This window comes from Pan paniscus, chromosome 12, assembly GCF_029289425.2.
Source record: "Pan paniscus chromosome 12, NHGRI_mPanPan1-v2.0_pri, whole genome shotgun sequence".
NCBI lineage: Eukaryota > Metazoa > Chordata > Mammalia > Primates > Hominidae > Pan > Pan paniscus.
Window position 1 is genome coordinate 124,125,738 of NC_073261.2, and position 1,093,533 is coordinate 125,219,270.

Genomic DNA, 1,093,533 nt, shown 5'->3' on the forward strand with positions numbered 1-1,093,533 from the left:
GGGACTATTTAGTTTTTCCAGAGAATAATTATCTAATCTCTTGTTTGGATATTATGTCTGGGGATATATGTTCTAGGAGTTGAATTGCTAATTCTTTTAGGGGCTGTCTTTAAAATCATATTTAAAAGACCACCATTTCCTCAGCCCCACATTTTACTTCCTTTTACTATAAAATAAACCTACATTCAATTTTCTAGCTGTGTGCATGGGGATTACATGGAGGCTGATTAGTATTATTCTGAATACACACAGTCAGGAAAATGTGGCATCTCCATTCACAGATGTGCAGTTGGTGCACCTGTTTCCATCTCTACACATCATCTCCTCACTTCACTGATACCAATACCAACAATTTCTGAGATTTTTCACATGATTTGCTTGGCAAATCAGTTTTCTCCTCTTTGATATCAGTCTATACAGATATTTTATTTGTAGCTGCATCCTCCCTGCTTAAAAAAAATGACTTCTCCATCCATATTTTTTATCATTTTGGTTGCTATGGATTTAGATAATTTTTTAAAAATTCCCCACTATTATAGAAAGAAAAATACGTAAATATATGTGGTCAATCTGTCATCATTGACCAGAAGACAATTTAGGGTTTTAATCCTGATGTTCCTTAAGAATTTTCTGTATATGATTTAACATGACTGGAGTGTGTTTTAGTGAATGGTGTGAGGGAAGGACTTACATATTGTTCAATAACCTAATTTTACTAGCAGCAATTATTGAATAATGCTTTTCTTTTCCAAAGATATGTGAGGCTTCTCTTAAGTTCTTAAAATATATGTTGAGTTCTGTTACAGAGCTTTCTCTGTTTCCTTTTTAATAGCATTGTTTTCTTTGATATTAAAAATTATACTTATTCATTTTAGAAAATTTGCAAAATAGATAGGAGGACAACATGAATACACAAACTACCCTCTCCTCACTGCGCTGTTTATTTCTTCAAGTATTATAAAGCATATGTGCATAATTTAAGCTTAAAATAGGAGCTTCTTTATGTTATTAGGCAACCTTCTTCAGTCACTTAACATTATGTAGTAAACAGTTTCTTATTGCATTAATTTTTTGTAGTATGATTTTTAATTGCTTAAGAGTATTTAATCTTATAGATATGTCATAATTTATTTCTTTATATAGTTTGCCAGCACTGGATATTATGCAAATTTTAAGCTGTCTATTTCCAGTTCTAAACCCATTCCTCCTCTTAGTTTGTGGTTCTTGGATACTTGTGAAATAATTTTTATCCCTCTCTGTTTACTAGGAAATAAAAACAATATATTGTTAACAACAATATATTGTTGGTTTTTTTTCCTAAGATCTAGAATCTTTCTAACTAACTGAACAGTACATTCTATGTCAGAGAAATACTGATTTGATTTTGGAGCTGTATACAATTTCTACCAGCATCTTTTAAGCAGCTGTTACTATGGGTCCCCTTGCTATTTGTAGAACCTGAGCCACAATCTCTGGCCTTTGGCCTTTGCAATGGCTGTTTTCTCCACCAGCACACTGCCCCTCCAGACACCCTCACCGTGAAGTCCCACCATCCCCTTCTGCCATCTTTGCTCACACATCACCATCCAGACGAAGTCTACCCCAGCGACTCTAACCTCTGGCTCAGTACTCTTAATCTCCTTCTGCCTGCTTGACTTGTCTTTTTCCATAGCAGTCATCAAATTTAAATGCATGATATAACTTGTTTATTATACCTATTTATAATTATTGCCTCTCCATACCAGAAGGTGACCTTCATGAGGACAGGTATCTTTATTTCAATCACTGATATCTCTGAGCACCTACAACAGTTCTTGACACCAGACAGATGCTCAATAAATCTGTTTTGAATGAAGGACATACATTCTATTCTTATTCAACATACACTTTATTTGTATTCTTTTATTCAGCCAGCACCAACTGGGCACCTGGAGCCAGGCCCTACACAGGGGATGAACTGACGTGAGTGGCCAACCCTCACTGTCACTGTCAAAGAGCTTCTAGTCAAGTGGGGATGATACCAGAGGGGTCCAGGGAAGGGGTCAGGGGAGAAGAAGCTTGGTCTGTATGCAAATGCATGTAGCAGGAGTGGCTGAAAATCACAGCTTGTTAGAAAGCCCAAGTCATGAAGCCTTTGCTGGCGTAGGGCTGTTGCTGGCGTAGGGCTGTTGCTGGCGTAGGGCTGTTGACTGGGATGTGGCAGGAGGGGTAGAAGGCACACGCCCCAGATCAGGGAGCATCTTCCGAATGGAGTGTGCACTGCTCTGGGTGATAGTTGAGAGTGGTTGAGGGATTTGAAGTTACATGATTAAATATACATTCTAAAGGTCACTTTGAGCCTCTGTGAGGATGAATTGGAAAGCAGGCAGACAAGGGACAGCAGAGCACTTTGTAAAGTATCACGGCAGTCAGGGTGAGAAACGATAAGGTGAGAATTCATAGCGGTGCGGATTGAGAGGAGGGAAATATTTCATAAACAGTTACGCAGTGCAGCGGGCAGGGCTTGATGGTGGAAGGATTAGAAAACAGCTTATAGGAAGAAGGAGAAAAGGTCTAGGACTTACTCCTGGATTTCTGATATTAGTGACAATTTAGACAGGGATGTTTATATTTATATGCAGGAGATGAGGTGCAGGAAGATACTAGTTAACATTTTAATGTGCTTAATCTTAATACATATAGCATATATCCAGCTGGAGTTTTATTGTAAATAGCTAAGAAGGGGGTCTAAAATGTTAATATAACAAGTTGGAATGAAAATAAATATTTGGGAATTGTAGCCTGTAGATGGTGGTTGAAGCTATGGATAAATAATATCACATAAGATATATATACACTGTGAGAAAACATGGGAACCCAGAAGAAATCCTGAGGATATCAGGAATTACTTCCCAGGTGGGGGGAATGTGAAGAAACACAGAGGAAAACAGACATCCAATGAGAATTAGGACTTGGGAGGAAAAGGACACCAAGAAAGAGGGAAAGAGAAAATCCAAGGAGAAGGACCCCTCTGGAAGGAAGGTGTGGCCAGCTACCAGTGGGCTCACTGTCTAACATGGTTTGGATCTGTGTCCCCACCCAAATCTCACGTTGAATTGTAATCCCCAGTGTTGGGGGTGGGGCCTAGTGAGAGGTGATTGGATCATGGGGGTAAATTTCCTTCTTGCTGCTCTCATGATAGTGAGTGAGCTCTCATGAGATCTGGTTGTTTAAAAGTGTGTGTAGCAGCTCCCCCTTCTCTCTCTTGCTCCTGCTCCAGCCAGGTAAGATGTGCCTGTTTCCCCTTCTACCATAATTGTAAGTTTCCCGAGGCCTGCGAGCCATGCTTCCCATACAGCCTGTGGAACTGTGAGCCAGTTAAACCTGTTTTCTTTATAAATTACCCAGTGTCGGGTAGTTCCTTTTAGCAATGAGGGAACGGACTAATACAGCATTATTTAAGTTATCTGTGACTTAGGGAGAGTAAATTTCATGAAGTGTTCTTAATTTAATATTAAGTGACTTGGACATTCTTTAATAACAAGAAAGAGCAAATAGAACAGGAGAATCAGAAAGGAGTTTGTGACCCATTTGGTCACCTTGCTTCTATTAAAACAAACATTAAGTTTCAGCAGCATAAAGTGATCTACCCAAGACCATACAGGTGGAAGGCTCAGCTTCATGTCCTCTGCCTGCCTACCTGCTACTGGGTTTCTCCTTCTGATTAGGATGCTGAGAATACACTACTGCTTTCTGAAATTCATCTCAATTCACTTATTATAATTGTACTTTATCAACAAAATGCATCCAGGTTAGAGTAATCATATATGATTGGAAAGGATTGTCTTGGTACCAGAGTTCTTCCATGGGATCCTACAGCATCCTGTGGATCAGCCATGCCTCTAGGGCACCTTCCAGTCTGTGGTTTGGAGGTCAGCTGCTGAGGCTGCCAGCGGGTGCCGGGGGATGGAAAAGAAGCTGTGTTGTGGTTGCTTCCAGGCATGGCCTAAATCCAGTTTTATGTAAGTTTTAAAAGAAGCTACTTTCCTAACGTTCTTGACAAGCTGGAGAAAACTTCAGCAGCTCTTTCTTTCTGGATTGCAGTCTCAGCAACGGTGCCTCTGATGGTGTCAGCACAGTCTCCTGCAGAAGCAGTGCTGACCGGGGTGGCGTTTTCTGCTTTCCTTCGCGTGAGGTCCCCACAGCCTCGTTTCTTTCAAGACTTGTCCTTCACTTCGATTCACTCATGTATGAGTCCATCATTTTTTTATTTTTTGCTGCTTCTTCCATGACTGTGTTCTGCTATTCCATAGGCAACCATTGTCAAGCTGGGTGTCTTGTTGTTTGTTGTTGCTTTTGGTCACTGAGATCCTGGAGGTGGCTGAGTACAACCCTGGACCACAAGAGGGAGGGAGGAGTGGCCCTGGCCTCCCTCAGTTAGGAGAAGCATCTGCAGCAAAATATGTAAAAACATTTCCAAAAGTGACTTACACGCCGTGTGTGGCACTGTCGTCCCTGGGTCCCACAGGAGCTGACCCAGCTAGCAGAGCTGTGACCACATTCCCACGTTTGCCAGGGAGGGTGGATGTGAGAGTCGCATCTGGCAGGCTCACTGGAGTCTGGCCTCTGAGCCTCAGTACCAGCCCCACCCTCAACATGAGAAAGAGTGTGGGAGGTGCACGCTCCGCTGGGGTATTTTAATTCCATTCAGATACTTGTTACCAGATCACCGGCCTCTCGGGAGACCCTTTATTTCCACCCTCTTCTGATAAAAGTCATTACTTTTTTTACAACACTGATTAAAAAACCTTCTCTAGGTTTCCCTCCTTAACTGATTTTAGCAAAATTATCTCTAAGACTTTCCACATGGCGAGTGGCATTAACAGCACTTTAGTGACAGGTCTAGACCATTGTTAACAAAAGCTTTGAAGAACGCAGCACTCATTTGAACAATGCAGAAGGTGCGAGGAATTTCAAATTCTAAATGACAAAACACCCCACACGCTCCCTCGTGCTCCTGGATTTTTACTGCATGACTTGAATGTCAAAATTCCAGCTTCTTGTCTGAATATTAATTAGTATTTAAGACTCATTATGCTGGTTTTAGTGATTTATTTCGTTCTGTAATTAGATATTATAATTAGGTTATCTCTATCAGATTTTCAACTTTCCTTTAATAAGAAATTGTTCAATAAATACAGATATAAATTTATTAAATTATAACACATCATTTGAACTGGGTTATAAATCTTGTTTTGAAATAATTAAATAATAACCTAATCATCTCATAGTATTTTTGTTTTTATATGAATACATATTTTCTAGGTGGTCAATGTGTCCTAGTGGTATTTTGGGACCTTTGTTAAGTGACATAACTATCTCATGGTATTAAATTTTGACCTTCAGAATTCAGAGGAAAATTAATGGAATGGTACCATATATGCTATGCTATGTCATTTATGGCATTTCCAAAGAGTGGTTTCTTCCTGTAAGGGAATAACTCCTTACAGAAAACAACATAAAATACTGTATATAATAAACTAGGACAAGGATCAATTATTATTCCTTATTTTTTATTTGTGTTATTGTGCAATGATGGGCACATGTGTGTCTAAACCATTCCAAAAAGCAGGAAACAATAGGAGATACTCAGATAATTGTCCTTTAAGAGCCATTAAATGTGTCTACTTTGCTACAAGTTAAGAAAAATTTCAGAGTTGGTTACATGAATCACAGAAGAATATTCAGGAAATGGTGACAGTGATTAGAATTATTTTGGTCTGGCTCCCAGAAGGGCTGGTGCACGGTCACCGCCTTCTAATTCCACGCCTGAGCACGTGCCTGAGTGTCGCCTCTGCATGACCCTGGCCCTGGCTCTGGAGATGCTGCGCTCTGCGTGGGCCCCAGGGGAACACTGAGAATTTACATTAGACCTTTAGCGGGGCAAGGAGGAGCCATTTAGATTCAGGAGTGGTTCTTCGAGATTTGGGCCTACTTTCTTGTTAAAGAAATGAATACTGTATTTTCTTAAACATAAATGTGGACATATGGTCTGAAACATGCTCTGAAAATGGGACAGAATATTTGATATCAGGTCTGTCCTAGACAATCTGGGACATATGGGCGCTGTACATAGTGATGATGAGTCTGAATTTCGTATTAATTTTCTGAAGCCCAGTGGCCAGTCTGTCTTGGGCTGTACGTGTGAGCTCACTTGTCCACACAGACTCCCTGAGGCCTGCTCACTACCTACCAAGAGCCATCTTAGGCATTGGGAAAAACTTTTAAAAACTAGACAAAACCCCCTGCCCTGTGGACACCAGCCCAGCCTCTTTTTTAAGGCGAAAATATATGAAATTTAATTGTAATTATTACTTTCCCCATCTGATAGAGGCATTTCATGAGTTTCTTTGTGTGTATACTAAAACTTTCAATCTTGATTTGGGCAAGAAGTTACCAGTGAGAGCGCAGCTGATGCTCCTTTGGAGCTGAGGAAGGTGGGGAGGAGGGGCAGCAATACAGCCCCTGAGCCCGAGGCGTGGAGCACCCCTCCACTATGGGGATGGGCGTGGGACGACCAGGCAGGGAGATACGGCGGGAGAAAAAATGTCCAGTTACGGAGTCAATTACTGGAAATGTGACGCAAGAAAGGGGGTGGGTGGGTGGCCTTAAGTCAAAAGGAAGAGCCCAGCTTTCTGAACCAAGGAAACCATCAACGTAGGGCGGACCCCACACCAACACAGTGAGCCCTTTACCTGCAGGGTCTAGGGCAGGGTTTGTCCTCATGCCTGGGGAAGAAAGAAAAGCACGGCGAGGCTCAGAGACCTCCTCCCAAGATTGCGGAATTAAAAGGAACAGTGAGACGGACAGGCTCTTTGCGACTTTTGTTGGAATTTGAGACTGAGCCACGTGGGCTCTGCAGATTCGCCTTGGGGAGGGAACGCTCTGAGGCCAGAAACATCCTGGGTTTCACAGTCGTGGTTGACAGAACTTGGTTAATGTTTTTGCTATTTTAAAAGAGGCTTTTTTTTTTTTCAATTTAATATGTTTTTCTGACCAAAATTTAATTGATTTTTATATATGGAATTTTATTTCAGCAACTTGCTCACCTAACATGTTAATTATTATAAACTAGGAATAGAATCGCTGAGACTTTATATGCGTAAATTCAACCGCAAATAGTAATGTTTTGGATTTTGTTCATATAAATACCTTCTATTTGTTTTTCTTAATTTACTACCCTGGGCTAGAATTTCCAATAAGATGTTAAAAACATGTGGTGATAAGCAGAAAAAAAATCTAATTTCTAATCTAAAATGTAAAGCTTTCAGGCCGGGCGCGGTGGCTCACGCCTGTAATCCCAGCCCTTTGAGAATCCGAAGCGGGTAGATCACATGAGGTCAGGAGTTCAAGACCAGCCTGGCCAACATGGTGAAACCCCATCTCTACTAAAAGTACAAAAATTAGCAGGGTGTGGTGGTGTGTGCCTGTAATCTCAGCTACTCAGGAGGCTGAGGTAAAATAATCACTTGAACCTGGGAGATGGAGGTTGCAGTGAGCCGAGATAGTGCCATTGCACTCCAGCTTGGGCGACAGAGTGAGACTCTGTTTCAAAAAAAAAAAAAAAAAAAATTACATTTGATTAAAAAATAAAGTTTTTGTTGACTTACCATGTAGTGTTACAAAAACAAATCCCCAGAGAAAGAAATTCAGCTTCCAGCTATACAGCCTCAAACCACTCCCTACTAAAAGAAGGAAAGTCATGCCCATTTGCAGGTAAAAAAAAAAAAACCTATTCACCACAGGCTCTGCCGTTTTACACAAGATATCTGTAATTCAACAAAAAATACGGAGCATAAAAAACGCCAGGAAAATATTCATCCTGCAAAGAATCAAAACAAGCATCAGAATCATGCACAGAGATGATGCAGGTGCTACAGTCATCAGACCAGGAATGTAAAATAATTGTGCTTCTGTCTCTAGTCTAAAGGGTAGACAATATGCAAGATCACGTGGTTGAATTTTAGCAGGAAATCAAAAAGATAAGAATCCAGCAAAAATCCTAGACATAAACATGAAAATGCAGTAAGAGCAATGAGGAATGCTTCCTTCCCAGTGGACAGGCTGTAGACTTGAGAGGCTGAGGAAAGAATCAGTGAACTCGAGTATAGGTAAGCAGCAATCTCCCAACCAAAATACAGAGAGAAAGGCGTGACCAAGGAGAACAGAATAGCTGAGAACTGCAAGATGCCATCAGAAGGGCTACATATGCATAACTGAAATCCCAGTGTAAGGAGAGAATGATAATGGGACAAAAGACATATTTTCAGAAGGAATGGTTGAAAATTTTCAAAAACAATTATGGACACCAAACCACAGATTTAGAAGTTAAGAGAACACCATCAAGGTAACTACTAAAAACAAAAATTCCTGAAAACAGTTATAGACAAATTCACAGTCACAATGGAATATTTAATCACACTTTTGTTTCCGTCCTAACGAAACAAGAAAATTTTTTTAAGCAGTGTTGTAGTTTCAATGTTTGTGAGCTCCCCCCATGTCAAATTTTTATGTTCGAGCCCTAACTCCAAGTGGGGCAGTATTTGGAGATGGAGCCTTTAGGAGGTAATTAAGGTTATAGTAGGTCTTGAGGGTACCACTCTCAAGATGGGATTCGTGCCCTCATAAGAAGAAGAAGAGACAGCGGAGCCCTGTCTTCACCGTGGGAGGATGACTCAAGAAGACAGCTATCTGCAAGCCAGAAAGTGGGCCGTCTCCAGACACTGGGTCTGCTGGCACCTTGATCTTGGATTTCCAGCCTTCCTCCAGAACTGTTAGAAATGAGTGTCTGTTGTTTAAAATCAGCCAGTCTATGATATTTTGTTATAGCAGCCTGAGGTAAGACTAGTAGGAATTTAGAAGATTACCACATAGAGCAATTGTAGAATGCACATGATCCTTAAGTGCTTGTGGAATGTTCACCAAAACATATGATATGTTGAGCTATCACATGACAGCTTACTCATATTTTATAAAAGTCCTAGAGAATGCATATAGTAACTGAGTAGAATTAACTTGGGATATATTTTATTGCTAACTTTAGCCTATTTATTCCATGCTGTGCAATTCTCCCATGTATCTTATTCACAGATTTTCTAGTTAACCACAAAATCTAGGATACATATAGGCTCCAAAATGGACAAATATTGCTGCCATTAACATAGAGTTTCTCATATAGTCCCTTTAATCATTAATCACTAAGAGGACCATCTTTCCAGCATACCTACCCACCCCCCCCCAACAAAAATTTCTCACACCCTATTACTTTATTTGGTGCTGTATATCTTTTGAAATAGGCCGATTTTCATTTAAGGAGGGAGATCACCTCAATCTTGGTTTGCAGCTTCCTTGATTACATTTCTTCTGGCTCTTAGGAAGCACTGAAGTTACTGTTAACTGAGATCTCTGACTAGTTGCCTTGGACTTTGATGGGATTGCTTACATCTGTTGAGCATAAGTTGAGGGCTTGGCCAAATGCTGTTGGCCATTGACTGACAGCAGTTGGCAAATATCCAAGTGACATTAGAAATTATCTCAAATAGTGCTGAGACACTGACAGTATCCAGACTTTCAGTATATCCTTTGTTCTAGAGGATGCACACAGCAACCCTGAGTTCCTGAGCCCTGCTGGGGGCCTACCTCCATTTACACATCACCCCACATTTTCCTGTCTTTTGTCACATGAGGGAGTCTCTCCCCAGTTGGATATAGTCTGTAATTACATGTCCAGCCTCCCCACAGAGGTAATAAAAGTGAGAACTGTTATGCAAGACGACCTCGTAAACTCAACCAGCCACTTCCTCTACACATTCTCCACCGCCCCTAAATGTAAGGTTGGTGTGTTTCCAGCTTACACTGCCTTAGTATGGTAGCCACCACACCAACCAGTGTCTCTTTGACAATTTGCACCCAAGAGGATGTACACTTTTCCTTAGACAACACCCCAGAATAGCCACTCCATTCTTCTTTTGTTTGTGGGTGCCCTCAGTTTTCTACAGTTTGGACTTTCACCCTCTTTTCTCCAAATTGACATTAATAACCTAGAGCATCCCAACAGCCTTCAGAATGTGGAGCAGTCTGACATTGGCAAGCAGAGCTCAGTCATAAATTTGGTTCCTCCAGAACTTGCTTCTCCTTCCCCTGCCTCTCTGTTCTGTCTTCCCTCTACATTAACCAAATTATTATTTCAAATTTCATCTCCAAGTGGAAAGACATTTAATAGTCTCTTAGTCAACCACGGCTTGGCATCTAAGGACATAGCATTGCTTCCTCTGTGGCTTTGCTTTAGAGCCAACAGCCAGTCCACAGCAGGTGCAAAGCCAGATTTGATGTCATTCTTCCTCAGCACTTCTAAGATGGGACCACCATGCACACATTCCATCACCTGTCTATGTTGCTTGTTCTCCAAGATGCTTTAATCTGGGTTTGAAGGTCTGTCTCCACCACCCTTCTATGACTTCTGCCAAGATGCTGAATTTTCAGCACAAGAAAGTGTCTTCATCTGTTTTGTATTGCTACAACAGACTACCCACAACTGGGAAATTTATGAAGAAAATAGGTTTATTAGGTTGATGATTCTAAAGGCTGGGAAGTCAAAGAAGCATGGTGCTGCCATCTGCTCAGCCTTTGGTGAGGGCTTCAAGCTGCTTCACAGAGAAGGGGAAGGGGAAGCAGGCGTGTGTGGGAAGGAACCAAACATGAGAGGCAGCCTTGCTTTCTAACAACCTGCTCTCATGGGGACTAATCCATTCCCACCGGAACTAACCCAGTCTCTGGAGAGAGACATTAATCTATCTTAAAGACTCAATCACCTCTTACAGGCACCATGACTGGTTACATTGACAATTAAATTTCTTTAAAAAACTATTTTTAAAAAACCCTCTGTTTTGTTTATGTTTTTGTTTTAAGACGCAGGGTGGCATTCTCACTCCATTGCCCAAGCTGGAGTGCAGTGGCATGATCATGGCTCACTGCAGCCTCGACCTCCTGGGCTCAAGTGATCCTCCTGCCTCAGCCTCCTGAGTAGCTGGGAGTACAGGTGCATACCACCACAGCTGGCTATCTTTTAATTTTTTTGCAGAGATGGGGCTTTTCTATGTTGCCCAGGCTGGTCTTAAACTTCTGGACTCAAGCAATCCTCCTGCCTCAGCCTCCTAAAACAATTAAAACTCAAAAAGAGTTTTGACAGGGAAAACCCACATCCAAACCACTTTGGATGTGCCCCTTACAGGCTGTTTTTCTCATTCAATTGCTTTTCTCAACATGAGCAGTGTTGTTTCTGTTGCTGGCTTAGGCCTTCTCAATTAAGCTGTCATAACATTCACAGATTACCCTACCTCAGCAGAGACTATCTTATTTTTGTTCAAAATTACGTGTCCTGAAATTTAGAAGTATTTTATGAAACCTCAACAAATTACCTTCACTTTGATCTTTATAAGTAATCTTGGTTGATTCTCTAACTCCCCAAGCTTTCACCAGGGCAGCTAACAGAACATGGAGAGAAAGTCCCTACCACAGCCCTGAGTTCCATTTGGGAAGCACGCTCATGAATACATTGGTTGATACAACTTGGTCATGCAATTACATGTTATTACCCAAACCACCCTTACCACTAGGTCTACAATACCCAGAGCATCTCAGGTATTAATCAAGCTCAATTGACTCTTCTCTAAAGGAGGGAGTGAAGAAGAATTCATCTTTTCAGCCTACTTCTAGTTAAAATAGCTATGAGACTAGAAACACTTCTTGTGCGCTAGGTAGCACAATCTGGTGTATTATTTATTTATTTATTTATTTTTATTTTTATTTTTTTGAGATGGAGTCTTGCTCTGTCACCCAGGCTAGAGTGCAGTGGCACAATCTCTACTCACTGCAAGCTCCGCCTCACGGGTTCACACCATTCTCCTGCCTCATCCTCCCCAGTAGCTGGGACTACAGGTGCCTGCCACCACGCCCGGCTAATTTTTTGTATTTTTAGTAGAGACGGGGTTTCTCCATGTTAGCCAGGATGGTCTAGATCTCCTGATCTCGTGATCTGCCCGCCTTGGCCTCCCAAAGTGCTGGGATTACAGGGGTGAGCCACCGCTATTTAATTTTTTTTGAGATGGAGTCTTGCTCTGTTACCCAGGCTGGAGTGCAGTGGTGCGATCTCAGCTCACTGCAACCTCCACTTCCTGGGTTCAAGAGATTCTCCTGCCTCAGCCTCCTGAGTAGCTGGGATTAAAGTTGCCTACCACCACACCCAGCTAATTTTTGTTTTTTTGGTAAAGACAGGATTTCACCATGTTGGCCAGGCTGATCTTGAACGCCTGACCTCAGGTGATCCACCTGCCTCGGCCTCCCAAAGTGTTGAGATCACAGGCGTCAAAGTGTTGGGATCACAGTGGTCAGCCACCGTGCCCAGCCAATCTGCTGCATAATTAAACAAAAGTCTCTGACTATTGTCTTCTTCTTACCAGCCACTTCTCCTTTTTGCATTCTATTTAACATAAGCCTGGAATCCACAAGGAGAAAAGCAGTTGAGAAGCTAAGAAAGGCACTGCCTCCTAAGAAAGGTTTGGGATGGGAAAAAAAAAACCACCTTGCTAAGAGCTGTGTTATTATTGACATTTGCCTCCATCCCTACACTATAAACTCCTTGAGAGCAGCTTCCCAGATTATACTCACCATTAGTACCTCAAAACCTACCTACTATGACCCATGGGAGATGTAAAAAATATTTGTTGAATGCATGAATTGGTACGTCAAGAATTCTAGAGAATTGTCATTCATTAAAGATAAATTTGTTGTCTCCATGGAAACTAATCCTCTTCTCCTATCACTCTTCCTCCTTCAATATCATTACATAAAGTGCATTGCTACAGTAAGACTGCACGCTCCCTGATAGCTGACAGCAGTCTTTCAGTTGCAGAATCTTTGCAGGATGACAGAAAGACTCCTCTCACTGTAAGAAGTCTATGTCGGGTTTCCCATATAATTTTTCTTTCCTTGAAACATATTCTAAATAAGAGATTTCATGAACATTGGATTATGATTTCTGGACACATAGAGTGTAATTATTATTCTCTGACAACTCACGCTATTGGCCTTAAAAAATAAGAAAATATTTCCAACTTTCTAGAAAATTCAGCCAGTTTGATTTTCTTTTATGAAGAAGCATTCATAGAAAAACTGAGAAAGGTCAGCATTAATATAAACCATGCATGCACTGTGATGTGCCTGGGTGGAGAGCATTGAGCATTTAGTGAGCATCTGATGAATCTTAGCCGCTTCCTCCTTCTTACCTGCCTCATCGAAACCACAAGCAGTCTAGCAATGTTCCTCCATTCAGACAGCTAGAGACCCGGGAAAAGAATCAGTAAGTCAGTTCATTAGAAGGAAATAGAAATGTTAGTCACAAGGAGGCCAGACCCAACATCTGCCACTTTACTTTGGATTTCAATCTCTGTGAAAATCGGCTGATAAAAAGTGTACGATGTGGTTCAGGGCAAGTTCACTGGCTAATAAAGATTCCCGATCGGCCACGATTGAATTATAAAAAGAAGCCCTGGCGTGGCTTATTCTTCTGAGACCTCCTTGAAAGACAGATGAATTAGGGTATGTCCAGCTATTTGTTTGTGGGCGGTTCTCAATGGTGCCCTTGTGGACTTCAGCTTTTATAAAATAACCCAGTAAGTTCCGGGAAAGCCAAGGGTTACTGAGATGACTTCTAATTCTGTTCACAGTTTATTGCCTTTTGAAAACACAATCTTCATGCTGAAAGAAATGTTAAAGATCACACAATCTAAACCTCTCTCTTTATAGAAGAAGAAACTAAATACTGAGTTCAATGTACTTGCTCTAGTTTACACAGCTGACCTGAGACAGAGGAGAGCTGGAATTAAAGACATCTGACTTGTAGCTCCCTGTGGTATCCAGCATAAGTGCTGCCTTGGGTTCACAGTGAGGGAACCCCATCATGCAGAGAGAATGTGTCCCACAAATTTGTTTGGAAGCTCATGACTTGGTACTTACGAATGTATTATCCCATAAGCGCCACGTTGAAAATGGAAAATACATTCCCCCAAGTTCGTCTACAAAAGCTAATTTAAGCTGTAACGTGGACAGAGCAGCATAGACAGGCTGCGGTGCAGGAAGATGTGATCAGCAGAACCCTGTGGGACATATTATTCTGAAGAATTGGACTTTCCAGAGAGCCAAAGATTTACTAATTCTAAAATACATTTTCTAGCTGTATTCATTCATTCCACAGAAATGTTTTGAGTACCTATTATATGCTGGTCACTCATCTGGGTACTGGGATGTAGCAGTGAACAAAAGAGGCCAAAATTCCTGCCTTCATCAACGTTCCATTCTAATGTTGTGAGCAGAAGCAAAACCAAATTACATCATATGTTAGAATGTGAAAAGTGTTGTGAGGAAGGTAAAACAGGAGCAGTGACACAGATGAACTCACAAAGGAGAAAATATAATTGTAAATCAGATGAGGAGCATCTATCACTGCGGTGGGTGTATGATGGAGACATCCATCACTGTGAAGGCATCCCAGCAATGGCTTTGATATGGTTTGGATCTGTGTCCCCACCCAGATCTCATGTAGAATTGAAATCCCCAGCCAGGCATGGTGGCTCACACCTGTAATCCCAGCACTTTGGGAGGCTGAGGTGGGCAGATCACGAGGACAGGAGTTTGAGACCAGCCTGACAAAAATGGTGAAACCCTGTCTCTACTGAAAATACAAAAAAAAAATAAAAAATTAGCCTGGGCATGGTGGCATGTGCCTTTAATCCCAGCTACTCAGGAGGCTCAGGCAGGAGAATCTCTTGAACCTGGGAGGTGGAGGTTGCAGTGAGCCTAGATTATGCCACTGCACTCCAGCCTGGGCAACAGAGTGAGACTCTGTCTCAAAAAAAAAAAAAAGAAAAAAAGAAAGAAAAGAAATCCCCAGTATTGGGGGTGGAGCCTGGTGGGAGGTGACTGGATCATTGGGGTGGAATTCTCAGTTCTCATGAGTCATTTAGCCCTATCCCCTTGGTGCTGTCCTTGCGATAGTGAGTTCTCACAAGACCTGATTGTTTAAAAGTGTGTGGCACCTTCCCTCTCTCTTGCTCCTGCTCTTGCCATGTGACATGGCTGCTTCCTTCACCTTCCACCATCATTGTGTTTCCTGAGGCCTCCCCAGAAGCTGAGCAGGTGCCAGCACTGTGTCTCCTGTGCAGCCTGCAGAACCATAAGCCAACTGAACCTCTTTTCTTTAAAATTACTCAGCCTCAGGTATGTCTTTATAGCAATGCCAGAATAGGTTAATACAGAAAATTGGTACTGTGGAGTGAGGCCTTGCTATGAAGATAACTGAAAATGTGGAAGCAGCTTTGGAATTGGGTAATGTGCAGAGGCTGGAAGAGTCTGGAGGACTCAGAAAACAGGAAGATGAGGGAAAGTTTGGAACTTCTTAGAGCCTTGTTATGTGGTTGTGACCAAAATGCTGATAAAACTATGGATAGTGAAGGCTGGAGTGATGAGGTCTCAGATGGAAATGAGGAAATTTTTAGGAACTGCAGCAAAGGTCATGCATGTTTGCCTCAGCAAAAAACTTGTCTTCATTTTGTTCATGTGATAAGAATCTGTGGAAAGTTTAACTTGAGGGTGATGACCTAGGGGATCTGGTGAAAGAAATTTCTAAGCAGCAAGTGTTCAAGAAGTGTCATGACTGCTTCTAAAAGCCTAGCTCAGATGCAGGAGCAGAGAAATAAGTTGGAACGCATATTTAAAAAGGAAAGCAGAGTGTAAAGCTTTGAAAAATTTGCAGCCTAGCCATGTGACAGAGAAAGAAAAAGCTTTTTCAGGAGAGGAATTCAAGCAGGTTACAGAGCGACAACTTGTTAGAGATACTTGAATAACAAAGAAGAGGCCAAGTGCTGATAGCCAAAACAATGGGAAGAAGGTCTCAAAGGCATTTCAGAGACTTTCACAGCACCTTCTCCCATCATAGACCCAGAGGCCTTAGAGGGAACTCAAAGGGCCCAGTTACAGCTTGAGCTGCTGCTTCAGAGGGTACAAACTATAAGCCTTGGAAACATCCACATGATGTTAAGCCCACAGGTGCACATAATGCAAGAGTAAATGAGGCCTGGGAGCCTCCACTTAGATTTCAGAGGATGTTTGGAAAAGCCTGGGTGTCCGGGCAAAAGCCTGTTGCAAGGACAGAGCCCTTATGGAAAACCTCTACTAGGGCAGTGAAGAAGGGAAATGTGGGGTGGAGCCTCCACAGAGAGTCCCCACTGGGGCACTGCTTAGTGAAGCTGTAGGAAGGAGGCCATCTTCCTACAGACCCCAGAATGGTATGCCTGTGGATAGCTTGCACCCTGCGCCTGGAAAAGCTGCAGAGACTCAGCTCCAGCCTGTGAGAACAGCCATGGGGGCTGAACCCTGCAAAGTCACAGGGAAGAGCTGCTCAAGGCCTGGGGAGCCCATCGTTTGTACCAGAGGATGGGACATGGAGTCAAAGGAGATTATTTTGGAGTTTTACAATTTAATGGCTGCCCTGCTGAGTTTCAACCATGCATGGGTCCTGTAGCCCTTTATTTTTTCTGATTTTTCCCTTTTGGAATGGGAATGTTTACTCCCACTGCATCTTGGGAGTACTAACTTGTTTTGCATTTCATAGGTGGAAGAGACTTGCATAATGTCAGATGAAACTTTGGACTTTGGACTGTTGATTTAATGCTTGAAGGAGTTAAGACTTTGGAGGACTGTTGAGAAGGCATGATTGTATGTTGCAATGTGAGAAGGACATGAGATTTGGGAGGGACTGGGGCAGAATGACATAGTTAGGGTCTGTGTCCTCGCCCAAATCTCATGTAGAATTGTACTGGAGGTGGGGCCTGGTGGGAGGGTGATTGGATGCTGGAAGTGGATTTCTCGTGAATGGCCTAGCCCCATCCTCATGGTGCTGTCATGATAGTGAGTGGATTCTCACAAGATCTGACTGTTTAAAAGTGTGTGGCACCTTCTCCCCCTCTCTTGCTCCTGTTCTGGCCATGTGATGTGCCTAGTCCCTCTTCACTTTCTGCAGGATTGGAAGATTCCTGAGGCCTCCCTGGGAGCCAAGCAGATGACAACACCATGCTTGCTGTACAGCCTGCAAAACCATGAACCAATTAAATCATTTTCTTTATAAATTACTCAGACTTGTGTATCTCTTTATAATAATAAGAGAAAGGTCTAATACAGACATGAAGGAAGGGTCATGCCATGTGTATACAGGTATGTGGATATCAGCAGGAAGAGCATTTCAGGAAGGGGGAACACAAGCTCCCATTCCACAAAACTCAGTTGTGTCAATGACTCACTGCTGGAGGAATATCAAGGAGACTGTAGTGCTGGAGTGAGCGGAGTGTGCACAAGAATATTTGGATGTGAAATCAGACAGGGAAAATGAAGCCAGTTCATGTGAGACCAACTTCTTTATTTGTAATAAAAAGAGAAGCCATTTTATAATCTTGAACAGAGTGTAACATGATATGATGTAAGATCTTAAAAGGATAGCTTTGGGTTTTTTGTTGAGAGTAGACTTTGTCAACCAAACAAACAAAGGTGGGAGACCTTTTACAAAGCAATTGGAATAATCAGGTGAAAAATTATAGTAGTTTTTCTAGGCTGGTAGTAGCCGAGAAAGGGTAAAGAAAATGTGGCACATATACACCATGAAATACTATGCAGCCATGAAAAACAATGAATTCATGTCCTTTGCAGGAACATGGATGAAGCTGGAAACCATTATCCTCAGCAAACTAACACAGGAACAGAAAACTAAACACTGCATGTTCTTTCCCATAAGTGGGAGTTGAATGATGAGAACACATGGACACAGGGAGGGGAACATCACACACCAGTGCTTGTCTGGGGCAGGGGGAAAGGGGAGGGAGAGCATTAGGACAAATACCTAATGCATGTGGGGCTTAAAACCTAGATGATGGGTGGATAGGTGCAGCAAACCACCATGGCACATGTATACCTATGTAACAAACCTGCACCTTCTGCACATGTATCCCAGAACTTAAAGTAAATTAAAAAAAAAAAAAAGGAAGGAAGGCATTGGGCTATGGATTTATTTTTGACACTATGTTTATTGATACAGATTATAAGAAAAAGAAGAGTTTTGCCTCTGAAATAGGAAAACATGGAGTTGCTATTTATGGAGGTGTGGAGGTCTGTGGAAGGGGCAGACTGTGGAAAAAGACAGAGTTCACTTTGGATGTGTTAATGTCATGTCTGCTAGACATCCAAGTCAAGGTGTCAGTCTGGCTATTGGGAAATGTGGATATTAAATGTAATCAATTGATATAAAAATCTATTTAAAGCCCAATGCATTTGTTCCAGCCCTTCCAAATAGAGTGTCCATGATGTTCTACCTTTTCCGTGATGACTCAAAGTGATCATTATCTACATCTGAAGTGTAGGAGGTCTTCAGACGCTCTTGTTACTTTGAGGGCTCTTCATTCCGCAGATGGTGTAATACTGTAATTTTTAAGACATTGAATCACCTTTCATCTTTATTGTTCTTTGCTGGATATTGTCATATGCTAGTGCTGCCAGAGCATGTCCTACTGGAAATCCCAGAGCAATATTTTCAAGTGAGGATTAAAAACAAAACAAAACAGTCTGGCGCAGTGGCTCACACCTATAATCCCAGCACTTTGGGAGGCTAAGGCGGGTGGATCGCAAGGTCAGGAGATTGAGACCATCCTGTGAATGGTGAAACCCCATCTCTACTAAAAAAAAATAGAAAAATTAGCTGGGCAAGGTGGCAGGCACCTGTAGTCCCAGCTACTTGGGAGGCTGAGGCAGGAGAATGGCGTGAACCCAGGAGGCAGAGCTTGCAGTGAGCTGAGGTCAGGCCACTGCACTCCAGCTTGGGCAACAGAGCAAGACTCCATCTCAAAAAAAAAAAAAAAAAAGCAACAACAACAACAAAAATCCTGTAAGAGTTCACCCATCAGGCACAATAATACTTTGTATTTGGAAGGAATAAGAGACTGAACAGAATTGTCAGAGAGGTCCCAGGAGAATAAAATGAGCGTGTCATCATTGAATGAGGGAAGGAAGAGTGTTCAGAAGGGTTAAATGCCAGGAAGAGCTCGTATGAGATGAGAAGTGCAGGGCCTTTGCTGGCCTTGGCAATCAGGAAGTCATTGCTGATGTTTGCTGGAACACTTTTCTTCCTGGCATCATGGAATAATAATTTTCTAAATGGGAGCAATAGGCACACAAGGAATTCCAAACTGGAGTTGTAAGGACTTTCCAAGAAAATAAAAGACCTCACCAGGACCAGCCAAACTTCTGCACCAGTCAAAAATCTTTCAATGTAAATTCCATTAAAATTCCAGGGAGGTCAGCTGGAGGCTCCCTGTAGAAGAGAGCCAAGGTGTCTAAGTTCCACCTGTATTAAGGGAATGCTGGATATTTTCAACTGTAACCTTAAAGACCATCAGTGCTGAAACTTTTCCTCACAATACTAGATCCCAGGTACAATATTAAATTTTTTTCTTTTTTGTCTTCTTTTCCTGGATGTTTCAGATTCTTTTGGCATGGCCTTTAGGTATCACAGTAACAATAATAAAAATTGTTTATTGCTGTGATATCTTAATGATTTCAAGTGGTAAATTAATTTGCAGCCCATCTTCTTGAGGCTGGGAATGTTCAATGACTTGCTAGAAACCAACACGCCAGGCTGGTCACTGAAGAGCTTGCTGTCCTTGTTTTGGCTTCTTCAGGCTTTTTTGCCTATTTTTCCTCCTCTCCTATTTTCCCATTTCCTTCTTCCTTATTCTCCTCATATCATGGTCATTTTTCTACTTAATCTCTACTGGGGGGAGCACAGGTAAAACATGAATTGTCTATTTAAATTGTTAGCCACACTTTTTCAACGGCTTTTGTCTGCTCAACTTCCCCTCCCAGGTATTTAAATGTGAGCATCTTCTGACCCTGTCCTCAATTTCTGACCAATTACCTATTCAACATCTCTATTTCAGTGTCCCAGAGTTGCTTCAAACTGAAATCCAAAACCGACCACATGGTCTTCCCTCTTGAACAGTTATTCCTGCCATGTTTCCCACCTCAGGAAGTGATAGCTCCATCTCCACAACTGCACAGGCTGGACATTTAGGAGTCACCTTTGAGGTCTCTCTCCTGCTGTATTGATTCAGTCTTCACATTCTGTTAATTTCACTTCCTTTGTATGTCTCTTCACATCTGCTTCTCTCCACTTAAACTCTATTCTAGCAGAGACTGTCATCTGTCACCTGGGCCACTGAATCAGGCTGCTGGAGGCTTCCCCAGTCCAGTCTCTACACTAAAGCCAGAGAAGTCTCAATAAAATGGAAGTCCTATTGTTCTATTCCCTACTTCAACTGTTAGGACTTCTCTTTGCTCTTATGTCAGGACCAAAATCTGTAATAAGGGCTGGAAGCTTATTATAGTCTGTGTTTCCACCTCTATCTCTAACTCTTTAAAGAAGACTCCAAGCCTCACGTGAGAATGCAACTTCAGCCTAGTGAGACCCTCAAGAGAAGACCCAACTAAATCAAGCTCAGAATCCTAACCCAGGACAGCTGCAAGATAATAAATTTGTATTGTTTAAGCTGCTAACTTTTGGTAATTTGCTAAACAGCTGTGGAGACTCTATGTGAAAATCTCTACTTGGCTGTCACCAGAATATTGGCTTTCAATCTCTGCTGGAGTTGAAGGTGGGCAGTGTTTGGGAAGGATTCTGGGGGTGTGGGAGGAGGGGAGGATTTGCCTGCTTCTTGTTTAAATTTAATTCATTCCAAACATATATTTAAAATGTTTGTTGGGTGTTTACTAAGTGTCAGGCATTATTACAGACTCTTGAAATGTAGCAGTGAGCAAAACAGAGATCCCAGCAGTCTCAGAACTTATACCACAACCAACGGAGATGGATCACGAATTATAAACATATTTTTAAAAATAAGTTACATATAGGGAACCAGGTTTTAAGTATAGGACAACAGAGGACAACAGGGAAAGGAGCATCAGCAGGGAAATGGGGATCAGGTGTTGTAGGTTGGGTAACAGGGTATAATTTTAAATAGGGTGGCCAGAGCATGACCAATTGAGAGGGTGACATTTGAGTAAACTCTTGAGTGAAGTAAGGGAGTGAGGTTTGTGTTTGGATTCTGGGGAAAGAGCATGCTAAGCAGACAGAATATCTTTTGCAAAGACTCTGGGGTGGGAGCATGGCTGGAGTGTCACACAACGGAAGGAGGCCAGTGTATTTGGAGTGAAGTTAAGGTTAAGAGGGGTCAAAGTGCATGTGTATGTAGTTGCATGGATTACATAGGGCCCTAGAGATCATTGCAAGGATTTGAGCTCTTCCTGTAATTGAAATAAAGAAACATTTCCAGAATTTTCAGAAGATGAGGGACATGCTCTCACCGACATGCTATGAAGATCACAGTCAATTCTCTGCCGAGCATGGACTCTAGGGGGAAGGTGAAGTGGGCGACTGGATTGGAAGCCAGGTGATGATCCAGAGCAGAGGATGATGCAGCTCTGTTGGCTTGGTACAAGTGAAGAAGTGACTGATTTCTAAAAGTTTAATCATCTCACTTCTGCCTTTTACAGGTAGCTGATGCTGCCATTGCCTGAGACCCTGGAGACTCAGAGGCATAAATTAAGTTAATTTTCCTTCTTCATCATTGCTGCTTGGAAGTTAGTTTTCTCAGATAAGATTATTCATTTACTTATCTTAAATCTGCTTTCCAGCTAATACATTTATTTTCCCTAATCCTCATAACCTGTGAACAGCTAACACAGTTTTGTTTTGCCTAGGGATGATGCAGTAATTTATTATGCAGGCTAAAGCCCCAGTGATGGTGAAATGGACAGTGATTGGTAACTGGGCTAGGGCCACATTGATGTGTGCAGAGTGGGACAAATGGTCACGAACTGTGGTCTCCTCTCCTGCTGCCCCTGGAACTTTGTGTTTATGCCTATAAAAAAGACCCTTTAGGATTATTTTGTGGTATTTTAGGCAGAAGCAAAAAATGAATATATTTGATCGATTTACTTGTTTACTCTGCTAAGAGTATTCTGTTGTTTTAATTTTTTGAAAGGTGATTAATATTAAATTTTCTTCATCATGTGACTTTTTTAGTTTAAAAATTATTTTGGCTAAGTATTTTATTTGATTCGTAAATGTTTAGACAAGGATCATACCCCTAGGAAACAGCCAACTTGACGTTAGTTTCTGTATTAGTCAGAGTTCTCTAGAGGGACAGAACTAATAAAATGGATGAATCTATGAAAGGGAGTTTATTAGGAGAATTGACTCTCGATCACAAGGTGAGGTCCCACAATAGGCTGTCCTCAAGCTGAGGAGCCAGGAGGCCAGCCCGAGTCCCAAAACCTGAAAAGTAAGGAAGCCAGCAGTGCAGCCTTCAGTCTGTGGCCGAAGGCGTCAGAGCCCCTGGTAAACCCCTTGTGTAGATCCAAGAGTCCAAAAGCTGAAGAATTTGGGGTCTGATGTTCAAGGTCAGGAAGCATTCAGCACAGGAGAAATATGGAGGCTGGAAGACTCAGCCAGTCTAGTCCTTCCACGTTCCTCTACCTGCTTTTATCCTAGCCATGCTGGCAGCAGATTGGATGGTGCCCACCCAGACTGGGTGTGGGTCTGCCTCTCCCAGTCCACTGACTCAAATGTTAATCTCCTTTGGCAACACCCTCACAGACACAACCAAGAACAATACTTTGCATCTTTCGGTCCAATCAAGTTGACATTCAATATTAGCCATCACTGTTTCTGACGCATAACCATATGCACAGAAGGATGTTGCTGGATCTTTTGCTAATATTTTATTTAAAATTTCTTACCTATTATCCTTAGCAAAATTGGATCTTTTCCTACTGCTCTTTCCAAGGTGTTTTTGTTGTTTTGGCTTTTGTTGTCGTTGTTGTTATTTTATGTTGTTTTTAATCAAGGATTTGACAGCTTCAAAAGTGATCTGAAATAATTCTTTCCTTTTACATGTTCTGGAATAGTTTGGGTAAATTTGAGATTATTTACTACTTGCAAGCTGAGTATAACTCACCTGTAAAACATTTGACCCTGGAATTTCTTTGTGGAAAGATATTTAGTGATTCAATTTTGTAATGGTTATAGGACTGTTTTAGTTTTCTGTTTCTATTTGAACCATTTTTGGGAAATTATGTTTCTCTAGGAGTTTAAATATTTCACTGAAGTTCTTAAATTTATTGGCATAGAGTTGTTCATAATGATTTCCCACCTCTGATTCTCTTTAGATTTAGTTGTTATGCACATTTTATCACTCCTAGTTCTATTTATCTGTGCCCTGTTTCTTTTTTCTTAACCAAAAAAAGTATTTTTTTTTTATTTTTTAGCTTTTGGATCATAATAATCTCTATTACAGATTTTTAAAAATTGTGTTAATATTTATCCATACCTTTAGTTCCTTTCTTTATCCTTTCTTTGTGTTTTTACCCAATTGTTTTTACTTTAATTTAGAATCTTAGCTCATCAATCTTAAGTCTTTCTTCTTTTCCAGCATTAGCATTTAAGGCTACAACTTTCCAACTTTCACCATGAACAGTGCTAGGCCTGCAATCCCTGGACAGCCTCTGAGTTTGCTTCCTGTCCATCCTCTGTGTCCTGTGAGGCCATGAAAACCAAAACCCCAGGTCTGCCTCTCAGCACGTAAGAATGTCTGTCTCTGAATTACAGGCCTGTTTACTGAGTTTTTAATTTCTGCATATTTCTTACTCGTTTGCCAGCTCATTGACAGGGGAAAGAGGAGCTTTAAAATACATATTTGAGGTTTTTGGTTGATTGCAGTGATGGTCCGGTCAGTCAGGGCTGCAACCTCATAGTCACTGAGGGTGGTCTTTTGCCTGCACCTTTGCCATTTGGGAAGCTGGACCCACTCGGCATTCTGCTTTCATGGGAAAAGGAGAAGGGCCTTCTCCCTCTCTCTTTTTTGTTTGTTTGTTTGGTTTAATCTTTGAACCTACAATATTACTTAATTTATTTCAAACATGAAGTTTAAGTGTATGAGCAAAGATGTTTTCAGGGACACCCCACTGTCCCTGGCATGATTATAAATTTGTACCTCAGAATTTGTTATCAAGTCAACATTCAATGATAGGTTAGCCAATAAGCCAAGAAGACTTCTGTAACTCTGCAGCTGTGGTTCTCAGTGCTCGCCAGTGACCCCAGCTAGATATAACTTACCATGATAAAAGACCCAGAGTGGACAAGGTTTGAATTTTATAAAAGGAATCTGCCCCATGAACATTGGTGGATGAAAACAGATGGTAGAAAGGCAGAAACAAAGACAGTAGTCCCTGCTGTTAACTATGTGTTTTCATTCCAGATGTTTATGAATCTGATTTCACCCAGCCAAGATGTGATGCTACATTTGGATAACAAGGCAACAACAAGAGCACAGTAGCAATAGTTATTCCATTGAGGGCCAAGTCTTGTAGCCTAGTATCAGGTGTTTTTTTCATGTATTAGTTCATTCTTACACTGCTATGAAGAAATACCATTTATAAATAATTGACTCACACTTCTGCATGGCTTGGGAGGCCTGAGGAAACTTACAATCATAGTGGAAGGCAAAGGACAAACAGGCACCTCTTCACAGGGCAGCAGGACAGTGAATGAGCGCAAGCAGAGGAAATGCCAGATGCTAATAAAACCATCAGATCTCGTGAGACTCACTCATTATCATGAGAACAGCATGGGAGAACCACCTCCATGATTCAATTATCTCCACCTGGTCCCACCCTTGACACATGGGGATTATGGGGATTACAATTCAAGGTGAAATTTAGGTGGAGATACAGAACCAACCCATATAACTCTGCCCCTGCCCCTCCCAAATATTATGTCCTCACATTTCAAAACACAATTATGTCCTTCCAATAGTCCCCTAAAGTCTTAACTCATTTCAGCATTAACCCAAAAGTCCAAGTCCAAAGTCTCATGTAAGACAAGGCAAGTCCCTTCCACCTATGAGCCTGTAAAATCAAAAGCAAGTTAGTGCATTCTAGACACAATAGAGATTCAGGCATTGGGTAAATACATCTATTGCAAATGGGAGAAATTGGCCAAAACAAAGGGCAGTCACTAAGCCTTAAAGTTCCAAAATGATCTTCTTTGACTCCATATCTCACATCCAGGTTGTGCTGATGAAAGAGGTGGTCTCCTATGACCTTGGGCTCTTCCAATTCTGTGGCTTTGCAGGGTACAGCCTCCTTCCCAGCTGCTTTTGTGAGCTGGTGTTGAGTGTCTGTGGCTTTTCCAGGCCCGTAGTCCAAGCTGTCTGTGGATCTACCATTCTGGGATCGGGAGGATGCAGTGGCCCTCTTCTCACAGTTCCACTAGGCAGTGCCTCAGTGGGGACTCTGTGTGGGTGCTCCAACCCCACATTTCTGCTCTGCACTGCCCTAGCAGAGGTTCTCCACGAGGGCTTCACCCCTGCAGCAGAATTCTGCCTGGACATCCAGGCATTTTCATACATCTTCTGAAATCTAGGTGGAAGTTCCATACATCAGTTCTTGACTTCTGTGCACCCACAGGCCCAACACCAGATGTGAGCCGCTGAGGCTTGGGGCTTGCAGTCTCTGAAACAACAGACTGAGCTGTTCATTGGCCCCTTTAGCCACGACTGGGACTGAAACAGCTGGGACACAGGGCACCATGTCCTAAGGCTGCAGAGAACAGGGGAGCCCTAGGCCCAGCCCATGAAACCATTTTATTCTCCTAGGCCTCTGGGCCTTTGATGGGAGGGGCTGCCATGAAGGTCTCTGACATGCCCTGGAGACGTTTTCCACATTGTCTTGGTGATTAATGTCAGGCTTTTTGTTACTTATGCAAATTTCTGAAGCAGGCTTGAATTTCTCCCCAGAAAATGGGTTTTTCTTGTCTGTTGCATTATCAGGCTAAAAATTTTCCAAACTTTTATGCTGTGCTTCCTTTTGAGTGCTTTGCTGCTTAGAAATTTCTTCCACCAGATACCCTAAATCATATCTCTCAAGTTCAAAGTTCCACAGATTTCTAGGGCAGGGACAAAATATTGCCATTCTCTTTGCTAAAGCACAGCAAGAGTCACCTTTGCTCCAGTTCCCAAGAAGTTCCTCATCTCCCTCTGAGACCACCTCAGCCTGGGCTTCATTGTCTATATCACTATCAGCACTTCCGTCAAAACCATTCAACAAGTTTCTAGGAAGTTCCAAACATTCCCACATCTTCCTGTCTTCTTCTGAGTCCTCCAAACTGTTCCAAATCCTACCTGCTACTCAGTTCCAAAGTTGCATCCATATTTTTGGGTATCTTTATAGCAGCACCCCATTCTTGGTACCAATTTACTATATTAATCTGGGAAAACTGCCCCTATGATTCAATTACTTCCACTTATTCCTGCCCATGACACTAGTGGATTATGGAGATTACACTTCAAGATAAGATTTGGATGGGGACATAGAGCTGAACCATATCAGCATACAGCTATTTTTCTCAACACAGGGAAGGAGATACCCTTTGCTTTTTAAGGAAAGGCTCAGAGAGTTTATGAGCACTTTAAGGTTATGAATGTGCTTTCAAAAGTCTTCATTTTTAGGACAATTCTGAAGAAATCAGGAGGTAATATTATTAATAGGTTGTAAAGGAAAAAAAAAAAAAACAAGGATAGAGACATGAAGAGACTTTTCCAAGATCATACAGCTATTAAACAGCAAAGATGACTTTCAGAGATCTGAATCTTGTTCACTTTTCTATACAGCAAATCACCTGGGACCTTTTTATATCATAGTTTGATGCACATGGTTTCTATTTGTCTATGGTCATAGCAGTGGACATAGTCTCAGTGTTAAGTTGGATTCTAATAATGGGCTATCTGGTGAGAGCACCACTCATTCCACTGTGATTGGAGGTGGTGCACTTTGGAGGATGGAGCAGGGAACACACAGCAGACAGACGGCCACTGCCAGACCACTCATTGTAAGGATTCGGTCTTTACCCTAAAAGTGAGCAACAAGAAGCTGGCAAAGGCTTTGGATTGGACTGCATGTTAGTGTGCATTCAAATATAATTTTGATTTTCATGTGCAGAATGGCTTGAAGGACGTGGGAGATCTTGGGAAGACTTTTGCAGGTGTCCCAATGAAAGACTGTAGAGAAGGAGTGGCAGTGGAAATGGAGGAAAAACAGATGGAGAAAGATTTTGCTGGAAAAATGATTGAGAAGTTTATAGGGACTGAGGAAAAGAGGATTCAGGAAAAACACCTAGTTTTCTGCTTCACGCAACTGGTGATGGTGAAGCTGTCCTCTGAGTTAAAGAATGGGCAGATGGGGACAAGGACCATTGACGGCTTCTGAACAAACAGATGTTCCCCCCCACCACCCTATTTGACTCGGTGGGTGTGGCCCACATGGAACCTGGATGGGCCTGGAAGCCTGAATTTCCAGTGCATTCCAGGTGACACTGAGTTGCTGGCCTGACAACCAGATTTTGAGCAGCACTGCAGAAGAGGACCAGCTTTTAGGAGAAAAATCTCAAGTTCCATTCTAGTCATGTGAAGTGTAATATAATTATACTCCCCTCCCCCTGGTTTTACTCTGAAATTGGTGGGCACCTCCCACCCCTTCTGTTTCCCTTTTGGGAGAGGCACCGTTTTTAGTGGAAAGTGCATGGTGCGTGGTAAGGAGAGCCCTTGCCAGGTGGACTGGGTAGTGGGCGTCTTGCTGCTCTTGTGTCCCACGCTCCTTCCCACCAAGCGCTCTGCCTCCAATCCTAACGGAATGGCTGGTGCTGGCACCAGTGAGCCTGTTACCAAGAACCAACTCAACACTGAGACTGAAGCCTGAGTTCTAATATCAGCTCTTTTAGTTTCTCTCAGGGTGACTTTATACTAGTTATATAACCTTCATAAATGTCAGTTTTTAATCTGTAAAATGCCTATACCCAAGGTATTTACCTAACAGAGTTGCTGTGGGGCAGAGGGTGGACAATGTGTGTATGGGAAAGTGTACTGGAAATTTCACTGTAAATATTGGTTACCATCTGTCTATCTTCTCTGACACAGGGTGGATAGCATTGCATGTCTGCTAGCCTCTGTTGTGCATCATGGAGTTACCTGCATATTCCAGTGTGGAAGCTCCTAAAGGCAGTGTACTCACACCTGTCCACAGGTGGAGCTGGCTCAGGTTTTGCTCATTTTAGGGGATTGGTCAACAAACATTAATTTCATTTACCTAAACATAAAGTCTCTTAATACATTTAGTTCATGTTCTAATTTCTTCATTTCCAATCCTTCTCTAGGCCTTTAAAGAACAAAATGTTATCTAGCACACTTAAATGTCCCTGCCTGCTGGCTCTGTGCAGCAGATCTCCCAGCACAGTGCTCGAGCTCTGCTAAGGGTCAGACTGCCTCCTCAAGCAGGTCCCTGACCCCTGTGTCTCCTGACTGGGAGACACCTCCCAGCAGGGGCCAACAGGCACCTCATACAGGAGAGCTCCAGCTGGCATCTGGTGGGTACCCACCTGGGACAAAGCTTCCAGAGGAAGGAACAGGCAGCAATCTTTGTTGTTCTGCAGTCTCTGCTGGTGATACCCAGGCAAACAGGGTCTGGAGTGGACCTGCAGCAAACTCCAGCAGACTTGCAGCAGAGGGGCCTGACTGTTACAAGGAAAACTAACAAACAGAAAGGAATAGCATGAATATCAACAAAAAGGACATCCACACAAAAACCCTATCTGAAGGTCACCAACATCGAAGACCAAAGGTAGACAAATCCACAAAGATGGGGAGAAATCAGCACAAAAAGTCTGAAAATTCCAAGACCAGAATGTGTCTTCTCCTCCAAAGGATCACAACTCCTCTCCAGCAAGGGAACAAAACTGGTTGGAGAATCAATTTGACAAACTGACAGAAGTAGGCTTCAGTAGGTGGGTAATAACAAACTCCTCCGAGCTAAAAGACCATGTTCTAATCCAATGCAAGGAAGCTAAGAATGTTGAAAGAAGGTTAAAGGAATTACTAACTAGAATAACCAGTTTAGAGAAGAACATAAATGACCTGATGGAGCTGAAAAACAGCACGAGAACTTTGTGAAACGTACAAAAGTATGAACAGCCGAATCAATCAAGCAGAAGAAAGGATATCAGAGATGGAAGATCAACTTAATGAAATGAAGCACGAAGACAAGATTAGAGAGAAAATAATGAAAAGGAATCAACAAAGCCTCCAAGAAATATGGGACTATGTGAAAAGACCAAACCTACATTTGATTGGTGTACCTGAAAGTGACAGGGAGAATGGAACCAAGTTGGAAAACACTCTTCAGGATATTACCCAGGACAACTTCCCCAACCTAGCAAGACAGGCCAAAATTCAAATTCAGGAAAGACAGAGAACACCATAAAGATACTCCTCGAGAAGAGAAAGCCCAAGATACATAATTGTCAGATTCACCAAGATTGATATGAAGAAAAAAATCTTAAGGGCAGCTACAGAGAAAGGTTGGGTTACCCACAAAGGGAAACCCATCAGACTAACAGCGATCTCTCTGCAGAAACCCTACAAGCCAGAAGAGAGTGGGGGCCAATAGTCAACATTCTTAAAGAAAATAATTTTCAACCCAGAATTGCATATCCAGCCAAACTAAGCTTCATAAGCAAAGGAGAAATAAAATCCTTTACAGACAAGCAAATGCTGAGAGATTTTGTCACCACCAGGCCTGCCTTAGAAGAGCTCCTCAAGAAAGCACTAAAAATGGAAAGGAACAACTGGTACCAGCCACTGCAAACCATACCAAATTGTAAAGATCATCGACACTATGAAGAAACTGCATCAACTAATGGAAAAAATTAAAAGCTAGCATCATAATGACAGGATCGAATTCACATATAATTGTATTAACCTTAAATGTAAATGGGCTAAATGCCCCAATTAAAAGACACAGACTGGCAAACTTGATAAAGAGTCAAGACCATTGGTGTGCTGTATTCAGGAGCCCCATTTCATGTGCAAAGACACACATAGGCTCAAAATAAAGGGGGAGGAATATTTACCAAGCAAATGGAAAACAAAAAAAAGCAGGGGTTGTAATCCTAGTCTCTGATAAAACAGACTTTAAACCAACAAAGATCAAAAGAGACAAAGAAGGTCATTACATAATGGTAAAGGGATCAATGCAACAAGAAGAGCTAACTATCCTAAATATATAGTCACCCAATGTAGAAGCACCCAGATCATAAAGCAAGTTCTTAGAGACCCACAATGAGACTTAGACTCCCAAACAATAATAGTGGCAGACTTTAACAACCCATTGTCAATATTAGACAGATCAACAAGACAGAAAATTAACAAGGATATTCAGGAATTGAACTCAGCTCTGGACCAAGGAGACCTAATAGACATCTACAGAACTCTTTACCCCATGTCAACAGAATATACATTTTTCTCAGGACCACATCACACTTATTCTAAAATTGACCACATAATTGGAGGTAAAACACTCCTCAGCAAATGTAAAATAATGGAAATCATAACAGTCTCTCAGACCACAGTACAATCAAATTAGAACTCAGGATTAAGAAACTCACTCAAAACTGCACAACTACATGGAAACTGAACAACCTGCTCCTGAGTGACTACTGGGTAAATAATGAAATTAAGGCAGAAATAAATAAGTTCTTTGAAATCAATGAGAACAAAGACACAACATACCAGAATCTCTGGGACACAGCTAAAGCAGTGTTTATAGAGAAATTTATAGTACTAAATGCCCACAAGAGAAAGCAGGAAAGATCTAAAATCGAAACCTTACCATCACAATTTAAAGAACTAGAGAAGCAAGAGCAAACAAATTCAATAGCTAGCAAAAGAAAATAAATAACTAAGATTAGAGCAAAACTGAAGGAAATAGAGACACAAAATAATCCTTCAAAAATCAATGAATCCAGGATCTGGTTTTGGAAAATATCAACAAAATAGGTACACCACTAGCCAGACTAATAAAGAAGAAAAGAGAGAAGAATCAAATAGATGCAATAAAAAATGATAAAGGGTATATCACCACTGATCCCACAGTGCAAACAAATTCAAAAGCTAGCAGAATACAAGAAATAACTAAGATCAGAGCAGAACTGAAGGAGATAGAGACACAAAAAACCCTTCAAAAAGCAATGAATCCAGGAGCTGCTTTTTTGAGATCTAAAATACATAGACTGCTAGCAAGACTAATAAAGAAGAAAAGAAAGAAGAATCAAATAGATACAATAAAAAAAGATAAAGGGGATATCACCAATGATCCCACAGAAATACAAGCTACCATCAGAGAATACCATAAACACTCTATGCAAATAAACTAGAAAATCTAGAAGAAATGGATACATTCCTGGACACATACACCCTCCCAAGTCTAAACCAGGAAGAAGTTGAATCCGTGAATAGACCAATAACAAGTTCTGAAATTGAGGGAGTAATTAATAGCCTACCAACCAAAAAAAGTCCAGGACCAGATGGATTCACAGCTGAATTCTACCAGAGGTACAAAGAGGAGCTGGTACTATTCCTTCTGAAATTATTCCAAACAATGGAAAAAGAGGGACTCCTCCCTAACTCATTTTATGAGGCCAGCATCATCCTGATACCAAAATCTGGCAGAGACACAAGAAAAAAAGGAAATTTCAGGCCAATATCTCTGATGAACATTGATGCAAAAATCCTTAATAAAATACTAGCAAACCAAATCCAGCAGCACATCAGAAAGCTTATCCACCATGATCAAGTCGGCTTCATCCCTGGGATGCAAGGCTGGTTCAACATACACAAATCAATAAACTTAATCCATCACATAAACAGAACCAGTAACAAAAACCACATGATTATCTCAATAAATGCAGAAAAGGCCTTTGATAAAATTCAACACTGCTTCATGGTAAAAACTCTCAATAAACTAGGTATTTATGGAATGTATCTCAAAATAGTAAGAGCTATTTATGACAAACCCACAGCCAATATCATAATGAATGGGCAAAAACTGGAAGCATTCCCTTTGAAAACCAGCCCAAGACAAGGATACTCTCTCTCACCACTCCTATTCAACATAGTATTGGAAGTTCTGGCCAGGGCAATTAGGTAACAGAAGGGAATAAAGGATATTCAAATAGGAAGAGAGGAAGTCAAATTGTCTCTGTTTGCAGATGACATGATTCTATATTTAGAAAACCCCATTGTCAGGCCAAGGCGGGTGGATCACGAGGTCAGGAGATCAAGACCATCCTGTGGATCACGAGGTCAGGAGATTGAGACCAACACAGCGAAACCCCGTCTCTACTAAAAATACAAAATAAATTAGCCAGGCTTGGTGGCGGGCACCTGTAGTCCCAGCTACTCGGGAGGCTGAGGTGGAAGAATGGCGTGAACCTGGGAGGCGGAGCTTGCAGTGAACTGAGATGGAGCCACTGCACTCCAGCCTAGGCGACAGAGCAAGCCTCTGTCTCAAAAAGAAAAAAGAAAAAAGAAAACCCCATTGTCTCAGCTCAAAATTTCCTTAAGCTGATAAGCAACTTCAGCAAAGTCTCAGGATACAAAATCAATGTGCAAAAATCACAAGCATTCCTGTACACCAGTAATGGACAAACAGCCAAATCATGAGTGAACTCCCGATCACAATTGCTACAAAGAGAATAAAATACCTAGGAATACAACTTACAAGGGATGTGAAGGACCTCTTCAAGGAGAACTACAAACCACTGCTCAAGGAAATAAGAGAGGACACAAACAAGTGGAAAAACATTCCATGCTCATGGATAGGAAGAATTGGTACTGTGAAAATGGCCATACTGTCCAAAGTAATTTATAGATTCAATGCTATCCCCATCAAACTACCATTGAATTTCTTCACAGAATTAGAAAAAACTACTTTAAATTTTATATGGAACCAAAAAAGAGCCCGCATTGCCAAGTCAATCCTAAGCCAAAAGAACAAAGCTGGAGGCATCACGCTACCTGACTTCAAACTATACTACAAGGATATAGTAACCAAAACAGCATGGTACTAACACCAAAACAGATATGTAGACCAATGGAACAGGACAAAGGCCTCAGAAATAATGCCACACATCTCCAACCATCTGATTTTTGAGAAACCTGACAAAAACAAGCAATGGGGAAAAGAATCCCTATTTAATAAATAGTTTTGGGAAAACGGGCTAGCCATATGCAGAAAACTGAAACTGGACCCCTTCCTTACACCTTAAACAAAAATTAACTCAAGATAGATTAAAGACTGAAATGTAAGACCCAAAACCATAAAAACCCTAGAAGAAAACCTAGGCAATACCATTCAGGACATAGGTATGGGCAAAGACTTCATAACTAAAATATCAAAAGCAATGGCAACAAAAGGCAAAATTGACAGATGGGATCTAATTAAATGAAAGAGTTTCTGCACAGCAAAAGAAACTATCATCAGAATGAACAGGCAACCTACAGAATGGGAGAAAATTTTTTGCAATCTATCCATCTGACAAAGGGCTAATGTCGAGTATCTACAAAGAACTTAACAAATTTACAAGAAAAAAACAAACAACCCCATCAAAAAGTGGGCGAAGGATATGAACAGACACTTCTCAAAATAAGACATTTATGCAGCCAACAAACATATGAAAAAATGCTCATCATCACTGGTCGTTAGAGAAATGCAGATCAAAACTACAATGAGATACTATCTCATGCCAGTTAGAATGGCGATTATTAAAAAGTCAGGAAACAACAGATGCTGGACAGGATGTGGAGAAATAAGAATGCTTTTACACTGTTACTGGGAGCATAAATTAGTTCAACCATTGTGGAAGACAGTGTGGAGATTCCTCAAGGATCTAGAAGTAGAAACACCTTTTGACCCAGCAATCCCATCACTGGTATATACCCAGAGGATTATAAATTATTCTACTATAAAGACACATGCACACATATGTTTATTGAAGCACTGTTCACAATAGCAAAGACCATGCCCAACCTAAATGCCCATCAAGGATAGACTGGATAAAGAAAATGTGGCACATATACACCATAGAATACTATGCAGCCATAAAAAAGGATGAGTTCATGTCCTCTGCAGGGACATGGATGAAGCTGGAAACCATCCAGCTTTTCAGAAAGCTAGCAAACTAGCATTCTTAGCAAACTAACACAAGAACAGAAACCCAAACTCCACATGTTCTCACTCATATGTGGGAATTGAACACATGGACACAGGGAGGGGAACATCACATACTGAGGTCTGTTGTGGGGTGGGGGGCTAGGGGAGGTATAGCATTAGGAGAAATATCTAATGCAGATGACGGGTTGATGGGTGGAGCAAACCACCAAGGCACGTGTATACCTATGTAACAAACCTGCATGTTCTGCACAACGTACCCCATAACTTAAAGTATAATTTAAAAAAAAAGAACAAAAATCTTCTCATTCAGTTATAGAATATAATACTGCCTTGGAATTATCCTCATTTGAAGAGCAGCACAGGAGTTCAGCCTCCTGTTGTCAACCTTACCTATTTTCAATGGCTCCAAAATCTAGTGTTGAAAGTATTACAAAAAACTAAAATTTTACCTTAATATTTAAGATTTCAGTAATATATATTCACATATGTGTGCAAAATAACATAAAATATGACTTTGGCTTTAATGGCTTTATTGGCACTGATTTTTATCTTTTTATATCTGATATTTTGTCTAGGTCTATGGTTCACCTGAAATACTGATTGTAATGCCAGAATCCTTCTAGATAATAATATTTGATTTCTGATATTACAAACAGTTATTTCATTTGATCCAAGTTATAATACAGTGAAGTATGAAAAAATTCTGAAAGATTTGAAAAAGTTTGTGCTACCCATCTGAGTTTTCATGACCTATCAAAAATCAGGAGGTTGTGATGCTGTTTGCCTAGTAATCAGAAGACTACTGTTGACATGGGCTTACTTTAAACTTCAGGACTCGGTGAAAAGCCTTGTTACTTGCTTAGGACTTTACCCAAATCAAAGGAAAGTGAAATTAACATAGGATAGGATATGTTCCCACAAAAGCTGCACATGGACATTTAAGGCAGCTTTGTTCATAATTTCTAAAACTTAGAAGCAACCAAGACGTCCTTCAGTAGGTGAATGGATAAACAAACTGTGGTGCATCCAGACAAGGCAATATTATTCAGCAGTAAAATGAAATAAGCTGTCGAGCCATGAAAAAACATGGAGGATCCTAAGCTGCGATTACCAAGTGAAAGAAGCCCAACTAAGAAAGCTACAATACTATCTCATTCCAACTATACAGTATTGTGGGAAAGGCAAAACTGTGGAGACAGTAAAGCACTCAGTGTTTCTTTAGGGTTGGGTTAACGGCTAAGAATTTTTAGGGCAGTGAAAATATTCAGTATGACACTACAATGGTGGATACATGTATTAGTCTGTTCTCATGTTGCTGATAAAGACATACCCAAGACTGGGTAATTTATAAAGGAAAGAGGTTTAATGGACCCACAGTTCCACATGGTTGGGGAGGCCTCACAAACATGGTGGGAGGCGAATGAGGAGCAAAGACATCTTACATGGCAACAGGAGAGTGCAGGGAGGCTGCCCTTTGTAAAACCATCAGATCTTGTGAGACTTATTCACTACCACAAGAACAGCATGGTAAAGACCTGCCCCCATGATTCAATTACCTCCCACTGGGTCCCTTCCATGACACATGGGAATTATGGGAGCTACAATTCAATATGAGATTTGGGTAGGGACACAACCAAACATGTCAGTGCATGTCACCATACATTTGTCTAAACCCACAGAATGTACAACACCAAGAATGAACCCTAATGTGAACTTGGGACTCTGTCAATTTGGGTTCATTGATAGCAACAAGTGAGCCTTCTTGGTGGGACACGTTGATAATGGGGAGGGGATGAGAGTATATGGGATATATCTGTATCTGCTTCTCAATTTTGCTCTGAACCTAAAACTACTCTAAAAAATAAAGTTTTTTTAGTAAAAAAATAGGATTTCTTTTTGGAGGGTTGCTTCTAACAGCCTACTGCCAATTGTGCATGCAAGATGATTAAAAATATGGCAGGTGACATTGAGCTGTAAAGTGCACCAGATGATATGGTTTTGCTTTCCCTTTATATGAGTGACAGACCCCAACGTTGATAGGTAAAATTATTTAAGTAATTTGCAGACTAGTCTGAATCACATACATCCCAGAAGCATGAAAATTTCGTTATGGCAGTAATGAGAATTTCTTTGCCAGTGAGTACCTACTATCCTACATAAAGTCAAGCCACATACAGTATTGTTATGTGTGTGTGTGTGTGTGTGAGAGAGAGAAAGACGGAGACGGAGAGAGACAGAGAAAGAGTTCTCTTTTGTCTGACTTCCTTTTGCATGTATTATTAGCACAGTGTCTTTCTTTATGAGAAGTTCAATGATTGAAGGTGTTTATCATCCCATATTCCCCTGGCCACCTGTCCCATCTCCGTGCTGCAGGTCTACTACCCACTTCCCATTCCTTTGTCGTTCTCTCTTTTCTTTTTGCCCTTTGGATTTTCCAGATGGCATGTCTAGCACTTCCTTTAGTATTTTAAGCGGACCCTCGCTTGCAGCATTGCTTCCTAGTGCACTGTCTTTTATAACAGAGTTAAAAATAGTTTAAAAGCGGAGTAGAAGCCACAAGATTGGGCCAAAGCCAAAGCCTCTAAACTCACGGGAGCTCAGTTGTTGCTTTAAATTTTGATGTTCATGTTTGTATATGACTCAGACCTCTGTGAAATGACAAGTCTTGAGTTGAACCCCCTAATAATAAGCACAAGATAGATCTTGGTGCATAAACCTGGTAAGCTTCATTCACTCTCGAGCCTAAAATCTGAAAGGTCCATCGCAGCCCAGACATCCTGTCTATAACTTTTTGTCTGTAATTACTTAGGGATTTTTTTGTTTGTTTTCTTCTTTCCTATGGTCTATGATCACCAAGTCAGCTGATACTTAACAAATAGTTTGATGTAGAAATTGACAACTTTATTCACAAAAGTTTTGTGAAGGGAAGTAGTTTTGCTTCCCTCTCTTCCCCTATAATTACTTCTTCCCAATAATTTTTTGATTTTTTTATAAACAAAAAACTACATGATCTAAAAGCCCTGCCCTTGTTTGTTTGTTTATTTGTTTTGCTTTTGTCTGTACTGGTTTGATCTAGAAACAGCGGGTTCTGGGAAACACCAACACAACTCTAGCATCAATTGATTTATGTGACTATACCCCATTACAGCCTTCGTATTTATAGACTGACCATTGCACTATTTTTCTTTTGTTACGGTTCCATTAATTTTGGTCAATAATTGTGAATATTCTTAAATATACTTTATTTTTCTAAGGTGGTTTTCACAAAGTTACTCTTTTTTTTTCCCCCTATATGAACTGGCACAACTAGAGTGTATTTAGTTGATTTTTTTACATTTTATAATTATTCTCACTCCACGAACTCACGTGCTTCTCCTAGGTTGCTTTGGTCATTGTCCTTTGAGTAACTGTCCTTATAGGACCAATGTTGTGTGTGTGTGTGTGCATGTGTGTGTGCATGTGCTTGATTTCATCTGCTCTGCATCCTCCTCTCCTTTAGAACTGTTTCAGGAAGCTCATGAATACACACATTACTTTAATTTTTAAGTGCTCTCCCATACATAGTGATAATAAAAGTGTAGGTCTGCAATCTGCCGTCTGTGATTCAGAAGTCCAAAACACCTGAAAAACCATGTTTTGAGTATTTGTTTAGTTACTCATATCGGGGCAAACCTGCCCTGCCCTAAAGTTATGAGACAGCCAGGCCCGCCCCACAGATGGAGCACCACTGTCTTTATTTAAGCTTCTTCTTCTGGTTAGCCACACAGTTTAGGGCAGCAGTAGGGGGTGTTTGATCACCAGAAGCTGTCCTAGACCTTCCAGGGTGTCATAATGTATAGCACATGCACCCTATAACTTTTCTAAGATCTGAAAAATAAGTCTGAATTTGACACACATCTGATACAAAGGGTTTGGGGCAAGGGTTTGTAGGTCTGTATTTTGAAGTAAAATTGAATTTGGGATTTTCTGCACTGTGATACTGTTTGTTTCACTAGTTTCAGTATAAATGGTGAATTGTAAAAATTTAGCCAAGGCCAAAATCATTTATTGAGCTATGATAAAATCCTGACCTTAGTTTTTCACCATTTCAAAAAGCGTTAAATGATTTCAGGAATTTGGAAATTCTAAAGTAATTAAATATTCACTAAATAATATTTCCCCCACGAATTAGGGCTCTGTCTTTAATTGATAATCTGACCTCCATTCACATTAGACAGTGGATGGTGTCATTCCAGAAATAACTGAGCATTCTGAGTGGGAAAATAAACAGGAAAACATTTGCCCAAGTGCTCAAAGTTCTACTTGATCATTGTTTCAGGATGACATATGTAGGGCTAGCCCTATATAAAACTTTGAAGGGGAAAGAATTCACTTTCATCCCTACTCCCAGATATTTGCCTCAGCAAGCCTCCGAAGCCCCATCTTGCTCCCAGAGTAATTTAATATTTCTTAGCTAGTGACAAATCACTCCTGAGGTTCATCTTCTAATGACGTTATCATAGAGTGAGGCTCCATCTAGGGACATTTACAGTGTAAAAGTTGGCACCTGGATTTTAAAAATGAAGTCGTCAAAGAATTAATCTAGAATTGTGGAATGACCAAAGTTAGGGTGGGCACGTAGGGAGGAACTTACGTCTGACGAGCCTTCATATGAACCTGCTTGGCGGCTTGCCTCCATTGGTCACTCAGTTGCCCCTTTTTATTCTGGATATAGGCTTGATTTCTCCTGATTTGTTTTCCCTTTCCAATACACTATACTTTCATAAAATGGAATGGGCGAATAAATAGTGGCTTACAGCAGAATGTAATTGGCCCTGAAATCTAGGGTATAGGAGATTGGACAGGGGCTCTCTCCCAAGGTTAAAACATTATTCTGAAAATCATCTTTCACAGAAGGCCTGCATTTGCGCTACTTCTAAGTTACATAATTAGAGGAAGAGGAGGTACTTAATGGTGGTCCAGGTGAATATTTGATTTCTGTCACTTTTAATATTCATTTCCATTTGTCTTTCACATGCTAACAGTTTGCCATCTGTATAGTAATAGCTGTAGTCCAACCCAGTGCCAGGGTTCACTGACAAGCTGGAGAGCCACTGCGAATCTGTGGGATGAAGATTACTTTAGAGAATGAAATGGCAACAAGTACACAAATGCAAAGAAGAGTTTTGGATTTGGATTAAGAAGTTTGAAAATGGTATCCTTAACCCAGTTTGAGCATACTTAAAGAATTCCTTTATATTTGTGTAATTATTTGTAATTAGAATGTTCATTTATTGGGAAATAGAGAAAGACATTTAATATCACTTTGCTTTAGTGACGTCCTGTAGGCAGCTATGAGAGTCTCATAATTCTAAATTGTTTTTATCTACATAGTAGATTCATATCATATGCATGATTAACTTGCAGGCTTTCATGTATCATCCACTACTTAGTAAAAGAGAGAGACGGGAAATAATTGGAATGACGTAAGCACCTCCACCAGTCATTGGTCCCAATGAGCACATGGCCCGAGTGAAGCATCAGGCTGGGAGTCCCACAAAAAGCCTGTGGAGTCTGGAAACCTCTAGGAGCAGAGATGGACCCGATGCAGAGACAGGAGCCTCAGCCTTGGAATGGTAAGGGCGTTCATTCAGCCAGCAAGGAGCTTGGAAACGAACTCATCCCAGAGTCCTCAGAAATGAATGCAGCCCTGTGGACACCCCAATTGTGCAACAAGCAAAATTAATAAAGCTTGTTTAAAATGGAGAAATTTGGAAAAAAATAACATGAAAGTCATTCCTGCAGTATTTTATATTGAGAATAATGTGTATGAATTTTGTTGTTTGCATGCATCTCAATGGGACTCTTTCCTACAAGTAAGCAAGCAATCCTGTAGTCATTTTCCATAGAAGTGCATATTCCATAATTGCACATATTTATTATGCTTCAAAAGTGGCACATATTTTAGGTCAGAAAAACCACACTATTGAAATCTAATATTATCTTTCTGTTTCTTTAATTTCATTCTTACTATTTATCACTAGGCTAGAAATATTATGCTAAAATGAAAGAAATGGGAATTAGAGATTGATCTAAACCATGGAGAAGAAAACAACCCTTACATGTTTTCAAGAAATTACTCAGGGTATTAGTATAAATCTAACTTCATCACTTGCAAAATATATTTCTTTGTTTTTGGCTTTATGAAAATTACACATTCACTTAGGTTAAAAAATCAAACCATTCTACAAGGGAGAAAAATAGCAGTCCTCCATCATGTGGTCCATCTTTAGAAGCAGCGACTTTCAAATATTGATTCTGATATTTAGCTATTATTCTGATAGTTGCTTCTATATCTCTGAATGAGATTTGTGTATTATTGTTTCTCTTTGTTTCTGGTTGGGATAGTGTCTAGTGAATTTCCATTTTGTAAGTTCAGAATTTAGATTTGTTGCCCGCATTCTACATACACCAGCAATTCTCCTACACCTAAACTCCAAACCCAGTTATATTACAGTTTTGAGAGAAAATATCAGTGTTTCCTTAATTGTGATCACACAGGTGATAATCACAGTGGAGACTTATGGGTATAATGATTGCATTCTCTTCTTGTACAATATTTTTGTTTGTTTTCTCTGTTGTCTTATTTGGTTGTTACATAATTTGTTCCAATTTCTAATTTAGGTTCAAACTGTATTAGAAGGACAATCTCCATCATGCAATGTCTGCATGCCCTCCTTTCCTTGAAACATCCCTTCTATAGCCCTTGGCCCCACTGATCCTATATGGGCCAGTTTCCCCCTTGTCCTGTTTCGTTGCACTTAACCAGGGAGTCCCACACATTACTGTGCTGGCAGGTCCCTTCTCTTGCAACCTGAGTTAAATCCCCTAAACCATTTCTATGTTGGTTTATCACTTAAATTGCGGTGGAGCCCATCCCTTAGAAGCTTTATAAGAAAGAATGCCATGTAGGAGGTAAATTATTGAGACATATGCATGAGGGTCACGCTAGGCTGATTGTAAATGATAATCTAACCTTCGTGGCATAGCCAAAGAGTTCTGCTTTTATTTTTGTTTCCACATGGCGAGAAGCATGAAGGCAGGAAATTCAGGTCTGGTGCGGTGTCTGCTATGTCACTAAGGTCTCAAGTCCATTCCATTCTTGCTTTACATAACCCTTGGTGTTACTTCTAAGTTCACATCTGCCCTCCAAGAAGAAAGAGGGGAACAAAAACTTCTCCTTACATACCTGTATTTTTAAATAGGAGAAACAAAACCTTTCCAGCAGAATTCCACATATATCATATTGACTGGATTTATGTCACATAAATACTCCTGCATGTTACGATGCTTACTTTCTGAGCACTCTTCTGTGATAAGCAACATTGTGATGCTGTTAATAAGGAAGATGAGGGAGTAGATAGTAGTATGTAATTTTAGTGGAATCCATCACACCATATATGTCTATCTATCTATCATCTATCTATCTATCTATCTATCTATCTATCTATCTATATTTTTTCTATTTATGCTTTCATACTTTATTATTTGTTTAACTGAACATAGAATTCTGGGTTGGAAACTACTTTTCCTCAGAATTTGAAAGCATTTCCTGTTGTGTTCTCACAGAGACTGCTGCTACGTAAAAGCTCACCAGACTTCAGGTTTCTTACACTACTGATGTAACCTCCCCCCACACCTTCTCCTGTGTTTTGCGATTTCAGGATTAAGTGTTCCTTTGTGACCACCAATGTGGGCTCTCACTGAAGCTGCTCCATCTGTCAATCCATGTCCTGCTGCTGTGGATGGACTCTAACTTTAGTTCTGTGATAATGTCCTAATTCTCTTTTAGTGGGTCTCCTATTATTCAGATGTTGGTCTACTGAATGGATTCTCTCATACTCTTACGCATTTTTCTCTTCCATCTTTTCTTTATTGTTGTTCTACTTTCTAGGAAATTTTCACAAGATTATGTTTCAATCCTTCTATTGGAAAGTTTGTACATCCCATCACATTTTAATATGAAGGGATATTTTGGCTCTGAATCTCCTTCCTTCTCATATAAACTCTCATTCTTATCTTCTCTTATTGTCCCGAAAATATCAGGTTTTTCTATTTTTTTCTATAACTTTTATTCTCTCCAAGTTTCTTAGTTGTCTTTTGTTTGGTTTCTTCTTCTTTTTTTATATTAGGGGTTATTCTCATATTCCTGAAAATCCTTGGCCCTCAAAAGCTAAATTCAAGGTTTCCTGCTTCCAAAATATTGTTGCTATAATCCTTGATTCTGTTGGGTTGGTCATACTTCCTTAGGCTTTTGCCTTCATTTGATCCCTTTGCTATCACTTTGTGAGCTTTGATAGTAACCAGAAATATACCATATTTATGAGGATGGCAAAGTTATTTGTCATCTTTAAAATACACAGTTCTTATAGTTTCCTTTCTCTAATCCTTTTAGCAACCTCTGCCCACTTAACCAGTGGAAGAACAAATATTTAGAACTCCCTGAAGTAAGAAATAAGAAACAATATTTCTTCCAACTCAAAATGTATCCAGGAAGTCTATGTATGAGATCAGCTTACAGTATTCACTTCAGACCCCAAATGACGATATGTTGCCTGACAAGTATACAGAAAAATTGTGCTGAATACTTAAAATATAGCTCACCTAAAACTTTATTTATGGTAGTCTGACTAATGACATCCTGACCTAGGAATTCAAGAAAGGGGTACTTTTCCAGGCTGTGTATTTGAGTCCTTCAGACTCTGCCCTAACCTCACCCTTGGAAACCACATAAAAGTTGCTATGATTGACACAGGGAGGGGAACATCACACACCAGAGCCTGTAGAGGGTAGAGAGGTAAGGGGAGGGAGAGCATTAGGCCAAATACCTATTGCACACAGGGCTTAAAACCTAGTTGATGGGTTGACAGGTGCAGCAAACCACCATGGCACATGTATACCTATGTAACAAACCTGCACATTCTGCACTTGTATCCTAGAAATTAAAGTAAAATTTAAAAAAATAAAAAATAAAAGCAAACAAACAAAGTTGCTACAGCTATCTGTACCCCTGACTGGAAAAAACCTACCCCCTCTCCTTCTTTGCTCACACTATATCCCAACTCCCGTGGTTCTAGATATACCTGGCTTCAGATATTTGCTCATACTATGGTTCCATGAAGTATTTTTCACCTAACAGTCATCTAGAAACTATTCACACATTTTTTATAGAGTTTAGAAAATTGCATATGAATAATGATGATTGTCTCAAGCCTTAGACAAAGAACCTTTACAGTCTTAATATTTTCCATAACATACACAATAAATACAATTTTTAAAGGCTGATTAACATTCATGTATGTCTACAAGTTCTGTAGAAATCATTTCAAGGAGCTGTAAATAATTTATTGAGGAGTGATAATCTCATACTTAAACAGAAACTTGGGAAACACAATAAAACCTCTAATAGTAAGGAACTCCCTATCAGTTAAACCAAACCTCCCAGCAGCAGTAGTAGTCCACTTGACTATAGCCAGCTCCCTAACAACTTCGCCTATTTGGAATTCAGCTGAGGACATAAATGCAAACATCAAAGTTCTCCAAATGGCCCCATGAGACTCTAAAACTCTTTTATCTTTAAACTTGTAATCATAAGAAGGTTTTTCCAACTCTCACTTGGAGTCAAATTTATTTTGCACAAAATTCAAACAAAAATATTGTCTTATTCTAAAGCTGTATGATGGAAAGACGAAAAGTGAGCTGGTATAGGTAAGTATTCTAATGAGAGAAAACTAAATAGCTAGCAAGATAGAACACAGAAAATATATTCTAAAATGAAACTGAGAAATAGAATGAACCATGTGGTACTGAGTTAGATTTAGAGACATCAGTATGATCTCGTGTTTAACTTAATATAGAAACAGATGGATAGATACAGAAATAAGTGTATATATGTGTGCATTTATCAGTTAGTATACATACATATATTTCCTAGCTCTGTCTGCTAAGATAGTAGCAGTGACACCCAGCAGCAATAAGCTCACCCCAAATGCAGATCTTGGTTTCTAATTCTATTCTCCTACAAAAGAATCCAGGGATCCTTGGATAAATTACCAATTTCAGGGCTCTACAGGAAATACATAACATGATCCCAAAGCATCTTTTAGTTCCAGAAAGAAAGGAACTGCTGAAACAGCACAATTATGGGGACATGTTAAAGGGACAAAGGTGCCAACCTGCTAGAGCTCCCAAGGATGAAAGCTGAAAAACTTTGAGCAGCAAAATAAATAAGAGTATTGGATTAAAACCCAAAGTATAAAATAAATATGCATGAGTTCACACTGATATAAATAAATGATTGAATATGTAAATAAAAAAGATTTCTTAGCCTCTTTTCTGATGTTATTATTGAATACCACAGACTAGGTAATTTATAAAAGGATAAATATATATTTCTCACTGTTCTGGAGACTGGAAAGTCCAAGAGCAAGACACTAGCATATGGTGACAGTCATCCCATGGTAAGAAACCAAGCAAGAGTGAGCGTGGGAGACAGACAGTGAGGAAGCAGGGGGGAGAGAGACAGTGAGGAAGGGCGGCAAACATTAGGAGACCACTCCTGAAATTACTATCCCATTCTCCAGGAAATGGTATTAATTACTTCATGAGAGTGCATCCATGATGACTTGATTCCCTCATAAAAGTTCTGCCTCTTTATACTGTTACAATGGCAATTAAACCTCAACATGGGTTTTGGAGGGGACATTCAGCCCAGAGCAGTGAGAGAAGGAATAAATCTGCCTCACAGAGGAATTTCAAATAAATTATGTAGACACTCTACCCTCAAGGAGTTGGAGCATAAATTACCACCACTTAAGTACGGGCTGGTGACAGTGACTTCCTTCCAAAGAGAAATGTACAAAAAGGGATGAGGGGAAAGACCCTCATAGAGGAGAAACTTGGCCAACACTACCTCGGTCAGGTGATCAAGCCCAACATCAATAGCCCTAAATCATGTTGATGGCACCTACCCTTGCTAGGATATGATGAGTGTTGAAATTTACCTCTATGGTCTTCCTCTCCAAAACACAGCCCTCCAGTCTAGCTTTGAGAGAAATGTCAGACAAATCCAGATTGAGAGACATTCTCCTAAATACCTGACCAGATCAAATCTGTCAAGGTCATCAAGAGCAAGGAAAGTCCAAGAAACTGCCACAGCAAGAGGAACCTAGGGAGACAGACATGATGACCAAATGAAATATGGGATTCTGGATGCAATTCTGGAACCAAAAAGATAACTTTAAGTAAAAATGAAGGAAACACAAAGCGTGAACTTTGGTTGATAATAACATATCAATATGATTCCTTAATTGCTTCAAATATAGAGTAGAAACTGGATGAAGAAGAAGAAACTGGATGAAGAGTACACAGAAATTCTCTTTACTAAAACATATTTATAAAAATAAAAGGCAATAGAACTCCAAGTATTGCCAGTTTGAAGTAATTTAGTATACATGCAGCCAAATTTATATAATACAGTGGAATGTAAAAGTGGAAAAACTTATTTTTACAGACTGATACATCTGAGTTCAGTTTCTAGGTAAACACTTTCTAACCCTATATTTTTTTGGTGTACTTAACCTTTGCTGAGACTCAGTTTTCTCATCTGGAAAATTGAAATAATTATAGTATTTACATCATAGAGCTTTACGAACAATAAATTATTAATTAATATAAAGTACTTAGCACCATTCCTGGAAGATAAAGATCATTCAATAAATATTAGCTATTATTATAAAATATTAAAGCACAATACACTAATGTTCACAATAATGGTCTAAGATTTTTGTAAAAGGTGAGATTACATATAGAACAACTTTATCAAGAACAAAGAAAAGTGATACATTATAGAAAGTCCTATCCAATGTGTTAAATGAAAAATGGACTCATTTAAGCACTGCAGAGAGAGAAGTGGACAGTAGGCGTTGCATATGTGGGGACAAAGTGTCAGAGGTCTTCACAGGCTGTGATTGTTTTCCTGGTAGACATTCTACTGAACGTGGGCTGGAGAGCTACATGGTGGTGTGGGAGCCATAACGTTCAAGGCTGAAAGTTAGAGACGCTACAGTCATTGTAATAATGGGGCCTCCTGATATGAATGTGGAAGTGAGGACCTCTAAAAAGAAAACTTGACTTCCTCAACTCAAAATACCCTTCTCTGATAATTTGAGTAACCAAAATATTCCTTCAGATAAATTAATCTTTTAATTAGAAGAAACAACAGTGTTAGTACATTCACCACCTTTCTTTCCAATATTTTGATCATAGTTACTCAATGGAGTGGATGACTTGGAATGATAAAATGTAAATATTGGAGAAAGAGTCCCTGTTTACCTCTTATTGGATGAACATGCATGCTGTCAGGGATTCAAATGCATGCTTTCACTGGGTTACCTGTTAACTTGGCACTTCAACTGTCTCTTCTAAGTCTGGGAATAGGTTTTGCAAATTCCCCTTCCAGGTGTGGCCAAGGGTTAGAGTTGGCCAAGGGAGCAACTCCATGAATCTGGGGTATGAGTGAACTGGAAGCTTCTATGTCACTGGCTGGAATTTCTCTGACCAGATTTTGAGGAGTAAAAGTACTCGGAGACTGAGCCAACAAAAGCAGCAAACAGGCTCTTTGTTGTCTCTTTCATCTCTCTTTAATAATTCCTCAATTCCCTGGTTTTCTTTGTAATCTGTGGCATGAGTTCATTCAATCTTGCCATTTGCCCTTTGATGGCAAATGCTCAGAAGACAATGACCCTGCAAGCTCCTGCAAGGTCAGAGGGTTTGTTGAGCCTTAAAGAGCCCCAATACAATATCCCCTTTTGCCTGGAACAGTCCCGGTTTATTTCTTTTTATTTCAATCAAGAAAGAATGGTAAAAAGTCAATTTATTAACAAGAACTATTTATTTTGTGTATTTATTTTTATTTGCATAAATGTATGCGGTACAAGTGCAATTGTGTTATATGTATATATTACTAATGGCCATTCTGACCGGTCATTCTGACTGGTGTAAAGTGATATCTCATCTGTGAAGTCTGAGATTTTTGTGTATCCATCACCCAAATAATGTACATTATATTCACTAAATCATCTCTCATCGTCTACCTTCCTTCTACCCCATGACCTTCCAATTCTTCAGTGTCTATCAGTCCACATTGTATGTTCATTTGTACAAATTATTCAGCTCCCACTTATAAGCAAGAACGTTTGTATTTGTCTTTCTGTTTCTGAGTTGTTTCACTTAAGACAGTGGCCTCCAGTCCTATTCATGTTGCTGCAAAAGGCATAATTTTATATATTTAATGCTCAATAGTATTTCATTGTGTATATATACCACATTTTTTATTCAATAATTCATTGATACACCCTTGGGTTGATTCCATATCTTTGCTATTGTGATTACTGCTGCAGTAAATATACAAGTGCAGGTATCTTTCTGATATAATTATTTCTTTTTTTCTGGCTAGATACCCAGTAGTGGGATCACAGGATCAAATGGTAGTTCTGTTTTCAGTTCTCTGAGAAATTTCCACGCAATTTTCCATACAGTTTGTACTAATTTACATTCCCATCAACAATGTTTAATAAGTGTTCCCTTTTTTCCACATCCTCCCCAACATCTATTGTTTCTTGTCTTCTTAATAATAGCCATTCAGACTGGTCATTCTGACTGGTGTAAAATGATATTTCATTGTGGTTTTGATTTGCATTTCGCTGATGATAAGTGATGTTGAACATTGTTTCATATGCTTCTTGGCCACTTGTGTGTCTTCTTTTGAAAAACATCTATTCGTGTCCTTTGCTCTCTTTTTAATGGGATTATTTGGAGAGTTTTGTTTAGTTGTTTTATTTCACTTTAAATTCTGGATTACTTTCCTATTGGATGCATAGTTTGCAAATATTTTCTCCTACTTTGCAGACTGTCTGTTCACTCTGTTGATTATTTCTTTTGTTGTGCAGAAGCTTTTTAGTATAATCAAGTCCTATTTGTCTTTGTTTGGTTGTTGTTTTTGCTTGTGCTTTTGAGGTCTTTGTCATGAATTCTTCACCTAGACCAATGTCCAGAAAAGTTTTCCATAGATTTTCTTCTGGTATATCCATAGATTCAGGTCCTATATTTAAAGCTTTAATCCATCTTGGGGTGATTTTTGTATATGGTGAGAGATAAATCCAGTTTTATTGTTCTGCATATAGCAATCCAATTTTCCCAGCACCATTTATTGAAGAATGTTCTTTCTCCATTGCATGTTCTTGTCAACTTTGTCAAAGATCAGTTGATTGTAGATATGTAGCTTTATTTCTGGGTTCTCTATCTTGTTTCATTCACATATATGTCTATTTTTATACCAGTACTATGCTGTTTTATTTACTATAACTTTTAATATAATTTGAAGTCAAGTAATGTGATGCTTCCAACTTTGATCTTTTTGCTTAGGATCGCTTTGGCTATTCAGGCTCTTTTTTGGTTTCATATGAATTTTAGAATAGTTTTCCTCTAATTATGTGAAAAATTTTGTTGATATTTTGATTGATAAAGATTGCATTGAATCTGTAGATTTGTGGATGTTTTTCTATTTGTGTCATCAACAATTTTCTATTTGTTTGTGTCATCAACAATTTTCTTTCAATAATCTTCTATTGTTTTTCTTGTAGAGATCTTTCACTGCCTTGGTTAAACATATTTCCAGATATTTTGTTTCAGTTTTCAGCTATTGTAAATGGAATTACCTTCTTGACTTAGTTCCCAGCTTAATAATTACTGGTATATAGAAATATTACTGATTTTGTACTTTATTTTGTATTCTGAAACTTCATTAGATTTATTTATTAAATTTAAGAGATTTTTGGTAGTGTGTTTAGGGTTTTCTATATATAAGGTAATATCATCAGAAAATTGATAATTTGAATTGCTCTTTTCCAATTTGGATGCCTTTTCTTTCTTTCTTCTGCCTGATTGCTTTGGCTAGGACTTCCAGCACTATGTTGAATAGGCATGGTGAAAGTAGGCATCCTTGTTTTTTTCCAGTTTTAGAGGGAATACTTTCAAATTTTCCCCATGGTAGGATGTTGGATGAGGATTTGTCATAGATGGCCTTTATTATTTTGAGGTATGTTCCTTCTATACCTAGTTTGTTGAGGGTTTTTATCCTGAAAAAATGTTGAATTTTATCAAATGTTTTTCCTACGTCTATGAGGTGATTATATTTCTTCCTTAATTCTATGTATATCATGTATCCTTTTTATTTATTTGTGTATTTTGGACCATCCTTGCATACCTGGAATAAAACCCACTTAATCATGGTGTATTATCATTTTGACATGCTGTTGGACTCAGTTTGCTAGTATTTTGCTGAGGATTTTTTCATCTATGCTCATCAGGGATATTCGTCTGTCATTTTCTTTTTTTGTTGTTGTGTTCTTGTCTGGTTTTAGTATCAAGGTGATGCTGTCTTCATAGAATGAGTTAGAAAGAATCCTTGCCTCCTTAATTTTTTGGAACTGTTTCAGGATGATTTATATTTCTTCTTTTTGCATTTGGTAGAATTTGGCTATGAATTTATCCGGTCCTGGATATTTTCGTTGGTGTTTAGGGGAGACTTTTTATTACTGATCAATCATGCCACTCGTTACTCTTGTTCCTGGTCAGTTCTGAATTTTTATTTCTTTCTGGTTCACTCTTGAAAGATTGTAAGTTTCCATAAACTTATCCATTTCTTCAAGGTTTTCTAGTTTGTGAGCTTATAATTATTCATAATAGTATCTGATGATCTTTTGTATTTCTATGGTATCAGTTGCAATGTCTTCTTTTTCATTTCTGATTTGTTTATTTGGATTTTCTCTCTCTGTTTTTCTTGGTTCATCTACCAAATGGTTTATAAATATTATCTTTTCAAATAACTAACTTTTCACTTTGTTGATCTTTTGTATTTTTTTGGTCTCTATTTCATTTAATTCTTTTCCGATCTTTGTTATTTATTTTTCTCTGCTAACTTTGAGGTTAGTTTGTTTTTGTTTCTCTAGTTCCCTGAGGTGAGAAATTGGGTTGTTAATTTGTGATCTTTCTACCTTACTGATGTACGAATTTGATACTGTAAACTTCCCTCTCAGCACTGCTTTTTCTGTATCCCACAGGTTTAGTATGTTGTCTTTCCATTTTTATTTGTCTTAAAACACATTTAATTACCTCCTAATTTTTTTTGTTGACCCAGCGATCATTCAGTAGCATGTTGTTAAGTTTCCATGTATTTGTAGAGTTTCTGACATTCCTGTTGGTATTGATTTCTAGTTTCATTCCACAGTGTAATAAAACCAATAGTTTGAGAAGATACTTGTTTTGATTTTTAAAAATGTATTGAATTTGTTTTGTGGCCTAACATATGGTGTCTTAAAAAATGTTCCACAGACATTGAGAACACATGGACACAGAGAGGGGAACAACACACACCAGGGCCTGTTGGGGGATGGAGGTGAGGGGAGGGAACTTAGAGGACAGGTCAATGGGTGCAGCAAACTGCCATGGCACCCGTTTTCCTATGTAACAAACCTGCATGTTCTGCACATGTATCCCAGTTTTTTTGTTTGTTTGTTTTTGTTTTGTTTTGTTTTGTTTTGTTTTGGAAGAATTTTTTTTTAAAAGTTCCATGGGCTGATGAGGAGAATGTATGTTCTGCAGTTGTTGGGTTGAATGTTCTGTAAATGTCTATTAAGTCCACTTGCTCAAAAGTCCAATTTAAGTCCAAGTGTTTCTTTGCTGATTTTCTGTTTCAATGGTCTGTCTAGTCCTGTGAGTGGGGCATTGAAGTCCCCCACTATTACCCACTGTTGTTGTGTTGCTGTCGATCTCATTATTTCGATGTTGTAATATTTGTTTTATGAATCTGAGTGCTTTCATTTTGGGTGCACACATATTTAGGAATGTTATATTGTCTTGCTAAATTGATACTCATATATTTATATAATGACTTTCTTTGTCTTCTTTTAATGTTGTTGATTTAAAGTCTCTTTTATCTGATATTAGTATAGGAAGTCCTGCTCACTTTTGGTTTCCATTTGTGTGGAATATATTTTTCTATCCCCTTACTTTCATTCCGTATGTGTCTTTATGGATAAGGTGAGTTTTCCGTAAGTAGAACATGAGAGTTGGATCATGTCCTGTTTTCTCAATATCATTTTGCTTTATCTGGATTCCTGGAAACTTTCATTGTAGAGAGGTGTTATTATTCTTACTTGAATACAAGCAGGATGGATGGGGTGGCCATCCACTTTGTAACTACAGCTACCACCCTGGCCTCACGAGGAAATGTCTGTAGTGCATGCAAGATGGATAGATTTTCTATGTTCACATGTGGTTAAATCTGACAGATGACCAGCTGTAACCCATTCTCTTTGTTCAACACTCTCTAATACAGTAGAAATAATAGCTCTTTTTCAAGGTCAGCATGCCCATGAATAAAACTAAGTGTTTTTAGACGAGAGAAGCTGGGGAAAGCTGGCCCTTTGGTCTGGGTGGTGGTTGAAGATGTGGTCAGAGATGCAGCCCTTGCTGACCACCTCCTGTTCCAGCTAGTGTCCTGGCAGTGGGAGGCCCTAAAACACCCAATGCCTACTACAAACTAAGTGGGGTGAGATTGTATTATGGTTGGGTAAATGTTAAGTATGCATAAAAAAATCCAAGTGCTGTACTAAATTTAGAGGGTGGTCTGGATACCTTTACTACAATTGTTCTGGCATTCATTTTGTTATGTAAATATTTAGCCATTTATTTCATATTTAATAATAATTTTTAAATTTTGCAATAGACCTGTTTTGCAGTTATTCTTTAACCAGAGGAAAGAAGAAAGAAGAAAGAAAGAAAGAAGAAAAATGAAAAGAGGGGGAAATATATCATATATTATAAAAGAGTCTGTTTAATGAAAAAATAAACATTTTTCTCAAGAAGTTCAATGACAATTGTGTAACTTTTACACTATGTTTGCCAAAATTTCTATCTAATAAAGGAACGTCAGTGATGTCACTAAGCATATAAAATTCATAAGGCACAAATCTTCTAAGAAAACTGTTGTATCTCTTTGAAATATTCAGATGTTTTTAATAGCTTTTTATTTGAAATAAATTTTGATTTACAACAAAGTTGTAAAACTTGAGAGTGACCTTATGCCCTTCACTCATCTGTCCCTAATATTAACAAGTTGTATAATCATGAGTCCATTATCCAAGCCAGGAAATTAACATGGTTTAATACTACTAACAGAGTTTATTCATAATTTCCCAGTTTTCCCTACAGCCCTTTTCTTGTTCTAATGTCCCATATACATTGTGTATACTTTTCATGTCTCCCATGTCTCCTCTAATCTGTGACAATTCCTCACTTTTTCTTTGTCTTCCATGAACTTGATGAAAATGAAATCTGTACCTAAAGACAATAATGTACTATGTGTGACTGCAGAAAGTGTGCGACATGTCACTCAGCGAAGCGGAACATTTCTTTTAGATCAAAAAAGTGTTATAAATTAATTTATCTCTCAGATTCCAAGCTTCCCTGTGCATGTACGAGAAGTGAAGCTATCACTGCCATTGTTCCAGTTTCATTAGCTGAAGAAACACTTTGCAAACGGCTGCAGGAAGCCAGTTTTACTTCAGTGTCATAGATGCCTCAAGTAGAGAAAGCAACAAATTGGTAAATTTGGTGAAAAGATTAAACATTGAAAAAAAATTATTTATATTTTCAGTGATATTAATAGTATACATGTTGATGGAGCCTGGCATAATACAATGTAGGTACTAAATTAAGAAATTTTGTTATACATAAACACACATAAATGTTGTCAATTAAACCATAACAAAGCTGAAGGGGTAGAAAAGAAGCCTATAGGACAGAAATGCATTTACAATTGGTTGTGGCGTATTGAAATGTAATTCATATTTCAATTGAAACAATCTCCTTTTTTTTTTTTTTTTTTTTAGATGGAGTCTCACTCCGTTGCCCAGGTGCAGTGGCGCAAACTCAGCTCACTGCAACCTCCACCTCCCAGGTTCAAACAATTCTCCTGTCTCAGCTTCCCGAGTAGCTGGGATTACAGGTGCAATCTGCGATAAATAATAGTCTAAGTTAGAAAAATAAGCTGTAGTTTTCAAATACACACACAGAGAACTCCAATTTTTTCAATTATGACAATGAATTAAAAACAAAATTCAACATGATGGTACACACTTTCTCTTTTTGCTGCAGTTATAATTAGATTTTTTAATAAAAATATTTAACTGTTTAGAAAATTACTTTGTAAATAAACTCAGGTCATTCTTTGGGTTGAATAATTTGAGAGATACCTGATTTTTACTTGGATAATTGTATATTCAGTGAAATATTTAAAATACTACACACAAAGTTTATTCCGTAGATCTTGTCTTAGAGAAATATCTATCCAAGGAATAAAATCTAAATGGGTTTGGTTTTAAACTAAATTATCAGTCAATTAACTTGTTTTTTTAATTACTATTTAAGTTCTGGGATACATGTGCAGAATGTGCAGGTTTGTTACATAGGTATACACTTGCCATGGTGCTTTGCTGCACCCATCAACTCTGCACAGCAAAAGGGACTATCATCAGAGTGAACAGGCAACCTACAGAATGGGAGAAAATTTTTTCAATCTATCCATCTGACAAAGGGCTAATATCCAGAATCTACAAGGAACTTAAACAAATTTACTACAACAACAAAAAAAACCCATCAAATAGTGAGCAAATGATATGAACAGACACTTCTCCAAAGAAGACATTTATGTGCCCAACAAACATGAAAAAAAGCTCATCATCACTTGTCATTAGAGAAATGCAAATCAAAACCACAATGAGACACCATCTCATGCCAGTTAGACTGGTGATCATTAAAAAGTCAGGAAACAACAGGTGCTGGAGAGGATGTGGAGAAATAACTTGTTTGTGTTTTATGATTCCTCTTTATTTCCATTTTCTCAACTGTTATATGGCTGTTACACTACATACCTCGCAGCTCTTATGTGAGGAGAAAATGAGACAATTAATAGATGTAAAGTGCCTACCACAATATATAGCACTTAAAACTATTCTATAAATGGTTGTTATTATTGTTTTTCCAGACTTTTTATATCTAAATATCTGGAATATTGCAGTGGCTCAATAAATCAATACTGTAAAGTAAGTTAGTTAAAAGTGCCCAGCTGGGATAAAACAACTTTGTGCTTTTATATTTGCCTAAGAATTTATATAAATTAAGAAATACTTTATTATCTTCAGTGTGGCCTATGTTTTATCTTCTGGCTTTTCTTATGATCGTTAGTGCATGGGGGAATTCTCATTTGCAATACCAGAACTTTCTCTCTGTAGGACTCCAGTTGACATCAACTAATGATTCTTGCAGACACGGGAACACATCATGTAAAAACAATGGAGGGACTGGACTGTCTTGTATATGTGATATTTATTATTACTATTGAAACACGTGAGCATGAGCATTCAATGAGCCACAGCTTTGGGAAAACTTGGCAGTGAGGTTAGAAGTTATGAAAGCAGAGAGAGGGGGTTTCGTAATTGGGTTCTGAGTTGTTCACATGCAGTAGAACAGGATGATTTTGCCTGACATATTTGACCCCAAGTGATTACAAGTTGTGATTGACCACTGAAGGAAAGTAGTTCAGAAGAGAAAGTGCTCATCTGCAGAGTACCTAGAGGCATGGATGAAGGCACCACTCTGCCTTCCCACTAACCCACAGAGGTGGTGCCTGTGATCTGCTCCCAGAGCCTGTCAGAGCCAGGCAGTCTGTCCCTGTCCACAGGGCCCCACTCTCACAGCAAAGACAGTGCCACATGTGGGAAATTCGGGTGTCAGGTGTCTATTGAGGAAGAAAAATCAAATTATCTGTAAGGAAGAAAGAAAACTTGTATTATAGTTTCCTTCCTATTATTCTTTAAAGGAAGCGACGCACGCTTGGAAGTTAAGCTTTCTGTAACTAAACAAGAAAGTCGCAATGACAATGCTGTGGACAAAGAAAATACAAAAAAGCAAGAAAAGATGCATGAAGTAAACTTTCTGGCAGAGAGAGAAGCTAATAAGGTGTAATAATGCCAAAAAAAGAAACAAGCTAAAAGTAAGCATGAAAGGAGGATTTCGGGAGAGGTTACTGATGGTAATAGGCCTAGCTCAGGTGTAGGCTGGCAATGAAGACCTCAGAGGCACAGAAGGAACAATGGAGGCACCCACGGGAATTTATTAATGGAGAGAATATTGTGACAACAAGAAAATTTCATTTTGTTCTAGTCCAGAGTAAATGAGGAAAAGAGAAAAGAGATACAGACATCAGAAGAAGAAATTGTGGTTAATAATAAAGACACCCTGTCCCATTCATGTTGTTGTCAGACAGGCTCTAGCCAAATTTTAAGAAATAGGAAAGTGATTAACACAGGTTTACAAAGTCATCATGCATGAAATATTTAGGGAACTCTCTTCATGTCCAGCAGGAGGCTACAGCTATATGAAATAAACTGTATAGTGGCTATAAACATAACACGAAAAACAGTTTTAATGCTTATATGAAGATAAATATTCATCAATATTGTTCAGAAAATTCACTAAATATAAGTGGAAGTTATTGCAAAAATAAAAACAAACTTGGAAAACCAAATTTATCCTCAGTGCTGAACATGACAGGAATTAAGAATTAGAGAAAAATTAGTACTAAGCACATTTGGAATAGAATCGAATGATAATTTAACAAAAAAGCATAAGGACTAAATTTCAATAAAAAATCCTGATAAGAGAGCAAATCTACTTTAAAAATATCCTATATGCACAGATGAGTTCCTTCTCTGTTCCCTTTCTCCACCAAAAATTGGTAAAATCCGTTGAAGAGAATTAGGGAAAATAAAAAATGGTATGTGTGTGTTAATATACAAAATATAAAATGAACATTAAAGGGCAGTGGATGCTTGTATTTAAAATGTTTTAGTTTTAGAGTTGAACAAAAAGTTAAACTTGAGCATAAGATAATCACATTTTATTCTTAATTTTAATAATTTAAAAATTGTTAAAATTTTAAAAATGTATTTTTGATATATTGTATATATTTATTCCTCTGTCCTATTATTGGTGAAATAACCATGACAAATAATAATTCACTGTAGGTCAACATTAGCAAAAGAATTATATTGTTCAAGACATCAGTCTTGACTGCTTAGTATGAGGACTTTCTTCTCTTTATATTCTTTAAATTGTTTCTTCGGTGCTCTAAATTGCCTTAGTTTTATTTTTTATAAATTTTTTCAATCTTCTCCTGAAATAAGTTAACCCCCAAGAGATCATTAATTCAATATGCCCAAGTGGAGTTTAGAGGATTGATAGTGACCTTTCTGTGTTCAAAAGATTAATATATTTTTCTCAAATCCCCATTTAAATTGCTTAATCATGAAAAAAATCCTCTCATTTCTGAGCTGGTGAGTGTGCAAGCAGAGTCTCAGTGTGTCTATTTTTTAAATATAAATGTATATAAGTACGTGAGGAGCCAGATTATCAGAACTTTTGGTCTGTGCCTCCTCTGCTTCTTCAAATATACTCCATGTTTCTAATGACAATGCAAACAATTATCAGGATTCAGCATTCTTCAACTCAATACACTTTGAGTACTTATTTTATAGAATATGTTATTCTTGGGTGTGCAAAGCATAGAAAGATAAATAATTCATTCTCTTTGGGGAAAATCAGCCATATGTCAAATCACTACAAAATAGAGTATTCCATGGTGAGGGTTAAACCAGAGGAAAACCCAAATAAGGTGACAGAAGAGGAGGGGAGCCATGGGAAACCCTCCTGAAATTCACCCAGTTCCTTGAAGGGTGGTGGATAAGTCCTTTTTTAATAGAGACTTCACTTTCCTCCTTGTTTTCTTTGAAGACAGCCAGAGGTGAAAAGAGGTGAAGTAATGAAGATGAATTGGAATGAAATTTAGGGTTCTAAAATCTACTTTTTTTTAACGGTACTTCTGCAGGTTCCTCCCTTTCTGGCATCAGCTTCTATCAATGTACGGCACCACACAGGCTGCTCGCTTTGAGGTAAGCCTTAGTTCTTAATTCCAGGGATCACTCTGACAATTACTTTTTCTTTCTTTCCCTCTTTTGAAACTGCTTTAGTTTTTCTTAGATTTTGCTTGTTGAACATCCTTATTCATTCATTCATTCATTCATTCACTCATTTGTTCAATTAACACATTCAGTAGGCAGCTAACTATTGCCCCATGTGTTGCTGAGTATTAGTGTAACACGAGTGAACAAAGCAGGGCGGTTCCTCACCTCATTGGTTCTGTGAGCAAAGAGACAAGTCTCTTTGAGAGACTGGCGGGAGGATGGAGGAGAGCCACAGAATGTGCCAGGTGTCAGTCAAGGCAAGGAGAGTGGGAACACTCAAAGAAAATGTGGGGAATTTGGGAGATAGGTTTGTCCAGATAGACCTGGGAAGGAGGGCAGGCAGGTGGGTCCAGGACATGGAGGTTCGGGGGAGAGAGCTGAGGGAATCCCGGACAGCCTGGCTTGGTGGAAATTTGTACATAAGAGTGCAGTGAGCTTTGTAAGATCCTGAAAGAAATGTGAACCAAGGATTTTTATATCCAGCCAAAAAACACCCTCAAGCCTCAGGGAATGTGTTCCCATAAGTTTTTCTTGAGGAGCCTTCTAGGCAGTGAGCTTCTGTGAATCAAAATCACAAAGCAGATTTGAATGGAAAGACTATATCATCATTAAACAGACAGCTCCTCATACACGTTACACTACATATGGGTAAAAGGTAGAAAGGATCATATTTAATGGTTATATCCTTTGACAATATAACTATAGTTCAACCATAAAAATGAAGGAAGAACCAGACACCAATTGGAGAAACAATTTTGAAACTTCTCCGTAATCATATTGATGGTGGTAATATTTAGTACTGTCATTTTGAGACTAATACACTTTTTAGGGCTAAAGCAAAAAGAAAGTAATTATGGGATATTTTAAATAAATCATCTGCGCAGTCCTTGATAGATTTTTTAAACAGAAGAAAGTAGATGTGAACTATATAAGTGATACAGTTTGGCTGTGTCCCCAGCCAAATCTCTTCTTGAATTGTAGCTCGCATAATTGCCACGTGTCATGGGAGGGACCCGGTAGGAGGTATTTAATCATGAGGGCGGGTTTTTCCCATGCTGTTCTCATGATAGTGAATAGTGGACTTCCCCTTGCACACATTCTCTTGCTTGCCGCCATGTAAAACATGACTTTGCTCCTTATTCACCTTCAGCTGTAATCGTGAGGCCTCCCCAGCCATGTGGAACTGTGAGTCAGTTAAACCTTTTTCCTTTATAAATTGCCCAGTCTTGTGGATGTCTCTATTAGCAGCATGAGAACAGGCTAGTACAATAAGAGACTACATGAAAAACCTGTGGTCCTGAATTTGGTGGGAAGTATCAATAGGAACTTATAACTTGTTTGATCTTGTTTGATCTCCTGGCTGTGTTTACTGAAAAAGCCTAGAAACAATGCCAATGCAGTGGCAACATTCATCCCTAGCCCCAGATTGTGGTACGGAAATATCATTCCTCAGGAAAACAACTTAGAACTTCTCAGGAAACTGGAGCAGAAGGGTACAAAATGAGCCCGGGACATCGTGACATACCAAATGGAAAGAAAGGTATCAAAGACTACTGGCGTCATCTTGAAGACGCAAGGTTCACCGTGAAGAGGCCTCACCACCCAAAGATGGAACAGCTTGAGCTTCAATTAGGAAGATAATGATAATGCATAGAAACCTAATGAATATGTTTAAATCCACCTCATTAGAAAACTTTTTAAAAAATTAAACGGTCACCTTTGAAGGATGATAGGAAACTAATTATCTTGACAACAGTTAAATAAAGGAAAGAACCAAGTACTTATTCTGCCTTTCCCACATGAAGTCTACCAGAGACCAAATCAGGCAGGTGAGGGAAGCTTCTCCTTGTAAAAATATTCCATCTAATAAGGAAAAATTAAGTGGTTGAATTAGAACATCAGCATTTTGCAATCTCCACAGAATCCATTTATCTAGTCACTGAGCAGCAACCACTGATAACACCACCAAAATATCCCAAACATGACGTGCCTCCTCATGGAAACACTTGGCCCCATGAAAGGCAGGCCTTAGGTGTGGGACGCAATCCTTCTGAAGCCTGGAGTCCAGGATGCCCTAGGCAGGAAACGCAGAGGACAGAAGAACACATTGAACTGCACCATGCACATGAAGTTAAGAAAAATACAGGAGACTCCATGATCCAGGTGAATTTGTGGAGGAAGAAGGCCACTGTGTTCAGGACTCAGCACGTGGAGAGGCCTGGTGTGGGGGGCTGGAAAAGTCCTATTTTTTGACCTGAGTGGAGGTCAAGAAAGTGGTTTCCTTCAGAAGAATTTATTTTCTCTGCATCAGTTCTGTGTCATATTCCTGTATCTTTTTTTTATTTTATAACTTAAAAAGGTTGAAAGACAAAATAGAAAAGGCCTATGATGTATCTATACTGTTATGTTTGGAGGAAATTAAGATAAAGATAAAATGGTCTTAGGCTATGTTGGCAAACATTATATATGTTTTAAAATATAAGCACTTTTAGATACTTAGAAAAATACGGGAACTATATAATACCAAGTACATAACATAAATTACCTAATGTTAACATGTTGTCATTTTTTTCATTTTTTAAAAAATAAATGCAACACTGAATATAAGTTAGGTCCTCTTATGTTCCCCCAAATTCTCATTTCCTTTATTCCCCAACATTCCTCCCTAGAGGGAACTAATGCCATGGTTTATAGTCACAAAAACAGGAACAATGTAGCCTCCAGCATTGATTGAACATATTAGGTGTGGACACACTTTGGTCACTTTATAGGAATCACCTCTTGGAATTGTCAGAACAACCTCATGAAGCAGGTGCTGCTGTTTTCCTCATTTTGCACAGGAGAAAACAGAGGCACAAGGGTCATTTGCTGACGACCTCAGAGCTAGGAAGCCACGAAGCCAGTGCCCAGACCCAGGCAAGTGGCTGTGTGGGTTCAGGGTGTCCGTGCACAGAACCACCAGGGCCAGCATGACTGCATGGAGTAAGCGTGATAACGGAGTGATGATCTTGCATGCAGAAATCGCACCTTACCTCCTTATGGTTACAATTACATTGTCTGCATTGAAGTTATGTTAGTTAGGACCTCTAGCATTAAGCTGAATATAAAATCCTGGCCGAAAGGGCACCCGTTGGGTGGAGACTGCTTACCTCTCTTGTGATTTTTGGACTCCGTTAAATAATTAAATCATTGAATGTACTGGCTGGCAGTCACAACAAATAAAAAGGTCTTAGTGGAGGTAACATTCTTCATTTCTTGAGTCCTGTTTTCTCAACTATAAAGAGAAGTGGGTCTACCATATTTCTAAGTTTTTCTTTTATCTTCAATTTTTGCAGTTATTGTTGTATTGCATAAGCGACCACTCGGTTCTCATTATAAAATAGGGATATTCAAAATATAAAGATAGATGTCTTATATTTTTTAAAGAAGCTGCTGAGGAAAGGCCAAAAGAATGGATTTTATTATTTTATGTTTAGTGTAACAAGTAGAAAACAATGTTTAAAAAATGTCTGAGCGTAACATAACATTAATTGCATTAAAGCTGGCAGTGGAACTTTATGCTTTTTTTTTCTTATTCTTTATTTGCATTTTCTAATTGATGACAATAAATATGAAACTTGAAAAATAAAATGAGAACAAATCTAAGACCTTTAAGTACATACACTGTGTTTTAATAAATGTGCCTTCTAACTTCCCTAATTGCCACGCCTGTGAAATCAGGCTTGCTGTTCTCCTGAGCTCTCCTCGGAACCTCGCCCTGCCTCTCCACTCCACCCTTCCCCTGGGCCCCTTCCAGTTTCTGTGGCCCTTCTCTCCCTTTGCTGTCTGTCTCTTCCTGATCTCACAGTGCTCCTCGGTAGGAGTGGTAGAGAGGAGGCGTTTGCTGCTGAGGACCTACTAAGTGTCCCCACTGAAGAAAAATGGGTCTTGCGGTACAAGGATTGACCTGACCGTTCTCTGCGCGTCCCGTTTTGATGCTCAGCGCCTGCTGGAGGTCATGCTGCAAGTTGACCCTTCACCTACCCTAGGGTCTAACTCCCCACCTATTACAAAGCCCACGCTCTGGTTAGAACAACTGTTATTTTGTTTTTGCCTTCATGTTGGCTTTGCTGGATACTTTCAGATCTGACTCCTTTTTACATTATTAAATATGCTCAATCTGCCTTTGGTGTTCTTCGCAATGTCAAGTGCCAGAGAAGCCAGGAGGCCTCAGGAGCAGATTCTAATCAGGGTTTCATGTGGCTGGGATTTTGAGGCTGTGACCAACATAGGTTTTTTATTTGAGACCCATCTTTCGGACCCAGCTTTTAAGGCATACATTTACAAATTTGCCTTGTTACCTTTTAAACACATTTTACTTTTTTGTCTGAACAGTATTAACAAATGGAGAATTTATTTTATTTACTAGAATTGATATTTTAACAATTTTGGCTCTTTCTAGACATTCGACTTCCAAGAATAAAGATTTTTCTGCAATGAAGAAATTACATAAGATATGCCAGATAACCTAAAGGTATCCCAAACTTATCTTGAAGAACTTAAGCCTTGTCTCAAACAATATAAAGCTCTGGAATAAATATGATCCTGATGAAAGAGAAAGAGTATTTTGAATGTCTTCAGTTTGAGTATTTTTCAAATCACTCATATTACTTTATAAGTATATCTTCTGACTTTCAAATTAAGTAAAATAATGTATGGAAGGTATTTTGCGAAGCCCCTCTGTCACTTAGATCTGGTTAAAGGAACACAGCAAATTCGATGAGACCTAGCTTGAAATCCACCGTGCAGATAATGTATGGAAGGTATTTTGTGAAGCCCCTCTGTCACTTAGAACTGATTAAAGGAACACAGCAAATTCAAAGAGACCTAGCTTGAAATCCACCGTGCAGATACACGTATTCAAATTTGAGTTAATGTCCCAATTTGAGCTCTAGTGGCCTAGAAAAGAAGTTTTAATTTCCTGCTAACCAAACATTCTTAGATGTCTTTAAGATAGTATAATTTATTGGACAAACCACCAGGTTTATTCATGCAGGCCAGTACTCCGTCCTGAGTGAGTGACTGTGGTAGCTTAAAGGATCTCTTTCTGTCTCTATCTGCCTGTCTCATCTCTCTTTGTCTCTCTGTCTCCCTCTGACTCTATCTCTGTTTTCTCTCTGTCTCTCTCTCTCACTTTTTCTCTCATCAATGATTTCAGACCAGTCACCACCTTTCTAGACTTCAGTTTTCTAAACTATAACGTAGATCATCTCTAAGGTAGCCTTTTCACTTCTAATTTCCTATAATTCTAACATCTGCTTGTGTTTTTATTATAAGTGAATTTGGAAAATGAGATTGCAATTCTACAAACTAAAGTAGATTGTCTGCATTAGGCAACTATTTAAGATAAATTTAAAGAGAGAGGTTCCAAACACCACTTCTCATGGCCTCCATAAAATAACATGGGAATTCAACTCCAGCCTTTGAAATTCTTTTCAGATGAGGGTGAAAGTAGGTTCAAGGAAAAACAGCACAGCTCATGAATGCATACATTCAGAAATAGTGCGGAAGAAGCATGTCTCAGGCACCCTGGTATAAAACTTGCCATCAATCACAGAATGTTGTCAGGAGAGGCCTCTGAAATTTACATTGGTAAAAGATCTAAAAGCCAATACAATATATGTTGTTGTCCACACTGGACTTTCAGAAAGGTTAGGGAATGAATAGCAGAGCAAGTCAAACAGAAACACAGGCTCAGAGCCCTAGGGAATGGGCAGGCTTCCTGGGAAGGGCCTGTGGCAGTTATAGGACAGACAGGCCAACCCCGGAGATCCAGGGAAATGTGAGGCAGGAAGAGCAGATGTAGAATAAACAGCATTGACTGAGTTCCCAAACTCCAAAGCTGCAGAATATCCCATGCCTTTCTTTTTGTTACATACAACTAAAGGAATCTAAGTAGAACACAAGTTACAAGATTATACAGTAACAACCAGATGACAATTGAAGCAGGCAGAAGGGAAGGATCCACAAAGACATTCTTAAGGGCAGGGACAAGAGTCCAAGCACGTGTCCCAGTGTTGAGCAAACATTCATGTATTCAGTCAGTCAATGAATATTTATTAATATTTATGTCTATGTGTGAAAATGTGCTGGATCTTTGGTTATCGACAGTATTTCACATTCCCCCATAGGGTATTTCTATGGTTTCTGTAGACAGGGGGAAGTCCAGCAGACCTATCCCAGTGTGAAACTAGAGGAGAAATCTGGCAGTTTCTATCCGAGAATTCAATATGGTAGTCACCGGCAAAGTGTGGCAATTGAACCCTTGAAACGCTGCTGGTACAAATTCTGATGGGGTTTAAGTGCAGAACACACACCAGATTGTTTTTAAAAATGTAAAATAGGCCAGGCACAGTGGCTCACACCTGTAATCCCAATGCTTTGGGAGGCCAAGGCAGGCAGATCACGAGGTCAGGATCTCAGACCAGCCTGGCCAACATAGTGAAACCCCGTCTCTACTAAAAATACAAAACTTAGCGTGGCATCTTGGCACGTGCCTGTAATCCCAGCTACTCAGGTGGCCGAGGCAGGAGAATCACTTGAACCTGGGAAGTGGAGGTTGTGGTGAGCCAAGATTGCGCCATTGCACTCCAGCCTGGGCAACAGAGTGAGACTCCATCTCATAAAAAAAGGCTGGGCACCATGGCTCACGCCTGTAATCCCAGCACGTTGGGAGGCTGAGGCGGGCGGATCACCTGAAGTCAGGAGTTCGAGACCAGCCTGGCCAACATGGAGAAACCCCATCTCTACTCAAAATACAAAATTAGCCGGGCATGGTGGTGCATGCCCGTAATCCCAGCTACTAAGGAGGCTGAGGCAGGAGAATCACTTGAACCCAGGAGGCGGAGGTTGCGGTGAGCAGAAATTGTGCCAGTGCACTCCAGCCTGGGCAACAAGAGCAAAACTCCTTCTCAAAAAAAAAGTAAAATATCTCATTAATAAATTGGATGCTGATTAACAATATTCTATGTGTATTAAGTAAAATGAATTATCAAAGCTTATTTCACCTGTTTCTGTTTCAAAATATGTAGCTATTAGAATAAATTTAATTAAACCTGAGGCTTAAAGTATATATCTTTTGGAAGGCACTGATCCAGTCCAGTGTTTCTCAAACTTTACTGTGTGTACAGTTCACAGAAGAGTTAGGTTAAAGGCAGATCCTACGTCAGTGGGTCCGAGAGGGGCCCAAGATGCTGCGTTTTCAACAAGCTCTCAGGAGACACCCATGGCTCCTACATCTATCACAAGAATAAGATGAAATAGAAGACAAAGGCCTTTCAGTCCATAATTGGGAAACAGAACACCTGCTGTGTAGTGTATTAAAAGAAAAACAGGAATTGTCCTTTATTACAAATGAATAAGACCACACATCAAAGAAACATTGTTAAGATATTTCTCCTTGCAAAGTTTCTTCCAGCTTGATGTCACAAAAGGGTTGGTAACTAACTATGCCATAAAGTTTGTGGGGTTTTTTAGCCTACTTACTTGTTTCATTTCTGATAGGATTTGGACTGTGGTGCAATTTATTTTGTTTCTGGAGTCTAGAGGATTTTGCATTTGCAGCTGAGAGAGAAACAAGTTTTGGAGCCAGAACTCCATCGGATTTGTGCGGAGCAGGGCCACTCCAAAGGCTCAGAAGTTGTTAATGAATGAGCAAGACTACTTCTCAGAAAGCAAACAGGCCAGGGTTTGGGGTGAAGGGTGGCAGCAGATCCATGATGAGAGGTAGAAAAGGAGAAACTGTGCCGGAGCTTGGGCTCTTACCTTGAAAGACCGAGGGTTTAGGTATCTGTGTGTGTGTGTGCCTTTGTATTCTGTGTCTGTGTGCTGTATCAGTGAAAGCTCTGAGATATAAACAAAGGAAACCAACGGGCTCATTTCAGCAGAAAAGGCCATTTATTAACAAGATACTGGCATCTTGCCGAATGCCCAGGAGTGGAAGATGAGGACAGAGGGCTGAGGCCATTTCCAATGTCCAGGCCGCTGAGGGGGTTCCCTCAGAACAGCTTCAGCGCCTCCTCCATTCTTGCACTCACCGGAGAAGCCTTCTCCACCCGCCCAGGCTCTCAGGGTGTGACCTTCCTCTGTGAAGCATCAACATGGAGTAAGTGTCTGCTATTTTCATCCCATGCTGCCCCACATCAGCACACATCCCTAAAATGCACTTATGCATCTTAACTCAATCCTCTCCTGATCGAGATCATTCCCCCAGTTCTTAGAAAGGAATGGCTTGATTCTCTGTGCTTAGCTCCCAGTCCAGGATTCCTAGCTTGTGCCCACTTCTTCTCTATTCTGCTATAATTCCATGTCAACATGCTTCATACTATAGGCCACTATCACCTTAAAATGACAGGGGAAAGAGAGAAAAGCAGAAAATTAATTCAGTTATATAAAGATGTACATGACCCAGGAAGGAAGATAAATGCAGTTAAATATTCTAAGCCTTTTGTCTACAAGGTGAGCATGAGCATCTTCCTGGCTCTGTCCCAGGCTCTCTGCATCCAGCCGGCTCCTCAGCTGGTCAGAGGTGCTCACCTTGTAGGATGGCGTCTGCAGTGAGAGAGATGAGTTCTCAGTGTTGGAAGCTCTAGTCTTCCTTTGGCTGTTATGACTGAACCTGGCATTATTGAAAGATGCCCCAAGAATCTTCTTTTTGCTTTCAGGTTAGTCATTAGTCCACCAAGATGCCATATTTAAGATGAAAAAATGAGGGGCTTTCAGTTCATGGCCCTGAAGTTAGAGCGGGGCCCTCCCCGTGTAGCGACCCCTGTATTCCTTTGATAATCTGGGTCAATCCCTTTACTGAACACCTAACCCCTATGCAACCTGCTCCCACAGTAGCCTGAGCCTCCACAAAGAGGAAGCCAGGAGTGGAAGACAAAGCTTCTTGCCTTTCTGTTTAGAAACATAACCTGGCCATTCCCCAAACAATCAGATTCCAGTAACTTTATAAGGTGCAGACCCCTATATTTTTGTTGAACTCACTTTCTGATCTCTAGCAGGTCTCTATTTTGTCAAGAAATGTAGCGTGAACACTGGCCCCTGTTCTCCAGGTTCTTGCAGTGTTCTATCATTGCTGTAGTGGGGCCACCCTTATGTCCTCTGGGCAGAGAGAAATTGTATTTTCTGCAAAGATAAAGAATTAATATAACCTACGATAGGACAGTGAAGATGTGTTATTCCTAAAATAGGAAGAAATACTAATCTTGGTCTAATCCTTTCATTGGGATAACGTCCATTTCCTTGCGGTCGGAGCTATGAGGATTTGCTGGAGTACAGAAGCTACATTTGGAACTTCGTCCTCTATCAGCTCACCACGGTTCTCCAGAATCCCGTCTTCTGTGCAAGCCCCACCAAAGAATGAAAGAAGACCAGCATGCCTTCCGTTATCACCACTGGCAACTTTACAGCTATCATTTCCCCAGCAATGTCACAGTACTTGTTACATATGTAACAAACCTGCACGTTGTGCACATGTACCCTAAAACTTAAAGTATAATAATAATAAAATTATTATTTCGATTTACTATTTTGATAGTCCATTTATTAGGGATCCAGGGAGGGGATTCTGCTGGCTATTGAAAATATCTTTTTTTTTATTATTATACTGTAAGTTTTAGGGTACATGTGCACAACGTGCAGGTTTGTTACATATGTATACATGTGCCATGTTGTGCTGCACCCATTAACTCGTCATTTAACATTAGGTATATCTCCTAATGCTATCCCTCCTCCCTCCCCCCACCCCACAACAAGCCCCGGTGTGTGATGTTCCCCCTCCTGTGTCCATGTGTTCTCATTGTTCAATTCCCACCTATGAGTGAGAACATGCAGTGTTTGGTTTTTTGTCCTTGCGATAGTTTGCTGAGAATGATGGTTTCCAGCTTCATCCATGTCCCTACAAAGGACATGAACTCATCATTTTTTATGGCTGCATAGTATTCCATGGTGTATATGTGCCACGTTTTCTTAATCCAGTCTATCATTGTATGTCACTGTGTCTGGAGTGCAGTGACATGATCATAGCTCCCTGCAGCCTTGAACTCTTGGGCTCCAGTGATACACCTATCTCAGCTTCCTGAGTAGCTAGGACTATATGTGGGCACCACTACACCCAGCTTATTGAATATATGGTTTTCATCTCTGCCCATAGGAATTTTGGGGAAATGAAGGGAGGGTTTAAGGCCCCACTGAGCATGCATCACCAGCCTTGCTCCCTGTACATCTCTCTCAAGTGGACCACTTGGTATTCTGGGTTCCCAGAAGTTGAGGCAAGCCAAAGTCCAATGAAGCCCAGGAGTTAGGGGCATTTCTGTTTTCAAATACAGAATTACTCTGACAAACGGCTGTAGGGCCAACTGGGAAAGGACATTTATGTTCACGATGTTACTGCAAGATCATTCTTTAAAGGCATGTCTTCATTCTAGATATCCTGAGTCTAGAAGCCAACTTATTTCCGAGATTGGGTGAGGATCCTCAAATCTTTATGGTAGGACTCAGGTCCGACACCTGTGCACAGATACCACATTTCTTCAGTTCCGTAAATCAAGTAGGAACTTGGTAGACCGCCCATCTATTTCCGCAAATTATTCCATACGGTCAGGGCTGGCCATTTAATTGGTTTTCTACCATGTACCATGAGCTGACAAATTCCTGTCTTATGAGATGTTTTCTACCAGGAAAGATAACAAAACTGCTGTTTCTCAGAGATTGAGTTGTCTGCATTCTTAGTAAACACATGTGCCTCATTTCGTGTACTTAGTTACAAGTAAATATTCTGACTGAATTAAGCACACAAGTCAGATCTACTAGGATGGTTGAAATCTCAAACTTGGAGATTAGCACATTAGTGATAATACCTAAAAGTTTATAGCACAGCTGGTTTTCTCAGGATGCTGCTACAACCACCATAAACTCTACACACTGCCACTCTTTCTCAATTATACTGCACAACCACCATTGCCATAGGAGAATCTTTAAGGAATATGGTTTTCTGTGGGATCAACACACAATTCAAAATCTAAATTGGGCATGTCATAATGGTGAATCGTAGGCCATGTGTCCATGTCTTTGCTGAAAGAGAAGTTGGAAAAATAAATAGCTTGTTATTTTAGTATCTAGAGTGAGAGGCAGTCCCTACCTACTAAGGAGGCTCAAATGTTGGGGAGGGTTGGGATGTAGGAAGGAGGTTCCAATGCTGGAAATTCAGAAAGAGTGAAACAATTACTACAGTGTGGACCGGGCTGTACATCTTTCTCCTTTTGTTGAACCCCATCGTCTTCTCTGCCTCCATGTTTTTTTCTAGATTCTCTTTTCTGAATGATTTTCAGCACCAAAACTCTTCTAAATGAGCATGATAATTATTACTGTTTTCCATACAGTGAAGAAAAATATAATTTTGAATAAAGTAAGTGGCTTTTTTTTTAACTTCAGGGATGAGACCCATAAAGCTAATTATAAAAATAAATAAACATACTCTTATTAAGAACCTGATTTAGACCAGCACTATTCCTATGTACTCATAAGCTAAAAGGCATAAGTCTCTTTCTTCAAGTAGCTTGAATCATTGCAGATACTAACCTGATAGCACAAAGAAATGAAATGCGATATAAAAACCCCAGATGCAAAATAGTTCAGAGACTGAGTCTCAAGGGTGTGCAGGTAATGTGGAAAGTTTTGTTGCAATATGCGTATTTGTGAATTTATTGGGCCACTGAGGGTGAAATGAAAGGTATTTACTTTCATAAAATTGCAGACATTTTATAAAATTATAGACTTTGAGTAGAATAAATACCTTCTATAGATTATCTTAGTTTGCTGGTTATAATAATCTAAACCAGCAGCCCCAACCTTTTTGGCATCAGGGACTGGTTTCATTCGTGGAAGACAATTTTTCCACAGAACGTGTCGGGGTGGGGAGGTGTTTCACCTCAGATCATCAGGCATTAGATTTTCATAAGGAGCACACAACCTATATCCTTCACACACACAGTTCACTATAGGGTTCACACTCTCATGAGAATCTAATATCGCCACTGACTTGTCGGAGCTCAGGCAATAATGCTCACTTCCCCACCATTCACCTCCTGCGGTGCGGCCCGGTCCCTAAGAGACATGGACTGGGGTTGGGCACCCCTTACCTACATCTTAAATTCTCAATGCTCTTTTAGATCTCAGAATTATGTTTCATATTTATATCTATATATTTTGCCAATAAATAACCAGTTCTGTAAAATCAGGCCAAGTGATCTGAATACAGATGTTTTCAACTCTACCTGCTCCAGACTCCCCTAATATGGGTTTATATTGAATAGAACGGTCAGCCTGGGATAGCTGCAGAAATAACGCATGAGCTCTGAGGTTCATGGTCTACCTTTTGTTGTCCAGTCATTTCACCGAGATTACACAACCAAATTCTATCTGGCCACAACTATTCTTGATACCTCAGCTCTTCTTCATGATATGTCTCCTAAATTTCTTTCTCATTATTCTATTTAGCAAATTAACCACCTACACCTTATTTCTTTTATCTATTTGCTGTTGAGTCACTCTATAGATGTTTTGATTAGTTGAAGCTAATTCCCTGTAATGAAAATGGATTCCCCATCCTTATCATCGATAAATTAATAAACCACCCCCTCTCTGATATATAGCTAACTTGGAAAGTTGTTTCCCAATACAGTGGCGGAGGGCTATGTTAGTGCCTGATTTTGCATAATGTACACTCTGATATAGTAATATCTGGATTCCAGGTTTTACCAATTTACTACCCAACTATAGCAATTCTATGCTGTTTGCTCCAGACCTAAATTAATCTCAGACTCCCTTTAGATGTCACAGCTCTCCATCACTGGTGCAGACATAATTCTGAAGAAAAGGTCATGAAGTCATCGTCATGCTTTCCATGAAGGTCTAGTTCCCGGCTCCTCACCTGGTGTGCAACATGGCACCTGAAGAAACGTCACGGCTCCTTTTTGTTTCTGGTCTCATGTTGAGACCAGAGTTCAGAGAACAGAAAGGAAAGAGATTGAACTTTCTATACTATGAGAGATCAATCTATCGTTTGTTAAAGTGATCAGCATATGTATCCTACAGTTGGAAATACATCATAGGTTATAACTTGTGTGTATTTCCACACAAAAAATTATCTGGGCTTTTTTTCTTTGTACTAAATTGGAGGACATACCCATTAGAAGTGGCAATATGTTCCAATTTCTTTTCTCTTACAAATAAATAAATACATACATAAATAAACAAAATTAATGACATATGTATTTCCTAATACCAAGGGCTTTAACATGTGGAATAAACTAATACATGAAGTACAAAATATATTAGAAATAATTTAAGGAGGCAGGTGACAGATACTTAGAGACAAAACATTTGGTTATACGGTTTAATCGCAAACTACAGATTTTTAATCTAAATGGTCATTTGAGTATTCCCCAGTTCTTCTACATCATGAAGGATTTTATGGTACCTTACTGCAGAGTACTCAATATCATTTTTGAAGAAATCATACTGTATCAAGTGAGCTACAATGTAACTGCAAAATGCAGACTGCAGTGTTGCTCTGCTGTGGCTCTGTGGCTTCATGATTCATTCATTTTTCCTCTTCTCTTAAGCCATTTGAGGGCTGGTATCTCAGCTCTAAAAGTCATGCAGAGAATGGGTGGAAAGAATACAAATGCTTCACTGGAGCCCGATTCAGGCTGGGGCAGTTGTTGTCAACACGATGAGGTTGAATGAAATGCATTGACAGTGTGGTAAGGGAAGATGTGTTCTTTAATGCTGCTGGGTCCAGGGATGCCTTACCTTAAGGGTAAAACATTAGATACCATGCTTATCAACACAGCAGCCTGTCATTGCAGTGAGTTACACCTACAGCTTAAGGTAACCAAAGCTGTTGAAAGAATATTGTGCCTGCGTGTGTGTGTGCAGGTGCCCCATATCAAATATACATTGTGTTTTCATAGACATGCACAAATGTGTAAGAAAAACATATACATGTATAAATCTGTGATTTAAAATATTGTGTCAGTATTATTTACAGATTTCTTTCTTCTTAATGTAAGGTAAGGTATGTGGGGGTGAATTTTAACTAAGAATTTATTATTAACACAACTATGATAAACTCATAGGGAATGATGACATGAATATGTGTGTATATATGTGTGTGTACATACATATATATTCATTTAATTTGAACTTTATTTTTTTAAGTGCATTTGGAATTCCTTGGAAGTAATAATATAATGTATATGTAAACGCCTAAATAATACCCAGGAGGTCACGGTTTGACCTAAACACTCGCATTTGCGTGGGAATTTTATTGTGCTCACTTTTTTTTACAGGAATGCTTTGTCCTTTACAAAATGGACAAATGCTCCCACAGTACTGCAGTTCCAGTTCTAGAATCATTTTGGAGGCGCTCTTTACCCCATGGTGACCACAACACGGAGAACCGTCCTTACCCACATGCTGCTTGCCTGGGGAGCTCAGGATCAGTGTCTTACACACAGAAGGATATATGCTCCCATTTTTTTTCCGCCGACTGTAAATGACTCCTATTCTTTGCTCCACAGAACATCCGATGTGGTGCCCAATCAGCTGAAAAAGCTGCACAGACGTCATTAGTTCCGTGTGTGTGTGTGTGTGTGTGTGTGTGTGTGTGTGTAAGAGAGAGAGAGGAAGAGAGAGAGGAGACTGCAGCTGCCTTGCCGCGTGCCGAGTGGAGTCTCCATTAGGGCAGCGCTATTGATTTCTGATTCACACTGCAGCAACAGGGCTAGAGCTCAGAAGAAAAAAATATCACGTCTCAGAAATAGGAATTACAAAGACAAAAATAAGTAGATAGATAGTTTTATACAAAAATCAAGTATCTGTTACCAAAGGAAACCAAAACTGACAATTTAGCAAAATTTAAAGACTGTTTATAACATAGAATAAGATGTATAGGAGAAGTAGAGTAAAATGAGTTTAGAAAAATTATTCGTTCTAATTTTTCAACAATTGTTTTTGAGAGGCGATAATGGTCTAATTTCCAGAATGCCTTGAAAAACCCTGGAATACTCGGCAGAGATGCTGCAAAGTAAAGCTTATTTGAGGGCAATCTTGAAGCTATGCCTAAGAATTTTAAACAACAAAATATCCAAGATTTATTTTTTCAATTGTGTTCGATTATTTTATTAGCTAGTAGCTTTCTCTATTTTAATTCTCTGTGTTGCATAATATCTAGGATACAGTAACAGGCTGGTTGCAAATGCTCGAAACAGAAATAGGTTTCTTCATAGGCTGTGTTTCAGCATGTCCAACTGTGAGCCTGTGAAGCAGAGCATTGGAGTTCTCTCGAGGTCTGTTGCCTCAGATTTGGTTAGAAATTATTGAATCTGGAGTGTAAAAATCTTGTCTGGGCCTTTTAGGCAGCTTGATTTTAAAACTAGCCCTTCTGCCCCAAGATTTATCAACCGCCCCCTCACCCTGTCCCAAAAGAAAAGCTGAAGTAAGTTCAGTGTTAAAATAATGGTGCTGTCAGGCAGGCAGTCTGCATGTGAGCAGCAGAAAATTAGAAGAATAGAACCATCCATTCTCGTTTCCCCCCGCGACATGCACGCGCACATACGTGCACACACACACACACACCACACACACACAGACAACACCAGTCAGTGAAGGGGAAAAAGGGTGATACCTTTTTAAAAAATGAAAGGCAGTAAGCCATTATTAGCAAGAGCTATATTGAGCATGCTTGCCAGACAAGCAGCAAAGCTGAGCTCCAGTTCCGCCCAGACATGTGCCTTGCCATTTTCATTTTAATCAGCCTGCTCAGGATGGCTGCTGATTCATTTTGCAGGATGTCCCCCTGGGAGCCAAGGTGGAAGCCTGAGGCGAGCTGCTATTGCATCAATGCAGCACATCAGAGCGAGAGCGCGGAGGCAGAGGGAGGAGAGAAAGCCTTCAGCACCGCATCCCGATTTCAATATGGCTAGTTAGAAGGTCCTGCATGAAACCGAGTCTATTGCAGAAAACATAATGAAAGGAAAGGAAAAGAAAAAAGTCACATTGTCATTTCATTATCCAACTATTCTCTCCCCCAACCCCTTCTTGCCACCAACAGACACACACACGTACACATTTTACAGTGACCATGAAAGATTTCAAGCCACTCTGTGGAAGTGTGTGTGTGTGTGTGTGTGTGTGTGTGTGTGTGTGTGTGTACTATTTACCTGGTAACTAGCTGGGGTGGTATACCTGATTTAGCTGGAGACTTTGATTTGTAGGACTGACAACCTTATTATGCAGTGAGTTTATTATTGATATTATTCTGCTCTCGGTTGCCATGGCCACCTTGTGAGAGACATTCAATTTTCTCTCTTCCATCATCATTATCTATGAGGCCATCTGTTGTGGAAAATGAATTCAGCCTCATTTGCATGACTGATAAGCAATTTTTTTTTTATCTATTTAACAGAAGGTCATATGCCGGGGATTTGGAGCTTGTGAAAAAAAATGTGGAAAAAAAAAAAAGCCTAGGAGAGGATGAGTGGGAGCGTGTGCATGGGGGTGTGTGGAAGTCAAACAGATCCCTGAGGCCTGCGAGCCTATCGCGCTGCATTTGTCATTCCTGCCCGGGCGACATTTTTTTTTCCCCTAAGCTACTGCACACTAAACAGTGAGAGAGCTTTTCCCTGCAGTCTTCTTGAAGCCCCCCTGGTTTTTCGCTCATTGTTGGTGGGTGCATTTTAATTTTTTCATTCCCTGGACTATGGGTTATGATATCCACACTCACTGAAGACAAAAAGCCACCTTTTCTGCGTCTCGGTGGCATGCATGTGTCTCATCATCCTTTCTAACTTGTGGTGGAACAGGGTTTTCTTCCCTGTCTGTGTGTTTTGAGCCAGCACAGTTACCAAAATTGAACTTGTCTTTCGCTTGTGAGCGGTTGTGGTCATTGTGAGGTACGTGATGTTCGTTAGGTTAATTTTTCGGGGAACTTAGTGAGCAGGATGTGTTTTACCGTAGCTCAAGGGCTGCGGCTGCTATTCCATTGTCTGCTCCTTTTTAAAGTTATTTTTATAGCATGGCTGGTAGCTGAAATGTTCCTGGACTGGAGGCTTTGTAATCCACAAAAAAATCTGTCTTTAAACTAAAATGGGTATTAGGTTGCATGACTTAACTGTGATGTTGTTTATTAAGAAAAAAAGAAACAAAAACAAAACGGGGTGCATGTATGGTGTTTGGAGGATAAGAGGATACTGAAACAAAAACTTCCCAGAGACTTTACTGGATTACTTTACATTACAAATGAAGCACATCATTTTATGCAAAGGCAATTAAAATGTTAGATATTTTGGATGAATTTACCTAATGGTAAGAAGAAAGTTGATTTATATTGTTTAAGTGGAGAAACTCAAATAAAGATTTTTAAATTTAACTTAAATGTTTGAAGTTCATAATAATGAAAGAAAATGTTATTTATAACAGAAATATGTCTTTTTGTAACACCTAAATTAATAAACTAAAAGTTTAAACTCTACACTTTAGTTTTAAGATAGATCTGAATAAAGCAAAAATATATATGTAAATATTTATATGAAAGTTAGCTATATAAAATATAGAGAACAGATTTTGAATTTAGTATTAACCATGACAATTTCTTGTACCATCAAAGCTATATAAGCTAAATAATTTCTAAGTTACTTAGAGTAAAACTATTTTATATAAGAGCCTTTTTGTTCAAATGTTTATATTTTCTACTAAACAAAATTAACGTCATAGACCAAAGCATCCCAAAACTACCCTTACAGGCATGTGAGTGTCTTTCTAATTGTTCAACTTCATTTAGTGTCATGTAGCTTTAAAAATAATAAAGTCATGTCTCCCATACAGATAAAAATGTAATTATTTTTAAAAGAAAAGTGTTTTATAAAATATTCCTTTTCAAAAAAAAACAGCATTGCATTCCTATAAGTTTTCACCTCTCAAGAACTTTGAATCCAAAGTGTTGATTGTAAGTTATAAATGCTACTAAGAGAAACATTCCAGAAAAAAAGGAAGTTTGTTTTTTCTGATTGACCTAAAAGAACATGTATGATTCTATCACCTCAAATGCAGTAAGTTAATTGCTTAAAAGTCTCCTTAAAGTTATACTTGAGTGATAAATTTTCTTTATTAACTAACATAGACCACTACTGATGTGTGTGTGTGATGGTACTTTACTTGATTGCACTTTGAAAACTCTTACCATACTATCATACACTTTTCATAAACAATAACAGTTGTTATATAATCCTTCTGCTTTTAATCAGCCATACTTCTTTATATTTTAGCTTGATTTTCAGAGAAATAAGTTTATTTTAAATATTAATTGTGCATTTAAAGAATTTAAAACAATAAAATTCTGATAGATTATGAAGATTATTTAAAGTGACATCAGCTTTCTCAGAGGACTATACTTTAAGAATCAGTAATATGAGATCTGGATCTATATTATAATATGAAGGATTATGTTGTTGTCTTTTGATCTGTACATATAGTCTTCAGATTCGTGAATCAAAATTATCAACATCTAAAAAAACCTATGAGATAGCACAATTGATTTTTCTCTCCTCCCCACCCCCACCCCCAAAAAGTTAATTACCAATCTTGGTTGGATTCTTCCTTGCCTCCCTGACATTTGACTGCTGCTAATTCACTGATTAATCTCATTAATGTGATTATAGTAGGATTTAGAGTTGGCTGCCATTGTTCTGTAGACAGTGCTATTCAGGCTGAGCACTTGCCACCTCATTCAGTTTTGCTGTGATTTTTCAAAGGCTGGTGGAGTGAGCTATTGTGAGCAGGCTTCTCTGCCTTCCCTTTCAGCACCAGGAGCTGTCCGCAGCTGATAGCGATTGCATTCAACAGTGACTGACTTCCTCCTAGTTTATTGGCAATGTGAAAATGGCTCACTTTCATCACCTTAATGATTGTGCTAGTTGAGGTAGAAGTAGGAGAAGCCTTCATGGTCACATTTGGATGTTTTGAAGATGGTGGCAGCAAAGATATCTATACTTGAACATTTTTATTTAGTAAAGACTTTCCATCTGCCATTATACACATATTTTACTCTATTTCCAAATATTCAAACATATCAATATGTTAAAAATTACTTGTATATATGTATAGTTGTGGGTTGGAAAATTGTAAACATTATTACTTTTCAACTGGAAAATTTTATCCAAATACATGTAATTATTAATAAAATTCATCTTTGAAAAGATGCACCAGGACTATCTGGTGTCACAGTAAGGTAGAAAGTATGCATGACACACAAATTTCAACTTCTCTTGAGTTAAACTTGCATCCAACAGCAGAACTTATGCCAATTTCACAAATTTGTGTTAGAAGCTGAGATCAAGGTAAAGGCCCAATGATTTGTGACCACATACGAGTGGTGTACAAAAATTATTAAAGGAATATGAGTACCTAGTCTTCTTCGGGGTTATAAAAGCTGTCAAAGCATGACCTTAGGACTATGTGGATAGTTTCAGAGAATGAGACTTCTTTAATATGCTGTTTTCACTGTCCCTGTTATGTTTTTCACCTAATTTATTTATTTATTTTTTACTCTCTTGAAAATGTTTCTATTTTGTACCTTACTCTTGAATATACCCAATTATTTCACTGTCTGATGTTTTCTGTCTGCTTTCTGTGTCAATGTTTAGTAGATTAGGGAAAAGAAATAAGTGATTATGCAATTTCAAAGATTTGTAAAGTTTTTCTATTTGTTACAATTATACTTAAAATTAAAAAATTGAATTAATAATCTGATTATTTGTTCAGCTGCTTTTATAAATACTTTACATTTATAATTTTAAAAGCCAATTACTTCTCTGTGAAAAATTAATTTTGTCAAGTAAATAATGTTTTCAAAGTCACATGCATAAACTAGATTTCCAACTCTACCTGTAAGCCAATTTAATTTGAGGGAGAGACATTATTTTAGAAATACATAATATACAATCTGAAAGACTTTGTTTACTTGTTATATATTTTAGTGGATACATTTTAACTTCAAACAACTTAAAGGCTTATTTACCTTTAAATATTTTATATTAAAAAAACTCCTCTGTGGAATTAGAGGGACTAGTCAGATGCTCTTTGATAATGACCACTCTTCTTTGCACTTACAGTTTGGTTTGGCTGGGTGTCCCTTTTAGACCAGGGCTATAATTTTCAATCAATAACCAGTGTTTCCAATGCATGTTGTCCTTTGCCAGGAAGTCTACCTTGATGCAAAGTCTCACCAGAACTCTGTTCAGGAGGCAAATGAATGGTAGACTCAGAAAGAGAGATCTACAGTTTTGGTAAATTTTTATAATCAAATTACTCCATAGCATAATTTGATCGCAATGATGTTATGCATTTTCCTATTTTCAAGTTTTTAAGAGTTCTTTTTTTGAATATCTTCTTTTTTATTTGAAAAGTTGTGTAGTATTCTTTAGAAAGGAGTAACTGAGGATAAACTTGAACAAAAACTTGCAAATAACATATTTTTCACCAAGCTAAGTTTCATCATACTGTATTCTGTACCACAACACAACACCTGACATTGATCTGCATTTCTTCCAAACAAAACTGAAGACAAAAGATACCACAAACTTGAAGAAGAAAATAGATGTAGGTTTGTGTTTGTGTGTGTGTGGTCGGGGGCAGTGTCATACCTACATATCATGGTTGCTGGTATGAAAAAGATATTTTAAATTGGCATACCACCCCCATATTTAAAATATTGCCTATAGTGACCATAACTCATATGAAATAATACAAATATTCTACTTTTATAGTATTTTATTGTATGATTTTTTCTGATATTAGATTATTTAAAGGCAACAGCTATCCATTTTTTCCATCAGTGGGCTATTTCAATGCAATGTGGTTCTGTTTGTAATATCTTTGTGTCTTGTCTCTTCTCTCTCTTTCTCTCCACTTTCCTTTCTCTCTCTTCTGCCCCCTCTCTCTTTAACTTGGTCCCTGTTTGTCTGTTTTGCCACCCTCTCTTCTCTCTGTGTTTCTTTCACACCTGCATTGTTCAAGCATACACAGTGATTTTTCTATGCATGTTTCCACAATGGAAGTGTTTTTGGCTTTGACATCATAATGAGTCCTCAGGGTATCTGTAGAAGTAATCAGAGATGGCAGAGAAAACGTAAGCCAGGTGTTATAAAACTAGAAAGAATGCATGAATGCTTATTTATTAGATAGAGAAAGAGTGATAAGCATTGCTGTATTAGGCTGTTCTGCTAGGAAAATTTTCCTACCATGTACCTCTTTTAAAATAATCTCTGCTCCCCACGTGGTGATTATTGGAAAAGTTGGGGGGGGGATATTTTAGTCTTACTGTAAGGAGTATTGTGTTGTGAGAAGATGGAATGGTACAGGACATTCTCTTAAAGCTTTCCTTGCTTTCAGACTGCAGTGGTGTCTAGCAGGGCTCGATGGGAAGGGAATTGCAGCCTCTATAGTAACCAGTAAGTCTGGTCCCAACACATCAGGGAAGAGCTCGGTCTTCAGAGGAATTACCTGTGAGAGCTGGAAGAGGGTGTTCCTGGTAACTTGGGGCTTCTCTGTCAGTCTCCCCACGGAAACCACAGTCAGAGCTGTGCTCTGTGGAAAGCCTGCAGTGGCTGCTCCCTCGTGCTGTTCTGCTCTCGACTCTCACTCACTGTGGATAGTGGGCTGGTGGAGTGCGGGCGCCAGAGGGTAGGGGTGAATGGAATGGAAACACAGAGGGAACTGTGACCAGCACGTGCGATGGTCTCTCCACGGCAGACAGAGCCCTGCGTGGGTGAGAAGCAGACTGCGGAACAGGATTTGGCTTGATGGCCACCAGCTCTTCCACAAAAAGGTACCTCTTTCCTTTTATTGTAAAGGTTACATAGGATTTTTTTTTTTTTTAATTTGCCTGGTGGTTGCAGCTCCCAGTTCTTCTCTTAAGTACTTCAAAAATAGTTGTTTCTCCACCTGCCTGCCTATCTCCAGCTCTCATTTGATTGCATACACAACACTTCCTAAAGTCTCTTGGTTAGGCGTGTGAACGCGCCAACAATGGACCCTCTCTCAAAAGAGCTTCTCCTTCAGTGTAATGCCATTGTGGGCACTGCTATGTCTGCATGCTGCCCGGAGTTGTTGTTAAACATGAGTCTGTGTATTCAAGGCTAGTTTCCAGGGGCGAGGGTGGGAGGTGCTAAAGTAGCCTTTATGATTTAATGTAGCCTTTCATAGCGGTGAGTGTTATAGGAGAGAGGTTTGCAGAGAGTGAAACGGTATAGTCACCACCAGAGTAAAACATCTATGGCTTGACTCAAGAAGCCATTTATAAAATCAGCACTTTTTTAAGCCAGAAAAAAATGCTAATGAACATCAGGTATCTATGTTCCCTTAGTTATTTTAAAAACCTTATTAGGTCTTGTCTTTTCAAAGAAAACTTTTTCTATATTTTTTTCTTCAAACAATAATAAAAGGTGAAAAATGTTTTAACTTTCTTAGACAAGTAGTTTCATAGCTTTTGTTTTAAAAGAAAGTGATACAAGAAGCTCATACTGAAACAGAATAATATAGTGAGGTTGGCAACCCGAAAACGATTTTAAGAATTGGTTAGAGTTAACTCTTGTGTCACCATTCTTTTATTTTAAGAAGTGACAGGCTTTGGAACCTCTTTTTGTTTTGCTTGAATGTTAACCAGCAATGCCATCTAAAATACTGTAGGTTCAGCTTACTTCTGTGAGGTTTCTTTGGCCACAGCATGAATTTACCATAACATCAATGATAGGGGAGGTATTTTTAGACGTATTGCCTAGCTGGTAGCTGCTAACAGCCTGACTCCGGTATTTACAGTTCTCATCTATTACATTAAATACAGCACTGCTCATGATACACATTCTGCTCTAGAGATTTAGGGGCCTGTGGGTACAAGGCAAGCAGCATACAGCACACATCTCCACTCGTGTCTGACTGTGTTGCAAGCTTGATACACAGGAAGGTTAGAAATTACTGGTTTAATCCACAGCTGTAGCTTGAAAAATATCTAGATCAGCAGTGAAGTTCCCTCCCACCTTAGGATTTGGGGAAGTGGATATGTTTTGTGTTGCTTCAAGGAGGCAGCCTGAGACAGGGTAAGTCAGCAGGATGCTTCCGAGGCTCTTCTGCTGCAGCGATGTGGTCTCTAAGGGAGCGTGAGCCTGATGCACGCAGCACAGGCGGGACTCGCAGCCCGGCGCTGTCTGTCTGCTGCCTTTTGATGGAGGCTGCACTTCACCCGCCCGGCAGAGCGCTGTACGCATGCCCGTCTTCCCTGTCGTTTAGTGGTGTCAACTTATTAATTTCCATCTTCGACTTCAGGCCTGTTAGTTTCCTGTCTGAAAGCATTATTACTTTTGTCCATGTGGCAAAATAATTAGCATACAGATGAGAAGTGGTCCTTTGCCTGGGCGCCGGTAGAGAGAGAAGATGTGCAGTGGAAAGTTGATTGGATGAATGGAGAACAAATGGTGGGCGTTCAAAAGCATTAGAAGAGTTTTGTAGTCGTGGAGCAGGTTGGAGAATTTTCTGGGTGAGTCCCTAAGATGGAAGGCAGGGGTGGCTGCCGTGGGAACAACTGCTTGTCAGACGCTGGTTTAGCCGAAGGTGCCAAGTGCGGCTGCAGGCACAGATAATTCATTGGGACGACTTTGTTTTGCAAGTCTTGAGGCTGCTCTTTGATATCCCCTCCAGGTAAATATGTCCTGTGCTCCCTGTCTTCTCCAGAGCGTTTGTTCCACTTCCCAAAGTGGAGCAAAGTTGAACTCTTGATGGTCAGTAACAAAAGAATAGTCATTTGCTGCTGGTTTGGGGTAGCGGCTTGATCCGTCTTCGTGTGCATGTGTCTGAAGTGGAAATTAACTGTTTAGAGATGACTGTTTTTAGAAACTTACAGCAGCCATTATTCAATGTGTTTAATTAATATTTTCTGAAACCGTGCATCGAGACCAGCAAAATTAGCAAATGTTGTTTCAATTAAAGCCCAGACATAATTAGTTTTGACTAGTATGTATTTTTCCTAGCTGGAAGATGATTTTAGCTAATTTAACTAACTGGAGATTGTGAAAATTGAACTGAAGTTTCTATTGATCTGTAGCATCTACAACTAGGAAATGTAGAAATTAGCACACAGTGATACTCTGAGTTCTTTTCAGAAAAATGGAGATCATTTTTGCAAATCAGTCTTCTGAGTTGAGAAGTAAGAATAAAGAGCCTGCTGGAATCCTAATTTTCTATTGTCATCAGTGACACATTTCTTATATAATTCTGTGACTGTACTACTGCAATATGGGTGTTTTAATATTTAGTTAATTATACTTCCATGGTAGGAATTCACTGATAAATAGTTCTATCCTGTTTTAATAATTCCTATTCTCCCTAAAAGGCAAGATTTTTCATTTTAACTGACCTAATTATTTCACCTGCTTTTTAGGTAGAACTCAAGTAGAAATTGTTATTCTTTAACTGTCTTTTTATAGATTCCTGAATATTTTAGATCACTTGATTTTATTTTGCTTTTATTTTAAGCTTTTTTTCTAAAGAGTTGCTTTACTTTAGCTGTTTGCTTTAAACAATAACAGTGAATATTTGACAGAAAATACAACTTTTGGGGGGAGGGGAAAAATTTTCTGTTTAAAAAAATATATCTTTTCAAAAAAGAAAGAAACCACCTTTAATGAATCTAAACCTCAAACACAAGATATTTAAAAACATATTAACCCTTCATGTGAAGCTGCTGAAACTTGCTTTTGATCATTTTCCCTCTCATCCTGCAAGTTTCTTAGTACTCACATTGAGCTTTTTCTGCATAATAGATAAATTATCTATTGTTTTTTCAATGTGTGTGTTTATACACACAGACACATTTCCTTTTCTATTTCATTTTTAAATTTGCTGGTAAACTAGAATGAGGAAAAAAATTGAGTTTTTAAAAATTTAACTCAAGCAGTTTTAAATATCAGATTGTTTTCAAGCAGATTCATGAAATCTTACCTAGAGAAAAGTCATAAAGTCATAGTTCCATTATTTTCTCATTGCTACATTTCATTTTAGAGTTGAACCAAGCTTTATATGATTAATATAGCTGCTTTTAGCTTTATGATGGTGGTTTATAACTTTCTTGGGGCAAAATATCAGCATTTACTTTTTAACCTCACCTTGTGCATTTCTATGCAGAGATCCCTGAAAGCCCCTTCTCCACGATGCTCTTTGTGCCTGGCTGCCTTCAAAGGTGGAGCCCAGCTATTTTGTTTGTTTTTTTTTAGGGTCAAAATTGTGTCATATTAGTCTCCACTCCACGGAGCCCTGCGTGCCACTCTCCGTCACGTTTGTTCTCAGGCTGTGGAGCAGGCTCATGGGCAAAGACAATGAAAGGTCCCAGGACTGGAAACAGGGTGATGTGCACCTGTCTGAAAAGGTGATTTCTAAGGGAATTTTTCCCTGTCTAGTTGCACTTTAAGGTTGAGTGTCAACTTTGGAAAGAAAAGCAGCCTTTCATGGCAAAATTTTTAATCAATTGTTGTGATTCCAAAATATTAGTTCAAAGATGAAGCAGTCTTTGACTTAAGTACCCTGTGTAGGCAACACTGGTCAGTGTGGGGCATCTGCTGTCTCAGTGGGCCTGCTCTGCTCACCGAAGCCATAGAGGACATTGCTTTGGTGAGGTTTCCACTGATTGTGAAAGAAAAAAAAAACAGGTAAATATTTTCTATTCAAAAGGTTATTTGACTCTATTCCTTTTAAAATTCAGTACTGTCGTGTATTTTCACTCTCTTAGGAGTACTATAATTCCCCTCTTCCATGATTTTGTGAGTGCGTGTATATGTGTATTTTTTAAATGCCAGTGTGAAAATGTGTGTAAGCTGACAATATTTGAGCCATGGGGTTAGTATGTGTGCCATGTAAACCTGCTTTAGATGTGTTTGTGCACTCATTAATATAGTTGAAAGAACTTTAGGACTCAATATTACATACTGACTGCTTTTTACTGAAGTCTGACTGTTTACATAGAACACTCCAATTTCTTTAAAGAAAATTACCTCAAGGATATTGGGCATTTGCTTGAGAAATTTTCAAGTGTGGAATGTCAGGTTTAGGACTCTAAATCAAACAACTCATGAATTAATAATTTATGGGGGTCTTTTTTTTTAGTACATTGACAAAGATTTTCATCATAGGATTTCTAGCTCAAACACTGTTCTGAGTGGTGCCTCCATGCCGTTATCTCAACCTAAATGCATAGTGTGTTTTAATGGCCCTCAACAGAATCGTTTTTCAAAAGTCGGCATCACCTCTTGACTCCAGGGGCTACCACACCACTGAACCCTAAAAGCAATAAACCATTCTTAGGGGCTGACTTTAAATTTGGCCCAACTTCCCCTCCCTGGTGCACAAATTCCACCAGCCTGTGCCATCTGAACAGAAGCTGAAAGCACAGAGCATTGTTGCCATGAAACAATGCTAGCCAGACTGGTTGTAGAAATAAGCGAGTCTGCAGGGCACCCCATAGAGAGCCATCAAACCGAGTCTGCTCTGGAGCTGTCTGGTAGATTGTGAACATTCGGAAATCAGTGCCGCATCTGCCGGTGGACCCTGTGCTTCTCTGAAACTCCCACCTGCCCTAATGCATCTGGGCAAGAGCTTTTCAGAATCCAGTTTCCTCCAGGATAAATTTAATATGTCTTGAGGGCCAGGCACAGGCAAATTGATTCTATCTCTGCACCAGAAAAACTCATCAACATCTGTAAGAACACAGATTTTCAACAACCCCAGGATTAGGGGATGCTATTTTGTAAAATATATTCCAAGCCTACTCCCTTCATACCTCATGCCAGCATGGCATTTTTTAATTAGGAAGTTGATTAAAAAGGGCATGGTAGACCACGGATGTATGGTCTCCTGGCATCCATCCAGCTGTTTGTTGTCTGGGTCGTGGAAAGCGTTGCTCATCACCAGTTGCAGGAGCGAGGGGGAAATGATTATAAGGGATGGCAAGAATGAAACTGTTCTGCTGTATGTGCTAATGGCAGCTGATTGTGGCTTCCTCTGAACCAGCCTTTCCTACAGATAGACTTGCTGACTTCCTTCATGAGACAGAGACCACTTGTACTTGGAAATAACTTGGAAATGTAGAAACTAGGTGTATTATTCAGTGGTTCTGATTTTTCAGTGATCAATAGGATAAGTCATAATGACTTGTATTTTCTGGATTCAAACCTGTTTTTGGCCTCATATCCTGTGGGCTGGTGTCAATGATGGTAGTTGTTCTAACAGTGTTGTGCTGTTTCTCTTCAAGAGTAACTGGTTTTTGCTTGTCTCCCCCACCCCCCAAGGGAAATTCCTTTCTTTGCTGGCTTTTTTTTTTCTTTTTCTTTTTTTAGGACTTAGAGTTTATTTCACAGAAATAAAATTTTATGCCTAATTGTAGTGTTCCTATGGCTACTGTGGTGTGAATGAGCACCATGTCATGAATTTAACCCTGTCCATCCCTCTCATCCTCTTACTGTATGAGCACTTTCGCAAGACCAAGCACACTAAAGAAAGTAGGAAAAAGACAGCCATGGATGAGGCTCGACACACTGCCAACACCAAGACCCTCATCCCCAGGGCAGAGGCTCTGGGGCTTTTACACGTCACTCTGGGAAGACACTCAGTGCTCAAGATCAGGGGACTATGTCTGCACCCCAGTGGGACTTTCCAGCCACTGGGGTAGCAGTTCTCCCTTTTGTTCTCCTTCCCTCTGAACCTACTTGCACATATATTAATTATTTTTAGATTCTGCATTTTAAAGTTTTCAGTGACAGACAAGCTGGAGTTAGTAACAATGGTTGGCAGGCAGGGGCTCTCCTCACTGTCCTCTCCTAGAAAGAAAATATCAAAGTCAATGCTGAAGACAAAAGGCGAGACCCCTTAAGGTCAGCACCTCCCTTCCCTCTTAGTGCCATAACTGAATAATTAATGCAATGTGCATATATTGAGTACCTACTATGTGCAGAGCCAAATGAGATAGAACTGAGTAACAAATTTCTGCCCCACAAAAAGTCAGGTAATGTGTGTACTTGTGTGTGTGTGTGTGTATATATATATATATATATATGCATATTTCTGATAAAGGGTAATCATAAATACTTCTAGGTTTACTTTTCTTGAATGCATTTTGAAATAGATTAAAGCATTCTTATGACTTAAGAAGAAGAGTTGAGTGAAGCCTGAGGCCCCTTTCCTGGGTAATCAGTACTTCAGGAATCCAGGTGACCATTCCAAAACTCAGTACTCAACAGCATGGCATTGTATCACTATATTCTCTATTCAACGGCACGTATGATTTCAGTGTATTGACTTCTTACAAAATCAAGAGTTACACATTGTTGAAGGTTCTGGATAGTTAGCCCTCATCCATCATGGTTTCTAAGTACACGTTCCCTGTCCCCTTCCATTATGCAGAGTTACAATCGCAGCAAGCCTTTGCTTACCTGAGAATACATGAAACAGTAAACAGAATGCTGTTTGGAGGAAAGTGTTGGTAACTGTCAGGGGTCTGTTTTGCAGTTTCTGAGCTGTTGATACCAGAGATCAACAACAGAACATTTTGGATTTGGCATGGTGAAGCCCTAGGTTATTGACTGAGGTCCAACCTTCCAAGCAAACAGGAAGATCCCCTGTGTCATATTCACTTGTCTCTGCCTTCTCTGTGATATAAGCAGTCCTGCCACAGTGCAGACAGCTGAAAGGGGCTGCCAACCTGGTTATCCACCGGCTCACCATTGGCTGCAGAAACATCAAAACAAGGAGGAGAGGAGAATTCAAATTAGAAACTGGTCATGTATTTCAGACAATTCCAATGACTATTTGCCACATTTCCCTTGAGTCAGACCTGATTGCATATACCTGCCTATTTAGAATTAAGAATTTTGCCATTACACCCTGTAAAAGACAAGTTAGGTTAGAATTAGCATTTTATAGTCTCTCAGAGTATGGAAATTTAAGTAGCTCAGGCATCAAAAAGCCACATGTCTTTGCTTAAAAATGGAATTCTGAGATTATATAAAGTGAGAAGGGTTGGTTGATGCTAGGTTCTTGGATATAATAGGAAATAAAATCTTAATAATTTGCTCAGATAAATTTCAGATCAATATCTTACTCGTCCTTTGTTTAATGTGGCACATTTGGTACTGAATTAACATGTGAAATTTTCCACTGAATTTGTATTCTGAATCTTCCAAGATGTTTTGCAATTCTTTTCATAGTCCTGAGAACAAGAATGGAGATAGTTTTGCTGCCCAAGTGTTTTTTTAGCTAATATGCTGTTCCTGGGATTATATTAGCTCAAAAACAATCCTTTTTCCTAAGAGATCCACACCCATGGTGCCAGCCAAGAAATGATGTATCTGCTCTCCAGGGACAAGTTAACACACCTGTTTACAAATGGGCAAAGCCACCTGTTCATCTAGTTTTAAAGTTAATGATCAAAACAGTATCTGATCCTAGGGGTTAGTAAGAGTGGAAAGGCAAATTTGTGAGACAACAGGTAACATCTCATTTTTATTATCTAACATTTCAATATATGTATATTAAATGTGGAATTAGTTAGAAAATACACTAAGCCTAAGATACATATTCCAAATGGTAAATATCAACATTCCAAGGATTAGATGCAGAAGTTGTGTAAGGAGTAGTAGAGTCAATGATAGTGTAAATTTCATGCTTTACATTTTCAAAATCCAACATGTGCAAATTGAGTCATGTATTTTAGCCTCAAAGGCATAACTGAAGTGTGAGGCTTGCTGATTGGGCAGTCAGCATTGCAAAAACGGCCTCTATCAATAAAAAATCAGTAAACGATTTTCACACATCTCGTCCTTCCTCCAACAAGATCGAGTCTCTTTCCCTTCCTCCTTTGACTGGGGAGCATGTGGCTTGGGCCCTTATAACAACATGGCCTCCAATTTTTTGGCTTGCATTAGAGTCCCTCTTGGCACCTGCTCCTAGATTTTTAACTAAGGGCATGGTCAGGAGGATGATTACAAAATCATTTTACTGATTATTTTGGTCTCTTCCAAGAGTCAGAGAGACTTTACTCTGCCGGGTTTGGTTATATCAGCTAGGTTGCACATGTGCTATAAGTTTCTGACTAACTCTCCAAAGTATTAAAAATGACCCATGACACAGGGAAACTTCATTTTTCCATTACTTTCCAGGAGGATATTTTTACCCAATATTAAACATTTTTTCATTTTTTATTTTTATTTTTTGTCTTTTTTAATTTTCTAAGTGAGATTTTCCACACATAGTCAACCTAGACAATGACATAAAGTCCCTATGAAGGAGCCCTGCATTGAGAAGACCTTCCTCCTAGGTAGCTCTCCAGAGAATTCGGAGATGACTTGAAACAAATGATTGCAGCTTTCTGCCTCTCGGTGCCCTTGTTTAAAGTGAGGGAGTCCCAGTTCTAACACTTGCTGACTGCGTGTTTGGCATCATCACGTGGACAGCAATCTCAAAGGCATTACTGTGTAACAGTGGGTGTCATGCTATCAGCAGGACCACACCGACGGGCCCCTTCTTTGTCACCATTTTGCAGAGACGTGCAAATGCAAACCCAACACCAGGAACCTGAATATTTAGAGTAGATGCTATTGTTTGATTGATGAGTCTAATCTGGGACTACCAAGGTCAGGCAGGTTGACGTGAAATTCATCTCATCAAATGTTTCATGGTCATCCAGAAAAATCACTGGACTGGCCGGGCGTGGTGGCTCGCACCTATAACCTCAGCACTTTGGGAGGCCAAGACGGGCGGATCACAAGGCCAGGAGATCGAGGCCATCCTGGCTAACACGGTTAAACTCCGTCTCTATTAAAAATCCAAAAAAAAAAAATTGGCTGGGCATGGTGGTGGATGCCTGTAGTTCCAGCTACTTGGGAGGCTGAGGCAGGAGAATTGCTGGAACCCTGGAGGCGGAGATTGTAGTAAGCCGAGATCACGCCACTGCACTCCATCCTCGGTGACAGAGCGAGACTCTGTCTCAAAAAAAAAAATAAATAAATAAAAGGAAAGAAAAGAAAAATCACTGGACCATGTGACACTCAGACACGTAACTGAAACCTAACTTTCCCTTAAGTTATTTTCTCTATTGATTTTATACATTTTGTAACCAGAATTTTATCTTACTTTACACAAATAATGCCAGCTGTAGGTGGTGGGTTGCCTTGACAATTCACAGAAACGTACGTGCTGTGGCAGCTCTGTAGTTACTACTTGGTTTCTCTCGAACCACCCTGGTGACTACATGAGTCTTCCTAACTTCTCATGACGTAGGCCAGGGAGATATATGCCATTAACATGGCTTGGCATGATCCTTAAGGAAATAGCCCCATTGGCTTTATGTCTTACCTTTCTTTTTAAAGGCAGTATTTAGGGTATGCACAGGTTAAGCAGGAATGCATTTTTAGCAGCTAAAATCTATTATACAATCCATGTCCTACTTCTGGTCTCCTAGAGCAGAAGGCACCCAAAATGACAAGCAAGAACTCGTGGGTACAAATAAACACTAGGTTTTTACCATGGTAGCCGATGGCATGTTCTCACCAACTCAAAAGAGTGGGCCTGAATATTGTCCCCAAAATATCCCAGCGAAATAGAGAAGAACATCAGGCCCACAGTGGGAAAAGGAAAGGAGTCTGAGAAATCAAGCTCATGTTGAGGTTGGGCAGTGGTCTCTCTCCACGCCTGAATCTCAGACTCTTGACCGGAGTCAAAGGAGCCTTTCCAGGTCGCTATTTCCAAGGAGGCTCCACTGAGACAATTCCAACACAGATACGTTTTATTTAACACAGCAACCCACTATTTCAAAAGTGCAAATTTCTACATGTGGAACTTTTCTCTAAGTATTGGGAAATGCTTCTCATATGAAAATAAATGGAGAGGTGTAATAAAAGAAAGGTAACTATGTGTAGAATGAATGGGGCTGGAAAGAAAACAAATGCAGAAACATTTTTATCCATTTGAAATTAAAAACAGTAAAAAAATTTACAGGCAATAGAAATATGCTTAAGACATACAATTTGGCTATTTCCAATTCTTACTTAGAGTGAGATGTTGTAAACATAGACCCACTAGAAAACTCATACTTTTGGAAGATCATAAAATGAGTAATGTTAAGTGCCAAGGACCCATACTCTCTTGTATACAAATTCAAACTGTTGATAAATTATATTGAGAAACTAATAAAAACAGACTATCAGGAAGGCACCCTGAAAACAATAATAACAATGGCTAATACTTAGCGGGTACAGTAAATTTAGTGCTTTCCTCATGGGTTATATCACATAAAGCCCACAAAAATCTATAGGATTGCTATAGGCACCAGTATTATCTTCATAATCATAAAATAAGTAAACATATTCATTAAAGAGTTCAGGCTATCTAGGATATATACTGTTTAAGAAACCAAACCCCCAATACAAAGCTTTTCATAGACAGAGAATATATTGATGATTTTCTACATCCTCTATTTAATGCTTACTTTGGCTGCCAACAATGATTTTCAATAGACCAAACACTTATTTACTGAATGTCTGTAGGTGCAAATCTTAAGCCAGTGTAAGGCATAATCCTTGCCTTTAAGAACTGAAAATCCAGCTGAGGACCCAAGACATAACCAGAGAAAAGGTTATAATATCAACAATCCCCCCAAAAGTTTTCAGGGACAGTTGACACACTAACAGAAAAGTGCTGCGTGCTCTGGAGTTCCCCATGTGAGTCTCTGAAGTGTCCCTGAGATAGAAAGCACAGAGAAGCTTTACGTTTAAGTCTTTAATCCATATTGAGTTAATTTTTGAATAAGATGTAAGGAAGGGGTCCAGTTTCAATTTTCTGCATATGGCTAGCCAGTTTTCCTAGCACCATTTACTAAGTAGGGAATCCTTTCTCCATTGCTTGTTTTTGTCAGGTTTGTTGAAGATCAGATGGTTGTAGATGTGCAGTCTTATTTCTGAGATCTCTACTTTGTTCCATTGCTCTATGTGTCTGTTTTTGTACCAGTACCATACTGTTTTCATTACTGTAGCCTTGTAGTATAGTTTGAAGTTGGGTAGCATGATACCTCCAGCTTTGTTCTTTTTTTGCTTAGGATTGTCTTGGGGGAGGGAGAACATTGTGATAAATAGCTAATACATGTGGAGCTTAATACTTAGGTGATGGGTTGATAGGTTCAACAAACCATCATGGCACATGTTTACCTATGTAACAAATCTGCACATCCTGCACATGTATCCCAGAACTTAAAGTTAAATTAAATTAAATTTTAAAAAAAGAAATCACAGAAGGGCAAGCCATTTGTCAGGGCCAGTGGCCACTAGAACTGGTGAACATGTGGAATCTGGGATGACCCCTGAAAACCAGTTTAATTTGGATACATGGGGAAAAAGGACCAGGCCTTCTATATTACTATGAACAAGGTATGTGTGGTAAATAGATGTAGTGTTCTGAATGGTCATTATTTAATGATATTTGATAGTGTGTAGTTAAGTATTCATTCTGTTATATTACCTATGATTTGTATATGATTCACAGTGACATAGGGGGGAGTTATACATAAATATATATGGCAGGCAGTTTCATTTGGAAAACTATTAATGGTTTGCTTTTTTAAAAGTTTCCAAAAATGCATATCATTTCATTCTATGATCTGAACATATGACAGTCCAGAAGTTTATTGGTTGGTGGAGTTTTGTTTCTTATTGAATGATTTACAAGATGATTAAAGAGTTACTTGATCTCGTGGTACGCAAAAATAACTATAAGAACTGTCATAAAACAGCTAAAAACATGTAAGAAAATAATGAGAATAGTTATTTCTCCTTTGCTATGAAAATCACTATGTCCAAATAAGAACTTTTTTCTTTCTTCTTCACAGAGAGAGGTATGTTAGAAAAGTAAACATATAATGGTCTCTAAACTAGAGTGAGGGTTGGGCCCCAGCGTTATTTATAAACTTATGTATCGAGATAAGTAAGCTATTTAATTCAGGTTTCAATATGGCTTTGGATTTAGTAAGAGCTCATGCTTCTAGACTAAGATCAAATTTAAACATGACTTGCAGAATGTATAGTGTCTCTAAAAGTAAGAGTATAAATCATATTTTACTTAAATTTTTTAGGAGAAGACCAAGACAGTATTATATAGTATATAGTATATAGCCACACCCTTGGCACTTTACTATAGTAGTGAATTCATCCCCCATTTCCTGTGTGATATCAAGTAGGGTCTTTCCCTATATTGAGTCTTTGAAGAGAAATGTTCTATCTTCCTCCTTATGCCATTTCCATTAAAAAAAAAAACAGGTATTTTAAACTAATTTCAAACTAAGTAAAGGCTATTCAGAATGTGAGATTTGTTATCTGCTTTCAGATCCCACTTAAATTAACCAGGCATTATCTCTACTGAGCCCCAGTTCCTCTCCAGAGACTGACTCCTGAAGCCCTTGCTATACCCACCTCTGAGCATGGGTTAAGACAACCGGTAGTGGAGACAGCACATTTTAAGGGCCAGTGAACTGCTGATTGCACTTGATTTTCCAAGATTTTTTTTTTTATCAGCTGAGATCTTTGGAAAGCAATGTACTGAATTTTATCAGCTTTACTTTTTATAAAGATGCTGTTACTATGCCAAGGACATAGAGAAAAAGCTCCTTCTTTCACCCTGTCTTAATTGATGTATTGAAGGTAGTGAACACACGATATGAATCCTTCAGTCATATATATTCTGAAAAGAACACAAATTGTAATTTCTTCAGCTCTAAGTTCATTGCTATTTTCATTCTTTTCTTCTTCTCCTCTGCCCAGGACACTGACAATTTTTCAATCCTCTGCTTCACTCATTCTTCAAACAATAGCCACTCAACCATCAGCTAATTCATCAAGTAGCCAAAGATACATTCCTCTCTCTCTGTGACAGCCTGCTGTTCTTCCTCTCTGCTTGCTTCTGGCCAGAACCCCCCTTTCTTCCCATTTCTCCACACCCCAGCTTACAATAGTCTTCTACCACCTCTTTTGAGTGAAATGTCCTTGATGCAGCAATGAATATGTTCTCCTCTGTCCTTGGTTAGCCTAATGCCGACTTTGTCTCTATCTCCATGGGATCCAAACATAAGAAGAGTGGGAATGGGGTAGAAAGCATAGAATGAAACTGTCAAAAAAGCTACTAGTGATGAAAATACTTAGTAAACTTCAGAAGTGTTATATTCTTTTTTTTTTTTCTCACTCTGTCACCCAGGCTGGAGTGCCATGGTGCAATCACAGCTCACTGCAAGCTCTTCCTCCCACGTTCAAGTAATCCTCCCACCTCAGCCTCCTGAGTAGCTGGGACTGCAGGTGCATGTCACCCCACCTGGCTAATTTTTGAATTTTTTTTATAGAGATGGGGTTTCACCATATTGCCCAGGCTGGTCTTGAACTCCTGAGCTCGAGCGATCCACCTGCCTCGGCCTCTCAAAGTGCTAGGATTACAGTCATGAGCCACTACCCTGGGCCATAGATGTGCATGCAGGTGAAAGAGAAAGGGAGAGATAGAGAATAAATTGTTTCTCAGTCACTAAGGAAAGGAAACAACCTCATCAGAAGCCAAAGACAGAGACACTGGGAAGGGAGGTGAACAGTCTGGTACCAAACATAAGCGGAACAAAATGGGGAGGGCTGGCCAAGGGAGCGTGAGGAGCATCACACAGGCAACTTTGTTCTCCTTTCCACAAGTCCCCTTTCCAAACCCCAGTAGCTAGAGGTGCTGTGTAAAGTCTACAGCTGCAGTCTGTCTTCACTGTCACCCACAAATCTAGCTTGTTTCCCCAACAGCAGCATTGCTGCACACACAATGTGACCTACGGTGCTTGTCATTGAGTGTTATGATTCATTTGCACTCTGTGAGGTAGGTGGAGGACCTAAATGTGGCAAAGAAATGTATTTGGAATCCCAAACTGTTTGTGCATAACTTGTTAATACATTGAAGCCAGTGACACTACCTCATTTATGTTCCAGACAGCTGAAGTGACTGTTTCAAGTCACCGTAGGCCAAATATACAAGGTTTGGGGGTAAAACGAGGGCCTGGCGTGGGTGGGAACAGAGGCCTTGCATGCTCCCTTATTTGTTCCTGCTCCCCTATCTTGCAGCAATGTACATCTGTCCAAGAGCCAGCCATAGTTTGAGAAGAGAGATGGGGGGAGGACCGACCTTCTCTCCAAGCATGCACAACACTCCTGTTCACAAGGAGGCCAACCTGAATGATGCCCCCCAAAGTCATGTGACAGAGGAGATCATTCTCATTCTTTAGATCTCAGCCTCCGGTGCTTCATTTAATAACAGGAAGGTAGCTCCAGGGCTCTCAGCTTATATACCCATCTGAGACCAACATTATTGTACATCTCACATCTTGGGATCTCTTTCCAAGTTAGATAAGGAGAACTGGAGAATGTTTATTAGATAAGGCAGAGCAGTAGCCTGATCCAGGCCACTCAGCTGCATCCTTGTCTAGATACATCAGCATAGAATATCCAAGTTGGACACACACATCTGTGTGATTTGGTCTGGAGGAAGATACAACATGGTTCGTGTCTTCATTCTCATGCATTGTCAGCTTGGATTTGATATCAGCCTCCTTTTCTGACTCTTATGTGGTCTTGGTTATCAAACCTTTAAGTTTCTTACATGTCATTTGTAGTTTTGAAAACAAATCCTTGGCTGTGTTCAGATCCGGGGTCTGGAGGGACCACAAGAAACAGCTGGGACCTTGGGGTGTGGGGAATGGGTACAGTATCAAATGCCAGCACTTCAGGGTTGACCCAATTGGGGAAAGGCAGTCACAGATCCATGAAGCAGAATATTTCTTCATTTTTCTATTTGTTTGTTTTATATTTTCTTTGGTTGGATAGTTGGGTAAAGGAATGTTGTTGTGAGCCTTCTTTCTGCTGAAAGATATTTATGGAATTTTTCTTTCATTCATTTTTTCAACCAACTCTTTACCTTGTTAGATGCTAGGGATTATAAGAAAATGAGTCACAACTGCCCGTGGGTCTCAGATATTTTATAGACCAACAGGGAAGGAAAGACAAATTTATAGATAACTGTATAATCGTTTGGACTTTGATAGAAGTGGTAAATATAAGTTAGGTGTTAAAATTTTCTGAAAGGAGGGAGACACAATGTCAAGCCAGGCTGGAGTGGGGATAACATATAAAAGGTATTGTTTAAAATAATCTTTGAAGAAAACGTAGGGTTCTAGCAGCTAATTATAGTACAAAAGCTCATAGAAGAGAATACACATGGCTTCTCTAGGGAATGATTTAGAGGAAGTTTTTGATGAGACAACAGAGCATCAATAGAGATGTAGTAGAGAGTAGTATAGTGTACTGAAGTGTATATGGAGTATAGATAAAGTATACTGAAGTGTAGGTGGAGTTTAGATAGAGTATACTGAAGTGTAAGTGGAGTATGGGTAGAGTGTACTAAAGTATAAGTGGAGTATAGATAAAGAACAGAAAAGTGTAGGTGGAGTCTACATAGAGTGTTCTTATGTGTCAGTGAAGTATAGGTAGAGTATGCTGAAATGTAACTGGAGTATGGGTACAGTATACCAATGTATAGGTGGAGTATAGATAGAGTATACTGAAGTGTAGGTAGAGTATAGATAAAGTAAACTGAAGTGTAAGTGGAATATAGATAGAGTGTACTAAAGTGTAAGTGGAGTATAGGTAGAGAACAGAAAAGTGTAGGTGGAGTCTACATACAGTGTACTAACATGCCAGTGAAGTATACATAGAGTATATTGAAGTGTGAGTGGAGTATGGGTACCAATGTGTAGGTGGAGTATAGATAGAGTATACTGAAGTGTAGGTGGAGTATAGATACAGTATACTGAAGTGTAAGTGGAGTATGGGTAGAGTGTGCTAAAGTGTAGGTGGAGTATAGGTAGAGAGCAGTAAAGCATAGGTGGAGTCTATATAGAGTATGCCGAAGTGCAGGTGGAGCATAGATAGGGTATACTAAAGTGTAGGTGGAGTATAGACAGAGTATACTGAAGTTGTATGTAGAGTATAGATAGAGTATACTGAAGTGTAGATGGAGTATAGGTAGTGAAGAGTAGAGTTTAGGTGAAGTAGAATGTACTGAAGTACAGGTGGAGTATGGGTAGAGTATATCAAAGTGTAGGTGGAGTGTAGATGATAGAGTACACTGAAGTGTAGGTGGAGTATAGATAAAGTATACTGAAGTGTGGGTAGAGTATAGGTAGAGTATAATGAAGTGTAAGTGGAGTATGAGTAGAGTGTACTAAAGTGTAGATGGAGTATAGGTAGAGAACAGTAAAGTGTAGGTGGAGTCTATGTAGAGTATACCAAAGTGCAGATGAAGCATAGAGAAGGTATACTAAAGTGTAGGTGGAGTATAGACAGAGTATACTGAAGTGTAGATGGAGAATAGATAGAGTATACTGAAGTGTAGATAGAGTATAGATAGAGTATACTGAAGTGTAGGTGGAGTATAGGTAAAGTATACTGAAGTGTAGATGGAGTATAGATAGAGAACAGTAAAGTTTAGGTGGCATAGAATGTACTGAAGTGCAGGTGGAGTATGGGTAGAGTATACCTAAGTGTAGGTGGAGTATGGATAGAGTATGCTGAAGTGTAGGCAGAGTATGGTTAGAGTACATTGAAGTGGGTGGAGTATGAGTAGAGTACACTGAAGTGCAGATGGAGTACAGGTAGAGAAAAGTAATGTGTAGGTGAGGTCTACATAGAATGTACTGAAGGACAGGGGTAGTATAGGTAGAGTGTACTGAAGTGTAGGTGAAGTATAGGTAGAATATAATAAAGTGTAGGTGGAGTAAGGATAGAATGTACTGAAGTATAGGTGGGGTGCAGGTAAAGTATCCTGAAGCACAGGGAGAGTATAGATAGAATATGCTGAAGTGTAGGTGGGCTATAGGTCGAATGTACTGAAGTGTAGCTGGAGTATAGGTAGAATATAGTAAAGTGTAGGTGAAATAGGGATACAATGTACTGAAGGCATGGGTAGAGTGTACTGAAGTGTAGGTAGAGTGTAGGTAGAATATAGTGAAGTGTAGGTAAGGTATAGATGGAGTATACTAAAGAGTAGGTAAGATATAGGTTGAGTGTACTGAAGTGTAGGTGAAGTATAGGTAGGTTATACGGAAGTATAAGTGGAGTATGGGTATGATGTACTGAAGTGTAAGTGAAGTATAGGTAGAATATAGTGAAGTGTAGGTGGAGTATGGGTAGAATGTACTGAAGTTTAGGCAAGGTATATGTAGAGTGTACTGAAGCATAGTTGGAGTATAGATAGAGTATATCAACTAAAGCACAGGTGGAATATAGGTAGAGTATACTGAAGTGTAGGTGAAGTATAGGTAGAGTATAGCGAAGTGTAGGTGGAGTATAGGTAGAATGTACTGAAGTGTAGGCAAGGTATAGGTAGAGAGTACTGAAGCATAGGTGGAGTGTAGATAGAATATACTGAAGCATAGGTGGAGTATAGGTAGAGTGTACTGAAGTGTAGGTGAAGCATAGGTAGATTATAGTGAAGTGTAGGTGGAGTATGGGTAGAATGTGCTGAAGTGTAGGTAAAGTATACGTAGAGTGTACTGAAGTGTAGGTGGAGTATAGGTAGAGTGTACTGAAGTATAGATGAAGCATAGGTGGAGTATAGAGTATACTGAGGCATAGGTGGAGCACAGGTAGTGTACTGAAGCGTAGGTGGAGTGTAGGTAGAGTGTGCTGAAGCATAGGTGGAGTATAGGTGGAGTGTACTGAAGTGTACATGAAGTATAGGTGGAGTATAGATAGAGTGTACTGAAACATGGGTGGAGTATAGATAGAGTATACTGAAGCATAGGTGGAATATAGAGAGAGTACTGAAGTATAGGTGGAGTATAGATAGAGTGCACTGAAACATGGGTGGAGTATAGATACAGTATGCTGAAGCATAGGTGGAATATAGAGAGAGTACTGAAGTATAGGTGGAGTATAGATAGAGTGTACTGAAACATGGGTGGAGTATAGATAGAGTGTACTGAAGCATAGGTGGAATATAGAGAGAGTACTGAAGTGTAGGTAAGGTATAGATAGAATGTACTGAAACATGGGTGGAGTATAGATATAGTATGCTGAAGCATAGGTGGAGTATAGGTAGAGTGTACTCAAGTGTAGGTCCTGGAGATCACGAGTGTCATACTTACAATAGTCTCTATGAGATAAGTTTATGACTTTGTTCTCTCAATAATGTGAAATTACTGAAGGTTTTTGTATAGTTGAATGGCAAGGTCAGAGCTCTTCTTTGGGATAATTAGTCTGGCAGCCAATCAGTGGCTACTTCCTGCCAATTCTATCTCTAAAATTGTCCTCCCAAATGTTTTATCCCTGCCATTTCTTCCATCATTACTTTAGAGTAGCCTGTCATTATCTTCATTCTGGACTTCTAATAGTAGCCATCACGGCACACACCCCCACTATCACCCACACTCTTATAAATGAATTCTATATTCTGTTTTCAGATCAATTATTGCAAAGTACAGCTTTGGCGTTTTTCTGCTCAAACAATACCAGAGTCTTTCTATTTCGTACAGAAATAAACCCAACACCTTACCCCACTCTTTGAGGTAATTCCCCGCCCATTCTCAAGCATGCTTTCTATCCCTGCATTATGCTCATCTATTTCAAATATTGCCGTGAGGACTGGGCCAAACACTTCATTGTCTGTGCTTCGATGACTCACACTGTTACTTCTGCAATGTCTTTCTCTGGTGTCTATGCAAACACACCCTATTCACTCTTCAAAGTCTGGTTAAAATGCCACTTTTCCACATAGCCCTCTCTGTTCCTTCCAGATGAATTCTACCCCTTTTCTTTTGAACTTTAGCAAGGTGTATTTTTATGATCCTTATCATTGTCTACCTTGCATTGATAGCTATTTATATAATGGTGTAACCTACCCTATGAGGCTATGAAACACTGTTCTTCATAGATGTATATTCCTATCAGAAATGTTGGACATAGTTGGTTCTCAGTAAATCTCTGTTGGTGTGAAGACAGAATAGGGTCAGGACTGAATGTGGAACTCTCTTTAGTGCTGTTGCTGTGACCAGAGCACCATCATTTGAGGGACCTTCTGTCCTGGGTTTTCCAGGCATTCTGATTCACAGTGAGGTTACCTCTTCTGAAACTGGTGATCACCTCTCTTTGGTCTGTGTTATGTAGGGTACCTCGATATTTGGAAATAGGCATGTTGCATTGCATGGAAAGATATTCCCAAGGCCCTTAGGACACATGAGTGCATGTGACCAGCTGTTTTGCTGCGTTTCTGGGAGACTTACTGTGACAATGATGTGGAATAAAGATTCCAGGAGCCAGACGTCCAGACTCCTATTTGAAAACCTTGGGATTCTACACACAGCATTTTACTTTACCTACTTATGTATGTTCTGTCTCATTCTATTTCCTTTGGACCATTTGATACCACTTAAAAAACAATAGTTGTGTATCTGCCTCTTGAGTTCAAGCAACTGAGAAGGACCCTTGAAAACACAAACTCCTGCAGCTTATTCACAGCAATCAATGTTAATGATGAGAGTGGAAGTTGAATTGAAATACTGGAGAGGAAGTCTTCCTTTTTCTCAATACTTTGTCCCACCAGGGCAAAACCTGGGATGAGGAAAAGAGTCTGGGCACAAAATTCCAGGAGTCTTCCACACTCGGGTTCATGGCAAAGAAAGAAGCCTTTGACCTTGCTCCTGTTCCAGGATCAGAAATGTCACCATTCAGATTTTAAAATGAAGGGGTCATTGACATTAAGTGGGACAGATGAACACTGGCTCCCGAAGATGCCATTGTCCAGAAATAGGCAGCCATTTGGTATCTAATATGGTTTGGCTCTGCGTCCCCACCCAACTCTCATGTTGAACTGGAATCGTCAGTGTTGGAGAGGGAGGTGATTGGATCATGGGGGCAGTTTCTCCCTTGCTGTTATTGTAAGTGAGTTCTCATGAGATCTGGTTGTTTGAAAGCGGGCCGCACTTCCCACTTCACTCTCTCTCCCCTTCCACCACGTGAAGATGCACCTGCTTCCCCTTCACTCTTCCACCATGATAGTAAGTTTCTTGAGTCCTCCCCAGTCATGCATCCTGTACAGCCTGTGGAGCTGTGGTTCAATTAAACCTCTTTTCTTTATAAATTTCCCAGTCTCAGGTAGTTCTTTATAGCAGTGTGAGAATGGACTAACACAAGATTTTTGCTAGTTCTTTCTACAATAGTGATCTTAGTAGCAGGGCAGTCTCAGTGAAGTGCCTGCTTCTAAGGTAATAAGGAATCCTCCCTGTTTAATGATAATTTTTAAAACTAAAAGTTACTTTAGTATTTAATACAAGTTAACTTTTTTAGGGAAAAGAGATATTTAGATGTTGCACTTCATTTCTGTGTATTTTAAACCAAGTGTTGGTTCAGGGGATACATTTCAGCCATCAACTCTAGGAATGAATATAATCACCTTGGTCCAATATATTCCACTGTGAAATGTTCTTTACATACACTGCCTGAAGTTTTTAACTGGAATTTGTAGTATCCTTTACATTAAATGCCTGGGCTTTTCTTCAATTGTGGTGAGTTATATAGGCTTTGCAGAGATTTGTGACTTAAGTGTGCATCCTTCATAATCAATTTTACCTTATCTCCAAAGCAAGTCCAAATTCCCAGTATCAAAAAAATAAACTTAAAAAATGTTTTATTTAGCCCAGTATAGTAAATAATAATCATTTTAATATATAAACAGTACAGGATAATTTTAATGAGATATCTTATACTTTTATGCAAACTTCAAATCTAAGTATGTATTGTACACTGAAAGTACATCTCAACTCAAACTGGCCACATTCCAGGGCTCAAGAGCCCATGTGGCTAGTGGCACCCACAGGACAGTTCATTCTTAGTGATCGTTTCTTCCTAATGCCATGCCTGCTCTTTCAGTATCTAGAAAGTACACTAGAGGGTACCCATATAAGTATTTTAGTGAGATGCATTTTCCAGGGTTGGCAAACTATGGTCTGTATGCCAAATCCAGACAACTTCCTGTTTTTGTAAAGTTTTTCTGAAGCAGCCATGGCCATTCATTTGTGTGTTGCCTATGACTGGGCTTGAGTTGCAGAATACATATTTCCAAGGCTGCTAGACTTCCAGTGATACAGACAGAGCAGCAACCTGCTCCCTGAAACTTCACCACAAGCAAGCTAAAAAGGATTAAAAGATTAAGGAAGAAAAGAAAAGTTACCTAGTGCTCATTATTAAATAAAAATGAAGAGAATGATGAGGATCATTAGCACAGACAAGACACTTGGTGTGGACTATAGAGAGAGGTTTAAGTCATCGTCCTCACTTCAGAGCCCAACTGATGTTACTCTTCCCCTACTAAGCCCTGCCTATACTTTAGAGGTCTGCCTCTTCTTATCCCAATAGCTAGTCTTATCTACACCACTCACTTACCTAACATAGTTACATAACTTTTCAGGCTACTTGCTAATGAATTTATTACTTTACCCACCACCAGACTATATCCCCTGGAGAATGTGTATTATGAGTTAAGTGTGTTACGTTCCACCATATGGATTTTTCTGGTGATCTGTAGATATTTGTTTAATTTTTAGACGGATTTGGAATTTAAATAGTGAATTTGTTAATATTTTGTTAAATCCTGTACAGCTATAGCATCTCACTTTATTTTTCAGTGTCTTTTTTGTTTCTTGTTTCCACATAATCCTTATTCAAATATTTGTTCTGGAATAAAGGGGTCTTCAAGAGACACTTCTAATGAGAAATACAAAACAGAAATCTTGGGATTGCTGACAACTGCCCACAGCTGGGACAACTGTGGTTAAGTCAGCACACTTTGATGTGACGTGTTGCTCGATGTTTTTCAATGTGTGCCGCAGAAGTCAGGGAAGATTCTTCCTTGAATGTCGCGTTACATACGTTGTCCTCTGAGAAGGAAGGTGGCTATCCTTGGCAATGGTTTCTATTATAACACAACTATGAACTGTGGTCATTTTCAGACAAGCTGCTTCCCTCCCCCCGGCCCTTGGTTTGTTTGGTGTTAAACGTCTCCTCTTGGTTTCTGTGGGTAAATGAATTGTTCTCAACACGGTGTCCTCTAGGATGTGTGCTCTATCCAGTGGGGCCTGTTGAGAACTGCCTGAACACAGTCTGTACGCTGCCTAAGTGCACTCCTGTGGCTAAAATAAATCTCAGCCCTAATGACTGGATCCCTCATCCTGACCCAAGCCTGATTAAGAGAGCAGGGAGACTCTGTAACAGTGACATGTGATTTTAAGATGTTTTGACTACATTGTCTTTGTATAAGTTTGGAAAATAAGCATCAGTTGGTAGGAACTGGCTGACTCCTGGTCTGTACTGATAATGGTGCTGGGTGCCCTTGGGGTATAAAGGAAGAAGAGGGCATGGCCTCAGTAAGAAGTAAAGGTGCCCCCGCGGAAGACAAGAGTTACAGGGCTCGGCCCGCCAAGCCGAGCATGCCGTGGAACCACGGCCACTCAAAGTTGAGCGATCTGCTTTTTCAACAAGTCTTTTGATACTGGACATTGCAACTCCACCTGTGATGCTGAACATTATGTTGATGAAGGCAATCGCCAGGATACAACAAGATAATGTTTGTGAAACATAAAGAGTATCTGCAAACTATTACTATGATGACTACTATTATTCTTGTTGTTTTTTTCCCATTTTTAACCTAGAATTAAAAATGGAGCCTGATTGACTACTCCCTGGCAAATAGTAGATGATGAGTAAATGTAAGTTGAATAATTTATTGAATGACTAAAAATAAATACATGTATTTATGCAAAAGGGATTCAATGTTGATTATGATCAAACATCATTCACGAATAGTACTAAAAGCCAAAAGTGCCTTTGCTTCTTCATTATAACAAAAATACTACTCCTTACCACAGTCAACTGGCCCCTCTCAAGGACTTTGTTCACGCATCAAACCATTACTGCACATTACCACGTCTACAATCTAATTAATAATTTGGGTTTCAGCAAAGTTTTAAATGAGACAAAAGAGCCCATTTAAATTCTCTAAGAGTTACAAGAATTTGATCAGGTTTCCACTTTTTGTTCGATCCCAGCCATTTGAGCGCACAAAGCTGTCTATCTTTCTAGGGACGGAAAGAACTCATTGTTCATTGTAAGCAGACATCCGCCACAGGAATGTGCATATATCAGCATATTTAGTGGCAGGCATAGTCATTGCAATTTGACATCTCAGTCAAGTTTTTCTTGAGATCTGGCAAAAATAGAAGTATAGCAACCCCTCCTCCTCACCATTTCAAAGGAAAAGTGGCCCCACATTTTCAAAGCTCACCTTATATAGATGAACAAACTCACATAAAAGAACAAACCAAAATCATACGATCACTTCTGTGCATTTTTAAATCGATTGGTCCAAAAATTTCTGAATATTTAGACAGCATTCACTGACTAATAAGTTAGGTAATTACTCATCTATCTACTAAAATTTTAGTCCAGAGGTTGAGCACCTGTTTGCAGAATGAATTTCTATTTCAATATTCTGCCATGTTTCACATTTGAGGAAATAATGGATGGATAATGGATATCAGTTTATGTTATTCTCTGCGTGTGCATTTTCTGCACCAGTGGTGAAGTGGACTTATTTTAATGTATTTTAAAGGTAATTGATCATGGCAATATTAGCCCATTGTGGATATCAATTTTGGAATAGAAAGAGGGCCATTGATGAGCCTGCCCTCCTTTATAGAGGTTGAATCATGCTTTCTTTATAGTTGTATCAACAAACTCTAACTTAGTGCCTGACACATAATATACAGCTAAAATTTTAGGTTTGATCAAATTCACATGAACTTAATATTTGGGCCCAGTAGTGAATCTCTATGATATGACCATATGTAAATTTTCTTCTTTTTTTTTTTTTTTTTTTTTTTAGACAGAAAGGGTCTCTGTTGCTCAGGCTGGAATGCAGTGATGCAAACGTAGCTCACTGCAGCCCTGATCTCCTGGGCTCAAGCAATTAGCCTCAGCCTCCTGAGTAGCTGGGACTACAGGCAGGTGCCATCATGCCTGGCTAACTTTTTAAATTTTTTAGTAGAGATGGGGTCTCACTATAATGCCCAGGCTGGTCTCGAACTCCTGGCCTCAAGTGATCCTACTGCCTCAGCCTCCCAAGTGCTAAGACTACAAGCATGAGCCATTGTGCCAGGCCCATATTTAAATTTTTAATTAAAGAAAACTTTTAGAATGGCTATATTGACCAATCCTTCCATTTTTGTTTTATTTTCTCTTATAACGAAATGCTGAGGGCAGTGCCTGACACATAGTAAGGCTGAAAAAGGTGAGTTGAATGCTTTCTAATAAAGTGATGAAAAAATGAATGTGTCTACCTACGTATGTGAACTAGGGTATATAGGAGAGCAAAGAGAGTTTTCACCATGTCTGTTTCAAATAAAGTTTTCTTATATGGAGAGGAAATGAAACACAGAGAGAGGAAAAAAGACAGAGACAGAGGCAGGGAGAGTCTTGGAAACAAAGAAAAGAGAGAAGGTAGGGGAGGGTGAAACACTGAGCTGCACAAGGGCGAAGAGAAAAGTGCAAGGCTGGCACGGAGCGAAAGGTCTGGGTTTACAGAACACTCTTTGGATTAATGTGAACGTAGGCTTCCATGTTGTCTGCTGAGTACAAGGCTGGCACAGAGCGAAAGGTCTGGGTTTACTGAACACTCGCTGGATTCATGTAAATGTAGGCTTCCATGTTGTCTACTGAGGATTGGAACAGAGAATGGGCCACAGCCAAGAGTGCTTGCTGTGACCAGTCGCTCCTGCAGGAGAGTGGGCGTTTTATGGCACAGCAAAAATCAGGACTTAGTTTTCCTGGTGGAGTAGAAGACGAGCACACAGCCTTCTTGATCTCTGCTCTGATGTCCACTAAGATGTGAAGAGAGATGCCCAGCTCCAGGCGGCTCTGTGAGTGTGTGAATCAAAGAAAGCTTGCACAGCCAACTCTATGAATCTGCTAAGAATAATCGCATGGATTTGAGAACGTCCACTTCCCCTCTCCTCCCACAGCACCAGAGGTTAGACAGCTCAAAATGCGCATGGGACAAAGTTCTTTTAAAGCATCACCTTGCTGAGAAAAACGATACTTCAGTGTTACTATTATCATTGGGAAAACTGTGCTTCATTTATGGAGTATTGTTCAAGCTGGGAGAATGTGACTATGTAAATTACCTCAAGAAATGTGTGCCTCACACTAATGAGATGTAAAGAGAGAGATTCTTGCCATGTTCACAGTTTGTTGGACTTTGATAGGATCAGTTTGTGAACAATTGTGAATCACCTAAAACTGATTATACAAGCCTGAAAGCTGAGTATTAGAAACAATATACTGCTTTGCTTCCACTGTTTTCTATGAAACAAAGAGATTAAAGTTATTTAGGTTACATGAGCATGCGGTCTTCTCCATAGTAAGTAAAAGGAACTCCAGAGGCAATCAGAAGTCAAATGCCTCTACTCACATGTATCCAATTATATGTGTTTTCATAAACATATATTTATTTGAATGTGTTTAGGTTAAAACACATCAGTTTTACTTCCAGTAACTTATAAGTCATCATTAGGCACAAAGAAGACACATTTTCACAGGAGAATTTTGAGTTTATGTGTTTATGGAATCTTGTTTTGTGTTTTTTCCTGATATAAAGCCTTACTGCTCCATCCTAGTGTTTCATAATAATAAGCGAACTTGAGGCCAGGTTAAACAGCTTGGGAATGACTTCTAAGTCATTGATATACCAAACGGTATTGATTTTTTTTCCCTTTGCTTTAAAGTTAATTAAAAGGACACAATACATCAGCAGGCTGCCGGAAGATGATCTACTGCCAAAGTAAGATTTGAGATTGACAAGTGAAAGATTATGATGACATGGAAAAAGTTTGTAATGGGACTGGATGTTTCAATCATTTTGGATAAAACTCTCCTCTCCTTTGTGAGTAAGAGTCTCTCACTGTCATTTTAAAGGATGGATCAGTCAGCACTAAGCAGAGCTGAAGAAAAACATGTGATTAACAGTTTGGGTGCTTGAGGTTTGCAATGTCCTGAATACTTGTGATTGCACTAGAAAGACATCCAGGAGTGTATCGTACTTAGTAAGCACTGAGAAAGGCTGTAAGAATGTCAGCAACCTCTAGTTTCGTATCTTGAGTGAAGGAGCAAATTTCCCTTTCCAAGCAAGAACCCCAACTCCCACCCTTGCCTCACACATCACCGTCCCAAACTGACTGGTGCACACTCAGGCTTCCAAATCACAAGCATGTCCTCCTGCCCACACCAGTTCGAACTGGATTCCTGGCTTGCCAGCCCGCAGGCATCCATGGGGCTCTCCAGTGGCCTCTGACATGGGTCCCTGCTGGCGGCTCACATGGGCCACGAGGCACCAGGAGGAGATCATGGCACAGGCTGCTGTCAGGTAGAGCCAGGATCTCCACACGTTGATGGGTGCTCCCCCTTAGAGAAATTCTTAGTGCCAAGTCCCTGGAGAGGAACCCAAGCCTTTTGGTTTCATGAACAAGTCATGCCCCTGTTTAATAAACACACAGTTGGCCGGGCTAGCTGGCTCATGCCTGTAATCCCAGCACTTTGGGAGGCTGAGGCGGATGGATCACCAGGTCAGGAGATCGAGACCATCCTGGCTAACATGGTGAAACCCTGTCTCTACTAAAAATACAGAAAATTAGCCAGGTGTGGTGGTGCACGCCTGTAGTCCCAGCTACTTGGGAAGCTGAGGCAGGAGAGGCGCTTGAACCTGGGAAGCAGAGGTTGCAGTGAGCCGAGATCGTGCTACTGCACTCCAGCCTGGGGTCACAGCGAGACTCTGTCTCAAAAAATAATAATAATAAAATAAAAAAATAAACACAGAGTTACCCTGGAGAGAGTGAGAGGACTGTTCCTGAGCACTGCGGGACGTGTGGCAGCTCTGGCTAACTTCAGTGAGGGTGCCACCTCCCACGAGAACATGCCGTGTCTTGTGCTTCTTGACATTGGGACCAGGAAGCTGCTGGTGGCACAGGGACTTGTGGAAGCTCATGTTCCCCTGAATACAGATTATCTTATTTTACTCCTCCCAGAACTCAGGTGTGTGACTATGGATAACAGAATCTAAGGTATCTATTTTTCAAGGTATTATTTATCACATTACGTATTTATGTTTTTTAGAGAAAAGTTCACTTTGAATGAAAATGTATAAAAGTTTGTGCTGTTGTGGCCTGCTTCTTCATGGCATCTGGTAGATTATTATTGTAAAGCTATGTGTTAAACTAAAACTTTCCTCCTGCTGGAATATTTCCCTGACAGATCCACACCAGAAGACTGTTCAGACTTTAAGCTTCATCGAATGGTCTCTCATCGCATCGCTTATCACATAAGTTTTCACTATTTAAGTTTTTGTACTTCTAGCATGTCTCTTCAGAAGGGATATGATCCTGAGTATCAGCTCCAAATCCTCCCAGAATCTTCCACGTATATGGTCCTCAGAGGCCCACAATTGAGGCTCCTGGGAAATGTGTTTGTGTCAGTGGTTTGCAAATCAAGTGTTTCTGTGTTTATTTCAGCCCAAAAAAAAAGCCAGGCTTCATAAAAGCCAGGCTTAATCAGAGAACAAACTGGTCCTCACAGCATAGCTTTGTTAGGGCACCAGGGGCTGAGCAAGTTAAGGGTATTTTGTGGATGTTTGCTTCTCCTAGTTTCCTTCTAGAATTAACCCCAGCTGTGAAGCCAGCTTTCTTCTCGGGTCCTCGTTGCGTAACTTTAAGTGGCGTGGACGCGGAGAATGAAGCAGATTTGAGTAAGAATGAAGGGCTCAGGCATCTTCAATATCCCTTTTTGTGGGGGAGAGGGAGAGAGCAGAGTGGTTTTGCTTTACCAAAATTTGGGGCCCCTGTTTCTTTCCTCAGACGGCTCCCAAAGACATTCCCTTTATTTTCCTGGCTGTCCTCCCTCCCTGGGAGGGCAGAAGGAGGAGGGCAATGCTTCGTGCTGTAGAAAGGACACATTTGTTCTTCCTTGAGCAGTCCCTGGAACCTTCTGGAGTGAATGCCTTTGAGCATCCTGAGTGGCACATGCAACTGTTGGCACGGCCAAGGGGAGAGTGGAGACAGGCATGAAGCATTTGAATGGTAGGAATCTTAAAATCTGTCTCTGGGGGTTTTATGTATGAAATAAGTATGAACGCCATGATCTGTCTGCAGAAAAGCATGTATTTGGTGGGAATCTTGTGTACTGGTAGTAGAGAGCAGGTTTCTGCCGGGTTTCGAAGCACTAACCCCAGGGCCTCCTCCTGGTGGGCTGGGATGGGCCTGGCTTACGCCCCTGTGCAGGTGTCCCATCCACCTGAACTTCTGCCCCACACATGGTCCCCTGTCATGCCATCCTGTGGTTAGGAATGTTCAAATGCAATTTCATGATGCTTCCTACTTGAGCTGAGCAGGGAGAAATGACTCAAATCAGAAATCATTTTCAAAACCTCCGAGGGTCACGACTTCACTGAGAAGCCTTGGAAGCAGAGACTCAGAGCGGCGCCACGGGTGAGGGTTGTGTGCATTCTACGTCACAAAGGCGGGAGGTCCCCTGATACTTGTGTTGTTGCTGGCCCTCCCTTGAAGCAGGGACATTGCAGGTGGTTCCAGTTTGCCCTGAAGGGTCCTCTGGCTTCCTGCAGAGAAACCTGGGAAGGCAGGTGGTTCCAATTGGCCCCAAAAGGTCCTCCAGCTTCCTGCAGAGAAACCTGGGAAGGGGGTGTTGGCCCAGCTGCTGTTGGCACTGCCCTGGGACTAAAGTGAGCATCATTTGTTTTCTGTGCACCAGGGGCATTGCTATGAGGGGCTCTGGGGTGCTGGCCAGCCCTGCACACACCGGTGAGGCCTGGTGATGACCTGCCCACAAAGAGGCAAGGCTCACTCCTGACGCAGCGCACTGTGTGGTGTCTCCAGGCCGAGACCATCCACCAGCTTCTCTTCACTAGAGGGACGCATGGTGCCCTGGGGCAGCAGGAGGCGGCACCCGTTCCTGAAGCGTCTCTCCTTTCTGTGTCCCCACCGGGCCTGAGGTACCACGGACAGAGTCCCACACGCCCCTTTCTCACTCTCACTCCCCCTCTCTCTTCTCCTGGAGTTAATGACATTAGCCAGACAGCATTTCTAGAAAAAAACAAAACATCTGCTCCACTGCTGAAATGCTAAGATGGAAATAAAAAGCATATACCATGCCCATACACAAAAAAATCTCGATAGTAATTACAAAGCTTTTGTTTATATTTTTTAATTTCTTGAATAAAAGGAAAAACCCTCAAAATGGAAATAGTTGTCACTGTGAATCACATTTTTTCTCTTAAAAAAAATAAATGATCTAAATGGGACTAGTGACACTTTACCGAACAGGCCAAGCATTGTTTAATAGAGAATTGGCCTCTTTGGAATCAATTTCTTCTTCCACTTGTTTTAAAAGGCACTCTTTTCTCTTGCCTCTTAAATAGCTTTTGTTTCAGGAGCAGTGACACGAGGAAGTTTAGCTGCACCTCAGGTGACTTTTATAGCAAAGCTCTCAACCACCAAGGGTTTCCTTTTGACTGGCTCTGGCTTGGTTTATAGGCACCTCCTTGAAAAATAGAATAAAATTGTCTATATTTTCTACATTTATCCTGCTGAGTTTTTAAAATGTAACTCCGCTCTTGGGTTGCTTGATTGTATGTATTTGGGTTGCCAGCCTTTGGAATCTCTCTCTCTCTGGCTTTATTCTTCTCTCTCTTTCTCTGCCTCTCTATCGTCCCCGCCCTCCCCGCCCAACTTCTCTCTCTCTCTCTCTCTCTAGCTTTATTCTTCTCTCTCTTTCTCTACCTCTCTCTCCTCCCCCCCAACCTCTCTCTCTCTAGCTTTATTATTCTCTCTCTTTCTCTGCTTTTATTCCTCTGCCTCTCTCCCTCTGTCTCTCTCTGCTACCTCCCATCCCCTCTCTCTCTCTCTCTCTCTCTGTCTGTCTGTCTCTCTATCTCTCTCTCTATCTTTCTCTGCACCTCCTCTGCCCCCACCCCCACACTGTCCACATTCCCTTTGGGTTGGTTTTCCATCCCCCATAATGCAAAGCACTGATGCTCAGGGTGAACCTCTTGCCACAGCTGGGTGGCAGAAAAAGCTGTCTGGCTCTATGGCCTCACAGCATAGAATTTACTGAGTGGACAGCACCCAGCAGAGGAAATGTTTCTCAGGAGACCTCCTGTTCCAGGTGTATTGCCCTTGTCCCTGTCCCTGGCTTCAGTGCAGTGTGATACCAGTTTCCTCTGCCTGGAACGCCCTTCCTCATCTGTCTCTTCCCATCGGATCACACTTGGGCTACAGAGCTCTGCTCCTGGCTCCTCTGTCTCAGCTTCCTCTTTCCTGAGCTCCTATCACATCTGCTCTGAAGCCTCAGCACGCTTTAGTATCACAGACTGTGATCAGGAAAGGCGGATCATAGATTTCACACCATCCAGCATCTCTCCTAATTCAGGGATTCTCTGGAAATCTTGACTGCTGTTCACCTGCTGATCCGGTATCTGCCTGAATACCTAGATTGAAGGGGAGATCACCACCTAAAAAAAAAAGAACATCACTTTTAACTGCACGTTATTGATCTCATTTATGCACATTGATTGCTTCTCCACCCGGAATGTTAGCTTCTTGTGGACAGGGACTATTGTATAATATAATGTAATATAATGTCTTCTACAATACCCTGACCAAGTCTTTGCACACACTATTGCTTTCAACAGATACTTAATAATTGATTTCTTCTACAAGGTAAATGGTGAAATGAGCATCCGATGACACTTGAGTAATAATGGGCTGAATGTTTATTCCTAGTTACATGTGACTTAGATACCCTCAGCCTCCCCAGTAAAAAGAACAGGCGGAAAGTGAAGCAGATTTAACTCAGTTTTGGTCTCATGTGTAGAATGAGGTAATTTCAACTTCACTGTCTGCCCTCTCTTTCCTCCTTCCGTTCACATCTCGAATGCAATGCAGTCTCCAGCATGTGTTCAGTGGCTTAAGCTGAGCCTTGCTGGGCTGCCTGGCCTCAGATGAACTGCATCAGGCGCGGGCATCAGACGCGGCTTCTGGGTGATGCTGTGCTGAGCTCAAGTCAAAATTCATCTGATCTCAGTCCTTGCCAACTCTCTTCCCCCATTCTTTCTAAATTGAAACCATCCTAAGATATGCAACAAGGACAGCCAGGCTTTTGTTGTGCTTGGGGCCTGGCATAAGTTGAGAGGATGCCAGGGGCTCCCCTCACCACAGGGCTCCCCTCAGATGGCCAGTTGCTTTCTAAGCAGAGTCAAGTGACCGGGGCACCGCCCGTGAGTCGCTAACCGTCACCTGTGACCAACCATGCTTGTCTCTCGGCCGTTCTCATGTTCCTCACTCCTCAGGGTCTGAGCTGTCACCATAATTTAATATTTTACACTGATAGATGAAGATATCTTTTAGAACCCAGATTTTTTTTCTCTTCCTCCTTACTCACCTCTGTATTCACCCCACTACTTTTTAAAGCAAGACCATCCAATTCCACTGAAAGCGGGGGGCCCTGTCCTGCCCCCCGTGCTGGTGGCCGTTGGCTTCCCATGGCTGATGCTATCCAGAAGCGTCCCTCAGAGGCGCGCCAAGCACGGAGCAGGCTGGCGTTCTTGGAACTGGGCATGAACAAGCCTGAGTTCCTTCCAAGGATCTCGTCCCACATCTTTCCTTCTGCTTTGTGCATTTTCAAAAACGTCTGACTCCAGAGGAGCCGGGAGGAGGGAGGGGGCCGGTCTTGCGCCTGGGGGTTGGTGTCCACCTCCTGCCCCAGGCCGAGGGGCAGGTGCTTCCCAGAAGGGCCAGGGCAGCCTCAGGCGGAAGCTTTGTCCCTGTGCACCTAAGGGACACAGACACACCATCTTATACCAGTTACTACTTCCTCAGGGGTGTGTTTTGTTCCCCGGGGACCCCCTCAGGCCCCTCACCTGGAAGCCTTTGTTCTTCTAAGCTCCACCTCCTTAGCTCCGAGGGCAGCCCAGCTCCACCTGTATGGGAACAGTGCTCACCATCACCCTCCACGCCCTGCTCCTGCAGACCTGCCTCTAACCAAGGGTGCTCTGTCCTCAAGGAGCACAGTCAGCGTGGGGGAATGAGGTCCTCTCTCTATCTGTAGTACCTGGGCACTGGGGACGGAGCTCTGAAGCCCTCACCCTTCCTTTTTCCTTAGTGCACTTGGCAGCCTCCCCTAAGAAGACACAGGCATTTTCTTTCCCTCCTCGGTGCTGTTCTTGTTCTTTTTCTTATCCCTCAGCCCTTTGGATTACATAGAAGACGGACACAGCTGCCGTAGTAAAGGCCCCATGAGGCCAGTGGCACCTGATGCCAATGACGGTTTTGAGGCTTCACTTCCCCGAGCCGCTAAGCTGGTACCCTCTGACTCCAGATGCCTCCAGGGTGGCTGTCTTGGCCCCAGATCCAGAGCCTCTATCTTCTGGATCCTGCCTCTATGACTTCAGATTTTCTCTGTAAGCAGAATTTGCAAATGAAACATAAACAAGCAAGACAGAGGAAAATGTTCTTTTGCAGAGTGTGTTTCAGGGAAAAGAGCGTGCCTTGGTTCCCCGTCTCACCGATTTCCACAGATCCGTTCCTCTCCTATCCCACTCTCCTTATCTCAAATGTCTTTCTGATTGCTCTGTGTACAGACTTGGGGTTAAAATAAATTAGGGAGAATAGTTTGTCAGATACAGTTTATCCAATACGTCTGATTCCTTGGAAGCAAACTTGCTTGTGATATCAGGATGTAGAACCACTTCGTCTTTTTTAAATTTACAAATACAAACTTTGCTCTCTGTGTGACTTGAGCACAGTGTTCTCAATGTGGCTTCCGGAGGCTGGGACCGTGAGGGCCACACAGACGGCTATGTCTGTGCACCTGTCCCGGCAGGGCCCCGCGCTGAGCCCCAACAGGGATGGGAGGCTGTCCCCGAGTGCTGACGAACCACCTCTGGGTTTGCAGTGTCCTGTCCAGAAACCGTGTCACTGCTGAGGGCAATATGGGAGTCCTGACATTCACAAGAAAATAAAAAATAGCAAAGGAAATCGAAGTGGGGAATTTTCCCAACAGTTTTTTCCATAGCCAACCGTTAAGTCCTTTGTGCATTTCACAAGGACTTTTTCTCCAATTTCAGGTTTGTTTTCATGTAACGTTTGGGAATAGAATTGCTATCCCAAACCAAGGAGGGGGCAGGCTGGCCTGAGCGGCACCGACTCAGCTTCAGGAGAGGCTGAGCAGGGCAGCCTTCAGTCTTTCCTGAGCCACGGACCCCAGAGCTGCAGGCCCCTGCGCCCGCCCCCAGTCACTCTGCAGGAATTCTTGCATCTGAGGATAGTAGAGCCTTCACCTGCCCTGCTTGCTACCCCTTTTGCCTGGGAAGATTCCTTCCTTCCCGCTCCACACCAACAGAGGGAAGCAGAGCCCACGCAGTTGAGGCCCAGGCTCAGAGAGCAGCGCCCTGGATGGGCAGTCGGGCCCCACCCGCTCCTCTCAGCCCGGGCACAGCCACCCGCCCCGCCCTGCACCTGCGGGCTGTCGAGCGCTCCTCTGCACTCGTAGAATCGCACTCTGACGTCTCGTGAGATGCTCCAGAGAAAGCTAGGCTGTGAATAGAAATACTAAAAATTATCAAATACTCTGTGAGACAGTGACTTTTAGGTTCTTTTCAGACCCGATCATGTGGGCTCCTGTAATGCAAGAATTGGCACCGGGGGGCACAGGGTGCGTGGGTCGGGGAGCCAGGCTGGCTCGGCGCCTGCACGTGGCAAGGGAAGCTGCTGTCCACCTGCAACCGCACCCAGCGTACGCGGTGCAGCACCCGACTTTCCACACAGGCCAGGGCGCCGGGACTCAAAACCCATCACGCACCCCGTCTCCTTCGAACGGAGCGGCATCCTCTTGTTTGTCCCATTAGCAAATATGTCGCTTTTGATTTTCACCTTCCAGTTTGTGTGATGAGCTTCTTCAGGACAAAGACCTGGACACTTGCCTGTTGGCCAGTCTCCTGCCTCCCATCTCCAACAGTCACCTCTTCCATTTCCGCGGGGAGTAAATGCCTGTAGATTAAATCTTCTGAAGTCATGGGCAAGCATGGGGCTTCAGTTCCAGCTCCAACCTGTAAAATCATGGGCTTCTCTAGCTAATTGTCCTGAGCCCAGAACATTTTCGTTTTATATCATAAAGAGATTTAAGCTCAAATCACAAATCACTGGTTTCATAGTCAGGAGGCAGGAAGGCTGTACGGTGGCTTTGTAGCTAAAACCCAGAATCGCAACCCTTTTTTTCTGATTTTTTTCATCATTCTCGCTTCTTACCCTGCTTCTGTGCTTTGTCTCAGGGTTCTCAGCATAGGAGAATTTAATGTTGCTCTGAGTTATTCCTTAAGTAAAAACATAATTTATACTGACTTTCATTTTTTTTACCTAGCCTTTCCCTTACATAATCTAAATTGATTTTTATAACGGCCCTAGAAGGTGAGTGGGCTGGTGTTGTCAATGTTTTATCTTTTTCCTCTTTATCTAATGGAGGAAGTGGTTGTGTTTTGAAGTTCATACAGCTAAGAACTAGCAGAATAGCAATTCAAATCTGGATATTCTTTTGCTAGTTCTGGGCATTTCTTTTGAGCCAGTGTTTTTTAGCCCTGGCCACACATCAGGATCACCAGGGGACCTTAAAAAAATACTGATGCCTGGAACTCACCCCAGACTAATTGGATCAGCGTCTCTGCAGGCAGGGGTCAGTGCCTTTCCAAAGGTCCCGGGTAATTGGAATATGCAACCAGGTCCAGGAACCACATCTTTAAACCATGTTGTTTTCCTGCCTCTATGTCAGAGCATGTGTGTGTATGTGTGGACTGGGGGCATGGACGCTAACAGAATGCTGTCATTTTAACCTGTAGTTCTTAAACTTGGCTGGCACATGTGATGAGCAATTAAGTTTTAATGACTCTTTTTCTTCATTGTTATCTTTATACCCACACCAGAGTTGTATTTCCTTAAAATGTAAGTCCTTTAATTATACAAACTGTGTGAGTATAACATGTTCTTGCTATTACATAGCATGTGATAAAGCACACAGCACGCTAGTCCTCAAGATGAGGTCATCCAGCGACTTCAGACTTGAGCAAATAAAGAACCTTTTAAAACACGAAAGCAGACGAAGTTCTCGCTCCTCAGATGGAAGTGGAAGCCAGGGCTCTGGGCCTTCCCCAGCTCCCTCTCCTTGCAGATAAACGTTTCTCCATCAGAGGTTGGGGGTGACCATGGGGCCCTCAGATATACAGAGCACAGTTCCAAGACAAGGTTCTAGACTTGAATCTAGAAATTCTAACTTTCTCTACTGCTTCTCTGCCTGTGTCCTGCAACTTGTGGCTGTGTGGCTGACATCATGAGCTCATGTGGCAGCGTTGCGATGCTGAGTTGCCAAGGCCAGTGTCAGAACATAAATACCCAGACTCCCACTGGGGATCCCAGCCCTGCTATGGGGAGGTCTTCCCCAGGGAGCACATTTCCTCTCAGCACACTCTCCTCTCCTTCCTCCATCTCCTGGGATCTGCCTCCTGGGAACCTTCCCTTGCTGCCAGTGCTGAAGTGAAGCCCTGTTTATGCCATGACACAGGTGAGCTGGAGTTTGGGGATTTATGACTGTGGCTATTAATTGGATCCACATCTAAATCACTTAAAATAATTTCTTCAGGCAATACTAAGAAACTCACCTAATGTCTCAGATATCAAATGCTTTAGAGTATCAGCCATGCTCTCACCCCAGTTAGAGAGGATTTTGGTTCTATTCCACTTAGCCTGTTTTTATTCCATGGGTGGTACCAGTGAGGGGGAGTTACATTTGTTTGCAGAAGATCAAGCAGTGGTACAAGGGCTCTTCTTATTTCAGTCTTATGGAAGGATGACTGTTCAAGTGAACACAGCAATTTGCAGGTTGTTATGTTTTTTCATTATTGTTACTAGAGGCTGTTGCTTTATGCTGACATATTTGCAGATATTTTTTATGTAAGCCCAGCTTTTCTATAAGATATATGTAAAAATTAGCTCACTATATGGAACTAGACAGGCCTGAAAAAATGATAATCAGCAAATTAAAAATTGTTTTTAATTAAGAGTATGAACCACTATACTACTAGTATGCTTGAAAGATGGGGTAAAATCGTAAAAGCCTAAAAATTATAAATAAGTAAGCTTGAGTGCATTTAAAGAAAGCTTTTTGGCCAACATGCAATAAAACTTCAGCGTATCTGGCAGTATGATTAACAGAGGGTATTCCCACCCTAGCCAGGCAGGGCCACCTACTGGGATTTTCTCAGGGTTAAGGGACAGGCATCACCCTCTGTTTTCTTCAGTCTTACTCTGCTGTTAGTGGAGGATTCTGTCTGCCCAGACAAGTGTCATCGTGGGCTCCGTTTGGTGATAAGGAATCTTGACCTACCTCTGACATCATGAGCTGCAGAAGCCTGCAGGAAAGCTACTTAACATGCAAGCCTGTGGCTTATATTGAAGGGTAGAACATTTTTAACAGGATAATTATCTTGGAGAAAATAACTTTTATTATTAAGTAACTTTGAGTTAAGAAGCTATCTATTTGAAGAAGAATATAAGCCTGGCATTCCTGAGACTGAATTGAATGGGTTATATTGTTCCCTAGCAAAGAGGTGTTCAAGCTGAACATGTGTATGTGGCTCTAGTCTGATAAAATTCCAAAGTGTAGCTCATTGTAAAATTAACCTGATAACTGATACTCTAGATCAGCACTGTCTAATATAAATATAATGCAAGTGGAAGAATTACATATGTGATATTACATTTTCCAGTAAATGTTAAACATAATTAAAAGAACCAGACGGAATTAATTTTAATAATATAGCTATCTAACCTAAATATGATAATATCAACAAGCAATCAATACATAATGACCAATGAGATATTTTACATTGTTTTCATGCTGTGACCAAATCTTTTGTGTATTTCACCTTTACGGCACATTTCCAGGTAAACTGCACATAAGGCTGGTGCACGCCCTGCTCTTTGCATGGGTGTGGAGGACCCAGATAATGACAAACACTTTGCTCAGCAATTCTCAATACTTTGCTCTGTCTAGGCATATGATGATCTCATTTTTTTAAAGTTCCTTTTAATTGCATTGAGGTTTGAGTGTGGTATTTAAGAGCGCTTGCTGGGAAATTAGATGATCAGGATTCAAATCCAACTCTACTACTGACAAACTAAGTGATGTTAGGCCAGTGATGTATCTTCCCAGGGCCTCATTTCTGTGATCTGTAAAACTGATGTTGTCATGTGTCTACCTGGTCATGAGGATTAAATGACAATTCATATTCAGTACTTGGCACATAGTCCCTACTTTTAGGTCATTATAAATATATCTTCCCTGTCTCTAGAAATGAACTAGAGTGTGTCAGGAAATGAGACCAGATGATCTATCTAGGGATAAATCTGATGTCTGTCTGAAGAAGCCAAAAAAGGGGGTGAGTAAATATTCTAGAATGATGTGTGTACCCCACCAGAGAGTTCTTAATATAAGGCCTTGTGTTTAGCTATTACTCTACTTAAATCTCCAGTAGGTTAAATTCCAAATTTCAAACTGAGCTGTAGAGTTAGTCGGGCTTAGTAGAGTTTGAGTTTCATTGCTATTACAATTTCCATGGCAAGGCAAGTGCTTCTCTTCTGCCTAAAACGTGGTGATATCCACATAGAAATAACTACAACTTTGTTTAAAAGACTATATGAAATAACTATTAATTAACTAGAATATCCATATGAATTTAAAAGACCAAGCTCTTACTGAGAAATAAAGCTGGATTTCAGAGGTGAAAAGGAGAGTCTTAAAGATGATCTAATCCATTATCCTCATTTTGCAAATGAGAAAGTCACTCTGTGCTCCTGAAATTGCCACTTTCCCATCTTCAGTAAATACAGTATTTATATTTTTTCAACAATTTATTTTTTAAAAAAGACTGGGACTGACTCATGCTAGCTGATTTTCTGTAAATCACTTACTTTTGAGTATTTGAACAGGTCTTACGTCCAGAATTTTGCACCAGGATGCTGGCGATGCTTAACAAAATGTTTGAAAGATAATGGTCCTGACATTAAATAACTTCATCTAGTCAATTTTTTCAACACTTAAAAATTTAATACCTAAAGTCTTGTAAGCTCCTTGAGGATTATCTGAATTTTTAAAAAGGATTCAAATACTTTTTTTTTTTCAGACGGAGTTTCGCTCTTGTTGCCCAGGTTGGAGTGCAAAGGCACGACCTCTGCTCACGCAACCTCTGCCTCCCAGGTTCAAGCTATTCTCCTGCCTCAGCCTCCGGAGTAGCTGGTATTAAAGGCATGCACCACCACGCCTGGCTAATTTTCTATTTTTAGTAGAGACGGGGTTTCTCCATGTTGGTCAGACTGGTCTCAAACTCCCGACCTCAGGTGATCCGCCCGCCTTGGCCTCAAAGCAATGGCAATTTTAGATGAAATCTGTGTGTGTGTGTGTGTGTGTGTGTGTGTGTGTGTGTGTCTGTGTCTCCCTCTCTTAGGTGATGATAACAGAATGGGAAATAGAACCTAGCGACATTGCTTTGACACTAAGTCTCTTCCACTCCCGCCTTCGTGATTTCACGCACCCTTCCCGCCTTCTGCAGGTGGCCTTTCAAGTGCAGGTGGGTGGGGAGGGAAGCCTGCTGTGTCCTGGCATAGTTCTCCAAAGCCAATGCCTGCTGCTTTAGGTAGATGTGTTGCTGGCACCCTTGACCACAGATGATCTCTCCTGCTGTGTCCAAGTGTAGCAAACCATGTGAGGCCACTTAAACCGATTAGACCATTTATTATTGACTTGCAATAGGCAAGTCCACTTTAACCCGAGTAGAAACTAAATTTATTATCCTTTTCAGTTGTAAAGTAAAATCCCAAGACCAGACATTCTCATAAAAGTTTACTAATGGGTTCTATGTTTTATTTTTTTCAATTTGTTAGAAATCATTCGAAACTTGATTATCTGCATTACTTCTTTTAAAAGTGTACATATATTTCATTTGATTTTAAATGATCTAAGATGCCCTCCACATTTTAGTAATGAATGACATTGTCCTGGAAGAGTCATCAATTCTATCTGCAAAAGAGAAAGTTTCTGTGTGTGAGCCAAAGCATGTCACAAATGCTCGATGCTTCCTTTTAGAAGAATGAAGAACAGGCCGGGGGTGGTAATCCCATGCCTGTAATCCCAGCACATTGGGAGGCCGAGGTGGGTGGATCACGAGGTCAGGAGTTCGAGACCAGCCTGACCAACATGGTGAAACCCCGTCTCTACTAAAAATGCAAAAATTAGCCGGGGGTGGTGGCACACGCCAGTATTCCTAGCTACTCACGAGGCTGAGGCAGGAGTATCACTTGAACCTGGAAGGCAGAGGTTGCAGTGAGCTGAGATCACGCCACTGCACTCCAGCCTGGGTGACAGAGTGAGAGTCCATCTCACAAAAAAAAAAAAAGGGAAGAAGAAGAATGAAGAACAAAGAATTGGAGGATTGATTGGAGGGTCTGAGAAACTGGAGGCTAGCCTGCAGCAGCAGAAAGCACCCTCGAGTTGGGAAGATCTGGTTTTGAACCCCTGCTAGACATGCTCTAGCTCTGTCTCCAGGGGTTAGGCAGCATCTTGAGCCAATGTACAGGGAAATAATGATGCCGACTTTGAGGATTAAGAGAGATACTGAACCTGCAGTGTCTGACCTAGTGTGTAGCTTCTCAGCTGGATACTCGGAAATGGGAGTGGTTGACATGTGTGCTGCTCTTACCATGAAGATCCCTGCTCCTCTGTCACCAGGAACGTGTCACAAAATAGAAAGTGTGGCTTCTAGGCAGAATTGGGAAGGCGCAGAAAGGGGAGGGCATTCCAGGTAGAGGTAAAGAGATATGCAAAGTTGAAAGCATAGGAGAATTTCATGTTTCATTTTTCCTCCCACAGAACTGCTAAAATTGGAACGAATATGGTTAGTGGGTAGAAAAAGTTGAATTAATGTTCCAAAGGAATTATTGTCCTTTTCTTCCACCACCCCAGTTTTCCAAGTGAACCTAGGAAATAGGAAATATGGGAAACTTCCTGGTCTGTGCATGTTTCTTTACTTCTGTTTTTTAAACACCTCTTATTTTTCATTGTGGCATTTGTCCTGATATGGCCTTAGATAGGCAAGCTGCGTTTGAGGTCCCTATTGAACCTGCATACATTGCCATAATGCAATTCGCGATGCACTCCCTAAGTCCAGAACCTTCTCTTGCAACTGCAATCACTGCCTGACAAGCAGCCTTCTGGGCATGGAGCTCACCTCCAGCTCATCTCCCCGGGTTAGAAGACTTTGTAGGGAGGACGGAGACCTAGGGACTCTCTCAAGTTTCACACAACTGATCTTGTTCTTTCATTTTTATTAAAGGACAGACTTTTATTTTAAAAGAAGTACAACTTTGGCTGGGCGCAGTGGCTCACACCTGTAATCCCAGCACTTTGGGAGGCTAAGGTGGGTGGATCACGAGGTCAGGAGATCAAGACCACCCTGACCCCTGGCCAACATAGCACATGGTGAAACCCCATCTCTACTAAAATATAAAAAATCAGCTGGGCGTTGTGGTGCATGCCTGTAGTGCCAGCTACTTGGGAGGCTGGGGCAGGAGAATCGCTTGAACCCGGGAGACGGAGGTTCCAGTGAGCCAAGATCCTGCCACTGCACTCCAGCCTGGTGACAGAGCAAGACTCTGTCTCAAAAAAAAAAAAAAATTACAATTTTGAGGAGATACAGTAGGAGTGTCTAACTCCAAGACCACTCCTTAGATAAATTTCAGCAAGTGAGGCTGTGTGTGCGTAGGGCCTTCAATACTTTAATGAGAATAGCTCAAGATGCAGGGAAACTATCCATTCCCATTAACTCAAGAGAAAAGAGTCCCAGTTCCATTAACCATTTCTTCCTCTTCTCTTACATGCAGGGCGGGTCATGCGGAGGCTGTAGCCAAGGACGAGGTGTGTGCGGCTGTTGCCTGGACGTTTGTCCAATCCACGTTGACATTTGAGGGATCACAGCGTGTGGTATGTGAATTGCAATGGGACCTTACCGTTGTATTAGGAATGTAAAGGAGGTACCTGAAAACAAGCAGAACTCACAAGGCAATGACTGATTTAGAATTTGGGCAACTGGGTTCTTTTGCACCGGTTATTTCTTGCTGTTTTTAATGCTTACGTGCTTCAGTTGTATGCCATTGTCTAGTCAATTACATATACATGTTAAATTCATACATCAACTATTACTTTTTCTTATATCTTTATACTGATGAAAGCATCGCCTATAATCTAAATATTTCATAAATGAACTGAACCAAGCAGAGAACTTGATCCAAAAACATATAGTTATGTTTAATTTCCTAATTCTTCTCGTTATACTTACGTGGTGTTTTCTGAATTTCAAACTCCTCCCACTCCTACTCCTTCATTTTAGCCTGAGTGCCTGCTTCATGTGAGGCCACATTGTAGACATGGCTGGCTCTCTTGAAGCCCTTGAGTACCCTGTAAGAAAGTTGCCACCATCCCTTGTAGACATGAGGAAACTGAGGCAGAGGGAGGTCGGACAGGTAGCCAGAGGTGCACGGACTTCAGAGCTTACTTCCAATCAGAGCCCCATTTTGAGGCTGTAGTTTCCTTTTTCCATAGACGCACATCCTTGGGAATCATTTGTATCCCTTTTGAAATCTGTCTTGGACATAACTGTGTAAATTTTCAGCTGCATGAAAGAGTAGCATTGCCTGACCACGTGTAGGTTTGAGGTCTGAGCAGCCCTTACTGCCTGGGGACTTTGAAGCAGACTCTCAGCTTCTGTGGCCTTCACTTTCTCTTCCAATTATGAGTAGGTGGAATTGAGAAGTGCTACAAATTTAATTTCCAGCAAGACTGAGAAATAAACCAATCTGTTGGACCCAATGTCCTCTATTTGCTACACAACTAATTTTTAATGGTTCAAAAATTATACTTTTCAAGGCATCATCTCTGTACTCTTATTTTTGGTGTCAACATCTTTAGAAACTTATCCTCTCAATGTCATTCTTTGCATTAACATCAAACTGCCAGAGAGACCAAGTTTTTAAACTTCTATTTTCTTTACATAATTAGTGTATGTCCATTGTAGAAAAATTAGAATATTAAAATAATAGATAAGATAATTTTTTAAAGCACTGGAAATTCAAAAATTCAGTGACAACCACTGTTAGTATGTTGGTTTAAAATTCTTCAAGACTGAGCTCTTTGACAGTCTTCAAAAAGATTTTAAATTAACATGGGTCAAACTGTGCCATTTGTTCTTTACTTCTTTTTCCCTTTATGCATCGTATGTATCTTTCTGTATGAAGAACTACTTTTTTTGTTGGGGGGGTTGGAGTCTGGCTCTGTCACCCAGGCTGGAGTGCAGTGGCACAATCTTGGCTCACCGTAACCTCTCCCTTCGGGGTTCAAGGTATTCTCCTGCCTCAGCCTCCCAAGTAGCTAGGGTTACTGGCACAAGCCACCACACATGGCTAATTTTTCTATTTTTAGTAAAGACGGGGTTTCACCATGTTGGCCAGGCTGGTCTCCAACTCCTGACCTCAAGTGGTCCGCCCACCTCGGTTTCCCGAAGTGCTGGGATTACAGGTGTGAACCACTATGCCTAGCCTGAAGAATTACTTTTCTGTTACCTTATTTTATTCTGTTACCTCATCTAGCATTCTACTTTATGAATATACTGAAATATACTTCATCAATTCTCTATTGTAATTTCATAAGTTGGATTTTTAAAATTTTGCCTTATAAACATGGTTTTAATAACCATTCTTTACCTAAAACCTTTCACACTGTTAATGATTTTCTTAAGAAAAATTCACAGTAGAATTGCTTGATTCAAGACTATATACATTTTGAGACTTTTGAGAAGGGCATTATCTTTACAATCCTGCTTCGTTTTATGTGTGGTCCTATCACTGCATGTTCTCTGCTATTGAAAACACAGCTAACCATCCAATGTTTGAACGGTCTGCCATTACACATAGCACTGTCATAAATTCATAAATTCATCCTTAAGAAAAAACTAATCTCATAGCACAAATTTAGTTTTGTAAAGGCTAAAAATGTATTTCAAAATATCTTCTAAATTTTCATAAACTCAGTTAAAAATCTGACACTTGTTGTTCTGTTCATATATTAAATCAATGTATGAAGTGCCTACTATGTACAATACACTGTGTGAGGCAGTGGTGATATGTAAATGACAGAACATGATCCAGCTTTTCAGAAGTCCACCTTTCAGTGGCAGAATCCACGCTTATATTGAGTCTCTGATACATGGTATGAAAAGCATTACAATACATTTACTTTAAAAATAAGATCTCAGTATGAGCAATTTAATATAGTGACCATTATTGTTTCTGATGTGTAACTCTGAGAATTTCGAGATCCACTACCATTAAAGAAAGCTAGGATTGTGTTCGTTATACTAAACTCCAGAGTGCACTACAGAAACATTTCTGCCCCCATGCCACCTACCCCTAAAAAGCAGCCTTTTTATTGCTTCTTGAATATTTCCAGGAACGGATAGCTTACAACTCAACAAGGCAACTCATTCCATTGTTGGATTGTGTCAAGGGTTTGCATATTATTCAGTTTTATAATAGGCACCTGTTGTTCTTACTTTCAGCCTCTGGAGAGATACAGACTGTGTCTAATTCAATTCAATTTAATGGATATATTTTAATGATCTACTATGTTCAGAACATGTTCTAGGTTCTGTGGGCTAACTTCTATTTCATATGACAGTATTTTCAATATTTGATTATTGTTTTTCTAAATACACAAGTTAACAAGTTCACGCCATTCAAGGAAATTGGATCATAAATATAAGTCTGCTAAATCTCTATAAAGCAATATATTTTGGCCTCAGTTGTTGACCACTTACATGAGCTAGTTGGAAAGAATTTTACAATCAATCAGGAAGACACAAGCATTTACTCTTCCCACTTCTGTACATATTACACAACAATTATATTAAAAGGAAAACAAAAGTCATTTGCCCCACACTTTTACTAGTTATGACATGAAAAGTCATGCCACGTGTATTAATTCATTCTCACACTGCCGTGAAGAAATACCCAATGATTTATAAAGAAAAGAGGTTTAATTGACTCACAGTTCTGCATGGCTTGGGAGGCCTCAGGAAACTTGCAATCATGGCAGAAGGCAAAGCTGAAGAAAGGCATCTTCTTCACAGGAAGGAGAAGTGCTGAGCAAAGCAGGGAAAGCCCCTGATAAAGCCTTCAGATCTCATGAGAATTTACTTACTAACATGAGAACGGCGTGGGGTAACCACCCCCATGATTCAATTACCTCCCACCAGGTCCATCCCACAACATGTGGGGATTATGGGAACTACAATTCAAGATGAGATTTGGGTGGGGACACAGCCAAACCATATCACCACGGTTGTGTACATTTGGTATAAAACAAACCCTCATCAAAAGCTGGAAAACCTAGTGTGTCCCTTATGGCCGCACCGAGGCAAGCCACCAGCCTTCTCTAAGCCTCAGTCACTTCATCAGTTAAATGAAGGAATTAGAAATCTTTGAGGAGACTTAAACCACAATATTTTAGGATGAAATTTTGTGCTTGGTTTTCTGGGTTTTAAATCACAGAGCTCTGGATGCCTCTCAGGTGATGGTTTGTTTGGTTGAAGCTTCCTCTCCACCTCCTGATGGGGTCTGACCCTGCTGAAATGCTGCATGCGCGTGGCCACCCTGCACAGACTGCTGCACTGCAGCCGTGTCCTACGAAGTTGACGTGTGTTACCTGACTTCCTCCTTAAAATAACACTAGGGAAGGAAACATTATCATCCCCATTCTCAGCAGGAGAGACCTGAGGCAGAGCGTTATGTAATGTGCACAAGGGCAGATAGAAGAAGTTTAGTTCGGTTTAAAAGGCACCCCATAGTCTCAGCTCCTGATTTCTGTCTTATATGGAATGGGCAGGTGAACGCCTTTACTCTTCCAAATTTTTCACTCCAAATAGTTTCTTGGAGTTGGTTCACTTGGTTGTCTTGGAGATAATGCCTATTACCAAGGCAACTTTGATATGCAAGAAACTAAAGCAATGGCAACAAATCAACAATGCGTAAAGCTGTGAACCATACAACCAGGGTATGTATGCAATGCCTAACTAGTGTTTTGTGGTGAATTCATTAAAATGACCTAATTTGACATCATATAAGCAGGAATAGTATATGCTTGAAATCCTCCTTATGGGAAGAAAAACTTCTCAGAAAATCTAACACTTTCTACTTTAGTCCACAAATGAATTTTGTTGCTCATACAAATTTTCTTAATTTTTACTTTAATGTTTTCTGATGACACTTATAGTTTATTTCTTTATTTCCTCCTTTTCTGATACATGTTTTTACTACTTCTTATACCCATCTATTTGAAATTCCACTTAATTTTTCTACATCAAAGCTTTTGTTTCATTTACCTCTTACCCCATCCTTGACTTTATGCCATGTACTTGTCCTGCTTCTTAAATAGATAAATCACGTAAGTGTTGTCTGCGAACAACAGCTTCCTACCTTTCCTAGTTTACATTCTTTGATTAGAAGAAGCTAGTGAAAGAAAATCCCAGTGTGCAGTGTTGCCCGCTTGAGGGTATACATTAAAAACCCTTATGAACATAGAATGGCAAAATGGAAATACCTTGAAGGCTGTCGCTCAACCCGAAACTACCTGGCCAACAAACGTGAAGGTAAAAAGCTGAACTGAGAGGGAAAAGCAACCTGGGCATGGAACAGGTGTTGGTTGACATTTGAGGGATAATCTTGATTCCTTCCTTCCTTCCTTCCTTCCTTCCTTCCGTCCTTCCTTCCTTCCGTCCTTCCTTCCTTCCTTCCTTCTGTCCTTCCTTCCTTCCTTCTGTCCTTCCTTCCATCCTTCCTTCCTTCCGTCCTTCCTTCCTTCCTTCCGTCCTTCCTTCCTTCCTTCCTTCTGTCCTTCCTTCCATCCTTCCTTCCTTCCGTCCTTCCTTCCTTCCTTCCGTCCTTCCTTCCTTCCTTCCTTCCTTCCTTCCTTCCGTCCTTCCTTCCTTCCTTCCTTCCTTCCATCCTTCCTTCCTTCCATCCTTCCGTCCTTCCTTCCTTCCATCCTTCCGTCCTTCCTTCCTTCCTTCCTTCCTTCCTTCCTTCCGTCCGTCCTTCCTTCCTTCCATCCTTCCTTCCTTCCTTCCTTCCGTCCTTCCTTCCTTCCGTCCTTCCTTCCTTCCTTCCTTCCGTCCTTCCTTCCTTCCTTCCATCCTTCCTTCCATCCGTCCTTCCTTCCTTCCTTCCTTCCGTCCTTCCTTCCTTCCTTCCGTCCTTCCTTCCTTCCGTCCTTCCTTCCTTCCTTCCTTCCGTCCTTCCTTCCTTCCTTCCTTCCGTCCTTCCTTCCTTCCTTCCGTCCTTCCGTCCTTCCTTCCTTCCGTCCTTCCTTCCTTCCTTCCTTCCGTCCTTCCTTCCTTCCGTCCTTCCTTCCTTCCTTCCTTCCGTCCTTCCTTCCTTCCGTCCTTCCGTCCTTCCTTCCTTCCTTCCTTCCGTCCTTCCTTCCTTCCTTCCTTCCGTCCTTCCTTCCTTCCTTCCTTCCGTCCTTCCTTCCTTCCTTCCTTCCTTCCATCCTTCCTTCCTTCCATCCTTCCGTCCTTCCTTCCTTCCTTCCTTCCGTCCTTCCTTCCTTCCTTCCTTCCTTCCGTCCGTCCTTCCTTCCTTCCATCCTTCCTTCCTTCCTTCTGTCCTTCCTTCCTTCCGTCCTTCCTTCCTTCCTTCCTTCCGTCCTTCCTTCCTTCCGTCCTTCCTTCCTTCCTTCCTTCCGTCCTTCCTTCCTTCCTTCCTTCCGTCCTTCCTTCCTTCCTTCCGTCCTTCCTTCCTTCCTTCCTTCCGTCCTTCCTTCCTTCCTTCCTTCCTTCCATCCTTCCTTCCTTCCTTCCTTCCTTCCGTCCGTCCTTCCTTCCTTCCGTCCTTCCTTCCTTCCTTCCTTCCTTCCTTCCTTCCTTCCGTCCTTCCTTCCTTCCGTCCTTCCGTCCTTCCTTCCTTCCTTCCGTCCTTCCTTCCTTCCTTCCATCCTTCCGTCCTTCCTTCCTTCCTTCCTTCCGTCCTTCCTTCCTTCCTTCCTTCCTTCCTTCCATCCTTCCGTCCTTCCTTCCTTCCTTCCGTCCTTCATTCCTTCTTCTGTTTCTCTCTCTCCTTCCTCCTTCCCTCCCTCTTTCTCTCTTCTTACTCCATTGTTTTCTTCCTTCCTCCTGGACTCCACCTCTCTTTTTCCCTCCCCTCCCCTTCCCTTCCCTCCTCCACCTTTCCCTCTTCCTCCTTCTCCTCTTCTTCTTCTCCTTCTTCCTCTTCCATGTTGAATGGCTGAATCATTATAATAATTCTTTGATATGTAAGAAGGCATTATTGTCCTCCATACTTTGAACTATCATCACAATCAGGCATAGCCTTGAAATATAGGAAAAGTAGATACTATTAGCCTGTATACAATCTTAAACCATAAAACCAAGGGAGTTTTGTCCTCTGTACCCAGAACTTCATAGTGGCCTTACAGCATCACAACTGTTAAGACACTAGGAAATGGTAAATATCTGAAAACAAAGATCCATTGAGGAGAGCTCTCCTTTTATTTTAAGAATCCTCTTAAGTAGTTTGGGGTGAAAGATAATAGCAGAGATGGTCCAGGGCCTCCCAGGCGCTTCCTGCATCTCAGAGACACAGGCTCGTGGGGAGGGGAGTGCAGAGCCCTAGTGAAGGTGCCTCCCAGAGCTGGGCAAGGGAAAGCGTGGTTAAGAAGTTAGAACAAGAGAAAGAGAGGGGCCTTTTGTTCTTGGTAAGTTCCTGTGTTGTGTTCATCTTTCCTTTAGGTGATGTGGCCTTGGGCTCAAGGGGACACTTTATCCCTTCATAGTTCACCACTGTCCTACTGTTTCCCTTAAGAAGAAATACATGGTATTAAAATATAGTCAGGAAAAATATAACTTTATACATTAAATTTACCCCTGAAGTTTAAAGCATCAACTATTTAAAACATCTACATGATATTACATAATTACTGTTGATTTCTTAAGTATGTTAATAGTGTCCTGCCTGTGTTTAAAAATAAAGTTCTAATATGTTAGATATGCACACTGAAACTTTTGTAGGCAAAATTATATGATTTCTGGAATGTTCTTCAAAATAATATAGAAATGGTTATCAAATGGAGGTCTAGATAAGCGACAGTGGCCAAATCACATTTTTGTAACTGATGGGTATATGGACTTATTATACTGTTCTCTTTAAAATTTTGTGTCTCTTTATAATTCTCCATACTTAAAAGTTTCAATAAATGCAAAGCTGCTTAACAGTGACAGAGGAGGGATCCCTATACCAGACTGGCAGGAAATAAATCCAGCTTTCTATGTTTGAAAGTCTGAGGGTAAATTTTCCTCTCTGCCTCTCAGTTTCATTTTCTGCAAAATGAGGATAATAGTAGCCTGGACCTCTTGGAATCATTGTGGAGATCACATGAGTTGCTGTGTGTCACATGTTACATATACACAACACATGCAGGCCACCCATTAGTGCCTCGTACACAGCACACATATGGCCACTACCATTAACTCACAAAAGTAAAAGCTTTTATTTTTACTTTCCGCTTTAAATTTCTTAGATTGACAGTTGTTATATAGGAAAAGAAGTCTAATTTTGTATATGAAAAGTGTTTTGGAATTAATAATTGCCTTTTCTATTTTGCAACCAAAAGCAGAAATAACTTAATACTGACTTTTCTGTCACTCGTAACATTGGATGGATTTCTAAAGATATTCAAAGAAATTATTGTTTCAAATTTTGCTAGGAATATACTATAGTTTTTTTTTCTTCAAATTAAGGTATGTTAATTGATTAGGTAGCTTAGCCATAACACTGGCTGTATCATGGGTATTTTTTCTTTCTTTTTTATTCTGTTGCAAAAGGTATACAACCCCATTTTTTTCTATAATTACAATTGTTATATGACCATTTGTAGTTTACCTTTACATAACACCTGAAGGGCAGTAACTTTATAGCTGCTTAATCCTGTAATTATTTCTTTTCCACACTACCTAAATTCCAACTCATCCCTATTACAGGAAAGGAACCAGTCCCAGGACTCTGGACAACTTTATTTTCTAAAGAATCCATTTTCACTGATAAACACAGTGAAGGCTGTGGAAACATGAGCATGTATGTAACTGTGGGTTTTGACTGTTCCCTCTGTTCTGGCCATGATGCACCTGTGTGCAGTCTGTTCCCTTCCCTCCCGTATGGGACAACCTGTCCACCCGTGGGACCCTGTCATCCATTACTTGATGGGAGGCAACAGAAGTGGTTTTCTACAAGGTCACCCTTGAGCAAATGCTTTGTACAAATCACCGTTGGGTATGAAAGGTGAAAAGATGAGTAAAGATGGAGCATTTTGGAAAATTAAGAATCAATCGGGGCCAGGCATGGTGGCTCATGCCTGTAATCCCAGCACTTTGGGGGGCCGAGGCAGGTGGATCACGAGGTCAGGAGATAGAGAACATAAACCCCATCTCTACTAAAAAAATACAAAAAAAATTAGCCGGGTGTGGTGGCAGGTGCCTGTGGTCCCAGCTACTTGAGTGACTGAGGCAGGAGACTGGTGTGAACCAGGGAGGTGGAGGTTGCAGTGAGCTAAGATCATGCCACTGCACTCCAGCCTGGCCAACAGAGTGAGACTCTGTCTCAAAAAAAGAAAAAGAAAGAAAAAAAGAATCAATCGGAATTTAGCAGGTGAAGTAAAGGCCAACAGAAATCACACATGCGTGGTGCCGTGGTCAAGCACCATAGGCTCTGGGGGCAGGAGTGTTCCTTTGGATGCACAGGCTCATGAGGGCTTCCAGGGGGGTGTGGAGTAACAGGCTCCAGCATCTGATATGGAGGCAAGAGAGAATCATGACGAGGAGGTAGAAAGCGGGCAAATGGGAAATGGAGAGGACAGTCTTGTATGCACCTGCAGAGAGGGTGAGATTCAAGGGGCCCTCAGTCTAAAATGAAGGCATGGTAATGTGAATTCAGCCTCCCCAAGCTGCTTTTCGGTGGCTTGGTTGCTAACACCATCGTTGCATATGACAACCAGCCTTAGAACTTGCAGAGCAGGAAGATGTCAGGAGGACCAAGGTGAAGTGGAAACTAACAAACCCAAACAAATAACTGGAGTCTTCCTGGTTCTCTATAGCCCTCCCCGTTCCCCAGCCTTGGATTCCTGAAACCATTTCTTTGTGTGGTTGTAAAAGGACTTTATTAATTAACTGACATATTTGTAACATTTTAAAGAACTGTCTGATCCACATCCCAATGAGTTAAATAATTCTGATAGGCAGAATCGAGAAACCTCAACATCCCGTCACAAGCTGTCATGGTCCTGGTTGAGCGAGGACTGGTCTGCTCAGGGCTGTGCAGGGGGCAGGCCCTGAGAAATGTGTGAAGGCACCACACAGGCACGCAAGGGTGTACACCCAGCTTTCAGAGCATAGTCTCTGCGGTGTACGGACCTTACCTAGCAAAAAGGTTCACTCCTTTGAAAGGAAGCCTGTAACATTGTTTGACTTCACAGGGTCCCTGAGGACCTATTACTCATACACCGCTGTATCTGGTGGTCCAGGCACAGAGCTCTGAATGCTCACATTCCACCGAGAAACACAACAGATGAATAAAAAACACAACTCCATAAAGCAGCAAACACGAGGCAGGGTAGTTTTTCAGGCAGAGAGGAGAAACCCGCTGGGGCAAGGTGGAGGTCGATCTCATTTGGGAATGACACTGAAGAATACATAGGCCTTTCCCAGGCAGAGGAGGTTGGCTGGGACTTTCTCTTGAGGACAAGAACAAGGCGTGGAGGTGTGAAAGAATAGGTTGGTTATGTGTGGAAGGTTAAGGTGGAAAGATGGGCTGACATGAGGCTGGGAAGACATCAACCCATGCAAAGTTCATTGAAGTGTATCTTGGCAGCAACAGGAAGCATGCTCAGTGTATATGTGGAAAGTTTTCACGGTACATATTGAAATGAAAAGAAAGTGATGGTCACATTCCATGGATGAGGTAGAGAAGACCTCTCAGAGCAGGAGCTGGTGTTTTAAAGAGGCAACTTAGGGCAGGATGCAGCACACTGGCCTGAGCTCACGCTAGGTGCGATACGACCTCTAGGAAACCACTTTCCCTCTCCTGGTTTTGTTCTTCTCATTCAACAGCATCCAAATCGCCCAACTGGGGGCACTGGGGCTCAGCATGTCATATATAGGTAGGCTGATTTCTGACATCCCATGACCAGAAGTAGCTCCTAGTGCTGAAACCACAGAACACTGAACAGATTTTAAGGTATTAGCTTCATCATTTTAGGTTCGACCAATACTTTTAGATGAAGGTCCTGCCCAGAATGGCCCCAGCGATGTGACAGTCTCACATGCAGTTTGTTTTCACATGACTGCTATAACAGGCATGCACACACACACACACACACACACACACACACACATTTTATTATTATATTTTCTTGAAATTTCTTTCCAAACAAACATGTCTACCCATTTATCCTCCAAGACCTGGCTCAGTGTCTGCCCAAGGTGACATCCAACCACCAGCACTCTCCAGCTGTGGTCCCCACCCCAAACCAGCACACTGGCTCCCGCTGACTCGACCGCACTTGCTCACGCTCTGGGTGCAACACTGCCCTGGTCTCAGTGTGTGGCCATCCACTTTCCTTGTTCCAGCCCCCTCATAGTACTACATAGGGATCAATACGTGTTTGCTGAGCCTCACAGCTCTCCGAGTGGAGGCTCTGGGGGTCTTATGGAATGAGCCCTGGACCAGGTTACAGGCTGGCTTGAGTCAGCCTCTGCCCATGCTCTGGGAGGCCTTCATCACCACTTCTCCTCCATCTTACCGTGGCATGCTTTAAACGTGTTCCGAGACTATGAGCGTAAGGAGACATTTTACAAGGTCTACAATTAAGATTCCTGTGCAAAGTGATGTTATTAGAAACATAGTTCATTGCAACTGTATAGCTGGAGCTAATACTGTTTATTTTAGAAATATGTTTTAAGTACACTATACCTTCTTTCTCAGGCTACTCCCCTTAGTCCAAGAAATTGCTTTAGATAAAAACAAGCCCAAATCTCCTGAAACAAAATCTTCCAATACTAGCAATAGAGGCTAAGAGTGTTCACATATTATGAGTGATTAAGAATGTCCCTTTATCTATTCTCCTAAATGTTTTAGGAAAAAAGTTCAGTTTATGTTGTAAGTAAATTCCAATGACATTTGAGTGCTTTGAATGCATTAACCCACCTGCCCACCGTCCTCTCTCCCTCCCTCCCTCCTTCCCTTCTCTCCTACCCTCCCTCCCTTCCTTCCTTCCTTTTTTCCTTCCTTCTTTCCTTTCTTTTTAAAAGTTTCCATTGATATGTAATAGTCATAAATATTTTGGAGTTATATATAATATTTTCATACATGTACACAATGTGCAATGATCATATCAGGATATTGGATAACCATCACCTCAAATATTTATCATTTCTGTGTTGGGAACATTACAATTCTTCTTTTCTAGCTATTTTGAAACATATAGTAATTATTGTTAATTATAATTTCTCTATGATGCCTTTCCTTCCTTCTTTGTGCCTACCTTTCTCCTTTTTGTTTCTTTTTGTAAAAATGTGTCATATGGATAATTGAGTATCAGTTCTCTATATTCATTTGAAAAGTATTTCATTAGTGTTCTGTAAGGTCTTTACAGCATTTTTTTGTGTTTTAATAATGGAGACAAAATATTTAAAAATACCAAGAAGAATGTGAATTCTAATTTCACCCACAGTAATTTTTTTTTGTGGGTGGATAAAAGCAACACTTTTATATTACTGCCTCACCTTTGGACATGTAAACAACAATTGACTTTTCTGGTGTTTTTCCTTCTTATAACCCAAATTCCCTCCTTAGTAACCTCTCAGACATGCAGCACAGCAGTCCTCACAGCTGGGTACCTCCTGCTGCTGCAGCCACTCTGAGATGTGTGGCCCTGGTCACAGCCCCCCTACCCTGGGGCAGGTGCCTCTGACACTCACTGCAGGTCCAGGCACTGCCTACAGGCCCTGACTGCCCTATGCTCTGAGTGGCTTCCCATTCCCTCCAGACACTGGCTTTGGCTGGGCGACGAGGCCAAAGACTGCTCCTTAGGAGGATTACTATCTGGGGAGGTAGAACATTTAAATCTTCCTGGCATGATACATTTAAAAAGCTACCAAACCATAGCCCCAATCCTACAGGAACATGACGGGATTTGAGACTTCTCCATGGCACCCACTTTCTGTATTGGTCTCTGTTGTTTCCAAACATCTCATTTATCAGGGGTCACTTCTAGATGTGTTTTAATCCTTAAGGAAAATCCTTGTTCTTACTCATTTTGTTTTTCTTCTCCCTCACTATTTAGCATTTTTCTCAATGGCTGAAGGCAAGACCAGGGCCGAAAGGTCCTGCGATAGTAAATAGGCCATTGGTGCCCCAGCAGAGGAATGAGGAGGAGCGTCACCAGGGAAGAGTCCAGAATTGTGGCAGGGGGCAGGATACAGCCCGCTGGGGGCATGTGGACACAAGGCCAGGCTTTGGATTCCGTGAGAGACAGCAAGGGGCCCGGAAGGCACAGGCCCCTGAGAGCTCCTGGGACTGACACTGTCCCAGGATCCCTCCACTGCAGGTGGAGAAGGAGCTGGAGTGAAGAGAAGGGAGCCAGGGGCTGCAGGGGCACAGGCAAGGAGCTGGGGCACCAGGGGTGGAGATGGGAGACACCTGGACACGCTGGAGGTGCAGGGCCAGCAGGATTTCCTGACCCAGTGGTCATGGTGTGTGAGAAAGAAGCATCAAGGGTGACTTCCAAGAGTTCCTCCAAGCAGCCAATGGAATAAAAGTGCCATTTGCTCAACTAGAAAGACTGGCAGGGAAGCCCTTGGGAGGGACATCCAGAGATCAGTTTAGACAGGTTAAGCCAAGACGCCTGCTTTTCATCTAATGGAGAAATTCGTAGTTGAATATGGGCTTCAGGAGTTCAGAGAAGAGGCCTATGCTGGAGATGATATTGTTGAAGGAGTCGAGGCAGAAGCTGTTTATTTTGTTCCTGTCGGAACTCACTAACATGCACACACTAAAGTGTATTCCCCTGAGAGGCCAGTTTGTTTTGTTTTCTACTCTTTTCTTATAGTTTGAGATCTGACCATTACTTTTTTTAAGCAAAGAAATGAGATGGAGAAGTAGCAGTAAAGGGAAGACACCCACCCCTTGGGCAGGCAGCACCTCTGAGAGCACCAGGGCTCAGCGAGGGCGGGGGCAGGGTGAGGCCAGGGAGAGCCTGCCATGAGTGTCCTAGAGGCCCAGAGAACATGGGAGGTCAGGTGGTGCCAGGAGTGGACGATGACAGGGCTGGAACCCAGCAGCGTTGGGAAGAGAGCTGGGCAATAAGGGTGCCTGTCGTCTTTGACTTCAGGCAGGGCAGGAGAGAAGAGAGCTGGGCAATAACGGTGCCTGTCATCTTCAGCTTCAGGCAGGGCAGGAGGGAAGAGAGCTGGGCAATAAGGGTGACTGTCGTCTTCAGCTTCAGGCAGGGCAGCAGGGCATTACTGCAGCTGGTGGGATTGCTGGGTGGGGCGAGGCCTCGCCAGGATGCAGAGTTCAGGCAGCCGTGTAGCCTGTGAGTGTCTAACAGCGACAGGCAGAATGAATCATGAAGACAATTTTCCCAGCCTCTAAATTTCTTTGAATTCTGATATCTCCCTTTGAAGATCTACCATTGATCCACCCACTTAGTAAAAACACCGCTGTTATGGGCTGAACTGTGTGTCCCTCCAAAATTCAAACCCAAGGAGGTCGTTGGGCTGGAATGAGGTCATGGGCATGGCATCCTTGTCCAGGGAGCTGGCATTTTTGTGAGAAGACTCAGCAATGCCAGAGTGAGGACAGGGCGAGTGTGGCCATTTGACAGCCAGGACGCAGGCCCTCGCTAGAAACCAAACTTTCTGGCTCCTCAATGTTGCACTTCCTCCTTCTAGAACTGTGAGGAAATGATTTCTGTTGTTTAAACACTGGCCTATGGCACTTCGTATGGCAGCCCCACCTGACTCCCAGAACCACCAGATGACCTCAGCGCCTTGGCTCAGAGAGGCCATCTGGCCGGCAGGCTCTGTTTGTTCCCTCTAGGAGACGTGCAGACAGATCTGCATTTAAAGACAAACTGACCTGCAGCGTAAATTCCCACCATTCGAATGGGGTGGGAGCTTTTTAAGCCATCCTTTATCATGTCACATCATGGCTGATGTGTGTGAACATTGTTTTAGGAATGCAAGAATTGTCTTTCATTAACTGGAATAAACAAAACGAGAGAGCTCCATAAAGCCTTCCTCAGGTGGGTGTTCTTGGACTGTGTGGGCAACTGAGCCAGTATGCCTGGGGGGGGGGCTCCTCAAATTCTAATTTAAAAATCCATGTTGTTGGCACTGTGTCCCCCTGTGACCTGGCCAGACTGTTGAGACAGAGAAAAACAAAAGGGTTACTTGTCAGTTCCTTGCTAGATGTCAGAACCCTTCACTGCAGACGTGATTCATGGTGAGAATCCGTAAACACATGTGTACACACACAGACACGGGACCTCTCGAGCCAGCAAGGCCGCGGCATGCTCCCCGGAAGGAGGAAGCGAAGAACACGCAGCCACATCCTTGACACGGGTAAGGAGTTTGTACATTCTGACATAATAAACTCGACCACATGACCAGGAAGGGAAAAGAAATGAAACAGGAGTCAGCGTCAGCCGATTTTTAAAGAGGAAGATCATGATGAGCAGGATGCCCGGCACTGCTTTGCTCAGTCTTGGTGATATCTCTGCAGCCTCAAACTGGCTGGGAGGGGGCACGGCGTCCTGACTGAGCTGGGGCAGGAGCACCAGGGCAGGCAGAGACTGTGCTGTACTTTCTTTATTAACTACTTTTGCTTGATTATGTATTGTCCTTAATGTCCTTTTATGGCCACACTTAAAGAATCCCTGAATACATTGAGTACCAATTAGGGAGATTGGCTGTAATTTTTTCATTGCTCAGATTGGCTGTAATTTTTTCATTGCTCGTGTGTCATTTTTGGGGGCAAATCTCAAGTGGAACAGACCTCTGATTCAGTGACAGATCATTCCCTTCTGTCCCTCTTCATCCATCCCTCTATCTGGCGCATGGTAGAGACTCACAGATAGATTTGCAAAGGGGATAAATTATTTCATGTGACTGGACAAGACAGCAAGCTCATGACTAAAGGAATGTGATGAGGCAGATGCAGGCAGCTTTCAGTCCATTGCTGTCTACAAACATTGTGTGAGGCTGCCCAGGCTGCTGCCACAAGGCACCAACTACCAGACGGCTTAAACAACAGGCATCAATTCTCATAGTTCTGGAGGCTCCGAAGTCCAGACTAAGGTGCCTGCACATCTGGTGTGTGGCGAGGGCTCCCTCCCTGGGTTGCAGACAGTCTCTTCTGGCCACATCCCCACAAGGTGAAGACTCAGAGCTGGCTCTCTCTTCCTTCTTAAAAGGACACCAGTCCCTTCATGAAGACGCCACGCTCTTGACCTAATGACTCTCCACATGCCCCACCCACCTCCTGACACCATCACATCAGGCTCAAGATACGAATTGTGGAGAGACACAAACATTAGTCCACAGCCCATGTGCTATGTTGTATATGTGCTTTCTAATATTAGATCAGAAGTCATGAATAGATTTGGAGGCAGAGATAAAGGACTGTATGATTTGGGAATAGCAAGACATAATTCTGGCTGGGAGAATCAAAGAGGATTGAATTTATGCAAATGGACCCACTGTGATTCTGCCTTCTTGGTTGGAGGAAAGACGTTCAGGCAGAAGGCACTATAGAGAAGAAAAGGGTCAAGATGTTAAGCAAGACGTGAGAGCCTTGATACCAGGCTGAGCTGTGAGGGCTTGCCGGGGAGCACAAATCCAGGGGCTACTGGAGATTACTGGGCTCACCAATGGCAGATGGCACTTGGCTTCCAAAGCTGAATCTGTTGGGAATCTCTATGACAGCTTGGAGGGAAGAGCATGTGGAGAGAATGCAAGGCAGAAGTAAGATGGGAGTCAGCAAGGGAACCAGGCTAGCAGCAATGACCTAAAAGCTGCCTGCATATAAAGCACTCACATCCGTTACCTCCTGTAACCTTCACAACCTTCATGAGATGTCAAGTGTGCCCCCATTTTGTAAGAGAGCAAAGACACTGAGAGATGCTATTGCGGTGCTGCTCAGAATGTGGGCTGCAGTTGAGCAGGGCCACAAGGTCTTTGTAAGCCACCGTGTCCAGAGAAGCGCACAGCCTGAGAATACAGAAGCTTCTGTAACAATTTGATCTCAATACAAATTCAAGGGCATGGCCATTTCCAAAAAGTATTGTAAGTTATCTTATAAAACAATTAGTCTAAAATAAGTGTGTGGGAATCTTTAAAAATCCTCACCCTTTATCTCCAGATAATTTAGAAAGTGTTGAGCGATAGATGGCCTTGGGAGGCCCTGATCACTGAGCCCCAGCCCAGGCCTGGGTGCACCCCACACACAGGAGACTGGGCTGATGGAAGAGAAACACAGCTACAAATCTACACATCACCCCAAATGCTTGGGTGCACCATATAATAATGTCCGCAAAGAGACACCTGCTCAGGTGTGCACTAAAACACGAGTTAATCAAAGTGGCATTTCTATTTGCCTTGTGAATGGCTTGTTTGGGTTTTTCCCTCTTCCCTACAGATTTATCTTCATAATAATATTTTACTTAGGCTAATAACTAAATGAGTTTGAATTCCCTAAACATGTAATTCTTGATTTCGAGGCAGGGATGTTGTCAAGGTTCTGTAAACGGAAGGCAGCTCAGGGTTAACAACTGCCGCGGGTTATCTTCAAGCCGAAAACACACACCAGTGAGAGCAGCTTGTTATATATTGGAAATTAATGAAAAATGGAGCTCCTCTCGCAGATTTCCTGGCGTGGTTTTCCAGTTGAACTTTCTTACCATTGATTTCTATTTGTGAGTTTATTACTCAGGCCAAAAAAGTTTTCAAACATTTTTTCTGATTGTTTAATGTTAAACAGCAGCTTTTGTTATACGTATTACTATTTTTAGGATAAGAAATTTATGAATAATTTTCATAGGCTATTTGTGGTCTAAATGTGGAAAAACTGACCTTAAAATAAAATATTTTGCATTTTAATCATAGCTGTTTTGCACTTTACATGTCTTCTCTCTTTTCCACTCTGTTCCCCCATGTTGATGTGCAAATTTACAAAGAATGATGCCACTCATCTCACTGATTATTTAGAGTAAAATGTGTGAAAAGTAAATTTCTGTATTATAGAGGTAAATTACTCTATTATTTCCATACTTTTCATTAGCCCTCATGCCTAGTTAACAATGACAGAAAACCTTATTGATTATTTACGACTCAGGAAATAAATCCTTCTATCCAAAGTCTACAAGTACATGCATCAAATGGATGTGGGCTTGCATGGAATTGGAAAATGACCTTGTTTTAAACTCTATCTTATCTTATAAGTCTGTTTCTAGCATTTTGGAATTCCCATCTGCTATCCCCCCGAATCTCATCTTTTATTAATACTGATTAGAAGAGTAAATCTTCAATGAATGTTGAAGTTAGACATGCAAAGCGGGTATTGGATGCGTGACCTTAAAGGAACTTGAGTGGTGTGGGAGCTTAGGATGTGATTCTGAAGCCTGTGTCCTTGGGTTTTTTTTCTTATTTGACATACTTGCCTTAAGGATGGTGTCCATTCCATGATTTTAACTCTCATCTTCACAGTCGAATTTCACATCCCTGACTGTAGCTTGACGGATCCAGGCACCTCCTTGCAGGATGTTTCTCCTTCGATGCCCCTGCGCTCCTTGAGCTCAGCACACCCTGACCACACTGGGTCTCTTCTTTCATCTGAGTTCATGCTAGCTGGGTTGCACCTTCCCACTTCAGCCCACCAAGCGGTGAACTGCAGGGCAACCTCGGCCTTCCCTGTCCCCTTCTCCTAAAATCCAGCCATTTAGGAAATCCTGTTGCTTCCATCTGGGGCATTTTTTTTCTGTCCATTCCTTTATTAGGTTTCATCCCCCTCATTTCCCCCAACATGGTCTATCGCCACATCCGCTTCTTATACAGCCTCCAATTTTCTTTCTAGAACATACTAAAGCGTGCACTTTGACGCCTTCATGTGGGTTTACACTCTGCTCCGCTTTTTACCTGTTTGGGGATCTTCGGAATTCACTCCACCTCTCTGAGTTTCAGTTTCCCCATGGAAGTGAGGGCGAGGCCCCTGTGCTTGAGCTTCCTGTGAGGGTAAGGGAGACTGCGAGGCCAAAGTCTGCCCCACATGCCATCTATGAGGCAGCAGCTAGCACAGGGCTGTTGCTCCTTTTCTCAAACACTCTTCTCAGACTTTGTGTTTCAGGGTACCATTTGCCCAGACGTCAGCTGCTCCCAGGCACGCCCTGCCCCTGCAGCATCTGCACACTTTCTATTCGCCTCCTGGCTCAGTTTCCCCACCTGGCTTGCTGTGGTTCACCATGGCCGTAGGACCCATCCTCCCTGTGCTGAAGCACTCTCCACGTACTCCTTAGCTTGCTGGCTGTATTAGTCTGTTCTCATGCTGCTAAAGAAGACGCTCGAGACTGGGTAATTTATAAAGGAAAGAGCTTTAATGGAATCACAGTTCCACGTGGGAGGCCTCACAATCATGGCAGAAGGCAAGGGAGAAGCAAAGTCACATCTTACATGACAGCAGACAAGAGAAGGAGAGGCAAGCAAAAGGGGAAAGCCCTTATAAAACCGTGAGATCTCATGAGACTTATTCTACCACAAGAACAGTATGGGGGAAACTGCCCCCATGATTCAATTATCTCTCACCAGGTCCCTCCCACAACATGTGGGAGTTATGGGAGCTACAATTCAAGATGAGATTTGGGTGGGGACACAGCCAAACCATATCATCACTATCTCTCCTTCCTGTAACAACACCCTGGCCCACTCCCTGCTCCTGTGCCATCCTAAATATCCTAACTGGTTCCAGCCAGGGTAATGTAGCACATGGAGCCACTGCGAAATGCTGTGGTCCCTCACCCCACCCCACCCCCATCAATATTTTTACTACTTTGGGCCTTTGTGGCTTCCACACAAATCCAGAAAAGCCCTTTGGGGACTTAGGCACTCCCATCCTCACTGCACAGTTTGTGTGAATATTGAGGTCTTGTCATATGAAACCAGCCACTGCTCCTGATGCAAATTCCATCAGTTTCCATTGCACAAGGAATGAGTATTCCCAAGGGGAGCAGTGTCATATTTTGGGAAAGGCAGGGGCAGTGAACTCCGGTAGATCTTAGCTAAAAGCCTTGCTGTACCATGAGTCAATTTGGAGCTGCATGGAGTTATTCGCTTCCTTGAGAGTCACCTTATTAACCTATAAAATGGAGATAGAATCTGCCTCTTAGAGCTATTGTGAAGACTGAATGAGGTCATACTTGTGAAACTCCCAGAATGTCTCTTGCAGCATCAGCAGGCTGTGGAGGGCTGTGCTGCATTTGCCCAGCTGCTGATTGCCCCCACAGACCTGCACCCGGAGCTGTTCTGTTTCTAACCTCTGTGGGAGGCTAAGCCACCTCCAGTCCTGCTTAGCATTGCTTAGAAAACCTCTCCCCAGGCAGCACCTTCACAGCTCACAGCCTTCAGTGTTTTCCTCCCTCCATCCATGCCTCCTTAGGGCCCCAGATCCCACCAGCCTCAAGGCTCTGCCCTTCTTTTCCATCATTGTCATTGTCAAACGTAAATGTCTCCATTACTTGCTATGTACTGTGGACTTCTCTTCATGTATTTGGATTATTGAACTTCATGCTTACCAAAACCATATAAAATATCCATATTTTATAGACAAGGAAATGTTACCAAAAGATTAAATAATCTTTCTCACGGTCACAACCTCAAGGCCCATGCTCTTAAACAATGAAGTTCTTCCCATGCCGCGGGTGCACCATCCGACATCATCCCAAATCCCAATTAGACTCGGGAGGAAGGACCGCCTGGTCCCCTCTGTACCCACTGTCTAGTTCTCACTGTGTTCTCTTTCACATGCCACTGGCTGCAGCTCTTTGAGCTCAAGGACTTGCACTTATTAAAATAATAAAGTTATCATTTAATAAATATGCCACACAGGCTATGTACCAAGTGTTTCACTTACATAATCTTATTTAACTCTAATGAGAACCTTAAAAGGTAGATGTCATTATTATCATTTAAAAAAAGAAAAAAAAAAAAAAGGATGGGCCAGGCGCGGTGGCTCAAGCCTGTAATCCCAACACTTTGGGAGACTGAGGCGAGTGGATCACCTGAGGTTAGGTGTTCAAGACCAGCCTGGCCAACCCCGTCTCTACTAAAATTACAAAAAAATTAGCCAGGTGCCTGTAATCCCAGCTACTTGGGAGGCTGAGGCAGGAGAATTTCTTGAACCCAGGAGGCAAATGTTGCAGTGAGCCAGTATCACACCACTGCACTCCAGGCTGGGTGACAAGAGCAAAACTCCATCTCAAAAAAAAAAAAAATTAAAAAAGACTGAATTTTAGTTGCTCAAGATGTTCTCACCAGTAAGTTATAGAGCAGGAATTTGAACCCAAGTCTCGCTGCCTCCAAATGTTGTGCTTTTACTTACTCACTCCTTTTCTCGGCTTTGCATCCCCCTTAACATTCATTCTGGTATTTTGCCATGAGAAGTGCTTTTAAAAAAAGTTGCTGAATTGATTTGGGTCCACTGGGTTTTCCTGTGGCATAATTCTCCTAGAGGAGTGCTGAATTCCTCTAGACATGTTTACGATTCGTGACCGCTTGGACTCAGCTTCAGCACTGACCTTCCACTGACGTTCAAGTCTTAGTTTCACTGCATGCACTGCGCCGTGCTGGGACCGTGGCGCGTCCTCAGCCCACAGGAGGAGTGTACACACTCTGCTGAGCGCCGTGGCCCTGAGCAGCTTGGGCCAGCATTGCACAGAACCTGAGGTCCATCGAAGCCAACCCCGCAGAGTTAGTGCCTTACTGCTCTGCTCAGCTGATTAAGATTATTAGGTTGTGTGAATGCTTCACTATGACCTATTTTTTAACTTTCATTCCTATATAAAGTAACTTAGGAAGTATGATTCCTTGCAAATTTGAGTATTATTCTGGGATTTTTTTTGGGGGGGTGGGGCTTGGGGGAGTAATCAGAGCATGCTATTTCTACTGATGTCATGAGGTTCTGTATACGCACAAATAAAGAAAAAGGCATCAGACCCAGGGCCTCTTAGGGCTCCAGGCTGGGCTGTGGATTAGTGGGAAGCAGAGACCCTGGATCTCAGGAGATGCATAGTCCTTGCCAGTCAGACTCGCGGGAGACAGAGATCCAGAAACACAGAGTGAGTGAATGATGCTAAAACGGCCAGGCTTCATTCAGATGCTGTGCTGGAAGGAACTTGGGCTTCAGGGTCAGTCAAGGTTCAAATTCTAACCCTGCCACCATGGATGTTTGGCCCAGCAAGTTAACTTTCCTGAGCCCCAATTTCTTTTTCTATAAATGCAAGATTTTTATTATTACAGTATTATTATCACTTAAGTATTAGCGGTCCATTCTTTATAGGATTTTTTAAAATTATACTTTGAGTTCTAGGTACATGTGCACAATGTGCAGATTTGTTACCCCAATTTTTTAAAGTGAGAAACAGATATAAAACTCACCTTGCAAAATTGCTGCAAGGGTGAAATCACATAGGGAACCCAAGATGCAAACATCATGCTTGACGTCCAGCAAATGGGTACAGTCACTGGCCCCTCCAACTAGCAGCTCCCAGATGCCAGGAGCGTCTGAGGATCCTGAAAGGTCTAGTCGTGAACAAGAGGCCAAAGTCATATCAGGATGAACTCAGCCAGAGGGGAAAAGGGCCTCTTCTGTGCCACCTGCCAGGATCCTGGGGCGTGAGGTGCATCAGCTGACAGGTGCTGTAAGTAAAGGCAGAGGAGGGCAGCAGCAACAGGCGCTGCTGCAAACCCCAGCACCAGTTATGCTCTGTTAGTCCCTTGTTTTGCTTGGTATCTGTGTGCAAAAGGCCTTTTTAGGAATATAGTTCACACTCACATCCAAAAGGTCATCTGCGCCACACAGTTCAGGCATTTATTGATTTATGCATCGGAATTGTTTCCGTCATCAGGCAGTACATTCTGCGACCGGGTTTTGCATATGTGCAGCACCCCTTGTTTCTGGGATGTAAGCAGAGGGCATCGTTAACCCTGGAGCTGGGAGGTGATTGGCCCTCCTCGCTCTCTGCCAGTAGGGTTCCCCTTCTCTTCCATTTTCAAAGTGATTGTAAATGCACGATTTTCACAAATGCTGAAAGAAGACTGTTCATGGGAATGCTAATCAATTAATTCATCAAAAAAGGAAGTTGCATGTTGTCATTCAGGGAAGAATTAAATTTGACTACCTTCTCCAAGGGCAATGATAGTTCTCTTTTAAAAGTTATTAGTTTCAATGTGTTTTATATCTGGAAATTTTGTTTGTGTTTTTTGCCCTGACTTTTGGGAAAAATATTTTATATGTTCACTTTATGCTATTTTGTTTCCTCCAATGAAGACCTAGATGTTTATTACCTGTGAGATTATATATATATATATATCACAGGTTTTATATATATATATTTGTGCCTCTCACATGGGGTAAAAACATCAAAATTCTTTCCAAATAAATCACTGTTCATAACATAATCTATGAAAGAAAAATGCTGTGCTTTGAAACACATGTCTTTATTTGGAATTGGACAGAAGTCATTTGGATTTTGGGTGGGCTAGAAAAGCTCCAACCAGCTGCAAAGACAGGTCAGATGTTATAGCTGCAGGAATCATAATTTTTTTTTTTTTTTGAGACGGAGTCTTGCTCTGTCACCCAGGCTGGAGTGCAGTGGCACGATCTTGGCTCACTGCAAGCTCTGCCTCCTGGGTTCACGCCATTCTGCTGCTCAGCCACCCGAGTAGCTCGGACCACAGGCGCCCGCCACCATGCCCGGCTAATTTTTTTGTAGTTTTAGTAGAGACGGGGTTTCACTGTGTTAGCCAGGATGGTCTCGACCTTCTGACCTTGTGATCCGCCCGACTCGGCCTCCCAAAGTGCTGGGATTACAGGCGTGAGCCACCGCGCCCGGCCTAATTATTTGTTTTTTGTTGTTGTTTGTTTGTTTGTTTGTTTTGAGATGGAGTCTTGCTCTGTCACCCAGGCTGGAAGGAATCATAATTATTTGTGAAAGTATTTTGCTTGATAGGCTATTATGGCAAAATTGGATATTTTATAAATAATTCCAGAAAGAGAACTTAAGAAATAGATAAAACACACATTCATTCATTCATTATTCTTCCCCAAAGTTGATTATTTACCTACTTCACAAATATTTATTTAGTGCCTGCAATGTGTCAGACACTATTCTAGCTGTTGGGATTCAACACTGAAAAAATGTAAAAAATACACAAAAACTCCAGACTCCTGAAGCTATGTTAAGGGGTGTCTCAATTGCACCCATGGATCATAGAATGTCCATGACTCTACTTCGAGTTGGGTTCATTTTATCATGCACTTTTTAAATTTAATATTACCTTTTTGGGAAACATTAAGTATTAAAGTTTTATCTCATTCCAACAATTTGTTTCCCTGTGTATTTTTTAAATTTATTTTTATTCTTTTAAGAAATGAAGGATGTTCCTAGTGTATGTCCTCCTTCCTGGCTGGCTCCAGAAAATGTTCTAATAATCACGAGCACAAATTCCCTGACTTAGGCTTTACTTTCAGTCTCCATTTACCAGAAGCACATCATCATTAGGCCACTGCCTAACATTTTAATGGTCTGAAGATCTCCTCAAATGTATTATTTTCAATTGTGGAAGTTGTTTTTGTATCTGCACCACTCTCTTACTTATTTCTTTTTGACTTCTAACATAAATGTATTTTTTGCCAAATTCTGCTACTTGCCTCATTAGCCAAATCTGAACATCTCACGCGCCAACTCCCTACTGATAGAAGTTTTGAGGTCTTGGCAATGGAAGATAATTCTGTTTCCTACCTAACGGGGGGGGGACTAATGCTGTGGCTATCCCAGGGGGTTGATAATTATCTTCTTAGTTCCATTCAGATAATTTTATGTCTATTTAACATTAGCAGATGATATAGTTATGTTCCTAATTTATAATATTCTTTCTTCATTTCCGATTTGTCTAAAAGACTGTAATCAGATTTATAATGCAACTGAACTACAATATCAAAAGACATAGTGTATAAGTGCAATAGAAATGTAGTTTTCTGGTTTGACTTGATGGTTAGAACAACAAAATGCAAAGAAATTGTGAAACAAAAAAGTTGGAGATTCTATTGTAGACACATGTTGGAAACACATACACACACACACACACACACACGCACTCACACACACATGCACCCCAGCAGGGAGGAAGGGTGGTAGGGTGAGTTGAGCATGGGGCAATGGACTGAGGCAAATGTTGCCTAACCAAGACTTCCTGAGACAGGATTTGTTGGTGCTCAATCTCTGAGTAATCTGATAAATAACACCGTTAACAAAGTATCAAGGACAGGCTCCTGAGAGTAGTGTGTTTCAGAATCTGGCAGAATTTCCCAAGAGAAATGCTAGGAGCATTGTCCCGGAAGACATTACCATGACAACAAAACAGACAAATCATCACCCTCCTCACCAGGCCAGGTCACCGATGAGCAGCCAGCTGAGTGTCCGATTCTGAAGACACCCTGCAGGTGATTGTGCCACATGGGCTGGGAAATATATTCCAATTGCAAAGAGGAAGATAATAAAAATAAAGGAAATCTAGGGAAAATTCTTTTAGGAAATTTTAATAAAGCAGAGTCTCAGTATAATATAACAAAAAAAAAATAATTCACCAGCAAAGTTAGCTTCTGTAAGATAGAAAAAATATGTAAAACAGAAAGGTCAAAAGAAAGAAATTTCAAAGTTCCTCCAGCAGGATACAGATGACTTAGGCTGAAGTAGGTGATAGTTCTGCTATCAGTCTTGCAAAATTAGAAGTATGAATGGTTCTAGAAGTTGTGAAATAGTAACTCACAAGCACGGCATTCAGTTTCTGGTTTATCACTATGACTCTTCAGTCAAACCTGTCATTTGCACTTGAGATGCAGTAAAAATTCTTAGAGTTGTTGTATAATAATAGGCACGAAGTCTGTATATGCCTTTACAATTTTGAAGTTCTATTCACAAACCTTTTCTCATTTGATCCTCAGGAAAGTTTTGTCAAGTTTTATTACTCCAATGCCCATTTCACAGATGGGGTCACGGAGGCACAGACAGTGTTAGCCAATAATTTTTCAGCATCACACATCAGTCAGCGGGGAGCCAGGTGTAAAATCTTATCACGCATTGTGAATCCTGTTTCTCTCTGTAATGTAATCTCCGTGCTCGGTGAGTGGATCTGAAAACACTAAGGAATGGCGTGGATACTCTGATCTTGTTTAGAGGGAGCCAGGCCACGCTAATGTCAAGACGTGTGTAAAATGAGCGCCTGCTCATTGTCAGAGCCTGGGCTGGGGAGGCTGCAGTGGAAGAGCCATGTGAAGGAGCTTGACTGTTTCTGAAACATTTTTCACATACATTAGGCTACTGTGTCTTCACAGAACCCCTGGCCAGTGCTGTGCACATCTTTTTCTTTCTATATGAAATAAACTGGAGCTCGGGAAGGTTAAACAATGTGACCTAGCACACCTGGCCAGTGACACACATTGACAGGGCTCAAACCCAGGATTCCCAACCCTGAAGCCCATCTGCCGTCGGGATGACCCGTACCTTGACATCCATCCCAGGGGGATTAGCACTCCCTGGAATGGATCGATACTAGCCACATTTTCTATAAGATGAGGGTCAGTCAGAATGTGATTTTAATTTTCCCATTAATCCTAAAGATTTGGAGATTTTCAGGTCACAATTTTCACTTTGGGGACATATTCCTGATTTTTTTTCAGCTCTTTTAAAATATAATTGACAAATAAAAACTATATGTATTTAAGATACACAATGTGATGATGTGATATATATATACATTAGGAAAGGATACCACAATCAAGCTAACTAATACATCTATCACCTCACATAGTTCCATTTTTAAAAAGTTAGTGATGAGAACCCTTGAGGCTACTCTCTTAGCAAATTTCAAATAGACGATACAGTGCTATTTACCATAGTCACCATGCTGCGCTTTAGAGCTCCAGGACTTACTTTTCCTGTCTGATAAGGTTTTCTGTTCCTTGAATGGCATCTCTCCGCATCCCCCACCCCCTTGAGCACCCGGCAACCACCATCTACTCTGTTTCTTTGAGTTGGACTTTTTTAGATTCCACGTGTGAGTGAGATCATCGAGTATTTTTCTTTCTATGTCTGCTTATCTCATTAAATGTGATGTCCTCTAGGTTCATCCATGTTGTCGCAAATGACAGGATTCCCTTCTTTTGTAAGGCTGAATGCCATTCTATTATTCATATACACTACACCTTCTTTATCCACCTACCTGCTGATGGACATCAATGTTGTCCCATGATGCCAGGTGATATGTACAACATAAGGGTATGTCTTCCTCATTCTTAGTCTTTGAATATAACACCTGAGAGTGAACCATCAGATAATGAGATTATAAAAGTCTCACAACATTAGACCTAAGGGTGAAAGTACTCCTGATGTCTCTTTGATATTTCTTTCCAGGACTTACTCTTTGTTTTTTTGTTTGTTTGCTTTGTTGTTGTTGTTGTTTTGCTAGAATTTTCTTTTTCTTTTCTCCTTCTGAATTTGCCCACTGAGAAAAGAGTAATTGATGGATCTTTCATACCCAAGAGGCTTACAGAAGCCTGGAAGTTCGGAAGGTGGTACTCTCCTAATTTTAGTGCAAAATGAATAGAGGGAAGAAAGGTCACTGTACAGGAGGGTAATATTCCTTTTTATAGATTGCTTTTCCCAATTCAAAGTCTGCTGTGATGAATTAGTTTTCAATTAGAAAGACAGGCTCTGTATTTTTTTTATTATTATTATACTTTAAGTTCTGGGATACATGTGCAGAACGTAAAGGTTTGTTACATAGGTATACACGCGCCATGGTGGTTTGCTGCACCCATCAACCTGTTGTCTACATTAGGTATTTCTCCTAATGCTATCCCTCTCTTAGAGCCCACCTCCTGACAGGGCCCAGTGTGTGATGTTCCCCTCCCTGTGTCCATGTGTTCTCATTGTTCAACTCACATTTATGAGTGAGAACATGGGGTGTATGGTATTCTGTTCCTGTGTTAGTTTCCTGAGGATGATGGCTTCCAGCTTCAACCATGTCCCTAGAAAGGACATGAACTCATCCTTTTTTATGGCTGCATAGTATTCCATGGTGTATATGTGCCACATTTCTTTATCCAGTCTATCATTGATGGGCATTTGGGTTGGTTCCAAGTCTTTGCTATTGTGAATAGTGCTGCAATAAACATACGTGTGCATGTGTCTTCATAGTAGAATGATTTATAATCCTTTGGGTATATACCCAGTAATGGGATTGCTGGGTCAAATGGTATTTCTGGTTCTAGATCCTTGAGGAATTGCTACACTGTCTTCCACAATGGTTGAACTAATTTACACTCCCACCAACAGTGTAAAAGCGTTTCTATTTCTCCACATCCTCTCCAGCATCCGTTGTTTCCTGACTTTTTAATGATCACTATTCTAACTGGCGAGAGATGGTATCTCATTGTGGTTTTGATTTGGATTTCTTTAATGACCAAAGCTACTCAGGAGGCTGAGGCAGGAGAATCGCTTGAATCCAGGAGGCGGAGGTTGCAGTAAGCCAAGATCACACCACTTCACTCCAGCCTGGTGACAGAGCGAGACTCTGTCTCAAAAATAAAAATAAAAATAAAAAATCCAATCTCTTTTTCATACTCAAGAGCCCAGTGAAAAATGCCTGAAAGTTCTCCACAAAGGTCTTCCTCTTTAATAATACAGGCTCTGTATTATTAACCTGTCATCTTTAATAATCTTTAATAATGCAGCCTCTGTATTATTAAAGAGGAAGGCCTTTGTGGAGAACTTTCAGGTATTTTTCACTGAGCTCTCGAGCATGAAAAAGAGATTAGGTTTTTTTTTGTTTTTTTTTTTAGATGGAGTCCTACCCTGTCACCTAGGCTGGAGTGCAGTGGTGTGATCTCAGCTCACTGTAACCTCCACCTCCGGGGTTCAAGTGATTCTCCTTCCTCAGCCTCTTGAGTAGCTGGGACTACAGACACGCGCCACCACGCCTGGCTAATTTTTGTATTTTTAGTAGAGACGGAGTTTTGCCATGTTGGCCAAGATGGTCTTGATCTCTTGACCTCGTGATCCAACCACTTCAGCCTCCCAAAGTGCTGAGATTATAGGCATAAGCCACCGCAGCCAAGATTGGATCTTTCAAGGTCCTTATGGCTCCAACCTGGATAAACAATCCCAGGGCATTAAGACATCATCGATAGAGAAAACCGTCAGTCATTTCCAATATAAGCCCCAAGTTCAAAGTCATAATAGCAAATTGCAGGGGCTGTGTGTTTCACCTGAATTAATTTTCACTCCACAGGAGGTATCCAGAGGGTCCTACTAATTCGGGAATGGCGATTATTCTCTCAAGTAGTGTTCTCAGTGGGGTGCCCTGATCAGCCACAGGAGCATCAGCTGGGCTTCTTAGAAAAGGACGTTCTGGACCCCATTCCAATTCCACAGAATTGGAAACTCTGGGGGCGGGGCGCAGGAATGCATAGTTCACTAAGCTCTCCAGGTGAAGCAAGGGGAACATTGAAAATCTGTTTTTCAGTAACATCAAGGAGGCAGAAACCTATGTATGTATGACTACACACATGTTTATAAGTGCCTGTGTGTCTGTGTGGCTATATGAATGGCATTTACACACACATGCACACTCTCATACATGTGAACAGACATGAGTAGCAGACATTTGCTTTGCACTTCCCCTGTATCAATCCTCAGCCCATTTGTCACTGCTGACATAGTGACTGCTATGCCTTTGCTTCTTATGACGGCTTTGGATGTTTATGTCAGCATTACCTGGCCATATAGTGCAATTAGTGGTCTCGCTTTTAAAAAAGGAGCATTTTGTACTGTCACGCGATTCCCAAATGCTGCTTATTGTCCTGCACTCAGTTTCTTCGAATTCCCTCTGCACAATGTTCTAAAGGTTATAGCATCTCTTTGGATTTCTGTTTCCAGAGAAATGGTGGAAAACAGTAGTTGACAAACTTTATCCTTAAAAGGCAGATAGTAAATATGTTTGACCTTAGAGCCAGATGGTTCCTGTTGCCACTACTCCATTCTGCTGCTGTAGCACTAAGCAGCATAGATAATACGGAATTGTGAGGATATGGTTGTGTTTTAAAACCCCTTATTTATAAAACTAGGTGGCACCTGAATTAGACCTGTGGCCACAGTTGGACAACTGCTGATCTGAAACCCTTATTCACTTTCCTAAGAAAGCCTAAGCTGCTCACTGGATCAATAGTTTTACCTTTCAGGTGTGGCCTTTCAAGTTGCTGATGGTGCCCACGCTGGCCTCGGCCTGCGGACCAGTTTGGCCTCACGCCTCTTTGAGCAGCATGCCATGTCAGCACTGAGAACACTGTGCTCACATCTACAGCCCGGAGCCTCTGTCTGTTCACCGGGAGTCTTGTTTTGGCCCGAGGCGAGTGAAGATGGTTACAGAGGTGATTAACAGTAATCTCCACCTGTGGCAAGGTCAGGTGGACCTTCTCTTTAGAAAACAAGTTGTCCTTTTACCCCGCTATGGCTCCCTATTTAATGAGACTCGGCAGCTGCAGAAAAGTACCAGGGAGCAAAGCAAGGCTGTTGCCATGAATTAATTCAGCCTCAGTAAAGGGTAAGGTGTTCACAACTTTCATCACTTCAACTGGCCCCTAATAGGTATAAGCTGTTACTGCTCTTATCCCAGATGAAAGACAATATCCGTGATGGGGCAGAAAGCAGCAGGACTAGAAACGGCCTCCAGAGCTTGCTTTGTTTCACAACAGCCAGTCTAATATGGTCATGGGTGTGATGAGAACGAAGACGGCTTCTGTACCTGTCACTGCAGGCATCCACACGGGTATGTGCGACAAATAGCTAAAAACAGGATGATGGCCCAGCCTTCATTCTGTAAATGTTTTATGTTCAAGTGATTCATATTTTTAGAAAATTATTCAAATATTTTGAAAATCCAGTTGCAAATGAGGGCTGATGTAAATATCGTTTCCAGAGTAATTTGAATTTCTAGTGAAAATCGTAGAATGATTTCACCGTGTGGCTCCTTTCTCCCCTCCCTTCTAGGTGGGTTTGCAGCTGCTCTGATGCTCTGAGGGCAACCGTTACCCTTTTCTGGAGCAAAAGACTTGTATGTGAGGAGGCTTAGGGCTGAGCAGGAAGATGAGGCTTGTGCTTAAAAACTAACAACCCCCCCAATATCCTCCTGATATATTGCATGACACAGATGGAAGGGTAATGAGTGTGTGTTGGAAATTTAGGGGGGTAAGAAATCACCCTGTAATCGGGCAGCCCAGAAAGGCTGTCAGGAGGGGGAGCTGCAGGATGAACCATAAATGGTGTTCGGTGGAGGAAGAGGATCACTTCCTGCATTTAGGGAAACAAAACATTTAAAATCACAAGACTATTTATTTTCTATAAAATTATCTCCTTCCATAGACCCTTCCCTTTGGCCTATTGTTATTAACTATTAAACATTCACATGTCTTTTATTTTAAATCACTTCAAATCTTTCCTGGAGGCAGATGGGTTAAATATCATAAAAACAAAAAATAAACTGGAAATATTTATGTAGGAAAGAATATGGCACATGTATATTATAGAAGTGGAGAAAAAATATAGATCATTTCCTTGTAGTAAAAGTCTGGGGAAGAGGGGAATAAAATAAAAAATGGGAAGTAGTTGGGGCTGTATGGTAGATCAGTTGGAGGACAATTTTCTTGGTCAGAAGGACAAGCTGTGATTCTTGTGATGAAGATTAAAGTTCAATTAAGTAAAAATGGAAAGAGGAGATGACAATAAGCACTTTCATTAGAAAAAAATGAACATTTCGCATCTTTCTGTGTAACTTTGCCATTCTGTATCTATATGGCTTTTTCAGGGTGTTTAAAACAAAATACTAAGTACTAATAATAGCTAAGATTTATTGATCTATGTGGCAGCCAGTGCTGTAAGAAACATACATGTCTGAATCTGTCTAATCTTCACAACAACCACTGTGCAGATAAGGAGACAGGAGCATGGAGGCCACCACGGCAATGCAGCTCTAGAGTCCCTTCTCTCAGCAGCTCCAGCGCCTCTGGAAAATGCCCACATCAATGTCCCATCACAGTCTCCTGAGGTGCAGCCCAGCCCCCAGGCCTCCCAGAGATCCTGTAGCTGCTGAATGAGTTGTTCCCCTCCCAGGGCCTCTGCTTCCTTCATGGATTGATGGAGTTCGACTCTAAATCCCGAATCCAGGTCTGATCTGCAGTCATTGTTGAAGATTTTCCTCATGAACGGCATTAATTGAATCTCATATAAAAGTAGATTATTTGCTTACTTATATGTGCATTGGACAAATATATGCAAACTCTTATGCAAAACCTTATATGTTGCAAATCTGCAAAAGGTACCATATACTCTTTGGGATACACACAATGCACAGTGCAGAATTCCGTGAGTAACGCCACGGCCACGGTGCACAACATTCCTTTCACACTTATCACAGGGAGCCTTCGGTTTTAGTTATTTTTTATACATAGTGTGCTGGGGGTGCATATATGTGTGTCTTTATGTATATTTTGGAACATTTTTCCCAGACTATGTAATCTTTTCATCTAAAACATGTTTTAAATAAGCTTAGGATGAAAGTTAATTCACAGTCTCGCTGAAGGCAGACCTTAGGAGAGTGGCAGTGGCTGGAATGATTGTTTCCGGGAAATTCCGACTTGCTCTCCTGCCCCGCTTCCTGTTTCCGACTTGCCCTCCTGCCCCGCTTCCTGTTTCCGACTTGCTCTCCTGCCCTGCTTCTTGTTTCCCACTTGCTCTCCTGCCCTGCTTCCTGCACATGAACTGGGAGTTTTTTCTCCTCTCAGCTCTCAGCCTCCTTGGTGCATTTCTCTTCCGTGATCCTGTGTTTTACTTTGCATGCCCTTCTTGGCACTCGTTTTTACAAACACGTTCCCAATCCTTCCTTTTAACTGCATCCCCCTTCCCCCTATAGAGCATTAGAAGTGAAGACATTATCAGTCGGTGACTCTGGGCCACGCCATTACTGAGATTTCCCGCTGAGCAATGCTCTGTGTGGACTATTATCCAGAAATTTCATATGCTGACTCAGCCAAAGGTGGAAGAGTAGAGAAAGCGCCTAACGCTCTCCTCAGCACCTTCAAGGTGAAGTCACTGTGTGGAAGCCAGCGAGCACTGTTCCCAGAGAAGGGAGGCTCCTGCGAGGGGGGCAGCAAAAGCTGCAGCTGGAACGGAGACCAGGCTGGACAGTGGAGCCCGCTCCGGCTCACAGGTGTCCTGGTGAGCAATGATGTTTCTTTCTCTTTTTTTCTTTTTTTTTTTAAATTCTTTTTTTCTTTTTCAAAGGTGCCACAATAGCAAAAGCCACATTATTTTTATATGTTCTTCTCTTTGATTGACTCTAAAATTTTGCAGAAAAAGTTGCCTAAGACCTTAACTGAAAATAAAGGCTTTCAAGTGAGGGATAGAAATTTGGTTTATTTTTTAAAAAATTTTTTACTTCCTTGACTGTAGATGTAAATGAGGATTCAGGATACGTGCCCTAAAAAGGTGTCCTGAAGGAGAGAATGATCTTGTTTACAAAGTTACAGGCCCCAGAATGTTCTAGAAAAATTCACATAGAGGGGGAAGAAAGAGGGGAAGGCATTTTAGAAGACATATAGCACCCCACTGAGCACACCCAGGGATGCTTTTCGTGGGGGAGGTGAGGACAGATGAAGAAGACGATGGCCTCTTTCCTTTAGCCTTAGAGATGTGGTCTTTGGTGGTGGGGACAGGGGAGCTTTGCATGCCGGGCCCTCCCTGCTGCTGTCTTCCCCCTTCAACACCCCGCCCATCTACCAGCAACACACCTGTGGTGTTATAGTTGCTTTTATATTCAAGAATTTAGAAATCTGTTATAGAATTAAAATAAGAATTCTGCTGTATGCAAGAGCAGTTTCTGCACTGATCCCTCTGGGGAGCCATCCCTGAATCCCTCCTGGATTGCAGAATGGAGGAGCCAGCATCCGTCCCTGCAGCTCAATAGGAAGAACAGCTTGTGGCGGGCAGTGTGGACTCATGCCCAGACACAGACCAGGACTGGAGCTGAGATCCCGAGAGGTTTCCTGGGTTCAGAAAGAGGCCATGGGAGGGCTGAATCTTAGCCTGGAACCTGAAGCATGGGCTGGTATTCAGGGGGAATTTTAATGTTAAAAGGGTAGTCGGGACAAACAGAGGTAAGCGGAGGCAGGACAGGAGAGAGGAGCTTGGGTCAGACCATTTGGACACCCTCCTTGAGAACGAAGCCGGGAAAGTTGGCTGAGACAGGGCAGCAGGGAGAGGCTGTCTTCTCTCCACCACTGGAACACTTGAGAGGAGGAATGGAGAATTTGGTAACAAGAACAGCTGAATTTTAGTTTACATTTTCCCCTGGCCAAAATTTAGGTAACTTCAGGTAAATCTCATTTCATCTTTTATATTTTTTAGATGCCTGCTGTGTTCCCCATTGCCTGCCTTGCCTTGCCGTTCCCTTTCTTTTTTCTTTTCTTTTTTCTTTTCTTTTCTTCTTTCTTTCTTTTTCTTTTCTTTCTTTCTTTTCTTTCTTCTTTCTTTCTCCTTCCCTTCCTCCTCCCTCCCTTTACTCCCTTCCTTCCTTCCTTCCTTTTTTTTTCTTTTCCCATATTGAACCTGGCCCTTATTAGATGCTCAAATGATGCTCTTGTATTAGTTGTGGGTAAATTTTCTGTGAGAATAAGGCATTTTTCAAAACAGATATATTAGAGCTTTCAGATCCTGTAATAGATCTATTGTCATTGCATCAACTGTCAACTAGTAGCTTGGAATAACCTAGTGAAAACTGAATTTACCTGGTGGTAATAAACACAGCGCACTTGGTTTGCTGGCTTATGTACTTCCTCAATGTCCAGGTGCCTACTGGGTGCATTCCTTGGAATAACAGGGCTTCATAAAAACAGGGTGTGAGGGTACAAGTCCGCTGGAGTGGGGCAGGAGGTGGGGGTACAGTCCTGTCATGCCAGGTTTCTGCACCTGGAAGCGTGGCGTGGGCGGACAGCATTGGTGATGGCATTCACGGGCGGAAACCCTGAAAGAACTGGTGGAGTGATACCACTTGCAAGGGCAGGAGAGTGAAGCCTGGGCTGCAGCGGACGTATCTCCACGTCTAGGTCATTATACAGTAGTTTATCTTATCTTACTAATAATAAAAGGAATATGGGCTCATTGTAAGCAAATTAAAGAAAGTAAAGAAAATTATAAGAGAAAAATAAATCACCTCTAATTTCACAACGTACCTGTAAATGAGGATTCAGGATATGTGCCTTAAAAATGTATCCTGAAGGACAGAATGATCTAATTCCACGATTAGAGGTAATAGCTTTTATCATATACATTAACATTTAATAAGATTTGATACTTCACCTTACATTATGAACATTTTTCATGCCATTAAAGTTCCAGGTAAACATTAAGTCGGCAAAATATTTTGTTTGCAGAACTGATCATAATCTATTTAACATTTTCTAATTTTAAACATTTTTTAATTATAAATCATGCTATAATTAATGTTTTTCTTTATATATTTAAAGAGTAGGATCTTTAAAGAGAATAACTAGAATACATTCAATGAATAAATTATGCTGGCTGAATTTTTCTTTTTCTCAATTTCCTTTTTAGTTCTTGTGGGTACATGGTAGGTATATATATTTATGATGTACAAGAGATATTTTGGTACAGGCATGCAATGTGTAATCATCAAATCATGGAGAATTGGGTATCCATCCCCTCAAGCATTCTTTGTGTTACAAACAATCCAACTATACTATTTTATTTTTATGTGTACAATTAAATTATTATTGACTATAGTCTCTTTGTTGTGCTATCAAGTAACTAGGCCTTATTTGTCCTTTTTTTTTTTTTTGTACCCTTTCACCATCCCCACTTCCCCGCCTGGCCCCTTACTAGTGTCCCAGCCTCTGGTAACATTCCTTCTATTTTCTATCTTCATGAGTTCAATTGTTTTGATTCTTAGATCTGACAAATAAGTGAGAATATGTAATGTTTGTCTTTCTGTGCCACCTGGCTTATTGCTTTTAACATAATAATTTCCAGTTGCATTTTGGTGCAAATGGCAGAATCTCATTTTTTATGGCTGAATAATACTCCATTGTGTATATGCACCACACTTTTTTATCCATTCATCTGTTGATGGACACTTAGGTTGCTTCCAAACATTGGCTGCTGTGAACAGAGCTTCAGCAAACATGGGAGTGCAGAGATCTCTTCAATTACCTGATTTCCTTTAAGGGTATAACTAGCAATGGGAGTGCTGAATTTTATGGTAGCTCTATTTTTATTTTTTTCAGAAACTTTCAAACTGTTCTCTATAGTGGTTGTACTAATTTACATTTCCACTAAAAGTATATAAGGGTTCCCTTTTCTCAACATTCTATCCAGCATTTGTTATTGCCTGTCTTTTGGATAGAAGCCGTTGTAACTGGGGTGAGATGATATCTCATTGTAGTTTTGATTTTGCATTTCTCTGATAATAAGTAATGTTAAACACCTTTTCATATGCTTGTTTGATATTTGTATGTCTTTTGAGAAATGTCTATTCAAATCTTTTGCCCATTTTTTAATCAAATTATTAGTTTTTTTTATAAAGTTGTTTGAGCTTTATATATGTTCTGGTTATTGATCTCTTGTCAGATGGGTAGTTTGCAAATATTTTCTCCCTTTCTGTAGGTTGTCTCTTCACTTTGTTGATTGTTTCCTTTGCTGTGAAGAAGCTTTTTTACTTGATATGATTCCATTTATCCATTTTTGCTTTGGTTGCTTGTGTTTGTGGGGTATTACTCAAGAAATCTGCCCAGATCAATGTCCTGGAGAGTTTATCCAATGTTTTCCTGTAGTGCTTTCATAGTTTGAGGTCTTACATTTAAGCCTTTAATTCATTTTTATTTGATTTTTTTTCTATTTTGATGAAGAATGTCATTGATATTTTAATAGAGATTGCATTGAATCTGTAGATTGCTTTGGGTAGCATCAACATTATAACAATATTGATTCTTCCAGTTCATGAACATTGAATGTCTTTTTATTTTTTTGTATCCTCTTCAATTTATTTCATTGCTATTTCATGGTCTTCATTATAGAGATATTTCACTTCTTTTGTTTGGTTTATTCCTAGGTATTTATTTTTATTTGTGGCTACAGTGAGTGGGATTACTTTTCTTTTTTTTTTTTTTGGATTGTTTAGCATTGACATATAAAAATGCAACTTATTGTGTATGTTAATTTTGTATCCTGCAAAATTTATTTTTTAAATTTATTAATTCTAATCATTTTTTGATGTAATCTTTAGTTTTTTTCCAAATATAAGATCATATCATCTGCAAACAAGAATTACTTTACTTCTTCCTTTCCAATTTGAATGCCCTTTATTTCTTCCCCTTGTCTGGTTGCTCTGGCTGGGACTTTCAGTACTATCTTGAATAACAACAGTGACAGTGAGCATCTTTGTCATGTTCAGATCTAAGAGAAAAGTCTTTGGCTTTTCACTCAGTATGATACTAGCTGTGAGTCTGTCATATATGACTTTTCTTATGTTGAATATGTTATTTCTATACCCAGTTTTTTGAGGGATTTTATCATAAAGTGATGTTGAACTTTATCACATGCTTTTTCAGCATCAATTGAAATGATTATATGGTTTTTGTCCTTCATTCTATGGATATTGTGTATGACATTGATTGATTTGTAAATGTTGAACCATCCTTGCAATCCTGGGGTAAATTTCGCTGGGTCATAATGAATGATCTTCTAAATGTATTGTTGAATTCAGTGTGCTAATATTTTTTGAGGATTTTTGCATCAATATTTATCAGACATATTGGCCTGTATTTTTCTTTATTTGATGTGTCTTTGGTGGTGTTTTCAGGGTAATACTGGCCTCATAGAAGGAGTTTGGAAGTATTCCCTTTTCCTCTATGTTTTCAAACAGTTAGAGTAGGATTGGTTTTGGTTCTTCTTTAAATGCTTGGTAGAATTCAGCAGTGAAACCATTGGGTCCTGGGCTTTTCTTTACTAGACTTTTTACTACGGCTTTGATCTCATTACTTGTTATGGGTCTGTTTAGGTTTTTTATTTCTTCATGGTTCAATCTTGGTAGGTTGCATGTGTCTAGGAATTTATCAACTTCTTCTAGATTTTCCAATTTATTGGCATATAGTTGCTCATAGTAGCCATTAATGATGCTTTGAATATATGTGATATAAGTTGTAATAACTCCTTTTTCATTCCTTTTTTTTTAAATTTATTTGAGTCTTCTCTCTTTTTTGCTTAATCTGGCTAAAGGTTGTCAGTTTTGTTTACCTTTTTAAAAAAACAGTTTCATTGATCTTTTGTATTGTTTTATTCATTTCAAATTCATGTATTTCTGCTTTTATCTTTATTATTTATTTTCTTCTACTAAGTTTTGGGTTGGTTTGCTGTTGCTTTTTTAGTTATTTAAGATGCATTATTGGTTATTTATTTGAAGTTTTTCTTCTTTTTCGATGTAAGCACTTACAGCTATAAATTTCCCTCTTAGTACTGCTTTCACTGTATTCCATAGGTTTCGGTATGTTGTGTTTCCATTATCATTTGTTTCAAGAAAGTTTCCAATTTTCTTCTTAATTTCTTTACTGACTCATTGGACATTCAGGAACATGCTGTTTAATTTCTATGTATTTGTAAAATTCATGGAAATTCTAAAATTATTCATGTTAATAATTTCTAGTTTTATTCCATTGTGATCAGAGAAGATGCTTGATATTATTTCAATTTTTTGAATGTTTTAAGACTCGTTTTTTGACCTAACATATGATCTGTCCTTGAGAATGATCCATGTGCTGAAGAAAATAATGTGTATTCTGTAGCCATTCAATGTTCTTTAAATATCTATTAGGTCCATTTTGTTCTATAATACAGATTAAATCAAATGTTGCTTTGTTAATTTTCGGCCTGGGACATCTGTCCAATGCTGAAAGTGGGGTGTTGAAGTCTCCAGCTATTGTTGCACTGAGGTCTATCTGTCTCTTTCGCTCTAATAATATTTGCTTTATATATCTGGATACTCCGGTGTTGGGAGCATATATATATGCAATTCTTATATCATCTTGCTGAATTGACCCCTTTATCATTACATAATGATCTTTTTTGTCTCTTACAGTTTTTGTCTTGAAATATATTTTGTCTAACATAAGTGTAGCTACTCCTGCTTTTTTCATTTCCATTGAATGAAATATCATTTTTTATCCCTTTATTTTCACTCCCTATGTATCTTTATAGGTAAAGTTTCTTGTAGGGAACAGATCATTGGGTCTTGTTTTTCCATCCATTCAGCCACTCTCTATCTTTTGATTGGAGAGTTTAATCCATTTCCATTCATTGCTATTATTAATAAGTAGGAACTTACTCCTGACAGACTGATTTTTTCCAAAGGTCATACCACTCAATTACATTCTCATTATGAAGTCTACGGAATTGTCCAAGTCACAACAGTGCTCACCAGTGAGTTCGACACTCAGCCTCCATGCTCTGTGGACTACATGTTAGGCTTCTCACCCCACGTTCTTAAAAAGCATTGAACATGTTCATAAACTTGAGGTGTAATTTAATTGGCAAAAGCTAAGATACTTAGGCTCCCAATAAGTGATCAATAAAATTAATTAGCACTCATCTTCAGATGTAAATCAAGGTTTATAATTTTTTAAAGTCCCTGTAGCCTTATCTTACACAGAATCACATGCCTTCTTCTGGATGATTTTCACTTAGGCATTGTGAATTACCTTGTATATAAAAATAACAGCACAATCACTCATACACAGTAGGCACTCAATAAGTCTCTCTTGCTTCGATTTAGTTAACACCAGAGCTGTCTGAAGGCAGGACAAGAAAAGGCCCCCTCACAGGTAAAGGGACCCCTGTCTCATGCTGGTGAGCTTTCTTTCTTCCCTTTTGGGGTTTATAAAAGGTCTATTCAGTACCCGTCTCATGGTGTTCCATTGCGGCACACACAGCTCGTTTCAGCCACACTGTCTCCCCATCCTAGCCCCAGGTACCTATTAAAAAGGTAGCAGGAAAAAGTCTGAAGCATAAATATGCAACATGAGGAACTTCTTCAGGTGAAAAGCATTGAAGACCCAGAAATAACCTGACTCTTTTGTGGCAGATGAAGCTCTCCATTCCTGGGGGCTGCTAGTGTATTTCACAGAACCGACTAAATGATTGTCATTGTCACCTCTCTGCTAGCTCTCTTTCAGTAGTACTCCAGTTGCAGGAAAACATACCAGGTGCCTCAGGTGGAGGAGGCTGAACTAGGGCAGTCAACGAGCCTGTATTAGTTTCTTATTGGCAGTTGCAACAAATTCCCACAAACACAGTGGTTGAAAGAATGCAAATTTGTTATCTTACAGTTCTCTAGGCAGAAGTTTAAAATGGGTCTCACTGTGCTAAAATCAAAGCTGGCAGGGCTGCATTTCCTTGGGAGGCTCCAGGGGAGAATCCCTGTCCTTGCCTTACAGCTTCTAGAGGCCACCCGTGTGCTTCAGCTCCTAGCCCCAGCCTCCATGTTCACAGCCAGCAGCCTAGCATCTCCAAATCCCTCTCCGACTTGAAAAACAGAGAAAAGATTGGAAGAATGGATCAGAATTATAGAGGAGGATGATTAACAACCTTCAGCAGGCTCCATTGCCTATGTGAAAGCATGCGCTGGGCCAATTGAGAGTGGATGGTGCTGAGCCCTGTAGAGTACTGGAGAAGGAGGTAGACCGTCCTCAGCTCTAGCCTACTCCAAGACATGAGCTTGGGAACTCCTGGAGCCTCCATTCCTGGGGGCTGCTAGTGTGTTTCACGGAACCTGCTAAGTGATTGTCACTGTCACCTCTCTGCTAGCTTGCTTTCTTCTTTTGTCATTACACTTTGAATGAGTTGTAGAAGTAGCGTTAAAATATAATACCAGCTGCTGAATTCCTGGTTTAAATGTTGCCAAGCCTCAAAGCTTGATTAACTTATCTAGTCTTTTCTTCTCCTGAAGAAAGAAACACAAGGCTCAAGGAGTTCCCAAGCTCATGTCTTGGAGTAGGCTAGAGCTGAGGACGGTCTACCTCCTTCTGCAGGAGTCTACAGGGCTCAGCACCATCCACTCTCAGTCGGCCCAGTGCATGCTTTGACATAGGTGTTGGAGCTGCCGAAGGTCGTTAATCATCCTCCACCATAATTCCGACCCATACTTCCAATCTTTTCTCTGTTTTTCAAGATTATTTTTTCATCCCCTGTGCCTATTTTAACAAATCACTCTTGGTGCAATAGTTAGCCTTGGTTACATAATCTGTACACTGGGGAGCTGTTCTCAAACTGTAATACGAGTATGCTGTGTTGTTAATCTGAGCATGCAAGTGGTATGCTAGACACCAATTGTCCATTCCTGTTGAGTATGCTTCATATCATTTAGAATGTACAACAGGATACAATGTTGCACATAGCTTCTGAAGGGAAAATAGCTTTTCTCCATATCTTTATTCTAATAAGGACCTCAAAATAATATGGTAGCCATCTCAGCTCTCCCAGGTGATGTGGCTGGCTAGAGAGCTGGAATAATCTCTAGCCGTCAGTTTGCAGGGAGAACCTGGACTGCTGGCTGGAGCAGGCAGGCTGCAGGGCAGCCCATTCAGTCATCCTATGGAAGTATCGTGTCTTGCCAAAGGCCACGTCTTATCAAGTCAGTCTGTGTTTCTGCCACCATTTCCCCTCTTCCCCACACCTGCCCTCTGAGCTGGCTCTGTTCCTGGAGCCTGCAGTTTGAGCAGGCCTCTCATTTCCAATAGTTCAGCTTATGCTGAGCTGGTGCAAGCTTCTCTTCTCCCAGGGACTTCAAGCCTCATCACCGATATCTGAAACTTGGGATGTTCAATCTTCAAGACTCAACTTCCTCATTTAGAATATGGGGATATTATGTGCCCTGTCCACTGTGCAGAATGTTGTGAGAATAAACTAAGATAATTGGTCAGAAGTATTTTATATACCATAAAGCACTGTGGGAGGCACACTTTTATCATTTTTTATTTATGAGATTATTATTTTTCCCTTCTCGTAAGTCCATCAACCAAGAATCTTGCAAAAGTTTACTGTTTAATTTTGCAAATGGACACAAACAAAAACCCACATTGAGTGGTCTTTGGGAAAACTACCCTTTTCCAACAAAGACTAGGGAGCAACAAAGACCGGGGAGCAACAAAGACCGGTCAGCATTTTCCCAGATTGTGACTTTTCATAAAAGCGGGTGTGTGTAGTTTGATATGTAAAAATCTTTTGATAAGTGTGAGTATTTTCCTATGGGAGTGAACATGCATGATCGAAATAGAAACATATTTGGAATGATTGTCTCCAGGATTGTGTGAGTATTTTATTATGGAATCTGTATTTAATTGCCTTTTGGATGTGTCTGGAATTTAGTCATTCAAAAACTTTCCTGTCAGTGTGCGCTGCCAATCCTGCATGTGGTCTTTCTGCTGGAATGGCTGCTAACAAGGTTGCCAATTAGGGTGAACATTTTTCAATGATGTGAGCCTCTTTCCACTGGAAGCTAACTTCGAGCCTCCTTGTTGCTTCATATACTGAAATGTGTCATCTAACAATCAGATGCCAAAAGTGACTCCACTACTTTGCTCGCAGCTCCCACCAGAATCCAAAAACAAAAGACAAAAATATGAGACAGACACTCATTTGGATTCCTGCGTGTGCTACCATATGAGTCTTATGTGTTTCTATAAATAAAAGCAGTGTGGACTGAGTGCAACATGTGGCTTCCCAGCTACTTTTCTGCAGGGCCCCTGGTGTTTATTAAGGCCTGCCACATGCAAGGTCAAAAGTCTACTCTATTCTACATTATACACAACTAGGTACCATGGAAGTTTGTGATTTGGCATGATACTTCTTCACAACTAGCTTAAAAAATTATGAAGTCAATTGGTTTGTGCCCCTGTTTTGTTGGGGAACCTTAAATCCCACTGTCCCAATTAAGGGAGTTGCCAAGTAAGGGTATAGTCTGATGTAAGTAAACCTTGAGAGATAAGTTTGTATAGAAGATTATTTATTTTACATAAATCATTTTGTTCTCTTTGCAAAAGAATTCACCAAGAATATCTTTGAATGGTAAACTTTCTTAGGGCTTTTAAAATAGGACATGCCTGTCCAAACCTTGATTTTAACTTGTTGTTGAGGAAACTGTAATAAAGTGTATTTTTACTTAAGACAATTTCAATTCCTCAACTTCAACACTTCTGATTTCTCCTTTGATTTTCCAACTTCAGGGCAGCCTCTCCCTTGGTACTTCTCTCCACCTGGGGCCCTTCCTTCATTCTCTCCTGCTCCCATTGACATTGCCCCTTGGTCAACAGATAGCCATCCATCCTCCTATTCCATGGGCACCTTCCTGAACCCTGCACCCTTCCTGGAGAGCTGGTCTCTCTTGTTTCTGTCCTCTTCGTTGCTAAAGCCTATTCCACAGGCACCTTCCTGAACCCTGCATCCTTCCTAGAGAGCTGGTCTGTCTTGTTTCCATCTTGTTTGTTGCTAAAACTTGGGCACATCTTGTGTAGAGGAATGTACTTCATTTCCTCAGGATTTTGTGCCATAAATTCTCCTTAGCCATATTCGACTTCATATTGTGATTTAGGTGTATGCCCACTCACTAGACCAAAAACTATTTGTGGCCCTGATAATGCTCCTTGAAATGGACTTTCCTCCTGGGTGACAGCTACCACATCTTATGAGGCATACACAGTCTCATGGGATTGGGGACCCTGCCTGCTTCTTTCTGAAATGCCCACAGTATTCCAAGTGACCAGTGCTTGATAAATGGAAGCTGATGCATGAATGGAAGACTAATTTATTTTTGCAATGTTTGTTGATAGAGCGTCTCTTATGTGCCAGGCACTGTCTTCATGAGACCAAATTCTGAGTAAAAGATGAAGGAGAAAAGACTCAGGGCAGGACATTTTCTTCTAGCTAAAGCAGCAAGTTCTTTTCGTAATATATGGTGAAAATTTATAGTTTATACTAAGCCCCTGGAATGCGCTTTACGTGTTGTTAACCATCACTCAGTTAATAATATTGGATCAAGTCACATGTTTGTTTTCCTCATTTTTCCATTTGGGAGATATTTACTGGGCCTGCGCTCCTTTGCAGAGATTGGCAGAGGGAAAAAGATGGATCTGGTCTCTGTACTCATGGACTCATTTTTAGGAATGTTTTACCTTTTAAGCTTCCTAATAATGAACTCTGATCTTCCAGTTACTTAAGTGAAGAAAGCTCATACTTCTGACATTTTTTCCTTTTCCTTTTCCTCTCTGTTTTTCCTCCTTCCTGCCTGCCTTCCTCCTCCTTCTCCTTTTCTCTTCCTTTTCCTCTTTTTTCCTTCAATCAACCTATCAATGTATATTGAGCACTTCACTGAATGCAAGGTGGGATATAGTACTATATATATCTTGCTTGCAGCTCCCACCAAAATCCAAAACCAAAAAACAAACAAAAATATAAGAAAGAAACGCATTTGGATTCCTGTGTATGCTACCTTATGAGTCTTATGTGTTCCTATAAATAAAAGCAACATGGCTGGAGTGCAACATGTGGCCTCCCAGCTGAGTTTTCTGCAGGGCCGCAGTGAGTTCCTGGCCTCATAAAGCAGTGTGTGGACAGGCAGCTCAGAGCAGTGCCGGAGAACTGAGGAGAGAGGAGCGTTTGCCATGCTGGGGTCATAGAAACGAGAAAGGCAAATTCACTTCATGGGGCTTCCCCATTGTGTTCCTGTTCTTCCCTCTTTTCTGATTATTTCTGTTTTGTGGTGGATGTATCACACACACACACACAAAAAAAGATGTATTTTACAAGAAACCAATATACATTTAAAACTCCCTTTTAAGAGCACACATTTTTAGTGCATTGGATATAGCAGGAAGCGTGCGGTTATAGCACCTATGAGCTTGTTGCTTTATTAACACATTCACTAACACACAAAATTCAGAAATTCAAAACAAATTCTTGGTAGCATTACAGCATCCAGTATCAAGAATAAATAAAAGGGGCTCACATATTGCAGCATGATACTTTTTTGTCTTTATTTTTCCCTCTGTCTCTCTCCAATACATGAAGTGGCAGCTACCATTCACTCACAAGCTAAACCCCAAATCGCAGGGACACATCTGTGAAAGGGAAATCAGGGCATTATTCTGATTGTGGTTCTGAACAACATGACTTTTGACCTACATATATCTAAGTTGTTAAAATTGGAACCCTTTTTCCAACTCCATGACAGTGGTAGGAATAGAAATATGCTCCTTAGCCTCTAACTAAGGCCGCTGGCACGCGGGGCTGGCGGGGAGAGTGACACCGTGTTTTACCTCAGGGCTGCCTTTGTGTGAAGAAAGCTATGATATATTTGGAAAATGTGGACACCGCTATGTCAGCGACACTAATTGTCATGTTCAAATAATATAATTCCAGTCCATATGGAAGTAAGAGCTGCATTATCGTTTTCTCGTTTGCTTTAGGGAGACTTAGACAAAGGATTAGATACGTATATTTTAATTTGTGTTACTATAAAAATAGATGTAATTATGTACTATTTCAAAGTAGCAATAAACAAAGAGTAGATAATGATCCAAATTCCCTCCATCTAAAAATGACCACTATTGCCATGTTGTTATCCATTGATCCCATATTTTCTTGATCATTTACATTTCTTTTTTTTTTTTAAATGAGTCTGTGTTACCATACTTTTTAAAGTAAAGGATAAAATATTTTACTTGGGAAATGTGTCACATAGTAAATTTACCATTTATTTATTTATTTATTTAGAGACGAAGTTTCGCTCTTTTTGCCCAGGCTGGAGCACAATGCTATGATCTCAGCTCACTGCAACCTCCGCCTCCCGGTTCAAGTGATTCTCCTCTGCCTCTCAAGTAGCTGGGATTAGAGGTCTGTGCCACATGCCTGGCTGATTTTTTATGTTTTTAGTAGAGATGGGGTTTCACCATGTTGGCCAGGCTGGTCTAAAACTCCTGACCTCAGGTGATCTGCCCACCTCGGCCTCCAAAAGTGCTGGGATTACAGGCATGAGTCGCTGTGCCTGGCCTACCTTTTATTTAATAAAAGAGTAAGAGACAAGGAGAAATAGAGACAAAGGAGGAAAAAGAATGGATGAAAGAATGGCACAAAAGGAACACAAACTCAGAGAAAAAAGAGATGAGTGCAAGGGGACCCGGGGGCAGAGAGAAGACTCAAGAGCTCCCCACAGCAGCTCTCCACTCTGTCTGGGAGACTTCACCTCTCAGTTCCATTCATGAAATATCAAATCAGCAGATTACCCACCTGCCTTTTCTGTTGATGTTGCCTGTTGTTTATTTTTATTGGTTTGCTATAGTTTGGAGAGCCAAACCAGCCCGCTGGGGAGAAAGAGGAAAATATTTTTGGAATCTATCAGCAGTGATGAGAGCAGGTTTTGGAAACGGATATAATCAAGCCAGTCTTAGGTTGACGGCATGGCATCACAGAGCCTATCCCCCATGTAAACCCCGAAGGACGTTGCCCATCCCGACTTCAGAGTTTGAAGCTATTCCTTTCAAACAAACTCATAGCTCACCTATAAGTAGCCAGTAACTGCTTATATGTCTCTAATACTTTAACTTTCCTTGAATTTGTTTCACTAATTTTCCTGCATGTGAAATTGAAAGTGTGTTACCTGCCACCCATGTGCACTGTGACAATAGTGAAGAATGTGAAGGAAGCATTATCAGTCTATAAAAACGTTCATGAGGCAACTTATCGTGGACTAATTTTAGGTCTCATTGAGAGTCACTTTTTGCTTCCTTTGCCCCGTCTGTCTGTGCATGTGCACATATGCATACATTTGACATGTTTCCAGTGGGCATTCTATGTTATGTTATGGTGGCTGCAAAAGCCACAGTGAGGAGCTGGGGGTGGCTCTAAACTGGAAATGGTAGTGTCCATTCATGTGCTAGTTTCGAATTGCCATTGCTTTTGTATATGCATTATCAAGTAAGAGACTAAGTGAGAATTATCGTTATCTTCATTTTTAGAGATCAGGAGCCAGGCTCAGTGTGGCCAGGAGGCTGGGTCAGGGTCCCCCAGGAGCTGGCATGTGGACAGCTGACACTTAACCAGTTCTCACTCTTTGTGCAGGCTCTTGGCAATGCCCCACCCACCCTGGCACCTGCTACTATTCCACATCACAAGAGACCAAGATAAACAGATCAGCTACCCAGAGACTGGGACGTGTACAGCTATGGGGGCTGCTAAGGAAAAGGGCAGCTTTTAGTCAAAGAGGGCTTACTTCCTGCTTATCGTGGAACATGTAGAGATGTATTTACTACACTTACAATCGTTGCATTGCACAAAGCGTTTTTATCACAAGTTGATCTCTAAGAGTGCTTTAGTAGCAGAGCTCCTACACGGAGATTGTAACGCAGGATCTCTCAGATATACACTGCACACAGGTTTCACCTCTCAGCTGTGATTCTGCTGGTGGGTGCCGATCCCTTAGCGTTCCCTGTTCCCCAAACAATGAAGAACAACTCTCCTCGGGTGTCACCCAGCACAATGGATCTCAAACAAGTGACGAACGACAATCTCCATACACTTTGTCAAAGGAGGAAGTGTTTCTCCAGCTGCATATTTACTGAAGCCTTATTTGCACTACAGATACATCTGAAACTGCACCCAGTGACCCCACCCTTCCTTTGTGGCCACAGAAATGAACCACTCTCTGGGAATCCAGTGGGAACATTATTGATCTAGTCCCAAATCTTCATTTTCTAGATTAAAGAGTTGAGCCCGGACAGCAGGGTACCTTGCGCAGAGACACACAGCTCATGGGTTTCCCAGTAAGGACTGACTTCCTAACAGCAGATAATGACCTTGATTTACCTTCCTTACAATAAGTTAATACAGCAATTCAGATGCCCCACCACCCCCTGACCCCATGTTCTCTGGTTCTGAGAAAAATCTAAGCATTCAATATCCTGAAAAATATTCAACTAAGAAACCTTAAAACACTTTATCTTCTTTGAACGTGTCATGATCTTGTCTTTCCATTATGGAGGAATCATAACGCGCCTTTCTGTCAGAAGGATCTTCAATGTGGAAAGCGAAAGCCTGTGGTGTTTGCACGTGTGCCCCGCTCTTTAAACAACCTGACTTTACCTTATGCAAGTACCAAGGTGTGGCGAGGGGAGTTGCAGGTGACCGCTGTCCCAGGTTGCCTCTGTCTGTGGCTTTCACAGGAGACCCCAGCTGCCCAATGAGGCAGAACCCAGGTGCAGATGCCATCTCTGTCAGTGACAGACATGCAGCCCGCATGACCCTGAGCAATGACTTAAGCTGCCTGGCCCCCTCTTTGGAGGAAGGACATTCCCAATCCAGGGGCTTAGGGACTTAAGTGGTTTATGTAAAGGGGACTGGCACCCACTGAGTGCTCCAGGCGAGGCATCCCTGGCATTCTGAAGGGAGGCTTCCTCTCACTGAGGTTCTGTGGGATTTTGGATAAAGAGGCCATGAGAGGAAAGTCTATTCAATTATGCATTTTAAGCAACTTAAAACACTTACAAAAACTGCTTTTTGTTAGGAAAGAGAATGATGTCTGGCACTTCAGGATACAAAATCACATCCCTCATACTGCCATTCTCTATCCAAACCACCAGCACAGTGATGCGAGGAGACATTAGTGCTCCCTGTGAAGGAACGGGCCTTTTCTCCTGCCCTGGTTTCAACTTGGCTTGTGCAAGGTAAAGATGTTTCACATTCATGCTCCTCACAGGTTGCTGTGGTTCTGTGAAAAGTGCTGGTTATCAGTTAGTTGTGGGTAGTTGAAATCTTCAGACGGAATGAGGTGGGAAGGGAAGGGAGCTAGGAAGGGAGGAGGAGGAACAAAGAGGGATCCAGAAAGGAAAGAGTGAGATGGGAAAGTATGAGCATGTCCTTCAAAAACATCTTCCTGATTTAAAGAAAGGACAACCAGGTTGGGCGTGGTGGCTCACACTTATAATCCCAGCACTTTGGGAGGCTGAGATGAGTGGATCACCTGAGGTCGGGAGTTCGAGACGAACCTGACCAACATGGAGAAACCTCATCTCTACTAATAGTACCTAAATTAGCTGGGTGTGGTGGCACATGCCTGTAATCCCAGCTACTTGGGAGACTGCGGCACGAGAATTACTTGAACCTGGAAGGCAGAGGTTACAGTGAGCCGAGATCACGCCATTGCACTCCAGCCTGGGCAACAAGAGTGAAACTCCATCAAAAAAAAAAAGAAGAAGAAGAAGAAGAAGAAAGAACAACCAATGAGTCTTCACCAGTTTTTGAGGCAGGCTGAAGGAATATTGGAATGTGCCGTGTGATGTACTGGGTTGGGTTGGGATGTGCTGGGTTGGGTTGGGATGTGCTGGGTTGGGTTGGGATGTGCTGGGTTGGGTTGGGATGTACTGGGTTGGGTTGGGATGTGCTGGGCTGGGTTGGGATGTGTTGGGTTGGGTTGGGATGTGCTGGGCTGGGTTGGGATGTGTTGGGTTGGGTTGGGATGTGCTGGGCTGGGTTGGGATGTGCTGGGTTGGGTTGGGATGTGCTGGGTTGGGTTGGGATGTGCTGGGTTGGGTTGGGATGTGCTGGGTTGGGTTGGGATGTACTGGGTTGGGTTGGGATGTGCTGGGTTGGGTTGGGATGTGCTGGGTTGGGTTGGGATGTAATGGGTTGGGTTGTGATGTACTGGGTTGGGTTGTGATGTACTGGGTTGGGTTGGGATGTACGGGGCTGGGTTGGGATGTGCTGGGCTGGGTTGGGATGTACTGGGTTGGGTTGGGATGTGCTGGGTTGGGTTGGGATGTGCTGGGTTGGGTTCAGATGTGCTGGGTTGGGTTGGGATGTGCTGGGTTGGGTTGGGATGTACTGGGCTGGGTTGGGATGTACTGGGCTGGGTTGGGATGTACTGGGTTAGGTTGGGATGTACTGGAGTGGGTTGGGATGTGCTGGGTTGGGTTGGGATGTAATGGGTTGGGTTGGGATGTACTGGGTTGGGTTGGGATGTACGGGGCTGGGTTGGGATGTGCTGGGCTGGGTTGGGATGTACTGGGTTGGGTTGGGATGTGCTGGGTTGGGTTGGGATGTGCTGGGTTGGGTTCGGATGTGCTGGGTTGGGTTGGGATGTACTGGGCTGGGTTGGGATGTACTGGGCTGGGTTGGGATGTACTGGGTTAGGTTGGGATGTACTGGGGTGGGTTGGGATGTACTGGGTTGGGTTGGGATGTACTGGATTGGGTTGGCATGTACTGGGTTGGGTTGGGATGTACTGGGCTGGGTTGGGATATGCTGGGCTGGGTTGGGATGTGCTGGTTTGGGTTGGGATGTGCTGGGCTGGGTTGGGATGTGCTGGGTTGGGTTGAGATGTACTGGGTTGGGTTGGGATGTGCTGGGTTGGGTTGGGATGTGCTGGGTTGGGTTGTGATGTGCTGGGTTGGGTTGTGATGTGCTGGGTTGGGTTGGGATGTGCTGGGTTGGGTTGTGATATACTGGGTTGGGTTGGGATGTACGGGGCTGGGTTGGGATGTGCTGGGCTGGGTTGGGATGTACTGGGTTGGGTTGCGATGTGCTGGGTTGGGTTGGGATGTGCTGGGTTGGGTTGGGATGTGCTGGGCTGGGTTGGGATGTACTGGGCTGGGTTGGGATGTACTGGGTTAGGTTGGGATGTGCTGGGGTGGGTTGGGATGTACTGGATTGGATTGGGATGTACTGGGTTGGGTTGGCATGTACTGGGTTGGGTTGGGATGTACTGGGCTGGGTTGGGATATGCTGGGCTGGGTTGGAATGTACTGGGTTGGGTTGGGATGTACTGGGTTGGGTTGGGATGTGCTGGGCTGGGTTGGGGTGTGCTGGGTTGGTTTGGGATGTGCTGGGTTGGGTTGGGATGTGCTGGGTTAGGATGGGATGTACTGGGTTGGGTTGGGATGTACTGGGTTGGGTTGGGATGTACTGGGTTGAGTTGTGACATACTGGGTTGGGTTGGGATGTAATGGATTGGGTTGTGATGTACTGGGTTGTTTCGTAATCTGTTCATTCTTGGGCTCCTTTGGGAATATGAAGGGTAATGATACACTATTATCTATGTGTCTCAAAAATTCAGATGCAATGCAAATGAAACTATTGGATTTTCAGTAAACAATATATTAGCTGCTCCTCAGCCTACTAGTAGTAAAAGCCATTCACAACCACATTTTCTTGATGCTGGAGAAATATTTTAATTAGAAATGAAGAGTACATGAGGGAGGGGTGTACCTTATAAAAATATAGAAGTAAAACACTATGAATTCACAATTTTACCATGGAAATCAGCCAGTCAGCCAGAGTTAGTACATGACCAAGGCGGTGATGTATTTCAGTGTACAGTGTGTGGAACCAAGGAGGGGCTGCGTGTTCACTCTTGCCAATTGGAATATGGCAGAAGGGTGAGAAATCAAACTCATGCAATGTGAGGGCCGGAGGAACCAGGAAATACAACCTCTGTGGGAAACACAGGTCCAGAGTTAGTGCCAATAAACACAGGGCTGGAGGTAAGAGACCCAGGAGCAAGGGAGACACCAGCCAGCTAACAGGGACCCCACTAAGGGATGCTGTGAGGGTGACACTAACCAGCTAACACATACCCCTCTAAGGGGAAGCTGTGAGGAAGACGCCAACCAGCTAACCAGCTACACACACCCCTCTACACACACCCCTCTAAGGGGAAGCTCTGAGGAACACGCTAACCAGCTACACACACCCCTCTACACACACCCCTCTAAGGGGAAGCTCTGAGGAACATGCTAACCAGCTAACCAGCTACACACAGCCCTCTATACACACGCCTCTAAGGGGAAGCTCTGAGGAAGACACCAACCAGCTAACCAGCTAACACACACCCCTCTAAGGGAAGATGTGAGGGAGATGCTAACCAGCTAACAGACACCCCTCTAAGAAGAACCTGTGGTTGCCACAACAAATCTAGCTTGGAAGAGGAGAAATTGGTGGGTTATGACAAATGCATTGGCAGGCAGACAAGAGACAATGGAAGAGGCAGAAAGAAAGGGAAAGTGAAAAGGGGGAGGTCCAGGGTGAGGAGCCAGCAGAGAGGGAAAGGACCGCAGGCCAAGGGGAGCTGGAGGCTGGGTTTGGAAAGATGACCAGAGGCGTGAGCATCGGGGGAGTGCAGTGAGGCCTGAGCACTCATCTATTTCAACATATGAACACAGTGCAATCAGAGCCTGTTTAAATAATAGCCTATGTTATTTTGCTTGAGTTCTCCAAGCTCCCAACTTACCAAGCTCAGTGAGTAGATCTTCATAATCTCATGCTGAGATTTGAACCAGAGAATTACTCAGTAATTCAAGTCAGGATATTCTATAACCCTTTTAATGCACTGCCTCTTAAAGATTGCCATGGGGAAGGACTACAGTTTTAGGTGAAGTAGACCCTCTGGGAGGCACTGTTGACTTTGTAGGCAAGGCAAAGCAGCGTTGCCAACTTGAGCTGCAGGGGTTCCACGCCACACTGCTTTGTCTTTGTCTGTAATCTTCTTGGCTCAAGCATTAATAAACAGCAAAGGTATATATTATGTATCCAAAGATAATCTCTCAAACTTTGCAAGATCTATCCTTGATTTAAATGCATTGTTTGAAGCACTTTTGTACAATCGGAGAAACTTCTGAATTCCACACCCTACAAATGTGTGCATCTGTCTTCACTGTCTTTATTCTGCAGACTATAATCAGGGCCTTTCTTTTTTATGATCTTCAGAGCAGGAAAGCCAAGACAAGTGTGAAATTATAAGCTCATCTAACACTATTCTTTTAAATTGAAATGATTTAGAAAAGGGCAACATGTATGAATTTTATTCTGATTCCCTATTTCATGCTTAATTCCAATTTTTAAGGAGTAGAATAATGAGTGTACATTAAAGAGACAAATAGACTGTGCGTTTCACAAATGTCACTTCTTGACCTGATAAATGTGAGTTGCCATTTAAAATGCACTGAATAGACTTTCATAGTAGATTGATTTCACATTTTATTATACAAAACAAGCATGGACTTATCTAAGAGCTACAAGCCTGGTTGTAAGATCAGTGCCAGGTATACCCGCAATCCTGCCATGGCCTTATGAAGAAAAACACAAAAACAAACTCCCCATAAGAAAATAGACCCTTGAGCAGTGGCTGTTTCTCCTGTATTTCAGACTGTGGCTGGACATAGTTAAAGGCCACGAGCTTGGCAGGCCAGTACAGGGTGAGAATCTGGACTCCCTTGCAGCCCACGGGGGCTGCCTTGGTTCAACATGATAGCTACTAAAATGGATTGCTGACCCTCCCAGGCAGCAGCCCACCTTGGGTTCATTTCCTGTCTGACAATGGTGCCGATATGGCTGGTTCCGCTCTCTTGTTACAACCACACTCACAGGTGACTCTTGAGTCATGATTCCCAGTTCTCATTGTATCATGTGCACTGGATGGCCACTTCCTCTTCTTCCTTCTGTGCCAGGGACACACGAGTGTCCTGAGACACCAGAGGCCGCCCCATCCCACCCCAGGGTCTGTGAGATGTGTAGACCCCTCAGGAGCCAGAGCAGGCAGCCTCCAAGACACAGGCGAGGTCCGCAGGGGCACTGGGTACATCAGCTCGTTAGCATCACAGCGCAACCCTAGGGCTCCCGCAGCCCGTTGGTCTCCAGGACTGAGAGGAGATGTGGCAGGCCACACCCCCGCATCTCAGCCCTGACATCCCGGCGCCCCGTGCTCTGCTTCCTCTTTGGATCCTGTCGTCCTGGCACCTCTTGCTCTGTTTTCTCTTTGGACCCTCCTGGCCCTGTCACTCGCTGATCATCTGACCTTGGAAAGCTCAGGTCTGTAAAATAGCTTCTCCAAGATTTCCAAGATGTGAAATGTGCGACTTAAAAAATGTGTATATTATTCATTCATTCACTCAGAAAATATACGTTGAGCACCTGCTACCTTCAGGGAATGCCTATGTGATGTTGAGGAGTGCTTAATGCAGGCTGGGCCCTGAGTCAGGGGCTTCCTGAACGTTTTTACATCCAATCGGCCCAGTGATTTTTCAAGCTAAATTCTATGGCTGTCCTCTGTTCACAGAGACCTCTGAAGGTCCAGAGTGATAAGAAATACAACTTAGGTGGAAATATCAACCCAGAGGCAGTACAATCAGAGAGAAGGGAGCCGTGAGGACACAGGGCCTGAGGGCAGGTCACAGCGCAGTTAGCAGCCAAAGAACTGAAGTCCACCTCTTCTTGCCTGCCCTGTCTGTAGTCACTTCATCATTACTCCACACTGCCTTCCTGTTTCAAATGTATATCATCATCCTTAAACTTATATAAGTGTCCAACCATCCCTAAAGCCTATTGTAGCTCCCAGGAAGAGTCCTTTGTCCGAGGAGTCGTGTGAAGAAATGAATGAGTTTTCCTTCCTCATATGGATGGGACGGTGCCACTCTGGGCACAGGAATAACATCCAACATTCACATATTGTCCATAGTTCAAAAACTCATAGAAGCCTTGAGAAGTAATTGTCATACCCGTGCTACAGAGGCACCTACTTGGGCTGAGAGAAATTAATGAAGTGGGTAGAAGAGCAGACTTCAAGTCCAGTGCTTTTTTCACCATGGAATGCTGACTTACAAAGTAAAGCCCATAGCTGGCAGCTGCCCCAGGAGAACCTGCCTATGCAGGAAGTTGGCACACTTGAGTTCTTGTTGTGTTTGTCACAGTAACTGCAGGTGACCCAAGCCTCCCGGCTGGAGGGCAGAGCTGCTTGTTGCAATCAAACCCCACCTCTCCTTTTCTGCCTTTTCTTCCTGTGGATGCTGACTGTCCCCTCTTCACCAAACCTACCTGTTATGCACTCAGCCATCTGCACCACTGAATGCATCCTTTCTTCACTCTTTCATGAAGGAATTCAGTAATCAGCAAGTTACATCTTCTTGCCTATTTCTCATTGTGTTCTCTGTCGCAGGGATATTTGCAAAAGAAGCCTTTGCATAATTGTGGAATGAAACTTTCCTTTATTGTTGAGTGGTTTTGCAGTATCAATTTTTAGGTATTTTGAGTTCAGACAGAACTTGTGCATCTCTCTGAGAAGAACCACAATAATCCGTTGCTTGTTCTGATGACTTTTAAGATCAAACCAAACCAGAATCTAAAGAACAAAACAAATGAGCAAAGACTAAATACAAGACTAGAGGAGTTATCTGGGAGGAGTTATCGTGGAAATCCAATTGTTAGAGTCCTTAAGTTGTCATTGTTCCATGCTTTTTTTATATATATAAAAAATTGGTTTTTGGCTAGGCAAGGTGTCCCACGCCTGTAAATGCCTATACTTTGGGAGGCTGAGGCGGGTGGATTGCTCGAGCTCAGGAGTTCAAGACCAGCCTGAGCAACATGGCAAGACACCATCTTTACAAAAAATACAAAAATTATCTGGGCATGGTGTTGCATGCCTGTAATGCCAGCTACTCGGGAGGCTGAGGTGGGAGGATTGCTTGAGCCTGGGAGGTGGAAGTTGCAGGAAGTTACAGTGAGCTGTGTTTGTGCCACTGCACTCTAGCCTGGGCAACAAAGCCAGACCCTATCTCAAAAAAAATAAAAAATTAAAAAAAAAACAAAACCATTTTTGCCTAACAAGTCTTGAAAATCTTAGGCAGTAACGCAGTCAACCTACAAATGTTTGTTAATTAGTAATAGACAGACTGCAATCAACCTACAAATCTTTGTTAATTAGCAAATGACAGACAGACAGACGGAAAATGAATGGGTGAATATGGGTAGGGCAGAATAACTAGTATCTCCCTTCTGTCATCCTACAGTGGGGCTTACTTCTCTCATGCTTTAATATTCAGCTGTTAATATTTTTCCCAATCCAGCTCAATAGTCTGGGAACCAGTGAAATAAAAAGCAGGAAATGAAAGCTGTGTTTGCAGTTGAAAAGGACTGGAAAGGGTAATAACTTGGATAATGTTGATTCCTATTTTGAAGTATTTGCGAAGCACCTTTGCTATGCCCTGAGTCTGGGGGTGGGGGCTGGGTAAGTTCCCTGATGGTCGTGTGGTGGGTCTGCCCGGGCCAGTGGTGTGGCCTGAACAGCCGTCTCACAGTAGTGCTCCATGGAACCTGACTCCTGTCCAGGCTCAGGGCACCTCATTTTCCACCATAGGAATGTAAAGACAGAAAGATCTTGGAGGTATTTGAACAGGTGCTTTTTTCTCCACCTAAGCTTATAAAAATATGCAAATAGCTGAGGATCAAAGGTAAGACTGGGAAAATGGCTTGGAGTGGAATCTTTCAGCGTGGTGTGCAGCCCGCTTGAGACAGAGCCCCCGGCAACGTCAGTGCTGTCAGCTTTGGTGCCGGTGGAGCCCGCCGACAGCCCAGATGCTGCTGCTAGAAGCGGATTTTCCACAGCGTGGCGTCTGGGTAGGGAGCGGGCTGACACTGTCACATGTCACCTTGCAGGCATGCAGCTTGCCAGTGGCGATGGCCGAGCTCAGGGAGTTGGCCAGGGCTACCATCCTATCTCAGCAAGACCCATAATAGTCACCGAACAAGAATTCTGTGTTCCAAGTACAATGGCGATTCATAGTCCTGAATTGAGCTGGTCAATAAACTCACAGGGAACAGGCGGCACATATTACTTAGCATACATCCTAATGAATTACTTTCAGAAATTCGAGCTTGAAGTTGCATCCCAGCAAAAAGAAACTGTACCGTGGAAGTGCTAAGGAAACAGACGCTGCAGCTGAGGGATGAGTTCACCGAGCACTTTGTAGGTTGTTTTCTCCCACAGGCTGAACCCAGCAGCTGCCTGCCTTTTCCTTATCCTTTCTATAAATATGTTGTTCTATTATAAAACAAATTCAACTGGCTGATGTTTTCCTGTTGAGAGATCACTGTTCACCGTATAAAAGGGTTGTCAAATGCATCTTAAGGCTCCCTCTACTGACAAGTCACTAGAGAATCTGAAATGTAATTTACATGAAGGAAAAGAGGAATTGTTTTGAAGTCAAATCTATGTTAGGCGAGTAAACAGTTAAAAATAAAGGTAAAGGAGATTTCAAGTAAAATTCTCTGCTTAATAATGCAAGGAATTTAAAACAAATGGTTTTTCACCGGAAGGATTTATAAATAATAAAATTGTAAATGTGGTTTTCTGTTTCGGTGGAGAGGACAAAGACTTGGAAGGCAGATGCACACTGGTTCAGATGGCAGCTCCAGCCCTCACTAGCTGTGCAGTTTTACGCACACCATGGGAGCAGCTATGTTGTGTGCCTGCTTGCGTTGGCATAAGGTTTAGAGATAATATATGCATATACATACATATACATAGAATTCTGAACACAGTGCCTTGCCTATAGTGAGTGCACGCTGGAGCCCAGGAGTTCAAGACCAGCCTGGCCAACACAGTGAGGCCCCCATCTGTGCAAAAAACTGAAAAAAAAGAAATCTCCACCTGTGTTCCCAGCTACTCAGGAGGCTGAGGTGGGAGGATCACTTGAACCCAGGAGGTTGAGGCTTCAGTGAGCCATGATCACACCACTGCACTCCAGCCTGGGCAGCAGAGTGAGACTCTGTATCCACACACAAAAAAAAGAAAGAAAGAAATCCTATGAGACTATCTTTATAAGTGTTCAAGAATATGTGGCTAGGGATGCTCATTGTGCTAGCTAGCTTTGTAATAATAAAATCACGGAAACCACCAAAATATCAAATGTAGGAGAAAGAATGAGTAAATATTTATTTTTATATATAGGGATCCTGTGCTTTTTTAAAAAAAGAATGAAGCAGATCTAGAAAAGTTAATAAAGATATCATTTTTGTATATGAAGAACTCATTTCAAATGTATGGAATAATGTGATTCTATTTGTATAGAGAAGATAGTTATGTTAAATATGTAATTAGATATGTAAAATGCCTAATATAAACATAAACACATCTCTGTATATTTATGTATGTATGTGTATACACAGAGTGATACATTTGTAAAGGCACAGAAAATACCTGGCCGAGTTCTCAACCGGCTGTTCGCTGCTGAGAAATCGGAGCCAGGAGCTCAGCTGGATACTTTGGAAGACCCCCGTGTTTCACTTCATATCCTTCTCTACTGCTTGTGTTTCTTCTTATTAACTTGCCCTTGTCCTGTATTTTTTAAAAAGATTGTTAATATGTGCTAATATTGAGTACAAATTTGTTGTATTGGCTGGGCAAATAATCAATACTTCCCTGTTACCTTGAAAAGAAGCAACCTAAATACCATAATTTTTCATAAGTTTTCAGGTGTTTGGGGGAACATGAAATAGTGTATTTATAGCTCCTCTCTGTAATATTAAGGTTGAAACCTTTTTATACCTGCTAAGTTATATAAATGGTTCTATTTTAATGTTTTATAGACAAAGTGGGTTTCTAGACTGCAATTTATATTATTAGCTTAAAATTTTTGCTTTTAATCTTTCAACTCAAGAATTTATATAAATACTTTGTCTATAAAATCAAAAAGATTGGCAAAAAAAATTCTAAACTTTCTTCCAGTTCTAAAGTTCAATTTGTCTTGCTGATTTCAGCAAAAATCTTAGCTATTCAATTAGATAACAGTATTAAAAAATGTTTGCTTTTGGATAACACATTCATTCACTACAGTATTCAAAATCTAACACAATGGTAAGTAACCATGTGGCTAGCTAAATTTTTATTATAATCCTGTTGCACAGGTTTTTAATATTATCACCTTTGCCAATTTGAAAGTCATATGATGGACTTTTGCATCTTTGTGCTCTTAAGGTAATTATGAAGCTAAATGACTTTATCAGATATTCAAACCTGATACAAAATGTATATTACAGAATCACCCCCTTGCCCTGTCTTTTATGTAGGTAATGATTATACTGATGATAGTGATGATGATTATATTATCTGTAATCCTTGCATAGAGATATACATGGTCTGAACATCAACAAACTTATATTCAACCCTAGGCATTTACTAGCCATTATGAGCTACTTGATATTGGGCAATTTAGTTAATGTCTGTGAGTATCTATTTTCTCAACTGCAAGATGGAGTTAATAGTATCTGCCTCTCAGAATATCTGAAGAATTGAACAAGCTAATGCATAAATCACAGAGCACAACTTCTGACAAATGCTAGAAGGTCATGTTAATTCCTTTTGAATTATTTTTCTGGATAATATAAATCAGGGCAAAATATTGGTTAAACTATGGCTGTTTTTGATAATTCAGTGAAAAAGGCCTTTCTAAAAAGTACATGATGCAGGGGTTTTAACTTCATGGGTATCATCATGAACATTAATTCGCCTAGCTCTAAAACAATGGTAGTGAACATATTTGAACCACTATCCCCAAAAAGAAAGAGTTTTTTGCTAATTCAGATAACAAGAAAAGGACAGAAGACCAGGAGCTTCTTAGCAGATAGTGCGGTCAGCTTTCCATGTGAGTCTGTGCCCAGGACAGGAGCAGTGCAGGGCTGGGTGTGACGAGCTGGGAAGAGATGAGGTCCTTATGGGTTCCACCTGGAAGCCTCATCCTGGGCTCCATCCTGTGGTCCCTCGATGCACTCCTCACAGTCAAACACCTTTCTGGTTTGGCAGCTGGTCTAAGGGTTGTGAGCTTATGGGAAACACCCAGAATTCCACTGTGGACAGGGAAGCTTGAGATGCCAATTAGATATCTCAGTCGAGATGTCAAGTGGGTCATTGAATCTATGAGGCTGAGGTTCAGAGGTGAGTCTCAGTCTAGAAATACGCTTTGGGAGTCATCCATGTAGAGATGATATTTAATCCCATGGGACCAGATGATAGCAACAAAGAATGAACAGACAGAAAAGTCAAGGTCTAAGGTCTGAGCCCTGCAACACTCTGTGGTCAGAGCCAAAGGGAAAAGGGGAAAAGCAGGCCGGGACAGCGCATCCCCAGGGTGGAAGGGATCCAGGAGAGTGGTGTCCTGGAAATCAGAAGCACACATTTCAAGGAGAAATGAAGGATCTGCTGAGTTGAGTTCTGCTCACAGGAAAAGTAAGAATTCCCTATTGTTCAAAAGTCATCATTATAAAGCAAAGCATAGTCTAAATAAGAGAATAAGGGTATTGCTGGCATACTTGTTAATATGGTAGGGAGACACATTAGAAAGGGCTTATCTACTTAGTGCTAACTGGACAGAAGCCCAGGGTTGAAGAAGGACCATGAAGTCCACCCTGGCCTAGAAATGCTGTTGGGAAAGTCATTCCAGAAAATGAGACCCAATTACAAGCAGATGGTGGGAGAGGAGGCACCGTAGCTGAGGAACACTGAGTGTTGCTCTGGGCTGGGTCTCAGGGCAGGTCCAGGAACGCAGCAGCAGATGAGCCTGGATGAGTCAATAGAGGTCATGTGGTCGGAGGTTTGGAAGCCCAACCTTGGAGGCTGCACTTTGCCCTGCATGTGGGGGCCACTGAGTTGGAGAGGTCACAGGCAGAATGGTCTGGGTGTATGCTGGCTTTGGGAGAACAGACAGATGGCAGGTGAAACATGCCGAAGAGAGTAGGAGAAAAGCAGCCTGGGACAGCACATCCCCAGGGTGGACGGGATCCAGGAGAGCGGTGTCCACGGCCATGACTCTGGATGTTCTGAAACTCATAAGACAAACACTTCAATGAAGGTGGATTTTATGGTGTGAGAATTTTATTCCATCCATCTAATTTTATATTAACCTGTTTTATTATAGAACAAATATGCTTCATTCCTCATCAGTTATGATGTTGGAAGGCACAGGCTGCTACGATGTTGAAAAGCCCCCGCTATGTTCCTAGTTTTCACAAGTGATCAGCAAACACCCTGGCAGGCCGCACAACTAGGACTCACGTTGCTGTGAAGAGTTTTGGGGTGCAGCAAGCCTGAACAGTGGGTTCTGGCCTTTGCTTTCTGGCTCTTCCTGCATTGCTGCCTCTAGATACTGGCTCATGGATGCATCTACAAGAAAGAAAAGGTGCCAGAAAGGCAAAGTTGTTAATCCCCACCCCTCTGGTGGTGCCATGACTTAACATGGTGCTTAGGAGTTTACGTCTGGAGCCAAGGCAGCCTGCATCCATGTCCCCATTCCACCCTCACTCTCTGACCTGGGGCAAGCTTCTTATACTCGTGGCAGTTTTCTCATCTGTAAAGTGCAGCTAGGAAAGTTCCTACTTCATAGCAGAATGGGGCAACACGGAAGGGACCTTTGTTTCATTGTCACTCAGCCCTCCTCAGATTGCTATTGTGGGGTATTTTCCCCTTAAGTTTCTCCATGATATTTTTTTTCACATTTGTATACCTAGCTACCCACTCTAATTAAGCAGTTGTACCAGATTCTACTTCACCTGCCCCCACCCCCGCCCCGGCTCATGGAGGAGCAGGAGGAGGCACGCAGGGGTGGGGAGTTGCCTGCTGGAGAGGCTGGTGTGGGACAGCCCAGGAGAGACCACGGTGTAGTAAATCTGTGCTGGAATTATGGAACATGAACTGAGGAAAGTAAAGGTCGAGTCAATGAGACCAGCCTCACGGTTTTTAGCCCACTCCCAACCAGCAATGTCCATGTCCCAGACTGGGGTCACCTGGGTGGAATTTAGCCCAAGACGAGACTGGAGAGTGGACGGGGAGGTGGTTTGCAACTGGGGTGTATGTAGGTAGGTGCTGCCTTGGGAGCTTTCAAAAGCTGAAGATGTCCCATCCCCATTCCTGCCAATGACCTGGGCACTGAAGGGGACAGCGAGAGGCCAACTACAACCCCCTGCCCTGGTTGGCAACCCCTAAATTTGCAGTGTTGCAGAAACTGGAAGAGGCCTGGGGTTGGTTAGTTGAGGGGAGTGAGGAGAGGATTAAGGCAGGAACAGAGTGCTGTGTGTTGGGGCTGTGGCCACTCACAGCTGGGGCAGATCTGATTTGAGGCAAGGAGACTGAGAAAAAAAAAAACCTTTAAACAGTATCCAAAGGATGCCATCTCTAAAGGTGGATGTCTTAGACAGGACTGGTCACACAATGTGTGGGACCCAGTGCAAAATAACAACGCACGGCCTGTTTTTCAAGCATATTAAAGTTTCCAAGACGGTGACAGAACCTCAAACCCAGCGTGGAGCCCAGCAAACAAGCATGAGGCTCAAACCCAGCGTATGACTGCCCAGCACACAAGCATAAGGCTAGCCCTGGTTAAGACCTTTCTCAAGGATTTGAAACATTTATTTTCCTTTTTTTTTCTTCTTTTGAGACGGAGTCTTGCTCTGTTGCCCAGGCTGGAGTGCAGTGGCTCAATCTCGGCTCCCTGCAAGCTCCGCCTCCCGGGTTCATGTCATTCTCCTGTCTCAGCTTCCTGAGTAGCTGGGACTACAGGTGCCCGCCACCACACCTGGCTAATTTTTTGTATTTTTAGTAGAGAAAGGGTTTCACCTTGTTAGCCAGGATGGTCTCAATCTCCTGACCTCGTGATCCGCCCGTCTTGACCTCCCAAAGTGTTGAGATTACAGGCTTCAGCCACCGTGCCCAGCCTGAAACATTTATTTTCTTAATGGGAAAAATAGTTATGGCATGGGGTGCGATGAGGCTGAACCTATTCTAATTCCTTTTCTTCTCACTGGCAAACGTTTGCAATTAGAAAGAGCAGCATGGCTGTCACCTCGCCAGCTCTCCGGTCTTTTTGGGGATGTTAGTTTTGAGGGACACTGAGCCCATGGACCTTCTTCCTTTGCTGTCTGCTGGAAGGTCTCGCCACGCCTCCTTTCTGGGCGCCATCTGTTGCTGTCACACCCTGCTATTTTAAATGAGGGAGTGCACAATGGGCTCTCAGATGGGCAAGGAGGGGCCAACTCATCACAGAATTCTTCCCTATAAGAAAGGCAGAAGATCCTGTTCACATACAAATTGACCAAAGGCTCACTGGAAGTGGGGTTATGCCCTCAGACAGGCTTGTCCTCCTTAGATAACTCCCCACCAATTCATTATTTTGTCTTTCAGATGCTTAGATGAGCCTTGCATTTAGATGGACACCTTAAAGTTACCTCACACAACATACACACCCCACCTGTCAACTCAGTCAAAGCAACACAAAGGGCCCACCGACCTCAGGAGCAGTTTGAATTTGCGTTTCCTTCGTCTCCCTTCGCTGACCCACCTGGAGGAGGCTTGGTGGTGGAGTGCCTCCAGCTGAGGTCCATTTTCACAGGCAAGCCTCCTGTGTTTGCATAGCTTTTGCTTAAAACTTCTTAGTTACTTTTAGAAGAAAAAGTTTAAAACATTCCAAAATGAAAATGAAAACATAAAATATGCTGGGTAGATATTTTTCCTGTCTGAATGCTAATGATGAAATAGACTTGGACATTCAACTTCTAGTTATCTTTTTGAATCCAATCTTGTAAAGACAAAAATTGGCCTATAAAGTCTTGTAAAAAAATATGAGGGCAAATGGTCAAATATATGGAGAAAATTATTCAAAAATTAAATTTCCCTGCAATGTGACAAATCAGCTATTTTCAGAAGTGCCTAATACCACGTCAGTACAGAACCAATCAAGAATTACATTTTAGCTTTAAAACAACAAAATGTTGGACAGTTTTTATAAAAAAGAAAGATTAAGAAGTCTATAAATCTGACTTCATTTTTGACCAGTTCAATTCTAGAATAAATCAATGCACTTCAGTTACTTTTTCAAATAATCTTTAATAGAGAAGCTTCATCTATGATGAGCCTAGCAAAGATACTCTCTCTTTAGTGTGAAAAAATATTAAAGGACAAACTAGTTGGTCTTGTTCAATTTTTTTATATTCTAATATTTTCATACATTTTTATATTTGTCTTGTCTTGATTCAGAAAGGAGTTAACCAGGTCTGATTCGATTTTCAGACATGACTCACATTTCGAGGCAGGATGTCTGTGGTCAACAGTCTAGCTCAGTTGTCATTCAAGGCTTGAATCTCAGCTCTGCAGTTCACTTGCTGTTAGAAGCTGAGCAGGAGGCAGTGCCTAGGAAGTTCATTGCTTAGTATGTGGGGCTTAGAAGGACATTCAAACAGTGCTTGTTATTATATGTATTTGTGGCATCATTCAGAAGATAGTAAGAATGTTGATTCTTGGAGTTAATGAAAATTATTCTAAGTTTTGGGTTTCATTATGGTAGCTACTGATGCTTATTTTATAATAATTTTCAATATCATTTTAAGGAGGTAGTTGTAAGAGTTTATTTTTTATTTGATGTTTTACTTTTTCTTGCCACTTTATCACAGTAATACTTTGTTATGACAAACTTGTATTTTTATTTTAAAATGCAAGTAGATATCCTACAGTTTAGGATTCCTTCTCCTCAAGAAGGCAAGAGAATATTTTAAAGTTTTGAGTCTGTGTGTAGTCTAGTCTGGAGTCCATCTTACATCTTAGCCCTCTTTAGGATTGTGATAATATGGCCAAAAAAGGAACCAGGCAACATCATAATTTTTATTTACAAACATATATTTAAAAACACTTAACTCCTATATATGTTCAAAATCATTCACAATTTAGTTAAAATATAAAATACCAAAAAAAATTTTTTTTTTTGAGACAAAGTCTCACTCTGTCACCCATGCTGGAGTGCAGTGGCACAATCTTGTCTCACTGCAACCTCTGCCTCCCAGGTTCAAGTGATTCTCCTGCCTCAGCCTCCCAAGTAGCTGGGATCACGGGTGCCCTCCACCACACCTGGCTAATTGTATTTTTAGTAGAGACAGGGTTTCTCCATGTTGGCCAGGCTGGTCTCCAACTCCTGACCTCAGGTGATCCACCCACCTCAGCCTTCCAGAGTGTGGGATTACAGACAGGCCTGAGCCACATGCCCAGCCCCAAAATATTTCTAAAAGGATATTGAACTCCTTTTCACTGAGTTTCAATCCTTTAAAATATATATTATATTTTTCGGAGCTCTAACATCCAATAGTCCTTGAAGTACAAAAGAAAAAATAGTTCTACCTATGAAAATGTAGAAAAATGGATTTACCAATTAACTGCCATCAAGTGAGAGAAGACAACCCATGGTGTTTACCTAGCTGACGGAGGCAGGTGTGAGCCTGAGTGATGCCACCCACCACTGTCCCATTGTCCTGGCCTTTGTGTGGGAAAACAGGAAGGCGGCTTCAGCAGAAAGTGCTGCGAAGCTTCACAGAGGGGCTAGTGACTGGACCTAATAATTTGTCTGTAGATCTCTGCTCCTTCGAAAATTAAAAGCTTTTCTATCTTTAAAAGTTCTCTTCCAAAATGCAGTTACTCTAAGGTTGTTCATACTTTAAGGTTGGTTTGTTGTTTTCATCAGACAAGACCTTACTGAAGTTTAGAGCAAAAGAGAACAGGCTAGACAGGCTGCAACTTGGACTTCAAAAGCCCAGTTCCTGCCACGGGGTAATGGACCTGAGGGAGCCTGGGCGGCATCTCCCGCTGTGCAAGGAATCGGTGGTCATTTTCTGTTACCTTCACCCTTCTTTCTCTTGCTCTCTCTCCTATTCAGTAATTCTATTTTGTTTTATTTTTTCCTACTTGGTTACTTTTTTTTTCTCTTAAATTCAGACTACAGTGTGGCCACCCAAGGATTGCTTTGAGATATCCCAGTCCCCAAACTGGGGCCTCAGATGCATTCTGTGCCCATTGCAAGCTCTGAGCAGACTTCACCTCCACCAGGACCAGATTTCTGTTTACCTAGCAAAGGCCAGCAGACTCAGACTGATAATCCAAGAGGTGCACAGACTCAATCCATGCCAGCGGTTCCCAGTCCGCCCTCCAAGAGGTGCCCAGACTCAATCTACGCCAGCGGTTCCCAGTCTGCCCTCCAAGAGGTGCACAGACTCAATCCATGCCAGCGGCTCCCAGTCCGCCCTCCAAGAGGTGCCCAGACTCAATCTACGCCAGCGGCTCCCAGTCCGCCCTCCAAGAGGTGCCCAGACTCAATCTACGCCAGCGGCTCCCAGTCCGCCCTCCAAGAGGTGCCCAGACTCAATCTATGCCAGCGGCTCCCAGTCCGCCCTCCTCAGGGAGCAAGAAGGCTCAGCCCCCAAGTTCTTCAGGAAGCGTTCCAAAGTAACTCTGTACTCTTAGGATCCAAACCTTTCAAAGCCCCCATGAAAAACATCATTATTGGAAAGAAGCACAATTTAGGAGAAGAAAAGTGGGTACAGCAAGAAGCTTACCAAAAACAAGTATTCCAAGGCGCACAAGTTTTTTCCATTGTTGACCCTGCTAATAGGAGTTTTATCCAGTCACTTCTTGTTTTTATCATTATTTTCTTCTTTAAACTCACTTCTTTTTCTTTCTCTCTCTCTTTTAAACCATCACCATAATTGTTCAAATCATCACCATCAATAACGTACAATTCTGGGTATTGGAAGTGAGGACTAAGCTTTGATTTTTTTATCTTGCCCACATTCCTATCTAAGGGGTCTGGGGACTGATGCCCTACAAACCATAAATTCTCATCAGATGGGTTTTATTTAACCATATATATATATGTCGTGACTTGCTTTCCAAACTGACTCTGGCATAACATGATGAGACAAGGAAGAAAATCAAAATATTTTACCCAAAACATGCTTCTTTGCCATACCTTGAAATGGCCCTGCAAAGGCGTCCTTTGTGGGGGAAAATGTGCCCCTGTAAAGAATCTCTATTAACATAGCAAGATCTTTTTCTTCCAGGCCCTCCCAATCCTGAAGAGGTTAAGAGTCTAGCACCTTTTTAAAGGACTGAATAGGAAACAATTTGTCATCTGTTGTCTCTAAGGGCAGCCACTATGAGACTTCAAAAGAACCTTGGCCTCCACAATCTTTTATCTTAACCTGAACATTTCCCTTCTATTGATCCCACGTCTTCAGACAAACTCAGCCACTTGTCAATCAGAAAATGGTTAAATTTACCTGTACCCTGGAAGGACCCCCACCAAACCCCCTTGGAGTTGTCCCGCCTTTCTGAACCATATCAATGTTTTTCTTAAATGTATTTGATTGATGTCTCATGTCTTCCTAAAATGTATAAAACCAAGCTGCGCCCCGACCACCTTGGGCACGTGTTCTCAGGACCCTCTGAGGGCTGTGTCACGTGCCACGGTCACTCATATTTGGCTCAGAATAAATCTCTTCAAATATTTCACAGAGTTAGACTCTTTTCGTGGACAGAAATTTCACCCTTTCCTTTCCACTTTTCCATCCTCCCCGCTTCTCCACTCACTGTGCAAATGCGCTTTTCCCCTGTCCTGTGTCCCTTCTTGACTGACCTGGAGTGGTGTTATTAGCTCAAAACTCTGCAAGGGAGAGATGGCTGTGTTAGAAATGATTGTTCCTTCGTGCCATAAAGAAATAGCACTTGAACATAAATTTAATTTCCTCAGCAAGGCCGTTTTTACTTTCTGCAGAAAGGGTACACTCACCAGCAGTTCTGCCATAAGAGTACACCGAAAAAAGGAGACAGGGTCATTTATAACCTGACGCATCCACCTCACTACTGTGTCCAGTTTCCATTGGCTGGAACAGGACCTCACATTCTGTATTTGTCCCGATTGGCTAGCAACTTGGAACTTTTTAAAAGAGGCAAAGGCAGAGGAGAACAAAGGAAGGAGGAAGTAACTTGTGGAATGCTGAGAAAGGTAAAAACACCTTCAAATAAGGAAGAGGAACAAGCTATGACCTAATGCTTGCTTGGACCAGTATAAGCATGCCAGGGCAAATATTTAGGCTAAATTGTGGGAGCTAAGAACATAAAATACATTGATCTCTTTATTACAGCTAGCAGATATTTAAGAATGTTTGTACAGGTCTTTGAATAAATTTTGCTTCTAAGAGAAGTTACTATTTATTCCTAATTAGATGGGGAGGAAAGTCTTTGAAGAGGAACCTCTACTTTTTACAGCTGGAGGCAGTGTCTCACCTTAACTTATGCAGAAAGCCAATTCTAAACCCTCTCAGTCTGCAGTTGTGAGTCTTTTTCCCATATCCTGGGCCCTACACTAAGCGGCTGTAGGATTAGCCGTTGACTAAATGGAGCGCTTCTGCTCAGCGCTTCTCTATAGCACCCGAAAAACAAAAAGATGCAAAGAAACATGGCAAAACTGTAAAATCATTTTCCACTGTCCTCAAACTCTCCTTCTACCAGCCACTCTTAGCAATGTGACGGCAAGACAACATCCTCTTGACTCAAAATTCCTCCCTTCCACTAAAGTAGAAAACATTCTCATTTTAGCCAAACTTAGCCATGCCAATGTATCCCTCAGCTATTCAAATCTTTATGCTTCTTATTTCAAATGATGGAATGAAAGTCTCTGTCTTTTGGTCTCAAAAGTTATTTGGCATTTCATAGCCAGCAGTGTTGGTAACATGAGGAATGCTGGGAACCCAACCCACATGCCCAGTCTCTGCCCTCACCTTAGACTCCTGCTTCTTTCACGTCTTTGAAAGGAAAAGAGGGTAGAATCTGGACAAGAAATGAGGGTGTGGCTGGCAGTTTCCTCTGCTTTACCAAACCCTCTCATTTATGCTGTTTTAACAGCTCTACTGAATGACAATTGACATGACATAAATATATTTAAAGTATATAACTCTGTAAGTTGTGATGTGTGTAGATCCCCATGCATCACCACAGTCAAGTGGTAAACTTCATGCCAAGGTTTCCCCATGCTCCTTTGTAGCCTCTCCCTCCGGTTCCTCTCTGAGCTCCATCCCCACACAACCATGGAACTGCTTTCTCTCACTACAGATGAGTTTGTGTTTTTCAGGATTTGGTATGAATTGTGTTGCATAGTATGTAGTTTTTCTGTATTCTTGCACTCAACATAGGTATTTTGAGATTCACCCATCTTGCTGTGTGTATCAATAGTGCACTCCTTTCTATTGTCAATTAGTATTCCACTGCCTGTATATTACACAATTTGTTTATCAATCAACTGTTGATGGATATTTGTATCATTTCCAATTTATGGCTTTTTCAAATTAAGTTGCTATGAAATGTTAATGTAAACGTTTCTGTATGGACATATGCTCTCATTTCTTTGGGGTAAATATCTAGCAGTGAAATGACAAGTTCATAGAGCAGGAGTAAGCTTACTTTTATAACAAACTGCCAAACTTTCTCCAAAGTCTACCATTTTACATTCCCACCTGCAGTATATGAGCTCTCTTATTCCTCCAACTTCTTCACCAAGACTTTATGTGGTTGGTCTTTTTATTATTAGCATTCTAACAGTTAGTAGGACATCGTGTTGTGGTTTTAGTTGGCATTTCCCTAATGTCTACTGATGCTAAGCATCTTTTCATGTGTTTATTTCCTATCCATACATCTTCTTCAATAAAAGGTCTGTTCAGATCTTTTGCTCATTTTAAAAAATGTGGTGCTGATCTTGTTATCATTAAGTTTCGAGAGCTCTTTTTGTATTCTAGATCCAAGCTCTTTATGTGATTTACAAATCAGAAATGGATGTTGGATAGTGTTAAATGATTTTTCAGAATCTATTGAGATGTTAATGTGGATTTTCTTTCTTTCTTTTCTTTTTCCTTCTTTCTTTCTTTTTTTTTTTTTTTTTTTTTTGTTGTTGTTGTTGTTGTTGAGATGGAGTTTTGTTCTGTCCCCCAGGCTGGAGTGCAATGGTGTGATCTCAGCTCACTCCCAAGTTCAAGCAATTCTCCTGCCTTCAGCCTCTCAAGTAGCTGGGATTATGGGTGGCTGCCAGCATGCCTGGCTAATTTTTGTATTTTTAGTAGAGATGGGGTTTCACCATGTTGGCCAGGCTGGCCTTCAATTTCTGACCTCAAGTGATCTGTCTGCCTCGGCCTCCCAAAGTGCTGGGATTACAGGCATGAGCCACCGTGCCTGGATGGATTTTCTTTCTTTTTAATTTATTTGTCACAAGTTACATTGGTTGACTTTCAAATTCTAAATTAGCCTTGATTAAGCTCCACTGGGTCATGATGCACTGTACTTCTTATATGCTGTTGGATTCACTGTTAAAATTTTGTTTAGAATGTTTTCATCTATGTTCATTATGGATATTTGTCTGTGACTTTCTTATCTTGTGGTATCTTTGATTTAGTTATCTGAGAAATGGTGGCACCATAGAATGAGTTGACAAGTATTTCTTTCTTTTAAATTTTCTGAAAGAATTGTATTATTCATTTATTGAATGTTTGATGCAATTCATACCTGAAGTATCGAGACCTGAAGTTTTGTTTGTGGAAAAGTTGTTAACTACAATTTGCATTTCTTTGGTAGATAGAAGGCTTTCCAAGATACCTATTTCTTATTGAGTGAGCTTGGTACTTTGTGTCTTTCAAATCAAATTTTTCTATTTCCCCTAAGTTATTGAATTTATTCATTAAAGTGGCTCATAATTTTTGTTCATTATCTTTTTAGTAAGTGTAGGCTCACTATTGACATTTTCTCTCTTACTCCTGACATTGGTAATTGTGTTCTCTCTCTCTCTCTCTCTTTCTCTCTCCTGACCAGCCTGACCAGGGATTTCCCACTCTGATTGACCTTCTTGAACAAACATGTGACTTTGTTGATTTTTCTCTATTGTTTTCTGTTTTTTATTTCACAGATTTTTGTGCTGATCTTTATAATTTATTTTCTTCTATTTACTTTGGGTTTAATTTGCTTTTCTCTTTCTAGTTGCTTAAGGCAGAAGCTGAAGTCATTGATACTTGTTCTTTTCTGATATATGCATTTAATGTTGCAAATTAAATGCCCAGAGCAATGCTTCAGCAACCTCCCGCAAATTGATACCTGGTGGAACTTCTTTTTCATTTTCATCCAGTTGAAAATACTTTCAAATTTCTCTTCATATTCCTCCTTTGACCCATGGGTTATTTAGAAATGTGTTATTTAGTTTCCAAATATTTGGGGGTAATTTTCTAAAAACTTTCATTATTATCTTCTTATCTAACTCCACTGTGGTCGAAACATGTACTTGTATGAGTTAAATCCTTTTAAATTTATTGAGACTTGTGTTACGCCCCAGAAGATAATCTACCTTGGTGTATTAGGCTGTTCTTGCATTCTATAAAGAAATACCTGAGACTGGGTAATTTATAAAGAAAAGAGGTTTAATTGGCTAACAGTTCTGCAGGCTGTACAGGAATCATGGCACCAGCATCTGCTTCTGGGGAGGTCTCAGGAAGCTTAAATGATAGGAGGTGGAACGGAAAGCATTTTACATGCTGGAAGTGGAACTGAGAGAGAGAGAGAGACAGACAGACAGACAGACAGACACAAAAGAGAGAGAGAAAGAGGAGAGAATGTTGGGGGAGAGGGTGCCATGTATTTTTAAATGACCAGATCTCAGGAGAATTCACTAACATGAAGACAGTACCGTGCCATGAGGGATCCACCCCTATGACCCGAACACCTTCCACCAGATTCCACCTCCAACACTGGGGAATGCAATTCAACATGAGATTTGGGGAGGGACCACCTCCAACACTGGGGGATGCAATTCAACGTGAGATTTGGGCAGGGACAAATATCCAAACTATATCACTTGGTAAATGTTCACTGTGGACTTGAAAATAATATGAATTATCTTGTTGTTGGAGGCAGTGTTTTGTAAACATCAGTTAGGTTTAGTTGATTGATAGTGTTCAAACCTCTTATATCCTTACTGATTTCCTGTCTACTTGTTCTATCAATTATCAGGATAGGAGGGTTAAAATCTCTGACTATAATTGTAGATTTATCTATTTATCCTTGTAGTGCTTTCAGTTTTTGCTTCATGTCCTTTAAACTCAGTTATTACATGCATATTTAAGATTGCCATTTTCTTTTGATTAATTTATTGTTTTAAATGACCTTCTTTACCCTGGTAGTATGCTTTGCTTTGAAAGCTTCCTTGTCTGTTATTAATAGAGCCACTCTAGCTTTCTTTTGACTAGTGCAAGCATGATGTATCTTTTTTCATCTTTTTATGTTTAACCTACTTTTGTCTTTAAATATGTGTTTCTGTAGGCGATAGAGTTAGATCTTACATTGTATCTAATTCAACAACTTCTGCATTTTTATTACTGTGTTTAGATAACTTACATGTAATGTATGAATATAGTTAATTCTAAGTCGACCATCTTTCTATATTTATCCCATCTGTTCTTTATTTCCTTTTTCTTGTTTTTGCCTTGCTTTAGATTATTTGTCTATGATTCTGTTATTTCTTTCATAGGTTTATTATGTATAATGCTTGTAATTGCTATTATCTTAGTCATCGCTTTGGATGTGTAAAATACATCTTTAATTTTTTACCATCAAATTGTATTATACCACTTCACATGTAGTATAAGAATCTTACAATGTTGTTCTTCCATTTTTTCCCTCTTAGCATTTGTGCTATTATCATACATTTTATTTTTATATATGTTACAAATGACACACTACATTATTATTTTTAAACTATTGCTTAATTTTAAAGAGATTTAGCTACTAAGAAAAGTATATGATGCATTTATCCATACAGTTACTACCTCTGATATTCTTTGTTACTGTGTGACTATCCCAATTCGGTCCTATGTTCCTTCTGTGTGGAGACTTCATTTCATATTTCTGTAAGGCCCAGTCTGCTGGTGACACATATTCTTTCAGCTTCTCTATATCTGAAGAAGTCTTTGTCTTACTTCGCTTTTGAATGACATTTTTGTGGACAAAGAACTTTAGGGTAAGGGGATTTCTTTTCCTCTTAAGTACTTTAAAGATGGTGTTCTATCTTTCTATTTGCATTTCTTTTTCTGATGATATGTGTTATATTTATTATCTTTGATCCTTCACACCTTTTTTTCCCTATTGTCTGCCTTTAAGCTTTCCTGTTTGTCGCTGGTTTCGAGAAATTTGATTATTTTGAGCTGTATGTAATTTTCTATGTGTTCTTGTGTTTGGGTTTTGTTCATTATTTTAGATCCGTGGGTTTGATGTTTTCATTAAATCTGGAGATTGTTCTGCCAGCAACTTCAAACATAGATAGATAGATAGATAGATAGATAGATAGATAGATAGATAGATAATTTGTCTCATGTTTCTTTTTTTTTTAGGTTATTCTGATTACATGTATATGAGACCACTAGAAGTTGTCCCATGACTCACTGATATTTTGTTCATTTATAATTCTTTTTTTCTCTCTGTTTCATTTAGATAATTTCAATTGTTATGTCTTCAAATTCACTCGTATTTCTTTCTGCAAGGTCTAATATGTCATTAATCATGTACAGTGCATTTTCATCTCAGATATTAGAGCTTTCATTTGTAAGAATTTGATTTAATTTTTTAAAATATCTCCTGTCTTCACTTAACTCTTTGAATATATAAAATACAATTATAATAATTATTTGTATTGTCCTTATAATTCTAACAGTGGTGTCAGTTCTGCAATGGTTAGATTGATTGATTTTTCTCCTCACTGTGGATTTTATTTTTCTGCTTCTTTTCATGCCTGGAAAATTTTAATGTAATCCCAGACATTGTAAATTTTACCTTCTGGGTGCTGGATATGTTTGCATTTCTAGAAATATTTTTGAGCTTTCCTCTTGGAAGCAGTTAAGTTACTTGGAAATAGTATGATATGATCTAGCTTTTTACATTTGCTAGGCAGTAGCTGAGTAATATTCAGCCTATTACTAATTATTCTCTGCTATTAAGTTGAGGCCTTCTGAGTGCTCTGCTGAAGGCACTGTGAATATAAGGTTTAGCACCTGGCTGACGAGAACAGGCTTCATCCCCTGCCCTGGGTCAGCACTGCACACTCCTCCTGCAAGGATTTTCAGGTGGTTTTTCGGCTGGCCTCAGGCAGTGTCCTCATAGACTTGCGCTGGTCAATATTATGTTGGATACTGTTGGGGGACCCTCTGTGCACCCCCAGGATTATCTCTTTGCAGCTCCCTTCTCTGCAGTGCTCTGTCCTGAAACCTCTAGTTATATTGGTCTCCCTGGACACTAAGCTCTGTCTCCTCAACTCACTGAGTTCACTGGCTCTCCCTGGGTTTCCCCTCCTGGCAACACATTCCAGAAACTCAAGGCAATAAACCAGGACAAACATTTTGTTTTCTGTCTCTCAGGGATCACTCTCCATTATCTTGTGTCTGGTGTCTTGAAACAATTGTTTTGTATTTGTCCGTTTGCATTTTTGCTTGGTTGGTTGTTCTGGTGAGAAGCTAAGTTTAGTAGCTGTCCCTGCATCCTGGCGGGATGCAGAAGTCCTATTTTCGTTAGTTCCTCTGTTTCAGTTCTTCCATCCCAAAGTCTCTGGTTGATGAGAATAAAGTCCACTCTGTGCCTCTCCCCTCTACTTATTTGCCTTCTTCCTCTCTTCCCCTCATGAAAGACAGATGGCCAGTTTGCTGTGGCCCTCAGAGAAGATGGACACTGGGGACCAGGCCATGGGCACAGGGCACTCTGTCGCTGTGTCAAGGTTGAGAATTGAGCTAGGTGGAATGACAAACTTGGGAGAATAAAGTAACACCAGTTCTTTGGTGGCCTAATTCAAGATATTTGTTTTAAAATGTGTTGATCTGTGCATGACAATGACTACAACTATGAGAACAAACTACACGATACTAGAGAAATGTTAACAATTAAGGCTAATGATAGATGATGGGGAAGTAAAAAGTGAGGAGGAAACAGATAAACATCTAATTTAGTCATGAAACAATATTACTAATTAGTACTAATCCCGTCTATACAACTTAAATACCATTTATACTTACTATACAGCAGAGCATTTATGGGAATTAAAATCAAAGTGTGTTTGTATGTGTACTAAATTAACAAAAATATGTATTATTAGATTAATAAATTATGAATATTGTGTTACATATATAACATTTGTTGTTATAAAATAGTATGTATTTGTTAATTTAGTTATTCATGCTTTTTATTAACAAATTTAAAAGCACTGGGATTTACAAATTATGTCTGAGCCTCAGCTAGGCACCACCCAATCTTCCTAAAATTTCGCCTGCTCCTTTGTTATCGGGTAACTCATCCTGGGGGAGTTTGAATATCGATGTGGGACTCTAAGATATTGGTGTTCAAAGTTAAATGCCCATATTTCAGGGGATTCAAAGGTATCAGGGCATAAGAAAAATACAAATCTATATGTATTAAAGTTAATAAATGTGTTGTTTCCAAGTATAAAGTTTATATATGCATATAGACACCGCCATTTTCCCAGCATCAGTCATGTGTCTAGATGGGGACTTGCAGACCACGGACAGTCTGAAATGCAGAGGCTTGACATTGGAACCCTGACTCTTCCACTGGCATTTGGCATTCTGCTCTGTATTGCAGTTTATGAGGGCCTCAGTGAATAGATTTATGAGAGTTATATTATAATATTTTATAATACTTTGTAATGAAATGGGACAACTGTGACAATCATTTGTACCACAAAGAGTTCTGCTTGTTATAATGTTCTAGAAGCATTGTCAGTTTTTTTTTTGGTTAGTTTTTTTTTTTTTTTGAGATGGAGTCTCTCTCTGTCCCCAGGCTGGAGTGCAGTGGTGCGATCTTGGCTCACTGCAACCTCTGCCTTCTGGGTTCAAGTGATTCTCCTGCCTCAGCCTCCTGAGTAGCTGGGACTAGAGGCGCCCGCCACCACGCCCAGCTAATTTTTGTATTTTTAGTAGAGACAGGTTTCACCATGTTGGCTAGGCTGTTCTCGAACTCCTGACCTCATGATCTGCCCGCCTCGGCCTCCTAAAGTGCAGGGATTACAGGCATGAGCCACCACACCTGGCCAGAGTTGTCAGTCTTAAAGATGAGTTATTTTTCTCTTGTAATAAAGACATGTGCTTCAAATTTGCTATTAGTGGATGACGGTGGCTAAAGGAGTATTGTACTAACAGAATTTTTTTTTAAAAAACTATACATGAAGATCATGCTTCAAAGCAAAATTAATGTTAAAACAATTAGTAAGAAAGAATTACTTTAAAAAGAACCTTGTCCTATGGAAAGAACATTTTGAAAATGGATGTTTAAAAATGTGGTCATTGTTGTGTGATTTTCAAAATTTTGGCTATAAGGGATGTTTAAACTCTTAAAAACTTTCAGATTTAAAAACTTTCAAATTCTAATCAAACATGCATAAGCAATTATACCTATTTGCAGATGATATGATTTTATATTTGGAAAAATCTAAAGACTTCACCAAAAAACTATTAGAACTGATAAATTCAGTAAAATTGCGGGATACAAAATCAAAATACAAATCAGTAGCATTTCCATATGTCAACACTGAACAATGTGAAAAAGAAATCAAAAGAGCAATCCTATTTATAATAGCCACACATAAAATTAAATACATAGAAAGTAACTTAACCAAAGAAGTAAAATATCTTTACAACAAAAACTATAAAACACTGATTTTAAAAAAAATTGAAGAAACAAAAAAATGGAAAGGTATTCCATGTTCATGGATTGGAAGAATCAATATTGTTAAAACGTCCATACTACCCAAAGAAATCTACAGATTTAATGCAATTCCTATCAAGATACCAATGGCATTTTTCACATAAATAGAAAAAATATCCTAAAATTAATATGTAACCACAAAAGACCTAGAATAGCCTAAACTTTGTGAAGCAAAAAGAACAAAACTGGAGGAATCACATTACCTGACTTCAGAGTATACTACAGAACTATACAGAATCAAAACAGCATGGAACTGGCATAAAAACAGACACATGGATGCATGGAACAGAATAAAGAATCCAGAAGCAAATCCTTATGCCTACAGTGAACTCATTTTTGACAAAGGAGCCAAGGATAGACACTGGGAAAAGACAGTCTCTTCAACAAATGGTGCTGGGAAAACTGGACAAACTTGACCCTTATCTCTTGCTTTATACAAAAATCAAATTAAAGTGAATTAAAAACTTGAATTTAAACATCTCAAACTATGAAATAGCTACAAGAAAGCATTGGGAAAATGCTCTAGGATATTGGTCTGGGCAACGTTTCTTGAGTAATACCCCATAAGCACAGGCAACCAAAGCGAAAATCGACAAATGGGATCATATCAAGTTAAAAAAGCCTCTGCGCAGCGAAGGAAACAGTCAACCTATCTGACAAGGGATTAATAGTCAGCATATAGAAGGAGATCAGACAAATCTATAGAAAATACTCTAAAATGTCAATTAAAAATGGACAAAAGATCTGAATGGACGTCTCTCAAAAGAAGAAGACACACAAATGGCAAGCAGGATTATGAAAATGTGTTCAACATCACTGAACATCAGAGAAATGCAAATCAAACCTGCGGGGAGATCTCATCTTACCCCACTTAAAATGGCTTATATCCAAAAGGAAGGCAATAACAAATGCTGGAGAGAATGTGGAGAAACAGAAGACTATTGGTGGGAGTGTAAATTAGTACAACCACTATGGAGAACAGGTTGGAGATTCCTCAAAAAACTACTAAACATAGAACTAGCATATGATCCAGCAATCTCACAGCTGAGTATATACCCAAAAGAAAGGAAATGAGCATATCAAAGAGATATCTGCTCTCCCGTGCTCACTGAAGGACTAGTCACAAGAGCCAACATTTGGAAGCATCAATAGTGTCCATCAACAGATGAGTGGATTAAAAAAATGTGGCATACATATGCATACATATATTTTTTAATTAAAAATTAAAAAATATATGTATGCACACAATGGAGTACTATTCTGCCACAAAAAAGAATGAGATTCTGTCTTTTACAAGAACATGGTTAGAACTGGAGATTATTATGTTAAGTTAAACAAGCCAGGCACGAAAAGACAAGCTTCACATGTTCTCACTTATTTGTGGAAACTAAAAGTCAAAACAATTGAACTCATGGAGATAGAGTAGAAGGATGGTTACCAGAGGCTGGGAAGGGTGGTGGGGCAGGGGGTAGGGGAGTTGGAAGGTTAATGGTTACAAAAATAGAAAGAATGAATAAGACTTAGTATTTGATAGCACAACAAGGGGACTATAGTCAATAATAATTTAACTGCACACTTAAAAATAGCTAAAAGAGTATGACTGGATTTTTTTGTAACACAAAGGATAAATGCTTGAGGCGATGGAGACCCCATGTACCATGCTGTGATTATTATGCACTGCATTTCTGTATAAAAATGTCTCATGTAATCCATAAATGTGTACATCTACTATGTGCCCACAAAAATTAAAAACACAAAATGTTTTAAAAAGCATAGGCAATTTTAAAAACTGGCAGAATGAATCATTTCAGTGGCTTTGAATCTATTTGGGGTGTGTGTGTGTGTGTGTAAATGCCTCCCTGTTTAATTTCAAAAGCAACCTATGACATTTGAAAATGATGGAAAGTGATTAGCTAAATTTTGATAAAAATTTGGGATAGCTCATAGATAATAAAGAAAAATAAGTATCGTGATCTAGTTATAGTAACCAATGTACAGGTTTACTGTTTTTCTATTTTAGGTAAATGTGCCTTTCTGAGGTATCATTTCTACTATGACAGAGCCTAAAAGCAAGTATCAAGATAAATTAAACTTAAAAATAGAGATTAAAATTGCTGTAACATAAAATGTCAGGCAAAAATTTAAAAACTAATGTCATATTTAAAGATATATCTCTCACTTTTAAAACAGTCTTCATACCTTTCAGAAGAAAAAAGGTTTTGATTTGCATTTCTCTGATGGCCAGTGATGATGAGCATTTTTTCATGTGTTTTTTGGCTGCATAAATGTCTTCTTTGGAGAAGTGTCTGTTCATGTCCTTTGCCCACTTTTTGATGGGGTTGTTTGTTTTTTTCTTGTAAATTTGTTTGAGTTCATTGTAGATTCTGGATATTAGCCCTTTGTCAGATGAGTAGGTTGCGAAAATTTTCTCCCATGTTGTAGGTTGCCTGTTCACTCTGATGGTAGTTTCTTTTGCTGTGCAGAAGCTCTTTAGTTTAATTAGATCCCATTTGTCAATTTTGGCTTTTGTTGCCATTGCTTTTGGTGTTTTGGACATGAAGTCCTTGCCCATGCCTATGTCCTGAATGGTAATGCCTAGGTTTTCTTCTAGGGTTTTTATGGTTTTAGGTCTAACGTTTAAATCTTTAATCCATCTTGAATTGATTTTTGTATAAGGTGTAAGGAAGGGATCCAGTTTCAGCTTTCTACATATGAGATATCATCTCACACCAGTTAGAATGGCAATCATTAAAAAGTCAGGAAACAACAAGTGCTGGAGAGGATGTGGAGAAATAGGAACACTTTTACACTGTTGGTGGGACTGTAAACTAGTTCAACCATTGTGGAAGTCAGTGTGGCGATTCCTCAGGGATCTAGAACTAGAAATACCATTTGACCCAGCCATCCCATTACTGGGTATATACCCAAATGACTATAAATCATGCTGCTATAAAGACACATGCACACATATGTTTATTGCGGCATTATTCACAATAGCAAAGACTTGGAACCAACCCAAATGTCCAACAATGATAGACTGGATTAAGAAAATGTGGCACATATACACCATGGAATACTATGCAGCCATAAAAAATGATGAGTTCATGTCATTTGTAGGGACATGGATGAAACTGGAAACCATCATTCTCAGTAAACTATCGCAAGAACAAAAAACCAAACACCGCATATTCTCACTCATAGGTGGGAATTGAACAATGAGATCACATGGACACAGGAAGGGGAATATCACACTCTGGGGACTGTGGTGGGGAGGGGGGAGGGGGGAGGGATAGCATTGGGAGATATACCTAATGCTAGATGACGAGTTAGTGGGTGCAGCGCACCAGCATGGCACATGTATACATATGTAACTAACCTGCACAACATGCACATGTACCCTAGAACTTAAAGTATAATAAAAAAAAAAGAAGAAAAAAGGTTATTTATAAATTAAAGTTTTTTAAAGTTTTTAATTGTTATTGTTGTGTATGATTCAGTTATTACAGTATGTCAGTATATGAGAATACAAGCCTACATACATATATACAAAGGAGGCTCAGTCCCTTTTTTTACTGAAGGAATGCCCAATCTGTACCTGCTTGGATGGCACTGCACCTGCTTGCACATGAGGGTGGGACTCTGACAATTTGGATGTCCTGCCGAACTGCTGGCTGTGACAGGTGCTCTGCCTGCGTTATGTCATGTAGTGGTTGCAACAGGTCTACAAACCAGACACTTTTACCACCACATTTCATGGCGAACTTTTTAAAAAGTGACTTTTAAAACAGAGTATCACAAGCCTGAGCCCACATTCACTGGGAGTGGAGAACTCGAATTCAATCAAACCCAGTGTCCTTTTGCAGCAGGGCTCATGCTCTGTAACCCTAGTTCTTCCCCAGTGAATGAATGGTGGGCTTCCCCTGAGACAGCTGGAGAGACACTTGCTTGGATTGTTGATATTTCCAGTATCTACACCCTCAGGTTAGTGCACCTGAGTCACTGCAGTATACATGGACAATGAAACTTGTTAAATCCTAATGAATAGGAGGGTTTGCCACTGAGTGGGGCATGGAGTGGATTGAACCCAACCTTCCAGAGTGGACAATAGGGGGCCCCAGTAGAAGGGAGTTACAGAGAGAGACGTGCTTCGGGGTGGGCAGGGCTGGAATACACCGCGCATCATACCCAGGTTCCTGGTGTAGGTGCTTCCATGGCATCAGTCCTAGGGTTTCTTAATCTGAGTTAATAATCACCCAACCATACATGAGTGTGTTTCAAGGATTTATAATCCTTTAGAAGATTTGTGTAAATGTGTGAGTTTCTGCATTTGTGTATTTCCTGGAAGAGAGAGCCCACAGCCTGCATCAGATGCTGAGAGAATCTGTGATGCAAAACTTGTCTCACTGTAGGGCCTCTAGAATAATTGTCAGCAGTTAGTTATCAGTTTGATTTTTCAGTGTTCCAGGCTTAGTGGTGAACCACATAGACAGCCTTGCCGCATTCTGTCTTCCAGAAGGTACAGCGTTTGATGAATTCAACTTGTTTAGTGATGATGCACTTAAAACAGATGTCACGACATTGTTCTTGACGGTGTATTGTACTACGTAAGCTCAACACAGGGTGAGGCTGGCCTGGGTTCAGGCTGCCAATTCCTCAGGGCGTTTCCGGACGCTTCTGTCTTTTACAAAGGACAATGATGGGGAAAGGAAGCATAAAGGCAGCTTCTAATCAGTGTGTTGGGTTTCAAGCAGGAAAGTGCGCATTATATGTGTGTTTTATATGTGTAGTGTAGATATAGAATATATAATACAATCAATTTTTGTTATTCATAGTAATCATGCTTTCCAAAGTGGCTCTGTACACTTAACAAATTAGAATGAATAAATCCTAAACCATTGTACCTGGGGGAAAGAGAAGGTTGGGTTCTTGTGAGCCTCTGGCCACAATATTTTCAACAACTGATCAATACATTATCTTGTTTTATTTGTGTTTCTGTTTAAAGACGCCTTATGTAAACCATATTGTTGATTCATTAACACTGAACCCACTACCAACAGCACCATAACTCATTCCTGAAGGAAGCTTCTCTAGCAGGAACGCTTTCTCCATAGGGAATGAAGTCTTCCCACTGGACTCCTACAATGCAGCCTTCCTGCACGTAGGGACACTAGATAGCCCTTCAGTACCATGCTTGGCGGCTATTTTAAACAGAAGAAGAAGGATATAAATGAAAAACGTGGCTCTAAATAGGCTATGGAAAAGACACTGGTCTATAGTAGGAGAGTAAGTAGGCAAATGGGCAACTACAGAATCTGCTAACAGGAGGATGAACTGTGGATTTGCTTTGGGGGCTTTATGGAGGATGACTTTCACAGTGGCAATGTAGCATCTAACCTAACTGGATTTTGTCTGAATTAAAGGACAGACTAAGAAATGCTCCTCTTTTCTCTTATGCATTTCCATGTTTTAATTTCATTTTTGAGATTCTGAGTTATTTCAGAGATTGCATGAGGTAATGAGGAAAGAAAGATCTGTAAGGCTCAGTTTTACCCCCACCCTAGTTGCTTATTGACCAGGTGGGGAGACAGACATAACCAAATACAGTACAATATAGAAGTGTGGACAAAGTAACACCCAAGTTTTCTTTCTAATATCATGGACGTTTTATCAAAAGGATTTCCAAGTGGGCTGGTTTTTAAAGGATAACTAAGACTTCATTAGGTAAACAGCAATAAAAGAAAAAGGTGAATGGTACAAATAGATGTTCAAAGACATGAAAGTATGGTACAGCTTGGCTGGGCATGGTGGCTCGTGCCTATAATCCCAGCACTTTGGGAGGCAGAGGCCAGTGGATCATCTGAGATCGGGAGTTCGAGACCAGCCTGGCCAACAAGGTGAAACCCCATCTCTACTAAAAAAAATTAGCTGGGCGTGGTGGTGTGCACCTGTAATCCCAGTTGCTTAGGAGGCTGAGGCAGGAGAATTGCTTGAACCTGGGAGGTGGAGGCTGCAGTGGGCCAAAATCGTGCCACTGCACTCCAGCCTGGGTGACAAAGTGAGACCCTGTTTCAAAAAAAAAAAGAAAGAAAAGAAAAGAAAAGAAATCATGGAACAGCTTAGTGCATTGGAAAATTGTGACAACTTTGATATTGCCATAATGTAAAACGTTATGTGAGAACAAAGGAGCTGATACTGGAAAGATTGTTGAGAACCACATTGAAAGGGCCTTGGTTGACCACGTAAGGATTTTGGACATTAACCCATATGTGAAGAGAAGGTGGATGGAAACATCACTAGAAATGTACCCTAGGTGGATATCAACCCTGTAGCATTGCTCTAAGTGGATATCAACCCTGGTAGCATTGAGGAGAGTGGTTACCTGGATGAAAGCATTTGCAAGTTCTAGACACCAGAAAAATGGCTCTTGTCATTGTTCAAGGGAGACTGGCAGCAGTGGAGAGAGGGAGAGACAATTTAGAAAAAGATAAAGCCTAAAGAAAAGGGCACGAGAATCTAGGAATTAGTATGATTGAGTTTGGATGTTCCCCTGACTACATTATATGCATTATTACATTTATAATTCAGTCTTCCTTTTTTGTTTCTTTCAAATCAAAAACATAAATGATTGAATTTAGGGAACATTACTTACATCCTACTAGAATCAAAAGGACCAGGGGGCATTTTAAGAATTGTTTAAGGTTCACATAGTAAAAAATGAATAAAGGACCATTTAAAAACAAGAAAAACTATTATATAATTACTGTTTTCTTTTTTTGTATATTATAGTTTTTTTAATTTTATTATTATTATACTTTACGTTTTAGGGTACATGTGCACAACGTGCAGGTTTGTTACATATGTATACACGTACCATGTTGGTGTGCTGCACCCATTAACTCGTCATTTAGCATTAGGTATATCTCCTAATGCTATCCCTACCCCCTACCCCCACCCCACCCCACAACAGGCCCCTGTATGTGATGTTCCCCTTCCTGTGTCCATGTGTTCTCATTGTTCAATTCCCACCTGTGAGTGAGAACATGCAGTGTTTGGTTTTTTGTCCTTGCGCTAGTTTGCTGAGAATGATGGTTTCCAGCTTCATCCATGTCCCTACAAAGGACATGAACTGATCATTTTTAATGGCTGCATAGTATTCCATGGTGTATATGTGCCACATTTTCTTAATCCAGTCTATCATTGTTGGACATTTGGGTTGGTTCCAAGTCTTAGCTATTGTGAAGAGTGCCGCAATAAACATATGTGTGCATGTGTCTTTATAGCAGCATGATTTATAATCCTTTGGGTATATACCCAGTAATGGGATGGCTGGGTCAAATAGTATTTCTAGTTCTAGATCCCTGAGGAATCGCCACACTGACTTCCACAATGGTTGAACTAGTTTACCGCCCCACCAACAGTGTAAAAGTGTTCCTATTTCTCCACATCCTCTCCAGCACCTGTTGTTTCCTGACTTTTTAATGATCGCCATTCTAACTGGTGTGAGATGATATCTCATTGTGGTTTTGATTTGCATTTCTCTGATGGCCAGTGATGGTGAGCATTTTTTCATGTGTTTTTTGGCTGCATAAATGTCTTCTTTTGAGAAATGTCTGTTCATGTCCTTTGCCCACTTTTTGATGGTGTTGTTTGTTTTTTTCTTGTAAATTTGTTTGAGTTCATTGTAGATTCTGGATATTAGCCCTTTGTCAGATGAGTAGGTTGCAAAAATTTTCTCCCATTCTGTAGGTTGCCTATTCACTCTGATGGTAGTTTCTTTTGCTGTGCAGGGGCTCTTTAGTTTAATTAGATCCCATTTGTCAATTTTGGCTTTTGTTACCATTGCTTTTGGTGTTTTAGACATGAAGTCCTTGCCGGTGCCTATGTCCTGAATGGTATTGCCTAGGTTTTCTTCTAGGGTTTTTATGGTTTTAGGTCTAACATGTAAGTCTTTAATCCATCTTGAATTAATTTTTGCATAAGGTGTAACGAAGGGATCCACTTTCAGCTTGCTACATATGGCTAGCCAGTTTTCCCAGCACCATTTATTAAATAGGGAATGCCTTCCCCATTTTTTGTTTTTGTTAGGTTTGTCAAAGATCAGATAGTTGTAGATATGCGGCATTATTTCTGAGGGCTCTGTTCTGTTCCACTGGTCTATATCTCTGTTTTGGTACCAGTACCATGCTGTTTTGGTGACTGTAGCCTTGTAGTATAGTTTGAAGTCAGGTAGTGTGATGCCTCCAGCTTTGTTCTTTTGGCTTAGGATTGACTTGGCAATGCGGGCTCTTTTTTGGTTCCACATGAACTTTAAAGTAGCTTTTTCCAATTCTGTGAAGAAAGTCATTGGTAGCTTGATGGGGATGGCATTGAATCTATAAATTACCTTGGGCAGTTATGGCCATTTTCATGATATTGATTCTTCCTACACATGAGCATGGAATGTTATTCCATTTGTTTGTATCCTCTTTTATTTCATTGAGCAGTGGTTTGTAGTTCTCCTTGAAGAGGTCCTTCATGTCCCTTGTAAGTTGAATTCCTAGGTATTTCATTCTCTTTGAAGCAATTGTGAATGGGAGTTCACTCATGATTTGGCTCTCTGTTTGTCTGTTATTGGTGTATAAGAATGCTTGTGATTTTTGCACATTGATTTTGTATCCTGAGACTTTGCTGAAGTTGCTTATCAGCTTAAGGAGATTTTGGGCTGAGACAATGGGGTTTTCTAGATATACAATCATGTCATCTGCAAACAGGGACAATTTGACTTCCTCTTTTCCTAACTGAATGCCCTTTATTTCCTTCTTCTGCCTGATTGCCCTGGCCAGAACTTCCAACATTATGTTGAATAGGAGTGATGAGAGAGGGCATTCCTGTCTTGTGCCAGTTTTCAAAGGGAATGCTTCCAGTTTTTTTCCATTCAGTATGATATTGGCTGTGGGTTTGACATAGATAGCTCTTATTATTTTGAGATACGTCCCATCAATACCTAATTTATTGAGAGTTTTTAGTATGAAGTGTTGTTGAATTTTGTCAAAGGCCTTTTCTGCATCTATTGAGATAATCATGTGGTTTTTGTCTTTGCTTCTGTTTATATTCTGGATTACGTTTATGGATTTTCGTATGTTGAACCAGCCTTGCATTGCTGGGATGAAGCCCACTTGATCATGGTGGATAAGCTTTTTCATTTGCTGCTGGATTCGGTTTACCAGTATTTTATTGAGGATTTTTCCATCAATGTTCATCAAGGATATTGGTCTAAAATTCTCTTTTTTGGTTGTGTCTCTGCCCGGCTTTGGTATCAGGATGATGCTGGCCTCATAAAATGAGTTAGGGAGGATTCCCTCTTTTTCTATTGATTGGAATAGTTTCAGAAAGAATGGTACCAGTTCCTCCTTGTACCTCTGGTAGAATTCGGCTGTGAATCCATCTGGTCCTGGACATTTTTTGGTTGGTAAGCTATTAATTATTGCCTCAATTTCAGAGCCTGTTATTGGTCTATTCAGAGATTCAACTTCTTCCTGGTTTAGTCTTGGGAGGGTATGTGTGTTGAGGAATTTATCCATTTCTTCTAGGTTTTCTAGTTTATTTGTGTACAGGTGTTTATAGTATTCTCTGATGGTAGTTTGTATTTCTGTGGGATCGGTGGTGACATCCCCTTTATCATTTTTTATTGCATCTATTTGATTCTTCTCTCTTTTCTTCTTTATTAGTCTTGCTAGCAGTCTATCAATTTTGTTGATCTTTTCAAAAAACCAGCTCCTGGATTCATTGATTTTTTGAAGGTTTTTTTGTGTCTCTATTTCCTTCAGTTCTGCTCTGATCTTGGTTATTTCTTGCCTTCTGCTAGCTTTTGAATGTGTTTGCTCTTGCTTCTCTAGTTCTTTTAATTGTGATGTTAGGGTGTCAATTTTAGATCTTTCCTGCTTTCTCTTGTGAGCATTTAGTGCTATAAATTTCCCTCTACACACGGCTTTGAATGTGTCCCAGAGATTCTCGTATGTTGTGTCTTTGTTCTCATTGGTTTCAAAGAACATCTTTATTTCTGCCTTTATTTCGTTATGTACCCAGTAGTCATTCAGGAGCAGGTTGTTCAGTTTCCATGTAATTGAGCGGTTTTGAGTGAGTTTCTTAATCCTGAGTTCCATACTTCATTTATAGTAATGCTTATTTTTCTTCATTAGCTCCCAATAAAAGTCTGTATTTCTTGCTGCTCAAGTAATGATTAAGTGTCTTTAAATATAAGGCTTGGAAATATTGTTTAGAAAAGTTTTAGTGTTTTGAAAACCCAGAAGTTAATATATCATTGTTAGTAAACTACAGATTAGAGACTTTAGCTGAAAATACCACTTGAAAGGTTAAACTTTAAAACACTTATGATTTTTTTTTTTTTTTGAGATGGAGTCTCACTCTGTTGCCCAGGCTGGAGTGCAGTGGTGCAATCTCAACTCCCTGCAGCTTCCGCCTTCTGGGTTCAAGTGATTCTCCTGCCTCAGCCTCCTGAGTAGCTGGGATTACAGGCACCTGCCACCACGCCCAGCTAATTTGTGTATTTTCAGTAGAGTCAGGGTTTCACTGTGTTGGCCAGGCTGGTCTCAAACTCTTGACCTCGTGATCCGCCTGCCTTGGTCTCCCAAAGTGATGAGATTACAAGCATGAGCCACCGCACCCGGCCAACACTTATGATTTTTAAAGAACCTAACCATTAATGACAAAAATAGAAGGTTATTGAACAATTGATTAGATCATTTTCAAATTGGAACAACTGGCTGGACCATGAGGAGTGCACATTTAAGCTAAGTACATTCTGGAGCAGTTGTGTAAGCCAGGTCACCAGGTCCTGAAAAACAGTCTCCAGTAATTGACTTTGGACACCATTGTCAAAATGCAGCTGATACAACTGCTTAGTTCACATCCCGGTTCTGAACAGACACACTTTTTTGTCTGTTTCAATGTTAGGTCTTTTCAGAGTTAGGATTTATTTTTTCCACTCAGTAGTTGGTATGGCAATGTATTAGGCCTGGTGTAGAATGCAACTCTAGTTCTCTCACAGTGAGTTAGGGCACTTGTGCATCATACACAATTCATCATATCTTACTGAGTAAAGATTAATGTGCTTTGTTAACTTCTCCAAAAGCTCATTTACTTGAAGTGGATCATATACTTGTAGGAATCTAATCTGCATGTCTCAGGAAGGAGGCTGAGCACCATGGTACTCCCAGGCACATTTGCTTACCATGCTGGGTGATTTTCCCTTATGGCTCCAGCGTGAGAGCGCTTCAGCAACACACCGGAGCCTGAACAGCCATGAGCGCAACCCCCTGGGCTTTCTCAGCCATTGCTGGCATTCGAGAAACTCCCTTTTCAGAAGAGTAGAAAGATGTGGCCTTGGAACGCTCAGACTTTCCTCCTCAACTCTCTCTCTCTCTCTCTATGGGTGTGGTAGGCAGAGTGCTGTCACCCATGGCCCATGTCCACCTTCCTGGAACCGGTGAATATGTCACCTTACAGGACACAGGGATTTTGCAGAGGGGATTAAGTTCAGGAGAGTAAGATAGAAAGGTTATTCTGGATCAGGGACAGGTCCAAGGGCATCACAGGGGTCGTGTAGGAGGAGACGTGGTCATGGAGACAGATGTTCAGGTGATGTGTGGAAGGGGTCGGGAGCCACAGAATGCCGGTGGCCTCCAGAAGCAGAAAAACGCATGGGCACAGAGGTTCCTTGGAGCCTTCACAAGGAAGGCAGTTCTGCTGACACCTTGATTTCTTTATTTTTGCCCTCCAACCTAGTAATTGTGTGCTATTTTCAATCATTAAGCTAATTTGTTGTAGGAATAACGTTGCATTAATTTCCTAGTACAATGGCAAATCATGGCCTCTTGAGCAGCCCCCACCAAGTACCTAAATTTATTTGTCATGAAACCTGCAAATCATGGACCTCTCGAGCAGCCTACACCAAAAATTCACTTGTCACGAAACCTGCCTCAGCTTCCTATAGTGCCACGGTGGGAAGCATGTGACGTATTTATAGACATGCATTTTGTAAACCGTAAGGCCCAGCGTGTGTATGAGGGCACAGCCTAACGAGGCTTACCCGGAGGAAGGAATGGCACTGCACGCTGCTTCCTTGGCTCAATCTGAGTGCTGTGTGTTCAAATCCTGGATGAAATGTTGGAGCACTCTGAGCTGCATTTTATTTTCAGAAGTTCCTCCCCAGTGGTGTCAGTGCTGCCTGCCTCCGTGAGGGGTACTGTGTGTACTGGGAAGCAGGTTTGTGTGTCTGCATGAGGACTGGGCAGGCAGGTGACACTTCTGTTGAACAGTCCCTGGGAGGAAAGAGGAAGAAGTGCTTCAGAGAGAAGAAGGTAGCTGGGCCAGAGAATACAGCTCCATCAGTAAGACCCAAGGTGAGGAGGAGCCAACTCTAAAGACAGAGGAGACTAACTGCAGAACACACAGCCTTATAAAGTCGGTGGCTTCTCACATTAACACTGTGTCCCTCACTCAAGTCCTGTGAGCCATCAAATGCGAGGACGGGGTTCTGCCCCACAGCTATCCTGGTCCTGAGACCCTCACCCTTTTCTCCTGTGGCTCCTCCCTCTCCCATTGACTCTGGGGAAGGAGAGTGTGACGGGGGATCACGCCATACCCCGGAGATAGTCATGGGTATCTGCATTTCACGCAGTCTACACCATCCCTTATGGCAGGGAAGGCCATCAAATTGTGGCCGGCAAGAAGGCAGTGCCCAAGTGTGCAGTCTGTCCCCCACAATTTTTTTGTAAGCATAGTTTTTCTGAAAACGTTGGTTAACTTTAGAAATTGGCATTTCAAAAGATCTCCTATCAAAAAGAATATTTGTTTTTCAAAGCAAAGGATGAACTTTTTATGAAGAAGCAGACCCACACTTTACTTTGTTATTAAGGACAATGTTTGTAAAGATCTCATTGTGATGTTCTTCTCCCACTTCTGAACCTTTCCAAAGCCTACTCATTTTTTTAAAATAATCTAACTAAAAAGCCTCTGATTCTTTGAAGACTAAACTTAGTCCTGTCTCTGAAATTGACCTTTCACTCCTTTGGTCTATGGTGTTTTTATTAGTTAATTTTTATTTATAATTGACACGTGGTAATTGTACATGTTTATGGAATACGGTGTGATGTTTCAATGCATATATACACAGTATCATGAAATTGGTCTTTCACTCTTTTGGTCTATGGTATTTTTATTAGTTAATTTTAATTTTTTTTTTTTTGAGACAGAGTCTCGCTCTGTCGCCCAGGCTGGAGTGCAGTGCTCACTGCAACCTCTGCCTCCTGGGTTCAAGCGATTCTCCTGCCTCAGCCTCCTGAGTAGCTGGGATTACAGGCACACACCACAACGCCTGGCTCATTTTTGTATTTTTTAGTAGAGATGGGGTTTCACCATGTTGGTCAAGCTGATCTCAAGCTCCTGACCTTATGATCCACTCGCCTAGGCCTCCCAAAGTGCTGGGATTACAGGCATGAGCCACCCCGCCCAGCCTAATTTTCATTTCTAATTGACACGTGGTAATTGTACATGTTTATGGAATACAGTGTGATGTGTCAATGCGTATATACATAGTATCATGATGGAATTGAGGAAGTTACCATGTCCATCATTTTAAACTTTTACCATTTATCTTGGTGGTAATAATATTCTAAATCTTCTCTTCTGGCTATCTTGAAATACGCAATACCTTGTTATTTGCTCTGGTTATCCTACTGTGTAATAGAATACCAGAGCTTGGTCCTCTTGCCTAACTGTAACTTGGTACTGGTTGGCCAACCACTCCTGGGGCCCATACCCCTGCCCCTTCCTAGTCTCTGGTAACCACTGTTCGATTCTTTGCTCTCTATGAAATCAACTGTTTTAGCCTCTATGTATGAATGAAATCATGCAGTGTTTGTCTTTCTGTGTCTGGCTTATTTCACTTAACATTATGACCTCCAGGTTCATCCATGTTGCCACAAATAACAGAATTTCCTTCTTTTTTTATTGCTGGGTAGTGTTCCATTGTGTACGTGTGTGTGTATATATTATATATATAATATATACACATATTCATTGTGTATGTGTGTGCATGTATATATATGTGTGTATATGTTATTTATACCTATACATATTCATTGTATGCATGTGTGTGTGCATGTATATATATATGTGTATGTTATATACATCTGTACACATTCGTTGTGTGCGTGTGTGTGTGCATGTGTGTATATATGTGTGTATATGTTATATACATCTCTACACATTCATTGTGTGTGTGTGTGCATGTGTGTATATGTGTGTGTTATATACATCTCTACACATTCATTGTGTGTGTGCATGTATGTATACATGTGTTTATATTATATACATCCCTACATATTTGTTGTGTGCATGTGTGTGTGCATGTGTATATATATGTGTGTATGTCATATGCATCTCAACACATTTATTGTGTGCATGTGTATGTGCATGTGTGTATATGTTATATACATCTGTTGTGTGCGTGTGTGTGCATGTGTGTATATATATGTGTATATGTTATAAACATCTCTACACATTCATTGTATGAGTGTGTGTGTGCATGTGTGTATATGTGTGTGTATGTTATAAACATCTCTACACATTCATTGTGTGTGTGTATGTGTGTATATATGTGTGTATATGTTATAAACAGCTCTACACATTCATTGTGTGTGTGTGCATGTGTGTATATATGTGTGTATATGTTACATATATCTCTGCACATTCATTGTGTGCATGTGTGTGTGCATGTGTGTATATATGTGTGTATATGTTATATACATCTCTACACATTCATTGTATGCGTGTGTGTGCATATGTGTATATATGTGTGTATATGTTACATATATCTGCACCTTCGTTGTGTGCATGTGTGTGTGCATGTATGTATGTATATATGGGTGTATATGTTATATACATCTCCACACATTCGTTGTATGCATGTGTGTGTGCATGTGTGTATATACACCTGCAGATAGATAGATATACCATGTTTTTATGAGCTCATCTGTGGTTGGGCACAGTCAATAGTATTTTATTCTGTCCCTTGGGTAAGGCCTTTTCCTTTTCTGTCTTGTTTTGGAGATACTTCTGCATATGTACATAAATTTTAAAATTATAAATCAAGGAAACCCACCTTATTTATTATTATCTCATAGTAGATGTTCCTTAAACATTGAATAAATAATGACTGAAAGGACTGTGGTAAATCACTTTCTTTTCTGACCTGTTTCCTCTAAAACAAACAATTCAGACTAGATATCTATTTCTCAGCCATATTTGTTCATCAGAAATTACCAGAAACAGTCGTAATAATACAGTTGCCTGTTCCCTAACCAACATTCAAAAATTCATAATAGCCAATGATGGGCCTACACATCAACATTTTTAAAAATTTATAATAATTTTCCTTAACATTCGCACTGTAATATATTTCTTCTTTTTTTATCTTCAACCTTTTTGTGTCCTTACATTTCAGATCTGACTCTTGAAAGCAGCATTTAGTTGGGTTCAATTTTTAATCTGGTGTGATAATCTTTGACTATTGATGGTCCTGTGTGCTACTTTCACATCTCAATGTAATTATTAATGGGTTGCATTCTCCAGTTTACTATTTTCTAATTTTCCTCCTTTTTTATGACTTTCTTCTTAATCTTATTTGCATTTAGTATTTTATATTATTCCTTTATTCTGTCTATAACTTTGAAAGTGATAGATTTTTTACTAGGTTTTACTGACTTTCTAAAATTTAATATCAAGGGTAGTTTTACCATTTTACAAAAACACAATGAAATTACCAATGCTTTAACTCCAACTACATCCCCCTATTTGTGTGTTACTGTAGGTGAGGTTTTATAAATATTAAATATGTTATATGTTATATAATATAAACCACATATTATAATGTGATATATGGATATATATATTGAATGTAATTTTTATTATACACTAAATTATGAGATATTTTTGTTATTTTATACAGTCAATGATTATTTCATTTTACCCACATACTTACAGTATTTGTTGTTCATTTCTACATGTATCTCTGGATTACAAGCAGATAATTTTACTTCTGACTAAATAATTTTTTAGCATTTCACTTAATGCAGATCTGCTGATTACAAGTGCTTCTATTTTTAATGTATCTAAAATCCTTTACCTTCATTTTTAAGGATTTTTTTTTACCCACATAGGCAATCACTTTCTTTAAGCATTTTTAGTATTGAATCCCATTGTCATCTGAATACCATCATTTTTTGCTGAGAGATGAGCTGTCAGTAACTGCTGGCATTTTAAAAATTTTTTTCCTGATATTTGATTTCCAGAAGTTTTACTATGATATGCCCAGATGTGATTTGCTTTGTATTTATCCCCCCTTGAAATTTCTATTGCTTGTTGAACTTGTAGGCTAATGCCTTTCATCATGTTTGAAAATTTCTTACATTTTATCTTTTTAAATACTGCTTTTGCTCCTCTTGCCTCTCTTTATGGGACTCCTGTTTTACATGTGATAGGGTTTTATACTGTGTCTTATATATATCTTATATTCTTTTATGTATTTTCTACCATTTTATCACTATATATTAATATTGGTAGTTTCTCCTAGCCCATTTTCCAGTTCACTAATTCTCTCTTTGGCCTGTCATATTCTGTTGTTAATCTCATCAACTGAGATCCTAACTTCAATTATTATAGTTTTTAATTCTAAAATTTCCACTTGGTTTTTAAGATAAGTTTTATTTATCTCTTGAAATTTAACTTCTTGTTAAATGTGTTAGCATTTTCATCATAATGAGTTTAAATTTCTGTGAGTCTCAATGTATTTGTTTCTATTGGTTATTTTCTCCTGAGGTTTGGTCAAATCTATCATGTCATACTCCTTGTTTCATTTTGCTTGAATTTCAGACATTGTAGATGAAAGATTGTAGCCTTACTCTCAGCCTCTGTATTATATTATCTTCTTACAGAAAAGATTTGCTGCTTCTAGGCATCTAAATCACAGAAAAACACCTCAATCCAATCATGAATTGATGATTCAAAGCCATGGTTTATTACCTGTGAGAGCTGAGCTATTTTCAGTTTATCCTTCTTCCTAGCATGTAATCCTATGGGATCCTAACTGGAAGCCTATGGTGTTTACCAAGGAGCTTCCCTCTCAGGAGGCCATGAATCTTAAGCTTATGCCCCGCATGATGCAATTTTGACAAACCTTCTGTTCAGATACTCAGATCATCATGAAACTCTTTGGCATCAATAAATGCTGTAAGCAGGAAAGATGTGCTAAACCTAGGTCTTACTCTCTGGATTTCTCTCTGCATACAATGTTGACTGTGCACATCATGACTGATTCCCACTGCCTTCAAATGGGTTGTGTAGAGTCTTACATTTCTAATTATTATCAGCAGGGGGATTATTCTGAAACAAGATTGTTTGTCTTTGCAAAAGCAGAGCCACTTCTTTCTCTAATCCACAAGTGACTACATCAGGTAGTTAAGTTTGAAGATCATTCACTGGAGTAGATGTTGTCCAAGACTCTTTATAGCATTTATCCTTAGCATTCCATATTAGCAAAGTGACAATAATAACTTCATTTGACAGTATACATTTATCCAATTTTTAAGCCATCAACTTGGTTCTTGGCTTAAAGTTGGTCTTTAGAGTTGTTCTTAAAGTTGTTCTTGAAGGTTCTTGGCTTTAGAGTTGTTGGTGCAGGGTTAATGAAAGGATCTGATGAGGGGGGAAGGTCTCACAGCCAGCTGGGAAACTTCTTGAGCAGCCAGACAAGTGTCAGTTTCCTGGAGTGACAGACACTCTACTGCTTCTGAAAAAAGGAGCAGGACAAGTCTCCCCACTGGCCTCTCAAAGTGGCCATGTACACACAGCCCAAAGCTTCCAAACGGCAGCAAGGTGGTCCCAGCAGAGGAATGTCGCACCTTTCTCCCCATCCTGTATGTAACACTTCTAAAGGAATATAGCTATACATTTTATATCTCAATATCATACAAAAGCTCTTGGTATTAACAAGTTTCTGTCGTGTTCTAAAGGGAGATAAAATATGAATAACTACAGGCCAGGTGCAGTGGCTCACTCTTATAATCCCAGCACTTTGGGAGGTTGCTTGAGCCCAGGAGCTCAAGACCAGCCTGGGCAACATAGCAAGACCTCATCTTTACAAATAACTTAAAACTTGGTCAGAAAAAGGGGCTTGTGCCTGTGGTCCCAGCTACTTAGGAGGCTAAGGTGGGAAGATCACTTGAGCCCCAGGAGTCAAGGCTGCAGCGAGCCATGACCACACCACTGCACTTCAGCCTGGGGGACAGAGTGAGAACCCATCTCAAAAATATATATATATATATATGAATAATAGCTATAAAATAACCATCAGGTGAATAATCTTACAGATCATTGAGGAAGCATTAATAAATAAAATATCAAAAAAATTTAAATCACTATAATGATTTAGAGAACAAAAACATAATTTTTATTAAAAATAATTTTATATACAGATGTTGTTCAAGTATTTTATTTTAAATCCTAACTACAAAATGAAGCCTTGGACTGTTTCATATTCAAGAAATTTCTCCAGCTCTAAAATAATACAGAAGGAGCTGATTCACCCCTAGGTGTCTAAAACGTGCCTCATAAAACCCAGGGTTCACTGTTTCCTGATCCAAGTAGTAATCTGCTCAGTCCTGCTTAGCTATCCAAATCTGATCAAAATCACAGAACTATGTAATGAGGCAGCAGACGACTGCTCAGTTATTTTCAATTCTCACTCTTTTGTCTTTTCTTAGAATTTGCCAGATATAAGTGGCATACCAAAGATGAGATTATAGATTGTATGGTTGAAGTTCCAGACCCAAAATGGATCAATAACATATTCCACAGCTTTACAGATGGGACTGTGGAGAACAAACCCTACACATTTGCCTCATTTACTGAAGCCAAAAAGCCCAAATCCTGGGGAGACGACTGACCGTGTGCAGCCGCAGGAGGACATTCTGACTCCAAGGCACATGACTTTGCTGTGTTTTCAAGCACTTAAGCATTTCTGTGATTCTTAACTAGCAAATCTTTTTGACAAAAGTGTTGTTTTCATTTTCAAAGTCCAGAAAGACAACATGATTTTCTAATCCAGACACTGACTTAATATCTGGAGTCTCCGGGCATGGTGTCTCATGCCTGTACTCCTGGCACTTTGGGAGGCCAAGGTGGGTGGATCACCTGAGGTCAGGAGATCGAGACCAGCCTGGCCAACATGGTGAAACCCCGTCTCTACTAAAAATATAAAAAATAGCCAGGCATGGTGGTGGGCACCTATAATCCCAGCTACTCGGGAGGCTGAGGCAGGAGAATCACTGAGGCAGGAGAATCACTGAGGCAGGAGAATCACTGAGGCAGGAGGCGGAGGTTGCAGTGAGTTGAAATTGCGCCACTGCACTCCAGTCTGTGTGACAGAGTGAGACTCTGTCTTAAAAAAAAAAACAAAACCTGAAGAGCCAGGGAGTTTACATTCCTTAGTATGGAACTGGTAGTTCTGCCTTTGAAAAGCAGAATCCCCAACTTGTTAGGGTTAACAGACAGGTCCTCAAGCCTTGACTCGTTGGCTAGATTCTCAAGCCAACTGCACCCTCCTCCCCTAAAGGAGGGGCCATTCTGTGGCGAATCCCAGCCTCTGCTCCCATCACCGTCCCCCAATTGCAGTCCTCCCAGCCCCAGAGGGTAGCTCCTCCTTCACAATGAGGGACTGTGGAGACACTTGGATGAGGCTTTGTGCTCTGCTAGGATCAATTCAAATTTGGGTGAGACAGAAAGAAGAGATGAACAGCCAGACATTTGAGAAGAAAGAAAAGAGAGCCAGCCACTGAATGACAATTAAGTATGTGACGATATCCACCCACTGCCAGGACCAACAGACGCTCTCCGTATTGTACGCACTGGGAAGTTTAAGATATTCTGCTGCATGTTTTCATAATGAGACTTCTTTTCAGAGAGGGAAGCTAGAAAGCATCATCCTATATGAAAAAAAAATGAAACTAACATGAAACACTGAATAAAAGGATGAAGAAAAAAGAAGCAAAGCTGTAGCTGCGCATTTGAGTCATTATCCTAGAAACTTTACGTGTTACCTTACTGTCCCTTACAACTGCTCTGTAACGTGTGGAGGGAGGAGTGGAATTCTAGATGCTGTTCCGCCAGACTGCACTCCGAGTGCATCAGCACCGGATGTTTTATCTGAACTATATTTACAGTGTATAAGATGATTCAGGTCAGCCTTCTATTTCAGAAATTCACAAGCTATGGGAAAGTTCTGGCAAAGTACACACCAAAACTAGATTTAAAGACAAATATTCCAGCTCCCAGCCCAGGATGTGGCCCAACACAGAGAGGCCTCTAGAAAGAGACTGATTTCTGCCAGGTTCCAGTAGGACTAATTGGCTCTTACTTTCCTCCAGACAAGGATGCCGTCTGCAGTCTGTCATCTCATCTGTATGGATAACGTAGGGTCTGCTACAGAGTACAACTTTGAAAAATATTTAGGAAAAAATTAACAAACTATGCTGGAGGTTGTGCAGCAACGCTGAATTCATAAAACCTGGGCTAATCTATGTCCTGAAGATTCTTCCTCTAGGCCATCTTCTGCTTAAAAGGATGAGAAATGGTAAATGGGATTTAGGAAAAATTTGAGTTGGAAATAAATCGATTCCCACACAGGCTGTATATTTGCATCTACATATTCAAAGGGTCTTGATTCTGCTGTGGTTTACTGACACGTAGCTGGCTTTAATACATGTTTACTGAAGCCCCACCACCTGCAGGCGTCCTGACCCAACTGTCCACATGCACACCAGTCCCAGGCTCATGGCATTAGTGCACTTTCCCAGCATTTCTTCCCCTGGGGATGTGAAAGGATTCTACTTCCTGTAGGATGCTGAGGTCCCTGCTGTAGAGCAGTGAGGATGGGCGGCTTCGGGTTGGCACCCTGTGTGTTTACTCCGAGTCAGATTTTTAAAAATGCATCCCAGAGTGCTCTCACATGTTCTTCATAATGGATATGGTTCTGACATTTTCCCTGAGTCTCTAATCCTGATGAAAAGCAGATGGTATTTACTTGCAAAACTCCAATCTGACCTGCCAGTGTTATCCTCTCCTGCGACCTGGCTCTTTGCCATTGGCCCTAAGAGGGATCCTAGCAGGCACAGCCTTCTCAGACTCAACCATTCCCATCCCTCCTTCATCCTGTGCTGGGAAGGGAGCCATTCCATCCATGCCTAGGGGTGGCTTCTGGAAGTTCCCTCTGCCTGACACATAACCAGTGCACCCTGCCGTCTTCAAGCAAGACCTCACTTAAAACAACCTGGACAGCCAGGCGCGGTGGCCCACGCCTGTAATCCCAGCACTTTGGGAGGTTGAGGCGGGAGGATCACCTGAGGTTGGGAGTTTGAGACCTGCCTGACCAACATGGAGAAACCCTGTCTCTACTAAAAATACAAAATTAGCTGGGTGTGGTGGTGCATGCCTGTAATCCCACCTACTTGGGAGGCTGAGGCAGAAGAATCACTTGAACCTGGGAGGTGGAGGTTGTGGTGAGCCAAGATTGTGCCACTGCACTCCAGCCTGGGCAACAAGAGTGAAACTCTGTCTTAAAAACACCACCTTGGACACATAAGAACCTGCCATACACTTGATCATGGCAGAAGAGTCAGAACATTTATTACAATCACCTATTCTGAGTATGAACAGGTTATCTCATTCATTCATCCATTCACTTATTTATGAGATGTTTAAAAAGTGCCCCATGCACTAGACACTGTGGTGATACTGAAGGAATCCAGGACACGAGTACTTTCTTCTGTGAGCTTTCTTCTTCTTCTTTTTTTTTTTTTTTAACAGGTCTTGCTCTGTGGCCCAGCAGGCTGGAGCTCAGAAATATTAACATCTGCCTGAGACAGATCCCCAGGAAGTCTAAAGGCTGGGAAAAAAAAAATAGGCATACAGACAGTTTGGATTTCCTTCTCATTACACCATCTGGTGTGATCTCGGCTCCCTGCAACCTCGACCTCCCAGGCTCAAGTGATCCTCCTGCCTCAGCCTCCCGAGTAGCTGGGACTACAGGCGTGTGCCACTGCCTGGCTAATTTTTGTATTTTTTGTAGAGACGGGGTTTCACCATGTTACCCTGGCTGGTCTCAAATCCCTGAGCTCAAATCTGCCTGCCTCATCCTCCCAGAGTGCTGGGACTACAGGCATGAGCCACTGTGCCCATCCTTCTTCCAATAAGAGGAAAAGTAAATAAATAATTAAGAAAATATTAAAAATCAGGGCCCTAAACATGGGAAAACAGCAGGGCCAATACAGAAAGCGAAGGATGAGCCCAACGGGAGAGAGGAGAAACACTGAGGTGTTACCTGGGCTTCCTCTCAGAAAAACCAGCTGTGCAGTGGCCCTGAGGAAGGGAGAGCTCGGTGTGTGCACACAAACAAGGAACTGTGTGGTCCCGAGAACGAGCTTCTCCCCGTGCGGTCCTGAGAACGCTGCTTCTCCCCTTGCGGTCCCGAGAACGAGCTTCTCCGCGTGCGGTCCTGAGAACGCGCTTCTCCCCGTGCGGTCCCGAGAACGCGCTTCTCCCCGTGCGGTCCCGAGAACGCGCTTCTCCCCGTGCGGTCCTGAGAACGCGCTTCTCCCCGTGCGGTCCCGAGAACGCTGCTTCTCACCAGGTTCAGTTACAAGGGCTCTTCATAGGCTTAATAGTCTGAAGCCCTCGCAGAGATTTTGTTCATGAAAGTTATAGCTACCACATTAACAATTAAAACTAAGATATTTTAAAACATTATTTGCTTTTTAGTTATTAAAAATATTTTTAAAACCCATTACCTGTTAATATAAGTGATTATATATTTATGAAAAATAATATTTTCCATAAAAAAGACATTTATTGAAAGAGCGTCATTGTTTCACATTTAGCAAATGTCTTTCATGCGTGTCTTAATAGAGCAGCTGAATTCTCATCTGCCTCTGCACTTAACATATTGCATAAGTTGTTTTGGCTGAAGCATTTGAAGATAATCCAACCCCACAGATGATGTAGTTGCATGAGGGAAGACCCCCGAAAGGCCATGAAAGGGTGGAGGGCACCCCCACAGGCTCACGAACCCCATTTTGGGAACTGCTCCAGGAGAACATTGTGGGCAACACAGGAGTCAGGAGGGATGAGGAGGAGCCGCCTCTTACGCTGCGGTGGCGGCATGGCCAGGAGTTCAGGTTTTGGAAGCCCCAAACGCAATCAGAAGCTCTTATATAGTATGATGCAATTTCATTTTTAGAACGATGGTCCTGCTGCTGTGTGGAGAATGCACTGGAGGGGAAGCAATGGATTGGAGAGGCTGGTTAGGAGGCTATGTTCTTGGCTACGCTGGGGAGGAAGGCGGCAGCAGCTCAAATTAATTTCCTCTCCCTGTAGTCTTGCAGAGTAAACACGCTCACTTGAAGCATGTGTCAGAGGAGAAGCTTCCCAGGTCTTCAGCAACCATCTATCCTAGGGAAATCAGATGGCCGTATGTGGCAGGACAAAGCTTTTGTATTTTAATTTTGCCTTGGAAGTGGATTTCAAAACTCACATCACTCAAAACTCTGACCCACCTGCATTTGGCCAGCTTGTCAGCAAGATGACAGCTTCTTCTCTCTGATTTTCTTAAACTCCTACCACTTCCCATAAGCAATAAGCTTGGAAAACATGAGCATCTGCCCGAGACAGATCCCCAGGAAGTCTAAAGCCTGGGCAAAAAAGGGAGAGGAAGGGAATACACAGAACATTGGATTTCCTATTAGGGCTGCGCCCTGGCTTTCATTATGCCGTCTGTCTGACTCTTAATAGACCTAGCCCAGGCACACAGATCGGGACTTATTTTCTAGGCCATTTTAAATAGATTAGGAAATGTAAAGGTCCCTTAAATGACATAATTTGGCATTAAGCACTGCACACGCTTGTGCACGGCTCCTATCGGCGTGAGCGTGTGCCTGCTGGTAAGTTCGTGCATCCATCAAAGCTCAGCTTGGGGGATTGGCAGTGTGTGTTCCCCCAGCTTGAAAGGAGATGCACCTCTTAATTCCACATCCAGGTGCATAGCACCCCACCAAATAGCAGAATCGTTTTTAGAATTCTAAACAAAACAGTTCCAAATTCATGTTGTTTTGGGTTTGTCAATATTACCATTAACTTTCGGTAATACTGAGTAATATGCCTTTTTGTGTTAGGTTCATACACAAATATAGGTGTTTTGCCATGGGAAGGAAGTGTATATGTGTGTGCATGCATTTGTGTGTGTAATTTTTAGTAGTAAATGAATCATTTATTTTTACTGTAGAGGCTTTATTCAAAGATGTTAGAGCTTGCCATTAAGTGTTATTATGCCAATCTCTAAAAAATATTTTGCACTGAACATTTGTTATTTTAAGGTAGACAGAGGCAAATATGCATATATATTTAAGTGAGAATATAAATGATAAATGCATACATGTTTGTTATATATATGGAGAGAGGGGGATAATCTGAGAACTTTTTTTCAGAATGTTCTTAAATTGCTTAAAAAGAATTGGGGATAAGAACAAAGAATGTACTCACATGTGTATTGAGACTTGTGGGAGCCTTTGGGAAATGCTGGGAGCAGAGAATAACAGCTTCAAGAACTTATCCAGTAAGATATACTGGCCAACTAAACAGCCCTGGCTGAAGTAGGTATACCTGTGTTGAATTCAGCCATGAATGCAATGGGCCTCTGGAAACGTATTTTTAGCCAGCGTTTAGGTACCGGGTCCCTCCCTCCCTTCTAAAATTATTTTTTAATTCCCTGGAGTGTGCCCCCTTCTGCCACTCATCTGCTTGTTTGGTGCCTGTTCCTTTCCACGGGGGCGAGGCTGGCTTCCTCCCTCTGCCGCTCATCAATACTGAGCTGATTTGGAACTAAGCTGGGTAATAACATGCCTTTCAGCAGCCAGCCCCGCACGCGCCATGTAATTAAGGCCTGATGGTTGTGTTGACGGCGAATGAAAGAAAATGGCTTTGTTCTCCTTCCCCGGGCTTGATTGTGGGTTCTCGCTCTCACCTGAATTCGACCCACTCTGCATTGTGCCCGTGATTGCTGGAGTGCCAGTAATTGCTGTCCTGGCAGATGACATTTCCATGAAGCACTTTCTGTGCAGCTCCAGAGGGAACGGACAGAGCTGATCGCTGGGGGAAGCTCATCAAAGGCAGATTTAGGAAAGGCCTCCGTGGAAGAGGGAGCCCACGACCAAATATAAGAGCATCTCCTCTGACATTTGCTTGTCTGTCACTCACTGTGCCTGCAACCTGCTTACCCTAGGCCTGCAATCCATAAAGACTGGATTGTGTGAGGATGAATTGCTGTTTAAGTTCATTAAGGCCAAGTTTCGATCATACCTTTTTTTAGAAAAAAATTCTTTGTTTTCCAAAAGGAGGATCAGAGCAAATAGAAATAAATGAAAGGAACTTATCTTCAGAAGATGATATTGCACACAGATCTTTTTAAATCAGTGCCAATAAAGACCAAGGTGAAGATTAGGTTACATTATAAATTGATCTTAACCTTGCTACAGACACTCATGTTAATTCATAATGCAAAGTTTACAATATTTTCGAATTGGAATTTAAGAGTTTATTCATTGTCGAATTTTATAACAATCTGTTAATTATAGATCTTTGATTCTGCGATGCTTATGCAAAAATTGGGTCAAGAGTTAGTAAGTGTAGGCATCCAGAAAAACCCAAGGATCCTTATTTACTAGAGGGAGTGGCGGGACATGGGATGGTTGATGGGTCTGCAGAACGTGACTTCTTGGGGAGACATGGAGACTTTACAAATGCCTCTCGCAGAAGCTGCTTCCCTCCAATGGTAGTGATGGGGGCAAAGCTAAAAACGTAATTCCAGGATGGGTGCATGAGATTCTCCCTATTATCTGTTCATCGAGGTCCATATTTCTTTTGCGGTGAGCACGCTATCTTGGCTTCAAAAAACGAAAAACATTAACAATGCGGGACTACAGTTAACCAGTAAGGACCGCAGGACTCGGGAAGGCCCGGCTGCGTCCCCCTCACATAATGACCGCCGAACTCGGGGAGGCCCGGCTGCGTCCCCCTCACGGAAGGAACGCGGGACTCGGGAAGGCCCGGAAGGCCTGGCTGCGTCCCCCTCACGGAAGGAACGCGGGCCTCTGGGATGCCCGGCTGCGTCTGCCTCACGTAAGGAACGCGGGACTTAGGGAGGCCCGGAAGGCCTGGCTGCGTCCCCCTCACGGAAGGAACGCGGGACTCGAGGAGGCCCGGCTGCGTCCGCCTCACGTAAGGAACGCGGGCCCCGGGGAAGGCCTGGCTGCGTCCCCCTCACGTAAGGAACGCGGGCTTCTGGAAGGCCCGGCTGCGTCCGCCTCACGGAAGGAACGCGGGACTTGGGAAGGCCCGGAAGGCCCGGCTGCGTCCCCCTCACGAAAGGAACGCGGGACTCGGGAAGGCCCGGCTGCGTCCCCCTCACGGAAGGAACGCGGGACTTGGAAAGGCCCGGAAGGCCTGGCTGCGTCCCCCTCACGTGTGGAGGCCAATCAGGTGAATATATTAGTTTGCACGCCATACAATTTGTGGTGAGTTACTCATATTTGAACAGAGCTATTAAAATACAAGGAAGTAACAAAAACCACACAGTACTGAATGACTAGTTACATTTTAATTAAATAGCACAAATATGTTATATAAGCTTTGTGTGTTGAAAGTGCCCTCATTCCCATTTACCTTCGATGTGTTTGCTATTATTATTATTTTTAAGTCTAGGCCTTTTATAAGGAGGCTTGTATATAAGAGTGGAATGCTTATTAGGTGCAGAACAGAGAGTTATTGGATGGATATGGAAGAGTTGCTGGCTGGTGACTGGAAGGTTTGCAGCATGAGGGCATTTTCTAAATGCAGGAGCTGTGCTGTCTCAGTGGATCCTCTGACAAGCCTTCTAAAGTAGACGCAATTACTATTTGCATTTCAGAGATGACAAAAGTAAAGGCCAGAGAGGTGGCAAAGCTTACCCGAAGTAATGCGACTACTCATGGGGTGGAGCTTTGCACAGTTGCCCCCTAAAGTGCCGAGCTGCGGCCTCTCTTGGCGGGTCCCTTTCTGGGTAGCTGGATACCTCAAGCCAACCCCAACCACCGATTTAGGCAGGAGTCTCTCCTACAACTGAAGCTGATGGATGAGGAGAGGCTTATATCATCACAGGAAGAGAACAGAGCTTTCCTCCCACAGCTGGGGAAATCTGCCGGCTCTGCTGGAGAGGCCACCAGCCCATTGGTGGGCGTGCGGTGCGGGGAGGCTTAGGCGGGAAGAGGAGGTCTTGCTCAGATGAGTGTTATTCCTTTGTTTGGACAGAGGAGGTTGGGCAAATTGGAGTGTAGGATATTTTTGCCTGGAGATTTTTACTTGATGAAATCATCCCATGAAAAAAATCCCCAATTTTTAAAAGCATGCTACTTTGACACATTAAACTCATCATTTTAGCATTGATAGAAAGTATTTTAAATGGGCCTTTGCCTGAAAATAAACGTCAGTGGATTGGAAGCACTGAGGGCCTTCGTCCGTTCTGTCCCAACCTTTATGGGCGCTGCACATTTTCACTGTGGAATCTACAGGGACACTCTGTCTTGTGTTTACTTTCTACTTGTTTCTCTTGAACACACACATGCATTAACACTGTAATGTATTTATTACTTTGTATGTCATTAATAAGAATATATTTAGATAATATTGAAACAGTATGATTTATTAGTGATTCCTTCTAGGTAGATATCATCTGTGTTTTTTAGATGTTTAAAATTGTGAACAGCCTCAGCATGACCTACATTATTCAAGCCATCTACCTCCTTCCCTTCTTCTTTTCTCTCCCTCCCTCCCTCTCTCTGTTTCTCTCTCCCCTTTTTTCTTTCTTTCTTTTTCTTTTTCTCTCTTTCTCTCTTTCTCTTTCTCTCTCCCCCCTTTCTCTCTCTCTCTCTCTTTCTTTCTCTTCTTTTCTTCCCTCCCTCCCTTTCTTCCTTCCTTCCTTCCTTTTTTCTTCCTTCCTCTCTCTCCTTCCTTCCTTTTTTCTTCCTTTGTCTCTCTCCTTCCTTCCTTTTTTCTTCCCTCCTCTCCTTCCTTCCTTCCTCTCCCTCCTTCCCTCCCTCCCTTCCTTCCTTCTTTTAGTTATATCTCCAAAGTATTTTTTCTAGTATATAGTTTGCAAGAAACTACATGTGGGATTCTGAATTGTCATATGCTGATAACTTTTACAGAGAGCTGCAGCTATGAAGAATATGTGCTAAAATATGGATCTCTACCTCATCACACTGAGAACCTCATCATTACCTTACAGGGCCATCAAGTACAGCATAATTTCAAACATTCATAATATTACTCTCTTGCAAGCTTTGTGCACTGGAAGGATGTTTCTTTTATACTGCTTCTAGAGTCATGGAAACAAAGCAAGCTTTAGGAAACAGGATGGCTTGGTTCCAGGCTCCTTCTCTCCTCCTACCGCCTGGCCCCACCCTTTCTCTCCTCCCCTCCCGTGGGAACTTATTCTCCCTGCACAGAGGTGAGCAGCCTCTCTGTGACCAGGCTTCACCCCAGCAGCTCTCTCGTGGTCTACTTCCCCCAGGTTCGTTCCTCTCTGTCTCTTCCCCTCCTCTCTGTTCTAAAACAGCAACCTGGCTCTTCACTACTCTAGGGGAGGCCAGGAGGTTCGCTGGGTCCTGAGGGATACAATTCAGGCTCCCCCACGACTTACCATCCAAACACACCCTTCCCTCCAACTGCTCCATGCTTTTTGTGTTACTGTTTTCTGTCCAGGAGATCTCCTTCTGTGACTTACCATCCATAGCCTGATGACATGACCTTCTCAAAGCTCAGCTGCTGCTCCTCGGAAAACCTCCCCACTTCTGTGGCAGAGTCCGCTCACCTCTGCGTAACCCTGAGCACTGTGGGCATCCCTGTTGCAGCCTTCCTTACTTAGAGGAGAAGCGATGACCTCCCTCCTTCTCTCCCCTGCAACTCTGTCCTGCCTGGAGGCCCAGGCTGTGCGAGTCTTTATCTACTGTGATGTTTATCCATCTCAGTCCCTGCCATTGTGGGCCGCGCTGGGACTGCACTGCTCTTTGGTGGTGTTTGGTAGGAAGCCAGCAATTCCCAAACCACTGCTCCTTCCCCAAAACCCAAAGGGAGATATCCACAACAAACAGTGGCCAAATGAAAAAGAGAGCATGCCTTTCTGGTTAGCTGCAAAGCGCATGCTGTGCTTTGAAAAACCGACGCAATGCCTGTTTCTAAGCCTCCAGCCCTCCCTAAATCCTCCATCCAAATCCAGGCAATTGCTACTGTCTGGCTTTCTTCCTTGTGAAATACAGACTGAAAATGAGAGAGAAAGAGTGTGGGGGGTACATGGGTGTGAGAGAGGGACAGAGAATGAGGATAGATGCTGGCCATACTATTGCAAACATCTTCCTTGTTCCATGAAAAATTAATATCTTTTTAATCAATAGTGACTCAAAATATCAGCTAGCCCAGAATCATTTGCACTTATAAAGGTAAATTCTTTTAAAAAAATGTTCAAGTAACTGGATTTCCAATGGAAGGGTTTCAGCGATTGGCATGGGTACTGTTCTAACAACCTGGAGGACAGGCCCTTCCTAAGCCACTGAAATCAGATCCTGCAGAGAGGAGGTCACCTCTCCACGGCCACAGTTCCAAGACACAGTGCAGTCAGAGTGGGGCATGCTGTCCGTGGCCACGGTTCCAAGACACAGTGCGGTCAGAGTGGGGCATGCTGTCCGTGGCCACGGTTCCAAGACACAGTGCGGTCAGAGTGGGGCGTGCTGTCCGTGGCCACGGTTCCAAGACACAGTGCGGTCAGAGTGGGGCGTGCTGTCCGTGGCCACGGTTCCAAGACACAGTGCGGTCAGAGTGGGGCGTGCTGTCCGTGGCCACGGTTCCAAGACACAGTGCGGTCAGAGGGGGGCGTGCTGTCCGTGGCCACGGTTCCAAGACACAGTGCGGTCAGAGTGGGGCGTGCTGTCCGTGGCCACGGTTCCAAGACACAGTGCGGTCAGAGTGGGGCGTGCTGTCCGTGGCCACGGTTCCAAGACACAGTGCGGTCAGAGTGGGGCGTGCTGTCCGTGGCCACGGTTCCAAGACACAGTGCGGTCAGAGTGGGGCGTGCTGTCCGTGGCCACGGTTCCAAGACACAGTGCGGTCAGAGTGGGGCGTGCTGTCCGTGGCCACGGTTCCAAGACACAGTGCGGTCAGAGTGGGGCGTGCTGTCCGTGGCCACGGTTCCAAGACACAGTGCGGTCAGAGTGGGGCGTGCTGTCCGTGGCCACGGTTCCAAGACACAGTGCGGTCAGAGTGGGGCGTGCTGTCCGTGGCCATGGTTCCAAGACACAGTGCGGTCAGAGTGGGGCATGCCATTCATTTTTGCTCGGAAAGCTTGTTACATATGGGAGTTGGGAGGTGACTGCCAGGGTGGACACTTGTCAATGTCCAGCCTGGAAACCTGGGTCCCCATCCCAGCTCTGTGACCTCAGGCAAGCTACCTTTCTGAACCTCAGTTTCTCTCTGAAAATAGAGCTAATAATATCTCGGTTGCCTATTCTCAGGGTTGTTTTGAGGATCAAATGAAATAATGAGCATGGAAGTGCTGGAACGTGGAAAGTCCTTTTTCTCTCACTTGGAAGCAGTTAGTTGGAGGATGTATTTATGCAGATGAATCTCACTTCTCGGCATGCACCCTCCTGTGGTTGCTGTGTGAAGGAAAAGGCTGCAGGTTTAGAGAGCAGGGGAGCACCCCCAGTCCTTGGCACTGCATCCGGGAAGACAAAGCGCTTCCACGTGGTCAACTCTGTCACAGATGAAGGGCCTTAAGTACACTCATGCCCCTACCATTAGGATTTTCTAGTTGAAATGTGTGGCTGTGCTTTAAGTTAAACTCATAGCACATTTAAATCACACTCTGCATTCACAGCCTCTGACAGACAGTAATTTCTATATATTTTAAGAGCGGGGCTTGCTGCTAGAATTCTGATTTTCTTCCCAAGGATTCTCTGAAAATTGAGGAGAGTTCAGCTAGCAATCAGTAACATGATTTCATTCATGAAGTTTCTGTGTGTCAGAGACAACAGAGAGCCAAGTAGACTCTCGTGTTTTCAATCTCACTTCACAGACACATAGGTACACAAAGGTACACACACAGGTGCATGCACACGGGTACACACAGGTACAGATACATGTGCACACACAGATATACACAGGTACACACACAGGCACAAACACAGGTACACAGGCACAAACACAGGTACACAGCACACATAGATCATAGGTACAGATACATGTGCACACACAGGTACATACTCAGGCACAGACACAGGTACACAGGCACACATAGGTACAGATACATGTTCACACACAGGTACACAGGTACATACACAAGCACACACACAGGTACACACAGGTACGGTTACAGGTGCACACACAGGCACATGCAGGTACAGATACAGGTGCACACACAGGTACATACACAAGCACACACAGAGGTACACAGGTACAGATACAGGTGCACACGCAGGCATACACAGGTACAGATATAGGTGCACACACAGGTACACACAGGTATGGATACAGGTGCACACACAGGCACACACAGGTACAAATACAGGTACAGGTACATGCACAAGCACACACACAGGCACACATGCAGGCACACAGGTACAGATACAGGTGCACATACAGGTACATACAAAAGCACACACAGGTGCACACACAGGCATACACAGGTACAGATACAGGTGCACACACAGCTACACACAGGTACATAAGCACACACACAGGTACACACATAGGTGCACACACAGGTACACACACGGGCACACAGGTACAGATACAGGTGCACACACAGGTACACACACAAGTTCGCATACACCTTCAGGCACAGTTTACACACACCCACATCGAGTTGTCTCTCTGCCACTTGCACTCACTCCTAAGGTAGCACCACTGATTCAAATGATCACTTGCTCTCTCGTCTTCTTTCCTGATACAGGTTGTTGTTGTTTTTTTTTAAAGAGCTTATGTTTTTCCATTTGATTAGTAATTATTTGAGAGTACATATTATGTGCTAAGGACTATGCTAAACAAATGAAGAATTCACCAAGTAATAAACATCTTCTGTACTCTCAAGTAGCCATGAGTTCCTTGGGGGGCTTGGAAGGAGGGTGAAGTGAACTCTATTATCATTATTGTTATTCAATTCATTCATTTAATGGATTCTCTCTCCTCTGGCCCCTGGTAATACAAAAATGAACAGGTGCAATCCCTATCTTCAAGCACCCTAGTTTCTTTGATAACAACAGTGGCATTAGCAGAAGTGGGCAAACAGTGGAATCACTGGCTGGCTGTGTGAAACAGTGTGTGAAGGTATGAACGGATCAGCGAGAGGATGACCTCATTCATCATTCAGAGGAACAGCCTCCTCCTGAGGGCCAGAATGATCTAAAAGTCTTTGAGTAGAGAAATGATGGGATTTGATGTGAAGGCTGGTAAATCTTTGAGATGTGCATAAAGAGAGGCATGGTGTGAACCAAAGTGAGGAAGTATAGTTTATATTTGAGGAACATGGAGAGGACAAAGCAGCTTAAACTAAAGGTCACATAAGGTGGTGGTAAGTCTTAGGAATTGAGAAATAACATGTCACCAAGCTTCGGGAGACCTAGGAGCCAGGCTAGAGTGCGTGCTTTTAGTTCCAGCTCCGATTCCTACTGTTCCTCACTCACTAAAGCAATGCTTGTGGAACTTGGGATTCCTCATCTGTAAAACAGGCATAATTCTACCTCCTTTACAATGTTCGTGTGTGAAATAACTTTTAACTTTAAATTGGAATACACGTGTAAGGTGCTGTCATGATAACGATAATAATACAAATCATGGTCACTATGTGGACTTATTCTTGGTCAGAGGCATCCGCAACAGAGGCATGTTCTTAGAGATTCCACTCTCAGCGTGAAGGGAGGAGGAACAGGTTTCGGGGTCTGGTAGGGAGGGTGAAGTGAACTCATCTAAGCTAACTCAGAACTCAGTATCTGAGCCTAGGGGCTTCCCAGGAAAGAAAGGAAGGCAGGGCTATGCCTGAGTCCTCTGACTGGGATTTATTTGGGCATTTGCCTCTTGGGAAGCTTTGGATTCAATGAGATGCAGAACCACTGGGTTCTCCAAAATTCAGAAGGCACCTGCAAGCCTTGAAAGCTCTGTGGATGGATGAGCCACTTCCTTGGCCATGTCCTACAGCTGCTGGCCAGGGATGTGTGTGGGGGCATTGGGTGTTCATTCCCAGTACCCCAGGTTCCTACGCTCAAGGGCTCCCAGAGCAGGTATTGCCTGTAAGATGTGAATGGCAGAACCCAGTTACTGCTCTTTGGTTAATGCTATTCCTCACTTTTTCTAAGCCCCATGGGAACGTCTTCTCCCGTGTGCCCTGAAGACTAGAGCTTGTTATTAATAAAATTCACTGCAATTAAATCTTAGATTTCCTTAAACTACTTTTCACTTTGTTGGAGAAAGGAGTGATGGGGACTGCATACCTGTCACCTTGTCCTGGGCCTTCTGCTCACTTCTCTTTTGACCCTGTACAGGTTCGTTAGGGTTTCTGGACTTCAGTGACCAAATCTAAAAATGAAGAGGCAGGCTGCACTATCCTTACGATTGCTTTCACTGCTGATATTCAACAATGCCAAAAGCCATTCTACCATGTGTGTTTCTTGCTGGGTCTGCCTTGGTGATAAGTCCTCACTATCCATGAGTGGGCTGCAGGCAAACAGCAGACTCTGAGGGGACAGAGAGAGCCCCAAAGGCCCACCTCACCAACACCTTCCTGCAGAAGGAAGGAGGGCGAGGGTACCAGACAACGTTCTGTGTTCTGACACGGCACCAATCCGCCTTTGTTCTAATTGCCTCCATTTTTCTTTGCTCTTCTATATCATTTTGCTTAACATGGAAGAAGGTTTTTTAATGAGCTAGAATGATCTAATCAGCCACAAATGTGATGTCCTTGCCACATTGTTTATTGGTTTGTAGACAGCCAGTGCATCCCAGGGCCTGTCTTCAACTATATTGTAAAGCAGCAAATGGCTTGGGGGTCTGGGGAGTGCAAGTTGCTTACAAGTATTACGTGACTTTGGGAGTGTAAATTTCTAACCTAAATTTGTTAGTCATTTTTTACAATAATTGACACATATCTTTTGAAAATACTAATAGATAAATCATTAAATTTTTCAGTTTATTTTGTTACATAAATGTTACATGGATTTTCTTTGGCAATCAAATAAATTATTACAGTCTGTTTATATAAAATAAATATTTTATCTATTTATAAATAAACGGTATATATATGAAATAAACAATTAGAAGTATTTGCAGTAAAAAGTGAAAGTTTTTCTTAGTTGTCACAACCCTACTCCTGTCTCCAAAGATCATCTCAGCTATCCACTGGGTCTGTGTCCACACTGGCATCTTCCTCTGTATTCACACACATGCACATGTAAATATAAGACATGCCCCTATTATATGATTAGGCTCTGTGTCCCCACCCAAATCTTATCTTGAATTGGAAGCCCCAGGGGTTGGGGAGGAACCTGGTGGGAGGTGATTGGATCGTGGGGGTGGTTTACCCCTACCCCATGCTGTTCTCATGATAGTGAGTGAGTTCTCATAAGATCTGATGGTTTTATAAGGCAGTTTTCCCTGGATTCTCTCAAATTCTCTCTTTCACCTGCCACCGTGTACCATGTGCCTGCTTCACCTCTGCCATGATTGTAAGTTTCCTGAGGCCTTCCCAGCCATGTGGAGCTGTGAGTCATTTAAACCTCTTTCCTTTGTAAACTGCCGAGTCTCAGGCAGTTCTTTCTAGCAGTGTGAGAACAGACGAATACACCCTAGGTTCTGGGTTGTCGTATGTGAACAGGTTACACTGTGTATGCTTCCCTGTACCATCCTCTAGTCACTTGGCTACACATCTTAAGGATTCTGCCTTGTCAGTGCTTATAGGCCAGTCTTAGATTGCCTATTTACCACAAATAATCTAACCATTCTATCACTGAAGAGTTTTGATTATACACAATATTGCATTGAAACATTTTATGCAGGTATCTATGCATATGTGTGACTAAATATATATTTGGTAGATACCAGGAACTGGAATTGTCAGGCTAGCATATGCACATTGAAAATTTTCATTCACACTGCCAAATTCCCGACACAACAAGGTTGTTCCATTTACATCCACGCAAACCTGTGTGACAGTCCTGTTGACGACATCGTCCCCGCTACACAGCAGACGGGGAAGGCTCTCATCCCCTTCCTCAGCAGTGGGAGTGCTACCGGCCCTCTCTGAGCCACAGTGGGAAACAAACCTGCTTCCACTTCAGTGTTAGTTTTGTGAAACAATGCAATTGTGGCTTTAGGTACATGTCTAAGAATAGCTAGTAAACTAGAGGATAGATTATTCATGTGATGTCTTTATCTATACATACTTCCAGGTTACAAATTGCATTTGCTGGTGTCCTTTTATGTGGTTAGTTGACGTGTTGGAATCAGTGGTGTCTTACTTAGAAGTTGAAATTAAGGTTATATTCTAGGCCAGGCATGGTGATTCATGCCTGTAATCCCAGCACTTTGGGAGGCCGAGGCAGGCGGATCACTTAAGGTCAGGAGTTTGAGACCAGCCTGGCCAACATGGTGAAACCCCGTCTCTACTAAAACTATAAAAATTAGCTAGGTGTGTGGGTGAGCACCTGTAATCTCAGCTACTAGGGAGGTTGAAGCAGGAGAATCACTTGAACACAGGAGGTGGAGCTTGCAGTGAGCCAAGATCGTCCCACTGCACTCCAGCCTGGGTGACGAGCAAAACTCCACCTCAAAAAAAAAAAAAAAAAGTTATGTCCTAAATATTGATATTGCACAGGTGATCTACGGCAAAACTGAGATGGGAATGTCCGTGTATGGGAGGTAGACCCGAACCTTTTTAATTGCCAAAAATACTTCCCAATGTTCCAAATAATTGAAGCCATCCCACAAATATGTAACTGACCTAGACTTAAAGCAAAGGGTACATGAGTGTTTAAAAACGAGAAGGGTGATTTTAAAACTGGCTGTACATTCTTTTCCTGATTTCCTGCTTTTTCTTATTAAGATGTCCCTATTTATTTAATTATTTGATTATATATTTCCTTTTCCTTGTCTATATGGTCATTATTATCTTCTGAAAATGACCATTTCTTTCTTTTCTCTGAAAAACTGAAAGTGGACATATCCTAAATCTCATCTCCAACTAGAAGCTGAGTGACTGTCTCATGAGCACAGCCTAATGCAAAGGCTGTGAGCAACGCAGTGAGCTAACTGAAATCCGTTTAACTTGGTACAAAGGAAACAAGCTCCTTATTCAGCCAGGAAAGGCTAATGGAGAACCTGCTATGTATTCCATAGTACAGGCAGCTTATTCATCTCAACCCAGCCCCCGAGCAAGGAGATCCTATGGCTGTTAGTCGGTAGAGATGAGCTACAGAAACAGGCGGAAGAGCTGGAGATGCACCTGCCAATCACAATGGGGACAGGCGGCCAGGACTGCCCTCCAGCCCTGCTGCTGTGATGTGCTGTCCTCTCCAGACATTATGGATCCCAAATTTGATTGCTGAAGGACACAGAAAACCTTCTTAAAGCAGTTTTCCTGTTCAGACAGTATCGAGGCAAGGGTCCAGGAAAGTATGTAAAACCAGGCTCGGGCATCCTTGCCTTGCAGAGGCTCCTCTGAAACTCAGTTCACAGAGGATGGTTTCGCCTTCTCCTTACGGTGGTGTCTGAGGTGGGCTTTTGTCAGGCATTTGTCTGGTTCTTGCTGTTCAGTGTTATACGTCTGAGAAAGAAGCACTATCAACGTGTAGCTCTCATCTTTTAACCAATCTCACACGGAGCTTTTAGGGTGAAAAACAAAGAGCGTGACCCATTTCCACTAGTAGCTAATCCTGCAGGTGTGATTCAGGTTACCAGACAGGCACAGGCACTGCCGTTTCAGCAACACTTAGCTAAACAAAAGGTCTTCTTGACAAGAAATCTTAGAAAAGCAATGATAGCAGGAAAGAATATGTGCACCTCAGATGCTGATACCTCCAGGACAAGTCACCAGGAGCTGGCTTCTTTCCATCTGTGTCCCACAGGGGTGGTGGGCACCGCCCTGGCAAGAGAGGGTGGAGGAAGACAGGCTTGGTTCTTCCTTCCTTCAGCAGTGTCCCACGGTGGAGGCCCTTCTCAGAGAGGACATTTGCATGATAATTCCCGAAACCACTGAGCCAAGACTCAAAGCTACGAATTCACACTCAACATACAACACACATAGAAAGGAGGTCTGAGTGAGCCTCACAAGGAGAGCACCACACTTCTCTACTCATGGCTCACTTGCTGCCTGGGGATTCATATCAGGTGCCACAGCAGTGGGATTCTTACTTAAAGCATTTGGTGCTAAAAAACAGATTTAAACTTTTAGCCTAGCCCTGCTATTGTCAGATACAGAACCTGAACTTCAGAGAGATTTATTCACTCAACAAATGTTCACACCAAGATTGGCTGAGATGGGTCTTGCTAACCCAGCAGTAATGACAGTCCATACAATCAATAACATTTGATGAATAGTTATATTTTTAAATCATAATATTATGTCAGTATCAATAATGTCAAGTTTATATGCTAGTTGCCTTAGTATAATCTGATTGAGGAAGTAGGGACCCAGTTCAAAAGGTCAAAATAAAAGAGGCCACCTCACAGTGAGTACCCACTAAGCGCACATTCATCCTCATCAAACTGCGTTGTCCGGGAGGGAGTCTCCACATGCGCTGTCACGTCTGTCTCTGTCTCACAAGGATGTGGGTCTGAATTGTGAGCATTAATGGTCAGAGTGCAAACCTAGGTAAAAGAAGCCATTGTTTGTCCAGGGTGAATGCTCCTGAATCTTTGTAGATGATTTCAAGGTGGTATGTCTGATGCAAAAATGTTTCAGGGGCATTTGCCTGAGGAAGAAACTGCAAGAATTCCTTGCATTTGTACTATGTGGGTGTTGAGAAAAAGCCATAAAACACACCATTGTTATCAGAGATTTTCCAGTGTAGATAGCTGTGCACTGCTATAAATAAAACCCCAAATTATAATTTGTATTAAAAGCTAAGTGTATATTTTTAAATGTTACAAAATAACTCCAAACTGATATCTGTAGACTTTGCAACAAAACGAATACACTAACTCTCATTCAAATTTTGAACCTTGATTTTTCAGGGTAATTTTAAAACCTCTCTAGCTCCACGTATCTATTTTGGCATTATTTTGTTCTTTATGTGTTTGTTTTAGTAAATTCTTATTAGGGGAAATAATAATAATTGTTATGGTTGCATTTTATTGGCTGCCTTTGTGTTTCCTAGGAAATCTTGTGTTATCTTATTTCAAGTTCCACTTGCTAAGCACTGTGGCTATCATCTTATTACAGGCGGGAAGTACAGTATCTGTTAGAGGATTTATGGTAATGCTGCTGCATCTAGCTGCTCATAAACAGCATGGGGAGCCCCTCAGGGTCTCTTCGTTCTCCTGACACACTTCACTGAGGCCCATTAACACTTGTCTGTTATTGCCATAGACGCACTTTAATAAGCCTCTTGGAATTAGGAGGTTTGCACCAGAAACAATGGCTTCCCTAAATGAGGCATCACCCTCTCACTTTCTGATTTTCTAGCTCATCATTTTGTTTAACAAAATAAATTCTCTCTTTGATAGTAGACTTTGAAATAATATGGATATTTCTTCTTCAAATTAAAACAGTCAATGGTTTCTAATACTGAGATAACATTGCAGAAAAACATGATAGAAAGTTAATAATTTCTACATTTCCATTAATGAAGGTAATTTCTTTTGTTGTTTTGATAGTAAGATAAAGTTGAGCTGACATTTGGAAGTGGCCTTGTCATCAGCAAACTATATTTTCTTATGAATGAAATTCTATTATTTCCAAAAAATAAACATACAAAATATTTCTCCCCTATTAAATTGTTTTCTAATTACATCAAAGCGTTAAAGAAGCAATCATCTGAGAATTGGGCCAGTAATGGCTCAACCTAAATATTAAGTGCATATGGTTTTACCTTCAAACCTAGGACATGTATTTAAAACTCCTCAATATCTTAGGTTTCAAAGTAAATTAACTAAATGTGTAAAAAGTACTTCTAGTTAGCCATTATTAGAGTTTATATAACAAGGTTTCTGAGTAAAATTATTTACACATCTTCTCAAGGTACAGTTACCTATCTTGAAATGTAGCTGTTGTGAGTGTCACAGCACAGGGGAACAAACCCTCCTTATGCCCTCCTCCCTTCTCTTACTTAAGGTATTTTGTGTTGTCGCTCTATCCTTTAGAAAATGAACTCAGAGGAGAATTGGTGAATTCCTATCCAGTGGGCATCTTCAAACCCTGGTCGACGGCGGAAGAATATCAGGTCCCGAGATCACCCACCCGGCGCGGCAACAGTGCAGGTACCTCTGCCCAGCACGGGGCTCCTGGTGACAGAGTGCAGGTGCCCCTGCCCAGCACGGGGCTCCTGGCCACAGTGCAGGTACCCCTGCCCAGCACGGGGCTCCTGGAGACAGAGCACAGGTATCCCTGCCCAGCAAGGGGCTCCTGGTGACAGTGCAGGTACCCCTGCCCAGCACGGGGCTCCTGGCGACAGAGTACAGGTACCCCTGCCCAGCACGGGGCTCCTGGCCACAGAGTGCAGGTACTCCTGCCCAGCATGGGGCTCCCAGGATTGCTGCAGGCAGCCCCTCCTCTGGTGCTTGTCCCATTTGCTGCTTTGAGTAAATACTTTCATCTTAGCTGCCTGGTGCTTCATGGCTTCCGGGAGGCAGTTAAAAGTTGCATTGCGCATCCTCTCCAAAGAGACAATTCATGCCAAAAAGAGTCCTTTGCAGTTAAATTAGATGAGGCATAGCTATTCTCACTGCTGAAGTTATATAGGGCAGGAATGATGTGAACCTCCTTGTGGGTGCTGAGAGGATGCCTCGGGGTGGCCAGTGGGGAGGGAATGGTGCCCATGACCCTCACGTGGAAATGGCTCATGTAGAATCACTGCACACAGAATCTACACTTGCAGCAGAAGGAACTGGTTAGTAAAGCATGTGGGGTCTGATTTGGAGGATTGGGGAGGGAAGAGATTGGCGCATACCCAGTGGCTGCTGCCTGGCAGCACATATTTTTAGGGCTGGAGGTCGACAAGACTGAAATATGGCCCAAATCTCAGATCCTGTAAAGTCGTTGGTTCTGAACGAGTGAATGGAATGGGAACTCTGGTATTATCTTCTCAATACTCACATTTAGAAGTACTTTTATATATGTTACTCTGATGAATAGCAGAAGAAAATTCTGGTAAAAATGGCAATTTCTCAGCATGCTCTGTAAGGAAAGCTGTGGTGTGCATTTTAAGGTTCACTGTGCAATTGTGATTTATTTGTCTGCCGACCGCCCCATTTGCCTGTCTGATAATAGAACTACTTACCACTGCACAGAAATTAGAGGCTGGGATTGTCTTCCATATGCTGCAAGCTTGTGGGTGCTGCAAGCTTTGAGAGCTTTATGAACTGCTGTAATAGGTCACAGTTGTTCTAATTATTTTCTCGTCTATACCCTATTCATTTTCCCTGAAGAAACTCACTGCACTCATTGGTTCCGTTTGGGGAAGGCATTATGTTTAATCGTACATTTCCCCGAGGTTAAAACAACAACAACAACAACAACGACGACGACAAAAAGAAAAAAACAAAAGAACCTATTCACATTGAGTGTTCATGCATACTTGGCTTCAGAAGCAGTTAAAGTTTCTGAACTGTAGGTGTTTCATACATCCAAGCTATCTTGTTTTATCTCATCTCATTGAATTTTAGTAATAAGTTAAGGACGTTTAGTGAAATATTTTATAAGGGTGTAATGTTTACATGTGGCTTTGTTGAACTGGCATTCTGGCATTGAGTTAGATGTTCACATTTAAATAAGGATGCTCAATGTAGTTTGAGATAAAGCATTCACATACAAATCTCACCCAGAATTAAATGAAACAACAAGGAGAAAGAGTAAGCTGGTTTTGCAAGCAACATCCATGTTTATACTTGGCTTTCAGTAGGGTTCTCAGCTGAGGCATCACCTTTGATTTTGAGAGATGTCCATTTTCAGGGTGGGAGAGCAAGTTGGACTTGGTTAGGGGAAAAAAGAGATCTCGAGGTTCTAGCAGCTGAAATCTTGTCCTGCTTTGCCCTGGAGACTGCCATCCTCAGTGGAGTGTCCGCCGGGATCCCTCCAGCCAGGCCCCGGGTGAGCAGACCCTTCTGGGTGTAAGACAAGCTTGTCACCCAAAGGTCTCCAGGGGCCTCCAGATCCAATTAGATAATAATAAGAGCAAGACGCACAACCAGTGCTTGCATTTCACGTCGATCTTTCCACTCAGTCCTCACTCTCTTCATTCAGTCCTCATCAGTCCTCACCAATCATTTCTCGCTTTCAGGGCTATGGTAACAATGCATAAAGGTCACCATGACAGCCACACACTGTGAAGGGCGCAGACATAGAGCCTGTGATTTCTGGGATTTGTTATCCATGTTCTCATTTTTTAAAGATTAGTATTTGACTCTCAGGGGATGGTCAATATCTATTTTCTCTATGTATGTCATAAGTACTTTAGTAAATGGGTGATAGAATGAAATATATGTAAAACAGTACATAGAAATAAATAGATTCAGCATTATAGAATGGGAATACATTGCTATGTTAATGAAAATACATCTTCACATAATAAGCTATAAAATGGCAATTTGTAAATCATCGTGTTACATAGACCTGGTGGGCCAACATTTTTTTGTAGAACCAGAGATTATTTTAGACTTTGTGGAGGGAGTGGTCTCCGTGCAACTGCTCATCACTGCCACCGCTGTCTGAAATGAGCCACAGGCAACAGCGAGCAAATGGCATGGCCACCTGACAATAAAACTTTATTTACAGCATCAGTAGAGAACAGATTTGGCCTGTGGGCCTAAGTTTGTCAACCCTTATTTACAGCGTCGGTAGAGAACAGATTTGGCCTATGGGCTTGAGTTTGTCAACCCATGGTGAAGACTTAAGTTCCCAGTTCTGAAATAGCCACAGTCAGTTTTGGAAGAGAGATGTTCACTGACTCCTCCCTGGGTGAGCAGACCCTTGCAAACTCGCATGACAGTCTAAAGTTACTGTCCACAGACGTGCTACTCCCAGGCAAGCCCTTTGCTGATACATGAGCGTGGTACCCAGAGTGGAGCTAGCAGAAGCTTCCACAAAGTCTGAAAGAAGGATGAAGAGAGCAAGGTTGTCACCTCTGTGGAAACCAGAGCAGAATTCAAGAGACTCAAAAGATTTCAAGAGGAGAAAATGTTTCTAGTGCGTTTATGCCTGTATCACCCTGTCTGACTAGAAATATCATCCTGAAAACTGTGTGGGATGTGAAACCAAACTAAATCCAACTGGAAGGGGTGTTTCCACGCCTGGATACAGAGGGAGTTCTGTCCATAAAACCGCGCATAAGCCAAAAGAAAACATCTTCCCGAAAGGGTGAGGGATGCCGGTCAGCAGTCCGTGGGGCAGAGCCGGGTGTGGCCACTTGACAGGACCAGACCACACAACCGGGTGGGGTGGGATTCCATTCGGCCTGTTTTCCCACATCCTCTGCAACTACAAAACAAAAATGTAAACATATGAATTAAAAAAAAAAAAACCATAGCAAACATGGAGAATAAAATACCAAACACAAAAGAGAACGATTTCCGGTTGCAGGGGACTGTATGCCACCAGCTCGATAAAAAGGTTAATGCTGAAAAAGATGTTAACGATGCCATAGATGTTTTTAAAGCCTCCTTATGTTTGCCTCGGACTTTAAAAAGTCTTATTTGGCATGTGAATCTGTATCATATGTGATTTAGCCAAAACACAGAGTATTAGTTGACATTTTCCACTGAGATGACTTGGTAGAATCTGTGTATCTTTAAGGTAGTATTGTACATGGTAATACATTATTACAGAAAAAGCCAAAAGAGGTGATTGAGAGAGCAGAAACACAACCTGCAGAGTGTGCTCCTACCGCACTGCCCAAGGAGCTTAGAGAGAAAAGGTCTGCTGTTCCTGTAAGTAGTTCAGTGTCCAGCAGATATTTCCTAGAAAGTTATAGGATGTCAGACTGGAGAACAAATCCTAATTCTACCCCATCATCTGCAGAGAAGTTGCTTGTCTCCTTGAACCTGAGTTTCAGTTTCCCCATCAGTAAAATGGCCATAATAATTGCTTCTTAATAGAACTGTTACAAGGATTACATGTTATAAGTGTCTAAAACACTAAATTTAGTCCTTGAAACACAGAAGATGTTTTAGAATTTCCCAGAACTGTATTGTTTTTAAAATAAGAAGTGGACAGAGGTACCAGGTTCCCCTCCAGATGGCAGCTCCCCAGTGAAGACCACCAACTGCATCACCTGGCTCTAGGGCCTCGGGACTGAGCATTAGAAAGGTTTGAGTTGGGTCTGGCCTCCATTATTTCTTGGAAGTAAAAACTCTCGGAAAAAGGAGAATTGCTCTCAGGTAGCAGAAGCACAAACAACCGAGAACTCTGATTCTGGATTTGGAGTAAAACACGCTCAGGGCTGACCACTCTCCATGTCAGCATCTTTTATCCAAAGCACTTCAGGGTCATCTGAAGCATTCGGAGAGCTTGGGGCACTGAAGTTGGAGAGTGGCTTATTTGTGTACCCAGCTCTCAGCACATTGTTTGCTATGTCTATTGTGTAGACACCCAAAAAATATCAGTCTCAGCAATGGATGAGTGCGTTACCTTCCTGTGTAAAGCCTTGTTTTCATTTGCTCACAATTTAGAAACAGCTGATGTGCAAGGACCTGCAGTAAGTGTATGAAGTGTGAAAGTAAGATCCAGAACTTTCCATATGCACCCCAACACACCTAACAAGTGCTTTTAACTGAAGGTCAAAAGTAGCAGAAAGAATTACTTTTTATGTTCGGCTATGACTTGGCACTTGGCTTCCTAGCATGCACACGTAGTACTCTTTTAAATGAAACACAATGCACACCCTCATCACACGAACTTCCGTCTTTTTTACTGCACATCCCTCTGACCTGGAGCCTCTGGGATGCCTGTGCTTCCTCCTCCTGTTAAGCCCACACCGTTCTGCAGAGTTACTCATAGATCTACATGTGCCTCATAGGTCTATACACACTGATCCCACCGATGTGAAGTCACCTGTTTTTTTGAGTTTCTCATTTGTGGTTGTTTGTAGGTGCAAGTGAAGGGATAAAATTTTAACACATATCTAAATGAAGTAAATGCCTATTTTTTTAAAATAAAATGCATTGTTAAGTGAATTATTTGAAATGCCCCATCCGTACACAAAACCTATGCATTTATATAACGTATGTTTGAGTCAACTACTACATGCCAGATGTTATATAGAAATGGAATCAGAGAATTCTGCAGAAAAGCTGTTCTTGTTGAGCCATTTAATAAGGGTGAGAGTATAACAACAACCACAATAAGAGAACACCTGGAGAAGGAGCTGCAAAGTCAGGAGGATGAAGCCACCCCAAAGGGGAGAATCTGAGTGTTCCTGGAGAAGGCGTGGAGGGCTGGAGAGTTACCTCCCAGGCTGGCTCCAAGGATGTCTTCTGACTTAGACAAGCACAGTTCAGATGTGGTAACAGCATCAGGAAAGGCCAGAGGTTTGGGAGCGGGAACGGGAGGGACGGCAGGGTGGGCGTGGTGAGTTTAGGTTGAGCTCTGTAGATGGTGAGAGACCATGGGTGAGTTTAAGCAAAGAGGAGACAGGGTTTGATTTCCCAGTGTGAAGTGTGGATTGGAGGAGCTAACGCCAGTGCCTGGAGGACAGGGAGCTGTTGACAGAGTCCAGGAGAAGTTGTTCAGGGTCTCCAGGAAGACAGGGGTATTTGGTTTGAAGAAGGTGAAGGTGTGTGTGGTGGGCTTACAGTGCAGCAACGCTGTGCAGATCAAGGTGGGATTCAGACATCATTGCGTCCAACAGAGGAGAAGAGCAAAAAGGCTTCACAGTACAGCTTTGAAAAATACACAAATTCTACACTCACCCCTCAAAACCTGGGGGTTTCATATGTAAAACAGTGAGTGTTTCCCACCTCACAGGGTCATTGAGGGTTACACACACTAATGCCTGTAAAACCTGCAGCGCAGCGGCTGGCAAGAAGCACCAGCCCTTTAAACCCTGGTTACCCTCATTATTATTCATAAAGAACCCAAGACACACTTGCCTTGCCATAAAAGACGGAGGCGGAAGTGACCTGATTTACATCTGTGTTATGGTTTATGCTATTCAATCAAAGTGCCTTCACTTACTATGCAGCTATGTGGAAAATGACGCACTCTGAACCCATGCAGAAAGATTTTAAGAACATTTTGTTAAAGAAAAAAGCAGGATGCAGAAGAGAAGCAAAACTATGACTTCGCACACACATATGTATTTGCTTGTATTTGCATAAAAAATATAGGATAGACAAACTAAAAAAATGTTTTTATGTGGGGGTTACTAAAGGGAAAGGCAGGTTGAGGGGAAATGTTTTCATTGTTCTTGTTCATTCATTTATTAATTTGTTTCTTTATTTTTGAATGATGTAAATGTATCTCATATTCAAAAAACAAAATTTAAAAGAAACGTGAAAGAGTACTTTCCCATAACCAATCTAATGTATCCTCACTGGCCCTTTGTTTTAGGTAGAAAGGGATTATTCATGCAGTTTTACAAATAAGGAGACTGAGGATCCATAGCTTAAATGACTTGACCAAGGTCGCAGCCAGAGAATAACAGCTCTGGATTTCAATTCTGACTCTGAAACCCATGCATTGCCACCCCTTCTCCCCTCATTATAATACACAGTTATGCATGTAGAGTCTTATTCAATATTTATTGCTAACATAGAGATGTATCAATCTAAATAGGATCAGAGCTAAGTGACAGGAGTAGATAAACAAAATGGCAGTGATGGTGGTGGAGGCTGGGAGGGAGGCCATAGGAGAGTGTTGGAAGAGGGCTTCCTGTTTAATGAGTGACCTGTAGACAAAACAGCCTCGCTAGTTCATGAGTTTATAACGGTGGGAGAGAGAGGAGGGAAGGAAGAAAACAGGGAGGCAGGCTAGATAATTAAGAAAGGAAATAAGGAGACGAGGAAGGAAATAAATATAAGAAGAGGGAGAAATTCTCCTATCGGATTTTCTAGTTAACAACGTATGCCTAATAAACACAATTACCTTTTAATGACTTTAGTTTTCCCCATAGCTCTCATAATATTTCATGCATGCTCTTCTTTCTAAAATTCTCTACTTTAAAACTTTACAAAGTAGAAAAATAAAAGATTTTATTACAAAGTAGAAAAATAAAAGATTTTATTTTTTTACAAAGTAGAAAAATAAAAGGTTTTATTATTTACAAAGTAGAAAAATACAAGATTTACAAAGTAGAAAAATAAAAATTTATAAAGTAGAAAAATAAAAGATTTTATTATTACTTATTTACTTCTTCAATAATAAAGATCAGAATCTCAAAATTATTTTTAAAAAGCATTTTTGAATACAACATTCAAGAAACAGCTATGAGGTGACAACGTGAGAAAACAGCAGCAATTGTGGAGGAAATTCTTTAGAATAATAAAGGAAAACTTTATTTTCCTTTTATATATCCTAGTTATGTTTTATACATTAAAACAGCTATAAAGGACATATGGACAGTTGGGGAAATGTGAATATTCCCAATATTCTGTATATTTTATGATTTAAATAATATTAACTTCCTTTTCTGTTGAAATTACGCATTGGTTATGTGAGAGAATGTGTTTTTTTCTTAGAAGATAAATGTTGACATATTTAGGTGTGAGCTTGCCACAATGTCTGTGAGGTTCAGGAAAATGTGTGTGGCATGTGGATGTCTGTGGTCACCTGTGTGCACGTGTGTGTGTGTGTATGTGCATGTGTATGTGTGTATGTGTGCACATGTGTGTGTGTGTGTGTGATTGGTTTGTGTACCCCACCCGTACTTGGTGTCTAATATGGACAAAGTTGCAAAGTAACCTTACTGCATCCATTTCCTTAGGGACATACCTTAAACTGTCAGAGGTAGATCATAGAACTCGAAATCTCCTTTCCAACTTAAGGAAATACTAATTGTCTTTGGCTGGGGAGGCCCGCGAGCTCCACTTCTGGTGCCCCTGGAGAGCTGGCGCAGGTCCCCCTTCCAGCAGAGACTCATCCAGGAAAGCAGCTGGCAGGCCTTGACTGCCCCTTACCTGCAGGTTAGGAGGAAAGAGCCCCGCCAAACAGTTTTCTAAGCCAAAGTGTTTATTGGTGAAGCTGCAGGTGAACTTTGAGTGCCCTTCTTTCCTTCTGTCACAGTGCATTGATGTGTTCCGTGTCCAATTCATGAAAATAAACTGTTCTAGCAGGACACTGTGTTTGGAAACTTGTGTACATGGAATGCAGTCCTAAAGGCAAGGGCTAAAGGCAAGCTCTGTCTTTGAGCAACGGCGTGTATGTGCTTCTGAAAACCATGTCTATCGTCTGTTGACAGCACGTGTCTTTCTTTCACATGCCCTGAAAGCACGTTGCAGAATGTCACAAGTTTATGCAGATGGTATTTCTTCTCATTCATTCCCACACAGAAAATAAAAAGGATAGTTGGTCAACTGACAATCTGGGGTGGCTACCCTATGTGAGGCATTGTGCTAAGTCTTGGAAAGTAACCAAAAAATGAGAGCCAGTGTTGACACCCTCAGTGGCTCGGAAGTCAGGTGTTTAGGAAACTCGGACAGCTCGGACCCACACTGATGAAGCAGCAAAGAGATGTCATGATCCCCACACGTTTTGTTCATAGTCGTGCAAGCCACCCTCATCCAAACAGGATGCATAAAACAGGTGTTAGATAAAAACAAAATGAAACACAAATGGCAGCAGGAAATGATAAGTTCCAAGGGAATACTTAAAAGACCTAAAAAAGTAAAACCACAGGAAGGAAGAAATGAAGAAAGGGAAAGAGGAAGAGGGTTCAGAAGACAAATAATATGGACATAACTATAAGAAAAAAACACAATGAAAAACAAAAAACAAACGCCTATTCACATATATGACCTTAAACACTCCAACAGCTTTACTGCATCACCACAATCAAATCATCTGAATGAGCCAAGTTCATTAAAAAGAGCTAAATTACGTACACTATTTCTGTTTAATATCCATAAGAAATTTATATAAATTATATGTATTCTTTTAAATTATAAAAATATGTGTATTGCTGTAGGGGATGATATTGAGGTCATTTTTCACTACAAGAAACATGCATGAATAAGAATTATGAGGAAAAAAATTATTTCTCTCAATGAAAAAGAGAAGCAAGAACTTTGCTGTTTGCTGACAGACATAAAATTTACACCTGGTCCCATTTCCTCTTTGTCATGGACCACTAACAATTTCCTGGGCATGTTGAGGCAAAGAATCCATTCAGATCTTATGACAGCACAGGAGGTCGAAGTCTTTTTGTTCGTGTTGTTTTGTTTCTTTCTTTTTTTTTTTCTGAGACAGAGTCTCGCTCTTTCACCCAGGCTGGAGTGCAGTGGCACTATCTCAGTATCGGCTCACTGCAAGCCCCGCCTCCTGGGTTCATGCCTTTCTCCTGCCTCAGCCTCCCGAGTAGCTGGGACTACAGGCGCCTGCCACCGCGCCCCGCTAATTTTTTTTTTTTTTGTATTTTTAGTAGAGATGGGGTTTCACCGTGTTAGCCAGGATGGTCTCGATCTCCTGACCTCATGATCCACCCGCCTCGGCCTCCCAAAGTGCTGGGATTACAGGTGTGAGCCACCACGCCTGGCCTGTTTTGTTTCTTACTTAATTGCAACTACTGTCAGGCAACATAAATTCTATTTCAGTGATAAGTCTTCAAAATGCCTTGTTACAGATTTGCAACTGATGATTTGCTCTTACAGAAAATATGAATAAGTATAACTGAGGCAGGTAGGGTAAGAGATGGCATCTTAGCCAGCAGGGTGGTGATGAAGGCCCCCACCTCGGGTCTCGAACAGAGATCAGAGCCCCATGTAGAAAGAAAAACAAGGTTGGGGGTTCTAATGGAGGTGGTCCCAGAACCGTTCTTTAAACAATGCTCATTTAGGGTCAGGTGGTCCTGCTGGTAGTTTCAGAAGCAGGTGCACTTGGTGGAGTTTATTCTGCAGATAGACCCACTTAGCCAAGATCTCATTTCTACATTCTACCTGGAGCTCTAATCTCCATTGAAGACCTAATGGGGTGGTAATGAAGGCCCCCACTTCTACTTTTATCAGTGCGGGCAGTAAATTTATTTGCCACCTTTCCAAGGTCATGGGGTTACAGATCAAGAGGTCACCGGGTGGCAAGTCAAGTTACTGCGAGCACTGATAAAAGTAGAAGTCAAACAGCCACCTGAGAGCAGGAGAACATTTCCGACGCCTGTAAATGTGGCCAGGATCTGAATGAGTTGGAATAGACTAGGCTGTTTAAAACATGAATTCAGAAATGAACTCAGAAAGCAGAACCCAGATAAAAGTTTATTCCTTGCTCATGTCACAACTTACTGCCAGCTGGGCAGCCCCTTCAGTGTGTGGCCCTGCCCTGTGGAATCTGAGTCTTCCAGAAATTAGCAGGGCCATGAAAACCGTGCAGCATGCTTTGGGCCAGGCCACAGTGTTCCCTTAGTCAGAGTCAGATCCAGACCCCAATCCACTGCCCCGGAAACTGGGAGGTGCAGGCATCCTGTGTGCCCAGGAAGAGGGGTGACCTGGATATGAGCAGAGTATCAGCCCTGCTGCCCTCTGAGGGGTGAGTCAGCAAGGGCTCAGCTGCTGTGGAGCACGAGCACCACCTGCATTCCTGCCGGACCTCCTTCTCTGTGGACCGCGGGCACTGTCTGTATTACTACCCGATCCCTTTTCTCTGTGGACCCTAGACACCACCTGCATTCCCACCTGACCCCTTTCTCCGTGGACCCCAGGCACCACCTGCATTCCCACCTGACCTTCTCTGTGGACCGCAGGCACTGTCTGCATTCCCTACCTACCCACCCCACTTCCCGTGTTCTAACTTGGTTCTGTTGCTAATATCATCTGGCGCCCCATGGAGGTCTGCCTTCAGGGAGGACTCTGGTGAGCTTGCTGGTCTGAGCTGAGTTTGGAGTCCAAATTCATTTGTGTTTCCTGCAGAGATGCACAGACTGACTTCTGGCCGGAAACACTGGTCTGTGAAATTGGACATTGGCTAAGCGAGTCTATCCTGAATGTAAACGCCACCAAGTGTGCCTGCTTCCGAAACTACCAGGAAGATCACCTGGCCCTAAACCAGTGTTCAAAGAACGGTTCTCAGACCACTTCCATTAGAACCCCACCTTTGCTTTTCATTCTCCTTGGAGCTCCATTCGAGTCCTAAGGTATCAGAATTTCTAGTATAGGGCCTGGATATAAAAAATTTTAATAAGTACCCCACAAATTCATATGCACATTAATGCAGAGTTCCTGCCCAGAGTGACAGCACATTCACTGAGCTGATGCATCCACCTCTGAGGCTGCTGGGAGCTGGCATCCCCAGCACCGTCTTGCTCTATTGCCACATACCCAGGGAACCGGGTTCTTTGTCTTTGTTTCTTCATTTAATTTTGTCAACTGAGACCTGGGAAATGTAATGACACATCCTTCTCATTTCAAGTTCTTTATGTTATGTAAAATGATAAAAACATTTTACAATAGAAGGATTCAACGTAGGCACAAGTGGGGCTGAGCCCCAAATATACATCTTCAGGCTCCCAGAGTGGCCTCACTTGTTTCATTGATACCCGACCATTCTTCCTCGTGCAGGCACGGGTCACTCTGAAGCAAATCCAAGTGAGCATGTAATTTTAGCTAGAAATAATTTAGCATAAATTCCTAAAAATAATAGTTCTTTTTACAAAAACATAACCACCCATCAAACATTACAAAAAGTTCTTGTTATCAAATATCCAAGCAGGATACACATTTCCCATATGGTCTCACAAATGTATTAATACAGTTTGGTTTTTGTTTTGTTTTGTTTTGTTTTGTTTTGTTTGAGATGGAGTCTCGCTCCATTGCCCAGGCTGGAGTGCAGTGGTGCAGTCTCGGCTCACTGCAACCTCTGCCTCCTGGGTTCAAGCAATTCTCAGCCCCCCGAGTAGCTGGGACTACAGAACGCACCACCATGCCCAGCTAATTTTTGTATTTTTTTTTAGTAGAGATGGGGTTTCACCACGTTGGGCAGGATGGTCTCAAACTCCTGACCTCAAGTGATCCTCCCACCTTGGCCTCCCAAAGTGCTGGGATTACAGGTGTGAGCCACCATGCCTGGCCCAGTTTGTTTTTGAATTGGAATCTAAATAAGATCCACAGTGGCATCTTACTGACATGTGTTTTGAATCCTCTTCTTTGGTCTACATGGCCTTTCCTTCCTTCTCCTCCCTGCCTTATGTCTTGTGACTTATTTCTTGAATAAGCTGGGCAGAGGGTACCCCAGTCTGTGTTTTCCTGAGGTCACTTCTTTGGTGCCATTTAACATGTTCCTCTGACCTCTGAGTTTCCTGCAAACTGGTGGTTAATGCAGAGACCTAAGCTACCGCAGCTTTGATCTTGTGGCATCTTCTTGAGAAGATGGCATGCAATGTCTGGTTGCCTCCCATTCTGTAGCCTTACAGTTGGCAGACAGGGACGCATGTTGCCCAGGTTGTCAGCCTGACCAAACTATTAGGAAGTCTCCCCTCAACCCTCTCACCTCATGGCTTTAGCAGCCAGTGATGCCCATGGCCTAGATCCACCATTTATCCAAGGTTACAGATGATACTCTATCATTCTTAATTTATTATTCAGAGGACTTCTCTACAGAAAATGTTCCTTCGTCAACCATTTGGTTTCTATTATATAAAAATCAAAGTAAATGCTTTTCTTGCTTTACCACTTTTTCAAATAATAGTATTTTTTCTCTTCCAATGAGAAATACCAACACTAAAAATGTGAACAGACATGTACTGAAGCAAACATTTGGTATCTCCTGAGGTTTTGTTTTTGTTTGCAAAGCCTACGTCGTCTTTCTTGTGCACATGCTACTCACGATGGTGAAAGTCAGAACTAACATGCATTGAGTGTTGAAGATTGTCATGTGCTATGTGGGAGGCACATGTATTACCTCGTTAAACTTCTCCACACCCCATGAGGTTGATACTATGATCATCCTCATCTGCAGACGAGGAAACTGAGACACAGAGAGACGTGGGTTGTCGCTCACCCATGGCCACACAGCTGTTACGTGACAGACCTGGGTGCTATCGCAGGGTGTCCAGCCTGGAGCTCCGGCCCAGCACCTGAGCACTTTGGGCTTTTGAATTCACTCACAGCCTGCTGCATGTTTATGAGGGTAAGGAGAGAAAGAAGAAAAAGTAGCAAACAGAAGAGCCCCCCAGAGGAAATGCAAATGATCAATAATTTAATGCAAAGGTACTAGGCAAGGTAATAGCACAGGGCTTTTCAAGGTCATCTGCTTGGTTATCTGGGCCGAAGGCTGCGAGGGCTTTAATGGCCAGAAGTTGCTAATGGCCTTTCTGTCCTTTGAAGAGATCTTCAATTCTCCAGGGGCATCCAGGGGGATCCACGCCCCCTTGCTAAGGCAGCTCCCAGGCTGGCATTGGCCACCTCCTAGTCGGCAATCTCAACACAGGCCTGTGGGTGAAGAGGGTGCTGGTCTGAACACAGCCCGCGCTCAGCAGCAAGGTGCTCCCCAGCGTCTGGGGATGGGGCAGGAAAGCCAGGCGAGATCCCACACCACACCTGGTGTGTGTTAATTAAGGGAGTTTCCGGAGCTTTTGGTTTGAGCGCCTCTCACCTCCATTTAAAGCACATCTGTGCACCTAATTAAAACATGCATCTGCAGTGGAGAGGAGGGTCTGTTCAGTGCTGACACCTAAGAGTTTTGAGGACCCCGAAGAGACCATGAATACTGGACCCTTGACCCCATTTCCAAGTCAGCAATTCCCATGTGGACTCAATAAGGATTGCCTAGTACGCTGCCTCCCTTCCTTTTTAGCACAGGCTGAAAAGCAGGTCTGTCACCATCACCCTGACAGCCCCCTGCTTCACCAAGTATTTTCCTGGGAGTCTCAGGAGCTCTTCACATGTCCCCGTGCCGGCTGATTCCTACAGCAACCTGCGGATTGTGGATGTGAGATGTGGGCAGGTGGAAACTTGTCATGATGCAATGAGTGTTTTAGATGTTAGGTTAGACTTCTTCTCCTACAAGTGCTGCATATGTGCTGTAACACCGATCCTGAGACAAGGTACACAACAAAATGCCCTATAGGTAAGCGTGCAAATGGCATGAGGCCCTGGAGCCCTTCAGCAGGAAATACCAGCATTCCCCCCACCCCATCACCCCTTCCCTGGAGCAGAGGCTCTGGGTCTGCCTGCGCTGTCTGCCTGTCGGTGAAAGACACGTGTCATCATAGACCATTGCTTTCTGCTTGCCTAATCCTCCATGTTGATATTAAGGTCTTTATATCCAATTTCAAGTGTGTGTGTACTTGAATGTTTGTGCATCTGTATGTGCAGTGTGTGCACCCATGTCCACCTCCGCACCTGTGTGTGTGTGTGTGTGTGTGTGTGTATGCCGTGGGAGGAGAGAGAGGAGCAGAGCTGTGACTGAATAAAGAGCCATGTGCCGATATGAATTGCATTTTGATTCAGGACAGTGACCAACCCCAGCTCAAGGTTTCTGCTTTTAGTCACTTAAGTGCAAAGAAGAAAGGAGCGATCTCATGGTGCGCATTTGTGATAGGCCCCTGCAGGCCTTGTCAGGCGCAGCCCAGGAATGACAGCCTGGAACATGCAAATTACTGCTGAGGTGACTGCATGCCAAACACACTGTTTCACAGCTCCCCGGGAGTCTGCCAAACCTTTCCTTGCAGATTTTTTTCTAGGAAACAATGGCAGGGAATCAGAAGTGGGTTTTTTTTCCTTCTTCTTCTTTTAAAATAAAATCTGCCTAGCAAGGGCCAAGGCATATATAAAGTTAGTCTAACTGATATTGCTTCAGAACCCACTTGCTACACTGTGTGGTCTCGGTGTGTCTGCACATGGTTCCTGTCTTGCAAGGCTGTGTGATTGTGGACAAAGGGAAATGAAATGAGGCTTCAACCCATATGGAAGGTAAACTGAGTCTCCAGAAGGAATGTTGCTGAAGAAAATATTGGAAAGGGCAAGAGACCTAGGAATGGAGAAAGGAGCCAGGAGAGAAGCTCCCTGCAGAGCTGAAGCCTGACCTAGATATGAGGTCTCTCTGGTGCGAGGCCTCCACAGAGTCTGGCTCTGTGGATCCGTTGTCTGCTATGAAAATTTAGGGACATAAGACTGGATCTACCCTTTGAGAGATGCTGACTGCTGCACCAAAAAGCCCAAAGACATGCTGGCGTGATGCAGTCTCAGTGTGGAAAAATATTTCTATGGCAACAGACATTTTCTTTTAAAATTAAATGAGAGCAAAGCAAACCATGCATATCCTATAAAAGAAGCAGATGAATGCATAGGAAGGGAAACAATGGCAGTTTTGCTCCAGTGGAAGGCCCAGGAGGCGTGTCTCAATGTTTCATCTCCTGCCTTTCCTCATATGCTCAGCACATGTATCATCTGACTTTCTCACTGGCCTCTGACATTGCCAAGAATGAAGATAAAAAGATACTACAAGTCACTGCACTTTGTGAAAATTGTAATGAAATTAAAATAGTAACCATTGAACCTGAACTAATGGCAGCTCCCTCCCACCTCTGCTTTTCCCCTAAAAGTGACAAAAAATCTCCAGAATAATAAAGAAATTATTATTAAATGGTTATTTTACAAAAGTCTAGTCCATGGACATATTAAGTTTGTTTAAGTACTTGGTAAAATTATGAAGTGCCTGATATGTCATTGTTAAACTAATGAAGCAAAGTTATGAATAATAATAATGCCTTATATCTATATATACCATTTTTACAGTGCTTTCACATAGATTATATGATTTCATTATATTTTACAGGCTGAGATAAAACTTAAAACGTAATTATTCTTACAATTTTAGACAGTAGGTTCACTGATCTGCTTGATTGTTTTATTTTATAAAAATGTACTCTGTGCTTCTAAATGAGTAATAAGCCATTCAGACTGTGACGTCATCAGCATTTCAGCAGGACACTTATTTTGCCGAACCCATTGTAACATGGTCAAAACTCTGTTGTGCCTAAACGGGCTTGAATGAAATCTTGAGATTTTCCCCCAAACGGATGGAAACAAATGGAAAACAAAAACAGTTTTGTTTTCTAAAGAAACCTTGACAAGGTCCCATTAAAACATGTATATTTTTCCTCAGTCTCCCTCGAGACCTCCCCGATGATCCTGCTGTCTCAGCAGGGCTCTCCAATAGCCGCTTTGCTCTGTTCCCAAGATGACAGCTCTTGCTCAGCACTGGGAGGGACCCTCTTGTGATGTCAGGTGTCCCTGGGGCCCCGGAGGCCATTGCCCCAATAGTGTAGTCTGAGGTTCAGCAGAGAGTGCTACCTCCTTCCATCCTTCACCTCTGCCAACGTAAGCGTAGATATAAAAAGGCAGAAGGCCAGCCTTCGTCTCCTCTCGTAAGGGAAAAAACACTATAATGGCACCAATGAATTGAGCACAATAAACCTCTAATCTACATTAAATTTTTAAACTGGACTTTTTTCAAATTTGCTTATGAGAAAGGAATAAGCTGAGATTTAGTAAACATATTTTACATAATTTGGCCAATCAGTGCCTTGTGCTCTCTTGCTATTCGAGGATACAGCTGGCAGCTACGTTGACTTTAAGACTGCACACTCAGTTCTCTCCCCTGTTGGGGGCTGCAGCCTGTGTTATTGTTTAGTATAGTCACAGCTTCTAGAAGAACATAACTCCTCAGCAGCCTTGGCTTCAGGTTGGAACTAAAAGTGTAAGAAGTCACTGGAATATCAATAGGTTTCTGATAAACAAGTAAATGTCCCTGAGTCTATGGGCTCTAATTCAACCTCCTCCTAGCACGGCTTCCCAGCCAGGATATTCCAAATTTTAGGTTATTTTTACAAGATTAATAGGTTTTAATATGTATTTTACAAGCTCACTTTATATTAAGGAAGAACACATTTAAGGTAATAATACCTTTTTAAAATTTATTTATCCACCTACATACCTGTCTATTCTGCAGCCGAGAGTGCTTAGTGATTTTTTGTCACTATGGGTCACTATAGGGTCACTATGAAGACCCTAGAATTAGATCCCATATCCTTTTCATATGTGACAGAGTGGGGCTTAGCGAGGTGAATCACAGGGTTGGAGTTGCACACACAGCAAATCATGGAACATGGTTTTGAACCTCCAGATGCTTGGAACCAACTCTCATGACAGGAGTAAGGAGTGATGTTGATGGCTCCATGGTGAAAGATGATGTGAACATTTAAAAAGTTGGTATTAGTGGCTCCATACAGCTCCATGAGGATGTCCAGCATCCCCCCGACACAGTGGGTGTAGCAATTCCTTGAGTCATCAGCAGAAAGTAACCTTGTGTCTGGGGCATCCCATTTAGCATGCAATAAAGCTTGTAAATTGAAGGCAACATATTGCAATGGGGAGATTGAGGGTTTTAAATTTAGCAAGACCTGGGTTCAAATCTTGACTCCAGGATACACTGGTTTGAACAAGTTTGACTTCATGAATAAACGAAGGATTGTGCTGAGAATAGATGAGATGACATACATCATAGTTCTGGTTTGGTGTCTGACACATAATAGACCACCAGGAAATTATAGGTGTTAATAGATAGAAAAATATTTTCATCTTACATGGCTTATATTAAAAAACAAGATTTCAAGAAGATGGTTGGCTCCTGTCTTAATGTTCAGAAAGGCAGAGGCTTTGCTCTTGTTTCCCTGAGTCCCATCTATACTATCCAGGAGCCACTTTGGATACTTTAGATATTTGGTGATCACAACATAGAAGTTTTTAAATTTACCAATTATAACAATTCAGTCCAACACTTTTAAGAGAAAAATTTTTCTGTGGTAACTTCTATGAATTTAACTCTGGCATTGATTGATTGATTGATTGATTGATTGATTGAGATGGAGTTTCACTCTTGTTGCCCAGGCTGGAGTGCAATGGCACGATCTTGGCTCACTGCAACTTCTGCCTCCCAGGTTCAAGGGATTCTCCTGCCTCAGCCTCCTGAGTAGCTGGGATTACAGGCATGCACCACCATGCCTGGCTAATTTTTGTATTTTTAGTAGAGATAAGGTCTCTCCATGTTGGTCAGGCTGGTCTTGAACTCCCAACCTCAGGTGATTCGCCTGCCTCAGCCTCCCAAAGTGTTGGGATTATAGGCATGAGCCACTGCACCCGGCCGCATTTATTTTCTTAACTTTTAATTTCAGGGGTACATGTGCAGGTTTGTTCCATAGGTAAACTCGTATCACAGGGGTTTGTTGTACAGATTATTTCATCACCCAGGCATTAGGTCTAGCACCTTAGTTATTTTTCCTGCTCCTCTCCCTCCTATCACTCTCTACCCTCAAGAAGGCCTCAGTGTCTTTTGTTCCTCTCTATGTGTTCATGTATTCTCTTCATTCAAGTCCCACTTATAAGTGAGAACATGCGGTATTTGGTTTTCTGCTCCTGCATTAGTTTGCTAGGATAATGGCCTCCAGCTCCATCCATGTTTCTGCAAAGAACGTGATCTCATTCTTTTTATAGCTGCATAGTATTCCATGGTGTATATGTACCACATTTTCTTTATCCAGTCTACTATTGATAGGCATTTAGGTTGATTCCATGTCTTTGCTATTGTGAATAGTGCTGCAATGAATAGACTCTAGTATCTATTCTTTATTCATTAGTGTTAGATGTCACCACGGGTTTTAAGTTTCCTAGCTATTGAGTTAATAAATCTTCATTAATCTAGGTATCATTCAGGTAAAGTAGCTCACCCAACAGTTGGTGAGTGGGTTTCAAATCCTGGGACTAAGAAACCTATGAGTTAGGAAGGTTTCTTCTTCCTCCCCAGCGTCATTGGGCATCAGCCCTCCCAGTGCAAACAGGAGTAGAGAACAGGGACGTAAACCTCAGGCGGAAGTGTCACCAATCTTCAAAACGCCCACCGAGCCCCTTAGGAGGACAAAACATTTACAGTGGACTAAGGCTCCAGAGCCAGCCCCTCGGGCAGCACCTCCTGCCATCCGGCCCAGAGGCCCTCTCCCATCTCTTCTTCACTTGCCTGCCTGTCTGGCCTTGTCCCTCTCCAGCACTAGTCCACCAGCAGCCTCATCAGCACACTTCTCAGTACCTCTCACACGCTGCACCCGGGGGTTCCTCCGTGTTAGTTCTGCTGTTCCCTCCCTCAGCCCTTGCCCCCAACCCCTTCAGATGCCACCCAGACACCAGCTGCTGGCGAGCCCACCATGCTCTCTCATGGAAACCCACTCAGAGAGTCTTCCTTTCCTCTATTCAGGCCGGCCTCCAGTCAGCTGGCTTGCTGGAATACAAACTCAGTATAAACTGAACTCACTAGCATCACTAGTTGAGTTTCTAATTTCCAAATCCAATCGACATTTTAAAATTAATTTTGATGGTCTTCCAAGCCACACCTGACACCATCGATCCCTTAGTAAAGATTTTCCTCTTCCTCACTTTCCAGCCCACCCCCAGCCTCTGCCTTCCTCCTCTTCCTGCATCAGCCCCTGCGCCCCTACATGAGCCCTCCCGTGATTCTCATCCAGTCTCACGTCTGAACAACCACCTGTGTGTGTGCAGAGGGACTCTGGCCCAGCACCTCCAGCTCTGACTGCTTGGGCAAAGCCCCAGGTGGTATCTGTTTCCCAGGATCTTAACACTGATATTCCTGAGACATCTCAAATGCAGCACCTGAGCTTGGCCATCACCTTTCTTCTGATGGCTGCCCTTCTTGCATTCTTTGTTTTTGTTTGTTTTTTGAGACAGGGTCTCGTTCATAGCTGCAGCCTCCTTCCCCTGGTCACAAGCCATCCTCCCATCTCAGCTTCCTGAGCAACTGGGACTATAGGCACCCACCACCACATCTGGCTAATTGTTTAAATCTTTAGTACAGACAGGGTCTCACTATTTTGTCCAGGCTGGTCCTGAACACCTGGCCTCAAGCAACCCTCCCACCTTAGTCTCCCAAAGTGCTGAGATTACAGGCACAAGCCATGATGCCTGGACCTCTTATATTTTTTAGCTCAGTGGCATCAATATCTGTACTGCTATAAAAGCCAGGCTCACAGGAGTATCTATTCCCCTTGTTCAGTAGATGGCCGTGTGCTTCTGAAATCATTTCCCAAACACCTCCACCCCTACCCCTCACCAGCCCTGACATTCACACCCTCATCCCTGGCATGGACCCCTCCAAGGAACTCCTAACTAAGATAGCTTGTTTAATAATCTACAGAAATCTTAACTTATCCAGGCCACCCCTCTGCTTAAACTCTTCCACTGCCTTCTCATCACCAGTAGAATTGAATTATTTAACATGTCCAAGGGCTGTGATTATCAGGCCCCTCTCTGCTGCAGCTTGACACCATGCACGGGGCTCATCTACTCGGGACGCCTCTGATTGCCAGGCCCCTGCACCTGTTTTCTGTCCTCTTCACAGAATGACATTGTTCCATTCACTCTGTCGTTAACCATGTAATCGTCTCCTGCAGCCCTCACCATCTCTGCGTCTGACCCTGCCCCTCCCTCAGACTGAGTTTGGGGATCAGCGTAACTGGTCTGGAACCTACGGTATTCTCCCCTAGTTTCTGGTTCCTTTCTGAGGTTTCAACTACTCACCACAGTCAACCCCAGTTTGAGAATGCCAAATGGAAAATTCCAGAAATAATTCATAAGTTTTAAATTGCACTCCATTCTGAGTAGCCTGATAAAGTCTCACACCTTCTCGCTCCGTCCTGCTCTGGACCAGAATTGTTCCCTTGCCCAGCGTGTGCACGCCCTGTGGGCTACCCAGCAGTTCGTCCCTAGTGGCTGCCCAGGTGATCAGGTCAACGGTCACAGTGTCGCAGCACTTGTGTTCAAATCATCCTTATTTGACTTTATAATGGCCCCGAAGCACAAGAATGGTGATGCTAGCATGTTATTATAGTTGTGCTATTTTTATTTCTTTTATTGATTGATTGATTGATTAAGATGGAGTCTTGCTCTGTCACCCAGGCTGGAGTGTGGTGGCGCGATCTCGGCTCACTGCAACCTCTGCCTCCCGGGTTCAAGTGATTCTCCTGCCTCAGCCTCCCCAGTAGCTGGGATTACAGGCACCTGCCACCACACCTGGCTAATTTTTTGCATTTTTAGTAGAGACCGGGTTTCATTATGTTGGCCAGGCTGGTCTCAAATTCCTGACCTCGGGCGATCACCCACCTTGGCCTCCCAAAGTGCTGGGATTACAGGCATGAGCCACTGCCCCCGGCCTATAGTTGTGCTGCTTTTATTAGCTACTTTTTTTATTAGTTACTGTTGTTAATCTTTTACTGTGCCTAATTTATAAATTAAACTTTATCCTAGGTATGTATATATAGGAAAAACAGCATAGACATGGTGTAGTACTATCCGAGATTTTATGCATCCACTAGGGGTCTTGGAACATATCCCCCATGAACAAGAGGAGCTAATGGATTTCAAATGTCATATTGCACTTCCTATAGTATTTTCACTGGCTATTTTTCAATGCTGGACTCAGCTTCTTAGGGTGTGGAATGAATCTTCTGTTTGTCTTTGGCCCCTGACGTCTGTGAACATGCCACATGGTCAGTACTCAGTAGTCCTGAAAGTACTCTCGGTGTGGACATTGGGAGGGAGTACATCCCTCCCCAGCTGTTTTTCTTCTAAGTAAGCTGCATGTACTTACTGACTGACTATAGATTTTGTTTTCCTCCTCCTGTCCTACTCAAGAGAGGAGTCCAATATTCATAAAAGCAATGGTCTCTTCTCACAGTATTCTATAGCACCACAGAAAAATCTTAATGTTTTTTAAGCTGCAGTGTTTTAGGCACTGAGTTTTTACTAAGAGACTCTAAAGCTGGTCGAGTTATAACTCCTTCCTTTTAACATATCCAAAGAGTGATTTCTACCAGTTTTCTTGGCACAGACTCAAAGTTTTTACTTTCATTTTACTTACTTCAAGAGCGTAAAGAGGTGCTTAGTATATAGCATTTTCTTCTCTCCTAAACTTTGACATCCTAACTGACAGTTTTCCTCAGAGCCAGCCTTGAAATTTGTCACATTGTCTTTTTCCATTCTTTTGTCTTCCCTCCATCTCCCTCCCTCCCTCCGTCTCCCTCCCTCCTTCCCTTCCTTCCTTCCTTCTTCCCTCCCTTCTTCCCTCCTTCCCTTCCCTTCTTTTCCCTTCCCTTCCTTTCCTCTTCACTCCCTCTCTTTCTCTTTTCCTTCTTTCCTCCCCTACTTTCTTCTTTAAGAATATGCTCTTCACATCAAAAGCCTAGTTGTACATTTCGAATCTTTGTAGAAAAATAGGACCTAAAGTGTTGAGCCATCAGGATGTTAAGGTAGAGAATCTAAGGTGTAAGAAAGAGTAGATGATCCTTTTAGGTTAGAGATCAAAATAAATTATTATCATGATCTGTGCTGTAATTTCTAAAACAAATTGTAATTTAGTCAAAACTGGTAGCAATTGGTCTTAGTTGGAAAGAGACCAGCACAGCCAGGATGAAGAGAGAGACTGCTTTAACCCTGGTGTTCAAACTGTACTTTGCAAGTTAAACACTGACTTATTTTTTTCAAGTTATGTAACTTACTGCAGTAGATGGAAAACTGAAATCTACATGGAATTTTCTTACTAATATTAGTAATGATTGTCTTTGTTTAGTTTTAAAATATCTCAAAAAATTAAGATGAAACATATATTGCCCATACATGTGAAGACATGGTGTTATTTTAGTGCTTTTTTATCTTCTTGAAGGTAGAGAATAAGCAAGTCCCAGAGCAAGTTCACCTTAGAGAGCCTTAGGGTATCTTGCATTCACTTGGCTTCAAAGGCCGTCTTCCCCAAGACAGATCAGTGCCAGGCACCACGGCTTCCTCTCCCTCCATTCAAAGCATCTGGGCTTCTGGAGGCTGACTCTAAGACAACCTGTCCCACCAGTGTAAAGGGAGGTGGAAGATGGCAGAGCCCAAAGAGAGAGGCAAGGTGAGAGAGGAAAACCACTTTTTAGGTGGATACTGGGATGTGAATTTGGATTTGATCACTATGTTGACAATATGGCGGCTGGGTCAGGGCATGGAGCGTGGAGGTAGGAAGCTGTGGTCCAGATGAGAGACAGGACTTCAGGATCCCACACATGCAGTTGGAGAGGGAAAAGGCAGTTGAGTTTTGGAAATGCAGACCTGGGATGGCAGCCTAATTTGAGACCAACTTGTCTGCAGCCTAATAATGCACTCTCGGAAACTTCTGTTCCTTCTTCTGCAAATGAGGGTAACAATGCATTCTCAGCAGAATGCTTGCAATGCCAGAATGAAACAGCCCTGGAAAGAACCCTGCATGGCCTGACAGGTAGTGTGGCCACTGAACCAGACATGACTGAATTCTCCTCCTTCAGCTGTGACAGACTTTGAGTAAGGGAACAGAAACTTGGTAAACCCAGCTCTGCATATGGTTCTGAGAACAATGAGGTTGCGCTCAGAGTTGAAATAATGAATTAGCCACTTGGCCGAGGTGGCTTTGGGCAAGTCAGTCCCCATTGCTTTCCTCATTTGTGCCTCATGCAATTGTTGATAATCTCCATGCAGTGCCTAACGCAGCACACATATGCAGTGCATGTTAGCTGGCCTTGGGATTGCCTTCCCACTTGGTGTTTATATATGCAGCACTAGTTACTGAATTCATTATTCTTTTCCGCTGTTTTTAAAGAACACTTTTCCATTAAAGTCCCTTATTGCTTACAGGAATCTCTAAGGATAATTTTACATGATTTTTATATGTTATTGAACTTGCTCTGCTGAAGAACATAATTGAGAAACCAAGGGAGGGAAAAAAGAACAAAAGAGAGGAAGGAAGGAAGAAAATAAGGAAGGAGGGAAAGAAAGGGAAGGGAGAATAAACCTGCATAGAGCAAACTAAGAGCAATATTGTCTATGGGATTTTTCCCTCTTGGTGACAGCCGCCTCCAGAACATATCATGGAATAAGAGCAAGGCTTGTAACAGCCTGATATGAATCTTACTGGAGCAGGGGGAGGCAGGGCTCCTTACAGGACTGTGACTTCACAAGAAGGACACAGCATTTTATTCTTGAGCAACCTATATGCCACATAAGAAGAATTCCATAATAAAATAATCCGGGTGCATCAGAGACAATATCTGCCTTTTGGAGGCTCATGCTGTGCACTAACTTACTAAAAGTGTTAAGAATCCCATAGTGGAGAAACCTGTTCATGTTGTTTACCCCAAGCTTCCAATCTTAATGGACTCTATTTCTGTGAGATGTCTGTTCATACCTCGTGCTCTGAAGAATACAGACAGGAACGCCATGCCCTGGAGACAACCGTATTCTCTAATCCCAGGTGCCCCTCAAGCCCTTGGCACCTTTCTGTGGTTTGACTTAGGATCTAAAGGGAACACCTATTATACTCACCTCTTTTCTTTATGCCAGGTGTCCCCTGTCCCCAAACCACAGACCACTACCTATCCGTGGCCTGTTAGGAACCCAGCCTCACAGCAGGAGGTGAGTGGCAGGCCAGTGGCATTGCAGCCTGAGCTCTGCCCCCCATCAGATCAGCAGGTGGCATCAGATTCTCATGGGAATTCGAACACTATTGTGAACTGAGCATAGGAGGGATCTAGGTTGTGTGCTGTATATGAGAATCTAATGCCTGATGAAACAGTTTCATCCCGAAACCATCCATCTCCACCCCGTCACTGTCCATGGAAAAATGATCTTCCAAGAAACTGGTCCTTGGTGCCAAAAAGGTTGGGGAGCACTGCTTTATGCCTTTAGTAAAGAGATCATTGCTAGATATCTCTGCCAGTCTCCTTGATATCCAGATAGGTCATGCGGGCACCAGGGAAATGGAACTGGTGAGCCCTGGAGAATGAGAGGTGTTATCCTGCATCCTGCTTAAATTAGAGGTGCAGGCTCTCCTCAGGCGGCCTCTCGCCAATCTCCTCCAACAGCATTATCTGGCTCCTAGAACTACAGATTCAGATGCGGTTTAAAGTCTGAGGTGTCTGTGGCTCTTTCTTGAGCAGGAAAGTGAAAGACAAAGTGTATTAAAATTCAAAATTGGAAATCCTGGTAACCAGGAGACACGGTACCAGATGGACCTGTGTCTTTAAGTGACAGTGATCTGCCGTCTGCTGCGGATCTCCCAGGTGGACGGGCTGCTTGCTATGTGCCCCAGCTGTCCTCGTCTGGGACGCAGACACCCTGCCTTCTTGTGCCTTTGGCTGCCATTTCAGCTCTCGTGAGCAGGTTGGCAGCTTGTCACACGCTGTCAGCCTCTGAGCCACCCACCCGCCCCCCGTCCTGCGGGTGCAGAGGACTCAGGCTCCTTTGGAGTCACTTGTGAGGCCGCGAGCTGAAGTGTTGGTGGCAGAATATGTGGCTTCTGCCTTGTGCCTGAACAGACAGTCAGCTGTGGGTTCTCGTGCCTCATTTACCCTTGGAGTTCCTCAAGGACAAACCACGCTTGGGACATAGCCGAATGGCATCTGATGGAGGGAACGGTCCTTCCTGGAGTCCTGCCTGAGTGCTAACTCCAACAGAACGCCTCTGCCCAGGGGCTTGGAGCCCACATCGCCAACAGGCAGTGTGCCCGCTGTGTGCTCGCACCCTCTCAGCCATGCAGAGTGGCATATTTATGGATGCATCCTGAGTCCTTCCAGGTTTTGTTTGACACCGATGCTCTGATGCAGACTTGCAAGCATCCAGGCTGCGGAGGCTGTCTGATTGTGGTGCTGTTCATTATCATTAGATGTGAGGTTTACATGGGGAGGATGATTTGGTCATGGAGTGCTAGTCTCCAAATGCCTGTCTGAGAGATTTGCAAGGCACTGGGTCTTTTCAAGCCTGCTAGCAGCTGGAGTTCAGCTGCAGCTTTGCATGGCTTTTGAATGCTAATAACTGCAGCAGCCCAATTGTCACTGAGTCTTGTTGCTGAGAAATGCCATCATGAGGCAACTCCTAAGCTAAGAGATGATCTCAGATGAGAGTAACAAATACTCCAGACCCCTTTCCTTTCTGCTCTGTGGAACAAATGGACAAAAAGCCTTATATTTAGTGCTGATGGCTGTGAAGGATGTTCAAGGTCACACAAGACATTGCCTGGAGTTTTGCTGCAGAAGCACCAAAGGAGATGCATTGTAAAGTGACTGCATATCTAAGGTGGCCCCTATTTAATAGGGTGTCAGCTCATTGATTAATCTACGAAAATTGCACCAAGAAAATTAGGAGAAAGCATGGAAACAATAGGAAAATGTTCACTGTGTAGATGCACTTGTTAATTCTGAAGTTATTTGTTATTCATGGATCTCAACAATAGCTCCTGAACAAGCCGGCCCTCCTTTGGACACAGGGGACAGCAGCTTGGCATTTTAGGTTGCATCTTTTTGCTCATTTAGATCTAGGGGTCGTATCTGTCTCCAGGGGTGGGCTGAGAAGCAGACAGCAGCACTGAGCCCAGGAAGGGAGGCAGGACCCCTGCAGATGCTCCATCCTCTGCAGCCCTCACCTTAGGAGGATGGTGCTTACCACCCACACTAACTTCTATCGTCCCAGGTGCTCTGCCCAGCCACACTCTCCAGGCCCTTGTGCCACACACTCACTCCTATCATCCCAGGCGTCTCTGCCCAGCCACATGCTCCTGGCCTTTGTGTGGTCTCCATGGCAGAACAGTTATTTCATTGTAATGCCAACAAATCCATATACCTGTTTTCTTCATTTTTAAAAGAAAAAGATGCATTTATAACTAAGTCAAATTGCATAATATTAATATTTTGTAAACATTATTTGAAAAAACATAAAACTCTATCCTGATGTGCTTAGTTACTGTTACAGATTTATGTACTTCTGTGCAACTTGCATAATGGCCATTGGAATCAGCCTTGGGCACCACACAGTCCTTAGACAATGGTACTAATAATTCCCTTTGTTAAGATGGGAAAATGCACTCACAGTGTTCCAGATCATCAGCATTGGCATGAGATCGGGGGGAACACCTCTGTTTCCTCACATTCTAAGCAGAAAGGATAGAAGTCCTCTGAACATTACATCATTTTTTTGAAACAATCATTTTATAAAATGCTTGCATGGGCATTTTCTGCCTATTTGACCTTTTCTAAATTGCTTTCAGTTTTAAGCCAAATTAATTTATATAATTAACATATTTGTCAAAACATTATATTAAACTCTATACATTTATAACAAAGTTTTTAATTTTTTTAAAAGTCTGCCGTAAGCCACCATTACAGGTATCTTTTTCTGGCAGTGTGTGTGTGTATGTGTGTCTTTGTGTGTGTGTGTGTGTGTGTGTCTTGTGTGTGTGTATTTTTTTTCCGGTGGATACTGAAAGGTGTTCTTCCCTTCTTTCCCACACCATCTTCTACCCTTTTTACTTTAGAATGAGCTCTCCTTCCTAACTTTCCAATTTAAATCTGGCCTTGTGGACACCCTTTGTATCCCACCATGATATCATGGTGTGGCAAGTTTAGAAACACCAGGAAGGAAGACATGGAGACAGGACTATTTTTATGATACATCTTTTGTCTGTAGTGCCACTTAGGTCTCTGTCTCAGACACAGGTTAGAGCACTGGACGGCGTGTTCAGGAAGCGCTGGAGAAAATGCATTGCTGATTCCATTTCACAAATTCAGCGGCACCTCTATGCCCCAGACGGCCATGGAGGCATCTCCTTTGCTTTCTCCAGAATCTCCTCCCCACGGGCCATTTGCTCAGGTCGTACACAGACGATGAGGCCACACCTTCAGAGCCATGTGTATGCCAGTTCCATGAAGTCACCTGCCAGGAGCTTCCTAAGGCGTGGGCTCCTTCAACGGCCCTGAAAGACGTCTCACAGGTTCTTGCCCTTGTAAGAGATGTGTGTATGTTTTTGTGCATTCACGCACACACAAACACACATACTTTTCAACAAAGCAAATATTAAGATAGTCTTCATGATAAGAGATATTTTTACAAGTAAAATTACATTTTATATTCAGCCCATTTTATTTTTTTCCAGAGAAGATTTATAAGAATAATGATATAATTAAAGGTATAATTCACTGCAATATTCTTTGTGGTTTGCAGAGCAAGAGAAAGGTGGTGAGGTGTGGACGTTGTAAACGGGATTTTACATGGTGAGAGCCGCAGAAAGATGCTGGCTAGCCTGTGAAAGTCTATTAAAAATAACATTTAAAGCACATTGTAAACGTTCTAGCTCCTTTAATCCTTTACAAACAATTCCATTACATGTAAGTGTATCTACCCAGGGCATGTCCGATGACCACATAGCTGGACTTTCATGGTTCACTGGAACCAGGGGCTGGAAGATGCAAAGGAGCTTTCCTTTGGATCCAGCACCTAAAGTGTCTGCCGTTTCCCACACTAGTCCATAAGGTTTTACTTTCCACTTCACTCACAGCTTAGAGAAACCATAGTATTAGAGATTCAGGGGCAGGGATTCTGCACAGACTATGGATTTGATTATACAAGGAACAATAAGTTACTGTGAACAATTCCATTTATGCCTAGTTTTCCAGCACACAATATGGAGGAATTTAACCTGTGAGCCATACAGATGGCCAAGCCCAGCAGGTGGAAACGTGAGATGAGGCCGCTGACTGGTGACCTCCATCAGCAGCTTCTCCCTCCTGAAGGTGGCCCAGGCGTAGGGGTGGCTGGGGAGCCATGACTGTGAGTGGCCTTAGTCCTGGGAAGCTGAGGGCAGAGCAGGAGGGAGGGGGACAAAACCTCCCCCACCCCCACCTGACGGCCTAACCTCCCAGGTGCAGGTGCAACCAACGCACATTGGTTTTTCTGTTTTTAGGATTTTGTAAACCATAACTTCAACTTTTATTTTAGATTTTAGGGGGTACATGTGCAGGCTTTTTAGCTGGGTGTATTGTATGATGCTGAGGTTTGGGGTACGGTTGATCCAGGTACTGAGCATAGTACCCAATAGTTTTTCAACCCTTGCGCCCCTCCCTCCCTCCCCCTCTAATAGTCCCCAGCGTCTATTGCTCCCATCTTTATGCCGACGAGTATCCGGTGTTTCATTCCCACTTATAAGTGAGAACACATGGCATTTGGTTTTCTGTTCCTGTGTTAGTTCACTTAGGATAATGGCCTCCAGCTGCATCCATGTTGCTGCAAAGGACACGATTTCGTTCTTTTGATGGCTGCATAGTATTCCATGTCAACATGCATTTTAAATCAGACCAAGTTTGTGTAAGGTAAGCTCCTCTTTTCTTTAGCTGTGCCCATCCCCTGGGCACAAATGCCACCCCATGTCTCAGCCTTCTGTCCCCTCTAACACCTGGGCCTCCCAAATGACCCACCTCTGCCCCTCACATCATTCTTAGCACCTAATACAGACATCAGGAGAAGAATAATCTCTTAAACAAAGGCTCAGTGGTACGCGAGTAAGTGAGGCTCCTACCCCCTGAGAGGACTTGAGTGTCTAAGATAAACGTTGGCTTCCAAGGGAATCCCTGACCAATAGAATTGCAGGAAGTGTGGCCATGTGGGGTGAAGGCAGGCTGTGCACATGGAGTGACCGACCACCTCGGCCCCAGGCACAGCCTCCTCCGTCAGTTCCTGTTTTTCTAGGGCATTCTTCTCTTTGTTTTTAAACTTCAGAATCTACAACTTTTTTTTTTTTTTTTTTTGAGACAGAGTCTTGCTCTGTCGCCCAGGCTGGAATGCAGTGGCACAATCTCGGCTCACTGCAAGCTCTGCACCCCAAGTTCACGCCATTCTCCTGCCTCAGCCTTCCGAGTAGCTGGGACTACAGGCGCCTGCCACTGCGCCCGGCTAATTTTTTGTATTTTTAGTAGGGATGGGGTTTCACCATGTTAGCCAGGATGGTCTCGATCTCCTGACCTCATGATCTGCCCGCCTCGGCCTCCCAAAGTGCTGGGATTACAGGTTTGAGCCACCGCGCCCAGCCTACAACTTTTTAAAAAAGTTATGGCCGGGCATGGTGGCTCACACCTGTAAGCCTAGCAGTTTGGGAGGCCGAGGCAGGCAGATCACCTGAGGTCAGGAGTTTGAGACCACCATGGCCAACATGGCGAGATCCTGTCTCTACTAAAAATCCAGACATTAGCCAGGCATGGTGGTGCGTGCCTGTAATCCCAGCTACTTGGGAGTCTGAGGCAGGAGAATCACTTGAACCCAGGAGGCAGAGGTTGCAGTGAGCCGAGATCATGCCATTGCACTCCAGCCTGGGCAACAGAGCAAGACTCCGTCTCAAAAAAAACAAAAATAGTTATCAGAGTTTGGGTTTGCTTGTCTATATACATCAGCTCACAAGGCAGTGGGAACAGAATCTCTAACCCTTTGTTAATGTTCACTGCACACAAATGTACCTCTGAACGGTTACTGTGCATGGATGTTGAGCTCCCTCTCCAGATGGGAACATGTACAACACAGCCCAGGGAGTTGACGCTTCATGCCTGGTGAGTTGGTCTTATGCAGAGATCCTGGTGGTATTCGCGTAACAACAAACTCACAAACTCAGTCACCACTGTTTGAGCAAAAGTTCTATTAAAATATCTGTAAAGTTGATAAGATGCATAGGACATGTGGGATATTGAAATAATGAGAAAATTAATGTAAAGGATGGTAGGAGGAAGAATGCTATGACAATTCACGGCACTGTCTTCTAAACATCCACTGCATCCTTAAGCGTTTGGAAAGGTCACTTCTCTGGTCCTCGAGAGTAGATGATTGCGACTCATAACACAAGATGTTTGCTGAGTCTAGGAAAGGATTCACATGCATCCTGAAGAAGGCTCAAACAGGCGAGAAAGGGGGACAACAGCCGTGTAATTTTGTGTCATATGAGAGAAAGCATGAACTTGATATGAATTTGATCTTTCAAGAAAAGGTAGACAGAAGTAATTATTTTTAAAGGAAAGCTGATATTTTCTTATATTGACTAAAAAGAAAACATTAAGCTTTCCCGTGTGGGAGAAGGAGAATCTCAAAATAACAGATGAGGACGTGCTTGGGTTTTTAATTATCATTTTTTAAATTTCCAAAATTCATTGACTGAGTCAGTCCCCCTACGTGGAAGTTTCTCAATGTTTAAAGTTTCTCTGCAACCTTAAAAGGAGGCTCCTGGACTGAGGTTTTACTCCAGCTCTCTGGCGTTTGGCTGAGTCTTGTTCTTCGTTCTAGCACTCAACTTTCTCTACAGCTTATTCATCTGTCCTGGCCCCATGACTTAGGGCTACTTGTAAAATCCAAACATATCCTCAAAGAGTGAGCATTCTTGATACGCCAGAAACTATTATTGGCCCTCGCAGACTTTTCCAAAATAGATTTTAAGTGGACTGTCTCTTCTCCTGATATGAGAGGTTTAATTAGTGCACCTCTTCTGATGGGAAGCTTAGCTCTGCCTATCAACAGTAGGAAAAAGAGTGCTCGAGCAGAACTCAGGCCCAGAAATCCGACTTCTGAAACTGAAATTCATTATCTCACGGGATAATGCAATACGTAGATAGAGATGGGAAAAGGGAATGTGTTCTCTGTATTGGTTTAAACAGGTGGGTAGGGCATCCTAAAAGTCTTATGAAATGTGTTACAGCCACGGGAACTCCTAAGCAGCCTTGAAATGGTAATATAAATTTAAATTTATTGACATAAAAATCCATATGTTTATTAGTGGAAAGGCAGATTATAAAGGGCTTACCTGTGGGATCCCGTTTACACACAACCATGTATTTTTATGATTATGCATGCCTGTGTGTACATTAATTATACAGAAGGAATGAATAAAAAGATATCAATTTAATAAAAACAAACAGTAGTTATCTCTTTGTGGATGAAATGTTCACTGATTTTCATACCATCCATACACTTCTCCATGGGATTTGTATATCTTACAAGAGCATGCATAATGTTTACAATGAAAACAAGCGGTATTGGAATTAATATGCAGATTTCTGAGACATTTTTAAAGACAGTGAAATTTCTATGATTATATAATTTTGGGTTAATTTAAAAAAAGTATTTGATAATTTCAATATGCAATTGCCTAATTCCGAACAATCAAAAAATTATATTTGAAGACATTGATCCAGGCCAGGCGCAGTGGCTCGTGCCTATAATCCCAACACTTTGGGAGGCTGAGGCAAGTGGATCACCTGAGGTCAGGAATTTGAGACCAAACTGGCCAATATAGTGAAACCCCATCTCTATTAAAAATACAAAAATTAGGCCAGGCGTGGTGTCTCACGCCTGTAATCCCAGCACTTTGAGAGGCCGAGGCGGCGGATCATGAGGTCAGGAGATCAAGACCATCCTGGCTAACATGGTGAAACCCCGTCTCTACTAAAAATACAAAAAATTAGCCAGGCATGGTGGCGGGCACCTGTAGTCCCAGCTACTTGGGAGGCCAAGGCATGAGAATCCCTTGAACCAGGGAGGCGGAGGTTGTAGTGATCCAGGATCGTGCCACTGCACTCCAGCCTGGGCAACAGAGTGATACTCTGTCTCAAAAAAAAAAAAAAGAAAGAAAGAAAGAAAAAGAAAGAAAAAAAATAAAGACATTGATCCATTATCTTGCAAAAAGAGCAAATTTCTACAAAACAGAATAAGTGCACTGTTAAACAGCTTTTTTAACAAAAACAATTGGAATAAATTGCCTTTCAAAATATTCTTATTGGTTCCTGACTTTTAATGTGTAAAAAATTTTAAATTTGCTATGGCACATTTTAAAAACATTTTATTTAATCCAAGTTGAGATGATTTTACATTTAACAGTAATGCTCATCAATGTATGTCAACAACTTTCTTGTTTTGAAAGGCTTTATAGGACTCTCTTAAATTAGGAATTTCAATCTGCCGATATACATGTGTTATGGCAGATGATTAAATACAAGAAAGAAATAAGCAACATATTTTATTTCTGCTGTGAGAAATCTCTTTCTAATTTAGTTTATGTGATATATCATGTTGTGCTTTATAATTTTTAATACATGATGCAAAAGTTTTGACTGATCCTTGCTCCCCAATCTGAAATGCCATTCTTAAAAATAGAACAAACAAGAATAAACCAACATACCTGAGGAAATGAAAACACATTTTTATTTTTCAAGAATATGAGTAACTTTAATAAAGAAAATATTTTTCTCAAAATTATAGTTTTGTTTGCTACAACCATGGAAGAGTAAGCAGCACTTGCCAATGATTCTGTTCTACTCAGTCTTCAGCCATAACATGAGGAACAGAACTGCCTCTTGTGCAGTGCGGACATCTCCCGGTGCCTGGACATGCACTATTTATTTATTTATTTATTTATTTATTTATTTTGAGATGGAGTGTCGCTCTGTCACCCAGGCTGGAGTGCAATGGTGCAATCTCGGCTTACTGCAACCTTCGCCTCCCGGGTTCAAGTGATTCTCCTGCCTCAGCCTCCCGAGTAGCTGGGATTATAGGCACGCACCACCACGCCCAGCTAATTTTTGTATATATATATATATTTTTTTTTTTTTTTTTTTTTTTTTAGTAGAAACAGGGTTTCATCATGTTGGCCAGGCTAGTCTTGAACTCCTGACCTCAGGTGATCCACCCACCTCGGCCTCCCAAAGTGCCAGGATTGCAGGTGTGAGCCACCACGCCTGGCCTGGACATGCACATTCGTTTGTAACTCACCTGCATTCTTCACTCTGGCAGCTACAGTTTAAATAAAGAAGATGAAATTTCATGGCTGAATTTAGGTTTCTGGAGACCACGTCTCCCCTTCTAGTGGATGGCATTCCAGCAGTCAGGGGACGTGTATGGGAGGAGGAGACGCCATGCACTTGTTCCATATGCTCTGTTGCAGGAAGTCCTCTTAGATTCACGCCTCTTGGTAGACCAGATGCTGGTCTCGGTGACCTCATCCTATTCTGGCACCTAATACAGGGTCCTGTAATTATCTCCCTGCTAGAATCCAAGCCCCTTCATAAGAAGGAACGTGATTGTTTTGCATGTGCCGTTGGTAGTGCAGTTCCTAGAAGACAGAATGGCATGGCAAGTGGCCTGCCCAGCTAGCACAGTGCGCCTTCACTGCGGCCCAGGCGGGAAACCACACCAGGCTTTCGGAGGCGGTCCTTATTTCTTTTTTTTTTTTTAATTATACTTTAAGTTTTAGGGTACATGTGCACAATGTGCAGGTTAGTTACATATGTATACATGTGCCATGCTGGTGCGCTGCACCCACTAACTCGTCATCTAGCATTAGGTATATCTCCCAATGCTATCCCTCCCCCCACCCCACAACAGTCCCCAGAGTGTGATGTTCCCCTTCCTGTGTCCATGGGTTCTCATTGTTCAATTCCCACCTGTGAGTGAGAACATGCAGTGTTTGGTTTTTTGTCCTTGAGCTAGTTTGCTAAGAATGATGGTTTCCAGCTTCATCCATGTCCCTACAAAGGACATGAACTGATCATTTTTAATGGCTGCATAGTATTCCATGGTGTATATGTGCCACATTTTCTTAATCCAGTCTATCATTGTTGGACATTTGGGTTGGTTCCAAGTCTTTGCTATTGTGAAGAGTGCCGCAATAAACATATGTGTGCATGTGTCTTTATAGCAGCATGATTTATAGTCCTTTGGGTATATACCCAGTAATGGGATGGCTGGGTCAAATGGTATTTCTAGTTCTAGATCCCTGAGGAATCACCACACTGACTTCCACAATGGTTGAACTAGTTGACAGTCCCACCAACAGTGTAAAAGTGTTCCTATTTCTCCACATCCTCTCCAGCACCTGTTGTTTCCTGACTTTTTAATGATTGCCATTCTAACTGGTGTGAGATGATATCTCATTGTGGTTTTGATTTGCATTTCTCTGATGGCCAGTGATGGTGAGCATTTTTTCATGTGTTTTTTGGCTGCATAAATGTCTTATTTTGAGAAATGTCTGTTCATGTCCTTTGCCCACTTTTTGATGGTGTTGTTTGTTTTTTTCTTGTAAATTTGTTTGAGTTCATTGTAGATTCTGGATATTAGCCCTTTGTCAGATGAGTAGGTTGCAAAAATTTTCTCCCATTTTGTGGGTTGCCTGTTCACTCTGATGGTAGTTTCTTTTGCTGTGCAGAAGCTCTTTAGTTTAATTAGATCCCATTTGTCAATTTTGGCTTTTGTTACCATTGCTTTTGGTGTTTCAGACATGAAGTCCTTGCCGGTGCCTATGTCCTGAATGTTAGTGCCTAGGTTTTCTTCTAGAGTTTTTATGGTTTTAGGTCTAATGTTTAAGTCTTTAATCCATCTTGAATTGATTTTTGTATAAGATGTAAGGAAGCGATCCAGTTTCAGCTTTCTACATATGGCTAGCCAGTTTTCCCAGCACCATTTATTAAATAGGGAATCCTTTCCCCATTGCTTGTTTTTCTCAGGTTTGTCAAAGATCAGATAGTTGTAGATACGCAGCATTATTTCTGAGGGCTCTGTTGTGTTCCATTGATCTATATCTCTGTTTTGGTACCAGTACCATGCTGTTTTGGTTACTGTAGCCTTGTAGTGTAGTTTGAAGTCAGGTAGCGTGATGCTTTCAGCTTTGTTCTTTTGGCTTAGGATTGACTTGGTGATGCAGGCTCTTTTTTGGTTCCATATGAACTTTAAAGTAGTTTTTTCCAATTCTGTGAAGAAAGTCATTGGTAGCTTGATGAGGATGGCATTGAATCTATAAATTACCTTGGGCAGTATGGCCATTTTCACAATATTGATTCTTCCCACCCATGAGCATGGAATGTTCTTCCATTTGTTTGTATCCTCTTCTATTTCATTGAGCAGTGGTTTGTAGTTCTCCTTGAAGAGGTCCTTCACGTCCCTTGTAAGGTGGATTCCTAGGTATTTCATTCTCTTTGAAGCAATTGTGAATGGGAGTTCACTCATGATTTGGCTCTCTGTTTGTCTGTTATTGGTGTATAAGAATGCTCGTGATTTTTGTACATTGATTTTGTATCCTGAGACTTTGCTGAAGTTTCTTATCAGCTTAAGGAGATTTTGGGCTGAGACGATGGGGTTTTCTAGATATACAATCATGTCATCTGCAAACAAGGACAATTTGACTTCCTCTTTTCCTGATTGAATACCCTTTATTTCCTTTTCCTGCCTAATTGCCCTGGCCAGAACTTCCAACACTATGTTGAATAGGAGTGGTGAGAGAGGGCATCCCTGTCTTGTGCCAGTTTTCAACGGGAATGCTTCCAGTTTATGCCAATTCAGTATAACAAGCCTCACGAGGATGTGTGATAGATTACTGATTTCTTTGAAGACAAGAAAATCTAAACAGTAAGAATAATATGGATTTACTAAAATTGAAGATTTCATGATTAAAAATTAATAGAGAAAGAACATACGTTGATTTTTAAACCAACAAAGAAATTGGGCTCTGCTAACAGGCTGGGACGTGTCCATGATTGACTTGCTCCCTCCTCTTGAGGGCGAGGGAAGGGAGAGAAATAATCTGTCATATCTACATCTCTCAGAAACTGTTACCCAGAGCTGAGAAATGTGTTTGCTTGTCAAGAAGATTCTCAGCCTTGGTTTGAAGAATTTAACAGTTTCCTGGATATCAGACCTGATCTTGTCGGTGAGGAGCGGAAGAATTTAAATTCCTCGCTCCTTGGTAACATATTAACTCTTTCAAACCACAAAGGCATCTGTATACTGGAATATGCAGTTTCTGAAAGGACTGCTAAGGGACAGAAAGAACAAATTGGCTGCTCTGAGATGAACCGTTTTCTCTCCTTTGCTCATTATTCTGTTTCCCAGCAGAGTCACAGACTGGAGGAACATAAAAAGTGAGAGCTAGGGTGTTTGGTTTTCTGTTCCTGTGTTAGTTTGCTGAGAATGATGGTTCCCAGCTTCATCCATGTCCTTGCAAAGGACATGAACTCATTCTCTTTTATGGCTGCATAGTATTCCATGGTGTATATGTACCACATTTTCTTTATCCAGTCTATCACTGATGAACATTTGGGTTGGTTTCAAGTCTTTGATATTGTAAATAGTGCTGCAATAAACATATGTGTGCATGTGTCTTTATAGTAGAACGATTTCTTAAGAGACCCGAGAGAGGACCAGGGTTAAAGGCCAGGCCCGGCAGGCCCGGGTCCACAGAGTGGGAGGACAGACTGAAAGACAGCGCATTCCCCTTTTTCTGGCCATCTGAGCACATTCTCTGGCCCTTTGGTGACTCATTGATGATGGCATGCTGTCACCACCACATGGCATGATTATGGCTTTTTCCATAGAGTACAAGACCCAGCCTCCTTTTCCGCTGATTTCTCTCTTCATCCGTCCACTCTGCCTTTCTTCCTCTCTTTTGTTCATTCGTTCATGTATACATTTCTATATTCTATCAACAAACATACTTCAGAACATGTGTCATACTTTGGGACAGAATGGTCAATGAGACAGGAAACTTCTTGCCCTGCTCAGGTAAGAAATTAGTAGCTTACACAGTGTATTAGCCTGTTCTCATGCTGCTAATAAAGACATACCTGAGACTAAGTAATTTATAAAGGAAAGAGATTTAATGGACTCAGAGTTCCACATGGCTGGGAGGCCTCACAATCATGGTGGAAGGCAAAGGAAGAGCAAAGTCATGTCTTACATGGCAGCAGGAAAGAGAGAGAGTGTGCAGGGAAAATCCCCTTTATAAAACCATCAGGTCTCCTGAGACTTATCCACTATCATGAGAACAGCACAAGGAAGACCCACCTCCATGATTCAATTACCCTCCACCAGGCCCCTCCCATGACACGTGGGAATTATGAGAACTACAATTCAAGATGAGATTTGGGTGGGGACACAGCCAAACCATATCACACAGATAGCTTGATTATTAATTAGAATAAACTCAGAAATTCTGCACCAGTGAGGGAGCAGGGAGCTGGAAAGGTGCAGAGAAGGGAACTGAATTTGGTGGAGTGGATTAGATAGAAATAGCCAGGACCAAAGGCAGCCAGAATGGAATGTGGGGAGACTTGAAAGCAAGAAGGCAGATGGTACCTTTGAAGAGGTGCAAGAGTTTCACCTGGGTAGGCAGCTACCTGTGATGAAGAGAAAGTGAGATAGGAGGTGGGTGGTGCCCTCCTTTGCAATACATGTTAAGGAGTTTGGACTGTTAGCCACAGATGAGGAAAGAGATGCATCTTAGTTCCTTTGGGTTATAACAAAATACCACAAACTGGGTAGCTTAAAAAACAACGTTCATTTCTCACAGTTCTGGACTCTGGAAGTCCAGGATCAAAGTGCTGGCAAATCTGTTGTCTGTCTGGTAAGCGCCCATTTCCTGGCTTGCAGACAGTCACTTCCTCACTGTGTCCTCATGTGGTAGAGAGAGAGCTCTGGTCTCTCTTTCTCTTCTTACCAGGGCACTAATTCCATCTAAAGGCTCCATCTTCATGACCTCATCATCCAATGCCTCTCCTCCAGGAGCCATCACACTGTGGTTAGGGCATCAACATAAATGAATTTGGGGAGGACACAGACATTCTGTTAATAGCAGCATGTATGATTTTCAGCAAGGGACATACATAGTCACATTTGTTTTCTAATAATAATGATCCAGCTTCTATCTGTAAAAGTGGATTTCAGGGAGCCAGACTGGAAGAATAAGATCTCTTAGGAGATTTACAATAGTAGGAACAAAGTTTGGAGGCATCTTCGTGGCATGGTAGCAATGAGGATAGAGAAGCCATCTGGTGGTAGGGAGATGTAAGAAACAATGAACCTGATGTGGAAGCCAGGAGGGAGGTGAGACTCCCAGGGGTGCCAGCATGAGAGCTGAAGCCATGGACACACAATGTACTGGGCTGGGTGCACTCGAGGGCAAATGGATTTTTGGGGAGAGATAGTGAGTTTAGTTTTGGAAACGTTGAATTGTGTTTGATCACCACACCACCATCAGGAGACTTTCAGCTGTTTGGAACAAGGGACTAGAAGAGGTGAAAATGGCTGGGGGATCAAGTGGCAGTTTCTAAAGAGAATCAACATTCTCTTCCACCATACGTAGATGAACACTGTGCTGTTAAGTTTAAAGAAATTATTCCCGTGTCCTTTTTTTTCTCTTAAAGCATCTGCTTTATTTGTACAATTAGGGCATGTGGTGTGTCCCTAAGCACCCGGGCATAGTGGAGAATCAGGAAAAGTAGCCTGGGGAAGGAGGGCACATGACCTCACTGCAAACATTTCCCTTTCGTGTGAGGGTGGGTACCACCTTTAGACGGGGACATGTTGGCCACTGAATCAGATCAGCACCAAGGGACCATTCAGAAAGCAGCAAGTGTGTTGTGATTTGGAGACAAACTGAAAAAAAAATTAATCAGCTATTTATCCCCTTTTAAAATTAAGCATATTAAAGATAAGAATAAAAATATTTTGCCTTCATATCAGCTTCCCAAGAAAAGGTGTGCTATGCTGTTTTGTGTTTTTATGCTTTTGAGTTTACACTGGGTGAGTATGAGGAAATTAACTGCTGTGGGATTAATCTCCACAAATAGCAGTAACTTAAAAATAACAACATAAGAGATTAGCATGCTTGAGAAGCATGAGGGGGAGTGACTTTGATTGTTTTCACTGAATTTACTGTCCTTTCTTGCTAAGTTCACTGTTTTGTGATGTGCCTTGCTCCGTGTGTCCCTAATTTGCAAATGTTGGGAGAAGTTGCGCTTGATTGACACTAACTGTATGTAGGAGGAGCAGTCTCTTGGTTTTTGTGCCTGTATAGATCATCGCTTTACACTGCCGTGCTGTGATCTTCCTAAACTTTTAAAAGTATATTTGGAGATAAGCACAAGGTGGGTAATGCTGGCATGAGAGCCTTTGCCCTAAACATTCAAAAAGCGCCGTCTCTTAACGTGTGTCTTCGTCCCCCCCAAAGAAGACGGTGTGTACAGGAGGAACATAAGGAGAGAAGCATACCTCTCCTCCTTGTTATGACATCTTTCAAAACTTAGCAATTGTCAGTGAATATGAAAAGAGACAACTCCAGCAAAGAAGAGGGGCTGGAGTTTTTAAGGACAGGACAGGGGACTGCTTTTAAGGCTGACTTACCAAGACACCCAATAAATTTCCAACAGGCCACCGTGAGCATTTCTGATTCCATAGATGCCTTGAAAGGACTTAATTTTTTAGTTCATATATTTCTGTAGACTTAGTCTATTCATATCACATAGATTCTTTCTCTCTCTTTGTCTCTCTCTCTCTTTCTTAAATTTTACTTTAAATTCTGGATTACTTGTGCAGAACATGCAGGTTTGTTACATAGGTATACATGTGCCATGGTGGTTTGCTGCACTTATCAACCCATCATCTAGGTTTTAAGCCCCGCATGCATTAGATATTTGTTCTAACGCTCTCCCTCCCCTTGCCCCCCACCCCCCGACAGGCCCCAGTGTGTGATGTTCCCCTCTCTGTGTCCATGTGTTCTCATTGTTCAACTCCCACTTATGAGTGAGAACATGTGGTGTTTGGTTTTCTGTTCCTGTGTTAGTTTGCTGTAATGGTTTCCAGCTTCATCCATGTCCCTGCAAAGGACATGAACTCATTCTCTTTTATGGCTGCATAGTATTCCATAGTCTGTATGTACCACATTTTCTTTATCCAGTCTATCACTGATGAACATCCCGGTTGGTTCCAAGTCTTTGATATTGTAAATAGTGCTTCAATAAACGTATGTGTGCATGTGTCTTTATAGTAGAACGATTTCTTAAGAGACCCTCAAGCTCTGCCAAAAATGATGAACTCTCGGCTGGGCGCAGTGGCTCATGCCTGTAATCCCAGCACTTTGGGAGGCCAAGGTGGGCAGATCATGAGATCAGGAGATCGAGACCATCCTGGCCAATGTGGTGAAACCCCCATCTCTACTAAAAATACAAAAATTAGCTGGGCGTGGTAGCACCTGCTGTAATCCCAGCTACTCCAGAGGCTGAGGTGGGAGAATCACTTGAACCAGCGAGTTGGAGGTTGCAGTGAGCCAAGATCGCGCCACTGCACTTCAGCCTGGCAACAGAGCGAGACTCCATCTCAAAAAAAAAAAAAAGGATGAACTCTCTTGCATGTCCCCTTCCAGAATTAGAGACCAGGTACCTCCTGCAGAGAAGGTGGTATCTGAGAGAGTAGTCTCTGTGCAGCACATGTGAGGTTACATGACCGAGTTCTCACTTGGGGAAACCGAGTTCCCACTTGGGAAGAGCTGTCAGAAGCACCAAAACCTCACGGTTACGTCTCACAATCACTGCTCTTGCAAGTCCTCCCCAGTGGCCCGTTTTCCATGGGACAGCTTGTCATGAATATATTGTGTCCATGGCCCCACCTCACCCCCACATTACAGGCTAAAGTCTGCTATTAGCCAAGCTACTAACCTCTCATTTAGTTACTAATGTGCTTTGTCATCTCTGTAACCATATGTCCAAAGCCTAATGGTGGGCATCACATTTATCAGTCTAATCAGTAAGTAAATAAACTCTCCATGCAGCCCCTTTCACCAATAAAATGACATTTTAAAATTGCAAAAGCAATTTTAAAAAGAGAAGGTGACATCTGCACTGGAAATTATGAATATGCTTGTGTTGCCTTTTTCTAAACTAGGAGCCACAAGCATAATTTTGCCATAACTGTTGTATCATAGGCTGTTTGATTTATGTGCATCTGCGCACTAAGTGGTGTTTCCTCCAAGTCCCCTAAGTAACGTGCATCCTAATGTGGATGGATTGACTCCTTCCTGTCTTTTCCTCCGAGCTGCACGAGGTGAGCTCTGTGTACCTGGTGGGCTCCTTGCTTTGGTTACTACAGCTTTTTATACTTAGGGAAAGGAGAACCAGAGTAGCTTTCCCCAGGGACAGCTTGCTGCTGTTGAAGACCATCCCGTCTCTACTTCCATAAGGTATCGCAACACAGATTTGCCTCTCTTTCAGCTTTAAAAACTGTTTAGGGGTCATGCATTTTTCCTTTAAATATTGACTGCTCCTTTTTAGAATTGTTAATGTGGAAATTTCTAACTGGATTTATAAACACACTCATGAAAGGAGCTTTAAAGATTTTTTCTTGCCTGGGTTTCTTGTTGAAATTTCAAGAATAAAATTGTTTATGACAAATAAAATTGTCATAAACTAAGCAAACAAGAGCACACAAAGAAAAAAGCTAATATTATTCCCCTCATTTTATCCAAAAGTTCATGTTCACTTGTATCCACTCACAAAAGCATCTATGTTGACACAAAGCATTTCCTTCCTGCGAATTCCGTGGTTGTACTATGAAGTTCTCATCATCAACCTGTTCTTACTCCATTATGTATACAGACGCCTCTCTGGGTCAAAATGACCTGCCCTATCTCACTTTTTTTAAAATAGCAGAGTATCCCATGGTGCATTTTAGCCTGAATTGACTCCACCATTCCTCTGCCATCAACATGAATGTGGGTTCCCAGGCTTTTCCACTCGAGACCACTGCTGCAGACGTGTTTGTGCACACACACCTGGACACCTGCGCCTTTATTTCTGTAGGAGGGATGCCTGTGTATTGGATCATTGGATCCAGGGGAATACCATTCAGAGTTTTCATCAGTAATGCCAGATTTCTGCAGACAATGTTATAGCAATTGGTTATTTTACCACCAGCGGTGGATGTGATCAATCTTTGGAGTTTTGACCAGTGTTCTCAGTGGAACTCTTCTGTGGTGCCTTTTCCCACGTAGAAAATTAAAATTTATGTAGTCAAATCTGGTCAGTTCTGTGGCCTGTTTCTTATGTTCCTTAAGTTTACAATTCTTTAAAGAAGTTAATTTTTTTTTTTTTTTTCTGAGATGGAGTCTCGCTCTGTCGCCCAGGCAGGAGTACAGTGGCCCAATCTCGGCTTACTGCAAGCTCCGCCTCCCGGGTTCACGCCATTCTCCTGCCTCAGCCTCCGGAGTAGCTGGGACTACAGGCGCCCGCCACCACACCTGGCTAATTTTTTGTATTTTTAGTAGAGATGGGGTTTCACCGTGTTAGCCAGGATGGTCTCGATCTCCTGACCTTGTGATCCGCCCACCTCAGCCTCCCAAAGTGCTGGGATTACAGGCGTGAGCCACCGCGCCCGGCCTAAATAAGTTAATTATTGACTCAATATGCAATTGGTGTTTGTGGCTGTGGTCACTTGTCCGGCTGGCTGTGTTCTCTCCTGTGTGGGCTCCAGCCTGACAGGCGCTCTGGGGGGACAGCTGCCTTCCACTCTAGGGCAGTGCCTTCTTTATCACACACTTTTTGCCATTTGGAACTTTTTCTAAGCTCTTCATTCTTTTCAATCAAACTGTTTTTTCCCATTTCTATGTCAATACCATACTGGTTTGATAGCATTAGCTTTATAGTAAGCCCTCAATATCCAGAAGAGCATGATATTTGCCTAATTGTTCAGCAATTATCATATCTTTATTTTTCCAAGTGATCTTCAAATTTTGAAGATCCCCAAATTAACCTATCTGGAGACTGACTAGAGACACGTGAAACTGTGCTTGTGGATGTAACTTCTTCCCGACCACCTTCTCCTCCAGGCATCTGCTGCATCACCACATTCATTAAGGTCTTGCTCTGGGTTTGTGGATTAGCGTCTGTCTTCTCAGTGAACGAGGTTTTCTTTACCATTTCTGTGTCAATGTGGCGACTGATAATAGAAAGAAAAGCCATTAATTTTGGTATGTTTTTTGTCTCCAACCACTGTATTGAGTTTTCTACTAATTTTAATATTCCTTGGAAGAGTCTCTCTTCTGTTTCCTTGGCATGAAATCATTTCATCTGCAAACAAAGCATCTTCCCTTTTAATATTTATGCAAATAATGTTGGGCAATTATCTCACTATGTTAACTGGAGCCTCCTAAATAATGTTGGCTAGAAGGGATGATGAAGGACATCTCTTTTTCCTGATCTCAATGCAGTGTTATTAACATTTCTCCATTTAATATGACCTATGCTATTGAATTATGGTGGGAATTTATGTACACTCTTTATTTCAAATGGGTATAGAATGTTTCCTATTGTTTTTCCATTTATTTCCTTTAATTTGTAGGTATAATAACCGTTATAAATTTTAATTAAATACAAATGTGTATTTATGTAGTTAACGTATATTAGACTATGTTTTTACATAGAATAATCCCCATTGCCACCAAATCTACCTTTCACCAGTGAATGTATGAATCATGCCTCTCTTGATTCTTGTGCATCCCATAAAGTTAGGCACTGTAGATAATACTCTTCTCATTTAGAAGTTCAAGCTTAAGGCTGGGTGTAGTGGCTCATGCCTGTAATCCTAGCAATTTGGGAGGCTGAGCCAGGTGGATCACTTGAGGTCAGGAGTTCAAGACCAACCTGGCTAACATGGTGAAATGCCATCCATCTCTATGAAAAATACAAAAAATTAGCCAGGCGTGGTGGTGGGTGCCTGTAATCCCAGCTATTCGGGAGGCTGAGGCAGGAGAATCACTTGAGAATGGGAGGTGGAGATTGCACTGAGCCAAATACACTACTGCACTCCAGCCTGGGCAACAAAGCGAGACTCTGATGCCCAAAAAAATAAAAAGAAATTCAAGGTTTAGAAGCGATCTCAGATCTGGTGACCTTTCTGGTTTGCATCACTATCTTTCTTAACGTCAGGAAAGGACAGTTGTTGTTTTTCATAATTAGCATTGTTATGATACTTTCCAATTTAAAGTAATTTCACATACATTATTTCATTCAATGATCACAGCAAATCTGTTAGGTAGCATTATTAATACATTTATTTTAGAGAGACTAAGATAGGATCAGTGACTTAATTTCAGGCAGCTAGGAAATGGCAAACTGAATTCAAACCCTATTCTTTGACTCAGAAGTCCCTAATCTTCTGATTACATTATTCAGCAAGGAGGTGGTGGTGTGTGGATGCAGGGAAATGTGACTCTGGGAGGAGCCTTCCCATCAGAGTCACAAATGTGAGCCTTTGTGCCTCCTTCCTCATCTTTGCTCAGTGGTCCAGCAGCTCAGTGGAGCACTGCATGAGAGCTGCGGAGCTCAGTCCAGACACAGACGTGCACATGCTGCGTGGTTCATTTACATAACACTCAGGACAGATAGAAACGAAGGGATGCTAGTGCAAGTCAGAAGAGCAGCTGCTTACCGGGAGGGGTGTAGGGGAACATTCTGGAGTTCTGACAAGGCTCTATTTGGTGGCAGGATCTCTAGATTGAGATGGCGGTGTGGGTTTATGCACCTAGGGAGCTTTGTAGAGTTACAAAATTAACATTAGGTCACCTTATATCCTTGACAACATGGATGCTCTGTCAAGGCCAAAACAGGTTTTAAGAGAGCCTTTTGTTTGTATTTAAATAAAAAGTGTTGTCTTTACCGAGGAGGCTCTTTGGCTAGTTGTGAGAGCTGCTTCAGTGTGTGTGCGTAATTGCACACATGTACCTGCAGCAAAGTCTAATTCTAAAACACATATGGGGTGGAGGCTGGGAGGAGGGAGAAGATGAAGAAAAATAACTAATGGGTACTAGGGCTTAATACCTGGGTGATGAAATAATTTGTACAACAAACCCCATGGCCCAAGTTTACCTGCGTAAAAACCTGCACATATGCCCCTGAACTTAAAATAAAAGTTTAAAAAATGCATGTAGAATTTAAAGGTGGGTTGACTATTTGGTTACTATTATAAGGCAATTCAGCTCTTTAGAAATGCATAAACCCAGAGAACTGAGTAGGCTAGAAAAGCCCTGGAGGCTTCCGTTATGAAGAAAGAGAATTGCTGGGCTAAAGTACATGGACACATCTGTGATCCGTGTGAAATGGAGCAGCAGTGTATGCTGGTTATAAATCCTCTGAAACTCAAGGAATGAAAATTTTGGTACTCAAAAATTAGTGTTCCTCTGGGTGGTCCATGCTCTAAGAAATCTTCATACACAAACAGGAACTGGTGATAAAATGTGCGGATGGAGCCTTGGCACTTGGGGCACTTCTGCGGCAGCAGGCCCAGCCCTTGCCTCCCAGATGACCATGCCCAGTAGAGGAGAAGGCCAGTTTTGGAAAGGAGCTCATCAGAGCGAGAGTCCTGCAGCAGACTTCCATTTTTCCTTCCTTGTCCCAGTTGAGGTTACAAACCCCTTTCTGGATTGGTTCCTCTGATCAGAACACTTGTGTTGACGGCCTCAGGCTCGCCAATCCCTACCCACCCTATGGCAAGGGGCTGAGGTTATCTTGATAAGCACAACATGGTCATGCCCCTCTTCTTTCTGGGCCCCAGACCCCATGGCTATGAAACAGCAGGGGTGGTGGTGAACACATGGCGGATTTCCAATGCTTACTTCAAGGGGCATTTTTTAAATTATAGAAGCGTTCTTTACAGTTGGAGCTATGGGATTGCTTTAATTTGGAACAATTCTAGTGCAAACATTAAAATGCATTTCCTATGATAATGAGGATCATTGTTTATTGAGCATGGACATCCCATCTCTAAATCTCAAAATAATCCCCTAAAAAGGCAGTTGTGGGCTTAGAGCAGCTTGACCAGAAAGACATGTAAGCAATTTCCCTCCCAGGTAAACACAGGGACCCTGAAGCTGGTGGAACAGTTGGAGATCTGGGAAAGGGAAGAGAGCTCTTATCCCGCCCCTACTCTCCCCTTTCCAAATGCAAGGCCTGGAGCCTGGGTTAGCCATGGCCCATGAGGGGAATGTTGTGTCCACCATGATCTGGGTGATAATGAGAATGAAACAATGTGCTCCACAGGAAAATGCTGTGAAGCTACACAGAAGCCGTCTGTTCTTACTTTTGATTCTTGCATTGCGGCATTGTTGCTAGAATGACTACATCTCTTGGTACGTTTGAAAAGTTAATGGAAATACAGTTCTTCAATGGACTTACTTTATACTGTTTAAAGTTATTTAGGTTGATGATATTAACGGTTTTAAGCATTTTCATTCTCTACTCTTTCCTTTCATTTTTTTTTTCCTATGGTCTTCTGCAACACAAAAGGGTACCATAAAAGAATGCCATTGCACTATACTCATAACGATTCTTTTCCAAAATTACAATATTTTGTATTATTTCTAATTACTCCCTAATTTGCCTTTTTTATTGAGCTTGGGTGTTCAAGGACCATGTCTTCATACACCTGAGTGTGTAGGTTTTCATGCCCCACTCACGCATTCAACAAATATTTATTAAGGTTGATGTGCTTAACACCTAACCACAGCAATACACAGGTGAGCAGAATGTACCTGTTACCTGCTTTGTAGAGCTTACAGTTTAGTAAAGGATACATACGTGAGTCAAATCATCATATTGTACATTTTTTCTAGAAATAATCTCCAGAAATTATTCATTGTTGTGTAGCATTGTTAAAGGTTTTAAGTAGAATCAGAAATAGATCTTCAATAGCTCATCTTTGTGGCATAATAAAACTTGGATCCAGATGTGGGAAGGCAAGACAGGAGGCTGTGGCAAGTAGACCCCCACTCACTAAGGCCTGGACCACCCCAGCAGTGAGGGAGACTGGCAGGTGTGTGTGAGACACCAAGGTGTCAAACTGCCCCTGAGTAGTTTAGTAAAAGGGCAGAAGAGACAGGAAGGTAAAGAGAAAAGCAGGATGAGAGGCCCTGAGATTTTTATGTGATATTTTAGACTTCCTTCTGTGTTTCTCTAATGGTTATACATTGCTTATTCAGATAAGAAAACCTCAACTAACTATGGATAAAGGTTTGCCTTTAATGTTTAAATTCTATGGAAAGTCACTCACAAGGTAAGTGGTAAATTGTATTTGTTGAAAAAAATACGGGATGATGTGATGTGAAACCGTGGCTGGGAGAGGCCAGCACCGACCTGAGTCGGGGAGGCTTCTAGGCAGCCCCACCTGTGCCACAGGTGGACATGTCTGTGCCTCAGCGAAGTGTCTGGCCATACTTCAAACAACTTCAGCCTTTGTGTCGGGACCACCCCTTGTTCTCCAGAAAAGTCAACCTCTTTACATTTGTCTCTGCATTTATAATGGAAATAGTATCCTGGTATTCTTACCTCACATGGTCTTAAGAAAGAATCAGTGAGATATAGCAGATAATCAAAGCTACTAAAATTCTAAAAATATGCAAATATAAAGAATAACTGGGCCAGGCAGGGTGGCTCACACCTGTAATCCCAGCACTTTGGGAGGTGGATTACCTGAGGTCAGAAGTTCGAGACCAGCCTGGGCAACATGGTGAAACCCCATCTCTACTAAAAATACAAAAATTAGCCAGGCATGGTGGCACGTGCCTGTAATCCCAGCTACTCAGGAGGCTGAGGAAGGAGAATCACTTTAGCCCAGGAGGCAGAGGTTGCAGTGAGCTGAGGTTGCACCATTGCACTCCAGCCTGGGCAACAGAGCGAGACTCCATCTAAAAAAAAAAGAAAAAGAATAGCTTGTTTTTATTGTAATATTCGCCTATCCCTAATTGGCTTATGTGGTTGTATTTTCAAATTGTGTGTAAGACACACATCATATCCACATGTGAATTCTTCAGGGCCCTCTTCAGGCCAAAGAAACTGAGGAAGAAAATGCAGAACCCAAAAGCGAGTGGGTGGCTGGGAGTCCTCCAAGGGCATTTTGCAGTCTTAGGAAAAGTCTCTGTATTGTTGCCTACATCTGCGGTAACATTGGCCATACACTCTGTGGTTTCAACATCACAGATGATTGGCTTACAGCTTTGGAGGTCAGTATCTGAAGTGGGTCTGCAGGGCTGTGTTCCTGGAGGCTCCAAGAGAGGCTGTTCCCTGTACTTCCAAGTGTCCAGCGGCAGCCGCTTTCCAGGGCTCAGGGCCCCGCCACATGCTAATGTCTGCTTTCACCATCACGTCTACTTCTCTGACCCTCTTGCCTTCCTCTTTCCCTTACAGAGACCCTTGTGAGGACTGACACTGGGCCCTCCACTATCCAAGATCATCTTCCTGTATTAGTCTGTTCTTGCACTGAGATAATGAAATACCCGAGACTAAGTAATTTATAAAGAAAAGAGGGTTAATTGGCTCACAGTTCCACAGGCTGTACAGGAAGCATGGCTGAAGAGGCCTCAGGAAACTTACAGTCATGGCGGGAGGCAAAGGGGAATTAGGCACATCTTGTAAGGACAGAGCAGGAGGAAGAGAGAGAAGGGAGAGTTGCCACACACTTTTAAACAACCAGGTCTTGCGAGAACTCACTGTCGTGAGAACAGCAAGGGGAAAATGGGCCCCATGATCCAATTGCCTCCCAGCAGGCCCCTCCTCCAACACTGGGCATGACAATTGAACATGAGATTTGGGCGGGACACAGATCCAAACCATAGCACTTCCCATCTGCGGACTTTAACTTAATGACACTTGCAAAGTCTCTTGTGTCATGTAAGATACTCACATACTTTATCCCCAGGTTCTAGGGATTCGCTTTAGGGATTTCTTTTCTGGAAAGAAGAGCATTATTCCGCCTCCCACAGGCTCTAAGATGCTGAAACAGCCCCAAACAAATCAAATTCTTTAAATCCTAGGATTACAGAAAAACAGGGTAACCCAACATAGCCTGAGCCTTCGGAGTTTCATCCGGCAGTGATGCTGTGCCCAAAGAAATGGGTCAGATGATCCCCCACTGTGCCAGAATGTTGGGGAGGAAACACAAGGTCAGGCGAGCCAGCGTGCCCTGAAAACCCCTCAATCTCCTGGCTTCTCTCAGTTTGCATTCATTCCCTCACCCTGTGTGACTGCCCCCAAGCTCTCTCTCCTACTGTCCCTGTCTGCGCCTCCCCACAGAAATCCCTGTGTGGATCCAGTTCTGTCTTCTACTCATTGGTCTCTCTCTCTCTCTCTCTCTCTCACACACACACACACACACACATTCCTATCCTCCCTCCCAGTTCCACAATTCTGTACAAAACACCAGGAACCAGCCTGGCAGAGACAGAACCCTCCACTGATGCGGAAGGACAGTAAGTTGTATGGCCAACCCAGCGTTCTCTGTGACAGAGAAGCGAAGAGGAACAACTTTAAACTCTTACACATTGGTAAATTTTGCCCATGGCCCAAGACTATACAACAATGTCCAAGTAATGGCTGTTAGCTTTAAATCGTCTATTTTGTTTGGAGGACTTGAGTTATTTAAGAACTTGGACCCTGTACATGAATTACTTTGTATATGATAGCGTGTTACACATGTGTTATGTGCCTACGCCGGCCATTACAGGGAGGAAGGTGGGCTTTTTCCTACCCCTTCGTGTAGTCTAATGCCAGACACAGGCAGACATTCTGTGATGATGGTGGCTCTGATGCCCTGGGTGCTTCCGTGTTCCAGCCACTGCTCTGAGCACCTCGTATCCATCAGTGCATTCCACCTGCAGAGTCCCCATGAGAGTCCCCAGGAGAGAGGGGCTGCAGTGTTCCCATGACAGATGAGTAAACCGAGGTACAGAAAGGTCAAATACATCGTCCAAGACGGCACATACAGGAAGAAGTAGCACTCAGACTCCAAGCCAGACAGTCTGGAGCCAGTGCCCACACTCTTAAAGTGAGTGGGAGATACAGGCAGTTGACTGCACGGCATTGCTAGTCACATTGGATAGTGTGGGATCTCACCAGTGCCATAAGCAGGTCCACGTGCACATCATCGCCAGATGACGGTGCTGCCCTGCTGACAGACGCACAGTTTAACGAGAGCGTAGGAAGACCTCACCTTCCCTGGTCAGGGGTGCGGGGAGCAGCAGTGCTTCCCTACCATCGGGGCTGGCATCAGCCAAGCAACCCTTTCCTTCCCGGGTGGTCTCATGTGGCAGAAACAATCATTGATAGAGCAAGAAGGGACTGAGATCACAGGCGACCGCAGCCCCCTCCTGGGCTCCAGTAGCAAAGTGGGAGGACGAGGACTGCATTCATAATAGAGAATTCCTGAAAGCTTGAAAAAACGCGGTGGCTCACACCTGTAATCCTAGCACTTTGGGAGGCCGAGGTGGGCGGATCACGAGGTCAGCAGTTCGAAACCAGCCTGACCAACAAGGTGAAACCCCGTCTCTACCAAAAATACAAAAATTAGCTGGGTATGGTGGTGCACACCTGTAATCCCAGCTACTCAGGAGGCTGAGGTGGGAGAATTGCTTGAACCCGGAAGGCGGAGGTTGCAGTGAGCCAAGATCACGCCACTGCACTCCAGCCTGGGTGACAGAGCGAAACAAACTCCATCTCAAAAAACAAAAAGCAACAAAGAAAGAGGTTGAGGGCGGTGGCTCATGCCTGTAATCCCAGCACCTTGGGTGGCCTAGGCGGGCGGATCACGATGTCAGGAGTCCAAGACCAGCCTGGCCAACATAGTGAAACCCCGTCTCTACTAAAAATACAAAGTTAGCTGGGCATGATGGTGGACACCTGTAATCCCAGCTACTCGGGAGGCTGAGGCAGGAGAATTGCTTGAACCCGGACCCGGGAGGTGGAGTTTGCAGTGAGCCGAGACCGCGCCATTGCACTCCAGCCTGGGCTGCAAATTAGAAAATGTTTTCCTCTCCAATATGATTGAAGGAGAGTGAGTTTAAAAGACTTACAAGCACAATTATTTTTAACATCGAATCATGTTTAAAAGAGTTGCACTGTAAAATGAAAATCCGGCAGTTCGATCCACGGGCTGGGAGGCACCTTCTTGACTTCCGCCGAGCAAGGGTCTGTGGGCGCTGGTTCCTCCGCGCCGGCCTCCCGGTGACCGCCATCGCCACCTGGTGGCCGTGGGTCTAACACACAGGTTCACTGGAAATGGACTTCGGGGGAGTCTGCAGGATTCCTGAGATTAAAACACCCACCACACAGTGCGCACTCGGTGGGGACAGCTGGTAGGAATCTTCGGTGGTCGCTATGAGCGAGGTATTGCACGGTTCAGAGATGAGGATAATACACACACACGTGTGTGCAATGCGCACATTCGTATCCACAGTGCGGAGTGGGGAGCATGGGATCATCTTTCGTAATTTACAAACTGCTTTATAGGAACAAGTAATACCTTAAGAGTTACCTTAATTATAAATTTTTAGCTTCTCTTGTTTGAGTTTCACCAACAGCTTGATTTTTGTAAGAGCATGACTCCCCTTAGCTTCACACCCATCCCTCACAGTGTACCAGCGTAAAGAGCCGGCCTTCAGGGCACAATAATTTAGGTTTAAAAGAGTGAGATGGAGAACAAGCCCTGTGTTGACTTTACAATGATTTTTAAAAATAAAAATAAATAAAAAAGGCCTTAATAGGAAGCTTAATGTAGTGGAAAGAAGAGAGAAGCAGAGAGGTAAGTACTATTTTTGAAACAGGTTAAGTTATAGTCATCACATTATGCATCTTACAAGCAGCACGTGACTTATGAGAAAACAGAGGCCCAGGCAGATGACGTTCATCCCCAGCTTTAAGGTGTACATGGCTGGCTTGTGATTTACCCTAAGCTGAGCTTGCAAGGGCAGCGACCACTCCCTCCCAGGGCTGTGAATGTAGATGCAAAGGAACCAGTGTCCATTCCTCACAGAAAACTCAGCTGATTGAGCTAATTTGACGATTAACACTATCATATTGTAGTGAGGCATGCCGGCGATCTAGACTAAAACTCTGTTACCATGGGGGGCAAAGAACGGCATCCTAACCCAGATTTTGTAACGAGCTGGGCAAATCTCCTAAGGTTGATCTCCATTTCCCTCATTTGTGAACATTAGGTGTTTTCAGTCATCTAAGTCTCCTTTATTCTCTTAAACAGACACACACCCTCACTCGCACACACACATATTTCTTTTCTCTGTCATATTTCCGCAAACCAAATTTCCTTGTAAGTGACGTAAGATAGCTATGATTAAAAAAAATACTTCCACTTTACAGTTAGTATGTTTAAAAGGTAATGTATGTTAGTTTGGACATTTGAAATAATTTATAATTAGAAAGAGAATGCATACATACAATTTTGTATACTTGAGTATTTCTAACACTATGAAATTAATATTATTGTGTCTTGTATTAATGCGAATCATGATGTTAACTCTTGTCACTAGCAAGGGAAGAATAAGTAAGGAACTGAGGTTAAACCTGGGCTGAGCTGCACTCAGGGATGTACCCTGAAATGCACGGCATGCTTCTCCTACTCCAGGTTTTAAGATGAATTTTTTCTTACGGAAAATGGAAAATGGAAATATGATCATTTAATTCTGAAAACTTGTTTTAGAATTCAATTACTTAATTCAGTAGTCTGCATTGAGATAAATTTTTAATATATTTATTACACAAAAACTGAATTTTATTTTCCCTTAATTACTTTTGGGTAATGACTCCCAAATAAGATGAGATATTTATGAGTTTTTACCTTAGACTACATTTTTCATAGATTACTATTTATTTACTGTAAGCATGAATTCTTAAGTGCCTATTTATGTAGGTAAAAGCACTCTGTAATTTTTAAAGCAATATATTATTACAAGTGTTATTTATTCCTAGCAAATTGCCTAACAGGTTGTCCTCTCACCATTTTTCTAATTTTTTTTTGGCCAGGTCAAACATGTTTTCACACCTTTGAAAAATGTACGTGAAAATGTCCTGTTAGCATGAAGCTGTGATTCAGAGGTAGCGTAAGGTTTCAGTGTAAATGCAAACCCAACCAGTAGCTAGAGATATTCCGTATCTTCAAATGTTTGTCTTAACCACATGGTTGAATATTTAACCTAATGAATATGGTGGCAAGAAAACTGGAAGCAACCATGCGCCTTGATGCACGCTGTCATTTATACAGAGAGCTCTTAATTCCGTCACCGTTCTCCTAGGAGATGGCGCCTTATTCTATTTACCTCTCATTATGAAAATGTCAGTGTTCCAACCTTGATAAAACTATTGTTGAGAAAGTAGAATGTACTTGATGTTTTCTTGTGGTAGTTTAGTCTGGGAGGGAGGAAGTGGTATTTGATGGATAATTGTTAAATTTAGATTTTTAAAATTCCTTTTGTCATAATAATTCAAGTTTCACTAAAAAAAAATCCAAGCAAAATGACTGGAATTATTTAATATTGATTGGTAGTATCCAAGGCAGTATCCTTAACAGAATTTGTTTTGTTGTCGATTTTAAAATTTGAGGAATTTTCAAATATTTTGACAAGCACAAGGCATAACCACATTTATAACCCTTCTATGTTTGTAACAGGCATCCTTGTAATTGATTTTATGGCTATGGGATATCTGAGTAGAGTTTCTCTGGGAATTTCTGGAATCACTGATTTTGATATCTCAACCTTAGTTATAGCCACATAATATTATTGGAGAAATCATTAATATCAGTGTTTATGCACCAATTATTTTGCTTAAGTTATCTTCAATTAGGACTTCAAGTAGAATAGGATTATCTCAGTTGTTTTATTGATTAATATACTTCAACTTATGCTTGAAAAATTTTAAGCAATTCTTCATATTAAATATCTAAGATGGTTTGGAGCACACCGCCTGGAGGAGCCTGTCAGTTTCCCACCTTCATTTGATTCCATCCTATTGTCTTAACTCTCCACTTGGCCTTTGTTTGACATAGATGCTCAAAAATTATTATTGAATATTATTGAATATAAAATATTATATATAAAAATATAAATAATATTCATTAATATAAAAATATTATTGAATATAAATATAGAATAAAACCCTGACAACTAGCAAATATATCCATTATATAGTGTGGGCATGTGAGTATATGTGTGTTTTTGTACATATATAATATAATATTTTGTCATTCTATCAACTTTACACCCCAAACATAAGCATAAGAATCATGACATGCATTAAACAAATGAGAAGCATTTGAAGATTTTCACTTTCCATGTTCCGCCTATTACCGACTCTGGCTCTGTCTCATTATTTTGGGGGTTGTCTCCAGTTTCTTCCTCTCTCAGCAGCTTCCTCATTGCTATCTAGTGGAGACGCAGCTCTTATTTCTAGTATGTTTCCTAATTTTTTGTTAGTTTTTATTGTGATGATCCTACCCCAGTCATGGTTTTCTTATTCCGTTAAGTTAATATAATTAATGAACTTATTATGCTGTTTAGAATATAAGGATTAGGGAAACATTTGCATTCTAAAGGGAGTCCCTGTCACGTGTTGTTCATGGGTCTCACAACATGGATTGTGTTCTGCCCAATACCAGAGTGAGGGCTGCGTCTTGGCACAGATGCTTTTTGTATCCAGGCTTCCTTGGGAGTGACACACGTCTTCCATTATAGACCCTACACGGCGGTCCGCCTGCTGATCCAACGATGCCCACTGAAGTCCCGGTGATTCTGCAGAGACCCTCAGGATCCCTGAGGGTGGAGACGCCCAGGACAACATGCAGACGGAGTCCACAGATTCCTTCCTTCTCTACTGCAACACATTTTCTCTGGTTTATTTTTCACGACTCCTTACTACTGCATTTTATTCAACAAAAATCTTATTTTGAAGTAATGAGAAGATCCCACCTGTATTTTTTAAGATAACTGCTGTATTTATCTTGGATTAGAAGTGAAAGACATCAATGACAGGAAAACAAAATTGTTTCCGTGGCTCTGGCAAGAGACCCTGAGGGCTTACTGAAGGCAGGGGCAGAGGGAACGCAAGGGTGGGCAGCTGTGGATGCTCTGCAGGGGGAGTGGTCCAGGAGCTGCTGCCATGTGGAAACCCACCCAAAACCCAGTGGCCTCCAGAAACCACTTTAGCTTCTTTCTCGTAGCTCTCCCACTGCCCTCACTGGGTGGGTCCACTCGCAGTTTTCATGTGGTTGGTGACAAATGCCAGATGTGTCTGGAGTCTTCTGACAACTGCTGGGCTGATGCCCAGGATGGCTCCAGTGCTCAGGTCTGGCCCCTGGGCCTTGAAGTGGAGCCAGGTGAGGGTTGGCCGCACCTCCCTCGCGCCCTGCACAGCCTCTCCACGTGGGTGTCTTGGCTTCCTCCAAGCCTGGTGGTCCTAAGGTGGTCAATGGTCTTACATGGCCTGGCTTTCCCGGGGGCAGATCTTCCAAAAGACCTATATGGAATCTGAGAGGCATCTTCTAACCCAGTCCTGCAAGTCAGATGGCATCAATTGCACTGCATTGCGTTGATCAAAAGAGAGTCATAGGACGGGCAGAGATTCTGGAGAAGGCATGGCAGAAGGCTGTGCATATCACAAGGCATGGCTCACTGGGGACCCACTCTGGAGACAAGTTCCATGATGTGTAGATAAGCTAAATGTGGAAGGTGGAAGGAGGTTTGTTTGCTCGTGATTCCAAGGTTTGCTAGCCTGAGAATTCAAGTCATCACTGTGATTGAGATCTCCTGGGACCAAGGGCAGAGAATGGAGAAGAGAGGCAAGAATGCAGGTTTGGAAGAACATCTGTATTTGACGACTCAGCATGGTGCTCAGTGAAGGGAGTGAAATACAGACATTTTCTTCAAGAATGTAACATGGAATCAGGAGGCTTCTTTGTCACAGGAGACCCGTGAGCTTCCAGAAGGCAAACAAGGACAAAGGCATCTCCTCCGCAGCATTCCAGTCCCTGGATGGCCTTTTCTTCCTCATGGTTTTGTGCCTAGCCCTCAGCATGGGCCTCATGAGGACAGAACGTGTTCATTGAACATCGAGTGGAACCATGGTCATTCGGGAATCAGGAACGTTGAGGCTCGTCCTGTTTTCATCGACTGGACATGATGCATCCTACTTCTCAGCCTCAGCTTCCTCATCTGCACAGCACAGCTCTCCCGCTGTCCCCACCCCGACACACCCGCGGGGGCCTTGCCTTGGCAGCGCCCTCCTAGTCTAGATGCCACACAAGACCGAGCCACAGAAAGGCAGGGGCATCTCACTCACCAGTTTATTCAGCATGTCACCCAGGCCCTGGCATGTGCTAGACACACCACAAACATTTGGCAAAGTAAATGCTTTTGACCTTTTTAGTTTAAGTTTACACATTTGGCAAAAGTTGCATTCTGTTCATTGTCACTTCGCTTTCTAATGTTTCTTTTTCTATAAATAGAGTCAATACGGAAGCACGAGAACCTTCCTATGCCTGTCACTGTCTCATGGATTTATAAAAACATGAGAGAACCCTTAATCCCTGTTGAAAGTTTTATTGTGGGGGTTCTATAAATTCATTTATTCAAAAGCGAATCTATTTAACACCTACTATGTGCTCTCTGTATTAGGTGCTGGAGATATAGCAGGGGACAAACTGATAAAAACACTGGCCTTGTGGCACTTACATCTGGTAGAGGCACTCACATGATAGCATTCCAAATGAACACACTTTACTGTATTTTACAAAGATTTCAATGCAAGGGAGGAAACTAAAGCAGATGGAGAGTGATCAACAGATCAACTGTCAGGAGGAGCAGGTAAAAGTGTTAACAGCCGGTGGTGAGGGACTCACTGTGGGGAAGACTAAGCACCGTGGCTGCATGGGAATGTGCATGCCAGGCAGAGGGAAGATCCAGGGTAAAGCCCCTGAATTCTCTGCTGTGTATGACGAACAGAAAACAGTCTGTGAGATGCTACGGAGGTAGGACTTTTGGACCTGGAATAGTGGGTGGATCTTCTGATTGAACAACACACAGCAAGGGGCTGGGCTTCCAGGCAGGCAGGACAGTGAGTGAAAATCACTGTGATTTATGCACGTGATGATGGAAACCTGAAAAGCCCAGACTGAAGCAACAGTTGAGCTGCATTTCAAAGATCTCTTCGACTCCTTGCATTGTTTATGAAGATCCTGGGTCTGGCCACCTGTAGCATTGACTCATTGGCCAACTCCTGATTCATTCATCCACTCATCCATTCATTTGTTTGACAATCATTATTGGGTACCTCTTATATTTCAGAATGGGTATATCACAGTAAACTAAAATCATGGCTCCTGCTTTTAAAAAAGTATTATCTCCTGAGAGAAGCAGATATTAAACACCTGAAAAGTCAATAACTATCTAATTACAAAGTGTGGCAAATATCATGAAGGAAAGGAAGGTGTTCATGACAGAGCTGCAGGAAGCCTATCTTAAACTGGGCGATCATAAGGGGACTCTCTGAGGAGGTTGCTTTTTATCTAAAGCCAGAAGGTAGGAAAGACAAAAATGTTCAAGGTCTTTCATTTGTCAACATAGGACAGACTCCCCAGAACAAACGAACAGAAAGACACAGACTTCATGGTAACCTTGGGACTTGTTTTTCCTATACAAGGGAGCTAAGAGGGTGCTATAAGTAAAATACTTACACTGAAAATCAAAATACTGGTTTTCTATTTCTAGTCTATGCCAGGAAATAGCACCACATTTTGAAGGTCAGATGATCATTTGCCTACTTACAATCCACTGCATGACTGGGCGTATTACTCTGAGCTCCAGCTCCCTTCTTATGCTGGGATCTGACACATAAAACCTCTGAGTCTATTTTCCTATCTGTGTAATGGAGGCAGTAACGTTTTCATAACTATTTTCCTATCTGTGTAATGGAGGCAGTAACGTTTTCATAACTATTTTCCTATCTGTGTAATGGAGGCAGTAATGTTTTCATAACTATTTTCCTATCTGTGTAATGGAGGCGGTAATGTTTTCATAACTTTTTGAAGGTTAAATGAAACAATGACTTTGAACTCACCCGAGGCAGCAGCTGGCAGTTAAAACAGATCTTTGAGCAAGTTTTCCACTTAAAGTGGCCCAGTTTTCAGCAGCACATACAACAGAACAATGAGGAGAGTGAGATGGACCAGGCTGGGGAAGCCTGCGGGCCCCACTTTACATTTCCACGTGGAAATCCCTGCATGCAGTGGTAAAGTGGGAGCAGTAGGAGTCTTCCCAGAAAGCCCCTCCGGGTGCAGGAGTGACCTGGCTGGCTGGTGGAGCTGTTGGACTGAGCGCGCGCCCGTCGCTTCATTCTCCCTCTGTGTTGTGGAGGAGCCCTGCTACGGCAGCTTTGTTTTTGCACCTGGATCATACAGCAGGCTTAGTGGGAAGGTTTTTCCCCCACGTGGAAGTTTTGCAGCTTGGAGGACCAAAGTTTAATTTTTAGGATGCTTGTTTATCAGGAATCCCAAGTCACTCTCCAATTCTGTTCTATCAAACATAAAGCAATAGTTGGTTTTCATCCATCTGTTTCACTTTTGCTTTTCATTTAGTTCCCAACTCAGGAGGTGGGAGACAAGGTTATTAGGAATCTGCTTCTTCTCCCAGCCAGGAGACAGTGAAGCTGGCAGGGCCCCCATGGTCATCAGCACCCTCCTTATGCTCCTCGTCGTGGCCACAGCAGCACCCAGTGGCTGAGCACTTGCTGCCTTCCAAGCACTGTATCAGGCAGTTTACCTCCATTGTCTCATGATTATGAAGCCAGCTCTGCAGAGGAGATCAGCATTACAGGCATTTGCAGATGATGAAACCTAACCCAAGCACCACTGTGCGACTCGCGGGAGGCTGCATGGTTCAGAGCTGATATTGGAGCCATGGTATTAAGGTTCATAATGAATTCGTTTTCCTCAACACAGACTGGAGAGGCCATGCAGTGGTCAGCAGAGTGGCCAATGCTTTCTTAGTTCTGAGAGTGCTCCTGGTGTTAGTTCTTCTCCTAATGAGCATCCTCAGTGTGGTCCGGGGTCATCAGCGTCAGTGTTGCCTGAGTGCTGATAAAAACACAGAAGCCAGGCCTTTCCCCAGAATCCGCATTGTATCAAGACTCCAGGGCATCAGATAACACAGCTGTAATGGGGATTGCCTGGGACCAGGTCACCACGTGGCTGCAGTCTCAATGCCCCACCACACACTGCATCGTGTGCATGAGCTCTTTGCAGAAGGAAGTCAGTACAATTGTGTTAACTCTTTTTCTTTGAATTTATAGTTTTAGGCAAATGATTAAGGAAACATTTTTAAAGTGTTTCAAACGTACAATACTTTCCTTTGACCAGTAAATTGTGGGGTGATACATTTAAGCACTGCTTTTTATAAAAACTTTTAAAACTATTTCTTGGTTTTGTAAATAAGTAAATGAATGTGTTCTTACTTCATTTGAAATTTTGGTCACAGAAGCCTGCTGTGAGCTTCGATAGAGAGATGCCTTGTTTTAAAGGGGATGCAGAATATTTTGGTCTCAGGAAAGCAGGACTGGAGCATGAAACACTAAGAATCTTAATCACGCTGAGGAGCACAAGGTCCCGGACAGGGCAAACACGGGAGGGGGCTCTGGGCTCATCTCGCTCATTCCTTACAAGCTGGGGTTTGTTTCTTGTGACGCTCCTCAGGAAGCTGGCAAAAAAATAGTGGTCCCAAGTTTGCACGCTTCAAAGAACAATGTAGAACAGGCTTTTACCTGACGCGAATTGTTTCACCCTGGTGTTTCACAGGAGTGATGGCAAAAGCAAGTGAATGATATACTGCCCGGGGGCAACGCCCACCATGGCAGCCAATAGAAGAGACAGGGCACAGGCCAGGACCCCCAGGAGGAACCCCAGGCTCGACTTTCAACACCCAAGGCAAATTCACTCACTCTTGTCTTTGTCCTTTTTTTCCTGCACATTTTGAGATAAAGAAAGAGAAAATATTCACACACAATCCAACTATTCTAGTAGGTTTCTCCTCTGGTCTTTACCTGGTTCCTGGTGATTGCAAATGGATCATTTGATGATCTGTTGCCCTGTCTTTCTGTCTGTCATACTAACTGCCCTATTCACTACAGACAATTCCTCTTTGTTAGAAAGATCCTTCACATTTCTAGCCTCTGTTTTCAAGAATTCCTTTCTTATTCCCTAAATTCTCAAAATTAATATTTGAAAATGGCTCCCAGTTTCTTAACCACCTTGTAATGCTGGTTGCTAGTCCCTGTTCTTCGAATTCATCGGGTTTGCTAAAATCTCCTCTGCCGTTACCACTTCCCTCTCGTCCATCTCTGGAGGAGCAGCACGTTGTGTGAGTGCCGTCGGGGGGAGGATGGGAGGATGCTCCTAGGACTTGTGCTCTGTTAACTCGAGATGCCTGTGAGACACCAGGCGGGGATGCCAAGGACATCTTTGACCATGAATGTCTGGAGCTCAGTGAGAGTGGTAGGGCTTGAGGTGTACAGCTTAGGGGACCAGTGAGCAGGGCTAGGCTGTGCTGACGCTGGGGTGCTCTCCCAGGCCTCCTTTTTAGAGCTGACACCCTCACTTCCAGCCTCTAAGAACATGGGCTGCCCAGGGCCCACTGCTGTGTCCCTCAAAGGGAATAGCTCCTGGCCAAGGGAAATGGCTCCAGGGCCGCGTTCCTCCCAGGAGGAGCCCATGCCCCATAGCTGGCTGTGCTGGGGTGGAAGGGCCACCCTGCATGCTCCACAGGGACAACTTTGAAGGACAAGCTCAACTCCAGGGCCCGCCGTGGGGTGGCCTGAGACCTCAGTTGTGGTCACATTGCTGTTCACACCAGCGCTCACTCCCGCCTCCATACTGCCCCCCATAAGCGTCTACACAGCATCCTCACACCCCTTCTGCAAGTGACCTCCATCTCCATGCCTGCTTCCAGGGGCCCCATGACAGAGCCAGAAAAGTGCAGAAGGTGCCAGAGAGTTTGACCATGAAAGACTGAGTGAGACACAGGAGCAAGCAAAGGAGATGGAAAAGTACCAGACAGGGTGGCAGAGGAAGGAAAGAATGAGGGGAGGGAGAGGGAGAGGGGAGGAGGAAATAGAGGGAGGGAGGAAGAGAAGGAGAGAGGGAGGGAGGGAGGGAGGGAGGGACAGGGACAGAGGGAGGCAGGGATAGGCAAAGCTAATAGAGAAGAGCCAATCGAGTGAGAGCAGAAAAGCGACCCCTGGCTTTGGGAAACTTGGAGGTTATTCTGAAGTGGTAAAAACAGAAGCTAACATGGGTTGGAGGATGAATATGAGGAGGAAAGTGGGCTACAGGCTGCTACAGACAATTCTTCTGTGGTTTTAGATTTCCTATAAAGGGGAACAGATAAATGGAGCTCGAATTAAATAATAAGGTTAAAAGAAGACCTATATTATATTCTATATTATATTATAGTAGGAGGTACTGGAACACTGTATGTGAATAAGTCATTCAATAGGGGCAGGTTTTAGAATTGACTTCTCCTCTGATGAGTAGTGCCTCTGTACAATGACTGGTTATGGCACGACCTCAGGTATCTCCTGGCATCAAATGGGACAAAGGTCCTCAGAGGCTTGGACCCCTGGACTTGGCACCATGGAGGCACGTCCAACCAGACTGCCCAGCACAGTACTCCCTGCGTCACTCCATGCCATGCGTGCATACGCTGTGTTTCACTGTTTGTTTCCATGGATATAGAACTGTTAAGCATGCATTGATTTAGAATCTCTTAGCTCCGAATTTATTCTGAAAGGGATATATATATATATATATATATATATATATATATATATAAAATCAGCACTTTTGTGAATCTTCCTCCCTGAAATTTTATTTCCACACATGGCTAGTTTTTTCTTTGTGTGCATGTGCATGTGTGTGTGAGAGAGAAATCCTACAAACCAATTTTCATTTACATCATCAAGTGGCCATCTATTAAATTCTTAATTGAAAACTTTTAATAATATCCAAATACTTGTTCTAGAGACTTCCTTTTACTTTCTTAGTCTCTCTCCACTCCATCCTTCCCCAAAACCCCAAGTACTACAAGAAGTGGTATTGACTAGGACATAACTTAAAATTTCTTTTTTTATACCAGTGTTTTTTTTTTCCAGAAATTTCTAAGAAAGCTAAAGAAAGGGCAAGCTCTGCAGCCTCTTTCTCTTTGTACTTTGAGATTCTGAGGCCTGGCAGGTGCCTTGTGCTGCGACATTCCATCCCTTTCCTGGTTCATCTCAATTCACCTCCTACCTCTGGCGCCCATCCGGCTCCCCTCCCCAGGCTGTTCTCTAACAGAAGCTCTGGATTTTCCAGAATTACCACAGGAATCTGGAGGGGGCTGGATCCGCTGTCAAGGAGTGGGACTTCCCAGCCAAGTGTGTTCCTGCTACTCCTGGGACACACTGCCGTGTTTTTCTTCTGTAGCAAACATTCCAAAGACTGTTGCAAACAGGACCATACCCAGCAAACACTCACAGGTATTGAGGAAAAATCTTTATATTCATGACTGTCCACAATCAAGGTGTTCCCATACTGATCCATCATTATTGGAATGATCTGTGAGGACAGTTTTGACCTCAGTGAAGAGGAATCCACAGACTTTTAGCAACTAAGGATTGGCTAATGCGTGCTGTGTCCCTTTGGCCTTGTTGGGATCAGGCTGGGGTATAGACAGGGAGTGGCCAGGCTGCTGTCAGGACAGGAGAGGAGGAAAAGCAGAAGGCTGCAGCCAGCCACAGCCAGACAACACAGGCACCTGATGGTCAGCAGCTCAGCTGCAGTGACTTGTAATGTACAACATCACCAAAACTGCAGGAGGTGTAGAAAATATATTGCATAGAGCTAAGTAACAAAATAGATATTCCACATCTAAAAAGAAAAAAAAATACTGCCAAGATCAAACGCTGTATCTTTCTGAATAAAACAAAATAAAAATAATATGCATCAGTGAGAAGTCTTAAGAAAAAAATGTCCTGAATGTATACTGTGATCTTCGCAGTAACATGGATCATAAGATGCTTACAGTTAACCAGCTTTTAAGCAATGCTGATTTCTAATGCCTTTGCTAAGAAATGCCTTTTACTGGCTTTGACATCATTTGGTGTGATAGGAGAATTCAAAGATATTCGAAGGTCTTTGAATTGTCTCAAAAACTCACTGAGAAACCTGCATTCAGTGTGAGGGAAGATCCTCCTGCTTTAAGAAGAACCTGCATAAATATGGCAGCAGACAAGGTGTTAGGATGAAGCTGAAAGGAAGAACCTCCATAGAATAGAGTTAGGCCTTGGTTAATCATGCCCCTGTATGAAGGGTAAGCTGTGGGGAGGAGCCTGGCTGCTGAGTCCATTCCTAAGAACTCATTGGATCCATGTTCAGGAGGAATGAAAGCATACGCAGTGTGGCCACAGCTCCGTCTGTTCCTCTGCCTTGCATAGCACACTGGGTAGAGTTGGTACACTGGGATGCATTTGGAGGGACTCTAGCAGTGGGTTAGTCTAGAAGGCCACTCAGGTGAGGCGTTCACAGCACGGACACCCTCCGAATAAGGGGGCTTTGATTTTCTGCCCATCTCCTCCTGGTTTGTCTGGAAAGACAAACCAAGGTGTTCGTTTCTGTTGGTAAAAATAAATTTCATTGCTCAGGTAGTGAGGTTGATTCAAGCATATGCCCCGATTTCTTAGATATTGACTCTAATGAACTTCTAGATTGAACAGATATTATTCAAGAAAGAGCTGAGCGTTGGGTTCTGAGCACCGTGTTTCAGAACAAGCAGCTCCGTGTGTGCAGCAACTGCGTCTCTGGGGTAAACGCAGAGCAGCGGCCCGCCTTCTGCTCTTCTGGGTGCACGCGCCTATTCTCCCATGCTGAAACTTTCTGTCCTCTCTCATTCGCGGCTCAACGTCTATTCTGAGAATCCTCTTCCCTCTAAACTAGCAACAAATTAAACACAGCCCATTATTCTCTTTGAAAACTAGTGCACAATCCTGATTTGATTTAAAATATTTTGTTGTCATTATTGCCAAGTACAATGGAGACAAAAATTGCTGAGAAGAAGTAACATAAAAAAAACTCCGTAAAAATTATCTGGCCAAATGCTTTAGGCATTAGCTCCTACCTTTGGGGATCAATGGCTCTGAGAATCTATTCTTGATTATTCTGGGCACTTAGCTCTTTACCAGAGTCCCGCAAATGCTTTCTGTAATGCGTCAGAGAGCTAGTGTTTTAGGATTCACAGACAGGTGGTTTCTGACAACTTCTGGCCTCTGCTGTTGTAGCACAAAAGCAGACACAGCCAATATGCACATGAACAGCTGTGGCAGTGTTCCAATAAAACTTATTCACAAAGGTCGGCTGTGGGCCAGGTTTGGCAAGTGGGCCATCCTCTGCTGAATCCTGCCCGAGCACAGAGAAAGGAGATTGTGCTCGACGTCACCGGCAGGGCTTCATGGTGATGGTCTTCCCTGCCCAAACCCACGTTTCAGTCTTACATTCTCAAAGTTCATTATCATTTGCTTCCTTTTTTGCCACCACTGACTGCTTCTGAACTGTGTGCCAGGTCCTGGGCTGGTTTCTGTAAGCATTGTACAATATGACATACTCATGCAACAGCTGTGGGAGACAGATGTGTTGATCTCCACTTTATAGATGAGGTACTTCCAGCTCTGGAAGGTTAACTAACCCCACGAAGGCCACAAAGGATCCAGCTCGGCTGAGAATCTCACCTGCTCTGTCTGCCCCCACCACAGCTAGTCTGGCCGTGGAAGCTGTCTCCAGACATTAGTAGACAGCCCTGGACACTGGATGTCTGCTCTGGGGACAGGTTTGGGGGCACATAGTAACCACCACCTTGGACATACTGAATTTGAAAATGCCTCTAAGATACTGGATGCATCAAATGCTTACATTTTTCAAATTTCATTTGCAAGAAACTGAGAGGGCATGTCCTGAATGCTTGTGTCTGGTGTTCAAGTCATGGTGTTAGGAACGTGAGAGACTTCCCTCATGGAGATGAATTTTATTTATTTATTTATTTATTTATTTATTTATTTTTGAGATGGAGTCTCACTCTGTTGCCCAGGCTGGAGTGCAGTGGCATGATCTCAGCTCACTGCAACCTCCGCCTCCCAGGGTCAAGCAATTCTCCTGCCTCAGCCTCCTGAACAGCTGGTTCTACAGGCATGCACCACCACACCTGGCTAATTTTTGTACTTTTATTTGAGATGGGATTTCACCATGTTGGCCAGGCTGATCTTGAACTCCTGACCTCAAGTGATCCACCCTCAAGTGATTCGGCCTCCTACAGTGCTGAGATTACAGGCAAGAGCCACCACACCAGACCAAATTTCATTTTAATCAGGGCCCTCTTTATTAAAGCTATACTAAATATCTAGCCTCATTTAAAGAAAAGAATGCAACCAATTACAATAAAGACTTTATCTCACTTTCTCTAACATATTATCTTTATTTTTATAAAAGTTGAAAGGCTTCCAAAGGAAGCTCACCCTGTCTTTGCTCGGGGCTTCTGGTCATCCGATCCCGGGTGAGCCACATTCCCTCCATGAGCTGGCCGCGTGGTGCTCCACACTGCAGTGGTGCATTCCTTTGAGTTGGTCAAACAGGGTACAAATCAGAGCTGGCTTCTGATTCGAAGGTGTTTGACTTTCTTTTCAACCAGCACGTGCTTTAAAGAAATGCACAGTCCCTGGTTATCCTAATGAATCACCCTGTCTCGGGAATAAAAATGCATCACACATATTTAGCCTGATATTAGTATTGAAATGCACTGAGCCCCTGCCTTCTAAAATGAACCACAAAACACATACACGTAAACCTCATTTTGATTCCATGCTGTTTCATAAGGTAATTTGTTCAGGCACTCAGATCTGGCAAGAGTCTCTGAACACTTGGTACATTTAGCTTCATTGAGTAACCCCAACTTCTATTCATTTTGCAAATATAAAAATGCATACAAGTAATTTATAAGAAATTTTTGTGAATGTATGACGCCTTACTTTTTAAACATGTTTGAAATCTCTGCAAGGACAATATTGTCTCCAGTCACTAGTAACCCAGCCCCACTGATACACATCCATTTTAAAATTAGCATTTTGTCATTAAAAAAGAACATATTAAACATGGAGAGAAAGCAGTTGTTCTTATGTCATGAGCAGAAATAAAGAGGAGAAAAACACAGTATAGACAGAATTTTATTATTCCTACAAAGTTCACAATAATAAAAGAGGGGGCAACAGATATCACTCATTCTAGAACAGTCTGGGACTTATGTATTATACCCTTCTCATGCCATAATGCAGTCATGGCAGTTGCTAGTGTGGAAAGCAAATCCTCCTCCTAGTATCTCTGGTTCCCTGGTCTGTAGTATCCCACGAGCACATTGCATGTGGTCCACGGAGCACAGAGAGGGGGTGTCCACGCTGCCGGGGATCCATTGCATTCTAGGCCGAAACACTTACTCTCTTCAGTTAGAATCACACAGAGCTTCTACAAAACTACACTGTGAAACTGCATTCTCTGAAGATTAATGGAGTCACTCTTGTCTTAGATATGAAATATAATCATCAATAAATAAAAGTAGATGATATTACAGAACACGAGGAAATTAGTAGCTTGTTTTCCAATCAGAAAAAGGTTACTGCTATGATCCAATCTATTATTTTCAATAGTAATGTAATGTGTCCAACTGGAGTATTTTCTCATTGGGCTGAGTGACTTAAGATTCCTCTAGAGTGGTGTGACCTCTCCTTAAAGAAGAGTAACAGCTGTTAATGATTCAGAACTTCGGATGAGAACAGGAGTCTTTCTAGCAGCAAAGGCCAGAAACAGCATGGAAAACTTCCCTCCTGCCCTCCCCCAACCATGCAGAACCCTCAGAGTCCCCCAGTGCCTGAGAGAAGGATGCTGGTGGGAATAAAGCAGGGGCGAGTGTTTCCTAAGGTAACATTCAGAGGCTTTGTTGTTACAACTGGAGAAGGATGGCCAGTGAGCCGGACAAAGACCACAGAAAGCACTTCATGCCAAATATGTAACTGGACGCAGAGACCGTGAAGGTCAGGGATGCCTCTCTGGCCCCTGGCGAGCCAGCCTTGGAGCCGCTGTTGCCAGGTAGCCACCGCCTTGTGCCGTTCTCCAGCCATCCTGCCCGCCTGAAAAGCATGCAGTGCTCACCCACTTACTAAAGGGCTAGTGTGTGCAGTTTTTCTTCTAGCTTTTTGCCCTGAAATTGTTATTCAGTTGCCACTTAACATTTTATCTGATTGCATCTTTAATATGTGGTTGACTGCAGTACCATGATATTACTCAGAATGTAGTTCTTTCCAACTTCGAAGTATCTTATCATCATCAATTGAGATTAACACCTCTGTGAAATGTGTTACAGAATTATTGCGTTGATTTTGTTTGCTTTTTGCTAGTTGACTCCCTTTTTCTTGTTATTTCATGCATTTTGAGCATTTCAATGATTTCTTCCAGCTGCCTAGTACCTATTTCGAGGACATACTGTGGTATTAATGTAACTTGAATGGCACAAATTGTTCTCATGTTCATGAATGTAACAAAAGTCTTAAACCACATTAGTGACTTTCAGTCTGTATTGTCAACTATCCTGAACTCTCTTCAAATAATTCTCACAAATGCTACTGAGAGCCCCTGATAGAGAAAGGTGGCTCAGAGGTGAGTCCATCATGGGAGGCTTGGAGTCAGCTCCTGAGAGAGCTGAGTAGAGCTTGCCTTCGACTGAGCTGTGGAGAAACCGTTTTCTATACTCACAGCATCTGCTCTGTTGAAGCTTCTTGTTAATATGCCCCTCACAATTCCATGTATGTCACCCAAATCTGACATGACAACACCTGCTTGTCACCGTGAGATCTTGCTGTTGTTTCTCGTGAAGGAGAAAGTATGTCTGCGGAGCATCCCAGGGCATAAGTGAGAAAAGAAGCAGCTGCACTGGGGATGGACCAGGAGGCAGAGGCCCCTCATGTAATGTGGGGAACGTGCCCTGTGCACCTGCAGAGCCCACCTCTGCACAGTGGGTGCCAGGAGGGCTGTGCTGGGATGCTGGGTTACCTATGAGTTCCCCGTTTAAGCTGACGCTGTGGCTCTCGGTGCATCAGATGCCATCTCTGCACTCTCGCTGGCCGATGGCCAAGCTGTTGTTGAATGGCCGCCTCCATTCTGCCCCGCAGACATGCCACCACTAACTGGCTGGCATCTGGGGCTGATTCTGTATTTAGAGAAGAGGAGGATGTGTTGCCATGGGGGAGTTGGCTCCATTGATCTAGAATCTCATGGTGGTCCTGCTGCACAGCTCTCAAGACAAGCACCAGGATTAAGCACTGCAGAGGAGCCCTGGCAAAGACTGGGATAACCTCATTTTATGTGACCAAGGATGATTAATTTTTCAAATTTGGGCCCATGTAGAGGCCATTGTAAGTATATTTGTTTCATTGCTGGATGGTTGCAGCGCTGAATATTTTTTTTTACCCACGTGCAGAGATTTCTTTGAAAATTAGAGGGAAACATGCAGGCTTTCTCTGGCACATGTAAGCATGTGGAGGAATTTGCTCAACCTCCTCTTGAGGATGGTGTCCATGGCAACAGAAGGCTGTTCTGTGAAGGAATTCTCAATTAGCGCTAAATACACGCATGCTGTGTCTCCTACTTCCCTGCACAGAGCACTCACTTTCACAGGGATTTCAAGGCTTTTTTTTTAAGTGTTATGACATTATATAATTTGTTTTTAAGCTGCTTATATTTATTAAGCCCAGAATTTTTATATAGATCAATATTCTACTGGAGCAATATCTTGGCTATTCTAATAGGTGTGGGCTGAAGTTAGAGACCAGATAGGGATGAGAGTGCTACCGAGATACAGGAAATCCAGGCTCCATAGTGACTTCAGACCATTGATTCCACCCATCCAGCACTCAGTGCTTCACGGATCAAGTTAATTAGATCTCTATCATGTTTTTATGCAATATAGAGATCTAGTTAACTTTATATACACACACACACACACACACACACACACACACACACACACACACATTCCCAAGAGGCATTGCCAAAATGGAGAGTGTAAACAGTAGAACGGTGTAGCAGACAACCTTTTCTGTAATAAGAAAGGTAGAATGGGAAAATCTTGGGAAGGATCTGTAAACAACAAAGAACAATATTGATATGTTTAAGAGGGCTTGGAATTCGGCAGATGAAACTAGAAGGAAAAAAGTCTTTCCCTAGTAGATCCCTACATATGTTACAGCTTTAAACCATGTAAACAACTTACCTATAAACATTTGAAAAGAAAATTTACCTATGTTCCATTAGTGGTTCTTGAACTAATTATTAAACTATAATTCTCATAACAGTTTGGAGGGATCAAAATGTTTGATATACAAACATTTATTAAGCACCAATTATGCACATGGCGGTTTGCCAGTATCTTGCCAAAACATATATAATTTCTTACAAAAAAAAAAGGTCAGAAGGCCACAAGAAGCCTAAAAATCACTCTAAAACAGCTTCCCCCCGGTGGTATAAGTAGGGGACTGCAGGGATTTGGAGGAAGACAAGGTGACAGCCATGGTGGAGATAAGGAAGGTTTCTGAGATAATGTATTCAGGAAAGGGCATGCCAGCAAGATGAAAAATGTGTGCTTAATTTGTTCGGCAATCAGAAACCACTGAAGTGTTTGGAATGGAGAAACCTAATCATAGGTCCTGCTTTTCAAGAAAGGTTATGACTGGTGATCCCTTTCACATAAGGTAAAACAGTAATAGCCGCCATTTTACAATTTATAGAACAGATGCTATTTCAAGCACATTTTATGAAGTACTTTAAATGCATTCTCTCTTCAATCTTTACAACACCTCTATCAATGGATAAATGGATAGATAGATGGATAGGTGGATGGATGGGTGAGTGGATGGATGGATGGGTGGATGGATTAATGGATGGATGGATGAATGGATGAATTGGTGGATGAGTGGATGGTGGATGAATTGGTGGATGAGTGGATGATTGGATGGATGGGTAGAAGGGTGCGTGGTTGGATGGATGGGTGGTTGGGTAGATGAGTTGATGGATGGCTGGGTTGATGGATGGGTGGCTGGGTTGCTGGGTGGATAGATGGATGTATGCGTCCATCCATTTAATAACGCATAAATGGATAGATTGGTGGGTGGGTGGGTGGTAGATTGATGAGTGGATTTAATGCCTGAAATAACTCACAGCTATTTTATTATTAAAACTTTATTTTGCATATATTTTAATGGGGTTCCAAAGGGTTAAGCAACCAGCATACAGTCATGTGAATGGCATATGAGAGAGGAAGGACTGGGTCCATGATGCTGAAGGTTTCATGCCTCACCACGTAAGAGTTAGTGCTGGTGAGATCTGCCAGTTGGTGAGAAAAAAGTATCTACTACAAATAGGCATTTAAAAAAAATATGATGTAAAATTCACTTTCTCTCAAAACTTATCAGGAAATACATATATAACATATAAAAATCAAATTTAATCAGAATTTTTTAAGATTGCAATAATTCTAGGTCAAATTCAATCAAAGCTCAGGCAACCAGGTTGAAAGAGAGGAATCCTTGCCATTATCTGATCTAGAAACAAACTGCTTATTTGAGGAGTGATAACTCTGCTACAGGTGTGAGTAAATTCTGAATATTGTTTTATTATCATCTGTTTATTATTATCTACATGCTATTCTACTTATTTTTACCATCAAAATGTGGAAAATATATTATTAAATTAGGCCAATATTAAATCCAGTCTTAGTTTCAATGTGGAGATAGAAGGATGTCTGTTATATATGCACCCCTGCCATGAGTTTTGAGCCCAAACTTTATTAAGGAGACCAGTGAGTATGGCTTGGTTGAGAAGAAGCAGGATGATGTCTCACCATTACCCAGGGGACTAGCAGAAGAAAGGGGAAATTTTTCTTCCAGGATTTTGAATTTAAACCACTTAGGGGAACAGAGAAGACTTCACTACCAAACAAAACTGAAAGAAATATTAATAACTCAAGAACAAGATTCTCTGTGGAGACCAGTGTCCATGGACAGTGGGCACCTCAGTGGGTTTGAGTGTTATTTCTGATGACATCAAGGACTAGGTTCCCAAGAAAGGGTATCGCCTCCTCCTACCCACAGAAATACACATCAGTAATATGTGGGCCTCTGGGAACTCAGACACAAATCTGGAAAAAAGGAGGGCTCAGTGGGTTGGGAGACCAAAATAAAATTTAAGGTAAAGTTTATAAAAAAATGTTACTATACTTGCACAAACAAAAAAGACAATTGGATTCCCATCTTTGGTTATTCTCTAGAGCCAAGGGTGATTATATCTGATGATCCCACCCTCACTGGTGCCCGCTTCTGTCCTTGAAGTTTATTCTTGCTTCTTCTCAACCAAACCATACTCACTACTCTCTTTAAAAAAACCCTGGCTCAAAACTCCTGCCAGAGATGTATAAATAACACACATCCTTCTGTCCCCATATTGAACCTAAGATTGGATTAAATGTTGACCTAAGTTTAATATACCTGCCACACTTTTGGTAATTGACAAGGAAAACATAAATGCAACCACACACAGACAATATAAAACAATATATTGAGGATGGACAGGGTGAGGATGGACAAGGCCTATGGCGCCCATTCCCACTCAACAGATTCTGCTCTCTCTGTCAATCATAAGTCTTTCAGAATAGCCTAGCCTGTATGTTAATAATTGGCAAGCCTCCCCACTCAGAGTTACTGGAAGAAAACAAATGGTATAACTTAAGCTACACTTCTTAGTCTTAATGCGATTCTGTGAAGATAACGGAATTCATACCTTAAAATGCATGGCTGTACTATTTGACTTGCAGCAGAAGTACCTTTTCACGTCTTCACGGTATCTGGTGATCTTGGAGTTAGTTATGGATAACAGCTATACTGTTTTCACTCTTTGTTAGGACATTTTAACCAGAGCTTAAAATGAATCAAAAAGGATGTTGCTAAGTAAATATGTGTACCTCTACCTTCTCACCACATTAAATAGCAATTAGGTTTTGAGACCCAATGTAAATAAGTGTGGTAATAACATTTCTTAGAGAAGGACCCAGAACGGCAAGTGCTGAAAATTTTCTCTGGGAAGCCTTTTAGTCTCTGTGCTGTGTCTCTTAAGGGCATTCCATTAGGAGACCTGTTTGCCATGAGCCTTTCAGAAACTTTTATGAATTAGCCCTTAGTTTCCTAATTTTCTATCAGCCCTATTTTTCTTAAATGAGAGAAAAAAAATGACATTTAAAAATTGAAGCATAAACTCCCCTGGGAAGACTGAAAGCTGCATGTTCTCTTTTATTTTGTTGCACACACACAGATGATTTGCTGAGAGTCTGAGACAACAACATCAGTACATGTGTCAGCCATGTTGCAGCAGCAACTTACATTCTGGGACTGATCATCTCAGCCAAAGAAATCATGTTGTTAAAAAAAAATGGATAAAAGAAATACATTTAAGACCTTTGGAAGAAGCAGGCAGGGCTGATCTGCAATGCATTTGTCTTTGTTTCCACCTCCCTCATGCTTTTAATGGGCTGCCTAGCGGTGCTTGTGCTACATTCTGTGCTCCGTGCTGGGCTGGGCTTGCTTCCTGCGGATCCAAAACCTATTTCTGTCTCTCCCCACACCTTTTGGGAGGTGCAGGGGATAAAGTTGTTGGCGGGTTGTCCAGTTCCCAGGATGGTCACTGCAGACCCCACCACCTGTCTTTAGAAGCTCCAGACTGCACTTAATTTCACCATAGGGTGTGGCGCAAACACAAATGATTTACAGACCCTGTTTTCTCTGCTGGCTGGTGCTTCTGACATGACTGAATATCTCAACCATAGCAAACTAGTCTGTCACATCAATGTTTGTGTTTCTTTTTTTCTTTTGTTTGCTTTTACAAAGGTTAACTGGGAAGTTGATGGGCCAGGAAATTCTTTGCTGTGGAGCTGCCCCCTGCCCTGTGTCTGCAGGGCGTTTAGCAGGACCCGTGGCCTCCACCTGCTGGATACCAGATCACCCTCCTCCCCAGTGTGACACCAAAAATGTGTCCAGACATTGCCAAATCCTCTCTGGGAGGCACGATCTCCTACTGGTCTAGAAAACAGCCAAACTCATGGCTCAGGATAATCTAATGCAACAAATTATTTAAACTCTGCCTTAAGTTAGTTTGTTGAACATACAGTGTTAAGAACCAACACTGTGTGACTTAAGACAGGTGGTACTTGGGTTTAATCTCCACATGATCTTATTCAATGTTCAGACCCTTTAAAAAGCATAAATTATTGGTGTTGTTGAAAAGACATCTGTCTCCTGAAAACTAAGTTGACTTATAAAAGCCATGAGGAAAGAAGCCTACAGGAACGCCTAAGCAATCTGTTAATGTGCTGCAGTATGATCTACACTGTGTGTGTGTGTTTGCATCACTACAAAGGAATATCTGAGGCTGGGTAATTTATAAAGAAAGGAGGTTTAATTGGCTCATGGTTCTGCAGGTTGCACAAGCATGGCACCATATGCTCCTGGTAAGGGCCTCAGGAAGCTTCCAATCATGGTGGAAGGTAAAGAAACAGGCATTTCTATATGGCAAGAGTGGAAGCAAGAGGGCAAGGGGGGAGGTGCCACACTTTTACACAACCAGATCTTACATGAACTCAGAACAAGAACTCACTCATCAACAAGGGTATGGGACTAAGTCATTCATGAGAATTCTGCCCCAGTGATACAATCACCTCCCACCAGGCATCACCTCCACCTGGGAATCATATTTAAACATGAGATGTGGAGGAGGTACACATGCACACTACATCATATACCCGATGAGCACTGATGACTCATCATATACCCAATGAGTACTGGCAACCATGACACTGTGCAGCCAGGATGCTCCCCTCACATCCTTGCCCTCCTCTCGATCGCTGTGAACTTAGGTAAGTCTCATGGATGCAGAGATGCAAATTTTCACCACGCATCTCCATCACTTATTTGGGTCATTATGAGGTGGAGTTTCCACTGTGTAAAAACCCTCTGTCAACTCCACAGCTCTGTACAATAACCGTGTGTTGTGTTACTTTTGCTAATCTTGTGTGTGGCCTAATGAGATGAGAAGATGCATGAGTGCCCTGTGTGCCCCGCAGAAGCCTGGCCTCTACTTGAGAAGATCACGTGTTGACAGGAAGAGGAAACTAAAGGAGTTAAATGACCCAAAGAGCCCACAGGAACAGCCTGCGGAGCACACACCTGAGGGCCAGGGTGGGAGCAGGCTGAATGCATGGGTTCCAGGGGCTGCAGCAGTCCTGTTGGTGATCACAGACACAAGAAAGCTCACTCCAGCCTCACTGCCATGTAGCAAAGCAGGAATCAGAGGGGAGAAGCAGAGGGAGTTCCTGCTGCAGCGCCTCGGTCACCTGGGAGTCCCACGGAATAGAGAAAGTGCCACGGAGCAATGAACACTGGGTTTAAAGCAATGGGAAGGAGGCCAGGGAAGAGGCTGGGGAGGGAGGCTGGGGGAGATGGTGCTCCCTGTGGTTGCAGGGAGATTGGAAGAGGTGGCAGAACAGAGGTGAAGGGAGACTGGGACCACAAGGATGAAGGACGCTGCAGCCTGGCCGCCGCTGGCGTGAGAGGAGCTGGGCCCCCTAGCCCACACTGTGAAGACGACACTTTATCCTGATGCCCCCGTGTCAGTCTCACAGGGCCCCAAAGCAAGATGGGGCAAATGGCTCTAAAAGGAGAAGGTTCTCAAAAGAAATGGACACGGCAGACTTTTGTTCAAGAAGAGAACCCTGGGGCCTCTGCCTGGGAGCATGGCCTCGGTATTCTCAGAGTGCCTGGCACACAGTCCATCCTCAGGAAGGTGAGCTGGGGGTAGGATAACTCCACACTCTCCACACCTGCAATGCGGACGCACCCCTGAAAGGAACAAAAGCAGAGATACCTGGTGTCTTCAGAGAGCCTTTCGCCAAGGCTCCTCATATCAGAATAGACAAGGGGGTGTTTACTGCATTTTGTTTTGGCTTTTTAGATGGAAGTATTTAAAGTTAGAGTGCACAGAATGAGGCATTTTGGTTATTTGGAAAATCTCCCCTGAGTTGACTTGGATACGGGAGACATTTGTAAATAGCATGTCTAGGAACCTGAACAACCTGAAAAGAATGAACTCATGTTTGATATAGACCACCCATGAGAAAGAAGAAAGGGGAGGCAAGGCCAGACTGCTGCCTCTGGAAGGGAGCAGAGCGGGGGCTCCTGTGCCCTCCAAGGCTGCCGAGCACAGTGGCCCCCACAGCTGTCTGTGTGCATGTCCCTTGCACAGCAGGAACATTGTGAGCAGCAAGTGAGAGCTTCGTGGCGCCCTGGACAGACCTGCCTTGGGTGACTCAGTGAACAGAAAAAGGAAAGAAGAATAGAAATCCTGGTTCAATGTCTCTTACTTCTGATATCGCAAAAATAAAAATCACTTTTTAAATATTCGCTGTGGTCATTGTTTTGTGATGAAGAAAGTGCAATGATAATTGTTAATAAAAATTTTAAATTATGAGCTCAATTATTAAGCATGCGTGAACCATGTGTAAAACCCACAGGTGGGAGCCACAGACCCACCCATGAACGTCCCACGCGTGTCCACGTTCACCAGGGCTCCTCCTCAGCGGCATCTGGGGCCCAACTCACAAAGCAAAGCTCTGCTCCGCCCCTCTGTGCAATTCCCCCTGGGCATGATAGTCAGAGGACGCCGTATCTGATCACAGTTCCAACCCAAGTATGACAGCTGGACAGAATAAAGTGCTGAGTGTGAGCGGTCAGGGGGTGCCCGGGGCGATGAGGAGAGCCGTGGAGTCACCACACAGACCTGATGCTCATGTCTTTATTCAGGTGAGGATGGTGGTGTCCTGTCAAAAACCCCTTGGCCCATAGATTGCAGAGAGAAGCCACAGGCAGACACTCACAGATGGAAAACGACTGCTCTCCTCTCCTCCTCACTGACTTAGACACAGTGAAAACCAAGAATTCCTTGGTGTAGTGACCCCCAGCGGCCACAGGTGGGGGCTCGCAGGATAGCTCCCCTGATGTGAGGTGCTGACACTGCTTCTGGGGTGTCTCCAACCCAAGCAGGGTCTTGTCAGATAGCATACGCTTAATTTCTCATGACGCCACAGTCCTTGTGTATTCAGGGCCTACATGACCCTTTTCATAGAACTCTTACAACAACAATGCCCATACTGAGGAGCATTGATGATACCAGGCCCTTGCTGGCACTCCAGATAAACTCAGCCTCACCTGGAGAGAGAGAGGAGAGTTGGCGGAGGTGGGATCAGGTGGCCTGGATGCTGTCCTCTCTGTTGTCTGCATTGCTGTGTCCCAGAAAGCCCCTTTTCCCCAGGGACTAACGGGAAACTCAGCCCTGGCTTCTGTCACAACTTGGGGGCACCCCCTGGGAGACAGCGCTTCTCCCTCTCCACTTCTTGGTCTCTGTTTTTGTCTCTACTAAAGTCTAGGAGGTTTTGTGACATTTACATTGTCTGATCATTTTTTGATTACATAGCAAAGCAAATTTGAGACCCCTGCTGGACTGGGTTCCTTGGAGACACGGCTCGCCTGAAGGAGCAGCGGGTGACAACAGGGCTGAATGCTAGACATGAGAACTTTCTAGTTTCTGATAATCTTTTTTTTATATACTTTAAGTTCTAGGGTACATGTGCACCACGTATAGGTTTGTTACATATGTATACATGTGCCATGTTGGTGTGCTACACCCATTAACTCATCATTTACAATAGGTATATCTCCTAATGCTATCGCTCCCCCCTCCCCCCACCCCACAGCAGGCCCCGGTGTGCGATGTCCCCCTTCCTGTGACCAAGTGTTCTCATTATTCAATTCCCACCTATGAGTGAGAACATGCGATGTTTGATTTTTTGTCCTTGTGATAGTTTGCTGAGAATGATGGTTTCCAGCTTCATCCATGTCCCTACAAAGGACATGAACTCATCATTTTTTATGGCCACGTAGTATTCCATGGTGTATATGTGCCACATTTTCTTAATCCAGTCTATCATTGTTGGACATTTGGGTTGGTTCCAAGTCTTTGCTATTGTAAATAGTGCCGCAATAAACATACATGTGCATGTGTCTTTATAGCAGCATGATTTATAATCCTTTGGGTATATACCCAGTAATGGGATGGCTGGGTCAAATGGTATTTCTAGTTCTAGATCCCTGAGAAATCACTGCCACACTGTCTTCCACAATGGTTGAACCAGTTTACAGGCCCTCCAACCGTGTAAAAGTGTTCCTATTCTCCACATCCCCTCCAGCACCTGTTGTTTCCTGACTTTTTAATGATCGCCATTCTAACTGGTGTGAGATAGTATCTCATTGTGGTTTTGATTTGCATTTCTCTGATGGCCAGTGATGACAAGCATTGCCAAGTCAATCCTAAGCCAAAAGAACAAAGCTGGAAGCATCACGCTACCTGACTTCAAACTATACTACAAGGCTACATGTAACCAAAACAGCATGGTACTGGTACCGAAATAGAGATATAGACCAATGGAACAGAACAGAGCCCTCAGAAGTAATACCACACATCTACAACTATCTGATCTTTGACAAACCTGACAAAAACAAGAAATTGGGAAAGGACTCCCTATTTAACAAATGGTGCTGGGAAAACTGGCTAGCCATATGTAGAAAGCTGAAACTGGATCCCTTCCTTACGCCTTATACAAAAATTAATTCAAGATGGATTAAAGACTTAAATGTTAGACCTAAAACCATAAAAACCCTAGATGAAAACCTAGGCAATACCATTCAGGACATAGGCATGGGCAAGGACTTCACGTCTAAAACACCAAAAGCAATGGCAACAAAAGCCAAAATTGACAAATGGGATCTAATTAAACTAAATAGCTTCTGCACAGCAAAAGAAACTACCATCAGAGTGAACAGGCAACCTACAGAATGGGAGAAAATTTTTGCAATCTACTCATCTGACAAGGGGCTAATATCCAGAATCTACAAAGAACTCAAACAAATTTACAAGAAAAAAACAAACAACCCCATCAACAGGTGGGCAAAGGATATGAACAGACACTTCTCAAAAGAAGACATTTATGCAGCCAAAAGACACATGAAAAAATGCTCATCATCACTGGCCATTAGTTTCTGATAATCTTTTTTTTTTTTTGTACATTGTTTTCATTTTATTATCACAGCATGTTTGTGAGAAATACTTTAAAATTCTTCAGCCTAAGAGTAAAAAAAGCCCCCCCGCCCCACCCCCCGCTCCGCTGTCAGTTTTCTCCCTTCTGTGTCTTGCATACTGGCTCATTGACTTTCTCCACTCCAGGTATCCTAACATCTTAACAGTCTCCTTGCTGGAAAGAAATCTTCAGTGGCATAACCTTTTTTAAAAAGATTTGGGATGATACATTTGAGGGAGACACACTCTAATGAAAACGCTCTTTAAGAAGGTAGCAAAAATAAAATATTTTTATTATGCTTTTATTATTGTCAGTTCATCCTCTGTATTTACAGATTTTATGTCTGTGAATTTGCCTGCTTACAAAAATGTATTGTAACCTGAAAACCGATGCTTGTGGTGCATTCAAAGTTACACACACACCCATGTGGAGAGGCAAAAGCTTGAGCTGCCCAGCGCACACCTTCAGCTGCTAAAGGGCAGGGCGATGCCCGGTCTCCTGACTTCAGCTCCATACCATAAACAAGGGTCTTTTTCAAGGTCTGGTTACTGCTCTGTATGTCACTTTTTGGTGATTTTGCTGCTTACAACAGCCCCCAAGTGCAGTGCTGTGGTTCTGTCTAGTGTTTCTAAGTGCAAGGAGGCTACGATGTGCAGCACATAGAAAAATACGTGTGTTATGACTTCAGGCAGAGCTGCAGGTCCATGGCCATGAGTTCAGTGGTGATGAATCAAACATACATACCTTATTTCATTGCACTTCCCTTTACTGTGCTTCACGGATCGTGTATGTTTTATAAATTGCAGGTTTGTGACAACCCTGCGTCAATCAAGTCTATTGATGCCATTTTTTCCAACAGCACTTGCTCATGTAGTATCTGTGTCACATTTTGGAAATTCTTACAATATTTCAAACTTTTTTATTATCATCATATCTGCTTTGGTTATCTGTGATCATTCATCTTTGATGTTACTATTGTAATTTCTGGAGGGCACTGCAAACAGCACCCATTGCAGGTGGCAAACTTGATTGATAAATGTGTGTGTTCTGACAGTTCCGCCAGTCATTCTTCTATCTCCCCCCTTCTAAACTGACCTCCCTATTCCCTAAGACAAGCACATTGAAATTAGGCCAACGAACAACCCTGCAATGACCTCCAAATATTCAAGTAAAGGAAGAGTTTTATGTCCCTTACGTTAAATTTAAAGCTAGAAATGATTAAGCTTAGTAAGGAAGGCATGTTGAAACCTAAGACAGGTCAAAAGCTAGATTTCTTGCGCTAAACAGCCAATTTTGAATGCAAAGAAAATATTCTTGAATGAAATTAAAAGTGCTACTTCAGTGAACATAAGAATAATAAATGGAACCAGCCTTATTGCTGATATGGGGAAAGTTGTAGCGGTCTGGATAGAAGATTAGAGCAGCCACAATATTCCCTTCAGTCAAAGCTTAATCCAGAGAAAGGCCCTAACTCTCCTTAATTCTACAAAGGCTGAGAGAGATGAGGAAGCTGCAGAAGAAAAGTTTGAAGCTGGCAGAGGTTGGTTTATGAGGCTCAAGGAAAGAAGTCATCTCTATAACATAAAAGTGCAAGGAGAAGCAGCAAGTGCTGATGGAGAAGCTGCAGCAAGTTCTCCAGAAGATCCAGCTAAGATCACTGATGAAGTTGGTTACATTAACAACAGATTTTCAGTGTAGATGAAACAGCCTTATATTGGAAGAATATAAGCCATCTAGGGCTTTCAGAGCTGGAGAGGAGAAATCAATGCCTGGCTTCAAAGCTTCTAAAGACAGGTTGATCTCTTCTTAGGGGCCAACACAGCTGGTGAATTTAAGTTGAAGCCAATGCTTACATATCATTTCAAAAATCCTAGGGCCCTTAATTGTTATGCTAAACCTACTCTCCTCTTGCTCTATAAATGGATCAACAAAGCCTGGATGACAGCATGTCTGTTTACAGCATGGTTTACTAAATACTTCAAGCCTACTGTTGAGACCTACTGCTCAGAAAAAAAAGATTTCTTTCAAAATATTACTGCTTATTGACAGTGTGCCTGGCCACCCAAGAGCTCTGATGGGGATGTGCAAGGAGATTAATGTCATTTTCATGCCTGAAACACAACATCCATTCTACAGACCATGGATCAGGAGTAATTTCAATTGTCAAGTCTCATTATTTAAGAAATAGCATTTTGAAGACAATAACTGCCATGGATAGTGATTTCTCCGATGGATCTGGGCAAAGTCAATTGAAAACTTTCTGGAAAGAATTCACTATTGGTGATTCATGAGAGGAGGGCCAAATAACATTAACAGAAGGTTGGAGAAGTTGATTCCAACCCTCATAGATGATTTTAAGTTCACCCAAGACTTCAGTGGAGGATATAACTGCAGATGTGGTAGAAATAGCAAGAGAACTAAAATTAGAAGTGGAGTTTAAAGATGCGACTGAATTGCTGCAATCTCATGATCAATCTTGAATGGATGGGGAGTTGCTTCTGAAGGATGAGCAAAGGAAGTAGTTTCTTGAGACGGAATCTACTTCTGGTGAAGATGCTGTAAACACTGTTGAATCAACAACAAGAATTTAGAATATTACATAAGCCCAGTTGATAAAGCAGCAGCAGGGTTTGAGAGGATGGACTCCGATGTTTAAAGACTTTCTAAGGTGGTTAAAGTCCTATCAAACAGCATCATGTGCCTCAGAGAAATCTTTAGTGAAAGGAAGATGTGGAAATAGTTTTCCAATAGATATGGAAAACTTCATTGTTGCCTTATTTAAAGAAATTGCCACAGCCACCCAACCTTCAACAACTGCCACCCTGATCAGTCAGCAGCCATCGACATTGAGGCAAAACCCTCCACCAGCAAAGAGATGACAACTCCCTGAAGGCTCAAGTGATCCTTAGAATTATTGAGCAATAAAGCAATTTGAAATTAAGATATGTACATTTTTAGACATAATGCTATTGCACACTTAATAGACTACAGTATAGTGTAAACATATCATTTATATGCACTTTTTTGGAATGAAAAAATTGTGTAGCTTCCTTTATTACAGTATTCCCTTTATTGTGGTGGTCTGGTGTGAGCCTGCAGTATCTCTGAGGTATGCCTGTATTAAACAGGGTGTGTTTAAACAGAAACACACATAAAACAAGTTTATGTTTTGATTGTTTGACAAAGATGTTGTGAGCAGAGCATCTCAGGAAACTAACCCTGCATTTACTCCAGGAGCAATGGCTCAGAATCCTTCATTTCTGTTTGCTCTGACTTTATAGGATGTGACTCCCATGAATAATGGCAGCAGACTGTGTATGATACCTGCAGAGGGATGGGATGGGGACAAGCTTGAACTCAACATAGATTCTAACTCAGACTATCCCACCTGTCTCATTTAATGTTTGAAGGACAGGAACTGCTATGTCTGGTGTGTTGTGTATATTATCTCACTTATGTTCACAGGGACTGAGTGCAAGGGTGTTATGACATATTTTCACTGCCAGGAAAAGGTCAAGTGACTTGTCCAAGGCTATTTAATGAATCAGTGGAGGAGAGGAGGAGATAGAGAGGGGAGAGAGGAGAGGAGTGGATGAAAAGGAGAGAGACAGAGACAGAGTCAGAGACAGCGACAGAGACAGAGAGAGGAAGATAATAACTGAACCAGGTCTGTACCTTCCAGCTTAATTTCCTCCTCCTACTCTGTGCTATTAACCTCCGTCCATCTGTATAATGAGAAGATTGGACCAAATGGTTGCACAAAGTCCTTGCAGCTCTTATATTTCTGAATCTCTGCTGATGTTTAAGACTTTCTGCACACCCCATATAAATGACAGTCATTTTCCAAGTCCTCTCTAGATCCCACCTCTCAACAGTCCTTCATGAAACACTATCGAGATTTCTATTTCTTTCATGTGTGTAGCTTTATTAGGAAAGACCTAAGAAGACAGGAGAGATGGATCTCCTGAGGCTCTGCTCCTCCAGCCATTCCCTACCCCAGGCATTCAGTGCCTACAGCAGTTTTCGGTACAATCGCAAACGCTTTGTAAAGCCCTTCTGCAGTACTTCCTGAAGGGTGGCGGTGCAGTTTTCATTTGCAAGCCTGATTGTACCTGGTGTATTTAAAATGAGATTGGCATTGCCTTAACAATAGAGCAAATAGATCCCCCAAAATTGCTCAAAGTTAAATTACTTTAGACCTGACCCTCTTATTGTAAATTCCAAATAACAGCACATTTCATATTTTCCTCCATGTGTAAAGCCAGAGGGCTCCTTTCTTTTTTGTGAAATCAGTTTTTGTAGATCTGTTCTACTGATGTATCTAACAGTATTAGTATCCCACTGTTTATCATATTCATTATTTGGTAAATGTCTTTTAAAACTTAACAGAAATGATACAACTATTTCTTTTAACAAATTTACTTTTTAAAAAAGCAAAAAGCAGGAAAATGTTTTTTGGTAGGATTCAGTCTGTATTTGTAGGATACTTGAGAGTGCTGTTTTCTTATGGTTTGATTTTAAAAAATGAGACAGGCTCTATGCTTTTGCTTTTAATAGGATACAAACCTCATAAAACTGGTCGTAATTGTTCGTTCAAATTGCTGACTGCATTCTTTCTTTAAAAGTATTATTCAGGTTAGAAGCATGGCGTCTCTTTGGGTACACTAACCTGTATTGAAGCTCAAGTAGAGGAAAATTACATATTTTTTATACTAGTACTTAGAACTGGCTATCTTTTTTTTTCCAGTAAATCAACCCCTTTTGAATCAGACCCGTTAGTGCAGGTTGGACGCAGCTGGCCCCGCTCCCACAGGCTCCATCAGCCTCATCCACCACCAGTGCCTGGGATTGTCTCACTTCAGGGCCCAGGGGAAGGACTGGATCCACTGGTCGCTCTAGTGATGCCCAGGCCAACAGCCTACTGTGAGTTTAGGGTCATGAGCACAGGCCTCACCACCAGGACTGCAAACACCTCATAGAACACTGTCTCTTGAGATAGGAATCCTCACTGAATTCCTCAGGCTTCTGGTTCTGTGTGTGACATTTCCATGGAGGAGAAGGGCTCATGGTTTCCCACTGGTGCCAGTGCTGCTCTCCCAATGCATTTTATTTTCCGTCTTCTAGAGAAAGCGAGTCAGTCATCACCTTCTCTTCTGTGATGCCCATGCCAAGGCAGAGAAGTCCCCTTCACACACGGCCTTTCCTCTGTGGTCAGGCAGCTATCACACTGTATGTGGCTCAGCTCTAGTGCTGTAACGAGCCACACTCATGTGCCGCTCACCATGTGCTGGGCACTCTTCTCTGTGCTGTTGGCTGCATGACCTCTTGTTGACCGCTCCTAACCATCCTGCAAGTTAGAGATTTACACTCGTGTGTTACAGAGGGAGAAACATGCTCGGAGAGTCTGACCAACTCAGCCGTGGTCACAAAGTGGATGCGTGGTTAAGGCAAGGCTATGGAGCCCCAGTAGACCACGTGTGGTGTTTATAGCGAATGGTTCCCACGTTAGCAAGCTGTCACTGGCCCATTCCGTGCTTAAAAGCCATTATAGATTAGTTTTGAATGTCATGGTCTTTTGTTTCCTTTTTCTTTTGACTTGATCTATTTGTAGTAGCTCTTCCCAGAGAAGCACTGGGTTAGTCCCTTGTCAATGAGTCGTGTTTGGATAATAGGAACTACATTCAGTTCATGGACAGGGCACACGGCGGTTGTTAAAAACCAAGACTAATAAGCACAAATCATATTTTATTTAGGACCAAGCTCTTATTTAACAGATTCTAAAATACTTTTGAAAAGCCAACCTTGCCAAAGCTGTATGAGATGTTTCTGTTAATTAATGGAGCCCGCCAATTTGGCAAATGCTGTGTGATCCCCTCAGCAGCATAGATGAACCTGCAGGTCCCCTCCTGGGTGTCCTTTCAGGGCTGACCTCAGAAGCCTGACCCTAAAGCTTCACTTTGCCTATTACCTGTGGCACCCTAGCCTTTCTCCAGTGATAAGAAATTTCCCAAACAAAGAAAAAGGGAAGAGCATTAATGGCATTAAGAGTTTTGTAAAACATGCACATGAAGGCTTTCAGCTTATTTGGCATTGCAAACCTATCCTTTTTTTAAAAAAAGAAGACAAGCATAGCCTACCCAGAACTCATAGTACCTGGCCTCTACCTGTAATCAGGGGGACTCCCGTAATGCACCCAAGACTGAAAGATAAACTGAAGGCAGCGGCAGGCGGGTGATAAACTGTGGGCTCTGACCGTGGTGTCACGGGGAGTTACGTGTGGAATCCCGGTTGCAGGGGACAGTGGGGTCAGCCTGGGCTGACATAATTCATCCTTCAACTCAGAGGGCATTGGAGCTTGGGAAGTCAGGGATATTTTCTCCTAAGACAATGCTGTTTGGCTTCTTTTTCAGCACAATAAATTGATTTTGCTTTGAGAATGCTGTGGCCTGCATGAGGTTGGCAGGGGGCATCTGAGGGGCAGGCATCCCCGGAGCTGTGAGGCAGGAGCAGTGGCACAGGTGTGGGACACCAGCTGAATAAGAACTTCAGGAGGAAAAAGAAGAAGCCAAAGGTGTCTAACAAATAAGGAAAGAATCTTCCTAAGGGGAAGTTCCAAGAAACTACGTAAACAAGCCCTTTGTGTGAGATCCAATCAGCAGAGAGCAGCTAAGAGAGCGGAGGCCTGGGGTTCGGTCACCGGGGCTCCTTTGCTAGCCTCAGAACCAACAGCAGGGCAGGCAGAAGCCAGGGACCTTCAGCTAAGGGGGTGATAAGGCATGGAGGTTGTCAGGATTGCAGAGTGATTCTATATGTGAAATGTCTCAGGTTTTATTCATTACAAAGTGAGTACAAATTAAAATGTAAGGACAAATGGGTATGATGGCAAGCTGCAGGCTTTTTTCTGTTCCGAGATTAACTGCCTATTTTTCAACTGTTGGCTTTAGTGTTTCACCACCACCTTCCATAACTACTATGTACAAGTATAAAATGAATAGTATTAAAAATAATGTTTAAAGTAATGTAATTATACAAATAATTTCAGTTTAAATGCGTATTCCTTATTATGCAGATTGGTTTAACGGCCCCATACTTTGATGGAGTGCTCCATTGACACAATGTTGATCTTTGGTGCTATATTATCTAGATTATTTAGCGCATCTCTTCCTAACAGCATGTTGCCTTACTAAAGAGTAAACTGTGAGGTCTGGCCCTCCATACTCACTGTTCCCTTAATTTCAGTCTTCTTTATCAAGACAGAGGCATGTTATAAGCAGGAAGACCCTAAGAAGTGAGATCACAGTGATGTAGTCCTTCATTTTTCTTCGAAATCAGAATGAGATCCAACAGAAACAATAACCATTGTTTACAGAATTTTTATAAGAAATACTAGCGGTAGGTTGAGATTCCATTCCCTTCTCCCTGGGTCAAGCCCACCTATGGAGGGGCTGGGAGAAAAGGGAACACCCAAACGCATTCTTCATGAAAAGGAGGGAGTCTGTGGATCAGGAAACCGAGTGGGGACAGAGGGGCCTGAGAGCGCAGTGTCTCAGAGAGAGGTGCGTGTGGGTCGATTCCAGCACCCCATGTGGAAGCCAAGCTGCTTCAGCATCTTACGATCTGGGCTCCAGCTAGGGCATAAAACAGTAGGACTGTGTGGATCAAATTCAATTTTGCCAGCATTATTGAGTGCTCATTATGTTCCAGGCAATGAATGAAGCACTGGGGATACTATTATGAATTAGACTCATTCTGCTTGGGACTTTGAGAAATGTATAGGGCTGAAGAACAGGAACATAAACAACCATGACAAATGGCAGAGCATGACAAGCCTTTGGGAGGTATCCCACAGGGTGATAAGAATCCAAAGAAGGAGAAACAGTTCTCGGGGTGGGAAAGGGAGCAGCATAGACTTAATGTAGAAGGGTGCATTTGAAGCAAGTCTTACGAGTTGAACAAGAGTTGGAGAGACAGAGAAGCATGAAGGCAAATTCCCAGGAACGTGCCTGTGAACACACACAAGATGGAAATATTTGTGCCAAATGGGGACAGGTGTACTCAACTGCTTAGACAGTGGGGGTCTCTAGAGGATTTGGGGCAGGGGAGTCACACAGCCAGAGCTGAGTTCAGGGGGCTTGCCTGAGCACATGTGCAGAATAATCAGAAAGCCAAGAGGCATGCAGACAGCTCCAGTGCCATCATTTAAAAATGCGCTCTTGGAGAAGGTGGAGACAGCTGATGGAGAAAAGAAACTGTGCAGATAGGAGGGCCTGCAGAGTTTCACCATGAGAGGGCAGAGGTGAAAGGAGAATGCATGGTCAGAGAAGCTTCCTGACCACAAAGTCTGATGACCACAGGGTGGGCAGAGCTGCTTAGAGAATTGGAGGGTGAGGAGGGCTGGCCAGGGGATGCAGCCTTGGCCTGGTTGCCTCTGATGGGCTTCGTCATATGGCTGCGCTGAGTGCACATCTGTCAGATAATAACCAGTGTTTGCTCCTCCAATGTTTACACCAGGTTATACTGTAGATGATTGTTTTGCTAATTCATTCCTTTCCCAATTAAATCCTTGTATTCATCATCTATTTCTGTGTAACAAATTATACCAGTACTTAGTTGCCTAAAATAACTCATTTAGTATCTCACAGTGTCTGTGGGTTTGGGATTCAGGCCTGGCTGGGCTGGATCCTCCCTCATAGGGTCTCTCACAGGCTGCAGCCCATGGTCACTTGGGATCTCAGTCCTCTCGGGGTTCCAGCAGGCCGATCGCCTCCTGGTTTCTGCAGCGACTGTTGCCAGGACTCGATTTCTCTGAGGCTGTGGATGGAGGTGCTGCCCCTTGCTGGCTGCTGGCTGAGGAGCCCTCTCCACTCCTAGCCCAGGGCCAGTCAAAGCAAACACAAGGGGCAGTGGGGTGAGGACCTGCAGGGGCGCTCTCAGTGTTTTCTAACCTGATCATGGGAGGGACATCCCATCACTTGTTGATGTATCCTGTTTTTCACACACAAGGCAGTCATCCGGTTACACCGAAGAGAGGCATGACCAGGAGGTGGGGTAAGCAGGAACTCTGGAAGAGCTGCCTGCTCCCTTCTTTAGGACAAGAACTGAACTTTCCATTCCTTATTAGCCCTCTCAGTCTATACTAAAATGAGTATGGGAAGTCATCAGCACATGGGCTTACTGATGGAGTGGTCTCCCTCCCCTCTAAGAACTGAACTTTCCGTTCCTTAGTAGCCCTCTCAGTCTATACTAAAATGAGTATAGGAAGTCATCAGCACATGGGCTTACTGATGGAGTGGTCTCCCCGCCTTCTAAGAACTGAACTTTCCATTCCTTGTTACCCCTCTCAGTCTATACTAAAATGAGTATAGGAAGTCATCAGCACATGGGCTTACTGATGGAGTGGTCTCCCTCCCCTCTAAGAACTGAACTTTCCATTCCTTGTTAGCCCTCTCAGTCTATACTAAAATGAGTATAGGAAGTCATCAGCACATGGGCTTACTGATGGAGTGGTCTCCCTCCCCTCTAAGAACTGAACTTTCCTTTCCTTGTTAGCCCTCTCAGTCTACACTAAAATGAGTATAGGAAGTCATCAGCACATGGGCTTACTGATGGAGTGGTCTCCCTCCCCTCTAAGCTCTTTTATTCCCCCGGTTTCCTGCCCACATCCCTGGCCCCAGTGCTGATTCTTTTTTCTGTTCTAATCAGTCCTGCTCCTCTCCAAAGTGTCAGATTTCTCAGTCCTCTTCCTTGTTGCTGGTCTGAAAAATTGTACGATTCCAGATTCTGGTTAAACCAGTTTCCTATAGAGTGAATCGCCTTGCAGGAAAGGTGGCTTGCAGTGGCAGTGGATAGGCTTTTGGCCACTGTGACCTGATTAATTCAGTCACTTCAGACTGTGTGGTAGATGAGCTCCTGGGCCCTGCAGGCCTGTGTTGGTCCCACCTGGAAAAAGGTGAAGACAGCTGTGACAGCGGGCTGTGGGATCTCTGCTCATTGGGGCCATTCCTGCGCATGTGCAGGCCATCCTGCTGCCAGCTGTATTGCATATCAGGAAATGTAACTGGTTGGCACCACTCATGAACCACCTGATTGCTACCCAGGGCAAGAGCTGAGTGGGGGATTTGCATCTACAAGTGAGCACAGGCGTAAAGGATTGAGAAAAGCCGCAGCACTTAGGAAGGGCAGGTATTTCTTCAAAGCAAAAGTATTCCAACTGGCTTAGAGTGCATTGCATTTAAAACCAGTGAAGACACCTTCCACATCATCCCTAGCAGTGACGTTGGCAGCTTTCTAGGTGTGTGCAAGCTCATAGTTTGTGTGCACCGGTCTCTGGGTTCTCATGGTGACTCACTTTTCAGAGCCCATGCTGAGGAATTACAGTATCCCTTCCACTCCTTTCAGGCCCCTTGAGATGCATCTTGATTGGGAGGAGAGAGCAGGGTTGGCTTACAAGATGCCAGCTTCTGCCTGATGTTCTTCTGTTCTAGTCAGGCATGAGGTCTTGGGCGATGAGGAGATTGCTTAGGGAGGTGGGCTATGGTGTTTGTGCTGACCAGCATATCTGAAAGCCACTGGTTTTATTCCTAATCATGCAATAGTCTTCCCTTTACAACTTGGGAAACTTCAAAGAGGTTGCCTTGTTTTCCGAAGGGTGTATATATATATATATATATATATATATATATATACACACACACATATATATATTCACACATATATATACACACACACATATATATACACACGTATATATACACATATATATACATATATATACACATATATATACGTATGTGTGTGTGTATATATATATATATACACACGTATATATATATATCCCCAGTAAGAAGCTATGCTATGTGAACAGCATTATGATAAAATTCCAGTGCATTACTCCTGGAACTCTGTCCCCTCACTAACATGGCTATTGATTTTTTAGTTCCCATAAAGCATTCTCACATGATGATTCTATTATTATAAATATTACAATGTTATATGCCACATTTGGAGAAAAAAACAAACATTCTCAACTAATGGCCATGGCATGCCAGTCAGAGCTTCTGATGTGTGGCTTGGCTTAAGGCATGTGACAACTGCCCTTGTCACCTGCAACAGCATCACTTGCTCGTGTAAAACTTGAAGAAATGAGACTGTTTTTCAGTGACTCTGAAAAAGATTAACACATGAATTTGACTTAACTTTTATGGTACTAAAGTTCTCCATAACTTCAAACAATGTTAGTTCAATGCCCACATCGACATTTCCTTTTAAAGCTTGAGCAACTGAACCAAGCCAGTACATCTCAGTTTCTTCATTTGTAAAACTGCCCCAGGTGTTTCCATAGCATTTTATGTAATGCTGTCTTATGCTATACACACATAAGTTCTTTGTATATGTATGTAGTGTGGTGTAGACAGTGGTAGATCCTTTCAACAGCCCTATTGATGGATGCTATCATTCTATCAGCCTTTTTGATCCTCATTCCAATTATGCTTTAAAATAAACTAAGGTAGCTGGGTGTGGTGGTTCACACCTGTAATCCCAGCACTTTGGGAGGCCGATGCAGGCAGATCACGAGGTCAGGAGTTCGAGACCAGCCTGACCAACGTGGTGAAACCCTGTCTCTACTAAAAAACATACAAAAATTAGCTAAGCATGGCATCACGCACCTGTAATCCCATCTACTCAGGAGGCTGAGGCAGGAGAATCGCTTGAACCCAGGAGGCAGAGGTTGCAGTGAGCCAAGATCACACCACTGCACTCCAGCCTGGGCGACAGAGTGAGACTCCATCTCTAAGTAAATAAATAAATAAATAAATATAAATAAATAAATAAACAAACTAAGGTATGAAGAGGTTAAAAAGAATAACCTCTGGGACTTGCCTTGCAGTTTCCTGCATTTTTTCCAGAGATCTTTCCAAATGAAGCAGGACAGATTTTCAGTACATGCTTGTAAGCAATTGAATGACATGATGAAGAATGAGTGGGCAAATTAGTGAATAAATGTTCTAGCAAATGGCTAGCAGGAAGCAATAGAATAGAGTACATTAATTTACTTTGAGAGCCATTTGGCCCTCTAGTTCCACCATGCTGAGTCCCTTAATAGTCATATCAGTACCATTGAGAAAGCAATTTGGTCAAGCATGCAGAGATTTCTCAGGGAGGTGCATTTGCCAAGAGGGAAGTAGGAATCCAGAACTGCCACCCACTCCTGGAACATTTATACAGCCATTAATAAATTTTACAAACTAAATAAAACTGAAGATGCAACTAACAGGAGAGGGGGCCTATTTTCCCTTTGCTCTCTCTACAGAACAGGAGAGACGGCCTGTTTTCCCCTTGCTGTCTCTACAGTGGAAGTCCATATTTTTACCCTTAATTGAGAATTATCTTACATATTATAAAATTCACCCATTTAAAGTTCATAATTCAATGATTTTTGGTATATCCTCTGAGCTATGCGGCTATCACCGTATTCTAACTTTAGAACCTCTTCAACACTCCAAAAAGAGACAATGGACCCATTAGTGGTCACCCTTGATTCTGCCCTCCCAGCAGCCCTTGACAGTTACAGTCCACTTTTTGTCTCTGTGAATTTGCCTATTCTGGACATTTTACATAAATAGAATCAAACAATATGAGGGGTTTTGTTGAGACCGGCTTCTTTCATTTAGCATAATGTCCATGTAGACACATTTTCATTATCTTAGGAGTGAAATTGCTGTGTCACATGTTAAAGTTATGTTTTGCATTTTGAGGAATTGCCAAAATTTTTGTCAAAGTAGCTGCAATATTTTATATTCCCACCTGCAATGTATGAGAGTTCCAGTTTCTCCACATCCTCACCAACATTTGTTCCTTTCTTTTCTTTCTTCTTTTCTTTTCTTTTCCTTTTTTGCAATAGCCACCCTAGTAAATATGAAGAGGTATCTATTGTGGTTTTTATTTGCATTTCCCAGATGACAAACTGACAAATGATGTTCAGCATCTTTTCATGAGATTATTGTCCATTTGTAGATTTTCTTTGGGAAAATGTCTATTCAAATCATTTGTACATTATTAAATTGTATTGTCTTTTCTTATTGCTTTGTAAGGATTATTTGCATATTATGCATACAAGTCCCAAGTAATATATGTAATTTGTAAATATTTGTTCTTGTTCTTTTTGTTGTTTTTCCATTTTCATGATGGTGGCCTTTGTCAGATCAACTTTTTAGTTTTGATTAAGCTAAACTTATGCGTTTGCTTTTTTTTTTTTCTCTTATCCCTTGTGTTTTTTGTGGTGTATTTAAGATGCCGTCACCTAACCCAAGGACACAAAGACTTACTAATAGGTTTTCTTCTAGGAGTTATATAGTTTTAACTTCTACATTTAGGCCTTTGATACATTTTGCGTCCATGTTTGTATATGGTGTGATACCTGTCCAACTTTATTCATTTGTATGTGGATACCCAGTTGTTCCAACACCATTCATTAAAAAGACTTGATTTCCCCCATTAAATTGTTCTGAAACCCTTGTCAAAAATCAGTTGACAATAAGTGAGATGGTTTATTTTTAGATTCCCCATTCTATTTCATTGATCAGTATCTATCCTTATGCTGGTACCATCCTCTCTCAGTTACTGTTTGTTGTTTATTTATTTATTCACTTACTTGTTTATTTGTAGTAGATTTTTAAAATCCAGAAGACTAATTCCGAAACCTATTTTTTTAATTCAAGATTTATTTTCTTCCTTTCTTTTTTTTTTTTTTTTTTTTTTGAGACAGAGTCTCACTCTGTTGCCCAGGCTGGAGTGCAGTGGCGCAATCTCGGCTCGGCTCACTGCAAGCTCCGCCTCCCGGGTTCACGCCATTCTCTGGCCTCAGCCTCCCGAGTAGCTGGGACTACAGGCGCCCACCACCATGCCTGGCTAATTTTTTGTGTATTTTTAATAGACACGTGGTTTCACCATGTTAGCCAGGATGGTCTCAATCTCCTGACCTCACGATCCACCCGCCTTGGCCTCCCACAGTGCTGGGATTACAGGCGTGAGCCACCGCACCAGGCCAAGATTTGTTTTCTTATACTGGGTCCTTTCATTGTCATGAAAATTTTTAAATCAACTTAGCAATTTCATTGAAAAATACTACTTAGAATTTGGATCTGTAGATCAATTTGAGAAGTATTGCTACCTTAATAACGTTAAATATTCTGATCTGTGAACATGTCTTTCCATTTATTTCAATCTTTAATTTCTTAAAACAATATAATATAGCTTTTAGTATACATGTCTTGAACTTCTTTTGTTAAATTTATTTCCAGATGTTTTATTCATTATGTCAATTTTATTAATGAGCTTGTTTTCTAATTTTTATTTTTATATTTTTTATTCTAGTTGTTTTAGTCCATTTGACATACTATAGCAAAATGTCATAAACTAGGTGGCTTATAAAAAACAGAAATGTATTTTGCACAGTTCTGGAGCCTGGGAAGTCCAAGATCAAGACACCAGATTATTGGGTGTGTGGTGAAGGCTCATTTCCTCATAGGCAGGCATTTGTCTTCTCACTGCATCCTTACATGGTGGAAGGGGCAGGGAAGCTTTCTGAGGCTACTCTATATGGGCTCCACCCTCATGACCTAATCACCTTCCAAGGACCCCATCCCTTAATACCATTACCTTCGGGGTTAGAATTTCAACATATGAATTTGGGGAAACACAAACGTTTAAGTCATAGAATTCATATGCAAAATACAATTGATTATGGTGTACTGATATTCTACCCTGCAAATGGGCTGCACTAATTTGTTAGTTCTAATAGCTTTATCTATTAAGGAATGTGGGATATTGATGTCTCCAGTTATTTTTATTGTCTATCCCCTTAATTTTATCAGAATTTGTTTCATGTATTTTGGAGCTGTACTGTTAGATGCACATATGTTTATAATTGTTATGTCTTCTTGACTCATTGAACCTCTTCTCATCATAAAATATCCTTTTTTGCACCTAATTTTGAAACATTGTCTTCAGTCTTTTGTGTCTGATACTAGTGCAGTCACTTCAGCTCTCTTTTGGATATTGCTTGCATGGAATATTTTTTCATGCTTTTACTTTCAAATTATTTGTGGCTTTGAATTCAAAGTGCATTTTCTAGAGACCATTTAATTGAATCATGTTTGTTTGTTTGTTTCAAATCTATTCTCTGCCTTTTGATTGGGATGTTTAATCAATTTCTATTTAATGTAATTATTGATATGGTAATTTTACACCTACAGTTATGCAGTTTATTTTCTGTATATCTTGTGTCTGCTTTATTCCTCTATTTCCCTATTTTTGCCATATTCTTGTTAAAAATATTATTCCTGGTATAACCTTTTAGTTCCTTTGTTGTTTCTTTTAATAATTTTAATTTTTTTCTCTCATTAATTTCCCTGGAAATTACAGTTAGCTGTTAACTTGAAGCAACCTAGTTCAGACTAATACTAACTTTGTTTCAAACATAGTTAAAAACTTTGTTACCATATTCTTCCATTTCTTCCACCAATTTTGTCCTATTATTGCTATACAAATTACTTCTTTATACCTTATAAGCTATTAGCACAGTTTTATAATTATTGATTTCTGCCGCTGTCTTTTAAAACGTATAGAAGAACGAAAGCATTACAAATGATAAGCTTATACCATCTTTTATAACATCTATGCAGTTATCGTTACCATTGCTCTGTATTTTCGTGTGGTTTTGTGTGTTCTTTCATTTCAGCGTGAGGGGCTCCCTTTAGTATTTCTAAAACGACAGGTCTTCTAGCAATAAATTCTCTGTTTTTATTTATCTTGGAATGTTTTAATATTTTTAAGAAGAGTGTAGCTAAATAGAGAACTTTATTGATAGTCTTTCAACTCTTTGAAGATGTCATCACACTACTTTCTATTCTCCATAGTTGCTGATGAAAAGTCAAGTAGTAATTTTATTGACTCTGCCTTGTAGTCACTTCAGCTCTCTTTTAGTTATTGCTTGCATAGAATATTTTTCCATGCTTTCACTTTCAAATTATTTGTGGCTTTGAATTAAAAGTACATTTTGTAGACCATTTAATTGAATCATGTCTGTTTGTTTGTTTCAAATCTATTCTCTGCCTTTTTATCTTGCAGCTTTCAAAAAAAAATTTTGCCTTTGCCTTTTGTTAATTTGATCCTGATATGTCTACATATAGGTCCATTTATGTATATTCTACATTGAATTCATTGAACTCTTTAATTGTGTAGGTTAATATGTTTCATCAATTTGGAAAGCTTTCAGCCATTATTTCTTCAAATAATTTTGTCCCCCCTTTTCTTCTCTTCGTCTGAATCTCTCATTCTGTATATAAGGATAGAGTTAGTGGTGTCCCAGAGATCTGTAAGGCTATCTTCATTTCTGTTCTTTTTTTTCTCTGTCTCTGAGACTAAATACTCTCTATTAACCTATTTTTAAGTTTTGGATTCTTTGTTCTTAAGGGTCAAATTTGTTATTGAGCTTCTCTAATGTACTTTTTATTTCAGTTATTGAATATTTCAACTCCAGAATATTTATTTGGTTATTTATTTTATAATATCTATTTCTGTATTGAAATCCTCTACTTGGTGAGGCAAAATTGCCATGATTCCCTTGAATTTTTCAGACAGTTTTCTTTAGTTATTTAAATATATTTATAATAATTAGTTTAAAGTCTTCACCAAGTCCCAAATCTGAGCCCTTTCAGGGACATTTTCAGTTAACTTTTTTCTCTCGTGTGTGTGTGTGTCATACTTTCCTGTTTCTTTGTATCTCTTATGCTTTTTGTAATGACAACTGGAAATCTTTAGGTAATATGTTATAGCAATTCTGGTATCAGATTCTTACATTCCCCAAGACTTGCTGTTGTTGCTAGATTTTTGTTGCTACTAGTTTAGTTTTGTTTTCCTTGTTGCTTCTTATTTTTTAGTAACTTTCCTGGTAAAATTCTGGAGATTCTGAGTATTGTGCATTGTTTGGTTACTGATTCCTCTGGTACCTTTTTTCTTTTTCTTTCGAGTTCTTGGAGCTTGTAGTTTGTCTGTTTATTGGTTAGTTTTTAAGGCCTGGCTTTGTATGTATTATGCCTGGGTCAGGATAAGTTAGTGGTCGGCCAATGAATAGCCAGAGGATTTTATTAAATGCCTTTCCTGAACAGCTTCTACCATCTGCCAAGGGGATCTATGTGAGAAGGCGTTGCCTTAAACTCCTGGCCCTTTCCAGGAGGGCTTAACTCTTAATCCATGCTTGTAAAGAGCCTCGGGGTCACCCAGGAATGAGTGCCTGGTGCCTTTCTTTTCCTGTCTTTCCTGGACATGCACACAGCCTTGTAGATTCCCAAGAGTGTGAGAGAGTTTTCCAAAGTTCTCTGTGGTTGTCTATATTCTCTAGGATTTCTTTATTCAACTCCCAGCCAGGCTTCTGTTTGTCCCAGCTGAAACCACAGCCTTGGGCAGCTGGGATGCTGCCAGCAGTTTGCCGTCTCCATGATTCCCTGAAGGTAAGTCTTTCCCTCACTACTGTGCCCACAGAGTCCAGATTTCCTAAGAGCTGCAATTTCAGATAAAATATTGACTGTGCTCTGAGGACAGTGCTTTTAATGAAACTCCAAAACCCATCAATTCTTTTCCTTGTTTTCAATGTCACCGGCTTTTAGCCGGGATGAAGAGGGGGATGGGAATGGCCCCAAATTAAAAAGTCACACTCATCGTTATCTCAAAATCCAGTACTTCCCAGTTTCTCTTGGGTGAATAATTTTCATTTTAATCTGTGGCTTTGATTAATTGTCATATTCTGAAGTAGTTGATTTTATTGTTTTGCCAACCCATAAGCTTTTTTAATGCTCCAGATTTTCATGATTTTTAACAATGTAATTCATAATATATTTCAGCTGCCTTTGAACCATATGTAGTTGAATAACATAATCTTATTCAGCAAAGTTTTGTTCATCCCTCCTCCAATGATTCTTACAGTTTGAAAATCACAGTTGAGTACTTACAATGACATGTGGCCTTACATATCTGTCAAATTGTGATAGACCTCAATCTTCCACCTCCCTACCAGAATGAACATTCCTCAAAACCTCTCGTTCATCTTAGGGTCTTTTCTTACTTCCACAGCCTCAGATGGCAACTCTTAACCTAGGGGTCCAGATGACTGTGAATTTGCTGGAAGACATGCACATGGTGAGGGTGTCAGATGTGTGTGGTACATCTTCCACCCATCAAGAGGAATCATAGCTTCATCAAATTTTCAGAAGAAAGACCCACAAAAGGGTAGAATCCTAAGAACGTCTATCACAAGGAAAAATAATCCTGTCTTTATATTTCCTCTGCCCCAAAAAGGCCGATCACCATGCCATCTGATAAACAGTCTATGGCCTGTGATCTCCATTCCCTCTGCTTCTTTCTGCACTTTGCATTCAGGCTTCTCTCCTGAAATGCTCTCTATCCAGGGGAGTGGTTGAGAGTGTGGACTTGGGCTTGACTCCCGGGTTTGAAACCCAGCTCTACTACCCGTGGGATTGTGAACATGTTTCTTCACTTCAGAGTGCCTTATTTATTTATGTGTAAGGTTGTGATTCGTCTATAAGGATCGTAACTACTGGTACCTCAAAGGGGTTGTTGTAAAGATTATATAAAATAGCACCTATCACAAAATAAGCCCTCAGTAAATGTGAGCTTTTATTATTAGATCGTTTCAGGGCTCAGGTCTCCAAATGTCCTGAACAAACCCCTGCATGAGATCAAAAGTTAACAGACTGACTCCTAATGTTCTTCTTCAACTGAGTATTTTTTTGTCCATCAAAACCAACATCTCATTCTTTTGGGCTGTTTCATCTCAGTCCAGAAGACTGGACTGTTTAATCTCATGGTCATTTTAGCTCATGTCCACCTCTCTAGCCTTGTTCAGTGTGCTCTTTCTTACTGTATTGACACCGTATTTCATTTTTGCTTTTAACCATATCCCGTTGGGTGTGAATTTCTTCAAGCCTTCACTGGTATTTTTTTAATCCCCCAAATGGTCTTCATTTAACTGGTATTTTAATTCTGTAAATTGATATCTTTTTCTCTGGAATTATCTACAATTTATTGTACTTACCACTCCTTTTGTAATGCACTTCTTTGGTAAAGGTATGAGCACATCTAATGTGTGTCACACTAAGCTCAGACTCACAGTGGATGTGTTAAGGCAGCCAGTCAGTTTGGTTAGAAAACTTCAGTAGAGTGTCTTTTCTATTGATTAAGACTGACTAGGCACAATTTAAAAGGAAGAATACAACTTTTGTGTGAAACCAAAAATAAAAGTGGCATTTTTTTTTTAAATCAGTTAGAAAAAGGATCTTTAACTGACCCAGGCTCTGAAGGTAGAAATTTCTCTATCACTGCCCATAGAAAAGTTTTCTAATAAACCACACAAGTGAAATTATTAAACAATTGATTTATTTTATTTATGTTTCTCTTAACATTTTCAATAGAGCCAGCTCAATAAACATTCATTGAATGATTTCCTCTTGCTAGGCCTTGTGCCTTGCATGGAGAATATAAAATGACCATATACAGGGCCTCGAGAGTCTTGTGGGTGAGACGGGCAATTCCTGCAGAAGGCAGGTGTACAGTAAGCCAGGAGGCCAGAGTGCTGAGGGTGGAGAAAAGCAAGAGCTGAAGCTCTTGCCTGCAGCCCATGAGGAACAGGGAGGAAGTTAGGTGGCCTTCCTTGGAAATGGAGGGACACCTAAGCTAAGTGTTGAAGAATATGTCAGATAGCGGGAGGGAGAAAGAACGCTCCAAGAGGAAGTCAAACGTGGACATGAAGGTGAAGGGAGCCTCACAACACAGAACATGCAGGGGTTCCTTAAAAGTGGGAGTCACCGACATACAATGTCCAAGATACGCACTGGCAGGATGCGGAGGCGAGAAATGCCTGTAGTCACACGACGAGAAACTTGGACTAGGAGCCGAGGACCTTAGATTTATTTCTTCTGCAGTCAATGGGAACCCAATAAAGGTCTTTAAGTGAGGAGAGACTTCATCCTAATGTTGATGCCTCTCTCTTCCCCGTAGGAGAGAGAGGAAAGCCTCTGTAGAGCCATCAATGTTAGGATGAAGTCTCTCCATTAGGATCAACATCAGGATGAAGTCTCTTCATTAGGATGAAGTCTTCTTTCTGTAATCTTCTTACAGTAAGAGATACAGCAGGCTGGGGAGCGATTAGGTGGCCCTTCTTCTAGTGAGAGAAAGTGGGGAGCAGGACTAAGGCAGTGATGGGGGGATGGGAGATGAGATGGTGCAGAAATATAACGTAAGTATGAGAGTGAGGGAGGGGGAAGAAAGATTCATCTGTAATGTTGCCATGGACTCAATGTTTGTGTCCTCTAAAAATCCTTATGTTAATATCCTAACCTGTAAGGTGATGGTATTAGGAAGTTGGGCCTTTGAAATGATTAAGGCATGAGAGTAAAGCCCTTATGAATGTCATTAGTGCCCTTATGAAAGAGGCCCCAGAGAGCTCCCTCCCTCCTTCTGTTGTGTGAAGACACTGTCTACAAACCAAAAGCTGGCCCTCAGCAGATACCAAACCTGCCCAAACCTTGGTCTTGGAGTTTGCATTAGTCCATTTTCACACTACCTGAGACTGGGTAATTTATAAAGGAAAGAGGTTTAATTGACTCAGTTCCACATGGCTGAGGAGGCCTCAGGAAACTTACAATGATGGCAAATGGTAAAGGGGCAGCAAGCAGCTTCTTCACAGGGCAGCAGGAGAGAGAAGGACGAGTAGGAACTTCCAAACACTTATAAAACCATCAGATCTTGTGAGAACTCACTCACTAGCATGAGAACAACACTGGGGAAACTGTCCCCATGATCCACCACTTCCCACCAGGTTCCTCCCTCAACTCCTGGGGATTACAATTGGAGATCGGATTTGCACGGGGACACAGAGCCAAACCATATGAGACTTCCAGCCTCCAGAACTGTGAGAAATAAACTGTTATTTGTAAGCTACCAAGGTTATGCTATTTTGTTATAGCAACCAAAATGGACTAAGACAAACATCTCATGCATTTTTTCTGGCAGAATTGAGGACAGGAAGACGATTCTGAGTGATGGGGCAGTGGGTAATAATTTGCTCAGGTCTTAACATGGAACCTTTGAGGCGGCTGTGAAACTTTCTAGTAGATAACTTTAGACATTTGGATTCACAAATATGAAATTCATTGAAGTGCTCAGCATACATTTAAGAATTGCCAGCACATAGGTGGTAGGCAAAATCCCACATAGTGGTACTGTTTCCAAGAGAGAATGATAATGGCTTATAAAGACAGTAAAACGTCAGAGAACAACAGCTTTCAAGAGCCCACCAAAGACATATAGACAGGGGCTCTGCCGAGCACTGCCTTAGGAGTCAGCAGAGAGCGGCTTTCAAAGACGGGGTCATTTGAATCATTGGGCTCCTCTTTCAAGGGAAGCTTGACACGGAGTCTTTTTTGAGGATGATGTCATGACATAGAACCCAAATGTTAAAAATCTATATTTACAATTCCATATATTTATCTTCCTGCCACAAGTCTCCACCTGGATGTCCCAGATTTATCTCAAAATCAAATTGTGCCAAACTAAAATCTGCTCTCCCTCCTCGCCCACAGCTCTTCAGTGCCTCTGGTCTCTGTACACCTCTGTTCTCACGCCTGAGCCTGGTTTTAGGTCACGATCACCTCATGGCTGGGTGGCTGCAGTAGCCTCCTAATTAGTTTGCCTTCTTCTAGACGTCATTCCCCTTATCAATTCCCCCATTCCAGCCAAAGTGATTTTCAAAAAATGCAAATTATATCACCTATCCTTCCATACTTTAAAATCTGTCATGGCCTGACTTTCATTAGGACAAAGTTCAAATGTTTCTTCCCACCAGTTTATTTTTGGCTATTCCTACTTTCCTCTTATGTCTCAGTGTCAGTATTAATTTTTATGAGATTCCTCTCATCAGTGCCCCCTCAAACTGAGAACTCTTGTCTTTCCAAGGTGAGCCCATGGCGTCCTGAGCTTTTCTGTATTGTAAGGACATTTATCGTATTGTATGGTACTCATCCAGTTGTTTGTCAATATCACACCCCAGACAGTAAACTTGGTGAGTACAGAGTCACATTTTGTTTCCTCTTTTTTCCCCTGTGCTGAGCTCGTAGTAGAACACACAAATATTTGGTGGGTATCTGGCCAAATTAATGAATCAGTGATGATTAAACATTATCCTAATCTCATTATTAATGGAGGTCTGCACATTTTTATTAACCAGTAGCTCATATTACTATTTTCATTTTAAGGTAATAGAACTACATTTCTTTAAAACCTTTCAGAACTCCAAATTGGCTTTTCCCCAATTAGTCAGGATTTATGAGGCTTTATTACATATTAACATTTTTTATTTCCATGGTATAAATCAGAAAGCCCCCAGTGGGTCAGGATTTATCTGTACATTGTATTCTACAGCACCATTCCCTTTTATTTTTTAGACTTCACCCCATATCCTCTTTCCCCACTATTATTAACCCAACTACTAGGATAATCATTCTTACCTTGTATTTGTATCACTTCATTCTTTCTAAGGTGTTTTCATAATTTTTGTCTCATTTTATCTTCAAAATAGGTCATTAGGAATGCAGGTATGTAGACACTTCCCACACATGAATATTCAAATCGATATTAAATGACTTTTCCAAGGACACTCAAATAAGTAATGATATACATGGAGCCAATATTGATGTCCTGGGCTCAGTCCAGTCACAGCCCTTTGTCTTTTTCTTAAAATGAATATTTACATCATTGATTTTTTACTTATCAAGTGAATAAATTATTATAACTGATGTTGCCTGCTTTAATATTTTGAATTTGAGAGACATGTCAGGATTTGCTGAATGCATGGTGTACATGACACAATAAACATATGTCCAGACAAACACAGTTGTTGGTTCATCTTGCTCATCAGGGTAAAGCGAATTGGGTCAACATCAAATCTCAAAAAGGGTTTGCAACAAAAGTCAAACCTCAGTATCAAGCCAGAAGGAACTTGTTTAGAAGTTCTTCCATGTCCTGTCATTGCTTTGGGCACTCAGTCATCCCCAGTAAGGCTGTGAGCTGAGAAGCAAGAGTGGCTTCCCCCACCCTGAGCGACCCCACAGCACTGAGCCTCCACGTGGGGTGAGAGGTGGTGTCGCAACGCAGGTTAGACAGTTGGATGGATAGACAAATGGCAGGGTGATGGCAAAATGGAAACATGGGGTAGATTACCTTAACAGGAAATACGAACTTTCCTTTTGCAAAAAAAGTAGGTAAGAATGATAAATTTACTATTACAGCTAATCTCTCTTACTCAAATTAGGTTTTTCCTATATTTTGGGGATGTAGTAGAAATGGAACAGCAAAAAAGGATCAGCTAGATTTTTGTTTTATTTTTCCTTGCTTAGTGACAAATAAAAACTGAATATATTTATGGTGTACCATGTGATGGTATCCCATTATGGTTTTGAGTTGCCTTTCTCTAATGACCAGTGATGATGAGCTTTTTTTCATATGTTTGTTGGCTGCATAAATGTCTTCTTTTGAAAGTACCTTAAAAAAATTTTACAAGAAAAAACAACCCCATCAAAAAGTGGGCGAAGGATATGAACAGACGCTTTTCAAAAGAAGACATTTATGCAGCCAACAAACATCAAAAAAAGCTCATCATCACTGGTCATTAGAGAAAGGCAAATCAAAACCACAGTGAGATGCCATCTTATGCCAGTTAGAATGGCGATCATTTAAAAGTCAGGAAATAACAGGTGCTGGAGAGGATGTGAAGAAACAGGAACGCTTTTACATTGTTGATGGGAGTGTAAATTAGTTCAACCATTATGGAAGACAGTGTGGTGATTCCTCAAGGATCTAGGACTAGAAATACCATTTGAGCCAACAATCCCATTATTGAGTATATACCCAAAGGATTATAAATCATTCTACTATAAAGACACATGCACACCTACCTTTATTGTGGCACTGTTCACAATAGCAAAGACTTGGAACCAACCCAAATGCCTATCAATGATAGACTGGATAAAGCAAATGTGGCACATATACACCATGAATACTATGCAGCCATAAAAAAGGATGAGTTCATGTCCTTTGAAGGGACATGGATGAAGTTGGAAACCATCATTCTCAGCAAACTAACACAAGAACAGTAAACCAAACACCGCATGTTCTCACTCATAAATGGGAGTTGAACAACGAGAACACATGGACACAGGAGGGGAACATCACACACCAAGGCCTGTCAGGGTGTCGGGGGCTAGGAGAGGGAGAGCATTAGGAGAAATACCTAATGTCAATGACGAGTTGACGGGTGTAGCAAACCACCATGGCACATGTATGCCTGTGTAACAAACGTGTACATTCTGCACATGTACCCCAGAACTTAAAGTATAATAAAAGAAAAAAAAATATTGCCCAAATGTCAAGGAGTTTTCTCCTTGTGTGTTTTTCTAAAAGTTTTACTCTGCAGCCCCAGGCTTAAATCTGCCCCAGTCCCAGGCTAACCCCAATAGCCACAGACTCCAGGCACCCGTGGCCTCAGATAAGATGAATTTTAAATTCGGATTCATAGAGGGAAATGTTCTTATCCTACTTACCAAGGAAGGGTAATAATAGCTAAGTAATTGTGACTCCCCCTCCCTTTCTCTCTTTTTCCTCCACACACTTGCACTTATACATATAAAAACAAAACAAACAAACAAAAAAAAACAAGAAGAACACAGGTGTCTGTGTCCAAAAAAAAAAAAAATCCAGTATTACTGTTGGATCATTAAAATAAAATCATAATTTTTATCTTTAGATTATTTTCATATGATTTTGTGTCATTATAGATGAGGGAAATACTATTATCTTTCAGATATTTTCCTTAAGGTGAATTGTTTAGCAATATGTTTATTTACAAAGTGAGTAATACATTACATCTATATTTATTGAGGATTTCAATGATGGCATTTCAGAATTTTAGCTAATATGGAATGTGCAGGGAAATGGTTTACTCTCTTCCCGTGAATTCTTTGCAGGAAGCCAGTTGTGAACTGGAGGGTCCCTGGCCTGGGTGTCAGGACAGGGAGGGTCCGGGTCTCATCTTGCCATGGCTGACCTGCTCTGTGACCTCATCCCAGTTTGTCTATGCACTGAGTTTGTTTTCCTGGAGAAACCTTCAGCCACTGCAACCTCGGACTCTCCTTTCTGCTGGGGGAAGCCCTCTATGGAAATGTGTGCAAGTAGGGCTCTGCTGGCCAGGGTATCAGCTCCTCATGTCCTCAGCTCATCCCCACATTCTCCCTGGGTGGCTTCTAAAGTGTCTCCTCCAAACCCCTGGGACGTCAGCAATCACCATGTAAAGTTCACTGGACCAGAAGATTCCTCAGGTTCTTTCACGTGTGAGCAGGCCCTGACACCATTATCTTGATAGGAAATTAAACATCTAGGATGTTGTCACTTTTTATCTCTCCAAAATTTGGTATTGTCAGACTTCAAAAAACATTGTAATTAAACGGCAGGGGACAGTATCTCATCTGGGCTTACTTTCCATTTCTCTGACAAATAATTGTTGATTATTTTTCCATACACTTGCGGTGTATGTGTTCCCGCTTGTGAAATGCTTAACATTTTCTGCACTATCTTTTATTGTGTTGAGTATGCTTTTATTTATTTTTAATGCTTTATATATTCTTCATGTAAATCAAAAATATATCTTCTTCCAGATTATAACTTGACCTTCCACTTTCCTTAAGATGTCTTTTGATGAACAAATTTTTAATATTAATATTTTCAAATTAATTCATCTTTTCTTTTATAGTCAATGCTATGGGGGTCCTGTTTATTTTTCCTTACTCCAAGGTTTAAGTACATAGTCATCTATGTTTTCTAGGAAGAGTTTTACTTTAGTTTTATGTTTTTGTTTTTGTTTTGGTACAGACAGGATCTTGTTATGTTACCCAGGTTGGTATCAAGCTCCTGGGCTCAAACAATCCTTCTGCCCTGGAGTTACAGGCGTGAGCCACTGTGCCTAGACTTAAGGCTTAGTTTTTGATATTTAACTCCTTAATCCATCTTAAATTTTCTTTGCATATGATGTGAGAATACAGTTCCATCTTTTGTCAGTAATCATTTTTTTCATTCTACTTGTTAAGGAATATATGTATTTTTAATCTTGTGGCATACTTTCTCTATTCCGAAGTCTCCTCATGCAATATTCATAGGCCTATTGACAGGTTTTTTATTCTATTTTATAGATTAATTTCTGTATCCCAAGTCAACACCACATGGATTTAATTACTACAGCTTCAGAATAATTCTTAATGTCAGGTAGAACTACCCCCCTTTCCTGATTCTCCTTTTTACAAATGTTGGAGATATTCCTGACCCTTTACTTCTTCGTGTACACCTATAAAGCTCCTTGTAAGTCTCATTTGATATTTTGATTGAAATCACATTATCTATTGGAGAAGAATTGAGACCGTTACCATATTAAGTTTTCCTAACACGATGTGGTTTATCTCTCCGTTGATTCAGGCCTCCTTTAACATTTCTTAATAAAGTTTTGTGACTTTCCCTCTAGAGGCATCACACACCTTTTGTTAAATGTGTTACTGGTTTTGTATTTTCTGACCAGATGTAAATGCTTTTCTGAATGGCTCCTCTGCAATGACACTGACTCACCCTGACTGCCAAGGCTTCCTGAGCTCCGCCATCTGGTCCAGATATTTCTTGGTCAGTTCTTCTGAGGACAGGATGGAGTAATAGCAAGGACAGGACAGCGGCAACTTTTCTCCTTTCCCCCATGCTTGCAAGGGGCAGCCACCTGCCCCTGACCAGGTCACCTCTCATTCCTCCCCATGCCCCACCCCTGTTTTCTCCGTTTCTTGGCATTGCCCCCATAGCCTCTCCTGGAATTGGTCTTGCTGTAGAATCAGTAGTTTGTAGGTCAGCACTTTGGTAAGAATGAGAAACAAATATTATTTAAATTCACAAGAAATGTACAGAGAATATTTATGAGCCATGCTATTTTAATGATGAGGAAAGTGAGGTTCACAAAGGCCAAGCGAGTGTCTGTGATCACACAGCAGGGAAGAGGCGGGGCTGTTCTTGAGGGTCTGTGTTCCTGAAGACTGAGATGCCAGGGGTTCCTGCCTCACTGGAAGTTGTGCTGAGGTTTATAAGAATTAATGTTTATAAAGTTCTTAGAACACACCTGGTGCCCAGCAAGGACATATGAACTTTTCTATTATCATTACCGTTCCTCTGTGCTGATCTTATTTAATAAGAGAAGTAGGATGTGGATCTAACCTAACATGAGATATAATTCTGGTGCCACATTAGAAGAAGTTTAAAGTGTTTGATATTTAAAGATTATAGATCACTTTTTTTGGAAATTGAAAGAAGGTATTTGAGCTGGGCTTTTTTAAATGAATAAAATTTAAACATTTAGTGGGAAGGGCTGGTGTGAAAAACGTCATGAGGCAAGGAGACAGGAAGACACACTTTTTTTGCAAAAGGATAAATCATTCCTAGAAAACGTCAGAATTTTAGTTTTCTTGCTGTTATTTTATGCCCAATTTCTTCTTTCTGTTTTAACTTCCAACTTTGGTTCTAGATGCTGTGTGTGTGTGTGTGTGTGTGTGTGTGTGTGTGTGTGTGTGTGTGTGTAAAAGAGAGAGATTGATATGCCCTAGGAAATTATTAAGTTCCAAAATTAGCAGCATTTTTATAAGTTAATTAAAAAGTGTCATCTGCTCCAAGTAGGTGAAAAATGCACATGATCATATTGGAATGGGAGGCAGCATGGAGACACTGCTGTTCTGAGTGCGAACTCATTGCAAGGAAGCAAGACGCTCACTGAGAAGTGCGGGGTAGACATGTGCTCCCTTTGTAGAATCTTACAGGAAACCATGCCGGGTTACTGAGGCTGGTAATTTCAGGTTAGGGGAGGGTGGTTAAAATGGCTACTCGGGATGAAGAGTTTAAAATGACGAGGAGTTTGAGGCAGCTGATCAATTTAATCAAAGTGCAATTGCTTTGGGAAGGACTGCCTCTTTGAAAGGATTAATGCATACAGCAAGGTGACAGAGGAGATGTGCTGTCAAGGTTTTTATATTGCTATAAATTCTAACTTTGAATATATTTGTGACTTTGTAGCCATTAATTTGGGGTATTATAATTATTTTAAAATTTTTGTTAATCTTTGATTTGAATAGTGTAGCTATTACTATACTACTATAATGTGATGAGGTTTTAGAAGTACATTTGATTTTTTTGTTTGTTTTCTTTTTTTGAAACAGGATCTTGCCCTGTAGCCCAGGCTGGAGTGCAGTGGCACTGTCATGGCTCACGGCAGCCTCAATCTTCCGGGCCCAAGCTATGCTTCTACCTCAGTGTCTTAAGTAGCTGGGACCACAGGCGTGTGCCACCAAGACTGGCTACCATTTTTATTTTTCTAGAGATGGCCTCTCCCTATGTTTCCCAGGCTGGTCTCCAACTCTTGGTCTCAAGTGATCTTCCCAACTTAGCCTCTCAAAGTGCTGGGATTTCAGGCAGGCACAAGAGTCACTGTACCTGGTCATACACTCATTTCTTAATTTTGACTTTATTACATCTACACACCAAAATACTTTAATCAGGAACCGTTTCATATTTCATAATGAAAATAAATGAGGAAAAGTTATTTCATTGAAAATTTTACTTTCCAACAAGCTTTTCTGAAATGTATTTTTATTTCACTAAAATAGAAATATCTGTCTTTTTCTACATTAATTCTATTAGATATGTTATGTTTCATAATATTCTCAATGATTTCATCTAAACAGTTGAAGATTGTCAATAACTTATATTGTTTCTAATTCAGAATTGTATAGATTATTGCACTGAAAAAACTCACAAAAAACTCCCTGAGCAATATCTTAAAGTCTCCTCTCTGTACACAGATACTTTTAGTCTCCCTCAGGGAGGTCATGATAATTATGTTCTTGATGTGTTCATCCTGGGAAACCTACACCGTATCTACATTTCAGGATGTCAGAGTCCTTCCCTCCACCTGATCTTGAAAACTTCACTTCCCCATGTTCTCCTGGACAACTTCTATCCTGTTAACAACTGGAAATCATCAAACCTTGCTGTGATGGTGTGGACTCCATTTCACCTGCTGTTAGGACACAGTCTCCCAAGCAAGGGACTCAGGGGGTCTGAAGCTAGGTCTTGAGCTGGCTCCAACTCAACCAGGTCTAGGCACTGGCCTCGTGTTTGCCCCAAGTGGCTTCTGAGAATGAAGAGGAATAATGTGAAGTCTGCCCATCGTATGTGGTTTCACACTTGCCATTTTCTATAGCCCCTTTCTCTGGGCTTCTCCCCTCCTCAGTTCTGCTGTCAACACTTAAAGAATCCAGATATCACATACAAACTGACCTGTGTGTCTAAAGAGCTTAGTTTTAAATAATGGGTATTAAACAACCTTTTGTTCAAGGCTCTCTACATTAAATTTCTAGAGATTCTTATGTGTCCGATCTCATGGCATGAATATCTAGTGTTAACATCTTTAGTGTAGACAGCCTCAAGCAAGGAGACCTGTAGAGATATGTTAGGAATTATCAAGGAAACGTGGTTTTTATGTTTGTTTGTTTTGTTTTTTTTGAGACAGAGTTTCACTCTTGTCACCCAGGCTGGAGTGCAATGGTGCAATCTCAGCTCACTGCAACCTCTACCTCCCAGGTTCAAGCGATTCTCCTCCCTCAGCATCCCGAGTAGCTGGGATTACAGGCACGTGACATCACTCCCAGCTAATTTTTATATTTTTAGTAGAGATAGGGTTTCATCATGTTGGCCAAGCTGGTCTCAAACTCCCGACCGCAGGTGATCCACCCACCTTGGCCTCCCAAAGTTCTGGGATTACAGGCGTGAGCCGCTGCGCCTGGCCATGTTCTTTTTTTTAATCCAAGTTCATGTCATCTGGCTCAGAATCCAGTTCTTGGCTCTATGCTCTGGGGGCACAGGCACCCCTAGTCAGGAGCCCAGGAGGCAAAGCACACAAAGACCACCGACAGGTCAGAAGGCCCCGCCCATGTGAAAAGGGTTTCCAGGAGGCTTTCTAATGCTGTCTTGTTAAATATGAACAGATAATGAAGATCTCTAGATGTTCGTGCAAGCCCTGTAATATAAAAAGGACCCAAACAAACAAAAAAGAAGAAAATAAAGACTGTTGAAGAGAAACAAAGAAGTTATCATTGACTTTGTCTGAGTCACAGAAGAGAAGCTACATTGGGTTTGCTGAATGAGAACACATTTATTTTAAGTAGAAGGAGAAGATGAGTTGAATCACTAAGAGATCACTTAGAAATTTAAAGATGAGTGTTGAAATTTAAATTTAAAAAATCTCACAAGAGAGGTGAGAAGATAAAGGAAATCTGATTAGAACAAAATGGCAAAGGGATGGAAAATAAGACTGGAGGGTCTGTCCAGCTCCCGCAGGACCATTGGCTGAATCGTGTAAGTTCCAGAAAGAGATCAGAGAAAATGGAGAGAAAACAACCACTGAAGAAAGCAGGGAAGACGATGGCCCTTGAAAAGCTGCAGGATATGTCACATGATGGGAGAAAACAGATCTACACACCCCCTCATTCTTGGGAAATACTAAAACACTAGAAGCAAAGAGAAAATTATGACGACTCTGGGCATATGGGGGTCTAGGGGAAAGGATTCAAAGAATCCTCAAGAGGTAAGAAGACGAGGGAGAAACGCCATCAGACCTCCAGGGAAGTTATCTCTCATCTAGACTGTTTTGCTCAGACAAATATTTGTTGGATGTCAAGACAAAAATAGACATTTTAACATTGAGGAATCATTAAAAATCTCCCAACAACCTTTCCATAGGAAGCGTGGGATTATGTCTTCCACCAAATCAAACAAACAAACAGAAAACCAACAACAAGTAAATCAAGACAGAGGAAGACAGGGATGCAGCAAAAAGGAGAGAGATTACAAGAGATGGGGCAGGGACCGGGTGATGGCCAAGGGGCATCATTACAGCCCCAGCTTTCAGGAGAACCAGTGTGGACCAGGCCAGATGGGAGGACACGGACGGCTCCCTGAGACTTTACACAGAACACCAAATTGATACCTAAGCTGTTCTTCCCTAAGAAGAAGATAGGACGTAATTGGGAATTTGAGATAGAGTCATGATAAGTACATAGGGCAGCATGTGTGTACATGGACACAATTATATTAATTGCAGGGTAGTAATGTGCAGATAAGAAACATAGTATTAATGTGTGGTTCATCTGGCAATAGTCTCTTCATAGTTATGACAGTAAAGCATTTCCTAATAATCTCATGTATTGCCCAGTACAACCATGCTGGGGGCAGAAACTGTGAGAAGGGCTTGGGCGTGGAGCGCATTAGTGCACCTCCCTGTTCCCCTAGATGAGACGTGGAAGTTCAGTGCTTCATGATGGGAAACCGCGCAGCCCCCTGTGGTAGAGACGCATTCGTGTAGGGTCTGAAGGCAAATGCCAAAAGAAATGGCTAGAAGCGTTGAAAGCTTTCCCTCTGGGGAGCTGGAAGTAAGACAGGGATGGTATCTGGGGAACATTGTTTTCATAATCAGCCATGTAGGGGTATTATACCCCTAAACCATGTGTGTGTATGAGGTTGATGAGAACACACATCACCTTTTGAAAGACCTTTTCTTCCTGTTGTTCATTGTGATGGCTCACAGTTGCAGCCTGTCAGACCACAAGCAATCTGGAGCTGGGCTGCAGAATCTCTCAGGGTCCGGGATGAAGAATTTCCCAGAATCCAGATATCACAGGTCCATTGGGTGACAGGGAGCTGGAGTGAATGAGAGCGCAGTTACGCGTTTCATCTTTGGAAGAAGAGGGCATCAAAGTTCTTCAGCGTCCCTCTTCTCTCCATCCCTCTGGTAATAAACACATTTGGTAACTGACAAAATGCTCCTTCCCTGACATTGACAAATTCCCTGGGGTTCTCAAGGTTGTTGCAAGGGGGTCTGTGTGAACAAAGGCACTAAACACAGCTGTTTCAATTTCTATATTTAAAACTGAATAGCATAAATATAGTTTTCATTACAAATAGAACCGCTTAGAGGGGCTCCAAATGGGACTCTAGCTTGCCAGCAGCTCTGGCAGTCACCAGAGGTTAAGCCCCTGTGCTGGCAACCCCGTGACTCGGCTCTGCACCCCTCAGCCACTGCAGCCCCCACAGCCAGGCTGCAGGGTCCACAGCTCCCTAATGCTGGGCCATGGATGAGTTAAACCACACATTTACAATGAGCCACTAGTGAAAACAAGAAGCATAAGGAACCCTGAGAATAAAATACAAACTAGCAAGGATCAAATCTGCCTCAAAATTATCTGTACCCACTCTCTAAGTCACGTCTATTAATCAAAACCTTCCCATTGCAGATCACTATTTCTCTGATTCTTTAAATGTTAAAAGGAAAAACAATTTACAGTAAAATGTATAACCAAATTAGCTTTTTTATATATTAAGAATAAAAATAACTATTTATAATATATATATGGAGAAGTGCTTACAAATATCAGCCTGGAATGTTGTCTTCTACCTCATTATTTGGCAACAAACTTTTTTAAGAACAAAAAAAAAGGAAGGAGAGAGAGAGAGGGAAAGAGAGAGAGAGAAGAGGAAAGGAAAGGAAAGGAAGAATAGAGGGAGGGAGAGAGGAAGTGGGCAAAGATGGGAGGGAGGGAAAAGGAAGGGAGGGGAGGGAAGGGAAGAGAAGGGCAGAGGAGAGGAGGGGAGGGGAGGGAAGGGAGACAGGGAGAGAGACAGAGAGAGAAGAAAGGAGAGAAAAAGTGAATAAACAAGTTTGGCTTTCTTTAGCCTCAAATGCAAAAATTTCAAACAGAATGTCATTTTATGCCTACTTTTCATTACAGGATATATCATTAAATTTCAATCTGTCTCTTAATATATAATCTGTCTAAATAACTAAACATAAAGTAATAGATCATTCTTGAATTTTTGGACAAATAATGATTTTTTATTCACTACATAATTAACTCAAAATAAATTAAACAGCAAGTACCCTTGTTAAAGGGGGAAAGTAAAAATCTTTTTCATATATTATGAATATTAATAATGACAAAGTTAAAATGAATTTTATAATACAGCTATGAATAATTCATTGATCTACAACTGAGTTTGTACAATCACTTATTTGTTCTATACGATGTGAAAATGAGGAAATGGCCTAAGTTCCTGTGAAAGGGACCCTACGGTCCCAAACTGAAGAGCAGGGAGTGTCACTCCTGAAGCTGCAGTCCTTCCTTGCTGCCACGCTATCTGATGTGCCCAGGTGTTGTGGCTGGCCATGAGATGACAGATAGAAGTTTGTTAGTTTAGTTCGTCTTTGGTTCACTCATGAAATTGAGCAAACTTCAGTTCCACACATGCTCTATGTCTGCGGTGGGTCCAGTTCTGGGGTTTAGAATCTAACGGGCTCTGTCCCCTGCCCTGACGAGCTCGTGGTGGGGTTGGGGTGCCGCTTAGGAGATCTACAGTTGCAGCATGGTATGCTAAATTCTCTGACAGAGTCAAGAGAAAACCATAACACAAGATGTGTTGCAGCCTCCAAAGCTTCCTACAAAACTCTTTCTAGGAAACCCACCACATTTTCAGTGACAGTCATCCGTTTATAATTATTTATCTATAGAACAATTTTTCTCTGTACTGAGGCCTTTCCTTATTCTTTCTTTTTTTAACTGCGATGATTCTGAAAGGTGAAGAGCCTACGACGCAGACATAATTAAGGACTTTCAGAGAGAAATTTTTCATAGAAATGTCACCCATGCATTGTGTGCCCCCTGCCGAACTGCAGTCCTGCGTCCCTTCGTGCTTTGGTGCAAGGCCTTTGGCAGGGACTGTGTGGAGAACTCACTGCATGCATGTCCACCCTCAGTGGGGATGAAGTGCCGCCAGCACTGAGCAATGCACCTGGTTCCAGGGGGCTCTGCTCATCAACACAAATGGAAAGTGAGACCATTGGGTGCTTCCTGCGGTGCTGTGAGACCGCCGCCGGGTGCTTACTATGGTGCCGCGAGACCGTCGGGTGCTTACTGTGGTGCCGCGAGACTGTCGGGTGCTTACTGCGGTGCCCTGCATGTTTTGTGTTGCATGGGACAAGATGGCATGTGCTTTCATGGAAAGTCACTAGAAATAATAAAACAATCCTGCGAAAAGCAGTTGCGACCCCGTTGATGCCCTCACCCAGAGTAAGAAGCGGGGATGCTATGGCCTCTGCAGGCCCACTCAGCCAGGCACCCTTTGTTCAGAGAAATGGGAACGGCCATTCAGTTCCCGCCAGTGTGGGTGACACACAGACCTTTTGAGGAATAACAAGACCACTGTGTCTATAAGACTGAGTGATTTCTTCCTTCTCTCAAACAGCAGACATGAACCAATTGTCCTTGAGTTTATATAAACTGCAGTCACACTTAGGTATGGTTTCAATTCATATTCCACTTGAAGGTAGTAAGATCTATAGTTTTGTTGCCCCCATATGAATGAACACTTTCTTTAATCATCCTCAATCACTTCTAAATATTGAGGGAATCCTGGGCAGAAACATACTAGAGTGGAAACGACACAGATGTCACTGAGAAGGAGCCTCACATCCCTGGGCTCATCTCTGAAGTAAGAGAATCATACCTGAACTGTCCTCCCCACAGGGGATGATGAAAACCCAAGAGAATAATGGATTTAAAATCATTTTGCAGAATGTTAATATGCCACTTTTACTACTGTTATCATTCCCCAGTGTTAGAAAAAAGACTTACTTAAAATGTTTTTACCTAATAAATTAGTGTTTATTCATTTATTTATTCATTCAACATGAATTTGTTGATCATTAGTGTGTGCCAGGCACAATTCTAGACTCTTGTGATTTACAAATAAGTTAGATAGCAAAGTGTCTACCATAATGGAATGTAGCTTTTCCGTGGGGGAAGACAGAACATGAATGCATAAACAGGTATATACACACACATAATCCACAAGGGAAAATTGATGAATTGGATGTCACTAAAATTAAAACTTTTGCTCTACAAAACACTCGGTTAAGACAACGAAAAGACAAGCAACAAGGTAGCAAAAATACTTAGAAATCAAATATTCATCAAAGAACTAGTATCTAGAATATACAATGAAATCTCAAATTCAATGATTTAAAACAATGTAGTAAGAAAATGGGCAAAAGACATGGGCAGATAGTTCACTAAAGATGAAATTTAAATGTACATGAAAAGATATTTAATTCCATCAACTATTAGGCAAATGCCAGTTAAAACCATGATGAGCTGTCACTACATACCTAGAATGACTGACATAAAACACAGAGAAAACACCAAATTTTGACTAAGACAATGAGAAACTGAATCACTGGTACATTGATCGAGGCAAAGTGAAATGGTATAGCCACTCACACCAGTTTGGCGTTTTCTTTTAAAGCTAGCCATGTAATTGTCGTATGACCCAGCTATCCCACTCTCAGGCATTAATCCCAGAGAGATGGAAATGTACATTCACAGTAAAACCTGCACACACATCTTTACAGAAGCTTTATTCATGGTAGCCAAAAACTGGAAATAGCCCAGATGGCCTCCAGAGCATGAAGAGTTAAACTGTGTACAGCCATGCCATGGAATACTACTCAGCCATTAGAAAGAATAAACTATTGATACAACCCAGATGGAAGCTCCAGAGAATTATGCTGAATAAGAAAAGCCAATCTGCAAGCTTTGCACAGTGTATGACTTCATTTATAGAACGTTCTTGAAATAACAAAACGACAGGAAACACTGATGAGTGGTTGCCAGGAGTTCAGGGTAGGAGAGTTGGCTCTGAAAGGGAAGGAATATGGGTGTGGCTCTGAAAGGAAAGAGGCTGGGCTTGGTTATGAAAAAAGATGGTGGGGGTGGCTATTAATTGGAAGGGGGATGGACGTGGCAATGAAAGACAATGGGGTGGTCATGGTTATGAAAGGAAAAGGATGGGCGTGGCTCTGAACAGGAAAAGGGTGAGTGTGGCTATGAAAGGGAAAGGAATGAACTTGGTGATGAACAGGAAGAGGCTGGGCGTGGCTGTGAAAGGGCAGGGAGTGGGCGTGGTGATGAACAGGAAAAGGCTGGGCGTGGCTATGAAAGGGAAGAGGGTGGACTTGGTGATGAAAGGGCAGGATGTGGGCGGGGCTATAAAAGGACACAGAGGAACTCTTGCTCCTTCGGTGATAGTTATCTGCATGTTGACTGTGGTCATAGACACAGAAACCTACACTGGTGCTAAAATCGCACGCACATATATGAACACAAGAGAAGCAGGAAATCTGGACATTGGTGGGACGAATCAATGTCGTTCTGCCTGTATGTGCTATGGTTCTGCAAAATGTTGTCATTGGCGGACACTGAGACGGGTGCATGGGATCTCTGTATTCTTTCTTCCAGCTGCATGTGAATCTACAGTTACCTCAAAACAGTTTAAAACCAAAATCTGTGTGATATAATCCCAGATAATGACAAATGCCGTAAAGAAAAACCCACTCATTCTCATTTGGGAGATTAGAGGAAGGGTGGATGAGGAGAAAGGCCAGCAAAACTTTGGCTGAGAACAGAGTGTGACTGAGAGCCCCAAGGAGCTTCCGCTTGGCTGGTGTTATTTTTGTTTTGCAGCTAAGCTGCCTGCTAAACATGCCGTTTAAGAGTTCATCCTGGGAATTCCATTACCAATGATCACAGGCAGCATCTGTGACAGGGAACTGTGAGCAGCCAGAACCGTAGGTGCATATTCCTTCCTACCGCACCTGAAGAACTGGGAAAAGGAGGTCACTGACTCACTCACTCCTTACCTAATTGTTCTGTGAATCTTTACGTAGTGAGGACCTATTGTTAAAAGCACACTGTAGTTGGATGGATGGATGGATGGATGGATGTGCACACACATTTAGTAAGCAGCAGCATCATATACCCTGCAAGGGCATTTAGCCTATAGTTCATTTGTCAGTGGCTTTTAAATCTACATCTCATAAATTACTCCCAGACGGGAATGCATCTTGGAACAAAGGTAGTCTCACCTCCAGCAATTACTCTAACTCCCCTTCCTCCAGGAGGGGTTCTCATGTTTGTCAGGGTGTGTCCTCACGCCTGGAGAGCCTGAGGGACCCAGGAAAGGAGCCAGGAGCACCCAAACTGGAGTATTTGGACAAGCAGCCCTGATGAGAGGCTGAAGGTGCTTTGCTGTTTCACCTGGGAACGGGAAGGGCACTCCTGACTCCATGATTTGTGAATGTGCGCATGGAGAACGGAGCACGCTCCAAATAAAACCTTTCATTTTGTCCACGAAATTCTGTTTTGTAGATACTTATCACTTTAATGAAAAACCTGTCCCTCTCCTGACAATGGTCAGTCATCTCTGCCGTTGAGGCACTGGGACTGCGGCTGCTCCCACAGGAATGGCCTGATGGTCTCCAGGTCTTCCTCCTTGCTACCTTTTGTGAACACTGAAGAATAGAAAAAACACTTTTCCCAAAACAACGATGGACAACGCGATGAATCTATAGAACATGCTAACAAGCTTAAAGTGATAGAGATGAATTTTTAGGATTACCAGTAGAGTAAGTCATTGTGTAAATTAACGTAATAATATTTTATGAAAGCAAAATATTATGATTGTTTTAAGCATAGTACTGGCAACATATTAGAGTGGCTTTGATTATTAATGTCCAATCCTACTATTTCTCAATCACTTGTTTTGCTTTACGTTGGTTTGTTTATAAGATTTATTTAAATTTGTCTATTTTTTGTCTTTCAAATGGTGAGAATTAACTTGCATTTTTATAAAACCACTATGTCGAATACCATCCCAACCTTTCTTAGTCAATTTAGTAAGTAATAGCTCAGAATGTGTTGGAAATAACTGTGCCTACTATATAAACATTAATCACAGAAGTTTATGCATAAGCCCCATTTTAAACACTATTTGGATGTTGCTTTATAGCTATAACAAATAAAAAATTTTAAATTATTACCCAAGATGTTGCATTTTGTTTTGCTTTTTAATAACATGCTCTTGTAAAATCTTTTATGTGGAAATCACAACTTATTTGCTATCCTTTGAACTGAGGACAAAAATACAAACACACATGACAACCCGCTGATGATATAAGCTATGAAATACATGTGCAGATACATCCCGTATGCTTCTGTAATTTGTTTCTACACATTTTGTAGTCTTAATACTTTGTAGACTCAATCATAAAAATGACCCTTTCCCTTAGTTTTATAAGAATATAGTTTTGTGTATTTTTTATATTACAAAAAGTAATTTCATTAATTTTCTTAAAAGGTTTTTCTATAAGGAATTATTTATTGGAAATTAATTGGGTGTGATACGAGGTTGTTGTCACCACCATCCCTCTCATCTTATCTCCATGCATCTCATCATCTCTTGTGTCTCATCTCCATGCATCTCATTTCCATGTATCTCATCTCCATGTGTTCATAATCTCCATGCATCTCACCATCTCCATGTGTCTCATCATCTTCATGCTTCTCACCTCCATGCACCTCATCTCCATACCTCTCATCATCTCTGTGTGTTCCATCTCCATGTGTCTCATCATCTCTTGTGTCTCATCTTCATGCATCTCATTTCCATGTATCTCATCTCCATGTGCTCATGATGTGTCTTGTCATCTCCATACATCTCATCATATCCATGTGTCTCATCATCTTTATGCTTCTCACCTCCATGCACCTCATCTCCATATCTCTCATCATCTCTGTGTGTTCCATCTCCATGTGTCTTATCATCTCTTGTGTCTCATCTCCATGTGTCTCATCTCCGTGTGTTTCATCTGCATCTGTCTCATCTCCACGTGTCTTATCATCCCCATGGATCTCATCTCTGTGTCTCATTATCTCCATGTGTCTCCACATGTCTCATCATCCCCATGCGTCTCTATGATCTCATCTCTGAGTGTTTCATCTCCATGTGCTTCATCATCCCCATGTGTCTTATGGTCTCTGTGTATTTCATCTCCATGTGTCTCATCTCCTAGTGTTTCATGTCCATGCATCTCATCATCTCCATGTGTCTCATCTCCATTTGTGTCATCATCCCCATGCATCTCATCTCTGTATGTCTCATCATCTCCATGTGTCTGTGCACCCAGCGTGGCCTCATTGCCTACTTGCAGCAGATGCATTAAAGACCTGACAATCACGTCCCTCAGGTAGAGTTTTGCTTTTACTGTGAATATCAGCCTCATTATTCTGCCTTTTTGTTCTTCTCTAGAGTGGCCACATCTGGTGGAAGAAGAAAAAAATGTAGTTATTGAATTCAATCAAGTGTTTGCATCTTTCAAGCTATCAACAAAATTCCATCAAGAAAGGTTCCAGTTGGTCTCACAGACATATGGATATCCGAGGAGCCACCTAAAGGTGAGGAACTCTATGTGGTATTAATATTTTAAGCTTTACATGCAGACAGGTGTTTTGCATATTTACCTTAAAATATGTTACTTTGCAAAGGCATAAATATAGGTTTGTGAATGAAGCAGCATTTTATTTGATAAAGAATACAACACCTCTTGCTTTTAATAAACAATTCAATATAAAGTCAGAATGTGTAATCTCTTGGTAAACATAGACTCAAGTAACCTTCTGTTATCTAGTTATAACATCACCCAAAAGAAGAATTGATAAGCATACTAATAGGCCTGGTTCACCTTTCAGCAGTCATAGAGAAGCTACCTTGTACAAAGCCCCTTTAAAATCAGATCCCTGTGTCCATTATTAGTTCTATTTTGGGATATTTTATATTTGAGGAAATTAAGAAGGTCATTAATTAGGGCCTGTTTTGCGTTGCCTAGGGTTCCTGTAGGTTTCTGTCAGTTACTGTTGACAAACGTCCCTTGCTGCCACTGTGGGCTCTGGGAGTCATGCTTCTTGAAAAACTTCAGGTTATGGCCTTTTGTTTTCAAAATAATTGTAAAATACATATAACATGAAATTTACCATTTTTACAGTTTTCAAATGTGCAATTAGTGATATCAAGTGTATTCACATAGTGGTGCAATGGTCACCACCTGCCGTCTTCAGAACTTTTTTGTTCCCTAACTGAAACCCTGTCCCCGTTAAACACTACCTCCCCAGGCCTCCCCCACACTCTCTGGGTCCCAGCATTCTGCTTTCTGTCTCTGTGAATATGACCACTAGTCTTACCTCATGTGAGTGGCGTTGTACGGTATCTGTTCTTTTGTGACTGTTCTCTTTCACTTAGCATAATGCCCTCAACATCCAGCCATGTCGTAGAATGGGTCAGAACATCCTTCCTTTCTAAGGCTGAATAATAGTCCACTGTACATCTGTCAGTGGACACGTGTGCTGCCTCCACCTTTCAGCTACTGTGAATTATGCTCCTATTAGCTTGAGTGTAGAAATATATATCTGAGTCCCTGATTTCACATTTCCTGAGCATCAACCCAGAAGTGGAATTGCTGGATCATGTGGATCATATTGTATTTTTAATTTGTTCAGGAAATGCCACTCTTTTCAATAGTGGCTGCACCATAAAGTGGTGCATTATCACCACAGTTCACAAGGGTTCCAGTTTCTCCATATCCAGGCCAACACTTAACTCTTTTCTGTGGTTTTCTTTTTTAAAAATAATAGATATCCTGATGGATGTGAAGTGGCATCCTATTGTGGTTTTGATTTGCATTTCCCTCATTATTAGTGATGTTGAGCATCTTTCCATGTGTTTATGGGACATTTGCATGTCTTCTTTGGAGAAATGTCTAAGTCCTTTGCCTTAATCAGTTATTTGTTTTTGAGTTGTAGGAATTCTTATATATTATAGATATTAGCTCCTTATCATATATATGATTTGCAAATATCTTCTGCTGTTTCATGGGTTGCCTTTCACTTTGTTGGTAGTGTACCTTGACACACAAACATTTCGTTGTTTTAAGTTTTGATGTTGCCCAATTTAGACATTTTTTTAACCTATACTTTGGGTATCATATCCAATCAATCATTGCCAAATCCAATGTCAGGAAGCTGATCCTTCCTATTTTCTTCTAAGAGTTTTATAGCTTTAGCCTCTGTGTTTAAGTTGCTAACCCACTTGGAGTTAATTTTTCTTTTTACAGGTTTAAGGTAATGTTATAACTTTATTCTTTTGCATGTGGGTATACTCTGTGTGTTGAAAAGACTGTCCTTGCTCCAATAAATGGTTATGGCACCCTTGTCAAAAATCATTTGACCATATATGCAAGAATTTATTTCTGGGTTCTCTATTCTGTTCTACTGGTCTGTTTCTCTGTCTTTATGCCAGTACCACACTATTTTGATTACAGTAGCTTTGTTGTAAGTTTTCAAATCAGAAAGTATGAAATTTCTAACTATGTTCTTTTTCAATATAGTTTTGGCTATTTGGGGATCTCTTAAGATTTACGAATCTTGCAATATATTTATTTTTGAAAAAAAAATGACCTTAAGATTTTGAGAGGGATTGCACTGAATTTGTAGATCATATGGCTAAGTTTCTTAATGAGACAGAAACAGGGTTTCTTATATTTTCTGGTAATGAATTTCTATATGCAATTTAAGCGTGTACCATGACCTTATTTCTGTTTGGAATGAAAAAGTTCAGATTTTTACCTAGTTTTTCTGACCCTGGTATGATTAGTAATGAGCAATTACATAAGAATATCAAATATAAAGTTTTCTAAAATCTTCCCCAAAGATGAAGATGTTGTGTCTGTTCAGTTTCTTAAAAACTCAGCTTTGTTTTTAAGGCTTAATTCTCTAGCAGTAATTTTGAAGGCTTTGTTCTCTAGTAGTAATTTCTTAGGTAGAAAGTCAACAATGGCATGGGATGTTCCACCTAATCTCAGTGATTGAAGATACGCTGGTGTCCAGCGGTTCATTGCTGGACATGTTTCCTGGGCCGTATTAGGTACTCAGTCACATCTCAATGAATCCACAGAGGTCTGTGCAGGCTGTTAAGGAGGACCCAGAAGAGATCTTAACTAGGAGCAGAGGAATCAAAGAGGACTTTGAAGAGCAGATCACCCCAAAAGTGGATCTTTAAAGATTAGTTTATTAGATGAATAAATCTGGAAATGGCTGACTTGAGAGAAGAAAAATACAAAACTTAGAGATGGGAAGCATCAAGTAATGGATGTGGAATACTATTCAGTTGTCACGTACAGCTGCATGTTAGGACAAAGGGCTTAGCTCCCCATGGCTTAGGTTTCGTGTTTATAAAATGAGCATGGGTACTGTCTGCGTTCTGTGGTCCACGGGAGACAGAATGGGATGTGGTTCTATTTCTTACCCTATCAGATGGAACGTAGAACAGAATGGTCCTCTCTAAGAAGTTGCATACCTCCTCTCAGTCCTTGAAATTGATGACTACTTTCTTTCACTCATCTGCCTGCCATCCTTTCTACCCCCAAAGTTGGATGTTACTGTATTCAACTTTCTGAATTCAATTTTAGTAGCTGTTGTGCAGTTTGTCCAACTGTAGACTCCGGGAATTGTTCTGGTAGTCCTACCCTCAGATTACAACTCAGAATCAGAAACACTCAGATGGAAAGGCCCTTAGCACCACCGCCACGGCAAAGCAGCAGCTGTTGCACACAACCCCAAGTCCCGCTACCTTCTGCCGCTCTCAGCTCTTCCCTCCCCTGCAGTACTCCCCCTATCATGTGTCATCTTTTCTGTCTGCAGCAGCTTAGCTTCCTTTAGCATCTCCACTTAAGAAGGACTTTGGGGCTTGAACTTATGGGAGAAATAAAAATGCCATAGAACAAGATTTAGATTTAGGGCATTTTTCTGTCCTCGTGTGTCCCAATTAGCCACTGTGATTGCTGAGCCGTGAACACCTGTGGCGCCTCCGCAGCTGGTGCTCTAGGAAATCCAATTTCCCCTGAACCAGAGCCCAAAGAGAAAATCACACTCTGCATCCAATTTCCATGCTAAAGACTTTCCTTAAAATAAAATCAATATCTGTTTCCCGAAAAACTACATGAATTGTGTTCTGAATGGTGACTATTTTAAAGAAAAGCATATCGTGTCCAGAAGGAGAAATCTGCTGAAATAGCTCCAACTCTGTAAATCTATATTCTTTGACCCTTTGAAAGAAATATATTTAAAACAGTGAGCAAATGTCATCAGGTAGTCCTGGAACTGCCAGCGATCACTTGTTTTTGGGCAAATCTCTACAAAAAATTTGTTCTTTTTTTTTGTAAAATGGAAGTAAATGGGCAAGTGAGATGGATATCATGAACCTAATGTAAACTACAGAAGATGATAATAGCTGCTAACCATTTATTAAGCATCCACTCTGTACCAAGCTTGGTTCTAAAAGTGCCACTCACCATGTCTCATTTCATCGTCAAAAAACCCCCTATGAAGTTAGTACTATATACATATTTTATATATATACACACACACACGTATATAAGTTTATTTTCACAATACTGATAAAGACATGCCTGGGACTGGGCAACTTATGAAGAAAAAGAGGTTTAATGGACTCACAGTTCCACATGGCTGAGGAGGCCTCACAATCATGGCAGAAGGCGAAAGCCATGTCTTAACTGGTGGCAGGCAAGAGAGAAATGAGGACCAAGTGAAAGGGGAAACCTCTTATAAAACCATCAGATCTCATGAGACTTACTCACTACCATGAGAACAGTATGGGGGAAACTTTCCCCATGATTCAGTTATCTCCCACTGGGTCCCTCCCACAACATGTGGGAGTTATGGGAGCTACAATTCAAGATGAGATTTGGGTGAGGACACAGACCCAAACCTTGTCTATCTGTCTATTTATCTATCTATCTATATTCATAATTTATGTTAGGAAAAAATTAATGTACAGAGAAGTTAAATAATTTGTCTAACATTACACAGTTAATAAATGACACGATGGGATTCAAATTTATGTAGGCATTTTAACTTCCAAGCCAATGTCGTTAACTACTGTGAACTCACTCTACTATCTCTACAAAGCCATATGCAGATATTATACATTATTATTCTTGTGTCTATCTGATAACCGTGTATAATATATATCACTTGTGTGCATAGATAATGTACTATGTGTATATACACACAGAGAACTTGTGGAACTGCTAGGTTGCTGCCAAATCAAATTGTTTTGCTTTAATGACTCAGTGCCGTTAATATAACTTTATAGTCATCATCCTCATACATGTTTCCCCAGAAAGCAACCAAATAATTTTGAGTCTTGCTTTGTCAAGATCCTCCTTAACTCATGGAATAATGCTTTTCAATTGTTTTCAGAGTGATTCATTTGTGTTGCTTCTATCATAATTGTTATGATTTCATTAAAACAATATTTATTGCAATGTGATGTTATAAAATATTATGGATAGTTAAAAATAAATAAAATTGTTTGAGCTTTTATTTTTCTGGACTGTAGTTTAAGAAATAGTAGAAATTTGCATTTCTCATGACTTGTGTTATCAAAGTCACAGGCCACCACCCTGTAGGAGAGTAGGATGCCAAACTACTGATCCCTGTCCTCCTATTCCGGAGTGTGGTGGAAACTGCAAATCATGGCATCTCCTTCCTCCTAACTGAGGACAATTACCTGAAGTCAGGCGACACCCTAATGGAAGCAAAGTTGGAAAATAGAATATGTGGTTCAGGACCATGGACCACTTAGGGGGATTCAGATCTAAGGGGCAGTCAGATATTGTCAAGGGATTTAGACACCAGGGGTCCAGCTAGGAGGACGGGAGGCAGGAGATTGCCAGAGATGAGTTTCTCTTTGCTTTGCTCAGAGTCCTGCTGTAGTTAGTGGAGTCAGCGCATGGACCACCTACCTCTGGTGTGTGGCACAGCCTTATAAGTCCTTCTGGGGGCTGTGTGAGCTGAGAGGTCCCAGCGGTGTCCGGTGCCCCACAGGTCCATGGAAGCTTCACACAAATGGATTTTCCACAAGAGAATTTCTAAGCTTGAATGCCCTTGTTCCCATTTCCCCTTGGAACAGAAGTAGGAAACTTTCTAAGCCTGAAGTTGTCAAGCAAGCACGACATTTTGCTGGAGCTACACAAATTCACATAAATCTCAGGAAGAGGTATCAGTTTCTGACCTCATCAGAATTCTTTTATAAGTTTTATTTTATTTTTTTTCTGGTCAGGGCAGAAGGGATTGGAAGACCGTGGAGTGGGCTAAAGTGGTTCCTCAGATTACTGGTACTAATGGTTTTGAACATCAGACTGCATCAGGCTCTATCCCCGCTTCACAAAATGAGAAGCAGTAACACGGATGGAGGAGGTGCTTGGTGTACAGTGTCTGCATTAAGGCCGGGTCTGTGCCTCCAACAAGCTCACAGTCCAAGGTCTGACACACTCCACAGTTTATTTTGGACAGCCCCATGTCTTGAAGGAGGTACCTCTACAAATTCCCTGGAGACAATTTTTCTTCTAGAAGCCTGGAAAGAAATTTGTGTTCTGCAGCCTTTGCTGGGAAATGGTACTGTGGTGGTTTAAGCTGGATACTTTGTTCACTGTTTTCGTATTTTCTCCTTAGTAGTAGTTTACATTATTTCCTTGAGTTCTAATTTTAAAAAGATTATCTATCATCGTATTCATCAAAATTTACTATTGTTAGTATGTTTGGAGAAGCATATCCTATTTAAATAACTAGCAGCATCTTCCATTTAAGCTTGTTGTATGTAGACTTCGTTGTCTGCTTAGATCAATCATCCTTCTTAAATGTAGTTAGCCAAATTTTTATCATGAAAAATCGGTGTTGAGCTTTTAAATTTTCTTCCAAAAATAGAAATGTGTGAGTTTATTCAATATGCTAAGCCTCATACAATGTATCTCCCAGAGAATATTAATGTTTAGTAATACATAATCTTTCTTTTAACTTGTGAAGGAGAATTCTCATGTACCCACATTCCATAGAAGGTTCTAGAATGGCCACTGGGGGTACACTTTGTTAGGAGGAGCAATTCTCAGATGTATCATTTTCATTACTCTTGTGGACAAATTCTAATTTGACCAGGATAAAAATCATGTTAGCGTTAATATCATAGGTATCTTTCATAAATAAATAAATCCAGCGTAAAATCTATGGGTGGGAATTAATAGAATATGGCCAAGTGAAATGAAGAGCATATTTAGGTCCATGTAAGACATTAAACTTAAACGTAGATACTGCAGAAATGAAATGAATAAATCTTGCTGAGTCAAAAGAACGTTCAAGACAATGTAGAAAGGTGGAAATTTTAGTGCAGGTATTGTTTTAATATTGTACTAATAAATAAGAAATTACTTCATTAAAATATAGCATAAACGGGTAAACGTAGTGGCTTATTAGCATATTAAATTTAACAAATAAAAATATTAACTAAAAATGGGCAAAGGATATGGAAGACAATTCAGAGGAGATAAAAATGAATTTGACATCAGAAAAGCTGCTCAAACTCATGACACCATAACTTCCAAGTGGAGTCACTAAGTCATGGCTTTCTTTCCCTCTCAGTTGACAGTAGTCACGCAGGCTGATAGCAAAGTATTGAAAAGTATGGGTTATAGAAAATAATTAGCAATATCAATGAAGCTCAGAAAGGGTGTATCCTCTGTACTAGTAATTCCACTTCTAGATATTTAGTGTACAAATATTAACACACAGGAGAGCAAAGTAGCATTTATAAATAGACAGCCAGTGCAGAAGCCAAGAGCATGACCTCTGACCACACCCGCAGGAACCAAATGTGGCTTCACCCTGGATGAGCTACTGGTCTCTACCTGCTGTGGTTTCCTTTTCTGTATGCCAGGAATAATCACAGTATTTATACCTAAGAGAGTTGTGGTAAAAATTGATTGAATGAGTGAAAATGGCACTTGTCACTTAGCAAGCATTTTTGTATTAGAAATGTTGGCTATTTTTATTCATTCATTACAAGTCTTGTTTATAAGAACAAGATTCTGGAAACAAATATTCATCCATAGGAGACTGGTGAAATAAATCATGCTATATTCATGTAATGGAGCATGATAAATTTGCTTTTTTAATGAAGGAGATTATATAAACCTAGCCCAAGATATAATATTAAACAAAATGTACAGGGTGAAAAAACCATGCATGTAATGTTATGATTTGTGTATTTTAAAAAGCACGTATGTATACGTAGATGCTTGTCAGTGCATTGGACTTCAGAGGAAAACCACAGGACAGGTTGTCTCAGAGGGAAGGAATTAGGTGCCTGAGGGGAGAAAAATTGCTTTTCATAGTATATCTCTTGAAGCTTTAAGAATGCTGTGCCATGTATATGTGCATTCCTTTTTAAAATAAATTATTCATGTTTATATTCACCACATATTCACGGAGAGACCATGTGCAAGTCAATGTGTTGAATCTGAAAAGGGTCCCAAAGATACAGAAGGTGACAGCGGCCCTGGAGGAGCTAAGGACCCCACAGCAGGTCAGGATGTGCACCCTGGGGATGTAGCTAAGACAGACCCACGGAGGACCACAGGGAGGGAGGGATAGAGCCATATCATTGGTGGCAAACATAGGGACACCAGGCCCTTGGAAAGAAGAAAGTTGGCCTGGAGATCCAAATAGCTTTATTGAATTTGAGAGAATAGTGTGGAAAGAATCTTCCACCAGCTGAGCAAAGGCACTGAGGCAGAAAAATATAGGTCCTGTGTGAGAAAAAGGCAATTTGTCTAATTTCTAATGCATTCACAGTACAACTACATGAGCAGAGGATAGGGAAATTGGGACATTTCATTGCTGGGAACTTATTTAAAATGCTTTGCATGCTCTCTTAAGAAAAAATAAATAAAATATGAGAGGGGTGAGCAAAAGAGGATCCCATCCACAGGCTATGAGGTTATTCATTTTATTTTTCTAATACAGTTTCATGAGCAGGTGGGTGGTTTTGATGATGCTCTATGAATTATTCAAAGCACTTGCAGACAGGAGTTTTGGCCCCTGCATGGCTCTGCAGGGACACCCCTCCCAGAGCCTCTCCCACCAGGCCTGCTGCAGGAGGCTTGCTGTTTCAGCACCTTAAGGAAGGGCAGGCAAAATCAATCGCAGTGCAGCAGTCTGCCTGCAAGAAGCCTGCCCCAGAAACTGTGATATCTGCACAGTGATGGATGAGGCTCATATCCTTGTCATTTCATGGGAGATTTACATGCATAACTCTCATTAGTGCTAATGGGAGTTTCTTGCATAAATCTTACATGCAGGAAGGTGAGAAAAACACAGTTTTCTTTTATTCCTCATAGATTTTCTGTTCAAGCCTTCATTCCTTCAGTGTGGGGGCTGCCCTTGGTCTATTATCAGATACCTTGCACTTAAACTGCCATTGCTCCTCATTTACATGGAAATGGACCATAAACAGGGTTCTGAACTCACATGTTTAAACACCTCCTACTTGTGCCATCATCCTTGCAAGCACAGATATCCAATTAGTGCAACTGATCCAACAAATTTCCATGTGTCAGTTGTACCTGCTGTGAATGTCATTCTGTTCAGTGATAACAGGGCTTGCATCCCAAAATAGAGGTAGGGGTTGAGGCATCGGGAACACGGAGTCCTTGTTGTGAGCTGAATTATTTTTAAAGTGACTACAGACACCAATCGCTTTTAAAGTGCTGGCCTGTATATGAAACCAGGGTTGGGTTTTGGGGGATGAAGGCTAGCCTTGGCCCCCATCGCCCAATCGCCATCTCTCCCCAAGATGGTTAATCATGGGTCCGTTTATACTATCAACGCAAATATTTAGAAAGACCTAGAGTCATTTCAAAGAAGACGTCTAAGATTCTAAGAAGGCTTTGTCTCAGGCTGCATCTAAGAGGAGAGACTAGCATTTTCAAAAGCCCGTTGCAGAGTTTTGTGCTGTGGTTCGAATGCATGTCATTTTCTTGTCCCATTGTACCACGATCAGAACTTCTGGGTGTCTGTTGCTGGGATGCAGGGAGTGTTGGTGCAGGAATTTGATACTCTATGGGCACACCATATCTGCATTTGCAACTTTACGCTTATGTAACTGCTGATAAAAGTTTATCTTGATAACTTCAGATATAGTTAGCTGTGACTGAGAGTGATGAGTGTGGTGTATCGTGACAGAAAGACTTTAATTGTAACTAAAATTGTGCAATGATTTATAAACAAGTATGAACAGTAGGTACTGTCTTGCCATTGTATATATCTATTTGTGTATGGCTAACATGGGAGTGCACAGGGACCTGTATCTGAGTAAGCCAAGATAGGTTAACAGAACATGTATGTACATTAATAGGAAAAGAGAAATAATAACACAACCACTGTAAAACATTCACCCAGAAAACCAATACTTTAATCAGTTAAATTAAAAATGAAAGAAAAGTACCTTTTGAACTCTCTCCTTACTCATTTTTTTTCAAAAAACAAATGTCTGTTTGATTGAATTCATCTCTGTCAGCCAAAATGATAAAAATCGTGTCTTCTCTCTAATCCATCAAATTCTCCATCAGTCAAAATTTTGCCTTATGTTTAATAGAGATTATTTGTGAATTAATATTTATTTTAGTCATGGTATGAACAATTTGAGAAGTTTTTATGTACCATATTCATGCATTCATTCACTCATTCAACAGATATTCCTGGGTTCCTCCAGGGTAGCAGGCCTGCTCCTGATGTGGGCAGCACTGGGGGGAGCAAAATAAAGATGCCACCCCTGAGCTCAGGGCAAGGAAGGGGGTGAAGGGAGCCAGTCACCCATGAGTAAGACATGGACCCATCAGGGGAGGGGGCCACACAGACAGTGGGCACAGCTCTTTCAAGATGTCTTGCAGGAGTGTCCAGGAAAGAATGGAAGGGGAACTGGAGGCAGTTGCGGCCGGGACTGTCCCAGGGGAGAAAGCACCGCGTTTATGAACTTGGAATAATGTAATTAAGTTAACAAACACATTGTAGGGTGTGGCTACAATGTACAATGACTTTGTGTGGTTCTGAGGCCCCTTTTAATTTCTGCCATTGGTGAGAACTGATAACAACATAACAAGAAATTTCATGGCATTCCCATTGTAATTTACTGTTAATCGAAGGTAATATACTAGAACAAGCTTTCTGGAAAATAAATGAATTGTGTGACTACATCTAATACAAGGGACTAGGTGGCCGAGGCAGGGGTCAGGGATTGAGGGCTCAAGAGTCCTCAATTTTGGAGGAATCATCCACAGGGCATAGAAGCCATCAGGAATCTTTGCAGAGTGATTTTGGACATGATAGCTGTGAACCAGGGGCTGAAACCCTCAAAGAACGTGGGTGAGGTCCCCGGGCTTGGGGCCACATCAGGGTGTCGCTTTGAGTCTTAGATGAACTGAGCTTCACAGCTGACAAGTTTTAGGGAAACAAAGGAAGACCGGTCCAGAGTCCAAGAGCACACGTGCCACCCCTGGTGCAGTGCTGCTGGCACCAGGTGAGGGCTGCCGCAGCCAGTGTTGGGAAGACCCTGCCTGCAGGGAAGAGCAGGGGGGAAGGGCAGAGGGGAGAGAACATGGGCCTGGGAGGCTGTCGCCTGCTGTCATGACATCAAGAATGAGGACAGGTGTGGTGAGAGCTGGATGCATGCCGGGCGTTTGAGGCTTAGAGACGAAGGGCAGATGCCTTGCTTTGGGAACAGATAGAGCAGAGCAAAGACCACACAGTGGCTCCAACCTCAGGGTGGGTGACAGGGAGGCCGGGACCATTGGTGCAGGGACAGGGCCTTTGTGTGGTTCTGAGGCCCTTTTTAATTTCTGCCAATGGTGAGACCTGATAACAACATAACAAGAAATTTCATGGCATTCCCATTGTAATTTACTATTAATTGAAGGTAATATATTAGAACAAGTTTTCTAGAAAATAAGTAAATTAGTGTGACTGAATTTAATACACATAGCATTGCGACTTTGAGCATGGAAATAATATAATTGCTTAGGATTAATAAATATGCTCCGTATCACAAGGCTTATTTGAAATTGTTTGCAATTGTCAGGGTTCTTCAGAGATCCACTCAAAGTTGCAAGACAGATGCTCTTCAATTTATGGTGGGACAACTCCCTAACAAACCCAGCAGAAGTAAAAAATCTCATAGTTGAAAATGCATTTAATCCACATAACCTGCCAAATGTGATAGCTTAGTCTCACCTGCCTTAAACTTGCCCAGAAGATTCATATCAGCCTACAGATGGGCAGAATCATCTGGAGACAGAGTCCATCTTAGAGCATCCGGGGTTCATCCTCAGGATTGCGGGGCTGCCTGTGAGCTGCCCAGCCCCTCGAGAGGGTGCCCTTCCCTTGCCACTGAATGTCTCTGGCTTTAAACAGACTTACAAGAAGCAGGAGACACTCTGTGCTATCTACCATCTTGAAAACAAAACTCTACTTCTAAGATTAGCTTAAAGATGATTTTTTTGGTAAAAGAGCTAGGGGTGTGGAGAGATGCTCCACAAAACTATTTCTTTATGGGACTTAGATTTGTAGTACAATCTCACTGGAAGGAAGAAACTTTTCTACAGAGAATCTTTGAGTTCAAAGGTTCTGTATATGATGGTTAAAGTAGGAAGATGGTTGTTATTAAAGATTTTGGCTAGATACAGCTGCAGATGTCTGACTTTAAAACCATCTGCTTAAGCTGCAAGATAGAGGTACCAGGCCCTTCCCTTCTTTCCGGAAAATCCATAATGAAACCAGAGAAATTTGCCTCCGGTGAGCAAGCAGAGGCCGGGGCCGGCCATGGGGGACGGGCTCCTTCTGCAGGGAAGGAGATACCTCCAAACACTCTCTGCCCCAGAAGCATGAGGAGCTGGAACAGAAAATTTTTCTGATGTTTGGTCATTTGATAAGAGACAAAGAATATCTTTGTAAAACGAAAAGTAAATATAGCATGACCCAATCTGCAATTAATTCCAATTCAGCTTGCAAAGCACTGAGCAGCTCTTGGGCGGCTACTCTGAGTAGACCAAGACCCAGCAGGGTTCCAACTTCTCTCTCCCCCAGTAGCTTCCCATCTAGAAGGTGAACTTTTTCAAGGGAAAGAAGGCAATTTCCTTCAAGTAAAACACTTCATGTTGGATTTGCAATTGACCTTGACAAGACTCAAATGTGGCGATTTCACAATCTTCATCAGCTTTCATTAATAGTACAAATATGCCATATAATTTAACTTCCACCTTTCCCCAAAGCTGTAACTTAATTCAAAAGTTCAAGTTACCTCAAGCAAAATTATTAATGCATCAGTAATATATTTTTATATTTATCTGCTAAGTAACATTTTTCTGGATAAAATGTCAGGTAGTTTGCAATTTTACGTAAACACATTTTTATAAACAAATGTATCTTTCCAGAAAAGGCAGTGTAATAAAAAAAATTATTTTTCACCATGAGTTGTCCTGTTTCTCTTTTTGCCTTATTTGAGTGTTCCTATTTTTCTGCTTTCTAAGCACATTGGTTACTATGGAGATGGTGTCAGAATTAGCAATTTCAACAAATGCAAGTAGAAAAGTAGAAACCAGTTAATTATAGTTTTTAACCTCAAATTGATATAATAATAAATGAAATTTTAAAAAATACACTTAATAAAACTACTTTTACTTCAAACTTTTAAATAATTACCCCCAAAATGACCAGCCCCCAACAATGATCCATTCTTCAGATATTGACAAAAAAATTAAATATTGATGCTTTTTCCAAAATATCACATGTTCGTAATTTTCCCTGAAGAGTGGCCAAGTGTCTAATTATAAGGGCATATTTCAATTTCCATCCAGAACTTAAAAATGTGGATAACAAATTTACTTATAATTAATTTTCCTGCCTGAAAAGTAATTTCCAGCTGCATATGATAAATACACATTGCTCTACGAGGGAACTTCTGGAACAGGGGGACACCCTGGGTTTGGTCAGGGGGTCGCCTGCACCAGACAGAGCCTCACACTGACTCCACAGAGCAGACATTCTCAGAATCGAGTTTTAAAGATTAATCTGCATGGATGATTTCTGTCCCTCCCTAGTTCCAAACTTTCCATCCTGTAGCCAAGGAAACTTGTCATAAGGACAGGCTGGATATGTACATTGCATGTACAAGAATGAATTGGGCACACGTAGAAATTCAGTCACTTATCAAGAATCCAGAGTACACGTGTGCTCAGCACAGTGTCAAGTGCTGAGGACACATCACTAGTTTCCAAATATACAGCCCTAGGAGGATTATTAAACCAGAACACCAGGACAAATGAAATGAGACTGAAATAGTAGCCCTGACACATATCGCCAGCTGTGATCAGCACATATTAAGATGGATTCCTAAATGCGGAGGGGATGGTGTGCAAGAGTCCATTCCTAGCTTCATTTCCCTTTCGCAGGCCCTCACGCATACACCTGTAGGCATGCCCTTTCTATGACTCTATCACGTGTTGTCCCTGCCTGTTTGTCATGTCTGTGTTCCCTTAGCCACCTCGCTTCTTGCAGCCAGGCATGAATAAGGGTCTCCTGGTTTGATCCATCTCACACACTTATACCTGCAGCCATTCCACGTGGAAGAGTCTTCCTGGCTCCTTCCCAAGTGTCATGTCCCTAGTCACACTCCGCTGAGTAAATTTTAAATGGAGGAAGCATGAGCGGGCTGATGCAGGCATGCCTGTGTGAGCTCAACTTCTGTGCCCAAATGAACTCATCCTATTCCTCATCAAAACCCATCACCAGTCTTCTGTTAAAGTTGTCTATCTTTGATTTTGTTGATGGGTGGAGAACCTGTGACGTTCAAAGTCATATCCATTCTTTATCGTCTATCATGTTTTTCCTGAGCAATTCACACCTTTTCACCTTCATAAATTCACCTTTGAACATTCCTGCAAATGTTAAACTTCCCTAACAGTCAGGAAACGGAGGTTCTGACTAATTTACTAATTTATTGAACTGAAGATTTGTCCATAGACTACATACATCAAGGTCATATGTAGATTTTTTTTTTTTTTTTGAAAGTGGATCTCATTCTGTTGCCCTGGCTGGAGTGCAGTGGTGCAATCATAGCGCACTGTAGCCTCAAATTTCTGGGCTCAAGTGATCCTCCCACCAGGGCCTCCTGAGTAGCTGAGACTACAGGTGCCAGTCACCATGCCTAGACATAGGTAGAATGTTTATAAAATAGTCATTGTGAGATTGTGAGGGTCAAATACCACAATACATGTGAGAGAGTGTTGTGAACCATAATGTCCCCATGATTATTCCTTATCAATATTGGGGAAAATGCGCTCTGTGAGATTCTGTTCATTCCCCCGGTGCTTGCTGACTGCCTTCCTTCCATGTGCCAGTGCTGTTCCACGTACCGGGAAATTAGCCACATAACACAAGGAGCTAGAGGTGACAGTGCCTCATCGGCAGAAAGGGTGGTCAGTGGCTAAACAGTCACAACCCAGTGTGCCAGGGCTGTGGCGAAAGGAGCCACGAACACCGAGGAGGAGGGACCAGACCCTAGGGTAGGCCCTGGAAAGAGTGATGCCTGAACATAAGAAGGGCTGAGTTCAGAGAAGTGTGAGGGAGCTGCACATATGGGGAGCTGGGGTGTGGGTTCAGGATGGCTGATGTCCAGCAGGGAAGAGGGTGTGTGAGGGACAGCTGGACACATCAACCAGGGCCTCACCACCTGTGACCTTTCCACATGCCAGGGAGTTCGGATTGGGTTCCAGAGTCTACTGGAACCCACTAAAAAAAAAATTCTAAGCAAACAAGCAACGTCACATTACTTCTGACTGATGACTACACATAAAAAATCGATTTGAAGGGGAGATATTTGGTGGCAGGAACAGCAACTAGGATATGCTACAGAAATATTGACAAATAAACATGGCGTCCAGACAAGATGAGCCGAACCGGGCCAGTGGAGAGACGCCAGGGAGGCAGCGCTGGCCAACAATTGAGTAATGGTTGAAGGAGGGTGGTGATGGCAGGAAGGAGAAGTCAGGGGAATCCAAGCACCTGGCTTGATGTTAGATCTGATGGTGTCATTCACTGATGTGGGGAGAAGATAATGGGGTCACCTGAGAACAGGGTGAGATTCTACTCAACCAAAGACACACTTAAAATTGTATAATCTTGGATTTAAAAGACAACCCCAAACTCTAGCTATGGAATCCAGTTATAATAAAATAATAGTGATAAAAAGGGGCATGGTTTCTAACAAAGTCAATCTTAAACAGTGCAGGCCATTCTAATAGTCCCGTGAGAGGCACACATCATAAAATAATGCTGTTTAATTCAGCAAGCACGTATTGTAGTCCCGGTCCTGCTGCTCGGGTTTCTGTCTGAATGAACCCATGCTATGTCTGCATGCAATGGAAAGTTCACCAAGACATAGCTCCTCCTCTCAAAGAGTTTATAACCTAGTAAGAAAAGCAAGACATGGACACAAAATAAGTGTTCGTCAAGGCTGTGCAGAATTGGTGCTGGGAGTTAGGGGAGGTTACAAAGTGATTTGAGGATTCAAAACTATAGCTTTGAATGTATAGTTTTGAAAACTGTATATTTCGAAAAACTGTAGTTTTGAATATATAGTTTGATATGTGTAGGGGTTTTTTTTTTTGTTTTTTTGTTTTTTGGGTTTTTTTTTTTTTTTTTTTTTTTTTTTGAGACGGAGTCTGGCTATCTCCCAGGCTGGAGTGCAAGTGGCACAATCTTGGCTCACTGCAACCTCCACCTCCCGGGCTCAAGTGATTCTCCTGCCTCAGCCTCCCGAGTAGCTGAAATTACAGGCATGCACCACCATGACCAGCTAGTTTTTGTATTTTTAGTAGAGATGGGGTTTCGCCATGTTGGCCAGGCTGGTCTCAAACTCCTGACTTCATATGATCTGGCCACCTTGGCTTCCCAAGGTGCTGGGATTACAGGCATGAGCCGCCGTCCCTGGCCCAAAGCTACAGTTAAAAAAAAAAAAATCAACTGAATCTGATTACTTATTTTCCTGGACAAGAGAACCACCATCATAACTGGAGAAATAAATGATTTCAAGTCTCATTAGCAACAGCAATACCCCAAAGGGCGTCTCAGCCATGCTCTGTGCTGGGTGATAGAGATTCAATGGGAAATAACGTGGGCACTTTCCCAGTTACCGTAGAACTTAGAAAGGTTGGCAGAAACCAACAGACGGACACATAAAACAATTGCATGTTGTAATAAGAATATCGTGCAGGCAGCAAACAGTGTGGTGAGGAACAAACGAGATGGCAAATTTAGTCTAAGTGGAGTGATTTGGAACTGCTTTTCCAAGGAAAACCACAGCTAGGCTGAGGCTTAAAGTAAAGGAGTCAGCCCTAAGTGGGGGGACTATTTCAGGCAGAGGGAACAGGAAGGACCCTCGGACACTGCTGAGCCAGGTGTATTGGGAGAACCAAGGGATGCCTCTGTTGTTGCATCACTCACTGGCTGGCATCAGGGAACAAAATGAGACCAGAGACCAAGGAAGGAGCCATGTCCTGCGGGGCCTGGTGACAGGCACAATGAGTCTTAAATTGAAGTGTGGTGGAAGCTACTGGTGACTGCAAAACAAAAGGCTGCCAGGGACATGTTTATGTCTTAAGTTTGATGCTTAAACAGATTGGAGATTTGAATGCCAAGGGGCTGGAATGGCAGTGGAGAAACCAATTAGAAAGCAGCTGCATTAGTCAGGTGAGCGATGATGTAGCTCAGACTATGATCATTGCATTGATCAACAAAAAAGAATTCAAGATATGTTTTGAAGATAAAATCATAAAGACTCAGTGATATGGGGGACTGAGAGGAAGGAAGACTGAAGCGTGGCTGCCGAGTTTCTGCCATGAGCAGCTGTGTGGATGGGATTCTATTGCCTGGAAAAGAAGACATCGGAGAGTGGAGAGTGTTGGGGAGAAGTCAGGAGCTCTCTTCTGCACCCGCATTGGAGGGTGGAGATTGTGGGGAGGAGTTAGGAGCTCTCTTCTGCACCCGCATTGGAGGGTGAAGATTGTGGGGAGGAGTTAGGAGCTCTCTTCTGCACCCGCATTGGAGGGTGGAGATTGTGGGGAGAAGTTAGGAGCTCTCTTCTGCACCCGCATTGGAGGGTGGAGATTGTGGGGAGAAGTTAGGAGCTCTCTTCTGCACCCGCATTGGAGGGTGGAGATTGTTGGGGAGAAGTTAGGAGCTCTCTTCTGCACCCGCATTGGAGGGTGGAGATTGTTGGGGAGAAGTTAGGAGCTCTCTTCTGCACCCGCATTGGAGGGTGGAGATTGTGGGGAGAAGTTAGGAGCTCTCTTCTGCACCCGCATTGGAGGGTGGAGATTGTGGGGAGAAGTTAGGAGTTCTCTTCTGCACCCGCATTGGAGGGTGGAGATTGTTGGGGAGAAGTTAGGGCTCTCTTCTGCACCCGCATTGGAGAGTGGAGATTGTGGGGAGAAGTTAGGAGTTCTCTTCTGCACCCGCATTGGAGGGTGGAGATTGTGGGGAGAAGTTAGGAGTTCTCTTCTGCACCCGCATTGGAGGGTGGAGATTGTGGGGAGAAGTTAGGAGTTCTCTTCTGCACCCGCATTGGAGGGTGGAGATTGTGGGGAGGAGTTAGGAGCTCTCTTCTGCACCCGCATTGGAGGGTGGAGATTGTGGGGAGGAGTTAGGAGCTCTCTTCTGCACCCGCATTGGAGGGTGGAGATTGTTGGGGAGAAGTTAGGAGCTCTCTTCTGCAACCGCATGAAGTTGTGGGTGTTCATGGAGATGCCGAGTCGGCTGGACATAACTTTGAGGATATGCCTGAATTGTGTCGATACCGACGTTTTCTTCTTAGCTCCTTTCCCTTCAATGTCCCTACGACTTACTAACCAGCTTCTTAATCAATAGGGATTTAATGAGAAAAATGAAGTGACCTGTGTACAGTAACGAAGCTACTTAGTCTGGAGTCTGGAGAGAACCCCGGCCCCTGACTCCCACCCTGGCATGTTTTCATTTCTTAGGTTCTGGAAATTCAAGTGCATTTATTTGTCGGAATTGAGCTGACACTCTCTGTAATGCACCCCTTCTCATTACCATGACTTGACTCTAGACTGAAATGCAACTGGGATGTGGGAAAGCATGTGGCATCGCAACCCCACCACAGAAGCTCCTGACAAGGGCACAGCCAAGGCACGGTGCCATCCTGTCCCCAGGGGCCGTTGGGGCTGCTCCAGGCACCATGTCCTTCAAACATGTCTGAATGGGGACAAAACAGCTGGGGATTGCCAATCACCATCCCTGGAGAGTTGATTTAATAGATTCCCCTACTCCACCCACCTCTATTAGAATGTAATGACCTCAAATCAAATTTCGTGAGCACGGTGAAACCCAGATTTTTTTTTTTAATGTTTGTTCCTGATTTCACCCTCACATATTGCAGAATGATTTTCCTCTTAAAGCCAAAGTTCTTTTCAGGGAGTAGCATTGTAAGTAGACTAACCTGGCGTGCCGCCAGGTCCCATCCTGAGTCCTGCCTCGTTGCCATAGGATGAGAGTCACTGGCGAGGGGTGTGTGTAAGGCCCTCCTTCTAGAATCTGCTCTCGGCCACAGGATGAGAGGCACTGGGGAGGGGTGTGTGTAAGGCCCTCCTTCTAGAATCTGCTCTGGGCCATAGGATGAGAGGCACTGGCGAGGGGTGTGTGTAAGGCCCTCCTTCTAGAATCTGCTCTGGGCCACAGGATGAGAGGCACTGGTGAGGGGTGTGTGTAAGGCCCTCCTTCTAGAATCTGCTCTGGGCCACAGGATCAGAGGCACTGGGGAGGGGTGTGTGTAAGGCCCTCCTTCTAGAATCTGCTCTGGGCCACAGGATGAGAGGCACTGGCGAGGGGTGTGTGTAAGGCCCTCTTTCTAGAATCTGCTCTGGACCACAGGATGAGAGGCACTGGCGAGGGGTGTGTCTAAGGTCCTCCTTCTAGAATCGTCTCTGGGCCACAGGATGAGAGGCACTGGCGACGGGTGTGTAAGGCCCTCCTTCTAGAATCTGCTCTGGGCCACAGGATGAGAGGCAGTGGCGAGGGGTGTGTATAAGGCCCTCCTTCTAGAATCTTCTCTGGGCCACAGGATGAGAGGCACTTGGGAGGGGTGTGTGTAAGGCCCTCCTTCTCGAATCTGCTCTGGGCGACAGGATGAGAGGCACGGGCGAGGGGTGTGTGTAAGGCCCTCCTTCTAGAATCTGCTCTGGGCCACAGGATGAGAGGCACTGGCGAGGGGTGTGTGTAAGGCCCTCCTTCTAGAATCTTCTCTGGGCCACAGGATGAGAGGCACTGGGGAGGGGTGTGTATAAGGCCCTCCTTCTAGAATCTTCTCTGGGCCACAGGATGAGAGGCACTGGCGAGGGGTGTGTAAGGCCCTCCTTCTAGAATCTGCTCTGGGCCACAGGATGAGAGGCACTTGGGAGGGGTGTGTGTAAGGCCCTCCTTCTAGAATCTGCTCTGGGCCACAGGATGAGAGGCACTGGGGAGGGGTGTGTCTAAGGTCCTCCTTCTAGAATCTGCTCTGGGCCACAGGATGAGAGGCACTGGGGAGGGGTGTGTCTAAGGTCCTCCTTCTAGAATCTGCTCTGGGCCACAGGATGAGAGGATCTTCTCTGGGCCACAGGATGAGAGGCACTGGCGAGGGGTGTGTGTAAGGCCCCCCCTTCTAGAATCTACTCTGGGCCACAGGATGAGAGGCACTGGCGAGGGGTGTGTGTAAGGCCCTCCTTCTAGAATCTTCTCTGGGCCACAGGATGAGAGGCACTGGCGAGGGGTGTGTATAAGGCCCTCCTTCTAGAATCTTCTCTGGGCCACAGGATGAGAGGCACTGGCGAGGGGTGTGTAAGGCCCTCCTTCTAGAATCTGCTCTGGGCCACAGGATGAGAGGCACTGGCGAGGGGTGTGTGTAAGGCCCTCCTTCTAGAATCTGCTCTGGGCCACAGGATGAGAGGCACTGGTGAGGGGTGTGTCTAAGGTCCTCCTTCTAGAATCTGCTCTGGGCCACAGGATGAGAGGCACTGGCGAGGGGTGTGTATAAGGCCCTCCTTCTAGAATCTTCTCTGGGCCACAGGATGAGAGGCACTGGCGAGGGGTGTGTAAGGCCCTCCTTCTAGAATCTGCTCTGGGCCACAGGATGAGAGGCACTGGCGAGGGGTGTGTGTAAGGCCCTCCTTCTAGAATCTGCTCTGGGCCACAGGATGAGAGGCACTGGTGAGGGGTGTGTCTAAGGTCCTCCTTCTAGAATCTGCTCTGGGCCACAGGATGAGAGGCACTGGCGAGGGGTGTGTCTAAGGTCCTCCTTCTAGACTCTGCTCTGGGCCACAGGATGAGAGGCACTGGCGAGGGGTGTGTATAAGGCCCTCCTTCTAGAATCTGCTCTCGGCCACAGGATGAGAGGCATTGGCGAGGGGTGTGTATAAGGCCCTTCTTCTAGAATCTGCTCTGAGCCACAGGATGAGAGGCACTGGCGAGGGGTATGTGTAAGGCCCTCCTTCTAGAATCTTCTCTGGGCCACAGGATGAGAGGCACTGGCGAGGGGTGTGTGTAAGGCCCTCCTTCTAGAATCTGCTCTGGGCCACAGGATGAGAGGCACTTGGGAGGGGTGTGTATAAGGCCCTCCTTCTAGAATCTGCTCTGGGCCACAGGATGAGAGGCACTGGCGAGGGGTGTGTATAAGGCCCTCCTTCTACAATCTGCTCTGGCGGCTTTGCTGTTTGACCGTGGGAAAACCCACTTCATCTCTCCAGTTAACTAGACCTTATCTGACACTCCATTCTGAGCACCTCTCCCAGCCCTCTTTCATGCAAGCTTGCCTGTGGCTTCATTTCCGTATCACAGCCACTGTGAATTCAGAAAGATTTTGGACAGCTCTGAGCATCCAAGGTGCCCTGAATCCCAGTGATGTTGACATGCCGCATCTCTAAAATGTACAGAGAAATAAATTTTAACTTCTGAAGTTAAAGAGTTGTTTTGTTGAAATTAGAGTAGACATGCTCTTTTTGGAGCTGGTGATGAAGGGTGCATAATTTCAGAAAGCTGTCATGCACACGCTTAATACAAACGCAAAATAAGTATGTCCTCACAATGTGAGAAACCAGAAACTAATGCTTTAGACAAAATTTAATACGGACTTTATTAAAACCTGAATCAATTTTAAGAAGTGAAAAACAATTAGACTGAGTATATATGAGCACCACATTTTACAGTCATTCTAGTTAGAAGTCAAAATAGGACCACTGGCTGCACAACTAAAATGATTACACATCATATCAGTGTGGGCTGAGACATAATTCCTTGTCACCTGTATTGTACTTACAGGCAGGTTTTATCAAATTAACAAATTTGGTCTCAAGAAACTATTGAAGAAAACTGCATTTGTCACTCTTTCATAATTTGTAAGGATATACATTCAGCTTACACATACATTTCTAGTAAAACCAAAAATAAAGTATCTAAAATTGACATGTTTAAATTATAATGAAGTCAACTGCTTTCTCTTATTTTTAAAAAATCTTAATCACTCATTACAATAGCTGGCAAATAATAGGCATTCAATTTTATTTAGAGAATAAAAGAGTATACACATAACAAATGAACGAATGAATGATAGTTAAGAATCAAATGCTTTAGAGACAAAACAGGAATCTAAATTTAAAACTTCACTTATATTTAAAACTCCTGCCTGTAATCCCAGCACTTTGGGAGGCTGAGGCGGGTGGATCATGAGGTCAGGAGATCAAGACCATCCCGGCTAACATGTTGAAACCCCGTCTCTATTAAAAATACAAAAAATTAGCCAGGCGTGGTAGCATACGCCTGTAGTCCCAGCTACTCAGGAGGCTGAGGCAGGAGAATCACTTGAACCCAGGAGGCAGAGGTTGCAGTGAGCTGAGATCACACCATTGCACTCCAGCCTGGGTGACAGAGCAAGACTCCATCTTAAAAAACAAACAAACTAAACAAACAAACAAAAACAATTCCTCATGCCCATCACCAGGCTCTACAGGACATGCCTCCTTCCTTGGTCTCTGGTCTCATACTTTAAAATACACTAAATTGTACATTAGCCAGTTGTTGCTGTAACTGGAACTCTATAAGAAGGTAAATTATTCTCAGGAGCCCTTACATTACAGGTAAAAAAGTTATATAAATTATAAGATATGCAAATAAAAATGGCTAAATATTAGCTATTATTTTTTGACTTTGACAAATATGGTTTTGGTCCATATAGAATGATATGCAAACAATGATAAAATGCCAATAACTTTCTAAATTATATACAGACTTTTCAGTTAGTAATTTTGAAGGTAACATTAAATATATTTTCAGTGAAATACAACCTGGATTATTGTATGTACATAAACCTAATTTCAAATCCAAGTCATTTCATGTGTGGAAAGCTATATTGTGTGTGTGTGTGCAGATGTCTGTATCTGTCATATGCACATCGATAACGGTTTTGCTGTGTCCCCACCCAAGTCTCACCTTAAATTGTAACAACCTGCAAATGTCAAGGGTGGGACCAGGTGGAGATAATTGAATCATGGGAGTGGTTTCCCCCATACTGTTCTTGTGGTAGTGAATAACTTTCATGAGATCTGATGGTTTTATAAATGGGAGTTCCCCTGCACAAGCTCTCTTGCCTGCCGCCATGTAAGACGTGACTTTGCTCTTTCTTCATCTTCCGCCATGATTGTGAGGCCTCCCCAGCCATGTGGAACTATGAGTCCATTAAACCTCTTTCCTTTATAATTACCCAGTCTTGGGTATGTCTTTATTAGCAGCATGTGAATGGATGAATACACACAGGCATACACATGTGTATGGACATGAATATGTTAGACAGTCACGAATGTCATTCACTAGTTACTTTAGCCCAAATATTTGCCTTGTGTAATTATAGTTCAATAAAATATTACCTTTCTCTTTTTGATACATTTAGTCAGATTCTTTTTTCTGAGTTGTTAATACCAAGATGCTAAACTGAAGCTTTTTAAAAAGTTCTGTAATACTTGAGTTTAAAAGAATTTTAAAAAGCATTCATCCTAGTACCTAATTTATAGTACGGATACCGAGGCTTAGAGAGACCAAGTGATTGTCTCAAAAAAGGTGTCCTTTAACCATCACTTCCTCACAGAAGCCCCCCAATGTGTCCCCCTCATTTTCCTGGTTATGATGTTCCCCTTCTGGGCCTCTTAACAACGAGTTAATGAATGTTTTTTCCTTTGCGTCTCCCATTGGATGGTAAGATCCTTGAAGACATAAAGTGCTTTGTCCTGATGTCCCTAGTTCCTGGCACACAGGATGGTTCCCAGGAAAAGTCTATTGAATCAATGAAAGATGGTTTTATTGACAAATCAATGTTTGTGGCCATGTCTCCAATACTAAATCTGATCTTTATCTTATACTCCTGACAAGAGCATATTTCAGAACCATGATGATAATTTTTGTCACCATACACAAAATATTACTTCATTTTTTTAAATTTCCTCTAAAATTCTCCTTTCAAGTGCAAAACTCAAACAAAACCTGTCATTTCAGTGTCTTGCAGAACCTTCATTTTCTTTTCCTACTCTGCCACTACATAGATTCCTAGCCTCCCTCTTGTCACTATCTGACCTTCAAAATGATGGGACTGTCGATCTACTATTCAGTCCCTTCAATTCTGCCCCCAAAGTTTCAATCCTGACACTGCTTTAGGCATAAGTGTAAGAGGTCCCTGGGCATGAACCCCACATTCCCACAGCCTCCTGCTCCTTCCACACCAGGCTCCTCCTGCAGAGCCTGAGCCTGGTTTGGGCTACGAGCATGTGCTCACTCCCTGACCAAGCTGATCGGTGCTGGCACCAAGCACTGTGCCAGACCCAGATGCTAGACCAAGGGGCCCATGCCCTTCATTCTTCCAGCATCTGCTCTGTGCTTGCCTGAAGGAGCAGGGCAAAGCATGAGTCAAAAGCTTATTGGCTAAGCATTGCAAAGTATTTAAGTCAGCATTGTTCTAGGTAACTCAGCATTATGACCCCACATGTGATAGAACTCACCTCTACAAGACAGCAAAATTGAATATGAGGAAGCATCCAAGCAGAAACAATAATAACACAATGACATTCTTCAGTTTTACATTTGCTTATGGCTCCTGAGCTCTAAAGTAAAAATCACCTTAGCTGCCATGTATAATGAGCTTTCGCTGCAGGAGCCCTTGGCCACTGACACCCTTTCTAAATTGGGCCACATCAAGCCAGCCTGGTCTGACCTTCCTCCCTTGATCACTCAGGCAGGTAAGACTCAGAGATGTCACCCAGGTGGCCCAGTATCGCCCAGTAATGGAAGCGCTAAGTTAATGAATGTAAACCCTTTGTTAGCTTTGCCAAATACCCTCTAACCAGCCTTTTAGTGGGTATTCTTTGGTCATTATATTGCATCTTTTCGTACATGACGTCATTTCTTAATTTGCATTTCTATGATACATTAGAATAATCAATTCATATTTGACAGCTAATTTTGTTGTGTAATCTTGACAACGCTGTTCTACACGTTGGCTTATTTCCCAGAATCCGGTCAGTACATCATCCCCATGAATCCAAGAATGGCCGGGGGTCATCCGGCAGCGTCTGTGCCTTTCGCCAACCGAATCTCCCTTTCAGAGACCTTTGGTATCTTGTTCAGAACATGGACTGGCCCAGCTGATGCCTGAGTTTAAGCCTGTTGTGGGCTACAACACAAGAGTAGGGTGCTCCACGTGCAGCTGTTGCTGGGCTGGGCAGAGAGGTGCCTGGAAGCACTCGCCAGCCGGGAGGGTGCTCTGCCTCCCGGGGTGGAGCTCTCCTGACTTCTGGCCAGCTCCAGATCCGGATCTGGATCCGGATCTCCCAGATGAGGCGGCTGCACCTGCCTCTCTCAGGGGCGGCTCAGTCTGTGGTGGCAGCAGCGATCGGGGGGTTCACACTGAGGCAGCCGTGCACGGCTCATCTCTCTTCCTCTCCCCTTTTGCTGGAGGTGGCGAGGGGTCCAGGTGGAGCGATCTGATGTGCCCCCGCCTGGACGCTGCCCTTCTCTGGGCGTCACTTGGGGCTCCTGAGCTTTGTCCTGTGGGCTCCGCTGGTCGTGACGGGGCCCCACACTCAGAGAAAAGCACCCCGTGGCCCCAGGATAACCCCACAGAGGCTAGCCTTCCACTCCCGAGGAGAGGGGCAGGTTTTCTCAGGACCCGCCCTCCTGGTGTTGAGGGGCCCCGCACAAGGCTATGCCAGTGTTCAAGAACATTCCACCAGAAAGCACCCTGGGGTGGCTGACTCAGGAGTCCTCTGAGGAGCGGGCCCCGCCCTGGACGGAGAGGTTCCCTGTACCTCCCGGGCCTCGGGGAGGCAGGCAGAGGCCACACTGGACACCCCGCCCTCCTGCAGCGAACCTTGACCTGCAGAACAACCTCCGCCTGGGCATTTCCTGTCCCAGGAAGCCAGCGAGGCCTGAGAAGCCGCTTTCTTACTAACGCACTGAGCTTGTAGTGGGTGGTGAGCAATTAGCTGGTTGGCTGCTATTGTTGGCGTGTGTTTAGCTGAGAGACAGCTTTCTGTCTGCGGAACAGTTGGGCCTCCCTCGGCCCCGGCCACCCCTGCTAGAATCCCTGCAGGGCTGCCAGGATCCACAGCTCTCAACCCAGACCCTCCAGTCTCCCTCCTGGGCACGGCCTTGGGACACCCGGCTCTCTGAACCCTTCTCCTCAGTCTCCTCTGGTGCGGGCAGAGATGGGCCGGCCCCAGCAAACCTCTCACCCACGTCCCCCGCACACCCTTGTCACACAGTGGAGGGGACAGACTGGGGCCACGTCACCTAACTATATGGCTTAGGGTGAAGCCGTAAAAATGTGTTTTTAAGTTTTAAGAGGTGTGTTTAATGGGGACAGTAACACCTAGGCCACAGTTTTATTATAATTGTTAAATGAAGCTTCAAGCCCTAGACCCCTAACTAGAGCATGGCACACGGTGGTACTGAGGGAAAGTCTGTTAAATGGACAATAACAGGACCAGGCAGCCAGGGCTGGCCCTGCTACTTTGAAGCACCGATTAGGAGGAGAACTTGGCACTGGATGTTTGGTTTTCTATTTCTTGCTGAAGCTCTGCCTTTGTCCCAATCAGGCACATGATTAGTTCAGATTTTGATTTTGCTTCATGTATCTTGTTCTGAATATTGAGTTTGAGTATAATTGCAATAGGTCACACTACCTTTTTAAAAAATTCATCCAGTGTGCAGGTTTGGGAGGTGGGGGGGGGAGGTGACAGGAATGTTATATGTAAATTTATGTAAATGAGTATGCTAATGTCCCTGTGTTCTTGCATTGTGTTTCGGTGAGTGAGTCCCTTGTCACACTGTCACAGGTGAGTCCACCAGGGAGCTGGGTGCACCATACGTGCTCAGGAAGACTTGGGCGTATTGATGTCCCAGCTTAAAACAATCTGATTACTTTTCTCAAAGGATCTCAGAAGTTCCCCCACACTATTCCAGTGGAGGGGGAATATCACACACCACTTATCTCCCAACCTAGCTGTCTTTTTATGGGAAAATCACTCTGTATGTTTCTTACAGATGCTAATTTTAAAATTGACTTTGATTCAACAAGTATCATTTGCTGCTGTTTGGTGTGAAATACCAGACAAGATAAACACAGCACAGCCCTCACATTCAAGGACCCTGTAGACTGATAAACGGGAATCACAGTAGAGAGGGAGCTGGTATCCCCAGACCAGGAGGCTGTGTGTAACTGTTTGTTCAGGGACTCACTCCGGGAGCTTGAGGAGAGCAAACCGAGGCGGGGCACGCTGCTGTGAGTTCCAACTGCTCTGCGAAGCCCAAGGCTTGGAGGCAGTGCTGTGGCCAACCTAGGGAAGAAGCAATGCCAGGGAGCCAGGGCCCCGCGCCTCCCACCCTCCATCCAGGGCCCCTGAACTTCCATCTATATTGGGTTTGCCTATAAAATTAAAAACACAGAACATGTCCACAGTAAAAAAGAAAAAAATCACTGTACAAATGGTTCAGATGCAGTGGGGGCAATAAAAACAGACCCATGGGAGCCCAGTGAGATAGTACAGGCTGGGACAGTCAGGCCTGGGCACGGGCAGCTGTGGTGGGACAGGCGGAACGCATCCACGCGGTGGGAGCTAAGTCGGAGCTAAGGCTGAAAAGATGCAGAAGCCCTGCAGTTGGTTGAAAATGAAAAGGACAGAGGGAAGACTCAAAGGTGATTTTTTGGTTGTAGGAAGCTGATTGAGAACACCTTGATGATATTGACAACAGGAGGAAGTCAGAATTGGTGGACTGCGGCTGGCTATGGAAGGATCTTAGGATGAGCTGTCACTGGGTGCCTGCGTGGGGAAAGTAGGCAGACACTGGAAATTTGGGAGTAGAAGCTTTGGTAGGAAAAAAACCAACGGCAACAACAAAGCCGGCCTGGATATAAAGCTTTATGAGTTGTTTAATTAGAGGTAGAAGTTAAATTCCTACAGTGAATGAAGTTGCCAAGGATGAAAGTAGAGGCTCAAGAACAGAATCTAGGAAACATTTTAATTTGGCAGAGGAAGGAATAGAAAGAGCAGCTTGGAAATTATCAAGTGAATTCTGTCAGCCACAAGGGGAGGGAATTTCAAGAGCAATGAAATGACCAAGCCAACCAAATGCCAGAAAGAGCAAGGCAGAACTGGAGTGTGCACCTGCACTGGGTGGGTTTGGGTGCTGTGTTATTTTGTTTGTTTGTTTAATTAATTTTGTTTCTAATCAACACATAGTAATTGTAAGAATAAGTTCTGGTGTTCTATTACCTTGCAGGCTGACGCTAGCTAATAATAATGTAGTATATATATTCCAAGACGCCTACAAGAGGGATCTTGAATGGGTGCCTTTTGAGAATTAATTTTAGTAAGAGTAGTGGCAGAAGGTAGATAAAATATGTTAATTTTTAGATTATAGTCAAGATAAAAAATTTCAGAATTATTTGAAATTGGCATTTGTTTTGAGAGAAGTATTTTAAAAATCAACGTAAATATCTTCTCGGAAGAGAGTCCAAGTTTTCCAGATATAAAGAAAGCAAGCTGGCAAAGTAATTCTGCCCTAAATTTTTGTTTGAATTGAGGGACTTTAAAATTAGGTAATTTCAAAGGTGCCTAATCCAGTGAACACCGCTCAGTCTTATCACTGCATTATAGTTCTCTCAAAAGGAAGAAGAGCCCACCCCAGAAAACACATTTTGCATTGATTTTAACGTTAATGCTTGAAAGAGTTCATGCCCACAGACAAACATTCTTCTGTATCAGAGGACCACGTGGTCCAAGGCTGCGTCCCTGAGAAAGAAGAATTCACTTCGTCGAAGAGGAAGACTCGCTAGACAGCCTTTCCACGTTCCTCCCCATCCAACTATTCAGTCCTCTATGTTGTTTGAAAAAAAAAAAAACAGCAAAAGCCTTGTGCCGCCAGGGCAGGGGAGCTGCTCGGAGTTCTACCTCTGTGGGTCCTTCAGGAGCCCGTGCTGGGAGCTTCCCGTCCACACCCACTGGATATTAGGCACCACCCAATCTGTTGGTGTAGGCTTATGCCAGCCTCCTGAAGTGGAGAGAGAGAGATTGCCCACACAATTTTGGGCGGAGCTCAGCCGAGTTCTTCACACACGCAGGCCAGCCAGAGGACCATCCACAGGCAACATCCAGGCAGCTCCTGGGAAACAGGCTGCCCCCTTCTCTAATGGACATTCTGTGCACAGCTGAGATGAACAGTTCATGCACGAGTCTATGCAGTCCAGCCCAACACTCCTCTGAGGGAGGCAGCTGGTGTCCAGGATTCGGTAAAGTGCCCACACTGGCCATAAAGATGACTCAGGCCCCCACCCTGATGTCCCTTCCACCTCTACTCTTTTTTCTTTCCCATCAAGATGACCTCACAGTGTCTTTCCCTGGGGCGCAGTTTAAAATAGCCTGACTCACATCTACTCTGTTTCATTGACAAAGATGTGGGCAGCACACCTTTGTCAGTATCACAGGCTAACCCAACAAGTATCATGAAAGATGCTTTCTTTCCTAGATGGTGAAGAAAATTTACCCTCTCCTGGGCCATGTAGGTGAGTCCTGAATGTGACTGACATTTGACATGCTGGCCTCTGAGTATCTGTGGCCAGTTCTGAAAAGTAGTTATTTAAGATGAAACGCCTCCGCCAGTATTTGGTCGCAGGTAGGCAGGTGACCTGCCTTCCATCACATGTGCCTGAGTTGACCATATCAATTTGCAGGCTGTTAAATCATTGTTTTTGGAAAGATAAATACGGACAAAGAACTGACATTGTGCACCCACATATTGTGTACTTTTCTTTTTTTTTTTTTTCAGAGCAGGAATGGAAGTTTATTAAAAAGCTTTAGAGCAGGAACGAAAGAAAGGAAAGTACACTTGGAAGAGGCCCAAGCGGGCATCTTGGAGGTCAAGTGCAGCATTTGACCTTTGACTTAGGGTGTTATCTGTTGGCATACTTCCAGACCGGAAAAGGTCTGTAGGTTAATAGGTGGAACAGGAGAGGTTGAAATCTCTCTCAATACTTGTATCATCATTTAAAGGTAGAATTTGTGTATCCTTTTGTTTAAAAAAAATACCTAAAATTAATGCTGTGGAACTCTGAGCCTGCCAAGGAAAACACTGTCCCATAAAATAAGGGCATTTAAATTTGCATGAGAAGATGTTAACCAGCACAGAGGATGGACTGTAGCTTGTCAGACCACTTGGAGGTGGGTACCGGAGCTCTCTGGGACATGTGCTCCTAACCGTGAGGAGAGAGAAAGAATCCACTTGTACCCTGGCAGAAATCCCTCCCAATTTGGAAGGAATCCTGCATAGCCTCAGTAGATGTGTGCCTGTGGGGTTGCCATGGCGAAGTAAGGCCATATTTAACCAACATTCTGAGGTTATTCCTTTTACGAACAGTGTGCTGCACCCACTTGCCCGAGGGAAGTGCAGACATACGCAAGGTGTCGTCCTTGCAGACTCCCGACCCTGAGATTTTTCAGCCCCTTTTGTGCTGGCTTACACTCAGGACATTTTGGAACTGCCACTTGTGTCAGTGACGTCTGCTGTGCAAGCGTGATGTCTTGGTCACAGTAGCATCTCAGTAAACTTACACTTTTTTTTTTGTTTTTTGAGATGGAGTCTCGCTCTGTTGCCCAGGCTGCAGTGCAGTGGCGCCATCTCGGCTCACTGCAAGCTCCGCCACCTGGGTTCACGCCATTCTCCTGCCTCAGCCTCCTGAGTAGCTGGGACTACAGGCACCCACCACCACGCCTGGCTAATTTTTTGTATTTTTAGTAGAGATGGAGTTTCACCATGTTACCCAGGATGGTCTCAATCTCCTGACCTCGTGATCCGCCCGCCTTGGCCTCGCAAAGTGCAGGGATTTTAGGCGTGGGCCACCGCGCCCGGCTGGTAAACTTACACATTTAATGAATGCAAGTAAAAGTCATCTTCCTTGTCCTCTAAGTTTCTTAAGATCAGAAGGGCCCCAGATAAGTGAAAATATGACCCATGTCCTCATAAATGTTCTCCAATCGACCCTCACTCCTCACCACCTATTTTCCAGATAGAACAGAGAGGACTAGGCCCCAGAGGGCTGTTTAAACATAAGCTATGTCATTTGCTCCCTACATAAACCCTTTAAAAGCCTCCTGCCACTGCTGAAATCAGCCTGGACATGTCTGGGGCATCAGCCTCCCATGTCAACCTTCCCCTGCCCACCTCCCACCTTACTCCACCCCTGCTCTCTGCGAATCCCAGGCCTCCTGTTTACTCCTTGAATCTGAATCCCTTTCTCCTGTACCTGTGCACCTGCTGTGTCCTCAGTCTGGGCCTTTCTTGGCTGGTTTCTCAGGCAGTAGGAACCCAATTATCACGTCTTTAGAAAAGCCTTTCACCTTCCTAAGCTCCCCACCCTTCTAAAGCAGCCCCTCCGGGAGACTGTCCAGCCAGCGTCGCCCGTGGTTCTCTTCTCAGGTGTCTGCCCATCGTCACTTACTAAGCAGAGAGGGACCCTGAGGACGCAGACTCACCTGTGCAGTTCACGGCCTTCTGCTGCAGGAGGGAAGGTCCTCGGTCTTCTGGAAGGAGCTGCTCAGAGGCAGCTGGGGTCCCTGGAGCTATGCTAACTGGGTCAGGTTCCTGTTTTACATCAATCCCAAATAAACTTTGGCTAATTAAAGATCTACATTTTGAAAATCAAATATATGCAAGGATTAGGAGAAAATCCTGGAGCCTGTCTTTTCCCTTAGAATAGGAAAAGCCTTCTTAGGTGCCACATACAACGTAGACATTACAAAAGACTGATGAATGTAAGTAGATCAAAGTTTAAAACTTAGGAACAAGAAAAGTTTGTAAACAAAGCCAAAAGACCAGCAGTAAACTAGGGGAACTATGATATGAAAAGATTAAGTATGCAGAGTGCATATAAACAATGTAATAAAGATGAAGGAAATAGCTACATCATAGAAGAGGAGGTAGACATGTCTAGGAACTACCTATTCAGACTCAGATAATCTGTAATACACAAATACACCATGAAATCAGCAGTCAAGTGAGATGTAACCACACACTGGCAAATGTGTTCGCGAACGTGCGCCTTCCTGTGCTGAGGATAAATTCATGAGAACACTCTGAAGGGCGATTTGTCGGCATCTGTGGAAATTTTAAATAAATCTCTACCATTGAGAAATATAGGTATGTGTGCATGAGAGAGACACATACAAACATTTTATTACAGTATTGAGTGTTTGGTGAAAAATAGGAAAAGAAACCCTGAATTTATATCAACACGTGATAGTTTTATAAACGGATTGTAGCTATACTATGGAATAACAGCCCCCACCAATCCTGACAATCAAGCTATAGCTAATTACACTGGCGGCTGGGCATGGTGGCTCACACCTGTAATCCCAGCACTTTGGGAGGCTGAGCTGGGCAGATTGCTAGAGCTCAGGAGTTCAAGAGCAGCCTAGACAACATGGTGAAACCTCGTCTCTACAAAAAATACAAAAATTAGCTGGGTGCAGTGGCGCACACCTGTAGTTTCACCTACTCGGGAGGCTGAGGTGGGAGGATCCCTTGAGCCCAGGAGGCAGAGGTTGCAGCGAGCTGAGATCTGCTCCTGCACTCCAGCCTGGGTGACAGAGCATACCATATCAAAAAATAAATAAAATAATTACACTGGCATGCAAATGTTATCAACTCAAACTGAAAAAAAATAGCAGAAGAATATTTACAGTATAACATTTATGGTAAAAAAATGAAGTAATTCTAGCATTTCCATATGTAGTAGGACTAAGGGTGTGGCAGCCTGTGTGTGAGGTTGCATGTGTGCATGCATGCATGTAGATACATGTAGAGCAAATATAGAAAAAACTAACAAAGGTGTTTGCCTGCATGGCAGAGAATGACATGGATCTAAAGGAACTTGAGTGTTATCCATGAAGTCTGAACCCCCCACACTGAGAATATATTTATGTATCACTTGAGATCAGTGGACTTGGGGTTAGGGCCTCTGGGCTTGGATACCAAATCTGTTCTCTTGTCTGAGTGGCCTTGGGCATTGTATAAGTCTGTTCTCATGCTGTTAATAAAGACATACCGAAGACTGAGTAATTATGAGGGAAAGAGGTTTAATTGACTCACAGTTCCACAAGGCTGAGGAGGCCTCACAATCATGGCAGAAGGCAAGGAGGAATAAGTCACATCTCACATGGTGGCGGGCAAGAGAGTGTGTGCAGGGGAACTCCCCTTTATAAAACCATCAAATCTTATCAGACTTACTCACTGTCACAAGAACAGCATGGGAAAGACTCGCCCGCCATGATTCAATTACCTCCCACCAGGTCCCTCCCACAACACATGAGAATTATGGGAGCTACAATTCAAGATGAGATTTGGGTGGGGACACAGCGAAACCATATCGGGCATGTTACTTGACCTTACATAAGTCACCCAAATTAATTTCTTTTTGTGAGAAATGGAGATAAAGCTAAACTTACACAGAAGCCAGCATCTAGTATTGTATTAAGGTGGGAAGATACTTCTTACCCAAGTCGAAACCATCCTCTCCATCTGTCAACTCACAAATCAGCGGCTCCCCCAGCTCTATGTAATATGCCCACGTGAGTGTAGACAGGTGGAGAGCAGCCCTCCTTAGGAGGCGTTCTCTCTCTGGAACTCAAAAACGAAATGTAGGTGGCGTTGAGGAACTGCAGGGCCTCTTTACCAGCCTCCTATACAAACATTGGGCTCACCTTTCTGGGGGAGTTGTTGATCTCTGCGTGAAACAGGAGAATCCATTGACCAAGTGGAGAGGACACAGTCCAAGTGTTCAGGCCCTGGATCCCCTGCTACTTCCTGAGGGTTTGAGGGTCTATTCCCTCCTCAACTTTGCATTGCTTTGCAGCATGCACCATGCCATAAACGGCGGAGAGCAGGAAAGGCTGAATCCGATGAGCGGCCTGGCCAGGCCTCAATCTGACCCAATGTCTTCAAGATTCCCTCCTCCACAAAAGGAGCACTGGAGCGCATGACCCAGTGAGAATCTTGCTCCTCATATTGGCCCATGGGTTGCTAAGTTACTAGTGACCAATGCAGGTCCTTCCATCTCTGTTCCTTTGTCTCTCCCTCTGCTCCTCTGTCTCTCCATGGCCACCATCCAGTGGGATGGCGGGAGGGCTCTGGGATGCACCAAACTCGACCTGCAACCCAAGGATATGGCCAACTTCATCTTCTGCTATGACCTGAGTTAGTGTCTGAGGGCAGACAACAGACAGAGAAACAGACACTAGGCAAGAGGGTCTTATTCTGTCTGCCCTAGAATATTCTTAAGTGAGGAAAAGAGAAAGAAAAATCAAACCTGCTCAATGTCATCTGAGATTTTAAAAGTAGAGTCCACATGCTTTGGGTCTATACTGTCTTCTTTATGCAGGCTTTACTCTTTTGAATCCATGTGGAAAATCAATTATGTGCGTGTGTGCGTTTGTGTGTGTATAGGATAAAGGCACGAATAGTGAGAAATAAACTTAATTTTAAGAGTGTAGTGCTTGTGTACAAAACAGATACCTGCTTTCACTAGATTAACATGTTACTAATACTTTTAGGTGAAACAGGTACTTAAATAAAAACAACAAATTAAATCCTTAAAGGTCCAAAATTTTGAAAAATATAAAAGAAATTGAAATGCAGTCTCTGCCCCAGAAACCTAGCATTCACATACAGGAAGACAGTGAACACATAGCATCCCTTCTGTGTTTTGTTGGTTTATAAGATGGATGGATGGATGGATGGATGGATGGATGGATGGATGGATAGATAGATAGATAGGATTATACTTATCATTTTGCAACCTAAAGTATACTTTTTCAAAGTTACATCTTAAGTGCTTAAACATTGCTACAAAGTCTTCATAATACTTGTTTTACTTGGGGATGAAAGAGTTGTGTCTATTGGGCCCTGGCTGTATGTTGTGTATTTTGTCATGTAATTCACCCAGACACCACACAGCAAGGTATTGTGACCTTCGCAGTATGAAGGGGGAACCTGCAACTTAGAGCAGGTAGATCCACAGTTGAAGGCACTGGCTGGAAGCCCATCTCTCAAGTTAGCTTCCTTTTTCAAATCAGAGGTCCTCTCGTCCATACTGGGACATGGACTTGTTATCAATCACAAAGCCCTTCTTATGCCATTGGGTAATTAGATTGTGTTCACAATTGTCTGTTCTCCTGAATAACTTTTGCAAACCTGAGAAGATACAGAATGCTGCAAAGGAAGGAGGTTAGTTGATGTCAGGTGAGTGCAGGCGCCTGCTGGCCTCACCCGTGCGATGAGCAGGGAGCGTGAGTCTCTAGGGCAACTCTCAGTGTGGAGTCTACGAGTCCATGAATATGGCAATAGCCCAAGCCACTCCCCAGCCTGTAATGATGGCTCTGTGTGAAGCCCCAGGAGACCCAGCCTGCCTCCCCACCTGGCTGTCTTTCAGGGGAGGCAGCACAGCTGTCAATGGGCCTTTGGACTCAATTATTAGCAAGATTTTAATATCTCCTCCTTTACATTGTAATTTAAGCAGGTAGATGCTTTTAAATTGCCATCTGTGTGGTGAAATTCATGCTAAGAAAATGTGGGTCTGCTTTAATTAGCTGTGCTCTGGCTGATGGATTTCAGAATGCCGTTGCCCAGATTGGCAGGAAATTCAGACACTTAGATGCATGTACTGGTAGCTCCTATGTGGTTTCGTGTCTTCACGTGATCTAGATGATTACAGATGCATGTGCACACATATGTATTTATATATGTTTTGCTTTTCTTATCCAGCATGCCAGCTTCTTTCTCCCTCTTGATTCTAAATATTATTTTTGTCTTTTATTGTCTTTGGAGTTCTTCTTTCACATATGTTTCCCCAGTTCCCACAGAAGCTACCTCATGCATCAGCATCCACTGAGTGCTGTGATAGAGAAGGGTGTTGGATTCCTGGTTATTTCTACAGAATCCTGGACCTCTGAGGAATTATCTGGCTCGGCAGCATTTAGAAAAGTGAACAGTGCCATGGCGGCTGTGAGAACTCTTGAGCTAGGGTTTCGTGTGCTTCCCCATCCTAAATTCCAAAGGGCTTTGCTTTGGCGGCTTATTAGGCAGGAGGAGGAATTTCTCTGCTCAGGCATCCAAGTTTTCAGACAGCTTCCTGGCCAATCTTCCTGAAACAGCCACTTCCTGACCCTCTCCATCTCCTTGCTCTGTGTACTGGTGTCTGAATGCGTCTCTCCCCTGGCATATCACGTGTCTGTGCATTTGTTTGCCATCCCTGCCTGGGCATCTAAGCTCCAGAGAGCAGTGGCTTTGTATGGTTTCACCACAGCGTTGTCCCCTGCACCCAAACAGTGGATGTGGACAAAGCTCCTAGCACCTAATTCATGAGTGAATCCTTACAAGGCTTTAGCTGACCCAAGATGAATGCAAATCTTCCTTCCTAAGTTGACATTTTATTAAAGAAAACAGTGGATGGTGTGTGTCCTTTTAGGTTCCAGCCCCTCCCTCATGAACTTTTTGTGAAGCTTTCCTTTGTTCTGCTGTACCATGATTGCAGCGAGCCTCCTGACCTGGGAGTCCCACCCATATTCCTGGAGGGACCCCAGTTGGAGTGCTTGCCGGAATCTCACTTTGTATGGGTTACACAACATCTGCAAGATAGACAAAGGGCTGCCACTTCACAGGATTGTTGAAGGAAATGAACAAGTGAAATATGAGACAGAACCTGTCCTGGAACCCAGGGCAGAGTGGGCAGCTGGTGTGCTGGTGGGAAGTTCCTCCCGCCCCCTCCTTCCCTTGCCTCACAGGCTTCTCCTTCCACCTTTGTTTCCTCATGTGGTTTTCCCTATCTCTAAAACAGCTGCAAAGCCAGAGCAGCTATGAGTCTCTTGAGTTTGCAGAGAACTTTGTAATTCATATAATGCTTTGCACACTTGCTACTTAATGAGGTGCCCTGATGTGTGTTTTGCTTGGAAGGCCCAAAGATAGCCCTTTTAGGATCCTGTTTCACAGCCCAGAAGGTGCAGGCATGGAGGTGAGGTAGCCTTCTAGGTGGTCCAGCTGCGGGAGGAGCTGCCTGGCCTCCCATAGCCATGGCTTCCTTATCTTTAGAGGACGGTGGCAACAACCATGCAAGAACGTGGCCTTTTTGTGAGGATCAAGTGAGATAAGGACGCTGCTGGTGAACATCCTGCATGCTGCGCCTGCACTGTCTCCTTTCCATCATTATCGTGGAGCCCAAATTAAGTCCCCAGAAACAGAGACTCCTCGGAGGCTGTGTGCTTAAAGGCCCTGCCCTTGCACCCATTCTCTTCAGCATTGCAGTGCTCTTGAGGCCATGCATCCCTTTGTAAAACCCGCGTGGTCGAGCTTATGATTCATCCCACACCAGGACACCTGGTATCTACGGATACAAGTGCCAGCCCAGCTAGAAAATTTGCATTTTGAATTAGGGCCGAAAAGATCACCCTAAAACACAATTTTGATTTTAACGCTGTGTCACTCCAAGAAATCCAATAGCCCTTTGTAGGTAAGAAGAGAAAAAAAAGTCCAAATATCTTAATTCGGAGTTCAAAAGCCTTGTATCCTGACTCACCAAAGCCTTTCTTTCTGGCACACTCTCTAGCTTCTGCTTCTCATGGGGCTGATAGCACCCCTCTTAAGGGGAACTCCAGTGAATCTTCTTCCCCGGAAACCTGCCTGCTCCACTTCAGCTCCTGGGATCTAGTCTTCTTGCTCGCCCCAGCATTGGCACTCATTGCCTGCCTTGCTGGCCGTTCTTGGCCTAAATACATCTTATCTGCATTCATTTCTTTGCTTCTGTGAGCTCTGGGCTCTGGGCTGAGCACTCAGATTATGAATCAGAGTCAGGCAGGGTGCCCATCCGGGATGCCCAGACACAGATGCCGGAGCTCCTGAGAAGCTGCCAGCAAGCAGACGCCTATGCTCCCTGCTGCAGAGGAAGGAGGATAAACACCTCCTCACCTTCCATGCAGACACGACCTTCCACCCACTCCTTTGACTCTGGTCTGCTGCTGCTGAGCTCTGCCCTGCACAGTTCTCTCCCAGGATGACCGGCCTTCCCGGGGCTGTCAGCAGTGAAGGGCGGATTATCACGTTTGCTGGAGCACAGGGCTGCTGTGAGCATTAATTAAGTCACTGTTTGGAAGGAACTTGGAGACCGCCCACAAAAGGCGGTTCACAAGGACAAGGGCTGGTTATTAAGGCATTAAATCCCCAATTTGCCACTAGATAGAGGCAGTGGAACTCTCTCTGACTGCTCAGGAAAAAAAAAAACAACAGGATTCCTGCATATCCCACTGCAGGAAAAAAAATGAAATAATAACGAGATGCACTTTACTTGCTCTCAAAGTTTTATTTCATTTAAAAGGTGCAAGGAGGCAATCTACTCTTGATCTGGTTCTTCCTTAGCAGTTAGTTGTTATTTACTAGGCAAATTGGCTGCATAGGAAAAGGCATGGGCATCCACATTTCTGGTCATATGAATGGAGTTCCAGCAAGATCAAATCCTGTGATGCATGGAGCAAACACTTCTTCACCATCCCTGTGCCTTAAAAAGTTTATGTGGGAAGGACTCCACCTGTGACCTTAAACCAAACTGCCCGGGTGCGGACGCAGGCCTCCGTGCAGCAGCATGTGAATGCATGAATGGCACTGCAGAACCCACAGGGGTGCTTTGTGTTAGCAGAATTCAGTCCCCCTTCTTGGAGCCCACCCAGGCCAGCAGGGCTCTCCCCTTTCTGGTGAGAATTGCCCCTCATTTCTGAGTACTTCAGCCCAGCGAGATGGAGTTGGTGGCAGCATGCCTCCAGCATGTCCCCGATCTGCAGAGCAGCACATGATCTGAAGCCTGGCTCTGCAGACACTCCCTGATCAACAGCCGAGGTTATAGCCAGAAGCGGAATTCTGAGCATGGCAACATGTATCTGAGCCCTTGTGCCCTCACGGTGACCATGAGCCTCTGGTTCCAGGCTCCAGTGGGCCACACAGGCAATGAGTTTGGGTTAATGTTTCAGGTTCTAGGCCTCAGGTCCTGGCTCACCAGGTGAGGCTGTGAAGAGGCAGAGCCCAGTGGCTGGATGGGCAGGTGTCAGAGGCCCCACAGACACCATTGCTGATGGGTGAGGATCTTGGCCTGGAGCTGAAGGGCACAAAGGGGATTCCCATGCGTCATTCGAGGGAAGCCTGGCCCCTGAGTCCAGGGAAGAAGTGACCGCTGGGCCCGTGGGAAGTTGAGGCAGGAGTGAGTAGCTCAGGAGGCTTCAGTTGCTTCATTTGTGTTTCCTGAGTGTTCTTGAGACATCGTATGAATATATCAACAACTTTGAGATATAATTCACATGCCATAAAATGCACCCATTGGAAGTGAACATTTCAGTGGGTTCTAGAATCGCGTCTTCTCCTGTATCTGTGGGATACATTCCAAGACCCCCCATGGGTACCTGAAACCATGGATAGTGCCAAAACTCCATATACTATGTTTTTTCACATACACACATATTTGCGGTAAAATTTAATTTACAACTCTGGCCCAGGAAGAGGTTAACAATAATAACTAATGACATGGAGCGATGATAAACAACAAGCCGGCCTCGGTGCTCTATCACCTGGGGCCACCCTGAAGTGCAATGAGGCGCCCTGCATACAACACTGCGGTACCACGGCTGTGGCTCTCATGACTGAGGTGGCTTCCAAGTGACTGATGGGTGGGTAGGGTGTGCGGTGTGGATGGACGCACTGGACAAAGGAATGATTCATGTCCCAGCCAGATGGAACTGGAGGGTGGGAGATTTCATCACGAGCACACAATGGAAAATTCATCATGGTTTATTTCTGGAATTTTCCGTTGAATATTTTTGGACCATTGTTGACCTTGGGTATCTGAAACCATGAAAAGGAAAACCACAAATAAGCGGGCCTATGATAGTCACAGATACAAACAAGTATCACCCAGTCAACTTTAGAACATTTTCATCACCTCAGAAAGAAACCCCATCACTCCCACGTTCCCCGACTCTGGCCCCAAGTGGCCACTAATCTACCTTCTGCCTCTGCAACTTTCTCCATTCTGCACTTGTTATGTAAATGGAATCATTAGACGTGGCCGTTTGAGACTGACTTCTCTCACTTAGCATAATGTGTTAAACCTTCATTTATGTCGTAGCATCTATCAGTGCTTCATAACTTTTTATGGCAGATATATATTTCATTATCTATGAATTCATATATCTCCCACATTAGTGAACTTTATTATATAAATAAGCCCCATTCTGTTTGTCCATTCATCAGTAGATGCAAATTTAAGGAGATTCCATTTTGGCTGTCACAAATAAAGTTACAGTAAACATATACAGTCTTTATATGAATGTGTGAACATGTTCTTAATGCTTCTTTAGGAATGGAATTTCTGGGTCACATAGTGACTCGACTCTGGTGAATCCGTTCAGGAGCTGCCTCACTGTTTTCTAAAGTGACTGCACCATTGACATTCTCACCAGCAACGTAGGCGTGTTCTGATTCCCTTGGTGCTCTAGCACCTGGGGCCATCCTCAAGTGCAATGAGGGCTGTCTGCATACAGCAAGTGACAAGTGACAGCATTTGTCAGCATCTCATGTTTGCTTCTGGACATCCCAGTGGGCATAACATGGTCTCACTGTAGTTTTGATTTATACATCTCTGATGACTAATGATATTGACAGTCTTTTTGTGTGTTTAGGGTTTTTTGCAGATTTTCTTTGGAGAAATATCTGTTCAGATCCTTTGCCAGTTGTTAACTGGGTTGTCATTCTATTATTGATTTATAATAATTATTTATATATTCTGGATAGAAATCCCTTATCAATATATGATTTTTAAATACCTTCTCCCCTTCTGTAGATTGTTTTTTTCACTTTTGTGGTGGTGTATTTGCAACACAAAAGTCTGTTTTTTAAAATTTTGATAGCGTTCAATTTATCTACTTTTTAATTGCTCATGCTTTTGTTGTCATATTTAAGAATATGTTGCCAAATCTGAGAGTTGTATAGTTACAGTTTTTTTTTTCTTTTTTTTCTTTTTTTTCTTTTTCTGAGATGGAGTCTTGCTCTGTCACCCAGGCTGGAGTGCAGTGGCGCAATCTCGGCTCACTGCAAGTCACTGCCTCCCGGGTTCAAGTGATTCTCCTGCCTCAGCCTAACCTGGTAGTTCGGATTACAGGCACATGCCACCATGCCTGGATAATTTTTTTGTATTTTTACTAGAGACAGGGTTTTGCCGTGTTGGCCAGGCTGGTCTCAAACTCCTGACCTCAAGTGATCCACCCACCTTGGCATCCCAAAGTGCTGGGATGACAGGCATGAGCCACCATGCCCAGCCTACTTTTAGTTCTTATATGGATCCAAGTTTGGGTCTTGGATCCATTTTGAGTTTATTATTGTACACAGTGTGAGATAGGGACATGCTGGAGGCAGGCTGCCACCAACTCCATCTCACTGGGCTGAAGTACTCAGAAATGAGTACCCCTGTTTGCATGGGGATATCCGGTTGGTTAAAAAGATGATTCTCTCCCCTTTGACTAGCCCCGGCACCCCTGTGAAGAGTCTGTTGACAGTAGACGCGTGAGTTACTTCTTGGTATGGGTTCTGTTCCGCTGAGCTGCATGTCTGTCCATATGTGGCACCACTCTGTCTTGATTGCTGTTGCTTTGTAGTGAGTTTTGAAGTCAGGAAGTGTTTGCCCTCCTACTTTGTTCTGTATGATGTTAGCTGTGGGTGTGGCTTCTGAATCTTAAAAGTTCACAAAGCCATTGCATAGAAGATCATGGATGTAATCCCTGGTCTTTTAATGACAGAACATCCCTAGAAGGGCGTCGGATCGATCACTGGGTAGTAGCAGCCATGGGGAGTGTATCCAGAAGATACCGAGACTTGATCCAATATAATGAATCTGTGGGTATGATGGATAGACAGCAGCAGAGTGGCACCTCCCATGTGCCTTTCTTCCTAGCACACTGCTGTCACTGGCAGCAGGCCCTGTCTACACCCAGACAACACCTAACTGTCCCTGCATTTCACAGCTTGTTCATAGCCAGGCAGAGTCTAACAACATACAGTCAGCCTCCAGACTTGCAGCTTCAGACATCTAGGTCTAGGGGAAAAACATTTGGCTCCCCATTCTTCCAAATGTTTTCCCCCAGACCTGAAGGGTCATTTAGGGACAAGTTTTTTCTTAATCCCCTGCTGCCTGTACGTCTCACCTTCCTCACTCTCTACAGAGAAAAGCAGCTAAGCAGGAGGAGAAACAGGAGAATCTACTCTGAAGTTCTGCCAGATGGGCACTGCCTTGGTGTACTCTCCATTTTACCCCATAGATGCCCAAAATGTAAAGGCAGAGCCTTTGCACAGCTTTAGAATAATCTTTAAAATGCAATGGGAGGCTGGTTTCAAATATGCAAATCAATCAATGTGATGCATCCCATTAACGGAATGAAAGATTTTAAAACCCCGTGATCATCTCAACTGACACAGAAAAAGCTTTTCACAAAGTTCAACACCCTTTCATGATAAAAAAAAAAAAAAAAAAAAAAACTCTTTAACAGTTTAGGTATAGAAGAAAAGTTTCTCAGCATTATGAAGGCTATCATGTAAAACCTGCAGCTAATGTAATTAACAGGGAGCAACTGAAACTTTGCCACTAAGATCCAGTAGAAAGTAGAGATGCCCTCTCTCGCCACTTATATTCAGCATGGGATTAGAAGTACTAACAAGAGCAGTCAGACAAGAAATGAAATAAAATAAACAAAAGGGATCCATTTCGGAAGGAAGAAGTAACATTTCTCTATTTGCAGATGACATGATCCAATATGTAGAAAACCCCAAAGATTACACACAAAAGCACTGTTAGAATTATGAATGAATTCGGCAAAGTTGCAGAATACAAAATCAGCATACAAAAATCAGTAGCATTTGTATAGAAAAATAATAACCTAGCTGGGAAATAAATCAGTAAAACAATCTCATTTATGATAGCATCAAAAAAGATATTTTGGAACAAATTTAACAAAGGAGGTAAATGATATGTACACCAAAAACTATAAAACATTAAGGAAAGAAATGGAAAAAGGCACAAATAAATGAAAAGATATTTCATGTTCATTAGGAAGAATTAGTATTGTTAAAATGTCCATACTACCCAAAGTAATATACAGATTTAACACAAACCCTATTAAAATCTTCAATAGCAACAATAGCAATTTTCACAGAAATTGGGAAAATATCCTAAAATGTTTGTAGAACCACAAAAAACTCCAAGAAGCCAGGAAAAAAAGAAAAAAAAAAAACCACTGAGAAGGAAAAACAAAGTTGGAGGAATCATACTTCTTGATTTAAAATTATATTACAAAGCTATAGATATTAAAGCAGTATGATACTGGCATAAAAACAGAACCATAGACCCGTGGAACAGAACAAAGAGCCCCCAAATAAATTGAAACAAATATGCGCAACTAATTTTTGACAAGGTCACCAAGAGGACACAATGGGGAAAGGACAGTCCCTTCAATAAACCGTGCTGGGAAAACTGAATTTTCACATGGAAGATAATAAAATTGGATCCTTGTCTTATACATTAAAAAAAAAAAAAAAAACTCAAAATGGATGCAAGCCCTAAATGTAAAACCTGAAACCATAAAACTCCAAGAAGAAAATGTTGGGAAAAATCTCCTTGACCTTGGTCAGAGCAACACTTTTTAAAATGTTACCCAAAAGCTTAAATGACAAAACAAAAATAAATAAATGGACTACACAAAACCATAAAGCTTCTGCACAGCCAAAGAAACAATATCACAATGAAAAAGCAGCCTATAGAGTGGAAAAAAAAATGTTTGCAAATCACATCTGATAAGGGGTTAATATCCAAAATGTATAAATAACTCTTAAAAATCAACAGTAAAAATAAGGCAAATAATCCTCAAATGAGCAAAGGCCGTAAACAGACATTTTTCAAAACAACAAATAAAAATGTCCAACAGGCAAATGAGAAGGTGTTCAGCATCACTCCTCAAATGGGAAACGCAAAATAAAGCCATCATTGTAACCTCCTGGCCTGTTCTTCCTGCCCACTGCACAAATGAAGACCAGGGCATTGCAGTAAAGAGTTTAATTAATGCGAGGCTGGCCACGCCCATGGCAGATGGAGTTATTACTCAAATCAACCTCATGGAAGGCTTGTAGGTTAAGGGATTTTCAAGGACAGTTTGAGGAAAGTGTGGGGCGCCTAGGCAGTGGCTGCTTGCTGCCAACTGACTAGGATACAATCACAGGGTGTGGGAAAAGTCCCCCTGTGCACTGAGTGGTTTCTGGGTGGGGCCACAGGAGTGACAGAGTCATCTATTGGGGGGTCCACATGGAGCCATGGGTGTCAGGCATGCAAAAAACCTGAGAAGATGCCTCAAAAAGCCAATCTTAGGTTCTACTATAGTGATGCTCTCTGCAGGAGCTCTGGAATAATGGCTGACCATCATGAATGTCCACACCTTAGCAGAATTCAGGCTCCTCTCCTCCCCCTCACCGGGTGGTCTCTCATTAGCTTTACAAAGGCAGTTGGGTTTGGGGGAAGGCCTATTAATTATCATTTAAACTATCAACTAAATGTCTTCCAAAGCTAGTTTGGCAGCTTGAGGGTAAAGGCAAAATGGCATTGGCTGGATCAGATCTTCCACTCCCAGAATTTTCTCACTGTTACCATTTATCAAAGGTGGTTTCATCATAAGTTACCACCTCACACATGGAAGGACAGCTGTGTGAATGGAAAAAAAACAAGTTGGGACCCCAATTCCCTAGGCCAAAAGAAAAAAAAAATAAGCTGAAATCTGAGTCATGCAAGAAGATGCCTTTCCTTTTGTTCCGAAGCAGATAGCTACAGATAAAAGGTTAAATATCTCCACAGGTAGCAACTCCTCATTCCCCTTATCTTATGTAAAGTGCCAGTTTTCCCTGTTAAATATTGAAGCTCTCAAATTCATCTTTGGAGAAAGGCACAGACTGTTTCTGTAATTCTGTTTTGTTTTTTTCCTTAACCTTGGCAAAATAACCTTCTAAATTGATTGATACCCATCTCAGATACTTTTTGGTTTACAGCTATTATCCAAAAATCAAGAGATAGCAAGGGTTGGTGAGGTTGTGGACAAAAGGGAAGCCTTGCACACTGTAGATGGGAATGTGGCTTCGTACAGCCATTATGAAAAACAGTACATTAAAAATAGAACTACCATGTGACCCACCAATCCTCCTGAGGAAATTCCAAAGGAGACAAAATCAGTGCCTCGTAAGGATGCCTGCAACTCCCATGTTCATTGCAGCATGATTGACAATAGCCAAGATACAGAAGCAACCTAGTGGACAAATGGATGGCAAAAATGTGGGGGATATATATATATATATATCTTCAATGAAATATTATTCAGCCTTAAGAAGAATGCAATCCTGCTATTTGCCACAATATAGATATACCCAGAAAATATTATACTAAGTAATATAAGTTAGATGCAGAAAGAAAAATATTGTATTATCTCACTTAAATGTGGAACTTTTTTTTTTTTCCTAAAGAGCTCAGCCTGGGTGCGGTGGCTCAGGCCTGTAATCCCAGCACTTTGGGAGGCTGAAGGGGGTGGATCATTTGAGCTCAGGACTTGGAGACCGGTCTGGCCAACATGGTGAAACCCCGTCTCTACTAAAAATACAAAAATTAGCCGGGCATGGTGATGTGCATTTGTAGTCTCAGCTACTCTGGAGGCTGAGGTGGGAGGATCACTTGAACCCAGGAGGCAGAGGTTGCAGTGAGCTGAGATCACGCCACTGCACTCCAGCCTGGGTGACAGAGTGAGACCCTGTCTCAAAAAAGTAAAAATTAAAAATAAAAGCTCAAATACACGTAGGTGAGAGTGAAACGGTGGTTATGGGTGGGGGGTGATGGGGAGATATAAGTCAAATGATACAAAATAGCAGATATGTGGGATGATCAAGTCTAGAGATCTAATGCCCAATATGAAAACTAAAGTTAATAAAATTATACTGTGTTGGAGGCTTTGCTAAAGAAGTAGATTTTAGCTGCTCTTGTCACAAAAAAGTAACTGAGATGATAAACAAGTTAATTTGTTTCACTATAGTAAGCATTCTACAATGTATGTGTATCCCATATCAACATGTTGTAAACATCAAACATACATGATAACATTTTTTTAATGAAATGGAGAAACTAGGCTATAAGCAGACTGTTAGAGTACCACATAATGATGTGCTTTGTGTCTGAAGTAAGAAAGGGTGCAAAAGAAAGAAGCCATGAGTGAAAGAACACGTGCAGGAAACAACGCATGGAGGAAAGAACTCATGCAGGAAAGAACGCATGCAGGAAAGAACACGTGCAGGAAATAACACATGCAGGAAAGAAGGCAGGCAGGAAAGAACACATGCAGGAAAGAACGCATGCAGGAAAGAACGCCTGCAGGAAAGAACGCATTCAGGAAAGAACACATGCAGGAAAGAACACATGCAGGAAAGAAGGCATGCAGGAAAGAAAGCAGGCAGGAAAGAAGGCATGCAGGAAAGAAGGAATGCAGGAAAGAAGGCATGCAGGAAAGAAGGCACACAGGAAAGAACACATGCAGGAAAGAAGGCACACAGGAAAGAACACATGCAGGAAAGAAGGCACACAGGAAAGAACGCATGAGGAAAGAACGCACGCAGGAAAGAAAGCAGGCAGGAAAGAAGGCATGTAGGAAAGAACACATGCAGGAAAGGCACACAGGAAAGAACGCATGAGGAAAGAACGCACGCAGGAAAGAAAGCAGGGAGGAAAGAAGGCAGGCAGGAAAGAACACATGCAGGAAAGAAGGCAGGCAGGAAAGACCACATGCAGGAAAGAAGGCACACAGGAAACAACGCATGAGGAAAGAACGCACGCAGGAAAGAAAGCAGGCAGGAAAGAAGGCAGGCAGGAAAGAACACATGCAGGAAAGAAGGCACACAGGAAAGAACGCATGAGGAAAGAACGCACGCAGGAAAGAAAGCAGGCAGGAAAGAAGGCAGGCAGGAAAGAACACATGCAGGAAAGAAGACACACAGGAAAGAACACATGCAGGAAAGAAGGCAGGCAGGAAAGAACACATGCAGGAAAGAAGGCAGGCAGGAAAGAACACATGCAGGAAAGAAGGCAGGCAGGAAAGAACACATGCAGGAAAGAAGGCACACAGGAAAGAACGCATGAGGAAAGAACGCACGCAGGAAAGAAAGCAGGCAGGAAAGAAGGCATGCAGGAAAGAACACATGCAGGAAAGAAGGCACACAGGAAAGAACACATGCAGGAAAGAAGGCACACAGGAAAGAACACATGCAGGAAAGAAAGCAGGCAGGAAAGAAGGCATGCAGGAAGGAACACATGCAGGAAAGAAGGCACACTGGAAAGAACACATGCAGGAAAGAAAGCAGGCAGGAAAGAAGGCATGCAGGAAAGAACACATGCAGGAAAGAAGGCACACAGGAAAGAACACATGCAGGAAAGAAAGCAGGCAGGAAAGAAGGCATGCAGGAAAGAACACATGCAGGAAAGAAAGCACACAGGAAAGAACACATGCAGGAAAGAAGGCACACAGGAAAGAACGCATGAGGAAAGAACGCACGCAGGAAAGAAAGCAGGCAGGAAAGAAGGCAGGCAGGAAAGAAGGCATGCAGGAAAGAACACATGCAGGAAAGAAGGCACACAGGAAAGAACGCATGAGGAAAGAACGCACGCAGGAAAGAAAGCAGGCAGGAAAGAACGCATGCAGGAAAGAACACATGCAGGAAAGAAGGCACGCAGGAAAGAAGGCATGCAGGAAAGAACACATGCAGGAAAGGCACACAGGAAAGAACGCATGCAGGAAAGAACACATGCAGGAAAGAAGGCACACAGGAAAGAACGCATGAGGAAAGAAAGCAGGCAGGAAAGAAGGCATGCAGGAAAGAAGGCACACAGCAAAGAACACATGAGGAAAGAACGCACGCAGGAAAGAAAGCAGGCAGGAAAGAAAGCATGCAGGAAAGAAGGCATGCAGGAAAGAAGGCATGCAGGAAAGAACGCATGCAGGAAAGAACACATGCAGGAAAGAAAGCACACAGGAAAGAAGGCATGCAGGAAAGAAGGCATGCAGGAAAGAAGGCATGCAGGAAAGAACGCATGCAGGAAAGAACGCATGCAGGAAAGAACACATGCAGGAAAGAAGGCACACAGGAAAGAACGCATGCAGGAAAGAACACATGCATGAAAGAAGGCACACAGGAAAGAACGCATGAGGAAAGAAAGCAGGCAGGAAAGAAGGCATGCAGGAAAGAAGGCACACAGGAAAGAACACATGAGGAAAGAACGCACGCAGGAAAGAAAGCAGGCAGGAAGGAAGGCATGCAGGAAAGAAGGCATGCAGGAAAGAAGGCATGCAGGAAAGAATGCATGCAGGAAAGAACACATGCAGGAAAGAAAGCACACAGGAAAGACGGCATGCAGGAAAGAAGGCATGCAGGAAAGAAGGCATGCAGGAAAGAATGCATGGAGGAAAGAACGCATGCAGGAAAGAACACATGCAGGAAAGAAAGCACGCAGGAAAGAAAGCAGGCAGGAAAGAAGGCATGCAGGAAAGAACACATGCAGGAAAGGCACACAGGAAAGAACGCATGCAGGAAAGAACGCATGCAGGAAAGAACTCATGCAGGAAAGAAGGCACACAGGAAAGAACGCATGAGGAAAGAAAGCAGGCAGGAAAGAAGGCATGCAGGAAAGAAGGCACACAGGAAAGAACACATGAGGAAAGAACGCACGCAGGAAAGAAAGCAGGCAGGAAAGAAGGCATGCAGGAAAGAAGGCATGCAGGAAAGAACGCATGCAGGAAAGAACGCATGCAGGAAAGAACACATGCAGGAAAGAAAGCGCACAGGAAAGAAGGCATGCAGGAAAGAAGGCATGCAGGAAAGAAGGCATGCAGGAAAGAAAGCAGGCAGGAAAGAACGCATGCAGGAAAGAACACATGCAGGAAAGAAAGCACACAGGAAAGAAAGCAGGCAGGAAAGAAGGCATGCAGGAAAGAAGGCATGCAGGAAAGAAGGCATGCAGGAAAGAATGCATGAGGAAAGAACGCATGCAGGAAAGAACGCCTGCAGGAAAGAAGGCAGGCAGGAAAGAACACATGCAGGAAAGAAGGCACACAGGAAAGAACGCATGAGGAAAGAACGCACGCAGGAAAGAAAGCAGGCAGGAAAGAACGCATGCAGGAAAGAACACATGCAGGAAAGAAGGCACACAGGAAAGAAGGCACACAGGAAAGAACACATGCAGGAAAGAAGGCAGGCAGGAAAGAACACATGCAGGAAAGAAGGCACACAGGAAAGAACGCATGAGGAAAGAACGCACGCAGGAAAGAAAGCAGGCAGGAAAGAACGCATGCAGGAAAGAACACATGCAGGAAAGAAGGCACACAGGAAAGAAGGTACACAGGAAAGAACACATGCAGGAAAGAAGGCATGCAGGAAATAACACATGCAGGAAAGAAGGCACACAGGAAAGAACACATGCAGGAAAGAAAGCAGGCAGGAAAGAAGGCATGCAGGAAAGAACACATGCAGGAAAGAAGGCACACAGGAAAGAACACATGCAGGAAAGAAGGCACACAGGAAAGAACACATGCAGGAAAGAAGGCACACAGGAAAGAACGCATGAGGAAAGAACGCACGCAGGAAAGAAAGCAGGCAGGAAAGAAGGCAGGCAGGAAAGAACACATGCAGGAAAGGCACACAGGAAAGAACACATGAGGAAAGAACGCACGCAGGAAAGAAAGCAGGCAGGAAAGAAGGCATGTAGGAAAGAACACATGCAGGAAAGGCACACAGGAAAGAACGCATGAGGAAAGAACGCACGCAGGAAAGAAAGCAGGCAGGAAAGAAGGCAGGCAGGAAAGAACACATGCAGGAAAGAAGGCAAGCAGGAAAGAACACATGCAGGAAAGAAGGCACACAGGAAAGAACGCATGAGGAAAGAACGCACGCAGGAAAGAAAGCAGGCAGGAAAGAAGGCAGGCAGGAAAGAACACATGCAGGAAAGAAGGCACACAGGAAAGAACGCATGAGGAAAGAACGCACGCAGGAAAGAAAGCAGGCAGGAAAGAAGGCAGGCAGGAAAGAACACATGCAGGAAAGAAGGCACACAGGAAAGAACGCATGAGGAAAGAACGCACGCAGGAAAGAAAGCAGGCAGGAAAGAAGGCAGGCAGGAAAGAACACATGCAGGAAAGAAGGCACACAGGAAAGAACACATGCAGGAAAGAAGGCAGGCAGGAAAGAACACATGCAGGAAAGAAGGCAGGCAGGAAAGAACACATGCAGGAAAGAAGGCAGGCAGGAAAGAACACATGCAGGAAGGAAGGCACACAGGAAAGAACGCATGAGGAAAGAACGCACGCAGGAAAGAAAGCAGGCAGGAAAGAAGGCATGTAGGAAAGAACACATGCAGGAAAGAAGGCACACAGGAAAGAACACATGCAGGAAAGAAAGCAGGCAGGAAAGAAGGCATGCAGGAAAGAACACATGCAGGAAAGAAGGCACACAGGAAAGAACACATGCAGGAAAGAAGGCACACAGGAAAGAACGCATGAGGAAAGAACGCACGCAGGAAAGAAAGCAGGCAGGAAAGAAGGCAGGCAGGAAAGAAGGCATACAGGAAAGAGCACATGCAGGAAAGAAGGCACACAGGAAAGAACGCATGAGGAAAGAACGCACGCAGGAAAGAAAGCAGTCAGGAAAGAACGCATGCAGGAAAGAACACATGCAGGAAAGAAGGCACACAGGAAAGAAGGCATGGAGGAAAGAACACATGCAGGAAAGGCACACAGGAAAGAACGCATGCAGGAAAGAACACATGCAGGAAAGAAGGCACACAGGAAAGAACGCATGAGGAAAGAAAGCAGGCAGGAAAGAAGGCATGCAGGAAAGAAGGCACACAGGAAAGAACACATGAGGAAAGAACGCACGCAGGAAAAAAAGGCAGGAAAGAAGGCATGCAGGAAAGAAGGCATGCAGGAAAGAACGCATGCAGGAAAGAACGCATGGAGGAAAGAAGGCATGCAGGAAAGAAGGCATGCAGGAAAGAAGGCATGCAGGAAAGAAGGCATGCAGGAAAGAATGCATGCAGGAAAGAACGCATGCAGGAAAGAACACATGCAGGAAAGAACACATGCAGGAAAGAAGGCACAGAGGAAAGAACGCATGAGGAAAGAAAGCAGGCAGGAAAGAAGGCATGCAGGAAAGAAGGCATGCAGGAAAGAACACATGAGGAAAGAACGCACGCAGGAAAGAAAGCAGGCAGGAAAGAAGGCATGCAGGAAAGAAGGCATGCAGGAAAGAACGCATGCAGGAAAGAACGCATGCAGGAAAGAACACATGCAGGAAGGAAAGCACACAGGAAAGAAGGCATGCAGGAAAGAAGGCATGCAGGAAAGAAGGCATGCAGGAAAGAACGCATGCAGGAAAGAACGCATGCAGGAAAGAACACATGCAGGAAAGAAGGCATGCAGGAAAGAACGCATGAGGAAAGAACGCACGCAGGAAAGAACGCCTGCAGGAAAGAAGGCAGGCAGGAAAGAACGCATGCAGGAAAGAACACATGCAGGAAAGAAAGCACACAGGAAAGAAGGCATACAGGAAAGAACACATGCAGGAAAGAAGGCATGCAGGAAAGAACACATGCAGGAAAGAAGGCACACAGGAAAGAACACATGCAGGAAAGAAAGCAGGCAGGAAAGAAGGCATGCAGGAAAGAACACAGGCAGGAAAGAAGGCACACAGGAAAGAACACATGCAGGAAAGAAAGTAGGCAGGAAAGAAGGCATGCAGGAAAGAACACATGCAGGAAAGAAGGCACACAGGAAAGAACACATGCAGGAAAGAAGGCACACAGGAAAGAACGCATGAGGAAAGAACGCACGCAGGAAAGAAAGCAGGCAGGAAAGAAGGCAGGCAGGAAAGAAGGCATGCAGGAAAGAACACATGCAGGAAAGAAGGCACACAGGAAAGAACGCATGAGGAAAGAACGCACGCAGGAAAGAAAGCAGGCAGGAAAGAAGGCAGGCAGGAAAGAAGGCATGCAGGAAAGAAGGCATGCAGGAAAGAACGCATGCAGGAAAGAACACATGCAGGAAAGAAAGCACACAGGAAAGAAGGCATGCAGGAAAGAAGGCATGCAGGAAAGAAGGCATGCAGGAAAGAACGCATGCAGGAAAGAAGGCACACAGGAAAGAACGCATGAGGAAAGAAAGCAGGCAGGAAAGAAGGCATGCAGGAAAGAAGGCATGCAGGAAAGAAGGCACACAGGAAAGACCACATGAGGAAAGAACACACGCAGGAAAGAAAGCAGGCAGGAAAGAAGGCATGCAGGAAAGAAGGCATGCAGGAAAGAACGCATGCAGGAAAGAACGCATGCAGGAAAGAACACATGCAGGAAAGAAAGCACACAGGAAAGAAGGCATGCAGGAAAGAAGGCATGCAGGAAAGAAGGCATGCAGGAAAGAACGCATGCAGGAAAGAACGCATGCAGGAAAGAACACATGCAGGAAAGAAAGCACACAGGAAAGAAAGCAGGCAGCAAAGAAGGCATGCAGGAAAGAACACATGCAGGAAAGAAGGCACACAGGAAAGAAGGCATGCAGGAAAGAACACATGCAGGAAAGGCACACAGGAAAGAACGCATGCAGGAAAGAACGCATGCAGGAAAGAACACATGCAGGAAAGAAGGCACACAGGAAAGAACGCATGAGGAAAGAAAGCAGGCAGGAAAGAAGGCATGCAGGAAAGAAGGCACACAGGAAAGAACACATGAGGAAAGAACGCACGCAGGAAAGAAAGCAGGCAGGAAAGAAGGCATGCAGGAAAGAAGGCATGCAGGAAAGAACGCATGCAGGAAAGAACGCATGCAGGAAGGAACTCATGCAGGAAAGAAAGCACACAGGAAAGAAGGCATGCAGGAAAGAAGGCATGCAGGAAGGAAGGCATGCAGGAAAGAACGCATGCAGGAAAGAACGCATGCAGGAAAGAAAGCACACAGGAAAGAAAGCAGGCAGGAAAGAAGGCATGCAGGAAAGAACGCATGAGGAAAGAACGCACGCAGGAAAGAACGCCTGCAGGAAAGAAGGCAGGCAGGAAAGAACACATGCAGGAAAGAAGGCACACAGGAAAGAACGCATGAGGAAAGAACGCATGCAGGAAAGAAAGCAGGCAGGAAAGAACGCATGCAGGAAAGAACACATGCAGGAAAGAAGGCACACAGGAAAGAAGGCACACAGGAAAGAACACATGCAGGAAAGAAGGCATGCAGGAAATAACACATGCAGGAAAGAAGGCACACAGGAAAGAACACATGCAGGAAAGAAAGCAGGCAGGAAAGAAGGCATGCAGGAAAGAACACATGCAGGAAAGAAGGCACACGGGAAAGAACACATGCAGGAAAGAAGGCACACAGGAAAGAACACATGCAGGAAAGAAGGCACACAGGAAAGAACGCACGCAGGAAAGAAAGCAGGCAGGAAAGAAGGCATGTAGGAAAGAACACATGCAGGAAAGGCACACAGGAAAGAACGCATGAGGAAAGAACGCACGCAGGAAAGAAAGCAGGCAGGAAAGAAGGCAGGCAGGAAAGAACACATGCAGGAAAGAAGGCAGGCAGGAAAGAACACATGCAGGAAAGAAGGCACACAGGAAAGAACGCATGAGGAAAGAACGCACGCAGGAAAGAAAGCAGGCAGGAAAGAAGGCAGGCAGGAAAGAACACATGCAGGAAAGAAGGCACACAGGAAAGAACGCATGAGGAAAGAACGCACGCAGGAAAGAAAGCAGGCAGGAAAGAAGGCATGCAGGAAAGAACACATGCAGGAAAGAAGGCACACAGGAAAGAACACATGCAGGAAAGAAAGCAGGCAGGAAAGAAGGCATGCAGGAAAGAACACATGCAGGAAAGAAGGCACACTGGAAAGAACACATGCAGGAAAGAAAGCAGGCAGGAAAGAAGGCATGCAGGAAAGAACACATGCAGGAAAGAAGGCACACAGGAAAGAACACATGCAGGAAAGAAAGCAGGCAGGAAAGAAGGCATGCAGGAAAGAACACATGCAGGAAAGAAGGCACACAGGAAAGAACACATGCAGGAAAGAAGGCACACAGGAAAGAACGCATGAGGAAAGAACGCACGCAGGAAAGAAAGCAGGCAGGAAAGAAGGCAGGCAGGAAAGAAGGCATGCAGGAAAGAACACATGAAGGAAAGAAGGAACACAGGAAAGAACGCATGAGGAAAGAACGCACGCAGGAAAGAAAGCAGGCAGGAAAGAACGCATGCAGGAAAGAACACATGCAGGAAAGAAGGCACACAGGAAAGAAGGCATGCAGGAAAGAACACATGCAGGAAAGGCACACAGGAAAGAATGCATGCAGGAAAGAACGCATGCAGGAAAGAACACATGCAGGAAAGAAGGCACACAGGAAAGAACGCATGAGGAAAGAAAGCAGGCAGGAAAGAAGGCATGCAGGAAAGAAGGCACACAGGAAAGAACACATGAGGAAAGAACGCACGCAGGAAAGAAAGCAGGCAGGAAAGAAGGCATGCAGGAAAGAAGGCATGCAGGAAAGAACGCATGCAGGAAAGAACGCATGCAGGAAAGAACACATGCAGGAAAGAAAGCACACAGGAAAGAAGGCATGCAGGAAAGAAGGCATGCAGGAAAGAACGCATGCAGGAAAGAACGCATGCAGGAAAGAACACATGCAGGAAAGAAGGCACACAGGAAAGAACACATGAGGAAAGAACGCACGCAGGAAAGAAAGCAGGCAGGAAAGAAGGCATGCAGGAAAGAAGGCATGCAGGAAGGAAGGCATGCAGGAAAGAACGCATGCAGGAAAGAACGCATGCAGGAAAGAAAGCACGCAGGAAAGAAAGCAGGCAGGAAAGAAGGCATGCAGGAAAGAACGCATGAGGAAAAAACGCACGCAGGAAAGAACGCCTGCAGGAAAGAAGGCAGGCAGGAAAGAACACATGCAGGAAAGAAGGCACACAGGAAAGAACGCATGAGGAAAGAACGCACGCAGGAAATAAAGCAGGCAGGAAAGAAGGCAGGCAGGAAAGAACACATGCAGGAAAGAAGGCACACAGGAAAGAAGGCACACAGGAAAGAACACATGCAGGAAAGAAGGCATGCAGGAAATAACACATGCAGGAAAGAAGGCACACAGGAAAGAACACATGCAGGAAAGAAAGCAGGCAGGAAAGAAGGCATGCAGGAAAGAACACATGCAGGAAAGAAGGCACACAGGAAAGAACACATGCAGGAAAGAAGGCACACAGGAAAGAACACATGCAGGAAAGAAGGCACACAGGAAAGAACGCATGAGGAAAGAACGCACGCAGGAAAGAAAGCAGGCAGGAAAGAAGGCAGGCAGGAAAGAACACATGCAGGAAAGGCACACAGGAAAGAACGCATGAGGAAAGAACACGCAGGAAAGAAAGCAGGCAGGAAAGAAGGCATGTAGGAAAGAACACATGCAGGAAAGGCACACAGGAAAGAACGCATGAGGAAAGAACGCACGCAGGAAAGAAAGCAGGCAGGAAAGAAGGCAGGCAGGAAAGAACACATGCAGGAAAGAAGGCAGGCAGGAAAGAACACATGCAGGAAAGAAGGCACACAGGAAAGAACGCATGAGGAAAGAACGCACGCAGGAAAGAAAGCAGGCAGGAAAGAAGGCAGGCAGGAAAGAACACATGCAGGAAAGAAGGCACACAGGAAAGAACGCATGAGGAAAGAACGCACGCAGGAAAGAAAGCAGGCAGGAAAGAAGGCAGGCAGGAAAGAACACATGCAGGAAAGAAGGCACACAGGAAAGAACACATGCAGGAAAGAAGGCAGGCAGGAAAGAACACATGCAGGAAAGAAGGCAGGCAGGAAAGAACACATGCAGGAAAGAAGGCAGGCAGGAAAGAACACATGCAGGAAAGAAGGCACACAGGAAAGAACGCATGAGGAAAGAACGCACGCAGGAAAGAAAGCAGGCAGGAAAGAAGGCATGCAGGAAAGAACACATGCAGGAAAGAAGGCACACAGGAAAGAACACATGCAGGAAAGAAAGCAGGCAGGAAAGAAGGCATGCAGGAAAGAACACATGCAGGAAAGAAGGCACACTGGAAAGAACACATGCAGGAAAGAAAGCAGGCAGGAAAGAAGGCATGCAGGAAAGAACACATGCAGGAAAGAAGGCACACAGGAAAGAACACATGCAGGAAAGAAAGCAGGCAGGAAAGAAGGCATGCAGGAAAGAACACATGCAGGAAAGAAGGCACACAGGAAAGAACACATGCAGGAAAGAAGGCACACAGGAAAGAACGCATGAGGAAAGAACGCACGCAGGAAAGAAAGCAGGCAGGAAAGAAGGCAGGCAGGAAAGAAGGCATGCAGGAAAGAACACATGAAGGAAAGAAGGAACACAGGAAAGAACGCATGAGGAAAGAACGCACGCAGGAAAGAAAGCAGGCAGGAAAGAACGCATGCAGGAAAGAACACATGCAGGAAAGAAGGCACACAGGAAAGAAGGCATGCAGGAAAGAACACATGCAGGAAAGGCACACAGGAAAGAATGCATGCAGGAAAGAACGCATGCAGGAAAGAACACATGCAGGAAAGAAGGCACACAGGAAAGAACGCATGAGGAAAGAAAGCAGGCAGGAAAGAAGGCATGCAGGAAAGAAGGCACACAGGAAAGAACACATGAGGAAAGAACGCACGCAGGAAAGAAAGCAGGCAGGAAAGAAGGCATGCAGGAAAGAAGGCATGCAGGAAAGAACGCATGCAGGAAAGAACGCATGCAGGAAAGAACACATGCAGGAAAGAAAGCACACAGGAAAGAAGGCATGCAGGAAAGAAGGCATGCAGGAAAGAACGCATGCAGGAAAGAACGCATGCAGGAAAGAACACATGCAGGAAAGAAGGCACACAGGAAAGAACACATGAGGAAAGAACGCACGCAGGAAAGAAAGCAGGCAGGAAAGAAGGCATGCAGGAAAGAAGGCATGCAGGAAGGAAGGCATGCAGGAAAGAACGCATGCAGGAAAGAACGCATGCAGGAAAGAAAGCACGCAGGAAAGAAAGCAGGCAGGAAAGAAGGCATGCAGGAAAGAACGCATGAGGAAAAAACGCACGCAGGAAAGAACGCCTGCAGGAAAGAAGGCAGGCAGGAAAGAACACATGCAGGAAAGAAGGCACACAGGAAAGAACGCATGAGGAAAGAACGCACGCAGGAAAGAAAGCAGGCAGGAAAGAAGGCAGGCAGGAAAGAACACATGCAGGAAAGAAGGCACACAGGAAAGAAGGCACACAGGAAAGAACACATGCAGGAAAGAAGGCATGCAGGAAATAACACATGCAGGAAAGAAGGCACACAGGAAAGAACACATGCAGGAAAGAAAGCAGGCAGGAAAGAAGGCATGCAGGAAAGAACACATGCAGGAAAGAAGGCACACAGGAAAGAACACATGCAGGAAAGAAGGCACACAGGAAAGAACACATGCAGGAAAGAAGGCACACAGGAAAGAACGCATGAGGAAAGAACGCACGCAGGAAAGAAAGCAGGCAGGAAAGAAGGCAGGCAGGAAAGAACACATGCAGGAAAGGCACACAGGAAAGAACGCATGAGGAAAGAACACGCAGGAAAGAAAGCAGGCAGGAAAGAAGGCATGTAGGAAAGAACACATGCAGGAAAGGCACACAGGAAAGAACGCATGAGGAAAGAACGCACGCAGGAAAGAAAGCAGGCAGGAAAGAAGGCAGGCAGGAAAGAACACATGCAGGAAAGAAGGCAGGCAGGAAAGAACACATGCAGGAAAGAAGGCACACAGGAAAGAACGCATGAGGAAAGAACGCACGCAGGAAAGAAAGCAGGCAGGAAAGAAGGCAGGCAGGAAAGAACACATGCAGGAAAGAAGGCACACAGGAAAGAACGCATGAGGAAAGAACGCACGCAGGAAAGAAAGCAGGCAGGAAAGAAGGCAGGCAGGAAAGAACACATGCAGGAAAGAAGGCACACAGGAAAGAACACATGCAGGAAAGAAGGCAGGCAGGAAAGAACACATGCAGGAAAGAAGGCAGGCAGGAAAGAACACATGCAGGAAAGAAGGCAGGCAGGAAAGAACACATGCAGGAAGGAAGGCACACAGGAAAGAACGCATGAGGAAAGAACGCACGCAGGAAAGAAAGCAGGCAGGAAAGAAGGCATGTAGGAAAGAACACATGCAGGAAAGAAGGCACACAGGAAAGAACACATGCAGGAAAGAAAGCAGGCAGGAAAGAAGGCATGCAGGAAAGAACACATGCAGGAAAGAAGGCACACAGGAAAGAACACATGCAGGAAAGAAGGCACACAGGAAAGAACGCATGAGGAAAGAACGCACGCAGGAAAGAAAGCAGGCAGGAAAGAAGGCAGGCAGGAAAGAAGGCATACAGGAAAGAGCACATGCAGGAAAGAAGGCACACAGGAAAGAACGCATGAGGAAAGAACGCACGCAGGAAAGAAAGCAGTCAGGAAAGAACGCATGCAGGAAAGAACACATGCAGGAAAGAAGGCACACAGGAAAGAAGGCATGGAGGAAAGAACACATGCAGGAAAGGCACACAGGAAAGAACGCATGCAGGAAAGAACACATGCAGGAAAGAAGGCACACAGGAAAGAACGCATGAGGAAAGAAAGCAGGCAGGAAAGAAGGCATGCAGGAAAGAAGGCACACAGGAAAGAACACATGAGGAAAGAACGCACGCAGGAAAAAAAGGCAGGAAAGAAGGCATGCAGGAAAGAAGGCATGCAGGAAAGAACGCATGCAGGAAAGAACGCATGGAGGAAAGAAGGCATGCAGGAAAGAAGGCATGCAGGAAAGAACACATGCAGGAAAGAACACATGCAGGAAAGAAGGCACACAGGAAAGAACGCATGAGGAAAGAAAGCAGGCAGGAAAGAAAGCAGGCAGGAAAGAAGGCATGCAGGAAAGAACACATGCAGGAAAGAAGGCACACAGGAAAGAAGGCATGCAGGAAAGAACACATGCAGGAAAGAACACATGCAGGAAAGAAGGCAAACAGGAAAGAACGCATGAGGAAAGAAAGCAGGCAGGAAAGAAGGCATGCACGAAAGGTATGAATCAATGTATTAGGCTTCATGATGGAAAAGGAAGCATGGTGCACTGAGGGAGTGGAGTGAGGGTGCCTGAAGCAGCTGGGCCTGGGGCCATGAGAACAGGTGCTGCTCCCAGAGGCTGAGGGGAGACTTAGTCAGGGAAAGTGGGGGTCCACACAGGGAGGTGTGCAGACATGGAGGAGGCTCGGCAGCCCTAAACACCCATGGGCCCCACACCAGGGTGCTGTCTTACCTCAAAGGTGATGGGGTGGCACTGAAGACTCAGGTGCAGGAAAGGGACATCTCACAAAGACGTAGAGAAGGGGCAGGAGGTGCCAAGGCACCCACCCCAGGAGAGAAGCCCCTGTGGCTGCCGGAGGAAGAAGCAGCAGGCCCACAGGCCATGGTCCATCAGTGGGAATCAAGCCACACAGCAGGAGGGAGAGAAGAGCTCTGTTGAGAGGCACTGGGAGGCTGAGAGGAGCTACCCAGAGGCCAGGACCATGGGCCAGGGTGACAGTGGGCAAACCTGGACTGGGGTCCTGGGTTGTTACTATTCACTGTCACAGGGAACTTGGAGGAGAAGGCTGAGGGGTGTTTAATAAGTGACCCTCCTACCTGCTGACTTTTTCAATAATTTATGTGAAACGTCACGTGGAAAAGCCCAAAAGGCCTTTGGCAGGAAGTGTGAGGCTGTGTTGAGAGACACACACCAGAAGCACAGATGCCCCCCATGCAGAGCAGGCCATGGGAATCGAGCAAGTCTAAGTGGGAAATGGGAACGGGACTCAGGAAGAACAGGTGCATATTTTGGAGCAGTTGTAAGCTTACCGTGGGGTTGACGTGGAGGCATAGATTGGTTCTCAGTAATTCCCAAGGTATATTAGTCCATTCTCATGCTGCTATAAGGACACACTGGAGACTAATTTATAAAGAAAAGAGGTTTAATCAACTCACGCTTTAACATAGCTGGGGAGGGCTCAGGAAACTTACAATCCTGGCAGAAGGTAAAGAAGAAGCAAGGCACCTTCTTCACAAGGTGGCAGGAAGTAGAAGTGCAAGCAAGGGAAATGCCAGACGCTCATAAAACCATCAGATCTCTTGAAACTCACTCTCTATCATGAGAACAGCATGGGGGAAACTGCCCCGCCCCCATGATCCAGTTACCTCCACTTGGTCCCACCCTTGACATGTGGGGACTATGGGGATTACAATTCAAGATTACAATTCAAGGTGAGATTTGGGTGGGGACACATATCGCAAGGCTAAAGTATCATGTTGAATATTTACCCTGAAAAACATTGACCCTACCCTGTGAGTAGGGATAAATGATTACACCCTTTTGCAGTTAGTATAATGCTTGGTCCACCGAAGGCCTTCAGGAGTCACTTCATACATTCCATCCTCATTGTCTCTTAGGCAACCTGGAGCACAACAGTGGCCTGACACTTACCAGTGGCATCCAATGACAGACCAACTGAAGCATGTGGCATACATGGAAAGCAGTTTTGAAATTTAATTCTACATGAAACTGAGAGATACCCAACTGTACTTTACAACTGGTATCATAGATAATGTTTTCAGTATCTTATTACCATAAGTGGTGATGAGGTATTGGGCTAGAAGAGGTCAAGGCAGGCTGCTGTTCGGCAGCAGCAGAGAGCCAACCGCACAATCACACACCAAGTCTCATGGTCGAGAGACCATGGAGAAAATATACCCCAGCTAACTTACACCAGTGTTTCTCCAACTGTGGCCACAATTCATTTGTGAGTTGTGATACCAGTCTGAGGAGGCAGTACTAATGTCAATAAAAAGAAGTAAAATGGAAAGCATTTGAGGATGTCATACATATTAAGAATGTGTTGTTCTGTGAAATGTTTGATTTTATCACGGTTTCAAATCTCTATAATATACATAGGATGTGCACACGGGATCAAGATGTAAAATCTATTTCTCACCGTGGAGCAGGGTTAAAACCTGACAGCCACCATCCTATTTCCATGTAGAAAGAAGGTGACCCCCCCACCTCTGAGCAAGAGGATCTGGAGGTAACAAGACCCATTCGAGGAATGAAAAAGTAAACCAAGAATCCCTGGGGTACCAGGTTGGAACGAGGTCTTTTCTTCAGCTGAACCCTGAGGTGCTAAGAGGTCATGCCCAACAAAGGGAACCCAGGAGGTCCTGACGTTGTTCCCTATTTTACTTTTGCCTGAATTACTTCAGGACACCCTGTGCTTCCTTTCCCAACTTACTCATCAACTGTGCAAAAATGGCCAAATTGTGTACCCTTTCCAGCTTCTGTCCAACATCTGCAGAATGAGGCTAGTAACACCCACTTTATACAGTTGTGAGGAACAGGGACAATGTGGCACCAGCCCTGTGCAGAGACGCTGTCACTCACTTCTTTCTTCCTTTATTTCTTCACTCTATTATTGATCAAATGTTTACATGTAATGTACCTTGTGTGAGATATTAACCACACAGTGGTGCGACATGATCTCTATCCTTTTGTAAAGACAAAAATTGACCAAAATAAATGCAAATGTGTGACTGTGACAAAACCTAATTTTGAAAATTAAAATTGGAGTACTGAAAATTTTAAGTGCAATTGAGGAAGTCAAAGGTAAATTTTAGAAAACCTTCCAGAACATGGAGAAGAAAGACAAAGAGATAAAAAAAAAAAAGCAAAAAAAAAAAAAGCTAAAACCAATGGAAGATAAATTTAGACAATCCAAATCCATTTAGTAGTAGAAATTCAAAACACCTAATAGTAATAAAGGAAATAAAGAGGGGGAAATTAATAAAGAAAGAAGAAAGTTCTCGGAGATGAACAGTTTTCAGGTTGTATGGGGGCACGAATGTCAAGCATTAAGAATGAAAAAAGGTTGACAAACCTAAACACATCAAACTCATCAAACTCCAGAAAACCAACAGGAAGAGAAGACCCTAGACCTGTTCAGAGAGAAAACCCGTGCTTCTGAGCTTCTGAGCTTCCCAGGGGAACCAGGATCAGACTGCAGACTGGCCTGGCAATGGAGTGGAACCGTTCATAAACCTGAACACTACGCATGCATAGCATAGAATAAAATAGCCTTAGGGCCTTTGCAGTCTTGGGTGAGATCATTATCCCCTTAGTGAAATAGACATTTCTGACATGCAGGGCCTCAGAACCCTTACGTGGAGGTCCCCATTCTGAAAAAAAATGCCTGGGGCTCTGTGTCCACAAACTGGAGAAGAAATCCAAAAAAGAATGGTGTGGGACACTCAAACCATGGGATTCATAAGGAACCCAAAATAAACAACCCCCTGTCCTCAGGTCATGTGGAGTTGGCTGTATTGGGAGGGCAGAGGAGCGGGGCAGGCATAGCCCCTACACACCACACCCACCCTGTGGTCCCTCTGAGACAGGACCTGCCCAGCCCAGGGAGGGGTGCCCGTCACTCAGGCCAGCTCTTCTTGTCAAGCTCTGGAGATGGCCACTTGTGAATGCTTGGTTTTCAAAAGCAAATAAACAGAAACAAATGAGGTCTGAGACCTTGCTTGCCTAAAATAGATTTCCCAGAGGAAATTTCTGCCTCTGACTTTAAATATTTTTTTTAAATGAACTAGGAGCCACAAAAGGGGGATTTTGGTAGGTTCTTGACCCCCCTGCCCTGGGACAGGAGTCTGTGCACCAGGTTGTGGCCGCAGAGGCTCGGAGGACGGACTCGAACCCCTGCCCTAGGACAGGACTCTGTGCACCAGGTTGTGGCCACAGAGGCTCAGGGGACTGACTCGCTGTCCTGCTCCTGCCCAGGGAGGGGAGCTGTAGGTTTTGTGCAGTACTTTGTTCTGGAGTCATGCACAGCCACCTTCTGATTAGAATAACGTGGACGGATTTCAGGCAAGGAACTTCTCCATCACATCATTATTCTTTGTTCTGTTGGCTCTTTAAGGAGCATTGTCTAGCATAAGGTTATTGTTCATAAAATCCCACAAATGAGCATGCTTTATATGACAACTTTAATAAGAACCTCACACGCATTTTAATTTATACTATGAATATGAATTGTAGCATACTTTGCTTGTCATTCATTAATAACTGTTTAATTTTTAGATATGAGCTAGTCATATGTATGTTTCTGGGTATTATTACTAATATTCCATTGATATTAGCTGATTGCAAAATGCTTTTTAAAGTAACTATAGCTTTATAAAATAATTTACTAAAAAAGACAAACACCCCACATATGTCACAGCATGAAAACTGAGCATGTTGCCAATGTATTAACTCGTTTTCATTTTTTTATTTTAATAGATTATGTTGAGTTTTCCATTTATTGACCTTTGGGGTGGTAAATTTAAAGATAGCCATGGAATTTCTTTTTTACGCAAAAATACATTTTTATATTTTTAAATTTTCTGTTCTTTTTTCCATTTGTCTTTACACCCAAAATAAATTATTTTTCTACATATTTAAGATTTCAACTGTGTCCATTCCAGCTTCTCTCTATTCTTTCTCTCCACCTTGCCTTGAGTTGATGTAGCGATATCTTACCCATCTGTTTTATACTGCATTACCCGTGTCTAGCAGAGTGCCAGAGACTCAGCCCTCAGTCAAGGGTGGGCAAATTAACTGGTCACATTCATATGTAGGGAGCCAGAATTTTCTGTATGTGACCTTTGCTGCTTGTCTAGATCATCACATTTAGAAATTAGAAACTGAAAATGTATATTAATAAATTGGTATCTAGTGATATTAATATCACTGCCTACTATCATTTATTGAGCACTTAATGATAAGCCAGACATTTTTGATATATTATTTAATTCAGACATTGAAAGTCTAGGAAATTAATGCTTATGAAACAACATGCTCAAATCGTGAAGTAGTAAGTGGTGGTGCTATTATAACCTATTCTGTCTAATCGCACGTTGTTTACGCGTTGAAGATTTTGCTTGTTGCTTGAGTCACATGTAGAGCATGTCTGATCATTTAGAATCCGTCTTCACAGGGCAATGCAAACATTTTCTTTCTCTTTTTCTTTCTTTCTTTTTTTTTTTTTTTCCCCCCCAGTGAATCCATATTAACCACTAGGAGCAGGCACATAAGATCCAAAGGCGGGTAGGAATTGTGTTGGCTCTGGGGTCTCACATAACAGAGGATTCTGTAAGATAGTTCAGAGTTCATGGTAATGTTTAGGGGAGTTATCGTATCCAAAGGAGGGGTAAGAGAAGTTCTTTTGTTTTAAACTACAATGTAGTAGAGAAAAAAGATCAATCTGGTCTAATTCCTTTCTCCTTCAAGGGACTAATCAGGATTTTTAACCTTCTGAGGTTCATATCTACAATTATGTTCTTGACAAGACATACATGCTCCATCCCTTATTAACTGTGTGTATGGACGAAATTGTTCTCTGGGGAAAATTAAGTACACAAGGAAAGGGTTTAGGGCTCAGTCCCTAATGGTCAGCAGAAGTGGACAAGGTGGGTTAGTTTCCAGGTCGAAGGAAAAGATTTGCGAATTCTGGGGAAAATGTCCCTATTATGACTCCCTGTATTTCTTATTTAACTCTGCGCTCTGGTTTCCTGTTGCTCTAATGAGGAATTGCGTAGAAAGTGCGGCGGCACTTCGATGATGGTTATCTGCATCAAGCTGCATCATCGCAGGGCTCCGGGCTCTCTGCTCACTTGACCTGTTGAGGTTCAAAACAGCCCAGAGAGGTTTAGTCCTGTCAACCCTGGAGAGCAAGAAGCACTGAATCCTTTGGAATGGAAATCATAAGGGGACAATTATCCAATGCCACCACCCAAGGCTCCCCGAGGACCTAGTGGCGAGACTCAAATTCCCTGACCCGTGTCTCAGCGTTGTGGGTCCTTCCTGAGCATGTGTAGGGACAGGCCTTAATTCATGGTGGGAAGAACTATACTGGATCTCAACACAGATAATTCAGTTTCAATTATTATCTCCTGACTAACTGGGGAGTTCTGAGCACATATTTCACCCTCTCTGAGTATCAGTATCTTTATTCATAAAATTCACATAAAGTTCAATTGATGGCCAAATGACATAATGGGTAAGAAAGTGTTTTGTAAGGTTTTTAGTTCTATGAATTTTAAGGAGACTAGGCTGGTCCTCTCACCCCAGAAGTCCCTGGAGACATCACAGAATAAATAAGGGTGACAGTGCGAATCCTGGTGTGGAGCTCCTCCTTGATGCTGCCACACGGGCTGAGTCTACCCCGAGTCTGGGAAGGAGGGAGGATAAGGCTGTGTGCAGGGCTTCTGGTCCACAGGAACTGGGAGCTTATGGAACCATATCAGGCAGAGCACAGAGCTGACGTAGCTGGCAGAGAACAAGCTGTCCCAGCTGGGGCTTGCTCCCAACAGGAGCCTGGGCAAGGGTCAGAGTCCGAACAGCAGGCGTCAAGCCTAGGAGAATAAACTCTAAAGGGGAATGCGTTGCTCATGGACATGAAAGAGAACATTTGGTTCCTGGAGGAAGCTGCTGTGTGCATGTTGATGGTTGCAAAGAGGACGCCCTGTGTATGTCTCTCCCTAAGATGGCGATGAATTCATGAGGTGCTGTATATTGCTTTTTATATTTTACAGATGGAGAAATCAAGGCATAGAGAGATTAAGTGACTTTGCCACAGTCACAAGCTGGAGAGGACCAGGAGTAGAGCTTAGAGCGAGCCCCTGACTCTGGGCCTGCGTCCCGCCAGGAGTCACGCTGCCTCCGTTCCTAGGAGAGAAGACTTCCTGTAAGGTAAAGGCGGCCCGTCTACACTCGGTTCTGTGCAGTCTACACTGAAGCAGGGCAGCCCTCACTAGGTAAAGGCGGCCCGTCTACACTCGGTTCTGTGCAGTCCACACTGAAGCAGGGCGGCCCTCACTAGGTAAAGGCGGCCCGTCTACACTCGGTTCTGTGCAGCCCACACTGAAGCAGGGCGGCCCTCACTAGGTAAAGGCGGCCCGTCTACACTCGGTTCTGTGCAGTCCACAATGAAGCAGGGCGGCCCTCACTAGGTAAAGGCGGCCCGTCTACACTCGGTTCTGTGCAGTCCACACTGAGGCAGGGCGGCCCTCACTAGGTAAAGGCGGCCCGTCTACACTCGGTTCTGTGCAGTCCACACTGAGGCAGGGCGGCCCTCACTAGGTAAAGGCGGCCCGTCTACACTCGGTTCTGTGCAGTCCACACTGAGGCAGGGCGGCCCTCACTAGGTAAAGGCGGCCCGTCTACACTCGGTTCTGTGCAGTCCACACTGAGGCAGGGCGGCCCTCACTAGGTAAAGGCGGCCCGTCTACACTCGGTTCTGTGCAGTCCACACTGAGGCAGGGCGGCCCTCACTAGGTAAAGGCGGCCCGTCTACACTCGGTTCTGTGCAGTCCACACTGAGGCAGGGCGGCCCTCACTAGGTAAAGGCGGCCCGTCTACACTCGGTTCTGTGCAGTCCACACTGAGGCAGGGCGGCCCTCACTAGGTAAAGGCGGCCCGTCTACACTCGGTTCTGTGCAGTCCACACTGAGGCAGGGCGGCCCTCACTAGGTAAAGGCGGCCCGTCTACACTCGGTTCTGTGCAGCCAACACTGAAGCAGGGCGGCCCTCACTAGGTAAAGGCGGCCCGTCTACACTCGGTTCTGTGCAGCCCACACTGAAGCAGGGCGGCCCTCACTAGGTAAAGGCGGCCCGTCTACACTCGGTTCTGTGCAGCCCACACTGAAGCAGGGCGGCCCTCACTAGGTAAAGGCGGCCCGTCTACACTCGGTTCTGTGCAGCCCACACTGAAGCAGGGCGGCCCTCACTAGGTAAAGGCGGCCCGTCTACACTCGGTTCTGTGCAGCCCACACTGAAGCAGGGCGGCCCTCACTAGGTAAAGGCGGCCCGTCTACACTCGGTTCTGTGCAGCCCACACTGAAGCAGGGCGGCCCTCACTAGGTAAAGGCGGCCCGTCTACACTCGGTTCTGTGCAGCCCACACTGAAGCAGGGCGGCCCTCACTAGGTAAAGGCGGCCCGTCTACACTCGGTTCTGTACAGTCCACACTGAGGCAGGGCGGCCCTCACTAGGTAAAGGCGGCCCGTCTACACTCGGTTCTGTACAGTCCACACTGAGGCAGGGCGGCCCTCACTAGGTAAAGGCGGCCCGTCTACACTCGGTTCTGTGCAGCCCACACTGAAGCAGGGCGGCCCTCACTAGGTAAAGGCGGCCCATCTACACTCGGTTCTGTGCAGCCCACACTGAAGCAGGGCGGCCCTCACTAGGTAAAGGCGGCCCATCTACACTCGGTTCTGTGCAGCCCACACTGAAGCAGGGCAGCCCTCACTAGGTAAAGGCGGCCCGTCTACACTCGGTTCTGTACAGTCCACACTGAGGCAGGGCGGCCCTCACTAGGTAAAGGCGGCCAGTCTACACTCGGTTCTGTACAGTCCACACTGAAGCAGGGCGGCCCTCACTAGGTAAAGGCGGCCCGTCTACACTCGGTTCTGTACAGTCCACACTGAGGCAGGGCGGCCCTCACTAGGTAAAGGCGGCCCGTCTACACTCGGTTCTGTACAGTCCACACTGAAGCAGGGCGGCCCTCACTAGGTAAAGGCGGCCCGTCTACACTCGGTTCTGTACAGTCCACACTGAGGCAGGGCGGCCCTCACTAGGTAAAGGCGGCCCGTCTACACTCGGTTCTGTGCAGCCCACACTGAGGCAGGGCGGCCCTCACTAGGTAAAGGCGGCCCGTCTATACTCGGTTCTGTACAGCCCACACTGAGGCAAGACGGCCCTCACTCAGTAGGTAAAGGTGGCCTGTCTACACTCGGTTCTGTACAGCCCACACTGAGGCAGGGCGGCCCCCACTGTAGACGGTTAGGTTGTGTGCTCTCTGCGTGTGAGAAAAGAACTAAATAAACAGCAGCACTCACATCTCCTAGCCCGGTTTCCTAGCCTCTTCCAGACCACATTGTCCACAAACCACTTCCTTTTGTGGTCAAAACAATCAGCCTGCACACCGCTTCCTCCACCTCAGCCTCTCCGGCCCTTCCCTCTTCAACTTTCCATCCTGGGAAGATGCCTCAGCTTTTTCTTGTAAACCATTCCTTCAGATTTCCCCCTCTCCTCTTCCATATTGGTCACTTCTTCCTTTCTGACGGCTGGATTGACCCCATCTTGGATTCTAAGAAACAGAGGGCAGCTTCCTTCCTCTGTCTTGTAGCTCTTCACTTGCCTCTGTCCCCTGGGGCAGTCCTAGGCAGAGCCGCTACCCACCTCCGTGTCACCTGCAGCGGCCCTGAGAATCCCACTACACGCTGGCCTCCTCCTGAGACTCCCCTTGATAAAGGAGCACCAAGCCCAGGCAGTGTTGTCTGGGACGGGGATTTCGGCATCAGCTGGTCCCACGCCCATCACCCGGGAACAAAGGGGCTGTGCTTCGAACCCACAGGGGAGGGCCTCTCTCATGCTCAACCACTACCCGGCAGCAGTGGTCAGCGAGAGACCACCTACTCGCTTCCTGCAGTCCTCCCCCTACAGCGGCTGTGCTGACAACATAATGCTCCTTCCTTTTCTCTTCCACCCCTTCTAGAACTTTCTCCTCTCTTCTGCAAGAGGCAGGTGATTTTTTAGGGTTTTCTCTTATTTTTAGAATGCTCTTGTTGATGCTTTTTTTTTTTCCTGCTCCTTGAAGGGAGGGCAGTGTGATATTAGCGGGGCATTTCTCTCATGGTGAAGGGCACTCCCAGCAGGAGAGCGCAGTGAGGACGACAGTCTAGTGAACTCACAGCTACCGCACTGGGCACATAGCAGCGTCCCCTCACACGTGTGGAGCCCTGTGCATTTTCCGGGTTCTTCCACACGTGCTAGAGTGTTCACATCCACCGACCGTCACATAAACACACAGGAAAGACATTCCTGTGGAATAGTTCGTGCAGATGATAAAATAGATGCCTGAAAGCTAAAATGACACAGTAAGTAGGAAAAAAAAAAAACTATTCCAAGCCCATACCCTGTCTCTAAACTTCATGTTTCCCATTTAATAACTTCCAGAACATTTTCATTTCTATGACTTTTCTGTGGAATAAAGTATTTCCTCCCCAGTGAATACTTAACATATGTCACAGATTCCACATTCTATCACTTGTAGACACAGGTTTCTCTAAGTTTTCTGTTCTTTATTCTTTTAGTATTTTCCTCCCCTTAAAAAATAAGTAGAATAATTTAAAAAAAATTAAAAAGAATATGCAAACTAGAAAAATCATTAAGATAATTTCAAATACCTGTATAAATGGGAAGTTCCAGTAATATTTTTCTATGGCAAAACATATTTGAATTTTTAATTTAAAATTTTTTTTACCACATTACTAAAATCTGAATTAGGGAGAAGTAAAGATAGAAAATGCTGAATATAAACCAGATGTAGTCTCAGAACAGCCCTATAGATCAGCAATACAGAACACTGTCTATTACTTGTTAAAATCAGCTCTTCAGTCACATTTGTGTTTTTTGTAGCTATCAAAAAGAGCTTTTTTCACTAGCACCGTAGCCACACATCTGCTGGGACAGGCATTCATCAGGGAGGGAGCTGACACCTCTGAGCATCACCAGGAGACAGCACGGCCCAGGGGTGGAGTCAGATGCCCCCAGGAGGACTCGCTGGGAGGAGGGGGCAGGGCCTGAACCAGGGCTGACTCTGGTGAGGGCACCGGAAGGAACAGGCCCGTCAGGGGCTCGGCCACTCACCCCAAAATGCAAGGCTTAGTGAGAAAGTCACATGCAGGCCACGGAGACTGGGATTCTTTTCAAATGACTGAATGACCGAAAACGTTTATGTATACATGGGAAAAAATACCATGAGCAAAATAGAAAAACAACAAAACAATATCAACAATAAGCTGTAAGAAAATACTGGTGACAGATAAGGTGGGCAAAGGGGTTAGCACCGCAGTGTACAGACAGCTATTATGAATCGATGTGAAAAATGTGAAAAGAAAGAAGAAAAACAGGCAAAGGATATGAATCACAATTTCACAGACGAGGAGCTGTGGACAGTGAGGGTGTGAGAGAACGCTTACCCTCCCTGGGGGCCGGGGAAATGACGAGACACGTGGCTTTACTCAACCAAAGCCAAGGACGGAATAAAATTCAAGGTGACCAGCGCTTCCAGAAACCAGCATGATCACGTTACTAAAAAGGGCGTGGAATATTTTCTTTTTTAATGGTAAAGTGACGATATCTTTTTAGAAAACTCTATTCTGGAAATACATGCACAATACATGTAATCATTTTTGTAAATTATTTTTGTAGTGAAATAAAACAACATAAGCCTTGTTAGTAAAGGAACTTGGGGGGCTGGCTGGATAAATTATAGTAGGTATATTCTGAGGAATACTATGCAGCCATTCAAAAAGATGAGTTCAATGTATAGACATTAGCCTAGAGAGATGGCTGTGATTTTTTTTAAGTGAAAAATAGCAAGTACAAAAAAGTTTTGTAAACAGAGCCTGATTTTGTAAACAATAAATATAGAAAGAGCCTGCTCTGTGTATTCATTCCATTGTGGAGTGGAGTGAAGGTTGGTTTCCTCCAGTAAGAAAATTGGCTGTGGGAAGAGAGACAGCAGCAGCTGCCCAATCCCCACCTGTTGGACCCCTGTGTGCCTGTTTGTACTTCAACCCGATAATGTAACCGCCCAAGGGGTTCACCTTGCCTGCTGCCCAGACAGAGCTGATTCACCAAGACAGGGGAATTGCAATAGAGAAAGAGTAATTCACTCAGGGCATCTGTGTGGGAGGCTGGAGTTTCATTATTACTCCAATCAGTCTCCCCCGAGCATTCAAGGAGCAGAGTTTTTAAGGATAACTTGGTGGGTAGGGGGAAGCCAGTGAGCCAGGAGTGCTGATTGGTCAGGGATGAGATCATAGGGAGGTGGAGCTGTCTTCTTGTGCTCAGTCAGTTCCTGGGTTGGGGCCATAAGATCAGATGAGCCAGTTTATTGATCTGGGTGGTGCCAGCTGATCCATCAAGTGCAGGGTCTGCAAAATATCAAAACACTGGTCTTAGGAGCAGTTTAGGGAGGGTCAGAATCTTGTAGCCTCCAGCTGCAAGACTCCTAAATCATAATTTTAAATCTTATGGCTAATGTTAGTTCTACAAGGGCAATGTAGTCCCCAGGCAAGAAGGAGGTCTGCTTTGGGAAAGGGCTGTTATCATCTTTGTTTAAACTGTAAACTAAGTTTCTCCCAAAGCTAATTCAGCCTTTGCCCAGGAATGAATATGGACAGCTTGGATGTTAAAAGCAAGATGGAGTGGGTTAAGTCAGATCTCTTTCACTGTGTCAATCATAATTTTGCAAAGGCAAGTAAGGAAAAGGAGGCATTATTGCTAGACTTGGGGTAATCAGCAGAGAACCACTCTGGGTTCTTATGCCCGAGAATTCCCGGACAGAAAGCATCACAGCGGGGCATGGGGGATGGACAGGAAAGCAGGGGAGGGGAGCACCTGGGGACTCCAGCAATGCTCCCTCTTGGTAGGATCAGGCATGGAGGAGGGTGGTGTCCAGGCAGATGCAAGGAAACAGGAAAAAATGGCAACAGCCAAAACCAGAATGTGATAAATTATTTGATAGGGGAAAGGGGGAAAATCTAGCCAAGTATTATTTTAAAGCTTCGGAAGGGAAGAGCAATCACCTCATACATTCAGGAACTAACTATGGAGAACGTGGACCGACGCTGGGTTGTCATGAGGCCCCACCTCACAAGCTCTTACAGCCAGTGAACTGTGCAGAAAAACTGATGTCTAATAAATAAATTTGCAAAACGGTGAGGAAGGAGAAAGGAGACAGCAGTGCCTAACTGTGCGATAGGAATTAGGGGCGTGGTTAAGGGAAAACCCTAAGATGAACTTGATGTGACAGAGGCAGCAAGGAGTGCTGACCGGAGAGGTTAAGGCTGAAAACGCCAGTTCGAATCCTTCTTTGTGGAGCAGGAGAGGCAGCTATGATGTCCTCTGAGAGGTGAAAGGACCAGGATAGAGCTCTGAGAGCCAGTGTGGTGAACCCGAGAGATAGAAATTTGGGGGAACGTGATGCAGAGAATCCTAGTCTTCGCTGATGGAGAGGAATTGACAAGACTGGGGATTTGGGGGATGGGTCAGTGGTGTTCTTTGAAAGAAGGATGTTAAAAATGATAGCCAACAGGGTCCTGACTGCATGAGAGAGGGCAGGTTAGCCGTTGGAGGGTGGAGGGGACTGAGCTGAAGGAAAGCAGGAAGCGAACCAGGCGAGAGGGATGGACAGACACACTAGAAAGAAGGATGGGAGAGAACGGGTCCTCAGAGGTCAGCTTTAAGAAAAGGATCTAGGTCAGGCGCAGTGGCTCACACCTAAAATTCCAGAACTTTTGGAGGCTGAGGCAGAGGATCACTTGAGGCCGGGAGTTTGAGACCAGCCTGGACAACATGGTGGCAAAAAATACACAGATTAGCCAGACATGGTGTGCACCTGCAATCCCAGATGCTCAGGGGCTGAGAGGGAAAGGTCAGTTGGGTCTAGGAGGTCCAAGGCTGCGGCGAGCCATGATCCTGTCACTGAACTCCAGCCAGAGTAGCAGAGTCTCCAAAAAGAAAAGAAAAAGATATAGCGAGACCCTCACAAGAGGGGGCGGCGGCAGGGGCTGATGTGGAAGCGTAGGTGGGATCCAACAGGAGCCCCGGATCCACCCTGTGATTTGGGGCCACGATTCCTGGCAGCGAGCAGAGATTTCAATGGAAACTTCTTACTCGGAAGCAGGCTGGAAGGGGATATTGAATGAGAGACGTAGATGAGACCAGCGGAGGGGCTGGCTTCAATGGCTCCTCTGCTCTTCCTTGTAAAGAGAACAGCAAGTTTGCTGCCTGAGAGGGGACAAGATGGGAAATGCAGGTTGCAAGGGAGAGCAGTCTCCATCAGCCCTGGGATGAGCTTAGCCCACAAAGGAAGCTGGCACAGCAGGAGGACCCAGATGGCCGCCTGTGAGGCTGCACAGCAGAGTCCTGGGCTCTGTTCCAACACATCCCAGAGCGGTGTGCACCAGGGCATGCGCCAACCTTGCTTTTTCACATGGTATTGTCCTGGCTGAGTTGTGGCAATGGACGCTGAGGGCTCTAGACAACTGGGCCTCTTCCAAAGCACCTTAGAAGGCAGGGCTGGTCCTGGCGGTCCACACAGAACTGCCGTTCTTTTCCCCAGAACACTCTCCAAGCCACTCCCTTCTTTGGCTTCTCAACATCTCTGGGAATATATGGGTGCTGTTGCCCACATGTGTCATCGAGACACCCCTGGCCATGGAGCTTAGATAACTTGCCTGAACTCATACAGCTAAGAGGAGACAAAGGCAGGGTGTGACCCTGGGAGGTTGAGCTCCTTACCCCACTCTTCCCCACTGCCCTCCATGGCACCCGCAGTGGTTTTTCTATTTTGGTGCTGAGTTCATCCTGTCTTGTGTTACAGCTTGGTGCTTGAGTATCTGTCTTCCTCGTGATTTCCTGAGGGTCTCTTATTTACAAGAAACCATGCCACAAATTGAGGAACCACAGAATTCAAGAATGAATTGAAAAAGCCCTCACCCTCAGGAAGTGTGCACTGCTGTGTAGCTATGTGTGAGTTTATAAATAGGTACAATAGATGATAGAGGGTGAGGAGCCCTCACTGGTGGTACAGGGAGAACTGTGAGTTCCCACAAGAGATGGCGTCCGCCCAGGAATGGGGAGCATCAGCTCCACCTCCTAGATCAGGACTGTGTCCCTTGACCACACCGTTTATCCTGCAAGACACTGATTTTACAGGTGCCAAAAGGCCAGAGATGATTTTTATTTCATACTATACTTGTGTGAAAAAGCATAAACTACCAGCCATTAAAATTATCCTTAGTCTAAGTGGTTTTTGTTGTTGTTGTTTGGTTTTTTTTGAGACGGAGTTTCACTCTTGCTGCCCAGGCTGGAGTGCAATGGTGGATCTCAGCTCACTGCAACCCCCGCCTCCCAGGTTTAAGCAATTCTCCTGTCTCAGCCTCCAGAGTAGCTGGAATTACAGACACCCGCCACCATGCCCAGCTAATTTTTGTATTTTTAGTAGAGATGGGGTTTTCACCATGTTAGCCAGGCTGGTCTCGAACTCCTGACCTCAGGTGATCCACCTACCTTGGCCTCCCAAAGTGCTGGGATTACAGGTGTGAGCCACCACACCTGGCCCCTAGTCTAAGTTTTTTGAATGTTCATTACTTACCTAATATTTATGATGTTTCCCCCTATAGGTAGGAAACGTTTCCCTTTATTTTACTCATTTTCTTTCCTGCGTATAGCATCTGTGACTCTTAACTAAATTATTTCCATATTGTCAAGAAGGTGTGTCCAACCTTCATGCGATCCTTAATCAAACCTTGTTATTTGTATTTAGTACAACTCAGCAAATATTTATCCAGCCACTGCCCTGTGCCAAGTGCCATGCTGAGGGCTGCAGAATGAGAAGATGCAGGGTGCACTCTCGCTTCTGTCCCGGGATTGCCGGGCTGCAGCTCCTGGGCTGGGTTTCTCCTGGCATGCAGAGAGCCGCCTCTTCTAGCAATGACCCAGTTCCCCAGGCTTCAGGACTGCAGCTCCTGAGAAGACACTCTCAGCTGCTCCCTTGCCTGGCACAGGGAACTTAGGAGTCCAAATCCTGTTAAAAATGAAGAATTAGTTGAATTAAAGGAGACTGTGAAGAGTCCAAGAAAAATATTCTCATCTAGAAAAGAATGTTATGTTCCCACCTGACACACACACACACACGCACTTTTTAGATTTTGTAAATGCAACTAAATGTTTGGCTGTAGGAGTCCTGGAGACTGTACTCTGGGGCCAAAGCACCAGCATACTAGTTCAGGGACATGAAAGGCTAATATAATATTTGGTATTATGAGAAGGTAATCAACAGTACCCAGAGGACTTCATCTTACCCTACATAAGAAGGGCTATGCAGTTATCTGTAACATGGATTCCACAAGCATTTGTTTCTTATCCCTTTGGGAAAACTTACAACACCCAGACATGGAAATAAGAAGAAAGCACCAAGCATCTCCTCAGCATCGGCTGTGTACCCAGCCAGGCGCAGTGGCTCATGCCTGTAATCACAGCACTTTGGGAGGCTGATGTGGGTGGATCACTTGAGCTCAGGAGTTGGAGAGCATCTGCTATGCACCAAGCTCTGTAAAAGGTTCTTACCTAAGATTCTTGTATTCAGTCCTCTCCACCACCCAATGCGGTAAGCAGGGATTTTACACATGAAAATACTCAGATTCATAAAGGTGATTGTGCCCAGCATAAGCAGGTTTGTGTATGGAGCCAGCACTGGCACTGCAGGCCGTCGCCCTGTCATGCACATGTATGCTGCTGCTGCCCCGCACGGTGCACAGGCCACAGTGTCCTCCAAAGCCATCCGGTGAAAGGGCTGCCACTGACAAGGAGGAGTTCGAGAATATGAAGACACTGAAATCTGGAGAGCCAGCAGAGTAGACGGAGGATACTGCCCACTACAGGGCCCTGGAAAGCACATGTAGAGATGTTCAGAGCCACATATCATCACGGGCCCACCTTCCACCCACCCAGCATGGTCAGGCAGCCCTGCTGTGTGCCCGGCGCTCCACAGGAATGGGAGGTGCAGGCGGGAATGTGGCACATCTCCACCCCGGAGGTGCAGCTGGGCTGGCAGGAGGGTTGGAATGTGGCACCATTTCCACCCTGTAGGTGCAGCTGGGCTGGCGGGAGGGTGGGAATGTGGCACTGTTTCTACCCTGTAGGTGCAGCTGGGCTGGCGGGAGTGTGGAGGTCTCACAAGCACATGAAGATAAGACCAGAGTTATTTTAAAGGCATGTGCAAAGTCTATGGAAACTTGTTTGGAGCAACTTTCAGGAAGATTAAAGAACAAATTACTCCAAGAGCAGAGATGAAACGCAAAGAAATTATTAAACTTTGAGCAAAAGCTCACATGCTAGAGGACAGCTTCCGGGGGAGTTGGTACATTCTGAACCTTTGCCACATACAGTTCCAGTATCTACCCAGGACCCATGAACGTCCTGATGAGCCATATTCTGAGTCTTGAGGCCCAGCATGGGAATGTCATTCCTGTAACAATTACATACCCCAAAAGCATCAACTGAGGTCTGGCTTCTCCAGGATGCTCCAGAGGTCCTGGGACTTCAACGTCTGCTCTTTCCCTTAGACTCAGTCATCCTCATGGGCAGAGAGCAGGGGACCCAGGGAGCACCTGCACTCCCCACGCAGCCTCAGCTCACTGTTGCTAGGTCCAGCTTCAGAACCAGCTTGGAACAGATGGAGAGCAGCAGACGTGAATCCCTGAAGCAGGTGGGCAGGAGGCATAAGCCCAGAAAGGAATGGGCATGAGGGCCCCAGACTTGAAAGCTGTGGTGTGGGGTAGCACATGCCCCTCCCATGGGAATGCTGCCCCTCCCATGGGAACACTGGCTGCCCCTCCCATGGAAATGCTGCACCTCCACTCCGGCCATCTGAGGCCAAGAGAAATTTAGAGCAATGCTTTCAGATCATCATATTTTTCCAGAAAGAAAAAAACAAAAAACAGAAAAAAAAAAAACAAAAAAAAACAAATCTAGGTTTTGATATAAAGCCTGGAGATTTTTAGATGTTAGTCCAATTTGTTAAGCACCAAGAACCCGATGGAACAGTTCTAAGTGGCCAGGTATGAGCCCCTGGCCATGAGACTGTTCGGGTACCCCCAGCCCTAAAATTCTGATTCTTTGAATTTTCTCCCAGAACTTGCTGGCAAGATAAAGTAACTGAGAAGTCATAAGAAACACATTCAAGTTTAGAAAATCATATTTTAAAATGAAAATAAGGATCTATTTTCTTATTTTTATGCTCAGGGCTGAAACAACATCTATTTTACCAACAACAACAACAAAAATAGTTAAATTCTTGAAGGGCACCTGACTTGATGTTTCCTCTGAGGTTCTGGAAGGGGTGCCTTCCTGCCCAGCCATTCCTTGATGTAAAAGTAGGTATCACGCTGTGATTGGAAATGCAACCATTACATCTGAAAGAGGCTCCAGCTCATCGGGTGTCAGCTCTTAGTGTGAACAACAAAGCTTCACCACTGCCTGCACAGCAGCTGACGACCCCCTTGGCCTGAGATGAGGCCTCCAAAGTGAAGTGAGGCCTCTCTCTTCCTGGCCCCTAGCGCTTCCCCAAAAGTTCTTCTTGTGGGTATTTTGGGGCTTCTCTGCTGTTATCGTACATGACGTAAATTGGGCAACCTGTTTTTCATGGATATAGAACTGCTAGACCATCCTTTTTTGAATAAAATCAAATGTAAATTATTTTATGAAAGCATCACCACTGCCTCGATTACCCTGTAGACATCTTCGAAGCCTTTGAGACTTGGTTCAGGTTTGGTTTAGTTTCAAATGTTCCATTAGCTTCCCGGCTCAAACATGATGGGAGGAAACCCTTCTTGGGCCAAGGAATCCCAGGATTTTCCCAGAGCAAATACCCTGAGGCTTTTTCTGAAGCTCTGAAAGGCTCCTTGCTGACTTCTGGCTTAACGTCCAGTGATCCCAGGCCGCCTGACCAGCATTCCATTAACGTGGCATTCCCACCATGCATGTGGAAATAGAGGCGTAGGTGTCTTCTGGCTGCATGTGGAGTGCATATTTCTTTGAAACTTTTTATTTGTATTGTGAGAATTTTTTAAAACTGTAATAAAATTATTAACAATGTAGCTGATCAAGAGATGCGTTAGTACAATGTAATTAGTTTATTCATTCACTCACTTAACTGAAATTTACAGGCATCTACCATGGGCCAGGCACTTTTCCATCAGGACGTCCACCTGCCTGAAAGATAGGATCCTATATTTTGACAACTTGCTTTTCCTGTATTCAAAAGGCTAGTGGCTGAGTGCACTTCCTATGGCTGTCCTCCCGCCTCTGTTGGGTCCAGCTCCCAGCTCTGCACCCTCACAACACACACAGATCTGAGGGAGAGGCTGGGGGCACCCATTGAGGCACAGGCTGGCGTGGTGTCCTTGGTGCCGTGCTCGAATTAGTGCTATCCTGGGTGGTCGCACTCTCACAAGTTGGCTCTGTCAAAATGATGAAGCTCCCCTCTAGGGGGCCTATTACAAGACATCTTTATTGCAACCTGTCATCATTTTGATTGCTATTTTCTTAGGATTTGTAGCATGATTTTTAAAGTGTTTGTCTCAAACTAGGCATAGAAGTCTATTAAGCATTCAAACTATGCCATTTAGAAGGATTTATTTTTAGGGTTTCATGATAATACGTGTGCTGCTTTATCACTTGAGTTTTATAGTCTCAAGCCATTAGAGAAAGCCTGCATCCTGCATTTCCCAAGACTGTGTTGATTTCAACTACCCTGTGTATGCCAGGAAATTTCCCAAATGTCCTAGAAGTCCCAGTAATTTGACCTTAAAGCTGTATCTCACAGACTGCTTCTTGCCCTAAGAAACAGTGTAAACATTATTTGGCAGGCTATGTATCTGTAACTATTCTTTTGAAAGCATGGCCACCAGGCTCGAGCCACTCCCTGTCTGTGGAGAGGCATGCCCAGAGCCTCCCAGTGGTGGGAAGGAGTCTTCCAGAGGTTCCTCCAGGCCAAAGCAAGAGCACAGCCATGCATAGGTTTCTAACACCTGCTCTATGTTTTCCTCACTTGTAGCTGAATATCAGTTCCCAACTGGTGCCCTCCAGAACTTCTACCTAAGAAGTGACTAGCAGAGGCTGATCATTAGTGACTGGAATCGGGAGAAAGACTAAGCCATGTTAGGGTAAAACTCAGTTTGATTTTACACACATTTGTAAACCTCTTTAGTACTTTACTATAAGGGGATTCATAACCAAAGAATGGGGGAGGGATGCTTTTTCTGTTTCAGTTTAGGTCAAGGTCATGTTTTATAATATCTTCCTAAAGTGTTCTTGTATGCCATCTATTTGAAGCTTACTAAATACTTATTGACTAGTTCATAAAACAGTTAGTTTTCAAATGTCATTCCAGTGAACTTCAGATATGCTATTTCCAATATTGTCTTTCATTTTCTAAAAAGTGCTAACCTACAAAATCATCTTTATTTCTGAGTACAGAGGAATGGTTTTACCTTGTCTCACCCTAGAGACTGTCAGGATCAGCATACAGAGTGGCCGATACCATATAGGCATTAGCTGTATCTTCACTTTTTTTGCCAAGATCACTTTTATTTTCTCATTTTAATTTTTCTTGGCTTTGTTGGCATCAACCTTGCTGGACCAAATAGGCACACACATTGTACACAGTGATGGGGTGAAAGGGACAGATCCAGGAATGTGGATCTCTTTCCTCAAGAAGATGGCTTCACTAATTGCCATCTGCATCAATAAAAAATGGAAAGGAGGAAAAGGAAAAATTAGGAGCAGACAAGCCAAGCCTCTTTTTCCTGTTTTGTATGCCTAATTTTCTCCTTTTTATCCTATTAAGTTGAACAATGAAAATTTAAAAATTATAAACCATGATGTAATGAACTATAAACCCACTTATGTTTTCTAACTCTTTTGTGACCTGATAAAATGCTATCCTTTTAAAATATGAATATCAGATATAAATCCCAAATGTTAATATATTGACACTACATTAATTTCACTAAAAAGCAGAAAATATTGTCATATTTTGGAAAATAATTTTTAATTGTTGTCATTCTCTGTTTAAACATTTTTGAAGGATGACTAGAAAATATAAGTTATGATTCTTGCTAATCTTCATAGATGTATTTTTAGGAGCCCAAACTTGCTGGAGTCAGAATTGAGACGTGGAGGTATTTTCTATGACGTAGGGTTTTAGAAGGCTGACCAGCTCCCAGCTGCCTTGGAGAGAGTAATTCCTAGGAAGAAGTGCTGTTGGGAAAACACCTGGATATGGCTAGACATGCACACCTGCACTGCCTTCTGCCAGGACTTCCAGTTTCTCTTCCACATTCCTTCCCCGAGCCTTCCTTACCCCTCACAGAGGCTAGGACTGATCTTTGGCTCCTGCCCTCCCTCCTATCTCCTCTTCTTGATGCTGCTGACAAGCAAAGAATTGACCAAGCGAATTGAGCAGCAGGAGCTGAAAGGCAGGGTCTGGCTGGTTGGCAAAATGGAAATTGCTTCCTAGTTAGTGGAGGAGTGACTGTGGCAGGGAGGGAGGCCTGGAGCTCAGGTTCTGGTGTCAAAGTGGGAGCTGTCCATAACCCAGGCTGCAGTCCAAGCCCCCATGTCCTGTTCCTGCAAGAGGACTCTGTCAGGGAGGGGAGAGCAGGTCCCTGTGGCTAGAGACTCGGGTTAGGAGGACCTTGCTGGTCTCTGGCAGACCTGGGACCCAAAGTGAGCTCCTCCTGGGTTCACAGTTATGGCCTAATGTGGTACTTTACATCAGAAAGCAGCCACTGAGGACTCCAAGGGATTTTACTGAGTTTATGAAATTTTCATGCATTTAAAATATTAGTTCTTGGCCAGGCATGGTGGCTCGCACCTGTAATACCAGCACTTTGGGAGGCTGAGGCAGGTAGATCACGAAGTCAGGAGATTGAGACCATCCTGGCTAACACGGTGAAACCCTGTCTCTACTAAAAGTACAAAAAATTAGCCGGGCATGGTGGCGGGCGCCTGTAGTCCCAGCTACTCAGGAGGCTGAGGCAGGAGAATGGTGTGAACCCAGGAGGCGGAGCTTGTAGTGAGCCCAGATAGCGCCACTGCACTCCAGCCTGGGCCACAGAGCAAGACTCTGTCTCAAAAAAAAAAAAAAAAAAAAAAAAAAATTAGTTCTTGGCCAGGTACCATGGCTCACACCAGGGATCCCAGAACTTTGGAAGGCAGAGGCAGTAGGATCACTTGAGTCCAGGAGTTCAAGACCAGCCTGGGAAACATAGTGAGATCCTGGCTCTACAAATAATTGAAAAGATTAGCCAGGCATGGTGGCACACACCTGTAGTCCAGCCACTCTGGAAGTGGAGTTCGAGGGTGCAGCAAGCTATGATTGTGCCACTGTACTCCAGCCTGGGTGACAAAGTGATACCCTGCCCCTAAATATATATATCAAATATATATACATTATAATCTCTTCACTGAGGCTCAACTTGAGGAAAGCATCCCTTTTATTGGAAGGAAAAGAGAAGGAAGATCATAGTAATAAAATAAATCTTGAGTCCAAATGTAAAGTTTTCATATTAGGAAATAATTCACCTGCTCTCTCTTCATGAATCACTCCTGACAGCTTTATTGGCTCAAAATAGATTCCTTAAATTCAAGACTTTTCTTTAAGTATAAAACAAATTTTAAATCTTAGAAAACATCCTTATTTTAAAAATAAATATTAGACTTCAAAATAAAAAGAATTACTGCTAAAGTGGAGTTTTAAGGGTGATTTTCTAAATGTAAATTACTGGAGAGGTAATCAGAAACCCAAGCAGTGATAACTGAGGTGAACTTTCTCCAGTTCCAAGGAAGATCAGAGCTGATGTCTTAGAAAACACGACTGAGCCATTCACGGGTTCACTAAGTGAAGCTCACAGTTCCGGCCCTGGGACCACCAGAAGAATGAATTCAAATGAACGGTTTAAACGCCTGAGGCTGCCAATGACAGTCGCCAGTGGTGGGCAGGCCCTGGGTGGAAGCAAGCCCAAGCATTCTTTTCAGGCGGGTAGGAGAGACGGGCAGGGCAGGATGGAGGGGCTGGGGAGTCCTGAAGAAACAAAGTGCGAGAGTGCCGGCAAGGGCCAGCTGCCTTAGGACCACACACCATCAGGTGCACACATTAGAAAATGAAAACCTCCTGGCATTTCAGACCATACGTTTTATGCTTTCTGCTTAATTTGAATCTTTCTGGCAATTGGCACTTATTAAACAGCTATGTAAATGTAAAATTTAAAACAGTTTTTGAAACCCTTCAGATTTGGGTTTCATTGGCTGAAAGGGAAAGAAAGGGGAACCCCATCTGTTTAGTGTCTGCTCCATGTGGGGTGCTGTGCTTGGCATCTTTCATAAATTATCTCCTGTAATGCTCATAGCAAAGGCCCTTGTTCAGCAGAGGAAAACACACTGTAGAGCCACCATAATCCAAACAGGATTGCACTGGAAGGAACCGACGGAGGAGGGAACAGAGAGTCTGACCCAACTGTGGCAGGAATTTCACATTCAGCAAGAGGAATATTTTAGTGTAGGGAGGGAATATGATTTATTTAATAACTGATTACTGGAAGAATTAGCTACCTGACTGGAAAAAAAATGTTTGCCCCTATATGCATAAAAAATACTGAAAGGATGAAGAATTTAATTGTAAAAATAAAACAATTCTTATCCTTATCCAACCATATGAGCAGTTAGCTAATAAGGCCAAGTTTTTCTATTTAATGCCCACAAAGGAAAACTAGCTTTACTGCGCTTTTGCTCACAGGTGCTCCCCTAAACTACAGCCAGAGAAATCGTAAATGTGGGTTTATTCACGAGATGCTGGATAAGGGTAAGCAAGCTGGGTGATGACTGAGTGTGACTGGCCCCTGTTCTGCTGGAAACTTTGAGAATTCTGTGCCCTACTGAAGGGAGCTCATAGCCAAGCTCGGAGTGTGTCTCTCCCACCCCAGCCCCAGCTTTGTCTCTCCTGGAACACACCTGTCTCTCCAAGCCTTTGGGTCTTTACACATCCTGTTCCCTCTGTGAGGAACACACCCTCACCACAGTTTTTCTTTTTAACCTGAAACATCCAGTTAACTTTTAACATTCAGCCCAAATATGAGTTCCTCCAGGAGATTTCTTTCTTCTTCCTAATCCTCATCCAATGGAATGATGGAATGGAATCCATGGAATCCAATGGAAGCCTCATCCAAACTTCCACTACACCCCCGGAGAATGTTTCTCAACTTATAGGCCTTCATTAAATGTTTTAATTCAATTTTGAATTCCTTAAAGAATACGATTTTACCCCATTATCTCTGCATCCCCAGTCCTGTGACAAGGGCAGGGGACCCTGGGAAATGCCATTTCTCGTGGATGTGAATGGCCTGTGACAAGGGCAGGGGACCCCGGGAAATGCCCTTTCTCATGGATGTGAATGGCGTTTTCGCCATTGCTTTAGGCTTCTTGACTCTCAGTTCATCTCTGCCTCATGTCACTTTGGCCCTAGATCACTTTGCTAGAATTTTCTGGTGTTTTGAAGTGTATTCATGTTGAATAGCAATTTCAGAGCATTGATGTGTTACTCATGGTGCTATTTAGTTAAATGTCAAATCCACGTGATGTGGCCCCAGAGTTTCATATCCCAGGCATATCTTTAAATCACAGGAAAGGGCAGAAAACCCAAAAGCTGCCTGATGAGCCATTGTGTTGTGTGGATTCTTCCATCAGAAAGTTTTTTAAACCCATTTCTTTCTTTCTCAGACAATTATGTTCCCGAATTGGCTGACGATGGGACTAAGCCACAGATGCTGTTGAGGCCACTGCCCAAGCCCTTTCTTCTTAGGCGACTGCCGGTCTCCTCCCAGCTTGCTCCCAACTGCACTGCCCGCCCCCTCCATGCCCTCTCTCAAGCTGCCGTTAACTTGTTTTTTTCTAAAACATGTTTGCGACTCGTCCTCCCCATGCTCAAGAAAGGCCAGCAGCTGTCTATTCAGCTGGACCAGCGGGACCTCCCGGGACATCCCTTCCAACACTGCACGTGGCCCTGGCTCAGGCCCGTCGTCTGCACCGTCTGATGTCGTCTTTCCAATATTCCACTTCAGGCACCTCCTTGACCTGCAGCATTCCCAGCAAATGGACTCATTCATTCATTCATTCACTCAATAACTGCATATCAAGCCTCTAGATGCCAGTCATAGAGACAGTCTCTTTTCCTTCCTTTCACACCTACACAAACAATTCTCATGGATCACAGCTTTCCCCGAGCATCTTTCCTTGGCTTCCACTTCCCATTGGCCCCTCCTTTGCTGAAGTTCTTGTTTTGATATTAAATCTGGCACATCATTATGTCTGTTCATATATAGCCCATTAAGAGATTTTTAAGCTCATTAAATGAGCTTATGTTTTTATTACATGTATGATTTTATCCCCCGATACCATAATACTCATCCATAGTATTCATCAATAAATAGCTGCTGGTTAGTTGCTATAAACATTAAATCAGGCACTGTCCATGTGGATTTCTGATGCCTTTCATACTGTACCTGTTGAGTTGTGCCTTGCTAGTTTATTTCAGCGGCAGATCTACCCTGTTCTTTTCTGGAGTGTGCCTCGAATAGAGCCACAGGCATCTAATGAGTCTTCTTCACTCAGTCCCAATGTTCTTCCTCTAAACCATGGAGGAAGTGGCTTTGGTGTGCCCTGTGAGCCGGTGTAGAGGCCATTCAATGGGGCTTTGATCAGCTTCTATTGCTCATCTCTTCTTAGCTCCCCCGTCGTCTTGAGTAGAGTTCTCCTGCTATCCAGTTTGCCATGTGCAAACACTTCCCATACTGTGGGAATGTTTGGTGAACAAACGTACTCGTATATATTTACCACGCAACAGCATGCTCCTGAGGCTTAGTGGGAACAAAGACAGACATGTGATTTTTGGTCCTTACTCCAAAACCTTCAACTCAAACCATCTTGGGTAACTCAGGTGGTCTGAATTTTAGTTTTCTCATGTATTAAATAGGTATAATTAAAATACTTTCCTTACAAAATTGTTGTGAAGATCCCACAAAGTAATATATAAAAGCATTTGTAATGTCTCAAGTATAAGATGTGTCAGTTCCTATGAGTGGAAGGTCTAGATGCCTCAAAGGAAACCAAGCAATTTAGATAAATGTGGAGGACAATTGCATTCCAGGAACTAAACAACATTGAGAGCGCGCCCCTGATGGTAAAACATGTTCTTCCACTGTACCTACAGCCTCTTGTCTTAACCGCTTAATCAGATTAAAACTTTCAGTTACAGGGAGAATCTAAATATTATATATATATATATGTGTGTGTGTATAGATATAAATATAAAGTATATATTATATATAATGTATATATAATATTTAGATTCTCCTTGTAACTGAAAGGTATATATATACAAAATATATATGTTATATATATAAATATTTGTTTTTATATATACATAAGATATATAAAAATACATATATATTGTATATATTTACCTTCTTATAAACCTAATGGCTGTTATATTCTTAGTACAAAGCACAACTCAGAAGCACACAGATGTGTCTCCATCAAATTCTTGAAAAGAGAGTAAATAGATGGTACTTCAAGATTCATCAAAATCTACCCCATTATAGAGGGCAAGGGCCTCCTGATTAAATATTCCCTACAAGGTTAAGGTCTGTTTATAATTGTTTGAGTAATACATTTAGATTGCCTGGTCTTACCCACCCCCTGCCCTTGTAGAGGGCTTCCCTTCATGGAGGGAAACAGGATTAAAGCCCCATCAATAGAATGCCAGGGAGAGCGAGCTGCCCCTGCAGGGCTGGCCTGCACAGGCAGGATAAGCACATTGATGGCTGCTAATCTATCCCCAGATGGAGGTGGACACCGAGGAGAAGCGGCATCGCACGCGGTCCAAAGGGGTTCGAGGTATGTCCGCGCTTCCCTGCATCCTGAGGCCGGCTCAGGGTCACCTTCATCCTGCGGAACCGAGGTCGATTCTGACTCCACTTTCATGCCACCCTTTTGGTAATTTTCTGTGGAAGAGGGGCGCTTGTGATAGATGGTAAATTTTTATCTATTTCCATCTCTCTGCAGTTCCCGTGGAACCAGCCATACAAGAGCTGTTCAGGTTAGTGCCATGTGGGTAAAATGCATCCCCATTAGCCGTTTGGAAAATTCACGCCTTCTAATGGGCACACTGCACTTTCCAGCTCATGGGCAGCTTGCTCACGCCCTGCTGCACTGATGAAGTTAATTCCCCCGAGACTTGCTCGTAAAAAGCCTCCCCGAATTTCCCCCTCCTTTGGATTGTGTGATTTCTCTCCTCTGTCTGAGCCGCCCTCCTTCTCTCTGCTGCCACGGAAGCTTTCCGTCTCACCTGCCTGCCTGCGGCACCGTGTAATCCATTCTTTCCTGTTGCAGCTGTCCCACCCCTGGCTGTGACGGCAGTGGTCATGTCAGTGGCAAATATGCAAGACACAGAAGGTAATGCCTGCATTTTTTTTTTCCACAATGTGCTGTCTAAAGTGACTTATTTGGGGACCCAGTCCTGATGATGAACTGTGTGAGCAGGTGTTCTTGGAAAGCAATACACATTATGCCTTCTTTTTCTTCTCACACTGGAACTCAGTCTTCGTCTCTTGAAAGGGTTCTCAAAACATAAGCCGTTCGATCTCGTGGGCAGAATAGGTGACACTCCTTAGGATGACACAAATTCAGGCCAGCCTTAAGCTCATGTTCCCATCTGCATATGTGGTGCTCAGCACACGGCCACCTAAGAACTTCCCACTGCTCACCGAGGAGCCCAATTTCTCCTTCCTCACGTCCTCATTCTGGGAGTGGCAGGATGGTAAACAATGAACGGTCAATTAAAATGTGACCTGCTGACCTGTCTGTAGACTCCATTTCCAGCATTTAACGGGGTTCATCCTGGGAAACTAAGCCCATTCTTACATCTGGACGGCTGCAGGGTGAGGTCAGGTCAAGTGAAGGTCAGGGCATATCAAGCTTGCAAGACTTTGGAACTGCAGCGATTACATTAATCTTGTAAATACCAGCATTTCAGGTCTGCAACAGGGATGGGGTGGAAAACCTTTAGAAACTAAGGGGAAGGTGATGATTGCTTAAAATGTATCATGGCAGAATTATATGTTACATGCCCGTGGCTGACTGTCAGGTACACATCAGTCCTTTAGATGTTTTTCTGGTAAGCGTTTTTTCCCTAAGCTATTCATGAAGACGTGTCTTTCAATAGAAAGGTTTCAATTATAATGAGGTAAAAGAGTTTACAGGCTAAAGTATGTTTTACTTTTACAAATTAGATTGCAAAGACCAAGGTCATTCCAGCCTAACAAACCCTCAGTGAGCAGACCCAGGTCACAAAACTGATTCTAAAGCGGGTGCATCTGCCGCACATCTGGGAGGCCTCTCCTCACGGCCTTGCATTCCATTTCCTTTTTAGTGAAACATTAGCTTACGAGTGACATCCAGCAATTATTTTGATAGTTCTTTAGTAAAATCAAAGGAAAAATTACAAACTACTCCCAAATCCCCATGCTAGCATTTGTGGAGGCAAGAATGTCTAATGAGAGACCCCACGAAACAATTGTCTGACTTCCTCTATTACAGACCAAAGGAATTGTGGGCTATTTTTCAGATAATTTTGCAATTTCAATTATTAAATTTAGTCAATTACATTATGATTGTTATTGTATAAAATAGTAAATTATTGAATTACATAATTGAAATAAGTAGTTTACTTAAAGTATTATTTTATGAAGAAATATATATGTCAGCATTTAATCTAAAAGTCTAAAACACTGCATTATGTTTTCAAAAGAAGTTAGTCACCTATGAGAAAAATTCATTTTCCCCTAATCATCTCTTCATTAGTCAGTAGTTAAACTTTATCACACTGTTATATAAAAATTAAATTTGGCTAAAAAGTTTCTTAAAATGTTTATTCTAATTTTTATGTGTACATAGTAGGTGTATATACTTTGGGGGTACATGAGATATTTTGATACAGGCATACAATGTGAAATAATCACATCGTGAAAGATGGAATCTTCATCCCCTCAAGCATTTATCCTTTGTGTTACAAACAATCTAAATATCCTCTTTTACTTATTTTTAAAGGTACAATTATAAAAAGTTGTAATGAGGTGTGAGCTAGATATAATTTTATAGCCATAGTTTTGCAGGAAAAATCGTGACGTTTCCAAATAATTTCAAGCATTCGTATGCTTAACCAAGGTGCATTTCACTAAGAAATGAATTTATGTGTCCCATGTAATGTGTGTGTGGATGTGTTCATGAGATCTCTTTCCCTGCTTCAGAAATGCTCCCTAGAGTTTGATTTGAAAACAAGTTGGGCTTTTTCTTCCTTCGGAGACTTGCCACTGACTCATTAGTGCAGAAGTGCCTGAGTCTCAGAGGAACCCATTCGCTGGGATGTTAGGGAGGAGTCATGGAAGCTCTCGGGCCAAGAGCTGTTTCCAATAAACTTTCGCTTAATTTTTTAAAAATCATCATTTTTACCATGGCTCATATGGTATGTAATTATTAGAACACCAAATATTTTAATGCACTCAGTTATCTAGAACATCTAATGTGGTATAGTTGAAAAAGAACTATTTCCCGGTTACTTGGCCTAGATGCTAGCTTCCACTACATCACTAATGGACCAGTAGCTCTGGACAACTTACGTAATGTCTACAGCCTTCAGTTTCCTCTGTTTTAAAATAAGAGGGTTGCAGACTTTATTATGTAAAATGGTGCAAAAATGTTGTCACTATGTGAGCCTTCTCTTAAGAGGACTCTCACTGAGTGTTTTCTAAGCCTTATTATTTGATGTCTATGTATTATCAGTCACTTTTAACTAAAGGATAAAATTTTAATTTCTTAAACTTAAGAAGTGTCCCTTGATGTATTAGTTAAGACTCATGGATATATTAACATCTATGACTATTGCTATTTTAAATTTGGAAATTTTCCGTTATATCTGCCTGGTTTTTTGTTTTTTTGATATGGAGTCTCACTCTGTTGCCCAGGCTGGAGTGCAGTGGCGCAATCTTGGCTCACTGCAACCTCTGTCTCCTGGGTTCAAGGTATTCTCATGCCTCAGCCTCCAGAGTAGCTGGGATTACAGGCACCCACCACCACACCCAGCTAATTTTTGCATTTTTAGTAGAGACAGGGTTTCACCACATTGGCCAGGCTGGTCTCGAACTCCTGATCTCCGGTGATCCGCCCGCCTTGGCCTCCCAAAGTACTGGGATTATAGGCATGAGCCACCTCGCCTGGCCCTGGCATTGTTTTTTTACTGGTTTTGAAAGATTTGCTGACTATAAAAGCTATCCCTTCCCGACAGCTATTCTTGCCCATTCATGCCGGCACACCCTCTGTGAACACAGCTGTGATGCTGGCATTTGCTGTCAGGTTCCTGATGGGAATAGGACACCAGGCTTCTTCTAAATAGGACAAAAGAGTAGAAGCCTCCGTTTTGGTTCTGATGAAATTACATGTCTTTTTTTTTTTTTTTTTTTTTTTGGTCTTTTAACAATAAATGTTTCCAATGAATGTGTTTATGTTAAGGTTACAAGTTCATTTTGCTCATACATTGCATCAGCAATAGCCAAGTAAAAAGTTGTATTTCAGTACTTTGAGGTGTTGATGTATTGGAACTTGCCAAAAACAACTTGAGGTAGATGTAGGGCATCAGCAATGTAAAAAATCAATTTTTCTTTTTTAGGAAAGGAATACCAAGTAATAAAATGATGCCAGCCATTTAGTTTAGTTTTGTTTTGTTTTGAGACAGAGTCTCACTCTGTCACTCATGCTGGAGTGCAGTGGCACAATCTAAGCTCACTGAAACCTCTGTCTCCCAGGTTCAAGTGATTCTCCTGCCTCAGCTTCACAAGTAGCTGGGATTACAAGTGTGCGCCACCACGCCCAGCTAATTTTTGTATTTTTAGTAGAGGTGGGGTTTCACCATGTTGGCCAGGGTGCTCTTGAACTCCTGGCCTCAAGTGATCCACCCGCCTCAGCCTCCCAAAGTGCTGGGATCACAGGCGCATGCCACCACACCCATATCATTTTTGTATTTTTAGCAGAGATGGGGTTTCACCATGTTGGCCAGGATGGTCTCAAACTCCTGACTTCAAGTGATCTGCCCGCCTCAGCCTCCCAAAATGCTGGGATTACAGGCATGAGCCATCATGCCCAGGCTGCCATTTAGTCTTTAATTTTCAACATAAGAGATTTTTAAGGAAATCAAATGTTTCTCACAATTGTAGTTTACAATTTTATTGCTTTGTAGGACAGACGCTATGGTAGTTTCTGGGGGCCATACGTCACCCTCTCTGCCACAGCTGCGGGATCTGCTGTGGGTCTCAGAAAGCTGTGGGATCTGGCGGTGGGATCTGGCGCTGGGATCTGGCGGTGGGATCTGGCGGTGGGATCTGGCGGTGGGATCTGGCGGTGGGACCTGGCGGTGGGATCTGGCGGTGGGATCTGGCGGTGGGATCTGGCGCTGGGATCTGGCGGTGGGATCTGGCGGTGGGATCTGGCGGTGGGATCTGGCGGTGGGATCTGGCGGTGGGATCTGGCAGTCTGCTTGGTGAGCCACGCCTCCTCAGTGGTGTTCTGGGTCTCTTTGAAAGCGGCTGGAGTGGATTTCTTTTTTAGTGTGATTGTTGTATAGTTACGGGCTTGTACGAAATTGAGAATAGAGGAGGATCAACCAGTGCTTAATACCTGGGAAAGAAAATAATTTTAAAAAGGAGTTTATGATTTAAAACTCTGGTTAAAATTTTTTGGTAGGAGTAAGGTTATAATATTTATTTTATTGGATGTTCTACATTAATTTCCAAATCCTGTCTTTGAACAAAAGATAATCTCTGTAGTTATTTACTGGTGTTAATAGTTTATGAAGAATTTGAAATAACTGATAAGCCTATGTACAACTACAATGGTAAACCTTAAATCAAAATATAAATTTGGAACAACATAAGGAAAATGATCACCTAATTTTACTGAAAACTCAGGATACATCGGGGGTCTTAATGTGGTGTTACATTTTGTTCTGGGTCTCTTGGCTACCAAGGAACCAGTGAGAAAGGCGAAGGACAGAGTTCCAGGATCTGATAAAAGCATTAAGTCAGCTCCTTAGAGATGCAGACACTCTTGGCAGCGAAGGAAAACTGTTTCCATCCCACACATTGCCCAGCAGGGATCCAAGCTTACTCAACATTTTTGGGCCCTGATACAGGTCATCAGGCCAGACCTCCTAGGAAGCTAACAAATATGACAAATATTTATCTTCAGAAACGTCATTATTAGCCAGTCACCTGAATTTGCCTTTTGCTTTTCCCAACTGAGGTTTTTGTCTTGTGATATTAGCATATAAATGACAAAAACACGGTGAATTTTATAAGCAGGGCTAGAAGTGTGGCTCACATCACGAGTGAACGTGCTCATGTGGTCTTTCCTGCACATGGTCACCTGTGTTTCTGCGCCCATTGTTAGATGGCTGCACACGTGGCTCAGCCCATTCAGCTGCTCCGAGCACCTCCACGTTCCCCACACCACACTCAGAGGTGGCCGGGGGCACTGGTGCCTCAAACCTGGTGTCCAGCCACCAAGCTCACAAAGCAAACCTCAGTCATCCTAAGTGAGTTTCCCAAGATTTAGTTTCGGTCCCCAATATCAAGGAAGAGTAAGTCCCTGTGTTGCAGTCTCCCAACTGTGCAAGTCAGCCTGGTGTGGCCTCCAGGCATTTAAAACATGGAAGACAGAAGCTGTCCCAGTGTACCGTCTGCTATTGTTTTGTGGATAGATGGAAGGAAAACAGTGGCCTACTAGGAAGTCACCAACCTTGACATTGAGGAAGCTGCTGCATATTCTTCTCCTCACCCTCGTAGCAGTTTGCTGGCTGGGAAGGCCCCATGGAGATAAGTGGGGTGAATCTGCCCAAAGTGCATGGTTTGAGCAACGCTGCATTGGTGTGGGAGGCCTGGGGAGCTGCATCTGCTGCTACTGAGCTCATTGCCTAATGCAGACACCTGAGCAGGGGAAGCATCACGGGGTAAGGCCTGGAGGCTCAGCATTTCCTGGCAGCATCCTCACACCAAAGCGTGCTATCTCCTGAAGGGCAGGGATACATTGAAAGAAACCACACCTTCCTCTCTGTCTGTGTAGGTGATTGTTTAGTGGGGCTCAAGTACCTGCTAAAGAGACGTTGTTATTCATCCAGAATATTTCATGAACTGATGCTGGCATTCCAGCTAAAATATCGCATGTCAACATGTCTGCAATAATCTATTTTTGAACATTTGACTAAGATGAAAAATTCTAGTGCCTTATATTCAGTTTTTTTTTTTTGGCTTTGCGTGTTGATATAAAATACTGTTGGTGTTAAAAACAAAGTGCAAGTTAGTGGTTAGAATGGAATCTATAGAAACGAAATTTAATCATCAAAATAATGGTCAACTTGCTGTTCTGAAATCCTTTTTCCTAAAATTTCCCAATAAAAATTAGAAATAGGAATAATCAAAATTTGTTAATATTTATTACAGATTAATATTAACTGATTACAGAAATTTGAATTTTAACCTTCCTTGCAACAGTGATACACATGCTAAGACATTTGGAATGAATTGGACACACTTATTTCCAAATGGTGATTTTTGTATAAGCTGCCAATTCACCAGAGAGAGAGAGAGGAAATTCCTAGTAAGGCCTCATTCCTCACATGTCTGTTTTGTGATCCCTCTGAATTTATTTCTGAAATTTAATGGATTTTATTCCCATTTAACCTTCACTGGACTGTTTTAATGATTTGTTTGTTGAACTTAGGGTTCCAACCCTGCAATTTAGCATCAGAGTCTTTGTACACTCAATAAACACCCGAAAGTTAGGTGATGGGTATTGGTAGTACATTCAAATCCTTCCCAATGTAGGGTACACTGAGTCAAATCATTTCATTTGAAACTTAAAAATTAAAATCTCCAAGTGATGGCTTTTCCTTTTCATTAGAACATGACTGGGGTCCCTCTGGCTTGCGGCGCACACCCTCACTCAGACCCCCTCTCCATTCCGCACGCCTCTCGCCTGCCAGTGTGGGTGCCGTGGCACAGCGTGGTGAATAATTGCCTGTCTTCACAGGAGGCTGTTCTGGAGCTAAAGTCGAGGGCTTGCTTCCTGATGTATGCATGCCTCATTTGGAGTCTGCCAACAGCCTAGGGGCTGTATTATTCATGCCTTGACAGAGAGCACTCACTAAAAGCCCTGGAACAGAGCCAGGTGCTGGCTGAGAGATGTGGAGCATTGCAACTTGCAACTGAGAGGAGCATCTATAATCCAAAAATAAATAAAAAAAGAAGAAACAGAGAGGAAGACAGAGAGAAAAATAGGAGTTCCTATATCTCCCCTTTACCGGTTTCACATAGATAGAAATTTCATTTGCATTAAAATAAAATATCCTAAAAATAATTGCATTTTTTTTCTAACCACGCTTGAAAGTTTAACACAATTTTCCACATTTAATTGCAAAACTGATTTTAATTAGTAAGGCCCTGCATGTGAAAAATGAAGATCCACTTGGGTGCGTGGAATACATTGCAGTGTCTGCTGAATGCTCTAATTAACATGCGGCTGCTGTACAATGGGGTACACTGTGGGATATTTATGAAAAATTCTGTGCACGCAGCCTCCAAACCAGGCTATCTGTGCTTTACTCCATGAATCCGTGAGAATAAATAGCTCTCCTTCATTCTTTATGAGACACATTGTGTACGCCTCACCCCCACACCCTCCCCGTAAGCTTTATGCACGCCTGTCCTTGTACTATTCATCACTGATATTATAAATCAGAAGATAGGGCATGCATATTATAACATTAGTTTGATAGCATGGCATAGTTGCACATGGAGCCAAGATTTTGAGGTCTAGGGGTTTACTTGGGTGAAGAAGAGAATCAAACAGGTGACGTCCAGGCTTGCTGTTGCTCAGAGGCCTGAGTACCCATAGGATTTGCAGACACAAAATTCAGGCCTCCTCTTTTGTTTTTTCTTTTGTTTTGTTTAGTTTTTTGAGATGGAGTCTCGCTCTGTCGCCCAGGCTGGAGTGCAGTGGCGCGATCTCAGCTCACTGCAACTTCCGCCTCCCAGGTTCAAGCAATTCTCCTGCCTCAGCCTCCTGAGTAGCTGGGACTACAGGCGCATGCCACCATGCCTGGCTAATTTTTGTATTTTTAGTAGAGATGGGGTTTCACCATGTTGGCCAGGTTGGTCTCGAACTCCTGACCTCAGGTGATCCGCCTGCCTCAGCCTCCCAAAGTGCTGGGATTACAAGCATGAGCCACTGTGCCCGGCCCAAAGCCTTCTCTTTTGGGTGGTGGTTGCAGTCAACCTTTATTGTCACAGTAAGTCTTCTATGTACAAAATGAACACCTGGCCATCATCCTAAAGAAAGTAGTTTGCCTGGTGCCTGTCTATAGTGTGTCAGCCCCAGGAGACACACCTCCGGGCATGGCCTGTGTTGTTGTGTTGTGAATGCAACATGATTAATTCGGTGGATTTAATACATGCAAAGCATGTAATGCATCTTAGAGCATGATTTTATTTATTTTAATTTTTTTAAAGGGACAGAGTTTCACCCCGTCCCCCAGGCTGGAGTGCAGTGTCCTGATCATAGCTCACTGCAGCCTAGAACTCCTGGGTTCAAGTGATCCTCCCACCTCAGCCTCTCAGAATGCTGGGCTTACAGCTTATTTTTGACATTTGGTAAAAGGAGATATATTTTTTAAATAATTCCAATTCAAGGAGAAGGAACATAGTTATTTTCAGATAGGGCACTGAAAACAATAAGTATACTGATGAACAGTCTGTAATGTATATGACCTGTATTGGTCAAGCCCAGATTTCACAATTATAATCTTGTTCTGATTTCTTGAACTAATAATTAAAAATATATACAATTTGGGAACTTGGGAACATCAACAGAATACACAGCAGAAATTTGCGTGCAGTACAGCTGTTGTCTGAGGTTTACCCACTGAAACACCACAGTTCAGTTCTCACCACCCTCATCCATGTGGGGATTCTAGAAAAGGCAGGGCAGCCGCTATGGAGATCTTCAAGTGTGGAGAGAGGGAGTCCTGATGTGACAGTGGCCCAGCTGTGCAATTCCCCGCAGCCACAAAGCACAACCACAGAGCCCCCGGGAACCCTGAGCCAGCTCTCTGCCCTGTGTGCCCGGAGCCTCTGCCGACCATGGGATGCCCCTCTCATGGACACCATGAGCTCCTCGGTGGAGATATCTGTCCATTGCAACTACTCAGGGGTGTGCACCCCACTCATTAGAGAAGCAAGGATGGCTGGTGAGACAGGTGCTGGGGCTGAAAGTATGAGAGTCCTCTCACCACACCCATCTAAGCTGGCTCAGAAGACTATCCTGGGTACAGTGAGGGCCTGGAATCTGCACTCACGGCAAATACTTCTGGAGTAGCCAGGTTCATGAGCATCGCTGGGACCCGGCTCTTCGAGTCCCTATCTGGGGCTGTCCACCTGCTCTTATTACCAGTGTCACTCACAGGCACAACTTGAGGAGAGCGGGCAATAATCATGAGGACCCTCCTGAGTCCGGCTCTGGGAAGTGGATGTTTCTTCTGTCCCCTCTGGCCTGCCCCAAAGAGAACAGTGCTTTCAGGGTTAGACCCCAAAATAGGACTGAAACGCCAATTTCCATATTCTCTTCCTGCCAAAATTAGTAAAGATTTAGAGGAAAGAAACAATCCCCTGGTCATAACGTTGCTTCAATAAGATACTGGTGTTTTCATCTGGAAGATTCAGTGTGACTTAGGATGCTGCTGGCTGCAGTACCTGGAAACCCACCTCAAACTGGCCTGAACAACACCGAATCACTGTCTTTCCTGAACTGCATGTTGAGAGGAAGTGCCGAGGATGACTTAACTCAGGCCTTCTGCTCCATCCTCCTGCACCTCCTGCTGTGTTCACCTCTGTTGTGGGAGAAGGCTGTGGCCACTCCTGGCTGGACAGCTGCCCTCAGTGTCCAGAGAGGGCTGCAGGAAGGCCTTTCTAGAAGCTCCCTGAAGAAAAGAGGATTTACAGAGATGCCAACAACCAGGGTCCCACAGCCATTCCTGAGTGCCACTGACAAGCAAATCAGACATCCTCAGAACCTTTAAGCCCCGTCCAGAGTGGGAGGCGGGGCCGCCTTCCTAGAGCCAGGGTTCCCCAAGTGGGGTTCCCTGATCCAGAACATCAGCGTCACCTGGGACCAGCTAAGTGAGAAGCTAAGGCTGGCACCGGCAATCTGGGTTTTAGCCACCCCTCCAGAGGGTTGATTCTGATGCTGCCTGAGTTTGAGAATCGTGGCCAACAAACAGGCCTGGACTCCTAATGAGACAGCATTTTTAGATAATGGGAACAGGAGGAATTTATTCTGGGTGAGCAACTCACACACAGAGCCAACGGCATAGACAAATCTGAAGACCAGCACGCATTCTGCCTGCAGCTCACAGACCTGGGGTCCGCATAACGGTGGTGGGGCGTTCCCACAGCTCCTCCCACCTGCCCGCATCCCCTGCCGGGGCCCAGCATCACTGTAGTCCTGCTTCCAGTGCCTTCACAGGGTGAGAAAAAGCCAGTGGTGCTGGAGGGTGATTTCTAATCAGGGACTTCTGTTTCACTTCTGTTCATACCGTGGACTGATGTAGCTGGCAAGCAAGGCAGTATTTAAGAACTGTGCAGGAGGCTATATTTTTCTGAGAAAGGAAGGGACAGCCGCTTTGGAGTGGGGTGAGGACTGTGGGGCAGCAGCTTCTCTGGACTCAGCCTGGCCTGCTCTGGGGTGCCCCAGAAGCACCTAGGGGGCCAGGCCTCTGCTGCACACGCAGGAGGGGCCCAGAGGCTCTGGGTCACTCAGAGCCGCCCCCGCCCACCTGCCATCCACATGTCCCCAGTGGACAGGATGGGGTCTGAGAGAGCAAGGCACTGTGGCCGCCTAGCTGTGTGTGCCGTGCAGCCTCTGCCTAAAGAGAGCCCAGTGAGGAGCCAACCACAAAGGCGACCCAGAGACCCTGTAGGATCCTAGGGCCCTATTTTACCCTTATTCAGAAAGGACTGCCTGGGGGCCTGGCAGGCTCTATGTGAGCCTTCGCAAGCCTCTGGTTGCATCCTTAAGATAAACGCACCCTCTGTCTCCTGCTGAGGGAAACTGAGCTCCCCCTACATAATACAACAGATTTTAAAAGATCCGTTCCTTGTAATTCGGTAGCCACTCTGCAGGGCCGTGAATATTATCTAATGCACTACTTGACATCGCCAGACACAGGCTTCCTATACATGTGGATGCATTTCCTGAAACTCTAGGGAGGAGAGGAGGGGGAAAATGAACATCTTGGAAGAAATTTTATTCATAAATAATACATAGCAATTCGGCGATGCCTGGATCACCTTGTTATTCCCTCGACCAATCCTGCGGCTTCTCACGCTTCTGAATGAAGTGCAGACGCTCTCTGGGGAGCCAGGAAGGGAAGCGGGCATACGGAGAGGGCAGAGGGTAGTGAATCCTAATGGCTGCATTTATCGTCAGGAAGGCTGGGGAGTCCAGAGCTTTAGTCCAACCTCAACGGGGATAAGATCTGAGAGCAGAGAGTGTGGTGCTGCTGGAGGGGCCCAGCTGCGGGCCTTGGGGCTGGGCTTCCCTGAGCACCCTGGACACAGCCTCCTTGCCACTCCTTGCCAGGTGGGTGGAGTTGACTGTGTCCAGGAATGCAGATCTTGGGCCTCTCCTCTCTTTTCTGCCCCCTCCTCCCCTCCTGGGGTGCAGTGAGCAGGGAGCAGTGCAGGGGCCCGAGGAAGCTCCTCTCCTCCCAGGCTCCCTGAGGACACACAGACAGCAGGACTCTTCGCGGAAGTGGAGTCTAGGCTCCTGCCCTCCCCTGCAGGAGGCCCTTCTGGTAACAGCAACGTCCCAGAAGCACTCGCTGTTCCCAGGCAGGGCTCGGGGCCTGCGGCCTCGCTGCACCTCGTCTCGCCTGCTGCAGCAAAACACCCCCTCTTTGGCCACAGGCCCACCCTCCCCCCGTCCTCTTCCACCCTGGAACGACCTTTTCTTCCTACAGCTCCAGTCAGGCCTGAAGTCCCTGCTGCAGCTGCGCAGAAGGCACTCATCACATTATTAGAATAAGGTGCACCTGCTTTGAGTGACTAATGAACTGAACTTTCCCTGAGGCCAGTATGGTTTTGGCAGAGAAGCTTCTTAAATTAACCCAAATTGATTTCTAATAAAGGAGGAAAGGGGGAGGATGTGAAGGCGCAGCAAAGGAGATTCCGGGGCTGAACCAGTGAGTCAGGGCCCTTTAGCACGCGTTCACCCCGGGCCGTCTCCCAGAGGGCGCATCTGGGTACATCCCCAAATGCAGGGAACTCTGAAGGCTGGACAGGCCAGGTGGGCACTGCCCCAGGGACGCAACCCCACTCACAGCACAGGCCTCATAGGGAAGAGGGCACCAACCATGGGGCTTTTCAATATTTGAAACACGTTAGAACCTGAAAAGCTAAAAAGGAGTTTGCTTCTTAAATGTTCTTCACTGATTCTCCCAGAGGATATTATTGGCAATAGAAACCAAAAGAAATACATTGGCTCAAAGGCTGCTGAGGATTAAAGCGAGGACTAGAAATGATGAAAGAACCCATAACGCAGATGATAGCCTGTTATTAGTATCTATTGTCACAATTCATCCGTGTAACCAAAAGCCACTTGTACCCCCAAAACTATGAAATAAAATTAATTTTAAAAAAGAAAAAAAGTTACTGGTGGTCGTTGCTTCCCAGTATCAACACATCTAGCTAAAAAGTGAGAAAAAAAAATAATCTATTGTTTCAAAGTCACAATGTGCCATTCGTCCAGGGCATTGGTAACCACTGCTAGATTTTTCCTCTGATTTTTTAAGACAGTTTGCTCTTCTTTTCTGAATTAGTGTCATATGATCGATGTAAATTTTTTTGTATTTTGTATTCTTTTTTTTTTTCACTTAACATTATAACATGAGCTTGTTTCCAAATACCCATTAAATGTTTTAGTTTTAATTTTCATGGCTGGCTTTCATCCTGTGGCTGTAATGTTATTTATGCAATTCTTTTATTGTTCAAATGTATTTAGTTTTCATAAAACATCTCCATATTGTGCATAAAGTGGGAAAAGTATCTTTGCAGACAATGTTTGTGTCTTTTTGTTTCTTCCCTGGGATGAATGACCAGGAGGAGAATTGCTGGGGTGAGGGAGGGGAGGGCATGGAGGGTTCTGTTTCCAGAAGAGCCTCTCTCCAGGAAGATCAGACCTGTTTACACCCCCATCAATGGAATCAAAGGATGTCCCTGTTATCCTACTGTAGATCATAGAGAATATAACGATTTTCAAATTGCTTCCTTCTTATTCAAAACCAGAATTGTCTTGTTTTTAAAACGATCGTTTTTAAAGGAGTGATCATTATATTTAACAATGCCTTTGCTAGAAAATTCTGGAAGAAAGAGTGGTGAGTAAGTCAAGCGATGCCCGTTTCTTCCTGTGAATGATCTCGCTCACTCAGCGTTAGAGGAGCCCCCTGCCTCCCAGGCTAATCCTGGGCATGGTTTTTGCCGTAGCTGAATAAAGGAATAGGCCACCAGGCAGAGGTGATGCTTCCTGCCAGGCAGAAATTAGAAAGCACTGATCTCATGCCCCTCTAGGGGTGTCAGGGCCTCTTGTTCCCAGCACAGGAGCCTGAAAGGGGAGCTAGGTGGCCAGACCCCAGAGCCAGCAGGCAGAGCCGCAGTGCAGGCCCCAGGGCGTCGTGAAGCAGGCAGTCCTGGTGCCCTCACAGGGCCACCCGGCACGTAACTGTCTCACACGGGGGCTTGGCAGCCTCGGGTCTGTGAGCAGTTGCTCTGCATGCCAGGCAAAGCCTTTCCCTGAGTCCCTTGTCCACTGCCCAGACAGGGCCACTGAAAAGCAGCAGCAAGCTCTGGGCATCTGTGCGTCCCCCTGGCCGGCTCTCCTGAATCCTGAATCGGCCCGCGGTGCCCACGTGCATTCGTGAGGCCTTGGGTTTAAGGTCAGGATGATGGCGGGGACTTCATCTGCCCAGTCACCAGCTATGATGCCGAAAGGCAGAGGGGTGGCCTACTCTCTTCTCTGGCTTCCCGCGTGTGAAAAAGGGACATGCCAGGGCAGGGGCGATGGGACCCCTCTGTCTCCAGCCTACCCCATCCCTGATAAACTCCAGGTTCTTCCAAACAAAGAGTTCATCTTCTGCAAGTCACATAGTGCCTGGGTCCTCCTCTTCCCTGCCTGGTCCCTGCAAGTCACAGAGTGCCTGGGTCCTCCTCTTTCCTGCCTGGTCCCTGCAAGTCACAGAGTCTGAGTCCTCCTCTTCCCTGCCTGGTCCCTGCAAGTCACAGAGTCTGGGTCCTCCTCTTCCCTGCCTGGTCCCTGCAAGTCACAGAGTCTGGGTCCTCCTCTTCCCTGCCTGGTCCCTGCAAGTCACAGAGTCTGGGTCCTCATCTTCCCTGCCTGATCCTTGCAAGTCACAGAGTCTGGGTCCTCCTCTTCCCTGCCTGGTCCCTGCAAGTCACAGAGTGCCTGGGTCCCCCTCTTCCCTGCCTGGTCCCTGCAAGTCACAGAGTCTGGGTCCTCCTCTTCCCTGCCTGGTCCCTGCAAGTCACAGAGTCTGGGTCCTCCTCTTCCCTGCCTGGTCCCTGCAAGTCACAGAGTCTGGGTCCCCCTCTTCCCTGCCTGGTCCCTGCAAGTCACAGAGTCTGGGTCCTCCTCTTCCCTGCCTGATCCCTGCAAGTCACAGAGTGCCTGGGTCCCCCTCTTCCCTGCCTGATCCCTGGGTCTTGGGAACAGTCCCCAACTGTGCATAGTAGTGCTGCTGGTGACTGGAATACTCTGGTGAATTTAATTTTCTGGGCACTGATGATTTGAGAGCTCTCACAGCCATTTTCACCCCAGGCAAATGGAGAATGGCTCTCCTAGAACAGTGAGGATTGCTTGGTGAGTGCTGCTTGTGGCGATTTCCTGTACCCACGGCTGTCAGTCTTCCTTGCCCATGACCCCAAGCTCCTTGTCAGCAGGGGCCTTGTCCCAGACACCTCAGACCTGCCTCTGGAAGCCTTTCCGGAAGCACAGACACCTGTTTAGTGAGTGTTCCATGACAGGGAAACTGTGCGGGCTGGAGATAAGGAGGGCTCTGAGGATCAGTCTTTGTACCCAAAGCCCTGAAATTTATATTATTCTTAGGTCCTTAATGCAGTCTGTTGTTTTTTAAATAGTATCTAAAAATGTATAATAACACAAAATAAATCTAGTTAAGATTTTTTTAAGTAGAAAATTTTACCCTTGTTTTTCTTTGGATCAAAGAATAAAAATAAACAATTCAAAGTATTTTGGAGGCGTTTTCTTAGAGCAACTTTCGCCATTACAGGCACACCCTGTTTATTGCACGTTGCTTTATTGCAGTTTGCAGTGACGTTCTGATTTGTACAAACTGAAGGTTTGTGGCAACCCTGACGATACAAGTCCATCAATGCCGTTTCTCTAACAGCACGTGCTCACTCAGTGTCTCTGTACCACGTTTCAATAATTCTCGCAATATTTCAAACCTTTTCATTATTGTTATGTCTGTTATGGCGCCTGTGGTCAGTAATCTTTGATGGTACCACTGTGATTGTTTGGGGGCACCAGGAACCGCGCCCGTGTAAGACAGTAAACTTAATCCGTAAATGCTGTGTGTTCCGACTGCTCTGCCAACCAGCCAGTCCACCACCTCTCCCTGCTCCTCAGGCCTTCCTATTCCCTGAGACACAATAATATTGAAATTAGGCCAATTAACAACTCTACAATGGCCTCTAAGTGTTCAAGTGAAGAGAAGAGTCACACATCTCTCACTTTAAATCAAAAGTTGGAAATGCTTAAGCTTAGAGAGGAAGGCATGCTAAAAGCCAATATTGGCCAAAAGTTAGGCCATTTGTGCCAAACAGCCGACTTGTGAATGTGAAGGGAAGGTTCTTAGAGGAAATTAAATTGCTACTTTAGGGAATACACAAATGATAAGAAAGTGAGAAAGCCTATTGCTGAGTAAGTTTGAGCAGTCTAGATAGAAGATCAAACCAGCCACAGCATTCTCTAAAGCCAGAGGCTACTCAGAACAAGGCTGTAACTCTCTTCAGTTCTGTGAAGGTAAGGCAAGGAAGATGTAGAAGAAAAGTGTAAAACTAGCAGAGGTGGGTTTATGAGGTTTCAGGGAAGAATCTGTCTCCATAACTTAAAAGTACAAGGTAAAGTAGCAAGTGCTGATGGAGAAGCTATAGCAAGTTACTCAGAACCTCTAGCTAAGATCATTAATGAAGGTAGCTACACTAAATCACAGATCTTCAATGTGGACAAAACAGCCTTCTATTGGAAGAAGATGGCATCTAGGAATTCCATAGCTGGAGAGGAAAAGTCAATATCTGGGTTCAAAGCTTCAAAGGACAGGCTGTCTCTCTTGTTCTGAGCTAATGGAGTTGGTGACTTTAAATTGAAGCTTATGCTCATTTACATTCTGAAAATTCTAAGGCCCTTAAGAATTATACTAAATCTACTCCACCTGTGCTTTATAAATAAAAGAACAAAGCCTGGATGACAGCACATTTGTTTACAGCATGGTTTAGTAAATATGTTAAGCCCACTGTTGAGACCTACTTCCCAAGAGGGAAAAAAAATTTTCTTTCATTTTTTACTGCTCATGGGCAATGCACCTGGGCACCCAAGAGCACTGCTGGAGATGCACAAGGAGGTGAATGTTGGCTTTATGCCTGCAGACACAACATCCATTCTGCAGCCGATGGGTCAGGATTAATTTTGACTTTCGAGCCTTATTATTTAAGAAATATATTTCATGAGGCTACATCTGCCATAGAGAGTGATTCCTCTGATGGACCTGGACATAGTAAATTGAAAATCTTATGGGAAGGATTCACCATTCCAGTTGCCATTAAGTACATTAGTGATTCATGGCAGGAGGTCAGAATGTCAACATTAACAAGAATTTGGAATACATTGATTGCAACCCTCATGGACGACTTTGAGGGGTTCAAGACTTCAGCAGAGGAAGTCACTGCAGATGTGGTGGAAATAGCAAGAGAACTGGAATTAGAAGTGGAGCCTGAATACGGAATGGAATTGCTGCAATCTCAGGATAAAACCCAAATGGATGAGGAGTTGCTTCTTAGGGCTGAGCAAAGCAGGTGGTTTCTTGAGATAAAATCAACTCCTGGTGAAGATGCTGTGAACATTGTTGAAATGACAACATAGGATTTAGAATATTCCATAAACCTAGGTGATAAAGCAGTGGCAGGATTTGAGAGGACTGACTCCAATTTTGAAAGAAGTTCTACTGTGGGTAAAATGCTATCAAATAGCACCATGTGCTACAGAGAAATCTTTCTTGAAAGGAAGTCTCGATCGATGTGAGAAACTTCCTTGTCTTATTTTAAGAAATTTCCACAGCCACCCCAGGCTCCAGCAACCACCACTCAGATCAGTCAGCAGCCATCGGCATCAAGGCAAGACCCTCCGCCAGCAAAAAGATTAGGACGCCCTGAAGGCTCGGTTGATCGTTCTCATTTTTTAGCAATAAAATATTTTTAAATTAAGGTATATACATTGATTTTTAGACATAACACTATTGCACATTTAATATTCCATAACTTTTTGTCAAATATTTATGTATTTATTTAAACACCTACACAACAATTGATTTTTGTGCCTCTCTGGGGTTAGGAACTGTGCAAACACTAGTGATAGACACAGTCTACTTTAGATTAACATTCTAGCAATAGAAAAATGCATGCAAGGTATTAGTACATTATAACCTTATATCTTAAAAATTAACAGGAATGATGGACAATGCAATTCATATCTTATTAATGTGTAATAGATGTATGTAGTTTCAGAGTACATGTGATAATTTAGTACATTCATGTAATTCGTGGAGATCAAGTCTGTACTTGGGATATACATCACCTTAAATATTTGTCTTTATGCTAGAAACATCCAAATTATTCTCTTCTAGCTATTTTGAAATACACAAACATTATTGTAAACTACAGTCACCCTACTGACCTATCTAACCTTAGTTCATATTTCTTCTGTCAAACCGTATATTTGTACCCATTACTCAGCTTCCTTTATATTGTGCTGGGAAACCAAAACATCTGTGTGAGTTGCTTGATTGCAGTGTTCACTTCATTGCAGTGTTTGGAACCACGTCTCCGAGGCCTGCCTGTACTCAAGTTCTAGGTCTGGATCATTGTATAAAAGTGTCTTTCAATTTTAAAATCATAGACATTTAGGCCTGAAGTGGCTGTTAGAGTTTGTGTAGCAAGAGCCTGGGAGTCCTTTCATATTTTTCTGCCTGCCTCTAACCTGCCAGTGTGGGTGCACGAAGCCCGATGGCAGAGGCCCAGCACACGCGTCTTATGCACAGCCAGGCAAAGGTGCTGCCAGTTCTGAGCAAGAACTGCTTTAGACACCAGCCCTGCCTTCTAGAGACACACAGGCTAACCAGGGACAGATACAGCTCACTGTGGCACAGGTGATCTTGCATGCCTGGGAATGTTCAGTGAGACCAAGAAGGAGTGGGTAAATAGTGGGCTGGACTTCCAAGTCAATACCTTTTTAAAATTTTTATTTTTGTTTAATTTTATAGATTGAGGGGCACAAGTGTGGTTTTGTGACATGGATACGTTGCATGGTGGTGAAGTCTGGCTTTTAGTGTAACCGTCACCTGCGTACTGTACATTGTACCTGTCAGGTAACTCATCCAGCTGTTTTATTTCAGAAATTACAATATTTGGTAGGGAATCACATACAGCCAAGTTTGAAATGATCACAGGCTACTGTGGTCAGGTAGAAGATGATATGACACTACAGATTGCTAAAAATGTATTCCGTGATACTAATTGTTGAGTGCTAACTGCACGCACAGCTCTCTTTCAGAAACAGTGTTTAGGGACAAGGAGATGGCTCCCTGCCTTGGCAGCATGTGTGATGTCATCTGTGCAACATGGACAGTCACAGATGCACACATGCACTGGAAGTTCAGGGACATGCACAGGAGGGTCCAGGGAGGCGGATGCACTGCGGGAGAAGCCCCAGGGACATGAGCACCCAGAGAAGCCTCTGAGCTGCAGGTGACATGCAAGGAAGGGTCCAGGGAGGCAGGTGCATTGTGAGAGAAGCCCCAGGGACATGAGCACCCGAGAGAAGCCTCTAGCTGCAGGTGACATGCAAGGAAGGGTCCAGGGAGGTGATGCATTGTGGGAGAAGCCCAGGGACATGGGCATCCTGGAGAAGCCTCCTGAGCTGCAGGTGAGGTTTTCCCGTGCGACCTCTGCTAATGTGGCTGAAACACTCAGCAGGAGACTAAGACGAGTCTGGGATGGCAAACAGAATATTGGCAGTATCAGTCTTATTTTCCTTCATGCTTACAAATGCATTACACTAAGCACGTTGACTTTAATTTAATAAATGGCTTGGACACAAAAATTTCAAACTTGACATTTTGAAAAAAATGGAAGTTAGAATGCTTTTATTTAGTCCCAGCTTTGGCTCTAGCTAGAAGTAGGGCCTGGGACAAGGGGCTTCACCGTCCCCTGCCCTGTCCTTGGTATTTTCATGTGTGTAAAGTGCGGATGAGCACCAGGATTCTTCCAGGTCTAGTCCACATTCTGCATTCTTCAGTTGCCATGTGATGTTTTACTTTACACAAGGAATCATCACTTTTCCTCAGAGGCCATATCCTTTTTCTGCATGTAAAGCCTTGTATGTCGTCTTTCCACTGCTGTACAGTTTCTGCCTGTGTAGACAATTTCTTCCCAGGTAGATTGTACCAGCTCCCCAGAAGACAGATAAATCCTCTGAGGTTTCATCTCCCGTGTGCTCCATCTTACAATACAGCTCATGGGGGCCAGTCTTTAAATGCTTCCTGGAAAATGTTGCTACCTATGAAATAAAAAGACAATAAATAATAGGACAAATGACTGAAAATATATAAATAAGATCATTTGCTGCATGCCAATGGATGGCACTAGGTCTTCTTCTATCTAAATGTATAATTCATAATAAGATATGATGGCTTTGCCTTCATGGAAGCCCTCTTGATTACATCCTAATATTCATGGCCTCCACACCGTGTGTGGCTGCACTGTGGACAGAGGACCGTGTCCCATGTGGGAAGGGAGCTGATTCAAAGAATGTGCAGCATCTCTATCTGAGCACAAATGTGTCATGGTGCACTGAGAGCTGTAAAGGAGGTGTGTGAGGGGCAGAGGGATGGTGCGGGGGCGTAGCTCCATTCTCTGCAGGTAGCCAGGGGCTTCCCAAGGGAGGAGACCCTCCTGCTGACCTTTGAAGGAGCTATAGAATTGACTGGGAGGAGGTGTGTGGGATTCCAGGCTGAGGGAGGACCTTGCATGAAGGCACAGAGGCATAAGAAAACATCTCATGTCCACAAATCCATGCCAGCCAATCAGATGCTTCTCTGAGTGCCCAGATGTACCAGATGCTGAACTGTGACCCCTGAAGTCACAGCCCTGTCTCTACTCTCCAGGAGGGACTTTCACATCCAGACGGTCTGAGTTTGGTCTTCTCCGAAGGAGCAGATGTTCGTTCCTGGCTGTATGTTAAGGCACGTGGACAAGGAAGCCCAGGAGCATGATCTGGAAAGAGCAGATCCGCATGGCTTCTCAGACTCTCCACCTTAACATTGTGTCCAGCCTTCTCGTGGCAGGTTTCATTTTGTTTTTTTTTCACAGCTATGAGATGATCTGACACCTATTGATTGTTGATGTCATCATGCATTCTATTAGCATTTATCAAACACCAAGACGCTGACATCCCCAGAGGGATTCAAGCTCCCCACCGATTCTTACTCATCTCTTTTTTGTGACTGATGTTTTATAATTTATGAGACTGACCTATTTCCAAATGAAATCCAAGAGGAAGCCCCTTGCAATAAGAGCTGTTGAAGGAAACACTGGGGAATCCTACAGAGAATCCTAGAATGAGGGGCCTCTGCAGTCGGGTGGGCCGGCTGAGCCCCCGCCTCTCATAGTGAACAGCCGGAAAACCAGAGAATCCTAGAAGAAGGGGCCTCTGCAGTCGGTTGGGCCAGAGAATCCTAGAAGAAGGGGCCTCTGCAGTTGGGTGGGCCGGAGAATCCTAGAAGAAGGGGCCTCTGCAGTCGGGTGGGCCGGCTGAGCCCCTACCTCTCACAGTGAACAGCCCCCATGGAACCGGGATCACGAGTGTAGAAGGCAGGCAGCACAGAGCGGCTCTGACGGAGGGCAGCAGCTCCTGGAGCCCTGGCCAGCTTGCCCAGAGGACCCTGAGACACCTCTTCAAGGCCCCCCGATTCCAGAAAACATAGCTGAGGCCGCTTGAGGATCTGATGAGCCCTTTCCTATGACAAATGAGTCACCTAACACCTGTAGTGATAAAGCAACCCTATCTGGGTTCCACCTGCAGTGGCCACATCCTCGTCCTCCCGCTCCCTGGGTTCCATCTGCAGTGGCCACATCCTTGTCCTCCAGCTTCCTGGGTTCCATCTGCAGTGGCCACCTCCTCTTCCTCTGGTTCTCTGGGTTCCATCTGCAGTAGCCACCTCCTCATCCTCCGGCTCTCTGGGTTCCATCTGCAGTGGCCACATCCTCGTCCTCCAGCTGTCTGGGTTCCATCTGCAGTAGCCACCTCCTCTTCCTCCAGCTCCCTCAGCAAGTTTTCTGCGCAGACATGAAGGAAGCAATATTGCATTTCTCTAAAACAGAAAAAAAAAGTTCTGCAACTCAGACCTTAGCGACAAGTGCAGTGACCAGGCATGGCTGCATTTGAAGACACTCCAGCAAAAACGCATGCATTTTCCACTGGGCAAGGAGGGGAAGCATTGGGGGCATGCGTGAGCTTCCCTCTGCCTTATCAGACACTCCCTGCTTGGGGCCCAGCTGGAAATGGGTTGAAGCCTTTTCAGCAAAACAGCTCGTCGTTCACCTCAAATGAGTGATATGGTCATTAAAACAAAAACAAAAAATAAATAACACACTGAGGACCTATTGTGTGCCAGGTGTGCACTGCAGGATGATTTTTCTCTGGTGCTCCCTGGAGACTGGGAGGCTTCTGAGGAATCAGCAGAGAGAAATAAATGCTCGGCGACCTTCATCTCAGAAGCTGGTGCCAGGGAGGAAGGAAGAGCTGCCCACTGCTGCACCTCTGTAATTCATAGATGACAGATAGATTGATAGATTATAGATGATAACGATAGATAGATGACAGCTGATAGATGATTGGATAGATAGATAGATAGATGGATGATAGGTGATTGATAGATGGGGAGAGGGAGAGATGATAGAGTGGGGAAGATTGATAGAAAGATGACAGAGGTAGGTGAGTGGGAGCTAAGCTATGAAGATGCAAAGGCGTAAGAACAATCTAATGAGCTTTGGGAACTCTGAGCAGGAGGTTGGGAGAGTGGGGGAGGGGGAGGGATAAAAGACTACATATTGGGTACAGCATATACTGCTTAGATAACGGGTCCACTAAAATCCCAGAAATCAGCATGAAAGAACTTAATGCATGTAACCAAAACCACTCGTACCCCAAGAACTATTGAAAATTTTTTAAAACTTTCAAAAAAAGATAACAGAGTAGATGGATGGTAGATGAGATGACAGGTGCATAGATGATAGATGGATAGACATGCACTCACATCTCATGGCCTCACACTCAAGCCACGCGCCCAGTGAACCCTATCTCAATGGAGCAGGTGCTTGTTGTGACATGCAGCACCCCTCCGTGCCCGGCACTCTGCCATACACCTCTGGTTAGAAACTGGACTGGGCACAACCAGTGTCCCAGCCACATGAGGCATCCTCATGGCCCTGAGGACCCCTTCCTGCTCACACAGAGCCACGGGCTGCAGACAGATGGAATGGAGATACTGAATTAGAGAACACAGACTCTAGAAGGAGGAAGCACAATTGATATTTTGAACTTGTCCTCAAGACGCCTTTCCTGTAAGATTCTACCCCATTTCCATCTGAAACACATGGATTTTTTTTTTTTTTTGCTTTTCACTAGATTACTGTGTGAGAAGAACTGCCTGTCCAAAACCAGTATTATCTGTCACAAGAAAATATCTCTTGTCAACTTATATCTCTTGTCAACTTGTCAACTTGTCAAGTTTAGAAAGAAGATAGACAGGTAATCATGATGATGATGATAGATAGATGATAGATAGATAAATAGATAGCTAGATAGGTAGGTAGATAGATAGATAGATAGATAGATAGATAGATAGATAGATAGATAGAAAGAATAGGAAATATAGAATAGGATAGATAGATGATAGATAGATAGATAGATAGATAGATAGATAGATAGATAGATAGATAAGGAAATATAGAATAGGACAGATAGATAGAAAGAATAGGAAATATAGAATAGGATAGATAGATGATAGATAGATAGATAGATAGATAAGGAAATATAGAATAGGACAGATAGAAAGAATAGGAAATATAGAATAGGATAGATAGATGATAGATAGATAGATAGATAGATAGATAGAATAGGAAATATAGAATAGGATAGATAGGTGATAGATAGATAGATAGATAGATGAACAGGCAGACAGATAGATAGATGGTAAAATAGGTAGATAGATAGACATATAGATAGGTAGAAAGACATGTAGATAAATCATAGGTAGATACGAAGATGGATAGATAGATGATAGATAGGTAGATAGATAGATACATAGATACATAGAACTAGGGATGATGAAGATCTACAGCTTGGAACATCATATCCATGACAAACATAACAAAAGCAGTCATATTAAGCTCTATTAAATATACAACCTAAGCTATATTTCCACATGTGGTGACTTTAGAGTGGGGCAGCATGCACAATTAAGAAATCTCATGGGTTTTCCTTGGACAAGTATTTCTAATGGTCATTTGAAAAGTACATAAATAGGATAAGAATAGCTGTGTCCAGCCAAGATATTATCAAACACCATATAGGCATCCCAGGACAGATGGGTTCAGTTATAAGGTTATGCTTCAACAAAAAAGTGCAGACATGGCAGCTTGTAACTGACCATTGCCACAGAAATTAAAATTGGGGAGATACCATGGAGCAAACATTCTTAATCCTCTTTATAATAATCAAGTTTTAAGGTTTATTATTTGTAGCCTGATGCCCATTAAACTATTGAGCAACTTTGGAAATCTATGTGGAGCAACAGCTTGTATTTTGCTTGCACTAACTTGCTAGAAAATGCATATTTAATAAGCTTAATGATCTCTCTAGAGAGGCATATTTTGCCTGGATAGAGTGTAGTGTGGTGTGTATGTATAATATTTTACATATAATATATTTATATGTGATTGTAGGCATGATCATAATTCTTTGAGCTAAGAGTGTTCAAATGTATATCTCCATCACCAAAGTAAAAATAGAAATATCTAATCATTCAAGTACCAGAATTTTACATATTTCACAATTGAATAATTTCTTACCAACCACATCAAGACAAAGTTCTCTGTCCTGAACATCTAAAGAAGGGGCATCTTTAGCCATTTTTTTTTTTCTGCATTTTCTTATAACTTTTCCCTGGTGCAAACACGTAGCTCGTAGAATCATACTTTTTTTTTTTTTTTTTTTTTTTTGAGATGGAGTCTCTGTCTGTTGCCCAAGCTGGAGTGTGCAGTGGCTTGATCTTGGCTCTGCCTCCTGGGTTCAAGAGATTCTCCTGCCTCAGCCTCCTGAGTAGCTGGGATTACAGGTGCATGCCACAACGCCCGGCTAACTTTTTTTCTTTCTTTCTTTCTCTCTCTCTTTTTCTCTTTCTCTCTCTCACTTTCTCTTTTTTTCTTTCTTTTTTTATTAAGTAGAGACAGGGTTTCACCATGTTTGGCCTGGCTGGTCTCAAACTTCTGACCTCAGGTGATCCACCCATCTCGGCCTCCCAAAGTGCTGGGATTACAGGAGTGAGCCACTGCACTCAGCCAGAATCATACATTTTTATAAAGCTTGTTTCTCACTTTTTCAAATCAATTGTAATTACTATCATTCAAGGTGGTAGTACTGCCGTAACTTCAGGGGTCCCTAGAAAAGAGAACGGCACCAGTGCTATCCCATGAGTCTTTGAGGACCCCTGACAGTGGAAAGTGGAACAGCCACTTGCTGCTGATGTTGTCCCGGTGGTTGCTGTGAACACAGCACACCAAGCAGAGAATCTCTTCACGACTGCACTAAATGCAGGCCCATCGTCTGTGCTGCTGTGCTGACGTTCAGTGTGTCCTAGCACCTTCCTGATGTAGAGCACTGGTGTGGACGTATGCATGGTCACAAAGACGACACTGAAAATGTCACTGGGATGGACTGACTGCACGTGTGGTGTTTGTTTTCGGCAATATCCTCTCTGGACACGTTATTCTACGTGACTGTGGCTGGGGCGTCAAATGGGCAGTGGCCATGGCTGGGGCATCTAACGAGCAGTGAGTGCCAGCAGTGGTGGCTATGCAGCCTCGCGTTTGCAGTATGTTTTCTAACTCACGGTGACTTCAGCGTTTGTGTTGGCCTGGCAGGGGAGGTGCTTGCTTAAAAGGGTGGAACGTCTAGCTCTGTACAACCTGAGGCTTTGACTTTGTGCATGCCACTTTATTTTCTAGGTGAAAAGATGGATTAAGTGATTTTCAAGCTTTCTCCCTCCACCAGATTTCTCCTGTCCTGAGGGTGTGGCACTAGTAAGTAGAGTCCCACTCACTAGCTTGTAGCAAACTGGACACTCCAGGGAGCCCCGTCAACCTTCTCAGGTTTTTCACTAAAAATGGAACATCACTTAAAGAGCACCCTGGTAACCTGAATATATTCATACAGCAGCTTAGTTGGCCAATCTCACTGCCGTGAGGTAGGTGGTTAGAATACTTCTGTGGTAACATTATCAACATTCTAGTCTTGCAAGTGGCAAGGGCGGTGAGTTCTGTTTTGGCAGAAAAGAGGCAGTATGATTTCATGAAAAGCAGATGCTGATAGAAACACACCGAAGCACTGGCAGACCAGTCAATCCACTCAGTCCGTGGAAACAAAGGTACTGAACACCCACCCCTTTGCTTCGCACAATGGGACTTGGAATAATTAATTAGATGGCAAAGCCTCTAAAACCAAAAAGAAAACAGCTAAATTGAGACAATAAGATAAGCACACATAGAAAATCAAGAGCAACGCGAGGTGGTTGACACTTAGATGGTAAATGTCTAGCGACACAGAGTTGCTAACAACACATGACCCTGAATTCCAGGATGAGCAGGAATGACATGATGGAGAAGGGGGAACTTGAGATGGGTCTTAAAGGATCAGTAGGAGAGAAAATTCCAGCAAGAAGAATCATAAATGAGCATAGAGCTGTGGGATGAGAATGATGGAAAATGGGCAACAGTTGTGAAGGGTGACTGTGGACACGCAGTGGAATCTCACATGGTACAGCAAAGGGGTGACCAAATAGTTTAACTTCTTAAAAATTAAGTAGACGCTGGGCGTGCTGGCCCATGCCTGTAATACCAGCACTTTGGGAGGCCAAGGCAGATGGATCACTTGAGCCCAGGAGTTCAAGACCAGCCTAGGCAACATGGCAAAACTCCATCTCTACAAAAAATACAAAAATTAGCTGAGCTTGGTAGTATATCCCTGTGGTCCTAGCTACTCAGTAGGCTGAGGTGAGAGGATCACCTGAGCCTGTGGAGGTGGGTGGAAGGAAAGAGGAAAGAGGAAAGAGGAAGGAAGGAAGGAAGGAAAAGAAAAGAAAAGAAAGAAAGGAAGGAAGGAGGGAGGGAGGGAGGAAGGAAGGAGGGAAGGGAAGGAAGGAGGGAAGGGAAGGAAGGGAGAGGAAGGGAAAGAAGGAGGGAAGGGAAGGAAGGAGGGAAGGGAAAGAAGGAGGGAAGGGAAGGAAGGAGGGAAGGGAAGGAAGGAGGGAAGGGAGGGAAGGGAAGGAAGGAGGGAAGGGAAGGAAGGAGGGAAGGGAAGGAAGGAGGGAAGGGAGGGAAGGGAAGGAAGGAGGGAAGGGAAGGAAGGAGGGAAGGGAAGGAAGGAGGGAAGGGAAGGAAGGAGGGAAGGGAAGGAAGGAGGGAAGGGAAGGAAGGAGGGAAGGAAAGAAGGAAGGAAGAAAGAAAGGGAGGAAGGGAGAGAGGGAGGAAGGGGGAGGGAGGGAAGAGAAGGAGGGAGGGAGAGAGGGAGGAAGGGGGAGGGAGGGAGGGAAGGAAGGAGGGAAGGGAAGGAAGAAAGGAAGGGAGGAGGACAAAGGAGCATTGTTGGTGCTGATGGCTGGGGGTGGTGTGCCCTGGCACACAAGGGTTCGCATTAGTTCAAGTCTTTCAGCTTTAAAGGAACAGAGGCACACTTGGGAATTGGGAACTGGAATTTCAAGAAGAAAAAATAGACATATAAGAAACAATCCCAGCTGTCGGAGAACCACGTCTCCTGGAAAGCTGGTTTGGAAAACGTGCATGCGAGCCTCCCATTTGCACTTTATCTACCTCCAAGATGCGCGTCCACATGCATTGACAAACGGTCAAAGCCCGAGAGGTACCTTTACTCTCATTATTGAGTTCAAAAGAACTAGTTTTCTGGAATTGAAAGAGATTAAATTTAGTGATTATTGTAACTTTATTTGAATCTTGAATTACTATTCAAGACAATAAATATTTAATAACTGGCTACATCATTTAAAGTGACTTTAAAAAGATAAAAAAACAACTCCCTGCATTCCAGAAACTGAGATTTTTTTAAAACTCCCTAAGAGGTTCAAGTAAACATTTTAAACAATTATTTGTTGAATGTTTTTCACGTATAGAACGTGTCTGTCAAGTTTAAGAAAATACATAGTTTTCAAATCAGCTATGCCTTTGTAACAATACAGAGAAAAAATAACTTTAAAAAATGTTAAAATATATTTAATGTAATATTTTAAAAGGAAGGAAGTATGTAGTTAAAACTGAATTGGTTTTATTAGTATATACGTTTGGTTGGAAATGCTAGTTATTTAATTGCATAGTTCAATGATTTCAACTATTTCTGACATCTTTTTAAGTGCTTTTATGTATTCTAGAAACGTGTAAGAGTAACGCTTTAAAGGGCTAGTGGTGAGAAGGGATATCAACTGTTCTTAAGACATGAGAAAGGAAATAAGAAAAGGAGAACTCAGATTTGGGAAGCACTCCCGCTTGCTAGTTGTTGGGTGTTTCACGTGGATGGTTTTTCGTGTGCTGCCCTAAGTGTGTAGCATGGGCACTACCCTTCATCTCACAGATGAATAGACTGAGGCTGAGATAAATACATCTCCCACGGTTAAACAGGGGCAGATCCGGGAGCGACTTGGCGAGGTGCACAGACCTTGTGCTGATATTACTAACATTTACGTGGCTCTGGTTGCTGTTCATGGACCACTCAGATCTGGGTGATGACCCCAGCCTTCTCTCTTTCCTGTGGATGTGACCGAGGGTCTGTGGTTGTGTCTCCTGGGCTAGCCCATGTTCTCTGTTTCCTGTGGATATGACTGAGGGTCTGTGGGTTGTGTCTCCTGGGCTAGCCCATGTTCTCTCTTTCCTGTGGATATGACTGAGGGTCTGTGGGTTGTGTCTCCTGGGCTAGCCCATGTTCTCTGTTTCCTGTGGATATGACTGAGGGTCTGTGGGTTGTGTCTCCTGGGCCAGCCTCATGCTCCCTGGACCCATCCCCTGACCTCTTCATCTCTGTCCCCTCTGCTGGCCCCTTCTTCCCTCCCCAGTCCCCAAACCCCTGTGTCCCTAAGGGTTCAGGGTGGAGCCCTCACTCTTCCCAGGAAACTGCCTCTTTCCCCACCTTGTCTACAACATCCACCCACCGACTGCCCCAAACCAACACTTCAGCCCTTCTAGAGGTCACCTAAGCTGAGACGCCTCAAATTTAGCAACCACAGAGAAGTATGGTATTTCTGCATCTGGAAAAGAAGAGGTTATAGAGAATCACCTGTAAGCCTCTGTTCCCAACCAAAACCAAGCCAGCAAAGACCTGAGTCTCCCGTGTCTTCCGTACCAGTGCACACACCTCCACCTGCCAGTTACCTGAGCTGGCAACCAGGCTGCGTCCCACATGTATCCCCTCACCTCACTCCTGCATGTCCTACCTGTACCTTCCCAGGCCAACCTATGACCTGACATTGTTCCTTAAATGACCTTCCACCATCCAGCTCTCCTTTCCTCCACCTCATTCTCACACCACAGCCACAGTGATGGTTTTGCAGGCTTGAGTCAACTGTGTAAAAGTAATCCCACTGTCTACACTGTCCGGAGCTCCCACGGCTCCTAGGAGGAACAGCACCTGGGAGGCCCTGACTGCCTGCACCCTCACACCTCCAGCCTCTGACCGCCTCCTGCCCATGCAGCCTCCCTGAACTCGCCCTCTGGGTCCCTCTGTCTCTCTGCATCTCTCTGTGTCTCTGTCTCAGTCTCCTCCCTGTCCCACATCCATCTTGGTCCCCTGTGAAGCCTCCTCTGTCCTCTCTGGCAGGGTAACTGTCTGTGTCTCTGTCTCAGTCTCACTCCCTGTCCCACACCCATCTTGGTCCCCTGTGAAGCCTCCTCTGTCCTCTCTGGCAGGGTAACTGTGTCTCGGTGTCCCATGAGGTTGGGAGTAGGTCTGTATTGCTCAGTGACATGCTTTCCAAATAAAGGAATAAATCAATCATGCAATGTATTCACTCAGCACATATTTATGTGGCACCTTCTTACTATGTAACAGGCATTAGGGAAAAATAGATATTCTTATTTAGTGAGATCCTTACCATGGCCCAATAAGAAACAGGGTTGGATTAATATCCCCCTTTAGAGATCAGAAAATCAGGACATGGAGAAGGGGTTTGCAAACCTCCTCCACTGTTACTCAGCTCTGTGATTTTACACAAGTGACTCAAAAAATCTCTGTCCCTCGAAGTTAGGAATTACAGCAGAATCTACATCACAGGGTCACCGAGAGGGTTTAATGAATTTGTGTATATAGAGATTTTAGAAAGCGCCAAGCACACAGGAAGCACTTTCTAAGCAGTGCTGGTATTAACTGAGCTGGTTGAAAACCGGTGCTCCAGAATTATATTCAAATGCAGTTTAAATATGTTAAAAATTATTCCAAAATAAGTGTTTTAACATTGACCCAATGGAGGCTATTCAAGCAATACAAGAAAAATACCATCTCTAAAAGAGGTGGTTGTGGGGAATCACTGTCAGGCCTCTGAGCCGACTGGTCAATCACCCTGACGTTCCGAGCCCCGCTCTCCGGTGGGAGAGGCCCACGCACAGGACACTTCCCACCCTCACCTCGTTCCTCTCTCCACGGCGGTGATAACAGCAGTTGGGAGCAGAGCACACGCTGCCAAGTTTGGTTTTCAGTTACTTGAGACCTTATCCCTGTTTATATTAAAATTGGATAAACAAAACATTCAATAAAAGACCTTTATACATGACATGGAAGTGCGAGAATGCACTACATAATGTTGTATGTGTATGAGTTTGTGAAGGAAAGCCATGGCCAGCAACTGGTTTCTAGAATAACCAGATGCAAAAAACTGGAAGTTGTTGACACCGAGTTAACCACAGAAGAACTGTGAAAGCTACAACAGCAAAAAGACATCGTGAGGCATCCGCATGGGCCCAGGAGGCGTGGCCCAGGCTGGCTTGGAGGGGGTGGGGGCGACGGGATGCCAGGCCTCCATGCGTAACCTGACGTAACCTAAATAGGGTGAAAACATGGAAAGGCCAGGTTTTCTCATTTCTAATCCAGCATGCGTTTGCCTTTTCACTCTACCCAAAGCGTCTTGGACTTCCACTCCTGTCGCTGGCTGCTGCTGAATTGTGAGAAGTCCAAGGATAAGACAGCATGGTTTTCTGTGAGATGTGGCCACTGCTAGCTTCCCTGCCCTGCTTCTGCATTGAGAATCATGTTATGGACACACTCTGGGAAAATGACGGGAGGGGTATTTTGTCAACAGAGAACTATTGAGCTACCGTGATCTTACTAGTGATCATATTTACGACTTCTTTGAAGTTTCAACTGTGTGAAAAAAGAGACAGTGCATTATTTTTGGAATCTTAAAATATCATCTATCCTAAAAATATCCTAAAGATATAAAAATATCCTAAAGATATCAAAATATCTTTTTAGATTTATATCATAAAAGGAGATATAAATCTAGGAGAAGATATGTGAGTAAACATCATTCTGTCAGTGCATTGTGGATGTTGAACTCAGTCTTGCAGAATGATGTTCAAATACAAAGGGCTGCCTTTGTGCCTCAGAGGTTTGCAGTAGCCAGCTGCGGAGCCATGGAGGTGACCAGAGTGCACAGCATCTCTGAGGCACTGACAGGGTCAGCTGAGGTCCTGGACGAGGACACAGTGCTGGGCTGAGCCCTTCATGTGTGTTGCTGGGCGGCACCACCAGTGCCCCCACATCCTCCTCTCTTTCCAGATCACCGCCCCATCAGACACGCTGTTCACAGAATACGAGGGCAGGAGGATACACACTCCCCAAACTCATGTCCCAGAATTGCTTTCCAAGGCCTCCATTTGAAATATTCTAAACCTTTGGAGACCAAGAGGGCTGTGTTGATTTAAGCAGGGCCTCGAGCCACGTGGAGTTGAACACAGATGTAATGGAATGTGCCTGGTGGTTGAATGTGTTGCCACCATGGAAGTAGATACCAGGAACTGCAGTAGGAGAATGGATCAGAGAGAGAAGGGACAGAGGGTACTTGTTTGTAGTTGGGGATACGACTGTATTCACACTTTACATTAACAAATAGAGAGCAAATCGTGAGCAATGAACCATGTCAAATGGCAGGAAGCACTGGAAGTTTGACGCCAGATGATTCCAAAAGTTGCTACGCTGAATCCAAGAGCTTGCAAAATGTAGGGATAGGGAAGTAAAACCAATTCAAGTGAAAATAGAAGACTAGAAGGTACTGAAACGTACACTTCATCAGAAAGTTCCTACCACGGGAAGGGAATCATTTAGGAAATTTAAAACATGTAAAGCTTTAGAGAGTAAAGGAACAGCCGACGCTTCTATCACATCGATAGGTAAACTAAGGCCCAGCCAGAGTCCGGGTGCTCAAAGAGGTGCTAACAACACCAAGCCTGGAGCTCACGCCCTTGGTCGTGTGGTGTGCTCTACACATCACCACCCTGGATACGCTCAGGCTGTTTGTGAAATGTTTCACATATTAAACTAAACCCTGCTTGATAGGATTATACCAATATTGTCCTGGCAGAGACAGACGAACTCCTCACTTTTCTTTTCCATGTGTACTTGACTTTCCACACACACTCACCTTCTCCAACTATCTTGATCAACTATTTTTTTTCTACTCTTGCTTATTTATTGTCCCTCTTCCTCCACTACCTTCCCATGCCCAGCAAGTTCTAATGGAGTAGGAGCCATGGCAGCTGCCAGGAGATGGAAAAGCAATGAAAGTGGGCGGGCCCTCTGCAAGGGAGCCAGCCAGCTGCAGGTGCAGGGGAGTTCAGAGGACATGTGAGCAGGAGGCAGCCCGCCTCCCACGCCTCGATGGCCCAGACATGTTCTCCAAGGTTGGGACTCAGACACCCACCACGGCAATGCCCTACGGCCCAGACCCCATCCTCCCAAACGTCCTCCTAGCCAGATACATTGTCCTCCAAACTCTCAGCTGTCCCAGGTGATCATGAGTGAAGCCCAGTTGTGCTCACTTCTAACTGCAGCATCCATTCTAAGGAAAATCTCCACTCCCTCCTCTAAACCTCATGGGGCCAACATCGCACAGTCTGAACAACAAGTGAGCCATCTTGAAAAGGAGGGCGGCTGTGCGTGTGAATGAGCAGGGAGAAAATGAAACAGGAGCCCCACCTTACCCCCAGTCACCTCACTGAATAGCACCAAGCCAAGTGGGGTGACATCACTTCCCAGCAATCGGGACTCATAGATGGTCACGGTGGGCCTAGTTATCTGTTTTAGTGAATGGTGCTGTGCAGGTGGCCTCAGTGCAGAACAGACTGTGTCAGACAAACATATTGATGCACTGATGAAGGAGAAGGAAGCTGGGAAAAGCTCCGGTCATTATGACCCGCGACACCAAGGGCAGGCTCTGGAGGAGCCATCCGTGCACAGCTGCATCTATTATCTGCTAACTGAACAAACACAGAAGGTATCCACCAGAACCAGTCTACTCAGATACGGGTGGCCCTGCGAGGAGGTTGGTTGGTGGTGGGCTTAGACTTGACGGGTTGTCCGGTGGTGATTCAGCATGAAGGTGTGGCTGGCTCTGGGATTATTATCTCAGATTATCCCCTCACAAATGAAAATATAAAAGGAATCCCAGAAATCTGTTTATTTCATATTTGAAATGTTATGTAGACTATAGATGAATTTTTTTTCTTGAATTATCTGGTGATTAAAATTGTTATTCTTGTTTTGCTTATTATGTTTTTAAGGGATGATAACGTTTCACCCTAGTGTTTCAGGGCTGATAGAGACTTAGAAGTCATCTAACTGCCCTCATCTTAGACTTAAAAAGTGGCATCCAAATTGATGAAGGGACTCCCTGAGTCACGCAGCAAGGTGGCAATGAAGTCCCTCAGCTCTTGCCCCTACCCCATGCTTGTGTCTTCCTGGGCAGCGGTCCCCATCCTTTCTGGCACCAGGGACCAGTTTCATGGAAGACAGCTTTTCCATCGTTTGGGGGTGGAGAGGATGTAATTCAAGTGCATTTATATTTTTTGTGCACTTTATTTTTATTACTACAGTGTAATATATGATGAAATAAGTTTACAACTCACCATAATGTAGAATCAGTGGGAGCTTGTTTTTCTGCAACTAGATGGTCCCATCTGGGTGTGATGGGAGACAGTGACAGATCATCAGGCATTAGATTCTCATAAGGAGCACACAACCTACATCCCTCACATACACAGTTCTCAGTTCTCAGTAGGGTTCAAGCTCCCATGAGAATCTGATGTGGCTGCTGATCTGACAGGAGGCAGAGCTCAGGTGGTCATGCGAGCAATAGGGAGCAGCTGTAAATACAGAAGAAGCTTCGCTCGCTTGCCTGCCGCCCCCTCCTGCTATGTGGCCCAGTTCCTAACAGGCCACAAACCACAACCTATCAAGAAAAACTGGTTTCCTAAGAAACATAAAATTGTTTCTCTTCCCTTTCGCTAGTGCAATTGGTCTAAATTGTTTTAGAAGTATTGATAGAAGAAACAAACAGGACAATCATTAGTTTCCAAAACTTTAAGGAGCGACATGTTTGTTGGATAATTGGATACCTGAATAAAAATAAAAAATAGCAAAAGTTTCTTGTTATTATCACTATTACACAGCAGTTCCTATCATTCATGGAGTACCTAGCAGGTGCCAGATTCAGTACTAACCTCTTTACATATATATATATATTTTCATTTCATCCTTACTGCAGCCATGTGAGATTAGCATTTTTCTGACTTTACAGCTGATGATGTTAATGTATAAGGTTGAACATCTGTCCAAAGTCAGTTGACCAACAAGACCTGCCATGGGCAATGCAAGCTCCTCCTGGTCCACACACACTGTGTCCTGCTCTCACACTCTGTCCCAGCACCTTCTTACCCAGGGTCTGACTGTACCAAGAAGCTCCCTCACGGCCCTTGGTCCTCCTGGCCTCTCTCATCTGTCTAATGATCTGGGCACCCTCCTCAGCTCACTTTCTCATCCCAGTCCCCACCTGAACATGGCGCTGGCTGTCTTCTGCTCCCCGCATCTCTAGCCTGCACCTCCTCTCTTCTGTCCTCCGCTTCGCACCTATCCAACATGCATTTTAATTGCATTATTGAGTGCTTGAAAGAACTCGTATCACTCCCTGTTTCCTGGGTCAAAATCCAGAGTCCCATCATTCATCCACGAGGTTGATTGGACCCCGCCGGACTCTCCACTCTGACCTCCACCTCCTGGCCCAGCCCCGCTCTATGCTCCAACCTTTGGGGTTTGCTTTTGTTTTAGTTTTCTGAGCCCCTGGTGTTCTTACATATGTTCATGTCTTTTGCAGATTGTTTTAATTGGGATGTGTTGAAATGCTTTGTTTCCCTCCTAGACATCCTTTACATATCTGTGAAAGCTCATCAGCAGCCTCACCTCTTCCTGAAAGCCTTGCTAGCACCCGTGCATGCCTGCCGTCTGTGTACAGGACATAGAGCCCTCTGCACGTTTTCATTATGGGATTTATCACACTTCATCCTTTCATTCCGCAAATGCCTGTTGAGTGTCTATGACATGCCAGGTGTTTGGTGCATGGTGTACACAGGAGTGAGAGGTTCTAAAATGGTATTTGTGACTTGTCTAAATCCCTTGTTAGAGCATAAAGCCTTGGTGTGAAGATCTGTGCCACTCATCTCTGAACTCCAGCATAGCCCATGACCCAAAATAGAGGAGTTGCCCAAATAGTACACACTGGTCAGGGTCATGACTGAATGATCATTCACTACCCCAGATCCAAAGCCAAGCTAGTCAAGGTGTGCAGGACCCCCCCTGCAGAATAATGGGCCAGTGAGAGAGGCTACACATCTCACCCTGCAGAATAATGGGCCAGTGAGAGAGGCCACACATCTCACCCTGCAGAATAATGGGCCAGTGAGAGAGGCCACACATCTCACCCTGCAGAATAATGGGCCAGTGAGAGAGGCCACACATCTCACCCTGCAGAATAATGGGCCAATGAGAGAGGCCACACATCTCGTTCTGCATAAATGGAGTATTTGCCTGCGGTAGTTTGCCTCTATGTCTCCCCTAACCCACCTATTTTTTTGTAGTATATATATTATTTCTACAACAAAAGTGAATTTGTAATGTAGCTTTGAAAATCGTTCTTTCTCAATGAGAACACTTGGAAACAGGATGGGGAAAATCACACACTGGGGCCTGTCGTGGGGTCGGGGAAGCGGGGAGGGATAGCATTAGGAGATATATCTAATGTAATATACCAACATGGCACACATATACATATGTAACAAACCTGCATGTTGTGCACATGTACCCTGGAACTTAAAGTATAATAATAATAAAAAAAAGAAAATCGTTGTTTCTCAAGGAAAGATTATGAGCTTCTGCTGTAAGGAAGGGTCTCATCCAAGCCTGGGCCAATTTCAGCGTGATTTAGTGGTGATTACCGCTAACACTGAAGTTGTTTTCTGGAATGCTGGCGTGGGACTAATAACATCTAAGACTGAGGAAGTTCTGCACAACTTTGAATGATGCAGTTGCTTTCATACAACATTGACAAGCCCTAGGGCTCATCTCGTTTCAGGAGGTTATCAAGTCTAAAGATATAATTTAATCCATAAAATATACAAATCCAAATATATCCAAAGCTCTTTCACGACATAGACATTTTTATATTTTACATAAATATATATGTAAATATAATGTGATTAAAATAAATCTTGCTTCAGATGTATATTATACATAGTATATATTTGGTAAAATGTTTCATAAATTTGTATTGTCAATTACATGTTATACACATTATGCAAACCAATCTCATGAATTTTCGTAGGATCTCTGGAATTATAGGAACGAGGAACTAGGAGACTTGGACTAAATGTGAATGGTAACTAGACAAATGTGAGCGGTATTTATTTGCACTATCACTTCATTAACAGATTTCAGCACACTTCGGGGAACATGTATGTTATGTCTCTCTGGTGTTTGTGCTGATGACATTCATGATAAGCCTTTAAGTACCTTGATCAAGGCCCCCATTGATCTGATTTTAAAAGACAGTAACACAGATATTTTTTCTCTCTCTCTCCCCTGCCTTCTCTATTTTTTTTATTAGTGTATATGGTTGTCCCTTGGCGAAAAAAAGAAAAACACAAGATAAACAGCCCCAGGAACCTGCTCCTAAACGAAAGCCATTTGCCGTGAAAGCAGACAGCTCCTCAGTGGATGAGTGTGACGACAGTGATGGGACTGAGGACATGGATGAGAAGGAGGAGGATGAGGGGGAGGAGTACTCCGAGGACAATGACGAGCCAGGGGATGAGGACGAGGAGGACGAGGAGGGGGACCGGGAGGAGGAGGAGGAGATCGAGGAGGAGGATGAGGACGATGACGAGGATGGAGAAGATGTGGAGGATGAAGAAGAGGAAGAGGAGGAGGAGGAGGAAGAGGAAGAAGAAAACGGTAATCTTTAAAATATTAGCAAAGTAACAAGTCGTGATTTGGGTCCACTGTTCAAGGTGAATTGCCGGCTGTTACTATGAATGACTGGCATATAAAGAAATTGTTCTGCTTGGTCAATACTGAGAAAATTAACCCCTTATATGAACTGAACACTTCTGTTAAAGAATTCTTCAGATTCTCTGTTACACTTCAGATTTTATGTCAGTCTAATTTTTATTCAGGTTGGTTGTCAGTAATTTACTGAGATATTTATGGTGTACCTTTTTGATTAGCTTAACAAAATGTATCAAGGAAGTTAAGTTAGCAGACCTGGTCTTTAATTTTACATTTTCCTGAATGCTGTATCCATGTGATACAATGATTGGGCAAAGGGCAAAACAGTGTTGTTGGAATGGCTTAGCCCAGGTACCTCCTCAGGGGAGTTGGAAGTCCTGCCTAATGACTGGTACATCAACCAGCAAAGTGGGTTTTGTCTGTAGATTGCCAAAGCTTTGCTTGAGTGATGGTCACATAATTGGGATGAAAGGAAGTAGTATTGCTACGAGATAATCAGCCGGTCATCTGCTTCCATATGTGAGAGCTGTTTCTGATCTGGGGTTTCCGGTGCTCTGAGACACGCCAGGGAGAAGGCCGCCATGCTGTGTGTTGGGAATGTTCCCGGCAGTGCGTTTACGGTAACATGGCTTTCATGTCCAGTGTTCTGTTACTATCCGACGCACAATACCACTTCAGAACTAACCCTTTCATAGAAGTCATTTCTTCTGAGGAAAGAGGTGGGAGTTTTGTGGTTTTGTTTGTTTGTTTGCTTGTTTGTTTTTTTGCAAAGCCTAGCTATCATCTTTATTGGCTTAGGGTTTTCCTCATAGAAATGCCCAAACATGTTGTAAGTGAAGGGAATTTTCTTTCTTGCCCCTCTCCCTTGGGCTCAAAAGTTCTTCAAGAATCTGATTACCAGGAGAACTAATTTCTGGACACAAAGGGTAGTTGTTTCAGCCAGTGGGTGGGGCCTCCATACATCAGGGAGATGTGAGTTGCTTGTTGCTAATCTCATGTGCAGGCTTAAATTACCACTCCTCCTTCAGAAGTCAGAGGAGTTTGTACTAGGAAACCTGAATTTTATGAAATAATCCTAGATTGTTACAGTGGCTTAAGATTCCTATGCAAACAATCCATCACTTACTTACATGTACATATATACACAGGCACAGATAGATATACAGAACATAGATAGATATGTATATATACACATAGATGCATATGTACACACACATAGATAGATATGTATATACACATAGATGCATATGCACACACACATGCATTACATAAATTAAAATTAGTCTCCCAAGATTTTTTGTCTCGCTATGGTAGAATGCTGGGTAGAGAAGGCCTATCAGAACACCTATCAACAGACTTACCATCATCGCTATTAAATCTACCAGGGACACAAGGCACCAGTGTCATTCATGAGATGCTAAGAATTAAAATAATAGATTTGTGTAGTAAAATATTTGGAAAGTAGATCAACCTGGCAAATTATTTCTGGACACTGTATTAAGTGAGTGTCATTTTGAGTGACTCATTAATTGTGGAGGCTGATTAATGATTTGTAACTTGCCCAGGGCTTACTAGAAAGATGGTATACAATGTGGCTCTTTCACGTTCTCACCCGTTTGGAAAGCAGGAGGCATTCATGTTTGGTGCGACGGATTAAGATAGGAAATCTGTAAATAGGTATCGTTTACACCAGGGGCCTTAACCAGGTTTTAAGTTTTGCTCTTCATTTTCTAGAATTAAAAATTCAATTTTAGTTTATTTATGGTCAAATTTAAATATTTCTTTAAAAATACAAAGTGATGTACTTTGAAAGGTAGTCAGAAGCCTTATTGAAATAGCTTTAGAATGTGACTGCGTAGGGTTTGTCTATTCTCACTTGAACACTTAGGATATAATTGTTTTTAAATGCTGGAAAGCAAACTAGAATTAAAGACATTTTTGCCAGAAAAATGCAAGTAAATGGGCACCCAGTGGATGTGTGACAGCACCGCCAAAGGAGCGACTGGCTGATCGTGCCTCAGGACCCAGGATTTCTAACTCTGCGGCCAGACCTGGCATGGTGCCCACCACTCATGTGGTCAGCAAATGCTGAGTCCAGAGCACGGAAGACAGGAGGTGCTGAAAGCAAACACTTGTGAAGAGGTATCAGGACCATGAAAGAATTCATAGTTAATTGTGGGGTGCCTGGTTTCAGAATTCATGTTCAGCAGCTGGCTCCCTAAGGAAATAACTTCTATTATCACCTATGACAGGACTTTTAAAGGAATCAAGTGAGCTACTCAGGAAGGTGCAGCCACAGGGAGATGTTGAGAGATAACCTACCTGCTAGCAGTGTGAGACAGGTGCACCCAGTTTACTGAGCATCCTGGCAGGGTGCAGCCACAGGGAGATGTTGAGAGATAACCTACCTGCTAGCAGTGTGAGACAGGTGCACCCAGTTTACTGAGCATCCTGGCAGGGTGCAGCCACAGGGAGATGTTGAGAGATAACCTACCTGCTACCAGTGTGAGACAGGTGCACCCAGTTTACTAAGCATCCTGGCAGGGTGCAGCCACAGGGAGATGTTGAGAGATAACCTACCTGCTACCAGTGTGAGACAGGTGCACCCAGTTTACTGAGCATCCTGGCAGTAGAGCGTGATACTCCACTCCCTTTCAGAGAGCCTCTCATGAGAATCCCAGATCCCAGGCAGCCACTTAGAACCAACAGCATTTGCATGCCCTTGTGGGGCCCTTCCACCAGGTTTCCATTGCCACAGATTCTCTGGAGGGACACCGAAGGCTTGTTTGATTTCTAAGGCAAACAAATGCATTTCTCCTAAGACATAATCACCTGAGAGGCCTGATTCCTGGAGACACGCTCACGAAGCCTTTCTCTGGGAGAAGGACGTCTCCATTGGAGGAGCCCCATATGGGTGTTTCAACACCCCATTTAGCCAACGTCACCTGCAGGTACTCCAGCTGGATGGAATATCTTCTAGTCTCTTATACCCCATCAGGGTCAGAAATCTCCAAGCAGCTTCTATATCAAAGGAACAGGATAACTGTTGATAGAACCGTCATTTTACGTGATCAAACTCCTAGTTACGTTTAATGTATTAAAAGGAGGCTTTGAAAGGCATACATCAGCCCATCTCCTGTTTGAATGTTCTCACTTGTTGAGCACGTTATATTTTACCTCACTGTTAAATGTAGTGCCAAAATCACTATCAACAAATGTAAATGTCTGCCATGACAGCAGCATCTTTAATGTGAGATGTGCAGCGTAAGTACGGGAGATTCCATACGGTGCCTACCAGAGACGTCCTTTTGTCCTCCCCTCCAGTGGCTTGGCAGAAATCATGCACTCCCTAAAAGCTGGGGGGTCCCATTCCTCTGATCGCTGGAGTTCTGGGTCAGCATCCCGAGGCTGGCCTTTCATGTTCCTTGGGTGACACTCTTAGTGACTGCTATGTCCCTGGGCCAGCAACCGATTCCCCTGCAGTTGATTGTGCTCCTTTTCTAACACAGAGAAGCACAGACAGAGACCTGAGATTAAAAGGAAGCCACGTGGCCAGAGCACAGAGTGGAGTGTGACTCCCGCACCCATCCTGCGTGGCACAGGGTGGCCGTCTGAGTGCAGAAACCAGGGCATCGTGATGGAGCTGCTGGGACAAGGTCATGCTGGCCTCAGCCTTGCGAGTAGAGAGAAAGTCTCAGGCGATTTATCCCGGCTGGATGCCATTATTTGTTCATCCAGTTGGGTATTTTCACCTCTATAATAAACTGAAATGTGGACTTTACTAAGAGGTTTTGTTTTAGATAAAACAAATGTATACAAACTCCCAGATTATTACAATAGGAACCCACAGGTTATAGAAGGACTATTGTTTATAATTTAAGATTAAGTATTTATTTTAATTTCAAGGATCCTCCAGCATTGTTGCTTATATGAATCAAAATAGTCCTAATAATGTAAGTTTCCAATAGGCATATTTAATCACATTATTGAATTTGATCTTCACATTGATTGCATAAGATGGGTAGGGCAGAAGCTCTTTTACTCTCATCATACAAATTAGAAACTGAGGCTAATTAAGATTATATTATTTTCTGTAGGTGGGGGATAGGTAATCAAACACTTTGCATGGTTTTCCTTGTAATGGAACTCGTGTTCTCCTGATCACCTTCTGCTTATTTGAACAACAGGGGATAATACCTGAGAAACTCATTTCAGATTAAGCTCATATTTAATTAAGCAAAGTTATATTTATTATACATAGACCTACCATAGGCTGGTCTTTTGCATGAAGAATTTTGTTTTCAGAATACATCATTACAGTCTAAGTCTGCACCAATTAAAAATCCCCTTGTTATCCTAAAGTTAAGAAAGTTATTGTTCAATGGCCATAGATTTTTCTATTATCAGATCTTTTTATGTTATGATAAATATTTTTTGGATTCATGTGATTTGAGAAATATATAGTAAATGGATATATAATACCTAGCAAGGTATGGTTTATGTTCATACTCCAGTCCACTAAAATATCTCTAAATCAATGTATACACACACATACATATATTCTTTATAGCAGACATTGCATCTTCCCTTAGACAGGAATCAACATTTCCTGAGGAAGAGCCTAGCAATGTGCTTTCTAGACTAAAGAAAGCTTCAGTGTGTGCAGCTGCCTTTAGCACATAGATGTTGCTTTAAATGCCCTGTTTCTGGAATACTTTGGAGAATATATGAGGTTCTTTCTTCACTACTCTTTACTGAATCTCAGGGCTGCCTTGCCACTTGATCACGGGGCTAAATCAGGTGACACGCAGGTGTCTTCCTTTTCTAAAGTCTTCCTGGCTTCCTGTATCGCGTTCTCCAGATCAGTGACCCACAGGTGTGCGGTGGTGTCCTGGGCTGCTGGCCTCTGAGGAGGAGGGGCTGCTTGAGAGGAAATCTGTGTGGTCACCTTAGGGCCTTCTCCACGTGCGATCTGATGGCCGCGGACATTAGGGCCTTCTCGACGTGCGATCTGATGGCTGTGGACGTTAGGGCCTTCTCAACTTGCGATCTGATGGCTGCAGACGTTAGGGCCTTCTCGACGTGCGATCTGATGGCTGTGGACGTTAGGGCCTTCTCGACTTGCGATCTGATGGCTGTGGACATTAGGGCCTTCTCACTGTGCGATCTGATGGCTGTGGACATTAGGGCCTTCTCGACTTGCCATCTGATGGCTGCGGACGTTAGGGCCTTCTCAACTTGCGATCTGATGGCTGTGGACGTTAGGGCCTTCTCGACTTGTGATCTGATGGCTGTGGACATTAGGGCCTTCTCGATGTGCGATCTGATGGCTGTGGACGTTAGGGCCTTCTCGATGTACGATCTGATGGCCGCAGACGTTAGGGCCTTCTCGCTGTGCGATCTGATGGCTGTGGACGTTAGGGCCTTCTCGCTGTGTGATCTGATGGCTGCAGACATTAGGACCTTCTTGATGTGCGATCTGATGGCTGTGGACGTTAGGGCCTTCTCAACTTGCGATCTGATGGCCGTGGACATTAGGGCCTTCTCGATGTGCGATCTGATGGCTGCAGACATTAGGACCTTCTTGATGTGCAATCTGATGGCCGCGGACGTTAGGAACTTCTCAATGTGCGAAATGATGGCTGCAGCTGCTCTGGGCAAGGCATGGAGGCCGCCCTGAGGCAGAGTTGATGTGGGGGTCAGGGGAGTCGAACAGGAGGCAGGGGCTGCTTTTGTTGGAGGAGTGTGCCCTGACTCTTCGGCCAGCTGTGGGATCACCATGGCCAGTAATCTGTGCCTGTTCCATTCTAGTATCAGGCTCTGTCCTCACTGTAAATCAGTCCTGTGCATGGGACAATTTTCTAACGGGGCGTTTCCACTCCCCACCTTCTTTTTTAAAGGGAATTCAAGGCAGAACTCATGCTATAAAAATTCCTTCTCACAGAAACATTTCTTTTTTCATGGTAAAGTTCCCAGGGTGTGTTTTCTTTCAAACAGGATGAGGTGCTAGCCCCAAGTTGCTAGAGCATCCTGGTATTTGTGGAAGACAAATTTTCATAGGCTTGAGTTTTCACAGGAGGACAGCATGGAGGGGGTGAGGGGTCTGCTGTGTGGCCTCTGAACTCCCCAGCTTCCCTGCAGGACACCATTCTCCATATTGATTAGCCAATTATCCTCTCCTGTCTTTCTCAGGGAAATATCCCTGATGAGGAAAGCAAGTTGAAACGCAGACAGACTGTGAAAAGCAGAATTAGCCAACCAGTTTTCACTGCAGTCAGCAGAAAAGGCAATGAGTTCTGAGACCAACATAGAAACAAAGATCATATGTTTGGTATGTGAGGCTTCAACCAGAGGAAGACTGTGGACACAGTTGGGAGAAAGAATATGATGATTTGGTATCATCTTAAAACTAACCTCTCCCTGCATCCACGGAGGCATTTTTAGGACATGGCATGTGCAGCTACGTTGAAGTACATGGCACTGCATCTTGGGAATGAGTAATCATAGAATTAGACATTTTTAGGTGTCAATGTATGATTTTAAAAAACCTAAACTCTCTTCACGCAAACTGTGCTAAATTATAGAAATATAATTTATCCTATTTTTCATAAACCTTCAGGTACTTTGATACAAAGCAAAAATCTGGCTGCAAATATCATGCCATGTACATTTAAGATGCAGGTAGAGGACGGGTGTGGTGGCTCACGCCTGTAATCCCAGCACTTTGGGAGGCTGAGGGGGACAGATCACCTGGGGTCAGGAGTTTGAGACCAGCTTGGCCAACAGGCCAAAACCCTGTCTCTACTAAAAATACAAAAATTAGCCGGGTGTGGTGGCACATGCCTGCAATCCCAGCTACTTGGGAGGCTGAGGCAGAATAATTGCTTGAACCTACTTGGGAGGCGGAGGTTGCTGTGAGCCGAGATCACAGCCTTGCACTCCAGCCTGGGTGACAAGAGCAAAACTCCATCTTGAAAAACAAAAAAAGATGCAGGTGGATGCATAAAGTCCTGGGGAAACTCCTTTTAGCGTGATAATGAAAACAGAAAATGTAAGATAGTGGGGTCGAATATGTTTCTGTTCAATTTGCTTATAAAGTCCACTCTAAGAAAATGACAGTTTATCTGCTATGCCTTGTGAATTTAGGTTTCATTCCAAGTTCTGGTTTATCCACGGGTAGATGGAGTTGAGGAATGAGGTGTGTTTCCAGCTCTGGCTGTGTCACATGTCCTAAGCGAGTCACCTAGCTTCACTGGACCTCAGTTTCACTTAAGATTAGGATAATAGTACGTGCCCTTCCTTCACTTCGCTGTCTTATTTTGAAGCTTAAAGAAGTTGCAGAATATAAAAACGATTGAGAGATGTGAAGCAGTTCAGAACCATAACATCACAATTGTGATTAAGGACAATTTCAATATGATATTATGCTCCCACCCATTTATTCACGCTCTTCTGTAACCCTGAACCTAGCGTCCATGACCCCCTCCCCACACGCAGCAAGTATATCATGTATATTAAGGCTGCAAGAGTTTAAAAGATTCAGAATATCATGACAGCTCATTTCAAAACACGGTGTGTTTTTTTTCTCTGTGCCCAGAAGGGCACTGGGTTGCATGCAGACACAAAACTAAACAGAGTCACCATTTTATGGAAGAAATACATAATACAGTATGGAAGAGGTGTGTATATAAAAAATACAAAGCATGGTTCTTTACAGGGGGCAGAATTAGAAGTCATAAACTGAGGTGGAGGCTTTAAGTATTTGATTTGAAAATAAAAACATACATTTCTGAATACTGAGGCTCACTAAACTTCAGATTGCTAAGAAAGTGGTCATGTTGTCTCTGCAAGCTCTGCCGAAGCAGATTAGAGTCTTCTCTTTGACATGGATGAAATATGGAAGACTAGAGACAAAGAGAAGGAACCCTGATGTCCTCTCAATTTCCCTCCCAATCTAGCACATTTATGTGAGCAGCCACCTGTGTCTCAAACCCATTCTGGAAAACAGAAGAACCAGAATTTTCACAGTCTTATCTCTGCTCCCCGGGTTCCGAGCACTGACAATAAAAGCAATCACTCTGGGGACAGGGAGTCTTCACGGTCATCCAACTGATCCAGAAAGTCTTTGACCTGTGCCTGTGTGTGTGTGTGTGTGTATGTGTGTGTGTGTGTGTGTGTGTGTACATGACAGAGACGGGGTAGGGGGAAGAGAGAGAGAAAGAGAGAATGAGACAGACAGAGAGACAGAGACAGTGGTGTAATTCGTTCGAATGTTTCAGTCTGTCTCTATCTGAGTAGCTGTTGACTCCAAACAGCTCATTCTCTGGGTAGAAGAATGTGACTCTTATTTTTTTAATCCCTTAATTTATGTAAGCCAGATACCTAAAATGTCATCAAATAAAAAGACCCTCAAAGCTTTATAAATAAATGAGACTTCATGCATTCACCTTTTAGCTCATAGAAAGGACAGCATTGAAATCACTGTAGCACACAAGAACATGAAAGCGCTGTCCCACATGGGTGCTGCTCTGCTGGTGGGCCGTTTATAGAAAATACATGTCATATGAATACATATCTATAAATTACATATATGAGGTTGTATATATATATATATGTTATAAAAATCAAAATCAGGCGGGGGGCTGTGGCTCACACCTGTAATCCCAGCACTTTGGAGGCCAAGGCGGGAGGATCACGAGGTCAGGAGATCGAGACCATCCTGGCTAACACGATGAAACCCCGTCTCTACTAAAAATACAAAAAATTAGCCAGGCGTGGTGGCGGGTGCCTGTAGTCCCAGCTACTCCAGAGGCTGAGGCAGGAGCATGGCGTGAACCTGGGAGGCGGAGCTTGCAGTGAGCCGAGATCACACCACTGCACTCCAGCCTGGGTGACAGAGCAAGACTCCATCTCAAAAAAAAAAAAAAAAAAAATCAAAATTAGAGCCCAGCTCCCTCTGAACTTCCACCTCTGCATCCATGCTGGCCAACATGGCAAACCCTAGACCAATGTGTTTATTTAAATGTAAATAAGTTAAATTCATTACAACTGAATAATGTGAAAAATGCACTTCCTCGCCACACCAATCGCATGTGGGTTGCCCTATGTGGCTCATGGCACTGTGCTAGGCAGTGTCCACACAGAACTTCCTGTCACCTTCTGTAGCACACCTGGGCGCTGGGCACCTTGTCCTGGGCCTGTTGCCACTGAGCTCAGTGCAGTCTCTTCTCCTGATGCTCCAGAAACCCCATCTAAACATGCACACACTTGTGCTTGAAGAGCCACACGCACCACAGTCTCCTGTGATCTGTTCCAGTCTTTGGATGAGGCAAATCACTTCAGAAAAAACTTCCCTTACACGTTAAGCCACTGGGTTCCTCTTTCTTTGAATCCAAAATTGTTCAGTCTTCGGAAGAATTCAGAAAATAAATTTTTGTTCAGTGTTCAAAGTGAAGCGACATTAACAACTTGAAGCCAAGGCATCCTCACCCCTCTGAGTTTTTTTCTGGCCCAAGTTGTGTTTTCTTCAGCCTAGGTGGTATTTCTTCCATTTTGGAGCTAGAATCTGTGTCGCCTGAACTTCCTCCGAGTAGAAACAGAGATACCTAGGGACCAGGTCTTCTCTATCACCTGGGAGCCCTGGGGTAATTTCCGTGGCTCTCTGAGCTCTCACCTGGGTTCTCTGCAGAAGGGCCCTGTCAGCTCGGTGGGGGCTGTGGAAGCTGCCTGGTCCATTAGACCAACATGAGTTGGATTCCTGGATGTATGTACTAGCCATATGACCTTGAACTCCTCCTCAGATCCATCCCTTCATCCACAGGATGATGAGAACGGTGTGAGGTGTGAAGAGTGTGTCACTCAGAGGTCCTCCGTGAGCCTCCAGGGAGCCTCCCAGGCACGCTGACACAGGCAACCTGGCTTCTGCCTGCTGGTGCCATTGTTCTCCTTTAGACTGTGCATGTGGTTGGCCCAGGCTTCCCTGGCTTCAGCAGAAGGCATTCAGGGTTGTGTCTTGATGCCAAGTTGGTGTGTCCCAGCCTCAACCTCCCAGCCCTCCACCTGCCCTTCCAGCACACTCCACCAGCACGTGGCTCCACTGCTCCTGGAGCTTCAGGCACACAACCCTGGGCCTTGGCACCCTCTCTTTCCTCCCCCAGAACACTCTCCCTGGCACAGCTCACTTTCCCACCTCTTCAAATCTCTGCTCAAGTGGCACCTTCTCCATGAGGACTTGCCCGACCCCCCATCCCATGTACTGTCCGTTGTCTTTTGATTTTGCTTCGTTTTTCGTGGAACACACGTCACTATGTGGCATCACAGTATTTATTACTCTCTATTTTTACCTCTTTCACCAACTGCAATGGAACAGCCATGACTACAAGGATTCTGTCTCTTTGGTTCATTGTTCATCTCTAAGTGTGACAATAAACAGCTGTTAAATGAATAACTATTATTCTGTTAGTTCCCTCCTCCTCCCCCCAGTGCCATGCCCAGCAGAGCTTGGTTGTGCAAAATTGTGATCATTACCTTTCTCTTGGATCTGATAAAAGGGTTGTGCTACATTGCCCTCTCCAAAGACTTTGCAGTTTTCAGTTTGATGAAAGTATTTAGGCACCTCCATATCTCACCTAGGTAAATACATGGCTCATGAAGTTTCATAAATGCCTCCTATCTTAAATAGACGTTTTCCTCCGTGCCTCAATTCCCTGTGTAAGATCATTCTTCTGAGAGACATGTTGTTGCAGCTTCATCACCTGGGGGGGATCTTCCAAAACCTGAGCCAGTGCCTCTCTAAGGCTGCTATTACCTCACACCATCAATGGCCGTGGGAGTGTAGGCAGTGTCTGGCCTGCGTGCTTCCTTTCGGTCGTCAAGAAGGCTTTTGGGCAGTGACAGGAACCGAGATGACTTTAGAAATATGTGACTTAGTGGGGCATCCTCACGTATGTGTGAAGGGGGAACAGGCGCCTTCCTGGGTCCCTGAGCCCTGCACTGAGGGCATGGACACGAGTGAGGTGATGCACGCTCCTTTCCTGGAGTTGAGGAAGGCATTGCCCCTGCTGCACGGAGTAGATTGATTTACAGAGACAGAAAGCAAAAGACACAGCCGATGCAAAGGCACAGGGAAACAAACTTCAGTCCAGAGAATCCCTTCTATTGGTGGATAAGTAGGTCGAGCTCCTCAACGCACAGACATTTATGGTAATGAGACGGAGGCCCAGAAATAACCATACAGAGAACAACACACGCAAAATGGCTGGGAGTGTATTTTGGGTAATTTTCATATAATGCACCAAAACCAGCTCCCCAGTAATTAGCACCCAGAAGAACAAAGAAGCGACCACACAGACCCTGCAAGGCCCAGCAGACGTGGGCATCGCTGAGGGTGGAGGAAGTACTTGCAAGGCGCAGCAGACGTGGGTATCGCTGAGGGTGGAGGAAGTACTTGCAAGGCGCAGCAGACGTGGGCATCGCTGAGGGTGGAGGAAGTACTTGCAAGGCCCAGCAGACGTGGGCATCGCTGAGGGTGGAGGAAGTGTCTGCAAGGCCCAGCAGACGTGAGGTATTCAAAGTGCACACTAGGCATCCTCTGTGGCACTGGTATCAATCTCTCCAGGTGTGTCTGCTTCTCCGTCTGCCACGGCAGGTGAGGAGCAGAGGGAAGGCCCAACCTGGGAGGGGAGATTTCCCCCAGGCCGGCCCCGCCCTTCTCCTCTCTAAGGGATGAGTGGTGAGCTGCTGTCTCAGCAGGACCCGAGGCCATGACAGGCCATTTTCCCACATGCAGGGTGTGTGCAGACAGGACCATGGACCTGCACAATCTCCAAAAGTCAGAAAAAACAGTGGCAAAATGCAGCACATAAACCACAGGTCCTCCGGCCCGTCTAGTCAGTGTATGCAGTGCGGGAAGATGGTTACTAAGATGTAGTATTTCTGCTTTTCTTTGTTAAAACAAACATCCCGAGGAATTATGCTTATGACCTGGGTGAAAACTAATCTGTACAGCAAACCCCTGCAACACGAGTTTACCTATAAAACAAACCTGCACATGGACCCCCGAACCTAAAACTTTAAAAACATGCCAGTCAATCCTAAATATTTTTATAAGCAATAGGGAAATCATATTCCAGACAGCATTCATTTTAAACAACTCTTAAGAGCAACTTTGCGTATTTTATCAGTATCTGAAAGCAAAATTCAGATACCTCCTCACCTGTACTCACAGCTCCCAGCAGCCCAGCGCTGTGCCCTCCTCGTGCCCAGCAGCCCCGACGCTTCTGCCTGCAGGACCTGGGCAAGGCGTGTGTGCCATCACGGAGGATCTGATGTGGGTACCTCACCAGTATTTGAAGCGTTGTGATTGCAGGGAGGTGGTTATGGTAGGAAAACACCCTGTGGTTTAGAAGAGAAAGAAAAAAGGAGATCAAGGTGGAATCAGATTATGTCTGCATCTATTGAGCAAAAGAGGCAAATGAGTTATCAGAGAAGAGAGGGCCCCCACAGGGACCACAGGGGTGCCTTGAGAGGCAGGTGTGCCACTCTGCTCCGTGATATAGTGCCACTCCAGCAGTTCAGTGAAAGAATCGGGGCGCCCAGAAGTGGGCTTTCCAATCAGGTGACAGGTATTGAGGAAGAGATCTGGAATGTGTCATGTAGCACTTAGTGCAAAACTCAGTCCCTCTGTTCCATCCCCAGCTGTAGTTCTGTGTCCTTCCTGAGCGCTTACTCAAATTAGGGGTCTGAGGAAGCATTCTTCTTGAGTGGAGCTGCCTTCGGGCAGGCCTCCTTGTCTCTCCAGCTGAGGGAGCGTGCAGGACGTGAAGCCGAGATCTGTCTTTCCGACTCAAAGCAGATGAATGCCTGCTAAACACAGATCTTCCTATGTCTCCGAAAATTATCTTAGAGATGACACTGCGTTGTGACCCTCCGAATATGTCCCGGTTTTGAAAGGTAGAGGAAAGGCTTGAGATGTAGCAAAACCAAGATGGCAATTCTAGACTCGTCCCTGTGGAAGGAGTATGAATGGCAAGCAGGTGACTTCAACTCCCAGGACCTAAGTTTCTTCACATATTAAATTTTGAAGGCATGATCTCAATAATTCTATCTAGCACTAAAATTCAAGGAAAATAGCAATGGCCGGCACTGGAGAAAATGTCTGTGCTAATCTATACTCAAGATGAATAAGACTAGTGGGAGCTTCTGCTGGGAGAATTTTAACCTCTGTTAACTCAGAAATCACTGAACTGTGCATATGGACAGACTATTCTGAAAATTTCCTATGATACTGGAAATAAGACACACAGCAGCACTGCTGAGTTAGATGTAGTAGGGAAGCGTGACGGTGATGGCTAGAGTGGAGCCAGGGACAGTGCGGCCTGGCGGGGAAGACACGTGCATCCCACTGTCAGTGCCGCGTCATCCTCCATGTTCCCCTTTCACCTGCGTTGAACTGCAGGGCTCTGAGTTAGAAGGCGCCTCAGGGGTCTTCTAGTGAAGGGCCTCACTGGCAGTAGAGGATGAGGGAGGCAGAGGAGGGGTGCGGGGATCTCGTGCTGGAAGTGAGAATAGCTGTTCCCGGAGCCAGGCCACGTCCTGTGCTGCCGGCAGCTGAGGGGCTCCGAGGTCAGCGCCGCACCTAGGAGAGGTGCCTGACTGAAGGCCACCTGGGCTGGGAAGGTGACTTCTCCCCTCTTAGGAAAGAGACTGCAGTGTCTCAGCATGTGCCTGGGGCCTTTGAAGCGAGAGGGAAATGAACTTACGCTTCTCCGCCTAGTCCTGGCCAGGGGAGTAAGTGGGCTCCACATAAACATGCGGCCACTGCCTGCATAAGAGTCAGGGGGTCCAGGCCTGTCCTGTACCCCCAGTTCCCTCCCTGCACATCCTTATCCTGGCTTTCAACTGTCTCCCACCCTCCTACCCATGCAGATCCCTCAGGTTTCCCAGGCACCTGGAGTGGCGAACCCAGTGTCTTCCTGAATATCAGTCCGGAGTCCTGGATTTTCCTAATTTTCTAATCTTCTTTCCACGTCAGAATGGACCCAAACTCCACTCATCAGGATCCTGGTGGATGGCAGGCTCACTAAGCTGGCAGTTCCAGCACAGCTCTGAGTGGTTGGTGATACAACCAAGCCTTCAGTCCATAAATCAATGCAGAGTATTGAAAGGAGAAAAAAAACTCGGAAGATAAATGCAAAAATAGCAACAAAAACATTCCGAATGGCGAGGCAGAAGGGAGCTGCGTTACTCTCTACTATTAAAGTGCTGCATGTCTGGCTAACTAGTGTAGAACGTGCCTCCTGGGAGGCCCTGGGGTGAGAACTGTGCAGGCCTGCTTGCTCTGGAAGTGGAGGCAACACTGTGGAATGTTCAGGACTGTGCTGCACCCAGAACTCCAGGTGGCTCCAGCTCTGCCGTTTCACAATGAGTGATGGGGTAAACTGTCAGCCTCTGTGGTTCTGTATTGTCACCTTTCAGAGGGAGCAGTAGGTGCCCCAGTGCCTCTCATAGGGTCATCAGGGGACCAGACTCAGGTGAGTCAGACTATTCTGTACTCACTAACTTCATTTCCTCTGCACAGAAGGAAATGTGGTATATGAAACATTTATGGCCAGGTGCAGTAGCTAACACCTGTAATTCCAGCACTACGGGAGGCCGAGGCAGGCAGATCACTTTGAGACCAGCCTGGGCAACACAGTGAAACTCTGTCTCTACAAAAAATACAAAATTTAGCCAGGCGTGGTGACACATGACTGTAGTCCCAGCTACTCAAAAGCTGAGGCGGGAGGGTCACTTGAGCCAGGGGGAATGAGGCTGCAGTGAGCTGTGATTGTGCCACTGCACTCCAGCCTGGGCAACAGAGCCAGACCCTGTCTCAAACAAACAAAAAGAAATATATAGATGGTTTATGTGGGTTTTTTTCCTTATCATTGCGATTGCTATTAAAACACCATCATCTTTTCATTAGAATGAATGCATTGTCATATTTCTGTATTTATAAGTCAAAATATATTTTGATATTGATTTATTTATGTAACAAAACACCACCTCTGTAAAGCCATAGAAAGCAGTGGTCCTTCATTATTTGAAACTCACTGGAGTGCACCTGCAGACCAGGTCTCCTCCGAACCGGGGAAGTCTAGGGCGATTTTTGCTTTGGAATACAGTCTCCTCCTGTGGCTTCCTCTATGTTTTCTATTCAGCTGTACGTTTACTTGCCTGGGTCCTGTGTCAGTGACCAGCAAGAACAGTAGCTCAATCAGGTCTAGATGTTTCAGGAATCAAAAGTTGTGTATCTTAGGGAGAGACCACTAAGAAGCCAAGGCCTGTATATAAAGTTGTAATCCAGAGTTCTAACTCTACCAGACTCTAGTGAGGAGGGTGGAGGATAATGGCCCACAGCAACCACGTTTCTTTTGTTTAAGAAGATGTTTTCATTTTCTAATTGTAACTGTGGAGCATAAATTGTTTATAACAATCTGACTCAAAAGAGATAAAATTCAGCCCTAAAACGTTTCATAAATCTCACTCATGTAGGTGTTGAAATCTCATGTGTAACGCAACACAAGTCAGGTTTGTAGAATAACTGGCTGATAGGAAGGAAGAAGAGCCCGTGAGATCAGCCACTGAATGGGCTCTGTCTTCTGGGCTCAATTTTCTCACCTGGAGTAGTTGGGCCAGCTCTTCTCTGATTTCCGTGCCAGTGTGGTAACTCTGTGAGTCCACCCAGTGGTCAGCCCCAGGCTGGCCCCCGCTCACAGGAGGCTCCTGCTCAGAGTCTGTTGCTGTGTGGCTTTGCTGGATGACAGATTTAAAATAGAAAACCAAAAATGGGAGCTGAGAATGCTTTGTTCTTCTCTTTAAACCTCCATCTAAATATGTGCTTTTACTTAGAACATAAACTTGTCCTTTAAGATAATTTCCTGATAAATTGCTCTTTTATCACACATACATTCTCCCTATTTGATAGAACAATAGTCACTATATAGAAACTAGTAAAATGGAGGCCAGGCTCAGTGGCTCATGCCTATAATCCCAGCACTTTGGGAGGCCGAGGCAGGAGGATCACTTGAGGTCAGGAGTTCAAGACCAGCCCGGCCAACATGGCAAAACCTTGTCTCTACATGGTGGTGCACACCTGCAATCCCATCTACTCAGCAGGCTGAAGCATGAGAATTGCTTGAACCCGGGAAGCAAAGGTTGCAGTGAGCTCAGATCGCACCACTACACTCTAGCCTGCATGACAGAGTGAGACTCCATCTCAAAAAACAAAAACAAAAACAAAACCTAGTAAAATGGCCTCCTGCTTTTTGAGGTTGGAATGTTCATTTTGTGGATCGTTTGTATCACATTTTCAACCCCAGACTGGCCCAGAAAATTCTGATCTAGTTCCCATAGCCCATGCCATCATGTGACTAATTTCAATATTAGCCTCAGAAAAGCATACCTGGAAGGGAGTGTGTACAACCAGGGAGGGAATCCCAAAAGCTCACTGTGAATGACTTTGAATTCCACATGAGGCTGATGCCCAGCAGGGATTCAGAGCCTGCTTGTTGATGGATTGACTGGCTGTTCCCCTCCATGAGCCCACATAATTAGGAGCTGACTTCATTTCACATGTGTTTTAGAAGAGTTAAATACCGGTAGCTTGAGAAATTCCATTCACCTGCCAGGCTTTGAGGCCACCCACGCCATCTTCACCCGCCGTCCCCACATTTGCTGCTGTTGGGAGAGGCTCAGATGACACTGAGCAGGAGGAACTTTGAAGAAGGGTAGAAGCACACGGCAGGCTCTGTGCTCAGATGCCAATATGCTTTCCACTGCCTGTTTCCAGATTTCTTCTACCAACGGGCTGCTCTCCCCAGCAGTCGGCTCTGGGGCCAATGATAAGACAGCAAACTGCAGTCTTTAGGAGGCATATCCTGTGACATGGTTCTTGTAGGAGATCTGATGAAGGGCCAGGAAGTTTTACTATCCCCACTGAGCTAATTAAGTCTTGGAGACTTGGGTCACCAGCATCACACAATTAGAAAGCAGCCAAGTCATGATGGGTGCCAAGCTGTAGAACTTCTAATTTCATATCAATGCGGTATGAGGACGAACCGTGCCCTCAGTGTGCTTTGTGATTAGAGTATAAAGCTGGAGATGCGTCGGAGGTGGTCCGCGTTCTGCCAGTCTCCAGACGGTTCAGGGACTTTCTCCTTGGCTGCTCTCAGCTTCACCCGTCAGCATGGCTATGACCCTGTGTGAAGAGGCTTGTCCATTTTTGTTTTAATTTTGTCGGGGGAAGGTAACTTATGAATTGAGTGGAGAAACAGATAAATGTCTGATTATCAAAAAGGTGAGATGTACTTCTTAACTACGTGCTGCTGAAGGGAGAATGTAGGGGGGAACAAACTGAAGCTAATCCTGAGATTTGGAATGTGGAGAATGACCAATGTTGTACATAACACATTTGTAGGAAGGTGAGGAAGTTCATAAGGTGGGAACCAGGACCTGTTCCCCCTGCAGGCTTTTTGTGGCTGTAGAAGCAGCAAGGAGGATTAGACAGGCTTTTTCTTTCCTTGTTCACCACTTTCAAGGTCTTGCTTCTTTTCCAAATTCTTCAGGACCACACAATGAGTTCCATAAAGGAAATGTAGGAGAACATCATGAAAATAGTGTCTTGCTTGACTGTGGTTTCTTCTTTGACTCAACTTTCAAAATGCTCCAACATGTGGCCTGTGCTTTTTTGTTTTCAAATCATAGCTTATCATTCATCTCGTGGTTGGGTCTTCATAGACATAGTGATTCTGGCTATTAAAACTTACCTATTGTGCAGAGGTAACACAGCTTGGTTATTCTGAGGAAACTTCTCTAATCACAGCCCATGAATATAACAAAGTGCATAAATTGAGAGGAGAATATTTCCAAATATTAATTAAAATGGGATTGACTTCAAGTCCTAAAAGCTTAAACACTAGGGTATAGCAAGGGGTATGTTGGAGATTAATACTTCCACAATGTTTCTGATTCATTCACTAGTTTGATTTTCTTTCTTTTTGCTGCTCTTGGGGAATACTTTTATCCTTATAATAAAGAAGATGATTTATAGGAATTATCCAGAAGAAGGGCAATATTTGTTTCACACAATTAGCGATTCTCTATGTCTAATAAAAGGTAAATTTGATTTGCTGAAGTTTAGAAAGGTGTGTCAGATCTTAAATATTTGTTCCTTCAGCGTGGGATAATAAGGATATTATTTTCTGTTATTGACATATTGAACTCCAAGTCTTTTTTCCACCACCAAAAGCCTTTTCTGCATAAAATCCATAGAGAAAACACCAGAGCCCCCATATCTCAGTTTTTAGTGTACTGGTATTTTGTAGAGGTCAACATACCTCATTTCTTTAAATTGTTAATAAACTTTAGACATTTTTCTTACTCTGGATTTTTAATCATAAAAACAAAGAACAGATGTGAAAATGGCACGCAGTTAACCAGATCTAATCTAAGGGTACAGATACATTTAGGAACCCTTTTATTATTACTCATATTTTGCAATGTACATGGAAGCAATGACCTAGCATGGTGATTAGAGGTACAAATCCCAAATGCTCTTTGAGTGTGAAACAGAATATGTTTGAGATAAAACATAGGGGTTTTATGTAATTTTTAACATGGTCTTTTTAAAGAGTTTTTCTAAATACATTTTTGAGATTAAGCATGACACTTACTCACACATTATACCCGCTCACCAAGCTTTTCCTGAGGCTGTGAGATGGAGGACTGTGCCAGCTCTGCCTGTCCAGTCAAACACTGTGCAGTAGCTGTACCAACTTACCTCAACCCCGCCTTTTATAGGCCTTTGGCTGCTGCACGCTTTCTCTCTCTCTCACTTTCAAACCTGTGGAGACACAGACAGAGGAATCAGATTTACTTTCTAAACATTTACTATGGAATTTCTGTTGTTTCACTGTGTATCATGATAAATTGTCTTGAAGGTATTGGATTCAAAAGAACTCTTAATTCAGCCCCAACATGTGCTTATGAATCTGAGCTCCCAATGCAGCCGGCACCCCTGCCTGACTCTCGGGAACCTGAGGCTGTCCTCTGTGTTGCCTACACGCCACTGTGAAAATAGACCATTTAAAAGCAATTGCTGCAAACATCTGCTTCAGAGTTGGCAACAAGTAAAGTTCATGAACTCTTAGAAAGCCTAGTAATGTGAGGAGCACAGTTAATACACATCTGGCGAGGCTATAGATAAAGCAAGCCAATGGAGAAAATAAGTCATTCTTGAAATGTATGAAAAATACAAAATTAATTTTTAAAATCATATTTGCCACATTGACTGGTTTATCTTAAGATCCATTAAAGAAATTAATAATTCACAACAAGTATTTTAAATGGCCTTCTGCTTTTTAGCAACATCCGTTTTCCTTATGTCAACTTTTTCAACCCAGCTGCAAATGGGACTTACAGTTCTGTGAGATGATAGACGGTTTGACTTGCAGTTAACGTGCTATCCATGCTGTTGCAACTAAGCTTCCAGTTCTAGCCACTTTTTCCTTTTCTTTTCTTTTTTGTCTTTTTTATTTTCTTTGCAGAAGACCATCAAATGAATTGTCACAATACTCGAATAATGCAAGACACAGAAAAGGATGATAACAATAATGACGAATATGACAATTACGATGAACTGGTGGCCAAGTCATTGTTAAACCTCGGCAAAATCGCTGAGGATGCAGCCTACCGGGCCAGGACTGAGTCAGAAATGAACAGCAATACCTCCAATAGTCTGGAAGACGATAGTGACAAAAACGAAAACCTGGGTCGGAAAAGTGAGTTGAGTTTAGACTTAGACAGTGATGTTGTTAGAGAAACAGTGGACTCCCTTAAACTATTAGCCCAAGGACACGGTGTTGTGCTCTCAGAAAACATGAATGACAGAAATTATGCAGACAGCATGTCGCAGCAAGACAGTAGAAATATGAATTACGTCATGTTGGGGAAGCCCATGAACAATGGACTCATGGAAAAGATGGTGGAGGAGAGCGATGAGGAGGTGTGTCTGAGCAGTCTGGAGTGTTTGAGGAATCAGTGCTTCGACCTGGCCAGGAAGCTCAGTGAGACCAACCCGCAGGAGAGGAATCCGCAGCAGAACATGAACATCCGTCAGCATGTCCGGCCAGAAGAGGACTTCCCAGGAAGGACGCCGGACAGAAACTACTCGGACATGCTGAACCTCATGCGGCTGGAGGAGCAGTTGAGCCCCCGGTCGAGAGTGTTTGCCAGCTGTGCGAAGGAGGATGGGTGTCATGAGCGGGACGACGATACCACCTCTGTGAACTCGGACAGGTCTGAAGAGGTGTTTGACATGACCAAGGGGAACCTGACCCTGCTGGAGAAAGCCATCGCTTTGGAAACGGAAAGAGCAAAGGCCATGAGGGAGAAGATGGCCATGGAAGCCGGGAGGAGGGACAATATGAGGTCATACGAGGACCAGTCTCCGAGACAACTTCCCGGGGAGGACAGAAAGCCTAAATCCAGTGACAGCCATGTCAAAAAGCCATACTATGGTAAAGGTAATATTTCTACCTAACGTAAGTTGCCTCATGAAAACATGAGCTAGGGTAAAGGATGTTGGTGGTAGTCTACAGTTAAAGTGTGACTCACACTGAATTATGTCTCTACTGCACATTCTTAGAGTTGATTCCAGAAGGATATTTTGTGATTACGTTTCTGACGAACAAATAAAATATTTGTCTGAGAAATACATAAAGCAGCTTAACGTCATATTACTAGAGCAGATGAATAGTAGGATATTTCAGTGGGAAATGCATTCCTTGGGAAGACAGGGGTAAAGCACAGACACATCACATGATAGAAAATATTAGGGTAAGCCTGTGCTATTATAAATGAACCACAATCTATGCTGAGTGGCAAGGGTTTATGTAACAATTAGTCAATCCGAGATAAAGCACATATTTTATAAATTGGATTGGGGAGGTGGCATCATGATTTGTAAAATTATCAGCAAGTGACAGTTATTGATGAGACTGCCCTCGTAGAAAACACCCCTGATAGAAATTGAACAGTAACTGAATGACCGATAACATAAGATAAGGGCAGTGACTGCACATTAATTATCTTAAGATAGTAAGGTAATGGAAACCATTTGCTATGCAAGGCATGGTGTGGCCTCAGCTAAGATCAATAGCAATTTCTTTAGGATATTCATTCCCTTTAACTGATTCCATTCCATTGTGGAAACAGTTATGGCGCTTTTCTCAAATATTAATTTATTATAAAACACTCAAAAACTATCCAATATGATAGTTTGAGCTGAGTTTTCTTTTACGAAATATGTGGGCACATGTTTGCATATGTCAATGTATTTAGCTATCTTTACATATATATGTATACTATATGTATGTAAGTAGATCATGTGTATATGTATCTCCAACCTGAATGATTGTCTTCATGTTTGTAAAGAAGACGGTGTCCACTTTCAATATGAGGCAGGTTCTAATTCAGCCTCATGCATAACCTTGACTTTGTGGATATCTCCATCACAATATTCTTTTAGAACTCAGTAAGAAGCAATTTAAAACATGAAATTGGCAGTTCATTAAATCCCTCTATGTTAGCACCCAAAAGATCCTTTTATGTTTTTTATTACATTCTATTCACTACGAATCCTGAGTTTCCTCACTGCGAACCCAATAGTGAGGTTCAGGAATTTACTTGAAAATCAGTTGCTGTATAAATTTCAAGCAATCAGAAAAACTGCACTTTTTCCCACTGTGGCACAGACGTGTATTCTCCTCTCAATGTGTGCACCTACCTTCTGCGGCAAGCTAGGCATCGCTACAGCCAAACGCAAACTGTAGAGGTACCTTAGCCAGAGGCTCGGGGACTCTCGGCAGGTGCCTGGTCACAGACAGCGTTTCAGTCGCAAGGTGAAGCTTTGCCCGTTGCAGTGTTGTTATGTAGCGAAGAGATTGTTTTTTAGAGGAAAGAGAATCAGTAGACTCTCTAGCTCAGTAGAGCTTCAGGCCTGATTTGGGCATTTTAAAGACTATGGAACATAGCATGCATGTTTAAAATTATAGTGCTATCATTGTTAACAAGATGGGCTAAAATTATCTATTAGAAATTTTTAGTTGAATTTTTGAGAATCATACAGGAATGAAACATTTTTATTTTGGGGAAGAAATAGTGTCTTCTTTTCATGTGATTGCTCAGTTGGACAAATATATTTTAGGCTTATGTTTTAGACTCCCAGATCCTAGATCTGAGGATGGAGTTTGGGCATGAAGTAATGTAGCGTGTGCTGTGTCAAGGGAAAGCTGATTGAGCTTAGGCTTGTGTTTTAGACTCCCGGATCCTAAATCTGAGGATGGAGTTTGGGCGTGAAGTAATGGAGGGTGTGCTGTGTCAAGAGAAGGCAGATTGAGCTTTTTGCAAATTCTGTGTTGCGGTGGCTTCTTTGGTTTCTTGGTCCCTTTAAGTTCAGCAGCTTTATGCAAATTTTGACTCGCTTTGGTTTTTGTTTTGTTGTTTTGTTTTGTTTGCAAGAAAATGGAATTCAAGGTGCTTGCTTCCCCTGTATAAATGGGGGTTGGGTGGGAATGAACAGTAAGAACTGAGACGTGCTTTTTCCCTCATGGGAGGAAAGGTTGCAGATTTGGACTTTCCTGTAAGCAGAAGGCCTTGACTCCAGTCTCACCCAGCTGTTCCAGGTCTTCCTGCTCTGACCAAAGCTCACTTCCATATCTGTCAGTGTCTTCCACATTATTCCAAATGTCCTTCGAGATGTCTGTAGTTATATTCAGAACCAAATACATGCAGCCAAGTAAGGCCAACAAAGTGGAGCAAAGAAACTCCCTTAAAAAATAGTGCGGGTGGATCACGAGGTCAGGAGATCAAGATCATCCTGGCTAACACTGTCTCTACTAAAAATACAAAAAGTCAGCCGGGCATGGTGGTGGGCGCCTGTAGTCCCAGCTACTCGGGAGGCTGAGGCAGGAGAATGGCGTGAACCTGGGAGGCGGAGCTTGCAGTGAGCCGAGATTGTGCCACTGAACTCCAGCCTGGGGGACAGAGCGAGACTCCGTCTCAAAAAATAAAATAAAATTAAATTAAATTAAATTAAAACTAAAATTGTGGTACTATCTCACCAACACAGCCAACAGAGAATTCCTGCAACCACTAGCATGTCAACAGGCTGTATTTTCAGACACTCTGTTATTTTATTAAAAATGGAGAGAACACTTGTATTCTCATTTCTACACAATCTTCTCAAACTGATTTAAATTATCAACGAGTAACATTTCCAAAATCTTGAGCTAATGCAAAAGGCCTGGATCATGGACCTCCTCTGTCATCTACCCAATTGCCTGCTCTAACAGAGGGAAGGGAGCAAGCTAAACAGCGCACTTTTTTTTTCTGTAAGTTGTTGCAAAAGGTGTTTGGTTAAATTGTTGGTCCCTTTGCTTGCTTGGTTATTTTGTGTTTGCTTGTATGTTTGCTTTTGAGATTGCAAGAGAAAAGAAACCAAGGGGAGGTAACGGTGAAGGCAAATAGCATGACCCCACCTCAACCAGGACCTCATGCATCGAGAGGAGACTATACCCTTGTTGTCTTCCAAAACCCAAAATGCTTTGGAGCCACATTGTTTTCATGCAAATCCCTACTTAATTTCACAACACTTTCAATATCTGTGAAGTCATATATTTTGTTAGGTAATCCTAAGTGTCGTGGTAAAATAGGGTCACTTAAGGACGAATAATAGATACACCTTACACTTTTTTGCACCAGCCACTAGCCATTTACATCTAGTTCAAAATCTCTTATCTCAAGTTTATGATTGTCAATATTTCTTTTGAAACTGTTACTGTGCACTTACTACTTTATATTTGTAGTGATTTATATCTACAGTAATTTATACCAACATTATTATGAAATTACTGAAAAGGCAATAAAGTGCTAGGCATTTTTGTTTGCAGGTGTAAGAGAAGTTTCAGTAATGTAATTAGAAATTGAAGCCACAACCACATAATTTTAGATTTGTTCTCAAAGGTTCTTCTTGACATAATGGTAGGAAAGTAACGGATGATTGTACAAATGGTATTTCCCTCAACACCAGTGCTGGCTTAAGAGTTTCCAGTACAGGAGAGGCACATTATGCAGAATAAGATGCTAGCTAAAAAAGAAAAGGGGAGTGTTTTCATATGAACATGATGGCATTTGCTACTCCTGCTAGTCCTTTGTCTATTTGAAGTTCACCTGAACGAATGAAAAGTCTGTAAAAGTTCAAAACATTCTAAATCCAGCTTTTATTGATATAAAGTGAATTCTTAACTGAAAGTAAAACATGTATTTTCTAGCAATCATGATTAGCCTGATTAATGGAATATCAAAAAGAATTAATCCCTAAAGAAAATTTAACTATTGCATTTCTGGACTAACTAATAATAATCGCTATCTGTTGGTGATCTGAGCAACTGGTTTTCAAAAACTGGCTAAAAATACAGTGTTTCGCACACTTAGATTTACTGTTTGGTCTAGCTTTACTTTAGAAATATTATCTGAAGTTATTATATTGCATATTTATGAACTGTAGTCAATTCTGGGTATAGAAATAATTTTATTAGCAATATCATTACATTTCTGGCCTCTAGTATTGAATTTTTTTTTTAACCGAAGCTCTGCCCTAATTTGCCCTTGACTGGTACTTGCAGAGAAGCCGACAGGGCTGTAGAAACCCATTACTTCTTAATTTTGTGTATGCATGCACGGCATTCTACGAGCCTTCCTCTGGTTCCAAGTACAGATGAAGAAATCAAAACAAAAGGCTGCTCCCGTGGCTTCTGAAACATGTTGATTACCCGTCACCTCTGTCAGGTGGGCTTTCCACCTTTTTGGTCATTTGCTTACAGTGCCTTCTGAGAGTTCAGTTTATTTTCAGAAAAGCGCTGAATTGGTGTGCTACGAAACAATGTCACTTGACCTCCGGAGAGCAAATTTCAATGTCAGTAAAATCCTGCAGCTTCTAGTGTATGCGATCAGAGCACTCAATAAGAAAGAAATTCAGCTAAAGAGTTTTTGAATGGAATGACACTCTCTGGTTGAATTTCATGGAAAATTGCTGAATGATGATGGCACAGAATTTCGTTCTCTAAGAAGGTCACTGTCTCATCACGATTTACGTTGATTCCTTTGAGCAACACAGCTTATCATGTAACACACGGGAAAATAATGAATCAGAATTAAGGTGAGGGGTAGGCTTTTCTTTTCTTTAGAATAAAAATTAAAATACTTTATGATTCATGATTATACTGTGTAAGGTTGAAAAAAGTCACCCAAAACCAAAGAACTATCTAAGCAAAGGTCTGATGTCACAGCCTAGCCCCCGACACCTGCTTTATTTCTTTCTTTAGCAAGGTTTCTTCAGATTGTGAAATAATCACATTTGTCTTTGATTGGTAAACATTTATTCTCTTGGCACCTGTTGTCGCTTTTAGATCCCTCAAGAACAGAAAAGAAAGAGAGCAAGTGTCCAACCCCCGGGTGTGATGGAACCGGCCACGTAACTGGGCTGTACCCACATCACCGCAGCCTGTCCGGATGCCCGCACAAAGATAGGGTCCCTCCAGAAAGTAAGTCCACGTCTCACCACTACCCTTGGGGGTGCAAACACCCATGACTCTGTCTCTGTCATCCCTCTTACCTGACATCATCTCCATTGTACGGCTCGGTGCGACCTGATTTAACTAGGCCCCTACTTAACTTGATGGGCAACTGATCCAGGATTCGTGGGCATGCCAATGGCACAGCCCCAGGAGAGTGGTGCACCATGAAGCCCACCGCCCCTAACAGAGCTCCTGCACAGGCCTGGGTTCTAGTCCCGAGTTCAGCTCTGACCTGCTCTGTGACCTTGGGCAGGTTGCTTCCAGGCGTCTTTTCTCATAATTACAGAATTGAATTCGATGGCCTCTAAGACGTCCCTTCCAGCATGAAACTGCCAGGAATCCCAGAGGAGAGAGGCCTTGAGACAGACATTTCTTGCCCAAATATCTGGATTTCTGTACATCATCCAAATGCATATTTAGATCTGAAGTTTTATTGCATTTCACCTGTAAAGTCTGTCTCATGTCATAGTTGTCTCGACATTTCAACACTATAGGTTCTTCAATAAGGAAGGAGGTTGAAATCAGATGGGTTTTGATCTTAAGCATTCTTTTTAATTAATTAGGTTCTGATCATGTGGAATAAGTCCATGAATATAGCTAAATTTTTTTAGAATGGAAATGATATACATCTTTTTTTGTTTATCCTTTCAGCACATAAAGTATGCCAATAAATTAAATACCGCAGCTAGAATTGATGGTTCAGGGAAAGGACACATTCTCAGAAATGAGTATATGAGTTTAAGGTTCTGGTTTTGAGTCTACGGCATGGGAAGAGTTTCCCTTACTGTCTAAGACACAGTTTCTAGTGGGGAACATGTCATAACATGGCTTGAGAGATGACAAGATGACCAGTTAACTACTTTAAGGCCCTTTTGAGGACTGTCCCATTAAAATGGGTAACTTTGAGATATTTGAGAGCAAAACCTGTCAGCACAAAGAAACGTTCTCAGGAGCATTTGGGACTTAGGAAGTTTTTGCTGAACATTTTCCAGTGAAAGATCTTTAGATGCGATTATGGCTCCAGGTTTTCAAATGGCTTCTCAAAATAGCAAACCTGTGTGTTTTGTAACCATCTTGTGAACAAGCCTGAAGAGCCATAAAAATAAACAAATCAGAGCGAGTGGCTCCAATCCCGTGTGTTACATGAGCAGGAAGACAGCATGGTTTGACAACAGCTTCCATGTACCCAGCACACACTTGGTGCTGGGACGCAGCTCACACCCAGCAAACACGAGTTCACTGAACCCCCAGTCGACACTGCAGGGCAACACCCCCCTTTCATTCGGATGAGGAAGATGAGAGTCAGAGACTCTGCCACCCATTCTTTCCAGAGGTTAGCCAATGCCTGGCAAATTGAGGATATGCCATATCTTCTTAAACAAATCTGAGCAGGTACTAACTTACTCAAGTAAGCTCCGGGCTAAGATGTAAATCCGTATCCGTCTGACCTCTGAGCCTGTCTGTCTCCTCTGAAACCTGGGTTTGGTGTTCCAGTTTCTGTCTGAACACACGATGTGACACCCAGCACCTTGCAGCTCTCTGTACTTCATCTTCCTCATCTGCAAAGTGAGGCAGGAGGACCAAGCTCTAGTGTTTTAAGAAGAAAGAGTTTCTTTATGTGTTTTATAAGACCTACATTTTCACCTTCAAGGTAGATTATCAGCTCCTTTTTATGGATGGGAAATTCTTCTGACTCCCTGTTTTCACAGGACAGGTCTAAATGAAGTGGGACTGTGGAGTGGGACTGGCAAGGTGCCCTTCGCGCCGGCTGCAGGTGCCTCTCAGGGCCAGATCGCTCTCGGAGGCAAGGAGAGTCAGCTCTCACATGTGCGGCACAGGTGCATGCCAGACAATACAGAGGAGGCTTCTCAGCCTTTGCTCCTGTGCGATTCTTTATAACACCACAAGTATTTACTAAAACAATTAGAGAATTCCATCCATAGAAGGCTTTTAATTTTTTTTTTCTGGGCTAGTTTCCCCTAATCATCATTTCTGTCCAACTAAATTCCATAAAGAAACCAGCAGCACACTGTGTCAGGACCACTGAGGACACGCCATTGCCCGAGACACTGTACTGGCCCTCAGAGAGCTCCCAGCCCGGCTGAGAGAAGGACATGGGCATGAGGCTGGGGCTCTGCACGAGGCCGGGGCTCTGCACGGTGGGGACTCCACAGCATGGTCTAGGCGGGATGGAGAACCGCTCCCAGGGCCCCCAAGGCCGCCGTGAGGTGATGCTCCAGCTGTCCTGTGTGAGAGGCGAGGAACCCACAGCATTTTCTAAAGGCTGTTGTAAAAATCCACACAAGAGATCAGGGCATGGAAAAGACAGTGGTTGTGGGAATGGAAAAGCTGGGGCAGATTCACGAAACATCCAGAGATAGGCGGGCAGGCTGTGGAGGGCAGCACATGTGAGGAGTAAGAGAAGAGGGGAGACCAAGAGGCTGCCAGGGATTATAGCCTCGGTGAACTTAAGGACGCCAGGGCCGATAATCCGTACAGAAAGCTGAGCAGCAGGGCCACATTTGGTGGAGAACCGGGACTTGTATTCTTCCCACTTGAGTTGGAGGAGCTGCATGATATTCCGCAGGGTTTGGGAAGGTGGCTCTGGAGGCCTGGGGAGGTCAGGTGCAGAGGTGGCTACCTGGATACCGTCCTTGGAGCAGCATTCGTGGAAACTGATGGTGGAATTGCTTAGGGAGGAGGCATAAAGCAGGAATGAAGGAGGGTCCATACATGGGAAGTTTGGCCATGAATGTATGGTAAGATGACGCACAGAAACAGGAGCAGGTGGAGGAAAATCAGAGAAACAGAAAACCAGGAGAGGAAGGTGTTTCTGATAAAGCCCCGTGTGTCTGAGAGGAAGAACTGCAGGGGTCACAGGGTTTTTTTGTTTTTGTTTTTGTTTTTGTTTTTTTTTAGACAGAGTCTCGCTCTGTCGCCCAGGCTAGAGTGCAATGGCGTAATCTTGGCTCACTGCAACCTCCGCCCCGTGGGATCAAGTGATGCTCCTGCTTCAGCCTCCTGAGTAGCTGGGATTACAGGCGCATGCCACCACGGCTGGCTAATTTTTGTATTTTTAGTAGAGACGGGGTTTCACCATATTGGTGAGGCTGGTCTCGAACTCCTGACCTTGTGATCTGCCCGCCTCAGCCTCCCAAAGTGCTGGAATTACAGGTGTGAGCCACCATGCCCGGCAGGGTTTCTTGAGTAAAAGCCTCTTGTTGACGCCGAGAGACAGATGTGAGAAGAGGAGAGAGGGATAGGAGCTGCACATGCTGCAGAAGTTTGAGAAATGTGATTGAGATGGATGAAGTAGCAGCAGAGTGTAGACCAAGGATAGCAAGCACACTCCACCTCAGGAGGATTCAGGGGCAAGGCTGGGAGTGTGCATCCCCACGCAGCAGGAGAGAGGCGTAAGGTGCACTTGCCATCTGGACCTCAGGTCAGAGTGACCCCCGTGCGCCATCCCCAGGGAAGACTGCATGTGAAAAGTTTACCATAAAAGGAAAGGAAAGGTGCAGGTACATGTCAGAGGGGAGCCGTGTGAAGAGAAGCATTCGTGTGCTGTTGTCACACGGTGGTGGACAAATGGTAAAGAAGAAAGAATGAACGAAGTAGGTAGATCGACGTCCTGCAGGAAGGAGGACCACGCACATGCTTCCTGGAGAGGCCTCCCTGTAGGGAGGAGCAGCACTTCTTCCTCTGGGACAGGGAGGAAGGGGGCAGGGAACTGTGCTTGGATCCTCTCAGAAAGGAACCCTCCTGTGACCCCCTCCAGCCAGGTGCCAGCACAAGATGAGCCAAAGGTGGACTCACTTTGATCATTCATTTTTCTGACAGCACTTACTAGGACCTACCACATCCAGGACAAGCCAGGAACTGTGGGAGCGATAAAGCTAACACCAAAGCAAACTCTGCTGAAGGGACTGCCCAGCAGTAAGAAGACAGGGTGTGGACTCAGATAACAGCAACACCATGTGGATGTGGGATTCAGTGCCCAGCAGACTGCAGGGGAAAGAGAGAGGTTGTTCTAGAGAAGGAGGAAAAGTGTCAAAAATACAATTACATAACTAGGGTAGGCAGATCTGTTTTGAATAGACCTTCCATGTTCACCTGGCCTCAGGTAAACCTTGCTGTCAGGGAAAGCCACCACCCCATTCCCCTGGAGTTTGGAGACAGCGGGCTCAGAGGAGCAGAGCATGATGCAGACAGGGTCCGTGTGGGGGTCCCTTCGTCCCTGCTAACCTTCCCCCAGAACCCAGAGTAGTAGAGCGTTCATGAAGGACCAGAAAAGAAGGAAGACACAAATAAGTCAGGTCCAACACCACTGCTGGGAAAATTCAAGCAGCTCTCCCCTGCCGACCAGCCAGTAGCATCCTTGCACCACAAAAGGTGTCCATGCGGCCTCTCCCGCTTGTTAATTTCACAGGGTAAAAACGCAGAACGCTTACTATTCTAGCTCATCCTATTTAAAGAATAATAAAGCACTTGATTCCTAAAGGAAGAGTGATTATTTAATTCATTTTATTTAAAATTAAGGTTTGTGGTTCTGTATTCATCTACCCACCACGCGTTCATAATGCTGTGTGTTTCCAAAGCACAGGCATGTTTTTAAAATCCCCAGCCTCTGTGTTGTTCTATGGCTAATCAATACTCCATGCTTATGCATGGGTAATGTCTGTGAGGCCCTCACTCCCCTAGCCCATCAGGAAAGAGTCGGTTCTGTGTTCTATGAACTCCCCAGCTCCTGGCTCCAGCGCCTCTGCTGTGTGAGGCCCTTAGCATAGGGTCCAGTCAACCTTCTTTCTCTGGCCTTTCGTGTAGGGTCCGTAGGGTCCAGTCAACCTTCTTTCTCCTCCCATGTGTGTTTTCCTGGCCATGCCCATCACAAACGTTTGTAGGACTGTCTATCATGAGCGACCTGGCCTTTGTTAAATGACTGCATTTTCATGTGTCCTAACCGTGCCTCTGTTTTAACGCTGGCTGTTCTCTTTGCCTCTCCCTGTCAAGTCCTTGCCATGCATGAAAGTGTCCTCAAGTGCCCCACTCCGGGCTGCACGGGGCGCGGGCATGTCAACAGCAACAGGAACTCCCACCGAAGGTAAGCCACGCGTGCGTCACTGGTGTGGGAGGGAGCACCGGCTGCTCTCCATGCCTCCTCCTTCCTGGGGGGCCTACCACGCTCCGTATGGTGCTCCCCACAGTGCTCCCCAAGTGCGGGCACCTCCATATAATGCACGGGAGAGAAAGCACTCCACGCCCTTGTGGTGCAAACTGGATGGTTTTAGTTGCCCCACCCACCTTATCATAGCAGGGTATAGTATCAGGAGTGGAAACCGTGACCATTTACAATGGCTGGAAGGAAGGAGACCAAGCCTTTGCTGTCCTCCGAGGTGAAGACAGGGCTGTCCTAGTGTTCATTGGACAGGACGTGGCCTGGAATGCAGCACGCCTGTACAGTGTGTAGCTTGGCTTGGCTGCCCTTGGAATTCTGTGGAAACCCCAGGTCACAAGTATGGACGTCTTCAGAAAACCTGCAGATGTTTAGCAGGTTGAGGGGCAGTCTGTGGGAGGCTGGGGTGCCGGGGAAATAGACTCTGGACTCCCGCTAACCAATGGACTCAGAACCACTCTTTTGTTTGTGAAAGATCTGAGTTCTCTTTTCCTGTCCTGTGCAGACTTGATAAGAACTACTCAGCTGCCCATAATATTCCGTTCTTATCTGGTAACTTTTTTTTTCCCAGAGGCCAAAAAGTGATTCTTTTAAAGTTTGTCTTACAGTCTATGGTTTTATTAGTTCACATAAAATTGTATCTAAAAGAAGGAAACTGTTACAAGCTTCACTCTAATTTTTGCTTGTCTGACTGGCAAACCTGGTCCTTTGTGATAATGAAACAAATGACCACTGTGCCCTCCAGAGACATTCAGGTGTTTAATCTGCAGAAGCAGGAAATGATCGATAGGTTGGAGAGGTGCGTGTTGTGTGCTGTTCGATGCAGCATCCGCAGCATCAGGGCCTCCGTCAAACCTCAGCACAGGCGTATTTTTGGGATATGACACATATATGGGGTGAGCGTCTGTGCATATGAGCAGATACGCATGTAGACACCCACAGAGCAGACACGGTGATTTCACATAAAGTGAGCTTGCACACAAAAGAGCCCAGCTGCTGTCTCCTCCATCTAGACTAAGCCTGAACTATTTGGCTCCACAAAACATTTTATTGCAGTCCTAGAAATCATTCTGCTTTCCTCTCCACTTTCATTTCCCTGCTTGTGGAGAACACCAAAGGGCTAAAGTCAGACAGGCCCCCCAGAGGCCACAGTCAATAGCATTTAGGAAATCAGCTTGGAGCTCCATCTTCTGGTAACAGTCAATTCATTGCCATTCTTGGGCTTCAAAACTCATCCTACTCAAGCTGTTAATTCTTCATCTCCAGAAATGGAATCTGTCTACAGTTTTCACCAGCTATGTCCTCCCGAATGCATGGGAGCTGGGATGCTCTCATTGGGAAGGATTGAATACACCTCACACACAGCACTGCCGCCAGCATTCCCTGCTGGAGACCAGCAGAAAGCGTGCACCTGGAAACATGACTACCTCCCCCTCTCCCAGTCCACCCATCGGGATTGCCTGTGCCAGGTTTGGGAAACTACCCCTCCCCCACCAGCTCCACCTGCGTCAGGGTCTTGGTGCTAAGGGAGGATTAGTGTGCTGTGAAGGTGTTTGAGGCGGGACCATTCAACCCGCTTTCTGTGATTGCAGCCTCTCCGGATGCCCGATCGCTGCAGCAGAGAAACTGGCCAAGGCACAGGAAAAGCACCAGAGCTGCGACGTGTCCAAGTCCAGCCAGGCCTCGGACCGCGTGCTCAGGTATCCAGCAGGAGTGCGCCATCCGTGAGCTCTATCCACAGTCTGCCTCACACCTCGGAGTGCTGGGGACGCCCGCTCAGGGCATGTCCCTACAGCAGCAGGGCCAGGGACTGGAGGGCGGGGCTGTGCTGGAAGCCGGGGCCAGGACCCCTCACTCCAGGCCAGGCTGTGTGAGGGCAAGGGTGTCATTCTTCCCCTGGTGTCTGCGGACTCACTGTGACAATTTACATGAGAGAATTGGAGGAAATCATTTCTGGTTTTGTTTCTGGACCTGGTATTTCATGAGTCTGAGTGCTAGATGAAAGGGAAGCTTTGAAAATTACTGAGATGTCCAAGGTAATTTTCTCATATTTTGCAGGATAGGGCCTCACACCAACTAAGGCTGGTGCTGATGTTTCTGACGATGCCAGGGGTATAACCACCCTGTGCACACGTGTGGAAGCTCTCGCGTGCAAAACCGGCAGAGCTCCCTCCTGTTACGCCCAATGCCCTGAGGTGTAGGTGGGAGTAGGTGTTGTCACCTCCGTTTGGCAAGTGAGAAAATCCAGAGTGCGGAGGTTAAATGACTGACCCGAATGTTACAGTGGGTCAATCAGTGTTACAATGTCACAGATCATCTGGCTGAAACCACTGTTTTATTGAAGTTTTGGGAGGATAAGTTCCCCATTCACTCAGCCCTTCTATACAGCTTTCATTCTTACGTGTTGTTTCAAATCCTCATCTACATGAAAACTATGACAATTGTCACATATCCTGCCTTTTCACACAACATCACAGCAGAAACACGCGTCCTTGTCTCTATGTAATCATCTTAATTGTCATCTTCACAGCTACGTATATTCTACTGTTCAGATGTACCCCCCAGTGCCAAAACTACGTTCTAGCTTTGAGGCATTCAGGCTGTTTCCTGCTTTTACTATTAAAGAGAGGGCAATAATACACATTTCTTTCATATATACAGCACTTTGCTTCTGTTATTTCTTTGGCTACTCAGAAGGCTGAGGTGGGAGGATTGATTTGAGCCCAGGAGGTCAAGGCTGCAGTGAGCTGTGATTGCACCAACGCACTCTAGCCTAGATGACAGAGCAAGAACCTGTCTCAAAAAAATAAAAAAGTAAATTATTTATTTAGGATAAATCTCTTGGAGCAAATCACTGGGCAAACAATATGAATATCCTTTTTGTTCTTGAGTATTATTTCATAACCTCCCAAGAAGCTTCTAACGTAGTAAACTCCCTTCCTCCCTAAATAGAAAAGTTAAAATCTTTACAGAAAATTATAAATATTTATTTAAGCAAAAATAAGAAAACAAAGCCATCTATGACCCTACTATCAAGAGATAACTCCTCAATAAATTGTGGCACAGCTACATCTAGAGTTTTCTGCATTTGGGGTCCTGGCCTGAAGTGCCCCCAGAGCACCCATCTCAGGGAGCCACCCTTTCAGGGAAATGCACCCACCTTCCATATGGCAAGACCAAACACTGAACAAGTCATAGGCCACCCTCCCTCTCCCCATCAGCCCACAGCTAATTATTGGCAACATGAAAACCACCCCCACCCAGTAAAACAGACCAACCCGCGGGGCTGCGTAATCCAACAAGGAATCGTTATTGGTCAAAGGAGAATTTGAAAGTTGGTAGGGAGAAATTTGTTGCTGAGGGCTTTTATGAATTTTCTTCAGCCTACTTTGGCTAGACCCCCAAGAAGCTGGAAGAACTCTAGTATCTGGCCTTTCTTGGAGTCACCAGGTGACTGCACTGCCCACCTTCAGGCTGCCCTGCTCCCAGGGGCTGCACTGCCCACCTACGACTGCCCACCTTCGGGCTGCCCTGCTCCCGGGGGCTGCACTGCCCACCTACGACTGCCCACCTACAGGCTGCCCTGCTCCCGGGGGCTGCACTGCCCACCTACGACTGCCCACCTACAGGCTGCCCTGCTCTCGGGGGCCAGCACAGAGTGGGGATTTCAGGGAGAAGCTCATGGCAGCTGGAGACCAGGCATGCATGTAATTGTGAATACCACTTTGTTCAAACACAGCCTCCACTCCGATGTTCCAGCCTGAAGCCTTCTGTGCTGCTCCTGTGGCTTCATATGCAGCATCCCTGTCTCTGGATTGGTGCAAAGAAAACCCCACCAAATGCCAACCGAGCAGAGGCTGGGAGTAACTACTGTGCAGTTGCAGCCGTTCTCCTCTGTGCCTCTGGCTCGAATGGGAACCAGGCCAGGACAGGGCTTTTAACAAGAAGAAAGAGACCCTAGTCTCACTGCAGTGCGAGGTCTCGGGCCAGCCCAGCAATGCACACTGACCAACCACAGCCATTCCTGGTTGTTCAGGGAGGCGCTGGGTGCTGGGCCCTGCACTGGCCCTGCGTGAGGCTCCTGTGGGCTTTCCGCCTCCATGGGGCTTACCTGGCATGCCGGGTGTGACACCTGGAGGACAAGTCCCTGTCCCAGCACGTCTGTATTCCCCACAGGGTCTCCATGTAGGGGTGCTCTTTCAGTGGAAAAGGAAGAGACAGGAAGGAAGAAAAGAGAATGAAGTTAAACCTACGGTCATTTAACTAGTTACGATTCTAAAAAGTCTTTAAATAAATCGTTCAATGAACAAGAGCCTGAGACTTAAGTAGGTGCTTCCAATCCTGGCCAAGTCTATAGCCTCCTTCCCAGTCCCAGACTTGCAGCCTCTGTCAGGGTGTGGCGTATGGCCCTCTAGCTGAAGCCTCTCCTCCCCTCCTATCTCCCTCTGATCTGGTCCTGATCTTTTTAAGGCTTGGGGATTATGCTTCTCCCAGCCTTTGGCCTTCCCCGCCAGGGGAATAAACAGATTGCCCTTGGGCTGATCTGGTCCCAGGCTGCCTGCCAGTCTCTTGCTATTCCCTGAGGGTTCTCCTGGCTTTTTTGCCTCCTCACCTTTGGACGCTGAGTTTCTTTTCCTGGAATGTTTTCTTACCACACCGCCCCCTCCCACTCCCCGCACAGATCTTAACCTTAAAAATCAACCCATTCTGTAAAACTTACTTCAAACATCCCTTTCTCCATTCAAACGTAACTGAATTCCATAGCCTGGAGTGTTCTCTCTTCTCCAGAATTCTCATAGCATTTGGACCCTTGAAATATGATCACATCACCCATGGTCTTTTGTGTTTTTTTTTTAATTTAAAAAAAAATTTTTAGAGACAGGGTCTCACTCTGTCACCCAGGCTGGAGTACAGTGGCACAATTATGGCTCACTGTAGCCTTGATGTCCTGGGCTCAAGAAATCCTCCCGCCTCAACCACCTGAGTAGCTGGGACAATGGGCATGCACCACCATGCCTGGCTAATATTTTTTTTATTTTTTATTTATTTATTTATTAGTAGTATTATTATTTTGGAGAGACAGGGTCTCCCTATATTGCTCTGGTGGGTCTCAAACTCCTGGGCTCAAGTGATCCTCCTGGCTCAGCCTCTCAAAGTGTTGGGATTACAGGCATGAGCCACCATGCCCAGCCTGCCCCAGCATCTTTTAAAGCAAGGCCTACAGGTTTATTCATTTATGTACCATCATATTATCTGGGAAAATGTCTCAAGAACAATAGACAGTCAATTATTACATGATTTTATTGATTTGACAAGAAGTAAATCGGCTAAATTAATGAAATCTCAATAAATGTATTGGTGATTTGGCAAATAAATTGGATATTTAACCAATATCCAATTTACATATATATAATTGGATATATATCCAATACTGTTATAAAAGTATAGATATGGCTATCAGTCTAAAATATGACTTTCTTTTCTTAAAAAATTCAGTTATCAAAACTTTGTAACTGCACCAAAACCAATATATATTTATGAAATAATCAGAGTAAAAAGAGATTATCTACATGGATGCCTATTAAGTCAGAATTTATAACAGCAACAAAATCAAAAAGTTGGAAAATAGTTAAATAGTATAATATTCATTGATTTCAATATCATTCTGCTATTAAGAACTGTTTTCAAAGCCTGAGAAACAAAAAGGGAAATTAAATCTCATGTAAAATGGAAGCATAAAATATGTAAAAGTGTAAGATTCTAACTATTTGAAGTAAATATAAAATGCATTAAGTTAATCATAAAAAATACACCAAAACCTTAAAAGTTTTTGTCTCTAGAAGATCTGTAGGCGATTTTTTAAAAAATAGCTTTTGTGTCTTCTAAATATTTTTTCAGTGAATCATAAAAAAGCAAAACATAATCATGAAAATAATCATAAAAAAGCAAGACAATAGTTTTAAACCTGTTACCTGTAAGGCAAGTATAGATGATTTTGGTGTGCCTGTGTGCATCACCTTTAGGAAGAGAGCAAGGACTCAAGAGAAAATATATTTATTCAGACACACAAGAATACTTGTGGAAAATAAGTTAGGAAAGGAACAAATCAAAACCCCTCAGATTTCCATCCCCAGGGAGAACAATCAAAATATTGTTTGCACATCTGTTGCCAAAGAGTTTCCTTCCTAAACAGTACACATTTGTACCTGCTGATATCATAATTTCATACATCTGCTAAAATTTCACATTTGTGCTAGAAGTACAGGCAATATTTGCAGATCTTACTGATACTAGTAATCAAGAAATAGGATCTTACTCAAAAATTACTGTCTTCCTCCAGGTGTGGTTGCTGGCGCCTGTAATCCTAGCACTTTGAGAGGCCGAGGCGGGTGGATCACCTGAGGTCAGGAGTTGGAGACCAGCCTGGCCAACATGGTGAAACCCTGTCTCCACTAAAAATAGAAAAATTAGCTGGGCGTGGTGGCGGGAGACTGTAATCCCAGCTACTCAGGAGGCTGAGGCAGGAGAATCACTTGAACCCTGGAGGTGGAGGTTGCATTGAGCCGAGACCATGCCATTGCACTCCAGCCTGGCAACAGAGCAAAATTCCGTCTTAAAAAAAAAAAAAATGACTGTCCTTCCTAAGCTGACTATGAACCTAACACTCATACATGAATTCACCACCTTTTGTTTTTTCCTGCTTGGTTGGGTCTTTATTTGGAATACATTTTATATAATTTAGAATGATAAAAATTCAACAAGAAACTCTCTGCTTTTAAAATTCAATATTTTGTTAGCTTTATAGTGTGTAAAATGATGCTGATGTGAAAAGGTCTGTAAGTATTTTTTTGAAAAAGGATCACTTGATGCCAAGGGTTCAAGACCAGCCTGGCCAACTTGGCAAAACCCTGTCTCTACTAAAAATACAAAACTTAGCCAGGCGGTGGGTGGATCACGAGGTCAGGAGATCGAGACCATCCTGGCTAACGTGGTGAAACCCCGTCTCTACTAAAAATACAAAAAAAAATTAGCTGGGCACAGTGGCAGGTGCCTGTAGTCCCAGCTACTCGAGAGGCTGAGGCAGGAGAATGGTGTAAACCCGGGAGGCAGAGCTTGCAGTGAGCCGAGATCGCACCACTGCACTCCAGCCTGGGGGACAGAGCGAGACTCTGTCTCAAAAAAAAAAAAAAAAAAATTAGCCAGGCGTGGTGGTTCGTGATGTAATCCCAGCTGCCTGGGAGGCTGAGGCAGGAGAATCACTTGAGAAAAATACAAAGATGGCAGATGAGACTGTAGGATGTTACGATTAACAATGCATCTATGGCCAGGCGTGGTGGCTCAAGCCTATAATCCCAGGACTCTGGGAGGCCAAGGTGGGTGGATAACTTGAGGTCAGGAGTTTGAGACCAGCCTGGCCAACATGGTGAAACCCTGTCTCCACTGAAAATGCAAAAAAATTAGCCAGGTGTGGTGGTGCACGCCTGTAGTCCCAGCTACTCGGGAGGCTGAGGCAGGAGAATCGCTTGAACCCAGGAGGTGGGGGTGGCAGTGAGCTGAGATCATGCCACTGCACTCCAGCCCAGACCACCAGACCGAGACTCCATCTCAACAACAACAACAACAAAAAGAATGTGTCTGTATCTGATTCTACAAAACCTGACCAGCTCTTCAGTGTCCAATCCATGAAGCCTTGAGCCCAGTGAGACTGAGGAGCTGTTGAGGGGGAGGACAGAACGCAGGACCCTTAGTGCACTGTGGGACCCTGCATGGCTGTGTCAGAAAAAGGACATCTGTGGAGAAACTGGTCAGATCCAAATACAGCCTCTAGTTTAGGAAAGAACTCCATACTAATGTTAGTCACCTGGTTTTGCTCTTGTCTGATGGTTATGAAGATGGTCACATTGTTGGAATTTGGTGTCAGGGTGTAAAGAAAACCTCTGTACAACTTTTCTGCAAGTCTAAAGTTATTTCGAGTATAAAGTCTAAAAACTCCTCTTATGAGCTAGACCGATGAAGAGGTGGACACACACACGCACACACACACACACACACACACGACATGGTGTCTATGAGTGAGCAATGACCCAGTGTCCTTCCTTTTAAATATTTTATTACAAAGACATTAAGAAATGACTACTAGATAAAAACGTTGAATGCATATTCTAGTACTTGACAAGGTACATTACCACCTAGCCTACCTCATTGTCCAGTTAGGTACATTTTGATCTGGTTCTGTCTCAGTCTATGTCCCTAAGAGTATTTCTTTACTTCATCTTAACTTTTTAAGGGGGATTTTTTATTGAGGCAACGTCTTTGTGTATAATTCGGCAACCATTTGTAACCGTTGCAAAGAAATTTCAGGACTGGAATTGTCCCCATCCTCATATCTCATGTCATCACCAACCAGACCTCTTACAGGAAAGAAGGAAAAAAGGACATATTTAAAGATTTTATTTCTTGTCCTTTTTTATTGCCAAAGTTGACTGTTAGGCAGTTTATTTGATGCTATATAATTAAAACACACTTTGTCTTTTATTCAGAAAATAAAGAAGTTGTAGTTTTAGTGCAAGGTTCTGATTGTTTAACACATTTTAAAAAGTAAGATATTCTAGTTTTAATGTGAAGCTCGTCGTGTACAAAGCCACAGGAAAGCAAGCTGTTGTTTGTTTTCTTGTTTACTTCCAGGCCAATGTGCTTTGTGAAGCAGCTGGAGATTCCTCAGTATGGCTACAGAAACAATGTCCCCACAACTACGCCGCGTTCCAACCTGGCCAAGGAGCTTGAGAAATATTCCAAGACCTCGTTTGAATACAACAGTTACGACAACCATACTTATGGCAAGCGAGCCATAGCTCCCAAGGTGCAAACCAGGGATATATCCCCCAAAGGATATGATGATGGTAGGAGGTGCACACTCTTATACATGAGAGACACGTTGCCATTGATGATGTTGTTGTTGTGTATATCAATGTCCTACAAATTAGTTGAGCGGTGGTGGTCACTCGATGGGTACCAAAAGAACAGGACTTTCATAGCACAGCCCAGGAGCTGAAAGCCCCTCAGGTCCACACAGCTGTAGGTGAGCAAAACTTCAGGGGAAGGAAGGAGATGGTTTCCCCTCAATAATTCCGAGACAGCGCACTCGGCTGCTCGTGGAATGTGGAGAGGGAGAAGCTATGGACTGGCTTATTGTCTTTTGTGGTACTGGGAAGACAGTGCCCTTATCTTATACGCTTCCTTTAAATAAATGCCTCTGAGACAGACAGTGCAGGGGGGAGCAGGCAACCCTGGCCTCCCAGGAGCTTTGAGGAGCTCTGCACCCATCTCCTTGGTGTTCTCAGCCTTGCACGCACATGAGAACCATCTGGGGAGATTTTTTTCTTAATTCTCATGCCCAACCTGCCCTCATGACCAATAAAATCAGAATCCCTGGGGTGCTCCCTGCACGACACGACGGCACTCTTGAGAAGTTTGCCAGTGATTGCCGGGTAGCCAGAGCTGGTGGCCTCCTTGTCGCCTCTTCACAGAAGACCGGCACCGGGGTCCCCCTGCGACTGGGGACGGTGGGGCAAAACAAGGCCCAGCCTGGGGTGCTGCTGGCAGAGCTGTAGCTTCGTTCCTTGCTGGCTTGTGGCAGCTGTGGCACCAACAAAATAGAGCTCATGCAACAAACACAGTGCCACGGGCTTCACGGGAAAGGGGTAGTTTATTTTGACCAATGCTTATTTGAGCCACTACCTAGAGTATGAACTAGTTACCATTTCACTACAAAGCTAGGTGGTAAGTAGTTTTTCATTAGAGGGGAAGACTGTATTTATTTAATTTTATTTATTTATCTAACCATGTGTCTGCTTTAAATTCTAGGCTGTATAGACGTAATTGCCAAGTTTTACCAATTGGGACTTGGGGTGTAAATGTTCTGATGATTTAGAAGTCTTATCATGATGCTCTCTAGCACAGGGGAAGGAAATAGTTTTTTAAAAAAGGTCATCAAGCTTTTCTTTGAAAAAGATACTTGGGGCTGGCTGCAGTGGTTCATGCCTGTAATCCCAGCACTTTGGGAGGCTGAGGCAGGTGGATCACTTGGTGTCAAGAGTTCAAGACCAGCTTGGCCAACATGGCAAAACCCTGTTTCTACTAAAAATACAAAAATTAGCCAGGCATGGTGGCTCATGCCTATAATCCCAGCTGCTCATATTGTGCTGCTGCTCTCCAGCCTGGTGGACAGAGCAAGACTCTGTATCAAAAACAAAGAAAAAGGTACTTAGTTAAAATCACAGTACACATACACACACAATATTTAAACTGAATGCTTGGGGACTTCAGAAACCATTTTTATTATTCTACAGGAATTGCTGCACATCTTTCTAAGCTATGGTATTTCTTGCCTTAATAATAATTTATTTGTATAGTGAATGAAATTTAGTATTTCTTGGAGGTATCATATATTGGTCAGAAACAGACATAAATGGATAAAAGGAGTGACTGTAGCGTATAACAGAAATAGTTCTGTTGGTTTGTTTTGTTGTTTGTTTTGTAATAATTTCAGGTTTCTTGTCATCTCATTTGTTCATCTACAAGTGAAGGATCAAAAGAAATTAAGTTCTCCTAATTGAAGGCTGCTTCTATGATTTCCAATTCATTGATGTTCTACCGGGATTTGATCCATTCTTTCACTAGATGTTCGTGTTTACGCACCTGTTTTTTTGTTGTCCTTGTTCCGTGTGGGCTGATTTCTTTCTTCAGCTTCATTGTTAAGGTCAGACTCCAGCCTGAGAAGGAAAGGGGGCTTCTGGGTGAAGTCATGACCAGCAGAGCCGTCTCCAGGTCACGGTGCCTTTAGGGCACCCGAAGTCAAATCCACTGAGCAGATTTTCGGTGCCATTCTTAGGAGCCGGATGCTACTGGACAAGTTAGCCTAGTGCCATGGGTTTCTTCTGGAGCAGAGAGGAAGCAAGAGTGTCCTCTGCTGACCTTGCGAGGCTGCAGTGAGGATCAGCCGAGACGGGATGGGTGTGTGGCGCCATCACATGTTACTTACTGGCATTGATCATCGCATGCCCGGCAGAGGCCCTCCTGTGGACACTAAAGCTGAGCCATGCTTTGCAGCTGACCCCCTAGAAACAAGCATCTATTGAGCAGACAGACTGAAAGCTGAATGTTAGGGCTTCAGGAAAACAGAGCAAAGGAAATGCAGCCTCTCGCCACAGTGCAGTGAGAAAATGAGCCGGCCCTCCACTTATTTGTGTACAAATTTTAGAGGCGCAAGTGTTACACGGATGTATTGTGTGGGCGTGAAGTCTGGGCTTTTAGTGACACTCTGCTTCCATTTCACTAGACTCATCTGACAGATTTTAAAAGCCTCCTGGCCGGGCGAGGGGGCTCACGCCTGTAATCCCAGCACTTTCGGAGGCCGAGGTGGGCGGATCACAAGGTCAGGAGATCAAGACCATCCTGGCTAACACGGTGAAACCCCGTCTCTACTAAAAATACAAAAAATTAGCCAGGCCTGGTGGTGGGTGCCTGTAGTCCCAGCTGCTCAGGAGGCTGAGGCAGGAGAATGGCATGAACCCGGGAGGCGGAGCTTGCAGTAAGTGGAGATCATGCCACTGCACTCCAGCCTGGGCAACAGAGCGAGACTCCATCTCAAGAAAAAAAAAAAAAAAAGCCTCCTGGAAAGTGCCCACTAGGACAAGACTGGCTGGTAGGTTGTTGATGGGGTGTAATCCAAGGAGATCTGGCCCCACTCCTGGGCACCCGGTGGGAGATTCTGACTGCAGAGTGACTGCTGTCTGCAGTTACTCTCCAATGTATCTTTGCCAACACTTGCTTCAGGTGCACAAAGAATTGAGTCATTGTTCCTAAAAAGAGGCAGAGAAATGGGCCTGTCGTAAGGGAGAAAAGTACAGATCTTAGCAACCAAAGGTCAGGGCCATGGAGATACAGAATGAAATAAAACATAGGACCTTCCCTACAGCCTTGGAGAATCATCTCTTAAATCACACCAGCTGTGATCAAACCACTCACAAAATCTTCACTTCACCAGCTGCATCCTTCCAGACACAGCACACCAGTGCTTGCCGTCCATCTGTCAATCTGTGTCTGTCTATGTGTCTGTCTGTGTGTCTGCCTATCCACCTGTCAGTCTATCATGCCTTCCCTCAGGATACACAAGATAGTGAAACACACACTGCTGCCCAGTGAAGTGAGGAGTCCCTCTGCCTGCAGGATTAGCGTGCGCTTTACCAAAGTGGCAAACTTTAGATAAGATCGTAGAGTTTGAGCAGAAATCATGCAAAAGTAGGGAAACACACAGGATGGTGAGCACAGCCAGTGGTCTGGAGGCCAGGACGGAGACCCGTGAGAAGGAAGAACAGGGAAAGCTGCGGGGGCTGCTGAGGAAGGGGCTTCACGTTGTCTATAGGAAATAGAAATCCACGCAGGCTGACAGAGGGGCTGAGGGGAGGAGGACTGAGCATCCACTTGGGTGTCTGGGCCCTGCCCTCTCCCGGGAGCTCCAAGCCACAGCCCACCCACCCTGTTTTGTATGGTGAGCTAAGAATGGCTTTGACATTTTTAAAGAATTGCAGAAAAGCACAATTGACAAATAATATTTTCTGATCTATAAAAGCTGTGTGAAATTCCGTTTCCATGCCATGCATAGGGTGCCGTTGGCACCTGGCTGCCCTCAGGGCTTGGCGGGCAGGCTGCGGTTGCTCCCACAGTGCAGGGCAGAGCCGAGTGGCCACAAAAACAATCGCACAGTTCCCAAAGCCGAAACATTTGCTACAAAATCCTCTCCAGAAAAAGTTGCCAACCCCTGGCCTATTATATCTCCACCTTTGCTGTGTCTCCAGGCAACACACCCCATCCTTGGGGGCCTAATCCTGTCAGGTTACCAGCCCCCAAATGGGCTCTGCCCATGTTCTCCTTTTGATTATTCCCAGCTTCCAAATTCTCCAGCGCTCAGACCTTCCTATCATCTTGGCACTTCCTCTTCTTTGCTCCCTGCCCTCCTGGCCACACAGACAACTCCCCTGACTGCCTGGGCAGCTGCAGACTCAGCTCATTCTCTCCTTCATGACTCCTCTGGAGTGCACCTCCCTGGCCCTCTGTCTCCAGCCCCACCACGCCCACCTGCAGAGCTCCCTTCTTCCCTCCACCTGCCCGACTTCCCCATGGCCTCTCTACCTGAGCAGAGGCCGCTCCCTGGTGAAGTTTTCTGCTCCTGCAGGCAGTCCGCGGCCCTTCCTACCACTCTCCAGCTGCCTGTGTCCATGGAGCTCGGTGCCACACTCTGCCCTGCAGCATGGCTGTGTGTCACCTCTCGGGTACCACCTGCCAAGACGGCCTGTCTTCCCACGGGCCGCAAGCTCCTGCTAGGTCACAGGCCGGGTCTGCAGATTCGCTCCACCCTCTAGGGCCAGGGCAGGCCAGGCAGGCAGTAGCTGTGCCAAGGACACTGAGGAAAAGAGAGCCTGAAACCTGGACCTCGACACCCTTTGGACATCAGCTCAACTCTAGCAAGTAGACCGTGTGCCTTGGAGATGTCATCCCACAGGCTAGAAAGCTCCATTCTTTCCCATGTAAGATTAGACGTCCGTATTTCAACTTACTTGAAACACTAGTTGGACGTGTGTAAAGACTATGAGACTCAGTGCCACAGATTAGGACCTGAATCAAGTTAGGTCTAAAGATCACTGGGTCCCAGCTAGTGGAGACATCTCCATGATGGACATCTTGTGATTGCATTTGTCTGGTTTTCATGGAAATTCATATTGTGGAGACATGTTTATCTATTCTCTGCAAGAAAAGGTGAATACATAAGGCAATAGGCATTTCTAGGAGAACAAGGCATGTACATTTAGTAAGAATTTCACAAGCAGAATAGGTGAATGAAAAGGTACTACCTGGAAGGTTTTGTATTTTTTTGTTTTGTTTATTATTATTATTACGTCAACAGCTGTATTTAATCACACAAATCCTGTGTGCTTTTCCTTTTTTCCTGCAGTAGAGGAAATGGAATAGTTGAAGAGGTATTTTTAGGATGGTTTAAGATCCAGCGGCTGCTCCTGTTTGAAGGCAGCTCTGGCATCTAGAGTTAAAGCTGCTGCATTGCTCGTAACATACAGTGATGTTCTGGGCGCCTGGGAGAACGTTAACACATTCTTGTCTGCTGATGGACTGAAAAAAATTTGATCAAAAATAGCTCTGGGCCGGCGTGGTGGCTTATGCCTGTAATCCCAGGACTTTGGGAGGCCAAGGCAGGCAGATCACCTGAAGTCAGGAGTTCGAGATCAGCCTGGCCAACATGGTGAAACCCTGTCTCTACTAAAAATACAAAAATTAGCCGGGCATGGTCGTGGGCGCCTGTAATCCCAGCTACTTAGGAGGCTGAGGCAAGAGAATCACGTGAGCCTGAGAGGCAGAGATTGCAATGAGTTGAGATCATGCCACTGCACTCCAGCCTGGGTGACAGAGTGAGACTCCGTCTCAAAACAAACAAAAAAAAGCTTTGTTTGCGAAAAGAAAAAGAAAGTGCATTCTGTCGTTGTGAAACTGCTCTCATCAGACCAAGCATCCTCTGTGCTGGAAGAGGGGAAACAGAGCACCCTCAATTTGAAGCCCCTGCTCTGCAGCGCCCCCTGCTGTCAGGGCACTGAGCCGAGCAATGCTGATTGTGGTCCAAAAGATACTGGCATGAAGGGCTGTGCTGACATTTTACAAATAGGGATAATTATTAGGACCAATGACCTTCCTTTCCTGAGCAATTTTAACTGTAGGCCCTCTTATTTTTATTTTTGTTTTAATTAAAACTTTTAAATGACATTTTTATATTCAGTAAAGGATGCATGTGAAAGTAGATACTGTCTTAGTTGCCCATTTGAGTGCAGTGAGTTGATAGGCACATCAAAAGACTCTTGACAGTTCAGTCACCGACTAAAATTCGGTACCATCCACTTGGCGTCATCTAGTTGTAGCATTTTATGAATTAAATATCTTGGAAAGTCAATGCATCGTCACATCTACATTTTATAACTTCAGGATAATTTAAGATGACTCAAGTAAGATGAGAGGAAGAAATGCAGAGAGTCGTTTTAGTTAAAAATTCTTTCAAGTAAAATGTTGTCACATAGAGGTAGCATTTTTCTTTTTTGTTTCAACTTTTATTTTAGACACAGAGGGTACCTGTGTATGTTCACTACACGGGCATACTGCACCCAGGTAGTGAACACAGTACCCAAGAGGTATTTCTCCAACCCACACCCCTCTCTAGTGTCCACAGTGTCGATTGTTCCCATGTTTATGTCCCTGTGTGCTCTATGTTTAGCTCCCACTTACAAATAAGAACATGTGGTACAAAGTTTTCTGTCCCTGCATTAATTCATTTAGGTTTGTGGCCTCCAGCACCATCCATGTTACTGCAAATGACATGACTTTATTCTTTTTATGGCTGCATAGTATCACACAGTGTCTATGTACCGCATTTTCTTTATCTAATCCACCACTGATGGGCGCCTAGGTTGATTCTGTGCCTCTGCTATTGTGAAGAGCGTGGTGATGAGCATACGAGTGCATGTGTCTTTCTGGTGCAACGATCTATTTTCACTTGGGTAAATCTCAGTAACAGGACTGCTGGGTCTAATGGTAGCTCTGTTTTAAGTGCTTTGAGAAAACTTCAAACTACTGTCCAGTAGCTGAACTAATTTGCATTTCCACCAAGAATGTATAAGTGTTCTCTTTTCTCCACAGCCTCTCCAGCATCTGCTGTTTTTGGCTTTTTAATAATAGCCATTCAGACTGGTATGAGATGCTGTCTCACTGTGGTTTTGATTTGCAGTTCTCTGGTGATTAGTGATGTTGAGCATTTTATCACATGGCTGTTGGCCACTTGTATGTCTTCTTTTGAGAAGTGTCTGTTCATGTTCTTTGCCCATTTTTAATGGGGTTATTTGTGGTTTGTTTGTTGAAGTATTTGTTCCTTATAGATGTCAGATATTAGGCCTTTGTCATCTGACATAGTTTGTGAATATCTTCTCCTATTCTGTAGGTTATCTGTCTGCTCCGTTGATAGTTTCTTTTGCTGTGCAGAAGCTCTTTTGTTTAATTAGGTCCCTCTTGTCTATTTTTGTTTTTGTTGCAATTGCTTTTGGAGACCTAGCCAAAAAAAAATTTGTCAAGGCCGGTGTTGAAAAGGGTATTTCCTAGGTTTTCTTCTCAGATTTTTATAGTTTGACATCTTACATTTACATCTTTAATCCATCTTGTTAATTTTTGTATATGGCAAAAGTATGGGTCTAGTTTCATTCTTCTACAAATAGCTCAGCCATTATCCCAGTACCATTTCCCCACTGCTTGTTCTCATTGGCCTTGTCAAAGATCAGATGGTTGTAGGTGCGTGGCTTTATTTCTGAGTTTTCTATTGTGTTCCATTGGTCTGTGTGTCTGTTTTTACACCAGTACCAAGCTATTTTGGTTACTGTAGCCTTATCGTGTACTTTGAAGTCAGGTAGAGTGTAACCTCTGGCTTTGTTCATTTTGCTTAGGATTGCTTTGGCTATTTGGGCTCTTTTTTGATTTCATAGAAATTTTAGAATCATTGTTTTTCTAACTCTGTAAAGAATTACATTGGTAGTTTGATAGGAGTAGAATTGAATCTGCAGATTGCTTTGGGCAGTACGGCCATTTTAACAATATTGATTCTTCCAATTCATGAACATGGGACATTTTTCCATTTATTTGTGTTGTCTCTGATTTCTTTCAGCAGTGTTTTGTAGCTCTCCTTGTGGACATTGTTCACCTTCTTGGTGAGCTGTGCTCCTAGGTATTTCCTTTTCTTTGTGGCTACTGTGAATGGGATTGCCTGCTTGATTGATGGTGAGCCTGGATGTTATTGGTGTATAGAGATGCTGGGGTAGCATTTTCTAATTGATAAGATACTGAACTCTCCCAGACAAACACATCGTTGATGGCAGTCGAGGCTCTTTGTGGACGTTGGGCAGCCTCAGTCTCCACATCTGTGAAGCGGGCATGTGGTAGCATCTTATAGGGTGGTGGAAGTCTAGATGCAATCCCGTTGGAGGATGCTGTGAGCACAGTGTAGCAGGAGTCACTGTGAGAGGAGCTCATGACGAGAAGTCTCTGGGTGTGAGCGGGAGCTCCTGCCACACCTCCACGCCCACACTCCTGAGCATCGCCCTCGCCAACGCTGAGTGCAAGGTTGCCAGCCGACCTATGTCAGCTGCCGTTGTTTGTTGCATTGACTTGTGTTATTCCTTTAATTTTTTTTAGGAATTGAAATTCCCTCATTTCAAAACAAAAGTGTTATTTTTTTAAATTTATGTGGGCAGTGTTTTTTTTTCCCTAAACCAGTGGCTAGCCCTCACTAGTAAAAACAAAACCCCATATTATTATTTCATTTCTCCTACAATTATTCTACTATTTCTTAACAAAACTGTAAATTATGTAAAATCACAACCTTTAGTTCATATCCAGAGTATCACAAACTGCAAACTGGTTTGTGACGGTTGCTTAGGGTGGATCAAGGTGTGCACTGCACAGAGCCCGTGGGGGTGCCCTTACAGCCTCTGCTGTCTCCCTCTGGTTGACTCCTTTGCAGCCCCACGGTGGTCTCTCTCAAAGGCCCTCGTGTGGGCCTTGCTCAGACCAGCAGCCACTGCCCACCCCGCCCTGCACTGCTGGGCTCCCTAGAGGAGGGGCATCCCAAAGTAGAGAGAAGGGAGGGGCACACTGATGGACACTCAGACACGCTTCTCAGGGACAGCTGTGCCCCACCAGCCATGGGCCCACTCTGAGTGGCTTTGCTCATTCAGATTAGCAAAACACAGTCATAATATCAACAGATTACTATTGTATTTCATGGGTTTTGTGGGTGTGGATTTGAGCCTCTGGCTCATGCACAGGAATCTGGGTGTAAAGCGGTTACTTGCTTGGGGAATTCTCTGTAGCTTTTGGCAGAGGCTGAGACGAAGACAGCCTGGCCAACTCCTGCCCTGGGCACTGTCCTCAGTCTTCCTCTGCAGGGGCCTGTGCATTACAGAATCACCAATAACACACCTCTTCCCCATGTCCTGAGAGCCTTCAGTCCCAAACCAAACCTTGTCAATGAGGACTGCTTCTTTTTTCCCTTTGTATCCAAATCCAGGGCAATTTCTTAGCATTGCTCATAATGACCGTATCAGCAATGTGAGAAAGCTTTTTGCTTCACTTGGCTTTGTTCTCTTCTTCCTCTGTGGGAAGGAGTCCCTGGGGAAGCCTGGCTCCAGGTTCAGAGCTGCTGCCGATGGCACAGAAGACACCGCAGGAGCCATGACCACCTGCGAGGTCTCCCTTTCCTTGTAGCAACAGACAAAACCATAGTTTCCATCAGAATTAGGCAGCTTGGAGCTTTGCCGATTAGGACTAGGGCAGCCCTAAGCACCAGGAGAACCCGGGCTAGAGTGTCTCTAGCCTATCACCAAGTTCTCCCAGCTACACTCACAACGGTCCCAGGGAAGCAGGCAGGGATCTCTTGGGGAAGAAGGTGCTTCCTAAAGGGAGGGGCTCACTGACGGGAGGGATTTAGGACATGGGAGAGACCAGGTCCACCTCTGAGTAACTCTTCACTCTGCTGGATTCCAAGAGAAATGTCTGGCCATGCACAAATGAAGTCCTGTGACATTAACTGGCAGGGATAACAATTAGTAAAGAAGGACCCATCGGATAAATCCTGGACTGAAACATTGTCATGTACTAAAGGAGATTTAAACAGCTCTAACAAATAACCCTTGCCCCTCGGTGCTGGTTTGGCTGTTAGTGAGTGTGGTGGCTCAGAAAGGATTACTGGGCAGTGGGAATCGTGTCAGTGAGGGTCAGTGCAGGGAACAGAGAGGCCGTGGCTATGAAAGAGGCAGCTGCACACGTGCCCCGCGTGTCTGCCACCACCAAGTGGCCACTCAGGTGTTTCAACATTTATCCTGAGCTTATTCTCTATGTGCATTTCCCCCTTTCACTCCCATGGCCTGTATCAGAATTCTAGAAAAAAAAGGATGTTGGACTCACCCTATCTGGTCTGCATGCCCAGCCAGAAATCCACCTCCCAAAGCACATGGTCCCCACAGGCCCAGAAGGTGGCCTCCAGGTCCCCTTGAAACCTGGTCACCTGCACAGAGGACCCAGGGCCCCAGGAGGCTGCCACAGCCCCTCTGGCTGAAAGGAACAGCCCACCTCTTGACAGATAAGAGACCGCGGATCCAGGTCGGGTCACCCAAAGTGCTCAGGAGCCCTCATGTGCTGCGGAGGAGCCCCACTCACGCTTAGGGCCTCGACTGGGATTTGACTGGGCTGGAATTCCCAGTCACTTCCCTACACCCTGCGGCTCCTAAAAGCTAGCCAGCCGTGTGTCTGTCTTTCGAGGGACCAGGTGACCGCCTGTGCTGGGTGCGAGGTGCAGCCTCTCCAACAGGTCGATGAATTATCCTCCAGGGCAAAAAAAAAAAAAAAAAAAAAAAAAGGAAAAAAGAAGAAGAAAAAAAAGGAGCCAGAAAGTTTTGTTTTGTTTTCGTTTGCCTGTTGTTTGTTTTCTTTACGCATAAGCCCCAGCACCCTGAGGGCCGTCCCACGCGGCTGTGTGTGGCTGAGGCCGGGGCGGGCAGGCCCTGCTGTGTGCTGTCTGCCGTGTGCCCTGCGGCCGGGGCCTGAGTCATCCCTGTCCCTGTCTCCCCAGCGAAGCGGTACTGCAAGGACCCCAGCCCCAGCAGCAGCAGCACCAGCAGCTACGCGCCCAGCAGCAGCAGCAACCTGAGCTGCGGCGGGGGCAGCAGCGCCAGCAGCACCTGCAGCAAGAGCAGCTTCGACTACACGCACGACATGGAGGCGGCCCACATGGCGGCCACCGCCATCCTCAACCTGTCCACGCGCTGCCGCGAGATGCCGCAGAACCTGAGCACCAAGCCGCAGGACCTGTGCGCCACGCGGGTACGCGCGCCTGGGCAGGTGGAGCCACCTGGCGGGTGGGGGAGGCCGGGCCGCGGACACAGCCACCGAGACACGCGGCGCTTTCAGGGCAGCTGTATGGGGCAAACGCCGTGATCTCCTAAACCATTCTCGCCACTGTGAACAATTAGTGCAGCTTCCCTTAACGCAGCCTGAACACACCATTGTCCAAAGCGCATCCATTTTCTAAATCAGAGGCAAGGGTCAGATCTTGTAGATTAACGTGCGTGAATGGATCCTTCTCTCCAGGATCCAGAAGCATTTCTGTAAACAAAGGACAGCACGTGGGCCTCCTGTGGTCTCCAGTGACCACACAGAGCATGCAAAACGAAGCGTGGGTCTCCTTGAACTTTGACAGGAAGTTCTGCTAGCACCGTTGTCACGTGAAATGCAGGGATCTGCCTATGGACTCCTGGGTAGCAGGGAAACGAAGTAAAAATCAGACTTCACACCAAGGGATCAGCCGTGTATTTACAGCCAGCACTCGTCAGTTCCACATTTTCATGGATGCTATAGTGCTATGAAAGGCATAGGAAGAGTGTCTATTTTTAATTTTCTTATCAATTGAACCAGTGCTTATGCTGGGCAGGAGAGAGAGCGTTTAAGATGCAGCACAGACCTGGGAGACAGCTGCCTCGCCGAGGCCACTAGGCGGCCGGGGAGAACCGGGCGGTGCCAGGGAGCGGTCAGGTTGTGTTCTCAGAGGAGACGCTGAGCAGCGGACATGTTCACCTCCTCTCCTGATAAACAAAGGGCTCTCCACTGTGTAGCGCTACCTGGCCATGTACCTGAGTGCACCACACTGACAGTGGTTCTTGTAAATATTTGTAGTTGGTATGAATGAAGAAAGGTCAGTAATCTTACGTTTTGCAAATGTTTTTTTCTTCTATCAGTATATTTAGTCCTAGATATTGGAGAAGAGTCAGGTGCATGCAGTTTTCATGGTGATCAAGGTTGCAAAAATGCAAGGTTAGCATGGAAGAGATTCTGTGGCAACCACAAAAAAAATAAAATAAAAGGCAGAGACCCCTTCCAAATTTTGTTGCACTTTCTTAAAATTAAGACTGAGAGAATAAATCCAACATTATAAAGCTTAAATTAGTATCAAAGCTTCAAATCAGAGTACACTTTGACAAAGAGAGTTCAGGCAGAATGATACTGTATAATTTATCAAGGTAACAGCTCCAGGGATGGAGGTCTCATTCCAAGCATCTTCCTTCTGCTGTTGCATCCAGAGGAGAGAGCTGCTAGACCCTTGAGGAGGCAGCAGCTTTCAGACCAGCTCTGAAATCAAATTTTGCTAAGGAGAGTGTCACTCTTTGGGGAAAAACATGCAGGATTGTTAGGGGTATTTTGATTTTTTTTTTTTAACTTTCTGTCCATGTGTCCATTCTTCTGACTCTCTTCCGGAGAGGCAAGTGCTGCAGAATTATTGATGCATTTCAAAGCATCATTTAAAAAACGAAAGAGCCTCACCCTGTACCTCTTTGGGGTTTTTTTTTAAGCCAGTAGACTAAATTGCAGGTTTGCTGAAATCTAGAGATCAGACGGTAATCACTGTAGTAAAGGTATTTTTAGCTACAACTGCAGATCTTCTTTCGTAAAGTGGAAAATTATCTTCATTATAAAAGTTCTTATTACAGCCAGGCGCAGTGGCTCACACCTGTAATCTCAGCACTTTGAGGGGCTGAGGCGGCTGGATCACTTGAGGTCAGGAGTTTGAGACCAGCCTGGCCAACATATAGTGAAACCCCATCTCTACTAAAAAATACAAAAATTAGTTGGGCATGGTGGTGCAAACCTGTAGTCCCAGCTACTTGGGAAGCTGAGACAGGAGAATTGCTTGAACCTGGGAGGTGGAGGTTGCAGTGAGCCCAGGTCGTGCCACTGCACTCCAGCCTGGATACCAAAGCAAGACTCTGTCCCTCAAAAAAAAAAAAATTGTATTACAAGGTAAATTATAGTTTATTCTCTTTCCTTCCTTCATCCTTCTAATTCTTTTGTTATCCTCCTCCCTAATTCTTGAACTATTAGCATCCATAAAAAAGAGAATTTTTAAGCTGATATATGTGTGTTTATACACACACACACATGCACATACATGTATATGCACACATGCATACACACAAAATTTTTATCTCAGGTATTTGCAACGGTAATAAAATTAAAATTAAGCACTTTGTAATTTTCTTCTGAACAAACTCTAAATCAGAGATACAATAGGACAAAAAGGAAGGAGAGAGAGAGGATAGACAGTAGATAAATAGGGAAATGGAGGGAGGGAGGGATGGAGGGAGGGAGAGAGGGATGGAGGGATGGATGCCTGGATTCTCCAACCAATTTTGCAGCTAAGCATGGGATAGCAGGAATGTACCAACAGACAAGGCCTGTTTACCTTGGGAGTTTAGGCCAAGGAAACAGCAGTGAGGAATTCTGTGTTGAACGCTACACTGGCTGACGGCAGGACTGTAATCTGGGAGGAAGGACTCGTAGTGTTACAAGATGCCAGGCCAAGCACAGTCACTATGTCTTTCTACCGACAGAACCCTGACATGGAGGTGGATGAGAATGGGACCCTGGACCTCAGCATGAACAAGCAGAGGCCGCGGGACAGCTGCTGCCCCATCCTGACCCCTCTGGAGCCCATGTCCCCCCAGCAGCAGGCAGTGATGAACAACCGGTGTTTCCAGCTGGGCGAGGGCGACTGCTGGGACTTGCCCGTAGACTACACCAAAATGAAACCCCGGAGGATAGACGAGGACGAGTCCAAAGACATTACTGTATGTCCTTTTCATTGAGCCTGTGTTGACTGCCAGACTTAAAAATGGGGCCCCAGCTGAAAGAAAAGCCATTTGCACATACCTTATGAGAAAATATATTTTCTCTTTAAATATGACCTTTAGCTGAGGAGGACTTAGAAAACAGTTTTTGTTGACCCAGAAGAGATTTGCGACTAACATTGATTAGAGTGAAACAAAGTATTGACTCTTGTAAATGATAAAGTTTATTTTCTAACAAATATGTTTTGTTACAAATGATTACTCTAAGAAAACGTATAAATAGCACCTGAGTTCATTTTTCTGGGTGTCCTGTTGAAACAATACAGGATTTTCCTTGCAGGTAGAGAATTCTAATAGGAGTCTTAGATAGTTAAATGGTTAACTATGTGCTATTAATTAACTAGCCCTTCGAAACTAAGGACAGTGTCCCTTCTCTAAGAAACCTAAGTACTCAAAAGAGTTTAGCCTTGAATAAACTATTTTAGTACCATCACCTAAGTCTTTGTTTATGACAGTATTACTAAAACATCTATGTCAAGAACATACTTTTGAAGTAGCTACAGTGTTCAAATTCAGGTTATTAAAATAGATATAATGCCCTTTAGGCTTTGAAAAGAAATAAAGAAAAATGTTTTCTTTATGTACCGACTTTAAAGTCTTATGACATCTTCTTTCTTCACTGAAAAATGAAATGTATTTTTAGTACAATAGAGAGACCACCATCGAAGCACTAGTGTCTTACAGAAACAAGGAAATGGAAAAAAAAGAAATATTAGCCCCATGTAGAAATTGGCAGAGAGGGCACCTGCTTATAAGCCTATTATCTGCATTCTTCAAATTGATTTCAATATCCAGGCATTGTGAAAAAGAACCAAATGAGAGTGGCAAGCTAAATTTCTAAGTATTTTTTTCTCCCGCAGTGTTGAATCATTACTACCAAATAAGGCATGGTGGTTGAATCTCCAAATTTATTTTAATTGAAAGTAAGCCCTCCTAAAATGACAGAAGTGTTTTCATCCTGGATCGTCATGGAAGACAAACCTTCCCATGTATCTACACTTAGGAAAGTGTCTGCTGAGCATCGCCACCTGTAGAAACATCTACGTTACTGCAGTTGAACACACAAGGGAAAAGGAAATTTACAGTTACATTCCTCTAAATTGGTCTCCATTACCTTGAATCTTAAAGCACGTGCTTGTAAAATACTGACCAATGGTGGGGGAAAGCTCAGTCCTAAGACACTGTAGTTCCAGTGTTGAATCTTTGCAGGCAAGTGTTGGATAAAGCAGCCCACCCACAGGTGTGTGCTGAATGCTGGATGAGGAAGACCAAGTTAAATGTAGTCTCTGGCTACCAGACCGTGTGTGTGTCCATGTGATGAGCACAGCCAGGTGAATATTGAATAAGGGCCCTGACCACTGACAGGTGACCATCATTTTAGGAGTTTAGAGCAGTGGAAGAAAAGTTCAATATGCATTTTCAGTAGGGGCGTTATCAGGACCAAAAGGATCTTAAAGGTACAGCAGAAAGATGTGTAAGATGTAGAGGCCACCCCAGAGCCACGAACCACCTCCCTCAGTCTGTGTGCCATGTGATCATCCGTGTGGCTCTGAAGCTGTGTTTTGCCCACAGCCAGAAGACTTGGACCCATTCCAGGAGGCTCTAGAAGAAAGACGGTATCCCGGGGAGGTGACCATCCCAAGTCCCAAACCCAAGTACCCTCAGTGCAAGGAGAGCAAAAAGGATTTAATAACGTAAGCATGCTGTGAGGTGAAATTATGAATCTTCTTAATCTTCCCATTCTTTGGCTGATTTTTTAAAACTGGATCTGTATATGCCTTGCCGTTTGAGCATGCGACATTCGCAGCATATAAATGTTTCCGACTGCTGGGTCAGTAGAGTGAGCAGCTAACCGTGCACTTGCCTGTTCCCAGTGACGCTCTGTCAGATGGGGGCGTCATTTTCATTTAACCCGTGCATTTTGCCGCTTTTCTTCAGGGTGCTTAAATCCCCTTGCAGACATTGCAGCTAAACTGGAAACAATGAAACTTTTTTAAAAGTTTTTTTTTTTTTAAACATACTTACTATTTTGGCTGTTTTTGTTTTTGTTTGGTGGCAGATGTCCAACTCCAGGGTGTGATGGGAGTGGTCATGTGACTGGTAATTACGCCTCACACAGAAGGTGTGACTTCATTTTTCTCATGGTGGATTCTGTCTTTTCAATTTATTGTTTTCAGCTTACCTCAACAATGCTGTCAAAGTAAAAATGTTGAATTCTGTGTCAACCCTTTAAGTGCTATATGTTGACCTTCAAAAGCATGCTAATTTATGTGTTGTATAATGTCTTTTATTTTCAAATAAACGACCTAAATTTGTAAAATTCGTCTTAAGCATTTAAGCCAAAGAGCACAAATGTTTTATCTTATTTTTAAACAATTGCTTATTAAGAAATATTTTCTTAAATTTATATTCGAACCGATTCAGAATTAATTATACAAAAAAATTCAATATACAGCACTTGCCCATTGCTTTTCTGCATTAAACTCTTTAATTTCGGTTTTTATGTTGTGTTTGTTCGGGAGTTACGCGCTTCGCGGTTGACTGACCTGCCTGTCCCGGCCTGTCTTACAGTCTGTCTGGCTGCCCCCTGGCGGACAAAAGCATTCGAAGTATGCTGGCCACCAGCTCCCAAGAACTCAAGTAAGATTTAATGACTATAATTCTCTTTTAAAAATCCATGCACTCAGTAGTTCACAAAAAAAAAGGATATGTCATTTGCAAAGAAAAATGTCTGTTAAAAAACATGGCCTGTGCACCCCAGTGCCTTGATGTAGACACGGGATTGAGTCCTCGGAATTTCAGCCACTTTTCCACACAACCCATTCTGCCTTTTCCCCTGACATACCTCCAGCTTGTTCATATCATATCTTTCCTATCTGGAATATCCTAAAGCATGGGTGTTTTCTCTTCAGATATGCATGCATATGGAAGGGAAATTTTACAGTTACTCAAATTTTTAGAAAATGACTGTAAATAATCAAAATTTAATTTTTAAAAGAAATTCATAGGAGTATTTACAATATGGATACTTAAATAGCACTTATGACAAAATCTACCATCATAATAGCTAATTTCTTAAATACACTGTGGTCTTAGTCATGAATACTCTTTAGGACAGTGACAACTCACGGTTCGGGGATCCGGAGAATCATGGAATTCAACCAGACACACATCATTCTAGAGTTTTACCTCCCTCTTCTCTATGCCTGTAATTTTTAAGCATAAATCTGGCAAAATGGTGAAATACCTACATTTATACTGCAACACTGAGATTTTCCTCCTTCACATAGACATCTCTAGATGTAGGTCCAGACAGGTTTGGAAGAAGCGGATAGAAGTCACGGGGGGAGTCTCAAAGCCTCCGCACTCCAGGGAGAGCATACGTGCAGGTGCACACAGGGAAAGAGGGCGAGACCTGGGAGATGCTCACAGTGCGATGAGAGCCAGGAGTCCCCAGATAATCGATTTAAATTATCGGACAGTACATATCATTATGTCAAATTGCTTGGTTTTCCTTTTGTTTGGAAAAAGCGTTATCCAGGCAAAGATAATGCTGCTTTTCAACCCACATTTGATCTCTTTCCCAATCATCCCACCCCACCTCGGCATCCGAGGACCCTGACGATAGACCAGGACTATTGCAAAGTGTAGGCTTCTATTTCACACCCATGTCATCTTTTACAGGATCCCTGTCCAAGGCCCTAGGGCCATAGATCACCTGCTTATGTTCAGTGACTTCCTGAACTAGCTCTTTCGCCACAAGACCCTTGGAACTTTCTTCATGGAATGTAAACGCCTGGAGGGCTTCCTCTTACCTAACGGCTGTAAAGTCTGTAGCCTAATCCAAAACAGTGCCTCATGGACAAAGTAGCTTTAGGATCTCAAAACGGACAGCATTAGCAAGAGCAGTTCAACCCACTTTGTTCAGGCGTCTTTTGTATGGCTCGAAACCACATTTCCCTCATGGTCAAAACATGACTAACTCCACTTGGAACTTGGCCAATACATCAGAACATGGCAGCATTCCTTTGAATTTCTTGATGAGGGACACTTTGCAAAAGATTGGCACATCTCCAGTTCTAACAGGCCAGCTGTAGACGGGAAAACAGCCTCTGTAAAAGTTGCTTCTAGTGTTGCCTCTAACTGGTCAGAGACTGCAGGGATTCGTTTTCTTTGGCTTGCATCCCTTCACGTTGGGCTTGGCGGCTTATGTTGATTTGAAATTCCGAGCCAACTTGCTGTTTCTCCAACATCGGCACTTTCTTCTTCTCTTACTTCATCTTGCAAGATGGTGTGACGGTCCCCACCTTTAGCATTTTCCGAGGGAGCCGGTTAGCTCTTCATGCCTTCCAGGGCAGGGTGCGCATGGGCAGCCCCTCCTTCCTGTCTTGTCCTGGAGGGGAGCCTGTATCTTCCAGGAGGTGGATGGCCTTTTGCTAATTTTGGTTGATCGAAAAGCCACACATGTGTCTAAACCTATCTTTGCAAAAAGTCAATCCTATTCTGATAGAGCCTTTCTGGGAAATCTGAACTTGACTGAATTTCTTAGATGGTCCCTTTCTATGAATGGATCTTCAAAACTAAGAATTTCAATCAAGCATCTTCTATAAAAACACTAATGTTTCAATGACCAAATGTTGCTTCATGGTATAACCACATGTTATAATTTCTTTTCTTTAACCTTGTAATTGGTGACACCCTTTATCTGTTACTTGTTGGATCTGGGTCAGCAAGATCTGTTGAGTGGGTCTCTCAAGCCCAGGAGCATGGACTGAGCCCCTCATGACTCGCAACAACTTTCTTTAGAATAATTCCCGCATGAGTCCTTTTTTATATTCTTTGTGTATGTTTTCAAGGGTTTGGTTAATTTGTCCTGCAGCAGCATCGTCCCTGATTAACATCGTGATGTTAAGCCATTCACTGTGTCCTGTAACAATCTCTAATCGTTCATAAACACATAGTAGAAAGTGGGCCCCAATTACCCCCAAAATTATTCTCTACAATACGTGTCAGCTAACAAATGGAACTTTCTGGAAATTTTCTTCTTGTCACTTCCAACACTGAATTGTGATATTTGGCCTTTAACAGGACATTCTTGATCATGGACAAAACAAATTTTCCAGATAAACTCTCGCTCTTGGATCCTCTAAGCTCTTAAACTTCCTGAGATAACACTTTGCCTGGTCTTACCCAAAGCAGCAAACATGGGACATTTTGAAAAGAAAATCCATCACTTCATTGTCTAATTATGTATAATATGTAAACTGAAACTGGATTAAAATTTAACGTGCACCTGAATCTTACTCCAACTCTGGGACTGTTGCTTTCTTTGCTCCCTAGCCCATCTGGTGTGTCGAAGACATAGTTCAGAGGCTCAGAAGTCAGGGAGGAAGCCCCCAGGGTAAAAGGGACACTTCGAGGAGGCAGACGGAGGAGGGACACCCAGTTCCGAAAGCCTCTGTGCCTGGCAGACTTTTGCGCGTCGATGCTTTGAGGTGGATTTCACCGTCACCTTGTATGCCCTTTCTAGGAGTCGACCTCACAGGGTCACCATGAGCCCTGCCTGGCTGTGACGTTCACTGAGACCACAGGCCAAAAAGCGAAAAAATACATTTGTGCAAATTAGAGTTTTGGGGGGTGAGAACTCTGCCCACCATGAGCTCTGATTCTCAGAAAAGTTTCTTCTCGTGACATTTCATTTGCTAGGATTCCCTGAAAGAAACAGCAGGAAAGAGCTTGCAAAACCTATCAGAGCTGGTCAGCCTTTTCTTTTTCTTTTTCATTTTCTTAAGGAACCATATTCTCCCAGCCAGGAATTATTTTTTTCTACTTCCAGATGTGTGTGCCGTTGTTGACATGGGCATGGTGTAGGTATGACCAATGTGAGCCAAATACAAACTCATTTCAATCACAGAGAATGGCCCTTAAGAGGAGCCAACAAATCAGCTTCCATTGATGCTTTGGTTGGCCAAATTAAGATTCCTCCTTATTATCCATGCCTTTATCTTATAATACCACGAGTCCCGACATTAGTGTAACTCCTTGTAGGAAAAAGAACCTTGGGACACTTGTTAGTTTTCCTGATGTCTCAGCTTGGACTGAGTCATCACGGCAGTGAGCAGATTGTACTTTTGGTCCCTTGGCCTTGCGATGGTCCCGTACGCACAGTGGTCTCTAGGCTTGTATCCTAGGCATTTTCAGCTTGAGCATACAGGAATTTTAGCCACATCTAACACATCTTTTTAACCTGGTTACATGCATTTTAAAATACATCATAAATCAATGAATTAACATTTTGAATGTAGGTCAAGATGTTGCTTTTTGCTAAGGCTACTTATTTCTAGACCATCCCGAGGCTTAGATTCTCCACTGTAAACTTAATGCAGGCACAGGGAGATTATTTACCAGGCTCTCCTGGAGGGAGATGTGAGCTTTGCTCACCCCACAGCTTCCATTGTTCGGGTGCAGGAAGGTCATCCGCTTTGACTGCTCACCAAGTTCTTAGGAATAATCCTCATTTCGGTAATCTTTTGCTTTCACAGTTTACAATAGTCAATCCACAGAACTCTGTGAATTACAACTGCCCTCGGCTGGGGTCTGGTTTCTTTAACAGGAGGCCGTATTTCCTTATCAGGAGAATGAGCTGACCTCTGTGTAAATTCAGCTCTTTTAGGACGGAAAGCTGTGTGATTTCAGCCTCCACATTGGGAGGAGAGCTAATGTGTGATCTCCCACTTCGAAGATTGCTCCTGTAGCACCCTTGTTTCTGTTATAAAGAATTGAACCATTCGGCAGCTGACTTGGCTCACCTGAGAGCACCCGGGTGCACGTGATCAGCCATGCGCGTGAATGGGAATGTCTCGGGGGAGAAGAGGTGACGGCCTGGGGTTTCTCGGGTGTGGGTCACTCCCGTGCATAGGGTCCACTGGGACTCCAGCAAGCACGGCCCAGGGCACGGGGATTGAGCTCCTGCCCCAGAGCCTTCCCCAGATCTGTGGTGGTACCCGCTTGTGCTGAAATACTGCAGGCTTGTAGGGTGCCTCACAATGGACAAAATGCTTCTGCACAGACTGTCACCTTCGTGAGGAAAGGGGGGAAGGGGTGCTTAGACCCATTTTATGGATGTGAGAACTGAGGAACAGGTGGTTGGACTGCCCAGTTGAGATGTAGAGACAATCGACTGCAAGGACAAAGCCTGTCTCAGAAGCTTTCCCACGCTTCACGCTTGCTCCTCAAAATCAGGACAAAGCCCGAGCTCAGAATCTTCCCTACGCTTCATTCCTGCTCCTCAATCATTAATAACACCACCTTCAGTGTGCTGCTTTGTGATTGAGAATTAAAGGCTTACATTTAGCGATGACTACAGCCATACACATGCACACACACACAGAGAATTTATTTTTATTTCCACACTTGGCCTTGTGCAGTTTCCCTGTGACCCGCACAGGGAGCTGAGCTGAGACCCGCCCAGCGGTGGCCACCTCCCCAGCACTGTGCCACATCCCTGGTGGAAAGCTGACACGCCCACTCCTCACAATCAGCTAAATGCATTTTCAACTTGCTCCTCCAGGGACCCAGTGCTACCATTTATATTTTCACATCTGCAAATGGTTTATAAAGTTTGCACTATGGCATTTACAAAAAAAATCCTACAAAATACAGCCTATTGGAGTTTTATTTTATCATAATGAGTAGGAGAAATTAAAATATAGGAAATACAATTAAGCATAATACAGTAAAACTTCTAAAACAAGAATGTTTCAAAATGACTCCAGACACACACACACACACACACACACACACACACACACACACACGAACCTGCAAACCAACAATAAACCACCCAGGTCTTGGTTCACGGAGTTTCTTGTTGAGGGAAGATGAGCCAGAAATGCCTCGGTCTTTCCTTCTGTTTCTCAAGTCCACTGTCAGGGCGAGCCCAGCAGCAGGAGCCTCCCTAGGCCCAGTGGAAGAGGCTACAAGTGGGGAGGGTCCCTGCTGCGAATCTTTCTTCCTGCCTCCTCCTCCTCTCACAGTAAGCCTGAGACCTGGATTATTAAGGGAGGGACCCAGGCATTGGGGTTTGGGCTGAATCTGACTTCTTTTAACTAACTATACTGACGCACAAGCCAGCCAAAAACAAAACAACCACCACATCGAGAACCTTTAGTGTTCAGCTTTTTAAAGGGCTCGATGAAACATTCCTAAAGTTCTCCAGCAATATTTGAAACGCAGTGCAGGTCTGTCTGTTTATGCCTCGCCATTGTCATGGTTTTGATGAAGAAAATATTAAAATTCACTGAGTAAAAACTCAGACTTGGGTAATACAAGGAGGCAAGAGGTGGCAGGATCAGAGGCCAGTGGCCAAGATGCTCTGCTTTTCATGGAGAGGTTCTTTGTGCAAAAGAAAACGCAGACCATGGGTTTTCCAGTCATTGGAGATCACTGTCAATCTCCCTGTGCCTCAGTTTCCTTCCCTGTGAAGCGGGACAGTACTGGTAGCAAGCACACACCTGACATTCAATACCTGTTACCACTGACAACAACTGTGTACAAAAATCCCCACAAAATGAAACTTTTCCATTTTTCATTTATATTTCATTATTCATTCTTCTGAAAACTAAATGAAACATGCTGCATGTAGACCTGACTGCCCAATCTACAGTCAGTTAAGAAAATAAAGTCTCATTTAAAAGTTTTCTAGCTACTCAGGAGGCTGAGGCACAAGAATCACTGGAACCCGGGAGGCAGAGGTCACAGTGAGCCGAGATTGTGCCACTGCACTCCAGCCTGCGTGACAGAGTGAGACTCTGTCTCAAAAAGTAAAAATAAAAAAAGCTTTCTCCATCTTACCTTACCTCATTCATTGCTCAGGTCAAGAATGTTTTTACCTTTGCAGCCCCACACTTTGGCAGCGTCAGCATACTGTTTGCTAAAGAGAGGGTGGCTTCTACTGACATTTTATTTTATCTTTAATTTTCCATATTTACCGGCTTCTTGACCAAATTGATCTGTTTGCCTTAAGCCATTTAAAAGGCAGTTTTCAAGGATGGTGGCTTGATTGAACTCAGAGATAGGGAGCTCGACTCTCCCAGGGAATTAAGGTAAATTCCTAACTGTTCACTGAAGCTGGCTTTGTGATGTTTTTGGTTTTTATTGTGACAAATTTTGGAACATTTTAAATTCAGAAGAAAATCATGAGGAAGATTTTTTAATGAAATGTTTCTTAGCATTCCATTCTTTCATTTCAAAATTATGAAACATTTAATACAAACATCAGAAACTACTGAATTGTATTGCATACTTTCAAACAAAAATCATTTGTCATCAAATCAAATGTAAAATAATGCATCTTATACAACCTATTTCAAAAACTTTTAAATACATTGATTTTTTAACTTCTGGATGACTTTTTAATATATACAGTATTCCTGTCACACATGAACAGAAGGAAGAATTTATTGTCCTTATAATTGTAAGTACTGAAGTTTTAAAGTTATTTAAAATATATATACACATATATTACTAAACTATAAATATATATTATTACTTTGCACACACACATTTTTTGTTATTTTTTGGTCTAGGTTTCAAAGATGGACACATTTCCTTTCATGAGACATGTTACATTGTTTGAGGTCTCTTCATATTTCACACCTAATTAAATTTGGCCTCTTCTAATTTGGAGGAATTCTGGGCTCCTCTGGAGTGGCTCTGAGAAGTGAGCTTTCTTGGACTTCATGGGCCCCCACATCTGACTCCGGGCAGCAAGAAGGATGAGAAGCCAGCACTCTGTGATGGGAGAGTCTAGTCAGAATGAGGAGGTTATGTTGTCCTTTAATTGTACATCTGAGGTTTTCATCTAGTAAACACTAATTTATAGTTCCCTGGAGCAAAATGAATGAAATTGGAAATAAAGTAGATGCTCCCTTTGGGAAATGATTGACAAGGATTTGGGATTTCCTGGCCATTTCAGGAGAGACTCGTTCTCTCCCAGGCCCTTTCTTGAGTGAAAGGCTTTGGAGGAACTCAAGGGCCGTTGGGTGCACAGGGGCCTGGGAAGCAGGAAAGCTCACAGCCACGTCTGCAATTTCAACCTGTTGCTGTGCTCTCTCTTACATGTGATCTGTGGCCTTCCAGGGGTGATGACTCAGGGAAATTACTTTTCTCTTCTCTTGTATTGTTTTTTTGCATTTTTACAGAAAGAGGTTTCTTTCTGACACTAGTGAATTCCATTTAATGACATTTTAAAAGTCGCTAGGTTCTACAGGTGATTACATGTTTCTATTCATGAATGAGAGATGGAGACATCTCGTCTACCTCCAAAGAGAAATCGAGAATATTATAAGAATGTAAAGAGGTTGGACATCCCACACTTACCTGATGTTTTTAAGAAAAAGCTTTCTAATAATTAAAATAAAATGTGACTTGGTTATGGAAATGAGAGCCTGAAATGCCCGATGGAGCTTTCTGGGATGAAGTTGCCTGTTCTGTGCTGTCCCACATGAAAGTCACAAGCTGCTTGAATGAGGCTGCCGTGGCTAAGGAAGTGCATTCTTGATCGTATTTCATCTTCATTAATTCAAACTTAAATGCCCACATACACCAAGCAGGTGTACACACTGGACAGTGCCCAAGAGAACCTTACACTTATTTTATATTGTTCTTTGTGTGGTTTTTACTACACAAAGAACAAGAGAAATTGTCTTAATTCTAAGTAGAATTACATTCTAACAAACGTAGGAATATTCCATTTCTGAAACTGAACAGTTTATGATATTTTTTAAGCATCTGGCTTATACTACTAAGCCACTGACAAATAGTTTAATAATTTTTTATTAATATACTGGTATTTTTTTTGTTTAATGCAGTTTGTAGACAGATTAAATGTAAAGTAAATGTCAGTGTTACCATTTTCAGAATGGAATACCTACAAGCCACACGGTGAGATGAGTGCAAACCTCACCGTTTGGGACGAGCACTGGGGCAGCACTCAATAGAAGTTACTGGAAAGACTCAGTTACACTATTGTGAAAAACCATGCAACTTGATTACTTTCAAGCATGGGCAGAAATTCACATTTAGTTAATCAGGTGTTATCAAAGAGAGGGCCACAGGCCACCTCCTTCAGTGACTAAATAAACCCGACGTAATTAACACATACATGGCTAATAATTGGGGCCTTCAAGTTCTTGGAAGCCTGTTTCCACCTGTATCTTCGATATTTCTCTCCCAAGCTTGCTGATGCATTAATTAGCACTACCTGCAGAGAAAAGCTTACTCCACGGAGGGGGACCCCAGCACTTCCCTGGTCCCAGTTAGTTTTCATGTCGAATTAGGAAGATGTCATTATCATGCTTTTTTTTTTTTTTTTTTTTACAATTTAGGATACAAACAGGTGACCTATTTTAGGCAATTTTTGGTCTCAGAGCCAACTGAGAGCAAGCAGAGTTCAGCAGAACTGCTCACAGCCATGGCCGCGCCCAGATCCCCTGCCTGTCCCAGCACAGGCGTGTGAGCAGCCAGGTCCCATTCCTCAGCTCTCACCGTTCATGTCCCTCTCCCTTGGCCAAGTGCTGATGGCGTTCATCATGCACTCTTACTGAACAAGGATAAAAAATCTGCCTGATATATAAAAGCACCTGCTTCTGGCACAAATGCATCCTCTTAGCGAAGGGGAGAAAATATCAGTCGAACAAGGAAGTTTTTCAATGACTTTTTGGACATAAACCTAATATAAGCTCAAAAAATTGAGAAAGAAAAGACTTGGAAAAAAGAAAAAATATGTATAAACTCACCACTCTCACAGATATGTTTGCATTTTTGTGCAATCTCAATGTGATTGAAACCTGCTTTTCTGCTTCGCATATAAGTCATATATCTTATTTTTAATCACTGCATCATATTTCGGGGAAAATGTGTTTTTGCAGCTTCCATCATAGCCAACAAGTGATAAAAGTCTCCAGCACCAGGAATCCAGGCATTCTGAAGCCTGTGTTCTCCGTGAGGGCTCCTTCCTCACCTGTGCAGCTGCAACCACGGGGGTCTCCCCAGAGCTAGGATGATGATAGGCAGAGCTTAGATGCTGAAGGGCTTTGCGGAGTGGGTTTTTCTGCTGCAGGGTTATAATTTATCCTACAGAACCACGGACTGACTGTGTGGTGTTCTCTGAGCTGTGGTCCTCCCGTGGGACCCTGGTCATAAGGAGACTCAGCTTGAGTCTCCAGCAGGGTGAACAAGCCATGTCTGCGTCCTCCCCTGGTCTGACATTTGGGGAGACGGCGGACACATAGTCCCAGCATGCTTAGAAGACATCGGGATGCCAGCAGAGGAGGGGCAGGGAGAAAGTTCTAGAGCAGCAGAGCTGCGTAGGCGTCAGATCACCTGAGGTCGCTGGTCTTGGCAGGACTTTAGTTCTGTCCTGAGTGAGACGTTGCTTCTCAAATCTCCCCGATGTCTTGCAGTTAGAGGCCAGTCCGGAGCCCTGGCAGTGGGGTGCAGGGCTGGGATGGGAGGCAGCAGGTGCTGAGGTTTCAATGGCAGAACGCATAGGGTCAGCTGCGGGAACTCAGTGTGGGCAGACAGCGTCCACAAGAGTCACCCAGAGGTCCACTCTGGCCACGGGCCATGGGGAAAGGTTGCCGGGGTGAGGGGTGGGCGCGGGCTCAGGAGCCCCAGATGGACGGGTGGGTCAGGGTCCCTGCAGGAGCTGTGTGGAGAGTGGAGGAGAGGGATGTCGTGCATGTGTGGGGGTGCTCTGGGGGCCTGTCCTCAGGCTGGACGCGGAGTCCTGGGCACGGATGGCATGAAGGCCACGCGTGGACGCATCACCAGGCAGTGGGTGTTGACAGATGAGGATGCCAAGACCCACCCCTTCTCACTCTCCCGGACTCTGGGGCTCAGGCCCACGCCCTGAGTCTGTTGCCACATCCAGCGAGAGGGGCCCACAGAATCCGATTTTCTGGGAATTATAATAACTACAAAATTTGGAAATTCCATCACAAAGATTTCTTCTCCAAATGTGCTACTCACCTGAGAGTGCAGCATTCCCCTGCACATCACTGAAAATACCCGGGAATCAGGCGGCCAAAGAGACTTTCAGTATCACTGCAGCCCTCAACCTCACCGCAGATGTGCACGTGGACAGAACTGTACTCCAGAAACCCGAAGTGTACATCTTTGTTAAGATATAACTACTGGGGATTATTTAAATAAGATTAAATAATGCGTTTTTCCTGTAACACATGAACAGAGAGATAGGGCCCCACTTTCAAGGGTAGAGAAGTTCACCTGCACAGCTGCACTAAGAGTGCAGAGCCCTGGGGTAGGAGAGGGAGCAGCACGTTAATTCTTCCTCACTGGACCCTTGAACAAAGCAGGCTGAGGCTTAGGTGTGGCATCACTAGGTCAAGAAAGAATCAGAATGAAGGTCTTCTAGAGGAGATTTCTTTCCTGGCAATAATCTGATTATCAAACACGATCTGCTTCCGCTCATCGATCCCCGGACATCCACCCTTAGTAAAGTCTGGTTGCCTCCTGGCCCAGTGCTTGGGGACAGAGACAGAACGGCAGTGAGGCCGGGAGGGAAACTGAGGCACTCGCCTTCTCCTCAGAGAACTGCTTTGATTTTGCCTTGAACAGGAAGGATGGGACACATTCAGAGATGTGCAAAGTATTTCACCACAAGGCTTGAAAAGAGCATAAGGAATCTGAAAATGTGTATTTCTGTATTCTTAAAGCAACCATTTAAAATGTATGCATGTCTCTTGGTGCAAGGACCACGTCACGCCCTTCCCTCTTGGCCCTTGGCAAGGCAGGCACCCTGTCTTGAAATGGACTTCCTTGGCCTCCCTGTTTTCTGAAATCCAGGCTGTTCACCCAGGCCCAACACCAGCACAATGTGCGACTCTCTAAGGGTCCAGTTTCCCGCCTCAGGATGTCACTGTGACCTTTCCCCGCAGCGATCGCACTCACCCCGGCAGCTCTGTGCTCAGTCAGTATCTTCCGCTTGCGCCGGAACGTAGAAGCCTTGGGGTAGGACGCCAGGCTTCCAGATTTGAGCCTCTCCCTGATGGCGCCCCTCAGCACATGTTGCCCATTGTTTAAAATCCAGGCCTTTAAGTAAAAAAGCTAATGAATAAATGAGAATATACTTAACCGCACCAAACAGCTCTGTGAGGAACGCAAGGACTCTGGAGGGAGGACCACGGATGGGCCAGCAGACGGGCCGCCAGGTGACCTCAGAAAGGAAGCTGCCTGTCCAAGCTCCGGGCTCTTCCTTAGTGAGGGGAGGGGCTGGCAAGATTGTCAGAAGTTCACGCGAGCCTGAAAATCCCGTTGCCCTAGGTGGAAATGGGGCAGGAGGATGGCTGAGGCCAGCATGTCACCTTTCCATGAGGACAGCTGTAAAACTGGCTGCTGGAGTTGCCTGCAAGTGGGATCAGGTTGCAGCATCACATGGAGGTGGCAAACGGCACGGGCAGAGGGACGTGGCTCCCTCTGGCTCTGCCGCCCTGTGTCCGACATCATCACCTGCAGCAGGGCCTCGGACAGGGGAGCAGGTGATGGAGGAAGGACATCCGGCCCAGCCGCTGGACCACAGGTTGGTGGAAGCCACATCATTGCCCATTAGGTACGCCTGGCTGCCCCCCATCATGCCCTGAGCCCACATGGCCCGTCCACGGCCCTCCCCACAGCAGGGGAGAGGATCCCAGGGTGCAGCGGAGAGATAAGTCTGGCCAGTGCTAAAGAAAGTCAGCAGAGTTTGACAATCTTAACCAACGTGAAAACACTTTAATAAAATAAGGAAAACACAGCACTTTTCCCCCTGTTACATTAGCTTGTCTTCACAAAGCAGGTGACCTTCCGTGCCCATTTCACAGATGGGGAACCTGAGGCTTCTTGTGGAGAAATGACTTGTATCTTTCCTTTGAAACTCATATTCACCTCCCACATTTAAAACTCATCTTGGGGGGAAAAAAAAAGAGCGTTTCCTGTTTTCCACACCTGGGTTGTTTGTGGAGGGAAAGGAGAAGAACATTGGGTTGCTGAGAACATGGGCATTCATCTCAGGCCGGCACGCACACCCCTGGATCCGTGTCCTGGCTGCCCTCTCCTTGCCCTCTCCCTGTCCTTCCCCGACTGTAGATTTCCTGTCACTTTCTTCGTGCCCTGTCCCATAGAATCCAGTATCTTTGACCATCCCTCATAGAGCCCGGTATCTTTGACCATCCCTCTCCACCCCTCTCCATCTGGGTGGTGTTGATTGTAGAGCCAGGTATCTTTGACCATCCCTCATAGAGTCCGGTATCTTTGGCCATCCCTCTCCACCCCTCTCCATCTGGGTGGTGTTGATTGTAGAGCCAGGTATCTTTGACCATCCCTCATAGAGTCCAGTATCTTTGGCCATCCCTCTCCACCCCTCTCCATCTGGGTGGTGTTGATTGTAGAGCCAGGTATCTTTGACCATCCCTCATAGAGTCCGGTATCTTTGGCCATCCCTCTCCACCCCTCTCCATCTGGGTGGTGGTCATTAGATGGAAGACACTGAGCCATCAGAACTCATCAGGTGCTGAATTTTCAGGCCAAATAGCTTTGAGTGTATTCTACTCTTTAGAACTTGTCTACTCTCAGGAAGTCAAGATCTATTTGTCGAATTTTCTATTCTTATTCCTTTGTTTGTTTTATGTTAAATCTGTCATGTTTTCAGCTGAAGCTCACAGGTGAGGGTCAGAGCTCTCTGAGCGCTCCCCAGCAAGCCAGCACCCTGAGTCTGGGATTGGGGCTTTCTGTGCACCCAGAATGGTGCCTGATGCCTGCCAGATGCTGAACAAATCATCAGTGAAGTTAATTGAAGCAAAAATCTCAGTCATTCTTATTAATGCTGGCATTTCAGGAGGGCATCTGTAGCAATTACAATGCCATGTGCCTGACTGAGTTTGGGTTCAATCAGCTCTTACTATCAAATAACATGGCAGTGACTTGTGGCCTCTCCATGTACAGCCTCGGAGGCGCTGGCATCTCTCTAAGTATTTCTCATTTTTTTCTCATATCATGACAAGAGTTTTTGTCATTGAAAAATGTTTGCCTTTAGCTTTTAATTCCCAGGGAAATCAAATGGAGTAAGATTTTAGGTAAAATAAAAATAGTTTAACATTTGTTTTTAATTTTATTATATTTGAGATCCACTATTTTCTGTAAAAATGTATATATTTTAAAATATAGTCTGAATATTTAAATTGCATTGATAAAGTTTCCTTAAAGGCCTGGAAACATTTGAAAACCTGGGAGGGTCTCAAAACATGCTGTGAGGCCATGACCCTGGAGAGCGGACCCTCTCTCCACCCGTCAGCAGCACCTGTGATTTCTATGGCCCCTCTGCAAAGGCCAAGGCAGGAGGCAGGAGCTGGGGCAGTGATTATGAGCACAGCCTTCAAAGCCAGACTGCTGGCTTCACTCCCTGGCTTGGCCACCCACAGGCTGTGTGATCCTCAGCAAGTTGCTTAACCTCTCTGTTTTCCCCATCTACACAGTGAGGATCATGCTGGCCCCTACCTGAGAGGTCATGATTATAAAATTAAATGGGCTCATGTTTGTAACGTGCTTAGAATAGCACCTGGTGGTGCCCAAAATAAGCTGTATAAGCATTTATTACAGAAAAGAATTAAATCCCAGAAAAGACAGGTAAGAACCAACCCATGAATGGCCTGGAGTTTTGAGACTCTGTGGAGGAGGGAGGGCATGTCAGAAAAAAGAGAACAAAGATAATTAACAAACTAAAATTTATCCCACTTCCAGCAAGGAATGAAATAAAACTTCTTATACTTGAAATTCCAACAACCAAGATCAAAATATTTCAAAGATAAAAAAATTCCATTTTTCGAATATATCTTTGCCTTATTCTAATATGGTACAATTTAAAAATACTCAGACTTGTAGATCAGGCTGAAAATCATCAAATAAAAATGTTGACCAGCCCACAAGCCCATGGCTGATCTAGTCCACACCGCTGCCTTCTCCCTGTCCTCACCACTTTCCAAATTCTAAACCATTTTCCTAGCTGGCATATTTTGGTTGTCTTATTCTCTGTCATTTCTTTATTTTTCAAACTGCCTTAAATTCTGGCTTCAGTTCTACCTTTCGTTGGATGACATGTGTGTGAGGGTGAGACCGTGATGGAAACGGAGGCACTTTTCATGCCCTGGTGGATGACTGGGGGTCGGAACATAGCTCTCCGAGACAATGATGGAGATATCCAGAAATCTCCTCCCTTCTGTTTCCCGTTCATGTAGATTCCAAGCTAGACCAGTCCCCAGGCTTCTTGGGGCAGCCTCTTTTACAGAAGATTAGACTTCCACTTCCCCAGGTACACACTAGCTCCACCTTCATGCGTCTGCACCAGCATCACCTTGATCAGTTACCCGTCAAGTACAATGAGAGGTGCTCCATTGTCTCTATGAATAATGCAGCTCATACAATGCGCCTCCTCCAGAATCCATGTGGCGCTTCCGAGTTTCATGTCTCAGCAATGACCTCTGTTGCAGCTTCAGCTTGGATGGTCACCTCTTACTATCAGTGATAACAATTTTGGTTTGAATCCTGAGCTCTCTTATCCATGCTAGTGGCATCTTATACTTGCAAACTCTTCACTTCTTTCAGAATGTCATGTTATCATTTGACCCACACAATAATTTTTTCAACACATACTTGTTTAAGCCATTCTCATTGTGCCAGGCCCTGAAGAGGCTGAGGACTGAGGTGGCCTGAGAGCTTGGGGAGCAGCTGGGCCGGGCATCTGCCCTGTGAGATGAGGGGAGGGGCACAGGGACCGTCGATCCAGACCCTTCACCCCTCTAGCCACCTGGGCTTCTGCAAGTCAATTCAACTTTCTGAGCTTCAGTTTTCTTATCTAGAAAAAGCAACAATACCCTCTGCCCTCCGGCTTCACTGGACTCATGTGGGGTCCCACAGGGGCACGCTGTGTCCAGCTCTCTGCAGAGGACTGCGGCTGCAGGGCATGAATTGGTATCCCGGTTCTCCAGGCCAGGGAACTGAGGAGCAGAGATAGGAGGGGCCCTCCCGGAATTCTCCAGCAGCGGCGGCTTCCAGCCAGGTCTGGAGGCAAATCTTCCCACAGAGTCGCCTCCATCAGCGCATGGAGACACGTGATCTTGGCACACAGAGATTTCCGTAGCACTTCAAGGGTTAAATTAGTTGCCTAAGAGTAGAGGTTTTACTTTAGACATGTAAAGTCACTTGATTTTCAACCCATCAGAATCATGACTTTCTGTGTTAGCAGACTCTGGAAACCAGGAAGGGCCACGGATTTTAGACCGACTCTCAGACCCAGCTGCCCCTCCTCAGCTTCTTCTGTCTCACCTGCATTTCCTGTCCCTTTCCTCTCTCTCTGCGGGGAATTTGTGATCCATTTAAAATTGTTCATGGATCCCGTGCACCAGCACACAGCCCCAGCCTAGGGCAGGGCGGGTAAAGCAGAAGACCAGTGAGAAACGGACGGTCCAAATGCCCAGTGGCCAGCTCGCAGAGCTGGGTCTCCACACACTGCAACCTGCTTCCACACGTAGGACACTTTAGCAGTAACTTTCAGAAATGAATATTGTACTTCCATTAAAATTGTAATGCTGCTTTTCACAGAGACAAGATTTCAACCCAATCTTCCGTAACTGGAGTAGCAAACAATGTTGATTAACATTTTTCAGTGTGCCATAGGCTCTGACAAATCACATAAAGAGAAAACACAGATCATGTAAAATGTCCCTTTTGGAGTTCTGCCTACAACAGCATGATTCAGAGTTCACGATGGACTTGCCTGGCCAGGTCTTGTCTACAGGAGAAGAGGAAAATTCTTTCCAAATGAGGTCTTTGGCCCAAAATCACCAACTGAAAAGAGACCCCTGGTCACTGAGGCAAGACTGGGCCATTTCCACAAGCTCCTAGTGCCAGCAGACCGACCCTCTATGGCCACCTCCACCCTATCCTGTCCTGCTGTGTGTTTGAGAAGTTTCCAGGCTGCTGCTCTCTGGGGCAGAGTCATTCATGACCTTTCCATAGCCACACAGAACAGGGAGGGAGCTGAGGAAGGAGAATGCCAGGGAAAGACCCATCCCCCAGCACCAAGCAGGCTAGAAGTCCTGGACTGAACCTTCGGATCAGCGTAATGGGACAGAGACCTTGAGGACTCCTCCCCAAATCCATGCAGCTTGGGTGCACTTTGGATTTCTGCCAAAGCAACAAGCTTTCTCTGCACCGTGAAATGATTTCAACGAATAGTTTCAATGCAGAAATTCTCATTACTAGAGTCAGCATCTTCATGAGTCACCATCAGAACTGACATCATGCAACAGGTAGAGAAGAAGAAGAATGCCCTCTGAGTTCGACTTCTCGGCTCTGAAAAATCGTCTGACAACCCTGATGGCTCATCAACCTTACAAATGGTCAATTTTTCAATGCAATGGATGAAGGCTGTTTATTTTTAATGTCGTTTGAATTTAAAGCACTTATTAGGTGACTAGCTTGTTTCCTGGTATGGAAATTGGAGATCTGTGTGGTATAGTGAGCAGACACCGGCCCCAGATTCAAACAGCCTTGGGAGCTCCTGGCTTGCCACTTGCTGGGAAACCTGAACTTAGTACTTGGTTTTCTTCAAACCTCAACTTCTTCTTTCTGAAACTGGGATAACGATAATAATCATCTTCCAAGTCTAAGATGAGGACTAACTTAGATGAGTTAGCCTGTAAGTGCCTGATACTGTGTCTGGCAAACCGTAGGTTATCACTGCATACCACAGACCAGAACAGAGAGAAACGGCAGCATGAAGTCCTGCCTGCCTCATCACCATTCCTTCCACCTTAGAACTAAATGCTTCTCCCCGAAACCAGGGCGTTCTCATCGTCTTGGAGCCTGTGAAGTGTGTAGGGCACGAAGTCCCATCTCTGTTACACCGACCACATGCAGGCACACACACAGGCTCACGCACATGTGTGCACCGGCACCGTGCACAGGACAAGGAGCCTCCAGGGAGTGCAGCTGGCTACTGGGGAGGACTTGGAGTGCCAGGTCTCATGGGACCCCCAACTCAGTGCCCTTCCCAACCGGCTGCGCCATCGTCCCTGAACCACCTTCTTAGATGAAATGTCCAGGGCAGTTGGACAACACAACCCAGGTCCAGGACTGTGTGCTTTGTCTCTGGTGGAGGTACAGTGGCATGTGGAAAAGAGGATAAGTCCAGGACTGTGTGCTTTGTCTCTGGTGGAGGTACAGTGGCACGTGGAAAAGAGGATTGCAGCTAACACGTGATTCTGGTTTCTATTTTGACTGTGCATGGACCGGTGAGGCACAGACCGTGCCCTGGTGGCCATGCCAGGAGGCAGTCCTGGCTGAAGCTCTAGCACCCATGGCCTGCGGAAGCTCAGTGACAGCTGGTGTGTGTTCCAAAGGTTCCTGGGCTGTATGTCCTTATCTCCGCTGAGGGCTGGTTAAGCTGAACCTGGTGTCACTGAGAGGCCTTCCCCTCTCCCGGGAGCCCACTCCCATGGGCCACCACACCTGAGGGCATCTCCCCTCCCTCCTCGGTGCCTGGCAGTGCTGCAGTCAAGGAGCTGATCTAGGCTCTCAGGTTTCCTGCACACGGTAGAACCAGCCTGCACCGCAGGGAGGAGGGGGGAGGAGGGAGCCTAGCAACCGTGTCTCCATAGCAACGCTCGCCTGCATCCCCCCTGCCTCTCAGCCCCAGGGCAGGCCCACGAGTGCCAGAGAAGGGGGGCACAGAGAAGGCAGCCTGAGGAATGGACCCCCTTCCCTTCCTAAGCCTTCAAAGAGCCTTCCTCCCTGGCTGGGGACGCCTGCCCTGCCTTCGGGGCCGGGGAGAGGGGGCTCTGGAGACCTGCTCCTTGCCAGTGCTGATAAGACAGGAAGATTAAAAACCACTGCAAGCCTCTCATCCTCTAAGATCCTTCCCAATTATCAAGGGTTTCTTCCTTCCTTACTTCCTCTTCTAGAAAATCATTCCTATTCTTTCTTTATAGCTTACATAACAACAGATCATTTTTAAAAGGAGATTCTTTGCCTAAGAAGCACATTTTTGGTATTATGCAAGTGCAGGTTCTATGAAAATACGCTCTGAGACGGACACATTTTTAAATGATTTTCTTAAAAATCAGAGCCAAGGCTGGGCGCGGTGGCTCACACCTGTAATCCCAGCACTTTGGGAGGCCAAGGCGGGCAGATCACCTGAGGTCAAGAGTTCAAAACCAGCCTGGCCAACCTGGTGAAACCCCGTCTTTACTAAAAATACAAAAATTGGGCATGGTGGTGCACGCCTGTAGTCCCAGCTACTTGGGAGGCTGAGGCAGGGGAATCACCTGAACCCAGGAGGCGGAGGTAGCAGTGAGCCCAGATCACGCCACTGCACTCCAGCCTGGTGACAGAGCAGGACTCTGTCAAAAAAAAGGAAAGAAAAGCATAGAGCCAAAGTTGCTTCCCATTGAAGGTTTACTAAATAAAGATAGATATTTCTAACATGAAATTTGCCACCGTCAGCAGCCCCACCCTCCCGCCATAAGATGTTCTTTTATTTGGAACAGTTTTGGGGAAATAAATTAATGGAGAATAGCTAACGTAATGCAGGTAATGTGTGAACAACGACCTTCATCTACATATTCACATTAATGAGCATATCTATATCTAATCGGCAAACTTTCATTGCATCCAGACTGCCATGAGGGGGAATTGCAGACGGAGCCATATGCAGCCTCCATCCTCTCTAGAGGAGAGCCAGGGAGCGCCCCGAGGTCCCCCACCCCCAGAAACCTGTGGACGTGGCTGCCAGGACCACTCTTGGCATCTGCCATTCACTGACTTGACTTTCTCCTAATCCTCCTCTGACAGATGAGCTTCCTCTCCCCAGCCAGAGGCAAGGAACACCCTTGAGACTGAAGTTGAGGACTTTGGATTCAAGTTGGTGATTAGTAGTGCAGGAAAACCTGCCAGACGTCTGAACCCAACCTCCAGGGACGAGACATGGGATAGGCAGGAGGCAAGGGCGCTGTGGGGTACCGGGGTGAGAGCCAAGACAATGGGGCCTCTGAAAGATGCTCATAGCCTGAGTCCTGTGTGCGACCCTCGGTTCACTTCCCAGCAAGGGTGACCCTCGGTTCACTTCCAGCAAGGCCCCCCTTCATCCACACCTTCGCCCAAGGTCTCCCTGACAGGCGCCCTCACCCCACACCCTTCTCTCCACTCAGTGACTTCCTGGGGCTGAAGCTGCTTCCCTGGCACTGCTGCACTCTGTGTTTGCTGTGAGCAAGACTCTGTCTCTCTCCCTCCCTCTCTCTTTCTCTCTCTCTCCCTTCCTCCCTCCCTCTCTCCCCCAACCCTCTCTCCCTGGCTGCCCCTCTCCCTCTCTCCCCCATCCCTCTCTAGCTGCCTGCTTTACCCTCTCTCTCTCCTCCCTCTCTCTCTCTTTCTGTTTCTCTCTCCCTCCCTTTCCCCACCCTCTCACTCTCTGCCTGCTTCTGTCTCTCACCCTCTCCCTCTCTCTTTCTCTGCCCATCTCTCTCTGCCCTCCCTCTCTGACGGCCTCTCTCTCTCCCCCTCCCTCTCTCTCTCCCCCCTTCTCTGCCTCTCTCTCTCCCCCCCTCTCTCTCTGCCTCTCTCCCCCTCCCTCTCTCTCTGCCTCTCTCTCTCCCTCCCTCTCTCTCTGCCTCTCTCTCTCCCTCCCTCTCTCTCTGCCTCTCTCTCTCCCTCCCTCTCTGCCTCTCTCCCTCCCCCTCCCTCTCTCTCTGCCTCTCTCTCTCTCCCTCCCTCTCTCTCTGCCTCTCTCTCTCCCTCCCTCTCTGCCTCTCTCTCTCCCTCCCTCTCCCTCTCTCTCTGCCTCTCTCTCTCCCTCCCTCTCCCTCTGCCTCTCTCTCTCCCCCTCCCTCTCTCTCTCTCTGCCTGCCTCTCTCTCTCTCCCCTTCCCTCTCCCTCTCTCCTTGCCTCTCTCTCTCCTCCCAACTCTCTCTCTCCCCTTCTCTCTCTGCCTGCCTCTCTCCTCCCAACTCTGTCTCTCCCCTTCTCTCTCTGCCTGCCTCTCTCCTCCTCCCTCTCCTCCCTCTCTCTCTCTGCCTCTCTCTCTCTCTCCCACTCTCTCTCTCTGCCTGCCTCCTTCTCTCTCCTCCCCCGCCTCTCTGACTGCCTCTCTCTGTCTCTCCATCTGCCTCTCTCTCTCTCATCTTCGTAAGGCCATCATGATCCACACCTATGGAAGCTGTGGGCAGCAGGCGACGGGGCCAGAGGTGTCTGTGGAGCCTTGATCCTTTGTCCACTCACAACACCCCATGGTCCTGACTCTGCCTAGCTCTGACCTCTGTTGTAAGTGATCTTCCTTTTTTATAAAAAAGATCCCCTTGGCCATGGTCTCCACCTCGGCTTGACCTCCCTGCTTCCATCTGGCCCGTACTTCTTCCCACGAGGCATCTCCAGGCCGCCTCCTGGATGCTTCGAGCTGCTCCATCGCAGGCAACTTCCTTTCGCACCTTTCAGTCCGCCCCTGCTGCAGCACTGTCACAGACAGCCCGTGGACACTGTAGCTCGGAGGCTAAACCCAGTGCCTCTGAGGTGGGACAGCTTGGGTTCAAAGCCCACTCCTTGCCATGGGCAAATTCCTGAATGCCTGTGCCTATTTCATCTGAAACAGGGATGGCAGCAGTAGCCTCTTGCTCGGGGGACTGATGGGAACAGCAAGTGAGCAGGCAGCGTGTGGAGGAAGATGTAAACACAGTGCTGCTGGCTCTTCTCATGGGGTCGTCTAACCCACCACGCGCCTTGTGTACTCAACGTGTACTAAGTGCTGGCTCTTCTTACCCCTGCAGAGCTCACAGGCCTTCTTGCTAACCTGTGAAAGTGCACTAGTCCTTACGTGATCACCTGCACCACCACGCAAAAGAAGGCTGCCAGCTCCAGGAGATCCGGGACCTCTGTAACCTGGCCTAGCTGCTTAAAAAAAAAAGAAAAAAAACAAGGAGGGGGAGCTAAAATTCTCTGCACTTTATTTAGTTCTTTAGTCCTCACAAGGATCCTAACGATGCGGGCGGGCATTATTTTTCCTATTGTACAGATGCAGAAACTAAGGCTCAGAAAGATTCAGGGACTTGTTCTGAACACACGCCACACCAAGGGAATGGCAGAGCCTCAGGCCAAACCCGGTCTGGCTCGCTGACTCCGGGGCTCTTTGGCCACACGCCTGAGTGCCTCAGCCTCAAAGCCCGCAGGAACCCCACACGGCCGGCCGCAGGAGCAGGCCTGCTGGCCAGGTGTGCAAGCAGCTGGGCTGGAGGGGGTGTCCCTCAGCCCCGTCAGCCCCCTCTCACATCCAGTGCAGGTCCCACCTTTGTCTGCACCTTCCCCAAAGCAGGCGCTGAGTCCCCCAGCCCCCAGCCCAGTTCTCCACACAGACGCCCAGGGACTCAGTACCCGGGGCAGATGCGGTAGCCTGGAGGGTTAGCACGCTGACACCCACACGGGCGCCCTTCCCCCGCCTCCCCACAAGAGCACCTGGTGGGGACAGCACCCTGGGGCCCATAGAGCAGCATCCTCTGGCAGAAGCCTGGTGACAGGAAAAGCCAGAGCCTAAATAGAGTGGAAGCTCAGCAATCGGGCACAACTAAGCCAGGCTGAGCCCCAGCTCCCAGCTGAGAGCCAGGAAAGACACTTGGAACAGGCCAACCCCTCTGGCAGCAGCCACCATCCTTCACCAGCTCTGCGAGCCTGGCGTGTGGCTGGCTCCTCAGAACCTGTAGAGCATGAAGGCTGCCCCGAATTGGCTGCTGAGGGGGCTTCAAGCAGGGGCCAAGAACCTCCCACACCTCCTTCTGTTCTGGGAGACATTGAGGGCAGAGATGTTGTGGAGGGGAGCTTCACATGTGGAGGGGCACCCGTGCCTCCCATCCGGGCTCAGCCCTGCCCTCCCAGACCCTGAATAAACGAGATGCCTGAACACAGAGACAGCTCTGCGCAGGAGGCAAAGCGGGAGCTCAGCCTGGGAATGGCGACTGGGGGACAGGGCCAGCTCTCCCTTGAGGAGTGTCCAGCAAACTTTCTGTGGGGCCCCATGTTGAACGGGAGCCAATAGGACAGACAGGGCTGCGGACACGAAGTCGGCACATGCCTAGCTGAAGCTGGGAAGGCCGGAGCTGGCAGGGAGGGAGCGGCAAGACTGTGGAGGGCCTGCTGGAGACTGGATGCACCCATGGCAGGGAGGGCTGTGGAGACTCCGTGGAGGGTGCAGCCCCTAGGCAGGGGTTTCCAGAAGGCCCCGGACCTGCCAGGTCTGCTGGGGGCTTTCTTTCTGCGTGTTGGGGAGGACCTCAAACCACATGGCCCTCACACTAGAGTTGCCCTCCCCTGAGCATCCTGTCCCCTAAGAGCCGTGGAAGCCTCCTGGAATTCCCTGAAGAGGCATCTTTGTTTCCCAGAGGGAAGGCACAGCCCGGCCCGTCACCATCCACCTGGGCCATGTCAGGCTGTGAAGAAAACCTGCAGCCGCAGCCCTGGGGAGCATGAAGGCCAGTGGCAGGCGCCCACCCAGCCACCTTGTGATGCTCCCTGCACTTCTCAGCAGACCCCAGCGGTCCTTGAGCTCCTCTCCTGATGGTGAGCTCCACCACCCAAGGCGGCCGTTCTTTCCTCCGTCAACCATGGTTAGAGGCTCCTCCCAAGAGGGAGTCCCGAGACATTTATGAATGTTCAGAACAAGATTTCTTTCTGCCTTATAACATCTACTTCCCATCTATTTTAAAGGAGTCATTTGTTTCCCTCCTCTTCTCTGAGCTAACTATCCCCCCAAATATCCCCAAATGCCCCCCCCCTTTTTTGTTTCTCAAGTGACATGGTTCAAGTCCTTCCACTGTCGCCACCACTGTCGGAATACAATCGGCACATATCGTTTCTATCCTTCCGGGGGTCGGGCTGGAGCGGGACATGCCGTTTCTATCCTTCCGGGGGTCGGGCTGGAGCGGGACATGCCGTTTCTATCCTTCCGGGGGTTGGGCCTGGAGCGGGACATGCCGTTTCTATCCTTCCGGGGGTCGGGCTGGAGCGGGACATGCCGTTTCTATCCTTCCGGGGGTTGGGCCTGGAGCGGGACATGCCGTTTCTATCCTTCCGGGGGTCGGGCTGGCGCGGGACAGTACTCTGCAAGCATGGCTGTCACACTGCTGTGGCGTCATGTGAAAGGAAGTCTGTGGGGATGAATGTCGGAATCTCAACACATCTGAGCTCAGTCTTCTCACCCTTGGGTGGATTGCAGTTTTCTTGTTGTTTTGCTCTTGTAAGCACATCTTCATTTTTTTCATCCAGCCTACTTTCCCTAACTTACTCTTGAAACAGATTCCAGATGGGAAAGGGCCACGCTGCAGGTGGCCAGCATGGTCTAAGCCTGCTGGCAGCACCTTGGCTTATAGTCCCAAAGGCCACAGGATCCGTGAAAACAGCACACTCCACACTCAGTTCTCCTGAGTTAGGGATCTTTGGTTAAGGCACCCAATAGAAAGTCGAGAGCCTCAAGGAAGCAGGCCCTGTTTTTCTCTCCAAGAGTTCAGAGCAGGGATTGAGCCCCAAAGCTACCACCATCTCCATGGGGTGCCCAGAATCTCACATCTGGACACGCTACCATTCCCAGTGTCCATCTGGGCCAGCCCTGTATCCCTGGCCTCCTGGATCATTCCAGCGTTGTGAGCCTCCTGTTGGACACCAGAGTCTCCAGGATCTATGGTGTATTTGTAATGCACCTGCAGCAGCTCCTCCTCTCCTCTCCTCCTCCTTTCTCCTTCTTCTCCCATCTTCCCTACTCACCTCTCTCCTTCTTGATTTTCCCTCTCCCCTGTCCACTCAGCCAATTCTCGTCTTTCCCCAGGGAACACACGTCACTGATTCCAGAGCCAGAATATGAGACGGCCACATCCCTGCAGCGTTTGCAGCAGGTGCTCCAACCTCTCTCTCTGCCCTCCTTGGCCCTCTTTGTAACCAGAGGGAAGACATGAGAAGCATAGCAACTGCTATGGATGGCTACTTCCTGACACAGAAGTCTAGATACATTTTATTTTCTTTCCTAGAATCTTCTTCAATCTTCTCAGTTTTGTATGACCTGGAAAGTCCATGTGAACTGATCAATAAAAAGCACAAAGAGGAACGAATGAGCCCTTGAGCTTTAAAAACAAATGAACTCACCCCATAGATCACATGATAGATTCTAGATTTAGGGGGTGGGCATTATTGATAACAAGGGAACAGGCAAGAAGAGTTTAGTGCAGTCAAAACGCACCAGAAGGTAAGAGATGGTTCCTGTAATCTCAGCTTTGTTGCTCCTTGTTGACCTTAAAGGTACTTAACTCTTTACATCTGTTTCCTTGCCTGCAAAATAAAGATTTTTTGATTTTTTTTTAAAAACCTCTTGAAAAATTAAGTCTGTGAAATAATTTGTAAATTTGACAAATGAAACAAGGTTTGAAATCAGGGAAAAGGCAGATTCCATGGTAGAAAGGAAGAATATGTTCCATTTTTTATAAAATAAGAGGCTGAAAGAGGAGAAAATAAACCCCAAAAAAGTTTTAAAATCATACTTATAAACAAGAGGATAGGGGCACGAGGCAGAATTTGGGAGGAAGAAAGAGAAAACATCAGATGACCCCCGAGTGTGAAAAATCTCAGCGAATTCCAGGATTACACAGTCTGCAGGCAGATCTAGAATTACACAGGCTGTAGGAGGATCCAGGATTACACAGGCTGCAGGCAGATCTAGGATTACACAGGCTGCAGGAGGATCCAGGATTACACAGGCTGCAGGCAGAACTAGGATTACACAGGCTGCAGGAGGATCCAGGATTACACAGGCTGCAGGCAGATCCAGGATTACACAGGCTGCAGGAGGATCCAGGATTACACAGGCAGCAGGCAGATCCAGGATTACACACGCTGCAGGCGGATCCAGGATTACACAGGCTGCAGGCAGATCTAGGATTACACAGGCTGCAGGAGGATCCAGGATTACACAGGCTGCAGGCAGATCCAGGATTACACAGGCTGCAGGCAGATCTACGATTACACAGGCTGCAGGTGGATCCAGGATTACACAGGCTGCAGGCAGATCTAGAATTACACAGGCTGCAGAAGGATCCAGGATTACACAGGCTGCCGGCAGATCTAGGATTACACAGGCTGCAGGCAGATCCAGGATTACACAGGCTGCAGGCAGATCTCGGATTACACAGGCTGCAGGCAGATCCAGGATTACACAGGCTGCAGGAGGATCCAGGATTACACAGGCTGCAGGAGGATCCAGGATTACACAGCCTGCAGGAGGATCCAGGATTACATGGGCTGCAGCAGGATCCAGGATTATGCAGGCTGCAGGCGGATCCAGGATTACGCAGGCTGCTGGCAGATCTAGGATTACACAGGCTGCAGGCAGATCTAGGATTACACAGGCTGCAGGAGGATCTAGGATTACACAGGCTGCAGGCAGATCCAGGATTACACAGGCTGCAGGCAGATCCAGGATTACAGAGCTGCAGGAGGATCCAGGACTACACAGGCTGCAGGCAGATCCAGGATTACACAGGCTGCAGGAGGATCCAGGATTACACAGGCTGCAGGCAGATCCAGGATTACACAGGCTGCAGGAGGACCCAGGATTACACAGGCTGCAGGAAGATCTGGGATTACAGAAGCTGCAGTCAGATCCAGGATTACAGAGGCTGCAGGTGGATCCAGGATTACACAGGCTGCAGGCAGATCTAGAATTACACAGGCTGCAGGAGGATCCAGGATTACACAGGCTGCAGGAAGATCTGGGATTACAGAAGCTGCAGTCAGATCCAGGATTACAGAGGCTGCAGGTGGATCCAGGATTACACAGGCTGCAGGAGGATCCAGGATTACACAGGCTGCAGACAGATCTAGGATTACACAGGCTGCAGGAGGATCCAGGATTACACAGGCTGCAGGAGGATCCAGGAGTACACAGGCTGCAGGCAGATCTAGAATTACACAGGCTGCCGGGGGATCCAGGATTACACAGGCTGCAGGCAGATCTGGGATTACACAGGCTGCAGAAGGATCCAGGATTACACAGGCTGCAGGCAGTTCTAGGATTACACAGGCTGCCGGCAGATCTAGGATTACACAGGCTGCCGGCAGATCTAGGATTACACAGGCTGCAGGAGGATCCAGGAATACACAGGCTGCAGGCGGATCTAGGATTACACAGGCTGCAGGAGGATCCAGGATTACACAGGCTGCAGGCGGATCTAGGATTACACAGGCTGCTGGCAGATCTCGGATTACACAGGCTTCAGGAGGATCCAGGATTACACAGGCTGCAGGCAGATCTAGGATTACACAGGCTGCAGGCAGATCCAGGATTACACAGGCTGCAGGAGGATCCAGGATTACACAGGCTGCAGGCGGATCTAGGATTACTCAGGCTGCAGGCAGATCCAGGATTACACAGGCTGGAGGAGTATCCAGGATTACACAGGCTGCACACAGATCCAGGATTACATAGGCTGCAGGCAGATCCAGGATTACACAGGTTGTAGGAGGATCCACGATTACACAGGCTGCAGGCAGATCTAGGATTACACAGGCTGCAGGCGGATCCAGGATTACACAGGCTGCAGGCAGATCTAGGATTACACAGGCTGCAGGCGGATCCAGCATTACACAGGCTGCAGGCAGAGCACAGCGTCTTTAACACCCCCCGAAACCCCGATTAGAATACAAATCTTTTCCCTATGAGAGAAGTTAAGGGCTACAAAAAAAAAAAAAAGATTCACAAACCAGGCAAACAAAAAATAGCACAAAAATAACACGAATGTAAAAGATGAGGATCGACATTTCTGCTGAAGAGGAAAAACATGTACATCCCCTCCTGTCTAGGTGGCTCTAGAAATCCTTCCTTTCTCCTGTCCTGGAAGACCTGCCTTTCCTAAGGCAAGCTGAAGTCTAGCAGCTTTTGGAAACTGATCTGCTTTTGAATTCTCTGAACCTCCCTTATGTAACTGAAAAGGAGTCTAATCCCTCCCGGAGGGAGATAGGAGGTGGCTGTCCCCATGCCCCGGTTCAGCAGTGGAAGAAGTTGCTGCCCTCAGGACCCCTCCAGGCACACACAGGAGTCTGTGTCTGACCCCACAGAATGGCTCTTTCAGTTCCTCAGGGCCTCGGGGTCCTCAGATTTAAAAAACAATATCTGAGCTGTGTTGAGTTTTTGGCCATTGTTGCCGCTTCCCTCTGTGCCCTCTGGGGCTAGGAGTGAGTGTGTGTGCACAAGTGTGTGTGTGTGAGGTGAGCAGTGGTGGTGCTGGCCATGAGCGTGGTCGCCGTGGTGGTGCTGGATCCTCCGTCTTAGTCTCACAGGCAATCCAGTGGGTTCTTGGTGTTGGAAAATTGGTGCTGTCGAGGCAGTAGCCCTTGCAAAGAACCGCTCCCAGCCCCCACCATTAACCCTCCAGGATGAATGACTCCTCATCCCACAGCGGGTTCCTTACCCTAAGGGACAAACAGTCCTTGCCTCTGAGAGTGATAAGGACAAAGGACTGTTTGTGAAAGCATCTCCAGACCATCTAATAATGGCTGTATTGAGAGTAAGGTAGAGATGCTCAGTCTTACACATATCCCGGATCCCACCGCCCGAAAGGAATTCCCTGCAACAAGCTGCATAAAATGTATTTTAAAACATGTTTTTACTACATGTAAATGGTATTAGCTGCCTTAGGGCTCAGTGTAATCAACTCAAGGTGAGTACCTCTCTTGCGACCCCAGGCCCCAGCATCCCAGCCCTGAGTGAGGTCCCTTTGCATGTGGAATTGGGGGCCCCACCTGCATCCCGAGCGTGTGGTTTGAATGCATCAGGCCCTGGATGAAACTCACTCTTCCACGCGAGGGCGAGAGGCTGGGGTGGTGTTTCTGTTGCCTTGCGTCAGCTGCACCAGTCACCTTTTGTATTTTTTTTTTGCATGGGTCCTCCGAGTCCAACCCCAATACTGGCTCCGGCGGCCCCAGCCTCTTGCTTAGCCGCTCCACTGCTGCTGGACGTGCATGTGCTCTGGCAGCAGTTCCCATGGACACATCCCGTTAAGTGAATGGGACGTCAGGATGTGCTAGGTACGTTCTGCCGCACTGGACAGGAGCCTATTGCTGGATGTACTTGGGGCGCCTTTCGGCCCTGCAGCGGTTCACAGTGTTGGCAACGAGGGCAGCATGATCAACACAGAGGGATAAGTGAAGAGTCCTAGGCTGCATGGTCGGGAAACAGACAAACTGCATGCAGCATGGACAGTGACGCTGCCGTGGCAGCCCCTGGGTGCTCCCCAAACAGCCAAACCGCAGCGAGAGAGTCCCCAGAAAACAAGCCCAGGAGTGGAGACAGACCTGTCACCAGCGCGGCCCAGGTCCCCTTTCCCAGAGTCCCTCTCATCCGGCGCGCTGTCCCCAACGCTGGGGCAGCATGCGTGCGTCCTCCAGGGTATCGGGGCACCAGGGCCAGGGGGCAGGGCAGCTGGATGGGACGTGGTGCAGGTGAGAGGCTGACCCAGTGCTAATATAGGCACTGGAGCCGCAAGCCACGGTGTAAATCCCCTGGCCAATATTCCTGCTGATCAGCGGGTGATACCATCTGCATGTCATCCAGATAAACTTAGGTGTGTTCTGGTTACTACAGTTATTGGGCATGATAGAACTAATAATGCTTCTTCACCCGCCCAGTTGCTATTTTGCCTGCCATAACTTCACAGTTCTTGCACACTCTCAGCCACAAGGCCCTACAACCAGAACTTTGGTGTTTCATTTGCATGATGACCCTTGCACGTTCTGAGCAACCTGGGGCCTAGCCCATTCCAAAATCTCATCTGCGTCATGAAAAAGAAATTTTTAAAAAATTATGATAAGGGTACTTTTAAAATTATTTCCCATGTATTTTTTGTTATTTTCTAGTGTAATTTAAAAAGAAAAGCGCTGGGAACCAAAAGAAAGAAAGGTGTTTTTTGTTTACAGTTTACATATATCAGAAAGCAAGCATTCCACCTAAATGCCACTAATATAGGCAACTCTACTTCACACTTTGAAATGTGTAGGTTTTCCTAATACTGGAATATCCTAGACATCATTTTGTAAAAAACCCTCACCTGACTTTCAGGAAACCAAGCAGAATGGGAGACCCTCTAAGAATCTCAGGAACAAAGGCTCCCGGGAGACCCAGAGTGGCTGAAGCTTAGTGAGAAGAGCGCCCTCCCCCAGGCTGTCAGGGGGTGTGTGCAGCATCTTGCAGTATCTGGTACTTCTAAGTAGCAGGCATGCCGCTGCACCCTTTCCTAATGAGAGGCTTTGGGAAAGGGAATTCGGAGAGGGCACCGGGCAGGGAGGCTGAGGTGCCTATGGGGGAGGCAGCAGAGACTCCACCCGGGAGAAGGTAGCAAAAGGTGGCTTGGAAAATATCAACGCCCCATGCGGGATCCTGCACTGCTGTATTAGCGTGGGAGAAAGTGCAAAATACGCATACTTCACATGGAATTCCAAAAGAAGACAAAATCACTGAATGTCTTACAAACTGCAGAGTGATTTACAAGAATTGCCTTTCCGTGAATTTTAGGAAATCTCTTTAAGAAATTGGCCAGAAGTGATACAGGATAGTTGTTTCCCAGCATCCCTGGGGGGTTGGTTCCAGGACCCCTGAGGATACCAAATCCAAGGGGGCTCCTGTCCCTGCTACGAGCTGCACACATCCTCTCATGCATTTTAACTTTCTCTGGATTACATACAATTCTTAATACAAAGTAAAGGCTATTGATGGAGTTGTTATAGTGTATTTTTAAAATTTATATTATTTTTACTGTTTTTTATCATTTTTCTCTGAATATTTTTGATCTTTCATTGGTTGAATCCAAGGATGTGGAGCAGTCGGATGCAGAGGATCAGCTCTGAACTGCTTACTCCTAAGTAGCCTGGTCTCTTTCTGTTTGGAAAGAAAGTTGTAGCAGTGCAGACTAAAAATGAGTATCGAGCCTTTTTCTCCCATTTGAAATGTCTTTATTTTGCCTTTCTCTACATTTCTTTATTGTTTCCCATTTATATGACAATAAGAATCAAAATTAAAATATATATTTAGGTTGTGTGTGGTGGCTTACGCCCACAATCCCAGCACTTTGGGAGGCCAAGGCACGCAGATTACTTGAGGTCAGGAGTTTGAGACCAGCCTGGCCCACATGGCGAAACCCCTGTCTCTACAAAAATACAAAAGATTAGCTGGGTATGGTGGCGCACACCCGTAATCCCAGCTGCTGGGAAGGCTGAGACAGGAGAATCACTTGAACCTGGGAGGAGGAGGTTGCACCACTGTACTCCAGCCTGGGCAACAGAGTGAGACTCTGTCTCAAATTAAAAAAAAAATAGTAATATGTATTTTAAAAAATTTTTTTTACCATGTCTCTGGTGCTTCAGAGCAATACATATTTTTAGAACCAGATCTGTTTAAGCGAAAAACAAGTTTTAAAATTGAAATTTCCATGTAAGTGGGGCAAAGGCTTATTCATGTGGCCAGAATCATTCTGATTTACAAATATGTTTTTCTCCTATAGCTAAGGCCTGATTATACATTTTTGTTATTTTGTTTTAATTCGGGGGATAAAGAAAAAAATCTATTTTTTCATATTTTGTCTTTTACTACTTAAGTCTCCATGATAGAGCTACCATGAAACAAAGGAATGAAAAAAGACACATGAAAGGGGCTCTCTGAGAAATTCTTAGAAGAACTCAAAGTCTCTCCATCTGACATTTGCATTATTACTCCAAATATTCAATGTTGTTCTGTACATTTTAGCTGCTGAGTTCAAAATCAGGGGAGCCTTTGAGGAATGACTCAATTAGATGAGGGCAGCCTCAGAGATCATTAATCCAGACAGAGCTGAAACATTCTGGGAGTCCTTTTAGCCTTCATTTAGAAGACTTTAAAAAAAAAAAAATAAGTAGTTAACTCAATCAAGATGAGAGATTGTGCGTCTCTTCCAGGTAGTTCTCCCTTTAGACTGATTTGGAGATAGATGGTGGTGGACCCGCTGGGTCTTGGCCCGCAGTCATGCTCCTGTAAGATGCTGAGTCACGCTGGGAGGACTCCCAGGCCCTGATGACTGGCTGGGTCTCGCCTCGTGTTCATGCTCCTGTGAAACGCTGAGTCAGGCTGGGAGGACTCCCAGGCCCTGCCTCCCAGGCCTGTGGCCTCTGAGCCTCTGCGTGCACTTGCTCTGCAGGTGATGGTGGGAGGTTGTCCTCACTGACTCTGGGTGTTCAACACATGTGTCTAACAAAAGCACGTGGCAGCTTGTCCCGACCCCTGGACAATGAATGTCTGTGCTGTGGGCTCTGTCCTGGCCTCTGTCTCCAGGAGTCTCTGCCTTGTTTTCTAACAGCATTGATGTAAAGTGGGTTTAGGCAGTAAAATGTGCTGTACTGTGAGCATTCATTTAACTAGAGGCAGCCCTATCCTGAAGAGCATGTCGTGCTTTCAATGCCTTGCTTAGTGGAACTGCAAGCATTTATTTAATTTCCATACTATTTCCTTTTGAAAGAGAGAGGATGGGATGATAGACCCTAGAGGGAGCACTTTCAAAACATTCGTATGAATAACTGGCTACAATACAGCCTCAGTCGGTAGACACAGCTGTTTCATATACACCACCCTGCTTCAGGTTATGGTTTTGTAAATGGGAGGGAATCAGCACAGCAATGGGTTTATGTCCTGGGAAGGACACATCAGAGGGCATCTGAAAAGCCAGTTGGTGAGCGTCCCAGCTGCGTGATGTGCACCAATGGAAAACAATATGATTTTTTTATGATGATGTATTTTAATGCCTAGATTTCGAGCTCTTCTTTTATGTTAGCGGACACATCTTATGACCTCCATGGACGTGTGGTCAATGCCGCTTCTTACACAGGCTCACAGAGATTGTTTCTTTGGTGGCGAATAGTAAAGACAAGGCCAGGAGCACAAAGGGGACAAGGGGTCAAGTCCAAGGGTTCCTCAGATGCCTCAGATCTGCAAAAGCAACAGGAACAGCTGTTTCTACCTGACAAGGGCTCTTGCCTTAAAGTCAGAGTTCCAAATGCTTCTGAGTGTCCCTGTCTTTTACTTTTTGTTTTCTTGTTGTTGCTTGGGTGTTTTTGTTTTGTTTTGTTTTATTTTTTTAGAATTTGCCTGAATTCTGCACGTTGGCTGTAATGTAAATACTGCTTAAAATATTTTATTATGATTTTTCCATCACCACTCGTAAATGTCTATACAAGACACATTTTTTCAACCAGATAGTAATATGTACAACCAAAAGTTATTTTCTCTTAATATGTACAACCAAAAGTTATTTTCTCTTCAATTCTTCTTCCTTTTTTTAATTTTTTTTTCTCTTAAATTCTTAATCTCAGGCAAACCCATGACCAGAGATGAAGCAAGATCAGGACTATTTTTGTCTTGAAAATATCCGTGGGGCAGCTCGTGTGGGTTTCAAGATTATTTGTTCATCATCTTCTTTCTCCAGTTGTTTTTACCAATAGTATCTTTGGAATAGAAAAGAAAATATATACATATGTATATATAACCAAGCGTTTTATTTAATGCAAGTTTACACCTTAACCATCTACAGGAACTTAAAATAGCCTTGCTGTTATTGTTCGTGGTAACTGTCAGGAAAGCAGGCGGGGCGCTAGGTGAGTGGTGCTCTTTCCAACCCCACTCTGCTCCCCAGCAGCCTGAGTGCTGCAGCGCTGAGAGCCGCAGCCTCCCTGAAAGGGAGCTGAGAGGCCGTTTCCATGGAAACCCAGTCAATCTCTTCTGCCATTTCCAAACCCAAGCTGTGCAGCACAGGCTGCCATCTGATTCTATCCACGGGGGACGCTGATTGTCCCACCTGGGCTTCCTTCGTGGAAAAGGCATGCTCCTAGATGGGCAGATACAAATCGCATGTTTGTAAATCGATTTCACGCCACGCCCATTGTCGAGGATCCTGGAGCTGACTCCGTTTGAGAGGCGAAGATCCCTTTTGTTAGATGAACAATCACTTCCCCATCCATCGACTTCAGAACATTGTATTTTTTTAATGTTGAGATTTCTTAAAGCTAGGAAATTTGTATGTAAATCTATGAGTTTTTAAAGAGCCTTAAATTCTTGAACAGTAACATAAAAATGGATACCAAGAGCGGTTGGAAGGAGGAACCCTTGAAAAGCCATTCTGGGCTGCCTTATGTGGTCTAGAAGCACCACCTAAAGACGGAAAAGCTGAATTACCACCCCCGAAAACCGGGGGCTGGTTATCTCAGGGAGACACAGCCAGTGTTTCCAGCATGTCTCTGCTCTGGGCGCTAGTGAGGACGTTGAGGGCAGCCTGAACTGTGGCGTTCACAGGAACCTATGCAGGCAGGTGGAGAGGCGTCTCAAGAGAAGGAGACGACGTCAGGCCCAGGAGGACTGTGAGCCTTCTCAGGCCAAACAGCTTCCCCACATTCATTCACGCGGCTAGCAAGTGGCACGCCTGGGATGAACGCCCCACCCGCCCAACTCGAAACCCTGGAAATGAGAACAATCCTTTTAAGAGAGAAAAGCCTCCTTCCAATGATTTTTTTCTTCCTCAGTACAGTGAAAGCTCTAAAAATGAGCTAAATCAATATAGTTTTGTTTTCATGATGAAAAAGGACATTTTAAAAACTTTTTTTACTGAAACCTAATTTGATTTTAAAATTAAGGGCATAGCACTCATCTAACCCCATTGGTGTAGACTTCAGCAGCACACTTGCTATTTTCCATTAATCTCATAACACAGATACATTTGAGCTTGCAGTCTGCACTTGAGTAGTGCTTATTTAGCGGACTTGGGTAGAGCCCTCCATATGTATCATTAATCTCTTTACATAATCACATTTAATGATGGCCCAGTAATCTCAAAAAAAGCCCTACTTTAAAGACTAATCAATAAACAAAACAAAACCCACAGTGTCCCCCCGCCACCCTCCAAGTTAGCAGTTGTGAGTTGTATTTATACTGAGACCTAATGTTTTCAAAGTAGTTCAGGTTCTCCAACAGCCCCATCCCACCCGAGAAATGCAGCAAGAGTCATCAATTATTTTATTCTACCCTCCCAAATTTTATTAATCCAGTGTTCTTTGGATTTTTAAGATATAAATTGGGAAAGTGCTATTAATAAGCTTTTTTAAAAGGCATATTCTCCTATAACAAGAAGGACACATAAACCAAGCAATAAAGGTATTTGACAGGACATTAAGTTGCCACAGGTGCTGGTTAAAGCACCTATTTTCTTATCAAACAATGGATTATACTTTCATAAATGACATTTAAACACATAAAAACTACCACAAAAACTTTTATAGGTAGTAAAAATATGATTTTCACTGAATTATTTGGCTATAATATCTCACTTTAAATTTGAGCAGAAGAGTCAACTTCCTTCTGCCCCAACAAAAAAGAACATCTCAAAAATGTTTAGCCATATTAAAATGAATAAATTTTAAATAAACATGCACTATGTACTTGAATTAGAAAGTTTAAGAATCTTTTTCTTTTCTTAAGCAAAAAGTAATACCAAGTATGTATTGGTGGCTGGTAGGAAAAATTTGTTTCTTGATACATTTTTAATACAGATACATGCACCACGATTAGCTTCTCTTGGATAGAATGATTTTTGTTGCTTTCAAATGTCTTCCTATGTAAGCATATGGGTTTGGAGTTTACCCACATAAGATGTCATTTGAAAAACCAGCTAGTTAAGTTCAGTCATTTAATTTATTTTTTAGACAATAATTACTTAGCAACTGACTGAATAGTCTTACGATCAAACTTTAAGTATATGTGAACAGCTGTTACTTGAACAAAAATCAGGTCTAACAATTGGATTTGGAGTTGTTGCTCATGATATGCAGACACTGTTTGAAATACCTCATCACTGTTCTGCCCCAAACTCCTCTTTTAAAATCCCCAGTTCCCCTTAGGCTGAAGAGCAGTGATGGGAGCACACAGAAGAACCCTTTACTGCTTCTTCACTCAGTGACCCTCTCATTCTCCCTGGGAGCAGGTCATAAATTAGACTTTTCCTCTAATATGATGTGGAAAACATCCACTTCTATACCCTGAGATCTAGAGTTCTGTTCCCTTTCTTAGGACTAAAGGAGAGTACTGAAAACCATTTACACATCCAAGTATCAAAATGTGACATTCATACACTTAAAATTCGGCCAATTTCATGTGTTCCCACTCTAATCCCTGCCATTCTCCTCTGATCTTGAGAAAACCCACCTGTAAGCAAGCACTTTGCCGTCCTGGTCTCAGCCCCCAGTACCCTATCCATAGTGACTTTCTGAGTGGAAAGCAAATTGAAATCTCTAGGAGCAGTAGACATGTATTAAAATATTTTTAAATTGTGATTCTTGATCTTGACAAGAATTCGGGTACTCACTGAGGTGGGAAGGGGCATGGAGTATGCTTTGATGCTTCCTACTAGGTGTAATATTGCTCACTAAGTTGCTTTCTCCTTGTCATTTTTGGAGAATTACAAATGTAATGGAAATAAAGGGAATTTTTTCTTAATTTTTACATTCATGGTGGGTGCAAATGCAACTGAAATAGCTCAAAGTGAAAATGTGTTTGCAGTGTGATCTCATTATTCTTGAGACAGCATAGTTAAGAAGTTGATCTCATTATTCTTGAGACAGCATAGTTAAGAAGTTATACGGAGGGCAATATAATTATAAAGCTCTTTTTCTTAAAAAAAGTCTCTGATTAGAGAAATGGCAAGACCTTAATTAAGAAACGGGATGGGGTTGCCTCGGTAGGCTTCAGCAGATGAGTGTATGTCCCCATGAACTGTTCAGAGCCTCTCCACTGACTGACCTGGTGGATCTGAACTGATTGATGTTCTTCATGTCGCTCAAGAGTAACAACTATTTTAAGGTCTATCAAACCTGCCTGAGTGCACAGTGGTCATTGGAAAGACGGTCGGCCTGCATTCCCATGGTCCAGATGCGGGTCGATACCCTCACTGCTCCTTGGGACCACCCAGGCTGGCCGCAGCCCTGGCCAGTCTGTGGAAGGGGTGCCTTTGCAGTGCTGGGGTCTGAGTTCAGACTAAAACCATTCTCTCAGACCCCAGGGCATGTCTGTTCATGTGTGAGCCTTGCTTCCCATGTGGGCTGGTGCAGTAACAAGCCCTGTGGTTGCTGGCTCTGCTGAGCTTTAAGAATGAGGGGAGGAAAGGTGGGCTGTTAGGAGGGAATACAGGTTCTAGAATGAGCAGCCTCGGGACCAAAAGCACGGCATCTGCTCCAGAGACTGTGGGGAGCTGAGCAGCCACGAAGCTCCCGGTGCTCTGGAAGGTGTGTGTGTGGCCATGGTGACTTCCAGCTCCATGAGGGAGCTTCCGGCTCCACTCAGCCTCTTTCAAGTAGGAAGTGAAGCAATAGAGTTAGTTTGCTTTTTGGATTAAAAAAAAGTTAATTGTTCAGGGAACTTTATTTCTTTCCATTTTAACACAATTTGCATTTTTTATTTTAGGTGCCCCACGCCTGGCTGTGACGGTTCTGGACATATCACCGGCAATTATGCTTCTCATCGGAGGTATGTAGAGATGCTACTCTTCTCTCCAAAATGCTCTTTCTCACTGAAATGGCAGGAATATCACTCACGTCAGGCTCCAAGCCTTGCGAAGTTTGACACCATGGGCAAAATTAAGGATCTAGAGACTCTTAGCGCCATAAAGCAGTGACGTCCTCATTGGAGCTTCTCTTAGAAAGCAAACCTTCCTTTTCCAGGGCCTCTGGCTCCTCTCAGGACATCTCACATGCAGTGCAAGTGGCCCCACTGAGAAACATTCCACCTATCCAGCTGCACTTCTTTCTAAATTGGAAGAGTAAAGGCAAAAGAACAGTATCTACTATAAGATCCCTGAGAAAAGCCATCAAGAGACACACATTCTAATGCCACTGAGAGTTGGTCTCTTAAATATTAAGATTGGACCACAAAGCTGTACAGTTATTCTAAGCAGAATGTAACATTAAGAAGCACTTAATGTTACAAAGTCTAGGCACTGTCTCTCCCAAAAAGAAGGTACTGTCTAAAATATAATATAGAGATTTCGTCATGTGAGATAACAAAAATTCTATACCACTTGACATTCAGTAACTACTGGATTAACATGGAATTTAGGACAGGCACTATTTAGCCGAGAATGGAAAGAAATTGTGGTACTATTCGAGAAAAAATTTACCACTTGTTAAAGATGGTACATCAGACTATTCAAGTGGGGTGGGCAGGGCAAGAGGTCCAGGGGCCATGCAATGAGCTCCTGTAGCCGGGGAGACTGGACTCAACTCAAACCCTAATGAGGACAAGTGGGGGATTTACAACCAAGGAGCAGGTTGGGGCCAGTGGATGGAAAATTCCCCACGGGAAGCACCAAGGAGAAGGGATTTCTGGCCAGATGGACTTGATGGGATCATTGCTGTCATTGCTGATGGCCGGCCAGGGTGGTAGGATATCCGAATGCTCCGACACTGATGGTGGGGAATTGTTCTTAAACTGAGTTAGCAGGATTCTTGCTCAAACTGGATCCTACAAGCACAGAGAGGGAAGCCAAGGTCGGGTGCATTCTAGTAAAGGACCCAGAGGAGCTCAACTAAAGTTTTGGTCAAGAAGAAAACCTTTGTGAACATATCGTCCACACAAAGGCGAATCCACTACATGCCGTGAATGTTGAAGTCATGTTTAGATGTACCAACAGCCAATGCTGAGGTAAAGACAAGAATGTTTCTGAAATAAGACCGATTTAAAGTGAAGTCTCCCTGTATGGGAAACAGTGCTGCATCTATCAAATAACTAAACGAAGTTGTAAGGTATCTGCTCCCTTTCAGCTCTCTAAATTTTAGCTTATAAAGTACGCAGTCCAGACGCAGATGAGGCCTCCTGCTTTTAACATACTGCTTGCAATAAAAAAGAAAGAGAGAAAAGACAGGGAAGGAAGGAAGGAAGGAAGGAAGGAAGGAAGGAAGGAAGGGGGAGGGGGAGGGGAAGGGAAGGGAAGGGGAAGGGGAAGGAAAGGGAAGGAGGGAGGGGCAGGAGGGAAGGGAGCCAGGGAAGGGAAGGAAAGAGGGAGATAAAGGAAGCTAGGAGAGTTAAAGACACTGTCAGCAGTGGATAATGGCCCCTCCTCCCCACCCCGCCCCCTAGAGCACGGTTGTCTGTACAGAGTAGCTGAGTGAAACCTGCTGTCTGTCCCTGAGTGACCAGATCCCAACAGTCAGAGTGGGGGACCCTCACCTGACTGGCTGGTGTTTTGGATTAGAAACAGAACTCACAGGATGATTGTTTTGTCATTAAAATCTCACTGAAGGTAACTCGCTCCTGTGCTCACATCCCAGCCATTTGAGAGCTATGTTTAAACAGCACGTGTCTATGAAAAGCGCACATTGTGAATGCCACCAAAGAAAAATGAAGCATGCAACTTGTGGGAGGATTCTCCAGACTCCGTGCCAACGTTGCACACTCTTCACCCAGATTCCTCAGCCTCTGCAGTGCTGGCAAGTGGGGGCAGATGGCTGTTTGCCGTGGGGGCCGTCCTCCGCACCGTGGGACCTGTGCGGCATCCCTGGGCCTCACCCACCAGATGCCAGGAGCATCCACCCCTTCGTGACAACCAAAGATGCCTGCAGTCACTGCTGAGTGTCCCCTGGGGGGACCACTGCCACAGACCCGGGGCAGCAGACGGCTTATGACATTGATGTGGCTTCACCAGGCAGCACAGAAACAGCCACCACATTTGGTAGAACAAGAGTGAGTCGCGCTGTCCAACAAGATTGCCAGAATCAAATCACTGGTTTAGATTAAAAGAAAAATTGTAAAACTCCAATTAAATATACAAAGACAAGAACATTCCATGCTGGTGTTTATTTCATCTTAGAAAAGCGATGTCTTGGTCCTCTCACGTGGCCAGAGCTTCCGGCATGGCGTAATGTCAGCACCCCGTAAGGTGAACACTTCCTGGTCACTTTGTATCCAAATGTCTGTTTTTCTGATTTTTTTTTTTTGGTGGGAGTTGGCATCATGTAAATTTAGTCCTCATGTGGTTTAAACATTTTATTCATTTTACATATATCTTAGACTGTTAAGTATTAATATAGCACAAACCCATGATTAAAATCTAAGCTCAAATTTAAGCTACCATCTATGCCTGGAGTAAATGATCCCAGGGTTAAGTCAATGGAGTTGGAAAGTAAGTGTGATTTGTGTTTGACAAATCTGAGACCTAGACAGAGCCCTCTCGGGGTTTTAGCATACTGAAGGTGGAGCACCTTGTGACGTTACTTGTTCTAGTAACAACTTCCCTAGTATAGACATCTAAGCGGGGCTGGGCACGTTGCTCAGCAGAAGTGTTGCCTCCACGTGACAGTCCTTACATAAAGCCCCTGCTAAAGGAAGATGGAGGCCCCAGGAAAACAAGTGCAGTTCTGTGTAAATGAGCTGCTGCAGACAGACAGAAGCCAACAAGCAAACAAGGAAACTCTTAAAGGTCTGTTGGCTCTTGGTGGCCAGAAATGCAAGTAGGAGGAACTTCTTTTCATGTTAATCTTCTATTGTCTGTTTCCCAGGAACAGGAAGATAATGTTACCTATAGGCAAACGTCACTTAGACGATGATTCACTGGCCTTTTTCCCTCAATTATGCCACAATTCAAGGTAGTTGTGTGGGTTCAAGGCATCCTCCTCCTGTACTGTGGGCTGTTGTGAGAGGGGAAGCCACCAAACAATGATCCTGAACGTGTTCAGAGCACAGATCCGCCTCGCGCACCTGTGGTGTCTGGAATTCTCCCTCCTGCTCCCGGGACAAACGCCTCCCGCTTCCGTGGTGCCTGGAATTCTTCCTCCTGCTCCCAGGACAAATGCCTCACGCTTCCGTGGTGTCTGTAGAATTCTCCCTCCTGCTCCCAGGACAAAGGCACACACTCCAATTCTGTCTGCAGTTGCAGAGCATTCCCAGCTCCCATCTGAGAGAAAACTGAGGCCAAGCCCCAGCCTTCTCCTGGGCCCATTCTGGGAAATTGGGTGAGGAGCTGTCCTCCACCATCTCCACGGATGCGCTGAGAATTAGCGATTTCATTAACTTTTGAATTTGAGGAAACTGAGGGGCCAGGAGATTCAGTAGCAGAGCTGCAACTGAAGCCCATGTCGTCTGACTCCGAGTCCCACCTCCTGGCAGTCCCATGGGCCTAGGATGGCCCTGGAGGAAGTAGGTGTGCCTAAACCGCCTAGAGAAGGTGGGGTTGTACCTGCCTCTTAGGGGTGGTGTTTTCTGGCCTCCACATAGCATCTGAAACATCCCTAAGTACATTTCAACGAATGTTTATTGGCTGTGATGTTCTATCAAACAATCCTCTATCCGCTGCTTTGTCGACTCTCCGTCCTCAGTGAACAGAGGCCCTGTTGACCAAATGCCTACAAAGGCTTCCGTGTCATTCACAGTCATCCATGGGGCTCCTCTTTATACTCTTGTTTTCAAACTAACAGACTGTTTCTTAAGTGTGTCCTCAAAATCCTGTTTTCCAGACCCCTTTGCTCTTTTTTCCGACCCCCCAGGCCCACTCCTTCACCTGTAGTCTCCCTTTGCTCTTTTCTCCGACCCCCAGGCCTTCTCCTTCACCTGTAGTCTCCAGGTCCCACCAGACAGGCCTGCCCAGGGGTGCTCCTCATTCTCTCTGCCCAGCCGTCCCACAAGCGTTTTTCATAGGATCAGGCAAGCAGCAAGAGCTCCAAGGGCCCTGGAGTTGTTCCAATGCAGAAGTCAAGTCCACATTTTCCACAAATGATGATGCTCCAGGAATCCGACTCCCACTAGAACACCCTGTGGCCTCTACGGTTCCCAAATGGCCTCTAATCACAAAAGAACATTCACTGGGCACCTGCTATGTACCAGAAATTACAGTGAGTATTTTACATCTATAATCTCACCATCCTATGAGATTATTGGTATCCTGACTGCAAATGAAGATGCGCGGGCACGGAGATGCTCAGCTGCCCGTCTTGTCAGCGCCTGTGCTCACCTGGAGCACTTCCACTCTGCTCTTTTACAATAATGCGCAAAATCGAAGCCTCCAGCATGGCAGTCAAACGGCCGGACAGTGTCTACCTATGCCACTCCAGTGTGCTGTGGGGACTTTCAACAGGGATCCCAAAGGCCTTACCTGCTGTGAAATGGAGACATCACCAGGTCCTGAAGAAGACAGTGAAGAAACAGGCTTGACGTCATGCAGAAGAGCCAGGAGCAAGTCTGCCTTGGAGAGTCTCAGGTCCCACTGCCAAAATCCGGAGAGGCGGCTCCTCACCAGGGGGCCTTGGGAACCTTGTAAGGTGGTGCTTGTCCAACCCTGTCAGTATCTGCCCTCACACAGGGTGCAAAGCTGTTTAGTCAGAGGGTCCGGAGGGTCACAGGATCCATTCTCATGCGGGGCATAGAGCTGTTTCGCCAGAGGGTCAGTGAGGTCTGTGCTCTGCCCCTGGGCTCCGGGCCAGACACCCACCCTAGCACCACTTTGGCCTGGAGGCCACGAGGTACACTGCCCTTGACCACATGTCTCCTGGGATCCCAAATCCTTCAGTTTCTCATAATCCTGCACTCACCTGTTATTGGCCCTTTCTCGCTGGAGCTGTCCGTGTGCTCTGTCCGTGTGCTCACCCCCAGCCTTTCCCTCCCCCAGAGAACACAGGGCTCTCCCTTACAGCGTTTCCATCGTTTACAAAGTTCCAGATAAAGATGTGGACATATGACAAGTCCCTGTGAATTGTGGAAAACAGTTTCTGTCTAGGAAATTATTAATCATTTAAACATAATCCCAAATGCCAACGTGGAATTCCAGAAACCTAGTAAATTAGTAAATACCTATTTGAGTACATAGTCTGTCTCCGAGGCTAAGGAACAGTGATAACTAAGGCGTTCCTAGCCTCGAGGTACAGGTAATTATGAGGAAAGACATAAAAGCTAACCAGCCTGGCACACTCTCACGCATTCCTGCACATTTAAGGGAAACTGAGATGGGTTCCAGGAGGGCGCACCTCAGGGCAGTGGCCTTGAGGCCTCCAGGTCGGGATGGCACTAGGGTGGGAATCCGACCTGAAAGATACTTTTCAAATATGTATGTACTTATCAAAGCCTAAAGATAATGAGTAAGTCATGTCTGAATTCTGACAAGGCAGGGTGGGTTGGAGCCCAGGAGAGAGGAGGCGACGCTGAGCCACTGCATGAGGGATGGTGAGGGTCTCTAGGAGGTCATGCAGAGAAGGATATTCCGAGCAAAGGACCAGTATTACAGAACGTCTTATAACACCAACATCAATGCACATTTGACAGTGAATAATTCAGTTTGGCAACAGTTTCAGGTCTAAGCCGATGGGAGCAGCTACAAACGGAACTTGCTTTAGGAGTCCCGTTGAATTCAGTATAAGGGGGTAAAATTTTATTTGCTGGAAAACGGGTATTCACCCAAGTGCAGGCTTAGCTTTTAGCCTAGACAGCGGGCTGCTGAGAGACGGCAGGTGTCGAAAGCGCACTTGGATGGTGACAGTGGCAGCCGGGAGAAGAGCTGGTGCAGGTGAGGAGAGCAGCAATGGGGCCGTGACCAGCAGGGCCAGGAGTGGGAGGGGTCCCTGGGGAAGAAGGCAGGTGCTAAAGAGGGAGGGCCTGGGATGCAGCAAGCAGCCAGGGGACATCATCATCCGGCATAAAGAAGCCCACCAGGAGGAGTGGGCCTTAGATTCTGTCTAAACACATTAACTTTGGGATTCTTATGATATATTCAGGTGAGCAAAGGAGGAAGGTGAGAGGAGAAAAACAGCTTCCAGAGTCACCAGCAGATGAGCTGTTCCAACTCATTCACGAAAAGAAAACGACACTTTTAAAAATGGAAGATGGTGGCTGGGTGCGGTGGTAGCTCATGCCTGTAATCCCAGCACTGTGGAAGTCTGAGGCAGGCAGATCGCTTGAGGCCAGGAGTTCGAGATCAGCTAACATGATGAAACGTCGTCTCTACTAAAAATACAAAAATTATCCAGGTGTAGTAGTGCAAGTCTGTAATCCCAGCTACTCAGGAGGCCGAGGCAGGAGAATCGTTTGAACCTGGGAGGCGGAGGCTTCAGTGAGCCAAGGTCATGCCCCTGCACTCCAGCCTGGGCAGCAGAGCGAGAGACTCTGTCTCAAAAAAAAAAAAAAAAAAAAACAGGAAGATGGATCCAAATCCTAAGAAATGAACTGTGGATGTGAGCCCTGAGCAGAGCATGGAGCTGTAGCTCCAATGCCCAGGAAAGGAGGGATTGCTCCCCTCCCTCCAGGGCTCGGGAAGGGCCTGCAAATGAACTCCTATGTTTCTAAAATTTGGAAGGAGAAGACGAGGGGGAGCGACTTTTTGTTAGGTTCAAATCTGGGCCCTAAAGAAGGGGTCACAAGTGCAGATAAAGGTGAAAGTCAGGATCTAAAATCACAGAGCTCCTTCTCTGTGCCCAGCATTGTATGTATCATGTTATCACTTCCAGTTTTCACAGCCGATGATGCAGGTATTTCTGCCCCAAAATACAGATAAGGAAGCCAAAGCACGGACACTCGGGCCAGGTCTGCACAGCCCATACATAGCATCGCCTCTTCCTTCTCTCCCTTGGCGCAACGCCTGGAAGTGGCCGCTCAGATCCTTCTCACAAATAGTCATTCTGTAGAGAATCTCCACTCTGGGGTCCATAGCAAGTACTGGCTTTCCATCCTATGTTATAAGCCAAAAAGGGAAGTTTTAAATACTGAACAAGTTCTAATTCCATTGCTCCTAGAGTTCTAGTGCTTAGTTGGTGGGTAGGGAAACATTCCCTTGTTTTCATCAAGCATGAAAAGTAGCAAGAAGTAAGCAGTATAAAGGTTCCAGCCATGCATTAAGATGCTACAGTGAGAACAGGGTGCTGCGGGGGGCCCTGGACTCCTGGGGGTGTTCAGTGCTGAAGGGGAAGCTAGGTCCTGCTTTGCTAGGGATGGAACAGAGGCCCTGGGCTACGGCGTGTGGAAGAGAGGACCCCGTGGGGCACAGGTGCCGAGCTGCCCACCAAGTGAGTGGGGGCAGGTAAAGACCACGCCCCTCCAAGCACAGGCTTCTCACAGGTGCCCTGGGCTAGTGCCCCAGAAGAGACCACAGGGCCTCTTACCAACAGACATGGCTTTCAGATGAGAGCTCCTGAGCCCCAGAGCAGGCATTCTAGGAGTCTAGAGCAGCCCTGTGCCAAGGCCAAGGCTTCCTGGAGGCCACCGCATTGTCGGAGCCAAATCTTGTTGCAGATTTGTTCTGTTTGGTTTAGTTTTGCCCCCAGCCCAGGCCTCCATGGTGGCCCAGAGCTGTCCCTGGCTCCCAAGTCCACAGGGAGTGACTCAGGGACAGGGCAGGGGGCAGGGCCTACAGGAGCTCGGCCTCTGTGGTGGAGTCAGGGGCTCGGCTTCCCCCACAGCAATCCTACATCTGGGGAGATGGGATCCTGGGTAGGACTCCGTAATTCTCCCTGGGTAAGACACTTTAATTCTCCCTGGGTAGGATACCGTAATTCTCCCTAGGAAGGACACCATAGTAATTCTCCCTGGGTAGGATACCACAGTAACTCTCCCTGGGTAGGACTCCGTAATTCTCCCTGGGTAAGACACTTTAATTCTCCCTGGGTAGGATATTGTAACTCTCCCTAGGAAGGACACCATAATTCTCCCTGGGTAGGACATCATAGTAATTCTCCCTGGGTAGGATACCGTAGTAACTCTCCCTAGGAAGGACACCATAATTCTCCCTGGGTAGGACATCATAGTAATTCTCCCTGGGTAGGATACCGTAGTAACTCTCCCTGGGTAGGACTCCATAATTCTCCCTGGGTAGGATACCGTAATTCCCCCCTTGGTTCCTCTTTTCTTCATTCATGCATTGAATCACCCGCTCTGTGCAAGGCGTCGGGCTAGGAATTGGGGAACCGCAGATGAACATTCGCATGGTTTACACTCCCAGGCATCGCCTCTCAGAGGAGCCTGTAGAGGAGAGAACCGTGTGAGCCTGCAGCGGCCGCACTGTGAGGACAGCCAGGCCCAGGCTTCTTGCAGGATGCAGAGGCCACGCAGCTGGGAACGAGCCACAGACAAGGCAGGGACATCGGCCAGCCCGAAGGATGGCGGCAAGGGTTGCAGGGAGAGCCCAGCGAGGATGGCGGGGCCTACGAGTCGCGTGGAAGAACTCGGGTCCCCCTGAGGAAGTGAAGAGCCTCGGATGATGCTAAAGCGCTGGCCTGGAGGTGTTCCCAGCCCGGGGGCCGGTACTAGCACCGCGCCCGGAAGCGGAAGCCCCCGGAAGCGGAAGCCCCCGGAAGCGGAAGCCCCCGGAAGCGGAAGCCCCCGGAAGCGGAAGCCCCCGGAAGCGGAAGCGCCCGGAAGCGGAAGCGCCCGGAAGCGGAAGCGCCCGGAAGCGGAAGCGCCCGGAAGCGGAAGCGCGACAGACGAGGAGAGGCCTTGGGTGTGACATCAACGGAAACTGAGGGAAGCAAAACTCAGCAAGGACGCACCCCGTCTGCTGGCCTGGGGCTTTGGGTTGGTGACGTGGACGATGAGTCTGATTTTGGGGCATCCGAGCAGTTGTGCAGTGGTCAGTGGGGTGCAGGGATGGACGTGAAGTCAACCCACGCCGGCCTCAGAGCCCCAGCGACCTGCAGGCAGGTCAGGAGCCAGAGGCTGGGGTGGGGGTGGAGGAGGCCAAGGGAGGAAGGAAAGGTCGGGGGAAGCACAGGCGGGTCCCTCTTTCCAGATTCCCTCCTTTAAGAGGGCGGGGAGAAGAAAGGCCCCAGCAGGCAGCGAGCTCAGGTGCCCTCGCCTCGCCGCCTCTTTCCTCTTCCTGTGAAGAGCGAGACAGGGGAAGGAGCAGGGCGATTCCCCGCTGGCTCCAGGAGGTGGGGCAGCAGGGGCCTGGGAGTGAAGGCGCTGTGGGGCCCCGACAACCTCCTTTCTGCCCAGACACGAAACCCGAACCTTCCCACACCCGCCTGTGCTGAGGTGCTGCCCCCACCTGAACAGGGAGGAGGACGGCCAAGGCCTGGGAGGCAGGATGGAGCCTCCCTTTAGGGGAGTGAGCACTTCCTCCTGGGAATCTGCGTGTTTCCAAGAATCAGAACTGACCAAGAAAACTATCCCCGAGCTCAGGAAAGCCAGGGAGAAGAGTGGCCTCCCACCTGGACCCACCCGTGTGCCATCGCCGGGCCCGCGATTTCCACAAGACCCAATGGCATGGCAGGAGATTGCCCAATTTCTGATTCTTCAATTCTTTTCCAAAAATCCCATTTGTTTTATATATTATTTTATGTGGTGTGTATATGTTTCTGTTCCAGCTGAAAAAATTCCGTTTACAAACATGTCCAAAGCCTCTGTACCCAAGAGGTTGAAAATTAAATAAAATAGGCGTGTCCAGCTCCTACTCTCCCGTCTGCAGGCACAACCCGAAGCCTGGAATAAGTCACTAGCCCATCACTGTCTCCCAAGACACGAACCTGAGACGGAAGTGCTTGGGAAGCTGCTGTGAGAGACAGAGTACCCAAGAATGAGGCTGGGAGGCTGCTTTTTTCTGTCATGTTCACCCCCGACATGCACGCGTCCGTGTGTGCTCGCTCGCGCGCTCTCTGTCAACAAAACCTCCCCCAGCGTCTTTCCTGGTGACTCCCGACTGCTTCTGCCCCCTCCCCGTGGACCAGTTTCTCTCCCGTTCACAGCATCCTAGCCCACCCCAGTCTCCCAACTTTCTTGAAAGGGGACTGACGGTGCCTAGAGCCTTGGAGAGGACACAGGGAAAGAACTCTCCTCCTGAATTTTGACTTTGTGCCCAGAAGCACAGGTTTTGGAGAGAATCAAGTCACAGCCTCGTCGGTTAAGAAAGCTCACTGGGGCGGATTACGAGGTCAGGAGATCAAGACCATCCTGGCTAACACGATGAAACCCTGTCTCTACTAAAAAATACAAAAAATTGCCAGGCGTGGTGGCGGGCGCCTATAGTCCCAGCTACTTGGGAGGCTGAGGCAGGAGAATGGTGTGAACCCAGGAGGTGGAGCTTGCAGTGAGCTGAGATCACGCCACTGCACTCCAGCCTGGGCGACAGAGCGAGACTCTGTCTCAAAAAAAAAAAAAAAGAGGCCGAGGTGGGCAAATCACGAGGTCAGGAGATCGAGACCATCCTGGCTAACACGGTGAAACCCCGTCTCTACTAAAAAATACAAAAAAATTAGCCAGGCGTGGTGGTGGCCGCCTGTAGTCCCAGCTACTTGGGAGGCTGAGGCAGGAGAATGGCGTGAACCCGGGAGGCGGAGCTTGCAGTGAGCTGAGATCGCACCACTGCACTTCAGCCTGGGTGACAGAGTGAGACTCTGTCAAAAAAAAAAAAAAAAAAAAAAAGAAAGCTTACTGAAATCAACTGTGTGGGGTGCTTTCTGAAATGCGTTTCTTATTTAGCCTTTCAGGTTGCCCAAGAGCAAAGAAAAGTGGTATCAGGATAGCACAGAGCAAAGAAGATAAAGAAGATCAAGAACCCATCAGGTATGAGCACCAGTGGGGCTGAGAACCATAGCAGGGCTGCCATGTGGGGACGAGGCATTCAAGCAAAGCAAGTGTATGTCAACAAGAAAAAGAGACAGCGGGTCTTAGTGGCCATTCTTTGAGATTTCCACAAATGCAAGGTCAGATAACTTAGACCCAAACCAAAGCACATCTGCTGATTGGCTGAAAAGTTACATGGGCTGTCCAGCAATAAGCTGATATCCGTCAATCTGAGGTTCCATGTAACCCAAATCCCCAAAAAAAAGCCTTCCCTTTTCTCTTGGTGGGAAAAGCAGCTGAATTCTTGGGAATGGCAGATTGGTGAATGCTCCTGAAGGTACTAAATACAACATCACAAGCGGATGTTTCACTGGTATTCTGGCTTATAAAAATAGTTTAGTTATACCCTGCCTTGCTCTAAGGCAGGGCTTGGGGCCGCAGTGGACACTGAGCTTGGAGCCTGTGACTACCGCCGGGCTGCCCAAGGGGGTGTTTGTCCCCATCCCATGCCAGCCATGCCTGGGCCCCAAAAACCCACACAGTAAGCCTCACTTCACATCCCCAGAAAAAAGTTTTAATTAAAACAAAATAAAAATGAATTAAAGCATAAATTATTCAAATAAATTAAGATTTGTCAAAATAAATAGGTAATGCAAATTCTGAGGAATGCAAACTTTTCTGTTAATAAAAACAATGCAGGCAAACTCACTGCTCAGGACACATGAGGAGTGCTTAGGCCAGGCCCTGCCTCCTTCAGGCGCCTCTGCTGCCCTGGTGTGTGTCTTGGTCCTGCCATTCACAAGTTCCCAGGAACACACCTGCCCCGTGTCCCTGTGTCAGCCCGATTCCAGGAGACTTCATGAGACGTCTCTGCAGCTTAGGATCTTCTCTAGCTGGAAGGGCATTTTAAGGCCTCCAGAAGGCACGGCCAGACAAATAAATGTCTTCTAGCTCTTGAGAAAAGCACGAAACAGCCTCTTTAAAAATAATGCCACGACATCTTATTGACTTTGCATTTTTTCCACCTGAAAAGCCATGGTTCTGTCCCAAAGTGGTGTCTTTTAAACACACGCTTGTGTAGCTGCAAGTGCCTGCGTGGTCTTTTGTGTGCTGAACCCATCAGTCCCACCAGGCACATACACTTTGTTCCAGAAAATCCTTCCATCTGCAATGGGTCAGGCCTTCTGCGCAGGTGAAATAGTTCAGTGTTCCACTAGGTGGTGTCTTTTAGTGACTTTTCTTTCTTTCTCTTTTTTCTTTTCCTTTTGCCCAGCCAGGAGGGCATGGTTGTTCTTTTCTTCTTCATGCCGGGTTATTCTGACTTTGTTACAGAAGCCACCAGGCGACGGTGGCCAGACAATAAAGTGTGTCACCTCTGCCTGCCTACAGGTGTCCAGTCCCCGGGTGCGATGGCCAGGGCCACATCACTGGGAAGTACGCCTCCCATCGCAGCGCCTCCGGGTGCCCCTTGGCAGCCAAGAGGCAGAAAGACGGGTACCTGAATGGCTCCCAGTTCTCCTGGAAGTCGGTCAAGACGGAAGGCATGTCCTGCCCCACCCCAGGGTGCGACGGCTCAGGCCACGTCAGCGGCAGCTTCCTCACACACCGCAGGTGAGTGGCCGCGTCTGCGGGACCCTGGCTGGGATGGTGCCGCCGAGAGCCGACTGGCACGGCTGATTATGATGGCAGCAGGTGCCAGCTTCTCCCGTCACCTGTGTTTAGAAAGAAAAGGCTGAAAACTATCGTACCAACCTAACGAAATTCAAGGGTTTGGGGACAGTGTTGAAACATCTTAAACTTACATTAGGGAGCCCAGCCTCCCTCAGCCCCAACTATAGATGACCACAGCAGTTTTCCGTTTTTGAAACTAGAATCCACAGTAAGATATAGATTTTCATTTAAGACATGCACATGAGGGTCTTTAGATGTAGTTACTTATTTCACCCGAAATTCACAGGCAGGCGTCATTGGGGGAAAGAGGATGGCATTTGGCACGGCGGCTCCTGGTGAATGCCTGCACCAAAGATGCATGAGAACATTCCCAAAAAACCCCATCAACCTCATTCATTTTTGTTTGCTTCATTTAAAAAGAAATACATGCAGTTAGATTATCTTAGGAGAGGCCCGTTCTGTGCAGTCAGATGGTGCAGTCGGTCCCTCTGCGGGGAGTGAAGACCTGGGATGGGACCCGTCTCCAAGGCTCACGGCACCCATTACACTCAGCGTCCCTCAGCTTCCTTGAGGAGGTGGAGGGGAAGATACACACATCACATGTACGATGTGAAGGCCATACCCTTTGGGGAGATTTACAATGGTTTCCTTTCTGCTGCCCTATATGCCACTTTCTACGAAAATCACACCTGCGCCTCAAATCCATCTCAAACACAGAATGAACAAAGGGGTATGCAGGTTACAGGAATAATGGCATGTTCAGTAATAGGTGACTCTGACCCTTAAATGTTAAGGAAGATTTTTTTTAATTATTAAAGAAATTCCTGCTCAGGTAGAAAATTCAAACAATGTAAATGGGTTTAAAGAGAAAAATTGGCCAGGCACAGTGGCTCACACCTGTAATCCCAGCACTTTGAGAGGCCGAGGTGGACAGATCACCTGAGGTCAGGAGTTTGAGACCAGCCTGGCCAACATGGTGAAACCCCATCTCTACTAAAAATACAAAAATTAGCTGGGTGTGGTGGTGCACGCGCCTGTAATCCCAGCTACTCGGGAGGCTGAGGCAGGATAATCACTTGAACCCAGGGGGCGGAGGTTGCAGTGAGCCAAGATTGCACCACTGCACTCCAGCCTGGGTGACAGAGCAACACTCTGTCTCATTAAAAACAAACAAACAAAAAAGACAAAAAAAAAAAAAAGAGAGAGAGAGAGAAATTGAATGTCCTTTCCCCGACCTAATCCCTTCTCAAAGGCAGGCAGTTCCCGTCTTCTCTGGAACTGAAAAGCACCCCTATTTATACACATGGATCTCAGTGTCTCCCAGAACCCTGCATGAGGACAGGGGCCTCAGCTGCTCACCAGGATCACCCAGGGCCCAGCAGACAGGGCATTCCTTGTTAGGTGCACAGAACCCCAGGGTGTCACAGAGCCGCCTCACCCTCCCCATTGAGCCTGTTCCTGCACGTGCCACCTGGTGTCCTGTCCAGGTTTGATTGTTACAAAGAACTCCGCGTGAACGTCCTTGTGCACACAACTCCATGTCCTTGTGCAAGCAGATCTTCAGGATCTATTCCTGGAAACAAGAATGCTAGCTTTAAAATTTTGACAGATCGTGCCAAAATGCCCTCCAAAAAAGTGTCTACTTTCCCAAACCTTTCACCAGTAATAAAATGTTTAAAAATTTTATAAAAACCCTGCCCATATGACCTATGAGTAAGGGTTTGTATGTTTCGCTAACCTGACACAAACGAAAACAATTTCGTCCTCTCACGTGAGCATTTCTGCACTCCAGGGATGGCACTGGTTCAGAGCTGCCTCTGTGGAGCCTGGTGCTTTAGCTTTCCTCCTGCTGAGAGTTTGCCCATTTGATTTAAGCAGCAAATACCAGGTGCCAGATGAATGCTGTTCCCTCCCACTCCCCAGCCTCTGGTTGCATTGTATGTTAGGGTCAGAGGACAGCCCTCCACCAAGATCTCTGTCCTGCCCCTTTTTCCATGGGGGAGGGCTTAGAGCTTAGGAGCCACTGAGGTGGGAAGCAGGACCCCGCCCCATGACGCCCCTTCCCAAATGCCAGGCATGAATTTCTGCTGCTAGACCCTCACCCACACACCTCTGTCTACTCTCTTGCCAGCCTCACCTCAATTTCCACCCTTCCCTGTTTCTTTTCTCCAAAAGGGAGCCTCTTCCCCAGGGTCCCTGGCACAGAGTGGAGAGTATATTGAAATGCATGCGCTGGCCTTGACAAGCTGATGGAAACTTGGGGGCACAGGCTGATGGAATATTGGGGTGCAGGCTGATGGGATCTTGGGGTGCAGGCTGATGGAATCTTGGGGTACAGGCTGATGGAATTTTGGGATGCAGGCTGATGGAATTTTGGGATGCAGGCTGATGGGATCTTGGGGTGCAGGCTGATGGAATCTTGGGGTACAGGCTGATGAAATATTGGGGACAGGCTGATGGAATTTTGTGATGCAAGCTGATGGGATCTTGGGGTACAGGCTGATGGAATATTGGGGGCGGGCTGATAGAATTTTGGGGCACAGGCTGATGGAATATTGGAGCACAGGCTGATGGAATACTGGGTGCAGGCTGATGGAATTTTGGGGTGCAGGCTGGTCGAATTTGGGGGCACAGGCTGATGGAATGTTGGAGTGCAGGCTGATGGAATCTTGGGGGCAGGTTGATGGAATCTTGGGGTTCAGGCTGATGGAATCTTGGCAGGTTGATGGAATCTTGGGGTGCATGTTGATGGAATCTTGGAGTGCACGTTGATGGAATCTTGGGGTGCAGGCTGATGGAGTATTGGGGGCAGGCTGATGCAATCTTGGGGTACAGGCTGATGAATATTGGGGTGCAGGAATACTGGGTGCAGGCTGTTGGAATCTTGGGCCACAGGCCACGTCAGTGAGTAAAATCACAGCTTACAGGCCCATGTTACTCGGAGAATTTGCAATGCTAGAAGCTCCCTTCTCTGGAAAGCTGTATGCCTCTCACTTCCCTCCCACCTGGTTGCCACCCACCCTTGCCCCAGGGCTCAGCAGCCTCCTCTTTCAGGATCCCAGGTCCCTGGAGGGCCCACAGAAGTCCAGGCATGATGGAAATGACTCCAGCTGCCTGTGCTCCACCTAGCCTGCAGGGCCACAGCTTGGTGGGAAAGGCCCCAGGCTCCAGCCCCAGGTATCAGTATTCACGTGTATGCAGAGAGTGAAATGTCAGCATGCCAGGGGCGGCTCCTGCTGGAGCCCTGCCATGGGCTGGCTGAGCTACACGGAAATGTTGATATTCCTCCGTTTTACTAAAAGGCACCATCAGAACTCTCTGAACTGCTGGCTTCGGCGACCTCCAAGGAGGAAAGGGGACCTCCCTGTGTGTCACAGGGCTCTGGGCGTGTTTGCCCGGTGACCAGCAGCCCTGTTTGTGCAGCAAAGGAAAACCCGGAGTAGTGGCATAAGGGGAAAGGGGCAGTCCAGGCCTGAGCACACCGGACCTGGGTTCTGTTCTGTTCTGTTTGTTTTTGTAGTTGTGGTAAAATATTAACATATGGCATGGAATTTACCATCTCACCCATCTTCAGGTGTATGGTTCAGTAGTGTTAGGTATACAGATGGTCCTCAACTTAGAATTTTTCGATCTTACAGTGGTGCAAGAGCAATACACACTTGGTAGAAATGGTGCTTTGAGTATCCATGCGACCATTCTTTTTCACTTTCATAGAGTATTCAATAAATTACATGAGATATTCAACACTTTTGTGTAACTAGGCCTTGTGTAAGTTGACTCTGCCCAGCTGTAGGCTGATGTAAGTGTTCTGAGTGCATTGAAGGTGGGCTAGGCTAAGCTATGATGTTGAGTCAGTACAAGTATTAAATGAATTTTTGACTTAAAATATTTTCAAGATACGGTATTTTCAACTTAAGATGGCTTTATGGGGATGCTGACCCCATGGTATGTGGAGGAGTACCTGTATCCATCCCCGTGGTATGTGGAGGAGTACCTGTATCCATCCCCGTGGTATGTGGAGGAGTACCTGTATCCATCCCCGTGGTATGTGGAGGAGTACCTGTATCCATCCCCGTGGTATGTGGAGGAGTACCTGTATCCATCCCCGTGGTATGTGGAGGAGTACCTGTATTCACACTGTTGTGGAACTGATCTCTCCAATTCTTCCATCTCCATTGAAACACTGTCTCCATTCAACACTGACTCGCCCTTCCTCAGCTGCCTAGCCCCTGGCACCCACACTGTGCTTTCTGCCTCTGTGAATCTGATGCTTCTAGGAACCTCCTATAAGTAGAATCCCATGGGGTTTGCTTTTTTGTGACCGTCCTATTTCATGGAGCCCCATGTCCTCAAGGTTGTAGCACATGTCCAAGCTTCCTTCCCTTTTGAGACTGAATAATATTCCATCATGTGTTGACTATGGTTTTTCTCTGTTGAGCAAGCCTTCATCAATTTTAATAGATAGGCAGAATATTATTTTCTGAAAGTGTAATAATATGAATACCCAGCAAGAACACAGCTAAGCGCACAGAAATACACTCATTAGAAAGTCTTAGACATTTCTCTTTCCTTGGAAGCCCTGGCCTTGCCCAGACTGCCAGGACTGCCTGGTGGTTTTCCCAAACCTGGTTAGCAGGAGCCTCCCACAAAGCCCCCGCGGGCACGTCAGGATTGGAGTTTGGAGGGCCCCTGTGCATCCCACCCACTGCGCAAACAAAGCAGCGGTTAGAAGCAGCAGCAAGAACAGATTGAAATAGAAGTTGCCTGTTTTATTTCTCTTTTACCCCAAACTGTGGCAATCTAGCCAGATGATGAAGAACTGCTTTCAAGCAGGTGCCAAAATAGAAACAGTAGAGGAAGCAGGAACCAATGTCCATGGTTTGGGGCCCTGCTCACATGCCCAGCCCACTCCCGGCCCCAGGTCTCAGACCTGACAGGAGCCCCTGGCCATCCACCCCATTTGCTGTGAAATCGTTTCCACTTCACTTCATGGGGAGTCCTGGCACAGCCGCTGCTCTTTCTGCGTTGAGGGTTAGGCAGGAGGGCTCCTTTCCCCGATCCTGCTCCCTGAGCTGAGTCGTGTCTGAAAAAAGCAGAACTGATGTAAGAGAAATAGAAAACATTTTATCTTTAGGGTTGGCAAGGTCTTTCTAGAAAAGCAGTGTCTAAGATGAAAAGTCAAGGCCCCATCCCGGCTCCTGGACACACACATACGTGGTGCCATGACCTTTGGGGCAGATGCCATGTTGTCATTGTAAAAGCAGCTATCATGAGACCCTCAGGTCAGGTGTAAAGGCCAATCCCTCCCAGAAAGGAGGGGGAGAACTGGAGGCACATGGAGAAGCCCAGGACGGAGGAGTCAGGGAGAATTCTACAACGACAGAAGTCAGGTAGAAAATGTTGATTTTATACATGAGGAAGCGGCAGAGCGGACAGCTCAGGACAGGAAGGTGTCCTCAGTCCCGGTGAACACAGACTGAGGACAGTACCAGGCCATGACCAGGGACTATGAGGCCCATGCAGACCCCCAGCAAGCGTTCTGGACAGGTGCTAAGGCCAAGCCACACAGCAGACGCAGCAGAGCCTAGGGTGGTGATGGTGAGTAAGACCTAACACTCACTCCCCGAGCCCAGAACCTCACAGTGAGGGAACAGACTCACATAAGAGCCTCGGATGCGGGCACTGGGGCAAGGCCAACCACGGGACAGATGCAATGCCACTGGCACACACTGTGGGGGACACTGGCTTTAGACTCAGAGAAATCTGAGGAGGCTTCCTAGGAACTTGAGACCCTTGGGGTCTGTGCCCGAGGAGAGCTCAACCTGCAGCTCACCCTCCCCCTAAGCCGCCGACAGACGTGTCATTCATTCATCTCATTCGGCCGACACAGACAGACATGCCTCCACCAGCACCGATGATCTCCGTCCAGGTCTGATTTACAACGTTGAATACCGTGGCCTGCTCTTTAGAGGAGAGAAGAGACCATCTTTTAGAGAATGCTGTGGACTGGGGTGAAGGAGATTACAGATGCTGCAACATAGTGCCAGGCCAGCGATCAGCAACACAGAGGAGAAATGTCTAGTCCAGATGGGGTGAACAGGCCAGGGCCCTTCAGGAGCCAAGACAGGAGCTGAATTTTGAAAAAAGGCACAGCTCACCACAGGGAGGAAGGTTACATTGAGGGCTTTAAGTGACTCTTGGAGTCTGGGCTTTGAATGCACCACCTTGGTGGCCGTGGAGGAGAGCTGGAATGGATGGGCAGGCAGACACCTTGAGCCGTTCCCGCAGACCTAAGCGAGGCATGATGAGGGCTGGACCTCCAACATGAAAGGAAGGACAGATTAGAGGACTGTTTAGGAAACAGAATGAGCAGGGCCTTGTGGGTGAATCCCGGCAGGAGAGGTGGCCCCAGCCCCAGCAGCTGCACGGGTGGCAATGCTGGCAGTTGGGAACACAAGGAAAGAATGAAGCCTTGAACGCCATGGGTATCTTAGTCTGCTCAGCCGTCACAACAGAATACCCTAGGCCAGGTGGCCTGAGCAACTGACCTCTATCCCCTGTCCCTGGGCCGGAAGTCTGAGATCAGGTTCCAGCTGATCTGGTTTCTGGGGAGGCCTCTCTTCCTGGTTGGCAGACAGGGGCCTTCTCACTGTGTCCTCACAAGTCAGGGAGAGAGCAGGCTCGCTGGCATCTCCTCTCATAAGGACTCTGATCCCATCAGATCAGGACCCCACCCTTACAAGCCCATTTACATGAATTATTCCCTGAGAGGCCCCAGCTGCAAACACACCCAGGGGTTAGGGCTTCAACACAGGAACCTCCAGGGACACAAATACTCACACCATAAAAGTGGGGAAAGATGGTGATTTCATTTTAAATACGTGAACTTGAGATTCTGTGGGATTTTGAAGTGGGAATATCCACCAAGCAGCTGGTAACGGGCCTCGGGAAGTGTCTGAGGAGAGCCGCCGCGTAGGAATCGGGAATCAGCAGCACTCAGGTCACACTTGACCCTGCAGGTTCACCCCGGGACTAGGGGTCCAGGGGGAAGAGCATCAGCAAAGACACCCCTGGGAGACACACACATTTTGTGACAGGTGGAGGCGTAGAGGCCGTGGTGAAGACAGAATTGCATGGTGGCATTAGGGGAGCCAGGCGCCATGATGTACAGAAGCTTCCAGAGAAAAGAACACACACAATACTGGGAAAGTGGCGAGAGGCCGGTGTGGCGGAGAGTTCAAAATGATGCTGGGCTCATTTGGGGCATTGGCCGTGGGAATACAACTGAGGCACTTTGTGGAGAGTTTAGGGAAAAGATCAGGCACCAAAACCAGACTGAGATAGGACGAGAGTCAGATGGAAAGTTCAGGGGGTTGTAGAGGACATGACTAATGGTTCTAGAAATGCAGACCAGACGAGAGGGGAGGAACGACGTTGGCAGTAGCTGGAAAGGCGCAGGAGTGGGCAGGACCTCACAGGCAGAGAGAAATGTGGGTCTGGACTTTATCTGAAGAGGAGAAACCAGGAGGAAGAAATGGTTTAAAGATACAGAAGGCAGCAGGAGTACCAGGTGGAGACAGATCTTGGTGGAGGTCAGGAAGCCACAGACAAGCTGGACAAATGTGGCTGTAACTGCACTGGGGAGCTGGGGGTCCTCAGAGCACAGCTCCATCTGGGGGGAGCCAGGGGTCCTCGGAGCAGAGCTCCATCTGCTCCATCTGGACAAGGACTTCATGGGAGTCATTCACACACGCGTCGGGCACCCGAGTGGGGCTGCAGGGTGTGGTGGTGTCTGGGACACCTTCAGGAGAGGGGATTCCAAGGGAATCACGGCCATGCCAAGGACACACAGGGAATTGGAGACCACGTGTTGGCCACTGGAGGGAAGGGCACACTTTTGTCCCCAACACTCAGCTGTCAGGGTGTGGGGAAGACAGCAGCGTGGGAGCCTTACTCCAGCCCCATTGACATGCAGGTGCATGCAGGAGGTGCAGAGGGAGCAGCTCCAGGCCACCAACCACCAAGGGGCTGTGGAATTTGGAGGATCCTGTGAGGGAGGCCGCAGCCAGCCGGCAGGGAGGACAGAGCGAGAAGGCACACTCCACAGTTCCCCTAGGCCCAGGGAAGAGGCTCCTGAGGGAAGGACTCCTGCCACACTCCACAGTTCCCCAGGCCTGGCCTTGCTCCTGTCTCTGGGAGCATCTCCTCCTAGCCATCTCGAGCTGCCTCATCCCCATGGTGTTTCACACCTGTGAGCCCTTTGGGGTGCCGAGAACACCCTTTCCTCCATCTCCCCATCTGCCATGTGATGCCTCCTTATCTTCCAGACAATGTCAGTGGAGGCTGTTCAGGACTTATTATGGGCCAGACAGAGCTCTAAGCACCTCCGCATACCAACCTTCTTAATCCTCACAGCAGCCTGAAGAAATGGGCTCTGTAATTATCCCTGTTTTAAAGATCAGGACATTGAGGCAAAGAGAAGAGAACTTCCTGCCTGGGGTCCTGTGAGTGACGGAACCAGGGCTCAGGTCCAGGCTGCCTGACCCCCCGTGAGTGACTCCTTTCCACTATCTCATCTCTCCCTGACTCCGATCCCTGTGATGATCTTGGTGAAACTGCCCCAGCCTCCTCTCTGCAGACACTGTCCCTTCTCTTTCTGCCCGATACTAAGTAGCTGCAACATCTGTCATGCTCCATTGCAATGTCTGTGCGTGGGGACCTTTGTTCCTTCCTGCACATCTGGGGCACCTCGCTCGGCACTGCACACACAGCTCCTAAGAAAAGTTTTCCTGCACCATTGACTCAATACATTTTATAAGAGGAGATTTAAGTCTGTGTTGAAACAGGAAGCAGCCATGTGTTCGCTGGGTGCAGATGTGAGGAACCTAGGGCCTGCCAGGAGACAGGTGCAATTCACAGGTGTATGGGAAGGTCAATTCACAGGTGTATGGGAAGGTTGGAAGGTGAGAGATTCTAGTCCAGCAAAAGAAGTCAGGAGGTAAAGTTGGGGGAGAAGGAACCAGGGAGTGCTCTGCCCAGTCCTCAGCACCCCCAGAGGTGAGAGGCCCAACGCCATCTTCATGGGAGATCCTCACCAAGCGCTGGGCAGCCGGTAGATGCAGGGAGGATGGGGCAGAAGAGGGAGGGAAGTGGAGGGGGGACCTCTGCAGCTGTTGAGACTTCTCTCTCATGTGCAGTGCCCTGAGCATCCTTTTTTGCCACCACTTCAGTTCTCACTCCACTTCAGTGAAATTTAAGAAGAGTCTCCAAACTTAAAGTTCTAACTCTGAAAAACAAGTATTTTTAGAAGTAACTCATATCTTAAGAGTCTCGTCCACCATACATTTTTTAAAGTCCTTCCCTAGGCCCTCTTAAAACCTTTTCTGTCTGGAACATGTGAATTGTTCTATTTATTTTTTGGTTCCTCTCTAGTCCATTATAAATGAGAACATAACCTTTTATAGAATGTTTGTCTTGCTTGATATATCTCAAGGGAATTGTTGCAAAAATAAATCACCATATTGAGTACTTACTATGTGAGCTATTTTTTAAATCAATCATCTCATTTAATGGAAGATTAGCGAGAATAGGCTGACGGCCATGACAAACACACTTCAAACTATTTGAGCAGAGCTGAGGTCTACACACATCACAGTGCTGGACAGGCAACAGGGAGAAGGGCTCTGGCACCTTCGACACACTTTCATAGGGTTGTTTTTATTCCATAACAGAGAGAGGAAGAGAACGTGGAGGATCCCAAGAGGGAGGTGTTTAGGGTCTGGATCTGGAGGAGCACACCTTACCTCTTTCTCATTCCATCTGTAAAAACCACCCCACAGTGTCACCTAACACTGGGAAGCTGGGAATTCCATAAGTAAATCCTGCCCCAAGATGTCACCTACCATTAGGGAAGCTGGGAATTCCATAAGTAAATCCTGCCCCAAGATGTCACCTACCATTAGGGAAGCTGGGAATTCCATAAGTAAAACAGGCCCCCCAGTGTCACCTAGTACCAGGAAGCTGGGAATATGGTCTCCCATGATCCCAAACAGGACGCCTTCATGCTCTCTTGCCTCTCTGTGGTGCTGAGTAGCCATAGTTTTTACAGAACACAGGTAAACATTCAACCAACGCGCCCTGAGATCTGTGTGGTCCTGTTTTAGAGATGAGGGAACTGACTCGGAGGGCAAGCCACGCTCCCGGATGCATTGCCAGTAGGGAGAGACGCTGGGGCTTCTCCAGGGCTGCTGGGCCTCGTTTGTGGACACACCCGTGCGATCCAGGACAAGACTCTCAGGGCGCAGGGCGTCCACAGCGAGCACGCAGCTCATCTACTAGGATTCTGGTTTTGATCTCAGGACAGATCACTAGCTGGTGTCTGGAGGTGTGGGGGAAGTACAGTGAGGGGACCCTCCCCAGCTGTCCTCTCTAGGGGGGCGCCCTGCCTCTGGATCCCCAGGAGGGTGGTTCCTCATCTGCCAATTGTGTGGAGGGGAGGGTTCCTCGCTCTCCCTGTCATGGACAAGGACTGGCCACCCTGTCCAGAGACCAGATATATAGACAGGGCACACTCAGGAGGTTCCAGTTGCTCTGCACTGAAGTCTCTGATGATGATTCCAAATTCCACATCATCAGGGAATAAATATTTTGTGTGTCAGCAATGCTGATCCCTGCCGTAGACAGAGCCCTGGGGCCGTGTCACCTCAGAATGTTCCTCCAGGACTCTCCTGGCGCTCCCTGGATGCTCCCCTTTTCCCAACCAGAGCGGTCCCCTCAACTCTCTGAGATCCCCTTCTAGGCAGAGGGTGGCGGGAATGAGGACCACATTGCCAGGGGCTCCTCCAGGCCCGATGGGAGCTTTCTGTTTGACCCAGGCATGTTTCAATGGCATGCTTTGTTTTATAACACAGGAAGAAAGTTCTCCTGAGCTCTGGGTCCCTCTGTGATCTGCAGGAGGTGGAAGGGAGGGTGGCCCCAGCCCAGGAGTAAATGCAGCACAAGGGAGGGAGACAGAGAGCATTTCCATCCAGGGCTGAACCCTGCCGTGCCCCAGCTCCTACGAAGCCCCATGCCCCCATTCTGGGCTGGCAGCCCCTCACTATCAGCCCTTCAGTCATCTGGCCAGGTCACCACCTCAGGGAAAAGAGAGGAAATGTTGCTGCGCTGTGTCCAGGCCGTGATCTCTAGTCCTGGAGGCCAGGCAGGTTGACCCATCCAGAGCCCTGCAGGATGGGGAGGGTCTGGGGCACCAGCAGGGGTGGGGATTGCTAAAGTGAGATCCTCACCAGGATGCGCCTCCTCCTGCATCTGCTCTGGAGAAAGCAGGACTCAGTCAGTGAGCCCCACCCCACCCCACCACCTGCTCTCATGAGGAACCTCACTTCTGAGAATTACATTCCCGACCCCCACCCCATGCTCCCCCTGTCCCCACGCCACTCCTGTGGAAAACTGGCCTTACTGAACCACTTTACAAGGAAGCCTTCAGGGACTTGACTTCTCTGACCTTTGGAGTCAGCTCCCTGCTCTGCCTCAGGCCCAGACACCCTCCAAGGGGAGCCCTCCGCTTTCCCCGACGCCGGCCCTGCACTGACCCGGTACCTGGTGCTGCCTCCTAAAAGCACCTCAGACCCTTTGCTTCTTTTCCTTTAATCTCCATCTTTTAGTGTTTGATGGGAAGCAATTGGGAGGGAAAGAGTCAGATTCAACATCTGTCTCAAACTGTGAATCCCAAAGGGCCCTGTGAATAGCAGCAGTGAGAGGTGACATCTGGTCAACCTCCTCTGCCTGAAACAACCCAGTGTCTGGCCCAGCGCTGACCAGGGTGGAGCGCGACCCTGCTTTGTTTTTGCAGGAAGATTTCCTCCTGAAGCACTCCCACATTCGCCTGCCCCCCAGCCCTCCCCAGGGCCTGGCAAGCATTCAGCAGATGCTGAATGAAAGCACTGAGCTTCAGCAGGGCCCCCTGCACCAGCCCAGGAAGCCGAACTGTGTCCCATGCCCGAGCGCCGTGCTGGTCTTCTAGTTTGTTCTCCAAAGTGGCACAAACAAAGCAGCTTAAACCCAGGCCCTGTCATTAGCTCAGTTTTCCCATGGTGGAAGCCCAGGCTGGCCTAAGGGGGTCCTCTGCAGGTGGCGTCCCCCCTGGAGCTCACAGTCCAACTCACAGTTCATGCGGGTTCCTGGCAGAACTCAGCTCCTGAGCTTGCAGCTGTCAGGCCCGACTGTCCTGCTGGACATTGGGCAGAGTCGTCCTCCGCGGATGAGGTCCCCAGGTCCTGGCCACACAGCCGGTGGCCTCACTGCTTGGCAGCTGGGCTGGGGTCTCATAGGATGTCACCCTATCATGGGGGCAATGACTGTACTGTGTTCACAGGACCACCCACACTCAAGGACAGAGGCCCACGCACAGCAGGTGCACACGGGGAGACTTTGGGGCCACCTTAGGATTCTGCCCACTGGAAGGGGACTATCCAGCCACTGCGCTAGGATCTTCAGAGAAATAAAAATTTCAAGACAGTCTCTGTCCCAAGAAACTTGGCCTGTTATAATTTTATAGGGAAAACCAATATACAAACAAAAAATTAACAGTACAAACAAATAGGACCATTCTTATGTCCAATAAAGAGATGGGGAATCTGATCTTTTAAAAGCGGGTTCCCATATGTGAATTAATCTCAATTATACAAACAAAAAACTTTGACGTTCTCATGATTAGTATGAAGGTAAGACTGTAATTCCAATCTTTTGATTTCTCCAAATAATTTCTAATAAACATAATATTACTTGATTCTTAAGGGAAGAGTAAGTAGGTTTTCAGGAGTATGCCAACTTTTTAATGGAATTATGTTATAACATGTAAATTCTACCAATGTATCTGTTTTCTGTAACTGAACTAATTTCTGTCTCCTCCTCTACTGTATGGTGAGAGCTTGCTCGCCATAACTAGGTCGCTGTGGTGCCTCCCCACCATCTTCATCCCAGGTGCACCTTTGGGGCAGGTGGCAGCTCCTGGGGGGCCCCTTTCCCTGCCAAAGCACCAGCCTCATGGGCAGCTCCTCCACCTTCCCGGCTCCCAGCCCTGAGGACTCTCTGTGTCTGTCGCCATCAGGAAGGCAGGGGAGTGGCGTGTCTGAGGTCTCTTTCCCCAGCTCCATGTTGCTCTCAGGGGAGAGGGAGAAAGTCTGGCTCTCAGGCCACTCTCTGAGGACCCACAGGCATCCAAACCCCTTACTCCTCTCCCTCCTGTCCTCTCCCTTCTCCGTCTCCTCCCTGGAGATTCCTCCGCCGCTACCTGATGGGGATGCATCCTTCCAAATCTATGGCTGCTGCCAGGAGTTCCTCCTATCTCTGGGATGTGTCATCCACAAAGCGAAGCCTTTGAAACGCAAATGCCTTTTTCTCTGGTTTTCGCTTCTAACAGCTGTTCCTTGAAGCACCAAATGCTAGCCAAAATGGTGGTAAAATGCATACGAAGAACAAATTATGCATCGGCCGGGATACTGCGGAGTCCTCCCCCTCTCTCTCCTCTGGATGACTCAATATGCATCAGCCGGGATACTGCGGAGTCCTCCTCCACTCTCTCCTCTCGACAACTCGCTGCACGGATCCATCCCTGAGTGCTGGTCAGTGCTCCCCAAAGGAGCCGCAGAGGGCGGCGTCCCGGCGCCACCCTCGCATGGCCTGGCCGGGGTGTCACAGGCTGGCCCCTGAGGTCTCACAGGGCCCAGGGCACAAACTTCAGGACGAGAGCAGCTCAAATGCAGCGGCCCACGCCCCTCTCCTCCCTGTGCTCAGCCTTCTCTGGGATCCGAGCTCTCCGTCCAGGCTGGCGCTGACGTCAGACACGTTCTGGCCTCTATCCTGCCAGCCTTCTCAGCACTCTGGGTTGGAAGGAACATTCCAGGAAGGCAGTATTTCCCAGAGGACAGAGCGCCGCCCTGCTCTGCTGGGCACAAAATTACCTAACCCTAGAGAGACGTGGAGAAAATACCAAATTGAATCTACATTACAGATTGTTGGAAGAATTGGTTGGGGTCATGTATCTAAAATGCTTAATGCAGGCTCCTAAGCATAGGAATATGTTTAGTAAGTCTAGTCTGCTTTATTAGCTATTATTTAAATTTGTTCCATAGCAAGAATCACTCTCCGTTTAGAATCCAAACTAAAAACATTCCCCGACCCCCATGGAGAGGGCTTGGTACGTTCCCTGAAAAGTCATTGAGCATCCCACATCACCTCTGCCCGGTGGCCCCGCTGGGGGGGAGGCGTGGCCTCATCCCATGGGTCGTGCCAGGGACGGCGAGGCCCAGGCCAACACTGTGCCACGTGATGGTCACTGGACACCTGAGACTACTCAGCTCTTGAAGTTTGGCCCCTGTGACAGAGAACTGACTTTTTAAAATTGTTTCATTTCAGTAAATATAAATGTAAATTTGACCACACGAGATGAGGGCCGCCACCACTGGCAGTGCAGGGCTGAACACGCCTCCAGCCACGGGTCTTCCTACAGGGACCCAGCCTCGTCGCTGCTCCTCCCAGGAGCATGACCCACCTGCAGGGCTGAACACGCCTCCAGCCACCGATCTTCCTACAGGGACCCAGCCTTGTCGCTGCTCCTCCCAGGAGCATGACCCACCTGCAGGGCTGAACATGCAGCCAGCTGAGGGTCTTCCTGCAGGCACCCAGCCTCGTCACTGCTTCTCCCAGGAGCCTGACCCAAGCCCCCCCTGCAGCCTTCGCTTCCGTCCTGGGGGGCTGCTTAGAGGCTGCCCTCCAGCGTCAACCACACCCACTCCAGCCCACTGCCTGCTCCCTCCTCCAGGACCCCGGAGCCGAAGCCCTGAGCCAGATAGGGTGGACCTGAGTGCCCCAAGTGGAGAGAAGGCTACAACTACAGCTGCCACAGCTATATCTATGACAACGAAGGTTGCAGCCACAACCACATCAACAACAGCTACACAGCCACAGCTCTGACAACAGCAGCAACAGCCCTCACCACCACAACCACCACGACTATAACAGCCAGCACCACCAGCTGGGCGCCCCTGCTGGGTCTGCCTGGGGAGGCCAAGCTGCCACAGGGCTGTGCAGCAGGACAGGTGTCTCCTCATTGAGGATCTTTTCCTCCCACGTGTCGATGCCATTTGAGGAGCTTAGGGCAAAAGCTCACATTTGCAGAAGAGTTATGGTTCACATGTTAAAAAGAAAACGAGGTGCAATAAGGTCCCTTTCACAGGTGTAGGGGCCAGGCCATCAACATATCCCTTCAGGAGACACAGCCAAGCCACAGCAGTGATAACGTTAACAACCGAGGCTCCTGAGAGGCAAGCAAAAGGAGAAACAAAACCAAACATTTCCCTTCTGCTAGGATTACACTCAGTCCTCAGCAGCAAGCAGCTGCTCCTGAGAAAGAGAAACCCTCCAGGAGAGGAGGGTTTCACTGTGGACACAGCAGCCCTGGCGAGGCAGTGGCTCCTTCACAGGAGAGGAGGGTTTCACCATGGACACAGCAGCCGCCATGACGCGGTGGCTTCTGACTGCCAGGGGCCCAGATGTCTGGGTCCTGTGCCTCAGCCCCTGACACTTGGAGACCACCTCAGGGTGAGTTTGCTGCCACAACAGCCATCCTGTCCCTGGAGGAAGGAAGGGGACCCTCTCAAAGGACACAGGCTGTAGGCCACACTTCTGCCTCCACCCTCAGACCCATGTGGTCCCAGGGCCAGCCCTCGCCATCCTGTGGCAGCCAAGTGCCTGCTGAGCACGCAGGAGCATCCCTGGGGAAGAGGGGCTGACAGTGGACACACCCTGCGCTCTCCAGGAAACAGACCCAACCCACACAAAGATGGCAGACACCTTGCAGAAAGGTGCACGTGTGTTCCTCAATACTGGGTTTATTAGGCATCTCTATTGGGAATCCTAGCCAAGCTCTACAGACTGAAATCACATATATCTCCACTAAATCTTAAAACACTACTAAAATGACCCACTCTCCTCTTATAAACCCACAAATATAATGCAACTAAATAACTAAATAAGGAAGGGAAGTGCAGACCATCCCATCCACAAAGCACTGGGAGCCGCCCAGCCCAAGCACACATGGCTCAGGCCTCAGCTCCCTGCAGAGGAGCTGGTAGGGGAGGGAGAGGATGGGGGTGGAGAGAAAGAGTGAAGAAAGAACCCAGAAAAAGAGGAGTGAAGAGCATGCAGAACCTCCATAGAAAAGAGGCTGGGACCTAGAGTGGGGATTCAGAGTTGGTCGGAAAACAGAGGAGTAGTTGAATTGTCTAAGAGGGGTTCGACTCCCGGATGCCCTGCCACAGGCCTCCTTCTCCCCGGCAGAAGGATAAGCTAGAACAGAAGCTCTGGAGCTAGTGCTAGGAAGAGCTGGAAACAGGATGAGCCGTTGTACTGAAGATAGGAATGTCAAGTGAGATGGACAGGCCCCAAGGCCTTGGTCCCGTGTGGCTCCGGGAATCCAGCGGCTCCTCCTGCTCCTCTGCCTTCTCCACTCCCCGCCACTCCAGACAGAGCAGGGGCCTCTTCTCTAGAACCAACAGATTCAAGATAAAGGGCCTCCAGGCACCAGTGTCTGGGACGTATGCGTGAACAGCCAAGGACTCCGGCCACTGAAGGCAAGCAGTAAACAACATGGCGGAAACCAAGCAAACAAACCAGCCTTACCAGGGGGCAAAAGAAGCTCAGAGGAAGCAGAAACATTTCTGGAAAGAGGAGCAATCTTTTTAAAAACCTATAATTTGTCATCAGACAGAAAAGAACAGAAAGAACATTAAAATATATTGTATTCATAACCCAAGAAACATTCAGAGAACACGAATATCTATTTTAAAAAATAAATAAAAAGTTTACTTTGAAAGTTAAAATGTAAAATTGAGGTAATGTCCCATAAATTATAGAGATGAGAAAAGAAGATAAAAGATTTTGTTAAAAAAAATAAAGAATTCAGGAGAGTTAGTAATCAACTAATAGGAGTTTCTGAAGAAGTAGAGAGAGTAGAGCAAATGGAAGAAAGAAAATTCCCAAAGAAAGAAAACAAGGAAAATCCCCATGGCAGAGATCTTGAGTTTTCAGATATAAAGGCCTCGTTGAGTAGCCACACAATCATGAAATGGTTCTATGTCGTCCGGGGCTCTACCTGAGAAGCAGGACCAGTAGGATTTATATATGGACGGGTTCATCACAAGGAACTGGCTGACACCATCTGGGACTGGCTCCACAAGTCCAAAATCTGTAGGGCAGACAGGCAGCCTAGAAACTCTTGTTCAGGAGAAGTTCCATTCCACGGGGAGAATTTCTTCTTCCTCGGGGAAACCTTAGTTATATTCTTAAGGTCTTTTGACTGCTTGAGTCCGGCCCACTGAGAGTATTGAGAATAATCTCCTTACTTAAAGTCAGCTAGGCCAAGTGTGGTGTCTCACACCTGTAATCCCAGTATTTGGGGAGGAGGACGCAGGAGGATCACTTGAGCCCAAGAGTTTAAGACCAACCTGGGCAACATGGCAAGACATCATCTCTACAAAAAATTTAAAAATTAACCAGGCATGGTGGTACATGGCTGTGGTCATAGCTATATGGGAGGCTGAGGAGTGAGAATTGCTTGAGCCCAAGAGTTGGAGGCTGCAGTGAGTATGATCATGCCACTGAACTCCAGCCTAGGTAACAACAGCAAAACCCTGTCTCAACAACAACAACAACAACAACAAAAAGCCAACTGATGGTAGATGTTAGTCACTCTACAAAATACCTTTGCAGCAACACTTAGATAAGTATTTGATTAAACAACTGGATGCTGTGTCCTCTCCATGTTGACATATAAAACTGTCATAGCCAACCACACAGAGGTTCATCATCATGAAATTTTGAGAACCTGGAGTGGGGATACAGAGAGAGAGAGAGACAAACAGAGACAAAGTGAGAGACAAAAGAAAAGGAAGCTAAGAGATGTACTCAACAGCAATGCTGGAAACAAGAATCAAATAGAACAATGCCTTCAAAACTCTTAGGAAAATGATTGCACACTCAGTATTCTATACTCAACCAAACTATCAATTTGGAATGCAAAAGCAGCAAGCCCCATCCAATGGGTGACCAAGCCCCAGCCCTTCTTACTCCTCTTGAGTGGGTGCTCTCTTCTGAACCCATTGCTGCCTCAGGCTGTACTCCCTCATTCCTCCCCCAGGCCCCTCTGCCAGCTTCCTCGCTGGCCCCCCCACTGCCCTCTGCCCTCTGCAAGCATCCTCCATGCTGCTGCCAGTGAGCTCTCTACCAAGCAAACTCTACTGTGTGGTTGCCAGGATTACATGCTTCCAATCCTTTGTCATTGCCTAGAAGCTAAATCCATTCTCCTCCATAAGGCACTTGAGATCTTCCCTAATAAGCTCTTACCCGTCCCTCCAGCTCCCTGCCTCTCTGCCCTTTGGTTGCACCCAGACCTAAATTCAAAGCTGAAGACATGCTGCTCAGGCTTCTTTGGCCCTTCCACTGCTCCTTGTCCCCTTCAAACAAATGTCTGTCTTTAAATACCCATGCGGACTCCACCTCCCTCTGTAATGCTGCAGAGCATCACATCATCGGACCATGTGCACCCCTGTAGGGCATGTGTATTCACAGGGCCCTCTGCCCGAACTGCACTGGCAGGGCCCGAGTGTAGCATCTGTCACTCACGGGTGCATGGAGAGAGGCTGCAGGAGGAGGAGTGGAGGGTGAGGCTGGTGCTGGATGGCCTGGGTATAAACTCAGCCCTGCCTTTTTTGACTGTATGGTCTGGGGCAAGTTAGCTGTTCTGCGTCTCGATTCTCTCCTCTGTAAAATGGGATGGTCATAGATTGTTTGAGCAGTGGGCCAAGTCTGAAGAGCATGCCAGCATGTGATAAGTAAAGCATTTACAGCAGCTCACCACTGCTGTTAGCATTGTCATGACCCTCCTGTTAGGACTGTGCTTGAGGACAGGAGGTAAGTGTTGCTGATGAGTGAATAGAGATAGGACGTTTGATGACCTATGGAAGTGGCTCTTCAAAACGTCTCTTCTCAGGCCTTCTTCTCCTAACAGTGTTTTGATTGTCACTGCTGAATAGCAGTGGCTCCAGAATCCATCCCTTGGGCAGGAGGCAGGTGGACTCCCTGGGCTGCAGGAATGAGCTGTGTGGGTAGCTGCCATCCCTCAGGCTTTGAGAGGGACCTTTGTTTCCTGAGGCAGGTGGACGTGCACCCCAGTGGGAGGGACCTGGTCTGGGAGCTGGGAGCCATCTGGGTGGTCACACGGCCACCCACGGCTGCACTTTCTGCACCACCTGCCTGTGTGGCTGTGGCCGAGGCGTCCACCTGGCACAGAGGTCACTGTTCTAGAAACGCTTCCCTCTCTCCATGGTTTGAGAGCACCCTGTTTGGCACAGAATATTTTTAGGGGAAAAACCTCCAAATTCTGGATCTTGGCTTGAGAAGGGTCCACGATGCCATTGCTTCCCACTGAGATGGAAGCAGATCTGATACACAGTCAGAGGCAGAAATGTCACGTGGCTCCAAGAACACCCTCCTGCCCTTCCTCACATATGCTGGGGCCAGAGTCCGGGAAGCCAACCACAGGAGAGCTGCTCTCGTGGCGACCGGGGCAAATGCAGGACAGGCTGTGGCTGCTGCACCAAATCCCCGTTTGCTTATTGAGGAGATGCTCCGTCATCATGAGTCAATCAGTGACAAGAATAGGATTAAAATACACAGTAACAGTGTACACCTGGAGTGCATTGTGTCTCATATAAATTACATATTATATAGTTAGAGTATTAAAATAGTAGCAGTGGAATAGGGAATAGTAAAATAAATAAAATGTTATTAGAGTGAAACTCACTGTGAAGGAAACTGTTTGCCCCTGGCTGTGTGGAGCCGATTTTCAGAGGTTACTGAATCGCAGACAGCACCTGGCTGGGCTCTTCCCACCCGCAGCTCTTTGTCGTGAGTTCTCATCCTAGCACCTTCCAGCTGCAACAAAGCTTCTACACACACTCCCACCTCCTCTCAAATTACTTATTTTTCTTCCCAATCTCTGTGTCTTGTTAACCATATCCCCCTTCGAAAGTTTCACTTATTTAGTTATTTCCAACTGTAATGTTCTCCAGGAAAAGGCCCTTCTAGCTGATGTCCTGATAAAAAATGTCAGGGCCTCCCCGGAGCTCGGTTTGAAGCCCTTCTAAAGCTTTCGCTGGAACCTTCATCTGGAATCCCTGGTGCTGACGCCTGGTGCCAGACGTCTGGGGCCTGGGGCAAGCGGGTGGAGCAGCCGCTTAACTACTTGCTGCCCGGAACTTCCCTGCACTGAAACTTGGTGACTTCCAAACCTACACTCAGCAGCACTTGACTTTAATTGGAGAAGCGTTTCTGTAACAGGCTGCTGGATCTCACGTTCAGAACTAACGTGTGAGTAAAATAGTCAGCACCCTCTTTATAGTTTACACCCGAGACCAGCCGTGGGCTGACCTCCTTGGCTGAGCCAGGTGTGTGGACTTTCCCGAGAGCCCGGGACCAGCACCGCCCCCAGGCCACCGCTAGATGGCACTGTCACCGCACCAGGGCCGCCACCACCCCCCAGGGCCGCGCTGGGCCTGTTCCCAGGGTTCTCTTCCAAATTGGACCTGAGCTGGCAGTGCAGTCACTGGATTGGAATTGGCAGCACCGACACAGCCGCGTTTGGACAGAATGCATCATTCTTCAGGCCCGTCTTTGTTTCCTAATTTAGTTTCCCAAACTCTTGCTGAAGGCTCCTGCTCCTTAAATAACACCATTATTTGTCATTCCCAGCAGGCAGTTTTATTAACTGAGAGTGAAGAGAAGCAGCGTGAGACTGTGGGCAAAGCCGGTGCTGAACCGCAGTGTGGGTCCAGGAATGTGGACTCTGCAGTTTCCGGCCGTGTGGCGCCCCTATCCCCCCACCCATGGGGGACTTGCCTCCCTGCACCGGTGGCCTCTGCTTCCTGGAGCCGTCGGTCCTCTGGGTGGTTCTCTCCCATGCACTTAATTCACCGCACATAACTTAGTTCTGTTCCTTTATTTTCAAGGTAGGAGAAGCCAGGATGGGGAGATCCCTAATAGATATGACTAAATACACTTAATAAGGAACTTTGTAATCAAGTCATGAGAAAATGGGCCTTTTTGACATAAAAGTGGACAAGTACCCCAGTGCCCACCTCCCAGCAGGAGTCACCTTCTGACCACACTGCATGATTTCAGGAGCTGAGGCACCCATGGGGAGCTGAGGACAAGGTGGCCGTGTGCAGCCCCTCTGGAGCACGGCGTCTGCAGGGACCCCTGGGTGCTGCCGACAACAGGGGTCCACCCTGGGACGGAACCAACTGGCAGGACCCCGGGGTCCTCTCGTCTACCTCTCACCCTACAATGCAGGCCCCAGGCCCCCAGCCGGGCAGTGAGGCCCTGTGCATACACTGGGGCATAGGAATGGGACAGGGCCACCCCCTGGGGGGCCACAGCTGTCACTCTGCGCTCACTCAGTGGCCTTGAAAGAAGCGCCTGAAGCGAGAGAACATGGGTGACAGGGTTTCCCTGAAGTCAAGTCAAAGCAGCCAACGTGCACCATGTCCATCCTCATTTTATGCGCCTTTGTCTTGGCGTAGCCTCAGCAGCTGCTTTTGGCTGCGGCTTTTAAGCTGTGAAAGTATTTGCTGGGAATGTCCTTGGCTCCTCACGCGGCACCTCCTCCCCGTTAGGCTGGTTTCTCTGCTGGATCTAAAACAGGAGGGAGGAAGCATCGTGAGTGGCATGGGGGGGCTTGAGCGGCTCCTCCCTCTCTCCTCTGGGGGTGCCCACCGGGGCCCAAAGCTTCTGGGAACCCGGCGGGGAGCTCTGCTCCTGAGCCAGGAATTGCCAGGCACCACACAACTGCTATCCGCGGGGCCTGTCCGGTTTCCCCAAGTGCTTCTGCTTCATTAGCTAATCCATACAGCGTAGCTCAGAATGATCGCTTGCCTTGGGTCCCCAAACACTACCTGAGCTGGAAAGTGCTTGTGTGATGTGTTAGTAATGGATAATACAAAATTTTTAACATGGGACTTTAAGCCATCAAAATTTCTGTTTTATTTCTTAAAAACAACAACAAAAAGGCTGAATGTGGTGGTTCATACCTGTAATCCTAGCACTTTGGGAGGCTGAGGCAGGAGGGTCGCTTGAGATCAGGAGTTCGAGACCAGCCTGGGCAACATGGTGAGACCTAGTTTCTATTAAAATATTTTTAAAAGAAAAAAAAGAGATAACTGTGCCACGGGGCGTTCCATTGGTGATGAAGCGTGCTGATGCCCAGGGAGCCATGGAGTTTCTCAGGGTGGTGCCGTGTGCCTCTCACCTGGACGCCTGGAGCCACTCCCCAGTCTAAGGGTTTGAATGCAGGAAAAGCCATCTATGGCTAAGAAGAGACAAAAAATAATTCTAAACTAGAAAAGATAAAATACAGGACAAAGGAGAGATGGGCCAGGCAGCCCTGGGACACTGGCCTGGCCGACTGTCTGGTGCAGAGAGGCTGGGATTTCTGGGGGCAGGGCATGGGGAAGGGGTGGCTGTTAGGATTCCATGGAGGTGTACCCAGGGGGGTGCTCCCCCACACTCTTCCCTCCTCAGAATCAGAGCGGGAAAGCAGCTCGGCCTCTCGGCCCCTCCTGCTTCCTGACAACTGAGAGGCAGGACGCTGTCCTTCCTATTTTATTCACGCAACAGACATCCCTCTAGGGCCCGTGGTATCCCAGGCACGAACCGTGATTCTGAGTGGAGAGGGTGGAAAGGACACGGGGATGACCCTGCTGGGGTGGAGCTGACAGCGTCACGAGGCAAGAGCCACTGAAGAAGCAAATGCACCCTCTCATGACGAGTGGGAGCAGGGAGGGACCCCAGCGACAGGATGGGGAAGGGGCCTGTTGATGCTGCTCAGCGAAGGTGGCAGAGACATCCGCACCAACACAGCCAGGCTCTGGGAGCTGCGTCACCAAGCCCATCCGCAGAGGGGCCTCACCTCGGGCTCTCAACCTGTGCCCCAGAGAGCCAGGCCTGTGGTGGCCGGAGCTCACTGAGCTGATTCCACAGGACGGAACCTCACCTGTTCTCCCAGGCCTGGCTATCCTGACATCTGCCTTTCATGGTTCTGGTTTAATATCCTTTCTCTATATTCAACCTTCAAAATATCCCTATGAGGTGGGAAATTTTGTTTGCTTTTAAATTCCCATTTTACAAATGAAACACCCGAGCTTAGACAGGTCACTAGAATAAGTCAGCAGCAGAAGCAGGACTTAGCAGAGAAAGTCTGACTTCCAAGCCTGTACTTTACTTCTCCCAGGAGCTCCTAGGTTGTAGGTAACAAGAATTCCCAAGAAGCAAGCCTGGAGCAGAGCCAGGGAAACGAGGTTCCACTCTCCACCCCACCACTAAGGAGCTGTTCGTTCATGGGTGAATGCTCTCCGCCAGGCCTGCACCTACCATTCTGCAAGCATTTAGTCCACTGTGGGAAACAGAAAGTGAGACCTGCCCTAAAGAACTTAACTGAGCAGATCTTTAAAAATTCTGCGGCAAGACCCATAAAAGAGAAAGAGGCTGGGGAGCTCCGCACCCCAGTGAGGTGGAGGCTGGGGGCGGTTTCTGCAAAAGCCGAATCCTAAAGGAAAAATCACTGACGTGATGTCAGTCTGTTTCCATTTTCTATGCTGTGCATTTTTACTAAACACGTCCCATCTGCAAAGGCTCCTGGACACCGGGATACACATAGCAATGTGGTGGGCATTCCGAGGAACCACCCTCAGACCAGCAGAAGAGGAAAAGATAACCAAGGATGGGAACCGCCCATGTCCACGTCCCGGGAGGCTGCGCTCCAGGGCGCAGGGGATTCGAGGAAGGCAGCGCTGTGGTGGGCCAGAGCCTGGGCCGGGAGGGCCTCCTGGTGCAGGCCGGGCCCTGCTTTGTGGACAAAACAGTAAAGAGTTGGGAGGTCAGTTGGATGGGGACAGGGCGGGACAGCAAACTCAAGTGGGAGCGCCAGGGGCGTTCACCTAGCGGCAGAGAAGATCACTGGCCTGGGGAATTCGTGAGTGGACAGCGGGAGGCAGCACGTGTGAGAAGAGCCCGTCGCAAAGGCCCTCTAGGACAGCGGCCCCCAACCTTTTGGCACAAGGGACCGGTTTCATGGAAGCTAATTTTTCTTTTTTTTTTTTTTTTTTTGAGACGGAGTCTCGCTGTGTCGCCCAGGCTGGAGTGCAGTGGCGCGATCTCGGCTCACTGCAAGCTCCGCCTCCCGGGTTCACGCCATTCTCCTGCGTCAGCCTCCCGAGTATCTGGGACTACAGGCGCCCGCCACCACGTCCGGCTAATTTTTTGTATTTTTAGTAGAGACGGGGTTTTACCGTGTTAGCCAGGATGGTCTCGATCTCCTGACCTCGTGATCCGCCCGCCTCGGCCTCCCAAAGTGCTGGGATTTCAGGCGTGAGCCACCGCGACCGGCCGGAAGCTAATTTTTCTACAGAAAAGGGGTGGGATGGTTTCTGGATGAAACCGTTCCACCTGGGATCACCAGGATTAACTTCTAAGGAGCCCGCAGCCCGGACCCCCTCGCAGGCGCAGTTCTCAATAGCGTTTGCGCTCCTGGGAGAATCGAATCCCGCCGCTGACGTGTCGGGAGGCGGAGCTCAGGTGAGAATGCTCGCCCGCCCACTGCCCACCTGCGCCTGTACGGCCCGGTTCCTCACAGGCCACGGCCGGGAGTTTGGGGACCCCTGCTCTAGGAAATATTCCAGCATCGGCAGCTGCTCTCAGAGAAGCTGCTGGAAGCTCTCCTGGGGGAGTGGGGGCAATCACAGCTGTGCCCCTGGGGCCATTTCTCAGCTGTGGGATGGAACGGATGGGACCCAGGCTGAGGCCCAGGGGCCTCGCTGAGGGAGAAAGCAGCACAGACCTGGACTGAAGTGATGAAGAGAAGGGAGGGGTTTCAGGCGCAAACAGCAGAGGCTGCTCGCTGGGAGGATGGCAAGGAGGAGGAGGCGTGCCTTTGTGGCCCTGCCTCTCTCCCCACCTGCAGCTCCTGGCCCCTCAATGCCATTCGCAAACGCAGGGAAAGTCGAAAGGGCCGCGGAGGTTCAGACGGCGGAAGGCCAGAGAGGTTCAGCGGGGGAAAGATGGGAGTTGCTCCCTGCATTTGTGAGGATCACACTGAGCCGGGCTGGGCCACACGCACCGTGGACCGACCAGGCGTCACCCTCGTCCTACAGTCACAGTCTTACGACCTCTGCAGGAGGCCCTCACCCCAGCCCTCCTCTCATCTTAACCCAGGGCGGCAGCTGCACTCAAGAGTCTTTTTTTTTTTTTTTTTTTTTTGAAACGGAGTCCTGCTCTGTAACCCAGGCTGGAGTGCAGCAGTGCGATCTCGGCTCACTGCAACCTCTGCCTCCCGGGTTCAAGAGATTCTCCTGCCTCAGCCTCCCAAGTAGCTGGGATTATAGGCACCTGCCACCACGCCCAGCTAATTTTTGTATTTTTAGTAGAGACAGGGTTTCACCATGTTGGCCAGGCTGGTCTGGAACTCCTGACCTCATGATCTGTCCGCCTCGGCCTCACAAAGTGCTAGGATTACAGGCATGAGCCACCGCGCCCGGCTAAGAGTCTTCTCTTAACTTGGAAGTCCTGCAAAATCCTGCCGCAGGCCTCTTTGAGGGCTCAGTCTGCACCTTCCAGAGCCTGGGTGCACTCACACTCACCCTGGGCCTCCACTCACTGAGCCATCAGAAAGTGTATTCAGACATTTTATGCTTTAGAAGTCGTCACTGGGCACCTATTCCATCTCCAGCACTCTCCCATCATGGGGATACAGAGCAGTGAACAAAAAAGTTCATTTTAATCCTTGCCCTCAAGAATACACATTCTTTTCATTAAACTTCACAAACACAGTCAATTCAATATTTTATTCCATTTCACAAGTGAGCAAACAGGACTGCCTAAGTCTTTCCTAGCCAGTTCCACGTCTTACGTGCGTTAGAGCATCAGGGGGTGCACTGTGAGGTCCAGTGGGCCTCCTGGTCTCATGAAGGACTTGCCAGGTGTAGTCACCTGACTGCAGAGTCTACCTGGATGCGGGGCCAAAGCGCAGACACACCTGCAGGAAGATGTGTGTGACAGCCGCAGTGTGTCCAGTGGCAGGAAGGGGAAAAGTGGCGTTAACATCCAAGCATCCTATTTTAGGAGAGCCTTAACAGATCTTTTGAGAACTTCTTATTTTACAAATGAAAATATCCAGCTCGCCTTCAGAAGCAGATTTACGGATAAGCTAGGGAAGCAGAAGTGTCAGCCCCCACCCCAGCCGGATTTGCAGGGCGTCCTGCTGGGATCTGATGGGGAGGCAGGAGAAGACCCAGGAGGGTGCCCCGGAGTGGGGACGACTGCCAGGTTGTTGCCCAGGCCCCATCAGGGAGGACTGAAGAGGAGCCTGTTCCCTCCGGAACGCGAGGGGTTCGTTCACGCCCCACACTAAAGACAGCTTGAGGAGCACAGGGATTTCCGGTGTAAACAGCAGCAGGCAGGGTGAGAGGATCCATCAGAAGCAGCAGTGCCAATGTCTAGTAACAAATAAATGAACAAAAAAACAGCAAAGGGAACCACGAGCCAGGACCCCCTCAGGGACTGTCCGGATTCCTGAGGATGCAGTCAGGGCGAGCAGGAGAAGCCAGGGCGCCCACCGTGCCCACCCTGTCAGGCCACCCAGTTCCCAGAGGCCTCTCTGCTCCTGGGGCTTCCCGTGCGGCTTGCCCTGGGATGGGATAGGACGCGGGAGCTGATGATGCTGGAGCTGATGACGCCAGAGCTGATGACGCCGGAGCTGATGATGCTGGAGCTGATGACGCTGGGGTTAAAGTCCCCGCTGCTCCTTCTCTCACTGAACCTAGGAACATCATCAGCAAACACAGCAGTTCACAGCCACAGAGTTGTGGTATGAGCAACAAATACTGGTGATTGTCTTAGACGTTCCAGGGCTGCAAAAACAAATACCATACCTTGGGCAGCGTAGAAACCAGAAATTTATTCCTCCAAGTTCTGGAGACTGGAAGTCCGAGACCGAGGCACCAGCAGATTCGGCATCTGGCAACGGCTGCTCTCTGGTTGGTAAACGACGCCTTCTCACTCTGTCCTCACATGGGAGAAGGGGTTAAGGAGCTGTCTGGGTCCCTTTTATAAGGGCACGGATGCCATCACGAGGCCTCCTCACTTCCCGTACGCCCCTTCTCCTAACACCATCCCGGTGGGGGTCAGGATTTCAGTGCACGAGATTTCAGGGGACACAGTCAGGCAACAGCAATGATTATTTAGAATTTTATGAATATTCTATTATAATTATGAGATGCAAACATCACATCAAAAAAATAACAACTTAGACCTGTGGTGTGGATGAAGAATACTGGAAATATTTTTATACAAAGATAGGATTTCCCCAAAAACAACCACTAATATCCCCAGTTGAAAATGTATTACGATCAAGTTCTTCTGCTATGAATTTTCCTGTTTTCTTAAAAAAATTTTAAAAGAAAATGTATTACAAAAATAATATTTAGAAAGCTTAATTATATTAATGCGGATATTAAAGAGATATTTCTAATAATGATGTAATCTGCCTGCACTAGTAAAGAGTGTTTCTAGATATATCCCTAACACACCATCACACGACTTACGGACACGGTCCATCTAACACTTCATATACAGGTGAAATACAATATTATGTATAGAGAGAATAAACACATATGTCATATACATATATAAAACATTATAGGCGGGGTGCGGTGGCTCATGCCTGTAATCCTAGCACTTTGGGAGGCCAAGGCGGGCAGATCGCCTGAGGTCAGGAGTTGAAGACCAGCCTGGCCAATATGGTGAAACCCTGTCTCTACTAAAAATACAAAAATTAGCCAGGTGTGGTGGCACACACCTGTAATCCCAGAGGCTATAATTCTGTAATCGGGAGGCTGAGGCAGGAGAATCACTGGAACCCAGGAGGCAGAGGCTGCAGTGAGCCGACATCGGGCCACTGCACTCCAGCCTGGGTGACAGAGCAAGACTCTCTCAAAAAAAAAAAAAAAAAGCGTTATATATAGAAGTTTTTCACCTCACCCATAGTTAAGTGCCAGATGGCCCCTGGCCTTTAGCACAGTGAGGACTCCAGTTGACCAGCACGTCCAGGAGCCCCTGGAAGGGAGGGAAGGCCCCTCGGAGACTGAGGAGTTGTGAGGAAGCCGAGGCACGGGACTGCATGGAAGAGGCGCTCGGCACACAGGACACGCCATCTTCAGCAAACACCCAACAGGACAGAAAAGGAGGCAGAGGTGCCTTCCTGCCCCGGAGGCTGCCAGCCACATCTGCCACATACACTGTGAAGAGCTGAGACGCATCCTGACGTCGACAAACCAGTGGCTGAGAAAAGTGAAGAGACACCTGGAAAGTTTGAAAACAGACTGAATAGCTGCTGATATTAGAAAACTGGCTAAAAATTGTAAGTGAGATAAGGAGATTGCAGTTATGTTTTCACCTTTGAGATTGGGGAAGCAGGAGGGGCACAGGTGACTAGCCTTGAGAGATAACAGCTGAATTTGGGTTGAGTTCATTATTCTGCTGTCTCTACTTTTGTATATTTGAAATTAACTTTTAAACCCAACCTTTCTATAAGCTTGATGCTTTCCATAATAAAGATTTTTAAGCAATATTATCACTCTACGAAAGTTCCAAAAAGCTCTGAAAGTTATACAATGAAGGGCAGATTTCCTCTGCTCTCAGAGCCCCAGCTCCCAAGACCCCCCGCCAAGAGGCAGCCCCAGCCGAGCACCCATGATCAGTGCTCACCACATGCATGAGTGCACACACATGCACCCCATGTGTGCATAACTCTCATACTGTATGCATTGGTCTTTTTGCTTTTTCTCATTTTCAGACAGCCTTTTGCTGGCAACCAACCTAATAATGCTATTCTACACCTTGCTTACCACCACTTCCCTGCAGGGCTGGGACATTAGACAGTTGACTAATGGCCGTCCTGTGTCTTGTCCACAGCTTGTCAGGATGCCCGAGAGCCACGTCAGCGATGAAGAAGGCAAAGCTTTCTGGAGAGCAGATGCTGACCATCAAACAGCGGGCCAGCAACGGTGAGCACCCCTCCAGCCCTCGTGGCACCCATGGTCAGGAAGGCCCAGCGGGCACGGCCATGCCAGCTCTGTGTCCTTTGACAGTTACAGCTCACTTTTCTTAGAAAGCAGGGGCAGAGATAATTCTGGCCCTCTCATCTATAAAGCGAAGCAACTTGAGAAAAAAGCAGTCTTTCTCAAAACCGTCTCCCACCTTCACCGATTTCACTGCTCACCGGAATCATGAGCCCAAGTCCTGAGGGTCTCTCCAGCACTGGACGATTTACTCCCTGGAACCCCAGTGTGCCCACATTTCTGCCTGTGTCCCTCAGGCCCTCATCCAGGGTTTCTCCACCCAGGAGCAGCTTTGGGGCCACCCCAGGCCACAGATAACAAGGATGGCACCCCCTCCCCTGTCGCCCTCACTCTCTGCATGTCTGGTGCCTGATTTTCTTGATTCCACCTGCAAATCTGTTTTGTTCTGAGGGTCTCTCTTGTCACCAACCAGCACAGGTGTGTAGAGAGTTCTGCAGAGGAAAACTGGGGGCCTCTGGAGGAGCAGGAGAGAGGAGAGCCACTTAAGCCCTTAGAAACATCCACAGTCCACCCTCATGATCTGGGGACTCTATTTGCGAGGTCACCTCCCTGCCGAAATTAATTTGTAGACGCAGGCAATGATCTCAGTGCTTTTGTAGTTAGTCCTGTGCACTCGCAGAGCAGCTGAAGTGTCTGGTGTTCCTAAGGGCAGGGGGCTGTGATGTGCCTCACAGAGAAAACACACGCTAGCCAAGCTCCCTTCAGACAGGAGTCATGGTTGTGACTGTTGGCTGGGAGTTTCTATGTTAAGGAATCCACAGTATCTATTAAATAAGTTGTCTTTAAATGGGAGCACACATAAAACAGGTGTATTCGTGCATTCTCACACTGCTATGAAGAAATACCTGAGACTGGGTAATTTATAAAGGAAAGAGGATTAATCAACTCACAGCTCCACATGGCTGGGGAGGTCTCAGGAAACCTACAATCATGGTGCAAAGGGAAGCAAATGTGTCCTTCTTCACATGGCGGCAGGAGAGAGAAGTGCAGAGCAAAGTGGGAAAAGCCCTAATAAAACCTCCAGATCTCGTGAGAACTCAGTATCAGGAACAGCATGGAGGTAACCACCCCCATGATTCAATTACCTCCCACCAGGTCCCTCCCACGACACGTGGAGGTTATGGGAACTATAATTCAAGATGAGATTTGGGTGGGGACACAGCCAAACCATATTAACAGGGTTTTTTATTGATCGATTGACAAAAATGGGACCAGAGGGTGGCAGGAGCTTGGCCCTTTGTTTCCAAAAGCAGTGATTCTGCTCTCAGCCTGTGTGCAGTAACTTTATAGCACATGGCTCCTGGGAATAATGAGATCAGCTGTAACCTGTAGCCATTGAGCAGACTGGTCCCCTTCACAGCAGAAGCCCAGCCTCCCCTTCTCAGCTTTCACTTGCAAGATGCACCCCTAATTTTGTATTTCTAAATGGAGCCTGCAAACCTCTTCAAGCACCACAAAGCACGGATGCCCTGGGCTGAAGGCTCCCAGACCTATGATGCACAGATCCACCCTACAAAGCTGAACCTGGGCAGAACCTGGCACCCTCCTGCTGTACCTTTACCAAAGGGCACCTCCTCCCCAAATCCACCAAGAGTGAGCCACACCTGAGCAGCTCCCAAGCATGCAGGCATGAAGCCCCTGGCCACAGCCACGGGGGTCCCCTCTCATCTGACTATTATTGGTGGTCCTGAGGACAGCATGAGAGACGCCTGAACGTCCCACGTGTGTGTACCTGCAGGACTCCCTCTGCCAGCAGCCAGTACAAACTATTCCTCAACATGTGGCCCATTGTTCACCAGAAAGGTCATCAGCTTCTTGACATTGGTCCTCAAGGTCTGGGGCTCCTGTCCCCCAGGCTGCTCCTGTCCCCCAGGCTGCTCCTGTCCCCCAGGCTGCTCCTGTCTCCCAGGCTGCTCCTGTCCCCCAGGCTGCTCCTGTCCCCCAGGCTGCTCCTGTCTCCCAGGCTGCTCCTGTCCCCCAGGCTGCTCCTGTGCCCCAGGCTGCTCCTGTCCCCCAGGCTGCTCCTGTCCCCCAGGCTGCTCCTGTCCCCCAGGCTGCTCCTGTGCCCCAGGCTGCTCCTGTCCCCCAGGCTGCTCCTGTCTCCCAGGCTGCTCCTGTGCCCCAGGCTGCTCCTGTCTCCCAGGCTGCTCCTGTCTCCCAGGCTGCTCCTGTCCCCCAGGCTGCTCCTGTCCCCCAGGCTGCTCCTGTCCCCCAGGCTGCTCCTGTCTCCCAGGCTGCTCCTGTCCCCCAGGCTGCTCCTGTCCCCCAGGCTGCTCCTGTCCCCCAGGCTGCTCCTGTGCCCCAGGCTGCTCCTGTCCCCCAGGCTGCTCCTGTCTCCCAGGCTGCTCCTGTCCCCCAGGCTGCTCCTGTCAGTTTCTGCCTTCCAGAAAACCCTGACCCACCCTCACAACCTCTCCCTGTGGATGCAGTCCCAAGCAGCCAGTGTAAGGACCCCGCTTTTGAGACACCAGGATAGCCAACTTTCGCTTTCTAGTTATTACGGAGCAGTGCTCCTTGCCAGAAAGAAAACATTCCCTGAGCCCCATCCGCATGCCGGGCGCTTTTCAAAATACTTAGAGGGCATTTCACCCCCGAATAACCCTGGATTAAAGTGGAAATCCTTAGACAATTGATCCGAGTCCACGTGCCTTTGTTCCCCATTAATGAAGGAAGTGGCGGTTAGGTTAGGTAGGCCAGTTCAAAACAGAAAAGGAAAGAAAATATGGAGAGAACAGATCTGCCAATCCTAGAGGAGGGGCCATTCACACCTGGGCTGGTCCACCTGGGCGGCGGTGGGCAGATCCCTGAGGTGGCCATCTCTTCATCGGTGGGCCTGAGTCGGCATTGAGGGCACTAGACATTCCTATTACTGCTGCACACAAGGAGTTAATTCACAAAAACAGGTGCTAACTCGGAGGGATAAAGATAAGCAGTTGGTCTGTGACTCTAAACTAGAGGAACCAACAACTGGGCGTCATCCCACCGGAAAGCAGCCGGGACACGGGCATTCCAGGGCCACCGCCCGCCCGCTGGGCCCAGCTGCTGCTGCTGGGCAGCCTTCAGCCAGGCGCTGCATTTCACCCAAGTTTCTAGACACACAGTTCGTGTTGTGCTAAGTTTTAGGACAAACTGTTCCCCCTGCTGCAGATCCTAATGCACGCACATCCATGGGTAAAAAAGAGGAGCTGCAGGTCACTGGGAGAACAGGTGGTGGAAGTGGGTCTTCCTAAGTCCAAGTGTGTGCTGCTGCCTGGGGCTGTCGATTCCTGACACTGTTTGCACCAAACTGAGATAGTTCTTTCTTACCCCCAGAGCACAGTTGTGTGCCCAGGCATCATTTCCATGTCTGTGTAGCTAATCCAGGAAGGGTCCAGGGACCTTTCCTGCTGCTCATCAGGGGACAGAGGCACAGCATCCAATTCCTGCTGCTCTTCAGGGGACAGAGGCACAGCATCCAATTCCTGATGCTCTTCAGGGGACAGAGGCACAGCATCCAATTCCTGATGCTGTGGTACCATTCTTCGCATCTGAAGCTCTGTGTTCCTGTTGCCCTTGCTGTAGATGTGGAAAAGACAATCCCTCTCTTTTTTTGGACTGTCACCCAGGCTGGAGAGCAGTAGCACCATCTTGGCTTACTGCAACCTCCGCCTCCCAGGGTCAAGCGATCCTCCCACCTCAGCCTCCTGTGTAGCTGGGACTACAGACGTGCACTATCACACTCAGCTAATTTTTGTATTTTTGGTAGAGATGGGGCTTCGCCATGTTGCCCAGGCTGCTCTCAAACTCCTGAGCTCAAGCAATGCACCTCCCTCGGCCTCCCAAAGTGCTGGGATTACAGGTGTGAGCCACTATGCCTGGCCTTCAATATTTTACTATAGATGAGTTCTGACTATGTTGCCCCCGTGTTGCTCTTGAACTCCTGAGCTCAAGCGATCTGCCCGCCTCAGCCTCCCAAAGTGCTGGGATTATAGGCGTGAGCCACCATGCCCGGCCTTCTTTTCTTTCATATCCTGAGTGTAAAGCCTTTCCTGGGGTCATTTTTATACCTTCAGTGTAACAAGAGTGCACAGCAGCTTCCCTCCATGTGAGGCCCGGACACTGTGTGGGACAGAGAAGCCACCGGAATCCACTGTGAGGCACTGACTCGGCCAAGAAGGACCCTGGCACTGGATTTTAGCGCTTTCTCTTGAGCATTTGTCTGAAAGGGAAGCAGCTATTCTAAATGTCCTTGAGGTTCCCTTCTGGCTCTAAAGTATTTTTCTTTCTTTCTTTTTTAAGTTTAGGGACGAGCCTGCGCTCATGTCTCTGCCAAACAAGGATCACCTTATTTTCTTTATCCGTGGAGTGATCTCATCACGCATTAGTACTCAGCTCTGCCTGAGCAGCCGGCATGGCTGGTAGTGAGTCTCCCTTCAGAACCCTTTTGCAGAAGTTCACTGTATGCCTCTTAGCACCTTGGCACCTTGGCTGAAGTTGTACCATCAGTGGCTTTTTGGTGGGTAGTGGGGGCAGGGGCAGTGTTTAGGAGAGAAGGAAATAAGATAATGCTTTTTCTTTCCTTTTACTATCACAGCAGAAAGCAAGCTAGGGAAAGGAGCTCTAACCTCCATCAAGCCCTGAAAACATGAAGCGCTTTGTCAGGAACTTCACCTACTTATTTCGCTTAATATTCCTGAGAGCTCCAAAGTGTGGGAACTCACGTTTCTACTTCAGCTGTAAGGAAAAGGAAATTCCAGGAGGCATGGAAATTCCACCAAGCCATTAGTGAGAGTGACCAGCGCTGGCTGGGTTCACCATGGGACACTGGTCTCTCAAGAGCTACCAGGATCCTGAAGTAAATCAAAATCTTCCAGGACCACGCTATGCTAATTTGAGTAGGATTTTTTTGCTTCTTTGCTTTGGTGTCCAGTGGGTGGATTTTCTGGCTCTGAGATGCTGCTTTTTGGCTGGGCCCTCCCTGCTCAGGCCAGTTTTTTATAAAGGCAGTTTCTCCTGACAGCTTGCAGGCCAACTGGTGGAATGTATTATAAAACCCTAGTTGTGGCTGGGCGCGGTGGCTCACGCCTGTAATCCCAGCACTTTGGGAGGCTGAGGTGGGCAGATCACCTGAGGTCAGGAGTTCAAGACCAGCCTGGCCAACATGGTGAAACCCCATCTCTACTAAAAATACCAAAAATTAGCCGGGTGTAGTGGCAGGCACGTGTAATCCCAGCTACTCAGGAGGCTGAGACAGGAGAATCATTTGAATCCGAGAGGTGGAGGTTGCAGTGAGCCAAGGTCACGCCATTGCACTCCAGCCTGGGCAACAAGAGCAAACTCCATCTCAAAACAAACAAACAACAACAACAAAAAAACCCTAGTTCCAGCCTAACCATCCACAAAGTGAGGCTCAGCTCAGAGGCCCCAGCAACCCCAGGGACTGCTTCCTGGGCCAGTCACTGCCCTGCTGCAGGGATAAGGAGAATTCCCACCCAACCCAGAGCTCTCCTCTCCCTGAGGGGGCTTCACGCCGAGGCGCACGTGCCTGGGGGCTCGCAGGATGTCCCAGTAATGTGGCTGTGGACAGCTCTACAGAATCAGTTTGCAGGCCCTCCTCTTCCACATTCCCTCGTCCTACAGAATCTCATGGGCCGGGAATGCCTCTGTGACCTGCCGGTTCTTCCTGGCACCGTTTCCCTGTCTCCCTCTTCCCCCTTACAAAGGAATGGCGTGCTGCACAGAGCCGCAGTGGGCAGCCCCAGGACTGAGACGTTCCCAGGCTCCCACAAAGGGCTGTTGGTGACCACTTGGGCCTGAGGGTGGTCCCCCAGGACAGAGCAGAGCTATGGAAGTAATATCCACCCATCCATCACTCCCAGAACAAAATTAGAGATGAAAGGTTGTCATGGGACCCGTATCAAGACTTTTATTTGGATTTAAAATGACACTGACTTCTGTCAGAACAGTTGACCTGATCTGGCAGATCAATTAGATAACAAAGCCTGATAGGCCAGTTAGTTTGACATTTATCATGAATTCTTCAAACTAAACATCCCAGTCCAAGGTTTTTGATAGAAATATATTGAAAGGCCTCTGCGAGATGGGATTCCTAGGAATGTGCTTGAGAAAGTTGCCTGTGACAGCTGTAGAGGGTCGAAGCTTCACCACGTCGTGTTCTGAGGGCCTCCTTCACATGGAGCTGTTCTAAAGGCATTTGGATGCTTGCAGTTTAACAGAAGCTTGTGGGGAATGCTTCTGAAATGATACGTTCGTTCATAATTTAGTTGCTTTATGAATTGGGATTTTTTGCATTGGGTATTTTTATCTTGAGGGTGTAACTTTTTTTTTCGTTTCACTAAAAGCAGCATCTAAGGCCCAATCCCACTGATCCGTCACTTTCTCTTACTCTCATCTTTCTAACGTCTTGGTAGAGAGGAGCCTCCACCTCTGTTCTGCTGATGTCAGCAGGGTTTTTGGGGTGCTCTCAGGCCTCGGCCTCTGGTTGATTGTACCCCTTCTGCCCTTCTGTCTGCAAAGCTTGAAAACAGCATCTACCCACTGGGAGTCCTAGGAGGCCTGGATACATTTTCCATTAGTTTTGAGTAAAGATCCATTGTGGTGCTGTGTGGCCAATGAGAACAGCAATCTCAAATCCTGAATTTTCTAGGGCGATTGTGTTTGCCAAACTCCTGCTCTCCTTCTGTGTACACCCAATTGTGTGAGGTCAAGTGGTCATGAATAGAGAGGAATCTCCATCTCTTTGGCGTTGGCAGCGTAATGTTGCCAGTAACCAGACACAGCCGGCCAGGGAAGCAGGTGTCCAGAATGGCCTTTGTAAATATGGGCATCTGGGCCCTGTGCCCAGCTATGCCAGGACTGATCCAGGTGCCCCAGGGACCTCGGCAGGGCAGCAGTCACCCACCAGGGACACTCAGATGGTCAGGTACACACCTGGCCAAGGTCATCATTCTGGCAGAGTTTACAAATTGGGAATTCTGTTAGTTAGTGCATACTTTTTAATCATTCAGAATGAGATTTTTTATTTGCTAAATGTCGAATATTCAGAGAGCCCTTTTGTGGCCATCTCCCTCCGGCCAGCCCCCATGTCCCTCTCCCACTTCCCACAGCTTCCTGTCGGTGGGTAAGGTGAGGTCATCCTCAGCGTTTGCTGGACTGCGTTTGTGGTTACACGTCTGTTGCCCATTTTCCGACCCAGAACCTGACCTGAGTGAGGGCGGGAGGACCTGGCCTTGTTGATGAACATACCTGCAGAGCCTGGCTCCAAGCCTGGGGTGTTTGCAGAATGACTGATGCAGACAGCGAGTCGAGAGAGAGAACAAAAGCAGGAGAAAACAGGCCAGGCTCAGCAAATCGGCACTCAGGACCAGGTGGTTTCTGCCTCGATACATCTAAGACCCAGGTTAACTGTCCCTGGGAGCTCGACCCTCAAAGTGCCTGGGAGTCTTCTGTGTGTCTCAATTGTTTGTTCCTTTTTGTGGGGGGACTTAGGTGGGGAAGGGGCAGTGGTAGGGAATAGAAAGACACAGCGATTGTGATGATTTTTTCCTTTCTAATTCAAGAGTCTATTTTCCAAGCAAATTCAATTCGAATATAAAAGGAACAAAGAAAGCTCCCAAAATTCTAAGTCTAATATTTTTGTATATAATAGTTTTAACATACTAATATTCATTATTACAGGTATAGAAAATGATGAAGAAATCAAACAGTTAGATGAAGAAATCAAGGAGCTAAATGAATCCAATTCCCAGATGGAAGCCGATATGATTAAACTCAGAACTCAGGTAACAGTTTTTGAAGCCCTCAATTTTAGCTCTAACACGCACCATTATACCAGAGATACATGGCATGAAATCAGCTTTTAGGAGAGCTGTCGTTTCCTTTTATTTGCTCTTTTATTTCCTTTATTTTTCCACCTTATGATATTGGTCTTTCGCAGACACCATTCCGTGGCAGTGTTCGCTGTAGCAGGGGCCGTGGTTCTCTCGTTTTCAGTCTGCATGTGTGCTTGTGTTTTTTAATAAAGTGCATTTGTGAATAGGCATTTTCAGAGGATCACCTGTTCCTGCAAACAATGAAGGTTTTCCTTCCAAGATACTTCAGGTCCTCCTGTTATTTAATCACTATATTAAATGTATAGCGACAGCCAATGTTCCCAGAATTTAAAACAAGGAGTGCCTGCCACATAGGACTCCTGGGTGTCTGGGATTTGGGGAAGTGGCCCCAGTGACTTGCAGCTGCAGAGCCTGGGGATGGAGAGAGAGCAGTGGCAGCTGGCAGAGCAGCTGTGGTCACCTAGCCCCCTCCATGCCCACAAGCAGCCCACAGGGTAAACGTCCTCAGCCTCATCTTAAACATACAGCTTCTAAGACGGAGAGGCAGCTTCCTCAGCCAAGCCGAAGCCACAGAGGCCAGGCTGGACCCTGTCTGACCATGAGCCTTGTGCCTGGCATCTCCCACCTTGCTGTGTTAGGGTCCCGCCGAAGTACACTCTGGGAGTGGAATTGATTTGCTGACCACCCGACCCTCACAGTGCCCACAGGGTGAGCAGAGGTGTCCCGTCCTCTTAGAAATGAGGTCTCCATTCTGGCCCCTCCCCAGCAGGCCACGGTGTGATGAGGTTCTCGGGAGATGCTGACCAGCCTGCATGAAGGTTGCTCGGTTTGCTGGGAATGAGCCCCGAGAACTGGATGGAGATGAGGATGGTGTCACCGCCAGCCATCTACGTGATGATGCTCTCCTCCTAACACACTCCGAGGGCTCCCTTATTATCCCCGCTCTGTAAATGCAGAGGTTGAGGCGGGGGAAGGTTGAGGGCCTTTCCCATGGTCAGCCGGGTGTGGTCAACGGCTCTGCTCAACAGGTGGTTTCTACCCGCTGGACACAGCTTTCCCAAGGATGGAGACATCCTCTGGGGCTGGGGCCCCACCAAGCAACCGAAAGGGATTTCCAGGCCCCCCGTGAGTACCAAGGATGAGGCCAAGGGTGGGAACTCCCCACCAGGCCATGTGGCTGCTGCCCGGGTGTTTTGATGCCAACCTACTTCCCCAGAGGGCATCACTGCCTTGATCTCACAGACCTGGTAGCCCCAGGGGCTGTGTTCAGGCCTTCCCAGAGTCTCGCATTGGCCTGGCTGGGGCGCACCCAACACAGGTTGGAATTTCCCTTAAGACTTACCTGAACGTTAGGCTTGGGGAATGGAGTAACAGCCTGTGGCATTCCTCACCCCCGGGACCAGCCGAGGCCATGGAGGCAGCATCTTGGACTGTATAGGAGACTCCATGGCTGCCAGAGCACTCAGGAGCTGCTGTTTCTGGGAGAGAGTAGGAGGTGACCAAGTCAGCAAAGATTGTTTAATTGGGACAGATCAAAAATTCACCCTTGAGTATTACTCCATTCTCACACTGCTAATAAATACTTGAGACTGGGTAGTTTATAAAGGAAATGGGTTTAATGGACTCACAGTTCCACATGGCTGGGGAGGCCTCAGGAAATTTACTATCATGGCAGAAGGTAAAGAGGAAGCAAGGCACCTTCTTCACAAGGTGGCAGGAAGGAGAAGTACAAGCAGAGGAAATGCCAGACACTCATAAAACCATCAGATCTTGTGAGACTCACTCACTATCATGAGGACAGCATGGGGGAACGCCCCCATGATTTAATTACCTCCACCTGGTCCTGCCCTTCACAGGTGGGAATTATGGGGATTATAATTCGAGGTGAGATTTGGGTGGGGACACAGAGCCAAACCATATCAAGTTGTATTCTGTTTATGAGGGTGACAAGCCTGAAAATCTTAATTTATTTCCTCCTTTGAATGGCACCTTTTGGGGCACTCTCTGATGAGGCAGAATGCCCTTGTCTGTCCAGGGTGTTGAGTCCATGGTCTACTGGGGCAACCCAATTCCAATAGGATGCCATTCAGGAAGGGGGTTCTTCCCACTTTCCAAAACCCCTCCTTCTGCAGTGAAGGCCTGCTGCTCCGTGGCTGTCCATGAGGGATAGACGGCAGCTCTGATGCCAGCTGTGGATGAAGTACTGGGGCTGGGGCTCAGCCGAGGGCTGAGTAGGCTTAGAGGTCATGCCGCCTGGATCTGAGCCCTAAAGAACAACGCATGTGCCTGCGCAGGCTGCTTAGAGTAGGAACCCCAGGCACGCTCTGCACCTGCACGGGCGTGGCCTCCCCCTCAGGAAGCACTCAGGTCTGTGTCTGTTCTCACTGGCTCCTTTGTGCCTTTATCTCTGAGATGCGTAGTTGCTCCTAACAGCATCTATTTGGACCCGATGTCAAAAATGAATGTGAAGAGTTCACATTTATTCTCACTGACTCGGCTGATGAGAGAGGTGACTTCCCAGATGTGCCCAGGGACGGACCTTCCTCTATTCTAGAAGGGATGGGAATGAGCTGAGCCGGAGTCCCCCAGCTCTGCAGCTCTCAGGGTCGGGTGATGAGCTCCAGCCCAGAAGTTGTTCTGTGAGCACCAGGCCTGAGCTCAGAGACAGGCAGCTGCTGACTCAGGCAGCTTAGAGCCTGATGTTCTTTAAACAGGTTAGACGTGGAGCAAAACTTACCAGAAAACAATGTGCGCCCACAGCCAGGAGCCCTCCTTGCTGCCTGTGCCTCGGCCACTGCCCGGGGAGTATGGAGGAGGAACGTGGGGCAGGCCAGCTCTCCAGGGCATAAAGCGGCCCTGCCTGATGGCCTCGGCCTTCCTGCAGCAGCCTTCATGCCCCTTGCATTTTCCTTTAGAAGGTCCTGACTTTCCCGTGCCTCTCGGGCCCGCACACCCTCAGAGAGCATGGCCAGGAAGGGGAACTGGCCCAGACCCCGTGTTTTCTTGTCCACTCTGACCCAAGAGAAAGGCAGACTTCTCCCAGTGCGTCATGACATGTTCAAGACACACTGACACGAGGATGCAGACCTGTGCACAGAGCCCAAGCCAGAGATGACACAGGGCTGCAGGCCTGTCCCAAGCCCAAGCCATGAGATAACTGAGAAGTGGGTGCCCACGGCCGGATGTTCTCTCTGGAATGGGAGCAGAGGAAAGAACGGTAGGGTCAGTGTTCAGGCCTGCAGCCCGGTGATGAGGGTCCTGCACAGGGAGAGGTCCAGATTTAAATCTGGTAAAGAACAAATCCAAGAGAAGGAAAAAGGAAACTCCGTCCAAGCCTTTAAATTTCACACCTGTGCCGGATGGGGAAGACCGCCACGCCTGTGCCGGATGGAGGGAGACCGCCGCGCCTGGGCCGGAGAAGAGGGAGACCGCGGCGCCTGTGCCGGAGAAGAGGGAGACCGCCGCGCCTGTGCCGGAGAAGAGGGAGACCGCCGCGCCTGTGCCGGATGGAGGGAGACCGCCGCGCCTGTGCCGGATGGGGGGAGACCGCCGCGCCTGTGCCGGATGGGGGGAGACCGCCGCGCCTGTGCCGGATGGGGGGAGACCGCCGCGCCTGTGCCGGATGGGGGGAGACCGCCGCGCCTGTGCCGGATGGGGGGAGACCGCCGCGCCTGTGCCGGAGAAGAGGGAGACCGCCGCGCCTGTGCCGGATGGGGGGAGACCGCCGTGCCTGTGCCGGATGGAGGGAGACCGCCGCGCCTGTGCCGGAGAAGAGGGAGACCGCCGCGCCTGTGCCGGATAACGGGGAGACCGCCGCGCCTGTGCCGGAGAAGAGGGAGACCGCCGCGCCTGTGCCGGATAACGGGGAGACCGCCGCGCCTGTGCCGGATGGGGGGAGACCGCCGCGCCTGTGCCGGATGGGGGGAGACCGCCGCGCCTGTGCCGGAGAAGAGGGAGACCGCCGCGCCTGTGCCGGATAACGGGGAGACCGCCGCGCCTGTGCCGGATGGAGGGAGACCGCCGCGCCTGTGCCGGAGAAGAGGGAGACCGCCGCGCCTGTGCCGGATAACGGGGAGACCGCCGCGCCTGTGCCGGATGGGGGGAGACCGCCGCGCCTGTGCCGGATGGGGGGAGACCGCCGCGCCTGTGCCGGATGGGGGGAGACCGCCGCGCCTGTGCCGGATAACGGGGAGACCGCCGCGCCTGTGCCGGATGGGGGGAGACCGCCGCGCCTGTGCCGGATGGGGGGAGACCGCCGCGCCTGTGCCGGATGGGGGGAGACCGCCGCGCCTGTGCCGGAGAAGAGGGAGACCGCCGCGCCTGTGCCGGATAATGGGGAGACCGCCGCGATTGTGCCGGATAAGGGGGAGACCGCCGCGATTGTGCCGGATAATGGGGAGACCGCCGCGATTGTGTCGGATAAGGGGGAGACCGCCGCGCCTGTGCCGGATGGAGGGAGACCGCCGCGCCTGTGCCGGATAATGGGGAGATCGCCGCGCCTGTGCCGGATAAGGGGGAGACCGCCGCGCCTGTGCCGGATAAGGGGGAGACCGCCGCGATTGTGCCGGATAATGGGGAGACCGCCGCGCCTGTGCCGGATAATGGGGAGACCGCCGCGATTGTGCCGGATAAGGGGGAGACCGCCGCGATTGTGCCGGATAATGGGGAGACCGCCGCGCCTGTGCCGGATAATGGGGAGACCGCCGCGATTGTGCCGGATAAGGGGGAGACCGCCGCGCCTGTGCCGGATAATGGGGAGACCGCCGCGCCTGTGCCAGATAAGGGGGAGACCGCCGCGATTGTGCCGGATAAGGGGGAGACCGCCGCGCCTGTGCCGGATAAGGGGGAGACCGCCGCGCCTGTGCCGGATAAGGGGGAGACCGCCGCGATTGTGCCGGATAATGGGGAGACTGCCGCGCCTGTGCCGGATAAGGGGGAGACCGCTGCGCCTGTGCCGGATAAGGGGGAGACCGCCGCGCCTGTGCCGGATAATGGGGAGACCGCCGCGATTGTGCCGGATAATGGGGAGACTGCCGCGCCTGTGCTGGATAAGGGGGAGACCGCTGCGCCTGTGCCGGATGGGGGGAGATGGCCGCGCCTGTGCCGGATGCAGGGAAGGCCTCTCCTGCCACTCTCTGCGGAAGGGGTTGCTTGTTACCTCTCAAGCCCAGGAGTGTTCTTACTAAAACTTGGAAAGGTATTTTTCACTGTTCAGTTGTAAGAATTCAAATTAGGACAAACGCAATTTTATTTAATTGAGAAGATGAGTTTTCCAATTTGGAATGTGTTTAAATGCTATTTGGGGTCCAATTAGTGCGACCAACACAATTCCTATGTGGCTGAAAAATCCATTCTTATGCTTGGCAGCTTGAAAAGAAGAGTCTGCGTCGGAGTCTTCACCTCACACAAACGCAATCAGAAGTCCGGGCACCTGGCCGGGCGCAGTGGCTCACGCCTGTAATCCCAGCACTTTGGGAGGCCGAGGCGGGAGGATCACGAGGTCAGGAAATCGAGACCATCCTGGCTAACACGGTGAAACCCCGTCTCTACTAAAAATACAAAAAAGCCTAGCGTGGTGGCGGGCGCCTGTAGTCCCAGGTACTCGGGAGGCTAAGGCAGGAGAATGGTGTGAACCCAGGAGGTGGAGCTTGCAGAGAGCCAAGATCACGCCATGGGCGGGAAAAAAAAAAAAAAGAAGTCCTGACACCGGTCCCTTCCCAGTCTCTAATGCAGGCTTCCTCTGGGGGTGGCCCAGCACCAGCAGAACGGCCGAGGTGCCTGTGGGGTCTGCTGTTTCCCCAATCCCATTCAACTGTATTCAGTGTGGCCTCAGCTTCAAGGGCTGAGGCACCCAAGCTGGGCACACCCAAGCCTTGGTTCTGGACTCCACGATTCCCCAGACACATCTCATCCGATTCAACTCAGTTCACACCAGAGCCTGGAGCAGAGACAAGAAAAGCTTGCCCTCGGCCCCAGGGGACACCCAGAAGTTGCTTTTTATCAGAATCCGGAAAAAAAGAAAACTGCTGCTGAGGAAGAGAGAGCAGGGGACTCAAGTGCTGGGCACGGCCTGGGCAAGCGGCATTTGTGTTAACCACATGAGTGCTGAGAGCCTGAGTTCAAGACCCCACCGTGGGGGCGTGGAGCAAGGAGCCCGAGGAGAGACGGCGGGAGTCCTGCAGACACGGGAGGTGGAGGAGGGAAAGGAGCACTCCAGGCACAGGAAACAGCAGGAGCAGAAGGAGGATGGCTCGGAGCCAGCTGGGAGGCTGGGATGCTGCCCCCCGTGGCCCAAACAGCAGGCATTTGTCAGGGAGGTGGGGATGGGGGTATTTGAGTATAAAAGGGAGCTCGTGTTTTCAGGACAGGCTATTCACAAGAAACCCCCCAGCTCCTGGTGCGAGGGCCCAGATGGACCAGCGTGAACAGCCCTGTGCAGCTTGACTTCTAAGATTGGCAGGTCAGTTAATCCCACAGCCTGCACCACTTTCAGAAGATGGCTGTTCTCCCTGGGGCTAAGCATCTCTGTGATCCAGCCTCCCTGGTCAGCACGGGCATGGGCAGGAGGCAGTCCTCCTTGCACAAGGACACTTTCCTTGGGGTTACACCCTTCCACCACCCCACTGCTAACGCCTTGGGATTCCCACCCATTTTACACTTCTTCCGGAAATGTTTTCTAAACACATCACGCCATCAAGGTACTTAGTCTAGACCAGGGATTGGCAAACATTTTCTATAAAGGACCAGATGGCAAATATTTTAGGCTTCTGGACCACGCAGCTGTGTTGCAGTGTGACAGCCTCACAACACGTGTGAGTGTGACCCTGTTTCAACACAGCGTCACGTGGTGCTGCAGTCGGAATTTAATAGCTCTTATATGTTACAAAATGCTGTTATTCTTTTGTTTTTGTTTTTTTTCTTACCACTAAAAAATGCAAACGCCATTCTTAGCTTAGTCTTAGCTTTCAATGTCAGGCCCCAGGCTAGATTTGACCTTTCTCTACTCCAGGTGTGGTCAGAGACTGCGCAATCTAAGAAACGCTGAGGTCTGGAAAGACAGAGGGTGTGGACAAGTCTGTAAAACTGCGGGTTTGGGCCTAGACTGGCCATCAGGCTGCTGCTGACGCAGGAACTTTCTTAGGAAGATCCGGGAATGCACTGCTTCCTAGCAGCCTGAAAAACCTTTGGTGTTTCTTAAACAATCAAAAACAGAACCCACCTTCGTCAGAGGGCTCCCTGCTTTACCACAGGCAACTCGATGTTTCTGGAAATGCAGACTCAGATCCGCCAGCGCACATCATTGATGACGGCCGAGGTGGCCGGCCCAGCTCCCAGCCAGGCCCCCACATCCACTCGCAACACAGGCCCCTCCCTGTGTAAGCACCTGTGATCAGGGATGCCTTCTGAGTGCCAGGAACCATGTACTGTGGCTGCTGTGGGTTGGGTTTGGAAGGGAGACACCGGCCTCTGTGCCCCTCCCCAGCCTGCTCAGCCCCATCCTCGGAGGAGGCCTGGCGTATGAGGGCCTGGGCGGAGCCCCTACATCACCTTTCTCAGCAGTGCTGTCTCCCATGACCGCCGCAGCGTGCTGGCCAGCTCCAAGACGTTCTGAGAGGGCTCCCCTTTACTCTGGGCCCCTAAGGCTGGGTCAGAGACCCCAGGAATAACAAATGTCTTCTCACTGCAAACATGCCTCACATCTCAGTGTGAGTTGATGATGTGGGCAAGGAGCGTTACTCCCATTTTCCAGCAAAAGAGCCCACAGTTTGTCTGGCTAGGATAGTAAGGAACGGGCAGCAGTGACCCTGAGACACTCAGCTTCCTGCCACCCTGGAGGAAGGCTCAGGCAAGCAAACATGTGTCCACGTGCAAGAAGCCCGGGGCCCTGCGTGTGTGGGCTGGAGATGCAGGAGATTCAGGGGCCACGGGGGATGCACTTGAGGGAGGTGAGGCTGCAAGACCTGGCAGATACCTGTCGGTTCTGGTTTTGGGTCTCCAGACATTCCCTCTGACCCTGGACGGGGCTCACCAAGCAGCCTGGTTCAGGAGATGATCATTTTGGCCAGGGCTTTGATGGGATGTTTGTTCAAACTGCATATTTTATTCCACAGCAAAGCGGATTTAACACAATGAGATTTGTTCCATTTTGAGAAAAGCACAGCATTTATAAGCATGGGAGCCCCGCCACCCCCATCCCAGCCACAGACCCGGGTAGCACGGGAAGGAACAGCCTAACTCCTGAGTCTCACAGAGATTCCTGAACACAGGAAGATATCTCTGCCTCTGCAGAAGGGGCTAGACTTTCCAGCAGAGAACATAAGTTGAAGGAGGAATGGATCTAAAATGTGTCCCCAAGAATTTTGCTGGGGACAATGAGACAGGGTGCCGCCCCTGCCTTGGTCACCCCACAGGCTGCTTCTCCGCTAAGCCGGGGGAGCAGTTGGACTTCCGTTTACTCTGGGCCCCTAAGACCAGATCACAGACCCCAGGAATAACAAATGTCTTCTCACTGCAGACACACTGCACAGCTCAGTGTGAGTTCATAATGCAAGGAGCATTATTCCCATTTTCCAGAAAAAGAGCCCACACTTTGCCTGGCTAGGATAGTGGAATAGCCAGAAGCACCTCTGAGACGCTCAACCAGAGGTGAGCTGGGCTGGGCTTATCCAGGAGGGCCCGCTGAGGGCCAGCGATGGCGAGGCCTCTGCAGGGTTCCCTGAGCACAGACAGGAGGGGCCGAGGGGCCTGTAGCAGCCACCGTCTAGGAAAGCCACCAGATGCAAAGGGCAGGAGCCGCCCTCTGCTCAGGGAAACTGCAGAGGTGCCCATCCTGCTGCTGGCCTTCCCCCTGCATGTACCTTTTTAAAAACCTCAGGACCTGGGCCATGACGCCTCATTCTAGATTAGATTCCATCATAGAAAACCTACGTCTGCTTACACTGACATCATCTCTAGTAAGGTCCCAGCCACAGCTGCCACCAGCTGTGAGTGCAGGCACGTGGCCGCCCAGGAAGGGCTACAGAACGCTCTGGAAGACAAGCACCGGGCACGCAGCCCTTCGGGGCCCACCCAGGAGTCGTGGGAGGGCAGGCATCCACTCCTGAGCCTGCAAGGGGGCGGCTGGGAGGGGAACATTAATTTGATAAATAACCCCAAAGAACACGAATGAGAAGGTCACCCAGGACGTGCATGGAAATAAATCTGTGTGATTTCGGTGGGTTCTCCACAGGGGACCGTCCCTGCAGGAATGGTGGGGGCTGCGATTCCTTCCAAGGAGAAGGCCGGCCCTCCCCACTTCATCCTGGAGGGCGCCTCTGAGGTGCTTCAGTTTTCTAACAGAGGGTCTGGGCCTGAGGCTGGTGACTGGGAGAACCCAGGATTTGACCCAGTACAGCCAAAGGAGCACCAGAACATAGGAGAAGGCAGGGCCGACAGGGAAAGGAGGAGAGACTCTCGTGAGAGGACTTGGGAATGACACGTCAGGGAAGGAGAGGAGCGGGCAGGCCAGGCAAGCCAGCCCTGGACTCTGCGGGTCGGCCCGGTCCTCCAGGAAGAAGCCCCAGATCATGCACGGCAGAGGCACCCGTGGGTGCCCAAGGCAGACACCCCCATGGGCAGGGCAGCTCCCCGCCTGCTGCGTGTGAAGCTAGTCCTGTGCGGTTATAGGCAGAGGCCCTGAACTCAAGCCCCTTGACCTTGGTGATACTTAAATTATCTCTGGAATATGTGAGGAAGGGCCCGTGGTGGGCCTTTTTCCTTAGAGAAATGCAGGAAGACCACCTTGTGGGCACAGTGCCAGCCTGGTGCCATCTGAAGAGACAGTGACACCCCCACACAGAAATGAGCATTGGAGGACTTAGCTGTGGCAGAATTTTATTCAGGCTAGAAAGGAGAAGTATTCGCATCAAGTCAGTAGAAACTAAGCCCCCTACACACTGCAGTCCCATCAGGCCGGCTGAGAGAACAGGATCGCGCAGGGAAACAGTCTCAGCTCCCCAGTTATCAAGTGCAATGAATCCAAAGCATAGGCAGCAGATCCTTCAATGACAAGCTCTCGCCGCGGAAGCCTTTTTCTTTTCCTTTTTTTTTTTTTGTGAGACGGAATCTCGCTCTGTCACCCAGGCTGGAGTGCAATGGTGTGATCTCAGCTCACTGCAACCTCCGCCTCTCGGGTTCAAGCTATTCTCATGTCTCAGTCTCCCGAGTAGCTGGGATTACAGGCACCCGCCACCACGCCTGGCTAATTTTTGTTTTTTTAGTAGACAGGGTTTAACCATGTTGGCCAGGCTGGTCTTGAATTCCTGACCTCAAGTGACCTGCCTGTCTTGGCCTCCCAAAATGCTGGGATTCCATGCGTGAGCCACGGCGCCCGGCCCGAAGCCTTTCTCCTTCAGCGAGAGGCCCCTTCTTCGCACCCAGTAGACTGTGGCCCCTGGCAACGACCACGCGCTCCTAGGTCCTCCTGGTGTTACATGTCACGCACACTTGTGCGTTTCAGATTACCACGATGGAGAGCAACCTGAAGACCATCGAAGAGGAGAACAAAGTGATTGAGCAGCAGAACGAGTCTCTCCTCCACGAGCTGGCGAACCTGAGCCAGTCTCTGATCCACAGCCTGGCTAACATCCAGCTGCCGCACATGGTAAGTGACTGAGCACGCAAGGCAGGAATGTGGAGTCCTCCACAGCGCACAGCCTAAAGTAGATGCCGTTTTTATCGTTATTTTCATGGTTCTTCAGCCTTTGGCAAATGTTTGTGGTTACCACCCCGAAACCATACCATTAACTGCTAGAAACATGGGCGGGGCTGACCCCAGAAACTTAAGTGTGCTCTGAGCCGGCCTTTGAAATAGTATAAAACCAGGGGCACTATGCTATGATACTATTTTATGCTTTTGTAAATATACTATTAAGAAAATAAAAGTTGTATATGAACTACTATTTAATATCTCGTAGGATCCAATCAATGAACAAAATTTTGATGCTTACGTGACTACTTTGACGGAAATGTATACAAATCAAGATCGTTATCAGAGTCCAGAAAATAAAGCCCTACTGGAAAATATAAAGCAGGCTGTGAGAGGAATTCAGGTCTGAACAGCTGCTGTAGTGATGAAACTCTTGCTTAAAAAGGATGCCTCTTGTTTTTTGCTGCTGTAACTTACCAGAAAGTGTTCTATATTTATTTCTGTTTGAATTTGAAACAGTGTTATGCTTACAAGACTTCATAATGATTTTATGTCTTGCTTTAAAGATAGTACCTGCAGAATAGTTTTTGAATACACCCACATTTTGTACGTTTCCATGTAAGCTGACATAGTGTTCTGCCATGTAATGTTTATAGCTGCTGATGTATGCACATTTGGGGGTATATCTATTTCTGAAGAGGTAAGCTGATCAAAATAAATAGAGTGTAAATTCTTTTTAATGCTTTAGTGATTAAATGTTTTAGTATTTTGAACTGAAATGGACACACAAACACACACACACACAGACCCACAGCTTTGAATGATCATGTTGTGGCCGAGCAGCCGCTTTTTAGACGTTATCATTTTGCCTCATGTTGGAGGACTTTATGGAATTTAAGAAATACATTTTGTGTGCATATTGTTTCATAGCAAGAATTCGTTGCAAAAATGCTTTATTTTTGAACAATGCTTGGAAATATTATGTGACTTTTTTGTTTGTTTGTTTTAGGAGGATGGTGTATGGTGGGGGCAATAAATGAGGTTTTTTGCATTCCAAGGAAATGGCATATGGATTAACTGTAAGAAATGAAATAAGTAATTTATTGTAAGACAACATCAAGCCATGGAAACTTGGCAGAAGATTCAAAGCAGCTTAAACAGCACTTTTAAATTAACTCCTAAGCATTACATGGTGTGACTATGGAAACTCCAGTTAAGACAGGATCTTATCAGAGGTGGACAACGTGAAGATTTCCTTTTCCATTTTCAATAAACTTTGGAACAACCTTCTCGTATCTCCCCTAGAGTTTCGTGCCCCTCTGAACTGTCTGTTATTGCAATGTAGTTTATCAACAGAATTTGTGTGTTTTCGATTTAAGCTAAAAGATAATTTAAGAACATTTATTTCCCCTTTTCACTTTAAAAAATTATGATTATTCCTATTATTGTTATGAACCTTCTTATTTTACATTTGAGGGATAAAGGCAAATGATTTGTGAGTCTTCTAGTTACTGGACCGAGTTTTCTGCTGGATCTGGTGGGAAGGCAGCTCGGTAAAGTTTCTCTCCTGCTCCCCCCGCCCGACTTTGACTCTGAATCAGCATTTGGTCCTATTCAGAGGACTCTTACCACGACGTTTCTGTTCTACACTTGGAGACCAGTTGACCATAGAGCATTTGCAGAGCCTCGTTGTTTGATTTCTTGTGACTATTCTAAGAATGAATGCAATCAGATTTTAAAAGTAACTAAATATACTTCAGCACTTTTTTGCTTTAAACTAGATCATCTTAGACTTGTTTATACCTTCCAGATTTGATTGTTTTACTCCCAATGACTGCACTATATGTATGCATAAGACCACTTTTGAGCGCTGCGTTCCCCCTTCTGAGTAGTCCTTTGACGACGTGTTGTGTTTTCTGATGTTGACTTGAGTTCCATTTAGTAGCATCTCTTCCTTCCATGTCTTGATGTTATGCAGGAAGTACAGACGTACTTTAAATTTTTGTTATGAAATAAAAAAAAGATGGGTTTTGTAAAAATAAAAAAAAATATTTTTAGCAGAACAGGACTTACAGGGTCATTGTCCCCACAATGTGCCAGTCGACTATTTGCACTTACCTTGTCCTATATATCCGTACGGAGGTGTGCAATTCCTCGTGTCAGTAGCCTTGTGACACTGAACCTGGATGGATTATAGAGGAGCCCTCACGGCTGATCAATAATGTTGCGAAGGGAGACTACAGGGATCTCACGACGAATATTCTGATACAATACTCAACCTCGGTATATATATATGTGTATAAATATATGTATATCCCAGCGGCACTTTATACTGTTCACTGTACAAAAGCTTACAGTTTTCCACAAGGACTTTAATAACTAGCTGGGAAAAGACGATGTAATTACTTCGGGGCTCTGCGGAACCTTCTCTGTACAGCGCCCCCTTTCTGTTGTGCTATTGGTTGCAGCTGCCATGCTCAGAATGCGTTTTGAGAGCTGAAGCAAGGTGCTTGCAGTCACCTGAGGCCGTCCGTGTGGCCCAGGGCCCCAGCTGCCTTTAGGGCCCCCATTGTTCATAACAGCATATGCATTTCCCCACCGCGTTGTGTCTGCAGCTTCTTTGCCAATATAGTAATGCTTTTAGTAGAGTACTAGATAGTATGAGTTTTGGATTCTTATTGTTATCACCTATGTACAATGGAAAGGGATTTTAAGCACAAACCTGCTGCTCATCTAACGTTGGTACATAATCTCAAATCAAAAGTTATCTGTGACTATTATATAGGGATCACAAAAGTGTCACATATTAGAATGCTGACCTTTCATATGGATTATTGTGAGTCATCAGAGTTTATTATAACTTATTGTTCATATTCATTTCTAAGTTAATTTAAGTAATCATTTATTAAGACAGAATTTTGTATAAACTATTTATTGTGCTCTCTGTGGAACTGAAGTTTGATTTATTTTTGTACTACACGGCATGGGTTTGTTGACACTTTAATTTTGCTATAAATGTGTGGAATCACAAGTTGCTGTGATACTTCATTTTTAAATTGTGAACTTTGTACAAATTTTGTCATGCTGGATGTTAACACATCTTACTCTAAATAAAAAAGGTGTTGCCACATTTGTAGCACGAAGGATCTCTAACCCGAGTCTGCGTCTTCACTTGAGTCTGGGAAATGCTGTCTGGAGCCCCGTGGGATCCACTCGAACCCTTTCACTCCAACTTAGTTGCTTTTAACATTTTTACCAGTTTGATTCTCGACTCCGAGGCATATAGAAGCCAATGACTTTTAGAAAACTGTGAGTGTCTCGGCATCCTTTTCCCATTTGCTGTCGCTCCTGCCCCTCGCTGGGCTAGGCCATCTGAGAGCGAGCCTGGACGGAGGACACGGTGCCTCCCGGCACAGGGCTCCCCTGGGCAGGGAATTCTCCACCAGCAGCCCTGCAGCCACTACACGTGGGGGCGTTGCCGTTGTGCATGCGTCAGCATCTCCGCGCGCCCAGGCAGGGCGGTCACGTCCTTTGTAGAGCCTTTCTTCTGGAATCCAGTCGAGGAGGCGCACTGCTCCCAGCTACTCCGTCCCTGTCCCTGTCCCTGTTACCTCCTTATTACTGAGCAGACTTTCGGCCTGCCTGTCTCCCAGAGGAGGTGCACTGCTCCCAGCTGCTCCGTCCCTGTCCCTGTTCCTGTCCCTGTCACCTCTTATTACTGAGCAGTTTCTCGGCCTGCCTGTCTCCCAGAACACAGACAGTTTTCAACTGCCCAGGGCCATTGTTTTACAAAATGTCCCAAACTGGCTGCCACCTCCTGACTGATTCGGGTTAACTGGGAGACGTGTCCTTCTCCAGTTTCATGTCAGGGGAGCAGAAGGACAGGCAGCCCATCGTTGGTTACCTGGGTGTTGAAAGATGATGCCTTCTTACTTCCATGCTGTTGGCAAGGATCCCGGCAGCAAGTCACCCATAAACTTAAATTGCCCTTCAAATATAATTTAACAATGAATTACCCACTTTCACATCAACTATATTAGTAAATGTCATGGTTTAAAATTCCAAAAATACCCTCCTCTCATAGACACAATCACCCAAAATATAAAATTTGAGAAAGGGACTCTGATAATCTTAGTTAAATTTCATAATTTATTCCCAGTGGTGCCTTCAGCTGCTTCACGATTCAAGGTCCTCTGAGCACTTCTTATAAGCTAGTGTGTTCTGATGGCTCATTTGCAACAGCACTGCTTCCTGGAAGCACTGGTGATTGCAGTGAGTCCCCCTCCAGTCCTTGGTAGAGTCCTCAGAGCTGACAGAAGAGAGAGGCGACTCTCACTCCTACCACCCTGCATCTCTGTCTCTCTAGACCCGCAGGGTGGAAGAAGCTCTGTCAAAGGCTGTCTTTAGGAACAAGCCGAGTTAATGATGTGCTGGCTCAGGCCTGTCTGTTAGGATAATTAAAAGCTATTTGTCCATAGGAACAGTTTGCCTGAGAATTGATGTAAATATTTTAGAAAGCAATTTCACAATATTTTCAAAAATCTTAGAAAATTTATATTTTGCCTCAATCTCAGTCTATACTAGAAATACCAAAACAATTACAAATGTACCAAAATCAATAAAAACAACCCTAAAGTCCTATTACAGAGGAATGATTAAGCAATTCATGATCCATGAATTTTATGGAGTACTAGAGAGCTCTTAAAATAATGGCTATAAAAACCTTTTAATAAGGGGATTATGATAAAGTAGGTGAAGAGTACAGAAAAAAATTACAAATGCATGAAAGGGCAAGTTATCAACAAAAAGAGTTGGACTCTGTAAAATATTTGAAGAGATTTATTCTGAGCCGAATATGAGTGGCCATGGTCCACGACACAGCCCTCAGGAGGTGCTGAGAACATGTGCCCAAGTTGGTCAGGGCACAGATTGATTTTATACATTTTAGGGAGGCATGAGACATCAATCAAATACATTTAAGAAATACGTTGGTTTGGTCCAGAAAGGTGGGACAACTCAAAGTGGGGGCTTCCAGGCTATCGGTGAATTTAAACATTTTCTGGTTGACAATTGGTTGAGTTTGTCTAAAGACCTGGGATTGATAGAAAGGGAATGTTCAGGTTAAGATAAAGATTGTGGAAACCAAAGTTCTTGTGAAGTCTTATAGTGGCTCCCCTTAGAGACAATAGATGACAAATGTTTCCTATCAGATTTTATTTTATTTATTTATTTATTTTGAGATGGAATCTCACATTATTGCCCAGGCTGGAGTGCAATGGCACAATCTCGGCTCACTGCAGCCTCCGCCTTCTGGGTTCACGCAATTATCCTGCCTCAGCCTCCCGAGTAGCTGGGATTACAGGTGCACACCATCACATCGGCTAATTTTTCGTATTTTTAGTAGAGACGGGCTTTCACCATGTTGGCCAGACTGATCGTGAACTCCTGACCTTGTGATCCTCCCACCTCAGCCTCCCAAAGTGCTGAGATTAGCGCGTGAGCCACCGCGCCCGGCCTTCCTATTCGGATCTTAGTTAATCTCTTCAGGATTGAGAAGGCCTGGAAGAAAAAGATCCAGTGATGTTAACAGAGATTCTTTACAGATGCAAAATTTCCCCCTACAAAGAACAGCTTTGCAGGGCCATTTCAAAATATGGCAAATATACATGTTTTGGGGTAAAAAATTTTGATTTTCTTCCTTGTCTTGTAATGTTATGCCAGAGTCAGGTTGGAAAAGTACGTCATGATATATAGGTTAAATAAAACCCATCTGATGAGAATTTATAGTTTGCAGGGCATGACTCCCCAGACCCCTTCAATAGGAATTTGGGCAAGATAAAAAAATCAGAGTTCAGTCCTCAGCCTTAGCAAAATAAACTTCTGAATTGGTTGAGACCTGTCTCAGATACTTACTGGTTTACACAACACAGCTGGGTAATGAGGCAGAGCTCAGGGTCTTAAGGGAGAAGCAATTTAAGTACATGAAGATAATCAGGCTTTCATCCTTTGTATTTCACTTACTATGACACACACAAGTTATCAGTCACTGTTCAGACACTGGGTCAAGTGGGAAACGACACAAAAAAAACATCCCATCCTAATAAATGTAGTTGGCATAGACCTCCTTGTATAATAATAAAACAGGCACATGGAAGCTCCTGAGCACCCTCATTTTCAGTATCAAATAGAGTGGCCTAAGGGGAAGCCTCACTGTCGGTCCTAATGAGGCCTCCCCTGTGTGAGGCCAAATGTGGGGCGTGCTGGACTTTCCTCTGGATGGAGTCACCTCTGGTCTCTGACCCCATCCTTGCATCCTAGTTTCTTCTCATCCTCTTCTTGCTTTTTAATTAAATGACTTTTTTCTTTCTAGAGCATTGTTTGTGTCCCTTCAGTTTCTTCGAATCTTCATTGAGCAAGGTAAGATAAGGAAATAAAGAAGGATCAGTATTACCCACAAACACAGGGATGTGTGTGCAGATGGCCAGATAAAGGTGGGAAATTAATCAGAGAAGGAAAGAAGAGGGAGGGGCCGGTGATGGAATCAGGAAATTGAGAATTCCATCTTAGGGCCCGAAAGAGAGATAATCAAAGGTAAATCATGGCTATCAATACTTAGGGCCCAACAACTGTCCCCGCCTTCCACCACAGCTTTGTTTTCTGGCCGAATGCGGTGGGAGCCCGGCTTTCCTTAGGATCCGTCCCTCCCCTCAGAGGCCGGCAGCCTTGCCCAGCAACAGCAGAGAACCATGCTCTTTCCACAGGCCGCCAACAAAACATGTGAAGCATCTGATAAAAACCATGAGCGATCATAGTGTTTCCCTTTTCTAAGGAACAAATTGTTTCCTTCTCATGTGTGAGATACAAACAGCAGGCATTCAACTCATTTGCCCTCTTTGATATGTGGGGAACAAAACCACCCAAGACCGTCTGGGGAGAGAGCCAGAGACATGCCATCGTTAAACATCTCGTATGGGTCAGCCCCAAGCGAGGTGTCTTACACAGTTATCCCCACAGAAGGGGCCTCCTGACACCTGAACAGCATCCGCCCCAGGACCCAGCTTTGTCAGGCATGTCTGACGGCGGAGGCCTTTCCCCAGGACCCAGCTTTGTCAGGCATGTCTGACGGCGGAGGCCTTTCCCCAGGACCCAGCTTTGTCAGGCATGTCTGACGGCGGAGGCCTTTCCCCAGGACCCAGCTTTGTCAGGCATGTCTGACAGCAGAGGTGTTCCTGAGAAGTGTCTCACCGCAATGAGACGGGTCATGGAGAAGCCCAATCCTCTCCTCATCTTTTCCCAAAGAGAGAATCTCTGCCCCTCTACCCAGGAGGGGACCCTGTTGGAGTGAACAGGATTCTGTCTCCCTCCTATACTAGAGTGACCTCTTTAAAGAGAGATGTGGCCTAAGAGTATTAGAATCCAAATAAGATGTCACCTATCCAGAAAAGGTTTAAAAAGAATACGGTGTTGTCATGTCCAAAGATCTTCAGAACTTAGGAGCTAGTTTAAAGTTATTTACATAGAATTTAGTGCAGAGGTTAATCGGGGGATATAGAAGTCTAGATGGAGGTTACTGACTTTACAAAGAAACTGAAAAATTGAGGTTGTGACACTACCTTAAAATGAGATCATAACTCAGGCACCATGTGTCTCCCCAGACACTCCCAGCCTGTCTCTCTGACGGTTTACAAAAACCTCATCAAGCTGGGAAGGCCACCCCCAAAATTACTTGGGAGCCTCAGATTGTTTCCTTAGTAGGGTGGAAATAAGCAAAGACTGCCCAAATGACAACAGACAGAGGCTGCTTATCCCGAGCTCCTCAGAGTTAGGAAGCCGACCACCATCACCTGCATTTTCGCAGAGACTCTGGCAGGCTGGGCGTGGGAGCTTCCCGGGGAAGGGAAGGCACCCGGTGAGCCCCGATGGAGGCTGCTGGCCTGGGAGCTGGGGCAGCAAATGGAATCGGGGCGTCCTGTGTGAGTGTCGGGGGAGCACGTTTGTCTTTCTCGGTTTGTCCTCAATGGGACGTCAGGGCAGGAGTCGGGGCAGCTGTGAGTTGTTAGGCTCTGACCAGCTGGGGCTGATTGTTACGGCGTTGTTGCTCAGCTTTTTGGATCGTCACTAGGGACAGCGATCAGGATTCCTGCACGTCTGATTTGCAGATAGCAGGCGGGCATCCTGGGCTGCTCATTGCCGGTAAGGGCTTGGTTTCCTGTGCTGGTTGTGGGTCTGATGTCTGCTTTTACATGTGGTCGGTCCATTGTCTGCTTATATTTTCATCTCTCAGTCGTAGGCATCTTTCAACGTTGCAAAAATTAGAATGAAGAAATAAAGCATTTTCTGTGTTAGAATTAGGCATATTTAGCATTTTAAGAATTGAAATATTTAAGAGAATCTGATCAATTAAAGTGATGCCTCAGCCGTGAGACTAAAATTTCAATTGTGTATTTTTGTTATTGGTGTAATTGTGATCCCTCCACGCGTGCACCCAGGCTCATTAAAAAAAACACAGCCCCGCTGCTTATCAGCTTTACTGTCAAAAAAAAAAAATACAAGGATGCAACAGACAGTGGAGCTTTTCGGGGAATGTGAGCACGTCGCACTTGTAAAATCTGCGTGGAAGCTTTAATGCTGTTCAGTTCACCACTTCGTGGACGGGACCGAAGGTTAATCAAAGGAACCCTAAATCTCGATTGCTCACACCTGTCGTATTTAAATAAAAGAACACTTTTGTAAGTTGAACTTTTAAAAGCTTAAGGAAAGGCTGGGTACTATGGCTCATGTCTGTAATCCCAGCACTGTGGGAGGCCGAGGCGGGAGATCACCTGAGGTCAGGAGTTCGAGACCAGCCTGGCCAACATGGTGAAACCCCATCTCTACTAAAAATACAAAAATTAGCTGGCTGTGGTGGCTCACGCCTGTAATCTCAGCTACTCAGGAGGCTGAGGCTAGAGAATTGCTTGAGCCAGGGAGGCAGAGGTTGCAGTGGGCCGAGATCATGCCACTGCACTCCTGCCTGGCTGACAGAGTGAGGCTCTGTCTCAAAAAAAAAAAAATTTTTTTTTTGAGCAAGGCCTCGAAGAAAGCGAAGCATGTATTATCTTATTCTCACCTCCTCGGTGCTGGGAAAGACCTGCCTTGACCGAAGTCCGCTCAGACTCCTCAGGCTTTACCTGAGCATTGTCCTCGCCCAGCTGTTGCAAAAATATTATGTTGGTTTAGAGAGAACCCCCACCCCACAAACCTGACCCCCTCCGCAGCTAACTGAGTTCCTCATCTCTCCCCATCCCCAGGTGACACCCGATCCTCCTGCGGCCTTCAGCAAGAGTCCTGTGGGCTGCGAGACCTTTCCTCACTCATCATAAGGTCGCGACCTGGCTGACACTCCTAGAATGAAAGGCAGGTTAACAAGAGAAAAACACGACGCATTTCTTTAATCCAAGTTTTATGTAGCCCCTGAGGCTTCCAAAGGAAGACCCAAAGACCAAGGGGAAACTGAGATTCTGCTCAGACCCCATGAAGACGGGCGGCCATGCAGAAACATGATGGGACAAAGGGAGAGATCACCCAGCAGGGACCCCAGCAAGGCCGCTCCGTCCACGTTCCTCTCAGCCTCTCTGGGTAGCACACTGTGGGGGCTTGGGAATCGACACCCCAAAATGTGGGGCTTTGACGTGTTGAACTGAAGAAACAGCCTCTCCAGGTCTCTCTGATCACCCTCCCTCACGTCCCATCTGAATCCCCTGCGTCCCAAAGCACAGGGTGAAGCTGCTCTCTGAGTCTGAACCCACCAAAGAAGGAAACGGTCACCCCTGTCTCTTCCCTGAGTTTTTCTCAGCTGGATTCCTGTCACGGAAAGAAAGACCAAAGTCTCAATCCACCTGGACAGACATGTGTCATAAGCCATTGTCTGCTCTGTGGGCCCAACAGACATTGCCTCAGATCACTGTATATTCTCCAAGCCCATTGAATTTCCTAAAGGTCATTTACTACCCCCTAAACTCATCCACACGCCCCATCTCCCTTTCCCCTAAAAGGGCGGGTGTATCAGCGTCTGTCCCATCGCATGGTGAGGCGACCACTTCCTCACCCCGTGCATGTTCCTATCTGCGTGCCTTTACTCTTATTAATCGTCCTGTCACCAGTAGACTTTTAGCAAACCTTCAGAGGGTAAAAAGGGGGTTTTCCCTTGGCCCCTACAGTTTCTTCCTTCTGTCTACGGGACAGGACCCTTCTGGAATGAGTGTCTTGAAGGGAGAAGGGAGAGAGTGACCTTTCCAGGCTTTTTGGCTTGCTTTTGGAGAGGGGGCCTCTAGTTTCTAGGACCGGCCTAGGGGCACAGGAATTCCAGTTTCTACGACTGCTTTAGGGGAGGCTGAGGAGTGAGAGAGGAGAATGAGAGACCACAGCCTAGCGTCAGAGCCTTTCAGCATCCTGCAACTCAACACCACAGCCAAGGCGTGTACCTTGGGGTATCATGCTCTGAGCCCCAACATCTGCAAAGGTAGGTGTCATTGTCTCCTTAGTGCACCACAGGAAACCAGCTGAGAAAGCCAAATGCTTTGTCCCAAGTCACCGGGCAGGTGTGTGGCAGTGCAGAGAGCCCGGTCTGAGCCCCCTGCACCCTGAGAGCTGCCCCCAGATGAAGAGCCCAGGGGAGCGTGTGAGCTCCCTCCAATGCACCACTTCCTTCTGTGAGACATCGGCCTATGTGCGTGAAGGGGACAGGAGGCAGGCGGTCCTGTGGGTGACTCATGAGAAGAACAGCACTGTGACCACAGCAAGCTTGCAGCTCTCAAAAAAAAAAAAGGAACAAAGGAAAGAAAACTAAAAGGGCTGAAGGGGGAGCTGGAACTAACATCAGAGGCTTTAAGTGTCTGCCACTGGGCTAGAAGGTGAGGTAGCCCCTCCCTGTGTGACATGGAGCCCAAGACAGGCTCTCCCTGTGTGGGAACTCGTGCAGAGCCAGCGGTCCCCATTCACGGCCCCGCAGGAGCTCACCAGGAGAGACTGCAGCAGCTCATCAGAGTCTGTGCTCTCCTCCTGGGGCAGGTGGGGCTCCAGTTCCCGCACCCCTTCTCCTCAGATGGAGCCTAAATAGAGCAGTCAGATATCAATCAGGTAACGGCAAACTGGTTTCTAGCTAATGGAACGTTAAGTGGGCAGGACTGCAGTGGAGGGGAGATAAAAATAAAATCCTTTTCCTCTACTCATCACAGTTTCCACAGCTGTGACCTTGTAAACTAGACGTGCAAGAAACAGGTTAACATGAGAAAAACAGAAGTTTATTCACACGTGCCTCTCACAGGTACCTACAGCAGCACCCAGTGTTGAGAGTGCCGGGGTGGGTAGGACTTGTGCTTATCCATCATCTCAGACCCAAACAAAGGAAAGGAGTTTTGAGCTTCTGGGTGCAGTTGGCAAATTACATGAAAGTGAGCAGGGAAAGCAGGTAGGCCAGCCTCTGCTGGTGAGCCTCTGCTGGTGAGGCTCTGCTGGTGAGCCTCTGCTGGTGAGGCTGTGCTGGTGATGCTCTACTGGTGAGGCTGTGCTGGTAAGCCTCTGCTGGTGAGGCTCTGCTGGTGAGGCTGTGCTGGTGAGCCTCTGCTGGTGAGCCTCTGCTGGTGAGGCTCTGCTGGTGAGGCTGTGCTGGTGAGGCTCTGCTGGTGAGTCTCTGCTGGTGAGGCTCTGCTGGTGAGTCTCTGCTGGTGATGCCCTGCTGGTGAGTCTCTGCTGGTGAGGCTCTGCTGGTGAGTCTCTGCTGTTGATGCCCTGCTGGTGAGGCTGTGCTGGTGAGGCTCTGCTGGTGAGACTCTGCTGTTGATGCCCTGCTGGTGAGGCTCTGCTGTTGATGCCCTGCTGGTGAGGCTGTGCTGGTGAGGCTCTGCTGGTGAGGCTCTGCTGGTGAGGCTCTGCTGTTGATGCCCTGCTGGTGAGGCTCTGCTGTTGATGCCCTGCTGGTGAGGCTCTGCTGGTGAGCCTCTGCTGGTGAGGCTGTGCTGGTGAGGCTCTGCTGGTGAGGCTCTGCTGGTGAGGCTCTGCTGTTGATGCTCTGCTGGTGAGGCTGTGCTGGTGAGGCTCTGCTGGTGAGGCTCTGCTGTTGATGCCCTGCTGGTGAGGCTCTGCTGTTGATGCCCTGCTGGTGAGGCTGTGCTGGTGAGGCTCTGCTGGTGAGGCTCTGCTGTTGATGCCCTGCTGGTGAGGCTCTGCTGTTGATGCCCTGCTGGTGAGGCTGTGCTGGTGAGGCTCTGCTGGTGAGGCTCTGCTGGTGAGGCTCTGCTGTTGATGCCCTGCTGGTGAGGCTCTGCTGTTGATGCCCTGCTGGTGAGGCTCTGCTGGTGAGCCTCTGCTGGTGAGGCTGTGCTGGTGAGTCTCTGTTGGTGAGCCTGTGCTGGTGAGGCTCTGCTGGTGAGTCTCTGCTGGTGAGGCTGGCCTGCTGATTCAAACCTGGATTACTCCCCAGTAGGAATTGCTGAGACTTCTGCTCTTCCTGGTGCAGAAGAGGGAGACATCTTTGACAAATGTAAATTTCCTTCGCAAAAGGAAAACTTGTTCCTGTTTTTAGAGCTTTTTCTGAATCTACTGTGAGGAAAGAAAGTAACTTTTATCTAAGGAACGTGAACCCTTTCAAATTCTTAGGCCCAGAGAGGCTCAAATGAGACAGCAATCAGGACCCAGCACCGCCCTGAGCTGTGTGTCCACCTCTTGAAACCTCTCTCTGTTGCCACAGTAGCCTCCTTACGCCCCACCAGACACTGTAACCCCCTGCCTATAGCTTACCAATGTATCCGCAATCACTAATCAATGCTATTGCTGCAAACCAATGAGAATTGCTGCAAACCACTTTGCAGCAGCCCCTTTTCTGTCCCCCTGCATTTGCTTTTAAAAACCTACCTATACCATTTAGCATTAGGTATATCTCCTAATGCTATCCCTCCCCGCTCCCCCCACCCCACCAACATGTATACATATGTAACAAACCTGCACATTGTGCACATGTACCCTAAAACTTAAAATATAATACTAATAAAATTTAAAAAAAAACATCCCTATACCAAAGGTGAACGGATCTCCTGCCCAAACCCAGCCAGGGTTGCCTGGGGCTCAGTCCTGAGCATCCCGCCAGGGTTGCCTGGGGCTGATTACTGAGTGTCTGACCAGGGTTGCCTGGGGCTCAGTCCTGAGCATCCCGCCAGGGTTGCCTGGGGCTGATTACTGAGTGTCTGACCAGGGTTGCCTGGGGCTCAGTCCTGAGCATCCCGCCAGGGTTGCCTGGGGCTGATTACTGAGTGTCTGACCAGGGTTGCCTGGGGCTCAGTCCTGAGCATCCCGCCAGGGTTGCCTGGGGCTGATTACTGAGTGTCTGACCAGGGTTGCCTGGGGCTCAGTCCTGAGCATCCCGCCAGGGTTGCCTGGGGCTGATTACTGAGTGTCTGACCAGGGTTGCCTGGGGCTCAGTCCTGAGCATCCCGCCAGGGTTGCCTGGGGCTGATTACTGAGTGTCTGACCAGGGTTGCCTGGGGCTCAGTCCTGAGCATCCCGCCAGGGTTGCCTGGGGCTCAGTCCTGAGCATCCCGCCAGGGTTGCCTGGGGCTGATTACTGAGTGTCTGACCAGGGTTGCCTGGGGCTCAGTCCTGAGCATCCCGCCAGGGTTGCCTGGGGCTGATTACTGAGTGTCTGACCAGGGTTGCCTGGGGCTCAGTCCTGAGCATCCCGCCAGGGTTGCCTGGGGCTGATTACTGAGTGTCTGACCAGGGTTGCCTGGGGCTCAGTCCTGAGCATCCCGCCAGGGTTGCCTGGGGCTGATTACTGAGTGTCTGACCAGGGTTGCCTGGGGCTCAGTCCTGAGCATCCCGCCAGGGTTGCCTGGGGCTGATTACTGAGTGTCTGACCAGGGTTGCCTGGGGCTCAGTCCTGAGCATCCCGCCAGGGTTGCCTGGGGCTCAGTCCTGAGCATCCCGCCAGGGTTGCCTGGGGCTCAGTCCTGAGCATCCCGCCAGGGTTGCCTGGGGCTGATTACTGAGTGTCTGACCAGGGTTGCCTGGGGCTCAGTCCTGAGCATCCCGCCAGGGTTGCCTGGGGCTGATTACTGAGTGTCTGACCAGGGTTGCCTGGGGCTCAGTCCTGAGCATCCCGCCAGGGTTGCCTGGGGCTGATTACTGAGTGTCTGACCAGGGTTGCCTGGGGCTCAGTCCTGAGCATCCCGCCAGGGTTGCCTGGGGCTGATTACTGAGTGTCTGACCAGGGTTGCCTGGGGCTCAGTCCTGAGCATCCCGCCAGGGTTGCCTGGGGCTGATTACTGAGTGTCTGACCAGGGTTGCCTGGGGCTCAGTCCTGAGCATCCCGCCAGGGTTGCCTGGGGCTGATTACTGAGTGTCTGACCAGGGTTGCCTGGGGCTCAGTCCTGAGCATCCCGCCAGGGTTGCCTGGGGCTGATTACTGAGTGTCTGACCAGGGTTGCCTGGGGCTCAGTCCTGAGCATCCCGCCAGGGTTGCCTGGGGCTGATTACTGAGTGTCTGACCAGGGTTGCCTGGGGCTCAGTCCTGAGCATCCCGCCAGGGTTACCTGGGGCTGATTACTGAGTGTCTGACCAGGGTTGCCTGGGGCTCAGTCCTGAGCATCCCGCCAGGGTTGCCTGGGGCTGATTACTGAGTGTCTGACCAGGGTTGCCTGGGGCTCAGTCCTGAGCATCCCGCCAGGGTTGCCTGGGGCTGATTACTGAGTGTCTGACCAGGGTTGCCTGGGGCTCAGTCCTGAGCATCCCGCCAGGGTTGCCTGGGGCTGATTACTGAGTGTCTGACCAGGGTTGCCTGGGGCTCAGTCCTGAGCATCCCGCCAGGGTTGCCTGGGGCTCAGTCCTGAGCATCCCGCCAGGGTTGCCTGGGGCTCAGTCCTGAGCATCCCGCCAGGGTTGCCTGGGGCTGATTACTGAGTGTCTGACCAGGGTTGCCTGGGGCTCAGTCCTGAGCATCCCGCCAGGGTTGCCTGGGGCTGATTACTGAGTGTCTGACCAGGGTTGCCTGGGGCTCAGTCCTGAGCATCCCGCCAGGGTTGCCTGGGGCTGATTACTGAGTGTCTGACCAGGGTTGCCTGGGGCTCAGTCCTGAGCATCCCGCCAGGGTTGCCTGGGGCTGATTACTGAGTGTCTGACCAGGGTTGCCTGGGGCTCAGTCCTGAGCATCCCGCCAGGGTTGCCTGGGGCTGATTACTGAGTGTCTGACCAGGGTTGCCTGGGGCTCAGTCCTGAGCATCCCGCCAGGGTTGCCTGGGGCTGATTACTGAGTGTCTGACCAGGGTTGCCTGGGGCTCAGTCCTGAGCATCCCGCCAGGGTTGCCTGGGGCTGATTACTGAGTGTCTGACCAGGGTTGCCTGGGGCTCAGTCCTGAGCATCCCGCCAGGGTTGCCTGGGGCTGATTACTGAGTGTCTGACCAGGGTTGCCTGGGGCTCAGTCCTGAGCATCCCGCCAGGGTTGCCTGGGGCTGATTACTGAGTGTCTGACCAGGGTTGCCTGGGGCTCAGTCCTGAGCATCCCGCCAGGGTTGCCTGGGGCTGATTACTGAGTGTCTGACCAGGGTTGCCTGGGGCTCAGTCCTGAGCATCCCGCCAGGGTTGCCTGGGGCTGATTACTGAGTGTCTGACCAGGGTTGCCTGGGGCTCAGTCCTGAGCATCCCGCCAGGGTTGCCTGGGGCTGATTACTGAGTGTCTGACCAGGGTTGCCTGGGGCTCAGTCCTGAGCATCCCGCCAGGGTTGCCTGGGGCTCAGTCCTGAGCATCCCGCCAGGGTTGCCTGGGGCTGATTACTGAGTGTCTGACCAGGGTTGCCTGGGGCTCAGTCCTGAGCATCCCGCCAGGGTTGCCTGGGGCTGATTACTGAGTGTCTGACCAGGGTTGCCTGGGGCTCAGTCCTGAGCATCCCGCCAGGGTTACCTGGGGCTGATTACTGAGTGTCTGACCAGGGTTGCCTGGGGCTCAGTCCTGAGCATCCCGCCAGGGTTGCCTGGGGCTGATTACTGAGTGTCTGACCAGGGTTGCCTGGGGCTCAGTCCTGAGCATCCCGCCAGGGTTGCCTGGGGCTGATTACTGAGTGTCTGACCAGGGTTGCCTGGGGCTCAGTCCTGAGCATCCCGCCAGGGTTGCCTGGGGCTGATTACTGAGTGTCTGACCAGGGTTGCCTGGGGCTCAGTCCTGAGCATCCCGCCAGGGTTGCCTGGGGCTGATTACTGAGTGTCTGACCAGGGTTGCCTGGGGCTCAGTCCTGAGCATCCCGCCAGGGTTGCCTGGGGCTGATTACTGAGTGTCTGACCAGGGTTGCCTGGGGCTCAGTCCTGAGCATCCCGCCAGGGTTGCCTGGGGCTGATTACTGAGTGTCTGACCAGGGTTGCCTGGGGCTCAGTCCTGAGCATCCCGCCAGGGTTGCCTGGGGCTGATTACTGAGTGTCTGACCAGGGTTGCCTGGGGCTCAGTCCTGAGCATCCCGCCAGGGTTGCCTGGGGCTGATTACTGAGTGTCTGACCAGGGTTGCCTGGGGCTCAGTCCTGAGCATCCCGCCAGGGTTGCCTGGGGCTGATTACTGAGTGTCTGACCAGGGTTGCCTGGGGCTCAGTCCTGAGCATCCCGCCAGGGTTGCCTGGGGCTCAGTCCTGAGCATCCCGCCAGGGTTGCCTGGGGCTCAGTCCTGAGCATCCCGCCAGGGTTGCCTGGGGCTGATTACTGAGTGTCTGACCAGGGTTGCCTGGGGCTCAGTCCTGAGCATCCCGCCAGGGTTGCCTGGGGCTGATTACTGAGTGTCTGACCAGGGTTGCCTGGGGCTCAGTCCTGAGCATCCCGCCAGGGTTGCCTGGGGCTGATTACTGAGTGTCTGACCAGGGTTGCCTGGGGCTCAGTCCTGAGCATCCCGCCAGGGTTGCCTGGGGCTGATTACTGAGTGTCTGACCAGGGTTGCCTGGGGCTCAGTCCTGAGCATCCCGCCAGGGTTGCCTGGGGCTGATTACTGAGTGTCTGACCAGGGTTGCCTGGGGCTCAGTCCTGAGCATCCCGCCAGGGTTGCCTGGGGCTGATTACTGAGTGTCTGACCAGGGTTGCCTGGGGCTCAGTCCTGAGCATCCCGCCAGGGTTGCCTGGGGCTGATTACTGAGTGTCTGACCAGGGTTGCCTGGGGCTCAGTCCTGAGCATCCCGCCAGGGTTGCCTGGGGCTGATTACTGAGTGTCTGACCAGGGTTGCCTGGGGCTCAGTCCTGAGCATCCCGCCAGGGTTGCCTGGGGCTGATTACTGAGTGTCTGACCAGGGTTGCCTGGGGCTCAGTCCTGAGCATCCCGCCAGGGTTGCCTGGGGCTGATTACTGAGTGTCTGACCAGGGTTGCCTGGGGCTCAGTCCTGAGCATCCCGCCAGGGTTGCCTGGGGCTGATTACTGAGTGTCTGACCAGGGTTGCCTGGGGCTCAGTCCTGAGCATCCCGCCAGGGTTGCCTGGGGCTGATTACTGAGTGTCTGACCAGGGTTGCCTGGGGCTCAGTCCTGAACATCCCGCCAGGGTTGCCTGGGGCTCAGTCCTGAGCATCCCGCCAGGGTTGCCTGGGGCTGATTACTGAGTGTCTGACCAGGGTTGCCTGGGGCTCAGTCCTGAGCATCCCGCCAGGGTTGCCTGGGGCTGATTACTGAGTGTCTGACCAGGGTTGCCTGGGGCTCAGTCCTGAGCATCCCGCCAGGGTTGCCTGGGGCTGATTACTGAGTGTCTGACCAGGGTTGCCTGGGGCTCAGTCCTGAGCATCCCGCCAGGGTTGCCTGGGGCTGATTACTGAGTGTCTGACCAGGGTTGCCTGGGGCTCAGTCCTGAGCATCCCGCCAGGGTTGCCTGGGGCTGATTACTGAGTGTCTGACCAGGGTTGCCTGGGGCTCAGTCCTGAGCATCCCGCCAGGGTTGCCTGGGGCTGATTACTGAGTGTCTGACCAGGGTTGCCTGGGGCTCAGTCCTGAGCATCCCGCCAGGGTTGCCTGGGGCTGATTACTGAGTGTCTGACCAGGGTTGCCTGGGGCTCAGTCCTGAGCATCCCGCCAGGGTTGCCTGGGGCTGATTACTGAGTGTCTGACCAGGGTTGCCTGGGGCTCAGTCCTGAACATCCCGCCAGGGTTGCCTGGGGCTCAGTCCTGAGCATCCCGCCAGGGTTGCCTGGGGCTGATTACTGAGTGTCTGACCAGGGTTGCCTGGGGCTCAGTCCTGAGCATCCCGCCAGGGTTGCCTGGGGCTGATTACTGAGTGTCTGACCAGGGTTGCCTGGGGCTCAGTCCTGAGCATCCCGCCAGGGTTGCCTGGGGCTGATTACTGAGTGTCTGACCAGGGTTGCCTGGGGCTCAGTCCTGAGCATCCCGCCAGGGTTGCCTGGGGCTGATTACTGAGTGTCTGACCAGGGTTGCCTGGGGCTCAGTCCTGAGCATCCCGCCAGGGTTGCCTGGGGCTGATTACTGAGTGTCTGACCAGGGTTGCCTGGGGCTCAGTCCTGAGCATCCCGCCAGGGTTGCCTGGGGCTGATTACTGAGTGTCTGACCAGGGTTGCCTGGGGCTCAGTCCTGAGCATCCCGCCAGGGTTGCCTGGGGCTGATTACTGAGTGTCTGACCAGGGTTGCCTGGGGCTCAGTCCTGAGCATCCCGCCAGGGTTGCCTGGGGCTGATTACTGAGTGTCTGACCAGGGTTGCCTGGGGCTCAGTCCTGAGCATCCCGCCAGGGTTGCCTGGGGCTGATTACTGAGTGTCTGACCAGGGTTGCCTGGGGCTCAGTCCTGAGCATCCCGCCAGGGTTGCCTGGGGCTGATTACTGAGTGTCTGACCAGGGTTGCCTGGGGCTCAGTCCTGAGCATCCCGCCAGGGTTGCCTGGGGCTGATTACTGAGTGTCTGACCAGGGTTGCCTGGGGCTCAGTCCTGAGCATCCCGCCAGGGTTGCCTGGGGCTGATTACTGAGTGTCTGACCAGGGTTGCCTGGGGCTCAGTCCTGAGCATCCCGCCAGGGTTGCCTGGGGCTCAGTCCTGAGCATCCCGCCAGGGTTGCCTGGGGCTGATTACTGAGTGTCTGACCAGGGTTGCCTGGGGCTCAGTCCTGAGCATCCCGCCAGGGTTGCCTGGGGCTGATTACTGAGTGTCTGACCAGGGTTGCCTGGGGCTCAGTCCTGAGCATCCCGCCAGGGTTACCTGGGGCTGATTACTGAGTGTCTGACCAGGGTTGCCTGGGGCTCAGTCCTGAGCATCCCGCCAGGGTTGCCTGGGGCTGATTACTGAGTGTCTGACCAGGGTTGCCTGGGGCTCAGTCCTGAGCATCCCGCCAGGGTTGCCTGGGGCTGATTACTGAGTGTCTGACCAGGGTTGCCTGGGGCTCAGTCCTGAGCATCCCGCCAGGGTTGCCTGGGGCTGATTACTGAGTGTCTGACCAGGGTTGCCTGGGGCTCAGTCCTGAGCATCCCGCCAGGGTTGCCTGGGGCTGATTACTGAGTGTCTGACCAGGGTTGCCTGGGGCTCAGTCCTGAGCATCCCGCCAGGGTTGCCTGGGGCTGATTACTGAGTGTCTGACCAGGGTTGCCTGGGGCTCAGTCCTGAGCATCCCGCCAGGGTTGCCTGGGGCTGATTACTGAGTGTCTGACCAGGGTTGCCTGGGGCTCAGTCCTGAGCATCCCGCCAGGGTTGCCTGGGGCTGATTACTGAGTGTCTGACCAGGGTTGCCTGGGGCTCAGTCCTGAGCATCCCGCCAGGGTTGCCTGGGGCTCAGTCCTGAGCATCCCGCCAGGGTTGCCTGGGGCTGATTACTGAGTGTCTGACCAGGGTTGCCTGGGGCTCAGTCCTGAGCATCCCGCCAGGGTTGCCTGGGGCTGATTACTGAGTGTCTGACCAGGGTTGCCTGGGGCTCAGTCCTGAGCATCCCGCCAGGGTTGCCTGGGGCTGATTACTGAGTGTCTGACCAGGGTTGCCTGGGGCTCAGTCCTGAGCATCCCGCCAGGGTTGCCTGGGGCTGATTACTGAGTGTCTGACCAGGGTTGCCTGGGGCTCAGTCCTGAGCATCCCGCCAGGGTTGCCTGGGGCTGATTACTGAGTGTCTGACCAGGGTTGCCTGGGGTTCAGTCCTGAGCATCCCGCCAGGGTTGCCTGGGGCTGATTACTGAGTGTCTGACCAGGGTTGCCTGGGGCTCAGTCCTGAGCATCCCGCCAGGGTTGCCTGGGGCTGATTACTGAGTGTCTGACCAGGGTTGCCTGGGGCTCAGTCCTGAGCATCCCGCCAGGGTTGCCTGGGGCTGATTACTGAGTGTCTGACCAGGGTTGCCTGGGGCTCAGTCCTGAGCATCCCGCCAGGGTTGCCTGGGGCTGATTACTGAGTGTCTGACCAGGGTTGCCTGGGGCTCAGTCCTGAGCATCCCGCCAGGGTTGCCTGGGGCTGATTACTGAGTGTCTGACCAGGGTTGCCTGGGGCTCAGTCCTGAGCATCCCGCCAGGGTTGCCTGGGGCTGATTACTGAGTGTCTGACCAGGGTTGCCTGGGGCTCAGTCCTGAGCATCCCGCCAGGGTTGCCTGGGGCTGATTACTGAGTGTCTGACCAGGGTTGCCTGGGGCTCAGTCCTGAGCATCCCGCCAGGGTTGCCTGGGGCTGATTACTGAGTGTCTGACCAGGGTTGCCTGGGGCTCAGTCCTGAGCATCCCGCCAGGGTTGCCTGGGGCTGATTACTGAGTGTCTGACCAGGGTTGCCTGGGGCTCAGTCCTGAGCATCCCGCCAGGGTTGCCTGGGGCTGATTACTGAGTGTCTGACCAGGGTTGCCTGGGGCTCAGTCCTGAGCATCCCGCCAGGGTTGCCTGGGGCTCAGTCCTGAGCATCCCGCCAGGGTTGCCTGGGGCTCAGTCCTGAGCATCCCGCCAGGGTTGCCTGGGGCTGATTACTGAGTGTCTGACCAGGGTTGCCTGGGGCTCAGTCCTGAGCATCCCGCCAGGGTTGCCTGGGGCTGATTACTGAGTGTCTGACCAGGGTTGCCTGGGGCTCAGTCCTGAGCATCCCGCCAGGGTTGCCTGGGGCTGATTACTGAGTGTCTGACCAGGGTTGCCTGGGGCTCAGTCCTGAGCATCCCGCCAGGGTTGCCTGGGGCTGATTACTGAGTGTCTGACCAGGGTTGCCTGGGGCTCAGTCCTGAGCATCCCGCCAGGGTTGCCTGGGGCTGATTACTGAGTGTCTGACCAGGGTTGCCTGGGGCTCAGTCCTGAGCATCCCGCCAGGGTTGCCTGGGGCTGATTACTGAGTGTCTGACCAGGGTTGCCTGGGGCTCAGTCCTGAGCATCCCGCCAGGGTTGCCTGGGGCTGATTACTGAGTGTCTGACCAGGGTTGCCTGGGGCTCAGTCCTGAGCATCCCGCCAGGGTTGCCTGGGGCTGATTACTGAGTGTCTGACCAGGGTTGCCTGGGGCTCAGTCCTGAGCATCCCGCCAGGGTTGCCTGGGGCTGATTACTGAGTGTCTGACCAGGGTTGCCTGGGGCTCAGTCCTGAGCATCCCGCCAGGGTTGCCTGGGGCTGATTACTGAGTGTCTGACCAGGGTTGCCTGGGGCTCAGTCCTGAGCATCCCGCCAGGGTTGCCTGGGGCTGATTACTGAGTGTCTGACCAGGGTTGCCTGGGGCTCAGTCCTGAGCATCCCGCCAGGGTTGCCTGGGGCTGATTACTGAGTGTCTGACCAGGGTTGCCTGGGGCTCAGTCCTGAGCATCCCGCCAGGGTTGCCTGGGGCTGATTACTGAGTGTCTGACCAGGGTTGCCTGGGGCTCAGTCCTGAGCATCCCGCCAGGGTTGCCTGGGGCTGATTACTGAGTGTCTGACCAGGGTTGCCTGGGGCTCAGTCCTGAGCATCCCGCCAGGGTTGCCTGGGGCTGATTACTGAGTGTCTGACCAGGGTTGCCTGGGGCTCAGTCCTGAACATCCCGCCAGGGTTGCCTGGGGCTCAGTCCTGAGCATCCCGCCAGGGTTGCCTGGGGCTGATTACTGAGTGTCTGACCAGGGTTGCCTGGGGCTCAGTCCTGAGCATCCCGCCAGGGTTGCCTGGGGCTGATTACTGAGTGTCTGACCAGGGTTGCCTGGGGCTCAGTCCTGAGCATCCCGCCAGGGTTGCCTGGGGCTGATTACTGAGTGTCTGACCAGGGTTGCCTGGGGCTCAGTCCTGAGCATCCCGCCAGGGTTGCCTGGGGCTGATTACTGAGTGTCTGACCAGGGTTGCCTGGGGCTCAGTCCTGAGCATCCCGCCAGGGTTGCCTGGGGCTGATTACTGAGTGTCTGACCAGGGTTGCCTGGGGCTCAGTCCTGAGCATCCCGCCAGGGTTGCCTGGGGCTGATTACTGAGTGTCTGACCAGGGTTGCCTGGGGCTCAGTCCTGAGCATCCCGCCAGGGTTGCCTGGGGCTGATTACTGAGTGTCTGACCAGGGTTGCCTGGGGCTCAGTCCTGAGCATCCCGCCAGGGTTGCCTGGGGCTGATTACTGAGTGTCTGACCAGGGTTGCCTGGGGCTCAGTCCTGAGCATCCCGCCAGGGTTGCCTGGGGCTGATTACTGAGTGTCTGACCAGGGTTGCCTGGGGCTCAGTCCTGAGCATCCCGCCAGGGTTGCCTGGGGCTGATTACTGAGTGTCTGACCAGGGTTGCCTGGGGCTCAGTCCTGAGCATCCCGCCAGGGTTGCCTGGGGCTGATTACTGAGTGTCTGACCAGGGTTGCCTGGGGCTCAGTCCTGAGCATCCCGCCAGGGTTGCCTGGGGCTGATTACTGAGTGTCTGACCAGGGTTGCCTGGGGCTCAGTCCTGAGCATCCCGCCAGGGTTGCCTGGGGCTGATTACTGAGTGTCTGACCAGGGTTGCCTGGGGCTCAGTCCTGAGCATCCCGCCAGGGTTGCCTGGGGCTGATTACTGAGTGTCTGACCAGGGTTGCCTGGGGCTCAGTCCTGAGCATCCCGCCAGGGTTGCCTGGGGCTGATTACTGAGTGTCTGACCAGGGTTGCCTGGGGCTCAGTCCTGAGCATCCCGCCAGGGTTGCCTGGGGCTGATTACTGAGTGTCTGACCAGGGTTGCCTGGGGCTCAGTCCTGAGCATCCCGCCAGGGTTGCCTGGGGCTGATTACTGAGTGTCTGACCAGGGTTGCCTGGGGCTCAGTCCTGAACATCCCGCCAGGGTTGCCTGGGGCTCAGTCCTGAGCATCCCGCCAGGGTTGCCTGGGGCTGATTACTGAGTGTCTGACCAGGGTTGCCTGGGGCTCAGTCCTGAGCATCCCGCCAGGGTTGCCTGGGGCTGATTACTGAGTGTCTGACCAGGGTTGCCTGGGGCTCAGTCCTGAGCATCCCGCCAGGGTTGCCTGGGGCTGATTACTGAGTGTCTGACCAGGGTTGCCTGGGGCTCAGTCCTGAGCATCCCGCCAGGGTTGCCTGGGGCTGATTACTGAGTGTCTGACCAGGGTTGCCTGGGGCTCAGTCCTGAGCATCCCGCCAGGGTTGCCTGGGGCTGATTACTGAGTGTCTGACCAGGGTTGCCTGGGGCTCAGTCCTGAGCATCCCGCCAGGGTTGCCTGGGGCTGATTACTGAGTGTCTGACCAGGGTTGCCTGGGGCTCAGTCCTGAGCATCCCGCCAGGGTTGCCTGGGGCTGATTACTGAGTGTCTGACCAGGGTTGCCTGGGGCTCAGTCCTGAGCATCCCGCCAGGGTTGCCTGGGGCTGATTACTGAGTGTCTGACCAGGGTTGCCTGGGGCTCAGTCCTGAGCATCCCGCCAGGGTTGCCTGGGGCTGATTACTGAGTGTCTGACCAGGGTTGCCTGGGGCTCAGTCCTGAGCATCCCGCCAGGGTTGCCTGGGGCTGATTACTGAGTGTCTGACCAGGGTTGCCTGGGGCTCAGTCCTGAGCATCCCGCCAGGGTTGCCTGGGGCTGATTACTGAGTGTCTGACCAGGGTTGCCTGGGGCTCAGTCCTGAGCATCCCGCCAGGGTTGCCTGGGGCTGATTACTGAGTGTCTGACCAGGGTTGCCTGGGGCTCAGTCCTGAGCATCCCGCCAGGGTTGCCTGGGGCTCAGTCCTGAGCATCCCGCCAGGGTTGCCTGGGGCTGATTACTGAGTGTCTGACCAGGGTTGCCTGGGGCTCAGTCCTGAGCATCCCGCCAGGGTTGCCTGGGGCTGATTACTGAGTGTCTGACCAGGGTTGCCTGGGGCTCAGTCCTGAGCATCCCGCCAGGGTTACCTGGGGCTGATTACTGAGTGTCTGACCAGGGTTGCCTGGGGCTCAGTCCTGAGCATCCCGCCAGGGTTGCCTGGGGCTGATTACTGAGTGTCTGACCAGGGTTGCCTGGGGCTCAGTCCTGAGCATCCCGCCAGGGTTGCCTGGGGCTGATTACTGAGTGTCTGACCAGGGTTGCCTGGGGCTCAGTCCTGAGCATCCCGCCAGGGTTGCCTGGGGCTGATTACTGAGTGTCTGACCAGGGTTGCCTGGGGCTCAGTCCTGAGCATCCCGCCAGGGTTGCCTGGGGCTGATTACTGAGTGTCTGACCAGGGTTGCCTGGGGCTCAGTCCTGAGCATCCCGCCAGGGTTGCCTGGGGCTGATTACTGAGTGTCTGACCAGGGTTGCCTGGGGCTCAGTCCTGAGCATCCCGCCAGGGTTGCCTGGGGCTGATTACTGAGTGTCTGACCAGGGTTGCCTGGGGCTCAGTCCTGAGCATCCCGCCAGGGTTGCCTGGGGCTGATTACTGAGTGTCTGACCAGGGTTGCCTGGGGCTCAGTCCTGAGCATCCCGCCAGGGTTGCCTGGGGCTCAGTCCTGAGCATCCCGCCAGGGTTGCCTGGGGCTGATTACTGAGTGTCTGACCAGGGTTGCCTGGGGCTCAGTCCTGAGCATCCCGCCAGGGTTGCCTGGGGCTGATTACTGAGTGTCTGACCAGGGTTGCCTGGGGCTCAGTCCTGAGCATCCCGCCAGGGTTGCCTGGGGCTGATTACTGAGTGTCTGACCAGGGTTGCCTGGGGCTCAGTCCTGAGCATCCCGCCAGGGTTGCCTGGGGCTGATTACTGAGTGTCTGACCAGGGTTGCCTGGGGCTCAGTCCTGAGCATCCCGCCAGGGTTGCCTGGGGCTGATTACTGAGTGTCTGACCAGGGTTGCCTGGGGCTCAGTCCTGAGCATCCCGCCAGGGTTGCCTGGGGCTGATTACTGAGTGTCTGACCAGGGTTGCCTGGGGCTCAGTCCTGAGCATCCCGCCAGGGTTGCCTGGGGCTGATTACTGAGTGTCTGACCAGGGTTGCCTGGGGCTCAGTCCTGAGCATCCCGCCAGGGTTGCCTGGGGCTGATTACTGAGTGTCTGACCAGGGTTGCCTGGGGCTCAGTCCTGAGCATCCCGCCAGGGTTGCCTGGGGCTCAGTCCTGAGCATCCCGCCAGGGTTGCCTGGGGCTGATTACTGAGTGTCTGACCAGGGTTGCCTGGGGCTCAGTCCTGAGCATCCCGCCAGGGTTGCCTGGGGCTGATTACTGAGTGTCTGACCAGGGTTGCCTGGGGCTCAGTCCTGAGCATCCCGCCAGGGTTGCCTGGGGCTGATTACTGAGTGTCTGACCAGGGTTGCCTGGGGCTCAGTCCTGAGCATCCCGCCAGGGTTGCCTGGGGCTGATTACTGAGTGTCTGACCAGGGTTGCCTGGGGCTCAGTCCTGAGCATCCCGCCAGGGTTGCCTGGGGCTGATTACTGAGTGTCTGACCAGGGTTGCCTGGGGCTCAGTCCTGAGCATCCCGCCAGGGTTGCCTGGGGCTGATTACTGAGTGTCTGACCAGGGTTGCCTGGGGCTCAGTCCTGAGCATCCCGCCAGGGTTGCCTGGGGCTGATTACTGAGTGTCTGACCAGGGTTGCCTGGGGCTCAGTCCTGAGCATCCCGCCAGGGTTGCCTGGGGCTGATTACTGAGTGTCTGACCAGGGTTGCCTGGGGCTCAGTCCTGAGCATCCCGCCAGGGTTGCCTGGGGCTGATTACTGAGTGTCTGACCAGGGTTGCCTGGGGCTCAGTCCTGAGCATCCCGCCAGGGTTGCCTGGGGCTGATTACTGAGTGTCTGACCAGGGTTGCCTGGGGCTCAGTCCTGAGCATCCCGCCAGGGTTGCCTGGGGCTGATTACTGAGTGTCTGACCAGGGTTGCCTGGGGCTCAGTCCTGAGCATCCCGCCAGGGTTGCCTGGGGCTGATTACTGAGTGTCTGACCAGGGTTGCCTGGGGCTCAGTCCTGAGCATCCCGCCAGGGTTGCCTGGGGCTGATTACTGAGTGTCTGACCAGGGTTGCCTGGGGCTCAGTCCTGAGCATCCCGCCAGGGTTGCCTGGGGCTGATTACTGAGTGTCTGACCAGGGTTGCCTGGGGCTCAGTCCTGAGCATCCCGCCAGGGTTGCCTGGGGCTGATTACTGAGTGTCTGACCAGGGTTGCCTGGGGCTCAGTCCTGAGCATCCCGCCAGGGTTGCCTGGGGCTGATTACTGAGTGTCTGACCAGGGTTGCCTGGGGCTCAGTCCTGAGCATCCCGCCAGGGTTGCCTGGGGCTGATTACTGAGTGTCTGACCAGGGTTGCCTGGGGCTCAGTCCTGAGCATCCCGCCAGGGTTGCCTGGGGCTGATTACTGAGTGTCTGGCCAGGGTTGCCTGGGGCTCAGTCCTGAGCATCCCGCCAGGGTTGCCTGGGGCTCAGTCCTGAGCATCCCGCCAGGGTTGCCTGGGGCTCAGTCCTGAGCATCCCGCCAGGGTTGCCTGGGGCTGATTACTGAGTGTCTGACCAGGGTTGCCTGGGGCTCAGTCCTGAGCATCCCGCCAGGGTTGCCTGGGGCTGATTACTGAGTGTCTGACCAGGGTTGCCTGGGGCTCAGTCCTGAGCATCCCGCCAGGGTTGCCTGGGGCTGATTACTGAGTGTCTGACCAGGGTTGCCTGGGGCTCAGTCCTGAGCATCCCGCCAGGGTTGCCTGGGGCTGATTACTGAGTGTCTGACCAGGGTTGCCTGGGGCTCAGTCCTGAGCATCCCGCCAGGGTTGCCTGGGGCTGATTACTGAGTGTCTGACCAGGGTTGCCTGGGGCTCAGTCCTGAGCATCCCGCCAGGGTTGCCTGGGGCTGATTACTGAGTGTCTGACCAGGGTTGCCTGGGGCTCAGTCCTGAGCATCCCGCCAGGGTTGCCTGGGGCTGATTACTGAGTGTCTGACCAGGGTTGCCTGGGGCTCAGTCCTGAGCATCCCGCCAGGGTTGCCTGGGGCTCAGTCCTGAGCATCCCGCCAGGGTTGCCTGGGGCTGATTACTGAGTGTCTGACCAGGGTTGCCTGGGGCTCAGTCCTGAGCATCCCGCCAGGGTTGCCTGGGGCTGATTACTGAGTGTCTGACCAGGGTTGCCTGGGGCTCAGTCCTGAGCATCCCGCCAGGGTTGCCTGGGGCTGATTACTGAGTGTCTGACCAGGGTTGCCTGGGGCTCAGTCCTGAGCATCCCGCCAGGGTTGCCTGGGGCTGATTACTGAGTGTCTGACCAGGGTTGCCTGGGGCTCAGTCCTGAGCATCCCGCCAGGGTTGCCTGGGGCTGATTACTGAGTGTCTGACCAGGGTTGCCTGGGGCTCAGTCCTGAGCATCCCGCCAGGGTTGCCTGGGGCTGATTACTGAGTGTCTGACCAGGGTTGCCTGGGGCTCAGTCCTGAGCATCCCGCCAGGGTTGCCTGGGGCTGATTACTGAGTGTCTGACCAGGGTTGCCTGGGGCTCAGTCCTGAGCATCCCGCCAGGGTTGCCTGGGGCTGATTACTGAGTGTCTGACCAGGGTTGCCTGGGGCTCAGTCCTGAGCATCCCGCCAGGGTTGCCTGGGGCTGATTACTGAGTGTCTGACCAGGGTTGCCTGGGGCTCAGTCCTGAGCATCCCGCCAGGGTTGCCTGGGGCTGATTACTGAGTGTCTGACCAGGGTTGCCTGGGGCTCAGTCCTGAGCATCCCGCCAGGGTTGCCTGGGGCTGATTACTGAGTGTCTGACCAGGGTTGCCTGGGGCTCAGTCCTGAGCATCCCGCCAGGGTTGCCTGGGGCTGATTACTGAGTGTCTGACCAGGGTTGCCTGGGGCTCAGTCCTGAGCATCCCGCCAGGGTTGCCTGGGGCTCAGTCCTGAGCATCCCGCCAGGGTTGCCTGGGGCTGATTACTGAGTGTCTGACCAGGGTTGCCTGGGGCTCAGTCCTGAGCATCCCGCCAGGGTTGCCTGGGGCTGATTACTGAGTGTCTGACCAGGGTTGCCTGGGGCTCAGTCCTGAGCATCCCGCCAGGGTTACCTGGGGCTGATTACTGAGTGTCTGACCAGGGTTGCCTGGGGCTCAGTCCTGAGCATCCCGCCAGGGTTGCCTGGGGCTGATTACTGAGTGTCTGACCAGGGTTGCCTGGGGCTCAGTCCTGAGCATCCCGCCAGGGTTGCCTGGGGCTGATTACTGAGTGTCTGACCAGGGTTGCCTGGGGCTCAGTCCTGAGCATCCCGCCAGGGTTGCCTGGGGCTGATTACTGAGTGTCTGACCAGGGTTGCCTGGGGCTCAGTCCTGAGCATCCCGCCAGGGTTGACTGGGGCTCAGTCCTGAGCATCCCGCCAGGGTTGCCTGGGGCTGATTACTGAGTGTCTGACCAGGGTTGCCTGGGGCTCAGTCCTGAGCATCCCGCCAGGGTTGCCTGGGGCTGATTACTGAGTGTCTGACCAGGGTTGCCTGGGGCTCAGTCCTGAGCATCCCGCCAGGGTTGCCTGGGGCTGATTACTGAGTGTCTGACCAGGGTTGCCTGGGGCTCAGTCCTGAGCATCCCGCCAGGGTTGCCTGGGGCTGATTACTGAGTGTCTGACCAGGGTTGCCTGGGGCTCAGTCCTGAGCATCCCGCCAGGGTTGCCTGGGGCTGATTACTGAGTGTCTGACCAGGGTTGCCTGGGGCTCAGTCCTGAGCATCCCGCCAGGGTTGCCTGGGGCTGATTACTGAGTGTCTGACCAGGGTTGCCTGGGGCTCAGTCCTGAGCATCCCGCCAGGGTTGCCTGGGGCTGATTACTGAGTGTCTGACCAGGGTTGCCTGGGGCTCAGTCCTGAGCATCCCGCCAGGGTTGCCTGGGGCTGATTACTGAGTGTCTGACCAGGGTTGCCTGGGGCTCAGTCCTGAGCATCCCGCCAGGGTTGCCTGGGGCTGATTACTGAGTGTCTGACCAGGGTTGCCTGGGGCTCAGTCCTGAGCATCCCGCCAGGGTTGCCTGGGGCTGATTACTGAGTGTCTGACCAGGGTTGCCTGGGGCTCAGTCCTGAGCATCCCGCCAGGGTTGCCTGGGGCTGATTACTGAGTGTCTGACCAGGGTTGCCTGGGGCTCAGTCCTGAGCATCCCGCCAGGGTTGCCTGGGGCTGATTACTGAGTGTCTGACCAGGGTTGCCTGGGGCTCAGTCCTGAGCATCCCGCCAGGGTTGCCTGGGGCTGATTACTGAGTGTCTGACCAGGGTTGCCTGGGGCTCAGTCCTGAGCATCCCGCCAGGGTTGCCTGGGGCTGATTACTGAGTGTCTGACCAGGGTTGCCTGGGGCTCAGTCCTGAGCATCCCGCCAGGGTTGCCTGGGGCTGATTACTGAGTGTCTGACCAGGGTTGCCTGGGGCTCAGTCCTGAGCATCCCGCCAGGGTTGCCTGGGGCTGATTACTGAGTGTCTGACCAGGGTTGCCTGGGGCTCAGTCCTGAGCATCCCGCCAGGGTTGCCTGGGGCTGATTACTGAGTGTCTGACCAGGGTTGCCTGGGGCTCAGTCCTGAGCATCCCGCCAGGGTTGCCTGGGGCTGATTACTGAGTGTCTGACCAGGGTTGCCTGGGGCTCAGTCCTGAGCATCCCGCCAGGGTTGCCTGGGGCTGATTACTGAGTGTCTGACCAGGGTTGCCTGGGGCTCAGTCCTGAGCATCCCGCCAGGGTTGCCTGGGGCTGATTACTGAGTGTCTGACCAGGGTTGCCTGGGGCTCAGTCCTGAGCATCCCGCCAGGGTTGCCTGGGGCTCAGTCCTGAGCATCCCGCCAGGGTTGCCTGGGGCTCAGTCCTGAGCATCCCGCCAGGGTTGCCTGGGGCTGATTACTGAGTGTCTGACCAGGGTTGCCTGGGGCTCAGTCCTGAGCATCCCGCCAGGGTTGCCTGGGGCTGATTACTGAGTGTCTGACCAGGGTTGCCTGGGGCTCAGTCCTGAGCATCCCGCCAGGGTTGCCTGGGGCTGATTACTGAGTGTCTGACCAGGGTTGCCTGGGGCTCAGTCCTGAGCATCCCGCCAGGGTTGCCTGGGGCTGATTACTGAGTGTCTGACCAGGGTTGCCTGGGGCTCAGTCCTGAGCATCCCGCCAGGGTTGCCTGGGGCTGATTACTGAGTGTCTGACCAGGGTTGCCTGGGGCTCAGTCCTGAGCATCCCGCCAGGGTTGCCTGGGGCTGATTACTGAGTGTCTGACCAGGGTTGCCTGGGGCTCAGTCCTGAGCATCCCGCCAGGGTTGCCTGGGGCTGATTACTGAGTGTCTGACCAGGGTTGCCTGGGGCTCAGTCCTGAGCATCCCGCCAGGGTTGCCTGGGGCTGATTACTGAGTGTCTGACCAGGGTTGCCTGGGGCTCAGTCCTGAGCATCCCGCCAGGGTTGCCTGGGGCTCAGTCCTGAGCATCCCGCCAGGGTTGCCTGGGGCTGATTACTGAGTGTCTGACCAGGGTTGCCTGGGGCTCAGTCCTGAGCATCCCGCCAGGGTTGCCTGGGGCTGATTACTGAGTGTCTGACCAGGGTTGCCTGGGGCTCAGTCCTGAGCATCCCGCCAGGGTTGCCTGGGGCTGATTACTGAGTGTCTGACCAGGGTTGCCTGGGGCTCAGTCCTGAGCATCCCGCCAGGGTTGCCTGGGGCTCAGTCCTGAGCATCCCGCCAGGGTTGCCTGGGGCTGATTACTGAGTGTCTGACCAGGGTTGCCTGGGGCTCAGTCCTGAGCATCCCGCCAGGGTTGCCTGGGGCTGATTACTGAGTGTCTGACCAGGGTTGCCTGGGGCTCAGTCCTGAGCATCCCGCCAGGGTTGCCTGGGGCTGATTACTGAGTGTCTGACCAGGGTTGCCTGGGGCTCAGTCCTGAGCATCCCGCCAGGGTTGCCTGGGGCTGATTACTGAGTGTCTGACCAGGGTTGCCTGGGGCTCAGTCCTGAGCATCCCGCCAGGGTTGCCTGGGGCTGATTACTGAGTGTCTGACCAGGGTTGCCTGGGGCTCAGTCCTGAGCATCCCGCCAGGGTTGCCTGGGGCTCAGTCCTGAGCATCCCGCCAGGGTTGCCTGGGGCTGATTACTGAGTGTCTGACCAGGGTTGCCTGGGGCTCAGTCCTGAGCATCCCGCCAGGGTTGCCTGGGGCTGATTACTGAGTGTCTGACCAGGGTTGCCTGGGGCTCAGTCCTGAGCATCCCGCCAGGGTTACCTGGGGCTGATTACTGAGTGTCTGACCAGGGTTGCCTGGGGCTCAGTCCTGAGCATCCCGCCAGGGTTGCCTGGGGCTGATTACTGAGTGTCTGACCAGGGTTGCCTGGGGCTCAGTCCTGAGCATCCCGCCAGGGTTGCCTGGGGCTGATTACTGAGTGTCTGACCAGGGTTGCCTGGGGCTCAGTCCTGAGCATCCCGCCAGGGTTGCCTGGGGCTGATTACTGAGTGTCTGACCAGGGTTGCCTGGGGCTCAGTCCTGAGCATCCCGCCAGGGTTGCCTGGGGCTCAGTCCTGAGCATCCCGCCAGGGTTGCCTGGGGCTGATTACTGAGTGTCTGACCAGGGTTGCCTGGGGCTCAGTCCTGAGCATCCCGCCAGGGTTGCCTGGGGCTGATTACTGAGTGTCTGACCAGGGTTGCCTGGGGCTCAGTCCTGAGCATCCCGCCAGGGTTGCCTGGGGCTGATTACTGAGTGTCTGACCAGGGTTGCCTGGGGTTCAGTCCTGAGCATCCCGCCAGGGTTGCCTGGGGCTGATTACTGAGTGTCTGACCAGGGTTGCCTGGGGCTCAGTCCTGAGCATCCCGCCAGGGTTGCCTGGGGCTGATTACTGAGTGTCTGACCAGGGTTGCCTGGGGCTCAGTCCTGAGCATCCCGCCAGGGTTGCCTGGGGCTGATTACTGAGTGTCTGACCAGGGTTGCCTGGGGCTCAGTCCTGAGCATCCCGCCAGGGTTGCCTGGGGCTGATTACTGAGTGTCTGACCAGGGTTGCCTGGGGCTCAGTCCTGAGCATCCCGCCAGGGTTGCCTGGGGCTGATTACTGAGTGTCTGACCAGGGTTGCCTGGGGCTCAGTCCTGAGCATCCCGCCAGGGTTGCCTGGGGCTGATTACTGAGTGTCTGACCAGGGTTGCCTGGGGCTCAGTCCTGAGCATCCCGCCAGGGTTGCCTGGGGCTGATTACTGAGTGTCTGACCAGGGTTGCCTGGGGCTCAGTCCTGAGCATCCCGCCAGGGTTGCCTGGGGCTGATTACTGAGTGTCTGACCAGGGTTGCCTGGGGCTCAGTCCTGAGCATCCCGCCAGGGTTGCCTGGGGCTGATTACTGAGTGTCTGACCAGGGTTGCCTGGGGCTCAGTCCTGAGCATCCCGCCAGGGTTGCCTGGGGCTGATTACTGAGTGTCTGACCAGGGTTGCCTGGGGCTCAGTCCTGAGCATCCCGCCAGGGTTGCCTGGGGCTGATTACTGAGTGTCTGACCAGGGTTGCCTGGGGCTCAGTCCTGAGCATCCCGCCAGGGTTGCCTGGGGCTGATTACTGAGTGTCTGACCAGGGTTGCCTGGGGCTCAGTCCTGAGCATCCCGCCAGGGTTGCCTGGGGCTGATTACTGAGTGTCTGACCAGGGTTGCCTGGGGCTCAGTCCTGAGCATCCCGCCAGGGTTGCCTGGGGCTGATTACTGAGTGTCTGACCAGGGTTGCCTGGGGCTCAGTCCTGAGCATCCCGCCAGGGTTGCCTGGGGCTGATTACTGAGTGTCTGACCAGGGTTGCCTGGGGCTCAGTCCTGAGCATCCCGCCAGGGTTGCCTGGGGCTGATTACTGAGTGTCTGACCAGGGTTGCCTGGGGCTCAGTCCTGAGCATCCCGCCAGGGTTGCCTGGGGCTGATTACTGAGTGTCTGACCAGGGTTGCCTGGGGCTCAGTCCTGAGCATCCCGCCAGGGTTGCCTGGGGCTGATTACTGAGTGTCTGACCAGGGTTGCCTGGGGCTCAGTCCTGAGCATCCCGCCAGGGTTGCCTGGGGCTGATTACTGAGTGTCTGACCAGGGTTGCCTGGGGCTCAGTCCTGAGCATCCCGCCAGGGTTGCCTGGGGCTGATTACTGAGTGTCTGACCAGGGTTGCCTGGGGCTCAGTCCTGAGCATCCCGCCAGGGTTGCCTGGGGCTGATTACTGAGTGTCTGACCAGGGTTGCCTGGGGCTCAGTCCTGAGCATCCCGCCAGGGTTGCCTGGGGCTGATTACTGAGTGTCTGACCAGGGTTGCCTGGGGCTCAGTCCTGAGCATCCCGCCAGGGTTGCCTGGGGCTGATTACTGAGTGTCTGACCAGGGTTGCCTGGGGCTCAGTCCTGAGCATCCCGCCAGGGTTGCCTGGGGCTGATTACTGAGTGTCTGACCAGGGTTGCCTGGGGCTCAGTCCTGAGCATCCCGCCAGGGTTGCCTGGGGCTGATTACTGAGTGTCTGACCAGGGTTGCCTGGGGCTCAGTCCTGAGCATCCCGCCAGGGTTGCCTGGGGCTGATTACTGAGTGTCTGACCAGGGTTGCCTGGGGCTCAGTCCTGAGCATCCCGCCAGGGTTGCCTGGGGCTGATTACTGAGTGTCTGACCAGGGTTGCCTGGGGCTCAGTCCTGAGCATCCCGCCAGGGTTGCCTGGGGCTGATTACTGAGTGTCTGACCAGGGTTGCCTGGGGCTCAGTCCTGAGCATCCCGCCAGGGTTGCCTGGGGCTGATTACTGAGTGTCTGACCAGGGTTGCCTGGGGCTCAGTCCTGAGCATCCCGCCAGGGTTGCCTGGGGCTGATTACTGAGTGTCTGACCAGGGTTGCCTGGGGCTCAGTCCTGAGCATCCCGCCAGGGTTGCCTGGGGCTGATTACTGAGTGTCTGACCAGGGTTGCCTGGGGCTCAGTCCTGAGCATCCCGCCAGGGTTGCCTGGGGCTGATTACTGAGTGTCTGACCAGGGTTGCCTGGGGCTCAGTCCTGAGCATCCCGCCAGGGTTGCCTGGGGCTGATTACTGAGTGTCTGACCAGGGTTGCCTGGGGCTCAGTCCTGAGCATCCCGCCAGGGTTGCCTGGGGCTGATTACTGAGTGTCTGACCAGGGTTGCCTGGGGCTCAGTCCTGAGCATCCCGCCAGGGTTGCCTGGGGCTGATTACTGAGTGTCTGACCAGGGTTGCCTGGGGCTCAGTCCTGAGCATCCCGCCAGGGTTGCCTGGGGCTGATTACTGAGTGTCTGACCAGGGTTGCCTGGGGCTCAGTCCTGAGCATCCCGCCAGGGTTGCCTGGGGCTCAGTCCTGAGCATCCCGCCAGGGTTGCCTGGGGCTCAGTCCTGAGCATCCCGCCAGGGTTGCCTGGGGCTGATTACTGAGTGTCTGACCAGGGTTGCCTGGGGCTCAGTCCTGAGCATCCCGCCAGGGTTGCCTGGGGCTGATTACTGAGTGTCTGACCAGGGTTGCCTGGGGCTCAGTCCTGAGCATCCCGCCAGGGTTGCCTGGGGCTGATTACTGAGTGTCTGACCAGGGTTGCCTGGGGCTCAGTCCTGAGCATCCCGCCAGGGTTGCCTGGGGCTGATTACTGAGTGTCTGACCAGGGTTGCCTGGGGCTCAGTCCTGAGCATCCCGCCAGGGTTGCCTGGGGCTGATTACTGAGTGTCTGACCAGGGTTGCCTGGGGCTCAGTCCTGAGCATCCCGCCAGGGTTGCCTGGGGCTGATTACTGAGTGTCTGACCAGGGTTGCCTGGGGCTCAGTCCTGAGCATCCCGCCAGGGTTGCCTGGGGCTGATTACTGAGTGTCTGACCAGGGTTGCCTGGGGCTCAGTCCTGAGCATCCCGCCAGGGTTGCCTGGGGCTGATTACTGAGTGTCTGACCAGGGTTGCCTGGGGCTCAGTCCTGAGCATCCCGCCAGGGTTGCCTGGGGCTCAGTCCTGAGCATCCCGCCAGGGTTGCCTGGGGCTGATTACTGAGTGTCTGACCAGGGTTGCCTGGGGCTCAGTCCTGAGCATCCCGCCAGGGTTGCCTGGGGCTGATTACTGAGTGTCTGACCAGGGTTGCCTGGGGCTCAGTCCTGAGCATCCCGCCAGGGTTGCCTGGGGCTGATTACTGAGTGTCTGACCAGGGTTGCCTGGGGCTCAGTCCTGAGCATCCCGCCAGGGTTGCCTGGGGCTGATTACTGAGTGTCTGACCAGGGTTGCCTGGGGCTCAGTCCTGAGCATCCCGCCAGGGTTGCCTGGGGCTGATTACTGAGTGTCTGACCAGGGTTGCCTGGGGCTCAGTCCTGAGCATCCCGCCAGGGTTGCCTGGGGCTGATTACTGAGTGTCTGACCAGGGTTGCCTGGGGCTCAGTCCTGAGCATCCCGCCAGGGTTGCCTGGGGCTGATTACTGAGTGTCTGACCAGGGTTGCCTGGGGCTCAGTCCTGAGCATCCCGCCAGGGTTGCCTGGGGCTGATTACTGAGTGTCTGACCAGGGTTGCCTGGGGCTCAGTCCTGAGCATCCCGCCAGGGTTGCCTGGGGCTGATTACTGAGTGTCTGACCAGGGTTGCCTGGGGCTCAGTCCTGAGCATCCCGCCAGGGTTGCCTGGGGCTGATTACTGAGTGTCTGACCAGGGTTGCCTGGGGCTCAGTCCTGAGCATCCCGCCAGGGTTGCCTGGGGCTGATTACTGAGTGTCTGACCAGGGTTGCCTGGGGCTCAGTCCTGAGCATCCCGCCAGGGTTGCCTGGGGCTGATTACTGAGTGTCTGACCAGGGTTGCCTGGGGCTCAGTCCTGAGCATCCCGCCAGGGTTGCCTGGGGCTCAGTCCTGAGCATCCCGCCAGGGTTGCCTGGGGCTGATTACTGAGTGTCTGACCAGGGTTGCCTGGGGCTCAGTCCTGAGCATCCCGCCAGGGTTGCCTGGGGCTGATTACTGAGTGTCTGACCAGGGTTGCCTGGGGCTCAGTCCTGAGCATCCCGCCAGGGTTACCTGGGGCTGATTACTGAGTGTCTGACCAGGGTTGCCTGGGGCTCAGTCCTGAGCATCCCGCCAGGGTTGCCTGGGGCTGATTACTGAGTGTCTGACCAGGGTTGCCTGGGGCTCAGTCCTGAGCATCCCGCCAGGGTTGCCTGGGGCTGATTACTGAGTGTCTGACCAGGGTTGCCTGGGGCTCAGTCCTGAGCATCCCGCCAGGGTTGCCTGGGGCTGATTACTGAGTGTCTGACCAGGGTTGCCTGGGGCTCAGTCCTGAGCATCCCGCCAGGGTTGCCTGGGGCTCAGTCCTGAGCATCCCGCCAGGGTTGCCTGGGGCTGATTACTGAGTGTCTGACCAGGGTTGCCTGGGGCTCAGTCCTGAGCATCCCGCCAGGGTTGCCTGGGGCTGATTACTGAGTGTCTGACCAGGGTTGCCTGGGGCTCAGTCCTGAGCATCCCGCCAGGGTTGCCTGGGGCTGATTACTGAGTGTCTGACCAGGGTTGCCTGGGGTTCAGTCCTGAGCATCCCGCCAGGGTTGCCTGGGGCTGATTACTGAGTGTCTGACCAGGGTTGCCTGGGGCTCAGTCCTGAGCATCCCGCCAGGGTTGCCTGGGGCTGATTACTGAGTGTCTGACCAGGGTTGCCTGGGGCTCAGTCCTGAGCATCCCGCCAGGGTTGCCTGGGGCTGATTACTGAGTGTCTGACCAGGGTTGCCTGGGGCTCAGTCCTGAGCATCCCGCCAGGGTTGCCTGGGGCTGATTACTGAGTGTCTGACCAGGGTTGCCTGGGGCTCAGTCCTGAGCATCCCGCCAGGGTTGCCTGGGGCTGATTACTGAGTGTCTGACCAGGGTTGCCTGGGGCTCAGTCCTGAGCATCCCGCCAGGGTTGCCTGGGGCTGATTACTGAGTGTCTGACCAGGGTTGCCTGGGGCTCAGTCCTGAGCATCCCGCCAGGGTTGCCTGGGGCTGATTACTGAGTGTCTGACCAGGGTTGCCTGGGGCTCAGTCCTGAGCATCCCGCCAGGGTTGCCTGGGGCTGATTACTGAGTGTCTGACCAGGGTTGCCTGGGGCTCAGTCCTGAGCATCCCGCCAGGGTTGCCTGGGGCTCAGTCCTGAGCATCCCGCCAGGGTTGCCTGGGGCTCAGTCCTGAGCATCCCGCCAGGGTTGCCTGGGGCTGATTACTGAGTGTCTGACCAGGGTTGCCTGGGGCTCAGTCCTGAGCATCCCGCCAGGGTTGCCTGGGGCTGATTACTGAGTGTCTGACCAGGGTTGCCTGGGGCTCAGTCCTGAGCATCCCGCCAGGGTTGCCTGGGGCTGATTACTGAGTGTCTGACCAGGGTTGCCTGGGGCTCAGTCCTGAGCATCCCGCCAGGGTTGCCTGGGGCTGATTACTGAGTGTCTGACCAGGGTTGCCTGGGGCTCAGTCCTGAGCATCCCGCCAGGGTTGCCTGGGGCTGATTACTGAGTGTCTGACCAGGGTTGCCTGGGGCTCAGTCCTGAGCATCCCGCCAGGGTTGCCTGGGGCTGATTACTGAGTGTCTGACCAGGGTTGCCTGGGGCTCAGTCCTGAGCATCCCGCCAGGGTTGCCTGGGGCTGATTACTGAGTGTCTGACCAGGGTTGCCTGGGGCTCAGTCCTGAGCATCCCGCCAGGGTTGCCTGGGGCTGATTACTGAGTGTCTGACCAGGGTTGCCTGGGGCTCAGTCCTGAGCATCCCGCCAGGGTTGCCTGGGGCTGATTACTGAGTGTCTGACCAGGGTTGCCTGGGGCTCAGTCCTGAGCATCCCGCCAGGGTTGCCTGGGGCTCAGTCCTGAGCATCCCGCCAGGGTTGCCTGGGGCTCAGTCCTGAGCATCCCGCCAGGGTTGCCTGGGGCTGATTACTGAGTGTCTGACCAGGGTTGCCTGGGGCTCAGTCCTGAGCATCCCGCCAGGGTTGCCTGGGGCTGATTACTGAGTGTCTGACCAGGGTTGCCTGGGGCTCAGTCCTGAGCATCCCGCCAGGGTTGCCTGGGGCTGATTACTGAGTGTCTGACCAGGGTTGCCTGGGGCTCAGTCCTGAGCATCCCGCCAGGGTTGCCTGGGGCTGATTACTGAGTGTCTGACCAGGGTTGCCTGGGGCTCAGTCCTGAGCATCCCGCCAGGGTTGCCTGGGGCTGATTACTGAGTGTCTGACCAGGGTTGCCTGGGGCTCAGTCCTGAGAATCCCGCCAGGGTTGCCTGGGGCTCAGTCCTGAGCATCCCGCCAGGGTTGCCTGGGGCTCAGTCCTGAGCATCCCGCCAGGGTTGCCTGGGGCTGATTACTGAGTGTCTGACCAGGGTTGCCTGGGGCTCAGTCCTGAGCATCCCGCCAGGGTTGCCTGGGGCTGATTACTGAGTGTCTGACCAGGGTTGCCTGGGGCTCAGTCCTGAGCATCCCGCCAGGGTTGCCTGGGGCTGATTACTGAGTGTCTGACCAGGGTTGCCTGGGGCTCAGTCCTGAGCATCCCGCCAGGGTTGCCTGGGGCTGATTACTGAGTGTCTGACCAGGGTTGCCTGGGGCTCAGTCCTGAGCATCCCGCCAGGGTTGCCTGGGGCTGATTACTGAGTGTCTGACCAGGGTTGCCTGGGGCTCAGTCCTGAGCATCCCGCCAGGGTTGCCTGGGGCTGATTACTGAGTGTCTGACCAGGGTTGCCTGGGGCTCAGTCCTGAGCATCCCGCCAGGGTTGCCTGGGGCTGATTACTGAGTGTCTGACCAGGGTTGCCTGGGGCTCAGTCCTGAGCATCCCGCCAGGGTTGCCTGGGGCTGATTACTGAGTGTCTGACCAGGGTTGCCTGGGGCTCAGTCCTGAGCATCCCGCCAGGGTTGCCTGGGGCTGATTACTGAGTGTCTGACCAGGGTTGCCTGGGGCTCAGTCCTGAGCATCCCGCCAGGGTTGCCTGGGGCTGATTACTGAGTGTCTGACCAGGGTTGCCTGGGGCTCAGTCCTGAGCATCCCGCCAGGGTTGCCTGGGGCTGATTACTGAGTGTCTGACCAGGGTTGCCTGGGGCTCAGTCCTGAGCATCCCGCCAGGGTTGCCTGGGGCTGATTACTGAGTGTCTGACCAGGGTTGCCTGGGGCTCAGTCCTGAGCATCCCGCCAGGGTTGCCTGGGGCTGATTACTGAGTGTCTGACCAGGGTTGCCTGGGGCTCAGTCCTGAGCATCCCGCCAGGGTTGCCTGGGGCTCAGTCCTGAGCATCCCGCCAGGGTTGCCTGGGGCTCAGTCCTGAGCATCCCGCCAGGGTTGCCTGGGGCTGATTACTGAGTGTCTGACCAGGGTTGCCTGGGGCTCAGTCCTGAGCATCCCGCCAGGGTTGCCTGGGGCTGATTACTGAGTGTCTGACCAGGGTTGCCTGGGGCTCAGTCCTGAGCATCCCGCCAGGGTTGCCTGGGGCTGATTACTGAGTGTCTGACCAGGGTTGCCTGGGGCTCAGTCCTGAGCATCCCGCCAGGGTTGCCTGGGGCTGATTACTGAGTGTCTGACCAGGGTTGCCTGGGGCTCAGTCCTGAGCATCCCGCCAGGGTTGCCTGGGGCTGATTACTGAGTGTCTGACCAGGGTTGCCTGGGGCTCAGTCCTGAGCATCCCGCCAGGGTTGCCTGGGGCTCAGTCCTGAGCATCCCGCCAGGGTTGCCTGGGGCTCAGTCCTGAGCATCCCGCCAGGGTTGCCTGGGGCTGATTACTGAGTGTCTGACCAGGGTTGCCTGGGGCTCAGTCCTGAGCATCCCGCCAGGGTTGCCTGGGGCTGATTACTGAGTGTCTGACCAGGGTTGCCTGGGGCTCAGTCCTGAGCATCCCGCCAGGGTTGCCTGGGGCTGATTACTGAGTGTCTGACCAGGGTTGCCTGGGGCTCAGTCCTGAGCATCCCGCCAGGGTTGCCTGGGGCTGATTACTGAGTGTCTGACCAGGGTTGCCTGGGGCTCAGTCCTGAGCATCCCGCCAGGGTTGCCTGGGGCTGATTACTGAGTGTCTGACCAGGGTTGCCTGGGGCTCAGTCCTGAGAATCCCGCCAGGGTTGCCTGGGGCTCAGTCCTGAGCATCCCGCCAGGGTTGCCTGGGGCTCAGTCCTGAGCATCCCGCCAGGGTTGCCTGGGGCTGATTACTGAGTGTCTGACCAGGGTTGCCTGGGGCTCAGTCCTGAGCATCCCGCCAGGGTTGCCTGGGGCTGATTACTGAGTGTCTGACCAGGGTTGCCTGGGGCTCAGTCCTGAGCATCCCGCCAGGGTTGCCTGGGGCTGATTACTGAGTGTCTGACCAGGGTTGCCTGGGGCTCAGTCCTGAGCATCCCGCCAGGGTTGCCTGGGGCTGATTACTGAGTGTCTGACCAGGGTTGCCTGGGGCTCAGTCCTGAGCATCCCGCCAGGGTTGCCTGGGGCTGATTACTGAGTGTCTGACCAGGGTTGCCTGGGGCTCAGTCCTGAGCATCCCGCCAGGGTTGCCTGGGGCTGATTACTGAGTGTCTGACCAGGGTTGCCTGGGGCTCAGTCCTGAGCATCCCGCCAGGGTTGCCTGGGGCTGATTACTGAGTGTCTGACCAGGGTTGCCTGGGGCTCAGTCCTGAGCATCCCGCCAGGGTTGCCTGGGGCTGATTACTGAGTGTCTGACCAGGGTTGCCTGGGGCTCAGTCCTGAGCATCCCGCCAGGGTTGCCTGGGGCTGATTACTGAGTGTCTGACCAGGGTTGCCTGGGGCTCAGTCCTGAGCATCCCGCCAGGGTTGCCTGGGGCTGATTACTGAGTGTCTGACCAGGGTTGCCTGGGGCTCAGTCCTGAGCATCCCGCCAGGGTTGCCTGGGGCTGATTACTGAGTGTCTGACCAGGGTTGCCTGGGGCTCAGTCCTGAGCATCCCGCCAGGGTTGCCTGGGGCTGATTACTGAGTGTCTGACCAGGGTTGCCTGGGGCTCAGTCCTGAGCATCCCGCCAGGGTTGCCTGGGGCTGATTACTGAGTGTCTGACCAGGGTTGCCTGGGGCTCAGTCCTGAGCATCCCGCCAGGGTTGCCTGGGGCTCAGTCCTGAGCATCCCGCCAGGGTTGCCTGGGGCTCAGTCCTGAGCATCCCGCCAGGGTTGCCTGGGGCTGATTACTGAGTGTCTGACCAGGGTTGCCTGGGGCTCAGTCCTGAGCATCCCGCCAGGGTTGCCTGGGGCTGATTACTGAGTGTCTGACCAGGGTTGCCTGGGGCTCAGTCCTGAGCATCCCGCCAGGGTTGCCTGGGGCTGATTACTGAGTGTCTGACCAGGGTTGCCTGGGGCTCAGTCCTGAGCATCCCGCCAGGGTTGCCTGGGGCTGATTACTGAGTGTCTGACCAGGGTTGCCTGGGGCTCAGTCCTGAGCATCCCGCCAGGGTTGCCTGGGGCTGATTACTGAGTGTCTGACCAGGGTTGCCTGGGGCTCAGTCCTGAGAATCCCGCCAGGGTTGCCTGGGGCTCAGTCCTGAGCATCCCGCCAGGGTTGCCTGGGGCTCAGTCCTGAGCATCCCGCCAGGGTTGCCTGGGGCTGATTACTGAGTGTCTGACCAGGGTTGCCTGGGGCTCAGTCCTGAGCATCCCGCCAGGGTTGCCTGGGGCTGATTACTGAGTGTCTGACCAGGGTTGCCTGGGGCTCAGTCCTGAGCATCCCGCCAGGGTTGCCTGGGGCTGATTACTGAGTGTCTGACCAGGGTTGCCTGGGGCTCAGTCCTGAGCATCCCGCCAGGGTTGCCTGGGGCTGATTACTGAGTGTCTGACCAGGGTTGCCTGGGGCTCAGTCCTGAGCATCCCGCCAGGGTTGCCTGGGGCTGATTACTGAGTGTCTGACCAGGGTTGCCTGGGGCTCAGTCCTGAGCATCCCGCCAGGGTTGCCTGGGGCTGATTACTGAGTGTCTGACCAGGGTTGCCTGGGGCTCAGTCCTGAGCATCCCGCCAGGGTTGCCTGGGGCTGATTACTGAGTGTCTGACCAGGGTTGCCTGGGGCTCAGTCCTGAGCATCCCGCCAGGGTTGCCTGGGGCTGATTACTGAGTGTCTGACCAGGGTTGCCTGGGGCTCAGTCCTGAGCATCCCGCCAGGGTTGCCTGGGGCTGATTACTGAGTGTCTGACCAGGGTTGCCTGGGGCTCAGTCCTGAGCATCCCGCCAGGGTTGCCTGGGGCTGATTACTGAGTGTCTGACCAGGGTTGCCTGGGGCTCAGTCCTGAGCATCCCGCCAGGGTTGCCTGGGGCTGATTACTGAGTGTCTGACCAGGGTTGCCTGGGGCTCAGTCCTGAGCATCCCGCCAGGGTTGCCTGGGGCTGATTACTGAGTGTCTGACCAGGGTTGCCTGGGGCTCAGTCCTGAGCATCCCGCCAGGGTTGCCTGGGGCTGATTACTGAGTGTCTGACCAGGGTTGCCTGGGGCTCAGTCCTGAGCATCCCGCCAGGGTTGCCTGGGGCTGATTACTGAGTGTCTGACCAGGGTTGCCTGGGGCTCAGTCCTGAGCATCCCGCCAGGGTTGCCTGGGGCTGATTACTGAGTGTCTGACCAGGGTTGCCTGGGGCTCAGTCCTGAGCATCCCGCCAGGGTTGCCTGGGGCTGATTACTGAGTGTCTGACCAGGGTTGCCTGGGGCTCAGTCCTGAGCATCCCGCCAGGGTTGCCTGGGGCTGATTACTGAGTGTCTGACCAGGGTTGCCTGGGGCTCAGTCCTGAGCATCCCGCCAGGGTTGCCTGGGGCTGATTACTGAGTGTCTGACCAGGGTTGCCTGGGGCTCAGTCCTGAGCATCCCGCCAGGGTTGCCTGGGGCTGATTACTGAGTGTCTGACCAGGGTTGCCTGGGGCTCAGTCCTGAGCATCCCGCCAGGGTTGCCTGGGGCTGATTACTGAGTGTCTGACCAGGGTTGCCTGGGGCTCAGTCCTGAGCATCCCGCCAGGGTTGCCTGGGGCTGATTACTGAGTGTCTGACCAGGGTTGCCTGGGGCTCAGTCCTGAGCATCCCGCCAGGGTTGCCTGGGGCTGATTACTGAGTGTCTGACCAGGGTTGCCTGGGGCTCAGTCCTGAGCATCCCGCCAGGGTTGCCTGGGGCTGATTACTGAGTGTCTGACCAGGGTTGCCTGGGGCTCAGTCCTGAGCATCCCGCCAGGGTTGCCTGGGGCTGATTACTGAGTGTCTGACCAGGGTTGCCTGGGGCTCAGTCCTGAGCATCCTGCCAGGGTTGCCTGGGGCTGATTACTGAGTGTCTGACCAGGGTTGCCTGGGGCTCAGTCCTGAGCATCCCGCCAGGGTTGCCTGGGGCTGATTACTGAGTGTCTGACCAGGGTTGCCTGGGGCTGAGTCTTCTGGGCTGCTGTCCTTGCTTTGGCTCAGGTCAACTCTTTACATCACATTTTGTGCTTCTGCCTTTTCCTTCCATTTAGGTCGACAGCTCGTTCACAATGTCCTTTAGCTCAAAATGATCTAGCAAAATTAGAATACAGAAGTGGCTAAATCTCATGTCCCCCCTTGTTTGTCTTGTGTGTAGAAAGATCTTGACTCCCTGGGTTCCCATTAGGGCAAGTTTAAAATTGGAGCCAATATGCAAATGTCTGTGAAGCTGAAAGAAAGGTCGTTAAAGGACCAGAGACCTCAAAGATGAATTCCCTCCTGCTCGTCACAAGAGAGTTCCCTCTGCTGCCACCCTGCCTGTCTTGGTGTCATCTGCAGCTTCTAACTCTCTTGTGTATGTGGGTCTGACCCTCCCAATTCTAGATGCTCGGAATCTGAGAGCAGAGGCCTTAGGAGAATTATACAGAGACAGCAGAGTTTTCACGTTAGAAAAGGCACTCGATATTTGTTAAAAGAGTAAACTTTGGAAAGCTGAAAGGACAGTTAAATGCATTGTTAAAAGGAAAACCTTAGCCAAATTAAATTTAACAGAGTTTAATTGAGCAATGGATGATTGGTGAGTCAGGCAGCCTCCTGAGCTAGAGAAGGCTCAGAGACTCCAGCACTCAGCCATAAAGTGGAAGATTTAGGGACACCAAAAGGAAAGTGACAGACAGAAAATGGAGATAACAGCCGGACTGGTTGCGGCACGGCATTTGCCTTATTTGAACAAGGTTTGAGCAGCTGGCCTCCTCTGATGAGCCAAAACTTGGTGCCTGGCATAAGAGTGGGTTACAGCGTACAGAGAAAGGAAGCTCTAGGCTGAACTTAATTTAACAGGAACTCGCAGTCATTTTATCCTACAAAGTGCTAGATTTTAGTCTCTCAGGAGTGACAGAACACATTGATAACTGGAAGCAAAGCAGATGGAAAACGGTCTACGGAAGAGGTGTTGTCAAGCAAAAGTACCAGAACTTGCCACCCCAAAATAGGCCCATTTGGCATAAAGATGATTTTGAGCTGAAGGACATTGAGAATGAGCAGATGCAGGGAAAACTCTAAAAACAGGGCAAAAGCTTTCCTTTTGTGAGGACAAGTCACCTTCGTAAAAGGTGTCTCTGTCTCCTGTACGAGGACTCTTAAAGTAAGGTCATTCAAGAACCAGAGACCTCAAAGGTGAATTCCCTCCTGTTCTTCACAAGACAGTTTCTGCTCTTGTCAGTGGAGAAGGCCAGGCCTCTGTCCGCATAGCAGCCCTGCCCAACAGCTCTCCTTCACACACAGCACTTCTTCCGATCACCTCCTCATAACTTGCCTCCTCCACCCAGAAGCCCTCAACCCTTCTCCTTTGCTGGTATTTAAACTCAGGCTCTGAACACCCCTGGCAAGCACTCATCTCTGGGGGCTCCCCTGTGGAGGCAGAGGCTATAATCTTTGGTTTGCTTTCTCCTAGTAGTCTGCTTTTGCCTGGTCTCACTTGTGTGGTCCAAGCTGGAGAACCTGAGATAAATAGAGACAAAATATTTTTCTTCCCCTGAACTACAGAGAAGATTCTGAGAAGTTTCCCAGGTTTCTAATTAACAACTTTTGGCAGTTTTCTGTCTAACATTAGCTGTTGGTGTGGCTCTTTACCTTTTTAATAAAATCATCTGAAAAAGCAAAAAGTGAAATAGTTTTCCTCAGTATGCTAAGAGAGTTATTGAATACAGAAAACTAATTTAAGCTATACTTACTAAAAAACAAATTCAATACCTTGATAAAGGCTATTAAAATTAAAACCAATTAAAGCCCGGGTGCCGTGGCTCATGCCTGTAATCCCAGTGCTTTGGAAGGGTGAGGTGGGCGGATCACAAGGTCAGGAGTTCGAAACCAGCCTGGCCAATATGGTGAAACCCCACCTCTACTGAAAATATAAAAATTAACCAGGCATGGTGGCAGGCGCCTGTAGTCCCAGCTACTCAGGAGGCTGATGCAGGAGAATCTCTTGAACCCAGGAGTTGAAGTTTGCAGTGAGCCAAGATCGCACCACTGCACTCCAGCCTGGGCGACAGAGCGAGGCTCCGTCTCAGAAAAATAAATAAATTAATTAATTAATTAATTAAAAATTAATACTGGTGACTGACAGTATGTCACTTTGTATCTTTAAAAAGTAGACACACTCCCAAAAAGTTTGTAACTCGTATTGTAACTGATACTTTCAGTACAAAACGTAATGACAGTAATTCCTACGGAAGGAATTCTGACTGATAGATGATAAACATGTATGAACTTAGGAAACTTGTTTAGATCATATTTAAAGAAATATTGGCTGCGTGCGGTGGCTCATGCCGGTAATCCCAGCACTTTGGGAGGCCAAGATGGGTCGATCACCTGAGGTCAGGAGTTTGAGACCAGCCTGGCCAGCATGGTGAAATCCCATTTCTACCAAAAATATGAAAATTAGCCAGGCGTGGTGGTGCACACCTGTAATCCCAACTACTCAGGAGGCTGAGGCAGAAGAATTGCTTGAACCCGGTGGGTGGAGCTTGCAGTGAGCTGAGATCGTGCCACTGCACTCCAGCCTAGGCGATAGAGTGAGACTCCGCCTCAAAAAAAAAAAAAAGAAATATTGATATAGCCATCCTGAATTCTACCCTCAGACATTCTATTGTCTACAGAGTCATTTTTCAGGACACGTTCACTTCTGGTGAGTGTGAGTCCATCTTTCTGGAGGTCATTGCAAAGAAGGCAGCCGGCGGAAAGACCACAGGAGCCAAGAAATCTAAGGCCAAGTGGAGGCAGACGCACAGGTCTGGGGCTCGGCCTTGGAGGTGAAGCTATTTCCGGATGGGACCGGACCTCAGCCCTAAAGAGGGGTGCTGGGTTCCTGTTGGAGCTGGGCAGTGGGGATTGGACATTTGGGTAGAGCACTGTCAGAGGTGTTCAACCCAGAGCGACTCCATCCTGAGCAGGGGCTGGTGAAACGAGGCTGAGACCTACAGGGCTGCATTCCCAGGAGGTGAGGCATTCTCAGTCACGGGAGGAGCTAGGAGGTCGGCAGGACTGGTTTCACAAGATGCAGGTCACAAAGACCCCACTGATAAGACAGGATTGGGGAAAGCAGCCAGCCAAAATCCACCAAAACCAAGTTGGCCACAAAAGTGACCTCTGATTGTCCTCACTGCTTATTATAAGCAAATTATAATGCATTAGCATGCAAAAAAAACGCCACCAGCACCATGACTGGCTAATTTTCATATTTTTGGTAGAGATGGGATTTCACCATGCTGGCCAGGCTGGTCTCAAACTCCTGACCTCAGGTGATCCACCCACCTTGGCCTCCCAAAGTGCTGGGATTACAGGCATGAGCCACCGCACGCAGCCAATATTTCTTTAAATATGATCTAAACAAGTTTACAGATGCCAGGGCAATGTCTGGAAGTTACCCGATAGGGTCTGAAAAGGGGAGGAACTCTCAGAGCCGGGAATTCCCTGCCCCTTTTCTAGAAAACTCATGAATTATGCACCCCTTGTTTAGCATGTGATCAAGAAATAGCCACAAACATAGCCAGCAGGCAGCCCTCAGGCCCGCTCTGTCTGTGGGGTAGCCATTCTTTTGCTTGTTTACATCTCTAATAAACTTGCTCCACTTCATGGGCTCGCCCCAAATTCTTACTTTCAAGAGATCCAAGAACCCTCTCTTGGGGTCTGGATCCAAACTCCTTTCCGGTAACAACACCACACACAAAAAGGGATGACTTCCTACGGTAGCTCTTAGTAAGAGATGTGTCAAATGCCCCTGATACACTCTTTCTCAACATCTTACATCAATTTCATTGTAGCAACTATTGAAAATATAAGGTCTTCCAGTTGTCCCATCTTGTTTTCTATAGTGTTCTTCAAACATGTTACATTAAATTAAGGTGGTCCTTAGGAATTGGAGGAGACAATGAGGTCAATCGACAAAAGAATCTAAAGTACCACCACCACTGTAACACAGAAGTCTGAATGCAAGAAAGTTGCCACAGTCAAAATGGAGTCAGTGATGTCAAGAAAACCCTAACAAATAGAGCCAGGCAAGGCCATGAGGAGAGGGTGCCCTTGCATGAATGCCTGAACACAAAAAGTATCACAAAAGCCTGCAAAAACCACAGCTGCACACAAAGGCCATTGCAACTGGACACAAGAAACACTTCTGCAAGGATGTCTGCCCACCAACTACCTGGCCAACCTCAGACAGGTGTGTCACCCTTGTCATATATCTTTGTAGGGGAAAAAAAAAAAAACAGAAAACTTTAGACAAATTAAATTTAACAGTTTCACTGAGTAAAAAGCGATTCTCAAACTGGGTAGGGACCAGGACAGGCTCAGAGCAACTTGGACACTGCCGGGTGGTCAGAGAAGATTTATGGACAGAAAAAGGCATGTGAGGGACAGAAAACGGAATCAGGCACAGAAACAGCCACATTGGTGACAGCTCGGCATTTGCCTTACTGGGACATGGTTTGAACGTTTGGTTGCCTGGAATTGCCCAAAGCTCAGTAGGGGCAGAAGAGCAGGTGTCTGTTTACACACCCAGCTACTGTGCACAGAGAACCCTTTAAGCTGAGTTTACAATACGTAAGGCAGCAGTTTCACACTCAACGCAACGTAAGGGCAGCCAAGGGTAATGACTCCGACAAGTATGTAATCCTCCTCCTTTTTTCCTTTAAAAACCCTTGTCTTCCTTTTCCTCCCTGAACATGCACAGAGTTTACTATGGTGTGTGCACTCCCATAGCAATGCTTTATTTCCAGATAAATCTCTTTTCTTTCAGAGAACCTCTCTGTTTGTTTTTATGTTTGTTTTTAGGGTGACAAGTGACAGGAAGGGCTGGGAAATTTGGTACCTTGGCCCTCAGGCAGCATTTGGAAGAGGGCCACCATTTTCTCACATTTACTCAGATCAGTAAATTAAATTTTCTGTTGGAAATATTGATGTTACAATTAAAAATGTATACTTTCTTCTTCTAGGCAGAATAATCATTGTTCCTGAATTTTGAGAGTTGACGGTGATCTCATATGCAGAATATCTATACCCAATAATGAACACTTTTCCATTTCATTTGACTGTGGACAACATGAAAAAGCTCCTTAAGTACAATAACGCTCAGATGACACAATTTCATTCCTGATTTGAGGGTTGCATTGCAATGTGGAAAAACACTTGGGATAAATAATAAACCATTTGGATTTCTTTTTTCTCACTTTAACAGAAGCATGTTCCTGGTCCTAGCAGCATCAAAGACAACGAAGAAGCTGATGGGTTGGCCTCAGAAGGATCTAGAGCATCAGGGGACGAATCTTCGCAGGTGTTGCCTGCCCTCCTGGAGGCCGCCCTGCTGGCGCTAACTTCTGGGGACTCTTCCCACTCTCCCGGGCGTCTCTGTGCAACACCTTCGCACCCTGATCTCTTTCCACGTTTCCAGCATGGTTATGAGCATCTTAGCCAGTTACAAAGTACACGAGGCTTCTTGTTGGATGTTCATGGCTGGAGGGTCCCTGGGCCATTCAGCTTAGAGCCTCCGCTTGCCTGTTGCTTGTGAATTATGTGTCATTATTTGCTGTAGTGCTCAAAATATGTCCTGGAATTTAATGAACTGTTGGTAGAAAAATGTTCTTAAATACTTTAGGCTTATCTGATGGAAAGTTGGAAAGATTAGCCTGCAGTCACATTTTTAAAATTCTTTCAGTGCAGCCCAAGCAGAGGGTCCCTTCGCTCTTCAGACCTGGAAAGTCGTCCTTCAGTCTGGACTTGAATCTTGATCTCGTATTTTCTGATGAAGGGCAGGGTTCAGTTTCTGAGCCCCACCTGATGCTTCCTCTCCTCTCAGCTTTGGTCCTCCGGTTGGAGAGATGGCCTCCAGCCCTTGTCCTTAATGCAGCCTCCACTTCCTGGTGCAAATTGTGTACCAGGCAAGCTCTTCCTAAGACCTGCCACTCATCGAATAATTGGCAAATTGCATTTTTTTTAACTTAGGATATGCTTATGTGGATTTAAGAGCAGAGTGGCAATGGGCCAATGGAAAAGGGCACTGGCCTCCTGAGGCTCAGAGGGGCTGCTCTGACAAGCAGTGCTGCTCTCCAGGAGAAGCTCTGAGAGTTAAGCCCACAGGCCTCTGTTCATTTATAACGTTGCTTGGCACAGTAAGAAATCCCAGTGTAAGGAACTGGAAGCCGGGAGCTCAGTTGTGTTTGTGAATCCACTGCTGGGTGCCCTCGTTCTGGTGTGCTCTGGGTAGAGATGGGCCCAGCCTTGGGGTCCTGAAACAATCAGGGCTAATGGCCACTCTGAGGGCAAGCCTGAAAAAGCAAGGCTTAAGGAGCAAGCAGAGAAACCCCACTGTGAGACATGCTAACTGCTGCAGAAATGGCCTGGAACGTGGATCCTTGGGCTGATCTGATGAGAGGCCAATACAAATTTGATGAAACACTGACACATAAGAGCCCAGGAGCCTGACACTCACAGAGGCTGGGGGCTGCCACGAGCTTGACACTCACAGAGGCTGGAAAGCCCGCCATGAGCCTGACACTCACAGAGGCTGGGGGCCCGCCATTCACTTAGGCCTCTTTACATGCACTGCCCTTGGCTCCAACGTCAGGCCCTTGGGATCCTGGTGACACCAAGCACCCCTCTGTCAGGTGCCCTCTATGGTCCCCACTTGTGGTTCATCCCAGAACATTCCTCAGGGGCAGCAAGAAGGGAGGGTCCAGTGCATTCCACCCAAGACCAGAGTTCCACCAGTACAAGGGAGGGTCTAGTGTGTTCCACCCAATACCAGAGTTGTACCCAGTGCTAGGGAGGGTCCAGTGCATTCCACCTGAGACCAGAGTTCCACTGCTGCTGTAGAAAGGACCAGAGGCAGGAGGTGCCTCGTGTGAACAGTGGCCACCCTCTTCCTGCAGATTCTATCCAGGGGCCTCTGGGGTGCAGCCTGGGAACATGCACCCTAACCAGCTCCCAGTGCCAGGACAAATACAAAGTACAGTGAGAGGCTGCATTCTTATTACTGAAGATAAGATCCTTCCTCTTTCCCTTTCCCTACAGATATTCTTTCTTTCTTTCTTTTTCTAATGTATGTAAATCTGTTTAATGGCTACAGAAGCCTCTGGCCAGATTCAGGTATCCAGAAAGTTTTCTCAAGGACCCAAGAGCCATCTCCTTGAAAAGTCACCACCAAGGAAGACCACGTCCCTCTCCCTGTTTTCTGGGAGGAGGAGGGCCCAGCTTGTCCCCTGACTCCAAACTGCACAACCTCTGACCCCAGCTGTGGGAAAATGAGAGACTTCTTTCTGTCTTTGCCATCTGCTCTTGGTTGCTGCTGCTGCTTTCCGCACTTTGGCTGAATGAGTTTTCTGAAACTCAGTTGTTGCCGTTCCCTTCCACATTTGTGGAGAGATTTGTGAGGCGTGGGTTGGGAGGAGGTGTGTTTCCCGTGACACCTCGCCAACTCGAACTTTAGCACCTTAGCTAGAAGCCCCTATGGTGATGCCAAGCCTGGCCTGGCGCTGCGTCTGTGTGTGTGAGCCCATTAGATGAATTCATGGGGGCCTCCATGGTGATGCCAAGCCTGGCCTGGCACTGCGTCTGTGCTTGTGAACCCATTAGATGTACTCACAGGGTGCTCTGGTACTGTTGGGGCTTCAGTTCACTCAGACCCCACATGGCTCCCTCCCGGTCACACACATCACACAGAGACACAGAGATTAGGGAACCAGCCTCACAGTGCCCAGCTTTGAGTGGTGGATGCAGGATCTGACCTGGCACCCTCCCCCTAAGCAGCTGTGGTCACTGTGACCACAGCCTCAGTGAGTAGCGTGGCCACCCCAGCCCTGCCTCTGGGACCTCCGGGGCTGAGCGGCGGCTGCCGTCCGAGACCCCCACCAGGCCACCTTCACCAGCACCTTGTCCTCATTGGAACGACTTTGGGCCTCAGACTTGAACTTGAGATGCCCAAAGAAATCTCACTTGTTCGAACTCCACACCAGGTGTCTACCCGCCTCTCCCACCTATTCCTCGAGACCAGGCCCCACAGCCTTCCCCTCTGCCTGGCCTCCTGAGGTGCTGGTTTCCTAGAACATTCTAGCCAGAAGGGCATGCTCACTTCCCCCAGTGGTTTCCAGAGGGGGCTGGGGAGTCTGGGCAGAGGGGAAGAAGAGGGGCCTGGATGGTGGGACACCCGGGCCCCACGCACAAGTGCGAATAAGAAAAATGTGCACTCTCATAAATACAGAATAGAAAAAAATGGTATTCTTGATGTGTGCCTTTCATGTTTTAAAAATTTTGCTTGAATTTATTCACCAATTTTTCTACATTGACCACTCATTCCTGTTCTGGGGAAAAATATTCATAAGCATTGATTTCAAAGGACAGGAAGCTCTGGTCTTGTCTGTACATGAGTGACAGCCATGATCGCTTTAGGGTTGCAGGAGCCCAGACCCAACTCCCACCTGCATACTCTCCAAGAGGGTGGGAAAGCGTGGTCCCCTCTGGCTTTCTTGACAGAAGAAACTGGGTTTGCGGGCAGCAGAGGTGGAAGGAAAGAGCCTGGCAGCGAGTGAGGAGAGTTGTTTCCTCAGCCATTCCCAGCCCTGGCTGTGTTCAGATGCTCAGGGCTGTAACCCTCACCTCAAAGACACGCAAGAGCTCGCCCACTTCTCCTAGTCAGACCCATCCAAGAGACACACATCTCACTGGATGGGGTTTCTAGAAGCACAGCTGTTTCCCGCTGTGGCTCTCCAGCGTAGTACCCACCTTACATGAACTACTTCCCTGCGGACGTGGGCAAGGTCCACCTTGGGCACCTGGGACTAAGAAGAGGATCACCACCAGGGGGCAGCATCTCACCAGGCACTCACCTGAGCTCTCCTGAGCAGGCCTTTTAGCAGAGAAAGAGCCAGGGTTGCAGCTTCCAAGTCAACCTCGGGAGGGTCAGGAGTCCCACGTGTTTAGCATTGGGGTTTTAAGAGGGAAAGTAGAATAGATTCCTCTGGGCATCTCAACAAATCAGCCCAAGCCAACCAGGTTTTGTAAGAGCAGACTTGTGAAACATCAACGAAGATTAGGTTAGAATTAATGCAGGTATGAACTTCAGCTCAAAATAATGTAATATTTTAATAGTTTTTTTCCCCATTTATTTCTTGACCCTCAAATCTAGAACCTTTAACTCCCTTTAGGACTCCCAGTGCTATTGATTTCCAACTCCAGTTAGCCAAGATCCCTCACGGGAAGCAACAGAAGCGCCAATCTTTGCCTCAAAATCCACGAAGGGAGATTGGATATGTGCCCAAGGATATCATGCTGACACAAAACCCCATTTTGGGAGCCTGTAAAAGAGCGAGGATGGGGATTCCTCAGGTTCAGTGGAAATGGAAATGCGGTTCATGGACGGGTCCTGAGTCTTTTTCTTTTTTGAGACAAGGTTTTGCTCTGTCACCCAGGCTGGCTTACAGCAGCGTGATCATAGTTCACTGCAGCCTCTACCTCCTGGGCTCAAGCAGTCCTCCTTCCTCAGCCTCTCAAGTAGCTGAGACCACAGGTGCACACACTGTGCCTAGCTAATTATTATTATTATTAATTATTACTATTTTGAGATGGAGTCTTGCTCTGTCACCCAGGCTGGAGTGCAGTGGCATGATCTCAGCTCACTGCAAGCTCCACCTCCCAGGTTCACGCCATTCTGCTGCCTCAGCCTCCTGAGTAGCTGGGACTACAGGCCCCCGCCACCACACCTGGCTAATTTTTTTGTATTTTTAGTAGAGACGGGGTTTCACCGTGTTAGCCAGGATGGTCTTGATCTCCTGACCCCGCGATCCGCCCGCCTCGGCCTCCCAAAGTGCTGGGATTACAGGCGTGAGCCACCGAGCCCGGCCATGCCTAGCTAATTTTTTAACTGTTTTGTAGAGATGGGGTCTCACTCCATCACCCAGGCTGGAGGGCAATGGCACAGTTTCATAGCTCACTGCAGCCTCAGCCTCCTGGTCTCAAGCAATCCTTCTGCCTCAGCCTTCTGAGTAGCTGGGAGCACAGGTGTGCACCTCCATGCTCAGTTAATTTGTTTTTAAATTTTATGTAGAGGCAGGGTCCCATTATGCTGCCCAGGCTGGTCTGGAACTCCTGACCTCAAGCAATCCTCCCACCCTGGCCTCCCAAAGTGCTAGAATTACAGGTGTGAGCCACTGTGCCCGCCCACCCTGGGCCTTGAAGAATGGGTAGAGCTGCAGAGGGAGCAGCATGAAATAGGAGCATGTCAGCGGTGCTGGCAGATCAGTCACCCAAACTCAAGCCCTCCTGGAAGGGGAAGCAGGCCCAGGCTGTGGAACCGCGGAGAGCCGGATTTGAATCTAGGCACCGCCATTTACCAGCTGCGCCACCTTGGAAGGCTGGTCAACTTTCTCTGGGTTTCCATTTACGTCGTGTGCCAAACACAGGTCAGTAGACACGCACAAGGATCATCGAAGAGATTGCCAAATAAGCTCCCTACGCTCTACTCACACCAGCTGCTCACACGGGGACAGCCGTGTGCAAGATACTAAAGGGGGCACTTAGAAGAGGAGCTCAAAGGTGGCCTGGCGTCAGGGGCTGGAGGGCCTTTGACAGAGGCCGGGACTGAGGCTACAGCATCATCCGAGCGCTGGCCTTGGAAAGGGTGAGTGGCCGCGGATTGGACGGGCTTCTGGAGTGAGTGGCCGTGGATTGGATGGGCTTCTGGAGTGAGTGGCCGTGGATTGGATGGGCTGCTGGGGTGAGTGGCCGTGGATTGGATGGGCTGCTGGAGGCAGGGAGGCCAGTCAGGACGCTCTTTTGATACCAAATTGTTTCTCCTCTTACCTGTAAAAAAAAAAAAAAAAAAAAGTCACCTCCCCCACCTCCCTCTACCCCCACCCCACACTTACTGACTCCGATTTTTTAGGAGAGGGGCTTGGGAAATGCTTTTAACAAACATCCACAGAAAGTCATTCTTACGATTTTTTAGTACATTTGAGAAATACTGCAGAGACGATACAGAGGAAGGAGGTGTGAGTTAACTCAAGCCTGGTGGTGTGGAGAGGCAGAGGCAGGGCCAGGGTGAATAAGAAGGAAGCAGGTGCGGCGGCTTAGTGGTAAGTGCTGGGGGACCAGCACCTGGGAGGCCGCACCAGCCCCACGGAGGGCGTGGGGGGTGGGGCGGGCTCGGACTCTGGGGATCCGGTGCTGCAGGTGCCTGCAGGTCCGCCTGAGGCTGGGCCCCACCACAAGTCACACTGTAAGCATCGGCTCTCCAGGGTGGCCCACGGCCCCAGGTAAAGAAAGACGCTCTTATCAGTCAAGAGATTCTGAGGGCCCGCGGAGAGGTCACCTCCCAGGAGCAGAGGGCAAAAGCCAGGCCTCCTGCAGGCCCAGCTCCCTAGAAAATCTGCATGACAGGCTCAGCTGGTTTTTCCCCCAGGCAGTGAGACAGAGGAACTCTCCTGTAAGTGAAAGGAAAGGGGTCCCTGGGGCACTGGCCGGTCTGAGACTCAACCCATCCCCCTGGGGCACAGCTGACCCAGAGATGCCTACCTGGTCGGGGGCCGGGACCCCTCTGGGCCATCCCCCATGTGCTCGGCTGTTCTGAGAGCCAGTCCAGGGGACAAGGTGGCAGCCAGGGCAGGAGGGCAGAAGGGCAGGATGGAGTGTGGGGAGGGTCAGCAGCCCATGAGGCAGGGTGGACACCCAAGTCTCTCCCTGCCGTCCCTCCTCAGCGAGCTGCCTGGGCTCAGGCCACTGCCGGCTAAGCCCCTGGCCCCTGCCTGACCCAGACCCTGCCTGATCTGAGCGGGGTGTCCATCCCAGAGTGTCCAGAGCTCAGCAGGGGGACTGGGGGAGAGGCCCCTAAGAGAGGCGCTGCCTGGCTGCTGCACAGCGGGACGGTCTGGGTGGTGGAGGTAGGAAGCTAGAGAAAGAATAAGCTCAGTGGTTAGGTGCACCCCAAATGGCTAAAATACGACAAACAGAAGTGGGACAGAGCCTCAGCAAAGGCTGGGGATCCCCTTCCCTCCAGCAGCCTGTGGTCTCTGCCTGCACCTGCTCCTCTGGGAGCAGCCCACCTGACCTTGAACACCCTGTGGGAAGAACTGACTTCCAGACAGGCTGGAGGCGCATTCCCTGTGGCTGCTGTAACAAAGAGCTGCAAACTACAGCCTTCAACTACAGGGTTCAGAAGCCTGCAGTCCAAGGTAGGGCTTGGGCGCGCCCTGCTCCCTCTGCAGCCTGGGGAGAATGCTTCCTCCAGGACGTCTTCAGCCGCCTTGTGGCTGGGGATCCCACAGACCCCTGGCCAGGCCTCTGCCTCGGCCTCTCATGGCCTTGGCCTCTGCATCTCTGCCTTCCGTCTTTTCAAAAGGACGCCAGTCACTGGGTTCAGGTCCCCGGGTTCTCTGGTACGAGTTCATCTTGACTACATCTGCAGCAGCCCCGTGTTCCAGCGAGGTCTCATTCCCAGGTAACGGAGGTTAGGGCTCTGTGAAAGGAAAACATCTCAGGACCCCAGAATCATAGGCTAAAGGGAAAAGTCAGGCTGGGAACTGCTTAGAGCAAAGCTGCCTCCTGTTCTATTCATGGTCCCCCCTCTGCTCACTGAGATACATGCATATCTGATTGCCTCCTTTGGACAGGCTCATCAGAAACCCAAAAGAATGCAACCACTTTTCTTTTATCTACCTATGACCTGGAAGGCCCTCCCCTGCTTCCAGTTGTCCCACCTTTCTGGACTGAACCAATGTTCATCTTTTCTTGTTTATTATTATTATACTTTAAGTTCTAGGGTGCATGTGCACAACATGCAGGTTTGTTACATATGTATACATGTGCCATGTTGGTTTGCTGCACCCGTTAACTCATCATTTACATTAGGTATATCTCCTAATGTTATCCCTTCCCACTCCCCTTACCCCACGACAGGCCCTGGTGTGTGATGTTCCCCAACATGTGTCCAAGTGTTCTCATTGTTCAATTCCCACCTGTGAGTGAGAACATGCTGTTTGGTTTTCTGTCCTGGCGATAGTTTGCTCAGAATGATGATTTCCAGCTTCATTCATGTCCTTACAAAGACATGAACTCGTCCTTTTTTATGGCTGCATAGTATTCCATGGTGTATATGTGCCACATTTTCTTAATCCAGTCTATCATTGATGGACATTTGGGTTGGTTCCAAGTCTTTGCTATTGTGAATAGTGCCACAATAAACATATGTGTGCATGTGTCTTTATAGCAGCATGATTTATAATCCTTTGGATATATACCCAATAATGGGATGGCTGGGTCAAATGGTATTTCTAGTTCTAGATCCTTGAGGAATTGCCACACTGTCTTCCACAATTGTTGAACTAGTTTACAGTGCCATCAACAGTGTAGTGTTCCTATTTCTCCACATCCTCTCCAGCACCTCTTGTTTCCTGACTTTTTAATGATCACCATTTTAACTGATGTGAGATATCTCATTGTGGTTTTGGTTTGCATTTCTCTAATGACCAGTGATGAGGAGCATTTTTTCATGTGTCTGTTGGATGCATAAATGTCTTCTTTTGAGAAGTGTCTGTTCATATCCTTTGCCCACTTTTTGATGGGGTTGTTTGATTTTTTTCTTGTAAATTTCTTTAAGTTCTTTGTAGATTCTGGATATTAGCCCTTTGTCAGATGGGTAGATTGTAAAAATTTTCTCCCATTCAGTAGGTTGCCTGTTCACTCTGATGGTAGTTTCTTTTGCTGTGGAGAAGCTCTTTAGTTTAATTAGATCCCATTTGTCAATTTTGGCTTTTGTTGCCATTGCTTTTGGTGTTTTAGTCATGAAGTCCTTGCCCATGCCTATGTCCTGAATGGTATTGCCTAGGTTTTCTTCTAGGGTTTTTATGGTTTTAGGTCTAACATTTAAGTCTTTAATCCATCTTGAATTAATTTTTGTATAACACGTAAGGAAGGGATCCAGTTTCAGCTTTCTACATATGGCTAGCCAGTTTTCCCAGCACCATTTATTAAATAGGGAATTCTTTCCCCATTGTTGTTTTTGTCAGGTTTGTCAAAGATCAGATAGTTGTAGATATGTGGCATTATTACTGAGGGCTCTGTTCTGTTCCATTGGTCTATATCTCTGTTTTGGTACCAGTACCATGCTGTTTTGGTTACTGTAGCCTTGTAGTATAGTTTGAAGTCAGGTAGCGTGATGCCTCCAGCTTTGTTCTTTTTGCTTAGGATTGTCTTGGCAATGTGGGCTCTTTTTTGGTTCCATATGAACTTTAAAGTAGTTTTTTCCAATTCTGCAAAGAAAGTCATTGGTAGCTTGATGGGGATGGCATTGAATCTATAAATTACCTTGGGCAGTATGGTCATTTTCACAATATTGATTCTTCCTATCCATGAGCATGGAATGTTCTTCCATTTGTTTATGTCCTCTTTTATTTCATTGAGCAGTGGTTTGTAGTTCTCCTTGAAGAGGTCCTTCACGTCCCTTGTAAGGTGGATTCCTAGGTATTTTATTCTCTTTGAAGCAACTGTGAATGGGAGTTCACTCATGATTTGGCTCTGTTTGTCTCTCATTGGTGTAGAGGAATGCTTGTGATTTTTGCACATTGATTTTGTATCCTGAGATTTGCTGAAGTTGCTTATCAGCTTAAGGAGATTTGGGGCTGAGACGATGGGGTTTTCTAAATATGCAGTAATGTCATCTGCAAACACGGACAATTTGACTTCCTTTTTCCTAATTGAATACCCTTTATTTCTTTCTCCTGCCTGATTGCCCTGGCCAGAACTTCCAACACTATGTTGAATAGGAGTGGTGAGAGAGGGCATCCCTGTCTTGTGCCAGTTTTCAAAGGGAATGCTTCCAGTTTTTGCCCATTCAGTTGATATTGGCTGTGGGTTTGTCATAAATAGCTCTTATTATTTTGAGATAGGTCCCATCAATACCTAGTTTATTGAGAGTTTTTAGCATGAACTGCTGTTGAATTTTGTCAAAGGCCTTTTCTGCATCTATTGAGATAATCATGTGGTTTTTGTCTTTGGTTCTGTTTATATGATGGATTACATTTGTTGATTTGTGTATGTTGAACCAGCCTTGCATCCCAGGGATGAAGCCCACTTGATCATAGTGGATAAGCTTTTTGATGTGCTGCTAGATTTGGTTTGCCAGTACTTTACTGAGGATTTTTGCATCGATGTTCATCAAGGACATTGGTCTAAAATTCTCTTTTTTTGTTGTGTCTCTGCCAGACTTTGGTATCAGGATGATGTTGGCCTCATAAAATGAATTAGGGAGGATTCCCTCTTTTTCTATTGATTGGAATAGTTTCAGAAGGAATGGTACCAGCTCTTTTTCGTACCTCTGGTAGAATTCAGCTGTGAATCCATCTGGTCCTGGACTTTTTTTGGTTGGTAGGCTATTAATTATTGCCTCAATTTCAGAACCTGCTATTGGTCTATTCAGGGATTCAACTTCTTCCTGGTTTAGTCTTGGGAGGGTGTATGTGTCCAGGAATTTATCCGTTTCTTCTAGAGTTTCTAGTTTACTTGCGTAGAGGTGTTTATAGTATTCTCTGATGGGAATTTGTATTTCTGTGGGATTGGTGGTGATATCCCCTTTATCATTTTTTATTGGATCTATTTGATTCTTCTCTATTTTCTTCTTTATTAGTCTTGCTAGCAGTCTACCAATTTTGTTGAGCTTTTCAGTAAAAAAGCTCCTGGATTCATTGATTTTTTGAAGGGTTTTTTATGTCTCTATCTCCATCAGTTCTGCTCTGATCTTAGTTATTTCTTGCCTTCTACTAGCTTTAGAATATGTTTGCTCTTGCTTCTCTAGTTCTTTTAATTGTGATGTTAGGATATCAATTTTAGATCTTTCCTGCTTTCTCTTGTGGGCATTTAGTGCTATAAATTTCCCTCTACACACTGCTTTAAATGTGTCCCAGAGATTCTGGTATGTTGTGTCTTTGTTCTCGTTGGTTTCAAAGAACATCTTTATTTCTGCCTTCATTTTGTTATGTACCCAGTAGTCATTCAGGAGCAGGTTGTTCAGTTTCCATGTAGTTGAGCGGTTTTGAGTGAGATTCTTAATCCTGAGTTCTAGTTTGATTGCACTGTGGTCTGAGAGACAGTTTGTTATAATTTCTGTTCTTTTACATTTTCTGAGGAGTGCTTTACTTCCAACTATGTGGTCAATTTTGGAATAACTGTGATGTAGTGTTGAGAAGAATGTATATTCTGTTGATTTGGGGTGGAGAGTTCTGTAGATGTCTCTTAGGTCCACTTGGTGCAGAGCTGAGTTCCATTTCTGGATATCCTTGTTAACTTTCTGTCGCGTTGATCTGTCTAATGTTGACAGTGGGGTGTTAAAGTCTCCCATTATTATTGTGTGGGAGTCTAAGTCTCTTTTAGGTCTCTAAGGACTTGCTTTATGAATCTGGGTGCTCCTGTATTGGGTGCATATATATTTAGGATAGTTAGCTCTTCTTGTTGAATTGATCCCTTTACCATTATGTAATGGCCTTCTTTGTCTCTTTTGATCTTTGTTGGTTTAAAGTCTGTTTTATCAGAGACTAGGACTGCAACCCCTGCCTTCTTTTGTTTTCCATTTGCTTGGTAGATCTTCCTCCATCCCTTTATTTTGAGCCTATGTGTGTCTCTGCATGTGAGATGGGTTTCCTGAATACAGCACACTGATGGGTCTTGACTCTATCAAATTTGCCAATCTGTGTCTTTTAATTGGAGCATTTACCCCATTTACATTTAAGGTTAATTGTGTTATGTGTGAATTTGATCCTGTCGTTATGATGTTAGCTGGTTATTTTGCTCGTTAGTTGATGCAGTTTCTTCCTAGCATCGACGGTCTTTAAAATTTGGCATGTTTTTGCAGTGGCTGGTACCAGTGTTCCTTTCCATGTTTAGTGCTTCCTTCAGGAGCTCTTTTAGGGCAGGCCTGGTGGTGACAAAATCTCTCAGCATTTGCTTGTCTGTAAAGGATTTTATTTCTCCTTCACTTATGAAGCTTAGTTTGGCTGGATGTGAAATTCTGGGTTGAAAATTCCTTTCTTTAAGAATGTTGAATATTGGCCCCCACTCTCTTCTGGCTTGTAGAGTTTCTGCGAAGAGATCCGCTGTTAGTCTGATGGGCTTCCCTTTGTGGGTAACCCGACCTTTCTCTTTGGCTGCCCTTAACATTTTTTCCTTCATATCAACTTTGGTGAATCTGACAATTATGTGTCTTGGAGTTGCTCTTCTCGAGGAGTATCTTTGTGGCATTCTCTGTATTTCCTGAATTTGAATGTTGGTCTGCCTTGCTAGGCTGGGGAAGTTCTCCTGGATAATATCCTGAAGAGTGTTTTCCAACTTGGTTCCATTCTCCTCGTCACTTTCAGGTACACCAATCAGACATAGATTTGGTCTTTTCACACAGTCCCATATTTCTTGGAGGCTTTGTTCATTTCTTTTTACTCTTTTTTCTCTAAACTTCTCTTCTCGCTTCATTTCATTCATTTGATCTTCAATCACTGATACCCTTTCTTCCACTTGATCGAATCAGCTGCTGAAGCTTATGCATGCGTCACGTAGTTCTCATGACATGGTTTTCAGCTCCATCAGGTCATTTAAGGTCTTCTGTATGCTGTTTATTCTAGTTAGCCATTCGTCTAATCTTTTTTCAAGGTTTTTAGCTTCTTTGCGATGGGTTTGAACATCCTCCTTTAGCTCGGAGAAGTTTGTTATTACCAATTGTCTGAAGCCTTCTTCTCTCAACTCGTCAAAGTCATTCTCCATCCAGCTTTGTTCCATTGCTGGCAAGGAGCTGCTTTCCTTTGGAGGAGAAGAGGCACTCTGATTTTTAGAATTTTCAGCTTTTCTGCTCTGGTTTCTCCTCATCTTTGTGGTTTTATCTACCTTTGGTCTTTGATGATGGTGATGTACAGATGGGGTTTTGGGGTGGATGTCCTTTCTGTTTGTTAGTTTTCCTTCTAACAGTCAGGACCCTCAGCTGCAGGTCTGTTGGAGTTTCCTAGAGGTCCCCTCCAGACCCTGTTTGCCTGGGTATCACCAGCGGAGGCTGCAGAACAGCAAATATTGCAGAATGGCAAATGTTGCTGCCTTATCCTTCCTCTGGAAGCTTCGTCTCAGAGGGGCACCCGGCTGTATGAGGTGTCGGTCGGCCCCTACTGGGAGGTGTCTCCCAGTTAGGCTACTTGGGGGTCAGGGACCCACTTGGGGAGGCAGTCTGTCTGTTCTCAGATCTCCAGCTCTGTGCTGGGAGAACCACTACTCTCTTCAAAGCTCTCAGACAGGGACATTTAAGTCTGCAGAAGTTTCTGCTGCCTTTTGTTCAGCTATGCCTTGCCTCCAGAGGTGGAGTCTACAGAGGCCTCCTTGAGCTGCAGTGGACTTCACCCAGTTCGAGCTTCCTGGCCACTTTGTTTACCTACTCAAACCTCAGCAATGGTGGACACCCCTCCCCCAGCCTCATTGCCGCCTTGCAGTTCGATCTCAGACTGCTGTGCTAGCAGTGAGCGAGGGTCCCTGGGCATAGGACCCTCCGAGCCAGGCACAGGATATAATCTGTTGTGCCATTTGCTAAGATGGTTAGAAAAGCGCAGTATTAGGGTGGGAGTGTCCTGATTTTTCAGGTACCGTATGTCATGGCTTCCCTTTGCTAGGAAAGGGAATTCCCCAACCTCTTGTGCTTCCTAGGTGAGGCAATGCCCCGCCCTGCTCCATGGGCTGAACCCCCTGTCCGATAAGCCCCAGTGAGATGAACCCAGTACCTCAGTTGGAAATGCAGAAATCACCCGTCTTCTGCGTCGCTCATGCTGGGAGCTGTAGACTGGAGCTGTTTCTATTCGGCTGTCTTGGAACCCAGTGTTCATCTTACATGTGTTGATTGATCTCTCATGTCTCCCTAAAATGTATAAAACCAAACTGTGCTCTGACCACCTTGGGCACATGTCGTCAGTGAGAGGTGACAGCGTGCTGGCAGCCCTTGCTCACTCTCGGCACCTCCTTGGCCTTGGCGCCTACTCTGGCCATGCTTGAGGAGCCTTTCAGCCCACCACTGCACTGTGGGAGACCCTCTCTGGGCTAGCCAATGCCGGAGCTGGCTCCCTCTGCTTGTGGGGGGGTGTGGAGGGAGAGGCGCAGGCGGGAACCGGGGCTGTGGAAGGCACTCGCAGGCCAGCGCAAGTTCTGGGTGGGCGTGGGCTCAGCGGGCTCCTTACTCGGAGCGGCCAGCAGCACCGCCGGCCCCGGGCAGTGAGGGGCTTAGCACCTGGGCCAGCAGCTGCGGAGGGAGCGCCAGGTCCCCCAGCACTGCCGGCCCGCCCACGCCGCACTTGAATTCTCCCCGGGCCTCAGCCGCCTCCCCACGGGGCAAGGCTCAGGACCTGCAGCCTGCCATGCCAAAGCCCCCCTGCGGTGGGCTCCCGCATGGCCCAAGCTTTCCCAACGGGTGCAGTCCCCTGGTCCGCGGCACCCGGTCCCATCAACTGCCCAAGGGCTGAGGAGTGAAGGCATGTGGCGCAGGACTGGCGGGCAGCTCTGCCAGTGGCCCTGGCGTGGGATCCACTAGGCGAAGCTAGCTGGGCTCCTGAGTCAGGTGGGGACTTGGAGAACTTTTATGTCTAGCCAGAGGATTGTATATGCACCAATCAGCACTCTGTGTCTAGCTTGGGGTTTGTGGATGCACTAATCAGCACTCTGTATCTAGCTAATCTAGTGGGGACTTAGCACCTCTAAAGACAAGAGAAAAACAGGACAAGGCCACATGGCCCCATGCATCCACCGCCTGCTTCACACCCGTGCACTCGCAGTGTCTTGATGGGAATGTGGATGTTTTATTTCCTAAAATGCAAGAGCCTGGCCCACAAGTCCTTCATGCTGTTTGAGCTCTTGTGCTTGATGAAGGCTGGCCCAAGGCTCCCACAGGGGAGGGAAGGGGGGACTGATGGTACCAACAGGAAAGAAGTTAAGTGGCAATAATAGGACTTCTGTCTCTTCTACCCATGATGTTACTGCTTTGTGCTGTGAAGTGTGGTCTGCATGTAAATTTGAGCAGAGTGTGCCTGAACACTATTTTGGACCAAAGGTAGTAATGTCATTAAAAATCCTAACAGGAGCTTGTACTGGTTAATCAAGATGCTTTTGGTAGTGTGATTCCTAGGTCAAAAGTTTAGAAATGTGAAGTTGAAGTCATTTTAAACACATAAGGCCTAAATTCCCTTTTCCAAGAAGAGCCTGTATCCCTTCCCCCATTATTGAGATGGAAAGTTTAATTCCTTAGAAAGGTCAAGACTGGTAGGGCAGAAGGCTTGTACTAACCTTCATTGTTTATATTTCCAACCCATATACACGTGCAATTGTTTGTAGCCCTTATGTCAGTCCTGGGGGATATTAGTCCCATTTCATAAATGAGGATTCTGAGGTTCTGAGTGGTCAGATTGTTCAACGTCAGGCAGCTGGTAACTGTCAGAGCTGGTTATAAATCCACACTCTTTCCCACTCCAGCCAAGCAACAGAGCTCCCCATACGACAGCCCTGCAGACAATCAGGAAAGCCATGTGCACCTCTGCAAGCTGCAGACGTGGAGGGCTCCCACCTGCCAGGCTTCTGGGGTCTGCACTATGGGGCCAACCCTGAGGTGGTGTTGGACCAAGAGGGAAGGGTAGTCCAATTTCTCCACCCACTGCCCTGGAGCCACACGTCTGGCAGTCCTGGGGCAAAAACCTCCAGGTTTTGACTCTCAGCTGGAATGGAGCCTTTGAAGATGGCACAGAAATGTACTCAGCTCCTCTGGGTGGAGAGGCTCACTCTTTTGAAGTTGGATTGAATTTAAAAATGAGGGTCCTGGGATTTTCTCATAAAGCAAACACATTCATTCTATAGTGGGGGGTGGGAAACACGTCTGCAGCTCAAGTTCCAATGGTTATGGGTGCGACAGCTGACATTCTCTGGCTTCCAGGTGATGTGAGCCATATTTACTGTAATTTTGTGCAGAAGCTCCTGACAACTAGAAAACATCCACCGGGGACTGAGTCTGGTTTTGCCAAGTCAACAGTGACTCTGGCCTGAATGGAAGTGGCCTGTGCACCCACTGTCATTCCTAAAGCAATTAACTTGTTATAAAGGATTATAGGGGCATTTGGGGCAGGACCTAATTATGATTTTCACCCCCTTTAGCCAAACACATGCTGAGCGTCACATCACATGCTTTTGGCTGCAGAGGAAGTGTCCTTGCCCGTGTGGAGGGAGGGTGCTTGCTCACTGCTCAAATTCGCTTCCACCCGGGGCCCTGTGCAGAGTGACATGCCACCGTCTATGCTGTTCCCTGACTGCTCCCCAAAATGTGGGGTTTTTTTTGTTGTTGTTTGTTTTTGTTTGTTTGTTTGTTTGAGACAGAGTTTCGCTCTCGTTACCCAGCTGGAGTGCAGTGGCAGGATCTCGGCTCACTGCAACCTCCGCCTCCCAGGTTCAAGCGATTCTCCTGCCTCAGCTTCCTGAGTGGCTGGGATTGCAGACATGTGTCACCACACCCGGCTAATTTGGTATTTTTAGTAGTGATGGAGTTTCACCATGTTGGCCAGGCTGGTCTCAAACTCCTGACCTCAGGTGATTTGCCTGCCTCGGCCTCCTAAAGTGCTGGGATTACAGGCATGCGCCACTGTGCTTGGCCAGAGTTTGTATTTTATAAAAATAATTTATTCTTGAGGAGATGGGGGCTTTTGCATCTTTCTTTCCTTTTCTTTTCTTTTTGTTTTTTTGAGATGGAGTCTCGCTCTGTCACCCAGGCTAGAGGGCAATGGCGCTGTCTCGGCTCACTGCAACCTCCGCCTCCCAGGTTCAAGAGATTCTCCTGCCTCAGTCTCCCCAGTAGCTGGGATTACAGGCGCCCGCCACCATGCCCAGCTAATTTTTGTATTTTTAGTAGACATGGGGTTTCACCATGTTGGCCAGGCTGGTCTTGAACTCCTGACCTCAGGTGATCTACCCACCTCGGCCTCCCACAGTGCTGGGATTCCAGGCGTGAGCCACCGGGCCCAGCCCACATTCTTAATAAACCTGCTTTCGCTTCACTCTGCCCGCTCGCTCTTGAATTTCTTCCTGCTCCAAGTGAAGAACCCACAAGGCCTCCCGGGCTGAACTCCAGTTTTGGGGGCCTGTGACGTTGGGACTAGCAGCATCCATGGTGCCTGGGCACCCGCCAGCCATGCACATCCTTGCTGAATCAGACATGGCGGGTGGAGCCTCATCCAGGGCTTCACAGGTCCTCAGCTGGCTCTGATGCTTCCCAAGCCCAGGCTGACAACCTTCTGTTTACAAGTCTCTGTTCCTCCTCAAGAAGCCATATTTCACCTCCACAACCAGCCCCTGCTGAGCACAGCGACAGACTTCCAGCAGCCACACAGTGGATGTAAGACTATGTGACATTTTATGTGGAAAACCAATTAGGCTTTGAGGGAGCAGTATGACAGATCACGAATGGAGTTTGAATAAGTACTAATTAAATCCACAAAAAACAAACAATAATAATGGAAATATCTGCTCCAAGCATCCAAAGCCTTAGTTCTTCTCTCTGTGGGGAAGCTCCATCATCATCCATTTACTCCACAGAGACTAATATTTATCAACCCCAGGGCACCCAGAGCCAGCATTGCTCTCCTGTCTCACTGCAACTTTCCTGCCCGTCTACGCAGTCGATCCTCATTTATCTAGCAGCCTGCGATCAGCAGCCTGCGGTCACTCCTGCTCTTTCCGGCTGGAATTTCTCAGGAAGTTTCTTTTAGCTGAGCCATCTATAAAGTCGACTCTCATTTATCTAGCAGCCTGCGGTCACTCCTGCGCTTTCCAGCTGGAATTTCTCAGGAAGTTTCTTTTAGCTGAGACATGTTCTGCTTTGTTCTCTGTGCTTAGCACACACACAGCCAGGCATGGCGGGATTCTCCCCTGGCACCCAGAGGGCAGAGGCACACTGATCTCATCACCAGCACTGAGCTCTATTGTTTTGAGGTCCTTTTTATTGGAAAAGGAAGGAGAAAGGGGCTGGGAGGAGAAGAGCACGAGGCACCCCGCTAGGGAGGCTCCTGTCCAGCGAGGCGCCCGCCCAGTGTGTTAGGGGAGGCTGCTGCACCCCTATCGCCTATGGGAGAGATGCCAGCAGGTGAGACTACATTTCGGAAACCACACCTGCTTACCTATCATCTATGCACAGGAGGCCGGCCCTCTTCTGGAATGGCAGCAGGGAAGGAGCAGAACCAGACAACTCTGCCCAATAAGCATGCATTTCCTGTTTTTGCCTGGAGGGCTGTGGAGACAAGAGCTTTAGGTGCCCAGGGTAGGGGAGGAAGGAGCCTCGGGACCACCAGTTCTGAATACTGGAAGACCCCAGAGAGGACAGTCTATGTGCCAGGATGGGGTGGGTGAGATGTTCCCTGCAGTGGGGAAGACTTAGGGTACTTACAAAGAGAGAAAATTTCCTGTGATTTTGAGATAATGGCAGCTCCATGCTAACTGTGGTCCCTGTCACCCTCATATCCTCAGTAAAGACGGAACCCCTTGTTAAGTGGGAGGCTGAAGGATGTGGGCACCGTGCGAACAGGGGAGAAGGACCCAGAGGTAACTGGTGCCAGGGGTGCATCCGACTCGGGTCCCGCCACCTCCTGGAAATGTCTGGGGATGGGGGGTGCTGAAGAGGTGGAGCCTTTCATTTGGATATAATAAGGAGGGTGACCTGGAGGCTGGGGACCCAGGAATGTGGGGAGCACAAGAAAAAAAGAAAAACCATCGTGCAAAGGAATGCGGGCACATGGGCAGCGTGGGCTTTGCTGGAAGGTAGCTGTGCAAGTGGGCACTCCCCTTGTGCCTGCACCTACGTGAGGTGCTCTTTCTAGGTGGTTCTGGAGGCCCACAGAACCTGGGGTGGGCTCCATTGAACAGACAGGGAGACCAAGACACAAAGAGCAGAAGCGCCTGCCAAGGACCACATGGCAGAGCTGGGCCCAGAGCCTCTGTCAGCCCTTCCTGCCTCTGCCCCAAGGCAGCAAGCCCCACGAGCCCTCCTGGCCACTGCCTCGTGAATCCACACATTGCACATTTCAAAGCCTGTGTTCCAGCGAATGCACTGGGTGGGGGCCATGGGGTGCATCAGATGCCTGCTCCAGCAGGGCCCACAGTCCAGGGGGGACGCCCCCACCAGCCAGGATGGCAGGAGCCGTCCAGCCACTCACTAACCCTTCAGTTCCCCATCAGCACATTACCTCGTGGTTACCAGCACCTACGCTGATAAAAATCATCAGATCGAACAGTCCAGGTGGGGAGACGGCCCTGTGGGTGAGAAGGTAAGGCACTCAGTGCCGTGATGGTGAAGAAGGGACGGAGACATCACGACGGGCACAGAGGAAGACCAGCTTTTCCCGCAGGTGGGCCAGCGCGTGGGAGCCTTCAAAGGACCTGAGGTTAGAGCTGAGTCTTGCACGAGGAGGGCTAAGTGCTGGGCATTTGGGGCAACAGTGAGTACTGGGCCCCAGCAGTTACTTCCGCAGGAGTGGGGAGGCCGGCTGGGGAGGTGGGAGTTGGGAAGATCTGGAGGGCAAGTGATGAACACTGCACAGAGAACCTGGGATGCTGGGTCCTCGGCTGCCCTAACACGGCAGACACTTCACATATGGAAACGCTGGGCTCAGAGCAAGCAGGCATCCCGGGGAGGGGGCGTGGCCTGGGCTGGAGACCCTGGTTCCATTTCACTCCCCTGCTGCCGTTGTGGGGGCTTACTCAGCCCATCTGTATCTCATGTTCCTCTTCTGCGTAAACAAAACAATAATTCATTTTCAAGCTTCATGATTGTTGTGAAGATTGAGACAATGATTTTTATTAATTTCTTTTATAATTTTTATAGCTTTAACAAACTTTTAATTTTGAAATGATTGCATACTCACAGGAAGCTACAGACACAGAGTGCTTCCCTGCTGTTCACCAGCTTACTTTATCACGGGTGAACCCCCAAATCGGGGCTCATCCCGGGAGGTCACATGGGTTCTTAGTATCGTGCAGGAAGGAATTCAAGAGTGAGAGGACAGGCTGGGCACAGTGGCTCACGCCTGTAATCCCAGCACTTTGGGAGGCCGAGGCAGGTGGATTGCTTGAGGTCAGGATTTTGAGACCAGCCTGGCCAACATGGTGAAATCCCATCTCTACTAAAAATACAAAGATTAGCTGGACGTGGTTGGGCACATCTGTAATCCCAGCTACTCGGGAGGCTGAGGCAGGAGAATCGCTGGAACCCGGGAGGTGGAGGTTGCAGTGAGCTGAGTTCATGCCACTGCACTCCAGCCTGGTGACAGGGCGAGACTCTGTCTCAAAAAAAAAAAAGAGCAAGAGGACAGAGTGAAATCAGGTTAATCAAGAAAGTAAAGAAATAAATGGGTGGTTACTGCACAGGAATAAAACGGTGGCTATTTTTATGGTTATTTCTTGATTATATGCCGAACAACAGGTGGATTATTCATGAGTTTTCTGGGAAAAAGGCAGGGAATTCCCCAAGAACTGAGAATTCCTCCCCACTTCAGACCCCATAGGGTAACTTCCAGACGTTGCCATGGCGTCTGTAAACTGTCTTGGTGCTGCCAGGCACGTCATTGAGCATATGCAAATGCATTATAATTAGTGTATAATGAACAGAGGTTTCTTTTGCCACCATCTTGGTTTTGGCTGGCTTCTCTCCCACATCCTGTTTTATGAGCAGGGTCTTTGTGATGTGTCTCTTGTGAAACCTGCCCTGTGACTTCCTAGCTCACCTTCAGTGACAACATTTCACCCAGCCTACAGGGCATGTGCAAGAAGAATGCGCCACAGCTCAGAGCCTGGGGCCAGACACGCATGAGCTCTGGTGTAACACCTGCCTGAGAATCCTGGTGATGGATGCTCTGCTTGCTGTCTCTGTGTCGCTGCCCAGGGCTGCAGAGCCAGTGCACAGATGCGGCCATTCACTTAATGTGGTCATCCAAGCAGCTTCTATCCACGTGGCTTTAAAAACATTTTTAAAATATATATGTTTTATCTTTGTAAAGACAAGGTCTCACTACGTTGCCCAGGCTGGTCTCAAGCTCCAGGACTCAAGTGATTCTCCCATCTTGGTCTCCCAAAATGCTGAGATGACAGGTGTGAGCCGTCACGCTTGGCCTAAGTGTCTTGCATTTAAGACTGTGTTTCCACCTAACTGTGAGTTTCTCAGGGTCTCTGCCCTTCCTTGTCTGTTTTCATTGCCCGCTCGCTTCCCTGGAAGCTGGCTGGGCGCTGTGCTCACGCTGGATTTTCCAGGTCCAGTCTCTGCCCTTCCTTGCCTCACCTGTCCTGGGGAACCAACCTCTAATAGGGAATTGCCCAGTCCCCGTTACCGCCTGGCTTCCTCCTGGGTGACCAGGGGATGGCATCAGCCTCGGTGGCTCCACATGCCCTCCCTGCCCTCCCAGCCATCCACCTGCAGCCATGGCCCCTGGCAGCCCCTCCTGCAGTTATAAATCTAGCTAGGTGAGGCTCACACGTTCCTTCCCCCGCCTTCCATGGCCTCTGAGGGTGGGGGCATGGTGGAGATGCTTGGTTGCTTCCCTAACTGCCTCACCTCTCAGTCGCCCAATTAAACTCCCTCCACTGTAACCCTGAAACCCTCTCGGTGCTTCCCCCTCCTGCAGAGGCCTTGGCTAGCCCCAGCGCGGCTCATGGAAGGCAGGAAGCAGACCCTCTCCCCGAGGGTGGACAGAGGGTCGCCCACCTCCGCACACAGCGTGCCAAGGGCCTGGGCTGGGGAGGCCTCTGTCTACACCCAGGACCCCTGTTGGGGAGGGGGTTATTAGCGGGACCCCTCTCCCAGACATGAGCCTTCCACCCTCTGACTTCATCACCTAGGCATGCAGAAAGCCCTTGTTGGCGCCTATCTGAGAAAAATGTGGAATCTAAGTGTGCGGCTTAATTTACATAAAGATCCCATGGGGGAGGAGCAGTGAAGACGTGACTCTCACAAGGTGAGGACCCTCAGGACCCCTCTTCTCTCCACTCCTGGGAATGTCCTGCTCTAACAAGGTGAGGACCCTCAGGACCTCTCTTCTCTCCACTCCTGGGCATGTCCCGCTCTAACAAGGTGAGGACCCTCAGGACCCCTCTTCTCTCCACTCCTGGGCATGTCCCGGGTGCCTGACCCGGTGCTCTGGTGGATGGAGGGACCTTTGGACAGAGAAGTGGTGACTCTCCGTGCTTAGCATTTAAATTCTAGAATCTCATCTTTCTGTGGCTGAACTGAACACAGTAAATTGTGTTCTGAGCCTGCAGCTGCCTCTCACCGTGGGTCTGCCAGGAGCCTGGTGCCCTGCCCGGCTGCCCTTTGCTGTGGTTGAGCTGACACTGACCAGGAACTCACTGGGAACATGGCTCTGACCCACTCACCCGAGCCTTGTGACATCCAGCAAGGGGGACAAGCCTTTTCCCTACGACCTCGGGCCCCAGCATGAGCACCCAGGAGAAGATCTCAGCGCAGCTCCTGCTGTGAGCTGGTCTTCAGACAGCCGCCGCCATGGTCTTCACGGGCCTGAGGTCCTGGCACCCTGCCTGGCATGCTGTAGCACACAGGGCAGTGTGTGCAGAGAAGGGGGCCCGGGACCAAGTGTCTCTTCACTCACTGCGTCTAAGTACTATGTGTGACAACGAAACAGTGTTCCTTGGCACAACTCACACCTGGAAGGAGTGTTTGCTGTGGGACAAATCACAAGACTGGGGGCGGATAACAGGATTGGAAAGTGGCCATCAGAGGGGGTGAGAGTATTTCACCTGGGCCCGGAGAACATGAAGCTTAAACCGCTGTGCTCCTGCTCAGACAATTCACCCGCAGACGCCGGGCCAGGGAGGTGCGAGGCTTCTGTGGGCCTCTAGAGGGCAGACGCAGGAAGCCGAGAACAAAACACACGGCTGCACATTCAGCTCCACAGGGGAAGAGCTCACCACCAAAACCTCATTCTTTCAGGCCCAAGTCATTGCACTGACCACCCCCTGCCCAGACTCCCCTGCCAATGCCACACACATGCAAACGAATGCTATGCCACTCGGGGGTCTTCAGGGACACATAGGATGGGGTCCATAGGATGGATCCATGGATGGGGATGGGGAGGAGGGAGGGAAGGAGGGAAGGGATTGGGGGAAGAAGGAGGAAAGAAGAGAAGGGAGGGAGGGAGGGAGGGGGGGAGGAGAAGAATGAACGAAGGAGGGAAAGAAGGAGGGAGGGATGAATGGATGCAAGGATGAGTACATGTATGAATAGGTGAGTTGATGGGTGGATGGATACATTGATTGATGGATAGATTTTTTAAATCGGCTCAAGTGATTGTGGGGCCAGCAGGTCTGAAATCAGGAGCTGAAGCTGCAGCCTTGAGGCAAAATTTCTCCTTTTCTGGGAAACCTCAGGTTTTGCTCTCAATGCCTTCACCTGCTTAGACAGGGCTCACTCACATCATCAAAGGTCACCTCCTCCACCTAAGGTCAACTGATGATAGAGATTAACCACAACCACAATACCTTCAGAGCAATGTCTAGATGAGTGTGGCCACGTGGACATATAAAAGCAATCATCACAGGTGACTTGGGAGATGCCTGTTGAACTGGAAAGAAAAGCCACCAATTCGTGATGCCCTGAAATGCTCCTGTGGGTGGCAGCAGGTGGGGAGTGTGGATGTCAGGTACAGGCCACCGTGTCTAAGTGAGGGTGGACTACACACTAGGGAGCCTCTGGGCCACTGGGTGACACTCTGAGAAGTGTCACTTGAAGGTGGCACCAGCGCACTTGGAAGGCATTGAGTATCTGCAGTCACAGGGCCCCTCCTCACGATGGAATGTCCATACCCAGCACTTCCCCTGGAGTTCTGTTGAGATGCTGAAATGACCTCATAATCATTATTATGATGTTTCTGATGATTTCTAAACTTGAGCAAACTTAAAGCAGAGAATGCAGAGGTCTTTTCCAGATGTTTCTAGTCTTTGTCACCCACCCCAGCGAATGTCAGAGCAAACTCAGAACTGCAAGGCTGCCCAAGAGTCCACCTGGTCATCTGGGGCTGGGCAGTAATGCACGCAGTGTAGCACATGGTACACTTGTTTTCACTCAACAATGACTGTTCTAGTCCATCCCCGAGGGCTCTTGGCCTTGACAGGGAGCTAGGCCTGGAAACCTTGTCCTGGGGCTGTGTGGGGTGGGCTGTAGCACTAGAAGGATATTCACACTGGGAAGACGGTGGGAACCAGGGCCTGGAGGGGTGCACAGAGGGAGCCACCCAACTGAGCAGATTCTAGAAGGTTCAGTAGCAGTTTGCCAGGAAATAAAGTTGAAATAAGTTGATGTCTGGTGTTTGTGGAGAGAAGGGGCTGGAAGAACAGACGCAAAGCCACCGGAGATGGTGGCCCCAAGCCCACCCCATTAGGCAGGGGGCTGAGAGGTGCTTGCATACAGCGGTGGCAGGGTCCGAGCTGCGGCACATTCTCTGTGAGCTTCATTCTCTGTGATGAGCCAGGCAGACCCAAAGGCACATGCCCAGGAGGGGTCTCAGTGGTGGTCCAGGGGCCAGAGCTCTGCCAACAGCCATGTGGAAAGAACAGTGCTCAGCACAAGGAATTAACAGGATCCTGTGACTGCTGTATTTAAGGATGGGGTAGGGATTGAGGTGAGAATGACCTCCAGGTTGGCGGAGGATCGCATTAGAGATTCTGGAGAAAAAGCACATTTTTTATGGAGAGCGATGTTCTAGTTTCTGACATCATAACATTGGAATTCTTGTGGGACATCGAGGTGGAGATGTCTGGAAAGCATCTGGAAGTGAGTACGGAGCCCCAGAGAGTGCTGCGGGTAGATGTGTGACTCCTTAGTACCTAGGACACCTGGATGGCTTGGAAAGGGTCCCTAGATGACCAGAAAGGTAATTACGCCTTGTGAGCGGGGTGCTTGCTTAAAACGGCAGACACAGCAGCGGGTGCCACTTTCCTAAACACGAGTATCCATGTAAAGTTTGTGTGTTTGAGAAGGAATTGGGTCTTTTCCTCAGGTTCCTGGGACAGAGCTTCCAAAGCCCTTGGAATTTCCCCAGGGACAGGAGTGTGTGTATTCATGATGAGCTCCCAGCCATGTCTGAGCTGACGCTGATGAAGGAACACAGGATGGAGTCTGATCACTAGGACTGACCATGCGATTGTAGGGTGAAGTGTTTGGGCCTTGTGCTGTCAGCCTGACCTCCCTGGAGAGTTCAACCCCATGGACAGTGCGTCATCAGTCCTGCTTGAGCCATAAAACCCTGGTGAAAACTCTGGACACCAAAGCTCAGTAGAGCTTCCCTGTTGGTGATCATGTCCCTGTGCCGGGTGGTGATGGGCCCTGATCCCACAGGCCAGGCACAGAGGCTCTGCATTTGGGACCCTCCCTGACCTCACCTGATGTATTTCATTTGGAGGTTCAGATTGGTATCAATTATAATACAGCTGTATTTGTAACCACAGCACTTTCATCTGTTGTGTGGGTGGTTCCAGCAGGAGATGTAGCTGGAGGGGGTCTCAGAAACCTATGAATCTGTAACCAGTCAGAAGTGTGGATGGCCTGGGGACCCCTGGACACACAGGTAGTATTAAAGTGAGGGCAGCCTTACTGAGGTCCATCCACATCTGTAAACTGTGGGGTCTGCTCTAGCTCCAGGTACTTAACAGCAGGACTGTACTGAAGTCTGCCTAGGACTCTGTCTCCTCCTCTGCTGAATATAATGTTTGCAGCTCCCACCCAGCATTCTGCCATTATGGAAATACAGAAGAAGCATTCTCGCAAGCATCCCTGTTCTACACAAACTCAAGAGTGACACGTGGTAGGCAGCCTCTAAGATGGTCCCCAGTGGTTCTGTCTCATGTTCCTTACGCTCCCAGTTGATGCTCTGCTGTGGCATGTGCTGGATGCAAGAGCATCTATGGATGGAATCCAGCAGGAGAGATGGCGTCCAGTGTGAGCTGGAACAACAGGAGGGTGTGGAGAGGATCCAGGAGGAGTGATGGCATCTGCATCTGGACCCACTGGTGTGTGTGCACAGGACCCTGTGGGGTGATGGCTGAACCCACTGGCGTGTGTGCACAGGATCCTGCGGGGTGATGGCTGAACCCACTGGAGTGTGTGCACAGGATCCTGCAGGGGTGATGGCACCCGGAGTCTAATCTGAACCCACTGGAGTGTGTGCACAGGATCCCGCAGGGGCGATGGCACCCGGAGTCTGAAATGAATCCTCTGGAGTGCGTGGACAGGACCCTGCAGGGGTGATGGCATCGGAATCTGAACTAAACCCACTCGAATGTGTGCGCAGGATCCCGCAGGGGCGATGGCACCCGGAGTCTAATCTGAACCCACTGGAGAGTGTGCGCAGGATCCCGCAGGGGCGATGGCATATGGAGTTTCAGCTGGACCTACTCGAGTGTGTGGATAGAATCTTGCAGGAGAGACGACATGTAGAATGTAAACTGGACTGAGTGGAGTGTATGGAGAGAATCCTGCAGGTGAGATGGCGTGTGCAGTGGGAAGCGGACCCACTGGAATCTTTGGGTGGGACCCAAACTCAACCACTGCTATGTGTAGACATGATCTTTGAGGAGAGATGGCATCTGCAGTGTGAACCGAACCCACTGGAATGTATGGATAGCATCTTGCAGGAGTGATGACATCTGCAGTGTGATCTGGACTGCCTGGAGTGTGTGGGTAGGATCCTGCAAGAGTGATGGCATGTGGAGTGAGCACTGCATTCACAGGACTGTGTGGACAGCAGCCTTCAGCAGTGATGATGTCTGCTGTGTGAAGTGGAGCACTGTAGTGTGTGGGTAGGGTCCTGCAGGAGAGATGGCAACTGGACTGTGAACTGCACCCACTTGAGTGAGAGGTTGGGATGCTGCAGGTGGATGGCATTTGGAGTGTGAACTGGACCCACTTGAGTGTATGGGTAGGGTCCTGCAGGAGAGATGGCAACTGGAGTGTGAACTGGACCCACTGTTGTGCCTGGAGAGGATCCTGCAGAAGACAAGGCATCTGCAGTGTAAACTGGGCCACTGGGGTGTGTAGCTAGAATCATGCTGGAGTAACGGCTTCTGGACTGTGAGCTGGCCCCATTAAAGTGTGTGTATAGGATCCTGCAAAAGTGATAGCCTCTGGAGTGTGAATGGGACCCACTGAGGTGTGTGGATAGGATACTGCGGGGTGATGGTGTCTGCAGTGTGAGCTGCAGCCCTGGGGCATGTGGATAGGACTCTGCAAAGAGACAGCATCTGTGGTGTGAATGGCACCAGTGGAATGTGTAGAGAGGATCCTGCAAAAGTGATGTCCTCTAGAGTGTGAACTGGACCCACTGGAGGGTGTGGACATCATCCTGCAGGACAGATGGCATCTAGAGTGTGAATGGCACCTCCGGAGTGTGTGGATAGGAGCCCGCAGGAGAGAGCACATGTAGAGCGTGAACTGGACCCACTGAAATGTGTGGACAGGATTCTGCAGAAGATACGGCATCCGGAGTGTGAAATGCACCACTAGTGTGTGTGCACAGAATCCTGCATAAGTTTTGGCATCTACAGTGTGAACTGGAGTCACTGGAATGTGTGAATAGGATCTTGCAGGAGAGATGTCTGCAGTGTGAGCTGGACCCACTTCTGTGTGTGGATAGTATCCTGCAGGAGAGATGGTGTCTGCAATGTGAACTGAACCCCTGGAATGTGTACATAGGACCCTACAGGAGAGATAACATCTGGAGACTGAAGTATGGGGATAGAATCCTGTAGGAGAGATGGCATCTGCAGTGTGAGCTGGACCCACTTCTGTGTGTGGATGGAACCTTGTAGGAGAGATGGCATCTGCAGTGTGAACTGGACCCACTTCTGTGTGTGGATAGGATCTTGCAGGAGAGATGGTGTCTAGAGTGTGAGCTGGACCCACTCGAGTGTGTGGATAGCATCCTGCAGGAGAGATGTCTGCAGTGTGAGCTGGACCCACTTCTGTGTGTGGATAGTATCCTGCAGGAGAGATGTTGTCTGAAGTGTGAGCTGGGCCCACCGGAGTGTGTGAATAGGATCCTGCAGGAGAAATGGAATCCGGAGTGTGAGCTGCATCCACTGTAGAGGGTGGATAAAATCCTGCAGGAAAGATGGCATCTGGAATGTCAGCGGGAGCCACCGACCTCTGAGGATGCACCCCGCAGGTGTGATGCGGGGCCAGTTCCAAGGCTGGGTTAGGTTTCACCCTGGCTTCTGTGTTGTACTCTCATTCTCTTCCTCTTTCTTCTAATACCTGCTCTGGGAGGCATCAGGCCATGTCCAGTGTGCAGGCCATGGAGACCCACACGGCAAGGAACTGGAACCCCCTGCCAGCAGCCTCGGGAGTCCAGTCCTCAGATGGTGCCCCGTGGTCAGCAATGCACCTGTGACCTCCGGGCTATGTCTCGTGGTAGTTGCTTTTGTGTTTTAACATAGCAACAGGAAACTAGCCTATTACCCACCAATCCCATTCCAGGCTGCTTTCAAACGCAGCTCAGGCTAGAACACCAGCACGGGGACACAGCTGAGACTCGGGGTTTGCGACGGGAACACGCCCATGCTGTGCCCCTGAATCTGGCACCGTCACCCTGTGGCCTGGGTTCAACAACTTGGCCTCACCTTCCTTATCTGTGAAATTCAGACTGGGTCCTTGTGAGATGATTGGAGAGAATGTATGAACTATGTGAGAACGCCACCTTTGTGCGTATCTCACGCAGTGTCTTCCCTCCTTTTCAAAGTCTTCTGCTGTCTCTAGACACACCCGACGTGGGGGGGTTCCCTGGGTCTCCTCCTAGGGCTGTCCCAGGAGGGCACGCACTGAAGGCCGCGAGAATCCCGGGGGCTGCACTGCGCCGCGCCGAGGACTCCCGCACAGGACCTTTCGTTTTCCCAACTGTGCTGAGCCAGGCGGCCGGCAGAGAGCAGGTGGCTGACAGGCCCCGGGGAGCCGGACCGCCTGGGTCTAATCCTCCCGCAGACTCCCTTGCTGTGCGCTTTGGGGCTTGGGCCTCAGTTTCCTCAAAAGGAATGAGGGGCTTTTTTGAACGTTAAATAATTTCCTACGTGGTTGCGGGTAGGGAGAGGGAGAAAGAGAGGAGCGCGCCTGCGCGCCTGGAATCGTGCCCGGATCAGAGCAAGCGCTCTAAAAGTGTTACAAACAGCAAGGCGCCAACTAAAAAACCCGTAGTGAGCGCAGGCAGAAACCACAGGTAAGAGAAGTGGAGAAGCTTCGCGTAGGCCCCAGGGTCCCGAGCCCCGAGTCTCGAGCGCAGAATCAGGGGTGCCAATGCTCTCCTCCGCGCCCCCGAGCGCTCGCCTTGGCCATGCGGGCCGCCCCACCAGGATGAGGGCGCTCGGGCCGGACGCTGGGGCCCCGGGTTCTCGCCCCGCCCCGCCCTCGGGGATTCAGAGGGGCCGGGAGGAGCCTCGCGCATGTGCACAGCTGGCGCCCCCCGCCCCCCGCGCACAGCTGGGACGTGGGCCGCGGCCGGGCGGGCGCAGTCGGGAGCCGGCCGTGGTGGCTCCGTGCGTCCGAGCGTCCGTCCGCGCCGTCGGCCATGGCCAAGCGCTCCAGGGGCCCCGGGCGCCGCTGCCTGTTGGCGCTCGTGCTGTTCTGCGCCTGGGGGACGCTGGCCGTGGTGGCCCAGAAGCCGGGCGCAGGGTGTCCGAGCCGCTGCCTGTGCTTCCGCACCACCGTGCGCTGCATGCATCTGCTGCTGGAGGCCGTGCCCGCCGTGGCGCCGCAGACCTCCATCCTGTGAGTGCCGCGGGGGACGCCGGGGGCGCGGGGTCCGGGGCTTCGTGGAGATCCGGGAGCGCAGGGGTGATCGGAGGTGGGGGGCGCGGAGGGTGGAGGGGGCATCGGGCGCGCGGGGGGCCTGGGGACTCGGGACGCAGAAGCGAACCTCCGAAGGGGGACGTGGGGGGAGCAGGGCGCGGGGACCCGCTGGGCCTTTGTCCGCCCTGCGGGAGACGCCGAGGGGCGGACCAGAGCGCTGTGCGCGCGGCCTTCGTAGCCGCCTTTGTTCGGAACTCGGAATCCCCGCAGGACGGGGAAGTTGTTGGAGCTGCCGGGGCTCCCTCCGCTCGCCTCCCGCCGCCCCCTCTCCTGCTCCGCCGGCTTCCCGCTTCCCCCTGGTTCGCGGCCCCTCCTCCGCTCACCTTTCCCCCGCTCAGGACCCCTTGGTCCCCCTCCGCTCCCCGAGCGCGGCGCAGCCCCCTCCGTCCTCCCAGCCCCCTCCGCCCCGTTCCTCGTCCTGTTCGCTCCCCTCCTCCGCTCCTCTTACTCCTCCCCCCTTCCTCCTCCTCCCTTCCCCTCCTCCTCCCTTCTCCTCCCCCAGCCTCCGCCCTGTCCCCCTCCCCCGCCCCTTGGAGCGCAGTGCCCACCCCATCCCCCCGCGCCGGGGAAGCCTCCCCAGAGGAGCCTCAGTTCCCGCAGCCGCGGCGCCCCCGCTCCCAGTGCCCCCGCATCTGCCCGGAGCGTCCTCTCCTGGGGTGTCCTGGGGGCCCCGCGCTTCTCAGGGGCTTTTCCTGCGCCCCGAGCGAGCCGGGCGGCCGGGGTTCCCGAGAGGGGCCGCGCTGTAGACTCGGGGCAGCCCGGGTCTAGATGGAGCCGGGACTCAGAGCGGGTTTCTGCCTCGGGCATTTCTCTTCTTTCGCTTCTAATCCACGCGAGCGTGTTCGCAGTTGCGCTAAACGTTTAACCGGATGCGTTGCGTTGGGGTTGACACCCTGTCCTGCGGGCCGTCCCGCGTCACGGTCTCCACAGCAGGAATCCCCATCCCTCCGCCCCGCGGCTCCAGGTACCGAGATGCCGCCAGAGTTCGCTGCAGGCCTCCTATGTTCTGAAGCGAGTCGGATTCAACATTTTCGGGATCTGTGAACGCGGGCTGCGTTTCAGGCGCCGACTCTAATTTAGTCCTGTAGCGACTTTTCTGCATGCCAAAAATAGTTTTCACGTTTCTTAGCTGAGCCAGAGGACTTTTTGGCACCAGCAAAGAGTCTGCAAAAGTTGTAAAAAAATTGAGTGAACAATTCAGGAAGTGGGCGGCCAGTGCGCTTACCTCCGAAACAAAGTGCTGGGACAGACCACGGCTCCCAGGGGTCGCCGAGTTTGCAGGCCGCTTCCTGGAGGCCCTGGGGCGGGGCGGGGGCGCGAGTTCCTCTCCGCCTGGGAAATTGTTCCTCCGCAGAGAGACCAAGGCTTTCTTTCCAGAGCCGGTGAATGGTCAGCTCAGGCCGGACGACTCGGGGGCATCTCACTCAACAGCAGTGGACTTTTAGAATGGAGCCGGGTGAGGTTTCCCTGGGTCTGGATAATGTAATTCTTGCTGAGCCAGTGGAAAAATGTCACCTCAAAGATTTTTCCCATCTGGTCAGTTTCATAAAGCTTGTGGTATGTTTTGCCCCGGAATATTAATTGCTTGTTGAAAATAACATGTTAAAATAAGTGTCGTAGGACACACATGGGGTCCTCTGCTCCGCTTTGCATGGTGTGCTCGTCCACAAACACCTCACCGAATTTGAAAAAGGAGCTGAGAGTAGACGGGTGACATCATCGTCCACTCGCACAACACTTCCTCAAAGGGTACATTTGCATCCATTTCTATCTTACACTTTCATGGGTTTTTGCAGTCTTCAGTGATACTTCGAAATGTCGCTGTTGAGTCACGTTGATTCTGTGAGGCAGGTAGACTGGTAGCTGTTAAGTTGATCGAATCCCTTATAGAACTAAACACTTTACTGGAGAAATGAACATACCCATTTTCTGGCGGTGGAAACAGAAGGCTCTGGGAGAGAAGCGCAGCTCCTGACGCTATTCCTGTGGCCAAGAGGAGGAGCGTAGCGCTGGTGGCCAGAATGGAGTCCTGGCTGGATGCATTCCAGCCGGGTGATTTTTAGCAAGTCCCGTGTCCCCTGGGAGAACGTGAGGGTGTAGCTGTGCGGACCTAGGCACAGTGGACAGGTGTCATGAGCGAGCGCTAGCGAGTGCAGCCTGGGGAGGCAGGGACTGAGGGAAGAGGGAGACCTATTCTGCGGGGATATCCCGTTGAGGGGTTTCTGGGGGGCATGGTCTGGTAGGCTGTTGCTTGAGATGACACAGTTCTACATGATACATGCTACACGTGAAGCAACATTTCATGTCCACTTTCAGCTTTCTCCCAGGACTGTGCTCTCATGTATATGTGATTATTTTCTATTAAAATTTTTTGGTAGAAATTGGGAATATACTATATATGAAAATTTAAAAAAAAAACCTGCCCCAAAGTTAGTTGGCTCATCCAACCATCACACCGTCCCTTTGCTTTTAGAGACTCACCTCCATCCCAGTCCCCCAAAAGATTAAATCAGAGCCATTGGAAAACTTCTTATTGCTCCTTCCCCTCAAATGCTCCAGGAGTGTGTTTAAGCGGGTCTGATACTGGGTTGTTTGATTTGTGGCTTGGGGGCTTTGGAAAACGGTGGAATAAGCCCATCCATGACTCAGTTTGGATCGACCTTTGAGCTCCCTCAGCTGCAAGTGTGAAGGGAGCTCTGGAATGGCAGGAGCCCGCGCCCTGTGCTGCTCGGTCGGCGGTTTGGCCTTGCTGCTGGGTCTCCTGGAATGGCAGGAGCCCGTGCCCTGTGCTGCTCGGTCGGCGGTTTGGCCTTGCTGCTGGGTCTCCTGCAGAGCGCCTCCCCTCTGGAGGCCTTACTTAGTTCAGCTGTGTAGAAATGGTTGGTTTTTGAATACAGAATCATTCTGTACCCAACACAATAGAAGTTCATCACAATGGTAGTTCAAAGCTAGTATTAAAGATAAAGTATGCCGTTGTACGCCCCTTCCTTTCCTCCTCTCAACCCCAGCCTTTTTGGGGAGGTCACATTTGAAACATTCTTCATCACGGTCACGCCGCTAGGGTGCTGGCTGGACACACTGGAGCTAGGCCCTCCACGCCCTCCTCCTGTCCTGCCTTCCTCTCTTCCCTGGAGCCGCTACGGTTGAGGCTATGGTCATGGATTCATCCAAACTAACATCCTCACCACAGTCCAGGCCGCTGCAAAGCCATGAGTTGTCCCAAACTGCAGTTCTGTGACAGAAACCCTGACATTGGAGGGGTCTGGGCATGTGGAGCTTGGGGTGGGCTCAGGGAGGTCGCATTGCAGAGAAACCACAGGCAGGCGCCATGGCAGCCAGGGCGGGGCCTCCTCTCCTGCAGAATCTCCAGACAGCTGCTCCTCATTCTCAGTTTTTCTCACCATCTGCTGGGTATTAGGCCCACGCCGTGTGCTGTGTGTTGGGCCACCCACAGAAAACGAGACCGGAATCTTGCCCTCATGGAATCCCCAGTCCAGTGGGGCCCCCAGAGAGACAGGGGGCTTCCTGGGAGTGGTAAGATGACCCCAGGTGTGTGCAGTCCTGGTGGGACGGGGGATGGGGAAAGGGCGCAGAGTGCTTGGGACCCTGCACTCTTGGTGGTCTGGACTGAGTGGACCAGCCCACCTCCCGGCCCGTGTTCACATGAGCAGAAGGTTCCAGTGTTGCTGCTCTGTGGGTCTCCTCCCGCCTGCAGGCCCCCCAGGCCCTCTGGGGGCTCTGGGAGTCTATGGGCTCATAGTCCATAGGTGGGAGTGGGTGTTTGGGCCTTTTAACTGACTTCCTGTGTCTAGGAGACTGCGTCCCCTGAGTGAGTCACATGGGTCCCGAGGTTCATCCTTGGAGCTTCCCTGACCTCCCTTGGAGAACTGGCTGCCTTTCGGAGGGGACCTCTCCTCCTCACACGCAGATAGAGGTCACAGGGTGTTTGTTGCCTGGCGCTCAGGGAGCCGGCTGGCTGGTGCTGCAGAGGGGCCCGCCTGCCGGGGACTCCCTGGCTGTCCACCCTCAGCACTTCCCATACCCTCCTCCTCCTCTGCACCCTCCTGCTCCCGGGAAGTTCCCTCACATCTGACTGCGTCTTCTGGGAGCACCCGCAGTCCCGGGACGCCAGGCCTCTCCTCCTTTGGGCAGGAGACTGCAGTGGTCCCGGGTGTGAGTGGGAGCCTGGGGCTTCTCCGCCCTATGCGGGATGTGCAGATGCGTCTGCTGGGACAGTCCTGCAGGTGCTAGTGTCAGTGTTTGCCTTCCATAGAACAGATGATGCTCATGTTTGTTGGCACAACAGAGTCAAAGACTTTATTATTGCCACGCAAATACATTTGAAAAGTACCATAGAGATACTTAAAACATTTAGATGTTGATAATTTATCTTTGCAAGGTGGTGGGCGGACCAAACATTTTCTCAGCGTGGGAGCCTGGGAGGCGGCTGATCTTCAGAGCTCTCTGTGTTCTGTGGCCAGAAGAGGAAAATCTTCAGTGTTCAAAATAAGCTTAGAGAGGGCCCATCCCCAAGACAGTGTGTGTTGGGACCTTTCCTGGGATGTCCAGTTTGCCATCCAGGGAGTATGTGAGGCCCTTAGGCTCTCACCATGACTTTAACCTTTGAAAACTAGTATGTGACTACATGAGTGCCACGTGTCTGGAAAGTGCTTTCTCTTGTTAGGAAGTCAGAGTAATTGAGCTCTTCTATTGTTAGAACTTGCCTTCCTCCTCTGTGTTTTTTCATATGTCAAGGAAATAGTTGTAAAAAGAAAGCATACCCTTCTCTATGACTCTGAATCCAGGGGCAGCTCCAGCTTCAAGCGTGGCTTGATCCAGGGTCGACATGCTGTGATATTCTATCGTTTTCTCCCCAGCGTGGGTGACTTGGCTTGCTTCTCTGTTGTTCTGACTCAGTTTCCCTAGTTGCTGATGATTGGCAGCTGTATAGTTCCCTTCCGACAGAGCTAAGTCCGGTGAAAAGAGAATGTGTGACTCAGTGCACAAGCAGAAGTTTGGGGAATTGTCTTAATGGACCAGATGGTCTGTGTGGCACGCCAGTTTTCAAGACGTCCATGAGTGGACAGGAGGCCTTGCCACTGGGTCTGGAGCGCATGACTACCTTCTGGGGCCATGGAAGGCATCTGATCTTCCGGGAACACACTGGCCAGAAGCTGATGAGGACCCCTTACCTGGGGTAAAACTTGGGCCTTTTTAAGCGAAGTGAGTGTTGCATTGTCCGGGCAGGAGCCTCCGTGGCACAGATCCAGGGTTCGAAATTAAATATGTAAACAGAACAAAGACAAAATTCCAGTCTGCAGGGCAGATGTCATGAATCTCAAAGCTAGGTAAGAGTTGGAAGATCAGGCTGGGTGTGGTGGCTGATGGCTGTAATCCCAGCACTTTGGGAGGCCAAGGCGGGCAGATTGCCTGAGCTCGGGAGTTCGAAGGCCAGCCTGAGCTACATGGCGAAACCCCTTCTCTACCAGAAATACAATTAGCTGGGCCTGGTGGTGCACACCTGTGGTCACAGCTACTCGGGAGGCTGAGGCATGAGAATCGCTTGAGCCTGGGAGGCGGAGGTTGTAGTGAGATGGGATCATGCCACTGCACTGCAGCCTGGGTGACAGAGCGAGACCTAGTCTCAAAAAAAAAAAAAAAAAAGTTTGAAGATCAACTTGCATTATGCTGATTCCCATTGGCTTATTATGAGATAAATACCTTTCTGATTGGAGAATCCAGGTGTTTTTCCTTTGCGCTTGACAGTAAGAAGCTAAAATAGATGCAAATGCATGCAGTCCTGCCCGGCCCACATCAGTGCTCTGGGAGGGGAACTCAGGGCTGGGAATCGAGTGATCTCTCAGGAGTACAGAGATCTTCCCCGCTCCTACTCAGGGTCTGGAGCTGAGAAGCTAATGCTGGCCTCTGGTCTTTAGTGACAAACATGTGAGCTCTCTCGTACTTCCCAACGCCCAGGTTTACTAATTATTTTAATAGTGATAGTTCCATATGCTTTTGGCGTTCAGAAGAAAATGTGATTTATTTAAAAGTACCTTTTTTGAGGGAATTCAATTTAAGAGAAGACAAACTTTACCATGTTTGATGCTTAAATAGCCGATCGGGACATTTTATATGTTAGTGGTATCTCTCTATGTGGGCCAGTAGCTCCCCAGGATCAAGGCTGGATGGTTGAATTGTTAAACTCTGCCTGCTGCCAGACCACCTGCATGTGACTTAGCACACATATGTTAGTGGGTGGCTGCATGCTTCTTTTGATGCTAAAGTAATACAACTGGTTGATAGATATTTTTCTAAATTCATAACACTAGTAATTTTTGTTTTCTTTGTTTTAAAGTTTATTTTGAAAAATAGGCATTAAGGGGGGCATGGAGGCTCACACCTGTAATCCCAGCACTTTGGGAGGCTGAGGAGGGCAGATCACCTGAGGTCAGGAGTTCAAGACCAGCCTGCCCAACATGGCAAAACCCCATCTCTACTAAAAATACAAAAATTAGCCGGGCGTGGTGGCTCACATCTGTAGTTCCAGCTATCGGGAGGCTGAGGTAGGAGAATCACTTGAACCTGGGAGGCAGAGGTTGTTGCAGTGAGTTGAGATCATGCCACTGAACTCCAGCTTGGGGGACAGAGCAAGACTCCATCTCAAAAAAAAAAGAAAAAAATAGGCATTATGTTTTTCCCCATCTAATTTCTCTTCAGATCCAAAAGGCCACAGCAAAATAGTAAATCTAAAAGATGTCTCAGTGGAATGATTACTCATGCAATATAAACTGAAGCTGGCAAAAACCATGAGTAGACTGTCCGCTGTTTCATGGGTTAGATTATCCTGGCGTAGATACGAGATCAGTCATCACTGCTGTGTTCATTGGTTTCTTTATTCTGGAGGATGTTGCTTTCCCTCCTGTTTCAAGCTAAGAGGATGGGAGACACAGACCTCCAAGGAGACTAGCCCGGAGGCCCGAGGTGAAGAATGGCAGCCGTCCTCCGGGCGTCCGAGGGCCTTGGGTGTTCTGGTGTCTTGTTTATTCCAGATCTGACTGCCTCCTGCGTCATCTGCCCATGGAAAGCAGGGTTCATGCCCTGCTCCTGTCCAGATGCCCTGCACATCTGAGCAGCCCGGAGCACCAGGGCAGGGTGTTTACGGGAAAGCAGGCTGCGGTCAGCCCCACACCCTCTGTCCTACCGGGCTGTTGTGTGCTGAGCCCTGCAGAGCTTTGGAGGCTTTAGGAGGAGCCTTTGGGAGCATCTGTCTTTTGTTCTACAGTTAAATCAGAAGGAGAGGCTTGACCAGTGACTGTTACCCGATTTGACCTTTGTCCACATGAGATAACAAAACTCTTATCAGACATAATTGACATTTTAAAAGGGCACATACTTAAAGTAGGCTTGCTGAGTTTTGACATCCGCCTCCAAGGTGCAAGTAATCCTCCTGCCTTAGCCTCCTACTTTTAGCTACTCCTGAGTAGCTGGGACTATAGGCACGTGCCCCCATGCCTGGATTTTTTTTTAAATTTATTTTTAATTTTTTATTTTGTGGAGATGGAGTCTTGCTATTTGCCCAGGCTGGTCTTCAACTCCTGGCTTCAAGCAGTCCTCCCAGCTTGGCCTCTTGAAGCCCTGGGATTACAGCTGTGAGCCATGTGGCTGGCTTGTAATCAGTGATCTTTTATGTTACTATTGTAATTGTTTTGGGGTATTATAAACCACACCCATGTAAGACTACAAACTTAATCTAAATGTTGTGTGTGTTCTGACTGTCCACTGACTGGCTGTCCCTCCATCTCTTCTCCCTTTCCAGGCCTTATTCCCTGAGACACAGCAGTATTGAAATCAGGCCAGTTGATAACCCTACAGTGGCCTTTCAGTGTACTAGTGAAAGGAAGAGTTGCATGTCCCTTACTTTAAATCAAAAGCTATAAATGGTTAAGCTTAGTGAGGAAGGCTTATCTCAGTCAAAAGCTGAGATAAGTCAAAAGCTAGGTCTCTTGTATCAGTTAGTTTATGGAGGAAGTTTTAGTGGTTTGGGAAGAAGAGCAAACCAGCCACAACATTCCACTCAGCCAAAGTTTGATCCAGAGCAAGGCCCTAACTCTCTTCATTTCTGTAAAGGCAGAGAGTTAAGGAAGCTGCAGAAGGAAAGTTTGGAGCTAGCAGAGATTGGTTCATGAGGTTTAAGGAAAGAAGCCAACTGCATAAGATAAAAGTGCAAGGTGAAGCAGCAAATGCTGATAGAGAAGCTGCAGCAAGTTCTCCAGAAGTTCTAGCTAGTATCAGTGATTAAGGTGGCCACATTCAACAACAGATTTTTAATGTGGACAAAGCAGCCTTCTATGGGAAGAAGATGCCATCTAGGACTTCCATAGCTAGAGAGGAGAAGTCATTGCCTGGCTTCAAAGCTTCAAAGGACAGGGTGAACTCTTGGTAGGAGCTAATGCAGCTGGTGACTTTAAACTGAAGCCAGTGCTCATTTACCATTCCCCAACCCTAGGGTCTTAAGGACCCTGCCAAATCTACTGTGTTTCTGCTCTACCAATGGAAAAACAAGGCCTGGATGACAGCATATTTGTTTGCCGCATGGTTCTCTGAATATTTTAAGCTCACTGTTGAGACCTACTGCTCAGAAAAAAAGATTATTTTCAAAATACTGCTGCTCGTTTACAATGCATCTCATCACCCAAGAGCTCTGATGGAGAATGCAAGGGGATTAATGTTGTTTTCATGGCTGCTAACACAAAACATCTATTCTGCAGCCCATGAATTAGGGACTAATTTTGACTTTCAAGTCTTATTATTTAATAAATTCATTCCATAATACTGTAACTGCTATAGATAGTGATTTCTCTGATTAAACTGGGCAAAGTCAATTGAAAACCTTCTGGAAAGGAGTCATCATTTTAGATGCCATTAAGAACATTTTTGATTCATGGGGGGGTCAAAACATCAACATGTACAGGAGTTTAGAAGAAGTTGATTCCAACCCTCATGGATGGCTTTGAGGGGTTCAGAGACTTCGTGGAGAAAGTCACAGCAGATGTGGTGGAAATAGCAAGAGAGCTAGAATTAGAAATGGAGTCTGAAGATATGAGAGAATTGCTACAACTTCATGATAAACTAGAACAGAGGGGGAGTTGTGTCTATGGATGAGCATAAAAAGTGGCTTCTTGAGATGAATTCTACTCCTGGTGAAGATGCTGTGAACATTGTTGAAATGACAACACAGGATCTAGAATATTCCCTAAACCTAGTGGATAAAGCAGTAGCAGGGTTTGACTCCAATTTTTATAGGATAGGTAAATGTGAGCCTTTATTTTTATTTATTTATTTATTGAGAGATGGAGTCTCACTCTGTTGCCAGGCTGGAGTGCAGTGGCACAATCTTGCCTCACTGCAACCTCCGCCTCCCAGGTTCAAGTGATTTTCCTGCTTCAGCCTCCCAAGTAGCTGAGATTACAGCCACGTGCCACCATGCCCAGCTAATTTTTGTATTTTTAGGAGAGACGGGGTTTCATCATGTTGGCCAGAACAGTCTCAGTCTCTTGACCTCGTGATCCGCCTGCCTCGGCCTCCCAAAGTGCTGGGATTAGAGGTGTGAGCCACCATGCCTGGCCGATTGACTTCAATTTTGAAAGAAGTTCTACTGTGGATAAAAAGCTATGAAACAGCATCACATACTACAGAGAAACCTTTTGGGAAAGGAAGAGCCAATAGATATGGCAAACATCATTGTTGTCTTATTTTCAGAAATTGCTGCAGCTACCCCAGCCTTCAGCAGCCACCACCCTGATCTGTCAGCAGCCAGCAACATAAAAGCAAGGTTCTCTACCAGCCAAAAGAAGAAAACTCTCTGAAGGCTCAGGTGTTTTATAAAATTTTTTTAGCAATAAAATATTTTTTAAAGTATGTATATTTTTTAGATGTAATGCTACTGCATAGTTAATCAGCTATATTATAGTGAAAATAGAACTTTTATAGGTACTGGGAGACCAAAACATTCATGTGAATAACTTTTTTGCAATTTTTAACTTATTTCAGTGATCTGGGCCCAAACCTGAAATATCCAAGCGGTATATTTCTCTCTGGCCCCAATTTTTGTGATATTGTTGTCCTACATTTTATTTGTACATATGTTATAAACTCCACACTGTACTTCTGTTATTTCATTTAAGCTGTCAGTTATCTTTTTAGAGATTTAGATAAACAGAGACATGTTTTTATTCTTTCCAGTGCTGCTTATTCCTCTGCGTAGGTTCATATTTCAGTCCTTTTACTTCAGGAGCTCTAAAAAAAATGTCTTATAGTGCAGCTCTATTGGTAATCGATTCCTTTAGCTTTTGGATGTTTAAAAAGTGCTTTACCTTGCCTTAATTTTTGAATGATATTTTGCTGAGTAATATTCTGAGTTGGTGATTTTCTCTGACACTGCTTTTTTTTTTTTTTTTGTCATTTGACACAGAATCTTGCTCTGTTGCCCAGGGTGGAGTACAGTGGCACCATCTCAGCTCACTGCAGCCTCCGCCTCCCAGGTTCAAGCGATTCTCCTGCCTCAGCCTCCTCAGTAGCTGGGATTACAGGCGCGCACCGCCACACCTGGCTAATTTTTGTATTTTTAGTAGAAACGGGATTTCACCATGTTGGCCATGCTGGTCTCGAACTCCTGACTACAGGTGATTCACCCGCCTCGGCCTCCCAAAGTGCTGGGATTATATGCGTGAGCCACACTGCGCCCAGCCGACACCGCTTTAAAAATGTCCTCTCACGTTGTTTCCCATGAGGAATCTACTGACACCCATATCGTGTCAGTAGAACGTCTGTGTGTTTCTGGCTGCTTTTAAGATTTTCTCCTTATCCCTGGTGTTGAGCAACTGGATTATGATATGCCTTGGTGTGGTTTTCTCTGTGTTTTTTGTGCTTGGGTTTTTAAATTTTGATTTTAATTTTTTATTTAATTTTATTTTTAAATTTTTGGACCTGTGGGTTTACAGATTTCTTCAAATTTGGAAAATCTGGGGGTGTTTCATCTTCAGATATGTTTTCTGTCCCCATCTTTGTCTCCTCTTTTTGAAGATTCCAGTTATACGTGTATTAGGCCACAGCTCTCTCATCCATTGCTTAATTTTTTGTTACTGTGCGTTTTTCTCTATGTGTTTCATTTTGGGTAGTTTCTATTTTTTGTCTTGAAAGTAACAAGTCTTTCTTTCTCAATGTCTGATTTGCTGTTAATTCTACATATTTTTCAAATCAGACATTGTGATTTTCACCTCTAGAAAATGCGGGTATTAAAAACAAACCTTCCATGACTACTTGATGTTTTGAACTTGTGGAATAAATACAATTTTAATAATCTGCTAACTCTAACATCTGTGGCAGCTCTGGGTTGGTTTTAATTGAATAATTTAATCTTCTCAATAGGGATTGTAATATCCTTCCTTTCATGTCATATCATTTTTTAAGCAGATTCCAGACAATGGAATTTCACTTTGGTGAGCACTGGATATTTTTGTTTTCTTATAATTATCCTTGAGCTTTGTACTTGGTACAGTTATATGGAAACAGTTTGGTTCTTTAAGGTCTTGCTTTTAAGATGTGTTGGGCAGGATTGGAGCAGTGCTTTACTAAGGCTCATCGTTCTCAACAACTGAGGCAAGGCCCTTCCATGTCCCATACGAACTGCCTGTGAATCATGAGGTTTTCAGTCTGGCTGATGAGAACGGCACTGCTCACTTCTGGCCCAGTGTGTGTGTGACCCTGTGATCCTTCTGGCCCCATGTGTGTGTGACCCTGTGATCCCTACTCCATTTGGGTGGCTCTTTTCTGGCCGTGGGCAGTTTGTGCAGCTCAGGGCTCAGCTCAGTGCTGGACGCTCTGCAGGCCCCTGGGCCTTTTCTCTCCCTATCCCAGGAGGGCTCAGGCGTCCCATCTCTGTCCTGCCAGGTCTGCCGCCTGGCCTCCCCGGGCTCTCAGCATTGTCTTCTCTCTTAGGCAATGAGCTGGGGCCGTTTTCTGCTGGCTACATCTGTTTTCCATCACACGGATCAGTGCTTTGTTGGCTGATGCCCAGTAACTTGAAAACAGTTGCTTCATATATTTTGTCAGTTTTTTTGGTTTTTGGTTGTTTGAGACAGAAGAGAAAGTCTTGCCCCTATAATCCCATCTTGTTCTAAAGCAGACATCTCTGAATTCTTCTGCAAGCAGGTGTGGTAAAATAAATAACATCATAAAATAATGACCACATTCACATTCCCAAGCTCAAATTTAAGAAAAGATGAAAATGACTCAATCCTGGTGTTCTCCATCTGTCTTTGGAATGCTGTTGCCTTAGTCAGGGCCATTCGGCTTTAGTTGGTGTCCTGAACAATGGCAGAACCTCAGTGCCTTAAAACAGTGTGAGTTCCTGCCCCACTCACACAAAACCCTGTGCAAATGTTCTTGGCTGGGCAGCTCTTCATTGGAGGCTCAGCTCTAAGCCGTGGGATAGCTGCGTGTTTTGTGCCTGAGCTCTGTGGGATGTGTCAGGCCGATCTGTCTCCATTTCGTCTGTGGCTGCCCACTTCTGGCAGAGGCAGAGGTGAGTAGTTGTCACAAGCCAAGCTGTTTAGTCTGGCTTGGTAAGAAGATGTTTGCTCTGACATTGACCCAAGGATCCCAGCTGTGCCCCGCCTGAAGCTCCACCATCATCCGTCCCTGGCCTCGAAGCTGTCACGGAAGGGGAGAGAGGAGGTTATGTGAAGGCTTTCTGCTCCCACCTGCTCGGAGCTGATGCGCTGTTTCTGCTCCCAGCGCACTGGAGAGACAGCACACGTCTCAACCCAGATGCAAGGGTGCTGGGATGCGGAGGTCAGCTGCGTGTCCAGGAAGCCCAGATGCAAGGGTGCTGGGATGCGGAGGTCAGCTGCGTGTCCAGCAAGCCCAGATGCAAGGGTGCTGGGATGCGGAGGTCAGCTGTGTGTCCAGCAAGCCCAGATGCAAGGGTGCTGGGATGCGGAGGTCAGCTGCATGTCCAGGAAGCCCAGATGCAAGGGTGCTGGGATGCGGAGGTCAGCTGCATGTCCAGGAAGTGGAAGTGGACCGTGAGCTTCTCAGTTTTTGCCATAGCTGTCCCAGAGTTTAATAGCACATAATTATTGCTCGCTCTCTTAAAACTTCCTCTCGCTAGTTCATTTGTGTGTGTGTGTGTGTGTGTGTGTGTGCGTGTGCGCGCGCTCTCAACAGTGTTCTGTTGGGAAGGATGGAGCAGCTCTGCCTGCTTATCACTTTTCAGAGAGGTCTGTGATGTTGATATTCCCTTTGCTTGCTTCTGTGTTCTGGGACTTACAGTGATTTTACCACCTCCCAACCCAGCTTCTAATGTGGGCTGTAGCAAGTACTACCACAGATAGTTTTAAAACTCTCTCCCTCCTCTTCTCACAGGAAGCATTTTGTTATCATTTGGGGATTGAAGGCAGTTTGTTTATGCATCATGGCCCAGTGTGATGATTGCGCTAAGGGTAGAATGGTTTCAGCGACTGGAACCGTAGGTCACAGCCGGATTGCTTGTAATCTAGTTGCTTAACTGAAGACTTTTCTCTAAGGGATGGGACAGATTTGGGTTTGACCTCACATGTGCCCTGGGTAATTAGAGAAGTAATGGGTCACCAGTGGAGGCTTAGAAGGAAGCCAGCAGGAATCCCCAGTTCTCAGCCTGGATCATTGGCTTCTGGGGACCAGGAGCTGGATGTTTAAGTGGTTTTACTCAGATGTAAACCATGCCTCCTCCCCTGCCTGTGGCTGGGCTGTCCGCCATACCCTGAGCCTGACTGCGGTGCTGCCCTTTAGCCAAGGAGCCCCGGCTCTTCCTGTTTACTTAGCGCAATTCTAAAGTTGTGTATGAATTTGTAAGAGCTTTGGAAAGTTGCCCCACTGCCTTCTCTCCCAGGACCCCTCAACTGCCCATCCCTGTTCACCTCTTGTAGGTGTGGAGTTTGGTTGGGCACACAGAGGGGTATAATCTGCCAGGCCTGTTTGCCACAAGGGCTCAGCAGCTTTTTCTCCACAAGCTGTAAGCTAAGAATTATGATGCCTGCTCTTTTACCCACTAATTGCGTCATCCAGCTTTCTTATACAACATATTTTAAAAATATTTTTATGCAAGTTACACATGTTCATGTTAGAAAAATTTAAAAATAAACAGGAACAAAATGAAACAAATTACTCACATTGCTGTCATTCAGGAGAAACATTAGCTGGGCTTTGTTCTCAGATGCACACACACAGAAGCATTCAGGCGTGTGTAGTACGTAGCAGTATTTGTCTACCTGTTAATATTTATCTGTCATGTATCTATTTTCAAAAATTGGGTCATGATACATGTTCTGCTCTATAATGCACTTTGTATGGTTTTAAAATCTGGGAATATATTATGATCGTGTGTCTGTTCAATAATTAGAGGCCTCCATCATCATTGTTAATGACCACACAGTATTTGTTTGAAATGACCGTATCTGCCTAACAGAATTTTTATTATGGGTCATTTCTTTGTTTCTACTTTTCTGCTCCTGCAAACAATATTTCCAAAATGTGATTGCATGCATTTTTGTGTGTGTCTGTCTAGATTGTTTTTACGGCACGTTTCTAGAGAAATCTTTTTTTAAAAAAAATTTCAGTAGATTTTTGGGGAACAGGTGGTGTTTGGTTACATGAATAAGTTCTTTAGTGGTGAATTCTGAGATTTGGGTGCACCCATCACCCGAGTGGTGTACACTGTATCCAATGTGTAGACTTTTATCCCTCACCCCACTCCCCCACCCTGCTGGGAGGTTTTGATCTGCACCAGGGATGGTGGTTGGCCTACGGTGGGCTTTCCCTGTTGTGTTTTCTTCCTGGCCCCTGTTCATATTATCCTGCGGATGGATGTTCTCTGTAGCTGAGCAGTGGTGACTGACTTACTACAGGACTAATATAGAATGCACCTTCGTTGGGGAGCCTGTAATGGGTCAGGAGGGAGGGCTGAAGGGAGGGTCAGGGGCTGAAGGCACCGTCTCTGACCCCGGGATGGTGGAAATACAGCCTGTGTAAGTGCTCATGTTTCTTTGCTGAGTGACTGCATTTTGATTCTTACAATTTGTTTTTTCTCCAAATGGTTTGATTTTCGGTATGCCCTGAGAGCCAAACCATCTAGCGTTTGTGCCTGTCACGTGTGTTTATTTGCCAGCTCTGTCTTTATCCCAGGTTCTGACAGTTCGCACCGCGTGGCTTGTCTGTGTCTTGTTTGGTCTCTGCCTCACAGTCAGCTGTTCCTACCAGACTTATAGTCACACCGGGCCCTGCACTGGGAGGAGCTCACAGAGCAGCCAGCCCAGCGCCCTGCCTGCTGTTCCCCGGGGCGGAGCCTGGTTAGCCAAGGTGGCCCTGTTCGGCAGAGCCCTGGAATGCTGAATAAAAGAGTGCTTGGCCTGTCTCGCTTCTAGAGGACTCGCAGGGCTGTATCTGTGGCCACAAAAGTTTTTTCAAATCCTCCTGTTTCGCGTGCATTCCTGTTGAAGGACACTTTGTTTCTGTACATTGTTGATTCACTGACATTGTTAACGAGCTGTGGCCGGGAACACTGTCCCCCATTGCTGAGTGGAGCTTCACCACACCTGTTCCTTGTGAGGGCAGCACAGACAGAACGGCAACACTGTGCTTTGGGGCCGTTTTAAATGGCAAAATCACCAACAAAAGCACAAAAAGTGTGAAATGCGTGGCCCTAAATAGACCTTGAAAAAGACCCTGTTTACGGCAGGAGAGTGGAAACAAGAGGGCCGCTGTCAGCTTTACCAGCTCAGCTGTGGACCTGGGTATCAGGTGACTCCGATTTTTCCCCATTCTGCGCCTGTCCACAGATAATGGCGGAGGGGCTCCAAGTACTGATTTTCGAGGTGAAGTCACAAATTTGGAATCTGCAAATAATGCGGAGGGACTGTATTCTCCGGCTGGTAGCTCCTAGAGAGAGGCTCTGTGCCGAGGGCCCAGGGACCCTGCCAGCAGGTGCCCTTGCCGTGTGACCGCCTCAAGCGAAACCGGCCTTGGAATCTGTGCTGCAGGGTTTACATTAGTTGTTGAGAACAGGACAGTTGGCTGGGTGCAGTGGCTCACGCTTGTAATCCCAGCACTTTGGGAGGCTGAGGCGGATAGATCTCTTGAGCTCGGGATTTAGAGACCAGCCTGGGCAAAATGGCGAGACCCGTCTCCACAAAAAATACAAAAATTAGCCGGACATGGTGGTATACGCCTGTAGTCCTGGCTACTCACTTGGAGGCTGAGGCAGGAGGATTGCTTGAGCCTCGGAGGTTAAGGCTGCAGTGAGCTGTGATTGCATCACTGCACTCAAGCCTGGGCAATAGAGCCAGACCGTGTCTCAAAGAAGAGAGAACAAAAAAAGGAACAGGACAGTCTTGTGCAGAATAGCACAAGACAGTGAACAGTTTAGCAGTTCCTAACTAATCTTCTTTAGGGGAGAAAATATCTTGCCTTTCAGACTAGATCAACTCTAAAGTTGTTATATTTAATTATACTATTAGGAAGTCAGAAAGAACACGCCACGTGGAGGCCCTGCTGGCGGGTGCTGGGGATGGAGATGAACTCAGCTGGCTCTCGGCGATTGACTCACAGGGGGTCTGGTGGGCAGGGGGTTGGACTCCACTGACCTGCGGTGTGACACGGTGGAGACTGTTCTTGAGAGGGATGGGAAGGCTGCCTAACTGAGGGCTGAGGAGAAATGCACCTGCGTGGTGGAGCTGGCAGCAGGTGCAGGGCATGTGCCAGCCTCGAGCTGGGGTCCCCTGGTCTGTGCTTTCCGGATGTGCTCCCTTGAGGACGTGACCGCACCCCTTGAAGCCTCGGCTTCCCCATCTGTAGGGGTCCTGAGGTGGAAGGAAGGGTGTGCGTGCAAAGCTCCTAGCACACAGCCAAGCACAGTAGATGCTCTCGCAATGGATGCTACTTATTACCTTACGGCTTGCATGGAATCCTGCACATTTAAGCGCGATAAACTGAAATATGAGGCCAAAGAAGTCTGAAGGAGGGGCAGCCGCTGGTCCAAGGCTCAGGAGGAGGGAGCAGGAGGGACTCGGGATGGCTGTGACGGGGCGGTGGCGGTTCTCCGGGTGGAGAGTGGGCTGCGTGGGACTCGGGATGGCTGTGACGGGGCCGTGGCGGTTCTCCGGGTGGAGAGTGGGCTGCGTGGGACTCGGGATGGCTGTGACGGGGCGGTGGCGGTTCTCCGGGTGGAGGGTGGGCTGCGTGGGACTCGGGATGGCTGTGACGGGGCCGTGGCGGTTCTCCGGGTGGAGGGTGGGCTGTGTGTGCTCGCAGGGCTCGGTCAGCGTCAGCGGTTACTTGATGTGCTGACTTTAGTTGAAGCAGATACTTGGATGCAAACAGGAAATTACAAGGAAGCAGAGTGTTCACTGCATTTGAGGATGGCAATTTTGTCTAACCGACCAGACCTATACGTTTAAGAAACATCTGATTTTCCCTTTTGAGACAACACTTTCTGCCTTCCGGGGGTCCAGGACATGATCCGTGAGTGTGCCCTTCCCTTCCCAAAGCCCTGTCTTTATTTTTTAAAAAGCAATTCTCGATTTCTAAAGTGTCATACTCACATAGATCTATGTTAAGTCTTTGCTAAGAATCACGGACAATAAAAACGGAAATTCAAAAGCAAAAATAAATAAACAAGTGGGACTACATTAAAGTAAAAGCTCTGTACAGCCAAGGAAATAATCAACAAGATGAAAAGGCACCCTATAGGTTGGGAGATAAATATTTGCAAACCATTTATCTGATAAGGGGTTAGCATCTAAAACATGTAAGGAACTCATACAGCTCAGTAAAACAAACAAAAAACAAACAAGCTTGCTAAAATGGGCAAAGGACTTGAATAGACATTTTTCTTTTTTATTTTATTATTATTATACTTTAAGTTTTAGGGTACATGTGCATAATGTGCAGGTTAGTTACATATGTATACATGTGCCATGCTGGTGGGCTGCACCCATTAACTCGTCATCTAGCATTAGGTATATCTCCTAAAGCTATCCCTCCCCCCTCCCCCGACCCCACAACAGTCCCCAGAGTGTGATGTTCCCCTTCCTGTGTCCATGTGTTCTCATTGTTAAATTCCCACCTATGAGTGAGAATATGCGGTGTTTGGTTTTTTGTTCTTGCGATAGTTTACTGAGAATGATGATTTCCAATTTCATCCATGTCCCTATAAAGGACATGAACTCATCATTTTTTATGGCTGCATAGTATTCCATGGTGTATATGTGCCACATTTTCTTAATCCAGTCTATCATTGTTGGACATTTGGGTTGGTTCCAAGACTTTGCTATTGTGAATAGTGCCGCAATAAACATACGTGTGTATGTGTCTTTATAGCAGCATGATTTATAGTCCTTTGGGTATATACCCAGTAATGGGATGGCTGGGTCAAATGGTATTTCTAGTTCTAGATCCCTGAGGAATGGCCACACTGACTTCCACAATGGTTGAACTAGTTTACAGTCCCACCAACAGTGTAAAACTCTTCCTATTTCTCCACATCCTCTCCAGCACCTGTTGTTTCCTGACTTTTTAATGATCACCATTGTAACTGGTGTGAGGTGGTATCTCATTGTGGTTTTGATTTGCATTTCTCTGATGGCCAGTGATGATGAACATTTTTTCATGTGTTTTTTGGCTACATAAATGTCTTCTTTTGAGAAGTGTCTGTTCATGTCCTTTGCCCACTTTTTGATGGGGTTGTTTGTTTTTTTCTTGTAAATTTGTTTGAGTTCATTGTAGATTCTGGATATTAGCCCTTTGTCAGATGAGTAGGTCGCAAAAATTTTCTCCCATTTTGTGGGTTGCCTGTTCACTCTGATGGTAGTTTTTTTTTGCTGTGCAGAAGCTCTTTAGTTTAATTAGATCCCATTTGTCAATTTTGGCTTTTGTTGCCATTGCTTTTGGTGTTTTAGACATGAAGTCCTTGCCCATGCCTATGTCCTGAATGGTAATGCCTAGGTTTTCTTCTAGGGTTTTTATGGTTTTAGGTCTAACGTTTAAGTCTTTAATCCATCTTGAATTAATTTTTGTATAAGGTGTAAGGAAGGGATCCAGTTTCACTTTCTACATATGGCTAGCCAGTTTTCCCAGCACCATTTATTAAATAGGGAATCCTTTCCCCATTGCTTGTTTTTGCTTTTGCTGCCTGCCTCTGTTCATTCCTATATATAGAAAATCCTAAAGATTCCATTAAAAACTATTAGAACTAATAAATTTAGTAAAGTTGCAGGATACAAAATCAACATACAAAAGTCAGTAGCATTTCTTTAAACCAACAGCAAATTATCCAAAAAGGGAATCAAGAAAACAATCCGTTATGATAGCGTCAAAAAGGATAAAATAATTAGGAATAAATTAACCAAGGAGATGCAATAACTGAATGCTAAAAACTATAAAACATTGACGGAAAAAGACTGAAGAAACAAATGGATGGAGCATTATCTTGTGCTCACGGATTAGAAGACTTAATATTGTTTAACTATCTACACAACCCAAAGTGATCTTTCCATTCAATGCAATTCTTGTTACAATTCCAGTAGCATTCTTCACAGAAACAGAATTAAAGCAATCCTATAAAATTTGCATGGAACCACAAATGACCCCAAACAGCCAAAGCAATCTTAAGAAAGGAGAACAAAATATGAGGCATTACACTTCCTGATTTCAAATTATATTACAAAGTTATAATAATTAAAACATTATAGTACTGGAATAAAAACAGACAAATTGGCCAAACAAACAGAATACAGAGCCCAGAAATGAACTCAGGCATAGATGATCAACTAACTTTCAACAAGGGTGCCAAGAATACACAATGAGGAAAGGGTCGTCTCTTTGTAGGAGAGCAGTCTGTTGAATGGCAGAGTGGTGCCGTCTTGAAGCAAAACCACCATGATGATCAATGTTTGATCCTCCATACCAAGGTGTTCTGCAGCAAGATCTTTAAACTGCAGCATAGATAAACACTCATAAAGATGCTTATCTAACCTCCTCAGTGGTCACAAGTTTCACAAGAAAGTCTGAGATGTGACCAACTCTACATGTTTTGTCAAAAGAACCTACTATAAAAAGGATATTTTCTGTGTAAGTCTCTATTAAATATTGCTTTCTGACCAAAAAAAAAAAAAACGGAAATTCAGACTTACTTTAAATAAAATATAAGGCTGATGTTGGTAGAGATGGAAAAATTTTGACTTAGCACGGATTGAAACTCTTAGATTAATATTTTTCTGTGGGGACAAAAATAAGACTATAACAACTTTCAGGCAGGAAGATTTCTTCACTGAGAATTGTTGTGGGAAAGAAACATGGCTTTGGAGACAAAATGCGACAGTGTCTGTGTGTTTCAGCAGTGGAAAACAAAGGCTGCAGTTTATCTGAAGTCCTTGTCATTAAATTTATGCTCCTTTTCCTAGTCATAGCCAAGCTTCCTTTTGGGAATAAGATGAAACTTGTTGCATCCTGGCATGAAGCAAATATTTCTAAAAATCTATAACCAGCAGAGCAACACTTTTAACTTTTAAAATATCAATTAAAGCAGATACAGTTACTCATGATTGTAACTTACTCAAACATGTGAGATGTTTGTATTGGCATGGCAACAGGCGGCTGATGTTAGTCTTGAACATTTGTTTTCTTGTGCATGTTTTTTTCATTGTATAATTTTCCTGGATCAGTGCCCATGTCACCCTATCCATTCACGTTTACCCATCCATCCATAACCCCCCTTTCATCCATCCATTCATCCATCCATCCATCCATCCATTAATCCATTCATTCATCCATCTATTCATTTATTAGTCCATCTGTCTGTCCATCCATAACCACCTATCCATTTATCCATCCATTAATCCATCCATCCATCCGTTCATTAGTCCATCCATCTGTCTATTCATCCATAACAACTCAACCATCTATTCTTCTATCTATCCATTAATTTACTCATTCATCCATCTGCCCATTTATTAGTTCATCTGTCCATTCATCCATAACCACTCATCCATCTATTTATCCAGTCATCCACCCACCCATTAATACATTCATTCATCTATTCATTCATTAGTTTATCCATCTTTCCATTCATCCATAACCACACATCCATTTATTCATCATCCATCCCTCCAGCTATCCATCCATTAATGCATTCATTCATTCACCTTTCCATTCATTAGTCCATCTATCTGTTCATTGATTCATAACCACTCATCCATTCTTTCTTCCATTCATTAATTCATTCATCCATCTGTCCATTCATCCATAACTACTCATCCATTTTCCAGTCAGCCATCCATCAATGTATCCATTCATTAGTCCATCTGTCCATTCATCCATAACCACTCATCCATCTATTCATCCATCCATCCATTAATCCATTCATTCATCTGTCCATTCATTAGTCCATCCATCTGTCCATTCATCCATAATCACCCACCTATCTATCCATCCATGATGCGTGCATCCATCCATCCACACATACATCTCTCCATCTAGCTACCCACCCATTCACCCATCCATCCATCCCTCACTACTGGAATCACTGTGAAGTGTCCCACAGTGGTGACAGCAGCAGGCTGTCAGGTGCTTGTGGTCCAGAAGGGGTCAGGCTGTGAGGCACACTGTGCCCTGCAACACTGTGCCCCTGGAGCCACAGCCCTGTCCCTGCTTCCTCGTACCCCCTCCCATATTTTAAGAATAGTGTTGGAAGCCTAGCTAGAGGGTTATAGAGAAGGAGATAGCTGTGGAAGGAGCCCCACCTGTAGACGCACACCTCTTTTCTCCTAAGTTCAGAATGCACTGATTTTAAAATACAACTTTCTTATATTTTTTGAGGGGAGGTTAGAGAAGCCTCCTTTGCTGGGAAGTTCCTCAGAGTTCTGTGTCTAGCAGTCTTTTTCAACTGGTTATTGAGAAAATAAAGCTCCAAAGAAAATGATTTGGGTGAATATGTTCCAGTTCTTCTGAGGATCACAGCCAGCTAGAATCTGGATGCTGGGATAACCCATGCATTGCACGCAATGGATTCTGCGTTGAGATTCTCCTGTTCTCAATTTCTCATGGGAGAGGGACTGCCAAGCCACCAGGACTCTGAGGACTCAGTGCCGAGAGAGGAGACTGCGTCAGCATCACAGTCCTGGGGTGAGGGAACGGCCATGCTGGCTGCTGACCGGAATAACCTGAGGTAAAGTGAAGACGTCCACGTGGAGAGCTTTCAAGAGGGACTGCTTTGGCTTAATTTTATTCTTCTTACATGTTCTATTTTGTGTCCGCTCGCTCAGAAACTTCCTGATAGTTCATCTTCAGCCCATCCATTGTCAACACCTCTCGGGTTCATTATTTCTCGCATAACTCTGTCCTGTGGTATTTTCTCATTTATAAAACTGTCTTATTTAGCACTTTAAAAAGCGTTTCCTCATTCACTCATCAGCTTGGCTTGCCTTTCTCGCCTTCCTAACAAGTGATGTGTATGTGGGAATTCCCCTAGGTTAGATCCCCTTTGAGTCTCTTAGTAACTATTTGGTATAAATATTTCTTGATTCCATTTTATGATTCATTTCCTCAGTGGAGGTCATTAAAGCACAGCCTGATTTGAGGCTTTTATTTATTTATTTATTTATTTATTTTGAGACGGAGTCTCTCTCTGTCTCCCAGGCTAGAGTGCAGTGGCACTGCAAGCTCCACCTCCTGGGTTCACGCCATTCTCCTGCCTCAGTCTCCCAAGTAGCTGGGACTACAGGCGCTCGCCACCAAGCCCGGCTAATTTTTAGTAGAGACGGGGTTTCACTGTGTTAGCCAGTATGGTCTTGATCTCCTGACCTCGTGATCCGCCCGCCTCGGCCTCCCAAAGTGCTGGGATTACAGGCGTGAGCCACCACACCCGGCCAATTTGAGGCTTTTAGAAAAGCAACAAGCAAAACTCAATCTGTTTCACTAGAGCCTGGAGTCAGTTACTTCCTGGGCTTGGTTTGTGAAGAGGGGCTTCCTGCCTGCTGGTTGGCTGAATCCTGGATGAATGCCCAGTGGGATTAACATGATTCATCCATTTATTTTGCTCAACTCAAAGAGCACACTGGGTCTTTCTGAACAGGAACCACCTCAATTAACCCGCACCGTTGTTTAAACTATTCCCGTTCAGTTGTTTGAATTCTGACACTTCTCCTAAGTTGGCTTCATCTCAGCTGCCTGCCACATTTGCACCTTCTAAGTGAAGGAGCCCCGTCCTCAGCCACGCTGCCTGCCTGCCTGTGATGCTGAATTTTATGTCGACTTGGCTGGGCCACTGCACCCAGATATGTGCTGAGACATTATTCTGGATGTTTCTGTGAAGGGGTTTTTAGAGGACAGTAACATTTAAATCTGGAGACTTTGAGTAGAGCCGACTGTCCTCTGTGGTGTGGGTGGACCTCGTCCAGTTAGTTGAAGGCCTTAACGGAATAAAGGCTGACCTCCCCAGAGCAGGAGGGAATTCCACCAGCAGAGGCGGCTTTTGGACCGGAGCTGCAGCTACCATGCTTCCCCGGGGCTGTAGCATCAGTAAGCGGCCAGCATGAGGACTGCTGTCCTGGATCAGGCGCCCACCCAGGTCCAACCAGCTGCGGTCCAGGAGGACCAGGTCATGTGACACACATTGCGAACACTGGGTTGGTCAGGGTTCTCCAGAGAAATGGAAACCACAGGATGTGTGTATGTGTGTGTGTGTGTGTGTGTGAGAGAGAGAGAGAGAGAGAAAAGAGATGCAGAGAGAGAGAGAAAGAGATGCAGAGAGAGAGAAAGAGATGCAGAGAGAGAGAAAGAGATGCAGAGAGAGAGAAAGAGATGCAGAGAGAGCTGTATCTGAGAGGCAAAGGTGGTCGGCTGCCTCCTCAGGCTCTGGTCTGGAGCAGGTGGTGTGAGAAGGCGTGGAGCGAGGCACCCCCTGCAGACTCTGGACTTGCCAAGCCACCACCATCTCAGCCAGCTCCTTAAAATACACCTCCCTTCTGCCTCTCTCCTCACCTTCAACCCCACCTCTCTCTCTGCATCCCTCCCTCTCTCTGCATCCCTCCCTCTCTCTCTGCATCTCTCTCTCTGCATCCCTCCCCTCCCTCTCTCTCTGCATCCCTCCCTCTCTCTGCATCCCTCCATCTCTCTGCATCCCTCCCTCTCTCTGTGCATCTCTCTCTCTCTGCATCCCTCCCTCCCTCTCTCTCTCTCTGCATCCCTCCCTCCCTCTCTCTCTCTACATCCCTCCCCTCCCTCTCTCTCTCTCTCTGCATCCCTCCCTCCCTCTCTCTCTCTCTGCATCCCTCCCTCTCTCTGTGCATCTCTCTCTGCATCCCTCTCCTCCCTCTCTCTCTGCATCCCTCCCTCTCTGTGCATCCCTCTCTTTGCATCCCTCCCTCCCTCTCTCTCTCTGCATCCCTCCCTCTCTCTGTGCATCCCCCTCTCTGCATCCCTCCCTCCCTCTCTCTTTCTGCATCCCTCCCTCTCTCTGTGCGTGCATCCCCCTCTCTGCATCCCTCCCTCCCTCTCTCTCTGCATCCCTCCCTCTCTCTCTGCATCCCTCCCTCTCTCTCTGAATCTCCCTCCCTCTCTCTCTTTCACACACACACACACACACACACAATGCACGCATGTACACACATCCTGTGGTCTCCATTTCTCTGGAGAACCCTGACCAATCCAGTGTTCACGATGTGTGTCACATGACCTGGTCCTCCTGGACCGCAGCTGGTTGGAACCGGGTGGGCGCCTGACCCAGGACAGTGGTCCATGTGCTAGTCACTGATGGTCAGGCTTAGCCCAGCCAGTGCTGTCTCCTGAGAACTTGAACTTGAAAATGTTCAGGGATTAACAGCTGGCCATGGGGGCTGAAACTGGAGGGCTGTGGTGAGAATCCAGAGAGGCCCTGGAGGCCACTGTTAGAGGCACAGGGGTGCTAGGGAGCCAAGCAGGCAGGTCGGCGGGGACCGGCGAGGAGTTTGATGCCTCCTGCAAGGCCAGTGTCCCCTCTTAGGTTCCATGTACCCTCAAGGCACACAGGCTTTGTGTGGTTTATGTAAGGATTCGTGCTGGGGAGAGGACCCTGAGCAGGGGCACAGACTCAGGGGCCTCACCCAGGAGGGCCTGGGACAGAGCCTGGCTGGGTTGGGTGCTGCCGGCTGCTGCCTGGGGAGGGCCTTTCTCCATGGGGTGTCCTCTTAGGGGACTGCCAGGCTGTGGCTGAGGGGTGAAGGTGGGCGGCTGCCTCCGCTGGCTCCGTTCCCACATGGGGAGCAGGTGGTGTGAGAAGGTGTGGAGCAAGCCCCCTTCCGAGTAACTCAGGTGGGAGGCATGGCCGTAGGGCCCCAGGCTGGCTCACTCGTCTAAGGAGCCATGACTGTGCCAGTGCAGCCAGCCCCTGGCCCCTGGCATCTCAGCTCAGCTGCTGTGCCCGGTGTTTGCCTTTGCAGGGACCTTGCGTGGCTGTCAGCGTGTCCTGGGTGTGCCCCTCACATGCCATCTGCGAGGTATGGTCTTTGGGGCTGGGCTTCCTCCACGGCCATAAGAACCCCTCTTTGGGCTGGAGTTGTGGCAGGTTGCCGTGGGCCACACGCGGTGGCAGGTGCTGGGAGCTGCCCGCTCTGCCTTGCCCTGCCCTGGCCATTTCTTCCTCAGCCTGTTTGGCTGTGGCAGGCCAGAGCTGGAGACCAGGCTCAACCAGAGGACTGGACATCACCAGAGAAAGGATGCCTAGAAAGGCCTGGAGATCCAGCAGCCGTAAAGGGACCACACACGCCCTGCCCGCGTCACCCCGTGTTTGCTGCTCTGTGTCACCCCGTGTGTGCTGCCCTGTGGCAGGTTTGGGTGGTAGGTTAGTGGAGTAGGTTAAAAGAGTAGGTTAGGGTGGTAAGTTAGTGGCATAGGTTAATAAAGTAGGTTTGGGTGGTAGGTCAGTGGAGTAAGTTAGTAGAGTAGCTTCGGGTAGTAGGTTAATGGAGTAGGTTTGAGTGGTAGGTTAGTGGAGTAGGTTAAAAGAGTAGGTTTGGGTGGTAAGTTAGAGTAGGTTAGTAGAGTAAGTTTAGGTGGTAGGTTAGTGACATAGGTTAATAGAGTAGGTTTGGGTGGTAAGTTAGTAGAGTAGGTTAATAGAGTAGCTTTGGGTGGTAGATTAGTGGAGTAGGTTTGAGTTTTAGGTTAGTGGAGTAGGTTAGTAGAGTTGGGTGGTAGGTTAGTGGAATAGGTGAGTAGAGTAGGTTTGCATAGTAGGTTAGTGAAGTAGGTTAGTAGAGTAGCTTTGGGTGGTCGGTTAGCAGAGTAGGTTAGTAGAGTGGTTGGGTAGTTGGTTAGTAGAGTAGCTTTGGGTGGTCGGTTAGTGGAGTAGGTTAGTAGAGCAGGTTTGGGTAGTTGGTTAGTAGAATAGCTTTGGGTGGTTGGTTAGTGGGTAGAGCAGGTTTGGGTAGTTGGTTAGCAGAATAGCTTTGGGTGGTCGCTTAGCAGAGTAGGTTAGTAGAGCAGGTTTGGGTAGTTGGTTAGTAGAGTAGCTTTGGGTGGTCAGTTAGTGGGTAGAGGAGGTTTGGGTAGTTGGTTAGTAGAGTAGCTTTGGGTGGTCAGTTAGTGGGTAGAGCAGGTTTGGGTAGTTGGTTAGTAGAATAGCTTTGGGTGGTTGGTTAGTGGGTAGAGCAGGTTTGGGTAGTTGGTTAGCAGAAGAGCTTTGGGTGGTCGCTTAGCAGAGTAGGTTAGTAGAGCAGGTTTGGGTAGTTGGTTAGTAGAATAGCTTTGGGTGGTCAGTTAGTGGGTAGAGCAGGTTTGGGTAGTTGGTTAGTAGAATAGCTTTGGGTGTTTGCTTAGCAGAGTAGGTTAGTAGAGTGGTTGGGTAGTTGGTTAGTAGAGTAGCTTTGGGTGGTCGGTTAGTGGAGTAGGTTAGTAGGGTAGGTTAGTAGAGGATGTCTGTGCTGCAGGTCAGTAGAGTAGTCCATGTGGTTCCAGGCTCAGGATCAGCTATTTTGTGATTCTGTCTGCATTTATTAGAAGACCTTCTATAAATAAGTTTCCCGCATCAACAATTTGGTGACCTGATTCTTTTCATCTATTAGGTAAATTAGGTGAGTCTATTGTTGCAAGTTTTTCTTTTGTCAATAGGAGTTTACAAAGATTCAGGGGTGTGTGAAGTCTTTTCCGTTTGTGTGTGGACCCATTGTTTCCTGGTTGTGTGGTTACCAGTCAGGAAAAGCTGCTGAGCCCAGTTGAATCAGATAGCCCTGGGCGAGAGGCATTTGGACTGATCCGCAGAACCGAGAACAAAGAGGCCTTGAATAGTGGACAGACAGCTGCGGAATCTCTGTTCCTGTCAGACTTTCCACCAGCCAGTTTAGGCATTAATCTATTGTTAGGGGAAGGCCAAGAATTCACCAGCCAAGCAGGCTTTTTTTCTCAGGAGTGGCCTCAGCCAAGAGGATAGTGAGGGAGCTTTCTCATGGCCAGCGTTTCTAGACGTCAGATTTGGGGAGGCCTTAGCATTTTAAGATCGATGGCTGTGTTACATCAGATTTGTCTTCCCATCAGTATACAGACCTTAGCCAAGTTAAAAATGGGGAGTGTTGAGCGCAGCAGAGATCATGCTTACCAAGGGGCTGTTGAGAGTGGGTCAGAGAGCAGGGTTTTGGGGACATGGGGCTGGATGGGGGCAAGGCTAATGACGCCTTCTTTTTCTGCCCCTGTTGGGCTGTGTGACTTTAGGCACAGGGACCCACTTATCTCAACCTGTCCATGTGGTGTGAAATGAAGGAGTGGAACTGGGCTTCCTTTCATCATTTTCCAGCCCCTCATGTTTGTCCTTGGGGTCAAACAGGGGTGTCTGGAGCGGTTACCCCTGTACTGATGGAGAAGGGGCTGGGAGGGCGTGAGAGGTACCACCAGGGCATAAGGCCCCAGACAGGACCTCACTGTGGGCCCCACCATGTGATTGCAGGTGCCCGTCTCTTTCCGAGGAGGATGCTGCACACTGGGCCTCCATGCCAACCCCTTGCCCCAGGTAGAGGGTGTCCCTGTGCCCAGCCTGCCCGCCACCTCCCACGCTAGTCCTCCTTAACCACCAGCTTCCCACTGTACACCTCTTATATCCAGTCCTTGCCGCAGTCCTGGGAGGCAGGCGATGTTGCCACCCTGGTTTTTTGTTTTTTTTTTTTTTTTTCCTGAGATGGAGTCTCACTCTGTTGCCCAGGCTGGAGTGCAGTGGCATGGTCTCGGCTCACCGCAACCTCCACCTCCCGGGTTCAAGTGATTCTTCTGCCTCAGCCTCCCAAGTAGCTGGGATTACAGGTATGTACCACCATGCCCAGCTAATTTTTGTATTTTTATAAGAGATGGGGTTTCACCATATTGGTCAGGCTGGTTTCAAACTCCTGACCTCAGGTGATCCACCCTCCTCAGCCTGCCAAAGTGCTGGGATTACAGGCATCAGCCACTGTGCCCGGCCCACCACCCTGGTTTTATAGATACGTACACTGAGGCTCAGAGAGGCCCAGGCATCTGTCCAGGAAGCCACAGCCAGTCAGGTGGCACAGGTGGACTCTACCCCAGGCCTGCCTGTTGCCTTGTCTTTGGCCAACACTCCACCACCTGCCGTCAAATTAGAAAAGACCAACACTTGCTTGGAGCAGCTGGGTGAGGGCTATATTGTTTGCCTGGAAAAAACTATGTCTGTGTCATACGCACACATTGGGCAGCTGGGTGAGGGCTGTATTGTTTGCTGGAAAAAACTATGTCTGTGTCATACGCACACATTTTGGTTTTCCCAGGCAAGTACCTTAACCCTGAGTATGGAAGATATTCATCCTGCAGAGGTTGGGCTGGGCAGGGAGGTGAGGCCTTTCCATGAGTTACCTGCTGCTCTGGTCTCTGTGCTCAGAGCCTGGAAAGTGGTCCACTCTGCATTTCCCTGGCTGTTTCCATCTGCAGCTTGTTCGGCTGCTGCAAGCCAGGGCTGGAGACCAGGCTCCACCAGAGAGCCAGCCAACCTGTGGCTGACTTGCTGTGGTGCTTCTGGGATGCTGGGGACGACACCCGCCCGGCACCGTGGCGTGTTCCTTGAGTTAGAAGATACAGCCCCTTATTTGCACCTGTGTCCTGTTTTCATAACAGGAAGGCGTTTACAGTTTCTCAGCAGAAGCTGAGTTGAGTTCCCACTTCTCTTCATCTGGGATTTCATTTGCATGATTCTGCTGGGAATTGGCTCCCGCTCCGTCGCTGTTTTTGTGGCTGTTTCTAATTAGACAGATGACGGCCTGCAGTGTTTTCCCGGACATACTTAGCGGGAAATGTGGAGTTCCTGCAGTTGTTTCACGTGCCTGGTTCTTTAGCAGATGACCGTCGGCTCTTTCCCCTCTCATGACCCCACTGTCCTTGCCCTTAACCCCGGAGCAGGCAGGGTCTTTTTGGGGCAGAATGAAATGGCCTTGGAAGAAGTTTTCAGGAACGCAAAACTGGCCAAGTTTTTCTGACTGGAAGGCAGGAAAAATACTGATTTTATTTTTTAACACCCATGGAAGAAGTTTTGGATTATTTTTCCCAAAGAGTAAGCTGTATATGCATGAACAAACAGATTTGTATTGTTTATTTGTAAGCCGGGGATGGGGGGAGGGGCTTTGTATTAATGGGTGGCGTGTTCATATGTGGCCTAAAACCTGATGCTCCCAAAAGATAAATGCTAGACATAGGTTAATCTGGGACAGGGTGAGCAAGACAGGGCGCCAGGCCAGGCTCCCAGAGCCTGGAGAGGGACCCCCTACTTCCTGTGCCCTTGGCCAAGGCCCCCATCTGACCCAGGACTGGTTTGTCCGGCCCAAGAGCTATGCACTTTGCATTTCTAAATGTCTGAAAAAAATCAAAAGAAGAGTAAATATTTCATGCTGTGGACATTTTATGAAATTGGAATTTCAGCACCATAAATAAAAGCTTATCGGAGCTTGGCCACAGCCACCGGGTCGCCTCTTCTGTGGCCGCATTCCTGCTGCAGAGACAGAATTCAGGAGCTGCAAGGCCAGGATCTGCACCTCAAGCAAAGATGTCCCCACCTGGCCTTTTAGGGAACGCGCGCACTGGGCCTGCTGTGGGAGGGGCATTTCCCTGAGCATGGACCCGCGGTCATTGCTGGGCGAGGATTGGTGGTGATGAGGAAGGGGTTGGAAGTTCTAGGAAGTGTAACTGGCAGGGTCCCTGCTCCCACAGTAGCCCCATCTTCTTGGCAGAGGCAAGACCTGATCTCCTCTCAAAGGCATGGGAGCGAGTGGGCCAGGGTGCAGGACCATCGGGGGACAGGGGAACCTTCCCAAGAGTGGCTCCTGGGGTTTTGGAGGGCTTGACCTGGGCTGGGATTGACCCCTCAACTACCTACGCAAGGGTGCTGTGGGTGTGACGTGTAAATCCATAGTCATCAAGTGCAGATGTAAGAGTGATAAATGAGGTCGTTGAAGAAAACAGTATCCTGGATGTGGATGGGTGTTGTGGCGGGGAAGTCACCAGAGGTGACGGATGCACTTTCTTGAAGCTGTTTATCCAAAGGCCATTTCCAAAGCCGCCAGTGCCAATATTATCGTAGGTTGCCCAGGCTGGGCCATGTTTCAGGGTGACATGAAACTTCGCTGTCCCTTGCGACCCACGTGCCCAGCCCGCACAGGAGAGCCTGGGAGCCTGTGCCTTCCTGGCTCTGGGAGCTCCTTCCCGCCTGCTGAGGCACTCTTAAGTTCTCTTCTCATGTCTCTTTTTAAGCAATACCAAAAAAAATGGGGTCAATGAACACCCCAGGACACTTACGGGGAGATGCAGTGCTCGCAGCAGGCTGCATTGGGGTCGCCTGGCTGCCCACCTCTTACCTCTCGGGGGCCCGGGGCCTCAGGTGCGCCCCTCAGTCTGTGCCCCCATGCTCCGGAGGCACTGCAGCGGCTGCAAGGACCAGGAGCACACAAGCATTCGGGGGGACCGAGGCTCCCGCCCACCCGGGGTCCATTTGGAGGTACAGCCCCTATGCGGCCACCCTGGGCTATGAGGGAGACAGCCTCTGGTGCTGGAGCGGCCAGTGGGGAGATGCGGCCCCCAGGGCTCTCCTATCAGAGGCAGGTGCCCCTTCTACTCCTCCCCAGCCTGCAGTCACCCGCAGGAGTCTGGAATGGGTTTTCCAGGTGGGGATTTTGCTCTGGACTGGAGGCAGGAAGACCTCTGAGCCGCAGATTTCCCGGGTGCCTCCTGTCAGATCCACCTGCTTCTTTTCGCAGGGATGGAAGCCCGGAGGCCAGGCTGAGTTACCACAGCACAAAACTGTAGCAGGGAGAGGCTCAGCCTTCTTTCTTCTGCGGTAATTGATCGTTGGTGCAGAAAATTAGAGTTGCTTTAGATCTCGCTCTGCAAGGCGCTGGGGAGCGTGTCTGAATCCTGAGGGCCCTGCTTGTGACGCGAGAGAGGTGGGAGGGTGGCAGGGGCCTCGTGCAGCGGCTTGGGGACTCGGGCCCCAAGATCACCAGGTCTAGGAACCAGGGGCCACCTGTGTGACTCATTCATTTACTTTTAATTAAAGGAGTATTCTTTTTAAGAAAAAATATACAACATACTCCAAAACGGCCGGACACAGTGGCTCACGCCTGTAGTCCCAGCACTTTGGGAGGCCAAGGCGGGTGGATCACCCGAGAGCAGGAGTTCGAGACCAGCCTGGCCACCATGGTGAACCTCATCTCTACTAAAAATACAAAAAATCAGCCAGGCCTGGTGGCGGATGCCTGTAATCCCAGCTACTCGGGAGGCTGAGGCAGGAGAATCGCTTGAACCTGGGAGGCGGAGGTTGCAGGGAGCCGAGATTGCACCACTGCACTCCAGCCTGGGCAACAAGAGCAAAACTCCGTCTACAAAAAAAAAAGAAATCTAAAACTAAGAATAACGGTTTCCCCGCCTGAGTCTCATCCGACCGTTTTCGTTTTAGTTCTGCTGCTGGCCGCTTTTCCACCACAAGGCTGCCATGTGTGACCTCCTCTACTTCAGGCCGTCCCTGGGGATTCGCTGCTGGGAAGAAGAGGAATTTAGCAAATTTAGATTTCCACTCTTCTCCCCTTTCTGCCTGTTTGGAATTTTGTTGGTTATGTGATCTGACATGAACCAGGCTCCTGACATTTCAACTTGACCCTCCAAACAGTTGTCTTCCACAGTCTCTCTATAGGCTGATTATAAAAAGTTGAACCCAGTAAGACAAGGTTTAGTGTTATGATTATTTTATGACATGATGCATTACAAAAAAGTGAAACATCACCTTAAGAAGAAAATGATATTGTCATTAAATCCCAGAGAAGCCTAATATTTAAATATTATGACTGCATTTTTACATTTGCTGATTAAACTCAGAAACCTAAAATCGTAATAAAAATTATAATGTAGTTCTTCCTTTCAATTTGTCAGTACTTTGATTTATTTCCCAGTCTTCTTTGTAAATAGCTTTCTGTCCTATGCTTTTAGTATTATCTCAGTTCCTTCTTTTCTGAGTCTATATTAATTGGAGAGAAAAAATGGCTTTTTTTTACCCTCGTTGATCTTGATCGATATATATTCCTCAACATTTTCATTGACAAGAATTTTAAAATAATTTACTGGATGATTACTTGAGAGTTGTGTTCACCTGACATCGTGTCTTGGGAAGCTGAGGTGGGAGCCGCTGGTTGCGTGAAGCAGAGCTTGGGATGAGGAGGGCCTCCTGGGTCACCCTCCTGCCTCCTGAGAGAGCAGTTGCAAGTGCAGGCCCCTATTTACAGGGAGCTGAGATCTCCACAGACCTGAGTGAGGATTTGGTTCGTGGCTCCCAAATGCAGTGGGAGCTGGCCGTTTAGGGGCGTCATCACCGCCAGAGAGCCTCCACCAGCACTAGCCTTCCCCCAGTGGATGCTGCAGGTGGCCCTCCTTTTATTCAGCCTAGTGGTTCGGCAGGTGCTGGTGGAGAGTGGGTGCTGGTGGAGCGGGTGCTGGTGGAGGGGGTGCTGGTGGAGCGGGTGCTAGTGGAGAGTGGGTGCTGGTGGAGAGTGGGTGCTGGTGGAGAGTGGGCGCTGGTGGAGAGTGGGTGCTGGTGGAGCGGGTGCTGGTGGAGAGTGGGTGCTGGTGGAGCGGGTGCTGGTGGAGAGTGGGTGCTGGTGGAGCGGGTGCTAGTGGAGAGTGGGTGCTGGTGGAGCGGGTGCTAGTGGAGAGTGGGTGCTGGTGGAGAGTGGGTGCTGGTGGAGAGTGGGTGCTGGTGGAGCGGGTGCTGGTGGAGAGTGGGTGCTGGTGGAGAGTGGGTGCTGGTGGAGAGGGTTCTGGTGGAGTGGGTGCTGGTGGAGAGTGGGTGCTGGTGGAGTGGGTGCTGGTGGAGAGTGGGTGCTGGTGGAGCGGGTGCTGGTGGAGCGGGTGCTAGTGGAGAGTGGGTGCTGGTGGAGTGGGTGCTGGTGGAGCGGGTGCTGGTGGAGAGTGGGTGCTGGTGGAGAGTGGGTGCTGGTGGAGCAGGTGCTGGTGGAGAGTGGGTGCTGGTGGAGAGTGGGTTCTGGTGGAGTGGGTGCTGGTGGAGAGTGGGTGCTGGTGGAGCGGGTGCTGGTGGAGAGTGGGTGCTGGTGGAGAGTGGGTTCTGGTGGAGTGGGTGCTAGTGGAGAGTGGGTGCTGGTGGAGTGGGTGCTGGTGGAGCGGGTGCTGGTGGAGAGTGGGTGCTGGTGGAGTGGGCGCTGGTGGAGAGTGGGTGCTGGTGGAGCGGGTGCTGGTGGAGTGGGTGCTAGTGGAGAGTGGGTGCTGGTGGAGCGGGTGTTGGTGGAGCGGGTGCTGGTGGAGAGTGGGTGCTGGTGGAGAGTGGGTGCTTGTGGAGCGGGTGCTGGTGGAGAGTGGGTGCTGGTGGAGAGTGGGTGCTGGTGGAGTGGGTGCTAGTGGAGAGTGGGTGCTGGTGGAGTGGGTGCTGGTGGAGCGGGTGCTGGTGGAGAGTGGGTGCTGGTGGAGAGGGTGCTGGTGGAGTGGGCGCTGGTGGAGAGTGGGTGCTGGTGGAGCGGGTGCTGGTGGAGTGGGTGCTAGTGGAGAGTGGGTGCTGGTGGAGCGGGTGCTGGTGGAGAGTGGGTGCTGGTGGAGCGGGTGCTGGTGGAGAGTGGATGCTGGTGGAGCGGGTGCTGGTGGAGAGTGGGTGCTGGTGGAGCGGGTGCTGGTGGAGAGTGGGTGCTGGTGGAGCGGGTGCTGGTGGAGAGTGGGTGCTGGTGGAGAGTGGGTGCTGGTGGAGTGGGTGCTGGAGAGTGGGTGCTGGTGGAGAGTGGGTGTTCATAGAGTGGGTGCTGGTGGAGCGGGTGCTGGTGGAGAGTGGGTGCTGGTGGAGTGGGTGCTGGTGGAGAGTGAGTGTTCATAGAGTGGGTGGTGGTGGAGCGGGTGCTGGTGGAGAGTGGGTGTTCATAGAGTGGGTGCTGGTGGAGTGGGTGCTGGTGGAGAGTGGATGCTGGTGGAGTGGGTGCTGGTGGGGTGGGTCCTGGTGGAGAGTGGGTGCTGGTGGAGTGGGTGCTAGTGGAGAGTGGGTGTTCATAGAGTGGGTGCTGGTGGAGCGGGTGCTGGTGGAGAGTGGGTGTTCATAGAGTGGGTGCTGGTGGAGTGGGTGCTGGTGGAGAGTGGATGCTGGTGGAGTGGGTGCTGGTGGGGTGGGTGCTGGTGGAGAGTGGGTGCTGGTGGAGCGGGTGCTGGTGGAGTGGGTGCTGGTGGAGAGTGGATGCTGGTGGAGCGGGTGCTGATGGAGAGTGGGTGCTGGTGGAGCGGGTGCTGGTGGAGAGTGGGTGCTGGTGGAGCAGGTGCTGGTGGGGTGGGTGCTGGTGGAGAGTGGGTGCTGGTGGAGAGTGGGTGCTGGTGGAGCGGGTGCTGGTGGAGTGGGTGCTGGTGGAGAGTGGGTGCTGGTGGAGCGGGTGCTGGTGGAGTGGGTGCTGGTGGGGCGGGTGCTGGTGGAGAGTGGGTGCTGGTGGAGCGGGTGCTGGTGGAGTGGGTGCTGGTGGAGAGTGGGTGCTGGTGGAGCGGGTGCTGGTGGAGAGTGGGTGCTGGTGGAGCGGGTGCTGGTGGAGAGTGGGTGCTGGTGGAGCAGGTGCTGGTGGGGTGGGTGCTGGTGGAGAGTGGGTGCTGGAGAGTGGGTGCTGGTGGAGCGGGTGCTGGTGGAGTGGGTGCTGGTGGAGAGAGTGCTGGTGGAGAGAGTGCTAGTGGAGAGGGTGCTAGTGGAGAGGGTGCTGGTGGAGAGTGGGTGCTGGTGGAGTGGGTGTTCATAGAGTGGGTCCTGGTGGAGAGTGGGTGCTGGTGGAGAGTGGGTGCTGGTGGATAGTGGGTGCTGCTGGAGTGGGTGCTGGTGGAGAGTGGGTGCTGCTGGAGTGGGTGCTGGTGGAGAGTGGGTGTTCATAGAGTGGGTGCTGGTAGAGCGGGTGCTGGTGGAGAGTGGGTGCTAGTGGGGTGGGTGCTGGTGGGGTGAGTGCTGGTGGAGAGTGGGTGCTGGTGGAGCGGGTGCTGGTGGAGTGGGTGCTGGTGGAGAGTGGGTGCTGGTGGAGAGAGTGCTGGTGGAGAGAGTGCTAGTGGAGAGGGTGCTAGTGGAGAGGGTGCTGGTGGAGAGTGGGTGCTAGTGGAGTGGGTGTTCATAGAGTGGGTCCTGGTGGAGAGTGGGTGCTGGTGGAGAGTGGGTGCTGCTGGAGTGGGTGCTGGTGGATAGTGGGTGCTGGTGGAGTGGGTGCTGGTGGAGAGTGGGTGCTGGTGGAGTGGGTGCTGGTGGAGAGTGGGTGTTCATAGAGTGGGTGCTGGTAGAGCGGGTGCTGGTGGAGAGTGGGTGCTGGTGGAGTGGGTGCTGGTGGAGAGTGGGTACTGGTGGAGCGGGTGTTCATAGAGTGGGTGCTGGTGGAGCGGGTGCTGGTGGAGAGTGGGTGCTGGTGGAGCGGGTGCTGGTGGAGCGGGTGCTGGTGGAGAGTGGGTGCTGGTGGAGCGGGTGCTGGTGGAGAGTGGGTGCTGGTGGAGTGGGTGCTGGTGGAGTGGGGTGCTGGTGGATAGTGGGTGCTGGAGTGGGTGCTGGTGGAGAGTGGGTGTTCATAGAGTGGGTGCTGGTGGAGCGGGTGCTGGTGGAGAGTGGGTGTTCATAGAGTGGGTGCTGGTGGAGTGGGTGCTGGTGGAGAGTGGATGCTGGTGGAGTGGGTGCTGGTGGGGTGGGTGCTGGTGGAGAGTGGGTGCTGGTGGAGCGGGTGCTGGTGGAGTGGGTGCTGGTGGAGAGTGGGTGCTGGTGGAGCGGGTGCTGGTGGAGAGTGGGTGCTGGTGGAGCGGGTGCTGGTGGAGAGTGGGTGCTGGTGGAGCAGGTGCTGGTGGGGTGGGTGCTGGTGGAGAGTGGGTGCTGGTGGATAGTGGGTGCTGGTGGAGCGGGTGCTGGTGGAGTGGGTGCTGGTGGAGAGTCGGTGCTGGTGGAGCGGGTGCTGGTGGGGTGGGTGCTGGTGGAGAGTGGGTGCTGGTGGAGCGGGTGCTGGTGGAGTGGGTGCTGGTGGAGAGTGGGTGCTGGTGGAGCGGGTGCTGGTGGAGAGTGGGTGCTGGTGGAGCGGGTGCTGGTGGAGAGTGGGTGCTGGTGGAGCAGGTGCTGGTGGGGCGGGTGCTGGTGGAGAGTGGGTGCTGGAGAGTGGGTGCTGGTGGAGCGGGTGCTGGTGGAGTGGGTGCTGGTGGAGTGGGTGCTGGTGGAGAGAGTGCTGGTGGAGAGAGTGCTAGTGGAGAGGGTGCTAGTGGAGAGGGTGCTGGTGGAGAGTGGGTGCTGGTGGAGTGGGTGTTCATAGAGTGGGTCCTGGTGGAGAGTGGGTGCTGGTGGAGAGTGGGTGCTGGTGGATAGTGGGTGCTGCTGGAGTGGGTGCTGGTGGAGAGTGGGTGCTGCTGGAGTGGGTGCTGGTGGAGAGTGGGTGTTCATAGAGTGGGTGCTTGTAGAGCGGGTGCTGGTGGAGAGTGGGTGCTAGTGGGGTGGGTGCTGGTGGGGTGAGTGCTGGTGGAGAGTGGGTGCTGGTGGAGCGGGTGCTGGTGGAGTGGGTGCTGGTGGAGAGTGGGTGCTGGTGGAGAGAGTGCTGGTGGAGAGAGTGCTAGTGGAGAGGGTGCTAGTGGAGAGGGTGCTGGTGGAGAGTGGGTGCTAGTGGAGTGGGTGTTCATAGAGTGGGTCCTGGTGGAGAGTGGGTGCTGGTGGAGAGTGGGTGCTGGTGGATAGTGGGTGCTGCTGGAGTGGGTGCTGGTGGATAGTGGGTGCTGGTGGAGTGGGTGCTGGTGGAGAGTGGGTGCTGGTGGAGTGGGTGCTGGTGGAGAGTGGGTGTTCATAGAGTGGGTGCTGGTAGAGCGGGTGCTGGTGGAGAGTGGGTGCTGGTGGAGTGGGTGCTGGTGGAGAGTGGGTACTGGTGGAGCGGGTGTTCATAGAGTGGGTGCTGGTGGAGCAGGTGCTGGTGGAGAGTGGGTGCTGGTGGAGCGGGTGCTGGTGGAGCGGGTGCTGGTGGAGAGTGGGTGCTGGTGGAGCGGGTGCTGGTGGAGAGTGGGTGCTGGTGGAGTGGGTGCTGGTGGAGTGGGGTGCTGGTGGATAGTGGGTGCTGGAGTGGGTGCTGGTGGAGAGTGGGTGTTCATAGAGTGGGTGCTGGTGGAGCGGGTGCTGGTGGAGAGTGGGTGTTCATAGAGTGGGTGCTGGTGGAGTGGGTGCTGGTGGAGTGGGTTCTGGTGGGGTGGGTGCTGGTGGAGAGTGGGTGCTGGTGGAGCAGGTGCTGGTGGAGAGTGGGTGCTGGTGGAGCGGGTGCTGGTGGAGAGTGGGTGCTGGTGGAGCGGGTGCTGGTGGGGTGGGTGCTGGTGGAGAGTGGGTGCTGGTGGAGAGTGGGTGCTGGTGGAGAGTGGGTGCTGGTGGAGCGGGTGCTGGTGGAGTGGGTGCTGGTGGAGTGGATGCTGGTGGAGTGGGTGCTGGTGGAGAGTGGGTGCTGGTGGAGTGGGTGCTAGTGGAGAGGGTGCTGGTGGAGCGGGTGCTGGTGGAGAGGGTGCTGGTGGAGAGTGGGTGCTGGTTGAGAGTGGGTGCTGGTGGAGAGAGTGCTAGTGGAGAGGGTGCTAGTGGAGAGGGTGCTGGTGGAGAGTGGGTGCTGGTGGAGTGGGTGTTCATAGAGTGGGTCCTGGTGGAGAGTGGGTGCTAGTGGAGAGTGGGTGCTAGTGGAGAGTGGGTGCTAGTGGAGAGTGGGTGTTGGCGAAAAGTGGGTGCTGGTGGAACGGGTGCTCATCTAACGTGTGTCACCTCCAAAGGCTTCACACCTCCTAATACCACCACCGTGTGCTGCTGTCTCCAGCTGTCCCCCAGAAACGCTGCGCCCCCAGCGGCCTGGGTCTGGGTGTTTGTAGATCCATGTGCTACGGTCTGACTTGAGCAAGTTCCTGACCTTCAGGCTTGGGCAACACCTGTATTTATAGACGTGGCCCACACCTAGCAAGTGAGCAGCAGACGGCAGCTGTTCTTCGGCGTGTGTCTCCTTTGACACAGCAGTGCCAATTCTAGGAACCTGTTTCATAAGTATATTAGCACGCATCACAGATGGGATGTACTGAAAGCTTGTCATTGCAGGGCTATTTATAATAGTGCAAAACTGGAGGAACCCAGATGTTCTCCTCTCCGCAGCTGCGTGTGCTCCTCTGGTGGGCTGGGTGGCGGGAAGGGCTTGGAGACAGTGTGTGCTGTTTGCATTGGGCAGCCTGGGCAGCCCCACAAATACCACAGATGGGGCAGCTTGAATCACAGATTTATTTTCTCACAGTGGTGGAGGCTGGAAGTCTGAGATCAAAGATGCCAGCAGAGTTGGATTCTGGTGAGGGCCTCTTGCAGGTCTGCAGATGATGGCCTCTCTCTGTGTCCTCACATGGTGGAGAAAGAGAAACGCTCTCTGGGTCGCTTCCTCTTCCTAGAAGGACACGAAGCTCATGATGGGGCTTGTTCTCAGGACCTCATCTAAAGTGCGTGGCCTCCAAAGCCTCCCCTCCTGATAACACCACCGCGTGGGGGTGACAGCGGGAGGACCGATGGGAGCCGCCTTGCCCGCCTCCTGGGGCCGAGCAGGTGCGGAGTGGGAGCGCAGTCAGGAGCGCATCTTGTTCAATGGCCCTGACTTTGGAACCTTCAGAGTGTTTGAGATAAAGAAAGGGAAGCTCCAAGCTGGCTCCGGCTGTCCCTTAGGCATGCTGCACCCCAGCCCCGCTGCACCCCAGCCCCGCTGCGGCTTCCGTTAGAGGCCCTTTCCTCACCCTGTCTTCTGTGGGGCCGTGCACAGTGTCCATTCAGCAAACACCACACACCCTGCACTCGTCAGATCAAGCACCCACACTCTGGGGCCCTCTCTGACCCTGCAGCCATAGCTACTCCCGGGCCTCCTCCTGAGCCTTTCACTGCAGCGAGCGCCGTGGTCACCTGCTGGTGCCTGGCCTCCTCCTCACCGAACAGCGGTGCTCGCAGTCCCCGCACCTGTGGTCAGCATTGCCCATGAACTGCAGATGTGTCGCTAGTACCAATGAGTGAGCGGCGAGCACAGGGGCCGGGATGTTCTTTGCAGTTCCACGGGTGGGATCAGAGCCAGGGCGCAGGGACCGGATGGAGCCTGGCTCCCGTGGGGAAGACCGGCCACCAGCTCCCTCCCGCGGTGAACTGGCAGCCTCAGCAGATCATGCCTGTCACCGTGCCGTGAAATCAGGCAACACCATGGTCAAGGGCGCTGCAGGACTGTGTTTTGGAGCCAGCATTCTGCATCATCAGTGACTCCTTAAAAAAACTGTACTTGATAAAACCTGTACACGTAGAGAGGCTCCTAATGAACCCAGCCGGGCACACCAGACTCCATGTGCTCTTGGTGATTTGTGTCTCACACAGGAGGTGAGGTGATCCAAATCGATACCATAAAAGATGCCCCCGTTTCTATGAACTGGGCGTGCCCAGTGCCCGTGCAACTCAGATGCCTGGGAGAGGAGGTTCCGTCACACCATGGCCTGGAGGTGAGGGCAGCTCAGGGAGCTCTCACTGTTTCTTCCTTGCGGGGCGAGTCGGGGGTTCTGGGTGCGTGACTGCATCAGGGACCCCTCTCCCCTTCCTCTGCCATCGTGGGTTCAGGGTGGAACCTCCCCGGCCTCTGTTTCTGCCTCTGTAAAGGAGGATTGAGAATCACTTGGGCTTCTTATGACTTTTGTCATTCTAGTCAGGAAGAGGCTTCCTGCGAAGGGCGGAGGCTGACTGGGTTCTTGGTGTTTGGGTGGGATTGAGCAAAGCCCTTCAGTCCATCCACAGGGGGCCTCAGGGGCAAACTCCAGGCCCAGACCAAAGAGGAGCTGCTGGAACATGAAAGGGCGAACCTCTTTTAAATCCAGGAGCTTTGTCGGCTAAAGCGTCCTGCTGGGTTGTAAGAAGCATGTTTCCCCCTCTTAACTAATTGCAGAACAATGGCGGGGACAGAGGGTGCGTGATGAGACCTGGGCCTGCGCCAGGGCACATGCCGACAGCCAGCCCAGCCCCACGATCTCAGCGCCAGCAAGGCCAGCTCCAAAACAAACACCAGCTCCCGGGTTTACTTGGCGGGGAGGTAGGAGGATAACTTGAGAAGGCCCATTCATCCTGCAGCTTCCAGGCCTGGGCGTGCCCCCCTTGTTCTCGGGACAAAGCTCATTGCTCCAGCTGGAGAAGAGCTCCGCTGAGGATTGCCTGCCTTTGGTTTCCGTTCTCTCGCTTTGTGTAACTTTCCAGTGCCTTAAGAGTTCCTCTTTAGCCCTTAGGATGCTGACGTAAGTGTGGTAAAACGTAGATCCTAAATGGGTTCCTCTTAAACGGTGATTCTTCTTCCCTTTAGACAGTCACCGGAATTGCTGCTAGGGGAAGGATATCTGCAGATTGTCGCTTTCGGCACCTTGGTACGAATCCCTCCTCTGCACCAAGTTTTAATGAAGAACCCAGAGTGTGTTCATTCCCTGCCTCGTGCAGGGAAATGTCTTCCCCTTTTTTGTCCTCTTCTATGCAGTTATTGCGTCTTTGACAGCTGATAGCCCCTCCGCAGGGATTTCTTTTGTTCCATTTTTGGAAGACTTTTGGCAACCTCGTGCTTCCAAAAATTTGAGTGAAAAGTGTGGGTTGATTATTTACACAAAAGTCAGACATATCACAATTAAATCATAATTTCTTTCTGATTACTTCGATTTGACAGTTTGATGTTCAGAAGGCGTGGATGAGGCATCTGGGATTGATGAGCAATGCAGCATGCTCTCAGGTTGTATTATTAGTGGGGCAGGTGATGCTTAGAGCTGATTGGTGAACACTGCAGCGTGCTCTCAGATTGTATTATTAGTGGGGCAGGTGATGCTTAGAGCTGATTGGTGAACACTGAAGCGTGCTCTCAGATTGTATTATTAGTGGGGCAGGCGATGCTTAGAGCTGATTGGTGAACACTGAAGCATGCTCTCAGATTGTATTATTAGTGGGGCAGGTGATGCTTAGAGCTGATTGGTGAACAGTGAAGCGTGCTCTCGGATTGTATTATTAGTGGGGCAGATGATGTTTAGAGCTGATTGGTGAACACTGAAGCGTGCTCTCAGATTGTATTATTAGTGGGGCAGGTGATGCTTAGAGCTGATTGGTGAACACTGCAGCGTGCTCTCAGGTTGTATTATTAGTGGGGCAGGTGACTGGCTTCTGGCAATGCCAGCAGGATGTAAGATTCTGTGGCTTGCAGTGAGACCATGTCTGATTTGTGATTTAAACAGTAGTTACTGCACTTGCTCCCTGGAGGACTTGATATCACATGGAGGCAGGACTGTGACCCAGTGAATACCAGGCTGCCAGTGGGACAGGGAAGCCCCACCCTCCCAGATAGATCTTTAGGTGCTGGACAGACCAGCTCCCAATTTCATAGAATAACCCGGGAGCTCCTAACTCTCACTGAAGGTCAGAGACGCTGGGACGGTCTCTGGGTTTGAGAGCCCAGGAATCGGAGGGCAGGGTAGAACTTGAATCTGGCATCCAGTCGGATCCAAGTTCTCGCTCTGACTGAGATCTGGAGACCCTGAAGAAGCTGGATCAGAGAAGCCAGTAGCCTCGAGGGGTGTCCAAGCCACATGGATGCCAGAGCGGCAGGGCCTGGAGTGCCTGGGGGAGGCCATAATGGACGGAGAACTGCTCCTTGTAGCCCCACACTCCATGCGGGAAACTCTCCAAAAGGGCTGGTGACACTCCACGTGTCCCAGGTCATGGGCAGCCGCGCCCTGCACCCTGCGTCCCAGGTCATAGGCAGCCGCACCTGCATCCCAGGTCGTGGGGAGCTGCACCCTGCATCCGGCGTCCCAGGTCATGGGCAGCCGCACCTGCATCCCAGGTTGTGGGGAGCTGCACTCTGCACCCTGCGTCCCAGGTCACGGGGAGCTGCACCCTGCACCCTGCGTCCCAGGTCGTGGGGAGCCGCACCCTGCACCCTGCGTTCCAGGTCATGGGGAGCTGCATCCTGCACTCTGCGTCCCAGGTCGTGGGCAGCTGCACTCTGCACCCTGCATCCCAGGTCATGGGGAGCCGCACCCTGCACCCTGTGTCCCAGGTCGTGGGCAGCCGCACCCTGCATCCCAGGTCATGGGGAGCTGCATCCTGCACCCTGCGTCCCAGGTCATGGGGAGCTGCACCCTGCACCCTGCATCCCAGGTCGTGGGGAGCCGCACCCTGCATCTGGGCTCATGGGGAGTGGCACATGGCTGCCTCCTACATTCACCCCTCCCAACCCCAGCCTTCATGGAGGGAGTGTCTTCAGTGGGTCATGTGGGTTTGGGAGTGAACTGAGCCGGTCTGCCTCTCCCTCAGGGGAGGCCCAGGGCCCCTGGGATGTGTGCAGACACGCCCTGCTCTCACGGCTCCCGGGAGGCCCAGGGCACTGGGATGTGTGCAGACGTGCCCTCTGCTCTCACGGCTCTCACGTGATGGGCAGTGCCGGGCGACATCAGGGTTGAGCTCTTAGTACTGTTGTCTTTTTTTCTGTAACTTCAGTTAATTTTTAGTTGGTTACTAACTAGCTCGTGTGTGCATCCTCTCATTACATCCTCAGAATACACTGACGGATGATGCATCATCTGCTCTTATTAATGTCATGTGATAATGGTTGCTTCCCAAGACTTGTATGAAAAGAAAGTAAGTCTTGGGACCCCCAAATCACTAAGTTAAAGGGAAGAGTCAAGCTGGGAACTGCTCAAGGCAAAGCTGCCTCCCATTCTATTCAAAGCCACCCTCTGCTCACCGAGACATGCATATCTGACTGCATCCCTTGGAAAAGATCATCAGAAACTCAAGACAATGCAGCCATTTGTCTCTTATCTACCTGTGACCTGGAAGCTCCCTCCCCTCTTGGAGTTGCCCCCCCTTCACCTGGAGCTGCCCCCACTTCACCTGGAGTTGCCCCCCCTTCACCTGGAGTTGTCCCCCCCTTCACCTGGAGCTGTCCCCCCTTCACCTGGAGTTGTCCCCCCTTCACCTGCAGTTGTCCCCCCTTCACCTGGAGTTGCCCCCCCTTCACCTGGAGTTGCCCCCCCTTCACCTGGAGTTGCCCCCCCTTCACCTGGAGTTGCCCCCCCTTCACCTGGAGTTGCCCCCCCTTCACCTGGAGTTGCCCCCCCTTCACCTGGAGTTGTCTCTCCTTCACCGGGAGTTGTCCCCCGCTTCACCTGGAGTTGTCCCTCCTTCACCTGGAGTTGTCCCTCCTTCACCTGGAGCTGTCCCCCCCTTCACCTGGAGCTGTCCCCCCCTTCACCTGGAGTTGCCCTCCCTTCACCTGGAGTTGCCCCCCTTCACCTGGAGTTGTCCCCCACCTTCACCTGGAGTTGCCCTCCTTCACCTGGAGTTGCCCCCCCTTCACCTGGAGTTGTCCCTCTTTCACCTGGAGTTGTCCCCCGCTTCACCTGGAGTTGTCCACCCCTTCACCTGGAGTTGCCCTCCTTCACCTGGAGTTGCCCCCCCTTCACCTGGAGTTGTCTCTCCTTCACCGGGAGTTGTCCCCTGCTTCACCTAGAGTTGTCCCCACTTCACCTGGAGTTGTCCTTCCTTCACCTGGAGCTGTCCCCGCTTCACCTGGAGCTGTCCCCCCCTTCACCTGGAGTTGCCCCCCTTCACCTGGAGTTACCCTCCCTTCACCTGGAGTTGCCCCCCTTCACCTGGAGTTGTCCCCCACCTTCACCTGGAGCTGCCCCCCCTTCACCTGGAGCTGTCCCCCCTTCACCTGGAGTTGTCCCTCCTTCACCTGGAGTTGCCCTCCTTCACCTGGAGTTGCCCCCCCCTTCACCTGGAGTTGCCCCCCCTTCACCTGGAGTTGCCCTCCTTCACCTGGAGTTGCCCCCCCTTCACCTGGAGTTACCCCCCCTTCACCTGGAGTTGCCCCCCTTCACCTGGAGCTGCCCCCCCTTCACCTGGAGCTGCCCCCCCTTCACCTGGAGTTGTCCCCCCTTCACCTGGAGCTGCCCCCCCTTCACCTGGAGCTGCCCCCCCTTCACCTGGAGCTGTCCCCCCTTCACCCGGAGCTGTCCCCCCTTCACCTGGAGTTGTCCCCACCTTCACCTGGAGTTGCCCACCCTTCATCTGGAGTTGTCCCGCCTTTCTAGACTGAACCAAATTCATCTTACATATATTGATTGATGTCTCGTGCCTCCTTAAAATGTATAAAACCAAGCACTTTGGGAGGCCGAGGTGTGTGGATCACCTGAGATCAGGAGTTCGAGACCAGCTTGGCCAACTCGGTGAAACCTCATCTCTAAAAATACAAAAAATTAGCTGGGCGTAGTGGCGGGTGCCTGTAGTCCCAGCTACTCGGGAGGCTGAGGCAGGAGAATTGCTTGAACCTGGGAGACGGAGGTTGCAGTGAACCGAGATCACGCCAGTGCACTTCAGCCTGGGCGACAGAGCGAGACTCTGTCTCAAAACAAAACAAAAGCAAAAGAAAACAAAAAAAACAAGCTGTGCCCTGAAGACTTTGGACATTTGTCGTCAGGACCTCCTGAGGCTGTGTCATGGGCATGTCCTCGACCTTGGCAAAACAAACTTTCTAAATTGGCCGAGACCTGTCTGAGATATTTGGGGTTCACACATGTCACTGGGGTGGCATCTGTGACATGTGGAAGAGTCAGCCTCTGTCTCCTCTTCTCTCTTAGAGCAGCTCCTTGCCCCGTCCATGCAGCCCTGGTGGGGCCTGCCCCAGGCTGAGGCTGTTCCCTGCGTCCTGGAGGAAGCCTCGGTGACAGGGGACACTGTGCCGGGGTTGGGGGGGGGTGGCACCTGGCAGGGGGAGAGGATGGGCAGGACCCCACTTCCCGTTGCCTGGAAGCCAAGATAGATCTTCACTCCACTCAAGCCTCCTCTGCTCCTTCTGCCTTCAGGTATTTGCGATACTCCAGGATCCCACAAGAAATGACCCTCACAGCCAAAGGATTGAGGCCAGGTTTCTTTAGCTGAGGGCCAGGCAGGTCCTGACTAACGTAATTTGATCTCATTAATGGTATTAGTGGGCGTCTTATGTCTTACTCCGTTCAGGCATCTCTGAGGAGCCATAGGCGCGGCAGCCTGTAAACACAGCAGCAGTTACCAATTCACCCCTGCAGCTCTGGAGGCTGGAAGTCCAAGATCAAGCACCAGCCAATTGGGTGTCTGCTGAGGGCCACCCAGGTTCAGAGAAGGGACCTTCTCCTCGTGTCCTCTCACATCGTGGACAGGACAAGGCTGCTGTCGGGGTCCTTTCGTAAGGGCAGTCATCCCACCCTGGGGGCACCACCGTCATAGCCTCCTCACCTCCCAGAGGCCCCACCTCCCAACACCATCCCTTGGGGATTAGGTCTTAGCACAAATTTGATGGGGTGCGAACGCTCAGTCTGCAGCCGTGGGGGCTCAGGGAGCCATGAGCACTACCACCGGACCCAGGCAGCTGGACACCCCTGACCCCATCCCGCGTCCCCCACCCCATTCCGCACTTCCCACCTTGAGCCCGCTTCTCTGCGGCTCCCCTTCACCCGCAGGGGAAGTAAGGGGCATCCTGAGGTTTCCCTCACACCACACAGCCCACCTCAGTGGTCCTATCCACTCTTCCTCCAAAGTACACCCTTGCCCTCCACTCTGGGCACCCATTTCTCCTGCGACTGCCGGTGTGCAGGCTTGAAACTCGTCCGTGCCCTTCATGTCACTGTGGCCGCCTGCACGAGTGGCTCAGGTCACATATGTTAAGTACAGAAGCGAGTACATTATGAAGTCCTAATCCTTCACAGACTTCAGTGGGCCACATGAGACTTCCTGACATTCACCCCAAGTGCATGGATGTACTCACCCCTGTGGTAAAGCACTGCCATCTGTGACTCTCGGAACACAAGCTCTGAGTGTTCCTTCAGTGATGAAAGGCAGTCCTTAGTAGGAAGCACTGAAGCGATTTTAGGTCAGGCAAATGTTAATGGAAAACCACATGGCCTGGCTTTGGGATGCAGCTTTTCAAACTCCCCCAGCCCCCCACTTTCAGCAAGACTGGGACGGGGAGATAGGACTCCGCCTCCCGCCTTTCCCAGCGGGGCCGGGTGGTGGCTTCTGTCCTGTATTCATCCTGGGAGAGGGCGTGTGGCATTGGTTATAATTCCAACCTTTAAAAATCAGTAAAGCACTTTGCATATTTGCCTCTCTGAAGCAGCACAGTCTAAGAGCCTTTGGGTTATATTGATTTTTTGTTGTTGTTGAGACAGAGTCTCGCTGTGTCGCCCAGGCTGGAGTGTAGTGGCTCCATCTCAGCTCACTGCAACCTCTGCCTTCCGGGTTCAAGTGATTCTCCCACCTCAGCCTCCTGAGTAACTGGGATTACAGGTGTGCGCCACCACGCCTGGCTAATTTTTTGTATTTTTAGTAGAGACAGGGTTTCACCATGTTGGCCAAGCTGGTCTCGAACTCCTGACCTCAAGTGATCCACCCACCTCTGCCTCCCACTGTGCCTGGCCTTGGTTGTGTTGCTGTATCCTGTGTGTTCTCACTGCTGAGCAACACGAATGACAAAGAACCACAACATCATTGCCGTGATTTACTTCAGGAAGGCACATTCGTGTTGAAATCCTGTACCTTAATGAGGAGCTTAAAATGATATTTCTGCCATTAGCTTCAAGATAATTTTTAACATCGTGATCCAAATGTGATCAAAAATCTTAGGTAACATGTTAAGATGCACAAAATACTCAAAAAAAAAATCCAGACAATGGCTGGATGTGGTGGCTCATGCCAGTAATCCTAGCACTTTGGGAGCCTGAGGCGGGTAGGTCACCTGAGGTCAGGAGTTGGAGACCAGCCTGGCCAACAAGGCGAAACCCCGTCTCTACTAAAAATACAAAAATTAGCTGGGCGCAGTGGCACGCGCCTGTAATCCCAGCTACTTGGGAGGCTGAGGCAGGAGAATTGCTTGAACCCGGGAGGCGGTGGTTGCAGTGATAGAGTGAGACTCTGTGTCAAAAAAAATAAATAAAAATACAAATCTAGACAACAAACATAAAGTCATAATAAAAATATATTGAGAAAAAGACAATTCACCTCTGCAGTGCATAGCTTGTGGGGAATATTTGCAGGTAACCCCTGGCTCTTATTAGTTAGAAACATAGGCCTATCTTACATGACTAGTGCAGGAAAAAACAAAAGGCAAGAGTTCCCATCACATCATGAGAGTAACTTCTTACATTTCAATGCTCTCGCCTGAAATTTTCATTCCATAATTGAGATAATTTTCGTTCTCGAACCGAACGATATAGTGTATAACTTTGAATTTGTTGGCAAATTGGCAAACTCTTATTTATTTTTGTTTGTTTGTTTGTTTGTTTTGGTAAGACAGAGTTTCGCTCTTGTTGCCCAGGCTGGAGTGCAATGGTGCTACATTGGCTCACTGCAACCTCCACCTCCTGGGTTCAAGGGATTCTCCTGCCTCAACCTCCCGAGTAGCTGGGATTACAGGCGCCCACCACCACGCCCAGCTAATTTTTTGTATTTTTAATAGAGATGGGGTTTCACCATGTTGGCTAGTCTGGTCTTGAATTCCTGACCTCAGGTGATCCGCCGGCCTCGGCCTCCCAAAGTGCTGGGATTACAGGCATGAGCCACTGTGCCTGGCCAAATTCTAAATTTTTTATATTTAAAAATGAATTCAAACACATCTGAGACTTGCGTATGGGAAAAGTCAAGATTGTTTTATTTTAAAAATCAGTATTATGGAAGGTATTAGAATAAACTTTATAAAATGATCTTTAATGACCGCTTTTTAGAATTCATAACTTTGGCATGATTAAATTAAGCATTACCAAGTGGTCTGTGCATTTTAGTTTACTGTGAAAGGGAATCTAATAGCAAAAGTCCCTGGAGGGAATTAGATTAAAACTTGGATCTCCCAAGCTTCCTTTTAGTTCTAACCTTCAACTATTCTGTAGTTCTGCAGTGACTTGTGATTTTGATATTGAGTGTAAACCTGCACTGTGATGTTTCGTTCCAAACACTACAATTCTTGACGTTTTTTTTTTCTGGTAGGATTTTTAGTACATTAAGATTTGAGAATAATGGAAACATTACAGCAAAACAAAAGGAAACACAAAAACTACCCTAAAACTCCTTGACTTGAAGTTCACTTGCTTTTTAAGTGTAAAATGTAAATGAATCTGTGTTCTGTTTTTGAGACTGTAAATTGAAAAATTCATAGTTCATGCTTAATAGTTATTGCAGTCTTCTCTTTGAACTTGAGAGGGCTTGTGTTGGCGTCGACGTTCCCTAAGTAGGTCAGAGGCAGCGGCTCTGCTCTAACACTTGGGAGAACTCTTGAATGTAAGTGGAAGAGTCTGGTGAATTCTACCAGGGAGGATTAACCCCTTGAAATGCCTTCAATGAGAGCAATTTTAATGCTGAGAAAAGAGCCCTGGGCCGACTCTAATTGCATTTCTAGTTCTGCCACTTACAGACTGACTGACTTTAGACAAATTACCTGATCTTTCTTAGTTTCTAAATTCCGATTTGTCCAGGAAAGGGGTTTCTTCTAACCTGGATCTCATTCTCTCCTCCCTTCCCTCAGTCAGCCACCTTCATGTGCTGTGCCTTAGTGTGCTCGACCATTTCCCCAGGACGTGCCTTTGTTACTCTGAAGTAGGGGGTGACCTTGCCCTACAGTTATCATTTCTGGGAGCTCTCGAGGGTTCCCTGTATGCACCGATCTTCTCCAAGTGCAGGTGCTGCTGCCTAGCTCAGAGGTTGCCCCAGATCCATGCTTTGTGTGCTCAGTGAATGAGCTGATAAGACCCACTGGAATCGCAGGGGATGTTCACAATGGATATTTACAGAGTTTTGCTGTTTATGAAGGACTTTTCACACACAAACTTGACGTCCTTCTGTGACCTTGTTCACCGCTGCTTACTGTCATTGGTGCTTTATGGTTTAGGGCCCCAGGCTTTAGAAGGGATGCACCCCTCACGCTTACCCAGGCAGGGGTGTGGCGTTTTTATCGCAGTCTCCTGGGGCTTTGGCCTTGGCTTCAGCAAGAGTTCATGGATGCCCTGCCTGATGTTAGCCCTCAGTGTTCATCTGTGTTCCACTTGCTTTAGTAATCACGCCACTTATAGGTTTCCCAGACCTTTCTAGAATCTGTCTCCATGCTCATCATGCCAACTTACTTCATAGAGGGAGTGCCAGAGCCCCTTGCTTGTTGGGAGAAGGGTCCTGCAGCTGCGGAGGGCAGGTGACCCAGTGGTCCACTCATTGGCATGTGGCACACAGCTAGGGCCACGCCGCCACATCTGCCAGGGTCCCTCTCCAGTACCCTCAGCCCCCTGGGGAGATGTCACTGCAGGAGGACGGAGTGGGAGCACGGAGCCCCAGGGAAGAGCCAAGGAAGGCTTGTTGAAGTGCTCTTTCAATCTTTAAAATTTGGGGAAGTTTTTTTCCCCCCCGTTAGGATTATTTGTGGAACTATTTATTATGATTGTTAAAATAATAATTCTGTTTGTCAAGCTGTTGAGTCATATGTAGGTGCATAATGCAGGGATCAAATGCCTCCCCACAGTCTTATTCTGCCCAGACATGTGCAAAGCTTATTTTAAAAATTGTAAAGTGGGGAGCACTTACATGTGGCACTTAAATTTAAGTACTTTTTCATTGGAGAGTTTAGCTTTACATTTATTGTAAGCTTTATGTCAATGATGACCAGTAAGCTAAGGATCAGACGTGGAAATGCAGAGGAAACAAGCAAATGCCTGCTACTAGTGTTTATGAGTTCGCGTGTGTGTGCAAATGCTTTTCCTATATCTCCTCACACGCACACTTAAAAATATACATAGTGTGTATTTGCATTATATCTTCAGCATTCCCGAAGAACAATGACTTCCAAACTTTACCTTGCTTAGAATCACCTGGAAATCTTATTAGAACCCACATTACTGGGACCCACTCCCAGAGTTTCTGATTCTGGAGATTTGGGGTGGGGCCCAGAATTTGCTTTTCTAACAGGCTGCCAAGCACTGGTGCTGTGGAACAGACTCCTCCTGAGCTCTCTAGAATCTCACAAGTAAGAAATGATTCAGGCAAAAATCAGCCCTTGTATTTGTCTTCGTGACCTTGAAGTTGGGGTTCATATTTGAAACGAACGTTGGCTTCTTGTGTCTGTGGTGTCTTCTTGCCCTGAGCTTGTCTCTCAGGGATGGAGCCACAAGAACCTGGACCCTCTGCCCTTTCTGTTGCTCTGGAGCAGGAGGGTTTCTGAGGCAGCTGCAAGTCCCCTCCAGTAACATGTGTGCAGATGTAGCTGTGTTGTAAGTCAGCCCACCCCAAACACACGGTCCGGTTTGGTGACAATCTTTCTAGCTCCTTTCATGTGCTGTGATATCAGACAGAAAATGTAAACGCACACACATGCAGATGAATATGTGTGGTATAACTATTGGTGTACGAGTGTTTCTTCATCTCTGTTCCTCAGATTAGATCATTTCTAATGTTGAGTAGCTCCCAAGTCCTCTCCCCTCTGCAGTATTCAATATGTTAAGTCCATGCAATGAGCTTTTCATTTCAGCTATTATATTTTTCAGTTCTAGAATTTCAGTTTGGTTCTTTTTTTATGGTTTCACTTTGTCTTCTAAGATAACCCCCTTTGCAGTAAAGGGGACCGTTTGTTTTACCCTCTTCATAGTAGAAGTCTTTTTTGGTGGTCTGCCTTAGAACACGGTGGGAGGTCTAACTGCTGTGAGCAGGTTGTGAAATGATCCCCTTAACCTAGACCAGTGCCATCCACAGAAATGTGATGAGAACTACTTATGTAATTTAACATTTTCTGGTCACTTCGTGAAAAAACTAGAAATAAACAGTTAATTTTAAAAATGTTTTATTGAACACTGCATGCCAAACTTGTACATGTTTCAGCATGCACTCAATATAAAATTTTATCGAAGATATATTTATGTTCTATTTGTTTGTAGGAAGTCCTTGAGGTCCAGTGTGAGTTTTGCGCTTTTACTCAACACAGGCTACCTCTCAGGTGCTCAGACACAGGGCACAGGGGCCTGTGGATGGGACAGCATCTCTCTGTCCATCACTCTAGGCCACCTCTCAGGTACTCAGACCCAGGGCATAGGGGCTTGTGGATGGGACAGCACCTCTCTGTCCAGCAGGGCACAGGGGCCATGTATGGGACAGCACCTCTCTGTCCATCACTCTAGGCCACCTCTCAGGTGCTCAGACCCAGGGCACAGGGGCATGTGGATGGGACAGCACCTCTCTGTCCAGCAGGGCACAGGGGCCTGTGGATGGGACAGCACCTCTCTGTCCAGCAGGGCACAGGGGCCTGTGGATGGGACAGCACCTCTCTGTCCTTCACTCTAGAGGTTTTGGTGGCATCGACTTCAGATCTGGGGAAAGGCCTGCATGTCAGGAAGGTGGTTTTGTGGCTCTTCCTGCTGTCTTCCCAGGCTCCAGGAGCCAAGTCCACATCTTGCTTTCCAGCTTCCATGCTGTTGCCGCTGCCTCCTCTGTGGCTTGCGTGTGGGTTCCCACGGGGAATGAGGAGCCAGAATAAGTGGGGCTCACTCCATCCTCTGCTCTGGGGGAGCAGCTTGGTTTCTGGATTAGATGTGGTCAGAGTTGATTTTTGCTCTAAGCTGTGATGCGTGGCTCGGCCTTCCGGGACAGCCTTTCTTACCTGTTCAGATGCTGGGAAGCCCCTCAGCTTGCTGTGTCTCAGGTACGGGAGCTTCTTTGCAATTGTTTGTTTATCCTGAAATTGCAGCTGGTCAGAATTCTCTCCTTATCTGTACTTGATCTGTGTCTTCCGTATGGAGTGAGTGGGCATCCTGGGTGGCTGCTTTCCCCTCCCGTGTCTTCCTCCAGCACCGCCTCCCAGTTTCGATGCTTCTGACTTTCAGCAGCTCCTACGTGGAGAGTCCGTGGAGCCACTAGTGATATTCTGAATATGAATGTAAATTAAAATCTCATCTGTTTAGAGGGGAGCATGGCGGTGCAGGGGGAGGGTGCGTGTGAGGAGACTGTTGGTGGACAGTGGGTATCACTGAGAAAAGCGAACCCGGGTGCGAGGGCACAGCGTGGAATGACGGCCAGGAGGGCCAGGTGGGCAGAGGGGGGCCGCCTTCCCCTTCTCCTCCGGGAGAACTTGACCCACAGCACGGGGGCGGCGCTAGGAGGGACACATTTCATTCACTGACCTCTAGGCTGGATGCTGTTGCTGTCAGTGACACAGATACTTTTTTTGAAGTATCTTATTGAACCATAAACTAGAACCAATTCTACAAACTACCGACAGTGATTACATTGGCATAGGATAATCAGATTCCTTAGAAGGTTATAAACATTTTACGTTATGATACCCTAATGCCCTGACCTTACCTATGATACCCTAATGCCCTGACCTTACCTATGATACCCTAATGACCAAACATAGTCACACCGGAGGCACTGGGGCTGAGCATTTCAACATGTGGATTTCGGGGAGACACAGTTCAACCCGTACCAATCCCTACTGGACGATATTAAGAGATTGGACCTATGAGTAAGGAATTTTAATTTTTCTAAGAGTATTTGATAAAGAAATTGGTCTTTCTGTTTATTTTTCAGTGGTTTCTATACCTGTTCAATTTATAGTTTTAATTCAAGCTGGGATGGGCTGTCTGCAAGGGTAGAGCCAACGCCTCTGTGTGTCTGCACTTCCCATCGCTGCCTTCAGGCCTCTGACCTGGCTGCCTGTGCTGCCCCCAGGCTCGTGGCCTCCGTGGTTGGGGCCTCCCAGCTTGCTCTGCCTGAGCATCAGATCAGCAGGAATTGAAGTGTTTCTCTTTCCAGCACCAGATTCAGTCTCTGTGTCGATTCTGGCGTACTCTCTGGTCTCTCATGGGCTATTCGGATCCTCTCTCCACCCCCGAAATATAAATAAATAACTGCCTTAACAGTGGACGTTTAACTTTACTGAAAATACCTGTTTGGAACCATTAGGGTAAAACCCATATGTGAGAAAGCCTATTTTCCCAATTAGCATGCTGAATTCACTTTTGTGGTTTTGAAACATTCAGTTTAAATCTCATGAAGGTAGCAGTTTAGGTCGTTGACTAAGGAAGAGCCGAATTCCAGCTCGTGAAATCACTGGAGTAAACTCTAAGGTGTTTACTCAGTTGCACAGGTGGCGTGACTCTCTTCTTGAATGTCATCAAACCTAACCTATGTTTATTATCCTAAGACTTATCGACACGACATTTTCCAGTGGGTTGCCAGAGATAGGGTGTTTAGGTAGTTTATGTAATTTTTCTCCCCATAATTACTGTTTTTAGAAATTCTGTAATGGGATACTGGTGTTCCACCATTCAGATACATATTCATACACTTACTAGCCTCAGTGAAAAAGAAGATTCATTGAAGGAGTGAACTGGGTGGTTTAATATTTTAAATGCATTGTCACCATTTTGAAACTAAGAGCAGCAAAGGTGTAGCGATGTTTGTAGATTTTTTTTCACGTAATAATACCTTTCTTGTTTCTTCACAGAGATCTTCGCTTTAACAGAATCAGAGAGATCCAACCTGGGGCATTCAGGCGGCTGAGGAACTTGAACACATTGTGAGTGGAAATATTCTATTGGAAACTAATAGAAAAATAGAAATCATTACATTATTTATCTGTAGGTAGAACTCATCATCCACAATCAGTGGGCTTGGGTGGGGAAAAGTGGAGCAGGAAAGTGAGGCTGGAAAATGCCCCTGAATGCCAGGACTGTGAATGCCAGGACTGTGGCCACTGTGTTTCTCGTCTCCTGGCTGTGTGCCTGTCCGTGGCATGTTGATTGGGACCCATGCTGACCGCTAAGCTTGTCCCTGGCCTTCACATGGGTCACTTGCTCCAGAATCACTCAGCCCTTGCTGGGTCAGGCTGACCTCTGTGTGTTCCTGCACCTCCTCCATGGCAAGATTGAGCAGGACAGTGCTTCTTCTGAGTGTGGAGTGGACTTAAGTGAGGGTTCAAGGCAGTCCCATGATGCCTGGAGGGAGCAGGCAGGGCCAAGTCCAGCGTTGCTGTGCAGACCTCAGGCTCTGCAGGACACGCCCAGTGCAGTGGAAGCTGGTTCCCTTCTGCACCAGGACTGAGCACAACGGTGTAAGAGCAGGGTCATGGGGACTGTGGGACTGCCTGGGCTGCCTATCCACTGTTGACCCTGGAGGGCAAGTGGCCCAGGGCCTCTCACCCCAGACCCTTGTCTGTGCGCTCGAATGGAGCACGGGCCACAGGGCCCACCTTTCCTGGCACGTCTGTCCACCCAGACCACCCTCCCACCATGACTGCCTTAGCATTGGCCACAGTCCTGGCTAAAATAGAAAATCTAAGAGACAGCAGGATAAAGATACAAACTCCCTTCTATAGGAGAGAAGGAATTTTTTCTCCGCTGTATCAAAAGGTAGTAACTGTGGAGTGGTACGGACACCATTGCTGAGCAATGTTTTCTTCATGATGGTTAAACGCGAAAGCTGTGTTTTGTCCTGCGGGTTCAGCGTTCGTTGAATGTTGATGGCGAGGCTGTAACTGAATTGTCAATGTGACCTTTTCCAAGGCTGTCGGAATGTTTTAACACAACTTCGAAGTTTGTTTTCTGTTGTTTTTTAAAATTCTTATCGACTCTCTTTCATAGGCTTCTCAATAATAATCAGATCAAGAGGATACCTAGTGGAGCATTTGAAGACTTGGAAAATTTAAAATATCTGTAAGTTAATGATCAGTTCTTTAACTTAAAAGCTTATGGTATCTAGATTACTTAAAAATAGAGCTAAATTTCGTGCTGCTTATGAATTATTGTAAATATATTCATTTAAATGAGGTTTTATTTTGAGAAGGTGAGTAAACATTTAGCTGGGATTATTAAAATAGCTTGTCAGTGATATAAAGTGCTACATTATGTGATTTTTAGTGTTTCATCACTAAGCCTTAGTAAAGTGGATTGCATAAAATGAAAATGCACAGCCTCTGAAAATCGCTCTGGAAATGATGGTGATGCTTCCAGAGGGGAAAGTGATGACCCAGTGAGTTGCCGATATGAACAGCTGACAGGTGTGTTGCAGAAATCAGCTATCAAAATAGTTTCTGGTTGCCTTGCCGGCTGCAGGTGACATGTAAAATCGAAATAACTAACCCCGGTGGAGCGTCACTAATTCCTGCAGATTTTCCTGTCTCCCGCTAAGTGATTTCACCTCTTATTTTTGTGCATTTAAATTTTATTTCACTTTTAAAAACTGATTTTAATTGATTTATTTTCATTTAACACATCTTCTCGTTGAGATCAGTTTTGCAGTTTAGAAAATGAGCTTCCTGGGAAGTACTGGTTTAGTCTCAGTCACACGCATACTTGCTATAAAATTGGAAAGGTGAAGAAGTGTGTGTCGTGTGCTTTTAGAAGAGTATTCTTTTAAGACTTAGTCACTTTCCAAAGAGAGCTATTTTTAATAAAAATTATTTATTTCAGCCATTTTTGTTGGAAATTTTTATCATATGTGAACCTAAACATGTTTAAGTTATTTTGATTTTTTTTTTTATTTTACTTTAAGTTCTGGGATACCTGTGCAGAACATGCAGGTTTGTTACATAGGGGTATACGTGCCATGGTGCTTTGCTGCACCCATCAACCCGTCATCTAGGTTTTACACTCCACATGCATTAGGTATTTGTCCTAATGCTGTAGTTATTTTGATTTTTAAAACAAAGTCGTCTTCTTATTGTTGATGTATACTCTGAAATCTGTTTTGATTCTAGCTGTGTCTGTGACTGTTAATTACAGAGCTACCTTTAACTCTGTTTATTAAAATATATTCCCTCTGTGCGATATTTGTCAGTGTTACATACATCCTTTTTCCCTCCATCATTGTGGCATAGGATGTTAATTTTTAATTTCATATAAACATGACGAAGCCTTGTCCCACATTTCTAAAATGAGAGGCAGGCCTTTTATTTGTTTATTTACCCTTTTTTTTTTTTTTGGTATTTTGAATGTTGTGCAAGTTCCAGAAGAGGGCTTTTGTTTCCTGGAAAGTAGATCCAGTCAGCTGATAGCCAGCATTCCTTGTGTGTGTATATGTGTGTTTAATAGGTTTAACAGGTTTTTTAATATTTTATTTCATTTTTTGTCACTGGTTTTGAATTATTAAGAGCAACTTAGTATGCACTCAGCAAACATGTTCAAAGTGGAGTTGTTGGGGATGCTCTGTTTTCACTGATCTCTTTTCAATAACCCTCTTCCGACCTCATCTGCTGCACAGCCGGCTCTGAGCGCCTACACTCCAAACTCTTCCCTCTCTCCCTCGGTAACAAACTGCGGTGTCCCTGGTGGTGGAGGACACAGATCACTGGGGTGGAGGAAGCACAGGCCAGTGGTGATGGGGCCGTGGGTCATGACTCAGAAACGGACTAAAGACCAGGGCAGAGGAGGGAAGCTGTCCAGAGAGGCCCGGGGACCCTTTCACCCAGCAGCTGCAGCCTCCGCTTCTCAGCTCTCATTGGTGGAGTGCATTTGATAAGTGCTGATTTAGGAAACTGTGTGAGAGTTAAATGCTGTGATTTCACCTGTGTACAACCTAAATGCTTAAGAGCTCTCCTGAAATTTATTCATTATTTCAGCCTTCTATATTGAGTCAGTACCAAAGTATACTTGTAGAGGTTGAGTAGTTCTTATTTCTTGGAACTCCAATTACTTCTAGTAAGGCATAAGCCTTCCCTTTAGTTCACATTGCTTAATGAAATTATTTCTTGAGACAGTTAGGACTCATTCAGGGGTCAACTCTATGATGAAGTAGAAAAATCACAATTTATTATTATGGTCAATACTCACCCTTTTTTTTTTTTTTGAGATGGAGTTTCCCTCTTGTTGCCCAGGCTAGAGTGCGGTGGTGTGATCTCGGCTTACTGCAACATCCACCTCCCAGGTTCAAAGGATTCTCCTGCCTTAGCCTCCTGAATAGCTGGGATTACAGGCGTGCACCACGATGCTTGGCTAATTTTTTGTATTTTTAATAGAGACGGGGTTTCACCATTTTGGTCAGGCTGATCTCGAACTCCTGACCTCAAGTGATCCACCCACCTTGGCCTCCCAAAGTGCTGAGATTACAGGCATGAGCCACCACGGCCAGCCAATACTCACCTATTCTCATGAAAACAAATTACGTTCCAATGTCTTTATAAACACACATTCACACGTTAGTTTGATTCAGTTGTCCTGTGTATTCTTTAAAAAGATTCCCTTTCATTTTTTAAAATGGGTCTAAAGCGATGTTCTCATTGATACTTTGTTTTTGTTTTTCTTTTTAAAGAAATGGGCATAGAAAATTACATTTAAACTTGCATTCTGCAGAAGTATAGTAACAACTCCCATGTGAACAATAGTTAATGTGTGCAGGGGCCATATTGTAAGAGCTTTATATATATATACACACACATTAATTTCAACAACTTCTGTCCATTTTAGAGAAGAGGAAACTGAGGCCCAGTCATTACGTGGAAGTTCAAGGATTCCCACGCATGCGGCCTAGAGAAGTAACAGCCTTGCCAGGCCTCTGCTGTGGGCACTGGGCTCTCGGTCGCTGGGGAGTTCTGGGTGGTTCGTGTTAAGGCTTGTAACTCTTTATGAGGTCAGCTCTGCAAATTTGCATGGAGGGAGGACGTGAGAGCCACTTAGATGGGTTGTAAGAAATAAGGCTAGCAGGGCTGGTCCTGTTAAACTGGATCCTGCACCAGACATTATTAATTAAGTTACAATCAAACACTCGGCCCTTCTGGATATGAATTATATAATATTATAAGCATTAAGACAAAAAATGTTGGTTATCTAGTGGAACGAGTAGGTGAAACCCAGGCATAAGTAATCAATTTTGAAGAGACGTGTCTGCCTGAATTTGAAAAGTAGGAAAAGCGTGGATTTTGACTTGCCCATCTGCCTATGTCAGAGATGGAGCCCAGGGATTCTAAGAAACGGTAGTGGCAGGTCTCCCCATGTCTGGGCACAGACACAGATTCACAGCCCTCTTGGGGTCCCCCAAGCTGCTGGCCTAGAGCTGTGTTGTGAGGCAGGCTGGCTGAAGGCGAGTCATGTCCGAGATGGGTGGGCACAATGTGCATGGTTTTGTGGCTCTTTTTGGAATTGTGATACTTTGGTGTGGAAATTTTCATCCTCCATCAGGCTTGGCAAGTGTTTTCTGTGCAGGACCAGGCCTCTGTGAGCTGCGCAGTCTCTACTGGGACCACTCAGCTCGGCCGCACAGCGCCAGCGCAGCCCCGGATGGTGCAGAGTGAGCGAGTGTGGGCGTGTTCCAGCAGAGCTTCGTTTATGGACGCTGGCATTCCAAGTTCACATGTTAGGAAATAGGATTCTCCTATTGGGATTTTCCACCATTTTACACAAAGACAAGAGCCAGGCCAATTGTGTGGCTCTTCCAGTATGCCTCTGTTGCTTCTGTTTTCTAAGAATGGGATTCTAGGGGTGAGTTATTCAAGGTGCATTCGGTCTTCATATTGTCCACTCCCCAAATTATTTCTAGGTATTTTGGAGATGTAACAGTATCGGTTATAGAATCTTACAGCCAATGCATTATACATGCCTGTGGAAAATGGTTTTTAATTTCTTCAGGCTTTGAAGCAAATGTATTGTCAGCAATTCATTAGCCATAGTCTAAGGTCTGTGAGTTGCCTGAAAAACCCGTCGCAGTGGTTTGATCACCTTCAGTTGGCACCAGTTGCTTTTAGCCCCCTTGAGATCTGAGGGAAGGGAAGCCCTTAGGAGAGGCACTGTACTCACCGTGCAGATGGTTTGTTTGCATTCTAATACAGTCATTAATTGTAAAACTGTCTCCATGTGTCAATTTAATTCTTCTTTTCCGTCTGAAGTTTGACCTCCTGTCTGTGTGCTAATGCTCCCCAATGTTTCTTGTTTCAGCTATCTGTACAAGAATGAGATCCAGTCAATTGACAGGCAAGCATTTAAGGGACTTGCCTCTCTAGAGCAACTGTAAGTGCCCCTTCTCTTCGTGCTTTAGTTCTTGGATGCCGTCTGGCTGTTTTCCTCTTGTAGGGACCAGTGGAGTGAGCTAGCTGTTTGCATGATGCATGACTATGCTACCTGAGGTGCGGGGAGTACGTGCATGATGACGGAAAAACAGGGATGGGCGAGTCATTTGCCCTCCGCCCCGCCTTCCACCCAGCCAGCCCTCCACCCCCACTCAGGACGTATCCCTGGTTTCCTTACGGCAGCACCAGGCCCTGGGCCATGCTTTCCTGACACCAAGGACAGTAATATCGATGGAATCCCTGTCACAACTTAGAGGAGAGACAGGCAGGTGCACAAGTCCGATCGAGGCGTCCTTCATAGGGGAAATATCCAGGGTGCCCGGGGAGGAGAGGGCTCTTTGCCTCGTTCACTGTTCCTCCTTATGACTGTGAACACATGAAGCTGAATTTCTTCAATTGTGATGACATTATTTTGGAGAAAACCTTTTTTTCCCTTGTAGTTCTAGTTAGTTTCTTTGGCCAATGTGAAGTCGTACTTTGCTGTGAAGTCAGCGTGTTGATTTTTCATTACAATGTCCTGGTAAAAAGGAGGATTTGTCCTGGTTTGTTTGCTCGGCCAGTCACCTTTCACTCGGCAAGCTGAGCCCATTCCTGAGGAGTTGCAAGTTGTCACGGTTTTAGGAATGTGGATGAAAGCAGCTGTTTGCTGTGACGCAGCGTGACGTCCTCCTGCCACAGCTGCTGATCCGTGGTCACGGGTCACTGGCTGACTGGACACAGCGATGTTGTCAGAGAGTTTGAGGCCAAGCGGTGCGGGGGGGAGACCACTCTGGGATTGTGCATCCTGAGGACCCACGGTGCTCATGTTTCCGAAAGTGTGTGTTGATTCAAGTGAGCATGGACAGGGCGTGGGTAGATTTGGGAAGAGGTCTGTCTCTACAGAGAAGGACAGTGCAACTCATTGCAGAAACACATGGAGGTATCCAGGGAACACCCAGATGTAGGGAGAGCTTGCAAAGGAGCAAGTTCTCATATCCAACAAGCATTTCACTCAGTGGGGGCGAGCAAATCTTCATAGCAAACAGTTCTTCCATCCTGAGTGGATCGGAAAATCCTCATCTGGCTTTGTGCTGGGTGAGTCCAGTGTTATTTTTAAGGAAGGAAAGGGCAAGTCAGGGGAGAAACGAGGCTGAATGAGGAAGGGCATCTGTGAATCACCAAGTAGATATTCGCTGAAATTTTGGATGATGGGGAGGGCTTCTTGAGCTGGCCAGGCTGCCTTTAGCACCCAGGGTTAGGTGAGCTGGGGTCTCTGGTGCTGCGGCTTGGGTTCCATTCGTTAAACGCTGTACAGTGAGCCTGAGGGCAGCCCGAGCCCCGCCCTCGGGCAGGGAGCTGTTGGGGTGGGGATAAGCGAGTCCACCAGACCTCAGGGAGAGACTTGGGCAAAGGGCTGTGTGTCCAGGGAGGGTGGCTTGTGCCGGACCCTGGCGAACTGCACCCCTTCCCCGGATCGGCTCTACAGCCCAGAGCTATTGAAAACATGCATTCCTGGTGACACTGGGAGACCGGAATGCAGGAATGCCCTGGAGCCCGGATGCAGTCCAGGGGGATCTGAGTGTCCCTGATCCAGAAAGAAGGCTCTTTGGGAAGCTGTGGACACAGGTCAGAAAACACACCTGGCCAGTCAGGAAACATGCGTTTGAATTCAGTGATGACCTCAGTGTACTTGGGGAGCCATTTCCTGTCTTTGGTCCTGTTTCCTCAATTGTTCAGGGAGGGGTGGAGGACACCCCAGGCTGCCTGGGGCCCCGGCCTCTCTAAGATCCTGTGCACCCTGGGCCGTCATTTCCCGTAGCACCTGTGCAGCAGGTGCCAAGTCCCACCCACCCAGCCGTCCCCCTGGCCAACCTGCATTGCAGTCTGGGTGGAGGGATTTTTACACCCACCGCTCTCCATGGGGCTTGAAATACCCCCTTTCCTTCCCTCGGTCAGTACCTCCTCATCCTTCTGGGCTTTGCTTGGGGGACTCCACCCCTGCCTGCCTGCACTGAAGCCTCGCTGAGCAGCTCACAGCCACTGTGCGGTGGTGGTGCCTGGGTCTTACATCGGTCCCCAACTGCCATGGGCTGCGAAAGGCCAAGGACCCCAGAAAACCACAGGCGCCCTGTCAGCACACTGCCCGGCAGAGACGAGGCTCCAGGGATTCTGTCGGGTTCGGCCTTCCTCGGGACCCCCGCGTCAGGTGCCCGCCCGTCATGCTCGCCCACGGCGGGTTTCCTTGTCTTCCTGCTCCAGTTTTTCCTTCCCTCACGTTTCCCATTCGTGCGCGGAGTGCTGAGCACAGACCTGTCCCGGGGCAAGGGGCAGGGACGGTCTGCGTTTGGGGGCCCTCCGGCTGCAGGTGTCCGCAGAGACTCAGTGTGGCCTGTGTGGGTGCTGCCTGGGGAGCTGGCCCCGGGACGGGGCGGGCCCTGGCAGCCGCACTCTGGTGCCCTGGTGTGATGGTGATCTCAGGATGTCCACAGACCTGATTCTCAGGCGTGCGTTCTGAGGAGTCCTCCTTTCTGTGGAGTTACGAAGACCTGTGAACGCTGGCATGCTGCTTCTTTGCTCATTTTGGCCTCCTGAAGAAGTAGTCATTGAAAATGTGTGCTGGTTGCAGGGGACACCTGAGTGGGCAGGAGGGGTCTCCCAGCAGAGCACCCCAGGGAGAAGACTGACTTTGTGTTTGACTTAAGAGGAAAAAACCCACTTTTCAAAATGAGAAATTTCGTATTCAGGAAAAATTAGAAAGAATGAGTTATATCAAAAGGTATAAATTGTGGCAGTGTGGAGTCATGTTACATGGAAAGAAATAGAAACGCTGGGTATTCTGTACAATCAACGACACCCGAGGAAAGATGGTCTCTTATTTAATGCTTCAGGACTGATGGAGAAAGTCGTGTGACATTCTTTTTGTGTTTCCTTTGTGGTCTTGAAGGATATCTTTGTATCTGATAATATACTCTGTGTCAAAGTATATGATGATGCCCCTGCCAAATTTATACACGAGTTAAAAGATTTGAGTGAAGGTATTCACCTATTTATGTATGTGCTATCATTAAAGTTATCCTTTTGATTTTTGCTTTTTTCCATATATTTTGGAAGTGAAAATGGCCGAGTCAGGCCAGGCCAGCACTACCCTTCTCACGCGGTGTCAAGGACCTCAGTGAGCACCTCTAGGCCTCCCTCGCCCTTATCCAGTCACTAGGGTGGACATCTGTGCCTAGTGTTCAGTTGTATTTATTGAATCATTTGATAATTTTATGTATTTTTCATACAATGTAGGAAGTCTAGTGAGTGAGCTATCTATTGATATCTGAATTTGAAATGACTAGGAAAAAAAATTTGGGCAAAAATCTGGATCTAAGAAAATAAATTGTAAGTTATACTTTTTTTTCTTTTAACTCCTCTAGATACCTGCACTTTAATCAGATAGAAACTTTGGACCCAGATTCGTTCCAGCATCTCCCGAAGCTCGAGAGGCTGTGAGTTGTGTGTTGTTCCTTGCCTTTCCATTCACAGAGCCCAGGCCTCAGTCACTGGCTTGGTTAGATTAAGGTCAATATCTACCAAACACCTGAAAACTGTTTCAATATAAAATCCATATTTCTAGTCTAACAATTTGGAAATAGGACTTATAATTTTCTCTTTAATTGAGAGTGTTGATAAAATAGAAAAAAAACCATTTCTTTTGTTTTCAGATTCATTTGTATTAAATAAATGTAATCACTGAGATTTTTTTAAAGCTGATATATATTTGACTGCTTATATTCTTTTCTACACATTTTAAGAAATATTTTTCAAAATTGGTTTGTTATAAAATCTCTTCCAACAGATTTTTGCATAACAACCGGATTACACATTTAGTTCCAGGGACATTTAATCACTTGGAATCTATGAAGAGATTGTGAGTATAAAACCTTTTGTGTTTCCTTTGCTGCAAAGCCTTCTTTCTCTCTGTTATCCATTCACTTTGTTCTTTTTCAAGTATTGTGAAATGTTGATAACAATCTGATTCTGAAAGAATGAGAATATATGGAGGGTGGATTGAATCCATTAGAGAGCAAAATGAAAAACATGTGGCTCAGACAATGTGGCAAGTAGTTAATCCTTTGATAGGCAATTAAGACTTAAAAAATTTTTTTTTCAGATAGGGTCTTGCTCTGTTGCCCAGGCTGGAGTGCAGTGGCATGATCACAGCTCACTGCAGCCTCAACCTCCCGGGCTCAAGCAATTCTCCCAAAGAGCTGAGTAGCTGGGACTATAGGCACATGCCACCATGCCCAGCTAAGTTTTGTAATTTTGTGGGTTTTTTTTTTTTTTTTTTTTTGGTTTTTCTTTTTTTCTTTTTTTGTGACAGGGTTTTGCCATGTTGCCCAGGTTGGTCTTGATTTCCTAAGCTCAAGCGATCTGTCCACCTCAGCCTCCCAAAGTGCTGGGATTACAGGCATAAGCCACCATGCCCAGCCATTAAAGACGATTTAAATCGTCTTTAAATTCATCAAATTAATTTTTAATTCCAGCGCATATTTTACTGGTAGAAATAAAACCAGTGTGGAAAGAACCTCTGTGCTATATTCTGTGTCTTTCTACAGCATACTAAGGAGGCTGATCTTTACCCTTTTTTTTGAGACAGAGTTTTGTTCTTGTTGCCAGTCTAGAGTGCAATGACTCGATTTCAGCTCACTGCAACCTCTGCCTCCCAGGTTCAAGCGATTCTCGTGCCTCAGCCTCCCTAGTAGCTGGGATTACAGGCGCGTGCGACCACGCCTGGCTAATTTTGGTATTTTTGGTAGAGACAGGGTTTCACCATGTTGGCCAGGCTGGTCTTGAACTCCTGACCTCAGGTGATCCGCCCTTCTTGGGCTCCCAAACTGCTGGGATTACAGGCGTGAGCCACCGCACCCGGCCTCCACCCCATTTTTTAAGGCTTCCAAATATACTTTTTGCTTATACTGAGCTATTTCTTATAATTAAGGCATTTTAGGACTGGTGGAGAAAGTTGTGACATTCGTTTTGTGTTTTCCTTCATGGTCTTGAAACCGTTATTTTCAGTTAGATATTACTGAGTGTATGCAGTAAACTAGACCTGGAAAGAAACAGAAAATGCCAAGAGACAAGCCTAACTCCAGAGTGGTCTTATGTGATTTGTTTTATCTCTTCAGTGAAATAAAGTGGAGTAAAACATAGACCTTCAGAACTATTTGTGATTTTTTTTTTCCTTTAGGATAAAAATACCACAAGCCAAACTAAAAACTACATCCTGGGTAGGAAGATGGGATGAATACTTCCATATTTGATAGATAACAGAGAGTAGAAAGAAATCACCAGATAAATGCTCTAGAAAGTAGCCAAGACAAGTTTAGGGCAGACTGGTAACAGCCTGGATTATGCTGACAGCTGCCTTCTCTCTGTTCTCAGCCTCTCTCTGGGTGTCTGGCAAGGTCCCCCTCTCCTGTTTGCTCACTTTGCTAAAGTTGCTCAAACACTACAACCCCAGATTGAGATTCTGTGATAGATTTACAGAGCTGCATCAAGAGAGCACGCTGTGTCCTGGCTGCTGTCTGCTCGGAGCAGTCTCTAACCTCACATCCCTGAGGGGCCCCAGGCGGAGGAGGCCACGCCAGCTGCCCCACCTCTCCAGACCTCCTGAATAGCCCTCTCTGCTTCAGAGCAGATGAAGGTTGGGGGTCCTATGCTTCCTTGGGTGCCCTGAGCAGCTCGCTCCAGCAGGACCGACTGGCCAGATGCCACATACCTGACCGTGACCATCCGGGTCTTGCATGTGCCTGTGGTCCTGTACTGACCTTCAGCTGTGGGCACAGGTTGGGTGCCCTGGGCACGTGGCTGACACTGTCCCCCTCACAGCCTCCTCACCTGAGAGCTGTGCACCTGCTCACGGGGGAAAGGGTGATTCTGGTCGTGAGGCCAGTTCTGTGTTCCTGTCGCCTCTGGGCTCATGTCTGGGAGAACCTCGGATGGGGAGGTGTAGCCTCCCCTTCCCCTCCTGGAGCCAGCGTCGGCCCCTAGAGATGCCCTCACGCTGCCGCCCTGGTGAGCACCTCTCGGGATCCCATCCCCATCTCGGGGGTGCCCTGGGGCCACCTCATTGAGGGTTAATAGTGAGCACGTCTGTTGCAGGACTTTTCCCTAGTTCAGCGAAAGATGGGGTCCTTGTTACATGGCCACAAAAATTTAGGCTCGCAGACTATTTGAAGAGTGAGAAAAATGGGATTTATTGGGCAAAAAGGAAAAAAAAAGGGGAAACAGAGACCCTCAGCAAAGCAAGATAGTGTGTTTCCTGCCATGGGCTTCCTGCCTCACAGATTGAATTCCACCCAGGAAGAGGAGGGCCAGGATTCTCCCCGCCGCAAATGGCACAAACCTCTGTGGGCTCCACCCCAGTGTGCACCCCTCCCAGTGCACAGGCCGGCTGGAGGGGCCTGGGGACCCCTTCCCACCTGGCTGTCTCACATCCAGCTGCCAGCCTCTTCCAACCCTTGCCCTGTAGCCTGTGTTTGCTACCTGGAACTCCTCTGTCCCCCAGACAACTTCTTCCCCGTGTGCGGAGACAACACTTTTCCCAGGGTGCAGGCACATCCTGCCCGTGTTCCCCTTGTTGGGACAGGATGTGCCACTCACTAGAAACTTTCCAGGTCAGCTTGGACCTCAGGAAACTTAGGTGTGAACCCCAGCCAGGAGATGCAGCCCTCCCCCCAACACTGCCTGGGAAGCCTCAGGCCGGAGGGAGATGATGTAGAACTGTCCTGCCCGTGATGATGGGCGTTGAGTGACAGTGGTGGTTTTGTGGCTGTGGTTTTCATGTTACTGATTTCTGTGAGTGGCTCCCACCTGGTCTCCCTCACAAACTTCCCTGACCTGTGCCGCTGGCACACTCCCTCGCCTTGAGCTCGACACCCGATGCCTGGGTGTGCACAAGCCCTATGCTACTCACGCCTCTACGGTTAGTGCCTTGAGGGGCACTGTGCACCCCTGGGCTCTTCCTGGTGATGTGTGTGTCTCGACATCACTCCCTGAGTCGGGCACCGGGGCTCAGATTCCACCACGAGACGTGTCCCATCCCCATTCGCAAGCCCGGCAGGCCTGGCACATGTTTACGCGGGACCTGGAAGCCCTGTCTGATGGATGGATGAACAAGCCCACCCACCCCATGTCTCACCGGCTGCATCTTCCTTCCCACAGGCGATTGGACTCAAACACACTTCACTGCGACTGTGAAATCCTGTGGTTGGCGGATTTGCTGAAAACCTACGCGGAGTCGGGGAACGCGCAGGCAGCGGCCACCTGTGAATATCCCAGACGCATCCAGGGACGCTCAGTGGCAACCATCACCCCGGAAGAGCTGAACTGTGGTGAGTGGCCCGACACGCACACACCATCCACACACTCACACCATCTACACACATGCCATCCACACACACACCATCTACACATACACCATCCACACACTCACACCATCTACACACACGCCATCCACACACACACCATCTACACACCACACACACACACCGTTTACACACACCATTTATAGACACACGCACAGACACAAACCACACACACGCACATACACGCATACACCATCCACACACACACATACCATTTACACACACACCATTTACAGACACACACATGTAGACACAAACCACACACACGCACATACACACACACCATCCACACACACACCATTTACACACACACCATTTATAGACACACACATGCAGACACAAACCACACACACATACACACCATCCACACACACCATTTACACACACACCATTTACACACACCATTTATAGACACACACATGCAGATACAAACCACACACGCGCACATACACGCACACACCATCCACACATACACCATTTACACACACACCATTTATAGACACACATGCAGACACAAACCACACACATGCGCCATCCACACACACACCATTTACACACACACCATTTATAGACACACACGTGCAGACACAAACCACACACACGCACATACACGCACACACCATCCACACAGACCATTTACACACACACCATTTATAGACACACATGCAGACACAAACCACACACACGCACATACACACACACATCATTTACACACAAACCATTTATAGACACACAGACTTAAACCATCCACACACACACGCACATACAATCCACACACACACCACACACGCACATACCATCTCCACCCACCATTTATAAACACACACACATGCAGACACAAACCACACACACACATACACACACACACCATTTACACACAAACCATTTATAGACACACAGACATAAACCATCCACACACACATGCACATACAATCCACACACACACCACACGCACATGCCATCTACACACACCATTTATAGACACACACACATGCAGACACAAACCAGACACACGCACATACACGCATACACCACACACTCACCACACACGCATGCACACAGCATCCACAAACACACCATTTATAGACGCACACACACACACACACATGCATGCACATACACGGCTGTTTATTTTGGTAAGGTGAAAGGATCTCCCTGCGTGATGGTTTTGTAATACGACAAAAATACACAGTTTTTTTTTTTAAGTTTCTTCTAGCTCAGTTCTTGCTGGAGCTATGTCAGGGGCAGTTAGAACTGAGCGCCGGCCTGGTGGCTGGGGGTACTGCACCACTCAGGTTTCTAGCCTGGGGAGCAAGAGAGGCCCAGACCCCTGTGCAGCCGCCTGCCTGCGCTGCTTCCCCACCCCGGACCCAGACTCCGCCCTCAGCTCCGCAGGGCACTGGCTGTCAACAGCTCCCAGAAACGGCCCTCAGTGGAAGGAGCTGCCCCACCTGCGTCCCTGAAGGGAGGGCCCTCGGTGCTCAGGGGGGCCCAGGGACCTGTGTTGCCCAGCTTGGCAGCTCTGCTGAGCTGTGCGAGAACCTGTGAACCAGCCGAGGCCCTGTCGTTTTCGCTGATGCTCCTATGGGTGTTCATTCCAGATGGTTTTCCAAGAAACCGACTCCAAGGCTTTCCAAGAAGCCTTCCGTAATCACAGTGCTGAGGTTGTGCCCTTGGAGACCTTGTCATACTTTTACTCCTTACTCCAATTTGGCTGTCAGTGATTATTCTTGTTTTTTATAATAGCTTTATCGAGGCATTGTTCCTGTGCCAGACAATTCACCCCGTTCAGGTGTACAGTTAGGTGGGTTTTAGGATGTCTGCAGGGCTGTGCAGCCTAAATAATGAAGAAAGCAGCGAAAGCTTATTTTGATTTTGTGGTGATGGGGAGCCATGGGAGGGTTTACGGAGTGTTGGGATGATGTTTATATTCTAGAAGGAGCTTTCTGGCAGCCCTCGGGAGAGGGAATCGGGGAGTGTGTGAGGGAGGCAGGGAGGCCGGGTAAGGCCCGAGCGGTGAGAACCTCCGTGAAGCCAAGGGCTCTAGTGCTGCAGAGGAGAGAGAAGAGGAGGCACGGTTCCCAGAGTGACGGGGGAGCACAGGGAGGGCTGGGCAGAGCCGCCCCAGCCTCCTGACCCGGGCTGTGCAATGCTGGGGAGACGGAAGGAGGCAATCCTGGAGGAGCCCTTGCTGACAGCCCCAAGTTGGGTCGAGGGCCTTTGTTTTGGTTGCCGGGCAGAATGGCAGCACTGAGCAGAGTCATCTCCGCTGCACACACACACACACACTCGTACCCGCGCTTGTGTCTGCCCCACTGCAGGCACTCACTTGTACACACCTGTGTGTGGTTGTGTTTTTCTTCTTGTGATGCTCGCAGAATGTACATGGAGACAGATTGGCACACTGAGGTGACGAGGCAGAGATGGAAGCCTAGGCCTGCCCTCGGCGTGGTTCCCTCATGGCTGCTGAGGGGATCCCTAGAGAAGGCCGCTCCCTGTGCAGGCCTGGAGCTCCGGAGCAGCCGCCAGGGACGGGAGCCTGGGAGCCGTCAGCCCTCGAGGAAGGCCTGGGAGCCGTCAGCCCTCGGGTGGCCCTCGGGTGGCCCTCGGAAGCCATGTGGAGTCACGGGCACGCAGGAGGCGGGAGAGGCCATTCTTCCCCTTGCCCAGGGTGGAGGGTGAAGGGCGCGGCAGCTGTGGAGGAGGGAGGCTGGGAGTTGCTCCAGCTGTGGTGTCTGCCACCTGCCTGTGCTTTTAGAGGCTTATTCTTTCAGGGACGCTTTAGCTCCAGAGTACTATTTTTGTCTTTTCTTCACTGAAAATAGCGACCCGTGGTGTATCCACTCTGCACAGGTGTTTGGCTTTCCCAGAGGGCCTCGAGGGGACGCCGAAGGCTGTCATTTGGGGCTGTCTGCCCAACTCTGAGCCAGCCTGTCTCTCGGGTGCTCAGAACATGGCACCCTGAGGCATAGACATCATGTAGATCCGCACTGTAGACGGGGCTGTAGAGAAGCCCGTCTGGCACTTTTGTGGGGGATGTTTGTGGCTGAATTACACCTTTGGGCATCTGTGGTTTCCTTTTGGACACAGAGAACTCAGCGTGGGTTGTCATTTATTTTCATGTCATGGTTTAGACTAAAAAGGTTTCCATTTTCTGGTTGGGCACAGAAAGGCCCCGGATCACCTCTGAGCCCCAGGACGCAGACGTGACCTCGGGGAACACCGTGTACTTCACCTGCAGAGCCGAAGGCAACCCCAAGCCTGAGATCATCTGGCTGCGAAACAAGTGAGTTGGGGCCAAACAGAAATGCCCCTGTGCATCTCTCGGAGTTACACCCAGACACCCAAACCACACCTCACTCCCCACCAAGGCCCACGACCACTTTTCCTCCTCCACGTAGGGAAAAGTACAAAGGAGAAACTATTTCTGCTCCTTTTCCGGTCTTACATGGCAGGGGGTGTGACGACGTTTCTGCCAGGCTGGGGCCCCTTCCCCACTCTCTCCTGGGCAACACAGGGGTGCCCTGGCTGGGCAACGCGTCACTGCGGCCCTTCCCGGTGGGAGGGAGGGAGAGCATGCTGGTTGTTCTCTCCCTGCCTGCTGACGTCTGGCAGCAGCCTGTTTGCTCTGGTCACTGTTGTTGGCAGCCTTGACCTGGGGCATTGTGACCAACCTGAGTGGGTGCGGGAGGGGCCCTGACCTCTGCTGGGACGGCGTCCTCAGGAGCCTGGAGCGCCATGCAGCTGCTGACACAGGTTCGCTCAGCTCCCGTGTGGATCTAACTTGTCTCCCAAACAAAGAAAGTCTCCTCTTGTGTCCACAAACATGGTGTGGGCCTGTTAAGGCTAAGACGGCCCTGGCTGCGGGCTGTCAGGGTGACAGAGGGACGTCCTACCGCTGACCATTACATGCGTCCTGGCAGTGAGCCCCACCTGTGAGCCAGGTGTGGGGAGCACCCCTGCCCTGCTGGGGTTTGTGAGCTGGGGCTGTGTTGGTTAAGGAGTGATGGAGTCTAGGGGGAGAGATGGGAGGAGGTGAAAGGCGTGCAAGGGGGGTGGGTGGGGCAGGACCTGGGTGCAGGGGCAGAGAGGCCTAGGTGGGAATGAGGTCAGATTGCCGGAAGGCACCTGGGGCCAAATCACTGAGGGTCCTAAGTTGGAGTGGAGCACTTTCAAAGTGACCTTTTGAAAGGAATCCTTAAAAGAAAATCCTGAAGTAAAGCCACCGTGTCCTAGCTTCTCCCATCTGCCTGCGTGAGGGCAGCTTCTGAAGGAGCTCCTCCTGCCAGCCCAGCCCCAGCACTCCTGCGCTGCTCCTCTCTGGCCATGTTTAGTCATGAGGCAGCAAGAGGGATGCGTCTGAGATGTGAGCCCTGTGATACTCGGGCGGATAGATGAGGCACAAACTGAGTCATTGTTCCAGACTCCAGAGGCAAACCGGGCTGGGCTTGGCTCTCGGGCAAGGCGGTGTTTATAGAAGAGATGGACAGGAGCAGGGAGCTGGCCGTCCCCAGTTGTCAGGAACAGAATGGGAAGATGTGTTCATGCTGAAGAGGACATGGGAGGTTTGTTCCAGCTCTAGATTTTGTTATCCTCATGACTGAAAAGTCATATTGACCTTGGCTGCAGTGCCGGACAAGGAGCCTGTAAGGTGCAGTCGCTCTCTTCACAGCTTTTGTCTTGGATGGCTCCCAAGTTGATGAGATTTAAAATCCAGAGAACACTGGAGGAATTCTGCAGTATTATGTTGTGTGCATTTAAAAGTCAGAGAAGCATAAATTTGGCCCCAGTCCATCACACCTACATTTTATATACGAAAAAATTGATGCCCGCAGTTGAAATCTCACAGCTAAATATGGCAGAGCTAGAGCCAAAGCCCTGAGGCCTGGTGACCTGTGCTGGGCTCTGCCCTCCACCAGCTCGAGTCTCACCTGCCGGCTGGCCTTACCTAACATCCAGAGTCACCTGCAGGCCACCCTCACCTGCTGGCTCGCCGTGTTTCTGGTGGGGGGGATTGGGCCACATCAGAGAGAGTCTTGTTTATGGGGCCTAAGCTGACATTGCTTCCATCCAGCAATCCCTGTGGGTAAGGACAGATTGCAAGTTGGGGGATTGGTGCCAGGCAGAGGAGAGCATGAGGAAGATTTGGGAGAAGGTGGGCGTTGGTCTTTCGAGTGTTCCCGACGGTTTGGCTGTGTGCTGGCAGGTTTCTGAGGGCGGTCATGGGGAAGTGCTTTTGCACAGTGCTGGTGCTTCTCCTCCTGCATGAGCGACCCAGCTTGGTCCAGGCTGCACAGGCTCCTTAGGAAACTCGCGTGGAAGGTGATGAATCTCGTGCACTGAGGAAGTGGGTTTCTGTTTCACAGAGGTCTTGTCTGTCTTGGTGATCTGCAAGTGGGAGTTCTCTGTAGGCCCGTCTGCATTCTCAGAGGGCTCCGTGCCTGGCTGTTCTTACTCTGTCCTCACACTTGCCATAGACTGGGATCTCAGTGGCATCCAGTGTCACCTCTCTCCTCTTCACCTGCTTCTGCATAAAGGGAACTAAAGTGAAGTTACAGGTGGGGTGAGGGTGAGAGGCGGCAGGACAGAGCGTTGGGGTAAAGGTTGCAGCTTTTCTTGGCTGCCCGAAGTGTGTGTGATGCAGCATGGCCCCAGGGGAGGTCCTTGCTGCCCGAGGACTGGCCGAGCCATGCAAAGGTGGGGTCACCTGTGTCCTGGCCTCTTCGTGGTGCAGTGCCACAGGTTCCTCCCAGATCCCAGAGGGAGGCCAGCCAGCAGCTTGCAGGCACTGTTTGTTAAAATACAGATAGAGAGGTCTGGCGCACACCTGCAATCCCAGCACTTTCGGAGCCCGAGGCAGGAGGAGCGCTTAAGCCCAGGAAGCTGAGGCTGCGGTGAGCAATGGTTATACCGCTGCACTCCAGCCTGGGCTGCAGAGTGAGACTCTGTCTCTAAAATAAAAAAATAAAATACACATAGATACATCTCTGGCTTTTAGTAATGTAAAAATGTTTCTACCCTTTTTAGTTAATTCACCAGAAACGAAAGAAAATGTTTCCTTGGAATTTTTTCCGTTTTGTTCATTGCTTTCTCCTTTGGAATTAGAAACACTTTAAAACATGTAGATAGATTGAACACGTGAATACTAAGGATAAGTACCTGAGTGAATGAGATGTGCAAATACACGGTCCCCTTTTCAGAATTGCCTGTTAGGTCAGGGCTGCCAGGAAGGAGGAGACCCTGGAAGGTGAGCTGTTCCTCGCACAAGTTGTGCCTGCTGCAGGGCTGGAAACCCCTGTGCTGGGGATGGGTGAGGTACGTCTTTGTGCTTTCAACACTTGACCAGACCATATTTCTGTCTTTGTAGTAATGAGCTGAGCATGAAGACAGATTCCCGCCTAAACTTGCTGGACGATGGGACCCTGATGATCCAGAACACACAGGAGACAGACCAGGGTATCTACCAGTGCATGGCAAAGAACGTGGCCGGAGAGGTGAAGACGCAAGAGGTGACCCTCAGGTACTTCGGGTCTCCAGGTATGTGGCGGGCATTTCACACCGGGGTTCCATCCAGAATTGTCGTCCCTCACTATCTGCCTTCTCCTTTCCTTGCACCCCAAAATAAGAATGAACATTGAAGTCTGAAGTTGAAGCTCCAGTACCAGGGTTGGCTCAGAAAGCTTTTGAAGCGCAGGGTCGTAGATGATCCATGAGCGGTGCTGTGGTCCCCAGTTAGCCCCTCATCTGGGGACACACTCATAGTCCACACAGCCGGGGCAACCCATGCGGTGAGCCCAGCCCATTGAGAGAGGGCCTTGGGAACCTGGAGAGACTGTGCCACACCCTGACCCACCGACCCCACCCCCCAGGCGCCATCTGAAGGGACAGCTACTCAGCCACAGCCAGCTGTTGCCATGTGGTAACGAGGTCTCTATTTTGCTAAGGGCTTGGATTATGTAAGAGAAACCACAAATCTAGATTTTTATCCAATATTTTCATGTTTAAGATAATGGCACCTAAATTTAAAACATTTAAAAACTGTCTCAGCCGCATCAAGTCCAGCTGTGGCCTCTCATCCATCTGGGCCCCATCAGGTTGCAAACTCTGCTCTGATCCACCTGTGTTATCCATGGTCATTGCTCAGAAGAGGAGCTGGGCCCTTGAAGAACAGCGGATTGAGGCATTGGGTGTACCCACCATGGCTCTGGGAAATGATACAGATCAGTTCATGCCTCTGGACGGGTCTGCCTGTCGTCCTGTGCAGAAGCCGGTAGAGTCGGAGCCCTTACCCGGGGAGGCTGCAGGTGTAACTTCCTCTCTGAAACCTTCTGGCTGCCTTTAGCTTCAGCCACAAATCATGCCAGGGTTGCTGCTTTTAGCTTCAGCCACAAATCATGCCAGGGTTGCTGCTTCCCTGGTATTTTGTATTTCAGGCCATTATGGTTATAAAACCTTTTGTTTGGCAATGTAAGTGGTTTTGGTGTTTCTTGTTTAAATCCCAGCTCCTTAATTGGCCTGGTCTCTGCATCACCTGGTACATCCCAGCATAGACACAATCAACAGTTATCAGTGACTGAGAATTCCTGGCTATCACATTTCCATTCAAAGGAAAGCCCAAGGATATAGTACTGCTGAATCAAAGCCCTTAATCAAACAACGTTCCACATGTTTAGCACAAGGCATTCAGCATCTTTCCAAATTCAGAGTGCTGTGGGCCTGTGCAGGGAAGTTAAGACACAGCCGCTGCTCATAGAAGGAGCATGGGCTGTATTTTTAAGGAATTAAAAAATCCACAAAATAGGGAGAAAAAGTTATGTAGTACTGTTAAGTATATGTTATAGACAAAGGAGAATAACTATGGATTATGAGTAATGAACTACTTAGGAGAGTTACTATGTTCATAGGTTGATTGATTCCTAGACAGGAATATTTAGCCAGCTCTTTATGGCTTGAGAGTTCCAAATTTCACTCCTTTTGATCTGAATTGTTGTGTCTTTCTCAGGAACAACAGCCCTATTTAGTATACTAGTCTGAGCATGTGGGTGTAGCTCCCTCAGATACACATGAAGAGTCTCCCGCCATCCGGTGCACAGGGAGTCACTGCAGCATGGGGGAGCCAGCCCTGAGAAGCCCAGAAGCCTAGGCTGACACACTGCAGCCTGCAGTCCACACCTGCCTACTGCCTGTTTTTCCTAAGGTCTATGAACTAAGAATACTTTTCTACAATTTTAAATGATCAAAACTTTTAAAAGAAGAACAATATCTTATGACCACATGACAGCTAGAGGAAATTCAGGTGTCATTGTCTATGATTAAGTTTTCTTGGAGCATGACCACACCCATTCTTCTGCACAATGTCTATGGCTGCTTGTATGCTACCATGGCAGAGTTGAGTAGTAGCAACAAAACCTGTGTGGCCTTCAAAACTTAAAACAGGACCAATCTGGCCCTTTACAGAAAAAAATGGCCAACTGCTGTCACAGACTATGGTAATAATGTATAGTAACAGGAATAGAGTGACGTGTAGGTCTCTGTGAGACACAAAGGGGCATATCGCACCCAGTATCCTGAAGCTCTGTGATTAGGAGCATATAAAAAGTTTGCAATTTTTATCTTTCTGATGAATTACATTTTTGATCAGTAACACTTCTATCTCTATCAGTGCTTTTTGCTTCAAGGTAAATTTGTTGTAAGATAAATACAGCAGCCTCTACTTGATTCGTATTGGCAGGTGTGTCTTTTCCCACCATTTTTCTCCGAGCCTTTCCATGTACATATATTTGAGATGTTTAATATAAATAACATAGAGCTAGAAATTTAAAAAAAAATCCTAAGTTTTTCTTAAAGTTAATCCATTTAAATATGTTTATTGTAGTTAACAATATGAGATTTATAAATTCTAGCTCTTATTCTGAACTGTTTGTCCAAACTTTTCTATGTTTCTTGCTTTAGTTGGAAATAATTATTTTTCCTATTTGCTCCCCACTACTGGTTTGGACACTATATGCCCATTTCTGTTCTTTTAATGGTTAGCCTAGAAAATTTTAAATGCATTCTTAAATTGCCAAAGCCTAAAGTTAGTATAACCTTCCCCTCTAACGTGCGTTCATCCCTCTGAGTTGATGTGCTTGGTTCTGTGTTTTTTTTTTTAACCTATAAACATTATTATTTTGTTCTCCCAGTGTTTGTCTGGATGCATCCATGTGGTTCCCACTTCCTTTGTCATTCCTTTGTTTATCTCAGCTCTTCTGTCGGGGATCACCTTCCTTCTGCCTGATGTGGGGGGAGTTGGGCAGCAAGTTCACGTGAGGACCGGATTTTGGTGAACAACACTTAAATGGGATTCATTTCTCTCTTCTACTGGGCATCGTTCCCTGGGTGGGGCAGGCAGGTTTTGAAGTTAGTTCTTTCTCATGCCGAGGGCACAGCACTGTGGGGATGCAGCTGCTGTTCAGTTTTCTGTTGGACTTCTCTTCGTGGGCCTGTGTTGATCTGTGTCTTGTCTTCTGTATCACATGAGGCTCTTAAGGCTAAATTTAAGTTATAAGGGTCTGCAAATGCCCTCAAGGCCGACTTTGACTTTGGTGTTCGTACTTCTGTGAGTAGCTTCATGGTTTCCAGTTTGTTATTCTGATAGAAATACTAATATTAAATGTCATTTCTGTATTTTTTATAATTTATACTTAAATATTTGATTAACACAGCTTACATATTAACATATATAAAAAAGGTAGAAAGTCTTCCTCCTGGCTCTTTTCGTCATCCGCTCAATTCCTATTCCCTTCCCCTCTTCCCAAAATGCTTAGTAGTTTCTTCCCTATCTATATACAAAAAAAAGGAAGCATATTTGAGGCAAGTGATTTTTCTTAGATGGTATCTTAGAAATCTTTCTAGTCTTTCACTTTTAATACATGAGTTTTCTTACTCTCTTTGTATAGCTGCATAGAATTCCATGATCTAAATGCACCATAATTTATTTAACAAGTTCTCTTTTGGAGTGAGTTTAGATTTTTTTCCAAATCTTTAGCTATCACAGTTGTGTGTTATTTATTCAAAAGCCTTTGGGCCAGATGTCTTTTGATATCCAGAAACTTGGGGAAATTTTTAGAAGGGTAGCATAGTGTAAAATCCACATACCAGTTTAGACTGTCAGCAGAGTCTGGGATAGTACCCTGTAATCAATGTATTAATATCCTATAGCAAACTGTATGGATATTCACAGAAAGTAGAATAAAGACTATAAGTAGTCTTATGCTAGATAGATCCAGTTTTGCAAACAAATAAGTTATGAAAAAATAATGATTTTTGGAGCTTTCTGAATTTTAGCATGGCAGATAAGGATGGTTGACCTGAAGAAACAACAGGGCAAAAGGAAAACAAACAAAAATTATTTATTTATTTATTTAGACAGAGTCTCGCTGTTGCCCAGGCTGGAGTGCAGTGGTAAGATCTCAGCTCACTGCAACCTCTGACTCCCTGATTCAAGTGATTCTCCTGCCTCAGCCTGCCGAGTAGCTGGGACTACAGGTGTGCACCACCATACTGGCTAATTTTTGTATTTTTAGTAGAGGCAGGGTTTCGCCATGTTGGCCAGGCTGGTCTCGAATTCCTGACATCAGGCGATTGCCCACCTCGGCCTCTCAAAGAGCTGGGATTACAGGCATGAGCCACCATGTCTGGCCCAAACAAAAATTTATTTGGACATATGACATTTTATGTGCTTGTAAAAATATCTGTGGATTAAGTTTCTAGCAGAATATATATATTTTTAAATTTTACTTTAAGTTCTGGGATATATGTGCTGAATGTGCACATATGTTACATAGGTATACATGTGCCATGGTAGTTTGCTGCCACCTATCAACCTGTCATCTAGGTTTTAAGCCCCACAGGCATTAGATATTTGTCCTAATGCTCTCTGTCCCCTTTCCCCCAACCCCCCGACAGGCCCTGGTGTTTGATGTTCCACTCCCTGTGTCCATGTGTTCTCACTGTTCAACTCCCACTTATGAATGAGAACATGCGGTGTTTGGTTTTCTGTCCCTGTGTTAGTTTGCTGAGGATGATGGTTTCCACCTTTTTCCATGTTCCTGCAAAGGACATGAACTCATTCTTTTTTATGGCTGCATAGTATTCCATGGTGTGTATGTGCTACGTTTTCTTTATCCAGTCTATCATTGATGGGCATTTGGGTTGGTTCCAAGTCTTTGCTATTGTGAGTAGTGCTGCAATAAACATAACGTGTGCATGTGTCTTTATAGTAGTATGACTTATAATCCTTCGGGTATATACCCAATAATGGGATTGCTGGGTCAAATGGTATTTCTAGTTCTAGATCCTTGAGGAATCGCCATGCTGTCTTCCACAATGGTTAAACTAGTTTACAGTCCCATCAACAGTGTAAAAGTGTTCCTATTTCTCTGCATCCTCGCCAGCATCTGTTGTTTCCAGACTCTTTAATGATTGCCATTCTAACTGGCATGAGATGGTATCTCATTGTGGTTTTGATTTCCATTTCTCTAATGACCAGTGATGATGAGCTTTTTTTTCATATGTTTGTTGGCCACATAAATTTCTTTTGAGAAGTGTCTGTTCATATCCTTAACCCACTTTTAGATGGGGTTGTTTTTTTTCTTGTAAATTTGTTTAAATTCTTTGTAGATTCTGAATATTAACCTTTTGTCAGATGGATAGATTGCAAAAATTTTCTCCCATTCTATAGGTTGCCTGTTCACTCTGACGATAGTTTCTTTTCTTGTGCAGAAGCTCTTTAGTGTAATTAGATTCCATTTGTCACTTTTGGCTTTTGTTGCAATTGCTTTTGGTGTTTTAGTCACAAAGTCTTTGCCCATGCCTGTGTCCTGAATGTTATTGCCTAGGTTTTCTTCTAGGGTTTTTATGGTTTCAGGTTTTATGTTTAAGTCTTTAATCCATCTTTGAGTTAATTTTTGTATAAGGTGTAAGGAAGGGATCCAGTTTCAGCTTTCTACATATGGCTAGCCAGTTTTCCCAGCACCATGTATTAAATAGGGAATCCTTTCCCCATTGCTTGTTTTTGTCAGGTTTGTCAAAGATCAGATGGTTGTAGATGTGTGGTGTTATTTCTGAGGGCTCTGTTCTGTTCTATTGTCTATATCTCTGTTTCGGTACCACTATCATGTTGTTTTGGTTCCTGTAGCCTTGTAGTATAGTTTGAAGTTAGGTAGTGTGATGCCTCCGGCTTTGTTCTTTTTGCTTAAGATTGTCTTGGCTATACGGGCTGCTTTTTGGTCCATATGAAATTTAAAGTAGTTTTTTCTAGCTCTGTGAAGAAAGTCAATGGTAGCTTGATGGGAATAGCATTGAATCTATAAATTACTTTGGGCAGTATGGCCATTTTCACAATATTGATTCTTCCTGTCCATGAGCATGGAATGTTTTTCCATTTGTTTGTATCCTCTCTGATTTCCTTGAGCAGTGGTTTGTAGTTCTCCTTAAAGAGGTCCTTCAAGTCCCGTGTAAGTTGTATTCCTAGGTATTTTATTTTCTTTGTAGCAATCATGAATGGGAGTTCACTCATGATTTGGCTCTCTGGTTGTCTATTATTGGTATATAGGAATGCTTGTGATTTTTGCACATTGATTTTGTGCCCTGAGACTTTGCTGAAGTTGTTTATAAGCTTAAGGAGTTTTGGGGCTGAGATGTTGGGGTTTTCTAAATATGCAATCATGTCGTCTGCAAACAGAGACAATTTGACTTCCTCTCTTCCTATTTGAATACCCTCTTAGGAGGGTGTATATGTCCAGGAATTTACCCCTTTCTTCCAGATTTTCTAGTTCATTTGTGTAGAAGTGTTTGTAGTATTCTTTGATGGTAGTTTGTATTTCTTTGGGATCAGGGGTGATATCCCCTTTATCATTTTTTATCCTATTTGATTCTTCTCTCTTTCTTTATTAGTCTGGCTAGCAGTCTATCTAATCCATTTGTCAAACCGATTAACAAAATATGTATTTTGTTAATCTTGTCAAATTAATCCAGCTCCTGGATTCATTTTTGTTTGAAGGGTTTTTCGTGTCTCTGTCTCCTTCAGTTATGCTCTAATCTTAGTTATTTCTTGTCTTCTGCTGGCTTTTGTTTGGCAGGGTCATTTCTGGGCAATAGAGTGTGCACATCTTCAGTGTCAGTATGCACGGCCACGTCCCTGCAGGTGGGCTGGGCCAGGGTGTGCTCCCACTGCCAGCGTGGGAGAGTTCTGTTTCCACACAAACTCACACATGAAACACATTCATAATTGTATGGACTTTTTTCTGGATTTAAATTTGAAAAATATTATTTCTTGCTTACTTTTAATTTGCATTTTTTGTGAGTAAATTTGATATTTTGTATACTCTAAATATACTTCCCTAACAATAATTTGTGCCAATAAGAACTACTAGCAAGGTCTAACAAGATTGACATAATGTATTTTATTTAGAAATAAGAAACCTCCATGGAGTTCGGCACATGTTTTAAGAAAAAGCGCTTCCTAATTAGCTCTTCCTAACCGATCATGGTTGCTCACTTTTCTCACGTGGCCTGCATTTTGTTTGACCCGAGGCTGTGAACCATTTTTATTGTCTGCACATTTCTTTAAAAAGAAAATATGCAGTTACATTGTGTTTGTTTTGCCTGTTTCGGTGGTAAATAGAATCAATAGCCTGACATAGGAAAAATCAAGCAAAAACCATGTCAAACCGGGAGAAATTAATTGAGAATTTCTGTTTAATTGTGACAGCTCGACCCACTTTTGTAATCCAGCCACAGAATACAGAGGTGCTGGTTGGGGAGAGCGTCACGCTGGAGTGCAGCGCCACAGGCCACCCCCCGCCGCAGATCTCCTGGGCGAGAGGTGACCGCACACCCTTGCCAGTTGACCCGCGAGTGAACATCACACCTTCTGGCGGGCTTTACATACAGAACGTCGTCCAGGAGGACAGCGGAGAGTATGCGTGCTCTGCGACCAACAACATTGACAGCGTCCATGCCACCGCGTTCATCATCGTCCAGGGTGGGTATCCATCCTCTGTGCCAGAGCCAGGGCTCAGCCCCATCCTCACCCCTCCACCAGCTCGCGCTGCCGTACCCACGGACGCTCCATAGAATCTTCTGCCCTGTCCACTTCACTCGGTTTATTTTTATCCATTACACCCCCCTTGGACTAAATACAGACGATTGCAGTTTGTAGATTTTTGGAACAGAAGGCTCTGTAGTATGGGCTCTGTGTGCTGGCTGTCGTGTCTCTGTACCTCCAGCACCTGGCCAGCAGGAGTGTCTGTCAAATAAGTGAGAGAGAGAGTGTGTGTGTGTGGGTGTGCACACATGCATGCACATGTGCAGTAAGGTGGTTGATACACCTTGCAGACAGCTTTGAATCCTTCCCTAAGATCAGTTTTGGATGTAATCTGGGAGTATTCATCGTTTTACGCCATCTGCCATGGATTTCTACATTGCTTAATTGACTGTAAAATGAGTTATTCTTGTGAAGTGGGACTTTGTTGGAAAACATTCAAACAATACGGAAGTGCAAAAGATAAATCATTTCCTTCTGCCAGCCTCTCTTCAGCCCTTTCCTGTCTCACTGGCAATCTGTCGAGAATCTGCACGCACAGCAGTGCAACTGTGTTACATGGATTTACTTTTTTTGTGGCTGTTACTTTTATAAAAATGGAATCATACCAGACAATACTATTCTGTAAGTTATGTTTTTCATCCAGGGATAATAACCACTATCATCATACACAGCTATACCAGATGGCATTTTTTAAGCATTTGCAAATATTAGTTTAGGGTGAGGATTGAGAGGAATTGTTGTAAGTCGGCCTGGTGTCCACGAGCTGCAGTGTGGCCTCATCCGTGCCCCGTGTGCATTGCAGCTGGCGGTGTGCTTGAACGGTCTTTGTGTGCTTTCCAGGGTGATGCTGAGAACACACCCATCCTTCATCTTCTTTCTGTTCTGCTCCCATCTTCTCCTGTGCCCTCTGCCTCTTTCTGACTCTTCGTTGTGGACATTGCTCCTAATGGTCAGATGTCTGCCAAGACTGTGGTCATTTTCTTGGTGGCGTTTTTACCCCAGGCTGTTTTTTACATGTCCTGTTTCGAATGCTTTCTCTCCGGAAGCTCTTCCTCAGTTCACTGTGACGCCTCAGGACAGAGTCGTTATTGAGGGCCAGACTGTGGATTTCCAGTGTGAAGCCAAGGGCAACCCGCCGCCCGTCATCGCCTGGACCAAGGGAGGTAAGACCCAGGCCCCGGCCCTTTGCCTGCTCCCTCCGCGGCCACAGACACAGGAAGCACACATTTCCACTGTGCCCAGGCAACCCCAGCGTGTTCTGGACAGGGCTGAGCTGGGACTGGATTCCACAGGACCAAGGCACTGGGAAGCGCAGAGGTGTCTGCACACCCCCCGCGGCTTCCTGTCCATGCATGGCCGTCCCTCATGGACATCATGGCAGGAAACTCTGAGAAGCTCTGTCATTGCGGAAGAGACCTGGGGTTCCTGCCTTTGACTCCCTCACACCTGCCTTGTTTCAGATAGTCTCTAGGATGTGCTTTTAAGCAGGCTCTTGAAGGAATCTATTTGCATGGAGGATAGAATTTTCTGGAAACAGTCAAGGAATATATTGAAACAGACGAACAGCTTTTGCTCTGACTTTGCTTCCCAGAGCCCTCACTGTCACCTCCCCATTCGGCATCATGACCTTTCATCACATTCTTTGCCTACAGTCCTAGCCCTCTTCCTTCAATGGGAAAGTCGCTGGGCATGTTACTGCATAAAGGCACAGCCTGGATGGGGGTTGGGTTGAGGGCAGGAGCTGAAACTGCTGGAGAAGGAGCTACGCAGACCTCCTGGTTCCTGTCCTGGGATGCAAGCAGTGACCCCGAGACATCCTGGCCACTCCAGCTTGCACCAAATGGCCAGCCCATCCCTTCCGCCCTCTGAGGGGCCCCACCCAGGGCTCCTGAAAGTCTTTGGGGAGGAGGCTTGTGCCTGCATCACACGCCCTGGATTTCCCTTTTCTCAGGCAGTTATGGGCAAGAACAGGAGAGGTTTATCCCGGAAAGGAACTTGCTGGGGCCTCGCTTGGCTCTTCGTCATCTCCAGCACTCAATCCTCTCCCTGGTTCTCCCAGCTGGCCATCCATCCCGCTCTGACTCCCCGAGTCCCCATGTCCTCCTGGCCCCCTGTGTAGTGCTTTTCCCTCTGTTCTCTGCCACTGTCAACCCCTCTGTCTGAGTTACGGGTGCAGGGACGTTCAGGTGTCACCATGGTGTCTGCTGGGGAGGCAAAGATTTGCTTATGCAGGGCCAGGCCAAATTATCCGGCGCCCCGACCCAGGTGGAGACAAGCTTCTGTGGTCACGCTGTCAGTCTGAGAGCAGGAGTTCTCCATACGTCCGAGTGTCCAGTGTAACAGGCCCATGCCCTTGCAGGGAGCCAGCTCTCCGTGGACCGGCGGCACCTGGTCCTGTCATCGGGAACACTTAGAATCTCTGGAGTTGCCCTCCACGACCAGGGCCAGTACGAATGCCAGGCTGTCAACATCATCGGCTCCCAGAAGGTCGTGGCCCACCTGACTGTGCAGCCCAGAGGTAGGTGCCAGGAGGTTGTGGACTGAATTGATTTTCTCAGATCGGTTATCAGGAAACACAGAATTCTGCAGCTGACATTAGTGTTACTCTTCGTTATAAAGCGTTGGCTCTTCTCTCTGCATTTTATGCACCGTCATTGTGCTTGTGCCCCCAGGGTGTCTGCATAGTAGCTCATTCAATCTCTGTCCCTTTAGCAGGTGAAAACATTTGCTTATTTTTCAGTGATGGTTGTTTTGAACTTGGATAAGAGTGACTTGTTAAAGTAAAATCTATCAGGTTTTTTCCCTTGGTTAATTAAGATTATTTTAGAAAAGGGTTGTTTCTAACTGCCCTTTCTGGGGTGGTTACTTAAGTAACACAGTCTAATCAAGTCAGCTCCCAAGGCACAGACCCCAGATGTTGTATCATGAGGCCAAATCCAGTTTCTTTCCCGTCTGCCCGCTCATCCTTGGACTCTGGTCTTCGTCTTGTTCCTTTTGGATGTCGCCTTTGCCTGTTCTCTCCAATGAGAAGAATCCCCGCAACCTCATATCCCTCCTGATAGTCAGCGTAGCACTGATTGTGGCCTCTGCAAGAGCGAAGGCCCCTGACCCAGCCCCCGTGTTGCAGGCGCCCTGTGCTAACTCCAGTGTTAGCATGAGTGGCCCCCAGAGCTGAGTAATCCAGGTTGCCACAGACCCTGAGCTTGTCATGGGGACCATGGGGAGTGGGGCAGAGATGTCGTGCAGGGAGGATAGGGCTGGATTTCCTTGCATCCCTTTGGGGATGTCCTGAGACTATGCAGACCTCTAGAAGGGGCTTCCCTCTGCCTGTTATCAGTAGGCTGTTGATGACCGGCCCGCCGGATTGGCTCTGTGCTTCTTGGGTTTGCCCTTTGCGTCCCTGACCTAGCAGGACTCTGGGTGCCTGTGTAGAGAATGCGGGGGTGGGATTCCTGAACGGCTCCCCAGATCCCAGCACTCAGCCACGCTCCTGCTCTTTCAGAGGAGGAAGCTCCCCTCTGTTTCCTTCTCCGAGAGTCGGGCTCTCCCCAGAGCTTGTTGTCCTCTGTGGGCCTTGCGGCACAGCATATGCCTGAGACTGCCCCACCATCGGTGAGGGACTGGGGGCTGGAGGACATGGCAGCCAGCCCATCTTGGACCCTGCGGCTGTCTGTCTCTGAGCAGGGAAGACACTGGTTACGCTTCGCTCTCCTTGCCCTGAGAGGCGGGGAGGTGGGCGGATCTTTCCTGGGACCTTTCAGGCTCCCCTGACCTGTGCAGAGGCTGCTGGGAGGCAGAGAAAGGGCCCATTCTGAAACTGACTGCAAGCTCCCAGCATCCCTGGGTGGGCCTGATGGAGGGCAGGGGATTTTGTTCTTCTGAAGTTTTTTGATGTAATTGACTCGTTCTCCTGGATTCTGTACATCTGCCTTCCAGTCACCCCAGTGTTTGCCAGCATTCCCAGCGACACAACAGTGGAGGTGGGCGCCAATGTGCAGCTCCCGTGCAGCTCCCAGGGCGAGCCCGAGCCAGCCATCACCTGGAACAAGGTAGGCGGGCTGGTGCCCGAGCCAGCCACCACCCAGATACAAGGTAGACGGGCTGGCACCCACACCACCCACTACCTGGAGCAAGGTAGGCAGGCCAGTGCCAACGCCCCAGCCTCCCCTCTGCTGTGGGGTGTGATGGGCTGGACAGCTGCTGCCTGCCCACTTCCTCTATAGACTTTCTGTAGCAGAAAGAAAAACATTCAGATCTTAAGCCTTGAGGTAAAAATACTCAGGGCATCCTTACTAATAAGAACAAAACAAACTTGGAGCATTCCATTTTTTTGATCTTTTCAATAACAAAAGCAAAGAAAACCCCTCTTATAGAACTATGGTCTCATGATCAATAAGGAAGGATTTTCATCGTTATTTCATTTTTTTGCTGTTTTTATTAAGCTCAGTAGGAAAATGTGGGTAGCACTCACACACCATGACCCGTGTTTCTGTGAATTCCCTCCCGGGAGCACAGGGCCGGCCACACTGGTCCCCGTGGAAGGAGAGTGCTCAGCGGAGATGGTCCCGTCCTCCACCTGCATCCCTGCACTGCCCTGTGAATCTCTGTGTCCTTTTCTTCCTCGTCACACACACCCCAGGCATCTGCTCTTGTTCCTGCCTCAGCTGGGAGGTCACCTGTCCCTCTGTGTCTGCGTCTGAATCCTTCTTTGCCCTCGGCGCCAGTGCCCTCTCTTTCTGAGACATTCCTAGGTCTCTTTGTAGGGCCCCCCACCATAGCGGGTGTCTAAGGGAGCCATCATTGGTGCCTCTTCTCCTCATTGTGGAAAATCATCCTTGCCTCAAGCTGTCAAGCTCTGTTCTCCCAAAGAATGAGATGTGGGAAGAGTTTATCTCGCCAGCTTGGCATTGGGAGAACTGACCACATCTCCTTCCCTTTCCAGGCCTGGATGGATCTGAGTGCAGCCTGGGAGCTTCTCCATTTGCAAATCCTAACAAATGGCTCCCCTCCCCCAACCCTAGGTCAGATAACTTCTGCTTCTTAGTCTTATTTCTAATACTGTTTTCATTCTGTTTTGCTCCAGGATGGGGTTCAGGTGACAGAAAGTGGAAAATTTCACATCAGCCCTGAAGGATTCTTGACCATCAATGACGTTGGCCCTGCAGACGCAGGTCGCTATGAGTGTGTGGCCCGGAACACCATTGGGTCGGCCTCGGTGAGCATGGTGCTCAGTGTGAACGGTAAGATGCCACATGCCCACATCTACCCACATGGTATCCACAAAGAAAGCCCGCAGGTCCCTAGTGTGGTCCCAGGCCAGTTGACTTAGGCTGTTCAGAATTATTCAGAAGACAAAGCACCCTTGATTCCCAGGTGGGGACACTCTCCTGATGCATGGCCGGGCTGCTCAACAGCCCCTCCCCTCCACACAGGCACCTGGAGGCCCTGCTGCCCATCCACGGGGCAGAGCTTTGTCCTGCAGCCTGTCCACTGGGCAATGTCTTACCCTGCAGCCCGTCCACTGGGCAGAGCTTTGCTCCGGGGTCGTCCACATCTGTCCAGAAATGACCAGGTGTAATTTACAGTTACAATTTGGCAAATGTGGTTGCTTGAAGAGATTCTGATTCCTTAGCTGCGGTTTCTCTCTCCTCGGGCTTTGGCCAGGAATGCTCTGGAAGCATCTTTCAGTGGGAACCTCTAGGTGCTCGTAGGCAGCCTTACATAGACCCAGTCGGTGGTCCTAGAGCCGTCCTGACTCCATGCCTGCATCTGTCTGTTTGCATCCTGGTCCCCCACCACTTCCATCCCACTCACCCCGAGGCCCTTGGCATCTTGTCCGGGTTCTTGTAACAGAGGCCCGGGTCACTCTGGCCCCTCTTTCTCAACCCACAGACCCCATGATGCCCATGATGTGTCCCTGACCCTTCTCCATGTCTCCTGTGGCCACCAGGGTGACACTCACACCCTTTAGCTTTGCATGGAGTCTTCACGGTGTGACCCAAACCTGCGCCTCATCAGTGGTGTGTTCCCCACTCCAGCTCTGTCCCCCTAGAGTTAACAACACTCTGAGGACGCGCACAAACCCCCCTTCACGGGGTAAAGGACCCTCTGGCCATCACCCCACTCCCCGCAGGCGCTGGCCTTCCCCCGGGCCTCCACTGTGACTCTATTTTTGCCTTTTCCACTCTCATTGTGACTGATCCGCCTTCTCCATGGGACTTGTTAACAGACAGGAAGAGTGACCCCCACTCAGTGCCATGAACATGGCAGACATAAATGTGAACCGTAATGGAATTCCTCAAAGACTTTTAAGAATTATTTAGGAAAAGTCTTAAGTGACCTTATGTTCCCATTATATGTAGAGTGTGAAATGTAAAGTTGATGTAAAATTAAGTGTAAAATTAAGTTGATGAAACTTAAAAACCAGTAGATTATTTTAAATTAATATTTGTTTTTTGCTTGAAAAATGCTACCTTAACATGAATTAATTACATCTGAAATTTAATCGTCCACCCGTAATTCCATCCCCCAAAAATACCATCATTAATATTATGGTTGGATTCCTTTTCCTTTTATAAAAAGGTAGATAAAGAAATGCTTTTGGATTATTTTTCTGTGATCATTGCTTATAGAAAAACAAATTCAACTTAAACCATTAATAAGAATGAAATGTTAGTCATAAAATTATATAAAATTGTATGTCTCATTTATCTACCTATTGGCATAAAAATATTGCATTCCAAAAATTAGTAAATTTGGGCTCTGAGATACACACCAAAAAGTAAGGTTTCTGCCTAGCTGAAATTCTTTTCAGCCATTTGAGTTGTCCATGTATACATACCTCACATATGCAAAATAGCCAGTGAGCTCACTTAATCCACATGCCTGTGATGTCTGTTAGCGGTGAAATAAATCAGGCTGGAGATGTCCATCCATAGTCCGGTGTGAGCACATGTTGTAAGAAGATGGTTCAGAAGGGCCCTCGGGTTGGCCCAGTTATCACCAATAGTCGCCGCCACTTGGTCGTTCGTTCAGCAAATGCCTTCGTGGGCTGGACTCTGTCCTCAGTGCTGAGCCAGGTGTGCCAGGCACTCGGCTTCATGGAGTTAGATCCTGGTGGAGAGATGAGTAAGAAGCAGTGAGATGAGCAGTCATGCTCAGATGGTGAGGAGTCCGTGAGGAACCGCAGGGCAAGGCATGGGCCGGAGGGGGAAGCAGAGGTGGTCAGCACTCGCCTGCGTATTGAATTCTGAGCAGAGGGAGCCACGGGGAGATGGGGGGTGGCAGGGGCAGCCTGGTCTGGGAGAGTAGAGGGGTGGGGTCCTGGGGTCAGAATGAGCCCGATGCCGGGGGAGCACAGGGCTGGGGCAGTCCTGGGGGTCCTGGTGCTAACTGGGCTGCAGAGCTCGACTGTCCTTGCAGACATACCGGGACGCCATGAGGAAGTTCCCAGCAGAGGAGCACCGTGAGCCAGTCTGCTTTCCTAAGATTTGGCTTGGGCTGTGGATGAAGGGTCCAGGGCGAGGTGTCGGGGAGGATAGTGGAGGGTGCTGGGCCAAGTGGGAGAAGGAGTGCCTGCACCCGGGCCCACAGCTGGGGTCTGCGGGGCTGGTCCCTGGGCTCGCGGCCAGTAGCAGATCTGAGAGGGCCTGGCAGTAGTTGGCTTGCACTGTAGGGGGACTGCTGGGCTCTGCCAGTGTCACCCATTGAGACCCAGAGACAGCTGGGGAGAAACCGGCCTGGGGAAGGAGAGATGGAGGAGTCCTGTTTGAGCATGGAAAAGGGAAAAGCCTGGAGTGGGTGGTTAGAGCCATGAAGTGAGCTGCAGGGAGAGGTCAGGACGATGGTGTAAAGTTGGGAATATGAAGACAACAGCGTGAAGTGGAACCACACAGGGAGATGCTGTGGAGGACCAGAACACCCAGTCACTGTGCTGGAGCTGCAGCCTCAGAGGCCTGGCGGGCAAGGCAGAATGAGCAAAAAGACACTGAGAGTGGACGCACGCAGAGACTGTGAGAGAGAGAGAGAGAGAGAGAGAGCCCACAGCTGAAATGGAGTGCTCAGGAGGAAGAGACAAGGAGAAAGGAAATCACAGTGAGGGGGCAAGTCCCAGTGAGGAGGGGGCAAGAGGGGGCAGGTTCCTGTCAGGAAGGGACTAGGTCTCAGTCAGGAGGAGTAGGTTTCAGTCAGGAGGGGGCACGTTCTTGTCAGGAGGGGGCAGGTCCCTGTCAGGTGGGGGCAGGTTCTTGTCAGGAGGGGGAAGGTTTCACACAGGAGGGGCTGGTCCCTGTCAGGAGTGGGCAGGTGGCTGTCAAGAGAGGGTAGTTCCTTGTCAGTAGGGGGCAGGTCCCTGTTAGGAGGGAGCTGCTTTCAGTCAGCAGCCAGGTTTCAGGCAGGAGGGCCAGGTGTCTGTCACAAGAGGGCAGGTCCCAGTCAGGAGGGGGACGTCCTAGTCAGGAGGTGACAGGTTTCAGTCGGGAGGCAGCAGGTCCCTATCAGGAGAGGGTAGGTCCCTGACAGGAGGCGGCAGGTTTCAGTTAGGACAGGGCAGGTCCCCTTCAGGAGAGGACAGGTCTCAGTCAGGAGGTGGCAGGTTTCAGTCAGGTTGGGGCTGGTTTCTGTCAGGAGGGGCAGGTCCCTGTCAGGAGGGGGCTGTTCCCAGTCTGAAGGTGACAGGTTCCAGTCAGGAGAGAGCAAGTTTCAGTCAGGAGGGGGCAGGTCCCAGGAGGAGGTGGTAGGTTTCAGTCAGGAGGAGGCAGATCTCAGTCCGGTGGGGGGCAGGTTCCAGTCAGTAGGAGGCAGGTTCCCCCCCCAGTCAGGAGGGGTAAGTTGCAGTTTAAAGAGTTCGGGTCCCTGTCAGGAGGGGCCAAGTTTCAGTCAGGAGGGGCAAGGTCAGTCCCTGTCAGCAGGGGGTAGGTTTTAGTCAGGAGAGGGCAGTTCTCAGTCAGAGGGAGTAGAACCCAGTCAGGAGGGGACAGGTCCGAGGCAGGAGGGGACAGGTTCCAGTCAGGAGGGGGTAGGTCCCTGTCCGGAGAGGGCAGGTTTCAGTCAGGAGGGGGCAAGTCCCTGTCAAGAGGGTACAGGTTTCGGTCCCTGTCCAAAGGGGGCATGTTTCAGTCAGGAGAAGGCAGGTTCCTGTCAGGAGGGGACAGATCCCAGTACTGAGGGGGCAGGTCCCTGTCAGGAGGGGACAGGTTTCAGTCAGGTGGGGGCGGGTTTCTGTCAGGGGGGCAGGTCCCAGTTGGGATGGGGCAGATTTCAATCAGGGGTGTGCAGGTGCCTGTCATGAGGGGACCAGATTTATTCAGGAGGGGACAGGTTTCAGGCAGGAGGGGACAGGTCCCTGTCAGGAAGTGGCAGGTTTCAGTCAGGAGGGGGCAGGTCTCCGTCAAGAGGGGGCAGGTCCCCATAGAGGGCTGTGTCCCAGCAGCCAAGTGAAAGAAGCTTTTTTGTAAGGGTGTGTTGGGCTGTGTCAGCGTCTGTCAAAAGATTGCGTATGTTGAAGAAAAATGAAATCAACTTTGGATTTATTGGGGTTCATGTCATTGGGTGAGATGGTTAGAGCTGTTTTCATCACTAAAAATAAAAGTTGGTTGGAATTAGTTTATATTATTTGGTAAAGTATCAACTAGGGACTTACTATTAAGCAGAAAAGAATGACAAGAGGGAACTAGAAAGAGGGCAGTAACTTTAGGGGTAGATAAGGTGTGTGATTCTGTGTGTGTGTGTTTCTTTGTTTGGTTTGGTGTGTTTGTGTATGTTGTGTGTTTGTGTGGTGTTTGGGGTGTGTGTTTGTGTGTGTTGTGTGGCGTGTCTGTGTGTGTTTATATATAGTGTGATGAGTATGTGTGGTATGCTGTGGTGTTGGTATGTGTAGTGTGTATCTGTGTGTATAGTGTCGTGTGTATCTATATGTTTGATGGGCTATGTGCGTGTTATTTATAAGGTGCTGGGTGTGTTGTATTTGTGTGGTGTGTATGTGTGTCTAATGTGATGTGTCTGTCGTGTGTATCTAAGTGTAGTGTGATGGATGTGTGATTTTTGTGTGTATCTGCATATATAATCTGTGTGTGTGTGGTGTGCGCGTCATGTCCTATGTGTGGCGTGTGTCTGTGTTTAATGTGCTGTGTAGGTGGCATGTGTCAGGAGGGGGTAGGTCCCTGTCTGAAGGGGGCATGTTTCAGTCAGGAGGGGGCATGTTTCAGTCAGGAGGGGGCAGGTTTCAGTCAGGAGGGGGCAGGTTTCAGTCAGGAGGGGACAGGTTTCAGTCAGGAGGGGGTATGTTTCAGTCAGGAGGGGGCAGGTTTCAGTCAGGAGGGGGCAGGTTTCAGTCAGGAGGGGACAGGTTTCAGTCAGGAGGGGGTATGTTTCAGTCAGGAGGGGGCAGGTTTCAGTCAGGAGGGGGCAGGTTCCTGTCAGGAGAAGGCAGGTTCCTGCCAGGAGGGGCAGATCCCAGTAAGGAGGGGCAGGTCCCTGTCAGGAGGGGACAGGTTTCTGTCAGGAGGGGCAGGTTGCTGTCAGGAGGGGCAGATGTGTGTGTGTGGTGTCTGTGTGTCTGTGTATAATGTGCAGTGTGTGGTGCATACCTCTGGTGTGTTTGTGCAATGTGATTTGTGTGTGTGGTGTATGTGTGTTTGTGTGTACAATGTGATGTGTGTGTATAATGTGATGTGTGTGGTGTGTGTGTGTAATGTGATTTGTGTGTGTATAATGTACTATATGTGTGGTGTGTGTGTGGTATGTATCTGTGTGTGGCGCGTGTGTGATGTGTTATGTGTGGCGTGGTGTGTCTCTATATAATGTTCTGTGTAGGTGGCGTATGTGTTTCTGTGTATATAATGTGATGTGTGTGTGTGGTATGTGTTTCTGTGTATAATGTGACATGTGTGTATAATGTGCTGTGTGTGTGGTGCATGTGTGGTGTGGATCTGTGTGTGGCGTGCATGTAATGTGCTATGTATAGTGTGTGTGTCTGTGTATAATGTTCTATGTAGGTGGTGTGTGTGCACCTGTGTGTATAATGTGATTGTGTGTGTGTGGTGTGTGGTGTGTGTGAGGAGGGAGTTGCCCTGTGTAATGATACAAGTCCACAGGTGAGAAGATGGGATCATGGAGGCAGCAGATCTTTAAAGAGGGGAGTGGGTTAGGATCCCGGAGTCCAGGGAGGCTGTGGCCTTTGATGAGAGGAATGGACGAGATCTGCTGGACACTGAGGTGTCTCCACAGACATCTTGTCTGCTGGGCTGGCCACACAGGGAGGCCTCAGTCCACACCTCCCACATGCTGTTGCATGTAGCGTAAGATCTTCCATGCTTCACATTATAACTACTTCCTGTCTTCTTCTCAGGTATAACATGATTTCAAAAGCTAAAGTCTGTAATTTTCATGCTGTCTGAAACGGCTTCTAGTAGAATTTGTGATAAAATTATTTGAGTTTGGGTTTGAAAAATAGAAATAACATTTGGAGAAAAGTATGCCTTGTGGCTAATGATGTAGTGTCTAGACATCATTTTATGAGTAATTGTGCAGTATTTTTCCTGGTAATACGCGACTTTGTATTTTCCTAGTTCCTGACGTCAGTCGAAATGGAGATCCGTTTGTAGCTACCTCCATCGTGGAAGCAATTGCGACTGTTGACAGAGCTATAAACTCAACCCGAACACATTTGTTTGACAGGTATCATGGGGCTGTAAACACGCTGACCCTCAAATCACTGAGCTTTAGGGTGAAGGTGGGAGTGATTAAAGAATGCATGCAGTTCTAATATATGAATTTTGATTTGATTATCTGATGATCAAAATGTTTAATTTAAAAATCATGAACAACATGGGCATCTGAGTTTTCTGGGGGTTGAAATAACAGAAGGATGTGTGCTTTTCAAATAGAATTTGGCTATGATCCACAACCAAAACATTCTTTGAAAATTTCAACTCATTCCTTTGGCTTATGACTAAATGATTTGGCAAAAACAAATAGTTTAAAAGTCATTAGTGTATTTGTTCACGTTGCTGATTCCAAAGCAGTTTTTCTGCATCTTATGTGAAATGCAATATCTGTGATTTTCTCTATTGACTTAATTAATTATTTGTTTTTAGTGTCTTCCGGTTTTTGTCTGTTTGTTTTGTTTTTGTTTTGTTGCCTCCCACTTCGGATGAGGAAGGTATAGTATATTATGTTGTAGAAAGTAGCTGTAGAAATATTAATAGCAATGATTATATTTTGGGGTACTATGAATTTTATCTTCAGTAATTTGTTTCATTCTTCCTTTTTTTCTCCCTAAACTCTGGTTAGCCGTCCTCGTTCTCCAAATGATTTGCTGGCCTTGTTCCGGTATCCGAGGGATCCTTACACAGTTGAACAGGCACGGGCGGGAGAAATCTTTGAACGGACATTGCAGCTCATTCAGGAGCATGTACAGCATGGCTTGATGGTCGACCTCAACGGAACAAGTCAGTGCCAAAGCCTTTTCTTCCTCCTCCATGGCCTGAGTAACGGGGTTGAACACGCCTCAGTTAAGTCACATTCCTAGGGAAGAGTTCCAGCATTTTCTTTCCCACTGTGCTTATGAACTGTGAAATTATTTCCTTAAACTGTGATTCCTCTTGAGCCCTACAGCCCTGTCACTCTCACTTTGGTTTAATAGGAATCTCTGGGGGACGTGAAGTCCCTTGGAGTGCTGGTCAGGCTACAGCAGGTCCACCTGCCCTGAGTGGGTTATGCCATCCTGGCCAGGGTGGGTTATGCAAGCCCAGTCCCTCTGCAACAAATGAGCCATAAGGGAGGACTTGGCAGCGTGCTTGCTCCCTGAGTGACGTTGTGTCCTGGGAATGCGGTGCCATGCGTATTAGGAGGGTTGTTTTGGAAGAGTCCCGGGTCTGTGAAACCAGCTGATGAGATCACCTCGGGCTGGTGTGGAGATGCTGTTGGGGGAGGTATGTCCCCCACTCACTCTGCTCTGGCACTTTGCCGTTGCCCAGTAAATAACAGATGCCTTTACATGTCATGATTGTCCTTGCTGGTAGTAGTACTATTGATGAACCCATAGAAGACCCTGACTTTCTCATGTAAAAACATCATTTTCAGCAGCAGCTGGTTACTCATGGTTCTGTACACACACACACACACACACACACAGAGAGAGAGAGCACGGAGGAGAATGTAACAGTAGCTGTCCCTGTGGGATGAAAGAACTGCTTTATAATTTTTCAGTTTTCCAAATTGTTTTCATTGAGCATAACTTTTACGATTAGAGCAAAAAATGTTCTTCAATGGTTAAATGAAAGAGACGTGGAATTGAGACCTGTAGGGTGATATATGCCCGTCTTCGGAGTAGAGTGTTGCTCTGAGCCAGCCCCGTCCTGTTAGGTTTTGGAGCCCTGTTGGTGCTGAAGCCTGGGCACCAGCCAATGTGAAGCTGTATGTTCCGCAGCTCCTGCTTCCTGATCCTCTCCTGGCCTCTCGTGGCTGGGGGCGGGGGGCGGGGGCAGGGCAGGAAATGTTGGAGTTGGAGACCTCTGGATGTTTCTGCTTTTCTCGATGGATGAAACTCCAGCCTCACCTCCCAGGCACATTCTTGGGGAGAAGCATCAGAGCCCATTTTGTTATTTCAACAAGTATTTATTGGGCACTTTCTGCTTGTCAGGTGCAGGGGGAGACTAGGATGAGAGGTACCAGGCATGGGTCCCAGCCCCTTCCCAAGTCCCTGGTGCCAGTCTCCTGGTAGAAAGGCCATGTTCTCTTCTCCAGAGAATGAAGAGGGAGTTACTAAGTGTAATTTCTTGCTACTCCCTACCTTTCTTCATTTAGTTACAGGATCAGATCTTTAAACATTACTGTGGCAGCCCAGCAAGTGGGTTCTGCCGCCACCACAGAAATAAAGCCATCTGGAAATGTCTCCTCAAAGCCAGGCTGTTGGAAGCTGTTCCTTATGAGGAATTGCATGTCCATTGTGTGTCATTACATGCCAATTATAGAAAGATTTAGACTCAGGGAAAGACAGAAAGGAAAGAGTAAAATCACCCCAACAATGTGAAATCATTTTATACATTTGCTGTTTACCCAAGCAGCAGTTAGGTGCACATGCAGGCACTCATTTCTTCACTTATTCGTTCCACCTGCCTGTCAGGGCACACCCTCTATGCCAGTCATTGTCCTGGGCCAGGGCCTACAGTCACAAACGGAAGAAATAAAAACCTCTGCCCTCAAAGATCAGACCTTCCAGAGAAATGCAGATGGAAAACCAGAGAGAGGCCCCTGCACATAAGAAGCCCCAGCGAGTGACCCAGAGAGAAACAGCAGGCGGGAGGTGGGTGGTGCCCTGGCTGGGATGGGGTGCTGTTCCCCATGGGCGAAGGTGACACGTGAGCAGGGACCCCACAAGGGCGAGGGGGCCTCCCTGGAGCATCTGAGGGGACCACACATGCAGAGTCTTGGAGGTGGGGCACGTTGGGGCATAGTGGAACAGCAGGTGGTCACTGTGGCTGGAAAGGGGGTGGGGAAGGACTGATAAAGTTAAGGAGATTTGTGCTCCACCAGAAAGGGCCTGGGAGCGAATATAAGGATATGTCGTTGGCTGTGTATGAAATGGGAACCTTAGGGTTTCCTGCAGAGAAGCAACATGGTTTGATGCATTTTCAAGCATCGGGCTGGGTGACCACTCTGCATGGGGTGAGGACAGATGTGGGCAAACCAGTCCTGGGAAACTGGGGCCAGGGTCGGTGCCACCTGCTCTGGTTGGCGGGTCTGGTCTGCCTGTGAACCAATGGCCAACGCCACGGAAAAAGTGAACATTCTGGAGGAAAGCCTGGAGACCAGCCCCACAGCCCAGCCAGGCATTTGGGAGGAAGTGCTTTTTCTCCTGGCACTCTGCTTTCTTGGCTCTATGGATGTTCAAGATTGATAATTCTGTAGGACTTCCTAAGAGTAGCTGTGAAAATAGGGCCAGATGTTTCAGCTCACTGTTTCAGCCTCTGGGAAAAGTCAGACAGAACAGAACCAGGGGCTGAGGGGAGCCCGGGGTTCATGTTCCCTGCACAGACCTTTCCCACCCAACACACCAGGGTGTGTGTTTCTGACTTATTCTCCCCAGCCTGGAAAATGCCTCACTTCCAATTCTTTGCATTCTTGTGTGGGTGTTATGGACACCGCTCCCCCACAGAAAAGGGGCTGTCTCTTGTTTAAAGGTGTCCATAGTGATACCTGTGATCTTGACAAGCAGAAATGGGCTGGAGAAACTTTAGAAAAAAGAAGCAGTGATGGCTTGGAACTCTGTGAGTATGTGCACACGTGAAAGTGTGAGTGTGCCTCTGTAAGCATGTTTGCATGTGAGTGTGTGCATGTGTGAGTGGAAAACATTTAAGTGTGCATGAGTGTGTGCGTGTGTGTAGCTTTTCGGCAGGCATGACATGTGCCTGGAAAGGAGGAGTGTTGAGGAAGGTGAAGGCCTAGGATGTATGAATATGTGGAGGAAGCACTTTGGCGAACACAGAGATCTGAGTGTGTCTGACCCCAGGACGTGGAGTAGCTGTTGCTTGGAGCAGGTGTCTTGAAGGTGAAGACTAGGATCTGAACTTAGGAAGATCTCTTTCACCTGTGGAGTGATGGCCCAGGCTACCATGTTTGGAATTTGCTAGTGGGCAAAGACGGAAGGTCTCTGAGCAAGAAGGTGACCTAGTCGGAGCCTGTGCCAAGCTCACGGGAGCATGTGCTTGCTGTGGGGAGGGCGTGTGGATGACCTCCACCAGGCAGGAGGCCCTTCTGGAAGTGAAGGCCAGTGCCATGGAAATCAGTCCCAGGATTCTGCCAGAGGAATGGAGAGGAGGGCGCGGCGGCTAGGAACATTTTGAGGCAGCGTGAAAGGAAGTGGCACTCTTTTGGACGTTGAGGGAACAGCATGAAGCCTCAGTGGACCGAGATGTGCAGTGACAGGTGTCAGGAAATGCCCTGCTCGGCGGCCTGTGGAGACCGATGGTGTGCACTCGTGTGGAGGTGTGGTGACTGTCTCTTACACGGGGCGTTTAAAGTGAGGTTGGAACAGTGTCAGCCTGGACTGGTCAACGTGGGTCGGGCTCCATCAGTTAGGGGTCTCCCAGAGGAGAGCTGCTGGTTGAAACCATGAGACTGCTAAGTGGGGAGGGGAGACAGGGCCCAGAAACTGGGGCTGTGGAGAGAATACCTGTGTTTGGGGCTGGAGGAGGGGAGGAGCAGTTTTACCAAACAGGAGGTGAGCAGGTTTCCAGCAGGAAGCGCTCGTTGCATGGCACACAACAGGTTTCATGAGCTGGGGGTAGATAGCCCCATGTCAGCGGCAGAGGTGGCAAGGGGTACCGGGCCCTCACACATCCTCCAGGGGAATTGAGTGCCGTCTTGCTTTTCTCCACGTCCCAGGTTACCACTACAACGACCTGGTGTCTCCACAGTACCTGAACCTCATCGCAAACCTGTCGGGCTGTACCGCCCACCGGCGCGTGAACAACTGCTCGGACATGTGCTTCCACCAGAAGTACCGGACGCACGACGGCACCTGTAACAACCTGCAGCACCCCATGTGGGGCGCCTCGCTGACCGCCTTCGAGCGCCTGCTGAAATCCGTGTACGAGAATGGCTTCAACACCCCTCGGGGCATCAACCCCCACCGACTGTACAACGGGCACACCCTTCCCATGCCGCGCCTGGTGTCCACCACCCTGATCGGGACGGAGACCGTCACACCCGACGAGCAGTTCACCCACATGCTGATGCAGTGGGGCCAGTTCCTGGACCACGACCTCGACTCCACGGTGGTGGCCCTGAGCCAGGCACGCTTCTCCGACGGACAGCACTGCAGCTCCGTGTGCAGCAACGACCCTCCCTGCTTCTCTGTCATGATCCCCCCCAATGACTCCCGGGCCAGGAGCGGGGCCCGCTGCATGTTCTTCGTGCGCTCCAGCCCTGTGTGCGGCAGCGGCATGACTTCGCTGCTCATGAACTCCGTGTACCCACGGGAGCAGATCAACCAGCTCACCTCCTACATCGACGCATCCAACGTGTACGGGAGCACGGAGCATGAGGCCCGCAGCATCCGCGACCTGGCCAGCCACCGCGGCCTGCTGCGGCAGGGCATCGTGCAGCGGTCCGGGAAGCCGCTGCTCCCCTTCGCCACCGGGCCGCCCACGGAGTGCATGCGGGACGAGAACGAGAGCCCCATCCCCTGCTTCCTGGCCGGGGACCACCGCGCCAACGAGCAGCTGGGCCTGACCAGCATGCACACGCTGTGGTTCCGCGAGCACAACCGCATTGCCACGGAGCTGCTCAAGCTGAACCCGCACTGGGACGGCGACACCATCTACTATGAGACCAGGAAGATCGTGGGCGCGGAGATCCAGCACATCACCTACCAGCACTGGCTCCCGAAGATCCTGGGGGAGGTGGGCATGAGGACGCTGGGAGAGTACCACGGCTACGACCCCGGCATCAATGCTGGCATCTTCAACGCCTTCGCCACCGCGGCCTTCAGGTTTGGCCACACGCTCGTCAACCCACTGCTTTACCGGCTGGACGAGAACTTCCAGCCCATTGCACAAGATCACCTCCCCCTTCACAAAGCTTTCTTCTCTCCCTTCCGGATTGTGAATGAGGGCGGCATCGATCCGCTTCTCAGGGGGCTGTTCGGGGTGGCGGGGAAAATGCGTGTGCCCTCGCAGCTGCTGAACACGGAGCTCACGGAGCGGCTGTTCTCCATGGCACACACGGTGGCTCTGGACCTGGCGGCCATCAACATCCAGCGGGGCCGGGACCACGGGATCCCACCCTACCACGACTACAGGGTCTACTGCAATCTATCGGCCGCACACACGTTCGAGGACCTGAAAAATGAGATTAAAAACCCTGAGATCCGGGAGAAACTGAAAAGGTGAGCTGAAGAGGCTGTGTGGGATGGCTCGTGTACCTAGGCACCTGGAACACCTGAACTGTGGTGTGTGTGTTATTTGTCTCTGTGTGTGAGTTTTGTTCGTGTCGTGCAGAGGTGAGATGAAGGTCAAGTCCATGAAGGTCGAGATGGGAACCTGCAGCCTCCCGTGGCTGCGTGGTTGTGGGGAGGGGGCAGAGCCAGGGGTGGATGGACGGTGGAGGGCCCTTCCACCGGCCTGTTTTTTTCCAAGAGAGGAGCTTTGCTGAGCTGTGGCACATTTTCAGCTTAGAGATGAGCTGTACTTTTCTGGCAGAGGGGTTGACTGCAGAGAAAAATACACTGTTCGCACCAGAAAACACCAAAACTGACACTGTGGCTGTTGGGCAGCTTCGGGTTCCTGCTGTTGTATCAGGGGCAGAGAGAGAGGCAGAGCTTGGTGTCTGCAGATCCGGGCCCTTGGGGCCACCAGCCCCTAAGCCTTGGCCTGTAGCATCTTCCATACTCACTGTGTTGCCCAGACCCAGGCCTGTGGAGCCACCTGCCCATGACTGCCACAGATGGCGCTGCTTCTGAGCCACAGCCTTGATCACCTGTGGGTGCGGTTCTCCTTGTTCTGCCACAAAGGCAAAACGGGACGCTGTCACCCCTGAGACAAGGGAAGCTGGCCAGGTAGATTAGGAGACCTCGGACCCTGTGGGGTGGAAAAAATGGCAAAGTTTTACAGGCAAAGCAGTGACCACAGCACTACCCAGGCCTAGGACTGGGGTAGGATCAGGGCTGCCTGGTCCATAGCCAGTCCCCTTCCCAGGACTCGGTGCCACAGTGGGGTTCTCATTAACTCAGAATTCCCCAAAGTGGAGACATTCAGCGGCTCTCCTTTTTGCTAGATATTCACATCTTTTACTCACTACCTTTTTTTTCATGTTATTTCTACCAGTTTATTTGCTTTTTGTATTTTAAGGAAATAGAAATAATTGCAGCCAGGCCCGGTGGCTCATGCCTATAATCCCAGCACTTTGGGAGGCTGAGGTGAGTGGATCACGAGGTCAGGAGTTCAAGACCAGCCTGGCCAAGATGGTGAAACTCCACCTCTACTAAAAACTACAAAAATTAGCTGGGCGTGGTGGCAGGCGCCTGTAATCCCAGCTACTCGGGAGGCTGAGCAGGAGAATTGCTTGAACCTGGGTGGCAGATGTTGCAGTGAGCCGAGATCACGCTACTGCACTCCAGCCTGAGTGACAGAGACCCCATCTCAATAAAATAATAATAAATAAAAATAAAATAATTGCTCATCAGTGTTTTCCCATTGTGATTCTTCTCAGTCCTTGGATTATGAATCAGATTCACAGGTCACTGTGTATTAGGAGATGTTATTCCCATTCAAAAACATTGTTTTAAAAAGAAGAAAAACCCTTTCTTCTTAAGACTGTCTTCCTGTATTTGATGGACTCTGCAGTTGACTCCTAAGTTATTAACGCTGAAGTTAGGACATACCCTGTTAGGATCTGACCTGTGCCTTCTAGGGGAAAGTGATTTTTTACTTGTAATTTATTGTAAGTTATGACTAAATGAACATGATGTCCTATTAAATTTAATATGTTCCAGTATTCATTTAATAATGCTCTTAAATTACTGGCATTTGGAAGTGTGTGCGCACTCCGTTAATCCAGTGTAATTTTTTTATCATGGTTTTGCTGAATTAGGACTGATGTGAACTGTCTGTGTTTTTTATGTGCTTAAATATCCTCCTTTGTTCTTGTCCAAACTGACACAGATTACTCTCCCAGATGATTCTCTCTTTTGCCAAACTTATTTCAAAACATTTCAAAAGAGCTAGATGTGGAGCCCAGCGCCAGGTGGACCGCGGCTGTGTTGCATGCTAGGCCCCTGGTAAAGAAGTTAAGGATGTTACCCACACACTGAGCCCCTCGTCTCTTTATTTATGTTTTCCTGTCTCAGCCCATTGCTGACTAAGGGGAAATGAAACATAAACATGAGAAAAGATGCATGACCATCGGAGACCATGGGGCCAGGAGGACTTCACAGGGCAGAGGGGTTGCCTTCGGCAGACTGTAGAGATTGTGTAGTTCTCGTCTACTTTGTGTTTCACGGCCGCATGGCAAGTGGATGGCGTGGCGTTGGCCTGGGCTCGCCTCTGCTGCCCATCCCCCGCCGTGGGACATTCCAGAACTGCGAGGTCTCTTCCCTGGAGGAAGCTCCTTGGATTCAGGTGGAGGCTTTAGACTCTGGTGAGCCTAAGGAATGTGACTATTCCAGCCCCTGTGAGTCCCTCCCAGCGGTGGGGGACAGAAGAGAGCAGGCACCCAGAGCAGGAGCCGCCCGGAGCAGGAGGGAGTCCTCTGGGAAAAGGTGTGGACGCTTCTGGTGGCCCTAGTGTGCTGTCCTCAGCCACAGACCAGATGCTGCCAGGGTCCTCCCGACCAAGTTTCACTCCCAGGGGACATCTTAGAGCTAGAAGTTCAACCTGAATGTCATTGAACTTAGAAGAAAAAGGGACAATTTGTCTTTGAAAGACTAAATGCTAGTTTACATAAAATTGTGTTTATTCTATGGTAAGACCAATGGCCAGTGAGGACACAGCCCTGTGTGCATCCTGTTCAGTAAGCAACAAAATCTGTCTTGATCCTAGGGTTCAGTTGGTGGTCACTGATTTGAGTTTTGTAGAAAAGGGCAGTGAGAATTATAGAATATATATATGTTAAAAATCGAGTAGAGCTTTGAATAGCAGTTGAAACAGGCATCATCTGCTGCGTAGTCGAGTTCTAAGATGAGATTAGCTGATTCGTAGTAGAAGTTGTGACATGTTGCTTATAAGCCTATATTTCTAAGGAATTGGAAGAAGTCGATGAAAATGTTTGTTCTTGAACACATAAACCTAAGTTTTTTGCCCTATCTTTGCTTAGCAGATATTTTCTTTATGGCAAATATATTTTCGATATATAGTAGAATCAAATGTTATTCTTTAAAAATGTATATACTTTTAAAAATACACATGAACAATAAACTATATACATTTAGCTATATATAGTTTATTGTTCATATGTTTATTTTAAAAAGATTGGAAGAGTATACATTATGATGTTAAGTGTGGTTATCCCTGAATAGTCGGAAAAGGTGTGGCTTAAATTTTCTTCCTTATGTTTTCTTGGCTTTTCTAAATTTGTTATAATAAATGCGTTTGTGTGTGTGTGTGTCGCACATATATAATAGAAAGTAGGGAAAATCCTTTAAAGCATTGTGGAGAGATGCAGCAAAGAAGTAAATATTTTCTTTGTTAAGTAGAATTCTAAATAATGTAAAATAGTGATAGAAAGAAAGAACTGTTTTTATATTTGCTGTATTTTTTACCATGTGCAGCTTTGTTAGGTAGATTTCAGTTTTCTCTTTATTTTTTAGGTTGTATGGCTCGACACTCAACATCGACCTGTTTCCGGCGCTCGTGGTGGAGGACCTGGTGCCTGGCAGCCGGCTGGGCCCCACCCTGATGTGTCTTCTCAGCACACAGTTCAAGCGCCTGCGAGATGGGGACAGGTGAGCACGTGCGCCAGAAAGGGGAGCACACTCCTAAGCCACCTTCTTAGGGACTCCAGAGGAGAAGAGCTGTCCTGGTTGAGACTGAGGGAGGCACGAGGCCCTGGTGTCTTCTGTGCACCGCCTTGGGCTTACATGTCCTTGCAGCCTCAAAACTCAACCACACCAGGTTCAATGATGCTTTTCCCACCCCTTCATTTATAGGAATATTTCTGTTCCTGTAAACCTGTTGGACAGTCCATACAGCTAAACCACTGTGGGACTTCAGAGGAGTTTGGGCTTCGGGCAAGATCTTTGTTTTATCTCTAGTCTACTGTTATTACTTTACTTTAATGTAGTGGAAAGGCAGACCCTACCTATTACAAACTATTTCAGCAGACCTGAAATAACTGGCATGCCAGTTTTGTTTTGTTTTTTTAAAGTTGCCCATCGTCTTTGTTGCTAGTCAGAAGAGCTAACACTGTCGTTCTTTTTTTTTTTTTTTTTGAGACAGAGTCTTGCTCTGTCACCCAGGCTGTAGTGCAGTGGCGCGATCTTGGCTCACTGCAAGCTCTGCCTCCCGGGTTCACGCCATTCTCCTGCCTCATCCTCCCGAGTAGCTGGGACTACAGGTGCCCACCACCACGCCCGGCTAATTTTTTGTAGTTTTAGTAGAGATGGGGTTTCACTGTGTTAGCCAGGATGGTCTCGATCTCCTGACCTCGTGATCCGCCCACCTCAGCCTCCCAAAGTGCTGGGATTACAGGCGTGAGCCACTGCACCTGGCCAACACTGTCATTTTTACACCAGATTGTCTGCCTTTGGTTTTGTTATGGGGTAGGGGATGTGAGCAGTGTGTGAGTCCATTTTTAAGTGACACCTAATCAAACCTAGTGGTTTCTGTATTGCTGTGAACTAAGCAGGGGAGATTTTAACTCAGCTCCTAGTGACCTGTGAGTCTCCTGCCCTTCTCTGATCCTGCTTTCATTTTGGGGGATCCAGGTTGTGGTATGAGAACCCTGGGGTGTTCTCCCCGGCCCAGCTGACTCAGATCAAGCAGACGTCGCTGGCCAGGATCCTATGCGACAACGCGGACAACATCACCCGGGTGCAGAGCGACGTGTTCAGGGTGGCGGAGTTCCCTCACGGCTACGGCAGCTGTGACGAGATCCCCAGGGTGGACCTCCGGGTGTGGCAGGACTGCTGTGAAGGTGCGTGCCAGGGGCACCATGTCTGTTCCTTTTTCATCCCTGGTTTTGGTGACTGCTTGGCGGGTGCTTAATTACCTGCAGATGTCATCCTAATCTTGAAAACTGAAAACAAAATATTCAGCTTTAGATTTAAATTGTGCTGTATCCATGCTGAGATGGACTGCGGAGCCAAAAATATAAACAAAGTTGGTGATTCTGAGGAATTGGCAGTGCTGTGGGAGAACATTCAGAATAACTAAAACACTAAGAGAAACAGAAACCCAGACTTCAGCAAGGTGTGCCCCTAATTTTTCCTTAAAGCCTAATGTATGTCTAGCTTCCAGTACTTGTGTAGCCAGATAAAAGACGAAAATCAAAATATGGAAGAAGCATAGCAAATATATCAGGTTTTCTTAAAAATTAATCTGAATGTTGTAAATATCTGTAACATAAGTGACTGAAGATAGATGTTATCAAATATCTCGTGAGGAGCCCTGCAGGTAGGAGGTGGTCTCATGATTGGCGCGGGGGGCCTGTAGCTGAGGGACGCCCTGATATCAGTCCCACAGCCCCGGCACTCGTGCCCTGGAGTGCCAGGTCCGTCTTCCCTGCAGAGGCGTCAGTGGCCTGCTGTGTGAGGCGATGGTTCTCCTGGCTGAGTTCCTGCTTCGCATTCCTAACTCCCAGTCTTGGTTAACCTCCATTTCCATTACTAATTTGAACATAATTTTGGCTTTATTCAAACTATGATCAGATCCCCATAAAATACCCAACTGGGGATGTTTAGAACCCAAGTTGTGGAGCACTCACTCTTGTGGTGAGAGAAGCAGGGCCCACCACAATGAGGAGATCTGGGGACCTGCGGTGAGCGTGACCGGGAGGTGGGGCAGATCCCGGCCTCACCCGGCAATCTGTGGAGCTTGTGGTGTCTGTGGACACTTGGTAGTTTAAGAAGAGACACACAAAGTACAGACACTGTCCACATATTCTCCACCACCTCATTTTTCCTGAAGTAATAGTTCTGGCCAAGATCTTATTTAATTTAGTAAGCGTTGAAATCTGCACTGATAATAGAGCTGTGTTTTAGCAGCTTCTTCTAAGAGAGTGCGTGCCTGTGTGTCTGTGTGCGACTGTGGGGTGTGTGTGTGGAGTGTGTGTACCTGTGGGGTGTGTGTGGGGTGTGTGTGATCTAATCCTGCATCTGCCTCCTCATCTGCACCCCCCACCACCCACACACACATGCATGGAAGTATATATGATAGGAGAATTCACATAAAAAATAAAATTATGCTTGCTAGGTACCCAATTTTCCAAATTATTTACATGCTTGTTATTACATCTGTTGGAAACTTATATCTGTTTTTTGTTTTATTGTTTTGTTTTGTTTTTTTGTTTTATATCCTCACTGGTTTATCCAATTCAAAATGCTTTTCTACAAGCATGGTAGAAAATTTGTTCTGTTTGTAGAAAATTGTTCTCTTGAAAATGATTAGGAAAAGCCAATGATACAAAAACCCATTTTCTGATAACTTTACCAGGCCCCTGTTAGCTGCTTATTAAGAAGTACAGCCAGGCTTTCTGTTCTTTTGCTAAGAAAATCCAAAGTCCTTTGAAAGACTTCATCTTTAAAGCCAGTCTTTGTTCCCCTCATGTTACAAGCCCCTCCTCCTCTCAGGGCACTGTGGGAGAGGCTTAGCTGCTGAAGCAATTGCTGACATTGTTTCTTCCGGACACTTTTCCCTCTTAAAATACCAGTCATGGCCTTAAGCTGACACAGCTTAGAGAATACTTGATAAGCTTTACCTGTTTTTATTTTACCCCAAAAGCCATATCTAAATACAGCAGAAAAATATGAAAACAGAACTCAGATTTGACAGAACCAAATGTCAATTGCTATTTACTTTTCAATTAAACTTTTTAAAAAGACACATTGGGGGCTGGGCGGTGGCACATGCCTGTAATCTCAGCACTTTGGGAGGCCAAGGCAGGTGGATCACCTGAGGTTAGGAGTTCGAGACTAGCCTGGCCAACATGGTGAAACCCGTCTCTACAAAAATACAAAAATTAGCCGGGCGTGGTGGCGGGCACCTGTAATCCCAGCTACATGGGAGGCTGAGGCAGGAGAATCGCTTGAACCCAAGAGGCAGAGGTTGCAGTGAGCTGAGATCGTGCCATTGTACCCCAGCCTGGGCAACAAGAGTGAAACTGTCTCAAAAAAATAAAAAAATAAAAAGACACATTTAAAGCGAACGTCTTTGAGCTACAACTTTTCATCATTTGCTTCATTGATGCCTACAACAAGTGCTGTGTGGGGTCTGCACTAGGTCTGGGAAGCCAGCCTGCTCCTGGCTTGGCCAGCCTGGGCAGCACAGAGCAGGTGCAGGCCAGGCCGCTGAGCAGGTGTGGCCCAGCCGTGCCCTGGGGTGTGAGGAAGAGACGGCCATCCTGGAGGGACAGAGGTCCCATCAAAGAGTCCTGGGGTTGGGGCTGGTGTGCACTTTGGCAGGGACCCCACAGTGCCTGGGACCGCGTCCTGGCCCTGCTGCTTCCCTGTCGCCCTGTAATTCTACCAGGGACCCACCCCAGACCTGCACAGCCCTGGGTGGACGCCACCTGCCAGTGAGGCTCATTCTTGACCCTGGGTGTTGCTGGGAGGGGCTGCGGTAGTCTGGGAGGCAGCTGCTGTTTTATGATGTATTTGTGTGCCCAGAAGTTTTAAGAAACTCTGCTCTTCTCTGCTCCTGAGACGATTTGTGGGTGGAATAAGCGAGGGGTCCAGCCAGCTGGGTTTACTCAGAAGCTGTATAGTTAACTGCGGAAATAAACACATTCAGTGGGACTGTTTATGGGCTCCGCTGTGGGGGCAGAGGGAGCTTTAGGTCTCTGTCTTGAAGATACTCTTCCAGCCAGTCAGACAAATGCTAGACCAGAAGGAGCCATCCGCCCTTCAAGGGAGACAGGAAAGCTAGCATGGGGTCTGAGGTGTATGCTGCACGTGCCTCTTCTCTTCTCATAGAATTTCTACTCCAGTGGCTTCCTGAGACATTAGCATTTTGCAAAGGTCCATATTTGCCCTTCACTTTCGTGCTCTGCCACAGCTTTCTTGGGTGGGGATGATGTACAAGACAGACTGAACACCCCATCACTTCGTTAGATAGTGTGTCCACAGGGCCCAGGTGGGACACGGCACTGAGGGCCCCTCACTCACCCGGGGACCAGGAGGGACACGGCACTGAGGGCCCCTCACTCACCCGGGGACCAGGAGGGACACGGCACTGAGGGCCCCTCACTCACCCGGGGACCAGGAGGGACACGGCACTCAGGGCCCCTCACTCACCCGGGGACCAGGAGGGACATGGCACTGAGGGCCCCTCACTCACCCGGGGCTCAGGTGAGGCATAGCACTGAGGGCTTCTCAGTCCACCACAGGTTGAGAAGGAAGCCACACCTAGGCAGGGAGGTGTTCGGGCTACATTCAGGAGAAGCAGGGTCAGGCCGCCTCTTGTCTGACAGTGGGGCTGGCAGTGTGACGTAGGGAGTGTAGCATAATTTTAAGGCACTCCAGAGTGCAGATTGTCACCTGGCCATCGGGGAGGGACCCCCAGAAACAGCAGACTCTGATCTCTGAGGCAGAGTGCCTGAGCCTCCATCTGTGGGTGGAGGGAACTCCGCGAGGGTGTGGTTAGATGGCGTGGTGGGCCTCCTCAGTGTGCCCAGCTGTCCTCAGGGCGGCCAGCACCAGGAGGTCATGAGGGCTGGGGCACAGGTGGAGAGAGGCTTGGCCCCTCAGACCAGGAGAGGGTAGGAGCCGCAGACCAGCTGCCAGGTTGCCTCACTGAAATGTGCCACAGTTTGTTCCACGGGCAGCCAGTGAAGACTTCAAAGTTGGCAGGATGTGCTTAATTTCCCCGAGGTCAGAGCCTTCAGAGCTGACATTCTGCTTTGTGCTTCCATTTTAGACTGTAGGACCAGGGGGCAGTTCAATGCCTTTTCCTATCATTTCCGAGGCAGACGGTCTCTTGAGTTCAGCTACCAGGAGGACAAGCCGACCAAGAAAACAAGACCACGGAAAATACCCAGGTATGGTGGTCTCTGAGGTCAAATGATGTGCAGAGGGGCCCTCGCACCGCGGGCGTCGGGCAGCAGGACCGGCATCCTGCTGTGGGCCTGTGGCGAGGATGGTTCCTGGCAGGGACGTCCCAGGGCACTGGGGGCCAGGCCGCAGCCTGCGTCCTGCTGTGCTGCCCACTCAGAGCATCAGGGGCGGTGCACACCCAGGAAACCTTGAAATGAGACCCAGCTCAGAGCATCAGGGGCGGTGCACACCCAGGAAACCTTGAAATGAGACCCGGCGTGAGCTGCCGAGGTTATATTTCCCTCCTCCTCCTTTCCCCTCACCACAGTGTTGGGAGACAGGGGGAACATCTCAGCAACAGCACCTCAGCCTTCAGCACACGCTCAGATGCACCTGGGACAAATGACTTCAGAGAGTTTGTTCTGGAAATGCAGAAGACCATCACAGACCTCAGAACACAGGTGAGGTGCCTGGCGGCCTGTGTCCCCCCACTCCAAGATTCCACAGCAGCACAGCCCTGCCCGAACCTTCTGGGTATAGCGTTTTATTCCCAGGCAGCTGTTCAACTGCCCACACGGGACCCAGACCCTGGAGCCTTGGGGGTGTCATTTCTGCACGCTGGGTCGGGCCAGGCCATGTGCCACTGGTGTCCCTGGGTTTCCCAGCAGATGGGGGTCACCAGGCAGGGGCAATCTGTGTCACGGCCATGGGACTGCCAGCCAGGTGACCTTGCTGGAGGGAACACAGGATTAGGATGCTGTAGGAGAGTTCAGACATGAAGTCCTGTTCTTAAGCCTCTTATTCAGGAATAACTCTGAATCATCTCTCCCAGGGCATGGTAAGGAGGCACTTCCAGGTCAGCCCTCCACAACTGATCCAGCCTCTCTGGGTGTGAGGAAAGTCCTGGTGTCTGTGGTACGACCACAGGGATTTTCAGACGGGGCTCTTCTCTGGCGCTCTGTGGAAATGAGTTCTGTCCTCTCCTTCCTATCCCAGGAACTTACTTCTGCTTTCTTCAGTGCCTGTGGTGGGGGTTATCTCTGGGATTTTACGTAAGGGGGTGGAGATTGAGACCTATGGCTAAATAAAAGGAAGTGCCCTCACTCCGCTGGTGTGGATGGGATTCCCAAGGTGCGCAGGTCCTGGCTGTCTGCAGCACATTTAATCTGTAAGCACAGCTCCTTTCCTACTCACAGGACTCTTAGCCCTTAGGTTTGGGAGAAACTTCCATCATCTCCTAGTGTAGCCCCAAGGTAACCCCCAGCCACAGGGAGAGGTACCCTGACTACTCCTGTGCCTGCCCCCTCATCCCGTGCAGCTGCAGGTCCTCCTGCCTCTGCAGCCTTGAGACCAGGTGCAAGTCCCCAGGCAGCTGTCAGAGTGGACAGCGTGCGGCAGGTCTTCCTCCCTCCGCAGCCTAGAGACCAGGTGCACATCCCCCAGCAGCTGTCAGAGTGGACAGCGTGTGGCAGGTCTTCCTCCCTCCGCAGCCTAGAGACCAGGTGCACATCCCCCAGCAGCTGTCAGAGTGGACAGCGTGTGGCAGGTCTTCCTCCTTCTGCAGCCTAGAGACTAGGTGTACATCGCCTGGCAGCTGTCAGAGTGGACAGCGTGTGGCAGGTCTTCCTCCCTCCGCAGCCTAGAGACCAGGTGCACATCCCCTGGCAGCTGCCCAAGTGGACAGCGTGTGGCAGGTCTTCCTCCCTCTGCAGCCTAGAGACCAGGTGCACATCCCTCAGCAGCTGCCCAAGTGGACAGCATGCAGTGTTCACTCAGCTCCACCTGGCACTAGGAGAGAAGCAGAGACAAACCCAGGCTGACCCTTGGGGTCCGTGCTGGGGCCTGGGTGCCCTAGGGGGGTCTACTGGGGAGGGGGGTCTGTCAACCCCAAGGTCATTCAGGGCAGGCCTTGTGCACAGGTGACCCTGGACAGCATAGCAGAGGCAGAGGGGGACCAGCCACCCCACCTGTGTCGGCAAATACCAACGCCCTGTGCCCTCCCATGTTGCTGATTCTGTCCACAATGCTGGACTTCCTTCCACCCTCAGGATGAACGGGCAGCTCCCTGGGTGGCAGCGCTGGGTCTGAGAAATGTGGATGTTCCTTGTGATTTTGCAGCTGCTGACAGCACAGGGTGTGTGCCATCTGTGGTCATTTCCCTGCACCCCATGTGTGCAGAGGTGTTCGTGTATCTTGGTGACTGCAGAGGCACACACAGGCCGGCGTGGTCACTGCTTCTCTCTGGCTGTGAATTAAAGCAGGTCAGCCGCAGACACAGAGGTGACATGCAGGTCACCTGGAACCTCTGCAGACCGTCCTGGCTGCCACCCCTAAGTGCTCTCTGGCCCCTGTGCCACTGTTCCTGAGGCTTCCTTTTTTTTTTTTTTTTTTTCCCATGGTTTCAGCTAGAAAGTTCTAAGCTTTGATAACTTAAGTGCCAGTTGCTAATGAATGAGGCATGCAGGAAAGATGGCTTTCATTTAGAAGCCGTATCTGAGGCATTTCCCAAAGTGAGTAACTGTTTGGCTAGTTAGGTCCTAGATGTCCAGCTGTCATTATGAAATGCAGATGGTACGGTGAGGGGACGTCCACCTTTTTCAGCATGATGTGTGCATAGGTGAGACACTGCTGCTGCACAGGTTGGGGACCACACACTTATGGCTGACAGGAGATTAAAGAAGATGTTTTAATTGACATGAGTAAGTGGGTGGCTTGCTGAAGTTATTCACAGCCATCATCAGACAGCCTTACCTGTGGCTGAGCATGCTTTATGAGAAGGCTTATTAGAAGAATTGGGATATTTATGATAAATAATTTGTGTTCATTTCAGACATCACAGACAGTTTAGGTTCAAATGCAAGGGATGGAAAACTCCAAATCAGGATGGTTTTAATGAGGTGCGAGTTTACTTTTCCCTCACTCGTGGAGATTGCTGGACCCTCCGCAGTGCAGGGTCCCTGCTGCAGCTTGGTGCTGTGCTGTGGGTGGCCTCTTCCCAAGGTCACCTCATGGCCCAGGCATTTCCGGCCACTGTCACCCTGTCTGCCCCCCGGCCCTGCAAGATGCAAGAGAGGGTTTGAGGAAGGAGACCCTTCCAGGAGGCTTCTGCTACCCCTGTGCACGGCACAGCGGTTGGAAAGGTCACCTTGTTATGGGGCCCCGTGCTTCCAGAGAAAAGCCAGTGGTGTTGTTACTCGAAAAATAAGGCAGACTTGACTCTGGGGATTCTGAGTGATCATCGTTCGTTCTGGTGGAAGTGTAGGTGCAGGACGTTCTCGTCATCTGGTTGAATCTTGCTCCCACAGTCCTCTGAGAACGTCGCCTTTGTGACTACGGTTTTTGACAGCACGGTGGTGGGAATGTCTTCCATCGGGGCGTGTGGTCAGCCCCCGCCAGTCTAATAAGGAGGTTGGAGATTCTGTAAAAGTTCTTCAGAAATACTCCCCTCAAATGTTGTTTATTTTAAGGCATTATTTTCAGTGAAATAACATCTTTTAATACAAGAGCCAAGCTGTTACTCTGAAGTGCCCAATGAATGAATGTTCTTTGCTTTGCTGCAGATAAAGAAACTTGAATCACGGCTCAGTACCACAGAGTGCGTGGATGCCGGGGGCGAATCTCACGCCAACAACACCAAGTGGAAAAAGGATGCATGCACCATTTGTGAATGCAAAGTGAGTATGGGGGGCTCTATCTTCATGTCCTAAGGTATACGCAAGTCCGAGAGTCCCATGTGACCACTCAGGTGGGTGGCCCAGACGTCAGGGCCAGGCCCCTCCCCGCCTACCTGTGCCGGCCTCCATCCCTCCTTCACTCCTATGGAAGCACCAGGCAAGCCCAGCTCTCTGTGCACAGAGGACGTGCTAGGAGGCCCAGAACCTCAGCATGGTCCACCCCACAGAGGGCGGGCAGCCCCTACTCTGTGCGGGGCCACCTGGGGCTGCCTGTGTGCACTGGCTTCACCTCCCACCAGCTGTGGCAGGAATACTCATGCCACGGAAACCCATGAATGGGGTAGATCAGCTCCTCCCTGCAGAGCTGGTGGGTAAACACTGACCTGCCCACCACTGGCCCTGTCCCATCTCCAGTCAGGGCTGGGGGTGTTACAGAGGCCACTGGAGTCCCTGCAAAGGGAGACTGGTGGCAGGTGGAGGGTGCCCTGGTGCCGGCAGTGGACAGACATCTGGCTGGAACCAGGCTCCGTGGAAAGCTTGGGGCATAGTGTGAGGAGGCAGGATGGTGAGGACAGCGCGCCAGCCCGGGCACCTCACTTGCCATGGCCATTGGGAGAGGGCGCGCATCGGTGTCCCTGAGCTGGTCAGGTTTGGGAAGGGCAGACCGGGGAAGAGCAAAGCCCTGTCCCTTCCCCCCTCTCTCTAGTCCCATCCTGCTTCCTGACAACGCCCACCCCCAGACACAGTTCAAGGGGATCCAGGTGTGAGGTGGGAGGATGTGTCCAGCTGGTGGTCTTGGCCCCTCAGGGTGAGAGGACCATGGGCATGGACGGAAGGGTGGGACGGGAGCCTCAGGGAGACTTGTTATGGGGGCTCCCATTAACTCCTACCTGTCTGCAACTATGAAATCCTAAGAGAACCACAAAATCCATGCCCACAGGGCAAGTACAGCGGGCAAGGCAGGGGCCTCGGGGCAAGGCCTGACTCATGGCCGTGGCTGACGCCTGTCCCGGAGCTGACAGGCTTTGCTCACCTGAAGGCCATCCGAGAGCTGACAGGCTGTGCTCCGTCTCTCTTCTCCAGGACGGGCAGGTCACCTGCTTCGTGGAAGCTTGCCCCCCTGCCACCTGTGCTGTCCCCGTGAACATCCCAGGGGCCTGCTGTCCCGTCTGCTTACAGAAGAGGGCGGAGGAAAAGCCCTAGGCTCCTGGGAGGCTCCTCAGAGTTTGTCTGCTGTGCCATCGTGAGATCGGGTGGCCGATGGCAGGGAGCTGCGGGCTGCAGACCAGGAAACACCCAGAACTCGTGACATTTCATGACAACGTCCAGCTGGTGCTGTTACAGAAGGCAGTGCAGGAGGCTTCCAACCAGAGCATCTGCGGAGAAGGAGGCACAGCAGGTGCCTGAAGGGAAGCAGGCAGGAGTCCTAGCTTCATGTTAGACTTCTCAGGTTTTTATTTAATTCTTTTAAAATGAAAAATTGGTGCTACTATTAAATTGCACAGTTGAATCATTTAGGCGCCTAAATTGATTTTGCCTCCCAACACCATTTCTTTTTAAATAAAGCAGGATACCTCTATATGTCAGCCTTGCCTTGTTCAGATGCCAGGAGCCGGCAGACCTGTCACCCGCAGGTGGGGTGAGTCTCGGAGCTGCCAGAGGGGCTCACCGAAATCGGGGTTCCATCACAAGCTATGTTTAAAAAGAAAATTGGTGTTTGGCAAATGGAACAGAACCTTTGATGAGAGCGTTCACAGGGACACTGTCTGGGGGTGCAGTGCAAGCCCCCGGCCTCTTCCCTGGGAACCTCTGAACTCCTCCTTCCTCTGGGCTCTCTGTAACATTTCACCACACGTCAGCATCTAATCCCAAGACAAACATTCCCGCTGCTCGAAGCAGCTGTATAGCCTGTGACTCTCCGTGTGTCAGCTCCTTCCACACTTGATTAGAACATTCATAAGCCACATTTAGAAACAGGTTTGCTTTCAGCTGTCACTTGCACACATACTGCCTAGTTGTGAACCAAATGTGAAAAAACCTCCTTCATCCCATTGTGTATCTGATACCTGCCGAGGGCCAAGCGTGTGTGTTGACAACGCCGCTCCCAGCCGGCCCTGGTTGCGTCCACGTCCTGAACAAGAGCCGCCTCCGGATGGCTCTTCCCAAGGGAGGAGGAGCTCAAGTGTCGGGAACTGTCTAACTTCAGGTTGTGTGAGTGCGTTAAAAAAAAAAAAAAAAAAAAGAATCCCTATACCTCATTTGTATTTTTAAAATGCATGATGTTTTATGAAATTGTGTCCATTTTTTAGGTATTAGATATGGCAGAAAAACCATTTCCACTATGCAAAGTTCTTTTAGACGTCAGTGAAAATCAACTCTCATACCTCATGGTCTCTCTTTAATTGACCAAAACCTTCCATTTTTCTCTAAATACTAAGCGATCTGTGTTCTGAGCAACCTTTCCCCGAACACACAGCTTCAGTGCAGCACGCTGACCTGAGTATCCACCATGTGCCAGGCACAGTGCTGGGCACACGAGGCACCACGGTCCAGGCCACCTGCCCGCAGCAAGGCCCAGCTGAGGTGGTGGAGGGAGCCCCTGAGGTCAGGGGCTGTTTCGGTTCAGGGTGGCAGGTGTCCAGCACTGGGGTATGGCGTCGAGGCTTCCATGGGGTGGGGGAGGCCAGCTTCCTTCTGACAGGATGGGCGCATACAGTGCCTGGTGTGATTTGTGCACAACCCGTGTTCCAGGTGCACATCCTCCCAAGGAGACACCCAGACCCTTCCAGCACGGGCCGGCCAAGTTGCTGCGGCGGAGGCAGCATTTCAGCTGTGAGGAAGGTCCTTGGATTCATGTGTTTTATCTGTAAAAATGGTTGTCTTAACTTCTTAACCTCATATTGGTAAGTGATTGATAAAAATTGGTTGGTGTTTCATGACATGTGGACTTCTTTTGAAATAGCAAGTCAAATGTAGTGACCAAATTGTGGAAGAGATTTCTGTCAAATAGGAAATGTGCAAGTTCGTCTAAAAGCTGATGGTTATGTAAGTTGCTCAGGCACTCAGATGACAGCAGATTCTGGGTTCTGGGAGTGTTCTGTGCCTCTTCCATTCCCTGGAGGCCTCGTGGTCGCAGTGCTGAGGCGGCACACCTGCAGCACACCTGCGTAATGTGCGGTCTGGGCCAGTCACAAGGAATTGTGTTGTCTAAGCCAAAGGGGGAAGCTGACTGTGATTTACCAAAAAAAATTCTGTAATTCAAACCAAAATGTCTGCGGAATCACCAGTTTGATACTCTCTGTAATCAGAACAGTGGGCAGTGCCTGGGTGAGCGTGTCTAGCAGCCACTGTGCGGGATGGCTGTAACAGGAGTGGAATGTACATATTTATTTACTTTTCTAACTGCTCCAACAGCCAAATGCCTTTTTTATGACCATTGTATTCAGTTCATTACCAAAGAAATGTTTGCACTTTGTAATGATGCCTTTCAGTTCAAATAAATGGGTCACATTTTCAAATGGAGAATGGCTTTATTTTTTTTACCTGAAACCAGTACATGAGGCTAAAACTTTTCCAGGTGAGATCAAAAGCCTGAGAAGGGAAGGAGGTAGGTCCAGGAAGAAGCCCCAGAACTGTCCTAGTCACTAATCATTTTGTGACTAAATGTGAAAAAATTACTAAAAATAAGGTATTAGATAAAGTTGACTTCCTTTTCCGAAGCAGCTGGGATGCTTTAACCCGACTGAATTTTGGCAGGTGGGAGTGAGCTCTTGGGAAAAACCTCTGGCAAATAAATGCCCTTGTCTCCTGGAATCTTGGTGCTGTGGAGAAGGACATTTCTTTGTCAGAGAGGAGTGTACAAGCAATTCACACACCCAGGTGTCTGAGATGGGCAGATGCTTTTCCAGAAGCAAGAGCGCAGGTCAGGAGGGCACGGTGCACGGAAGACAGACACTCCCTTTCCAGGCCTGAGCTATGTGTGGCTCTGGGGCCAGAAGTCGGGGATGACATGTGACAATTGCTGAGCCCCTCAGGCTGTGGTTGGGTGGGAGAGAGGATGCTGCTCTAAAGGAAACTGGAATGGATCTGAGGGTATCTTTATAGGGCCTGGAAAAAATACTACTCATCTATGTAAGGAGAAAAATGAAATATTAACGAAAATTAAATATTATGTTGTTAAAATTGCCAAATCATTTCAAAATTAGAATGATAAATTGAGCTGCTTTCATGGAATGTTTATGAACATGGGATGAACACTCCTCAATCAACAAGACAAATTAGGTGCTTTTCTGTCACGAGGGAATGAGTGCCATATACCAATTTTAATTTAAATGAAATGCCTAATGCAAAACTAGCAAAAGTTAACCATACGTATCTTGTTTTAATAATATGTAGAATGCATTGAAACATTCCTATTGCTTTTTGTTATTAACACTTAATACCTGTTTCTGGTGTGCAAAATTATATGTCAAATGACATAAATACAGGCATACCTGGGAGATATTGTGGCTTCAGTTCCAGACCACCGCAATCAGTGACTATCTCAATAAAGCAAGTCATACAATTTTTTTGGTTTCCCAGTGCGAATAAAAGCTGTGTTCACATTACACTATGGTCTATTACATGCACAAAAGCATTATGTCTAAAAAATGTACATACCTTAATTTAAAAATACTTTATGGCTAAAAATAGTGAGCGATCATCTGAGCCTTCAGTGAGCTGTAATCTCTTTGCTGGTGGAGGGTCTTGTGTTGGTGTTAATGGCTGCTGACTGATTAGGGTGGTGGTTGTTGAAAGTTGGGGTGGCTGTGTCAATTTTGGAAAGTAAGACAAAATGAAGCTTAGCGCATTGGTTTAGCCTTACTTTCATGAAAGATTTATTTGTAGTAAGGGATGTTGTTTGATAGCATCTTACCCACAGAATTACTTATTTCAACATTGGAGTCAGTCCTCTCAAACCCTGCTGCTGCTTTATCACATAAACTTATGGAATATTCTAAATCCTATGTTGTCATTTCAACAGTGTTCACAATATCTTCACCAGGAGTAGAGTCCATCTCAAGAAACCACTCGCTTTGCTTATCCCCAAGAAGCAACTCCTCATCCATTCAAGATTGATCACGAGATTGCAGCAATTCAGTCCCATCTTCAGACTCCACTTCTAATTCTCTTGCTATTTCCACCACATCTGCAGTTACTGCCTCCACTGAAGTCTTAAACCCCTCAGAGTTATCCATGAGGGCAGGAATCAACTTTTTTAACAGGCACTCCTGTTAGTGTGTATATTTTGACCTGCTCCCATGGATCATAAATATTTTAATAGCATCTAGAGTGGTGAATTCTTTCCAGAAGGTTTTCAGTTTACTTTGCCCCAATCCATTAGAAGAATCACTGTCTATGGCAGCTACAGCCTAATGAAATGATTTCTTACTTGAAAGTCAAAATTATTACTTGATCCATGGGCTGCAGAATGGATGTTGTGTAAACATTCATCTCTTTGTACATCCCCATTAGAGCTCTTGCATGACCAAGTGCATTGTCAATGAGCAATAATATTTTGAAGATAATTGATTTTTTCTGAGCAGTAGTTCTCAAGAGTGGGCTTAAAATATTCAGTAAATCATGCCATAAACATATGTGCTGTCATCCAGGCTTTGTTCCATTTATAAAGCACGGGCAGAGTTGATTTAGCATAATTCTTAAAGGTCTGAAGATTCTCAGAAGTAAATGAACATTGACTTCAACTTAAGGTCACCAGCTGCACCAGCCATGGCAAGAGAGTCACCCTGTCCTCTGAAGCTTTGAAGCCAGGCATTGACTTCTCCTCTCCAGCTATGAAAGTCCGGAATGCTTCTTCTTCCAATAGAAGGCTGTTTTGTCCACATGGAAAATCTGTTGTTTCATGTAGTCATCTTCATCAGTGATCTCAGAGCTTCTGGAGAACTTGCTGCAGCTTCTCCATCAGCACTTGCTGCTTCTCCTTGCACTTTCATGCTGTGGAGACGGCTTCTTTCCTTAAACCTCAGAACCAACCTCTGCTAGCTTCAGAGTCTATTTCTGCAGCTTCCTCACCACTCTCAGCTTTCACAGAATTGAATGGAATTAGGGCCTTACTCTGTGTTAGGCTTTGGCTTAAGGGAATGTTGTGTCTGACTTACCTTGTATCCAGACCATTCAAACTTTCTCCATATCAGCCATAAGGCTGTCTCACTTATTATTTGTGTTTCATCATTAGTGGGTTCACTGGGGTAGCACTTTTAATTCCCTTCAAGAACTTTTTCTTGGCATTCACGACTGGTTGTTTGGCACAAGAGACCTGGCTTTTGGCCAATTTCAGCTTTCGACATGCCTTCCTCACTAAGCTGAATCATGTTTAGCTTTTGATTTCAAGTGAGAGACATGTGACTCTTCCTTTCACTTGAACACTTAGGGTCATTGTAGGATTATTAATTGGTCTAATTTCAACATTATTGTGTCTCAAGGAATAGGGAAGTCTGAAGAGAGGGAGAATAACCCATTCGGGGCCCAAAGCAATTAATAGTAACATCAAAGATCATTGATCACAGATCACCGTAACAGATATCATGAAAAAGTTTGAAATATTGCAAGAATTACCAAAATGTGCCAGAGACACAAAGTAAGCACGTTACTACAAAAATGGCCCCATTGGATTTGCTCCACACAGGGTTGCCACAAACCTTTAATTAAAAAAAAAAAAAAAAAAAAAAAACCTGTATCTGTGGGCCAGGAATGGTGGCTCACGCCTGTAATCCCAGCACTTTGGGAGGCCGAGGTGGGTGGATCACCAGAGGTCAGGAGTACGAGACCAGCCTGGCCAACGTGATGAAACCTCGTCTCTACTAAAAATACAAAAAATTACCCAGGTATGGTGGCGGGTGCCTGTAGTCCCAGCTACTCCGGAGGATGAGGCAGGAGAATCGCTTGAACCCGGGGAGGCAGAGGTTGCAGTGAGCTGAGATTGCGCCACTGCACTCCAGCCTGGGCAACAAGAGCGAGACTCCAACTCAAAAAAAAAAAGAAAAAATGCAGTATCTGTGAAGTGCAATAAATCAAAGCATAAAATGAGTTGTGCCTGTGGTTTTTTGTTTGTCAAAGCATTCACCAAAAGATTCTTACATGTGTTTAGTGAACTTCCCAAATGTTTTCTGACAAAGTTTCCGGAAGGCATCTGATTGGCATCCACTGAGTTTCATGCAACAGTTTTTCTGGTGAAACCAATTTATCACCACCCACAATTCTAATCATGACACTCTAGAATCTCGGAGATGGAATAGATGAGTGAGCAAAGTGTATTTGCAAAAGAGTCATCTATTCCTAAGCTATCACATGCTTTAAGTTTATCCAAGTCCCCACCATGTGACCAGTTGGGAGCCTCAGCTTGAACGGATTTAAGATTATCCTGTAATTACAGATGAGGAAAAATGGTCCTAGAGGGCTGGCCACATTGCACCAGGCCACCAAACAATATGAGAGCTCATCCAACATCAGCCCAGCCCCATGCGCTGTTGCACACAGCTGTGAGCATTGCACCTGCCCGATACCCCAGCCTGCCTGTATCCACCCCGGTTTGCACACCACTGTGAGGAAGCACGCCCCATCATGGCTCCTTAGCTCAGTCCTGCTGAGGGGTTGCCATTCCCAAGTTGTCCTTAATGTCCTAGTGGCTATAACAAAGGCACCAAACAGCCACTACAGTTTTGCTTTTCATGTATTCAGTGTTAAGCCTTTGTGCTTAAAGTCTTCCATTTTAGGTTTACTTTCATTTATATTTATGGTAACAAATATGCTCACATCCCAAACCTGGGGATATTGACAGTCAGTTAGCATGTTTGAATCTGGAAGATTCCTGAAACTCCAGTAATGACTGTTTTTATGTTTGTGGGATTTGTTAAAAATAACTCGGTCTGTGTTCACCATCACAGTATCTGGGGTTTCTTTGTTCCAACTGTGGGGACTCCAGAGGGCAGAAGCCAAGGTTGAAAGCCTAACATCTCCATTGTCCTTCCCATTATATCGTGAACGTGTCCCTAACTTAACAAAGTGATCCTTTTTCCATCATAACTCTGGATGTCACCCTTATGGTCTAGTACAATACCGCCAAGAAACCACAGTTTTCAGGAACCACTTTGCGGTTACTGGTTTGGTGCTGCGGAGGACGGAAGGAAACACGGTGTACCCCTTTATCAGTTGCAATGACTGTTCAGACATGGACAGTAAATTGGTGTGGCTTTTCTATTACCGTGGTTTGGGGAAGAGAAGGAATAGAAATCTTCAGATTTTCATTATTATTTTTTTCTGACCTTGAGCATAATCTTAAGTTATAGGAAAAATTTTATCTTCAATGTGTTTTATCAAAAACATACCTCCTTAATGATTATTAACCCACAATTAAAAGCCGTAAGTGGACCATCCTGGCTAACACGGTGAAACCCTGTCTCTACTAAATATACAAAAAAATTAGCCGGGCATGGTGGCGGGCACCTGTAGTCCCAGCTACTCGGGAGGCTGAGGCAGGAGAATGGCATGAACCCAGGAGGTGGAGCTTGCAGTGAGCCAAGATCGTGCCACTGCACTCCAGCCTGGGTGACAGAGAGAGACTCCATCTCAAAAAAAAAAAAAGCCCTAAGTTAAGTACTCTATGATGTTATAGTCACATGCTTTTAAAATTGTCTGCATCCTTCCCAGCATGCAAACTGCTTTTCTTGTTGTTTTGTCCTCAAGAAGCAAACTCATCAGGACATAGGAATGGAGCCTGGCTGAGTGACTAGTATGCACCTGTTTATAGAGGAAGTTCCTGGAAAACATTCATGTTTGTATTATTTAAAAATTACTGCACCAGAAATTAACTCAGAGAATGACCACTGGTCATCATTTCTTATGATTCAGGGTGTGTAGGGGAAGGGAGCAGGATGTTTGATGCCGTGTTGTGGCCGCACACTCTGTGGAGACTCGGGACCCTGAGTTTGCCGGGAAAGCTCTGGGCTGGGCTGTGTCCGGCGGCCTCTCTCTAACTCCTCGGTGCCCTGCCTCCCATGCCCTGCAGTCAGGAACTGCTGGACCCAAGACTCGAACCCACTGCCTCTGACCTTGAGTCGGGTACTCTCTTCATTTTACCAAATGTAGAGAAACAACGTGTACATTGAATTAAAACTTTGATTTGTTCCATGCTAGCCCCGAAACACGGATAGAATTGCAGAGTTCATTGGAAGCTTCGCATCCGAAAGACAAAATCGTGTAATTTTAGGAACCTGAGTGCTTGTAATAAAATGACTGCAATTTATTAGCTCTGTGGCCTTTACCAACTCACGTGGCCTTTCCAAATCTTTTTTTTTCTTTGTAAACCAGAGAGAATTACGCCGTCCACCTTGTGAGTCTGCTGTACAGATGACCTGAGATGTTCCTATCAAAGTGCTTAGCTCAGGCTAGGAGCTGAATTCTCCTTTCCCGGTCGTTTGAGCACAGCCTTGCCCCTAGAGCCCTCAGGCTCAGAGACCCTCCCCCACATCCCATAATTACTTTTAGAAAAACACAGAGACTCACTCATGCTTTCGGGCAGCAGGGAAAAGAGAAGATTCTGGACCTCTTCCCTGACTTCCTACACTGCCTGAAGGTAAAGGCAACGAAGTTATGAGAAGCAGCTGAAGTTATGATGAGAAGCAGCCGCATCAGACCCAGAACATCTGGCAATTAGAGGCCAGTGGCTAATAGCTCAAGCCTTGCAGAGGCCAGGAATGTGGTTACAAAAGACGGTGCACCTGGGCCCAGCGGGAGCCTTCCAGAAACTGCCGCACAGCCCTCCCCAGCACCCTCCTTCCTGAGTGACTGAGTTCCCCCAGGCATTCCAAACACACCTTTCCTGTCTTTGTGTTTGCTCAGCCTGTCTTCTCCTCCCCTCATCCTTGTTACTTGAAATATCTCCGTAGCTCCGCATTGCCCACAGCCGGATCCACGGTGACTAATCTCCGGGAAGGCGTCCAGCGTGAGCCGTGAGGCCTGCGCCTGCGCCGGACTTTACCACTCACCAGGAGTCTCTGCCCGCCGCCCCCAGCGCGGTTCTCTTCCCTGCTAGACGTAAAGTCCTGGGGACGAGCACAGCCCAGGTGAGCTTTGCTCCACCATCCTTACCTTAACTCGAAATCATGGCTGATTCTGTCCCCGTCCTACTTCGGTAGTGGCTCCATGACTTTTTTTTTTCTTTTCTTTTTTTTTTTGAGATGGAGTCTCACTCTGTCACCCAGGCTGGAGTGCAGTGGTGGCGCGATCTCTGCTCACTGCAAGCTCCGCCTCCCAGGTTCAAGCGACTTCCTGCCTCAGCCTCCTGAGTAGCTGGGATTACAGGTGCCCACCACCACACCCGGCTAATTTTTGTATTTTTAGTAGAGACGGGGTTTCATCATTTGGACCAGGCTGGTCTCAAACTCCTGACCTCAGGTGATCCGCCTGCCTCGGCCTCCCAAAGTGCTGGGATTACAGGCGTGAGCCACCGTGCCCGGCTCCGTGACTTTTTAAGAGGTGAAGATCTTTGCTTATAGCCTGATGGTCACAGAGTCTTTGTATTTTTTGCAAATAGTACACCTGAAGCCGTGAGATTTGGGTGAGCTCCATTCCCGTTAATTGCTATTTGAGCTCAGACAAATTATGTAACTTATTTGAGACTCAATTTTCAGCTATAAAATTGTCAACCTAATAAGAATTTTTTGGCCAGGTGCGGTGGCTCATGCCTGTAATCCCAGCACTTTGGGAGGCCTAGGTTGGAGGATCGCCTGAGCTTAGGAGTATGAGACCAGCCTGGGTAATAAGGTGAAACCCCATCTGTACCAAAAATACAAAAAAAAAAAAAAAAAAAAAAAATTAACCAGGCGTGGTGGCTTGTGCCTGTAGCCCCAGCTACTCTGGAGGCTGAGGTGGGAGAATCGCTTGAACCCACAAGGAGGAGGTTGTGACAGAGGGAGACTCCGTCTCAAAACAAAAAGAAAAAAAAAGAAAACAGTATATTTTATTTGAACAAAATAAATGTCAGTAAAAAGAAAAAAAATAAAAAGGATACAGCCGTCTGACCTGCCGGGGGCGGCAGCGGCTTGTTGGGCAGAGTCACCGTGTTCTGCACCCAGATCCCGGCAGGGTCAACCCCTTCCCTGCCAAGAAAGAGCAAGTCCCACCCTCTCAGGGGTCCGAGGGCCACGGCTGTGTCATCTGTGAAGGTAACTGGGGAAAACGGCTCTTCTGGATGCTCCAGAATTGTTTGTCTTATGGACCCTGTGGATAAATACCTCCCTGGTCTCGTGTGTGGAGGTAGCTAGAGCTTTGCCTGGGGCATCGTCGTGCTGTCAGCATGAGCCGGCACTAGAGTAACCTCAGCTCAGTGGCGGAGACTGTAAGCAAGTCCAGATTAGCAATGATCATTCATCTTGCCATCTCTTTCTTCACTTGTTCATTCAGCTACCGGGAGCCCGGCTCTGTGCTCCTAGCTCTGTGACTGAGGTAGATATAAAATAGGCAGAGACTCCATGCAGGTTAGATACAGACTGGCTGGAGACTGTGTACAGTCAATACAGACCAAATATAGGCTAAATATAGGCTATGTATAGACTACATATGGACTATAGACTAGATGGAGACTGGGTATAGCTATACAGGCTTGCAGCCTATATAGCTTAGCTATAGACCAGGTGTAGATTGGATATTGATTAGATACATACAGATTGGATGTAGACTGCATGTATTAATAGATGAAATATAGAGAAGATATTGACTTGATGAAGACTGGATATAGATGGAAATACACTAGATATGGCCTAGATATAGACTAGATGTAGAGTACATATTGACTAGATACATTAGACTAGACGGACTGAATCTACATGAGATACTGACTAGATATAGACTGGATATAGACTAGATATAGACTAGATATAGATTAGACTAGATGTAGAGTGGATATTGACTAGATACTTATAGACTAGATGTAGACTGGATGTAGATGAGATATTGACCGGATATAGACTGCATATAGACTAGACAGCCTAGACGTGGACTAGGTAGAGACTGTGCTGGGTTCTGCTCCATTAAGGAGCATGGAGAAAGAGAAGATGGACGAGTGACGTGTTGGGCTGTGTGATGAATGTGTCAAGGAGAGCACGGGACCACCCAGGAGCACACAACAGGGGCTCCTTGTTCCTCATGGAAGTGAAGAAAACCTCTTGGCAGTGAGGAGCCCTGGAACAGGGCTGGGGCAGCCATTGGAGGGGACAGTGACATCGTGTCCCAGGTGGAAGGGCCTCAGGGCTCCAGGGGAGTCTCCACAGCTAAGCAGGGTCCAATAGCCTCAAAGAAGGTGACCATTTTTTTCTGAGTGGCCTGGGGAAGCCCCTGGCAGGGCTGAAGAGGGGGCGCATCTGAATGGAGCACTCAACAGGCAGCCTTTGTCACATCAAGGTTGGGGTTCCCCTAGAGCTGCAGGGGAAGAGGGCACCGTCCTTTCCACTCCCTGATGTGGAGGAGGGGTCCAAGAGGAGTTCTGGGGCAAGCAGTGTGTCCTGTGAGCATAAAGGTGTCAGATGAAACGCCAGCAGGAGACAGGAGAGAAGGGGACTCTGCAGGCAAGGGGGAGCTTCGGGTCAGCTACAGGGGAGTTGGTCTCAAGGCCACTGATAGGAATGGCAGCAGCTCCACTAGCCCAGACTTCACTGTGACGAATCCCCCTCCTCCAGACCCATGACCTCCATTGGCCGGAAAACTCTCACCGTAAATATACGAACATACTATGGCTGCCACGTGGATCCAGCTCCCAAAGCTGCACGACATGCAACCTGCCCAGTTGCAAGTCATCATATGGGGGCCTAAACTTTGTGTATTAGCCTTGCTTCTGTGGGGCGTTTGTGCATTTGGCATCATCCACACCCACCCAACCCCTGGTTAGGGCGTGCCTTGCTGGTACACTGGGGCTTCCGCCACCTCCCTCCCTGGCTCACTATGTCCCGAGATCCCAGAGCAGCCTCATTCACTGACCTGAGATGCCTGAAGTAGTGCCAGCATTATATTGTTCCTCTGAGGGAGACGACACAGTCAGCCATTGCATTGTTCCTCTGAGGGAGATGACACAGTCAGCCATTGCATTTTTCCTCTCAGGGAGATGATACAGTCAGCCATTGCATTGTTCCTCTGAGAGAGACACAGCCAGCCATTGCATTGTTCCTTTCAGGGAGACGGCAGTCAGCCATTGCATTGTTCCTCTGAGGCAGATGGCACAGTCAGCCATTGCATTGTTCCTCTGAGGGAGATGACACAGTCAGCCATTGCATTGTTCCTCTGAGGGAGATGACACAGTCAGCCATTGCATTGTTCCTCTGAGGGAGATGACACAGTCAGCCATTGCATTGTTCCTTGAGGGAGATGATACAGTCATTTGGTCAAAGCCATTGCATGTGTTTGTTTTCTTAGGGCACTTTCTGGAGAGAAGATTTTGATGGGGAAAGATAAGAGAGCATTTGGATATCTACGCACTGTCAACAGAAATGAGGCTTCAGGCCAAGGCTTCTAAAATGCAGGATTCCCAAAGTGGCAGTCACATAAGACGGGTCCCTCCATCGCCTTCTAGAATATTGAGAAGATCATCACGCCTGGGACTGGCTTACAGCACTGATCTTTTTCTTGTTAGCAGAGACTCCAGGAAGCAGATGAGCAGACCTACAGGCCTGCTATGTGCACCGCGGCCCACACTGCCGCCTGCCTGGGATCCTGCATCACCCGAGTCTTCCTGCGGACCACCCTGGGTGGTGCACATGCGGTCATCATTGTGCAAAGGAAGCTTTAGTTCTATAATGAAAGCCCCTTTAGTAAGTGATGCTCCTTGAAGACTTGGTCAGCGTCTCGTTCACCTCTTTATCCCCAGACTTAGCACAATTCCAGCCCCAAATCGGCAATGGACCTTTGACCAAGTGACATGTCAGTGCTTCAGGGAGCTTCACTGATCAGGACAGAAGTGAGTGACTGGAGGAAGGTGACCCGGATGTCTGTAACCCCCAGAAAGGGTGAGATGGCTGTTTTATCAGCCAGCATTGCCGAGTTGGTTGTGTGACGACATCCTGTCTGACTGCTGGGCCTTACCGGTGTGTTCTCTGCTGGAGCCGTGACAGTTTGAGTTGAGGACATTTTACATCAATCACTGAACTGCACGAACGATGGAAATCCAGCAAGGGACCCCGTCGGACCTGATTGACCGCAGAGCTACCTTTTGCTCTTTCTGGATGCCACACAGCCTCCTCCTCCCACCTGTCCTTGGAGCTTGCGTTGGTCCACTTTCATGCTGCTGATAAAGCCATACCTGAGACTGGGTAATTTATAAAGAAAAAGAGGTTTAATGGACTCACAGTTCCACGTGGCTGGGGAGGCCTCACAATCACGGCGGAAGTTGAAAGGCATGTCTTACATGGCAGCAGGCAAGAGAGAATGAGAGCCAAGCAAAGGGGGTTTCCCCTTATAGAACCATCAGATCAGCTGGGCGCAGTGGCTCACTCCTGTAATCCCAGCACTTTGGGATGCTGAGGTGGGAGGATCACAAGGTCAGGAGTTTGAGACGAGCCTGACCAATATGGTGAAACCCCGTCTCTACTAAAAATACAAAAATTATTTGGGCATGGTGGTGTGCGCCTGTAGTCCCAGCTACTCGGGAGGCTGAGGCAGGAGAATCGCTTGAACCTGGGAGGTGGAGGTTGCAGTGAGCTGAGATTGTGCCACTGCACTCTAGCCTGGGCGACAAAGCGAGACGCTGTCTCAAAAAAACAAAAACAAAAACAAAAAAACCCATCAGATCTCATGAGACTTATTTACTACCATGAGAACAGTATGGGGGAAACCACCCTCATGATTCAATTATCTCCTGCTGGGTCCCTCCCTAAACACATGGGAATTATGGGAGCTACAATTCAAGATGAGATTTGGGTGGGGACACAGCCAAACCATATCAGAGCTGTGCTCCCAAGCACCCAAGGACTGCCGAGTTCTCAGGCTGGCAGCTCCAGCTGATGGCACGTCACTGGGGGGTGAGGTGTTGAGGACCTGAGCTGCCCCCAGGCTCTGCAATGGAAAGCATCAGGCTGGACTTGGACATTCTGGGTGGGAAGTGTCTGGAACCTGGATGCTGGCTTGGAGAGGAGCCTCAGGAGGAATCGCCAGGATTCTCAGCTGTCGAGAATGTCACCCGCTGCTATACTCCCAACAGCAAGGGAGGCACCTGGCACGTCGTGAGCAACTCTCGTGTATTTGTTGCATGCTCTAGCCCAAGAATGGCCAATGAGTTTCACCTGCCAGTATTCACAGGCCTGTGTGCCGAGAGTGTTCCTTACCATTGTTTCATTATTATTCGGCTAAGGAGGATTTTTAGACATTATGTTCCTAGTCAAGCCCTCACCTCTGCAATGAAATTATAATACCACTGTTGACCCAAAGCTGAGCAGCAAGCGCTAGAACTGAGGGAAATCATGGTGAGATTTATTCTGAGCCAAGCTGGAGGACTTAGGCCCAGGAACACAGAATCTGTGTCCACTGAGAGTGTATCTCAAAGCAGGCTCCATGAGGCACCGTGAACTTACATTTTCTAACAGGCAGATGTATCTGGCCCAGAAGGTGGGAGAGGCAAGCGGTGAGCAGCCGTGACGTTCCTGAGATTCTGATGAGTGCTCGGTGGCACTGCCCACACGATAAGGTAAGTATGCAGCTGAGTGGGGGCTGGAGGGAGACTGGTTCCCTCCTGTATTCGGCTGAGCGGGGGCTGGAGGGAGACAGGTTACCTCCTGTATGTGGCTGAGCGGGGGCTGGAGGGAGACAGGTTCCCTCCTGTATGCAGTTGAGTGGGGGCTACAGGGAAACTGGTTCCCTCCTGTATGCGGCTGACCGGGGGCTGGAGGGAGAGTGGTTCCCTCCTGTATGCGGTTGAGTGGGGTCTGGAGGGAGACTGGTTCCCTCCTGTATGTGGCTGAGCTGGGGCTGTAGGGAGACTGGTTCCCTCCTGTATTCGGCTGAGCGGGGGCTGGAGAGAGACTGGTTCCCTCCTCTATGCAGCTGAGCGGGGGCTACAGGGAGACTGGTTCCCTCCTGTATGTGGCTGAGTGGGGGCTGCAGGGAGACTGGTTCCCTCCTGTATGCAGCTGAGCGGGGGATACAGGGAGACTGGTTCCCTCCTGTATGCAGCTGAGCGGGGGCTGGAGGGAGACTCGTTCGCTCCTGTATGCAGCTGAGCGGGGGCTACAGGGAGACTGGTTCCCTCCTGTATGCAGTTGAATGGGGGCTACAGGGAGACTGGTTCCCTCCTGTATGCAGCTGAGCAGGGGCTGGAGGGAGACAGGTTCCCTCCTGTATGCAGCTGAGTGGGGGCTGCAGGGAGACTGGTTCCCTCCTGTATGCAGCTGAGTGGGGGCTGCAGGGAGACTGGTTCCCTCCTGTATGCAGCTGAGCGGGGGCTGGAGGGAGACTGGTTCCCTCCTGTATGCGGCTGAGCGGGGGCTGGAGGGAGACTGGTTCCCTCCTGTACTCAGTTGAGTGGGGGCTGCAGGGAGACTGGTTCCCTCCTGTATGCAGCTGAGCGGGGGCTGCAGGGAGACTGGTTCCCTCCTGTATGCGGCTGAGCGGGGGCTGGAGGGAGACTGGTTCCCTCCTGTACTCAGTTGAGTGGGGGCTGCAGGGAGACTGGTTCCCTCCTGTATGCAGCTGAGCGGGGGCTGGAGGGAGACTGGTTCCCTCCTGTACTCAGTTGAGTGGGGGCTGCAGGGAGACTGGTTCCCTTCTGTATGCAGCTGAGCAGGGGCTGGTGGGAGACAGGTTCCCTCCTGTATGCAGCTGAGTGGGGGCTGCAGGGAGATTGGTTCCCTCCTGTATGCAGCTGAGCTGGGGCTACAGGGAGACTGGTTCCCTGCTGTATGTGGCTGAGCGGGATCTGGAGGGAGACTGGTTCCCTCCTGTATGCAGCTGAGCAGGGGCTGGAGGGAGACAGGTTCCCTCCTGTATGCAGCTGAGTGGGGGCTGCAGGGAGACTGGTTCCCTCCTGTATGCAGCTGAGCGGGGGCTGGAGGGAGACTGTTTCCCTCTTGTATGCAGTTGAGTGGGGGCTACAGGGAGACTGGTTCCCTCCTCTATGCAGTTGAGCGGGAGCTGGAGGGAGACTGGTTCCCTCCTGTATGCAGCTGAGCGGGGGCTGGAGGGAGACTGGTTCCCTCCTGTATGCATCTGAGTGGGGGCTGGAGGGAGACTGGTTCCCTCCTGTATGCAGTTGAGTGGGGGCTACAGGGAGACTGGTTCCCTCCTGTATGCGGTTGAGTGGGGGCTGGAAAGAGACTGGTTCCCTCCTGTATGCAGTTGAGTGGGGGCTATAGGGAGACTGGTTCCCTCCTCTATGCGGTTGAGCGGGGGCTGGAGGGAGACTGGTTCCCTCCTGTATGCGGTTGAGTGGGGGCTGGAGGGAGACTCGTTCCCTCCTGTATGCGGTTGAGTGGGGGCTGGAGGGAGACTCGTTCCCTCCTGTATGCAGTTGAGTGGGGGCTGGAGGGAGACTGGTTCCCTCCTGTATGCAGTTGAGTGGGGGCTACAGGGAGACTGGCTCCCTCCTGTATGCAGTTGAGTGGGGGCTGGAGGGAGACTGGTTCCCTCCTGTATGCAGCTGAGTGGAGGCTGGAGGGAGACTGGTTCCCTCCTGTATGCAGTTGAGTGGGGGCTACAGGGAGACTGGCTCCCTCCTGTATGCAGTTGAGTGGGGGCTGGAGGGAGACTGGTTCCCTCCTGTATGCAGTTGAGTGGGGGCTGGAAGGAGACTGGTTCCCTCCTGTATGCAGTTGAGCGGGGGCTGGAGGGAGACTGGTTCCCTCCTGTATGCAGTTGAGCGCGGGCTGGAGGGAGACTGGTTCCCTCCTGTATGCAGCTGAGTGGGGGCTGGAGGGAGACTGGTTCCATCCTGTCTTTATTCTACAGGTTTATGATAAACAGGTTTATGACCAGTACCTGCCAGTGAAATATTTAACAAACCCCAGTTACATGGGCAAGAGGCCAGTTTTAGTTTAGAGGCCTTGGTTTTATTAGCTGTGGGTCCCAATGCAGCCATTAGAGGCTACTATTAAGATCTTCTTTTCAATGTTCCTTTTCTGACCCCACACAGGAACTATAAACCTGTTCATGTGTTGACCCTCCCAAGAATCACAAATATTGCAATGGCCAAGAATTTTTGTCCACCCAGGAGCTAATGTTGCCTCCTTGGGAGTGACTCTGCCAGACTAAGGATGCCTGGCCTGGGGGTAGGGCTGCTTTGGGCATGAGGACAGGAGTGACCCGCAGCCCCGTGAGCAGCCACCACCCGTGAGAAGCCCAGGCTGCCAGCAGCAGGGGGCCTTGTGTCTCTGCCCCTAGGTGGGTGCAGACGAGGGCCAGGGTCTCCACCCGCCAGCCTGGTGCTCACTGCACAGCAAGAAGGTTTCCCAGTGGGAACAGACTGAACCAGGCCCTGGTCCTCCAAGGACACAGAAGTCAGGGACAGAACTGAACCGTGACCAATCGATGGATCCGTTGTCGTTGATCTCAGGCTGCCTTCTTATCAGAAGTTCAAAGTTCTTCAAAGTGAGGAAGATCAACTGGAAGATTTCAACTGTTCTTTTTTTTTTTTTTCCCTCAAACCTAACTGTTGAGTTCAGGGTTTCCAGCCGTCTCTGTGCCCAAGTGGGGCCGTTTCTGACGGCAGCATCACTGGTGCACAGCAGTGGGTGACAGGGACCTGGGCCGCATTGCGCCCACACCGTGCAGGATTACAGAGGTGCTGGGAGCTAGGGAGACAGCAGTGAACCTCCTACAGCAGTGACCTTGTTCCCAGTCACAGGGCATGTCCCAGTCACAGGGCACGTCCCAGTCACAGGGCACACAGTGATTCCTTGTGTGCTCAGCGAAGGCAGATCCAGGCTCCCAAATAACCAAGGGGGAGGAGAGGATGGCGGCAGCAAGGCCCATGCTCCTGAGTGCCATCTCGGGACATTCTGACTCTGATTTTGGGAGGGACTCCAGCATATGCATTTGAAGCAACCTCCCCAGGTGATTCTGAGGCCCGGGTAGTTTGGGGGATTCCAGATCAGCCAGCAGCACCCCAGGTTCAGCAAGGATGCTGGGTTTCTGCTTGGCAGCTTCCTAACCTGCAACAGGACAGGTGCTTCCACCCTACTTCGGTCTGCAGGGAGCCCTAAGAAACTGGTCTCAGCCAGGATCCCAGGAGAGACAAAAGCGCCCTGGGGCTGCGTGGCTGGAGGACAGTGTCAGGACAATCCACAGAGCAGGAAGTAGGGAACCCAGCCGAGGGCTGGTGCACTCTCTGGGTCAACAACAGGCGGCTATGGGGCCTGAAGGGGCAGGGGAAGAAGACACCTGGGGAGACGGGTGCCTGGGGAGCATCTCTGCAGTGACCTCGCCCCAGGGCGGCACAGGGGCCAACTCCAGCCAGCTCCAGTGACTCCTCTAGAAGGAGTCTGGGCCAGCGAGAGCTCTCACTACTCTCCATGCTGCAGTCTCTAGGGCTGCCTTTCGGGCCACACCTGATTGCGGCCAGGGCAGAGGGAAAGTGTGGGGTGGAGCCACCCTGCAGGAAGGCACACCATCCGTTCTGTGCAGCCAACCACTCTGGCTGAGGATCCCTCTCTAACCTGTCTCTCCAGCCTGAATTACTGAAGTTACTGAAAGATGACCATTTTGAAATCATCTGCTAATCTTGTCTATTGTTCCCTTCTTTGTGTTGTGAACATGGAAAATTTGAGCCAGGCCTCAGTTAATTTAGAAAATTTATTTTGCCAATGTTGAGGACGCGCACCTGTGACACAGCCTCAGGAGGTCCTGATGACAGGTGTCCAAGGTGGTGAGAGCACCGTTTGGTTTTATACATTCTAGGGAGACATGAGACATCAATCAACACATGTAGGATGAACATTGGTTCGGTCTGGAAAGGCGGGACAACTCGAAGCAAAGGCAGGAAGACTCGAAGCGGACGGGGGCTTCCAGGTCATAGGTAGGTAAGAGACAAATGGTTGCCTCCTTTTGAGTTTCTGATGAGCCTCTCCAAAGGAGGCAATCAGATGTGCATTTATCTCAGTGAGCAGAGGAGTGACTTTGAATAGAACGGGAGGCAGGTTGGTCCTAAGCAGTTCTCGGTTTGGCTTCTCCCTTCTCCCTTTAGCTAAGTGATTTGGGGGTCCCTGGATCTATTTTCCTTTCACCGTGTCTGTGAGTGTCCAGCGTTGACTCCCACTTATAAGTGAGAACATGTGGTATTTGATTTTCTGTTCCTTTGTTAATTTACTTACTACAATGGCTTGCAGCTCCATCCATGTTGCTGCAAAGGACATAATTTTGTTTTGTTTTATGGCTGCATAGTATTCCATGGTGTGTATGTACCACATTTTGTTTATCTAATCCACCAGTGATGGGCACCTGGGTTGATCCACATCTTTGCCATTGTGAACTGTGCTGCAGAACATATGGGTGCATGTGTCCTCTTGGTAGAATGATTTGTTTTCCTTTGGGCATATACCCAGGAATGGGATTGCTGGGTTGAATGGTAGTTCAACTCAGAGTTCTCTGAGAAATCTCCAAACTGCTTCCCACAGTGGCTGGACCAATTTCCATTCCCGACAACAGTGTATAAGTGTATCCTTTTCTCTGCATCCTCACCAACATCTGCTACTTTTTGACTTTTTGGTAAAAGCCATTCTGACTGCTGTGAAATGGTGTCTGCCTGCGGTTTTGATTTCCATTTCTGCGATGATTAGTGATGCTGAGCATTTTTTCATATATGTGTTGGCTGCTTGTATTTCTTCTTCTGAGAAGTGTCCATTCATGTCCTTTGCCCACTTTTTAATGGGGGTTGTTTGTCTTTTGCTTGTGGATTTAAGCTCCTTATAGATACTGGATATTAGACCTCTGTTGGATGCATAGTTTGTGAGTATCTTCTCCCATTCTGCAGGTTGTCTGTTTACTCTGTTGATAGTTTTTCTAGCTGTATAGAAGCTCTTTAGCTTCATTAGGTCTCATTTGTCAATTTTGTTTTTGTAGTAATTGCTTTTGAGGACTTAGCCATAAGTTTTTTGCCAAGACTCATATAGAGAAGAGCATTTCCTAGGTTTTCTTCTAGGATTTTTATAGTTTGAGGCCTTATGCTGAAGTCTTTGAAATCCATCTTGAGTTGATTTTTGAATATGGTGAAAGGGAAGGGTCCAGTTTCAATCTTCTGTGTATGGCTGGCCAGTTATTCCAGCACTATTTATTGAATTAAGGGCCTTTTCTCCATTTGTTGTTTTTGTCAGCTTTGTTGAAGATGGGATGTGTGGCTTTATTTGTGGGTTATCTTTTGTGTTTCATTGGTCTATGTGTCTTTTTTCTACCTATACCATGCAGTTTTGGTTGCTGTGGTTTTGTAGTACAGTGTGAAGTTTGGTAATGTGAGGTCTCTGGCTTTCTTCTTTTTGCTTAAGATTGCTTTGGCTATTCGGGCTCTTTTTTGGTTCCATGTGAATTTTAGAATAGCTTTTTCTAATTCTGTGAAAATAATGTCATTGGTAGTTTGAGAGGAATTGCACTTAATCTATAAATTGCTTTGGACAGTATGGCCATTTCAATGATATTGATTCTTCCAATCCATGAGCATGGGATGTTTTTCCATTTTTTGGTATCATCTTTGATTTCTTTCAGCAGTGTTTTGTAGTTTTCCTTGCAGAGATCGTTCACCTCCCTGGTTATCTGTGTTCCTAGGTATTTTACTGTTTTTGTAGCTATTAAAAATGGGATTGTAAATGCAAATTTCTTCATGCCTACTCCTGTCCTACCAAGCTGGGGCCCAGCAATGTGTGTTTCAGTAGAGCCCTTTGGGTGATGTAAAAGTTTGAAGAACATTGATGATGAGAGAAGGGGGGGGAGGGGCAGCACAGGCTTCCATAACTGTGCCGAGGGAGACCCCACTGTCTATCTCCTGCTCCAGACCCCAGCACTCTGCACGCTGGCCGCTTCCCTGAAGGGCCCTCCCCCACCCCACCTTGCCCTCCCCTCAGAGGCTCCTCCTGGAGCACTTGCTCCCCTCACCTCTCCCAGCAACCTGGGTTCACACCCCTCCTCGGCCCACTCCCCTCTCAGGCCAGGCCATTCCAGAACGAAGGATTTTGGAAGTAGAGCCCCACTCCCTCCCCTTCCAAATTTGTTATTCCACAATAAAGATGTGCCACTTAGAGAGTGGAACTGACTTGCTCAAGGTCACAGAACCAAACAACTCAGCCCTGGAGGAAAACCCAGGTTGATTTGCATGTGGGGCCATTCATGTGTGAGCGGATTTCCTGAACTTGATGGCAGTTCATAATGGCAGCGAGCCTGACTCGCTCTGTCTCTTTTTCTCTTGCTCTCTCCATCCTCTCCCCTACCCTACCAACACATCCCCTTTCCGCCCTCAGCGGGGGCAACAATAATCGCAGCTGAGACGCATGGTTAAATCCAGATTGAAGTAATTTGTTATATTGTGAGAACATTCACATTGCATTTCAATCAATGTCACACTTAATTGAGGAGTAGAAGGCTTCGCATTCTTTGTTTGTTTACGATTCCTTCAAGAGTAATTAACATAATAATTAAGATATTTATATTCTTGTTAAATTTCAAAAACAAATTCTTCTTTTATTAAAGATGAGATAAATTCAATAGCCTTAATACTAAAGGCCTATGCCTCTTGTAAAAGACTCATGGAAGTTGACATTTTACAACATATCCAGAGGGAAAATGCGGTTTTTAAAACTTGTAATTGTTCCCATAGACAAAGCCAAAATTCCTTTTGGCAACTTGTATTTGAAGCGAGCCATTGTGTGTGCATGGCTGCATGGGCTGTGGGTCCCGCCTTTCTGTCCCAGGAACCCAGAGCCCCGGCTTGGGCACAAGGTCCCCACACCCCCAGTGGGAGAAGGCTAGGCAGTGACTCCACCCAGTGTGCTAGCTCTCCTTAGAAATTTCCAGCCAACAATTTTAAAACTCGGTCAGAACTTGGTTTTCATTGTTCACTTCTGAATTACCAAAACATCTCCTGGGAGTTCATGATCCACTAAGATTTTGTGTAGGGATTGTTCTGTTCATTGGGTGATATTGGCTCACAGGCATGAGTAATTACTGAACTCTGTCTGTCTGTCTCTCTCCCTCTCTCTTTTTGTCTTTCTCTCTTATAAGAGCAGATGACTTAGGGAGACCAGCTGTCCCTCCCTCTCCCAGCAGGACATGTGGGTGCGGTTTTGCTAACTTGAGGCTGAGTATAGGAAAGTGGGAAGGGTAGGTTCAGGGCCAGTGCTTCTGGATTTGGGCCCAGCTCCCTCCACCCCATGACTGTCTCAGGCCCGCAGGGTCTCTGCCCTATTGAGAGATGAGGATGGGGAAGCCCTGGGCCTCACAAACAGTGTGGGGAGGGCTAAAGTCACCATGTGAAATGTGAAGGCATTTCTATAACCAAAGCGCTGTCTTCCAGGAGGGAGTCCTCAAGAAGCCGCAGCTCTGGCCCCGTGAGAGGGAATGCTCTCGGAGTGACCCACGTTTCCCTTACTGCAAAAAGGCACCTGCAATCAGATAATAGATTTTTTTGTTTTAGGTTTTCTTTTCTCTGATTGTGGATTACAATATAGATAGTTTTTAATTCTGGTAAGCACAGGTTAGAAAATTTCATCTCAAGCAATGATCATTGTTGCTGTTTTGAATCTTTTTTTAATAGATAAATGGATCCCATAGCTCCTTGTTGCGTTTCTTTGTTGGTAATTTTCCCCCAAGCTCTCAGGTAACGTGGTTGTTGCCTCCCAAGTGAATGGGCTGTGGTGTGTTCCATGCCTGTGACACCTCAGAAGGACACAGAGCAGGAGGAGGCGAGGTCGGGTACGCTGCCGTGGGCAGCCTTGTGGACACATCATAAAAGAAACGCTCTGACCGGCGTGGACGAAGCTCTGCTGGTGTGGGAGTGGTGTCTTTTTCTGCATGGAAACTGCAAGAATAACTACGTCTCTTTCTGCACATCACCCAATTAAATCACCCACAGAAATGATACCCTGAGTGGGGGATTTGGCCAGCCTCTTTAAACATGGGAGGAAGCCCTAAACCAGAATTCCTTGCGGATGAAAACAGAATCTTTTTGTCCTCTGGAAGGGGCTCTGGCCTCCAAGACTTTTGTAAAATGGAGGCTGTTCACTCCTTGTCCTCCTCAGTCTCCTTGTGTCCTCCCACCCCAGTCAGGGCCCAGCACCTTGCCTGGGTTCCACCCTGAAACCACCCCTTCCAATCTCCTCCCCTCATCACTGCCTCTCCTGAGCCTCTTTCCTCAGTGGTCTGCCCTGAGATGCCCGTAGGAAGGAGACTGGTAACTGGACACTCAGCACATACTTACTGAACATTGATTCTTTGTCAAATGTTGATGAAAAAGGTTATCCTGAAACTTGTTTAAAAATAGGAAGGCAGGCTATATTCACGGGACTGTGAGGGGCACTGCGATAGGTGCGGGGACCATGACAATGGGGTTTGCAGTGGGGAGAGATCAGGGTCAACTCCAAATACAACAAGGACATGTGGGGTTTTACAGCCAGGAGCAGAGGGTGGTCAGTGGGTGGAAAATTGGGAGAGGAAGTATCAGGGTAAGCCACTGAACAGGGTCCCACAGAAGCCAGGCCAGGACAACGGGAGGATGAGGAACTGGTCGGATATCAAGGATAACCAGGCAGCAAGGGCACGGGGTTCCACTTAAAATGATTTAGTGGGATTTTTGATAAAGTTGGACACTGCATAAAAGAACACAAAAGCCCCCAAATCAGGACCCTGTTGAGAGAAGAGTTCAGAGGAGCCCGACTAGAATTACTCAAGGAGAGGATCTGTGTCGCAGCCTTGCACTGGAGGTATTAATGGTGGGAAAGATGAAGCTCAAGACCAGGCAATGCAGTGAGAAGCGTGGAGAGGACTGAGCCCGTGGGCCACAGCGAGGGGCGAGCGGGGGCGTTGGTGCAGAGGAAGGTGGGGAGGGTGAGGATGGCCTTTAGAGGAGGAGAAGTGGGAAGGGAGAGGAATGCTGGGCCGCAGGTCCGTGGGGAATGGGTGAGGAGGTGCTGGAGCACTGGGAACCCTCAGCCACCACCTGAGAGAGCAGCCAGTCAGGGGAGACTGGGCCATAGGCGAGGTGCTGATTCTACTTTATCCCAAAGACAAGAGGCAAGTCACCTTGGGCACAGCATGCCGCCATGCTTTGGTTTCTGAAAAGCCATCTTCCCGAGTCACTCCTGGCCTCATCTTTCCCCCTCCCCAGGAACAGGAGGCAGCTGGGGACCCTGCTCATTCGGTGGGCTCCTGGCCTCATCCTTCCTCCTCTCCAGTAACAGGAGGCAGCTGGGGACCCTGCTCATTCGGTGGGCTCCTGGCCTCATCTTTCTTCCTTCCCAGTAACAGGAGGCAGCTGGGGCATCCTGCTCATTCGGTGGGCTCCTGGCCTCATCCTTCCTCGTCCCCAGTAACAGGAGGCAGCTGGGGACCCTGCTCATTCGGTGGGCTCCTGGCCTCATCTTTCTTCCTTCCCAGTAACAGGAGGCATCTGGGGCACCCTGCTCATTCGGTGGGCTCCTGGCCTCATCCTTCCTCCTCCCCAGTAAGAGGAGGCATCTGGGGCACCCTGCTCATTTGGTGGGCTCCTGGCCTCATCCTACCTCCTCTCTAGTAACAGGAGGCAGCTTGGGCACCCTGCTCATTCGGTGGGCTCCTGGCCTCATCCTTCCTTGTCCCCAGTAACAGGAGGCAGCTGGGGCACCCTGCTCATTCGATGGGCTCCTGGCCTCATCCTTCCTCGTCCCCAGTAACAGGAGGCAGCTGGGGCATCCTGCTCATTCGGTGGGCACTGGGCCTCATCCTTCCCCCTCCCCAGTAACAGGAGGCAGCTGGGGACCCTGCTCATTCGGTGGGGTTCATCAGAGAAGAGTTCCGTCTCTGTTTCTCCTCTCTGGATGGTAGGAGGCAAATATCATGAATACAGGTCACCTCTGTGGACGCAAGCTGCCCTTCAGGTGGACTGTCCCAGGATCTAGACTGAGGGACGCAGGGTGGAGGAAGGGAATTCTAACACACTCACCAGGCAACCAGGAAGAAGCCATTTTCTTCGCTATCAATTGTTGGTAATAATATTACATTTCGATCTTCATTCGTGTGACTTCTGAGCTTCTGCCTCGATGGGTTTTGAACTCAGGCTTTAACTTCCCCCAGTGTTGAGGAACAGCCACATATCTCAAGGAGCAGAATCTGGGGGCCAGAACGACGCGTGCACAGACCTTTGGCTGAGTGAAGAAGCGTGACTTGAAGCCTCAGGTAGGACCATGCGGGGTTTGGATCTCGGTGGACAACTGCGGTTGTGATGCTCAGTGGCGGCTGCACTGCAGGGGCCAGCGGGTGTCCAGCTGTGGTGGCTCGGCTGTGACAGGCTGCACTGCAGGGGCCGGCGGGTGTCCAGCTGTGGCGGCTCAGCTATGGCGGGCTGCATTATATGGGGCCAGTGGGTGTCCAGTTGTGGTGGCTCAGCTGTGGCAGGCTGCATTATAGGGGCCAGCAGGTGTCCAGTTGTGATGGCCCAGCTGTGGCAGGCTGCATTATATGGGGCCAGTGGGTGTCCAGTTGTGGTGGCCCAGCTGTGGCGGGCTGCACTGGAGGGGCCAGCGGATGTCCTGTGCTTTGGGGACAGGGTGGCTGTAGCAGATGGGCGTGGTCTGGAGCATCAGTAAATAAGGCACTCTGGCGAGCCTCAGCAGGCACAGCTGAGCAACGTTAGGAAAGAACCACTTCCTCCGTCTCTCTGACATTCACAGGTTACAAAAAAAAATAGCTACTTTTACTGTGTTTCTTAGCCAGTAAGCATATAATTTAAAATTCAAAGAAAGCAGGTTTCCATCTGTTCCACACTTCGCGTTAAAACTGAAAGCACAATTACATTTAGTGGAGGTATGATTTGAGTGACTGGATTTCTCTCTAGAAACCGGCACATGAAGGTGCAGCTTGAAAGTGTTAGGAGACTGTCAACAACAACAACAAAATCCATCTGACGAAGGCAAAATACATTTAGTTCCAGATGAAGCAAAATACAGAGAATTTGTCACTAACAGACCTGGCCTAGTGAAAGGCTTCATATGGAACTTGTTCAGCATGAGTGGAAAGAGTGCCAGGGCAAACTTGGATATTTAGGAATGAGGAAAGAGAAGTGGAAACAGTAAATATCAGAACAAATATAAAAGACTACTTCTTTTTCTCTTAGTTATTTAAAATTTGTGAGCGTGGAAAGGAACATTTATACTGTTTGGCATGGTTTTCAATATAAACAGATGTAAAACACCTGACATCCATGACAGGAGGGTCACTGAGGAGGACTGTGCAGCTGCAGGTTTTCCACACTCTACAGGAAGTGGTGTCCGATTAATTCCAAGCCAACTGTGAAAGATGACATGTGTCTATTGCAATAATTAGAGCAGCTGTTAAAAGAATGATTCAAAGAGATACAGCAAAATGCAATATAAATTTAGATGGGATACTAAAAAGATTTAATCTGAAAGACAGAGGAACAAAAGCAGAACAAACACACAGAAAAAAATGGTAATTTTAAACCAAATTGTATCCATGATGACATATTAATTAATAATTATACATTGTATCTTAAAAATAATTTAAAAGGAGACTGAGCGAATAAAAACAACCCCAGTATTGTTTTCAAGAGTCATGCTTTAAAATTAAAGATACACATAGGTAGAAGTTCAATAGATGGCAAAAATCATACCATGGAAACATGGAGCACAGAAGACTGGATGGCTATGTTAATACCAGATAAAACAGACTGAATACAAATAATATTACCAGAGACAAAGAAGGAAATTTCATAGTAATAAAAGGAAAAATTATCAGGAAGGCATAAGTTACCAGTGTGTAATTATGATTACATGAATTAAAGGGAGAAATAGACTTTTTCACAAAGCAGAAGACTTTAATACTCCTCTCTCGGCAATTGATAAAATAACTAGAAAAAAAATTAAGACCTAGATGATCTTCAAGTACTGCCAATTCCCGTGATCCAATCAGCATCCATGTGACACTGCACCCAACAACTGCACATGTGGTTTTCCAGGGCACATGGGGCATTCGCCCAGGGGATGGGTGTCATCCTGCGGAAGGAGAGGAAGGGCAGGTGCGAGGCTGGAAGCTGTGGCAGGTGCATTTGCAAGTGCTTTCTACGAAGGCAATGGTGAGAAGATGATGAGTGCCCTTTACCTGGACTGGGAATCTGTATTCCGAGTGGAGATGGAACTGGATCTGTGTTCAGAGCAGAGTTGGCCTGAACTTGTCTCTGAGAAGTGGTTCAAGGCAGGGCTGCTTTTGCATCTGTGTTACTAATCATCCCCTCTCCATTATCGGACATAAACTAGGGAAGGATAAGAATCATTCAATGAGTCAAACTCTTGACTCACCTTCCCCAGCTGAAAAGCACCACCGTGCAGAAGTGGTGTCTCCAAGGGTGGAGGCAGGGAGGGAGAATGTTTCCTGTTAAAATTCCCCAGAAGTTCTTGTTCGTGCCCATGGGCTTGGGTTTTACCTTCCAAGATTATGACATGCCCGACGGCCGAGAGCCTGCTTGTGCTGGGAAAGAAAGGATCTTGGTGTTCTGATTATTCTTCCTAATGATGGTTCTAAATCAAACCCTAATGGCTGTATTTCTACCAGACTGAGGGGAAGTATTTTAGATCAGTGCTACTCAACTTTATTGCACTTAGAAATCAATAACATCTAATATCTGCAGATCTCAAAAATGAATGTGGCCTCAACTATCAGCAACACTCAGTCCCTGGACAAACCAGAAGACTGGCCAAGCAGCTCTGGTGCATTCTCACTGCTCCCTTCCTCTCTGCCTGCCCAGACTCCTACACACTGCACCTGCATCTGGATTGGTCCACAGGGAACTTCCGTGGGTTGAGAGAACCCTGCTGTTGTGGGCACAGGATGTGAGGCCACAGGGGTCTTTTCTGTTGCTTTTGGTGGCTGGGGTGACCTCAGAGCCCATCCTCATCTTTCCTGTCCTTCATGGTCAACCCCAAGGGCCTCTCTCCCCAAAATTTCCTTCATTTCCTCTCTGGGAAAAGTCTCTGCCTGCTGTGAGCATTCTCGGACTTGCTCTGCCCTCCTTGGGGTTCCTTCTGATATGCCTTGGTTTCCCTCCCTGCCCTCTACCACCTGGATCTCTGCGAAGAATGCCTGGCCTGAGTCCTCCTGGAGCCGGGGTGCCCAGTTCCACCAGGCTGTGTCCTGGCAGCTACACTTCAGTCTTCCCCTATTCTCAGTCCAGGTTGCTATGGTGGGGATGTTCGCCCCTGCTATGCCTCCAGGAAGAGCACATCACCAAAGGTGGTTCAAGTTTTTATCCAGGATTTTTTGGGGAAGTCTTAGGAAGCAGAAGACCCCTGTCTACTGGGACAGCCAACACTCAGGTTAACGTGCATGTGGATCTGCTGGGAGCCAACGTGTGGAGGGGGTCTTGTGTGGAAGGTGAAGGCCATGAGGATGAGGGTAGGAAAGAGAGCCGGAAGGAGCAGAAAGGTGGAGGGGAGAAGCTGGTGCAGATGTGGGGCTAGAGATGGGAAGGAGATGGCAAACTTCAGAGAGAGGAGCGAGGGAGAAAGGAAGAGAGTCTGGGACCTACAGACACACTTTGAACATCTGGACCCAGCTGTCATTTCGAGCCTCCCCAGGAGCTTTGCATTATATGAGCCAACAGACTCATTTCCCTTTTTACTTAAGATCATTTCAGTGGGGTTTTCCATCCCCTGTGCACACACGTCTCCCATTCCTGCTCTGCAGAATATAGCCCAGCATCTGCACCTCCTGCCACGTCCCACACGACCGGACTCTGCCCCCTCCCCAGGCTGGTTTCCTGTGATTGCCCCTGCCTCCACCCAGATGCCCTTCCTCCTGTCAGGACCTCCCTCCAGGTGGACCTCCCACCGAGATGAACCTCTCACCCACGTGGACCTCCCACTCAGGTGTGCCTCCCTCTCAGGTCCTTTACACTCAGGTGTACCTCCGCCCCCCTTTCCAGCCTCAGCCTTCCCTGAGTGCCCCACCACATTTGGTCAGAAGCACTCCTTGGTAGCCCAGGACTGGGTACAACGTGTATTGTGTACAAAGTGCTCAGTCCATGAAGGCGGCTGGACCCTCCCTTGGCATTTTGTGGGCTGTTGTATTAATTGGTGCAAGCTCTTACCCGTCATGTACTTTAAAATCCCAGAGGGGGAAATTTGGGGTCCGCGGAGGGGTTGTTCCCTGTTTTAATGGAGTGCGAGTGAACACATGAGAAAGGGAGCTGAACAGAACTCGGCGCAGGGTCCTCTGGACTCAGCACGCTCTGGAGTGTGGGCAGATGAGCAAGGAGAGCTGCACAGTTAGACTCAGGATCACCCAGGCCTTCCTTCGAACCCGCGTCTGCAGGTAGCTCTGTGGTGGTCGGCCAGGTCCTTCTGTGAGCCGGGCAAACCTTGAGTGCAGGATGGCTGTAGGAAGGCCCTTCGTTCCACGGAGCCCCTCGGCCGTCCCCTCCCACACATCCTCCCAGAGACAGGCAGGCGGAGCAGACTGCCCCAGTTTACAGATGGAGAAGCTGATGCTCAGAGGATGAGGCAGAGCCGTGGCCAGACAGGAATTCCTTTCTCTTTTTCTTGCTTGTCGCTGCGGGAAATGTGGATTGGCGTCGGCTGCTGTCTGGGGACTTTCCCCCAGTGCTGCCCCCATATTACCTCATCCTGAGACACCACGGGGAAATGTGAGCGGTCCGCAGACTGGGTTTTGGTGATTTGGCCGGGTCGTGCCCCGTGTTTAGATGTGGGGCTAAGAGGCTTCCCGAGGATGGACAGATGGACATGCTGCAGCTTCCGGCCCAGGGCAGTGCCTGGCTGGTGGCAGCTGCTCAGATGGCGTTTGTTGCCTGTCTAATGAATCAATGCCCAGAAATAATCTTGGGCATCCAGCATCACTTTAAAGGAGGTGCCGCTTTCAAGCGTATTTCCCACATAATCTAGATTTTGCCTGTTGTCACTTTTAAAAATTCTATTGTCCTCTTCTTCACTTTCTTAAAGAGACAGACTCTGCTAAGCTGAATTGAATTATCTGCGGTGGCGACCGTTGAACAGCTCTTCCACACATGGGTGATGCTGAAGTCGTTCAGGCTGGGGGAGCTATTTGTCCCCATGTCAGGGCCACAGGCTGCCTGCGACGTCAGCACTGCCTCCTGCCCGGCGCGCAGAGGCCGCTCTCAGACAGCTTTCCTCACCGTTTTCCATGCCAGGAGGCCGCCTCTCCCCACCTGCTGTCCTGTGCGGGGCAGTGGCTTCCAGGCGCCGGGAAATGACTTCTCTGCCTCACTTCCTATGCAATTCCTGGAAGCAGACGCTGCCTCTCGTGATGTTTTGATCTTAGGCCCATGCAGAGTCCCTGTCACACGGGAAGTGGCCAGCCTGTGTTTGTGGAAGAAACGAACAAACAAAATCATTTATCCACCTCCACTTTCCAGCCGTCCTGTCTGCCAGGGGGGTACCAGACGCAGGCCCAGGAGTCCATTCGCCCTTTCTCAGCTGAGATGTGTCAATATCGGTGACTCCGTCAGACCCTGTGGAATAGTGTCCACGTAAAGTCTCAGAGAGTTAACAAGGCACAAGGATTTTAAAAAATGTGTATCTGTGTGTCTATGGGTCTGTGTGTCTCTGTGCCTGCGTGTTAAGTATGTACCTGCTGTCTGTGTATCTGTGTGTGTGTCTGTGCATAAGTGTGCGTATCTGGGTCTTTGTGTCTTTGTGTCTCTGTGTGTGTTTGTGTGCGTGTAGGTGTATGTATGTGTCTTTGTGTGTGTCTGTGTGTGTATGTGAGTTTGTGCGTATGTCTGTGTATCTTTGTGTCTGTGAGTTTGTGCGTATGTCTGTGTATCTTTGTGTCTGTGTGTTTGTTGTGTGTGTGTAGGTGTGTATAAGTGCGCGTGTGACTGTGTGTGTTTGTATCTCTGTGTATCTGTGTGTGTATAGGTTGTATATGTGTCTTTGTGTGTGTAGGTGTGTATTTGTGAGTTTTTATGTCAGTGTGTGTGTAGGTTGTATATGTATGTGTAGGTGTGTATATGTATCTGTGTCTGTATGTGTGTGTGTCTGTGTATATGTTGTATATGTGTCTGTGTGTGTCTGTGTCTTTGTGTGTTTTTGTGTATGTCTGTGTATCTGTATGTGTGTCTTTCTAGGTTGTGTGTGTAGGTGTGTATATGTATCTTTGTGTGTTCATGTGTGTGTCTATGTCTATTGTGTGTGTATGTCTTTGTGTGTAGGTTGTATATGTGTGTAGATGTGTATATGTATATATGTGTGTCTGGTTTTTTTTGTGTGTGTCTGTGTATATTGGTGTATATCTGCGTGTAGGTTGTATATGTATGCGTAGGTGTGTATATGTGTGTGTCTGTGTAGATTATATGTGTATAGTTGTGTATATGCGTGTGTGTTTGTATGCCTATGTGTGTGTAGGTTGTGTATGTTGGTATGTGTGTTTGTGTGTTTGTGTGTATGTAGGTTGTGTGTGTATGTCTTTGTGTGTTTGTATGTGTGTAGGTTGTGTATGCTTTGTGTGTGGGTTATATACGTATGTGTCTGTGTATGTGTGTGTCTGTGTGTAGGGGTGTGTGTGTGTGTCTGTGTTTTGTGTGGGTGTCTGTGTTTTTGTGTGTGTGTGTGTGTATGGCTGTATAGCTCTGTGTGTGTGTGTGTGTGTGTCTGTGTTTTGTGTGGGTGTCTGTGTCTATGTTTTTTTTTGTGTGTGTGTATGGCTATATAGCTCTGTGTGTGTGTGTGTGTGTGTGTGTGTGTGTTTAGGTTCCTGACTGGCGTCTAAGAAGATGTCGTTGTTGGACAAGAGGTCTGGGGCTCACTCCCTCATCAGAAAGTTCTGTGGGCACGTGCAGCCTTTCCTGTCACGGCCATCCCTGCTTAGCCCCCGGGGCCCACGGAGGACCCCGTCTTTGGGATGGGGATCGGCGGGGGGATCCTCTGCGTGTTTGCACATTCAGGACCTGCAGTGTCCTTGTTGGATGCTCCGCCCTGGCATGGGGGCTCACTAACTGAGAGCTTGGGCAGAACGACAGCTGTTGTAACACCCTCTATCGACAATTTGAACAGGTTGGACGACCCTGTTGTCCAATCTAGTTACAATGTATTTTCCTGACAGTGAAAATACAAAGAACGAGTACATTTGATTCCTAAGGGGGTCTAAGTTAGTAGGTGTGGTAGCTGATTCAGACCATCAAAACAACCCCACACTCGCGTCTGTTACGTTCTCTCTACCTGACGCCTTGGAGAGTCGGGCACCGTGTCAGGCAGCATCTGTGCGCAGAAGGCACAGGTACAATGGCAGCCCCAGCCTGGCTGATTTGGTGGAAAATCCAGCGAACCCAGGCACAGGCAACCAAGGCCGAGGGTGCTCCCAGGTGTGCCGATGACCCCGTCTGCTCCTGTGACTTGGGAGGCGTCACCACACTGAGCCAGGGGAGGAGCGGCACCTCCGCTCTCTGGACGGCGCAGGGGTCTCCCCAGCTCACCCCAGCAGACGGGACCTGTGGAATCTGTTTTGATGGGAACTTAGCAGATGGTGCTAAGTTCAGTAGTACTGGGGTTTGGTGTGGGAAGTTCACTTTCTTCCTTACAATCTTGCTCTAAGTTTTTTCTTAATTCCTTCTGGTGACATTTTTTGTACCGATATCACCCATGAGTTGCCCTCGGGAAGAATCCAGGGATGGGGTGAGGTTATGGTGAGAAGATGGAGATTCCAGCACACTGGAGACCCCGGGGGAGGAGCGGGGAAGGGCCTTGAACCTGGGCCTGGTGGGCTGACCTCCCAGAGTGACCTGGACAGGGCAGCATGACCCGACAGCACGGGGCAGGTGCTCAGCTGGGTAGACTCCACACAGCCTCCATTTGCTGTGTGACTCTCGGAAAGCTGATTAGCCTCTCTGAACTTTGGTTATGTTGTCTGTAAAGTAAAGATAATGATTTCTAGTCTAGGATTATTTTCAGATTCAATGACACGGTTGTGGGATACTTAGTGCAATGCCCAGTAAATAATCCGTTATTCTCATGGTCATCATCCCCTCTGTTCTGTCGGTTTCACGCATGTTCCTGCTCCTCCCCTTTCCCCTCTCAGCTGTCCTTGTAAGCAGGTGGCCGATTCCACTTCAGCACCAAAGGGGAGAAAACAGCTGGCCCAAAGCTCAGGAGTCCTGCTTTTTTTTTTTTTTTTTTTCGCTTGCCTGTGATTTTCCAAAAGCCTAGATCCTTATGAGAATTTAGAGCACTTTAGGAGAAGGTACAAGGCAGAAGAGGCAGAGGGCCAAGCGAGGAGCAGGCTGGCCTAGAAGAAATGTGAGCATCTGGGTGGGAAATGAGAGGGACTGTCCAGGGAGCAGAGAGAACCCTGGAGGCCCGAAGCGAAGGCCCGGGGGCAGCTGAGAGCGTCCTGCGTCGGGTGGGTGGGGAGGAACCCTCTCCCTGACTCCTTATGCTGGCTTCCATCCCAGGCGCCTGACATGACCCTGATTGAACGTGGGGACAGGATCTACAGGGATTGAAGCGGGTTTCCGCTCATGCAGAGGGTGTTGTTGGCTTATAGAAAATAACGGCAGAGGTCAGTTCTTGCACACCCACTCCGGGGCATAGAAATCCATCCCTGCACGTTTTAAATTACGTCATAGTCTTCATATTGCTCCTCCAAACCCACGTTCATTTCAGTGAATGCCACCTTTTCTGTCCAGCTGCAGAATGTGCTCACCTGTCTTTCCGACCACTGCCTCGTGTCCTCTTGCCTCTCTGAACCTTGTGCTCCCAACCACTCTCCGCTCTGCTGCCCACATGATCATTCTAAGAAGCAAAACACATTACACAATTTCCCTGCTTCACATCTGCTGAGTCCAAAGAATGAGTACAAGGGGCATCGTAGCTTGGCCTTGACCCCTCTGCAGCCCAGCTGGTTCCGTTCCCCGAGGCCTCAGGGGCTTCCACGCTCGGCCATGTCTGCCAGGGACACCCTCCACCCACCCCATAGTCAGCGGACAAAGCCTCATTTATCCCGGCAGGCCCAGCTCCGAGACCAAGTGCTCGGTGAAGCCTTCCCCAGCTTTGCTGAGCTGAAGAGGCTGCACCCATCCCTGGCAAACCCAAACCTTCCCTCTTTCTCAAAGGGCACCTGGGGAACCCCATTTTTCCCAGGGGTGTTCAGAGAGGAGGAGGAATGCCTGCCTGCACCAGGGGCCCTGGGTCTGCCGCACACTGGGCCAGACGGTTATCTATCCACCCAGATAATTATTTTAAAGTACATATTTACATAGAACATGTTTATGCAAATATCTATAATATAAACTGATAAATATTTATAGAGGTATGTTCACATGTAGTAGACACTTCTCTGTATGTGCATATTTACATTTGTAATCCAAGCCTCACGACACAACCAGGGCAAGTGCAGGAGGCTCCCCCGAGTGGAGGTGGAGGAACAAGTGTCCTGAAGGGAGCTGGCACCATGGGCAGTGTCTGGGAGCCTCAGCCACCTTTGGGTGGAGCATTGGACAGTCCTGAAGGGAGCTGGCACCACAGGCAGGATCTGGGAGCTTCAGGGCACCTCCGGGTGGAGCGTTGGACAGTCCTGGAGGGAGCTGGCACCACGGGCAGCATCTGGGAGCTTCAGGGCACCTTCGGGTGGAGCGTTGGACAGTCCTGAAGGGAGCTGGCACCACGGGCAGCATCTGGGAGCTTCAGGGCACCTTCGGATGGAGCGTTGGACAGTCCTGGAGGGAGCTGGCACCACGGGCAGCGTCTGGGGGCCTCGGGGCACCTCTGGGTGGAGTGTTGGACAGTCCTGAAGGGAGCTGGCACCACGGGCAGCGTCTGGGAGCCTCAGGGCATCTCCGGGTGGAGCGTTGGACAGGAAGCCGGGAGGAGGCTTGTTTGGATTTCTGGCCTGTTTCCCCAGCACCATGTTTAGACCCTGGTAAACAAATGACTAAGCCCTTAGCCTGCCTTTTCCATCTCCAGGTCTCATGTGGAGTCACAGCTTCTCCCTAAGAACGGCTAAGGAGGTCACGGCAGGTCAGCTATGGCTTGGACTTTGGACTTAGCAGGCCTGACATCACCGGGTTAGGGGGCACACACACAATGACGTCACCTCCAGATGTGGGGCCCTGTGGATCCCTGCACGTCTGTGGTTTGCAGGCTGATGAGCCAGGTGTTCTCTGGGAAGGCAAATCTTCCACATCTGGGAAGAGTCCGATGCACACAGAACGCCCTTCCCCTGCTTGTTCATCAGCAGATGCGACGCTGCTGACCATCCTTGCTGGAAATGGTCAGCAGATGATGGAGGAACAGGCCCCGGGGGTCCCAGGCCCAGCTCCGCGAATAAGCCCCGTCCTCATGAGCAACACAGATCCATGCCTCCCCGAGACCAGGGGCTCCTGAGGGCACAGGCGGCGGCTCATCCACTCACAGTATTGTTTTTAAAGTCCAGCTCTCATCCCAGGGCCCAGCACAGTTCCTGACACGCGGGAGTGTCAGTCAGCACTTGTCCAATCTCTCATCCTTGAACACGTATTTATGGAGGGCAATGTTCTAGGCACTGGCGATGCCTCAGTGAGCAAAACGGAGACCCTGCCCCAGAGAACTTCCCTTCTAGTCAGGTGGGTGTGGAGGGACAGGTGGCAATCAGTTAACAATAAGCATCATTAATACTAACATCACATCGAATGCTGGAAGATGATATGTGTTATGGAAAAAGACGTTGAACAGGGTGAGGGCCCCAGGGAATTGGAGGGTGGTGGGGTGAGCTGGGAGCGGTGTTAAACCAGGTGGTTGGGGGATCGGAGGAGTGTGGCATGCACAGAGGTGCGGAGGAGACTTGCTGGCAGAGGGAAGGGGCAGGCAAAGGCCGTGGCAGGGAGACCCCTGAGCTGGGTGAGCAGGGAGCAGCAGGAAGAGGAGGGGCCAGGGCACAACACAGTTGGGCCCTCCAGGGCATCCCAGGCCACTGTGAAGACGGCTTATCCTGCCAGTGGAGAAGGAAGGCTTTGCTATTCTTAAGCCAAAGAGTGAAATGCCCTGGTTTGGGTTTGGTGACAGAGCAGAGGGCAGAGGCCATGAGCAGAGCTATCATGAGCGACCTTGAGCCAGTGCCTCATCCTGGGTGCCTGGAGAATAAGCTTCTCCCCAGGAGGGCTGCAGCCAAGCTCACTGAAGACATGGGAATCGCACTGCTGTTTCTGTTTCTCTTGTCCCCGTGGTCCCACGTCTTTGCCAGGAGACTTTGCAGTACCCGGAGCAGGGAGGTGGCAACTCCTCTGGCCAGGAGACGCCGTCCACGGCCACACGGGATGGGGGACAGGCCAGGGCACCTCTCTTCTCCTGAATCTTGTTAGTTTCACCTCGTACAATGCGTCTTGTTCCTTAATGCTCACCCTGAAATGCTGTGGGATTCAGTCCCCAAAATCATGCACAGTAGTTCTGAAGGTAGAATCAGCATGATTTCTAACTGGTTAAGTGAACTTTATTAGAGAAAGAGAGGGGCCAAGAAAGGCTCCAAAGCTGATGGCCTGAGCAGCTGGAATGAGATGCTCACCAGATTCACCGCCTACTGAGGCAGAGAAGGCAGTTCCCAAGCCCCCTTCCCAAATCCGGAAGGGGCCCTGGTGCCCTCTGGTGAGATGAGACCATTTCTTTACATAGTTAGGAAAGTGAGCCTGGAGCCAGGTGCCAGGCTCCATCTCGGAGGGACACAGCCAGCCCTGGGAAGGCACGTCTACTCCCCAGATGACCTTCTCCTAACTTTATGAGCCAGTGAAATGAACTTGATGGGCTTAGTGAACTCGGATCTGATTTTAGTCAACAACTTTGAGGACAATCCTCATTTTCAGGAGATTCTGAGGTTCCCTTTGCTCAATGACTTTTCTAAGTTCATGGAGCGAGGCTGACAGCTGGGCTTCTGCCTGCAAATCCATGCTTGTTCTGATGGAGCTTGACAGCGTGGACCTGCTCAGATACAGACTCTCCAATGCCGCCTACAAGCCCTGAGGAGTGGGGACCAGAGGAGGCATCACGGGATCTCCCAGGGCCAGGCCAGGGAACACCTGGAGGTTCTGAGACTCAGGGGAAGCTTTGACACCAGAGATGCCGCCGAGAGTGGGGAGCCCAGAGGGTGTGCAGGGCCACACAGCCAGTGCCTGCACGTGTGTGTCTGTGATCTCTTTGTGTGTATGATCTCTGTGTATGCATATGATCCGGTACCTGGTGCAGCCTCCACGGGCTCAGCTTCTGCTGTGGGTGCCCTGCCCTGGGGCCCAGCCCGGTTTGGGACGTGAGAGACTCAAGGGTGCTCTGTGCCCATCACCAGCTGCCTGGCACCTAGCTCGTTGGCTAGGAGTCAGCAAGGCCTGTTTTCCGCATTGCCTATTTCCCACTTTCCTGGGACAGCTGTGTCTGCGGTCGTCACCAAAGGCACTGATGGTGTCCAGCTCCTCAGCCCTGACCCCACAGGGACCTCCTCCCATTCCTGGGGCAGTGGTTGCCTCCAGCTTGCTGTGTCCCAGCGCAGGGGCAGCACCCTCCTTCCCCTCTGCACGCCGTCCTGCAGGCCTCTCTTCACCTTCCCGACTCTTAGAGCTGCAGGTGGTCACAAAGAGGAAGATTGGAAGGCAGGAGGCTGTGTTTCTGCATGTCCACCTGCGTGTGTATGATCTGTGTGTGTGCATGTGGATGTGTGTGTGTGTGATCTGTGTGTGTATGATCTCAGTGTATGCGTATGATCTCTGCATGTGTGTGTCTGTGATTTCTGTGTGTGAACGTGTATGCATGTGTGTGCATGTGTGATCTCTGTGTGCATCTGTGGTGTGTGTGTTTGCATGTGTGTCTGATCTGTGTGTCTGCATCTGTGTTGTGTTTGCATGTGTGTGTCTGATTTGTGTGCTCACATCTGTGGTGTGTGTTTTTGCGTGTGTGTGATCTGTGTGCGTGCATCTGTGGTGTCTGTGTTTTCCTGTGTGTGTCTGATCTGTGTGTGTGCATCTGTGGTGTGTGTGTTTGCGTGTCTGTGTCTGGTCTGTGTGTGAGCATCTGTGGTGTGTGTGTTTGCGTGTGTGTGTCTGCTCTGTGTGCTCGCATCTACGGTGTGTGTGCGTGTGTCTGATCTGTGTGTGTGCATCTGTGGTGTGTGTGTTTGCGTGTGTGTGTGTCTGATCTGTGTGGGTGCATCTGTGGTGTGTGTGCGTGTGTCTGATCTGTGTGTGTGCATCTGTGCTGTGTGTGTGTGTCTGATGTGTGTGTGCATCTGTGGTGTGTGTGTTTGCATGTGCGTGTCTGATCTGTGTGCGTGCATCTGTGGTGTGTGTGTTTGCGTGTGTCTGATCTGTGTGTGTATCTGTGGTGTGTGTGTTTGCGTGTGTGTGTCTGATCTGTGCGTGCATCTGTGGTGTGTTTGCGTGTGTGTGTCTGATCTGTGTGCGTGCATCTGTGGTGTGTGTTTGCGTGTGTGTGTCTGATCTGTGTGCGTGCATCTGTGGTGTGTGTGTTTGCGTGTGTGTGTCTGATCTGTGTGCGTGCATCTGTGGTGTGTTTGCATGTGTGTGTCTGATCTGTGTATCTGCATCTGTGTTATGTTTGCATGTGTGTGTCTGATTTGTGTGCTCGCATCTGTGGTGTGTGTTTTTGCGTGTGTGTGTCTGATCTGTGTGTGTGCATCTGTGGTGTGTGTGTTTGCGTGTGTGTGTCTGATCTGTGTGTGTGCATCTGTGGTGTGTATGTTTGCATGTGTGTGTCTGCTCTGTGTGCTCGCATCTACGGTGTGTGTGCGTGTGTCTGATCTGTGTGTGTGCATCTGTGGTGTGTGTGTTTGCGTGTGTGTGTCTGATCTGTGTGCGTGCATCTGTGGTGTGTTTGCGTGTGTGTGTCTGATCTGTGTGCGTGCATCTGTGGTGTGTGTTTGCGTGTGTGTGTCTGATCTGTGTGCGTGCATCTGTGGTGTGTGTGTTTGCGTGTGTGTGTCTGATCTGTGTGCGTGCATCTGTGGTGTGTTTGCATGTGTGTGTCTGATCTGTGTGTCTGCATCTGTGTTATGTTTGCATGTGTGTGTCTGATTTGTGTGCTCGCATCTGTGGTGTGTGTTTTTGCGTGTGTGTCTGATCTGTGTGTGTGCATCTGTGGTGTGTGTGCGTGTGTGTGTCTGATCTGTGTGTGTGCATCTACGGTGTGTGTGCATGTGTCTGATCTATGTGTGTGCATCTGTGGTGTGTGTGTTTACGTGTGTGTCTGATCTGTGTGCATGCATCTGTGGTGTGTATGTTTGCGTGTGTGTGTCTGATCTGTGTGTGCATCTGTGGTGTGTGTGTCTGATCTGTGTGTGCATCTGTGGTGTGTGTGTTTGCGTGTGTGTGTCTGATCTGTGCGTGTGCATCTGTGGTGTGTGTGTTTGCATGTGTGTGTCTGATCTGTGTGTCTGCATCTGTGTTGTGTTTGCATGTTTGTGTCTGATTTGTGTGCTCGCATCTGTGGTGTGTGTTTTTGCGTGTGTGTGTCTGATCTGTGTGGGTGTATCTGTGGTGTGTGTGTTTGCGTGTGTGTGTCTGATCTGTGCGTGTGCATCTGTGGTGTGTTTGCATGTGTGTATGATCTGTGCGTGTCCATCTGTGGTGTGTTTGCGTGTGTGTGTCTGATCTGTGTGTGTCTGATCTGTGTGCGTGCATCTGTGGTGTGTGTGTTTGCGTGTTTATGTTTGATCTGTGTGCGTGCATCTGTGGTGTGTGTGTTTGCGTGTGTGTGTCTGATCTGTGTGCGTGCATGTGGTGTGTGTGTTTGCATATGTGTGTCTGATCTGTGTGTGCATCTGTGGTGTGTGTTTGCGTGTGTCTGATCTGTGTGCATTCATCTGTGGTGTGTGTGTGTGTGTCTGATCTGTGTGCTCGCATCTGTGGTGTGTGTGTTTGCGTGTGTGTGTGATCTGTGTGTGTGCATCTGTGGTGTGTGTTTGCGTGTGTCTGATCTGTGCGTGTGCATCTGTGGTGTGTGTGTTTGCGTGTGTGTCTGATCTGTGCGTGTGCATCTGTGGTGTGTGTGTTTGCGTGTGTGTCTGATCTGTGCGTGTGTGTTTGCGTGTGTGTGTCTTATCTGTGTGCTCGCATCTGTGCTGTGTTTTTGCGTGTGTGTTTTTGATATGTGTGTGTGCATCTGTGGTGTGTGTGTTTGCATGTGTGTGTCTTATCTATGTGCTCGCATCTGTGGTGTGTGTGTTTGCATGTGTGTGTGTGATCTGTGTGTGTGCATCTGTGGTGTGTGTGTTTGCGTGTGTCCGATCTGTGCGTGTGCATCTGTGGTGTGTTTGCGTGTGTGTCTGATCTGTGCGTGTGCATCTGTGGTGTGTGTGTTTGCGTGTGTGTGTGTGATCTGTGCGTGTGCATCTCTGGTGTGTGCGTGTGTGTGTCTGATCTGTGCGTGTGTGTGTTTGCGTGTGTGTGTCTGATCTGTGTGCTCGCATCTGTGCTGTTTTTTTGCGTGTGTGTTTTTGATATGTGTGTGCATCTGTGGTGTGTGTGTTTGCATGTGTGTGTCTTATCTGTGTGCTCGCATCTGTGGTGTGTGTGTTTGCGTGTGTGTGTCTGATCTGTGTGTGTGCCTCTGTGGTGTGTTTGCGTGTGTGTGTCTGATCTGTGTGCGTGCATCTGTGGTGTGTGTGTTTGCGTGTGTGTGTCTGATCTGTGTGCTCGCATCTGTGGTGTGTGTGTGCGTGTGTGTCTGATCTGTGTGCGTGCATCTGTGGTGTGTGTGTTTGCGTGTGTGTGATCTGTGTGCTCACATCTGTGGTGTGTGTGTTTGCATGTGTGTGTCTGATCTGTGTGTGTGCATCCGTGGTGTGTGTGTTTGCGTGTGTGTGTCTGATCTGTGTGCGTGCATCCGTGGTGTGTGTTTGCGTGTGTGTGTCTGATCTGTGTGCTCGCATCTGTGGTGTGTGTGTTTGTGTGTGTGCGTCTGATCTGTGTGCGTGCATCTGTGGTGTGTGTGCTTGCGTGTGTGTCTGATCTGTGTGCGTGCATCTGTGGTGTGTATGTTTGCGTGTGTGTGATCTGTGTGCTCGCATCTGTGGTGTTTGCATGTGTATGTGTGATCTGTGTGTGCGAATCTGTGGTGTGTTTGTATGTTTGTGTCTGATCTGTGTGCATGCATCTGTGGTTTCTGTGTGTGCATGTCCGTGGCCCATGCGTGTGCCTATGCGTGCACGTGTTTGTGCTCTGTGTCATGTGCCCGTATTTATGTGAGTCGTTTGGGAGGAGGCTGCAGCTCAGTGCTGCTGTGCGCTGCATCTCTGGGCCCTGCGCAGAACCCCGGGGGGCTTCCTTCCTCACGGGCCCCCCTCCGGGAAGGCTGCCAGCCTCCTGCCTGCTGTGTGCAGCCCTGAGGACACACAGACAAGAGCCACTGTCCCCACCCACAAGTCTGCCCTGGTCAGTGGGGCAAATGAAAATGTCCGTCCGGATCACAGAGTAGGCTCAGGTGCAGGGATGGGCTGCCCAGCGTGTCCAGGAGAAGAGGGCAGTAAGCTCTCAGCAAGGGATGCTCTGGAAGCTTCCTGGAGGGTGAAATGTCTGCTGAGCTGAGGTCTTGGAGAGAAGTGGACGCTAGCCTGCGGGGTGGGAGACCGGGGGGCAGCAGAGCCTGGTGCAGGGCCTGAGGCTGGGCCTGTGTGCTGCGGGTACTGGGTGCTGTGTCACAGGCCTGGGAGGATCCCACTGTGCTGAAGCGCTCACAGTTTAAAGGACCTTCTGGCGGCTTCGCGAAGAGCAGAATGAGAAGGGGCTGGGGTGGCCGTGGGAGGGAGGCGGGCCAGAAGGCCTCGTTTGAGGATGAGAATAAAAGATGAAGGCAGAGGTTGGAGAGATGCGGCTTCCAGCCCAGGAGCACTGGGGTGTGCAGGGGCGGGTCCCCAGGTGCTCGTGGAGCAAGGGGACCTTGTGTCTCAGGTCTCAGCTCAGCCCGGTTGTTGTTTCCGTGGCAGCCAGCCCTCAGGGCCTGTCTGCGGGAGCTGCCCCTCGGTTCAACCACCAGCAGTAGAACCTTTCTAGGCGTTCCCGAAGCACCAAGCTCAGCAAAATTCCCTCTCTCCTTGTTCATTATGAGTCAGTGTGCTGTGGTGGGAAAACAGTCTTTGGAGGTTTTTGTTTGAGGCCATTTACTATGATGTCCTTTGACACTTTATCTCTTTGGACCTCCTTTCTCTACAACTTGTATCTGTGGATTCCTACGGACCTGAAAGGCTCTAGATGCCGAGCTGACGGCCTTTGGCTGACGTTCAGGAGACTTCAGATGAAATGTTAAGTGCCCGAACCACAACTTAAGCAGATGTGTGAGTCAGAACCCTTATTGTCAGTGACAAAACCTCAGTTCAAAGGACCAGAGATGGGAGTGGGGGCCCAGGCCTCGTCTCTGCTTCTCCCCGCCGTCGGCTTGGGTCTCTCTGCCAGGCCCCTCTGCTCGGCTGGGAACAGGACTCCTGGCGGGTCCCAGCAGGCAACATCTGGCTCTTGGCAGCAAGTCCAGGATTCTCTGTGGCCAGATGCCTGCTCACAGCCCCAGGGAGGGGCAGCAACCTGGCGGCCTGAGTCAGTGCCTGCGGCTGGGCTGGTCACTTGTGGAGTCTGTAAGATGACAGCAGCTTTTATGCAAAGCACATGCTGGAGTGTCAGGGCTCTTCCTCACAGCAAGGGCTCTTCCTAGAGGACAGGGATGCTGCAGGCATCGTGAGAGGCCTGGACGGAGCAGATGTGCAGTGAATCCAGCTTCCTCTGTCACCTGCCTTGGTCACTCGGCAGCTGTGACAACCACAGCAGATGGGGCTTACAAGCTGCAGACACTCGTCTCTCTGCTCTGGGGGCTGAAGTCCAAGACCAAGGCCCCGTGGGTTTGGTGTCTCGTGAGGACTGCTTCTTATTTCACAGACCTCTCCTGGGGGAAGGGGTGAGGGTCTCTCTGGGGTCTCTTAGAAGGGCACAGATCCACCCATGGGGCTCCACACCATGACCTCATCACCTCCCAAAGGCCCCCAGTTCCTGGAACCATCACCTGGGGAGTCAGACACTTTGAGGGATACTGACGTGAAGGCCAAGACACCGCTTTGCATTTTAAGGTTTATTGTGTTTATAAACCACAGGCACATTTTTTTTTTTTTTTTTTTTTTTTTTTTTACCACAATGGAGCATAGCTTCTTTACAGGAAAGGTGTAGTAACAGTATGACGTTTGCCTACTGTTAGAATAACTAACTAGTCATTTAGGTTTGTTCACTTTTTAAATTATTTTGCCCTCCACCATTTGAATTTTTTGCTTTTTTTTTTTTTTTTTTTTTTTTTTGAGATGGAGTCTTGCTCTGTCGCCTAGGCTGGAGTGCAGTGGTGTGATCTTGGCTCACTGCAACCTCCATCTCCTTGGTTCAAGTGATTCTCCTGCCTCAGCCTCCTGAGTAGCTGGGACTACAGGTGCCTGCCACCACGCCCAGCTAATTTTTGTTTGTTTGTTTGTTGTGGTATTTTTAGTAGAGACGGGGTTTCACCATGTTGGTCAGGCTGGTCTCGAACTCCTGACCTCATGATTTGCCTGCCTTGGCCTCCCAAAGTGCTGGGATTACAGGCATGAACCACCATGCCCAGCCATTTTTTTTTTTTTTTTTGCTCTTTTACTGCATTTAATGTGATGTCTATTTCGTGAGCAATAGTGAGTGTTAGGAAACTCAAAAGCTTTTTCTCCAGTTTTGCCCAAAGTATTCCCCATGAGTGTGGAATTATTACTAAGTGCTACTTTTGATGGGAAATATTGGCGACCTGAGCTATCCATCACCTTGACTGACGTCTTTGGCCCTGCCAAGGTCTTCTGGAACCTTCCAGCATGTGGTTGGGCAGGGGTGCTGTTTCTGTTAGGAGGCTGGTGTGTCTTGCCCTCGAGTTCTTGGAAGTGTTTCTTAACATCTGCCAATAGCTGGGGCAGTTTATCCTGAAATTATCCTGAACCACCAGTGCTTGCTCTTTGGGCCAATTTTTTTTTCTAGGCTCCTTTGCATCTTATCAGGGGGAGTTTTCCTCCCCCTGGTAAGTTTCTGGTCTGTGTTGCTTTCCCACACTTGAGAATACTCATCTGTTGTGAGACAGATGGAATTTCTGCCCCCAGCTGGGATCACTGGGAACCAACCCGGAGGCCGCTTCCCACTCTCCCCTCCCAGCAGAGCAGCCTGCGGGCTTAGGGGCCGCGCTCGCACAAACGGGCCAGGCTGGCTTCTCTTCCACCACACGCGGTCCTCTGTGCATCCTGTAGTCCCAGCGCCAGGGCACCCTGGTGGTGCAGCAGGAAAAAACGCCACCCAGATGCGAGCCCGGGAGCCGTGTTGGGGGTGGCCAAGGCCACAGCGCCCTCATCTGGGATTTGGGATGAGGACGCGTGGGATAACAGCAGGCAATGCTCTTGTTGGCGCAGCAAAGCTGGAGATGCGCCGAGCCTCACTGCAGCCCGGCCCCGGCCCCCGAGCCTCAGGCCCAGCCGCTACCTGACGTCTCCCTGTGAAAACCCGAGGAGTGGGTCACCACCACGCACCTGCGAGGAACCTCTGGATTCTCCTCCAGCCCCTCCACCTGCCCCGGCTGGTGCTTCCATTTCAGCCTGGGTGCGTGTGTGAAGTTAGAGGTCAGGATCCGTGTTCGTCAGGTTAGCGGACGTGTGCTGGCAGCTGTGGCAAATAAATGACCAGCATCACGCACCGCGGGCTTGCTCCCCGCTCGTTCCCTCCTGTTCAGGCTGGGCGCTTGCAGGGAAAATGCTCCTCCGCATGTTTGTCAGGACCTGGGCTCCGTCCCCGGCGTGGAGCTGAGTGAGTCCTGCCGACTGGGCTTCCTCGTGCAAAGGCCAGAGAGGTGCACAGTGGGCAACCGGCCCAGCTGGCCTAACCTGGCCGGAAATGACACACGTGACCCATTCACAGTCCAGCACCCACAAGGCAGGCCCCGCCTGGCCGTGGAGTGTGGCTGGAACACAGGCCTGCCTGCAAGCTGCCTTCAGGCTTGTCCCCTTCATAACCGCAGAATGTAACATAGCAGTCAATTCCACAGGATTTTCTCCAAGATGCGTGTTGAACATCTGCGTTTCTCCCCGCATTCTCTGCCCCCGCACCTGCCCGGTGTCCCCTCCTCCACTCTGCCATTTCTCTGACTTTCCTCTCTTTACAGAAGACATTCTGCAGTGGTCCTCAGCTGGAGGCATCGTGCCCCCAGGGGACACTGGACAGGCCCGGATCCGTTATTTGTCATTGTAACTAAAGAGGGAGCGCCTGCTCCCAGTGCAGGGAGGGCAGAGATACAGCAGCACCTCCCGCATCCGCAGGCCTAGCAGGTATCCCGGCCAACACAACAGCCAGAATTCAGGGGGCAGCCCCTGGGCTAGCTCATTTTCTCTCAACGCCCCCCAGTTTCTTCTTATTGCTTGAAGAATAAAATCTGCAATCTTTTCTTGGATCTACAAGCCCCTGCCTTGTGGGATTCTCCCACTCCAACTCTGTTGACATCCCTGCCATGCATGAGGTGCCATCTAGTCTATGCAGCTTTCTCAGGTGGCACGTGGCTGGATAGGATTCAGAACCTCTGGGTCTGCCAAGACCTCTGCCTGGAGAGCCTATCTGCAGCTGGGCCCTCACCGTCTGCACAGCCCTGCTTGGCAGCTCTTCCTCCTGCAGCCCTTCCGGTCCAAGCTGCCTTCTTCCTGCTTCTGTGCTTTGTGTCCTGGTCATTTCCTTTGCAGCATTTAGGCCAAGCAGAATCATCTGCCTGATTTATTTGTTTACTTGTGTTGTGCTAGTGATTGAGTTCAGCTGCTGATTTCCCAAAGAACAGTGGATTATTACAATAGAAACCCCAGGAACAGTCACTTTTATAAAAATACATTTTTTCACTCATAAATCTGGGGGTGGGAGTGTCAGGCTGGTTTGGCAGCCCCACGTTTCTGCTGCACTGGGCCCTGTGCTCATGTCCTCATGGAGGCTGCTGGAGCTCCTGCCATCGTTTATTCGTTTCAAGCAGCAGGAAGAGACAAGGTCCAAGAGCAAAGTGGTGCCTGTTGGTTGGGTTTGTCCCCCTTTTAAGACAGTCTATAGCAATCCCACCCCAAAGCTTCCACCTACCTCTCTCTTGCCAGAGTATGACATGGGCTATTCCTGTGTGCAACACAGACTGAGAAAGACAAGTTTTCAGATGTGCAAATTGCTGCCTGGGAAATAGCAAACACAGGTCTTATTAGTAAGAAAAAAGAAAATGGCCACAAATTGTTTTTGTCTGGATTTCTGTCTGAAATTTATGCTCTCAGAAGAGAGAGTTCAAATTGTTCCCCCCTAGATCTCTGGCACTTCACATAGTGTCTGGAACGTGGCAAATTCTCAATTAACCTTTGTTAGAGTCAAAGTAGATTTCTCATCTGCCTCTGTGGGTTTTTCACTCAAGACTCCAATACAGCCTCAGAATTCTCTGCACACAGGCAGTCAGACTTGACACTAGGGATTGCGATTTTTTCACCATATTTACTGTTGGTAGTTTTTTAAAAAGCAAATCTGGGGGCAGTGAAGGGGCATCAGAAGCTTTGCCAGTGGCTGGAGCAGCGGGGACCTCTCAGCTGCTCTGTGCAGGGGCCTCACAGGTGCAGGACAGAGGGTCTTTGAAGGCAGAGACCACAGCACCTTTCACTCCCACCCCTGAGAGAGGCATCATTAGGTTGACTCTTCACCAAAGGGTCCCTGCTGGATAGACTTCAGTAGGTTTGTGTTTTCAGGTTGACATGGGTTTGGGCACCCTGGTTCAATTGTCTTATATATAGTTTCAGGGCTGGTTCAACTTGAAGCTGCGGCCAGAAGGACAGCCCCTTATTGCCTGGGCCCCTCCCCTGGGAAGGCGCTTGGCACTTCCTGGCCTTCTCTGGACCCTGGGCTTCTGAGCTGTCTCCTCTGAGCCAGGCTGCTGTCTGTTCTCATGATGTCTGTGGTCTGTGCCCCTCCTGCAGGACTCCTCTGAGATTTGCAGTTTACATCAGCATAGCCCCAGCACTTACAGTCACACTGGGTGTCTAAATGGGACCCACTGGGCGCCTGCTCCTGGGCCCTGCGTGGTCTGTCTGCTCCACCACGGACACGCCACTGCCCGGGGCTGGAGGCCAATGCATCCGCACACACAGGTTACAGGCAGCGGCTCCGTTCAGCCAAGGAATGAGCGAGCAGCTCTGCCCAGGTCTGCGCAGGCCTGGGGCCCGGGTGGGGGATTCGTGGTATGACCCGGCTCTGCCACCTACCGTCAGACCCTGCTTCTTCCTCCACACCCCCAGCCTCCTTGTCATAACGGGTCCAGCCTTGGCCTTGTGGCCCCTGATAGTAACATCTCATGTGATATGTGTATTAATCTACTGGAGCCGCCATGACAAAACACCACAGGCTTTGGATTGAACCACAGGAATTTACTTCCTCGCAGTTCTGAAGGCGGGAAGTCCAGGACTAGGGGCCGGCAGGGCGGGGTCCTCCTGGGCCTCTCTGTGGGCTGTGGGCTGCAGGCAGGGCAGGGCCCTCCCCTGTGTCCTCACGTGGACCCCTCTATGCGCCCTCTTCTCATGGGCCGTCTCCAAGTACAGTCGAGCTCCGAGGGGACCGGAGGCCACAGTGCAGCCCATGGTCTGAGCAAGGCTGGAGCCGGAGGTGTCGGGGACATGGGTGTGGGGGACATGGGTGTGGGGACATGGGTGTGGGGGACATGGATGTGGAGACATGGGTGTGGGTAGGGGACACGGGTGTGGGGATACGGATGTGGGTAGGGGACACGGGTATGGGGGACACGGGTGTGGGGGACACGGGTATGGGGGACACGGGTGTGGGGATACGGATGTGGGTGGGGGACACGGGTGTGGGGGACACGGGTGTGGGGGACATGGGTGTGGGGGACATGGGTGTGGGGATACGGATGCGGGTAGGGGACACGGGTATGGGGGACATGGGTGTGGGTAGGGGACACAGGTGTGGGGGACATGGGTGTGGGGACATGGGTGTGGGGGACATGGGTGTGGGGGACATGGGTGTGGGGGACATGGGTGTCGGGGACACGGGTGTGGGGACATGGATGTGGGTAGGGGACACGGGTATGGGGGACACAGGTGTGGGGGACACGGGTGTGGGGGACACGGGTATGGGGACACGGGTGTGGGGATACGGATGTGGGTAGGGGACACGGGTGTGGGGGACATGGGTGTGGGTAGGGGACACGGGTGTGGGGGACATGGGTGTGGGTAGGGGACACGGGTATGGGGGACACGGGTGTGGGGGACACGGGTGTGGGGGACACGGGTATGGGGGACACGGGTTTGGGGATAGGGATGTGGGTAGGGGACACGGGTGTGAGGGACATGGGTGTGGGGACATGGTGTGGGTGGGGGACATGGGTGTGGGTGAGGGACATGGGTGTGGGGACACGGGTGTCGGGGACATGGGTGTGGGTGGGGGACATGGGTGTGGGTGAGGGACATGGGTGTGGGGACACGGGTGTCGGGGACATGGGTGTGGGTGGACATGGGTGTGGGGACATGGGTGTCAGGGACACGGGTGTGGGGACACGGATGTGGGTAGGGGACACGGGTGTGGGGACACGGGTGTGGGGGAAATGGGTGTGGGGACACAGGTGTCGGGGACATGGGTGTGGGTGGACATGGGTGTGGGGACATGGGTGTCGGGGACACGGGTGTGGGGACATGGATGTGGGTAGGGGACACGGGTATGGGGGACACAGGTGTGGGGACACGGGTGTGGGGACACGGGTATGGGGGACATGGGTGTGGGGGACACAGGTGTGGGTGACAGGGCAACAGACTGAGCGTCTTCAAGGCCCTGCCCAGCTCTCATGTCCAGGAGCCAAGTGGAGCCCAGGGTGGCTTCCGGCCGGTGGAGACCTGAGCGGGGGGAATGGGCGGTGTTGTCCACGCCCTGGGGTGGCAGCCCCTCTTGGAGAGCTTTGGGGAGCACTGTTGACCCAGGGTTCCAGGCTGAGGATCCGGCGGGGGCCATGGAAGGCTTTGGAAGGACTGAGTTGTCCTTTTGAGAGGTGGGGCCCTGCCCTCACCCAGAGCTGCATTCGCTTGTTCATTGTGTGAAAATGAAAGTTCCTGTGAGGAAAATCCATGAGCACAGGGCATAGACTGGCAGGGACAGAGGGACAGAGGGACGGGGGACAGAGAGACAGAGGGACAGAGGGACGGGGGACAGAGAGACAGAGGGACAGAGGGATGGGGGAGAGAGGGACAGAGGGACAGAGTGGAGACAGACGGACAGGGCGGGGACAGAGGGACATTGGTGGGGACAGAGGGACAGGGCAGGGACAGACGGACAGAGTGGGAACAGAGGGACAGGGCAGGGACAGAGGGACAGAGGGATGGGACAGAGGGACAGGGCGGGGACAGAGGGACAGGGCAGGCACAGAGGGACAGGGCAGGAGGAGAGAGGGACAGAGCAGACAGGGTGGGGACAGAGGGGCAGAGGGACAGGGCAGGGACAAGGTGGGGACAGAGGGACAGGGGACAGAGGGACAGGGCAGGGATAGAGGGACAGAGGGGCAGAGGGACAGGGTGGGGACAGAGGGACGAGGACAGAGGGACACGGTGGGGACAGAGGGACAGGGACAGAGGGATGGGGGACAGAGGGACAGGGCAGGGACAGAGGGACAGGGTGGGGACAGAGGGACAGGGCGGGGACAGAGGGACAGGGCAGGGACAGATGGACAGGGCGGGGACAGAGGGACAGAGGGACAGGGCGGGGACAGAGGGATAGGAACAGAGGGACAGAGGTACAGGGCAGGAGGAGAGAGGGACAGTGTTGGGACAGAGGGACGGGGACAGAGGGACAGGGCGGGGACAGAGGGACAGGGTGGGGACAGAGGGACAAGGCAGGAGGACAGAGGGACAGGGTGGAGACAGGGACGGGGGGACAGAGGGACAGGGCAGGGCCAGAGGGACAGAGCAGGGACAGAGGGACAGGGATAGAGGGACAGGGCAGGAAGAGAGAGGGACAGTGTTGGGACAGAGGGACAGCATGGGGACAGAGGGATAGGGTGGGGACAGAGGGACAGGGTAGGGACAGAGGGACAGGGTGGGGACAGAGGGACAGGGTAGGGACAGAGGGACAGGGTGGGGACATAGGGACAGAAGGACAGGGCGGGGACAGAGGGACAGGGTGGGGACAGAGGGACAGGGCGGGGACAGAGGGACAGAGCAGGGACAGAGGGACAGAGCGGGGAGAGAGGGACAGGGACAGGGACAGAGGGACAGGGCAGGAGGAGAGAGGGACAGTGTTCGGGCAGAGGGACAGGGTGGGGACAGAGGGACAGGGTGGGGACAGAGGGACAGGGTAGGGACAGAGGGACAGGGCGGGGACAGAGGGACAGGGTAGGGACAGAGGGACTGGGGGACAGAGGGACGGGGTGAGGACAGAGGGACAGAGTGGAGACAGAGGGACAGGGAAGAGAGAGAGGGATAGGGCAGGAGGACAGAGGGACAGGATGGGGACAGGGACAGGGCGGGAGGACAGAGGGACAGGCTCTCCATGGCCACTGACAAGGGCTGCTGCAGGCAGTGCTGCCTCCACATCTGTGTGGGAGCCCAGCCCATTAGGATAAAAGCTGCACCTTCAGGGTGTAGCTCCAGGATTCCCTGGGGACGGGGTGTCCCTGTTCCGGTGTGTCTCCCCACCCGGTCTCCCCACCTGGTCTCCCCACTTGGTCTCCCCCCCTGGTCTCCCCACTTGGTCTTCCCCGGTCTCCACAGTGCAGGTTCCAGGGAGGACCCTGTGGGTGGGGCCAGGGGTGGGGATGCTGGCCTGGATAGGAATCTGGGCGGGGAGGGCAGCCTGCTGGGCAGAGATGACCACAGGGAGGGCCAGCCTCGCCCTCTGCCAAGTTCCACCTCCACATTCCTTCTCCTTGTTTTCCACTCCCAGTCCTGAGGTCTCAGCTTTCCAGGGAGAAGTGGCAGCCAGGAGAGGCCAGGAGCCGGGGCCGCAGCGAGGGCACAGCCAGATGGACTGAAGCGCCCCGGGAGTAAGGGGGTGGGGGAGGAGCTGGGTGTCATCGCGGGCACCTTGATAGCTTGGGGGGCCTGGTCTTCCTCTTCCGGAACTTGTCCGTGAAGCTAATGAGCTGAGGAGCATCTCCTTGATTGCAGACCAGGAGGCAGAAAGGTTCTCTAATAAACACCTGCGCTGTGCCCGGCCTCCACATTTGCAGGGGGTGGGGCTCTTCACCTCCCCGGGACAGCCAGGCTCGTCCTAGGGACAGGTGAGGCTGAGTCAGTGCTTTATGCAGGGGACCTGGGGCCAGAAAGGGATGGCCTTCACCCAAATCTCTGTGCAGCTGCTGAGGTCCAAGATGATTACTTCCCGAGAAGTGCTCTCAACTCACCTAAGGGGTCACCGAGGCAGGAGGACTCAGGCACGGGTGAGAATCAGCCTGTGTGGATCAGCCCTGTGTTGAAACTTTGCATGTAACTCGGCGGACTCTGCACTGACGCATGGAGAGTTGGCAGCTCCCTCTTCATCTGAAGGGCTGGGGAGACACAGTTGCGCACCTCCCCGTGGTTACCTGCACCTCCAGGTGTCCAAGGATCTTCCCCCAGACCCCAAGCCCAAGGGGCAGAGCTTTGCCATGGAGCACACAGTGGAACCCGGGGGGATGAGATGTGACAAGCTGTCCGGTTGGGAGGATGAGGTGTGACAAGCTGTCTTCTGGTTGAGCAGCCGTGGGATATGCATCCTCCTGGGAGGACGGGCTTGAATGCCCCTGTGATGTGGAGCTCACTCCTCTGGAGGATTTCTGTTCCTTCCATGGTGGCAGTAACTATTTGAACATTTAAAAAAATATTGTTTCAAAAATATTTTTCCATTACTTCCATTCCTTGGATGACCTGCGCTTTCCCCATAGGACACACGGACACGTTTAAATCTGGAACATGGCTCTGGCTCATGGGCTTCCAGGGACCATCTTAGAGGTGTCGGTGCCCACTTCTCTGAGAAGAGCTCCCGTAGACATAACTGGGCTCTGGGTGACTCCTTGATCACAGGCTCGGGCCTGCGTAGAGGAGCAGCCTGAAGACAGGCACCCAACCCCTCAACCCGAGGACAGCCGCCCACCCCCTCAGCCTGCCGATGGCCGCCCACGCCCCTCAAGAGTGGCCGTCCTCTCCTGTCTGCCACTGCTCGGGGCTGATGCTCTCAGGCAGCCCCACGGTCTCTCCTTGGGGCTCGGTTGGGCTCGGCTCCATTGGCCTAGGACTCCCAGCTCCTTCCTCAACTCCGGTCTAGTAGGAGATGACCATGGTCAAGGAGACACATGCTCCCCAGGGTGGAGGGCTGGAGTCCCAAAGCAGGAATGCTATGTTTTGTTATTTACTCTGAAGAACCCCGGAGATTCATTAGGAAACAGGGCATGTGCTCCCAGGACATTTGGAAAATCAAATTTGAATATATATATATATATATTCACTGGGGTGTGAGATTAAAACTTGGCAGCAAAAAATATAACCTAGGTTTAGCCTGGCAAAAAAAGAGTCAATCTGAGGCCAAAAATCACTCCTGGGGCATCCCTAGGCATTCTGCACCAAAGCCTGGACCAGAGGGTGAGGAGGCCAAGAGGAGGCTATGCCCAGCGTCCCGGGGTGGGAAGAGGTGCCCCCAAGGCGCTGAGTCAGATGGGGTCTGAGGTGCTGCTGATTCAGAGGTGAATGAGACAGGCACACTTGCAGCCGGCGGAGGTCAGCACCCGAGCAACCAAATAAATAAGTACAAATTATGGTAGACAGCGGCTCAGGTTTTTAAAGTTGACCTGCTTTTGAAGCCTTTCTGGAGCCTATGCTGAGCTCTGATGGAGGGAAAAGGGGGTAGTTCTCTAGCACAGGCCCCGTGAAGGCTCGGAAGCTGGGAATACAGAAGCCTCTATTCCGGCCAGGGAGGTGTTTACAGACCAGGCTGGTTTTAGGAAAATGCTCCCATTCCTTAAGAAAATTTGGAGCAGATGATCTCAGGGAACTGTTGCTGGGCCCGGGAACGGGTTGTGTAGTGTTTTTTAACGGCCAGTACAGAAGACAGCAACAGGCAGGAAGAAGGCAGGACAGAGAGAGACAAAGCAAGGGGCCCATCTCCATCTGCACAGCCGGGCATGCTCGGAAGGCACAGTCTGGGGTGGGCAGGGCTCAGCTGGGTGGCTCTGCGACTGCTCCTCTTGGTGCTGTTGGGGGAGGGAATAACCTCTAGAGTGAGACCACCCCTCAGGCAGGGAGACAGGAATTGTCCTGAAAGTGGGGGGGAGATTTTCCACAGGAAATATTGGGAGAGGAGGCAAGGCACTCAGGCTTGGACCCCGGGGGTCCTGGGAGACCCCTGTGTGGGGCTCAGGGTGGGCCTCACGCTTCTCCTGGGAGGAGTGACCAGGCTCGGGTTCTCTGCTCTCACCCACTAATTCTACACCTTCAGGAGGGTCTATGACATCCACGTTTGACCTCTGCTCATGGTCCTGGGCGATCTGGCAGGCAAGTGGTGAAGGAAACCTGGCCAGCGGGTAGTGCTGGCTGAGACCCGGGGGCTGGGACTCCCGTGAGAGCTCAGCAGGGCAGCGCCCGCGGTGGGTCAGAGTGCGCTGTCGGGGACAGAGAGGGAGCGGGGGTCCCACAGAATCCAGCCCGACTTGGAAGAAGGAAGCCTCACTCCCTCCCCAGGGGACCCAGTGTCTCCCAGACCTTCTGTGCACTCAGCCCAGGTCCTGGTCAGGAACAGGACACCAACCCAGCAGGCCTGGGTGAGTTCTCAGGGAGCAGCTGGTACGGAGCCCGCAGGGCAGGAAGGAGGGAAGCAGGGGACGCCCAGGGTGGAGCCAGGGCGCAGGAGTGGGACTTGGCACGTCTTTATCCTTGAGACCCTGACTGCTGTGCCATGAATGATGGGGTCCTTCCTAGCTGCCCCTGGAGCGCAACCTTGCACAGCAGAGGGGAGCCTGTGAGCGCAGTGAGTCACGCCCCTCTAATCTGGGACCAACACACTTTCTTTTGGAGTTTTAAATGTTTTCTGAAGTTGGCTCACACATTTTCTGCCCATTGTGGATTCTGTTTGTTCATAGATTCATACAGATGGGATACCTCTAATCTTTTTTGGAAGAAAGGTGAGATATAAATAAAAATGTATTAAGGCTGTGTATGCATGATCGAAAGCATACTTCAAAGTGCAACATGCTACTCAAATCCATGAGAGATTATTGTGTAACTATTGTTGAATTGAGCCCGCTCTATTTGTAATGAATTGACTGAAAGTTTGTCTGTATAAATGGTGTAAGATAATAGGCTCTTCAAGCTGTCAGATAAGAAAGCCTTATTGAAATACCTCCGTGAGCCTCGCTTGTAAGCCACATTCTTTACTTGGATAAATGGCATGACTTTGGCTTATTTTATGAACAGGAGATTCATACCTGTTTACTCTGCCATATTGTGACTGTTTTTCTTTCCTTCTCTGCCTTCTCTGCGATTCTTTAGACCATTGTCTGTCATTACAGTCCCAGGCTTAGCACAGGGACTGGGATGGAGGAGGGGCTGGAAGATGCTTATTGAATGTTTGGTGAAAAACAAAGTGGGGAAATAAGCACATGAGTGAGTTGGGGGGCGAGGGGCGGCTGTGAGGGAGCACGACCTCCCCTCCCGGCACCTCCAGCGTCCAGGGACAGCCGCAGAAACAGAAGAGTGACCAGCGGGAGGGAGGGCACAACGCAGGCCTCCGAACACGAAGACTGTGTGTCCACAGCAGGAGTGGAAACGGAGCATGTCTGTGCGTGTGGATGCGGTGTGGAGCAGCGGTGCCCTGGCTGGAGGCTGAGGGGGAGTGCGAGGGCTATGAGCGGCTTGGTGATTCTCTCCCACTCCTGCTGGCGCAGGATGAGGCCACACAAGGTTTGACAACAGCAGTGTCTTCCAGCTGAAGAAACCCCTGGGTGGGCACACAGGCGTGATGGCCAGCCGAGTTCTGTGTCCGTTTTCTTTCCAGCAAACACTGTTTACCCAGCTCAGCCTGTAGGGTGCCCACGGCCCACGAGGACGTAGAAGGGGAACCTGTCCTGTGTGTCAGGCATTTCACACCTGTGGTAACGCGTGTGTAAGCTCTTATCTGGTTCTGTGGGTTCTGCTGGGTTCTGCTTCAGTGGGGAGCTCTGCGGATGTGCAGAAGGAATCAGCTCTGGTTTCTCATCAAGCAGGAAATCCCAAGTTCTCACTTAAAGATGAAACTGGAAGATGGCGCAACTTTTATAGCCATACTCCAATTGCCAGATCTGGGACAAAAAAATGTGTAACAGAAAAATATATGTCAAAATGACATTTCCTGTGTGTGTGTGTTTTCTTTTTTTTTGTTGTTGTTAATCAGTCAGAAAAGTCCCCATGAGTGACAGAAGATTCCTAAGAAACAAGCTATCGTATTTGGTGAAAAGGCTTCACTGATCTCCGAGTTTTGCAAACAGGAAAAAAAAAAAATATGGCTGTTAGGAAGAACTTGGAAATCCCAGTCTGCGAGGACAGACCCCATCCTACAGGATGACGTGGCCAAGCTGATTGTGTTATTGCCTGTCTCAAAGAGTGTTAAGAGTTAGTGATGGAAACTTTCTGGTTTTAATAAAGTGGATTCTGTGCTGAGATCTTATGGGTTTGCAGGGTTTGAAGGAGGAGATGGCTGAGGAGCGTTGGCCTTGGACATTCTGGCAATCTCTTAATCTACCAGCTGGGAATTCCATTGTTGGGAACTGGCAGGGCAGCTTTGCTAAGAAGGAAGGCAGGTGGGGGAGAGAGAGAGCAGAAAATGGGGTATGAGAAAGTATAGTCTTCATGGTTTGCTAAATTCATGGAGAAGGCAGCAATGGAGTAAAAGTGTGGTTGTGAAACGGCTATCGGTAAACCACAGGCTGCTTATTTGGATTTCTGTGAGAGCCGCTGCAGGAAGCCCGCTTCACTGTGGGAGGATCCATGGATTGCTGTGAGGCCGCTGCAGGAAGCCCCCTTCACTGTGGGAAGGATCCATGGATTGCTGTGAGGCCGCTGCAGGAAGCCCCCTTCACTGTGGGAAGGATCCATGGATTGCTGTGAGGCCCCCGCAGGAAGCCCGCTTCACGGTGGGAAGGATCCATGGATTGTTGTGAGGCCGCTGCAGGAAGCCTCCTTCACGGTGGGAAGGATCCATGGATTGCTGTGAGGCCCCCGCAGGAAGCCCGCTTCACGGTGGGAAGGATCCATGGATTGTTGTGAGGCCGCTGCAGGAAGCCTCCTTCACGGTGGGAAGGATCCATGAATTGCTGTGAGGCCGCTGCAGGAAGCCCCCTTCACTGTGGGAAGGATCCATGGATTGCTGTGAGGCCGCTGCAGGAAGCCCCCTTCACTGTGGGAAGGATCCATGGATTGCTGTGAGGCCGCTGCAGGAAGCCCCCTTCACTGTGGGAAGGATCCATGGATTGCTGTGAGGCCGCTGCAGGAAGCCCCCTTCACTGTGGGAAGGATCCATGGATTGCTGTGAGGCCGCTGCAGGAAGCCTCCTTCACGGTGGGAAGGATCCATGGATTGCTGTGAGGCCGCTGCAGGAAGCCCCCTTCACTGTGGGAGGATCCACAGCTGCCGCAGCACAGTCCCACCTCCAGGAATCTCATAGGATCCCTTGAGGAAAAGCCTAAAGCTGCCGCCATTAGAAATCCCCGAAAGAGCATGGCATTGTCAGGATTCTGGGGGTGAAATGGTTGTCACGAACCACCCAAGAGGAGAACTGGCCTCTGCTTGGTTTATTCATTCCCTCCCTTCGCTTTGATTTTAAACTTCTTTTGGAGAGATATTTACTGGGTTTCTTTTGTGAGAAAAGTTTCTTCCCGCTAAAAGAAGAGAATATTTTCAATGCTACAAACTCCAAAGCATAAGGACTTTGGGTGAACTTTCTGTTGAAGTACAGCATTTAGACAGCAAAGCCCGCAAATCTTAGCTTTTAGCCCAGCGGAGCTGGACAGTTTATTAACACCTTCAAGCAACAAGCACTCAGTCAAGACAGAATGCTGGCTGCACATTCGTTACCACAGATTCATCTTGCCTCGTTTTATGAACTCCATGCAAATAAAATCAGACAGTACGTAGTTTTCTGTCTGTATCATTTCCCACTTAATATCCTGTCTGTGATTCATTCATGTGGTTTTGGGCATCTATGTGTTTTTTTTTTTTTTTTGTCATTGTGTCGTATTTCATGTTAAATATACCACAATTTATTTAACCAAGTACTGATGGATAGTTTTTGGTTTTAGGCTATTACGAGCAATGTGGATATGAACAAGTCTTTTGGTGCACATGTGAATGCATTGCAGGTGGGTACCTGCCTAGAAGTGGAGTTGCTGGGTGTGATAGAATTCCTGCATGCTCAGCTGTATAAGACACTGTCAAAATGTTTCCCTAATGGCTTTACTGATTTACATTCTCACCAGCGAAGGATCAGAGTTCCAGCTGGTCCAAGTCTTTTCCAGCATGTGATGTTGGCAGCGTTAAAGTGCAGGCATTCTGGCAGTGAGGAGTGGTGTTTCACGGTGGTTTTAATTTGCATTTGCTTGATGATTAATGAGGTCGAGCCCATTCAGATGTGCATATTGGTCATTGGAACATCTTTTGTGAAGTGCTTGCTTAAGTCTTTTTCTCACTTAAAATAAATTATCTTCAATTTGTTATTGATTTGTAATGTCTTATATTACCTATATATATCCTTATATATATATAAGAATATATACCCTTATATGTTAGATATGAGTTATTTTATATATATAGATATATTACATTTCTTCTCTCAATTTGTGCCTTTTATTCTCTTATTAATTGAACAGAAGTTCTTAATTTTTGTCAAGTCCTACTTGTCAATCTTTTCTTTTATGGGCTTTTTGTGTCCTGTTTAGGAAAGCTTAATGAACATTAAGATGTTTTCCTATGGGCCTGGCACGATGGCTCATGCCTGTAATCCCAGCACTTTGGGAGGCCAAGGCAGGTGGATCACGAGGTCAGGAGATTGAGAACATCCTGGCTAACACAGTGAAACCCCATCTCTACTAAAAATACAAAAAAAATTAGCCGGGCGTGGTGGCGGGCACCTGTAGTCCCAGCTACTCGGGAGGCTAAGGCAGGAGAATGGCGTGAACCCAGGAGGTGGAGCTTGCAGTGAGCCAAGATTGTGCCACGGCACTCCAGCCTGGGCACTGAGCAAGACTCTGTCTCAAAAAAAAAAAAAAAGAAAAATGTTTTCCTATGTGATCTTCTAGAAATTTAATAATTTCACCTCTCATTTCCAGGTTCGATGGTCACTTGGAAATGATTTTTAAATATATCATATTGCAGGGATTCAGGTTAATGTTATGACTTATGCATAGCTGACCTGGTGATTGTCAGCTGAAGAATGAGGAGGTTCATACATTTGGAAAGGAGGGCTTTATTTCTTGTGAAGAGTGCAAGAGTGGCCATTTTTATAGGCTGGGAAGTGTAGCCTCCACTCAGAAGCTGGAAACAGGTACTACATGGGTGGAAAGAATAAGACAGAAATTTATTCAGAATGGGACAGCCAATATACATACTTAATAAGGTATAGGAATCATTAATATTTATGAAAAGATGGCATGCACATGTGCACCTGAGTTTCATGCTTCTCCATGGATCACATGTTCAAAACCTGGCGGTGTTAGTTTGATCTGAGGGTGGAGATTTTGGCTCTCTGACTTCAAAAGGTGAAGCAGAGGATATGAAAACCCTCCCTGCACATTCCCCGCAGAGTGGCCAGAGCCATTCCATGGCCAGTGGTCTCCTGTCAGGAAGGAATGCTGTTGGTTATTGAGTCAAGATCGTAAAAAGGGAGGGTCAGTGATGAGGTTGGTTGAATCAGCAGTGGAGCGAGTCTTCCAAAAGGGCTGGTTTCTCTTTAACCCTTAGGGAAGGAAGCCTAATGGTGGTGGTGAGGGAGGGGTGTCATGAGGGGCATCCCACCTCCCATCCCGTCATGGCCAGGAAGTCAGTTCAGGTTTTTCTGGGGTCCCCGTGGCCAAGAGGCGGGCTGTTCAGTCAGTTCAGGGGCTGAGGATTTTGTGTTTTACTTTTCATGACATATAGTTGAAAGAGTGTCTTCTCCCCATGGCCCTGCACTCTCACCTTGGTCGTCATTGAGTGACTGTATATGTGAGTATGTCTCTTTCTGGAATTTCTACTGTGATTTGCTGACCTTGCATCAACACTGTTTTAATTGCTATAGGCTGATAAACGTAGTCTTGATGTCTGGTAATATGAATGCCTCAGCTTAGTTGCTGTCTGTCAAGATGGTCTTCGCTGGTCTGGCCCCTGTGCCTTTCCATATGTATCTTAATATCCGCTTGTCAATTTCCACCAAAAACAAAACTAATGCCTGCAGGAGTTTTGATTGGTATTGTATTGAATCTATAAATCGATTTCGGCTCACTTGACAATTTTAACATTTAATCCTCCAGTTTGTGAACATGGTATATTCCTGTCTTTATGTACAACTTCTTTAATAAGTTTGAATAATTTTTTTTCAGTCTTTTATAAAAGTTTTGCACATTTTTGTTAGATTTATTTCTTGGTATTGATATTCTTATGGTATTGTAATTTTTTAAAAATCTCACTTTCTAGATATGCAACCATATAGAAATGCAATTGAATTTTGGATATTGACCTCATATTCAGCAATCTTAATAAATTAACTTATTAATTTAAATAGTTATAGTTGTTTTGAAGTTCTACATTCAAAATACTTTTGTTTGGATAAATAATGAAGGTTTTATTTGTCTACTTCTAAATCTAATTTTTAAATTTCCTTTTCTTACCTCATTGTCTCAGTTAGTACTTCTAGTACAATACTGAAGGAAACGGAGTTAGTGGAAATTCTTGTCTCATTTCCAATTTCCTTAGTTGTGTCTTCAGTATTCCATTATTGCATAGGTATACACGTTTTTGTAAATATTCTGACATATTTGGGAAATATCCTTGTGCTTATGGTTAACTGAGGTTTCTTTTTAATTGCCTTTTGTCTGAATCATGAATAGATGTTGTTATATTATATAATATTTCTGCAGTTATTGATATTCTCATATAGTTTTTATCTTTTACTCTGTTTTTATGTTGCTTTACTATGACTAATTTTAAATATAAAACCCATTTCCATTAGTAAAATAAATCCTACTAGGCTTAACATATTATTCCTTTTACATAGTGTTATAAATAATAATAATAACCTTTTATCTTTATGAAATATCCTTTTTTATCTTTAGTAATACTTCTTGCTTTAAAGCAGGGGTGTCCAATCTTTTGGCTTCCCTGAACAACATTGGAAGAAGAATTGTCTTGGTACACGTAAAACACACTAACACTAGTGATAGCTGATAAGTTAAAAAAACCAAAATCACAAAAAAAGCTCATAACGTTTTAAGAAAGTTTATGAATTTGTTTTGAGCCACTTTCAAAGCCATCCTGGGCCGCATGCAGCCCATGGGCAGTGGGTTGGACAAACTTGCAAAGTCTGTCTTTTCTCTTCATTAGTTATATCAGTTTTTAAAATTGGGTATGTTTGGTTTTGAACTTTGTGGTGTATCTTGTTCAATCCTTTTACCCTATTACTTCTTTGTGCTGAGGTTTAAAATAGATCTTCACTGGTCTGGCCCCTGTGTTGTAAGTAGCGTACCATGGGATCCTTTATTTTATCCAGAGAGATAATCTTTGTTTTTCAGTTAGCATGTTTAGTCCATTTACAGTTCATACTATTACTGTTGTATTTTATTTTAAATCCACCATCTATTATTTTCTATTTGCCCCATGTTCATTTTTCTCCTTCCTTGTGTTTTTTATGAATGAAACAAGATTTTTATTTCTCTATTTCTGCCTCTTAGCTTATAGTTAACATTTTTACTATTATTTCAATGGTTACTTTTTGCCAAAAATTCACCATTGACATAGTCTATCCTAAATTATTACTTTTACATTTTATGTATTTAAATTATTTCACTTTTTGGGCTTTGTCTTGCATTTTATCCCATGTTTCAAATACATGAAACATTTTTATTATTGTCTTAAATATTAGATCTTTATGTAGGTTTACTTCAAATATTTACCCTTTTTTGTATTCTTTATTACTTTTAGCATTTCCACTCTTCCAAAAAAAATTGTCCTGCCTCATGTTCATGAGTTTTGGTTGTCTGGGAACATCTTGATTTCCACCTTCATTTTGGAAAAGCATCTTTATTGGGCATGGATTGTTATATATGATCTGTAAACACTCCAAGGCCATCACTACATGCCTTTTGTTTTCTATCTGTTGAGAAGTCAACTGACACTCTAAATGTGGCTCTTTGAAAGTGTCGTGTTATTTTTCTCTCGGTATTTTAAAGATTTATCTCTTTGTCTTTGGTTTTCAGAATTATTCTGATGTGTTTAGTGTCAAAAGCTAAAACTATAAAAAGTCTGAGGTTTTGCTCTCCCTGTTCCCTAAGTCCTAGGTGAGTGTGGCTGTGGGTTTGCATCACTGATAAGGAGCTTGAGTTCAGGGGATCTGGGTCCTACCATGGATTGTGAGACTGGCTGGCCTTTGCCCCGGTGGGACACATCATGACAGTGGATGCTGAGTGGACCTGCCTTTTCCTCTCCGGAGGGAAGCACTATCTGTGTCTCCCAAGGCTGCACACTAAGCAAACATACTTGAAAAGACAGTGGCGGGTCAGTGGGTCTCAGTGCCTCTGCCCACAGCCTGCACAGAGACCCCAGGGGCCCCGTGAGGAGCTGTCTCCACAACAGCCACCGTTGTTTCCACACTATGTTCACTTCTGGTGAATTTTCCCATGAGGATGTCCACAACTATGATTGATCTGACAGATAGGAACCATGTGCACGACTTTGACTGATCTGGACAGATAGGAACCACACCCACTCCATCTGTGTCTCGCAGCCTTGAATTCAGGCCACTGACCACAGGCCGCTAGTCCAAGGCAACTGTGCTGATGGTCGAGGGAACCCGCATGCATTTGGTCCCTTCCCATCATCGAGTGTCAGAGGTACCCTTTATCTCAGCCGACTTTCCTAAACTTTGTGACTTTTCTTTAACTATTGTCCTCCCTTCATTTTTATTTAAATTTTTTCCCTTCTAATTCCTTCACAAACTTTATCGACCCATGAGACCAAAGCCCCAGATAAACTGAAAAACTGTGTCCTGGAAGGATAAGCCTTCAAGTCTTCTAGGGAGATATGTGTATGAAACATTCAGACATCCTTTTATTCCAGAATCTTAGCTTCTTTGCCTGATTTTTATAATATTATTCCCTTCCAATTGTATTGTATCTAACTTAGAAAAGCCTCTCACATTGCCATGGTCTGAATGTTGGTGTCTCCCTCAAATTCATGTTGAAACCTAACCCTCAAAGTAGCAGTATGAAAAGTTGGGACCTCTGGGAGGTGATGGGGTCATGAGGGTGAAACCCTCATAAATGGGGTTAGTGCCCTTGTAGAAGGGACCCCGAGAGCTCCCTCACCTGCCCCATTGGTGAGGACACAGTGAGAAAGCACCATCTGTGAACCGGAAATGGAGCCCTCATCAGACAGCAACCCTGGCAGCCCCTTGATCTTGGACTTCCAGCCTCCAGAACTGTGAGCAATAAACGTCTGTTGTTTCTAGACCCCCTCGTCTAGGGCACTTTGTTACCACTGCCCACACAGATGAAGACCCATGTTTATCCAATATCACTCAACGGTTTTCCTCCTCCTGTCCATGAGACCTGCTCTAACATACCCCAGCGGATCGTGAACACTTGGCATTTCTGATGCATTTTGACGCTCATCTAACTCACCCTCATGCTGCAGTGTGTCGGGTATTCCAGATTCCCCTTCACAGAGGGTCCCCCATCTCATCCTCCTGCACTGCCCTTCACCGCCTGTCTGCCCTGCTATCATCTCCCGTCCTGTCTGGCCTCCCCCAACCACACTCTCCCTTCACCTAGCAGAAGAGAGGACTCCACCTGCCTGGAGAATGCTCTGGGTCTGACCCCTGCCTGCTTTTTCAGGTATTTGTTTTGTTGCTTTTTCCTACCAACTTTCGTTGGGGCTAAAGTGCCTTGTCCTCTGTCTTTGCCAATCTGGGTGGCCGCATCTGTGGTTCCCCTGGCTGGCTGCTTGGTAGTTTGAATTTATTTTCTGTCTTCCATAAGCCTGACTCCTCTTTACTTCTAGGTATTTGAATCCACCTTTCTGCTACCAGAAATACTTTCCTGGTGTTTGTACCTTTCCACACTCTGCCCACTCTATCCACCTTTTCAGAGTCAGATCAGATATCACATTTTTCTGTCAGAACTTCTCCATTCCAACTGAAAATGATTGCCCCATTCTCTATGATCCTTTTCCAACTTATGCCACCTTTTATTGTATCTGAAATGTTCTGGTTTTGATAATTTGAAAAATGTTTTGTATGCTGGCATCTTACTTCCCCATTGTCTTGAGGAGGGGGAGCTTCCAACGTGTTTCTCGCTGAGCCGGGCTCACAGCTTGCCTTCTGCTTGGATAGGGTTGTTGCCTAAGGATATTTGTTGTTTCACTGAATATTTTTGAATCTAAATACAAAAAAACAAACTTGGGCTTTTTTCTGCTTCCTTATTATAACCCCTTTAAACATATTTTCTTTGCAATGTGTAATTGCACCAACTTATTCGGCAAATATCATGCTTTTGTGTATTTTAAGTTCACAGATAACCACTCATAATTTCTAGCTCTGTATGTGTAAGTCTGGACCCTAAGTGCAATTTCCATTGTGTTAATATTGACTGTCTTTGTAATGCCCGTGTTTTGTTTGAGCACATTGGTTAATTTCACTTCTATGATAAGGCATCCTACACTTCTTAACCATACTTTCTTGCAAGACTGCTGTGACTATTTTAATCAATGCCTTTCAAGGTACCCAGGCTCTGGAGAGAAGAGTGGAAGTTGAGAGAATGAGGGGAACCAGCTTCCTGAGCAAGTGCCCCGTCCTTGGCACAGGGCTGGGAGGTCTCCTTTAACCTTATTTGGCGGTCCACAGCATTCACTTTGGCAGTTGAATCTGTCTTGGGATAGTCAGTATTTCTCTTGGTGATCTCAAAGTGCAGATTGGCATGGAGAAGGGCAGCAAGTCGTGGGCCCTTCCTGGGCAGAGAATCTACCTCATAGTGTAGACATTCATGGGGGGTTCTGGACAGGGCGTTCCCCGCATGCTTTTTACTTTGTTTTGTTTTACTTCTTAGCCTTGCCCTTCAGGAGGCAGAGGGCAGTTGAGTCACTGTGGTCGTCTAAGAACTAAGGACATCTAGTTACGTACAGAGTCTTCGCCGTCCTCCTCCGACCTCCAATATCCAAGGAACAACTTGCAAAGTGGTCTGTTTTCCCAGCAGGAAAATCCACTGGGGCAGGGCGTGGGCCAGTGTGGGTGGAGGAATGACTCCTCTCCCAGGGGTGAGATTCTTGAAGCTTGAATTGTCCGAGCTGTTGTTTCTTCCCCTTCTTGGTCACTGCAAATGCAATTATGAAATAATTCTCGGGGAAGCATGAGCAACATACTCTGCAGTGATTCCAGACTGGACCTTCCAGCTTTGATCATTTGCAGGACTCAAGTCCACACAGGAGATTGAGAGAAGAAAAAAGGACTCAGAGGCAAAGACAGCTCTGAGCCCCTAAGGGAAAGCTCAAAGTCAGGGTGCTAGGAGGACTTGCCCAGCTGTGTAGACACAGCTGAGCTATGTCTACATTGAGGCCAAAAGTTAGAAAGACATTGACACTAACCCCTGAAAGTAATTAACATAACGATCATGTATTGTCTATTACAGATTGGCGTGATGACTAGCTGCAGGACGGTTTTGGTTTTCTAATTGTTCTCTGACATCCCCATTGAAGCAGGTTTTATCATCTGTGACCTTGTGTCCATCCCTGTGATGTTGTGTGCGTGTGTGTGCATACGGACACATACAACACACGTCTTTGGTTGTAAAGCACACCTGGGGGAAGGTCAGCTCACACACAATGTACTGTCAGGGAGCTCTTCCCCAGGCCTGGCAGCCTCACCCCACAGTGGCCACCACAGGCCCATCAGCCTCTGCCATCGTGGTCTGCCTGCAGTTGAGTTTGTTAATTGACATAATATATGTTGAAACTAATTTTCATTGGCGAAATCAGTGGCAATTCAGAAGTGTGGATTGCTGTAGAAATACTGTGCCCGTCCCCCATGTATGAATAAGGGTCTAAGAATCTTGTAGGTGGAATGCCCTAAGCCCCCGGTGGTGCGTCCCACACCTCCCAGAAGGACCTGCCACCTGGTCTCTGCAGGTGGTGGTCTGCTGCCACCCAAATGTGACCCTGCCTGTCTCTCTTCTGAGATTGGTTCATAACTCGTCACCCCTACGACCTGCAGATTGCAAGTTTAAGAGAGGACGCTGGGAGGAGAGCCAGAAAGGGGAGGTTTGGACATGTGAAACCTTGCACGGTGGGTGGGGGCAGGACAGTGGGCGGCTCAGGTGTGGAGACAGCATCCTTAGGGTGTGGACTGGGGCTGCCAAGTGTGGACAGCTCTCTGTCTCTCCAGGGAGAGCCCATGGGACCCCAGCTTCTGCAGGACATGTGCTGGGGCTGGGTGGCCTCACCCCTGCTGGCTCCTCTCCTGGGAGTGGGAAGGCAGGAGAGGGTTTTCTTTTCTTAGATTTCTAAGAAAAAATGTCTGTCCACTATAAACCGAACTGTCTCCCCAGAATCCACACATTGACATCCCAAACCCCAGGATGACTGCATTTGGGGAAAGGGTTCTAAGGAAGTAAATCAGGTCCAAGGGGGCCATGAGGGTGGGGCTTTGATCCAATAGGACTGGTGTCCTTAGATGAAGGGGAGGAGATGGCAGGGCTGCACTCTCTCCACCACGTGAGGACACAGTGAGAAGGCACCGCTGTCATCAAGCCAGGAATGGAGCCCCCACCAGACACAGAATTGCCTCATACCTGGATCTTGGACCTCCAACCTCCAGACTCAGAGAAATGCATGTCTGCTGTTTAAGCCGCCCATCTGTGGTGTTTTGTTATTGCAGTTCGAGCTGGCTGAGATAACATAGAAGAAAATGCAGAGAGAACGCGGGGAGACACCACTGTAAATGCATGGAACTCTTGAGACTTCAGGCTACAGCTTAAAAAAATCCTTCTAACAATTGCAAAGATATGGCATCTACCTAAGTGCCCATCAACTGATGAGGGGATAAAGAGCTGCATGTGCACCATGGAATACTACTCAGCCATGAAAAAGAATGAAACGATGTCTTTTGCAGCAACTTGGTTGGAGCTGGAGGCCATTATTCTAAGTGAAATAACTCAGGAATAAAAAACCAGATGCCTTATGTTCTCACTTATAAGTGGGAACACAAGGCTATGGGCATGCAAAGGCATGCAGGGTGGTATAATGGGCACTGGAGACTCAGAGGCGGGGAGGGAGACGGGGGTGAGGGATGGGAAAGTTATGCCTTGGGTATGATGTGCACTACTAGGGTGACAGGTGCACTAAGATCTTAGACTTCACCACTGTACCTTCATCTGTGCAACCAAAAACCACTTGTACCCCTAAAGCTATTGACATTATAAAATTAAAAAAAAAATCCCTCTGGCCATCACAGTCCCTGAGACCAGTCCCTCTGCTTGGTCAAGCGTCCTGGGTGTGGTTGAGGCGACGCCCCCAGGGCCAGCTGTTTAGCAGCCCCTCACCTTGCCTCAAGCTTCAGGCACAGCTGAGCTCTAGACCCCTGGGGAGGAGGCTCTAGGTATGCATAGGGAGCATGCATCCCCTCAGGGTTGGGGTTCCGGCAGATCCTCAGCCCCCACCATATATACTAGAGTTTTCATTCAGAGCCCTCAGGGCAGGAAGAGCCTCTCCTGTGCCCTCTCGTGTCCTCAGCTTCTGCCTGGGACCTGCTCCCAGCAGCTGCCCTACCACCTGTGCTCTCCCCATCTCACGCCAGAGCCAGGCAGCTGCACAGACCGGGTAGCAAAACTCTTCTGGAACTGCACACAGGTCACCCTTGCCTTAGGACGGCACCCTCTGCAGCTCTTTCCTTTTTGACCAACCCTCCCTTTGGGACCTTATTCCCCCCTTGCTCTCTCATAGGCATCTGCCTTGCCCCTTCCACGAGGCCACCACACAGACCCCGTCATGACCGTGGGTGTCACAGTGCCGGCCACCCTGCCCTGCATTGACTGCCTGGACACGCCTGCAGGAAGGGAAAGCCGTTGTCCTTTGGCGCCAGCTCTGGTTTGGGTCTTCTCACCACCTGCCTTTCATGTCCTGTTGGTTTGTGGCCTCGGCTCCTTTATTAGGGCTTTATTAGGGCTTTCCAGATACATCTTTTTCCTGCATATCGGGATTCCTCCAACTCTTTTTTTTTTTTTTTAATTTGACGGCGTATCACTCTATCTTCCAGGCTGGAGTGCAATGGTGCCATCTCGGCTCACTGCAACCTCCACCTCCTGGGTTTCAAGCAATTCTCCTGCCTCAGTCTCCTGAGTAGCTGGAATTACAGGCATGCACACCACGCCCAGCTAATTTTTGTATTTTTAGTAGGGACGAGGTTTCATTGTGTTGGCCAGGCTGGTCTCGAACTCCTGAGCTCAAGTGATCCGCCCATCTTGGCCTCCCAATGTGCTAGGATTATAGGCGTGAGCCACCGTGCCCGGCTGCCTCCAACTCTTTACTCCTCATGGAAAATGTCACATTTAAAAGCCACAATTTTATTTCTATCGATTTGCATTTATGGTGAGTCCATACTTGTATTCTAGTTTATAGTTCAGTGAGTAAGAAACTGACAAGGAAGTCACTTTTCAAAGTCACAGGAGGAAAGCGTCTGCTTGGAACCTGCTGCCTGGAGAGCACACGCTGATTATTCACTCCCTGCATCGGGGCCGTCACAGCTGCCTCCAACACTGGAACCCACGCCCCTGCGTCGCGGCCGTCACTGGAACCCACGTCCCCTGCGTCGCGGCCATCACGGCTGCCTCCAACACTGGAACCCACGCCCCTGCGTCGCGGCCATCACGGCTGCCTCCAACGCTGGAACCCACGTCCCCTGCATCACGGCCGTCACTGGAACCCACGTCCCCTGCGTCGTGGCCATCACGGCTGCCTCCAACACTGGAACCCACGCCCCTGCGTCGCGGCCATCACGGCTGCCTCCAACGCTGGAACCCACGTCCCCTGCATCACGGCCGTCACTGGAACCCACGTCCCCTGCGTCGCGGCCATCACGGCTGCCTCCAACACTGGAACCCACGCCCCTGCGTCGCGGCCATCACGGCTGCCTCCAACACTGGAACCCACGTCCCCTGTGTCGCGGCCGTCGTGGCTGCCTCCAGCACTGGAACCCACATCCCCTGTGTTGCAAACATTTATTCCAGACCCACTGCACTGTCTTCAGTCTGAAATCTAACGACGTAAAAGAAAAGAGAGATCATTAGGTCACTAATCAACACAACATAATCAGGGCATTCAAAACTGTAGCTGCAATTTGAGGAATAAAATATGTCAAATATCCCTTTTCATTCTGTTGTAATGACGAGACTTGCAAGGTTAGCAAATCCCTGTCTGAAACCGCTGACCACATATTTTTCTTCAGTCCCCTCCCTCCTCAAGAATCCTCAATGGCTCTCTGTCACTACTGTATGGAGGAAAACTGGTGTCCTCTCCTCTGCCCAGCTGGGGACTGGAAGTGACCCAGGACCATGCCAGGCAGAGTTCTGGAAAGGCTCCGGGGACCAATGCAGGTCCCTGATGACCCGGCCTCTGCTGCGAGGGGCTGGCTTTCTCTGGCTGCAGGGACCATGTCTGCTGCTTTGGAAGAGCTGGGCGCCAGTGTCCTGGCTGGTGGGCGGTCCCTGTGGTGGTCATTGGCATCATTGCCAGGTTACTAGTGTAGTTGTTGGTTTACTGGTGAAACAGCTGGTTTATTCATAAAATAATTGGTTTACTGGTGTAGTGGTTGGTTTACTGATATAGTGACTGGTTTACTGGTGTGGTGGTTGGTTTACTGGTATAGTGGCTGGTTTACTCATATAGTGGTTGGTTTACCAGTATAGTGGTTCATTTACTTGTGTAGTAGTTGGTTTATCAGTATAGTGGTTGATTTACTGGTACAGTGTCTGGTTTACTGGTATAGTGGTTGTTTATTGCTATAATGGGTGGTTTACCAGTGTAGTGGTTAGCATGGTGATTGGTTTACCAACGTAAATGGGTGGTTTACTGGTGTAATGGATGGTTTACCAGTATAGTGGCTGATTTACTGGGTGTAGTGGCTAGTTTACCGATGTAGTGGTTGAATTACCAGTTTAGTGGGTGGTTTACCAGCATAGTGGCTGGTTTACTTGTGTAGTGGCTTGTTTACTGGTTTGGTGGCTGGTTTACCAATGCAGTGGTTGATTTATTGGTATTGTGGTTGGTCTAGCAGTATAGTGGCTGATTTACTGGTATATTGGTTGATTTATCAGTGTAGTAGCTGGTTTACTGATATGGTGGTTGGTTTACTGGTATAGTGGTTGGTTTACCAGTGTAGTGGTTGGTTTATTTGTGTAGTGGTTGATTTACCAGTGTAGTAGCTGGTTTACTGGTATGGTGGTTGGTTTACTGGTATAGTGGTTGGTTTACCAGTGAAGTGGTTGGTTTATTTGTGTAGTGGTTGACTTACCAGTGTAGTAGCTGGTTTACTGGTATAGTGGTTGCTTTACCAGTGTAGTGGTTGGTTTACTTGTGTAGTGGTTGATTTGCCAGTGTAGTAGCTGGTTTACTGGTGTGGTGGTTGGTTTACCAATATTGTGGTTGGTTTACTGATGTAGTAGTTGGTTTAGCAGTATAGTGGCTGGTTTACTGGTATAGTGGTTGGTTTACTGGTATAGTGGTAGATTTACCAGTGTAGTAGCTGGTTTACTGGTGTGATGGTTGGTTTACTGGTGTAATGGGTGATTTACCAGTGTAGTGGCTGGTATACTGGTGTAGTGACTGGCTTACTGATGTAGTGGCTGGCTTACTGATGTAATGAGTGGTTGGTTTACTGGTGTAGTGGCTGGCTTACTGGTTTAGTGGCTGGCATACTGGTGTAGTGTCTGGTTTACTGGTGTAGTGGCTGGCATACTGGTGTAGCGGCTGGTTTACTGTTGTAGCGGCTGGTTTACTGGTGTAGTGGTTGGCTTACTGGTGTAGTGGCTGGCATACTGGTGTAGTGGCTGGCTTACTGGTGTAGTGGCTGTCTTACTGGTGTAGTGGCTGGCTTACTGGTGTAGTGGCTGGCTTACTGATGTAATGAGTGGTTGGTTTACCGGTGTAGCGGCTGGTTTACCGGTGTAGCGGCTGGCTTACCGGTGTAGCGGCTGGCATACCGGTGTAGCGGCTGGCTTACCGGTGTAGCGGCTGGCTTACCGGTGTAGCGGCTGGCTTACCGGTGTAGCGGCTGGCTTACTGGTGTAGCGGCTGGCTTACTGATGTAATGAGTGGTTGGTTTACTGGTGTAGCGGCTGGCTTACTGGTGTAGTGGCTGGTTTACTGGTGTAGTGGTTGGCTTACTGGTGTAGTGGCTGTCTTACTGGTGTAGTGGCTGTCTTACTGGTGTAGTGGCTGGCTTACTGGTGTAGTGGCTGGCTTACTGGTGTAGTGGCTGGTTTACTGGTGTAGCGGCTGGCATACTGGCGTAGCGGCTGGCATACTGGCGTAGTGGTTGGCTTACTGGCGTAGCGGCTGGCTTACTGGCGTAGCGGCTGGCTTACTGGCGTAGCGGCTGGCATACTGGTGTAGCGGCTGGCATACTGGTGTAGCGGCTGGTTTACTGGCGTAGCGGCTGGCATACTGGCGTAGCGGCTGGCTTACTGGCGTAGCGGCTGGCTTACTGGCGTAGCCGCTGGTATACTGGCGTTGCGGCTGGCTTACTGGCGTAGCGGCTGGCATACTGGTGTAGCGGCTGGCATACTGGTGTAGCGGCTGGCTTACTGGTGTAGCGGCTGGTTTACTGGTGTAGTGGCTGGCTTACTGGTGTAGCCGCTGGTATACTGGTGTAGCGGCTGGTTTGCTGGTGTAGCGGCTGGTTTGCTGGTGTAGAGGCTGGTATGCTGGTGTAGCGGCTGGCATGCTGGTGTAGCGGCTGGCTTACTGTTGTAGTGGCTGGTTTACTGATGTAATGAGTGGTTGGTTTACCAGTATAGCAGTTGGTTTACTGGTGTAGCAGCTGGTTTACTGGTGTAGCGCCTGGTTTACTGGTGTAGCGACTGGTTTACTGGTGTAGCAGGTGGTTTAGTATAGAGGGTGACTTGGTACAATGAGGGACCACGGCCTCCCAGGATTGTGTCAGGGACTCCCCTGGTTTACTGGTATAGTGGCTGGTTTACCGGTGTAGTGGCTGGTTTACTGGTGTAGCAGGTGGTTTAGTATAGAGGGTGACTTGGTACAACGAGGGACCACGGCCTCCCAGGATTGTGTTGGGGACTCCCCTGTGGCCTGGGCATGGCCGCAGCTGCTTCAGCACACAGGGTTGTCCCCCAGGATGTGGCCTGACCGTGGGCTCAGGAACGCCGTGGGTGGGAGGGATGAGCAGGGCATTCAGGGGACCTGTGGCCCATGGGAGCCACCCAGCTTCCCCTTTCTTCTGGGAGCCAGTGTTTTGCTGAGATTCAGTGGACCCAGAGATCTCAAGCCTGGGGACCCAATGCCCCAGCCCACATCCTGCCTCAGGGAGAGAAGTCCACGCGTGGCCCAGGGCACAGGAAACCCCTCCCCGCAGGAAACCGCAGGCTCCAAGAAGGTTGTTCTCGCCGACCACGGCGTCCAGAGCTCTTCCAAATGAAAATTGTTTTTCCATTTTGGGGGTTGAAGGAAGTGGATTTAAACGCTGCCAGCAAAAACCAGTTCACAAGGCAGTTTTGGACGCCTCTACCTTCTGCACAGGACGTTTTACAGCAGCGCCTGTGGGCCTGAATGAGTTTGTATTCGAGATTGAAGGCTTCTGTCATACTAAGAATGTGAAGTCCTTACAAGTCACCAGTGTATGGAATCCACCCACGGGGAGCAAGATCACACTAGAACCCCCAAGCTTGTTATCATTATTGCACCTCCACGTGAACCCAGCAGTGGTTCGAAGTTGGAATGTCACAGACTCTGAAGCCCCATCAAGGGCCTCTTCGACCTCAGCAGAGACGCCCTTCTGAGGATGGGCTCCAGCAAACCTGCTCTGAGCCTTCCCTTCCCTTGTGCCCCTGCCTCATCACTGCCATGTCTACCTCTTGGGCCCGCGTGCAGACATGGACAGGCCCACCCTGCTCCATTCTCCCGGCTTTTGCTCCCCCCACCTCAAAGCCTGAAGAGTCCTTTGGAGACATCACCCCAATTTCCTTCATTCTCATAACTTTCCAGAGGTTTCTGAATCATTTGGGAGGAAACACTGAGTCCTGCCCAAGCTTCGCAAGCTGCAGCCCTGGCTCCCGGGTCCCCGGGCCCTGGCCCAGCACATGAGGGCTTCCTGTCTCCAGAGGCTGCTGCCAGGTGCACGTGTCCTCTGTTGCTGGTGATTCGGGTCCACCACACTATACAGAGTTCCCCCGCAAACATCGGCTGCACATGGCATTGCTCCCAGGCCCTCTGACTTCATGCATCACCCGTGACCTCTGGACTGACTGTCTCTGCCGCAGCCTGTGCGTGAGCTCACAGAGAGTCCGGCACCCTGGGCCGCACCCAACGCCTGGCATGGAAGAGACAGCCAAACGTTTGTTGGATGAATAATTTACGAAACACTCTCTGTGGGCCGAAGGTGCCTCTCCCTGGAGTAGAGCTTGGGTAGAAGTGAGGGGCGGGACTTGGTGAGACCAGGGGGTGCAGGTGCTCAGCCGGAGGAGGTCAGGAGGTGACGTGTGTGTTTGCAGAGTGCTTTACACTTAGAAAGCCCATCGTCTCTAAGACAATGTGAGGAGGTGTGCTTTATGCAGCCCTGCGTGTTCCCGGAGGACCTGGGCCTCCTTCAGGACATCACCAGCAAACACGGGCCAGGCTCTTGTAGGTGCTGGCACAGCACTGCCCGGGAACATTCGTGGCATCCAGGAGGTGCCATGTGGACTCGGAAACGGGGGTGTCAGGGTGGTAAAGTGAGCACGGGCTGAGGTTGATTGAAGGATGCTCCACAGTGAGGCTTCTCGAGGGAAGCGTTCTCAAACATCCACCAACGGCTGCCCATTCAAATTCCATCATCGCACATCATTTTCCTGCTAAAATTTAATAACACAGAACCGGAAAATTTGATGACCCATTCAGACCCTTAATGGTTTTATAAAACAAAGCTAAAGTCACTTACGAAGCAATAAAAATAAATTCTGGCTGGGGCACACAATAAAAACTTTTCATAAATTGCTTTTTCTTGTTTCTGTCACTGATACGAGCTGTCACCAAACTTAGCATTCCACTCTCATATTATGCAAAACATTTGTTTTCCTGGCTATAAATCACTGTTGTCGTAGCTCACTTCACCTTCTTTTAATTTTTGCGGTCAGTACTAGCCATCAACACAAATACTAACCTTCCCCCCAACAATTAGCTAATGAAATGCATGTGACTTAGATTTGTGCCTCAGCAAGATGATGGAGGTGGTCACTGTCTAATGTGAGAAATGGCCAACTTTAAAATGGTGCCTGCCCCTGTGGCTGGAGGGCGCCGGGCTGAGGACGTGGAGGCACAGGTGGGGTGGGAGGGAGGGCTGGGGACCCGGCACTCGCAGGGGAAGTGGTCGTTGTTTGAGGTTTGTGTGCCGCTGAAGATGGTCCAGGGTAAGGTCCGGGTGTGGCATTACTTGAGGAAGGTACCCTTCCTCGAGGCTGTGTCCCCAGGAGCCTCTCGTCTGCGACCAACGGGCACGCTGGCCTGTTTCCAGTGGAATTTGGGAGATTCTGGTCCCTGCGTACTTGGAAGGCCCCGACTTTTCCGCCCTGATCGTGTGGCTCCTGGTAGAGCAGCTGAAGGATGTCCCCTCCCTGCAGGGCGTCCAGCCCGGGAACCTCCGTGCCTCCTCTTGGAAGCTGCAAGAAGGCAGCCTCGCAGAGCCAGCCCAGGAATGAAACACCGCCTTTCTGGCATGTCCTGAAATGAGCTCCAGAAACTGGAAAAACTGATTTCCGTAGGTCTATGGAAAAATCTTGCGGCGCTTCCTCCACCCTCTAAAAAAATAGGCTTCCCAGCCTGTGTTTCTGTTTGATCGGCAGGGCCAATGTTTTAGAACAGTCTCTGGTTACCCACCAGGCTGGCCTGCAGTGCGTCTAAGGTAATAACATCAGTGCTGGTTAATGCTTTTTGAACATGCTGTCTATCAAGCTGGGCTGCAGACTGCACTTACACTGTTCTGAACCTCACGACAGCCCTGCCATTATGGATTATTGCCCGTACTTTGCAGACGAGAAACCTTGCTCAGAAGTGCCGAGTGTCCTGCGGGGCCCACAGAAGCGGCGGCGAGTGTCCCCCACCTGCTGTCAAGGTGGGGAGGAGTCCTGAGGTTTGGCATTAGCTGATTTCTGTGTTGTAAATTCTCCCTCTACCTATGACTGACTTCCAGCTACGAACCCATCAACCAGCTCACAAATTTTCGGAAAATCTAACAGTCAGTAAAATTTACAGAGCCAGCTCCAGCACTGCTGCCTCTGATCTTCCTGAGCCTGAAGCCCTTCGTTTTAGATTTCCTATTATCTTGGCTTAGAGGGTGAAAGAAAAGTCATCAGACTCCTGAAGCCGGGTAGAGGGGGCAGCGCACTCATCGGCATGACCATGGCTTTCCTTCTGAGCTGTTTTCCCTTTTCTTCTCTTGCTTTTCCCACGTCTGCTGCACCGCCCACTCTGCACATCATGCTTCCTCTTCCCAGGCAAACCCGCTCTGCAGTCCCCACTTGTAGGTGCCGGCACTGTGGGAGGATGGACTGACAGCGGGTATCTTTACTGAGCGCAGGTACACCGTATTGTAGGCACGCCGTCAGTCCCCAGCTCTCCACTTTAAAGGGGGATTCTGAAGGGTGCACAGTCCAGTTCCTCTCCTCCACTGACTCCCCACGGCCTGCTGTGTAGGGAAAGAGAGATCAGACTGTTACTGCGTCTATGTAGAAAAGGAAGACATAAGAAACTCCATTTTTGACCTGTACCCTGAATTGTTTTGCCCTGAGATGCTATTAATCTGTAACTTTGCCCCAACCTTGAGCTCACAGAAACATGTGTTGTATGGAATGAGGGTTTAAGGGATCTAGGGCTGTGCAGGGTGTGCCTTGTTAACAAAATGTTTACAGGCAGCATGCTTGGTAAAAGTCATCGCCATTCTCCATTCTCGATAAACCAGGGGCACAATGCACTGCGGAAAGCCGCAGGGACCTCTGCCCTGGAAAGCCAGGTATTGTCCAAGGTTTCTCCCCACTGAGATAGCCTGAGATATGGCCTCGTGGGATGGGAAAGACCTGACCGTCCCCCAGCCCGACCCCCGTGAGGGGTCTGTGCTGAGGAGGATTAGTAAAAGAGGAAGGCTTCTTGTGGTTGAGATAAGAGAAAGGCCTCTGTCTCCTGCCTGCCCCTGGGAACGGAATGTCTCGGTATAAAACCCGATTGTACATTTGTTCTATTCTGCGATAGGAGAAAACTGCCCTGTGGTGGGAGGCGAGAGATGCTGGTGGCAGTGATGCTCTGTTACTCTTTACTCCACTGAGATGCTTGGGTGGAGAGAAGCATAAATCTGGCCTGTGTGCACATCCAGGCGTAGCACCTTCCCTTGAACTTATTTGTGACACAAATCCCTTTGCTCACATGTTTTCTTGCTGACCTTCTCCCAACTATCACCCTGTTCTCCTGCCACATGCTCCTTGCTGAGATAGTGAAAATAGTAATCAGTAAACACTGAGGGAACTCAGAGACCGATGCCAGTGCGCGTCCTCCATATGCTGAGTGCCGGTCCCCTGGGACCACTGTTCTTTCTCTATACTTTGTGTCTTATTTCTTTTCTCAGTCTCTCATCCCACCTGACGAGAAATACCCACAGGTGTGGAGGGGCTAGCCCCCTTCACTGCTGAGCCCCAGAGCCAGAGGCCACACCCTGTTCCAGCCCCATGGATTTTCAGTAGCTTTGCAAGGAAGCGACTGCCGTGCATGCGTTCCCGTCGAGCACCAGCAGTTTTACTCTCTGCAGGGTGGAATCCTTTCCTTTGCAAGGTGGGGGCACCACACAGAGCAGGAAAGTGAGCTCCTCAGCAGAGACCAGCCTGGGATGAGGACACCGCGGTGCAGAAGAAAATCTGCCTGGCCGTGGTGCCTAAAGCTGCCATGCTTGGCCAGAGGAAGCCCCCAGCTGCATGTTTCCACACCTAGCTGAGGGTGACCAGGCCGTGGACATGGAGTCCAGACAGCCCGGGCATGGTCGCTTGCTTGCGTATTCAACTAGCCTGGCTGCACAGGAGCTGTCAGAGCCATCCCTGTGCTCTGTGCACCGGGTTATCTTCCATCCCTCTCTCCTGTGTGGTTGAGTCTCTGTTGGTCCCATCCACAATGGGCGGGACTGGTTTTACAGCAGAACCTTCTAGAACGAGGGCAGTGTGGGGAGCAGGGCCTCTGGCTGGCTGGGGTTTTGTTCTGTATTCACCACTCTGCAGCTCTATGATTTGGGGACGAGCACTAATCGCCCTGTGCCTCAGTTTCCTCATCTGTAAAATGGGGTACTACCGGCTCTTGCCTGTTCCTGCGCTCATTTATTGTCCTGAGAATGACATGACTTAGCAGATGTGAGGCACCAGGACAGCACCTGGGTACAAAGCTGCCCAGCCGCACTCATGGCCACAGTTGTCACTGTCACCACCGCACTCTCCAGGGTGGTGGGAGCTCTCTCTGTGGCTGAGGAGGAGGGGGTTCAGGAGATGAGGAAGGCAGGAGAGGTGGAACTTGGCCCAGGGGAGGCCAGGATAAGGGGCTGCCCCTGCCCTGGCATCCTGCAGGCTGGGGTGATTCAGCTTTCCCGGGTCCATTCCCAAAAGAGCCCACTGTGTGCCAGGGTGGGCTCAGAGGACCTGCTGGTGAGGGGCCTTGTGTGGGGTTCGGCAGGACAGCCCCACTGCCCGGACACTCATAGTGCAGGAAGGACCCCCTCTCAGTGTGCCTCACTGCTGTGATCACACCCTTTCCTCTGAGTTCTCCTTCTACGGATGTTGAGCCACAAAATACCCCCTTATTTAGGGACAAAGTCCAGGCTTTTTCGAGCTGAAGAGAGTTTTTTCAAGCCCCGTGCATGGTCTCTGGCTAGAAGAATTGGCAAAACCCACTCATCATGCCCTTCCCGTCCCCTCCTCACCCTGCTCTTCCCGGGTTGGCCCGGTAGCTGGGCCAGTGGCTCCCTGCACAAAACCCTTCCACGTGGCCTTTCCTTTTTATTTTCTGGATGAAGCCGTCAGGCTCTTAGAATTGCTGCCTTTGAGAAGGCGGGACAGATGCGGCTTGTGGTGGGGTAGGGTCCAGCTCTCCACCTGCCATGGGGGAAACCGCCCAGCTGCCAAGTTGAGCAAGCAGGATGAGGCCTCCACGATCTTCACCTGGAGCCTCAAACTTGTTTAAGAAGATCAGAAGGAGGCAGGAGTGGGGAGATCAGAAGGAGACAGGAGTGGGGAGAAGATCAGAAGGAGGCAGGAGTGGGGAGAAGATCAGAAGGAGGCAAGAGTGGGGAGCCAGGACTCGCCTGGAAAAATGGAGAGCTTCAAACTTGTTTAAGAAGATCAGAAGGGGCCGGGCGCGGTGGCTCACGCCTGTAATCCCAGCACTTTGGGAGGCCGAGGTGGGCGGATCACAAGGTCAGGAGATTGAGACCATCCTGGCTAACACGGTGAAACCCCATCTCTACTAAAAAATCCAAAAAATTAGCCGGGCGTGGTGGCAGGCACCTGTAGTTCCAGCTACTCAGGAGGCTGAGGCGGGAGAATGGCCTGAACCCGGGAGGCGGAGCTTGCAGTGAGCCGAGATAACGCCACTCCAGCCTGAGCGACAGCGCAAGGCTCTGTCTCAAAAAAAAAAAAAAAGATCGGAAGGAGGCAGGAGTGGGGAGAAGACCGGAAGGAGGCAGGAGTGGGGAGAAGACCGGAAGGAGGCAGGAGTGGGGAGAAGACCGGAAGGAGGCAGGAGTGGGGAGAAGACCGGAAGGAGGCAGGAGTGGGGAGAAGACCGGAAGGAGGCAGGAGTGGGGAGAAGACCGGAAGGAGGCAGGAGTGGGGAGAAGATCGGAAGGAGGCAGGAGTGGGGAGCCAGGACTCACTCGCCTGGGAAAATGGACCCGTGTGCCGGGGTTTCGGAGCAGCCACAGAATCCCAGCTACCTGAGGATCTTCAGTGTTTAGAAGAAAATGTCATCAAGCCATGGGCATGAGAGAGGAGAGCACGTCTTTCTTCTTCTCTTCCTTTAATTGTAAAAATTGAAGAAATTTGAGACAGGAAGGGGCCTTGGGGGATCTCACTCAGCTGTCCTGGCCTGCATGAGGAGAGGCTGGGCCCAGGCGGCTGTGCTGAGTCCTGCGAGCACTTCACATTCCTCCCGTTCTTTCCTTCCCCGGGGTCGGCAGAGCCCCTCTGTGTCCCACACAGTCAGGGGGAGACCCGGGCCCGTCTGCAGGGTGGAGGTCAGCAGAACATGTCTGCGGTACACGGAGGGACACGATGGGGGCCAGGTGTGGCAGGGATGGGCACAGCCTCCCCCACCCTCTGCCCGGAAGGGACTGAGTTCCAACAGGAAGCTCCACTGGCTCTCCAGGGAGAGAGTTTTGAGGCTGCTTATCTTGAGCCTGAATTGATCCGTTTGATGAAGCAAATCCTAAATTGAAGGCCTGGGGCTTCCTTGGCCCCACCCCACCCCCACACAGGGCCCCCACAGCCTGAGTCCTGGCCACTCACTGCAGCTGCCTGGTGCCCCATCCAGGGTCACGTCCTGACCCAGAAGCCTCGTCCAGGCCTCCCCTGAGGAAGAGGCAGGCCGGGTCCTGCTGGCATCTCCCTGTGACTCTCAGCATGGGGACACTGAGGACCTCACCTGGGCTGAGGGTGTCTGTGAGGCTGGATGCCAGCTGTGGAGACAGCAGAGAACTCTGAGCATCCTGCAAGCAGGGGCCTTTGTGATGCCTTGGGCCCCACTGGGGATGGCCTCGCGGGTTACGTAAAGGCAGGCAGTGTTCACTGTGCTCCCTGCCTGCCTGGCCGACCCCACCTCATTCTCACCATTGGAGGCAGGTTATTCCCATTTTACAGGAGAGGAAATTTAGACTTGGACAGACCAGGGCTGAGTCAACCTGGGTTGCTCTGAGTGATGGGTCTGGCTGCCATGGAAACCAGCAGCATGTGAGTCACTGGGACCAGCCAAGGTCACGCTCTGAGCAGGGAGGACTTGGGAACACAATGTCATGGACCGCCTGCACCAGCCGAGAGCTTGATGACATGTTCCTGGGGCAAGAGCTCCTCCACCTTGCCCTCTCTCAGATGACACACCAAGTTAGAAGGAAAGAAGGCAACAAGTCATGAAACGAGCTGCAAAATTTCCTTATGTTTTGCTTTTCATACTTAGAAATTAGACAAGCCTGGTAATTCATACCTTTAGTTTAATATATATTTTTTAAGAAGTAAGGTCTCACTCTGTTGTCCATGCTGGAGTGTGGTGGTACAATCACGGATCACTGCAGCTTCAAGGTACTGGGTCCAGGAGATACCCCGCCTCAGATTCCCAAGTAGCTGGGACCACAGGCGTGTGCCATCGCGCCCGGCCTGGCACATTTTGCATTCCTGTTGGAAGTTAGAGGGAGCCTCCCCTCCGTGTCTCACGTAAGTAGAGACTCCTGTGCCGGTGGCGCCTGATGGCTCTGAGAGACAATAGGGAGGTTCTGTTTGCAGACTCAGAGCTGCCTTTTCGTTCCTACCACCCTGAGACCTGTGGGCCAAGGGCTCTTCACCACTTGGACTTCTGAAGTAAGAGGCAGAAACTTCACCAGCAGAGGCTGAGAAATAGGGAATTAATATACAGTTCTTAGTATAGGATGATGTGAGGGGTTTTTGTGTACAGAATGGGAGACTTTGTATACAGCTCTCAGTATAGGATGATATGACGGGTTTTTGTGTACAGAATGGGAGACTTTGTATACGGCTCTCAGTATAGGATGATGTGACAGGTTTTTGTGTACAGAATGGGAGACTTTGTATACGGCTCTCAGTATAGGATGATATGACGGGTTCTTGCGTACAGAATGGGAGACTTTGTATACAGCTCTTAGTATAGGATGATATGACGGGTTCTTGCGTACAGAATGGGAGACTTTGTATACGGCTCTCAGTATAGGATGATATGAGGGGTTTTTGTGTACAGAATGGGAGACTTTGTATACGGCTCTCAGTATAGGATGATATGAGGGGTTTTTGTGTACACAATGGGAGACTTTGTATACGGCTCTCAGTATAGGATGATATGACGGGTTTTTGTGTACAGAATGGGAGACTTTGTTGGGTGACGCTGTCCATGGGCAGCTCTTTCCTGGAGTGCTCGCCCCTTCCCTCACTGCAAAGAGAACGGAGTCCCCCTCGTCTCAGCTGCAATGTTCGGTTTAATTTCATGCTCTCAGGGCTGAGGAGAAATCCCTCTGGGTTTGAAACCTTCCTGTGAAATCGCTGCAAAATGTGGTTATTGTTCCGACCTCCTGCTTCTGCCTGGAGTGACTTCTAAACCCCAATCTTCACACAGACATCATACATGCACACCCATAGAACACACACATTCGCCACACACCACACACACGCATCACACATACATATATATGCATACACATACAATGCGGCTTCTGCGAGGAAGAAGTGATGATATTCAGAAAGCCACCTGGCATGACCCCAGCTCCATGCCCAGGGCTCAGGGGAGGGTGTAAAACTTCAGCAAGCGTTGTTTGTGCAACCCCCAAACTTACCCCTCTCATTTCTATGTCTCTCATCGCAGCTTATTCTGAGGCAAAGAGATACTATCATCAGTGACTTACATTTTAGTGAGAATTTTAGCACTAAGAGTTTAAGCAAGACTTTCCACTGCCTTCTTCTAATATAGCAAGTCTTTTGTAATGCGGCTTGACCATGTAATGGGGAATTTATAGCTCATGTAACTTCCCTTTCCATATAGTTTAAAAATCAACATAATGCTGTAAGTGTAAGATAAAGGAAAAATAACATGAAAGTAATTTATAATCTATAACATGCACTTTAATATGACAGTGATCACTGACAACTGCCTAGGAGGTTGGTTAAAGTTGCCTGATGCCGGCTAATGAAGATAAAAAAGAAGTAAAACAATTGTCAGTGGAACAGTCTCAATGCTTTTTACTTCCTGTTCCTATTGTGAATCGTGACTGAGACATCCTGAGCAGGGTTCTGGAAGGTGTAGTGATATTTGTGCAACGTGGAGAACCTTGGTATAAAGTCCCTGTGAAATGAAATAATTCAGATGTGAAGCTGTTGTAAGTTGAGATCATTTTGCACCTTGAGAGGAACGTGGCCGTGTGGCTTGAGTCACAAGGTGTGAAGCTGCAACTTCTTTGATTCTGGGTCAAATCTCTTCCTCATTCTTGTCCTGTAAATGATTAGGAAGGACTGACTGGTACCATAGATGAGGCCCCTCAAGACGATTACTCCTCCTTGTGGAAAGTTAAAGCGAGTTTCCTTGGAATGCAGCAAGCTGTGAGCAATCCAGTGAAATAGATTTAACCTGTGACCTCCTTGAAACAGGCTGCAGCCCTGTCATACTTCTGTCTCTGCTTATAAAATGAAACTTTAACTTCTCACTTTAAAAGCAGAGCCCATTCATCTAGAGTCTGTGTTTCCAAGGTGATGACCCTCAAGCTTTGCACTCAAATAAACTCTGTACTGAATCACCTTTTCCAAATTTCATTATTGACGATTGACATTTTGCTAACCACAAAGGGATGTGAAGTGGGCCTCCAGTGATCCCCATTACATCACCAACAGCCAGAGCCTTGCTGTCAGCACACATGGCTTGGGTTCACCGGACCTCGCTGGAGTCAACAGGGACCTCTGGGAAGGATCTTCTCGGGTCCGAACCTCCCAGCTTGTTGAAGTTCTGACTTTTATTTGAGCCACACAAATTCCTAACTCGATAGGGCTGGAAGACCTACTGCAAGCTTGGAGTTTTGTTTGTTATTCTTCTGGGATTCTGCTGACCCCAGATTCAAGACTTTGATTTTTTTTTGAGGTTAAGGTTCTGTTTTGAATTATTCATTAGAGTTTCTAGAACCTTTTCTCCCATTTGAAATTTTGGTCAGGAAGAAAACAGTTTCTCTTTGAAAAGAGAAATTGAAGCTATGTGGATTGAGCAAAATTTGTAATGTTTGAAACTGGCCAGATTCTGAAGGTCGATTCAATAAGCAAATGTAAACTTCCTTCTCGAGTGACCAGAATTATAAAAGGTCCTCTAGGAGGATGAGGTAAGGCCCAGAAGGGAAGGACAGTGTTCCTCCTAACTGAAAAAGGCCCTGAATGATAGCCACGTGTCACGTTAATAAACGATGAAGATGCTTTTATGAGAAAGGCTGCATTACAGGCTCGTATAGCCTTAGACAGACTCCCTGCAGCCCCAGAGGGAACCTGCACCATCACAAAGACTGAACGTCATGTCCCTAACCCAGATGAATCAAATAATGTCCCTAAATTAATTACCGATATGAAAACCCAATAACCAAACTTTCAGATCCAAAACCTCTCCACACAGTTGGTTAAGCAGCTGGTTTAGGTCTTGGGGAACTTGGCAGAAGCAGCTGTTAATCAATCGTTGGTTGGGTTCTGGCCTGTTTTGTCTTCCCTGCTCTGGCATTGGTGTGCAATGGAGTCAGTTCACAACTGAAGATACTAAAATAATCGTCACTCACAGAATCCCATTAACAGACAATGCAGCTGTGTAGCCTGACCAAGGTCACCATGTCACTTCCTTCATGTGGCTCCAGGTTCGGCCTATGCCCCGTCAGTTCTGTACAGCTTGGCACATGGCCCTAGACATGGGAGACAACGTCCTAAGAGTGAACCTTCCTAAGTATCTGGGGCTAAGCCCCTAAACATACAGAGATTCCCAAACCATCTGCATTCAGCTGCTAAGCTTTCTTCAAAAGGATCATGTTGATGTTGAAAAGGGGAGATGTGAAATTAATCCAAACTGAAAGCTGTTGGAACCGTACCTGATTTTGAGCCTTCAGAGGAACGTGGCTGTGGGGCCTGCGTCGCATGGTGTGAAGCTGCACCTTCTGCTTCTTTATTCTGGGTCAAATCTCTTCCTCATTCTTGTCCTGTAATGATTAGGAAAGACTGAATGGTACCAGGGGTGAGACCCCCTCAACACCATTACCCTTCCTTATGGGATGTTAAAACAAGCTTCCTTAGTGTAGCGAGCTGTGACCAGGTGAGACCCCCTCAACACCATTACCCTTCCTTATGGGATGTTAAAACAAGCTTCCTTAGTGTAGCGAGCTGTGACCAATCAAGTCAAATCGCTATAACCTATGTCTTGATCTTGTTGGAAAATGCTGCAACCTGTTAAACCTCTGCCTCTGACTATGTAAATGAGACTTTAACTTTCCATTTTGAGAGTCTGTGTTTCCTATGTGACTATCCTCCAACTTCGTGTTCAGATAAACTCCACACTTCATCATATTTTTGGATTCTAAGTATTTAAGCTTGAAAATTGCAAAGACACATTATCATGTTTATGCGGTGTCAGCATTCTATGGAAGTTTAGTGCAATTAAAATCGGGAAAAGGGCCAGGTGCAGTGGCTCACACCTGTAATCCCAGCACATTGGGAGGCCGAGGTGGGCAGATCACCTGAGGCCAGGAGTTAGAGACCAGCTTGGCCAACATGGTGAAACCCCATCTTACTAAAAATACAAAAATTAGCTGGTATGGTGACAGACATCTGTAATCCCAGCTACTAGGGAGGCTGAGGCAGGAGAATAGCTTGAACCTGGGAGGCAGAGGTTGCAGTGAGCCGAGATCGCGCCACTGCACTCCAGTCTGGGCGACAGAGTGAGACTCCATCTGAAAAAGAAAAATAAAAGTGAAGACTTTTTTGTTTCAGTGTACATTACAACCACTCAAATTAGTTATGGGTATATTTTTCTTGCCTTTTTTTCACAGTTTCTGCAGGAGGTGGGCTGCCCTGTGCTGGTCAGGATGTCAAGCACCTTTGGGACTCTGCCCATTAAACCACAGGGGATTTCCTCATTATTGCAACAATTCCATCCCCAGAAATATCCCACGTGCCTGAGGTGGTGGCCATCTCTTCGTAGGGAGACTGTCGGAGCTTCCTTTTAAACAGACTCTGCCCTGTCTCTGTGAAGACGTTCAGGTGCTGAGCACACGGAGGGCGGTGGGTGGGGGGACATGAGACTGTAGGCAGCTCTCTAGAGCCCCTTTCACACGTGGGTCGTCACCCACCGACTTTCGGATCTCTGGGAGTGGGAACTGCACAGGCCGGGATGTTGTTTGGGGTCATTGCACCGAGAAGTGTTCCATGTGCAATGTGGTTAGAATCTTGTCACCCTAGGAATGGAAGGTCTTCAAGACCATGGTATCCAACCCCTCCATCATGCAGATAGGGGACCTCAGGCCCTCAGGGCGATAAGAAGGAATCAGGCTTTCGAAGGTTAAGGAAGTGTCAAGTGCAAAACTCGGTCTCTGGAGCTCTGAGGTGGAGCCTCACCCTCACCCTGGCCCCGGCGTCCTCAGCCTGTGGGCGCCCAACTGCTCTGACGCAGCAACTGGCACGACCACCAGCCCCAGGGAGCAGCAGCGAGTTTCCAGGGTTAGGAATCACCCGGGAGACAGTAATTCAGACTCCCAGGCTCCACAGAAACCTGCAGGGACCTCGGGGAAAGGGAGCTTTGTCCTAAGGCTCCGCTTTGGGAAGAGGCTGGGCGGCCACTAGGTGGCGCGGCAGAGCCGCGTCTTCGGCCGCAGGTGCCCGCGCTTGGGAGCGGGAAGCCAGGCTGGGTCATCCCGGTGCTGTCACTGCAGGAGGCAGAGACCCCACATCCCGCAAAGACGGAGGGGCTGGATTCCACCAGCAGCTGAGCCCATCTCTCCGCCCTTAAAAATCAAACCACATCTTAGGACAATATCAGGCTTGCGAACGAAGCATCCAGGGGTGGCCCACGTGGGAAGGAGGGTGAGGCCGTGGGCCCCCTCGGTTCAACCTCACAGTCTCTCTGCTCTCCCCACTTCCGAGGCAGATTTCTGGGAATTTGGGAGTTCAGAGGGAGGAGAAATAAGTCGTTTGTCAGCAGCCTGCTCCCTGATCTCCAAGGTCCCTTCCAGAAGGACAGGCGCTCCTCACACGGCCAAGCCCGGCCCGGTCCAGGTCTCTCCACCCAGCAGCCCTGCGCTCTGTCTCTCCCTTTCCCCTTTCCTCCCTGCCTCCCTCCCTCCATTTCTCCCTTCCTTCCTTCCCTCCCCGCACAGGATCTGCCATTCCTTAGCTGTGAAATGCAGGCACAGGGCCTGTGATTGCACTCTGGGTGATAGCAGTAGCAGTGCCCTCAGGCAGGTCAGTTGACTCAACAGACCCAGGTCAAAGTCCCCCAGCCCACAGGTCCAGCTCAGTCAGCATCTGCTGGTCTACAGGAGCCCAGCCCTGGAGCAGGGACACCTTTGCACCAACAGTGCTGCATGAGATGGGCTGGGGTGAGCCCCCAAAGCCAGGGCCTGATGGAGGCCTGCGGACCCAGCAGGAGAAGCCCTGCTGTCAGCTGCAGAAGAGAAGAGGCAGGTGTCTGGAGAGGGGGCGGGGGGTGTCCTATGGCAGGTGGAACTTGTCCCTATTTACCTGGCTGGGGTGGGGCCACGGCACAAAATGGATGCCCTGAAAAATTTGAACCAATCTGGAAAATGTGCGTCCACCTCTGCACTATGCCTGTTCTGCACCATATGCCTGTTCTCTGCCTCCCTCTGGGCCAAGGCTTACCTGCCTTGCAGCCTCAGGAATGTCAGTCTGGTTTCCGAGAGAGGGTCCTAGAAGCCACTGAGTAACTGTTACGGGAGGGACCTAGAAGCCACGGAGTAACTGTTACTGGCAGGCACTGTACTCATCTCTCTCCTTGGATTATCTCATGAAACTTCTCAATGGGAGCCATCAAAGCTTGGCCCCTCTGCTTTTCTCCTTGGGGTGGTCACTTTTATGCTCTCCCTGGAGCGCCTGTTAAGCATGAATCACTGCTCTAGGAAAAGAGCTGCCAGGTAGAAGGGCAGACCTGCACAGCCACTGGCTGCAGCTGCTCCGGGATCCAGTTACTTACCAGGACTGAGGACTGGAGGTTCTCCGCAGACAGGTGCTGGCCCCGGGGACTGGGCTCAGCCTGGGATGAAACTCGCTCCTGTAGAGACCAAGGGTGGGTGAGGGCAGGAGGGAGGGGTGTGGGGCCAGTCCATCCCGGAGACGGTTTCCTTCTCCTTACCCGTTGCAAGGCTCGTGGCGGACACCCCTGCACCCAAAGTCACACTGACAAGAGGAGGGCATGGCACATGTGTTTAGCCAAAGCCTTCCGCCACACGAGGACCCAAGGCCCCGGGAAACGGAATTCTTCTGCTAAGCCTGAGGAAGGAAGCAGGAACCAGGGAGTTCTGGGAGTGGACAGAAAGTCGTGCCCTGGAGCTGGTGAGCCGGGAGCCTGGCCAGGCCCCTTGGCAGAATCCTTCCTGGGTCTGTGCTGGGATCGTCCCCTGGGTGCCCAGCAGGACACAGACACTTGACCTTCCGGGAGAAGCGGGGAAGCAGAGAGCTACCCTCCCAGGTTTTATGGCTTGCTTTCAGGGAGAAGAGCCCTAGTTTCCATTATGGCCTTTGTAGTGGGATGAAGGGTGAAGGCCAGAGAGGACTTCTTGCTTCTGTTGACTTCCAGATCTCCCTCAGCTCAAAGCAGGCCGTTCACCAAGGTGCTGCATTTGGGGTATTGCGTTTTGAACCCCGATGGGGGAGTTAGAAAATGCATATGAAATTGCCTGCAAAAATGGCAGAGTCATGAAAAGTGCATTACATTTTTTTTAATGGTAAAGCAAAGACGCTCTGACCACTGTTTCATTCTGTACTTTTCTTTAAAAAGATTCCCAAGAGGCGAGTTCCCTCGGTTTATTTTAAACAAGCTATTTAATGCTGTCTTATGATTTCATTGAGTTTTTATGTACATAAGTTAAACACTGACTAAAAATATCCTTAAATAGTCTGTCACTGACCAACGAAGTGTCATTTTTTCTTGGTAGAGTTTTTTTGTTTTTTTTTGTTTTTTTTTGAGATGGTGTCTCACTCTGTCGCCCACGCTGGAGTGCAGTGGTGCGATCTCCACCTACTGGGTTCACGCCATTCTCCTGCCTCAGCCTCCTGAGTAGCTGAGACTACAGGTGCCCGCCAGCACGCCCGGCTAATTTTTTAAATATTTTTGTAGTAGAGACGGGGTTTCACCGTGTTAGCCAAGATGGTCTCGGTCTCCTGACCCGTGATCTGCCCGCCTCGGCCTCCCAAAGTGCTGGGATTACAGGCGTGAGCCACCGCGCCCGGCCGGTAGAGTTCTTAAGGGTTGATTCCCCTTCACTGATAGGGTGAAAGAAAGCCCTTCCATGCTCCTAAACAGGAGTGGTGGTGTGATGTCTGTGTGTGCAGGTGTGGTATGTGGTGTGTCTGTGTGGTGTGTGTGCAGGTGTGGTGTGTGTGTGGAAGTGAGTGATTTTTGACTGTGGGGAAGTATATGTGGTGTGTGTGTATGGTGGGTGGTATGAGTGGTTTTGGGGGTGTGTATGTGTGTGTGTGGTGGGTGGTGTGAGTGATGTTTGGCTGTGTGTGTGGTGGGTGGTGTGAGTGATTTTTGGCTGTGTGTGTGATGTGTGTGGTGGGTGGTGTGACTGATTTTTGGGTGTGTGTGGTGGGAGGTGTGAGTGATTTTTGGCTGTATGTGTGTGTGTGTGGTGGGTGGTGTGAGTGGTTTTGGCTGTGTGTGTGTGTGTGGTGGGTGGTGTGAGTGATTTTTGGCTGTGTGTGTGGTGTGTGTGGTGGGTGGTGTGACTGATTTTTGGGTGTGTGTGGTGGGAGGTGTGAGTGATTTTTGGCTGTGTGTGTGGTGTGTGTGTGGTGGGTGGTGTGAGTGATGTTTGGCTGTGTGTGTGGTGGGTGCTGTGAGTAATTTTTGGCTGTGTGTGTCTGTGTCCGTGTGGTGGGTGGTGTGAATGATTTTTGGGTGTGTGTGGTGGGTGGTGTGAGTGATTTTTGGCTGTGTGTGTGGTGGGTGGTGTGAGTGATTTTCAGCTGTCTGTGTGTGTGTGTGGTGGGTGTGTGAGGTGGGTCATGTGAATGATTTTTGGGTGTGTGTGGTGGGTGGTGTGAGTGATTTTCGGCTGTCTTTGTGTGTCTGTGTGGTGGGTGGTGTGAGTGGTTTTGGCTGTGTGTGGTGGGTGTGTGTGGTGGGTAGTGTGTGATTTTTGGCTGTGTGTGTCTGTGTGGTGGGTGGTGTGAGTGATTTTTAGGTGTGTGTGGTGGGTCGTGTGTGATTTTTGGGTGTGTGTGTCTGTGTGGTGGGTGGTGTGAGTGGTTTTGGCTGTGTGTGTGTCTGTGTGGTGGGTGGTGTGAGTGGTTTTGGCTGTGTGTGTGTGTGGTGGGTGGTGTGAGAGGTTTTGGGTGTGTGTGCAGTGTGTGTGTCTGTCTTTCTGTGTGTAATGCTTATCGATATACTCACATGACGTACTTATTTCACTGATCACAGGATTTCACAGTTTTTGAGAGGTGTCTCTTCTTGACAGTAAATATTGATTATTTAAATTGTGCAAATGCAGAGTTAGTTAGGATTTGAGGTTTTATTCCAGAAAGTTCATGGCGATGTGGAAGGCTGGAAACTGATTCCCTGAAAGATATCCGAGTCCCTGGAACCTGTGAATGAGACCTTACGTGGAGAAAGAAAAAGGATCTTTACAGGGAAAAGATTAAGGGTCTGGAGAACGGGAGAGCTGCCTGGACCACCTGGGGGAGCCTGAGTGCCAAAACCCATGCCCATTCCAAAGGGAGGTGGAGGGGTTTTCCACAGACAGAGGGAAAGGAGACGTGGAGGCAGCGGAATTGGAACGGGGCAGCCCCGGTCAGGTTTGCCTGGAGCCCCCAGAACCTGGAAGAGACAAGGAAGGGCCCCGAAGAGCCTCCAGAGGGAGCGCGGCCCCACAGACACCTCCACCTGGGAGTGCTGGACTCTGCCACGGGGACAGTGTCCATTCCCTGTGTGGGGCCACCCTGTGTGTGGGAGTCCATGACGCAACCCCGGGAAACCAACACAGGCAGAGACGGAAACCTGCAGGGTCTGAACCCCAAACCCAAGACCTACCTGTCTCTCCCAGCCCCAGGTCAAGTGCTCCCTCCCCGCTCCACCAGGGGTCGTGCTCCCACTTTCCCCAGGCCTGGAGCTGCCCCCAACCCCAAGAACAGTGCTCCCCCTTGACTCCCAGGGATAGTGCTCCCCCTAACCCCAGGGATAGTGCTCCTCCACGACCCCCAGTCCGGTGCCCTAACTGCAGATTGCATTCTTGGTTGCAGGAAGTCATGAGCGAAGAGACCGTGAGCCTCTCCCAAACCCCGCATGTGCTGACATCTCCATGTGTGCTGTGTCCTGGGTAGGCTTTCTTCATAGACCGTGCTTCCGTCTGTCTGGAGTTTCCGCTTCATCCATCTGTCCACAGGGAGGACACACACCCCAGAGTCCGAGGCCACACCACGCATTCTGTAGAAACTCACTGCCCAGGAAGCACGCTTTATTAGGAAAGCTCCAGGTTCACAGAGGCTCTGGGCTCTCTCTGGGCCGGACGCCCTTCACTGTTTGAACTCAGCAGCTGCCTGCAGGTGCGGAGGACATGCACCTTCCAGCCTTTGTCCTTTCCCGGCCTTTCTTCTGGTCAATCTTACCGTCTGTCGGCCCTAAGTGGACGCTCAGGTAAGTGAGTCCGTAAGCAATGAGCAGTTCCTGTCCTTAGCATGTCTGGGGTCTGTGGCTTTTGAGAAGGCATCTGCAAAACTATTGCTGACATGGATGTCATGAGGTTCTCTCCCTTATTCCAGAGCTCAGTAAGCCCACAGGGCACAAGGCTCTTGACATTCACAGCTGAGTGAGAAAGTGGTGATGTTTAACTATAAGCATGAAAAACCCAAAAAGTACAATAATAAGGTTTCCATGTGCAACGCATGTATCCAGCGCCCTGGAACGAAACAGACATGTGTGCTCTTTGAGCGGAAAGGAAGATGCAGGTCAGGAAAAATGGTGATTCTGCTGTTTCCCAAGTCACCCAGCAGGTGGGGGTGTCTGCTCATGGAAACCCGCATTTGCTAGGATACAATTTCTCTCTTTCTTTTTCACGGAGGAAAGGTCAATTCACTCAGAAATTACATCCTTAGTGAGATACCCATGACTTGTAGGGCCCCATACACTCAGAACCCCCGCTCCCAGGGGACTGCTGGGTGAACGTTGTCCAACATGTGTAATATTCACAAGGAATGGGTGTTACAAGCCCAGCAGGCTGTATGGCTTTCGTTAATTTGGCCAGAGTCATTCACGAATAGCAGAATGTTTAATATGGAAGCAGCAGCCACCCAAATAGCAAACACAATTTGGTAGCGATGTGGGGCCGTTAGCGCCATGGCAGGGGTGAGGCAGTCTGACCAAGTGTTGATGGTGAAGTGTGTTGTCATCTCTTCCTGAACTTAAATTTGTTACGTGACTCTAAGCAATTCACTTCCAATGCCTGGGACTCAGCTATTTCCTCTCCAAAATCAAGGGGCTGTACAGAGTGACCTTGGGGTGCTCTCCAGGGCTAACACGGTACCAGTTATCCCAGTAAGAGGCCAAAGCCACGGCCAGTTTGCCTGAAATTCTCCTGTGAGTGGCCCAACAGAAATAATCAAAGTGAGTGGATGGTCTGACAGACACAGAAAGGCCTGGGAAGGAAGCTGACCAACTCCCTGGATACTTAGCCAGGCGCAATCTTCTCAGATCTTTAAATCGATTGAGATTTGGCAAAATTGTTACAAATCATGGCAGTATATCAACCAAGATCATTATACCCATTAAGTAACTAATACCCTAAAACTCTTTGACCCCAGGGAGTGTCAGGATTGTAGCACTGTGAAGATGCTGCAGACGAATTAAGGCTGATCCCATCATCGGGGATTGTCAAGGTTGTGAGCCATCAGTGTGTAATCATCCCAGGACTCTTAAAATACGTGTATCACTATAGTCAGGGCTCTGCAGTGAGACAGAACCAGTAGGCTACATAGGTAGGTAGCTATATAGATAGACAGGTGATAGAGATAGATAGATAGATAGATAGATAGATAGATAGATAGATAGATAGATGATAATAGATAAACAGATAGCTAGCTAGATGGATGGAAAGAGGATATTCAGTAGGAGAATGGGCTCATGTGATGGTGGAGGTGAGAAGTCCCAGGACAGGCTGTCTTGGAGCTGGAGAATGGTGGAGGTTGAGAAGTCCCAGGACAGCCTGTCTTAGAGTAGATAGATAGATAGATAGATGATAGACAAACAAACAGATAGCTAACTAGGTGGATGGAAAGAGGATATTCAATAGGAGCACTGGCTCATGTGATGGTGGAGGTGAGAAGTCCCAGGACAGGCTGTCTTAGAGCTGGAGACTCTGGGATGCCGGTCATGGGACTCAGGACCCGAGTTGCAAGGCCTCAGAGCCAGGGAAGACAATGGCGTGACTCAGTCCAAGGCTGAAGGCCTGAGAGCCCAGGGCAGGGAGTGCTGGTGCAAGCCCAAAGTCTGAAGGCCAAGAGGCTAGAGTGCTGATGTCCAAGGGCAGGAGAAGAAGGGTGTCCCAGCTCTAGGAGACAGACACAGCTGCCTTTTAGTTCTATCCGGGATTGGATGGTGCCTACCCTGCATTCAGGCAGGTCTTCCCCCTCAGTCTGCTGACTCATAGCCCAGTCTCCTCCAAAACAGCTCATCCTCTTATCCATCCATCTAGCTGAGGCTGAGACAAGATCTCACCGGCCAGCTGGGCCTCCCTCCAGCCAGCCAGGTTGAGGCCTGGTGTTAACCATCACTATATGGCACTGCTCCTTCTGGCTAATCCCAGAGGGCAGAGGTCACGCAGGCACCGCATCAAGCCAGGGTTCCTTGTTTTGGTGTCAGCAAGAGGCTCCAAGGTGGAAGGGAAGACCGCTCCCCAGTGTGTTCCAGTGCATGGCAGGGCAGCAGCTGGAAGTAGGAGGCCTGTGTTCCCTTCGTGGAAATGATCCTGAGGTTGGGTGGCCGCCTCCCTTCACTGCCCAGAGCTGGTGCTGATGTGTTGTGCGTTGCTGCGATTCCCTGCATCTCTCCTCGCCCGCTGATGGGAACTCCCAGCAGCTCCTCTGCAGAAGCTGGGTCCTGTCCCTTCCCTGGGTGTTGATATGGTTTGGTCTGCGTCCCACCCAGTCTCATGTGGAATTGTCACTCCCAGTGTTGGAGGAAGGGCCTGTTGGGAGGCAGTGGGATCACGGGGTGGGTTCTCAGGAAGGGTCCAGCACCACCCCTCTTGGTCCTGTGCAGTGAGTCCCCTGCCATCTGGTGGTCTCCATGTGTGGCTGCCCCTCTCCCTCCCGGCTCCCACCCTGTGATGGGCCTCCTACCCTGCCCCTTCCACCATGACTGTGTTTCCAGAGGCCTCCCAAGAAGCCGAGCAGATGGCAGCACCATGCGTCCTGCACCACCTGCGCAACCCAGAGCCAGTTAAAACTCTTTTCTCTATAAATGACCCAGTCTCAGTGGTTCTTTATGTCAGTGTGAGAACGGGCTGCTTACCGGTATGATAAGGGCAATTTGTGAAATTTGCCAGGATATTTTTAATATTGTTTTAATTATGAAATCATTCATGAGATTTTAATATTGTTTTAATTATAAAATCTTGAGTTTTGCATGAGCAAAACTAAGAGTTTGGGAACACATAGAACAGGATGGCCTGGCACCTAGGGAAAACAACAGTCTGGTATTTTTGGGTCACAAAAGTTATAAAAAGCAAACCATGCTTTCTCTACATAACACTAGAGTGAAATAAAACATCCTGAAGCAAAACGTTCATAGCCCTCCTATGCCACTGTTGTCATTTGTGGGTGAGATCATTCAGTGCTGCCTCGATGGTCTGTTTTTATTTATTTATTTATTTATTTATTTTTTAAAATTATACTTTAAGTTTTAGGGTACATGTGCACATTGTGCAGGTTAGTTACATATGTATACATGTGCCATGCTGGTGTGCTGCACCCACTAACTCGTCATCTAGCATTAGGTATATCTCCCAATGCTATCCCTCCCCGCCCCCCCCACCCCACGACAGTCCCCAGAGTGTAATATTCCCCTTCCTGTGTCCATGTGATCTCATTGTTCAATTCCTACCTATGAGTGAGAATATGCGGTGTTTGGTTTTTTGCTTTTGCGATAGTTTACTGAGAATGATGATTTCCAATTTCATCCATGTCCCTACAAAGGACATGAACTCATCATTTTTTATGGCTGCATAGTATTCCATGGTGTATATGTGCCACATTTTCTTAATCCAGTCTATCATTGTTGGACATTTGGGTTGGTTCCAAGTCTTTGCTATTGTGAATAATGCCGCAATAAACATACGTGTGCATGTGTCTTTATAGCAGCATGATTTGTAGTCCTTTGGGTATATACCCAGTAATGGGATGGCTGGGTCAAATGGTATTTCCAGTTCTAGATCCCTGAGGAATGGCCACACTGACTTCCACAATGGTTGAACTAGTTTACAGTCCCACCAACAGTGTAAAAGTGTTCCTATTTCTCCACAGCCTCTCCAGCACCTGTTGTTTCCTGACTTTTTAATAATTGCCATTCTAACTGGTGTGAGATGGTATCTCATTGTGGTTTTGATTTGCATTTCTCTGATGGCCAGTGATGATGAGCATTTTTTCATGTGGTTTTTCGCTGCATAAATGTCTTCTTTTGAGAAGTGTCTGTTCATGTCCTTTGCCCACTTTGTGATGGGGTTGTTTTTTTCTTGTAAATTTGTTTGAGTTCATTGTAGATTCTGGATATTAGCCCTTTGTCAGATGAGTAGGTTGCGAAAATTTTCTCCCATTTTGTAGGTTGCCTGTTCACTCTGATGGTAGTTTCTTTTGCTGTGCAGAAGCTCTTTAGTTTAATTAGATCCCATTTGTCAATTTTGGCTTTTGTTGCCATTGCTTTTGGTGTTTTAGACATGAAGTCCTTGCCCATGCCTATGTCCTGAATGGTAATGCCTAGGTTTTCTTCTAGGGTTTTTATGGTTTTAGGTCTAACATGTAAGTCTTTAATCCATATTGAATTAATTTTTGTATAAGGTGTAAGGAAGGGATCCAGTTTCAGCTTTCTACATATGGCTAGCCAGTTTTCCCAGCACCATTTATTAAATAGGGAATCCTTTCCCCATTGCTTGTTTTTCTCAGGCTTGTCAAAGATCAGATAGTTGTAGATATGTGGCATTATTTCTGAGGCCTCTGTTCTGTTCCATTGATCTATATCTCTGTTTTGGTACCAGCACCATGCTGTTTTGGTTACTGTAGCCTTGTAGTACAGTTTGAAGTCAGGTAGTGTGATGCCTCCAGCTTTGTTCTTTTGGCTTAGGATTGACTTGGCGATGTGGGCTCTTTTTTGGTTCCATATGAACTTTAAAGTAGTTTTTTCCAATTCTGTGAAGAAAGTTATTGGTAGCTTGATGGGGATGGCATTGAATCTGTAAATTACCTTGGGCAGTATGGCCATTTTCACTATATCGATTCTTCCTACCCATGAGCATGGAATGTTCTTCCATTTGTTTGTATCCTCTTTTATTTCCTTGAGCAGTGGTTTGTAGTTCTCCTTGAAGAGGTCCTTCGCATCCCTTGTAAGTTGCATTCCTAGGTATTTTATTCTCTTTGAAGCAATTGTGAATGGGAGTTCACTCATGATTTGGCTCTCTGTTTGTCTGTTATTGGTGTATAGGAATGCTTGTGATTTTTGCACATTGATTTTGTATCCTGAGACTTTGCTGAAGTTGCTTATGAGCTTAAGGAGATTTTGGGCTGAGACAATGGGGTTTTCTAGATATACAATCAATCATGTCGTCTGCAAACAGGGACAATTTGACTTCCTCTTTTCCTAATTGGATACCCTTTATTTCCTTCTCCTGCCTAATTGCCCTGGCCAGAACTTCCAACACTATGTTGAATAGGAGTGGTGATGTTGAATAGGAGTGGTGAGAGAGGGCATCCCTGTCTTGTGCCAGTTTTCAAAGGGAATGCTTCCAGTTTTTGCCCATTCAGTATGATATTGGCTGTGGGTTTGTCATAGATAGCTCTTATTATTTTGAAATACGTCCTGTTTTATCCATGAATTAGTTACTACTCTCTTCTCTTAGTGCAGGTAGAACTCCAGGTCAGATGTGTCTGAGTTTGCTTTCAATGCCGAAGGACTCCTAACTATTGCCTTGCTTGAGGCTGAGGACTGCCTGGGCTGGGACCCAGCACTCTGGAATTCAGCTGCTTCACATGTGAAATGAGGACGGCAGCTTTACAGGGTCGACATGGCTAATGGTGCCCCCCAGACTGCCTTGTTGAGTCAGGGAGGGAGTTTCCTCCAGGATCACTGGGCTGTGTTCCCCGTGAGTGAGGGTATAAGGAGGAGTAAGAGCAGTGTGTGGCAGGGCGGCTGCTGGAGGCAGAAGCCTGGGGTCTGAGGCTCATGTGTTGGTGAATCTCTGGAGGATGAGACAAGTCACTTTGCCTCGTTGGTCCTTAAGGCTCCAGCCTCTCCCTCAGAATCACTTTCCTCCTCCCACCAGCCCTGCAGGAAGCCAGGAATGCTCTTCCCAGGAGAAGAGGGAAGCCAGATGCAGGCCCTGTGGACACCTGGTGATGGGCAGGGGGTGTGGAAAAACCAGTGCTAGAGGGACCGCCGGGGCAGAGTGCAGACAGAGCACGGCATCAGAGACACCAGAAGGTGGAGATAGGAGGATGGCAAGAGTCGTGTTTCCAGGGTTCACAAAATAAAGATGTGTAATCTGTAAATACATTTTAATGGCAAAGCCCCAGAAGGAACAAATCAGGCAATGTTTACAAGAAAAGGCCAGACAAATGCAGCTATAATATTTATTCATCCATGCCTGAGAGTAACTACGACATGGTACTAGATTTATCCATGTTGGAAAACAGTCGTCCTGCTGATTTCGGATTTGCCTGTGTTCGGAAAAGAGTCGTACGGTGATTTTTGGGAACATGAAGCTCTTCTGCAGTGTCCTGCCACTTTGCCCTCAGAGGGCTCTCGGCAGCCTATGAGTATCCCGGCCTTCCATCCCAGCACTCTCCTGCAAAAATGCAGAACAAACATTAACAACGTCTGAATTCTGACTGCTCCAGTAACAGCACACACTTGATACAAGACAGAAGGGCCTGGACAGGAGCTCTTTTCACAAAGGACCGCTGGCGAGATGAGCCATCCTTCTTGCTTGTCACGCTGGAGGGAAGTTTCTGGCTTCCAGACGAATGCTTGTTTGCAGGAGGCCACAGAGGATCCATGTGGCAAAGGTTCCTACTCACGGAGTGGGATCTGCAATCCGCAGGCAGGTCCTTCAGGAAGAAGCCGTGCTGAGCACACAGGTCCCTGCAACCACAGATGCACAGAACGCCTGGCCTTGCCCCTGGTGTCAGTCAGGCTAATTAGGGGCCCGGGGGACTTGCTGGCACTGCCCTTGCTGTGGCTAGAAAAGCTATTTAAATTCACAAAGAGCCTCACTCCCAGGCCAGGTCTTTTTGGGTCCATGCGTGGGAGCCAGGTGCAAAGACGAATGTGCTCTCGGCAGAATGACCCTGGGCTCTGCTTATCTCCGAGGACAGGATCTAATCTCACACTGAATTTCAGAAGGGAGACCGATCATGTTGGCAATGCCCCCTCCTGTATGCAAGTAAGTGACTTTGTTTAAATTAAAATTTGTATTTTTAGTTGACAAATACTAACTGCATATATTTACGTTTTAAACATGGTTTTGATACCTTTACATTGTGGAGAGATTATATCAAGTTAATTAACATATCACCTCACATCTTTTTTTGGCAGTTAGAACATTTAAAATCTATTATTTTAGTGGGTGGCTGTGGTCCCAGCACTTTGGGAGTTTCAGACTGGAGGATCTCTTGGGCCTAAGGGCTCAACACCAGCCTGGGCAGCATAGCAAGGCTGCATCTCTGCAAAAAATTTAAAAATTAGCCAGGCATGGTGGTGAGCGCCTGTAGACCCAGCCATGCGAGAGGCTGAGGCAAGAGGATTGCTTGAGCAGGAGGGTCGAAGCTGCAGTGAGCTATGTTTGTGCCACTGCACTCCAGTCTGGGCGACAGAGCAAGATTCTCAAAAAAAAAATCTCAAAAAAAAAAAACCAACCTATTGTTTTAGCAATTTTGAAATATGCGATCATTATGACGAAGCGTGCGCCCCATGCCGTGCAGCCGCCCTGAGGCGCCCTCCTCCTGCCTGAGACTTTGTGCCTGTGACCAGCACCTCCCCACTCCCCTCTGGAGGCCGCTGTTCTGCTCTCTGCTTCTCTCAGTTCAAAAGTCAGACTTACACAAGTGAGTTTTTGATATGGCCTCCCTTGGGGTTCTGCATACGAGGTAAGGGGGTAAAACATAAACATACACATTTTTCCACACTGATTATAACTATTCCACTTAAAAATCAGAATTTAAAAGTCAGGGTTTTGCTTCAGCTTCTCCTTCCTCTCCTGTCCTTCCAGCGGATCCTCAGATTAAGTGGAAGCAAACGCCTGAAAGTCAGCCCTTAGTTTTGGAACCGGTTTGTACAAATGGAAGGCATTTTCATTCCTCTCACTAAGCAGGCTCACATTCTGGCTCATTGTCATTAGCTTGTAAATAAAACCTCCCGGAGGAAGGTGCAGAACAGACTAGGAACCACGGAGTAAACAGAAATATGCAGGGAGCCCCAGCAGAGCTGCTCCGACACCCAGATCCTGCCCAACCACTGCGGTGGCAGCTGGAAACATGCGGCATGGTGTGGCCCACCTGCTCCGAGTCCTGAGCTGCGGCCCGCTGCGGTGAGGTCCCTATGGCCTGGTGCTTCCCGCATCCCAGCTCGGGAGTTCCTCCGCCTGTCTCCGAGATGGGCAGTGTGGATTTAGTGCCAGTGCGTGTCCTGTGGGAGACACGTGTCCAGTTATCGGGAGAGGGCCCGGCACCGTGACTGTGGAGGGGAGGGAGCGCGGCATGAGCAACGGCAAGGCGGCCGTGCTTGTCTTTGGCAGGAACACTCCAACCCACTTTCATTTCACACTTAGGTCAAGTTGATCGTAATCTGATATATTTTGGAAAAAATTAGCACTGCTCTCTTCATAGGAAAAGTGATTTTAGAATTTGCAGCCAAGAGGACCCTGTCTCCACGCAGCTGAGCTGGGGCTTTCTTACAACAATCACGCAAGGGACACGGGCTGCAGTGAGGATTTCCCCCAAGTCACTGCCAAGAGACGCATCCAAATGACAGACAACGTTCGGCTTTTCCTGGGTTGGGCGCCATCCCTGTGCAGGCAAAGGGCCCAACACCATCTTCAACCTGAGCCTGAAGACCCCAGCCCCGAACTGGAGATGAGGGGGAGGAAGCGCCGTCCCAGCGGAGCAAGGGTAGAGGCCCCCTGGTCTCCAGGAGGCATGGAGAGCTCGGGCCGGTGCAGGAAGGGAAGCTCTGGTGAGGCTGGGACCTTTTGAGGAGGGAAGAGCAAGTTACCCAGAAACACATCACAAATACTGTGGGATTTAACTGTAAGTACAAAACAGCTTTTCCATCAGAACTTAACAGCTACTATATTTTCGCCTTGATTCTACGTTTTTACCTGCCCCCGCCCCCATTCCCCAAATACTGAGCTGCTGGACTCCTTCCCTTGCCTTGGTGGTCATTCATCCCTGACCTCTGCATGGCACCATCATCACCGGTCCTGAGCATTCCCTGCCCCGCCTGCCTGAAGAGGACCACAGGCCCTGGAGGTGGCTTCCCGTGACCCTGTGTCAACGCGGCAACGTTAGACAATACTGTAATGCCTACAAACAACTCCCGAGGTCCTCCTGGGGAGCGCAGTCCCAGCACCATAGCACACTCTGCACAGCCATTCCAGCACCGCCAGCAAAGGCATCGCAAACCAAAGTCCAGTGCACAGTCACCGCCCCACCCTTGCGGACTCTGACCTAGGTGTACATGGAAGACAGCCCTCCTGTCCGTGGGGAGGGCCTGAGTCTGCCTCTCCTCTGTACAGGCCCAACGGTCCTTGGTGGCTTCAGTGCTTATGACTGTCATTAGGAGCAAATGGCATTTAGTCATCGCTTCAGCCTGATCACCGAGGGGGGCTGGGGTGTCGCTTGAGTTTGACTTGGTGACCTCTCCGCATCTCAGTTTTCTCATTCGTAAAGTGGGATAAAATAGCAACTTCCTTCAGTGAGAATCCACTGACATAAAGTCTGTAAGGAGTTAGCACCAATGCCAGCTTCTATTAAAATTCAGTGAAGGTCAGGTGTTCGTGCGATGTGAAAGCACATTAATTTCTCATTCACTGTCTGCTCATTACTGTAAACGGAACTGGATCTACTTGATAATCATTTCAAAGTCACATCCACCCAGAACTTGGGAATGTTACCTTGCCTGGAAGTAAGGTTTTTTTCAGATGTAATTAGTTAGGGTGAGTCTATACTGGGGTAGAGTGGAACCTGGAATCCAGCAGGACTGGTGCCCTTATAAGAAGAGGGACATTTGAACACAGACACACAGGGGAGAAGGCCGGGTAAAGACAGAGGGAGAGGTTGGCGTGATGAGTCTGTAGGCCAAGCAATGCCAGTGAACACCAGCAGGGCACCAAAGGCTGGGTGTGCAAGGCAGCATTCGTCCTTCCAACCTTTGGGGGGAGCAAAGCCCTGCCAACACCATGACTTGGTCTTCTGGTCTCCAGAACTGTGAGAGCATCAATGTCTGTTGCTTTAAGCCACCAAATGTGTGGTTCTTTGTTACGGCAGCCCTCGCCCTCCTCAGCCTGAACCATCACCACTCTGCCTTACCTCTCAATATCCCAAGTAAAAGCCACCTGAAGCAACCATGTCTTAACAGAGCATGTCTTGGAAATGTTGAAAAAAGACTTTCCCCATTTTATGAATTTGCTGCATAATAGAAATTTAAATTAAAATAATTGGCATTCACTGTTCACTATTGTTTTATAAGCACCATGCTTATTTCAATCTAGAGAGCTCTTATGTCTTTTTCTATATTCATTGAGGTTCTGAATTGCATAAAAGCATCAAAAACAATCCTTGTCAAGTAATCCTGACTTGTCTATACAATTGCATATATGGCTATTTCACCATTTGAATTCAATCTTCTTCATGAACACTTTAGAAACAAGGACAGGGTATGCCCGTGCCTCTGAATTCAACCCGCTTTCCTTTGTATCAGGTCGGAGCACCACCTTAAGATGAGAAATATTAACTGCACTCTTACTAATTGAGACATGCTTCTGGGCAAAGAAGGGAGGAGAGATTCACAGGGAGAAGCCACTCCCTGCAGGGGGGATTTGAGAAGGTTGCACACAGTGGGGGGGATTTCAGGAGGTTGCACAGAGTAGGGGGGATTTGGGGACGTTGCACACGGTGGGGTGGATTTCGGGAGGTTGCACAGAGTGGGGGAAATTGGGCAGGTTGCTCACAGTGGGGGGATTTGGGGACATTGCTCACACTGGGGGGATTTTGGGAAGTTGCTCACAGTGGGGGAATTTGGGGAGGTTGTACTCAGTGGGGGAGATGTGGGGAGGTTGCTCACAGTTGGGATCTGGGGAGGTTCCACAGAGTACGGGGATTTGCGGAGGTTGCACACAGTGGGGGGGATCTGGGGATGTTGCACACAGCGGGGTGATTTGAGGAGTTTGCACACAATGGGGGGATTTGGGGGTGTTGAACACAGTTGGGGGATTTCAGGAGGTTGCAAACAGTACGGGGGATTTGAGGAGGTAGCACTTGGGGGTATTTGGGGAGGCTGCACACAGTTGGGGGATTTGGGGGGTTGCACACTGGGGGGGATAGGCGGAGGTTGCACAGAGTTGGGGGGATTTTGGGAGGCGGCACAGAGTGGGGGGATTTGGGTGGGGTATTTGGGGAGGTTGCACAGAGTGGAAGAATTTGGGGAGGTTGCACACAGTGGGGGCATTTGGGGAGGTTGCACAGTGCGGGGGGGACTTGAGGAGGTTACTTACAGTGGGGGGATTTGGGGAGGTGGCACACAGTAGGGGGATTTGGGGGGGTTGCACAGAGTGGGGGTATTTGAAGGGGTTGCACACAGTGGGGGGGATGGGGGAAGTTGCACAGACTGGGGGGGATTGGAGGTTGCACAGAGTAGGGGGGATTGGGGGAGGTTGTACAGAGTGGGCGGATTTGAGGAGGTTGCACACGGTGGGGCAGATTTCGGGAGGTTGCACAAAGTGGGGGAAATTGGGCAGGTTGCACAGAGTGGGGGGGATTTGAGGAGGTTGCACACAGTGGGGGGGATTTGAGGAGGTTTCTCACAGTGGGGGGACTTGGGGAGGTTGCTCACAGTGGGGGGATTTGGGAAGGTTGATCACAGTGGGGTGATTTGGGGAGGTTGTACTCAGTGGGGAAGATGTGGGGAGTTTGCAGACAGTTGGGGGATTTGGGGAGGTTGCTCACAGTTGGGATCTGAGGAGGTTCCACACAGTAGGGGGATTTGCGGAAGTTACACACAGTAGGGGGATTTGCGGAGGTTGCACACAGTGGGGGGGATCTGCGGATGTTGCACACAGTGGGGTGATTTGAGGAGTTTGCACACAATGGGGGATTTAGGGGTGCTGAACACAGTTGGAGGATTTCAGGAGGTTGCACACAGTACGGGGGATTTGAAGAGGTAGCACTCGGGGGTATTTGGGGAGGTTGCACACAGTTGGGGGATTTGGGGGGTTGCACACTGTGGGGGATAGGCGGAGGTTGCACACAGTGGGGGGATTTGGGGAGGTTGCACACAGTGGGGGGATTTGGGGAGGTTGCACACTCCGACAGGGAATTTGAGGAGGTTGCACAGTGCGGGGGGAATTTGGGGAGGTGGCACAAAATGGGGGGATTTAGGGAGGTGGCACACATTGGGATTTGAGGAGATTGCACACAGTGGGGAGATTTGGGAGTTTGCACACAGTGGGAGGATTTGGGGAGGTTGCTCACAGTGGGGACGATTTCAGGAGGTTGCACATATTTGGGGGGATTTGGGGAGGTTGCACACAGTGTGGGGATTTGAGGAGGTTGCACACAGTGGGGGGATTTGGGGGCCTTGCACACATTGGGGGGAATAGGGGGAGGTTGCATAGATTGGGATTTGGGGAGGTTGCACATAATGGGATTTGGGAAGGTTGCACACAGTGGGGGGAATTTGAGGAGGTTGCACAGAGTGGGGAGATTTGAGGAGGTTGCACAGAGTAGTGGATTTGAGGAGGTTGCACATAGTGTGGGGGATTTGGGGAGGTTGCACACAGAGGGGATTTGGGGGGGTTGCACACATTCGGGGACTTGAGGTTGCACACAGTTGGGGGGATTCGGGGAGGTTGCACACAGTTTGGGGATTTGAGCAGGTTGCATACAGTGGGGGGAGTTGGGGGGTTACACACAGTGGGAGGGATAGGGGGAGGTTGCACAGAGTTGGGATTTCGGGAGATTGCACAGTTGGGGGGATTTGGGGAGGTTGCACAGAGTGGGGGATTTGGGGAGGTTGCACAGAGTGGGGGGATTTGAGGAGGTTGCACACAGCTGGGGGGATTTGAGGAGGTTGCACAGTGCGGGGCAATTTGAGGAGGTAACTCACAGTGGGGGGATTTGGGGAGGTTGCTCACAATGTGATTTGGGGAAGAGGCACACGGGGGATTTGGGGAGGCTGCTCACAGTGGGGCGATTTGGGGAGGTTGCACACAGTGGGGGTACTTGAATAGGTCGCACACACTGGGGGGAATGTGGGGAGTTTAAACACGGAGGGGGGATTAGGGGAGGTTGCTCACAGTGGGGGGATTAGGGGAGGTTGCTCACAGTGGGGGGATTAGAGGAGGTTGCACACAGTGGGGGGATTTCAAGAGATTGCTCACAGTGGGGGAATTTTAGGAGGTTGCACGCAGTGGGGGGATTTGAGGAGGTTGCACACAGTGGGGCGATTTGAGGAGGTTGCACACATTGTGGGGGATTTGGGGAGGTTGCACACAGTGGGGGGATTTGAGGAGGTTGCACACAGTGAGGGTATTTGGGGTGGTTGCACACAGTGGGGGACTTGAGGTTGCACACGGGGGGGATTTCGGGAGGTTTCACACAGTGGGGGGATTTGAGGAGGTTGCACACAGTGGGAGGGATAGGCGGAGGTTGCACGCAGTGGGGCTGATTTTGGGAAGTTGCACAGAGTGGGGGAGATTTGGGGATGTTGCACAGAGTGGGGGTGATTTGGGGAGGTTGCACACAGTGGGGGGATTTGGGGAGGTTGCACACAGTAGGGGGATTTGGGGAGGTTGCTCACAGTGGGGGGATTAGAGGAGGTTGCACACAGTGGGGGGATTTGAGGAGGTTGCACACAGTGGGGCGATTTGAGGAGGTTGCACACATTGTGGGGGATTTGGGGAGGTTGCACACAGTGGGGGGATTTGGGGAGGTTGCACACAGTGAGGGTATTTGGGGCGGTTGCACACAGTGGGGGACTTGAGGTTGCACACGGGGGGGATTTCGGGAGGTTTCACACAGTGGGGGGATTTGAGGAGGTTGCACACAGTGGGAGGGATAGGCGGAGGTTGCACGGAGTGGGGCTGATTTTGGGAGGTTGCACAGAGTGGGGGAGATTTGGGGATGTTGCACAGAGTGGGGGGGATTTGGGGAGGTTGCACACAGTAGGGGGATTTGGGGAGGTTGCTCACAGTGGGGAGATTTGAGGAGGTTGCACACAGTGGGGGGATTTGAGTAGGTTGCATAAAGTGGGGGGGATTTGAGGAGGTTGCAAACAGTACAGGGATTTGAGGAGGTTGCACACAGTATGGGGGATTTTGGGAGGTTGCACACAGTGGGGTGGATTTGGGGAGGTTGCACAGAATGGGGGGAACTTGATGAGGTTGCACAAGTGGTGGGATTTGGTGTGGTTGCCCACAATGGGGGGGAGATTTGGGGAGGTTGCACAGAGTGGGGGGATGTGAGGAGGTTGCACAGAGTTGGGTAGATTTGGGAAGGGTGCACAGAGTGGGGGGGATTTGGGGAGGTTGTACACAGTTGGGGCGATTTAGGGAAGTTGCACACACTGGGGGGATTTGAGGAGGTTGCTCACAGTGGCGGAGGATTTGAGAAGATTTCACATATTGGGGGGGATTTGGGGAGGTTGCGCACAGTGGTGGGATTTGGGGGAGTTACACACAGTGGGGGACTTGAGGAGGTTGCACACAGTGGGGGGGATTTGGGGAGGTTACCCACAGTGGGGATATTTGAGGAGGTTGCACACAGTGGGGGAGATTTGAGGAGGTTGCACACACTAGGGGGAATTGAGGAGGTTGCACAGTGTGTGGGGGAGTTTTGGAGGTTGCATAGAGTGGGGGGTATTTGGGGACATTGCACAGAGTGGGCGGGATTTGTGGAGGTTGCACACAGTGGCGCGATTTGGCGCGGTTGCAGAGTGTGGGAGGATTTGGGGAGGTTGCATAGAGTGGTGGGGATTTGGGGAGGTTGCACAGAGTGGGGGGGATTTGGGGAGGTTGCACAGAGTGGGGGGGATTTGGGGAGGTTGCACAGAGTGGGGGGGATTTGGGGAAGTTGCACACTGTGGGGGGGGGTTTGGGGAGTTTGCACAGAGTGGGAGGGATTTGAGATTGCAGTGGGGGTAATTTTGTGAGGCTGCACAGGGTGGGGGGGATTTGGGGAGGTTGCACACAGTTGGAGGGATTTGGGGAGGTTGAACACAGTTGGACGACTTAGGGAAGTTGCACACAGTGGGACAATTTGATGAGGTTGCACACAGCGGGGGGATGTGAGGAGAATGCTCACATTGGGGGGATTTGAGAAGGTTGCTCTGAGTGGTGGGGGATTTGAGGAGGTTGCACACAGTGGGGGCGATTTGGGGTGGTTGCACACAGTGGGGGCATTTGGGGAGGTTGCTCACAGTGGGGTGATATGGGGAGATTGCACACAGTGGGGGGATTTGGGAAGGTTGCTTACAGTGGGGGGATTTGGGGACGTTGCACACAGTGGGGGATTTGGGGAGGTTGCACACGGGGAGATTTGAGGAGGTTGCATATAGTGGGGGGATTTAGGGCGGTTGCACACAGTGGGAAGGATAGGGGGAGGTTGCACAGAGTGGGGGGGATTTGGGGAGGTTGCACAGACGGGGGGATTTGGGGAGGTTGCACACAGTGGAGGGATTCGGGGAGGTTGCACACAGTGGGGGGAATTTGGGGAGGTTGAACAGAGTTGGGGGGATTTAGGGAAGTTGCACACACGGGAGATTTGGGGAGGTTGCACACGGTTGGGATTTGAGGAGGTTATTCACAGTGGGGGGATTTTAGGAGGTTGCTCACAGTGGCGGGGGATTTGAGGAGGTTGCACACAGCGGGGGGGATTTGGGGAGGTTAAACAGAGTTGGGGGGATTTAGGGAAGTTGCACACACGGGAGATTTGGGGAGGCTGCACACGGTTGGGGGGATTTGAGGAGGTTACTCACAGTGGGAGGATTTTAGAAGGTTGCTCACAGTGGCGGGAGATTTGAGGAGGTTGCACACAGTGGGGGGGATTTGGAGAGGTTGTACACAGTGAGGGGATTTGAGGAGGTTGCCCACACTGGGAGGATTTGTGGGGGTTGCAACACAGTGCGGGACGTGAGGAGGTTGCACACAGTGGAGAGGATTTGGGGAGGTTGCACACAGTGGGGGGATTTGAGGAGGTTGCCCACACTGGGAGGATTTGTGGGGGTTGCAACACAGTGGGGAACGTGAGGAGGTTGCACACAGTGGAGAGGATTTGGTGAGGTTGCACATAGTAGGGGAATTTGGGGAGGTTGCTCACAGTGGAGGGATTTGAGGAGGTTGCACACAGTTGGGGAATTTGAGGAGGTTGCACACAGTGGGGGATTTGGGGAGGTTGCACAAGGTGGGGGAGATTTGGAAAGGTTGCACACAGTGGCGGGATGTGGTGAGGTTGCACACAGTGGGGGGGATTTGGGGAGGTTTCACAGACGGGTAGATTTGGGGAGGTTGCACAGGGTGGGGCGATTTGGGGAGTTTGCACAGTGTGGGAGAGATTTGAGGAGGTTACACACAGTTGGAATTTTGGGAGGTTGCACAGAGAGGGGGATTTGAGGAGGTTGCACACAGTTGAGATTTGAGGAGGTTGCACACAGTGGGGGGATTTGAGCAGGTTGCACACCGTGGGGGGATTTGGGGTGGTTGCTCACAGTGGGGGGATTTGGGGGATTGCACACAGGGTGGGGATTTGTGGAGGTTGCACACAGTGGGGGGATTTGTGGTTTTGCTCACTGTTTGGGAGATTTGGGGGGGTTGCACACAGTGGGGCGATTTGGGGGGGTTGCACACAGTGGGGGGACAGGAGGAAGTTACACACAGTGGGGGGATGTGGAGGTTTGCTCTCAGTGGGTGAGATTTGGGTGGGTTTCACACCGTGGGGGGATTTGGGGAGGTTGCACACAGTGCGGGGATTTGAGGAATGTTGCACAAAGTGGGGGGATTTGTGCTTTTGCTCACAGTGGGGGAGATTTGGGGGGGTTGCACACAGTGGGGGGATTTGGGGAGGTTGCACACGGGGGATTTGAGGAGGTTGCAAACACTGGGAGGATTTGGGGGGATTGCACACAGTGGCGGACTTGAGGTTGCATACAGTGGAGGGGATTTGGGGAGGTTGCACACAGTGGGGGGATTTGAGGAGGTTGCACACAGCGTGTTGATTTGGGGGGGTTGCTCACATTGGGGGGCATTTGGGGGTGTTGCACACACTGGGGGGATTTGTGGTTTTGCTCATAGTGGGGAAGATGTGGGGTGTTTGCACACAGTGGGGTGTTTGGGGGGTTGCTCACAGTGGGGGGGACTTGGGGGGGTTGCACACGTCGGGGGGATTTGAGGAGGTTGCACACATCGGGGGGATTTGCGGTTTTGTTCACAGTGGGGGAGATTTCGGGGGGTTGCACACAGTGGGGGGATTTGGGGAGGTTGCACACAGTGGGGGGATTTGGGGGGGTTGCACACAGTGGGAGGGATAGGGGGAGGTTGCTCACAGTTGGGAGATTTGGGGTTTGCACACAGTGGGAGGGATACAGGGAGGTTGCACAGAGTGGGGGGGATTTGGGGAGGTTGCTCACAGTGGGGAGATTTGGGAAGGTTGTAAACAGTGAGGGGATATGAGGAGGTTGCACACAGTTGGGGGATTTGAGGAGTTTGCACACAGTACAGGGATTTGAGGAGGTTGCACACAGTATTGGGATTTGAGGAGTTTGCACACAGTGTGGGGGATTTTGGGAGATTCCACAGAGTGGGGGGGATTTTGGGAGGTTGCACACGGGGAAATTTGGTGAGGTTGCACACAGTGGCGGGATTTAGTGTGGTTGCCCACAATGGGGTGAGATTTGGGGAGGTTGCACAGCGTGGGGTGAGATTTGGGGAGGTTGCACAGAGTGGGGGGGATTTGGGGAGTTTGCAGAGAGTCGGGGGGAGTTGGGGAGGTTGCACAGAGTGGGGGTTATGTGAGGAGGTTGTACACAGTTGGGATTTGGGGAGGTTGCACAGAGTGGGGGGGATTTATGGAGGTTGCACACAGCGGGGGGGATTTGGGGAGGTTGAACACAGTTGGGGGGATTTAGCGAAGTTGCACACACTGGGGGGATTTGGGGAGGTCGCACACAGTTGGGGGGATTTGAGGAGGTTGCTCACAGTGGGGTATTGGAGGAGATTGCTCACAGTGGCGGGGGATTTGAGGAGGTTGCACACTTTGGGGGGCATTTGGGGAAGTTGCACACAGAGAGGGGATTAGAGGAGGTTGCACACAGTGGGGGGATTTTTTGGTGTTGCACACAGTGGGGGACTTGAGGAGGTTGCACACAGTGGGGGGGATTTGGGGAGGTTGGACACAGTGGGGGAATTTGAGGAGGTTGCACATAGGGAGATTTTGGGAGGTTGCAAACAGTGGGGGGATTTGAGGAGGTTGCTCGCAGTGGGGGGATTTGAGGAGTTTGCACACAGTGGGGAGATTTGAGAAGGTTGCACACAGTGGGGGTGATTTGAGGAGGTTGCACACAGTAGGGTGATTTGAGGAGGTTGCACACAGTGTGGGGGATTTGGGGAGGTTGCAGAGAGTGGGGGTGATTTGGGGAGGTTGCACACAGTAGGGTGATTTGAGGAGGTTGCACACTGTGGGGGATTTGGGGAGGTTGCAGAGAGTGGGGGTGATTTGGGGAAGTTGCACACAGTGTCGTGATTGGGTGAGGTTGCACACAGTGAGGGGTGTTTTGGGAAGATTGCAGAGTTGGGGGGATATGGGGAGGTTGCACGGGGGGGTTTGGGGAGTTTGCACAGAGTGGGAGGGATCTGAGGAGGTTGCACACAGTGGGGGCAATTTTGGGAGGTTGCACAGCGTCGGGGGGATTTGGGGAGGCTGCACACAGTGGGAGGGATTTGGGGAGGTTGCTCACAGTGTGGGGATTAGAGGAGGTTACACACAGTGGGGGGATTTGAGGAGACTGCTCACAGTTGGGGGATTTTAGGAGGTTGCACGCATTGGGGGTATTTGAGGAGGTTGCAAACAGTGGGGCGATTTAAGGAGGTTGTACAGAATTGGGGGATTTGAGGTTGCACACAGTGACGGGATTTGAGGAGGTTGCACACAGTAAGGGTATTTGGGGCGGTTGCACACAGTGGGGGACTTGAGGTTGCACACAGTGGGGGGGATTTGGGGAGGTTTCACACAGTGGGGGGATTTGAGGAGGTTGCACACAGTGGGGGGATTTGGGGAGGTTGCACACAGTGGGGGGATTTGAGGAGGTTGCACACTGGGGGGATTTGGGGAGGTTGCACACAGTGGGGGGATTTGGGGAGGTTGCACACAGTGGGGGGATTTGAGTAGGTTGCATATGGTGGGGGGATTTAGCACGGTTGCACACAGTGGGAGGGATAGAGGGAGGTTGCACAGAGTGGCGGGGATTTGAGGAGGTTGCACAGAGTGGGGGGGATTTGGGGAGGCTGCACACAGTAGGGGGATTCGGGGAGGTTGCACACAGTGGGGGGATTTGGGGAGGTTGAACACAGTTGGGGGGATTTAGGGAAGTTGCACACTGGGGAGATTTGGGGAGGTTGCACACAGTTGGGGGCATTTGAGGATGTTACTCACAGTGGGGGGATATTAGGAGGTTTCTCACAGTGGTGGGGGATTTGAGGAGGTTGCACACAGTGGGGGGGATTTGGGGAGGTGGTACACAGTGAGGGGATTTGAGGAGGTTGTGCACACTGGGAGGATTTGTGGGGGTTGCACACAGTGGGGGACGTGAGGAGGTTGCACACGGTGGAGAGGATTTGGGGAGGTTGCACCCAGTGGGGGATTTGAGGAGGTTGCACACAGTAGGGGGATTTGAGGAGGTTGCTCACAGTGGGGGGATTGGAGGAGGTTGCACACAGTGGGGGGATTTGAGGTGGTTGCAGACAATGTGGGGGATTTGGGGAGGTTGCACAGAGTGGGCCGGATTTGGTGAGGTTGCACAAGGTTGAGGGGGATTTGGGGAGGTTTCACAGACTGGGGTAGATTTGGGGCGGTTGCACAGAGTGGGGCAATTTGGGGAGTTTCCAAAGAGTGGGAGGGATTTGAGGAGGTTGCACACAGTTGGAATTTGGCGAGGTTGCACAGAGGCGGGCATTTGAGGAGGTTGCACACAGTTGAGGGATTTGAAGAGGTTGCACACAGTGGGGGGATTTGGGCAGGTTGCACACCGGGTGATTTGAGGAGGTTGCACACAGTGGCGGGATTTGGGGTGGTTGCTCACGATGCGGGGATTTGGGGGGTTGCAGACATTGGGGGTATTTGTGGAGGTTGCACACAGTGGGGGAATTTGTGGTTTTGCTCACAGTGGGGGAGATTTGGGGGGTTGCCCACAGTGGGGGGATTTGGGGAGGTTTCACACAGTGGGGCGATTGGAGGAGGTTGCACACAGTGGGGGGATGTGGGGGTTTGCTCACAGTGGGTGAGATTTCAGTGGGTTGCACACAGTGCGGGGATTTGAGGAATGTTGCACACAGTGGGGGTATTTGTGCTTTTGCTAACAGTGGGGGAGATCTGGGGGAGTTGCACACAGTGGGGAGATTTGAGGAGGTTGCACATAGTGGGAGGATTTGAAGAGGTTGCACGCAGTAAGCGGATTTGAGGAGGTTACACGCAGTGGGAGGATTTGAGGAGGTTGCTCACATTGGGGGGATTTGAGGAGGTTGCACGCAGTGGGGGAATTTGAGGAGGTTGCACACAGTGGGGGGGATTTAGGAGGTTGCACACAGTACAGGGATTTTAGGAGGTTGCACACAGTATGGGGATTTGAGGAGGTTGCACACAGTGTGTGGGATTTGGGGAGTTTGCACAGAGTGGGGGGGGATTTGGGGAGGTTGCACAGAGTGGGGGAAATTTGGTGAGGTTGCACACAGTGGTGGGATTTTGTGTGGTTGCCCACAATTGGGTGGGATTTGGGGAGGTTGCACAGAGTGGGGGGGATTTGGGGAGTTTGCAGAGAGTAGGGGCGACTTGGAGAGGTTGCACAGAGTGGTGGGGATGTGAGGAGGTTGCACACAGTTGGGGGTATTTGGGGAGGTTGAACACAGTTGGAGGGATTTAGGGAAGTTGTACACACTGGGAGGATTTGGGGAGGTCGCACACAGATGGGGGGATTTGAGGAGATTGCTCACAGTGGGGTATTTAAGGAGGTTGCTCACAGTGGCGGGGGATTTGAGGAGGTTGCACACAGTGGGGGGGATTTGAGGAGGTTGCACACAGTGAGAGTATTAGAGGAGGTTGCTCACAGTGGGGGGATTTGGGGTGGTTGCACACAGTGAGGGGATTTGGGGAGGTTGCTCACAGTGTGGGGATTTGGGGAGCTTGCTCACAGGGGGGATTTTGGGAGGTTACACGGTGAGGGGATTTGGGGAGGTTACACAGTGAGGGGATTTGGGGGGTTGCTCACAGTGGGGGTTCTGGGGAGGTTGCTCACAGTGGGGGGATTTAGGGAGGTTGCACACAGTGGAGGGATTTGGGGAGGTTGCACACAGTGGGGGGATTTGAGTAGGTTGCACATAGTTGGGGGATTTGGGGGTGTTGCACACAGTGGGAGGGATAGGGGGAGGTTGCACAGAGTTGGGGGATTTGAGGAGGTTGCACACAGTGGGGGGATTGGCGGATGTTGCACCAAGTGGGGGGATTTGGGGAGGTGGCACACAGTGAGGGGATTTGAGGAGGTTGCTCACAGTGGGGGGATTTGAGGAGGTTGCACACAGTGTGGGGATTTGAGGAGGTTGCACAGAGTGTGGGGGATTTGAGGAGGTTGCACAGAGTGTGGGGGATTTGGGGAGGTTGCACAGAGTTGGAGGGATTTGGGGAGGTTGCACAGAGTGGGGGGGCCTTGGGGAGGTTGCATAGAGAGGGGGGGATTTGGGAAGGTTGCACAGAGTGGTGGGGATTTGGGGAGGTTGCACAGAGTGGAGGAGATTTGGGGAGGTTGCACAGAGTGGAGGGGATTTGGGGAGGTTGTGCAGAGTTGGAGGGATTTGGGGAGGTTGCATACACCGGGGGATTTTGTGATATTGCCCACAAAGCGGGGATTTGGGGAGGTTGCATAGAGTTGGGGGGGATTTGGGGAGGTTGCACAGAGTGGTGGGGATTTGAGGATGTTGCACACATTAGGTGGGATTTGGGGAGATTGCATACAGTGGGGGGGATTTGGGGAGGATGAACACAGTTTGGGGGATTAAGGGAAGTTGCACACACTGGGGAGATTTGGGGAGGTTGCACAGAGTTGGGGGGATTTCTGGAGGTTGCTCACAGTGGGGGGATTTTAGGAGGTTGCTCACAGTGGCGTGGGATTTGAGGAGGTTGCGAACACTGGGAGGATTTGCAGGGGTTGCACAGTGGCGGACTTGAGGTTGCACACAGTGGAGGGGATTTGGGGAGGTTGCACACAGTGGGGGGATTTGAGGTTTCACACAGCATGTTGATTTGGGGGGGTTGCTCACATTGGGGGGCATTTGGGGGGTTGCACACATTGGGGGAATTTGAGGAGGTTGCACACACTGGGGGGATTTGTGGTTTTGCTCACAGTGGGGGAGATGTGGGATGTTTGTACACAGTGGGAGGATTGGAGGGTTGCTCACAGTGGGGGGGACTTGGGGGTGTTGCACACATCGGGGGGATTTGAGGAGGTTGCACACAGTGGGGGGATTTGTGGTTTTGTTCACAGTGGGGGAGATTTGGGGGGTTTGCAGACAGTGGGTGGATTTGGGGAGGTTGCACACAGTGGGGGGATTTGAGGAGGTTGTTCAGAGTGGGGGATTTGGGCAGGTTGCTCACAGTAGGGGGATTTGAGGAGGTTGCTCACAGTGGGATTTGAGGCGGTTGCACACAGTGGGGGTATTTCAGGAGGTTGTTCACAGTGGGGGGATTTCAGGAGGTTGCACGCAGTGGGGGGATTTGAGTAGGTTGCACACAGTGGGGGCGATTTGAGGACGTTGTAGAGTAGGGGATTTGAGGAGGTTGCACACAGGGTGGGGGATTTTGGGAGGTTGCACACAGGGAGGGGATTTCAGGGCGTTGCACACAGTCGGGGACTTGAGGAGGTTGCACACAGTTCGGGGGATTAGGGGAGGTTGCACACATTTTGGGGACTTGAGCAGGTTTCATACAGTGGGGGGATTTGGGAGGTTGCACACAGTGGGAGGGATGGGGGAGGATGCACAGAGTGGGGGGATTTCGGGAGGTTGCACAGTGTGGGGGGGATTTGGGGAGGTTGCACACAGTGGAGGATTTGGGGAGGTTGAACATACTGGGTGGATTTGGGGAGGTTGCACACACTGGGGGGATTTGGGGAGGTTGCACAGAGTGGGGGCGATTTGAAGAGGTTGCACAGAGTGGGGGTGATTTGAAGAGGATGTACACAGCAGGGAGGATTTGAGGAGGCTGCACACAGCGGTGGGGATTTGAGGAGGTTGCATAGTGCAGGGCAATTTCAGGAGGTTACTCACAGTGGGGCGATTTGGGGAGGTTGCTCACAGTGGGTAGATTTGAAAAGGTTGCACACACTGGGGGGAATGTGGAGAGTTTGCACACAGTAGGAGGATTTGGGGAGTTTGCTCACCGTGGGGGAATTTGAGGAGGTTGCAGACAGTGGGGGGATTTGAGGAGGTTGCAGGCAGTGGGGGGATTTGAGGAGGTTGCACACAGTGGGGCGACTTGAGGACGTTGCACAGAGTAGGGGGATTTGAGGAAGTTGCACACAGTGTGGGGGATTTCGGGAAGTTGCACACAGTGAGGGGATTTGAGGAGGTTACACACAGTAGGGGGATTTGGGGGGGTTGCACACAGTGTGGAACTTGAGTTTGCACACACTGGGGGCGATTTGGGGAGGTTGCACACAGTGGGGAGATTTGAGGAGGTTTCACACAGTGGGGGGATTTGGGGGGTTTGCACACAGTGGGAGGGATAGGGGGAGGTTGCACAGAGTGGGGTGGATTTGGGGAGGTTGCACAGAGTGGGGTGGATTTGGGGAGGTTGCACACAGTGGGGGGATTTGGTGAGGTTCCTCACAGTGGGGCGATTTGGGAAGGTTGTAAACAGTGGGGGGATATGAGGAGGTTGCACACAGTGGGGGGATTTGAGGGGTTTGCACACAGTGTGGGGGATTTTGGGAGATTGCACAGAGTGGGGGAGATTTGGGGAGGTTGCTCACAGTGGGGAGATTTGGGAAGGTTGTAAACAGTTGGGGGATATGAGGAGGTTGCACACAGTGGGGGGATTTGAGGAGTTTGCACACAGTACGGGGATTTGAGGAGGTTGCACACAGTAAGGGTATTTGGGGCGGTTGCACACAGTGGGGGACTTGAGGTTGCACACGGTGGGGGGGATTTGGGGAGGTTTCACACAGTGGGGGGATTTGAGAAGGTTGCACACAGTGGGGGGATTTGAGGAGGTTGCACGGAGTGGGGATGATTTGGGGCGGTTGCACAGAGTGGGAGAGATTTGGGGAGGCTGCACACAGTGGGGGGATTTGGGGAGGTTGCACACAGGAGGGGGATTTGGGGAGGTTGCTCACAGTGGGGAGATGTGAGGAGGTTGCACACAGTGGGGAGATTTGAGGAGGTTGCACACAGTGGGGGGGATTTGAGGAGGTTGCGCACAGTATGGGGAATTTTGTGAGGTTGCACAGAGTGGGGTGGATTTGGGGAGGTTGCACGGAATGGGGGGAATTTGGTGAGGTTGCACACAGTGGCGGGATTTGGTGTGGTTGCCCACAATGGGGGGGATTTGGGGAGTTTGCAGAGAGTAGGGGGTATTTGGGGAGGTTCCACAGAGTGGGGGGTATGTGAGGAGGTTGCACAGAGTTGGGTAGATTTGGGGAGGGTGCACAGAGTTGGGGGGATTTGGGAAGGTTGCACACAGTGTGGGGGATTTGGGGAGGTTGTACACAGTTGGGGGGATTTAGGGAAGTTGCACACACTGGGGGGATTTGAGGAGGTTACTCACAGTGGCGGAGGATTTGAGGAGATTGCACACATTGGGGGGGATTTGGGGAGGTTGCACACAGTGAATGGATTAGAGGAGGTTGCGCACAGTGGTGGGATTTGGGGGGATTACACACAGTGGGGGACTTGAGGTTGCACACAGTGTGGGGGGATTTGGGGAGGTTACACACAGTGGGGAGATTTCAGGAGGTTGCACACAGTGGGGGAGATTTGAGGAGGTTGCACACACTAGAGGGAATTGAGGAGGTTGCGCACTGTGTGGGGGATTTTGGGAGGTTGCACAGAGTGGGGGGGATTTGGGGACGTTGCACAGAGTGGGCGGGATTTGTGGAGGTTGCCCACAGTGGCGCGATTTGGCGTAGTTGCACACAGTGTGGGGGGATTTGGGGAGGTTGCACAGACTGGTGGGGATTTAGGGAGGTTGCACACGGTGTGGGGGGTTTGAGGAGTTTGCAAAAAGTGGGAGGGATTTGAGGAGGTTTCAGTGGGGGTAATTTTGTGAGGTTGCACAGGGTGGGGGAGATTCGGGGAGGCTGCACACAGTTGGAGGGATTTGGGCAGGTTGAACACAGTTGGACGACTTAGGGAAGTTGCACACAGTGGGAAAATTTGATGAGGTTGCACACAGCGGGGGGGATTTCAGGAGGTTGCTTACATTGGGGGGATTTGAGAAGGTTGCTCTGAGTGGTGGGGGATTTGAGGAGGTTGCAAACAGTGGGGGCGATTTGGGGTGGTTGCACACGGGGGATTTGGGGAGGTTGCTCACAGTGGGGGGACTTGGGGAGGTTGCTCACAATGGGGGGATATGGGGAGATTGCACACAGTGGGGGGATTTGGGAAGGTTGTCACAGTGGGGGGATTTGGGGATGTTGCACACAGTGGGGGGATTTGGGGATGTTGCACACAGTGGGGGGATTTGGGGAGGTTGCACACAGTGGGGGGATTTGGGGAGGTTGCACACAGTGGGGGGATTTGGGGATGGTGCACACAGTGGGGGGGATTTGGGGAGGTTGCACACAGTGGGGGGATTTGGGGAGGTTGCATATAGTGGGGGGATTTAGCACGGTTGCACACAGTGGGAGGGATAGGGGGAGGTTGCCCAGAGTGGGGGGAATTTGAGGAGGTTGCACAGAGTGGGGGGGGATTTGGGGAGGCTGCACACAGTAGGGGGATTCGGGGAGGTTGCACACAGTGGGGGGATTTGGGGAGGTTGAACACAGTTGGGGGGATTTAGGGAAGTTGCACACACTGGGGAGATTCGGGAAGGTTGCACACAGTTGGGTTTTGAGGAGGTTACTCACAGTGGGGGGATTTTAGGAGGTTGCTCACAGTGGCGGGGGATTTGAGGAGGTTGCACACAGTGGGGGAGGATTTGGGGAGGTTGTACACAGTGAGGGGATTTGAGGATGTTGCGCACACTGGGAGGATTTGTGGGGGTTGCACACAGTCGGGGACGTGAGGAGGTTGCACACAGTGGAGAGGATTTGGGGAGGTTGCACACAGTGGGGGATTTGAGGAGGTTGCACACAGTAGGGGGATTTGAGGAGGTTGCTCACAGTGGGGGGATTGGAGGAGGTTACACACAGTGGGGGGATTTGAGGAGGTTGCACACAGTGTGGGGGATCTGGGGAGGTTGCACAGAGTGGGCGGGATTTGGGGAGGTTGCACAAGGTAGGGGCGATTTGGGGAGCTTGCAAAGAGTGGGAGGGATTTGAGGAGGTTGCACACAGTTGGAATTTGGGGAAGTTGCACAGAGGGCGGCATTTGAGGAGGCTGCACACAGTTGAGAGATTTGAAGAGGTTGCACACAGTGGGGGGATTTGAGCAGGTTGCACACCAGGTGATTTGAGGAGGTTGCACACAGTGGTGGGATTTGGGGTGGTTGCTCACAATGGGGGGATTTGGGGGGTTGCAGACATTGGAGGGATTTGTGGAGGTTGCACACAGTGGGGGAATTTGTGGTTCTGCTCACTGTGGGAGAGATTTGGGGGGTTGCCCACAGTGGGGGGATTTGGGGAGGTTTCACACAGTGGGGGGATTGGAGGAGGTTGCACACAGTGGGGGGATGTGGGGGTTTGCTCACAGTGGGTGAGATTTCAGTGGGTTGCACACAGTGGGGGGATTTAGGGAGGTTGCACACAGTGCGGGGATTTGAGGAATGTTGCACACAGTGGGGGGATTTGTGCTTTTGCTCACAGTGGGGGAGATCTAGGGGGTTGCACATACTGGGAAGATTTGAGGAGGTTGCACATAGTGGGAGGATTTGAGGAGGTTCCTCACATTGGGGGGATTTGAGGAGGTTGCACGCAGTGGGGGGATTTGAGGAGGTTGCACACAGTGGGGGGATTTAGGAGGTTGCACACAGTATGGGGATTTGAGGAGGTTGCACACAGTATGGGGATTTGAGGAGGTTGCACACAGTGTGTGGGATTTTGGGAGGTTGCACAGAGTTGGGGGGGATTTGGGGAGGTTGCACAGAGTGGGCGAAATTTGGTGAGGTTGCACACAGTGTCGGGATTTTGTGTGGTTGCCCACAATTGGGTTGGATTTGGGGAGGTTGCACAGAGTGGGGGGGATTTGGGGAGTTTGCAGAGAGTAGGGGCGACTTGGAGAAGTTGCACAGAGTGGGGGGGATTTGAGGAGGTTGCACAGAGTGGGGGTATTTGGGGAGGTTGAACACAGTTGGAGGGATTTAGGGAAGTTGCACACACTGGGAGGATTTGGGGAGGTCGCGCACAGTTGGGGGGTTTGAGGAGGTTGCTCACAGTGGGGTATTTGAGGAGGTTGCTCAGAGTGGGGGGGGATTTGAGGAGGTTGTGCACTGTGGGGGGGATTTGAAGAGGTTGCACAGTGCGGGGCAATTGCAGGAGGTTACTCACAGTGGGGGGATTTGGGGAGGTTGCTCACAATGTGGGGATTTGGGGAAGTGGCACAGAGTGGGGGGATTTGGGGAGGTTGCTCACAGTGGGTGGATTTGAAAAGGTTGCACACACTGGGGGGAATGTGGGGAGTTTGCACACAGTAGGGGGATTTGAGGAGGTTGTTCACCGTGGGGGAATTTGAGGAGGTTGCAGGCAGTGGGGGGATTTGAGGAGGTTGCAGGCAGTGGGGGGATTTGAGGAGTTTGCACACAGTGGGGGGATTTGAGGACGTTGCACACACTGGGGGGATTTGAGAAGGTTGCACACAGTGTGGGGGATTTGAGGACGTTGCAGAGAGTAGGGGGATTTGTGGAGATTGCACACAGTGGGGGGGATTTGGGGAGGTCGCACACAGTTGGGGGGATTTGAGGAGGTTGCTCACAGTGGTGGGGGATTTGAGGAGGTTGCGCACTGTGGGGGGCATTTGTGGAGGTTGCACACAGTGAGGGGATTAGAGGAGGTTGCGCACTGTGGGGGGATTTGTGGGGGTTGCACACAGTGGGGGACTTGAGGAGGCTGCACACAGTGGGGGGTATTTGGGGAGGTTGCACACAGTGGGGGGATGTGAGGAGGCTGCACAAAATAGGGGAGATTTTGGGAGGTTGCACACAGTGGGGAGATTTGAGGAGGTTGCTCACAGTGGGGGGATTTGAGGAGGTTGCACACAGCAGGGTGATTTGAGGAGGTTGCACACAGTGTGAGGGATTTGGGGAGGTTGCAGAGAGTGGGGTTGATTTGGGGAGGTTGCAGAGAGTGGGGGTGATTTGGGGAGGTTGCAGAGAGTGGGGGGGATTTGGTGAGGTTGCACAGAGTGGGCGGGATTTGGGGAGATTGCACACAGTGTCGTGATTGGGCAAGTTTGCACACAGTGAGGGGTGTTTTTGGGAGGTTGCAAAGAGTGCGGGGGATATGGGGCGGTTGCACAGAGTGTGGGGGTTTGGGGAGTTTGCACAGAGTGGGAGGGATTTGAGGAGGTTGCACACAGTGGGGGCAATTTTGTGCACAGAGTCGGGGGGATTTGGGGAGGCTGCACACAGTGGGAGGGATTTGGGCAGGTTGAACACAGTTGGGGGATTTAGGGAAGTTGCACATAGTGGGGGCATTTGAGGAGGTTGCTGACATTGGAGGGAGGATTTGAGAAGGGTCCACACAGTGGGGGGGATATGAGGCGGTTGCACACAGTGGGGGTATTTGAGGTGGTTGCACACGGTGGGGGCGATTTGGGGTGGTTGCAGACAGTGTGGGGATTTGGGGAGGTTGCACACAGTGGTGGGTTTTGGGGAGGTTGCACACAGTGGGGGGATTTGGGGAGGTTGCACACAGTGGGGGGATTTGAGGTTGCACATAGTGGGGGGATTTGGGGGGGTTGCACACAGTGGGAGAGATAGGGTGAGGTTGCACAGAGTGAAGGGATTTGAGGAGGTTGCTCACAGTGGGGGGATTTGAGGAGGTTGCACATAGTGGGGGGATTTGGGGAGGTTGCACACAGTGGGGGGATTTGGGGAGGTTGCACACAGTGAAGGGATTCCAGGAGGTTGAACACAGTCGGGGGATTTGAGGATGTTGCACACAATGGGGGGATTTGAGGAGGTTGCACACAGTGTGGGGGATTTGGGGAGGTTGCAGAGAGTCAGGGGGAGTTGGGGGAGGTTGCAAAGAGTGTGGAGGATTTGGGGAGGTTGCACACATTGGGGGATTTTGTGACGTTGCCCACAATGCGGGGGGATTTGGGGGGGCTGCACAGAGTGGGGGGATTTGGGGAGGTTGCACACATTGGGGGGATTTGAGGATGTTGCACACAGTTGATGGGATTTTGGGAGGTTGCACACAGTGGTGGGGATTTGGGGAGGTCGAATACAGTTTAGGGGATTTAGGGAAGTTGCACACACTGGGGAGATTTGGGGAGGTTGCACACAGTTGGGGGGATTTGAGGAGGTTGCACACAGTGGGGGGATTTGGGGAGGTTGCACACACTGGGAGGATTTGGGGGCAGTTGCACACAGTGGGAGACTTGAGGTTGCACACAGTGGAGGGGATTTGGGGAGGTTGCACACAGTTGGGGGGATTTGAGGAGGTTGCACACAATAGGGGGATTTGTGGAGGTTGTCACAGTGGGGGGATTTGAATAGGTTGCACACAGTGTGGGGGATTTGGTGAGGTTGCACAGAGTGGGGGGATTTGGGGAGGTTGCTCAGAGTAGGGGGGATTTGGAAAGGCTGCATACAGTGGGGGGATTTGGTGATGTTGCACAGAGTGGGGAGATTTGGGGAGGTTGCTCAGAGTAGGGGGGATTTGGAGAGGCTGCATACAGTGGGGGGATTTGAGGAGGCTGCACACACTGGGAGGATTTGTGGTTTTGCTCACAGTGGGGGAGTTTTGGGGGGTTGCACACAGTAGGGGATTTGGGGGGGTTGAACACAGTGGGGGATTTGGGGGGGGTTGCCCACAGCGGGGGGGATTTTGGGGGTTGCACACATTGGGGGGATTTGAGGAGGTTGCACACAGTGGGGGGATTTGCGGTTTTGGTCATAGTCAGGGAGATTTGGGGGGTTTGCACACAGTGGGTGGATTTTGGGAGGTTGTATCCAGTGGGGGTTTTGGGGGTTTGCTCACAGTGGGGGTGATTGGGGGGGTTGCACTCAGTGGGGGGATTTGAGGAGGTTGCACACAGTGGGGGGATTTGGGGTTTTGCTCATAGTGGGGGAGATTTGGGGGTTGCACACAGTGGTGGGATTTGAGGTGGTTGCACACAGTGGGGGTTTGGGGAGGTTGCAGACAGTGGGGGGGGATTTGGGGAGGTTGCACACAGTGGGTGGTGTTTGGGTGTAGCCTTTGCGATGTGTCAGACTTGAACATTCGAAGCCAGGTTGAGATGATAAGGAGGGAGTATTCTATGGAGAGATTGAGGCTTGAATAAAAGCCAAGAAGTGGGAATGGCTGGGCATCACACGGTGGCAGGGCCGGTGTGGGGTAGATGGTCTGGGGGCAGGAGAGGGAGACAGATCAGAGAGACTGCGAGGGCATGGTGGCAGGGCCGGTGTGGGGTAGAGAGACTGCCAGGGCATGGTGGCAGGGCCGGTGTGGGGTAGAGAGACTGTAAGGGCACAGTGGCAGGCAGGTGTGGGGTAGAGAGACTGTGAGGGCACAGTGGCAGGGCCTGTGTGGGGTAGATGGTCTGGGGGCAGGAGAGGGAGACAGATCAGAGAGACTGCGAGGGCACGGTGGCAGGGCCAGTGTGGGGTAGAGAGACTGCCAGGGCATGGTGGCAGGGCCGGTGTGGGGTAGAGAGACTGTAAGGGCACAGTGGCAGGGCCGGTGTGGGGTAGAGAGACTGTGAGGGCACGGTGGCAAGCAGGTGTGGGGTAGAGAGACTGCCAGGGCACAGTGGCAGGGCCGGTGTGGGGTAGAGAGACTGTGAGGGCATGGTGGCAGGGCCAGTGTGGGGTAGAGAGACTGTGAGGGCATGGTGGCAGGGCCGGTGTGGGGTAGAGAGACTGTGAGGGCATGGTGGCAGGGCTGGTGTGGGGTAGAGAGACTGTGAGGGCACAGTGGCAGGCAGGTGTGGGGTAGAGAGACTGTGAGGGCACGGTGGCAGGGCCGGTGTGGGGTAGAGAGACTGCCAGGGCACGGTGGCAGGGCCGGTGTGGGGTAGAGAGACTGCCAGGGCACGGTGGCAGGGCCGGTGTGGGGTAGAGAGACTGCCAGGGCACGGTGGCAGGGCCGGTGTGGAGTAGACAGCCTGGGGTCAGGAGAGGGAGGAAGGCACATTTCCCACCTATACTTGCTCAGAAGTGGGTGAAGAAAGTGGGGCTGCAGAGGGAGGGGCTGGGAGCTGCCCAGAGAAAGCAGATGAGCCTGGCAACCAGGCTTGGGTTCTGGGCTGGAAACTGGACAATGCGTTTAGCTGAAGCCACGGGGGTACTGAGAGGTGGGAGGCTGTCATTGCTGCGGCTCATGTGTGACCAGCCTGGGAGCAGCTCCCCCTGCTCTTTTCCAGGGCGGACGTGGGTCTCTAAGGAGCACAGGTCCTTCCCCAGGTCCTCTGGGGCCTGAGTGCCTCACAGACGCCGCATTGACTCTGAGGGATTCCACTACAACAGGTTCGGATCCCCCATGCTGTGTAGCTCAGGCTGGCCACTCTACGTCTGTCCCCCAGCAAAGGGCCAGTTCCCTCGGACTTCCCTAATGACGTCCTGAAGACAATTCCTGTCATCAACATGCAGTTCAGATGACCAGAAGCTTCAGACTCCATCTCAAGAGACTCAGGCTGTCTCTGCCCCAAGGGTCTGGGGAAAGAGGGCCCTGGGGGAGGACAGTCCCTGGGGAGGAGGGTCCTGGGGGAAGAGGGCACCAGGTCACCCATGGCTTACAGGGATCCCGTGGCCCACTGCCCCATGGCTGCCTCGGCCTAGTCCCAGCTGGCCTCCCTCCAGCATGCTTGCGAATCTAATGATAAAGAGAGGAGAGATGGCAGGAAGCCCCCGCGCCGTGCCTAGAGAAAGAGCACCCGTCAGCTCACAGTGTGGGAAGGTGCGGGAGGGAACAAAGGGTTAGACGCCCTGGATGGAGGACAAACCTGGCTGCATCCTAGGGAAGGACCTCGCGGCTTTCCCATGGATTTGCTGGAAATTAATGCAAATGATTCAAACTTTCTTGAATTTAAAATGCATACTGTAGGTAGGAATATCAATATAAAATACAACTGAAAACAGCAAAAAGGTATAGGGCACCGTTTATCAGCGACAAGGAAAACCTGAAAAATTGTATTTCAGAAATCGCAGAACTAAGTGATGGTGGAAAAGTAGAGTTGGTAAAAATAATAAAAATAAGAGCGAATGGAGAAGGACTGGAACTGCACATTTAGCATCTTCCCTGGACAGTAAGAATCAACAGACAGACAAAGTCTTCATGAAATTTAAGTTTAAAATGCTGAGCTAAGAAAGCCGGATCTGAAGAAATCATACCACAAAGGAAAACGCCTCCATGGCGAAAGGTCTAATTGGCAAAACTGACATGGACCAAAGAACTGATTTGAGGAATGAATTTTTAGTGTAAAAGTTTGCACAGAAAGAATTCAACTTGGTGAAAACAATTTCAATGCAATAAAACAAGCATAATACCGTGGAGGTGTTTTAAATGCAGTGTCAAGAAAGTTGACGGAGGAGTTGGTTTGATGGAGTTAACTCTGAATCATAGATTTGCCATGAAAATATATTAACAATTTGTCACATTAATAATAATCACACCAAAACATACAGTGTGAGACCCCAGACAGCAGGGTGGGTAGAAAACGAGGAGGAAAGTAGAGAAGCAAACACCTTTGTCTCATTAGGAGAGGAAACGTGTTTGCTCAGCACCTGCTGTGTGCCACACCGTGCTGGGTTCTCTCCCCTCCCGTGTCTCTCTCCGCTGTCTCTGTCTCTCTTCCTTTCCCTCTCTGTTCTCCTCCCTACTCCTCACCGCACAATAATGCCCTAAGGTGGAAATAAGATCATGTTTTTAAAGCTGAAGAATGAGACACAGAGGGAGGCGAGGCTGGGATTGTGTTGAGCCCGTTTGCTGGGAGCAGAATGGGGGTCTCAGGGTAGGTGGTGGGAAGACATTTCCTGAATGAGTGACTTGACCTTCTGAGCTCACCTAATCACAGGTCTGGGGGTGCTGTGGTTTTGGTCCAGGATGTTTCTGCCCTGGAGCCCCAGGGTCTTCCCTGTTATGGTCTCTGACTCTGTAACTGCCTCTGTTCTCAAGCGTGTGATGGCACATTAACATCCACTTTTTCATATCTTTCAGCTAAGTGGCATTTTGCAAACTAAATTGCTGCTTGGTAGCATATTTTTAGAACTCCAGAGTCTAAAATCAACTATAGCCAAATATTTCTCTCCCAAGTTTACTTGGAAAGGTATTCATTTCATCTATGACTGTCAATCTTAAAGAAAATTGCTATTTTTCTTGTGAGTGTGGGCTACAGACACTAATATTTATCATAATGATAATGTGATAGATGTTTATAGGGATGTTTGCAAATACAAAATTGTTTATGAATAGGAAATTATAGTCGTATCAGTTTTTGTTACAATTATACATTTAATAGTTATAATTACAGAACCAGCTAATTTGAAGTTATTTGCTTACAGCCTATTCAATTTTTATTGCTTAGTCTATTTCATGGTTAGCTGAGGGTTTTAATTATTAGTAATTAAGGTTTTTAAGGTTTAAAGACCAAATGACTCATAAAACATAGGGAATATTTCCTGCCACTACCCCATCTAAAACTAGAGACACCATTTAAAGGTTAAAGTAGTCTCTTCCCAAAACAGATCAATATAGTGTCTTGTAGAGAGAGTAGGTGATTATTCAATCTTCACTGGTAATGATTATTTGAAACAACAGCCCTGGCATGTGGAATATAATCTTCTCGCGAGGAGAAGCAGGGCAGCTGTGGCACGACCTCCAGCCCCAGACAGGTCTTGGCTTCAAGGATCTGCTCTGGGCCTACCAGCTTTGAGCAAGTAACAGGCTCTCGCTCCACCTCCACATGCTACACTGAAAATGGACACAATCATAGCACTTCATTAAGTTTTCTGGGGCTGCAGTCACAGAGGACCACAGACTTGGCTGCTTAAACAGCAGTTTATGACCTAGAGCTCTGGAGGCAGGAGTCCACATCGAGGTGCCTGCAGGCGGCTCCCCCGGCCGCCTCCCTCCCAGTTCCTGTGGCTGCTGGCGATCTTCCCAGGCCCCACCTTAGAGAAACCACACCCTGATCTCTGCCTTCCCGTCAAGATGGCCTTCGCCTGCTCAGCACGACTCTGTCCAAACTCTTCTTTCTAGAGGAACACCAGCTATACTGAATTAGGGGCCCCTCTACTCCAGGACAATCTCATTTTAACTAATTACACCTGCAGAGACCTTAGTTCCAAATAAGGTTACGTTCTGAGGTCCTAAAGGTCAGGATATAAACATATGTTCTGGGCAATGCACAGTTCAAGCCATGGCAAGCACCTGAGTCAGATGATTGATCAGAAAATCAGAGGAGACAGTGGCTAAGGATGACTTAGCATTACATCTGACACATGGCTTTAGCCATTACTATCACCTCTCTACTGGAAGGAATTTCTCACAGTTGTCTGAATTATGGTGTATGTTAGTTTTGTTAGAAGCTATGAAGCTACTCAGAAATACGTCACTGAAATATTGTATGCCGGATAGATCATAAGCTCATGCATCAAATGCAGGCATCTGGGTCAACCACAGCAGTTGTCAGAGGCCTTGCAGAATAACTGAAATGGGGAACTGGCTTTACTACCATATCTCAGCCCCAGAGAGACAGGATGCAGAGCAGATGGCAGGTACAGAGTCTTCCCTTACAAGTGCTCACAAAAATAAAAACAACAGAAAAGAGGCCATTACTGTGGATTCTTGACAAGGCCCTTTGGAAACGATAAAGATCATGGGTAACATCTGGTTGCTAAGCTTTCAAGTTTTTAAAAACCAGTTCCTGTAGGAGGTGCAAAAACTGTAAGAAAAAGATTTCCTGTTCAAGGGGCAGATGTTCCTCAGTGTACTGAGAAGGTGCTAGAAAAATGAAGTTTGCTAGAATGTTGAGTTTCTATTATTGGGAAGATGAGAAACACCCTGGAAGATGGCCTTAGAGTGGGAAAGTCCTGGATAATCCATAGATATGTGGTATCGGGTGAGGCTGGGAGGCTTGGATAATCCATACATGTGTGGTATGGGGTGGTGCTGGGGGCTCGGCCAGTGAGGAGCTCTGAAGGCCGGGGTGGAGGGCGAAGGCGACTGCAGGGGTCATCCTGGCAGAGGGCAGGGCTGGCTGCAGGAGGAGTGTGCACAGGGCATGTTGGGGGGGGAGCCTGGCACTCAGGGAGAGCAGAAGCCGAGAAACTGTGGCCTCTATTTGCAGGTATCCTGGGCATGGCCCTGGGTGCCCAGCCTGGGCCTGCAATGACTTCTTATAGTGTTTGCTGTTATTTTTAATACTGTCTATATAAAATGAAAAATTGTGCATTAAAAATGGAAGGGATGCTCAAGGAGTTTGGTGCTCAAGAGCAGCAAGGTGAGAGGCAGCAGCAAGGTGAGAGGCAGCAGCAAGGAGCAGAGCTGCTTCCTCAGGGCTAGGGACGTGGACCAGCTGCCACGCCTGAGGAAGCCTCCAGGGGCTCTTTCTGCAGAGAGCACTCTCACAGGGCAGGGCCTCTCAGGTGCGGGTCTGAGTCTTTCAACAGCAGCGCCATTTTTAACATGAAAGTTCAACTTCCAATTTCTGCCCTCAAGGGAGGGAATAAAACTGAAGAATAAAACTTTTTATTCATGGATGACCTTTTTTCTCTGAGAAACTTTTGTAAATATCTTTACTCCTAACAAGAGACGACTTCAATGCAATCACTTAACGTTAGAAAAGTGTTCCATATTGCTGAATGTTCGTCCACAGATACCTGACACCACCTAAGGTGTACAAATGATCGCTCCACTTTCATTATTTAAAGCATAATGAAAGATCCGGAGAGTCTATTACGTTGTACAAAATAGCTCTGAGATCAATGCCTTTGAGATACCAGTAACCTGTGTTAGCTTCAGGAAAATAAAGCAGCTTCATTGCAGCCATGTCCAGAGGAAAGGAGATTGCTTTGTGTCTAAGTAACAGTCAAAAAGTGAAGGACTTACCACCTGCAAATCACCGTCGAGGTGAGACCTGTGAAGCCTCCGATCAGCAGAGCAGCCAGCGAGATGGAGATCCAAGTCGCCCGAGGGAGCCTCCCGGAGTCTGGGGCACAGAAAGAGGCCTGGTTAGAAGAACCTTCCAGGGCCTGGGCCAGCCAGGTTGTCCTGCCTGAGTCTGGGCCATACCCTGTCCTGGGCCAGTGGCCTTCACCCCACAGCATGACGCAGGGAGGGAGGGACATTTATCTGCCCAGAAAAGCCATTTAGACCACTAAGTCCGGACCCGAATGTGACGTGTGTGGGGAGAGCCAGCAGGGGACACAGGGCAGAGAAGTTAGCTCTCTCTATGGAACCTCACTGTGGGTTCGGCATGGACGCTGTCCTGCAGGACAGAAAGCACACCTTGCTGCCCAAACCAGGGAGGGCTCTCAGTGCCCTCGGAGTGGACCACAGGACCCAGGGAGCCCTGGAGGCCTCGGACCGGGGCGGGAAAGGTTCGCAAGGTGGGCTGTAAGGGATGCGGTGTAACGCTGTGAGGTTTTGCCCTTGGCTGCATTTTATCTTTCCCAGAAGCCTCCTGGAGGTGAAACCTTGGTTGAAGGAAGGTGGACAGCACCTTGCAGAGCTGGAGCCCTGGGGGGACGGGGGCAAGGGATGGCAGCAGATTTTGGAGCTCATCCTGGGTCTCATCAGCCCATTCCAGAAAGAAACCGAACAAGGTTGGTGGGAATCAGACAGAGAAGTGCAGGCCCGACGGGACAGAGGAGAGAGGCAGCCCAGGAGCCGGCCCCAGAGCATCTGGTGAGGGGCCTGAGGAAGTGCCTCCCACCTGGACCTGTGTCTTCATCTGAAAAAGCCGGGGACTGAGTAACGGCTCCTGGGCTCCAGCCCTTGGCTTCTGTGCTTTCTGCGAGGAGCTGCCAGCCTGGGGCCACTGCGGCTCTGAACTCAGAGCTCCTTTGACCACAGTTTTATTACCAACTTTTCTGTTTGGATACCCATTCGAGGTGGCCGAGGAGAAATCCAAGATGAAACGAAAACTGACTTTTAAATAAGAATTTAAATACTACCAATCAGCGTTTTTTTTTTAAACAAACATGGGTCGCCCTGGATAAACATCATCACGTGTGGTTGAAGAAAGGCTCTGGGGCTAGGAGAGCACATTCAGGTACCAGACAGAGGCAGCGGCTGGGGGAATGGGTGCTTGGTTTGGTTCTGTTTCTCACACTGGATTTTTTAAAGTCGGTGATGAATGCGTCTGTGGGTGACTGCGGTTCCCTGTGCCACTTAGCACCTGGGCATGATTTGCAGGTGTGTCTCATTTGCAGCCCAGACACAGGTCGTGTCCATGGCTGTCTTCCTATCATGGGTCTTTCCCAGCCCAGACACAGGTGGTGTCCGTGGCTGTCTTCCTCGCATGGGTCTTGGACACTCAGCAAGCATTTGTTGGATACAAGAATGAATGAATAAACGCTAAATGCACATCCTGACTGTTTCTCCAAAACGATCCTGTCCTCTTAGCCTTTGCACCTCATGACTTTTCCTCCTGGGCTCCTCTAACCATCCTCCCGCCTCCAGGATCTCCTTCCTGCCACCTCTCACAGACGCAGGGGAGTCTGCAGGGCTACCTGAGCACACCAGCCTCTTGCTAAAAGCCCATGGGGAGCAGAGCTGCTTGCTGGCCGTGGGACGCCGCTCCTCCTGCATCCAGAAAGAGGCTGGGTTCATGTTTCCATCCGCTGCTACTCGCTCTCACCCCCATGGCTGCTAGAGGTGGGGGCTCCGCCTGTGCAGGTGGGGCTGGGGGTGCGGGGAAGGCTGAGCTGATCGAGGCCTGGATGGGAATTCCAGGTAAGCACAGGCCAGGTCAGGGCAGTCAGGACAGGGCAGCCGTGGAAATTCATTCTGGAATTGGTGTTTGACATTTCTGGCTGGATTTGGTTCTGAGAAACTTGGGCTGGAGGGGCCACCTGTGGAACTTCAAAAACCAGCAAAGCCAGGCATCTGACATCAGAGCCTTGAGTGAGAGGAGCCACGTCCTGGGCTGTGGTGAGCATCTGATTGAAGCCCACCTCCCACCAGCAAACGGCAGACCCACAGCAGGGACGTAAGCAGCTCCATGTTTACCCAAAAGTGTGAAACGAGCCTGGGAAGGGGGAAGGCCAGATGCCGCACAGCAGAAACTTTCCTTTATTCTTTGCTCCAAATTTTTGTTTCTTGGCATTTTCAATTTCAAGAGCCAGTAAATCCGCTTGGAACCAGATTGAAGGCTGTGTGCTTCTGGGAGATGCCCAGCTGAGACAGGTCCTGAAGCCCCTGCATGTACACCCAGCTGAGACAGGTCCTGAAGCCCCTGCATGTCCTACGGGGGCATCACAAAGGTCACAGCTGCTGCCGGAGTGGCTTTCCGACCCTCAAACAAGAGGGTGTCCCTCAAACAAGAGGGTGGGGTGTCCCTCAAACAAGAGGGTGGGGTGTCCCTCAAACAAGACGGTGGGGTGTCCCTGAAACAAGAGGATGGGGTATGCCTGAAACAAGAGGTTGTGGTATCCCTGAAACAAGAGGGTATTCTGTGCCTGAAACAAGAGGGTGGGGTGTCCCTGAAACAAGAGGGTGGGGTGTCCCTGAAACAGGAAGGTGGGGTGTGCCTGAAACAAGAGGGGTGTGTGCCTGAAACAAGAGGGTGTGGTGTCCCTGAAACAAGAGGGTGTGGTGTCCCTGAAACAGGAAGGTGGGGTGTGCCTGAAACAAGAGGGGTGTGTGCCTGAAACAAGAGGGTGTGGTGTCCCTGAAACAAGAGGGTGTGGTGTCCCTGAAACAGGAAGGTGGGGTGTGCCTGAAACAAGAGGGGTGTGTGCCTGAAACAAGAGGGTGTGGTGTCGCTGAAACAAGAGAGTGTGGTGTCCCTGAAACAGGAAGGTGGGGTGTGCCTGAAACAAGAGGGGTGTGTGCCTGAAACAAGAGGGTGTGGTGTGCCTGAAACAAGAGGGTGTGGTGTCCCTGAAACAAGAGAGTGGGGTGTGCCTGAAACAAGAGGGTGTGGTGTCCCTAAAACAGGAGGGTATCCTGTGCCTGAAACAAGAGGGTGGGGTATCCCTGAAAGAAGATGGTGGGGTGTCCCTGAAACAAGAGGGTATCCTGTGCCTGAAACAAGAGGGGGGGTGTCCCTGAAACAAGAAGGTATCCTTTGCCTGAAACAAGAGGGGGGGTGTCCCTGAAACAAGAAGGTATCCTTTGCCTGAAACAAAAGGGTGGTGTGTCCCTGAAACAAGAGGGTGGCGTGTGCCTGAAAAAAGAGGTGGGGTGTCCCTGAAACAGAAGGGTGGGTGTGTGTGCCTGAAACAAGATGGTGGGGTGTCCCTGAAACAAGAGGGTGGGTGTGTGTGCCTGAAACAAGAGGGTGGGGTGTCCCTGAAACAAGAGGGTGGGGTGTCCCTGAAACAAGAGGGTGGGGTGTCCCTGAAACAAGAGGGTGTGGTGTCCCTGAAACAAGAGGGTGTGGTGTCCCTGAAACAAGAGGGTGTGGTGTCCCTGACACAAGAGGGTGGGGTGTGCCGGAAACAAGAGGGTGTGGTGTCCCTGAAACAAGAGGGTGGGTGTGCCTGACACAGGAGTGGGGGTGTGCCTCTCCTCAGCAAATGTAAAAGAACAGAAATAACAAACTGTCTCTCCGACCACAGTGCAATCAAACTAGAACTCAGGATTCAGAAACTCACTCAAAACCGCTCAACTACATGGAAACTGAACAACCTGCTCCTGAATGACTACTGGGTACATAACGAAATGAAGGCAGAAATAAAGATGTTCTTTGAAACGAACGAGAACAAAGACACAACATACCACATCTCTGGGACACATTCAAAGCAGTGTGTAGAGGGAAATTTACAGCACTAAATGCCCACAAGAGAATGGAGGGAAGATCTAAAATTGATACCCTAACATCACAATTAAAAGAACTAGAAAAGCAAGAGCAAACACATTCAAAAGCTAGCAGAAGGCAAGAAATAACGAAGATCAGAGCAGAACTGAAGGAAATAGAGATACATAAAACCCTTCAAAAAATTAATGAATCCAGGAGCTGGTTTTTTGAAAAGATCAACAAAACTGATAGACCGCTAGCAAGACTAATAAAGAAGAAAAGAGAGAAGAATCAAATAGACGCAATAAAAAATGATAAAGGGGATATCACCACCGATCCCACAGAAATACAAACCACCATCAGAGAATACTATAAACACCTCTACACAAATACACTAGAAAATCTAGAAGAAATGGATAAATTCCTCGACACGTACTTCCTCCCAAGACTAAACCAGGAAGAAGTTGAATCTCTGAATAGACCAATAACAGGCTCTGAAATTGAGGCAATAATCAATAGCTTACCAACCAAAAAAGTCCAGGACCAGATGGATTCACAGCTGAATTCTACCAGAGGTACAAGGAGGAGCTGGTACCATTCCTTCTGAAACTATTCCAATCAATAGAAAAAGAGGGAATCCTCCCTAACTCATTTTATGAGGCCAGCATCATCCTGATACCAAAGCCGGGCAGAGACACAACCAAAAAAGAGAATTTTAGACCAATATCCTGATGAACATTGATGCAAAAATCCTCAATAAAATACTGGCAAACCGAATCCAGCAGCACATCAAAAAGCTTATCCACCATGATCAAGTAGGCTTCATCCCTGGGATGCAAGGCTGGTTCAACATACGCAAATCCATAAATGTAATCCAGCAAATAAACAGAATCAAAGACAAAAACCACATGATTATCTCAATAGATGCAGAAAAGGCCTTTGACAAAATTCAACAACTCTTCATGCTAAAAACTCTCAATAAATTAGGTATTGATGGGAAGTATCTCAAAATAATAAGAGCTATCTATGACAAACCCACAGCCAACATCATACTGAATGGGCAAAAACTGGAAGCATTCCCTTTGAAAACTGGCACAAGACAGGGATGCCTTCTCTCGCCACTCCTATTCAACATAGTGTTGGAAGTTCTGGCCAGGGCAATCATGCAGGAGAAAGAAATAAAGGGTATTCAATTAGGAAAAGAGGAAGTCAAATTGTCCCTGTTTGCAGATGACATGATTGTATATCTAGAAAACCCCATCATCTCAGCCCAAAATCTCCTTAAGCTGATAAGCAACTTCAGCAAAGTCTCAGGATACAAAATCAATGTGCAAAAATCACAAGCATTCCTCTACAGCAATAAGAGACAAACAGAGCCAAATCATGAGTGAACTCCCATTCACAATTGCTTCAAAGAGAATAAAATACCTAGGAATCCAACTTACAAGGGATGGGAAGGACCTCTTGAAGGAGAACTACAAATCACTGCTCAAGGAAATAAAAGAGGATACAAACAAATGGAAGAACATTCCATGCTCATGGGTAGGAAGAATCAATATGGTGAAAATGACCATACTGCCCAAGGTAATTTATAGATTCAATGCCATCCCCATCAAACTACCAATGACTTTCTTCACAGAATTGGAAAAAACTACTTTAAAGTTCATATGGAACCAAAAAAGAGCCCACATCGCCAAGTCAATCCTAAGCCAAAAGAACAAAGTGGGAGGCATCACACTACCTGACTTCAAACTATACTACAAGGCTACAGTAACCAAAAGAGCATGGTACTGGTACCAAAACAGAGATATAGACCAATGGAACAGAACAGAGCCCTCAGTAATAATGCCACATATCTACAACTATCTGATCTTTGACAAACCTGACAAAAACAACAATGGGGAAAGGATTCCCTATTTAATAAATGGTGCTGGGAAAACTGGCTAGCCATATGTAGAAAGCTGAAACTGGATCCCTTCCTTACACCTTATACAAAAATTAATTCAAGATGGATTAAAGACTTACATGTTAGACCTAAAACCATAAAAACCCTAGAAGAAAACCTAGGCAATACCATTCAGGACATAGGCATGGGCAAGGACTTCATGTCTAAAACACCAAAAGCAATGGCAACAAAAGCCAAAATTGACAAATGGGATCTAATTAAACTAAAGAGCTTCTGCACAGCAAAAGAAACCACCATCAGAGTGAACAGGCAACCTACAGAATGGGAGAAAATTTTTGCAATCTACCCATCTGACAAAGGGCTAATATCCAGAATCTACAAAAAATGCAAACCAATTTACAAGGAAAAAACAAACAACCCCACCAAAAAGTGGGCAAAGGATAGGAACAGACACTTCTTAAAAGAAGACATTTATGCAGCCAACAGACACATGAAGAAATGCTCATCATTACTGGTCATTAGAGAAATGCAAATCAAAACCACAATGAGATACCATCTCACACCAGTTGGAATGGCGATCATTAAAAAGTCAGGAAACAACAGGTGCTGGAGAGGATGTGGAGAAAAGGAATGCTTTTACACTGTTGGTGGGACTGTAAACTAGTTCAACCATTGTGGAAGACAGTGTGGCGATTCCTCAAGGATCTAGAACTAGAAATGCCATTTGACCCAGCAATCCCATTACTTGGCATATACCCAAGGGATTATAAATCATGCTACTATAAAGACACATGCACACGTATGTTTACTGCAGCACTATTTAAAATAGCAAAGACTTGGAACCAACCCAAATGTCCATCAGTGCTAGACTGGATTAAGAAAATGTGGCACATATACACCATAGAATACTATGCCGCCATAAATGATGAGTTCATGTCCTTTGTAGGGACATGGATGAAACTGGAAACCATCATTCTCAGCAAACTATCGCAAGGACAAAAAACCAAACACCGCATGTTGTCACTCATAGGTGAGAATTGAACAATGAGAACACATGGACACAGGAAGGGGAACATCACACACCAGGGCCTGTTGTGGGGTGGGGGGAGGGATAGCATTAGGAGATATACCAAATGTTAAATTAGGAGATATACCAAATGTTAAATGACGAGTTAGTGGGTGCAGCACACCAACATGGCACATGTATACATATGTAACAAACCTGCACGTTGTGCACATGTACCCTAAAACTTTAAGTATAATAGTAATAAAACTAAAAAAAAAAAAAAAAACTGCCAGAAAAAAAACCACAAGAATTTCTCCGCAACCCCTAAGTAAACAAATGGTTGCTTCACATGGACACAGAGAGGGCAACAGCACACACTGGGGCCTGTTGAGGGGTGGAGGATGAGGGGAGGAACTTAGAGGATGGGTCAGTAGGTGCAGCAAACCACCATGGCACACGTATACCTGTGTGACAAACCTGCACGTTCTTCACATCATTTATCACTTTTTTTTTTTAGAAGAAATAAAAACAAATAACAACAACAAAAGGAATGGGGGTGTGCCTGACATGGGGGTTGGGGGGTGTACCTGACACAGGAGGGGGGTTGTGCTTGACACAGGATGGTGGGGGGGGGGGTGTGCCTGACACGGGGTGGGGGGGATGCGCCTGACACAGGAAGGGGGGGTGCACCTGACACGGGGGTGGGAGGGTGTGCCTGACACAGGCTGGTGGGGTGTGCCTGACACAGGGGTGGGGGGGATGCGCCTGACACAGGAAGAGGGGTGCACCTGACATGGGGGTGGGAGGGTGTGCCTGACACAGGATGGGGCAGTGTGCCTGACACAGGGGTGGGGGGGTGTCTCTGACACAGGAGGGTGGAGTGTCTCTGACACAGGAGGGTGGGGTGTGCCTGACTCAGGAGAGTGGGATGTGCCTGATATAGGATAGTGGGGTGCGCCTGACACAGGAGGGGGGTGTGCTTGACACAGGATGGTGGGGGGGTGTGCCTGACACGGGGGTGGGAGGGTGTGCCTGACAGGATGGGGCAGTGCGCCTGACAAAGGATGGTGTGTGTGCCTGACACAGGCTGGTGGGGTGTGCCTGACACGGGGGTGGGGATGTGTGCCTGACACTGGAGAGTGGGATGTGCCCGATATAGGATAGTGGGGTGCGCCTGACACAAGGTGGGGGGTGTGCCTGACACAGGATGGGGTGTATGTCTGACACAGAAGTGGGGGACGTGCCAGTCAAGCGGATGTAGCTTGAGAGCACCAGAAAGAGCCTCCCCAGCCTCTGAAGGCCCCGGGCAGCCGCGTCCTGGCCATCTCTTTTCAGACTCACTTGCTTGATAACTGGCCTTGACCCTGGCCCTTGTGTCCTTCGCCGAGGAGCTGAGTTTCAGCAAGAATCCTATTATTCCAGTTTAGCAGAAGCTCCTTAATGCAGTTGAGTCATGAAGCGTTTTGCACTGACCCCTCTCCGCCCTGGCTGGACGTCCCAGCTGCCTTTGCTGCATTTGAGCCTTGCACTTGGTTCTTTCCGGAGACCTCACTCCCCTATGACAGTGGCTCAAAGGAAGTCTGTCTGTAACTTGAGTCCGGTAAATAATTATTTTTCTATAAGAGCTGGAAGCCAGACTATTAACACAAATTCCCGGCCAGCTACGGAGTGGCTATGTGACCAGGAGCATCTCTGGCCCTCTCTTATCACTAGTATCCTCTTCTATAAAATGAAGATTAAAGATAGTGCTTACTTAAGAGCCACAATTTTCAGGGGAGTAAATTCGTCAAAAGTTTGGGCGTAGCTGGCACCTGGTTTGGAGGCAGCGGTGAGGAAGACGCTGTCCCTGAGCTGAGTGCAGAGCTGGGGGACTGGGCAAGGCCATCCGAGGCAGATGTTGAGCACCCAGGCCCCATGCCGGGCGGGGACATCCGGAGGTGGAGGTGGGAGAACAGGCAGGCAGCTGTGCTGCTGGCCCTGGTCAGGGTGCAGTCGGGTGCGTTTGGAGGGGGCCCAGGAGGAGGAGAGGTGATGGATGGGTCTGTAATGAATCCTGCCTGTTTCATAGGTTTTTTGTCTGGGGTGTGATCTAGGCTGGGTATACACCTGTGGGCCTTGTCTGGAAATGCATTCTGGCTGCCGTCCCCAGCCTCAGCGTGCTTCGAGGGTCTCTGCACAGACAGCAGGCACACGAAATGCATCCTCTGCCCCCAGCACAGCGCAGACGCCCCTCGGGCACCGTAGGCTTGGTGTCTTATTCATCTCCGCCCTTCCCAATCAAGATGGTGATTGACAGTTGCCTAACTTGAACACACTTTTCTTCATTTTACAAAAACTCGCAAATGGACGGACAGAGAGAGAGGGGAACAGCCTCACCTACGCAGGTTCTCCCATCGTCTCCTAACTCGTAGGGGTCCGCGCAGAGGCACTGGAAGCCGCCCTTGGTGTTTCTGCACCTCGCAGAGGCGTGGCAGGGGGGGTGGGCACCGTCTGCACACTCGTTCACATCTGCCAGACACGCAAGGCCACACACGTGAGAGGAAGCGGCTGCACCCCCATCTCCCGCGAGCGACCCCCGTTCTGGGAGGTGCTTCTCTCTGGGGAGGTCAGCCCTTTGCCTGCCATCCCACCTGGTCTAGGGGGAACCAGGCACCACCTCTGCTGTTGTGTGGCCGCCCCCTGCTCCCGGCACATCCGAAAAGGTGAGGAGGAGCAGACAGATGTGCGCTGGCCATGGGCTCTGAGCCTGCAGGGAGTCCACACACTGGGGCTCACTCAGGCCCGAGTCACAGGAGCCTTCCTGGAGGAAATCAGGGTCTGCCTGGGATAGGGGAATGTGGAATTTGGCCAAGTGCAGGACACAGGGGCAGGAAGGGGCCAGGGTGAGGGTGGGGCAGGGTCTGCTTCGCCCAGGCAGATGCTCCCAGCTGGCCGGCAGGTCCTCTGAGAGCAAGGACTGGGGCCACCTGCCACTGCCAGTGAGGATGTGGGGTCCCCTCCTGCTCCTGCTCCCCCTGCACAAGAATCCTACAACCTAGTATCTCATCCCCTAGGCGTATGTTTCCAGATAACCTGCTGTACATTTTGTTCAAATAATGTTCCTTTTCTGGCCAGTTTTAGAAAAGAAGCCGTAGCGTGTCACACGTCTTCTCTACATGCCCAGTGCACGTTCTCTAAATGGAGCAGGTGCTGTCAGTGTGGGGGACACGAGCTCTTCCAGGAGCTGCTGTCTGGAGGGAACAGAGCTGGCCTGGGTGCAGCCTCCGCCGAGGGCCAGGCTGGAGGCAGCAACCTCCCTGCACTCCTGGGGCCCTGGTGCTGACGACACCCCTGGACACAGCGAAGGCACTGGGAGAGGTGGAGGGACTCTCCCCAGTCTCACCGCTGAGTGGAGGAGCCGGGGTCCACATAGGCCACAGGGTCTTGGCCCCCGACTCGGCCACCCCAGGACGATGAGAATGTGCGAACCTGGGCAGTGCTCAGGCGACCCAGTGCCGGAGACCCGTGAGGCCTCGAAGGCCAGCTGGGGTGGTCTGCTGGCCACCTGCTCCCCAGGGTGAGGGGCTGCATTGGATGGGACTGCCCACTCCTAACCCAGGGGGAGGCTTGGCCCATGCTGGTTTTCTCAGTTACAGAATGGGTATCATTATGTCAGCTGTGAAAAATGGGCGTGGAATCAAAGACGATGCTTGTGACAACTAGCAGGGTGTCGGGGATATCTCAGGCTTTCTAAACAGTACGGTCTTTAATAATGCCATTATTGAAAATGACAACCATTCTATAAGAGTATAAGAAGTCGGGTCCGGTGGCTCATGCCTGTAATCCCAGCACTTTGGGAGGCTGAGGTGGGTAGATCACCTGAGGTCAGGAGTTTGAGCCCAGCCTGGCCAACATGGTGAAATCCCATCTCCACTAAAAATACAAAAATGAGCTGGGTGCAGTGGTGGGTGCCTGTAATCCCAGCTACTACTACTCAGGAGGCTGAGGCAGGAGAATCACTTGAGCCCAGGAAGCGGAGGTTGCAGTGAGCAGAGATTGCGGCACTGCACTCCAGCCTGGGTGACAGAGTGAGACTCTGTCTCAAAAAAATAAAAAGAAGAAAAGGGTCAAGAAATTTCAAGGGATTGGAGCTATTGACTATCGGCTGTTAATTGTCTCTATCTTGCAGCAGCTATTAACGTGTTTTATGTACAGGTAACCATGTCAAGGCTGTTAAACCTAGAAGGTCTTTCTTGGCTAAAGCTGCCCCTGGAACCAGCCCCTCCTGCATCCCGTTATGCAGAGCTGTGGAGCACCAGAGCTGTGTGAAGGCATCTGCAGCCGCCCCTGGGGTAGGGGAGTGTTTCCATCATGATCGCATGAAAAATCAAAGTCATCACCCATGAACGCTGCAAGCCCATTTTCTCTCCATCCCCTGGGATGTGCGATGGGGTCCTCAGAATGGGAACAGCAGCCGCCAACACATCCCTGCATCCCTCTCGGGGAGTTCCCTTGGAGCAGCTTCTGCCCCTCTCCTCACCCCATCCCTGCAGTTCAGACTCATCCTAGGTATGAGTTCCCTGTGGCTGCTGGGAAAAATCATCACAAAGTGGATGGCTCCAAGCAACAGAAATGCATCCTCCAAGAGTTCTAGAGGTCACAGGTCTGAAATCAGGGTGTTGGCCGGGTGGTGCTCCTTCAGCAGGCTCTCGGGGGTGGGGGGGCGTCCTTCCTGCATGCCCTGGCTCCTGGTGGGTCCTGGGGGGCCCATGCCTGGCAGATGCTTTATTTCCATCCTGGGTCTTCACAGGGTCCTGTCTGTGTCTTGTCTCCGCTTCCTACGAGGGCACTGCACATTGGAGCAGGATGCACCCGACAGCCTCACTTTAACTCGACGGCACCTGCAAAGGCCTTCTTCATCAGGCCTCATGCAGAGGTACACAGGGCTAGAACTTGAGCATAGCTTTTCGGGGGCACAGTTTGGCCCACAATGCTCCACCCACGGTCAGTTTCTTCTAAGCGGAAGGCCGAGTCAGGGGTCAGCGCTGTGTAGGTCTCCTTCCCAGGATGGACAGGAAGGAGGGGGACAAATCGGCCTTGTCTGAAGAGCAGCGCTCCCGACAGAGGAGGAAACCAGCCTCAGCCGCAGTGTCCCCAGATACCAGGGCAACCTGCACGGAGGCCGAGGCTCTGCTCTGCTCTCTGACTGCTTCGCCTTGAGTTTCAAGAAGAGCGGCCGTGGTGTCCACACGTCTCCACGCGCAGTGAGTGCACAGATGGCTGTGGCGTCCAGTCTCCACATGCAGTGAGTGCACAGATGTTTCCATTTCTCTAAGTAAATTAGTACTGGTTGCGAACTGTATTTTCCATAATATGCACAAAGCATTTATGTATATTCGTTTACTGCATAACCTCCTGACAATAACTCATGGAAAAAGCCACTGACTCGCAGCTTTTTATCTATTTGAAATTTGCAGTATCAAGGCACTCAGAGGAGACTCACCGCAATGCATTTGTCAGTTTTTGTTTTGTTTTGTTTTGTTTTGAGATGGAGTCTCACTCTGTTGCCCAGGCTGGAGGGCAGTGGTGCAATCTCGGCTCACTGAAACCTCCACCTCCCGGGTTCAAGCAATTCTCTTGCCTCAGCCTCCTGGGTAGCTGGGATTACAGGCGCCTACCACCATGCCCGGCTAATTTTTCTTCTTTGTATTTTTAGTAGAGATGGGGTTTCACCATCTTGGCTAGGCTGGTGTTGAACTCCTGACTTCATGATCCACCTGCCTCGGCCTCCCAAAGTGCTGGGATTACAGGCATAAGCCACCACGCCCAGCCTTAATATCAAGTTTTTATGTGAATGAGTTTGAGTGAATAAGTAGAATTTGAACAGAGAAGAGAGCAGCGAATACTATTTGTTTTTCTGTATCAAATATTCAGTTAAGCCTGTAGCCTTCCTTTCTGTAGCCGTAGCTGTGTTGATGAGGTTTCACTGAGGATCTCCTTGAGTGCTTATATTCTTATCAATTTACCATAAACGTAAAGTTTCCTGTCTGTTATACTTGAGTTTTTTCCCTTGTGATTCTCGATTTTGAAACTTCTAGTGCAGGGAACAGCTGTGGTAAAAATATCTGTGCACACGCATTTGTACCAGATTTTGGAGTTTTGTCATTTATCTCTAAGATATATTTTAATTACAGATATGATAAAACAAACAAAAAAAAGAGTTGTATCGATGAAGGTTAGCAATCTCTCCTCCCTGTCCCCATCTCAGGCTGCCGAGGTCTCCAGTATTAACAGGTTCTGGAGCAGAGCCTAGCGCTCCCCTCACATTCGGGAGGACACTCATCAAAGTGATGTGTGTGCCTGTGGCCCACTGCTTTAAAAAAAACCCGAACAGATTCCCAATGCACACATTGCTGTGTAGCTTACATGCTTATTGAGTGACATGTCACCAACACTCTTCCAAGTCAACAGACGCCCTGCTAACTGTGCAGTGTAATTGTTCTGGGTGCAGCTGTCCCAGCATTCAGAACACGGCTCCTGAGCACTCACAGTGTTAATATCAACAGGCCTGCACCCCGCTCTTTGTACTGTGCATTTATAACTAATTTAAATCAATGCCTTATTCCTGTCCTCATTTCACATTTGAAACCGTGGAGGCACACAGAGGCTCAGCAATTTGGGAGACAGATTAAATGGCTACGGAAATGTCTGTGGCAGGAGAACATGGAGTTGGGCCCAAGTTAGTGAACTAGAGAGAGAAGACAGGATGAGTTAGGGTTGGCCGATGGGTGTCTCAGACCTTCATATACACAGTCTCATGGGGTCTTGTGAAGAGTGTGGATTCTGACTCGGGGTTGTGGTGGCCCCAGACACCGCAGGTGTAATAAGCTCCTTCATGATATTGTTGCTGCAGCCCTGACTCAGGGATTGTGGTGGCCCCAGAAGCCGCAGGTGTGATAAGCTCCTTGGTGAAGTTGCTGCAGCCAGGGAGCCCACCAGGAGCACTGGCTGCTGTGCACGCACCATGCTGAGACAGGCCCCTGCACCCTGGGGAGCATCCAGACTGGTTCAGAAATAGTCCTGCTTACAATGGATCTTAACTTCAGACAGCTGTTAATTGTTGGACTAAAAATCAAGGAAGATAAATGAAAAAATTTCAAGAACAGAAGAGTGATTTTGATGGCATAGGATGTTCTACAGGAGGCTGGAGGAGCATTCCTCACTTAGGAGACAGATGAGCAACGTCCCAGGCGGAAGGTCAGAGGGCAGGCGGAAGGTCAGAGGGCACACGCACAGGGGGCAGCTCCACACAGGCAGGTTGTAGGACTCCAGCAGTCTCCCTTCCTGATCCACTCTAAGGTCTCACCCATCTTTTATTTGCACCTTGAAGATGCCTGTGAGTAGCACTTTGGGGTCATTCATACTTAAAATGAAGCTAAAATGGACACGTGAAACGTCTGGGTATTTGGGCAAGGAGAGACGCAGGTGTACAGTGAAGTGCACCATAGGAAGGCCTGTTAACATAGAACACGCAACATGCTACACCCTGAAGCACCTGCCATCAGTTCCTTAACTGTAATGCCAACACGGAAAACCAGGAATCGTGGGTGAAGTGGCCGTTTCAAGTTTGTGCAGTCTCTAAGCCAAGGGAACAGGAAAACCTTGCGATTCGTGACCCTTTTGTCACTGAAGGGTCAGTGGCAGAGCCTATGGTCAGGAGTCATGCAATAGTGCTAACAGCAACCACGAGTTTACACAGATGTCATCACCCGACAGAGTAGTTGTGTTTCTATCACCAAGGCTTCTGGAAAGTTCTCTGGGAGAAACATCCTGGTCTGCTGTTCTCTGGGGCACTGTCTAATCTCTGGGTGATCTCCTTGTACACTGTCATTCATGACCAATCCCAAAATGCAGCAGGGGAGCACGTCTGCAAATCTGGCATTGTGCAATTAACAGTTTAAACAGAGGGTTTCTGGCCCAGGCTGCTGGTTTCCAGCCATGACACCCCCCCTCGCCTATGTAGCAGGCCTCTGCCCTATCCATGCCCAGGCAGCTCCTTGTGCCATTAGTGAGTTTGAAAGTTATTTCCGAGGCACCGTTCCCCAGGCCAGCTTTGTTTCTTCCTCTCCTCATCCCTTCTCTCCTCTTCTAACGGGAAGGTGGCTCCCGGGAGGGCACCTGAGACCACAGACTTGGCGGGAGCCGCACCCCTACCTGACCCCTGCCACAGCACTGAGTCCTGGTGGGTCTCTGGTGCACACAGGGTCTCAGCCTCTCCCTTTATGACTGAGGGTCTGGAAGCAGTTGACCACTGCAACCCTTCAAGGAGAAACATTTTGGACTTTCAAAATTCAAATGGAAATTTTGGTATTGTGCTGAATTATACATAATGTAAACTTTACCACCTCCGCCATTTTTAAATGTACAGTTCACTGGCATTGAGCACATTGACCTTGTGCAACTTATCACACCATCCCCCTCCCGGCCGCTTTTTTTTTTTTTTTTTTTGGTAGATGGGGTTTCACTATTTTTCTCAGGCTGGTCTTGAACTCCTGGCCTCAAAGGATTCTCTCACCTGGGTCTCCCAAAGCACTGGCTCCAGGACTCTTTCATCTTCTGAAAACTCTGAGAAAACTGAAAACTGTGGACTTTGCTTGTATTTCTGCTTGCAAACCAGCCAGATTCTTGCACGAGACCATCTCTTTCTTCTGCGGTCTAGGTAAGTGCAGCTTATAGCATGTAGCTCACAGGAGACTGTGAGTCTGATGCCAACTTTCCTCCCCTAAAATGCAGTCCCTGAAGGCAGCTGGTTTGCCTTCTAAAGATTGCTGGTGAGTGTCATCTGAGCAGCCTTCCTCCCAGAACAGCAGCCATTCCTGCTCCTGCCTGCCCTGACGCCACTGTCCCATGAGACCAGAACCAGCTGTCCAGGTTTTGTTGCAGGGCAGTTCTGAAGTAGTTGGAGGATGCAAGCTGCTCTGACAGGAAGCCCCAGCCTCAGGAGTCGCACCCAGAGGGCTCTGCCTCAGAACAGTCAGATGGGGACTCTCATTCTGTTCTTCTCCGCAGAGGGACCCCAGTACATGGCTCTTCCCCCGGGAGGCTCTGTTGTCCAGCACACCTGCTCCCAGGTGCCCTGGGCTGACACCCGCTCAAGCCAGCGCATGGGAGGAGCAGGTGGAGGTGGCCCACGGCTGTCTTGCCTTGCGGCCTGAAAGGTGCCTCCCCATCCTGCTCTCAAATTACCGCCAGGAGGCCACACCTGTCCACACCTAAACATGCGGGAGGCTGGGAGTGGAACCCAGTGGCTGGAGGAGGACCAGGCACGGGCTTGGGAATCAGCCACCTGTAGGAGGTGGAGGTGGAGGTGAGCCTTACTCTATGGGTTACTGGAATGGAGACGTTTGCTGCTGTGTTCCCTTTGAGAAAGCGCCCCTGCGAGTTCACCACAACTTTGCCTGGAACTCATGGACTCCCCTCTCTCTTCCCTCACTGGTGACCCCATTGGTCACGATTCCACGTGCCTGTCCTGAGGCCTCACTACCTAGAAAGAGGCCAGCTGGGAACATGGCCAGCCAAGGGGAGAGCCCTTGCTTTCTATCCCCAAATTGCTCCTGGGAAGATAACAGTTTCAGAAGCACCTTTTGGCGAAGAAATTTTCAATGACATTGCATTGTTAATTTATATCGGAAACATGCAGATGTTTTGTAATTATCATTGAAGAAAGGACTGACCTTTGCAGAGGGGAGGCTGGAAATCCCATCCTTCCTGGGTGCAAGTGAGCTGCTCCCGGCCTTGGAGCTCATACCCGTGCCGGCAGGAATACACCAGCACGCGCCTCCCAGACTCCTCACAGTGCACAAAGTCCCCATTCTCCACGCTCTCTGGGAAGCCACACTTGTCATCTATGAAATGTGGACAGGTTGACATGTAGTCAAACTACGAGAAAAGAAAACCACACACCAACGTCCCTGTCACGGGTGCGCTTGTGCCCTGGAGGGGCTGGTGCCAAGGCCAGGGAGCCCTGCTGTGGTCACTCACTGAGCACCCACGCAGCACACACGGCCTCTTCCCAGATCGGGCCCCACGGGCTCCCTTTCTCTAGGCCTCCAGTTCCTTTCTCACTAGAGAAGGGCCCCGCCCCGCCCCAGGAGCTGCCCTGAGGGTGTAAGGCAGGGCGTTGACACTATTTTCTAAACAGTGGAAAGTTAAAATCAGCTCCTGGGGAAGATAAGCTTTGTTTGATGAGATGCACGTGCTGTAATGTGGTGTGAGAAGAGACCGAACGTCACCTTGAGGAAAGGTTTCCCTCCAGGCCTCCAGGTTCACGCCAGGGATGCTGTCACAAGACTCAAAGTCTTCGGGGAATTTGCCAACTTGGAAGGCATCCACGGGCACCCTGGTGAGGCCGGTGTTGTCACAGATGACCCGAGACAGGGAGTGCTTCTCCAGCTCACGCCTCTGTGCATCCGTGAAGACGTGGCTGTTCTCCCACCAAAACCTCCAGAGAAGGAGACAGTGAGTAAGGTCACGGTGCATGGAGAACCCCCAGGGCAGGCGCTCAGGACCAGCTGCCTACAGCTGTGTGCTGCCACCCTCTCCTGCGGCGTCTGCCCAGACACCCAGCACCCAGGGCCACACAGGTGCAGGCGCTGAGGACCTGAAGGAGACCCTGTGGCGTCTGCCCAGACCCCCGAGCACCCGGGACCACTCAGGTGCAGGCGCTGAGGACCTGAAGGAGACCCTGTGGCGTCTGCCCAGACCCCCGAGCACCCGGGACCACTCAGGTGCAGGCGCTGAGGACCTGAAGGAGACCCTGTGGCGTCTGCCCAGACCCCCAGCACCCGGGACCACTCAGGTGCAGGCGCTGAGGACCAGAAGGAGACCCTGTGGCGTCTGCCCAGACCCCCGAACACCCGGGACCACTCAGGTGCAGGTGCTGAGGACCCGAAGGAGACCCTGTGGCGTCTGCCCAGACCCCCAGCACCCGGGACCACTCAGGTGCAGGTACTGAGGACCCGAAGGAGACGTGGAGGGGCAGCACAGCGTGCACCTGGCTGTCTGAACGAGCGGCCTCAGATGGAAGAGGGGCTCAGAGCCACTTTGCTTGTTGACTATGAGCATCTATTTTGCTGCATTGCTGTTATCTGGGGTGTATTGCTGTGTTAAGAATGATGACAGCAAATCCAGCTATTTTAGAGGGTGCTCCTATGCTGAAGTCAACGTGCCCTGCACAGTCTCTCTACCTTCAGCTTCTTCCTCCAGGCCATGATTAATCAGGAAAATTGCAATGTGAAGAAATGAAGTCCCACTTTCCTCTCAAAATATGAAAATAGTTGCCAAAGCCCCAATAGCTCCCGGCCTGAATGCCGTAAAGCATGCATCTCCCATGTGCATCTCCCCTGCCACGTAAAACTCTTCTGCTTCCCATCACAGGGATGAATTCCTCTTAGAACATGAAAAAGAGACCCCACTGTACGTAAGTTAATTGATCCCATTTTTTCATTGGGGAGATATCTGGTCATAAATACATAGGATGAGAAATTGGGGGCACCACCCTAGGAACCTGCCAGCTGCCTCTGCACTGATTTCAGATGGCGCTTCAGCCACAGGTGGCATAAAACGCATGGGAGACACACGTATGGGGCAAGCTGGTGAAATCTTCCCCCTTCTGAGCAAGTGGCTTCCCATGTCCCAGAGAATTCCAAACCACACGTTTGCTGAAGACACAGCTAAGAGGGAGACAAGTTCTCCTGGTGATTTCTCCCCAGGTGTCCATAGCTCTTTGAAATGCTGCATCTCAGAAATTAGAGATAAAAGTCACACTGGGGAAAGGACAGGAGCCCCGGCGTGTGGCAGATGCACTCTCTGGGAAGAACACAGATCCTTTACAACAAAAATCTGACCTCGGCACAGTGACTACCAAAAATAGAGAGAGAATTGGATAGGTAGGGATGTGTTTAAAAGGAAAAGAAAACATTTTCCTATTGCTTTTGTCTGTGTTGTTCCAAAATCCTAACACTGGTATCCTGTGCACCTGCTTCTACAGGGGGCATGCACTCAGAGTCAGACGGGAACAGGATCTGCCTCTGACTCCCTCCAGTACAAACCTCCAAATTCTAGGTTGAACTTGAGGAGGGAGCAGACATGCATGAGGCAGGCAAAGCGGGACCTCACCTTTCTGCTACCGGCAACCATCTGCTATCTGTAGGAAGGGGCTGGGGGGCTGGGAAGTCCTGTCAAGCCCAGAGGCATCCATGAGCACTGGGCATGGCCTGTGTCTGCACCTGAGTCACTGTCCACCTCTGCGCTTTCCCGGGCATTGTCAGGGGACGTGGGGGATGGGATGCAGTCTCCGGGCTGTCACGATTGTGTCACAATTTTTTTAGTTAGGTGCCTGCTTGCTCGTGTGGTTGGATCTAGGAAAAATCAGCGCTAGCTCCCATTCTAAGTGCTACGTGCTTCGTAGTTGCTTCATTGTTATAAAAACACTGTTCTAGGTTAAGGAAACTGTGGGTGGGAGAAACAACCTGACCAGGCTTACTTAAGAGTTGAATGGTGGAGCCGGGATTTGAATGCAGGTCTGGCTGGCTTCAGAACCAACGCAGACCACCTGCCTCTGTGCAGAACGTGAAGGAAGATGCTCTGGATAGGAACGTACCAGTCACCGTCCCGCAGAGCCTTCATCTGCTTCCCAATGAGACAGGCAAACAGGGGCCCTGTCCGAGCCCTGGGGAGGAAGTTTTCAGCTAGGCCCCCCAGCCAGACATCGACGTTGTCAGGATGCTTGTACAAGTCCAGGATCTTGTCGGCCACGCTCCTGCTGGCGATGGCTGTGCTCAGGTCAGCGGGGGTCTCCAGGCGAGGCAGGCCGCAGAACTCCCTCCACTCATTGTAACCTGCACAGGGGAGAGGCTGCAGGGTTTCTCTCACAGAACTGAACTTTTGTTCAGCCCATCTCACTCATGCCATGGTCCCCGAGACTGGAAGCGCAGCAGGGCAGAGTCCTGTCCCACCCTGTGACACTGCCCGGCAGTTTGCCAGGCTAGGATGTTCCAGCTCGGATGCCAGGCAGAGTCCTGTCCCACCCTGTGACACTGCCCGGCAGTTTGCCAGGCTAGGATGTTCCAGCTCGGACGCCAGAGCTCTTTTTGCAGGTTTGTTCATAAAGGAGCTGGAGACAGCAAGAATGCTGAGTCCATGACATCTAACTGCATTCCTGTTATCGCCCAGCCTGCACTTAGTTCTCGCCTCTACAGGGCAACCGAGACAGCTCTGCATCCTCTTCAGAGTTTGCTTCCCACAATGACATCAGGAGCACACACAGAAGCCAGAACGCCCCCTCCGCCCCCCCCAACACACTCACACACACACACACAAATATCTTTATCTGGCCACTCATCTCCATATTGAAGACTGGAGATCTTTTCTTCCTGGGAGCCCTGGTGAATCCCTGGCCTCTCTTCTCACTCCTCCTCCTGCTCGCTGACCCACGCCTCAGCTGCTCCCTGCCCAGGCCCCCATCCGTGGTCTGACTCTGTGGCTGCGCCTTTGCCTGACACTCGTGCCCCTCCCTGTGCCCCCCTTCTCACATCTGCCTTCGTCCCTCATCCACTCCTCTTGGTTCAGCTGTCACCTCCTCCAGAAGTGCTCCCTCCTCAAGGATGGGCGACCCTCACTCCCATGGGTTCTGATCAGAGCACCGCCCAAGGCCTCTGCTACTGTCTCTACTCATCCACCCGCCCTGTGTGGTGCTTTAGCTAAGACTGTCTGGTTCTACTCTCAGCGCCCTGCCCACCACAGGCTCCCAGCAGAAGTCCTGGACAAGTGCATGCACAGCAACATGTGAGCACTGGGCCGGTTCCCCCCAGGGGCAGTGAGGCTTTCATGGGACAGAAGGTTGGGCCTCTTGGTGTCTCATGTTTAGACCAAACAGAACTGGGAGAAATAGCCAGGCATCCTCCAGTTGGTCTGGGAAGGGGATGCCCATGTGATAAACAGACTCATGGAGCAAAGGGGTGGGAACAACTTGGAAGCAGAGAGATTGGAAGAATGGACAAAGTGAAAGAAGAAGGCATGAGTGAGATTCAAAATCTGCGCTTCTAGAGGCCAGGTGCGGTGGCTCACGCCTGTAATCCCAGCACTTTTGGAGGCCAAGGCGGGCGGATTGCCTGAGGTCAGGAGTTTAAGACCAGCCTGGCCAACATGGTGAAACTCCATCTCTACTAAAAATACAAAAATTAGCTGGGCATGGTGGTGGGTGCCTGTAATCCCAGCTACTCGGGAGGCTGGGGCAGGAGAATTGCTTGAACCTGGGAGACGGAGGTTGCCATGAGCCGAGATCACCCCATTGCTCTCCAGCCTGGGTGACAAGAGTGAGACTTCGTCTCAAAAAAACAAAAAACAAAAAAAATCCTGAGCTTTTAGAAAACTGCTGTCAGGTGCCATTGAGTCCATTTCTTAGAAGGTGGCTCCCTGGTTCACCCTCAGGAGGAACAAGTGTGTGTCTGACTCTTGTGCTCCTAGAGTCACCCCCCTTGGCTGGCCCCGTAGCCCTGGTGCTTCTGCATCTGGCAAGGGTTCCCCCGAGCCCCCGTGAGAAGCTGCGCTGCCTCAGCCTGACTCCTGCTGTCCACGGTGGGCTCTGCCGCCCTGTGATCTGCAGAAACCACTCTCGTTTTCTGTCTCCGGATGGGCCATCCCAGCCCTCTCATCAAAGCCACCGGGAAGTGCTTTGCCCCGTCAAGAGGCACCTGTGTCTCTCCATCTCAGCACCTCCAACAAAATTTCATCTTTATCACCCAATCTACTATAGCCTAGACCATCCCAAACATACCCCACAAATTTCTCAGCTCCAGGAATAGGTAACCTGTAGACACTTGGTTTATATAGAAAACAGACGCCCATTGCCTGCCACAGGGCTTGGGGGACACAGCAGTTATTTCATTAAATATTTACTAAAAGAATGCAGTTATTTTCAGACTAGTGAGAAACCAAAATAATGAGCAAATTAGAGTTCTTAAATGAGGAGAGAAAGTTTCTGTATAGTCAATTTAGGCCATTGTCAAACTGTTTTAAGTAGTCCAAAATAATTAAAACATTTCTAATACCTGCGAGAGATGGAAATCTTAATTTTAAAAAGAAAAAACAACGAAGTTAGAAGGGTAATTTCCTTTCTTATTGCTCTAAGAGGAAACACATTTGCATCTTTTTCCAACTCTAGAGGGAAAATATGCAAGGCCTGGGCAGGAGGTAAAGACATGGAGGCTGAAGCTCATCACAGCTTCAGAGGCCGCAGAGCTGGGAAGAAACAACATCACTTTAGATGTCCCTGCCTGTGGGAGACACTGCAGAAACGGGAATGCAAAAAAAAGTGTTTTTTTGGTTTTTTTTTGACTGAGTCTCGCTCCGTCACGCAGGCTGGAGTGCAGAGGCATGATCTCAGCTCACTGCAACTTCCGCCTCCTGGGTTCAAGCAATTCTCCTGCCTCAGCCTCTCAAGTAGCTGGGATTACAGGTGTCTGCCACCACGCCCAGCTGATTTTTTATATTTTTAGTAGAGACAGGGTTTCACCATCTGGCCAGGCTGGTCTTGAACTCCTGAACTCGTGATCTGCCCACCTCAGCCTCCCAAAGTGCAGGGATTACAGGCGTGAGCCACTGTGCCCAGCAGCAAAAAAGTGTTTTGGGGAAGGTTGCACATTTTATATTCCCCGTAAAGTACAACAAAAGATTTTAGGGCGTAGTGGAAATCATCATCACAGCTCAGCTTGCTGAGCCATGAGCGTTTCTCTTTTATCTGATTTATCCTCAGATCTAACTGATCAGATCTAATGAAGCCTCTGCCAGGTTTGTGGCCTTTCTGGTGCATCAATGCCTCCAGTTGCTGGAATTCAGACCTGGGGAAGTTGCCTAAACTGTCTGTGCTTCAGTCTCTCGATCCATCTTTTAGAAAGTGATCGCAGTCCGGCCTTCTACGGTGGCTGGGGTATAGAGTGCTAACACATGCAGTGGGCTTCGAACTGCAGGCTGCAGGGACCCATGTGTGGCAGCTCTTACACTGCTGTGTCGTGACTCCCCCTGTGTGGGACCCATGTGTGGCAGCTCTTACACTGCTGTGTCGTGACTCCCCCTGTGTGGGACCCACGTGGCAGCTCTTACACTGCTGTGTCGTGACTCCTCCTGTGTGGGACCCTCGTGGCAGCTCTTACACTGCTGTGTCGTGACTCCTCCTGTGTGGGACCCTCGTGGCAGCTCTTACACTGCTGTGTCGTGACTCCTCCTGTGTGGGACCCTCGTGGCAGCTCTTACACTGCTGTGTCGTGACTCCTCCTGTGTGGGACCCTCGTGGCAGCTCTTACACTGCTGTGTCGTGACTCCTCCTGTGTGGGACCCTCGTGGCAGCTCTTACACTGCTGTGTCGTGACTCCTCCTGTGTGGGACCCTCGTGGCAGCTCTTACACTATTGTGTTGTGACTCTTCCTGTGTGGGACCCTTGTGGCAGCTCTTACACTGCTGTGTCGTGACTCCTCCTGTGTGGGACCCTCGTGGCAGCTCTTACACTATTGTGTCGTGACTCCTCCTGTGTGGGACCCTCGTGGCAGCTCTTACACTATTGTGTTGTGACTCTTCCTGTGTGGGACCCTCGTGGCAGCTCTTACACTGCTGTGTCGTGACTCCTCCTGTGTGGGACCCTCGTGGCAGCTCTTACACTATTGTGTCGTGACTCCTCCTGTGTGGGACCCTCGTGGCAGCTCTTACACTGCTGTGTCGTGACTCCTCCTGTGTGGGACCCACGTGGCAGCTCTTACACTGCTCTGTCGCGACTCCTCCTGTGTGCTCACACCAAGCACTCTCGTGTTTGCGTCCCCAATGCTCAAACGTGAGGTTGACTCTACTGTCCTGGGCGCTCAGGGGAGGAACTGGGAACCACACAGGTTAATTAAGAGATTCATCCAAAATTGAACTCCTCAGGTCCAATCCCAGGTCTTCTGAACACAAGTCGGGCTGTGTGCTGGTCTTACTCCTGTTCCCTTCCCGCTAGGCCCTTCTGTCCTTGTCAGCGTTTATTTGCCCAAACATTCATTCATTCATTCATTCATTCATTCATTCATTCAGTGAGGGTTCCCTAAGTGCCTGTTCTGTGCCAGTCGACGGTTCTGGGTGCTAGTGATCACAGCCCTGAAACACAGCCCTTCCTCCTGGGCTTACGATCTATGGGGGCACCCACAGGCCAGTGGGAACATGGGTTTTCGCCTTTGGCCATATTTCAGTTGGTGAAAAGTGAAGCAGAGGAAGGTGGGGGTTGTGAGAGCCGGGAGGGGGTCCCCCACTCTGTGGCACAGTTAGCTTAGGGAAGTCAGCAGTGGGAACATGAGGAGATCAAGCTGTGGGGCCTGAGCAGGGCCAGCAGCAAAGGGGGTCCCAGCCAGAGGCAAGGTGTGTGCTGGGCATGTGTGGGTGTGTGCTGGGCATGTGTGGGTGTGTGCTGGGCATGTGTGGGTGTGTGCTGGGCATGTGTGGGTGTGTGCTGGGTATGTGCTAGGCATGTGCTGGGCATGTGCAGGCGTGTGCTGGGCATGTGCTGGGCATGTGTTGGGTATGTGCAGGTGTGTGCAGGTGTGTGCTGGGTATGTGCTGGGCATGTGTGGGCATGTGCTGGGCATGTGTAGGTGTGTGCAGGCATGTGCAGGTATGTGCTGGGCATGTGTAGGTGTGTGCAGGCATGTGCAGGTATGTGCTAGGCATGTGCCGGGCATGTGCAGGTATGTGCTGGGCATGTGCCAGGCATGTGCAGGTGTGTGCTGGGTATGTGCTGGGCATGTGCAGGCGTGTGCTGGGTATGTGCTGGGCATGTGTAGGTGTGTGCAGGCGTGTGCAGGTATGTGCTGGGCATGTGCTGGGCATGTGCGGGTGTGTGCTGGGTATGTGCCGGGCATGTGAAGGCATGTGTAGGCTGTGCTCCCTGAGCTCTGGCAACAAGGAAGCAGCTGTGTTTGGGTGCAGGGAGTGAGGGGGACAGTGTGCGTTATCCTGACACACATAGGGGCCCCTTCTGCATCCTCCCAACTCACATTTAGTCCCCAGATATTCACAGCCTGCGTGGCTGCTGATCCCAGCCCTTCCAGATGCCACTGGTGAGGAAGACAGGGATGGGGGAAGGGCCAGGGGACAGAGGAAGGCCCAGGGATGGGGCAGGGCAGGACTTGCCAGCACTGTCCATCTCACATGTCACCCACACACAACAGGAGGGCACCTCCCAAGCTCCCAGGGTACGTGGAGAGAACAGAGCTGCACACAGAATAGGAGGTGTCAGGGGATCGGGCCTAGACAGGTGCTGCAGGTTGACCAGACAACCGAACCACCTAGGAGCCCAGAGGAGGGAAGGCTGAGGTGGGCCTGAGGTCAGGGAGTTGGAAACTGGGCAGGTCAGGGAGGAGGCTGCCGGGTGGGGCCTGGGAAAGGCAGGAGCCAGGTGGGGTGTGGGGAGCACAGGGGGCTGCTGGCCTGAGAGGAGCAGCCACTCCTGCCAGGGGCCAGCTTGGACCAGTTAGTTAACAGCAGTCCTGATGTGACGGAATGATCTTTGCGGGCCCTGGGACCTTGTGGTGGGGAGGAGAAGGGGAGGGGGGCACTCTAGCCATCCCAGGAGCTTCCCAGGATACCAGACACAGACCTGCCATTGTCTGCCCGTGCACTCCCTCCTCCCTCTACTAGAAGCGGCTGTTTCTCAAGGTCCCAGCTCATACGTTCCTGGGAGGTTCAGAACCACCCTCTTCGTGCCATTTCTATCTCTAAGAAAAGCTGGAAGTGGCCACTTTAGCTGAATGAACTGGAGCCCTTTAAGAGCCATTGCTTAGAAGGCCTTAGATTTGAGATTGTTTTCCTCTAAATCAGTCTCTCTAGCAGCAGGTTGCTAGCTCGGCAAATCCCGCAGCAGCTGCATGAGGTGTGCAAGGGAAGGAACTGGCAGACCTGGCAGCCCGTGGTCCCGGCCCCTCTGCAGGTTGATGGACGCCAGATCCAAGGTGCTGGAATTGGACAGCACAAAGAGCCTTTCCGTCAGCTCCTCGTTCATCAGCTGATCCTGCACCTGCAGTTTGGCTGGTCTTGCAAGAAGGCCTCGTATTAGTGGGTCCAAACCACCTGGAAAATACCATGCACAAGGCAAGGACAGTTCTTGGCTCAGTTCTAGAGAAACAACAATATCTCATTTTTTTTTTTGAGACGGAGTCTCGTTCTTTCTGTTGCCCAGGCTGGAGTGCAGTGGCGATCTCAGCTCACTGCAAGCTCTGCCTCCCGGGTTCACGCCATTCTCCTGCCTCAGCCTCCCGAGTAATTGGGACTACAGGCGCCCACTACCATGCTTGGCTAATTTCTTTTTGCATTTTTAGTAGAGATGGGGTTTCACCGTGTTAGCCAGGATGGTCTCAATCTCCTGACCTGGTGATCCGCCTGCCTCGGCCTCCCAAAGTGCTGGGATTACAGGCGTGAGCCACCGCGCCCAGCCCAATAGCTCAATCTTATCCTCAGCAAACCTTCGTGTAAGTTCATGAATGCAGCTTGTGTGATTCCAGAGTTTCCTGAATGTCCTCAGGACACTGCCCTTGTTGGCGGGTGAACCACTGGGCTGGCACTGACAATGTGGCTCATGGGGGATGGACCCTCAGAAAGAAAGGGGCCTGGAGAAGGAGCCCACCCGTTTTTAAAGCTTTTTGTTTTATTTCTCAGCAACAGAAAGATTACAAAAAAAAAGAAGCGTTTGCTGAATTCTAACATCCAGAACAGTGAAAGGAAGACTCAGCTTAGCTGAGGGAGTGGCCAGGGTGCCTGGGGACCACTGTTCCTGTCATCTCCAAAGGCCCCGCATGGAAAGCAGGCCCCACGGCCTGTCAGGGTCCCTCTATCTCAGTGGCGTGTGAACCCACCACTGCATGCCACCAGAGTCTTTAAAGGATGGGTTTGGCCTTAGGATGCCCAAAAGGAAGACTTAGAAATCACGACATGCATCGTCCTGTGTGGGATGACCTGGGTGTCTTCAAATGCCGGGCACCTGCTGAGGGCCAGGCTGGCCCTTGCCCCTCTGGGGCACTGCGCATGACTCTGCTCTCATCTAAGCAGGTATCGCTGGATGCACTGCAGCACCCCTGCCCTCCCCACTCCCCACTACACCTGGAGCCAGTCAACTTTTGAGACAGGTTAGAAGCTCCCAGAAAGACTTACAGACTACTGGGAAAGGAATATAAAGAAAAAATGGGGAAGCTTAAAAATAACCCTTCCAAAAAACTAACTGGGGGAATAGGATCATTTTCTTCCAAATAATTAACTTCCTAAGGTAACCCATCATTAACATTCTAAAGATGATGGTGCTGATCATAACTATAGAACAGTTTAGCCTTTTATTTTTATTTTATTTTATTTTATTTTCAAATGGAGTTTCACTCTGCTGCCCAGTCTGGAATGCAATGGCGAGATCTCGGCTCACCTGCACCCTCTGCCTCCCAGGTTCAAGCGATTCTCCTGCCACAGCCTCCTGAATAGCTGACTACAGGCACCTGCCACCACACCCGGCTAATGTTTTTTGTTTATTTTGTATTTTTAGTAGAGATGGGGTTTCACCATGTTGGCCAGGCTGGTCTCAAACTCCTGACCTCAAGTGATCCACCTGCCTCAGCCTCCCAAAGGGCTGGGATTACAGGTGTGAGCCACCGTGCCTGAGCCCAGTTTAGCCTTTTAAAATGCTTTACACACATGTATTTTCCCCACAGATATTAAAAACCTTGTGTAGGATCAGCAAGTGTGCCCATACGGAAGGTTTGCACGGCTGCGATGAGTCATAAGAAAGAAGTGAGACCTGATGAACATCGATGTGAAAATCCTTATGCAAAAATTAATTCAAGATGGATTAAAGACTTACATGTTAGACCTAAAACCATAAAAACCCTAGAAGAAAACCTAGGCAATACCATTCAGGACATAGGCATGGGCAAGGACTTCATGTCTAAAACACCAAAAGCAATGGCAACAGAAGCCAAAATTGACAAATGGGATCTAATTAAACTAAAGAGCTTCTGCACAGCAAAAGAAACCACCATCAGAGTGAACAGGCAACCTACAGAATGGGAGAAAATTTTTGCAATCTACCCATCTGACAAAGGGCTAATATCCAGAATCTACAAAAAATGCAAACCAATTTACAAGGAAAAAACAAACAACCCCACCAAAAAGTGGGCAAAGGATAGGAACAGACACTTCTTAAAAGAAGACATTTATGCAGCCAACAGACACATGAAGAAATGCTCATCATTACTGGTCATTAGAGAAATGCAAATCAAAACCACAATGAGATACCATCTCACACCAGTTGGAATGGCGATCATTAAAAAGTCAGGAAACAACAGGTGCTGGAGAGGATGTGGAGAAAAGGAATGCTTTTACACTGTTGGTGGGACTGTAAAGTAGTTCAACCATTGTGGAAGACAGTGTGGCGATTCCTCAAGGATCTAGAACTAGAAATGCCATTTGACCCAGCAATCCCATTACTTGGCATATACCCAAGGGATTATAAATCATGCTACTATAAAGACACATGCACACGTATGTTTACTGCAGCACTATTTAAAATAGCAAAGACTTGGAACCAACCCAAATGTCCATCAGTGCTAGACTGGATTAAGAAAATGTGGCACATATACACCAAGGAATACTATGCAGCCGTAAAAAAACGATGAGTTCATGTCCTTTTCAGGGACATGGATGCAGCTGGAAACCATCATTCTGAGCAAACTATCGCAAGGACAGAAAACCAAACACCGCATGTTCTCACTCATAGGTGGGAATTGAACAATGAGAACACATGGACACAGGGCGGGGATCATCACATCCCGTCTGTCGTGGGGTGGGGGGCATGGGGAGGGATAGCATTAGGAGAAATATCTAATGTAAATTACGAGTTAATGGGTACAGCAAACCAACATGGCACATGTATACCCTACGTAACAAACCTGCACGTTGTACACATGTACCCTAGAACTTAAAATATAATTTAAAAAAATTATAAAAAGAAGGGAGAGTTCATGGGGACCAGCTGCAGGGACCGCACTCACTCACCTCCACGGAGGAGTGTCCATGGGCTGAAGAAGGCCTGGTGCAGCCACAGCCCGGGCAGGTCGGGGTGCTCCTGGAAGCTGGCGTCCAGCCTCCTCACCAGCGGGTGGATCGTGGCGTGGCCGAAGCGGAAGGCGGCTGTGGAGAACACGTTGGACACAGTGGGGTTGGTGGTGGAGTCATAGCCTTCATAGGGGCCCACGTACTGCTGGAAGGCCTCGGGTCCCAGGATCCTGGGGACGTAATCCCTCAGGGTGATGATCTGTGCAGAGAGGAAAAGCATCTCAGTGAGGCCCAGGATACCAGGGGAGGGTCGCCTCGAGCGGCAGTGTGGAAGAGCATCTTCCTTGACAGCCCCAGGGAGCTGGACCCTTCTTGCCTTGCAATAAGGGCCTCAGCTGAACTTCCCAGAAATGCCTTCTTGCTGATTTTTTCATGGATATTCAGGAGGTGCGTTTATAGGGCTGACTAGAGAGCCTCCTTCCCAGGATGGTGATGGGGCTGGCAGTGGCAAGAGACAGCGCCTCTGTCGAGCCAACAATGGCCACCGGGCCAGGCTGGGCAGCTGGACTCCTGGCTGGATGATTGACAGTGGGGAGCAGTTCCTTTTTCTACAAAGCAACACTAATACCTAATTCCCAGAGCCTTTGTGAGGATTAAATCAAAGCATGTTGTATGGCAGAGAGCTCTGTCGATGGAAAATTACAGTTGCAATCACAGGGCCTGGAAATTACGATTTGACACATGGTCCCAGGAGAATTATGTACCAAGATTCTACTTTCAGGTTTAACAGTGTTTCTTTCAGACAGAAAAATCAGTGTCAAGTTGTTTTGGTATTTAAGGGGAATATTTTGGTCAATAAACTGCATCCAAATGAAGTATAATAGGAATAATTCTAGAATATGAATCTTCTCTTTTAGCTTGCCACTTTAGGAAGGCAAGCGAATTGTTTAAAAATAACCAATATTATTTACACACTTGTAATATGTTTCTTCCATGTGCCAGAATGCATTTCCTAAGCACGTAATTTGGTCCTTCAGGGAGACCAGGGAGAGCCGTGAGTCTTGTGTGGCCTGGGCCTTCACTGAAGGTGCACCTGCCCTCGCTGTCCCGCTCCACCTCGGAGACCTGGACAGACAAGGAGGAAAAGGCAGCATCCAAATGTTTCCCAGTGGGGTTTCCGTCCCTGTGCTAGTTCATCCATTGGTGAGAAGCACCGTGCTATGGGTCAGCGTCCCAGAGAGTAGTTGCACGACTTCATCGTGCAAACAGCCTCTCCACCTCAGGTGCAATTTATGTGGCAACGTTTCTGAGCCACACAGGTGTCCAAGGGGCTCCTCCTAACCGCGTGAGAAGGTCCGTGTGCTTCCCACATTCAGAACTCAGGCAGCACCTTCTGTTCCCTGGAACATTCTTTGGTTTCTTCTCACTATAAAAGAAAGGAAAAGGCCTCTCTCTTTTTAGCCCAGGGACTGAGACAATTTCAAATTCAAGCGCAAGCTATCTTAAGGAAGACACCTCTTCCCCTTCTTGCCTACCTGAAGTTTGACTTGTGAGCCAGGGGATGCAGCAAGCACAGGCAGAGAACTGAGGCCTGAGCCTCAGGTTCAGCAGCTCCACCTGCGCCCTTCATCAGAGCCTCACAGACACTGCACTTCCTGTGTCTGATCTTGCCAGAGCTCTGAACAGTGTGTCTCTCCTCTTCCCCACTGCCTCCTCATCTGATCTGAAACGTCCCTGGTAAGTGATTGGCTCAGATACTGCAGCCTCCCCTGGGAGCCGTCGAGGTTGGGCAGAAGCACCCATTGTTCTGACCAATGGGGCCCTGAAACTTGAATCTTGAGTCAGGCGCGGTGGCTTGTGCCTGTAATCCCAGCACTTTGGGAGGCCAAAGTGGGAGGATTGCTTGAGCCCAAGATCAAGACCAGCCTGGGCAACATAGTCAGACTCTTTGTTTCTACAAAAAATTTTAAAAAATTAAAAATTAGCCAGGTGTGGTGGTGTACACCTGTAGTCCCAGCTACTTGGGTGGCTGAGGTGGAGGATTGCTTGAGCCCAGGAGGTTGAGGCTGCAGTGAGCTATGATTGTGCCACCGCACTTCCGCCTGGGTGATAGAGGAGATGCTTTCTCAAAAAGAGAAAAAGAAAACACTTGAACCTTGTAAACAGTTCTCTGGAATTTTCATGGCAATTCTTCTGAAAATGCTTCTGGTACTTCTTTACCTGGTCGCATGGGGGAAATGGTTACTCTGAACTATTGGACCTGGGCAGATGCCATACTGTGAGACCTGGGCATCATCGCTGTCAGGTGCCCCTCCTGCTCACCTCCCAGGTGGGCCATGTCTTCTTCCTCTGCTGGCGGTGCCGTGTAGAGGCCTCATCTTCCCAGGCTGCTTCAAGCTGCTCCTCCACGTCTGCTCTCACCCCAGCCTCCTGGTTCCCCAAAGCCTCTGCCAAAGCCACCAGGTGCTGACTTGTGGCCACTCTCCATTTCTTTGCCTTCACAACTCACCAGTGGGAATGACTGAAAGGTCCACACTTGGAAAAATGATGGGCGTGAAGGTGACGGGAAGCCAGGACCCCAGCACACGGGGAGACCAGGACAAAGAGACCTGGAGATGCGATCCTTGTCACTGACGGTGGGAAACAGCCGCGTAGCCCCTGGCACAGGCTCCTCTGAACTTTCCGACTCTCGACTGCTTTCAAAGTCACCCACCCTGCTCTATGCAGAACATCACTCAGCATTTTCTCAAACATGCCCTACTAGTCCAATAAGAGGCTCCCATATGCTTGCTGAGGGTGCTCCGGGGAGGAGGCTGAGCAGGCACCCAGCTCCCCAAGGACGTGACACAGCCAGGCCTGGCTTGTGCTCCTCCGCAGGAAGCCCTGCAGCATGGCGCACCTGGGCTTGGTCCAGCCTTGAGGTAGGGGCCTGGCTGTCCCTGCAGGGCAGGGAACAGCCTCCACAGCTACCCCTGGAGAGGAACGACCAGGAGACTTTGTCAGCCAACATTGGAGGCCACTGGGGGATGGGGCCCTGCAGATAAAGGGGCCTGGGTGGGGCAGCAACAGCACCCACTGCAGAAACGGCCCTTTCTCTTTCTTTCCAGCCTTGGAAGCATGGCTTTATCCATCTGCTCCTTTGCTCTGGAAGAGCAACCAATCTGAAAAAGTACTCAGCTACAGCAAAGGTCAGCAGCCGAGTGGCCCAGGGATGCAGCCCCTGCCCCGAGACATGGATCTGCCTGCCCGGGATGGGGATGTCCAGGGAGATCTGCAGTCCCTCCAGGGTCTGGTTCTACCTCCACACACATCCAAAGCAAAGCTTCTGTGGGTCCCTGGATATCTGGGGAAATCAAGGCTGTGCTCCAGAAATAGGTCTGCTATCTGATGGCCGGGGCATAGAAAACATCCACGCCAGATATTTGGGATGTCTTTATCTTTTCACCCTGTGGAACCCAAACTCCATGCTGCCTGGATGGCACACCCAGACTCCCCGAGGATGGCTACCTCCTCTCTGCCTCCCTCACACCTGTGCTGGGAAGGGTTTCCTTTCTCATTCTTTTCTTGTCTGTAGAACACAAAAGTTATCACCAAAGTGAGCAACTGATTGTGAGTTCTTGTCTTATGACACACCTAAAGCAGCTAGGGTTTTCTGGGATTGAAGAGCAAGAGCTTCAGTTCCTCCTGGTGGGAAGCAGGGCTTATGGAACCAGGGTCCTGTGGGATCTCAAGCCAGCAAGAACAAATTTATGAGCCCTTCCTACGTGCGAGTGCCCCGAGAGATGCCGGGTCCTAGGAACCAGCACAGAGGGCGGCCCTGCAGATCCCTCCCAAACATGCCCACAGCAGAAGTCCTGTGGCCCAGGGCTGAGGGAGGGGATAGCTCTCAGCTTTCAACAAAAGAAATTAGAGGAGCCAAGATCCTCAGAGTGGGGGCGGCTGTGGTTGGGCCCTGACAAATTAGAGTGGGTATGGTGAGGACAGACGCAACAGCAGGGACATGGTGTGGACAGATGCAGCAGGAGGAAGGTGGTGTGGACGGATACAGGAGGAGGGAGGTGGTATGGACGGATGCAGGAGGAGGGAGGTGGTATGGACGGATGCAGCAGGAGGAAGGTGGTGTGGACGGATGCAGGAAGAGGGAGGTGGTATGGACGGATGCAGGAGGAGGGAGGTGGTATGGACGGATGCAGCAGGAGGAAGGTGGTGTGGACGGATGCAGGAGGAGGGAGGTGGTGTGGACGGATGCAGGAGGAGGGAGGTGGTATGGACGGATGCAGCAGGAGGAAGGTGGTGTGGACGGATGCAGGAGGAGGGAGGTGGTGTGGACGGATGCAGGAGGAGGGAGGTGGTATGGACGGATGCAGCAGGAGGGAGGTGGTGTGGACGGATGCAGGAGGAGGGAGGTGGTGTGGACGGATGCAGCAGGAGGAAGGTGGTGTGGACGGATGCAGCAGGAGGGAGGTGGTGTGGACGGATGCAGGAGGAGGGAGGTGGTGTGGACGGATGCAGGAGGCGGGAGGTGGTGTGGACGGATGCAGGAGGAGGGAGGTGGTGTGGACGGATGCAGGAGGCGGGAGGTGGTGTGGACGGATGCAGGAGGAGGGAGGTGGTGTGGATGGATGCAGCAGGAGAAACATGGTTTGGACGGATGCAGGAGGAGGGAGGTGGTGTGGACAGATGGAGGAGAAAGCTGTGACTCCCGGCTCTGAGTTGAGCTTTCCTGTGTCTTGCTGATGTGTGCATTAGCCTGGCCCTGGCTGGCTCGTGTGTGTGTGTCTGTGTGTGTGTGTGTGTAGGGGGTTTGAGGGGTGATGGGGGGGGATGCTATTTCTCTTTCATAAAGTTGCCCTGGCATCTCTTTTCATTGTGTAATGTTTTTCAGAAGAAGAGAGATTCAGATTACAAAATTACCAAACTATGAGTCGGTAGAACCAGGGAGAGAAAAATGAGGCTTCCAGGCCCAGGCCACCGTGGATCTTTCAAATACGGCTGGAAGTCGCAGCAGTGGCTCTATCGACACGTTAAACACAACTTATTATTTTAATGTATCAGAGGTTTTTGCAAAAAGCACCAAAGAGGACCTATTAACTGAAAAAAATACAAAAGGAAATTCAAAAGTGAAATGTAAAACCAAGAAGAAAAGAATGTTCACAGTTTTTTAAAAAGCAGAACACACAGAAAATGAATTGAGGAAGGTAAATATGAAACAGAGAAGAACAATTTTCCTATTGGTTGCTGTTGTTATTATTTCATTAATAATAAGAAAAGGCAGCTGGGTGCAGTGGCTCAGGCCTGTAATCCCAGCACTTTGGGAGCCTGAGGCAGGCGGATCACTTGAGGAAAGGAGTTCAAGACCATCCTAGCCATCCTAGCCAACCTGGCAAAACCCCATGTCTATTAAAAGTATAAAAATCAGCTGGGAGTGGTGGCACATGTCTGTGGTCTCAGCTACTTGAGAGGCTGAGGCAGGAGAATCGCTTGAACCCGGGAGGTGGTGATTGCAGTAAGCCAAGGTCTCACCACTATACTCCAGCCTGGGTGACAGCGTGAGACTCTGTCTCAAAAAAAAGAAGAAGAAGGAGAAGAAGAAGAGGAGGAGGAGGACAAGGAGGAGCAGCAGCAGCCACAGCCGCAGCAACCAAATGTCATTATTTCTAGGTCAGTGGGATTCTCAGTAACTTGGAATTAAACTGTCTCTAATCTACAATGACTGGGCCTGGTAATAATTCACGCCTCTAAATAATCCCAGAACTCCATGGAGAAGAAAGACAACAGGGTGCATGACAATTGAGCGTTTCCCGCTCTGTGAACGGGCTCCAGGGATCAGAGGCAGCTGCTCTTCTCACAGCTCCCTGGGCTGGATGAGGTTCTCACTCAAAGAAGGTTCAAACCAAATCCTGCTCCTGAGGAGACAGAAGGGGCAGGACTTCCAGAATTGTTTTTGAGATTCTACTTCATTCACAAACTCAACATATATTTATGAAACAACCTGGCAAATTGTGGGTCCTGAGAAAAAAGAATTAAATGGATGAACATCTGCCCGTGGAGGTCGCAGTCAGGGAAGGGGCACAGAAGAAGCGAGGAAGCAGACAGGAGCGCCGAAGGCCTCAGGGGGTTGAGCAGAGGGGAGAAGGCAGCCGTCTGGGACCTGCCTCCCCACGCGTGTGGCCGGAAGTCCAGGCTCACGGAGACGAGGACCTGGATTCCACCGCTCAACAGCTCCTGGGTTTACATTCCCGTTTGCACGGGGAAGCAGGAAAGTGTCTGAGTCGCTGCTTGAAAGCGACGTGGGTGCCTGATGATTTTTACTTCACATGGTGACAAGGTTCCTGTTTTCATTTCTAACTCGATCTTCTCACCCACATAAGCCTCCTCCGTCCGGCTGATGCTCCCCTCCAAGCGCTACTGTGTGGATGTGCGTTAGGACAGTGAGCTCGTCTGCCGTGTTTGCTGTGTGGATGTGCGTTAGGACAGTGAGCTCGTCTGCCGTGTTTGCTGTGTGGATGTGCGTTAGGACAGTGAGCTCATCTGCCGTGTTTGCCGGAGAAGTGCGCGGGCCTGCTGCTGCCAGCCCCTGTTCCAGGAAGCTCCAGGTCCCCTCGCCACCCAGGAACTAAGGGTTAACGCCCAGCACATGGGGGCTTCCCAGGCCCTCTGCTCTGACCTTTGGGGCCTGGACCCCAGTGCAGTGAAGGCCAGAAAGCGGCAGGGGCGCATGGTGCCCGGGGGCAGCCGGTGCCACACACAGCCCCTGTGCCTCCTCGGACAAGACTCCAGTGCCTCCTTTAGAACAGGACTGACGCGCACTTCCCTGCAGGCTCCCAGCGAGGATTGCAGACACGATGCCCAGGCCGCCACAGGGCCTGGTGCAACAGACACACACGGTGACTCGCAGTATCAAACAGCCCGTCCTTCTTCCTAACAACCCCGTGAGACCCCTACAGTCAGGGACCGCATTTCTAGGTGCATAAGTGCTTTTCTCCATCACACAATTAATAAAAGGCCAACTTGACTCTCCATTCAAGACCCTCTCATGTGATACTTAAGAAAGTCATAAAATGAAGAAAGGTTTCAAATAGACTCTAACTTGTTAGTTCAGAATCCTCACACAGAGTCGGTTCTTCATTCACTGCATTGTCTCTGAAATACAAAAACACCAGCACCCCTGGTCCACCCACCTCCAAGGGTTGTTCTGGGAATTATTAAATGAGTTGAAATCTGTAAAGCACGTAGCTTGGCTGTGCGCACCGGGAAACCTGGGTGGTCTGGCTGCCATTGTTGGGGGGCTGTGGTTGTTGGGTCTTGGTGGGATAATCACCAGCCTGCTGGAGGGTAAGCAGGTGGGACAGAGGGGCCCCGGAGGGCCGCCAGCTCCGGAGTTACCCTTCGGCCCCTGCACAGGAGCTCACGATGACCCTCCACACGCCCATGCAGGGCGCCCAGCAAGACTGCGCACCCACACAGGGCCCCACGAGCTGGAGCTCACCCATGTGGGCGCCCATGATGGCTGTGCAAGTACCTGGGAGAGAGAAGCCACGATGCTGCGCACCCACACGAGGCGCCCCCCGCTTTGCCGGCAGCCACCCAGGGCGCCCAGGACCACCCCGCGCACCTGGTGCAGAGCGCCCACGACCTTGCGCGCCTCCTGGTACACGGCGTCCGCGCTCCAGTGCGCATTGAGGGCCTTGAGCGCCGCGGCCAGGCGGTTGTGCTCGCGCAGCCACAGCGTGTGCAGTGCCGTCAGGGAGGGGACCTCGCTGGCGCGGCCGTCTCCGGCCAGGAAGCAGGGCCCGCGGGTCTCTCCGGGGATGCCGGGCTCGGGCGCACAGGCCGCAGGCGCGCGTGGCGGCGCGAAGGGCAGGTAGGCGCGGCCGGAGTCCCGGAGGCGCGCATGGACGCGGAGCAGCCCTTCGGCACTGGTCCAGTTCCGCAGCTGCCTCTCTAGGGCCGGGGAGCTGCCATACACGGTGGACGCGTCCAGGAACGAGGTCAACCCGTTCATCTGCTGCCGCGGGTTGGCCGTGGACAGGTTCCCAAAGAGCGCGCCTTTGTCCCCGGTGCCGCAGGCGGCCGAAGAGCGGTAGAAGGGCAGACAGGCGGTGCCCGCGGCCGGCCGGGCCTCCTCCGGGAGCTGCAGGCAAAGGGGAGTTCAAGGTCACCCAGGGCCCTCGTGCACCCTTTGTAAGACTCTAGAAGTTCGAGGCCGGCGACGACCCCGCAGCGCCGCACGTTTCGCTGCCCCTCCAGTCCTCTGCAGGGGTCAGTCCAGCCAGTCCCCTCACCGCCCCCCCTGGCCTGCTTACCGGTGGTCTCTTGCCTGGAAGAGGCTGCAGGGGTCGGTCCAGCCAGCCACCCACCTCCCCCCGGCCTGCTCACCGGTGGTCTCTTGCCTGGAAGAGGCTGCAGGGGTCGGTCCAGCCAGCCCCGCACCTCCCCTCAGCCTGCTCACTGGTGGTCCCTTGCCTGGAAGAGGTTGAACCCAGAGGATGGACCCCACATCCTAAGAGTCCACATCTCCCCAAAGCTCAGACGCTCTTGGCCTAAGCCAGTCTCGCTCCTGCTCAGACCTGCTCTAGCTGCTCATGGAATCCCCGGTCTGGTTTATTTTCTGACTTTCGGAAGAGCTGACCTCTTTCTTTCCAGTGCCATGGACTTGGTTTAGGACCACAATGAGTAAACAGTCTGCGAGTTTTGTGGGCATCACTGTTTAGTGTAAAGGCAGCTTGAGGGGAGTGAGGAGACCTTGGGTGGGATTCCAACTCTGGCTGTGGCCAGCTTCCATCTTCTCATCTGTAACATGGAGATCTAAAACATTTTTTCCAGATTTACAGGTTTCCTGGGAAGAGTCGCCAAGACTCTTCCATGGGAAGAGTCGAGCTCTGTGGGCTGCAGAGAGCATGTGCCCTTTCCCTGTCAGCTCTTCCTCCCTGGGGAGGTGTCACGGGGTCAGGGCCTACCCTGGGCGTTATCAGATTTAGGAGGTTAAATCGCTCATCCAGAATCACAAGATCACCGGGGTTGGCCAGATTCCGAAAGAGACTCTTCCTGAAGATCACGGTCTTCTCGTAATAGGACATTATTATTACCAGTGAAAATAAGGGGAAAGCTCCTCTCGGGGCAAAGTGCAGCCTGGGCACTGAGGAGTAGGAAGGAACAGAAGACCTGGGGTCAATTAGGGAAATGCGGCCAGCGAGCCAGCAGCCGCTCAGGGGTTAGCCGCTCGGTGCCGTGCGGTGCAGGGAGACAGGCCGAGCTCCTGATGGACCCAGGCACAGGAGGTGCAGGAGAAAGAATGCAGGTGAGAGGGAGTCGGCCTTGTGGTGAAGCAGCAAAGCAGATGCTGTCAGAACCCCTCTGGGCAGCACCCAGGCCTGGCAGCTGTGCAGCCCAAGGCCAGCTGGGGGTTGGGGCAGCGACGAGGCCCTAGCCTTGGCTCAGAGCCAGCACAGGGTCCACATTTAAAAAGGTCATGCATTAAAAAAGGGCTTCCGGCCGGGCGCGGGGGCTCACGCCTGTAATCCCAGCACTTTGGGAGGCCAAGGGGGGCGGATCACGAGGTCAGGAGATCAAGACCATCCTGGCTAACAAGGTGAAAGGCCGTCTCTACTTAAAATACAAAAAATTACCTGGGCGTGGTGGCGGGGGCCTGTAGTCCCAGCTACTCGGGAGGCTGAGGCAGGAGAATGGCGTGAACCCGTGAGGCGGAGCTTGCAGTGAGCCGAGATCACGCCACTGCACTCCAGCCTGGGCGACAGAGCGAGATTCCATCTCAAAAAAAAAAAGGAAAAAAAAAAAAGCGCTTCCACTGAGAGCCTCAGGGAGGCCTGCGAGGCTTAGAGTAGAGGAGGTGAGGACTTGGGGCCAGCAGGGAACCCAGGGAGGAGCTGAAATTCAGCAAAAGAGTAGGAAAGCCAAGAAAACCGTGACAGCCGGAACTTCAGTGCACGCCCTTCAGAATATACAGGCCCAGAGGCCCCAAGAATGAGAGGAAATAGAGGAATTAAATTGAAGAGCACAAATAATAATAAAATTACAAATAAATAACAAGGAGCTGCAAATTCTCCTACTCACTGATTCAAAGAGACTCTTAAGAAGAGCTGAAAGTCTCTCTAGAAATCAATGAAAAGTTAACTCACTTGTTAAGAAAATTCAAGCACACCAGCAAAGCCTTCCTCAGAAGAAAATCTGTGCTCTTTAAATTGCTTTCATCAAAACAACAAAAACCAAGAAATTAAGTAGCTATTTTAAGAATTTAGTTAAGTAACAAAGAGCTAAAGCAAAAATAAATGAGAAAGTTAAATGAATGCATGCAGAAGTTAAAATAATTAACTATGAATAAAAGACCTGGTGGGAAGAAAACATGAAGCCCTGCTTCACAACCCAGTGTGGAAAACAAAGAAAGAGCACAGAGTGAGGCAGGATTTGCCATGAGAAAGGAGCAGGGCTCAGGCATGCAGGAGAGATGAGAAGAATCAGGAGCGACTGTATATGCGGTTTCATGGCAACACATTGGAAAATGAAGAACAGATCGATGACTCCCTAACAAAACAGAAATAACCACAGCTTTTCCAAGAAGAAATGTAAAACTCCAATGGACAATGAGGATGGAAGAGATAGACAAGGTGATCAGAAATCCAGAGGTCAGATGGCATTGACGGTGGACTTCTATCAAATCTCGAAAGGACAGGTAACTCCAAGGTTGCTTAAACTATTTCAGCCATGGAAAAGATGAAAAGGGCCCCAGTGCACTCTACAGAGTCAGTGAAACTTTTGTATTGGCCTCTGATGAAAACAGGACAAGGACAGGGCATACAGATCAATATCCCTTCTAAATAAAATAATAAAAGATAGGGCAGCCAATCAAAACAGCAATTACCATAGTCAAATAGAATCTATTCACAGAATGGTTCTGTGTTGGAGAATAGAGTTATATTTTCCAGGGTTTCAGCAAATTAAAGAAGAAAAATTAATATCACAGGTACTTAAAATGCAATAACACAATTTACTATTACTTACCATTCCTGGTTAAATAGAAATAGAATAGATTGGAATTGCTAAAATATAATGTAGAAACAATAACAAATATTATCTCGAGCAGTGAAACAATGGAACAATTTAATTTAAAATTAAGGACTAGCAGAAACTCCCACTATCATTGTTGGTACTTAGTACTATCTCAGTTAGACCAAAGTCTAGAAAATAAAATAAGAGCTGGTAAAACTACTATAAGAGAAAATAAGATTTAAAACATAATAAAATTATTTTTTTCTTAATGCTATGTTAGATGTCTACAACATCTAAAAATTCTAAAAAATTGATAACATTTCTTTAAAAAATGTCTTCGATCTGAGGAAAAGTATAAAACTGTTCTTTTCCTTCTTTCCTTTTTGTTTTGTTCTTTAGCAAAGTACCATGAATGGTAATGGAGAAAAAAAAAAATCCCTTCATAATGACAAAAAAGTTGATCAAAATCAGGTGTGTAAATTTAACAAAATAATCACATGATCTACAAAAAGAAAATCATAAAACATCATTAAATATACAAAAAATTTGGGAAAAGATCATTTCTCTCTAAATGAGTGTGTAAATTAAATGCAATTTCATTTACAATAATAATGATAGTACTTTTTCATTTTGAAATAGATAAATTAATTTTAAAGTTTATATGAAGATACAAATTCCATTATTTATTTATTCCTTAATAAACTAGGGAAAAGAATGGTGATGCAGTATTGACTTGACAGATAATAGGATATACTACTATAAGGCCGCTATGACCAAGTCCACACAGTATTGTCAACAAGAACAGATGAATCTGTTAATAAAAGAAGACAGACAGCCCAGAACCAGACCCCAGTTCTTCTGTGACAAAGTGTTATCTAGGCCTGTGGGGAGAGGAAGGGCAGAACCAGCTGATTTTCCATCTGGATGGGAATAAAACGCACCCAGACTGTCCACTGTGCAAAATGAATGGAAACCCATGCTGTAATACCTCCCAGGAGGTCACTGTCGACTTCGAGCAAAGGAGATTCCTGAACCAAAACTGAGCCTAGAAGCCATCAACGCATAAGTAGACCTGGCCTTATAAAATATGAAAGTGCTTCATGCTGACAGTTCTGTATTGATGGGGCTGGAGAAAAACATTTGTAAGAAAAGTGAGAGATAGAGAGTTAACATCTAGAGTGGAAAGGAGCAATTAAAATCAATTAACAGTCAAATAGTAGAAAAATGGACAAAGGCTATGAACAGATCATTTGTTGAACAAATACAAATTGCCAAAAAAAGATAAATAAAGGACAACTTTAAAATTCACTAACATTCAGGGAAAGCAACTAATGTAACAACGAAATCTCTCTCTCTCTTTTTTTTTTTTGCCACCAAACAAGCAGAAAAAAATGAGAAAAAAACAATTAAGCCTGTTGCTAGTGTGGATGGCGAATGTGGGTAAGGGGTACACTCAGTCGTTGCTGTGAGGGTCACAGAATTTTTAGACAGTAGTACCAGCACAGCAGTGCTAAAGCTGCCTTCCAACCTGGCAGTGTCACTTCTGGTGATCCACGCTGTGGCAGAGGCTGCAACACAGAAGGGCACACCCATGGCTGTGACCCGGAGTGTGGAACAGTCCAGCCGTAAGCAGGGATGGCTTGGCACTCCACTGGGGGGATTTCCAGGACGCATCACTACTGAGTGAGAATCCAAGATACAGAACGTGTACTCAGCATAGTCTTGTTTTTATTAACAACATTCAAGAGAATATGCTTGTGCATGACTTCTTTAGGTGTAGCCAAGTGAGCATTCATATCATGGAAAGGGCACACTGTGACCACTCATATCGTGGGAAGAGCACACTATGAGCACTCAGATCATCAGAAGGACACACCATGAGCATTTGGATCAATGGAAGGACATAGCATGAGTATTTGGATCACAGAAAGGACACACCATGAGCACTCAGATCATGTGAAGGGCACTCTATAAGCATTCAGAACACAGGAGGGGCACACCATGAGCATTCAGGTCATGGAAAGGGCATGCCATGAGCATTTGGATCACAGGAAGAGCACTCTATGAGCGTTCAGATCACAGGAAGTGCATGCTGTGAGCATTTGCATCATGGGAAGGGCATGATATCAGCACTCAGATCACAGGAAGAACATACTATGAGCACTCAAAGAATGGGATGGGTATGCTATGAACATTCAGATCATGGGAAGGGCATGTGCTATGAACTTTCAGATCATGGGAAGGGCACACCATGAGCATCAGGATCATGGGAAGGGCAGACCATGAGCATCAGGATCATGGGAAGGGCATGCCATGAGTGCTGAGATCATAGCAAGGGCATGCTGATTAAAACGGGGTGCCCAGTGAATCCCTTTGAGCCCACTATGCTGTCTACACCAGCTTCTTACTATTCTAGTTTCATTTATCATGCCCCCTTTCCCCTACACACACTTCAAATATCAACATTTGGGAGTCAAGTGATTGGTTTGGGGGCAGGGGCATGAGTGGAGAACATGGGAGTGAGCAGGAGGAGAGTCTAGCAAATGAGGGAGGGAGAGGAAGAGCCACATATCGGGAGAGTCAGGCACAGTTTAAGTTTTAAATTTATGTGAAATTACACTTACATGTGGGTGCTCAAGTTTAATGTAAGAAATTCTTATTTGAATTAAAACCTATTTTGAATTAACATCAATGTAAGGACCATGTATCAAAATTTGTGGGGGGGGGTCATAGGAAAATACATAGTCTTAACTACACTTGTCAAAAAGCACGACACAGTGAACATAACTCAACTCGCTTTTAGCATAAGAGGGTGAGAAATGTGAAGTAGATGAAAAAGCGTAATAGGAAGGTAATAGAAAATAAAGAACAGGAAAGACTTATGGGCTCTAATAGACTAACTGCACCCAGAACTGAGCCCATAACCAAAGATCTGCCACCCCAGAGGTTATCAGGTCCAGAGTCACAAATAAGCTCTACCACTTATTCAAAACAAAAAGCCCAAATTTGATTTTAGACAAGGTAATCCTGAGCGTAGTAAAAGAATGGGCAACCCCTGACCACTGTCAGATGCTGGTGTGTTTGTAACACCCAAATAGGTGCAGCATCGGAAAAGAGCACTGTAGCACAACTCTGCTTATGAAGAGAGAGGCAACATTTCAGATAAAATATTAGCAAATTCAATCCAAGAATAAATGAAAACCTGCATCACCGTCATGCAGGCCATGTAAATATGGCACTGCGTTGGAAATCTACCAGTGTAGCTCACACAATAATAAAGTGAAGTGGAAGCCCTGTGGCCTCCTCCGCCGATGCTGGGAAGGCATTGAGTAAAGCTGGAACCCACAAGCCTCATTAAAATTCTTGGGAAATTACAAATAAGATTTTCAAATTTCTAACTGAAGTTGTCTAGCAGAAATTCCTAGTAGACACAGTATGTGAGGAAAAACATCAGAATCATGCCCTTTATCTAGGAACAGAGCCAGATGCTGCTCTCACCATGGCTTTTTTAAATGTTACTCACTAAAGCAGTATTTTATCTACATAAAATAGAGTCATAATAAAACAAAGTTGTATATCAAGCCCAGTTTTTAATATGTTTAAAATAAAATATAGAAAAATATATTTATATATATATTATTATATATACCAGATAAGAAGGCCTGCTCAGTAAGATAACCATTTAGATGTCATAGAGAAGAAAAAAAATTGACTAAAATCGACCTAAATTTATGAATAATGGCACCGTAAACCAAATGAAAAGCCAAGCAATCATATAGAGTGAAGGACCAAGGCTCACTCCTTGTCCACCTTTTTCGCCTTTGAAACCTGTTTGCAGCAAAGATCTAACAAAGCTCACGTCCAAGGTTATTTGGATCTAAGTATTCCGGGCAGCTATTCTCACTTTGGCTCAAGTAAACTCTTTAAAATGTATTTTGTGCCTCAGCTTCTTGCTTTAGGTCAACAAAAGAGACACAGATACAGGTTTTAAAGCCAATAATGTAAAATTCAAGATTTTCTTCTTTACCGCATTGGAAAATAATAGGAATTATGTAAGATTAATTGTTGCTGAGAAATAATCAATTAGAAAATACAATTCGCCATCTCATTGCTGCAGAGAAATTTGGGAGTACCTATTAAAATTCCAACATGAGGAGGATTTTTTGTGACGGATCATGGCGGACAAGAGGCAGGACTAGATTTCAGCTCTCACTTGGACAAACAGAGCAGTGTGTGGAGGTTCACATCGTGAACTTTTGCTCCAGAATGACAGCAGGAATACATTAGGAAAGCCAAGAGAACCTGCAGACCCTCTGAAGGAAGCGGATGGCTCCTGCAGGACTCGGGAGACACCCCAAATACTGTGAGTGCCCAAACTGAGGAAGTGGGAGAGATCGTCCACCCTGAACATGCACCCCCACTGCGGAACCTGAAGGTCTAGATTACGGGAGAAGATTCTGACTTTACCCGGAGCTGAGTCCATTTAGAGAGCCGAGTGGAATAAAAGAGTAGAGGAAGCAGCCGGAAAAGCCCTGTGGGCTCTCTGGGTCCCCTAGGAAGCCATTTCCACCTTGCCTCACAGGGGTCCTTCAGGAGGGCTGCCAGAGGCATCTGTGAAAGGCCACAGGGAGAAGGAAACCGCCAGCTGAACTTTGTAACAATTTGAACTTGGTGGCTAGATCCAGAAGAGAGATAACAATAACTACACCTTAGCTCTCAGGAAGCCACATCCCTAGGAAACAGGGAGAGTACTAATCACGTCCAGGGAACACCCCGTGGGGCGAAAGAATCTGAACAACAGGCTTGAGCCCTAGACCTTCCCTCTGACAGAGACTACCCAAATGAAAAGGAACCAGAAAACCAACTCTGGTAATATAACAAAATAAGGCTCTTTAACACCCCCTAAAATCACACTAGCTCACTGGCAATGGATCCAAACCAAGGAGAAATCCCTGATTTACCTGAAAAAGAATTCAGAAGGTTAATTATTAAGCTAATCAGGAAGGCACCAGAGAAAGGCAAAGCCCAATGTAAGGAAATCAGAAAAATGATACAAGAAGTGAAGGGAGAAATATTCAAGGAAATAGATATCACAAATAAAAAACAATCAAAACTTCAGGAAACATTGGACACACTCAGAGAAATTCAAAATGTACTGGAAGATCTCAGCAATAGAATCAAACAAGCAAAAGAAAGAACTTCAGAGCTCAAAGACAAGGTCTTCAGATTAACCCAATCCAACAAAGACAAAGAAAAAAGAATAAGAAAATATGAAGATAGCCTCCAAGATGTCTGGGATTATGTCTAATGACAAAACCTAGGAATGATTAGCATTCCTGAGGAAAAAGAGAAATCTAAAAGTTTGGAAAGTTTATTTTGGGGAATAATCGAGGAAAACCTCCCTGGCCTTGCTGGAGACCTAGACACCAAATACAAGAGGCTCAAAGAACACCTGGAGAATTCATTGCTAAAAGATCATTGCCCAGGCACATTGTCGTCAGGTTACCTAAAGTTAAGATGAAGAAAAGAATCTTAAGAGCTGTGAAACAAAAACACCAGGTAACCTATAAAGTAAAAACCTATCAGATTAACAGCAGATTTCTCAGCAGAAACCCTACAAGCTAGAAGGGATTGGGACCCATCTTCAGCCTCCTCAGACAAAACAATTATCCACCAAAAATGTGGTATCCAGCAAAGCTAAGCTTCATAAATGAAGGAAAGATAACAATCTTTCTCAGACAAACAAATGATGAGAAAATTCACCCCTACCAAGGCAGCACTACAAGAACTGCTAAAAGGAGCTCTAAATCTTGAAACAAATCCTGGAAACACATCAAAACACAACCTCTTTAAAGCATAAATCTCACAGGACCTATACAACAAAAATACAGTGAAAAAAACCAGCAAAATCACAAAAACCCAAGGTGTACAGGCAACAAATAGCACAATGAATGGAATGATACCTCACATCTCAGTACTAACATTGAATGTAAATGGTCTAAATGCTCCACTTAAAAGATACAGAATTGCAGAATGGATAAGAATTCACCAACCATCTGCTGCCTTCAAGAGACACGTCTAACACATAAGGACTCACATAAACTTAAGGTAAAGGGGTAGAAAAAGGCATTCCATGCAAATGGACACCAAAAGCGAGCAGTGTAGCTGTTCTTATATCAGACAAAATAAACTTTAAAGCAACAGTGGTTAAAAAAGACAAAGAGGGTCATTATATAATGATAAAAGGCCTTGTCCAACAGGAAAATATCACAATCGTAAATAAATATGCACCTAACACTGGAGTTCCCAAATTTATAAAACAATTACTAACAGAACTGAGAAATGAGATAGACAGCAACACAGTAATAGTGGGGGACTACAACACTCCACTGACAGCACTAGACAGGTCATCAAGACCGAAAGTCAACAAAGAAACTGTGGATTTAAACTATACCCTGGAACAAATGGACTTAACAGGTATTTACAGAACATTCTACCCAACAACAGCAGAATACACATTCTATTCAACAGCACATGGAGCTTTCTCCGAGATAGACCATATGATAGGTCTCAAAATAAGCCTTAATAAATTAAAGAAAATTGAAATTATATCAAGCACTCTCTCAGACCACAGTGAAATAAAACTGGAAATCAACTCCAAAAGGAACCTTCAAAATCATGCAAATACATGGAAATTAAATAATCTGCTCCTGAATGACACTGGGTCAAAAATGAAATCAAGATGGAAATTTAAAAATTCTTTGGGGCCAGGCACAGTGGCTCATGCCTGTAATCCCAGCGCTTTGGGAGGCTGAGGCTGGTGGATCACCTGAGACCAGGAGTTCAAGACCAGTCTGGCCAACATGGTGAAACCCAATCTCTACTAAAAATACAAAAGATTAGCTGGGCATGGTGGTGGATGCCTATAATCCCAGCTACTAGGGATCCTGAGGGAGGAGAATCACTTGAACCCGGGAGGCGGAGGTTGCAATCAGCCGAGATTGTGCCACTGCACTCCAGCCTGGGCAACAAGAGCGAAACTCCATCTCAAAAAAAAAAAAAAATTCTTTGAACTGAACGACAATAATGACACAACCTATCGAAACCTCTAGGATACAGCAAAGGCAGTGCTAAGAGGAAAGTTCATAGCCCTAAATGCCTACATCAAAAATCTGAAAAAGCACAAACTGACAATCTAAGGTTACACCTTAAGGAATTAGAGAAACAAGAACAAACCAAACCCAAACCCAGCAGAAGAAAGGAAATAACCAAGATCAGAGCAGAACTAAATGAAATTACAACAACAACCACAAAAATACAAAAGATAAATGAAACAAAAGCCTGGTTCTTTGAAAAGATAAATAAAATTGATAGACCATTAGCAAGGTTAACCAAGAAAAGAAGAGAAAATCCAAATAAGCTCAATTAGAAGCAAAATGGGAGATATTACAACTGACACCACTGAAATACAAAAGATCATTCATGGCTACTATGAACAGCTTTATGCACATCAACTGGGAAACCTAGAGATGGATAAATTCCTGGAAAGATATAACCCTCCTAGCTTAAGTCAGGAAGAATTAGACACCCTGAACAATAACAAGCAGTAAGATTGAAATGGTAATACAAAAATTACCAACAAAAAAAGTCAAGGACCAGACAGATTCACAGAAGAATTCTGCCAGACATTCAAAGAAGAATTGTTACCAATCCTATTGACACTACTCCACAAGACAGAGAAACAGGCAACCCTTCCTAAATCATTCTGTGAGGCCAGTATCACCCTAATAGTAAAACCAGAAGAGGACATAACCAAAAAAGAAAACTACGGACCAATATCCCTGATGAACATAGATGCTAAAATCCTTAACAAAATACTAGCTAACCAAATCCAATGCATATCAAAAAGATAATCCACCATGATCAGGGATGCAGGGATGGCTTAACATACACAAGTCAATAAATGTGATACACCATGTAAACAGAATCAAAAGCAGAAATCACATGATCATCTTGATAGATGCATAAAAAGCATTCAAAAAGATCCAGCATCCCTTTATGATTAAAACTCAGCAAAATTGGCATACAAGGGAAATAGCTCAATGTATTAAAAGCCATCTATGACAAACCCACAGCCAACATAATTCTGAATGGGGAAAAGTTGAAAGCATTCCTTCTGAGAACAGGAACAAGACAAGGATGCCTACTCTCACCACTCCTCTTCAACACAGTACTCGAAATCCTAGCCAGAGCAATCAGACAAAAGAAATAAAGGGCATCCAAATCGGCGAAGAGGAAGTCAAACTGTTGCTGTTTGCTAATGATATGATTGTTTACCTAGAAAACCCTAAAGACTCCTCCAGAAAGCTCCTAGAACTGATCAAAGAATTCAGAAAAATTTCTGGATACAAAATTAATGTACACAGTACATAATTTACTGTGTAAATTAATGTACACAGTAGCTCTTCTATACACCAACAGCAACCAAGCTGAGAATCAAATCAAGAACTCAACCCCTTCTACAATAGCTGAAAAAAATAAAATACTTAGAAATATACCTTACCAAGGAGATGAAAGACCTCTACAAGGAAAACTACAAAACACTGCTGAAAAAAACCACAGACAACACAAACAAATGGGACACAACCCATGCACATGGATGGGTAGAGTCAATATTGTGAAAACAACCATACTGCTGAAAGCAATCTACAAATTCAACACAATTCCCATCAAAATACCACCAGCATTCTTCATCAAATTAGAAAACAAAATCCTACAATTCGTATGGAACCAAAAAAGAGCCTGCATAGCCAAAGCAAGACTAAGCAGAAAGAACAAATCTGGAGGCATCACATTACCTGATTTCAAACTATACTATAAGGCCATAGTCACCAAAACAGCATAGTACTGGTACAAAAATAAGCACATAGACCAATGGAATAGAATAGAGAACCCAGAAATAAACCCAAATACTTACAGCCAATTGATCTTCGACAATGCAAACAAAAACATAAAGTGGGCAAAGGACACCCTATTCAATAAATGATGCTGCGATAATTGGCAAGCCATGTGTAGGAGAATGAAACTAGATCCTCATCTCTCACCTTATACAAAAACAACTCAAGATGGATCAAGGACTTAAGTCTAAGACCTGAAACCATAAAAACTCTAGAAGATAACATTGGAAAAATTCTTCTTGCTATTGGCTCAGGCAAGGATTTAATGACCAAGAACACAAAAGCAAATTCAATAAAAACAAAGATAAATAGTTGGGACTTAATTAAACTAAAGAGCTTTTGCACAGCAAAAGGAACAGTCAGTAGAGTAAACAGACAACTCACAGAGTGGGAGAAAATCTTCACAATCCACACATCTGACAAAGGATTAATATCCAGAATCTACAACAAACTCAAACAAATCAGTAAGAAAAACCAAACAATCCCATCAAAAAGTGGGCTAAGGACATGAATAGAGAATTCTCAAAAGAAGATACACACATGGCCAACAAACATATGAAAAAATGCTCATCACTAATGATCAGGGAAATGCAAATCAAAACACAACACGATAGCACCTTACTCTGGCAAGAATGGCCATAATAAAAAAAAATCAACAAATAATAGATGTCGGTGTGGATATGGTGAAAAGGGAACAACACTTCTACCCTGCTGGTGGGAATGTAAATTAGTACAACCACTGTGGAAAAACACCGTGGAGATTCCTTAAAGAACTAAAAGTAGAACTACTATTTGATCCAGCGATCCCATTCCTGGGTATCTACCCAGAGGAAAAGAAGTCATTATACGAAAAATGCATTGGCACATCTGTGTTTATAGCCGCACAATTCACAATTGCCAAACTGTGGAAGCAACCCAAATGCCCATCAATCAATGAGTGGATAAAGAAACTGTGATTTTTTATATACGATGGAATACTACTCAGCCATAAAAAGGAGTGAATTAATGGCATTTGCAGCGACCTGGTTGAGATCAGAGACTATTATTCTAAGTGAAGTAACTCAGGAATTGAAAACCAAACATTTTATGTTCTCACTCATAAGTGAGACCTCAGCTATGGGGATGTAAAGGTGTAAGAATGACACAGTGGACTTTGTGGACTCAGGGGGAAAGGGTGGGAAGGGAGTGAGAGATAAAAGGCTACAAATTGTGTTCAGTGTATACTGCTTGGGTGATGGGTGCACCGAAATCTCACAAATCACCACCAAAGAACTTACTCATGTAACCAAACACCACCTGTTCTCAATAACTTATGGAAATAAAAAATTCCAACATGAACATAATTCATAACCCACTAACTCCACTTTTTAATACGTACCTAGAGATACACATTGGTGTGCATGAGGAGGCTTGCATAGCTTTGAGGTTTTCGATACATTCATAGCTACATATTTTCTGCAGTGGATGGGGGGTTTGCAGCGCCCAGTGGAACATCATCAGGCTGCCTGCACCCCCACTTAGCCGAGACCAGAAGGAGCAAGGTCATGAAGAAAAGCCCAGTCCTAAAATAGAGGATGCTGCGAAGCTCTCACAGCTCCCTGGGCTGAGTGATCAGTAGTCAGAGACTCAAAACACTTTAATTTATAGTCTCGTGTAGTTGCTGGAAACATGTTTCCCTTAGGAAAACTGAATAAACATAGATATGATAAATTGTGTGGATCATTTTCTGTTTTGCTTTGGGATTCAAAAGTCCCAACTTGCTCCAAGCTCACTAAGAACTTCCACCCTCCCACTCCACCGTAAATACTCAGAGACCAAACTGGATGCTTTGAGTGTAAAGGACATCAAACATTTAAAAGCACTGATTTATGATGTGTCATCTACTGGGTTTATGGAGCTACTCCTAGAGTATACCGTATATTTTTCATCTCACTGGAGTGACTGTTAGCTCAATCACTCAACTACTGAAGGCTGCCCTGGGGATGGACAGGATCTGAATAATTGACGGACACTCTTAACTGCAAGCCAGGAGGTTCATGCCTGACACCAAGAGCCCTGGAAAGTGCCCTGGAGACCCACCCTGGGGCCTCTCCCACGTTCTCACCCACGGGCACGCAGGTGTCCTCCCTGCCAGATGTGGTCTTGCCTTTTATTTTTAAAATTGTTTACAAATAATTTTGTTGTTATTTTTCTCTAAGTACAAAGATAATATATGCTCAATAATGAACATTTTGAAATAAGAAAAGTGACAAGTACAATATCATCTAAAATTTTACTAAGCTGGGCAACATTTCACCATTTCCATAATATCACTGTATAACATGATTGTCTAAAGTTGCTTGTGTTTCTCATGCTCATAGCCTGTGATCAACGTTTAAAGTTTTTCAGTATTTTGGTGATATAAACAATTGTGACAAACTAATATATTCACCCACTTTTAAGGGCAGTTTGGACATTGTCCCTAGGGAAGATTCTTGTGGTGGTGTGAATGGGCTTGATTTCATTTCATACCTTATGTCACATCGTGTCCCGAATGTATTCACCAGTTTACTTTTGCACAGCCATGTATGGATGCAAATCATTTCTCAATACCCTGAACAACACTAAATTAAAATTTCATAATTTCTTTCCAGTCTGTATGTTTAAAAACAGCATCTTGCTGTTCATTTATCTTTCATTGATATCTATGTGTGTGTGTGTGTGTGTTTGTTTACCTACACACACGTATTTGGGTTTTCTTGTAATTTTCTTATTCACATCGGGTGTTTATTCCATTGGGTGTTTATTTTTTTCTCATTGCTTTATAAGAGCTCTTTATAGAATGAAGATAACAATTCCTTGTGATTCCATATTTTCAAGTCGTCCCCTGAGGGTTTGCCTCTTGTCCGTGCCCTGGGTTTGTGTCCAGGGACCTTAGTGCAGAGCCCTGAGGTCTGGAGTCAGCTCCTCAGCTCCTGGGAACAAGCCCTGCAGGCTCCCTGCCTGAGATGGTCCAGCCCCTCCCCGCCTGCTGCCCACAGCGCCTGCCCCAGCCTCTCTGCCTTCAGGGTCCCACAAGCATGTGCTCTGTGTGGAAGGGAAGTGCTGTCAACCCCAGTCCTGCCCCACGAAAGACAGGCTGGCCCAGAAGAGCCAGAAGAGAAAGTTGAAATAGGGCAGAGAGACGGTACCTGGGGTGACCGGGCTCACTCTAACTGAGCCCTAAAAAGAAAGGAGGACACTGGAGAGTGACATGGCTGATGAGAGCACCCACCTTTCCCTTGAGATCCAGTAGGGAGCCCCGAAGGAGCCAGTGCCCGGACCCCCCGGAACCTCTGCGGGGGTCTCCATGGGCATCACAGTATCCTGCTCCTCGCCACGGCGCCCCCGTCCTTGTCCAATACACTCCTGAGTTACACAGGGTCCGCATGTCAGCAGAAGGATCCTGGAGCAGCTGTGTGCATGTGAGGTGTGTGCAGGTGTGTGTGTGGGTCTGTGTGTCATCAGCATGTATAGGTGCATGTGCCTGTGTGCACGTGTGTGTATGGGTGTGGGTGGGTGTGCATGTGTGTGCACAAGGGTGTACACACAGGTGTATAGGTGGTCATGGTCACCTGTGCCTGTGGGTGTGTGCATGCCTGTGGGTATATTTATGCCCGGTGGGGCAGGGGGCCCTGGGGCCCAACTCACTTTTGCTTTTCACTCCCACTCGGGTTCTTCTGAGAAGACTTTTCTTAGGACAAAAGGCCAATTCCTCCCCTGAGGCAGGTGGAAGTCCAGTTTCCCCAGGGCCAGCTTACCCAGGAGGCACCGTAGTCACAGTGCCTAGGGTCACAGGAGTAAGTGTGCTCACAAAATCTTTAATTTATTTTAAAATCAGAAGAAAATAATAAACATTTAGGCCAAAGAACGTTTTAACCTACATTAATATATTTATCTTTATACGAACGCAGCCATCCATATAACTTTGAGTATTGTGGGTGGAGGAAGGAGCCTCTGGGGGCAGGTGTGTGGGGCTCACCACAACCATCACGTGACCCTGGATATCAGCGGAACATGCCCAGGATGATGCCCTGGCCAGAGGCCCCTGACCTCCTGAAGGGCTGGGCTTTTCCTGGGGTCCTTGTCTGGCCTCAGTGCTACCCATGTCCTTCCCACCCAGATGGTGGCCCCCAACTGTCCCGCCTGTCTGGACAAACATAAATTACCCCAATAGCAGCTGCAGACTTGCAAGAACGATCCCTCCTTCTTCCAAGGCTGCTTTTCACCAGCTCTTTCTTGCCCAAACCAGCGAAACTCCAGGAGATCCCCAAAGGTGGAGCCCCCACGCACAGTGGTTCTCTCAGTGCAGCTCCAGGGGAGCCCAACCTCCACACAGAGTAGTTCTCTCAGTGCAGCTCCCTACCCAACGTGCTCCCTCCTTGCTGAGCTTCCCTAATCACCCCACATCCCTCTCAGACGTCTACGCTTCCAGCAACACAGCAATAACAATACGCGTTCATTGAATTCCTTCTCTGAGCCTGGTTTTGCAAATTCGATCTCATTTCATTCTAATTGCTACATTATTAGGTGGGAAATATACTCTTTTTATGGACAACAAACCTATATACATGCAGCTAATAAGTTACAAGGCAAACCTGGGAAATATACTCTTTTTACAGACAACAAACCTATATACACGCAGACAATAAGTTACAAGGCAGGCCTGGAACCCAAGACCTGATAGATAATAGGTGCCCATCTCCACTGCTTCTCCAGGCTGCATAACTCAGTCATTTTTTTGCACAGATTCTGCTGGGGAGCCACTTAGCTGGGAACGAGGGCCTCTGCTTGGCAGACTGTTCATTGCTGAAGATACAGGTACTTCTGCAAGATCTAACAGCTCTAATGTTAACAGATGAGAACTTTGGGGCCCTGAGTGGTGAAGAATAACACTAGGGCCAGGCACAGTGGCTCATACCTGTAATCCCAGCACTTTGGGATGCCAAGGTGGGCAGATCACTTGAGGTCAGGAGTTTGAGACCAGCCTGGCCAACACGATGAAACCCCATCTCTATTAAAAATAGAAAAATTAGCCAGGCATGGTGGCGCATGCCTGTAGTCCCAGCTACTCAGGATGCTGAGGCAGGAGAATCGCTTATATCCGGGAGGCGGAGGTTGCAGTGAGCTGAGATTGCGCCACTACACTCCAGCCTGGGCAAGACTCCAGCTCAAAAAAAAAAAAAAGAAAGAAAGAATCCCAGGTTAGAGGTACGTGCAGCAGGGGACACATGCAGGGGGCCGCCCTGGTGAGGGGGCTCTGCAGAGAAGAGCAAGGGGCCCCCTGTCTCCCAGGGTCTGAGCCCCAGCATGTGAGAGAGAGAGACCTCCTCCCAGGGACAGAGGCTGGACCTGGCTGAAATTCAGTTTCTATGATTGACACAGTCTTTATGGTGCTCCTTTTCCACCTTTCCCCCAATATTATTCCTTTTGGGATATTTTGTTTACATGTCTTGATTTTGCCCACTGGGACCTCCTCTGCAGATGCCCAGAATTTTGTAACTGCTGGTTTATGTAACTGTCCTGCCCACCTTCCAGGGACCAGCCTGTCTTCCTTTTCAGCCTGCCTAGCACACAGCACAGCATGGCACAGAATAACTGCCAGTGAAGTTTTATTGAATGAATGTTAGAGAGGACATGAGATCGAAACCATCTGTGCTCTTAAGTAGAAAATGTCCCTTGTTGGCTGAGCACGGTGGCTCACACCTGTAATCCCAGCACTTTGAGAGGCCAAGGCAGGCGGATCCCAAGGTCAGGAGTTCGAGACCAGCCTGGCCAACATGGTGAAACCCTGTCTCTACTAAAAATACAAAAATTAGCCAGGTGTGGTGGCACCTGCCTGTAGTCCCAGCTACTAGGGAGGCTGAGGCAGAAGTATTGCTTGAACCCGGGAGGCGGAGGTTGCAGTGAGCCGAGATTGCACCACTGCACTCCAGCCTGGGCGACTGGGTGAGACCCTGTCTTAAAAAAAAAAAAAGAAAATGTCCCTTGTTAACTTCAAGGCTGGTTTCCAGAGAGAAGTAAAATTAAAAATCTACCTATATTGTCTCTTTCTTTTCTGGTAAGAGTGAACATTTGTGCAATATTAATGGAGAGTAATTCTGCAATATTTATCAAAATTCCACAGGCACCTCCACCATGACTTAGCAATCTTACCCCTGGATCTATCAGGTGTGCACATGGGCACAAAGATTGAGGGCCAAGTGTGCTCTTTGCTTCATTATTTGTGACAGCATAAAAACAGCAATGAAGCAGAAGGCAACTCACGCTCATTAATAGGGAAAGTGGTTAGATAGATTATAATGCACACACAAATGGAATACTAAGTTGTAAACAATTACATTTCTGTTCACTTAATGTTAAGCAGACATGTATAAGAACTATTGCTAAGTGGTCCTTACCAGGCACTGAGCATGCACATGATGTGACACAGAGGATGAGAAAAAGTGCAGGTACACATGGGATAATAGGCTCTATTTACACACGTGCCCACAAACTAATATGCTATAAACACATGTGCCCACACAGTATCTTATATGCCATATACACACATGTCCACACACTATCTTATATGCCATATACACACATGTCCACAAACTGTCTTATATGCCATATACACATGTGCCCACAAACTGTCTTATATGCTATAAACACATGTGCCCACACAGCATGTTATATGCCATATACACACATGTCCACACACTATCTTATATGCCATATACACACATGTCCACAAACTGTCTTATATGCCATATACACATGTGCCCACAAACTGTCTTATATGCTATATACACACATGCCCGCATATTATCTTATATACTATATACACATGTGTCCACACACTGTCTTATATGCTATATACACACGTGCCCACACACTATCTTATATCCTATATACACATGTGCCCACACAGTATCTTATATGCCATATACATATGTGCCCACACACTATATTATATCCTATATACACACGTGTCCACACGCTATCTTATATGCCATATACACACGTGCCTGCACACTATCTTATGTGCCATAAACGCACGTGCCCACAATCTCATATGCCATATAAACACGTTCCCACACACTGTCTTATATGCCATATACACACGTGCCCACACACTATCTTATATGCCATATACACACGTGCCCACACACTATCTTATATGCCATATACACATGTGCCCACACACTATCTTATATGCCATATACACACGTGCCCACACACTATCTTATATGCCATATACACACGTGCCCACACACTATCTTATATGCCATATACACACGTGCCCACCCGAGATCATATATGCTAATACACATGCCCACACATAATCCTATATGCTATATACACGACCACACAATATCATACATGCTATATACACATGTGCCCACCTGCGATGTGCCAATACATGTGCCCACACATAATCCTATATGCTATATACTTGTGACCACACAGTATCATACATGCTATGTACACATCTGCCCACACACTATCATACATGCTATATATATGTGTGCCCACAGTATCATACATGCTATGTACACATCTGCCCACACACTATCATACATGCTATATATATGTGTACCCACAGTATCATACATGCTATGTACACATCTGCCCACACACGATCATACATGCTATATATATGTGTACCCACAGTATCATACATGCTATATATATGTGTACCCACACTATCATACATGCTATATATACGTGTACCCAGGGAATTTCCAGTGAGATGCACCAGATATTCACAACTGCTACCCCTGGGAATAGGACAAAGAAACAGACTTTCACATTTTGTTTTATACCATTCTGTTTGACGTTTTAAATAGCACTTAGTTTCATAACAAACATAGAAACGTTTTCTAAAACTTACTTGTATGGGAAAACATGGGTTTTGGTTCTCACAAGTCATCTGGCAGTCAGCCCCTCCCCCGAAGGCAGCTTTGCTGGTGCTCTGTGGTGTGAACGCGATGTCGTGGTCAATGTATTGTCCCCATGCCATCAGGAGGTCAGAATAGCGGTCATCATCTGTGACAACCTCATTTGAAACTTGAATGACATGTCTTGTCACCTCCCGGACCTGGGTAGGAAGAGACCATTGGTCAGGACATAGGAGGACCCCGTGGTAGCAGAAAGATGACCCTTTGGGATCATGCACTTCCTGGTGTGGTTCTTGTTCACAGAGCTCCAGGTGCCCCTAGGAGATCTGTGCCCTGGAGTTAGGGCAGGAGGAGCATAAGCTTTGAAGACAGATGCCCCTGGACTTGAATCCCTGCCTTGATTTGTGGTGGCTGGAGGGCCTGGCATTAACTTCCCTCAGCCCTCACTTCCTCATCTGTAAGTTAATATGGAAAGGTTGAGCTTTCAGTGTTGTTGTGGGGATTAAGTGAAGAGTCATTGACAAAACAGCCAGGCTTTAGGACAGTTGAGTTCATGACTCAGAGGGCAGAGCCTCCAGCCACAAGCGAGTACTCCTTGGCCTTGAAGCCTAAGGGAGTTGCTTGGCTGGATTTCCACGTGGGTTGGGAGGAGTGACTCCCCTTCCTTTCCATTCTCCACGCAGACATCTGTTGCTGTTATGTTTAACACCGTTCCGCCAGGGCATCTGGAGAGCAGACGACAAGCTTCCCTGTCTCACAGGCTAGGTCCAGATGGAGAGGAATTTTGTCCTGGATGGATCTTACCCTGAGCCTGCCCTACCTGATGTGGATGATTTATGTGGTGAGATTTGGATTGGATTTTGGGCCTAGAGTTGGTGCCGTCATGGGATGGGGTTTGGGGGAACCTTGGAATGGGGTGAGCATGTTAGGCATGTGGACTGGGTATGAATCTTTGAGGGTCAGTGGGTCATCTGTGGAGGCAGAAAAAAAATGCCTCTCGCACAACATCCATTCGCTAATCCTTGGAGCCTGCCGATGCGATTACATTAAGGGCCTTGAGATGGGAAGGTTGTCCTGGGTCTCCACGAGTGTCCAATCCAGTCACATGGATCCTTAAAGTTGGAGGCCCTCTCCTGACGGGAGGTGAAGATGTGACTCCAAACAAAGGCACAGAGACAGACAACATTGCTGGCTTCGAAGGAGGGGCCATGAGCCAGGGGATGCAGCCACCTCCAGAAGCTGGAATTGCCAGGAAAGGGATCTCCCCTGGAGCTCCCAGAAAGAACCAGCTCTGCAACACCTTGATTTGAGCCAAGTGAGACATCAGACACTGATTGTGAAACTGGAAGATCACATTTATGTTGTTTTCAGCCACTAAATTTGGAGCAATTTGTCACAGCTGGGTAGAAAACCAACACAATTTCATTTAAAGACACTGGAACTCTGATTTTTCTCAATAGTGAAATAATTCTGAGCAAATACGGGTTTAGAGATTCACAATCTCATAATACTGAGAGTTTAAAAAGCCTCGGGGGGGTTGAACTGGTCCACTGTTGAGCATAAGGTGGGTAAGACAGTGTTATCCCATTTTAGGGATTGTCCAACTGAGGCCAAGAAGGCAAGCGACTTGCAGGAAGCCAGTGGGAGCAGAGCGTGAGCCCAATTGCCTTGTCCCTGCTGCTGGGAGCACCGAGCCGTCTTCAGTGACACAGCCTCCAGCTCTACCCAGGGCTTCTCACGGCTTCTGGGAACACCGGGTCCTCTTACTAAAAGCCCGCCTAGGAAAATTGCCTAGGTAAAGTTGTTGGCTTTCGTAGGGGAACTCTGTGCTGGTGTATCTGTCCACAGCTGGTCTGAGTCAGACCTGAGTCCTACCACCTGCGCTCTTTGGGCTAAACAGAACATCCACTGATGTATTTCTAGATAATTTCATCACTGAACATGGCACAAGAGCAAACAGGCTGGCTTATTCATTGAAATGAGTAGTTAAATTACAAGCAAAATGACCCATTTTTTGACCAAATAGACCAGTAGATTCTACTAGGCTATGAGTGTTCAGCAAATAAATTCACCTCTGGGAGTAAAGCAGTCATCTTTACATCAACAAGTGGATTGCTGAACTCATAATCATCTTGGGATGTACCTAGCCCACATGATGGATAAAGGAATTGATCTGAAAACACTGAAGTGATTTTCAGGAACAGAAACGTTAGGGTTGAGAAAACTTAATTTAAATCTGCAGGGTTCCACTTACTAAGAGATTTCAATCTCCCTAAGCCTTGGCTCCTAAGCCATAGGGCAGAAACAGTGATTGCTACATCAAAGGGAGGCTGGGAGGATCTGAGGGAATTGCACGCAGCACCCAGCATGAGCAAGAACCCAGTAAAAGGCTATTTCCCTCCCTCAGCATCACAGGACCCAATCTTAGTCCAGGATAGTAGCGTTCTGAGTACCCACCGGGGGTAGTGGGAACCCGTTGTACAAGAAGCCGGGGTTCCAGCCTCGGGGCTGACTGAAGCCGTCCTCATAGACTGGAGGGAGCCATCGTGCCAGGGCCGTGTTGGAGGCGCCCCATCTGGGGTGGTCTCTGTGGAGGCAAATGCAAGGATGTGTTTGAGATGGGGGAGAAGAACACAGAAGCAGTGAGTTCCAGATATAAGGCACCATTCTCAGGGAGAATAAGTGGGGTCTCTCCAGAGGCCCAAGGGGCACAGCTCCCCAGGAGACCCGAAAGGCCTCCTGGAGGCCCAGGTCATGACTGGCTTCAAGGGAGCTCATTCCAGAGGCTTGGTTCCCACAGGCACCCTCTCCCGAGCTCAGCACATGCTGTCTGGGGTGGCTGCCTGCAGGGTTCCTTCCCACTCCCCTGTTTTCCGAAGGAGGGGCTCCCACCCTTCTAGAATGTACCAGGGGCAGTTCTCTGGAGGACAGAAACTTCTGGTACTCCAAACAAAGAGATCATTTGAAATCCTGTGGCATAAAACATCCTTTAATCAAAGCACCATGAAGCCACCAGGGTGTCGCGCCTGTTCCTGCCCGTGTGATTGTCCAGGCGAACTCGTGGGAACTGAGGAAGTTGCTGGTTTTCTGATTTCAGAAGTGAGCTGGTTGTCAAAGGAACCATTAATAAATGAATTTGAATTAAAATAAAGTAAGTTAAAAATAAAGTTAAGTCTCTCCTGAGAGAGAGAGAGAGTCAGTTGTATTTGGCTGTTTGATTTGGCGATGACAATGGCTTCAGCCGATAGGCTAGATGGTGAAGTTTCCCGTAAGTAGGCTGGTCTGCAGTTTTGTTCTATTGGTCAAAATATATTCTGACAAAAATGTATTTGAAGTGCATGATAAGGTAAAGGTGTGTTGAATATTTTGATTTCACACTTAGTTCCGAGTGTACTGTGTTAAGCAAGGTGCCCCTAAGTTGAAGGGGTGTAGGCACAATTAACAGTCACTTGATATGTCTCAGAGCATCTTCTGGAAACTGAGGAAATAAAAGACTAAAGATTGGTAACTAATCCTTTGTGCAAATGAGGTATTTTCCAATATTTTGTTTAGAAATTTGGAGGACTATGTTATTGAATTGATTGCTGATACATGAATAAAAATCATTTTAATGATAGCTCATTATATGTTCATTTTCTTCTATATCTCAGAAGGAGTTTTGAGGGCCAGATGGCATTCCTATGGCAAAACTGTTCCCAGCGACATAGTCACAGGAGCAGGTTTCTAGGCACCTTCCATCTGCAAAGGTAAAAATAATCACAGGGTTGCTGCTGAACTGTCTCATCTATAGTATGTAGGGCAACCGTATAATTCCTAACTAAAGTGGAATACTTTTGAGGAGACAGGAGCACTATTAGTTATTAATAATTTCCTGGGATAGAAGGCATAAATAGGAAGGATCTCGGGTAACCAGGGTGCATGGCCCCTTGGCCCACAGGTGATGTTCAGCCAGCTGATGAAGGAACTAACTGAAACTCCACCCATCTCATCAATAAACTAATTCCAATAAATATTTATCTCTATGCATAATAATTACCAACATCTGTCATAGATCCTTGCTTATTAAATCGTGTTCTAATAATGTGTAAAAAATAACTCAATCTTGAAGAAAACAATGAACACTGAGGCCCTTGTGCTCACTGAACATTTTCTAAACATGAAATTTAAATTTATAAAATACATAAAAAGTAACATGCAAAATAAAATACATATTCAAATATATAAATGCATGGTGAGACTATATGAATGTGAAGAATATATAAATGAATGTATCAAATATATAACATGAGCATAAATATCTGTAGTGGATAGGTAAAGAAATATGTAAAACTTATTAAAAATAAAGGATTTTTCAAGTATAAAATATTCTACATTTGGAAGAAAATGGCTCAATTTATAAGGCATAAATTATTCTGCATTTGGAAGGAAATATGAGAGAATTAGAATATAAAAGTCAATTCAAAGAGAAAAAAATAGATTTTTTTTTGTGGAAAAAAGTAGGTTCCTTTTGTTAAAAATAAATACAGATTGTTTTGGGTCTAACATTGTCATGATATCCGGGTTCCATTGGTATCTGTCAGTCACGCCCGTGTGGGAACAACCAGCACTGAGGTTCTGTGTGTGGCAGCTGCAGAGTCGTGCAACACAACCAGGGCTGAGTCTGCAGAGTCTGAAGCTGCATCATGGACAACTGGTATTGGGAGGCTTTGCAAGGCACATGACAAAAGAGTCAGGCGTGACTAGGATGCAGGCTTTGAAAATCCTCCCATGTATCTGATATGTACGCACTTAAAAAATACAAGGAGTGAAGTCTACAAGAATCGTGACAAGATAAATAACTTTTAAAAACATTTGGAGTGTTTGGGAATATAAATATTTAAAAATTAGTGGTTTTGTCATAAATTACCATCGCCTTTATGGTTATAACATACGTTAGTCATTCGTATTAAATGTGACCGATTTAGATGTTCTGCACAGGACTGAAAGGACTAAGGTTCTACTAAGAACTGTTTGTAACCTGGGCAACATTTGTGAAGGAAAGATCCGTTTTGTCCTTGAGGTAGACTGAAGAGCTGAGACTTTTCCGGTTTAAAAGTCTCTAAGGCCACCACGCAGCTCCGTACATTAGAGGAGAGGAGCTTTTATTCTTACTGTTGTGCACCTGCTGCTACCTCATCCAGGACACATTGGATGATGAGTGGTCAGCAGCGGCAGGAGGCTTGGGGACATGGTTACTTTTCTATGTCTGCAGGGACCTTAAGGGGAGAATAATTCTGTTATTAATACTTCATTAATCTCCAGCACACCAAAGTGGCTCAATTTGCAACAATGTATGGGAGAGTAATGCATATAATCAGCTGCAATACATCAGCAACTGAAGATTGGAAAGATTGCTTTAATAAAGTGTTCAGATTCGTTATGGTTGGTTTGTCTTTATTGAAATTCCATAAAGTATGGCTCATAGGGAGGTGCTAGATCACTCAATTAAAAATAATGTTAATTTAACTGCTTAAGCAGTGATTTTTTTTGCTGATTGACTTTTATATTTCAGCAGTTCACTAGGACATTACAATGGCTCAAGAGCACTCACGGATGTTTGCTGTGGACCCTCCGCAAATGTGTCACCTGACCTTCACGGTCAGCAGGTCAGCAGGACTGAGAAGGGTCCCTCTGCGACTTTGATCAGCTCCTGTTGGAAAGATCCTTTCCCAGTGGAAATCTATTGCACCACACTGTTCCTTTCTTAGATCTGAATTAATGGCAGCAGTGGAAAAAGGCTCATAAAGCTGACAAAATGAACAAAGAGAAACATTTCTAGAGGAGAGTTTTATGAGGGAGACTGAGGTCTGTGCTCCTGCCGAGGCTCCGAGTCACTCTGATTTCCCTGGGACCCTAGTTCCCCTCTCCCAGGCACCTGGCACTGGAGACTTTGTGATTTCTGAATTCCAAAAAGAAGAAATTCTAAACTTCCATCTTGAAGAGCGCTTGAGCATAAAGCTGTGGACTGAGGCAGCAAGACATAGGTCAATATGTTTGCCAGGTGTGGCCATCCAGTAACAGCACATGGACACGCTGAGTGCCAGAGATGTGTGCCGCCCATGAAAAGAAGCAAACAGCAATGCAGTGTGAAGTGCTGGGAGAGAAACTGTGGACGAAGTCAGCTTTCCACTCCTGTAACGGCACCTCTTTCTCAGCGGGGCAGCAGCGGGACACGGGATGAGGGGGTTTGCTTCCCTGTATGGGAGGTGCTCACCCAGGAGCAACCAACACCCTGCAGTCCTGCTGGGCCAGGTGTGCGAGGATTCATTTTGTCCCCAAAAACGCCTGACACCCTGTCAGGTGGCCAGAAGTATGAGGAAACTCAGCGGTGATTTTTCCCGTCTCCTGCTGGAGCTACTTGATTGAAGGCAATTAAGACCAGTCAGTTTGTGAGCTGGGATTATCACCAGCATGATCCCTGAGGGACATTTGAACCCTCAGAGGAAAACCCTTCAAAAGATGCAAATGCTTTCTATAATCAGCATGAGCTCAGCTTTTTCCAAAAACTTTGAAAATCTTGTTTATTCTGGCATCGTTTATACCCATCATATGTTCTGCGATTTCATAAGACACCAAGGTCAATTCCACCTCTTTTTTTCTTAAAGACTAATACATTTATTTGACGTCAAAGGTATTTTCTGTTTTTTTATCACTTCAAGTGTCAATATTGCTAAATGATATCTTAGTGCCATTGGTGGATTTACAAGTGCAACTTAAACTCTTAATAGACACACATTTGTTCTTTAGCAAACTGTTTTGAGCAATTGAACTTTCAATCTACAGGCACTTCTAAAAAGGAGACGATTGTGTCAAGGAGCTTCATTCCAGCAAAACTCCATCAGGTCTCTCCCTGCTGGATAATTTCATGAATTAGGTCAAAATGCAAATGAAAAACAAAGTGAGAGGGAAAAAAGGTGACTATGAATGTGAATTCAAGGCAAATACATAGAAAAAAGAAAATAGCTGTCAGACATCAGATATGAGGTGTTTTTAACACAAAATATCTGGATGGGAGATGCAACATTGAATTTATATTTTTGATGATTTTTAGGCAAATGACTATAGAGAATGATATAGCAAGTTACATATAGCAAATTCTATGTTAAACCCAGGTAGATCTTAAGGTTTCTTCCAATAACTTAAATACCTATATGGAATTTTCCTTTCAGACCTGATCGTCTCCCCCAGAATTGTTCATGGGCTTTAAGGCTGCATTGGACAGAACATGAATTCCATGAAAGAGGCTTGGTGCAGAATGGCCTCTGTGGAGGAAGTTGGCTTTTTGATCCCTGGTGGGATCGCTTCCTGCAGCTCACAATGTCCACGCCACGTTCGTTCTCTGTGCATCCGGGAGGGAAGCACATTTGGCAAGCTGGGCGTCAGGGGAACCCAGTCCCGGCTTGAGTCTGTCCCGCCTGGATGGAAATTTCACCTGTGGCCTGGCTCCATCCATCATCGAGGGTGTGAGCTACCTCGAGGGCCAGGTCCTTTAGAGCTCACCACTCGCTTGATGTTCCTGCACCATGAACAAACGTGCTCTGATTCTGCGATGCCGTGATATTCCCACGTCAATCAATCTCCAGCCATTTACCTGCAGGAGCCTCCGACCACTGCTCTCGTGGAAAAACACACTGGGCTGTTTATGACATTCTGTGGTCAATGCCATGGCCAGGAGCCAAGAGGTCCAATGCCGAGGAGTGGCTGAGAGGTGACAGTCGCCGTAACTCTTACGATGGCCGGCTGTGGACAGCGTGCAAGGAGCCTGACAAGTGCTGCCTTTCAACCAGAAACAACCCTGCGAGGTGGGTGTTCTTCCCACATTACAGATGAGGAAGGGGATGGCTCTGAGGATGAAGAGAGTCACGGAAGTGACTCAGGCGAGGAAGGGAGCAGCCGACCCTCGGGTCGGGAGGGCTCGGCAGAGGCTCAGGGAAGAGGAAAGGAGGCGGACCTGACATCTGCGAGCCCAGCCGATGCGTGCAGGAGCTGCGTGCAGGAGCTGCGTGGAGCACAGCGAGATGCAGACCACGGGCTCGGCTCCCACGCGAGGCCGGAGGAAGTCTATGAGTGTCCTTGTCTGGGAGTGGGTACTACACAAATGTGTGGATGCCGGCAGGGCACAACATACAGTTTCCTGGAAACCTCTGGAGGCAGGAGCAGCCCCTGCCTCCAATCCTGGCTCCTCCCAGGCCAGGCAGGACCCCTGTGCTGTCAGGCAGGAGGGGCTGAAGCCGGCCTCTCTTCCTGCTGTACAGAATCCCGTGAGGCTTCTGCCACCTGCGCCCCAGTGCGGAGCTGCCCCAACAAGGTGTTCTGATGTCTGCTGGGTCCCTGTGTCTTTTTCTCAGTCGGCTTAAAGAGAAGTGTGGCTAATTGTTTAACTCACGTTCTCTCCCTCTCTCTCATAATTGTATACGTAATGGTAAGAGTCTAGCAGTCCTCGCCCACACACATATGGCTACTCGATTCATGATATAGGCATGGGTGCAGTTCACTGGGTAAAGGATGGTTCTGAATAAATTAAATATCATATACACATGCTTTCACACACACATCTATACATGCACACATACACACCCCTCTATATAGACCTCTATTATAGATATATATACACACACACACACACACAAATCTACCTATATATACATGCCTCTATATATACACAAACACCTACAGATATTGTCAATGAAGAGTCAAGCTCTGTAAAATAGTTGAAGAGATTTATTCTGAGCCAAATATGAGTGACCAATGGCCAATGATTCAGCCCTCAGGAGATCCTGAGAACTTGTGTCCAAGGTGGTTGAGGCACAGCTTAGTTTCATATATTTTAGGGAGACACAAGACATCAAATACACGTAAGATGTACATTGGTTCAGTACAGAAAGGCAGGAAATCTGGAAGCGGGGGCTTCTAGGCCAAAGGTAGATTCAAAAATTTTCTGAGTGGCAATTTTTTGAAAGAGTAAAGTTATCGTCTAAGGACTTAAGATTGTCTGGGTTAAGACACGGGTTGTGGAGACCAAGGTTTCATCGTGCAGGTGAAGTCTCCAGGCAGCAGGCTTCTGAGAGAAGAGATTGTAAATGTTTCTTCTCGGAGTTAAAAAGTCTGTTCTAGCAGAAATTCCAAAAGGGAGGAGGGTGTCATGAGACACGTCTGACCTCACCCCATCATGGTCAGATTAGTTTTTCAGGTTAGCTTTGGAACACCCTTGCCGACAGGAGGGGTCAATTCAGATGATCGCAGGACTTAGAATTTTATTTTTGGTTTACAATATACACACACAAACCCAGACACACACACACCCCTCATGGTTGCCACCGCATAGGTTGCAGAAAACATTAAATGAGATGGGTCACAGATCTAAATGTGACATGTAAAACAATAACATTTTCAGCAGAAAACACAAGAAAAATACCTTCACATCCTTCAGAGAAAGCAAGATTCTTAAACATAACAAAAAAAGTTTTCTTTCCATGAAATAAGTAATTGATAAATGGGACTTCATTAAAAATATGAACAACGTTTCTTCAAAAGACAGCATGGAGAGTGAAAAGGCCAATCTCAGCTGGGAGAAGACATTTGTAAAACATATTTCTCACTGAAGACATATTTAGAAAATATGAGCATCTATAAATCAAAAAAGATTCATTAAAAAATGGGAAAAATGTTTGAACTGGCACATCCCCAAAAAGAGTCTCCAAATGGTCAATGAATGTATTTTAAAAGGGCTCAAGACAATTAGTCACCAAGAAAATGTGAAGTTAAACCACAGGAAATGCCACCCTCCCCTCAACAAGGGCCAAAATGAAAGGGATCACAGTGACGGGGATTGGTGAGGGCTGTGGGGCTCTTACACTTTGCTCCTGGGAATGCAGATTGGAGCAGCCACTTGGAAGCATTGACCAGTGCTCAGCAGAGAGGCGCCCATGCCTGCCCTGTAACGATGAGTGTCTCCCTCAGCAAGGCAGGAGCAAATAAATCCTGGAGGTGGAGAAGCCAGGCCCAGGGGTTACCATCTAACTTCCTTCCTATAAAAGCCAGGTCAGGGAAAACTAACTATGGTGATGAAGATCAAAGCAATGGTCACCTCTGAGGAGACATCAAAACCTAGGAGGGGCCAGAAGGCAGCCCTCTGGGGTGTACAGTTCTCGATCTGCACCTGGGGGCTTCTCATCTGGGGGTGCAGGCCCATGGGAGACTCGGCCACCTGTGCCTCCAGATTCACCCCCAAGCCCTGCATAAGTCGTACCCCAATTTAATAGCAGGAATCCACTCATGGTCACTATGGCGATGGATTCTATCCACTGTGCCACTTATCCAACATGGTACCATATCCAACATGGTACCTCCTGCAGCAATGACTGGATCATACAAACAGGAAGGAGCCGGCCCCATTCCCTTCCAACATGGTGCCTCCTGCAACAATGACTGGATCATACAAACAAGAAGGAGCCTGCCCCATTCCCTTCAAACATGGTACCTCCTGCAGCAATGACTAGATCTTACAAATAAGAAGGAGCCTGCCCAGTTCCCTTCCAACATGGTAGTTCCTGTGGCATTGCCTACACCATACAAACAAGAAGGAGCCGGCTCCATTCCCTTCCAACATGGTACCTCCTGCAGCAATGACTGGATCATACAAACAAGAAGGAGCCTGCCCATTCCCTTCCAACACGGTGCCTCCTGCAGCAATGACTGCATCATACAAACAAGAAGGAGCCTGCCCATTCCCTTCCAACACGGTACCTCCTGCAGCAATGACTGGATCATACAAACAAGAAGGAGCCTGCCCATTCCCTTCCAACACGGTGCCTCCTGCAGCAATGACTGGATCATACAAACAAGAAGGAGCCTGCCCCACTCCCTTCCAACACGGTGCCTCCTGCAGCAATGACTGGATCATACAAACAAGAAGGAGCCTGCCCCATTCCCTTCCAACACGGTGACTCCTGCAGCAATGACTGGATCATACAAACAAGAAGGAGCCTGCCCCATTCCCTTCAAACACGGTACCTCCTGCGGCATTGCCTACACCATACAACAAGAAGGAGCCGGCTCCATTCCCTTCCAACACTGTGAGACACAGTGGTTTACTGCAGTAGTTCATCAGATCAAAACTCAAGAAATAACACAATTTTTTTGTTTGTTTGTTTTAGAGATGAGGTATTGCTTTGTTGCCCAGGCTGGTCTTGAGCTCCTGGGCTCAAGCGATCCCCCGACCTCAGCCTCCGAAAGTGCTGTCCTTACAGGCGTGAGCCAACGTGCCCAGCAAGAAATAATGCAATTTTTCAAAGAAAAATTACACCTCTTCAAGAATCAAGACTCAGACTCTTTGAAGAAAGGGGCTTCAAAGGTGGCCATTATTTACATAATCAATCACTGACCTTTGTATCATTATTGCTCACAAATTATTTCTGCTGCATTGTCTCACTTCAGCCTCATGACAACCCTAGAAATGAGCATCACTATCTTTGCCAGTTTCCAGGTGCAGAGAATTTGAGAAACTAAGCAAGACATGAAGTCTAAGCAGCTTGTAACTGACAAAGTGGTGGCTGGAATTTCACCTTCTATTTCAAAATACAATGTCCTTTCCATTATGCATGGGAATGTGAGCACTTTCTCAAGAACACACAGAGAAGTTCTTATCACATGTATCAATCTAAAACTGAAGGCAAATTCTATATGAAGTATCTAGGTGAATTCATCATATTTATCATATAATGAATACTGTCTTACAGTATATAATATATATTTGTATTTCTGCTTATGAATAATCATATGTAATACACTGTCTAACATTGCATGTGGTAAGATAGTCCATTGATTTAGACCACAGAGCAAACAGTGGCTCGTGGCCCCTTTGTTTTCTGGCTATTGTGGCACACAGATCTCCACAATGACCCCACTGCCTCTGGAGGACTGTCCGTGAGTAATTCCACCCTGACTGCACCTATTTCCAGTAGCTGAGAGGCTTCATTTCTTCAGTAGCCCTCCCCTACTCCGTCTGTATTAGTCTGTTTTCATGCTGCTGATAAAGACATACCTGAGTCTGAGAAGAAAAGGAGGTTTAATGGACTTACGATTCCACGTGGAGGCCTCACAATCATGGTGGAAGGCAAGGAGGAGCAGGTCATGTCTTACATGGATGGCGGCAGGCAGAAAGAGAGCTTGTGCAGGGGAACTTGCCCTTATAAAGCTGTCAAATCTCGTGAGACTTATTCACTATCACGAGAACATCACAGGAAAGACCTGCCCCCATGATTCAATTACCTCCCACCTGGTCCCTCCCACAACATGTGGGAATTCAAATGAGATTTGGGTGGGGACACAGCCAACTATATCACCATCCTGCCATGGAGCACTTGACTTTTAAAATAGAATTTGTCTTATCTCTAGGCTGACGCCAAGCTACACACTAAAACCCAAATTTCTGCAGGACATCCTCAGGCCCTGGGGATTCTGTTCTCAGCCAATGTGACTGCTTCTGGCAAAGGCAACCTGCAAGTGACGTGACCCCTGCCCACACCCACCTCCTACCCCCCAGCTCCTAGACTTCTATAAAAACACACAGGTGGGGAACAACAGCCTCAGCTGGCTGGGAGCGCAGCAGAGTCGAGGACCCTGATCTGAGTCCAGGATGATGAAGAGGTCTCCACAGGTTGGTAACAGAAACAGAAAGAAGCTGGAAATCCTTTAAATGATACTACCAAAACACCTTCACCCCAAATGCACAATTATCAACAGCATTCCTAATATCTTAAGCTTTATATTTAGAGATTCTAAAATGTTTAAAGGGACCAGCTTGCCGTGCATGCACACACACCCCCTTGTTAAAAAATAGGGGCTTATGCAGAGAACTGATAATTTCCTTTATGACAAAGTGTAAAGCAAAACAAACTCAAGCCCCATTCTCTTCCAACATGGTACGTCCTGCAGCATTGGCCACACCGTACCAACAAGAAGGAGTCTGCCCCATTCCTTTCCAACACGGTAGCTCCTGCGGCACTGACTACACCATACAAACAAGAAGGACCCTGCCCTATTCCCTTCCAACGTACTGCCTCCTGCGGCACTCACTACACCATGCAAACAGGAAGGAGCCTGCTCCATTCATTTACAACTGGTAGCTCCTGCAGCAATGACTAGATCATACAAACAAGAAGGACCCTACCCTGTTCCCTTCCAACATAGTGCCTCCTGCGGCACTGACTACACCATGGAAACAAGAAGGACCCTGCCCTACTCGCTTCCAACGTAGTACCTCCTGCGGCAATGACTACACCATAAAAACAGGAATGAGCCTGCTCCATTCACTTACAACATAGTACGTCCTGCAGCACTGACTAGATCATACAAACAGGAAGGAGCCTGCCCATTCTCTTCCAACATAGTGCCTCCTGTGGCACTGACTACACCATGGAAACAAGAAGGACCCTGCCCTATTCCCTTCCAACATAGTGCCTCCCGCGGCAATGACTAGATCATACAAACAAGAAGGACCCTGCCCTGTTCCCTTCCAACATAGTGCCTCCTGCGGCAATGACTACACCATGGAAACAAGAAGGACCCTGCCCTGTTCCCTTCCAACGTAGTGCCTCCTGCGGCACTGACTACACCATGGAAACAAGAAGGACCCTGCCCTACTCGCTTCCAACGTAGTACCTCCTGCGGCAATGACTACACCATAAAAACAGGAAGGAGCCTGCTCCATTCACTTACAACATAGTACCTCCCGCGGCAATGACTAGATCATACAAACAGGAAGGAGCCTGCTCATTCTCTTCCAAAATAGTGCCTCCTGCGGCACTGACTACACCATATAAACAAGAAGCAGCCTGCTCCATTCCCTTCTAAAGTGGTAGCTCCTGTGGCACTGACCACATCGTACAAACAAGAAGTCCAGGTGTGGCATTAGCTACACCACACAAACGAGAAGCAGCCTGCCCCCTTCTCTTTCAACAAGGTAGCTCCTGCAGCACCGACTACACCATACAAACAAAAAGTCCAGGTGAAATGGTGAAAGAAAAATCATTCTTTTCCACTACTTGTTAAGTAATTTTACGTGATATGTCCTAGGCAATTAGGAAAATACCAACAAAGGAAAAACAAGCCTTAGAAACCCTGCCATCCACTTGTGACATGCAGACATCACACCATAAAGCAAGATAACTAGTAGAAATGGATGAGTTTTAAAATCCACCATTTCGACATTTAGAATTTCAAAAGTTAATTCCAACTAATATTTGTCTTAAAGATGTCATTGCAGCCAACACCCAAAGGTCGCTTTGGAATGCAGGAAATGCAGCACGGTGGAAACGCAGCACGGTGGAAATGCAGCATGGTGGAAACGCAGCACCAGCCCAGACAAGGATGGGAAGGTGTGGGTGGGGACTGAGAGGGACGCCGAAGCGGCTTAGGAGACTGCTGGAGGGGAACTTAGCAATTTAGTGGGTGTGGGGAAGCTCTGGGAACTCAGGGCTGAGCAAGGCAAAAGTTAGGATCGGGGAGGCAGAGACACACACATGCCTTTGGGGTGGTTCTTGGGCACAGGTGCAGAAGAGGGGACATCCTCAAGGCAGGGGACCATCCAGAGGCTAAGGTGAGGGACCACCACCCAGACGGGGAGAATGGCGAGGAACTCACAGTGGGGCATCAGAGGGTCTCTATGTCTGGTGACATTACTCAGCAACATGGTGAGGGGGAGAGGGGGAGTCTCTGGGCAGGCAACTCCAGAGACAGCAGCGACCTGGGGTCTGATGATCACAAGGCTGTATCTTACCAACGGCCTGAGATGCTGGGAGAGGTTTTGTGGAAGATGCAAAGAGGTAGGCTCCAAGTGGCTAAAAGTCTGCTTGTTTGGGCTATTTTTATCACAATTGGGCATGAGTAAATTTGAGCTTGGTCTTGGTGGGCTTTGGCACTAACAGGCCTGCAGAGAAAAATTAAACCACCCAGGGGCCAAGGGTCAGGGGCCCTCTGTGGCTCACTTTTATAACAACAAGTGACCGATTTCTGAGCAGATGTTTTATTTTTGGTGGAATACAATGTGTGAAGCCTTGAACGTAGGAGATTTTAGATCCAGATGCTGTGAATTCTTAATGAAAACTGTAGCTGTCACCACAGAAGGAGAGAAACCAGCTCAGATCTAAGTGTCCCCAGATCACAGCTCCCAGTGCCAATGTCATTGTGTGGTCAGCAGAGATTCTCCCAGGAGCGTCAGTGGAGCCCGCCCAGCAGCTGGGGCAGAGGCGCCCAAGACAGCAGCAGGGCCTTTCAGAAGGGCCGAGCAGGAACTCACTGCTGCCAGCTGAGACCCTGGTCTTCAGGTTGTTAAAATGTAAACTGAGGCACAATACATTTTTTAAAGAGTTTTTTTTGAGTGAACATGATTTATGAATCAGGAAGCACCAAACCAAAGAAAGGTTCAGGCTCTACTGCAGGACCCAGGGGCAGGCTTTGCAGGTGGATATAGACGTCACTGGAGAAAAGCTTTGACTGGCTTCAGTTTCGCATTATTTGGTCTGTCCTGCTGGAAGGTTCCTAGTTAAACAGGTTAGTTGGCAGTTTCGGAATGGTCGGGCTTATATTTCATTTTTCTTTAATCCAGGCATTTGCAAAAAAAAAAAAAAATCTCCAGCTAAGTTTCTCTTCTGTTTGCAAATCAAGCAAGATTTAGATCATGTGTGAGGCCTACTGGCTTTGCTCAGGGATTCCCCAAGCACTGTAATTCACCCTCCACTGCAATTTGCTTTAAGGATGCCCACGATGTTGCACATGGCTGAATTCATCATCCCCCTGACGTGGAGGAGGGACGTGGGGCAGGGTGGGGGTGGGTGGGGGGTGGCCCCTGGGTCGACCTCCGTGGGGAGAGCCATCAGAATGCGCCTGAGGTCTGGGTCATGGCTGACAGACAGAAGGCAGCAGGCGGAAAAGGAAATGGAAAAAAGTTAGGAGGTCTCAAGGAAAACCTAGAACCCAAGGAGCTCCATCACGGACCCATCTGGTGAAAGTGCTTCGGGCCACAGAGAGTCCCAGACTTGTTAACGCTGTTTAAGACACGCTAGAGGTGTTGAAAACATACGGGAAGTATGACTCGCTGATTCTTAAGATAATCATGCTTAGGAATGCAGAATTCAATGTCTTATATTTCTTTAATAAAATCAGAAGTATGAAACCCATTCAGAGAGCAGCCCTGCCCCCACATCTCCAACACCACTGTCCCCCGGGATCCCCACCCTCAACATGTACCTGCTGGTTAGACCCCACCCTGCCCTGCTGAAGACCCTGCTCCTCCCCGTGTAGTCCAAGCCATTTCTGCTCTGGCTTCTGACTCAACAGTGCACCTACCCCCTGCCCTCCTCCACCCTGGCCCTCCAGCCCCATCCCCTCCTCCATCCAGGCCTGGTCCCTCCAGCCGTGCATCCCACCAGCCATCTCAGTGTCCCCATACTCCCAGGCATCATCTCCTGTGCATCCTTTGTCTACATCTATGTTTCCCACTGAGCTCTGAGGACAGGACACGTGCCATCTCCACCTCTGAGCCCACTTCCACGGGAAGGCACAGAGCCCCCCCAGGCTTCAGGGCAGAGGGGGTGGACAGCAGCCTCCTGTGTGGCCCTGACCCATCTCTGCGTTCAGCACAGGCTGCCTCTTCCAGCCGGGGCTCCGCAGTCTTAAGATCTGATCCTCACACATGGGCAGGTTATGCATTCCTGCTGTGGGCTTAACAAACAAGCTCTTACAGCTCAAAGAATTGAAACAAACTGCCCTCTGATAGGTGGTGATTCCAGGTTTCAAATCCAGGGCTGTCCAGTTGCAAAGCTGTTGTTCTTAACCATCATCATATACCCAGGACCCTGATTCCTGTTCATTGTTGCAAAGCCCCTGCTCTCTGTCTCAGGACAGGGCCTGTCCAGGCCAGGGCTCTGCCTGGGTCCCGCTGATCCCTCTCTCAGGGGGGGCATCTTCCTTCTGACCTCAGCACACCCAGCAGTGAGGAGCTCGAGTCCCTTTGAGGAGTTGTTCCATGCTAAGCACCTTTGCTGCCTGCATCGGTGAACATCAAGCCTGCAGCCATCCTGGCGCCACACTATTGTGACAAAGCTTCTAGGTGACCACCGGGCACACTGTTTCCCCCAGACCCCAAAGGCGCCACAATCCCGGCTGCTCTCCCTCTGCCCCTCTGTGTGCCAAAGGCTGAGTGTTTCAGCCCAAACGTGTCTTGCTCTTTCCGGCCTTTGCAAAGCCCACTCCTCTACCCTGTGGACCATTTGAGAAATGCCCACTCATCCTTTAAGATTTGGCTCACTCTCATATCACCTTCTTCAGAAAACCATTCTGAACCCCAGACTGAATCACATGCCTCTGTGTGTGGCCCAAGCTCCTGTCCATCTCCTGCCATTGTGGACCAGAGGAGGTGGGCAGTCGCCACTGTTGGGCCGGTCTGAACTCACTCTGAGTGCAGTGGGGACTGAGGGAGGGAGTTGAGAAGGAGCGTGCTGAGATGGTGTTGGCCATAACAGGGAGCGTGAATGGGGAAAGCAAGAGTTAAATTAGGAGAACCAGTGAGGGGACCACCACGTGTTGGCAGCTGGATGGTTATTTTGGCTTCAGCTAAGGTGACAGGGAGTGGAGAGGACTCATTTTCGAGGTAAAAGTGACAGTCTTGAGGGTGCATTGGAAACAATGGGTAGCGGAGCTAGCGAAATCAAGGATGGCACCTAAGCACGTGGCTTGAGCTCTTAGGTGAAGGGCGGTGGAATTTGTGGGGTTAGGAAGTTAAGAGTCACCTGTAAGCACCTATGTGGATGGGACGTTGTGGCTGGGAATGACAGTACTGCTTGGCACGCTGCTTGAGGCACCACCAGGCGTGCAGGAGGCCACGTTGGGGAGTCCAAGGACAGGAACCAGGGGCTCAGGGGTGGGTACAGATTCACCAGTGGTGGTAGAAGCTCCTTCATGATGGCATCTAGTCATGTTCAGATCCAACTTTCACGAGAAGATTAAGAAAATCCACAAACAATACCTGTTGTTGCAAGCTCCTGTGATGGGCCTGTATTTGTTCGCCAGGCAAGTGTTTGGGCATTTTGGGGGCAGCATGTAAGGGAGACATCCGGACATGTTTGCAATGATGCTCAGCAGATCTTCTGATAAAGCATCTGTGAAAAATAGGAAACCATGAATTCTGTGCTTGTAACCACAAATCCACCTAACGAGTATTCTATTGCAGTCTCAAAAGTGACTCCAGCATCTGAATTTGGGATTCATATGTAACTGGGGTCACTGTTTTTGGGAAAATCTGCCTTCTCCCTTTACATCAAGTGCTCACTCATTTAATTCCCTTGAGCTTCCTTATTGTTAGAAATGTGGGGGTTTTAAAATTTGTTTTTGCTCTGTGATCTTTCAGAAAAGCAATCTAAGAGCTCTCAGCCTTCAGGGGGATAAGCCAGCAAGTAACTTTGCAGTTACCATCAACTCTCACTGAGCACATCTCCAGGGCTCATTCATCACATTTGAACAGCGAGGCATGTGTGCCTAGTAATGGCCCCAGTGCTTTAGAAGACAGTGAGGAGTAGAATTTATCCTGAACCCTAATGTAGAAAAAATCTTGCCTTGATGAAGATGGTACGCTTATCTATAAAACCTTTCATTTTTCCTTTGTATTGATTTTTGGTTCCCTTGTAAATCTTTCCAGATGAGACGAGACCCCAGGAAACAATTTCCTGTTTTTTTTTTTTTGGATTAATTCTGTCACTGTAATTTATATGTTATTCAACAAATCAAGGTGAGAGTGGCTTTACTGTCCATTAGTAGAGGTAATCATCGATTACTTCTCCAACATGGTTTATATAAATCTTTGAGGATAATGCCACAAAACTTTGATTAACAAGATACCAGTGAAATTGAGATATTCAACAGAAAAAAAAGCCAGGAAGGAATGCATTCCATTTTCAGATATGAGAGAAACAAACTAGTCTTTCAATCATGAATGCTCACTAACAGTCCAATGGGAATGGCTCTATGGGAACAGTTAAGTAAACCTTGGACTGCAGTGTGCATTCAGTTAGTGGAGGATTACGCATTCTTCAAAAAGCTGAGCACAGATTCTTCTTGACAGGAATGCCCTCAAGCAGGTGCTTGCAGACAACAAATCATGTACAATAGAAAAGAACCATTGACCGGGTACGGTGGCTCACGCCTGTAATCCCAGCACTTTGGGAGGCCAAAGAGGGTGGATTACGAGGTCAGGAGATCGAGACCATCCTGGCTAACACGGTGAAACCCCGTCTCTACTGAAAATACAAAAAATTAGCCGGGTGTGGTGGTGAGTGCCTGTAGTCCTAGCTACTCAGGAGGCTGAGGCAGGAGAATGGCGTGAACCTGGGAGGCGGAGCTTGCAGTGAGCCGAGATCGCCCCACTGCACTCCAGCCTGGGCGACAGAGCGAGGCTTCATCTCAACAAAAAAAAAAAAAAAAAAGAAAAGAACTATTAGGTCATAGTCATGTAACACACAAGACCAACAGGAAGGAGCAGCCTAGAAGGACAGGCACTGACCTTTAATGGAATTCTGGCTTGGTGATGAAGTAATGGGAAACCTCTTTTAGGTTCCTCGTGTTCTAAATTTTCTAGATGGGCTATGCTCACAACGGAAATCATTTTAAAACATTCTAAATTATGGAGTCCTTAAGTTCTACATTACAGCCTGGACCAAATACCTCAGCCTATTCTCCTAAACATCTATGTCTACAGACCCGGCAGTGAGCATGTGGCTCTAAGGCATGGACCAGAAAGACCCACATCTTCTGATGTCAGGAACTGCCATTTCCATAGGAGGCCTGACAGGACAGTGGACAGGACAGTGTCCCATAACAGGACAGTGGACCAAGAGTTCTTAGAAACATCGTTCAGCCATATGGTTTGAAAGAAAGGACATTTCAAATGAATCTTAGCTTGCTATGAAATTAATTAAACTTCACTGTTAAGTTTAGGATTTGAGAATTCTGGTCAATACTGATTTAGCCAAGTTTGTCTTATTCTAAAAGCTAAGTAACCAGCACCAAATTGATCTATAGCTAGTTAGAAGGAAGAACTCAGAGGCCAAGTAGCTCATGGCGCTGCAGAGAAAAAATTCTCGATAAATTAATTAAAAAGACATTTCGCTGACTCGCTCTGCATCATAGGAAGCACCAATATGCCTTTTGACTGCCTGCATTACCATCTCAGTATCTTATGCCCATAGAGTGCTTTAGAGCTGAAGAAATAATGACATTTGCTCCTGGTTTATGCACTGGTCTTCTGATAGCCATCGGAGTGAGCAGTGCCACTGTCCTCATTTGAGATGAGTAAATTGGCTCTCAAAGGTCCTGGGTAGTTCTGCTGAGGCACCAGCAACTCAGTGGGAAGATGGGGCTCCCTGCAATGCGCTGCCTCACACATGAAGTCCTTTCACTGAAGAGATTTTATGAATGAGCTTGCCAAGTTTTAACTAAGAGGGGGGCTATGGGAAAATTCCTAAATTATTTCATACCATAAAAATGGATGTTTAGCTTATTGAGCTACTTTTCAAATTTGATTTGGATAGGAGAGAAATAGCTATTTTCCAGAGTAACAAAAATAAGATATTGAGACTGTTTGGTAAGCATTTTTAAAAATTGCAGCTTGTATGCTTTGAAAGAGCTGGAGTCCCATCCTGCTTGGTCTCAAGTAAAAAACATGCCCTGAGCAAGCAGCCCCTGGACAAAGTCAAGGCGTCCTCCTTCGGGAGTTGCCGCTTCTCAGTGGGGAGAGGGGCACACATTACCCGTTGGATGCTGTGATTGTTGAGTTTTCAGGTTGACTTTTCTTTTCATCGCTTGTATTGATGTTTCCATTATCTCTGCTGCTCGGGCAATCACTCCACTTGTTGGCTCAGGAAGTTTGGAAAAAGACAGAAGCTGAGCTGGAGAAAGGATTCCTCTTTTCTTGAGGTTTCTATGGCACATAAAGAAGATATAAAATAGATTATTTGTCTATGGTAGCTTTGGTACTTAATTACTAATTAATTAAGCAGACATTTATTGAGTAACTACTGTGTCCCAGACAATGTGACAGGCACTGCGGGGTGTGCACAGGTAAAACATGTGCAGTTGCTGTCCACGGGGTCATCGGGTTTAGGAACGGGAATAGGGTGTAAGTGACGCATCAGTATTGAATGATGAGGAAAATGGCACAGACTTGCCCTTTACAAAACTGCCAAATCAGAATGAATTGAATTCTCATAACAATTGCGGACAGGCCATCACATCCAAACCGAGACATGATTTGTTTATGTCCCAGCTAATGAGACAGGATACTGGGGAGTGCATGGCCCTGCCCTGATCTCAGAGCCAAAGCCTGCAGAAGCTGCATGTGTCCCAGCTCCAACTTCTTCCCTTCCCACTCCAGTGCAGAGCATTGGCTCAATGCAGCCCTAGAACGGGGCAGCAAAGCTGTTCACAGTGAGAGCTAAACACACCCTCATAGAAGAAGAAATATGTGAAGCCTGCCTCATCTGAATGCCTCTCCTCATCTGGGGCCTCCCCTCACCTGCAGGCCTCTCCTCATCTGGGGCCTCCCCTCACCTGCAGGCCTCTCCTCACCTGCAGGCCTCACCCCACCTGCAGGCCTCCCCTCACCTACAGGCCTCTCCTCACCTGCAGGCCTCCCCTCACCTGCAGGCCTCTCCTTACCTGGGGCCTCACCTCACCTGCAGGCCTCACCCCACCTGCAGGCCTCACCCCACCTGCAGGCCTCTCCTCACCTGCAGGCCTCCCCTCACCTGCAGGCCTCCCCTCACCTGCAGGCCTCTCCTCACCTGCAGGCCTCTCCACACGTGGGGCCTCCCCTCACCTGTAGGCCTCCCCTTACTCCTGGTCTCCCACATAGGCACCTGGCCTTTTTAGATTCTCAGCAGCAGCAGCTACACGGAACCAATCCAAGGTTTCACAACTGGCTTGCCTACTAGCATTTGAGGACCTGGGGAACCTGGAGAGAAAGCACAGAGGTGACCTTTGCAACAATGCTGCCAACACCTGGGTGGATCAGAGCATTGTCCAGGCACCTGCAGAATGGAATTACTGAGTCCCCAGGACCCAAGGGAGGACTACATCAAGTTCACCATCCTTCTTGTCTGAGTGTTGAGTCAATCACCTTTGGCAGCAAAGCTGGCAGGGCCAGGCCTCAAAGAAGAAGCAGAGTGACCACAGCGGACTGTGCTCTGGGGGCTCCAGACAGCTGCCCTGGCTGAGTCGCCTGCAGGGCGGGGCCTCTCCAGCTGACAGGAGGCCAGCACCGCCCAAGTGACCACGGCAGGTGTGTGAGTGGACAGGTCCTGGAGCAAGAGCAGGAGCAAGAGAGTAGAGTGGGGGAGGTGTTGGCAGGTGTGCGAGTGTCAGACGCCAGACAGAACTACAGAGCTGGCAGGAGAACCTCCTTCCCTCTGCAAGTTAGACATGAGGCTCAGGGCTCAGAATCACCCACTGTGGCTTTGGGAAAAGTGACCTAGTTGTTCTCTTCAGTTGTTCTGCCATAATTAAATGCATTGTTTATATTTTTGTTTATTAATAATAACCCCAAAATACATAGTGCTTACTGAGTGAAAATAAAGTTTTAGGTGCTGTGCTAAGCACTTGTATTCCTCCCGTAGTTAATAATATTGAATACTAAAAACGAATGTGCTAAGAGAGATTTTAAGTGCTCTCACCACATGTACACACCAATCACTACGGAAGGTGATGGGTATGTTAATTTTGTTTGACGGTAGTGATCATTTCATTATGTATTTGTATATCAAAACATCATTTTGCACATCAGAAATATATACAATAAAAATAAATTTTTAAAAAGCTTACTTGTTAACCTATTTTTTGCATTGCTGTAAAGAAATACCGGAGAATGGGTAATTTATAAGGAAAAGGGATTTAATTGGCTCAAAGTTCTGCGGGCTGTGCAAACATGGACCCAGGATCTGCTTGGCTTCTGGGGAGACCTCGGGAAGCCACAGTCATGGTGGAAGGTGCAGCAGGAGCAGGTGTCTCACATGGTGAGAGAAGGAGCAAGAGGTCAAGCGGGCAGGTGCCACACAACGTAAAACAACCAGGTCTCACATGGACTTCCTGGGCAAGAACTGACTCATCACCAAGAGGATGGGGCTAAACCATTCATCAGGGATTTGCCCTTGTGATCCAATCACCTCTCACCAGGCCTCACCTCCAACATCCAGAATCACATTTTAACATGAGATTTAAGGGGGAAAAGCATCTACACCTTATTATTCTACCCGTTCCCCCAAATCCCACACCTTTCTCACATTCCAAAATACAACTGTGCCTTCGCAACTGTCCCCCAAAGTCTTAATTTATTCTGGCATTAACTCAAAATCCCAAGTCCAAAGTCTCATCTGGAGATGAGGTCCTTCTACCTATGAGCCTCTGAGATAAAAAAGCAGTTATATGTTTCCAAGATACAATGGGGGCACCAGCATTGGGTATATTTTTCCATTCTAAAAGGGAGAAATCAGCCAACAGGAAGGCTTGATAGGCCCCACACCAGTCTACACTCAGCAGGCAATTCATTAAATCTTAAAGCTCTGAAACAATCTCCTTTGACTCCGTGTCCTGTACCCTGGTGTGAGGAATGGGCTCCCATAGCCTTGGGCAGCTCTGCCCCTGTGGCTTCCCTGAACACAGCCCACCTGGCTGCTCTCATGGGTTGGAGTTGAGCACTTGAGGCTTTTTCAGGTGCAGAGTGCAAGCTGCTGGTGGATCTACCATTCTGGGGTCTGCGGGGCGATGGCCCCCTTCCCACAGCTCCATTAAGCAGTGTCTCAGTGGGCACTCTGTGTGGGGGCTTCAACCTCACATTCCCCCTCAGCATGGCCCTAGTAGAGTCATTCTGAGAGGGCTTTGCCCCTGAAGTAGGCTTCTACCTGGGCACTAGGCTTTTTCATGGATTCTCTGAAATCTAGGGGAAGCTACTAAGCCTCCTTAACTCCTGCATTCTGTGAGCCTGAAGGCTGAACACCGTGTGAAAGCTATAGACACTTACGGCTCGGACTGTTCAAGCTGTGGCTTGAGTAGTACCTGGGCCCCTCTGAGCCAAGCCCAGAGCCAGAGTAGCTGGGATACAGGGATCAGTGTCCCTGGGCTGCACAGGACAAAGAGGCCCAAGGTCTAGACTCTGAAGTCAGTCTTTCCTCCTAGATCTCTGGCCTTGTTACAGTAAGGGCTGTCCTGAGGACTTATACCATGCTTTCTTCGAGGCCCTTTTCCTATTGTCTTGGATAGTAGCACTTGGCTCCCTTTTAGTCATGCTAGTCTCTCTAGTAAATGGTTACTCCAACAACCCCCTTTAATTCTTTCCCTGAAAACAGGATATTGTTGTCTATCAGGTGGCTAGCCTGCAAATTTTCCAAATGTTTATGCTCTGCTTCCCTTTTAAATATAAGTTCCAAATACAAATCATTTCTTTGCTCTCATATCTGATGGTTGGTTGTTAGAAGAAGCCAGACCACCCCTTGAATTCTTTGCTGCATAGAAATTTCTTCTGCCAGATACTCCAAGTCATCACTCGTAAGTTCAAATTTCCATAGATGCCCACGACTTGGACACAATGCAGCCAAGCTCTTTGCTGAGGCATAGCACAGGCGACCTCTACCTCCAGTTCCCAGTAAGTTCCTCATTTCCATCTGAGACCATGTCAGCCTGGCCTTCACTGTCCCTATTTCTACCCGCGTTTTGGTCACAGTCATTTGGCAAGTCTCTAGGAAGTTCTAAACTTTCCCTTGTCTTTCTGTCTTCTTCTCAGCCCTCCAAACTCTTCCAACCCCTGCCATTACACAGTTCCAAAGCCACTCCCACAATTTCAGGTATCTTTATAGAAACACCCTACTCCTCAGTACCAATTTTCTGTGTTAGGCCATTTTCACATTGCTATAAAGAAATACCTGAGACTTGGTAATTTACCCAGAAAAGAAGTTTAATTGGCTCACGGTTCTTCTGGCTATATAAGCATGGCTCCTGCACCTGCCTGGCTTCTGGTGAGGGCCTCACGAAGCCGACAACCACGGCAGAAGTTGAATGGGGAGTGATCAGGTCCCAGAGTAAGAGCAGGAGCAGGAGAGTAGAGTGGGGGAGATGCCACAGAATTTTAAACAACCAGATCTCACGTGAAGTAACTGAGCAAAAACTCCCTTATCACCAACGGGATGGGGCAAATCACTCACCATATATATTAGAAATAACTTCATGTACATACAAATGCATATGACATTTAACTTAAAATATAAAACACGTGTTTTATATCTGCTGACGTGTTTGTAAAAGGTACTATATAGTCATGAACTTTGAGGACACTGAAATTATAGCTACTTATAACTAACACATTAGCCAGCCATAGTTCATGGATGCCAGCCAAAGACAGGAGACTCTCGGCCCAGACACAAGTGACATTGTCAGTCACAGCAGCAGCACAGCCAGAGTGTAAGTACCTGTGCAGGTTCCCCAGGACTCGCCATGGTAGACAGGATAGCAACCCTCCCCAAAACGCGTGCTTTCCTTGGAGACATTTATCTAAAATCTATCTGAGCAAGACATTTGGCTAATAGGAAGAACGAGAATTCTCTGGAGATCTGAAGGCCAAGGGTGCTCCTTTTGATGAAATCCACTTTCTCTGCTTCCTAGAACATCACCTGCACCCACTCGAGGGCTCACCTGTCTCATCCCTTCTTTTGCCTGGCACCCATGGGACAACACAATCTGGGCCCAAAAGGGGTACGTCAGGAAAGCAGGGGTCTGGGAAACTGAGCTCAGCTCTTGACAGTGACGTGGAGGGTATCACCCAGTGGATCCCCTGGATAGGTCCCCAGGCCATGCTGCCCATGCCAGCCCTTCCTGTCCCTGCAACTGCCGTGTAGCTCAGAGGACTCTCCCTTGCTGGCTGGTCACTTTCCCGTCATGTCCATGTTCTGCAGAGCCCAGCCTGTGGGGAGCTCAGTTCAGGAGAGCCTGGAAAGGTGCTTCAACCACCCCACAAGCCACAGTCTGCTCTGTTCATCTGCTGCTATTTCCCAGGGGCCCCAGCCATGGGTCATTCTGAATGCAGACAGTTTGCAGCCCAGCCCAGGGCTGCATGTTACTTTAAGACCTCAGCTTCAGAACATAAGCAAGGTATTAATAGGTGACACTTTCAGGCTCTTAATTGCAGCAAAATATCTGAAAATCAAACTCAAATTAGGGAAATTTTGACTCTAGCTGGTTTCGCATTCTTAATGTCAAGAGCCCACACAGAGCCATGCATCAAATATATGTTCCCACGAATTCTCCGGATGGCTCTTGGTTTGGGGACATCATCCAATAGCTTCATTTGATTAAATAATAACACTCCCTTAGCTCTTCTGTCTGTCATCCCAGTAATGCCCAGAGTGTTTCACCATGAACAGTAAACAGACTCAAATGGTATCACCAATCTAGATGCAGATATTCCAGGCTGAATACACCCTGGAACTCACAGCAAATTGTGAATATTGGAAATGGTCCCTGAATGCTAAAAGGGAATGAATTTACTGCTCAAGGAGTGACAGACCATGGGGTGAGCAACTGAGACTGATGGGAGCATTTGGTTCCTCGGCCTCTGGTCTCCCGGACCCACAGCCTCCTCATGCAGACGCTTCTTCTGTCCATGCCGAAATTATAAAATTACGAAGCGGAGAAAGGGAGACAGTTGCTCCCACTCTCACGGCAGGTGGAGGGAGCAGATCTGCAGTGCCCGCTCTTTGCCATGGTGGGAGAAAAGCACACTGCCCTGTCCGAGGGGTGCCTGCCAGGTCAAGGGCACACTCACCCTCACCCCCACACACTCATGGGGCCACTCACTACCAGCCACACCTGGCCAGGTGGCCCAGACACAATGCCTGCCTCCCTCACAGGGTCTGGCTGCTGCAGGTGAACCTGGTTGCTGATGCAGCCTGGGCCGCAGGCCCCAGAACCCTCCCCCTCTGCCTCCCTGGACATCATATCTTCCTTCAGAACACACTGCACTCTCCAGTCAAACAGGGATGCTCTTCCCCAGAGCCTGGGCCGGCATGCTCACTGCACATCGTAAAGATCTGGGTCCCCAGGCACAGGGCCCCCCTCCCCAGATGTGGCCCCTTCTGTGTGCAGCCTGCCCTGGTCTCCTTTCCATTGCTCTATGGGAGCTGGTCTCAGGGAATGAGCGTAAACACTAAAACTCTGGCCCCATCAACCTTGGGAGCAAAGTCCCTTTGTCCCTGGCCCCATGCTACCCAGGTAAGTGAAGTGATGAATGAGGGGGGTAGGGTGGTCTCAGACTCTCCCTTTTCGTAAACCCTTCCGTAGGCAGGTTCTGTGCTTTCCTATCGCTTTCCAAAAGCCTAGGGCCATACCACTGTCCATGAGTGAGTGGAAGAAATGATTTAGGCACACTCTAGTTTTGGATATTATCTTTTAGAAAAGTTATTTTTTTTTCCTTTTCGGCTCTAAAGTAACTAGATGTGTTTTGAAGGATAAAAGTATTTTATTATTATTAAAACTTTTACTCAAAGTAAGTCAGTTCTCCAACCAACAAACCATCATGTTTCCTGATGATCTAATAAATTCATCCCTAAATGAAGTGCCTTCTTCAGGTGTCTGTCTTTACAGAAGGAGCATGGACTTTTCAGAATATGAAATAATCTAATGCATTTCTGTATCCTGGCATCTAGAACAATGACTTTACAGAAGGAGCATGGACTTCTGAGAATATGAAATGATCTAACTTATCTCTGTATCCCGGCATCTAGAACAATGACTTTACAGAAGGAGCATGGACTTTTGAGGATATGAAATGATCGAACTCATCTCTGTATCCCAGCATCTAGAACAACGACTTTACAGAAGGAGCATGGACTTCTGAGGATATGAAATGATCAAACTCATCTCTGTATCCCGGCATCTAGAAAAATGACTTTATGGAAGGAGCACGGACTTCTGAGAATATGAAATGATGGAACTCATCTCTGTATCCTGGCATCTGGAACAATGACTTTACAGAAGGAGCATGGACTTCTGAGTATATGAAATGATCAAACTCACCTCTGTATCCCGGCATCTAGAACAATGACTTTACAGAAGGAGCACAGACTTCTGAGGATATGAAATGATCGAACTCATCTCTGTATCCTGGCATCTAGAACAATGACTTTACAGAAGGAGCATAGACTTCTGAGAATATGAAATGATCTAACGCATCTCTGTATCCCGCATCTAGAACAATGACTTTACAGAAGGAGTACAGACTTCTGAGGATAGAAAATGATCTAACTCATCTCTGTATCCCAGCATCTAGAACAATGACTTTACAGAAGGAGCATAGACTTCTGAGGATATGAAATGATCTAACGCATCTCTGTATCCCGGCATCTAGAACAATGACTTTACAGAAGGGGCACGGACTTCTGAGAATATGAAATGATCTAACGCATCTCTGTATCCCGGCATCTAGAAAAATGACTGCACAGAAGGGGCACGGACTTCTGAGAATATGAAATGATCTAACTCATCTCTGTATCCCGGCATCTAGAACATGACTTTACAGAAGGAACACGGACTTCTGAGGATATGAAATGATCTAACTCATCTCTGTATCCCGGCATCTAGAACAATGACTTTACAGGAGGAGCACAGACTGCTGAGAATATGAAATGATCGAACTCATCTCTGTATCCTGGCATCTAGAACATGACTTTACAGAAGGAGCACGGACTTCTGAGAATATGAAATCATCTAACTCATCTCTGTATCCCGGCATCTAGAACAATGACTGCATAGAAGGAGCTCAGACTTTTGAGGATATGAAATGATCGAACTCATCTCTGTATCCCAGCATCCAGAACAATGACTTTACAGAAGGAGCACGGACTTTTGAGGATATGAAATGATCAAACTCATCTCTGTGTCCCGGCATCTAGAACAATGACTTTATAGAGGGAGCATGGACTTCTGAGGATATGAAATGATCAAACTCATCTCTGTATCCCAGCATCTAGAAAAATGACTTTACAGAAGGAGCATAGACTTCTGAGGATATGAAATGATCTAACGCATCTCTGTATCCCGGCATCTAGAACAATGACTTTACAGAAGGAGCACGGACTTCTGAGAATATGAAATGGTCGAACTCATCTCTGTATCCCGGCATCTAGAACAATGACTGTTCCACAGTAGAAACAGTATTTCTTAAGGAAAGAAACATAGTTGGAATAGGTGTATAGTATACTGTATTTTTTGAGAGCCAGCAAAAGGCAAATCTTTCCAATAGTCTCCCCAGTTGATGCCTCTCCTGGTCTTCCCTCACTCTAATGCATCCTTAGGATCAAGGCATTGATTTCAAAAGGGTTCTGTTAACATGCAATTTGTAAACCAAAAATAAAATTCTAATGTCCTCGCCTAACCACCTGAGTGGATCCCACCTCTCGGCCAAGAGCATTCCAAAGTTAGCCTGAAAAGCTGGGTCAGGTCACGATGGAAGGTGGTGGGTCAGACACACCTCCTTCTACCCCTCCAGCATCAACATCAACACAGACCTTAAGTCTGATAAGAAACATTCACCATCTCTTCTCTGTGAAGCTCATAAAACCTTGGTGTCCATAACCCCTTAACATAACCCAGACATTCCGTCCTACTGATAATAATTCCTTCAGCTGATTGTCAGTCAGAAAACTGTTACATCTACTTATGACCTGGAAGCTCCCCACCATGTAAATCTGACACGTATTGATTGATGTCTTATGTCTCTCTAAGATGTGTAAAAGCAAGCTGTGCCCCAGCCATCTTGGGCACATGTCCTCAGGACCTCCTGACACTGCGTCACACGGGTGCATCCTTATCCTTGTTAAAATAAACGTTCTAAATTGACTGAGATCTGTCTTAGATACTTGGGTTCACAAATTGTTACTAAGAGAGCAGCACACACTTCTTACTACGCACTTGGTATCCACCCCCACTGCCATGTCTTCCCCAGGAATTCCTGCCCATTTTAGACATATTAAAGTGTGCGTGAGTTTATGAGAAATAGTGTTTCTCTTTCTTTTCCCTTTGATTCAATTTTTAGAAAATAAATAATAATTTGTTTGCAGCCAATATGAACAGTAAGGTATTTTTCTGGCTGGAATAATAGAAATTTGGAATAAATTAACTGCTGTCTTTTGATATTTTGTATGTCGAGAACTTATATAATTATTAGTCAACTTCCTACAAAATAATAAGCTTGGGAGGGCAAACTACTTTACAGGTTTTTTGTTTTTTGTTTTTCTTTTCTTTTTCTAGACAGGTAATATGAGACCACAATATTCTTAATAGTGGTGTCTGTTATATAATTACAAATGCTAATTATTTCAAAAATGGGGGAGAGCCCCATTTAATTCTTTATTCTATGCCACAGGTAATGTTACAGTTATATCACAACACCAAAGATCTGGGATCTAGGTCTCTCTTTTCCTCCTTAATCTGTCCTAATCCTGGAGAAGAGAGGCTGGTTTTGCTATCAGGACGTCAGCCTCTACTGTCTTTTAACCAGGATATACGTAATTGCTAATTGCATCAGGGTGCTCTTCCTTTGTGTCTTGCTTAAGAAAGGATTGGAGATTAAATACCAGTTCTGTCTGCTGCTTTCACATGACACTGGGGAAGTAAATTAACAATGGCAAGCTTCAGGTTTTCATCTGCAATTGCGAAAATTAGGCCACACGTGTGTGGATGTCAGGGAGGATGCGCCTGTAGGTGGCATTCGGGGCGGCGGCCCCTCCGCAAGGCTCACCTCTGCATCGTGGCGTACATGGCGGTGTCCACCAGGCGCTTGCTTTCCTCCAAGACGCTAGAGACACGAGACTCCTCAGGCTTTCCTACGGAACAGAATATCACACAGTCAAAGCGCAATGACAGTTCAGCGATTCATTGACAGTGTTGCTTTGTCCCTCAAGCCCATCTTGCTGTGGTGATGCCCACGTGGCTTCCGGGACAGGCAGGCAGCCAGGTCCCGGGGTCGCTTCCCCTCCACAGGCCTTCACTTCCCCGCTACAGAGGGGCGTCCACCCCCACTGCACGGAGCTGCCTGGAGGATGGGATGAGAGCTGCTCACCTTAATTTCGCACTTGCCCAAACCACTTCAAATGATTCTGAATAACTTTTGTTCTGAACATTCATCACTGGTTACCTGAGCTAGTGGTAAAGTTGATAAGATTTGCCTGTCTTGTGCACTTAATAAAAGATAAAATAATTCCACTATACCAGCAGTTTCCAATGAAAACACTCCTATGTTATTTGTTTTAGCACCTGGAATGTTTAAGAGGTTAAGATCCCATTTCTGGGTATCAACGTGAAGTTCCGGACGCGGTAACAGGAAGACGGCAAGTGTTTCTGGCCATGTTCACACGTCAGTCCTGTTACTAAATTCACATGTGTAGCATCAATACTTCACCAAAGGAATGAATTGGCTCCTAAAAGCAAATAGAAGTCCCTGAAGGGCACACCGGGCTCTCACTCTCCCCATGGCCCAGCGCGGCATCTGCACAATGTCGGTCCAGGAGAGGTGCCTGCTCGAGGTCGGTCCAGCGCGGCGTCTGCACAATGTCGGTCCGGGAGAGGCGCCTGCACGAGGTCGGCCCAGGAGAGGCGCCTGCACGAGGTCGGTCCAGGAGAGGCGGCTGCACGAGGTCGGTCCAGGAGAGGCGGCTGCACGAGGTCGGTCCAGGAGAGGCGGCTGCACAATGTCGGTCCAGGAGAGGCGCCTGCACGAGGTCGGTCCAGGAGAGGCGGCTGCACGAGGTCGGTCCAGGAGAGGCGGCTGCACGAGGTCTGTCCAGGAGAGGCGCCTGCGTGAGGTCGGTCCAGCGCGGCACCTGCACTAGGTCTGTCCAGCGCGGCGCCTGCACAATGTTGGTCCAGGAGAGGCGCCTGCACGACGTCGGTCTAGCGTGGCGCCTGCACAATGTCGGTCCAGGAGAGGCGCCTGCACGAGGTCGGTCCAGGAGAGGCGGCTGCACGAGGTCGGCCCAGGAGAGGCGCCTGCACGAGGTCGGCCCAGGAGAGGCGCCTGCACGAGGTCGGCCCAGGAGAGGCGCCTGCACGAGGTCGGTCCAGGAGAGGCGGCTGCACGAGGTCGGCCCAGGAGAGGCGCCTGCACGAGGTCGGCCCAGGAGAGGCGCCTGCACGAGGTCGGTCCAGGAGAGGCGGCTGCACGAGGTCTGTCCAGGAGAGGCGCCTGCGCGAGGTTGGTCCAGCGCGGCGCCTGCACAATGTCGGTCCAGGAGAGGCGCCTGCACGACGTCGGTCTAGCGTGGCGCCTGCACAATGTCGGTCCAGGAGAGGCGGCTGCACGAGGTCTGTCCAGGAGAGGCGCCTGCGCGAGGTCGGTCCAGCGCGGCGCCTGCACAATGTCGGTCCAGGAGAGGCGCCTGCAGGGTCTTCAAGGCTTCAGCCCTACGCGCCTTCCATGCTCGTCCCCACCCAAGGAGCACACAAATTCCCCAGGATCACTTCTTCCTGCTCACTCTGCCCTGCTGCGTCTGTTCCGTTGGCCACCCAGTTTCTTACAGTGTGATACAGCAAAGTTAAGAAAACCTCCGTGCTGGATCTCTCTTGGGTTCTGGGATGAGTAACCAGTGGTTAAGCACTTGGGGCAGAGGGTGACCCCTCAGGGTTGGGCAGAGAGCAATGAACAGAGCCCCCCGGTGTGGGGCTCCCTGGGGCAAGGGCAGGAGGGAGGGAGGAACACCTAGCACGGGCTCACAGCTCGCCGGGGACCCCCAGCACAGCCGTCAGAGCTGCAGGCTCTGGGTGTGGAATCTGAAGAGGGGACCTGGCTTTACGCCAGTGTGTGCGTGCTTGGGACAGTGCAATGTGGGACGATGCCACCAAGAGTGAGTAGGAGCCGAGAGGGGAGGGGCGGCCTGGGCGTCGCAGGACCGGTGGCAGGTGTGGACCTCAAGGACCAGCATTCCGGGCTTTATGGAGATTTCTTTCAGCTCTCAAGAATCAGGGAACCTCCTGTTCCCACAGAAGCTTGAGATATAAGACACCTGGAATTTTCCTTTATTTTCCTCTTATTTCCTTCTAAACCCACTGCAACTGCCCAGGCAACTCAACTCACATTTTGTATTCTGCGGTCAGTCACGACCGCTTATTTGCCAAATGCAGTAACCACCCCTGCCCCCCACCTCCCCAGGACTCTGGTGCTTTTGGGATGTTGCCGGCATTCTTAAGTGGCAGAGGGGTGACGGCCATGGGCTCTGGAGTGAGACAAATCAATCTCCGAGTGACGCGGCAGCTCACTTCACCTGGCGCGGTTTTCTCTCCTAGCTGCAGAGTTACATCTTAGGATGGTTTTAGAGAGAAGTTTGCACAGCTCTTGGCCGAGGGCCTCGCAAGTGTGCTCTGAAGAGAGAAGTTTGCACGGCTCTGGGCTGAGGGCCTGGCAAGTGCAAAGAGTTACGTCTTAGGATGGTTTTAGAGAGAGGTTTGCACGGCTTTTGGTCCAGGGCCTGGCAAGCGTTCAGTGCTCCCGGCCGTTGTGCCTTTTGCTTTCAGTCTCTGGCCACTGTCTCTCTCAGCCTCGGTCACTGTGGCTTTCTTCTCTCCATGGTCTCCCTCCTGTGAGTGTCACCTCGGGTGCATTTCTGGCTCCTCTGATCTTTGCCCTCTCCTCTCACCCTCCTTTGGTCCTCTCCCAAATGCCCGTTTTCCACTTGAACTTCTCTCCTGAGTCACGCCATCCTCCTCTGTTCCCTGTTGAGGGGTGTTAATAGCCTGAAATAACCACCCTGCCAGCTCAAGTCCCCAAGCAAGAAGCCCAGCCATGGCTTTCCTTGCCTTTCACTCACCATGTGGTGTGAATTTCCCCATAACATCTCTGGGAGAACATTCTGCTCCTGCCTGGCCCTTGCCAGTCTCACTTTCTACTGCCTTAGTAGAAGGAGCTCTTGACTGGCTCCTGCACTGATCTCCCCACCATCCTTCTGTCCCTCCTGCTGTCACCAAGTGACCTTTCTAAACCAAGGCCTGCTTGTGCCTGTGCCTTTGATGAAAGCATCTGAAGGCTCCTGATGCCCACTGAATTGCGTGCAGGTCTTCCTCAGAATCCAGGACGTCCACAGCCTGCCCAAGACCAATTTCCATGTTGCAGAGCTGTGGAGGTAACGCACAATTTATCCTTCATCTCATGAAATTGTCAATCTCAAGCTCCCAGCTCTTCCTTTATGAAATTTTGATCCTGCTGATCTTTAGGTACCAGAAAAAAAATTAGCTCTGTCACTCACACCACCTGTGTATATGCACCCTATCACTGAGAGTCTCTTCAGGACTCTGCAAAGTTCTACGCTATTCACGACCAAGACCAAAGGCTGGTTTTCAGCAGGCACTTGACAATTATTTAAGAACCAACTGATTAAATACAAAGAAACATGCTTATCCTTCTCTACTATGCTTGGAAACGGCAGTTACTAGAGAGATCATTCCCTGTTATTGACCAATATTAATATATTGTTATTCAAGTTTAACTGATCATATGTTGCTTAGTCTCTAGTTTCTTTTCTTATTGTAAAATATTTTACAGAATTATAACATTCTTATAGGCTTGCAGATTATTAGTCTTTTACGTTTCATAAAATAAATCCATTTCTGTATTGAAAACTTCCTCCCAGAGACACATAACTCTCATCAGATAGTCTCAAGTCTCTACTGGAACTGGTGGTGTTTTCATTGTTTAGGTTAACTACTTCTTGGCTGAATAGAGATGACTGACATCCATCTGTAGGGGAAGAAGAAACCTTTTCTCTCCCTGCATCTTAGATTAATTTTCTGGGGCATTGAAATTAGACTGACAAAAGGCAGAGTCACAGGAGGAAAACTCACAGGGGTTATTAGCCTGGACTCCTGCTTCCACGAGGGAGACCCCTGAGCGCCCCGAGATGGAAACTTGAACGGATCGTTAGAACTCTGCTGCACAGCCCCTCAGCAAAAGAACAATCATTTTCCAAGAAGCTGCAAGACCAAAGCAAAGGACTTCGAGTTCCCAGGAAACACGTTGTGAGGAGGCCTCTCTGGGGCAACTACAGGAAGGGAGGCCAGGGCTGCAGAGGTTTGCCACACAAATGCCTATGGGGCTGGTTCCAGGCTGTTGAGGGCCTGGGGTCCCTGGTGATGAATTTCTGTCCTTTCTGTTGGAGAGGGAAATGGTCACTTCTGCGGATTTATGTTCTACTTTTAGGCAAATAGAGGCAGGGCAGATGGCTTTTCCTTTATCTGCTGCTTCTCAGTTTCCATCAGCTCACATTAGCTCTCCTGCCACCAGGGAGCTGGGGTGGCCAGCTCTGAGCCCCTTGCTATCGTTAGCTCTGCAGCGCCCTTCCTTCCTCGGTTCCCAGCAGTCCCAGGGAAGAGGCGTCTGATGCAAGGACCATAGACTTAGGGAGTTTGAACCCCAAGTTTTTTTTCAGAACTGAACACTGAGTTCTAGGGAGTCACGGGACTTAATTACTTGCTCTGGAGAAGCCGCCCGCTGCTCTCTGCCTGCGCCTTCTCAAGATTGCTCCTGCTCTGAGGGGCGCATGGCACGGTTCCCCCAAATTCTCCTTTATGCATATTCATATTGTTCATAAAAGAGGTGGGATTCAGGGACACATTAGGCAAGAACATACCACATTTCAGAAAGAAGAAGGAAGTTGCCTTGTTCCAAAGGCGGTTTATGTAAAATATATATATGAAAGCCAAAATCTTTCTTCTCCAAAACCATAAGCCCCCAGGGCCAGAGCTTTGCTCCTAATTCTAAGCGCTTGATTCCTGTTTAGAGTTGTGTGTTGATTCTTACTTTAATCCTTGCTGTTGAAATTTAATGAACTGGAATAAGGTTTGCCAACTTTCCTTTTAAAACAAATTCACTCATTAGGCTAGCTTCCCAAATTTTCCCAGGCTGCAGGCAGCGCCTCTGCTTCCTGTTGTTCATTTGCATCTTATTTTAACAGCTATAACTTGTGGAACATTTGCCATAAAGATAATTGCACATAAATCTTGATTTTGCACAAATGCTGGAATGCCTCTCAGCCTGTGTGGTGATGAATACACAGGGTTCTGGTGAAGAACATTCTGTTCAGGGCTTTAGAGGAGGGATTGATAGCAAACTTCTCTTAGACAACAATGGTCAAGCATAGATTTTTTTTTTTCCATTTTCAAAGACTCTTATTACAGAATTTTCAGGTGCTGAAGTTTATTTCTCTTTGTGCTTTGACCCTACGGGATCCTGCTCTGGAACAAGAGTCTCTCCTGCACCCACCCAGTCTGAGCACTGGCCGAGATCTTTCCCTTATTATTCTCACCTTCCTACAGTTCGCAGACAAGTTGATACAACCTAAACTCTATCCAGGACTGATGCTTTTCTTTTTTTTTCTCTGTCTCTCTCTTTTTTTTTTTTTTTTTTTTTTTTTTTGAGATGGATTCTCACTCTGTCACCTAGAGTGGAGTGCAGTGGTGTGATCTCGACTCTGCAACCTCCACCTCCTGGGTTCAACTGATTCTCGTGCCTCAGCCTCCCGAGTAGCTGGGATGACAGGTGGGCACCACCACGCCCAGCTAATTTTTTTTTGTATTTTTAGTAGAGATGGGGTTTTGCCATGTTGGTCAGGCTGGTCTTGAACTCCTAGCCTCAAGTGATCTTCCCGCCTCGGCCTCCCAAAGTGTTGGGATTGCAGATGTGAGTCACGGCACTGGCCTGATACTGTGTTGGGATTGCAGATGTGAGTCACGGCACTGGCCTAATACTGTGTTGGGATTGCAGATGTGAGTCACGGCACTGGCCTGATACTGTGTTGGGATTGCAGATGTGAGTCACGGCACTGGCCTGATGATACTGTGTTGGGATTGCAGATGTGAGTCACGGCACTGGCCTGATACTGTGTTGGGATTGCAGATGTGAGTCACGGCACTGGCCTGATACTGTGTTGGGATTGCAGATGTGAGTCACGGCACTGGCCTGATGATACTGTGTTGGGATTGCAGATGTGAGTCACGGCACTGGCCTGATACTGCGTTGGGATTGCAGATGTGAGTCACGGCACTGGCCTGATACTGTGTTGGGATTGCAGATGTGAGTCACGGCACTGGCCTGATACTGTGTTGGGACTGCAGATGTGAGTCACGGCACTGGCCTGATACTTTTCGCTGAGTACTTATCATCGAGCTTCAAGTATGAGGATGTGTGTTGGTTCTCTGTAAAGACCTGGGACATGAGACTGAGCGGCCACAGCCTTGCTGCTTCTGAGACTTCCAGACCTCTACGTTTTGATCTGTAAAATGGGTGCCTGACACATAAGGGTGAGCCACCCACCAAGCAGGACCCCCCGGAGCACCATCTGCTTACGGTGACCGTGTGTGGTCCAGAGGAAGCCTGGATCCTCTTGGCCCTGCCGCTGCCTGCTCTTTGGCTTGTCCTGCACAGAGGCTGGGGAGCAGGCCAAGGTTTTTGCTTCACATGTCTGTGAGCACAGGTGACATAAACCCACACACAGTCATTGGGCATCATTTTCCAAACAGATTTAAAGCTGCAAAACGACTATTAAAGGCTGTAAAATAGAAATACTGTGAGACACATAATATTTTTTCAGTAACTCATTCACATTTCAAGCAAACAATAAGTCAGCTTTGAAATATTGGAGCAGGCAGAAGCATGTGCCCAGCACGCGGGGCAGTTGTCAGCTGCCGTCCTGTGCACTCATGACGTGTCAACCAAAAGTTTAAGCAAAACGAAAAGGTCAAATCTCCCAGAGATGGAAAAATAATTTTTAAAAACTGTTTTAGCAAAAGCTGTGGATACTGCATTCCTGATGGCTTTTTAAATGTGATTTTTAAAATTAAAAAACATGTTACAAAGTTTTAAATATTTTGTTGAATAGCTCTCATGTATAACAACTTGCTCATAACTAGCTCTTGACTTCTAACATGTTTTACTCTGGTTTTATACAACCAGGTCCTACTAAATATGAAATAAAATAACAAAGTAATTAATTTACAAACCATTGGCTGAACATCTAGCATGTTCCAGGTGACAGAGTGACTGATTTATTCTGGGAAGATGCAAAATCACTTTTTCCTGAGGTTCTTTATATTGTGACTCCATTTTTATTTTTTGTTTTTTGGTGATTGCCGAGGTACTGCATTCACCACTTTAAATGGAGTATCTCATTCTTGCTCACGAATAATGACTGTGATGAGTAATTTTCCAGTGTTCTCCATTTGCAGGTGAGGGACAGGAATGAGGGGTGAGTAGCCCATCCTTGGGGCATGGATGGAAGCTGGCAGGGAGAGGCCCCACGGCTTCCCTGATCTCAGAGTGGGCAGTGACCAGGACGTCCTGGGGGCTGTGGAGGGAGAGTTTTTTAAGGAGCCTACGAGTCTGTTATGGACTTCACTGCAGCTCCTAATATGGTTGTGAAGTCCTGAGATGCAGAAAAATTGGGGTAAAATGTGGCCCCCAGCAGGAGGCTGGGCTGGGTGTGGCTGGGAGCAGCGAGGACTCCATATTCTGTGACCCTGAACGACAGACAAGGCCTCCAGTCCTGGGAAAGGCTGGTGAGGGCAGAGGTGCCAGTGCTGTGCCATGGCCCCAAGACTGTGTCCAGAGACCCAGGGACCTGCCCGGCAAGGTGTCACCTGCTCCAGGGGCCCCGGGACTATGTGCAGAGGCCCAGAGACCTGCCCAGCGAGGTGTCACCTGCTCCAGGGGCCCCGGGACTGTGTGCAGAGGCCCAGGGACCTGCCCGGCAAGGTGTCACCTGCTCCAGGGGCCCTAGGACTGTGTCCAGAGGCCCAGGGACCTGCCCAGCAAGGTGTCACCTGCTCCAGGGGCCCCGAGACTGTGTGCAGAGGCCCAGGGACCTGCCTGGCAAGGTGTCACCTGCTCCAGGGGCCCCGAGACTGTGTGCAGAGGCCCAGGGACCTGCCTGGCAAGGTGTCACCTGCTCCAGGGGCTCCAGGACTGTGTCCAGAGGCCCAGGGACCTGCCCAGCGAGGTGTCACCTGCTCCCGGGGCCAGCGGTGTCCATGGGGTGAAATGTCCAGGCAAATGCCCCTGCAGTGTTCACTCCAGTGAGACTTGTTCTCAGGGTTTGGAACTTTATTTATTTTATCAAAAGAAAAGCAAAGAGTTTGATCTGTGATTATTTTAACCCCTGCCTCTCAGTAGCTTTCTTAACTTGTTTTCACATAGTAGCACACTGATTCCAGAAAATACATCACAGAAGTTATTTAATAAAAAATAATTCTGTAGCAAAGGAAGAAAAACACTCCCAAAGAATTTTTTTTTCAAATATATGAATAGGTAAAAGTGAAAATTGTCTATTGTGTCATCCAAGGAAAATCAGCTCTTTTTTAAAGAAAGAAATGTACGTATTTCAATCCTTCTAAAATCAAGAATTACAATTTTTTTTTCTTAAGCATAACAAAGCATACACTACAGGGGCCTAAACTGACTCTCAGGAGCTACCATTATGCCCTCTATTTTAGTAAGTGTGAAAAATAACTTTATAAGGCCAGAAGACCACAATGTGTTTGCTACTTACCCCAAAGGAGCTCTTTCCCTCTTGAGATGAAGGGGAAGAAGGCTTCTGTGCAGGCCATAACCAGCGTGACAGACAGCACAGCGAGCGCTCTCATTCTAAAATTAACGGAAGGAAACAGAGTATGCAATCAAGCACTGACAAGGCCATGGGAACCGCTGTGTCCTTGTCTCCCTGCTGAGGGGCTCCCTCCACTGACTCCACGCAGCCTCTACCGCGGTGAACGACCCTCACAGGCCTGGGGTCTGCGAGACCAGAGTCACCGTCCATGTCAGGAGGTTACAGAAGCTGCAGTGCTGAGCAGGCCTCCCAGGCCCCCATTATTCAAAAACAGAGTTTTTATGTTGGCAGCTCCAGTTGCCAATATATCTCAGTAATAACCTATTTAAATTTTTGGTAATGTCAAATAGTGTAACAGTACTGGGAATAATTATTGGGAATGAAAAAAATCTGTTTCCCCTAATGCATCTATGTGGCAAAAAGTGAATACTATTAGAAATTTAGTCTTTATAAAAGTGATAAATAAAACCCCTAAATGCCTATTGAATTTCTTAAAGCATTCTTATGTCCATAAAATCATTTTAGAATTCTAGTTGTTAAGACAAAACAGAAGATTCAAAATTCATCATTTCTACTTTCAAATCCTTGTTTTCTTCTCTTAGGCTTTCTGTGGCTATTTTTGAGCCACTAATTTTGTTAAGCAGGATAGCACCAGTGAGTCCATGCTGACAGGAATGTGTCTCAGTAGACGGTGATCTAGGAATCGACCCTACAGGACTCACATGTTCCAGCGGAGGTCATTGCAAACAGCACTCATCAGTCAGTCAGTCAGCTTTGCTGAGAGACGCCACCCATACCTGCTATAATGGCCCAAATTACAGCCTCTCTTGGGCCACTTTACAAGTTCCAATGATGAATTTCTCTTAGAAAATGGAAAAATAAAAAGCTTTACAACCTGACCTTTTTTCCTCTTCTCAGCCAACTGCACTGTTGGGTAATTTCCACGGCTGTAACTCTTCTGAAATGGGCGCCTCAATTGCCTTCCAGGGACTTGGTTACCCACCTTATAAACTGACTCCGCGCTTGGATAGCCCGTCAAGACGCTAGAAAGTGGAGTGGCGTCTGTTCTTCGTTGGGACAGAATGTCTGCGGGCTTTGTTGTGTTTGCGCCGGGCCTCTTGTGTGTCCTGACTGGTCAGAAACAAAGTGCCATGTCATCAGGGTCCACATGCAGTCCAGCCTCTGGCCGAATGAGTTAGGAAGAAGAGGGGAAAAATTATACAGGGAGAAAGAATAAACCAACTAAATCCAGACTTGTGACACTTGCATTTTCCTCCCTCTTACTTTCACAGTTAAATACCCTGTGGAAAAGGGGCTGTTAATCTTCCGAGGATTGGGTTGGGTGCAGCTCCCAGGCCCACCGATGACTCGCTCTACAACTCTGAGCCTTTTGCTTCCTGTCCCCGAGCCCCTAGTTTTCTTATCACTAAGAGGTGAATAAAGTACACTTTTTTCCAATGTGTTGAGGTGAAAAATGAGCACAGTTCAGTGTGTGTTCGCCAGCATGCAGACATTCTCCCCTCAATCCTCATCACGCACCCATCAAAAGAGTCCCCACAAAGACAGAGTTGTTCTGTAGGAAGGTCACCGTGACTGCATTCCGAACACTGGGAGATGACATGTTTTCATGGGTGATCTGCTTTCAGGCTGTATCTCATCATGAAAATGATAAAAAAAACACATCTTCAATGACCCGCTCCTGAGACTTGGAGCCTCTTCATGCCCCCGGAAGTCCTATGGGTTTCTAGTTTGTGAAAATCATCTTCATCTTTCTCCTTTTCTTTCCCCCTCTCCAAATGTGACTGATGCTTCCTCTAGGTAATTTGAAACTAAATGCTGAAACACGATGCAAAGACTTCAGAACATTAATCTTTGTTAGAAGATGTTCTGAAGCTCAAGAATGTGATGATTTGCCTTTAACATTCTCCCCTCAATCCTCATCACTCACCCATCAAATGGGTGAAGATAACAAATGAGTTAGACAAGCTCTGAAGAGCAGGGAGGAGATCAGCCAACAGTGATATAATCCCTCCACGCACCCTGAGAATGGTCACTAGGAGGGTGGGGTTTGGATAGAGAGGAAGGACCAGACTCGGTGGCTCATTAAAGAGGATTCCATGGCTCAATGATGAGTTACTGTTGGGAACAGAAGAAAAGCACAGAGCCTCTGAGGATTCAGCTATCCTCGGTTTGATGCCTAAGCAAGTGAAAATCTCATGTACTGGCCCTAGGAAGGCCAGAGAAGAAAGGAGACTGGCTGTGAAAAGCAAAGGAACAGCAGGCTCAGGCTTGGAATTGTGTTGGAGGTGCCCGTGGCACAGGCGGGCAGTGAGCTCTTGGGCATTTGGAAATGTACTTTCAGCTGTTGGGTGAAGTCCAGCTTAAAAAGACACATTTGGGAGTCCTGAGGGGGGATACAGTAGTGGACTGTGAGTGAATGGGATTCTTCTTGGGAGAATGTGGATGGAAAAGACCTCAAGAGTAGCTCAGAGCACCAGCGTCTAGGGGACGCAGTCCCCCAGCCTGTGACTGCAACCTGCATGGCAAAAGGGGCTTTGCAGATGGGATTCAGTTAAGATTTTGAGGAGGGGAGATTAGCCTGGATTATCCACTGGCCTTAGTGTTAGCACACAGCTCCTTACAAGACAAAGGTGGGAAAGTCTGAGGGGAGAAAGGGGGAAGTGATGATGGAAACTGAGACTGGAGGGCCATGGCCATGAGCCTCCAGAAACTGGAGGAGGCCAGGAGCAGGGCCTCTGGGGTCTCCAGGCACAACCAGTCCTGTCCCTGGGCCTTGCTGCCAAAAGTCTCATTTGGATCTATGACCTCCGGAGCTGATGGAGTAAAGCCACTAAGCATGTGGCCCTTTGTTAAGGCATTCACAGGAAATTCACACAGCCAGAAAGGTGGGTGGTAAAATGAGACAGTGTGGGGCAAATACTCAAGGAAGAGTTTGAAGAAGAAAGCATTAAAATGTAAAGTAAATACTGACTGGATGCTCTTTTCATCACAGAAGGACGCTTGAAAATGCCGAGTGCCCATGGAGACCTGGGAAGAGGGGGTTTGCATGCACAGCTGGGGGAGGCCGAGCCGGCACATCAACTCTCCAGGTCGTTTTGTAGCCTCTCCTCTAAGTTGCTGTTACCATTTGACCCCGCACAAATATGAGAAATGTATCTATCATTTGAAAATATATATTTTAGCTGGATTACATGATGTGCTTATTTTAATACTAATTAAACAATATAAATAATGCATCAAGTACAATGGAAGCTGTTACACTGGAAATGTTGAGAGGTGAGCAGAGAAAAGTCTGAGCATGGCGGGTTTGCAGGAGGCCCACTGGATAGCACACGCATTTTTGAGAAAGAAGACGGGGGACTTGGGAAGGAAGATTTCTGCAGGGGGACATGGAAAACCCGAGGCTATCACATAATGGAAGAATGAAAGAGAGGCAACTAAAGATCTGGCTGAAGCCCCCAGTCTCTGTCAGAAAGGAGCATTGGGAAGACGTGGCCACCCAGCAATGGAGAGCAGAGAGATTGCAGGGGAGACTCAGTGAGAAAGAGGAAAGTTTTAGCCATGAGAAGGAAAGAAAAGAATACACGTCTTCTCCCAGTATGAGAAAAATCAAGGAGCTCCAAAGAAGACAGAAATCTGCAAGGAACGCATGGTACAGTAAGAAGCCAACTCACACATGGCAGGATGGGGGGACGCAGGGCCCTGCTACAAGCAGGTCTCAGTGAAGGAGTGGCACCAGCCCTGCGGTCCAGTCCTGGGCCCACCGAGAAGACGACAAGCATGCTTCCATTTTTTGGCAAGTGCCAATGAACTATTTGATACCCTGGGGAAATCTGATTACTGAATACCTTGATCAATGCATGAGAAACAGCAAATCACACATTTTGCTTGATGTCTCCATAGAAAGGCCACCTTTCTCCCTGCAGGCATCGTGTGTTCTGTCCACAGACAAGAGGCTCTCCCTAACCGAGGCCCAGGACCACCTGTAATAGGCCCTTGCCTGTGACTGTAACAGAAAAGGGATCCAGGGTGGGCTCACACTTGACTCACCTGACATGTGGCCAGGGCCTGACTGCCTTGTGTTCTTCAAACTACAGCCTCATGTTGCCTTTTTTCTTGCCATTCACTTTTTAGTTTTTGTTTTCCTCGCCCCCAGCTTCATCAAGCTATAATTAACAAATACAAATTACACATATTTATGTTCACGTGATGTTTTCATACATGTAAACATTGTGGGGTGATTAAATCAAACTAATTAACATATACAGCACCTCATGTATTCATCCTTTTGTGTGTGTGATAGGAACATTTAATATCTATTCTCCTAGCGATTTTCAAATAAACAATAGTCATCAAGCTATAGATTAGATCCCAGAACATTTTTACCTGCAACTGAAACCCTCACTTTTGACCAGCATCTTTCTGCCCCCCCACGGCACCTGTCCCCCCCATGGCACCAGCCCCCACCGCACCTGCCCCCCACCGCACCTGCCCCATAACCCTAGGTGTCCACCATCCACTCTCTGCTTCCATGAGTTTGACTTTTTTAGATTCCATATAGGAGGGAGATCATGAGGTGTTTGTCTTTTGGTGCCTGGCTTGTGTGTGTATGTGCACGTGCATGTGTGTGTGTGTGTGTGCACTGTTTTTTGTATTTTTAAATTTGTAAGTTTATTTTTTAAGAGATGAACATGGATGAGAGGAGACTCAGGGACCTGATGACCCCCGACGGCCGTAGGCTGCACAGTGCCAGGACTGGATCCTGGAACAGGAAAGGATGCAGATGGAAAAGTTGGGGATACGGGGGTGAGCTCTGAGATGTAATCAGCAGCATTGGATCCACGTCCACGCCCTGGTCCTGGTTGCTGTGCTGTGGCCGTGCACAGAGTTAACACTGAGCAGGTGGGTGAAGGAGGTTCAAGAGCTCTGTGTTATCTTCCAACTCTTATTACAGCTCAATTCATTTTAAAACAAATTTTGAAAATAAAATGCTGTCATTCAAACTTAATTAAATTCCCCTGTAAAATTTGAAAAATTATTCAGCTCTGTTCAAACTCAGGTAGGTAATTTCCCAGTTTATAGGAGTCAGATAAAACTAAAGACAAATACAGGAGGGTTTTTGTTAATTGAAATTCAAGAAATAAACATGGGGCTCTCTCACACCCCGAAAAGCTCCACAGTCAGCAGTAACCATTTCAATGGCACCAGTTTTTCTGAGTAGGAGGTAGGAGTCTGGAGTCTGGGGACAGCAGTCACGTCCCCGTGCGAGGCTCCTCTCATGGACTCTGGGGACCTCAGTCTGTCCCCGTGCGAGGCTCCTCTCATGGACTCTGGGGACCGCAGTCTGTCCCCGTGCGAGGCTCCTCTCATGGACTCTGGGGACTGCAGTCTGTCCCCGTGCGAGGCTCCTCTCATGGACTCTGGGGACCTCAGTCTGTCCCCGTGCGAGGCTCCTCTCATGGACTCTGGGGACCGCAGTCTGTCCCCACGTGAGGCTCCTCTCATGGACTCTGGGGACCGCAGTCTGTCCCCGTGCGAGGCTCCTCTCATGGACTCTGGGGACCGCAGTCTGTCCCCACGTGAGGCTCCTCTCAGGGACTCAGGACCGCAGTCTGTCCCCGCGTGAGGCTCCTCTCATGGACTCTGGGGACCACAGTCTGTCCCCGTGCAAGGCTCCTCTCATGGACTCTGGGGACCGCAGTCTGTCCCCGCACGAGGCTCCTCTCATGGACTCTGGGGACCGCAGTCTGTCCCCGCGTGAGGCTCCTCTCATGGACTCTGGGGACCGCAGTCTGTCCCCGCGTGAGGCTCCTCTCATGGACTCTGGGGACCGCGGTCTGTCCCCGCGCGAGGCTCTTCTCATGGACTCTGGGGACCGCAGTCTGTCCCCACGTGAGGCTCCTCTCATGGACTCTGGGGACCGCAGTCTGTCCCCATGTGAGGCTCCTCTCATGCTGTGAGCACCAGATCATGTCGTTCCTGGAGTCTCCTATTTAAGGTTACATATTCTTCATGCAATGTGGCCTCTAAACACAATATGACAAGTTCAGCTTGGCTGAAACTAAAGACACATGGGCAAGTTCCTGCACTGCTGGAAAAGCTGGCTGTGTGGGGCCAAGACCCAGCTGCTCAGGTCCAAAGTGGTCCTCAATAAGGCTGTGCATTCACTCTAAGGGGACTTGGTTTCCAGGGCACTGCTGACAATAAGTCACTTCTCCAGCAACTCCAGAACCTGCCCAGCGGCGCGACACCATTCCCCTGTGCTTCGCATTTCTACAAGCTAAGGATGTAAAACAGCCTCCTGACCAGGGACCCACGCCATCGGGGGTGACTTATACCAGCAAAGAGCCATCTTCTCACCAAGGGTCACCTCTCCTGCCCTTCAGACATTTCAGCCACGTCTTTCTAAAGGTGGAGATGTGGCTCTAACTTCGACATTACACTCTTCACAAGAAGGAAAAGTGGACAAAACAAGGCATTAAATTGCTGATGGATGCTTCATTGAAAAGTTGCATTTCCCGGTGTCCTTCCTACTTCTATATGGTGAGGAATGTCTGAGTAGGCCGATTGAACATCAAAAGTTTTTATGTTATAAGATTAATTAATTAATGTACTTTTCTTGAGCCCACGGGTCTCTGCAGCTCTTCTGCCTCTGCTATTGCAGGCAGAGTGACTGCACGTGCCCACCCACTCACAGGAGCACATGGCTTTAACTACACATCTTTTTTGCGTTTCAGTTTCCTCATGAATTATGCAGTAGATTCTCCTGTAAAACTCTGTGCTGCTAATTACCACCCTGCCTAGGCAGCTAAGCTCACTGACCCAGGATTCATCAGCAGCCCACGCACAACTTGAATGTCAGTGCTTCCAAGGCTGGGTGAGGATGCTCTCCCCACGTGAAAACAGGAAGCAGGTGCAATTAACTGGGAAGTGCAGAGGGCAGATCATGACCACAGTTAACTACTTCACAGGGAAAGATGCTGATTCCAGTAGTGACCTGAGAGCTCTGATTTCAGTCATTAACTTAGTAAAATGCTCTAACTAGTTATGTGCATTCACATAGCCTCAGCTATCCGCTCAACTCACATAAACAATATCCAGCACCAGGCCTCTCTGCACACGGGGACAAGAGGGTCCTGAATATCTGTGTGCTCGAGTGGCCATCCATGATTTGGCAAAAGAACATTCTGTAACTCTGGCGTCAGAAGGCCCAAGTAGTGCTCAAGTCCCTTTCAGCTGCTCTGTGAAGTGTGAAGAATCCCTGGTTCCATTCAAGAGCCTTCTAGTAGTTTCCAAATTACGTGTCAGTCCACATCACATTCCTGTAAGGAGGATTCAGAACACAACCAGATCAAGTATGCATTAGAACAAAAGATGGAATCCCAGACCTGAATTCTTTGCGTTTGTGTAGAAATCTTCAAAGTTTTTTAGTTCAATTTGTCTTTACAGTGTAATCTTGAAGATGGGGGTTTCATAGAAATGGAATCTTCCTTGATGTAAGCCAAAAAGAAGGTTGCATGATTGTTCTTATTTTAGTGAATTTAAATTGCCACAAGGGATAATGGAAACATTAGTGATCATTAAGAGGATGTTGTGCTCATCTGGTTTATTAAATATTCTGATAGCCTCAGTTTTATATTGTGTGTTAAGAATACTGATATTTGGTGAGGTATGAACAAGTAACTTTGTGACTTTCCTGAAATGCCTGCATCACCTAACAACCTGCTAAGAGACAAGAAAAGGTGGTAGTTTGGGAGACTTGTTAGAAATAAATGTGCCATTTCTAAAAAGAAAGAAAATGAAACATTTGGCTTTTGTTAGATTGACAAATACACAAAGGACACATCTGCTTGGTCAATTTGAGAAACAATTCAGAGATGCGCTTTTGAAAAATGTTTCACCGGTTTTCAGCTGTCTCCACAAGCCCCATAACACACCCCTTTTCTCAATGTTTCAGTAGAATATTCCACAACTGCCAGTAACAAACGAGGTTTTGGCACTTTCCCCAGGTACAGATCTCAGTTCCTTCTCAAACAAAGTGGTGTTTAGAAAGATACTTTGCTGACTTGAATGTATTTCTAAGGGTATTTGGAAAGTAATGGTACACATACGATTTGTCAATATTAACACAAACAGAAATCAAAGCCACTGGTAAACCCGGTGGAAATGTTTGTCTTGAGGGCTGCATGTCTGTGTTGCCGTATTTTCCTTACAAACCCTTGCAGTCACAATACTTACATTGCTCACCTTCCCTCACTTCTCCATCAATGTCCAGTGCCTGTGCCTGCCTCTCAACCTCCACCTGCAGCAAAATAAGTTTTTCATTGTCCTGCACATAATACATTTATGAAACAGTGTGGTGAGGACTAAATACATACTCATGTTCCCTCCAGGCTGATGATCTTTCAAATAATGATCTGGTCCAAACAAGATACTTCCTTCCTTTGACAAACATCCTGTCTAAGGTGCAAGCTCATCTCATTCCAAACCCTTGGCCTCTCCCATAGTCTTCACCTTCCACTTGCTAATGGCAGAACAGGAGCTTGTATTTACATTACTGAAAGGAAAATGACACCAGTCCCTGAAGGAGTTTCTAGGGGTAATATTGTGAATGGCATTTGGTCCTTTGTTTCACAGCGTGTTGTGACCCTAAGTGAGATTAATAGAGAGGAAGATGCCCTCAGGCCGATGAGCTCTGTAAAACACAAGGCAGAGCCATGGCCAGCAAGAGCATCTCAGAGGCCCAGGGCTGTGTCATGCTCAGGGGTGATGGGGGCTGCAAGCCAGGCATGGCAGGTCCAAGCAAGACCATGTCTGGAAGCAGAGAAGGACCTGGTTAGTGGACAATATTCACGTGGATAATAGGATGGCTAAGCTAAGTTCTTTGTGTCTTACAATAGTCACAAAAAGATAACAAAATGTAACACAGGTGCCCTGGAAAAATAAATTTTAAAAAATGGTACTTTTTTAAGCCCAATACTTCAATCAGGTTCAAAATTGTTAGTTTCTATAAAAGGCCCTAGCATCTATACACATTAGAATGCATGGCTTCCCTTGCCAAGTGGATTTCCCTAATCTGAGTGGTGAAGGTCGGTAAATACACTTGAGTAATTTCTAGAGGAGGATGTGAATATCACTAAACAGCTCCCAACTTGCAGGCATTGAGCTTCCCCAGAAAATGATGCAATGTGCGTTCCTGTTGAATTAGAGACACAGGTTACAGTAGGGTGAACCAGCCAAGTCAATCAATTTAGGGAAACAACAAAACAAAACTAAAAATGAAATAATGTTGTTTTGACCAAATTACAGTTTGAAAGGATGCGTGTTTTCTTTCTAGCTGATTTGGGATTGTATTGTGGTGACTGTAGAAAAAACCACAAAGGTCTAAAAAGAAGCCTAATCTAGACGATCGTCCAGTGGATATTGCTTATATTAAGTAAAATAACTGACTCATATTTCTTTTTGAATAAACCAAATAATTACTGAGAACTTCTTTAGGGTCAAGTTCTGTGCTTGACAAGTGTGAACATGAATAAGATGTTCTTCCTAACTTTGTAAAAGTTACAGTTGAGTTAGGAAGATAAAGAAGCAATTAATTTCTGTGGAGTGGGAGACATTCCCTATTAGAATCTTGGGGGTGAATCTGTGAGAAAACAGAAGAGGGCACCTGACAAGCTGAAATAATGAGGAAATGTTCTGGGGGAGATAAAAGGTGGGTGGAAAGAAATCTGGGAGAGTGGGGTGGGTTCTGATTATGGATGGATGGGCGGGTAGGTGGTGGGTGGATGGATGGATGGAGAAACTGATCGGTGGATGGATAGATGAGTGGATGGGTGGATGAAGAATGGATGGATGGATGGGTGAGTAATAAAAGGATGGATGAGGGGGTGGATGGGTGAATGCGTGGATGAACGAGTGGATGGATGGATGATGAATGGATGGATGGGTGGGTGCATGGATGAGTGAGTGGATGATGGATGGATGGATGTGTGAGTGATTAATGGGTGGGTGGATGATGGATGCATGGATGGATGGATAAATGGATGGATGGATGAATGAATGAGTGGATGGATGAATGGGTGGATGGGTGGGTGGATAATGGATAAATGGGTGGGTGGATGATGAATGGATGGATAGGCGAATGATGATTGAATGGGTGGATGGGTGAATGGGCCGATGGATGACTCGATGTCTATGTGGGTGGGTGGGTGGGATGCATGGATGAGTGAATAAAGGAATGGATGGCTGCGTGGGTACATGTGTGAATGGGTTGATGGATAAAAGAATGAAGTGAATAAATGAATGACATATTTAAATAACTGATTGAATTATTGTAAGGGTGAACTACAGATAATAACCAGTGCTATAAAATTAATCTTGAAAGGTAAGAAAAAAGGACTGGATTATAAAATACCTTACTTTTTGTGATAAATTCAATAGAATGATTTAATAGAAAACCAATGCTGCAGCCTTCTAGAAAGAAAGAAATGACCGTGTATGAATTTCCTGGGACTGCCATAACAAAGTACCACAGACTGGGTGGTTTAAACCACGGACATCTGTTTCTTCACAGTTCTGGAGACCAAACGTCCAAGAGTCAGATGTTGGCTGGGTTGTTTTCATTCTGAGGCCTCTCTCCCTGGCTGGTCACCTTCCCCTGTGTCTTCACATAGTCATCCCTCTGTGTGTGTCTGTGTCCTAATCTCCTCTTCTTATTAAAGACACCAGTTGTATGTAACTAGGGCCAAACCTAATGGCCTTACTTTAACTTAATTACCTCTTTGACAACCTTATCTCCAGGTACATTCTGAAATGCTGGGGGTCAGCCCTTTAACTTAGGAACCCTGGGGACACAGTTCAGTCCCAAACAGGCTGCAGTAAAAGAGAGCAGGAATCTTCCTCTCACTGGGTCCGAGCAGAGGAGGTCCTGTCTACTCCTCTTTGGGCACCAAAGATGTAGAATGGGCTACTGCATTACCACAATTGGCTAAGGAGAACACATTTCCTCCCTTGAGACAGCGTGCAACACAGGTGATAGGAATCTAAGGAGAACACCTGGCAAGGTCTGTACATGTGCATTCCAGGGTGAAAAAAATGCTTGCCTGGTGTCTCTTAGCCCCTCCACTTCCAGTTTCAGAATCACATACAACACAGGTTTTACCTTTGGCATGATCTGTGTTCGGGAGATCCATAGCTATGGGTAGATTAGATTCTCCGCTCCATGCATAAGTTCATGCAAGATTGCATATATCCAAAACTGAAAGTTGAGAAGACTCTGAATTGGTGCAGGCTGGTTAATGCAGTAACAGACAGGCCCCCATCCCAAGCTTTGTCAAGGGGCTGTGCTCATCCTGACCATGCAGGGTCCCAGGCTGATGGGGCAGCCACCGTTTCCATGCTACCACTGCGTGCAGAGGGGAGATTTGGTGGGGCCCGGCGTGCTCTGGTCACACCACTCCCACTAAAGCATGCCAGGTGGTCACACCACAGTGAAATGTGAACCCACGGTGTGCTCAGAAGGAGGGAGATGGAGCCATCTGTGAGCCGCTCTTGGGACTGTCACGGGACCACGTTCTTCTAAGAGCCTTGCTTGACAGAGAAGCGTCCTGAAGTTCACCTGGTAAGGGGGCAGCTGCAGCCACAGGTAGTTCCAAAGAACTCTGAGGGTCACCAGCCCATTGTTCCCCAGTGTCCCCCACCCACTGTGTGTGGCATTTTTGTGGGCACAGCCACCTGCCACAATCCTGAGACACAGCAGGTACCACTGCTATGGAGGTACCACTGCTGAGGAGGGCTGTGCTGTGGCCCCACTGTGTCCTCACAGCTGAACCACGGAGAGCCCAGAGCTGCTGCAGTACCTTTAATTTCATTCTGTCTCACGATGGTAGGAGGAGGGAGAGCAAGTGGTGTCCATCTGGGCCTCCAGTGGGACAAGGGGACTGAGTCCCCCAGCATCGCCAGGCTGCCCGGGCATGTCCTGTGTCCAGCGGAGCCCCCGCTGGCTCTCACATTGCCTTGCCCTGCGCCCCGGACAAGCTCCCACACACCCCGGAAGAATGGAGCTGGGCAGTCCATCTGCGGGTTACAGAGAAACACAAAGTAAAGGTAGTCACTTAAATACACCACTTAAAAAAAGGGCGTAGGTCATGAGCAGGCAATTCATAAAACAAAGGAAAAAATGCAAATATATCTCTCTAAAAACATAGTGATACAGGAAACCCAGGTTAAGTATCAATGAGACATTATCTTTTCCCATATTGCGAGTGACTAAAGATGCAATGATGGTGGCTCCAATGAGGATGCTGGAAATGAAGGACTCGCACATTCACCACTGGTAGAAATGCAGATGGGAACCTTTCTGGAGAAACAAACTGGCGCTCAGTTTCCAAATTCAAGATGTACAAAATATGGGGTGATATGGTTCGGATGTGTCCCCCCTCAATCTCGTCTTGAATTGTAGCTCCCATAATTCCCAGGTGCTGTGGGAGGGACCCAGTGGGAGATAATTAAATCCTGGGGGCAGTTTTACCCCTACTGTTCTCCTGGTTGGTACAGAGTAAGTCTCATGAGATCTGATGGTTTTATAAGAAGTTTCCCCCTTTGCTTGGCTCTCATTTTCTCTTGCCTGCCACCATGTAAGACATGCCTTTCACCTTCTGCCATGATTGTGAGGCCTCCCCAGCCATATGAAATTGTGAGCCCATTAACCCTCTTTTCCTTTATAAATTGACCAGTCTCGGGTATGTCTTTATCAGTAGCACGAAAATGGACTAATTCACTGAGGAAACAGGAAATCCCCCACCCCCCTTGGCTATGTGCTGGCTCCCAGACTGGCTGGCTCCCTGCTTGCTCTGTGCTCCCGTCTCTTCCTAAGCAGGTCCTTCGGGGTCTGGAGATTCCACTGGGCCAGGCATTACCAGCAGTCTTGCTTCCTGTGCTTTCCCTGTGGGATTTAGGGGGTACTCTTCCTCTTTCACTATCTGCCCCCAGAGTCAGGGAGTCCTCCCGTGGATGCCGACCGCAGCTCACTGGGCAGGGTGGCCTTTACAGGTGGTCCCTGGATGAGCCCTGGGCCACTTGCATCTGAGGCATTGGTTAGGTGGAGAGGCTTGGGGCCCTCTTGGCTGCATATGGAATCCACAGGATGGAGATGTGGCCAGAGGTAACCGTCAGCCCTTTCATCCTGAAGTCTGTGCAACATTCTCTGATCCAGATGAGGAGCAGCCAGGAAGCAGCATTTGGGTGCCCTCCACCTGCCCACTCACACAGCCTGTGTGGGTCTGGCTGGCTTTTGTCTCATGGCTTGCTCGGTAGGATCTCTGAGTAAATGGCTGGCTCACGGCACTCAATGCCCTTTGACTCCTAACCTATACCCTTGGACCCACAGTTCCAAATCTGGAATTTATCCTAACAGTCAGACAAATACCCACAGGGGTGTATACTTACAGGATGTGCTGCAGAGTGGCTTTGCAGGCTGGAGTTGCCTGGGAGGTCATCACTGAGATATTGGTTCAAGACACCTGCTCAGCCCACACTCTGGCAGAAGATACTGAGGCAGGATTTGAGGTACAGAATGCTTATTAGGGATCAAACCCATGCCAGGAGGAGGAGGTAGCAGGATGGGCAGAGGGAGAAGCTCAGGGCTGTGCAGGCTCTGCTTGTCTGGTCCTGAGGGGAGCTGTGGGGCTGTAGCTGGCCTGGCTGGGTCATGGGTATAGCTGCCTGGTGGGTAGTGTCAGCATTCTCGCTGGGAGGACACTAGGCTGGGAAGGCTCCAGGGCTGGGGTTCTTGAGTGAGCAAACCAAAGCCCATTGTAAACAGAAAAAGAGAACTAGCGACTTCACTAATCAGAAACCACCAACTCCCCTGTGGCTGGGGCTCCTGCTCTAACTGATTGGGTGCATTGTCTCTGTCTTCCTTCCCCATCCATCTGAGAGGTCACTGCCCTCGCTGTTCTCTGAACCTCCTCTGTTTCCGAGTGCTGCCCAATTCACGAGTCCTCTAATGGTCAAGTAAACTCACTTCAATGTGTTTTACCTAAAGTTTTACTTTTTATCAGGGTGACTTTCTTTCAGCAGGGTGATTGTGATGTGCACACTGCCTACAGCTCAGGCCAACCTGCAGGCACAGATATAGGAGGCTCTGCTGATGGGAGCCTCAGCCTCCTGGAGGGGACTGGAGGCGAAGCTCTCTGAGCTTACAGCAAGGTGAGGAGTATCCAGACCTACAAGGACAGACATCAGGTTGGAAAGTCAGCACAGGAGACTACGACGCACCACAGTTACTTCAGGCCACGAGGAAGGCTTGGAAAAGGAATGTCCTTTTTACTTGTATTGCTGGATTTTTTGCCACAAGGATACATGATTAGAAAGGAATCCAGCTTTTGAGATTTTTGTAAAAAGAAAGAGGCATTTTAAAAAGATCCCCTTTGGCTTACCCATTAATGTCTGACTTGACAAGACATGAAGACTCCACATGAAGTTAATTTTCAATTCTTGCTGATAAAAATCTTGGATAAACTAACAGCTACAATAAAAGCCTGCATCAGTTCCACTGAAAGGTGAAGGAAATTTACATTTTCATTTGTGCTGCTTGGGCAATTTTGCACATCATAAGTGAAATTTGTTTTTTTTTTTTTTGAGATGCATGTAATGTAAAGTCACAAATATTTATTTTCTTTTTTTTTTTTTTGAGACAGAGTCTCACTTCTTTATCCAGGCTGGAGTGCAGTGGTGCAATCTCAGCTCTTTACCCAGACTGAAGTACAATGGTGTGATCTCAGCTCACTGTAATCTCTGCCTCCCAAATTCAAGCAATTCTCCTGCCTCAGCCTCCCGAGCAGCTGGGATTACAGGCACATGCCAGAACGCCCAGCTAATTTTTATATTTTTAGTAGAGACAGGGTTTCACCATGTTGGCCAGGCTGGTCTCAAACTCCTGACCTCAAGTGATCCACCTGCTTCGGCCTCCCAAAGTGCTGGGATTACAGCTGTGAGCCACCACAGCTGGCCTATTTTTGGTTTTCAATTAATAGCTGGTTGCAACTTCAAGTATTTTTTTATAACCTAGGAGCCTCTCCCCTATCTTTCATAATAACATTTCAAACATAATTTTTTCTAAATGCAAGAAGCTACTGCAGAAAATAGACAGGGACAGTGCCACATGAGGGCTGAAAATAAAGGTCAAGAATGTCCACACTGGGAAGGGGAAGAGAGCCCAGGGGCGTCTGGCTGGAGAAGAGGGAAGGGTGGCGGCCATGGGTGGCAGCTCCCATTAAGTGGGGCTACCGGTAAAATGCAGGACACTCACCTAAACATGAATGTCAAATAACAAATAAGATTTCCATGTAAGGATTTTCTTGTGCACCCGTTGATGTGCCTTATTCCTATTTGCAGAACCTGGTGCTCCTAGAGAGGTGTGAGTGAGTGAAGACAGGTGTCCTTCAGAGAAATTCATGCAAGGAAGGCAGATTGAGGCCACATGGGGAGGAGGCAGGAGCCCCAGGCCCTGGGATGGGAGAGGCTCCCGAGGCACTGGAGATCTGCAGAGATGGAAAGGGTGGGCAACAGGGCCTCTGATCTTCAGATTTGCTTTCTGCAGTTTCAGTTTCCTGTGGTTAACCTCAGTCTGAAAATATTACATGAAAAATTCCAGAAATAAACAACTCATCAGTTTTAAATCATGCATCATTCTGGGTATTGTTATAATTGTTCTATTATCAGTTATGGTGGATCTCTTACTGTGCCTAATTTATAAACTAAGCTTCACCGTGGGTATGTGTGTAGGAAAACACAGCATACATAGGATTCGTTCTCTCCATGGCTTCAGGTGTCCACTGGGGTCTTGGAAAGATTCTCCTTTGGATAAGGGGGCTGCTGTATTGGAAAGGCCAGAGTTGGAAGCCCATCGTCAGGCTGCTGATGCTGCTGGAGAAGCTCCGCGCAGAAAATGCAATCTGGTGATGATGCCCAGGAGGGCTTGGAGAGCACGTGGCTCTGCCTCCCTCGGGGGGCTGGACATTTCATGAGGACTCACCTGGGGCAGACAAGGGAGGGATGGCTGAACAGAGGAGGGCATGGGTAAACCCAGAGTCCTGTCCTGCAGAAACAACTGCAGCCGCCACCTGGGAAATGCACCTGCAGGGAAGGTGGGGCTGGTCTCCAAGAAACAGAAGAGGGAAGAAATGTCTCTGGTCTGGTTCCTGGAAAGGAGAATGTGAGCGTGGCTTGCAGAGGAGGTGAGGGCCTGGCTGCAGGGAGAGCCCAGCCTCCTGGGCCTGGAGCTTCCTCAGGGGCCTGGCAGTGGCTGCTCAAGGAGTTTGGTGCCAGCGCCCCCCACCCTCTGTCAGTCCTGGGTCATGGCTGCAGGTGAGGGGGCACAACCTTCCAGGCACCTTCTCCGCACTCCCTGGCCCCTGCAATCCTCAGCTGGGGCTGCAAGGAGAGCCTTGGCCCCAGCACCCCATTCCTTGGGGGAAGGGCACCCCCACAAAGCCAGAGATAGAGGCCCCCACGCAAGCAGTGCAGGAGGAAACCAGGGCTTGCCTGCACATGAACCAGGTGATATTCATGACCTCTCCCACTGCAGTTTTGTCCAGACCCTCCCTGCCCAGCTAGATAAATGCTGAGCTGTGGGGAGGCAGAGAAGGGACAGAGGCCTCCGCCTGTGATGTCTGCAATGCTGGGGCCACAACAGGAGCCACCCACTGGGTGAGGTCTGAGAACCCATGGAGTGGTCTTTGCTTCTGAGCTGGTGCCGGGGGGTGGCCAGCCTTGTTTGCAGTGGGAAGCCAGGCAGGCGTGGGGTGTGGGTGTCTGGGGAGACGGCCTGATTGAAACCCACAAGTTTCCAGCCGTGCCAGAGCCGGCATAGAAGTGATCCAAAGGCAACAGTAGTTTGTGGGCAGCGCGGCAGTCAGGAGATGGGCCCCAGGCTGCCTGCAGGATACAGGGAGGCCACCACACATCACTGGGTGCCAGCAGGCATCTGTGGTTCCCCTAGGACTGATGGGGAGATGCCAGCAGAGAGTGGGGAAAAGACAGAAGCCCTGGCCACAGTCCTGTCCCTCACCGGAGTCATCCCTGAGTGAGGGGGGAATGAAAACTGATGCCTGGTTTTTCTTGGAGTTGACTGGATTTATTTTCCTTCACTGTCTGGAAGTGGAGCTTAACCAAGAGATGAAGTTGCATGCCTGAAAATGTGCGGAACACTACTTTTCTTGTACCCTTTGTTTGTGGCATGGGAAGTACTTTTTTCTGCACAAGGTGCATATTTGGAACTCTGAAAGTTTTGACCCCAGGTACGCCCCATGGGAGCTGGATAAAGGAGCTTCTGACGTGTGTCTGGGTTTGAAAATGCTCTGCTGGGGGCTGATGGAAGGAGAGACAACATCGGGGGTTGTGCAGAGAGGATCGGAAAACACACACCTCTGATGGGCAAAGCAGAGGAGCCAACTGCCAGGCAGAGAGAGGAGGACGGAGGAGCCCCTTCCCTTGCATCAGGACCCGGGGGTGGGAGGCTTGGAGGCTGGGAGAGCAACAACGAGGACCAGAGATGCAGCAGGGCCTCCCAGCTCTGCCTCCGCAGGCCACACTCCAGCACAGACTAGAATGAGCCTCTGTGCTTTTCCTCAGACTCAGGAACAGCAGAGGGCCGAGAGCTGGCTATGTCTTTCCAGCCTGAATTTGAGCTGCAGCTGGAGCTACAAACTGTGAGATGGGAGTCCCTCTGCACTGGAGCACGGCTCTGCCAAACTTTCAGGGCTTGCCTGGGGAGGGAATGGTGTATCTTCCTCCTGGGCCACGGCATCTGCAGGCACTCAGAGCACTCAGGGAAGGCATCCTCACATACCCATGGAAGTCAGTAACTCCCATGTCATGCCCTATGTTTCAGATTTGTGCTTCTTGTGTTTTTCTGCAGTAAAAATGGGATAACTTGGTTGGGAAGCAGTGATAATCTCTGAATTGAGGGAATTTGCAGAGACAAGATACTGTGGCAAATATAAACAGAACTGGATTTTTTCCTCAGCTGAGGCTCCCGTATGTGAACTCTAATTATCAATAGATTTTAAAACAGATAAAGCTGGCAGGTGTTGAGTCCTTACGGCATCTTTATGAGGCACCTACTATTGTTTCCACCTTTCAGATGACGAAAATGAGCCTTGATAATGTTCCAACAGCAAGTGAGTACAGGGTCTGGAACGGATAGCAAGTCTCATTTGGAAAATACACATTATTTGAATACATTGAAAACAAGTATGCTGATGTTTATATACCATAGAAACATTGAGTCCAAGTTCTATGATTTACTCCTACATAATGCATTAACTATTTAACGCATCTATTAAACTTCTGTGGCTTTATTTTAAAATTGCATGTTTCCGTGAGGCACAACGGAGCAAGGATGGATTCATTTGCCCACACGTAGCTTGCAAGAAGCCTGCCTTGGGTCCTAGGCGGGCCAGCTGGACGTGATTGTTAACAGACACCGACAGCTTCTAACCCGGGGATCATGCTCCCTACCTGATGGCAAAGGTGGGATTTGGGATGAGACTGTCTCCCCGTGACGCGATGCCCATCCTCACGCATCTGAGGGAAAGAACAGCGGCTCATTCTGCAATTTCCCTCCATGTTTATGTGGTGCTAGAACATAACCACACCTGTCCTTTCTACAAGTCAATGGGCTCCCTTAGAATGTAAAGTTACTCCACTGCTGAATCAAAAAATATTCGAGCACTGTCAGATTTGCAGATGGCTGACACACGCACGGAGACCCTCTCAGCTGCGGAAGACATTGCTGTGAACTGCAGGACGTCTATACTGCCAATCTCAGAGCCGGGAGCTGTCCTGAGACCCAGGCTTCCTGCCCTGGCCCCAGTTGGTAAAGGCTTCTTGGGATGTGGTTTGCTCTTGGTCTAGTGTCTGTACCCTTCAACTCCCAGAATTCTTGGGGCAGGTTTGAGTTTCCCAGATTACTTTTTAGCTCCTCCTTCCTGGGGAACCCCTGCTGGCCTCTGTGGCCATGTGGCTCAGAGGGCTTCACCTACAGGACACTGGCTGGCTTCCCCTCTGCCTCCTCCCCAGCCTTGGTGTCTGCCCTTTCTAAGGGGAGATGGGGCCTGGGGAAGCTGTGCCAGGCAGACTCTTCCCACGTGAGCTTCCAGCAGAGCAGAGCTTAGTGGCAGCTCACAGGAAGCATCTGGATTATGTAGGAATTCAGCCTCTTCTTACTTCCTCATTGTATTAGTCTGTTTTCACGCTGCTAATAAAGACATATCCCAGACTGGGTAACTTATTAGAGGAAGAGGTTGAATGGACTCACAGTTCCACATGGCCGGGGAGGCCTCACAATCACGGCAGAAGGCTAAGGAGAGGCAAAGGCACCTCTTACATGGCGGCAGGCAAGAGAATGTGTGCAGGGGAACTGCCCTTTATAAAACCATCAGATCTCATGAGACTTAGTCACTATCACTAGAACAGCATGAGAAAAACCCACCCCCATGATTCAATTACCTCCCACCAGGTCCCTCCCATGACATGGGGATTATAGGAGCTACAATTCAAGATGAAATGTGGGTGGGGATACAGTCAAACCAGATCACTCATTAACGCCACTCAAACCCACTTCACATGGAGAGATTTTTGTTATGTTTTTTATTTTATTATACATAAAATTAAGAAATTTATCTCTTAAATCTATCAAAGAATACGTAGCATTATTTAACAATTTTTTATGTTAGACATAAAAGAAACTTGGGCCTTGCTTCATTTTGCCATTTAAGTTTTCCCCATGACCTTTAAAAGCAGGACTTTTTAATAATCCAAAGCAAACTTTATTCTTTAAACTAAAGGAAGAATATTAGAGTGTATAAAATCTTAAATGATCACATGGGAAATCTTTGTGTCAGAGCTGTTCTGCTTGGATTACAGTGTGGCTGGCTGGTTGGGGAAATGAGTTTCTTATTCTGAGTTATGCCAGAGCTTCTGTGCAGCAAACTGCACCCCTTCCAAGGGCACACCTGGGAGTGGAGCTGCCCAGAGAGGCAGGGCTTCCTGGAGATTTAGAGAAAGAGAAGTGGCTGATGCTTTGTTCGTGTTTGTTTTGCACTGACAGGCAATGGAGGAAAAGTAATAAGACATTTAAATTCAAAGAAAAAACTCTGCAATTTTTTTTTTCATCCTAGAAAACTCTTGTTCAACTAAAGCTATAAATTATGAAGGAACATCCAACATATGGTGTGCAGGGAAGCGGAAGCCTCAGGGTCAGAAGAGGCCCTGCGCGGTGACTAGGAGCCTGGAATCAGGTGGGGGCACATCCTGAGTTCCGCTCCTGCAAATCTAACCGCATCTCAACACTCTCATGGCCCATCCAACGCGGCTTGCAAACCAGCTACAGAATGTGAAGGGCTCAGTGCAAATTAAAAACCCATGGCCCCTTCTCAAAAAATTATAAACCATTTCAGACCAGTGACAGCAGAGCATTAGACCAGGCAGGACTCTCTGGGCAGGGCCCGGGTGACGCTCGGTCCATGCGTCCAGGACAGTGGCCCTGAAGGTCGCTTTCTCACGTTTGCATTTGCCTGTTCCATCCTCTCCAATCCCAGCCCCACTGGCCTGGGAGACACACTTTCTCCATCTCACAGGTGAGACATGCATGCTTCAAGTGTTAAAGGAGCATTCCTGGAGACGTCTGTTCGGCGGGTCTGGATCCAGGCACCTGCCTGACCGTTCAACATCCCATTCAGAGAATCCAGCCTTCCCCATCCTGTGGTGGCTGGGCCAGCCCGTATTTTGAGGTCTTGGGAGATCGAGGTGCTTCTGCTCAGTGCAGGCAGCATCGAAGCCCGATGATGTACCCTCCATGGTCGTCAAAATGAAACTGTCTGAGAGTCGATTTCCCCTTTATACATTCCATTACAAGGTTCTTATATTACAGGAAAAAATAGCTGAAATGTATAAGATGTCAATATTTGTGTTTTCCTGTAAACTTTAGCTTTAATATTCCACCGTATTCACAGTCTTCAAGCCTGGGACAACTCCATATCGTGCTAAATGCTTCAATGTGGAAGGTGATAGTGGATATAGTGAGATATTTGGGGGCTGCTGGACATATGTTGTCAATGATTTCTAGGTAAAACTCCTACTTTGGAAGTATTGAAAATTGCCACATGGAGGAGATAGGTGGCTTAAGTTGAAAGTGGTATTTGAAAGCTTACGAAAGCACCCTTGACACATAAACATCAACGAATTACTTCACGGTCTGTTTTATCTTTCACAGTCTACTTAAAATATTGAAATAAATAGTAGCTCCACTTTTCAGATAGTGTCCTTATAGCAATAAATGCGTAAAGAAGAAGTGAAATATTTAGAAATGTCACCATGATTTAGCTAATTCTCATGTATTCTAATATATAATTGGAAACATAAAAACATTATTTGTACTCCAATAATCACGCATGAGCATTTTTTCCTGGATAAAGTATTGAAATTTCCACTTAGGAACTCTCTTTTTATCTCCTGTATATCTAATCTGTTGAATTTCTGCAGTTTTTGCCTTGTTTTTCTCATGAGAGTTTCCGCAGGCCTTATTTGGAAGAGCATTGAACAGACTTCAAGGTAGGCTTGCTATCAGCGGGTTGACAGGTGTCCCTGAGCTTGATATCAGCAGGTTCGCAGGGTGTCCTTGGGCACAAGGGTCCCCCACCCGCCCAGGCCGTCCCACAACACCCACCTATTCCACCCAGGTGCTGTGTGGACCTGATCTTAACTCTGCAAAGTCACTGATATGGTTTGAATCCGTGTCCCCACCCAAACCTCACGTTGAATTACAATTCCCAGGGTTGGAAGAGGGGCCTGGTGGGCCTGGTGGGAGGTGACTGGGTCATGGGTGATTTCTCACGAATGGGTTAGCAGCATCCTCCTCATAGTGAGTGAGTTCTTGTGAGATCTGGTGGTTGAAGCGTGCAGAACCTCCCTCTCCTCTCTCTCTTCCTCCTGCTCCTGCCTTGTGAGACACCTCGCTCCCCTCTGCCTTCCGCTACAATTGGAAGCTTCCTGAGGCCTCCCCAGAGGCAGAAGCTGCTGTTTCCTCTACAGCTTACAGAACCACGAGTCAGTGAAACCCCTTTTCTTTATAAGTTACCCGGCCTCAGGTATTTCTTTATACCATTATGAGAATGACCTGAGTCAGTCACCTTTGCCTTAAAGTAAAGCCAGTGATGACAAAGGGTCTATATGACTCTTTACACACTCATGAATGTAAAACATTACACATATTTCATTTTCATCCTAAGTATCTGTTTAAGAATAAAGAAGAAGGGAGAGAAGAATCAAATAGATGCAATAAAAAATGATAAAGGGGATTCACCACCAATCCCACAATAATACAAACTACCATCAGAGACTACTATAAACACCTCTATGCAAATAAACTAAAAAATATAGAAGAAATGGATAAATTCCTGGACACACACACCCTCCCAAGACTAAACCAGGAAGAAGTTGAATCTCCGAACAGACCAATAACAGGCTCTGAAACAGAGGTAATAATAGCCTACCCACCAGTCCAGGACCAGACGGATTCACAGCCGAATTCTACCTGAGGTACAAAGAGGAACTGGTACCATTCCTTCTGACACTATTCCAATCAATAGAAAAAGAGGGAATCCTCCCTAACTCATTTTATGAGGCCAGCATCATCCTGATTCCAAAGGCTGGCAGAGACACAACAAAAAAAGTGAATTTTAGACCAATATCCCTGATGAACATAGATGCAAAAATCCTCAATAAAATACTGGCAAACCAAATCCAGCAGCACATTAAAAAGCTTATCCACCACGATCAGGTTGGCTTCATCCCTGGGATGCAAGGCTCATTCAACATATGCAAATCAATGAACATAATCCATCACGTAAACATAACCAATGACAAAAACTACAGGATTATCTCAATAGATGCAGAAAAGGCCTTTGATGAAATTCAGCAGCCCTTCTTGCTAAAAACTCTGAATAAACTGGGTATTGATGGAACATATCTCAAAATAATAAGAGCTATTTATGACAAACCTACAGCCAATATCATACTGAATGGGCAAAAACTGGAAGCATTCCCTTTGCAAACTGGCACAAGACAAGGATGCCCTCTCTCACCACTCCTATTCAACATAGTGTTGGAAGTTCTGGCCAGGGCAATCAGGCAAGAGAAAGAAATAAAGTGTATTCAATTAGGAAAAGAGGAAGTCAAATTGTCCCTGTTTGCAGATGACATGATTGAATATTTAAAAAACCCCATTGTCTCAGCCCAAAATCTCCTTAAGCTGATAAGCAACTTCAGTAAAGTCTCAGGATACAAAATCAATGTGCAAAAATCGCAAGCATTCCTGTACACCAACAACAGACAAACAGAGAGCCAAATCATGAGTGAACTCCCATTCACAATTGCTTCAAAGAGAATAAAATACCTAGGAATCCAACTTACAAGGGATGTGAAGGACCTCTTCAAGGAGAACTACAAACCACTGCTCAAAGAAATAAAAGAAGACACAAACAATTGGAATAACATTCCATGCTCATGGATAGGAAGAATCAATATTGTGAAAATGGCCATACTCCCCAAGGTAATTTATAGGTTCAGTGCCATCCCCATCACGCAACCAATGACTTTCTTCACAGAATTGGAAAAAACTACTTTAAAGTTCATATGGAAGCAAAAAAGAGCCCGCATTGCCAAAACAATCCTAAGCAAAAAGAACAAAGCTGGAGGCATCATGCTACCTGACTTCAAACTATACTATGAGGCTACAGTAACCAAAACAGCATGGTACTTGTACCAAAACAGACATATAGACCAACGGAACAGAATAGAAGCACCACACATCCACAACCATCTGATCTTTGACAAACCTGACAAAAAGAAATGGGGAAATGATTCCCTATTTAATAAATGATGCTGGGAAAACTGGCTAGCCATATGTAGAAAGCTGAAACTGGATCCTTTCCTTATATCTTATACAAAATTAATTCAAGATGGATTAAAGACTTAAATGTGAGACCTAAAACCATAAAAACTCCTGAAGAAAACCTAGGCAATACCATTCAGGACATAGGCATGGGCAAGGACTTCATGACTAAAACACCAAAAGCAATGGGAACAAAAGCCAAAATAGACAAATGGGATCTAATTAAACTAAAGAGCTTCTGCACAGCAAAAGAAACTACCATCAGAGTGAACAGGCAACCTACAGAATGGGAGAAAATTTTTGCCATCTACCCATCTGACAAAGAGCTAATATCCAGAATCTACAAAGAATGCAAACAAATTTACAAGAAAAAAACAACCCCATCAAAAAGTAGGCAAAGGATATGAACAGACCCTTCTCAAAAGAAGACATCTATGCAGCCAACAGACACATGAAAAGATGCTCATTGTCACTGGTCATCAGAGAAAGAAATGCAAATCAAAACCACAATGAAATACCATCTCATGCCAGTTAGAATGGCAATCATTAAAAAGTTAGGAAACAACAGATGCTGGAGAGGATGTGGAGAAATAGGAACTCTTTTACACTGTTAGTGGGAGTGTAAATTAGTTCAACCATTGTGGAAGACAGTGTGGCGATCCCTCAAGGATCTAGAAATAGAATTACCATTTGACCCAGCAATCCCATTACTGGGTATATTCCCAAAGGATTATAAATCATGCTACTGTAAAGAAACATGCACACATATGTCTACTGCAGCACTATTCACAATAGCAAAGACTTGGAACCAACCCGAATGTCCATCGATGATAGATTGGATTCAATTGTGCCACAAGAAAATGTGGCACATATACACCATGGAATACTATGCAGCCATAAAAAAGGATGAGTTCATGTCCTTTGCAGGGACATGGATGAAGCTCGAAACCATCATTCTCAGCAAACTATCACAAGGACAGAAAACCAAACACCACATGTTCTCACTCACAGGTAGGAAATGAACAATGAGATCACTCAGACACAGGAAGGGGAACATCGCACACCGGGGCCTGTCAGGGGCTGGGGAGCTGGGGGAGGGATAGCATTAGGAGAAATACCTAATGTAAATAACGAGTTGATAGATGTGGCAAACGAACATGGCACATGTATACCCATGTATCAAACCTGCACGTTGTGCATGTGTACCCTAGAACTTAAAGTATTAAAAAAAAAAAAAAGAAAGAAAGAAATAACCACTTAACCTCTTGTATGCCAGGGGACACCACGGTAAAAAACCAGGCGTGGTCCCTGGGAAGAAAAGGTGGCTTATTGGAAAAGACGAACAGCAAGCCAAAGACAAAGAGCAATTTGATCTAAGTGTCCTGGTTGCTCATCACTGATGAAACAATTCTAAAATACTACAATGTGAGAGCTGACCCAGTCAGGGTCAGGTAGGTCAGAGGAGGCTGTGTTGTGGAAAAGGCTTTTAATCTGAGGTGGGAAGAATTCCTGGAAACAAGCAAGGGAGGAAAAGCCACACACCAGATGCCAGGAGGGGAGGACAATGGATTATCAGTGGCAGGAGTGGCTCTGGGGACAGAAATGGCCCAAGTAAGAGCATGCCATGGCTTGGGAGGAAGCCCTACTGAGCAAATCATTATCACCGCGGTAAGGACTAACATTTGCAGACATTTCCACCCACCAAGACTGTTTAAATATTCTACTTGTATTAATTAATTAACAATCTGATGAGGAAAGTAGTGTTATTTTTCCCATGTTACATGAAAGGGAACTAAGGCACAGACACATGGATGAGTAAGTGAAACTGAGATTCCAATTACAGTTGGGAAGTAGAACTCTTGTCTCTGAACATGACTTTACTCTCTGGGAAACACTTGGCCAGGAAGATGAAGTTGCAGATACATTTGTTTGTTCAACAAATGTCCTGAAAATCAATAACCCGGACACCAGATCTCACTAGACTTGGCCACAACAAGAACTGGCAATGGGCTCCTCAGACACCCTCTGCTCTCTGAGACGCCCTCAGCACCCCTCCCTGTGGCACCACTGTCTCCTCATCCCAGCACGGTCTCCCCTAGGAAGACCTGACCTGATCCAGGCCCTGCCCCTCCTGAGTGAGCTGCCAGCCCAGCCCAGCTTTGTCAAAAGGTTATTCAGTTGTCTTTCCCCCAGAGATTTGGCTGTCAGCAGAATAAAACAAACAAACAAACAAACAAACAAAAAAACACTAAAAAACTTCTTAATTGTTCACTTATTTAGAACAAGAATGTATCCCCAAATTGATTTTTGTTCACTTATTTGGGGCAAAAATGTACCCTAAAATTTTCTTTAGAGAATTCTGACCCGTCTAGGAAGGTACAGGTGGAAATACTTTATTTAGATGACTATCTTCGGGTGGTTCCAAGATGGCCAAATAGGAAGAGCTCCAGTCTACAGCTCCCAGTGTGAGCCACGCAGAAGATGGGTGATTTCTGCATTTCCAACTGAGGTACCAGGTTCATCTCACTGGGGCTTGTCGGACAGTGGGTGCAGGACAGTGCATGCAGCACACCGAGTGTGAGCCAAAGCAGGGCGAGGCATCACCTCACCTGGGAAGTGCAAGAGGTCAGGGAATTCCCTTTCATAGCCAAGCAAAGCTGTGACAGACGGCAGCTGGAAAATCGGGTCACTCCCACCATAATACTGTGCTTTTCCAATGGTCTTAGCAAACGGCACACCAGGAGATTATACCCCACGCCTGGCTCAGAGGGTCCTACACCCACAGAGCCTCGCGCACTGCTAACACAGCAGTCTGAGATCCAACTGCAAGGCGGCAGCGAGGCTGGGGGAGGGGCACCCGCCAATGCTGAGGCTTGAGTAGGTAAACAAAGCGGCCAGGAAGCTCGAACTGGGTGGAGCCCACCGCAGCTCAAGGAGGCCTGCCTGCCTCTGTAGACTCCACCTCTGGGGGCAGGGCACAGACAAAAGGCAGCAGAAACCTCTGCAGACTTAAATGTCCCTGTCTGACAGGTTTGAAGAGAGTAATGGTTCTCCCAGCATGGAGTTTGTGATCTGAGAACGGACAGACTGCCTCCTCAAGAGGGTCCCTAACCCCCGAGTAGCCTAACTGGGAGGCACCCCCGAGTAGGGGCAGACTGACACCTCACACAGCCGGGTACCCCTCTGAGACGAAACCTCCAGAGGAAGGATCAGACAGCAACATTTGCTGTTCATCAATATTCGCTGTTCTGCAGCCTCTGCTGCTGATACCCAGGCAAACAGGGTCTGGAGTGGACCTCCAGCAAACTCCAACAGACCTGCAGCTGAGGGTCCTGACTGTTAGAGGGAAAACTAACAAACAGAAAGGACGCCCACACCAAAACCCCATCTGTATGTCACCATCATCAAAGACCAAAGGTAGAAAAAACCACAAAGATGGGGAAAAAACAGAACAGAAAAACTGAAAATTCTAAAAATCGAGTGCCTCTTCTCCTCCAAAGGAACGCAGCTCCTCACCAGCAATGGAACAAAGCTGGACGGAGAATGACTTTGACCAGTTGAGAGAAGAAGGCTTCAGACAATCAAACTTCTCCGAGCTAAAGGAGGAAGTTCGAGCCCATCGCAAAGAAGTTAAAAACCTTGAAAAAAGATTAGACAAATGGCTAACTAGAATAACCAATGCAGAGAAGTCCTTAAAGGACCTGATGAAGCTGAAAACCAAGGCACGAGAACTATGTGATGAATGCACAAGCTTCAGTAGCCAATTCGATCAACTGGAAGAAAGGGTATCAGTGATTGAAGATCAAATGAATGAAATGAAGCGAGAAGAGAAGTTTAGAGAAAAAAGAATAAAAAGAAATGAACAAAGCCTCCAAGAAATATGGGACTATGTGAAAAGACCAAATCTATGTCTGATTGGTGTACCTGAAAGTGATGGGGAGAATGGAACCAAGTTGGAAAACACTCTGCAGGATATTATCCAGGAGAACTTCCCCAACCTAGCAAGGCAGGCCAACATTCAAATTAGGAAATACAGAGAATGCCACAAAGATACTCCTCGAGAAGAGCAACTCCAAGACACATAATTATCAGATTCACCAAAGTTGAAATGAAGGAAAAAATGTTAAGGGCAGCCAGAGAGAAAGGTCAGGTTGCCCACAAAGGGAGGCCCATCAGACTAACAGCTGATCTCTCGGCAGAAACTCTACAAGCCAGAAGAGAGTGGGGGTCAATATTCAACATACTTAAAGAAAAGAATTTTCAACCCAGAATTTCAGATCCAGCCAAACTAAGCTTCGTAAGTGAAGGAGAAATAAAATCCTTTACAGACAAGCAAATGCTGAGAGATTTTGTCACCACCAGGCCTGCCCTAAAAGAGCTCCTGAAGGAAGCGCTAAACATGGAAAGGAACAACTGGTACCAGCCACTGCAAAAACATGCCAAATTGTAAAGACCATCGATGCTAGGAAGAAACTGCATCAACTAACGAGCAAAATGACCAGCTAACATCATAATGACAGGATCAAATTCACACATAACAAAATTAACCTTAAATGTAAATGGGCTAAATGCTCCAATTAAAAGACACAGACTGGCAAATTGGATAAAGAGTCAAGACCCATCAGTGTGCTATATTCAGGAAACCCATCTCACATGCAGAGACACACATAGGCTCAAAATAAAGGGACAGAGGAAGATCTACCAAGCAAATAGAAAACAAAAAAAAGGCAGGGGTTGCAATCCCAGTCTCGGATAAAACAGACTTTAAACCAACAAAGATCAAAAGAGACAAAGAAGGCCATTACATAATGGTAAAGGGATCAATTCAACAAGAAGAGCTAACTATCCTAAATATATATGCACCTAATACAGGAGCACCCAGATTCATAAAGCAAGTCCTTAGAGACCTACAAAGAGACTTAGACTCCCACACAATAATAATGGGAGACTTTAACATCCCACTGTCAACATTAGACAGATCAACGAGACAGAAAGTTAACAAGGATATGCAGGAATTGAACTGAGCTCTGCACCAAGTGGACCTAATAGACATCTATAGAACTCTCCACCCCAAATCAACAGAATATACATTCTTCTCCACACCACACCCTCACCTATTCCAAAATTGACCACATAGTTGGAAGTAAAGCACTCCTCAGCAAATGTAAAACAATAGAAATTATAATAAACTGTCTCTCAGACCATAGTGCAATCAAACTAGAACTCAGGATTAAGAAACTCACTCAAAACTGCTCAACTACATGGAAACTGAACAACCTGCTCCTGAATGAATACTGGGTACATAACGAAATGAAGGCTGAAATAAAGATGTTCTTTGAAACCAACGAGAACAAAGACACAACATACCAGAATCTCTGGGACACATTTAAAGCAGTGTGTAGAGGGAAATTTATAGCACTAAATGCCCACAAGAGAAAGCAGGAAAGATCTAAAATTGACACCCTAACATCACAATTAAAAGAACTAGAAAAGCAAGAGCAAACACATTCAAAAGCTAGCAGAAGGCAAGAAATAACTAAGATCAGAGCAGAACTGAAGTAGATAGAGACACAAAAAACCCTTCAAAAAATCAGTGAATCCAGGAGCTGGTTTTTTTTGAAAAGATCAACAAAATTGATAGATCGCTAGCAAGACTAATAAAGAAGAAAAGAGAGAAGAATCAAACAGATGCAATAAAAAATGATAAAGGGGATATCACCACCGATCCCACAGAAATACAAACGACCATCAGAGACTACTATAAACACCTCTACACAAATAAACTAGAAAATCTAGAAGAAATGGATAAATTACTTGACACACATACTCTCCCAAGACTAAACCGGGATGAAGTTGAATCTCTTAATAGACCAACAACAGGCTCTGAAATTGAGGCAATAATTAATAGCCTACCAACCAAAAAAAGTCCAGGACTGGACAGATTCACAGCCGAATTCTACCAGAGGTACAAGGAGGAGCTGGTGCCATTCCTTCTGAAACTATTCCAATCAATACAAAAAGAGGGAATCCTCCCTAACTCATTTTATGAGGCCAACATCATCCTGATACCAAAGCCTGGCAGAGACACAACAAAAAAAGAGAATTTTAGATCAATATCCCTGATGAACATGGATGCAAAAATCCTCAATAAAATACTGGCAAACCGAATCCAGCAGCACATCAAAAAGCTTATCCACCATGATCAAGTGGGCTTCATCCCTGGGATGCAAGGCTGGTTCAACATACGCAAATCAATAAACGTAATCCAGCATATAAACAGAACCAAAGACAAAAACCACATGATTATCTCAATAGATGCAGAAAAGGCCTTTGACAAAATTCAACAGCCCTTCATGCTAAAAACTCTCAATAAATTAGGTATTGAAAGGATATATCTAAAAATAATAACAGCTATTTATGACAAACCCACAGCCGATATCATACTGAATGGTCAAAAACTGGAAGCATTCCCTTTGAAAACTGGCACAAGACAGGGATGCCTTCTCTCACCACTCCTATTCAACATAGTGTTGGAAGTTCTGGCCAGGGCAATCATGCAGGAGAAAGAAATAAAGGGTATTCAATTAGGGAAAAAGAAAGTCAAATTGTCCCTGTTCACAGATGACATGATTGTATATTTAGAAAACCCCATCATCTCAGCCCAAAATCTCCTTCAGCTGATAAGCAACTTCAGAAAAGTCTCAGGATACAAAATCAATGTACAAAAATCACAAGCATTCTTATACACCAATAACAGACAAACAGAGAGCCAAATCATGAGTGAACTCCCATTCACAATTGCTTCAAAGAGAATAAAATACCTAGGAATCCAACTTACAAGGGATGTGAAGGACCTCTTCAAGGAGAACTACAAACCACTGCTCAATGAAATAAAGGAGGACACAAACAAATGGAAGAACATTACATGCTCATGGATAGGAAGAATCAATATTGTGAAAATGGCCATACTGCCCAAGGTAATTTATAGATTCAGTGCCATCCCCATGAAGCTACCAATGACTTTCTTCACAGAATTGGAAAAAACTACAGTTCATATGGAACCAAAAAAGAGCCTGCTTTGCCAAGTCAATCCTAAGCCAAAGAACATAGCTGGAGGCATCACGCTACCTGACTTCAAACTATACTACGAGGCTACAGTAACCAAAACAGCATGGTACTGGTACCAAACAGACATATAGACCAATGGAACAGAACAGAGCCCTCAGAAATAATGCCACACATCTACTACTATCTGATCTTTGACAAACCTGACAAAAACAAGAAATGGGGAAAGGATTCCCTATTTAACAAACAGTGCTGGGAAAACTGGCTAGCCATATGTAGAAAGCTGAAACTGGATCCTTTCCTTACACCTTATACAAAAGTTAATTCAAGATGGATTAAAGACTTAAATGTTAGACCTAGAAGAAAACCTAGAAGAAAACCTAGGCAATACCATTCAGGACATAGGCATGGGCAAGGACTTCATGGCTAAAACACCAAAAGCAATGGCAACAAAAGCCAAAATTCACAAATGGGATCTAATTAAACTAAAGAGCTTCTGCACAGCAAAAGAAACTACCATCAGAGTGAACAGGCAACCTACAGAATGGGAGAAAATTTTTGCAATCTACTCATCTGACAAAGGGCTGATATCCAGAATCTACAAAGAACTCAAACAAATTTACAAGAAAAAAACAACCCCATCAACAAGTGGGCGAAGGATATGAACAGACACTTCTCAAAAGAAGACATTTATGCAGCCAACAGACACATGAAAAACTGCTCATCATCACTGGCCATCAGAGAAATGCAAATCAAAACCACAATGAGATATCATCTCACACCAGTTAGAATGGCGATCGTTAAATGCTCAGGAAACAACAGGTGCTGGAGAGGATGTGGAGAAATAGGAACACTTTTACACTGTTGGTGGGACTGTAAACTAGTTCAACCATTGTGGAAGACAGTGTGGCAATTCCTCAGAAATCCAGAACTGGAAATACCATTTGACCCAGCCATCCCATTACTGGGTATATACCCAAAGGATTATAAATCATGCTGCTATAAAGACACACGCACACGTGTGTTTATTGCGGCACTACTCACAATAGCAAAGACTTGGAACCAACCCTAATGTCCAACAATGATAGACTAGATTAAGGAAATGTGACACATATACACCATGGAATACTATGCGGCCATAAAAAATGATGAGTTCATGTCCTTTGTAGGGACATGGATGAAGCTGGAAACCATCATTCTCAGCAAACTATCACAAGGACAGAAAACCAAACACCACATGTTCTCACTCATAGGTGGGAATTGAACAATGAGAACACAAGGACACAGGAAGGGGAACATCACACACTGGGGCCTGTTGTGGGGTGGGGGGAGGGGGGAGGGATAGCATTAGGAGATGTACCTAATGTAAATGACGAGTAATGGATGCAGCACACCAACATGGCACCTGTATACATATGTAACAAACCTGCACGTTGTGCACATGTACCCTAGAGCTTAAAGTATAATAAAATATATATATATATTAAGAAAAAAGAAAGAGCATCTTTTTCTTTACATATCTATGTAGTCCAGGTCTTCCTGGAATTCCTGGTTGTGACAATCCTAGCAAGGTTCTTTCCATCAGTTTCAGGGCAGTTTGCTGCCTGTATGCTTTGCAGCTGTTCAGCTTCACCAGTTTTGGTAACTGGCAAAGGCAATGCTTTGTTCACTAAAATATTTTAGTTTTCCATTGGGCAGTTGACAAGATGATATTTCTCATCATGAAGACATGACGTCTCATGTTTTCATGGAGGCAAGTGAGTGTTGCTGGCCAGTAAGGCATGGGCAAGAGGGGTGTGCGCCCCCTTCTCTCTGCTTCCATAGTGGCCTTGGGGTTTCTGTGTTGAAGATGCTGACCCTCCAAGGAGGAAGCTTACATTCTTGAATCACCTCTTGGAAAAGAGCAACTGTGTGGAGCTGCCCAGCCAGGAATATCTGTGTTGTCATTTATACTTGGGAGCTGTTTGCCACAGAAGCCAGCTGACAGTTGCTCTGAAAGGCAGTGCCACTCCTGTGCCCTAGTGGGACTGAAACCCTGCCGGGTTCTATGTGGGCATGGCTGGTGGCCTCTGAGGGTGGGCTGTGCAGTCGTGGAGATGCATTTTAAAGGGTTTAATGCATCAGGGAGCTTCTTTCGGTCAAAAGATAGACTGCAGGTGATCTCTTCTCTGCCAGTGCCTCCTTGGGATTGGGGTAAAAACTCCTCCATCTTCCCATCCTCATGAAAGCAACCACAATTTACAGCTGCGTTTATGTGTGCTTATGCTGCCAGGTGCAATTTCTCTAATTCTCAACAATTTCATGAGGTAGAGACAATTGTTATTCTAATTTTGCAAATGAGGACATTAAGGCTGCAGCACCCGTGAGTCATGGAGCTCAGTTCCACATCACTTAGAGGCACATGTCCAAACTGCGTGGTCCTGTAGCTCCTAAAAGGATGTGGTTTTGCACATTTAATTCCTCACTTATCCCATAGCACATCTTCATGTTAACATCAATGGGTTAAAACACAAAACATATTTCAAGAAGAAATTGTCATACTGTAAAATTTTATTAGTATAGCTAAGACTGACATTCTCTACATAAAGCAAAGGATTTATCAAATAAGTTGTCTGATATGGTTTGGTCTGTGTTCCTGCCCAAATCTCATGTTGAAATGTCATCCCCAGTGTTGGAGGAGGGGCCTGGGTGGAGGTGATGGGATCATGGGTGGATTCTCAGGTAGTATCTGGCACCACCCCCTCATTGCTGTTCTCAGGATGGTGAATTCTTATGAGATCTGATTGTTTAAAAGTCTATGGCTTTTTTTTCATATGTCCTTTGGCTGCATGAATGTCTTCTTTTGAGAAGTGTCTGTTCATATCCTTCACCCACTTTTTGATGGGGTTGTTTTTTTCTTGTAAATTTAAGTTCTTTGTAGATTCTGGATATTAGCCCTTTGTCAGATGGATAGATTGCAAAAATTTTCTCCCATTATGTAGGTTGCCTGTTCACTCTGATGATAGTTTCTTTTGCTGTGCAGAAGCTTTTTAATCAGATCCCATTTGTGAATTCTGGCTTTTATTGCCATTGCTTTTGGTGTTTTAGTCATGAAGTCTTTGCCCATGCCTATGTCCTGAATGGTATTATCTTGATGGGTGCAGCAAACCACCATGGCACGTGTATACCTATATAACAAACCTGCACGTTCAGCACATGTGCCCCAGAAATCAGAAATTAAAGTGCATATATATAGTCTATGGCACCTCCTCTCGCCTTGTTTTCTCTTGCTCCTGCCCCCACCATGTGAGACACCTGCTTACCCTCTGCCTTCCCCCAGGATTGGAAGCTTCCTGAGGCCTCCATAGAAGCAGATGCCACCATGCTTCCTAAACAGCCTGCAGAACTGTGAGCCAGTTAAGCCTATTTTCTTATAAATTACTCAGTCTCAGGTATTTCTTTATAGCAATGCAAGAACAGCCTAATGCATTCTCTCTTCTGGATATGTTTATTTTTTCCAGATGAGACCTATCCTTATGGAAACATCTAGCCCATTGAATGAGCCTGTTCTAACTCAGCTGGGGGCTGTGATTGTGTCACTTCAGTTTTTAGGTAAATTGCTGAAAACTGGGGAGTGTAAAACTGGAACAATTTATTTACTATTTTCTTTTCATCATGAGTTTCCGTATCAAGAGAGACATTCTGTTAGTAACAAATGCTTCAAATATAGAATTTTTTTTAGAATATAATGATGAACATGACCATTTGTTTTACTCTAACATTATATGGCTATCTTAAGGAAATTATAAAATAGACTTTTTTTTTTTTTTTTTTGAGACAGAGTCTCGCTCTGTCACCCAGGCTGGAGTGCAGTAAAGTGATCTCGGCTCACTGCAAGCTCCGCCTCCCGGGTTCACGCCATTCTTCTGCCTCAGCCTCCCGAGTAGCTGGGACTACAGGCACCCGCCACCACACCCTGCTAATTTTTTGTATTTTTAGTAGAGACGGGGTTTCACCGTATTAGCCAGGATGGTCTTGATCTCCTGACCTCATGATCCGCCCACCTCGGCCTCCCAAAGTGCTGGGATTACAGGCGTGAGCCACCACACCTGGCCAATAAATTAGATTTTCATTGGAAAAATTGTGTTTCAGGGTTATCAAATAAAATAAGGAACAAACAGATTTTCTACGTAATCTTTTTTAAAGTCACATTTGACATATTTTCAGAGTCAGTGTAGTAATGAGACATTTAATGCCATTTATCACCAAACTGTGAACTATACTGCTCTTAAAACTCTCGACTCTCAGTACTTGGATCTTGGAAAATGTGATGTCTACAGGACACGTGTCTGCCCCTAAATTTCTCTTTACAAAGATTTTGTTATGCCTGGTATTTTCATTTTTAAAGTTATTTCTTTAGGTTGAGTTAAGAAAGTCCAAAGATTCTTTACTAAATGAAAAAATACTGACAGAAACATTATGATATTAGATAATATTATGACATGTGTGAACAGCCGTGTCCTGCTAGGAGGAGGGAGCCTGGAAAACCCTTGTGTTTAGTCCCCACACAGGGAAAGTGCCAGGGAAGATGGAAGGCTGTGAGCTGTACCGATGCCCTGGTTTACAAGAAGGCCCGAGATTATCGAAGCACATCTGCGTAAGGAGACATCACCCACAGGAGCTGAGAGGTGTCTGGAGGGCCCCAGAGCCGAGGGGCTTATGGTGAACCCCTCTGCATTCCACGGCTCCCTTCTGAATTCCAAAGTGCCTCGTGATCAGCCTGGCTTGATCTACCGCCTGTTTAGGGATTGCTCCGGCCCTGGACAAGCCCTGGGCTAAACGTCACATATGGCAAGAGGGCTCATTCCTACCAAGATCAGAGCTCACTCACCCTTATGTTTAATCTCCTTGCCTTCACTCATTTTTTTGAGAAGATTCTCACTCTGTCACCCAGACTGGAGTGCAGTGGCGCGACCTCGGCTCACTGCAACCTCCGCCTCCTGGGTTCAAGCGATTCTCCTGCCTCAGTTTCCTGAGTAGCTGGGATTACATGCGTGCGCCACCACAGCTGGCTAATTTTTATATTTTGAGTAGAGACTGGGTTTTGACATGTTGGCCAGGCTGATCTTGAGCTCCTGACCTTAGGTGATCCACCTGCCTCAGCCTCCCAGAGTTCTGGGGCCTTCACTCTTTAAATGAAATAAAACAAATCTAAGTTTATTTGGCTTATCACAGACATTTCAGATTTCCAAAGTCAATGCCAAGTGCTGGAACTGATCCACTCAACGGTGTGCACCTCGCCAGGGTTCAGTGAGCCGCCTTTGAGAGGAGCAGAACAACTTCCGCCTAGTTTCCCCAGAACAGGGGGAGGCAGAATCCAATCAGAGCCCTCTGCCAAATGGGTTTAACATCTCTCGGACCGTCTGAAACTGCAGCTTCACCCTACAGCAGCTCAGGAAGGAACCCCCGCCAGGTGCACACAGCATCTGCCGGGTGCACGGCATTCCGACAGATCTCTGTCCTCCCACTGTCACACCAGCACGGGCCACGTGGACAGGAACAGGGCCTCCCAGGGAGAGCAGCACGGAGTCGCAGTCGCCCTGGAGGCAGGTGCTCCAGCCCTGGCCGAGCCTCGGCAACCCTGGAGAGATCCCACATTTGACGCTTTCTCAGACACCTGACTCACGGCCCCCAGGACAGGTGGCAAATGATCCTGTGCCGTCAGCCGCTAACCATGGGCTGTGTGCTCTGGGCCATCGGTAACAGGCACATTTGAAGGGGCAGTGAATGTTTCAGGCCATGGGGCTCCATCACCTCTGCTCAGCACCACGGCCCTGGGAAAAAGCAGCTCCTGACTGTGGCCAGAGAAGGCCCTGCACTCCCATGAGGCTGGGCTTGCAGAAACTGGAGAGGGAACCAGGGTTGGCCCATGGGCTGTAGTTAGCTGGCCCCGCTCTCCAGCAACGTAAGGGCACTTGCCAATTAAAAATATAAACAGGCAGTGTATTAGTCCATTTCCATGCTGATAAAGACATACCTGAGACTGGGTCATTTAAAAAGAAAAAGAGGTTTAACGAACTCACAGTTCCACATGGCAGGGGAGACCTCACAATCACTGCGGAAGGTGAAAGCCGTGTCTTAAATGGCCACAGACAAGCGAGAATGAGAACCAAGCAAACGGGGTTTCCCTGATAAAACCATCAGATCTTGTGAGACTTATTAACTGCTATGAGAACAGTATCGGGGAAACCACCCCATGATTCAATTATCTCCCACCAGGTCCCTCCCACCACAAGTGGAAATTATGGGAGCTACAATTCAAGATGAGATTTGGGTGGGGACACAGTGAAACCATGTCAGGCAACCACTCAAGCTCTTCATACTCTGAGTCTGGAGCTGGGGGTGAAGTCGAGAATGAGGAAGCACATCCTGGGTGAAGATCCACTAGCAGACATAGCACCAGGTACAGAGGGGCGGCTGCAGCTCACCCTGCCGGCCGCTGGCCTGCATTTCCCCACCTGTGCTAACTCTCCCAGCGTGACTCACCCAGGGCCAGGAGAACCTGTGAGGACAAGACCGACATGAATTTGGTGGGTTCTGAGGACACAGGATCCGAAAGCAGCCAGGCAGGGCAGAGTCACAGCCTGGTCCCTGGGTCCTGCCCTTGTCCTTCAAAGACTCTGTCTGGATTCATTTTGAGCTTTTGTGAAGGTGCAGAAAATTCCTCTCCATAAACAGAGAAGCCTGGCTCCTCACTTCTGCTTCTGAGCCACGGCGAGGTAAGGGTTTCCTAGGAGCACAGAAATCTCCAGAATCTCCTCAAGGCTAACTTTTGAAAATGCCTTTCATAAAACTGTGACAGCAATCACAAAAGGGCCATGGCTCCCTGTATTATCCTTGTAGGGCTTTTGAAATCTACCAGAATAATCCGTGAGAGAAAGACCGTATTCCAATGCATACGACTTTCTTCTGTGTAAGTCAAGCTGAAAAATAACCAGAGGTGCTGATCTAAAGGCAGCAGGAAGACTGGTTTACCCGAAGGACACACTGTGGAGCTTCTTTCTGCTTTCCATTTACTTTGAATTCCAGTTTTAAAGGAACAGTTTATTAAAGGAGAAAACATTTTTATCACAAAAATTAAATATTATTTGAGTGGCCGAGCTCTATGGTGTAAATTCACCAGTGGGAGCCAATAAAATATACATCCTTTTCCCTAGCCAAATTCCATATTATCTATTTTGTCTTTGCCAAATATAAAGTAATTTTTAAGTAAAGCCCTGACCAAAAGCTGTCTTCACTGGTTTTTAATATCACTGTTATCCTGCCAGTGCCTTGGAAAATTTACTTTTTTTAGATATATGAATTTGGTCTTCCTTTCACTACCAGAATTATTTACATTTGTTTAGCTTTTAAAACATCATCATTCTGTTGTTTTACTTTTTGTTAAAGAATATTACTTTTTGTTTGAGAATACCACTTTTTGTTAAGTGTCTTTACTTTTCTTTCACAGGAGAAAGGGGTGGTGTGAAGGGTGCTTGGTCATGGGTCTGGGAGGTGGAGGGTAAATCTCCTGCCCTGCCTCATCCGTGTGGACTGGACTGGGGGGTGCTGTTCAGACCAGGCTCTCTCCTCCACTATCAGCACTGCCCTGGGCACCATCAGGAACAGCCTCAGCCCCACGCTGGTGCGCCCGCGAATGCCCCGTGTAATCATCACGGGTGATGTTGAGACCACGCCTCACTTCAGAAGGCTCATCATAACAAGCAAAAATGTCACTTTGGATCAATGGCTAAGTGGAAATTGAATCTCTATGAATACTACAAAATAGTTTCTTCATAATGTATTTAATAAATCAAAGAAACTTTTAGGAACCTCCCTAAACCATTGTTTAAAACAGCAAAATGTCTGCTCAATCCAGTTCACATCAACGCATGTGGGAGCTTTCACTGCAAAGGAATAAAGACAGAGGAGACACTCTGAGTCTCAGTTTCAGAGCGAGACATTTGCACGGCCCTGGTTCCTGGGGCAGGCAGTGCGGTGATGGCGGGTTTTATACCCATTAGCTCTACAATGGATAATTTGGATTTACGAAGAAAATACTGAGATTGCTAACTCCTCGGAGGAACAGATGATGCCGCACTCATCTTTATTTCCAGGGATTACCACGACGCACGTGCTGGGTGCATGTCCAGCAAACGCAGCCTGCAGCAGCTGGGCTGCAGGTGTGGGGCATGGCACCCTGAAGGGGAACCCGTTGTGCTGGATGAAGCACTGTCATTCCCTCATGCATAGCATTAGAGAAACGTTCGTTGTGCATGACTGGAAAAATCCTCTTGTCTTCCCACCTCTGGTGTCTCAAACAAAGGAATCAGAGATTCGCAGTGAGGAGGTGGCTTCCCCAAAAACCAGAACTAGAGTTTAGAATCAGACGCCTGAGCAATGCCTGCAGGGTTGGAAATGAGGGTGCTCGGGACATGTTTCATAAGGACGATGTAGACACGGTGAAGGAAACACACTCTCAGGACCCCAAACTCACGATGCCACAGGGAAGGTTAAGCTTGGGACCCGCGTCACACAAAACTGCCTCCCTTTTATTCCCAAACAGGCAGCTGTGATTTCCAGGGCTTACCTTATCTTGTGTAAAACCTGGATTCACTAGCGCTAATCAGAGGCCCACGAGATTGCGGCCACATGCCTGACTGTGCCCCACTGCCTGCCCTCCCTCTTTTTCCTTCTCCCCTCCTGCTCGCTCTTTCCCCTTTAAAGATTAAAGTTCCCAAAACCCTCTTTGGAAAAGGCTCGGGTCACAGGTCCCACTGGGACTTGTGTTTGTTTTTTCAGGGCACATTCTCAATCTTAGCAACATAAACTTCTAATTGACTGAGATCTGCTTCGGTCACTTTTTGGCTTACAATACTGTAAACCAAAATAAATCCTCCCTTTCACGACCAAGGTGAGTTTCCTAGTTCACCAGTTTCCTATGCCAGTGTAGGTCTGAGTCGAGCCCATCTCTCCTATCGTCTGCCTAGCCAACATGATTTTTCAGCCCTAAGCAATGCGTGGTCAAAGTAATTTAATGCAATTTTCTTCATGCTTTTTTTCCCTTTTTAAAATTTAAAAACTAAAAAAAAAATTTAAAACTCTTTAATCAACATTTTCAGTTTTTCTATTCTTAAATATCTGTTGAAAACGTATATCTATGGTCGGGTGCAGTGGTTCACACCTGTAATCCCAGCACTTTGGGAGGCCAAGGTGGGTAGATCACGAGTTCAGGAGATCGAGACCATCCTGGCTAACACAGTGAAACCCCGTCTCTACTAAAAATACAAAAAAAATTTAGCTGGGCGTGGTGGCGGGTGCCTGTAGGCCCAGTTACTTGGGAGGTTGAGGCAGGAGAATCGCTTGAACCAGGAGGCGGAGGGTACAGTGGGCCGAGATCGAGCCATTGCACTCCAGCCTGGGTGACAGAGCAAGACGTCATCTCAATAAAAAAAAGAAAGAAAGAAAGAAAGAAAAGATTTCTCTATAAATTACAGGGCTCATGTTTTCTGGTGTGATGTTCTTTTCAAATAAATCCTCATTAACATTTTTGCAGAAATGTTTTCAAATTTTGTCAGTTAAAACTTAGAACCCGAAAGGGGCAAACACACGCTTGTCCTAGAAAGAAGAAATTAAACACAGTGACCATGGTTTCTATGACTTATGAAGTTTGTAACACAGCTGGGAAACTCATTATCCCTGTGTGTATGACAACAAAAGATTAACTTGCTCAAAAATTCAGCCCGTTCAGTAAAAAGGAAAAGGAAAACACAGAAATCCTACCAGGTGGACGGTGGGTAGTGGGCGGCCAAGGTGCTGACTGACGGAGGCCTTTCTGAGTGAAGGGCCCGGTGTCTCACGGTGAGGCTGGGGTCAAGGAAGGATTCCGGCACTGACTGAAGGCAGGGTCTGAGCTGGGTGCGTGTTTCCAGCCCATTGCCTTCAATCCTTGTAGTAACCATCATTGCATTTCCAGCAGTCTGGGTAAAAAAGATTTCCATCTCAATTATCTTTCCTTATAATCTCGTGAAGAGGAGACCATGGCTGAGGGCTTCATCCAGAGGGAAGTGGCCACAGAGGTGAACTGCAGACTTGGCCGCCGTGACCATCTCTCTTGTTTGTTTCTGAGTGTGCAAGGCGCTTCTCCAGGATTTCCCCTCAATTTAAGGGAGGCGAGTGCAGGTTTTGTCTGTTTGCTCACGCGGCCTTTCCAGGTCTCGGATACTTGTTGGCCGGGGGCAATTCTTCCTCTCATGACCCAGATGGAAGTCATTGTGAACTAGGTCCCTTTTCCCCGCCCACCATGGAATCAGCCACGGGGCTGATCTGAGATGCCAGCTGGGGAGAAAACTACGGTTCTGCTGGGAATTCTCAACGTGATTCACCTGTGTGTCCTCAGTGTGAGCCACTGGCTGATGCAGGGAGAGCGGAGAGACTGTGGGAGGGGCGGCAGTGGACTTGTTTTCCCATGAGGCTTATTTCAGACGGCTTTTAAATACCGTTCTTCTTCGCAACGGACACAGGCACTTTTAGATCTGCCATGGGGCAAGAACTGCTGTTTACAACACTCAGCATGTTAGTTCTGAAACTGAAATGGCCCATCAAGATAGGTTTCAGGTAGCAGCTTATCTTTTACAATATCATCTACAGTTGGCTTAAGTATTTTGAAGCTACATATATTCATCTTAAAACTGTTTCAACTTTTTCTTCACCACAAACAACTGTATTTTAGTGTGCGTATTGTAATACCTCTGGGCCTGGAGCTTGGACTGTCCACGGACCTTTGAAGTTAAAGGCATAGGAAAAGTTGCTGAGGCTGTGTCCTGGATGGGGGATCATTCCCACAATGGTAAAAATGCCACCCACACTTTCCTCTGTTTGAGTTTTCTGTGACATTTCATTATTATATACCCTGCACAAAGTAGGTATTCATCTATCTGTGCTTTTAAAAAGATTGTCCTGTTGGAAAAGATTTGGGGTAACCTGAATTTCGAAGAGTCATGTAGCCCGTCTTATGCTACGTCCCACCCAGACTCACACAGTTTCATAGAGAAAAAAATGACATAGTAGAGCTAGTGTGTAGGATACATGTATAAGGTCAGTTATATTTATTCTATCCCGTGTTCATACCCAAACTCCCATATGTACACTCTGTATTAATAGTGAGAAAGAGTATTGACTCTGAGTTTTAAGATTAAAAACACAAAAAACCCATTATAATATAATCCAGTTTATGGAAATTCTGCTAAGGTGGTAAAATTACTGTGCACTTTGTACAGATTGTCCAGAGGGGTATACAGCAGGATAGCTTCCTACCTGCTCTATGAAAACCCTAGTTCCTGACATGTGCTGTGGAGTTGTGTTTTAAAGGAAGCACCTGATACAAAACTGACCGCCTGTTGGGAACCAGTGTGTCAGTGTCCTTCTTGAAACATGGCTCCCAGAACAAAAGTCTACGTTTCCTGTGTGAACTGACCGGTTCTGGGTGCATGGCGAGGGGCAAGCCATTGTCTGCCCATCTTCCTTCACGGTGAGCACCAGAATGACATCGGCGTTTTCAGCAGCTATGTGTCATGGCTTATCCCAGCCTGTGAGCTGCCCATCCATCCAAGGTGCCCATCCACCCAAGCTGCCCATCCACCCAAGCTGCCCATCCACCCAAGCTGCCCATTCATCCAAGCTGCCCATCCACCCAAGCTGCCCATCCACCCAAGCTGCCCATCCACCCAAGCTGCCCATCCATCCAAGCTGCCCATCCACCCAAGGTGCCCATCCATCCAAGCTGCCCATCCACCCAAGCTGCCCATCCACCCAAGCTGCCCATCCATCCAAGGTGCCCATCCACCCAAGGTGCCCATCCACCCAAGCTGCCCATCCACCCAAGCTGCCCATCCATCCAAGGTGCCCATCCACCCAAGGTGTGCATTCATCCAAGGTGCCCATCCACCCAAGCTGCCCATTCATCCAAAGTGCCCATCCATCCAAGCTGCCCATCCACCCAAGGCCATGGCTGCAGCACCTGTCACAGTGCCTGGTCCCCGGGTTAATGCTCTACAAATACTTGTTGAATGGATCAAAAACACTTTCACCTAAATGTTCCACATGCTTCTCCCAACAGCTACTGTTTGGGAGACTGGGCTCCCCTTGAATCTTTTCTTTTTTAAAATTCAATGATAGTACTTTCTTCTCTAAAACATCGATTGTGTTAGTTTATCCCAGGGTTTTAACCTGTTAAGGGCTTTACAAAGTGTTAATTCTGTATTTCAGCATATGCCACCTCCGGGTCTCTGACTTAGCCATGCTCCTGACGATGTGCCAGGCATGTCTTCATTTTCCACCGTAACCTGCATTTTCTGTGTGTACTTCTCCAGCTTGCTGATAGGGTGTGCTTGCAAGCGCTTCACTGAAATGAGGAACATATGTGTCTAAGCCCGCGTCTATTGGGGCCTTTTTCACAGATAGGAAGTGCTTTTCCTTAGGGAAATGGTGCTGCTTGTGAATGCTTCCTGCTGCTTTTCTAGCGTGTGTGCACAGATTCCATTCATAACTTCAGGAGGCACCTGGTTGCATGGATAAGGACACCCTTAGAGATGGCAGGCACCGGCTCAAATCTCAAAACCCACTTTTCCTGGTTTGCTGAGAACTTCCTCCCAGATTTCTCACCTGATGCCCATAATGAGGTTGTGAGGGGGTGGGGAACAGGGAGTGTGACTTTTTCTATTCCATATATGAGCAAAAGAGTCAAACATGGTAAATTCTTCACACGGGTTTAAACTTGCTTGTGGTCACCTCAGAAAGGAGTTCTCCCAACTCCTAAGCCAACAGTCTTCCAAGCCTTGGCTCCTCTGGTTTTGACAGCCGGTGTGCTGACAACTGTATTTAAAAGGCAGGTCGGAAACTGCGGGGATTGTGGGCGTCGGGGGAGGGGTTATGTACCCTCCACCTATCTCTTGTCCCAAACACTGAAAGCAGCAAACCAGAACAACATGGAAATGTTCTCCATCTTATATCTGTTTTGAAAAATCCTGTCCTAAGTTTTATCTGTCTGAATGGACAATAATCAAATGGTCCCTCCACCAGCAAGGGCAGGGCAGGATTTGTGGTTATACATTTATGAGAGGCTGTCAGCAAATCAGAGGAGCTGAACATCAGTTCCCAAGAACTATGGGCCCGGAGGGGTAAACTAGCTTTCCGGCTAACTGCCGTGATTCCTCTGGCACTGCTGTGATACGCGGGGAGTCCTGGAGGAAGAAAACAGTCAAGAAACACATGAAAATAGGCTGAGAATGCAAACAATGGGTCATGGGCGGTATCAGTGATTGGACGATTGTTACAAGGCATTTGCTGATCGCTGTCTCATATTCAAACACACCGAGTTCAACTTAATACTGAAAGTAAGATTTGGAGAAACTTGTTTATATGCTGAGAATGTTTTATTTTTCTGTAATCAAATTTATTTAGTTAGAGCTTTTTTCCTTTGAAAACTAAAATGTTCTTGAAGTTCACTAAAATTCAGACCATAAAATGAGAAAAATAAAGTTCACGAGTCATTTAAAAATATGGTTCCTAATGTTCAGAACCACTTGCTGTAAGTCTCATTCTCAATAAAACTGGACCTCATTGTGTAAACTGTCTTCCGTCACAAACCACTGCTAGGTTAATTTCTATCTCTTTTCCACAGAGGCTATCCTTCTGCAGAATAATCTCTGGGCTTTGCAAATCCAGTTCTGCTCTTGAAAGATCTGTTTGTACCCTGTGGCTGGAGACTCTAACTTTGAGCTGCAATTGTGTCTCCCCTGATGTTCTCTAGAGGTTTCTTTGCTTTTCCTCCTGCCAGAGTTTAGTCATTTTTCCTGGCTCAGCGTTGTGAAAACCCCACGTGCTTTGTATGAGCAAAGCCTGCATTCAAGACACACACCCGAGTTAAAGACATACTTGGTGCGTGGTTCTCCATTAAAAAAAAAAAGACCTGATGTTTGTAATTTCATTTCCTTGCCTTTTGGGATTCTAAGCATTTTCCAGTCCTCCTTCTAAAAGATGTAAAGAAAACTTCTGGATGAATATTCATACAGCAACATCACTAACGAGAATTATCTATTCAGAATACTATCCTGTCAAATGCCCACATATTGGAAATTAAATCAGTTTCAACAACGTTTTCTGTTTTTAGTGTTCAAATGGGATATGGAATGCACAGACATGCAGCAGAAGGAAAATGGATCCATGTTTGTAAGATAATGGCTACTGTTTTCCAAGGAGGGGCAAAGACATAAATCCGCCCCCCCAGGAAGACTCCCCAGGTCGGCGTGGCTGCTGTGGGTTCTGAGGGTCCCCTGCTTAGTGAGGGAGTCGGGCCCTGTGTGTGAGGACTCCTGGTGTGAGGAGGCCCAGGTGTGAGGACTCCCGGGCGGGTGGCAGAAGGCCTGGGCTCCTGGCCAGCTCCAGGGCTGCAGACACCTTGTTGGGCCCCTTGACCCTCTGCTTCTGTACCTGGAAATGGGAGCCGAGGGGCCGGAGCCTGCACCCCAGGAGAGGTGGTGAGCTGGTGACTTCTCAATAGATGTTAGCGATGGAGATCTGCAGGTGACCCCATTACCTTTTGATTAAAACCCAAAGCTAAAGAGATCTTAGAATCAACTGCGTGTCTCAAATAAAAATAAAACAATTTCTGACCCGGGCCCCCCTAGCAAGGGCCTGGTCAAAGGAGATACTGAGGCCACTTGAGGAGTCTCGGTTTTAAAGGGGTGCGATCAGGAAGGGCTGCCTCCCCCATGGGCTGGGTGTAATCAATCATGAAGGACTGTCTCCCCCATGGGCCAGGTGCCATCAGTCATGAAGGACTGTCTCCCCCATGGGCCAGGTGCCATCAGTCATGAAGGACTGTCTCCCCCATGGGCCAGGTGCCATCAGTCATGAAGGACTGTCTCTTCCATGGGCCAGGTGCCATCAATCATTTAGGACTGTCTCCCCCATGGGCCAGGTGCCATCAGTCATGAAGGACTGTCTCCCCCATGGGCCAGGTGCCATCATGACGGGCCATCTCCCTGACGCACTGCCAGGAAGAGGGAGGCTGGTGCCCAGCTTGTGGCCTCACTGCCCAGCCTGGGCTTCTTTACAGCCTTGTACGTGGCCACCCACAGGGATCCAGCTGATCTGAAGGGGAAGGCCTGTGGGAATTTGTCTATTTTTACAAAAAAATACTTTTACAGTTTTTAAATTTTAAAAAATAGTGCATTTTTTGGAAAGAATTGTATATCCATACAAATATAAAAATAAACTTTAGTATCAAATCTTCCTGGGAAAATCTTATTTTTTTCATTATTATATAGTAAAGGTTTATTTTCTAAAATTATTTTTTTACAAAAACAAAAATCTTCCCAGTTTCTTCCCTCCTTGGTGCAGAAGAACACGTTCTATTTTTGGGCGGGTTTAGGCTTTTTGGCAAAAGGGAAGAAAATGAGCGTCTGTTCATTTTGCAGATCAAAATATCCACACTGGAAGGCGAACTGGTGAAAGGAAAATTTCTACCTTTACCTTTTTTGGGTTTTATATATTTTGTACAATTCTAACTCCTATTGCTATTAGTATTAATAGGAAGTTTGAATTAAAGCCAGAGAATGAACACCAAGACAGAAAAATACTGTCTGACGCCCCAAGAACAACATTCACAGGGCAGAATATTATTTTAAATTCACTTGAAATACTCTGCTCCCTACTGGAGTCTTCCACAGAAGCCATCAAAACGTCATAGCACATGCAATATTTATTATATAGAGATGTACCTCTTCTAAAAAGGATATACTTTCAAACACATAAAACTATTGGTTGTAAATATTTGGTATATTAAAATATTTCCCTCCTCCTAATGTCAGATAGACAAGGGGCGGGTACAATGTGGGGAGCTATGGATTTTTGCTGAGATCTTCATCACCTCATGAAATGGAACATGGAACCTTTAGCATCTGCACTTTTTTTTTTTTTTTTTTTTTGAGACAGAGTCTTGCTCTGTTGCCCAGGCTGGAGTACAGTGGTGCAATCTCAGCTCAGTGCAATCTCCACCCTCCAGGTACAAGCAATTCTTCTGCTTCAGCCTCCTGAGTAGCTGGGATTACAGGTGTCCACCACCATGCCCAGTTAATTTTTGTATTCTTAGTACAGACAGGGTTTTGCCATGTTGGCCAGGCTGCTCTTGAACCCCTAACCTCAAGTGATCCACCCGCTTCAACTTCCCAAAGTGCTAGGATTACATGCATGAGCCACCAGGCCTGGCCCACATTTTCTTTTCAATAGAACTGCAGGAGAAGGCATCTGTTTCTTACTTTCCTATACTTATAGATTGATGGTTTTACGTTCATCCTTTATTTGAAGGTTTGTCAAGAAAGTGCCTAATCCTTATTTTTCTACCTAGAGTCTGTATCTCTAAAAAAAAAATTCAAGCAGCTCCAGTCAATTGCCATTAATAACAAAAATGTAAAGTATCCCTACTCAGAAGTCATAAACAATATGAGAAACAAGGAAACTAAACTGCATGCTAATATTTGATGAATTAGGAAAATAATTAAAATTCATATTTATATATGTTATTCAATGCATGATAAATTTATAAGCATGAAGATTGATATGTAATAAGATTATAATATTAAGTAATTAAAGTTGATTTCCTTGCCCTACATATTTTGACCAATCCCTG

The 1,093,533-nt window shown here is 46.8% G+C and overlaps 4 protein-coding genes and 2 long non-coding RNA genes across 28 annotated transcripts; 4 read left to right on the top strand and 2 right to left on the bottom strand.

Annotated features, from left to right (window-relative positions):
• Positions 1-74,048: 74,048 nt before the first annotated feature.
• On the top strand, positions 74,049-634,957 carry MYT1L (myelin transcription factor 1 like). Of its 18 annotated transcripts, none has more exons than XM_034952508.4 (26): positions 74,049-74,204; positions 120,721-120,820; positions 236,328-236,444; positions 354,511-354,656; positions 420,576-420,732; positions 440,516-440,570; positions 440,739-440,772; positions 441,066-441,128; positions 477,625-477,971; positions 497,612-498,589; positions 503,534-503,668; positions 508,712-508,802; positions 510,467-510,574; positions 517,560-517,774; positions 528,601-528,851; positions 531,413-531,649; positions 533,282-533,403; positions 533,769-533,831; positions 534,281-534,349; positions 571,305-571,367; positions 582,285-582,368; positions 583,758-583,979; positions 613,119-613,210; positions 620,963-621,072; positions 631,616-631,759; positions 632,073-634,957. In XM_034952508.4, the coding sequence occupies exons 6-26, from the start codon at positions 440,516-440,518 to the stop codon at positions 632,211-632,213; spliced, it is 3,624 nt and encodes a 1,207-aa protein (XP_034808399.1). In that variant the 5' UTR covers positions 74,049-74,204; positions 120,721-120,820; positions 236,328-236,444; positions 354,511-354,656; positions 420,576-420,732; the 3' UTR covers positions 632,214-634,957. The 18 variants fall into 18 exon arrangements, with proteins under 18 accessions (XP_034808399.1, XP_034808395.1, XP_054964295.1 ...); XM_034952504.4 differs by lacking the exon at positions 74,049-74,204 and adding an exon at positions 74,211-74,431; XM_055108316.3 differs by lacking the exon at positions 74,049-74,204 and adding an exon at positions 78,926-79,362 and having other exon boundaries at positions 632,814-634,957.
• Positions 621,079-624,662, bottom strand: LOC117979047 (uncharacterized). The gene is made up of 3 exons (XM_034952519.3): positions 623,855-624,662; positions 622,460-622,595; positions 621,079-622,061 (listed from the first exon to the last, which is right to left on the bottom strand). Exons 1-3 carry the CDS (start codon positions 624,081-624,083, stop codon positions 621,752-621,754), a joined length of 675 nt encoding a protein of 224 aa, XP_034808410.2. The 5' UTR covers positions 624,084-624,662; the 3' UTR covers positions 621,079-621,751.
• Positions 634,958-639,612: 4,655 nt separating the features above from the next.
• Positions 639,613-683,514, top strand: LOC117979044 (uncharacterized). The gene is made up of 3 exons (XR_004669642.2): positions 639,613-639,997; positions 641,095-642,305; positions 680,517-683,514. It is a non-coding gene; the product is annotated as an uncharacterized LOC117979044 (long non-coding RNA).
• Positions 683,515-709,745: 26,231 nt separating this feature from the next.
• PXDN (peroxidasin) lies at positions 709,746-825,168 on the top strand. Of its 2 annotated transcripts, XM_003807406.6 has the most exons (23): positions 709,795-710,114; positions 764,261-764,332; positions 765,396-765,467; positions 769,680-769,751; positions 773,209-773,280; positions 773,631-773,702; positions 776,999-777,168; positions 780,370-780,487; positions 783,569-783,738; positions 790,955-791,227; positions 792,337-792,453; positions 793,650-793,808; positions 795,227-795,339; positions 796,374-796,530; positions 802,858-802,966; positions 803,582-803,739; positions 807,677-809,180; positions 812,598-812,732; positions 813,714-813,922; positions 817,861-817,981; positions 818,305-818,437; positions 821,537-821,650; positions 822,734-825,168. In XM_003807406.6, the coding sequence occupies exons 1-23, from the start codon at positions 709,915-709,917 to the stop codon at positions 822,851-822,853; spliced, it is 4,440 nt and encodes a 1,479-aa protein (XP_003807454.3). In that variant the 5' UTR covers positions 709,795-709,914; the 3' UTR covers positions 822,854-825,168. The 2 variants fall into 2 exon arrangements, with proteins under 2 accessions (XP_008957760.3, XP_003807454.3); XM_008959512.5 differs by lacking the exon at positions 769,680-769,751 and having other exon boundaries at positions 709,746-710,114.
• Positions 825,169-835,133: 9,965 nt separating this feature from the next.
• On the top strand, positions 835,134-912,883 carry LOC117979042 (uncharacterized). Of its 2 annotated transcripts, none has more exons than XR_010109236.1 (3): positions 835,134-837,374; positions 841,577-841,694; positions 912,496-912,883. It is a non-coding gene; the product is annotated as an uncharacterized LOC117979042 (long non-coding RNA). The 2 variants fall into 2 exon arrangements; XR_004669640.3 differs by lacking the exon at positions 912,496-912,883 and adding an exon at positions 847,928-848,195.
• A 5,573-nt stretch (positions 912,884-918,456) lies between these two features.
• On the bottom strand, positions 918,457-1,045,820 carry TPO (thyroid peroxidase). Of its 4 annotated transcripts, XM_063594673.1 has the most exons (16): positions 1,045,727-1,045,820; positions 1,036,939-1,037,023; positions 1,026,911-1,027,080; positions 1,024,135-1,024,267; positions 1,008,528-1,008,657; positions 1,006,064-1,006,270; positions 985,821-986,339; positions 978,206-978,464; positions 975,071-975,241; positions 968,757-968,994; positions 966,388-966,596; positions 965,830-966,000; positions 958,493-958,624; positions 949,349-949,448; positions 921,010-921,139; positions 919,248-919,301 (listed from the first exon to the last, which is right to left on the bottom strand). In XM_063594673.1, the coding sequence occupies exons 1-16, from the start codon at positions 1,045,818-1,045,820 to the stop codon at positions 919,248-919,250; spliced, it is 2,802 nt and encodes a 933-aa protein (XP_063450743.1). The 4 variants fall into 4 exon arrangements, with proteins under 4 accessions (XP_063450742.1, XP_063450743.1, XP_063450745.1 ...); XM_063594675.1 differs by lacking the exon at positions 985,821-986,339; XM_063594674.1 differs by lacking the exon at positions 958,493-958,624.
• Positions 1,045,821-1,093,533: the final 47,713 nt, after the last annotated feature.

What these genes read in the sequence shown, in the direction of transcription:
- MYT1L (XM_034952508.4), top strand. Translation starts at nt 440,516, where the DNA reads ATGGAGGTGGACACCGAGGAGAAGCGGCATCGCACGCGGTCCAAAGGG. An exon ending in GCGGTCCAAAGGGGTTCGAG is followed by an intron (nt 440,571 to 440,738) that starts GTATGTCCGCGC and finishes ATCTCTCTGCAG; the next exon opens with TTCCCGTGGAACCAGCCATA. An exon ending in AATTATGCTTCTCATCGGAG is followed by an intron (nt 571,368 to 582,284) that starts GTATGTAGAGAT and finishes TTTCTTATTTAG; the next exon opens with CCTTTCAGGTTGCCCAAGAG.
- LOC117979047 (XM_034952519.3), bottom strand. Translation starts at nt 624,083, where the DNA reads ATGCTCTCTGAGGGTGTGCGGGCCCGAGAGGCACGGGAAAGTCAGGAC. An exon ending in TGGGCGCACATTGTTTTCTG is followed by an intron (nt 622,596 to 623,854) that starts GTAAGTTTTGCT and finishes ACTCTCTCCCAG; the next exon opens with AAACAGCAGCTCCTGAGTGC. An exon ending in TCCCCAAGCCTAACGTTCAG is followed by an intron (nt 622,062 to 622,459) that starts GTAAGTCTTAAG and finishes CTGCATTTACAG; the next exon opens with AGCGGGGATAATAAGGGAGC.
- PXDN (XM_003807406.6), top strand. Translation starts at nt 709,915, where the DNA reads ATGGCCAAGCGCTCCAGGGGCCCCGGGCGCCGCTGCCTGTTGGCGCTC. An exon ending in TTGGAAAATTTAAAATATCT is followed by an intron (nt 765,468 to 769,679) that starts GTAAGTTAATGA and finishes TTCTTGTTTCAG; the next exon opens with CTATCTGTACAAGAATGAGA. An exon ending in GGTCGACCTCAACGGAACAA is followed by an intron (nt 803,740 to 807,676) that starts GTCAGTGCCAAA and finishes TCCACGTCCCAG; the next exon opens with GTTACCACTACAACGACCTG.
- TPO (XM_063594673.1), bottom strand. Translation starts at nt 1,045,820, where the DNA reads ATGAGAGCGCTCGCTGTGCTGTCTGTCACGCTGGTTATGGCCTGCACA. An exon ending in ACAGGAGCTTGCAACAACAG is followed by an intron (nt 1,008,658 to 1,024,134) that starts GTATTGTTTGTG and finishes TTGCCTCCACAG; the next exon opens with AGACCACCCCAGATGGGGCG. An exon ending in TCGTGGGCGCTCTGCACCAG is followed by an intron (nt 978,465 to 985,820) that starts GTGCGCGGGGTG and finishes CTCTCTGCACAG; the next exon opens with ATCATCACCCTGAGGGATTA.